We start from the raw sequence: 1,028,519 nt of genomic DNA on the forward strand, positions 1-1,028,519 counted from the left end.
TAAGCTCTACCTTAGCTTCTCTTTAGGACTTAGGCTTATTGTTGCTTTTCTCCATCCTTCTCATACTTCAAGCTGAAAGCTGCATTTCCTTTGGTAAAAACACAGTGCAAGAGGTTAAACCATTAACAGAGATGCATTGTCACTGGCTCCCCAAATCTGTGTCAGTGACAAGTGTCAGCTGTGGAACCCTTTCATCTTGGACCTAACAATGATTTCTAAATGTGTAAGTTAAAATGATGAAGCAAAAGGTCTTCTTAATTTAACTTTATGTCTCTTTAACAAATATGAATAATTAGAGAACACAATTGTAATACATGAGAACAGTCATCTTCCAACTCTAAAAATATAAAGGAGTATGGGTGAGCTCCTCTGTCATTTATGTGATTGGATCTGCTGCACCAAATTTCAGTTAAATTGAGTTAAATATTCAGTTAAATATTAGAGGCCCAATGCACAACATTTGTGCACTCGGGGGGTGGGGGGTCCCTCAGCCCGGCCTGCACCCTCTCACAGTCTGGGAGCCCTCAGGGGATGTCCGACTGACGGCTCCCCTGCGGGGAGCGGGCCTAAGCTGGCAGTCAAATATCCTTAGTGCTGCAGTGGAGGCAGGAGAGGCTCCCACCACAGCCGCTGCACTCGCCAGCTGTGAGCCCGGCTTTTGGCTGAGCAGCGCTTCCCCTGTGGGAGGACACTGACCACCAGGGGGCAGCTCCTGCATTGAGCATCTTCCCCCTGGTGGTCAGTGCACATCATAGCAACCAGTTTTTCCACCATTCAGTCGATTTGCATATTAGCCTTTTATTATATAGGATATATGTATCCTACCTAATAATAGACAAATATGCAAATTGACCGTACCTTCGCTATGCCCGCGATTGGCCAGGAGGCGCGGGGGGTCGGGACTCAGGGTGGCCGATTGGGCCGGTGGGACGCTGAGCTCGCGTCACCAGCGGCGGCTCAAGCTCAGTGTCTGCGCCATGGCTGTGCTGAGGCACAGAAGGGGCCTCTGGGGCAGCGAGCTCACGTCCCACCACCATCAAAAGCGGGGGAGCTGGGTGCCTGTCTGCTTAGGCACCAGGCCTTTCAGAAGCCTTCGCCGTGCTGGAGGCTTCTGAAAGGCCTGGTGCACCAGCGATCAAAAGCAAAAGCGTGGGAGCTGGGTGCCTGTCCACTCAGGCACCAGGCCTTTCAGAAGCCTTTGCCATGCTGGAGGCTTCTGAAAGGCCTGGTGCACCAGCAGACAGGCACCCAGCTCCCCCGTGATTGAAAGTGAAAGCATGTAGGGGATCCTACATGTGCATGATTCAATCATGCACTGGGCCTCTAGTATATATATAGAGGCCCAATGCATGAAATCTGTGCACGGGGGCAGGGATGGGTCCCCTCAGCCTCTCCTGAACCCTCTCTAATCAGGGACATCCCTCTTGCAATCCGGACCACTGGCTCCTAACTGCTCCCCTGCTGGCCTGGTCACCCCTAACCACCTCTGCCTTGGCCCCTGCCACTGTGGCTTTGTGTGGAAGGATGCCCAGATGGATGTCTGGTCTAATTAGCATATTACCATTTTATTAGTATATATTATACAACATAAGCTTTAAGGTAGAATTGCATTAGTAGAAATGAAGAGACATTTCATTAAAAAATGTATATTGGTTTGACATGATTCAAATACACTTGTTTATGACAAAAATCAAGTCTTTAAGAATAGGATTGCTTGCCCTAGCTGGTTTGTCTCAGTGGCTAGAGCTTCGGCCTGAGGACTAAAGGGTCCCAGGTTCAATTCTGGTCAAGGGCACATGACTAGGTTGCGGGCTTGATCCCCAGTAGGGCTCGTGCAGGAGGCAGCTGATCAATGATTCTCATCATTGATGTTTCTATCTCTCTCCCTCTCCCTTCCTCTCTGAAATCAATAAAAATCTATTTTAAAAAGTAAAAGAATAAGATTGCTTTGCTATCAAAGCCAAGTAAGGTGTGTTATTCATTGACCCTGATGAAGTCTGAGCAGCTCAGTTGCTAAGCGACTTCACTGGGTTCTTATCAAATAAAATCCGTGGAGAAGCAACTATGCCCACCATGCATTTAGGCTATAAAGACCGAAAGTTGGGGAGGACGGAGTGCTTCTGGGGTAGGAGACAGTGAGGGTCAGTGGCTGGGAAGCAGGGAAGATACGGGAATGCCCAGTGCCTGGAAGCACCGGAGGTTCTGGGATATGCAGATCTTCTGGGGGCGAGGTCAGGCCCTGTGCTCCAAGAGGTCAGGTCCAGAGAGAGGGCAGGGGTATGGTTCTGGGGATCTCCTTCCTGCAAGGCTCCTCCTCCTCCCCTTAACCCCCTAACCTGTCCATTTGGATGAAGGGGGTGGGAAGCAGGTACGCAATGCCTGGGCGGGATGCCCCTCAGTCCCGGATCTCTCCCGGGGGTGGGGGAGGGGTGTTTGTATTGGTTTATTTGATTCTTCTTACACGTTGAAAGGGGTGGCAGGGGAGTTGTCTGCCAGACATGGTTTCCTTCTGCTTGCTCTTCAGAGCTGCTCCATGTGATGCCTTTTCCCTTCCTTCCCCACTGCCCGATGTAATGCACATGAAATCGCCAGGGATGAAACTGGCACCCCCATTGTATTTCGTGGATATTGCACTCCACAGGAACCTGCCTGATCCAGGTAGTGTTGGGGTCATTCACTGTGGGAAAGGCTCGATTTAAACGAAGCCTCCACTTAGATAGGTGCAGGCCGAGCCATTTGCAAAGGGTTTATCATCACTTCTGGCTGTTTCCTTGGAACCACAAACTCAAGATAGCAGAGCCAGGGGCTGCCCCTGGGCCAGGTGGCCTCCAAGCTGGGCAGCACGTGGTGGGCCTGTGCATGCCTCTGCCGGTGGCTGCCTCCGTCGGGGGCTGCCCCCAGGCCAGGCCACACAGAGGCCCTCCTGGTGATGGCAGTCCCCGCCCACCCACTCCTACTGTGCATGTCTCCTGCTGAGCAGTTGGGACATTACGGTGTCCTGGCTAATCTGCATATTCCTCTATTATTATAATATAGGACTAGGGGCCCGGTGCATGAATTCAAGCACCTTGAAAGGAACTGTGGGCTGTGAGGCTGCGGTGGGCACAGGGGCAGGTCTCAGTCCATCTTCCGTGCCCCCACTCAGCCTCTTCTGCCACGGCCCCTGGTCCCCTCTCTGCCAGCAGCCCCGCTCCCGTTGCTGTCTCTTGCACCCGCTGATGGTACAGAGCAATGGGGCCAGCACCAGCATTGGGTGCAAGTGGGGTCGGTGCCACCAGCAGGTTCAAGTGGTGGCTACTGCCCCTATTGCCCCTCAGGAGCAGGGGGAGGTGGAGAAGCCCTGAAGGGCGACCAGGGCTGGCAGCTGCCACTCACACACGCTGATGGTGCTGAGCAAGCGGCGGTTCCAGCATTGGCAACAGGTGTGAGTAGAGCTGGCACTGGCAGCAGGTGCAAGTGCTGGCGTGGGACCGCAGCGAGGGGAGCAAGAATTTTCAGTAACCACCAGAGGCTTGCCCCAATGACAGCAACCAGTGTCCCGCCTTGGTCTGGCACTCCCTTTCACCTGCTCCACTATCCCGCTGCAGCCAACGCCTACCATGTTCCACACTCTGCCACCCGCTGCTGATCCCTGCCATGTTCCGTGCCCGCCCCCTGGTGGTCAGTGCACGTCATAGTGACTGGTTGTTTGGTTGTTCAGTTGTTCTGCTTTTTGGTCAGTCTATTTGCATATTAGGGTTTTATATATATAGATATGTGTGTATACATATATGTGTGTATACATATATATATACACATACATTCATATCATTAGTATAAAAATGCAAATAAATGAACTTCACTTGCACATGAGACTTTAACATGTGGTATCATTAGTATTTAAATTTATTAAAAACTAGAGGCCCAATGCCTGAAATGTGTGCAATAGTAGGCCTTCCTTCCTCTGGCGGCCTGCACTGGCTTCCCTCTGGCACTCAGGACCCGGGCTTCCCTCTGGCTGCCGGTAGGCAGCCCTGGCTTCATCCGGAAGGACAGAAGGATGTCTGGTCTAATTAACATATTATGCTTTTATTATTAAAGATAGTACCTTATCTTTTCAAGGGTAAAATTCACCCAACTCAAAAAATCAGTGAAACTTTTCCCCCTGTCCCCCCTTTCATCCCATGGCACTGTTCCAGCTGCACAGCACCAGCTCAGGGTTCCTGCTAAGCTAACACAGCTGTTGTCTGCCCCCAGCTGCCATCAGGATCATCTACCAGGACCTCATCAGCCATGAAGAGATGTTCTCTGACATCTACAAGATATGGTAGATCTCCGTCTGGCTGTGCTTGGGAGACAAAGTCAAAGATGGTCACTAAAACAGAGGGTAACATTGATGACTCGCTAATTAGTGGAAATGCCACTGCTAAAGGCCACGAGGGCAAATGCACAGAAAGCAGTCATCACTGGTGTCGATATTGTCATGAGCCATCATTTGCAGGAAACTAAAAGAAGCCTACAAGAAGGACATCAAAGATGGTATGAAATCAATCAGTATGCTGGCCAGTGTGGCTCAATTGGTTGGGCATTGTCTGGTGCACAGAGATTCCCAGTTAGGGCACATGCCCTGGTTTCGGGCTCCATCCCCAGTAGGGGGCGTGAAGGAGATAGGCGACCAATGTTCAGCTCCCACAACGATGTTTCTCTCTCTCTTCTTTTACATTCCTCTCTCTCTAAAACAATAACAACAACAACAACAAAAAACAAAACAGAGACCTGCAAGAGTAAAACTTTTATGACAAGGCTACAGAACAAATCCAGTACCTCCTTGATTTCAGAACTGCCAATTCTGTATTGGTGAAGATATGAATCCAGATGGCCTGGTTGCTCTGCTGGACTATGTGAGGATGGCATGACGCATATATGGTTCTCTTTAAGGATGTTTCAGGAATGGAAAATACAGTAACAATCTGGCAATTTGGATCTATCACCTATCATAGTAACTGCTGCTTTTCTCTACACACCACAACAGGACAAATGGGATGGATGGTATCTTGAGCACTTCATTTATTTTGACCTTAATTTATTTTGAGCAGAGGAATTATTTTTAAGAACAACATGTCATGTAGGTTGTCTAAAAATAAAATGCATTTAAACTAAAAAAAAGAAAAAGAAATCAGTGAATATAGAACCTTGCTCTTGCTGGTTTTCTCCAATGTGAATTTCACAAAAAATTAACAGACAAATGGAATGTGGAAAGTTGAGAATCTAAGTCAGTGGTCGGCAAACTGCGGCTCGCGAGCCACATGCCAGCTCTTTGGCCCCTTGAGTGTGGCTCTTCCACAAAATACCACAGCCTGGGCGAGTCTATTTTGAAGAAGTGGCGTTAGAAGAAGTTTAAATTTAAAAAATTTGGCTCTCAAAAGAAATATCAATCATTGTACTGTTGATGTTTGGTTCTGTTGACTAATGAGTTTGCCGACCACTGATCTAAGTATTCTATGGGTAGCTAAAATATAAACTTTAATAGCTTTGGAATTATATGGACAAATTATTGTCATTGTAAAGAATCTTTTTAAGTAGTTGGGCCTGTGTTTTTAGTTCTTTATATCATTATTAAATTCTAAAAATGTAGTGCTCTCCATTTGCATGATTCTGCACTGATCCTCTGAAAACAATCAAGACCAGATCCTTTAGAGAGCCTCTAGTTCCTAATTTGTTGACACCCTCAACAATTCTTATTAGTCTTTGAGATTAGTGTTCTCATTTGCTTAAGAATAACGCTTTGCCTAAGATTACATAGTACAACTTTTTCTTTCAACTTGCTTAGAAAGAAGTCCATAAAGGGACTGTTGTCACCTCATGTGTTTATAAGTGACATTCCTGGAGATGAGGTGGTTTTCTGGGTGATGATAGGACTTCGGTTACATTCAAGTTTTTGTATGGAATTACTAGATCATTTTCAGGAGAAGAGCCAGGCATTGGCTTTGCAGAGTTCACTGATCCACTATACCAAAGTGGCTAGAGAGGAACAGAGTTGGGAACAGAACTGATTTTGACGTTTTCATCCTAAATAAGAGAATGGTGATGATAGGGAGGAAGGAGAGCCCTTCAGTGTAGTGGAAGAACCAGTGAAAGACTCAGTCCTGCTCTGGTCTCTGTAATGCCCTATTTCTGTACAACTGAAGGTCTGTGTATTCTGAATCCCTTACATCTTAGAGATGAGAGGTTACTAAATTTGGTATATAGATTTTTTATACCAAAATATATAGAGAACTTACCCCAGAGGAAAAAAAATAATGATCATGATAATAAAAGAATCACTTACACTAGATACAAATAATTTACTTTTAAACTGCTTCATCTATCATGAAAATGTTAAGGGAGACCAATCTGCATGGAAGACATGGGGTAATAACCAGCACAGTCTGAGGGCAGAACAAGTAACCCAGGGAGGGGTCTTAAATCAAATAATAGTTTCAAACCTTAGCCTTAGTAACTCCATCCATTGACTCTTCTTGCTGAGATGCCTTGTTTGACAGGAAGGTGTGGGCTTGATGGTTGGAACCAGGGGTAAAATAAGGAAGAAAAATTCATGGATTCAGCCTGACCTCCAGAAAGCATTTCGTGAAAATGAAGCTGGCTTTCAGTGGTCATAGGACACAAATCTACACTTCCCCCCAAAATAAACAGAGGGACCAATCTCCTACAGAGCTATTTAGGGACCTGCATTTGATAATATAGATGAAACACTAAGTGGTCAATTAAATTTCCAAACATTTCAGCTTAAACTGAGAACTATTTTCTGGATACCAATAAGTAGTTGAGGAGAAGGTTTAAACTATGCGTATGTAATAACAGTAATATGTGTAATATTACTAGATATACTAATATATACTATATATAATAGAAATACTAATTGTAATCATAGAAACAATTTATAATAGGTTGAACAGTAATCATATATCAGGTTTGTGATAACGACTAAACCTAAATTATCTCATTTATTTCTCACAGCAACTTTATGAGGAGGTATGGTCATTCCTATTTGATACATGAATAAATTGAGGTGTAGAGCATTTGAGGAACTTACAGTTCTCAATTAATACATTTGGCCTTCCAAACTAAGTTCACCTGACAATATGGGCCACACTGATAATTGTTAGGCTGGGTTACAGAGCTATTTGGGAAAAGATGGGACTGTCTACTGGGGACAGAACACACATTGTACACAGTAGGGCAAGGATGGAGTAGAAACTATAGAGGAGTAGACAGCAAGGCACACTGTGAACTTTCAGATTGTCCAGATTTGATTAATATTGTTTTTCTACAAAAATTAGTGTTGTTGATAATTAGTCCTAATTTATTCCTAATTATGTTTTAACTGTTTTGCCACTAAAAATATAATTTATACTCCTTTAGTCCCCTACAACTTTCTTATTACAGTCCTATGAATGCGTACACACCTAGAATACAGATAATAATAAAAGAAATAAGCCTGAAAATACACTTAAAAACCTGTAAAACAAAACTGAAGAGGAATTTATTTATAGGACTGATTCAACATGTCACATTTATCCACCTCCATACATTTTTCATTTGTACCATCTGTAATTCTATTTCTAGAATACTTGATTGAATTTTTCTATTTGTAAAACTGGGGAGAAATTATATAATTATGAAACATGAAATTGCAATAATCCCCTTTGTGCTTGCTTAATTTATAAAATGTATATTCAAGTATGGTAGGCACCTTTAATCCTAAAAGCATTATTATTAGTTAGTGACTATTTTCTGTACTTGCATAATGCCAAACAGCTGGATAAAAATGAGAATTGTAGTCAATCTTTTGAAATTTTTTCACTTGATGCCACAAATTCTGATAGCTATCATTTCAAGTGTGATACAGCTGCAGACCAGGGTCCATGCTCCTCTTCTCCTGCATGCACACAACTCAGGCATGTGTCCACACACTTTGTAACAGGGTCCAGTTGAGGGAGAGAGTTTTAACCAGTGGAAAGTGAGTGGAGCGAACCTGTTCCATTTCAAGGCCTAGACCTCCCATATATCTCTCTCCATTTTTTCTTTTCCAGCTCACTGGTGCCATGGCCACAAACTCCACCCTGGGACAAAGTTGGAAGCTACATATGAAAGGTAGTAGAGTTACTGTAATATGTCTTCTCCTTGTCTATGTAGAGCTGGAAATTTTCTCACACCCCCCTCCCAAGTTTCCTGTCACTATACTGCCTGGTGAGCAACGAAGACTTACTATTGTCTTAAGCCTTCACATATCAGGGTTGATTTATTTTCACAACCTGGTCTACCTTAACCTATATTCTAGAGGACTGCATTTTTTCTAATTTGTACAGCTATTTACCTTTGGTTCACTTTCTTTCAAGGATTGAATTCTGTATCAGTTTTTCAGTTACTGGAGCAGCATCTCTGGGGCCATGGCACTGTGCCTCACAGACTTTCTCCTGCAGGGAGTAGAATTCACCAAGGGCCCCAAGCTGCTGTTGGAAATCTATCACTTCATAAGAGGTGAGGACACACATCTCACAGCTGCTCACAGTCCATGAATGAGTATGGGGCAATTCTAAGGCCAACCTCTTCCTGGAAAACCCAAGACTTCACTGACAGCTGACTTTGACTCGAATAACCACATTGCGAAACTGAATCTTCCTTAGATTGCAGGACAATCTAGGAAATTCCCATCCATTAGCTTCTCTTCTTTTCACCCAGAGTCAGACTTACATGTGATCTCATGGCCCCCCAAGCCCTACCCAGCCGCCCAGCCTCACCTGCCCCTTCCCTCTTTTCCTTTCACACAGGCATATCTCCTACTAAAATACTTGCACATTTAATCCCTTTTTGGTATTTCTTTCTCTGAGGACCTGAACTAATAAATGCAAACCTCTTCTGTGAACAAATGATATGTGTCATTCATTACTTGGGATACATTTTTTATTAGTTTCCAAAGGCTGTGACAGCAAAGTATCATGCACTGTGTGGCTTCAAAAACAGAAACCTATTGTCTCACAATTATGGAGGCTAGCAGTCCAAGATCAAGGTGTTGGCAGGGTTGGTTTTCTTTAAGTGCTGTGAGGGAGATCTGTTCTTGCCTCTCTCCTAGTTTCTGGTGATTTGCTGTCAATCGTTGGTGCTCCTTGACTTGTAGATGAGTCATTCCAATCTCTGACTTCATCTTCACAAGGTGTTCTCATTATGTGAATGTCTGTGTCCAAATTCCCGGTTTTTATGAGGACATCAATCTCATGTTTACATTGGACTAGGGCCCACCCTAATAACCTCATGCTGACTGGACCACTTCTGGAGAGATTCAATCCAAATAAGGTCACATTCTGAGGTGCTGGGTGTTAGGATTCCAATATATCTTTTTGGGGTGGAGGAGAGGGACACAATTCAACCTATACCATGGCTATTAATCAATCATAGGCTTACATTTCCCATATGTTTGGAAAATAGCAGGTGACATGCTCATGGAACTACCTTTTTGTAGCAGATATCTCAACATGATAAAATCTGTTAGTTTACCATAAGAATGAACATAAAACATTGTCTTTCACATTTCAAAGTACTTTAACCTTTTGCACTCGGATGTCGAGTGTGACTCGACACGGTTAGCATTAGAATAAAGGAATCAAGAAAAAAGCAAGCGAGTGCAAAGGGTTAAATCCTGTGGCAATATGGATAAATAGTTTATCAACCAAATAAAATTATTTCCATGATACCATTTTCACTATAACACAATTCAAATGCCAATTATAAAAGCCAAAATCTCACAAGCAGACCAACTTGCTGAAGAAACACCTAGGGGCTACCAATTTTAACTTGATTCAAATTTCTTCCCATAGAATTTCATTTAAAACAATGTGGTAATTTGGACCTTTAGTGGAAATGTGATGTTTTACAGGTGATTTATTGTTTACTTTAAAAAAAAATGAATACATATCATGTAATGAGACAATCCTGCTAGAAGGAAGTTACAGAAAGCCGAGTAAGTGTTAGATACTGACCCTGTTCCTTGCTCTTATGGCTTAATCATGAAACAGACAAAACAGAACAAATGACTAAGGGTGTATTGTCTTATTTTTCATAATGAAATAAAAGTTTGTGAGCATACCATAAATCATCACATTATTTCAGGCAAATGAGAAATTCTATTCATTCATTAGAAAACACCTTGGGATAGCCTGTAAACCCTAATCTTTGGGCCAGACATGGAAGATAAAGAGACTAATGAAATATATTTTCACAGTGAGCTCCCAGTTCCAGCGAAGAAGAAAAACACTATGTTATAATGTAAAATCACAATATGATGTTATGGCATTGTACAGAATCCGAGGTCACAATTAAACAAAAGAATGAAGACAATGGCATAATCTCCTGCTAGTTTAAAATTGCCATTTCCATCTTTGGTTGTCATATCCAACTTTCCAGTAAATAAAAAAATAAAAACAAACACAAAATAGCTTACATGAATAATTAATAACCAATAGTTATTATTTCATAAAAAAAACAATGGAGAACTATGATAACCTTCCAAGTAGTTGAAGTTGACTCACCAGAGTTCTAGCTCCATAAACACAAGCTTCATAATGATTTGTTGCTTTTATTTCAATAATGTTTTCCACATTTGTGTGTATACATACAGTATTTTTATAGAGGATTTATTTCAAAAATTACTAATTATGCAGTCATATTATTTTATTTTATTTCCTTAACAACTATTTAAGCTTCTGCTTACTCTTTAAAGAGCTAACTTCTATTTATCCCCCTATCAATAAAAATACATTAAAAAGTACTATGCTTATTAAACACTTATTGTGTCCCAACTATGTTTCAGCTATTTATTTAGAACTAGTGATCATAATATTTGAAAAACATAATCCTCACCCCTGAAGTAGCTCAGATCCATGTGTTTGAGATAAACTAAGAAATGCACAATTATATAGAGTCATAAAGCCTTCAAAAATTACAAACTCACAGACTGACACAATGTTTAGAAAAGTGCTCCCTAACTTTGGGGAGTGATAGTAGTGTTTTGGAAGTACCACTTTGGAGTAAACTAGTTTAGCATAAAGGAGGTGGGAAAGTTGCATCATAAATGTTAATAAAGGGATTCGACAGGTGAGGATCAAGAACAAGGGCAATTATGGGCAGACAAGATATAATTTCCACAAGGCAATCATAGCGAGAGAGACAGAGAGAAAGAAAGAAGGAGCAAGAGAGGAATAAGAAGAGAGTAAAGTAAAAGATAGTAAAATTAAGGAGCTGGAAATTATTTGTAGACTGGAGAATAATACGTGGAGAGTGAAGAAGGAGCCTTTGATGAAATTGCTTAGAAAGAAAGGTTGAGGCTGAGTCCTGAGGAGCCTTGCATACTCTGCTCAAGAGTTGTGTGTTAATCATTAAGATAATAAAAACCATGGACTGCTTTAAGGCCAGAAAACAATATCGATGTTTTATAAATGTCCCTCTGGTAAATGATTTATGTGGTGAAGTCTGGAGGTACAGAGATCAGGAAGGGACAATTGTCATAACAGGTGAAAGGCAGTAATGGCCTGAGCCAAGACAGTGATGGCCAAGAAGAAAGACACAGATTTTAGAGTATTATAAATACAGAATTGACTGCCTTTCATAACTGAACACATTAGGAATAAAAGAAAAAAATGAGGATGATCGTGAAATTCCAACTTGGGCAATGTATAGATTGTGGAAGCATTTAGTATAACTGTAAGGAAAAACATGTCTCTGAGGAAAAATATTTTATTGGTTCTTATTCATCTACAACATTTATTTTTCTGAAAAGAAAAAAGTGTCTTCTATTTATTACTGAATCAATCATAATGCTTTTTTTCAATTATCATTGCCACTAAGATAGGAAAGGATCTAATATATTTGTACTGCTTGTGGGTTTTTGCCCAAGCAGGAAAAAGGCTTTTGTATGAAGAACAGCAAAATCTCCATAAAAGACCTCAGAGGTCTTTGTTATATATAAACAAATTCTCAATGTTAATTTGACATAGATGGGTCCATGAGCATGCTTTCTCCCGTATAAATTCCAATGTACTTCAGACAACTTACTATGCATAGTGAGAAGTAAAATTTTAGTAATTTGATAATTTCTTACAAATATATTTTCTTCCTTGAAAAGTAAACATTTTTTGATAAATTAAATGTTGTGAAGCAAGTTGCATTTTTTAAGCTAGTATTTCTACTAACACATTCATACTAGCTCATTTAATGTTCAATAAAGAACAAGAGAATTTTAAGACCATTAAAATAACAGTAATATAGACAAACAAAATATATATCAGAATAAAATGTTAAAATGAATGCATTATATCATATGGTTTGGGTTTATTCTTCTAGAAACTTTAAACAGAAGGATTTAATGTATTATTGTCTACCTATAATACAAAAAGTTCAGCAAAAATGGTAATTATATAAGGTTATGAAACATTCTTGGGGGTTGAAAAAAAAATTTCTAACAAATGGAAATTCTAGGGTCTAATTCTAAAAACAGAAACAAACTCCAATCTCTTTTATACAGAGGGAGGGTTTGAGTGCTGTGCAATCATTATTTTAAATTAATCCTAAGTGAATGTACAGCATATCTTTTTTAAACATGAAGTACTCTGTACAGATAAAACAGTAATTTTTGTATCCAGCCAGTACCTCAGTAGCAGACCAAGTGGTGCTTATGATAACTGAGAGCTGAAATGACACTTCCTCAGCTGTTATCAATTGCACTTGTATGACCAAAATGTGTTCCTCAAAAGACCAGGCACAGCTAGTAGAGTTTCTAATGTGTATATTTGAGAGCTTTCAATACTGGAGAGAAAAGTTGCCTCAGCTTATGTAAAAATTATCCCATCACTGAAGCCCATACTTTCAAAGGAGCAGCTGATAAGCTTTACAAATAAAAGTACATACATAAATAAACATATAAGCCATGAAATAAAGGCTCATAAATAAAAGATGCCCTGTTGCTCCTAGCATCATAGAAGAACTGGAGGTCACTATGAGTCCTGGTCTAGGCTAGTGAGGATATTGGCCATTCAGCCAGCAATTATCTCTGTCATCACCATCGGCCAATTAGTGGAGGTTAACAGCTACCTGTGATACCCACAGAGGCAAGACAGCTTAACAGAGAGATAAGGGAAAGTGACACCCAAAGAGAACCTTGCTGAGGGCCCTTGTAAAGAGAAACCACTGTTATTCTAGAGAGACGGGGCACCTGTCCCAGACGAGGCCTTCTGAGGAGTGACCTAAATGGCTGCACACTGCGGGGGAAACAGCTTCGCCAAAACAGTCCAACTGAAACACTACACCAAGGAAAAGAAAACGAACAACAAAAACAAGTCTCCAAAAGCTAAGGGTAATAATTATGCAGAGTTGCCGCAATATAGTATTTAAAACCTAGTTTTCAACAAAGAAAAATGACAAGGCATGCAAAGGACAAGAAAATATGCCCATCCATGGGGTGGGATGTGTGGGAAACAAACAATAGAAATTACCTCTGAAGGAGCCTAGTTGGTGAACTTAGCAGGCAAAGACTTCAAAGCAGTTATTATAAAGATGTTTAAAATCATATTTAAAGAAGTAATAGAGGGTCTGATGACAATATCTTATCAAATAGATGATCAATAAAAAGATATAAATTATTAATAAAGAAACAAATGGAAATTCTAGGGTTTAAATTATAAAAACAGAATAAAAAAATGAACTATAGGGATTCAAAAGTAGGCTTGTGTTGTCAGAAGAATAATTGAACTTGAAAATAGATCAATAGCCCAGCTGTGGTGGCTCAGTGGTTGAGCATCGACCTATGAATCAGGAGGACAGGGTTCAATTCCCAGGTTGCAGGCTCAATCCCCATTAGGGAGTATGCAGGAGGTGTCTGATCAATGATTCTCTCCCATCATTGATGTTTCTATCTTTCTCTCCCTCTTCCTTCCTTGCTGAAATATAATAAAAAATACATTTAAAAAAGAAAGTAGATCAATAAAAAGTAAGTAATCTGAAGAACAGAGAGAATAAAACGTTAAAGAAACATAACAGATACCTGGCGGTGTGACTAAGTTGGTTGGGTGTTGTCCTATGCACCAAGAGGTTGCAGGTTGGATCCCTGGTAGGTGCATGCAGGTGGCAACTGATCAATATTCCACTCTCACATTGATGTCTCTCTTTCCCTCTCCCTTCCTCTATCTCTAAAAATCAATAAAAATATTCTTTAAAAATTATAAAAGAGAAAAATGACAGAGCTTCAGAAAAAAATATGGAACACCATTAAACACACACACACATCCACACTAATAAAAGAGAAATATGCAAACTGACCATACCTTTGCAATGCCCACTAGCCAATCAGGAGTGAGTATGCAAATTAGCCTAACAAAGATGGCAGGTTAATTTGCATACACAGGCACCAAGTGGCCAGGGGCAGGGTGGGATGCTTGTGTCATCACCATGGCAATAATACAGGTGTTCTGCACTGCCCCAGCCGCTCCAGGCCTCTGGGCAGCATGGGAAGGCAGAAAGGTGGCTCAGGGCCGGAGCAAAGGCAGAAAGGCGGTGCCAGCAGCCAGGGGAAGGAAGGCCCATTCTTGCACGAATCTTCGTGCATTGGGCCTCTAATATATATAATGAGAGTACCAGGAGAAAAGAGAAAGGAGAAAAAATATTTAAAGAAAGAGTTGCTGAAAAACAATCCACACATCCAACAAGCTCAATGAATTCCAAGTAGAATAAAAACAAATTGATTTATACCCAGACTCATCACTGCAAAAATGCTCAAAGACAAATACAAAGAAAAAAATTGTGAGAAAATGATTTATTAGTTATAAAAGAAACTCAGTATGATCAATTGCTGGCATTGTCAGAAACAATAGAAGCCACAAGGCAATAGAATGACATAGCCAAAGTTCTAGAGATAAACAAAACACCTGTGAATCAGGAAACATATCTAGAGAGCTACCTTTCAAAACAGAAGGCAAAATAAAGACTTTCAGGTAAACAAAAATGGAAAAAGTTGTTGCTGGTAGACTTACCTTAAAAGAAATACTAAAAATATACTTCAGGCTGAAAGCAAACAATTCCAGACAGTAATTTATACATGCATGAAAAAAATAAAAACTGCTGGTAAGAGAAATTAAAACATATGCTCTAGTAAAAGTTTGTGCATGAGTGATCAGCAATATGAATAGTAGCAAAAATTAAGCAACCCAAACATCCATCCACTAAATAATAGAAAGGTGAAGTTGGTAAAAACATTTAATAGAAAATTATTTGACAATATAGAGAATGAAATATCAATATACATCACAACATGTTTAAACCTTAAAAACATATATGTGCATAGTTCCATTTATATGAAACTAGAGGCCTGGTGCACAGATTCGTGCACCAGTGGGGTCTCTCAGCCTGGCCTATGCCCTCTCACAATCCAGGACCCCTCGGGGGATGTTGGACTGCAGGTTTCAGGCCTATCTGAGGGATGTAGTAGTGTGCAAAGCGGCAGGCAGCCAGGGAAGGGCCTGAGTCAAGGCCAGGCACTGTACTGCTCTCACTCATCCTGGCCCCACTGTGCCCACCGCCATTGCTCGGTAGCACTGCTGCAGAGGTGGGAGAGGCTCATGCAGCCGCAGCTGTATTTGTCAGCTGTGAGCCAGGCATCTGGCACCCATCGATTAGTTGAGTGGCACTCCCGCTGTGGGAGCACAATGACCACCAGGGGGCAGCTCCTGTGTTGAGTGTCTGCCCCCTCATGGTCAGTGTGCATCATAGCGACCAGTCAAACAGTCAACTGGTCAAATGGTCGACCAGTCACTTAGGGTTTTCTATATATAGATATACACAATAGGCTAATATGTTGAGACAAAAATTAGAAATGGTGGGGGGTGGAGATAGGAAGATTGGCTGATGATAGCTAAAGGGTACAGGATTTCTTTTAGATGTAATGAAAATATTCTAAAATTAGATCATGCAGATGGTTGTACAACTCTGGGAATACAGTAAAAATAATTGATTCGCACACTTTATAATGATAAGTTATGTTAATCTATCAGTATAGTGTGTACAATTCAAATAAAATAAAAATCCCAAACAGGAAAAGAAAGCAAACAAAAAAATGAATGGCCTAAGATATCACACTACTTGCCAGTTGAAAAATCAACCTGCCACATTCTCAAGGATGCTGACAAAAGATACAGGCTTTCTGGGTCAAAGTTACTTTATTACTCACAGTGCAGAAAACAGGATGAACATAATCATATTTGCTTCTATTCTTCTTGTCCCTGCATTTCATAGAGTGACAGAGAAGGGCCTAGATGGATAACTACAAATATAAATTGTATTCCATGAGTGGTATCTTGAGCTCAGGAAACCTGAATCTTTTATAATGGGCACTAAATATGTCCTCTTTGCTCTTTTCTCTAGAGAAAGACATTATCTCCACTCTCAAGGCTGTAGGCAAACTTGCACCTTGCCCTGGAGGGAGACATTATCTATAGGTTCCAAGGCTATTTTCTGTACAAACATGGGAAAAGACAGTCCAAACAAAAAAACAAGTAGTGCCTCTTTCACAAGACATGCAGAAATAAAAAAGACCCATGGAAAATTGTTCCCAAATAGGGTAGTTCAAAAACTCTCCATGTCAAGAAAGAAAGTTAAAAATTGAGTCTGGCAAGACCCCAGAGCAAAAGCTCAAGATAGCTTTATGTTTAAACTAGAGGCCCGGTGCACAAAATTCATGCACTGTGGGGGTTGTCCCTCAGCCCAGCCTGCACCCTCTCCAATCTGGGACCGATCAGGGGATGTCCGACTGCAAGTGTAGGCCTGATTGGGATTGGGCCTACACTGGCAGTTGGACATCCCTCTCACAATCTTGGACTGCTGGCTCCCAACTGCTTGCCTGCTTGCCAGCCTGATCACCCCCTAACCACTCCCTGCCAGCCTGATCGACGCCTAACTGCTCCCCTGATGGCCTGATTTCCCCCAACTGCCCTCTCCTGCTGGCCCGGTCGCCCCTAACTGCCCTCTCCTGTCAGATCTGCTGCCCCTAACTGCCTTCCCCTGCTAGCCTGGTCCCCCCAAACTGCCCTCCCATGTAGGCCTGGTCCCCCCAACTGCCCTTCCCCTGCAGGCCTGGTCACTCCCAACTACCCTCCCCTAAAGGCCTGATTGCCAGCCATCTTTGACCACATGGGAGCAGCCATCTTGTGCGAGGATGTGAGGGTCAATTTGCATATTACCTCTTTATTATATAGGATTAAGCTGATACAAAGGCAGATGAATAGCTGAATGGGTGGTAAGAGCAAGATGAAGCAAGGAATTGTGAAAATTAAGAGAGAAAAATAAAGGGAGAGCACTGAGCAGATAGAGTGGTTCAGAATATCAAGTTGGTTTGTTATTCTTTATTGCATTTGCTGTATTCCTTGTGAAGCTTGGTGTGTGGCTCCTATAATATACTATACAGTAGTCTAACTGATTAATCAGGCTGCAGTACCACTGCTCCTAGTTCTAAAATATAGCTCTCATAAAAAAATAAATAAAACAAAACACAAATCCTATCACTCCCTTCACTATAAAGTTCAAACTTCTTATTAACCCTTGAGGTCTTTCCTTATTTGATGGGGCATCTTTCTAAAATAAAGGCAGTCTTAAATATCCTAAACCCACCATTCACTGGTGAATGCAAGATGTTTTTATATTTAGGGTCAAATTTAGTTTCCATAAGTTGCAATATTTTCTGACATTTTTGCATTGATGACTGGCCTGAGGGACCTAATTAACATTCAACTAACAAAGATTGCAAAAGCAGAAATGAATTAAATGAAATTTCAATGCTCCACTTTCTTTGAAAAAATATCAAGGTTGAATCATCTTTGGCCAGCCTGCCAAGGAGTTACACAGTGAAGATAAAAGAATATTGAGGACAAATGAGGTAGAGTGCTAAGGGAAGGGGCAGCATATACTGAATTTAGTTACCTCTGTTTTCCTTATTCATAAACTACAAAGGTTCTTTAGCATTGCTATGAATAGAGTATTGTAAGCTCAATCTACCCTATCTGCAGCAATCATTCCTGGTTTTCCTCTCCATCTACACTGCAGGCCTAACTTAATTTATCAATTTATAGGCCTGATTCTTGTTAATCTAATGGTTTCATTTTCTTTATATTACAGCCTAAAAGCTCTTTTCCAAAATTCTATCTAATGATTGAATTAAGTCCCTGTCCAACCAAATAGATACATTTTAAATGATTGGCTTAGTTCCATCTACATGAGGGGAAAAGAAAAATTTTTCACATAGCAAAATTGAAAGTCAGAAAAATTGGCCATAACTAATAAAAGTAGCCAACAATCACTTGTTCTTTAATTTCATTAAATTCTACTGTATGTTCTCTGAAAGCAATTTGGATCTCTTTCACATTATTAACAATTTTTACTTAGAAAGAACCAGGAAACTGAAGGTTTCTTTCATTCTTGAGGGTAATTCCTATCAATGTCTTATTTTCTATTTTTACCATTCCCCACAGGTTGGGTAGCTCATCCCCTGACCCTGAATATATGTTAGAAATAAAAGTACAACGACCTTTCTCCTCATTGTGATAAATTCTTTTCCACCTAACGGGCAATCACCAATTAGCCTCTAATGCACAGATGCAGTAGAACTAAAAATATCTCCCAGTCTCCATTGCAGGTAGGAATCTTGATATAATTTAAGTACTGCCAATTACCTACACTAGACTTTAACTCAAATTAACAAGGGAGAGAAGCATAATGCAACATCTCTTTAGTTGGCATTGATTATCGTTAGAAGTTTAAGGTTTTTTAATCATTGTGGTTCCTTGATTGAACAAGGAGCTTCTAATTCAGTAGCTTCTGGCTGAAGGAATGGAGGAATGGGCGCAGCAAGGCCCTGGAGCAGAAAGGTCTGGCGGAAGCTTCTGCTCCTAAACTTACAGAACATGACAGAAGTGGGGGCAACATTAGTAGCTTACTTTAATAATGTGGTTTTGAAATTTCATCACTGAATTATCACAGCTTCACTCCTGGTTTCTTTCCTGGTATTATTCAAAGTCATGGGCAGCTATGAGGCTGAGATAAATAATTTTGAAAAAAAATCAATTATAATTATATAAATATTATAGTGTCCAGAAATTTCACAGTAAGATAAAGACAAAGATAATCATACATATAGTCATCAAAAAACCCACCATCATTAGAAATTTGTAATATTTCCTCTAATCTATTCTTTATTTGAAGTGTCTGTTTTACAGCTGTGATTATATTGCAGAAACTATTTTATAAGCCACCTTTTTCATAAAACATTAAGAATTTATCATGTCACTTAAACTCTTCACAAATTACATTTAATTGCTGTGTAATATTTTATAAGAGAGAACACTTCTTTCCACTTACCGGAGTTTATACAGTTAGTGGAACAATTTTCCGAAACACTCCTGTCATTTCGAAACACCCTTTACTCTTCCCCACAGAGATGGAACAAACTACCTGGCTCATTTCCTCATTCGTTCCTATCTTCATTGCTTCCCTCAACAGGCATGTTTTGAGGATCTGTACACCATCGTGAACTGTTTTAAGTGCTGAGGACAGAACAATGAAGAAAACGGAAAAAAACGTCTAGCCTTCTGTGGCTGGCATTTGGAGTACAGTTTGGGGATAGCAAAGCAGAAAATACACAATATAAATAAGTGAAATAGTAGGTTAGATTATGTCTAATGCTAAAGTGAAAATACAGCAGGTTAAAGGGACAGGAAATCCCTGGAATTGCCATTTCAGATGGGGCAGCTGGATTCCTTGCCTAGGGCTGCCATAACAAAGGACCACAAACCGGATGGGTTAAAACTACAGGAAGTAATGGGCTCACGGTTCTGTAGGCTAGAAGTCTGAAATCAAGGTGTCAGCGGGGTCTTGTTTCTTCTGAAACCTGTAAGGGAATCCTTCCTTGCCTCTTCCTTAACTTCTGGTGGTTTGCCTGCAATCTTTGGTCTTCCTGGTTTCCAGCATTATAACTCCAATCTCTGCCTTCCTCATCACATGTCTCCGTGTTCACAAGGTTGTCTTCTTTAAGGACACCAGGCATACTGGATCAGGGGCCAGCCTATTCCAGTATGACCTCATCTTAACTAATTACATCTACAAGGTCCCTATGTCCAAATTAGTTCACATTCTGAGGTGCTGGGTATTAGGACTTCAAGTTATGGGTGTGTTTTGTGTGTTTTTTGTTTTTTTTTTTTTTCAGGAGGACACCATTCAACCCATCACAGCAGAAAAGAGAGATCTCATAAGGAAAACTGACATTTGAATAATAGCCAGGAAAAAAGTGAAAGGATGAGTCAAGGGGATGTCTTGGAGAAGAGTGTTCCAGGTAGACACACTAGGAAATGCAAATGTCCTGAAGAGGAAACAATCCTGGTACGTTCAAAAGACAACAAGGTGGCCCTAACTGGTTTGGCTCAGTGGATAGAGCGTCGGCCTGTGGACTCAAGGGTCCCAGGTTCTATTCTGGTCAAGGGCATGTACCTTGGTTGCGGGCACATCCCCAGTAGGGAGTGTGCAGGAGGCAGCTGATTGATGTTTCTCTCTCATCAATGTTTCTAACTCTCTCTCCTTCTCCCTTCCTCTCTGTAAAAAAATCAATCAATAAAAAATATATATATTTTTTAAAAAGACAACAAGGTGGGTTAGGGTGGCAAAAAAGAGCGAGAAATAAAGGAGAGTGATAGGGGATCAGGTCAGGGAGCTAACAAGGGCTAAGATGGTCTGTCTTTCAGGCCATGGTAAGAACTTTAGCTGTCACTGTGAAATAGATAAGACATTGTGGGATTTCATATAAAGGATGTCCCCAAAATATGTATGCCACTTTAACAGATGATAGCTCAATTGATACTGCTTTCTTTTCAGCCAGACTAAGCATTGAACAAAGGAAAATCATCCTAAAATGCTACTGAATATTTTAAAATGCAATTGAAGTACAAGTCCTACTTTTATAATTATTCAGTGTGTATACATTTCTGGGGGACAATTTAACAGCTGATATCTCACTTAATTTTCACTCCTTTTCAGGTTTAACTGATTTGAAATAAAGGGTGAAGCCAGACTAAGCTTTGAATGAAGAAAATTTACCCACTAGACTTTTTTATGGGTATATTTAAAAGATGAAGTTTAGGCTACAAAACCAGCAACAGTTGACGAATTGAGGGTGCACAAATACCAAATGAAATGGTTCTTGATGTTTGCGATTTCATTGCTTCATGTTATCAGCTGTGCCTGGACAACTACAGTCATTGGCTTGAAAACAGGCACTGACAAAAAACAAAAACCATTCGTTTCTGTAGATTCTTTAAATTTTGGAAATGAACTGTATGTTAGTAAATGTTGACTTTATAATCTTTCAACTTGTGTATAACATCCTGAAGGTGAATAACATGATCTGATTTAAGGCTAACAGAATCACTTTGGTGAGAATGGATTGAAGAAAGATGAAAGGAACTCTGCTAGGATGCAATAGCAATATGCCAGGTGAGAGGTGATTGGGCATGGACCACAACACTAGCAGTGGAGGAGGTGAGAGGTGGTCAGGCTCTGAACAGATGCTGCTGCTAAAGATGTGGGAGGAAGGGGTGAATTGATGATGCTGAAGAGAGACAAACGAGACTAGATAAGAGGAGGACATTTGCACACAAGTAGAAGGATTATTAACCCTTTCCAAGAGCTTGGTTGGTGGGTGATTGTCCTTGCCCCACAATTCTCAAGTGGATAAAGGTAATCTATAAATGGTCAAGAGAGCAGGTTTGGGTCACTTTCTCCTTCTCCCCTTATTAGCCCCTGGGGCTGCCATGACAAGATACCATAGACTGGGGGCTTAAACACACACATTTATTTCTCACAGTTCTGGAGCTGGGAAGTCTAAGAACAAGGCACTGGCAAAGTAGGTTTCATTCTGAGGCCTCTTTTGGTTTGTGAGCAGCACAGCCATACACATATTCTATGTGCTCACAGGACTTCTTTGTGCATGAGGGTGGGTGTAGGTGGAGCACTGGATTTCTGGTCTCTGGAGTCTCTTCCTATAGGGACACTGATCCTGTCAATCAAGGCCCCATACTTAGGATCTTATTTAACTGCCTTAGAGGATCTATGTCCAAATTCAGCCACACTGGGATTTGGAGCATCAACATGTAAATTTGGAGGGGGGACATTTACACACACTGACACTTTCAGCTTATTGCTCAATTAGTTCAGAGTTCAGAAGGGAAGGCAGTTGTTGTTGAATCCTCCCTAAGTCCTAATAAGTCCCAGTGAGTGGATATACCAAGTTAGTTAGCTATTTCTCTGTTATTGGATATTTTTGTGTTTTTATAATCTTCATTGAATTATCCAAGTTTTATGACTTTTCTCGCATATATTCTACACAACTTCCTGTTCAATTTAATTCTCAAGGTTTTTAATTCTTAAGGTTGTTAAATTTAATTCTCAATGTTAAGATATTATTATAGTAAAATTATTTTTTATTTAAAAAAGCTATTGTTTATTATACTGGATCTAAAGGCTTTGTGTTTATTTTCATCAATTAAATCACTTTTGTTTTATGAGTATATATTAACATACTCTGTAAGTAATGATGGCTTTTTTCTACATATTTCACAAATACATACACATTTTCAAAATTATATCTAAAAAACTTACATCCTCCAAAAGGATAAAAGTTATGGTATTATTGTCGATCATTAAACTTCTCTGATTTTATTGGGAGTGCTTTTAAAGTTGTACTGTTAAATATGATGATAGCTATTTATTTAAAGCAAATATTTTTATGATGTTACTTTAAAATCATATCCATTGGTTTATTCCTTAATAGAATGTATTGTTTCTTCAATAGAAATTGTTTTGATGTTATCAAATGCCTTCTTAGGATCTTTTAAAAAGACTGATTTTAATGTATTTGATCTACTGACTAAATATGTAATATTAGACTATTTCTTGACTTGTACCACCTTTGTATTCTTGGGCTTCTCCTAGATCACATGTGATAGTGAACTAGATTAATAAGCATAAAGTTTATGCAGTAAAACTCATACTAAAAGTCATTTCCACACTTAGGCACTTTACTATTTTGAAAAACAGCTTGATGTGTGTTTTCAATTCTATGTTTAGGAGATCTGTTTCACACATTGAGCATGTAAACACAAAAATTCAAAAATGCACTAAGCAGTTAGATTGGAAAAACTTGCCATGAAAAATGTTGTTCTTAACATCACTTCTATGCATGATTTTTGACAAACATCTAAATTTATCTATTGGCAAGAATAAGAGAAGTGAAATTATTGAACAGAATGAGTCAAACAAATGGTATGAATAAAATAACTGAACAATTGAATTCTTTATTTTCCAAGACTGTTTTAATGTTTATATAAGAAAGTCCATGTGAATGTCATATTTAAGAATGAGGTTGTTTATTTTTTTTAATCTCCCCATTCTTGAAAATGTGCAAAGATAAAATTTTCTTCATCTAAATTACAGCTATGCATTGACTAATCTCTATGTGATGTTTTTCACCTATATAATTTAAGAAATCTAAAAATAATTTATTGATTCAATATTGAGCCGAAACAACTGATGTTATTGAGTCTTTTGTCAGAACTTTGAGTTGTGACTTCTTAGGAAATAATTACCACATTGAATGATCTAATTTATCTGTACATAACTGTTCAAAAACAGGTTTCATAATACTAGGTGGCAACAGAATCTAAATTCTTCAGTAAAGTGTGTACATATCCATAAGGCCCTAAGTAAACTTAATCTCTAAAAAAAATGCCATAAGCTGTATGAGTCTTCCCAACTTTTTTAACTCTACTGAAAAGTTGAAATATTAATACAATGAACATATACACTGAGTGGCCAGATTATTATGATCTCTGAACGCATAATCTGGCCACTCAGTCAGAGTGTGTGTGTGTGTGTGTGTGTGTGTGTGTGTGTGTGTGTGTATTAGAGGCCCGGTGCCTGAATTCATGCATGAGTGGGGTCCGGCCAACCTGGCCAAGGGGAGGGGACATGGGCGGTTGGCCGGCCTGCCGGCTGGTCGAAAACCTGGTCGAGGTAACAATTTGCATATTAGTCGTTTATTATACAGGGCTAGAGGCCCGGTGCATGAAATTCGTGCACGGGCATGTGTGTTCCTCAGCGCACCCTGCACCTTCTCCAATATGGGACCCCCGATCCCAGTAGGATAAGGCCTAAACGGGCAGTCAGACATCCCAGTAGGATCAGGCCTAAACAGGCAGTTGGACATCCCTCTCACAATGCAAAACTGCTGGCTCCCAACTGCTCGCCTGCCTGTCTTTCTGATTGCCCCTAACCACTTTTTCCTGCCAGCCTGATCACCCCCTAACCACACCCCTGACAGCCTGATTGATGCCTAACTGCTCCCCTGCCAGCCTGATTGCCCCTAACTGCCCTCCCCTGCAGGCCTGGTCACCCCTAACTGCCCTTCCCTGCAGGCCTGGTCCCCCCCAACTGCCCTTCCCTGCAGGCCCAGTTGCTCCCAACTTCCCTCCTCTGCCAGCCTGGTCACCTCTAACTGCCCTCCCCTGCAGGCTTGATTGCCCCCAACTGCCCTCCCTTGCAGTCCTGGTCCCTCCCAACTGCCCTCCCCTGCTGGCCATCTGTGGTGGCCATCTTGTGTCCACATGGGGGCAGGATCTTTGACCACATGGGGGCAGCCATTTTGTGTGTTGGAGTGATAGTAAATTTGAATATTACTCTTTTATTAGATAGGATAGAGGCCTGGTGTATGGGTGGGGGTCAGCTGGTTTGCCCTGAAGGGTGTCCCAGATCAGGGTGGAGGTTCCCTTGGGGTGTGGGGCGGCCTTGGCGAGGGGCCTGTTGTGGTTTGCAGGCCAGCCACGCCCCCGGGCGACCCAAGTGGAGGCCCTGGGATCTGGGATTTATTTATCTTCTATAATTGAAACTTTGTAGCCTTAAGCAGAGGCCAAGGCAAGCCAGGGCTGAGGAATCTTGACTTCCTCCATTGCCAGAGAAACCCAAGCCTCCTGCTCGCTCCATGGCCGCAGCCATCTTAGTTGGGTTAATTTGTATACTTGCTCCTGATTGGCTGGTGGGTGTGGCTTGTGGATGTGGTGGAGTTATGCTTAATTTGCATATTACTCTTTTATTAGATAGGGTATACATTGAGTGGCCAGATTATTATGCATTCAGAGATCAAAATAATCTGGCCACTCAGTGTATATTCCTCAGTTGTATTAATCAAACTGTAAATATTTTGCCACATTTGCTTTATCTCTTCTTCTTTTGTTATTGCTGTTTTTGGTGATGTACCATCTGACAGAGTTGTGAACATCCTGACACTTACCACTACAACATACAAATCCTAAAAAGAAGGCAATTGCCTACATTAGTACAATACTATTGAGTTACTGAAAAATGGATATTATGCAATAACTAGGGGTCCAGTGCACAAAATTCGTGCACTGGGTGGGGGGGGTCCCTCAGCCCAGCCTGCCCTCTCTCACAGACTGGGAGCCCTCAGGGGATATCCTACTGACGGCTTAGGCCCGCTCCCCGCTCCTCAGGGTGAGCGGGCCTAAGTTGTAGTCTGGCCTCCCTCTGCAGTAGGTGACTGGGCTGATCAGGGGAAGGCGCCAGCCCCATCACCCTACTGCTGCAGCCACTTGTCCCGGGACCTGGGCTGCTTGGGACCCCAGCCGTTCATCCCGGACCTGCTGGCGCCCATAAGCCACTCCTGGCTGGTACTCCAGCTGCTCTGGGACCCCAGCTGCTCAGGGCCTATGTGTGGGCCTACAGGCTTGGAGTGGTCTGGGTCCCAAAGATGTTCCTGGGACCCAGGCTCCTCGGTGCCCACGTATGCAAATTAACCCTTCATCTATGTTGGGTTAATTTGCATACTCACTCCTAATTGGCTGATTGGTGTCACAGAGGTACAGTCAATTTTCATCTTTCTCTTTTATTAGTATAGATTGCCAAAATAAACTATACAAGTTTCTCTAAAGGCAGTATTGTATAATTTGCTTTCTTCTTTTCTTATCCAAGAATTAATCATTGCCTTTAATGCTCCATCTCTTTTAGATTAACATAGTGCCACCTCCTTTTATCCTTTTGGATTGTTTTATTTTCTTAATGACATTGTAGGTTTTGTTTTGGTTTTGGGGTTTTGGTTTGGCATCCAGACTAATTGTAGAGTGCTCCACATACTGGACTTGTCTATTTGCTTCCTCATAATTAAATTCAGTATTAGTATCTCAGCACAAATATTACATGTGATATTATATACTCCTTACTGTACCATATCAAGAAGAATTATCAGTGATTATACTAAGTTTGGGTACTTATATAAGGCTCTGATCTGTAGATATCTTCATTCTAAAGTTGTAACATTGTCTTTGCATTTAGTAAATTATCTGTTAGACGATATTTTACTGTTTTCCCAATATCTTATTCCCTAAAAATCTTTCATCCCCTGGTTTTTTAACATCCACTGGTCACATTTTCCTGAATCAATTATAGACAATGCTTATGTTAATACAATATAAATATTTTTTAACATCCAAGAACAATCTATGTGCTGTATTTATAGCTATCTACTTTATAGCAAATCTTTGTACATGCCATAGTTACTCAAATGGCAACCCACATATAGATTAGCTCAAAGCCATAAACAAACAACAGAAGTTTTGAAATATTTTGTTAGATTTTTTATTTTATTTCAAAACGTCTTAAGTGCTTTCATGGATTTCTCTGAACAAAGTGAACTCTGCATAAAGAATTGTGACATGCTAATTCACAAGATTTTCTTTCAAATGGCGGCAAAAATAAATAAATAAATAAACGCATTGGTGCACTCCTTTCCCTTTCAAAGTGTGTCTCCGACCTTGGAGACATTTCCCTTCGTATTTCAGGGACTTCATCTGAGACACCATTGTTCACATGACTATTTAATTAAACCAATTATCATAAAGTAGTCCCAATGTCTTCATTACTGTCCCTTCTTTTACTTTGTGGTACTCAGAATTTACATCCATTTGACAATTAAAGCTCCAAAAACAGTTTCTAAAGCCTTTTATATCTGGTTTCATTAGTTCATATTAAACAATTCATTGGTTTGATTTTCACTTCAGTGAGCCATCTCATAAAACCTGGTTATACATGATGGCGATCTAGCACGTGAAAGAGGGTGAATTAATACATCAGCAAAAACACTGCCAAGCAGACTATCTTAGCACATTTTATTATCCTGTGTACACACTTGTCACTCATGTGAGATATATATCAAAATGAGGCGCGTGGCCCCCAAGCAGTTTTAGGGTGAAGGGATGAAATGAAGTGCAGGTTCTGCTTTCATTTATGGCAGCAGGTGTGTAGTCAGCACTTCTCTCTGGAGAGGCATTATTCAGTGGACAGTTTCCTAGTATTATAGACTTTCACATTACCAACCATGCCGTTAAATTTTTTCATAACATTTTACAACCTGAAGCCATAATTTCAGTTTGGTACATAAGGGTGTGTGTGTGTGTGTGTGTGTGTGTGTGTGTGTGTGTGTGTGTGTTACACGCAGGAATGTTTTTGCACATGAAGTCATAAATGTGAACAATTTCAAAATTCAGTAATTCTAAAGATTATATTATTTTCTTAAGTTTCATGGGAGCTTATAGAATGTATCAAAAACTACTAGTATACTTGTTCAAAAAAAATTAAAGAGAGAAGAATGTAATGTCTGTGTGATCTTCTATATCTAAGTAAATATTTCTTATAAACAAAGAGGCAATGACGAGATGATTTAAATACTCCTGCTGATCCTCTGTTGCATCCGACAATGTGTCTGGGTAGGATGGAAAGCAGTAAGAACATAGGAACACAAGCCCAAGAAGTAGCATTTTGTGAAACAGCAGACATATCCATTATCCTCTATTTTCCCCCCAAAAAAATCTTCTTTAGGATGACTAGGTCTTCAAAGCAAAAACACACCTAAGAAAATTTCAAATATCCTGAGTGATATATGTGTTTTTCTTAAAACCCCAAAAAAGCTATAAACATTTGTAAGACTGCAGATACCAGGGGCTGTACCTTAACTCAACAGAAGTAAATCGCTTTCACATTTTCTAATCAAGAACACAAGAGTGGTTTTTATGTTTGTTAATTGAATTGTTAAAACTATCCCCTTCATTAACGAGTGTTAAAAATCTAAAAGACTGTTTTTTTTAACATCTCTAGAATATAAGATTCTTGATGAAGGCCATTTTTGTCTGTTTTTCTTACTCTTTATTCCAGGCTGGTAAATGGTAGGTGATAATAAATATTTTTTAAATGAGCATTTGTTGTTGTTTTTCTCCTGCTTATATCCTCCTCTATTTGCTTCAAAATTGAACAAAAGTGTTCACTGGACTTGTTTGTCTGCTCTTCTCCATCCAATCTCTCTTCATTGGTATTCCCATCAACTCCCATGACTACTCCCAAATGCACTTAGATATGGGTCCAAATGATGCATCTCCAATCTTAACTTGGTATATGTTTTCTAATTCCTCATTTAAGTTGCCTGACTCACTTTACTTTCATGTTTTTTATGGATTTAAAATTTGGTATAACTATAAAGAACACTAGACTTGGAATCAGAAAATCTGGTGTTAAGCCATGGTTTTGCTAGCTACAAATTCTGCACTATAACTAAACTACAATATCTTTCATAGGCTCTGAAATTCAGTTTCTTCTTTTATAAAGTGGAGATTAAAAATAACTCCATAAATTTATGACAATAAAATTAAATCTATGTGAATGGCTTTTTATAAATTCCAGAGCATTGTATAAATGTCAAGGCTGTACCAAATGTCCCATTGGTTTACAAGATCAAGCTTCTTATTTAACTTCCTCCTGGACTGAAGGAAATAGGAGACTGCAATAGTGTCTTTTTTTTGTTTGTTTGTTTTTATCAATGTGGTTTTTTTCTTTATTATTTAAGGTATTACATATGTGTTCTTATCCCCTTATAGCCCCCCATGCCCACCCCCCCACTCATGCATGCATACAAGTCCTTTGGTTGATCTCTCTGACTGGCTTATTTTGATGCAATAAATAAGTCTCTTTTCTAAAAATATGTATTTTATTGATTTTTTTACAGAGAGGAAGGTGAGGGATAGAGTTAGAAACATCGATGAGGCTGAAACCGGTTTGGCTCAGTGGATAGAGCGTTGGCCTGCGGACTCAAGGGTCCCAGGTTTCGATTCCGGTCAAGGGCATGTACCTCGGTTGTGGGCACATCCCCAGTAGGGGGTGTGCAAGAGGCAGCTGATCAATGTTTCTTTCTCATTGATGTTTCTTTTTTTAAAAAATATATTTTATTGATTTTTTACAGAGAGGAAGAGAGAGGGATAGAGAGTTAGAAACATCGATGAGAGAGAAACATCGATCAGCTGCCTCTTGCACACCCCCTACTGGGGATGTGCCTGCAACCAAGGTACATGCCCCTGACCAGAATCGAACCCAGGACCCTTGAGTCCGCAGGCCGACGCTCTATCTACTGAGCCAAACTGTTTAGGGCTTGATGCAATAGTCTCTTAATTCATGTTCTGCACCTGTTCTCTCTCTAATTCAGTCTTCCTCAGATTACTTTTCCTAAAGCAAAACACAGATTATGTCACTCCTTTATGCAAAATCTATCATGCCTCCCCTTTATCTATTTTAAAGTTCAAACTCCTTTGCATTTCATTTAAAACCATAACCTACTTTATTTATCTTATTTCTTTGATTCTACTTCCTATTCATTAGCATCTTGTCAAATTTTGTTCTATATATGAATTATCAAGATTTCCCTCTTTGTAGACACTTTGCACATTATTTTTATCACCTTGAATGTCATTCTTTAAGGTGTTCAAATCCTGTCTTTAAGGCCCAAAATACATGGTGTATTAATTCAGCTTCTTTGAGAAACGAATTAAAAAATTTGATTAGATATGTAAGAAAAAAATTTTGTAAGAAATGCTTGTGGAAACTAAAGACAAGGGAGAAGAAGGCAAGGACATACAAGTCTGAAACATGTGAAGGAAAGGCAGAAGAAAGGAGCATGAGGCAATAATTGAATCATGCAGTACAATTTTATGAAAGTTTTAGCTAAGTCAAACTGAAATCCTCAATGCAAAGTTTCCCATTTGAGGAACTGCACATCTCAAAAGAATGGGCCAGAACTAGTACCATCATCATGCTCAGTCATTGGCTGGTTAGAGCTGATGGAAAGGGTGGATGACAAGTGTGGGGCCAGAGGGTCAGCTGCTAGCACTCAAGGTCAACTGTTCTCCTCTCAACACAACGTCTGAGTGATATATTTTCATGCCCACCAAATACCTCTGTGACATTTCCACTCATCCTCAACTCAACCATCATGATACTGTACTTCTGAAACTCTCAAGAAACTTATCCTTTCAGTCTCAAATTTAATTATAAATGTCATAGCTTTCCTACTAGATTATGAGCTTCTTCAGGGATAAGCCATTTCTTTTTCATTTTTTCTCCCTAAAGTATAGATTGTATTTGGAAATACAGTTGTTGACTAGGTAGCCTGACACAGATGCTCTGAGGAATTAAATCTAGCTATGAAAAAAAAAAGGGGTGGGTGGGTGGGGATACCATGCCATGTTTTGGCTATATATTGATGTGTAACAAACAATTATAAAACTTAATAGTAATGGTTATATGGGTTGGTTCATTGACCATGAATTTCCTTTGCTTCATGTTGAAGAAATTCAGGACATGCCACCCCACCCCAAAATACGCTGCTTTGTCATATTAATTATTTTGAACTGAAGATACTTTAGAAATAGCAGCTGTAGGAAGGGCTCTCTGGTTTAATCTTTCTACCCTAAAACAAGCCATTCTTATGAGAAAAGTGGTCTTCCTGTACTAGGAAGAAAGAACATCCTTATTACTTGAGACTGGGAGTCCTTGCAGAAATGAGTCTCTACAAACTTACCAAAATAACCCTTATCTTCTTCTAGTGTTTCACCCCCCTAATATATCTCCTCGTCACTTCCCCACAACTTACTGTCCCTATCTCAAACCACTTTGTCTTATTATTCCTTCACAAATTTATTATTTCTTTGTCTAAAAAGTATCAGAACTTTCTGTTATGGTCCCTTCTTCAGTGGTGGAGAATTTTTTCTTCCCACAATGTAGCATCAGGGAGACTCCTGGACAAGAGGTCTAACTGGCTTAATTCACATGGTAAACAGCTGAGATGACAGCCAGAAGCCCAGTTTTCCTTCCTGTGAACCATTCCACATGGCTACTTGGCATTCCTCATATATCATGGTATCTGGGATCCATGTAGAATATTTTAAGAAGATAGATTAATGTCTAATGTTAATGTTGCATTTGCCAGAGATAGTCACATGGCCATGCCTGGAGTTGATATGGGAGGATACTCACAAGGGCATGACTATCAAGGGCTTCCCCAAGTTTAGCCTCACACAGACCACTGAGACAATACATGGGAAAGTGATCCATCAAAATTATATTCCTTAAGTAACTGGTTCAATACAATGAAAAGATAGGTAAAACAGGAATAAAGATAGAAGACTAAAAATATTTGGGGAAAAAAAGAGGATAGGCTATATAATGTTGAAGGCCACTATTGTTTTATTATATATAACACTTAAATTATATAACAAATTTTTCATGACAGTGACATAAATATTGGTCAAGAGGCCTTAAGCAAAGAACATGCTTATTTAAGAAATGTAAAGATAGAGTTTTGTCAAATTTTTGTTAATATCCCTAATACACACACACACACACACACACACACACACACACACACACAGTTTGTACCATGAAAATCTCATGCTATATTAATATCATGCATGTAATTCCTATGTAAACTGGATTTTATTAAAAATGATAAAAAGTAGGAATATCATTAAAAACTCAGAATACAATGAAAAATAGTAAGAGAAACTATGAGAGATATAAGAAATTTTTAAAGATGTAGATAATTTCATTCCTAATAGTGCTCAGCAAAATACAGGAACTATATAATGAACCAAATAGAGAATTTAATAAAGATAAACTTCCGTCATTTGATCTTAGTGTTTAAATCAGCAGAGTTTCAAGCTATAGGACAATTGCTCCCAGAAGAATTCTCTGTACCCTTAGGTGCCTGCAGTTAGTAATAAAAGGCTGATGGGCCATTTTCTAAATTTAGAAACATGAAGAAAAGCAAAGTACCAAGATGTTTTACTTTTGTCTGGTATTATATCAAGCCAATATAATATCCTTGGATTTTACCTAAGGATCAGAAGCTATCAGCAATTTGTTTATGTCTTTGATTACTATGAAATAGAGAAATATTTTAAGCTACAGGATGTGAATTGTGTCTACAAGATACAAAACCATGCTTGATTTATAGCAGGCAATCAACATTATTTATTTAATAAATAAATGACTGCAAATTAATCTGGTGATTTGGTAGAGAAAATATCTCCAAACACAGGATTCATGAGGGAAAATATGCAAAGTCTGTTGTTGAGAAGATAGGGAGTTTTATATCATTTACATACTGAAATACCCCAACAATATCTCTAGAGATGGTTTTGCTGTATCTCCAACCTCATTATTGCTAAGGACATAGAATTGTAACATCTCTGCTTCTACACATGGTGACTTGATCATTAAAGAAGATTTGGGATATGAGAATATATATTTCCTTTTCCTTTAGGAGACAAAATTTTTTGAGAACAGAATTCCTTAGATTTCAAAAAAGCCATTTCTAAGAACCAAAATTGGGGCTAAAGGAAACTCACCGCCTCCCACAACCAGTACTCACCACTTCCCACAACCACATCAAAATTACAATTAAAATACAGAACAACCATCATTCAGAACTGTCTGAAATCTGGCTTAATGGAAGTCCTACAACTAGAAAAGTAAAGAAGAAAGCACATTAAGATAGGTAGGAGGGGCAGAGGCATGGAATGGGCTGGTCCAACACCCATGTGTGGTGTGTTTTTAATCAGGGGGGATATCTTGGCCATGGAGGACTACTGTGAGGAGCAAGGGGTCCCAGCCCCACACCAGACCCTCTGCCCAAGGTTCCAGAGCTGGGAAGAGAAGTCCCTGTAAATTAAGGCTGTAAAAACTAGCAAGGATTGTGGCTGAGTGACAATGCAGCTATTGGAGACCCAGGCAGTTCTTCTTAAAGGTCCAGCACAGGAACTTACATGGTCCTACTCCCTCTGAGCTCTGGTGCTGGGGTGGTGACTTTGGGGGATCCAGGGACATATGAGAAGGAACTGGATTTTCTGGCATCAGGACAGGAACTCTGGGACGGCTTTCTCCCAGATGGGGGTGCTCACAAGGTTCATTGTTCCTGTGCTAGGACCTTCCTTATCAAGAAGCTGATTGGCAGCCATATCTGAGTTTCCATCAGCCTGGCTGACACTGTTCGCTCTGCCCTTGTGATTCCCTGAGACCCCACCCCATCCAATTTGCAGCCCCACACACAGCTGTTAGCAGAAGCTTTTCCATATGAATGACCTGTCCTGGCTCAAGCACACATGGGACATATTCAAAGATAGACCACATTTAGTACACAGGCAAAGTCTCTCCAAATTCAAGAAGATTGAAATCATATCAAGCATCTTCTCAGATCACAATGGCATAAAATTAGAAATCAACTACAATAAAAACAATCACAAAAATTCAAACACTTGGAGGCTAAATAGCATACTATTAAACAATGAGTGGGTTACTAAAGAGATCAAAGAAGAAATAACAAACATCCTGGAAACAAATGACAATGCAAACACAACAATCCAAAATCTTTGGGACCCAGTGAAAGCAGTCCTGGGAGGTAAGTTCATAGCATTACAGGCCTACCTCAAAAAAAAAAAAAAGAAAGAAAGAAAGAAAGAAAGAAAGAAAGAAAGAAGAAAGAAAGAGAAAAAAAAAAAAAAAGAAAAACTGATAATAAATCATGTAACTCTGCAACTTGAAGAATTAGAAAGAGAGCAACAAGAAAAGCCCAGAGTGAGCAGAAGGAAGGAGAGAATAAAGATCAGAGTGGAAATAAATGACATAGAGACAAAAAAAAAAAAATACAAATGATCAATGAAACCAAAAACTCATTCTTTGAAAGGATAAACAAGATTGCTGAACCTCTAGCCAGATTCACCAAGAAGCAAAGAGTAAGGACCCAAATAAACAAAATCAGAAATGAAAGAGGCGAAATAAAAACAGACCCCACAGAAATATGAAGGATCATCAAAAAAATACTATGAACAACTCTTTCCCAACAAACTGGTCAACCTAGAAGAAATGAACATATTCCTAGAAAAATATGACCTTCCAAAACTCAACTAGGAGGAATCAAGAAATCTGAATAGGCCAATAACTATGGAGGAAATTGAAAAAGTAATAAAAAAAACTTCCAACAAACAAAAGCCCTAGACCAGACAGCTTCACATGGGAGTTTTATCAAACATTCAAAGAAGAAATAAAACCTATCTTCCTCAGACTACTCAAAAAAATTCAAGAGAAAGGAAAACTTCCAAGCTCTTTCTACGAAGCTAGCATTACCCTAATCCCAAAACCAGACAAAGACAATACAAAGAAAGAGAATTACAGGCCAATATCCCTCATAAACATAGACGCCAAAATTCTCAACAAAATTCTAGCAAATCAAATCCAGCATTACATTAGAAAGATCATACACAATGACCAAGTGGGATTTATTCCGGGGATTCATGGATGCTACAATATACGCAAATCAATAAACGTGATACATCACATAAACAAACTGAGAGATTAAAACCATATAATCATATCCATTGATGCAGAAAAAGCATTTGACAAAATCCAACACCCTTTCTTTTTTTTTTTAAATATTTTATTGATTTTTTACAGAGAGGAAGAGAGAGGGATAGAGAGTTAGAAACATCGATGAGAGAGAAACATCGATCAGCTGCCTCTTGCACACCCCCTACTGGGGCTGTGCCCGCAACCAAGGTACATGCCCTTTGACTGGAATCGAACCTGGGACCTTTCAGTCCGCAGGCCGACGCTCTATCCACTGAGCCAAAGCGATTTCGGCCCAACACCCTTTCTTGATAAAAATTCTCAGCAAGGTGGGCATAGAAGGATCATACCTCAACATAATAAAAGCTATATATGACAAACGCACAGCCAACATCATACTCAATGGGCAAAAACTAAAACTATTTCCCCTAAGAACAGGAACAAGACAGGGATAGCCACCCTCATCACTCCTGTTTGACATAGTACTGGAAGTACTAGCCATTGTGATCAGACAAGAAGAAGAAATAAAAGGCATCCACATTGGAAAAGAAGAAATAAAGCTGTCCTTATTCGCAGATGACATGATATATTGTACATAGAAAACGCCAAACACTCCATCAAAAAACTACTAGACTTAATAAATGAATTTGGCAATGTAGCAGAATACAAAATTAACACCCAGTAGTCTATGGTTTTTTTACACACCAATAATGAACTCACAGAAAGAGAAACAAATAAAACAATCCAATTTACCATTGAAACAAAAAAATTAAGATACCTAGGATAAATTTAACCAAGGAGATAAAGGACCTGTACTCAGAAAATTTCAGGATGCTGAAAAAGAGATAGAGGAAGACATGAACAAATGCAAGAATATACCATGTTCATGGATTGGTAGAATCAACATCATTAAAATGTCCATACTACCCAAAGCAATCTATAGATTCAATGCAATCCCCATTAAAATACCAACAGCATACTTCAAAGACCTAGAACAAACTCTCCAAAAATTCATCTGGAATAAAAAATGACCCCAAATAGCTGCAGCAAGAATAGCTATATGTCTGTTCTTGAGAAAGAAGAACAATGTTGGAGGGATCACAGTACCAGATAGCAAGCTATACTACAAAGCTACTGTTTTCAAAACTGCCTGGTATTGGCACAAGAAGAGACATATAGACCAGTGGAACAGAACAGAAAACCCAGAAATCAACACAAGTCATTATGCTCAATTAATATTTGACAAAGGAGGCAAGAGCATACAATGGAGTCAAAACAGTCACTTCAATAAATGGTGTTGGGAAAATTGGACAGATACATGCAAAAAAAAAAAAATGAAACTGGACCAGCAACTTACACCATACACAAAAATAAACTCAAAATGAATAAAGGACGTAAACGTAAGATGGGAAAACATAAAAATCTTAGAAGAAGCCATTGACACCAACAAAATAGCAGACATAAGTCATAGCAATATCTTTACCGATACAGCTCCTAGGGTAATGGAAACTAAGGAGAAAATAAACAAATGGGACTACATCAAAATTAAAAGCTTCTGCACAGAAACAAACAAACAAACAAACAATAAAACAACAAGAAAGCCCACTGCATGGAAAACATATTTGCCAATGGTATCTCTGATAAGGGTTTAATCTCCAAAATTTACAGGGAACTCATACAACTTAACAAAAGGAAGATAAACAATCCAATCAAAGAAATGGGCAAAGGACCTAAAAAGAAACTTTCAAAAGAGGACATACAGAAAGCCAAGAGGCATATGAAAACATGCTCAAAGTCACTAATCATCGGAGAGATGCAAATCAAAACAACAATGAGGTACCATCTCACACCTGTCAGAATGTCTATCATCAACAAATCAACAAACGACAAGTGCTGGAGAGGATGCGGAGAAAAAGGAACCCTCCTTCACTGCTGGTGGGAATGCAGACTGGTGCAGCCACTGTGAGAACAGTATGGAGTTTCCTCAAAAAATTAAAAATGGAACTGCCATTTGACCCAGTGATCCCACATCTAGGAATATATCCCAAGAAAATAGAAACACCAATCAGAAAGGATATACTAATATGCACCCCTATGTTCATAGCAGCACAATTTACAATAGCTAAGATTTGGAGACAGCCTAAATGCCCATCAGCAGATGATTGGATTAGAAAACTGTGGTACATCTACACAATGGAATACTATACTGCTATAAAAAAGAAGGAATTCTTACCATTTGCGACAGCATGGATGGAACTGGAGAGCATTATGTTAAGTGAAATAAGCCAGTCAGTGAAAGATAAATACCACAGGATCTCACTCATTTGTGGAATATAAAGAACATTATAAACTGATGAACAAAAATAGATACAGAGGCAAAGAAGCATCAAACAGACCGTCAAACTACAGTGGGAAGGCAGGGGAGGGTTGGCGGGGGATGAGAGATCAACCGAATGACTTGTATCCATGCATATAAGCATAACCAATGGACACAAGACATTGGGGGTGGGGAGTGAAAGCATATGCCGGGGGGTAGGGGAGGCTGGCGGAGGTCAATGGGGAGAAAAGGAGACATATATACTACTATTTGTAATACTTTAAATAATAAAATTAAATTTAAAAAAATAGAACCAGAATATGGAAACATGGAACAGACTGATGAATCTCAGAGTGAAGAGAAGCAGGAAGAGATTAGCCAAAGAATTTATATGCATATATGCACTACCTATGGACACAGACAATAGGGTGGTGAAGGCCTGGGGTGGGGCAGGAATGGAGTGGAAGCGGCAATGGGGGAAAAACATAGGACATCTGTAAAACTTAACAATAAAGATTTTTTTTAAATAGCCATTTCCCAGGTATTGATAATGCTTTCTAGGCAATCTTTTCCAATATCTTTGAAAGAGGGCGGTCACATACTAGTGTCCTTCTCATATAGCTTGAAGGAGCAGTAAGTCATTCATGGAGCTGAGTTCAGAACATAGCTTGTTTGCCACAGTGCTATAACACCTCTTTTAGCCTCAATGCCACAAACCCCAGTATTAAAGTATTAAAAAGCATCACACCTGTAATTTTTGTTGCACGTTTTACAAATATTACTCATTTTAACTAACATATTAATTCAAATATATGCATTTGGAGTATTACATCAGATACTATTAATAAAACATAAAAATCAATAGCCAATAAATATTCTTATGTAACAGAAATATGCTTTACCGATCACATAAATTCTAATTTTGAGATGATCTGCAAAATACATAATATATACGTTTTTCTCAAGTTGTATGGCAAACAAAATAACCAACATATTTCTTCTGGAACTTAACATTATTATAAAATATTTAATTAAATCCCTTTTGATATTAATCCTATATTACATGAGAGCATAAAACAGCTTTTCAACAATGTAACAGTACATATGTTAAATAATACTATAAATTTAAAAGCTGAAATTATGTACATTATCAGGAGGCAACTGCTAATATATTAAAATTTCAAAAGTCTGCATAATAATGTTCAGTTTAAGTTTTAAATTATATAGATTATATTGCCTCTTTTATAACTTTACGTGCAGTTTTTAAAGATACAAAAAATCGTTAAAAAAGTAAGTGCTTCAAGGACATACTCTTGAAGTATCATAAACATCTTTACAAAAAATCAATGTGAAAATGTTTGTAGGCTCAGGCATAAACTCTTCTGGTAAACAAGTCCTTTCATTCAACATGCAATATTAACTCTAGTAGAACATGATTAAACATAATTAGATCCTCTTAGCAGATTAAGCCATGAATAATCCTTGTCATTTCTTTCAAATTGTTAAAGAATTTGAAAGATTAAATATTGTAATGGATTAATTTCAACTTTGGAGTCTTATTTTTAGTATTAAGACTTTAAATATCATTGGGAAGGAAAGTTACCTAAATGAAAATCACTCCTTATCTGTGAAGACAGTTACCAAATTGATAAAGCAGAGTTTTACTGTAAAAGATAATTATTTATATATCAACTAGGTTTCTTTAACTTGATTAGCTGTTAGATTTTTAAAAAATAAATACGTATACCAAGTGGAAATACAACACTTGTGAATATTCATGTATTTGTAAATTGTTTTAAAATCAGTCATTAGAGGCACTGATAATATATATCATCGAGGGGAAATTGGGTTTGAGCAACATGAATTCCAGTTCTAGACAAAATGGAATAGACTCCTTTCACAACTATTTCTTCTATTAAGTATAAGTAAAACCATGGACACAGTAGAGCAAATAACATAAGAGTCTGAAAGGTGGGAAGAAGAAGACTGATCTTGATTTTTGAGGAATGGGTTAGCTTTTCGCTTTTCCTATATTCCAGACTGGAGGCTGGGGAAGCTAGCAAGTGAGAAATGCCCTCTGACATTGACATTATCATCAACAGGAAGCAGTTACTGAAGACAGACCATCCTCCCTCATCAATCCTAAAAGATTTTGGGGGTGGAAGTCTCTGAGGGGGGAAGGTTAGAGAAAAGTAAAGCTAGGAAAATTCCAGAACAAGAAGAATAGGGAAACTAAAACAGATCATTAAACAGCAGTTTACAGCCACCTAGTAAATCCTATCTTCCCTAAACCAATTACACTTTAGTGGAAATGGTTGGCCTGGCTGGTGTGGCTCAGTAGTTGAGCATTGACCTATGAACCAGGAAGTCATGGTTCCATTCCTGGCCAAGGCACATGCCCTGGTTGTATACTCAATCCCTTGTAGGGGCTATGCAGGAAGCAGCTGATCAATGATTCTCTCTCATCATTGATGTTTCTATCTCTCCCTCTCCCTTCCTCTCTGAAATAAATAAACATATATTTTTTAAAAAGAGTAAATGGTTTGCACTTCTCCCCACCAGAGGGTAAATAGTTTAAAACCCTCTACTCAGGGAGACAGATTACAGAAATTTAATTAGTGCCATTTGTCAACCACACCCAAGTACAGACAAACTGAGAATAAATCTCATTTTGGTACATGAGCATAAAGCTAATGAATATTCTATTGATCTGCCCCTAAGACCTCCCCTAAATGCCCAGCCTTTTTAAACCCCTGAAAATTAAGGTCTGGTGCACTCTCCTTCCAGGGCATACACCCATGCCATTTCCCTCCTCCTCTCTTCCCTGCCCCCTGCAGGTATCCCCTAACCCAGTGGTTGGCAAACTTCGGCTCTGGAGCCACATGCGGCTCTTTGGCACCTTGAGTTTTTAGCAAAGGCCAGCTTAAGAGTACCCTAATTAAGTTAATAACAATGTACCTACCTATATAGTTTAAGTTTAAAAAATTTGGCTCTCAAAAGAAATTTCAATCGTTGTACTGTTGATATTTGGCTCTGTTGACTAATGAGTTTGCCAACCACTGCCCTAACCTTTAAGGGACCCTTATCAAATTATGTTGAGAGTTGATTCACACTGAGGTTGATGTCTATTAACTATTTTTTCAGGTTTTTTAAATGCAAGCAAGAATTTATGGACAGCAGAAAAGAAAAAAAAAAAACTTAGGAGAGTAAAAGAAGGAAGGGCATATAAAAAGCAACAGGAGAGCCTAGTCTGGGCTGCCTTACCTCACTGGGAGTCAGATGATAGGGTCCTTGGAGATAGGTTCAGGGGGTTAGCCTGGGATGAGCTACAGCTGCCCATTGCTCCCCTGGTTGCAGAAAGTTTCCTCAAACCAAAAGAAGTGAAAGATAAATAGACAAGAAAGGAAAAGGATTACAAGCAGAATTTCTAAGAATGATATGTTAAAAGTAAATATACATAGAAAAATAATAATAATAAAAAACTATTAAAAGATGGAGCATTTCAGATAGGGCAAAATACCAATATTTATGCAAAAATATTTCAATGTCACTTAATCAAATGAATACAAATGGACAAATCAAAGAAATACTATATTTACCTATAAAATTGAAAAAAAAAGGCCGAAACCGGTTTGGCTCAGTGGATAGAGCGTTGGCGTGCAGACTGAAAGGTCCCAGGTTCGATTCCGGTCAAGAGCATGCACCTTGGTTGCGGGCACATCCCCAGTGGAGGTTGTGCAAGAGGCAGCTGATCGATGTTTCTCTATCATCGATGTTTCTAACTCTCTCCTCTCTCTTCCTCTCTGTGAAAAATCAATAAAATATATTTAAAGAAAAAAGAAAAAAATGTGGTAATGATTCTCAAAAGTGGATTTGTTTAAACAATACTGGTAAGAATATAAATTATCTCTTTTAGAAAGAAAAATTGGCAAAAAGAAGCTCATTATATTGTAACTAGAGTCCCGGTGCATGAAATTTGTGCACTGGGGGGGGGGGGCGTGGTTGTCCCTCAGCCCAGCCTTCACTCTCTCCAATCTGGGACCCCTTAGGGGATGTCTGACTGCAGGGATGGGCCTAAACTGGCAGTCTGACATCCCTCTCACAATCCAGGACTGCTGGCTCCTGCCCACTTGCCTGCCTGCCTGCCTGCCTGATTGCCCCCTAACCACTCTGCCTGCCAGCCTGATCTCCCCCCTGCTGGCCCGATCACCCCCAACTGCCCTCCCCTGCTGGCCTGATCTCACCCCCAACTGCCTTCCCCTGTAGGCCTAATGGCCCCCAACTGCCCTCCCCTGCTGGTGTGGTCACCCCAGTGGAAGCTTCGCAGAGCAGCAGCTGGGACCCACCCCCTGGCAGAGCTGAGGGAACTCCAGTGGAAGACACACAGAGCAACAGCGGGGACCCGCCCCCCGGCGGGGCTGAGGGAACTTCGGCAGCAGGCATGCGGAGCAGCTGCCAGGCCTCCCCCGCACCCATGAGGTAGTGGGAACTGTGGCAGCAGGCACCTGGAGCAGCCGGCCCCGCCCCTACTGTGCACGCTGCCATCTTGTGACAGCTTTAAGGCATGAGGGTTAATTTGCATATTACCTCTTTATTATATAGGATACCTAAAAATCAGTTTTTATGCAAATGCCTGACAATGGAAAATGGTTAAATAATTGACAGTGCATCTATATTATTAACTACTACATAGTCATTAAAATCATGTTTTCAAATAATATGTAGTATGATAGAAAATGCTTAGAATTTAAAAATTAAGTAAGACAGGATGTATAATTGAATCACAAGACTGCTAAGAAAACTATACATTCATTAATATGCACAGTGTTTGTTCATTTTTTAAAACTAATGTAATATAATGTTAAAACCAAGTATTTTTTTTAGCTTCTGCTGAGGCTAAAGAAAATAGATGCCATATTCCAAAATGAAGTGTGAGAGTATATTTTAGGACTTGCAAAAGGAGACTGTGGAAAACCTTTGTTTTCAATCTTCTCATATACATCATGAGGGGAAGTAGATTAGCAGAGTTGGCTAGAATCTTTGGTGTTCTGATGCACATGGAGTTCATCTACCTTTCTCTGCCAGGAAGAAGAATTAATGAAATTCTTCCTTCACCTCAAATAAAAAGAGAGGGCAATAATGAAACTACTCAAGGAACTTAATATTTGTCACTTGCAGTCAGTGTACCTGGTGGACAGATGTCAGGATGAGTTTGAGAAATCTGAGGGTGAGTAATTCTCTGACAGGTGAATCTGCTGAGGGAAGAAGTGCTTCTGCATTGGGATCTGCCTGTGTCCTCAAAACTGTCCTGACAGGGGACCAGATGTAAGCCTCTTGTGAGAGACGGCTTGGTGGGTGTGTCCTGATTTTGCCTAGGATCACCACCCAGAGGGCCAATGAGACCCCCGAGAGGGAGAGAAAAATTATGTGACGGTGGAATACTGAGAACCAGGCAGAAAAAGAAACCAAGATAAATGGACCATGGCCTGGTCCAGGGAACTGCAGTTGAAAACTCCAATGAGGCAAAGCAGCCATGCAGAGCCACCTCCAAAGAACCTAAGAAAGTATCCCATGAAGGAAAAGTTAGTTTTAACTATCTCCATGCCCAAAGAGCACATTACAACTCTGAACAGTATCAGTCAAGAGTTGCCCTGGCTGGTTTGGCTCAGTGGATAGAGCTTGGGCCTGCAGACTGAAGGGTCCGGGGTTCGATTCCAGTCAAGGGCACATGCCCAGATTTCGGGCTTGATCACCAGTGGGGGGCATGCAGGGGGCAGCCAACCAATGATTCTCTCTTATCATTGATGTTTCTATCTCTCTCTCTCTCTCTTTCAATAAAAAAAATAAAATAAAATAAAGAGTGTCTGACTCCCTTCCTCTCTTCCTTCACCTTCACTCCCCCTGCAGAGGTCAGACACTGTGATTGACAAGATGAAGAAGGAGGGGCAGAGACCTCAGTCAGGAAAAGAGAAGAGAGCACTCTCTCTCCTGTCACTGCCCAACCTACACGCAGGCAAGGTCTAGGAAAATGTTTTGAATGAAGTTGAAATGTTGAAAATTACAGTGCACTAAAAATATTAAGTACTGTTTGGAGAAGATTTCATTATCTGAAACTGACGAGATAAGCCTGGGGACTTGCCCTAAATTCCATTCAGGAAAAGAACTAGGTCTAGGAGGAGAATTAGTCAACAGAATAAATGAAAAAGGCAGGAGGAGACAAGAATAAATATGCTTTGTGATTGTATCCCACAAGACATACTTGATCCCCATGGCAGCTGCATCAGGAAGAAAGAATAAAAACCAAAAGGAAATCTGTCCTTATTAACAGCAGTATGTGGGGAGGTAGTAATGTGATTTCTAGTGACTTTTCTCTTTCATTTTTTTTTCTTTTTGATTTTTATAAAATTGATATTTTATTTATATTGTAACCAAATTGGATTTATAGTGCATGGTTGCCTGGGTCCCAGATTATAACAAAATGACTCTTTTTAGCTAAATATATAAGTTTCTTTCAGAAAGATGAGATGATTTTTCACTACAGAGCTATTGCAGTCCTAGAAAAATTGTAAGATGTCTTTAAGTGGCAGTTTATTTCTTAAAATATCAACCTGATACATTAAACATATCACTTTTTACTATTATATTTTTAGAAAATGTTAAGTTTCCTTAACAAAAAAGAATCATTCACAGTATGTTAAAGAGGCTCATTTTCAGTCTGTAGTTAATATAGTTGGGTCAGGAAATTTTGGGTTAGGCACAGAGGAGGAGCGTCTATCATACATGCTCAGAACTAATGCTTCATAGGTTCACATTCATGTCTGTAACTGCACTGAAAAATTGATACACACATGTACATACACACAATATGTTACATAGTCTGTAACTCCTTTTTATGTATAAAACTATCATATTTTTTAGAAGTTTACTGTAGAAATAAATATATTTTATAACACCAATTGTTATCTTTCAGTGAAAATGTTTCAATATTTTTGTGTACTAGACATTTTTAATTTGAGGAGCATGCATTACTGGACAATCAGAATGACTTGATTTAAGTTCTTAGCTGTAATATTTCTTATTTATAAAAATGCCCAATCATTTTTCATAGGAGAGTTAGGATTTAATTAATCACTTGACTCATTGAGAGCATAAAGTGCTAGATCAGTGAAAATTTTTCAGATATTTCTGTCACCATAAATGCAGAGCTGTGCATTAATTTTTACTTAACCCTCATAAATTAAAAGTTTAATGTAAATAAATATTAAAAGAGATTATCTGAAATGTTAGTGTCAGTAATTGTGGGGTTTTGGTTATAGTGGATATGCAACTGAATGTCATAAGGGAAAGGCTGAACAGAGAAATTAATCCTCTTTACCTTCTTCATGGTGATTTTTGTTTGTTTGTTTTTCCCTCACCTGAGGGTATGTTTAGAAAGAGGAAGGAAGAGAAAGAGAAAAAAAAAGAGAGAGAGAGAGAGATAAGAAGCATTGATCGATTGCCTTCCACAGGCTCCCCAACTGGTGATCAAACCCAAAACCTGTGTATGTGCCCTGACCGAGAACCAAACTTGCAACCTTTTGGTGCACAAGAGGACCGGCCACCCAACTGAGCCACCTGGCCAGGGTCTTTCATGGTGTTTTTATGACTCAGATGGGATCTTGTCATTAAAACAGAGAATTATTATGAATGAAATGATAAAAAATATTTTTTAAAATAAATATTATGTGAAGTTGATATGTCCACATTGCAAAATACTGTGTGTGTGTGTGTGTGTGTGTGTGTGTGTGTGTGTGTGTGAGTGTGAGAAAGAGAGAGAGAGACCTAGAGTGTGATAGACAGAATTTCAAGATTCCTGTCTCCTGGTGTATTCAACCAGTATTTGCATTCCTCTTGAGTGTAGCAGGATGTACGGGTATGAGGGGATAATCTCTCCCATGATTCGGTTACATTACATACGACAATGTTGTAATAGCCGGGAAAGATTAAAGAAATAAGTTGTAATGTCAGGAGAGGACCAAGTGGCTAGGACCTGAGGGCAGCCTCTAGGCACGGAGAGCGTCAGCACAGTGGTTCTACAAAGAATCCGTTTCCTAATTTTTTCTCTGGCTTCTAGAGGCCACCAGCATTCTTTGGCTCCTTCCTCCACTTTCAAAGCCAGTAAGGGTGGGTCAAGCGCTCAGATTGAGTCACCCCAACCTTTTCTAGGTCCTCCATATTTAAAAAGCTTTGTAATTACATTGCTTATGTGATTAGTCAAATAATCCAGGAAAAGCTCCCTATCTTAAAGTGAGCTGATTAACAACATTAATTCCACCTGCTATTTTAATTTCCCTTTGTCATAAAATGTGATATATCCACAACCCCCAGATATTAGGCATAGACATCCTTTGGATACTATTTATTATGTCTATCAAATAGCTCAACAAAAAAATGTATATTAGAATGATGAAGAAAAGACAACACAAACATTCACTTTTAGAGGTTTATTGTAAAATCTTAATTACACTACAAGATGAATATCTAGAAAATTTTCTAAAATACTGAAACACAACAAAATTAAACTTTTTTATCTTTCTATGTCAATTCTACCTTGTACAGTTTTTAATAAGTTAAAATAATCTCATAAATTAAAATACTGTCAGTATACACTTTAATAAAAATAAAATATATTTAAAATTCAACGAGTATTAGTTTAAGTTTATCTTCCAATTTGTTGTATACCTTAGTAATAGAACCCAAAGGCTGATCCAGAATATTGTTAGGTTCATGTTTTATTAAAAGTTTTCTTTTTATTGAAAATTAACAAATGCTACTATGATATGAAAAGACAACTTAGTTGTCTAAACAACAAGCCAAATAAACCATTAATTTGGATTTTTAAGGTAAAATGATGAAGGTAAACAGAGTAGGAACAAAATATATGAGTTCACTTTATTATTCCAAACACCTTCCTCCAAAAAATAAATACAAGTAAATCTGATTTAAAATTACCAATAAAGATATTTATTATTTTACAAAACTATAAATGCATTGTTTTCAAGTGTAAAATGTTCATTTAGTCAACATATTTATGGTCTCTTAGAAAACTTGGTGTGTCTGTCTCTTTACCAATTTAATTATGCTCATCATATATCATAAACAAAACCTGCTCTAGTTCAAAAATGTTTCATTATAAACATGTCTATGAAGTAAGCAAATAAATCACTTAGTGAAATCAAGTTTTACAGTGGGGCTTTTTACTCTAAATAGGGAAAAGTGTCACTTTAAGGAAATAAATAGATTTAGTCAAGTCAACAAATCCCTGTGGCCCTAGCCACAGGAAAATAAGAAACACTTAGCGACCTTTGAGGATAACTAAATAATATCTATTACTTAAAATATTATCAGACAAGTGAAACTTGCTTCAAACTGTATACTCTAAACTAGATAGGGGAGGATACATACTATGGATTCATTATAATTTAAAATAGAAAAGTACTATTGTAGAAGAGGACATATTTATACTCTAAGATTGACATGATTGTTAAAATCAATGCTCTGGTTTGCAATCTCTGATGAATATGGCATGGTTTTTTGTTTCCATATTTAGTTGGTTGCTTTTTAATTTATTTTTAATATTAAATTATGTATTTTAAAAATATATTTTATTGATTTTTTACAGAGAGGAAAGGAGAGGGAGAGAGAGAGCTAGAAACATCAATGAGAGAGAAACATCAATCAGCTGCCTCCTGCACACTCCCCACTGGGGATGTGCCCGCAACCAAGGTACATGCCCCTTGACCGGAATCGAACCTGGGACCCTTGAGTCCGCAGGCCAACACTCTATCCACTGAGCCAAACCGATTAGGGCTAAATTATCTATTTTTGCTATATTAATGAAAAATCTGAATTTTAAAATGCTTTAAGAAACTACATCTGAGGCCCTTTAAATTTATGGTCTACTCAGTAAAGCTATCATTTAGAATCAGAGGACAGATAAAGAGCTTCCCCAACAAGAAAAAGCTAAAGGAGTTCATCACCACCAAACCAGTATTACAAAAAATACTAAAAGGTCTTCTTTAAGGAGAAGACAAAATATGAATAATGGGAAAATGAATAATAAAATGCCAATAAACACAAATCTATTCATAATTACTTTAAATGCAAATGGATTAAATGTTCCAATCCAAAGACATATGGTGGCTGAATGAACATTAAACAAGACCCTTAAATATGTTGTCGACAAGAGACTCACTTTAGATTGAAAAACACACCAAGACTGAAAATAAAGGGGTAGAAAAACATATTTAATTAAAATGGAAACAATAAAAAAAGCTGGGGTAGCATTACTTATACCAGACAAAGTAGACTTTAAAACAAAGGCTATATAACAAGAAACAAAGAAGGACCCAGCAATTCCTCTTCTGGGCATTTATCTGAAGAAGTTCAAAGCATTACATGGAAAAGACATGCCCTGGCCTGTGTTCTCAGTGGTTAGAGCACCAATTGCGCACGGAAGGGTCGCAGGTTTGATTTCCAGTCAAGAGTATGTACCTGGGTTGTGGGTTCACTCCCCACTCCCAGTTGGGGCATGTTTGGGAGGCAATCAGTGGATGTGTCTCTCTCACATCCATGTTTCTCTCTCTCCCCACTCTCCTTTATTCCCTCCACTCTCTGAAAAGCAATGGAAAAATATCTTCAGGTGAGGATTAACAAAAACAAACCAAAAAAAAAAGGACATATATATCCATATGTTCATTGCAGCATTATTTACAATAGCCAAAATATGGTCACAAGCTAAGTGTCTATCAGTAGATGAATGGATAAAGAAGTGGTGTTTATATACAATGGAATATGATTCACCTATAAGAAAGAATGAAATATTGTCATCTGCAACAACATGGGTGGACCTAGAGAGTTTTGTCCTGAGTGAAATAAGTCAGACAGAGGTAGACAAATGCCATATGATTTCACTTATATGTGGAAACTATAAAAAAAGTAAAAAAATAAACAAGCAGAACAGAAACAGAAGACTCATAAATATAGAGAACAATCTGATGATAGTCAGATTGGTGGGGGTTGTGAGGATGGGTGAAAAAGGTGAAAGGATGCAGAAGTACAAATTGATAGTTACAGAATAGTCACAAGGATGTAAAGTACAGCATATGGAATATAGCCACTAATATTACAATAACTGTGCATGGTGTCAAATGGGTACTAGATTTATCAGTGTTGTCACTTAATAAGTTATATTATGCCTAGTCACTGGGCTGTACATCTGAAGCTAATATAATATTCTATGTCAACTGTAATTGAAATAAACTACTTAATGTCAAAAAATGTATTACATATTTGGTCACATATCAAAAAATATATATTGCTCTAATATTCCTCACAATGACATGTGATTGGGTTAAAAATGCTTAGCCAAAAAATTCCCTAACATTATAAAATATCAACAATATTGCATAAAATATACTAAATGTTTGCTGTAGACTTAATTGTGTCCTCTCAAAATTCATATGTTGAAGCCCTAACCCCCAATGTGACTATATTTGGGACAGGGCCTAGAAAGAGGTAATAAAGTTTAAAAACTGCACTCTGCTGGAGCATGATCTAGGACATCCAGCCTCCAGAAATATGAGAAATAAATTTCTGTCATTTAAGCCAGCCAATCAGTGGTATGTTGTTTTGCAGCCCAAATGGACTCATACAGTGTTAACTTATTACTTGGCTTTTGAGACTAAATTTATATGAATATGCTTATTTCAAATTTTGCCTCATTGTAATTTTTCTTTCTTGGTTAAGTCACTGTTTAATTCCATATTGGACATTATTTTCACATCACCACTTTGTGGGCTTTTTCCTACCTGATTCTTGGGATTTCCTATGATTTGTTATAACATTATGGGTGATACCACTGATTTTTACTGACTCAACCATAGCTCATTTCCCACAGCAGTGCTATATAGCTTTTGCCAAAAGCATCAGATACTTCCAGAAAAAATTCTTACAAAATCCCTTTGCCTCAGCCAGAATCATCTTCAGAATTCTCAGGAACTTTGTAAAATCCACAATTTTACAAAGGATTAACAAAAACAAACCAAAGAAACCCCATATATATCCATATGTTCATTGCAGCATTATTAATAATCTTGGGTTATTCCTCATGATTTTCCTAGTACTCAATAAGCATCCTAGATCTTACATGATGATATTGGCTAAATCAATGAACCAACCAAGGACTATGCTTCATATATATATTGATTTCAGAGAAGAAGGGAGAGAAGAGAGAGAGATAGAAACATCAATGATGAGAGAGAATCATTGATCAGCTGCCTCCTACACGCCCCCTACTGGGTATCAAGCCCACAACCCGGGCATGTGCCCTTGACTGGAATCGAACCCGGCACCTTCGCTCTGCAGGGCAATGCTCTATCCACGGAGCCAAAAGCTAGGGCAGGACTATGCTTCTTTACCCTTGTCTTGTTATCTAGGCACTGATAGACTCAGCCTATTTGACTCAGACTATGCACTTACCCATGATGCTCTTCCCCATGAGGCCTCAAAACTTTGTGGCAAAGGTGTTATCAACAGGAACTAATTTTCAAAAGCAGTAAAAGTCGTTTCCTGCAGTAGCATCCAGTGTTGTTAATACCAGCCCTGGATGGGCAACAGCATTCTGTGGTATGTTTGTGCATTGTTCTGAACTACATGGCCTGCAAACCTAATTCTCTGTCCCACCCAAACATTCTGTGAGCTACTTACAATCCTTTAGTAAATCATGTTTCTGCCTGAGCCAACCAGAGTTGCTTTCAGTGGAGACCCTCGATTGACATTGTACTTTTTCCTGGTCAGACAAGTCACCACTTTTAATAGATACCGAATAGAATCAGTGATCCAATGAAGGGTAAAAGCTACAATTTAAAGGAAAATAACTCTCTTGAGAAAATTGTGGTTAAAATGTTCCTCCAATTAAATTGGGTTGTAAGGTTTTGAATGTGAAACATTTAAGAAAGAAGGCTGTAGAGGCTTAATGGCTGTCTATAGATTGAAGCAGTGGGATATCTTCTTTACTTTTACCAAATGCCTTTATTCTTTTAATCATCAAACACATTTAAAATGTGAATAACTTTATTTTATATTCACATTTTATTCATCGTAAAACTCTTGCCCATGATGTATAATAATTGCTTTGTCTTAGATTTGACCCTGAGTATAGTTCAGAGTCCTATGGTATTTTGCAGGAACACAAAATACCAACACACATGAAGTTTTATAATATAAATTAAGATAAGTCAAGCAAAATCTTGATCTTTGCATCTTCAGTCATTTACAAATGTGCTTGCATCAAATGACAGGAGCTACAGAAACTTGACAGGCTTTCTCTAGTTAAGGTCCTCGCTAATCTTAGCATGATACTTCCATCCTCATTTTACTACTGGTGTAACTAAAAGAAAGAAAAATAAAACATTAGTCCAAAGTCACAGACACACACACACACACACACACACTGCCAGAAATCATAAATCCGAGCTCATGAAGAAGAAAACATCAAATTGAAAAGAAAGAAAAGAATACCTTTTTAATAGCATCTTCAGTTAGTATGCGTGTACATAGTGGTAGGAATAAAAATTATATGCTCTGAAAACTTGAATTTTATTCTCTATAAATTTTCATCTTACTGACTGAATTATGAGATTACTCAGAAGAGGTCTGTCCTGCAGTTAATTCTAAACTTCTTGAGGTCACAAACTGTTACTGGGTTTACTCAACATATTATTCCATAAACTCTCCCTCAATCACTTCATGAAAAATAGAAATCAATGGATAGTCCAATAACATCCAGAGCTTCTGGTCTGGTTTGCTGTCTTCCCACTTCTTAATGGACAAGATAGTCAACCCACAAAGCTAAAAATCTTATTTAAACATGTGTGAAAGTGCATGACACAGTGGTTGATATGCAGTTAGATTATTTTTTGTTTTCCTTACATTCAAAACCACTTCTAAGCAGTTATATTTTCTTTTTTTTTTTTAATTTGGTCTAATCCAGATAAAAGATAAAGCCATCCCACCTCGCACTATATATATACTGAGTGGCCAGATTATTATGATCTCTGAACGCATAATAATCTGGCCATTCAGTGTATATCCTATATAATAAAAGGCTAATATACAAATTGTCTCCTTGACCAGTAGTTCGACCAGCAGGCAGGCCGGCCAACCACCCATCTCCCCTCCTCCTGGCCAGGCTAGCCGGACCCCACCCATGCACAAATTCATGCACCAGGCCTCTAATATATATATACCGAATGGCCAGATTAATTTTTTATATTTTTTATTGATTTTTTAAAGAGAGGAAGAGAGAGGGATAGAGAGCCAGAAACATTGATGAGAGAGAAACATCGATCAGCTGCCTCCCACAAACCTCCTACCAGGGATGTGCATGCAACCAAGGTACATGCCCTTAACCGGAACCGAACCTGAGACCCCTCAGTCCGCAGGCCGACACTCTATCCACTGAGCCAAACCGGTTAGGGTGAGTGGCCAGATTATTATGTGTTCAGAGATTATAATAATCTGGCCACTCAGTGTGTGTGTGTAGATAGATAGATGATAGATAGATAGATGATAGATAGATAGATAGATAGATAGATAGATAGATAGATAGATAGATAACAAGAAAGGAAAATATTTATTTGTTTGTCTTTAAGGTCCTGATGCTTCACTTAATAGTTGAAGCAAACATAGAAAATACAGCAGGAAATTCCAGGATGATCATGTGTATACTTGAAGAGGTTAGATTTCAGGAACAAAAGTGAAGAATAAAAGAGAGGAAATGGGTGATAGGAGGAGTAATTTAAGGCTAAGATCTCTTCTGGCAGTTTTCATTATGCTCAGAATTCAAAAGGAGTTCTGAACAGGAGGACAAGGTCATTTTAACAATTTTAGTTTGAATCTCAAGAAGGAACAAAGAGAGTTGTCCTGTGTCTAACATTGGACAAGAATCCCTCAGTGCCTACTAAATGTGTCAGACAGGCAAACCCTCCAGAGGAGAAGAAAGCAGAAGAAAACTATCAGAAACAAAGCCCCAGGCCTCTTGGTTGAAAATTATGGGCAGTATTGTGGTGGTATGGAGTGTGGAGAAGAAAGGAACATGGCAATAGTTCACACACTGAACGAATTTCATAATCAGGCATCAAAATTAGTCATCATTCCATTAAGGGGGCTATGTTTGCACTAAGTGGAGCTCATGCATTTTTGCTTTCTCTTGGTAAAATTCTGCAACATTTACACTACAACAAAAGAAATGTAGGTGTGAAATAATCTTTTACAATTTCACATAACTGACATTTAGAATATAGTATTGCTTTTCTTCTTTGAAAATGGTCAACATGGGATAATGGGTTGGAGAGAGATGGAAGTAACAAAATTGTGATATGCAGATGACCTCAGGACTCTCAGAAATCCCAGTAAATGTACTGTTCTTAAGGAGATAAAGAAAAGTCCTGTCAAGTAAAGTACTTTAAAGACCCTTCTTACTAAGCAGCTATCTCCTGAGGCAGTCCCATTACCTAAGGATGGCAAATAGCTCAGGGTTCCTGTGAATATAAATAGAATGATCTCCTATATCACTTCCTAATCCTAAATATAATTCATACAGAGTGTTGTACCCTCTTCTTACATTTCTTTTTCCCTTGAGGCTATTCCATGAAGGGATCACTCTCACATCATTTATGACTCTCCATAATCAATCATATCAGAATGTCCAGAATGGAGAAGTCACTCATCACTAAGTTCTTCATGTTTCTCTTCATGATTGCAACTGGGATATTTATACCTGTTCTAAGGCTTTGCAAGTCAATATCAATGACTTGTTCTTTGGAAAGCCATGTATCCATTGTACTGTAGCAGAATTGGGAAATCTGTGAACACAGAATCAAATCTTAGTGATTAGAAAGAGCTATAAGCTTACCAGCCACTTAATCCTGCAGAAATATATGTTTATACAATGTCAGTTTTCTATTTTCACCACATTTTTAATTTATATATATAATATTTTTTTTTTTACCATGAAAATGCCTAGATTTCTTCAGGCAGACAAAATAAGTCTAGTCAGCTCACCTCCATGTTCTTCAGTTTATTCCCATTAAATACAGAAAATGTGCAGGCTCCACATGAGCCAAGTGTCTCATTAAAAAGATCGTATTTGTATAATAATGTAAATTATTTAAAAATGTGTATATAAATATATTTTTATGTACATAAAACTACAAGGAAAGGAAGTGTGGAGAAGAAAGGGACATGACATCAGTAAATGTGCACATAGTATATAGATATAGTGCATGTAGATAGTATATATATATATATATGTATACATACATATGTATTTAATATGTATGTAAATGCACATAAACTATATATATAAATATGCATACATGTATGTAAATATAGAAAATATATGTATGTGAATATAAATTATAGACATATATAGGTATATAGTATATACATATAATGTTTATAAAATAATTATATACATATGTAAATATATAAATGTAAACACATATGCACATATATGTATAAATATATATGCAGAATCTGGCTTAATTATTAGCTAACTCAGGTCTACAAAATTTGGAAATTAAATAACTTTTAACTGATCAATCTTACTTCTTCAAAATGGTTATTGATTATATAAGTAACAGCTAAAGAAATTGCATAATTTTAATGATGGATCAACAGCATCATACTTTTTTTACTCAAAAAAAATGTATTAAAAATTTTCTATGACTGGAAGCGGTGTCAGAAAATATATCAACAAACCTTTTTTATTTTTTTTTGTAGTTTTAAAATTTCCTGTATTGGCCCTAGGCAAAATGGCAATGGCTTCAAAGTCATTTTTTAATTCTCCAATAAAATCAGAACTACTAAGATAAGACTAAAAAAAAAAAAAAAAAACACAAGGAAATAAATAAAAAATAGACAGGAAATTAATGAAATAGAGAATAGAACAATAATAAAGAAAAATTAACAAGACCAAATGTTCATTATCAAGAAGATCAATAAAATTAGTAAGCTTTAACTAGACAGACAAAGGGAAGAAAAAAAATTCAAATTAAGAAAATCAGAAATTAAATAGAACACATCACAACCAATCTTAGAGAACTAAAATATATTATAAGGAATACAATGAACAATTGTATGCCACCAAAATAGATAAAAATGATATGTGCCTAAAAAGACACAAACTATGAAACTGACTCAAGAAAAAAATAGAAAATATGAATCTATCTATTTGAAGTAAAATAACGAATTAATAATCAAAAAAACTTTTGACTTCAAAAAAGTCCACAGGCCAGATAGATTCACTGGTTACTTTTGCCAGTCACTTAAACAACTATGATTAATTTTTCATAAACTCTTCCATAAGTCGATAAGGATAGAATACTTTTCTACTCATTCTAGAAAGTTAGTATTTTCATGATAGCAAAACAAGACTACCAAAACAAAAAACAAATAAACAAACAAAAAAACCTCCACACCGATGTTCTTTATCAGTATAGACAGAAACTTCAACAAAATACTGATAAGCCAAGTTCAAAAACATATAAAAAAGGATTATATAACATTACCAACAGAGATTCAACCCAGGAATGAAAGGTTGGTTTCACATACAAAAAGCAATCAACAAAATGCACATTAATAGAAAAAAAACATAATCATCTCAATAGACACATCTATCCTATAGAATAAAGAGGTAATATGCAAATTGACTTTCACACCCTCACACAAGATGGCCACGCCCATGTGGTCACCAGATGGCCGCCACAAGATGGCTGGCAGGGGAGGGCAGCTGTGGGCAATCAGGCCAGCAAGAAAGGGCAGTTAGGGGTGACCAGGCCAGCAGGGGAGTGCAGTTGGGGGTGACCAGGCCAGCAGGGGAGGACAGTTGGGGGCTACTGGGCCTACAGGGGGGAGAGAGGGCAGTTGTAGGGGGGACCAGGCCAGCAGGGGAGGGCAATTAGGGGTGACCAAGCCAGCAGGGAAGGGCAGTTGGGGGAGACCAGTCTGGAAGGAAAGGGCAGTTGTGGGCAATCGGGCCAGCAGGGGAGCAGTTAGGCATTGATTAGGCTGGCAAGGGAGTGGTTAAGGGTGATCAGGCTGGCAAGCAGAAGTGGTTAGGGGCAATCAGCCAGGCAGGCAAGTGAGTGGTTGGGAGCCAGCAGTCCCAGATTATGAGAGGGATGTCTGTCTGCCAGTTTAGGCCCGATCCCACAGGGGTCCCAGATTGGAGAAGGTGCAGGCTGGGCTGAGGGACATCCCCCCCAGTGCACGAATTTCATGTACTGGGCCTCTAGTATATATATAAAAGGCTGATATCCAAAGTGTCCCCTCGGGAGTTCGACTGACTGGGTGTTCGATCACTCGCTATGATGTGTGCTGACCACCAGGGGGCAGCACAGAAAAGGAAGGCCCTGGCCAGCAGCTGGAAGGCCCCAATCAGCCCTGATTGCCAGCCAGGCCTAGGGACCCTACCCGTGCACGAATTTCATACTACAGGCCTCTAGTGATATATATTTGACAAAAGCTCACACCCATTCTTAACTAAAGATACTCAATAAACTAGAAATACAAGAGAATTTTCCCAAACTGATGCAGGGATCTAGGAAAACCTCAGAGCTAACATTACACGTCACTCTCTACGAATAAATGTTTATGCCCTGGCCAGTTAGGCTCAGTGGTTAAAGTGTCAAAGGGGGTGCAACTGCTGAAAGATCTGTAGGTAGTAGCAACCATGCTGGAGGACACAGAAAGAGGCAAAGAGACTGACTTACAATGGCCCAGAGACTCCAAGAAGTGAACTGTCAACAAGTGCTCATTCACGAATGGGTCTTCTATCTGCATGTAAAGTTCAGATTTTCAGCACCTGTGAAATCAATTCATATATTCAATTCCCTCTGTTGAAAGACATAGTTTGGTGTTCTATTGCTATATAGATCCTAACTGAGAAAATTCTTTGGTGGATTGGCAATGTTTTTTAGGGCTGGCTAGATTCCATGCCAATGTGAAATAGAATCCTAGCAACCCATAGCATCTAAAGGCATCATGGTAAATTAAGTTATAAGCAGCTGCTTGTGACAAAGTGCCTGTTAAGTACCATGGCAGATAAAGTGGTTGTTGCACTTTACAACTGTAAAGTGGTGGTAATGATCACTTTAAGAGCTGGGAGGATGGAAGACCATTTCCTACTGCATTGAAGAGCTTTACAAAAAGATGACAAGATTGGGGCTTTAAACTCCCATTTAAGTCACAAGGAGCCAGAGAGCTTCTATGGCAGACAATGGAATCACTATTCCTTATAGCCTTAGAGCCAAGCCTGCTAAAAATAAGACCCAACATTTAATTGCACAACCTGAAGAAGTAAAATGTAAGTTGAACTTACAGATTCACCAACTAGAAGAGCATTGACTTGGAAAAATTGAGACCCCGAGATTTGGAAAGAGAACACATGGGTGAATTTGAATAATGCTGAGCATCCTGAAACTCCTAGTTTTCCTAAGTCTTCTTTAAAAGCAAAAGCTTGCCCTTCTCCCAGGTCTGAGAAAACTAGCACTGCCTTGCTTGAACACCCATGTTATAAACTTACTGATTCAGTAGCATGGTAAGCACAAGCTGTGCACCTCAAGACCCACTCAAATCATTCATTATTGCCTGTAATCTATATTTAGTGTCAGATCTCAGCAGACTTGGGGAAAACAAGAGTGAAGTCTAATAAAGAAGAATAGTTTAGACTCCAGATTATTTGCAATGTGTTGTCAATTTATATCACCAGAAACTTTGGGAAACATATGTGGTAATTAATTTAAGAGTATTAAACCATAGAGGACAGAATGTAATTTTTATTATACCCAATGTCTGATGTGGATACATGTATCACAGAGGCTGGACTTAATGTGGTAACTGCAGCAGTGTAAGCAGCTCTAGGAGCTTGCTTTAAACTAAAATACTGACTTGAGAATACCTACTGTCAATGAAGTTATTTTTTAAAGTTTTTTTTATTGATTTTTAGAGTGCATGTGCCCTGTCAGGGAATTAAACTGGCAACCTTTCCATGAAAGGGATGATGCCGAATCAACTGAGCCACACTTGCCAGGGCAATAAAGTTGATTTTCTTCAGTATAATATAGAAGAAGGAATCTAAAGGCTTCAGAAGACATGGATTTGGAAGTAGATTCATGCGCAATTGCACACTGAACACTCCTGTGGGCCCTAAGGATGCCCCTTTTAATAAAATATTGAGAAATAGCCCAGCTGGAGTGGCTCAGTGATTGAGCATGGACCTACGAACCAGGAGGTCATGGTTCGATTCCTGGTCAGGGCACATGCCTGGTTTGTGGGCTGAGTCCCCAGTAGGGGGCATGCAGTAAGCAACTGATCAATGATTCTCTATAATCATTGATGTTTCTATCTCTCTCTCCCTCTCCCCTCTCTGAAATCAATATAAAAATATTTTTCAAAATATTTCTCAAAATATTGAGAAATACATTAGACATGGTGGCTGGTTTCCCCCCCTGAGTGATTCAAAAGAAGAAGAATAAAGCCACAATGTTTCTTATGACTGATCCTTAGAAATCACACATCTTCACTTCCAAAGTACATCATTGGTCATACTGCTTTTGTGAGAGGAAAATGTACAAGGGCATGAATATCAGGAGGCAAATGTCTGTGAGTGCTACTTTGGAGACTGGCTACTACAATTTGTTTGTGAATTTGTCTTTAAAATAATGAAAATACTGTAAACAAATATCATGAGAAATTAAAATGACACAGAAATAGCTTGAAATGTGAAGCTAAATTTTAAACATTTACATTTCTTATTGGATTGCTGGCCTAACCAAAAAGAACTATTTCAAATGACTAAACACAAAATTTAACTGTATATTCCTAGATATTTTTTAAATATGAAAAGATTGAAAAAATAATCTCAGAGTTTTTAGTGTGATTGTGTTGTTGGAAGCAGTGAAGACTTTTTCTGGTAGTAGTGATAGTATTATATGTGTATTATAGAAAAGAGACAATGAGTATATTGGTGTCTTTGGGAACATAAATTGTCAACGTGGTTGATAAGAGATACAGATACAAGATCAATGAGATTATATACAATTCTAATTCAGTTGCTACTAAACTTGAATTCCAAGATCATAAGTGAACTTATTAAGTTATTCCACTGAAAATGCCCAGAAACTAGAATGAGCCTAGTTGCATGATGACACTGACTCAAACTGTAGTCTTTAAATATAATTTTCCATGCATAGAAATCAGGGTCCTTTAAGAAGTATCTTACTCCAGTTCAGGGAAAGAAAATGTACAAGATAAGTCTAGAACCTCCTGTCAACCATAAAGAAAAAGAAGTCATCAAAGACTGGGCGGGGGGTGGGGGGTAATTAAAAGGACAATAGCCAACTTGAAGCATCTCCCACTGGCCAAAGAATTAAAATACATCAAATGTGATTCAACCACCAGTCATTGAGGTTCTTTCAAAAAATAATTATAAAACAGAAAGGGGAGAAAAGAAAAAATAGGAAAGTAATTTGGAAGATGCAAACTCATCAATTTATTATTTGAGAAAAACTAAGCACTTATGCACCTTTTCCTATACCAACTGTATCCCAGGGTAACCAAATATGTCTTGAGAAGTTTCTCCTTATAATTTGTTCTAGCTAAGAAGTGAAGGAGATATAGGATAGCACCATTTTACAATCCTTAATGAATTAATGGATTTAGATCATTAAGAGATTTGGAAAGAGAAGCAACAGTGTTTCCTGATGAAAACGCACAAAACTACCTCTAAAGTATTTTTGCAAGAAAATCTAACGTAAATATGATCAGGCCCATAGATTTAATTACCATGTTTCAGAAAACACAAGAATCAGAGAAATTCAAACAAAGAATCAGAGAAATTCAAACAGCAAAATTCAAACTTTGTAAAGTCAAACAAATGATTATATTTCTTCAAAATATAAATTACAAGGGAAAAAATAGAAAAAGAATTTAATACTTTAAAATTGAGAGCTTAAAATATATCTACCAGTTACAATGTATGAAATTTGTTTGACTCTTTTTTAAGCACTTTTATGAGACAACTGGTAATATTTGAATGTGAACTTTTAAGTTTGCTAATATTAAAAATAAATTAATTGTATTGTGTTAATGATATAAATGTTTTTGTAAACTTTATCTGCTAGATATATGTGTCGAATCTTTACATATAAAATAATATAGATAAAATTATAGATTTGCTTCAAAATAAAATCTAGGGAGGTGAATGTGGGTATAGATGAAACAAAAATGACCTTGAGTTGATAATTGTTGAGTTTAGGTTAACAGGCATATGGCCTTGTTATATTTTTTCTTTATTTTTATATGTATAGTTAGAATTTTCCATAATAAAACTTTTAAATTAAAATATAATCAATATGTTTTAGATTTTTCTATAAAGCCATTAAAAGTATGACTTTTAATATTGATTATTACATCACCACATCTTATATAGATCCACATTAGAATATATTTTCTCTCTGGCAACTCCTATGATTAAAATGTCTCACATTTGATTTTTTTTTTTTCCTGGCACTGCAGACACCAACACCCTTACAGATTAGCACATGGCTTTATGCCCAGGTTTTAAGACATTAGGCTAGAGTTAGCAAAAAAAGTAATGACTAAGCACTGTCTATTATTTACTTTCAGTTAGATGCTCAAAGGGCTTTAAATTAAACAATTAACCAAATTATACTTGGCTGCAGGTAGTCACTTAATTTTATAGCTTATTGACGTTGATGGACAAAGCAGTTGGGCCTTATCCTTACATGTCCATTTCTTTGGCTATGCCTGGCACACAACAAATGACAAATAAATTGTGATTTATCATTGAAGGAAGGAAGAAAAAGAAGACTGAGGAAAAGAGCAATAGAGAAAGGGAGGGAGGGAGAATGAAAATAAGCTGTACCGTGTACCTATTGCCGCCATAATGGTTTATATAAAAATCCTCCATGGCATACGACAATAAGCTTTCAATGCCCAAGTGTCCGCGTAGCTTTCTAGTTGGATCTGCCGGACCTCATTGCACTTGTTCTACTGGCATTGGGCTTACTTAGGCAGGACTCAGGTGGGACAACTAGAATAAATTGACTTTACTTCATGTCTTATATTCCAGCAGGCTCTGACCACGCATGGTAATGGAAGCAATGCAGGAGAGAGGCCAAGCCTGTTCATTCAAGCAGTTTTTCAGCTTCAGCTTGGTCTTATTTGCTACATCCTACTGACCCAAACAAGCCACATGGCCAATCCTAGAACACTGCAAAGTTAGATGACAAAGGTCATGGATACCTAAAGCAAGGAAGAATTGAGGCCATTTCTTGCCATCTATCACAACATAAATAAAGATATTAAATACATAACAGGATAAATTAGAACTCTGAATATTACTTTTTTTCTTTGTCTTTTTCTAACCTTAAAGGCAAATGGAATTGTGGCACCAATTCACTCAATTAACTTTGATCTTTATGTTCAGTTGGCAATTTTGTATCATTCTTTTATTAATTAAGCAATTATTTATTGAGCTTAACCTCTTTGAACAATATTTATAAAGCATTGTCCTTTTAGCATATGGCAACTGCTTGTAAAATATTGATTAAAATAGCAATTTTAGTCCAGATTCCTTTCTACCTTTGCACTATTCCGTATTTGGAACTGTTATCTTATATCCAAGAGGTTTTTATGTGAAGCCAGGGTCAGCCTGCTTCTCCACTCCTGATGTTTCCTCACACATAGAAGGAAACTCCATTGGCTAATGTTCCTGCCCTTTCTATCCACATTCTGACTGCATCTCAGGTGGAGTGATTTTTCTAACTAGGAAGCATGAGGGGAGAAAATGTGCACCTACAATTTCATCCCTCTGTGGAGTTTGGGGTGCAGACTTCTTCTAGTGGGTCCTTGTCCAACGAAGATGAAGAATAAATTTGTGGACTAACAGATTTCTTTAATAAAAATTTGGAAATTTATTGAAAGCATATACAAACTCCATCTGGGCAGGGGTGTCCCCAAAAGGGACCCTTTGGGGGAGGGGCCCAAAAGGGAAAACCTGCTCTCTTTCTCTCTCTAATGGGAAAATATGTAAATCCAAAAATCTAAAATCTATAATCTAAAAAAAAATTCTGTCGTATGTCCCTTTGTCTCCAGTTTATATATGCTGTAGTTCTTTGTTTGAACCTGACCCTTTCTAATTGGACCTTTAATTTATTTAGGACCCCGTGCTCTCCTCATTGGTCACTCTGCTACAAAGTATCAGTTTCAAAGGCCAAAGTCCACGTGGTGTCCCCCTATTTCTCCCCCCATCCTGCAACATTCCTCTTTCCTCTGTGAAAATATGTTTCCTTCTTCCCATTATCCTGTGAATTTTCTTTATCCTCTGTGGATGTATACCTTCCTCCCTGCTTCTCCTGTGGCATTTCTCCATCTTCTGTGCAAGGTAAGCATTTTTGGGTCTTGAAGCCCCCATCTTTGCATTCCTCTCCCATGGACCGTCTTTATTCTAAGACTTCCTAAATCTACCCTTTTTGTCTCTAAAATTTCTTTTATAATTATTATCTGATCTATAAACTGCTTAATATCCCAAACCAGAAAATATTAAATCGACTACATTCCTTGTGCTTCTCACACTGTCAAATTTTGTCTGTAGAGATTAATTCAAAGTTGACTACTTTCAAGACTGAAAATTATAACCTTCATTTCTTTTTTAATTTCCCAAATGTTCTGCTAACTTTAGTTTTGTATAATATATTTTTACAAGTACTTCCCCAAACCAGTTGTACTAGTATAATATGTGTTTTTAAAAATAAAAGATGGCTAACTAATCTTGCAAATAATGATACTGGATATAAACATTTAAAGTGACATCAGCCCTGTGTCATGGTTGAAAATAAGAAATAGTTCATTTCTGTGATTCAACATGACTTACACTTGTTTACTAGCAACATATATTAAAGCTTATTTTTAACCATCAAAAAGTATTTCCCAGCACATAACATAAGGGTTTGTCCAAGGGTAATGAAATTATTATAATAGGGTTCAATCAAGGATTATTTTGCTTCATATAAATGATGTATACTGATGAAGTGAATTAAACATTGAGCTGAGCTGTACTTTTGCATGACCTGCTACACCTTCCAGTGGTAAGAAAGGATATAAGGAAGATAGGATCAATCATATGTTATGCTTCACAAACTATCTCCATAGAAATGCAGAGTTCATTTTCTTTCCTGGTCAAAAGTGTTTGAATAAGGTTCCCTACTGATTTGAAATTTAAATAAAAGTTTTCTCATGAATGAGAGGATTTTGTTAGTCATGCATGCATTGTGATTTCTTTTAATATAACTTCTGTTTTCAAATGAATGACTTACTTGTGTTCAAAAGTTGATGGATTCTGTGAAGGAGAAAAAAGCTACTATGGTTTTGAAAGACAACTATTTGCCTTAAGTGCTTATTTCAGTATTTTTTTATGCAAAAGCTAAGATGCATCAAAAACAATTTTCTGGTTTTATTGGCATCAGGTTTGCCATTTTGGAAGTGTATGAAGTATCAGGATTGTGGCTTCTCATGCAATTCTAAACATGGCTCTTAATTTAAACATACCAAAAATGTGGGTGTGTGAGACAAAAAGTAACATTGTTTTCCCTACATTATACTATATTGTGGGTCTCTATAGTTGTGCTGCATGGCTGAGAAACAAAGCGAATATAACAGAACTTATATTGTACTAGAGGCCCGGTGCACGAAATTCGTGCACTGGGGGGGTGGGGGGGTGTGCCCCTCAGCCCAATCTGCACCCTCTTCAATCTGGGACCCCTCAGGGGATGTCCAACTTCCAGTAGTAGGACATCCCTCTCACAATCCGGAACCGCTGGCTCCTAACCACTCATCTGCCTGCCTGCCTGATTGTCCCTAACCCCATTGTCTGCCTGCCTGCTTGCCCCTACCTTGATCTCCTGCCAGCCTGATTGCCCCTACCTTGCCCTCCCCTATCAGCCTGATCACCCCAAACTGCCTGTGCCTTGGCCCCCCGTCTGGCCTCCCTCTGGAGGCACCACCCCCATAACCCCAATGCTGCTGCCACTGCAGCTGGTTATGGCTGCCTGAGCCTTGGCCTTTGTAGCCACTGCGGCTTTGTCTGGAAAGATGTCCGGAAGACAACCACTCTAATTAGCATATTACCCTTTTATTAGTATAGATTTGGGGACCATTACAACCACGCAGAACTTGAAGAAAACACATGGCCCTGGTCAGTTTGGCTTAATGGAGAGAGCATCGGCCTGTGGACTGAAGAGTCCAGGTTTGATTCTGATCAGGGGCACTGGGTTTCGGGCTCAATCCCCAGTAGGGGGCCTGTGGGCGGCAGCTGATCAGTGATTCTTTTTTAATATATTTTATTGATTTTTCACAGAGAGGAAGGGAGAGGGATAGAGAGCTAGAAACATTGATGAGAGAGAAACATCAACCAGCTGCTTCCTGCACACCCCCCACCGGGATATGTGCCAGCAACCAATGTACATGCCCTTAACCGGAATCGAACCTGGGACCTTCCAGTCCGCAGACCGACGCTCTATCCACTGAGCCAAACTGGTTTCGGCTGATCAGTGATTCTTATCATTGATGTTTCTATCTCTCTCTCTCCCTCTCCCTTTCTAAAATTTTAAAAATATATATTTTTTAAAGAAAACACATGATCTTCACTTTGGGCTTTGTCATCTTACAATATCCTTTGTGCAGTGTTTTAACTTCCCTCAACTTTCCTTTATCCACCTTTAAAGTGCAATCTATTTTGGGGAAGATGATCAGGAAAGTGATTCCAATGGGTAGAAGTTTTTTTTGGAGGGGATGGGTCATGAAGATATTTAAAAATTGAGCATGGTGATGGTTGTACCACTCTGAATTTACTTTAAAAAACCAGTTCATTGTACACTTTAGGTGACATGTACAGTATATGGGTTATATCTCAACAAAGCTGTTCTTTTATTTCTTTTTAAATAAAGACCAGTCTTATAATCAATTGCAAATGTTTTCAGAGGCCCCTCAAGATTTGCTCACCATGTCCCAAATCACGGCTGTGATTCCCAGTTGCCTCCAGTCCTGGTGGATCTGGATGGTATGGTTTGCAAAAGAGAAGGTGGCAAGAGGCTTATGGAATTTCGACAACCCCATTCCCCCGGTCTCCTCATAGGGCACCAGGGCCATTCCCACTGTGCCAGCTCTGCTCCCTTTAACCTGTTGGGCAAAAGAATCCTGCGTGCTCTGGCCAGAAAGTGCATTCTTTCTTAGGTGGCCCGGATGCTTTTTTTAAGGTCGTTTTATGGATTCAAAAGAATAAACAGAGATGTGGAAAGCTTTTGTCAAAATCCTTTTACATGGTTCTTCCAGTCTCATGGGAAATGAGATGTGGCTCTGAATTCATCCCAAAGTGTGTCTTTGGGCAAAAGCACCCAGAACGGCACAACTCCTGCAGAATGCCCCACACACTTTGCTGTCAGGACTCAGGGGGGCTTGAGGGTGAGCGAGGCGGCGGTGCCAGCACAGGACCTGGGATAAGGTAGCGCTTTCTACACTGCCCAGGCCACGTGGACTACAGCAGTACCCGCCCAGGTGGGCAGGGTGTTTCTGCTGTTTTGTTTTGGTCTGGCCTCCACCCCGTCAGCCACAGACCTGTGCCTGCACTGAGACTGAATGGTTTGATGGCCCTACTTTTTGGTGGACAGTGGATGCACTCCCAGAGACTGGCAGTTAGACTCTGGCGGCTTCTGAGTCCCTTGCGGGGAGAGCCCGGCCCTAGGTCAAGAACAGACTCAGGCGTCCTTGGCCAGGAGGCCTCCTTGGGCTAGGGGCCGCCACAGTTTGAAGGCTGGCCATGACCCCAATCCTGGTAGGGGTCTCCTCTGGGGTGCTGGCAGGCCTGGGCTCTGGCGCCGCAAAGGGAGAGGTTCCTGAACCTGCTTCCCACACACCTAGGCTAGGATACATCTTGTAGGAGGCGGCTTCAATGCCGGGGGTCGGTGACCAGGTCCTCCTGAGCCTCGCTTTCTGGGCTGCAGTCCCACGTCTCCCAGTGCCCCAGCCTCGGATGCGCCCACGCAGTTGCCCCCACCACCAGCCACCTCAGCGCAGGCCACAGCAGCTGAAGCCAGCCTCTTGGAAGCCAGGCCACCACACCCACCACCGCTAGTAGCTCTCTGCTGCTCGCTCTCTGTGCCCTGTCCACTGGGGTGGGGGAGTGCTCCCAGCCCAGCGGCCCTCCCTCCCTCCGCAGCCTGGCTTGGGAAGCTGGCCTCATGCTGGGGCTACTATGCCAGCATACCCACTCGGCTACTATGGGTGCGACACGGGCCCCACGGAGGCCAACCTGGAGAACGTGGACCCCAGCTCTGCATCCGGCTGCTGCAGATGGCCTCGGTGGTCAACTACCACCTGCTCCTTCCACTGGCCCCATTGATCCCTCTCAGCACCAGCCATTTAGGCCAGGGTGGCAATCGCCCAGGAACCCCGGCCCTGGAGCAGCTGGCTGGGCCCGGCCACGCCCCCCGGGTCCCGATCTGGCCCCGGACCCCAGGGAGGCTTCTGGCTGTGCCCGGCCACGCCCCCCGGGTTCCTGATCTGCCCTGGGACCCCCGGGAGGCTGCTGGCCGTGCCCGGCCACGCCCCCCTGGGTCGCGATCCCGCCGGGGACCCCCGGGAGGCTGCTGGTCGTGCCCGGCCACGCCCCCCCGGGTCGCGATCGCTCCCCAGGACCCCCGGGAGGCTGCTGGCCGTGCCCGGACACGCCCCCCCGGGTCGCGATGGCTCCCCAGGACCCCCGGGAGGCTGCTGGCCGTGCCCGGCCACGCCCCCCCGGGTCGCAATCGCTCCCCAGGACCCCCGGAGGCTTCTGGCCGTGCCCTGGGACCCCCGGGAGGCTGCTGGCCGGGCCCGGCCACGCCCCCCCGGGTCGCGATCGCTCCCCAGGCCCCCCGGGAGGCTGCGGGCCGTCCCGGCCACGCCCCCCCGGGTCGCGATCGCTCCCCAGGACCCCCGGGAGGCTGCTGGCCGTCCCAGCCACGCCCCCCCGGGTCGCGATCCCGCCCGGGACCCTGGGGAGGCTACTGGCCGTCCCAGCCACGCCCCCCCCGGGTCGCGATGGCTCCCCAGGACCCCCGGGAGGCTGCTGGCCGTGCCCGGCCACGCCCCCCCGGGTCGCGATCGCTCCCCAGGACCCCAGGGAGGCTGCTGGCCGTGCCCGGCCACGCCCCCCCGGTCGCGATGGCTCCCCAGGACCCCGGGGAGGCTGCTGGCCGTGCCCGGCCACGCCCCCCCGGGTCGCGATGGCTCCCCAGGACCCCCGGGAGGCTGCTGGCCGTGCCCGGCCACGCCCCCCCGTGTCGCGATGGCTCCCCAGGACCCCCGGGAGGCTGCTGGCCGTGCCCGGCCACGCCCCCCCGGGTCGCTATCGCTCCCCAGGACCCCAGGGAGGCTGCTGGCCGTGCCCGGCCACGCCCCCCCGGGTCGCGATCGCTCCCCAGGACCCCAGGGAGGCTGCTGGCCGTGCCCGGCCACGCCCCCCCGGGTCGCTATCGCTCCCCAGGACCCCCGGGAGGCTGCTGGCCGTGCCCGGCCACGCCCCCCCCGTGTCGCGATGGCTCCCCAGGACCCCCGGGAGGCTGCTGGCCGTGCCCGGCCACGCCCCCCCGGGTCGCAATCGCTCCCCAGGACCCCCGGGATGCTGCTGGCCGTGCCCGGCCACGCCCCCCGGTCGCGTTCGCTCCCCAGGACCCCCGGGAGGCTGCTGGCCGTGCCCGGCCACGCTCCCCCGGGTCGCGATCGCTCCCCAGGACCCCCGGGAGGCTGCTGGCCGTGCCCGGCCACGCCCCCCGGTCGCGTTCGCTCCCCAGGACCCCCGGGAGGCTGCTGGCCGTGCCCGGCCACGCTCCCCCGGGTCGCGATCGCTCCCCAGGACCCCCGGGAGGCTGCTGGCCGTGCCCGGCCACGCCCCCCCGGTCGCGATGGCTGCCCAGGACCCCCGGGAGGCTGCTGGCAGTGCCCGGCCACGCCCTCCCTGGTCGCGATCGCTCCCCAGGACCGCCGGAACTAAGAGGATTTGGCGCCGCCATCTTGGTTTTCTCAACGGCCAGATAGGCCACCCGGAGTCCCGCCCCCAGCCTCTCGCAGGCCCAATCATGGGCATAGCGGAGGTGCGGTCAATTTGCATGTTTCTCTATTATAATGTAGGATTATTACCTCTTTTACAGTATGAAATTAATTCAATTATTTGACTAACCCAATTTTAGCATCAAAAGAGACATAGCTTATTTTACTCTGTTTAAAAATGGTTCTAAATGCAAACTCCAATCCAATATATAAATACAGTTACCTAGGTACTAGATACACAACCTTCATATAGCACGAGAAAATAGACTCATTTATTTTGTAAAATAATACTCTTTGATACTCTCTAGGGATCTGTGAGGTTTAAAAATTAACTGTGGATTTAATGCTAACATTTATTTTTGTTTATAGAAAATTATATTTACAGAGCAAAGATTGACCATTTGGATCAGTTTTGTTCTTAAGACTGTTTTCATTTTCAATTCGTATTTGCTATTATACTCAGATTATAACTCAGATAATTCAAAAGATAAGCATACATTTAAAAGCTTAAGCAAGGTTTATTATTTTAAAACTAGAGGCCCAGTGCATGAATTTGTACACAGGTGGGGTCCCTCGGCCTGGCCGGTGATTGGGGCCGATCGAGGTGGCTGGCCCGGGGGAAGGACTGTGGGAGATTGGCCGGCCCAGGGGAGGGACCGCGGGAGGTTGGCTGGCCACGAGAGGTTGGCTGTGGGAGCACACTGACCACCAGGGGGAAACTCCTGCATTGACTGTCTGCACCCTGGTGGTCATTGTGTGTCATAGCTACCAGCTGGTCATCTGGTCATCATAGTCACTTAGGCTTTTATATATATAGATTCTGTAACTATTTATGTACAATGGGTAAAACTATAAAACAAAAATTCGTTCTTGAAGAATAATTTATTGTTATTTTATTTAATCATTAAACACATATTAAGTGCCAACTCATTATATGCTGGCTACGGCATTAAGTCTGTAAGAAACAAAAAGAAATGTATGAGCACATTTAACCTACCTTTGTACTTATTTTAGGGTACAGTTTATAATCATAATTATATTCTCAATTTGATAGATGAACACACTGCTATTATCTTGATTTGATAGATGAACACACTGATGTTCAGCAATGTTATGTAATTTTCCCAGATTATACAACTGGAAACTGGAAAGTGGCAGAAAATGAAACTGAACTCATACTTTTGGCACTATATCATAAACACTTCTTTTTTTAATTGTGTGCTTTGTTTGTTCATCTCCACTTGACTCTAATCTTGAATTTTGAGATTATGTTCATACATTTTTCTCCTCTTGCAAATGCCTTATGGCACACATTATCTGACATACAATAAATGTGGTACTCACAATAAATGTGTGAGCAATCTCAGTTAAAAAGTCATTTTATCAGTGGACTTTCCTGACCATCCCACTAAAAATTAAACCTCCACCCCACCCCATTCTACTTTTCCCTAAATTTCAACCCTCCTTGTTTTCCTCACTCTACTTATGACTATCCATCACGTATATATTTTTACTGGTTTATTATTGTTTCTTCACTAGAATTTAAGTTCTATGAAATAAAGTGGTTTCATCTGTTTTGTTAACTTGTGTACTTGCTGGACAAAATAATGCCTGGAAACTACTAGACATTTAATAAATATTTGTTGAATGAATTAAATAATGAACAACCTATCATTAGAGTGCAGACTAGAAATCACAGAAAAAACAGCTTGGAAGTCAGTGCAGTGGGAGTAAGCAATGACTCTAAGAAACATTTAACTAGATAGCAAGTTCAGATGTGCTTACCGAGCAGATAAATATTAGACACTTCTCTTTTAAATGTGCAAGGACTCCTATAACTTCAAATGGATTCGTGGGATCTTAGAGCTGGGAAAGCTTTGATCCCAAAACCATCTCATTTATCTCCTTAATGTACAGAGTAAGAGATTGAGAGTCCAGTGGGTTAAGTCACATACAAAAGGCACACTAGTCTTAGAATTTTCCTTATATGACATGCTTCTGTGGTAGGCAGCAGCAACTAGACTTATAATTATCATTGTAATTTTTTAAAGTTAAAATTTAATGGGAAGCTTTGGTTAACATTGATGTGCACCAAAATCAATGTGAACTGATGACTCTTCCTAATTAAGTTTTACATAATAATAACCATTATTATAATAGCCACTCCTCTCTAAACCAAATATCAATATGTTGAATATAGAATTATAAAATAGCAAATTTCAGCCTTGAACAACATCCTTATTGGGTAATGAAAAAATAAAATTGTAAGCTATAAAATGCATTTTGTACTTGCAATATATCTATTAAATGTTAAGGATTGATTTTTAGAGCCAACTGAGTATTAAGGCATTTTTAGTACTTAAAAATGTTACAAGAGAAAAAGTCTCATTTTAGCATGATTATAAATGAAACAAAAAGGTCACTTAATAGTACAAATTTAAAACACACTAGAGTAGAAACTCTAGCATTTTAAAAACATCTTCCTGTTCATAAAATTCAACTTGAAGAAGTGGTTGTAACACCATGCTCTTCCAATGTACACAGTTGCTACACATTAAATAAAAAGCCACAGTGATGTTAAATGAGTCTTCACAAAATTTTTGTAGATAAAATTAAGCATACATTTAATCCACATCCTAAGAAGATAATCAACCAACCAATAACCAACAATGAAGTGATGATAACCAGGTCCCCTTCTATATGTTTTTCTTAATTTTGCAACCCCCCTCTAGCAAATTATTAACATGGGTCTTAGAGAAATGACTAAATTGGGTCTAGAGAGATTAACCATAGAACCTACTAAAGGAAGAAGGTTCATGGACGTTCTAAGATCTTAATTTTACCCAGAATTCATTTGGTTAACAGAATTTGTTGCTCCATTAAAATAGCACAAGAAAATCATGGCTTTAAATTTAATCTATTGTTTGCTATTTACATATTTTTCCCTATAATCCTCAGACTGTCCAATATCCCCATGCTTGTTTCCCACTAAATTTGACTGAATTCCGTGCATTGGGAGGGTTAGCGAATCAACAACCTGCCCAGAGCCAGAGGGTGTCACTCTCTTCAGAGGCCTTTCAAAATTAGAATAGGTGCTATTTTCTGCTATTAAATGAGGAAATCAGGTTGTTACATGATTTCCTCATATTTGTATAGCCCACACTAGCTCATCCTGTAACATCTCCTGAGTCTGAAGCTTAATGCAAGTCTGAACACTCATGGTAAGTATCACACCTTTGGGTTTCTGCTCTATGTACATTGCTTGCAGGACCAGAACTCCATGAGCAACTACATAGACCTCTCTCCTGATCTGGCCCAGCCCGCAACCTGGCCATTACCTAGTTCACATGCATTCTATAATCACTCTTCAAGCCTGCAATATTTTTTTCTCCTATCCTCTCTCTCGGCTGATGGCCCTGGTTCCTTTTACACGAAGAAAATAGAAGCAACCCAAAGAACTTTCACTCACTCTTACCACCACTTTTTATGCCTAGCGGTATTTCTCCTTTTATCAGGATGCCTTCTCCATGATGATTCCTCTAATCTTTCAATATCATGCATTAAGATACACTATTTCTGCCATTGTTCTTTCCTCTTCCGCATTTTAAATACTTCCTTCACAACTCATTCTCATCAGCATTCACATATACTAAAATATTTCCCTTTACAAATGTTTCCTTAAACGTATATACCATCTAGTTGTTAGCCAAGTTCTCTTATTTTACTTTATAATAAAACACCTTTAAAGAGGAGTTTACTCCAGAGAGTAATTGGTTTCATACTTCTTTCTCTCATTCTCTGTTAAACCTCCTCCATCATCCCCTGCTCTCCACCAAAGATTACTGATGGCCACTACATTGCTAAACCTAACGTTAACTTTACTCCATATTAGCAGAATTTGACAGAATTGACCATACCTTTCTTGACATATTCAATTTCCTTCCTTCCTTCCTTTTTCCTTCCTTCCTTCCTTCCTTTCTTTCTTTCTTTCTTTCTTTCTTTCTTTCTTTCTTTCTTTCTTTCTTTCTTTCTTTCTTTCTTTCTTGTTTTTTGTTGTTATTGTTGTTGCTGTTGTTAATCCTCACCCATGGATATTTTTCCATTGATTTTCAGAGAGAGTGGGAGAGGAAAGACAGAGGGAAACATGCTGGTGAGGATGTGGAGAAAAGGGAACCGTAGTACACTGCTGGTGGGAATGCAAACTGGCTTCCCCTTCTCAGTCTCCCTCCATAGCTATAACCCAGAGCTAGTTCTCAGACATCTACTCTTCTTCCAAGCACACTGACTTCCTGGAGCAACTCATACCATTTCATGCCTGTAACAAATTAAAAAATGACAACCCCCAAATATATTTCTGCAGCCCAAACCTCTCTCTGAATTGTACATTCATCTGTGTCTTCCACATCTCCACTTAGATGTCCATTGGAATTTTCAAAATTAAAAGACCAAACTTTTTATTTATCCCACATGTGTTTTTTTCACATTTTTCTTCATCTCAACAAATGTCAACTTCATCATTCCATTTGTTCTGGGCAAAATCTTTATAGTTATCTTTGACCTTTTTTTTGTCTTATACCTTGCATCCAATCCATAAAAATTATAGGATATAGCTTCAAAATATAGTATGTTCTTAAAATAGTCATTTCTTACTACCTCTAATGTTACCACCCTGGTCTTGACCATCATCTTTTCTTAGATTATTGAAATGTCCTGCTAACTAAAACTCCAGTGTTTATCCTTGACCTTCCCACTCAAATTGATTCTCGACAGAGTTAAGTCACAGTTATCCTTTTACTAGTAAAGTCTAAGTCAGATCACTTCTGTCCTACACTAAAAGCCCCTGTGGCTTTCTATCTCATCTATAATAATAAAAGGGTAATATGCTAATTAGACCAGATGTCCTTCTGAGCATCACTCCAGATGTCCTCCCAGACGAACCTGGGGCCGGAGGGAAGCAGCCCTGGTGCCAGCCGGCCAGAGGAGGGAAGCCCGGGTCCCAGGTGCTGGAGGGAAGTCAGTGCCAGCAGCTGGGGGAAGGAAGGCCTACTCTTGCACGAATTTTTGTGCATTGGGCCTCTAGTTTTAAAATAGAAGGCAATGATGTCCTCTAGATCTGGTTCCATGCTGCCTCTTTAACCTTGCCTTCTCCACTCTCCCCTTCTTCCTCTGCTCAGTTGCAATGACTTATTTGCTATTCTTTGAACAGACAAAAGGTGCCACTTTAGGGTCATGGCTCTTGCAATTCCTTCTTCATTAAATATTCCTGTTCCAATGTCAATTCTCCCATTCCTTCCTCTCTGATCTATTGTCATCTCATCAGCCAGACTGTCCTTATACTCTCCATGTGAAATAACAACTCTTTGAGTCTCCTTATCTCCCATACTCTATTTTATTTACCTTGATGGAACTTACCACCACTTGGCATATACATACTAGTCTCCCACACTAAAGGGAAGGGTCAGAGTGGGGCCATTATTTTGCTCATCATTTCATTTCCAACACCTGGAACAGTGTTTAATAAATAGCAGATGTTCAGTGAATAGTTACTGAATAGATAAAGATCACTGCTCTTCTCAACCAAAAGAATATTTCTATGCTTTCGAAATGCAGTCAACTTTCCTTTCAGGCCTTTTAATCAAAATAACAGAAAATTCAGTGGAAGTTTCCACAGTTTTATATTTCTGCTGACTGTGCCTTGGCAAATTGCCTCCCTGGGTTTTATAATCCCCTTGTCTTCCCACCTTGGCCCACCCTTCTCATATTTTCCAGCATGAATTCAGAAACTTATCTCAGTACTGTTTATTTATAAATGATCCTCTATGAACTCATAGTAAATTGTTGCAAATAATTGCCACCAGACCTAAGGTTCAAAGAGCTAAGGTCACAAGCACTGTACTGTCAAGTCCAAAGTAGTACTCAAACTTTCTGCTCTGATTAGAAGAGCAGATATGATGTGTTTGGGGGTTTCCTTAGTATTTGAAATGGCAAGTAAAACTTGTTCCCCAGATGTATGTAAGAAATCACTTTGAAAGAATAAATTCCTGGTACAGAAACCAAGGATAATAGAGCTAATTTCTTCTATAATTTCTTCTATAATTAGGTAAATAGCCTTCTTTGGAGGTTAACTAGCCATATCAGCGCAAGCTTTTGGCTGTCGGCTAGTGCACCTATGGGTGTTAGCACCACGGGAGCTGGATGGGTGATTTTAGAACAGGTTCAGCAATGTTTTTCTGCAAAGGGTGAGATAGTAAATATTTTAGGTTTTACTGGATACATACTGCCTCTATCCTATATTCTTTTTTTTAAAGAACTTGCATGCATATATATGCATAACCCATGGACACAGACAATAGTGTGGTGCAGACCTGGGGCAGGGAGCAGGGGGTGGGGTCGGGCTAGAAGGGGTCAATGAGGGAAAAAAGGGGACATATGTAATACTTTAAACAATAAAGATTAATACATATATTTTAATTATATATATAATTTGCATATTATATATAAATGGAGCAAAGCAGGTCCAAGGGAGGAAGTGAAGAAAAAAATTAAGGTGGGAAGGAAGGAAAAGGGGAGGGAGAACAGGGGTAAAGATAAAGGAAAGAAGGAATGTGGGGAGGGAAGGAGGGAAGGAGAAAGATGGGAAGAAGGATGATGGAACAGAAGTAGGAAATAAGGAGGAAAGAAAAGTATATAAATGATGAGTCAGTAGAAAAAAGTGTTACATAAAGGAGAGAGAAAAATTGTGTGAGAGGGAGAAGCCAATAAGGAAGTGAAATACAATTGTATGTGAAGGGGATAATATTTTTAAAAAGAATAAAGTTAATAGGGGTGACCAGGCCAGCAGGGGAGGGCAGTTAGGGGGATCAGTCCAGCAGGCAGGGTGGTTAGGGCAGGCAGGCAGGTGAGAGAGCATTTAGGAGCCAGAGGTCCCAGATTGGGAGAGGGATGTCCAACTGCCAGTTTAAGCTGGCACTTGGACATACCCCGAGGACTCCCGGATTGAAGAGGGTACAGGCCAGGCTGAGGGAACTCCCCACTCCCGTGCATAAATTTTGTGTACTGGGCCTCTCGTATATATATAAAAGCCCAAGTGACTGGCAACTGAACGGCCAGTAGCTATGACACACAATGACCACCAGGGGGCAGACGCTCAACGCAGAAGCTGCCGAGTGATAGCAACTTTGCAGAGTGCCCTCTTGCACTACAGGACCCCTCAGGGGATGTCAGACTGCCGGTTTTTGCCTGATCCCTGCATGCCAGGCCGAGGGACCCTGCAGGCCCTGCCGGAGGGACCCCGCTCACTCTGCAGATGCCCTTTGAGCGTTGGCACTACCCCAGGTGTGGCCGGATAGGGAGGGACCGTGGGAGGTTGGCTCCAGGGCGTATCCGGCCCTTCTCACCCAGTTCCACCCTGCCAGCCACCTTCTAATTAATTTACTTTCAATGTGCATGAATCTGTGCACCGGGCCTCTAGTATATATATATAATTCTTAATTCCAGGAATATGCCACATGCTGGATTTGACCCATTATCCATCATTTGCTGACCTCTGTTTTAGAGTTTGGCATTCTTTTATAATAAGTGAAATGGGTCAAGTGTATGAAACCCAGGACCTGGGAAAGGACAGTTTTATAGAGATGAGTTATTTAATAAAGGAAGCAATAATTAACAAGCAACTAAGGAATGTTCAAGCCAACTAACAATCAGTAGCAGACAAGGCAATGCAAATTATAAGTGTAGATCACAGTAAGTTATATGGAATTTATTTCAAGTGGTTCTACAAGCAGTATTGGATGAAGTTCTAAGCAGGTGGAGAATGTATATGGTATAAGATAGATCTTACATCAGGAAAAAAAGAAGACCTGAGAATGGGTATTAAAAGCCTGAATCTTATTTCTGTCCTTATGAAAAGCATGATGCTCATAGATATGCCTGCTGGGAGACCCAGATAAAGTAATTTACTAGGTATGTAGCTATCATTTATTGTGTTCATGTTTTTTTTTTTTTTTTAAATATATTTTATTGATTTTCTACAGAGAGGAAGGGAGAAGGATAGAGAGCTAGAAACATGATGAGAGAGAAACATCGACTGCCTCCTGCACACCCCCCACTGGGGATGTGCCTGCAACCAAGGTATGCCCTTGACCGGAATCTTGAGTCCGCAGGCCGACGCTCTATCCATTGAGCCAAACCGGTTTCGGCTGTGTTCATGTTTTTATTGAAGTCCTAGTATGTGCCAGCTATTCTTCTAGGTACTGCAGATGTAGCAATAACCAGAGCAGACAGCGTTCCTAGAATCATGGAGCTTGCGTTCAAGTCAGTAAATTAGATCAATAAGTAAACAAGATAACTTCAAATAGTGACAAATCCTTCATGTGAAGAAATCATATATAGAGGTGGTCATTTTGGACAATGAGCCAAACTGAAAGTAGCAATCAAGCCAGTACTCACTGACTGCAACAGTTCAAGCAAGAAGCCTAAAGTACCAGCTCACCAATGTCCCATTTTTCCCCAAGGAACAGCACAAAAAGGGTCAGATGGGTGGAGCGCAGGTGGGGGAATCATCTCAATGAAGAGGAACCTCATACAAAAGGCTCCTTTATCTTTACAGATCCATGGGTTGGGTGGGGGGAGGGGGGAGGGCTAGGAGAAAGGAAAGGTACTGAGTCAAAGTATACACACCTCAGCCAAGGTCCTCTATAAGGAGGCCCTGAATGGAGAAGACTGGGCTAGAAGTGCAGGTGTGTATATGACAGTATGAGCACAGTTGGCCTGGTCAGGGGAAGGAGGAACTGAGTCCTGACTGCAACTCTCTCTGGAAGCCTGCAGGGCACTAGCTGTGGGGTGCAGAGGGCAGTGAGGCCTGTCATGCAAAGCCTTGTGATTGCCTGTGGTTGGGACTGAGGGATCACACAGGATTTGGTCTTGAGAAGGATTCTTCTCTTAGAAGGACACTGTTTATATATAAATATTCCTGGGAAGGCCTCCACCAGAGGTAGACCATTAAGCTGGTACCCAAATGACATGAAGAAGGTCACCACATGAAGAGCTGTGGGACTAGCATTCCAGCCAAGGAAAGAGCAGTTTTAAAATGATGCAGTAATGAATTTGAATGATGCAAGGAAAAGTGGGAAGGCCAATGTGTCTGGTGCATTATGAATGAAGAGAGGCTGTAAGGACATGAGAAATCTCATTTCCTGAGCTCCTGCCATCTTCCTCCAGGCACTTTTCTAGGAGTTGGAGATATTGCCTGAAAGAAAACACAGCCTCTGCCACCACCACTCACACATTCAGACTCAGGTGCAGTTATTGCAGTTAAAAAGGGAAGGCAAAATAAAGAACAAACATTTAGTAAGCTTCATCATATCAGAGACTGTGCTGGGAGCATTATAATATTCAGTCGTCAAAGCAACCTTGTGAACTGGGCTTCATAATACATGATTTTGCCTATAAAGCAAATAAGTCTCAGAGAGGTTAGAAAAATTATCAAATACAACCACTTATTAACTGAAAAGACAGCCCATGTTCTTGCTTCTACACCACAAGTGACTGGGAGTTTGGAGACTGGTCATTATGAACCAGGGCTCAAAGCTGGAGAAGGTCCAAGTACCAGGATGACTTGCTATTAAGCTTGTACCTTCTTTCCTCGGACTTTGTACCTACCTTTGTCTAAGGCAGTGGTTCTCAACCTTTCTATGCCGCGACCCTTTAATACAGTTCCTCATGTTGTGGTGAGGAGTGATTTATTGGAGTGTCTTAGATGACACTGACTGTGGCTCATGTTGCAAATGCTCAAAGCTGTTGAGACAAGTTGGCAAGCAGATCACAATTCCAGCGAACCCCACAGCACCCCACAAACAGCCCTGGACACCCTGGAGCCACCATATGCCTCATGCTGTGCTATGACAATTTTATGTCCACGTGGTCTCAGAAGCACCATCCCAGCTCACATCTTAAACTGGAACAGAGTCCTTTCAGAAGAACTGATGGCTATCGAAGGAAAGAAGCAGTAGGACATGACAAAGCCTGAAACTCAAGAGCTCTGTGTTATTAGCCTGGTTCAGAAATTAATTTCACCTTCTCTCCCATTCGGGTTCTATGTTACTAAGAATACTAATGTAAAATTACAGCAAAAAAAAAAAAAAGCATGTCTTAGTGTTTTTATCTTTAAAATGGGAATATCATATGCCTACATTAGAGTATTGGAGTGGAACAGAGACAGCTTGTTGCATAAGTACAGAAGAGTCTGATTATACAATAATTAGAGTATTTTTCTGGTCCGAATATTTTCCCCCATTGCTTAGAACATTTCCCAAGGCTCTAGCGGAATGTCCCTATAATCACCTGCATTTGTTTCTTTATTTGCATACCATCTTCCAGATCTACAAAGAGAATGATTAATATTTTAAAGCAGCAGCACAGAGTGTTGTTAGGCTGTCATTCTAAGTAGGGCATTTTAATGCAATTGTACACTGTGACTGGAGTGGAGACCTCAGGTTAATGTCGCCTCTCTTTCACTTTCAATTTAAACAGTAGATTAAAGATCATTTGCTCTTTTTGAACATGACAGAGGCCTTTTGAAATGAAATGTCTTTGAGCCAATTTGGTTGCTGGAGTTGTTGAGCCCAAATCCCTGAGGGTAAACATTATGGCGACTGTTCAGAAGTACCTCTCAAGTTCTTCAAAATGACTGCTTTTCAACCACAGCAGTGACAGACAGGAATAGCAAAGCAAAACTCAGCAACAGCTCCTTCACCAACATATCATCCATATCAAGCAAATATTTTCCTAAGGGAAAAGATTAGAGTTTCTCTCCATTCACTCTATCTTTTCCCTTGTATTGATTGAAGCATCAGCGGTTCTTTTTTTTTCCCCCCTGAAAATATGCTACACATTCCTATCTACCCTCGTTTTTAAAGGCTGCATCATCCAACTCTTAGTTTGTTTCCAATTAAATTCAGTGCTACCACAGGATGTCAAGCGTTTCTGATGCAAGCTTAAGCAATTAACCCCTCTTTTGTGCTGTATTTTTTCCAATTTTTGTGCTGTATTTTTTCCAATTCTTTCAGTGAGGTGAACCAATATAAATTAAAAAAAAAAAAAGTCTGATGCCATGAAGTGGATACATTCTGTGCTAGATAACCATAGGAAAAATTCATTATTCTAGTCATTCATATGCAGATTGATTTTTTTTCCAAATTTTGCAAACTTTGCACATACTAAGTGCTCAAAATGTGGTTACTTTTGGCTTTATTTTGTTTTTGTTTTTTTAAGGAATATGAATGAAGAATGAATTTGTATTATAATTTCTCTCTGGATTAATTTTAACAAATATCAGCATATTTGCTGGGAAGATCTGTGAGGTTTTAGTTATTGTTATCAGCATAATCCACTCAGTGACTAAGTCACATTTATAATCTAAAATCCTTTAGGAGTCTCAAGTTTCAGGAGACTCTCACTACAAAACAGCCTTCAAACAAAAATATTGACAGTGTTTAAAACAGCAAAGGACAGAAAACCACTTAAGAGAATGTACTCTAAAGAATTACAATGAAAGGGGGAAAACTAAATCCGTATAATATCTCAGACTAAGATAATCTCTTTTAATCTTTTCCAACTTGTTCAGTGAGAAATGAGAAAGTTCAGCAGAACTTGATTACAAAAGATTCACTGAGGAAAAAAAAAGTAAAATTGTGTCACATATTTGCATTCTATCTTAATTTCCTTCCCATAGTAAGTTTAATATGTTGTTTATTAAGTCATGAACATAACAAAATAAAGTAAATTTATAAATGCTTTTATACTTTTTTAATTTTGATTTTTAAAGATAACTTATTTAAAAAACTCAAATGTGGTTAAGAGCCCTAACATCAGAGGAAACTTAGACTAAGAAAAACAGGCAAAGGCTTAGTGTTCTGTTTGTCTTAAAGCAATAGATGACATCATTTCTCTTACTCCAGCCATACAATCAGATGTACATCTTTCGCTCTTCCTGCTTCTAGTTTCAAAAGCATTAACTTCATCTCACATGTAAGCCGGGATGTTTTGCAGTGCACTTCCCAGATGGAGAGGATGCATAGCGTTACTTCTTGACCATCTCTGCTGGGCGTGCTCCTCCTGCTGACTTGTCTGTATCACAGTGAAGCAAAGGGCCCTGTGACCTTTTTGATCCCAGTTCCTTGAGATCAGAAAAGTAGGAAGGTCAGAGCAACAATCTCTGGAGCACAAAATTTCACACTTCACTTCACCTTGACTTTTAAAAAAGTTTTGTTTTGCTTTTTGAAAAGAGGTTGACAATACTTTGTGACATTACACACTGTTGAATACTACAATACCTAAATATAGAAAAAAAAATCTCTAAATTATCTATACTGTGACTTTCTTCCCCACATTTATTCTCCCCTTCCCACCCTCCTCCTTATCCCAACCCTCTTGAATTCCTAAAGTATGTAGAAGGCACACACAGCTGGACCTAAGAAAGTTGTATGCATATATGGGTTGTGGCTATTAAACTATTTACACTGGTGTGTAGGAGGAAGCGAGAGATTTTGTTGCTCGATAAAAAGCAAGGATAACACAGGAATGGGAATTGAGAATAAACGTTAAGAACCTCAGCAGCTGACATTAAAAATGTTTACAAACCACAAAAGTTCCATTAACATAAGTAGTGTTATTATAAAGCCATAAGAGGCAACATAAAAAGACACATAGACACAAATAATCTCTGTGCATTTTCTACATCAAAACAAATGGTACCAGATGACCTCTAAGATTCTTATGAAATGATGCTACCTTAGTCTTAGTTTTTGTTTAGTGTGGATACTGGTAGAGTTCAGAATAAGCATAAAGAATGAGGACATTTTCTTTTTAAATTGCAATTAATTTCTTCTACAGAACATTATGTCCCAGTGTTCCCTAATGGCATAGTCAACCCCTACTAAGTATCTATTTATATTAACAGATTAAGCTCTAATAATGTGTTTAAATTTTTTTCTTAGTTCTCAACAAAGTACATTAGTTCAATGAAGACTCCTTGATTTTTCTAATGATGTTTGCTAATCTGCAAAATTCAGTAATTTGCAATGGATCTCCCAGTCATTAGTGTCAATTAGGGAAACTCTCCCTTGTACCAGATGGTACTGAAGGAACAGAACGAGAGAGTGGGAATAAAATGTGTTTTCTGAAACCCTCCTACATGCTACTTTAAACCAAAACTGTGATTTTTTAAAGAAAAAAATATAGTAAGAGTTGAGAACATAATGCTTTGCACTTATGGAGCATCTTAAACCCAGGGAATCCACACAAAAAAAGAATTCACTAATGACACTTTTAATGAACTGAGGGTAGAGAGTCCATATGGCAATGGTTTCCCTTTGCATATGAAACAAAAATGGTAGTCCATTCTGGCAGGGTCCTGTTTTATCTCTGCCCTTTGGTTATTTTTAAAATATCCATCATTTGTAGATGAAGAGTTAGCAAATCCTCCTTATCCCATCATGTCAATTGGGGGTTTGGTCCCAATGAGTGGAAGAAAAATAAATTGAAATAGTTTGTCCTTAAAAGGCCTGGTATTTCATTAACTATGAGCTCCCCATAAATAGAAACCAAGTATTGTTTATCGTTACAAAGTCTACGTTAGTCATGAGTACATTGCAGGCTCACACCAAGTAAACGTAGAATGAACGAGTAGTAAATGAATGAATAACTGAATAAATGAATATGGTCTACCCTTATCCATAAGTTACTCTTTCTGACCATTTTAACCACAATGCTTCCGCATTCTTTCATGACTCTCTGTCTTAGGTTAGATTGCCTCCAGGAGAAGAGCTGAAGACAATGATTTGAGTGAAATGGTTTGTTTAGAAAGTGATACCAAGAATCCTAAGTACTAGGGTGAGGGAATAAAACAGGACAGAAAGTTTATACAGAGCATGACAATGAGTAGATTATCATGGTGTGATGTTTCAGTCCTGTTGAGCTCCAGAAAGTAAGCTGCATAGTCATCCCATCCAAGGGGCATCAATGTCTGTCCATCATTGGTTAAGGTCTACTCCTAGAATTGTTAGCAACCAGGCACTTGCAGCTTAACCCACAAAAAGCTGAGAAAGACAAAACTCACAGGTATTTATAATCAGAATCTGTTAGTATATACAAATGGTGAGTGCTGAGGAGATATGGGCAAGGCATCCATGGTATCTGGCACACTCCCCTACTTCAATAAACTTTGCAGCCTTTTTCCACTACTCCATGATAAAAATGGCATAGACCTAAGTGTGGCAATCCAAGCCAATTATAACTTTACTGTCATTTTGAGGCAAATTACCTACACAGGTGCAAATATGCATGCAGGTACAGGTAGCATCTTTTTGCCTTAATAAGCAAGCAACTTAACTTCATAGCTTCTTTATTTTTTATTAAGACCAACTGAATCAAGGCCCATGTGTAAATATCAAAATGTCAAAACAGATAAAAAATATAAAGGAAAGCCCATTCACTTTTGCCATCAGTCCTGTTAAAATCTGTGGAGTCTATAAAAAATAGGCAACTCATCACAATTAGTGCAGGAAAATCACATTCACAGATTCATCCAATATGGGTAACATTTTCCTAACCCTTTTAATTCTACCACTCCAGATGCCCCCAGCCGATTGTTATTACCCATCAGCCCAAAGACTTCAATACAATAGCTAATTAATATTTAAATGTGAGAAATTAACTAAGTCTTGGCAAACAACTGACCTCAGTACTTTCTGTCCCCATCCAAGCTTTTTACTAGAATAGTATCTGTAATACTTGATTTTCTCCCAGAATTATGTCATATATATTCATACTTCACCTTCCTATTGAGAAAGTTTAGAGCTCTCAGCATGAAAAGACTTATGTGCTATGGTTTGAAGAAGGAATATGCACCAAGTAGGAGTTTTTGGATGGAAGAAATACCCCAAGAAGGTTTCTGAGCATGCTACTATACTTATGCCTGCAGGCCCATATGGCTTTAACAGTCTGTGTCTCTGCCCACACAGGAGCTCCTGATGTGCTTCAGAAGATAATCAAATGTCCCACCCCCAAAAATACATAATTAGGGCATTTGTTAAAGTCCAAGCAGTGAGAACCACCACAGAAGGGCTTATTATTGTAGTTACTGAAAGATATAACAGCTTTTCTTCATTACGACAGCAGCTGTTGACTCTTAAATCTGACCAAAATCCATGTCACTATTCTAAAACTCACTCCTTTTGCTAATTGTATTCAAGGTTATTGCTATGAACACTGATTTTAAGATATACTAGTCTCCACTGTCTAGTCAAGGTAAATTTTGTGATTCCCCTTTTCCTATTTTCTTTCTTTCTTGCTCTATTCTAAATTGGAAAGCACACTTTAGAGATGAGAAAGGACTAAGGCTTACAAAGGTTAACCAAGTTTTCCTAGGACACACAGATGCTCGTGGCTGAGTCCGGAAGCTCACACATGACTGACACCCAGAGCTTGAGCCATTGTCACCATGCAGTCTGGCTCCTGTGTTACACCTGCAGCAGTGACATGACAGTGCCCAACAGAGATGCAGGAGGAGATTTATGGAAGTAATAAGAAATTAATGGAGAACTCATCAACAACTGGGAAGAAAAGATGACAGAAGTAAAATAATAGAGAAATAAGAAATGAGTCAGGGAGTTGCAATAATATTTTGCATGGAAATGACAATAACTTTTGCCTCAGTATTATCAAAGCATTTTGTACTTGTAAATTATTCAACATTCATACAATATTTGTTGGTATCTACTCAATTCCAGGCATTATTGTAGGTACTGCAAATATCCAAACAAAGCTCTAGGCTTCATAGATTTTCCATTGTACTGGGGCAGAGAAACAAGAGGCAAAGAAAAAAATGAATAGCTTAAGTAATATCAGGTAGTAAATGGATCATAGTCAGGGAAGAAGGGATATTGAATTATGCAAAACTATTGAATTAATTATGTAATTTATTTGACTATTGAATTAAAACTACTCATTTGATGATCCTAGTTCATTATTCTAATTCCAGTTCTAATTTAAGCATCTAGTTCAAGCATCTAGTTTAAGAATCTAGTTTATTGTTGAATTAATAAACTTGATGCTATTTCAGATAGGCAGGCTTCACTGAAGAAATAAACTTTGAATATCATTTTTTTGTTATTGCTATTCCAAACACTGTTTCTGCGAGGCAGTAGGAAGAGATTGTTCTCACTTTCCTAAGAGGAATTAAAGTCCTAGATAGTAAAGTGACTTCCCTACTCTGTCAGTATTACATAACTTGGACTGAAGTAGAGAAGTTCAGAGATTTAATTCACTGCTAATAATAGTTCTTTTTGCTTGTTAGTTCTGCAATCTCATTTGCCCCTATTGGTTAGATGGGGCTTATATCATCATACCAATTTTTTAAAAACTGATGAGCAAACTGAGAAAAAGAATAAGTAACTTACCCCAATGTCAGAGAGAGAAGAGTCTGAGTCCAAGTAGAATTCCACCTTCACACCTCCGTTCCTATGTTCTCAGCACATACCCCAGTACCTTCCAATGGAGTAACAGGCTTCTAGGAAATATTGACTCAACCTTTCTCCTATACTAATTTAAGTAGTGGATATATTTCAATAAGTCTCACCCACTTACCAATCCATGCTTCTTAAAAAGAGCAGTGCTATATTTCAAAGGAATATGTGAACACAATTTCTTATTAGTTTGTCATGTTCATCACTCATGAATATTTATTGATTTTTCTGGAATCTTAGATGTTTAGAAAGCACAAATCCTTGTAAGATTTAATGAAGGCTATGAGCACTTTCCCTAAATAAATGTATAAAGGTGCAGGATGTTCACAGGCTTTGGAGCATATTCTTGAACCCACTGGGGTCAATGGACTTCCTTTTTGGTAAGGTCTGGAACCACACTTTCTTTCTTTAAAAAATATTTTTATTGATTTTAGAGAGAGAGAAGGGGAGAGGGAGAGAGTGAGAGAGAGAAACATCAGTGAGAGAGAAACATGGGTCAGCTGCCTCTTGCATGTGCCCACAGGGGATAGAGCCTGAAGCCCAGGCATGTACCGTGACCAGAATTGAACTGGCAATCTCTGGGTGTACTGGATGACACTCAACAAACTGAGCCACACTAGCCAGGGTGACCCATACCTTTCATAAAAGCATACAAATTAATCATCTCTTCTTAATTATACCTTCTATGTTTTTTAATCAATATAATGTCTATCAAGACAAATGTCTATCAAGGTTAAGAGGAAGACAGGCCAAGATACACATAATCTACAGTGGGGAAATAGAAGGCCTAAATCACACAGGTTTGGCTTGATTTTGTGAGCTTTATATCCTATCTAATAAAAGAGAAACATGCAAATTGACTGTACCTGCACTATACCCACAAGCCACGCCCACCAGCCAATCAGGAGCGAGTATGCAATTTAACCCAACAAAAATGGCGGCAGCCATGGAGCTGGAGAGAGCAGGAGGCTTGGGTTGCCCCCAGCGATGGAGGAAGCCAAGCTTCCTGCCATCCCTGGCTGGCCCTGGCCTCCACTCAAGGCTACAAAGTTTCAATTATAGAAGATAAATAAATCCCAACAAAAATGGCAGCAGCCATGGAGCTGGAGCCAGCCAGAGGTTTGGGTTGCCCCTGGCGATGGACGAAGCCAAGCTTCTCGCCCGCCCTAGCCTGCCCTGGCCTCCACTCAAGGCTACAAAGTTTCAATTATAGAAGATAAATAAATCCCAGATACCAGGGCCTCCGCTTGGGTCGCCAGGGGGCGGGGCTGGCCTGCAAACCACCACAGGCCCCTCACCCAGGCCACCCCACACCTCAAGAGAACCCCCACCCTGATCTGGGACACCCTTCAGGGCAAACAAGCCAGCCCCCACCCATGCACCAGGCTTCTATCCTATCTAATAAAAGAGTAATATGCAAATTGATTGTCACTCCAACACACAAGATGGCTGCCCCCATGTAGTCAAAGATGGCTGCCCCCATGTGGACACAAGATGGCCACCACAAGATGGGAGGGCTTTTGGGAGGGACCAGGTCTGCAAGGGAGGGCAGTTGTGGGCGATCAGACCTGCAAGGGAGGGCAGTTGGGGGCAATCAAACCTGCAGGGGGGGGCAGTTAGGGGTGACCAGGCCAGCAGAGGAGGAAGTTGGGGGGGACCAGGCCTGCAGGGAAGGGCAGTTGGGGGGACCCAGGCCTGCAGGGGAGAGCAGTTTGGGGGGACCCAGGCCTGCAGGGGAGGGTAGTTAGGGGTGACCAGGCCTGTAGGGGAGGGCAGTTAGGGGTGACCAGGCCTTCAGGGGAAGGCAGTTAGGGGCAAACAGGCTGGCAGGGAAGCAGTTAGGCATCAATTAGGCTGGCAGGGGAGTGGTTAGGGGGTGATCAGGCTATCAGGCAGAAGCAGTTAGGGGCAATCAGGAAGGCAGGCAGGCGAGCAGTTGGGAGCTAGCAGTCCTAGATTATGAGAGGGATGTCCGACTGCCTGTTTAAAACGGGCAGTTGGACATCCCTCAAGGGGTTCCAGATTGGAGAGGGTGCAGGCTGGGCTGAGGGACACCCACCCCTTGTGCACGAATTTCGTGCACTGGGCCTCTAGTTCTTCAATATAATGCTTACTACTTTTTAACTTAATTTCCTAATCACAGAAATATGAAAAAGATCACCAATCATTTTAAATTAGAAAATGTGTGTTAAGTACCAAGGTCAGTGCCAACACTTCTGTAAATAATCCATAATTAATCGTTATTTGGTTTATTGCTATTGTTCCCATGGTCTTTTGATTGTTAATGAGTAGTAAATTAATACATTACTGTATCGACGGCCCCCACTTACGATGTTTGGACCTCTGATTTTTCAACTCTATGATGGTGGGAAAGCGATGCTCATTGAGTGGAAACTATACTTTGAAGTTTGAAATTTGATATTTTTCTGGGCTAGCAATATACAGTACAATGCTTTCTCATGATACTGGGCAGTGGTAGTGAGTCACAACTCCTAGTCAGGCACATGTTCATGAAGGCAAACAACTGATACTCTACAGTGTCCTGTGTTGTCTGCAATTTTTGAATATGGTGTTCTGAGCACATTTAAGGTAGGCCAGGACAAGCTCTGATGTTTGGTAGGTTAGGTGTATTAAATGCATTTTCGACTTTGGATATTTTCAACTTAAGGTGGGTTTATCAGAATGTAACCTCATTGTATGTTGAAGAACACCCGTACTTCATTGTGATAAAGTTTTGAAAAAAACTCCCATTTTATATGAGAAGTTATTAATAAACAGAAAGTTTCAACCTTACCCTAAATAATAAACAAAAGACATCATTAGAAGATGCACCTCTACATGCTGTACAGATATTTTGTACACCTAGGATGCTGTTTAATTAAAATAAGTTCATAATATAAAACAAAAATAGTAGCTGATATTTTAGTATTTCACCTTTGTTGATACTTTAAAATTTTATTCTGGGAGCAAAACAGATTTATATAAATGAGTGTTTAGTTGGACACATTTTCCATTAGCAGGATTATATCTCCAAAATTTGAAACATCATGGAATGATAAAAAGGCTTAGCAGAAAGGAAAGAACACTCCCAACATGTCTCCACTGCATCTGGGGATATGCTAAACAACATCTGAACAAAGAGAGCTGACTTTTCACTGCCCCCTTGATATGTTTGGATTTATCTACAAGAAAGATGAGACACTCTGTGTTTACAGATTAGGATATATTTGTCTTAAATATTTACACCGTGCAAACTGTTTAACATTTTGAGGATGTTTTGTGACTTTCTTACCACAAAGTTTTAGTTCAAATGAAATTTGTTGAAAATGTCAGCATAAGTGAAACCATTTGTTGACCCGAATGAGCCTTATGATATTAGGGTAATAGGAAGTAAGGAAGTGTGTTGATATAGATTTTAATTATAACTGACCTCATTTTTCTCACTCATAAAATGAGATATAGTAGAGAACTGAGTACTCAGGACTTCTAAGAAATGGCCCATATGTGCTTCCCTCCTTCTATTTTCACTGTAAGCACTATATGGCAGAGAGCAATTGTCTCATACTCAGTCTCATTCTCCCCTTCTTTCTTAATAACAGAATCCTAATTGTAGCTAGAAAACCATACTCCTGGCCCCGCTGAAACTAGCTATGACCACTTCATATTTGGCCAACAAGATATAAAGAGAACTGTTTTATGTGGATTCCGGAAAATCTCCTTACAGAGAATGGCCATGCCCTATGCCTTTCACTCCTTATGCCTCCCATTCATCCTCCACTGCCTGAGATGTGGACCTGTGGGTAGAATTTGTGTGGCCATCTTGGTTCTGGGAGTGGCATTCTTGGGAAAGCAGTGCAGTAAAATATATGCCATCCAGGAATCTGATGATTGGGGAGCTGCTGTGCCATTCTAGAATATGAAAGTGATACATTTCTATCTTTTGTTTTTTTATAATTTACAACTGCAACAAATTTCAACTTTCATTATTTTTTTAATCAGCAAGTTTTTAAACAATTTCTTTCATCAGACTTGATGCCTGGCTTTCATACATTAACTGTCATTCTTTTATTCACTTACTCAACAAATATTTAAGAAGAATATACTGTGTGCCTATCACTGGCCTAGCAATTGGTTATTGATCAAAGAACAGAGAAGAATAAACTGTAAAATTTATAGTCTATCAGGGAAGCCAAACATTAAACAAATAAGCAAAGGAAAGAAAAAAAAACACATCTTTTCAAACTGTGATGTAAAAAAGGAAATGATGTCATGAAAGTTAAAACAAGATCTATCTTGATTTGGATTGAGATTGAAAGCAGAAGTCTTTAGGAATGGTATTAATTGAAACCAAAGGATGAGCAGTTACCAGAAAGAGAGTTGGAGGACAGGAACATTTGAAAATATCACCAGCCAGAAGAGAATTTAAGTCATTTCAGGAATTGGAAGAAAGTCAGTATGGCTGAAGATTAAAGGGTAAAGTAATGAGAGGCAAGATGTGCCACTGGAAAGGTTTGTTATGAGTGTATAATACAGTCTCTGCGGATGATGTTGATTTCAGATTTTGTTTTAAAGGTCATAAGGAATGCCTAGCCAGCATGGCTCAATGGTTGAACATCGACCTATGAACCAGGAGGTTGAGGTTTGCTTCCCAGTCAGGGCACATGCATGGGTTGCAGACTCGATCCCCAGTGTGGGACATGCAGGAGACAGCCAATGGATTTTTCTCTCTCATCATTGATGTTTCTATCTCTCTCTCCCTTTTCCCTTCCTTTCTGAAATCAATAAAAATATTTAAAAAATAAAAGTGGTAAAGAGTGATGGAAGGAATCTAAGCATAGCATAAACTTACTTTTGTTTAGGAAATATTATTTTTGGTGTCATGAAAAGGGTGGAGTGGGGGAAGCAAGAATGGAAGATGAGAAGAGTAGACTATTGCATTGATTTAGGTGAGGGAAATTGGTGACTTGAACTAGAAGTGGTAGCAGGGGAGATGAAGAGAAGCATGAACATTTGAAACCTGTTACACTAGCAGTATTGACAAAATAGGAAGAAAAGGCAAAAATAGAGAAGTAATTGAAACAAGGGCATTATGGCCTGTGCACCTAGGGAAAAGGAAATACCATATCCTAGAATAGAGAAGCCAGGAAGATATTTGGAAGGAAGTCAAGAATTTACCCTTAAAATGGTTCAGTCTTACCTGTCTTGTGACACATCTAAGTGGGAATGTCAAGTAGGGAGTTAGATAAAAAGGCATGGGACTTAAAAGAGAAACAAAATGTCAAGGAATTTATATCTCTTCCCTACTCAAAATCTTTCAACAGCCTTTCATTGTCTACAAGTATGAAACATCAAAATTCATAGGAATAGTCTTCTTTTTATTTATGATTAACCACTAATCCATTTTTCCTATGTATCCTACTATGCCTCCAAAAGTCCTGTACCCTAGTTATACTGTTCCCTGAATACACCAATAATTTTCACAGCTATGTGCCTTCTTTGCTCATACTGTCTGCAGCTGGTATGCCGTTTCCACATCTGCCTCTCTCCCATATTTTTAGCCTAAAAATGATCCTCACATTTCAAGGCTCAACTCAGAACCCAAATCCTCTGGGAAGATTTCCCTACTTCCTCAATGTAATATTCCTTTTTTTACTATGATGATGTTAGTTTACTTATTTGGGTCTGCAAGAAATATTTAACTGTTTTATGTTTTCTAACATGAACTATGATTCTATTTCAAGGCCCTCTTCTATTTGATGACAGAAAACTTAACTTAGTCAACGCCACAATTTTTCCTCGTCAGGTTTAACTCAATCACCACATTCTATACCCTTTCCTCATTTTTTTAATGTGACACATTTACTTTCCTAGGGTACTTACATGGTAACTGGGAAGTGGGTTATTTGTTATCCTATAACTTCCTCTCTAATTAACCGATACTTCTTTATTTCTTCTGACATCTTTTTAGAACCACCCATCTTTCCTGGCTCATCGGGCCAATGCCCTTTCACTCTTATCCCTTATCCCTAACTCAAGTCTGTTCCAGAATTAAAGCTCCTCTGACCTAACTTCCACACACTCTGGAACAGCACAGCAATGCAGTGTTCTTCCATGCTGACACAAACTCAGAAAAGTTGTTGAGTTTACCTCAAACTTTCTGGTTCTTCTATGGAGGCATGTTTATTTTAGATACCCATTTCGTAGATATAGCCCTCCCATGAGGATCTTCTGAGAGGCTAACAATTCCTAAGGTTCCAGAAAAAAAAAGAAAAGAAAAAAAAAAGCTGACTCATATACGTGCTACACTTTAATTCCTTACAAGACTATCTGGTGCTTCTATCACTTTTCCCCTATTTCAGAACTTTCCGACCCAAGAGAATATATGTCCCTTTTATGAGGCTACAACTCTCTTGCTTCTTTTCCAACTCCTTTTCTCTGACCAGGCTACTCTATCTAATTTCTGAGTGGGGGTAATCTTGTCTCTGTGTCTGCCCATTTAATTCCATCCTTAAGAACATGAACTTAGAACTTGTATGTAGCCCTAGCCAGTTTGGCTCAGTGAATAGGGCGTCAGCCTGCGGACTGAAGGGTCCCAGGTTCAATTCTGGTCAAGGGCACATGTCCGGATTGTGGGCTTGATCCCCAGGAGGGAACGTGCAGGAGGTAGTCGATCAATGATTCTCTCTCATCATTGATGTTTCTATCTCTCCCTTCCTCTCTGAAGTCAATAAAGAAACATATTTTTTTTTTAAAATAACTTGTATGCATAACCCATGGACACAGACAATAGGGTGGTGAAGGCCTGGAGTGGGGGGCAGGGGCGGGCTATAAGGGGCAAATGGGAGAAAAAAGGGGACATATGTAATACTTTCAACAATAAATATTTTTTAAAAGATATAAATATAAAGAGAAAGAGTACTGACAAAAAAACAACACAAAAAAAAATATGAACTTTATTTCAATACTCCGAAGAACATAACCATTTGAAATTCAAAAGCCCAGACTCTTACATATCAAACAATGTCCAGCTCAGAAGATTAATTACCTTGTCCTGGGTTTAAATGTGCAAAAGTCAAAATTTGGTCTCATTGTTCTTTGTATTCTATTATTCATTATTTTCCTGAAGCAATGAAGCAATGCTCTTCTCTTAGGAATAAGAGGGTAGAGAGGGAAGAAATTACCAGATTTGAAATTTTCAAACTTGAATTCCACCACAGATCTTCATTATAGAATATTTTATTCTGCTTATATTGTAGCTCACTCTACAAATCTGTTCACTCTTTTAAAGAGGTAGTCTTGTGAGACAGTTAAGAGAGCATCAGATTTTGTGTCAGATGGTTTAGGTTTAAATCTCAGCTTTCCCCCTGCCAACTGAGAGCCTTTGGGTATTTTAAGCATCCCTGTCTTTATCTGTACTATTATTTAAACCAAAATGCAAAGGGTTGTTGTGAGGATTAAATCATGTAATCCATATTAAGCACTTAAAATAGAGCCTTGACATGTAACTAAGAAGAGCTCAAAAAAGGTTAGCTTTAAAGGTTAGTGGCCCCTCCAAAGAAATTCCTTGAGTTATTAAACTATATGAGTCATCTAAAAGACATGATATAGCCCTGGCCCTGGTTAGAATGTTGGCACTCACACCCAAGGTCCCAGGTTTGATTCTGGGGGAAGGGCACATACCTGGATTTTGAGTTCACTCCCTGCCCCTGGCCAGGGCATGTGCAGGAGGCAACCAGTTGATGTGTCTCTCTCACATAAATCTCTCTCTCTCTCTCTCTCTCTCTCTCTCTCTCTCTCTCTCTCCCTCCCCTCCTCTTCCTTCCCCTCTTCCTCCTCCGCTGTCCATTCCACTCTCTCTGAGAAAGCAAAATAAAAGGGACTATATGGATCATATAATCTAACACAGTCAACCTATAGAAAAGGAAAACAATGTTGCAAAGAGCACAAAGCCTGGACACATGCATTCTCCTGACTCCAGTGCTTTGATTTCTCTGCTCTACCTGTTACACCATATTAATCACTGCACTTAGTTGAGTGATCATGAAGTCTGATTTTATTTGAATGATTGTATTATATTTGTTAGTGACAATCATAACCTAAAGATGTATAAAGGGGTCATTGTACCACTGAACATTGATCATGAAAATATATAAGAATGTTTGGCTAGATCCTGAATATGCAAATCCATGAGCAGTCCTCTTTCTCCATATCCATGAGGAAGATCCACTCAAAAGACACTCAAGACAAGTAAATGCAAATTTATTGCTGACCCAACTTCAGAATTAATTCCCTACCTTGTTTTTATACCAAAATAATTCTTAAACTCCAGTCCCAGATTCAGAATCTAAGATTTCTCTGAATTTTAAATATATTTTTCTTTGATAGTAATCTAAGAATTACTATAAATATGTTCTGGGTCCATTTGATATTTACTTATAAGAGAATATGGCTTGTGCTTAGAATTTGCATATATAGTGCATAGAAAAAAAGTTGGTGTCAAGAGATTACATTAATTGACATTGTTAATGCATAAGGCTTATTAATATGTTTAATTTTAACATGTCTGAGGAAGTAAAATGTGAATGATTTAAAAATGATAATAATCATCCTATCATCCTGTGCCTTTGTTTTAAATGGGAAATATTATATTATGTTTGCGTGCTAATGGGAATAATACATTAATATGAACATTCCATGATGTAGAGAAAAGAGGTGACATATTTGCAGGAGCCAAAGTCCTTGAGTAGAAGAAAATGAATAGAATCTAAAACGTAAGTATAGTCTCAATAAGAACAGGACTGCTGGATGCATTATAGCAGGAGGAAAGATAGTGTATACAGAGGCATATTTATATTGCACATTTTGTGGCAGGAAAATAAGTACGTTTTCTTCTCATTGCTTGTGGAACCATGTAGAAACTTAACTTTTTTTAATATGACCTTTTCTTCTTTCTTCCCTTTTGATTCAAACTGGCCTAATCCAGCACTCTGATGCACCTTCTTCCCGGCGGACCACTCCTGTAAACATCAAGCCCTCAGAGCAATGAGGTTCTGATCAGCATCAAATAATCTTAAGAACAAAGCCTCAGGACTGGGGATCACAGAGACAGAGTTTCAGTCAAGCTTGAGATAATATCTAGACTTCAGTTGTATTTCAGCTCCAGGCCCAGAAAAGCAGTAAAACCAGACAAAGCGACGCCATAGCTGACATCAGGACCAGATGCACTGCTCTAGCGCTGACCAATCAGTAGAGACCAGACCCCCATCACATCCTAACTCCCTTGGTCACTGTGGTTAATGATTCCCCCCCTATATAACCCATCCCCTGGAAGCTGGGGGCCAGGTCTTTAGCATTAGCTCACCTGTGTCTCCAGGCATGGTTCACTTCCTAAAAATAAACTCTTAGTTTCTTTGCTGCAAACTCCTGTTTTATTGGGCTGTGATGCGTGCAGGCAAACAGACCCCTTTAGTGCAATAAAACTTTGCATATTCTTAGTGAAATAAAAAGCAAAGTCATCAGCGGACTTTACTTACTGGGAGAATGAATTGACAGGGAAATATAGTGAGTATCACCTGGAACTGCTGAGAACACACTGAAGTTTGAGCTCATCCACAGAAAGGTTCTTATAAGAAAGAGAAGAAAAAAAAAATTGAAGAACTCATTGGAAGAAAAGAGAAAGCATGAATAAAAATGTAACCAGTCTGTTGGCACTAAAATATAAAAATGTTGGAAAAAAATGATTTTTATATTTTGATATAGAAATGAGTAAAAAGATGGATGCAGAACAGCAAATACAATCAGATTGACACTAGCCTTGAAAAGGTTGTCTGTTGCAAGTTGATGATGTATTTGAGAAAAATGGGACAGCAAAGTAATCCACTACAGGCTCAAACAACTGGCAGGTATAGGAAGCTGCAGAAATGCCAAGCCAGACAATAAAGACAAATGCTTCCAGACATATACTAGAAGCATAAAAGCAAAATCAATGTTTGAAATAGTTGGCAGCAAGAGAAGAAAGACCTTGACATAATTGATATCCATGACATGTTTACTCAATTTCAGAAAAGAGAATACCAAAAGAAAGTGAAGCACTTGTTAGGGTAAAAATGAAAAGAGTGGATCTGACCACCTAAGGATAATTTTACAAATAATAACATGGGTGTGAACATTTAGGCGCTCCTACTTGCTATTTACTGTGTAAAATACAGGTTGTGAAAAAGTTCTCTAAATAAATTTACAGCTGCAATTTTGGGGGCCATTTGGTCTTTATGGTACCAAATTTATGCTCAAGAATAAGAATGAAATAGCAAAGACTCTATAATCTTTGTTTTGGCTTTTATTGAAAAGAATCTACTTAGAATATTCCAATCTCAAGTAATCTTTTCACAGACAAGTAAGAAGTAAAGGAAAATAGATAGAGACCCTGGTTGCTTTACATTAGTTGATGAACTAGATATAAGGAAAGCATAAAAACTGCATTTTCAACAAAAATTTTGGAAATGTGTAAGTATATATTTTATAAACCATGATTAATGTTTATGGCCTTTATTGTACAAATACCAACTTTCAGAGAAACAGAGGCTTGCCAAGGTGTATTCCAACTCTCAGAAAGTTTGCAGAAAAAGAAACAGATCACACTCACATTAATTAGTCTTACCTCCATGGCAGGAAAGCATAGGTGTAGTGCTATCAGAGATGCAACCTACTGAGATTCAGAAGACAAATTAAAAGTTAGAGAAGGAAGTTGCAGATACTTAGTTTTGACTGAAAAAATTTTCTAGATGTTAAGCCTATAATAAAATAGATTATACAATGGAATAAAATTATGTTGGCAAGGCAAGAAAGAAGGTGATTTTCCAAAAATCTATGTAAAATGGCCAGTTGAGCCCAAACTTCTTATTCACCTCACCTTCAACCTACTCCAGATCTGAAAGAAATACTATATCATAAAGATGTAATATGCAAATGGTCATTATGCCGTGAAGCATAACGACCAACCGTGTAATGACCAGGGCACTGATCAGCAGGAGGGTGGGGCAGTGAGCTACAAGCAGGTGGTGGAGAGCTATAGGAGGGGGCAGGGCAGCAAGCTATGAGGGGGGCGGGGGTTGGGGGACCTACAGGAGGGTGGGGCAGAGGGCGGAGAGCTACTGGAGCGGCAGCAAGCTACTGATGAATTACTGGCACATGGATTCATGCACAGGGCTACTAGTTATAATATAATTATAAAAATACTAGAGGCCCAGTGCACAAAATTCGTGCACGGGGGAGGGGTGGTCCCTCAGCCCTGTCTGCAACGACGCCAGCGTCCAGCACCCTGGCCACTATGGGCGCTGCCATCTTTGTGATGGAGTGATGGTTAATTTGCATATTACCCTTTAATTAGATAGGATTATAGCATAATATAAAAACAGAAATCAGTATTTGAAAATATCACCCATTTAAAAAAAAAGTAATGAGAAACAATTACTACATAAAGTGCAATTTGGTCCAAAAGGAGTCCTGACTCTTTTGCTTGAGAATGCAAGAAAGCAAGTAAAGGAGGTTTGGATTCCTCAAACTTGAAAATAAAGGGGCTGAAGTTGAGAAAAGATCCTAATACAAATTAGATGCACTTTTCTAGGTTCATTCTCCCCAAAGAAAGTCTACAACAGTGTGCTGGACAGCTTCACCCAGGGGAAGGACAGTAGGATATTAACTAAAGAGACAGTGGGTTTCCTTCCACCCGACATAAGCATGAAAGCAACATTAATCAGGACGTCAGATATCATCTTGCCACATATTTGTAAAAAAGGCCAGGCCAGGAGAAAGAGCAGAGACATTTGATCTTTCAGATAAAGATTTGTTAAACATATATTCTCCTGGAATTATACACCCAGACTATGCTCCTTTCCCACACTAGCTCCCAGATCTCTCAACTAATAATATGAGCTTACATCAACCAGCCCTTCAAACCAAAAATAAGTAAAGAAACATATAAAGTTTTAATACTTTAATAAAATGTATACAAAAATAAAAACACAAACAGATACATATTTAAGATAACATTTCTAGATCTGGAGAAAACATGAAGTGTCAGCAACAGCCAGATAAACAAACAGACCTTTCTATTTGTATTTTTTGTGGGTTTTTCTATCATATATTATGCTGTTTTTGGAAAACAATAAAAAGTAATCAGAGAAGCAATTGTAACTAAAATGCAATCGTTTAATTTTCTTCCCTTAATAATGGTAAGAAGATTAAACCTCATCCTACAATCAGACTTTAATCATCAACATTTCCATGCCAGCATCAGCAGCTCATGCCTGTCTAAAGCTACCAAATCTGTTGACATTTAAATTCCAAAAATACCAGAGAAATAATTTTCATGTGATAGATAAGAGCTATTTGTATAACTTATTTATCACTAATCTGTCAAATAGACTGATTATATTTCAATAATAATTTGAGAAAAACCCTAAGCCATGCTGAGTGTCTAAATGTTTGTTTCAAAAACTTTATATTTTCTTGAACTTTCTTTCTAGATTATGAGTAGACTGTTAAAGAGAAAACCTTGAGCCCAAAATGACATCGCTTGTGTCAAAGCCCATGATACCAAACCTATACTTCATACCTGACCTAACTGCAGTTTCAACCATAACTAGATATAATATTAATCAAACAGTCTGCAATTTTCTTGTCAACATCATCAAGATGATCTGTCACATGGGCCTTCTCAATCCCCTCCTCCCCACACAATACACACAAACACATAAGAAGGTGAGGCAATCTGCATGATAAAACCCTTGCTGTTTCATTCATAGATAACAAAGAACACACTTATGGATGTCAGAGGAGAGGTGGATTGGGGAACTGGGTGAAAAAGGTGAAGGAATTAAGTACAAACTGGTAGTTACAAAACAGTTATGGAGATATAAAGTACAACATAGGAAATGTCATCGATAATGTAATAATAATCATGCATGGTGAGAAGTGATTATAGAAATATCGAGGGAAACCCTGTAAAGTATATGATTGTCTAACTACAATGCTGCTTAACCTGAAACTAATACAGAATCATCTTGAATGCAAACTATAATTGAAAAAGAAAAACAACCTTATTGTTCCCTTTCCTGCCCAAAAGATGCCCTGGCCTAAAAATAATCTTTTCTTTTCTTCCTGCTGATAGCTCCCTTCCCACCCTTCTTTGTATGAAAAACCTTTTATTTTGTACAACCCTTTAGCTCACCCTTCTTGTTGCTGGATGGGATGCTGCTTCGTTCACGAGTCTCTTAATAAAGTCAATTAAAAGTTTACTGAATTTTACTTATTGACAGATTGATATGATCTACCTTTAAAATCTTCACATCTGCAGTGTATGCCTCCAGTCTTTATCTACCAAGATGTATAGAAATTTGCAATTTCCCAGGAGTGTCTATTTTGATTTCTACCCACTGTTCCAGTGATCATGTAAGTAGAATATAAAGGAAGTAGAGTACAGAACTATCTTCTTTCTATTATTCAAATGTTGTCCCATTTTCCCCTCGTGGCTCAATAAATAAGCTGAAGCCCTATGTTCTCTCATCAAATAACATATTCACTCTTCACAGCAGCCCCTAAAACTTTTGCACATTTCTCAATGTTGAATTTGAAACTTGGTGTTTTCTCCAGTAAAGGTCTCTTCTCTATGTCTCTCGTTGGCATTTAAAAATCTGAAACTATGCAATGAGCTGTAATTTAAAAGCTCTTTCCTACAAGATGTAAAATGCCAAAGTGTTATTTATAGAACTGTAAATATCTTCCTCATTGAATTTGAAACGGCAATATGTAAGGGCAAGAAGTCACTCCTTAGAAGTGCTGAGGAAAATCAGAACAAAGTCAAATAGGTAAATTTTCAGCCACAGTTCAATCTCTCAGCTGCAAATGTCTCCATTATGAAAAGTCAAATAAGTGAAATCATTCTTTGGCTGGCTGATTTCGCTTAGCATAATCTCCAAGTCCATCCATGCTGTCCAAAGGAGGTTTTATAAGGAAAGTTGAGAGTTCAGGTTCTGACATAATAAGTTTGAAGTATGAGGACATCAGGTGATTTTGATGGGGAAAATAAGACATTTGGAGGGGGAGAGGGGCTAGCAATCTGAATCTGTGCCAGTAACCTAATGTACATTCTTGATAGCCTATAATTACGTCACTGCCCCTTTCTCCCCAATCTGGTCTTGCAAGACCTGTTTACCTAAGTACTCCCATTTTACAGAGGCCATAGACCATGAACAATACAGAACCCCTGAGGGGGGTTATCAGCGCTGGCACCAGGCCAGGCCTTTAGGTGTGGTCTCACGGTCCCCATCCCAACACACGGGGCTTTTTGCAAAGCCCACGAAAGGTCCGGAAGTCCCATCCATATTTGGGGGACAAAGAAACCAAAGGGTATAAAGGGAGGGCTTCCTCCATATTGGTTTGCTCACGATTTGGAGAGAAACGGTCTCCCCTGAGTCACTGTACTAGTACATGCGAAACATATGAAAATAAATGGGTTTTTCCTGTATCTCCAAGTACTCCTGTGTATTTTTCGGGCGCCTGGTAAATTCTGTAACAATTTTATTCAGTAGGTAGTCAAAAATAAGAATCTGGTATACAGGAGGGCCATCACGGTGAAGATGTAAATTTGAGAATGAATAAAGGAGAATGTTGAAGACCTAGATGTAGATGAGATCACAGAATATCATAGATTAAGAAGAAAGAGGATAAAAGAGCAGAAATTTCAGGAAATGTCTAGAGTTGCATGTAGAAGAAAAGTTATTTGAAGAGATATAATTAAAGAGTTCATGGGAGTAGGAAGAAAACAAGGGTATGAAACAGTGCTATGAAATTGCAGTGCATAGCATTTAAGAAATTAGCCCTGACAGGTAGCTCAGTGTGTTAGAGCATGATCCTAATATGCCAAGGTCGTGGGTTTGGTCCTGGTCAGGGTACATGAAAGAGTGAACCAGAGGGTGCATTAATAGTTAGAACGACACATGGATGTTTCTCTCTCTTTCTAAAATTAATAAATAAGTAAAAAATTTAAAATAAGAATTTAGAGAGATGAGGGTTCCAGTCCTGAATGTTTCTTAATCTGAATACTAATGGGGATAATAATGGTACATACCTGTAAAATTGTGTGAGATTAAATCCAATAACTCAAGACATCCATTTAGTAATGTGCTTGGTGCAGAGTTAATACTTAATGGATTTTAATAATAAAATAATAAAGGGAAATTTTTTTTAAAAAATTGCAATTGTGAAACTAATGACAAGTATCATTGTAGTCCCCATGTTACAGATGTGAAAAGAAGCCAGCAATGTCTTAACAGATGGCCCATGTTCTAACCCTGATGTGTCTGACTGGGTTATTTTCTTACCTGGTAGTAATTGCTCTTTAGTGAAGCAATTTGGGTTCAAATTCCTTGGGAAATTATTCTTAATTAAGTCTATTCAAGAGTGTGTCTTCCAGCTTACTTTCTGAAATTTCCTTTTTTTTTTTTTTTGTTCAAACTGAGTTTTGCTCAGAAGTCTGGAAAAAGTAATTTAAAATAATTTTATAATCAAATATAAGTTTTTGTACTATTAATGCATCAACTTGGCCTCTAGCACCCATACACTTAGCCTCTAAAAAGGTGCTTGGACAGCTTCAATTTGTTTCCTTGTACTGTTCCAAGGTTCAAAAAAAAAAAAAAAAAAAAACACACTGGAAAATTTGGCACTTTTAGTTTGTGAAACATTTATATTCAGGACTTCCATTTTGAGATTAAATTGGAAAATGAATTGACTAAACTAATACTATTAGCTCTACTTGACTAGACACCTGCTTTGCTGAGATATAAAAATATTCTCAGCAAAGGTGAGAACATCAACCATCCAAAAGAATCAAGCCTTTTTTATTATGTTGCCTATTGACAACTTAAGCCAACATAGACCAGGCTAGAAAAACAAAGATAAGACAAAAAATTATATATATATATATATATATATAATATCTCTATTTTTAAATTCTCTGAATATGTTTTTTTCAAAATCTGATAAATACTAACCAATATGTTCTTTGTAAAAAATATACCTAAATGATAAGTAAAAGTATAGAAAAAGATATACATGCAAACACTAGTCAGAAAAAGATGGTACATAACTCTATTAATAGGAAATAAAATGGCTTTAAGGCAAAAAGTACTTCAAAAGATTTGGTTATTATATGAAAATAAAAGTTTCACGTAACCAGGAATCTAATAATTCTAAATGTATATGTCTTTAATGACATGGCTTTGAAATAGAAAAACCAGCCACTATAGATGGAGATTTTTACAAATCTTTCCCAGTGGCTGATAGGCTACGCAGGATAGAATCAGCAATGAAAATAAATTAATATCACTAGAATCAACATGGATAAATTTCAGAAACATATGATGGGTAAATTGAATGTCACATAGAATGTCGATAGTGGCTGCATAGGGCAAGGGCCTCTGAGGAGGTAGAGAGAGAGTGGTTGCTAATGGATATAGGGTTTCTTCTGGGATTAATTAAACATTCTAAAATTAGGTTGTGTTAGTTTTCATAAGTCTGTGAATATACTAAAATATTTGAATTGTAGACTTTACATAATTTTATGTTATGTGAATTACATCCCAATAAAACATTTTTTAAAGTAACAGAAGAATGCCCCTGTGTGATAATGTCTATGCATTTTAAAATATATTATTTGTGGTAATAAATATATGCCCAAGATAATGATAATTAGAAATATCAAGATCATGCTACCTCTTATGGAGCCAGGGGAGTGTGATGGAGACAGGACATACGGGACGCTGCCACAGCAATGCTCTCTTTTTCTTGTTAGGTACTTCAACAACTTTATTATTACTACTTTATATAAGCAACATTATGTCCTGTAAATTGTGCACACTATTTCCTAATTTAAAAACACTGATAATATAACAGTTTCTTATCAATTCTAATTATTTTTCTACTTGCAACTAAATATGATGGATGTTGATACTTTTCAACATAACTTCACACATTATCTGACTACACTCACAAATAACTGAGTTAGGGACTCAAACATCTTCATCCAATTTTACAAATGAGGAAACAAACAAAAATTGTCCAGTGTAATTCATTTCTACAGAGTCATTGAATGAATTTATAACATCTTGGTAGAGTCAAGACTAGCGATTTATCTTCTGATTCTGGTTCAGTACATTTTCTAGTACACTGACATTCTGTTGTTTGTTTGTATTCTTTAATTTTCCTCTGTAGAAAATATAAAAATAATTACAACAATAGTAACTACCCCTCATTGAGACCTTACTATGAGCAAGAATCTCTACTCTCATTGTCTTATTTAATACTAAATAATCCAGTGATGCTGGTATTAGTATCCTGAATTTACAAGTCATGAAATGGAAAAATAGAGAAAAATTTATTTACCAAGGGTATAAAACTAATAATTTGTGATGATGCAATTCTGAAACCCAAGTTTACATTGCATTAAAACTCACTTTTATTCACTGCAATGTATTGTCTGCCTAAAATTCAATGTCAAAGTCTGCACTGCAAGTTAAGAGGGTGCAAAAAAAGATATGATTTTTTTTGAGAATACATTACATGCAAGTAATTGGCGGTCCATAACAATAATACAGGAAATAGTACTCAAGAATCTGAAAATTTTAACTTGTCTTCTGTTTACCTGTCCTTCAATTGAATAATTTAGGCCCGAAAGAGAACTATGTCCACATCCATTCCCTGATACAGATGAGTATCATTCCTTAATGTTTAATTTTACATATTCTTTATCAGATAAACTTTCTAAACTTCATTTATATCAATTTAATTTTCAATATCTGGCATAGATAAAGGCCTGGGCTTGGGCTTAAATTAATTCATTTTAAGTTGTAGTTTAATTATTGTCCTCAGAGAAATGTCATGAATTAGAACATGAGAATGGGTGAGTCAGCTAAATACAGGTGATGGGCTTTCAAGATAAGATAAAGCCATTGAGTTCAGACAATCAATGTATACATCAAGGGTTTGTTTAATCTGAAAAATTTGTAAAATGTGTTTGATTTTAAGCCATGCAAACATGCTTTTTGCTATACAGGTGACTCTGATAGAATATCTGTCTTCTCCATAGGACTTACTGTCAATGAGAGACTATGATACCTGGAACTTCTAAGAGTCACTACTACTCCTATTACATGTCTTAATATCAAGTTCAAACTCAGGTGAAATTTATTTGAATATTAAGGTTCTTAATAGCATGTTGAAGCATTACTTTCTAACAAATTTGTGCAGGGCACCAACCGAATTGCAACATCATCAGTCATTTTCAACTGCATTTGGGGATTTGGGTGAAAGGGAAAATTATGTATTCAAATGACACATGCTCTATACTCCCTTAAATTCTCACATACCTCTATGACAGTGATGGGCAACCTTTTGAGCTTGGTGAGTCAAACTTCGCCAAAAAACTGAGCATAACTCGGGTAGTGTGTCACTTTGAGGAAAAAACATTATTTCACGATATTTATACTGTAAATAACATAAATGTATAATTGTTATATATAATTATATTTAATAAACCAAAAACTAAATATTTAACTTACCTGCTTAGTGACTTCTTTGTTCATCCGTCAGTCGTTTTCTTTTGTTGGTCTTGATATTATTTACTTTGTGTGGGGTGCCATGAACTAAGATAAGTAAGGGGGTGGGGGAATTCTTTAACTAACCTGCCTATTAGTGACTTTTTGGTTGCTGAATTTCATTGGCTAAATCTTCAATTGAAGGTTGATATTTTGTACACTTCAGGCCCAAGCAAGCGCTACTAACTTCATCTGTCAATCTGTTTCTTTTGTTGGTTTTGATATTATTTAACACTAAGAATAAGGCCTCACAAAACTATGTAAAGGGAAAAATTGTGAGTAAAGCCATTGCTATATTTTTCAGGGTGCTAAAAGTGTCTGGTAGTCGGTTCCAGGCACTCCAAATTTCCTGTTCGTAGTGGCACTCCTCTTGATTCTCCAAGCGGCACCTTTCCAGATTCTCAAGCTTTGACCTCAAGTTGACAAACACCTGAGCCCAGATACTGTCTTGAAATTCTGCAAGTTGCATCTCCAAATCATCCATTTGCATTCATTGGAAACCATTTAATTCCAAACTACTGTAGACTACTACATCAGGATACTTAATTATTTTCATGATCTGTTCTAGACTTCTAAATTGACTAAATCTATCACTAAACTGGTCAAGTAACGAGTCTAAAACATGCTGGTACTTCATATGCAAGAGTTCCATTTCATTTTGTACAGCTGCACTGGCCTTCTCAAAATACTTTGTTACTCGAGGAAAATACTTATAAGTTTTAGTTTCTACATCTCGCTTGAAAATTTTAACTTCACTTTCAAAAGCTTTTATGTATCCAAACATAACGTCAATACTTTTGCCAAAACCTTGTAACTTTAAGTTCAGTTCATTAATATGAACAGAGAGATCTGTAAAAAACATCAGGGTGCTGACCCACTTATCATCATTAAGCTGAGCAAAGTTTCCCAGATCCTTATCGTCAAGAAATACCTTAATTTCTTCAAAGCACTCCACAAAGCACTCAAGAACTTTGCCTCGGCTCAGCCATCTTACATTATTGTACATCAGCAGTCCACTGTAGGTGGAATCAACCTCCAGTAAAAGTGCCAAAAATTCTCGCTTGTGAAGGGGGCGAGCAGCTATTAAATTAACTATTTTTGTAACAACTGACATTAAGTCGTTTAAGTCGGTGAATCCTGCCTTGGCATATAAAGCCTCCTGATGGATAATACAATGAAAAGGCACAATCGGATGTCCAATAGCTTCTGTAAACAATTTGACAAATCCAACTTTTTCCCCCACCATATTTGGTGCCCCATCTGTCGTCACTGATACAACTTTAGAGATATCAATGCTTAGGTCACGAAATGTTTGTATAACAACCTTACATATTTCGCTTCCTGATTTACTTGTTGACACTGATACTAACTTTATCAACTCTTCTCTCATTGTGAGACCATCAGAATATCGACCAATAATGGCCAATATTGTGATGTTACATCAGTAGTTTCATCAAGAGAGATCGAAAAATATTTACACTTCCTTATGTCTCTCTTTAATTGATGTTGTATGTTTGTGTTCAGTCTCATTATTCGGTCTTTTATGATATTTCTACTGAGTGGTAACTCAGATATTCTCTTACTAATTGCATCTTTATTCTGCATATCGTGAAACAGAACTGGTGCACATCTTAGGAGAGTTTCTTTAATAAATTCTCCCTCACTGAGCGCTTTTCCATGCTGAGCTATAGAGTGAGCAATGCTCAAACTTGCAGATGTTAAATTTGTAGAGCCTTTCATAAATTTAAGGATGAAATTATATTGGCTCTTATAAAGGTGTAGCTGCCTGGAAATGTATTCCTTCCTTTCATCCTCACTTTTTTCCAAGAGATGGGAGTGATTAGTTTCAAAATGTCTATTTATATTCCACATTCTGCTTAGTACCGTTTCAGTACATAGAACGCAAAATGATCTGCCATTTTTTTCTATAAAGCCAAACATCTCAGTCCATGTCTCTTGAAAGGGTTGGCCACTGCTACTACCACTTCCTTTACTTAACCTTAGTTTTTTTATTTTTTGGGTTCTCCATCAGGGGGTAGTGACAGAAGATAGAATTATAGATAGCTTGTTAGGCCTGCAGGCAATTAGGGGTTAACTAGCCTAACTAACCACAAAATGGTGCATATAACTGTCTTTTAGGAAAGGGCAGGGTTAATAATCAGAAATAGGGGTTAATAAGGATGCACAACAGTAATAGTGGTGAAATGGAGTCTGCACTATGGAGCAAGATGGTGTTCTTATGTGAATTAAAATGGCTGCCACTATTTCTAATGGTGGGAAACGGCACCCATAGCACGCCACAAACCCTCGCCTGTCCCAGCCTCCCCCTCACTTATCTCAGTAATGATAGATTAGAAATCCATGACACCCCAGAACAGTAGATAATGGTTGCTGTGGTTAACTGTTATTTGGTTACTGGTAATGGCAGGGCCCCCAGAGATGCGTCCCCCGCTGCGTTCCACTGCTCCCTGCTCTGCCGGCGGAAGTGAGGGCAAAGATCCCGGCTTAACCGGAAGTCCCAGAAGTAGATGCTCTGTGCCGGACTTCTGTTGTTTTGGCTTACAGACCTCCGGCACAGAGTGTCTAATAGGGGAGGATGAAACATTTGTGACTAGAGTCTTGGAGTCTTAGACTCTAACTCCAAGACTCTAGTCACAAATGTTTCATCCTTAGGAGCAGCAAATGTTTCATCCTCGGCATGTGGCCACCTCAGTGGCCACGTGTCATCAGAAATGGCTACACGTGTCAGTGCTGACACGCGTGTCATAGGTTTGCCATCACTGCTCTATGAGGAAGTTGATTGATTATTCTGTCTACCTTGTGTATAAAGATATATAGTATACTATAATACACATGCAAATAGTGTTTTGTCGACAAAAAGATTGTGAATTATACTTCACAATTATTCTGTGAAGATTTTAAGGCTTCAGAAACATCAGGTTTATTTAATTACTATAGGCCGTGCATGAATTCGTGCACAGGTGGGGTCCCTCAGGGTGGCCTGCAGGGATTGGGCCCCAGTTTGCACTCCCAGCCTCACAGCCCCGCAGCCCCACTTGGCACCCTGCCTTGGCCAGACGCCACCCGCTCACCTGCTCCACCATTCCACCACGGTCCCACTGTCTTCAGGGCCCATCAGGGCCATCAGCACCTCCACTGCCGCCCGCTGCCAGTGCCCTGTCGCCAATGCCCGCCATGTTCCACGCCACCACCTGGTGGTCAGCGCACATCAGAGCAAGCCATCAAACTCCAGGTTGAACAACCGCCAGAGGGGACAATTTGCATATTAGGCTTTTATTATATAGGATTCTGGCATAATCAAATAGTAAAGAAAGTTCATGACCACACAAAAGTTCAAATATTCTTTTTTAAATATAAAACTCCAAAGGGAATGTTAGTATATTCTTCTTTAGTTGCCTATTACATTAGTAAGATGTTAAAATTTCTTTGGATGATTTCATTGCCTTCTACATTTATACAAAAAATAATCATTACTTTGGTAAAATGCCTGGAAAGTATTTATGTATATTTGCTCTAGTCTAATGTGTATGCTCAGTTTTCTAGTTTTGTTTCCTAATGTGTTTAATTTATTATAGTCTTTTAATCAATTAATGCATTTTAATTCTGTTTGTATAACCTAGAATATTAAATGTAGATGTATTAAAGGATTAGTGGTGAATAGATATTTATTTTGGAGTTCAGTAGATAATGAGAAAGTGAATAAAATATAAAAGTTTGAAACCAAAAATTATATTCAATTCTTTTAAATACTTTTATGTAAAATAAATGTATTTATGTAAAACAATTCTAGGACTAGAAGAATGTAGGGGTCAGAGAGTTCTGACAAGAAGTTCAACTTCCAGTTAAACACTTGAGAATGTCTAAGACAGAAAGAAATGGCACCCTAACATGACAAGATGTGGTAATTAGGCCATACTCCCTTCCAGGACTTTTTGTCTGAGGGGTGGAAAAGAGATTCCGGTTTTTTTGTTTTGCTTTGTTTGTTTGCTTTTTAAATCCTTACCAGAGGATATTTTTTCCATTGATTTCTAAAGAGAGTGGAAGGGAGGGAGAAGGGGAATAGAGAAAAAGAGAGAGAAACATCCACATGAAAGAGACACGTAAATTGGTTGCCTCCCTTTATGCACCCCTACTGAGGCTGGGGAACCTGCAACCCAGCTATCTGCCCTTGACTGAGAATTGAATCTGTGACCCTTTGGTCCTCGGGACAACGCTCTGACCACTGAGCTAAACCAATCAGAGCAAGAAATTCAGTTTTGCAGAAAAGACTCAAGGACTATATTTTGGCCATTTTATTAAATTGGATATTTGAGAATCAAGGAGCCCTGTTTGCTTCTTGGTGCAAAAGCTCTCCATGAGGTAGGAATAAAGAGAATAGAAGGCTTCTATGTAGATTTGCTTTATCTTCAGAGGCCACATGGAACACCAAGGCGAAGCTGAAGTGAGCAGGTACATTGGGTAATGGAGGTAATTGTGACTCTGATAATAGCAATAAGGCTAGGTTTTCATACTATAGGAGTACATTCTTTTAACTCTTACATAATTAAAAGGACCTTGGGGGCCCCTAGTGAAATTTTAAAGTTTTACGTAAGACCAGTTATCAAAGGGAATATCATTGTACTGGCGGTTTTCAGAGGCTGTGAGTCTTAGAGCAAATTCATCAATTGTAATGGAGGCCCTTGAGGGAGATACAGATCCAGGTAAATAACAAGTGAGTATATTGCCAAGTGAGCTTCAGAATTGTGAAAACTGCAAACAAGTCATATGCTGCTTTGAAAAATGGGTCAGTGAAAGAGGACTAGAAGACCAGAATGAAGGGGACAACAAAAGACATCTAGCATTGGTTATGTCATAGAAATATGAAAAAATAAAACTCTCTGGGAAAGAGGAAAACTTCAAACAGGATAGATTTTAGGAAAGAAATAAAGATTGATGGTTGGTAAAGACAGGAGAGAAATAAAATAAAGACCAAAAAAATATGTTAAAAGTTTTACGGTCTTAAAAATAAAATCCAGTAAACATGGAAGTATCTCATTACACTAACGTGACCTGTAATGTCCTCAGGTCCCTAGAGGGAGGAGCTCTTCTCCAGTTCCCATGTTATGTCACACAGTCTCTCTCTCTCTCTTTCTCTCTCTCTCTCTCTCTCTCACTCTCTCTCTCTCTCTCACACACACACACACACACACACACACGAACGCACGCACGCACGCACACATGCACTGACATGGTATGACCAGTGAGAAACCACAAAAAATACTCCATGACTCTTGACCTCAAAACAGCTCCTTACGTAGTGCTGCCCTGAAGTCTGGGGAGCTGTACAGATATAGATGTAAGAGAACACAACTCCTAAGAGGGAAGGATTTGAGTTGTGACATTGTTCAAGTAAAAAAAAAATGATAAATTAATTTTTCTGTAAAATCTTTCCTCTCAGCATAAAGAAATGAATCCTCATGCAATAGTGTGTGCATGCATTGTATTGTTTTGCTCTGTTTTCCAAATGAGACCTCTGGATGTTCTCCCGACTTTGGTATTCACAACAGTTTTACAAGATGGCTGAGAACATTATACAACATTAGCAATTTATATTACTTTTAAATATGCATATGCCTAGTTCCAGACATAATTAGATATTTAATAAATGCTAGAATTGATAATATTTTATAAAATTTTATTTTTAAATATAAAATCCTCAGATTACTTAAATAATTTTGATTTTATAATTTTCTAATTATTATATTTTTCTTTTAAAATGTTAATATAGCCCTGACCGGTTTGGCTCAGTAGATAAAGCGTCAGCCTGTGGACTGAAGGGTCCCAGGTTCAATTCTGGTCAAGGCCATGTACCTTGGTTGCGGGCACATCCCTAGTAGGGGGTGTGCTGGAGGCAGCTGATCGATGTTTCTCTCTCATCGATGTTTTTAACTCTCTATCCCTCTCCCTTCCTCTCTGAAAAAATCAATAAAATATATATTTTTAAATGTTTAAAAAAATAAAATGTTAATATATATTAGAATACTTTCAGAGAATATATATTTATTTGTATTTACAGTTAATAGCATAGTAGGACCCAGTCAGGAAAACAGAATACATAACAGTTATTTTCACAGAAATAATTGAATACAAATATATGTTAAATAGTGTTAAGAGGACTAAGGTCAAAAATACAACACTGAGTAACCTAGAGATAGTTACTGCTAACGTAAGTCAGTACTCCTTAGGGCTAAGGGAACAAAGAGAAGAGATTGAGTTTTTAGCACCTGGAAGTTTATATGAAGCCACTCAGAGCTGGGACACAGAGCTCTGCGCGGGTATCTCAGGAGCTGGAAGAGTTCTTGGAGTGGTGAATAAGATCTGAGGAACACACACTAGCTTTCTGCGGCTGGCATCTCTGAGGCAACACAGTGAGGTCTGTACTGGGATGTGAAACAAACAAATAAACAAATGAAAAGAAATAAGAACCTGAAACCAAGAGCAACTACCAGGGTGGAGTACCAATGCCGGAGAGACTCTGACAGAAACAGAAAGTAAAAGTAAAATAGACCCTAGTCCTCCTCCTTCTCCTGCTTTTCAGTCTTCCTCTAGTGCCCCTATTGGAAGAACCCAACCAGGAACCAGTTTTCCTCCCCGTCACGCACCGCCCCCCCCCCACCCCCCCAAAAAAAAAAAAAGAGAAGAAATGTGGATTGCCATGTCCTAGTCTCAGCAAAATAATGTAGTACAAAGAAGGGTGGTTTTGAAGCAGAGAACCAAAAATTTAGTAGCCTACACAGCTTATACCCCTTGACTACTCAACATCTACCTTCTGCATGTATTTGAACTTCCATGTGACTATAAAAAATTATTTTGCCTACCAAACTCTGTCATTCTTAAACAAAACTCCCACTTTCTTTCCAAAAAGGTGAGGCATATATGTGAACAGTTACTGTTACAGTACAATCTATGGATGTACTGTGGTATACTTTGTGACAATCACAGTTTTCTTCTCTGAGAATTATTAATGTCTTCATAGAAATCAGTCATATTTCCACCTGTATATTCTCAAACCTCAGGATTCAACTGCAAAACAACCAGCTTTATATAAGGTGACATGCTTACATAAAAAGCAAGGGAAAATAAGTCCAGCATTTAAATTCTCATTCCATAATTGCCCATGAGGCCTTAGTTACCTTTCGTTCACTATCCATTTTATGTTACCTTTGCCTCAGGCAGAACCTTGGATGATTAGGATTCATTACCTGTTAACTTTAATGTATGAATACTAAAGGAACCTCAGGGAATCAACTTGGTTCCAGACATAGTCCTCCCAATTTCTTCATGATCATTTCAACATCCAACCTTGATTCCAAGATAAATTATTCTTGCTATAAGAGTAAATAATGTAATTAATTGGTCTCTGATTCAAGCTTCATTGTACCTTCTCCCAATTGCTGCAATCAAGTATTATAAAGTAATTTAATAACCAACACATATATGAAACATAATTTTAAATTTTTGACATTTTTGTTTATTTTATATTACTTTAATGTGTATTTTTATTAAAATATATTCAATTTTTATTTTTTTTCAATGCAATTTCACTTAATTTTTGAAAAATTTTATATCATTGTGATTGATTACAATTTGAGATCATGATAGAAATAAAAGTTATGTAAATGCAGCTCAAAAAGTGCTAAAAAAGAAACCTTTCCAATTGATCTGCTTAAATTTTTAAATATATTAAGAATAAAAATGAGTTAACATCTATGAAATATGACATATTAAATCCATAAATGGGAAAGTACTAAATATCTAATGATGCTTTAGTTTCTAATCAAAATAATAAAAAGAAACATAAAATTATAAAAATTTATTATCTAATTTTCAGCTTAAATAGGTCAGATGAAATCAGACATAATCTACTGGATGATTAATTGGTGATCAAAACAATGAAAATAGAAAGGAGAATTACTGATACCAAATTTGCATTTTATAACCAACAAATGCAACCCTGGACTGTTTGTTAGAATATTAAAAAATTATATTTATGAAGTTGGTAAATTAGACAAGAAAATACAAAAGTTCTTGATCATTGTTTATTGAATGGTAATTCTAGAAATGGTAATAATATCATTCTGAGAGCATGATAATATTTGTAACAAAACATAATCCTACTTAATTTTATTATTACAGTTATCTTTTCTATTATCCTAGCAGAATATTTATATTTAACTTTATGTCAAAATTATTTCAAATGGATAAAAACTGTAGAAATGAGCTTTCTAAAAATTGTGGTAAAATAAAACAAAATTTACCATTTTATTATCTTTGAGTATAGCTTAGAGTTATTAAATACATTTACATTATTGTACAATCATTATTATCCATCTCTAAAATTTATATCATCATAAACTGAAACTGTATACCAATTTAACAATAGCTACCCATTCTTTCCGCACCCCAGAAAATTAGGGTTTTAGATTCTAAATTCAAAAGCAAAGAATTTTGTTTCTACTTTAACATTTTCCACAACCAATCTTCAAGATCAACTTTGGAGCCTGATTTATGATTAAAAACATTTATAAACTGGCAAATAAAAGAATAAAATAGGAAATATAACACAGAACACACATACAAGCAATTATTAGAAGGCGGGCAGGGAGAAGGAGGGAGATTGAATAAATAGTAAAGAATCAATAACATTTAATACAGACAAGTAATTACCAATATAGAACATAGCAATGCTGTTCTTAAAACATAACTAATGTTCCTTCAATATTGAGCTGAGCACAATAATGCTTTTATGGTAATAGCAGTGCATTATTTTTTAAAACAATGGAAAATCACTAGATTTAATAGAAATGACTTACCAATATAATGGTAAAATAACCAAAAATGAAGACAGGTAAAAATATTAAACAGATAATTACTATCTAGGATAAACAATTCAGAATAATATCATTAATATACTAGTAAAGGCTATTAAAACCAGAAAATGTCATCATAGCCAAAATAAAAGAAGAAATGATACACAAGTGAACTAATTTGTAAGGAACAAAAATCATATTAAACAACTTATATTTATTACACAAACTATTAAAGTACCAGATAAAAATATAGAAATCAAAGTTAAAGATATTTTTATTGCTTTTCTACTTGATGTAAAAAGATTATGTTTTGAATGAAATGCAGAACTGAGAAAATAGCTTTCAATTTTAGGCATTGATTTCAAAGATATTTGCATAATGGTTCAAAGAAAAGGGTCTTCAAGCCAGAATTTTGGCTAAAACTCTAGGTTTCTGTGCCAAGGAAGGCTTATAGTGTGAAATAGTAACAAGGAAATACGGTCTCAGTGGTGCCGATAGCAATAATGATATTTGAAACAAAGATTATATGACATTTACCGATCGGCCCAAAGGTGAAACAGCTTAATAAAACATGTTCTCATTTGATTTTACAATGATGATGAGACACATTAGGGGATGCTGACTAAATTTTATTAATGTCATCATAATTAATGTAGACAAGACAAAATTCATTAAGAGAATTAAGGAAATAAGCTAAAGTTCCTCAAATCATGATTGAATCATGTTTTTTGGTAGAAATAAAATTAATTTTTAACTTGAGCTACAGACAGCTATTTGGTATGAACTATTAATAATATTGATCATGATATAGTTTACAAAACTAATTTAAACTTGATTACTGTAAATTTTTAAAATATTTTTTATTTAGGGAATTTTTCTCAATTGAAATAAATTTTACATGAGATATAACATTCTAATAAAATTTAAGGAAATTATATCACATTTAAATCTTGAATTTAACTTCTATAGAGACTTTTCTGAATATTACAGATCAAGATTTAATCTTGAATTAAGGTATACATGGCCAAATTGAGCAATATATTATTATTTAATCATGCTACTGTCATAGCATTGAAATATTTAAAAGAAAACTATCTTAATAAATACTGTGTGTATTTATATATTGCTTAAGCAGTAAAAATTGTGATGTGCCAGTAAACTGCAAGATAAAAGTAAAATAGTTTGTAGTATTTTCTGTAACTATGATAATTCATATGAGATTCCATTACAGTATATAAACATAGTATCACATTTATTGTTTATGTTATATTTAAATATGGCTTTAAGAATTTTATTCCTTTCACTACTGCCTCAGCCAAGATAAAATTCTCTAACTTGAAATTAATAAATTAAAGAAATATAAGAATTATAGGACTTCAACAAATGTTTAACAAAAAATATGAACATCTTGATTACAATAACCTAGTTGGTGATTATACTAAAATGAAGACAAGAAAATAAAATTTTATGAAATAAATACATGCAATATAAAAATTTTACATGAATTTATTACTTATGTAAACTTAACCAACCTATCATCAGACCACCCATCAGTAATAAACTATAATAACGGAATTTAACTGTCTTTGTGATTTTTCTGTCTTTTATTGATTAAATAGAAGTAATAGCTCTACATTTGTTATCAACTTTGTCATTATAAAGGTACACTTGCTAAGGTTGGGTGAACTAAAAAGCATCCCTAAGGTTGGGTGAACTAAAAAGCATCCCTCAGGTAGCATTGAAAAGTAAGGGACAGGCAGGAGGTGAAAGCAGATACAACCAGTGGACCAAACACAAAACATACAGGCCATTGAAGTCCAATTTCGGGGCATGGAGTATTCTCACCAGCTTTCAGATTATTGCTGGCACTGAAGCTAGCAAGTGCAAATGAAATAGCTGATGCTAATCACTTTCGGAAACTTGCTGGGAAGCAACCTCATTGTGGCCCAGGAAAGATCTAAGGCCAAGGGTTGGGTAGCACACAGAACAAAGCCCTAGAAGAATTCTTCTACAAGTAATTGATGGAGATTATTACAATTTTAAATTAATGAGAAATGTGAAAAAGGAAAGTGAGAAATAACATTACATCAGTATACGTCTGATTATTAGATACATTTAGTCTGTGTGGCTCCAGTTTAGGACAGTTTTCTTTTTTTTTTATTTTTTTTAATCTTTATTGTCGAAAGTATTACATATGCCCCCCTTTCCCCCCCATTGACCTCTTCTAACCCGCCTCCAACCCCTGCCTCAGATAGATCAGTTTTCAAATAACTGTCACAGCTCAGTAGAGATACATGAAATAGGATTAAACCTAGGCCCTTAGTAGGAGTCAAGGACATGGAATATGTCACCTGAGGCCAGACTCATCTGAGGGATAAACAGATACCTGGGTTTCTGAGCTTCATTCCTATACTCTGGATACCTACATTCATGTCAAGTTTTAAATTTTATTTCTAAATCATCTATACTAATAAAAAGGTAATATGCTAATTAGACCAGGAGACCTTCCGGGAGACTTTCCGGACATCCTTCCGGACAAAGCCATGGTGGCGGGGCCAAGGCAGAGGCGGATAGGGGCGATTATGCCAGGAGGGGAGGGCAGTTGGGGGTGATCAGACTGGTGTGGGGGGGGACCCAGTTGGGGGCGAGCAGGCCGGCAGTGGGGGGCAGTTCTGGGTGATCTGGCCAGCAAGGGGGGGACAGTTAGGGTGAGAAAGCTGGCAGGCAGAGTATTTAGGGATGATCAGGCAGGTAGGCAGGCAGGTGAGCAGTTAGGAGCCAGTGGTCTCAGATTGTGAGAGGGATGTCCAACTGCTGGTGGGACATCCCCTGAGGGGTCCCAGATTGGAGAGGGTGCAGGCTGGTCTGAGGGACATCCCCTGCCCATGCATGAATTTCGTGCACCAGGCCACTAGTGTTTTATAAAACTGCTTTCATTTAATCACTTTTCTTTAGGATAAAATAAAGTCTCACTTAGAAACTCTACAGTTCATTTGAAAAGATATTAAGAAGATTATTCAGTATTCAGAAACTGCAGTTTAAAAAATGAAAAGGAGTCTTCATTTGGAAATTGAAAGTTTCATTGTTTAAGTTTGTGAAAGCCCTTCTCCTATGAGCATGTGTTTTGGAACAATTATGTGGCCTGGATGTTCCTCTGAGCACGCACCTATATTTGTTCTCCATTTCCCCCTTTTGCATGTGTCAAGAAAATACACTCAACAATGAAATCTTCCAGATGCTAGTAAAAATCACACAAGTTGGCATTCAGATTTGCTAGAGAAATATCTGGTTTTTGAGTAATTAAACCAAAGTTAGTTAACTCACATGCTTTGTTATTTTCTTTTCCTATTTTAGGTATGATTCCCCCATCTGGGAGAGCTTTAAGAAAATTTATGCATATGTTCCCTTTTATGAAATGTGGGTAAAGATATCTCTTTTAACATGTCCAAAAATTTTTCTTGTTTTATTTGAAGAATGGGCATTCTTTTTCCTCTTTAAGAGTAATTTCATTTCCATTTCATAGAAGAAATTTGCCAGCATCAAAACTACTGACTCAGTGAGGTGAAGTCAACTGCAGATAAAAATGCAAATATATTTGCCCAGCTAATGTGGCTCAGTAATTAAGCATCAACCTATGAACCAGGAGGTCACCATTCCCAATTGGGGCACATGCCCAGGTTGCAGGCTCAATCTCCAGTGTGGGTGTGCAGGAGGCAGCCGATCAAGATTCCTTTTCATCACTGATGTTTCTATCTCTCTCTCTACCTCTCCTTTCCTCTCTGAAATCAATAATATATATTGATTAAATATATATATATGCAAATATATTTAAATGGCCATATGCCTTCAATGAGTTATTAGGTGGGAGATCTGAGCCTTAGGATTTTTGTTATCTGAAGACATTTTTACTCTAAAAGAAAAGGGAAACAGAACAATAATTTTCCTCTTTTAGAAAATTCCAAATATAAAATAATTTTTATAATTTATTATATTCTTGAAGGTTGCAAACGGATATGGCATAAAGAACTGAGAAGCATACCACGCCTCAGTTCAGTTTCTTTCTCAATGATCCCACCTGAGGTAAACCTTTCTGAGGTGAGGATGTGGTTCAGCTGTGTGATAACCTGTAACCAATATTGAACACAACATTCCAAGTAGGTATGTGAACTTTATAACTCACGAAAAAGAAAAATCTGGAGATTTGCACCAAAATATTCAATGTTTGTCATACAACTCACTCTGAACATCTAGAGAAGTAGGAGGGAATAAAAGAAAGAAGGAAGGAGGAGGGTGGGTTGAGTTGAAATTGTGGTATTGTAATGTAAATATACCTTGTAATTAAGGCATTGGCAATTAGATTTTTTTTTTTTTTTTTTTTGGTAGAGCTGAATGAGATTTAAAGTCTTATATGGAAACTAGAGGCCCAGTGCACGAAACTCATGCGGGGGGGGGGGGCGGGGCCCCTCAGTTCAGCCTGCACCCTCTCCAATCCGGGACCCCTCGGGGAATGTCCGACTGCCGGTTTGTGCCTGCACTTTTAATAGATGACAGCTCCATTGTTGTTTCTTTTCTTTTCATGCTTAAACCCATTGGAATTAGTAGGCATTCAAAGTGTGTATACATTTTGGGGGAACATCCTGTATATCTCTAGTCAGCAGTGAAAGGAACCAAGGTCAGATTTGGAACCCCCAGACAGGGAACCTAGCTCACTCCCTGCATGTCTACCCACTCCACTTTCCACCTTCGCGGGCAGCGGGAGAATCAATGTTTTCTCTCATTAACTTGGAAAAGCATGTCCTGTCACCCGCTGCCCGGCAGGAGTGCACTAGGCCCCAAGCGAGTGAGGCTCAGTCAGGGCAGCCTTCGCTCATGGGTGCCAGCACCCAAAGTGCACATTCCTCCTCTGCAGTCACCCCGACTATCTCACTGTTTAACTGAGAGGTCGGAACTCCTTGCCTTCTCTGGGTTCCTGATCTTGAACGCTGACCAAAGGCACTTCAGCGAGGGCTGCCTGCACCCAACAGGGATGTCAGTTCACACCTGCTCCCACCTCAGCACCTGCATTAGCCCCACGGAGGTGGTCTTGTCGCTGCACTGGCCTCTGTGGGAACAGGGCATCACCACTCCACCCTCTCACTGTCATCTCACAGCTGCCCACGCTCAGCAGTCAGAACACCCAGACACTCTCCAAAGGACATGAGCATGCCAGAGGGAATGTGCGCATATCCTGTGCGGGACAAAGGCATGCTGGGGTTGATGGAAGTGCAGCAGAGGAGCGGGGGGTTGGGGGGAGAGGGAACTTGCATGCACCATGGTCTGGGACTGTTGCAGGTGTGCATGGGTGACAGCACACTAGGGGATGTTTGCACACCACAGGGGGAGGAGAGGATGCGCGCCCCGGAGGCCTGCTGCTGCACAGATCCGCAAACCCCCATGGCTCAGCCAGAAGGACGTCAATCTGGCCCACCACGGTGGCTGTCCCTGTGACCAAGGAAGCCAAGTCCCCCCACCCGCTCTGCTCCAGTCACCGCCATCTTTGTCGCATCAATTTGCATATTCCCTCCTTATTGGCTGTGGGCGCTGCCATCTTTATCGTGAAGTGACGGTCAATTTGCATATTACTCTTTTATTAGATAGGACTAGTGACTTGGTGCACAGATTCATGCACATTGAAAGGAAATTAATTAGAAGGTGGCCAGTGGGGCGAGTCTGGGCAAGACGGGCTGGAGACACCCTGGAGCTAACCTCCAGGTGCCTCCCCAGCATCTGCAGAGTGAGTGGGGTTACTCCAGCAGGTGGGGTCCCTCGGCCTGGCCTGCGGGATCAGACTGAAACTGGCTCTCCGACTTCCCCTGAGGGGTCCCAGAGTGCGAGAGAGCACTCTGCAAAGTTGCTGTTATACAGGGTGTGGAATGCAAATGCAAGTGTGAAGTAAACCATATTTGGGGCCAACGGTGCCCCAGCAACAACATAACCCATGGCTAAAGGTGGAATTTCACAGCCCTGCAAGGAATCAGGCTCCCTCCTCTCTGGTTTCGGGGTGCGTCACCTGAGAACCGCAGCTGCCAAGTCATTGCAGCTCAGCAGTTCCTGTGTTGAGCATCTTCCCCCTGGTGGTCAGTGCACATCATAGTGACCAGTCGGACAGTAGAAGGGACACTTAGCATATTAGCTTTTTATACATATAGATTGTTTCATGAGACATTTCTGGCTGAGAGTTTTCATGTGGTAGCACAAGACAAAATTTTTCCCCACAAATTCTTTTTTAAATGTTTTTAATTTATTGGAGTGATATTGGTTAATAAAATTATATAGGTTTCAAGTATACAATTCTATAACACATCATCTCTATATTGCATTGTGTGTTTACCACCTAAAGTCAAATGTCTTTCTTCACCATGTATTTATATGATTTCAATTTTGTCCTCTAAGTGCTGATAAGCAACTGAGGTTAGGTACAAGTTCCATTGGGAAAACCTCAGTAGCTCAGATATTTTTGTCAACTGGAAAAATTAACTTAATTTTGTATAAAACAAAGTTTGCTTAGAAATTTTTTTTTTTTTCCTAGTAAGATTTGATGCTTTGGTCATGGGTAGGGAAGTTTTTAAATTTTTGTTTTATTTTATTTTATTTTATTTTATTTTATTTTATTTTATTTTAGTCTAAGGTCAAACTACAAATCTTTAGACTACTCAGGAAAAAAGGGCACAGACAACAGCCATAACAAAAATTGAATGGACATTACCCGGGGAAGAATGGGAAGGGTGTTGTTTCTCAGTGATGCTAAAATGCACAAAGCTTTCAAAATGAGAAATAAGCATCTCTAAAGCTACTTGTGGAATAAGAAGAAGGGAGAAAGACCACCCCATACCATCAACAGAATAGCAGAAGAGCAAAAAGCAGGGGGCTTTTTTGTCAGCCTGGGACTTTATTTCCTTATGCTTGGGGTCCAGGTTGAAAATGTCCTTCTTTCCAAGATACGGAACTCAACTCTGGTGAGGCGACAAGAAAGATCATGGAACTTACACTTGCCTGGGCCACTTTCCAGATGCATAACTCAAGGTCAAAAAGGAGAGAAGAAAGAAACAAGGAAAAGCAGAAAAGCATTTTTATCACATATTCCCATAAAGGTTCTACTCATGCATTCTATTTGTAAATCATATTAATCCTTGCAAAGCCAATAATAAAATAAAAAACACACAGAAATGGTCCTTTATGGTGTAAGTGGATGATGCCTGAAATTATTCAGCACTATAATTTAAACACATGGCCTGGGAATCAGCTTCTAGCATTAAAATATTAAATTTAGCAGGAAAATTTATTTTATATATATATAAAAATTTATATAATTTATATATTTCCTGCTAAATTTATATATATATACATATATATATGTATATATATATATATATATATGTGTGTGTATATATATATATATATATATATAGCCTTAATCAACCAATCATATTGAAGCAATAGTTAAAAAAAAAGTACAGAGTTTTGTGCAAGTAGTTTGTAAACATCAACTCAAGTTTATCGTATTAAGGAATTTTCTTTTCTTCCCTCTCTACCAACGGTGGTCTTACTATCATTGTAATTAGTTAGTTATTAGTATTAATAATAGGAAAAAAGCAAGGAGAGGCCAGGCATTATAAGCATGTTCATTTGGGCAGCTTTACTAGGAAGCTACAAATTCACATTCCCTAGGGAACCATTGTCCACTCCATGCAGATCTCTGGGGAAGGGATGGAACAAAGAGGGAGATGGGTGCATGGGCAATAAGGTGTGTGTGTGCGGGGGTGGTGGGGGGGGGGGGGGGGGTTGTGCCATAGGGAAGGTGCTTGCTTGTTAGTCTAACCTGGGAGAAAGATAATTGGCTAGGGAGGGTGAAACCACTGCAAGTGCTCAAAATCTTGAAAGGTTAAGCTCCTGATTATAATCCCCAAAGAGTTTTTTCCCTCTCCTCTACTCTTGCTCCCTTGCACTCTCTTTTTAAAAATATATATATATATATTTTATTGATTTTTTACAGAGAAGAAGGGAGAGGGATAGAGAGTTAGAAACATTAATCAGCCTCCGCTTGCACACCCCCACTGGGGATGTGCCCGCAATCAAGGGGCATTCTTTCCAAAAACAGGGACTTTTTAAAACGCCGTGGAATCGAACCTGGGACCCAAACTGGTTAGGGCGCCCTTGCACTCTCTTGATCCATGACCTGCACTCATTGTCTGGCATCGTAGCCATGTGGCCTCAAGCAGCTTCACACAGAGAATGCTGGACTGGACTGTGCTTTAATATGGAGCAGGAACTCTGGCCAGTGGCCTTCATTCTAACCCCAATGAAGACAAAATTGGACTTTTTCCATGGAGGGATGGAGGGAAAGGGGACATTGGAAATCCAAGCTTTCAATTCCATGGGAAAAAAGATCACTCATCCTCCCATGCCAGTCTCAGGAAATTCCTTTCCTTGTGACATCCCAAGAACTCCATTTCCACCAGTAACAGATGAGGATACAGAGGGCAGCCCACCGATAATAGCCACAACCAGTCCCCAGTATGTCATGGCTAAAGAGGCCAGCTGTAAACTCGTGTCACCTATACCCTGATCTTCCTTCCCGGCACCATTCTCCATTAAAATAAACCAGCTGTCTAGGATAAGGTGACCAGACGTCCCGCTTTTGGCGGGACAGTCCCGATTTTTAACAATTTGTCCCGCATCCCGCGACGTTTTAAAAAAGTCCCGATTTTTGGAAAGAATGCATGACAAGCTAGGGAACGGTGGGAGAACGGGAAGGGAATATACAGTTTTCGGCGGCCATGTGGCTATTTAGCCAGGATATGAGTTTTATATTATTTTTGTTAATTTTATAATGTTAAACTTTAATAATAACAAATAATTGTTGAGAACTGATTATCGAGAACTGCTTATCAAAGTTCGCATTATTGATCAGTTGTTAGAATTAGACCACCATTGTTTGGACTTAATGAACAATGGCATTTTTTGGGATTGGCAACGATGAAAACATTTTGTAACTGTCTCTCAGACGATACATATCGTACTGTGTGCTAGTAAGCTAGTTAAACAAGAGATGTCATTACAAATCAGCTATTCAGATAATTTAGGTAAGTAATTTATTTATTTATTTCATAAATTTCAATAAATTTTCTTGAATTTAGCAGACAGTACTCGTATTATTTATATTTTATAGTGGCGGCAAAAAGTCTAGCGCCGGCCTTGAAAGTGACACAACTTACGTTACGGCAAATTCATGACCTTTTAAACAACGACAGCAATCTACTAAAAAAAATTCACTCAAATAAGAAATATGCCAAAGAATAAAATAATACTATACATAATTTTTTATTTATTATATTTGTAAATTGTACTTATGTTGAAATTAAAAATATATATATTACAATACTATTTTTGCATTCTATGAAAATTTTTGTTGCTCCATATAGACCAAATTTTTAATCAAGAAACCCCTCCCCCCCCCCCCCCCTCCCGTCAATGGTGTCCCGCTTTACCAATGTTAAAATCTGGTCACCTTAGTCTAGGAGGGTGTTTGAACCAGAATTGGAGGTTAATAAAAGAGCAAGAAAAGGCAGAATAGTTTGGTTGCTTCAGACATATAAAAACGTTATTTAAAAAAATGAGAATCCAGGCTAGAGTAACTCCCCTGGCAAGGCAGTGATATATTGGGAATTAAAAATAATAACAAAGTAATTATAATGCTGTAATAAATAGCATTTTTATTACTCATACTTTGTCAACAAGTAATTCACTAAAATTTATGTTTGGAAATGCTGAACTCTGATAAAAAGTTGTTCAGAGAGAAAAGTATTTCATAAATGAGTTAAAATTTGCCCCCAGCTCAGCTCCACTTCACCTTAATTTTTCTACCTTTTTAATTCTGTTTGATATTGATAGATGCCTTGCTTATCTATGTTTCCCTTCTATCCTTTCTATTTCCCCCTAACTGCCCACTATACCTCATTACTAATCTTAGGTAACATATTCTTCCTCCCTTCTACATTCCTTTCCAGGCCTCATCCTGACCCCAGTTATTTGGACTTCTGTAATGCGATTTACATCTCTTGTTCATCTCCTCTTGCAAGTGGTTGTCTCTGAAGTGGGAGTTAGTCCTTTAATCCAACTTGCTTATCATTTTCTGAAGCAAAATTCCTAGTCAATTCCCAAAAGGTTTACCTCTCAAAGATAGGTTTCAGATCCTCTGATTCTGAGGAATTAAGCAGGAAGCATTTGGGTTAAACTCTCAATTAACATAACAAGGGGCACAGGTCCGGTCCTTAATCTTAAACCAGGCCCTACATGGCACCCCTCCGCCCTTCACATTCCCCTGCCCCTAGTGTGTGCTAAGTGCCTCCCTAGAAGCTCTCTAGGTTCTGTAACCAGACTGTCTGCGTGGGAAATCCCGGCCTTGGAATTCTGGATCTGCTGCTCCCTAGATGTGTGACCTGGGACAAGGCAGTCATCATCTCTGTGCCTCAGTTTCCTTACCTGTGGAAAGGGAACAGGAATAGCACCTTCTTCATATAGCTGCTGCGAGGATTGAGCATGGTAGTTAGTTACTGGCACCTAGAAAGCACTAAACCATTATTAGCTGTTATTTGATTTGAAGAATAGATAAACTAGGAATACCTCAAGGTTCATTTCAGTTGAGCCCTCCAATTCCCCCTCTTGCCTCTCCTTTAAATCACTTATCCTTAATCTCAAGTACTACTTAGCCCTTTAACATGTTGCAATGCAACTGCTCCCAGAAATCTTTTGTAATACCTAGTCTCCCTTTGATTACTTTGTTATTAGTCCTCAATTAGAATTGTATGTATATACTAGAGGCCCGGTGCACGAAATTCATGCATGGGGGTGTGTGTCTCTCAGCCCAGCCTGCACCCTCTCCAACCTGGGATCCCTCTCACAATCCAAGACTGCTAGCTCCCAACTGCTCGCCTGCCTGCCTTCCTGATAGCCCCTAACTGCTTCTGCCTGCCAGCCTGATCACCCCCTAATCACTCCCCTGCCAGCCTGTTTGCCCCTATCTGCCCTTCCCTGCAGGCCCGGTCACCCCCAACTTCCCTCCTCTGCTGGCCTGGTCACCCCTAACTGCCCTCCCCTGTAGGCTTGATCACCCCCAACTGCCCTCCCTTGCAGACCTAGTCCCTCCCAACTGCCCTCCCCTGCTGGCCATCTTGTGGTGGCCATCTTGTGTCCACATGGGGGCAGTCATCTTTGACCACATAGGGGCAGCCATCTTGTGTGTTGGAGTGATGGTCAATTTGCATATTATCCTTTTATTAGCTAGGATTAGATAGGATAGAGCCTTGGTGCACAGGTGGGGGCCAGCTGGTTTGCCCTGAAGGGTGTCCCAGATCAGGGTGGGGGTTCCCTTGGGGCGTGGGGCAGCCTGTGCAAGGGGCCTGTGGTAGTTTGCAGGCCAGCCACGCCCCCTGGTGACCCAAGCGGAGGCCCTGGTATCTGAAATTTATTTATCTTCTATAATTGAAACTTTGTAGCCTTGAGCGGAGCCAAGCCTCCCGCTCTCTCAGTGGCTGCAGCCATCTTGGTTGGGTGAATTTGCATACTCGCTCCTGATTGGCTGGTGGGCGTGGTTTGTGGGTGTAGCAGAGGTATGGTCAATTTGCATATCACTCTTTTATTAGATAGGATATATATACTAGAGGCCCGGTGCATGAAAATTCATGCACTGGAGAGGGGGTGTCCCTCAGCCTGGCTTGCCCCCTCTCACAGTCTAGGAGCCCTCAGGGGTGGGAGGCGACCCGGCAATCAGGGGAAAGCAATGCCCCATCACACCTCTGCTGCTGCCACTGCCGGCATTGCAAGCTTGGCTGGCCTTGGTTACCTGAGCCTCGGGCTGGCCCTGGGTGGCTGGGCAGCCGCCATCCAAGGTTTGCCTGCACCTCAGGCCAGCCCTGGGTGGCTGGTGGGCTGAGGGGACTGGGGGACTCCCAAGGCAGGTGTGTGGAGTGGCTGGGCCTGCCTGGGGGCAGGCTCGGCCTTGCCACATGCCTGTCCCCCCAGCAGGGCTGAGAGGAGTGGGCGCCACCATCTTTGAGGGCAGGGCAGTCAATTAGCATATTTCCTCCTTATTGGCTGTGGGCACCACCATCTTTGTGATGGCATGAGGGTAAATTAGCATAGTCCCTCTTTATTAGATAGGAGATATATATATATATATTTATAATATATATATATTAAATCCTAATATGCAAATAGACCGAACAACTGAACAACCAAACAACTGGTTGCTATGACATACACTGACCACCAGGGGAAGTGTGTGGAATATGGCTAGTGTCAGCAGCAGGCGGCAGAGTGTGTAACATGGCAGGCATTGGCCTGGCGGGATGGTGGAACATGTGAGCAGGAACACCAGACCAAGGTGGGGCATGGGTCGCTGTCATCGGGGTGTACCTCTGCTGGTTACTGAAAATTATTTGCTCCCATGTGCCACGGTCCAGCCCAGCACATGTACCCACTGCCAGTGCCCAGCGCCGGTCCTGATCACTCAGCACCGTCAGCAGGTGTGAGCGACAGCTGCTGGCCCTGATCACCCCTGAGGGCTTCTTCACCTCCCCATGCTCCTGAGGTGCAATCAGGGCAACAGCCACCACTCGCACCCACTGACAGCACTGGCCCTGCTTGCATCCACTGCTGGTTCTGGCCCCAATCGCTCTGTGCCATCAGCGAATGCGAGCAGGACCGGTGCCGTCAGTGCATGGGTGGCAGCGGGGGAAGCGGGGCTGCTGGCAGACAGGGAACTAGGGCCACGACAGGAGGGGCCGGGCGGGGGCGCGGAGGATGGGCCGAGACTCACCCCTGTCCCCACCACAGCCTTGCAGCCCACAGTTCCTTTCAAGGAGCATGAATTCATGCACTGGGCCCCTAGTATGTATGTATGTGTATATATATATTTATATATATATATATATATATATATATATATATTTGTATGCATTACATACTTTAACATGCATTACAATTGTCCTATAATCATTTTATACATTTGTCCTTTGTCCCTCAATTATATTTTAACTTTTCTATTCACTCATCTTTCCCACCTGGCACAGATTCTGTCCCTAATAATAACATAATAATCCTTTCTAAAAACTCTTTCTCACTATGTGCCAGGTGCTATTATCCTGGACATCACACTGAATCTTCACAATGACCTATGAGATGAACATGATTACCCCACATTGATGAGTAAACGGAAACACAGAGACTTTAAGTACTCTGCACAAGCAGGACTTAAACCTTTCCTTAATCTTTTCTTCTCCTATAGTGAGTTCACCTAAGGTACTTAGAAAGTACTTCTAAACTAAAGGAGTGACTAATTTGAATGCTGTCATGAGCCAACATGATTTTCTCTTGGACAAAGTCTGGAGAATTAAATTTTAAAAGTTTGTGTACTTGTAAGAGTATAAGTTTTAGAGTCTGACTGACTTGAGGTTAATTCCTGGCTCCAACAATTTCTGATGCACAGGTTTGGGCAAGCAATCTAATCTCACTAAATCTCAATTTTCTCATTTATAAAACAGGATGCTTTCAACCTCAGAGTGTTTTTTAGGGAGTAAATGGAATAACATTTATACAGCACATAGCATGGTGCTTCAAGAGGGCTCAAGGTATGTGTGAAAAAAATCCATGGGAGACTTAAGGGTGAATTTATCTTTGAAATGAATAATAATTCTTTTTAAAAAGCAGAAGTTGAAAGGGCAGATAGGATGGGATGTGGATGGTAGGTTTAGGATAGGGGGCCAGTAAAGGACGTGGGAAAATTTGACGAAATTCAGTCTCAACCTCAAAAAACCAGTTTTGCTTCTGAATTAAAACATTAACACAATTTAGCATTTGTTTGGATGTTCTCAAGGAAACCTAATGATTCATTCCATAATTATGGTTGTGTAAAGTTGTCCTAGCAATACTCTATTTGATTTATCTTATTTATATATTCTTCCACTCAGTGTACACAGTTTATCTCCAAGAGCCAATAGGTTTCACAACTCAGATCAATAGTCCTCCTCACGCTTCCTGTCAGTTTTGAGCCTTGATTTCTATATGATGAGTCATACTGAATAAAGGAGTATGACCAAAATAACAACCTGAAAATCATGGAGAAGCAAAGAAATTTTGAGCTCCTAAGCAAATATAAACTTACTTCTGGTGATTCTCAGATGATGTTTTTCTCACCGAATTCATTCTAAATTTATGAGTCATTAATGTGGCAAAGTTTGAGAATACGAATTTCATAATTACATAATCTCATAACAATCTCATCCTGAGAATACAATTCTCCTAATTACATCCTATATAATAAAGAGGTAATATGCAAATTGACTGTTACACCCTCGCACAAGATGGCCACCCCCATGTGGTCACGAGATTGCCACCACAAGATGGAGGGAAGTTGTGGGTGACCAGGCCAGCAGGGGAGGGCAGTTGGAGGGGACAGGCCTGCAGGGGAGGGCAGTTGAGGGGGGACCAAGCCTGCAGGGGAGGGCAGTTGGGGGGATCAGGCCTGCAGGGGAGGGCAGTTGGGGGCAACAAGGCCAACAGGGGAGGGCAGTTGTGGGCGATCGGGTTGGCAGGGGAGCAGTTAGGTATCGATCAGGCTGGCAGGGGAGTGGTTAGGGGGTGATCAGGCTGGCAGGCAGAAGTGATTAGGGGCAATCAGGCAGGCAGGCAGGCGAGTTGCTGGGATCCAGAAGTCCTGGATTCCAGATTGGAGAAGGTGCAGGCTGGGCTGAAGGACACCTCCCCTCCATTGCATGAATTTCGTGCACCAGGCCTCTAGTATCTTATAATAATCTCATCATCTTTCTCTTCCTGACTCATATTTAATTACTTAATTATTTACATACTAGAGTCCCAGCGCATGAAATTCATATGCAGGTATGGTCCCTAGGCCTGGCCTGCAATTAGGGCCATCTTCCCAGGCTGCCCACAACCACAACTGGCCCCACCCCTGCTGCCACCCACCCCCGGTTCCACATTCGCCATCAAGTGATCGGTGCCTGATGGCCAGGGGAAGGGACAAAGAGGTTGGCTGTTCCCACCCGCTCGTAGGCCCCACCCCCACTGCAGATTGCCCTCTGTGTGTGGGGCGACCAGTGGGGCAGGGGCCTTGGGCTGGTGCCACCCACATCCCCCGTCACTCACCCCTATTCCCCGTTCACCATCAGGCAATTGGAGCCTGCTGGCAGGGGAAAGGGACCCAGAGGGGCAACCAGGTCAGTGCACCTCAATAGTGACTAGTCCAGTGGTTGTTCTGGTTGTTCTGCCTTTAGGGTCAATTTGCATATTACCCTTTTATTATATAGGAATAGAGGCCTGGTGCCTGGGTAGAGACTGACTAGCCTGCCCTGATGGGGGCCCCAGATCTGGGTGGGTGGTCCCCACTGGGGGGCGAGGCTGGCCTGAGTGAGGCATGCCGGCAGTTTGCAGACCCCCATTGGGGTGGGGATCTCTGCTGGGGGTGGGGCTGGCCTTGACAAGGGGCCGCGGGCAGTTTGGAGGCCGGCCATGCCCCAGATTGGTGGGGGTCCCCACTGAGGGGCGAGGCCAGCCTGGGCGAGAGGCTGTGGTGTTCTGGTCTCTGGTCATTCCGGTCGCGATGGTGTTAAGGTCGCTGGCTTTTATATATATATATATAGATACAGTATACACTGGACATGATTAAATAAAAAGATAATATCACTCCAGTACCTTTCCAGGCAATTAGGCAAATGAACTTTCATATGTTTGCCATGAAAATAATGAAGATTACATGAATGAAAATCACAATCAACTGACTGATCTACATAATTATTAACATGTTTTATTTCAATCAATGGCAAGATTATTACTTAGCTTGTACAATATAGATCTTGGGCCTAGCAGACTTGCATCGTCAGATCTATGCATTTTCACTTTTGCAAGAGTCTGGAGCATCTCCAAGGAGAAAAAGAAATTACTTTTGGTAAGAGTAATATGGTGCTCAAAAAAAGCTGAATGTTTGATACAAGTTGTTGATCATCTAAAATTACATATTAAATCATATTCTTATCAAAATATTAATACTGCTTCCTCAAACATAGATTTTTACTCACAAAGGGAAATTTATTTTTCTTTTTTTTTCAAACCATAGTAGCAATACTGCTATTCTTAAAGATTGTATTAAATTTTGTAATATAATATTCTTATCTCCTTTCATCACACTGCAATATATTTTTTCATGTGGATAAGACTTATAGGAATATATCACTCTCTGTTGTAATATTCAGAATAAAGGGTGTTTAGATACATTTCAATATTCTAAAAGTTTATTGCAAGTGTCAAATTTAATGAAAATAAATGTACAAATAAAAGTTGTAAAAAAAAATCAGGCTGAATATATATTAACCCCAGATCTTAGAAATATGATTGTTGAATTAAAATAGGGATGCTGTAAAACTTAATTTTCTGACATCAACTTATTTTCCTGGAATTTTTCTCCTTAAAAATGCAACATAAATACGAAGCTGATCAATAGAGTATATTGTCATTGTATGCATTTGTGTGTATATACGTATAGGAGTCACTTAATAATTTTAAGTAATTGAATTTGAATCCTTAGGCTGTGGGAAAAGGAATTAAATAATGTTTTTATAATATAAAAAACTATTTGATTATACTGCTAAATTGGATTAAAATATCCTATAAGTTCTACCTTGCTGATAGGACATTTTTTAAACATTATTTAAACTAGAAAACATTGTGTGTGTGTGGGGGGGGAGTTTATACAACTCAAATACTTAGACAAATCTATAGAGTGAAACCTAAATAATTAAAGATAGCCTTATGAATATTTTATATGAAGCATGATGCAATAGATATTTTTTTACTCTGATTTTTTTTTTTTGCTTTTATTTTTGTATTGCTTGCTAACCCTACTTCATGCCTATACTAGATAAACATTGGTTATTCAGAAAGTTGTCTTGTGAATAGAGAGAGACTTTATAAAGCTGAACATTTATATAATCGATGTTTTATTCTTAATCTAGGCATTTTGGTATTATTTAAACATGAATGTAATGGTCAAAGCAAACAAAATATGCATTTATCTAGCATATGGTTTCCTCTCACAGATTAATGCTCTACAGCACTCACCTATCTTAACTCATATGAGACAACATTAGAAATAGATTTCACAACTCATACTACTCTTTTGGCCCTCAAACTTTCTTTATTAGAGTCACTTTATTACCACACAATTGTCCTATACAACCTATTTCGCAAAAGTCCGGAAATTGTCAAGAATGAACTACTTCAAATTAATATACTTCCTACAGCCACCTTCTCACCTTTATAAGTCTGTTACTTTCTCCTCCTCCTCCTCCTCCTCCTTCTTTTTCTTTTCTTTTTTTCTTTTCTTTTTCTTTTTTCTTGTTAAGTCAACTAGATATCTCACTTTATTGATGCTTTCATATGGTCAGTGACACTTTCAAAAATACTTCTATTATATGGCACACTTTTTGAAATTCTATTTATATTTTAAGTTTTTATTTGCTTCTTTCTTTTTATGAATTCATTGGAATAACCAGGGACAAAAATCATACAATTTGATCTATTGCTTCACTGGAGATTTAATTTTCTATGGTCCCTGCTTTTACATTTGGTTAAGGGTTAAGAGCTCAAAGTGTTATTTCTGACAACATGTTAAATGTTTGAGGTATGGATGTATAATAAAACAATGCAATAAATGTCTTGTGTCCACATTGACTTTGTAGATGAATTTGCTTTAAAAATTCTGGCACCCAGCAGCCCAATATCACTTAACTATGGTAACCTTTTAGTTTTGTTAAAGAGTGTGGCACCTTCATACTTAGGTATAATCCCCAGCAGATTCTTAGTGACAGAAGGAGAATTTTTGATCCTTGGCCTCTCATGCTACAAGGTCATTTCAAGGAATTAGGCTCTCAAGGACTGTACTTCCAGAAAAGCTAGCCAGTGCCAACAAGTTGAGACACAATCTGATGTTTTCTACATAGTCTGGTATTATATTCTAAAAAAGAGTGTTCCTCAAAAATTAAGAAATTATTGAGGCATGTGGCTCTGAGACATGTGATAAACAGGAAGCAATAGGTCATACCTTGGCATTAGAATTATTACTATGAGATTTTTTATGATATCCTGATACACCTTAGAGAATTGGATAAACCTAATGAAATAATAAAAATACTTTCTGTTCAATAGAGTTAAATGAAGGTCCAAGAAAATGTGTAGAATCAAGGAAGGTATTTATTGTTCACACTCGATGCTTCTGGATTAGTGTAAAAGTGTCCTAGAAGAGAGAGACTGTGAAGGGAATGAGCAAGTGAAAGAAAATAGGGAAACTGTGTCTTTCAAGCTCTCCTTTATTTCCAAATTTCTATACTTACCTGGACCATATCCTTAGCATCTGTTAAAGTGGGTAGCTCCACAAAATTACTTAGACCTGTCCAAATCCCAGAGTAGATGTTTAAATCTTTTTCTATAGCTTCTTTTGTGTAAGGTTGGACAGGAAGGAAAGAAAAGAAGAAGAGAGGGAGGGGAAAGAAGCACAGGAAGAAGGAAGAAAGGACGGAAGGAAGGAAGGAAGGAAGGAAGGAAGGAAGGAAGGAAGGAAGGAAGGAAGGAAGGAAGGAAGGAAGGGGCAAAATAATGAACAAACTGGTCTTTAGTGAAATATTTTGATGAAAGAATTGAAACCACCAACTATGTTATGCTGTAGTTTTGCTGTGGATTCACCACTTTCTTATTTCTGTCTTCTTCTGGTCATTTTTCCAACCAAAGAAAAATTTTCCAGAAATAAAAATAAGAAATGGTGTGCTCTTTTAAACTATTCCTATGACTGAAGGTACATAAGTAATTTTAAATTCATCTTTAGAGCAGTTTTAATATTTTATTACTCACTTTTTCCCTACAGAGCTGATGGTAGAAATTATTTGGGAGAATTATAACATCTTCTATTCATATTGCATTATCAATTTGGCAAAACTTTGCTTTTACCATCCTGAACTCAATTTTACTGATAGTGTACCCAGAATGCTTTCATATTCAGAGTCATATTTTGCCTTTCTGTGGTCCTTTTCTTTTTAGAGACTTTACCCATTCATTCAACAAAATATCTTGGGTATCTAAGGATATGATGTATGCCCACAATTATTCATCTCCTGGGGGCTCTAGCAATGAGTCAGACATCCCTGGTCTCGGAGACTTAAAAGACAAAGCCAATGGCACAAAGTGATTCAAGACATAAATATCTAATTTATATGAAATCTCTTCAATAACTCACCTAAATGGGAGTTAATCACATGTAATATGCTTTCTTAAAAAGCACCATAGGTAAGCAATTAAAAAAATAAGCCTGTCATTTTGTTAAAATAGGAAAAAAATAATTTTTTATAAACTTTTTAACTTTGTTTCCCATGTGAATAAATTTTTGTTTGTTTGCTTTTCATTTTTCAACTTGGTAAAATGTCTGTAATGTTAATTGGGCCATTTGTCAGTTGTCAGCATGTTAGTTTTTTTCAAATTTAAATTCTGTTCTCAGCATTCATTTTTCATATTATTTAATATTACAGAGTGCACCCTTTTAAACGGTGTGCCCTACATACAAAACCATTTAGCATAAATAATAGCTGAAACCTGGAGAAACATTAAGTTGTTCAACTGATGGGACTGAGTCCTATGAAAACAAGATGTAGGCCAATGAACACAAGTTTGTTTTGGCCAATCCTGAAGCAAATAAAGATTTTTTAGAGTATTAGCATTATCAATATCATCTGCAGTAAAGATTGGTAATAGCTTTTTAAATTACCAGGTGCCCTTGGCCTAAATTTTATTGGATTAAGTAGCATTTAAGAAAAAATGTATATATCTATTTGACATCCCTTTTATGGTATTTCACAACTGCTAGCAGTTTTTAAACTCTCAAGTGACCCAAAGGAAAAGCATTACAACTATGAAGGACTCAAAAGCAATTTGGGGGAAAATGTTATTTGAAGTCTCTGAGGCTGCTAAAGGTCAAACACATAGAAGTTTATTTTCTGTTTTTACTGACTGTAGTTTTATCCAAACCAATGGTCCTTTCATTTCATGGCATTTCCTCAATCCATTGCTCCAAGTTCTCAGCTCTTACCACAGTCAGGGTGATGGAAGAAAACTGAGCTGCAATTACCGCGAGATCCTATCTGGCAGTTGCCTGGACTGACACAGCTACTTTCCAAGCAGCTACAAATGTGTTAGACTGCCTTTGACCTTTCCCTCATCTCAGGGAGCTGCAAAGGAGAAACTCTTACTGAACTGTTATTTTTCTCTTAAGATCCATAGCTTGTAAAGCCTTCTAACTGATCATAAGAGAATACAATAACAATCAAATGTTTCCAGAAGCTTCCTGGAGACTCCAGATTGCTGCCTCTACATATTTTCTGAGTAGTACAAAACTCTAGTTAGCAGTTATTTCTCTACCGGAAATCACAGTCTTGCTAGTGAATTTTATCTGATGCAACATAAATTCATGGCTGTACTGCTGTTATCTTGCTGAATAAGGAAGTGTATTGAAAATAATTGGGGTGAGGAAAAGTTTCCTTATTTTCTTTTATTTTTTTTATTCACTTTTTACTATATTTTGTTGTACTTTGTGGCTATACTGCCTCATATTGTTTCATTTATGTTGTTTCTCTAGGTGGACTATAAATTCCTCAGACCAGTGAAGAGGATTCATAATTTGTTAAAGCCTCCCTTCATGCTCAACGCAATAAAATGTGATGAGTAAAGGCTTCCTGAAGTAACCAATTAGTTAGTTAATTAATGACCACTGGCTTTGAAAGAAGTAAACTTTATAATCAGTATCTGTAAAATCATTAGTTTAATTTCCCAAATGTTATATCTAATTTTGAATGAATTCCTCAATACTGTCAAGGTAAAATACTAGTTTATATCCTTCTATGGAGACTAGTATAGAATCTGCTTATGTTATCATACATAATATACATATGCATTGTATATACTAATGCAGGGTGGGGCAAAAGTAGGTTTACAGTTGTGAGTACACAAAACACAGAGTTGATTCTTGTATTACTATTTATGAATTATTGTATTATTTTCCATATGAACCACTGTAAACCCACTTTTGTCCCACCTTGTATACAAAGACATAAAATATACATGTACTCATACATATGCTAGAATGGTATCAACTTAGTTATGAAATCATAGGGCATGGAATGAGCCAAGTTCTCTATAAGTTGCAAATGTAGAATAGTGTGTGTTGTTGTCAAAGAACCATCCTATATAATCCTATATAATAAAGAGGTAATATAAAAATTGACTGTCACTCCAACACACAAGATGGCTGTCCCCATGTGGTCAAAGATGGCCACCCCCATGTGGACATAAGATGGCTGCCACAAGATGGCCAGCAGGGGAGGGTAGTTGGGAGCAACCAGGACTGCAAGGGAGGGCAGTTGGAAGTGACCAGGCCTACAGGGGAGGACAGTTAGGGGTGACCAGCCGGCAGGGGAGGGCAGTTAGGGGCAATGGGGCTGGTAGGGGAGCAGTTAGGTGTCGATCAGGCTGGCAGGGGAGTGGTTAGGGGTGATCAAGATGGCAGACAGAAGTGGTTAGGAGCAATCAGGCAGGCAGGCAGGCAAGCAGTTGGGAGCCAGCAGTCCTGGATTGTGAGAGGGATGTCTGACTGTCCGGGATTGGGCCTAAATGGGCAGTCAGACATCCTTCGAGGGGTCCCAGATTGGAGAGGGTGCAGGCTGGGCTGAGGGACACACACCCCACACCCCCCGTGCACGAATTTCGTGCACCGGGCCTCCTGTTTTATATGTAGTCTTCTATCTAATCTTACATTTCTAGGAATTATTAGAAGCCTTAACATTGAAAAATCTGTGAGAATACATTTGTATATCCAATGAAATCAACTCTTTGATCTAAACAACTAGATAATGGCTTAACTGTCTAGATAGAGTGTAAATTATCAGGAATCTTTATTTATTCTCCCTCTATGGCAAGTGTCTCTGTTTTGTTTGTTCCTATAGTCCAAAGACATAGAATAATGCTTGGCCCATAATATGAACTCAATAAATATGTGTTAATTAAATAAGAGAAAGGCTTATGATTGTGTACAAGAAAGCAAAATGTGATTTTACATGTGATGGAGTTATCTAGGTGAAGGTAAATGGAATAAAGAACTTAGCAGGGAGAGCAGCATGTGCAACGGCCCAGTTGCAGAAGAAATAATGGTCCAGTGCTGGCCATCCTCAGAGGGGCTGGAAAATAGAAAATGGGGCAAGTGATTTGTGATGCCTTGGAGATAGAAATGGACTACATTATAAAAATATTTTCAGGCCACATTGATAATGGTGATCTTTATCTTTAGAGCAATCAGAAGCATTGCAGGATTTCAGGGAGGGTGGAGGCATGATATGATTTACATTTTGAGGAAATTATTCTTGTGAAGCTGAGAAAGGTTTAGAGGGCAGCTTGAATAGAAACAGGGAGTCCAGTAAGTCAGCTGTGTGGTACCTCAGGTAAGAGATGATGCCAGTTGCACTAGATGGTAATGGTGAAATGGAAGAAAGCTTATAGTCATGATACAAGGTCACAGTACTGTGCATTTTCTCCATACCATTTAGCAGAGTTTGTAATTGCTCATTATTTTATGACTATTGGTAATGTCTGCCTCTATTAATCTCTGATCTTCATCAAGCTGACACTATGTCTAGTTTGGCTCTCTACTCTACCCCAGTACTCAACATCACCATTGGTACCTAGTAACTGCTCCATAAATATTTGTTGGTTGAATGAAAGTGTATTCAAAATTAAAACTATCTTATTGCCATACATAAAAGTAAAGAGAGATTTTCTTAATAAAACATGTGAAACACTGAATTTTAGAAGTTAAAGTATTTCAAACTACTATAAGAACCTTAAATATATAGGAACCCTAGAGTTTAGTATGATTTACAGCATTTCTAAAAGAAGGTCAGCTTAGGTAATTCCACAGTGAGTAGTTATCTCATGAGGCAATTTATCCCATAGCCAAATAGCTGTGCTTTATAATTAAGTCTTATAATCAGACAAAAATCTATATTCTTTTCACTTCTATTATTAAGCCAAGTTCTGAATTTTGGAACATGATAGAAAAATAGTTAATTCTTTTATTATTTCCAAAGTTGTTTAAATATTTAAAGATGGCTCTACTGAGTCTACTCTTTCAAGACTAGATGATCGCAGTGGCTTCCAAATGACATGCTTTCTGGACCTTTACAATCCTGAATGCCTTCTTCTAGAGGCATGCTAGTTTGCCAATGCTCCTAAAATGTGTTCCTACATTTGCATCACATTGCACATGTTCATGTTTTAAATTTATGAGGCAAAGTTTCAACACAGTGCTGCAATTGTGATTTGACTACATTCTGTGCAATGGATTTAGTGGTTCCGATGATATGAACATCATCTTTAAACAATTTAAAAAACTACAACTGACTAAAGACAAGTCACATTCCTAAGTTAGAATCTTCTCATTCACAGCTCATGCTTCTATCTGTATAATTATCTTCTACTACATATGAATCTCAAGATTTTCACAGTGTAAGCATGATGATCAGAAAATTAAATGATCTTGCCATAATATATTTCCACTGATAATAATTATCAATATATTTCTAATTTCCAGGCAGAATCTGAGAACACTTTAAGTGCATTTGCACTTTTTAATAAATTAGACTGCTTGCCACATAAAAGCTTAGATAATGTCATTTCAAGTCAAGTCTTCTTTATGTAAAGCATGGTTCATTTAAGGAATACACATCTGTTTTCTGAAAAACAATTCCAAATTGAGAAACTTGTCAATTTTAGTTAGGATAATAATACAAACCACATTAGCATGGTTATTTTCTTTCATTTAATAACTACTTTTATAAAAATCTTAAAATATATTTAAAACACATAAAACAAAATTATTAAGGATAGCTACTATTTTCACCTGTTTGTAGTTTTTCAACCCAGATATAAATAATTTGTTTTAGTCATTATTTCTGATGTACTAAAAACTAATTACTGTAGGATAATTGAGTAGGTTGTTAATTGTGGAATCTAACTGAATCAGAATCCATTATAAACTATATTATCTATGACTAAATGATAATTACTGCTATAAGTATTACATTAGCATAATAAATATGAGAAAATGTTGAGTATCTTTAAATTTTGAAATGTATTACTTTGTATATTGTCTTATCAGCTCTTCTAATAGATAAAATAGGACTTGCATAATTTTGTAAAGGAACTGGTATGAATAAACAATGAAAAATTGAACCTGCATAAGAAAAATGTATGTCATAATATATAAAACAAACAATTATTTTAATCAACAATCTTTATTTAGTGAGTACCTACTTGATGTAGGTAATCTATATATATAAAAGCCTAATATGCTAAGTGTCTGTCTGACTGTTCGAATGTTCAACCAGTCGCTATAACGTGCACTGACCACCAGGGCACAGATGCTCCGACAGGTAAGTTAGCTTGCTGCTGGGGTCCGGCCGATGGGGACTGGGCGAGACAGGCTGGACACCTCCTGGAGCCCTCCTGCGGTCCCTCCCTGGCTCCAATTGTGCACTGGTGGGGTCCCTCAGCCTGGCCTGTGCCGTCTCACAATCTGGGACCTCTCAGGGGATGTCAGAAAGCTGGTTTTGGCCTGATCCCCACAAGCAAGGCCGAGGGATCCCACCTAATTCATGCACTGGGCCTCTAGTTTGTTAATAAGAAATTTAAGTTAACATCTAGTTTAGTATATATTATATAATTTAATAATAACTAAAAATAATATTTACTAATATATATACATTTTATTTAACAATAGTATTTATTAGTATACTATATATAACTATATTATACATGTTTCCATAAGTGCATATGTTTCTGAATAGGATAGGCTGAGCAGTTATTAGTTTTTCAATAAATACTGAACTAATTAAATTTAGATTCATATTCAAAGCAGGTTTTTTCAGCATAATAAGTCCATGTGGTATAATAATTATTGTTGTACAATAAATTATGTCTTAGTTCATAGAATTCAAGAAAAAAATACCATCTGGACAATCATCTAAAAACTAGACCAGGTGATTGTTTGAGGTTCCATCCATTTATATTAATCTCCATTTCTGGGTAGAAATTTCTATTAGTTGAATAAATTTCCTTTGATTGTGGATAAGGAACAGCCTCTAAATACTTCAGAACTAGTCCAATGGTCTTCTAAGTTTTCCTTCAATACTTAGATACTATGAATTCTAAAAACCTATATACTCCTTCATACAATTTTTAGATGATGCTTACTGAGAGGAACATATTAGAGTCCTCAAAAATGGCGAGAAAGACAGTGAACGCAAAATAGGGTTCCTGATCACCACACCTGTTTCTTCATTCCTCCACCATGTGTTTGGGACATAAAGGAGGCAGGCTGTGGGGGTGGGGTGGGGGTGGGTATCACAGGCACATGCATTCTTCTTTGCCTTTACATAGACACTGCTAATGTAAGACATCTAGATGATTTATCACGTCCTGGTTTTAATTTCTTTTAAAGAAAATCATTTTTTCTACTCTCTTCACTTTGAAAATATCTTTTTGACAAAAATGAAGCAAAATATTAATTTTATTAAATGAACTAGAATGTGCTGCACCTCCATACTAATTACAATATTAGAACTTTTAGTTTTAATCCATTTGAACAACAATATATTTGAATATGGCATTTTAAATATTGTACATTACCCACTTAAGCAGACACCCAAGCATGGATGATTAATGTGTGGACTGTAACACCCCATTTATATGAGCACTTAAGCCATTATTATGTATTCTGCTAAATGTATTCCACTGAGGCTGTTATTGTCCGAGCACATTACTTCCCTTAGGGGAGTTCTCACATTCTAATAATTGTCCTTATCATAGCAATTGTGGTAGGATTTTTTTCTTCTGTTATCTTCAATTTGATATCTCTTATTAAAACTTTACCTTAAAATGTTCTCCTAATGAAATCTTTTTAAAATAGAATTCACAAAATGATGCTAGTGTTTAACTCTAATAATTTTTGTATTGAATAGTTTTGTCAATGACATAATATTCAATAATTCTATATATTTATGAATTCAGAATAGACTAAAGGTGAATTAAAATGTTTAAATTTCAGATTCTTAAAATTTAACATTTTCCATTTAGTTATTGAAGTAGTTACAGGTTGTCTACTATGTGTCAGGCACTGTGAGAGGCACTGTGGACTCTGTGGAGAATAAGGTAGATCACTGCCTTCCTGGTGCTTTCATTGAGTTGGAGGTGACAGAGAAGTCTGGGGAGGGAAAGAAATAAGAAGGAAAATGCAATGAAGAATGGAGATGGAGGTGGGCGCCCTCCTTGTGGAGCTGGTTATAGAAGACCTCTTTAGACACTGGGGCGTAAGAAGTTGTAATAGTGAAAGGAAGGGTACCTGCCAGTCCTTATTCACCTTTGATCTGCATGTTCGTCATCCTTTTAATTGAGTCCGTCTAATTTTACACATTTTCCTGCCCAGCCCTTTTTAAAGGAAAGGGAGACTATTTCTATTCCTTTTTTTTTTTCCCCCTTCTGTTTCCTTTGGTTCTCCTTCTTCAGCCAGATTCTCATTTTTATCCCTGTGTTATATGGAGAAATATAGCAGTTTTATAACTCAAGATTTACCATGGGAGGCTGTAGAAATGGAAAGGCTGTCAAAAGTCAGAACCGGTTAACATTGACCAGTATATCTAATATAGAAAATCTCATGGGCAAGGAAGGGATCTCACACCAGAACTGTGGTGTTTACTGGGAAGGAGCATGAGAGTTGAAAGGCCAGAGTGAACACTAGATCCCGGCGATTAAAATGTCAGAACTACACAAATACTGGGTGAATTAGAGCACATGGTCCTTCTGTGCTTATATGTGTGCAGGTTTTGAATGGATGGATGTCAGGATAGGTACATCCCTAAATCAGCAATTTTCAAGCAGGGTGCTGCAAGGATGTTTAACACATGAATGCCTGACTATTTAGTCAGGGGCACTGATCTCTTTTCCCTTAGATTGTCAAATAAAAAAAAAATGACAACAGCCAACACAGCAATAGCCACCCAGTGTGAATGAGTCAAAATTATACATAATTTTTGTCAGATCGGCAAAAAAGATAATTTTTGGTGCCCCACAGAATTTTGGCAATTAGTTTATGTGTGCGATGAGGTGAGAGAGGTTGAAAATTGTTACTCTAAACTGTTATCCAAGTCAATTGCTGTAGTATTTTGGGCAATCACTCTCTGGCAGGGACTGTGCTAGGATCTGGGGATATAAAGCTCAAAACCATGAAAGCAATTTTCAGTGTCTTTGCACTAAAGATGTCGGCACAGATATGCAAATACATAACAAGCCCAGGGCAGGGAGTGATTATCTCCTTCTCAGGGAAGGGCCAGTGCTTACTTCAGAGACAAGAACTACGTTGCTTTGATGGATGAGCAGCAATTTAACAGGAAACTCCAAAACAAGTGGACATTTCTCTTCTCATGTGAGGTAAGAAGATGTCTTAGGAAGTAAATCAGGAAATTATGCAGGGCTGGGCCAAACAGAAAATCAGAAGAAGACTGAGTTCACACATTGCTTCATCCCCATTCCCCGCCCAGTCTAGCCACTGACTATGCAAGACATAGTTTTGGGGATGGAGGTTTGCACAGAGTTAGAGGGTATAAAGAAGTTGGGGCAGAGCCTTCTACATTTGACCTTGAATGGCAAGAGACGTGCAGGTAGAAAAGTCAGGAGACATGGTGTCAACCATGAAATCTACCAGAGACCCAGGGGGGCATGGACTTAAATGAGATGCTTACAAAGGCAAAGCAGCACCATCTGGAAGGAACAGAAACCTACAGTTCTGAAACATGACTATTTGTTTACTGTTCTGTATTATATTTTATACTTCCTTGTCATATAGCAAAACTACTTTTGAAAACGTCATGTTGTCTCAACTATTTTGAAGGAAAACAGGCTGCCGTCCATGTCTAAGTCAAAATATTAACCCTAAGAGAGGATATAGATGGGAGCATGAAAAAAATTCAAAAGTAAGTGGACTCTAGTACTATGTGGGGGCTGGGACTGAGAGTGGAAGATTTCAGAATCAGTGTTCAGTAATGTCTCTAAAAATATCACCCTGACCTGAAGTTGACAAGTGCCCTTGTGGCGAAATGATTAAACATTGATATCTTGGCTCTTCTATGAGGTAAACAGACTCAGGAAGGGCTGGAGAGGCCGCAGGCTCCATGATATTAAGAGATCCTGTTGTGTGAAAGTCCTACACAGAGGAGTCCACCAGCCAATCACCAGGTGTGAGACACTCATTCCTGGAGGGGAAGGGATAGGTACAAAGAGAAAAAGACTAAAGCAAATGAGACTCATACCAGAATCCATGGCAGTGCGGGGCGAGCTCATAACTGGTCAAGAAGGGCTCTGGCATCCACAGCCTTATCAAGGCAGAACTTCAAACACACCCTTGTCCATGGCCTAGTCATCCAATTTCAGCAAATTCTTCTGTTTAGGTGTTCCAAATCCATTCAGTCCCAACACGTTCTAAACAAAGGTACCGGAGTGTATCCCAGGATGGGAGCCTTCCATGGGAGCACAGCAATGGTTCTTGAACCCTGTGGGAAACCAGGGCAACTTTCCAGCCCTGCTTCCTGGCCTCCCGCACTTCTTTGGATTCAAGCACCACCTGAAAGTCATGATGGTTTGAATGCTCAGATATCTGCATATTGACTTTTTCTCCTTTTCTTTAATTTAACAAGAAAGCTTCAAATTTTAGCATGCATAAGAATTGCTGGGCAAATAGACACACATAAAACATATACTATTCTCTATAATTGATTTAAAGGATTTTTCAAAGGTAAGTGTGGCTGTAATTATTTTAATTATTCTGACTCTCAAAACTTACTTCAATGGCTCCACTAATTGTATTTGTGCATGTGGTTGCTTATATTATAATGCCACATAGAATGTGACCTATTTTTATTGTGACTTATGTATATGGAAACATACCCAAAATAAGAATTATCTTTCAATGATCCTCTGGGACCTGCTATTTAACACCACAAAAGAAATGAAAATAATGTCATATTTGAACTAATCATTTTTACATGATTCTATTTTAGTATGTGTTTGGGAGGTTCCGGCTTTGAAAACTATGACATAAAATGCAGAGAAATGCAATCAGACAAGTTTCTACCAGGAAAAGGGTTCATTTTTTACTCTGCAGCTCAAATCAGCTCCTACATGACATTTATGTATCCTTAAGCTTTAAATCAGCGCTGCACAGTGGGGCGAGGTGGGCAGCTATCAGAATCACCCAGGAAGCCTTTTCAAACAGCACCAGCCCTTCTCCCCGCATTGCCTCCTCCCCCTGAGATTCTGCCTAAGATGTGTCTCTGAACTTGAGGAATACCATCTGTTCACTTACAAATAGGCATTTTTATCTCCAAAAGGGCAGGTTTCTGCACATGAGCCTCTAACATGCATGGGGGGAGAGGGAGCTGAAACATACATCAGTGCCATAATTTTTCAATTGAATGCTGACAGGTTAAAAAATGGATATGTCTATATTTTCTGAGTGATATATTCAGGTGGTTAGCCCCTTGTACTAATGAGATAAATATTGCTACTCATTGAGGTCAATAAGCATCATTCTGTGAGACTTTCATAAATGCAAACATTTGTAGAATTAAGTAAAAAAGTGTGGCAGACTCAGCTCAAATTAACACTATTAGAAAAGTGTGATGGGTGAGTAACATCAACTTTATATCACAAAGAGCATTAAAAGCCACTGCTATTATACACATGTTTCCCGTTGTTTAAATTCCTATGACGATTGTGTCACAGTCCCCGGGGTGTACTTTTTTCCATTTAAAAAACATTGTGAGGATTTGTAGATATTGTTCTGTTCTCCACAGAACTGACCTTCAAGGCCTCCTTTGATACAAGCTTTGTGAACATAAGGTACAAACGTAAACACTTTTGCTGCTCACATTTTATTTTTTATGTTGTAATCACATAATTGAATCATTTTGTGCTAGCATGCTTTTGCCAAATATCTGGAATACAAAATATGTTGAGTTTTTAAACTAAGTATTTATTAGTTACATTTTTCACTTCTGTCAATAAAAATGTTAGTATGAACTAAGGTAAAACAAAAGTACTTATGGAATTATAATATTTAAATTATTACAAATATATTTAATAGGAGAAGTGTTTACTCTATATCTGTAAAATGACTAAAAGATTTCTCAAACCTCATTTTCAGGAAAATACTTATGTATTGAAATATGTTAATAACATTTTAAGATAGCTAACATTTATTAATGTTTACTCAATCCCATGCATGGTGAGTAGTGTTTTATGTGAATTAATTGGTTCAACTCTTATAACAGCATGCTAAGGTAGTTATTATCAGTATCTAAATTTAGACAAGAGTGCTGATGAAAAATTTATCATATTTTCTAATGTCACAAAGTAAGGGATAGAGCAGGAATTAGAACCAGGCGCTTTTAATTGTTTTGTTGTTAATCCTGACCTGAGGATATATTTTTTAAACACATTTTTATTGATTTCAGAGAGGAAGGGAGAGAGATATAAACACCAATGATGAGAGAGAATCATTGATTGGCTGCATTCCCCACACAGCGGATCAAGCCCATAACCTGGGCATGTGCCCTGACCGGGAATCCATCCATGACCTCCTCCTGGTTCATAGGTCAACGCTCAACCACTGAGCCATGCTGGCTGGGCCCAAGGATATTTTTCCATTGATTTTTAGAGAGGGGAAGGGAGGGGGAGAGACACAGAGAAAGAAACACCAATGTGAGAGAGACACATTGATTGGTTGTCTCCTGCAAGTACCCCAACCAGGGGCCAGGGATTCAGCCTCCAATCAAGGTACATGCCCTTGAGTGTAATACAACCTGGGACCCTTCAGTCCTCAGACCGATGCTCTAATACTGAGCCAAACTGGCTAAGGCAAGAACCCAGCAATTTTGCAGCAGAGTGTGTGCTTCAAAACCCTTGATCACTGTCCAGGCCCACTGGTCCTCTGTGGCTTATCTGCTGAAGGCTGCTTTCCCCTCAGAACAGAATTCCTAGGCATGTCAGTGGCCTCCCAGAGTGGATATTGTGGAAGTTCCCGTAGCTTTCACATCAGTACTGCCCTGTTTGTGTTTTTTCATTATGGGCATTCTGGGTACCTCACTGACACAAAATTGCCTTCAGAATGTAGGGTAGTTCCCCCTTTTCAGTTGTTTTCCACTGAGGCCCATGGTGCTGATGTAAGGTGATCTTGCTGTTTCCTCCTTTTATCCCACAGGGTTTCTGTATTCCCCTCCCTCACAAGTGGACCCCATGGAAAACAATGGAAACAAGGCCTGACTTCTTTGCTCTTCTCTTTCTGCTTTTATGCCATAACTTTTAGAGATAGAGTGAGGTTTGCACTTCGGGGCTATTCACTTCCCCATATTTTAGCCTCTAAATCAGCAAGTTTAATGGCCTCAATCTTAATTACAAGTGGCATCTTTCTCTACACTATGCAGGCTAATTTTAAATTTTTATTGTTTTTTAAATTACAGTTGACATTAAATATTATATTAATTTATTTTTCCAGTAAATTGATATTTTTATTTTGCTAAACAGTCTTACCCTTTTTAGAAAATAAAAAAGCTTATAAACATTATCTCTTTATGTTCATTAAAGCAGTGATTTTCTTTTTTTAAAATATATTTTTATTGATTTCAGAGAGAAAGGGAGAGGGAGAGAGAGATAGAAACATCAATGAGGAGAGAGAATCACCAATCAGCCAACTCCTGCACGCCTCCCACTGGGGATTGAGCCCACAACCCAGGCATGTGCCCTGACTGGGAATTGAACCGTTGGCCTCCTGGTTCACAGGCTGATGCTCAACCATTGGCCTCCTGGTTCACAGGCCGATGCCTGAGCCATGCCGGCCAGGGTCTTTTTTTAATATTATATTAAAGTGTACAGCCTTGTAGTTAGACATCGTTGTAAAAGTATTCACTTGGCAGCATACATATTTATTACAACATTATTGGTTATATTCCCCATGTGGTACTTTACATCTATGTGACTATTTTGTAACTACCAATCTGTACTTCTTAATCTTTTCACCTTTTTCATAGAGCCCCTCAATGCTCTTCCCATACAGTCTGTTTTCTGTATCTGTGAGTTTGTTTCTGCTTTGTTTGTTCATTTATTTATTTAGATTCCACATATCAGTAAAATCATATGGTATTTATCTTTCTCCGTCCGACTTATTTCACTTAGCATATCCCCTCTATGTCTATGTTGCCACAAAAGGTTAGAGTTCATTCTTTTTCATGGCATATCTAAGCTAATTTTTAAAGCCATTGTTTGACTACAGACATAGAAATTCCATCTTGCAGTTCAGAAACTACATGTGAATTCTTTCTCTTATGCATTTCTGCTCAACTGAAACCATTATAATTAGCTAGTTATTAATAATAGGAAAAGAGTGATGGGAAGGCCAGACATTATAGGCATACCATTTGGGCAGCTTCACCAGGAAGCTGCGATTTCACATTCTCCAGGGAACCACCGGTCCATTCCCCACAGGTCACTGGGAGAAGGGGTCCAACAAAGGGGAGATAGATGGATGCTCAGTGAAGTTAGGATGACTAGGGAAGGTGTCTGTCAGCCACAGCTGGGAACAGAGAGCATTGGCCAGAATGGGTGTGGCCACTTCAAGCCAGTGAAAATTAGGGAGTACATACTTCCCTAAACAAAGGAATTATTGCTCTTGGCTCTTGGCTTTTGACTTTTGACTGTTGGCTTGTGGGGCTCTCTCCTTCCTGATTCCTTGCATTCGCCCTTATGACCCAGAGCCATGGGGACCCACACGCGATGGACTGATGGACTGCAGTGGGAAACACTAACTAAGCCAGCTGGATGATGTATTGGACTGGACACTGACTCTGATTCTGCTCCTATGAAAGCCACAACTATACTGCTTTTATGCAGGAATAAGGGAGAAAGGACCTTGGAAACTCAGGGACTTAATTCCATGCAAATAAAAATCACTTATTCTTCTGCACAAATCTCAGAAAATTATTTTTATTGGTATATTACAATAATTCCACTCCCATAAGCAACAGATGGGGACCTTTCTCCACCGGTAACATAACCATAGGTGTGCCCATTTCCCGCACCTTTTCCTTTATTCCCATGTAGATGGGTGCCTTGCAATGACTAGGAGAACTATTCTGTTTATGGAAAGGCAAAAGAGAAGAGCTCATTGATACATTTAAAAAACACTACTCATTTAGTATATGTTGACCAACAAGTTCACTGTTGTTACAGAGTCCAAGGTGTCTGAGACTCAAATTTGAATCACAAATGCCCTATAAATTAATAGAAGGAAACTATACATTTATCGGCATATCAATAGTAGGTGATATAAAAGCATGTGGACAACAGGAAAAGACTGAGCACTTCTAACTGTACGGTTCAGGGAAAACTTTATCCTGGGATAGCACATTTGAACTAGATTTCGAAAAGTGGTTGGCCTACTTGTGAGGAAGGAAATTTCAGGTAGAGCAACTGTCATGAGAAAATGCAAAAAGACTTCAAGTTATCAATTTTCCAGGTAATAGGCTGTGACCAGACTAAATAAAGACTTTATTCCTGGGAGAATGGAAGTTGGCAATGCCGAGGGCATGGAAGCAGAGGTAAAGTTCTAACACCAGTTTCCAGATGTCAACACCATTCCTCAAATAACTTTTATTTTTTAAGGAGGGGAGGGAGGGGGAGGGGGAGAGAGAGAGAGAGAGAGAGAGAGAGAGAGAGAGAGAGAGAAACATCAATGTGAGAGAGGTGAGAGAGACATGTTGAGTGGTTGCCTCCCTCATGTGTCCTGATTGGAGGCGGGGAGTGAACCTCAGCCTAGGCACCTGGAATCTAACCAGCCACCCTTCGGTGCTTGGGCCATTGTTCCAACCAACAAGCGACACTGGCCAGGGCTCAACAAACTTATTTTAAATATTCTTGGGATGTCTTAGCCTCTGCAGGTATTCAAATAGATTGTCTCTTAAGTTATTTGGTCCTATCTCCTACAATCACAAATTTGCTCAATAGACTCTTCTGAATCTATACCCAGCACAATTTGTGGCCTGTGGCTGGGATACTCAATAAGATGAAAAGTAAACCATTGCGCCGAAACCGGTTTGGCTCAGTGGATAGAATGTTGGCCTGCGGACTGAAAGGTCCCAGGTTCGATTCCGGTCAAGGGCATGTACCTTGGTTGCGGGCACATCCCCAGTAGGGGTTGTGCAAGAGGCAGCTGATCAATGTTTCTCTATCATCGATGTCTCTAGCTCTCTATCCCTCTCTCTTCCTCTCTGTAAAAAGTCAATAAAATATATTTTTAAAAAAAGTAAACCATTGCATGTAAATGGTCTCTGTGTTTTTAAAAAGCAACATGTCAGCAGACAAAAAAAGTGGTTTTCTTTGACCTCACTAGTGTCAGAAATGTAAAGTGAAATATACCTTGGAGAATAATAATCATCAAGAGATTTTCCTGGCCCTAACATTAGATAAAATAGAAAATAACAACATAAAAAAATAATTGATTAAATTAAAATACACATTAGTGTATTATATCATTGACTCATTGACTTTTTTTTTCATTATGCAACCACTCTTTTTTAAAAAAATATATATTTTTGTTGATATCAGAGAAGAAGGGAGTTGGAGAGAGAGATAGAAACAGCAATGATGAGAGAGAATCATTGATCAGCTGCTTCCTCCTGCACACCCCCCAGCAGGGATCAGGCCTGCAACCCAGGCATGTGCCTTGAGCGGGAATCAAACCATGACTTCCTAGTTCATAGGTCAACGCTCAACCACCAAGCCCTGTAGGCCAGGCTGTAACCACTATTAGGGTCTTGAGTTAGGCACTGAGGCAGATAATGCTAATGAATAAAATATTACTAGGGTAAAGTTAAAATCCTTCTTGAGAAGCTCAAAGTCTAGAGAATAATTACATATGAACAAGCAAGCCAAACATTGCATGGGCTTTCTCCTTAAAAGTACTTGAATTTTAATCTTCTCCTAAATCTTAATGCTAGCTAGCTCACTGAATGCTGCTGTATAATACCAGGCTGTTCTTGGCCAGTGGGGCCATCTGGTGGACAGTGGAGGATGTTGTAGATAATAAAAACCTTGCTTCCTCACTGTTCATTGCTTTCATCTCATTCTTTTTAGCTTTTGTTCCACACAGTTCTGGTTAAAATACTGGGCAATTCTGACTTGAATTGTTTTGTTCTTTATTTCTTTTCTTAAATTTTTCATTTGTTTTCCTCAATGTTGTCAGAAATAAATGTATTTCCTTTTCTATCTTCTTTGTTCTTTTTAATTCAATATATTAACCAAAACCCAACCATGATCAAGATAATGCTAATTAGTACTAGTGCAACATCTATGCTAAAGAAAACAAAATCCACTATTTCCATTTGAAATTAGGCATGAAGTTGAAGTGGCTCCATTGTTGAGTTATTGGAAATATCATGAAATGAGCTTAGAAATATCAATATTTTACATTTTCTTCTTTATTCTACTTTCTACCATAAGCACAAACATCATGTTTTTTATATTTGTTTGATTTGATTATAATTTATGGCTTCATTTCTTGATTGGATTATATGCTCTGCAATATTATTGTTTCCATACACCAGCTACATGATCAGCAGGATTTTTTAGGCTTATAATTTATGGCATGTTTCTATAATATAAAGAACAATACATTTCTAACAATGAACTTATAAATACATTTAGGAAAAACTGAAAATAAAATATTTTAATATGTAATAACTAATTTGTTTATATATAACAAAAGATTCTTATAAATTATTTCTTTACCTTTAAAATGGTTATTGATTAACTTTTTTGTGCCAGACACAAAGTGTTAAGGACTACAAAAAATAATCTGGTCATGCAACCAAAATGTTGGTGAATCATTATAATATATCAATATTGAACAAACCATTTGAAGTCCCGATTAACACCTGTCATCCCAAGAAATTTATGTGTCCCTCTCAACCTTTATATCTTATTTCTCATTATTTAATGCTTTTAATTAAGTTGAGGGTAGCTTACTGTTACAAGTAGCTTTTCAAGGTTTCATAGTTTATTCTTAATTACATCATGAATATTTAATGTTACAAATTTTTTCATCCTGTGTTCTAGAATTAGTAGCCACCATCCCAGTTGAACATTGCGTATACTAGTACATCCCCTTCACTTTTTTTCTATTCCTCATTACATTTAAGCTCTCACTGTTTCTCATCTTGATTATTGAAATAGACTTCATGATTTTTCTTCCAGATTTAATCCACTTTGCACATTGATGCAAGACATGGTCATGATATAATTTCATTGCCCAAAACCCTTAGGTAGTTTTCTAGTATATACATAATGTGGGACAGGCCACCTAGCAAACCATGAAAGGCCTTTCAAAAATTAGTCCTATTTTCCTGTCTAAATTTACCTCTTGGTATTTGCCTGCATCCGGATAAACTTGAGTTCCGATCCCATTCTGACTATAATTTAGTGAGGGAAGTTATTTTACTCCTCTGAGCCTTAATTTTCTCACTCATGCTTAAAATGAAGATAATAATACCTACTTTAAACATAATGCTGTGTCTATTAAATGAATATATATATATATATATATATATATATATATATATATATATATGCCTGACTAATGATTGTTCAAAAATATTACCAGGTAGAATTGTTTGTAAATTACAATTAGTAATATTATTAAGTATAATGCTTTCTGGGCTTCAAAATAAGTCTTTTAATATTTCACATACATGTTCTACTCTTCTTTCCTGCTTTTGCCTCAGTGGTTTCTTCTGCCTGAAATTCTCTCCTCTCCAACTCAGCAAACAGAAATTCTATTTATCCTTCAAGGACCAGGCTTAATGTAATCTCATTTAAGACTCTGCTGATCAGTTCAATTTAAAATAAATTTAATTCAATTGAACACACCTCTCATAGCCATGTATCCATACTTCTCCCACTGCACTCCCCAGAGTCACCCAATTCAGTTCTGTAATCTGTTTTATTTTCTGCTAGCTTGTTAGCACTACAGGGGAGATTAGCATCTGATTTATCTTGAGCTTAATCTGAGGACATGATTTCTCACACTATGCATACCAGACACTTCTTACTGTGATAATGCTACATTAAAAAATCACCCAGAACTCGGTATCTGAACACAACAAGCATTTTGTTTTTACTCATGGGTCACTAGGTCTGCTGCAGTTCAATTAAGCTGGGCTGGACCCAGGCTCTGGACTCCAGACAGTAGACACCAGGCTTCGGGCTGTACATCTCTCCATGTATGTCTCATTCACCTTGGACTGATGGCTCTTAAATCCTGTCATCTCATGTCTTCATAGCTTTCTCTTTGTAGCTTCCTCTTGTCCCTTCTCTAAGACAGAATTGTGTTCTCATGATTACTAGCAGGAGCACATGAAAACAGGTGCAGTGGAAGGAACTGGCACACTAGCATCTTCCCACATTCATTGACTAAAGCAACCATCAATGAGGCAGTGAACTTCATCCCACCTGTAGTGAGTAGGATTGCAATTGCAAAAAGCAATTCTATTAACAAGGAAAAAGTAGGGCCAGGCATAATGCAATCTAGCTCACTGTAGTTTCTTTGGTACTCCTTTCTAAAGACAGGAATTCCCGGTAATGGACTTTGAGAAAGGGGGCCTAAGACAACAAGGATTTTGAACAGGATTTTAGGACAGTAAAATCACAGGATTTGTATATTAGAAGGTCATTCTGGGGTATGTGGAGAGTATGGATTGGAATGTGAGAGCAGACTGGCTACTAAGGAAGTAATTATGAGAAACCATGTGGAACATGCCAATGTATTGTGTGTCTGTGGGTATGGAGATTATGGGGTAGATCCTGGAGATCTTTAAGAAGTAAAATTGCATGGGTTTAGTAATTGAATAGGTGATGTGAGCAAAAGTAAAGGAGATGGAAAACAGCACCAAGTTTATGGTAGGATGGTATAATTCACATCATTAATGTTATTCTTTAGATGATTATGTAAATTAAGTAAAATGAGAAATATAGACCATACTTCATCATAATAATGTCCTAAGTATTGACACATTATAAAGCATTTTCAGACACATTTCATTTTTTAGGGCAACATTATGTGTTCATATTGTTCAGTGTAAAGAAGTTACAGGAATATCTGAGAAATAAATTAGATAAATGTAGACTTAAATCTATGTTTACTGATTCAGAATCACCCCACCATTGTATAGAGTATTTTTTGTTCAATCTGTAACATGAGAAAAATGACTTTGGTCCAATTTGGCAATTAAATTTAAAATAAAATGAGGTATTTGAAAAGCTCTCATACATAATAATTATAATATCTATTCCCAGTAATTTTCTTCTAAATTACATATTCTATTATTTTGCTGAGCCTTTCATTGTTTTCTTCATCTTATAGCAATTACATCATCTTACACAAATGAAGAAATCACATTGAACTTTATTTCCTTCTTTTCATTTATTTCTTTTGATTTTTGTTCTCTTTTCCCTTCTTTCCTTCCTTTGATCCTTCCTCCTTTCTTCCTTCTCAGTCTTTCATGTCCTTTTTCTTTTCTTCCTTCTCAGTCTTTCATGTCATCTTTCGTTATTTATGGCTTTCTTTCTATTTTGCAAATATTATCTCTATGCCCCAACTATAGAGAAGACCCTATCTCAGTGCTATACATTTCCCAAAAGTTCAATATACTTTAGTGAACTAAAGAATATAGAGTCTACTCCATCATTTCATTTTGCAATGAGATAGAAAAACACTCCTTCCTTTTACTCACGTAAAGAGAGAATTATTTTCCATCTACCGCTCTCTGAATATACCCTGTCATCTCATGTCTTCATAGCTTTCTCTTTGTAGGTTCCTCTTGTCCCTTCTCTAAGACAGAATTGTGTCCAAAATACGTGCTCCAGCCAGCATTCACACACCCTTTACTTTATTCACCACAGGTGACTGGTCTAGGATGGCCATTTGACAGGCTATCAAGAAAATGGAAACGGCTTGGGCTGAGACCTTCCAGAAATGTTTTTGGAAGGTGCCTAAGGTGGCTGCAGCCCTTTGGGCCTGTTGCTCCTTCTTTCTACCTGGGAAGTGCAACATGATGCCTGGAAGTGGAAAAGCCATCAAGCCACTGAGAGAATGAAAGCCATACGTTATGGGACAGGGAACCAAGGCATGAAAAGAGCATAAGTGAGCTGCTCTTGGTCCATAATGGCCCTGGACCGCCTACTTCTAGACGTCTTATTGTTAGAGATAAATACACCCTTGTGTGAAGCTTAGCATTACTAATACACAAGTGCTTAACTCTTAGTCATAGGTGATTTTCTTCTCAGATATTCTTTTTCAAACTTTTCTCTTATCCATGTGTTTCCATAGCATCTTGGCCTTTATGTGTAATCCTTTTGTTTATCCATCTATATTGTTGTTAGTCTACAAGCCTTTGGAGCTCAAGGACTGTTACTCATGAGTACTCTTCCCCAGGGATTCTGGAATGTATCTACAATAGAATAGGGGCTGAGTAAAAGTTTTGAAAATTAAATTGAATTGAGATAAGTTGAATTGAATTGAGTTGAGTTGAATTGAATGTATTCAATTCTCCCAGGCATTGGACAAAATAATCTAATAGGGGCCATTCTTCAGTCCTCCTTAATCAATTCATTTGATACAGTGAGTGCTGCTGCACAAAACTCAAGCCTGGAGAAGAACTCATTCTGCCTCAACACCATGGAATAAGCATATTTATTTTGTCAGCCCTACATCCATTCTTTTGGTTTCTATTCCTCCTCTTCACCATATTGATTTTACTTTGAGGAAAGCTGTTCTTCCCACTCTCAATTCCAGTTTCCACTTGCGGAATTAGGCACATGATCCAGGCCTTGCCATTGAGTATATTCCAACCATTTGGCCATGGTAAGGGTATGCAACCCAAGATAAGTCAAGAACATAATTCTGGAATTGTGATTGCTAGTTGGGAAAGAAAATGCTCTTTGTGCTGAGACTGATCATGGTAAAGACATCATAAATCTGAAAGTGCCAGGAATCCCAGTGTGGACATCACAGATCTATGAATGAACTCAAAAGAGAAAGGGGCAGAACCAAAAGATTGAAGGGAATTGGAGGGAGGAACCAAGTGCTGCGAGTGCGGGTATTTCAGTTCTTGGGTCTAGAAAATGACCTCTGAAATTAGACTGGCATTAGTAAATATTAACTGTGTGTGACTTGGGAAAAATTACTTAACCATTCTGTTTCCTTGTGTATAATATGAGGATGATTATAGCACTTCAATTTAATCTTCACTTTGAAGTTTAAGTGAGATATCACATGTAAAAAACTAAGAACAGTGTCTGACACAGAGCATGATCAATAAATATTAGCCTTTGTTAATATATATATTTTAATATATGGCATTTAAGTTATGTACAGCAATAAGTTCTCTTTTTTGCTTACACTGGTTGGAGCGGGGGTTCTATTACTTTCAACCCAAAGGGTCTTGTCTAAAACAATTAATATGAAGCATAAAGCCCCAGAGTGTATAGGTTTATGGCAGGCCAAATTCCCTTCTGGGGACTGAGGCAGAGAAGGGGGATTGAACCAATTGACCCAAGACCATCTGGCTCTCCTTAGTTGATGTCTATCAGTAATTTTACCTCCAACTCCTAGTTTGGAAAAGAGTTTCTTCATCACCATCCTATTTATATTCACAAATATCCTCCTTCTATACTTCCTGCTATGATGATTCCTTTTAAAAATATATAAAATACAAAAAGTGTGAAATCAAACATGAGTGATAAAATGAAAGAAAATATTTCTATAATTAAAATATATTTTCTTTTTCTTTTTATTTCTTAAATCTTAAGCTGGAAAGTTTTCCCATACTGGTTTAGGGTAAATAATATCATAAGTAAGCAGCCTGAATGCTAAATAGCATAATTTTTTTGGTGTCGATTACTGGAGGGATATGCAGGGGATTTGCATGCTTAATTCCCATTAGCACCTGTCACTGGGATTTATTATCCCAGAGTTAATTCTCTACTCACTGCAGCCAAGAAAAAGAAAGCCCTGGTACATGGATTAAAATTAAGCTTTTTTAAAAAAATTTTCCAGAGCAAGATAAATTTCATGTCTGTTCCTTAAGCACCTACAGCATTCCAACCCTGAAAAATTAATAATTAAATTCATTTTTGGTAAATATTTACCCAAATTTGATTTTATTCAACAACTAGAAAAACATATTCATAATTTGAAAGTCTGTCTTGGGGGTAAAATAAGTCTTATTAAAGGACTTAAATCAGTTTTCAAATCTATTGGCTTTCATTCTTCCATTTAATATTGAATAAATGTTTATTGACCATCTATTATGTGCCAGGCAGTTTTCTAGGTTCTGGGGATAGAGCAGTGAAACTACTAGGAAAAAATCCCTCTCCCTGAGAAGCATACTATGGGAGAGTACATACATATACATAGACACATGTTTACACATATGTCTGCATACACCTATATGTAGATGTGTTGGATGGAAAATCAGACCAGGTGAATACAACTGAGCAAGGTGAGGTGAGTGCTATTGTAGGTAGTTGATCAGAGAAGGTCTCTCTAAGCAGTGACGATTGAACCCAGATCTAAGTGAAGCGAGTTAGCAATTCTCCACTCAGAAGCCTAAGCAACACTGCGTTATATCTTTCATGAAGAAGAAGAAAAAAAAAGAAATCAAGGAAGGATGTGTCAAGGAAAGTTTTATGAGCGACGATTGATTATAGGAAACTCAACTGCTTGGTAAAGCTGATCTGTTTGCTGGTCCTTTCCCTGTCCTAGTTCTGGTGCTGTCACTCTCCCCCTCCCTTTTCCACTTCCTCTCTACTCACCATTCCCGGCCCCCTTGGGGCTGAGCTTCAGTGTTGAACTACTTCTCCTCTTCTTCTCTTTTACCTTTCTTTTAAAGGATTAATTTCATGCAGTATCAGTCATTGAGCATTTCAATGCCCCAAACAGGATTATGTGACAATTTAATTTTTTTTTTTTTAACTAACTAGACTTTGAGGGTTCTTTCCTACTGAGCCGTTTTGGCATTCTATCAACCGATATTAATTGAACACCAACTATATATGGGGCTCTATGTTAGGATCTGGGGATGAAATGATGAACAAGACAAGATCTCTGCCTTAAAAACAGTTTAATTCTAATTAGGAGAGATAGGCATTTGAATTGTAAACAAACCAACAACTTTTAGATAGTGTTAATATGATAGTGATAAATGTGGGGGTTTCTTCCTTACTACTGCTGTCCTTGGAAAAATTGTAAAGACAAATATGGAATATAATTATAATCCTCTCTGGTGATGTCATCCTCAAAATAAATGACAGGTTATGAGTGGCCTAAATGCACTTCCCACCATGGTGGTCACTAGCCACGTGGCTATTTAAATTAAAATTAATTGCATAAAATTAAAATTCCCAGTCACACTAGCCACACTGCAAGTGCTCAGTAGCCACGTGTGTCAAATGACTACCATTTTGGAGAGCACAGATATGAACATATTCATCATTGCAGCATGCAGCTGATGGGAATCTGTATCAATGGTGAGAACAGCAGCTAACAATTGTATGTGTTAGACACTTCGCATACGTTTAACTCATTTATCTCTCACAAAACCATATGATAGTTATTGCTACCAGACTTACCTTAAGATTAGGAAACTGAGGTACTTAGTTTTATTGTTCAATATCTGTCAACTAGTAACAAGATATGCTAAGAATTAACCCAGCCAGTCTGGTGCTGGCAACTGCACTCTTGATCCCTTGGTTTGGGGAAACTACAGAGATTAAAGAGATTTTAGCATAGAAATGGGAAATGGCTAGATCTGTCAATGTCTTTGCCAAGGATGACCTGTTCAGATCTAGCAGACTCATCCAAGACACATTTTATTGAGTTGAGGTTTAGATGGAGGTTGGCAGGCAGCATCGTGGAATATTAGAATTGAAAAGAACTATGAAACCATCTAACAAAATATTTCACAGATGAAGAAACCGAGGCATGCAGTTTACCTGACTTGTCCAGAATGACAGAGCGAGTTATGAGCACAGCCAAGATTAGACAGGAAGCTTCCTTCCTCAGTGTGTGTTTGCACATTGCCTCCTTGGCACCCGAAGAGCTTAAATTTTCCTGATACATTATTTATTATTAGCTTAAAAATGTGCTAATTTGGGGAAGTGGTTTTCTTCTTCCCAGAATGTTAGCTGTGCAAGTGTGTATTAACCTTTAGAAAAAGCGATCATTTTCCTTTTGTCTAGCCTTCCTTATTTTATCCACCCATCTTACATTCTTGCTTAGCTGCCCAGCCAATTCTTCCCTGGAAAAAAAAAAAAAAAGAGGGGGGGAGGGGGAAGAGGTAAAAATTCATAGCAGTTTGAGTCCTTACACACACCATTAAGAGTTTGGAAAACATGTCATAGGTTCCACCACCACTTTAAGTGGGTCCCTACAAATCGTGTGCATTGTTTCTGGGAGTTTCTCCTGGCATCGGTATCATCTCATCATCTCGCCAAGATGCACGCAGGTAAAGCTCTGGTAAAGCATTAGTTTTCCTTGAGCTTTTAGTTTCTGTTCCACTACAGAGAGGTTATAGGCGCCTAGAGCATAAAGCAGGCTAAGTGGAGCGGACCATCCCCACATTGCAGCCGGTCGGGGCACTGCAAACGCTTCCTGCCTTCTTCCCCGCCACGCAGGACTTCAGCTCCAGCCCGAGCCCGGCTTCATCAATCTCAAGACTGGAAGTGGTAGACCGAGTCCAGGCCCCGGGAGTCTGGCTCAGGCTTTGCTGGCTCCGTGGAGAAGCTGGCGGGCGGTGGGCTGGGCTCCACAAGACGCAGCCAAGTGGCTCGGGGCGCGCCGCTGCGCTCTCGGAGTCCGGTCTGGCGCCCCGCGGGAGGCAGGCGCGCTCCCACTCTCCGCAGCCGCCTCTTCCCGCAGGTCTCTCCCTCCCCGGCTGCCGCGGGGAAACCGACAGCCCTGTCTCCACCTCCCGCACCGGGCGTGCATCCCCCCCGCAGTCCTAGCTTACATAAGAAGGCCGGGCGCGCTCCCGCGCCGCTTACCCCCCAGTGGAGTTGGGCTGCGCCCTCCACGCCTCCTCGGCGGACGTCTCGGAGCTTCCAGGCGCCCCACGCTGGGAGGTGACCCTCCCTGGCCGCACGGCAGCGGCAGTCGGGCCGTCTCCACGCGTCGTGAGAACGCTGAGATTGGAGAGCGGAGCGCCTCACTGTGCCCAACTCTCTCTCCGCTCCCTCCTCCTCCCAGTTCTCTCTTCCTCCTCCCCCTCCCCCTTCCCTCGCCCGCCGGTGCCTGAGAGTGTTCGGCGCGGGCGAGGGGACCAGGAGAGCAGTCGGGGCTGGGCGCGCGGTGGAGCTGCGGCTGCTGCTGCTGCTGGGGAGGAGCGCCGAGGTGGCCGCCCCGCGTCTCCCCGGACTTCCCCAGTGGGGGCAGCGCAGCCGTTCGCCGAGCCTCCAGTTAGAAGGCGCCGGGCAAGAGGGTCCTCCCAACTCCTCCTCGGCGTCTCCTCTCCACCCCCCTTGGCCCTTGCCCTTGGAGAAAGTGGAGGGTGCCTCTCGGCTATCATTATTTCTTCGGACTGCTTCGCGGGGCACGGATTCGGCTGCTGCCCAGTGGGGCTTTCCGCGGTTCGCGCGTCGGTGTGGTTCCCCCGCTGCCCACCTCTGTCGACGATGAGGAAAAGTCTGCGGGCGACAGCGGCCCGCTGCGGACTGGGACTGGGATACGTGCTGCCAATGCTGGTGCTACCTGCCCTGGCCCTGCTCAGCGCCAGCGGCACGGGCTCGGCCGCTCAAGGTAAGGGGGTTCGCCGGGCTCCGAGGCCACCTCCCTTCGCTTCTTCCCTCCCTCCTTCTCCCTCTCTTCCTCCCCAGTTCTCCCGGCTTCCTCAAGGAGCCTCCGGTGCACTCCACGAGGCTCATTGAAATCACTTTAAATCCCGCTTTCCCAACTAGTCAAGAAGCTTTGGTGATTATGTTTAATGCGTCTTCCGAGATGGGCTTGGATGGAGCAGGGACCCACGGGGTGTGGACGTGCATCTGTCTCTGGGCATGCGGGCGCCGGGGGTGTCTTTTGCACTTCCTGCCCCACACGCACACGTTGTTGAACAGTGTGCACGAGAGGTGTGGACACTCTGGGTGTGCGTGCCGTGTGGCGCGCCTAGGGGCGCCCCGAGGCGCGGAGGCCCCCCGCGCTGGGCCACGTCTGGGGTTGCAGGATCTTCGGTGAGTCTCTGAGCGTGCCAGGCGCGGGAAGGCGCTCAGCTAAGCAAACGTGTCCATGGAGGCCGGGGACTCACAGCGCTGGTGCCCCTCGGCTGCTGCTCAGGGCGGCGGGGAGACACGTATTCCCCCCACACACACACCCCCCCCCAACCCCCGACCCGCTCGACCCAGCCTGCTGCAGGCCAGGGGGTGCGCGCCTCCGCACCCACCGCCTCTCGGCGTCTCCCTCCCAGCCGGCGGCGGAGAAACTTAGAACCTGTGAGCTCTGGGGAAACGGGCTGCTCGCTCAAACCAAATCCGAAAGTCCCCGGGGTAACCGGCCGGTTTATAACTCTGACATTTTAATTTAACGCGTCTGAGCTTTAAAATAAATGTCCGGGGCCTTGGGCACCGTGGGGAGAACAGCGGAGGGGAGTTGGCGGTGGGTAAGGAGGAGGGGAGGGAGGGGGGCTGATCACCTAGCTCCCTCCTTGCCCCTGGAGTTTGCGTTGGTAGCGGCAGTTCCCAGCCTTCGGAGCCCAGGAAGCCGAGTGGAAGAGAGACGGAGAGGAAAGAGCCCACGCTGCGCCCTCCGCGGTTTCTCTCGTGTCACCTGGGCTCCCAACCTCCCGGCCAAGCAAAGCGCCCACCTGGGTCGTTTTGACTAGTTCTCGGAGGGTCGCTGGCTCTGAAGAGGCAGCTCAGCTTTTCCTTGGGGCGGGGGTGAGGTTGGGGGTGGGAATGGAGGAAGCTTGTGCAGCATTCGGAGATAATGCAGGCATCCCATCCTCTCGGTTACATATCTTTAAACATCGGAGAGCAGAGAAGGTGCAGCGATAGCCTAACCGGCTGCTCGGACACTCTGGGGGGTCCCGACAGCAATCACTCTGCTCTGAGAGGGCGCTGGGGGCGAGGGCGTGGGAAGTCCGGGGCAGGGCTGAGCTTAGGCGGGCGAGGTCCGGGTAGCGAGGTAAGTGATTAGCGAGGCTTTGTGAATTAGCCGTAGCTACTTCGGGAGTAAATTTTCCTGCTGCCGCCTTAAGTGGCCGCGCTCATAAATCCTTTCCTCCGGGCCAGATGCCTCCCACCCCGAGTCTCTGCCCTGGTTTTCCTGTGCATACTTCCAGAGCTCATCTGTCCATTTTACAAAGGAATCTCCATGGAGACTCCTATGGACTTGTAGGTTTCTTGAAACTGGTTAAGAAGTTCTCAGAGTGTCAGCCAAGGGGACTTAGGAGGGGCTGTTGGGAAGTTTAAGTGGGCAACCTGATGAATAGTTGTGGAATCAACTGCGTGATTCCCTGTGGAATTCGCCTGCTGTTATTGGGTGCCCAAAGCCTGGGGTGAGGGCTGGGAGAGGGACCTGGACAGTGAGAGAACTATTTGGAGAAAGGACAAGTTAAAGTCCCCAAGGATGCCAAACAGGAGATCCTACATCCCTGCCCAGAGCTTACTACAGCCAAATTAAAAAGACTGCATAGGAAAAGGGATCGATAAAGATAAACTGGGGATTGTAAATGGATTACTATTGAAAGAAGAAAGAAGAGATGAAAATAAAAGATGCTCAGGATAGACAACTTTTGCCACTTGTGCTGTTTTTCTTCTTATAGACCAGAAGAGCCAGAGATTGAGAACTGAACCTGCTCTTCAGATCTTAAGTGGAGAAGTAAAATGTTTTCTATTGGATATGTGTATTTCAGTACTGGTCTCCTCCATTTAGTTTAGTTAGTGTTTTTTTTTTTTTTTTTTTTTTTTCAGTTCCTGGTGAATAAACTGTTTGTGTTTGAATCTTGCGATCTTTGAAAGACATGATTTCACCTCTTTTATCTTTATTATCCTCCATGTTCCCTGATACCAGCTCCTCCTGCCTTGTCTGTTAGGTATCAAACATGTAGAAAGTGCCAAACTCTACTAGCAGCTATTATCAGCTGCTATCACCACCCCTCTACTCCATTCCCCCAGCCTGCTTACTATCAAAGCACCATGACAATGCCTTCCCAGAATCGGACTTTTATCATGGTCTTGTGGTCAGTTCTCCTTTTCCTTCTAATTTCTTGTCTTTTCTCCTCTTGGTGGACTACATGCTAGCGAAACACAAGATGTTGTTGTTCCCTGGAAGTATGATTTCCATGTGCTGGGGATTTAAGGATCAGAATGAACTATTTTATGAATGACAGTACATATGCAGTTATGATGAGAAAGTTAATTTAAGCATTTTACAATGTGGATGAGGTTTTTATTCTGTTGTTAGAGAAGTACTGGCAAATTAAAAGTTTTAGGAAATGTGTCTCTTCAGAGATAGCCAAGAAAACAACAGATGTTTAAGATGAAAAAGCATAGTGAGTGTTATTTGTGAGTGTACTGTGTTTTGTAACTGTGCTTTAAAGAAAGACAGCAGTCATTTTAAACAGGTCCTTGGGACATTCTCTAGGCTTTAGGCAACAACTTTCTCCTCTCTGGCTGTGCCCTAATTGTTTCATTCAGGAATGCTGGGAACTCCTAGCTCTAGGGAATTTGTGGTGTTTCTGACTTTCAAGAATGAAAGATTTTAGTAGGAAAAGTGTGTGTGTGTGTGTGTGTGTGTGTGTGTGTGTGTGTGTGTGTGTTTGAATGGTGTGCCTCAGAATTAGTGTCCTGTTTCATAAATGCATTTTATTTCTGGACTATACAGCATTGAAATTCTGCTTATCTAGCACCAACTAGTGTTTCAAGTGTTAACACCACCAAACTCAGGACAGAAAATTACTGAAGATTCTAATCATATTAGGGTAATGCTCTACTGTCATAAACTGATTTATAATGTTTTTGATAAACAAGTAATATACTTCCCATAACATCGTAAAAATTGCTTTTGTGCATATATACATATTGGTATGGTACAATTGACATAAAAAAACACAACCTTGAATTTCATTACAATTATACTATATATTTTCCATTTTAGGAGCAGAGTAAATTCATAAATTCACATTTGGAATTTATAGTAAAGAAAATTAGGCTAGCTTACCTTTGTGTAGACAAATAAGGTCATGCATTCTCACTTAGGGAATGCTTAAAAGGCTTCAGAGTACAAACTTCTCCAGTACTTGCAAGGAGTAGGAATCATTAGATTGTTCACATTTATTGACTCCTTGGTCTTTTGTGTTCCGGATACTGGGGATTCAGAGTTCAACAAGACAGGGTCCTCTAACATCTCCCCTTGCAGTCCTGATCAGAATCCATACTGATCTTTTTAAAGCAACCCCCAAGGACATGAACACGAATGAGGCATGAGCTCTACTAGGCAAACCCTCTTTGCTTATTTATAATTATTGTTGACACTTAAAAATAACTGTTCTCCAATGTGTGCTAAGTTCCCCAATTAGTGTGGACAGAACAGCTAGAGTGTGGTCTGTTCAGCCTTAACTGTGCCTAGCACTTTTCTGATTTAGGTCATGGCTTTGCTGGAGCAGCAGAGGGAGTCACTGGCAGAAGAAACATTAATGTTACAGGCTGCAGCCACTTAGGAAAGATAAAGGGGGGAAGTGTGGGGCAGGGACTAAGCCAGCACTCTTGCCTTCCGATTCTAGATTTCAGCCTACATCTTTTTCAGCCTGACTTTGTATTTGTGGCAGTTAAAAACAAACCTGCTCACGTTTCTTCACAAATAAAAAAACTTACCAGCTCATTTGGGTAGTGGTGGTATTCAAAGTCAAGTTCTTAACAAACAAGTATTGTACACTTAATCATGTCCCAGATTGTGTGCTGTTTGTTAGGGATGCAGAATTGAACGAGATAGTTTTTCAGCCTTTCAGAAAGACAGGTTTATACGCATATAGTGGAAATTCACATTCTGAAATATACCATATTTTCCGGCGTATAAGACGACTTTTTAACCCAGGAAAATCTTCTATACGACCAGTCGTCTTATACGCCAGAAAATACGGTAACAGTGGGCACAGGTGTAGTACTTTCTGGACTCAAGCATCCAATGATAGTGAACTTAGGTCAGGCTAGGGAATGGTGGTGGGGGTTCTAAAATTTCTACACAGGGGAACTTGAGGGTGGCAGTTTGGTGGGAAGTTTGCATTGCAACTAACTTAAATCTTCCTTAGATTAAATATATGTTTAGTCTGGTTTGGGGGAGGCACAAGCTAAAGAGAGTTAGTGGTGTGTGCCCATTCTGCCATATATCTTAGTGGTTACCACCTCCTCAAGATCCTGCCCCCACCCTGCCTCGGTGTTTGGCAGTGAATGAGTTATTTAGTGTCCCTGTGCCTCAGTGTCCTCTGATATAAAGTGAGGATCATTACAAGTCATATTCGGATTGAATGAATTAATACACGCAAAGTATTTACAGCAATATTCTTTGTCTTCCAACCGTGTAAACCATTGGCAAAGAAATCTAGAAGTTGAAGAAATTAAAGGTCAGTGATTTTGAACTCAGAGAGGGATGGCTGTAGCTGCTGCTTCCCCAAAAGCAGCACCGGGAGCCGTCGGAGGAGATGCTCCCAAGTGTATGGCTGCGCACTCCTGGGCAGTGCATGGTTCCTTAAACAGCATGAGGAGCTCTCTCCTTTCATAGTCCCATTTCTTCCTTTCTGCTTTCTCTGCGAAGATTACCCCAATGCCAGTTCTAAAAATGCCAGGTCAAGCCCTAGCAGGTTTGGCTCAGTGGATAGAGCGTCGGCCTGCGGACTGAAGGGCCCCAGGTTCGATTCCGGTCAAGGGCATATACCTTGGTTGCGGGCACATCCCCAGTAGGGGGTGTGCAGGAGGCAGCTGATAGATGTTTCTCTCATCGATGTTTCTAACTCTCTATCCCTCTCCCTTCCTCTCTGTAAAAACTCAATAAAATATATTTAAAAATAAATAAATAAAAATGCCAGGTCAAGTCCCTGCCAGTTAGGTCCTGGCTACACACTCCACCCTTGACTTTCTTTCTTTACAATGAATGTTGAAGGGAAAAAAGACTTCCATACATAAACAAACACCTTTATTAAAGGAAAACACATGTCAAGTCCCATGTTTTCAGATAGGGTTTGGGGAAAACAGCCCTTTACAAAATGTCAGTAGGTTTTCTTAAAAAAAAAAAAAAATGGATACAGGTGTACACTCTGAAGAACATAATTGAATACATGTTATAACAACACAAAGAAATATATAGAAAATTAGATTGATTTGAAGGCAAAGCATATTAACCTGGCCTTTTATATATTGAGATTATATTTGCAATAGAAAGTTTTAGTATCGTAATTTAGAATAACGTGAATAATCTAGATAGCATTTTTTGAATGTTTCACCTTTAATTACTTCTACTTGGTTAGTGGTTATTGCTAATTTTTCACGTTTGGTGCAAATTTTTTTGCCCAACTTTTATGATAAAACAAGATATTTGTTAGTTTGTTTTTTATGTTGGGACAAATCTTTCTCCTACAGTATTTTCATTCTGCTTTTAATGTCTGATTGCTTGGTGTGCTCTTACAGAGCCTGATCTTTCTCATTCTCTCTCTTTTAAACCATAACTTCTTAAAGCCATGTATGGACTCTCCTTGGACTTCATATTTTGTTTGGATTTATAATTGCTTATGTATTTGTATAGGAAGGTACATGAATCTGAAGCCTTGGGTATTGCCCCAGTGGCACGTAGTTCAAGGACGTTTGAAATACAGCTCACAGAAACTCAGTGCTTTATTTCATGTAACTTTTTTTGAAGTGGAGTAAGTTTGGCTTGAGCACTGTTGCAATTCTACTATCTCCTTTATCCTAGTTCTTAAAAAGAAATCCAAAAAATTGAATAATTTATAGTTTCTCTTATTTTAAATATTTGTCATCTCCAATTTAGAGTATTAAATAAAAAAATTTTATAGTAATAACTATAAGCTATCAGGATCAGAGCTAGTAAGCTTTTTTATTCTTTCTAATTGATTAGAACTCTCAGAATTTCTGCTTTTTTATGAAAACCCAAAATATATTACGTTGCAAATATTTGGACTCTTTATAAACTAAATGTTGGAAAGTATTGTTCTATATTTGAGAAATTTAAAAAAGTTTTGGGTTGAAGTTTAACATGGTTTCTAATTTTGACATTCCTGCCCCTAGAAAGTTGCTCCCTTAGGATTCTATATGAGGTTTTGAAATACACAGAAGAATGTATCTAGATTTTATAGTAACTTAAAACTTACTTCGCTTCCTACACGGAGTTGATAGTGTTAAAACAATTTCGACATTAATTAAATTGAAGTCATAATTTAAAAAGCAAACTATAGCTTTGAAAGTGCCAAATATGCAGATATTTGCCCTTATGTCAGTATACCTTTATTAGCCCTAAGCAGTGATTCAAAAGTGCTTGGTGTGGCAGAAGTGAAGTCTAACATCTGAAAACTCCAATCATTGGGGAATAGCCTCTTTTAATTAAATAACCAACCATATCTTATTGCCAATGTAGAAGGGCAATGTGAGAGTGACGGGAGCCAGGTGAGACTTCATTATATTGATGTGCCCGTTAGAGTTCTTATTTTAAATAGGAGGGCTCAATAGAATCATGCTAACAGATGATATTGATTAATCGAATTGAACTCCAGACTTACCAGTCTTATTTATTTAGAAATGTTGTGAGGATAGGGAGTTTTTAACCTTCATTAATCATTGTCATTTAGATCTTGTGGCTAGTTTCATTTCTCAGCAATTATGAGAGCCATAAAAATGCCTTAGGTAGATGAACATGTATTATCTCCTCTTCAAACTAAGGATGTTAAACAACAGAAACTCCCTTAGCACATTTAACAAGTTTATTGATGAATGCTAACATTTAGGAGTTTTAGTCAATGTCTTAATTGATTATTTAATCATGGACTGCCTGAACTCAACAATAATTTATTGTCTGCACTCTTTTTTTTTTGTTGTTCAAAAGAAAAACCTTGTATATGAACATTTTTTCTCAATAAAAAAAGGTTAGTACTTGCAGCCCAATTATAAGGGCATATATGTCCATGAATGGCAATGCAGGTGTTTTCTTTCAAAATTCAAGAAAATTGATGTTTATAATAATATAACATATAAAAGAGTAGTATAAAGAATATAATTTTTATAGAAAATTAATCATTTTAAATTAATTCATAATGTATACTCTATTAGACAATAGAAGTTTAGTGCAATATGATAGGGCATGTGGTATAATAATATTCACTTGTAATTATAGGCATAGTGAAATACATGCACGTATAAGATTAAAATTAAAGGGACCATTCTATTCTCTATGAATTCACAAATTTGTTACTTGTATTTAACTTGACATTTTATATAATTTTAATATCTTTTTGAAATTTCAAGAACCTAAAAAATCCTTTTAAGATCTAGGTGAAAGAATATCCTCTACCTTTTACAGGAACTAAAAGTGATAGTCAATAACAGAAGTTCTGTTGTTTTATTAAAAGTGTTTGTCAGAGACTTGTATTATCTCTAATCCATACCAAACCAAAACAAAACAAAACAAAAAACAAAAAACAAAACAAACAAAAAACAAAAAACCCCCACAAATTACTATCACAATAAAAACTTTGTGATTGGGAAGCTGTAGTCAATAATGGCAATTTCACTTTGAACATTATGTCTGTGTGAAATTTGTTGACATTTGAATTTAGCTTTTGATAAAGGGAAAATGATATATTTTATCTTCCATTGACTAAAGAGTTTGCCAAATATGCACATCACAGCCACCAGTCGAAGTACACAGGTTTAGCAAGTAACAATCTAAAAGTCATTCTAAATAAAACAGTAATTATATTGCATGTCATTTTCTTTAGCAACTTTCCTTCTTTCTTCCGGATCTCCATATGATAATGAAAGAGTGTAAGCTATAAAATGTGTTATGGACCAAACCCAAGGATGCAAGGAGCCTAAGACATTTCCTTCCCAGCCACCAATGGCCATCACCAACAAAGTATGCAGCTTGGTGGAAATCAGAAGCCCATTTCGGTAACCGCGCTCAGAAGCTGAGGAAAAACAGGCATGTTCAACTCATTTATTTGTGCTATCCGGAAGAGAAACCTAAAACCAGTATTTCATCATAATATTATCCAACAGGCCCTCTGACATGAAACTTTTATCTAAATAGAGTCTTCATCTGCACCTATCTCAATTAACAGAGCAAAAGACAGTATATAAAAGGCATATATTTGAAGAAAGTTACATTTGAATTATACTTGGACCTATTTGGGAAGGATGTGCTTGTTTGAGAAATCTAGACTTAAATCAGAGGTATGTTGATATAGAGTTACTTAGAGTATATTCCTCTGGAATATATAATTAATCCTTTAGATGTCATAATAGAATGCATTGCCAATTTCTGAGCTGCTCTGTTAAACATCCTATATGGTCAATATGCAAATTGACCATCACTCCAACACACAAGATGGCCGCCCCCATGTGGTCAAAGATAGCTGCATCCATGTGGACACAAAATGGCTGCCACAAGATGGCTAGCAGGGGAGGGCAGTTGGGAGGGACTAGGCCTGCAAGGGAGGGCAGTTAAGGGTGACCAGGCCGGCAGGGGAGGGCAGTTAGGGGCAACCAGGCCTGCAGGGGAGGGCAGTTCGGAGGGAAAAGGCCTGCAGGGGAGGGCAGTTGGGGATGACCAGACCTGTAGGGGAGGGCAGTTGAGAGGGATAAGGCCTGCTGCAGGGGAGAGCATTTGGGGGGGACCAGGCCTGTAGGGGAGGGCAGTTGGGGGTGACCAGGCCTGCAGGGGAGGACAGTTCAGGGTGACCAGGCCTGCAGGGGAGGACAGTTAGGGGCAATCGGGCCAGCAGGGGAGCAGTTAGGCATTGATCAGGCTGACAGGGGAGTGGTTAGAGGGTGATCAGGCTGGCAGGCAGAAGCAGTTAGGGACAATCAGGCAGGCAGGCAGGCAAGTGGTTGGGAGCCAGCAGTCCTGGATTTGAGAGGGATGTCATACTGCCCGTTTAGGTCCGATCCCACCAAGGGGGTCCCATATTGTAGAGGTGCAGGATGGGCTGAGGGACAACTCCCCCCCATGACAAATTTTGTGCACCAGGCCTCTAGTTGTCATTAATAACAATACCAACATTGCATCTTAACTCTCACTCTTACATCAGAAATCGAATCACATTCTTTGTCCAGAGGAAGGTTTTAAGTGGAGTTTTATCTACTATTGCACACTTTAAAAAATGTTGCCAATATACAGATCTATTTATTTTTGTTTATATTTACACATGCGTATATCTATATAGAATTAAAAGACCACAGTGAAGAAAGTTATGGTTTACTTACTATAACATGATGAAAAAAATAAAAGGATGACTAGGAAAAGTTTTAATGATAAGCATGTTTCCAGAGAGATGAGGGTAATCAGTTTATTGGAGTTATTAGAAATGATGATCAGATGTAAGAGACACGTCATTTCTTATTGAATTAAATAACGGTGGAATTATTTCCTAGGAAGGTATTTCCAGGCAAAGTCTTAATGAAATGAAGAGTTACAAGGAGTGGACAAGTATAGTTCAATAATTCCTATGAGTATATATATACTTGCACAAATTGTGTGTGTGTGTGTGTGTGTGTGTGTGTCTGTGTAACCATTTTTATTTTAGAAATGAGAGCTCATTTTCAAATAAAATTGGCAATATCCTTAACAAAACAAAACAAAACAAACAAAACAGAACCTTTCAAGAAATGAAGACCAAACATTTTTACTTATAAAACGCATTCATGAAGGTAGTCATTGAGGAGGAAATCAGATTTCATCAATGGGTCACGACTGAAAATCACACCCTACTTTTCTGCAAGAAGTGCCTCTTTCTCAGCAGTCGCTAAGCCATTCTGTGCAGTGGAGATGCCTCTGCTGCCTTGGTGCAGTGGCTTATCGGATAGAGTCACGTTTTCTCCTCTCCTCCAAGGACGGAGAGGGGATCTCCCTAATAACACCAGTCTATTACAGACCCCGGAGGACTTCTGCTGTTTTCCTACAGAATGGACTAAATTTGTTGCCCGCAGGAGAACTTGCACACATGCACAGGTAAAATCCTTCAGGGGCGAGCAGGCCTCCCTCTCAGGGTGATCCCAGGAGAGAGGATTTCCCTTGTATGTACCCCCCAGGAGGTGACCTCCTCTGTGGGCTGAGAAGGAGAGGCCCCTGTGTTGTTCCTTCCTGAATTCTGTGATAGTTTGTTTCAACTTGTTAATCAAGTGGAGTTACGCTCCCAGGCTGGGGGACATTTGGTTTTCTTGGACTCCCCCAAAGGCTGGATAGGTTTCTCCATATGCATTGAAAGCTTTATTTAATTGAGCAAAAAATGAAGTTAGTTGAGAGGGAAAGAAGTCGTTACTATTGAAAGGATATACAGAACTTCACTCCAGACAGAGGGATGATATGCTTCCTTGTTGAATTTAATATTGTATTGGAATGCAAGGTAATGTCTAAATATTTACAAGACACATCAATGTGTAAATATATATTAATAAGTACCACGTGTCCACACCACTTGGCATTTCTGAACTAGGATTTTAAAAGATGCAAATGCACTCTAAGGCTCAGTAAGAATTGTTCTGTATGTTCTTTTGCGTTTCCTACATCCATGGATGACACTGGGTTTTCATAGCAAAATGAATAGTACTCTGCAAAGCCCAGCAAAGTAAGTGATAATGCCTCACAAAGTTTTGTGATCACAAGTCTAAATGCTAATGAGGGAGGTTGCCTGTTAAATGCTGAATGCAAGGTTAAGAAGAGGGTCTTCAAGATAACAGCGGATTCCAGAGTCCTTGAGTTTGTTTTCCATTCAGTGACAGTCACTAAATTAGGGAAAGGAATGTTCAAACAACACACTTGAGGAAAAGTGATTTTTATAGGAAGGAGCCATTTCTGCTAATAGCCAGTAACTGCACGTAACCCCACTGACATTAAGAGTCCATTAGCTAAGCCCAGTTTAAATAGCAGCTGATGCAGTGTCAGCTCAATGTACGTAGGAATTTTTTTCCTATCATTCAGTAATAGCAGTTCTGTAATTTCTTCTAAAACTACATGCATTAAGTGAAACAAATGTCATCCGATAGTAGTGGCAGGCTGCTACGAAACAGGCAGAGATTGGTGATGAAACAAAAGAAACAGTCTATAGAACAAGGAGATAATGAGTGGTAACGATGGTCTTAAAAGGGAGTCTTTGAGAAAAATCATATGGGGAAGCTGAAGCTGGGGTTCAGAGAGAGCTGTTTTCCGAGGGACACATAGTCGTGTGCACGACTTTGAGATATTCACTTCAAGTGAACAGATATTTTACTATCAGCCTCAGCGTTTACTTTTTCAGTGCCATTTGAAACAACAGGAAGTCCCTTCCCTAGGCACTGCTGTGTATGTAAATAGTTGTGTGTAAAGGGTGGGAGACACAAGCTATGGAGAAAAGTGAAAACAGAGGTACAATTTCATATGTGTTCATATTTTTTTTGAAAGTATAAGGATGTATTAGTACTGCCTGCAATGATAGAAAAGGTGGAAATGTCCACCATTACGCTCGTTTTTTATCTTTGAATATCTTTTACTTTCCTTTTTTTTTTTTAAAAAAAAAAAAAGCAAAATATTTTTATTGATTCCAGAGAGGAAGAGTAAGGGCGAGAGAGATAGAAACATCAACGATGGGAATCATTGACCGGCTGCCTCCTGCACGCCCCCTACTGGGGATGTGCCTGCAACCCAGGCATGTGCCCTTGACCAGAACCGAACCTGGGACCTTTCAGTCCACAAGCTGACGCTCTATCCACTGAGCCAAACCAGCTAGGGCTTTAATTTCCATTTTAATCATCTGAAAGACAAACACTTTTACTGCAAATATATGTTAGATTCCAAGAATTATTTTTTTGTCTTTTTAAATTTCATTTTATTTTTCCATCATGATTTATCCCCTCTGCTGTGGAAGTTGAACAAGAATTCTTTAATAAGTCACCTTGAAGAATTCCCTACGACAGTGTTGTGTAACTCTGAGACCATTGTAGAGACACAGTGAGGGTTGCTCAGGAATCTGATGTGTGAGATGAGAACAGGGCAGTAATTAATCAACGGCTGCCATGCTCACCCCACTGTAAAGTATCATGAGAACCTCCCTGTCCAACCCCCACCCCTCATTATCAGACCATTAGTGAAGGCCTGTACAGGCAACAATGGGGAGTCCCGCTTAAGCTTATGACCCCAGTCACTTGGGCATAAGCTTTGTGTACAGTTTCACAATCACACTTTCTAGTTCTCAGAATTATTCATCATTTCTAACCTGAGTACTATTCATAAGTCTGAAACATCACATCATTGATTTATTTACTTGTTTGTTTATTTATATTTTAAAATTAAGTCAATTTTTTTATTATGTTAAAAAAACCTCACGTAACCATGTATTGCTTAAAAGGAGAAAAAATGAAAATAAATAAAAAAAAGAAGAAAAGGACTACTATTTAATCATAATGGGGTGGCAAAGCTTCCCTTTTATGTTCACAGATTTTCATACAAATGTTTCTTAATAAAATCAAGAAGTACTCTTTGGTGTTGTTAACTGTTTTAATTCAATTCAGGCCACTGTGAAGGTTTGTTTGGAATGAATTGGAAGCTTAGATGGACAGAGTTTATGCAATTACATTTCTAACCAAAATCCCGTTTACTAACGTATTATATGAGGGACTTGATGAATAATCTCATCTTTAATATGTAACTCAAACATTAATAACAGATGGAAATATGTCTCAGTTCAACCAGTGGGCTTTGATTTTTAATTCTAAACCAACTTTATTTTTTTTTCCAGATTAAAACATCTGTTAAAAGTGACTATTTTCCATATGTTTTCCCTTTTCTATTGCATAAAACTTAATTCTATTACAACATGAAAAAAGAATGTCATTGTGTTTTGCCCCACAATAAATTAGTACACATCTATGAACTAGTATGATGAAATTGAATTATGTTGAAAATAACAAGATAATGCTAGACTGATTGAAATAGGACAATTATTACATTAGAGTTTGGAATAGGTTTTAGAAAAACTTACCCTGCAATATTAACATACTGTTACTTTCTTGGATAACTTTACAAGTGTGTCTATTTTTTTGTATGAAGAATTATATTTCTTTAAGAATTAAGTTAATACAATATATAATGTAGTTTGGCTCAATTAAAATGTTTATGCTTAGAAAAATTTTCCTAAAATAATATATAATAATATCCATTTCATAGTGGGATTATCATGACTATTTAGAATAGTGAATGGTTTTAGGTTTCTTTCACTTTTTTAGAGAGAAGAAGGGGTGGGAAGAGAGAGAGTGAGAGGGAAAGAGAGAGAGAGAAACATTGATTTGTTGTTCCACTTATTTATGCATTCATTAGTCTGTTGTATTTGCCCCGATCAAGGATCGAATTGGAAAATTTGTCATATCTGGATGATGCACTAACCAACTGAGCTATCCTGCCAGTGCCTCTCATTTTTTATTTTTGGAAGTTTAACATTTCCCTTTTCTTGACTGTTACGGAAGTAAAAATATATTAGATGTATGTATGCATGCAGATCTGATCATTTTCTTCTGTGCCAGATTTTGAATCTAGAATATATTCTGTTAAAAGTAGTACCTAATAAATGTCAATGGAAAAATCAGTTTATACTTTTCTCCACTATATTTTGGCTATACTCATAAAGACAAATATAAGTTAAAAGCATAGAAAAAACAATTAGCAAATTATTTACTTTTTGTTAATATTTAAATTCTTTCTAGAGGAATAGAGACAAATTCCTTAACTTATATCAGGAAATTTTAACACACGCAAGCATTTACTGATTCTAGGATAGACACAAAATTTATTAAACTGCTATTTCCAAGCAAGACCAGCATTGTTACATGTATAAGGGCCATATTATAATGTAGGCAAAAAGGGAAATTAGCTACCAAGCTGTTAAATATATATGTTGTGACTGACATGTACTGCATTTAATAAAGTATTTTTCTAATGGATTAGTTTATGAACAAACTGTGCTGGACTCTATAGCTTTGCATAGGCTCACATGCATTATTTATGATATATAAAAATGAAAAGGGGAAAATATTCAAAGATCATAGTTCTGCTTGAAAAATGTTTTCCAACGTGTATTTATAAAATGAAAGTGTATCATTGCTCAAATAACAACTTTATTTTGAAAGAAAAAAAAAAACGGGCATAGAAAATGCTTTTAGCTGCAAACAATATTCAGTGTTATAAATTTCAGTTCACTGTAACATCACATAATCAATCCTTTTTGTCCTTTTGTTCTTTAAAATGTTTCATTGTAAATTTAAAAATTAGACAAAACATAACATTTTCTCTCAAAATGTGTCAACGTAATAGAAGGACATAACCCCAAACATTTGTAACCCAAAATAATACAATAGATTCTTATTTATTTAATTACTACATTTATTACATTCTTTAGCCAACAGAATGTAGTAGATGCAGTAACTAAATAAACAAGGATAACTCACTTACCGCACCAAAATAATACCCAGACAGGAAACACTTTTAATTGGCCCATTGAACACTGACTCCTTTGTAATTTTCTTTGTCTAAAAAGCAAGTTTAACACTCTTTAAGGTTTTAACTCCAACCCTCCTCCACCCGCTCCCCAAGTGCAGCGCTGTAGGAAACATCCCACTCTTTAAAGGCAAAATTAATAAGAACTCTGGAATCAGCAGTGTGGTTTAGTCCCTACATAATTATAAAACCTCTTATCTTTATAGGATCTTATTCTGTTTAAAGAACCCAACAGAAGCAACTTAGAATGATTTTGATGATTGATTAAACTGCTTATTTGGGGTTTTATGCTGTGTATAACATTTGGTTTGTAGTAGTTTTCTTTTGAAGATTTCCAAAGGGGAAAAAAAAACCCCAAAACCACTAAAAAGATGAGACTATAACCCCTTCTTCTAGGCTATACCTGTTTTTTTCTTTCTGCTTTTTTTTGTTTTAAAAAAGATAAGCTTCTTAAAACTTCAATTTTTTTTCTGGACATTGAACTGTCTGATACAGTCCTGTTGTGTGATTACTGAGGGGTTTGTGTGTTTTTCATTGATACGAACAATATTTATTTGTGCCAGAATGAATGTTCATTGCTTCGTATTTTCTTGAGGAGGGAGGGGAGCAATTTTAGAAAGCCACGCTGTTCAAACAAAAAATTAAATTCTTTCATAGTCTCACATAATTATGTTTGCAACATTTAAACATATTCAACCCTTTAATGACATTCTCTTAGAAAAGGTGACCTATATTACCTAGATATGTTTCAAATATGTCCATTTCTCCCAGATGGATCTCTGTAAAAGGTTCTTCCTGCTTCCTGCCTGACCCCACTCTCTGTCCTCCACAGAAGAGGATCTGCCAGGCAAACCCTCATGGATGACATCAGTAGAGCTCTTTTGTTTAAAACCCTTTGATGTCTCTCTCTTTGCATCTAGAATCAGATCTAACTGTTAACTTGGCTTTCTGAGTCAACAGCCAATGTGGCTGACAGTGATATTTGTTCTCAGTCCTTAATTCCATTCCTTGACTTGGTGTGGGTATAGTCTCCTCAGTCCGGGGCACCTCCCCCAGATCTCACACAGGGTGCTCCAATGCAGCCTTAGGCGGGACGTGCTTCAGGGTTTCCGGCCAGCTGCTAGCCAGTGAGCATGGCGGCCTACCCCTTTGCTGTGAACCAGTGTTCCTTCCTCACGTTCCATCCCTCCCCGCTGGCTTCCTTCCATCCCGTCCTTGTGATTGAGTTTGCGCCTTCATTCCTTCATAGGACTACCTTTGCCACGCAGTGGTGATACTCTTTTCTCTTCCCTCTGTCCCCAGCCAGCATGCAGGGTGAGGAGGGCAGGGACCTTGTTCATCGTAGTATCTCTAGAACAGGACGTGACAAGCTGCTTGACACACACAGTCAGCCTGTAATGTAGATCTTTTGAGTGATGTTGGATGAATGCGTATTGTGTTCATGCATAAATAACATATCTTCCAGGGACTTGGGACTTGTCACGGCGGTGGTGGAGTTAGTGAGAACTTTCCAGGTTCTCTTCTGCACCCTTTTTTGAGAGTTCCTGGACAGAGTGAGCTGAATAGGAAGTTGTAGGCGGACCATGAAGAAAGTCTCAGGAATGAAAGTTCACTGTCCCTTGGATTCTGACTAAAAGGCCGATCACCTTACCTCTCCTTCAGAAATCCACTTCAGATGGTCTACCCTGTAATTTGGGGCTATTAAGTAATGAAGACCTGGGATTCTTTTGCAGTTGAAGGAGATGAAGCTCAGACAATTGATGGGTAAGCAATATGGGCACAGTTGGACTCTAACTAGTTTGGTCAAGTTGCCTAAACACACAATCAAGAGTTTAAAAGGTCTCCAAGTCAAACCAGTACCCTTTGACAGTCCTCAGAGAACCTTTTCTGTTTTCAGGTGTAGAATTCTAGCATGTAATAGTGCTAAAATAAACTGAGTTTCTACTGGTGGATGAAATTTTGTTTTATATAGATTTTTCTTACATCCAAAATTGCTCTACAGAGTACTTCTTATTTCTCTCCACTATAAACAAGCCTCTGGCAGGGTATGTGTCTTAGTCTATTCAGGCTGTTAGAACAAAATATCACAGACTAGGTAACTTAAAAACAACATACATTTATTTCTCATAGTTCTGGAGGCTGGGAGTCAGAAAGCGAGGCACCAGCATGGCCATGTGGGTAAGGGCCCCCTTCCTGGAACACAGACAGCCCCTTCTCTCTCTGGTAGGGGCAAGGGATCTCTATGGGATCTCTTTTACAAGAACACTAATCCCATTCATCAAGGCTCCACCCTAATGGCCTAAGACTCTCCCAAAGTCCCCATCTCCTAATAGCATCATATTTGGGCATTAGGTTTTCAACATATGAATTTGGGGACACAAACATTTTCACCTTTTTCTAAAAGAAATAAAATATCATCAAAATACAAGGTCTATTTTAAGAATACACTTAGCTAAGTTGTTCTGAATATAAGGTTGGGGGCAGGAGTTTGTGATGGTGGGGACAGAGGAACCTAGAGCCAAGAACAATACATCTATTTGGAGCACATGTTAAACTCAGTTGTTTCCCTATAATTGACCATTGTCAGAAATATCATTTTTGCTAAGACCACAGCCTGTGTTATCTTCGGGCAGGATATTTTGTTGTTGTTGTTTTAGACTAGGAAATAGATAGTGAAATGTATCATTACAAAGCATTATTGAAGCAGATATTTTCATCGGTACTTTCAAGGTGACCAAAATAAGTTATGGATTATGCTACACTGCCAGCAAAGAGGAAATTATAACAAGTAACTGCTTCTTTTTTGTTAAGACTTCAGTAAACACAGACCCAGCTTGCCCTGAATAATTACCACAGAGAGCTACGCCGTGGTCTTTAACGGGTAGTTGTTTGTAATCATGCGGCCTGCACATTGCCTTGACATAAAGCAGAGGAAGTGGTTAGGACACAGACCTGTAATTACGGGCAGCAGGTGCCCATAATGGAATGCCAGAGAGATGTTTAAAGGGGCAAATATTACTTTGGGAAAGACTGCAAGACGTGTGTATACCAACAAACATCAAAATAAAAACTGGCTTGAGAGCAGTACTAAAAGAATATTTCTTTGGAAACAGAAGAAAACGCAATAAATTCCTTTTATGCACATTAACCACATTCTGCACATGCCTAAACATTACCAAGGAATGAAGTCCGAAACAAGACGCGACTCCATTTTTAGAAAAGGTGATTTAGCAACATTAGATAATTTCTAGTTCTTAAAAGGTGTATTGATTGTGTAATCAACAGCTTTGCTCTTTATTTTAATGAGTATCACATGAACAAATTGAATGAATGGAAAAATTAGTTTTTTTCTAAAATGAATTTTCATGGCTTCAAAGGACACCAAATCATTGATTTCATTATCGCATATGAGCAAAAGTTTTGATTTCAATTACATAAGTATTCTCTGTTATAACTTTTAAGTTGAAGAAGGAAAACAAAACAAATCCTGTACTTAATGGAACCCAAAACTTTCATACAGATTTTAAATTTTACTAATTTACTGCATATTAATTTATTACGTATTTGTTCATTGTTGCATAAAAATTCACCCTTCAGTGATACCATTTTTCAATTTTTACCTTTTTCTAAAAGAATTAAATATCATCATCTTTTCTAATTGGAAAGAATAATGATCCATAAAATCCTTTATAATAAAAGAGTAATATGCAAATTGATCCTAATGGGGGAATGACCAGTTGCTATGATGCACACTGACCACAAGGGGGCAGACACTCAATGCAGGAGCTGCCCCCTGGTGGTCAGTATGCTCCCACAAGGGGAACTCTGCTCAGCCACAAGCCGGTCTCTCAGCTGCGAGCGCAGGAGCCGTGGCAGGAGCCTTTCCCACCTCCTCGGCAGCACTAAGGATGTCTGACTGACGACTTAGGCCCATTTCCCCCAGAAAGCATGCCTAAGCCAGCAGGTGGACATCCCCCAAGGGGTCCCAACTGCAAGAGGGCACAGGCTGGGCTGAGGGGACTTCCTCCCCCCCCCCCCCCCCAGTGCACGATGTTTGTGCACCAGGCCTCTAGTGTATACAATAAAAACCTCTAATCAAGTTATAAAAGAAATGTTAAACATGGATTTACAAAATACAAGGTTTACTTTAAGAATACACTTAGCTAAGTTGTTTTTATAGCACACTATTATTTTTATACTAGAGGCCTGGTGCATGAATTCATGCATAGGTGGTGTCCGGCCGGCTGCCTCGATCAGGGCCATCAGGCCGGGCCAGCTGGGTGGAGGGGACACAGGAGGTTGGCCGATTGGGGTGATGAACTCCTTTCCCTTTTTCTTCTGTGAAGCTCTTTATCTGGCCTTCAATTCTAAATGAGCTTTGCTGGGTAGAGAAGGGCGTGGCAAGAAATATTCAAAGTGATGAAAAGCAAGGACCTGCAGCCAGGGTGACCTTCCTTTTGAAAAGATGGGGCTGCTCCTGGCCAGGGGTTCGGTCTCCATGAAACCCAGGTCAGTCTTTGCATCGGGCAAGTGGAATCGCTGAGGCCTATTTGAGAGTTGCCAAGGCCGGGAGCCTGATCTCAGAACAGTTAAAAACACATTCGTGAAGGGATGTTATAGGTTCTCATCAAAAAGCCCACGCGTGTCTGTGCGACACCTACAGGGTTGCTTTAACACGGAAGCCTCCATCCCCAGCCCACCCGCCTCCAGGAGCTGGGGGGAGGTTGAAAGTGGCCGTGGGTAGATGAGGCCGGTGCCAGGCGACCTGGCAGGTGTCAGCAGTTTGGCCGTCTGAGCCCGGGCCTTGGGGAGACGGGCTCTGACATCACCACCGCAGAGGATTTGACAGCATCGGCAGCGGCTTCAGAGCTTGTTGCTATTTTGTTTTATTTTTATCTCCTTTTCCCTTTAAACCTCTCCAGGTTGCATGTGTCAGGGAGAGGAGCAGCCTTTGCAGCCTCCTGGGTGGAGAGCAGGCCTTCAATCCGGGTTCACACCCAGCTGGGCAGAGTCCTGTTTAGAAACACGTGTGGGTCTTGCATTATTTGTGCTATTACCGATAGAGAGGGTTTCAGATTCCCGCGTGTAAATATGCTTCCTGCCCTGACCGGTGTGGCTCAGTGGATAGAGCGTCGGCCTGCGGACTGAAGGGTCCCGGGTTCGATTCCCGGTCAAGGGCATGTACCTTGGTTGCGGGCACATCCCCAGTAGGAGGTGTGCAAGAGGCAGCTGATGGATGTTTCTCTCTCATCCATGTTTCTAACTCTCTATCCCTCTCTCTATCCCTCTCTCTAAAAAAAAACACCAAACAAACAAAAAAAAAATATGCTTCCTGCTTATCCACGAGGGCAGGAGGCCGAGCGCAGCCACAGGCACAGCCACAGTTCTTCACTCCCTCACAGCCCTCCGCCCAGGGCGGCGAGGCAGGCGCTTGGCACACAGAGGGGACCGGGGAGCAGGGTCGGGTGGCAAACGCAGAACACGGCCCTGCTCTTCCCAGGCCTTCTGTCTCATCCCGATCTTCCCGCTCCGGGTCTGTAGTGTCTTCCTCTTGAGGCCGATTCAGGCGTCTGCGGGACATGATGTTTATCACACGCTGTTTCTCCGTGTGGGTGGTCAGCACGGGGTGTTCCTGAACCAGGCTTCCTTCGGCATTGTGGTGGTGGGGGGGGGGGGGGGGGAGCATGAAGGTGGGAACACAACCCGTGCAGACTCCTTGCTGAGCGCCTTCTGTATACCTTCTGTATACCTGGCGGCATCTCCCCTCAGAAGGGTGCCAACAGCTCCGTTGCGTGCTCCCTGTGAGACCAGCAGGTTGGGGGGTGGGAGGGCGATCAGGGGTAGGACTGCCAGGAGTGGGGCCAAGGGAGGTTGGTGGGGGGCTGATCCGGGAGGATCGGGTTGGTTGGCTGCTGCAGTGGCGTCATAGCCACTGGTCGTCCCAGTCGTTCTGTTCATTCCTCAATAAAGGTCACTGGGCTTTTATATATATAGATTTTTCTTTCACCTTAATGTACACACCAAAGGCTGGGGTTTACATGAACTTACAGGAAATGCTATTATATGAGGCATAGACAGACTAAAGAAAAAATCAACAAAACGAAAATGTAATTGCCTGGGTAGTCTTTTAAAACGGATAATTTTAAAATGGATCATTTTCTTTTTTCTTTCTTTTCCAAGTAAGCATACACTTTGGCTGTTTTTATGTTGTGGGATGAATGAACCTCATGAACTGGAACACCTTCTAATGGAGAGAGGATTTGTGCTGAATCTGTATGACCCCATTCATTCTCAGATGTGCTTAGCACGTATTTTGGGGAATATTTGTTTTCCTGCCTAATTCTAACCATATATTTATTACTATGAAAACAAGTGGAGAAGTCAGTCATCCACCGTTCTTGCCAGAAATTGCTTTAGCTCCCACAGTAGTTGTATGTCAAGATCTTGCCCTACTTAAAAGGAAGACGTAAGATTTATTCTGGAAATTTACCAGGACAGACCAGCCCTCAAACATGCTAAGGAAAAGATCTCTGTAGATAAATTAAAATAAACTTAAGTCAAGCTTGACACATTATGCTTAAGATAGCTCCATCTACAAATACATATGTAAGTTGTAGAGGGTCTCAGTCTTTCTTCAAAGTGGACACCAAATATGGAAGAGAGATTCAAGAATTATCCAAAAAAACACATGGGTAAGAAGAGGTGGGGATAATATATGTATTATTTGTAATTATCAGCATATTTTGACATTGGACAGTTGGGATTCTTTTGCTTCAGATTGTCAACAAATTAAACCATGCCTCACATAAGGCCGGCAGTTTATACAGGTGAACAAAGCACCCAAGTAGTTGTGCGCATTCTCACTAGCAAAATTTTAAAAATTTACACGGAGGAGAGAGGTGTGATTGGAATTGGTAGCTGTGAAAGTTAGAATATATTTCTAATCATTTTAATATGTAGTATATCCTCTCAAACCACAGTTCGGTTTAACTTTTGTGATGGGAAAATAATTCGGTACAGCTGAGGTCAGTTCAATTCAGGAAGTATTAATTTCTGAATCCCATAGAGATAAATGAGGTAGAATAGTATAGCTTCTTGTGCCTGTCTGTAAAAACCTTAAAATCATGTGAGGAAGATGAAATATTGCAGATACAATACATAAAACTTCAAGATGGGAAATTGACATACGAATAAATGAAAATATTTTGAAAGAGATTAAAGGAGAAGTCAGTGTGATCTGGGGCTAGAACTTTTGGCAGGAACACACTCTTCAGCCAATTTTGAGGAAGGTATAAAGTACTGCAATCACTGAACTTAAAGGCCACTGCAATTGTTTTGTGATAGCTGGGCAAGATTCTATTCTCTCTTCACCTCTTCCCATTTTCTCCACCTCTCCACTTTGAGAGCAGTTCTGCCCTCCGGCTTTCTCCTATGAACACCTCTTGTCTTTGCCTTGAAGTGAGGCGGTACAGAGACCTGGTCTCTGATTTCTTCCGTCGCTCTTTGCCTTTGCTCTCCCAGGGCTACGTTCCGCTGGATGAGTGCAAAATGAGTCTCCAATCCAAATTTAGCTGTTTTATTACATACGCTGTAGCTAAGCTACTTTAGGCCAGACATTACCGCATCTGTCAGCAACAGTTTGAGTTTGTCAAGTTGTACAGGTTTGTTGTCTCCTTTTAAATACAGTTTTACATGTTTTAAAACTTATTTGGATTTTGAGTAATGGTCTCCTTAGTGGTCTGATGTTTGCAAAATGATGTCAGTGCTTGAAGGTAGAGGATTGCTGTGTTAGATATTTCCCCCTTCTCTCTGAAGGATGTATGAAGGGGAGGGAGGACCTGTTGCATGAATCTCCATGGGTGGGAAAGTGGATAGAGTTAAGCATAAGCACCCTGTAGAACTACTTCAAAGTCAATGGTAAACATTTCTATAATTAACTGAAATTATTCAGGTCATTTTAAATTGTAAGGGTTGAGGGATATATATGGATAATTCTGAAACTTAGATTCTAATTTCAAAACATAGGAATGTTTTGCCTAACATTGTTCACAAATGTTGGAAAAGATAGAAAGATAGTTGATAGATAATTACTTTTAGATTTGAAAGTGTAATAATTTTTAGAGCTGTAGTGCTCTTACTTCTTACTTTCCCTTTAGTAAAGGCTTTTTAAATGTTTCTTATACCTTTTTATCATTTGAAGAAACAGAGTATTGCTAGGGTAAACAGTATCTGGGATGCCAATGAATATTTCTGAAGCTCCGGTATTTTCCAGTTTCAGAAATGTGAACATAACAATGTGGGAAGAATATGGGAAAAGAGTGTGACGTGATTTTGCAGTTTAGTGTCACCGCCATGCACCTGGTAGGATCTTATTAAAAGTTCCTGAACTCATTGTATTCAAACATACATATAAAGAAACTTTATATTTTAGGTTAATAAGAAAATCACTCTGCATTCTCTCAAATGAAGTATTGATAATTTTTAACAAATGCTATGTTTCTCATTTGACCCACTAATCATAAGTCTATGAATAAAAATTTTATTTTTCCTAAAATATTTGAAAATAGTAATCTAAAATCAATCAAAGAACTTATATGCATATATGCATAACCCATGGACACAGACAAAAGTAGGGTGTAGGGCTGGGGAGGGGACAGGAGTGGGATGGAGGGGCATCAATGGGAAAAAAGGGGACATCTGTATTACTTTCAACAATAGAAATAAATTTAAAAAATGATAATAATAAATAAAAATAATCATAAGTGCTTTATTATGTTAAATATATATACAAAATATATATTAATATTGATAACTCTATAGACCAGTGATTCTCAACCCCATGGCACACACAAACTAATTACTAAAATTCTGCTGCACACCAAATATCTTATTTTTTGCCAATATGACAATAAAATTAGGTATAATTTTGATTCATTCACACCAGATGGCTATTGTTGTGCTAGCTGTTGCAATTTTTTCATTTGACAGTATAAGGGAAAAATAGGTAAGTGCTACTGATTAAATAGTCAGGTATTGCATGTTCTAAAAATTCTTGCAGCATGCCAGTGTGCTATGACATACTGTTGGAAATCTCTGCTATAGACTGCAAAGTTGAAGACCATGAAGTTACAGAGGCTGAGAACTACTCCAATATTTCAAATCTTAAGGTTGCAAAGCTTAACAAATAACAATCTGGACTGAAGAATATATATTTTTTAAAATTGAACATTATTAACTCAGTGGTAATACTAATCAGAAGCCCCAGCTTTCAGCCATATACGGCTGTGATTAAAAGTGAGTTAACTATTATTTCTCAATAAATACTATTTATTAAGTAATTAGTATAAAACTGTAAAAGGCAAGAAAAATATGACAAGTAGTATAAAATTTGGAAAATACTGATATATGTTGTATATTAATGTGTGTTTTATTATTGGTTACTAAAATATTTAGAATTGAAATTGACCACATTGCTTAAGTTGAATTTAGTCAATCTTTGTAATTTTATTTTATTTATTTTAATTTATTTGTAGAGTTCTTATATTGATTTTTAATATTGTCACTTGACTCAAAACTTTACCCTAAAAAAGCTATGATGCCATGCTTTTTAGGATATCACAAAGACATGTTTTGGTTCCTATTATTGCTTTCTTCAGTGCTACATTTTTTTTTTTCAAAGAATTTAAAATTGAACTCTTAGCTACTTTTATTCAAGAGGGAATTAATGCAAATAGTTATTCTTTTGGGGTTTTACTATTGGTTTGTAATGTTGGTAATATAACTACCTTAGGATCATTTCCAATCCACGTGAGTGGTTTCAGAGACCCTCAACATAGGGCAAAATTGACTTATTTTGAGAATATTATTTCAACTTTGAAAATGAGAGGCTCATTTAGGGCCTATATTCAACTTCGTTTTTAACTTGAATACATTTATTATACAGTGTTTGGAATATTGTTCTATTATGATTATTTAAATAGTTTGGGCTTTAGATTGTCAGACAGAAAGGTAAACCTTCATAGTTATTGCAAGCAATAGATTTGTTCTAATATTACTAGTTTAGTTACTTTAAATTATTTCTGACCATTCTTTATTAAAACTTGTTTTTCATTACCTAACTAACTTAAATTTAACCTTAACTTGACTATTGTGTAGAAATATATTTATTTGTATGGCAAACATTTTTTAGTGCATTTTTAAAAGCAAGTATAATTGGATCACTGAACCTACATATCTGTCTGCAGTGTGTTGAATGGACAACTAGATGCATTATAGTGACCTAGAGGTAGGGAGACCACATAATTATTGCTCAAATTAGGTCATGTTTGTGAGTGAGAAGGAAAGCTATTAAAGATTATTCCTGGACAACAAGCATAAACTGGGGTTATCCTGGAGAAATGGGGTGAATAATCACCCTACCAGGAAACTAACTGCAAAATCCTGCCTTTTCAATCACTATGGAACAAGTTAGGTTATGTTCTTAGTGGCTTTAGAATTAAGTATACTTTATTCCATACTTTTGAACATTTATTTTATTTTCATGAAATTGAAGAGAATAATTGATTAACCAGAACAGCTAACTTTCTTGCCATGTCCAATAATAGACTATGCTTTACCTGTGTGCCTTCACTCTTCATGACGCCTAGATGATGTTTTAAAAATAAAAGGTGCTGTGGAAAAGAAAATAGTTTGCTTCCAGTAATAGATTTTTTTTTTAAGTAATAGACATTAAGATTTATTTTGAAAAACTAGAATATATTTTGCTCACTTTTCTTTCATTCTAGTTAGTTGTCATTCTCCTACTGTGAGTTGTCACTAAATGGCCATCTGCTTTGAGAGGTTGTGTTAACATGTTGGTTTGGGGCAGCCCATGGCTACTCCACAGCAAGAACACAAAGCAGAGAAAGCCGTGAGTAAGCGTCTATCAGTTGGTTTACTTGCCTTAGTTAACTTCTACTACAGAATATGTAGAAATCTAACTGTAAGGACTGAAATGGATTTTTGGACTGAAAAGAAGTAGTATTTCCAAACAATTACCTTGGGCAATAAGCAGATTATATTTGCTATGTATGTCTTTGTTTTTAGAAATAGTCTCAGCTCATTGTTATGAAGATTACATAAGGTTATTTTTTTCAAACGTACTTATTTTGGATGAGAATGTTGGTGACACATTTTGAGTTACATGTGTTTCACACCTTTTTGTCTTGTGAAATTACAGGTTATTTTATTAAAAAATTATAAAATGAAAAACACAGAAAGAATGAGTGATGATTAAATACCTCCTTTTAAAACGTAGTTCTGCAAAGTCAGTTTGGAATTTTGCCCAAGAAGAATTATCAAGCAGATCTAATGTGAACTAGTACTTGAACATTCATTGGTATTTTAGGAAGAAGAATAAACTTGGGGAAATAGTTATATTTATTCTAGAACTAATGCATAAGGCCAGCGACACAGGAAAGGGCATTCTCAAAATTGCTACTATTATGTATATTATGCTTCCTTTTGGCATTTGAGCTTCCAAATGTGATCCATCAACTCTGTGCAATGTTTCCTTTTCTGACAGGGCCATGTGGAGAGGGGGCTTTCTGTGATTTGGCCAGGCTTCAGTGACCCTGTAATTTGGCATCTTTTTCAAAAAAAGAACACACGAGAAGCTGAAACCCAGATGGGGAGCTGACTTGCCTTGTGTTCAGAAACCTGACCTGCCCGGCACCTATATTTTATAGATGAGGAAACAGACCCCTATGGAGCCCAGAGCTCACACAGGTATTAATGTAGAACTAGGGTGACAAGTCCTGCCCCTGACTCCAAGATCCTGCCGCTTCCTACCACACAGCACTGCATCTTCAAAGGCCCTGTGCAAATTTCTGTTTCATGCCTCTGAGTCCTACTCTTCCTTAGCAAACTCAGGGGTCACCATCTACTGGAACCACTGAGGTTACCTGAGTAGGAGTGGAGGGTGACAGGCCCTGCTGGGGACTATGACAAACCAGAGAGCACAGTCCTGCCTGACATGTAAGGCTCAGGTCCTCACTGCAGGAGCATGGGCCCAATATGGTGACAGCTTCTAGTTTGTCAAGAAAAGCCAGAAATCTCGCTTTTTATTTGAAATTTCTCAGGCAGGCTACAGAAAACTTGCATGTAGGTGGACTTTTGCCAGCTGCCTGCCAGATTATGACCTCCACTTAAATGCATGTTGCTCATCTCCTAGCAGCAGCAGCAGCGGCAGCAATAACAGGCCCTGTTGCTTAAAACATGCAAGGTGCCATTTATGCATTATTTCTTCCAATCCTCTGGACAACACAAGGAAGTACTGAAGATGAGGAAACTGAGGCTCTGCTGTTTATAGTGATTTGTCCAAGTCCAACAGCTAAATTCAGGGCTAGGATTGAAGCCTAAACCTGTCTGATTTGCAGTTCTTAATCTTACCCTCAGACTCTGGCCTCCCTGGTGGCTCAGCCATCACTGGATTGAATTAAAGCTACTGGTGAATCTGTACAGTCTTCCAAAATCCATTTCAATTCAGCTTTTTGAACACCTTTTGAATTACCACCATGTCCCTGAAGATGAAGGGTCACATTGCACAGAGCAGGGTATTTGGCCTGCTGAACAAAATGGGCATGTAAACTAATAATTATTTTAAGCATGGGCCATGATAATTTCTAGAATTTAAATCACATCTCTGATGGAATAAGTTTCTAACTGCTTATTTAGTTGGCTTCTATTTAGGTTGACATATAGTTCTCCTCATTTTCTTTCTGGAAAAAAAAATCAATAAATTATTTGTATACCTTTAATAGAGGTGAAATTAAGGCTTTTAAAAATCTTATTAGGGTGTTGATACTTTTGACATTTATCCTGAAGGTAATGCTGTTTCAATTTAATTTATTGTATATTTGCAATTGGAAATCTAATTGACTCTTAAGTTTACATTTGATCTTTTATTGCATATCATATTAATTGCAACTACTGAAATTATTTTGGCCCTTGCTGGTTTGGCTCAGAGTTTAAAGCGTTGGCCTGTGGGATGAAGGGTCCCAGGTTCAGTTCCTGTCAAGGGCCAGTACCTGGGTTGCAGACTCCTCCCCAGAGGCAACTAACCGATGTGTTTCTCTCACATTGATATTTCTCTTTGTCTTTCACTCTCTCTTCCATTCTCTCTAAAAATCAATGAAAAAATATCCTCTGGTGAGGATTTAAAATATTTTGTTATTAGTTAACCTGTTCTTTCAATTTTGAATGCAGTAACATCCCTGCATCATTCTCAGTTTAGAGAGACTAGGATAGTAATGCTTTTGGATATTGCTTCTAATATTTTTATTCTCCCTCCCTCACTCTCTCTCTCTTTCTCATAGCCATACGTTCTTCCACAAGTTATGCACCTAATCAGATGTGCGCCCACATTCTATTCCAAATAACAATCATAACTTGTCTGTCCTAACGTCTGTTTCTGCTACATGAAGAAATAATCAGTTGTGTCAGAAGAGAGGTGATGGGAGGTCTCTAAGGAGCAGGACTACAGTGGATGCTGCTGGTCCACTGTTCTGATCTCCTTTACTGGCCCCGTGCAAACACCCCCAGCTGCTGTGATATTGGCGGCTAACGGATCACAGCTGTCCCTTTCTTCAAAGAATTGCCTTTGGTTGAACTAGGAGCTGCCTTTCTTGGTGGGTTTCCTTAAGGGGAACAAAGCAACAGCTACCTGTTTGGTGCCAGGGTCCTTACGTTGTTGAAATACATTGTAATTTGCCTGAAACTGTAAGGGGGCCCTGAATTCCTTGTTCTTCGCCTTGGTCCCTGATGTAGCTCAAAACCGGAAGACTTTGGAATCTTTTTGAATAGAATAATTCTGAGAACATATGGCTTGGAATACATGCAATTTTCCCCAGCAGTCTCTATTATAGGTACAAATTCACTATTAGGAGAAAAAGAAAGAAAAGGTTAAGATTAAAATACTGTAGTGATTTTAAGAACTCTTCTGTGGATGGCAATAGCCCTTGGCACTGAAAGTTAGTGGTGGTAACAAAATCCATTGTGATTTTGGCAGTCCACTCCCTATTCTGAACTTTAAAAGACTGAAAATACTGAACACGTTGCTTTCTCTAAGGGCTTAAAAAATTACATATTTTGTAGGTTAATTTTTAAAAATATATTTTATTGATTTTTTTGCAGGGAGGAAGGGAGAGGGATAGAGAGTCAGAAACATCTATGAGAGAGAAACACCGATCAGCTACCTCCTGCACACCCCCTACTGGGGATGTGCCCACAACCAAGGTACATGCCCTTGACCGGAATAGAACCTGGGACCCTTCAGTCCACAGGCCGACGCTCTATCCACTGAGCCAAACCGGTCAGGGCTTATAGGTTATTTTTTATGCTAATAATCTCCTCATAAAGATTAAATTGTTATTCCCTGGTGGGTGTGGCTCAGTTGGTTGGGCACTGTCCAGTGCACCAAAAGGTTGCTGGTTCCATTCCCGGTCAGGGCGCATACCCAGGTTGTGGGTTCCATCCCTGGTCAGGGTGCGTGTGGAAGGCAACTGGTCTCTTTCTCTCTCTCTCTCTCTCTCTCTCTCTCTCTCTCTCTCTTCCTGCCTTCCTTCTCCTCTCCCTGAAATATAAAAAATAATAAATACAAAAACTTATAAAAAATATAAAATTTTTTAAAGAAGATTAAATTGCTAAAATTTTAGTTCCAACTCTCCTTCTTTGCTTCCTCCTTTCTTTCCCCCAACCTTCCTACTCCCTCTCTGTTTCTCCTCCCTGCTTCCTTCCAGTTCTTCCCTCCCTCACCTCTCATTCACACTTGTGGGTGCTTGCATTCTCTTTCATACCTTCTTTCAAAATGGCTTTCCTCCAGTATTGACTGGTTTTACTGGAAAAAAAAAATTAGCACCACACTTTCAAAATTGGATCATTTAAAGCTCCTGGTCATTCGTAGGGTACTAATATATGAACAAATGAGGGGTTTGGGATTTTAATTCTTTTATGGATAGGGTATTTTTCAAACATTGTTTTACATATAATTTAATATCTAGAAATCAAATATATAAACTAAACTTTTATAAAATGCTTCAATAATATATTTTTTCACATGTAGCTATTCAGCCAGAGAAATATTTGTAGATGATCTAAGAAAACGGAGCATAATTAATATGTAATATGAAATTAAGCCAGAAATAAATTTGCTTATTTTTTTCCCAAACTCTTTGGATCAAGTATTTATATCAGAGTTCAGGTATAAAGTTCTATCATGTTTTCACCATTCTGGATTATGGAGTTTGTTATAGTAACTAATATAACTGGACCAAATATGAACCAGTCCATCATAAAAAAAATGAAAAAAAGTAAGTCTTGAAGTTTACTCTTGATTTGGGTTTAAATCTTACTTGAGACAAATCCCATCCTTTTGTCTTGGGCTAACTGGGTAATTGAAGAATCTTAGAACAATGACACAATAAAACATTGATACACGTACAAATATATTTCATTTTCTGTATGTGGAAGTAGTGTGAGTTGTACAGAGATCTAAAGATCTTGTTCTAGGTTGAATATCTAGAGACCCAAGGAGCTCTGTGACTTTGAGAAAGAATCTACCTTTTTGGAGCTTCAATTTCTTCATGCATATCAACATTTTGGGGCGTTGATAGAGACCCCTGTGTATTCCAGCTTATTTGAAAGGCTAAGAATCTATCTTGGCATTGCTCATGGAACAGTATGTATGATTCCCAGTGGTTCAGGCACTTGTGATATTACGGTTAATGACTGCTCTGGGAATAGACCTTCTTCATTAGGAAGTCAGCATGTTCCAAAATCTCTTTGTAAATCATTTCTACTAGTATTAAAGATGCAGGCATTTGCAGCTAGGAAAGACAAAAATACCTTCAGCTATGTTTGCAATTTAGGTTTGAAGGTAAGTAGGGCAGACAGTGGAAGAATTGGGAAATTAATAAAAAGTCTTTTCTTTCTGTTCCCTTATGCATTTGGACAATTAAAACATTTAATGAATGCTCCCACGATTAATTCCACCACTTGCATTGACAACAGAAAGTGTTTGCTGAGAAGCAGTTAGGCAGATAGGTTGATTGTACATCACTCCAGTGAGTTTCAATCAAAATGTTGCTTCAGTCAGCACTTGAAGGAGGAAAGGCTTAAAAAAGAAAACGTGTGTGTGTGGTGTATTTATATTTGTTTTTCGGTGGAACTTTTCTGAATTAATAAATGAAGCAATGTTTTGTGTCAATGGGTGTAAGTAATGGTGATGGTGCTGATGATGAAATAATCCGAAGTCTATTCTACGGTCTATAAAGGGGAGAAATCATTTAATCACTGTGGAATGATAGGGTGGTATGACGGCCTGAAGGGAGATCTCTGGTTTCTCCTTCCAAATGGATTCTCACTTCTCTGGGGGATTCAAACTCATTGCTCTAAAGCAGCACACCCAGTTCCATTTCTTAGTGCGTTCAGGTGTCAATTACCACACTCTTAACCAGCTGCTTGTAGCTTAACAATGTGCCCAAGCATCATCATAAAATTCTCTTTAATTCCCTTTTCTCTGTGTCCTGAAACAACATTTCCCAAGTGTTTATTTAAACTTAAAGCAACATTTCTGAAAGTGGGATTCACAGAAAATAGGGAACTGCTTCTCTAGTCAAATTTTCTCTCTCTCAACTTAAAAAAGAATTTCAAATAAGATACTTTTGGAAATAATACTGCTACCAATTTCTCTAATACTCTAGCACTAAGACACCCACGTTAATATATTCTATGGGTGTTGCAATTATATTTTTAAATATTACATCATATATATACATATTTTTTTACTGGAGCTTCATCTATGCCTTGTTTTAAAAAATACATGATTAGCTCTGGTGGTTTAGCTCCGTTGGTTGGAGTGTTGTCCTGTGTACCTCAGGGTCTCTGGTTTGATTCCTGGTCAGAGCACATACCCAAGTTTCGGGTTTGATCTCCAGTCAGAGTGCATATGGGAGGCTGATGTTTCTCTCTCATTTGGATATTTCTTCTCTCTCCCTCTCCCTTCCTCTTGCAAATCAATGGAAAACATGTTTGTAAGAACTTATATCTTAGAAAAGCAACCTCTTCGTCAAAGGGAGAGTCATATTTTACTTATTCTTTGAGCTCAGTCACCAAACACAAAGTGGGTTTGACCGCTTTCCTCTAAAAGAAATAAAAATACAATTCTTGAAGACTAAATGGCTGAAAAGCACTTTTTGAAGTGAGATGATTGTTCTTGTGCATGTTGAATATGACAAATCTCCTCCAAGGTGAGCTATTACACTTATAGGTAATTTCTTTGGCCTTTCTCCATGTTTATGTATCTGATGTTGGATCTCCATATGGTTTTCCCTATAAATGTTTATATTTAAAGTCAACATTTAAAAATATTTTCACTCTGTTTTATGGCATAATTTCTAAGTCAGGTTTTCTCATGTATGTTATAGTTTATGGGATTAAAATTTTAACATTGTATATGGAGTCTTGTCTGCAGTGACCTCTTCTTTAGGTTATTCAATTAACAGATAAATGGAGTGTTGCTAGAAGAAAGGGAACAAGGATCATCTTCTTGTTCAATGTAAATATTGGGTGCTGTATAGCCTGTGATTTATTGGAGTGAGAAAATGGGCTTTGTTTTTTCAGACACTGTCACCATTGACACATAGGCCAAACATAAAGGCGATTGTGTGGCCTGAGTCCTGGAAATCTGGTGGGGTAAGGCCTTCTCTCTAGTGCTTTATCAGTTCTTGGACAAGAACTTCAGGGTTATGTTGAGTAACACATTCACTATCTCAGTTTTTTTCTCCTCATTAAGGAGAAAACATTCTGCCATCATGTGATCCATGATTAGAGTTAATGCAGTCTCTAACATGTCCCAGATGTTTTAACATCACTCTTGTCACTTGCAGAGTTTATAAATGTGATTTGTCTATTGGTTTATTCTTTTTGAAGCAAACATTATCTTTTTGCTTGAGGGGGAAAAAAGCTGTATCAGAGACTCAATGAGTTGCTTAACATAATTTACAGTATGTTTAGAAACAGTGCTAAAATGCAGAGTATGTAATCAATGACACATTCTCATAAAGAATTTATTTGCACTGAGTAACAGAAATGTGATCATGCCAAAATGACCAGATGTCCCTTCTTAATGGTATCCTTTTTTTTTTAAAAAAATGCTGTGTCTCAATTCCAACTTTTCATGACCATAAAATATTTTCATTTTCCAGTATAGGAATAGAAATAGCATAATCCCAACCTGGAAGAATGTATCTCTGAGCTATTGAGTTAGTAACTTAATTCTTAAAATTGTATTTGTCATATGTATAGCAGCACTTTACTATGGTTATCCTTTTTCATTCTGTTTCAAGTTTCTCCATTGTTTTAGTTTTTAGTTGTGTGTGTGTGTGTGTGTGTGTGTGTGTGTGTGTGTGTGTGTTATGATATAGCTGCAACACCCTCTTTATCCTTTTTATTGTGTGTGCTAAGCATCCTACTTCAGGTAGTCATATATTTATATGTAATAAGCTTGATTCCTTCATAAGGTCATTAGGGCTTGAAAACCTCCTAATTCTTAGATTAAACTATAAATGAACAACAAAATGAAGAAAGGGCAACTTTCAAAGAGGTAAAAATTGTATTTGGAGGAAGCAAGATATTTTTAGTTAGATTTAAGGAGCAAGATAATAGTGTCTTGCATTTGAATAACACTTTAATATTTATACTACTCATAGGTTTTGTATCTAGCTTTAAGTTTTATAAAGGAATATCTATCTGTTATTACATTCGACCTTCAGAATCCATCTTTCAGTAAGGAGAAGAGGTGTTATGTCCCAGTTCAGAGAAAAGAAAGCTGATCAGTGAGTGATTGAGCCATGAACACGTGCTTCCCCTTCTTACTGTCTTCCATTATTTCATGCTTCATAGACCTCTATCCTGGGGTTCAGTTCTCCTTTTGTAGTGCTCTCTATGTGTATGTATCATGGGAAAACAGTCACTGGGCACTCGCTGTAGGTCCTTCAGGGCATGTAGGAAGTGTCATTTCAAGAAGAGATTTTTAAATGTGTAGTTGAAATGATGCCTTCTGTTGCTTGGCTCTTCAACACTTAAAGAGACAGAGAACAAACTGACAGCTGTCAAAGGGGAGGGGTGTTGAGGGTGGTGGTGGGAAAGGTGAAGAGATTAAGAAAAGAAAAGAAAAACACCCCCCAAAACTCATAGACACAGACAACAGCTTGGTGATTACCAGAGGTCAAGGGGATGGGAGGTAGCAGAGGGTCAGGGGGGGATAAATGGAAGTGGAAGGAGACTTGACTTGGGGTGGTGAGCACACAATAAAACATACAGATGATATATTAAATACCTGAAACCTATATAACTTTATTAACCAATGTAACCCCAATAAATACATTTTTTTAAAAGATGATAAACAGCAGATGCAGATGTTGATGTAAAAATGTTTATTCGAGTTGATGAGCATGTTACTTTGATTGCAAGGGCAGTGGACTTAGAGACAGCACTGGGGAACACCTGGGAGCAGTGGGAGATTTTGTAAATCTATCATGCCACCACTCTAAAGATCATGTGCCCACTCCAAACAGGAAGCTGACCACCACCAGGTGCTCACACACACCCGTCCCTGAATTTTCACTGCCCACCAGTAAAAATTTTTGAAAAGAAGGTATTTGATCTTCATAATCTGAAAAATTGGCCCAACTCCAGAAGTTTCACCAGAACAGGGGGCCATGTGTGTTTTTACTCTTCACTGTATGCTCAATGCTTCGTATGTTTTGCTTGAACGAACGGAGAATATTTCAAATGATGTAATATTCTATGTTTGTGAATATTGTCTTCGTTTGCTTAACATTTAGAACCTCTGGTTCAGAATTTACGTTCTGGCACTGTGTGTGAAGGAACTATATTCTGGGATTAGTTCAAGAAACCATCTTTTATTCAAGTATGAGTTTTAATCACATTTTCTTTTAATTCAAATAAAATGATTGACTATAGCTGATTTCTTTAAGAATTATAATGGAAAATGTAGGTGTTGCTACTATAATATTGAGGGAAAAAAGTAGTGAAGATGTTTCTGCCTGGGTGATCCAGACCAAAAGCATGTAGTTATAGTTACTTAATTTTGTATTTGAGTTGTCCTATGTAGGCACAGTTTACAAGTTATAATACAAAATTTAATATGTACATACATACCAGTACATGCCCTCCTTAAATTAATATATGTATACATGCACAATGCCACCTCATTTAGAGATTGTTTAGTTAATGTTTATAAAAAATTTGCAACAACATCTATTTGCACTCTTTAAACTGCCAAGTTTTTCTTGGCTGAAATCATCAGACAGCCCTAAAAGAGAAAAATGTTATCTTTAAAAGTAAGAATTGCTGAGGTTGATTTTTTAAAGAAAAAATGGACCTTCATTTTAAGGTGCATTATTTAAAAAATTCCTGCTAGATATTTAAGTGTTTTCTTTTTCCATTAGATCTGTTTTGAACATCTGTTGACTATTGGTTATGCATAGTAGATGATTATAGCTACTTAGCTGCATTATTCATGCTTAATATTTATTTATTTCTCTATCATAAAGGAAAATTTTAGATGCTTTCAATTATCCATTTTATTCTGCTAACAAAAACTTTGGCTCACTGAGGGAAAACTTAGATACTAACACAAATACATTATATTAAGGGCAAGATATGGAATACTCTTAGAATTCTGTCACTGGAATTTCATTCTGAGTAGAAAGCTGTACAGATTCTATTCTGTTTGTAACATCTACCAGCTGTTTTAATTTGGGCAGGACCCTTAATGTTCTAAGCCTCAGTTTGCCCAATGGTAAGATAGAGATAATAACATTTTGCCCTAAGACCCTTGTAATAATTTATTGAGAAGATGTATGTGAAAGCAGCATGATCTATGAATGTACTATAATTAGGAATTGGATTATAATTAGTAAATTAATTACTTGTATACTAGTTAAAAGATATATTGCATAGGAAATGAGATATTTTTTATGCTATTTTTGAATCATTGTTAGTTATTTAGGTTACCTATGTTTTTTTCTGTCATTTATATATTGTAAACATCTCCTGAGTCTTTCTATGCAAATTGAAGGAATGCCTAAAGAAGTTGGGAGAACCATACACCTAATGTGTAAAAATTGCTTAGTTCAGAAACAAGAAATTAAATACCTTTAAGGTAGTATATTATTAAGTTGGGAAAATATCAAAGAATAAGCCACTATTTATATATTCATTCATTTGATAAATATTTGTTGAATCCCTACTGTTTGTGAGGCAGCTTTCTGGTATGTAAAGATTCAGTGTAAATATAATGGATGTGTGATTCCTACCCTCAAGGAACACACAGGCCAGTGTAATAGAGAAGCCGTGAAGAGTGATTTAGATAATTATCGAATTGCAATTGTAATAAGTGTCTTAAAGGGAAGATACAGTAAATTATAGAAACATATAATAACTTGTGGAGATTGCCAAGGAAGGCTTCCAAAGGAGGTTATTTGACAAGAATTAACCCAGCGAAAAGGGCATTCCAGTGCACTTCAAGGGCCAATAGAACTATAAACTTTTATAAATTAGTCAAAACATACTAAGGTCAGACACACTTTTAAGTGTGTGTATTTACTTTAAGTTTGTTCTTAATTCAGAGAATAAAATGTTTCTGTTCTCTTAATTTAGATATGCAAACTATATATTGGCCTTTAGATATAAATTCATACTTTGTTAGTTGAGTTACTCCTTAGCTAATCAAACGTACCTATAATAAATTTGATCTTGAGTTATTATCTGCTATCTATAATCTTGGAACCATTATCCTATATAATAAGAGAGGAATATGCTAATTATCCATTATGCCATGAGGCGTAATGACTGACCACGTAACAACGGGATCACGGATCAGCAGAGGGGTGAGGCAGCAAGCTACAAGTGGGCGGCAGAGAGCTACAGGAGGGAGCAGAGCACCAAACTATGCGGGGGGGGGGGGGGGAGCTACAGGAGGTAAGGGCAGCGGACGGAGAGCTACAGGAGGGCAGCAGCGAGCTACTGGTGCACGGATTCGTGTGCAGGGCTACTAGTCTTACCTAATAATAGAGAAACATGTAAATTGACCGTACCTCCGCTACGCCCACAGCCAATCAGAGTGAGTTTGCAAATTAACCCAACAAAGATGGCGGATAATTTGCATACATACCTGGGTCCCGGGAACCTCCTCGGCACCCAGGTCACTCCCAACCAGCCATCGGGCGGAGGCTTTAGGCTTGGGAAGGGGCTGAGCCTGTGATTGGAGGGTTGGGGGGTAACCCTTTCCCAAGCCTAAAGCCTGGGGAGGAGGCTTTAGGCTTGGGAAGAGGCGGAGCCCATGATCCGAGATGCCAGGGGGGAACCCCTTCCCAAGCCTTAAGCCTGGGGCGGAGCTTTAGGCTTGGGAAGGGGCTGAGCCTGCGATCTTAGGGAAGGGGATAAAATCAATGGAAACATATCCTCAGGTGAGGATAAAAAGAAAAATAAAGAAAGGTCATATCCTATGAAAGACACATCTTGAAAATGCTTAAAGAAAGTTGTCATTTTTTCATGGTGAAGGGACTGGAGTCCATGTTGATTAAAATACCTTGGCAGCTGCGGTGACTGGCAGGAGCTGCAGCAGCTGGGTGATGGGGCTGGCACCTTCCCCTGATCAGCCAGGTCACCTCCCACAAAGGGAGGCCAGACTGCAGCTTAGGTCCGCTCCCAACGGGGAGCAGGACTAAGCCATCGTAGGACATCCCCTGAGGGCTCCCAGTATGTGAGAGGAGGCAGGCTGGGCTGAGGGACCCCTTCCCAGTGCACAAATTTTGTGCACCGGGCCCCTAGTCTTGTATAAATATCTTTTGGTGAAAGAGGCCAGAGAAAAATGAGGATGTGTTTCTGAGACTGACAAAATTGTTATTGTCAGAAAGCTGCTTTGGGAAACAGGGAGAAACAAGTTAAGAGGTTTGTCATGATGGTTGGTAATATATGAGCATCCAAGAAAAATCATTAGGTTTGAATTTTCCAACTCCCAGAAAACTCAAAGGGATTTTCCAAGCTGTTCTAAAGCTGTTGCCTTAAGACCCTCCATCCCACTTCACCTGTTTCTTAAATTTGGTGTGATCAAATTTGATGTATTCAGCTATAGAAATAAAGTAATTGAGGAGATGTACATTTGAATAGTTCGGTTCATGTGTCTTGATAATATACAGTATATTAAGCTTATACTTTGGGTGAAAATTAATATGAATTACTATTAAAATTCAACATACTTTGTCTATTCGTGAGAGAGAAGGAAAAGTAGTGCTGATACTTAATAATGCTGACAGATCTTTACATTTCAAAAAGATTTCAGTCTGTATCCTGAAACAGTGTAACAGAAATGGAAGTTTATAAGAGAAAATTGCCCCCTGAATCAGTGGGGGTCATAATATATTTGTTTTCCTAACCATTACCTTCTTATCACATTATGAATGGCACCACTTAGCACACCGGGCCTGTGTGCGTCTGGCATTCTGAACTTTAATCTGACTAATGCCCCCATTTCGAGATGTAAATAGATTACAAAGGAAAATTCAATATTTTCGCCCTTCTCCCACCAGGGCAGCCCACATTAGTTGTGTCCTGCCATATAATTGCATTACATGCTGGGATGTGATCCATGGTTAATGGCAGTCACTGTCACTTTGCTTTTAGCCTCAGTCATTCAATGTGATTTACATATTAAACACCGTGACAAGAACTAGGTGTGTTAAACTACTTGTGGAGGTGCTATGCTAACCTCTGTTAAGAAAATAGGTGTTTTTTTACACTGAGAAGACACCTTTGCCCAGGGCTAAAGTACATATAGACAGCATCTATAAGGTACATTAATTAATTGATCAAGGATTTTATGTCCTTACAAATATTGACTATATTAATAGTTGAACGCATCTGAGAAATGACATTTATCACCTGAAAAATTGATTTTTATACTAATTTATTACCAGTTAACCTAGGGATTTTTAAAAAATTATTTTTAAGCAGTAGCAGCAAATACCTAAGCATGTTTCCAGGAACCTGGCATTATAAACATTGAAAATCTAATTTATCATAATCATTAACAAAACAACTATAATTTCAGGTAGAGAATCTCTGAGCCCTATTAAAATGTGAGAAATGGCAAATTTTAGATTTTATTTTTTATGTGTAAGCAGATATCAATTTAAATATACTTAAATCATTCAGTTATTTATATGAACGTTTCTTCCCTCGGTGACCTGAATGCCCAGAAATTTTGAGAGGTGAGTTTCTCTCATTGCTTTTTATACCTGAACTCTTTTTAGATCCATGACAACTTTCCCTTACTACATTGTTCCTGGAGCAGAGGGATAGATGACTGCTAGCTGTGAATAAGAAATCCCCCATGCTTGGTTGAAAATACTGCAGCCAATTTCTCTGTCAATATCCTGATCTATAAACACAGGAAGAACTGCTGAACTCCAACCTATTATTCATACCTTCATCAGTTTATATTTTTGTACGTGTGAAGTGCAAATGTACTGTGTTTTTTTTTCATTTCTTTTTTAATTTTAAAAATAATTTTTATGTGTTCCATCATCAAGTTCAAGTGTATCTCTCTGCTTAAAATACATAAATGGTCCCATATTACCAACTAAAATAAGTCACAATGCCCTGTAGGCATGGGGCCCCTTGACCTTCTGGTCCTTCCTCCTGCCTCCTTTTCCAGCCCTTTTTATTTGCGTATTTCATTTGTATTGCCATACTCTTAAGCTGCTAGGTTCCCAGTACTTGGAATGCTGCGTCCTCCTAGTCTAACTAGTATTTTCTATGCATCCTTCCGTTTTCTTCCAAAACAAGATGATCTTGACAAAGCAATCTTCTTCCCTCAAATCCTCTTTCAGACAATGCCCAGGATGTTACTTCCCCACCGCCATCTCCTCAGAAGAAAACGTCCGCCTCTGCTTCAATATTTGCTACATATTTCTGTGTTTCTCTATATTTGCCCATTGCCTGGTTCTGAATTTCTATGTCTTCCCCCCACACGAGAGAGGAAAACCTTCAAAGGGACTTCTGTTCAGTTTTGTATCTTGTGCGTCTAGCAGGGACCATGCACATTCTCTCTAGAATGTAGACAGGAGAGCAGATCTGTTACCGCTGTACCCATTGGAGCCTGAATGGGAGCTCTGCATATGTCTTCTGCAGTGTAAACATTAAGTGGAGCAATAACAGTAGCTAAATAACTAGATTGTGACCTGGTATTTCAACATTTCTCTATCAGTTTCTGTATCTTGGAATATTTCCCCCTTTGCAATTTAATTAAGTTGAGCATTTAACACAACACTCGTTATGTGAGACTTATTTTTGGCATTTGGAAGAGAGGCAGCTTCCATTTTCCTCCCTCGTTTGGCAGAGCATGTCTGGAGTATCTAGCGAGCCATGAAAGTGTGTTAGAAAGCACTTTGAATCTAAGATCAACAAGGATTAAAAGCAATTTATTTATTTATTTATTTATTTATTTTTAAATATATTTTATTGACTTTTTACAGAGAGGAAGGGAGAGGGATAGAGAGTTAGAAACACCGATGAGAGAGAAACATCGATCAGCTGCCTCCCGCACACCCCCCGCTGGGGATGTGCCCGCAGCCAGGGTACATGCCCTTGACCGGAATCGAACCTGGGACCTTTCAGTCCACAGGCCGACGCTCTATCCACTGAGCCAAACCGGTTTCGGCTAAAAGCAATTTCTTGTGGGAGAAAACACACACACATGAAAACACAATTTTAAAATATATGCACATTACTCCTTTGTAGTATTTAGGTTTGGTTTCTACCATGGAACTTTTAGCTCCTGCTAATTTGATGAGGTCAGCAGTGACACTAGCTGCCCTGTGATTATCAAAGCTTGTAAGGCGTTTCTCTTGGGTGACTCACAAAATCATTAACTTCTCTATCACCAAAAGAGCTTTCCAGCTATTCTCTGTCTTTCTGAATCAATATCCCCAGGGTGTCAGTGTCCTTTAATAACCAACAAAATTATGAAATCATCCCACCCCTTTCTCAGGGCACTGACTCATGGGGACTTGAGGAAGACTTTAATTGTCTCTTACAACAGCTCAACCACTTTTCTGTCTGTATATCAATACTGGACAAAACGGGTTAGGAACATTTTGAGGCCAATTTTGGACAGAGTTATAGAACATCCTATGGGCTATAGGTTTTACTTACTAATATACTTAATACCAAAGCTGCTCTGTGATGGTCAGTGTTGGGGAGATCCAAGTTCTGTACTACAACTTGTCTGATAAAGTCTGAATATCTGATTTTGCCATAGAACACTGTATTTATGTTAAAAAAATAAAGATAAGAAATTATGAAGAAATAAAAACTAAAGGAATGTACTAAAGCCATTTTTTCCCCCCAAATATACATGTATATGTGTATATGCAGAATGAGAGACACAGGGGTAGAGAGGGCGGTATTTGAATTCTTAGTGTCCGGCACACAGAAGCACTGAAGAATAGTTTTTAAATGAAAGGATAAAGAGAGGGAGAAAGGAAAGAATGAACATTAGGCATAACTACTCACTTATTTTAAGGACCTACATCCATTCACTTGTAACTGAGATCATTGCCCTCTAGTGGTCTGTTTTAATGAAATATAAAAATAAAACTAGCCTGCCTTTTAAAAGATAAACATATACTAGATAATCAAACGTATTTATAAATGAATAGCAGGGATATATATATATATATATATATATATATATATATATATATATATTTTCATTATGAGGGAGAATTTGGGAAGCCGAAAATAAAAGGAACATGCAGATATTTCATATGTGACATTGGTATCTTATTATATTTTAAGTTTATTTTCAATTTTTTGTGTCTTAAATAAAATATATAGACATATTTGAGAGGTGAGTTTCTCTCTTTGCTTTTTATACCTGAACTCTTTTTAGATCCATGTTTATATTGTGTCCTATCTTGCAAGAATCTAGTGTTTCGCAGGTGAAAAACAAAATATGTCGAACAGAGTATTGTAATTATCAACATTAAATGCAAACATACTCTTCTTTTGGAACATTCTGATTATAGCTACGTAGAAAACTGACAACTTACATAGTAATGTGCTTGATTAATATTTACTTAGTTTTTTTATATTATTTTTGTTGCTTATGTTTGGTTACTGGTAATGCAAATAATGATTTGAAAAAAATGGGCTGCTATTCTAACATCAAGATAATTATCTAATGAGAATGAAATTAAATGAACATTTATAAAAAGTTACATTTTGAGAAATGTTTTTCTCTTATCAACTCTCTAATTGTCAAATAATTATCTTTAGTCTATATGATTGCAGTTATTTTAATTGAATTAACAGGGTACATACATTTTTAGTAAGCAGCAGTGGTTGAATAATTATTTAAAAGATTGTATATCATCTCTCATTTGTGGAATATAATGAACAACATAAACTGATGAACAAAAATAGAACCAGAGCCATGGAAGCATCGAACAGGCTGTCCAACCTATGTCGGAAGTTGTGGGGGGGGGGGGCGGTGTCAGGGGGTAAGAGATCAACCAAAGGAATTGTATGCATGTATATGAGCATAACCAATGGACACAAATGGATGGGGGTGAGGACATGTGTTGGGGTGGGGGTGGCTGGGGCGAGGTCAATGGGGGAAAAAGGAGACTTAATGTAATACTTTAAACAATAAAGAATTTAAATTAAAAATAACAAAATAATAAAAGATTGCATATCAATCTTCAAATTTATATTAAATCTCTTCCTCTAATTTGTTTCTATTTCATCATCTCCTTGCCTTTCGTTGTTTCAGTTTATCCTATCTAATAAAAGAGTAATATTCAAATTGACCATCACTCCAACACACAAGATGGCTGCCCCCATGTGGTCAAAGATGGCTGCCCCCATGTGGACACAAGATGGCCGCCACAAGATGGCCAGCAGGGGAGGGCAGTTAGGGGTGACCAGGCCTGCAGGGGAGGGCAGTTAGGGCCAAACAGGCTATCAGGGGAGCAGTTAGGCATCAATCAGGCTGGCAGTGGAGTGGTTAGAGGGTGATCAGGCTGGCAGGCAGAAGCGGTTAGGGGTAATCAGGAAGGCAGGCAGGCGAGCAGTTGGGAGCCAGCAGTCCTGGATTGTGAGAAGGATGTCCGACTGCCCGTTTAGGCCAGATCCTACTGGGATCGGGCCTAAACGGGCAGTTGGACATCCCTCAAGGAGTCCCAGATTGGAGAGGGTGCAGGCTGGGCTAAGGGACACACAGCCCTGTGCACGAATTTTATGCACTGGGCCTCTAGTAATTTATATAATAGAAATAAGGATGGAATTATTTTAGTTACAATGTGGGACCCAGAAATTAAGTCAAAGGCTAAAATGTTTGCAAAAGACCATAGACGTATAGATTAAGAGTGTCTATAAGGAATCAATCCATAGATAAGGAAGATTAAAACAAAACTTTAATCAATATTGGATTATACTTCTTTTACTAACTGCCATCAGATATGACATAATAATTACACTGAAAAAATGTGGGTAGATATATTTATGGTTACTTTAAAAAAACTTTAAAAAGTCTTTATCTGGGCATTCAAAGTTTTTAATTGATATGTCAAGTGTAAACATTTTCTATTATTGTTATTCTAGTGGTATCAGATGTTGACATTTTTACTGGGTTTAAAATTAAGTTTCCCACATTCCCAATTCTCCAGGATTTACTTGAACTCACTTCTGAAATTAAGGATTATAGTGAGATACTGTGAATAAAGCACAGTTTAAAAGTTAACATTGTCAGTTTTAGCCCTCGCTCTGGAATATTCATATCTTCATTTCTAATAGATTCTAGAAGGAGAAAAATATTTTTCATCTTCAAGTAAATTTGGAACACTGTGTTTTTAAAGAGTTGTTTATTGCAGGACTTCTCAGAACCCATTAAAAATTAATGTGCATTTTTAAGCTCTAAGATGCATTATAACAAACAACTTTGTCCAAATTTGAGGAACCATTTTTTTTTCTGGAAACTTTGGGTCACAAGAAATGCTGATCTGGTCCATCCTCTCAGAAAATCAACAAACTTGAGTAGGGCATTGAAGTATGAATAGTATGTTAAAGATGGAAAGAAAAGGAAACACATTAAGCAAAGAGGGGAACATCATGAGTCACAGCAAAAATGAAAACATAATTTCAAAAGTGTGTTTTATTAGTTCACCCTGGCTGGACCAGAGAATTCCTATTAGCAAATGCTACTCATTGAATCTGAGCCATTAAAGTGGGGCCAGACTACCAATCCTAATTGCCAGGTTGAGGGGTTTGGGCTTTGTCACACGTTGAACAGGAAGTTGTTAAAAGTTTTCAATGAGGAATATGATAATGGCAATAATAATAATGGCCATAATTTTCTGAGAATTTGTCTTAGAACTTCTCTAGTGCTTTATTTGTATTAACCCAGTTATGTATCTTAACAAACCCTCTCTTATAGGTAGGGAATAGGTAGGCAATAAAATATCAAATATTTTTACAGGATTAGTAACCTAGTGAAAGAGCTGGCATGCATGCTTTCCCAAGCAGTGTGATTCCAAAACTTTTGCCCTCAAAACTCTATTCTATGGTATAAAGACAGTGTGCATAGGAGATTAATCTGGATTCATAAGAAAGGGGATCAAGAGCAAGCAGACTGGAAGAAAAATTGGTTGGTCAGTAGGTTCTTGCAGTAAAACAAGTGTGAGATTCTAACATCTTTAATATGATGGTGGTGGGAATGGAAAGGAAGAGCTGAAGTTTAGCGATTATAAAAAGGAATCATTAGAGCTAAATATCTTTACCTAATTGATGGCTTCACATTGGTCCAGGGAAGTTCCCTCTATCAGTTATAGCTGACTGTGGCATTTTGAACAAGATGATGGGAAAGATTATGATACCACTGACAAACCAAGGAACTCATGCAGAACAAAAAGTCATAGGGGAAATGATGAGTCTGAGTTTCAAAGATCTTTAATTGGAAATGATGTCAGCATTTTGGAATTCTGAGACTGTTTATTGGGAGGAAGACTTGGAGTCATCAGCACCACCATGGTGGTTGAAATCCGGTGAAGGTATGAGTTTTTAAGGCCAAGTATTAGATAAGAAGAGCTGAGGTTAGGGAAAGGGGTCTTGGGAAATGCTCAGTGTTGCACTTTTGAGGAAGAAGAGACGTCAGAGAAGGAAACTAAGAAGAATTTTAGAAAATGGAAGTGATGAAAAATATATCTGTAGTGATAACAGCAAACATTGTTAAAGAATACCGAGAGAGAGAGAGAGAGAGAGAGAGAGAGAGAGCTAGAAAGAGCGAGGAAAGGGTTAAGTCATTTCATTGGGTCAGTCTGTTTGGCTGTCATTAGCAAGAACTTAGTCATTCCAGAGCTACCAGCTGTCATTTATCTATCCTAATTATCAACTGGTGTATCATTAGCTCATTTTCATTAGTCAGTCTAAATAGTTGTTCACTTTCCATTGAATCTGTCAGTTCATTTGCACAATATGATATTATATCAGAGAAGAAATTTAAATGATTATGCTTCAGTCTTTTCTGGTATGTTTGATATTCTCAAAATTCATGAGAGTAAAAACGTTGAAAACTAAAAAATGTAACACATTTATTAAGTCCTTAAATATGTATTCAGTTCCTACCATGTACCTCAAAATAAAATTATAATGATTTTCAGGTGGTTTAGAGTACAATTTCTAATCCTGTAATGTATATGTGTGTTTTAAGTATACTCATATATACATACACCACTTATTGTTTATGTCACTAAGATTATACTTTGTGTTATATTTATTAATATGCTTTCCCTCAGAATCAGAGTGATGACATTATGAGATAACAATTGGGGAAGAAAATCAGTTGTATCCTGGACATTATCACTGATATTTACATTAGCAGGCATTTTATTCTATTTCATTCTTCTTATTTATACAGTACAGCTATTTTAAAAAGCCCATATTGGTGATGTGGGTTCTGATTAAGTTATCTCAGATTTATCATCTGTCTAGGCCAACTACATAGTCATTTTGTTAGATCTTCCTTCCCTCTAACAATTAGCCTTATTCAACATTCTAGGCTTAAATATATATGTATATTGAAGACCATTCAAAATAGCAACTTTAAAATGTGTGACAGGATAAATTACTACTGAGTATTATGTTTTACATCCCTGTCACCTAGGGGCAAAACCCATCATGCAGTGCTGGTTTTTTGGTGACATATTTTGACTGGAATGTGCTGTATTATTGGGCATCAGTCAAATGTAGTAATTTATGATACTTACTCATCTGTAACAGATAAAAACAACATCCTAAGTACAATTACTCTCATGGTACTGTTGCTCTGAACTGATTGTCCAGAGTTACTTTCAAGTGATTTTTATTATTATTTGCATATAGCAGAATGTTGTCTACTTTGCCTACATTTCCTGGGAAGGTTGTAAAAATAAATTCAGTCCCTTGTTAGGATTAAAATGAATTTATAATGAAAATAAAAATGAAATGAATGGCATAAATAAATGAAACACATTTTTTGTCCTTTTTTTTTTTTTTTTTTGTCAGGTATTAGGAGAAAGGATCTAAGTCAGCACATATGCTAGTCTTCTGGTAGCACTCCCAGCATAAAGCACTTTAGAGTTACTGTTCACCCTTGAAATGAGTTCAGTCTTGTGTTCTTTGAATCCTTTCTTGGACTTCCTCGGTGACAGAGATAAAATCAAAACTGTGTGACCTTCCTGCCTCGTCTTTTTCTTTTCAGAAGACATAGTTCCTCACTTCTTGCAGAAACTATGGTATTGCTGTTTCAACATTCCCTGTATTTCAAATTGTGGGACAGTAGAGGATATAAGAAGATATAAAGTTATCTGGACACATATTTCCCCCCCATAGGATAGTAAGTGTTAAATTCATTGAGAGATCATTCTCATAACCTACATGTGACATGTGTTGAGGAAGAACATTTCATAATAATGATCAAACCAATTTGCTTTACTTGCTTAAAATATTATGTCACCGAATGACAGAACAAAAATGTGTTTATAAGGCATACTGCATAATTAGGAAGTAAATTCCTAAGATATATGGCTAATACAGCAGGGTTTGAATAGCACCATTTCTAAAGCTGAATCATGGTCTTTGATGAGAGTGGGCTATAACAATGCAGGCTTTGAGAGCCTTGCAAAATCTCAATTAAGTTGCTGAAATGTTTCCACAGTTTATTTTTTTAGGATCTTTTCCACGACTGCTTGCTCATAAAGACCTGGCTGTGGAAGGAAATTGGGCAGGAACTCTTGAATTGGCCTCTTGTTTGCCTAGTTCTATTGACCTGTACCAGGGTGGTAACACTTTGGGGGCCTTAAGTTGTTCATTTGCTACTGTTCTTCATCAATAAATTATTCCCCACTAATGAATAATTAAAACCAAACTTTGATAATGGACTAATTGAAATGGAAGCAAAATTTTTAAATTAAGAAGTGAATATTTGTTGATTTTTTTCTTTGATTCCCTGCTGTATCTGGCATTATTTTTTAAGACAGTGCCATGAATAGTCAGATAAATAAGCTACGCTTCTGAGTTCAGACTGGTTGAATTGAAATAATTCTTAAAAATATAGACATTTTTATTAAAAGTAATTGTAAAAATTTTAAAATATCATAAGAAAATATTATAAAAATTATAAAACAGACCATTCCAAAATTTAAATTATAATTAATTATATCATAAGGCAAAGATACTAGTCAGTGATTACTAGTGATTCACTAGTCAGTGTACGCATGTATAATGTCTTCGCAAAAACATTTTTAAAGAGCTATTCATTTGATTTCGGCACAAGAGTTCATTTTAACTACCTATTCTAACATGTTGAGTGTCATTTTTGAAACCACAGTTAAATTTTGTTACTATTTTTATAGACTTGAAATGATGTGTGATTTTCTCCTCCTTTTATAAATTTTCTTCTTTAAATAATAGATGAAATCAGTAATGAAATACTCCCTAAATTATTCACTACCAGGGTCATTATTATAATGTATACTATTTTTAAGGGTACTATTAAGAAGTTAGACTCACAAAAATATGATTCATATAACAAATTTATATGGTCTTTATATATATTTGTCACAGACTTGGGGTTAAGAGGAAATAATAGGTGCCCCAAATGGACAATTGAGGATTTGAAGACAGGTTAAAGAAATGCTAAAAGTTTTCAGTTTATATTCAAAACTGAGCAGCAGGTAAATTTTTTCAGCTGTTTGCAATAAGAAAGGGGAAAAAGCCCTAGTGTACAAAGGCAGAGAAAAATGGAAAACCTTTTCCAGGATCTGAACACCAGGAAGTACTGTCTTCTATTACCAGCCATTGAATGTTGATTATTTCATGGGAAATGTCAGTGGGGCTTTAAGAACAGAAGTCTTATCTACTGTATAATGCGAATGGAGTGAAAATCAAATCATGCATTGTGAAAGCGACAGGAAATAGATTTTCAGGATTCTTCGTGATATTAAGTAGTGATGATTGATTAATGACATTAATGTGAAGTTCCTCTTACGTTGATATGAAGTGATAATTAAGGACTCAGGTGAAAGAGGAGAAAATGCATAGGTCTCTGAAACTAAGGTGGCTTTGTTGCGTTGAGGCTAGGAGTACAAATTTTCCAGTGAGTATAAGCAAAATGACATGGGAGAAAACAGACCCAGTGTTAAATGTCTGACAACAATGAAGAACTTAGCGCAGTAGGACAGGGGACCATGCTGTTCTATGCTTTTTTAAAGAGTTGGTTAGATGGTTTTGCATATTATCAAGTAAGAAGAGTAGAAATAAAATAAAACACATAAATCATATGACTGATATTCTATAATTTTAGAGGCTCTTAATAAATTTTCTGGGTTTTATTTCATTTGGTTTTTATTCTTCAATAGCTTTCAGAAGGTTAGTGTCCTAATGACAGCCAAACAATATTAGAAAAAAAAGGCACTGAATGTATTGCATTAGGAAATGCATAATGTCAAATGACTCTAATAGACAATAAATTATAATAAGAATCAAAATGAATGTCAATCTATTAATGTTAAGAAAGGGAAAAGTTAGGTATATTGTCCAATAATTACAAATATAAAGATAATGGAAGACATGAATTAAACGTTTTTCCTCAATAAGAAGTTAAGGTATGGAGTGCATTTTGGGAATATTAATAAAAGCCAAAATAATTTTTTATGAAGAAAGAAGGGCTGTAAAGCTAGTTAGAATCCAAGGTGACATAATTTGAAAAATCTGGAATAAGAGATGTGTGGGAGTATTGGCAAGGCAAAAAATTTAAAGATTCTGGTAATATTTTATATCACTATAATATTTAAAATAACCCGGGCTCAAATTCATGCTTTGCCTTAAAAGGGAATTATGGGAGCAATTTTCTTAAGCATTTCATAAAATGAAAATGTTTATTTCCATTGTTAATAATGGCAAAAATGGTGACTGACATATACTCAGTGCTATGGTTGTCAAGCTTATGCTGAACATTAGCCATTTTCATGTAACTGTTCTTTAATTATGTCATGTAACTTTGTAATTATGTATAAGTCAAAATTTATATGAGAAACTAACAAAGTTTCTAATTCAAAGTTTTTATAAGGTGATCAGAGCTCAATCAAAAGCATTGTAATAAGACAACCAGCCAAACTAGAAAGAATATGTTTATTAGTAAAAGATCAAATTCAAATACTCATTAACTTCTGTCAAAGCTAGGGATGAAGTATTAATTCACAGCCATGGTAAAAATTGAAAATATAAGGATTCTTCAAACTAATGAAGTACATATTTGAATTTAAAAAAGACCACTTCTTAGAAGCCTAATTTGTCAACATAAAAGTACAATTCATTTATAATATTACTTGACATTTTCAATAAATTGATTGAAATAAAACTCTTTTTACAGTAGCATTTATCTGTGACTGCATCACCACAGGCTTCTAATAAAGAACTAAACATTTCTAATATAAGAGGAAAAAAGCTTTGGTAAATATACATATATATTTTAAAAACTGTTTTACATGGAAGGAGTCATTCATCTTTGAGAATATTTTCAAAGGAGGTATCAGATGTGAAATTCAAAACTGCCTCAAAGCTAAATCCTCAAAATGAATTATAATAGACAAAAGAATCCTTTATAAAGATTTTTCACTTCTAACTTATTTTGTTTCAGTTGTATATGTAGTAACAAGGGTCAAAAGATTTATTAATTTAACAACAGTGATTATTTCTATACTCTTTAGCATGTAATAATACTACTATATGATATGCTGGAGACGACCTTTTGGCTATGAAAGTGCTCCTTAAGCATATGACAAAACAACAAATACATTGCAGATGGCAGTGATTAGCTTTCTTTGGAAGCAAACTCCATTCAAATTTTCTTAACTAAAGAATACATTTATATATAAACTAGAGACCTGGTGCACAAAATTTGTGCACTGGGGGGTGGGGGTCCTCAGCCCAGCCTGCACCCCCTTGCTGCCCAGGAGCTCTTCGGGGATGTCCAACTGATGGCTTAGGCCTGCTCCCTGTTGTATGCTTCAATTTCTCTGGATCTATTTTGTTCATCAGTCTATTTTGTTCATTAGGTTCCACAAATGAATGAGATCATGTGATACTTGTCTTTCTCTGACTGGTTTATTTTACTTAGCATAATACTCTCCAGGTCCCTCCATGCTTTTAATGACCATGAGTACAGTGTTTTATCACTAACCCCCAATTACGTACATTCTACAAATATTTAACACATAGAAAATGGTATTATTCTAGAAGTTTACTTGCTAATGGTTATGTTGTACTATTTACAATAGCTGTTAATGTTAGAAAGTGGGAGTGTTTATTATTATTATTTTTTATGTTCTAGTACATGGCTGGCCTAAAAAAAAAGAATATACCATTGTTGTACATAGGCCAAATCAAGGTGGTATCAATGGGACTGAATTTTCCCTTCTTAAATAACTAGTAAATTAAAATTGTTCTCTAGTATTTCAAAGGAGAAAATGCTAAAAACTATTAGCTAAAAGAGCTTTCTGCCTGACTGCATTAATTTTCTATTCATTTCATTAAAGGGAAAGTTTTGATAGGACTTATAAATTACAGCATGTTCCTAGCAGACTAATAGCTTGAGGAAAAACATGTAATGGCTCTCCTTAATCAAAAATAAAAGCAAGTTGTTGTTTATTCAGCTGAGGAACCTTGGATCAAGGATACTCATTTTATTATTTCTACGCTAAATCAAAAGTAACACATAGAAATATGACCAATGAAATGAGTGTAGAAAGTTTAGGAGAAGGGGAGACTGCCTGGGGCGGTGAGTGCATGATGCAGTGTGCAGGTGATGTTTTATTCAGTAGTGCACTTGAAACCTGTATGGTATTGTGTACCAATGTCATCCCAATAAATTCAATTAAAAATATTAATGTGACTATGACAGGCATAGGTTTTTGGGAACTCATTTATTCATTAATTGACTTATTTATTTAGGACTTAATGTGGGCCAGTTGTTGTGCTATTAGCAATAGGATTATCATGGTGAGGAAGACACCTATGGTCCCTGTCTTCATTGAGCTTATTATCTGGGAGGAAACTAAATGGGTGGGATAAGGCTTGTAGGAAATTTTAACTGCTTTGAAACTAAAGAGCCTCTCACTAATATTCTTTGTGGCATGATGAGGTGCCAAGAATGAAACCAAAATGGAAATTAAATCTATTTTCTACTTAAAAGGATATATTACCGCACTTCTGTGAACTAGGTGTTAAAGGATTGGCTGCTCCAGGAACAAAATGAACCTCCAAAGTTTATGTTATTTATATTAAGTCTCCATGTGAACGGGCTTTGACAGACTACCTTCAGAGTGCTTCAGCAACGAATGAGCCAGACAGGAAAGGTGCATTAAGTATTCAAAGGGTGGAGGGATTCATCCTCATGTACCTTCTGTTTTCTAAAATCCAGGCCTGCACTTAGTAGCCCAGGATGTAGCCTGCTAACCTTTCTGAATCAGGGCCCTGTCTTTTCTTGTTAATCACAGTGAAGAACTGCCCTTTCCCTCCTATGTTTCTCTCCCCAGTGCCCCCACTTTCCATATGTGTACACACATACCAACTTCTAACTAAACATCAGTGCAGACACCTTAACAACTTTGGCACATATCTGTGACGGAGGGGAGGGGGCTCATTGGAATGTGTTTGGTCTCTTTAAGAGGCTTCACAAGGCTTAAAGGTGTTTAGTTTTCCTGTGATTAACCATTGTGCTCCTCCCTTTATTTCCCCATAACTTCCCTTCTCTGGCCCCGATCAATGTCAGTAGTTAAGGGAATCAGTTATTAGAAAGCTGTCAGTTGACCTTTCCTTCATGACTGATTCACTGAATAGTGCACCGGAGTGAGGTTTCCAGGCCAGAGGACCCTTATGCTGCCTTCCCTTGCCACCCTCCTTGAGATCACTAGGGTTTCCCATAGAGTCATGGCTGCTTATGCAGAGGCAGGACCTGAGGATGCTCTCAAGGAACCGTAAGGAAGCTGAAAGCCATGTCCAGCCTTTGCCCCCACAGCCTGTGGAAATTATTTATAAAGAAAAGACAGGAGTTGAGTGGTTTGTTGGCCTTCAAAAGATTCCTGAAGGGCCTCAGTTGCCTAAGGGTATGAAGCTGACTTTTTAGTCCACCTATTCTATCCATCTCCCACCTTGAACTCTGAGAACCATTGGGATTTGTTGATTTTCAAGTTGGAAACAACATAACGAATGGGATCTGACCTAGAATAAGAAGTATATTTTAAAAGTCTGTGTCTGAAAATATTTTCCTCACTTGACTGCATTTCACATGGTCCTTGATAAACCTTCCTTTTCCTCCATTTCCGTAAGGGAAAAGAGGTTTCATTACCCAGACACTCTACCAATAGAGAATGATGCAAACTTGATTCTTTTTCTTTTCCAAGCATAGAAAAGTGCATTTTTTACTTTAACAGAACAATAGATTTACTGCAGCCAAAGATAGCAAAGTATCAGCATTTAAAGTAGTATTTCCGTGTCTTGATCCACTGCAGTAAACTTGAACATGTCATTTCATAGAAATCAACTTCAAAATTAAAATATTTAAAGATCAAATCTGAACTCAGTTATAATGATACCTCATCCTCAGAAAAATTGTACTTTCCAATATGAAAATATTTTGGAAAGAATAAAATTATATAACAGAAGGGATTTTCTACTTTCTTTTCAAACATGTGGAAGTTGACTCAAAATTTGAGCCACAACCAATCAATGAAGAAAAAATCCTATAATTAATTGATAGTGTTAGTTAACATTTGTGTACACATTTAAAATTTTAGAGCACTTTGACAGGTAGTATTTCATTTGATATTTTTATAGTATAATGTTTTTCTTCTTATGTAATACATACTTGTCAACTAGTCAAATGAACTGTGTAATTTTAAGTACATCCACAGTACTCTTTCCCATCATTTATGGCTTTCTAAATAATCAGTTTCCCCCCAAAATAATTACTGTATTTCTGCTTTTAGGTTGAAAACAAGAAACTCAGTGTCCATTTCTTCTAGGTTGTCCAGTTTGTTGGAATAGAGTTGTTCATAGTATTTTTTTACAATCCTTGGTATTTCTGTAGGGTCTGTTGTTATTTTACCTCTTTCCTTTCTGATTTGGTTTATTGAGGTCCTCTCTCTTTGCTTCTTAGTAAGCCTGGCTAGAGTTTCATCAGTCTTATCCTATCAAAGAACCAGTTCTTGGTTCATTGATCTTTTGTATTTTTTTGTCTTTATGTCATTTATTTCTACTCTGATCTTTATTATTTCCTTCATTCTGCTCATTCTGGGCTTTTCTTGTTGCTCTCTTTCTAATTCTTTAAATTGTAGAGTTAGATCATTTATTACCAGTTTTTCTTTTCTTTTCTTCTTCTTCTGTTTTTTTTTTTTGTGTTTTTTTTTTTGAGGTAGGCCTGTAATGCTATGAACTTCCCTTTCAGGACTATTTTCACTGTGTCTCATAGATTTTGGATTGTTGTATTTTCATTGTCATTTTTTTCCAGGATGATTTTTATTTCTTCTTTGATCTCTTTGGTAATTCAATCATCCTATCTAATAAAAGAGTAATATGCAAATTGGCCATCACTCCAAGGCACAAGATGGCCGCCCCCATGTGGTCAAAGATGGCTGCCCCCATGTGGACACAAGATGGCCACCACAAGATGGACTGCAGGGGAGGGCAGTTGTGGGCAGTTAGGGGTGACCAGGCCAGCAGAGGAGGGCAGTTGGGGGAGACCAGGCCAGCAAGGGAGGGCAGTTGGAGGAGGGAACCCAGGCCTGCAGGAGAGGGCAGTTGTGGGGGGACCAGGCCTGCAGGGAAGTGTAGTTGCGGGGGACTAGGCCTGCAGGGGAAGGCAGTTGTGGTCGATCAGGCAAGCAGGGAGGGCAGTTAGGAGTGACCAGGTCAGCAGGGGAGGGCAGTTGGGGGGACCAGGCCTGCAGGGGAGAGCAGTTGGGGGGGACCAGGCCTGCAGTGGAGAGCAGTGGGGGGACCAGGCCTGCAGTGGAGGACAGTTGTGGGGACCCAGGCCTGCAGGGAAGGGCAGTTGGAGGGGACCAGGCCTGTAGGGGAGGGCAGTTGTGAGCGATCAGGCCAGCAGGGAGGACAGTTAGAGGTGACTGGGCCAGCAGAAGAGGGCAGTTGGGGGCACCAGGCCTTCAGTGAAGAGCAGTGGGGGGGACCAGACCTGCAGTGGAGGACAGTTGTGGGGACCCAGGCCTGCAGGGAAGGGCAGTTGGAGGGGACCAGGCCTGTAGGGGAGGGCAGTTGTGAGCGATCAGGCCAGCAGGGAGGACAGTTAGAGGTGACTGGGCCAGCAGAAGAGGGCAGTTGGGGGCACCAGGCCTTCAGGGGCCTGCAGTGAAGAGCAGTGGGGGGGACCAGGCCTGCAGTGGAGGACAGTTGTGGGGACCCAGGCCTGCAGGGAAGGGCAGTTGGAGGGGACCAGGCCTGTAGGGGAGGGCAGTTGTGAGCGATCAGGCCAGCAGGGAGGACAGTTAGAGGTGACTGGGCCAGAAGAGGAGGGCAGTTGGGGGCACCAGGCCTTCAGGGGAGGGCAGTTGGGGATGCAGGCCTGCAGGGGAGGGCAGTTAGGGGTGACCAGACCAGGAGGGGAGGGAAGTTGGAGGCGACCAGGCCTGCAGGGGAGGACAGTTAGGGTCGACCACACTGGCAGGGGAAGGCAGGTAGGGGTGACCAGGCTGATAGGGGAGAGCAGTTAGGGGCAATTGGGCCGGCCGGGGAGCAGTTAGTCATCCATCAGCCTGGCAGGGGAGTGGTTAGGCGGTGATCAAGTTGGCAGGCGGAAGCAGTTAGGGGCAATCAGGCAGGCAGGTAGGCAAGCAGTTGGGAGCCAGCAGTCCTGGATTGTGAGAGGGATGTCCGCCCGCCCGTTTAGGCCGAATCCCAAAGGGATCGGGCCTAAACGGGTGGTCAGACATCCCTCAAGGTGTCCCAGATTGGAGAGGGTTCAGGCTGGGCTGAGGGACACCTCTCCATGCACGAATTTTGTGCACCGGGCCTCTAGTTGTTTAATAACATGCTATTGAGCCTCCAAGTGTTTGAATTTTTTCATTGTTTTTATTGTAGTTGATATCTAATATTATGCCCTTGTGATCTGAGAAGATGCTTGATGTGATTTCAGTCTTCTTGAATTTGAAGAGACTTTGCCTGTGTCCCAATATGTGGTCTATCTCTGAAAATGTCCCATGTGAAGTAGTTTTTGAGTTTTTTTTATTGCTGTACTTCCTAAACTGTCTTTAATACCATTATAATTATACCAGGGGCCCCGTGCACCTTGAAAGTAACTGTGGGCCATGTTGCTGCAGTGGGCACAGGGATGGGTCTCTGCCCATCCTCCATGCCCCCACCCAGCCCCTCCTGTCACCGCCCCTGGTCTCCTCTCTGCTGGCAGCCCTGCTCCCACTGCTGCTACTCCCATGCACGGATGGCGCCAGCCCCGCTTGCAGCAGCTGACTGCGCAGAGCGATTGGGGCAGCACCTGCAGCGGATGCGAGCGGGAATGGCACCATCAGTGGGTGCGAGAAGGCTGCTGCCCCAATTGCCCCTCAGGAGCATGGGGAGGTGGAGAAACCCCCAGGGGCGATTGGGGCCAGCATCCACCGCTCACACCCACTGATGGCACCCAGCGATTGGGAGCAGTGCTGGGTGCCAGCAGTGGGTGCGAGCAGCAGTTCCAGCACCGGCTGTGGGTGTGAGCAGGGCCAGCACTGGCAGTGGATGCAAGCAGTGGCTCTGGTACCGACAGTGGGTGCAAGTGGGACTATCCCCAACAGTGGGTGCAAGAAGCGGCGGCCGGCCTCAGTCGCCCCTCAGCGGGAGGTGGAGAAGCTCTGAGGGGTGATTGGGGCCGGCACCATTCACTGGCAGCAGGTGCAAGCAGAGCCAGAACTGGCAGTGGGTGTAAGCAGTGGCTCTGGCACTGGCAGCAGGTGCAAGCACCAGGCGAGACTGTGACCCGCGGCGCGTGGAAGCAAAGAATTTTCAGTAACCACCAGAGGCTCACCCCGATCACAGTGACTGGTGCCCTGCATTGGTCTGGCGCCCCCGCTCATCTGCTCCACCATCCTAACTTGGCCAATGCCCACCATGTTCCATACATGCCCCCTGGTGATCAGCGCACATCATAGCAACCGGTTGTTCCTTTGTTCCAGTTGTTCTGCTGTTCGGTCTGTTTGCATATTGGCCTTTTATTGTATAGGATTGCTCATAAATTCCTCTTTTTAAATAATAAATGAATCAATAGGTTGAGTGATAAATGAGTATGTGGAGAATAGTAATTGTTATTTGTTTTACCTGTGTGCCTTTTGCAAAATTAGTTTCCACTTATTACACTAGGTCTTACAATTTGTTTACAGCTCTAGGAACTCATTAGTGATTTCCACATGAGTATGGCCTTCAGAATCCAACATCGTGATTGGTCCATAGTGTTCACAAAATAAACCCCCAATGGTTGAATAAACCAGGGTCTTTCTTAAAACTCGTTAATAATACAGAGTGTGTGAAATAAGCATAGAATTCATTAATATATAGCCCTAGCCAGTTTGGCTCAATGGATAAAGCTTCAACCTTGGACTGAAGGGTCCTGGGTTCGATTCCTGTCAAGGGCACATGCCAGGGTTGTGGGCTCCATTCCCAGAGGGGGGCATATAGGAGGCAGCTGATCAATGATTCTCTCACATCATTGTTTCTGTCTCTCTCTCCCTCTCCCTTCCTCTCTGAAATCAATAAAAATATATTAAAAATAATTAATGAATATATTCTCATAAATTTCATACATGCCATGTCAATATGGATTTATACCTTTAAAGAAGTATAAATATATATTGATTTTCATACTTTTTCTCAGTACTGTTTTCTTTTATGTCATTTGATCAAATGAAGATTTTCCTGGATATGAAATAATGTCTCTATTATAAATACAGTGATTCTTTTGTTAGTAGCATACTTTAAAATATTTTTAGTTAGTTTAAAAATGGACTGAAGATGGGAAGTCCATAATTTTCTATTTAAAATAAAACAACTTATAATTATTTCTCCTGTATTCTTTAGATACCTAGCATATGACACTATTCAGTTATGGTACATTTTGAACTACACTCAACACTATAAATTTTTAATTAGATACTTATATACCTGTTGTTGGTCAATCTGAGTCACTCATTAGTTTGAAAAAAAATAGCAGAAAATTATTGAGCACTTTTGGTTAAAACCTGATTTCTTAGTCTCAGTAAATTCTTACTTATAAAATCAGAAAAATGCCAAAATATGCTTTAAAGTAATGTGTATACCTATCAAAGAGGATTCCATGCTGCTGCTAAATTTTGATAAGTAAGGATTTATGCAAAATAATTTTTGTATAAAATGGGCAATACTGTTTTTCTTTAGAATAGTCTAAACACCAAGTGCTCAGATTTTCAATCTTTTAGTTGTAGTAGTTTGCCATTATTTATTTTCATTTTTTTAACTAACATGTATTGAATTGCTCCTATCAGCAATATAAATAGAATTATGTATACAAAATGCCTTAAAAAGTATAAAGTTATATACAAATGAAAGTGTTGCTATTAATATTAATATTGTATCCCTGAATAATCTCTGATTTCTCCATATAAATAGAGTGTTGTATGGAATCCAGATCCTTTGTCATGTACTTGAACTTTGATAAATCTTTAGATTCAAGCTTCTCTTTCTTTTTGAATCTTTATGTTGTTGTTGCTATGATGGTCAACAAAGAGAGTTCCAATAAATTAATAATTTAAAAAATGAGAATGACTGTATTGTTAACTAAATAAATATGAACTTTTCAGTCAGAACTCCAGATTTTAAATCCTAGATGTGCCATTTAATATCTGTTTGAACTTGGGCAGCCATTTAATCTGCTGGAGCCCCTGCTCCCTGTCTATAATATATGGATTATTCACTCACTGAGATTGTTCTGAATGTCCAGAGAGATAGTATATGCAGAGCTAATGTGATCTTTATGATAACTACATATCAATTATTATATTTTTATTATAATTTTGTAGATCTCAATTCTCTTTTCCTCAGAGGTCCTAGAAATGCCAAGAAAAAATCAGTATTTAATTTGATCTTGAAATTGACACACTTTTCCCTTCTGCTGTGTCAATTTCAGGCAGCCTCCATACACCAACAGAACCTGACCTCTATAATGGTACCATATGTCTGTCTTAAATTGACAAAAGTTACAGATAATAAAAAGAATAGCTTGTGGAGAGGGTAGTGAGAAATGTGTTATAGTTTTCCTTTAATTTAGGCTTAGAAAACAAGGTATTATGTAGAAAGAGAAAAATAGAGAGCAAGAATTTCCTCTCTGAAATAAAGAAAATGAAAATGAATATGGGACATTGGGGAAAAATAGAAAAACTCTTTCCAGCTTAATGACTAGCTGGCTTCCATTAAAAATAATTAGAAATGCCTGTATAAATGATAAACACAAGTGTATGTAACTGGGTCACTTTCATTACATGTTGAGACATATCCTAATATATAAAAACCCTTGGTTGTAATGACCAGTAACGACCTGGAGGCTGACCAACCAGAAGTCAGTGCTGGCCCCGCCCCCAAGCAAGCAGTAAGGGGACAATCAGGCAGGCAGGCAGAGGGGTTAGGGGTGATCAGGTAGGTAGATCAGCAGTTAGGGGAGATCAGGTAGGCAGGCCAGTGGTTAGGGGTGATCAAGTAGGCAGGCAAGTGGTTAGGGGTGATCAGGTAGGCAAACCAGCAGTTAGGGGTGATCAGGTAGGCAGACAGCCCCTCACCGGGCTGGCCCCTCCCCTAAGAAAGTGGTTAGGGGCAATCAGGCAGGCAGGCAGAGTGGTTAGGGGTGATCAGGTAGGCAGACCAGCAGTTAGGGGTGATCAGGTAGGCAGACAGCCCCTCACAGGGCTGGCCCCACCCCCTATAAAAGAAAGAGGGAGGCCCAGGCCAGCCAAGCTACTGCACCCCAGCCTGTCGCCTGCAGAGGAGGCCACTGGTGGCAGGGGATGGGGGGCCGCACTGCACAAATGGCAAGCAGTGGCAGTGGCTCGGGTGGGGCCAGCTGCCTGCAGACCGGGGAAGGAAAGCCCCGATAGGCCCTGATCTCAGCCAGGCCTGGGACCCTACCCGAGGGGTACTGGATTCTGAGAGGGTGCAGGCCGGGCTGAGGGACCCCCTGAGTGCATGAATTTTTGTGCACCATTCCTATATAAATCCAATATCCAAATATTTCCATTTATGGTGATGATATATATAAATATAAACTATTCTAATTTATAATGAAATCAACTTTTTTTCCACAATTAATTTTTTCAGTCAAATTTAAAGAAATGTAATAGTGAGTTATTTCTGGGTACTGATGTTATCTTTCACAATAGGTATTGACTTAAAAAATTGTATTGTTCCTACACGTTGAGAGCATACGAATGCATTATGTGAACATCTTTATTTTAAATTGGATTTTAAAATGTTTTTATTTTAGCTAAGATTTTGTTTAATAAGTTTTAATTTTAGCATTGCCTCTTAGAAACAGAAGACACCCCCATTCCTTCCCCTAATTTGCTTTTTCGCATCTAAGCTTTACATATTCAATTTAATGTGGGAAAGTGATCTAAACACAGGTACATCTGTGAGGGGCACTCCATGCACTTCCTTTAAAACAAAAGCAATAAATTCTTCTAGCTATACTTAAGGGGGTGTGACAATAAGATCTGAAAAAGTTCTTTAGCACCCTGAGCAAACTATGGGATCTCTTTAGTATAATTTTTTTAAATTTCAGTTAATTTTATATTATTTTAGAAAATAAAATGTAAAGTTTTTTTGTTTGTTTCATTAGGCAATGTTTATTTTGGTGGTTTTGAATTGAATTGAAAGCCTTAGGTACTCTAAAAATAGATTATTTTCTGACAAATTATGAACCCAATCAAGACAATGTGTTGTCATATTTATGCTTGTTGGGAAAACATGATTAATGAGAAAAAGTATTAATATTTTTAACAGCTGAAAAATCTTATCAGTAGTAATTCTTTTAATGTTTCTGAAATCTATAAATGAATCAAAAGATGCATTATTATTATGCCAGTTGAATGGCTGAACATAGACACTCCCTCTTAACACTGTCATTAAATTATAAACACCTTGCTCTTTCATAAAATGCAAAAAGATTCAAATCTCATTTATTTATGCTTTCACATTCACCAAATAGTACCACTGCTTAACCCTTATCTAGTGATTTAAGCCAAACTCAGCTAGTCATCTTTATATTTTTTAATTCACTGATCATCTGAGTGATTTTTCTTTCTTGCTCTTTTCAATCTGAGAACATTTTTCAAGAACCCAAGAGTGAGTCCAAATAAGTGAATATCTTATTTGCAATATCTCCTTATTAAAATTTTATATCATAATTTTAATTTAATCATAAAATGTATCAGGTATCTGGCATCTTTGGCAGATTCAATTTTTTAAAACTAAAAATATGGCATTGAAATTGAAAGAGAATATTAACTTGGAATATAAGTTGAAATTTCCTATCTATCATTTGCGTTCAGATTATTAATAACAGGATTGGCCTTTGGGTATCGATATTTGTTGATTAGTCAGCCATCTTTAACTTTGAGTTAACAAATTAATGATTTGCAAAGCTCTCTAAAACAAGCAGGAATATGCAGCAAACTTTTGTCAACATTTTAAGATTTTCCTGACCCAGTTACTGAATGACTTAAAAACATAGAAAACTGTTGTCCTACAGTACATAGTTGGAAATGAATACCTAACACAATTTTAATAGTTTTAAAAGATATATTATAAAATGCAATATGTTTGTTTTTCACATTTTATAGTAATAATAGAGGCCCGGTGCATGACATTCATGCACTGGGGGAGGGGAGTCGCTCAGCCTAAGCTGCATCCTCTCCCAGTCCTGGACCCCTTGGGGGATGTCTGACTGCCAGCTTAGGCCCCTTGTGGGAGCGCTGCTCAGCCAGAAGCCGGGCTTGCTGCTCCTTAGCACTGCCTTGGAGGCAGGAGAGGCTCCCACCACCAGCACTGCGCTCGCCAGCCAGCCATGAGCCTGGCTTCTGGCTGAGCAGGGCTCTCCATGTGGGAGCCCACTGACCACCTGGGGGCAGCTCCTGCATTGAGCATCTGCCCCCTGATGGTCAGTGTACATAATAGCGACTGGTTGTTCTACCATTTGGTTGATTTGCATATTAGCTTTTTATTATATAAGATTGATTGTTTCACAGATTTAAAAAATTGATGAAGTTTAATAAAGCTCACCATCTACTGATTAAAAAATGCAGAAAGGTACATCTGTGAGGGGCACGCTATGCACTTGGATAAAGAAATTTAGAAAACTCTTTAAAAAAAGTGTACACAATAAAACCTTAGTTTGAAATTCAGTGTTTAACATTCTGTTTCTATTTCCTGCCATCTCTCCAACCAAGAATTCTGCATTATTGCATTGCTGTATTCAGTTTTCCAGAGAGGATTTTTGAACTCTGTCCTTACTCTTGGTTTGGAGTTCCTTATACCCTCTTTCTACTGTTTATTATCTCAGATTCTAGTTCCAGGAACACCTCTCCCCTAAAAACCTCCACCCATGGCCATTTCACATTCACCTAAACTTAAGTAGCAATTATTCTAATTAGATTAATTTGGTATTAAGCTTTCATTACATTATAATGATTTTGGCTTCCTTTAAAGCTGCCCTCCAATATGTCATATGCAATTTAAAATTCTCTACATGTAGCACAACATATAATGGAAGTTTAATAATTATTTTTGAGCTATTCCATTATTGGAAGAGTAGTTTGAATTGGCTAGAATCAGAATTATTTATTAATTGAAAAGAAATGTAGTTATCTAGTACTAAATATATCTATACCTAGCTATCCAGAGTCTTGTGACAACTACTTTAAAACAGATTAAGAATGAGGTAAACAAAACTAAAAATCTTACCTAACTTAATTGAAAAGTTTGTCCTGTTAAGTTAAATATTGCATTTTTAAGAATTTGTTTTTTTAAAATCTCCTTTGAGATTAAAATGAATTTATTTTAGAATAACAGTGAACTTCACCACAGGCCTTTCCACTAATAAAGTAATCTCTATGAAAGGTGAAGTTGAGAATTATTGTGACAAGTTCTTTTTGAGAGTAGAACAAATCAGCGAATGTCTCAGGAATCTTTCCTAATAATAGAGAAACATGTAAATTGACCGTACCTCTGCTACACCCACAGCCAATCAGAGTGAGTATGCAAATTAACCCAATAAAGATGGTGGTTAATTTGCATACATACCTGGGTCCTGGGAACCTCTTCGGCACCCAGGTCACTCCCAGCCGGCCATCCCACGGAGGCTTTAGGCTTGGGGGATGGGGGTACCCACTTCCCAAGCCTAAAGCCTGGGGCGCAGGCTATAGGCTTGGGAAGGGGCCAAGCCTGCCATCAGAGGGGCGGGGGGTGCCCGCTTCCCAAGCCTACAGCCTGTTGTGGAGGTTGTAGGCTTGGGAAGTGACTGAGCCTGGAATCAGAGGAAAGGGGAAAAAAATCAATGGGAACATATCCTCAGGTGAGGATAAAAAGAAAAATAAAGAAAGAAATGTCATATCTTATGAAAGGCACATCTTGAAAATGCCTAAAGAAAGTTGTCATATTTTCATGGTGAAGGGACTGGAGTCCATGTTGATGAAAATACCTTGGTGGCTGCGGTGACTGGCAGTGGATGCAGTAGCAGGGTGATGGGGCTGGCGCCTTCCCCTGATCATCCTGGTTGCCTCCCGCAAAGGGAGGCCAGACTGCTCCAACAGGGAGCGGGCCTAAGCCATCAGTAGGACATCCCCTGAGGGCTCCCAGTATGTGAGAGGGGGCAGGCTGGGCTGAGGGACCCCTCCGCAGTGCACGAATTTCATGCACCGGGCCCCTAGTATCATACTAAAAAAAAAAAAAAAGAAAACAAAATGTAGAAATAAACTCATTTTGTTTGGAGCACAACTCTAACACATTTTAATATTCATAATGTACAGACTGCTTTCATTATAAGTGATCTTATTTGATCTCTGGAACTCTTATATGGAAACTAGAGGCCCAGTGCACAAAATTCGTGCTCTTGGAGGGGTCCCTCAGCCTGGCCTTGCGCCCTCTTGCAGTCCGGGAGCCCTCAGGGGAGCAGGCCTAAGCTGTCAGTCGGACATCCTTAGCACTGCCACAGAGGCAGGAGAGGCTCCCACCACCGCCACTGTGCTTGCCAGCTGTGAGCCTGGCTTCTGGCTGAGTGGCACTCCCCCTGTGTGCACTGACCACCAGGGAGCAGCTCCTGTGTTGAGTGTCTTCCCCCTGGTGGTCAGTGTGCATCATAGCAACCAGTCATTCCACCTTCGGGCCAAAACTGGCTCTCTGACATCCCCCGAAGGGTCCCAGATTGTGAGAGGGTGCAGGCCAGGCCGAGGGACCCCACCAGTGCATGATCAGGGCTGGGGAGGGACATGGGAGGTTGGCCAGCCAGGGAGGTGCTGTGGGAGGACTCCAGGGCATCTCCAGCCCATCTCGCTCAGTCCCAATCTTCCGGACCCCAGCAGCAAGCTAACCTACCATCGGCCCCCTGGTGGTCAGCCTTAGCATATCATTAGCATATTACGCTTTGATTGATTGAACGGCTGACCAGACAACTGGACACTTAGCATATTAGGCTTTTATTATATAGGACTAGAGGCCCGGTGCACAAAATTCGTGCATGGAGGGGGGTTGTCCCTCAGTCCAGCCTGTACCCTCTCCAATCTGGGACCCCTCAAGGGATGTCCAACTGCCCGTTTAGGCCCGATCCCAGGGCAGTCGGACATCCCTCTCACAATCTAGGACTGCTGGCTCCCAACTGCTTGCCTGCCTGCCTTCCTGATTGCCCCTAACCGCTTCTGCCTGCCAGCCTGATCACCCCCTAACCACTCCCCTGCCAGCCTGTTTGCCCCCAACTTCCCTCCTCTGCCGGCCTGGTTACCCCTAACTGCCCTCTCCTGCAGGGTTGATCACCTCCAACTGCCCTCCCTTGCAGGCTGGGTGCCTCCCAACTGCCCTCTCCTGCTGGCCATCTTGTGGTGGCCATCTTGTGTCCACATGGGGGCAGGATCTTTGACCACATGGGGGCAGCTATATTGTGTGTTGCAGTGATGATCAATCTGCATAGTACTCTTTTATTAGATAGGATAGAGGCCTGGTACAGGGGTGGGGGCCAGCTGGTTTGCCCTGAAGGGTGTCCCTGATCAGGGTGGGGTTCCCTTGGGGCGTGGGGCGGCCTGAGTGAGGGGCCTGTGGTGGTTTGCAGGCAGGCCACGCCCCTTGGCAACACAAGCGGAGGCCCTGGTATCTGGAATTTATTTTCCTTCTACAATTGAAACTTTGTAGCCTGGAGCAGAGCCAAGCCTGGGGCTCCTTCCGAGGCCCGCAGCCATTTGTGTTGGGGTTATAATTGAAACTTTGTAGCCTTAAGCGGGTGGGCCCAGCCAGGGTGTGTGGAAAGCTTTGCTTCCCCTGTTGCCAGCGGCAACCCTGGCCTGCTCTCTCAAGCTCCATTCTGCCGCCATTTGTTTGAATTTGTTTACCTTCTATAATTGAAACTTTGTAGCTTGAGTGGAGGCTTAGGCCTGCAATGGCTGGCAGAAAGCTTGGCTTCCTCTGTTACCTAGGAAACCTTGCTCTCTGTGGCTGTAGCCATCCTGGTTTGGGTTAATTTGCATACTCGCTCTGATTGGATGGTGGGCGTGGCTTATGGGCATGGCTTGTGGGTATGTCGGAGGTATGGTCAATTTGCATATTTGTCTATTATTAGATAGGATACTACCATTTCTAACCTTCTAGCCTAGTAAACTTGTTCCCTGAGTGCATAAACCAGGATTTGTCTATAGCCTCTCTCTCTCTATCACAGTTTCACAGCAAACCGAATTAACTGGCCCAGAAATAGAATGAATGTTTTGCTGATTTGTTCATTTATAGATAGTCAATGTTTCCATATATAAGTCTCTAACATGTTTATTAAAATAACTTATATTTGGCTATTTTGCCTAATTCTAAATGTTTCTTATCTTAAATTCTGAATTTTTTTCCTATCAGTGATTAAATATGATCACTTTTTCAAAATGCTTTCTCTTTTCCACTTTTAAAATGGCAAAGCAGTACGATTTGCCACTTGTGTCTGTGATTATTTTATCAGTCTCCAGTTAAATAATTTGTGTTCACTTTTTCTTCCTTGTTTCATATAAATTCTTAACACACACACACACACACACACACACATACACACACACACACACACACACACACACACACACACACACTCAATCTGTTTTTCAGACCAGTCATTGAAAAATGTTTTGTTTGCTAATATTAGGCCCTTAAAAAAGAAGCAATTTTGTGTATTCCTTCTATCGTACTTTTATGCTCCCACCTGTCCATTTATTCATTCACCAAGTATATATTAAGTTCCTACTCTATTCCATGATGTAAACTTTGGGGAATTAGACTAACCCAGTTTCCTGACATGAGAATCCTTTCAACTAGCAAGAGAAGCAGGAGACATATAAAAATTACAGAAATAAATGATATTCTATAATTTATCTAGTAGGTGAAATGAGTCCTGCCTAGATGTATAATAATTCAGTAGTTGTTCCATTTAAAACATGTTTTATCTATAGAATATTTTACCTTTTATAGTATTTTGTTATTTATCCTGGAATACAAATTAAAAACTTTAGAGACTTAATGGACTTTGTCTTAAATGTTCTTATAATCAATATGACTAAACAGATAAATGATTTCAGGAACAAAATTTCCCCTTAGTATGAAGATTATTGAAAGATAACCATCGCATGCTAATTTTCTTTTCCATTTATATATGTGGTTGTGCTGACATTTCAGTAAGGTTTTATTGAGGCAATAAGGTCACTCTCTAAAACACAGATGATGAATCTAATACGAGTGTTAATTATGCTTTACTTCATAGATCTAGACATGCAAATTCTGAGTCATAGTCAAAATGCTAATTATTTTATAATGATTAGAATGAATCAATGTAGGCACTCCTTTTATATATTAATTAAAAGTTCACAATGGAATCAGCAATTCAGATAAGCAATGAAATGTGATTGGAATTCTTGTTTTACTATGAACTTTAGGAGGTTTATTGGCAGAAATACCTTGTAAAGTTCAAAATTATTAGCATTGTCACATTATAATGCCTTTCTTCAGTTACTTCTATAAGGACTTTGATAACTTGCTATCATTTGAATTTGACCAACACAACCCCTTGCTTCTTCTCAAAATAATTTCTTTGACTGCCATGAAATGGTCTTCTCCCTCCTTTTCCCTCTTCATCTCTATACCTCTTAGTTCTGTCCTTCTCAGTCTCCTTTGCTGACTCTTCTTTTTCTCCACAATCCTAATAGTTAAGGTCTCTGGGCTCCATCCTGGGTCTCTCTCCCCTTTGTCTACCTTATTAGGGCTTCTGCATATGCATATATTTGTTTGTGTTATGTGCCCTGGCTCTGATGATTTGTTTCGGCAATCTCACTTGGTTTCATGATATTTCATGCTCATGGCTCCTAAATTCCAAATGTCAGCCCTGACCTACCCCTGAAATCCAGGATTATATATTCAACTACATACAGTAAGTCCTTACTGAATGTCATCAATAGTTTCTTGGAAACTGCACCTTTAAGTGAAATGACACATAACAAAACCAGTTTTACCAGAAGCTAGTTAATAGAAATAAGAGTTAAGTTCCTAAGGCATATTTCTAAGTCACAAAAGAAAATCACCAAACATCTAAATACTCAAAATACTTATAATGTTAAACATTGAAAGAAATATGAGCTATACATTCATTTGAGAAAGATGAATAAAAACCAAGTATGATAGTTATTTCCCAACTGGTTGATTCCAGTTCAGGGTCGAGGGTGGCCATAGTCTGTCCTGGCAGCTTATGGTACAAGTCAGGACCCACCAGGACAGGATGCCCCTCCATTGCAGGGCCACTCACACTTACTCAGCCTAGGACAATGTAGACATGCTATTCACCTGATGCACACATCTTTGGGATGTGGGAGGAAACCAGAGTCCCAGGAGCAAACTCATGCATACATGGGGAGAACATGAAAACTCCACACAGGCAGTGGCCTCGGCTGAGATTTGATTTCCCCCCCTCATTTATGTTATAGTGAAACTAGAGGCCCGGTGCATGAAATTCATGCATGGGTGCAGTCCCTAGGCCTGGCCGGCAATCGAAGCGTGAGCGTCTGGCATGGAAGGGCAGGTCCCAGCTGACCTCTGGGCCCTGGGCAGCACCTGGGCCCCCGGACTCCTGTGTACCCCACTCCGCCTGAGTCATGCACCCAAGTCCCCACGTGGAGATGTGGTGAGCGCGGCCGGACATTGCCAGCTGGGGCACAGCATGGCCCTCTGGGCCACCGAGCAGCACCACACAGAAGCCGGGCAGGCAGTGTGCTCTCTCCCGGCTGGCCTCACAGACCGGCTCTTGCATGAACCCACAGGGAGCCCGACTGACCCCTGTGGTCCTAATGGTTGTTCCTGGCTCACCTGGAAGAGGCCACGTGAGTGCTTGGCAGGCTCCTCGCAGGCGCCTGGCACCTGAGTGTGGGGGCTTCCCTGGCACGTGAGCCCTGGCATCCTGGGGGAGGGTAGCAGGGGGAGTAAGAGCAAGCTTGACGGACACCCCACATTCTCACAACACCTCCGTCCCAGTCACCCCCACCCCCAGGTAGCCACTGAGAGGTCGTAGCATATTGCTGACCCCCGCCCTGTTTTGCATCGCCCCCTGGTGGTCAGCACACGTCATAGCGAGTGGTTGAACTCCAGGTCTCCTGGTCAGGGAACTCCTGGTGGAACGACCACCCAAGGGGACAATTTGCATATTAGGCTTTTATTATATAGGGTGATGCTGAATGGGATGAGATTATCAGAGGGCCTGCTGTATTTGACATATCCACCTGTAATAGGCTGTTCATAACAGAATTCTTGATTTCTCCCCATAACAACTCTTCTACATCCCAGCCCCTTTCCTTACTTTCTCATGTGTACTTCACTACCTCTCAATGACATACACTTGCCTTGATTTTTGTTTCTTAAAAATGCCATTGTACTTTCTATCATAGAGACTTTTATTCTGCTTGCAATGCCTATAATCAGAAGTCAAATTACCTATGATTTCTTAATAGGTATCTCGGCTGCATTAATCTATCACAAATCCTTAGCTCTTGAAAAGTACCCTTCCTTCCTTCCTTCCTTCCTTCCTTCCTTCCTTCCTTCCTTCCTTCCTTCCTCCCTTCCTCCCTCCCTTCCTTCCTCCTTCTCTCCCTCCCTCCCTTCTTCCCTTCCTTCCTTCCTTCCTTCCTTCCTCCCTCCCTCCCTTCCTTCCTTCCTTCCTTCCTCCCTCCCTCCTTTCTTTCCTTCCTTCCTTCCTTCCTTCCTTCCTTCCTTCCTTCCTTCCTTCCTTCCTTCCTTCCTCCTTTCTTTTTCTTCCTGATTTCCTTCCTTCCATCCTTCTTTCCTTCTCCTGAATTCTCTCATTTTTATTACAACATTAAGCACTCATTCCCTCTGGGGATAACACAATTTCACATATCAGAGAATAAGTACATATCTGCCAAATTGCATGCTTTAGTCAAACTCATTTTTCTCCCTGATCTTTTTTGAGGATTCCTCTGAGAGCTGGAGAGCATGCAAGTCCATGTGAGCATGAGCTACTACTTTATCTAACGTTATCATTATTTAAAGTTATCTAAATATTTGAAATATTCTGTGCTAATAACTCTTGCCTCCTCCTGAGACTGTGAATAGAATTATTTCCAGATGGCCCTGAAGTTTCAGCATATTGCTACGGATAACAAAAAGCTTTTGTAAATGTTATATTAACCACAAAAGAGCATGTGCTACCATTAATTTGTGTTATGAGTTCCTGTTGTTAATGGTAGAATTTGCCTGTACATGCATTTTCTCCTTAAACGATATATAATAATTAGAGTAATGGTTGCAAAGAATCACAGATGCCAAAGAACTGATATAGACATACTTAAAAAAAACACAAAAACATGTTAGATGTGCCTTTTAACAAAGAACTAACTTCAGGAGCTATGGAAGTATTGTGCTGTTTTATCTTGAGAAAAATTTCTTTAAAAATCTGCTAAAACAAAACTAGGAAGAACTGGACTATTGCTGTTAGGAAGTGTATGCAGAATAATTAGTCTATCTTTTTTTCCTTTGCATTTATATTAAGTAAGTTAATGCAAAATTCTCTTTAGAACATTGTATTTCTGTTTAATTGTTACTATGAATACAAATAATATTATGAATAATAGTGGTAGTATACTGCATTCAGTATTACATTATTTTTCAAGGTTCTATATGTTCACAGAAATTACACTAAGGAAATGTTGTTTGACATAAATACTTCTCCTGTTAACCTAGTGGTTATTTCTAGAACATTTTCAGGATAGAGGGTTTAAAAAGTCATTTGAGCTCACTGCAGTTTGACTGAAGGAGACTAAAGATTGCTTTATTGATTGGACAAGTGTATTAACCTCAAAAAAGAAGAAAGGTTGTCACCATTGTTAATGCTAATATGAAACATCTGAAAAATGTTGAAGAAAACAGGGTGGGACTTACTAAGCTTTTCTTCCATCTACTTGTAAGCAATTGACTTAAATGGAAAAGACATACCAAAAATTATAATGCCATAGTCCAGGAGGAAGGAGTTAACCAGTAACGGATTCAAGGTCATAAAGTATACTTCCTATTTCTTTACAAGAACCTAAGGCTATAGTTTCTCGTGCTGCTTGCCAACTTATATACGGTTACCAGGGAAACTTCCTGTTCTAAATTATGCTGCATGTATTCTCCTAATTTAAACCCCAAATTTAGATTCCATTTAAAATAACTAGGATGTGGTAGGAAGCAGTTCTCTAATATATCACTTTACATTTGTAGTTTCTTTCTGAAAATGAAAAACGTTTCATTACATGCCAAATTTTGGTGGCATGTTAAGTATTTATAATAGTGTAAGTCAGTACATAGCACGTTTAACCAGCTCATAAATTTAACCAGTCTGGTTTCTTTGTCTAAATAGAATAAATTAGACAAAAAGCAATGTTTTACTTTGAGTGATTTTATGTTTGAATATTTAAAAGTGTACCAAGAATTTAGTGTTTATATAGCATTTTCTTTTTGTATCTCTTGTGGCAAAATATGTGCTAGAGATTTATGGGCATATTTTAAAATAGGAACAAATATTTATGGAGTCTTAGAAAATATGCTACCTCAGTCCTTTAATAAAACCTTGCATTCAGGTATTAGAGATGGCTATTCATTCCTTCATTTGTTTATTTAACAAGCACATACTTTTCAGGATTAAGTAAAAAGTAGTGTGCCAAACAAAAAGGGTCCCCAATCAAATCTTTTACTTATTAAAAGAGGGAAAGATGCTTCCATATAGTTGAAAACAAAGGCGATATTGTCAGTGGTGAGTGTGTAATATTTTCAAGAACATGTATACTATGGTTAAAATAAAATAAAAAAACACCTCCTGTAATGGTTATAAATTATAAAATTATACATTTTATAATTATATATCTTATAATTATACATTTGGAGTCAAAGACTATTAGAGATGAAAGGACTATGGATGGTGAAGGCCTGCATCTTATAGGTTAAGGCAGTTGGTCAGCAAACTCATTAGTCAACAGAGCCAAATATCAACAGTACAACGATTGAAATTTCTTTTGAGAGCCAAATTTTTTAAACTTAAGCTTCTTCTAACGCCACTTCTTCAAAATAGACTCACCCAGGCCATGGTATTTTGTGGAAGAGCCACACTCAAGGGGCCAAAGAGCCGCATGTGGCTCATGAGCCGCAGTTTGCCGACTATGGGGTTAGGGAAATAATAGGCTAAAAAATGATGCTTCCATATAGTCGAAGACAAAGGCGATGTTGTCAGTGGTGAATATGCAGTGTTTTCAGGAACATATTGTACACTAAGGTTAAAGTAAAAAAAATAAACTTCTGTAATGGTTATAAATTATAAAATTATACATTTTCTTTTCTATTATGTATATTTGACATTTTGAATTTGAACAAATCCAAAACTAAAAAGGTAAACCTGATAATGTTTTTTTTTTTAAATCAAAGCTAATTAAATCAGACAAAAATATTTCAGCAAAAGGTTACCCTTACGTAACTTGATATTTTTAGAAAAAAAATTTAGAATTTATTTCCAATATAAATTTGTAGCAGCATATGATGTCATGCTTTTTAACTATCACAATAACCTTAATGGAAAAGGTGTTGGGAGATTTTATAATTAAAGGCATGATTGAACCTGTGGATATTCTGTTACTAGTATTACTCTTAAAAGTGACCATCTGGGTAGAGCAGAAACGTAGCTTACAGAACCCTACCTGCAAGTCTTGACCCTTTTAAAACCAAGCTGAGATTTAAGTGTCAAAATATAAATTGGAATAAATGACAAGCTTTGATCAAAACATCTTTTTCCCTTCCCTTTTAAAAATAAAAGAATCAAGATATATTGCATATATTGCCTGTTTTAATTTAGATCATCATTGTAATCATCAGTATGATAATCATTCAGTTTTCCAGTACTTATGTTGTGAAATGCACAGAGCAAATGTGAAATATTTCACTTATTTGTGAGGACAGAGGCTATATTAATAATATTAGGACACTGTTAATTTACTTTGGGACCACATAAGGTTCTTACACATTGTGTTGTAGGCACTGATTTTAGAAAGGTCAGTAATTTCTGTATTTGATCATGATGCAAAGCAAAGGTTCTCACTACATCATTGTTTCCTTATTATGTGTTTGCTAAGTAAATAGCTTATGTTATTTAACTTCAGGCGAAATTTTAAGGACACTCATTTATATCACTACTAGAGGCCCAATGCACGAAATTCGTGCAAGAGTAGGCCTTCCTTCCTTCAGCTGCGGGCACCAGCTTCCCTCCAGCACCTGGGACTCAAGCTTAGTCCGGAAGGTCATCTGGAAGGACATCCAGAAGGATGTCGGTCTAATTAGCATATTATGCTTTTATTATTATAGATCATAGTAGACATTGTCATATTATGTCTTAGTTTGAGGTATCTACCCAATGCAGTTTAGTGCATTGTTTTGGTGGGATTTTTTTGTATACAGGGTGGGGCAAAAGTAGGTTTACAGCTGTTCTTATGGAAAATGATACAATCCTATCTAATAAAAGAATAATATGCAAATTGACCGTCACACCAAGACACAAGATGGCCACCCCATGTGGTCAAAGATGTCTGCCCCCATGTGGACACAAGATGGCAGCCACAAGATGGCCTGCAGGGAGGGCAGGTATGGGAAGTTAAGGGTGACCAGGCCAGCAGAGGAGGGCAGTTGGGGGAGACCAGGCCTGCAAGGGGAGGGCAGTTGAGGGCAATCAGGCCAGCATGGAGGGCAGTTAGGGGTGACCGGGCCAACAGAGGAGGGCAGTTGGGGGAGACCAGATCAGTAGGGGAGGGCAGTTGGGGGGGGGCAGGCCTGCAGGGGAGAGCAGTTGGAGGGAACTAGGCCTACAGGGGAGGGTAGTTGGGGGGGGGCCAGGCCAGCAGGGGAGGGCAGTTGGGAGCCAGCAGTCCTGGATTGTGAAAGGGATCCCAGATTGGAGAGGGTGCAGGCTGGGCTGAGGGACACCCCCTCCCCCACCATGCACGAATTTCGTGCACCAGGCCTCTAGTAATTAATAAATAATAATACAAGAATAAACTATGTTTCACGTACTCATAATTGTAAACCTACTTTCATCCCACCCAGTATGATTTTCTTATTGGAAAATTGTTGCCAGAATATATAATTAACAATATAAGGTGTCCCATTAAATAGAAATTTACATATTTTTCAAAATGTATGATCATACTAAAGAAAGGAAGACAAAATATAAATGTCAGATATTCACCATGACATTTGTTTTGGGACCACTTATAGGACTATGGAATACCAGTCCAAACAAAGTATATATGCTTGCTTGGATGGGTTATATGTGTCACTTGTCAAACATTTTAGAACCAAGGACACAGATTTAGAAACTATTTTCAGGTTAAAAATTATTCTAAAGGTAGCAGAAATGTGTCAAATGGTTTGGTTTTACCTTCAAATTGTATCTGGAATCTTCTCTCCACTCCTCTCACGTTGGTCCAACCTACTGTCACCATTGGACTGAGTTGTTATAATAGCCTCCTGACTAGTCGATTTCATCAGAACAGACTAGGTTTCTGCAACAATGACTTCCAAATCTCCCAACCCAGAGGCTTAACACCCTCCAAATTCAGACAACGTCTGCTTTTATTTTGGCAAGATTAATGGGCTGCGGGGAGCTTGCTTCAGTCCCTCGGGGATCCAGGCCGACAGAGGCTGTGCTCCTCACAATGTCGCCAGCTGAAGCAGTAAGGGAAAAGAGACACTGGAGAATCTTGAAGCCTACGCAGAGAAGTGACACACCTCCCTGCTGCTCACATGTCACTGTCCAACACCAAGCCTGTGGCCCCGCCTAACTGCAGAGGGGCCATGTCCCCTCTTATACACCCAGGCAGGGAAAGAGAACTGGAAGCTGCCGAGCACTCATGTCTCTCACACTAATGTCAAAGATTCAAACCCTTCCTTGCTGCAAGACAGTCTCAGCACAGCAACCAAGAAGATCATTTTTATGTCACTCTGCTCGGAATCACTTAATGTCTCCCTGTTTTCCTCAGAAGAAAAACCAATGTCCGTATTGTGAACCACAAAGCTGAATATAGATCGCCCTCACTTCCTTTCGTTTTCCTTGTTAGAGAGGCTCTTCTTCATGGCCCGTTTTTATTTTTCTTCATAGCACTTACCACTCTTTGACATACTGATAAATATGCTTGGTTATTGGTTTTGTCTATTCGTTGTCTCTTCCTATGACAATGTCAGCTACAAAAGGGCAAGGATTCCATTTAGCTCATCATTTTAACCCCAATGCCTAGAATGGTGCCTGACATGTCAGAATATGAATGAATGAATGAATGAATGAATGGGATGTCCTAATAACGTATTGAGAATCTCATTTCCTCTGTATGGTTAACTTGTTTCTCATACACTATTCTTTAACAACCACTTTTTTAAAAGTTGTTTTTCTTTTCATTTTTTCCCTGTTTTGAAGAGTATGACTAAAATTACAAGGACTTGCTCCATGCTTAAAGGGATCCAGGTTGAAAACCACAAAGATGAGGTATTGCAGCCAAACCTGGGGTACATTTACTCTATTGAGATATTGTGTCAATGAGAGGGAACCCTGCAGGTAAGCGGAGGCCTGATTTGGGGTGATTGTTTAAGGTGCCTTCTGAGCCAAATTGAATTCATAATAGACTATAGACTATTTTATAATAGACTATAAAACAATACATAGAACTGTTTTATAGCTTTATTTTATTCATTCTTACAATGAGACTATCTGATTGTTAAAGTGAGAAAGCTAATCAGGATGATTTTTTTTTAATACTAAAGTCATGTTCTACCAACTTAAATTTATAATTATGTTTAAGATTTCTAACCAACAGAACCGTCAGAGCAAAATACACATTTTTATACATATGCAAAATTTATATTGGTAGAGTTCGGAGTATTTTTAAAATAAGGAGAAAGAGTTAAAAGATAATGTGAAAAGTGCTGATGTGACTTTAATATTTGCAAAATGATGAATGTGATTACCCTTTTTAGTTCACTTGACAGGAGATGAACAGTCAAAAAAGGGAAGACAGAAGGGAGCCTGGGTGAATTATTTGCCAGTGTGAGACTGATGATTTATTATGCCTGAATGGAACTTGAGTTCTTTGCCAGTGGACAGTCTAATAAACCAGAACCAAAACCAAGGCATTTTCTATTAGCAGGAGGTCTTGAAAACAAGGTAGTGATGGGCTGGTGCTAATAAAGGACTGGCTTGTGAGAACTGCTGAAACTCCCTGCTGCTGTTCCAGTGAATTCCATTGTGGTTATCTTAACATCCTCTTCCCCCACCCCTCTTTATTTTTATCGGAGGCAAAACAAGCAGGCTATGTGCAATGGCAGAAAAAAGACAGGGTGGTTTTTGAGAAAATTCTCAGCCACTTTCCGTCATATATACATGCAAATGGTAACATTTATTGCTCATTTCTGAGGACATGACAATTAGTATTTTTAGGCAATCATTTCCTAAAGTAATAAGTATTTCAGAAGTAATAAACTGAAGCCCCATTGTATGTCAGAGTTCTTTAAATATTTATTATAATGAATTGGGTCATGTGGTTATGGAGGCTGAGAAGTCCCACAATCTGCAATCAGCAAGCTAGAGACCCAGGAATGCTGATAGTGAAGTTCCGTTCTGACTCTGAATGCTTGAGAGTTAATGGGATAAGCTCCAGTTCAAGTCTGAGTGTAGAGGCAGGAAAAGACCCATGTCCCAGCTTGCAGTCAGGCAGAGAGAACAAATTCTCTCTTAGCCTTTTTGTTCTGCTCAGGCCTTCAAAGGGTTGGACAGGCCCACCCAATTGGGGAGGGTAATCTGCTTTATTCAGTCTACCGATTTACATGTTACTCTTATCCAGAAACACATTCACACTCACAGAGGCATTTACAATAACGTTTAACCAAATATGTGGGCACTCCTTTGCCCCATCAAGTAGACACATAAAATTAACTATCACACCCATGACAAGTAAATTACATTTCTGTAGGGGAGGAGGGCATATGGGTGAAAAAATACATTCATACTCTTGGGTCTCTCATAAACCCCTTATGGAGATATGCATAAATTCTTGACCCTAGATTCTGTACGTAATAGACTATTGTGTCTATTATTAATATAGTTAACTAAAAAAGTTCAGGTCACATAAAGAAAAGTCTCTCGTACCAATTTAAGCTACCTGAATGGCTTGTGGGGAAGTGTACACATCGGTTTAATTTATGACATGGTGTGGAATAGAAGCAACCACCCAAAACATACTTGAAGGGCTGTCACTGTCAACACTGCTGTCCCTAAAGATGACAGGATGGCTATATGGTGACTAGGAAGAGTCCCGAAGCATTGAAATCGATGGAAGTATTTCACTAGCTGATTACAGAATGTACTTGCCAGGTAGTACAGATATCAAAAGAGGAGAGGTTGGGGAGAGGTCTTGGGGAAAGTGATAATGAGAAATAAGCGGGACAGTCTCTTACCCTTGTCCTGTGAGTCAGGAAGGTTGACTACAGAGGCTCTTAGAAGGCACAGCCTTCGTTAGCAAGGGTTACTAGAGAAGAGATGTTATCCAGAAGGAATTGGGTGGTGGAAAGAGCTTGAAAATAAAAAACTAAAATGTAGAGGAAGTTGCCAGAATAGAGAGGGCATGGTGTACAGACTGAATAAAGGGTTAGGATTCAGTATTGGGTTTGGGGAGTGGTAGAATTGAGCTAAAAAGTCTAGTAATAACCACAATAGAGTCAACAATAATAATAGTTAAAATCTGTTGAGCACTATGTGCCATGCACTATTTTTACTCTATTACCTTATTAATTTGCATATTAACCTATATATTAGATGCTACTATTGGCCCCAGAAAGAGACTACCTACTTTGTACGGATTACTTTTCCCCACGCTTGGCTGTGGAAAAGAGCACCGGCTCTGGAGGCAGGCAGACCTGGATGAAAAAACCCTGGGCGACCATAAAGAGTTACTTAATGTCTGTCAGCCTTGGTTTTCTTATTTTGAAACTAGGAGTAAAAATAGTACATACCTTAGGGAGTAAAGAAGATTTAATAAAGAATAGTATAGAAAATTTCCCACTGCTATGATATGCATCATTTAATATTAAACAACTATCATTTTTATTAGTAATAGTTGTATATCTTTCTCCTCTTCAAAGCAATACTGTTGTTGTTTTTTATAAATTGGAACTCTGCAGAACAGTAACCATGTACATGATCACATTGACTTGATCTGATCTGAACAGAATGTCATCCCAAACCAAAATGTACTGGGGATTTTTTTCATACACGTGAGTTTTCAGTTCCCAATTTAGTAACAAATGATAGTTTGCTTTTATTGGGCACTTAATTGGTGTCATGAGACACAAGTTAATACATGTAAAGCAAAGGATTAATAAGCTGCTGCTCAATCTTCATGACAAATCTTACTCTTATGAAAGAGGATGTGAGAAACTTGCCCAGCTTCCCACCGCGAGGAAGCGCCAATAATTTGGAGCTTGGGCCTGGTTCTTAAGTTTGGGCCCTGCTCATGACTTTAGCTGCTTTCAGCCTGTGCAATCTTTGTTTTACATTGGATTTTTTTACTAGTTTTTATTTCTCTTTTGTATTTTGGTTAATGTGAGATATATGACTCTTAGCAGCATATGAAGAAATTACATTTTAGAAACTATATCAAAATATAGTTTTCATGGTTTTAAATTCAGAAAAGGTAATAAAGGAAATGTTCTCAGACAAAATTAATGGACACCACAGTTTGAAAAAAGTTATATATTATTTTTCATTGGGTTCTTTGAGATTTTATGTAATTTATGTAATGTTTTTACCTGTAATCTTCTCGGGTAAAGAAAATAGCTCACTGACTTTCATCCCCAAACTCTGGCATTCTTTTGACAACTGCAAAGTACCCTGCAGAGATGGTAGATGCCAGGCTTTTTAAGACTTTACAAAGACTGGAGACCAACCGCTTTCAAACAGAAATATTTACTGAGAAGCTAATCCGTGTATCAGAGATCTGAAGAAAAGGAGCATGACTAACAGCTGAAAATAGGGCTCATTACTGGAGCAATCTGCAATGAGCCCAGAGGGAAGTTCTCTTAATTCTAGAAAGGATGTGTTTAAAAAGAAAGGCCAAGCAATGGACTCAGATCAAATGATATGTTTGAAGTAAAAAGTTAGACAAACTGACTTAAGTGATGAATATTAATAAAAGTGAATAAATGGGGCCACATTCGGTTATTACAATGCATCACATGGTCTCCATTCAGAAGTATTAGCTTATCTGACTAGAAATGGTGTGCGTGGCTTAATTACATGAACATTTACAAACACTTTATTCCTCTGAAAAAGGTAGTGGGGAACTTTTTGTTTCCATCAGTGATCTTGCTGCCTATTTAGGGAATGAAGAAGCTGGAAATAGTTTTGATTCAGAGTCAAGCAAGAAATTATTAAAAGAAATAATTTCTCTAAGAAATAGGAAATGCTGACACAGATGGTTAACAGTAAGTTCCAAGGTCTCCCAGGTGGGTAGCCATTTAGCATAGGAGAACTGATTTTTAAAATCCTTTTGTGACTTTAAAGGAACAATTATCTGAATTGCTGTGATCGTGCAAAATGTCTTTTATTCTGCATAAATTCTAGCTTTATATAGTTTTGAAATATTTTGATATAAATTAAAATGAAAAGGCAAATAAAACAAATGAGACCTCCAGAGAATTAAAACAAAAAGACAGCTTGATTGTATAACAAATTAATACTGACCATAGAGGTTTCCTAGTCATCTATCTATCTATCTATCTTATAGATCTATCTAATAAACCTATCTATCTTATCTATCTGTCTGTCTGTCTATTTGGAGTTTGTGGCACAAGACCAGTCACAAGGCAAATCAACTCTGAGAAATTCAAGCACATTTTTGTGCCATGTAAACAAAGTGGGGGAAATAATGACACTAACGTTTTCTGATGAAAGGAAAATACCAAGTACAAAGCCATTGAAGGAAGAATTTATCATTGACAGTTTAGGTGATATAAGTAAGGAATTTGATTATATGAAATATCACTCTCTTCAACAGAGAAAATTGAAGGCTGAGGGGAAAATGTGTTTTGTGATTGTTGCCTACCAGGGTTGAAAAACCCTGTGATCTATGTCAGGTAGTTGGACCTTGAGAAGAAACAGATTGTCAGGTGGGAACTATTATCCTGACAAACATTTTCCTTCCAGAATTCTGCTATTTCAAGACTCTGGGCTAACCTCACTCTTACATAATTAAGCCATTTATGGCTACTGTCTCCCTCATGTAGAATTTTTCAATGCAAGTGTTACTAGACATGGAATATGCCACAGTCTACTGGAGATCTTAATACTTCTTGAGTAATTTCAGCATTGAGCACGACTTTTGAAAATCTGCCTGTATGTGACTCTCTCTAACAAGAATTCATCTTTCGATAGCTTTCCTGAAAATGAATACTTAAGAACAGGTCACCTCAGTTTAACATAAAGCTATACTTGCATCAGGAAAACATGAGAGGAAATTAAACTATTGTTAAAGATAGATGAATTCTAAATGGACTTCGCTATTATCAGATAATCTGAAGATAAATACAGGGAAATTTCCCAGCAAAAAGAGGAAAGGATACAACACATTGTTCCTAAAGCACAAAGAAGCATCAAAGCTCTCAAGAGGGAAAGAGGGAATATGTTGCTCAGCGATATAGTGAGAACTTCAATATTCACAGATGAACTTCCCATTCATAGATGTTAAAATAAAACAGGACCGCAGACTACCACGACTGGAGATAGGGCAGAAATCGTAGGCAAGTGTGTATTTTTATTAAAATCATGGTGCATATATTTGAGGTTCAACAGGTCCATGATCATATGTTCCAAGGGTAAATATTAAGGCAACTTGTGAGTAGGAAGTCAAAACACAAAAGAAGAGGATTCAGCATTAATTAACATCGACTTCATCTATCATCAGATTAAACTTTAGAATAAAAGAATTTATCACATTCTAAATTCTCTACTATTGGCAGCAAATATAAGATATTTGAGTAACAGTTTTGTTACTAAGAAATTGGTTATCTTTTCATTTTAGTGAAGCATAAGGGACATGATAAGAACTTGCTACAAATAAAGGACAGCTTTGTTGAACAGGAGCCTGTGGTGTGTTTTTTTTAGTTTTGTTTTTTTAGATTTTACAACAATAGAATGGGCCAAATATCCTTGTAAATTACATTAATGAGATAGATTGCTACTTTTAATGGAGGTTCTGTGCTCTATGCTGTGCCTTATGCAGATTTGCTAGTTAATAAGCCTGAACAGTGTTTCTGTTCGTGGAAAATGAATCAGAAACGATTGTCAGATTATCTGTTTGGCATGCCTGGCTGGTGTCTGGAATGGCACTTTGCTAATGTGCTATTACTCAGTGTCATTAACCCGCACAGATGATTGAAAGGTGAATTTGTATGAGTACCATGGGGCTCAGCACAGGGAACAGGCTGCAGTGAAATGATGCTGCAAAGGATAAAATGAGTCATTCACTTCGGATTTCCATTCTTTAGTCTTCATGTCCTCACTTTGGAGACATATGCTATTTAAATATATGGAGAATAATTAGACAAAACTATTACCTAAGAAACACAAATCTGCACTGTGTCAATGGCTGAGAAGTTACATAGCTGGAAAGTGAGTAGTCATATATCTCTCAGGATCCCCATATCTGAGGGACTTTGGCCAAAAGTCTGATAAATTAAATACTTTGGAATTTATTTCATGCAAGAGTATTTTGGAAAACTTAAATAAAAAGTAGACATCACAGTGAATATGTGAAATGGAAAGCCTCACACTCTTCATCATAAGAGTTTAATTTACAATTTTGTGACTTAATTAAAACACGTTAGAATGAAAAATATTTTTAAATATCACATTTATGACAGATAATGACAGCAAAGCCATCAAATGGAAGCTGCAAAATATTTTCCATTTCAGTCTTTAAAGTAAGTTTTGTTTGCTATTCCTTCAGTAGCTGTTTCGATGCACACCTCTGCTTTTCAATTCCAAAGCTTTGGAAATTTTGAAGAGATTTGTAAATAACAGGTTGGGCCTGTATTCTTAAAGAAACAAACAGAAAATACAAAAATATGCCCTAATTTATTCCAATTTTCTGCAAAGCTGAAGGTGTTTTTTTTTAGATTTAACAGAGGCACTAAATGATTTATTGATTGATCTATAATTATAATATAATATATGTATATTATTTTTATTTAACCAATTACAAACTAGAATTAACATTCCCAAGGAAAAAAAATTGTTATGTGTTTAACTCCACCCTTTCACCACTGGCTTACTGTGTCCCTTCCCTCTCTTGACACTCAGAAAACACGAGTTTTCAGTTTCAGCCATTCTTTCTATATTTAAATTGAAGAAGTTCTATGAGGGTATTTCTAAATTTCCTAATTTGGCTTCATTTTATTTGGATAATAGTTTCCATCTTTGTATCCTTTCTTTGATAAGGATAAAATAATTTAAGTGTTTTCTGATATTCATGATAGGTAATTAGCAAATTTTCAACCCCATTAATTGATCTTATTGAGTAATTAAATATTTCATACTTCTTTTTTTTTTTTTAACAAAGCAGGTTCTTGCAATTTATAACAGATAATTAGTAACTTCTGCTTATCTAAGCAAATAGACCATTAAGGTAATTTGGACTTACTGGAAATGGGTTTACTTTATCACTTTCCTAAAATATCTAACAAACCAGAATGCTGCTTATTTTCCTGTTCTAGTTATAAATTATTTTTAAGCATAAAGTTTGGTAAATATCTGACCCGTCTGAAAACCTTTTATGAAATAGCCTTACTCTCTTTTGAGTACTCACTTTGATCACTCATAATGTGTGAGTGACAGCATATGATGGCAATATCCCTGCAGTTTTGTTCCTGGCCCTTCTTTTTTGCCCTTTATTTTCCATCACACTCCTCTAACCCCCAACACTGGAGTTACTCAAGGGACTCCTCCAAGGTAACTATCTCATTCAAAAGTGCAGTTCCCTTCTCCTTCCCAGGTGCTGTGAGGTGCTTCCAGCATGGTTCACCCTCTGCTGACCACGTTGTCCAAGTTAAACTGATAAATGGATTCCTGTTAATTTGCTCAATTTCCCTTCCCTTTAAGCTATCGACTCTTCATCAGAGGCCCTCCTGAAGACAATACTTAATGCACGGCTTCCTTTAACTTCCACATAATTTTGTGGCTCTTCAAAACATATCTTTAGAATCTATGTAGCAATTTGGCAACTTTGGTATATATTGCTACAGAATAATGATTATAAATTCAAGGAAAAATCTGAAAAGAAAACAAGTGCATATTGCAGGGGCTCTTCATGCTCTCTGTCTCTATCTTTGTCTTTCTCTCGCGCATACTTTTGCTCTTTATATCTATGACTAGAGGCCCGGTGCACGAAATTTGTGCATGGAGGGGGGTTGTCCCTCAGCCCAGCCTGTACCCTCTCCAATCTGGGACCCCTTGAGGGATGTCCAACTGCCCGTTTAGGCCCCATAACGGCGGGATCGGGCCTAAACGGGCAGTCGGACATCCCTCTCACAATCCAGGACTGCTGGCTCCCAGCTGCTTGCCTGCCTGCCTTCCTGATTGCCCCTAACCGCTTCTGCCTGCCAGCCTATCACCCCCTAACCACTCTGCTGCCAGCCTGTTTGCCCCCAACTTTCCTCCTCTGCCGGCCTGGTCACCCCTAACTGCCCTCTCCTGCAGGGTTGATCACCTCCAACTGCCCTCCCTTGCAGGCCTGGTCCCTCTCAACTGCCCTCCCTTGCAGGCCGGGTGCCTCCCAACTGCCCTCTCCTGCTGGCCATCTTATGGTGGCCATCTTGTGTCCACATGGGGGCAGGATCTTTGACCACATGGGGGAAGCTATATTGTGTGTTGCAGTGATGATCAATCTGCATATTACTCTTTTATTAGATAGGATAGAGGCCTGGTACAGGGGTGGGGGCCAGCTGGTTTGCCCTGAAGGGCATCCCGGATCAGGTGGGGGTTCCCTTGGGGTGTGGGGCGGCCTGAGTGAGGGGCCTGTGGTGGTTTGCAGGCTGGCCACGCCCCCTGGCAACCCAAGTGGAGGCCCTGGTATCTGGAATTTATTTTCCTTCTACAATTGAAACTTTGTAGCCTGGAGCGGAGCCAATCCTGAGGCTCCCTCCGAGGCCGGCCGGTAGCCATTTGTGTTGGGGTTATAATTGAAACTTTGTTGCCTTAAGCAGGTGGGCCCTGCCAGGGTATGCAGAAAGCTTTGCTTCCCCTGTTGCCAGCGGCAACCCTGGCCTGCTCTGTCAAGCTCCATTCTGCTGCCATTTGTTTGAATTTTTTACCTTCTATAATTGAAACTTTGTAGCTTGAGTGGAGGCTTAGGCCTGGCAAGGGCAGGCAGAAAGCTTGGCTTCCTCTGTTACCTAGGAAACCTTGCTCTCTGTGGCTGTAGCCATCTTGGTTTGGGTTAATTTGCATACTCGCTCTGATTGGATGGTGGGCGTGGCTTGTGGGCATGGCTTGTGTGTGTCGGAGGTATGGTCAATTTGCATATTTGTCTATTATTAGATAGGATTGGTATTTATGTGACTCTCTTTACACACACACACACATGCTTACACACATACACACACAACACTCACATACACTCACAAACATGCACACTGATTGTATTTCCTGGAATCCTCTGCCTTCTCTACTTTTCAAAAATGTGATTACAGTAGTTATTTACTGCTGTGTAACAAGTTATCCCCAAATTGTGCAGCTAAAAACAAAAACATTTATTATGTTTACAGAAGTTCTGAAAATAAGTATGCTGGAGGAGCTTGGTTGGTTGGTTCTGACTCAGGATCTCTCCTGAGGTTGCAGTCATGCTATCAGCAGGGGCCAGAGACATGTGGAAGCTGGCTAGGGCTGGAGGGTCTACAGCCAAGTTGGCTCACTCACATAGTTGTCTGCAGGAGGCCTCAGTTTCTCATTTTGGTTTGAGTGTCCTCACAGCATGACAGCTGGCTTCCAATGAGCACGTGATCTCACAGAGAGCAAGAAGGCTAGCAGCAAGCCCCATGCCTCTGATTGTTGTACCACACATACCTGGTATTCGTCTTGTACCACTGTCTAAAGTTCTACCACACGTATTCACCTTGCTCTGTTCATTAGAAGTGAGTTGCTAGATCCGATACACACCCAATTGGAATGCAGTTCAGCTACACCTCTTAAAGGGAGTAGCATCAAAGAACTTGTGGACATGTCTTAAAACCACCATGTTTATTAAGAAATGAAAAGTCTCTAGTTGATAAAAATTAATACCATAATGAGATTTATTAATGGCTTTTAAAGGTATAACAGTATGAGTTTCCTTCGAGGGTTAGGATGTATATTATTCATCCATGTATCCATAATTCAAGTTAAGCATAGAACCTGATGGATAGTAGGTGTTGAATAACTATAGAATTAATTAATCAATGTCTCCAAAGCATGGGATGTGTTTCTTAAACATCTAAAGATTAACTGCCAACATTTTGTTCTTCTTGCTCTGCTTTCAATAATGTTACATGGAGAAAATAGAATTAAATGAGTTTATTACTTTTACTTTTAAACATTAGTTGTACAAGTTACACGTGTCCCAATTTATCTCCCACTAATAGTCCAACATATGTAGTTTATATATAGTATGTTATGTAGTATTATAACAGTTGATTATCAGTTAATATATATCTTATTTACTGTCTGTTACCTTTACTATATTTTTAGTTCCATAAAAACCAAGATTTTTGCCTGTTTTGTTCAAGGCAGTGTCTTCAGCACTGAGGTATTATTTGACACTAGAGGCATGGTGCACGAAATTCATGCAGGGGGGTCCCTAAGCCCGACCTGCACCCTCTCCAATCCGGGAGCCCTCAGGGGATGTCCTACTGACAGCTTAGGCCCTCTCCCCATGAGTCTCTGCTCTCTGCAGGGCCTTCCTGCTCTATACCTCAGCAATGGGCAAGCAGGCTCTGCTGGGTGCAGCCTGTGGGCTGCGCTTGCCTGCTCCTGGGTCACTGCAGCGATGGCCAAGCAGGCCCTGCTGGATGCTGTCAAGCTGCATGGCCAGACCCTGGAGTCGCTGGTCTGGCCCTGCCTCCCTCTCTGGCCCTTGAAGCAGCCTCGGTGGCTGCTGAACAGGCCCTCCCCCAGTGCAGGCATGCAGATGCCCCTGCCTCCCCGCCCCTGACGCTGCGTGCACAACCTCCTCCTGTCCTGTCGACCCATTATGGCGTCCTGGTTAATTAGCATATTTCTCTATTATTTATATAGATAGATAAATAGATAGATAGATAGATAGATAGATAGATAGATAGATAACAGGCCTGTATTAATGTTTATTAAATGAATTAACTGAAATATTCACTAAACTAAAGATGTCAGCATCTTAACTTGTCATTTGTAGGGATTTAGTTTAGTCATAGTTATCCTTATTTAGAGATCTTCAAAATATTTTTCCTTTTATGGGGGCTGAATTTTTTCAGTGTTAAAGAGCTTATATGTAAATATCTATCATTGAAATACACACTTATAGCTGTTACCCAGATATAGGGCCTTGGGAATAACACAGTTTACTGACTAGCTTACTGGCACCTTGGGAAGTGTATGGTCAAATATGAGGCAGTCAGATTTTACAGTCAAAATATGTCTGAGAGAAGCCTGAACAGGGGTGAAGATAGAATACATGTTCCAGGGCCGGCACAGGGGTGCAAAAGGAGGAAGATCAAGGAGAATTCACTCATTTGTAGTTCTGGCCCTGAAATTAGAAAGGAAATAAATGTAAAGATGTAAAGATCCAAACTATTGCTTTTTTTTTTTTTAACTTTGGTGCTTTGCATCCATCCTATATAATAAAAGGCTAATATGCAAATAGACCAAATGGTGGAACAATCGGTTGCTATGATGTGCGCTGACCACCAGGGGGCGTGCGTGGAACATGGTGGGTGTTGGCAGCAGGCAGCAGAGTGTGGGACATGGCGGCATTGGCTGCAGTGGGATGGTGGAGCAGGTGAGCGGGGGCACCAGACCAAGGCGGGGCGCTGGTGGCTGTCATCTGGGCAAGGCTCTGGTGGTTATTGCACATTCTTTGCTCCCCTGTTCCATGGTCCCACCTGGCACTGGCACCTGCCGGCTCCGGCCCTGCTCACACTCACTGCCTGCACCAGAGCCGCTGCTCACACCCGTTGCCGGTGCCTGTTGCCAGCCCCAATCACTCAGCGCCATCAGTGGCTGCTGGCCCTGATCGCCCCTGAGAGCTTCTCCACCTCCCCCTGCTCCTTAGGGGCAATCGGGGCAGCAGCCGCTGCTCACACCCGCTGCTGGCGCTGGCCCCAACCGCTCCGCGCTGTCAGCGAGTGTGAGCAGGACCAGTGCCGTCAGCACTTGGGAGCAGCGGTGGTGGGAGCTGGGCTGCCAGCACACAGGGGACCGGGGGTTGCGGTGGGAGGGGCCAGGCGGGGGTGTGGAGGATGCGCTGAGACCAGCCCCTGTGCCCACCGCAGCCTCGCGGCCCACAGTTCCTTTCAAGGTGCATGAATTCATGCACTGGGCCCCTAATTTATGTATATTTGTCACCATTAGATTTTCTAATTTCTAGTATGTAAATTACTGCAGATCCTAAAATAAACTACTGAATATTCTCTATTCATTTTTACCCATCCTACATGTTACCCAAAATGATGGTGCAGATCTACCTTAAAGAACCACCAAGTCTATGCAGAAAGGATGGGAGGGAAAAGGAAAAGCAATATGTATGGAGGAGCAAGGACATCCTTGAGAACCCCACATAATATCATAGTGTACCACAATGATTCATATTTTAGAGTTCCAAGGGACTTTAGAGACTGTGTATTCTAATCTCCTTTTATTACATGAGAGAATTTGAATCATCGTCCACCTTAAATTGTGTCACTATGACAGCTTTCACAGTTAAGCCTATGCATTTCTTCATTTTTGGGGAAATGAAAATTAAGGGCTGCAATGTGGCTTGAGATAAGGATAGGGATGGGTCACATCGGGAGTCTATTCAAAAACACTGGTCCTCTTCCCCTCATGAGTGTTTCTGTGGCCATTTTTCTAAATTTCCTGTCATTTAGGCCCCAGTTGGTTAGAGTATCTCTCACTCTCTCTTTCCCCCTCTCCCTCTCTCACCCTCTAACAATTAATAAATAAAAACTATAAAAAATTCTTATTGTTCACTTAACATAGCCTGCAGGTGGCCCATGAGGGGTTCTGTGCCTGAGGAGTAGGATGCCAGGTAGCCGCGTTGTTCTCACCATCGCTGGGGATCACTTTAAGCCTGGGTCGTCTCTCTGTGAAAGGCTGCAGAAGAATTTTTTTCATTATTTAACACCCAATTATGTCATTTCATTTGAACATTGGAACTCTTCAGGTGCACTTATTTTGCCCAAGGTTGAAAAATAGCATTTAACCAATTCAGAAAACTAGTAAATGTTCAAAGTTTTGAAAATGATTATTTTATTTATTAATAGTTATTATTATTTTTTAGTTTTACTATTTGCACAGAGAACACATGGAAAGACACCTTCAATAGATTCAGGTTGAAACAAAAGCTTGTTTGGATTTTTTTTTTTCATGTTCATGATAAGAAAATAAGACAGCAATTGGTAAGAGAAATTCAAACAAATAATTCCAATAAATCATTTCAAATACAAAATTATGTGAATTTTAAAATTAAGAAAAGCATCTATGACATTTGGAAGTATTATTAGTGAAACGTTACTCTGTATTACACTTTCAATAGATAACACATGAGCACATATGATTATGTTCATAAGTAAAGGATTTAAAATGGCACTCTTTTCATATTCTCTTACTTTTCTAGCTAAACAAATGCCTTTCACATACCACACAGGCTATTGTCAAATAACAATTCCAAAGGCCTGGAAAGAAACTTCTCTAATCAGACTCCTCTTAATGATGCTGCGCTCAATACTTGTCGTCTTTAACTGTCTTTGACTAATTCCCATGTCCCCGAGAAAGATGGAATGGCTCTCAAATGCTAAGATTAAAATGCCAGATGCAGAACATGAATCAATTGTAAATGACAAAAACGAACAGTAACAATTTCATTTCCTTAGGAACCAATTCATTATTGTGCAGCCTGCCAAGGATGCCTGTTGTCCCAGCTCCTCCCAGCAGGATGACTTGGCCTTCGCCAAATGTTTTTCCTTAAAAGTGAACCAGTACAGAGCTTTTTAGATGAGCCTGATGGTGGAGTTCAGTATCAGTAGTTTTCAAATAGATTTTACTGGGTAACGAAGTTGAGATGCTGGTCTTCGTCCACATATCCAACTCTTCTCTGTGATGTGATAAAAATGGTACCCTGTGAATAATAAGGCATGCGATTTCCTATGTAAGCTCATATTTTCAGCTTGTATAAAAGTATTTACATTGATGTACTTCTTCTTGCCCTTCCTGAGAAAGCCTGTTTACAGTAAGGTTCAGCAATAATTGTATTAAGATGCTCCTTTATTTAACTGGATATCAGTCATCTATATATATAAAAGGCTAAGCGACCATCCAGCCATCCTACCGGTAGCTATGACGTGCAACGACCACCAGGGGGCAGATGCTCTGACCAGTAGCTATGATGCACAGTGACCACCAGGGGGCAGACGCTCAGTGCAGGAGCTGCCGAGCTGCGGTGAGTTGGCAGTGGCGGTTCTCAGGTGATGCACCCCAGAACCAGAGAGGTGGGAGCCCAATTCCCGGGTGCATCACCTGAGAATCGCCCTCTCTCAATCTGGAACCCCTTGGGGGATGTCGCAGAGCCGGTTTGGACCTGATCCCCACAGGTCAGGCCGAGGGACCCCACCTGCCAGAAGGACCCCGCTCACTCCGCAGATTCCCTTTGAGCCATGGCGCCTCGCCAGATGTGGCAGGCCGGGGAGGGACTGAGGGAGGTTGGCTCCAGGGCGTGTCTGGCCTATAACGTCCAGTCCTGCCCTGCCGGCCACCTTCTAATTAATTTCCTTTCCATGTGCACGAATCTGTGCACTGGGGCACTAGTTTAATAATATAGTTGTAGAGTTTAAAAATACTTAAGACAGAAACCTCTGTTTTTTTCACATATCTTTTTCCCTCCCTAGAGTGTGCCCAGAGGTTAGGACCTGCTTCTTAGCTATCTTTGTATAGGGAGTACACAATGCTACAGTTTGGAAATGAGGAATCAACCTAAGTCTGTGAGAAAATAAATGAATAGTTAAATGGATATAAATGTTGCTATGAGGTGTGTGCCGAGATCTGCATCTACAGTAATCTTGACAGTTGCAATATCCCACGTGTTCAAGATTACTTTCATCAAGTAATCTGGAGAATCAAAGAGTACAAATATATACACTTAAATACCTTGAATATACCTGCCAACAAGAGGAGTTATTTTAATACATTGGAAGTAAACCATCTGCTTAAGTTCTTTTTACATTTGCGATTTAAACTGAGGATATATGCTAATGATAATTGTAATTTTTTACAATTACCCTCTCTCTTTGTCTCACAAGACCTGTGAGTAATGCAGGTTCCTCACAGCCTCGACCAGGAGGATTGTTCAGTACTGAGATTCCCTAGGCTTCTAGCTCTTTCCTCTATGACATGCTCCACTTTCCAGCTTTCATTAGAATATTCCATGTGTCCTTCTGCCTCATGAGTCAGAAGTCACCTGAGCTTTAGCCTCCGCTTGTGCCTCACTATGTTCACCATTCATTGCACATTAGGGCTAAGTCTTGCCCTTTAACTCTGGAGAGCCTGGTGTCCTCCTTATATAGACACACAAATTCCTACGCTGAGACACCCTCCCTCTTAGCAGCAGAAGCCTCTTGTTCTCGCACTATGAATGCTTCTACACATTTAGCGGCTCCACAGTCCCTGCGGCACCTGTCCCTGTGCAGAGGTCACAGTTAGATCCTGCAGCCTGGTTGCCACTCCAGTCACCAGCCTTATTCATCAGCCCTTTCTTCAACTGTCTGTGTGACTGGAAGCCTGGCTTTTCTCCAGCATAAAAGCAGGGGTTAGCCAGTAGGGTGAGCACAGCACGTCTGAGGGTGGCAGCTACAGGACTACCTGCCCCACGATAAACAGATCAAATGACCATTCCTGATATTTCCAGGATTCCTTGTTTAAAAGGCAAACAGATCAAAGACACTGCCACCCTCAAAGATTTGAAGACTAGCAGAGCAGCCTCAAGGCCTTTACCCTTTCCTGACCCGTAACTGTTCACCAACTGTGTGTTTTTTCACAGTTTTTACACAGTTCAAGTGCTTGAGTGTGGTGACTTCACAGTATGTGACTCGCCGCTCTACGTTAACCCAGAAATCTGGAGAATCAAAGAGTACAAATATGTAAACTTAAACACCTAGAATATAACTGCCAACAAGAGGAGCTATTTTAATACATGGGAAGAAAATCATCTGCTTAAGGTATATGATAATGATAATTGTAATTTTTTAAAATATTTTCAAAAGGTCTAAAACATCACAGATATCAGTTCTTGCTCATTTAATCTAGAAGGCTATCCCTGACTTTCCCTTAAGATGAAATTGCCTCCGGTGTGTTTCCATATTACAAGAATTACCCTTGAACTGGGAATTACTACTGAGAATTTCATGTTTATATTCAAGGTTAACTTGACTATATTCTCCACTAGAATGCTTTAAGCCTTTATGGGTCTTGTTTATGATTTTATCCCTAATGCTTAATATAGTACCTGTAACATATTTATCACTCAATAAATAAGTTACAAAATAAAAATAAATATCTTAAATTTATAAATAAATCCATAATGTACTTCATGCCATTATCCTGTGACTAATTTGCATGTCCCATTTTTGTTGTCAAAATTTATAATTATTTAGCATGTATCTGCTTAGGTATAATCTGTATACACATACATATGTCAAACAGAAGGAATTTACATAGAGAGAGGGAGGGAAAGTGAGTGAATATCAAAGACCTATTTTGCCCATTCAGTAATGCTTATAAAGAGCAATAGCCATTTTTAAGTTGTGGTTATATTTTATGGTGAAATACCATGTTCTCACCCCAAAAAAACCAAAGATCGAAGAAAAGATGGTAGGAATCAGTAAACAAATAAAAAGTCAAATATATATAACCACATATATATAACCACATTTAACCACAATCATATAACCACAAAATAAAAATGAGAAAATCAAAAGAAGCAAAGAAATGTTTCCTCTAATTGGACTAATGTGCCCTTATGAAGGGATATGGGGGTTAGCAGGGGAAGCAGTCTGATTTTGCCCACAGCATTACAAACATCATCATATCATCACCCTGCTTCCACTCTGACTTCCTCCTTGTGGCAGACACTGGGTCAGGAGAGGGACCAGAAAAACACCGCGTGTGAGCTGTGCATCAGCATGCTGAGGGAGACTTGCCCCATTACAGACACAATTAAAGTCATTGGTTTGGTTTTTTTTTTTTGTTGTTTTTTTTTAATAGAAAAAGACTAAGGATAATGTGTCAGAAAACAATTTAACTGACCAGAAAATGTATCATTTCTAACATTTCTGTTAATCCCACTTATCATCTTCAGTTTTTGGAGTACAACTGAAATGGCATTTAGATTAAAGTGCATCCTAGATTCTGTCTGGATTTTATCTGTATTTTGAAAAAGCTAACAATAATGTATAATTTTACTTAGGGTAACATTTATTTTTTATTGATTTCAGAGAGGAAGAGAGAGAGAGAGAGGGGGAGAGAGAGAGAGAGAGAGAGAGAGAGAGAGAGAGAGAGAGAGAGAGAGAGAGAGAGAGAGGGAGGAGAGAGAGGGAGAGAAACATCAATGACAAGAATCATTGATCGGCTGCCTCCTACATGCCCCCCACTGGGGATCGAGTCTGCAACCCGGGCATGTGCCCTTGGCCCACATCAAACCCAGGACCCTTCAGTCCGCAGGCCAATGCTCTATCCTCTGAGCCAAACTGGATCCGGCTAGGGCTAGGGTAACATTTTTATATCTGCATTCGATTATAATGTGTTCATAATAAAATATTTTAGTCATAAAGAGAGTAACATCTTCTTTCTCTGATTCCTCTCTTCTGACACCTTTTCAACTCATTCCTGCCTTCTGACCCATACTGGAAAAAGTCTATCACATCTTAACTTTAGGGGAAAAATCAGTATAACTATTTGTGAACTATTATTAATTTAGTCCCTTACAATATCCTTGGAGGAAGAGATGTTTTGCATTAAGAAGTCTTCCATTCAAGTTTTTTTGAAAGAATTAAAAAAGGACCTGTTTATATCAACAGAGTACTTAACTAAATAGAATAGATGTCATGGTCAATAATTTAAAATTAAAATTCATGAATATTTGTATAATAATAAAATGTATATTTTCAGAATGTAATAAAGCATAATATCAGAAAAATCAGAACTATTTTAATCCATCAATTGTGCCTATATATACAATATTGTGCTGTTTATAATTTTTACAGATAATAAGCATCTTTTGTCTACCTGTGTGGTAAGCAGAATTTTAAGATGGCCCACAAGATTATATCCCCCTGGTGTAGACAACCTGTGGAATCCCATTGAGTGTGGGGAATCTATGAATATGATAGGATGTCACTTCTATTATTATGTTACATTATTTGGCAAAAGGGATTTTGCAGCTATAATTAAGATTCATAAACAGTTGACATTGAGTTTGCCAAAGTGAAACAAGCATATTGCTAACTGTTTAAGTTATTCTATGGAGAAAAACTATTATTATATACACTGAGTGGCCAGATTATTATGATCTCTGAATGCATAATAATCTGGCCACTCAGTGTATATCCTATATAATCCTATCTAATAAAAGAGAAACATGCAAATTGACTGTACCTCCACTATACCCACAAGCCACGCCCACCAGCCAATCAGGAGCAAATATGCAAATTAACCCAACCAAGAAGGTGGTGGCCATGGAGCTGGATCGAGCAGGAGGCTTGGGTTGCCCCCGATGATGGAGGAAGCCAAGCTTCCCGCCTGCCCTGGCTGGTCCTGGCCTCCGCTCAAGGCTACACAGTTTCAATTATAGAAGATAAATAAATCCCAGATACCTTCTTCCAGCTGGCCTCTGTTCAAGGAGGTGCTGAAAAAAAAAAAAAGCAAAATAGGAGGTGGGGTGGGAGCTTGGGTCGCCGGGGGCCATGGCCAGCCTGCAAACAGCCATCAGCCCCTCACCCAGGCTGGCCAGGCACCCCAGCAGGACGCCTCCCTAATCCAGGACACCCTTCAGGGCAAACCAGCTGGCCCCCACCCGTGCACCAGGCCTCTATCTATACTAATAAAAGGGTAATATGCTAATTAGACTGGGAGACCTTCCAGGAGACCTTCCGGACGGTCTTCTGGACAAAGCCATGGTGGCAGGGGCCGAGGTAGAGGCGGTTAGAGGCCAAGAGGGGAGGGCAGTTGTGGGTGATCAGGCCAGGATGGGACGGCTCTTGTGGGTGATCAGGCTGGTGGGGGGGTGGGTCCGTTGGGGGTAAGCAGACCAGCAGGGAGGCCAGTTGGGGGTGACCAGGCCGTCAGTGGGGGTCAGTTGGAGGTGATCAGGACAGCGTGGGGGCGCAGTTTGGAGTGAGCAGGCCAGCAGGGGGCAGTTGGGGGCAAGTAGGCCAGTGGAAAGGGAAGATGGGGGCGAGCAGGCCAGCAGGGGGGCATTTGGGGGTGAGCAGGCCAGCAGGGGGGGGCAGTGGGGGAGAGCACACTGGCATGGGGGGCAGTTGGGGGTGATCAGGCTGGCAGGCAGAGTGGTTAGGGGCAATCAGGCAGGCAGGCAGGTGAGCGGTTAGGAGCCAACAGTCCCAGATTGTGAGAGGGATGTCCAACTGCCAGGTTAGGCCTGATCCCTGTAAATCTGTAGTAGGACATCCTTTGAGGGGTCCCAGATTGGAGAGGGTGCAGGCCGGGCTGAGGAACACCCCCCCCCTCCCATGCACGAATTTCATGCACTGAGCCACTAGTAAAAGACTAATATGCAAATTTTCCCCTTGACCAGGAGTTTGACCAGCAGGCAGGCTGGCCAACCGCCCATGTCCCCTCCCCCTGGCCAGGATGGCCAGACCCCACCCATGCATAAATTCATGCACCTGGCTTCCATTATTATGTGTTCAGAGATCATAATAATATGGCCACTCAGTGTAAATGTATTTATATATTATATGTTCATATATGTGTGTTTATATTTTATAGATAAATGTATAATATGTTATATAAAATAATTATAACTATTTTAAATTTAATTTTTATGTATTTATATGTATAAATGGATAGAACTCTTCAAAAAGTGAGTTTACTATAAGGACATATGAAAAACACACTTCATACTTCTACCCCCAAAAGTCTGAATTTTGATATCAGACACACATTTTAAGATGTAATTACCCACAGACATTCACGATGGGGGCTCTCTGATAATTTATTACTCTTACCCCTTATTAAAATGAAGTTTTCCTATATTTTAACCAAAGAAAATTTATTTTCACATGTAAAAAAAGGGAAAATGAATTTAGTACTTGCAAGTATATTTTGACTCACTGGCAATTAATAAAAATAACTTCAATTGCTGTTTAATGTTTTATGAATTACTAGTGGTCCAGTGCATGAAATTTGTGCACATTAAAAGGGAATTAATTAGAGGAAATATTTTAATATTGCTATTTGCCCTTTCTCTATAGTAGGAGTGTCAGAAATGAAAGAAAGTTAGTAAAATGTATATGAAAATCTTCATCCTGTCAGAGTCTGGGGTGTGCCGTGGGACCCAAAGCCAAGTCTCTGCCCACCTGCGTGCGCCTTGAAATCGCGCAAGACCCAGACCCAGCCAGTCCCACCCCCATTGGGTGAGATCCAGACCTGGCCTGCTCCACCCCTATCAAGGCCCGCCGGGCAGGGGTGCAGCCTCAGGTCCCCTGGTGCACCCTCAGGTCCCCAGGTCCAGCACCCGGGTGGGGGGCACAGCCTGAGATCCCCCATCAAGCCCTGCTGGGTGGGGGGTGCATCCTCAGTTCAACCCATCCCGGCCCAGCACCATGCAGCCTCAGGTCCCTGCTGATCGCTCGTTACGGGAACCCCACCTCCACTGTGGTCGCAGCCATCTTGTGATGGCGTGAGAGTTAATTTGCATATTACCTCTTTATTATATAGGATAGTTCATATAAATTCCTAATCCATGAGTAAATAATAAATATGTTACATTTGTAGAAAATTATTGAAAAGTAGAAAGACATTTTTAAGTGTGCAAAGTTGACGACAGTGTTATTTCAAAGAATGGATGTGTTCGCCACATTGTATTTCAATAAATAGTATCACATCAAATGATTGCTATTCTACAATCAGGAGTCTTTTAGGAGAGTTCTTTTATGCCATCCTAAGATCACTCAGCTAACCATGATTGTAAGGTGAAGTGAATTAATGTGACATGCAAGTCCTCATTTATTTCCAAAGGAGTTGGTGCCCACATTAACTGTTCTGCCTCCAGTTGTATTTTCTTTGATAAAACTGGGGGCAGAGTCATTCGTAAGCTTGTTAAAATATTTATAAGTTATAAAGAAGTTTATCAAATCCATTGTATTGAAGTGGGTTGTAATTATAGTCTTATTTGTATACATTTATTGTATTTTACCCAGTTACAATGTGAATTATGAGTCTGATATAGTCTCAATCAATTACATGTGCATAATCATTATTGAACAAAAATGCACAATGGAAGGTCTGGAGCCAGTATAGTCCGATACCTTAATGAGCCCTTAGGGACTTTTAATACACTGATTTCTGGAATGATACAGTGTCCATCTACTGAATGACTGTACATTTTTCTTTCTTTTTAATCTGGTATAAGGCAAAGTCATTTTTAGAGCAAAGATCATAAAGTAATAATTACAATGCCATATGAAAGGATTTGAATTGAATTAAATATAGGAAAGGACTAAGGAGATGAAGGAAATTCAAGACTTGGAAGGGGCAGGAAAAACACTGAACCATCGTAATACTTTTACCTCTAATTAAAGAAAAATTTCCAATGGGAAATGGTTAATTTTAACTTTATTCTGAAAATTGTCTGAAGTGAGAAAATAACCCAGGCAAATTCCTAAGTGGCTAGCTGTTGTATAAATGAAAAGGTGCTAGAATGTCCACATAACTTTTCTGGAATTGCAAAATACGAGAAGTAGAAATCTTTATAGAACAAGCCAATTGAAATTGTCATTTTAGAATATATTAATCCATCTATATATTAGTGAATAAATGCTTGGGATAAAAGTTAACTGATGGTTATAAATTCCTGCCATACCAATTAAATTTGGGGTCCACTGGGAACTTCAGTATGCTATAAAATAATAGTAATAACAGCACTCTGAATCATTATGAGGATTAAAGTAGTTAACGTGTATAAAACTATAGTAAGTACTCAATAAAATTTAATCATTATTATTCACTTATTCATTAAACCAAAATTTTGTAAGTATGAATTACCAGTCTGACAGAGAAGATATATTTTTATAATAAATCGACCCTGAAAAAATGAGTGTTAATTTTGGAAGTCCTTAGAGTTCATTCTTTTCTTCAGTGAGGTCTGCTAAGGGACTATAACTCTTGCAGTTATGAAGGAAAAAATGAGAGATAAATTTTGTATATTTAGAAAGAAAAAGGGAGAAATAGAAAAGGCAAACTGAAACTACTTGTTAACTTCTGTGAAAAGAGACACAGATATGCAAGGGAGAGAGTAAATTATATTGTCACATTCAGTTTTCACCTGACTGAAAATCATATTTAGCAAAAATGCTATTGGTAGAAAGATGTGATGTTGACATCCTTTAAACCATCTTTTTATCTCAGTGACCCCTATTTTCTGGCCAGAGGTAAAATTAACATTTAATGTAATATTACAATAATATTTAAGTATCATTATAATATTTTTAAATGTAATGTTACTGGGAAGACATGTTCATGCCTACTCTAGATTCTGTTTTTGTTAATTTGAAACTCCTACAGTCTTAAAAAAATTTGGCTTTATATTAATAATAGGCAGTTTGGAGCCTCATCACCTTGTAAGTTGTACTGAAAAATGTAATAAAAAATTATAAATGAAGGATAACGTGTAGACGCACACACACCACATTTTAAAACAGAAACAGAAACATAAAAGAAATATAAATGAAAATACAAAGATATCTTCATAAGAAGTACATATTCTTAGATACCAGATTCCATATAATACATTATATGCTATTCATGTTTTCCTTTTGCTTATGAGGCAAAGAAAGTGATCTTAGACAGGAGATTTTTGACTCACTTCTAAGGGTAGATTCTTCTAGTTTAGCACCAAAAAGAAAGCTGTTCACTTTTCTGAGTTCTGTAGGACAGAATCCAGGAATGAGTTAGCAGGGTTCTCTTCTCAGGCTCCTGAGGCTAAAATCAAAGTGTTAACGTGTGCTGCAATCCCATCTGATCCCATCTGGGGTTCAAGTCCTCATACCACGTCTTTGGTTGTTGGCAGAATTTAGTTCCTGTGCTTCCTATGATTTTCCTATGGTTGTAGGACTAACGTACTGTTTTCTTGACTGCTGTCAATTCTTAAAAAGGGAATTTCTCTCCTCTCTCTCTCTCTCTCTCTCTCTCTCTCTCTCCCTCTCCCGCTCCCTCTCTCCCCTCTCTCTTTTTCTTTTTCTCTGTCAATCTTAATCTTCATAATTAATATATAAAATTTTCAGTTTGACCCTAGTACCACAACTACTGAAATATTAACAGCATTAAATATGCAAACAGGAAATGTGACATACAGAAGTGTTGGTTCCTTACGGAATTTTCCCCTGTGCTTTTTACAGACAAATGAAAAATGACTAAGGTGGTAGGAGTATTTGATCTGGTCACCATGATTGACAGTACAAACTGGATGATGGATTAAGAGGATGAGGAGTTATTCTTGATGTTTGCATGTCTGTTTATTTCAATAAACATTTTTTATAAAATCTACCACAAATCTGTGCTCTATATGGAAAATTGTTTCCTTCTCTACATTTAAAAATATTTGTTTATAATCAATGTGTGTAAGAGGTTTGAAAAAGAAAATAACAGAAAATGAGTGAATTCCAAATGCTTCTGAATTCAGGTTGAATGAAAAACCAGTATTGAAAAGCGTGATTTAGATTATTTTTAATGTGTTTATAAACATGTAGGTGAAGGCATTTTTAAACGACATCAACTGATTTATAATTCATTCAAGAGTAATAAGTATAAAAATGTGTAGTATTTTCTGGAAATATTGAAGTTAGAAATGAACATGCTATTTTATTGCTTATGTTACTCATATTCAATTTTTTGGCTTAAGTACTTAGTGCATAGAAAATGTTCTCATTTGTTTTTAATTTTCTAAAGAAATAAATCTCTATTTAATATTTACATAGGAAATATAATATCTAATAGTATTTGTTTAAATCTCCTATTAATGAATGTGCTGTGCCCATTTAATGTGACAATCCTATATAATAAAGAGGTAATATGCAAATTGACCCTCATACCCTCACAAGATGGCTGCCAACAACCAGGCTGGCAGGGGGGTTAGTGAGGGACGACCAAACGACTGAACAAGCAGACTGCATGGAGTGACGAGGCCAGCAGGGGGGTTAATGAGGGATGACCAAACGACTGAACAGCAGGCTGTGGGGGGTGTGAGGGGCAACCAGACCAGCAGGGGGGAAGTTGGGGCTGACCAGGCCATCAGGGGGGGCAGGGAGGGGCGACCAGACCAGCAGAGGGGGACAGGTGGGGGTGACCAGGCTGGCAGGGGGAGCAGTAAGAGGCGACCAGGCTGGTGGGGAACAGTTAGGGGCAACCAGGCTGGTGGGGGGTGCAGTTGGGGGCAACCAGGCAGGCAGGGGGGCAGTTGTGAGCAATTAGGCTGGCAGGGTGGGCAGTGAGGGGCGACTAGGCTGGTGGGGGGGGGGAGTTAGGGGCTACTAGGCCAGCAGGGGAGGGGCAATTGGGGGTGACCAGGCCGGCAGTGGGGGCAGTAAGGGGTGACCAGGCAGGCAGGCAGGTGAGCGATTAGGAGCCAGCAGTCCAGGATTATAAGAGGGATATCCAACTGCCAGTTTAGGCCCAATCTCTGACAGTCAGACAGAGGACACCAATGCCTTACATCCAAAAATTAGGATAGTTTTAATGACACAGTCAGTGACAATATATAAATTTATGATGGTTGAGTTTACCATAACAAGTTAGGCCACTTCTACTATCCCTACGTTCCCTATGTTACGCTCGTTCAACTCAGTGAGCTCTCTACCCCTACAACCTACTTTCCTGCACTCCTAGTATCCTGCTTGTACACCTTCCTTATACTGCCAAGATTTAAAGTGAACTTAACTTACCCTGTAATTTTACTTGAGCAGATTTTCTCTTCTTAATTTTATGGTTTTAATCTCTCTTAGATAGTTGGTGGTCTGCTCCATTTGCTAATATTACATTCTGAATTAATGTCCCATTGCCTTGTTATAATCATTACCATAATGCACTCAGCAATTAAAGTTTGAGGAAGGTGTACACCCCCCACCCCATGCAGTCTCTCAGCAATATTGAGAGCTGTATGTTGTTCACCTGGGATAAGCCTTCAACTGTCACCCTCAAGCTGCATGGGACAGCGGTCATTCTCTTAGCAAATAAACTGGCATCTGGAGCCTGGCTCTCACACTTGTAGTTTCAGACACGACTGGATTTAATCTTTTCTCCTGGGTACACTGAGGTATCAACTCCAAATTCCAGTTTGAAATGAAACACAGTTACATAGAGTGACATACTCCTAGGGACCATGGTGGTGCACTCTCTCTCAACATGGGGAGTCAAATCATAGAGAATACTAAGTTAATTCAGGTACAGTAAGAAGTAAGATCTCAAGGGCAGAGTATCAACGTCTGTGTGACAAAAGCATTTCCTCTCTGCAGGTGAATGTGCATAGAAACATAAGCAATAAAGATCGCTTGAGACCAAGGCAAGGAGGTAGGGATAAACCACATGGCTTCGGGCCACTGCGGGTGGACACCAAATGCAGTGCAGGAGGTGTTGCTAAAGGAAAGGGAACAGGCCCCACATCTGTCTCCGGCTTAGACATGACTTTGCCCATGGGAAGAAATTCTTTAAGTTAATTGCCTCAAGTTCATACTCTCCTGAATAATGTTTAAAAGATACTTTGAATATTAAACTCTGTGACTCCCCTTTCCGCATGGCCCATGGATGATTAATGGTCCTCTGCATCTCCAGGGATTGAAACGCTGTTTTGAATACATATGTACATTTTGCATGCTACTTTTTTTTGTTCCCTTTTGTTTCCATATTTTAGTTTAACATGAAGAGGACAGTATAATTTATTGTTTATTTCAAGGTTGTTGTTGTTTTTTTTTTATTCCTCACCAGAAGAATGTTGTGTTTTGTTTTGTTTCTTAATTGATTTTTAGTGAGGAAAGGAGAGAAACATAGATTGGTTGCCTTCTGTAGGTGCCCTGACTGGGGATTGAACCGGCAACCTAGGTATGTGCCCTGACCAGGGGTCAAACCCACAACCTTTTGGTGTGCAGGATGACACTCCAAGCAACTGAGCCACCTGGCCAGGGCTAATTTCAGTTTTTTTGAGGAATATCTCATTCTGGATTGCAAATATTGGCAAGTGTGTGTTTCTTAATGCCCTTCCCCTAGCCTCCATTGTAAAATTATAAATGTTGAGCAGATATTAGGATACTAATATGTTCAAATCATTAGAAAATGTGTTCTATAGATGCGGACACTTTAAAAATATATGTATGTGTTGTTAACCACAATTGCAGCCAAAAATGATTAATTCTAAGTTCCATTCTATGCTCAAGAACACCAAGATATTTTCTGCCAGGTTAAAAAATGAATCCGCTATACCTGCAGCTAATTATATAGTACTTCTAATCATTTCTTTAGTACACCAGTCCCCCTTCCCCCGGAGTCCCACTTGCTTCTTTTCTTGCAAAGTTGCCAAGAAACTCTGAACAAATTTAATGTCTGAATAACTTCTTGCTCTCTCAATGATCTTGAAAAATTACTTGCATCATTAAAAATTCATAGAAAAGGACATTTTTGAGAAGACTGGCATATGCAATCATAGTACCTCCTGTTATACTACTGTACTATTACACTCTTAAGAACTTTAAAAAGTATCTCAAAGGCATTATCTTTTCTCTAGTTTTTCAATTATATAAAAAGGTTTCTCGGATTTTTTTCAAAGAGGATTACACAATTTTCTGCATATAGGGAAAAAGCAAGAAAAACAGAGAGAAGAAAGAGGCTGATTAATCCTATAAATTTTTGTGATGCTACAAAATGATTATTTCAAACAGTGACACAAAATTTCAAATGAAGTAGTATTTTAAAAGTTTATTATTATTTTTTAATCTTTATTGTTGAAATATTACATATGTCTCCTTCCCACTCCCCATTGAATCCTCCTTGCTGGCCCTGGCCCCTGCCCCAGTCCTCAGCACTCCATTGTCTGTGTCCATGGGTTTTGCATAAATAGTCGTACACATTTTTAGGTTGATCTCTTCCCAACCACCCACCCTTCCCCACCTTCCCTCTCAGATTTGACAGACTGTTCCATGCTTCTATGTCTCTGGATCTATTTTTGTTCACCAGTTTGTTTTGTTCATTAGATTCCACATATGAGTGAAGTCGTGTAATACTTGTCTTTCTCAGACTGGCTTATTTCACTTAACATAATACTCTCTAGATCCATCCATGCTGTCTCAAAGGGTAAGAGACCCTTCTTTTTTTACTGCTGAAGAGTATTCCATGGTATAAATGTACCACAGCTTTTTTATCCACTCATCTACTGATATGCAGTTGGGCTGTTTCCAAATCTTAGCTATGGTAAATTGTTCTGCTATGAACATAGGGGTGCATATGTCCTTTCTGATTGGTGTTTCTGATTTCTTGGGATATATTCCTAGAAGTGGCATCAGTGGGTCAAATGGCAGTTCCATATTTAACTTTTTGTGAAAACTGCTGGTGGGAATGCAGGCTGATACAGCCATTATGGCAAAACAGTATGGAGTTTCCTCAAAAGTTTATTTTTAAAATTTTAGGTGGAGGACACATACACTTAACCATTTTAACTGTACAATTCAATGGCGACTGGTGCATTCACAATGTGGCTCTTTAGTTTTAAAAGTTTTTCATCACCCAGAAGAACACCTTATACCCATAAAGTAATAACTTTCCATTTTTCTCTCCTCTCTTCCCTTGGCAACAACTGATAGGCTTCCTGTGTCTGTGGATTTACTTAATCTGGCTTTCAGTGACATGAAATGTAAAAATGTATAAATTTAAAATTCTGTGTATGTATTGATATTATACCCCGTTTTTCTTGAGGAAAGAGATATGGAGGAGAAGGATGTAAAATCCTAAGAATAAGTACCGAGAACTGTGGCATGCCTTCTGATACCTCTCCCATAGCAAATACCACACTGTTGTAACAATGCGTTCCTTGTCAGTCTTCTATTCGAAACTGTGATCACTGAGGTACTTTTTTCACTGTAGCCCAAATGCTTTGCACAGCACCTTTAATACACCTTAGTGCTGTTTGCCGAAGGGAGTGGGAGGGGAGAAGAGGTAGGGTAGAGCTCATTCATAATATTTTACCCTAAATTTATAAACAGATAAATTAGTATACTGGATTGCTTTTATTTTATTTTTTCTTTTTTTTTTCATTTCTTTCTTTGTGTGTGTGTGTGTGTTGTTAGTTTTAGAGGTCCAACTTTCCTGGAGTTCCTTAGAAGAATATAGAATTGGCCCAAAAATGTATTAATAAAATTAAAATTGACCTTACTTTGATGTATCTAACTTTAGCTTTATTGGCAAGTAAGCAGTGATTGTGCATCATGTATATTACCTACACTAATCTACACTAATAAAATAATAAGATGCAAATTGACTGTACCTTCGCGACACCCACCAGCCAATCAGGAGTGAGTATGCAAATTAACCCAACAAATATGGTGGGTTAATTTGCATATGCAGGCATTCCACACTGCCTCAGCTGCTCCGGGCCTCTGGGCAGCTTGGGAAGGCAGAAAGGCAGCTCTGGGCCAGAGTGCAAAGGCAGCTCCGGCTGGAGCAAAGGCAGTGCCAGAAGCCAGTGGAAGGAAAGCCCGTTCTTACATGAATCTTTGTGCATCGGGCCTCTAGTAGATTATAATGTAACAGAGCTACAGGTAATTATCCCAGGTGATGCAGTTTGATTTTGTTTGGTCTCTTTTCTTTCTCTGGGGATTCTTTCCTCCTTGTCTTCCAACCCCATCCCCACCCCCTTGCCCAAAGTATCAGTATTCAGTCTGTGGGTTCAATCAGTGAACACTCACCCAGTCCTTGAGTGTGACATATAGTTAGCATAGTGCTAATGGAAAAGAGAGAAAAACTAGATCCGCATCACTTCCTCCTATATATTTTCCACAAAATATGATTTTTATTTTGCATGGGTTAGTGGGAAACATGAGTATTTAAAAGCCCAGTGTCAACCCTGTTCATTTTCTTACAAGACAGCATGCTTTTAGTAGGCAAATTGACCACCAAAGAGAGTGATGGGTATTGTGGCAGCAATGAATAAGATAAACATGTTTCTTTACCCTTTTTTTCACTTCCTGTTTGAAGATAATTCTGCTAATGCTGGCAGATCTGTTTGGTATGCCTGAAAAAACTCAAAGGGAAATAACAGCCTTTTTTCATAATTCTTTAAATGTCATGTCCATGAACTCTCATTCTGTGTTGGATTAGGCAGACAATTCCTTCACAGGTGGGGCATTAGAAGTGGATGTTAATCTTCTGTGAAGATAGGGCTACATATTTGATTTGTAGGCAAGAACAGGTCATGGTTGGTTTTACTGAATTCCTAAGGACATTGTTTTCTGCTCATTTTGTCTTTCCTCTGGGTAACACATCACAATATCTTGTGTGGGGTGTCTGCCACTCGCTGCTGAGTGCCATTAACATACATCTGGGCCCCCCTTTGTGTGGAACTGTCCCCTGGTGAAATCCTCAGTGGGCTGGGATGGAGAGAGACTGCAATTTACAGAGTCCATTATCACCTCTGGACGTGTAGAATGATAATGGAAGTGACAGAGGTGCAGCTGAAAATTGGCTCTTAATATTTTATGTGTTCAAGCACAGGATTGGAAACCTCATGTTGCTCTTTAGGGAAAATGAAGTATGTGGAATTTTTTTTTTTCTATTAGAAAGTTATATGCAAAGGGTTTCAAAGAAAGTGTTACAGCATATTCATTTTGTGTTAACCAATCCTCATTAGAGGTTTAGAGGGGGGAAATACTTCAGTGTGAAAAATTCATATGTGGAAACAAATTATAACCAGTGGAAGCAAACTTTCAGGACTGACAAGTTTAAAATCATGCAGCATTTACATTACCACTCTGTTTTCATCAATGTGCTATGACTAAGGAATCATAAATAGATGCCTAACATGATTACATAATTATCTTCAAATTTGGTGGAGGTTTTTTCTTATCCCCCCTGCCCCATGGAATTTTTTCTGACTTACAACTTGGAATAATGTTTCATGAGCTATCATTGTCCCATTGACTTTGCAAACAGAAATTCTGTCAGAATTTTTAAGTGTCCAGGACATATAAGATAAAACATAAATACAGCTTCTGAAATAGCCATGTTAATAATTTAATATTTATCTCAGTATATTACAATGTTTATAATAGCCCCAAAGAGACCTTGATGAAAGAGTTCTTTCTTGAAAAATGTACTTACTTTCTGGCTTGAGTAAGTTGAGGAACAATACAGTGCCCTTTTTGTAAGTATTTTATTACTTGCCATCCATCTTATTTCAGACAGAAGCAGTAAGGTAATATTTTTTCTTAATAATGAAAGACTAAAAATCATTGAAATTTAGCAGATATTAAGTCCCGTTGGTATTCCTTGATGTGTATTTATGACATAAAACATTTCTAATTTCTCTACTTTACCACCATTCATTAATGGCATTACTGTATTGCTGCTGCTTGATGATTAATATTTCTAGGTTTTACATTTTCAGGCATTTGGAGATGATGGGATAAGCCTGGTGGGCTTTTTTTTCTTTTTCTTTTTTCTTTTTCTGTTGCTTTTCAGAAATGACAGCGTACCTTCTCTTATAGGTTCCTGTTAATGTTTCCTTTCTGGAAATGAGCATCACTTTACTCAACTGTGAGTAAGAAACGTTTCAAGTTGCTATGGTGGATTTCAAGCCTCATTTAAATCAGCAACGCCTGCCATTTTGAATAAGGTCTCTGTAGATCCGTTTATTTAGATGTGTCATTTGATTCAGTTGCCACTGACAGGATCAAAGTAACAAGACATTCACTTTGAGACTCCACGAGAATTCTAAATGCTATAAACAGCCTGTCAGCGACTGCTTGGATTACAAATTTCTCATATTTTTATGACACGCAGATAGTCTTTGTGTTCTATGGCATCAATATTAGTTAATATCCTTAAGTTTCATCACTATAAATGCATTGACTATTATGTGCTAAGCAAATTTTTAGGCACTTTAAAATATATTCTCCATTCTTCATCAGTCTTTGGGGGATTCCAAGTTTTGGAGGGAAAAGATGGTTGTTGAAAAAAAAAGTCATGCCTTTTTTTTGTTGTTTTCAATCCTCACCTGAAGATATTTTTCCATTGATTTTTAGAGGGAGTGGAAGGGATGGGGAGAGACAGAGAAACATCAAGGGAGAGAGAGAGACACATTGATGGGTTGCCTCCTGCACACACCCTGACCAGGACTGGGGTCGAGCCTGCAACCTAGGTAATGTGCCCAAATCAAACCCACGACCCTTCAGTCTGCAGGCTGATGCTCTATTCACTGAGCCAAACCAGCTAGGGCAAAAAGGCATGACTTTAACGCGAGGCATGACACCTGGGATCACTGTGTAAATATTTTAAGGGATGGTTTCATAAAAGGCCTGGAATTCTGGTGTTGGTGACAGAGCAGTGGTCCTCTCTTTGCTTTTGGGTACCTAGAATGTGAATAAATAAAATCCCAGAGCTAACAACTTTATCAAATTGGGGTCTTAATGGTTTGCTATTTGGAGGTGGCCAGGTAACAGTGGTCTTTCCTTTTGATACCAGATAGAGCTGCTCCCTTAGGTCTTGTTGCCAGGTCTAAAAAAAAAAAAGAGTCACTATCTCTTGTCTCTTTCTTCTTTTTAAATAATGTAAATCATAAAATAATAAAGTCTTCATTTCCGAAGTGTATCTAATGCTAACAAATTTTTGGTGTATTTCTCAGGTGTTATGACATTATCGTACTTTCATGTAAAAAATCTGCAAGCATTGTTGGTAGTTGTAATTTATCAAAGGAAAATCCGTAGAAAATTCCATTGCTTCACACTTTCTCACACCACTAAACATTATGTACTTGTAACGTGTCTACTAGTACATCCACTACCATCATTTTTGCTCAGCTCCATATTTGGTCTGTGCATCTGGTAAAGCCAGACTAGGAAAACAGATACATTTTAATAGTCTTTACTTAAAATGATTCATTACGTGCTAGTATTAGAGTTTGAACTTTATTATATCTATATAATTATATACATGAAAAATGTATATGAAATTATATATATGATATATGATTATATATATAAATTATGTATATATGAAATTATATATAATTTGATCCTCACAACCATCTCAAGAGGTGGACAGGGCAGATCATACTGTCCTGAACTTTTTCATAGATTAGTGAACTAAGACCCAGCTGGATTATATGATTGGCCGCATGATGAGATTTTCAGGTGCTACATGTGGGACTACAACACCATTTCAGTATTCTTTCCACATATGTTATAATACAGTGTCCAGTAATCAAGCTTATGTCTCCTTTGGGGGTTAGCGAAGATCCTCACCATAGGAGAAATCACATTCCCACTGGACATCAGGTAGAAAAGTGTTAGCAAAAATGTGGTTCTTCTCACCTTAATTTATCAATGTTGTATCTATCCGCCGGGACCAGATCCAAGCCCCTTCGTTCTGAAGATCCTTTTCATGCAGATCCTTTTTCCTCTATTATATATATTCTTGTTTTAGACTTTTCTGTTTTCTATCATTGGGTCTCAATGAATCTAGAATTAGACAGACCTGAATTTTATTCTTAGATGTGCCACTTTAACTAGCTGTGTGTCACCAGGAAGGTTGCTAAATTGGCTAGTACAAGTTTTCTTGTCTGTAAATTAGGTCACCTACTTCATAGGAGAGTTTTCAACCTTAAAACATGTTCATAGCCTGGCAGAATGTGACTCATAGTACGTGCTTAATAAGTAATAGCTGTTACCATTTTTGGCCTTTGTATCTCACTAGAATTTTATTCAGATCATCTTTTTATTAATTTAGCACAGTTTAGATATAGAATTATATAAGAATGTCAAGAACTCTTGCCCAGGCGGCATGGCTCAGTGGTTGATCATCTACCTGTGAACCAGGAGGTCATGGTTCAATTCCAGGTGAGGGCATATACCTGCGTTGGGGGCTCCCACACTAGGAGGGGGCATGCAGGAGATAACCAATGATGATTCTCTCTCATCATTGATGTTTCTACCTCTCTCTCCATCTCCCTTCATCTTCTGAAATCAATAAAAATATATTTAAAAAGAGAATATCAAGAACTCTTTTATCTTGATTTCATGGTTCAAAATACTATGAATATATTTAAGAAAGAATGTTTATAGTGTCATTTTTGATTGGGTCAAACAGAGAAAGAAATAAGCTCAGATGGTAATGTCCATGGTAAGCTTTTCCCAATCTACTGAACTGTAATATGGGATGATGGATAAATAAAATGAGAACCACCTAGCGAATAGATAGCTAAGATGTAATATTGGTACCCTAGTCATAATCAACAAAAGACATGTTTAATGCTCCACCAATTACAAATCAGACAATCTCAGAAAATGAACTAATTCTTTTTTTTAAAATTTTTTTTTTTTTCTTTATTGATTAAGGTATTACATATGTGTCCTTATCGCCCCATTGCCCCCCCTCACCCCCCACTCATGCCCTCACCCCCCTGATGTCTGTGTCCATTGGTTAGGCTTATATGCATGCATACAAGTCCTTTGGTTGAACTAATTCTTTTAATGTACATAAAGTCAAAGTCAACCTTTTTTAGTTTACAGTTATAATAGGTTTGACAAACCCATTCAGTTATGAAACCACCACAAATCATATAGCCAACATAAGGAAGATATAGAATATTTATTATTGACAGTGAATTTATCATTGACAGCCTAAATTTAAACCTGAATCTGCAACTTTCAGGCTAAATGTCACTGAACATTTCCTTCACCTCCAAAATACCCTTTTTTTAAAAAAATCCTCACCCAAGATTATGTTTTTATTGATTTTTTTCTTTTTTTTTTTTTTTTTTAAGAGAGAGAAGAAGGGAGAAAGAGAGAAATGTTGATGTGAGAGAAAAGCCAATTGGTTGCCTCCCACACACACCCTGATCAGGGATTGAAACCTAGCTATGTGCCCTGACTAGGAATCGAGCTGGCAACGTTTTGGTGTACAGGAGGATGCTCCAATCAACTGAGCCACTGGCCAGGGTCAAATTGTGCCTTTATGACCACTTTTTGTCAGCCTGTTCCCTTATTCCCAGCTCTGGCAACAGTTAGCTGTTTCCTGTCTTCCCAGTTTTGCCTTTTCCAGACTATTATATAAATACTAGAGGTCCAGTGCACAAAATTCGTGCAATGGGCTTAGCCCTCGCTGCTCGGCTGCCTTGCGGCTCCCTTCCCCTGCCCCTCCCCCCCACCCACTGGTTATTCTGGAAGGTCTTTCCAGAAGTTCATTCCGCAGTCTTATCTAATTAGCATATTAGCTCTTTATTATATAGGATAATCTATAGTATGTAGCTTATTTTCTCAGTTTTCTTTTATTTAACAATTATTTTGAGACTCAGCCAGGTTTTTGGATGTGTCAATAGTCAATTCCTTTTATTTCTAAGTAGTATTCCATTGTATGCATATAACATGCCTTGCTTATCTACTGACGAATTTAAATTTCCCTGCAGCTGTCTGTAACTATGAATAAAACCACTAATAAGTATTTGTGTACAGGTTACTGTCTGAAAATAAGCTTTCATTTCTCTTATGTAAATGTCTAGGAATGGATTGTGAGGCTTCATGTAAAGTGTTTTGAACTATATCTTAGAGTGATTTTTTAAAATTATAACTAAAAACATGTCATACTGATTTGACTTATAATATTAAGCACCAAATAAGCTTTTCTTAAATAGTCATCATCTTGAGCATAGCTTATTGACTATTGAGTAATCACTGTATGTAACAATTTGTATTATTATATTAAGTTGTGTCTCAGAGTGTATCATTATACAGGATGTTAGTTTTTCCTGAATGGACTCAGACAACTATTTTGGGATTCTCATCTTCCATTTTGTAGATTTATTTTTCCTTCTATCTTTACAACTTACTTTCAGTTTTCCCTTTTGTTACTCTTTGTTTAACTCTCCCCTTCTTATTTACCACTTTTATCTACTGTATCATTGTAAGTCTGGTGAAATAACTTGTAAAAGTGTTGGTTACTTTAAGAACTGTATTTGGGAACTGAATGAGGGCCTGTCTCTTTTTAACATTCAGTAGAGAAGTAATATATCTTTCTCTCATTCTAGATACCTTATTAAATCTCCTTTTGTAAAAACAAAACAAAACAAAACAAAAACACAAAACAAACAAACAATCACTTCTTTGCAGGTTCTTTATCTTCCAAAAACTTGATATTCTTTATAAGTAACTCCTGGCCACCCATTGCCCTGAACTGGATGACGTGGGTTGGAAAATCATTATCTGATTAATTTTAATTAATCTTTCTTAAATCTATGTCCAGCTCACATTTATTTCAATGTTTAGTATTAGAAGAGTTTGAGGTCTTTATGTGGAAGTTCACTGATGTTTTTGTGACCAGAAATATACTATAGGATTGTTTATAACAATTACCTATAAACAAGATTTTACCTATGGAAAAATTGGTTTCATTGTAAGTCTCACTTTCCAAAAGTCTATCAGTGACTTATTGTACTTGATGTGATAGGTCAGTGGTCGGCAAACTCATTAGTCAACAGAGCCAAATATCAACAGTACAACGATTGAACTTTCTTTTGAGAGCCAAATTTTTTAAACTTAAACTATATAGGTAGGTACATTGTTATTAACTTAATTAGGGTACTCCTAAGCTGGCCTTTGCTAAAAACGTCCTCAATCTGATTGAGGCATGTGGCTCGGGACCAGCGGTTTGCCGACCTCTGTGCTAGGTTATTACAGGCTACTGTTGACAAAACACCTGCATCGTGGCTGTGGTTGTCCCGGGTGAAGCCCTCTCTGATTCCAGAGGGAGAGGAACATGTCCCTACACTGCATTCGGCTGTACCCCTCTCCTTTTTTGACTGTTACCTCAAAGAAAAAAGAAAGACTCATCCCTATAATTAACATATGTAAGAAAAGGAGGTAGAGTGATCAGATAAAGTCAAACAGAAAAGAGGTAAGAATGAAAATGACATACACCTACAAGGAAGGAGGGAAAAAATAAACCTTGGTAATTTTGTTTTCCAAGCATCCCCTGAAATATGATATATATTTGATATATGAATGTCTCTAAAGTCTCTCTGTTGCAAAAATAGAAAATCAAAAGACAACTAATAATGAAAATGAGTCGAATGAGGTGACAGCTTTGTCATTTTTTTAATTGGATTTGCTCTCTCCTTCCCTTCCAGAATGAGGCACCCAGGCTCTGCCTCCACAGCTGTCAGCTTAGTTACCTCCAATGTTGTTAAACCCTGCGCTGAAGGCTCCATTGGAATAAATCTACCAAGAGTGGTTATTTATATGCTTCTTAGTACATTTCTAAATATAATTGAAGACTGATTCAATATAATATTTCACTTAATTTTTTAATGAGAGCAAAATCTTGGATTTGCAGAGTATCTGTGGTTTCAGGAATACACAGTGGCTTGGAATGTATCCCCCTAGGATGAGGACTATTGTATATGGAGACGTACTATTTTGATAACAATCGCCATGATAGAAGACCAAGGAAATCTTTCTTGTGTTTAAAAAGGATGAAGGATTAATATACAACCACATAAACTAAAACATTCATAATTTAATTTAAAAAGTTTCTGTAAACTTGGCTTGAGTTTATCTTTAATGAAAAATGAAGAATTTGTATCATACAGGAAGAAACAGATTAAATCTTATCAACATTTAGAATTAAAATGTCATAATCCCAAAGAAGCCCCATATATAAAAATATTAAAAAGAGATATATTTAGCTTGAAAAAATTTGCTGTTTCCCTTAAAATTGGTAAAATTTTATTCAGAAATATCAATTTTCATGTTGTATCACTGAAAAAGTATAAACTTAAAGTAATAGAGTAAAATAACAAATGGAAATACTGTTAAATATCATATTTTCAAATACGATAGAGTTCTAAAAGGAGGAATTATTTATTAACTTCTCAAAGGTTCTAGGTTCCGCTGAAGCCTGATGAGGGAAAGATGATTGGCCAACTGCTTTAATTGTTCATACAATACTGAGGTATATTTTGGGCAGCAAGTAGCCTTATATGATCCAAAAGAATCTCTTGTAAGTTAAGATGTCTTAACCCAGAGTAAAGATTTAATTTCTTGAAAGTTAAGAAGAAAATTATATTTACAACACTAGTTCATACAGCAGGTATAGTAAAAATAGGTAGCTTATTGCCCTCCAGTGGCTTCCAAATACACTTGAAAAATAACAACAACAAAAAAGGGCTCTGAGGCAGTGTGCCCTATGGTCCACTCCTGTACGTCCTCATCTTGCCTGTGTCTCACCAGCCTCCCTGCTACTTCTTGGCTTAGCCACCCTGATTCCCAGCTCTGCTGTTGGCTGTGTCCTCTCCTTGGAATGTTCTCCTGGTTCTTTGCGTCTTTATGCTTATCATCTAGTTCTTTCCTGAGAACTCTCACTTCTCTAATATATCACAGCTTCCTACTCACACTTTATTGCCAGTTAGCTAATTTTTTCATGTTCCCTCTACTGGAATATAAGCTCTTGAAGGGCAAAATCTTCCCTGTTCATCATTATGTCCCCTCAATCAAGGAAACACCTGCCTGAGTTACTAGCATAAGAAATGGTACAGGAAGAAGCTACGCATAGCATATATTTGTACACATATGAGTGACTGTGTGCGTGTGTGTGTGTGTGTGTGTGTGTGCGCCTACTATTTAGAATATGTTGCTAATTACTCTTTGTGAGATAGCTCACAAAATTATTTCACCTCACCAAAATTTTTCCTACTGCAAATGGTAGATACAGAAGAGAATATACATTGTTAAAAAACGTAGGGACCTTCAAGACTTAATAATTCTGTCTTTTTCTATCCACTCTGTTGTACAGTTAAGGTAAATGGAACCCAAAAAGGTGACAGTGCATGGTGTCACATGTCTAGTAGACTATACAAGCCATTCTCCAAACTGGATTCTGAATGGAAATCTAACACCTTTTCCATCAACCAAGCTGCCTGTCTTTCCTCTGTGCTGGGTTACCCATTGATTTACCTTCCTGGCATCTGTGGTCCCGCAGGTTTTCTATACTATGTGGCTTCATGTAAGTGACTTACTCTGAAACAATGCTTAAGAGCCCAGGCTCATTAAACAAACCTGTTTGAATTCTGACTGCACCATTCACTAGATATAGCATTCTAGTTAGGTATGTTACATGACTGTGCCTCAGTTAATTCATTCATAAAATGAAAATAGCAATACTATTTTTCTGTGAGGATTATATATAACTAGAGGCCCGGTGCATGAAATTTGTGCATGGGGGCGGGTGTCTCTCATCCCAGCCTGCACCCTCTCCAATCTGGGACCCCTCTAGGGATATTAGGATCGGGCCTAAACGGGCAGTCAGACATCCCTCTCACAATCCAGGACTGCTGGCTCGCAACTGCCTGCCTGCCTGCCTTCCTGATTGCCCCTAACCGCTTCAGCCTGCCAGCCTGATCACCCCCTAACCACTCCCCTGACAGCCTGATTGATGCCTAACTGCTCCCCTGCTGGCCTGATTGCCCCTAACTGCCCTCCCCTGCAGGCCTGGTCACCCCTAACTGCCCTCCCCTGCAGGCCTGGTCACCCCTAATTGCCCTCCCCTGCAGGCCTGGTCCCCCCCCCCAACTTCTCTCCCCTGCAGGCCTGGGTCCCCTCCCAACTGCCCTCCCCTGCAGGCCTGGTCCCCCCGAACTGCTCTCCCCTGCAGGCCTGGGTCCCCCCCAACTGCCCTTCCCTGCAAGCCCGGTTGCCCCCAACTTCCCTCCTCTGCTGGCCTGGTCACCCCTAACTGCCCTACCTTGCAGGCTTGATTGCCCCCAACTGCCTTCCCTTGAAGGCCTGGTCTCTCCCAACTGCCCTCCCTTGCTGGCTTGATTGCCCACAACTGCCCTCCCTTGCAGACCTGGTCCCTCCCCTGCTGGCCACCTTGTGGCAGCCCTCTTGTGTCCACATGGGGGCAGGATCTTTGACCACATAGGGGCAGCCATCTTGTGTGTTGGAGTGACAGTCAATTTGCATATTACTTTTTTATTAGATAGGATAGAGGCCTGGTGCATGGGTGGGGGCCGGCTGGTTTGCCCTGAAGGATATCCCGGATCAGGGTGGGGGTTCCCTTGGGGTGTGGGGTGTGGGGTAGCCTGGGCGAGGGGCCTGTGGTGGTTTGCAGGCCGGCCACGCCCCCCGGCAACCCAAGCAGAGGCCCTGGTATCTGGGATTTATTTATCTTCTGTAATTGAAACTTTGTAGCCTTATGCAGAGGCTAGGGCAGGCCAGAGCAGGTGGAAAGCTTGGCTTCCTCCATCGCCAGGGAAACCCAAGCCTCCTGCTTGCTCCGTGGCCACAGCCATCTTGTTTGGGCTAATTTGCATACTCACTCTTGATTGGCTGGTGGGCGTGGCTTGAGGATGTAGCAGAGGTATGGTCAATTTGCATATTACTCTTTTATTAGATAGGATAAGATCTTTACACAGGTCTTTGAACTTTGGTTTGTAACATTATTTAGGATAAAAAAGTCAAGTACTAACATATTAGATAGATAACAACACCTAGCCAAAGTAATTTAGAAATGTCTTATTAGTTAAATGTCAATTTAAGAAAATAACACTCTGGACTCATTTTTTACCACTGACCAAGGAGTTCTCCATCACTATTAATTAAATGTAAAACAATTTCAGTATTATCTTCTGAAATATATACAATTTTAAAAATTAAATTTACTGCCAGGAGAGTAATAGATTGATTTGAAGTCCATTATGAATGGTTTTTATATTATGCCTTGCATTAGCAATGCCATCACTTCCTTTCATTAAACTGGATAATGAGAAGATTGCCATATTTGTTTAGGGAGTAGATATATTGAGGCACAAAATGGAAGTCTGGTGGCTATAAAATGAAATTAGCCCTTTTGTATCAATTTTTGAACTAGCTTCTCAAACACTCTTGAATGTAAGCCACCTCCATGAAGTAAAAGCAAATTTGGAATTCTAAATTCTAATGTTATGTTAAGTCTATTTCCAATGGCCTGAAAGGTTTTATTGTTTTTGTTCCTGTTCTCCTTTTTAAAATCAGTTGAGTATGATTTCAGCTTAATATTTTTTAAGTCTTTTTAGATACTTAAAATGAGTAACTATAAAAATAATGCAAAATATCATTGTTAATTCTCAGGTGTGTTATAAGATTACTTAATGTTTGTAAAGTACCTTGAAGAAGAAATTGTGATGTAAGTGCCAAGTATAAGTTTTATTTTATTTTTAAGAAAAGCATTTTAGAGTTAGGTTTGCTGATGAGTACTTTTTAAATTTCATTTCACTGAACTCTTTTCAAAAGTCCACTGAGGCATGTGAAATGCTATTCAAGCATTCCAGAAAATGTTTCTTTCTTTTTTTCTTGTTTGGTTTTATTTTATTTAGTGTCAGGTCTTAGGAATTCTAATTTTCTCTTTTTAACCATCACCATAACTACCATCTGAAAAACTACATAATAACAACTTAAAATTATATGCAGATCAGATTAACTATATATGCACTATTATCTTTTTGCTATGAAGAAATAAGTACTGTCTCCACTTATGTTTTAATTATGAATTTTTAAAATTATTTGTTAATTAAAAATCATACTAATATATGAAATAATTATAAGAGTATTGAACGATTGGGGAAAATCTACCCATCCTCCCTTGATGGTAAATGATATGAATTATCACTACTAACTTATTATTAATGAAGATTATAAAACTGTAGTCTGTTTTGTTTTAATTCTTTGCATTTAGAAAGCAAAATACTTTCATTAGAGGTGACTAAATCCATCTAGGCTTTGTTATTTCATTTTCATTTCCTTCTCTACAATTAGTGCAAAGGGTGTAAAAAAGCCAACAAACACAGGGAAGTCACTTCCCATTGAATAGAATATAAAAGTTAAAAAACATTTTTCACAAATTATGCAATTACGTATATTTCCACATCTCTATCCATGTAGAAAAACAGTGAGTCTGTCTGTGATTCTGAAATGTCCATACAGTTACACCAACAAAAGCAGCTGAGGGCAGATGTCTTGCCAAATAGAGAACAGAAGTGGCAGTACCATCAATAGAAAGCAAAAGCAGCAACAGTTGCCCCAGTTTGTGGCCACAGAGAGCTGGAAGTCAGGAGATGAATGTGAGGAAGAGAAAATAACCAATATCATGGGTGTGCGAGCTCTGGGCTTGGTCCTCTCCTGTGAGGGAGCAGTGCCGTGAGATGACAAGAGAATGAATGACACCCCATTTTTTTAGTGCTTGTGGGGTCACTACACACTCTGCTATACGGGTTTACGTTTTCCATCCAATTAGCCAGTCAAAATCAGAATGTCCGATGTTTTAAGAAAATCCAAGTTGACATTAGCATCTCCTAAATTCATTTGACCTCAGAACACTTTCCCCCGCTTATATACCATTAACATCCCACTTTTAGAACCAGTGTTCTAGAATGCACTTTGAGTAATGATGCTTGAAATAACCCAAAAAGGTTTTTAATTGCACTTTCAACATTCCACATAAACAAGGAAGTATGTGATATGTTTTTGGAAAGTTTCCTTCAAAAAGACTTTAAATAAAAAATCCTTTGTCTTTGAAAGTGTTCCTCTTTCATCTATTAAAAACATTACTATGACCCTAACCATATCAGATAACTAAGGGGATGTTTATGTGTTGTGTTAAATAGACTTTGTCTAAAAACATAAAAAGGAAAAGAAGAAAGAAAACAAAAACTCACTTAACACTTATTTCTGCTAAATGCTTCCAATTTTTCCTCTCGAGTTTATGGCTCAGATGGCCTCTCCACTCTCCTGGCCATCCATGCCAGCCGTGCTTATAAATCTTTTACATTTTAGAAGCCTAGCATGCTTCATTATTTATCTGTATTTGTTGGGGCCAGCTTTGATGAATAAGACTGTTTATAATGTACTGCTTATTGAAAGAGCCAGTAAAAGAAAAAATAAACTGAACTTTGCCTGTGTAATTTTTCTTGCTACATGACAGGACAGAAGGAGACTGAAGTCACTGATAGAGTTTTTGAGGATTTAGAGATCAAAAACAAAGCTGCCTTGTATCATCATCATTTGGGGAGAAGCAAAGACACCTAACATTTAGGCTTGACCTGGTACTGCATAATGCTCCTCAGTTTACTGCTGAGTTGCCTCACTGGTTATGGATAACATGAAAAGGAGACAGTATCTGTAGCTCATTTATGGAATACTAAATATCTTCAGAAACTGGAGCTACTGTTTGCAAATTTTATAAATAAGTGGATCGATAGAAACAGTGGTTTAGATACTGTGCACATGGTAAGCATTTTCCATTCTAGCACACCTTAGGCAATATGTGCTTAGATTTCTCAGATGCAACATGCAGGGAAAAAGAACACACTTCTCTCTTAAGGGATAATTGTATTTTTGCGCTCATTATTTATCAGTAAAAAGTTAAAAACATTTTTCACAAATTATATTTTTGTTTTGAGTAATAAATGGTTGCTTCATATATATTTTAATGTATTTTATTATCTTTTCGTATATAGAAATTTTCAAAAATAAACTCACATGGTTGTATTATTAAGTGAGAGAGTAGCTGATGTCAGACAGTCATCTTGACGTCAAAGCCACTACAATTAATTTTTCTAATCTGTACCTTTAAATAGTGGTATGTAGTTATTTGGGAGCTTTGTGTTAATACAGAAATGAGAGATAAGGTTTTTTATTTTTATTACTTGGAGTTGGTTATGGAATCACCAAGTTCAGGTCGAGGGACATCTTTATGAGAAATGTCATGTTACTGATAAAGCTAGAGCAATCCCTACAGAACAAACTTAATGATGATAGGCTTCCCCCAAACTCTGATCTAGTAGAACAGCATCAATGTCTGTTTATGGATTCTTTGCACAAAGTTTCTTTCACCGTGGGTTTTGTTGTAGGGATGGGAAAAATAATCCATATGGGTTATTAATGAATTTAGAACCATGAATGAAAGTTTACCAGCAGCTCTGCCTTGATCTCTACACTCCAATGAACTACGGCTAAATTGTGGAATTAATGCCATGGAAGTCTGGGGCTCGGATAAGGACCCTGCCACTCTTCTGATGCAACAAGCCAGTTTAGCAAAGTTGTCTTAGTTGGGCTTTTGCTTTTATAACAGAAGCATATGGCATCACATTAGAGCTCATTGTTGAAGCTGTATCGTTCCAGTGATTGGATCCAACTTAGTCAACCTTTTTGCTAAACTGCAGTGTTGCAGGAAAACTAATTATAGTTTTATTTTGGACTGGCCCTTAATATCTACTCTGCTCACTACAAAATATGGTGATCTGTGCTAATCAAACATGTTCAGTAGTCTATTTTTATAATTTCTTGTAAAATCATGTCAACGTGAGAAAGACAGTCTATATCCTTTATTACACATTATTGAGCACTTACAAAATTCTATAGTTTTTTTCCCTAGTGCCACAGGTTCCTAATACAATATGCCACAGGCTTTTATTTTCTCATTTATATAATATTATGACTTGTGAATCTTCAATAACAATACTGACCTTAAATTTTAAATCTTGTATTTTTTGAACTCTTGAGAATTTTAGATTATATAAAAAGAATTATGGGGATATAACATCACTAGTTCAAGTATACAGGGCCATCTAAATACAAATTTTTAATAATATTTTAATAAAATATAATGAACATATTAGAATTGACAAGGCACACTCATGTAAACTTCACAATTAGAGCTGTATATTATATTCACATACATATTAGACCTATATTTGATGTTCAGCTATGCTTTTATTCACTTTAAGATGGTTTCTGTTCTGCTTAATTGGTTTGGATTTGCTCTGTCAGGTTTTTTTTCCCTTTATTTCCTTAGTGAGAAAGTTGCAGACCTGCTGTTTTAGAATAAGTCTCTATTTTTTATAAGAAAGAAAAAGCCAAGCAAAAATTTGTCTTGATTAAAAGTAGTTTATTCAGAGTTTTTAAATACTTCAAAAAATGTTTCCTGCCTTCATTGAAGCATTATAAAAATCCCATGATACATCTTTCATAGAAAATATACAATAAAAATACATAAGCCACAAAATCACACTAATGATTATTATTCCTAAAATAATAATATTGACTAAGTTCTAGAAAAATGTCATAGGAACATCACCCTGTACCCCTTCTTAATTTTTTATGAGTGTTTGCTAACTTTCTTTACATTTCTATTGGTTGTAGACCAATTAGCCCTATTCTCATATATGTTGGTAAAATATTCTATCATCCTGGTAGCTTGAAAGTATTTTTTTTTATTCTGAATTATCCCCAGAGTTAACCAACAGAAAAAGCTAGGGCCTTTTGTCATGAGTGACCTGGCCAGTCTTCACATTTTTAGCAAGATGATTGTCTCAAAAATAAACAAGAATTATACCATTCACCCATAGCAGTTTCTGTATTTAATTGTATATCTTTGCTCTATCCACTGTAATGCAAAAACTGTCAGTGAGGTTACTATTTCTCTTTAATTTCATAGTTGTATTTTTCCCTACTCTCTCATACTAAGGAATCTTTTTTAGCTTTAAAAAAGATTAAGTCTACCTCTAAGAAAATCACTCATGGATTCTTTGAAGATACTATTATGAAATAGAGGAGCATTTTCTTAATTTCAGAGAAGTAGCGTTATGGGCTATTTTTCTTGTTGTTGTTAATATCCAACTAAGGATACTTTTTCCTATTGATTTTTAGAGAAAGTTGAAGGGAGAGGGAGAGAGAGAGAAACATCCATGTGAAAGACCACATTAGTTGGTTGCCTCCTGCACACGCCCTGTCCAGGGCCTGGGATCATGCCTGCAACCGAGGTATGTGCCCTTGACCAGAACAGAACCTGAAGCCCTTCAGCCCGAGGGCCAGTGCTCTTACTACTGAGCAAAACTGGTGAGGACGATGCGCTATTGTTTTTAACCCATCAGTTAATGATTGCTCCAGTTAGTATTCTCTTTGGACTTTGCATGAATGGAATTATAATTTCTTATATTCCTAGTTAGTATCAATCCTGCATATGGATAATCACAAGAAATTATTAGTACAAAATTATTTAAGCTAAATTTGCATTTAATATCATATGGCGCTTTTAAATTGTGGAGCGGAGTTTCATAAAAATTATACAAGTAAATATAGGAAATTATATAACATATATGTTCCTAAAAGTCATCTCAATATGCAAAATCATGAAATAAAATCATAAACACTTATGGGGAAAATGTGTTGGGCATAACACTCAAATTTTGAACTAGGTACACACATATACAAATACAGAAACTTAATTAACATGGTAGCATAATTCTATACATGTTAAAATTGTTACAAAATACATAAATGTTACAATAAATATGGACTTTATCTAGAAAGATACCTAAACTTTGCTTATGGAAGAGCCTCAGCTTGAGAGTTATTGAAAAGAGGTAAAAGGATTATCTGAAATCCAATAGGAAGCTGTATAACACCAGATGTGAATGAAGTAGCTGGTAGATATTTGAAGGATGCGTGTGTGTGTGTGTGTGTGTGTGTGTGTGTGTGTGTTTGCATTTTGTGTATTCCTATGTGGTTCAGTTCAGATGGGTGCATTTTTCTGTGTTCATCTTTCAAGTAAAATAAAATGCATAATCAAATGAGAATTTTGTGTCATGCCTAGATTTTTCCCTGTTGGGAATTTACATTTTAAAAAAAAAAGAGTTATAGCAAAACTGACTATAATTTGAAAGATGGACACACTAACTTTCTCATTGAAGATGATGAACCTCATGTTAAAAGGGTATGACTGATCAATACTGTCACTAACAGTACAATTACTATGCAACATTTTTTATATTTCCATCTACTGCTATACAAAACTGAATTTCAACCTCTATTGATTCATTCGTTCAAATTTGTTTTGCATTGATAAATAACATGGTACCTAGAAGGGTTATCAGAATCAGAAAGACCACTGAATGTTTATTTAAAATTTAAAAATCTTTCATTTGTCTGCTTTCTCCAGAATTTGTGCTTATAAAACCAGTCAGTACAAGCAAACATATGATTCTTTATTTATTTAATGATTGAATGAATTTAAAGAAGTGAAAATGTGGGACATGCAAAGTATATTCAATGTATCCAATTTCGTATTATATGTTTTTTTGCAAGAGCAAAAATTTCCTGTGATGTGTTACTATACTCTAAGAGAATTAACAAATATTGGAAGGGAATGGGCTTTGACAGACTACTGCTTCTGTGGCCCTTGCAATATGCTTTCATATTCTCAAGCTAGACTTCAGTGCACTGAGTAGAAAAATAAGAAGTTCTTTGAGCTGAAACTTCACAGTCACCATGGGATATTCAAGAAGGAGACCAGTGGGGAGAAAGATAATATAGTCATAGCTTTGAACTTGCCCTGGATTTTACTTGCTAGAAACGAAGCAAGTCACTCTGACACATTACTGGCTCTTTCTCCATGTAGGGGAAAGTGCTCCAAAGTCCTTGTTGATAAAAGTGAAAGGGAGTTCACACATGAGAGAGAAGGGGGTCTTGGATTTAGTGTGTAAAAGAAGTATAGTAACGCTAAAATCTACTCCAAGACTCAGCTTGGAGGCTACTTTCAATGGAAAGTCTTTCCTACCCTTCTGATCGAAGTTACATATCCCTTCTTGTATTTCAAAAGCACTTTTCATGCTGTTATATTTCTCTGTTTCCTGTTACGGGATGAAGACAGAAACATGTCTGCTTCGTTCCCTATTAAATGCCCCAATATTTAGTTAATTGTCTAGTGCAGAGTAGGTGCTTAATAAACATATAAATGGATAAGCATTGGAACTCAAAAACTTCCTTTCTACAGGAAGAGATAAAAGGTCAGCATACAAATTGGCTGAGAAATAATATGGTGTACTATTATAGAATAGATAAGTAAACTCTAAGAAGAAATCAAAGAGACTATAATTTATTCAGTCAACAGTTATCTGCTATCTGCCTAGTATATTTCACTTTTAGATGGCATAGTGAATTAGAAATAATACAGTCCCTGAAATCACAGAGCCTATAGTCTGGTAAAGTGTACAGGTATTAAATAAATAAAACATACTAGTTAACAAATGTGTAATTCAGGTTTTCATAAAATGATTACAGAGCATAACTTGGAAGACTATATAAGCAGTCAGGATGGGCATTTTTAAGGAGGTGATATTTAAAAGTGACAGTTGAAGAATGAGGAGGGGCAAAAGGGAGGATTAATCTATGGATGCACAGGCTGTGAACACAAGAGGAGCTCAGCTTGTGTGAGAAGCAGAAAGAAGGCCAGTGTAACAGGAGATGAGCTAGGTAGGCATGATGGACTGGAGTTGTGGTGAGAGAAGCAGGCTTCAGGCAGATCATGCTTGGTAGAAGGTTTGGATTTTCATTAGGGATGAGGTCACATGCATTTGTCAAAGCTTAGCAAATTTGGACTTAATATTTGTGCTGTCTATTTTGTTTGACTATTACATAAAAAAATAAACACATTTCAAACTCTTGTTAATGATTTTCACCCTTAAGTATTTAAGAAAAAGTATACCAGGGTCTGTAATTTACTTTTTTAAAAAATATACATTTTATTGATTTCAGAGAGGAAGGAAGACAGAGAAAGAGATAGAAACATCAATGATTAGAGAGAATCGTTGATCAGCTGCCTCCTGCATGCTCCCTACTGCAACCCAGGCATGTGCCCTTGACCGGAATCGAACTTGGGACCCTTCAGTACACAGGCCGATGCTCTGTCTGTTGAGCCAAACTAGCTAGGGCTGTAATTTACTTTAAAATCCATTAAAAAAGTAAGATTGATTGACAGAAGAATCAACAGATATATAGAAATATAATAAAACAGGTGAAGTTACTGGTAAAATCTAGGAGCTATAGACAGATATTCACTATAAAATCCCTTCAAATTTGACAGAGAAAGAGATAGGGATTTTATATATTTGTGTTATTATTCATAGAAAAATGTTGAAAAATATGCAAATGCTCAAAAATAATAATAAGGAAAGTCATATAATCAAAAGGAAGGATTATTCTAGCATATTACCATTTAACTCTTTTTCTATGGATTTTTATAGAATTGGTACATAATTTTATAATAATAAGCATATCCCATCGGCTTAAAAAAAACACTTCAAATTATTTGCATAGTTTTATGTCACTTAAACTATCGAATCTTTTGACAAGATATTTCTTTGGGTGAGTATAACGGTAACTATTCGACTAAAACTCATCAGTCCTCAGCTGTCCACCAGCACCTCTCAGCGTAGCAGGAAGGAAATGAGTCTATCAGTGTGATCACCTATCTGCAGAAGATTCTACTTTAAATTTTTCTTTTCAGGAGTGTGGTTGGCCTAGATGACATAAAAGAAAGAACTATTGTTTCCTTGAAAGTTGGCTAAGTGTGCCCAAGAGTATCAGTATACTGGGTAGTTTGGCTTCTAATCCTTTTGTGCAAACTTAAATAGCGCAACCTGAAAGCTGTGGAATAGAGATTGCTATTTTCCTTGATGAGTTGTTACCCACCATGAGCATTTCACTGATAAATTAGTGCATCACAGAATCACATTAGGAACTCGTGCTTGATCTCCCTATGTTTTCAATGAAAACATTTCCCTTTTATTGATGTTTGTTCTTATTGACCCTTGGAGGTCAGAAGAGAGAGTTTCTTTATTAAATCGGTAAATCAAGGGTATTTAATTGGCTCTAGAAACTTCTGAGTGGTCTTGGCTTATTCCAGCGCTAAACAGAGTTCTGACCAACCACTGTGAATTCTGCTTTTCCAAAAAGGTAGGGGGTGAGAGATTATGACAGTTCCTGTGTGTAAGTAGTCAACCGCTTAGGCCTTCAAAGCACTGATTTTCTTGGTGTAGGCAAAAGGCCAAAATCAATGTTTTTGACACACATGAAGAAATAGTTTAGCATTTAGAAAACTATATAGTTACTTCCCTTTTTCTGAAAAGCCATCAGACATTGTAAAAATAAAATACGTTGTACGTTTCTACAGAGAAACTTATTTTTATTCTCCACATTACACAGAAAATAATGAGATGATTGTTGGCATTAGCAACTGTGCTAAGATCAATGGTACTGCAGGAACCATGAAAGCTGACTTTCATAATGAGACCAAATGGCCTGGAGTCCACGAGAAATTGCTGGGGATTCGTTCAGGGTGCCACCACTGCTAATTAAAACCTGAGAAACAACACCAAAATTGTTCAGGAATCAGGAATCCTCATTGCAGAACCAACCTTGAGGGTCATTCCAATTTCTAAACTATCTTTATTAGAATTTGAGTTTTAAAAAATGTCTCGAGAGCTGCAGCACCGCATTTATATTCTTTTTTTTTTTTTTACATCTTTTTCATTTGGTTCGCTAAGTTTTCTGTTCCTGTGATTGACTTCATTCTTACTTGATTTGAGGCACTGAGAAGTGTGGGAAGCAAGTTCAGAAATCATGTCTGTGACAAGTATTTCTAGACTAGAGGATGTAGCCTCATTTATCATCATCATTATCACTAAAAAGCTATAGGTCAGGAGTGCCTTAAGTCCCCTGTGTTTCAGCATTGTCTATTAAATTAGGGTTAATTAAAATGTCTCTTTTAAAAGTCCTTCTCTGCAACACTCACACACACACACACACACACACACACACACACACACATGTTCTTCTCCACTCTTCTTTAAAGGGAGGATGAACTGACATGTATAGGGCATTATTTCATTTTTCCAGATTAGAGAGGGAAGAAAATTATCTAGAGATGTGTGTCTTTCAGACACACACATGATTCTACCCCCATGGAAAGGCTATATTCCAGTTTTAAACTATCGTTAGGTTTTTGAGTCTTTACTCGGATTCTCTTGATAAGTTAAAAAAAAAAAAGCAGAATTATCTGTAATCTGTTTTTACTCCCCCAGTGCACATATTTCCCCCTATAATGGTTCTGAATGGGTAGGAATGACCTGGAAAGCCTATTTAAAGTGCAGATTTCTCAGCTCCATTCCCAGAGCTTTTGATTCCATAGGACAATGGGGCACCCAGAAATGCTGTTTTAACAAGCCTCTGAGGAGACTCTGATGCACCTGACCTTTGGACACATTTTGAAAACCTCTGCTTTATACCATCAACTGTAGAGTGCCGCGGGGGTGAGGAAGGGGTGCTGCAAAACTACCCAGGAGGGGAACCTACATTGACATGGTAGGAGCACTGTGATTCACACTGAATGCTGAAGGTGGGGAGGGAGCTACCAGTCCCACAGTTGGGATTAATGTGAATGAGAGGATGAAGACATTTTAGGTAGAAGTAAATTCAAGTGCAAAGGCTTAGGGACTAGAGAGAAAATGGTAGGTTCTAGGGTCCACAAGTAGATCTATATGGATGAAGAAGGGTGTGTGAATGGTTGAGGAAGTGTGATAGAACGATGAGGTCGGAGAAGGGAGTTGAGATCAGACTACAGAGTTCTTGTAGCCAAGTTAAAGATGTAGGGAAACATCCTGCCAGCCACCACCAGAATCCCTATAAGCTGCGTGTCCTTGTCACTCTTCCTATGTTCTTTGATGTTTGTAGGCTCCATATAATCTTGGGTCTTTCAACATTTTGGGAAGACAGCTGCCTTCAGTGCATCCACCACAACTACCAAGGGTAGAAGCCCTACAGAAATAACAGGTCAGGATGTAATATGTGGGAAAAATGGCTTTTGGACTGAATTTTATTTGAAGATACCTGCTACCTAATAATTCAAGTTGTTCTCTTCATTGACTTTGTCTCATAAATATCAGGAAGAGAACAGTAGCAGTGTGGTAAAACAATGTCATGTGATAAAGACAAAAGGAAGAAACAAGTCTAAAATTCTGCCATTTGGAACCTGGAACCTGTATTCTTTTTTCCTTTTTATTGAATTTATTGGGGTGACACTGGTTAACAAAAATATTCAGAATTCAGGTGCACAATTCTACAACATATCATCTGGGTGACCTGTATTTTTTATTGCATTTAACTGAAGGTAAACCAGGATTTTTCTAATCATTTATTTTGAATACACTTTGACATGAAATTTAAATAAATAAGTATATATCATTATCCTACTCCACAAATTAATGTTAATATGTACATTAACCTTCAAACTCAGGAAATCCCATGTTTATATCCTTTGGCTATTAGTTTTCTGTAAGTTATCCATACTTATTTTCTCTTCCTGGTTAAGGATAAGTGTGTTTATATGTGTGCTTGTGTGTTGAGAATAGCCAGTCAGGAAATGGCAAGAAAATATGCAATGAAATATAAGAAAACAGCCAACTCGAGCTTCAACTTGACGTGTTGACTCCCCTGCTGTGAACATGAGTCCTTTGGCCCCACTCTGATCACATTAGTGTACAAACACCTTCAAATGGAAAGCTTCAAGGCTGCCAGGAACACATTTTTTTCCTCTCTTTTCTCCATTTAACTTTGAAAGTGGGAGGATTTGAGTTTTTGATCTGCCAAGCAGCTGTCAGCTCAGAACAACTAGATTTTATTTCATGTTTCATTTCTTGATCTGGATTAAGACTTGAACAAGAAAACAGCTACCAAGCGAAACAAGTATTGGAACAATAGCTTTTACTAGTATTCTATGGTGTCTTGAGGGAATGCAGACACAACCTGTCATCTGTATTACTAGACAGTGAGCTCCCGTTTGGGTTTTGTGTGTGTGTTTTTGAAAGAATTACTAACTATTATTGAAAGGAAGATGCAAAGTGCTCCTTCAAGTAGAAGTCAAATTCTCAGGACAGACTTTAAAACCAGTTTTGGACGTGTTATCTAAATGCTACTTTTAAAGGGCCACCTAATGCACCGGAGGAGGCTTTCATTAGCCCATGTCCTTGTATTTGCTCTACTAAGTAGTGAAAAGCTTGTTTAGGGTGGGCTTTGCTTTCTCAAATTGCCCTCCTTAAACAAACAGAGCAAGGGAAGAAAGCTTTTAGATGTATAACATGAAGCCATTACAAGAAGCTGAAAGTCAGCCCATGAAAGGAAGGAGCTGTTTAATGGGTTTCCAGTTAAGGATCTGGGTGGTGCTGGACACAGAATCTGAGATAATAGACTCCTAGTGACGAGGCTGTCAGGAGACAGAAAACTGTAGCAGCTTTGTGGGAAAATAGAATTGCTGGGTTTGCCCACTTGACCTTTACTCTGAATAGATGAGCTTAAGAAGATCACAAAGGGCTTTGCAAAAAAAGTGGTCTGCTCAGTTCATTTGGTGCCAAAAACTCCTCTTTTTTTTTTTTGTCTGGGGAGTTTTATGTTTGTTTCTTGGTGTCCTTAAAGGGATTTCTTGATATCTCTATTATTATACCATAGGTGCGTTCTTTAAAAGAAGGTATCGCTCACTCTGTTGTCATCACGTTTCGGTATGTTTATGAGGGAGAATTACTTAATAGAGACTGCAGTATCTGTATATTCCACTTTATCACACTTATCAAAGTCACTCATTGAGTCCCCTTGTAGGTTTTAAGGTAATTGCATAATTGTGTTTAAATCATAAACACAATCACCATTTGAAAGCATAATGTGTATCAAATGCATATATATTGCCCCATAGATGAAAGTCTTGCAGATTAATTGCCTGCATTTTCTGAAAATAGGGCTGGACAATAGTGGTTCATGTCAAAAAGATCTGGGAGATTTCAGTTAAGTAACAGTTGTATATGTGCCAAGGATATGATGTGGAAGCCAATAACCCTATTTAATTACAGTTGCATTTATGGAATTATAATTCCCTGCCCTAAAATGCATGGACACTGCATACTTTAAAAATTGCATCTAATTGTAAACAGCACACTTCCTAATAAGTTTGAGAACATATAGAGGAGAATACTTTTCAAATTCCTTTGAAAAGAGGAGGAATTGATCGTATTTAATATAGAGAATTGTTATTGGATGGAAAAGAAATAGGCATGATCATGATTTCAAATATCTATCCTATTATATAGACAAATATCACTTGTAAGGTTTCACAAAATTTATAGTTCTTCAACTGCATAAATATATACCAGTATAAATGACAGTTTGATTAAAGAGATAATTAAAGGGAAATACTAAAAACCCATAAAAATAACGTAAGAAAATAGAAGCAAAAATTTGACTTCTTTTGGAGTAGAAATGAATGATTTCAGATAAAGAAACTATAAAAGAAATGTCTATAGTTATGAGTAGGATTATCTGAATTATTCAAAAAACTTAAAAGGCATAAAACATTAAAAATATAAAGAAGCTGAAGGAATTATGTAAATCATATTCACTAAGAATAGTTACAGCCATGGATAAGTGTTCACATTAAAATATTGAGTAAAACCTGTGGGCTGTGCCTTTCATTGGAAGAATTACGTAGAAAAATCATTGTAAATCAAAGATACTATAGAATAGATTTCCTTACTGGTGGGAGGGAACTGGGATTTGGTGATTTCAAAAGTCCTTTCACCACCACTAAACTTCTTGGGATGAGAGGGGGCAATTTACAGTTTGAAAGATTATGCAGATTGCAACTAAATAGTGACATAAAAATCTACAACTTCAAGTAATTTAGGTATTTTTGAAATGAGAAAATGGAGATCCAGAGCCTTTATAATGGACAAGAATGCAACTGAGTCAAATTTTCAGAAACCTATTGCAGTTCTTTTCCCTCCAGTAGAAACAGAATAGTTTGGCAGTTATGGATTTTGATTCCATTCCAGTCGCTTCTAGTTTCAGTATTTCTCTTTGCCTCAGTTTCCTCATCTTTAAAAGTAGCTGAGAGCATTGAGCATTTTAATATACACAAAGCACTCAACAGAATTCCTGACACGTGTGAGAAATTGGTATTACCTATTTTTCATACATTAAAAAATATCTACATATGATGGCTGCGGTATTTCAATTTTGGTTTCTGTGGCTAGGCATGCAAACATAGGAGGGAGTTGGGGTGTCAGAGTCTATTCCTGTCTGTTTATTTATTTATTTATCTTAGTACCTTCATAAATCACTGACCAGGTTTCTCATCCTTCAACATGACTTACTGAAAATTTCATGAATCAGAGAGAAAAAAATAGAGCCCTAAATAACTTTTCCCTCATGTCAAAGACCACAGCTTTTTATGGACGCCGTTTCATGCTGGCCTTTTCAGCTAGTTTTTAATGTTTGTGGAAATTGATTCATTTTCTTGTATATCTGTTTATGTTAAGACCTCTTACTTAGGTCAGGAGAATATTTCTATTCATTCTAGACATAATAAAGAACTATACCTAAATGCTTCTTTTACTGTAGTTTGTATCTTCAATTGGATAAGGTTGCCGAGGTGTTAGAGAATATTTACTTTATAGGTGCTGGAGCTGTCTCTTAATCACACCAGTGCCATGCTCACGGGGACAGGCACTTCCCTCTCAGGCAGGAGTACACAGTCTGCGTTAAAAAAAAAAAAAAAAAAAAAGGGGAGATTACTTAGGCTGTTGGCCACCTACTCTCCATTTTAAAGCCCATTACTCCCAGAAGGCTTTATAAGGTTATTTGGGATTTACCTTCCCCAAATTCCAAGCATATTTAAGATATTGAGAGCTAGGACAGGAAAACAATAACCCCAACCCTTATTTGCTTGAATGGAAAAGAACAATATGAAAACGTTTTTTTCTGTAGTGCGAATGTACTTTATTTTCTGAGCTTTTTTATTTTTTTTCCGATGTTGTAGTGACCCATTGATAGAATCCCTTACATGCAATTTCATGACCTCTTCCTTCCACAGTGCTACTTACAGCTATTTAAAATTTTTAAATAAAGCTGCATTGGGGAAGATGAGCCCAGAAGGCACCTTGCTTCCATCTCCATTTAGCAGCATCCACTGGATAAGCTGTCAGTGAACACAGGTGGAGAATGTGCCCCTGTATGCTGGGCGGCATGGCCACACATCCCTATGGTCTTTAGTGTCACAGAGGTCCAAAATGCAATTTTATTTCCTCCAAGTCCCAGAGAGATATTCTTGCTGGGATACTGACTTGAGTTTTGGCTCAGGAAATTCTCTCTGGCCAAAGACATAACCCTTTCATATAAAAGTGTCATTTTTGCAATGGCTGCTTGTCCATGGCTTTGCCTGCACTAGTAAAGGTATCCCCAACAGGTAGGAGGGTGAAGCCTCATTGCTGAGTGCAGACCACCACCACTTTTGTATCCTATATAATAAAGAGGTAATATGCAAATTGGCCATCACTCCAACACACAAGATGGCCATCCCCATGTGGTCAAAGTTGGCCGCCCCCATGTGGACACAAGATGGCCGCCACAAGATAGCCAGCAGGGGAGGGCAGTTGGGGGCCACCAGGCCAGCAGGGGAGGGCAGTTAGGGGTGTCCAGGCTGGCAGGGGAGGGCAGTTGGGGGTGACCAGGCCTGCAGGGGAGAGCAGTTGGGGGCAACCAGGCCTGCAGGTAGCAGGGCATTTGGGGGCAACCAGGCCTGCAGGGGAGGACAGTTAGGGGTGACCAGGCTGGCAGGGGAGGGCAGTTAGGAGTGACCAGGCTGGCAGTGGAGGGCAGTTAGGGGCAATCGGGCTGGCAGGGGAGCAGTTAGGCACCAATCAGGCTGTCAGGGGAGTGGTTAGGGTGTGATCAGGCTGGCAGGCAGAAGTGGTTAGGGGTAATCAGGCAGGCAGACAGGTGAGCAGTTGGGAACCAGCAGTCTTGGAAAGGTTGTAGGCTGGGCTGAGGGACACCGCCCCCCCCCCCATGCACAAATTCTGTGCACCAGGCCTCTAGTTTAATAATAATGTTCCTGAGGTTTAAAAATCAACACATTTATCATGCATGCAAGTACATACCTACAAGTACAGCAGAATTATCCACTGACAGCCATTATCTGTAAAATAATTAAAGGGAAAAGCATAGGAATATGTACACTGTGAAGCAAACTCCATTCTCTCCAGAGTATTCTCTCATTGAGATACAAGGACTTTATCTTTGGTACAGTGGATTTGAACTAATTGAGATTTCATTTTTGAAAAAGAAGTTAGTTAAGAAGGTGGGGGAGAGTGGTGGTGTTGCACAGTTGTCCATTTGCAAGAAGACATTCTTCAGTAAAAATGCAGCCCCCAGTTGCAAATCATTGTCAGGGATGGGGGTGGGGCGAGGGAGAGAACACAGCAAAAAGGAAAGTCTCAAAGAGAGAGAAAAGAGCAAGACCCTAATTGAAATGAGAAGCACTCTCATTTTAGAAAATGTTTCCTTAACAGATTGCTGTAGCCCTCTGCCTCAAGGATTTTGATTAAATTAATGATGGGAGTGATAAGCTCCATTAGTGTTGCTGTTTCCAGAGGGACATTTTTCAGTTTTCTCTTTTCCTCCTTCCCCATCGCAGGTATGACAATAGAATTGCTAATTGAAGCCAGTACAAGCCAAGGAGGTGAACTTATTATTGCTATGCAAATGCAGACAATCCAGGAAATTAATCTTTCATGTGTGCCTACCTAAACGAGTAATGTTTCCATTATGGGCTTTCCTGTCACTCAGCTGGGAAGCTGTGGCTGCAGCTTGTTGTCGGCAGTGAGGTCTTGAACTTCTCTTTTTTGTTGCATGTTGCCTACTGTCTTGGGACCAGTCAGCACATCTGACATGTGCTCGGTTGGCCTTTGCTGTTATCTGTCTGCAAAGCCATTGATTCAGATAGTATCCTTCATAGTTTATTAGGTCTTTCTTTATCATTCCGAAGAAAGCACCGCAGCTGCAGAGTGGAATTCAATAACAGGGACTTTGAAGGTAACTGGAGTCAGGAAAGTCTGTTCCAAAAAGATCAGGTGGAAGTTCTGAGGATGCAGAGTCATTTGTTTAGACAGAAGTAAGTGGGAAATACATGTCTGCTAATTGGAAGGTGAAAAAGCATTGCTTATATTTATATTGCTTATATTATATGGAGGAAAAACTCTGAGCTACAACATTATAGAAACTGAGAACAGTTAGATCTTTCAGAGAACTGGCCCCAAATCTCAATATCTAACAGGTGGTAGACCTGGAATTAAATCCCAGGATGGCCTTGGTTTGTTAACCTCAAGAGCTAATTATATGATTTTATAAAAATTTGATCAAAATAGCCTCTATTCTTCTTTACTGGAACTTTTTCTTTATTTAAGCACTTTTAAAAATGTTACTGGATTATTTACATCCCCTTTTCTGTTCCCTGCCTCTCACGTATCTTTCCCATGTTAGGGTGACAATGTACAGATATCTCCAAGAGAGATGAGAGTATGGTTTCTACTACGTTTACAGAACCTTTGTGTTGAAGCCAATGTTGTGTTGAAAATTTTTATTGCAGCTCATTGTAATAAAATTGTAAAAAGACTCCCATCTAAAGGAAAGGAAAACAGCCCGGCCAGCATGGCTTAGTGGTTGATCGTCGACCTATGAACCAGAAGATCATGGTTCGATTCCCGGTCAGGGCACATGCCTGGGTTGCCGGCTCCATCCCCAGGAGGCAGCTGATCAATCAATGATTCTCTTTCATCATGGATGTTTCTATCACTCTATCCCTCTCGCTTCTTCTCTGAAATCAATAAAAATATAGTTTAAAAAAGGAAAGGAAAACAAAATAAATGAGTTTAAAACAATTTGGAAATCTAAAAAATATTTATATATTTTAACAGATGCATCAATAAAACATAGTTGCATAAAGTATTATTAGAAAATATTTAATAAGCTCCCTTTTAAAAATAAAAGGTTGCAAATACTAGTAGCTAAAACAAATTAAATTTGTTGAATCACTAGACATGAATATATTGATTTTTTTTTGTAATGGGTCCCCTTTGATACAAATAATCTGACATTCTCAATAAAATTGCTTATAAAATAGACTAAAACTGCCTAATTTTATATTAGACATCCCCAATGAATATAACAACAATGAATAACTGGAATTGGAACCTAAAGATACTGACTTGGTACTTGTTCAGTGAGCTTTTATCATATTTTGGAGGGTATAGATTCATGACACTTATCAAATAAGACACATTATTTAACCTGATCTATCTTTTTTTTTGGTCAGAAACACACAGTAAGTACAGAATAAATTAGCAACCTTGAAATGCTTACCAATGCTTTGTGTTCACATCTGATTATTTGTATTTATCAGTATTCTCAGGAATCTTAAGCAGAAATGTTGAAAATGCCATTTCTTCAGAGAAAGACCACCAAACATTATGGAAATACTGTGTTGCATATCAAGTTCCTTTTATTTATAAGCTCTTGCAAGATGCAGGCTGTCCATTTCTATGGAAACTATTGAGCTATTCTGAGCTTATATTTTAGAAGTTATGTTCTAGGAGGCAAGAATCTTTTGTGTGGGGTGTTTTGTATTATCCAGTCTGTCCATTATAGCAGCAGGAGTAGTTCATGTTGTGTACGTGTGCCACGTGCACCGGAAAAGCACTCCTGGAGAAATGAGTTCTCTGGGTGTGGAACTCTGAACCAGCCACAGTTTGAAGGTCTGTAGGGTAATGAGGTGGTGACTGCGTTACCATGTTACTGTAACACTCTGTCTTATGTATAGTATCGCTCAATAAATATCTGTTTACTTTAATTGAATGGGCATAAATGACATTTACCAGAAATCCTTTGCTGGCAGCCAGCTGCATTTGGCTGGCTGAGAACCATAGCATATTCTCTGTGGAATCGAAGGGAACACAACCTCTTTTTAGTGTCCACCTTTGCTCTAAGGGGAGACTCAAGCTGTAAAACCCATTATGATTTCATTCTGATCGTCAGTAAAATGGTTTAATAGAGAAAGAATGTTTATGTTATCATCTGTCTATGGACAAAAAAGGCAAATGGAGTACAATATAGGTTTTCAGATAATTATTTCAGTTCTTCATGGTTTTCCTCATCTTAAGAAATTAAGAATTACTTGCTCTTTATGTGTGTGTACATAATAGCAAGGTCCTTTTGTCATCTGAATTTCCCCGATATAAAACTGCGTGAGCGAGAGGGACTATTTAGAAACCGCCAAAAACCACCTGGATGTAGTTACCTCCCTCGCCATCAATCATTTATCACAAATTTGATATCTTACTGTTTCAGCTGTTGGCATATTGACTTTAATCTAAGGCATAATATATTTTTGTTTATATTATCTCAAACCCACATATTTCTCTATGGGAAAAGAACTTAAAAAGATGTGAAAAATATGGAAGATTATTGTGTCTCACCTAATGAGGTGGAGCTCCCAAAACAAAGTGAAGGCAGTGATACAGAACGTGAACAGCAGAAAAACATTCCAAAGCCATGGGAGGTGGGAGTGGGGGAGGGCAGCAATCTGGGGAGGAATGGAGTTCGCCTGGGGGCCTGGGCTGGGGTTGGCCTCTGGTTTGGGTGAAGAACGGGGACTGTCTTGTAATCGTTCCTCATCTTCGTAAAGAAAGATGTTCTCTTGTTAGCCCTGCACGCTTTGCTTTGCCTCCACAACGGTGGGCAGTGTGAGTGCCACCTCTTCTGTTCGTGCCCGCTCAGGAGCCACAGCCGAGGCCACTTGTTCAGGAAACAGATACTCACGTTGTGGAGGAAGACAGGCCTCAGGTTACTACCCCTACTTCCCATCCACCCCCTGCCTCCCTGTTCATGTTGTACATTTCAGATCACAGCATGAGGACTCGTGATGCATTCGCATTTCTGTCTTAATGTTGTGTTTCTTACCGTCTCTAACCAAATTTATTCTAAAAATCGCTTAAAAGAAAACATGAAACTTCTTCTCATTTCCAAAAATATCAGCACATCCAAGTGAAAAACCCCTTGTCGTGGCATTTCTAATCAAACTTGGATATTTTTAGAATCGAATTCTGAAAGAGAACAAGTGCCAAAAACTGATGTTTCGAAGGAGGCCACACTTGTTTCTGAAACAAGTAAAGCATTCCCCATAGCAGCACGGAGGCTATGGAGCCATCGGCATCTACCATCAAGCCCAAGAGGGTTGGCTCCTTACTGCTCCTTCACTGAAGTGGAGGGAGTGGTCATTAGATGACTATGGAGGGTGTGGCCCATTCAGAAAACAGTCCCCCCCCGCCCCCCCGCCGCAGACTTTTTGCTCATCCCTAAAGTACCCCTTCTTCATACTAAAGAAGGAACAAAAATAAAGTCTCTAATCACATCACGTGATCATTAAATATCTTAATTTATCGGTAAGTCCTTGGGAGAAGCAGCAGCCAGTGACCATCTGGTGCTTGAGGGAGAGGTCTCCCCCCCGACCCCCACCCCCGTGACGGGGAGGAGCCGGGCAGACCCAGAAGCACAGCAGACACCTTTCAGTTGTTTAACTTTCTCCAGGAACTTAGTGAGCAAGTAAGTCCATTTGGAACCATTTTAAGATGTTTGGAGAAGATGCCTTTAAGTCAAATACAGTAAAATACATAATTAGGTTCCACAGAAGATTCTAATCGTTTTGAGGAGATAAAGCTAAAAACATAAATAGATGCATAAAGCATTTCGCTAAATTCATGGATAACCAAAAATATTTGTTTGGGGAATGTTTGGTTATATATCTCTGATCTTATAAAATTGATGTTCTTGGAGCGAAAACAGGTGCTGTTTATCCCCAAATGCCCATTGTGTACAGAATTCTTTGCATAATATTGATAGAGCAAGCTTAGACTTTTAAGGATTTTCTGTCTCTCTCGTATGCTTTGTATTTCCTGTGTTCATATTTAGTTTTTTATTATTATTGATTTTTTAGAGAGATAGAGGAAGGGAGAGGGAGAGAGCGAGCATAAGAGGACAGAACAGCCATGGGCTGCCTCCTGCACGCCCCCTACTAAGAATCAAGCCCATAATCTGAGCAAGTGCCCTGACTGGGAATCAAACCGGCAACCTTTTGGTACACTGGACTACCCCCAACCAACTGAGCCACACAGCCAGGGCCATATATACTACTAGTTGTTTTAGTTGTGCTTGATAACAGGTCAGGAGAGAGGCAATATCTGGTTTGGCTTTGACAAAACAACAGCTAACCACATTTTTACTTGGATTTGGCATAGTGCCAGAAGCATATACTCAGTCCTGTGTGTACACATTCACCTACTCATTCCCTTTGTGCCTGACCCCATTTCCTTCCAGCCTTAGCAGTGTTTTATGAATAATCATAGAATGAATGATGAAATACTACTCTGAAATATTATGTCAATTACAGAATTTATATGATGCTAATTAGCTTAGGAACTGAAGATGCTTGCCTCCTATTTTCTCTAGATTAGTTTTAATCAATCTGAACAACATCCCAAGGAAACATTTTAAGGAGAATTGCAAAATGATTATCAAGAGGATGATTTTTTCCTGCTCACTAAATGTGAAAATCACTATGCAACAAGTGCATGATATCAAACATTGGGAGTTTATTAATAATGAAAGTAACAGAAGTCAAAGGGCTGCATGTGGGGGGAGATACATGTAAAACGAATGATTAAACTTAATGCACATTTAGAACTTTCAGTGCTAATTTATGTAAAAAGATGCATTAAATCTCCACCTGGGAAAATCATTTCCATATACATTTCATTTTTCTGTGTCCTTAGAGTTATGTTTCTTCATACCACAGAGGTCCTCAGGGGGCTCATTCTGAAATGTCTAACAAAAAATTCTGTTAGAACATGAGGAGTGTATGGAGATTCCTCAGCTCAGACTGCGAGTAAGCATGTGGTTGGGGCCTTGAACAGACTTGGTTTAATTCTTTTTTTAAAATTTCTTTATTGATTAAGGTATTACATATGTGTCCTTATCCCCCTATTTCCTCCCACCCACCCCCCACTCATGCCCTCACACCCCTGTTATCTGTGTCCATTGGTTAGGCTCATATGCATGCATACAAGTCTTTGGTTGATCTCTCCCCCTTACCCCCACCCTCTCCTACCTTCCCTCTGAGGTTTGACGGTCTGATCAATGCTTCTCTGCCTCTGAATTTGTTTTTGTTCATCAGTTTATGTTGTTCATTATATTCCATAAATGAGTGAGATCATGTGATATTTATCTTTCTCTGACTGGCTTATTTCACTTAGCATAATGCTCTCCAGTTTCGTCCATGCTGTTGCAAATGGTAAGAATTCCTTCTTTTTTACCGCAGTGTAGTATTCCATTGTGTAGACATACCACAGTTTTTTAATCCACTCATCTGCTGATGGGCACTTAGGCTGTTTCCAAATCTTAGCTATTGTAAATTGTGCTGCTATGAACATAGGGGTGCATATATCTTGTCTGATTGGTGTTTCTGATTTCTTAGGATATATTCCTAGAAGTGGAATCACTGGGTCAAATGGGAGTCCATTTTTAAATTTTTGAGGAAACTCCATACTGTTCTCCAAAGTGGCTGCACCAGTCTGCATTCCCACCAGCAGTGCACGAGGGTTCCTTTTTCTCCACATCCTCGCCAGCACGTGTTGTTTGTTGCTTTGTTGATGATAGCCATTCTGACAGGTGTGAGATTGTACCGCATTGTCGTTTTGATTTGCATCTCTCCGATGTTTGAGCATGTTTTCAGATGTCTCTTGGCCTTCCTTCTATCTTATTTCGAAAAGTATTTATTTAGGTCCATTGCCCATTTTTTGATTGGGTTGTTTATCTTCCTTTTGTTAAGTTGTATGAGTTCCCCATAAATGTTGGAGATTAAACACTTATCGGTGATAACATTGGCAAATATGTTCTCCCATGCAGTGGGCTTTCTTGTTGTTTTGTTGATGGTTTCCTTTTGCTGTGCAAAAGCTTTTTATTTTGATGTAGTCCCATTTGTTTATTTTCTCTTTAGTTTCCATTGCCCTAGAAGTGGTATCGGTAAAGAAATTGCTTTGGCATATGTCTGAGATTTTGCTGCCTTGTGGATTCCTCTAGTATTTTTTATGGTTTTCCATCTTATCTTTATCCATTTTGAGTTTATTTTTGTGTATGGTGTAAGTTGGTGGTCTAGTTTCATTTTTTTTTTTTTTGCATGTATCTGTCCAATTTTCCCAGCACCATTTATTGAAGAGATTGTCTTGACTCCATTGTATGCTCTTGCCTCCTTTGTCGAATATTAATTGAGCATAGTGGTTTGGGTTGATTTCTGGGTTCTCTGTTCTATTTCATTGATCTCTATGTCTGTTCTTGTGCCAGTACCAAGTTGTTTTGAGAACCGTGGCTTTGTAACACATCTTGATATCTGGTACTGAGATCCCACCTACTTTGTTCTTCTTTCTCAGGATTGCTGCAGCTATTTGGGGTCTTTTATTTATTCCAGATGAATTTTTGGAAAGTTCATTCTAGGTCTGTGAAATATGCCATTGATTCTTGCACTTACCTTGGGCAAGTTCCTTGGTCTCTGTGTCTCAACAGCAAGAAAAGTGTCATAGAACCTTCCTCACAGGGCTATTTAAAGAAATAAGTGGGCCACAGCATTTAACACTCTATGGATTCCTGGGACAGAAGTTAGAGCTATCATAGCATTCATGTAGTCCTAATCCGTGCATTTCATACATCTTTATGGACTGTTTACCTTTGGCAGGATAGACATTCTTCTAGGTGCTGGGTCCTTTCCAACAGCTTTGCATTGCACCCACTGTTAAGTGCTTGTTTTTTCAAGAAGCACAAGCCATTTAATTATGCCAGATGTTTTGTTCTCTTTCCCTGGACTTGGATGTGGCCATGTGGACAGTTTGAGGATGATGTCTTAGAAGTTTTGAAAGTGAAAGCATATTTCTGTACTGCTGATAAAAGCATATTTAAGCAAACTAGAAATAACTTCTAATTGTCAGAAAAATCTCATTTATCTTGAATTAAATTATGTCTCTTTTCAGTTTTTGCACATTCATTTTCTTTCTATCCTGTAGAGCCAGGGAATCAAGGCCTCACTTATCCATGACAACAGAGAATTTGCATCATTGTATTTACACAAGTTTTTCATTTAAGTTAATGTCCCCAAGGCAGTTTTTAGTTATTTGGTGTTCCACTGGGCTTAAAGACAGACATAGTTCTGTAATGTACTGAAGATTAAACTTTCCTTAAATTAAACTTTCTAATTCTTTAGGGAAGTTGTAGTATACATCACTTCAGGAACTGCCTCACTCAAAAAACTCATATATAGCCTGTAATCTTTCAAAACCTATACTCTGCATTCCCACAGAAACCCTGACAGGTGGTCCCCCTGCCTCTGCTGATAATCCAGTCCTTTCCATAAAATAAATGCTTAAAAGTTCTTTCTGACAATGACTTAAACCTTCTAACTTCCACATGCCAGTCGTACTTCTGCCCTCTGGACATTTATACTAAATTTATTCCACGGACCCCTTTCTTAACATGCCCACTTCCATCAATGTTTATACATAATCTAATGAATTTTGAGGAGGTAGGGGGAAAGGGATATTAGTATCCTTCAGTTATTATCAGAGTAAAAGCAATTTTAAATTTAAAAAAATTAAAATAATTTTCAAAGTACTTGAAAGTGGTCTCCAAGTAAGTGTTTCTTTTCAAAATGATAGGGCCACACTTAGGGTTGTCTTTTAGCACCTGCACTCCTGAGCATGCAGTAAGGCCACCCTATTCATCCCAAACTTTCTAGTTTACGCATTATGGACTCCCATCAAGGTGGTTTTGGAAGTAAGATCCAATACATGTAATAAGCCTTATTTTTAAAAACCAACTTTGCCTTAATAAAAATGAGGCATTGCACTTATTAAAACCAGACAATGCACCTTATCAATAGAGTCTAAATAGTTCCCAGGGACTAGAAAAATGGTTGGCATGTAAGAGACCCTCAATAAATATTAACTCAATCAGCATATTCATTCTGTTTTTATTGCCTTGCTTTTCTGTTTGTTTGTGTGTTGTTGTTGTTTTAATCTGTGTTTTAGAGGGAACTCAAAGTGTTTGCTATGAATCATTTGTGTCCTTAGCCTCATCTGAAATTTGGTTTCAGAAAGTCAAGTTAGAGGTAGGAAGCTATAGTTTTAATGATTTAAGAGATTCCTTTTGCCAAGTAATTTGAAGATCATTGTCCTAAAGTCTCTGGGAACTTTGAACTATAAAGTTGTGGCTAGAAGAAGGAAGTAGGATGTAAGTAAAGATAGAAAAGGGTGAAACCAATATTAATGTCTAAGGAAGTTTCTGAATGTTTAGTATTTTTAAAAATAATTTATTTTGTTCTTTTACATTCATGCTTCTGGCACTCCCTTTAAGTTTTAAAGAGGTCTGTGACAACAGCTCAGGCTAAAGTATCAAAAAGGTGAGAAAAGAAAGAAGTCCTTAGCTGTAATGGCTAGGGCTCCGATGGATTCATAGTCAAGGGAGAGGCTTAAGGTTATGTGAATTTAATATGGTGAGTAAATATTGTACTGAAGATTTGGACTTTATTTTATTTCCCACTTGTAAAAGAAAGGTCACAATAATCTCTAAAATTGTTTTCTTTATATTTTCAGTATAATTATCCAGATCATTTTTTCTCCTTCACTGCACTATATAACCTACTCGGTGAAAATGTGTTTAAGTTCAAAGGCATTTTACTGAATCTGAAAAAATTACCTCAAAGTATTATGTTGTGAGTGTCTGCTTGCCCATTTACATCATGTGGATAAGGTTATAGCATTCATATTCTCAGACAGAGGAGTATTTACCTTGAATTATATTTTACATATATATATTTTATTAGAATAGATTGTGGACTAAACATTAGAAAAAAATTGACAGCACAAATGTGGTCATAGTCCCATGGTCACACAGTAATAAGCCTTACATTCATGTTAAATGCAGACTTGGGTCTAAGCACCTTAGTTGCTAAATAATTTTTTAGACAGAAAATTCAGGTAAGACCACCCTCTGCTTAACAGAATTCAAATCATTGCTGACAACCTTCATAGCGAAGATACTCAGCTCCTGTCTTCAGAAACTCCTCGCAATCATGGAGGTGTTGGGAGCACAGCGTCAACTTTGCAGGCCGAGTAGACCTTGGATGCTTGACTAATTTCTTTGTGAAGATGACCTTTCACCTTTTCTTCTTATCTGTCCTTTTTGTGTGTGCCTTTTTCTCCCCACAAAGACCTATATTGTGTGTGTGCAGAGTGGAGAGCTGGAAACTAAAACATAAGGAATTTGAGGTGATTCTAAAGAACTGATAAAATAATTTCTCCTTAATTTCAGAATTATTCCCATCATGTAAACTGTTTAATACATTAATTTGCTGTGCTTTTCGAGATGATGCATAGGTCTGTTACAAAGAAACCGGCATTTGTCTAAAGTGCCTCCATTATTTATTAAGGTACAATGAAATTTGACAGTGTATATGTGTCTGAGTGCCAATTAAAAGCAGGTTTTTTTTCTGAAGGTGAGGACTCCTCCTTCCCATTCGCAGGATGTGTCTCCACAGGTGCTTGAACGCCTGCCCATTTGCAGGGTGTGCAGTTGGGAGCCGTGCGGCCTAGTAACTCAGGAACAGGGAACTCGTGATCTGCTTCCTTGGCTGTTGCACAGACTCATACATAGGCTATGAGGAAGAGTTTTCAACTTTGTGGGAGAAACATGTTGTTAATGCAAAATTATTGTCGTGAGAAAGAGGAAAAACAAATATACACAGTGCTAAGAGACACTTTCACCAATCCGCGTAGCTTTAAAGCGTCTCATCATTGGGAGAATGAATTCAGTTGATTTTTCAGAAGCATGTTGTCTTCAATAAAGTGGAAAGGTAATAAAGAGCCTCCACAGGGATGTGGCATGATCAGAATAATTAGATGTTAGATCTGATCTGAATTTGATGAGATTGAAGAATGGCAGTTCTGGAAAGGAGTGTGGCCCTCTGTGGAGAAATGCTGGAAGCTAGGTCCCACCATGGGTGGCCCTTGAGAAAGCAAGGGTGAGGAGGCAGGCAGGGAAATACAGGTCCGTGCTCTAGTCAACATCTCCAGACAGCACACGAAAAAGGCCACTTGGGTCGCATTAATGATGTGACGAGAGATACTGGGAGCAGAGGAGATGCAATACAAAAACTGAACAGGATATGTTTCAAGTATAATAAAGTAAGTAATAACTCCAAAAAATCAAGGGACTGGCAAGGGAGTGGGATATGGGTTTGGGGAATTGAGTTTAGTGAGGAAGGATGGTGGGTTTCTCAGTGGATCACATGGGGATGATTCATTCTTCGCTTGCCATCTTTTGTGCCTGTGAAAGAGAAGTTGTCCCTTTCACTTTTGTTCAATTCCCCAAGGGGAAAGAAACAGGGAGCATCCTGGCTGAGAAGATAGAAAGCAAGAGCTGGTACAAGGGAAAACGATGAGGCTGGTAAATACACGTTTGTTTTTCTCCTTTGCTCCCCAGACAGTCTGACCTCATCCTTTTGCTACCTGCCTTTTCTCTCACCACCTATATCTCGGGGTCTTTTGCTCTCAGTTCTCCCTGTGGTCAGTGGAAACCTAAAAAAGTATTCAAGGTCAGAAGTTGCTGACTTACTGTGCTAACTCTCACAAGATTATTTACATTTTAATAGTCTCCCAGGTAGAAAACAATAAATCATGTAGGAAATAAATCATGTATGATAGGTAGATTTTTAGGCATCAGTACATTTTTAAAAAAAATCTTTGACTTCCACTGCTTCTCATATTATACCCAATACAGTTACTTTTAACTTAATATATTAATTTATGCAACACTCATTTGTTGAGTGTCCACTTATATATGCCAGGCACAACTCTTGGTACTTAAAAACAATTATAAGATAAAAGTCAGTTCCTTCAAGGAACTTTCAGTGCAGAAAGATTACAATCAAGTGTGAGAAAAGTAAAGCAGGTCCTGTGGGGAACCCCCGCACCCCCGCCAAGACAGGACTGCTGTCCACAGTGAATATGTTCAGAGAAGCCTTCATGGAAAGAGAATATTGGAGTTGAATTTCGTCTAAAGTGATATGAACCTGGTGAAGAGAAATGAGAAGGGGGAGTTTTTGAAAATGAGGAGTAGTATGTATGAACATAAAGAGGCTTAAAACAGCACCCTACATGTGAAGAATTGCAGTCATTTGTCCTGATTTGAACATGTGATGTTGGGGGAGAAAAGTAGAGGGACAAGAGATGAGACTGAAGCTCATGTGTCACCCCAGTTCAGGATGCACCTTCTGCACCCTGAAGGCAATGAAGAAATAGAGATGACATGATTAGAATTGTGTTTTCGAAAAACCATTCCACAGCACTTACGGAGAACTAATGGGAGGGAGCGAGGACAAGAGGCCAGGGGAGGCCAGTCAGTTTCTGCAGTTGTCAGGCAACAAATGCTGAGGTTCTTAATGATGGCAGTAGCGATGGACACAGGTGGGAGGAGACCTATGGGAGGAAAAATAATGACTAGCCTGGGATGCATGGTTGCTGCTGCGAAAAGCCATCCAAAAAGCTCCAACTTCATAACCAGCTGCATTTAGCTCCTCGATATCATTTAGCCACTACGAGGATTTAACACTTACCAATAAGGAGGTTGAGATCCAAGTTAATTGTGACTTTTTAATTTGCCTAATTTTCTTCATTCTAATACAGGTTCATACTGTGATATGTGAATTAAAATAACATGTATGTACCTTTCCTCAAATGTAGAGCCTTATGGGTGGGTACCAGGGAACTTGTACATATTAAACATATGTCTACATTCATTTTTGAAAATCAGGAAACTAGAGAGTTAGTATTTCCTGCAGGAACTTCTAACAGAAACAACAACAAAAAAGTAATCTAATGTGTCAGAAAGCTCAAGGGAATGTATAAAAGTAAATTGCAAGGAGGAGAAAGCAGGCCACCCAAAGGAAGATAACTTTCTCTTTAAAATTCTGCTCTATGTGCTCCTAATCAGATAGGCTGAGTGCCTGACACAGGACCCTTTATGGGCATCCCAGTTTCTTCTGCCCCCTAGAACAAAAACATAAATCTTGTTTCTCTAATAAAGACATCTAAGGTAGAAAGTTATGATAGTGTCCTCAATATCTTAAAGTCAGATGTGTCAAGACATTGGAAGACATCCATCTTCCCTGTCCTGGCGGTTCTCTGGTTTGTCCCCAGGGGCTGTGGCATGTGTTTTCTTTGAAATTTTCAATAAAAGATAAGAAAATAATTTCTTTTGGATCATCAGCTTTCCCAGCTGAACTCCTGCGAGGTTGGCTTGTAGAGACGATTAAAGCGAGGATTTGCTCAGTTTACATGGACATTGTTATTGCAGCATTTGTCCCTTTCCTGACAAATTGCATTATGCCTCTGCCCTCTGCACCATTAGAAGGTCCAAAGGGAACCAGGTGGTGATGGGGAGGGGCCGGCCCCACATTTGTCAACCCTGAGGCAGAGCCAGGCTGAACTCCCTTTGATTCTTTATCCTGGGCAAAGGGGGCAGGGGCAGAATTCGGGTGGGACGTGCATTTGAACGCTATCGTTTGCCTTTGAGCAGAAGGCTGTCATCTCTTTAGTGTTCAGAGTGAATGTGATGCCCCCAGATTTGTTCAATAATTGCCCTGATTTGTGCCTGAGGCTTGACTTTCTTCTAGCTAAACGCTGTGTCCCCTAACACTCACTCCCTTTACTAACAAAGTGGCTCTTTCATTTGCTCTGGGCGGTAGCAGCATCATAGACCTGCGCTTCAGCTCTGAGGCTGATTCAGCATCACAGGCCTCCCTTTGTGAACATTTCCCTCTCCCCCTTCTCTCCCTGCCTCCAAGAGGTGAAAAAAACAATGGGAGATTTTAGTTATTGCTGAAGCATCTGTTAAATTCTAAAGAGTAGATTTGTAATGAATACACAGAAGTAAGAGAGGACAGATAGCCTCTTAAGTGGAATCTTTTGGTCTTCTATTATTCATTCAGGAGACTGTGACCTAATATGAGGTGCCATGCATTTGGAGTGGTACCAGGGACAATATAACCCGATGTATTAGGATAGTTTTAGGAACATGAAGATGTCGTTAAAAAGTGCATGAGCACTTCTTTCTAGTGTGGCCCAGAGTACAGTACCTAACTCCTCTGAAAATCAGTTTTGTCACCTGCAAGAAGAGGTAATATCACCTGGCAGATTTGGAATTAAATACAATGAAAGGTACTAACTTAGCAGTCACCGTTTTTTACTGGCATAATTGGGTGGTTTTTTTTTTACTTACACTGTAATAATGATCACCTACTTTTTAAGGGGGTAGAGCCAGGAGCCAGCTGAGAGCATGCATGTGGCAATGCTCTTTCCACAAGAAGTCACAGAGCTGGGTGAAGCCCTTCCTTTGAGCCAGGCCAGTCCTAGGTGCACAATACAGTGCATAGAGCTGCAGTGACTCTGTCCCATGGACCACACCCTCCTGTGATGGTGGGAGATGGAGCTGAGTACACAGAACTTCAGAAAAAGTCACAAGAGAAATGGAATGCACGTGGGACTGGTAACACGAGGAGAAAAGGGACAGAGAACAGTGGTCGAGCAGGTGCTTACTTGAGTTTGGATGCTGAAGGAGGGCCTCTCCAAGAACAGGGCTCCCAACTTCATTCTCCCTTTCAATGAGTAAGTGTGCTTTTAATGTCCACTGATTTGAAAACACATGAAGATAAAAGGCTGTTGTGAATTCAGTAGGAAGCTTTTACACAAATGTATTTTATTCACCAGAGTGACATGGATGCACATTTAAAAATCAAAGCATACATATGTGTAGGATATATTATTGACTCCTCTGAAGATAATGCCATGTTTGCATTTGGAGCTGAGGATTCAGACACCTTCAAATTATTCTGCATCTCCCGAGTTGTCTGCGGCCAGCGGGTGGGGAGTCACTGACAGAGTACAAAATGTTGTGGATGGGAAAGAAAGGAGACCTGAGCTCTATTTTCTTTTTTCAACAACTAAACAAAGAGCCAATAAGCCACTTAACTGTTTGAGTCTGTTTTCTCATTATTGAAATGAGGATAATGGCATCTGTTATTTAATCTCCTGATGATTATATGAGGCTGAGCTCATCTGACAGATAGGAAATTTCTTGCAAAGCAGTTTGAACTATATAAAGATACAAATATTAGCAACGGCTTGAAATATGGAATGCAATTTGATCATTTAAAAAACTTGTTCATACCACCCACTTCACTTGCCTCTTTCTGGATTAGGGGCCTTTATTACTAGAATAAAGTTGGGTCCTGGCAGCTGCTGCTCTAGCCCATGTCCACTAAATGATGGGAGTGTGGGTCAAATCATGGGCTCAAAAGGGAAGAGGGACTATTATCCTTAACCCTGTAATATTTGAGGAAGTGACACCATGTAGGCTGTGTAAATACTATAGAAGCTCACCTTTCCTCATATTTGAAGTAGCTAAGAATGTCTCTTTCTCTCTTTTCCCCCTTATATATATTCCCTGCTCCTCTGTAATAACAAATGCTTTGCAATTGAAAGAGGCAAGATTTCCTTTAGAAATCTTTCAGAAAATCAGCAGTTCAAAAAGGATTCTATAGTTCATCACCTATATATATAAAATCCTAAGTGACCAGATGACCAGCTGGTAGCTATGACACGCACTTACTACCAGGGGGAAGACGCTCAATGCAGGAGCTGCCCCCTGGTGGTCAGTGTGCTCCCCCTGGCTGTGGCAGTAGGCGCAGCGAGGCTGGGATGAGCTGGACCAGCACCCAACCCGGCTTGGGCTCCTCCACTACCGCCTGCCGCATCCCGCACTACTTTGTGCTGTGCGGGATGGACGCAGACAGCCGGCTGGAGCCCGTCGAGCTGGTGGGGAAGGCCGGGCTGTGGTGGCGGTCCACTGATTCCCGTAGGCCAAGCTGAGGGACCCCACTGGTGCATGAATCTGTGCACTGGGCCTCTAGTATCTTTATATTTTAAGTTGAGAATGAATCACTCCAAAGGGAGAAGCATGAATGAAAACAGACTGAGTGCATTTATATGATCAAGGACAGAGAAGGAAGATTGCAGGTGAGAATCCCTGTCATCTTTTAGACCAGTGATGGGCAACCTTTTGAGCTTGGTGTGTCAAACTTCACCAAAAAACTGAGCATAACTGGGGTAGTGTGTCACTTTGAGGAAAAAACATTATTTCGCAAATGTTTCATCCTCAGGAACAGCAAATGTTTCATCCTCGGCATGCGGCCGCCTCAGCGGCCGCGTGTCATCAGAAATGGCTACGCGTGTCAGTGCTGACACGCGTGTCATAGGTTTGCCATCACTGTTCTAGACAGAGAATTTTAGCCAGACAACCAGAACTATTTTTATTCTTCAGAAGTCTCAAAAACACCTTAAATAATTGAAAACACAGATTAGAGGAATATGCATATTTGAGAAGAATATTCTGTGACAATGAAATATTCTTGCTACAGTTTTGCATTCAATGGTACAAAATACTTGCTTTGAGATATTTACGGAAAATCCCTAACAATCTTACCTTATAATAGACAAATATGCAAATTGACCGCACCTTCGCTACACCCAAGCCACGCCCACCAACCAAGCCACGCCCATCAACCACGCCCACCAGGAAACCGTTGCAGGGAAGCTGGGGTGTGGCAGAGCCCAAGGCCGGGGAAAGCCGCCCTAGGCTTTCCCAGCCTTGGGCGCCAGCGCGGTGCCTGCTCCGATAGCTGGAGCGAGCCGACCTGGGGGGTCGGCTGGCTCCTGAGATCGGGTCGCTGGGACACTGGGGTGCAGCCGAGCCCAAGGCCCGGAAAGCCGCCCTAGGCTTTCCCAGCCTTGATCGGGTAGCAGGGACGCTGGGTGCAGCCGAGCCCAAGGCCACCGCCCAGGGCCAAGCCCGGACCCTGAAAGAAGGCAGAAGGCGGTGGCCATAGCCAAGGCCTGGGTCCCTGGTGCCGGCAGAAAACTGGTGCAGGCAGCCAGGTGAATGAAGGTCTATTGCAAGAATCTTCGTGCAAACGGGCTACTAGTTCATCTATAATAATCTATAATAATAAAAGCATAATATGCAAATCAACTGAACGACTGAACAGCAGAATGACCATCCAGATGACCTTCCCGATGACCACGCTATGACATGCACTGGCGCCAGGCCAGCCAAGGCGGGTACAATGCGATTGGTTGGGGGGCCCTGCCATCACCCTACGATTGCCCCACAGAGACTCAGGCCACCCTCTGCAAGGCAATCAATGGGGGAGCTCCACGATCGATCGCCCCACAGAGGGAGGCCAGGCCAGCCAAGCAATCACACCCCATGCCTGTCGCCCGCAGATGGAGGCAACCGGTGATGGGGGAGGGCAGTGCTACACAGATGGCAAGCAGTGGCAGAGGCAGGGCAGGGCCAGCTGCCAGCACCCAGGGAAAGGAAAGCCCAAATAGACCCTGATCACCAGCCAGGCCTAGGGACCCTACCTGAGGGACCCCAGATTGCGAGAGAGTGTAGGCCAGGCTGAGAGACACTCCCCCATGCTCAAATTTCGTGCACCGGGCCTCTAGTTTAACAATAACTGCATTTAACAATGTGGAGGCATTTACCTTAATTTGCATATTAATTAAAGTATATACATTTTTATTACAACAGTCAAATATGTGACATTTTAAAAATTCAAATCTATACCCCAGCCTCTTGGAACCCCTGAGCCAACCACTTTCAACTCTTGTGTTTATTCTGGTTTTTACATATTTATTCCTAAATAAACTATTATTCTATTATTTCTTAATATTTTAGCCATTGATGATTGACTTTAACTCTTGCAAATGTTAGCTCAACTCTATTATTACCCCTTTTCCTCCCCTATCTCCCAATATTACTATATTTAGATTAAATTTGTGTTGTTTATAGCTTCATGATTGTGTAAAGATCATCAGATGAATTTGTTTTCTTGTACAACTTTTTGGTTTTACTGAAGTTAGCAATTGCTTCCCTGCATCTCTCGCTCCCTCTCTCCATCTCCCTCTCTTATGCTACCTTTCTTTGTCTCTCTCTCTCCTTAGAACTCTAAGTATAGTACTAACATTAATTTAGCCCCAGATGTTCCCACCAAATTCTAAAGCTCCTCTCAGTAAAGCCAAACACATCATGGGATTTATCTGATGTCCCTTGGATCCAATCCTTTTGCAGCCCTCTGCCTTGTGTCCCAGCTCCAAATCCCTTGGTGCCCCATCCAGGCTTGCTGCACAACTTTCTATGTAAAATTTCCCTGCCTGTTGCCTTGGAAATACCCTCTGCTTCTAGCTTTTGCTGGGTACCCTGACTCTTGAACTACCTCACATCCTCTCATCTATGCTTTACTCTTCAGCATTGGTGAAACCCACCCTTCCGTATCTTCTTAAGAATAGATAAGTCTAAAATATACAATTTTAGTGCCCTTTTAATATCTGAAAATGTCTTTATTCTCCACAAATAGTCAATGTGCTGTTTATTAAATTTTAGATAAGAACTTTATCTGAAAATCTTAGCTTTAAATAATTCATTATCTCATTTCCATAGTTCATTTTTTTACAACCTTCATTTACTATTGTCAACTATCCCATTCTCTTTGTTCTAGTGCATTTGTAGTTTTTCTGTTTCTTCATTGGAAGTAGGAGTTTCAGGAGCAAGGTGCAGTTATTCATGTATAACCAATAAGTTATACCTCCTTCATGAAACCCCTGAAACATGCCCATTTAACATGTTTGTTAAATTTGCCATCTATAACCATTGCATTATTTTTATTTAAAAGCAAATATGTGGGGGGAGGTGTTTTGAACAGTCATATATTTTCTTTAATAATGACATAGCTGAAAAATAGTTTGGAGCAAATCAGCTTTTGAACAATATATAAGTTGCTTTTCTTAATAGTTTTAAGCATTAAGATTTGAATTTTGCTTTTATTCTTCAAAAGCATATCACTTTATTTTTCAGTGTTTGAGTTGTTTTATAAATTATACTCAGAACTTTAAACATGGAAATAGGGAATGAATAAACGTGGATAATGAAGTAGGGTGGCTTAAGGAACTAACAGTAAGAGAAGTCTGTGGTTATGACCTACTAGAGGCCTCGTGCCCGAATTTGTGCATGGGTGGGGTCCCTCGGCCTTGCCGGCGATCGAGGCCTATCAGGGGGCCAGTTGGCCAGGAGGAGGGATCCCGGGAGGTTGGCCATCTGGTTCCCCAATCAGGGCCTATTGGGGGCGCCAGCTGGAAGGAGGGAGGGACTGTGGGAGGTCGGCTAGCCAGGGGGTGTTGTTGGCCAGCCAGGGGGAGGAGCTGTAGGAGGTTGGCTGTGGGAGTGCACTGACCACCAGGGGGCAGCTCCTGCATTGAGCGTCTTCCCCCTGGTGGTCATTGCACATCATAGCGACTGGTTGACCAGTCGTTCTGGTCATTCTGGCTGTTCAGTCGTACTGATCGCTTAGGCTTTTATATATATAGATATTTTGTTAGACATCATATACACTGAGTGGCCAGACTATTATGATCTCTGAATGCATAATAATCTGGCCACTCAGTTTATTTGTATCTCAAATGGGTACCAAAGGTATTCTAGACTTTTGCTGGAGATCAACCACCTATTTGCCCTGAGCTTTCTATCAGCCAGTGCAAAGGGGAAAACTGATCAGGTGCATGATTTATAGTATCTTTGATATCAAATAAATGAGGTACTCAAGAGAAGTACACTGAGTGGCCAGATTATTATGTGTTCAGAGATCATAATAATCTGGCCACTCAGTGTATATGTGACATTCTGATAAACTTGGACTATGAGTCAAGTCTACTTTAGTTGCATTACATAATAGCTATGCCTAAACTAGAATCATCACTCTTTATTTTAGAGAAATGAGATCAGCGCTGACCCTAATGGAATGAAATGATAACTTTTAGGATGAATCCAAGGTCTTCAAAAAACCTGCCACAGCCCCTGGGGATCATGGCATTGCCTCCAAGAAGCTTAAGGCATATAATGCAGCATATTAACTGAAGGCAGACAACTTCTTGCCCGACCTAGCATTGATCAGAGGAAGTGTGCATTTCAACAGATAGGCAGCAGGGCATTGGAAAGCAGGGATATGGGAACTAGAACCAGCAAATTGTTATGTGAGGGTGGTGTTAGAAGTCAAAATATTGGAAAGGCAATAATCTTGGATTCAGATCTTGATCTATCATGAAAGTATAGTCTTTGTATTTTTAGTCCCATTAAATTTAAACAAGGCTCTCTGTGTGTGTTTGTTTTTTTGTGTGTGTTTTTATGGCTGACATCTTTTCACATTTGCTAATCTCTATTTCTAATTTCTAACAAAGAGAGTCTGCCTTAAGCTCCAGGCCTATGGCAAGCAAAAGTATCTAACTAAATGACAAAGCATTCTTTGGCATTAATTTTAGATATTATAGTAATCTATTGATGGCAGTTGATACAGGTTTCCAATTGCTGTGATGACATACAGATTCCTCTTACAATAAATATATAAGTCAAAACATGAATTGATTTCAGTCTTAAAAAATCACAAATAATACTTCAAATAACAAGCAAATATATCAGAAATTGTAAACACAGAGCACAGACAGCTGAGGTTTGGGAAACACTGACACAGGATGAGATGACAGGTGTGGACTTTGGTTCTCTCCTTAGCAAATGTATGACACAGTCAGGTCATCTAACTTTTCCAGCTTCCGGTGCCGTATCTAAAATGAGAAGTCAGCCCTGGCCAGTGTAGCTCAGTTGGTTGGAGGATGTCTTGTGCACCAAAGGGTTGTGGGTTCGATTCCCGATCAGGACACATACTGGTGTTGCAATTCCAACCCCCGTCCAGGTGCATATGGGAGGCAACCAATCAATGTTTCTCTCTCATATCAATGTTTCTCTCTCTCCCTCTCCCTTTTACTCACTCTAAAAATAAATGAAAAACACATCCTCAGTGAGATTAAAGAAATAAAAATAAAATGAGGAGTCAGATGTCTTAATAAGCCTCCCATATGTGATTTCAAGGATTTTTTTTTCTGGCCCTGGACATACGTATAGGTTGTTTTTAGTATGATGCACTTGGAAAGAGTGAAAAATTATGAAGAAGCTGAGGATAACCATCCACAGTATCTCACTAAGGAACAGAGAAATTATAGGAGAACAAACTAACTTTTTTTTCATAGAATTTTAGAGCTGGTAGCACCCTTAATGAACATAAAGACTAACTCCCCCTACCAACACTCATTTAATAAATTGGAAAATTAAAATGTTAAGGAAAACTTATGTGGCTCTTTATCATACAACTGAGTAGTTAGAGGCAAAGAACTACTTGGATCTTTGGACCTTGTCCTAACATCGGGTCTGCTTTGGTCTTCTTTATATAGTAACATTATGGTCTTTTGATATGATTTTCTTGAACTTAAGGAGCTTGTAAGAAGAAGGGAGGGCTGAAAAATGCTTGGATGCTGAAAATCTTTTCATCAAATATGGTCAGAAACGAAACAGAGCTCAGCCACGTGAGCACTTGATATCACATGACTAGCTTTATCAATACCAGCAGCTCATAAAAATAACTCAAAAGACTACTAATATTTTTTTTCTGGACACACTTTGGACAGTTTTGTCCAGAAATATGCTATTTCCCTTTAGTGGTTATATCTAACTGAAATATGGAGTATAGTCAAATCCCTTCCAGGAGAGCATTCTGAGGATTAGCAGACATTATAAACTACTTCAGAATTACGAACAATTGCATTATTAATTTGTTGTTCTAGTTGATCACATAAAAGTTATTCTTAAAGCAGAATGGAAGAGGGGAGTGTTTATGTGCTTTTGGTTTTTTCCTCGCAGCCATTTAGAGTCTATTGACTCTTCATCAATTTAATTATTGTGTTATATATGTCTAATGTACTTGCCACACAGGAGGCTAAGTACTTTCCTTCCCCCAAGGTAGCTTTCTATTGCTGGAGAGCGATCCATCTGTGAGCCATGCTGGCTTCTTTGGAAATATCCTCCTATTGATTATTCTATAAGAAAGAACTTTAAATGATGACTCAAGAAACACTCCCGAGGAAGCATACCAGTGTTTCCTTCTTTAATTATGACCTGAAGCAAGTCGTTGAAACGAGGGATTGGAAAAGGCCCGTGCAGCAGGGAAGAGCAGTGCGGTGACATGGACACTGAGCAAAATGGAAGGCGATGGGCTTGGGCCGGAAGAAACGAACTTGTGAAATAGAGAGCAATCTGTAGCTGGCTGTGAATATGGAAAATATAGACTTATTTTGTTTCCACAATAAGTGTATTATATTTGAAATATTTCAGTGGCCCCCAAAGGGGAACAGGGCTTTGAAGGGTGGTAGAAATACAACAAACGTATTAGTAAATACGTGGTGAGCACTACCGACTTCCCTGCAGAGAAGCTCTCAGGGGCTTCCCACTGACTGTCAGATTACATGCCCGACCTAACACTGATACAGAGGAAAGCAGGGAAATGGGAACTAGATACAGAACCAGAAGTTGTTAAATTTAACAACTTCCCCTCCACACCAAGCTTGTCCCCAAGCGTGAGTCCTAGCCGCTGCCCTGGGGGCTGTGTTCCTGCTAACCTCACTCCAAGAACAGGCTCTTGGTTGCTCTACCAGCATGCTTTTGCTCAGGCTCTTTCCTCCTATGTTCTCTCCCCAGCCAACTCCCAGTCTCTAGCTTTGGAAATTTCAGTAACACTGATCGGTTTATTTCCAGGCCTTACCTGGGGAAGCCTGACTTGATTCTCTCAACCAGATGCAATCTTTACCTCCTCTTTCATTTGTAACAGATACTTACCGCTCTTACTCCTGTGTCCCACTTGTAGTTACCGGCACACCCCTCTAAAACTCCCTTTCTGCCTCCAACGCTGTGAAGTTCTTGACATCCTCTTGAACATAGAAGCAATTTATACTTAGCACATTGGGAAGATCTCTTAACGCTTTGCAATGTATTTTTAAAGAATTGGTGTCTAATACAAAAAAAAAGTAAATAACCCAGAATTTCTATCACTGTTAGGACCACAGAAGAAGAGCCCCTGAGAGAGTTTAGATTAGTTTCCAACTTTAGAAAAAGGAGCCATCTCTTGCGACTAAGAGCCTCTAGAGAAATTGCTGTCAAGGAACCAGGGTTTCAAATAGGTTTAGAAAGATTTAGCTCCGTGGAGATAATAATCTAGAGAAGGGACATGAACTAAAGTGGAGAGGAGGGAAACATGGGGTATAATTATGAAATAGATAATAAATATTTGTTTGTTATAGTATATTTATGTGGTGATCGTAGGTGTTACAGCTTGTACATTTTTTAATGTATTATATTTGTCTCCAAACCACCCTGGAACACTTAGGTACTTACCTGACCCTTTAAGGCCTCCTGGGATTATCTGTTTACTCCTCCCCGCTAATGTCTTGTGTGATTAGAAACAGGGGAAACCATTTACATGCACTTTTCCCCCCTCAAGGCTAAGCATTTCTTCAAGAAATAAACAAATGAAGAATGATTATGCCTATTACACAAAATAAGTCCCTGAGAGAAGTGTGCTTGATCACAGAGCCCAGACTTAAACATAGGACTCCTTTGTCCATGCCCAGAGCCCTTTCTTCATGTCAGAGCCTCCAGTGAGCCAGGACAGCAGGCCCAGGCCGAAGAGAGGAACCTGGAAATGCACATCTGATTGATGCTACACAGAGGCAAGAGCCATTTACAAATTATAACCAGCCAAGTGAAAAGATGATATCTCTATGTTGCCTAATAGCATGGATTAGAAAGCGTTCTGAAAAAAATTTCAAGTGGGTAGAAGTGGAACGGAATGAAGATGTTGCATTAGTAGGTTTACATTTCACGAAATGAATAAAACTACAAATTATACATTTTTAGAAACAGATTTTAGGGAAGAAACCTAGATAATTGGTACCTGAAATTATAAAAAGATAGGAGAAAAGCTGTTTTTCCTTTATCTCTAACTAGAGGCCCGATGCACGAAATTTGTGCAAGGGTAGGCCCTGGCAGCCCTGGCTGCTGCCTCGGCCCTCGCATGAAATTCATACATAGGGGTGGGGGGGGGTCTCCCTCAGCCCGGCCTGTGCCCTCTCACAATCTGGGACCCCTTGGATAGGTCCCTAGGCCTGGCTGGCAATCAGGGCTTTCCTTCCCCTGGCTGCTGGCAGCTGGCCCTGCCCCCGCCACTGCCACTGCTTGCCATCTGTGCGGCACTGCCCCCACCACCACCACCGGTCACCTCTCTCTGCAGGCGATAGGTATGGGGTGCAATTGCTTGGCTGGCCTGGGCCTCCCTCTGCAGGGCGATCACTGGCTGTCCCCACATACCTGCCACAGCATCGCTGGCCAGTAGCCTGGGCCTCCCTTTGTGGGGTGATATATCGGGGGGCCCCCAGATTGATCGCCCAGCAGAGGGAGGCCCTGCCCACCTGCAGTAGTGCCACCAGCCGGGTGGCCTGGACCTCCCTCTGTGGGGTGATCATAGGGCGATGGTGGGGCCCCCCAACCAATCACATCACACCCACTTTGGCTGGCCTGGCACCAGTGCGTGTCATAGCATGATCGTCGGGAAGGTTGTCCAGATGGCTGTTCCGCTGTTCGAGCATTCGGTCAATTTGCATATTATGCTTTTATTATTATAGATAATACACTGTCCACATCTCTAATAACCAATGTTAAGATGCTGCTTTCAAGAAGCTATACTTGCCATGCTCCATCATACTCTAATATCTCTTGGGCTTTCAGTTAAAAGTCAGTATTTCTTGAATGTTAACCATGCATCTAGGGGATACGAAGGTAAATAAAATATTGTTCCTGGCTTCATATGAAAGGGGGAAATCAGTCAGCTCTGTGTGATCAGATCCAATCAGTCTCATCTCTCTCAGGCCCTTGGCCACTTGTTCTGTCCCCAAACACCAGCAAGAGCTCCAATCCAACAGCTCTGGGATAAGGACTAGAATAAAATTATCATGAAAGCACTGAATATATATGTTGACTTCTTTGCATTACTATTAAGTCCTATTGTTATTGAACTACATATTTCTTCCAACAGCATCACACCCACCACAGGTTCTGAAAAGTGCACTTTAACTTATGAATCCCGTAGTGCACATGGAAGACACTTCATTATGAACCAATTAAATGTGAATAGTTTAAAGTAGTACCCATTTATTATCTCCTCGTTTCTGCAGGTGAGGAGTCCAGGCACTGCCTACCTGGGGGTTCTACTCAAGGCTACAACAGGTTGTAGTGCAGGTGTTGTCCAAGAGCACATTCTCATCAGATACTCGATTTGGGGGATCCACTAATAAGTTCCCTCAGGTTGTTGGATAATTTATTTCATTATGACTGTAAGACTGAAGGCCACATTTTCTTGCTGGCTATTGGTGAGGGTTACTCTCATCTCCTATAGTCTGCCCACAGCTTTTCGCCCCAGGCCCCTCTCAGAGCACAGCAGCCTATTTCATCAAAACTAACATTCCATCAGCTTTACCATGTTCTATTAGAAACAGGTCACAGGAAAGTGGATCATTCAAGGATATACTAATAACTCATAGGAATCAGTTTAGGATATGTCCAATACAAAAACAGTTTTGTCCACTAGCGGTCCAGTGCACAAAGATTCATGCACAGGGGGTGGGTCCCTCAGCCCGACCTGCACCCTCTCCAATCTGGGAACCCTCAGGGGAGCCCTTTCTAATCCGGGAGTTTCTGTCTGTCTTTGCAATCACATGAGCAAATTGTCTGAGACCCCAACCCAGTTTGGTTTGTTGCTCACAGAATAATAGAGGCTTCTTTTTTTTATTTGCTTCATTGGTGGAGATTTCCTGGAAGTTTTAGGATATCTTCCTTTTAATTTTTCCTAGACACTCTGATTTTACTTATGTCTCTCACCTTTGTTTTCCCTCCATCCCCCACTGCAACAGTAACCTGCTCCAGGCTCACTTTGCTCTAGTGTCTAGGACATCTGTCTGCCACCAGAACTATGATTCCCAGAATTCCTACTGCTTCCCGTGCTCCCTTCCTGCTCTGTCTCCTTCCCATAGCCTCCCACTCTGCCAAGTCCTCCAAGCCGCCAGCTCTCCCTCTCTGCTCTCCATATGGCAGCTTGGGGAGCCAAGTTCCCCAAGCCACTCCACTCTCTGCTGGCACTCCCTCTCTGCTCTCAGCCCATCGCATGTGTATGCAAATTAACCTGCCATTTTTGTTGGGTTAATTTGCATACTCACTCCTGATTGGCTGGTGAGTGTAGTGGTGGTACAGTCAATTTACATGTTTCTCTTTTATTATATAGGATATTCACATACATATACGATTGATTACTTTCATCTGTAGCAGTGTTAGGAACCAAGAACAATGATTGAAAATTTAACCTTTATTTCCTGAAATATATATGTGAATATATGCAAACATTGTGCTAAGTTAGGGCTAAACAATGAAGACACAGTCCCTGTAATTGAGGAACACATACTCTAATAAGGAAGACTAATATTAAAGACAAACAAAAATCCTACTCCTATACATAAAATAAAATTTAGATTTTAATTACTAGTTTAGACAAAGCAGTGAATATGTACCTCTTGTTTCTTGTTTCTGTTGCAAATTATGTGTTTCTAGAAGACAATAGGGCATTGATTTTCAACCACAAGTAAAGCAAGGCATCTGGACTTTGTCTTAATGAGATAAAGTTTAGTCTGTGCTTTAGTCAGTACAGTTTCTCTTAAGTACTGTGAAGGAGCAGGGTCCTAAGAAAAACATTAATTAAGAAAACCCACTTGGGTGTTAGAAAGGATAATAAGAAAAAAGTACTCCAGATTTGGTGATCATGGCATGCTTCCCTAAAGAAACATTATTTGACCGCCTAAAGAATGCCTATATGCTATTCAAGAAGAAAGAAAGGGAACTTTAGGCAGGAGAACATAAGTGCAAGAGCTCTGAGGCAGGAAAGGCAAAGTCCATCTGAGAGATTGGCAGAGGACCAGTGTAAATAGAGGAGATGGAGTCTGGATGCATGAAGATGGTGAAGTAGGAAGGAACTACAGGCCTTGGTGAAGATTTTTCATGTATCCTAAGTGCAGTGGGAATCCATTGAGGGGTTTTCAGCAGGAAAGACACCTGATGCAATTTGAAAACACTAATGGAGAAAACATATTTTCCACATTTTTTTTTATTATTCTCAATAATTTAAAAAACGGTTTTTGCCTTTTGTGTGCAGTTTAGTGTGGTGTTGTTTTTTTTGTGTGTGTGAAGTTGTTGACAAGGTTGTTCTGCTATTCTCCAGGGAAGGCCCTGTTTAAATTAAAGTAATTGGTACTTAATCATGTCTCCGTTAGCATTTTTAGAATACTGGTTCTGGCATGGTAATTCCTCTGTCATTTTTTTTTTTTTTCTTATTTTAAGGTGATAGCATTTCTATTTCAGGACATAGATTTCCATGTGAAATACTTCTGTTCATATTTGGTATCCTAATGTTGTCTAAGCTAGTAGAAAATCCTGTGATAAAAACATCATGCTTAAAGTAAATTGGCCTTATTTTGGAAGACTTCAGTGGAGAAATACAGAACCTAAAGTCTATGTTTTTTCTATGTTATTCAGGAAATTCATGGAGTCAAATAATGTTTTCCGTTTCCTCTCAAGTAATAAACAAGATTTTTTTTTCTGTGATTTTTATCTAATTAGTTATAAAGCTGCATTTCTCCCTGAAAGCCTTCTGCAGCAACCTCATTTCCACTGTTGGCAGAAAAAGGACAAGCTGCTGAACTTTTTTGCTACCAATTAAATAGCAGAAACCATCCCACTGAGAAAGCACAAACTAAACTTTATCTCATTAAGACAAAGTCCAGATGCCTTGCTTTACTTGCGGTTGAAAATCAATGCCCTATTGTCTTCTAGAAACACATAATTTGCAACAGAAACAAGAAACAAGAGGTACATATTCATTGCTTTGTCTAAACTAGTAATTAAAATCTAAGTTTTATTTTCAGATGGACAGTTTTAGCAAGTCAACAATGGTTTACAATGACACACACAATGGGGAGCATTCTCTGCTGTGGTAGAACTTTACCCATGCCTTTGCTTAGCTGACCCTCAAATAATTGAATGAATGAACAATGAAGGATTGAGTGAAGTTAGAGTTGTGAATTGCAGCTATTCTCACTAATTTGGTAGATGGTTTGCGGAATCTGGCCACCAGAATTGGGCAGGACTGGTGTCATAATCGGAAATGAGGGTTTCTTGCTTGCAACTTTGGTAAAATTCGAAATAGATTCAATTACTCAGCAGTAGAGGATGCTTTTTGTTAAAATTCTGGGGAGATAATTTCTTCTGGTTACCAAGTCATTTTGATGACCAAGATAAATGGTTTTGACTATAAGCATGGACTCCTTTGTTTCCGTTTGCATGTGGTTAGTGATATAAATTTTCTTCCTGCTCTTTGGGAGCCAGGATGTATGTTATCCACTGTAGCATTTCACATAGGAAGCAAAAAAAGCTATCTTTGGCTAGTTCTTATTGGGAAATTGTGTCCCAAGGGTGCAATAAACATGCCAATTTTCTGAAACATATGTGGAACTGGACACATTGAATTATGAAGATGGAGCAGACTGCAGACAATTAATAATACCACTGCTCTAAAATATACATGAGAGTTTTAAAGAAATGTTTTTGATAGTTGTCTTGATGTTGTACAATGAGGTGATCTTTACTCTCTGCTTTGCACAGCTAATTTAAATGTGCTTTATTCCCTGAAGTCTATGTATAAAAATGTGAAGGGCAGTAAAAAATACATTATTTCTTCCATCTATGGATGTTTGTCCAAAGAACTGAATTTTAAGAATGGTACTGGTCACATTGAGTATATTCATTTCTTAGGCATCCAGTGTCACAGATAAAATACATTAAAAGAGCTATTTAAGTTTCTACTTGCAGTGTATCCTGTCCAATGTACTTTTTTTAGTGTAAGAACAAATTTGGTGTTTATTTGAAAACTGAGTGTTAGTGTAATATCTAATGAAAAATTATGAGAGATATAAAGAATTTTTTTTGTCTAGGGCATAATTAACTTCTTTAGGTGCCTACATGTTTTCTTACTGACTTTTCTCTAATCTTACTACTTAAAAATAATTGTTGGAATGAGAGTAACAGAAAACCAAATGTGAGTTCTCATACCCATCCTCATTTAGTTGAAAATATAACCAATCGACAAAGATTTAAAGGCATCAATTTATTAATCATGGGACTCATTAGACTTTCTCACTTTGTGTAAAACACTTGTATTTCTCAGAACTATAAGTAGAACCTATTGTAGGTTCTCTAAGAAAATTTTTCTTACGTCCCACTTGTCAAACCACATTTCTTCTGTATTCTACTCCGCATGGCGCCTATAGAATATACACAAGACTTTGTACCCCTTCTCTTTCTCCCACCCCTTTCTGGTGGTACTCAGCCTGCTGGCTTCCTTGGGTCTGAATGTACTGGAACCCTAGGTTCTAGCACACAGTAGGAGCTTAGTAAATGTCAGCAACCTTAAGCTCTTTGGGCCTCAATTCCCTTACCTAGAAAGTAGGCATAATAATAGTACCTACCACATAACGTATTTATGAAGTTTAGATTAAATAAATGTAAACTAAATTAGTTACATGGAACATGTAAATCACTTAATCAGAGCTCAACAGGTCATCTCCTCCTCCTCCTTCTCTTCCTCCTATGAAATTAAATGACATTGAAAATAAAGATGTTTCCCTCTTTGAGAAAAGAAAATCCAAGTATCTCTCTTTCTTTATCATCTCACAGACTTAGTAAACATTTCAAGAACCCTTGTAATCATATCCAACACTTTTTCTTTATAAGTGAGAAACAGGAGTTCTGGAGAGTTGGACAATCTCACACAAGATCATGTAGCCCTCGAATGAGCACCATATCCTGAATCCAAGTGTTCTGCTCTTACGGGGTCAGCACATGTTTTCTCCACTGAGGATCTCTCTTTCCTCATAGCTTCCCAGGGTCCTGGAGACACAAACCCTCCGAGTCATATGCTATGGACTGATCCCAAGCTGAAACACCTTGTCAGTTGTTTATAATAGCCTGCAGGTTATTTCCCATGGCTCTTACCACAAAGGCTGGTTAAAAGAAATAAAGAAGTTGCTTCTTGGTGGAGTCAGAGGAACTGTGCTGCTCTGAAAGCTGCCAGCATGCTCATCCTGCCTCGGAGAGAAGCAGACAGGGCCAGCTTAATGGGTGTGTGACCAGGAGTGCAGCCCAAAGAGCTGGGTACTAACACTTACTAATGGGTGCGTGGGCCATTTAAAGGACCCCATTTTAGTTTAACATTCTGCTGTTGCTATCTTGAAATCCTTAATAGTTTTTGAACAAGGAATCCCATATTTTCATGATCTCTCAGCCTCACAAATTGCTTAGCCAGCCCTCCACAGACATAGTGGGTCTTTGCTGTAAATCCTTGGGCACTCAGGAAACTTTCGATCTGCTTTGCAGGGGAGGAACCCAGATGCTTTTAATAGCAAAACTCGGGGACTGTAGACGCCTCCATTAGTACTAAAGATGAGAACTGCCTTTCACTGGAGCAGCATGCTGCCTTCTACTTCAGAAGAGGGCTCTTTAGCTTCGGGATGTCACAAAAGAGAGAACTCTAAGACTCAAGACTCGAGAGATCTAACCAGGACTGATTCCTCTCTAGCTCTGCATAAAGGAACTTTGTTCTGATTTTTAAAATAAAGAATATAGCTTTATATAAAAGAATAAAGTTAATTATGCTTTATTAGAAATTGTGCAGAAGAAAAAAAGCTTTCCTGTGATGAAAAGCAACATTTTAACCATCCAACCGAATTAATGGCTATATTGAAAAGTAAGGTAGCAAGGTAAAAAAATCTCAGAAATACATTGCTAAGAGGCAAATAACTTTGGATCCAATCAGCAGTCTGTTAACATTTCAACATAGACAACTCCCAGAGCTCAAACTAATAGTCTACAGGACATGGGGCCACTTTTACACTGATGTAAAGAGAGGCTTGTCCAAGTGGCCTGCCCAGGGTGGAAGGCACCTTCAAGCCATTTACCTGGTGGCCAGGGGAGGTCTGAAGAAGCAGACTGGTGGGAAATAGGGGCCTTGCTGTGAATCTTTGCCCTTTGAATTAATTCTAGTTGACCTATTTGAGCAGTGATTGAGGAATTTTTTACTCAGCTTGCCCCGACTATCCCCTGGTGAGCATGGGCTTGTTATTTTTTAATGAAACCATTTTCACAGCCTGTTGTTTAAGGTGTCAGCAGTAGAAGTGAACGAGGGTTTTTATTTTTTTTGTTGTTCTTATTCCAATTTTTTTTATCAATTTTTCTAGTGCTGTTTGTGCCACAAAATTGCTTTGAGCCAGCATCTTGTTGCAGAGCGTATTTTGTAGCAAACAGCAGAATTACATTAACAAAGGACAAAAATAATCTCAGATAATGACAGAGGAGAAAAACATACATATATGTAGCAAATACCTTTCCAGAATGATGATTGCGTATTTTTGTTACCCCTTGTGATTTATGTAAATAAATCTGTCGGGAGGCACTTATCCCAGTATTAAGCTTTTCCAGCCCAATTCATCTCCTATCTCTGGAAATCAATGGAAAAATATTACATTATAATTTTAGCTGCTAAAGTGAACTCTGTTATATTTACTCCAGTTTTCATCCTTTGGCAGTTAGCGTAGGTAAAGGTCGATCCTTATTCTACCAGGAGGAGTTTTCCAATTAGAAACGCTTATTGCTAGGGTAAGGAGGGACTAACTGCACAGCTAGCTCCCCCAGTGTGTGAGGTTTCATTACCACTTTGCAAAAATTGCTTTAATAAGATTGAAGATATCTTAACAAATTATTCAAAAAATCTCAGGAGTGAACAAGAGACTTAGGTAGTTAGAAAGCAGCTGGGTACAGAAGTCAAGAAAAAGGAAAAAAAATTGAAGTAGCAATACTTCGGAAAATAGTAGATTTATTTCACAGCATCAGTATAACCTTTAGGACAACAGAAGCACACCAAGGACAATGCATTAACCGTACCCAGTACAAGTTTACAGGTAAGATGTCCTTAGCTACCCAGCCATACATCTTCATTTGTTTTTCTATTTGTTTTTCTATTTCTTAATGAAACCATCAGAGATTAAGTTTTCCAAAACTGAGTGTCATTATCATAACTTGAATCTTATTTACTTTCAATTGTCCTCCAGGTTGATGCCTAGAGGAAAAACATACAGTAAGTGATCTTAAAAAAAACATACAGTAAGTGATCTTGTAATTTATGGAACAGCTGGCTCTAATAAAACATCAGAAAAATGCCCACTTTATATTATTAATTTCAAGTGAATAAGTGATCACAGGAAGAAAGTATCAGTAAGCTAATTCTTCTCCACAGAAACCTGACAAAATTATACACGTGTCCATATTTCAGACGTGAGGGTGGGTAATTAGACCACAGAAATAATAACCTCATTCAATATTTAGAAGCAACAAAAAATATTTGGGAATGTTAATGGCACTCAGTGGAACCTCCTAATCAATTCTAAGTGCCAACTGGAAGAACTCTAATTTAGAAAATACTCCAGGAGAACCTTAAGGTATAGTTAGTGTCCTGTGAGTTACCAGTCCAGCCCACATAGTCCATATAGGAGAGGCATTTTACCTCCTTTCTTGATGTTTCCCCCGTGATTTCTCCAACACTACTCTACAGGCAGCTAGTACTAGTATGATCGGGTCACAGAAGTTCCATCTTGGAAAATTCAAATTATTTACATTTCCTCAACATTTTATGTTTTATCCTATTAATAACTCCTCTAATATCTCAGTGGGGGGAGGTGACACTGCACTTAATAGGCATGGCTTTAGATTCCTTCTGAGCCATCTAATCCCTCCATCTGTTCTACTCCCACCTTGCATTTTATCATGAAGTGACACCGAATAGAAGAGCAGTACAATAAATCTAAGCCAGTGACTTACTATGCTTCCCCAAGGGTGGAAATCCCTTCTGTTTCTTTTCTCTCTTGTTTCCAGGTTAAAGGGTGCATTTGTGGACATCTAATACCGTACATACTGATCTGAAGGAATTTCCCTGGGGGGATGTGACATGTATATATCTTCTTTACAGTCTCTTGGGAGATTTTTACTTTTAGATAGTCATGTTTAAGTCAATGTGCCATCAGTCCTTCAGAACCAGTAATATATATTTAGCAGAATTGGTTTATAAAACATCTGATAAATTAAAATTCTCTTATTTTCTATCTTGTGACACTTTTAATCACTTCACAGTGATAACATTCCTATAGTTAAATATTCTATTGGAAAAGTGTTTAGATAATCCAAACTCTCTTTAAAAATTTGCTCTTCCAATTGCTGAAATTATGCCAAAAATTGTCCCATTTTAGACAAATTAGTTCCTAGGTATTTTAATCGGAATGTTTTCTCTTAACCTAAAAATATTTCAGTTATATAATATATTTTACTGATTCACAGAAAATGTTAGAAATAACTGTATAATAACTCAATAATAAACCAAGCTTTTGGGGGGGGAAAGGGTACTTGGGTGAAAATTAGATACATTTTTAAGCTATTTAGTTCTTCTAGGCCCAAAAGATACATTTCTATAAAAAGTCTTAAGTTATTATTCAACCTGCATTAGTAAATATTATTAGTAGTTACTTAAAAATAGTTTTACCATGGAAAAAACATGGCTCACTTCGTAGTTTGTACATGTTAATTGAAAAAGTTAAGATTTGCCATCAATAGTTATGACAGAGTCTACTAAGTACTATTTATCTAGGTTTAGATGTTCCTACTGAGTTTTAAGAGTTTACATATAAAATGAGTGGTGTTGACAGTGAAAGAAAAGAGTTCAAGATATATTAGAAAGAAATGATAGTTATCTGTCTAGCCCATCTCTCATAATGATTTAATGTATGAAAATTGTTCAGCATAATTTCTGCAATTCTCAGAAAATGACAATCAGTATAATATACTGGAAAATGATTTAGATTCGTTGCAGTCCCAGGCTCCCCAGTTTCTAAAAGTGTGTCAATTTGGAAGACATTTAGCCTCTTTGTGTCTCAGATTTCTCCTTAGTACAAGAGTAGGTTAAGAAGCCTGTCACCAGGTTGTTGTGAAGTAAATTCGGAATGTGCTATGAAAAATGAAAGCACCCTGTAAGAGTTAGCTTCTTAGAACCCATTTAGAATCACCAACTTTTGGAGCTAAAAGAAGCCTTTGGAGATAATGAACCTCCCCATCTCCATCTGAGGAAGAGGTCCAGGGAGGTAGTGACTTTTGCTTCAGGTCATACTGGACTTGGACCTCATTTCAAATCTCTTGACACACTGAGCCATCTCATTTGTTTACTTTTGGGTTTATTTGTTTGGTTATATTTCCCTATCAAATATAGCCCAAATGATAAATGCCAGTGGAATCTTGAAGAAGTTTAGAGTTGTAACTTTATTTCTTAAAAATGCAAAAGAAGCCAAGAATGAAAATGCTATAGAGATTTCTTCAGTTGCAAACTCCCCTATATATAAGTCCTAGGGAGTGTGCCTGCTTTTGAACATGTTTGAAATTTTTCTGACACTAGTTTCCAACTAAGTATTTCACCAAATCCTGACTTTAACCCACCGGTGGAGCAATGGGGTGAGTTAGACACCCTACAGAGTCTCCCAGTTTCCCTTTTATCTGAGATGATTTACCTTTTGTTAATTCTGCTTAATAAAGAGCCAGGATGATACTTCTTATTGTCCAAAAACTGGAAAGGAAATTATGATTAAGCTATACTATGGTCATTTTCCTAAGCTTGGGGACACAATTTTAAACTCTTTTCAAAACAAGCAATGGAACTGTACTATGGGTGACACATGTAATTTTAACTTTTCTTCAAGTCACACTAAAAAAGTTTTCAAAAAACAGGTAAAATTAACTATAAACATTCCTTTTAACTGAGGATATCTAAAATATCATTTCAACATGTAATCAATATTTTAAAACTATTAATGAGATATTTTACATTTTTTTAATATGTCTTTAAAATTCAATGTGTATTTCATACAGTACATCTCAATGCAGATACTGAAGTTTCATTGAAAATACATGATCTGTATTTGCTTTCATAGAATTTGCATTTGAAAAAAGTAAATTTATATCTCCAAGTTGTACCAAAGATAATTTAATATTTTCCAGTTCTGGGGGCTTCTAGCAGGTCATAAATGCAAGAATTTCATCAAAAGGTTGGTGAACCTTGAGGCTTCAGCAGGGCTGAAGATACATATTTTTGCCTGCTGCCAGACAGCTGAGGGCATTTCCCCAAACCTTAAAATCTATTATCTACTGCTGGCAAAACAGCTGAACAGCCGAAGGCAGTTCCCCCAACCTGATACTTTACTGCTTATCAAACTTTACCTTTGATATGTGTATTTGCTTTGCTTTAGGGCAAAAACCCTAATATATAAAAACCTTGGGTCATAATGACCAATAATGACTGGAGGTTGACCAACCAGAAGTCAGTGCTGGCCCCACCCCTAAGCAAGTGGTAAGGGGCAATCAGGCAGGCAGGCAGAGTGGTTAGGGGTGATCAGGTAAGCAGACCAGTGGTTAGGGGTGATCAGGTAGTCAGGCAAGCAGTTAGGGGAGATCAGGTAGGCAGGCCAGCAGTTAGGGGAGATCATGTAGGCAGGCCAATGGTTAGGGGTGATCAGGTAGGCAGACCAGCAGTTAGGGGTGATCAGGCAGGAAGGCCAGCCATTAGGGGAGATCAGGTAGGCAGGCCATCGGTTAAGGGTGATCAGGTAGGCAGATGGCCCCTCGCCGGGCTGGCCCTGCCCCCAAGCAAGCAGTTAGGGGCAATCAGGCAGGGAGGCAGAGTGGTTAGGAGTGATCAGGTAGGCAGACCAGTGGTTATGGGAGATCTAGGTAGGGAGATGGCCCCTCGTGGCCACCAGGCCTCTAGTGTATGAATAAAAAGCCCTGGGTCTGGAGACTCAAAGAGAACTTAGTCACTAGAGCTAAGCTTCCTCTGGCTCCCTCTAAATGCCTTCCAAATTCATATGTCTTCTCTAGTCTCTTTAATCCATTTATGCACAGCCCCTTTTCCAGATTCCTGAACCCTTCCAGATGCTGAGTAAGACCCCAGCATTCCAGTAACTGGATTGAGTATCAGTCAATTTTAAGTTTAAGTAAGTTAACATAATTAAAAATTAAAAATTCAATTTATTAGTTATATTAGTCAGTTTCAAGTGCTCAATACCACATGAAGTTAGGGGCTACCATATAAGACCAGAGACCTGGCGTATGAAATTTGTGCATGGGTACGGTCCCTAGGCCAGGCCTGCAATCAGGGCCATCTTCCCCAGCTGCCAGCAACCAGCTCTGCCCCCTTCTGCCACCCACCATTGGGCAATTGGAGCCTGCCAGCCAGGAGATGGGACCGAGGGGTTGGCTGTTCCCACCTGCTCGCCAGCCCCACCCCTGCTGAGGGTCGCCCTCTGTGTGTGGGGTGACCAGCGGGGTGGGGGCCTTGACCTGGCACCGCCCATGTCCCCTGCCACCCACCCCCGGTTCCCCATTCGCCATTGGGCAATGGGAGCCTGACGGCCGGGGAAAGGGCCCGAGAGGTGGTCAGTGCACCTCATGGTGACTGGTCAAGCGGTCATTCTGGTCATTCCGCCAGTAGGGTCAATTTGCACATTACCCTTTTATTGTATAGGATAGCACAGTTCTACAAGACTGTAATGCTTTTGTTTAGCACATCCCTATTTATGTGGGAGAAAAAAGGGACAAACCCATTTATCCATCTATTTTATCTTATTTTATTGAATGCTTTATTTTGTTATGCAAATATCTTCTACATAACTGTAGTAAATATTTAAGTTTTCTTTTTCATGCTGAATAGTAAAACATCTACTAGCATATATATAAAACCCTAATATGCAAATAAACTGAATGGCGGAACAACCGAACAATCGAACAACCAAACAACCAGTCGCTATGACATGTGCTGACCACAAGGGCACGCGCGTGGGACATGGTGAGCATCTGCAGCAGGCTGCAGAGCTTGGAACATGGCAGGCATTGGCTGTGGCGAAATGGTGGATCAGGTGAGCAGGGGCACCAGACCAAGGAGGGGTGCCAGTCACTGTCATCGGGGCGAGCGTCTAGGGGTTACTGAAAATTCTTTGCTCCCACGCACTGTGTTCCCACCCAGCTCTTCCACCTGCTGCCAGCACCCAGCGCCGGCCCTGATCACCCAGCGCCATCAGCGGTGTGAGAAGTGGCTGCCAGCCGTGATCACCCCTTAGGTCGTCTCCATCTCCCCCTGCTCTTGAGGGGCGACTGGGGCCAGCAGCCACCTCTCGGACCCGCTGCCGGTGATGGCCCCACTCACACCACTACCAGCGCCGGTCCTGATCACTCAGCGTGGTCAGTGTGTGCGAGTGGTGGCTGCTGGCCCCAATTGCCCCTGAGGGCTTCTTCACCTTCCTCTGCTCCTGAGGGGTGATCAGGGCCAGCAGCTGCCCCTCGCACCTGCTGACGGCACCGGCCCCACTCACACCTGCTCCTGACACTGGTCCCAATCTCTCCTCATCATCAATGGATGCAAGCGGAGCAGATGCAATCAGCACATGGGAGTGGCAGTGACAGTGGCGGGAGCGGGGCTCCAGCAGACAGGGGACCTACCAGGGCCGCAGCAGGAGGAGCCAGGCAGGGGCGCAGAGGATGGGCTGTGACCCAACCCTGAGCCCACTGCAGCCTCGTGGCCCACAGTTCCTTTCAAGGTGCACGAGTTCTTGCACTGGGCCCCTAGTTTATTGTAAAAACAGATGGGAAGATAAATGTTGGGAAACTGCCCTAACTGTGATTGCTAGTATTTGAATTGACCAGATTTCCTTTCTAACAGCTTTGAATGCTTTGTGGGTTTGTGTAACCATGAGCCCTGCTTTATAAACACTTTTAAAGTAACCTGTTTTATTTCACTTGATTGCTCTATTATGGTTAGGGACAAGTGTTTTTGAATAATAACAGGCCTATCAAATTGCCAAGTGGGAGATCCATGGAATATACTTAGGGTGACTTTTAAAATATATACATATATATATTTTATTGATTTCAGAGAGAAAGGGAGAGGGAGATATAGATAGAAACATCAATGATGAGAGAGAATCATTGATTTGCTGCCTCCCACATGCCCCTCCCCCGCCCCACTGGGGATCAAGCCTGCAACCCGGTCCTGTGCCCTTGACCAGAATCGAACCTGGGACCCTTTAGTCCGCAGGCCAATGCTCTATCCACTGAGCCAAACCAGCCAGGGCTTAGGGTGACTTTTTACAGCATTCCCTGTACCTGCCACCCCTCCCCCCCAAAATAAAAAGGAAAAAAAAACAATGTTCTATTGTACAGTGGATGTTTGCCTGGCAGATTCTAGAAAATACTTCTTTATTTAATATGTGTGCTTATTAGTTACCACTACTTTAAAATAGTGGTGTTTTGGGGCCAAATAGGTGCTATAGCAAAGGAATTGAGAGCATGGCTCTGGAATCAGACTGGCTGCATTTGTATCATGATTCCACCATTTATAAACTATGTGAACGTGTGCTGTTACTTCACCTTTCCAAGACTTAGTTTCCTTGTTCTAGAATGGAGATCAGAATAAGATCTAATTAATAAGGTTGTTAAAGAATTAAATGAGTATATATCTTCAGCCCTGTGCCTGGCACAGAGTAGATGCTCAGAATATGAATTATTATCAAAGGAGACTGCTTGAACTCTAGGCATCTTTACACTTTACATGGTCACCTAAAGGCGAAGTGTATAAACCCTGAGGAGCGGAGAGTGTCAGTTTCATTTTGTCCTTGTCCTTGTTGCTTAATTAGTGTGCAAGAGCTTTTCTCAAAAAGCAACAGGGTTTATCAACTTCCCTGTGAAAATGTGGCTTTGCCTACCTGTTCCAAGATGATTAGTTTGCATGTTTTGTTTTGAAACAAGACTTTATAAACAAATTTTTGAAAATTATTCTATGAATAATAGATCAGACTTTTAATCAAGGTATGGCTTTATGTTCTGAAAATTATAGCAAAAATAAACATCGTGAAGTACATTTGCTAGTTTTATGAAGTGCCAGATTGATAAATTACTGTTCTTTTTCGCTATCTTATTATTGTTGTTGTTGGTTGTCTCTTAATTTACATCATCCTTCACATACCTGGATTTCTATTCCTCAGAAACCTTTTCGGTATTATTATTATTAATGTGGCATGTGTAATGTTTATAGTGTTTGCATAAAAATAGATCATCACTAGTTTTCAATGTTAAAGCCAATGTGCTTACTCATTGAACATGAAAAATATCCTTCTGGAACAAATGTAGAACCATCCATCTCTTGAACAGAATGTATATGGGTTTTGCTTATCTACCTAACTGCCTTGAAAACATAGCTTGGAAATCATTCCTATACTTTTGGGGAGCAGTCAATCATTTAGGCAGTTTCCACTGAACAGCAAATTCATTGAGATAATCAGGTTATTACAAGTAAGAATATTTTAGGGAGGAGGTTTCTGTCAGCTCAAGTGAAAACCTACACTGAACTCACGTTTAAGATGTGTTATCACAGGCAAAAATAATATTTTCTTGCTCTTGTTGGTTACAGAAGTTCATAGTCAGGTCAGCAGTGACAGAGCATGGGGTTTTAGAATGTACTTGGCATTATTTTTAAAACCATTAATGTTGAATTGTTAGCATTGCTTCTGGGTGGAATTTCAGAGCACTTGTTTTTTTTTTTTACATTTTAAAAGTGGAACTAGGTCAGAAAGTTGCACCAACTTAGAAATGTCAGAATCTTTCCTTTGAGTATGTCTGTTTATTCTTAAAGATATTGACTTTAAACAAATAAGGCTTCATGTCACATAAAACATGAATGTGTTTTAAAAATATTATTTCTTTATGAGTTAAAATATATTTTCCTTCCAGATTTTAATCACTATTTTTAAAATCTCATATTTTACTTATGTGAAGACTACAGAGAACTGTTTCTAGAAGGCTAGAGTTTATGTTAGCTTAAATATTGCCATACATGTCCATGCCTTGATAATGCATCTTGCATTTTGTTGACATCTTGTATCGGTTTCTAATCTTGGATTATAACCCATATGAATGTCCATTAAGATCCACAAGGACATCCTCATGGAAAATGAAAGTACTTCACTACATTGAATTAAGCATAATAGGAGCACACGACAAAGACCTCTTTGTTGGCAAGTGCGAATAGCTCCAGCATTCACCTTCCCCAACAAAGAAAGTGAGGACATGGCGTTGGTGTCTCCTGCTCTCACCATTATTGTCCCCAAGAGAAACTAGCACGTCACAGCCAAAGCAGAAGTTTGGCTGTATATGTCAGGGAGAGCATCACCATCAGAGAGACTTGGAGATCACCTGCATCTGAAAGGCTAAACAGACATAGAACAGAGGGCTTCAGCTAGAGTGGTGGAATGATCAGTCTTTCATGTTCAAACTGTGCTAAGTGTGCTCAGAAGAAATATTTGAGTGCATCGAAAGATCAGTGTTTGGTCTGGGCTGGGTAGCTCGGTTGGTTAGAGCATTGTCTTGATATGCTGAGGTTGTGGGTTTGATCCCCGTCATGGCACATACAAGAATCAACCACTGAATGCATAAATAAGTGGAACAACAAAACTCTCTCTCTCTCTCTCTTCCTTCCTCTCTTTCTCTCAAATCAAAAATTTAAATTTTTTAAAAAAGATTAGTGTTCTAATAAAAAAGGAGATAACATTGAAAAAATGTGGAGACATGAATGTTTAGCCAACAGGATATGCAGAAAGTATATGTGAACCTAACTTCAGACACCAGTTAGGAATGGTTGTAATAATGCAAGAGGGACTTATGGGCAATGAAACAACAAATGGGAAAAACATTAGAAAAGTTACAGGGAGAGACACTGCAAATTCTGATAGATGATTAGAAATGAGTCAGGACAAGTTTCAGAATGGATATCAGCAATAACTGTGGCACCTTTAACAGACGCTATGTAGAACGAACATTAGATGTCCTTTGGAGGGGACTGAGGCTTTTGATGTTTCTACTCTATATAAATCTGAGGAAGGCCCTGAGCAACTTTTAGGTTTTGCTTTATGCAGCAATTGTTATCTTAATATAGCCTGATTTTTTTAGGTCATTACTAAATATGGCCAAAGAAAAGAATTCTGGACATAGCAGAGCTCATAAAGTTATTAAGTAAAAAACAAAACTGGGGATTTACGTTTGTTAAACATGTGTAATCTGAGGTCCCAGCAGGACATCTAGGTAGGTTGTCTACCGGAAGCTGTCATCACAGGAATGAACCTTCAGCCACTGGCCAGCACTGGAGATAAAATTTGGGTAGCCATCAGCAAATATAATAATTTTGTTGTAAGGATATGAAGATTGGCAAGTTTATAAGCACTTTTTTATTTCCTCCTTCTAATGTAAAAACTGTCCACTTGATAACAATGGAAACTTCTGACACTTTTAATAGCAGTACTCTAGAATAAACTATTATGCTATTAAAATTCCTCTTTCTATGCTCTATAGATCTGTGAAGTATCATTCCAAGACACTTGGTTTTAGTTCGTACTTGTTTAGTGATGATAAAAATAAATTTTAATGAAAATATAAATTTTTACAAGAAAGAATGAAATTGAGCAGTACAACATTAAATGTTCTTCTATCTTTCTAAAAAATGTAATCTACAATTTTTATAGGTATGAGCAATTCAGCTTATCTACACAATAGGGGAAAATAATGAACAGCACAGTTGTGTTTTCAGAGCATGTCTGAAATAAAATGAAGTCTTTATGAGCATGAAAGTTTTTCTTTCTTTAATTGAGAGTCTACAAAGCAGTGAGTGAAGAGAGGATATAAACAGGGGACGCATAATTGCTCCAGTGTTTGAAGACATTTCACTTTACTTTGGGAGATTTCCCACTGACACTTCCAAATGGGCTCCAGACCTCCCTCTGGGCACAAATGCAATGTGAGGAAACTCATCTTTCTTCTCCCTTTTTGAAACTCTGTCCTTTTCTTACATTCTTTGTCTACTTTATTGGTAGCACCAATCAGCCACGCCAGACACTTCATCTCTTTCCTCTAGTACCTATAACCAATCAAAGATTTAATCTTCTCAGTTCAGCCTTTAAGGATCTCTTTATTTATTTATTTAATGCCCCATGAGTCCTGAGGATATTTAAAGGAAGAAGAAATGTAAATATAGTGAAATTTCTTTGTATTAAAATAGTTATTTTATTTTTTTAAATTCTTTATTGTTTAAATTATTACATATGTCTCTTTTTCCCCCCATTGACCTCTCCCCAGCTGTTCCCAACCCCCAGCACATGCCCTCACCCCCCTACTGTTGTGTCCATGGTTGATCTCTTACAGTATGGCGTTTCCTCAAAAATTATAAAGGATCTTTTAAATGTTCTTCCTCATCTTCTCCAAAGCCACGGTTTTGGTACAGGCTTCCAAAATCTCCCACCAGATTAGCAATATTCTTCTGTTTACATATCCTCTTTCTGTCTTCTACCCCTTCCAGTCCCTTTTCCACATAACCCTCAGAATAATCATTTTTAAATGGAAATCTGGACTTGACCCTCTCCTCTGAAAAAATATTTAATAGCCTCTTGCGAGGATGTTTTTCGGTTTCCTGATTCTACCGGCCAGCCACTTATTTACTCTGGAGCTTTTATCCACAGTCCGGGGCATGAGGTCAGTGTCCCAGTTGTACCCATCTTCCCATGTTTCTTCACAATGGCTCTGTTTGGGCCAACTTCAGCAACATGGCAAGTGAACAGAGTGCCCTTTACCCACTTGCCTATCTAACCAGGTGGTCTTTCAAGATTCTGCTAAGACATAAATAATCTCCTCTGACTCTTCCCTTGCAGGCGCAATTGGTTCCCTTTGCTTTATACTTCTGTTATTCTTGCATTTGTAATTATTTTTCAAACTCTCTTTTCATTATACTGTGAACAATTTAAGAATAATGACTATCCACAAGCATGTTGTATTTGGAAGACCAAGCACGGAACGTAGTATACAAGGTACAGTCATTATTTAATAATATTTCCCTCATGAAGTTGATTTAAAAAGGAAAACTTAATGTTGAAATAATATTTAGTTTTTTCTTAACCATCACATTGACAAGCTTTTATATAAAACATGTTGAAATATATATATTCAGTTGACCCTTGACCAACATGGGGTTTGGAGCATCAACCTCCCACTCAATAGAAAATCACCATACAACTTTCAACTCTCTCAAAACTTAACTACTAATAGACTACTGTTGACCAAAAGCCTTACCAATAACATAACCAGTTGATTAACACATATTTTGTATGTACTATATACCATATATGTATTATATACCATACATATTTTGTATGTTATATGTATTACATACCATATATGTATTATATACCATAAAATTTTATTAAGAAAATCATAAGGGAGAGAAAATAAATTTCTAATATTTACTTAAAAAAATCTGTGTGTAAGTTGACTTGTGGGGTTCAAACTTATGCTGTTTGAGGATCAACTGTATATATGTCCACATATACATATATATGTTACATATATACTTGGGATATATACATAGTTATATTTTACCTTATAATAGAGAAACATGCAAATTGACCGCACCTCCGCTATGCCCATGATTGGGCCTGCCAGAGGCTGGGGGCGGGACTCCAGGTGGCCCATCCGGCCGTTGGGAAGACCAAGATGGCTGCGGGCAATCCAGTAAGTTCCGGGGGTCTGAATGGAGATCGCCAAGGGGGCGTGTCAGGGCCGAGCCCGGCTCCCCGGGGTGTCAGCATGGCGATGGCCACGGGGGGCGGTCTGCTCCGAGCCCGGCGCTCCCCGGGGCGTCAGCATGGCGATCGCCACCCTGGGGGGCGGGTCCGGGCCGAGCCCGGCGCTCCCCGGGGTGTCAGCATGGCGATCGCCACCCGGGGGGGCGGGTCCGCTCCGAGCCTGGCGCTCCCCGGGTTGTCAGCATGGCGATCGCCACCCTGGGGGGCGGGTCCGCTCCGAGCCCGGCGCTCCCCGGGTTGTCAGCATGGCGATCGCCACCCTGGGGGGCGGGTCCGGGCCGAGCCCGGCGCTCCCCGGGGTGTCAGCATGGCGATCGCCACCCGGGGGGGCGGGTCCGGGCCGAGCCCGGCGCTCCCCGGGGTGTCAGCATGGCGATTGCCACCCTGGGGGGCGTGTCAGGGCCGAGCCCGGCGCTCCCCGGGGTGTCAGCATGGCGATCGCCACCGTGTGGGGCGGGTCCGGGCCTAGCCCGGCGCTCCCCGGGGTGTCAGCATGGCGATCGCCACCGGGGGGGGGGCGGGTCCGGGCCGAGCCCGGCGCTCCCCGGGGTGTCAGCATGGCGATCGCCACTGGGGGGCGGGTCCGGGCCGAGCCCAGCGCTCCCCGGGGTGTCAGCATGGCGATCGCCACCCGGGGGGGCAGGTCCGCTCCGAGCCCGGCGCTCCCCGGGGTGTCAGCATGGCGATCGCCACCCTGGGGGGCGGGTCCTGGCCGAGCCCGGCGCTCCCCGGGGTGTCAGCATGGCGATCGCCACCCTGGGGGGCGGGGTCCTGGCCGAGCCCGGCGCTCCCCGGGGTGTCAGCATGGCGATCGCCACCCTGGTGGGCGGGTCCGCTCCGAGCCCGGCGCTCCCCGGGGTGTCAGCATGGCGATCGTCACCGGGGGGCGGGTCCGGGCTCCCTGGGTGTCCGCATCCATGGCCACCCGGAGGGCGTGTCCTGTCCGAGCCAGGCGCTGCCGGGTGTCCTGGGTGGCCATCGCCACCCTGGGGGGGCGATTCCGGCGGAGCCATGTGTTCCGGGGGCATCCGGGGGCCATCGCCACCCTAGGTTGGGCGTGGCAGGACTCGCCCAGCCCCTCCCAGGGTCCCTGGGAACATTGCAGGCATGTGGTTGCTGAGACCCAGACCAGGCCTCTGGCCACAGATTCATAGCTTTGCAGAGACGTAGGGCAGGGATCTGCTTCATCTGCAGAGAGACGGAGGTTCTATAGTGCCCCCAAGATGTGGGTGGGCCCAGCCAGGGGTCAAGAGGCATGGAAGGACTCCTGGCAGAGGGGCAAGGACCCTCACTCCTGAGGCGGGGGTTGAGGGATGGAGCCACCTCAGTGGAGGGGTGCTGCACTGCAGGGTACTGGACTGACTGACGTGATTCAGAGAAGCTCCCAGTGCTAATGGGCCTCGCTCAGGCGGCCTTCACACTTCAGAGGCAGTGACTACTGCTCCTGCCTTCACCCAAAAGCAAGCTTGCTACACCCTGCCCCATAGCAGAGCATGCCTAGGCAGTGAGTGGGACGCCTTCCACCTGCTTCGGAGAAGGCGGGGCAGTAAAGAATGGGGGGAGAGGAAAGAATGTGGAGCATCTGCAATGAAGAGGTGCTTGAGAAAGAGGCTGGGAAGCCTGACTGGAAGGTTTGTTCTGTTTGCTGGGCCGCTGCCCCTTAGGAAGAGCAAAGAGCATGGCTCTGAGGGCTTCCTGTGTGCTCTGAGGGCTTCCTGAGTCAAGTTCCACAGCCAACTGGAATTGGCCTCAGTTTCCTGGTCTGTAAAATGGATGAAGCCTGTCCCAGTGCCTTCACTGAGCTTTGATGGCCAATTGAGATATTATATAAAGAAAATGAGGGAAAAGTGAGAAAGAAAAGGACGGACAAAAAAACACAAAAGAAAGACTGAAAAGAACCTGTAAACCCATTGTCACTTAAATAGGGAATATAGTCAATAGTGTTGTAATGATGTATGATGCCAGGTGGGTACTAGAAATATCGGGGAACACTTTGTAAAGTATATGATTGTCTAACCACTTTCTGTAACTAATATAAAACCTAAACCAATACAAAATAATGTTGAATGTAAAGAAATGAAAATTAGAGTGAAATTTTTAATTTATATATAATAAAATATTTGGGTTGGAAATGTACTGTTCTAGTTATTATTTTCTTTTAGATTAAATCACATTCCAACATTATACCACTTATTTAATCAATGACACTTTATTAAGTAAATTAATGCTATTTACAAAAATGTTAAGTGGACTAAAGTAAAATAATACTTTGGAAAATCCTATATGTGTTTTTTAAATGTAAGATGAAAGAGACAAATCTGAGTACCCTAATGTGAAGAGGAAACCAGTGGTTCCTATTGAGAATGAAGGTGAAAAGGTTACATGTACAGTTATTTGCCAGTGTAATGAGAATGTCCATGGCTCAGCTTATTAAAAATTGGGAAGTTTGTATTAAAGCCAGTTGCCATGCTTCAATTAAGTTAGTAAATATGGATGTCGATATTATCTATCACAGATTCAATATTAGAAATGATGTTCGGTCCTGTCTTGAATGCAATGATTAAATTAAGTCTAGTGCTCAACTCCCGCATATTGAATAGAGCAAGCATCTGGCATCACAGAATTCTTCTTGATACACTGTTTTTTAATGTTTATATAAATAGGCAGTTAGACAAAGGTAAACAGACTCATCATTAAGTTGTTGTGTTGAATCGGTAAAGGGATAATTGAGACTTTACCCAAACAGAAATCTTGAGGATGACTATTATGGGAATAGTTTTTAAAAAGGAGAAAATATTAAGTCACCAAAAGAGATTTCTTTGTAACATCCCACTATTTATATGCCATTAACAACAACAATAGAGAAAATCCATACACATTCAGTTTGGAGTGGCTATCCTTTATAAGTGTTTATCTGTTTGGAAAATATGTCTGACTAAAAGTAAATAGATAGCCGATAATTTAGGTGTCCTTTGTTGAAAGAAGAAAAATACGAGAAAGTGTTGGGGATTGAGCTTCCTCTTTTTTCTTGTTTATTCGTTATTTTCACGCTTATCTTCAGCTTTGATAGTGCATCAGACTTTGGCAGCATTGCTTGCTGTTTATTCTAGGATGTTTCCTGTATAGAGCCTTTGTTATCATATCCTGCTGACAATACAGCAAATGGAAATTTGGGGAAAGCAACAGTAGGAACTGCTGTGTGTCTGCAGTAAGTTAATCAGATTTTGATACCCCAAAACCAACACAACCCACAAGACTGATAGCCCAATGCTACAGTAAATTGTTTCTTCGCAGGAAATCTACAGTAGCAGTGTAATTTGGACAATGGAGCATTTGACAGCTAACCCATCAAAAGCAGTGCTGCACCCTGAGGAAGTCGCTCACTCCAGCTTTACATTCAGCCAAGCATTGATAAAGCCGTAGCTAAGTAGGAGAATCAATTTAGAATCAAATGATGGCAAGCTATTTATCGCCTTGCCAAAAAGGGACACAGGCTGACAGTACATTTCTCTGCCTGGGGACCCTATACTATGTACTTACCCAAATTAGGGGATGGATCACCAATGCCTTATAAATTCCTTTTGAGTGCCAACTTGCTCATATATTAATAAGCATGATTAAAAGCTAAGCTATTATCTGCTCCCAAAAGATTGATTTATGCAAAACGACACATGATAGCTCTAAATTGTCTCTCATGAAGGGCACTAGAAGTAATCAAGTATGCAAGATGATCATGACTTCAAGGAAAAAAGATCTTTGGAGAATGTGTACATTATGTCTTTGTATGGAAGTTTCTCTCAAATAGGGGGCCAGAAAGTGTTAAAAGATTGAAAGGCAATAAAGATGCTTTCAATTAAAAAATTGGGAGAGCACTTCTTTGAATGTGAGCTTTTTATGTGTTTTTTTTTCATATTAAGCAAAGTAATTTCCCATCCCCCACAGCAATCACCAATGCTTTTCTGCTTTAAAACACACACACACACACACACACACACACACACACACACACACACCAAAAAAATAAAAAACACAAATAAAAAACACACCAAAAAACAAAAATCAAAACATTTCAGGTTCTAGATCCCCAATCCACATCTTAACTTGCTTTAAGGAAAGTCCAGAAATGACAGTGGTGTCAGGAAAGACAGCAAAGCGGTGGCAGGGAGAAACCGGTGGTGACACCAAGCCCCCTGTCCTACCTGCTGGGCAGTGGAACTGAGAGGAGTGACTCGCTGTAATAGGTGTGCTAACCGGCCCACAGCTGCATGTCCTCAAAAGTAGAACCGAGCACCTGTGCTTAGGAGTAAGAAGCCAAAGGGAAACAGTATTTGAAAAAATGATTCAAAGACCAGGAGCATGGGCTGCTGGCTAGAAATTATAGGATGTTACTATAACCTGGGGAAATGAGAGACGTCAGGTTCATACACACTAAATGCAAAACCTTTGTCACATGGAAAGGCCATCAGAGTGGACAACAAGACAAATGCAAGAGGAAAAGTATTAGAGAAGTGTGACAAGCAGTTATTTCAGAAGAAAATAGTGTTACTTTTCTAAATTTTGTGATGTTTGTAATATATGTCATTATCCCAACTTTTAATTTATGACTTCCACTCTCATTCCAAATAAAATATTTAATTTTTATCTAAATTTATATACATAATTTTGGATTCTTTTCTTAATGAGGCCTCTAAATTCTGTAAGCTGAAGTTCCCGCAAAACCTGGACATATTCCTGCAGGTCAGAGAGGGTGATTTTGGTTAAAAGGACTTGGCACTTGCCAAGTGCTGACACTGGACTTTGAAACAGGCAGCTCTTGACCTGAACTTACTCATCATCATAAATCGCAGATCGCCTGGGAAACGGGGAAACCAGACTTTTACTCAGCTGCATCTGGGGCTCCTGAGCTTGCAGGTGGATGCTGTAGTGATCCTAGATGTGGAGTTTGCTCTTTCCTGCTACTCACACTTTGTTAGTGAACAGCTGCCCCTCACATACACACACACTCAGACCTACATCCCAGGTCCTAGTATGTTGTGGCCAACTGCAAATCATTATTAAACTGATATATATCACCATGAGAAGATCCCACTGTCTGATTATCCTGATAGTCTTGTAAATCTGTAGTTTTCATGTAATGTTTTAGCAGGTTTTTTCTTAATACCTAAGCACTTAGGTTGCCATTTAAGTAGTTGGGAAGTGTGTACAGTATTCCTTACTCACAGGGTACATTCCAAGACCCCTGGTGGATGCCTGAAACATCAGATAGTACAAAACCTTGTCTATCCCTGTATATACTCTGTTTTTCCCATATATGTGTGATGTGTGTGTATATATGAAAGTTATATATGTATATGTATATAAAATCATTACACATATATAAAACTATGTAAGATTTATTCTTACAGTAGATCTTAGAACCTCAGCATACCATTTTCTTTCCTGATTAAGTTGAAAACATTAACTTTTTCACTTAAAAAAAAGCACTCATGGCTTCTTTTTGGCATACCTGAATTGAATTGTCAGCCTCACAACTCATGTGCTTTGGGGCCAGTATGAAATAAAGTGATATTTATGTGAACACAGGCCCTGTGCTATTGGGACAGTCAGTCTGATAACTGATATATTACTAAGGGACTGAGGGGCAGAGGATATGCTGGCCACAGGGACGTTTCACGGCTTGGGTTCAGTAGGACAAAGAGTAAACAAACGAGGTTGCAACAGATGACTCACAACAGCACAAAATTTAAAACGTATGAATTGTCTGTTTCTGGAATTTTTCCATTTAGTATTTTCAAACTGCTGATGACAAACAACAGAAAGCAAAATACTGGATAGGAAGGGACTACTATGCACTATTTTATGTGGTATTTATAAATCTCCATTATTGATAGTAAAGTACTCCGAAGTTAGTATCAGATAATTAAGTTGTACAATTGACATTCTAATTTCTAAGCTTTAGACATATTTTTCAAGTTTTAATTATTTTTAGTTAAAGTGAAATCTTCTCGAGGTTACTCTCTCACAGTCAGGGATATATTGCGGCGGTAGTGTGGTTTTTCTTCTTTGGCAAAGCTAGAAAATGCATGTTTATTTTAAAAGATAAGAAAAGAATTAGAACAGTCCCTCCTTCCATTTTTATTTTCTTCTAGCATCATGGCAAACACACAGATACACATATTTTCCTTTCACAGCAGATCTGCTGTGAACTTCAAGCCATTCAGCACTTTCATGAATAATTTCACAGAAATATACAGTCAACACAACCAGCTCCATGTTGTAGCCCTTCAAAGTGGCTCTCCTAGAAGCACTGTGATGTTCAGTAATGGTGTGTGTTCATACTCAGAAGCAAAGCATGCATCTCATCTGTGCCTATAAGAGGTTCAAGTTGTTTCTTGTTCTTCGATGATAGTGTAGTAATTTTTTCCTAAAAAGCATGATTCTAAAATACAAAGCTCATTAAGAACATATACAGTGTATATATAAACATTAATGATATTGGGTATTAGAATTTAAAAAAAATTAAATGGATCTTGTTTTCTGTATCTGGAGTAAAATCCTCTCTGGTGTAAATTACATACATGACAAATAAATATTACAATGCAGGTTTTAAATTGGTATGGTAAAATTGAATAAAATAGGAATTTTAACATTTCACTGGTCACGTGGTCCCTGGGTAAAAGAGTCTTCTTTTCATCAGTTGAGTTCATTAAAGTGGACTCAGTGCTATTAGATACATGCAAAATGTGAACCTAAATGCCTAATCATTTAGCAGTTAGAGATGGTCACTTAATGAATTCTGAAAATTCACAAAAGGAAGTTGTTTGTCACACATTGAAAGGAACAGGAGAAAAAATAGCATCACAGCAAATCTGGGGATTTGGTTTGCAGAGTTTGTTTGCTTGGTTTTGTTTTTCTTCTTTTGTAAGTGACTAATTTTAAGAAGTCATGTTAAAGATAGTCATTCTAAAAAGCATGATCATAAATTAGGGATTATAAATTCTTAGACCTAAGGAAAATAGTAATTTCTAACACAAATTATATTAGCAAACTCATGTTCTTTATAATGTATTATGTATATTCTATTCAAATTTGACCATATCAATGAGACATAAATGCAAATTAATAACCTTGATTTTATTTTTAAATAATTTCAAATGTTCCATATTAGCTTAAACATTAAAATAAAAATTATATTTAAGATACACTTAAAGTACATGAAAAGAAAGTAGAAATGAGGATATAGCTGAAACAAAAATGTGACAAAATATGATTGCTTTCCATCAAAGCACATGAAAATAAAGTAAGGAACTAAGAGAATTTTCAAAACCGAAACTTTAAAAAAGAATGTTTCAGAAAGTTTCCACATCACAGAGTGGTGTAGCAAAGTAATAAATGCAAAAAAAAAAGCTGCAATAATACTTATTATTTTTATGTCATCAAACCACAAGTCTTCCAACAACTATTCATGGCTCTTATATATCTACTGGCCCAGGCTAACGACCCAGCTTGTCACCTCCTTCTCTTAAGCCTGCACTTGCCAGTACCTCAAAAGTGCCAAGTCCTTGTTATTCTGATGGCTGCTAAGCACTGATCTACTACCCTGTGAAATTAAATCATGTGAAACTAAATCCAAAATTCCACAAGGAACGGGGTCAACCTATCAGTGAAAATAATAGCCCATTTGAGCACTTCTTCTTTCTCTGACCGGAAGGCAAGCTCTCTGGAATCCACTGGGGATATTTCCTAAAAACACTTTGAAAGCTCACACACATGTGCTGAGATTTTCAGAAAGCGGGATACTCCGCTTGGGGAATAGGAAGGACTCTGTCACACTGAAAAATGGTAAAAACAGGAGCGATTCCTAAACATGCTCAGAGAGGAATTTGCATAATGTAATGTTGTTTATGTTTTCTAAAGCTTAGATAATTGCTTATTAAAGACTTCAGCAAGTTTATACAAAGAATGCTTGCTATGTGGTAGCCGCCGTATGACATAAACCTACTTTAGCAAATTTTCCAATAGTGCTCAGCATGCATCTGTGACTGAGACAAAAATCAATGCTTATGGATTTAGCAGTGTAATCCTATCACTTGTTCTGTGAGATATGATTTGAAATGTAAAGTCCGTTAAGACTTAAGTGAACTTGGAGGCATGTCGTCTCTGGGGTGTATCTTAGTATCCTATTTATTATTGATCAGACTGTTTCTTTATTTGTCTCTCCTTGTCCCAGTTATCCTTTTTCCTCTATTCACTAATAGTTTTCAAATTATGTGTATCAGAACCAATAAACTATCCTCAGTATTTAATTCCTACTTTCAAAACAAGTAATAATTTTGAGTTTTAAACCCAAGAGCATTATCACGTGGCCAATCGGGTTAAGTCTTAAAACAAAATACTAGTAAAATATTAGGTGAATTTCTAAATTTTACCAAGAAAAATGTAGTGTTTTCTCAGAAAGGTAACAAAAATTCAGTAAGTCAACTTGTTTTAAGTAACCTTAACCCTACATTATTGGGTTTAGTATTCACAGGAAGTCACTAATGTAAAATTTAAGGAGTTGTAGTTTTTAATTTAATTACAATGCTCAAATCACACACTGTCCCTCAAATTTACTGTGAAAGAACAATTAAATACAATTTGAAATAGTCACGGCTACATGGAGCCATTCATTCATTCATTCATTCATTTATATCCATAGGACACCGATGATGGGCCAGGCACTATCAGGTACTGGGTCAAAGTCCCCAACTCTATAATGCTCATATCCTAGTGATCCCTCAGACACTCTCTAAGGAAGGTATTACTAACAGATATTTACATAAGCCCTATTTGTTTGTACATGCAAAAAATTAGACTCTATTGTTAGCTCCTGAAATGATCATCAACCATAATAGTTTTAGGATACCAAAAATTGCTATAGTTACACGGGCTTTTATCAGTACTTTAATCTAGCCTGATTTGAGATAGCATTCCATCCAGTTTAGTAAATGTCCCTACCATTTATAGATTATATTTCTATCTGAGAACCTGATTTTTTGCTTCTATTCTGAAAGTAGGTTACACTTTCCATTTACTATATACTTTTTATTTGGACAGTTGAGTTGCAAAATAATATGAATTCTTGAAACTATAATTTTCTTTCTCATTGAAGTGTTCTTAGTTTGGGGAAGACAAGAAAGGCCACTTGTAAATACGCTACTAAATCTTGAGTTTCTATTAATGAGGTGGCTTTTAGATGTAGGCAAAAGTAGTGAAAGAAAAGAATATAGGTTCCCATGTAAGATAAGACATGAGTGAAAATTATTCAAAACACAACTGTGTCCAGACTCTGTGTGTGAAAACAATACTGAGACAAAACGCTGTGAGCCCTTCCTGCTTGGATGCATGTGTATGTATTTAAAGCTAGTCACTTATGCAGAGGGAATCCTGAACACTGTGAACACTTACACACGCAGTCTGAGTCTTTTAAAAAAGTTATTTTGCCTTTAAAAGACCAAATCCACAGAATGACCTTCAGCTACTATTAATCCACCTAAATGTAGGATGTGAATGCAGAACACATCTGCCATCTGTCAGCTGAGAATTCCCCTGCCACCTCCCCAGAACCCACTCCCCACCAGGTCCTCTGGGGACTGAGATAACTTAGGGAGAGGTCTTCCTTTGCTGGCAAGGAAGGAGTACATTTAGACTAATCATTAAAACCCATTACCTAACAAAGTGCATGTTCCTAAGGAACACAGTGATACCTGGCAATGAATTAATCAGCAAAATAGACTATGAGAGCCTGAGGTTAGCGTCTCAGAAAAGATCAGAACCCATGAGACGTTGAAGCAGTTTCTAGTTGCTATAAACCTTAGCCCAATTAGAGGGATTTTCTCTTAACAATTTAGAATTCTACCAGGATTTGGTCTCTGTACCGCTCCACAACTGTGTTATAGCTGGAGCTGGAACAAAGACCAAGACTTTCTTGGAGCTTGATAAGGAGAATCATTTATTTGAATAATTGATCATTCAATTAGTAGAGCAAATGTTGAACAGTTGGACAGATCTTTTTATCAGTGTTGATGGGAAGTAATTGGCTGTAATTCATTATAAAGCATAAAATTGAAGTGTGATTTTAAAATAAGAATATTAAATACAGCCTTCCCCCCACTGTAAAGCCTCCTTACCTGCTCTTTTTGTCATAGCTGTTTGATTTCCTTTTCCCTCAGTGCTATTACATTCCAAAATACAATCAAGCAACAGATTATGTTCCCTGAATACTACTGAAAAGTGATTTGCCTATACAAATTGTGTCTCATGTTTAATAATTCTTCACATAAAGGCCTACGAGTAAAGAATGATATTAGCATTTCATTGGGTTTAGCTGAAAACACTAGGCAAAAGGCAGGTTAACCAAGACAGCTGTCTAAGGACACTGATGAGACCCTGGGGCCAGGCTGAGACTCCTCTTGACTTATAAGAAGAAACTATATTTTCAAGAAAGCGCTTACATCTTCAATGATCAAATTTGAATTTTATCAATAAAATAATAAAAGGATGTGTGGTGTGTGTAGACAATAGCATTACTTTATTTTAAAAGTAATTAAAAGTACTTAATCAAAGAAATCCTATGTAATTGTGGCCTATGCTTATTTCCTATTAAGTTTAACCTAATGTCAAAAGACTGCAATTTGACTCAAAGTTATATATATAGAATTTAGTTATAATAAAAATTATAAAAACACTATTTTATTTCTTTAAAAGGAAACATCTAAAGGTAAAAAGTTGAGTGCTGTTTTTCAGGCTGACTCTATTTTAAACCAACATAACTAGTAATACACTAACATATCTAATTTTTCATGAAAACAATTTTAATATTTAAAAACAGTCTATTTCCTTTTAGTCTCTAATATCAGATAACGTTTTTAAGGATAGGAATTATGAATCACCTTAGAGTTCAACAATACAAGATGTAGCACAAACATATTTCACAGAAAAGCATGTTTATGTGTGTGTATATGTGTGTGTAGAAATATGTATGAGGTGTATCTATATCTCAAGTGTAAAATTCTAAAAAGGTATAGCTATATATAATAAGGACATTAATACAAATGAAAAAATTAAATTTCTTTTATGTTTATTTCCTTTATTTCAAAACATTTTATAAGAGATTTTAAATAATATGTTATAATTATATATTATAAATAATCTATACTAATAAAGAGCTAATATGCTAATGGTTGGGATGCCGTAATGGGTAACGAACAGGTCATTAGCATATTAGCTGGGGCGTTGCTCCAGAGATGGGGCAGAAGCGGGGAGGCACCCAGAGAAGGCAGGACCAGCCTGAGGCGACTAAAGGGTCTGAGGGCGGGGCTGGAAGCAGCCAGAGAAGGCCAGAGGGTTTGGGGGCTGGGCCAGGCACGCTGGAGCTCTGCGTGGACAGATTCGGGTGTCAAGGCAGGGCTGCAGGTGAGTGGGCGGCACCACGCGATTTCGCATGCTGGGCTCCTAATAAAATATAAAATAATATAAAATAAAGTGAGGACTTTTATTTTGTACCTGGATTTAAAGGGACTTCCTTAAGAATTTTGCCATTGACAACATTCCTTTCACTTTAAAATATGTACTTTGTTATAGAAAACTCTTCTGCTAGCCTTATTTTCAATAGTTTTATTAGGAATGAGTGTTAAAGGTTACCAAGTATCTTTTGGCTCAAATTAATGACATGCTGTCTGTCATTCAGATTAGTAGGTTGTATTAATATGTTTATAACCATCATTTTTGCACCACTACTATTGTTCTGTTACTCTTAGTTGCACAAATACTATATTCATTTCTTGGTGATGGTTTCTTTCAAAATAATCCATTGTTGTTTTTTCACCCTCTTTGGGAGTGTTAAATTTTATTTTTCTATGAAATTAAAGAATCTTAATAAGAAGTACTTTGGTAATGGTTTCTCCCTGCTAATTTTAACTAAGTTTTAAACTAGTTTCTTCAATTATGTCCTTAATAAGCAATTCTAATTCATTTTGATGTTAATTCAGAACCCTAAAATATAACCTCTATATTTCAGGTTTGCCACCTTCTCTCACTCTTTTTCTAATTTAACTTTTCATTTGTTCATCTACTTTTTACCCATCTGTTTGTGTCACCTGTGTGACAAGCTTCTAGGCAAGGTGGATGAAGGAAAGCCAATTATGATAAAATGTCCACTCCTAGGCTCTAAGTATTTTCAGAGTGTGTTACCCCAGTCTATGTTGTTTTCCATCAGTTCTGCTGTTTAATGCTTGAAGTGCTGATTTAACTATTTAGGATTACAATTCAACCTGTCATAATATTTCTAGTGGCCCGGTGCACGAATTTCAGGGTTCCCTCAGCCCAGCCTGCATGCTCTCCAATTTGGGACCCCTTGGGGGATGTCCAACTGCTGGTTTCACAATCTGGGATTGCTGGCTCCTAACTATTCACCTGTATGCCTGCCTGATCGCCCCTAACTGCCTCTGCCTGCCTGTCTGTTCACTCCTAACTGCCCTCCCCTGCCGGCCTGATATTGCCTCCAATGGCCCTCCTTTGACAACCTAATCTTGCCCTTAACAGCCCTCCCCTGCCAGCCTGATCTTGCTCCCAGTGGCCCTCCATTGCCAGCCTAATCTCACACCTAACTGCTCTCCCCTGATGGCCTGATCAGCCCTAACTGCCACTGCCTGCCTGATCGCCCCTAACTGCCCTCCCCTACTGGCCTGATCTTGCCCCCAAGTGCCCTCCCCTGCTGGCCTGATCTCGCCCCCAACTTCCCACCCCTGCCGGCCTGATTGCCCCTAACTGCCTCTGCCTCGGCCCCCACCACATGGCTTTTTCCAGAAGGAAGTCAGACATCTGAAAGATAGCCTGTTGACCTTGTCTAATTAGCATATTACCCTTTTAGTAGTATAGATAGATTATATAGGATAGAATTGCTTAAATTGGGTAGGGGGAGTCTTTTTCAGCAGGAGAAGATGCTCTTGGCAGACAAAAATACATAATCCCTATATCTGGACTGATAGCCAGCCATATGCACTATACTGTCAAACGGGTCATTAAAAAATTGAACCGCTTTCTTACACCTTACACCAAACAGCTGTTGCCCTTAATACCCCTCCTCAGCCTCCACCTTAGGTTCTGCCTTCGCAGTTCACCCAGATTAGGTTCTGATTGGTCAGTTTCTATGACAGTCAGTGTCAAAAGCTCCGCCTCATAGGCAACCAGTGGCTCCTCGCAGTTCACCCAGATTTGGTTCTGATTGGTTGGTTTCTATGCCAGTCAGAGTCTCTGGCCCTATCTCTGGGCCTGATCAGAGAGGCAGGGATGATCAGCAGCCACCCCAGGTTACTGGTGAGCTGGCTAAACTGGTGACCTCTCAGAGAGAGAGAGAGGCGTGGCTGCTGGCAAAGCCCAGAGACAGAGAGAAGCAAGGGCTGATCTGCAGTTGCCACAGAGGCTGAAGATCAGACCCTGATTCTCTCTCCAGGGCTCGCCAGCAGCCACAGCAGCTGCTGTTCAGCCCCACTTCTCTCTCTCTCTTCAAGAGGTCAGCAGTTAAGCCCGCTTACCAGTCCCCGCCCACCCGAGCCTGCTGTGCACGCAGCCTGGCATTCAGTCATCCCATTGGTCGTTTTGGATGTTACAGATCCTGGCTCTTTATATATATAGATTGTAACTTATGTTCTAAACTGTATATATACTTCAGGCATTGTGTTTGATTTTCATACTTTTTGGTTTTCTTCTTTAACTACTGTATAGAAAGATTCTGACAGGCACTGGACCATATCACACTGAGGCCTAGGGGAAAGGGCTTGCACTCCACAGGGTCCCATTCTGGCCCTCCTCCAGTTATGCCCCTCCTCACCCACCCCTTATGTTTTGAGTACCCATGGCTCCACAATTCTCTGCTCAAATTGCTCTAGCTTGATTCCAGGACCAGCTCCTACCAGTTCTCTCAGTTTATCCTCTAGAGGGCAAACCTTGATGTCACTGTGTACATCCTTTGGTCTAATGGGTGGTCAAGAGAGAACTGTTCATAAGAAGTGTGGACAGAGCTTCTGCAGGAAGATAGGGATAGCCATGCAGGTGCCTATAAGGCCACTTAGGGCAACTAAGGGATCTAAGGGTGGAAAGAATGCTTTCTCTCTTTCCCTGATGCCCCCTAGACTCACCATGGAACTCAGAGCACTTAAAGAATCATAATTTAAAACTTAGCCACATAATCAATCCCTGGGAGATATATTTGTCAAAATCAAATATAAACAAATATTTTGTTTAATAGTTTGTTAGCTTGATGTATAACCTTGAACTATTTAGTCCTATGGTATTCATTTGCACCCTTTTTCTGAGCCTGAAAATGTTGGAGCAGGTCTCAGTTGAAATATTTTCCTTTGTTTTCTTGGGTTATTTTCCTAATTCTTTGCTATCAATATGTTGAGGGTTGTTGCTATGACATCCCCTTCTCTTTTTAACATCAGAGAGCACACTTCCCCAGTTTGAGTTGGGAGGTAGACCTGTTTATAATACCATTGAAAGGCTAATACAGACTCATTCTTCAGATTTGATGAAAGATGACTGTTATAAGCCCACTAGAGAGTAGGTCTTATCTATGGTGATTCACTTAGAGAGTGTCATGAAAACAACTGTTATATTTAGAATTGTTTCACAAACCAATTCTTATATTAAAACCTAACATATTTCAACAACCAAAAGGGAGTTAATGGGAGTATCCTACCCTTTTCCCAGTTTTTTAAAATAAGTCAGTGTCTTTCATTCTCTATCCTGTAGTCTAACAGCAAAGTCATTTATTTCCTATGAACTGGAGGTCTGTTCTCTTATTTAGTAGTCATGTGTTGAGTACCTAGTATGTGGCAGCCACTCACTGTGCTAATGCTGAGGATACAGCAATGAAACAAACACTTTGAGGACAACTAAGATAAAGAATTAGAGAAAACATATATTAACAAATCAATGTGTCATAATATTGGGTGAAGGGGTCATGAAGAAGAATGAAGTAGTAATTAAAGAGAGAGAATGGTCAGGGAAGGCTTCTTGGCGGGGGGCGGGGGGGGGCGGGGGGCGCGTGACAATAGAGAAGGGTCCTGGATGAGTTGGGAGAACAGAGTGGAAAAAGAAATGACTAGTAGACAGAACTGCTTGGCAAGTGTTAGATGAGCACCAAAAAGCCTGAGTGGCTGGAACAGAGTTGAGGAGGGAGAGAGTGGTAGGAAGTAAGGATGGGAAGCTAGTGTCAGGTTGTGTAGATATAGGGCATGCTAGCCCACGATAAAATGAACTGATGGCTGGGTTTAGGTAGTATAGTGGCATGGGTCCATTTATGTTTTAAGATCATTATGGTGTTGGGGAATAGTTGTATTGTAAGAGTTTCAAGTCAAAATAGGGAAAACTGTAAGGAGGTGATTATGATAGTACAAGACAAAACATCATGGCTTGCACTCTGTGGGTAGCAGAATACATTGTAGGAAAAGGTTGAATTTTTGGTATATCGGGTTTTGCAGAAATCAGTTCTTAGGTACTGGCAGAATTCTGTTTGTTTGGAGGGTTTTTTTGTACTTTTCTGTCATGTGTTCATATATCTTCCTGAGAGTCTAGAGTTGGCACCATCTCCTACACTCAACTATAAAGTAATCTAGATTGTATTCAGTTATGCTTGCATCCTCTGAGCACTATAGAATTAATTTTGGGTACTTTGCTTAGAAACAGAGCAAGAAATTCTCCCGTATTCACAGACCAGAAATTACACATTAGTTCAGCTTGATTTTAAGTGTTGTGCCTTAAATGTATTGCTATTGAAAAAAAAATGCCTCGGATCTATTTTTGAATGTGGAATGAATACTGATTTTGAATAAAAATGTAGTATTACCCAAACAAGCCTAAAAAAAGGAAAATTGGGATGTTTATTCTCATAATTTTTTTATTTTTATTTTTTTTACTATTTCTCAATTTTGTAGACTAAGAAAGTGAGAAGAAGGATTAAGAAATCTTTTTGGAATCAATGTTATCTGAATGAGCAAATTTTTCCTGTTTGAAAATTGCTTCTGTGTATGTGATTGGGGAGGGGGACTGGATATAACATCGGAAATATCACGGAGACTATTACATCAGCACTTGTGTACGTGCTTTCATCTAATTTAGGCCTCAACTAGATAGATGTCAAAGATTTAGAAAGCAGCTGTTCTTCTAATTTATTAAGCAATTTACTTTAGGTAATGTAGCCTATACAATTTTAATTTTGTATTAAATAAACCATATCCTTCACTGTGCCTATGGCACCTTGGTATTCAAAAGATGAAATATGGGCATATTTAGTGAATTTCTTCTCAAGATGCTCCACTAGAGAAGGGTCAATAGTTTCCTAATGAAAGTGGTCAATAGCAATTCCTCTCTGGAAACTCAAGGAAATCAGCTTTAAACCACAGGCATGGGTTTTACACATTCTGTGATAGGATTGTTACATGTTTTAGAAAATGGTTTCAGGAGACATTGCATTGAAGAGGTAAATGACAGAAAGCAGTGTAATTATCTAGTGCCGATTGCACTATAATCTAGACACCAAAAAGACAGGTACCTTGAAACCCAATGCTAAGAAATGAGGAAAATGGTCTTTATAAATAAATTGCCAAGGGTTAGTAAGGGTTATTGCATTTTAATTTTTTATTTGAAAGAGAACAGATGTTGTACTGAGTGAAAATTTGAATTAAATACCCATTTGATTTATTACTTCTCAAGTGTCTGTCTGCTGTGAGATTTTGAGCTTGCTTCCTTCCGTAAACAGCGATTTATTTAACAAACACTTTTATAGTCCCTGTGTTCCCAGTGCTTTGTACATATTAACTCATTGAACCTGCATAACAATGCTTTGAACTTGGCAATGAAATTATCTCCAGTTATCAAATAAAACACAAAACAAAACAGAGGACCAGAGAGGTTAAGTAACTTGCCTACATTCACACAGGTGTTCATTAAATGGTGAAGTCAGGCAATGTAGATGCAGAGACCTGGCTCTTAACCTCTTAACTGACAGATTATGCTGCATTTTCTTTATTATGTATTCATTTATTTATTTATTTCGCTCTAAGAAATTTTATTTCTTTTAAAAATTCCTACTTGTAAGAAATTGGGAAAAACAAAAAAGAATAAATAATATATATATATATCCTATCTAATAAAAGAGAAGCATGCAAATTGACCGTACCTCCACTACACCCACAAGCCACGCCCACCAGCAAATCAGGAGTGAGTATGCAAATTAACCCAACAAATATGGTGGCAGCCACGGAGCTAGAGCAAGCAGGAGGCTTGGGTTGCCCCCAGCAATGGAGGAAGCCAAGCTTCCTGCCTGCCCTGGCCAGCCCTGGCCTCCACTCAAGGATACAAAGTTTCAATTATAGAAGATAAATAAATCCCAATAAAAATGGTGGCAGCCATGGAACTGGAGAGATCAGGAGGCTTGGGTTGCTGCCGGCAATGGAGGAAGCCAAGATTCCCACCCACCCTGGCCAGCCCTGGCCTCCGCTCAAGGCTACAAAGTTTCAATTATAGAAGATAAATAAATCCCAGATACCAGGGCATCTGCTTGGGTCGCCAGCAAACCACCACAGACCCTTCGCCCAGGCCGCCCCATGCCCCAAGGGAACCCCCACTCTGATCCGGGACACCCTTCAGGGCAAACCAGCAGGCCCCCACCTGTGCACCAGGACTCTATCCTCCTGTCTAATAAAATAGTAATATGCAAATTGGCCATCAGTCCAACACTCAAGATGGCTGCCCCCATGTGGATGGCCGCCACAAGATGGCCAGCAGGGGAGGGCAGTTGGGAGGGACCAGGCCTGCAAGGGAGGGCAGTTGTGGGCGATTAAACCTGCAGGGGAGGGAAGACGGGGGTTATCAAACCTGCAGGGGAGGTCAGTTAGGGGTGACCAGGCCGGCAGAGAAGGGAAGTTGGGGGTGACCGGGCCTGCAGGGAAGGGAAGTTGAGGGGAACCCAGGCCTGCAGGGGAGAGCAGTTGGGAGGGACCAGGCCTGCAGGGGAGGGCAGTTTGAGGGGGGACCAGGCCTGCAGGGGAGGGCAGTTAGGAGTGACCAGGCCTGCAGGGGAGGGCATTTAGGGGCAAACAGGCTGGCAGGGGAGCAGTTAGGCATCAATCAGGCTGGCAGGGGAGTGGTTAGGGGGTGATTAAGCTGGCAGGCAGAAGTGGTTAGGGGCAATCAGGAAGGCAGGCAGGCGAGCAGTTGGGAGCCAGCAGTCCTGGATTGTGAGAGGGATGTCCGACTGCCCGTGTAGGCCTGATCCTACTGGGATCGGGTCTACACGGGCAGTCGGACATCCCTCAAGGGGTCCCAGATTGGAGAGGGTGCAGGCTGGGCTGAGGGACACGCACCCCCATGCACGAATTTTGTGCACAGGGCCTCTAGTATATATATATGTTGTTTCTTAACTAGAATCTTATTGTCTTGTATTCTATTTTTCACAAAGCACATCAGTGGTAATTCTTCTCATGTCATCACTTATTCTCAAAGACATGACTTTAATGATGGCTCCTTTTACCTTTATCCTTCAGAGTATCACAAAAAAAAAAAAGTTAAAAAAAAATTTAAGTGATTTTATTTCTTTCTTTTCATAAGGAATGGTTCAGCAAATGTTGAAATACAATGATAGGTCTGCTTTATGCAACGTGTATTTGCATTATTTTTAGTAGTCTGGGTTTTCTCATCCTTTACAATCTTAGTTCTTTTATGACACTATTTCTGTCAAGATATGTCCTTTGGGGGCAGGGGGGGAATCTACCAAATGGCACTATGGCCTGTTATAATTGGGGAAAAATTGCTTAACCAAAGGATAACTGAAAACAGGCTTTTGATTCACCTTTCAAAAGGTGAATGTACTGGCTTTTCCAGTTAAAAGAAGGAAATTGGTCATAAATATTGAGTCAAGAAAGTTTATCTGTTTCCTCTATAGCATTTTAATAAATAAAAAGTGAAAAGAAAAATCAATGCTTGACTCTTTTCTAATGCCAATTCTGGTTTATGTCCTTGTCTAATTAACATTTGACATACCATGTAGAGTCTTAGCACACAGAATTCACTAGTGGCCTGAAGCAAATTCCACTGCTGTGATGTCCTTAGATCTCTTAAGCTAAGCTGTGTTGGACAAAGGGAGTTGAAAAACAACTAAGGACTATGTATTTTCGTTCTCTAGAAGTCCTCTTTTTATATATGGTGTTTGTTCTTTTAAATATATCTAAAATTAACATCAGCTCTTCTAAAAGTATTAAATGATAATGAGTCTCCAAGTTCTATGTTATTGACTTAATACAGGTTATTCAATCTTTTCTAGTTCTGTCTAAAGAGTCAGTAGAGCTTGAGGAAATTACACCTTGTCTCCCTGTGTCTTTGCTGTTTCTCAAGTAAAATAGTAGCCTTAATATGTTTCGTAAACCCTTGTTTTGTTTTTCTCAGTTTATGTCCCTATTAGAGTTCTCTTTAAACAATTTACTGAACATGCATTAATTCCACTGTGTATGCATAGTGAGACAGATGGGAAGATATATTGCTTTCATTTTGACAGTGGACACAGCAAACCATAATCCAAATTACTGGGTTAAGTGCTCTGGAGGTATGGAATGAGTATTGATTAATTACACCTAAAAAAACAAGAAGTGCTCCAAAAAGAAAACAGTATTAGATCTATGAGTTTAAGGATAGGTGAGATTTTTCTAGCTAGAGGATGGGCAATCAGGCAAGAGATTAGGATGCCTTGCAAACAGATGATAAATGAACAATGTCATTCAGGGACTTCATTCATTTATTCAACAAACTAGATGCCCAGTGAACGAAATCTGTGCACAGGTAGGATCACTAGCGGCTGCTGGCTGCCAGCTGGGGCCTCCCTTCCCCTGGTTGCCAGTCGCCACAGCAGGCCGGGTCCTCCCTTCACATCCACCTTGGCTTGTCTCTCTACCATGCCACTGTGATCCTGCTCCTATCAGGGCCCATCAGGGCCGGCAGTGCCTCCACTGCCACCCGCTGCTAGAGCCGCATCAGCAGATGCCCACCATGTTCCACGCTGACCCCTGGTGGTCAGCGCACATCTAACTCCTGGTTGGTCGAACTCCTACCCGTAGAGACAATTTGCATATTAGCCTTTTATTATATAGGATATTTACTGAATACTTACTATGTTTTAGAAACTGTTCTAGTAATTCACAATGAAAAAATACATAGATAAGCAAAAAAGACAAAAATCCCTGTTCTCGTATGGCCCTGATTATAGTGAGATAAAAATGAAGAGTAACTGATAGAGAAATAAGTAAATTATTCATAGGTATGATGGTGACGGATGTTATGGCAAGAAAAATGTGGAGCAAAGCAATAAGAATTGCGAGTGCTGGATGGGGGGGAAGGGTTGCAATTATAATAAGTTAAATGAGATTAAAGTTAAGAATAATAGGCTAAGAAGTAAGGCCAAGAGTAAAAGTCCTATATGATCAGTATAGTGTGGGAGATGTCAGATGAGGCTGGATAGCTAGACCAGAGCCATATTATCAAGGACTTGGAATATAAATACAAGGTGACTGACTTTAATGCGAGAGATAAAGGGGAGACATGAACAAATTTTGGAGAAAGCTGGTAATATGGTTAGAATGCATTTTAGAAAAACAAACAAGCAAAACCCATAGGCAGTGAGGTTTTTTGATGATCTAGACAAGAAAAACAGACAGGTGGTTCTGGTAAAAATTCAGGTGAAGCTGGTGAGGACCCAACTAAAAGCTGGTGGGGAAAAAAAATGGAGTGGAACTTAGACACATGTCAGAAGTAAAAATGACAAGACTTAGAAAAGGAGTAGCTGTGAGGAGTAAGGGAGAGGAAAGAATTAAACTTGATTCCTATGTTTATAACTTTGTCAGCTTAACAGAAAATTATATTTAATTAACACTATTTGAGCTAAGGAACACAGGAATATAATTGAGCTAGTGGTCATGATATGAAATTTGTATAAACATAAATTACTTTTTCTCATGACAGGTGTCTAAAAATGCCAGCTTTTTGCGTTCAGCCTTGAACAGGTTGAATTGGGATACGTGAATCACATATTTAAGTGAAGATGTCCATTAAGAGGGCAACTTGCACTTGACCCATAGAAATCAATCTAGAAATCCAGATTTATGAGTTATAGACCTAAAGTTAGGAAAGGGGATAAGCGTACATGGGAAAGAAAGGGAAAATAAGTCAACATTAAGGAACCAAACTATCTTCAGTCAAATAATGACAAGAATTGAAATGTTAGCCCAAATATCAAGTCTTTGCTTTCAGTAAATTTTCCTTCCAAGGTTTTCCACAATTTTCAATTATATATAAAATCATAAATATCTACCTAATTAGTATCCCTCTCATAGTTCTGAGCATTTAACACTTTCATTGTGAAACTTTTCTTTTTACTCCCCTCCCCCAGCTCATCCGTGATTGGTTCAAATCAAAAGTTGAATAGGAGAAAAAAAACACAAAAGTTCACACTTTGCTTTTTTTTTAACTTAATAATCTTACACAAAACTGGCTTATTTTCCTTTAATGCTTTCTTATGCTACCTGAAGAGTGTAATAGAGAAATGTAAATACAGAGAGAAACAAACATACAGAATTCGAATTACTAGAAGTGTTAGGAGATTTCCTTTGGATGACCATAAACTTGGATAATTCATCATTTAGATAGAGGGTAATTCCCTGAACAACCTTTCAAACATTTGTTGTCTGACTGGATTTAAGGATTGTTCTGTTGCATAATTAGGATACCTACATGTGAACTCATTAAAACTTGTGTTAATGATGGAGGGTGAGTTATGATTAAAACTGTTATGGCTTTGTCCTACCTGGTTTGACTCAGTGGATAGAGCGTCAGCCTGTGGACTGAAGGGTCTCAGGTTTGATTCCAGTCAGGGGCACATGCCTGGGTTGCATGCTCAATCCCCAGTAGGGGGCGTGCAGGAGGCAGCCAATCAGTGATTCTCTTTCATCATTGTTTTTTCTATCTCTCTTGCCCTCTCTCTTCCTTTCTGAAATCAATAAAAATATTTTTTTTAAATGTTGTGGTTTTATTAAATGTCACTAAAATATATCCTATTGTCCTCTATATGACTAAGAACATGTTATAGTTTCTTTATAGGTTCATTTCTTATTTATCTATATTTAGAACATTTTTTAAGCAAAATGTCATAGGAATTAGAGACTTCTAATTTAATAATAGTCAATGTAAACATTATTCAATCCAAAAATTTTACCTCACTAAAATCAGTTCTAAGTTTAATGAACATGCTATTTCAAGCAATTTTAAAAAATCATGATATCACCAAGCTTTAAAAACCAACCTCAATACTTAATTTTTGAATAATTGCTGCAATAATGCTAGTTGGTAATAGGCATCCACCTTTATCGCAGGTGAATCTTTTTCAATATCAAGACAACTTATCTGTTAGTCAATAGAAATGAGTGGTAGAAATTACTAACTTTATGAGTGGGTTAGAAAAACTATGGTACATCTACACAATGGAATACTACGCTGCAGTTAAAAAAAAGGAGTTCTTACCATTTGCAACAATATGGATGGAACTTGAGAGCATTATTCTAAGTGAAATAAGCCAGTCAGAGTAAGATAAATATCACATGATCTCACTCACTTATGGAATATAATGAACAACATAAACTGATGAACAAAAATAGATCCAGAGACAGAGAAACATCGATCAGACCATCAAACCTCAGAGGGGAGGGTGGGGGTAAGGAGGAGAGATCAACCAACGGACTTGTATGCATGCATATAAGCCTAACCAATGGACACAGACAACAGGGGTGTGAGGGCATGAGTGGGGGGGGAGTGGGGGAGGGTAATGGGGGTATAAGGACACATATGTAACACTTTAATCAATAAAAAAATTAAAATTAAATAAATAAATAAAAAGAAATTACTAACTTTAAGGTTTTTTTAAATGTTTTTATTGATTTGAGAAAATACTAACTTTAAGGTTTTTTAAAATGTTTTTATTGATTTGAGAGAGAGAGGGGAGAGACAGATACATAGAAATGTCAATGAGAGAGAAATATCGATCATCTGACTTTTGGATGCCCCCTACTGGGGATTGAGCCTGCAACCCTTGCATGTGCCCTGATCAGGAATCAGTCTGGTGACCTCTTGGTTCATGGGTCAAAGCTCAACCACTGAATCACCCCAGCTGGGCCTAACTTTAAGTTTAATGATAGACGTCAAAGACATTAAAAGCTTAGATCATTCTTGAAATCAGATTAGATCACTCATTTTGTAAATTATGTAAAAAGAATTTTTGCCTAAGGGCTTTATGCAGGCAGAAATTCTAGATTAATACTCTGTCTACTGGTAACAATTAGTACCATATTTTTAAAATTTTATATTTATCATTCATAACTTCTTTCATGGTAACAGTGTAGTTTAAAAGAAAACCCCATGTTCTACAGTCAGACAGAACAGCATTCACTTTATGGTATATACAAGTCTCATGACCTTGAGGAACCTGTTCTCATCCTTGTTTCCTCATCTATATATGAAGCTCATACTTGAGCTGATTGTTGTAAGGATTAGGAAGGCCATGTACTTAAGTGCCAAGTACTGTGCCTGGATACAGTGGGCACTCGACAAATGTAGTATTATTTAATTCAAAGTCTTGGAAATTCTGAGAAAAAAAGTGCCAATTAAATGAATGAAAGATGATAGATATTGACCATAACAACAAGGGAAATATATCAAACTACTTAATGATGTGAGCTCTATATTATTCAAGCCATAAATTAATTGACAGATGTTAGGCATAGTCCCCTGAGTGTATTCCTTCTTTTCCTTCCAGCTCTACCAATACTTGTCAGATTTTTATTAGAAAAATTAGTGTATCAACATTTCATGCCTTTGGCTTTCTATTCCCAAGGATATGCTTTCTCTATTTATAGTTGAGATTTCAGGTAAATAATTTTGAGAGAAGAGGGCATATATTATGTAATTAATACAGCAGCTGGACTCTTTTCGAAATTCACCGGAATTAGTAGTTAAAATATCATTATTTATTAAAACTAGAGAATGTATTGTTATATGCCTTTAAAATGTACATGGATACCACATGGAGTGCTAACGTCAGTGTTTACATAAACTGCCAGTCAGCTTCTTGTCTTCCAGCAAGATTAACCTTTAGAAGGTGAATTACATTAGCTGTTTTCCATTTCAGTCCTACTGGCAACCTTATCAACCCTTTGAGAGGAAGTACTGACGTTGATGGTCCTCCAGCAGGCAATCATTCTGTATAACTCTGTTTTCGGTTTCCTGTTGAAAGTCTGAGGTTGTAAATGGTGTTATTAAATGGTGTATTTTTAATGAAGTTTGACTGTTTTGCATTCTCTGGGCGTCCTTCATGGGATCCTTAGAGGCACATTAGCGCCGTGTGGCAGGCAGGGTAGAAATCTGCTTCTTGTTATCCGGGCCAAGCAAGAGTGTGTTGTATTAGAGCCCCAGGGCCCCCGGCAAAATTCCTTTCAAGAGCCAAACACAGAGAGTCTGTGGGGTAGGAGCAAACTTTCTCTGTTCCTGAGAGGTGCCAGGAAACTTCGGGAAGCACAGTCGGCATCAGAAGTGGTGCTGGCACCTCAGCAACATGAGCAAACACCCTCCGTGTCAGGTTGCTTTGAGGAACTGGTGACAGTGCCATGTGCTAAGATAGAGTGCAGAGGCCAGATATGGTTGAGTTATTTATGCAAAGAAGGTTCTGGAAAACCTGCTATGATAATGCCACTTTATAGGCTCTCCATACTCAAGTTCCCAGGTGCCACTTCAGTATCTATATGTACAACCTAAGCAATCCAAATCCAGGTCATCGCTTAGTGTCTCTTGGTGTAACGTTACAGAGGCTACATTTCCCGCCTCCTTGCTCAGCAAGAGAGAGGCAGCACAGGCAACAGGCTTTCAACTTTCCTGCCAACCTCAGGATCGTGCTACATGCATGGTAACCAGATTGACAACGTGAAGACCGAGGCCTAAATAAAACTACAGCCTGCCTGCCTATTAAGAAATGAATGATCCCTTTGAACTTCATTTTTAAAAATCACTTACTCTTTTGAGCACCCTGTGAGTCATAAAATCATCTGTGCAGTGCTTTTTTTAATAGTGCCTTGGTCCTACTGTGATAAAAATGTAAAACTGCATGCAGTAATTGCATGGAGTCGCCCACCGTGGGTGGTGTATTGGCTAGTACCTTTGCAACTCCTAACGAATGAAAAGCACAAACCAAGCTGCCACACGTATGTGAGCAAAGGAGGTTAACAGAATAAAAACAGCAATTAGCTGAAAATGAACACACTCATGGTGCCACCTCACATTTCTGTCAGCAGTGGACCATATATAGGGTGTCCCCAAAAATGTATACACACACTTTGAAGAATTATAAAGGTAGTGCTTATTAAAATGCATCTCATTTTCAAAAATTGAGCTATCAGCTGGTAAAGTGTGTATACAGTTTTAGGGGACACCCTGTGTACAGCAGAGGTCCCATAAGGTTATAGTGGGACTGAAAAGTTACTATCATCTATGACGTCATAGCTATGGAAGCATCCTAGCACAACACATGACTCAAGTGTTATGGGGATGCTGGTATATATGAACCTACTGCACGTTAAGTCTTATGAAAGTATAGCACCTACAGTTATGTATAGTTCAGAATACTTGGCAATGATTATAAACAACTAGGTTACTGGTTTATATATTTACTATACTGTACTCTTTATCACTGTTTTAGAGTGTACTCTTCTACTTATTAAAGGAAAAGTTTGCTGTAAATCAGTACACTGTGTTTCGCTGGCAGCAGCCTCATACACCTCATGTTTACTTCATCTCTTGATTGCATCACGTTATCTTGTGCTTGATTTAATCTGGTGTTGTTTTATAAATTTGGTATTGCACAAGTGTACATGTTTATAAAGTCTACAGTAGTATGCAGTAATGTCTTAGGCCTTCACATTCACTCAGCATTCACTCACTGACCCACTCAGAGCAACTTCCAGGCCTTCAAGCCCCATTCATGGTAAATACTCTATATAAGTGCCGCATTTTTAAATCTTTTATACCATATACTTATACTTTAGTGTACCTTTTCTGTGTTTAGTTATGTTTAGATACACAAGTGCTTCTCACTGTGTTATAATTGCCTATAGCATTTAGTATAGTAACATGCGATACAGATTTGCAGCCTAGAAGCAATAGCTATACCATCGAGCCTTAGTGCATATAGTAAGCTATACCATTTAGGTTTTGAAAGTGCACTGTATGACATTCCCAGAGTTACCAAATGGCTTAAAGATGTATTTCGCAGAATGTTTCCCTGACAAAAAGCAGCACATGACTATACAAAGTTAAGGGTCCATCCTAACTTTACTTGCAAAAGCCAATGACAAGAAAGTGGGTCATCAGGCCCCGCTGTGACCATGAGTATGTGGTCTTTGTTTGGCAGCATGTTGGTGAAGAGGAGTTCTGTGAAGATTAGAAATCACATGCCCAGAGTAAACCAAAAACCAAGCAATGCAGCCTCAGGAATCAACTCTTTGATGCAAGCAAATGCAAGCTCTCTCTCTTGACAGTGTTGTCCCATAAAAATATACAACCACATATGAAATTTTCAATTTCTAGTAGCTGCATTTAAAAATAGATGATGCAAGTAAAATTAATGTTAATAATATAATTATATAACCTAATGTATTTAAAATATGATAATTTAGCATGTAGTAAGACTTAAAACATTATTGATGAGTCATTTTACCTCTTTTTTGTGCTAAGTCTTGGACACCCAATGTGTATTTTATATTTTATACTTACACCACTTTTCAATTTGGATTAGTATGTTAAAGTGCCCAGTAGCCACGTGTGGCTAGTGGCCAATGTACTAGACAGTTCAACTCTAGACTAAAAATTTTATTACTAACTAGAGGCCTGATGCCCAAAATTCATGCACTTCAGAGAGGGGTGTCACTCAGCCTGGCCTGCGCCCTCTTGCAGTCTGGGAGCCATTAATCACCATCGCTGCACTCGCCAGCCATGAGCCCTGCTTCTGGCTGAGCAGCACTCCCCCTGTGGGAGCGCACTGACCACCAGGGGGCAGCTCCTGCATTGAGTGTCTGCCCCCTGGTGGTCAGTGCATGTCATAGTGACCAGTTGTTCTGCTGTTGGGTCGATTTGCATATTAGGCCTTTTATTATATAGGATAAAAAGAAAACACATTTTAAAATTAGGTCTGCAAAAGGTAACCTTATGCATATTATCATATCTACTTGTTTTTTTTCCTCTAGAACAATGGTTCTCAACCTTTTTATGCCGCGACCCTTTAATACAGTTCCTCATGTTGTGGTGACCCCCAACCATAAAATTATTTTTGTTGCTACTTCATAACTGTAATTTTGCTACTGTTATGAATCCTAATATAAATATCTGTGTTTTCTGACAGTCTTAGGCAACCCTGCTAGCGGTTCTCAACCTGTGGGTCTTTCCAATGGTCTTGCTGTAGAGCTTAAGACCATTGGAAAACACAGATATTTACATTACAATTCATTAACAGTAGCAAAATTACAGTTATGAAGTAGCAACGAAAATAATTTTATGGTTGGGGGTCACCACAACATGAGGAACTGTATTAAAAGGTCGCAGCATTAAAAAGGTTGAGAACCACTGCTCTAGAATGTCACAATCTTCTTATTTCTTCATATTTTAGAGTCAACAAAAATTTTAATATTTTTATTACAGAAGGGTCAAGTTAGAAAATAATACTATTCCAGTTGAAACTTCTGTTTTGTTTAATTTGTTTAGGTTGATGCTGTCCAATATATAACCCTATCTATATTGAATGATTGAAGACTTAAAATATTGTTACTGTTACAAAACAATGAAATCCTTCATTTTATTTAAGTTTCATTAATTTAAATTTAAAACTGATACTAATTTCACTTATTGAAAATGTTTTAATACATTTGGAATATTTTAGGTGTGTGAGTGTACTACAATTAGTTTACTATAAACTTTGTGAAAACCAAATTCAAATCAAGTAATTCCAGTGAAAATTTAGTTCTCAAACTGAGATTGCTAAAATTGTCAATAAAATTCACATTGAATTTCATAGATTTAGTATAAGTAAAAGAATGTAAAATACCAATAAATTTTCATGTTGAATATATGTTACAATGACAATATTTTCGATATGTCAGGTTAAATAAAACATGTTATTTAAGTTAAATGTGTTTCTTTTTATTTTTGGTAATGCAACTACTGGAAAATTTTAAATTGCCTATGTGGTTGCATTATATTTATATTGGATATTTCTGGCTTAGGTCCTTAAAATTACTTGGGCTTTGGGAATGTCTCAAACACTTGGTTTGTAGAGTAATGACTGAGAGTAGAGCACATTCCTAAAGAGTATAAATCATAACTGATTTACAGGTGGCCCCTTGAAAAAGTCAAAGGTTTTAATGAAGTGCATCATAAATAAACATTAGCAGTCATCAGAACTGGCCTACCTCTCAACATATTGCTCTGTGAAATGTTTTTGCCTCTTTTGTTTCTCGGTTTGTTTTTTTCCGTGTATTTATGTTTTTTATTCAATTAATAATTCATACCAATGCCATACACTGACCTGAAATGTAATAGTATGTCTATGATTTTTAAAGTGTTTTGAAATTGACAGTTTAAAAAAAAAAGATACTATAAAAACATGCGCTGTTTTACTTGGATTCTGAGGGTAGGGGTGAAAGAAAACATAGATTTATTATCTTATTGAATTTGTGTTTCTAAATACTTCAGTGTCCAACTGAACTACTCGGTTATACAATTTCATACATTATAGATAACTAGATTTCATGTTATTTTAGACATCAAAATGCTTTTAAATCATGAAAGGGGTATTCATACACTGTGCTGAGCAAGCTGTCAGCACACCAGAGGCTGATTTCGACTGTGTCTGTGTTATTTTCATGGGCTCTAATGTTTCTGTGAAAGCATCTATTCACTGCACTGTATCTGTCTTTCATCAGAATGAATTTCTCAGCCATTTCTAGGAAGATAATGTAAAATAATTTTCTGAATATACTTTTTGTGTTCCATTTCAAACACATTGTATAAACGTCTCCTTAGATAGAAGCTGGTCAATTCAAAGAGATTTTCTTAAAGAGCTTCTATGGGCTAAGTATGGTAGGCCGTGCAATCCATTTTCTTGAAACAACTAAAATGGACATGAATCATCCAAATTAGACTATGCAAAAAGTTTAAACATCAGAACAAACAAAGGTAATATTAAATTAGTATAACACATAGTAATGTCCAAAAATCTGATGTTATTAGGAAACCATACTTAATCTCAGTATATCCCAGTTTTCTGGGAGTAACCAATAAGGTTTGTGAGCAGAAGAGATCAAAATTTTAGAGGATAAGCACAGGTACTTAATATGTAGAATGTTTAGAATATCTAACATCTAAATTCAAATGAAGTGGCACAGGGCATAGTGTTAAAGAGGACTGGAGACAAAGTGAGAAGACCCAGATTCTAGTTCTGACATGCCATTGAGCAGAGGCAGAATTGGGGGGATCGAGTATTAAGTTTTCTGAGCCTCCATATCACTGTATGTAATACGGGGATTGGTAAATCCTTCCATGCATGATCTACAGAGTCTTAGTGAAGGTGAAATAGCATAAGTTTGTGATGAGTTTTTCTGAATTGTTAATGCCTAGTCAAATGCTAGACATTATAAAGGTAAGTTCCTAAATTCCTTTGAAGGTTTATAATATCCCTTTACTTTCTTCAGCTGCTTGTAGACTTGATATCATTGCAAATTAGACTTGGGCACAAAGAGAAATGTTTTGGCATGAATTGCCTCATTGAGAAAAGCTATTGGTATTTTAAAATAAGCTAAATGTTCAGCTCTGCTGTTTAATGTGACAGAAATAAGTTTAACAATTAAAAAATACAAAGTTAGGTTTGACTGGACTTAATCAGAAGATCACAAGGGTTTCAAATTAGATGTACAGCTAGCACTTTGTTAACCAGGGTCCTTATTATATTTTACAATGAGTTGTATGATGAGTTCAAGATTTGACTTTTTATTCAAATGGGAGATTTTAGACTATGAAGCATTTTCTCAAGACTTAGAAGAATCCAGAAAAAAAAGAGTGGGATTGTAATTGTGTTTTCTTTGTTATTGCTGGATGCTTCCAGCTGCTTAGATTCCTCAAGAAGTTTAGGAGAAAAGGATATAGTGACTCATGTCTCATAGTACATTTTGCATGAAATATAATTTGTACAGTGACTAGTGTTTTCAAGATTGCATATATTGTATTAATATAGAAAAATTAATATAGAGGAATGATCATTTCTTAAAAATCATAAACTCATACCTTTCTCTTTTGAAAAGTAGGTAATTCCAAACTCTTTTTGTGAGAGGACCAGATAGTAAGTTTTTAGTAGCTTTGCTTCATGATATTCCATAGGATCACATTTAATTGTCTCCAAGTAGTAGAAAAACAACATATATGATTGCTTAAAATTTGGCTATGAGCCCTGGCCAGGTGGTTCAGTTGGTTGGAGTGTCATCCCATATATCAAAAGGTCATGGGTTTTATTCTCAGTCAGGGCACATACTTAGGTTGTGGGTTCAATCCTCCAATAGGGGCTCATACTGGAGACAACTGGTCAATGTTTCTCTTTCGCATCCATGGTTGTTGTTTTTTCTCTTTCCTTTTTCTCTTGCTTAAAAAAAGAATCAATAAAAGAACATAGCCTGGGGTGAAGATTTAAAAATTTTGAATATGTAAAAACCGCTTCTCAGGAAATTTCTTAGTGTGGAGAGATATTGGGGAGGGGGAAATTACTTGGGACATGACAGTGAAATCCAGGACAGCAAGGAAGATACTGCCCTGTGGGTGAATGCTGGAGCTCAGACCCCTAGAAATGACTGGTCATCCCAGACAGCCGGTCTCCTTATTGCACTTGCTTCTCATTTTAATTCTCAATAGTTTTTCATAAGCATTGATATTTAGGGCATGATCCTTTTAAACTCTGGTAGAGAGCTAAAACAATAAATTATGTATATTGTTTTGTTTTATCTTGCTTTGTTTATACTGTACAGTGCTCGATAAAAAGAACTTGGCAATGCTTAGAAAAATACATAAACCACCGTGAGTAAGATAAATCATTGAGGAAATTGGTAAGGCAGGAAAATCATCAAGACAATAATGGTAATTTACGATGATGATGACATGTTTGTTCAGTGTGTACTAAACGCCAGGCACTGTTGTAAACTCTTTTCATGTAGAAACATTTAATCCTCACAGATGAAGAAAAAAAATATTAAGATACATGTCCCAAGTTACAGAGCTAAAGAGGCAGAACCGTGTTCAAAACCTGTCGCCTGGCCTTCAAGCCGGGGTCTGGGTCGCCGAGCTCCAGTGCCTTCTCTGTACCACAGCACACAGAATTACGCAGTTTCCACCGGCTCCACAAATTTGGTTCTAAGACTTTGAGCAGCTAAACCAAACCTGGAGACACAATCATAGCGTCGGTAGGATAAAAATATCAGTCATCCTGGGGAAATAAAAAATGGGACACTTTAAGCACGTATTTGAAACAGTCTCACTGCACCATTTATTGCGTCATACCGAGAGGCAAACGCTGTCCCCGCATCCATAAATTTCTCTTGAAAGTATCCACACCTCTGAGCGCCAGCACAAGAGCCAGGCGGACACAGGTGTGTTTTGCCAGCTCAGCTTAAAGCTGGCCCTTTCGGCCTCCTGACCTCCGGTATTTCAGAAAGTTTCACATCAGGGGTAAGGGCAGCAGCTGGAGATAGGTAACTATGACCATGCTCCCAAGCTGGCGGCAAACACGGGTATGAATGCCTGTGGATGTGGCGGCCCTACACTCTCTCCAAAGAGTTCGTCCAGCTTGGTTCAAATTCGGTGTTACACCTGCTTCCTCCAGAAGAGTGAGCTTCAGCATGGAAGGCAAACAAAGCAATCAGCCCAAACCCGGTGAAGCTGTCTTGCCTGTGAAGGGGAGGTGGCCTAGTCTGAGTCTGATCCCAAGAGGGAGGCATCAGGAGAGCTCAGGCCGGTGGCCAGGGGAGCTGTGGCTGTCATTCCACCAGAAAAGAAAAACAGCGTCTTTCTGAAGGTCTCCGCGTATTTTCCTGTAATTAAACAGTGAACTACCTTGGCAATGCTTCAGAAGGGGCATTATATCAAAGAACCTTTTTTCCTCTCTCTCTCTTTTGTGACTGAGAACAAGAGAGATGCAAAGCCTCTTTTATATGGCGCATATTAATCACTATCAAAACACACAGCTGGTGGATTAACTTGGATACTAATTTACTTACAGTCTGATTTTGCCACTTAAAATGAAGTATTATCGCCGAGGCGACAGTGTGAAAGTATGTTGTTGTAAATGACCTCTGAGTCATAAAAGTCCACTTGTTTTGCCAAATAATTAATCTGGTCTTCAATGAATCTCCCGCTGCCCGGAGACCTCTGTAATCCTGAGATGCGATGTGTAGTTTGCACGTGCTTGATTTAGGGGCGCCTCTGCCAGCTGAGCGCTCACAAATGATAGCACAGCCCAGGCAGATCCCCAAGACTGGCATCTGGTTTGTGTAATGGTAAACCTGTGGTGCCAGCTGTCTGCCAGAAATCTCCTTAAAAACTCAAAGACAGTGGGCCATTAACCGTTCACTACAAAATGCAGTAGCCAAGATCTATCACGGAGACGGAGAATACTTGCTAGTACGAGTCTCTGGCGGGCCCAGCCTGCCAGCTGACAGAGGTGAGGTTGAGCTAAGGTTTCTCTGTGTGCCACAGGGGATGAAATGTACATGAGCTATGGTGTCAGCGGTGCCCCCTAGAGGTGTGTCATATGGTAGCCCTGCTTGTGATCAAGTCCAGAGTTTTTACCTTTTTATAGTTTCCTATTAACACATGTTAGTGCTCCTACTTGCCTGTGAACTTCTTTAGAATATTTTCTTCTTCTTTAAATTGCCAAGCTCTGGTAGAGTACCTATGCTTCATTTAATTGAATAAAAATGCAAATATATTTTGAAAGCCCAAAGATTTTGGCTTTTGAGTTTAAACAAGAACTCTACCAAATTATTATTCATATTGGTATGTCAGCTCAGTCTCCTCACTATAATAGTTAGGAATCTTCAGGTGCAAGTGAAAGAAGGCCAAACCAAACATGATTAATTTAAAAAAAAATTAATTTAGTGGTTCAGGTAACATAAATGCCAGAAATAGATCCATTTGAGTTCAGTTGCCACCAGACTCCACTGGCCAAATGATGACCTCACTACGTTCTCTCTACATCTCCCAGCTCTGCCTTTCTGTGGTTGGCTTCATTCAAGCTTGCTCTTTCCATCCCACAGCAGTTGGCCAGTAGCAGCACCATGCTAACAGCCAGTCCTTTCAGCAATCATTTTCCTTCCATTACGACAAAATCCCAGGTTTCATTTTGATGACACTGCCTTGGGTCATGTGTTCACCTTGAACCAGTAATTGTGGTCACAGGATTGGAATGTTCTGATGGGCTAAAGGGACCTGAATGGGAAATGGAACCACATGGCCTGAGAGTATAGGAGACATTTCTGTCACAAAACAAGAGGAAATGGATGATGGACAAAAAGAAAAAAGAAAACATGTTTTGTTTCTGCTACATTATCCTCCATTTAAAAGGTGATGAAACTAAGGCTCAGAGAGGATGTATGTCTTGATAATATCAGTCTTCTGACATTGAGTCCAGTCAGTTTTGCATGTTATCTCTCATGCAATCATTTCTGTGAAGTATCACGTTTGGAAGTAAATAAGAGTAAGGACATTTTTTAGGCTTGTAGCGTGGTACTCTGAGAATACTGAAGAACCAGAAACAGTGCATGGGTAAGTGGATAAGTTATAAGAATACTTTTTGAGTGTATGGTTCAGTAGGATTCAACATGATTATCCAATGTATGAAAAAAAGGCAGCTGGATTTTCTTGACAGATCATATAAGTGGAAACTTTCCCTGAAGCACTGGCAGTGATTTCAACTGAAACAACCAAATTCTTACAGCTTCCTTGCGTCTCTGCTCTCCTGACGATTGGAAGGATTTGTTTGCTTTGGTTTGGACCTGGTTCTGGTTTTGGTGAGAGTAAAGTGGCACTTTGGCCTGAGGAACTTGTGTGTATTTTTAGAGACACGGGCATTCGGTCTGCTTGCAGCCCACACTGCATCGGTTGTATTTCCATGAACGCTGCCTGATTCTGCATCCACATGTGCACAGAACCGCATATGCTTTGGTGACCATGTTTTATTTTCCTTCAGTTTTGTTTACTTTTGGATTCACTTTGTGTAGCAGTCAGTCTGGAAGGTATGAGGAGGATAATGATTTCACAAGAACTTGATTTGAACCCATACTGAGAAAGAGGGAGTTAGGGGGTCGGTCCTGAAATCAACCTGCTTATTTAAGTAGGTTTGAAGAAACACAGAGCATGGAAACAACAAATCAGCCTGACTTATCTGAGAGGAGTGGATAAAATAGTCCCTGCAGGAGGAAACGTGTAACCCAATCCAGCAGTTTATCACATCTTCATGAAACCTTGAAACAGCTCCATGAATTGATATTGTTTCCGAAAGCCACATGAGCTGTATGTCTTGCCCTGCCCTGCTGTGAACCCTGAAATCAATCCATTGCTCTCTCAAACTTTGGAAAATGATATGTTGCTCATGTCAATGGACGAGCTGTATTCACGGAATGGCTCTTCGCTTCCCCCGCTTACTGAAGTGGCAGACAGCAAGGGTAGGCATTCCTGAAAAGAACCACATGTGCTCAGAGACCTGGATTTTCTAGGCCTGAGTGCATTTCTGATAAAACACCTCCTTAACACGAGGAAACCTTGTTATTCTTCCTTGCCACAAACCGCTGGCCTCCTTTATATTTGTAAAGATTGTCAACTCCTATTTCTCTTTTTGGAGGTTTGACAAAACAGAGACCTTGGTGAAAGGAAAACTGATACTGTTCGAAGAAATCCACCTCCTATTACAAAAAAATCCAGAGCCGTACCCTGGGTGTGCCTGTCTTTATTCAAACCAGCCTTCTCTGTCTTAGTTTATATTACTCCATAAGCATTATTTATATCATTGGTATTCTGAAGAAGCACTTCAAATGCAAGTTAAGATTTTTGGTCAAAAATAACAGCTAAAAGTTGTTAAACTTTGCAGTTGAGTTGTATCGCGTGTCTTAGAATACTTTCCTTACATCCTTTTTGCACATTGTCTTCGCTTGTTATTACTTGCATGACAATAATTTAAACAGTGCTAATACCTTATTCTGGGAGTCAGTTAGCAGTTTTCAGATTGCTTACACATATTCGTGTCACTCCTATTTGATTGCCCCCCTCCATATAGGGAACAATGAATTGCTAAGTCTCTTTTTTCTTAGAGACTTAGAGGCTAGCTTCTACAGGTAATGTAAAGCAGTTACTAGGAACATGGAGGCTTAATAAGTTAGAAAGTGAACCAAGTAAAAGGGCAATGAGAATATACCGCTGTGATCTCTGAAGAGTATAACACATACAGGTTGTACAAAATTATATATTGAAAAATTAGCATCTGTGTATTACTCATTTTGACCTGGAGCTAATAAATAAATGTTGGCACCGCCTTGAGAAACTCCACAGAGCTGCTTATTCATCAGGTGGTTCTCTAATCTGTGTGTTGAGTGATAGTCAAAAGAAATTTCTGCTCCTTATTAGCTGTGTGGACCTCGAGCAGTTAACTGGCCTCTCTGTTCCTCTGTTTTTTTCATCTTTACAATGAGATAATGAAATTTGCTGTTGTGAGAATTAAAGGAGGGAATAAATTATAAAGTACTTAATGGGATACCTGACATTTTATAAGTGCTTTTTAAGTATTTATTGTTTCAATGCTGTTTCTAACAATAGCACTATAAGAAAATTGCCTTCACAAACAAGTTTTCATGCTGTGGAGGCAGCATCACCTATAGCGTTCTCAGAATCACAAAGCCAGAAGAACCTGGATTCCTTTCACACTCAAACTATCAAAACTCGTGTTTTCACCTATGAAAAACATAGGGAGCTTATTATAAAAAAGTTGCATACTGCCCTAGCATGTTTGCTCAGTGGTTAGAGCGGTGGCCCGTGGAATGAAGGGTCTTGGGTTCGATTCCAGTCAAAGGCATATGCCAAGGTTGTGGGCTAGATCCCTGGAAGGGGTTGTGCAGGAGGCAGCTGATCAGTGATTCTCTCTCATCATGGATGCTTCTATCACTCTCTCCCTCTTCCTTCCTCTCTTAAATCAATAAAAACAAAAAAAAGAAAACAGCAAAAAACACACTTTCCATTTTAAAAACGTTGCATTCCACATGGTAGCTGAAAAATGAAATGCCAATATAATATCATTAAACAATGTAGAAAAACAGTTTTATATAGAAATATTCCCTTACCTCTTCTTAGAAACTGTACAGGTAGCAATTGCTGAACTGAGAAACACTTCTCTGGCTTTAACCGGGAGAAGGTAGATAGAGCCTATCAGTACATCTCATTCACTCTTTAGCCCTGGAGCTGAGCCCTCTGATCAACAACAAAAGTTACACTCTCCATCTTTACATTTTCGAACCAAATAAAATGAATATTTTCTGTTTATTTGTAAAACATGGTACTAGCAACTTGGCAAATTTAATTTTATCTCAGTAAAAAAAACAAAAACCTAAGTGGTTCCACATTCCCAGACTTATTTCCTTATTTCCTTTGATCTTCATTTTTGTCTTTTTCTAAATTGACAATATTACAATTGCTGCTCAATTCTGAAGTTCAATAAGATTCCCAAAAGAAACTTATTAGGAATCAGTTCTGCTACACTGGTTACTTAATTCTCTTTTTGATGTCCTTGCAGGATTTAATTATAGTTCTAAATATAAGAATACATTTTTTAAAGTTTAGCTGTCTTTAGTGAGACCAGTGGAACTTTTTGTTTACTTGTAAACTTCTAGAAATGCTGAAGCATTTGTTGTCATATTTCAAAATCTAGTCTTTATCCGAAACATTAAGGTAGACTTAGGTCCTGAGAGATTTTTTTATCTTATAAAAATAGTTCATCTCTTTCAACTTCATGTAAAAATAGCAGGTTAGGCCGAAGTGACAAAGAATGCCTGCGGGGGAACTTTGAATGAACACTTAGAAAGAAAACTGTTTTCACCAAAGACTGTCCAGTTTTAATTAGTTGTGGGGGTTAACGCAGGGAGAAAAGGCCAGGCGCCTAAAGGGATTTCAGGAGGAAAGTGTCAAGGAGAAGTGAAGTCTCACGTGGAGAAGGAGGGTGCTGCCTTCAGGTTTAATCATTTTGTGACCCAGTGTCAGCTGGTGTGACTCCCAGTGGCAGGGACCTGAAAATGTGACACATTAGCCATCCCTGCATCTTGTGGTGGTACATTGAGGTGATTCAGTCCCTTTCCATCTTCTTCGGGATACTGGGTAGTTATCCTTCAAAACAGTACATTTTGGAAGAATGAAATTTGCTCCATCAAAAAGGATAAAAAATGGAAATACTGGTTCATAATCAGTACCCTCACTCAAGAAGAATTAATCCTTTAATCCTTTCCCAGCAAAATCACAAAGTATGAATTTTATCACATGCCACATGGAAACTATGCACAGGGATCCAGCAGCTAAAGATATGATTTTTAATAAAGGCTCTGATGTTCATCTTTGTTAGAAAACATCTGCAGACATTTTGGTGTCATGCAACATTACCAAAACCATAAAGTTACAGTGGCTTTGGGTTTTTTTTTTTAAACATTGGATGTTAGCTTAAAATAAATGTTGTAGGATAGTGGTTGGCACATAGTAATCATAGCACAAACTCTGACAAATGATGGATCAAGTAAGGCAGAGAATTTATTATACAAAGCAGTAATGAAGCCCTGGCTGGTGTTGCTCAGTGGTCAGAGTGTATGGTCTCAGGTTCAATTCCTAGTCAAGGGCATGTACCTGGGTTGCAGGTTTGCTCCCTGCCCATAGTCGGGGTGTGTGCAAGAAGCAGTCAGTGGATATATCTCTCACACATCTCTCTCTCTGTCTCTCTCTCTCTCTCTCTCTCTCTCTCTCTCTCTCTCTCATTCTCTCTCTTTCTCTACCCCCCCACCTTCCACTCTCTCTGAAAAACAATAGAAAAAAATATCCTCATTGAGAAGTAAAACTAACTAAAAAAGCAATGGTCAACAAAAAACAAGTAAGCATCATCCCATTTGTAGTTTTAGTGCTATATATGTACCCACATACATTTATACACACACATCTGCGTAAATAACTGTATGGAGAAAGATCCAGAACAATGCACACTAGTGTCAACAGTAGGTAGGTTTGGGGAGTGGGATGGCAGGAAGTGATATTGTAACTGCAGTTTGTATATGGAGATTACTAATGAAAAACAAATTTGGAAATTTTATTTATAAATTATGTCTAAAATTTAAAAAGAGAGAAAACAAAGGTGAGATAAAACTGTATACCCAAAGAAAAAGAATGGGAATTCTTAAGAAGTTACTAATTCAAAATCTAAAGTTCAATAGGGAACAAGGCATTACGTGTGCAGAGCAAATATACAAAAGTGGGGGAAATTTTAAAAACTGCTTATGGACTATGGGATTGCCAAATTTGGATTTGGTGAAGAGGTGGTAAATAAGCTAAAAATAAAATCCGTTTTGGGCCACGTTTTGTTGAGCCCTGAAGGTTACCAGCAGAAGCTGTTATGTTTCCACTTTCTATTTAGAAGTGGTCATATAGTAAGTGGTAGCGATGGAATTAAGAGAGGAAAGTCGGGATCAAGGCAAATCAATAAGAAGGCCCTTATAATAATCCAAATGAAAATGGTAAGGGCTTCAAATTGAGTTCTAATGATGTAAAGGATAATAAGGGTTGATGGTGAGGGAGACGATACAATGCTGTACAAGTAGATGGAGTCAATCAGATGGGGAGATAGTACTTCAAGCTTTTCACTATGAGAATGATATTATATAGTCAGGAAAAAAAGGAGCTGGACAAAAAGGACAAGCTGGCTTTAGAGTGAAGATATGTTCAACTGATGTTGAGGCTGAGGATAGTGTTGAAAAAATAGATAAAATTTCCCATCCCGTGAAAGCTGTTGTTTTGTGGGAGGGAAAAAGAATATAAGCAACTAACTTAGCGAACAAGCTAATTAGAGATGGTGATAGGTGATCCAGAATCAAACAGAATGATGTGTTCTTGGAGAGAAACACCAAGAGGTTGAGAGTAGGTGGTCAAGAATCTTACTTTGTCAAGGACACATCGTGAACTAAAGCCTAAATAGCAAAAGGAGAGGGAAGATCTTTTCTAGAGGGACGAAGAGCAAGTGCACATGCCCTGAGGTTGGTGTGTTCAAAGGTGTAAATGCCAGCCTGTCTGCTTGAGAATGAAGAACAAAGGGCAGGAGGGTAGATCATGAGACACAGAGAGAAGCTAGCAGCAATCAGATCAGGTGGGTCCTTGTTGGCCTTGGTAAAGAGTCTGATTTCATTCATGGTTAATGCAAAGACATTGAGGGTTTTACGAAGTAGGGGTGGGGGAGTGGAAGGTTGTGCCTGTGACATGATCTGATAATTGAAGTTAGTGTTGTGGATGAAATGCCCAAGGGAGAGACTAAAGGAATAAACCTTAGTAAGTGTTGAACTGTATTCAAGCAGCGAAGAAGAAAGAGAAAGGTCAAAGAGGTGGGACAGGAAGCAATCTAGTGCTAAGGCATGGTCCCCGAGAGAGGAGAAAGTTTTAAAAAGGAGGGAGTGGAGCATTGAAGTCAAGTGTCAAATGAGGCCAAGAGGTTGAAGAGGCACTGTAATCAGATGCATCATATTATTTCCCACTCACAACATGTTCTAAATTAAAATCATTATTTACTGAGGGAATATTCTTAATCCAAGGCAGTACACACCTTATGATATATGGTATTAATACTTGTGTAGAAGATAGTTGTAAATTGTTGTTGTTTTTTAAATGTGGGAACTGGTTCTGTACTTATAAGTACTGAAGGACCACCTTTTTAAAATGTATGTTTCTATTGTATTTTGTGCAAAGATTTCTTTTTTTTTTATCTCAGAGAGAGAGGAAGGAGCGGGGGGAGAGAGAGAGAAACATCCATGGGAGAGAGAAATATAGACAGATGCTGGGAGATGAACCTCTAACCTGGATATGTGCCCTGACTGAGAATCAAACCCAAGATCTTCTGGTGTACTGAATACTGCTCAACACACTGAGCCACACCAGCCAGGCCAAAGATTTCTTCTCGTGATTTCTATTGATAGAGTAATTCCTATATCCTTCTATCCTGTTGTATAGCACTTCGTTAGGAATAGCAATTCGAATGGAAAGGAAAAGAAACGTGAAATCCATGCCAGACACTGGACTACATATCAAGTAATGCAGAAATGAATAAGATAAACATTGTTTTTAATGTTCTGAACTTGCCTTGCAATGGGGGAGAAATATAAACAAGAAGAGTAGAGAGTAATGGAAGATGATAGCAGGGGCTAATGTCCAGGACTTTGAGGGGGGAGGCATTTAGAGGAAGGGCTGTTTGATATCTGAAGCATGAGCAAGAGTTAAGAAACGGGATGGCCATGAACTTGTAGGAAGTATGATGACACTTTTAACTTGGCGAGGCTACTGTTGCTGTTTATTCAATCAAACACTGATCTGGCCTTTCAACTTCTGGAATGAGACACACCCAGACTATCTCAGATAATGTCTTTTTTTTTCAGTTTTTTTTTTTTTTTAATTTATCTTTATTGAAAGTATTACAGATGTCCCGTTTTCCCCATTGATCCCCTCAACCTCACACCTGTCCCCCAAACATGGGTCATGCATATAAATTCTTTAATCTTTCTCCTCCCGCTCACCCATCCTTGCCTTCCCTCTGAGAATCGACAGTCTGTTCCATGCTTCTATGTCTCTGCATCTATTTTATTCATCAATTTATCTTGTTCATTAGATTCCACATATGAGTGAGATCATGTAATACTTGTCTTTCTCTGACTGGCTTATTGTGCTTAACATACCAATTATGGACTTAATCACATCCACAAAATACCTCCACAGCAACGCCTAGATTAGTGTTTGCTTGAGTAACCATGGAATGTGTTCCTGGCCAAGTTGGCACATGAAACTGACCATCACAGAGTTTCCTATGAAAGAGATCAGCATGTGTCCTGTGAATATATTATAATATTGAATTTGCAAATCTTTGATTCTCTTAAACTATAAATCATTCTTTTAGTTAACTAGAAAGAGTTACCCCTAAGTTTATCTTGTCTTATTGATCTATTGATAATTGCTTAATTTTTATAATTTTCTTCTGAACTTGTTTTGTCCTTCAGATTCCTGAAGTTCATAATAAGAGTACAGGATTTGTAGCTCTAACTATTAATAGAGAGTAAGAAAATGGTAGAACTTTTCCTTAACTCACTATGTAAGTCTCTACACATCTTAGCAAACCTTTCTAATATCCTAAAATTAAAGCACTTTAAGGTGAATGTCAAGTACTAATCTAGAAGCTCAGTGAACAAAATTCTTGCACTCGGGGGGTTGGGCCTAAGCCGTCAGTCAACATCCTTAGCGCTGCCATAGAGGCAGGAGAGGCTCCCACCACCGCCGCTGCACTCACTAGTCATGAGCCCAGCTTCTGGCTGAGCAGCGCTCCCCCTGTGGGAGTGCACTGACCACCAGGGTGCAGCTCCTGCATTGAACATCTTCCCCCCGGTGGTCAGTGCATGTCATAACAACCAGTCATGCACCGATCCATGCACTGGGCCTCTAGTAAATTATAAACATCTTCTTTACATAATTAGACTAATAGACCAATTCTTATATAAGTTTAGATTATCATAAATGTAATGTCTTTTATTTCATTTTTTATAAGTAAAAATACTTCACTGAGAGACAAAGTGCAGTTTCAACTACCAAAGCAGTGACAGACAGTTCTAGCATATAAAAGGCAGTCAACAAATATTTGTTTTTGAACAAAATGTAAGAAAGATAGTAAACTATTTTAGTTCAAAGTCAGAGGTCACAGAGATAGGAACATTAGGGCAATGGAAAATAAGAGGAAAATGAAGTAAACCAGGTAGAATGAAATAAATACTATATAGCTACAAGTAATGAGTTTTAATGGAGACATCATGTAAAGTTTTATAGTGTCAGTATAATTGATTTGTGTAGGTCTAATTTAATGAAGAAACCTGAAGAGGTTATTCTAGACTGAAGCAATTGCTTGCACATGGGATTATTTAATTTTCTTAATTTGAATACAAACTAAAAAAATACATTAAGTATATAGAAATCAACAATAATGTAGTATTTGGGGGGCGGGGGATGATGTGGCATTTGTAAAACCTAGTTCAAATAGAAGGTAAAGTTTCCCCTTAAGGCCTTCAAGTCCTCTTCCCAGAAGTAATTCCTGTTAATATTTCTGTGTGTGCAGCTTGTAGGCTTTACCTTACACTTCTTGTGACTTATTGAAGCAGCCGTTTACACACACACACAAACACACTAACATGCTTCTTTTCTCTTTTCTTCCTTTCTCCCCTTTTCCTTCCTTTCTTCATCTTCCTTCCTTGCTTTACAAAGAGTGGCATCATTTTAATACAGATTGGCTAAGAACTTGCTTTATTTGCTTAGTAATAATGGTTGTCCTTCTGATTTTATACATAAAAAAATCTGCTTCCTTATTTTTACTGTTGAAACAGTATTCTCTAGGGAGGACATATCTATAATAATAAAAGTTTAGTATGCTAATTAGACCGCACAGCTGAACGACCTTCCGGACATCACTCCGGACGTGCTTTCTGACAAAGCCGTGGCGGCAGGGGCCGAGGCAGAGGCGGTTAAGGGCAATCAGGCAGGCAGGCAAGCAAGTGGTTAGGAGTGATCAGGCAGGCGGGCAAAGTGGTTATGGGTGATCAGGCAGGCAGGCAGAGTGGTTAGGGGCGATCAGGTGGGCAGAGTGGTTAGGGGTGATCAGGCAGAGTGGTTAGGGGTGATCAGGCAGGCAGGCAAGCAGTTAGGAGCCAGCGGTCCTGGATTACTAGAAGGTGTAGGCCAGGTTGAGGGACACACACCCCCCTGCACGAATTTTGTGCACCTGGCCTCTAGTTACAAATAATTATCTAACCATTCCTCAGGTGATTTTTAGTTGTTCTCAGTTTCATTCAAGTAGTTAATTCCAATTGCCTTTTGTTGTTATGTTACACTTATTTTTTAAATAAATAATGCTGCAATGAGCATCTTTGTATGTGTGTGTGTGTACGTGTGTGTGTGTGTGTGTGTGTGTGTGTGTGTATGTCATTGTGTCTGTTAATTCCAAGAAGGAGGATAATCTATTTGGAGATATACAGAGATTTAATTTTTATTTATATTGTCAAATTATCTCTACTATAATACCAATTTACACCATAGCCAGTATATAGAAGTTCACATTACCTTAACCCCGCATCAATCATTCAATATTTTTGAGCTAATCTGAAAGAAAAAAAGAATATTGCCATCTTGCTTTATATTGTATTTATTAAATTACTTGAGGGAGAGAGTAAATAAATTGTTGAAAAACTTTCCTAAGAGCACAATATATACACATGGCAGAAGTAGAGAGGGTATGCAGGAAAACCATAGGAAAATGTTATATTAGTAAAAGTCGGAGATCATAAAGTCCTAAACTGGGGCAGAAGGAGAAACTGAGACAGAAGGAGGTGCCTCTGTTTCATGGGTAAGTTCATGTCAGATAGCATGTTGACTTCATGTCACTGTGAATAGTGTATGCACATGGCTCAGAAAGTGTGTCTTTAAAAGAAGAAAAGTTTTTTTTCTTGTGGAGTTGGAAATTATTCAGTATCTCCAAATTGCACAAGACATTTAAGGCATTATATATTCAGCTACTTAAATTTAAATGATGAATCCATTAATATGTTGCTTGAAATATAGACCATAGTCTTTGTCTTCCAAAGGATATTTTAATCAAAATATTAAAAAATAAGCTAGAGTCTCATTCAAATAGTTAATTCCAGCTGCCTTTTGTTGTAATATATCATGAATTATCTCTCTGATGGATGGGCAGCCAAATGCAGATAAAATTAGCTTTGCAGTCATTCATTTTAAATTGCTCTTGAATCATTTGGAAGTAAATTCCATTTCAGCAGAATATGTTTCAGGTCTCTGACAAAGAGATAATAGTCCTATATTTTATGATATAAGCAATAATAGTTTAAGTCTTATGATTCTGAAATACAGAAACTTATGTATTAAGTTGATGAAAATTAAGGCTTGATATATAGCAATAAAACCAGCAACCAAAGCTTCCTAGATTGATGTGCCTAGCACAATATTTTCCTGTTGAGAATTAGGTGCAATGAAAGTCTATAAAAATAATACAGGGTACAAAGCTTTCTTTTCTTGTATATAAATGACCAAAAAAGGCTGTGTGAGATAACAGAGAAAGGAAATACTGAGATTTACCTGATTTCTATATTAGAATGCCTATAGCACTATTGAGTAATAGTAGAAAGTAGGAAATTAAGTCAAGTATTACAGGAGAGCAAAATGAATAATTATATTATATCTAAATCAAAAAGACAATGATAGCGTGAAGTTAATACTGAATTCAATGTACAACACAAAGCCAACTCAGAAAATTTTATTTTGTTAACTTGAATGAACTTTGTGTAGAAAATGTATTTAGCAATGTAATTAATCAGTCATTTTGCCCAAATAGCATCATGTAGTCAATGTCAGCATCTGGGTGTGCCTTTATACACCATAAAGATTTGGAATAACTGTGGCATGTTACCAGAAATGTGTTTCTGAGGTTGTTGCTTACACATTGAGTTCCTATGATCACCCAAGGACTTCAGGAGCCTCTTCAGATATTTTTATTAAGAAATAAAGTAGTAAGAGGAAGCACTCAATGTTCTCCCTACTGAAAAATTAAATCATTATTTCATAGCATCCATTATTTAAAAATTAAATCATTATTTCAGCATGACCTTAATAATATCATAAAGTTGGCTTACTTGTGTAATAAAATGAAGTGCATGCTAGGAACTGATCTCAGTAAACAGTCTACCAGCTCAAAGAAGACTCTCCAAGCTCATTATCCCTTGTATTATCGTCCCCTAGTGACTTGACAGAGTTTCCCTCAGTGGGGCAGGGATTTCCTTGTTTTGGATCAGGCTCAAGATGGGCACTGGGGTATGTCCAAAAGGAAAACATGAAAAGATAAAACTGTACGCTCTCACTTGCACACCATTGCAGACACACGTGCTTAGAGAATTGATTGGAGTCTCAGTTTTATAATTTGAAAAGCCTTGTCTTCTTCCAGAAAACATCTAATCACCATTAAGAAGCTGAGAAACACCAAATGCATTCCAAAACGAATATTCACTAACAGAGATGTAATGTCATTTCTCAGACATGCCGTGAAGTAGAACGCACAGTAACTGACATTGCAGACAGAGCTAGCTTCCTGGCTGTGGGGCCCGTCCTGTCACCCAGGACCTGGGCTTGGTTTAATGCTCTGCCATCATTAGCTCTGAATTCTTAATACATTTTTAACAAGGTTTTCTGGATTTTCACTCTGCAATGGGCCACACAAATTTTGCAGCCAGTTAGTTTGTAGATGTTATTGTTATAACACTATATTTGTAACTGAATTTGAGGCATTCTAAGCTCTAAAATACCTTGTGAATCTTTTAGGAATGATCAAAGTTGTCATAATATTTATGCTTCTGTAAGATTTTTATTGACCTCCTGTAATGTGCCTGGTACTATGCCAGACTTATGGAAAGTAAACATGAAAACAACATAGTCCCCGCCTTCAAAGAGCATTGATTCTAGTGTTAAGCACTTGTTTCTATATAGTCCTGGCTTTTGAAAATTGGGAATAGTTGCATAAAACTGGCTGCAAAAACTGAGAAGTAGATTCTTCCACATATGTGCGAGGCAAACGCATAGTGCAGAGGAACTAGATATCCCTGAAGAGGAATTTGTACGTGGTCCTATTTTTCTTGCTAAATACACATGGTATTTAGCTAGGATCATTTTTTCCTTGTTAAATACATACATATGTAACCATGCTGGTTATTTAAATACTCAGAAGTTTTCCTTTATATGTTCAGTTGAAGAGAATTGGGTTGCTTGTTTGATTTTTAAAACTTACTCTAGAAAAAAAATCCAGAGTACATTTCATAAAAAGACAATTTCTGAAATACCATTTTATTTTAAATTTAATGCTGACACCATGTTTGTCTAGAGCAGTGGTTCTCAACCTTTCTAATGCCGCGACCCTTTAATATAGTTCCTCATGTTGTGGTGACCCCCAACCATAAAATTATTTTTGTTGCTACTTCATAACTGTAATTTTGCTACTGTTATGAATCGTAATGTAAATATCTGTGTTTTCCAATGGTCTTAGGCGACCCTGCTAGCGGTTCTCGACCCACAGGTTGAGAACCACTGCTGTAGAGCCTAAGACCATCGGAAAATACAAATATTTACATTTCAATTCATAACAGTAGCAAAATTACAGTTATGAAGTAGCAACAAAAATAATTTTATGGTTGGGGGTCACCATAACATGAGGAACTGTATTAAAGGGTCGAGGCATTAGAAAGGTTGAGAACCACTGGTCTAGAGCAAGGAAAGTGTCCTCTTAGCAGGCTTAACCTGATGGCCGGGGAGCAGTTATCTGGGCCGATTTCCATGGATAGGCATGGTACCCAGGCTAACAGTGGTGAATGGAGAAGTGAGGGATTCCTCAACGGCCCATTTGCATTTTGTTATATCTTTCCCACTATTCATACCTTACTGACACAGAATCTCAAAAATTATCTTCATAAATGTCATTCCCAACACCTGAATTGAGTACTAGAAATTATGTGCCATATTCATCTAGAGCAGTGGTCGGCAAACTCATTAGTCAACAGAGCCAAATATCAACAATACAACAATTGAAATTTCTTTTGAGAGCCAAATTTTTTAAACTTAAACTTCTTCTAATACCACTTCTTCAAAATAGACTCGCCCAGGCCGTGGTATTTTGTGGAAGAGCCACACTCAAGGGGCCAAAGAGCTGCATGTGGCTCGCGAGTCGCAGTTTGCCAACCACGGATCTAGAGCATAGACTTAAATAAACTGTATGCATGTTATGAGAAACATTAATAAACTCATATGCTGTGGTTAGTTAAAGTATCTTTCTAGATCAAATTTAAGAATGAGATTCCTACAGAGCTAGAATGATATGCAAAAGAAACACTGGATTTACCATATGATGAAAACATTTCAAATGATAGAAATAATTCCTATTATAACTTGCACCTTAAATGTTATTAAGCATATTGAAAAATCAACACTTTATAAAGCCTCGAACCAAGACATAGAAATTATTTTTCTTTATTTGTAGTAATCCTCATGTCTTAAAACCCCAAATTAAGGAAATACGAAGTTAGTTTGTCCATATATTTTTTAAAAGTACATTATTGAATAATTACTTTTTCCCCCCTGAACTTAACAGTGTCTCTTTTGACTTGAAGACATATGTGTGACTTCCTCAGCTTCCCTTAGGCCTCACAGTAGTTTACAGTAAATAATCAGAAAAAAGAAATACATGCTTTGGCAAGGCAGGGTAATCAATGTTTAGTGCCTCTCTATCTTTCTGTAGAATGTAAATGTATAAGTACTTTTGTTACATTATTGAATACGGTAAGGAAATATATAACTTCAGATGTCCTATAATCATCATTTCTTCTAAAGGAACAAGTCTCACCTTCTAAATCGATGACTTGGAAGGCTTTTTATATTTTGCATACCTAAATAAATATATTGTTATGAAAGGCATGTGCAAGTTCTTGTGTGTCTGAATATACACCAATAATAAAAATAAATACAATTGACCCTCTGCCTTCATGAACAATAATTAAAACCAATAGCTAACATTTTACAGCATTTGAGTCTGATATTTTATGAAGCTTTATTGATTATCTGCAGTCTGTCATTACATATAACAGGAAGTGCCTCAAAAGAAAAAAATTGAACAATGCCTTCAAGACATCAGCTCTGTGCTGATGGATCTAATACCTCAATTCCCCATTCCTATGCCTTTCTGAACTATTGTTTATTTAAGCAGTTTTGAGTGTTCTTGCATATTGACTAAAGAAGCTGAAATTGACAGAGGCAAAGTTATCCTGTGGTTCCCTGACAGTTTGGATCCTGCTGTTGAACAATAGAAAAACCAGAAATGATGCTCTGCCTACAGAAAGCAAATTAAAAAAATAAAGTGAGAAAGGAAGCTAGCCACAGGAAATGTCATTGACATCCAGTGTCAGGAATTTATCATTGTAGAGCAGCTTTGAAAGCTAGTTTTGTCTATGATGCAAGTAAAGCCAATTTTTACTGCCAAACAAATAGGCAAAGACCGGATGCATTACTGATTGACAGCTATCCCATGACCTACATGAAAAGTCCCAGGCCAGGGTCCCTAGTGGACAAACATCCACATAGTCAATGGCTGTCTGCCAAAACAGGTCAACAACTGAGTGACCGATGAAATGAGTTTCAAGGTAACATCTGAGCAATCAGTCTTTAACTACCAATACCATACCCTCTATTTGCTACTGAATATACATACTTTATAGGACTTATAAAAACTTTTAATTTTGACCTTGGAGTTTTAAATTTACATATTAGCCTGGGGTGCTTAATCAACATAGAGAATTAAGAATAAATTTAGTCTCCTCTGTCCCTCATAGGAAGAGAATTATTGGGCTTAACTTATTTATAGTGTATGGGAAGACTTTTCTTAAAAAATAATGTTTTTATTGATTTTAGAGAGAGAGTAAAGGAGAGGGAGAGAGATAGAGAAACATTGATGGGAAACATCAATTGCTACCTCCTGCATGTCCCCTATTGGGGAACGAGCCCACAACCCAGGCATGTGCTCTGATCGGGAATCCAGCCAATGGTCTCTTGGTGCATGGGATGACACTCAATCCACTGAGCCACACTGGCCGGGCTGGAAGACTTTTTTTATTTCACTTTCATGAAATGTAACAGGACTTTTTAAAAGGCACTTTTATTATTTTTTTTAATTTGGAATTATGCATAACCCAAATTAAAAGAAAATGTACCTTAAAGTGTGCAAATATCTCAAGGGTTTTTAGGTTTTGTTTATTCATCAATGTTGGAACAGCAGTTGACAGCTATATACTTGAAAATTTTCAGTGATATAAAAATGAGACTATTGTTCTTCATAATAATATTTAGTAATATAATGAAAATAGGTTTGACTACTCATATAACACATATGACATTTGAGGTATAGTTTCAAAATAAGATCAAACAGTATTGCTAGATTCTAGGCTCCATTGTGGCTCTCCTTGCCTGAGTTGAAGCTATCATCTATATTTCCAGTACTTAGCATAATTCTGAACTCAATAAATATTTGTGGTTGAATGAATGAATATTTCATGTGGTGCATTTTTAAAAATAATGGTAGATTTTATCCTTAATTCATATTTCTAATATTCCTTCTCAGCTCCTTGCAAAGATTTACCTATGAACCTTGTACTTTTCAAAAGAATTTTTCAAAATTTGCTTTTGCTTTTTTCAACTCTCAAGGGTAGCACTGTACAGTGGGAGGTGTAGTACTATATCTGGAAGATCACAGTTTTAGAGGAAGACAAACCTGGGTCCTGATGGCACTTCGGCTATTTTCTACCTTTGTGCTCAGGGCAAGACATTTATTCTCCCTGATGTTGAGTTCTGTCATGCCTAAAAGTGAGAATAATCTAAATCCTTAATTGAGTAACCAGTCAACAGACCAATCGTACTGCCTGTGCATAGCAGTCATTCACATTACTTAATTAGATTACAAGGCATTATTTTTAAGTGGGTGGCAAGTAAAATGCAGGTATTTACTATGTTTTGAACATTTTCTACTTTCTTCTTGTTTTACCAGACGACGACTTTTTTCATGAACTGCCAGAAACTTTTCCATCTGACCCCCCGGAACCTTTGCCACACTTCCTGATCGAGCCGGAAGAAGCTTATATTGTGAAGAACAAGCCTGTGAACCTGTATTGTAAAGCCAGCCCCGCCACCCAGATCTACTTCAAGTGCAATAGTGAGTGGGTTCATCAGAAGGACCACATAGTAGATGAGAGAGTAGATGAAACCTCTGGTAAGTTTTCCATTGCATTTGGACTACTACTTCGGATCCACTTACTACTTTAGCATGTCGTCATACTGTCCTTTCAGTTAGTAAAACTGAAAGTTGAGTTATTCTGTGGCCAGAAGTTTGAATCAGTTTGATTAGTATTTGGTGATCTTTCATGCATTGCAAAGAGAAATGTGACAAATAAACCTTGACTTGATTCCTGTTGAATTACATGGAACTAAAACACAGTTCATGCTTAGATAAATAATGAAAATTAATAGACTGAAGAAGTGGTAAGTGCCCCAGTGAAAGATGCTGTTGGATTTCACTTCTGTGTCAAGACTGGTGTCAGGTCTAAATAGCTTGTGATTGCGGAACATATTCAACTCAGGATAAAGTGTACTTGTGTACATGGCTCTCCAATGTTAATTCACATGGATAATTTCTCCTTATACTTTTTCAAACAATCTAAAAGGTTATAGATTCAAAGTATCCTGTATTCTTAACTTACATCTAAAAAAATGAATCCTAATTGCTTAGCTTAGCTAAAGTTAAACTGAGGGTGATTGAGTATAGAGGGTGATTGAGAATAGAGGTAGAATAGATTGAGAAGGGGAGAAATGGTGAGTGCAGTCACCATCTATCAAGATGCATCTTGATCAGCGTATCTTTACTCCTGGCATGGTTAAAACTCCTGCTTGTATTGCTCTGTAAATATTCTTAACAGTAATAATAAAAGCATAGAGAGGATGAAGTTGATTTTAATAACCTGTGAAATTTAGATTGGCTATAAAGGAAACTTTTTTGATAGCAATTATTTACTCCACAGTGGGAAACTTAAGAGAGTTGTGGAATCTCCTAGAGTTATTTTAAATTGGAAAAATATATATCTTTCTGCAGTAGTTTAAGTGTTTTTGCTCTCCAGCAGGGAGAATAACAATGTGAACTTTCAGATCACTTCCAGATCTATGATTTTATAAGATGAAGACATATATTTTAAATATTAAGACTTCACTGATCCATATTTCCAAGCTAAAGCATGCCATATATGACAAACATGGAAGCATTGAAATATCTTCTTTTTCATTCTTAAATATGGATACATGTTTTCAAAATTTTAATTGACCATATTTGTATCCAAATGTGGGATTAACCAAGGGCAAGCAGAGACCAGCACTTGAGGGGGGTCTGCTTTCAATGTCTCTTAAAACATAAAGAGCATGTTTAGGTGATGGGACATAAAGAAACAGACTATGGGCGGGCTGAGAAGAGGCATCTTTCTAAAATGCATGTGAGGCATATATTTCTATAACAAAAATGGTCTGAGAAAACTCAGGTGGCAGCTCTATGCAATTGTTTGTCAATTTGTGAATCAATATGCTCACTGCATGCGAGCCGATGACTGCAGAAATGACTGGGTAGCCAACTGTATGGTAGCTGACTTTAGGGAACTGTCCCACCTCTTGGTCTAATTACTCAGAAAATAACTTCACTAGATGTCTTCAAAATCTCAAGTGAATTGAGTTTTATTTGTTTTAGCTCATTTATTTGTACAGATTTCAAACACAGAAGTTTTAATGGTAACAAGAAGGAAATCATAAAAGCTAAAATGAGAGTCACAAACATTTTTAGGCTTCTCTTTACTAAATTAATGAAAATGCCTACATAGGAATCTATATATATATATAAAAGGCTAATATGCAAAGTGTCTCCTCGGGAGTTCCACCGAGAGACTTGGAGTTTGATCGCTTGCTATGACAGCAGGCGGCGTGGAATGAAGGAAGGCCCTGGCTGGCAGCCAGAAGGCCCTGAGCCCTGATAGCTGACCAGGCCTAGGGACCCTACCCATGCATGAATTTCATGCACTGGGCCTATAGTATTAGAAATAAAAACAAAAATGCTCTGATATTGAGAATGTCTGACTAGAGAATACTCAAACTTCTAAGGCATTTTACAATGCAATAAAGATGATTTTTCAACCCACAAGGTAAGCAGGTGGAAAAGTCAAAAAGGTCACAGTTTAATTTCTGGTCAGGACGCATGCCGGGTTGTGGGCTCAATACCCAGCGTAGGGAGTGCAGGAGGCAGCCGATCAATGATTCTGTCTCATCATTGATGTTTCTCTCTCTCTCTCCCTCTCCCTTCCTTTCTGAAATCAATAAAAATATATTTAAAATAAAATAAATTATAGATTTAAGGGCTTTAATGTCATCATTACCATCATCATCACTAGAAGACAAATTCACTTGGTTGGTTGGTTAATTGGTTGGCTGATTGGTTTCAGTGGTGGACAAAGCCTTTTTAATGAAGATAACATGAAGAAGTCTTACGAGAAAGCACTGGAGGCCCGATGCACAAACATTCGTGCAAGAGTAGGCCTTCCTTCCCCTGGCTGCTGGCACCAGCTTCCCTCCGGCACCCAGGACCCAGGCTTCCCTCCGCTGGCCACCAGCAGGCACCTGGGACCCAGGCTGGCTTCCCTCTGGCCCCGGCTTCGTTAGGAATGATGTCCAGTCTAATTAGCATATTACCCTTTTATTATTATAGATTATTAATTTGAACATCCAAAGAAAACCACAAAGCCAAGGTGCAGACCCTCCCTCTGCAAAAAACAAACAAACAAAAAACACTAAAACAAACATACAAAAAACACCTGGTTATATCTGTGAACATATATAAATCAAAGGGCTAATTTAATTAATATATAACTATCTCTCTTTTTTATTGAATTTACTAGAGGCCCCATGCACGAAATTAGTGCACTGGCAGGGTCCCTAACAGCTGCTGGCTGCTGGTTGGGTACTCCCTCCCTTCCCCTGGCCAGCCCTGCCCCTGCTCCCTGGTCAAACTCCAGGAAGAACTCCAGTCGAGGAGACAATTTGCATACTATGCTTTTATTATATAGGATTGGGTGATATTGGTTAATAAAATTTACAGGTTTCAGGTGTACAATTCTACAATACATCATCTGTAAATTGTACTGTGTGTTCACCCAAGTCAAGTCTCCTTCTGTCCCCATTTATCCTCCCCTTACCCTCTTCTACCTCCCTCTAACCTCCTTTCCCTCTGGTATTAGCCATACTGTTGTTTATGTTTATGTGAGTGTTTGTTTGTTTGTTTTTTTTCTTAATCCCTTTACCTTTTCCACCCAGGCCTTCAACACTCCTCCCTCTCTTAAAAGATATTTAATCAAAAGATCAGCAACCCATTAGAAAATTCAGCAGAGTTTGAACATGGAGATATAGGAAAAAATGCAAATGATTAAAAGGCATCTAAGGAGATGCTGTCCAGATCAAAACAGGCGTTAGTATACAGTGCTGAAGAAGGAGTGAATAGAGAATATCTCATACTTTGCTGATGTGATTGGTACAATCGTTTTGAAGGACAGTTTGAAAATATCTATCAATACTTAAACGCATCTAGGGGAAATAATGAACAACTTAAACTGATGAACAAAAACAGAACTGGAGACAGGGAAGCATCGTTCAGACTGTCAAACCTCAGAGGGAAGGTAGGGGAGGGTGGGGGAAAGAGGAGAGATTAACCAAAGGACTTGTATGCATGCATATAAGCCTAACCAGTGGTCACAGACAACAGGGGGCTGGGGGCATACGTGGGGATGAGGACAATTATGTGATACCATAATCAAGAAATAAATTTTTAAAAATAATAATAAAATAAATCAATGGAAAAATAAAAAAAAAATACTTAAATGTATATACCCTTTCTTCACTAATTACAAATTTAGACAGTCTAAAGATAAAAGATTTCATGCAAGGTTGTCCATTGTACCCTTGTTACAGTAGCGTATCAAAGGCTGTTTGTTCATTCCTAGGCTGGAATACTATGACACCTTTTAAAGCAATGAGGTTTCTCCACATATAAAGCTGTAGTAAAATCTCTCAGATAACATTTTAAGTGAAAACTGAAGTAGAAAACTGGGTATATTTCCTCATTATGTAGGTAAGAGGATACACATACATTTGCCTATGTGTTGGGATTTTCTAAAGAATTATAACAAGTAGTTGGCAGCTCAGAATCTGGGGTGGTAGGAGATTTCTTTTATTCTTTTTTTCCTATTCTGTGAATGTGTTATTTTCATAATAAATAATGAAACCTGGGGGAGAGGGGATAAGCCCAAAGCACTTTATTGCATCTCTTTGCCTGCTATCATAAATCTCCAGTCTCTACAGTATTGGGGGAAATGTGTAGGTCTCTAATATTTAAAGCTCTTTGCTTTGCTGTGAAATCAGAAATACTGTGAATGGTATTGAAATTGAACTGCTTGGTTTTATTGGTGTGTTTTTTTCCCTCTGAAGCTGGATACACCTGAAAATCTGATCCTCAAATCTCCCCTTAAAACAGTCTGATTAGAGTTTTGTTGGGGTCTTAATGATTCCTAATCACAAGACATGTTAGAATACATTAAATCTTGAAATATATTACAAATTGGAGAAATCTTCTTGGTATTTAACAAATCAAATTGGTTCTCAGATGACAGGACAGAGAGAAGTCATTGCAAACCAATTAATTTTTATAGATACCTCACTTTAGAATAATGATATTGAAAGCATGTTTACTGGCAATCGTATATATTGCCTTGCAGCTGAAAATAATCAACTGCACTCAAATATATCCTCATCAAAGATAACTTCACATTGAAAAACTACAGAATAATAATGACAGTTCTTCTCCAACTCACAAAATGATTCCTTTTAAATAAGGACTATTAAATAGACTCACTTGTTCTGAAGTATGAAGCAAACAATTATTTTACTCATTGAGCAAACCTATACCACCGACCATAAAATGTACTGATTCAAGTTCATTCATTACTGGTATTGTTTGCCTTTCCATCACTTAAACCACATTTGCATTTCTTGCAAATATGTAATATTAGAAACAGAAAAGTGGAAAGCAGATCAGATGGTTTAGAAATTTTCAATATGCAGAAGCTCTTGATTTGGTAATATACAATAAGTAACTATGTCTCTTCAGAGTTCCATTGAAATCTTGATCTGTTCAAAAATTTAAGGTTACATTTTTAAGAAAAACTCAGGCTTGGCTGCTTGCTTGCTTTCTATTTACGTAAAGTCTTTTCAACCCTTGTTTCCAGGGTACCTAAGATTCATCATCAAAAAGCAACTATTGCCCCTCCATGAAGAAGCAAGGGAGTTTAGAAAGATTTTCCCTTTACATCCCACATTAGCCGAATGTTATCAATAGGAGCAGCACAACAACAATAAAATGAGTGCCAAGCTTTATGCTGGACGCCTTACACGTATTAGGTCATTTAGTCACCACAACAATTGCATCAGATAATTTTAGGGTTTGTTTGTAAATGAGAATACTGGGGCACTTCAGGATAAACTAACTTGCCTGACTCACACAGGTAAGAGGGGACAGAAGCTGGAGGTGAACTCTGATTTCAAAGCCCTTCCTATTGGCCCTTTTATCCAGCGTCTCCCTAAATTCTGCCCAAACTACTATACACAGACCAGACAAAAAGAAATAAAAGAGCTATCTATAATAATAAAAGCATAATATGCAAATTGACCAAACGACCAAACAGCAGAACGACCGTCCGGATGACCTTCCAGATGACCACGCTATGACACGCACTGGCGCCAGGCCAGCCTAGGTGGGGGCGAAGCGATTGGTAGGGGGGCCTCGTCATCGCCCCATGGTTGCCCCACAGAGGGAGGCCCAGGCCACCCTCTGCACGGTGATCAATTGCGGAGCCCCAGCTAGGTGGGCAGGGCCTCCCTCTACTGGGCGATAAATCATGGGAGGCCCAGGCTACTCAGCTGGTGGCCACAGAAGAGGCCCAGGCCACCTAGCTGGCAGTGCTGTGGTGGGTGGGTGGGGCCTCCCTCTGCGGGGCAATCAATCTGGGGGCCCCACGATTGATCGCCCCACAGAAGGAGGCTCAGGCCACTGGCCAGTGACACTGTGGCGGGTGTGCGGGGCCGGCCAGCAATCACCCCGCAGAGGAAAGCCCAGGCCAGCCAAGTGATCGCACCCCACGCCTGTCACCCACAGAGGGAGGCAACCGGTGATGGGGATAGGGGTGGTAGCACCACACAGATGGCAAGCCTAGGACCCTACCCGAGGGGTCCCAGATTGCAAGAGGGCGCAGGCCAGGCTGAGGGATACTGCCCACCCCCATGCACTGGGCCTCTAGTCCTATATAATAAAACCCCAATATGCTAAGTATCCAGTCGACTGGTCAGCCGTTCAATCAATCAAAGCGTAATATGCTAATGATATGCTAAGGCCACTCAACTGCTCACTATAATGTGCACTGACCACCAGGGGGCAGACACTCCAACCAGTAGGTTAGCTTGCTGTTGGGGTCAGGCAGATCGGGACTGAGTGAGACAGGCCGGACACACCCTGGAGCCCTCCTGAGGCCCCTCCCAGCTGGCCAACCTCCCGCGTCTCTCCCTGGCCCCAATCATGCACCGTGGAGTCCCTCGGCCTGGCCTGTACCCTCTCACAATTCAGGACCCCTCAGGGGATGTCAGAGAGCTGGTTTCGGCCTGATCCCACAGGCCAGGATGAGGGAACCCACTAGCACACGAATTCGTGCACCAGGCCTCTAGTGTAATATAATGACCACTTTTCTCAGGAAAAGAAAATCTGATTCAGTATGTCAGCTAAACTTTTATCTTTCGTGCTTTCATCTGCCTTCCTTGCCTTATGTCAGGTTTCCCAAATATGGTCTTTTGTGATTCTTTAATGTAATAAGTTAAGATAGTGCTTCTGTTTTGATTCTTTTTATTCTTGAGTGTATTTAACATTTGTCCAAATAACAAAAGGTGAGCCCTGACAGGGAAAGAAATTGATGAAGCGAAGTTATAAATGGGCACAAATTTAAGTGAACTGCATTTCTCAAAATGGAGTTCTCACAGATATGCTGTGCTCACTCAGTTCCCTGTTTATTGCAGGAATGGCACAATTGATATTCTTTCTCCTCTTGTATTTCTGTCTCATATGCCTCTTCTTTCCATTCCATCACCAAAAATAGACATCTCAGCTTCATCTTTTACTTCAACGGACAAAGTGATCATCAAATACAGACAGGTTCACCTCAGAATTCTTCCACAAAACAACCTTCATTTTTAATTCTTGCTGCTGTTCCCAGTTATAGGCCTCTATTATATACCCCTTAATTTATTTATGAGGCCTCCCATCCCTTCTTGATTTCAGCCTTTCTCCTAGCCATCCATTCTCTAGGTAGTTATAGGTCTAAGTGATTAAATCATTTTAATTTCTTAAAATACATAATGGCTTTGCCTTTCTCCATGGAACAAAGTACATCTTCTCTGGTAATATAGTCAAAAGCTTCAGTACAGTCTTTTCCTAATCAAACTCTCTAGCCTTATTCTAATAGCTTCTCCCCCAGCACATGCCCCATATACTAGGTCAATATGGTTTTCCCCTTAAACTTCATTCAACGAACCACCAGGGTCTTATCAATGCTATTTCATGAAAAAAAAAAAAAAAAAAAAAGCAAACCAACAAAAGCTTTGTGGTCAAATAATTTAGGAAATTTCAATAGTTATATCCCCCTTTTTGAGAAAAAAAAAAAAGTCAATTTGCATGTAAAAGTCCTGCAGTTCTGCAGTGAAAAAAACTTTTTTTAACCTCATATTTGGCAACTGAAATCTTTTTCACAGAAACTTTATCGTGAGAACTTAATGTCACCCCATTACATGATTTAGAAAATGCTGTTTATATAATTTCAGTAGGAAATTGGGTGGGATTTTTAAAAATTTATTAAATGAAGGCAAACACTCTTTATACTATTATATCTTAGAATCATAGAAACTAAGTTGTGAGACTACAACAGTAATTTAAACTCTGAATTATCAGCATGCTCTTCATTAAATTGAGCGTGATTGGTTTTTCGTTATCTTGACTTAGTGGTCCTACTTAGGACACATGGAACTTTAGGAAGTAGGTCTGTTCACCTTCTGGCCTCTTACTAATCTTTAATAGTTAAAACGGACAGTTCTCTTATCAGTCTCCTTTCCCAAGTTATTGCTCCTTGTCAGTGTAAACATTGAGTTGAAGCATAAGCTCCGTGAAATCAGAGATTGTGTGTTTTTCACTATTCTAGTTCATGCATAACTTGGTGTTGGGTACTTATAGGTGCTCGATAAATAAGTATTGTATGAATTAATGACTTAATACCATACTTTCTCCCATCCCACCTCTGTTAAAATCCTACTCATTCTTACAGAAGTATCTCAAATGAAATCTCATGGATGAAGATTTCTATAAAACCCAAGTCATACATGTCCACATTTCTCTTATTTGTACTTCCATTTTCATTATATTTATAAATGTGAAGTGTAAATGTGTAATAGGTTAAGCCATATGAAATTATCAATATTCAACCATTTTGAGAAACAAAATGGTAATTTCTTATAGTTTAACTAGAGGCCCAGTGCACGAAATTCGTGCACGGAGGGGGGTTGTCCCTCAGCCCAGCCTGTACCCTCTCCAATCTGGGACCCCTCGAGGGAAATCCCTATCACAATCCAGGACTGCTGGCTCCCAACTGCTTGCCTGCCTGCCTTCCTGATTGCCCCTAATCGCTTCTGCCTGCCAGCCTGATCACCCCCTAACCACTCTGCTGCCAGCCTGTTTGCCCCCAACTTCCCTCCTCTGCCGGCCTGGTCACCCCTAACTGCCCTCTCCTGCAGGGTTGATCACCTCCAACTGCCCTCCCTTGCAGGCTTGGTCCCTCTCAACTGCCCTCCCTTGCAGGCCGGGTGCCTCCCAAATGCCCTCTCCTGCTGGCCATCTTGTGGTGGCCATCTTGTGTCCACATGGGGGCAGGATCTTTGACCACATGGGGGCAGCTATATTGTGTGTTGCAGTGATGATCAATCTGCATATTACTCTTTTATTAGATAGGATAGAGGCCTGGTACAGGGGTCGGGGCCAGCTGGTTTGCCCTGAAGGGCATCCCGAATCAGGTGGGGGTTCCCTTGGGGCATGGGGTGGCCTGAGCGAGGGGCCTGTGGTGGTTTGCAGGCAGGCCACGCCCCCTGGCAGCCCAAGCAGAGGCCCTGGTATCTGGAATTTATTTTCCTTCTACAATTGAAACTTTGTAGCCTGGAGCGGAGCCAAGCCTGGGGCTCCGTCCGAGGCCAGTAGCCATTTGTGTTGGGGTTATAATTGAAACTTTGTTGCCTTAAGCGGGTGGGCCCGGCCAGGGTGTGCAGAAAGCTTTGCTTCCCCTGTTGCCGGAGGCAACCCTGGCCTGCTCTCTCAAGCTCCATTCTGCCGCCATTTGTTTGAATTTGTTTACCTTCTATAATTGAAACTTTGTAGCTTGAGTGGAGGCTTAGGCCTGGCCAGGGCAGGCGGAAAGCTTGGCTTCCTCTGTTACCTAGGAAACCTTGCTCTCTGTGGCTGTAGCCATCTTGGTTTGGGTTAATTTGCATACTCGCTCTGATTGGATGGTGGGCGTGGCTTGTGGGTGTGGCTTGCGGGTGTGTCGGAGGTATGGTCAATTTGCATATTTGTCTATTATTAGATAGGATATCATGTTATTTTAAAATGTTATATACATCTATAATAATAAAATAATAATATGCTAATTAGACCGGACAGGCAAACGACCTTCTGGATGTCATTCTGGACATCCTTCCGGACAAAGCCACAGCGGTGAGGGCCAAGGCAGAGGTGGTTAGGGGCACTCGGGCAGGCAGGCAGAGTGGTTAGGGGCTATCAGGCAGGCAGGCAAGCGGTTAGGGGCAATCAGGCAGGCAGGCAGCGGTTAGGGGTGATCAGGCAGGCAGGCAGAGTGATGAGGGGCAATAAGGCAGACAGGGGAGTGGTTAGGGGCAATCAGGCAGGCAGGCAAGTGGTTAGGGGTGATCAGGCAGGCAGGCAGAGTGATTAGGGGCAATAAGGCAGGCAGGGGAGTGGTTAGGAGTGATCAGGCAGGCAGGTGAGCAGTTAGGGGTGATCAGGCAGGCAGGCGAGTGGTTAGAGGCGATGAGGCAGGCAGGCAAGCAGTTAGGAGCCAGTGTTCCCAGATTGCAATAGGGATGTCTGACTTCCAGTTTAGGCCCGATCCCTCAGGGCCTAAACCGGCAGTCAGACATCCCCTGAGAAGTCCCATATTGTGAGAGGGTGCAGGCCGGGCTGAGTGACACCCCCCCATGCACAAATTTTGTTCACTGGGCCTCTAGTATATTATAAATACATACTAGAGGCTCGGTGCACAAAATTCGTGCACGGAGGGGGGGCTGTGTCCCTCAGCCCAACCTGTACCCTCTCCAATCTGGGACCCCTCGAGGGATGTCTGACTGCCCATTTAGGCCCGATCCCAGTGGGATCGGGCCTAAATGGGCAGTTGGTTATCCCTCTCACAATCCAGGACTGCTGGCTCCCAACTGCTTGCCTGCCTGCCTTCCTGATTGCCCCTAACCGCTTCTGCCTGCCAGCCTGATCACCCCCTAACCACTCCTCTGCCAGCCTGATTGATGCCTAATTGCTCCCCTGCCAGCCTGTTTGCCCCCAACTTCCCTCTTCTGCTGGCCCGGTCACCCCTAACTGCCCTCCCCTGCAGGGTTGATCGCCTCTAACTTCCCTCCCTTGAAGGCCGGGTGCCTCCCAACTGCCCTCCCCTGCTGGCCATCTTGTGGTGGCCATCTTGTGTCCACATGGGGGCAGGATCTTTGACCACATGCGGGCAGACATATTGTGTGTTGGAGTGGTGGTCAATCTGCATATTACTCTTTTATTAGATAGGATATTTATGTACATATTTTATATATATATATATATATATAACCTCTATCTCATCCAGGCTGGGTGGCTCAGTTGGTTGGAGCATCATCCTGTACACCAAAAGGTTGTGGGTACAATTCCCATTCAAGGCACAAACCTAGGTTTTGAGTTCAATCCCCAGGTGGGGCACATATTATTGATGTCTCTCTCTCTCTCTCTCTCTCTCTCTCTCTCTCTCTCTCTCTCTCCATTCCTCTATCTCTAAAATCAATAAACATATCTTTGGGTGAGGATTAAAAAAACTCGGTCTCTTCAACTAGATTGGAATGGTATGATATGATCTATGTTTTCTAAAGCTTTTGTCTTTCTGAAATTTATAACACAAGCCACTGAGCACAGGGGATGATTGATAAAATTTTGTTTTGTGGGGTTATAGCCACTCATCCTACTAAATGTAGGTAACTCAGATTTAGTGAGACATACTGATGATGTTTTATTTGGAATATTTCATGAATAGGTCACTTAAGGAATACATTAAGATAGCATAATCTTCTGTAAGAAGAGTTATTTTACACATTAAGTACACATATCAGACCAATCATTATTCTCCATGCAAAATAATTACTTTCAATTCAGTTCTTGTTGACATAGTGAACATTTTCAAAAGAAAATTAGATGGGCTTTATTTACATTTTAGTAAATGATGCATAAAATGTGTAAGCTCTATTGGAATTGTATTCCATAATCTTTTTAAAATTTAAGTCAATAGGAGTATTGCCTTTGCAAGAATGGAGGCTAATATCTATAATACTAGAGGCCCGGTGCACGAAATTCATGCACAGGGGGGGGGGGGGGGTCCCTCAGCCTGGCCTGCACCCTTACAATCTGGGACCCCTCAGGAGATGTCTGACTGCCAGTTTAGGCCTGATCCCTTGGGGCCTAAACCAGCAGATGGCCATCCCTCTCGCAATCGGGACCGCTGGCTCCTAACTGCCTGCCTGATCGCCCCAACCCCTCTACCTGCCTGCCTGATCTCCCCTAACCACTCTGCCTGCCTGCCGGCCTGATCACCCCTACCTTGCCCCCCTGCCAGCCTGATCGCCCCTACCTTGCCCCCCTACCGGCCTGATCACCCCTACCCTGCCCCCCTGCCAGCCTGATCGCCCCTACCTTGCCCCCCTGCTGGCCATATTGCCTCTAACCGCCTCTGCCTCGGCCCCCAGCCTAAGCCACAGTCGGGCCTCCCTCTGCCAGAGGCGACCTGGCCGATCTGGAAAGCACCACCCTCATCACCCTGCTGCTGCTGCCACTGGCGGCCACCATGGCTGCCTAAACCTCGGGCCAGCCTTCCCAGCGGCAGCCACCATCCCTGGCTTGCCTGAACCTCAGGCAGCTGCTGCGGCTTTGTCCGGAAGGATGTCCAGATGGTCGTCCAGAAGACGTCCACCCTAATTAGTATATTACCCTTTTATTAGTATAGATATGTGTCTGCCAATGAAGAGAAATGATTCTATAATATAAATCAATTAATATGTTGTTGATATCCTTTTCAGAGGTATTTATTTTAACTTTTTTTTTTCTTTTCAGTATGAGGCTGGCTCCAAAATAAAAGTAGAAAATTGGCAAGGTTCCATTTAGTACATGAAGGCGTTTCCACTTAGTCAGTCTTACAACTTGGCAAGAAAGTAGCTGGTGATAACACAGTATCAATTATCCTGCAATAAATACTTCCTCATAGTCTTCCTCTGTTAGTGCTCACAATTGATTCATCCTAATTTCACATTGACATTAAGAACGTAAACACCTAGGTTGACATTGCCTATATAATCTCAGCTGCAATTACAAAAACATGGTTGGATCAGAGTTCCAGAACTTAGCTTTTTAGCTGTTGTTGTCATTCCATTCTAGCTCAAAGATACTGTCAACTAGCTGCATGGTTTGGGCTCTCTCACTGTCTATAAACCTGGTATGTATCTCTGCTCTTTTCCTAACTTTCAAACAGAAGTGAGTACTTAAAAAAGTTTAGGCTACACATTTGGAATTATTTTTTGTTTCAAATCTACTTTTGTTGTAAATTATTTAATTGTTGTGATTTATTCATTTTTATTAACTTCTGTATTTGAAAAGATTAATCTTATAGACCCTGCATATACTCCAAAACACCCTGAGTATACCATATTTGTGGAACTGTGTAATTTAACTTAATTATATCCCATGGGGAAGATTTTTAATGTTTGCATTACATACTGTATAGAAAATGTTAATAGCATGTATTTATTGAACAGATCCAGCCCAGAACATGATTGTAAAGTAGAAGCAAGAAAACATTACACCTTTCAATGCAGTTTTAAGCAAGCTGTGTTTCATTAGAGGAAAACAGAAATTTTCTAAAATTATATACAGAGAGACTGTTTAATGTAATAAACACAAAAGAATTCTCTCCTGGCAATTAACACTTAGGGCAAGGTTACTTGTGATGCATTTCTCTTTCTTCTTCCCACAGCTAAGATGAAAACATTGATTAATACAGCTCAGTCAAGAATATGCCTATAAGTAGATATGTAGGTACATACATATGTGTATGTGTGTGGGTATATTTGTGTGTGTGTATTTTTCCACATTTAGAAAAGAGTGAAAATGGGTTCGCTTTGGCAGCACATCTAGTAGAAAAGAGTGAAATCCAGTGCTGCCCATCTTCAGGCCCACACAAAGGCTACATTAAGAAGCAAGAGTCCAAGGCCCATTCTTCATCGAGATTACTTGCTACCCAAACAGAGCATTTCAGGAACAAAACTAGTGATTGTGTTGCTATGGCAATTTTGCCATGGGCTCAGCAACCATGCATATGCTGTGGCTTCAGGTTTTAATATGCCCACTTCAAAGCCAGGATAGCACAAGTGTTAAAAGTCATGATGTATTTCTAAGCTAACCTTTGGCTAAACCATGTGAGGGTTTTAAGGAGAGTTTCTTCTTCTTCATTCTCATAGGAAGAAAAACATGCTTAACAGATTTCTGGATTGCAATATGCAATAGATTGATCATCTTGTTTAAGGGACTTGAAGAAAAATTTCAGTTTAAAAGAGAGAGTTAGCTTTCTAAAAGAGCATGACTTTTTCTCAAAATTTCAGTGTTCTTTTTGTTGTCTGTACCTATTGTGTTAAATATAAGTAATTCTGGTTAGTAACTATGAGATAATGACCTAGATTGTTGTCCTTTTTATTCTGTGATGTCAAAAAATATTATCCATTCTCTTTGAGGCTCTGTATCACTAATTCTTACTATTCAATATTCTCTCAATAATTTGCTTAAAATTCAGACACTATTTTCTCTCTTCACCCCAACATATTTTGGACATTTAAAAAGACACAGCAGAGATTGTTTTAGTTAAAAATGCGACAACCAATGAGTAATATAATGCTAACCTTGGGGTGGGGGTAGGGATTTACTGGGTCTGGACCCTTTTGTCTTCTTCCCCCAAACCCAGCAGTCCCTCAGCTAGGGATTCTCGGAGCCCTCCTGTGGATGCCTTTTGAAATATGCTCTATTGCCACTTCCTCTGAAAAGCACTATTTGGAGCTACATAGCCAGCATGCATAACGTCAGAGCTACAATTAGCAAAATATCAGGACCTGGTCTAAAAGCAAGCATAGCATGTGGGAAATATAATATGCAGTAATGAAAAACGATTCAGATTAGGGAAGTCTTGGACTCATTTATGATTTCATTGAGGGTTTACCCTGATGTTAAAAAACAAACAAACATACAACTCTGTTTGGGAAGAAATTTCCAAGAACATGAAGGCAAGAACAACAAAGAACTGCTAGGGCATTAGCTGTCAACCCTGGCTGCATATCATATGGAGGGGGGTGATAGCTGAATACCCTGTGGCCTGGGCTCACCCCCAGACTTAACTGGGAACAAGGCATCGCTTTTTTTTTTTTTTCTTTTTTGGTCTACCTGCTTGTATGTTTATGTTTCAAGCTCTCCAGTAATGCTGGCTAACCAGCCTGGGGAAGTGGGGAGACAAAGGTGGTGAAAACGCAGCAGAGAGGCAGTACAGAGAAATGCTATTCAAAAACCATGGCCCAGCTATTACAGGGTGCTGTAAGCAGAGACACAAGTAAGACTTATGCACTTACTATCACAGTCTGGAGGGGCCAAAAGCGAGAAGGGAAAAGAGAGAGACAGGGAACAAAGTGTATGCTTTACCACTTGCCCAGGTCCTCCTCTCTTTGTGAGCATTCATGAAACCTTCTGGAGGTCCCGTGGTATCCTGTTACCTGGCGGAGCAACCCTGCTTCCTTCAATATCCTTCCGTCTGTCTCTGCCTATTAAGCTTCTCAGGCTGAGGGATAGCAGCCTCCTGAGGGAGAAGCGGGGAGCGCTAGGGCTTGAGTGAATTAAAATTTAGCTGGAAAAACCCAGGGGAATGTTCTGTACAAGGCAATTCCAGGAATGGCAGGGAATGAATGACATGCCTCTTTTCATAACCACTGCCGCGGTGATCCTAGACAATGATGCCCTCTGTATGAAGTGACTGTTCCTGACTAACAGGCTGCCTCCCCACACCCATTCCACTGGGGATTTGTGAGACCAGAAAAACACCACACGGCAGACCGCTTTTCCTCCCCTTTTGCTCTGTCAGATTCCTGAGGCCCCTCTTCAAATGTAGAGACAGAGAGAAAATGCCCTTAGTCACTGTATTAGCTTCTTAGGGCTGCCACAGTGACTTACCAGGAAAGCCATGGCTTAATACAACGGATATGTACTCCCTCGGTTCTGGAGGCTAGAAGTCTGAAATCCAGCAATGCCCCACTACTGAAGGAGACTCCAGGGGAAAATGGGTTTCTTGTCGTTCCCGGCTTCTGGTGGCTGGCCTGACATTCCTGGGCTTGTGGCAGCATCACTCCTATCTCTGCCTCCGCCTTTCCATCATGATCTCTTCTGTAACTTCCTTCTTTGTGTATCTCTTATATTGACACATCATTAGATTTAGGGTCCACCTGGGTCATTCAGGGTTGCAAGATCCTTAATTTAAACATTCACCTGTTCTGGGGATTCATTTGTGGACATACATTTTTAGGGGCCCCCATTCAGCCCGCTACAGTCATCAAGCATTTATTAAGAAAATGTCACTTGATATCACTGTTCAAAAGGCAACGAACCTTAACAGACACTTCACCAAGAAGATGTATAGATGGCAAGTAAGCATCTGAAAAGTTGTTCCACATTGTACACCATCAGGGAAATGCAAATTGGAATAACAATGAGGCACTACTACTTACCTATTAGACTGGCCGAAATCCAGAACCCTGAAAACAATCAATCCTGGCAAGGATGTGGGACACCAGGAACTCGTATTCATTGCTGGGGAGAAAGGAGAATGGTACAGCCACTTGGAGTGCAGTTTGGCAGTTTCTTACAAAACTAAACATACTCTTACCATATGATATAGTTATTGCACTCCTTGGTATTTTCTCAAAGGAGTTGAAAACTTATATCCACACAAAACCACAAATGTTTATAGCAGCTGTATTTATAATTTCCAAAACTAGGGAGCAAGCAAGATGTCCTTAAGTAAGTGATTGCATAAATAAATGGTAGTACTTCCAGATAATGGAATAGTATTCAGCACTAAAAAGAAATGAGCTGTGAAGTCATGAAAATACATGGAGGAAATGTAAATGCACATTACTAAGTGAAAGAAGCCAGTGTGAAAAGGCTACATACTGTATGATTCCAACAATACGCCATTCTAGAAAAGGCAAAATAATGGAGGCAGTACAAGGATCAGTGGTTGATGGGATTAACAGGGAAGGAGGCATGAATAGGTGGAGCACAGAGAATGTTTAGGGCAGTGGTACTAATATGGTATTATAATGATGCATACATGTTATTATACATTTGTCCAGATCCATAGAACGTACAATAGTAAGAGTGAATGTTCAATGAGGACTTTGGGTGATAAGGATGTGTCAATGTAGCCTCATCAGTTCTAACACGTATACCCCTGTGGTGGAGGATGTTGATAATAGGGGATACCATGCATGTGTGGGGGTAGAAGGTATATGGGAAATCTCTGTGCCTTCCTCTCAATGTTGCTGGAAACCTATAGCTGCTCTATTGAATACCGTGAGAAAAAAGACCCTGATGATGGAGGCAGGGAGTAGGGGTGGCGGGAGCTGAAAGTGAAGGCATTACCTGGCTGATTTCCCTCATTTTAGTGAATAATCTCTAAATGAACTATAAATGGAACAGGCAATGAAAGCATTCCCTCGTGTTCTTTACCAGCTTGCTGAAGCCTCCCCCAATCTGTTGCAGTGTACTGTGAGCCAGATACAGGAGAAGCACTGCCCAGCCAGGCTCCTCCATATCACTCACTCCCCTTATGCCCAGGGCATCCTTGCCAACCTCTGCACTTTAGCAATCATTCTGCCTCATGGAGACCTGAAAATGCTCATGCCCACAATGCTTATGAAGAATTTTCCTGACGGAGTTGCCAAAAGTAAACCAAAATAGCCAAAATAATCAAAAGGACTTCACTTGGTAATTGTCTGCACACAAGGACACACACACACACACTCCTGCCTGGCCTAACACCACAATGGGGATGTAAACAGGGTGTTAATGCAGTCGCTCTCAGTTGGCTTCCCAGATGGCTTCAGTTCAATAGATTTTTCCCCCTGATTTCCTCGGCTTCTCCTAGCAAGTGCTAAACAGCCATTATGCCTTTTCCTGAACATTGAGATTCATCTGCAGCTACTAAACTGCCTCCAAAGTGCTTCAATTTTGCATGAGCGCTAAGCTGGGGACTGGGAGGCATTACCAGTGCTGAAGGCCCAGATCATTAGAAAGAGCATGTAAATCCTCTGAACCAGAAATAAAAAGCGCAGAGACTTCCTTTGTGAAGTCCCAACTGCAGCTTTATGGAAAACACAAACCTTTGGCAAGATTATATGTGTGTTTTTTTTAACTTTCTGCATTTTATTTTTGCCTTTTATTTTTTAACTTTGGCCCATGTGGTCTCCTTTTTAAAAAAAAAAAAAAAAAACAGTGAGATTTATTTCAGAGTCAGGAACATAGGAAATAATAGCCATGCACTGTTATTAGTTCTCTTCTTAGGACACTAGATCCCGCTTCACTTTTAATAGGGATGGAACTTCAAAGTATTGCTGGTTAAAACATAATAGATGGTTAAAACAAACCTGAAACTGGATGAGTAGCAAGAAGCTTGCAGGCGGATGGGTGACATTTTTGAGGCATGTGCAGGGGACATAAATCTATATTATTTAGTAAGCATAGATGTAGGAAGTGGACAGGTATTGGATTATGGAGAGAGGTTGGGGTAGAATGTAAAGGCGATTGTGAAAATTATTCATGAGAAAGAAATTGTACTTCTCATTTTTCCTCTTTTTTTAATATATTTTTTATTGATTTCAGAGAGGAAGGGAGAAGGAGAGAGAGATAGAAACATCAATGATGAGAGAGAATCACTGATCAGCTGCCTTCTGCATGGGGGAGATCAAGCACACAACCCAGGCATGTGCCCCTGACTGGAATCAAACCTAGGATCCTTCAGTCTTCAGGCGAATGCTCTATCCAATAAGCTAGGGCTTATTTTTCTCTTTTAATTGATTGAGAGGGGGCGGGGGTGAAGAGAGGAGAGAGATAGAGACATCAGTTTTGCTGTTCCATGCATTCAATGCTTGATTCTTATATGTGCCCTGACCAGGGATGGACCACAACCTTGGAGTATTGGTGTTATTGGTGGGGCTGCCTCTGTGTTCTCACTTGTTGCTGGTGGAAGTTGAGCTCTTGGGGTGCTGGGGGAATAAGAATTTCCTGAGGCCCCCAGGGGTGGATGAGGTAGTGTGGAAAGCTTTCTTTCTATGGAATTAAACCCCTGGGTTTCCAAGGTCCCGTCTCCCTCCACCCCACCATGGAAAAAATTCCATTTTTACTTCAACAGAGATAGAACCAGAGCCACTTCCCAGAGTTTCTGTATTATTAGGTTACAGTCCAGCCCAGCATCTGGCTGGCTTTGGGGTCTGCCTGGCCGTGGGCTACACTGCTTCTAGGACCACCTGGTGGCTAGTCTGGGTCTTGGAACAAACGAGACACAGCAGCACAGGCAGCAAGAGGGATGAGAGAGCAAGAGGGAGACTTCCTTTGTTTGTGGGGATCTTGTATTCCCAAATTTCTGTGCACTTGCAGTGCCTCACCCCCTAGCCAATTATCTTTGTTCCCAAGTTAGATTGCCAAACAAGCACATCCCCTGTATCATCCTCATCTTCCTCTTTGTTGGACCACTTTCCCTAGTGAATTGCAGGGAATGGACCCGTGATTCCCTGGGGAGTGTAAACCCACAGCTTCCTGGTGAAGCTGCCCAGATGACCATGCTTATTGTCTCTGGCCTCCCCTTTGCTCCTTTTCTATTATTAACATCAGCTGGCTAGTTACGAAGGTAACGTTGGGACGGCACTGTAACCAACTGACCTACGCTGGCCAGGGCCCTTCTCATTTTTTAATAACTACATTATGTACATTAATACCTAAAAGTCTTGTTTTTATTTATCAAGGTGAGCATATTTTTATCGGTACTTGATCTGTATTTCCATCCCTACTGCCCTCCCAGTCTGCTTGCCAAACCATCTTGCTGCAAATTGAAAGTGTGCTGGTGGTCAGCTGGAGCAGTACCCTTGAGAGGACAGGCATGGAAGGGTTGACATTCGGAGTGCCCTGCAGCTGTCTGCTGTCACACTGGCCCAGGGCCTCAAGCCCATGGAGTTGGGAAAAAAACACTTATGATGGAAAGGTTGACCCTCCACCTCATTCAGTATTTCCTTTGCAGGATAATTTTTGAACTGTAATGATAACACTAGAGGTCCAGTGCACGAAATTCATGCACGGTGGGGGGGGCGGGTTGTCCCTTGAGTCTAGGCCTGGGCTGGCCAGGGCGGCAGGGAAGCTTGGCTTCCTCCATTGCCGGGGAAACCCAAGCCTCCTGCTTGCTGCAGCTCCATGGCCACAGCCATATTGGTTGGGTTAATTTGCATACTCTTTCCTGATTGGCTGGTGGGTGTGGCTTGTGGTTGTAGCAGAGGTATGGTCAATTTGCATATTACTCTTTTATTAGATAGGATGTTTTTGTCTATAGCGTATCCATTCAAGAATAATAAACCAGGATCCTTTCACATGACTGCTCTAATTTTTTTCTCTTTTTTCATATATGTATACTAGAGGCCCAGTACATGAAAATTCATGCACTGGAGCAGGGGTCCCTCAGCCCAGCCTGCCCCCTCTCACAGTCCAGGAGCCCTCAGGGGTGGGAGGTGACCCGGTGATCAGATGAAGGCGATGCCCCCATCATACCTCTGCTGTTGCCACTGCCAGCAGCACAAGCCTTGGCCAGCCCTGGTTACCTGAGCCTCGGGTGGCCCTGGCCAGGTGGGCAGCTGCCATCCAAGGCTTGTCTGCATCTCGGGCTGGCCCTGGGCAGCTGGGGGACTGAGGGCGGGTCCGGCCACACCGCACACCTGCCACCCTCCCCCTCCCCTGGCAGGGCTGAAAGGACTGGGTGCCACCATCTTGTGGCTGTGGGCGCCGCCATCTTTTGTGATGGCATGAGGGTCAATTTGCATATTTCCTCTTTATTAGATAGGATAATAGGTCAGATTATGTTTCTTTTAGGATTCTGAGAGTAAGAAAGTATACATTTATGACCGGATATAGTAGTTCATTATTAACCTTTAAATATATTTCCAAGGACATTTATTAAACTCTGATTTATTCAAAACTGCATATGCAAGTGGGACCTGACAGAAATGTGACTAAATGGGCTCCTGGTAGGGTATGAAGTAAATGCATTTCAACTTGTAGGTAAAAAGGAAATACAGGATAAATGATATGCATATAAATAGACATAGCAATGTTAGGTGCATGTGTATACTGTCTATGTAACATATCTATTTTATGCCGAAGCCCAGTTTCGTTTGTCAGCATGTTGTAAGCATCCTTCAGACAGAATAGTCTTATCCATTAATTTCCCTTTACTAAAAACATAGCTAATCATGAAAGTGTCATCATCTTTATTAGCATGAGTGCCATCACAAAATATTATTTACTGTGACTCCACACCTCATGACACTGAACCGCACATATTAAATAGCTAGCTTTCCTGTGCTCCCATGGAGATTGTTTATCTAGAAGGTATGTGTCCTTTGAAGGGAATACATTTATAAAAGGAAGAAAAGAGAACAAAACTTTGCCTGGAGATATGAACAACACATGATTGAAGCTGTTTGTTCAGTTGGCAGCATTATACAGTCACATAAATATATCGGGAAATCAGAGCTCAGAGTGGGAAACAAGCACTTTCCCTTCCTTCTGTTTCTTTCTGATGTTAATACAGAATGGATCTGAAGACAAGTCACACACAGCAGCCAGAATCAGGTATCACTCTTCTAATATTTTGAAACTCCTATTTTGTTACATAATAAGCAAATTCCTCTGTTTTATAGCATTTCGAGCATATGTGACAATTACACGTTCAGATATTTGAGAAGTTGGAATGAATATAAATGCTTCTCTGTGTATCTAACAAGACTTTGCCCAATAAAAAATAATTTAACGATTTGGAGCTAAGCTCTAAATCATAGTGTTTACCTGCGATGTGGGCTCTCTGTTCTTAGGTTCAGCAAAGAACGAATTCCCAGCCAAGGACTCTAGCACAAGAGGAAGTTTATGCAGCATGCAAGAGGAAAGTACACTCAAAGAGAATAGTTGAGTGTGCTGCTTAGAGAGCTGCCCTGGCCTTGTAGAGAGAAAGTCAGAGACAGAAGTGAACCAAGTGGGCTGCTTGGACTCAGGAAACAAGTTACAGAGGCAAAAGAAGGGCCCTTAGAGATTAGGAGAAAAGGAAGCTAAGATACACACCTGAAGAAGGAAGGTGCAGGGGCATGCACTGTGCCCTTTATCTTAAGAGTTTTTATCTGTTTTCTAAAGATAGCAATTTTAGGAGAGATCTCAAGGGAGGATCTCAATATAATATTGATTGGCTTGCCAGGTGTGTCCTTTAATATGCTGACTCATCAAAATGAGCTTATATGCTCAAGGTTTTGATCTCTGCTGATTGTGGTAGATAGAGAAAGGGGTCATTGGTCATTGCATCTGGTCCTGATGCAGCCATGGCATCACTTCATCTGATTTTGCTGCTTGGCTGGGCCTGGACCTGAAACACACTGAGGCCTAGATGTTATCTCTAGTTTGACCAAAACTCTGTCTCTGTGTACAACCAACCTGAGGCTTTGTTCCTAAGATGATTTGATGCTGATCAGAACCTCATTGTCCTGAGGGCTTCATGCGTAAGGAAGTGGTCATGCAAGGGGGAAGAAGGCAGGTGAGTCAGGGTGCTGGATGAGGCCAGTTAGAATCAGCTATCTGTCTCAGTTTCCCCATTCCACTTGCAAAGGAATTTTCCCAGCTTCTTAATTTCCTGCCTCAACAGTAAAAATTGAACCAAAGTATCATGAGATTTATAAGTATTTTCTTCGTCCACTTATTCAGTAGTCATTTATGAGGACCCATTGTGTTGTTCCAAGCACATTAGAGTATATCATTTAAGTCTGTGCTATGCTAAACTGTAGTAACAATTAGAACACCACAAAATAGAATGGCTCAACCACGGTAGAATGGTACATCTGTCCTGTAGGAAGGTACCCTTGTTTGCAGGACAGCACAGTTCCCTTTGGTCAGGCATGGGCCCAGACACCTTCCATCTGTGGCTTTGCCATCCTCCTAGGCCTCATCCTCTTCTGCATCCAGCCAGCAAAAAAGGAAAGACATCCAGGAGGACATCCACCCGCTTCTTCAGCAGAGTGGCCAAGAAAAGGGACACATTCCTTCCACTCACTGTCTATTGACTGGAATTGTTTCTGTGGCCACTTCTGAAACCAAGGAGGCTAGAAAATGTGATCAAGTCATGTTCCTAGGAAGAGGCAAGGAGCCGCCAGTCTTTGACATGCAGTCTGACTATAAAAGTACTTTCTCTTACAGATTTCTTTTGATCTATCTTTTTTTTTAGAACTATCTATTTTTATTTTCCTGTTAAATAAAAATCTTGTGAAGTACACTGGTAAAGAACTATCAGTTTTTATTGATTTAAACTAAGAAAATAAGAAATGTAAAGGCCTGCCCAAAATTACTCATGACGGTAACCAAGCTAAGACCAAAAATCTGGTTTATGTTCTTCCTTTTGGTCAAATATTCTGCTTTTCTACGTTTAGCTCTTTCTATCAGTAAAAACTTTCACACCACAGAAAACAAACTCAAATTTATTTTTACTTGATAACTATGAATATTTTAATGTCATTAGGACTTCTTAAAAATTCAATTCTTTGGTTTTTCTATTTAAGTAGCTGTATCAACTCTACTGGAGTAGGACTTCTGATAGGTCCAGTTCTGCTCTCCCTCCTGGGCACACAGGAATGCTGCAAGTCCTGGCATCCTTGCTATTCAGCCAAGCCAACTGATTACTTCTAGCCAGTAGGCTATGAGCTAAAGCTATGTCGCCATTGCTGAGCCAGGTCATTTAAGAGCAGCTATGAGCTTTCTATTCTCTCTTCTCCTCACTCAGAGACCCTGGTAGCCATGATTAAGAGGATATAAATTCAACATAGATGCATCTTGAATCACTAAGAAAGCTCATGTGGGACAGGTTCCCTGGGGACTTTTGTGATAGAAAAATAAGTTTTTACTTTGTAAAGCCCCTGAAATGAGGGTGTTATTTAATACACAGCATAGCATAAACCATTCCAGCTCCTGAAATTATATTAGCTTATTTAAGGGCTTATTCTGCTAAGTGTTTTACATGTATCACTTCATTAAATCCTTAAAACAACCCATTGAGTTAGGAATTTTGATTCTTATTTCCTATTAAGGAAAGTGATATTTAGTGAGGCAAAGGAATTTTCTCAATTTCATACATGTAGTCACTGGGAGAATCAGAATTTGAACCAAAACCTCTTCAAAGATCATACTCAAAGTTAATGGCCAAGGATTAATTAAGAATCAAGTTTTACTGGCATATTTGTAGCAGTATTATCTTCTGGAATTCTACCTAAAGCTTTGTGTTTATCAAAAACAAAGCATGTCTAACTTAGAATCATCAGAAGAGCAAGGAGACATTCTCTGTATTTTTTTTTTTTTTTAAAAAGGGGGGTGTGAGGATTTAAGTACTTTATATTTGGTTGCATTGTCTTTATTAAATTATCTCTCTCTTTGGAAAGTTAAAAGAATGATCTCAGAATATATAGAAATATTTTGGAAATATCAGAACACATACAGATTGGGGTAAAAACAGGTTTACAGTTGAGAGTAATGGAAGTTTATTCTTGTATTACTATTTATTAATTATTGCATTATTTACGTGTATTATAACTGTAAACCTACTTTTGCCCACCCTTGTAGTTATTTCTCAGACCCTACATAAAACTAAAATTGAAAATTTGTGTTTCTGCAGAAGATCAAAATCCATAGTCTGGGCTTGAAAATATTAAATGCTAATATTTCTCATCACTGCTTGGAACTTCACAAGTTAAATTTTTTCTTCTTGTTGTGAATTAGTCATTCTTATATATTGGAGCTCTTTTTAAAAAAAGGATAAACAATATTTTCATTGGTATTTAATCTATGTTTACTCAGCCATTTTGAACAATTTTGGAGGCCCTAAAAAAAGCATTATGATAAGTACTCCCCCCTGATTCTTAGTGTAAATGCCAAGCATGTTCAAAGTTTAAATAAAAAATTGTGTGTCATGATGTTTTCCTGTCAGGGTAGCAGCTACAGCTGCCATCATGACTCCAAGTTCCTTTCTTCTAAGACATAACTAGACACAACCACATATATTTTCAATAAATGTGTACTAGAGTCCTGGGGAAATATTCTTCTATTAAGTCAACAAATATGTGTTGTATGCCTACAATATGGGCCAGGTATTATTCCAGGCCACAGCGACAGCAGGTGACAAACCACAAAACCCTCTACCCTGATGGACTCACATTCTAGTTGGAAAGTGAAGACCCTAGAAGACATCACTGTGCTCATCAATTTTAGATCTTCATTTCAATATGAAAGTTTGCTTATCCTGCCCCAAATGACTCAGAGCTCACTTACTTAGTAATTTCCATCCAGTCGCTGAATGTCCTTGTCTCACCTGTATGGTGGAATGAGGATATAAGGAATTCCTAATAGATGAGCTGTGCAAGCATTTTAGTTGCCAAAATAAGTGGACTCTTCCACTCACCGTGTCAAGGTAGCACCACTCCCGCCACCTGTACTTCAGTAGTGGGGGACTTAAGATATCGGTGAAATCCTGAGTGAACTGGCTGAAGTATAAGAAATTTCAGGGTGATTCACTAGATCTGGTTCCTGCTGCTTGAACACCATTTCAAAATGTGGTAGCCATATCTGCATTTCCAGGGGCACTTAATGTCCCTACCCAGACCTAACTCTCCCAACTCTGTTGAAAAATTTTAAAACTTGTTATTTCTTTCTCAGCTGGACATGTGCCTAATATAATTTCTAATCAAGGTACTCCTCCCATTAGTACCTCCAATGGTAACTTTGTGAATAGGATGTAGTTTCATTCTCAGAACAATTTTGACTTTCCAAAATTATTTTCCAAAAGTCTGAGAGTAAATACAGGGCAGGAATTTATTTTCTTATCGAAATAAATCAGTAGGTTATTGTTTAGTGGATGAATATTTGTTTAGCCCCCAGCTTTAACAATATTTTTGGATGAGTTAAATTTTAAAGTTGAGGTTAGAAGTTTCATTAAGGTAGGGGAGGGTGGGAGTAAGGGGGAGAGATCAACCAAAGGACTTGTATGCATGCATATAAGCCTAAACAATGGACACAGACAACAGGGGAGTGAGGGCATAAGTGGGGAGATGGGAGGGGTAATGGGGGAATAAGGACACATATGTAACACCTTAATCAATAAAGAAATTTTAAAAAAGAATATGAAATATATTGCTTTTAGTATGAACAAATAGCTATCCCAAATATAATGATGTATGTGAACTGTTATGATTGGCAATGACTCCAGAGGTGAAGGCTCTTAATTCTTTTTTCTAAATCATTTGGAGTAAGTACAAAAGGAAAGCCCAATAGGACAAGTAATTACTGTTCTCTCTATACCTCACATGTGCCTGGCTTTCATTGTCAGACAGTGTTTTCAAGAGGGTCCAGAATATTGCTGTTAACACTTCTGATTAATGACAATGTAAGATCAGAGATATGAAACAAAGTTTGTAATAATAATAATAATTAAACTTATTTAAATAAATCAGATTAGTCTTGTTTACTGGTAGACACAGATTAATATTCCTAAAGCATATGTCATTTTTTAAAATGTCATTTCACCAATTTATACTTTTCAGAGGCTCCTTGCTCCACACAACAAATTTCTCTAGCTACCATTCAAGGCTCTCAGTGAATCTCTGTTCCATTGAATTCTATTGTTTTATATAAACTACTCTCCCCTCTAGTATTCCATGCTTTTTCATATTTGCCCTTTGGCTTCCTGCTATTCTCTCCTCCTGACGTATCTCTGATTCCTCTCTAAATCTTTAAACCCAAACCATGCTATAGCATCACACTCAAATATTCCATTTCCCTGTTTCCCCTGATCACCCCCTCTCACCCATTTCACTACAGCTTTCTTCATAGGATTATTAGAATTTTCCAAACAATAAATTACTTTTATTCAATAAATCAATGTATGGAGAATGAAAACAAAATCACATTCAAAGCCATGATAAGATGGGGTTCTGTGTTTATGTTAACTATAGGATTCTATGATTTAATAAATTTGGGGAAAATGTTGGCAATACAAATTAAACAGACATCTTTATGGCAGAAGTTCTGACCAATGCCTCAATATACTGATGAGCATACTGAGCTTCTAAGAGGAGGGTGTACTAAACAGAAATCCCCAAACTCATTTGACCAGAGAACACTTTTTGGAGACACAGTTTGAGGGATATTTGGTGCAGTGAAAAGACTAAAAATATTGGATTTAGACAAGTGCTAAATCCTGATTTCAGTAATTATTACCTGTGCAAAACATTGTTTCAGTTCTGACATCTGCTACTTGCCCATATTAAAGACATAGCAATACTAATCTTCAAGGTTTATTATACAGGTTAATTGAGACACATGGTAGATGCTCAATAAATACCACTTACCTTTACTCTTCTGAATTAGAATTAAATTTACTTAATATCTGGAATTTAACACCACTGTGTGTTATGGCTACAAAAATACAAATTATTCACTCATTACTATACTGATATACAATGCATATGACAGAGTTCCTTTACTCAGTAAACTTCTACTTTTATCTCTAGTAACAGAGAGTACACTTTGAAGAATCCATAAGCAGTTCATCTCTATAGCTATCTTAGAAGTGACTGTGCACAAAATAGATGCTCACGAACTACCTCCACAATGGAATGTTGGAATGACAGAAACCTTCTCTGTCTTCTTTACCACTGTATTCGCAGTGCATAGAGGAGTGCATGGCACGTAGAATCTCAATAAATACCTATTGAATGAATAAATGAACAAGAGTAATTCACATGTATACAGTCAACAAGAACATGTTATTATTCCCCAGCCTTTTTTGACAGGAATCTTTTTTTTAAAGTTTTGTTAAAATTGCTTCCATTAATATTACTAATAAATTACATGAAATTATGGTACATAGGAATGCATGTTGTTAGATTTAGATAATTATTAAACACTATAATTTTGAAAAAAGTGTTTGAATTATACATTCATATATATATATACACATATATATGAGTGTATATATATACGTATATACATACACACACACACACACACATACATATAAATATAGTAAGTTAGGTGTTTAATGGAAAATATTTAGGAAGAGTAATGCATTTGCTATCTTAATGGAATATGCTCTGTCCTTCCAAATTAAACAAATTACTGTCATATTTTCACAAAGTTGCTCCTTTATATTTTAAAGAACATTAACACACAAGGCAGAGGTAAATTACAAAAAGCATTTTAGTTCCCATTTTGATCTCAGAAAAGCTTCTTGAAGCAGAGATTAAACAGGGTTTTTTTATCACCAAAGGTAAGGACAGGAATTAAATGATGGGCCAAAGCAGGTAGGATTATTTTTCTGTCAACTCATTACTAGTACAACTCTATATGTAAGAAATAATATTTTGCATACCCACACTCCAAATACCCTTCATATTTGCATCTCTAAGCTTGATGGTGGCTGGAAAGGAAAGGGAAAATGGTGTTAATTGTCACTATATTTTAACATTTGTCACAATTTTAACATTATTTTGCAATTAAAATTTCAAGTTTCAAGAGGAAAAACTGAATTTGTATATGGTTGCTATATAGCTTTCTAGAAGTCTCCTCATTCCAGATGAACAATCAATGAATATTTTCTTCTCAGTTCTAGACAAAACAAAAACGTAACAAAACAAAACAAAACAAAAAAAAAACCACAGGTCCTCATTGGACACAGGATGCAGACAGAACTAAGTGACCAGAAACCACCACATAAAAAGGAATCAAGTCAATGACCTAGGTATGAAATATTTCCAAACAAATCCCTTGAACCATTCAATCCCAGCCGTGTCATCCTTTAACTTTTCAGTAAATTGATCTGGATCACAAAGAAAGTAAATGTAACTGAAACAAAATGATACTCATGATAAATCTAATGCACCAGTAAGTTCTAATCCCCAATTACACAAAGTAATTTTAGTTAATTAGACAGTCTACTTACATATTAAATATTATATTAAAAATTTGAGGAAAACATTTCAGAGAAAAGTTTGTAGATTATGTGTCCACAGTGTCTCCTTTTCCGGATGTAGTTTAAAGGTTGTCAGATGACTTCATGTAACATGAAACAGTGTCTTGATTATAAAGTTCTGCCTTTCAGGCCATCGCATTTCGATTATTTTAGTGAGTTACAAATTGTGAAAATAATTGTCAGTTTTTATGGCATGACATCCTTTTAAATAATGATGGTGTTTTGTGTGGTTTCATTTATATTAAGAGATCTAGAACTGATATGTTTCATATTTTAGATCATATTAGTGAAAACTAATAGGATTAGGCTCTGGTAGAAAACATGAAAAAGAGACCACACTAATTCAATAAAATGTAATATATTTCAGAACATCCCTACCTGCAGTTTTGTACATTGTCCACCAACCCCTAACTGTGAATGTCTCATAATGAGATTTTGTCCAGTGACCTCTGCAGCTCTTCTCGCAATATGAAGAGGGTGGGAGTGATTCTGCAGAACATGATATCTCAGAACTTCAATTTGCCAGATGAAAGATAAAGCAATTAGGAGGAATGAGAAATACAACTCAGGCATCTAAATGTAACGTGGGACTAGGATGCTTTTTAGTGAAACATACATGGGATATCAGAAGGTACAAATTTAATAGCCACATTTTAAAAAATCTTTTAGGATGACGCATGATTTTTAAAATATCACTTAATAGCCCAGCCAACGTGGCTCAGTGGTTGAGCATCTACCTATGAACCAGGAGGTCACAGTTTGATGCCCAGTCAGGGCATATGCCCGGGGTGTGGGCTTGATCCCCAGTGTGGGGCATGCAAGAGGCAGCCGATCAATGATTCTTGCTCATCATTGATGTTTCTATCTTTCTCTCCCTCTCTGAAATCAATACAAATATTTATAAATAAATAAATAAATAAATAAATAAATAAATAAATATCACCTAATAAATAAGATAAATGAACAGCTGAAACCTGTAGGTGAAGTTTGACCCATCTTTACATTACTGGAATTTAATGTAATTTTGACATTCATTGACTTTTCATAGCTGTTGGAAGCATTTTAGGTTACATTTCTGGGGGAATATGGATCATGTTTTAAATAATTATACTACAGGATTCATCATGTATTTGTGATCCCTTTATAGTATTCTCTTAAAAAAAAAAGCACTATTTCTGGTGCCTGACCACTCTTATGAAATTAAAATTGTGCTAGAGATAAGGTATAAGTGTCAATTAGCAGATTTTATTGCCATAATCATGGATAACCTCACAACAATCCAACCAGAGAGTTGCACTTGCATCTGAATTTTTAAAACCATTTGAAACTCCCTATTAACAAGTGCATATTTGTACTCATTATAAGACTTCTTGGTATGCCATGCTAATTACTTTCCTGCACTCTGGTTCCCAAACCACAATGAATCCTATTATAAAAGCAAATCACTGCAAACTTCAAACAACATGCCTCCCTGAGATGCCACTATTAAGGGAAGAACAGTGATGGGAAGTCTTTGATGTTATCAGATGTGATGGGAAATACACATTTGTATTTGAGTAAGTCCTGTAGATTGAAGCATTTCCTCCCCACCTTTAAATAACCTGAAACCAATTTCAAGTTCCCAAATGCTCTTCAAAGCAGCCCGCATTGGAAGTAATGCTGATGGCATTTCAAATTTCAAGGCAGCTTGTTTTTTTCTGTCTCAAGACTTCAAGCAGATTTGCAATTTTACTTTCAGAGAGAAAGGATATTACCTGCTTTTACCCACACCACTAGCCTCTGGTTTGATGAGCGAAATGGGATAGGCCCGGAATGAATGTACCTGTGGTAATGAAAAGGTGGTATGTAACCAAGTAGCTCAGAATTTGAGTAATGCAGCAGTTTCTAAGGCATTCTAAGCTGTGTTTAATTACTCTGTGTTCAGTTCTTTCTTGTTCTTGTGTTGTTGACCAAAATTTGGAATGTAATCTTTGAGCTTGTGGTAGGACAACTGTACACAACTGTAATCCATCCCCTTCTGAATGGGGCGTCTGAGAAGCTGAGGACGAAAATTGGTGTGTGCTTGACTCCGGCGCCCACAGGGAGCCTGGGCCACACAATTCAGAACATTCATACTACGAGTAATTCCTGTACAGGAGGGTCAGTCTGTGGCTTCTTAAAAGGCTTCAGATCCGTGGTCAGTAGAATGTACTCGAGCTAAAAGGTTACAGTGGCCCTAGTGAAGTTCCCCTAGCATTTAATTAGGTTTCCTGTAATTGCTTTAAGTAAAAGGGGTGAGGGGAATGAAACCTAAAGTTATCATCTTGGGGCAGAAAATATGTGTATGTGGTTTTAATATCCTGAGCCCATTTGTGGCTGCTTTGCATTTTGGAAAGAGCCATAATAGGTCTAAGGAAACACAGACAGCAAGTTTATCAGCCCTTTGGTGACTGTAAATTACTGCAACAACTTTATAGGAAGAGCTTTGTTTCCAGTAAGTGAATTTCTGCACAAAGAGAGAAGGTATAAACAAGTAAAACAGGCAAAAGTATTAAACACCAGAAAGTGGAAGTTTTTTAAAGGTGGGGGGAGGGGTAGAAAAGCGGTGATCCATCTTTGCATGGATTTCTAGATGTCAGGAAAACGACAATAATTACAATAAGATAGGAAAATGAGGGGCTTAGGCAGGGGCCAGGAAAGAGGAAGGAAAGTAGTATTTGCTGATAAATTAGAATTTTTGCTGTGGAGGATATTTTGTTGGTTGGACATTGGCTAAAATATATACTAATCTTTTCATAGAGGAGTGAGGGATTGGGATATTCCAGTTACTTGAAAAAGAATTTTAAGTTGATCATTATATAAACATAAGAGAATTACTAATTTTCAAAATAATGTTAAGTATCCTCAGTAAGTCTTGACAACACACTTGCCCCTCAGGGTCTTTCCTTGACTGAGGATTGTAAAACCCACTTTCCTGGGCTTTATCCCAGTTCAGAGACTCATGAATGAACCTAAGGGCTTAGTCATTCCTGTGACTCAAATCCCATCAGCTTTTGATTGGAAATAATGTTTATTCCCCAGTGGGTCAGCAACTACTTTTATTGGGTAAGTGTCCATTTCCCTAAGTGCTGTTATCCTTGGTTTTTAGAGTAAGTTCTGGGATACCTTTTTTTTTTTTTAATCTCTAGATGACACCCTTTTCATGTCACCTATACCAAGAAGTCATAATCAAACATTTTAAGAAATCATAACTTTGAGGCACTAAACTCCAAAGAACCAGTTAAACTATATATTGTACTTATCATATATGTATTTTTAAAAATTTTCATCTGATTATATCATCTACTTGCTTAAAACAATTTAATAATGTCCATAATCTCAGGAAAAAATAAAAAATCCTAATCATGCTATACAACAGTGGTTCTTAAACTATAGCATGCATCAGAATTCTTGGAGGGTTTGTTAAAATACAGATTGCTGGGCCTGATTCTCAAGGTTATTTATTCAGTGAGTCTGAAGTGGGACCCAATAATTCACATTTCCAACAAATTCCAGGTGATGTTAGAACAGCTGTACTGGGGCCCACATTGAGAACCACTGGTCTACAAGACTGTGTAAAAACTGGTCCCTTTCTCATCTCTAGCTGCATCCATGCCATTATTTTCTGTGTCTGGGGCTTGTCTTCTCCCGGGACCTCAATCTTCCCATTCTCTTTCCTGCTTCTTTCCATATGCCCTATCCCTCTCCCCATATAATTTAACAAACATAATTCATGTTGGGTCTTTTATTCCCCTTGTTATTCATTCTGTGTCCCTATATGTCTCCTTTGCAGCACTGAACACAATTATAATTAAATAATAAATTATACAATCTGTAGTTAATATGTTCCTTCCTCACAATAATATCAGTTCATTGAGGAAAATCACCATCTTACTCTCATTTCCCAACAGCCTAGTGCAGTGTCTTTTATATAATGGATACATAATAAATATTTGTTGAATGAATGAATGAATGAATGAATAGACGATTGAAAGCAATATGTTTAAACTTTCTTCCTGTGCTCATACTTGACACAGAGCAAATTCTTCTACTCCCCAAGGGTGCCCCTGTTAGTTCTCTCAATAGACACTCCATCTGGAAAGTGCAAGTTCAGTCTCTAGGAGAACTGACAGTCACACACATATATCTTGTAGATCTCTGTTGTTGCTCAGTGCAAAGATGCAAACTGCAGAATGAATCTCTGAAATAGGCTTTGAATCCTCAAGATAAACACCCCTAAAATGATAATCCCAGATTCTCAGTACAATTTATGTTATCTAGGATTATGTAATTCTGTGAAACAAATTCTAAGTACTCGAGCATTTTAGCTGGAGACCACTTTATCTTTAACAGGATTTTGGTTACATTACAATTATAGAGAAACATTTGGGCTTTCAAAATATTATGCCTGAAAACCTTAAAGTCATACATTCTTTGGATAGAATAGTAGAGATTTGATACCTGGGGCTACTATATCTTTCAAGAAAAAGTGTGCCTAATAACTGAAACACATCTGCTAACATAATTTAATTGTTAAATAATCACCACATATTTATAAATTACTTGCTGATATGATAAAATGTGATGTACAGGTATACATATTTCTAACTTATGCACTTACAATTATAGTTTTAGGTGGTTCTCTCTCATTTTATGTGAACTAAATCTTCTTAGGAAGATTTAGATCTCTAATTCTGAGTATAGCATGTGGGTCTCTTACCCACAGCCTATATAATTGAGGTAGAATCCTTAGAAGCTGTGAAATTCAAGTTCACATTTAAATATACAGGAGGAGATAACTTGGTGGAGGATGATTATTAGGCCATATGGGGAAAAGTGTAATTTTGTGGAATAATAGATCTTCACTTTCATCTTCTGATGAATCCAGAAGATTTGAGAAAGCAAATAAGAGAATGAAAAAGTTGTGAGTCAAGTTACTGGAGCCAGAGGAAAATCAGAGGAGATGAGAGGCAATATCTGGGATGTTGATCGACGGCATCAAGAAGGATCACGGAGTGGAAAAAAGCAGGGTATGATGTTTTGTATTTCCTTAGTGCAAATCTTCTCCTGACTTAAATCTTCCTTTCTCTGGTTAGGTCTCATTGTCCGGGAAGTGAGCATTGAGATTTCACGCCAACAAGTGGAAGAACTCTTTGGGCCTGATGATTATTGGTGCCAGTGTGTGGCCTGGAGCTCAGCGGGCACCACCAAGAGCCGGAAGGCCTACGTGCGCATCGCATGTGAGTCATTGTGCATGGACCCTGTGGGTTTGGGGGGCCGGTGGAATGTGGGCAAATTTAGAGTGCAGCTGCTCTAGCATCAAAGAAACCTGGTCAAAAATGGCTCTCAGATTTCTGCATTTGAGCTACACTTTTCCCTTAAGTCAGCAGAATATTATTATTTTTTGTTTGTTTGTTTGTCTCAAGGCACTGAGTAGTTTTCCTTTTGGGACATGAAAAAAAAATAGTGCTACTTTCAAAAGATTCTGATATTTTGAAAATCTGGTAATAATTAGGCTATGGGAAAACCAACTATATTCCTTTAATGAGTTTATGCTGCCAATTTAAGACAATGTTGACTAGATTTGCTATTGGGGACAAAGATTACCCAGACAAAGCTTCTCTGTTTATTTTGGAAACGTTCTACTGCATCAAAATTACCACTATTTTCCACGCTGTGTTAATTTCTAGAGTATTCATGTTCAGGGAGAGGTTCAGCAGTGCCTCACAAAAAGGGTTGTATAATCAAATCAATGTTGAAAATACCCCCCCCCCTTTTTTTTTTTTGGCCAAAGTTATAGAAGTTTCTTCATTGTGGAACTTCCCAGATTCTTTAATATGCTGATGTTAATATACTAGTATGCTATTATTATCCCCCAAAGGAGATATAGCCTGTAGCTCTTTCTGCAGACTCCTTTTCTCAGTGAATACTACTCACATCCTAAGTAGCATGAATGCTGCTATAATCTGCTTTAAGGTTCCATTTTGAGAAATTTTCTCAAGTATGAAACCAAAACTTACAATCCATGCAAGTTTTATTCTCTGAACCCCTTTGCAGGTCTGCATTTTTCTAAATCCCTCTTTGTGGCAGATGTCAATATCACTTATCTCTACGGTGTCACTAAGTTTCCAACAGTCCTGGCTTAGATGCTTCCCCAATTCCATACTTGCCTCTTCCTTCCCTTCACCAGATGTAGACCACAACCATTGTAAATACTTCCCAGTTAGTGTTTGGGCCTCAAGCCTTTGCCCTCCTCCAACCTTCTTCCATATTACCACAAATGCAATCTTCCTAAAACCCAGGCCTCATCTCATCTCTCCCTGCTTAAAATTTACAGGGGCTCGTGTGAAAAGTCAACATTCCTTACAATAGCATATATCATTATGTTAGTGTTTTAAGGCTGCCAAAACAAAACACCACAGAGCAGGTGGATTAAACAACAGAAACATGGTTTCTTGCTGTTCTGAAAGCTAGAAGTCTGAGATCAAGATGCCAACAGTATTGATTTCTTTTGAAGCCTCTGTCCTTGGCCTGTAGATAGTCCTCTTTCCTGTGTCTTCACATGGACTGTCCTCTGTAACAGTCCAGGTTCACATTTCTCTTCTTAATATGATTATTAGTCATTTCATCCAGTATTGCTCAGTGGTTGAGCGTCGACCCAGGAACCAAGAGGTCACACTTCCATTCCTGGTAAAGCCACATGCCCAGGTTTCTGGCTCAGTGGGAGCGTGCAGGAGGCAGCTAATTGATGACATTTCCTCTCTCATCGATGTTTCCATCTTTCTATCTCTCTCCCTTCCTCTCTCTCTAAAAATCAATAATAAAAACATTTAAAAAAACCTAGTAGTCATTTTGAATTAGGGCCACCCTAAGGCCTCATTTTAACTTAATTACCTCTTGAAAGGCCTTATCTCCAAATAAAATCATATTCCGATGTTCTGGGGACTAGGACTTCAACACACAAATTTTGGGAGATACAGCACAGCCCATAACTACATATTTCATGTTTTATATATCCAGCCTATGTTTCCAACTCTGACCACAAAGAAATATCTTGATTTCTATGCTTCCCAGCAATTGTTCATACTGAAGGATCTCACCCTTCTCTTACTTCCCTTCATTATTTGTAAAAAGTCAATTATTTAACAAATATTTAGCAAACATGTTGTCTTTCTTAGAACAATTGTAGGTATTTGGTATGGTATGAAACAAACAAACAAACAAAAGTGATGATCCCTGCCCTCATGGAGCTTGTGTTCTGGTGAGGAAGGGAAAACTCTAAATCTAATCAATAATAATCAGGTACACACAATTGGTAAGTTCTATGAACAAAGCAAGAAATGGTACTAAGCAGTGCTACAGGGTGGTGTTCAAGGAAGGCTTCAGGAAGAAGTTGGCAATTGAAGGAACCTGAAGAAGGAGAGGGAAGGAGTCAGGCAGAGGGAACAGCAAGTTGGAGAAGTATGGAAGGATATCCTGAGGCAGAAGGCAGGCCAGTTCCAAGAAAACCGCGTTGGCCACAGTGGCTGGAAGAGACTGAATGAGAGGAGACTCCTGCATGAGCAGAGAAAAGTAAGGTATGGAGACATATGTAATACTTTCATCAATAAAGATTAAAAAAATAATAATAATTAGCCCTAGCCAGTTTTTCTCAGTGGATAGAGCGTCAGCCTGCGGACTGACGGGTCCCTGGATGGATATCTCGGTTGCAGGCTTGATTCCTGGCCCTGGTCAGGGCACATACGGGTTGATGTGTTTCTCTCACATTGATGTTTCTCTCTCTGCCTTTCCCCCTCCCTTCCACTCTAAAAATTAATGGAAAAATATCCTCAGGTGAGGATTAACCAAAAAAGTTAAAATTAAAATAAAAAATAATAATGAGGCAAAATTAATTTTGAAAATATATTTTATTTAGTCCAGTCTTTCTAAATAACTGATATAAACAATTAGTAAACACAATTTTTTTTCCATACTAATCCTTGAGATCTGGTGTGCTTACATCAACAGTACTTCTCAATTAAAAGTAGCCACAGGTTGCCCTACCTGGTTTGGCTCAGTGGATAGCATGTCAGCCTGCAGACTGAAGGGTCCCAGGTTCGATTCTAGCCAAGGGCACATACCCAGATGGTGGGCTTGATCCCCAGTGTGGGGCGTGCAGGAGGCAGCCAATCAATGATTCTCTCAACATTGATGTTTCTATCTCTTTCTCCCTCTCCTTTCCTCTCTGAAATCCATAAAAATATATTTTAAAAAAAAAGTAGCCACAGGTCAATTGCTCAAGAGCCACATGTGCTTGGTATTGGGCAGATGAGTTCTAGAATAATGATAATTAGGGAGGCGCTGTTCCAATTAACTTTATTTTTCACCTCAGTTAGGTACCATTTTCTTTTATGGTGACAATACTTAAGATCTACTGTCTTAGAAAATTTCAAGTATATAATATGGTATTATTAACAATAGTCACCATGCTGTATATTACATTGCCATAATTTACTCATCATATAATTGAAAGTTTGTATCCTTTGACCAACATTTACATGGATTATCTCATTCCATCCTTGGGACAACTCTATGTGTTATTATCATCATGCTACAGATGAGTAAATTGAAAACCAACAGAGATTAAAAAGCTTGCCTGAGGCATGAAGCTTGGAATAGACAGAAAGATCACAGAGGGGAGGGGGCTGGGGTCACCTCTACAAAGGTGCAGACCTTGACCAATTTACCTAAAACCTACTGACGTCAGCTCTGTCATTCTCCTAACCCCAAGCCTGCATTTTTTTCCTTGAGAAAACTTCTCTTAATCATTATTTTTTTCCCCTTTCATGTTGACTGTGTAAATCACTGTAATATAAGCTTCACAAGGACAGGCACTTTATTTTCTTCATTATATCCCTGTGAAAATTAAGAAACTTCATTTAAAATGCATTCAGGAGGCGAGAAGAGAAAACTCTCAGGTATGGGCACCCAACTGACTCCAACAGGAAGTGACCTGCCTTGAATCTTGGATAAAAAGTGACACTACTTTACCGTCTCAGCAGGAGGAAGAAAATTCCTCTTTGCCCATAACAGTTCAGCCAATGGGAGAATGATATAACTCAGCCAATGAAAAGTCATTATACTTCAAACTTTCCATGCCCTCCAATGGACTCTTTATTTAGAGTAGACCCTCCCAAGTCTGTAAAAGAGCATCCGCTCCTTTGTTTCTCTGCATTTGCCATTAGACTGCATGTCCTGAATTGCAATTGTTTGTTCTCAAAAAAACTATTTTGCTGCAGAAATATCTGGGTGTCTATTTGTTAAAGGTTAACATCCCCAATACCTAAAATTAGTTTTTTGCATGTAGATGGCGCTAAGTAAATGAAGACTGAAATTAAATTGAAAACATATGATAGGGCAAAGTGATGATGCTATTGAATGCTAATCATTTGTTCTTTTTATTGCCCAAGGAATTTGATGCATTTATTGCACAAGGAATTAAGGACGTCAGATAGCCTGAAGTGATTGCCTCTGTGCTCCTCCCCCGCCACACACACACATACACTTCACACCCTCATTATGCTTCTGTGCTTATTTATTTTCTCCATAGTACTTATTAACTTCTAAACTCTTACGTATTTACTTATTATGTTTATGCTTTTTGGTCTATCATTCCCACCCCCTTAGAGAGTAAGATCCCTATGGACAAAGATTTTTGTTTGTTTTTTTCCACTGATAATTCAAAATGCCTACAATGATGCTGGGCACACTGTGGGAACTTAATAAATATCTTAAAGGAATGAATGAATTGATTTTTCTATAGTAGTGGTAATAGCATCTCCAATTAAATATACACTGAGTGGCCAGATTATTAGGATCTCTAAATGCATAATAATCTGGCCACTAAGTGTGTGTGTGTGTGTGTGTGTGTGTGTGTGTGTGTGTGTGTATACACACATATATTAGAGGCCTGGTGCATGAATTCATGCATGGGTGGGGTCCGGCCAGCCTGGCCAGGGGCAGGGGACATGGGCGGTTGGCTGGCCTGCCTGCTGGTCGAACTCCTAGTCAAGGGGGCAATTTGCATATTAACCTTTTATTATATAGGATATAGACTGAGTGGCCAGATTATTATGTGTTCAGAGATCATAATAATCTGGCCACTCAATGTATCTGTAATCTTGTGAATTATTGTGTTGATTTTTTTTAAATATAGAACTCATTATTCATGGCCTTTTATGTCATTTTTTTCCATTTCCTATCTACTCTACCTAGCAAAAAACAAAATTAATTAATTATGGAATTTAGCCAAATAATGTATTTCTTTAACTAGGTATTCTGAAAGATTTATATTATACTATGAAAGTATCTAGATGTTTAATGCCAAATGTCCTGATAGAGCTTAGCAGGCTTGCTAACACATTGGAATAAATCACCTATTTATTAAAGTGTTGTTTGATTCTTTGTACAACCATTTAAGTCCCTAATAAGCCCATTATAAACTACAGAAGCCAGATTTTGAAATAGAGGAGATTAATTGTAGAATTTAGACTTTTTAGATAAGAGAAAATTTTAACAATTAATTTCTTCTTGTGTTATATAAATCTCAGCTATTATATTAAATAGTATTTAATCATGTTGTTTCTATTTCAAGATTAAATGCTATAATAGTATCAATCTATGTTTTTCCAAACATATTTGCTTTTATATATGGATAGAAGGTCCCAAGATTTGTAGAAGACCACAAATCTATAGACATTTATAGCCCATATTTATTTTGAGAGCTAGACATCCAATTGATTGAAAACTGTCTCATAAGTTATATTTTGGGGGAAATCATTTATTTATTTGCTATAGGAAGAGCTGGTAACCCACCAGACTAAAATGTGGCATTAAAGTAATCTTTTATGCTATGTGAAAAAGCGAAGTTTATGGCTAAAAGGCTTATTTGCAGAAAAGCTTGTCTGCAATCATTGCATTCTTTTTTGTACTCTGAGAAAAAGAGTCCTAACTTTTTGATATGTCAGGTACTCATCCATAACGTTGGCATGTTTCTTATTATTTATCCTTAAGACATGCCTTAAAAAATGTTGTGATGACATATAATCATTTTTTTTCTGAAATGAAAGATGCAGTGTGAATTATAAAAGAATGGTTCGTATGTGTTTTTTCTCTTCCTCTTCTCTGTAATGGATGTCATTTGGAGTTCTAGCTCTAAAATACTTATTTGAAAAAAACTTTAGCAGAACTCTGTGAATACAAATATGTCCTATAAATGCCCCAAAGCCAAGAAATAAAGAAGAATGGCTGAAATGGTCCTTCCCTTCTGCAGGGACTATGTTCACGCGAGATTTCTCTGTTGAAATGACCTCAGTGCAGCAAGGAAGTAGCTATACCTCAGCACAACTTAACCCTTCATCCCGATAATCTTCAGCTTATTTGCTTAAAGATCATTCTAACCTCTGTCCCTAGGTGTAGATTATCCTATCTAATAAAAGAGTAATATGCAAATTGACCATCACTCCAACACACAAGATGGCTGCCCCCTTGTGGACACAAGATGGCCACCACATGATGGCCAGCAGGGGAGGGCAGTTGGGAGGGACCAGGCCTGCAAGGGAGGGCAGTTGTGGCAATCAGGCCAGCAGGGGAGGGCAGTTAGGTGTGACCAGGCAGGCAGAGGAGGGAAGTTGGAGGTGACCAGGACTGCAGGGAAGGGCAGTTAGGGGGGCCCCAGGCCTGCAGGGGAGAGCAGTTATGGGGACCAGGCCTGCAGGGAAGGGCAGTTGTGGGGGGCCAGCCCAGCAGGGGAGAGCAGTTAGGGGCGATGAGGCTGGCAGTGGAGGGCAGTTAGGGGTGACCAGGCCTGCAGGGAAGGGCAGTTGGGAGGGACCCAGGCCTACAGGGGAGAGCAGTTGTGGGGGACCAGGCCTGCAGGGGAGGGCAGTTGTGGTGGGGGGGGGGCAGCCCAGCAGGGGAGAGCAGTTAGGGGTGATGAGGCTGGCAGGGGAGGGCAGTTAGGGGTGACCAGGTTGGCAGGGGAGGGCAGTTGGGGGGGACCAGGTCGGCAGGGGAGGGCAGTTAGGGGCAATCGGGCTGGCAGGGGAGCAGTTAGGCATCAATCGGGCTGGCAGGGGAGTGGTTAGGGGGTGATCAGGCTGGCAGGCAGAAGCGGTTACGGGCAATCAGGAAGGCAAGCGGTTGGGAGTCAGCAGTCCTGGATTGTGAGAGGGATATCCGACTGCCCGTTTAGGCCCGATCCTACCGGGATCAGGCCTAAACGGGCAGTCAGACATCCCTTGAGGGGTCCCAGATTGGAGAGGGTGCAGGCTGGGCTGAGGGACACACACCCCCGTGCACGAATTTCATGCACCGGGCCTCTAGTTGTATAATAAAAGGTTTGGTGATAAATTCCTAAGAGTCATGAAAAACAGCTTTTTCAAAGGTAAGATGAGGTTACAAAATAACAGAAATCAATCAAAGTGTTTCATCTTCATTAAACTTTTAAAAATTCTCTGTCCTAGTAGCCAACATTTATGGTGCCCTTACTGTGTGCCCAATTCTGTTGTAAAGCCCCTTGTGCCTGTTAACACTCTCGATGCCCCCAACAACCCTGAGAGAGATCCTGGTATAATCCGTATTCTGCAAAAAGCAAAACAGAGGCATGGAAGCAGGTAACTTGCCAGAGTCACTTGTTTAGGAAATGGTAAATCTGAGTTTTAAGCAAACTCTTCCCTTTGCAGTCCAGTTCATTGTGCAGATTTTCAGAAACGTGACAATTCTTGACTTTTCTATCTAACCATAGAGGAAACTTCATGTAGTTTGTTTTTGTTGGTTGGTTGGTTGGCTTTTGTCTGCTTTATTTTATAGTTTCCAATATTCTAGAAGAAAAAGCAAGTGGAAAAAAAATTCCATCTGTCTTTTACATACTGTATTCCTTACATTTAAAAATTACAGACTTTCTGATTATAAACATTTTCATGATTTACCCAGCTGGCGAGGCTCAGTGGTTGAGTGTAGACCTATGAACCAGGAGATTATGGTTCAATTCCCAGTGAGGGCACATGCCTAGGTTTGGGCCTCGATCCCCAATGTCGAGCGTGCAAGAGGCAGCTGATAGATTATTCTGTCTCATCATTGATGTTCCTATCTCTCTCTCCCTCTCTCTTCCTCTCTGAAATCAATAAAAATATATTTTAAAAATAAATGAAAAAAATAAAAATTTGCATGATTTAAAAAGAAATCCAGCAAAGGTAAGATGCTCAATTCCTGAAAAACAAGACTATGATAAACTTTTTAAGGTTCTGTGGCCTAAACTCAGGCATTTTTCACTTTTAATAAGTTCACAAAGCACAGAAGACTAATCTAGTTCTCACAAAATGTGCTGTACTGGTCTGTTCACAGCAGTGATTTCCTGTTAGCAGCCATATCTGGTGATTTAAGCATACGTTGTACTCTACTATGACAACATAATTAGCCTCTTTTACCATTATTAAAAGAAAGGCACATTTTCCCCTTTAATGACACAAGTATTATCACTATATGTGACCATAGAATTATTTTATTCACTAGAGGAGTACTTTGAAAGTACATTAAAGCAATTTTTTAAAAAGTTAAAAATGTATTTAGCACCTCTATTCATTAAGCATGAAGAAGAATTAATTGAAAAATAATTTGAAAGTAGGAAAATGTGAATCATTGTAAAGCAGCTGTACTTGCTTAATGCAAGGTCAGGCCTGAGTCACAGAGTATAGATGGCCAGCAGCAGATAATTCCACATGAATCTCTTCTAAGTACAGAATTTCCCGAAATCTAGAGTCATTTTGTCAAGACCAGCTCAATTTGGGAGGCAAGAGGCTTAATTCTGATACATGGAATGTGGCCTCTTAGTAGAAATAAATAAGTAAATAAAGTAATTAATTTATTTAAGTATCAGTACAACCATGAACTCTGAAATTTTGGCAGCTACACTGATGGAGACTGAATGGAGTGGTTATCTAAATGAGGACATTTATAGAGGGTTTCTATGTAACAGCACTGACTTGTGTGTTTACTGTATCACCTTATTTAACCTCTGCTATAACCCTATCTGTCCTGGAATTGCCTTCATTTTAGGATAAGAAAACCAAAGCACATGAACCTTATTAAGTACAGAACCAGGATTAAAGCCAGGCATGTGGATCCAGGCTCCATACTCTTAACCCCTGGTGGTAGGCTGGATAATGGTCCTAAACCCTGGATCCAGTAAATCTTACTTTCCATGGAAAAGGGGTCTTTTGCAGATGTGCTTAAATTAATGATCTTGAGATGGGGAGATTATCGTGGATTATCCAGGTAGGCCTTAGATGCCATTACAAGTGTCCTTTTAAGAGAAAGGCATAGGGCGACTTGACACAGACAGAAGAGGAGACCATGTGACCACAGAGGCAGAGACTGGAGGGATGCAGCCATAATCCAAGGAAGGTTGGCAGCCACCAGAATCTGGAAGAGGCAAGCTATGGATGGATTCTCTCTGAGAATCTGGAGTGAGCAGTCTTGCTGACCCATTGATTACGGCCTAGTGAAACTGACTTCAGATCGCTGGCCTCCAAACTGTGAGAAAATAAATATTAGTTGTTTTAAAGCACAAAAGATTTTTTTTAATTTATTTACAAGAAATAAAGCCACTAAGCAGCACTCTTCCTTCAGCAGACCCATATCATGGGGTCGCACACTTCCAAAAAGCTTGGGATCTGGAACAAGTGAGTTAGCTTCTTAAGGTCCTCGTTGTATCGCACCATAAGAGAACTTGTTTTCTTCAGACCTTCAGTAAAGGGGATGGAAGATAATTTTGGAAATTGAATTGAATTTGGCATTTATTCAGGATGTATAATGCGCTAAGAACCAAGATATATTTGACCTCAAAAAACTCTAGAATTTATAAATTAAGCAATGGACTGGGATTAGTTCATCTTTTTGAAGTGAAATTTAGCAGCAGTGTAATATGTGATAGAAAGACAGCCACAACTGTGCAGACATACCCCACATCAGGAAGTTCTGGACAGTGAACGTTAGGTTGCGGATGCAAATGTACCACATCTTGAATGCTAACTGCTGCTCAGCTGTGGCCTCCCAGGGGCCCACACAGGGGAGGATCCTGAGGCTGAGTCCAGAGAAGAATATCATGATTGATTACTTATGGGCACACTAGCCGAAAGGGAAGGCAGCCATTCCTACTCTAAAAACAAGAATTGAGCACAGATCATAATCCCCTTTGACAGTTTACTTCTGTACATGAAAGAGCTTCAGGTTTTCAGACATAGCAACTGTAGCAATAAACATATTGCTTCAGAAAAGAATGTGGGGATATTTTTATTTCATACTAGAGGCCCAGTGCATGGATTTGTGCACCAGTAGGGTCCCTCAGCCTGGCCTGCACTCTCTTGCAATCCGGGACCCCTCGGGGGATGTGGGACTGCCGGTTTCAGCCAGGTCCCTGCAGGCCAGGCTGAGGGACCCAGGCCTCTAGTATGCATATGAGATCTTTGGTTAATCTCTTCCCGCCCTCCCTCCGCTTCCCTTCCCTCTGAGATTCATCAGTCTGTTCCATGTTTCCATGCCTATGTGTTCAGTATCAACCCCCTGGTGGTCAGTGCACATCATAGCTACCAGTCGAATAATCGCTTAGACATATATATATGTATGTATATATATATATATATATAGAGAGAGAGAGAGAGAGAGAGAGAGAGAGAGAGAGAGATAGATATAGATATAGATATAGATATAGATATAGATATAGATAGATAGATAGATATATATAGATATAGATATAGATATAGATAGATATAGATAGATAGATAGATAGATAGATAGTCATCAGGAATTACAAGAATAATAACAAAGTGCCTTTTCAGCCATCAAGAAACTTTCGGTTCTCCTGACAGAGGTGCTAATAGTTTGCATTTTTAAAAGAAATATTGCTTAATCTTCTGAAGTCCTGACATTTATTGCCTTCCATTCTTTCTGAAAGTAAGTAAAGGAGCATAAACTAATAATTATAAAATACTAATTCAGGATATGTTATGTATGCTATCCTACTAACAGAAACAGCTTTGCCACTGAGATCTCTTGGTCAGCTTTCTTGATTAAGTGTCTCAAAGTCAGAAGGGGGAGGAGCTGTGGGGACAAGTCCAGAGGATTATCTCTGAAGTGGGAGAGAAGCTGCAAAAGCTATTAATATAACTGTGACACCCTCAGCACTGAACTTGCTAGACCAGTGGTCGGCAAACTGCAGCTCGCGAGCCACATGCGGCTCTTTGGCCCCTTGAGTGTGGCTCTTCCACAAAATACCACGGCCTGGATGAGTCTATTTTGAAGAAGTAGCGTTAGAAGTTTAAGTTTAAAAAATTTGGCTCTCAAAAGAAATTTCAATCGTTGTACTGTTGATATTTGGCTCTGTTGACTAATGAGTTTGCCGACCACTGTGCTAGACCAATACCTCAACATGGCAGTCCACATTTCCAGTATAACCCACTAACTTTTTGCCCCTTAAAATGTTTGCTCAGCCGAAGCCGGTTTGGCTAAGTGGATATAGCATCAGTCTGCGGACTGAAAGGTCCCAGGTTCGATTCCGGTCAAGGGCATGTACATTGGTTGTGGGCACATCCCCAGTGGGGGGTGTGCAGGAGGCAGCTGATCGATGTTTCTCTCTCTCATCGATGTTTCTAGCTCTCTATCACTCTCCCTTCCTCTCTGTAAAAAATCAATAAAATATATTTTAAAAAATGTTTGCTCATATAGGTATTTTGATAAACTTTTAAGCAGTTGACAACAATTTTAAAATTTTACATAATAGGATACATTACTAATTTTTGTTAGCAATCATATATGCTGCCTGTGATCCACTAAGCCTGCATTCCGGTATGGCAACATACAACTAGAGCTGAGCAGCAAGAGGAAAAAGTTAAAGGGGTTGGTTTTATACCCATGTCTCTATTAGAAAATAATAGACAAATCATGTGGGTGCCATGTTTCTGGGCAAAAAAAAAAAAAAAAAAAAAAAAAAAAAAAAGATTGTTCCTAACATTCTCTCGGGTATGGCCTCTAGATACAAATAAAATTTCAAGTCCTGTGCTAGACAATGTAAGCCATCGTCCTGTGCAAAAGGGAGTCCTACTGACACTGTAGAAACACCAGTAGGGACTCACTGTAAACCAGGTGGCAAGAGCCACAGTGCAGAAGCAGGTCGGCTTGGCTCCCACAGGCTCCCAAGCTCCCCCCTCCCACAGCCTGCAGGATCTAGCACAGTGCCATGCATGTTGTGGGTGTTCCATAAGTAAGCAGTCAGTCAATCTGTGGTTCTCAGATATTAGTGTTGTGCATAAAACACATCTGTGGGACCAGTTAAAACTGCAGATTCTGCCTTGGCCAGTGTGGCTTCGTTGGATGGTTGTCGCCCGTGCACTGAAGGGGCCCCAGTTAAACTCCACTTGGTCAGGTTTGGGGCTTGATGCCTGGTTGGGGAAGGCAGCTGATCAGCCAATCAATGTTTCTCTCTCACATTGATATTTCTCTTTCTCTCTCCCTCTCCCTTTCTCTCTCTCTTAAATCAATAAAAACATGTTTAAAACTATAGATTCCAGGGCCCAACCTAAGGATGAAATCAGTTTTTTGGTGTGTTTTTTCAAGCACAGCCTGGTAGTCCCTGGGTTTCTCTTTGTGATATATCACCTTCAATCATTAGTCCTCCCACACTCCTAATTGTTTTCTTTCACTATTTGTCAGCATGATAATGCCTAATGTTTATGTAACATAATAAAATTTACTAATGTCATGGGAAAAGATGAGATGGGGGAATTACTCTCTTTTGAACACAGATTATATTCAAGGCATGATGATAGAATTTTATAGGTGCTTCTTCCTATATAACCTTATTATATACGAGAGGCCCGGTGCACGAAATTGTGCACTTGGAGGGAGAGGGTCCCTCAGCCCAGAATGCGAGAGGGTGCAGGCCAGGCCCAGGGACCCCACCAGTGCATGATCAGGGCTGGGAAGGGACACAGGAGGTTGGCCAGCTGGGGAGGGACTGCGGGAGGGCTCCAGGGCATGTCCAGCCTGTCTCACTCAGTCCCGACCGGCCAGACCCCAGCAGCAAGCTAACCTACAGGTCGGAGTGTCTGCCCCCTGGTGGTCAGTGCATGTAATAGCAAGCGGTTGAGCGGCCTTAGCATATCATTAGCATATTATGCTTTGATTGGTTGAACGGACGACCAGATGACTGGACACTTAGCATATTAGGCTTTTGTTATATAGGATGATAGTCCCTAGTATCAGAGACATTTTTCAGTGGAATAAACTAAGGTAAGAAGAAGTTAAGCAATGTGCTCAAGGTCACACACCTCATTAAGTAGTAGAGTTAGGACCTGAATCCTGCTCCCCACCACAATGTTATTTTGCTTCCCAGTTGTTTTCAGATAATTTTCACAGTGATCTACAATAAAAAAAAATATGTTTATATCATGATCTACTAAATAATGCCCATCTCTTCACACATACAAATATACACAGATCTATGTGTGTGTGTGTGTGTGTGTGTGTGTGTGTGTGTGTGTGTGTGTTTGGCTGTTAGTACATATATATGTATATAATAATACTGTGTATTATATACCTTGACATCTTCTATTTATTCAATTTCATATTTTAATGCTGGTTTTTAATACACTAAATTGATATGTAAGGAGTCATGACTCACATTTGGAAAACACAGCAATAAACCCTAAATTCCATAAGAATAGTAAAGAATATAACATGCTATGGTTTATGACTTATATGGCCAAATTATGTAAGAGCATGACATACTGAAAATTTACTCATATTATTAATCATCTTTCATGCCAGGACTCTCTGAGTAATAAAAATAGAAATACTTGTAATTATTTATTACATGTGTTTTGTCTTTTATATTCTTCCAAAACATTTTCAGATTTACTAGCTCTTAATATTCACCTAACCCTCTGAGATTTAAAAACAAAAACAACCAACATTAGTAATATAATATTTTATTTATCTTATTATGTGGAATTTAAGATTTAATTTCCACTAGAAATATCTATTGAAATATTCCCATCAGAGAATTCTTGTGTTCATAGTATTAGTCTGTCATGTCGCCAAGATTTTGTCTTTTAAAAAATATTTCATTCTAATAAATAGACCAGCATAATGAAGTAGCATTGCTGATGGGATAATAAATGTAAATTTTTAATAAATGTAAATAATGTTTTAAAACTTGGAGTAAGAACACGTTTATTATCTTTTTCAAAGACAATAGCATCACCAACCTGCCTGCTGCACCATAGGGAGACCTTTTTGCTGGTATTTTTTCTCTAGTTTCCTTCCAAACTCAGCAGGGCTCAGGGGAGCTTGGATGGTAGTAAGACCCATTGTACTCTAGCTGTGGCCTGTCTACCCTCAACTTTCCTAGTGTAGGTCACACTCACCCTTTCACATGTTTTTAAACAAAGTAGCCTGAGGGATGTCGGTTCGGTACAGGGATGTGATTTTCTTCCCATTTCATAAATATTCACATTGACATGGTGGCTTTCTTGCATGCAGTTTTGAGTAGGCATTTCTCTTCCCATCTCTCTATGGAGACAGAAATTTAGTTTTCTCAAACTAATCCCAAATGCATTCATAACCCTCCAACCTTTAATACTAGTAGCCCTGCGCATGAATCCGTGCGCCAGTAGCTCGCCAGTAGCTCACTGCTGCCCTCCAGTAGCGCTCCACCCACTGCCCTGCCTTCCTGTAGCTCCCTGTGCCCCCCTTTACCCCCTCATAGCTTGCTGCCCTGCCCCCTCCTGAAGCTCTCTGCTGCCCACTTGTAGCTCACTGCCCCACCCTCCTGCTGATCCGTGATCTGGTTGTTACACGGTCGGGTAACGACCATTTGCATATTACATCTTTATTATATAGGATTCATCTGCTTTTGTGATTCTTCCTTGGATTTGTCTGAAGAATTTTCTGATTTATGTAACACTGAATCTTCTGAAACCCACCCTTTTCCCATTGTCACACCCTTACCCATATCTGTCTATCCAAGTGTCCAAAAATTCCATGAAAATTGTCCTGAAAGGAAAATTATTAGCTGTTCTCTTCAAAGATGCATCAAAATAATTTCTTGCCCCAGATATTGTGGCTCAGTTAGTTGGGCATCGTCCCACACACCAAAAACTTTGCCTATTCCATTTGTGGTCAGGACACATGCCAGGTTATGGGCTCAATCCCTGGTAGGGGGTGCAGGAGGCAGCTGATTGATGTTCCACTCTCACAAAGATGTTTCTCTTTTTATCTCCCCCTCCTTCCTCTCACTCTAAAAATCAATAAAAATATATTTTAAAAAATAATAATTTATTCTATTATTACTATTGGACACTGATAATTAGTATATTTCCTTAAAGATATAGCCAAAATGTGTTTTATTTAACAAAGGATAAGCTTTCCCCCCTAAAATATACCAATGTTATATGTTAGTCTATTCAGTCATATGCTCTTATGACAAAGGAGACCTGCAAAAGTACCCAGTCATTCCCTTTCATTTTACAAATGAGGAAGGTGAAGGCCACAAAGTCTTTCAACTCCTGGTTAATCTCCCTTTCTATTTACCACATTGTCTACGAGCAGAGTCCATATTTGGAGAATGCCATGAATTAAGGTATTCCACATCATAAATAATTTGTAACTGTAGTGTTATTATTGTGCAAAAAAATCATCGAATGCATCAGAATTCTCTAATAGAAAAAGAGACATTGTTTGCACCCACACATGTGTTTGTGTTCTAAAAGCCTTTCTTTGATTACTGTGTAAATGGTAAATAGAAATCCTTATCATTTCGGGCCTAATTCTACACCTGCTAATTGGATTTCTCTTTATGGATTTAGTAAGCCAATATTCATGTTCCTAAGTAAACAGCTCTCTAATCGCATGCCTATGACAAAGCTGTTTTTTCTTTTAATTGGTGGAATCAATGACAAAATCAGAGGTAGGCAAGTTGACTTTGCAAAAGTCATCTAGGTTATAATGAAAGGACTTTATACTTATTTTGGTAGTGGCCCTAGAACTAATGGAAAGAAAGCACAAATTTAGAATCATAAAGGTCTTCCAAGGGCTGAAATTCATCTTTTTTTCCTGACAGGAGTGCCCACATTATTCTGAACTGTTCTGTTTTACATCTAATGCCTGGCTGACAAGTGTCCGTTTTTCATGCTTACTCATTCGTCACCCGTGTGTTCTCTCTGCCTGCAAGGCATTCGGCCTGCCTTCTATCACATCTTCCCACAATACAGGATATGCTAAGAACGTTACCCCTCCTCTGCTTGCAGAGTAATATGGAGGCATACTGAAATGAGCAGCTGCTGTGCTGGGCAGCCACAATACTTTCTAAGCTCATTATTCTACCTGAAAGCTAGAAAGGAAGTTTTATGGCAGGAATTAAAAGGATTTTTCTGGAAGAAGTATTGCTTTGTGGAGGGTTACATGTGAGATCATTTTAGAAATTAGATAATATTTATAGTGAGTTTGAAGTCAAACCATTAAAACAAAATAATTATATGGTATTCCACGGTAGTTCAGTTAAACCTGTCTCTTGCAGTACATACCTCTGTCATATGGTCATTACTGGTATTCTCAATTAGGAAGCAAGGATCCTCCTAAGATGTGCCCTCACGGGGCAGGAATGTAAAAACTGTGCCAAAAAACTACACTATATTTTAAGAAAAATTATAACAATCATCATTCAAATCCATCCTCCATTAATGGTGCTGCTGACTTTTGTCACCATAAAATTTTACAAAAGAGCAAAACTTCTCATAATGGTCATTTTCCCAGTTCCTGTCCACCCCTCAACACAGCTTGGAGTCTACTCCGGTCTCTCCTAAATTTCCCAAACCAATGACTTCTCCCCTTTGATTCTTTGCTATATTTGTCCTGTTGGCCTCCCATCTTCTTAAAACTTTATTTTTCTCTTGGTTCCTCTGACACTTGTCTTTGCTTCTTTCACCTACTTCCTGGTTTGCACCATGTCATGTTTACTGGCAGCTCTTGAATGCTGGTGTCCTGTGTTTTCTGTTGTTGTTGTTGTTTTTATGCTTCAGCCTTTCCCCTGTGATGTCATCTGTTTCTAGTACTTCAGCTATCTCTTAGACAATGAAGCACAAATCTTCTACTCCGACTTCTTTTCCAAGCTCTAGACCCAGTGATTCTCAATTTGGGTGCGTTGTTGTTTTTTTCCTCTCAGAAGACATAGAATTGTCTGGAGCAATTTATTTTGTCACGGCTGGGAGAGGTGTTACTGGCTTCTAATGGATGGATTCCAGGGATGCTGCTAAGTACTATGCACAGAGAATTACCCAGTGCCAAACATCAACAGTGCTGAGGTTGAGAAATCGTAACCTGGATGTACTGGACTTTTCCATTTGCATATCAAACAGACACACCAAACTGAATATGGGACAAAATTAATTTGCTTTTTCTCCTCGCTTTTCTGCTCAATTCATTAGTTGTATTTAATAATGGTACCAACTTAATGATTGCAATAGCTAAAAATATAGCATTATCTTTGCCTCATGGCACTTTTCAAACACCTAGGTCTTCTTTCGAATGTGTGATCTCTTTATTTCTAGAATTTGCTTTCTCCTCTTTCTGTCCACTATGAGAGGACCCGATCATCCCTTGTGGTCTACTCAGATGGTTCCCAAACTACTTTCTGTCTCAACCCATCTGTCAGACTGAGGGCAATATGACATCTGATCTCCTTCCTTTGCTTAGAAACCTTTTAGGGTTTGCCATTCCCTCGCATGGCAGAAAGGCTTTTCATAAATAGATCTCAACTTACCTTTCTCGTCTTGATTCTGTATCTTTCACATCTTCCTCCTAAGCACCTAGTAGAGTGTTTACCTTAAGTATATAATTAACAAATATTAAAGTAATTTGTTTTGACTATTTAGATACATATGTGCCTCACTTTTTCTCATTCTCAGCTTTCATTGTGTGATATGCTAATAAATTTTACCAGAAGGGAGTCAAAATATTATTTGAGAACTAACTCCAGTCATCATGTCTTCACTCTCCCCCACATCAGATGGATGTTTTCAGAATTATATTTCAAAAAGTAGATATACTCTGTCAGGAACCTTTTATCCCATAAAATGTATTCATTACTGCTCTTACTTTTATTAGTAGTTAGTATTTTACCAAAATTGTTATCTTAATGCAGATTGAACAGAGAAGCTACAATATCAGAAGAGAAAGAATAGGAGTACTTTTAATGTTTCTGTTGGAAGGACATGGCTTAACCAAAAGAGATGTTGAAGGGGTGGGGATGGCAAAAGAAGTATCAAATCAGGGGTCACCACGTTCTAATGCAGCATCCATTATTTTGCTGTGAGGCTTTGAGTAAGTTGCTAAACATGTTCCTTATGTGTAAATTAAGGACATGATTTAGATAACTTTCCATTTTAATAACTGTGGATTTTCAATGCTCACTTGTACAATATACTCCATTTTTTGATAATCCAATGAGAAGAGTCCTTCTGACAGAAATTCTGTCACTATTTGGAAAGTCTCTTGTCTTACCTCAGACCCACACACATTCATAATTTTCTCACAATCCCTAAGCTCTTGAAGGTTTTCTTTTGCCAAGAAATTCAACAAAATGACAAGTATGTAACAATGGATTTTTTTCTAAGTGCATTTTCCAGGTGGTGCTTTCTGATAGCTCCGTGAAAGACAGAGGTATATACTTCTAGAGCTTTGGGGTTTTTACTTATTAGTTCAACAGGCTAAAATGGTGCTTTTAGGTTCTTAAGTTTTTATCAGGGATATGAGTTAAAAGGACAGAGACATTAGTTTTTATTAACATGAAGTAGATAAAAATTCCAATAACTTTTTATTGAAAGGAGCTGAATTATACTAGTATGAAATAAAATTTTTTGGTGTGCTGCTTCAAAGCGCTATGGCTGAATCGTTTATTTTTTTAACGTTGGTATTTAAAATGATAAGCTAGCTTCTAACATTTTTGTGTCCATCTATAATAATTTTTAAAAGTCTCCATATTGCAATGGCAACCATAACTATATAAATACATAACTAGGTACTTGGTATATTTGGGCAGAAAAGACTATTTAATTTTCTAACTGAAGAATAGCCACATTATTCTATAGTGAGAGATGCCCAGACTCATTCGAACAGTTACTCTTTCCCCTGCCTCATGTGTGAGCTACCTCAAGAGGTTATATTCATGATTTTAGGATTCCAGCATTCTGATTTTAAACTTGCTTTTGAGCTCTTGATCAAAAGATATCAGAGTTATTACAACTCTAATATTATTCATTGTGAAGAGAGAGGAAAATATTTATGTACATAAGGACTCTGTATGTATAAAAATCATGACAATGGGGTTCTTTTGATTAAAAACGAGATCATCATCATCATAACGAAATGCAAGGAAAGAATTTCACTAATTGTTAATATGATCTTCAAAGCATTCCAGTGAAGATTAAAGTAGGAACTGTTAATAATCTCTGAGTTTCATAATTTCCACCACTCAGAATATAGTCACCCAGGTGGCAGTACAGTATTAACAACATGTGGTTTAAAAAAAGGCACATGAAATAAAAAACTGGAAAAAGTTTATTGCACTTTCTATAGATGAATACATGCAGATTAGCTTTGTCATGAATTTCATTGCCTCCGCTTTCCAGATCTACGCAAGACGTTTGAGCAGGAGCCCCTGGGGAAGGAAGTATCCTTGGAACAGGAAGTTTTGCTCCAGTGTCGACCACCTGAAGGGATCCCAGTGGCAGAGGTAACAAAAATTCTTTGCATTTAGCAACTGGCACTGAGTTATTCTAACAGAGGCCTAATCCGTGGCTAATGGCGCAGTGAATTAGGATATGGAATGATGAATGGTTGGTAATGGAGTCCTAACTGCCTGCTGCTGGCAAAATAGATTGATTGGGAACTGATTAATGACTTGGGAGTCAATTAGAATGCCCCACTGGACAAAGCCAGTCAGTGTGGTTTGATTTTTGTCATTCTCTTTCAAGAACTCAGAAATCCTGCTTTATTTTATCTGGAGCTTATCATAGAGAGAATGGTATATCTTAAAAATGTACCATCAATTTTAGTACTATTCTTGATAAATATGCAAAACGTATGTGTGTATACATGTGTGTGTGTGTATGTGTGTGTGTTGGTAGTCTGTGCACTCCACATATGTATTTCCTATTCCATGATCTAATCATGAACATATACCTAAGAGCCATATTCATACACCAGGAATAAAAACATGCTTAAAGAATGACAAGTGTCAATTAATTTCAACCTATAAGCTTTCCATCAAACTCTTCATGTTCATTTTCTGTTTTTGCTAAAACAAAGCCTATCGATTGCCAATGAAGTATTATGAATCCGATTCATATCATGACTTTTCATTAGCACCATGCAATCCAGTGTTCTTTTAAAATGCCTGTCTAGGGGGGACAGGCCTACCAAAGAGCACCATGCTCTTCTTGAGATACTCCCATCATCCTAGAGCATACTATGGAGGAAAATCATCTAACACCGTGTCTTTTGTTTGTTAACAAATAATTTTAACAAACTGAAAAAGATCACCCTTTTATGATTATTGGGAAACATCCTAATATGCATGAAGACACTATTACCCTAGCCGATCCAGTATCCTAGAAGCCCAGAAAAACTTTAATTTGACAAATGACATAGTTGTCAATTGGTTGGTGGATCTTGTTAGCCTCCAAACTACCTTGAGTCCTTTGGGATTTTTACTTGTTATCGCATATACGGAAAGAGGCATTTCTGAAATTGTTACAATTTGGACCTAACTATGGGTCAGCTGATATTTTGTAAAAATAAGCCCTGAATTATCCGTATCTAAGAAATTGCAAAATACTACTACTTTGACTTACAACTTGTCCAAAAAAACTGTTTAATAGCTAACAGTGTACTTACTATTAGGTTTCCGTTGTTTTTTACTTTTCTGAAGGTTCAAGCAAAGGTGGGAGCCAGCTCAGTTAACTGGTCCCATGGGCAACAAAATTAAACATCTGATTGCTCTTCACTATTTAATAATAATGAATTAGTTAGAAATTTAGGCAGTGCCTTTATAAAACGACTCAATTTTTCTGTCACAGCCATTCATATCTTCATGTGTCAATGAAAAGACACAAAGTGACACTCTTAATAAAATTTCTTTTTTTACTTTGAAATAAGAGAGCTATTTTTGCCTTGCAACTGGCATTCCATGGCATTTTCTAGCATCTTATCAGAGATTTTTGCATAGTTAGAGCTGCTTTTCCCAACCATACCAAATGATCTTCCAACCCTGACATGCAAAATGACTTACTGTGATTAGGAAGGAGGCAACTCCAGTGAATATTTCATTTCACGTATTACAATAGTGCATCTGTCTCCTAATTGTATTTCTAAAATTCTAATGCAAACTCATCCACTAAACTACCTTAAAGACCAAAACACATTCTGGGGAACATAGGTATCCATAGCCTCATTTTGACTTGATGTTTCTTAAAGATAGCTGATTGCTACAAAGATGTTCAGTGAAAGAGCTTAGTAACTTCTTCATGTTTTAGTGGTTCACTTTGTTAAGGAGTAAAAGATTCGTGACTGCAAGTGAAATGGCTATAAATTTTACTTGTATCACCACTGGGGAAGAGACCAATTAACACTTGGCAAGCTCAAAAATCATATACCCATTGGCATTCAAAGAGCTATATGTAATGTGCTTTCCTTTTTTTGAAGTCAGAGGAATGATCAAACACACATACTGGAAAGCAGGCTAATATACTCCTATGTAGATTATTTTCAAACCCTTTGAATCACCAAGATCTGGAACCTAATGAGTATCTTAATGTGACACATTACAATGATGATTTACTCAAGAGTGGCATATAAAATTTTTTTAAAAAAAGGGATGAAATGTAACTTTGTGAGTTTAAAGATCATAAGATTATTTTAACTTAATGATAAATGCAGTTATTATTTAATATTCTGTTTATTTTTTTGAGGAATCTAAATGCATAAAAGTAGCATAGGGTGGAATATTAATCTTAAAGAAAAACCAGCAGGTAAAACTCTTATGTTTTACCATGAATAAAATCTGTCCTTAAGCTATCAGGCCATAGGGGCAAGAATTTTTGCTCCTTTTGTGCCAAAGGCAAGTGATGCTGTAGGATTGGAATAGTAAATGCTCAATGAACACATGGAGTCCATTGATCTTTGGTTTATGTTTCACTCCATTGGAGAAGTAGTCAGGTACATTCTTTGCAGAATGATTTTCAGAAAGCAATGATTTTCTTTCTTCCATGCAAGTTGGTAAGTTTCTAAAGAACTCTACTAATCTTAAGTTAAATGGTACCTGTTTGGTGCAAATAATGTCAGAGGCAGTCTGAGGTAATAAATAACATTTCACTTCCTCCCCTCTTTTGGCTTTAGTCTTAACTGCAGAATATTAAACTAATTTCCTTACAAAACTCTAGGTTTAAGCCCAACCCATCACCATTTCAAACTCTGACTTTGAGCAAGGTATTTCAGTTCTCCTTACCGAAGTTTCCTTAGTCACAAAATGGAGATAATGATAGTGCCTATCCAGAACATAGTTGTAAGATTTAAATGAGATAATATATGCAAACATGTAGAAAGCACTCAAGAAATATCAGCCATGATTAGTGCTAGCATTCTGTTATCACCTATTGATTCACAGAACACTGACTTCAACCTCTAGAATTCAAAACAGTCACTGAGCACATTGTACCTCTGCCGGGAGCTGCGGGTGTGAGGGGCGAAGCCTCTGTCCTATGAAGGGTCACCAAGATGCCCTCCTGTGCTCTCCAGCCAGTTGCTCTGGTTAGAATCCGTAAATGCTACAGAGGAAGGTATTGTGAGCTGAAAAGCAAGGAAACGCCCTTATTAATGTAAACGTATCATGTATCGATGACCAATACCTACAACAGGTCACGGTGTACTGCTGTCCTTACTCTGATTTTTAAAGTTACAGTTCTCCATTTAGTCATCATGATCCCACGAGACTGGCCCAGCCCTCTTATTTCCTGAGTGTGAGGAAATCTGGGCTGGGGGTACTGCCGGTAGTTCTTTTCAGAGAGAGGGAAAGAGATGACAAGGAAAGCCTCAGGGGAGGAAAAAGGCCCAACCAGGGTCCTTCTGCTCCATGTCTCCAGGGGGTGACAGTTTTGACTAAGACTGGTCTCAGTAGTCATTGGTGAAGGAACCCGATGTAGTGGGCACCGTGGTTCAGGGCTCTAGACCTGGTGGTTTCCTCCTCTGGTCTCCTTTCTAAGCCCTGTCTTTATATCTATTTTATGTATTCGAAATATTTAACAGCCCAGCCAGTGTGGCTCAGTGGTTGAGCGTTGACCCATGAACCAGGAGGTCACCAGTTCAATTCCCGGTCAGGGCACACGCCCAGGTGGTAGGCTCCATCACTAGTAGGGGGGCATGGAGGAGGCAGCCCATGGATGTCTCTCTCTCATCCATGTTTCTCTCTCTCTATCCTTCTCCCTTCCTCTCTCTCTAAAATCCATAAAAACGTATTTAAATTAAATAAAATATTTAACAAGCACGCTGCTTCCTTAACACGGGGCAGGGTCCGAGGGCCTTGTGCTAGGACAGCTATAAACACTTCAGCTGGTTAATCCCAGGGAGTCAACGGGCACACGGGGGGGGGGGGGGCACCCCGTTATTTAGCAGCAGATACAGAACGATGGTACTCAACACTTGGTGTGGACCAACCAGTGTGACTGGCTGAATGTCAGCCCCTCTGTACCATGACTTTAAATAGCTCTGACTGCGACTAGTGTTCAAATGTGTCTGTTTACTCCTTGGCTGCCTAATTAGATGGCAATAAAATAGGAGCAAAAGGGGTTTTTATGTTTATCTCTAATACCAGCTGACTGTAGGTTCCTTAGTAGATTCTCTTAAGTATGTTTAACTAAGAAATAAAGAGTCCCCAATGGATGTGGCACAGAGGCTGCAACTCGGGGAATGGAACATTCCAGAAAAAGGGTATTTGTCACCTCTGACGATGCAACCTACAGAGAGAACGCAGTGTGCAGCGAAGGTTCCAGCCCACCAGGACGGGAACTAAAAGGCCATTGAGAGTTACTTTCGTTCGAGGACTATAGGGCAGGTTAATAGCAATCATATTAAAGTTAAAAGTCTAGACTGAGTGAAAGAAAGAAAAAGAATGACTAGAAATACTCTAAGGTGGTATGGCTCAGTATTTTTGATAACTCTTTTGCTAGGATCTCTGCAAAAATATTCTGGGGAGGCATTTACCCCGCTTTCAACAGAAACCTCCCCATCTCCCTGAAGAAGCCAGGAAATGAATGCTCCCATGCGCAGGCGCGGGGCGGCTCCGCCCGCAGAACCCCGGCACTCTATGAAATGAACCCCTCTTTGCTCCTTGGAGTTTATGCCTAGAAAATGTTGCTGTCACTTGGTGAGCCAGAAATGCACCCAGAGATGCTTTATGTCCTTGGATTGTCTCCTTTGGAGAGTACCGGGATCAGGACAGCAATGGATACAAGGTTTGTTGGCATGGCAGAAGGAACGACACTGAATTTTGCACTAAAACCCGCGATTTGTTTCACCTTTAACAAGGGGGTAATTGCTCCTCTAATTATAATAGAGCTATTTCTCACAGGAGTTTAATTGGAGGCACAGGGCACAGTGTTCAACTTATTGACCCAGTTGTGCTCCAAAAATGGCATCTTATTTATCAACATTTGCATCTTTAATTAGCAAGTGGGGAAATATGGGGTGACATGCAAAGGAATAGATTATTTCGCCGGGTTTAGTCCTGATAAACAGGGAACAGATTTTTTAAAAGCCGATACTGCCAGAGCAAAAAGCTGCTGGCCGCTGGAGGCTCAGCCAAATGAGCAGCATCAGGTGGCTCTCCGGCTAATTGATTATTAATGTGGCCACTGAACACTTTGTTTCATGAGAGGCGTGCATGCTTCGCTGCCATTCCTCATAACTGGAGCTTCATGTTGCCGCATTTCCATGCAGGTGCATTGTCTCCGGAGCTGTGCTTTCTATTCTTTGCAAGCAGAAGAGATTTAGAGATAAGAGAGTTTGAATACTAATTTGGAAAGAGACATTGCTTTCCGTGCCCACTAACACCTGTTGGAATGTTCTCCTAGCATGCATATACCAACAAGAAGGGGTTTGATTTTGAGATGATTATCAGCCCTGCAAACAGGTTTGCTCAAGTATTAAGTTCCCCGAACATAGTCAGCTGGCAAGCTTTGCATTGGTCCCATCGATGTTTGCCATTGTCACTTTAAAAAAAATAGTTTTTATTGATTTCTAAAGAGAAAGGAAGGGAAAGGGAGAGAGAGAAACATCGATGTGAGAGTGTAACATAGTTTACACTCTCCTACTTGCCCCCCACTGAAGGTCGAGCCAAGAACCTGGGCATGTGCCTTGACCAGGAACCCAACCAACAACCTTTCAGTGCTCGGGACTGCCCAACTAACTAAGCCACACTGGCCAGGGCAGCCATTGTCACCTCTTTATTCTAGTAACCCCATGTTTTTCTGTCATTATCTGTCCTTTATATATAACTAGAGGCCCGGTGCACAAAATTCATGCACAGGTAGGGTCCTAGGCCTGGCTGGCGATCAGGGCCGATGGGGGCCTTCTGGCTGCCAGCTGGGGCCTCCCTTCCCCGCCTGCCAGCTGCCGGCTGGGGCATCCCTTCGTTCTGTGCCACCCCCTGGTGATCAGCGCACATCATAGTGAGCGGTAGAACTCCCGGTCGAACTCCCACAGGGACACTTTGCATATTAGTCTCTTATATATATAGATATACACAAAGATTACTGCAAGCCCAGATAACCAAGTAAACCAAATTTACAATAATAATAAAATTAAATAATATCAGCATCACTTTTTTAAAAAACAATAAGAAATAATAAACCTTCTCTGACTTATAATATACTAGGGGCCCAGTACACGAATTTGTGCACCTTGAAAGGAACTGTGGGCTGCAAGGCTGCAGTGGGTACAGGGTGGGTCTTGGCCCATCCTCCGCACACCCACCCAGGGACCCTCCCATCGTGCCCCTGGTCCCCTGTCAGCGGGCAGCCCTGATCCCACCACCGCCGCTCTCATGTGCTCACAGTGCCAGCCCCACTCGCACTCGCTGAAGGCGTGGAGCAATTGGGGCCGGCACTAGCAGCGGGTGTGAGTGGGGCCAGTGCCATCAGTGGGTGCGAGCAGCAGCTGCTGCCCCGATCGCCCCTCAGGAGCAAGGGGAGGTGGAGAAGCCCTCAGGGGCGATCAGGGCCAGCAGTGGCTCACACCCACTGATGGCGCCAAGCGATTGGGACCGGCACTGGGCACCAGCAGCAGGTGCAAGTGGCAGCTCCAGCACCAGCTGCGGGTGCAAGAGGCGGCTCCAGCACCGGCAGCAGGTGTGAGTGGCGGCTGCCAGCCCCGATCTCCCCTCAGGAGCAGGAGGAGGTGGAGAAGCCCTGAGGTGTGATTGGGGCTGCCGCTCACACCCGCTGACGGCACCGAGCGATCGGGGCTGGCACAGGGCGCCAGCAGTGAGTGCAAGCAGTGGTTCTGGCACTGGCAGTGGATACAAGCATCGGGTGGGACCATGGCACACAAGAGAAAAGAATTTTCAGTAACCACCGGAAGCTCGCCCTGATGGCTGCAACCAGCACCCCGCCTTGGTCTGGCAACCCGCTTACCTGCTCCACCATCCCACCACAGCCGATGCCCGCCATGTTCCACGCATGCCTCCTGGTGGTCAGCACATGTCATAGCAATCGGTTGTTCAGTTGTTCGGTTGTTCCAGTTGTTCTACCGTTTGGTTTATTTGCAGATTAGCCTTTTATTATATAGGATTTGTGTCCTGGTTTCTGCACATACATAGTTTCTTTGGGCCTATAGTTTTTTTATTTTTATTTTATTATTTTGTAATACGTTTTTATTGATCTCAGAGAGGAAGAGAGTGGGAGAGAGATAGAAACATCAATGATGAGAGAGAATCATTGATCAGCTGCCTCCTGTGTGCCCCACACTGGGGATTGAGTCCACAGCCCAGACAGGTGCCCTTGACTGGAATTGAATCTGGGACCCTTCAGTCCCCAGGCCAATGCTCAAACCACTGAGCAAAACCAGCTAGGGCCAAAATGTAGTGTTTTAAAAATCATTAATTCATTTAGTCAAGAAATATTTATTCTCCATTCACTGTACACCCAACACTCTTCTAGCTGCAGGAGATACAAGTCTAGTCCAAGTCCCTAAAATCTAATAAAATGAAGCAAAACACTAAATAAGAATAGAAATAAATGAGAAATATATTGTCAGTCACTACAAATTAGAGGAAATGGAACAAGATGATATCTGAGAGGCTGATGGTTGCTGGGGATTAGGAGTCACTTTGCAATCCAAGGAGAATCTATCTGAGGAGATAATGTCTGAGCCGAGATCTGAACTATAGGAAAGAGCCAGACTTGAAAAAGATCTGGGTCAATAAACTCCAGGTAGGGGGAAGAGACTCAGAAGGAACTGATGTGGTTACCGATGAAAAAGGAGGCTAGTCTCTGAGACACTGAGCTATGACAAGGGCAGGACACCTTCAGTTAAAGTGCGCAGGATGAGCTTGGGGACTTACAGACCTGGTGAGGGGTTTGGAGTTGTTGTTGAGTGCATGAAATTTCATTGGAGGTCTTCAGTAAGGGTTTATCCTGTCCTAATGCATGTCTTTGAAAGATAACTTTTCCTGCTCTATTGAAAACAGCTTTTGGAAGTGTGAGATGGGAAGCAGGGACACTGTTTGGGACATCTTGCCTTAACCCAAGCAAGGGGAGACAGTTGCTGGTCATAGGGAGAGAGTAGACTGTGCCACGCCAGCACAGCCAAGGGTTCGGCGAGCCTGAGGGAGGGCAGGTGAAGGATGAAGAAAAGACAGACAAAGAGAATAAGCTGGGTCTAGGTGGATCTTCTGTGCCTGGCTGAGGCCACAGAACAGATCCAGACTGCAAGCTGATGGTTTATTTTATAGTCAGAGGTAAGCAAGGTAATTTACAATGTTCTTGTAAGTTTCACTTGTTTTGGCAGCACTTGCTGCCCCTCCCACAGCCCATTAGCTACCCAGGAAAGATCTAGGGAGCAGTCACAAGATCAAACTTAATTATGCTTAGAGGGCTGTGCCCTCCAAGCTGGGACTTGTTGGCAACTTTGCCAGCAGGTCAGTCCAAGGCTTAACCCTATAACCGCTCCCTACAGTAGATGAGATGAAAGAAATGTGGAGCTTAAGGGCTTATTTTCATTCCTGTGGAAGAAAAAACTCTGAACATCGTTTTTAAATTTGACTTTATTAAATAAACAAAATCTAGAAACTACTTGGCCTTTCAGAAGAAAGTGAAACCTCCCATGTTAGAGCTCAGTAGACTCACCAGAGTGAGCTTTCCTTCGATGACCTCACATCTGTGGTCAGTAGGTCTCAGTTATTTTCACACACGGTCTCTCTCGGCAACAGGCAATGACCTGGGTGTGCCTATCATCACAGGGCAAAAAGGCCTTTTATTTCCACAGACTTTATTTCTTGAAAAAATTCATGCTACTTCCATAAATTGTCTAGCTTTGGAACTTCTTTTAATGATTCTCCATATGCCTCTAGTCAATATGTACTACAAATTCATTGTGGATGAAAAATGGCAGTCACAGAGAGCAAAAGCCAGTATTTTCTACAGGTGGTCAGACTTAGCCAGGGTCTTGAACACGCTGTGTGTGTGTGTGTGTGTGTGTGTGTGTGTGTATGTGTGTGTCTTCATCACCCAAAGTCAAGTCTCTTTCGATCACCATTTATCCACCTTTACCCTCTTCAACCTCCCAGCTCCCTCCCCCTTTCCCTCTAGTAATCACCCTACTTTTGTCTGTGTCTATGAGGTTTTGTGTGTGTCTATGAGGTTTTGCTTAGTCACTTCACTGTTTTCACCCAGCCCCCCAATGCTCCTCCCCTCTGACAGCTGCAGTCTGTTCTCTGTATCAGTGAGCCTGTTTCTGTTCTGTTTGTAAGCTTATTTTGCTCATTAGATTCCACATATAAGTGAAATCATGTGGTATTTGTCTTTCTCTGTTTGGCTTATTTTATTTAGCATAATACTCTCCAGGTCCCTCCATGCTATCACAAAAGGTAATATTTCCTTCTTTTTTATAGCCAGGCAGTACCATAGCTTTTATATCCACTCATCTACTGATAAACATTCTTAATCTATAATAATAAAAGGGTAATATGCTAATTAGACCAAACGTGCTTCCGGTCATCATTCTAGACGTCCATCCGGACGAAGCTGGGGCCGGAGTGAAGCCCAGGTCCTGAGTGCCTGCCAACAGCCGGATCGAAGCCTGGATCCTGGGTGCTGGAGGGAAGCTGGTGCCAGCAGCTGGGGGAAGGAAGGCCTACTCTTGCACGAATTTTCATGCATTAGGCCTCTAGTTGGTAAATAAGGAGAAATGCTAAGAGTTACTTATCCTGAAAGGGAAGTTGATAGCAAAGACTGGTTAGGAACTGTCCATGGATTAGTCAATTTATAGCCCTTTTACCCTGGAAAATTTAGCATGTTGAGGACTTTTCAGTGCCATTTTGTTCCCTTGGAAGGTATTAGGTATAGTCATTCTACTTTTGGGTTCTTTGGTAGTTTCCACTATTCATTTATCAACACACTTTTATATCCTCATAGTCAAACTTAGGTTTTAGAAATGGACAAGTTTTAAGACAAGTTTCCCTCTCCAATATGGTCTGTGAACACTCAGCTCTCAAAAGCAATGAGCCAGGCATATGTGCAATTAAGGGAGTGTTTCCCCAGCAGGAAAACAAATTCCCTTTCTTAGCAAATCCTTTCCCTTTACAGAAGTTACAACAACTGAGCAAAATGTCACTACAATTTCCACATGCTTGTTTTTTATCCTTTGGCTATTTTTTGCAATTATCTAGAGATATGACTTTAACTGTTTTAAAGACCAACCCTTTTCAAGCCTAAAAATACACATACTTTTATAAACCTACTGAAAGGGGGCAAAGTATATTGGACAGTGGTCAGCACATTAAATGAGCACCTTATTTTATTGCAAATCTGAGAAGGAAATAGCTACATAAACAAAGCAGCCTTGGATTCTTGACCAGAGAGAACATCTAGAACAGTCTCCATGATAGCATGGGAGTAAGGAATTCTTTGCATACTTTTTAAAATGGCCTTCTGCTTCTTATATTTTAAGACTCTTCTTTTTACATGGTAATACTCTTTATTTGTTGAGTTGGATATAGACATTAATCACTTGGCTGCATGTTTTTCACTTTCATTTTCTTCCTTTTTTTTCAATTACAATTTACATTCAGTATCATTTTATATTAGTTTCAGGTGTACATCTTAGTGGTTAAGACAATCATACATTTTACCAAGTGTCCCCCCTCCTGATATTGCACGTACCCACCTGGCACCACACATAGTTATGAAAATATAATTGACTATATTCCCTATGCTGTACTTTACATACCCGTGATGTAACTATTTTGTAACTACCAATTTGTACTTCTTAATTCCTTCACCTTTTTCATCCAGCCCCCAGCTCCCCTCCCCTCTGAAAACCATCAGTCTGTTCTCTGCATCTATGAGTCTGTTTCCATTTTGCTTGTTTGTTTATATTGTTCTTTAGATTCCACATATAAGAGAGATCATATGGTATCTGTCTTTCCCATTCTGACTTATTTCACTTAGCATAATAGCCTCTAGGTCCACCCATGCTGTCGTAAATGGTAAGATTTCATCATTTCTTATGGCTGAGTAATATTTCATTGTATATATGAACCACAGCTTTTTATCCATTCGTTAAGACACTTTTTATCCACAACTTTTATGGGTAAAATTCACTCGCATCATATAATGAAGACTTTCTTGGTCATATGAAGGTACCTTCAAGGGGTGGTAAGAAACCTGTTTCCATTGTGAGAAACCAGAAGAAAATAATTCTGGGATTTCAAACTCTGGAACAGTTGGAGCTAAACATTATCTGGTGAAAGTCTATAGAGGTTTATTCGCTATAGTTATCTGTTAGAATTGTCAAGGCCTTTCTATTCAAAGTGTCATGCATAGATTATCTATGTTACCACGACCTGGGGGCTTCTTAGAAAGACAGAATCTCAAACCGCCCCACCCCAGGCCAGTTGATCAAAATCTGCATTTTAGCAAGAGCATCAGAACCAGCCTGCAGTTCCCGTTCTTGAACTTGGATCCACATTGGGATCACCTAGGAATCATTAGAAAATACTCATGTCTATATCCCTCCCCAAAATGCTGATTTACTAGGTATGATGAGCAGCCTGGACATCAAGAGTTTTAATAGCTTCCCAGGTGATTCTAAAACACCACAAAATTTGAGAATCTGTGGCCTAAAGGACAAGGTTAAGACAAACAAATTACAGGAAAAGCTTCAAACTTGTCCCTTTCTAAACCAGTCAGTAAAACTTGGCAGACTCCCAACTTCTAACTAATTCTTCTTCTAGAAGCTTGGCTTGGCTGAGTGTGCATTTGATAATTGCCACATAATTGCTTTTCCCATTTGTTTGATTAATGTAGCTGCACACAATGACTCTAGGCCCAGTCTCCGTTCTCTTAGGTGTGCACACTCTTCTCAGCTCTGCCCTGTCCTTTGTACCCTCAGCATTCTGACTTTAGGGCCAGTTTGGGTTCAATGGTAACCTTCCTGATAGATGTGGATTTTTCTAGCTAATGGTTGCTGGGCTCGCTCTTCATATTGGGTGGCATGTGGCAGTTTCCCTCTGTTAATTAGAACAAATGTGCCAATTATGTTAATGTTTCTCCCGATACCAATCAGAGAATAATTAGACACAACACATCTGTCTTTCACAGGGGAGTGGAATAGGAAAGAAAACTGCAAGGTGCTCTACTCTTTATTATTGACATATATGATTAGACGATCCCTTAACCAGTCACACAGTTAAAAAGTTCATACATCATAAGGACAAAGGTTGCCTATAGCTACTCGGGCTGGGGCTGAACATCTCTTATTGTTTGTAATTTCCTGACCAACGTCCAACTATCTCCAAAGAACTTCTGCAAAGGATTTAAGTGGTCTTTCCTTCCATTAAAGAAAATAAATTACCTTGCCCTATCAGTAAAATGCAGGTAATGTTATTTAACCTGAACTATGGAGAGAAACAAGTTCTTAAGTAGAATTATTTAAAACTCTCCAAAAGTATTCAGCAGTATTGATATAAAAGATCACACCGAAAGAAATCACAAAAATTCAGCCTTTAGGATTATATTGCAGGTGTTGTAAACATATGTCAGTCACCACTGGATTTATAGTTTGTGACAATTTCTGCTTATCTGTTTCCTTGTGTCTTAACTTTGGAGCTTTCTGATTAAAAGAAAATTGATAGTGTTCCTTTGGCTTATTGGCACTAGTGGTCCAACTTGGCAGGGTTTTAGAAGATGGAGATGCAGCCAAATTATTTCATAATATGATAATGCCTTTACCCTTGTGTTGATTCTGACGGTATAGAAAAGAGAGTTATGAAATCATCACATTAGTCTTCTTGTAGACAATCAAAGCAAATCTTAAGCACTTTTTAGCTAAAGCTTTTTGTTTAATTTAGAATTTAAAGTATATATGCTGTAGCAAATATGCCTCACATTCCTGATATTTAATGATATTTAACTATGTACTTTTGTCATGTAGAAATAAAGCATCATCATTGTTGTTATAATGTCTGTATTATTGTGGTTTCAAATATATTTTCACTACAGCTCTTTTAGAAACAGTTGGTCAGGAAATAAGACTGGAATTTCAGGTTATATATTTTTTCTCTTACTGTGACATTGATTTGCTGAACAAAACAAAGGAACAACTCAGAGTAGACGTTTAACATATCTGCATGTGATATAGGATCAGACATTCCTAGAAAGCCTTAATATGAATCATTCTGCAATACGTTCCTTTTGCCCAGGCGTTGGAAAGATGAAACAACAAGAAAGAGGAGATGGTTGTGATTTGTTGTAATTGCATCATTCTACCCAAAATATGTGTACTTTATTTTTTGTAATAAAACATGAACATATTTATGTTCTAAACAATTCTAGTAGTAAAACACGAAAAAAATTACTGGAGATACAAAATGTTTGGAAAATAATGGTCTTGTGTAAATGGGTCTCCCCCTTCATAGACACAACATTGGAATTGTTGGAATCTGTCTTAGTGGTCTAGCTTGTATGCTGTTAAATTAGGAAGAGGAGAGGGGAGGGAATAAAGGTGAGAAAATGAGTATGGGAATTCAAGATTACATCGAGGGTTATAATTTATCCATACTTATTATGAGCTATAAATGGATAACCCATTGGGAATGTTAATCTACTTTTCTCTGTCTTCGCTGATGATAAATAAATCAAATATTAAATTTAAACTGAAGAATTACATTTTTAGGGAAGATATAATACAGAATTTTTGAAACATGGGGGTTGTTGAATGCTGGAGAAGCCTCTCAAATTAAGTTATGGAAGCCTGAGCCATTGAAAAGTAATTTCCATGTTTTGCTGCCAAACTTCTCTTTCCCGGGCAGTACTTATGTAACCAATAGTTCTGGATTTTATAAAATATCAGTAACAGTAAAACTATAAAACCATGCATCTAGGAGCCATAAAAAAAAGTTGATCCTTAAATCACGCCACACAGAGGAAGGGATGGCAGTTTTATAAACCTTTTCTATGAACACACAGTATGGGGCCAATATGTTCCAGTCCTAAAACAAAATCAAATTGGGAACCACTGGTCTTCATTAATAAAATCATGTTAGTGTTTTGAGAACTCTGTGCCAGACTGAAGGTGCCAATAGAACTGAAAGACCTAACTGTTGGAGGGACTTCTAAACATTTTATCTTCCTACTCTGAGAGCTGGAGCCACTCCTCATACAGGAAGGCTAGAAATAGGACAGCTCTTCGGGTACGTACACTAAAAGGAAATGAGGCTGTAAATAAGGAAACTTGCCTCACCGGGAGAGTTTTATGAATGAAGACTCATAAACCAGTATAGAGAGCCCGATGCAGTGGTAAAATGAAAGTTAGATTTCTCCCAGTTTTGTTTTTCCTGGTTGGTATTATGAATTTGAAGATACGTAATTCTTAATAGAGACACTTATCAACACTGAATCCTCAATGTTTAAAATACAGTGATACAGCCCGGCCTGCATGCTCAGTTGGTTGAGCATCATCCCATGCACCAAAAGGCCACCAATTCAATTCCTGGTCAGGCTCAGTCCCTGGCTGGAGGTAGCCCATTGATGTTTCTCTCTCACATCGATATTTTTGGGTTGTTTTTTTTTTTTTCTCTCTCTCTCCCTCTCCCTTCCTCTCACTCTAGAATCAATATAAACATTTTAAAAAATGCATTGATGCCCTAGCCCAGTGGTTGGCAAACTGTGGCTCTGTTGACTAATGAGTTTGCCGACCACTGCCCTAGCCGGTTTGGCTCAGTGGATAAGAGTATCAGCCTACAGACTGAAGGGTCCCAGGTTTTATTCCGGTCAAGGGCGTATGCCTGGGTTGTGGGCTCAATCCCCAGTGTGGGGCGCGCAGGAGGCAGCCAATCAATGATTCTCTCTCCTCATTGATATTTCTTTTTTTTTAAATAATTTTTTATTTTTAAATTATAGTTGACATACAATATCAGTTTCAAGTGTACAACCGAGTGATTCGACATTTATGTAACTTATATAAATGATCACCTGATACATCTAGTACCCATCTGACAACATACATGGTTATCACAATATTATTGACTATATTCCCTACACTGTACTTTACATTCTTACAACTATTCTGTAACTACCAATTTGTACTTCTTAATGCCTTCACCTTTTTCACCCAGCCCTCAAACCCTCCTTCCATCTGGCAACCACCAAAATGTTCTCTGTATCTGTGAGTCTGTACAAGTGTTGGCGAGGATACGAAGAAAAAGGAACCCTCCTGCACTGCTGGTGGGAATGCAGACTGGTGCAGCCACTGTGGAGAACAGTATGAAGTTTCCTCAAAAAACTAAAAATGGAACTCCTATTTGACCCTGTGATCCCACTTATAGGAATATATCCCAAAAAGCTAGAAACACCAATCAGAAAGGATATATGCACCCCTATGTTCCTAGCAGCACAATTCACTATAGCTAAGATTTGGAAACAGCCTAAGTGCCCATCAGCAGATGAGTGGATTAAAAAACTGCGGTACATCTACACAATGAAATACTATGCTGTGGTAAAAAAGAAGGAATTCTTACCATTTGCAATAGCATGGATGGAACTGGAGAGCATTATGCTAAGTGAAATAATCCAGTCAGAGAAAGATAAATACTACATGATCTCACTCATTTGTGGAATATAATGAACAACATAAACTGATAATAAAAACAGATCCAGAGACAGAGAAGCATCGATCAGACTGTCAAACCTCAGAGGGAAGATAGGGGAGGGTGGGGGTAAGGGGAGAAATCAAGCAAAGGACTTGTATGCATGCATATAAGCCTAACCAATGGACACAGACAACAGGGGGGTGAGGGTATGAGTGGAGGGGTTGGGGGGTAATGGGGGGATGAGGACACATATGTAATACCTTAATCAATAAAGAAATTAAAAAAAAAAACTGGGATAGCAATATTTATACCAGACAAAATAGACTTTAAAGTAAAGCTATACAGCAAAAGACAAAGAAGGACTGAACAATTCCACTTCTGGATATTTATCTGAAGAAGCCCAAAACATTAAATAAAAAAGACATAGTCATCCATATGTTCATTGCAGCATTACTTACCATAGCCAAAATATGGAAGCAACCTAAGTGTCCAACACTAGATGAATGGATAAAGAAGTGGTACATTGTATATGGAATATGACTTAGCCATAAAAAAAAAATAGTGAAATCTTGCCATCTGCAACAACATGGATGGACCTAGAGGGTATTGTGCTCAGTGAAATAAGTCAACAAATAATGCCAGAAGATATTACTTACATGTGGAATCCTCATTGATATTTCTATCTCTCTCTCCCTCTCTCTTCCTCTCTGCAGTCAGTAAAAATATATATTTAAAAAATTACATTGATGCAGATATAGCTTTGTTTGGATCACCTTAGTCTTAGAGAAAAGGCAATTAAATTTAATGTATTGACTGTTTCTTAAGTCCAGTTACTTTCCTTTCCTTCCATATCTCATTAAGTCCTCCCCCAACACCAGGAGGAAGGTCCATCTCTTTGTGCAGGTGAGGACTGTGATTTGGGGAGTTTACAGCAAACACAATGCTGCAAACTCTGCCAAATCTCACCAAATCCAAAGCCCATGTTTTTTCCTGTAACCAAAAAAAAAAGTTTCATTGAATGTATGTTTTTGAAGTTTAGTTCATCACAATGATATGATATCTGATCAATTTTCATATCCTAACAAGGATACCTTTTGGGAATATTTATTTATTTAAGAAGTGTTACATCATCTCATCAGTTTTCTAAAAGTAATCATGATTATTTTTCTCTTTTCATGTTGCTATTGTCTACACTTCATGAAATATGAAAAATTTAGAATTTTAGAATGCAAAAGAGAAATTAAACTCAATTGCAGGTCCATTTAATTAGAATATATCAGTAATTTTTTTAAAATATATTTTATTGATTTTTCACAGAGAGGAAGAGAGGGATAGAGAGTTAGAAACATCGATGATAGAGAAACATCGATCAGGTGCCTCCTGCACACCCCCTACTGGGGATGTGCCCGCAACCAAGGTACATGCCCTTGACCGGAATCGAACCTGGGACCTTTCAGTCCACAGGCCGACGCTCTATCCACTGAGCCAAACTGGTTTCGGCAGTAATTTTTAAAATATATATATTTTTACTGATTTCAGAGAGGAAGGGAAAGGGAGGGAGAGAGAGATAGAAACATCAATGATGAGAGAGAATCATTGATTGGCTGCCTCCTGCACACCCCCTACTGGGGATCGAGCCTGCAAACTGGGTATGTGCCCTTGACCAGCATCAAACCCGGGATCCTTTAGTCCACAGGCCAACACTCTATCCACTGAGCCAAATTGGTTAGGGCAGAATATGTCAATAATTTTTAAACATTTCATTTTAGTGATGTCTAAGATTTTTTTCCAAATATTTTTCTAAAATAAAGTTAATTGGTATGTTCTCTATGTATCCAGATCACATATTTTTGTTTTGTTTTGTTTTTTATTTATTTTATTGTTTAAAGTATTACATATATTAGTACATATATCTCCTTTTTTTCCCAATTGACCTTACCCCAGCCTCCCCTACCCCAGATCATATATTTTTTATTTGTCACATTACTGCTCTTAGTTCTGCAATAATCAATACTTTCTTAGTACTTAGAAATCATTTTCTGCTTCTAGATATCAAAATATTGTTATTGAAACTTTGCAAGTGGTAATTATTAAACGTTTTGTCTAATTTCTAGCACCTGCAGTAGTCCTTGCTACATAGTAGCTGTTTACTAGATACTTAATTAGTGAGCCAATTTTGAGTAGATCCTACTGACTTTTACTTTATTGTGCAATCATGTCTTTGTTTATTCTCTTTGAATGTGGCTATATATCTCGTTTTAGGCAATGCTTCTTTACAAAATTTTGTTGCTTATGGTAGTTTTTATTTTCTGTGTAGGTAAACTTCATTCATTCATGCCTCTGTTCATACATTCATTCATTCTTTCTTTCACCACATGTCAATCACAAAGGCCTTATTTCTGCTTCTCAAACAACAATGTGTGCAGTTGCTTTTCCCTGTACCAGCAACACTCTGGCTCAGGATGATTAGCATTTTTTAGGTATTCATGTCCTATTGTCCTATTCATGTCCTAGAGGCCTTCCCTGTCATTCAAAACAAGAGTCAGCAAACTGTAGCCTGCAGTCCAAATACAGCCCACCACCTAATTTTTTAAATAAAGTTTTATTGAAACACAACAATGTTCATTTATTTACATATTGTCTATGGCTGCTCTTTAGAGACCATATGGCCCACAAAGCCAAAATATTTACTATATGGCCCTTTACAGAAAATGTTTTTTTGACTCCTGATCTAAAGCATGGTATAAAGCTGATTTATTTTTTTCCTAGTCCTTAAGACCACTGAAATTATCCAGTATGTTTACTTATTTACATATATTGTTCTCTCTCTTGAGAATTAGTTGATTTATTGTTGTATTCCTAGGTACCAGGAGGAGTGAGGCCACCTAGTACCTGCTCCACAAATGTTCATTGGGTAAATAATCAAAGCATTTGAACATTTCTGTTGGGGTTCTGTGCTAGGTACCGTGAACATACTAGTAAAATGAATATACACTGAGTGGCCAGATTATTATGCGTTCAGAGATCATAATAATCTGGCCACTCAGTGTATATACAAATGAATATATGTCCAAATGTATCATACTGAATGTATCATATACATATGCATAATTATGTTCTCAAGGGTTCCCATGGGAGGAGTCCACAAATTTTACACAAATTATTACAGTACAGTACGATGAATGGTTTGTGAAGAATGCTAGAGCTGCATATGAAAGGAAAACACTGACCCTAATTAGCAGACACAAAAAGGGCTACAGAAAAGAAGCATCTCCTGAGGACAATATTGAAGAATGAGTGAAATTCTCTCAGCAGAAAAGGAAGAAAAAGGCATTCTGGGTAGAGTACACAAAAAATATAGAGGTCTGAGTGGCCATGTTAATGACAGTCACATGCTGAGGACAATTCAGGAAGTGTAATACATCTAGAGAGTAGGATTAAGTTTTCAAGGTTAAACAATGACACAATGGAAAATTGTTTTGGTGAATTTACTATTTTTAAGATTTATTTTTTAGTGAGAATTAAAATAGTGTCACAATAGCCAGAGCATGGCTATTCCATTAAATTATGAATACTACCATTTTAGGTACAATTCATGACCTAATGAAATAGATTGAAGAGACGTGTGAGTGCTACTGTAAGCTTTGAGTATAAGAACGGGAGGAGGATCATAACTCCACCAATTAGGAAGAAGACCTGGAAGACCAAGGTTATAGAGAAGGACTGATGTGAAGAGATATTGAGGTCAACTCAATACCTGTTATGTGTTTGGTATTTGTTGAGCATCCAGATGGAATTATCTAGGAAATAAAGGAAAATATGAACGGAGCTTGCCAAAAATTTTGACTGAAGTTAATGATGTTTGAGTTAGCCATGAGAGTGAGTGAGATCACCCAGCCAAATGTGTGCCAGTTGTTCCAAAACCTGGCTGAACAGTAGCATCACCTGAGAAGATGTAACACCACCAATGTCCAGGTCCTTCATCAGCCAGATTAAATCAGATCCTCTGTGGGGGGGGGGACCCAAAGTATGGGGAGGTCTTAAAAGGTGATCCCAAGGTGATCCCAATGCACAAAATTGAGACCCACTGCTGTAACATTAAACAGGGAGAAAATTAAAGAGATTCCTGAAAAGAACTATACAAAAATAATGGATGAAATAAAGGGACCAGTGAAAGAGGTTTGAGCAAGAACAGCTAACGAGGTGGCAACCGAACAACAGAGGGAGAGAAAATGCCCGTGCACTGGAGAGTGAGGATGGCCACTGGTCATCTCTGAAAGGGGAGCTTGAGTAGAGTGGTGAGTGTGAATCCGGGCAGCAGTAAATTGAAGAGTGGATGGGTTGGTGAATAGATGGAGACTATGAATATTCTGCTCTTCCAAGCATTTTAGCCACTAAGGGAAAGAGAATGTGGAACCGTAGTTGAGAAGGGCAGGCATGTCAAGGGGTAAATTTGTTGATGGTTTGTTGTTAGAATGGAGGAGAGATATGCATGTTTGTGGGTGACCTGACACTCAGAAGAAAGAAAGACCTTGGAGAGGAGTTTATATACCTTTTGGTTTCGTTGTTCTGCTAGAAAAAACACACATATGGCATCTACTGATATTAAGGAAGATCACAAAATATTGAGAAATGTGTGGATGGACTAGAGTTTCAAAGAGCCTAGGAGGTAGAAGAGTGACCAATGAGTGTAATTTCTAATTACAAGGTTCAGCAAGGCAGAGTTGGGAATAGTCTTGGCTGTGATGCATACACCCTCAAATTTGTGTCTTCTGGGTACATTTTCTCCTTTTTCTATTTGCTAACACTTTTCAGCTAGATTAGGATGACCTTATTTTTGTTTGTCCCTCCTTGATTGAGTGTGGAACAATATCTCACAACGTGAAGATAAATCTTTGCTATATCACAAGGCTCAGCGTCCTTACCAGGAAGCATGTTGCCTAAGAAAATAATAAACCGCACAGCATGTTCGTTAGATTTAATGTGGGTGGATCACAGCATCCAGATGTCCTCCAAAAGAAGATGTCTTTAGGACAGAACTTAAGGGAATGTGTTAGGTTAAAAAATGTGCCCAGTAAAAGCATTTTAAAATATCATTCATTTTGCACCAGATATTATTCTTTCCTGTTTATTAAACTTAAACCTTAATTTATAAAAGTCATTTAAACTAGTAAAGACACTAACATAATGTCTTGAAATAAATTATTTACTCTTTTGAAAAATAATTATATAATACCAGCTTAAAGTTGTACAGCAGTCATAAAAATACTTTTACGTATTATGATTTTCATATCTCACAGGAACCTTATGAGGGAGTTAGGATAGATATTAGTATTCTTATTCTAAAGACAGAAAAATAAGGTTTAATAATGTTACATGACTTGCCTAAAAGCATAGAACTGATGAATGGGACAGCTGAGTCTTAACTCTAGACTTTTGTACTTGAGACTCAAGTGTCTTTTGTCAAGATTTCATTGGCCTTATGCAAAAAGGAAGCAATATACATAACTGCAGAAGCACCCGGGAGAAATACATGGAGGGTTCCATTCACTGGCCTCCAACTGCCGCTCTTATTATCCTGTGATTTTGTCTTCCTATATTTCAGCCTCCCTCAATCTCCCCTGATAGAGTTCACTCTTGAGGACAAAATCGCCATGTTCCCATGCCTTAGTGCAGTGATTTTCAAATTTTTGCTAGCATATACCTAAAAGACTTTATATATACATATATTTTATTATATATAACTAGAGGCCCAGTGTACAAAATTCGTGCGCTTGGGGGTGGGGGGTCCCTCAGCCTGGCCTGCACCCTCTCGCAGTCTGGGAGCCCTGGGGGCATGTCCTACTGATGGCTTAGTGGGCCTAAGCCAGTGGTCAGCAAACCGCGGCTCACGAGCCACATGCGGCTCTTCGGCCCCTTGAGTGTGGCTCTTCCACAAAATACCACGCCCTGGGCGAGTCTATTTTGAAGAAGTGGTGTTAGAAGAAGTTTAAGTTTAAAAAATTTGGCTCTCAAAAGAAATTTCAATCGTTGTACTGTTGATATTTGGCTCTGTTGACTAATGAGTTTGCCGACCACTGGCCTAAGCCATCAGTAGGACATCCTTAGCATTGCCACGGAGGCGGGAGAGGCTCCCACTACTGCCACTGTGCTCACCAGCCATGAGCCCGGCTTCTGGCTGAGTTGCGCTACCCCTGTGGGAGCCCACTGACCACCAGGGGCAGCTCCTGCGTTAAGTGTCTGCCCCCTGGTGGTCAGCGCACATCATAGAGACCGGTCATTCCACCATTCGGTTATTGGCCTTTTATTATGTAGGATATGCTGTAGATGAGGCCCCTTAGAACCATAAGAAATGCAAAAAATTCACTGATTCACTGTTAACTCATTCTCGAATTTCCCCCACTTAAAATCAAATTGCTCCCCCCCCCCCCCCCCACCCCCCCGCCGTGGGGCATGTGCTGCACCTTGGGAACCACTGGGCTTGACACTTTTACTCTCTGAGCTTCATTTCTGAATACATACCCATACACCATGGGAATTGTAGTCTCTTCTCCGCCTACCTCACTGGGTTGTCATGAGGAGGTTCTGAGCTAATAAACCTACAAATGTTTCATCAAGTAAGTGATGTCTAAACTGGACAGGATTGTTATTTTTAAGCTCATGGGTACCCTTGCAGGTAGCAGGTGCTGATTAGGGGAGGAGGGCATGATTGTTTCCTGGGACTGTAGCTATGGAAGCTTTGCAGAGGGTTCCACAGGCCTTGGAGGGGCGGGCTCTGGCCAGCAGCCCTGGAGTTGCTGGTGGGGGGCCAGGCATTAGGGGGATTCTAGGGGGGGCGGGGAGGCCAAAGGGGGAGTAACTGTCAAACCTTCCCGCTTAGCGCCATTCTTTAAATTGTACGTGGCTGTTTCACAGCTGTACCTGCTCAGGGCGGGGCTCCAATCTCCTGGAGAGGGATGGGGTCCGGGCCAGGGCCGAGCCAGGCAGGCTAGGAGGGCCGATTTAGCCACACCCCCAGCGAGGTTCAGCAACCTTCCACTGTGGAGAGGCGCTCCTGCTGTCGGGGGAAGGGTCTGACCCTGGGGGGCCACTCAGGCCTGCCTCCACCTGGGTCTGGAGTTGTAGGGAGGAGAGTCATGCCCAGCCCCAGCAGAGGGGGCCGGGCAGCGGCAGGCCGTGGGCCCCAGGTGCCTCAGAGGTGCTGACGGGTGGTCACCGGTGTGCTATTGTGGGCACCCCTGGCGGGGGTGGTGGGGGAAGAGATCAGGAGTCGAAGGTTCGGGCTGCAGCTACCCCAGAGGCTGGGTCTTCTCCCCATCCAGTCAGCCTCCCCGTCCCCCTGGGGGTGCAGGGGCTGGGGTAGGGTGTCTGTCCATACCCCCAGGGATGCAGGGGCTGGGGTAGGGTGTCTGTCCATACCCCCAGGGATGCAGGGGCTGGGGTAGGGTGTCCGTGCAGGGGGATTGGAAGAGCTCCCTGTGGCCGGCCGCTTCCTCTTCCTTCTTTGCAGTCCAGGCTCCTGTCAGGCACTCTCCTCAGACCCCCTGAAACTTGGCTGGGGCACAGCCTCCTGCTGGTCTGTCAATATGCAAATTGGTCGTTACTGGGATACCATAACAGACAATTAGCATATTACCTCTTTATATGTATAGATATATAAAATATGTAACATTTTAAGTTGGTACCTAAAATTTTACCATAAAATTAAATAATGAGAAAAGATATTATGTCTGGTTTTATTATAAATATTTAGTATCTTTTCAAACCTTCTAATGATTTCTTACCCAACATCATCCATTGACAAAGTATGAGAACAAATCCTTTTTTAGTAGTAGGAATATTTGTAGTGTGTATTCCTTTTCTATTTTTGCTTATACTTCTACATTATTTCCTCTATAGATTTTTACCCTAATATATTTTGTGTATAAAATTTTTTATTGATCATTTCATGTTTTTTGGTAATAAAATATGCATATAAATTTTATTAAGCATAGATATTTGTCTTAAATTTCTTTTGGATTAAGTTGTCAGTATATTCATTACTAGTAGCATATGATTTGTCTAAACAAACAAAATGCACTGCAAATTTCAAAAAATAATTATTTAGCATAAATACTGAATTTTTATTGGGAATAGATTTTTAATAGGTAAATGAAGTACTCTCCACCAGTTAGCTCATTTAGCATGTTGAATGTTACTTACCACTGACTTGAGACAGAATAAAATACATTTTGTTTCTATTGGTTATTTATAATAGACACAAATACAGATGATATTCTTTCCGTCCATAGGAATACTCCATGTATTACTCATTCTCTGCACATCTTTAGAATCACATGCCAAAAATCACATAGTGTTCTATCATCAAAGTTTATGTTTAGTGACACATCAGCTGGCATCTTAGGTCCTCCTTCAATTTTGATGAGAGCAGTGAATTGTAAACCACCTGATTTGCAAAAGGATTTGTTACCCTGTCATTACAGATCCTTACTCTGTCTACTATCATACTTATATTCCCAATTATTCACTTGTTTCGCACCCTGGAGGTTTTTAAACCCTTATGCAATAATCCATGGTAAGCCTGGGAGGCAAGAGGTACTTTATTTTGAAAAGTAGGGGAAAGTTATCAGGGCAATTGATTTTAGAATGAAATACATATGGAAGTTAAGGATATAAGTACTGATTTCCTTAAAAATATTTTTGCAAGTGTACCACTTAGAAAATTTTGCAGACTGCTGGGTACTTGAGTCCCAGTTTGAAGTCCTAATGCCTTTAAACTCCTCTTTATCTAAACTGGAAAGCATTCTCCCTTAGTCATTTATACTCCCGTGATTTATAATCCTTTATGTGGTTTCAGATGCTATTTCTTCAGGTAATATGCATGTGAAGAGAACCTTCTAATGCTAGAATTAAAAACTCCTCCTTCTTAAAGACATTTCAAGTCGCTGCCAACAATGTGGGGAGTGATTTTGGAATGCAAGAAGGCTTCTTAGATGCCTCTGAAAGCAAAGTGCACCCAGTTCTATGGCCAGCTCTGAAAGTAAACCTGTGTCGGTTCCAAGAGTCAGCAGGGCAGCAGTGATAACAGAGGATGGGTCCCATGCCTCTTTCCTATGGATGGCACCACTTTCCTGGGGAGCACCAGCCAGAGGCTAGCCCAAGTCCATGCCTGGAGTGGCTAAGGTGTGTCCTGATGTCACTGGTTCTTCCCGCCACCATCACGTGACTGAGCCCACCCTGTCCAGGCTGAAGCCTGCCCCACTATAGGTGCCCCTGGCATTTCTTGGCTTGCTAGACAAGGAGAGCCCAGAGCTGAGCCAGTCCTGACCTGTGCTCCCTCAGGAGCTGTGTAAGCCGTGCTAGTTCTTCTCTGTGAGCATCGTCCTTCTCATTTGAAAAGGTGGAATATAAATACCTTCTCAGTGCAGTTTTGGGGTATAGAGATCATAAATATAAAATACCTAGTGGGTACCTGGAATGCTCCACACTAGTTCACTGACTTCTTCCTTTTTCACTCCTCACCAACACACCCCAGCCCTCTCACCCACTTCTCTGTCCTCCCAATTTCAGCACAGGGAAATCTTGTGCTTTTGGACACTCTTCAACCAGGTCAGGATTCACATTAAGGGAGCCCTCTTGCCCTCCATGTCACATCCCCTACTTCTCCCACACCAAAGGATGGAGATGATTCCAGAACCACAGGACGTGGGTCATAATTTATCTCTTCTTTCCCACCACACAAGTCCCTCTGCCCCAGAATCCTTTCTGGGTGGGGAGAAGGAGAAGCAGAGAAGAGCTAAGGACACTTGCTCCTGAACTTGCAGGCAAGGGGAAGAGCTGAGGTGGCTAGGAGGAAATTCCATTTCTTAGGGACGTGGACAAAGGTGCTAAAACTAATGATGTGTGTGGCATTGTAAGGGGATGGGGTGGAGTAGAAACTTATGTTGTTAAGAGAACCAGTGATGAGGACGAATTGGAAATGGGAAAAAAGCGAGAACTCACAGAAATAAAATAAAAACTATAAAAATATGATGGCCTAGGTATAGGTAAAAGTAATAGTAGTATAGAAATTTCCCATCCTTTATAACAAGTACAATAATGAAAATTTCTTAAATTAATGTTATAAAATTTTTTCTATTAAAAATCTATTCTACTTATACCTTTAAAAATTAATGTAGTGTGATGATTGGCCTATAACCCAAAAGAATTAGAAAATATTTATACAGGCTGATTAAAATGTCATGTTCTAAAGCACATGCATGCTAATTACATCTCTGGAAACATGGATTCATAGAGTTTAAGTGGAAATGTGTACTTAAGTTTAGCATACAAACTAGATTGGTCAATTTTATACTTAATCATTTATATATCCCTTGTACAATCTTAAAAAGTTGTAATCTAATGGTAAGTTGACTTTGTCCCAATGGCAATGTCAGTGAAAGATAAAGCAATTAGACATGAATATGTTTTACTTTTTGTTTTTAGATTAACACCATTTCTCCAGTATTTTTTAGAGTGGTTTGGGTTCTTTCCCCTCTTCTTTAGTATATCCTTAATCATCTAATATTAACCCTTTGCACTCGCTTGCTTTTTTCTCGATTCCTTTATTCTAATGCTAACCGTGTCGAGTCACACTCGACATCCGAGTGCAAAAGGTTAATAACTAGAGGCCCAGTGCACAAAATTTGTGCAGGGATAGGTTCCCTAGGCCTGGCCAGTGATCAGGGCCAATCAGATTCCCCACCTCCCAGCCTACCTGCCTCCTCCTTCCCTCACTCCCTCAGTGCCCCACAATGTTCCACATCACCCCCTGGTAGTCAGTGCACATCATAGTGAGTGATCAAACATCTGAACTCCTGGTCTCCTGGTCGAACTCCCAAGGGGACAATTTTCATATTGGCCTTTTATTATATAGGATAATTGAAGAATATTTATGGTATGCCAGGTGTGTGTATTAACTCATTTGATCCTAAAAAACATTATGAAATGGGTTTGCGAGAATGATCCTTACTTATAAATGAGTACCCTGAGGAACATCCTAATATATAAAAAACCAGGGTCCATAACGACTGACCAAAGGCTCGACCAAACACTGGAAGTCAGTCCTACAGTCAGTGCTGGGTTGCCATGGTGACCCAGAACTGACTGCCCTCAGTGCAGGCAGAGCGACCTAGGACTGACTGCTGAGGGTGCTGCAGATCAGGCCTGGAGAGAGGCCCAGAGAGAGAGGCAGGGTCTGATCCACAGCCTCCATGGAAGCTATTGATCAGCCATTGCCTCTCTCTTTCTCTCTGGGCTTCACCAGCAGCTGCACCTCTGTTTCTCTCCGGTCCTCCACGGGGGCTGCTGATCAGCCCTGCCTCTCTGATCAGGCCTGGATATAGGCCCAGAGATGCTGACTGGCATTAAAAACTGACCAATCAGAACCAAATCTGGGTGAACTGTGAGGAGCCAATGGCTGCCTAGGAGGCAGAACTTTTGATGCTGACTGACATAGAAACCGACCAATCAGAACTAAATTGGCCAGCAGGAGAGGGCAGTTAGGGATGAGATCAGGCCTGCAGGAGAGAGAAGTTGGGGGCAACCAGGCCAGCAGGGGAGGGCAGTTGGGGGCAACCAGGCTGGCAGGGGAGGGCAGTTGGGGGCAACCAGGCTGGCAGGGGAGGGCAGTTGGGGGTGAGATCAGGCTGGCAGGGGAGGGCAGTGAGGGGTGATCAGGCAAGCAGAAACAGTTGGGGGCAAGATCAGGCCAGCAGGGGAGAGCAGTTGGGGATGAGATCAGGCTGGCAGAGGAGGGCAGTTAAGGGTGATCAGGCAGGCAGACAGAGGCAGTTAGAAGCATACAGGCAGGCAGAGAGGTTAGGGGTGATCAGACAGGCAGAGGGGTTAGGGGCAATCAGACAGGCAGGCAGAGGCAGTTAGGAGCCAGTGGTCCCAGATTGCGAGAGGGATGTCCGACTGGGATCTGACCTAAACCAGCAGTCTGACATCCCCCAAGGGGTACCCGATTGGAGAGGGTGCAGGCTGGGCTGAGGGGAAACACCCTCTCCATGCACGAATTTCGTGTACCAGGCCACTGGTCTATAATAATAAAAGTGTAATATGCTAATTAGACCAGACAGCCTAACAACCTTCCTGACGTCCTTCCAGATGTCTTTCCAGATGAAGCGGAGGCTGCGAGGGCCAAGCCCTTTGCACAGATTTCGTGCATCAGACCTCTAGTGGGAGATAAGATACTTGCCCAGGAGAGGAACAGAAATGGTGGAGGTCAGTGTTGAACCCAGGCAGTCTGGCCAGAGAGCAGCCCTCTTAGCTGGTGCTGTAGGAACTGCTTCTTACAGTAAGATTCCCTATTGCGTATAATGGGATTAATCAACAGAACATAACAACAGGATATGCAAATAGGACATCCTAAGCTCTCCTTATAACTATTGTATTACCTGTTAATAAAACCTCATGTCTTTATAAACACTTGAATCAACTACTTCAAATATGCCCCACATTATTGAAAAGACTGCAATTACTGAGCCAGGACAGAATCAGCACTTTGCCTCTTTGCAAGCCTAGCAATGAGTTATGGGCAAAGCCTCTTATTGTCTTCTGAACTCCAACCTATTTTTTCTCTCTTCTTGAATGTTTTATGCAAAGCAAAAAATAACTCCTAACTCAGAAAGACTTCTCCCAAGAGTAAATCAGATGGTTTGTGAAATGGGAAGGATGAGAGGAATTAAAGTCTCGGTGAAATCAATGAGTAGCATCGAAATGACTGAAATATGAACCGAATTCAGAGGCGAGGCCGAAGTGCTGACCCCTGAGTAACTGAGATTAGTTTACAAATAAACAACATTGCAACAATGTGATTAATTACTATTCAATACAATAAAATTCTAGCATGATGAAAGATACTGTACTGTTTCTTGGGATTTTACTTAGAGTTTATGTAAGGAAACTTACTGTGAAATTGCCTTCAAATGGAAGAGGGTCTGTCACTTTTTCTGGCGGTGTTGGGTTATGAAGACACTGCATAAAAAGGATATCCTATATAATAAAGAGATAATATGCAAATTAACTTTCACACCATTACAAGATGGCTATGCCCACAGCAAAGGTGGGGTTCCCATAACACAAGACGGCTGCACCCATAGCAGAGGCGGGGTTCCTGTAATGAGCGATCAGCAGGGACCTGAGGCTGCATGGCCGGGCTGGGGCGGGGGACTTGAGGATGGGCCCCCCACCTGGCACCGGGCCAGGGGACCTGAGGCTGCACCCCCCCACCTTGCGGAGCTTGACAGGGGTGAGGCCAGCTGGGTCTGGATCTCACCCACAGGGGGTAGGGCCAGCCGGGTCTGGGTCTCGCACGATTTTGAGGCACATGCGCGTGGGCGGGTCCCATGGAGCGTCCCAGACGCTGACAGAAGGAAGATTTTCATATATATTTTACTAATTTTTTTTTCATCTCTGACACTTCTATTATAGAGAAAGGGCAAATAGCAATATTAAAATATTTCCTCTCATTAATTCCCTTTTAATGTGCACAAATGTTGTGCACCAGGCCACAAGTCTTTTTAAATAAAAGGATATATTTATAAAGCTCTTATATGGATTCCTTTTGCTGATTCAGACAATCCCTTACACAATAAACAGAATTTTCCTCACACATCGTTTTCCCTTCCATACACTCTCCCTCAAATTTTCACTGAACACTTTATCATTTTAGTCTAAGCCCAAATGGGAATAAATTATTTTTTATCAGTGCCCACACTCAGTTACATCTTAGTGCTAAGACAGAGATGATTTAAGAGGAGCAGAAGTCTTCCAGGTTTTGTTGTCATTGTTTTAATAGTTCATGAGAGAGAAAACAATCACTCTATTCATGGAATCAATGGGAATTTTGAGCAACTTAGCTGTTGTTGAAATCATGCTGAGCTACCTGGATTTCTTGTAATTGTAGCCAAATCTGAACACATCATTATCCTTTCTGTCCTCAAATCTTTTTTGCTTCCTTTATCCGTGACCCACACATAGGGGCCCAAACCTCTTGTACCCTCCTTTCCACATACAATCAACTCTTCTGCCCTATCCCTTGTCCAATCAAATCCCTTTCTGAACTCATTCTTTTTCCGGAGCCTTCTCGCTACATCCTTAATTCTCTCTTCACGGTCTGAGGACTATGACAAGAGTCTAGAACTGGTTTCCAGCTTTCCTTTCTACTCCTCATTGCCCCCTAAACCAATAACTTTTAAATCAGTGTCATTATGCTTCCTCGCTTTAAATGCTTCTCTGGGTTGCAGCAGTTATAGTTAAAGACCAGATGTGTGAAGGGCATTGGAGCCCCTGGAATGATTTCCTGAAAGCAACTTCACCCTCACTCCACTCCCCCAACTGCAGTTAGCACCCAACTGTCCAGGGCCCAGACTCCCAAGACGCTGCACGCCCGTGCCAGAGAACCTGCTGTGTCCTCTTCCTCACATGTCCTCCTCATCCTCCACTTTCCTCTTTGCCTTCCCAATAAGCTTAATTTCACCCCTCAGAAAGTAGATCAGACATTTCCTGCTCTCCCCACATTACTTGAACCTCAGTTTACTTTCACCGGGCACATGTGTGTGTGGTTTCTCTATCACACTGCTTATAGCTTTGTCTTCTTACCCAGAGCTCCAGGAAGCAAGCACGTATCTGATTTGTCTCTTTGTCCCCCTGAGCTTGACACCATGCCTGACATATAGTAGGTATTCAGTATTTGTGGAATGTAATTGAAATCACAAGATGCCTAACTCTTTGTTGAAAATCAAAATTCTTGGGAAGCTGTGTTGTAGGCTCAGGCTTACTATGAGCCCCTAGGTTCTGTGTTTACTATGTGAAATTCGGTAATAATGACTCAAACTCCTTTTTCCCCCCCAGCAAGCACATAGGTATCACGTGGTCTAGAGAGGTCTGCCACTTTCATTTTTTTTTTTTTAATATTTTTTATTGAGGTATTATATGTGTACATATCTTACCATTACCCCCCCACCCCACACCCACACATGCCCTCCCCCCCAGAGTTTTGCGTCCATTGTTTATGCTTATATGCATGCATACAAGTCCTTCGTTTGATTTCATAACTCCCCCACCTCTCCCTAACTTTCCCCCTGTAATTTGAAAGTCTGTTTGATGCTTTACTGTCTCTGTATCTATCTTTTTGTTCATCACTTTATACTGATCTTTACTATCCCTAAATGAGTGGGATCATGTGGTATTTTTCTTTCATTGACTGGCTTATTTCACTTAGCATAATGTTCTCCAATTCCATCCAGGTTGCTGCAAATGATGAGAATTCCTTCTTTTTTATGGCAGCATAGTATTCCATTGTGTAGATGTACCACAGTTTTCTGATCCAGTCATCTGCTGACGGGCACCTAGGCTGTTTCCAAATCTTAGCTATGGTGAATTGTGCTGCTATGAACATAGGGGTGCATATATACTTTCTGATTGGTGTTTCTAGTTTCTTCGGATATATTCCCAGGAGTGGGATTACTGGGTCAAATAGGAGTTCCATTTTCAGTTTTTTGAGGAAGCTCCATACTGTTCTCCACAGTGGCTGCACCAGTCTGCATTCCCACCAGCAGTGCACGAGGGTTCCTTTTTCTCCGCATCCTCGCCAACACTTGTCGTTTGTTGATTTGTTGATGATAGCCATTCTGACAGGTGTGAGATGGTACCGCATTGTTGTTTTGATTTGCATCTCTCGGATAATTAGTGACGTTGAGCATGTTTTCATGTGTCTCTTGGCCTTCCTTCTGTCTTCTTTTGAAAAGCTTCTATTTAGGTCTGTTGCCCATTTCTTTATTGGATCATTTATCTTCCTTTTATTAAGTTGTATAAGCTGCATGTAGATGTTGGAGATCAAACCTTTATCAGTGATGCCATTTGCAAATATGTTCTCCCATGCAGTAGGCCTTCTTGTTGTTTTGTTAATGGTTTCTTTTGCTGTGAAAAAGCTTTTTATTTTGATGTAGTCCCATTTGTTAATTTTCTCTTTAGCTTCCATTGCCCTAGGGGCAGTGTCAGTGAAGAATTTCTTTTGGCATATGTCTGAGATTTTGCTACCTGTGGATTGCTCTAGTATTTTTATGGTTTCCCGTCTTATGTTTAAGTCCTGTATCCATTTTGAGTTGATTTTTGTGTATGGCGTAAGTTGGTGATCAAGCTTCATTTTTTTGCATGTATCTGTCCAATTTTCCCAACACCATTTATTGAAGAGACTGTCTTGACTCCATTGTATGTTCATGCCTCCTTTGTCAAATATTAATTGAGCATAGTGGTTTGGGTCAATATCTGGATTCTCTATTCTGTTCCACTGATCTATATGTCTGTTCTTGTGCCAGTACCAGGCTGTTTTGAGAACAGTGGCTTTGTAATACAGCTTGAAATCTGGTATTGAGATCCCTCCTACTTTATTCTTCTTTCGCAGGATTGCTGTGGCTATTCGGGGTCTTTTTTTATTCCAGATGAATTTTTGGAGAGTTCTTTCAAGGTCGGTGAAATATGCCATTGGTATTTTAATGGGGAGTGCATTGAATCTATAGATTGCTTTGGGTAGTATGGACATTTTAATGATGTTGATTCTACCAATCCATGAACATGGTATGTTCTTCCATCTGTTTACGTCTTCCTCTATCTCTTTTTTCAGTGTCCTGTAGTTTTCCGTGTATAGGTCTTTTACCTCCTTAGTTAAGTTTATTCCTAGGTATCTTAATTTTTTTGGTGCGATGGTAAATGGAATTGCCTTTTTAGTCTCTCTGTCTGTAAGTTCACTATTGGTGTATAGAAAGGCCATAGATTTCTTGGCGTTAATTTTGTATCCTGCTACATTGCCAAATTCATTTATTAAGTCTATTAGTTTTTTGACGGAGTCTTTCGGATTTTTTATGTACAATATCATGTCGTCTGCAAATAAAGACAGCTTTACTTGTTCTTTTCCAATTTGGATGCCTTTTATTTCTTCTTCTTGTCTAATTGCAATGGCTAATACTTCCAGTACTATGTCAAACAGGAGTGGTGAGAGTGGGCATCCCTGTCTTGTTCCTGTTCTTAGGGGAAATGTTTTTAGTTTTTGTCCATTGAGTATGATGTTTGCTGTGGGTTTATCATATATAGCTTTTATTATGTTGAGGTATGAGCCTTCTATTCCCACCTTGTTGAGAGTTTTTATCAAGAAAGGGTGTTGGATTTTGTCAAATGCTTTTTCTGCATCAATTGATATGACTATGTGATTTTTATCTCTCAATTTGTTTATGTGATGTATCACGTTTATTGATTTGCGGATATTGTACTATCCTTGCATTCCTGGGATAAATCCTACTTGGTCATGGTGTATGATCTTTCTGATGTACTGCTGGAGCCGATTTGCTAGAATTTTGTTGAGGATTTTGGCATCTATGTTCATGAGGGATATTGGCCTGTAATTCTCTTTCATTGTGTTGTCTTTATCTGGTTTTGGTATTAGGGTGATGCTGGCTTCATAGAAGGAGCTTGGGAGTGTTCCTTCCTCTTGAATTTTTTGAAATAGTCTGAGGAGGATAGGTTTTAGTTCTTCCTTGAATGTTTGGTAAAACTCTCCTGTGAAGCCATCAGGCCCCGGGCTTTTGTTTGCCGGAAGCTTCTTGATGACTGCTTCAATTTCGTCCATAGTTATTGGCCTATTGAGCTCTTTAGATTCTTCTTGATTGATTTTAGGAAGGTTATATTTTTCTAGGAATATGTCCATTTCCTCCAGGTTGTCCAGTTTGTTGGAATAGAGTTGTTCGTAGTATTTTGTAACAATCCTTTGTATCTCAGCGGGGTCTGTTGTTATTTCACCTCTTTCATTTCTGATTTTGTTTATTTGGGTCCTCTCTCTTTGCTTCTTGGTGAGCCTGGCTAGAGGTCCATCAATCTTGTTTATCCTTTCAAAGAACCAGCTCTTGGTTTTGTTGATCTTTCGTATTGTTTCTTTGGTCTCTATGTCATTTATCTCCGCTCTGATCTTTGTTATTTCCTTCCTTCTGGTTACAGTGGGCTTTTCTTGCTGCTCTTTTTCTAGCTCTTTGAGTTGTAGGGTTAAGTAATTTATTACCATTGATTCTTGTTTTTTGCAATAGGCTTGTAGAGCTATGAACTTCCCTCTCAAGACTGCTTTCGCTGTATCCCAAAGATTTTGGATTGTTGTGTTTTCATTGTCATTTGTTGCCATGATGTTTTTTATTTCTTCCTTGATCTCTCTGGTGACCCAGTCATGGTTTAATAGCATGCTGTTTAGTCTCCAAGTGTTTGATTTCTTTGGATTGTATTTATTGTAGTTGATTTCCAGTTTAATGCCACTGTGATCTGAGAAGACGCTTGATATAATTTCTATCTTCTTGAATTTGAAGAGACTTTGCCTGTGACCCAGCATATGGTCTATCTTTGAAAATGACCCATGTGCACTTGAGAAGAATGTATATTCTGTGGCTTTGGGGTGAAATGTTCTAAAGATGTCAATTAATTCCATCTGGTCTAGTGATTCATTTAGGATTGCTGTTTCTTTGCTGATTTTTTGTTTAGAGGATTTGTCCAGTGGTGATAGTGGGGTATTAAAGTCTCCTACTATGATTGTATTGCTATTAATCTCTCCCTTGAAATCTTCCAGGAGTTTTTTTATGTATTTGGGTGCTCCTATATTGGGAGCATATATGTTTACCAGAATTATTTCTTCTTGTTGGATTTCTCCCTTTAGTATTATGAAGTGGCCTTCTTTATCTCTTGTTATGGCATTTACTTTGAGGTCTATTTTGTCAGATATAAGTATTGCTACCCCAGCTTTTTTTTCATTTCCATTTGCCTGAAAGATATTTTTCCATCCCTTCACTTTCAATCTGTGTGAGTCTCTTGTTCTGAGGTGGGTCTCTTGTAGACAGCATATATATGGGTCGTGTTTTTTTATCCATTCAGCTACTCGATATCTTTTGATTGGAGCATTTAGTCCATTTACATTTAAAGATATTACTGAAAGGTATTTGTTTGTGGTCATATCTATTTTTGTGTCTATATTCCTTCTTACCTGTTTATTTCTTCTTTTTACAGTATTCCCTTTAGCAATTCTTGCATTGCTGGTTTGGTGGTAATAAACTCCTTAAGCCTTTTTTTATCTGCAAAGCTCCTGATTTCCCCTTCAATTTTGATTGATAGTCTTGCTGGATATAGTATTCTTGGATTCAGTCCTTTGCTTTGCAACACTTTGTATACCTCCGTCCATTCACTTCTAGCTTGTTGTGTTTCTGTTGAGTAATCATTTGACAATCTGATGGGTGTTCCTTTGTAGGTAACTCTCTGTCTCTCTCTTGCCGCCTTTAAGATTCTCTCTTTATCATTTATATTTGCCATTGAAATTATGGCATGTCTTGGTGTGTGTCTTTTGGGGTTGATCCTGCTTGGGACTCTCTGTACTTGCGTAACTTTTATCTTTCCCATATCCGGGAAGTTTTCTGTCATTATTTCTTCAAATAGATTTTCTAATCCCTGCTGCTCTTCTTGTCCTTCTGGCAGCCCTATTATACGCATGTTACTTCGTTTCATGTTGTCCCGAAGCTCCCTTAGGCTTTCCTCCTGCTTTTTAATTTTTTTCTCCAATTGCTGTTGAGATTGAGCTTGTTTCTGTACCTGATCTTCTAACTCACTAATTCGGTCCTCTGCTTCTTGTAGTCTACTGTTGAAACTTTCCATGGTGTTTTTGATTGTAGCTATATCACTTTTCATTTCTTCCTGATTCTTGCATAAGTTGTTGATTTTCTCATCCATCCGATGTATAAATTCCACGACCATTACTCTAAACTCCTTTTCGGTCATGTTGCAAGCTTCAGTTTCACTGATTTCCTTTCTTGGCGACTCCACATTTTCTTTCCTCTGTGAGTTATTTCGTTTCCCCATTCTGGCTATCACCAGAAAGCTCAAGCTTCCGTTTGCGTGGACCTGGGCCGTGTGCTGTGGGGACTTCACTCCACCAGAGTTTCACTGAAGTGCTCTGACACTAGGACGTGTGGCTGCCTTTGGTTGGTGGGAACCAGACTTGCCCAGGGTCAGTGTCCCCAGTGTTCCGTGTGGTCTCGTGTGCACACTTAGATTCAGGGGCCCTGTCTGCACCACACTGTTGGTATGTGCCGAAAATGAGATCCTTAGCAAGTGCCAGGAGTCAGAGTTTCCCTTTGTCTGCACCAGGACTAGAGTGTCAGAGTCTCTGTTGCCTTGTGCGGTTTCTCGTTGAGACTCAGGGTCCCTATGTGTGCATGCACCAACAATTGGGGTCGCTGGCTCTTAGTGTGAATGCGCTGTGAGTCAGGGATCCCAGGCAGCTGTGTCCGGCGTGACAAATTCCCTGAAGTGGAGCTGCGACCTGTGTGTGCTCTCTCTACTGAGCCAAACCGGCTAGGGCGCACACTCTTGATTTCCTGAAGGTGAGCTGGCTCCGTGCACTCTCCCGGAGTCCCGGAAGGGGGGCGGAGTCTGTCCTGCGCCAAATTCCCCCAAGGGAAAGCCTCTCTGTGCAAGCACTAAGATTCCCTGAAGGGAGAGCTGTGACCCGCAAGCCAAATTCCCCCAAATTCTCCGAAGGGGTGCCCTCTGTGCGCACTGACAGATTTCCCCAACAGGGAGCTGATTCTCTCCTGTGCGCTCTCGCGCGTGCCAAATTCCCTGAGGGGGAGCGAGTCCCTGCGCAAAGCTCTGCGGCTTGGGCGAGAGGCGGATCTATCAGTTAAAATGGCGCTGTCTGCGCGCCTGCGGGGAGGGGTAGGCTCTTTGACTCACGGAATTCTGCCGGGACGTCTGGATTCTTGTTGTTTGTTGGTCTGAAGCTGTGATAGCAGTTCTCTGTCCCCAGTGGCTGCAGGGTCCTGGTTTGTGTCAGAAGCCAGGATCCGAGTCTCAGGCAGCTCTGTTTCTCAAGATGGCGTGGTCTCCGCGTCCGCAACAGCCGCGGAGATGTGTCCGCTTTGTGCGCGGGGCTCCGCTGTCTAGGACTGCCCGGTTAGGCAGCCCCTTGGAAGGCGTGCAGAGTCTAACTGACCCTAGCTCATACACACACACACCACACACGTCTACACTCTTCTCTATGGGTTCCTCACTCACACTCTCTCTCTCCCTACCTTCCTGCCGGTCGCCATCTTTTTTTTTTGAGGTCTGCCACTTTCAAAGACACCTGAGCTAACACAGGCTGGCCACAGGACACTTTAGATTTATAAATGGCAGAGAAACATGGGGGGTTCCCAGCATAATGACAGAGGCCCCTCCTCTACCTCATGATTTCTCCAGAGTCCACTTGGAATCCAGGCCAGCTCTGTAGGAATTTTCTTCAGGCAGCGGAGATGTGTGTCCTTACTCTGAAGCTGATCTTAGTGAGAAATGGTGTTTAAAATATGTTTAATATTAATTTTGACAGTTAAAGCACCAAGTTGATAGGGACCTAAAAATGTATGTGCTTAAACAGACTTGATCCCACTACATGTCTTGTTCATACATTCGGCAACACTAATTAAGCACCCACCATATGCCAGTTCCAGGCCTCAGGAATGTAGCAATGATGAAAAACAGACCAAGCCCTGGCCAGGTGGCTCAATTGGTTGGAGCATTGTCCCATACATCAAAAGGTTGTGGGTTTGATTCTCAGTCAGGGCACATACAGGAGGCAACTGATCAATGTTCCCTTCCCTTCCTTCCCCTCCACCCTCTCTCTCTCTCTCTTTCTCTCTCTCTCTCTCCCCCCCTCCCCCCACTTTCCTTTTTCTAAAGATATCCTCAGATGAGGATAAAAAACACAGACTAACATTCATGGAGCTTACATTCTGGTGGAAGAGACAATAACAAAAAACATAAATAAAATATAGACTATACGAGAAGGTGAATGAGAAGTGCTATGGAGAAAATTAAGGAAAATAGGAGGAGAAATTGGGGGCATAGGCAGAGGGAGGGAGATGTTGCTGTTTTAAAGGTTGATCAGGAAGTGACTTTGCTGAGGTGACATCTGAATAAAGACGGAAGGGAAGGGAGCAAATCGTGCAGATACCTGAGTGATGCTGATTCCAGGCAGGCACACCAGCAGACTCAAACCACCAAGGCAGAAGCACCCCCTGATGTACATAAGGGGCACCCGAGGAGCTGACATGCTAAAGAGAAGAGAGACAGGGAGGCAGTACAGTCATGCGCCACATAACCACATTTAATTCCACCATGGACCTCACTTATGACCGTGGTCCCAGAAGATTATAATGGAGCCGAAAAATTCCTATCACCTAATGACACCCTAGCCATCATAGTGCTCTAGTGCAAGGCATTGCTCAGGTGTTTGGGATGATGCTGGTGTAAACAAACCCACTGTGCTGCCCATTGTATAAAAGTATAGCACATACAATTATGTGCAGCACGTGATACTTGATAATAAACAATTGTTACTGGTTTGTGTACTTACTATACCATAGTTTTATCATTATTTTAGAGTCTACTCTTTATACTTGTAAAAAAAAAAAACCTTTGCCATAAAACACTATGCCATGTTATGCTAGCTGCAGCCTCATACAGCTCATGTTTACCACATCTCTTGATTGAATTATTTTCTCTTGTGCTTGATTTAATATTGTTTTGTTTTATACAGTAAAATGCCACACTGCCTGGTAATCTGAAAGTAATAGGCTATCCTATATAGCCAAGGTGTGTAGTAGGCTCCACCATCTAGGTTTGTGAAAGTGCACTCCCTGGTGTACACAAAACAGCAAAATCACCTAACATACTTTTCTCAGAATGTATCCCGGGTATTAAGTTGCATGACTATAAAAGAGGTGATCTCAGAGAGGGCAGGGGTCCTGGTGATGCAGGGCTTTGTGGGTCCTCGTAGGGACGTTGGCTTTGGCACTGAGCAAGAGAATAGACTGCTGGGGGCCAAGGGGAAAAACAGAAGGTTAAGTAGGAAGTTGCTGCAATAATCCAGGGAAAAAATTATGGTGACTTGAGCCAGAAATGGAGTGGTAGTAAGGAAATAAGAAGTTACCAGGTTCCAATGTTCTGCTCTGACATTAAATGGGCAAAGGGAGAGGAAGAAAGGAGTCAAGGCCAAGTCTGAAGTTTTGTCTTAAGTAACTGGAAGGATGGAGTTGGCACTGACTGAGCTAAGTAAGGCTGTGGGAGGAGGAGGTTTGGAAGTGCAGAAGGGTGTTATTGGACAACCAAGTGGAGTTGCAAGACAGCAGTTGAAAAATGAGTCTGCAGTTCAGAGGTGGGGTCTGAACTAGAGATAAATTTAGAAGTTGTCTGCATGGGACTGGATGAGTTCATCAAAGAAGTGAATATGGATAGAAAATAGAAAAAAGAAGAGGTCCAAGTTCTAGTGCAAGGACTCCAAGGCTGGAGTCCACTCAGGGAACAGTCCTCAGCCCAAGGAAGCCATGGGGGATGGGATGAGGTAGGACAAACACCGGGAAAGTGCCATGTCCCGAGAAAGCAAGTGGGGAGAGTCGGACCAAACAGGTCAAGCGCTGCTGCTGAGCCAAGTAAGGAGAGCACTGAGCCCTCATCAGCACGTCTAACGCAGTGAAAGTAATGGATGACTTTGGAAAGAGCAGTTCTGTGACATGGTGGAGGCGGATTACAGTAGATTCAGTAGCAGTGAAGAGGAAAGGAATTGGAGAGAGTGAATACAAACAACTCTTCCATGGCATTGTGTGAGGTGAGCAGAAAAATGTGGGGGTAACAGAGGCAGAAACGAGTGGGAGCAATTCTGTTTCACATTGTGAAAATAACTGCACGTCTGAATGCTGATGGAAATGCTTCAGTGGAGAGGGGAAATGAATGCTTTAAGAAAGAGAGAGAAGAGAATTGCTGGGCTCACCCTTGAATAAGAGAAGGCGATGGGATGCAGAGCGCACATGCGAGGTGACGGGAGCACAGTGCAGAGGTGAGGTGGCTAGGCAGGTGGCGGGAGCTTTGGAAGCTGTGATTGTCAGTGTTCTCAGCAATGCAGAAACTGAGTACATGTCATCAGCTGAAAGTGGTGATAGAGGGGGAAGCAGTGTTTAAGGTGAGGGGAGAAGGTGTGAAATAGCTGTCTAGGAGTGCAGGACAGTGAACAGAAAGTGGAAATAGAGTGCGATCATTTTGGCAGAATAAAGGTCCCACTTGAGTTCTGTTATCATGACATTAAGATACGCCCACAGCCATTTTCCACTGCAAGGATAAACAGTGGTGTAGGGGAAGAGCCAGCAAGTGAGCACCTTGCAGTGAAAAAGGAATGAGAGACTTGAGGGTATAATTCAAGGGATTGTAGAAAAAGTCAGAAATTTACACTTGATAAACAGGAATAGGGAACATGAGAGGGGGAGAGATAAAGTCGGTAAGTTCAATAGCTTGTGGGTCCTGGTGCAGGTTTGTTAAGATAGGAGTCCTAGTGAGAAGAAGCAGGAAAGTCAGAAAATGGTGAAAAGAGAAGATATTGAAACTGCGTTTAGGAAGGTTTGCAATTAGTGGTAAAGACAAGAGCTGGGCCAGTTCTGCTCAAACTTTAATGTGCATATAAATCCCCTGGTGATATTATGATTTACATTTTGAATCAGTAAGTCTAGGGGGACAGAGCCTGGGATTCTGCATTTCTATCAAATTTCCAGGTAACGTAGATACTGTTGGTTCATGATCTCACTTGAAAGGCAATGGTCCAGTGTGGTATTCCTCAACCCCCGCGGCAAACCACAGCCCCCTGGGGAGTTTGAAAAATACTCCTGTTCAACTAGCCTTGACCAGTGAATGAGAGTTTCTCTGGGTTGGATTTAGAATTGATATGTTGTAAATGCCCTCCACATTATTCTGCAGGGAAGTCAGGATTCACAACCGCTGTCCTGGAATATGTGGCTGTGAGTGTAGTTGACTTAGCCGTCGAGGTCATCACAGGAGGGAGGGTTATGGAACTGAGGGGCCAAGATGTTGAAAATGTCATCTTCTGGTTACTAAAATCATCAGAAATGACGACAGAAGTTGTGCTGGATAAAATGACTGTGAACCCAGAGGTAGGTAGATGACTACAAAATTATGGGAACTGGGTGACATAATCTGATGGCAGGAGATGCAGAGCAAAGGTGTTTGGCCAGGACGGCCTGGAATAGACAATGCGGAAGCAGGACACTCGCTGGAGCCCCAGGCGCAGTGGTGTGTTGATCTGGGGAACAGCCCACATTTGAGTTGAGTCCAGAAGAGCAGTAGCCTCATGAAGAGTGTGGTTTTTAGTTAGAGGAAAGTGAAGAAAACCATCTGAAAAGAAATGGAAATTTTGGAGGATTTTACTACTCCAAGGCCAGATGGAAAGGCTTTGGGGGTTTTGGAGGAGGGGTGATGGGGATGTGTAGACAGGATGAGGATTCAGGAGGGAGCGATGACCTGTAGACTGGACCTGAGCTCCTTGTGCAGATGATGGCCTTAAAGTAGGACATGTGGCATGACGGGGAGCACTGAGAGGTGCAGAATGGAGAGAAAGGGTCTTATTAGAAGCCGGAGAAGTCCTGAGCTCCCCTCTGCATTTCTACAGATATTTTCCAGCAGTACAACCCTTCGTTTCTGCAAACAAAGGCATACAAATGAGCCCAGTGTGGAAAACGGATCAAAGATGAGCTTCTCTGGTTAAAGTCAGAGTTCAGGGAGGAGGGCAATGCCCCCCCCCCCACCAATACTGGGGCTCCTCAGGGGTCCTCAGGGCTCAGGCCATAATCACTTCTCAAAAGTTGGTAAGGAAGGAAAAGGCAGCCATATATTATTTAAGAACGTAAAGGCCATATACCCAATAGTCATGTAAGTCTTTTTAAATCTCTTGTCATCTATTCCAATTGCTCTCTTTCCTCCATGTAATAAACTCTTCAAATACAAAGTGATTTGCAATATCCCTTGGGATTCTTTATGTTGTTTATGACCAGGATAATGATACTGTTGTAATGGATATTACATGCATAGAGGAAACCATGGTTTTGAATAGTCATGACTTAGGGAAGGTTCTCCAGAAGCAAATCACAAGGCAAAGGTTTTTTTTTTTTTGTATGTTTGTTTGTTATTTTATTTTATTTTATTTTATTTTTGATATCCAAAGTTGTGAAAGGGGTATTTTATTTTATTTTTTAATTTATTTATTTATTAAGGTGTTACATATGTGTTCTTATTCCCCCATTACCCCCTATCCCCCCCACTCATGCCCTCACCCCCTTGTTGTCTGTGTCCATTGGTTAGGCTTATATGCATGCATACAAGTCATGAGGCAAAGGTTTGAATGCAAGTGGTTTTTATGGGAGCACTCCCAGGACAGCCTCCGAGATGGAGCAAGAGGAGAGAAAAGGAAAATACTAGAAAAAAAGTGAATTCCGGTAAAGGCTCCAGGAGATAGTTTCAGCCTAACTCTGCAAGGAGAACTCTGGAGAGTAAAAGCTCAGATTCCAACTGGGATTAGCCAATTTCCTAAGGTTTGCTCCACACTCTGTAAGACATTCAGAAGAGGAAATTGGGTAGGGTGGAGTGGGGGAGCAGGGAACCCCTAGGCACTTGCAGGCAAAGAGCCCAGGAGCCTGATGGCTGTCCTTCAGAACACAGTAGCAGGTATAGGTCCTTGGAAGAAAAGCACACAGAGGACAGACAGACACAGACACACACATAAGTAGGAGGGACCCAAGACCTGGATCCAAGATCAGCTCAGGGGAACTTCACCGTGGCTTCTATACATGGAAAGCTCTCTTTAAAATGCATAGATAACCTAGGCAATGATTAGATGAAAATATTAATGTCAGCTTTCAATGACTGTCAAGTCGATTTCTGACACTATGACTTTTGCTACCTTCCCCTTGCACTTCTAGCAGGATCACATTACCACACACACAGGGCAAATGTGAGAAAATCCAGGTCAAATGAGTATGAGCATCTGATCAAATATGCATCTCCAAGGATGGCCCTGACTGAATGTACAGTCTGTATGTGAGGACAAAAGGCATGCTTTAAAACTCCACTGTTTTAATGGATTCTGTTCTCATTCTCACTTCCATTACTGTAAACACCAGGAATAGTTACCTATTTCAAAATGTACATTCTTACAAAGAGTTGCTCTTATCTACTTTCTCACACTTTTTTTTTTTTTTTTTTTTGAGGATTGTTGTTGGTTTTTGTTTTTCTCTTTAAATGTGGCCCTTCTTCTACGGATTAGAGGAGCATTATCTTAGAGTCCCCGGGTTAGATTTAATTTAGAGCTTTGCATTGTCAAGCCCACTGACAGACTTAGAGATTAATTTCCACACCGCCTGTGGTGCTAGAGAAGCTGCTTAAGATTTTGAAAATGGCAACACTATTGACTCCCTACCACTAAAGGTTACCTGTATTCACATCCGCAATAATGCTAAAGGAAAGTTTAAATGTGGTAAATATCAATGTTGTTTTGCTTTATGGAAAAACCTGTGCATGAGGGAAGGGGGTGGGGTGGGAAAAAGAAGTGATTTACAAGACAAGAAATGGTTTCTCCCTCAGAGGGCCGCTTATACAGATGCAGCTCCCTCTTTTCATTCTGCAGGGATAACATCACTTGCTCAGTTGGTATTAATTGCATAGAAAATGATTAGTTTACTAGTTTTGGACAGTCATGTCTGCGATCAGGTTCCCTAGAAGCAAACCTTGAGTGAAAGATTTGCTGCTAGTAATACACAAAAGGAGAGATTTGGGTCTGACTTCCATGCTATTTGAATTATATTGAGAGTTGGTAGAAAATCTCCCCCCCCCCCCAACTATTTTGGCTCAGATGCATCTCCAAATATGTGTTTACAGCATTTTAAAGTGAATGCATTTTCAGGGAAATCTAGTCCATATGTTTCAGCAAGGGCTGCGCGGAAATCATCCAAATGTTGTTTTATTAGAGCTACGTGTGGAAGCTGCCTCTCGAGCTTTTCACGTCGTTCTTACACTCTCCCCTGAAAAGCTGCAGGTCGGTTGCCACAAGTAAACAAATCAAATAGCAAAAGGTTTGAGTTCAGTTGGAAATGCGTAGCCTATTATTTTTGATTGGGTTCTGAACTTGGCAGTGGCACCTTCCCTGTTCCTGCCTGCGGGGCAAAGTGAAAACAATTTGAACACTGCATTTCCCAGTGGGTTCATTGACATTTGAGAATACCGCAGCACAGACAGAATCAGCATGCCTGGCAGGTGAGTGATACTTCACATGACCTCCCAAAGTTATTTCCTCCCGGTTTGCAGAAGTTCAGAGCTCGGAGCAATGTTATCCATGTTGCAAAGCCCAAGTTAGGACAGGCACCCGTCCGGGGATACATACTGGGGAATTATCTATTTCTCTTGTGCCTCTTTAGGTGGAATGGTTGAAAAATGAAGACATAATTGACCCAGTTGAAGATCGGAATTTTTATATTACTATTGATCACAATCTCATCATCAAGCAGGCCCGCCTCTCAGATACCGCAAACTATACATGTGTTGCCAAAAACATTGTTGCCAAGAGGAAAAGCACAACGGCCACTGTCATCGTCTATGGTGAGTGAGCTTTTGGGGTCTCGATCTAGTTCCTGTCAAGGTGCAGATCTCATCTTAATTTTCAAACATCAGATGAGAGGCCCCTTGGCAATCCCCATGGCCGGTCTCCTCCTGCTGCTCACGTAGACAGTGAGGTTTCACTGCTTCCCTGATGCTCGTGGGAAGACTGCTCTTGGAAATTCCTAGCCCTTTGTCAGTCAGTTTATGAGAAAATGAAGGAAATCTACCGAACTGCCAGCTGCTTTCCTGAGCCCTCCTCTCTCCCTACCCTGGGCCACCGAGATATAGAGTGAATTTGGAGAGAAGATGCTTAAAGCAGTCTGTTGTCTCTTCTGTGAACCTTGGCTCAGTCCAATGATTGCAAAACCCCAGGTAAACTGGAGCTGATATGCCCCCTACACATTAGAGCAACGTTAACTTCCTGAAACTTGCTTTACATGCTCCATCAGGGCATTCATAGTGAGGAGTATTTCCCAGAGTAAGATCTCCAAGGTAAATAATGAGCAGAGTATAAGAGGGTAGGCTTCATAATCTCATCTATAGTGACATCTCCATCAAACACCATACAAAACTAGAGGCCCGGTGCATGAAATTTGTGCACGGTAAGGGTGGGGGTCCCTCAGCTTGGCCTGCACCCTCTCCAATCTGGAACCCCTTGGGGGTGGGGCCTAAACCGGCAGTCGGACATCCTTCTTACAATCTGGGACTACTGGCTCCTAACTGCTTGCCTGCCTACTGGCCTGATCACCACCTAAACTGCTCCCCTGCCAGCCTCATGGCCCCCAACTGCCCTCCCCTGCCAGCCTCATGGCCCCCAACTGCCCTCCCCGGCTGGCCTAATTGCCCCTAACTGCCTCTGCCTCAGCCCCCACCACCGTGGCTTTGTCCAGAAGGAAGTCGGACGCTAGGAAGATATCCATTCTCCCGGTCTAATGAGCATATTACCCTTTTATTAGAATAGATAGGTGTTCATGTCAATTACATCAACTAATTGCCAATTCAGTCAAATAGCTACTCAATTAGTAAAAAACCCAGCAATGTAAGATTTCATTTTTTGATCAGGTTCAGTGATTACTTACTAAAACTGACAAAAAATCCTTAAAAGGCTGTAAAGTTTATATATGCTAAAGAAAAGTAATCAATCATCTGGTATTAAGACAAGACGGAATGATTGTATTCAGCTCCCATGTTTCAGATCCACTTACAGCCTTGGCATAAGGATGTAAACATTTATTATTTGAGATAAGCTGTCAAAAGTAATTTTTAGAGCTTGACTAGGTAAGGGGATGTATTTTGTTTTAAAAAGAACAATGGCCAAGGAAAAGAGAACACAATCCTATTTGCTTTTCAGGGTAGGTGAGTAAACATTGGTAATTCATTTTTGTTTTTTGTTTTTTATCTCTGTGCTTAGATTCTTCAGCTCTGTGATAAAACTTAGAATGATAAGAAGTCCGTGGTCTCTTCTAGCTTTGAATTTTAGATGTTTTTATAATCCCTTGGGGAATAACTTTGTGTCGATGTGTTGTGTGTGGTTTGTGTGTGCACGCGCAAACATGTAATCCACATGTTATTGTTTACCTCCTCCCAGTAAACGGTGGCTGGTCCACCTGGACAGAGTGGTCTGTGTGTAATAGCCGCTGTGGACGGGGGTATCAGAAACGCACGAGGACCTGCACCAACCCAGCACCCCTCAACGGTGGCGCCTTCTGCGACGGGCAGAGCGTGCAGAAAATAGCCTGTACCACGTTGTGCCCAGGTAAATAAACGCGCTCTCGTTCCAGATGTCTCCTCCCATTCCAGAGATACATTTTAGGGGAGCTACACAAAGCCTTAACCTTGACCTGCATGTGCGATAAACATTATTTAAATGCATCATCCCATTCAAGGCTTACATTGCTGGGAAACCAAATATTTCCCCCCAAAAGAATACTTAACTTTATTGCCTAGCCATGAAAAATAATGTAAAACAGGAGATTAAACACTCATCAACAGAATCCCTCTCTAAACAAAACTGCTGGAGCCAAGATTGCAGGTTCTATAATTCAAGAGATTTGAGCACCACTGAAAGCCACACATTTTAGAAAAAAAACAACCCTTGATCTCCAGAAAGCCATGGGAACTAATTGGAACTAAAATTCAGATAATGTTTAGACGGAAATATTTGATATTTGGTGTCAGTTTCTGGGCAAGAGCAAATAAAACATTTGGACTGAATGAAAAGGAAGTCTAAGCTTTGTGACACATGAGCTAATGGATTTTGAAAATACAACGCAGTCAACACTTTATTATCTGTACAGGTCGGCCACCTGTTTTGTGAGTTATGTGCAGTAGTACCTATGCCCAGATTGCATCCTGCTGCCTCTGAGCATCTCTCTGTGCTATTTTATATTGTCACCTGCTCTTATCCCCAGGTAACTGATGTTAGTATCCACTAAAACAAAAACTCCCTAAACTCTAATCAATAAGTTGAAAAGTTTAGCTAGAGTTATTTTGAAATAATCCATAAAGTTAGTGCACTCCATTGAGGTAGCTATTATACTGTCAATTTCATTGTTTAGATACACAGTCTTTTGACTTCCCTTTATTTTGCCGGGTTTTTGTTTGGTTTATCCTTTAGAACAAACTTTCTGAGAGATGGGTTGAAGAAGTGAACTGAAATAAAAACATAATCTATATTTTATATTCCTGTGTTGATTTCCAAATATCAAAATAATAACCTACACTGAGTCCTTTGAGAGCTTTTATTTATGGAACAAATTTTGACACCTAGCGAGGTTTACAATGTCAGGATTTTATCTTGTACTCTTCAATATTTTACCTAGATGTTGACTCCCACAATTAAAAATGCACTGAGTATTTTGAGTTGAAATAGAAATGTGAGAGTGTGTAATTTGGGATGGTCTAGGTCCGTGGTCAGCAAACTGCTGCTCGCGAGCCACATGCGGCTCTTTGGCCCCTTGAGTGTGGCTCTTCCACAAAATACCATGGCCTGGGCGAGTCTATTTTGAAGAAGTGGCGTTAGAAGAATTTTAAGTTTAAAAAATTTGGCTCTCAAAAGAAATTTTAATCATTGTACTGTTGATATTTGGCTCTGTTGACTAGTGAGTTTGCCGACCACTGGTCTAGGTCAAAGCAAATGCCTTTTCTTCAGATAGCTAGGAGCTGCTTATATAGGCAGCTCTGTACCATTAAAGTATTAATGCTTTCATCATTTTTTCATGTGGGTATGTGCATATCTCTATACATATGCATAATATATTTACACAATAATTTGAATATAAAATCATATAGTAAACTATTAAAATTGATATAATTTCTATCAATATGCAGGTATAAGATGCTATGTATATTAGATGTTCAATAAATTTACTACATATTTTTAAACTTAGGAATGGAAATTGTTTTTAAAATAGAGATATCTCAGCTCATTATCATTTAAATTACTGCCAAGGCAGCCACCAAAAATAGGAAGAAAGTGAGTCAATTCTAAATTACTGAATTACGGCAGAAAATTTGAAATGACTAAATATATTTTTAATAAAAATAGAAATGGATATATCATAAAATAATGGACTGGAATCATCAAATAATAAATGGAAAATTGTCTTTTGAGAAGGCACTGAAGATCTCAAGAGAACCAGTTAGCCCAGATGAAAAAATAAAAAGAGTATACAGGGCATCGATAGATGATAGATAGATGATAGATGGATAGGTAGGTAGGTAGATATAGATAGATAGATAGATAGATAGATAGATGATAGATAGATATTGATGAATGATAAATGGATGGATAGATAAATGGATGGAAGAATAGGTACACAGGGAGATTTCTTCCCCCACTCTATCAACCATTTCTCCCACATAGGTGTACTGCATTCCTCATATGACACTATGCATAAAGGAATTTGGGGTCCAAAAAGAAGCCCCCTAATTTTCAACACAAAATCCAGAAGTTAACCATTTGATAGAACAAGGGGCACCACCATGACTCACTTTTATACAGCTTTGGTGACAGTTCTGGTCTGTGTGTTCCTTTAAGCTGCCCTTGCGTGGTCCCTGAGGAAACAGGCACACAGCTCACAGGGGAGTTCACAGAGCCCAGCCGCTGTGTGCAGAGCATGCTCCACGTCCGCAGCCGAAACAGATCGAGTACTCCACGGGGGCATTTTCTTCGGCTTGTTTGTTTGCTTTATAGTTGAGCTCAGCTCCCCTCTGTCCTCCAAAGCTCCTGTCCCTTTGACCTGACGCTGGGTTTTCTCTGTGGCAGTGGATGGCAGGTGGACCTCCTGGAGCAAGTGGTCTACCTGTGGGACGGAGTGCACACACTGGCGCAGGAGGGAGTGCACGGCGCCAGCCCCCAAGAACGGCGGCAAGGACTGCGATGGTCTGGTCTTGCAATCCAAGAACTGCACTGATGGGCTTTGCATGCAGAGTAAGTCTGTGTCAGCAAAGGACACACTGGGAGACCTGAGATTTAACCACTTGGGATCATTTGCAGGAAATATTAGAAATTAAAAATTATTTGAACAACAAAAACTTCAATAATATACCAATATACTAGTTACCTTCCCAAATTGAAAAGGGTAGACTCCCAGGAACCAAAAGGAATAACTGTGTCCGGTTATTCCAAGCGACAGAATGTGATTTGCTCACATGTCCATGCAGGGGCTGCCATTCTTTCCAGACCCAGGAACCACTACTCAGTTTTGTGAGTGCGCACAAAAGGGCACCCTAACCTCCTCACAGAGTCACATGACTTCCAACAAATAAGCTATTTATTCCTAACCCACGGCTGTGACTGAACTAAGGTCCCTGGGATATGTAATATGTATAAAGACAGGAAACATTTCTGCAGGTAGATTTACCGATTTAGACAAACTTAAAGGGAACATCGTCACAGCTCCTTGAAAATGCTGGGTTTTGTTAGAAATTATGGTTTTTGAAAGGAAACAATGTTAATAAAACATCAATTTTAAAATTGGCATAGAAGATTGGCTTACGAATACTATGGGTGCTTTAAGCTAAATAGTCCCCATTTCTCATGGCTTCATTCCTTAGGTTTTCTTAATGAGATGGGTGTCTGATTTCCATACCTACAAAGTCTTACCTTTTTATTAAGGAGCCTTTAGATAGACAAAATTTACCCCTCTTTCATGACCATGAATTAAGATACTACGATTTGTTCTGCATTTACACCCATACAGAGGAATAGATCAAACAATGTGATATCTTTATATCTTAAACTAATGGAAGGCAAATGCTGACATTTCTTAGAATATATTACAAATTGCTTAAAGAATCAAAACAACCAAATATATCTGTATAGAAGTTTTTATGAATAAAATATTTTATTTTTTACCATTTTTATGACATTCTGTTTACCTTCCAGAATCTATACACACAGGGACCTTTTAAAAAGAAACCTTACTTAAAATAGAAATATGTAATTATGTTGCTGACACAGAATAAAAATCCAATAGGCCTCTTATTTCTCTGTCTATGGTAGGTTACATTCTTTGAAAATGGGCTGCTACTGAGTATAAAAAGCACAGCTTCTGGTTATGATTTGGGGGCTGCATCTCACTAAGTTTGTACTCGAAATGAGGAATGAAAGTAACACAGCTGTTTTACTAACCATTTATCCAGACATGCAGGGTTTGTTCCTCTAGGCCTGGTTTGAGTGAGGATTAAAATAAAAACATATGTCACACGAGTTCTTTTAGCATTTTAATGATTTACTATTCTTCCTTTAGTGTTTGACAAACTGATTCATGTGATCAAACACAGCAAAATTTGAGGTTGTTCCCTCTCTCTCTCTCTTTTTTCTCTCTCTCTCTCCCTCACTTCTTCTTTCCTCCCTCTCTCCCTGTCTCAATATTATATTTCAACTCTGGGTGATTTAATTGCCTGCTGCTTCCACTGTGCATATTTAAAATTTCCCAAAGCAACCTATTTAACAAGAATTACAAAGCCGCAAGATGGAACACTGGGCCTTTTATTAGTTATACAAAAATGGCACATTCTAAATTATGACATTTTTCAGATACAAACATGAAATATTCTAATTAATACTTTCAGGACATAGCATTCCCTTAACACCTAGCTTATTTCTTCCAGCATTAATGGAATTTTTTCTTATGATTGGATACTTGCCAATAATGATGGCATGAAGTATGTATGTAAGTAAGGAAAGGGAACAAAGCCACAAGAGAGTTTTTTGGTTGCTGTTGTTTGTTTCTTTTATTTTTTATCAAATCTCTTATTAGACTGAATCACTTGGGTATTTGGATTAAAATCAGTTAAAAATCTATTTTCTTTTACAAATTCTGCTTTGCTATAGTAACAGCCCCTATTAAGTCAATAAACTCTTTTTCATCTGCCCTCTATGTCTACTCTAGTGCAACGGAGAATTGTAGTCTGTATTATTGATTTCCTCCCTGATAAAAAGCACAGAGATATTGCTGCACTGTGTAATTATAATATTTTACAGTGAAAGCTATAGCTTCTGTTTACCAGTAAACTGGGTGTTTCTGACATAACATTGTTGCCAAATTCTTGCAAAGAATTATTATTGCTCTTCGCCTTTCCTTTGAAAAACAAAAGACTTTCTAATAGTGAAAGTACTAAGCTTGCAAGAGGGACAGGCCTGTATTAGGAAAAGAATGGGAGTAGAAAAGACAGACAGAAAGTTGCAATTGATGGTTAGGAATTATCATTTAATGTTTATTTACTTTAGGAGAATTAATGTCTTCAATGCAGTAATAAATAGTTCTTCATCAGAATTGCAATATTATCTCAAAATAAAGCTAGCCTGTTAACCATGGAACCAAGTATGCATTACAACCTCTGAATTCACTTGAAATTGTCAAATATAGATGAGCTGCTGGGTAGGGCAAATTCAGAGTTCATAATGGATGTCAGTAGAGTTCAGAGTTACCTAGAGAACATAGTGTAGTATATTTTAAAAGCCAAAGTGGTAGTTAAAAGCAATACAATGTGAAATATATAGAAAATATCACTATCAATGCTTGTTCACTAATTTGTTCAAGACAGTTGTATTCAGACACATTGCTTCCTTATGTATCTCCATTATTATAAAATTACAAACACCTTTTACTCAGATATGTAGAAATCTTGGATAACATATTAAAACCTAAAAGACATACACACATATGGTGTATGTGCATATGTGTGTGTGTTGGAGGGAGGGAGCGAGGGAGGCAGAGAGGGAGGGAGGGAGGAGAGAAAAAGAAATGGAAATAGGAGAGAGAGAGAGAGAGAGAGAGAGAGAGAGAGAGAGAGAGAATGAGAATGAATCAGATTCAAAAGAAAGACAGGAGATTCCTCAAGTGCCAGAAATGAAGTAGGAACTAAAAGCTAGAGAGGTAATGTTCTGAGTAGACATGGGAATAACCAAGAGGAGCCTTGAACATGGATGTAGGATGAAAGATATATCCTCATTGGACATGGACGTGGGGTTGGGAGTTGGGGTTTCAGTTTTGGCACAGAGGCAGAAGCCCTGAATTTGCAAGAGCCTGAGGCCAGGAGTTGAAAGCAAGAACCCTGAATAAAGCTGGATTTCATAAATGGCAGCTCCTTCCATGAAAAATAACTAAAAAATATTCTACCCACCAACCTAGGGAAGCCACAGGAAAATTCATGGTAGGGAAAAGAAAAATAAATAAAACCTATAGTAAAACCACAGTCCTATACCCAGCTTTGGAATGGAGTCTAAGTATAGGGAGCAAAAAATAAAAGATGTGTAATTTACATATTTGGTAAAATTTCTGGGGTACCAGCAGAAACAAAGAGCAAGCCATCCATATATATATATATCTCTTAAACAAAGAGCAAGCCATCTATATATATATATATTGATTGATTATTGATTTCATAGTGGAAGGGAGAGAGAGAGAGAGAGAGAGAGAGAGAGAGAGAGAGAGAGAGAGAGAAACATCAATGATGAGAGAGAATCATTGATTGGCTGCCTCTTGCATGCCTCACACTGGGGATCAAACCTGCAACTGGGGCATGTGATCTAACCAGGAATCGAACTGTGACCTCCTGGTTCATAGATTGATGCTCAACCACTGAGCCACGCTGGTTGGGCACACAGCAAGCCATTCTTTAGAGTTCTTTCCACAACCCAGGTGCATTGTTCTATGATAAAAATAGCTCAGTCTGGAAAATGAGCCTATAATACAAAGTTTCATATCACCCAAGGGAACAGTCTGCTTAAAGGAGAGTCAGCAACATAATGTATAGGTGAATTAGCACTCTCATAACATGGATTCATAGGGCAATCTGAATGAGACTATAAAATAAATAAAAATAAAACTGCATTTTAAAAGGAATATAAGCACAAATGAAAGAATAGAATATTTAGGAAAGAAATCAAATGGAAAGTCTACAATTATAAACATGATGATTAAAAGTTAAAACTCAATAGATTAAATATCAGATTAAATTAGAGAAAACTTTTAGATAAAGTTAGAGAGAAAATTAGTAAAATGAAATGTAGAGCTCATGAAACTTCTCAGAATACAGGGGGGAAATATAGTGAGTGATTACATAAAAGGAAGGCTAAAACCCATGGAGCAGAAAATGAGGATAACCACAATTTACTATGCAAGGGAGCGAAATTGAAACTATCTTGGAACAATCAAGAGGGCTTGCCTTAGTCAGTTTGCCTCTATAGATAGTGTGTTGGCCAGCAGACTAAAAGGTCCCAGGTTCGATTCTGGTCAAGGGCACATGCCTGGGTTACTGGCTGGATCTCCAGTAGGGGGCATGCAGGAGGCAACCAATCAATGATTCTCTCTCATCCTTGATGTTTCTCTCTCTCTCTCTCTCTCTCTCTCTCTCTCTCTCTCTCTCTCTCCCTCTCCCTTCCTATCTGGAATCAATAAAAAAAAAAAAAAAAAGGAGGGCTTACTACTCAAAAACTCTCACTAGTAAATTACCAAACTATAAAAACTGATTACTTTTAAAAAGAGAGAAACTAATAAAGGGGCAGTTGAAAAATAAGATGAAATTAAATTATAGACAATAGTAGCACAGAATATGGGAAGGTGTGACTGAGTTACAATTTTCTAATTCCATATCTTGTTCAAGGAAAGAACAATAACACTACCTACATTAGACTTTACAGATAAGATCAACTACACACATAAAAATTGAATGCATAAATTCAAAGTAAGATTTTTAAGGGCAGAGCAGGAACAATAAAGAAAGAACAAAAAATGTGATAAATGAAAACAATAAATGAGATGGTATGCATCAGGGATCGTCATATATCAGGGATAATAATGTAAATGAATTCAATTCACCTGTTAAAGGAAATTCAAAATTGTGGTAGGAAAAGAATCCAGTTTTATACTGTTTATGAGAGAAATAATGAAATTATAATTATAGAGAAAGACTGACAGTTAAGAAGTGGAACTTACAATAGAGTTCAAACTTCATTTTCAAATGTCCAATTAATGGCTTTGACTAACTATTGGACCATTCCTAATTTAATTTCATTTCCCATTGTGCTTAAGTAATACATCTTAGAGATTTTGTTTGCTTGCAGTTTTAATTTAGATTTTTCTTGATTTATAGTTCTTAGAATGTTTAATTTTCCATTGGATATTTAATCAAAAGTTTTCTAAATTGTTTACCTAGCTATTAGTTGTTTGTGTAAGAAGTCTTAGAAATCAGATGTTTCCTCAACACAATTTAAATTTTTAAAAGGATTTGAGGTTTACTTACGAAATTATATAGTATGTTAAAGATATAATAATGCTAAATGTTAGCAAATGTGCAGTAAAATAGGATTTCTTGTATTTTACTAATGGCAATACAAATTTTCACCATTATTTGGGGACATGATTTGACAATATGAATTAAGAGCTTTAAAAGTGTTCATAGCCTTTGGCCCAATAATTCTACTTCAATGAATAAAATTTCAGTAATAGCAATACCTAAAAAGATATATGCCAAATACGTAATATTCTTTGTATTTTACTGTAAAAAAATTCAAAATCTGAAAGTCCAATATTAGAGTACTGTATGAGTAACAAAAGCTACTTCCATAAGTTGGAATATCATAGAGCCACTAAAATATGTATATATGCTGGTTGAACAAGAAAAGTATAATGTAGATTTGTAGACACATTTCATCATAAGTACCTAAAAGTAAGCTTTAGAAAAAGATGAATGAAATTTAGGCATTTATGCTTGTGATATTATAATTGATTATTTTTCTTTTTCCGTATGCACTTTATTCACCATATTCTTTATTTTTCATATTTCATTATGTTTATAACTGTAAATGACTTTTTGAAAAAGAGATGTTGAGGGTTGCCTGAAACAACTGCATATCTTATAAGCAGAGTCTCAGGATTTGAAATGTAGCAAAATCACTGATGCATCCTGGGAATTTGGTCACATTGATTCAAATTAGATTAGATTTAAATTAGATTACCAAAAAATGTATTTGCACAAAATACTTGCATAAAGCTCTCCTTGTATAAAACCCTAGGTGACAACACTTACTTATAGCCAGTAAATCAAGTGCATATATAAAAGGAATTTGAAGACATGGGGATTTGGAACTGAATTATAGTTTTGCATTATTTCCCAGTTGCCTATTTTATACATTTGCAAACACACTTATCCTTAAACTCTTTGATAAATTGGATTCATTATGTGACGCTGTGTAATTTCATTTGTGAAACAAGGTCATGGTCTTTAAGCAATTTCAGAAGCTCAACTAAGGTTTTTAGGCCATTTATACACATTAGTTGATATTGAAGTATAATATATATCATGTATCTGTTACACTGGATATATAGTTATTGGCCTGAAAAAGTAGTTCCTACACTGGAGATACTGCCTTCAAATTAAGAACTTCTATAAATTGGTGTTATTAACACATTCTTAAAGGTTATTTAAAAACCATCAAAGTCACTTAATGTCCCAGAAAAAAAAATGGACATTTTTGGTTTATAAGTACATTGTTATTTTAAAAACCGTTTAAAAATTGGAGTTCTTTGGTATGCTGAAGGGTATGAATTGCATTGAACAAGAAAGAGTAGATGAATTGGAGTATTTTTCACTATTGAAAATAACTGAACACACATGTCTGATATGAGAAACTTAGCATTAAAAACAAATGAGACTGTTCTTTCTTAATTAATAATACTGCAGAATAATGTATCTGATTCAATGGGAGATCCATTGTGCTGTGTACCCATTTAGATTTCTTTATATCATTCCTAAAATTATATTACAGTAGTCCCTGGTTTTGCCATATAGTTTTGAAATAGGATTTACTTGAAATAGTTCTGGCAAGAGAGACAGAGAGAGAGAGAGAACTTTAGACAAAATTGAAAAAGATACAGAAGAAGAAAAAAAGCACTTAGGATAATCTCCAAAAATGCTATGTCAATAAGCATATTTAACTTTTTACCTTTTATGTTGAAACTAGAGGCCTGGTGCATGAAATTCATGCACTGAGGGAAGCGGGGGGGGGTCAGCCCAGCCTGCACCCTCTCCCAGTCCTGGAGCCCCCTGGATGTCCAACTGCCGGCAGTCAGACATCCTTAGTGCTGCTGTGGAGGCCGGAGAGGCTCACGCCACCGCCACTGTGCTCGCCAGCCGTGAGCCCAGCTAATGGCTGAGCAGCGCTCCCCTTGTGGGAGCACACTGACTACCAGGGGGCAGCTCCTGTGTTGAGCGTCTGCCCCCTGGTCATCAGTGTACGTCATAGCAACCGGTCGTTCCACTGTCAGGCCGAAACCTGCTCTCTGACATCCCCAGAGGGGTCCTGGATTGCAAGAGGGTGCAGGCCAGGCTGAGCGACCCCACAGTTGCACAATTGGGGCCAGGGAGGGACCCAGGAATTTGGCCAGCCAGGGAAGGACCACGGAAGGGCTCCAGGGCATGTCAGGCCCATCTTGCTCAGTCCCAATCGGCTGGACCCCAGCAGCAAGCTAACCTACCAGTCAGAGCATCTCCCCTCTGGTGGTCAGTGCATGTCATAGCAAGCGGTGGAGCGGTCTTAGCATATCATTGGCATATTACACTTTGATTGGTTGAACAACCGACTGGCTGACTGGACACTTAGCATATTAGGCTTTTATTAAATAGGATACAAGTGTATTACCAAGACCTGACAACTTTGAACTTTTATAATCTCTGTAATGAATATGTAGTAAGATCTACCTTGTCATGATTAGCATATGATGGTTTAATTCATGCTACTTTTTTATTTTCAAAAAAGCAATCCAAGGACTATACATATGGCTTAGTCCAGAAACGGTGCTTTATATGTATTTATGAATACACTCAATTAGATTATAACATTACTGACTCTAATCCTATAGACTTTAGTTTTTAATCCTGTTTGAAGATTGGAATCCCATATAGGGATATGTAACAATTCAAATCTGAATTTAGAAATACTCCTTCTTGCTGAGGAGGGTTTATGCCACAGTAGACAAATTAAAAACTGCAATTTACAAACAAGAACTGCCTGGAATTGTGTCTGCATCAGTGAACTTCCTGGCTTCGGGAAATTAAAATGTTATGCAGTCTGCAAATTTAGCACTTTCTCCTCATTAAAAAATTTACATGTCACACAGCTCTTCCCTTAATTCTGACACGCAGAGGAAGTGGCGGAAGTCTATGTGTAAATTGTGGTATGGACACATTGCATACCCGGTTCCCCAGAATCCCAGGTGCATTGATTGTGAGAAAATAATTTACTTTACAAATAGTATTTTCTTGACTTCAGAATGATGTGTTTATGACTGCTAGAGCAGGCATTTGAGAAGGTGCTGGTCAGTTTCCAGTGCAATTCTTGTCAACACAGCAGTTTGATAGGGAATGCAACATCGTGCGTGTCAGACAGTGCGTGCTTTTATCTGTAGTTTGGAAGACGTTGATGTCATAGCTGCATCGATACCGTCCTTGATAGGCGTAGTGTCCCAGCTGGCAAATAAATTCCCTGCCTGTGGACTGGCCGCCCGACACAGTGCTCTGCTGTCTCGGGATAATGAGTGCGGTTTGCTTTTGCTTTTCCCCCTTCTGGTAAAACGTTTTCCTGCTTTTGAAAGCAGGGATGTGGTTAGAAACTGTAACCCACAGAAACCTGTTGAACACCTAAGGAGCCCCCACACGGGTTCGTGTGAGAGGACGAATGGAAGGTCTTCAGCTTCTATGATGGAAAGGAAACTCCTAGGGGTTCAAGAAAGGTGCCCCCTCTGACAACCACAGTAGAGTGTGGACTCCTTCCAATCGCAGGGGTGCAGGGCCAGGGCTCCCAATCACATTTTCTTTTGCCTAAAAGCCCAGCAGATAGGGTGATGTATGCTAGAAGAAGTCAGCCTCTTCGGGACTCTGTTATTTTCCCACCAGATGTCTTGACTGCCATGGATTATAATGTCATTGCCTTTGGATTTAATAGTTCATTATTCTTCTTAAGGAATATTGATGGGGATAGAGTCTACTTCATTAAAAACACTTGGGCAGCTGAACTGAGGATTTGATTCAACTGTTGAGTTAAATTTCAGCCATTCATTCTTCACCTACTGTGAGTCACTAGATAAGACTTTTGCATCCTGAGAGGTTAATTCCGAGCTATTCATTTTCAGAGGGTGTGGCTGTCGCTGTCAGGAAAAAAAAGGTCAGTGTAGTCCGGACGGCCTCCTAGCCTGTGAAAGCTGCAGCTCGAATGACCACAGCAATTTAGGCAACTGACATCAGTGATAAGCAAATGGTCTTTGCAATTTTTGTTGGCAAGTCCTGGAATTTATGTATTCATTTATTTGGAGATCCTTAAGCTCCTGTCAATAGATAAACTCTCAGAAGAGTGGTAAATTATAATAAATGACCTGAGTGTCTTTGACAAACCTGACCTTTGACATCATTAGTGCAGTCCTGATGGGCTAGCTAGATAAGAACTGACCTAAAAGGAAAAAACAAAACCTGGACATGCTTATTCTGAATGGCCCTGGGGGTTTTCAATAGGAACATTTGCATCAGAAGAAATGTAACCCGAGTGAGAAAAATCACATATTTTGGCTTAGGGTAAAGTTACTGGCAAAAAGAAAGACCAAGCAGCTAGGTTAAGAAGAGGGGAAAAGATTAAAGATTCTTCTTAACTCTAAGATCATAAAAATGAGGACAGATCTTTTGAAGTGCTCAAGTATACTTCAGATAGATGAATATGACTCAAACTCACCCAAAACTTGATGATTTAAAAACATGTATTTTTATAGAACACAATGCTTTTTATAGACTATAATTAAGTTGTATTCATAATTTACATTCAAACCCCCATATAATATATAAATTATCCTCTATTTTTTTAAATTCTCACAATATCATAAATCGATTCACCTGTATTAAGGTCATCAAAGCAGCTCCATATTGAAATATAATGAGTAAATCTGAAGGCAGGCAGGAAAACTTTATAAAACTCCACCCATCTTCCTTTGGCTAGGAATTTGATAACTAATCTAAAGAAAGAGAGTTTTAATCCCCAACTTTCGTGGACATAAATATTAATGTATCACATGTATTTTAATTTAAAGGAATTACAGATATAATTTTAATTTTATTCACTTTCTACTGCATTGACTTTAGGCCCTGGCATATATTGCTTCTGACTCCCATCCTATATAATATAGAGCTAATATGCTAATTAGACCAAACAACAGAACGACTGTCCAGACATCCTTCCAGACAACCGCCTGGATGACCTTCTGGATGAAGCCAGAGCTGTAAAGGCCAGCCAAGGCAGCTGGGGCTGCGAGGGGCTGCAAGGGCCTGTGAGGGCTGGCTGAGGCTGCAAGGGCTGGCTGGGGCTGCAAGGGCCGAGCCCCTTGCACAAATTTCGTGCACCAGGCCTCTAGTCTACTATGTTAGACATGGCCACGCAGAAGCAAACTTGAGCTGAGTTTAATCTAATAAAACTCAAAAAGTACAAAAAAAAAATAACCTTACACACAGAACTTTTGATAAGCCTTTAATCATTGCTCTCTCTTGTAAAGGAAGGAACGGAGGTGTAAAATTGAAACAGCCCACCCAATGTCCACTATAAGTTAGGGCAAGAGTCAACATAGGAACCCAAATCAGTCACATTTTAAAATACTCCTTTTTTTAATATATTTTATTGATTTTTTACAGAGAGGAAGAGAGAGGGATAGAGAGTTAGAAACATCGATGAGAGAGAAACATCGATCAGCTGCCTCTTGCACACCCCCTACTGGGGATGTGCCCGCAATCAAGGTACATGCCCTTGACCGGAATCGAACCTGGGACCCTTGAGTCCACAGGCCGATGCTCTATCCACTGAGCCAAACCGGTTTCGGCAAAATACTCCTTTTTTCATGTGCGCATTTAAATAGTGGAAACAACTGGCTATCAGCTTTTTATTGCTTTAAAGTATGATTTTCTTCTGATGGGTAGTGTCCTTCCAATTATTGGTGTTTATTCCTTTCTCACATTGGTATCATTTGAGGAAAGCAATGTTGCACTTTTAAATATTTATTTATTGCAGGGTTTTATGCCAAATACAATGTGATGATCATACATTAACAAATGCATTATTCTAGCTTGGCTCTCCAGTTACAACAGAATAGAAATATCCAACTTTGGTGCACCTCTTCCCTTTCCCACACTTGAGACAAAAGCCACTGTTTGGAAGTAGTTTCATTTAAGGGTGAAAATCTCTGTTATTTTAGCATTACCTCATTCAATCACTGAAATGCAAAGTAATCCATGAATATACCAAGCCCTTTTCTATTATTTCCTTGCCTCTCCTCATTTAAATCTACCAACTAATGCCCAGACAACCCTTAAAAAGGCTGTTGAGCTATTTAGCCTAAGTACTGGGCACCCTGTCTGCTGTCCCACCATCTTTGTGATGTTAGACAAGTCCTTTTACCACTCTATGCTCCTGCTCCTTAGGCTGCAGATAAGAAAGGGTTACGGGAGGAAATTCTAACCACTGATCTATTTTAACACCAACATCCTGGGGGTTGTGAGGCAGTGAAGGCACAGAGTGGTTTTGAGGACTTCAAACCTGCCTAGTGATGCTCAGAAGTTCTGACACTTCTCACATCAATATATTTGCTTGATAATTTTTTTCTATTAAATATTATCTATAGCATAAAAGTTTACATTATCTTTTTTTTTTTTACAATTAATCACAAAATCATGATCATTTTTGGCTGTCACTGTCATCTGTAAAGCAGGAAAATAATGTTCTTAAGACTGGAAAAATCAAACCAGTTGCTGTTTACTGGGGAAATTAAGATTTACACATGGTTTCTGGCAATGTTTCTGAGGTTTCCCAACTATAAACGCACCCAGTAGCTTATGTTTAGACATATCGTTACACAATTAGGAGCCATGTACGTAGGGGCCAGGTACTAGAAAACCACGGAACGCTCTCTTTCCTTTTTAAGCTACTTGAGTACCGGCTCTCATTTTTTGTAACAGTTGGACATCTGCTGAGAAATATGGGCAACCCCACCTCTGGTCTAAAGGGTGACCTTGTGAAAATTAGAAAAAAAAAATGTCATCCTTTCCTCAAGCTACCATCAGCCACAAGACTGCTGTCGTGACAATCCAAATCTACAGTCAACACAGATGTGAACGGAGTCACCCAGAGTTGAACAATGCAAAACTCTCACATCGTGAGCTCTACTGCCAAGAGGGTGAAATCAAATTTCAGTTTCAACATTTTTAGTAACTTTAAAACATCACTCCTCAACTTTGGGATTTTGTTTCCTCATCTGGAAACGCTGGAATAAATAACCCCTTAAAAACCGCGTCTTGAGCGACAGTGCGATGGCTTCCTGGCGGAAGGAGCACTCAGTATCGGAGACAGCCTCCTCTTGCTCTGTCTGTTCATGTCTTCACTTAAGTTTTCTCCACAGTCAAACTCCTCCCAATCCCTATCCTCCCAGGTCAGGGAAATCTCTCCATCGGAAAATATATGTTCTTTAAAATTACAAAAAAAGAACACAACAATACCAAAAAGCCAAACACAAAAAAACAACAACAAAACTAGGAAGTCATAGGGCATGAGCATGTCCCACAGTAGAAGCACTAGCGTGGCCTAGTGGCAGTTGCTAAGGCTACTGAAATCAATGGGCAAGCAAGTCTCATTGAGTGAGTAACCTCAGCCTTCACTCACTGAATGCCACTAATAACCCTCTGATCATTGTGGCAATCAAAGAACACATCCCCTGCCCCATTTCCAAATACCCCTTTTAGGAGTGGCACTGGCTCTGGTTGACAAACCGTTTTAGCATCAAGTTTCACTCTGGTCTTGGAAATTTGCTTCTGAAACACGCCACTATTATTTTTGCCAGAAGCCACAAAGGCCAGGAAATAAACCTCTTTAAAAGGAGAGGGTGAAAAAGTATACAGGACTTAGAAGAGTGCGTTGCTCATGGTTTCTCAGAAAAACTGGGCTTCTTATCTCTATAATTACTAGGGAATCTGAAATTCAAACAAATGTCCTAAGGTCACTCATTAAATAATAGGTTGCCTTGACCCTACAAATAAAATCCATTAAGAGCCCAGCATCTCAATGTACTTATAATGTGCAAGATAATGTTATTAATATAGTTGCCATTTATTGATTGCTTGCTATGTACCAGCATTTTACAAATCTCATTTCTCCTTTTCACAACTGTATGGAAGTGATTCTCCCTGTCTCCTGACACAGATGAGAAAACTGATGCTTTGGGAAGTGCAGTAGTTTGACCAGGTTCTCATGGTTAAGGAAGGGGCAGAGCTAGGATTCAAACAAAAGTCTACACACTTGAAGAACTCAATTTCACTGCCTTGGCCAAGAGCCACGGTGCTTTTTCATTTGGCCTTTCTTTCAAGAAGTAGGAAAAGTAACTGAAATCCCTAACTTATGAACCAGGCTACTGATAGTGACACGGAAAACAATTATTTTGTACTGTGTTCTGCCGGAGATATTATTTTTCATTATGGCTGGGACTACTCTCAGCAGGGTCACCTCATTAGCAGAAGAAAATGGCCCCTGTTGTTCTGTGAGAGATGGAGAAGTTGTAAAAACAAACTCTAGAAAGTGATTCTGTTCCCCTTGTTTAAGGGAGGGAATAGTCATCCCCTTCTTTTCTGACTCCCAGCCTCCTAAGTGATGGTTTAGTTCTCTAGCAGTGTTTTGAAAAGGATGGAAAAAGTTTTAGCGAGCTGCCTTCCGAAACCCTTTATCAGCGTTCCCATAACGGAGTATTTTGGGGTGTTGACCCACTGGTGAGGATGCTGAGCACGGCTCTGTTTTAAATGTGCCTATATAGGAAAATAACAGTTCGTCTAGATTGGTCCTAAATGGTTATGAGGAATAACTGTTAGTGAGACTTTTCTTAATTTTATCTTCCAGCAACCTCAAATGCAAACATTCCATCAAATATATTGATATCACTATTGATAGACATCTCCCAAGCCATGTGTTGTAGAAACCATCCATAAAATGATGTCACGTTGCTGTCTATGGAGAAACCCAAATGATCTTTTCAAAATTACCTTCGATCACAGGATTTGCACTTCATTTAGAATGAATTCAAGATGCCTTGTCAGGAACTACCGGGCCCATATGATCTTGCTGCTGCTCACCCCTCTGAGTGGCCCTTTGTCCTCTCACTCGCTGCCCTCTAGCCACTCTATTCTTATGTCAGGACTTCTGCATTTACTGTCCCTCTTCATGGAACATCGTTCCCTCCTGATCTTTATTTGGCTGATTCTTTCTCATTGTTCAAGTTTCAGCTCAGACTTCCTTTCAACAAAAAATTGTCACCTGATTCCCTAAGTTTGCCATCCTTTTATATCCAATCACATTGTATTCTTTTGTTTTATTTCTTAAAAGGACTTTTTTCAGCATTTGAAATGATCTTAATTTGTCATTTTATTTTCCTGTTTGTTTTTCTGTTAAACTAGAATGAAAGCAGGGACTTTCCCCATCTCACTTGTCATTGCACCCCTATGGCTAATATAGAACCCAGCATATACTAAGGTTCAAGAGAATTTGTTGGATGAATGAATGAGTGAATGGATGAATGGATTCCAGTTCTGTGCCTGCAATGAAATATAAGACTCAGATAAATACCAAAAGGCACAAAAATGTTTATTGAGTGGTCCAGATCTACATAAATGTGGGAAAGTTGAGATTAAAATCAAAATTATTTTAAAAAATTTATTATTCCCTGGCTAGCCTATCAAAATCAGGGACTCTATTGGGAAGTAGGCATAAAAGCCAAGAAAACCCAGAACGGCTTTACAGGGAGAGATTCCAGCTCATGCTCTGTTTCTCTGGAAGTTGGCTTCTCCCTTTATGAGCTCCAGCTCTTCTGTGTACTGCAGCAGGCCCTCACGATCCTTATCAAAACGTTCACGGTGAACATCAAAAATCATACCCAAATATCCTAGTTTACACTAATTTCCAGGCCCCCTCACCAGCCAAAAACATATCTCTTGGCATCCCTCTTTAACATCATCCCTACCAAAAGGACAACATTAGTGATCTGGTCTCTTCTCCTAGCAGTGAACTTGTATTGTCTTAAGTCTTTGGGGCTCAGAAATAAATAACCTTTTCTCTAGTGCCTGAATATGTCCCAGATGTCCTATTATTGAGTTCACAGAATACAAATGGAAAAGGGTTATTACCAGGCAGAAGCTTTTAAAATGAAAATCAGACCTAATACATGGACTCAGACACCTGGAGTAAGGAATATAATATTTATAAAACTGAGTTGGAGGTTGCAATCATTGCTCTAAAGTAAAGCATTAAATATTAATTCAAAGCAAACCTGTCTGTGCTGCAGCAAACCTCTCTTTCATTACTTCCCCCAAATAGGTAAATAGCTTGTAAGAACCGAGTGTTCTGCAAACTACCAAAAAATCTACCTGAGGCACGATTTAGAATTAAAGCATTACACACCTTTAATTTTGAACCAATTAATTGTGATTCTTGTAGATCCTCTACATGTCTGCCCTTGGGTATCACTAGGAAAGTTTAATGCTTCTTATTCATCTCCATTTGATTAATCCAAACGGTGCCAGATCATTTGATTAACTCATGTTGCAGCATATTAAATATTAGAAAACTGCGGGAGCCAGTTACGAGTTGTACATTTTAAATTTCCGTAATTTTTTTTTATTTCAAAAAGTTCATGTTTCATATTTTTAAATCTTTTCTGCTAATCTACTTCACATTGGTATTTTTATTAATAATTATGACTACTGTCATTTCCTGTTTCCTACCTTGAGATATACTAAAAAGAAAGAAAAATAAGATTGCTAGTTATTTCTGCCTTTACTGTTGAGATGAGGTTTCTATGTTGCCCGATTCACACCATTCCTCTGAAGCCCTGAAATAAATAACCTTGTAACCTCTAGGCCCTATTGATTTTTTAATGATTTCAAATAAAAAGTTTCCAGTTTCCATTGCATTGACAAACTGCTCGTCCCTGGGTGAAACCTATTGGATTCCCATTAAATGGAGGGGGCAGGAAACAACAACAAAAAAATCCAAAAAAGGGTCTCCGAAATGGAGCAGGGAGAGGTGGTGGAGGCTCAGCTCAGTAAATGGGTACTTAACCTTTGACCAATGACGACAGGTCTCCTTTAGTTCTATTAGACCAAGAGCAAGCTGTTATGATTTAATAAAAAAGAAAAAAAACTGTTTGGAGCTTTACTGAATATGTCCTGGGAATTAAAGCATATGGCAGGGATAAGGAAAAAAGATTTGCCTTATGCTAATGACCCATGATGTCTGAAATAAATTAGATCCATTAGAGTTATGCTCAATAAAAGAAAGACTTTAAGCACTCCAAAGTTAGTGACTCGAGACCAGTTTTTGCTCTGAAATTCAATCTGCCTACTTATTAATTCTTCCTGAGACTCCAGAGCAGACAGGAGATGCAAAAGCGTAGTTCTGTACTGAACCTGAATTTTAAAGGACCCCGAGATGCTTTTCCTTTTCTTTTCATTAACCATCTTTCATGCTTCTTATTTTGTGTTCCTCGTTGATTTGATTTTGTTCCCATTTTTGTTTCATTTTTTGTTTCTTTTCAAGGTTTCATTTATCCTATTTCAACTGAACAGAGAACCCAGAATGAATATGGATTTTCTTGTAAGTCTGATGTTTGGTTTTTATGTTGCTGAATAATCTTTTAGCGTTATTGCCCCCAGTTCAAGTTTACCTTTCCTTAGATCACAGATGTGCACACAGGAAATAGGTGCCTAATATATTCGAACACGAAAAGCAAATTAGATTTTCACTGTGGAAGAGAAGAAAGGGTCATTTCGAGTGTCTGCCAGCTTTCAAACCTATCAGCCTACTTCCAAAGCTTGGGTCCAGTAGCTGACAAAACATATTGTAAAAAATGCTGATGTAAATAAAAGGCTGGGATAAATTGCTAAAAAAGTAAAGGGTTGAGAAAATGCAGATCTATTGCGTTAGAAATCATGAATGTTGAACAAGTAATTGCAGCCTGGTAAAATAAAACATTAAGGATTTTGATATCATATTCCGACCGGAGTTCAGAATCCTGCTGCAGGGCCTCAGATAGGACCCAGCAGCAGAGTGAAGTCAGCACTTTGAAAGCAGGGCTCACACAACCAAGAGTGCTCAGGATGCCACTGGTTTTCTGAAAAGATCTGTGCATACTGACTTGATTGATAGGAAAACAGATATTCTGGACACTTTGGGAAAAACAGTGGTTTAAAAAGAAAAAAATAATAATCCTTTCACATACAGTGCATTTAAATACAAAATTCTAAAAGAGATGTAGTGATTTTTCAACAGAGAATTTCTTTATACTGTCAGTGCCTCCAAGAAATCATGACATGACTGTGTAGGTGGTTCCCTGGGCCACTGGCAATTTGAATGAAGTCATTTCACTGTATAAAGCTTGTGTCTGAGAGTCTTAGGAGAGAGCAGTGGTTCCTCAACTCTTAGGAGGTAACTCCGACCTACAAATCTGCACTCCCCCCAATGCATGTAGATATAAAATTGAGCATTAAAAGGCTGTTGACCACCTGAAGTACCTGTTTAATCACCCCCTTTACAGTGAGCCAGGAAGCTTCTGTTAACATTGCTGAAAATTTTTGTGGGTCCTAGAAAACTAAAAACAGATTTAAAGATGTCAATAGGATTCAAGAAAGGTTTACTTTTGTTTGTTTTGTTTTATTTATCACCTGTTGCCGTTGGATCAAAGCATGTTCCATGCCACCAAGGCAACATGCAATATTTACAGGAATTTTCTTCTCTCTTTACCCAGAAACAGCCTCCCCCTCGCCCCTACCACCATCTGACCACACACTGTGTTGGTCAAATGCTTAATTGCCTTCAGGGCTAGTCAGACCTTTCTGATCACTGAACCAGGCCTTTATCTTACCCAGTACACCATAGAGCTGTATTTTATTCCAGTAATGAGTAGCTCAAATGTGATCTCTGACAGGAGACCGTGAGAAGCTCAGGGTTCTCAGAGGTAATACTGAGTCTGTATAAAAGCCCAGAGTTACCGGTGGTGACCCCTGCTCCTCAGACCTGGGTCTTCTGAAAGCCCACCTTTCAGGTCCAACATGTTTGCCCCTAATATTTGCTTTGCGTAGTTACACCATCCCCACCCACCCACTCACTGATTTAGGGGAAAGTTACTTTATGACTTGGAAGGATTCTAGGAAAATATTCTGGTTCGATAAATATACAGATTCAGGACATGCCAGATATTTCTAGCAGAGTGTTTATGTTTATGTTTTTAGAGAACTATCAGTGAATTCAAGCCACCTTCCAAACTTTCCACCTGAAATTTGCAATAAGTTTTTTGTCTCATATGGGTCAGGAAGGTTTTAGCTCCAGTTTCTTTTGATGCCTTGGAATAAACGATCTGTTATGGTGCCCCATTTAAGATAGATGAGTGGGTGGATAGACGCCGAGTAGGAAAGGAAAAGAAATCAGGAATAATTTTCCACTGAAAGGCCACAGTTGTATTTTATAGCTTTTGGATTAGATTTGAAATTAACCTATAAAAAAGGACAATAAATGTCTGAAAAAATTATAGCAATATGTATGTCTACTGTGGGAAATTTCTCTAACCAGTTGGCCCAATGTCTCCTTCTCCCATCTAGCTGCTCCTGATTCAGATGACATTGCTCTGTATGTTGGCATCGTGATAGCAGTGATTGTTTGCCTGGCCATTTCTGTGGTTGTGGCCCTCTTTGTGTATCGGAAGAATCACCGTGACTTTGAGTCTGATATTATTGACTCTTCGGCACTCAATGGAGGCTTTCAGCCTGTGAATATCAAGGCAGCAAGACAAGGTCAGTTGACATTGAACTTCACATCTACAACTTATGCAAATAAGTAACCTCCCTGTGTGGCTTTAAAATCAGTGAAATAGCCAGTTCAGCTCCATGAAGTTAGGGGGGTTGGTCTGTTTTGTTACTTACTGTATTAACTTCATTCACTTATTTTAGAGTTGACAAGGTGCATGAATCTTGTGTTTTTTTTTATTCTCTAACAGGTTTCTCTGTCATACTTTTTAGCTTTTATTTGAAAAAGTATATGGACTGTTCGATTCTTGAATCCCCTTTTTTCTCTTTTGACAGGACGTCATGTATTGCTATGAATACAGTGGTCTATGGATGAACCAAAATCCAGTAGAGACAAGGGAGGCTATTACCTATAGTCACCTGGTGGGGATCACTGTCTAGGATTCTCATCTGTTGAAATAGTTAAATACCTTCAGAGCAATGAGTAGGCTTCAAGGCAAAATACAGAATCTGTCTATTTATTTTTAGCCAGTGATAAAATGGATCCTCGTCATCTAATTGTTTTGTTTTCAGCAAAGCTATAGAGTCCATACATCTCTAATAGTTGCTGAGTTTCTTTGCATTTGACTCAGAAAGTGTCAGGGGGAGACTGACTAATGTAAGTTGACCGGATGAAGCATTCAAGTAGATTCCTTTTCTCTTTCAGATCTCCTGGCAGTACCCCCAGACCTCACATCAGCTGCAGCCATGTACAGGGGACCTGTCTATGCCTTACACGATGTCTCGGACAAAATCCCCATGACCAACTCTCCAATTCTGGACCCACTGCCTAACCTGAAAATCAAAGTGTACAACACCTCAGGTGCTGTCACCCCCCAGGATGACCTCTCTGAGTTTGCATCAAAGCTGTCCCCTCAGATGACCCAGTCCTTGTTGGAGAATGAGGCCCTGAACCTGAAGAGTCAGAGCCTGGCAAAGCAGACTGATCCGTCCTGCACTGCGTTTGGCACCTTCAACTCCCTCGGGGGCCACCTTATTGTTCCCAACTCAGGTAATTCTTAAAAGGTTTAAAACACAAAGATAGAGCTTTAAAACCTATTTTTTTGTACCAAAATCTTTTTTGTTTGTTTTTGTTAGGCCTGAAAAGTTAAATGTAGCCTACCTAACCCAACTTTACTTTCAATGTAAATCTACATTCCTTCAGACAAAAGCAGCAAAACCATTCATCTTCCTGCAACCAATTCTGGAAACACTTCCTCTATAAATATTATGCTCGCAACTTTCTGCCAAGGTGTCATTTAGAACTGTCATTGACCTTCTTTTAACAGAGCTTCAGAAGGCACATCCAGCCAGAAGCTCTTGCTGTTGTCAACGCACTTAAAAAGGACAAATTAATTAGAAAACTTATCAGTTGGTTCAGTTCCAAATCACTAGAGGAAGCAATACTTCAGAACACTAATTTCTAGATGATCAGAGGACATCCTAATAGACATCCAGTCTTTATTTATTAACTCTTTATTACACAGTCTTTAGCCTCAAGGTTTTAGAAGGCACTTACTCCTGCTTCTGATATAGCTATCTAGAACCACAGCTTCCACGTGTGTCCTTTGGTAGTATTATGTAGTTCTCAGTTTACTGTTGAGTTATCAGCTTTGAGAGACTAAGCCTCATAAAGGTCTTAAATTATGAGTTTAAGTTAGTGACTGATAGTGTGTTAAACTTTGGCATTCATTAATCAGTAGTAGTAATAGGTTTGGAACTATGGAGTCATAAGAGGATTAATGGATTCCTCTGTGAATCAAACTTCTCTCTTTGGACATGACTTGAGTATTTTGCAAATGCAACATTAAGAAACAATTTGTTTTTCATGTAACTTAAGAAAACCATATAATGTGTCAACAGCCATACAGCCCATATACAGAACCAATTGGTCTTCAGGGTCTGAATATGAGCGTGTCTTTGATTCTTTCTCTAATTCAGTCCCCCATATCAATGCCTTGGTAATTTTTCACCCCATATCTTTAAAAGTATATTTTAAGAAATTGAAATAGTTGATGAAATATTATTTTTTTTCTTTTTCTATACATTTTACATAGTTGGGATCATACATTGTATGAAATGCTTTCTTTACCTTTTTCTCGTTAAGTTTCATGCTCTTATATGTGCATTAAAAACCATTATTTTAAATATACTTTAATAGTCTATCAAACGGATAGGAAAACATATCCTTTATAGCTCTTCATTGTTTAAACATTATATTATTCACAAGAGGGTGGGTTTTGTTAATCATATTCACTGAAGTCTACCTTTCCTTCCCATTTCTACACCTGAGACTTTTTCATAGATTAATTATTATAGAGGCTTCTCAAGTGGAAAGGAGGGAACAGCATATGTTAAATACTTTCTATGTACTAAGCAAAGGTGATTTACATACACTGTTTATTTAATAGCGTAACAATAGTTACCTAAAGTATGTCAGGCCTTCTTCCTGTTATTTTACATCCAGAATTTTATTTCATCCCCATAACACATACACAGGTACATTTTACTGTTCCCATCGGAAAAAAAGAACAATACTGAGGCGTGGTAGCCTGAGGTGTGGCCTGCCTGCTTCGCCTCTGTGCCTCAATAAACCATTCACTACACCAGTGACACTGCAGGTCCCACAGCGGCACAGCTCTCACGCTACGCACCTTCTCAGCAAAGCCAGGCCTCAACATTTTCAACCAGTTTACACAGACCTGAATACCTACTTCTGCTCAATTCTCCATTCTTTCTTCTCGAAACTTTCCAATGTGGTCAGGCAAGTTTTCTTATTGCGCTGCGCTCATTTGGCATATTCCATTTCCTTGCTAGTTAACTTATAAGCTTTTCAAAGATAAGAACTCTATCTTTTATTTCTTGGCATTCACAACAATGCCAAAACTCTGTACTCACACTGGTGCTCCATGAATTTTTAGTGAGTTGGAATAAGCTGCCTTTATTGGAATAAAATCAAGAAGCTGAGTACCTTCAGGTACTCACCCTGAATTCCTCTTTGAGGTGACGCTGCAACAGTGCAGGCCAGTGGTTCTTGCAGTGTGGCCCACAGGCAACAACCCTGGCATCACCTGGCAGCTTGTTACAGCTGCAAAAATGTATATAATTTTGTTAGAACTGGCCAATCAGAAACTCTGGGGCTAAGATCTAGTAATCCATGTCTTAGCAAGTCTTCCAGGTGATTCTGATGCAAGCTCAAGTTGCAAGCCATTGCTATAGGCACAGTTAACTAGAACAGAGGTCAATGCAATGTCCTACAAAATGGCACTAATTCACAACTGAGTAAAAGCCTGCTTGATGGGTTGTGAGTACAACTAGTAGGTTCTGTTCACTTTCTGGAGTTATGTATGATGAAAGGAGTTCTTCATCAATTATGATTCTGTCCCGGAATAACGCTGATGCTAACCAGATATTTCAGAAATACATGTTTTTTATATTGTTGAAGTTAGTATTTCTCTGACTTTGAATCCTATGGGGATTTTTCTTTTAATTAGAAACAATGCATCATCGCAGCTGTTTGAAATTTTAAGAGCAGTGGTTGGTCTTCCCCTCCTTTTACAAGGAAAATGACACTGGAATCATCTGTCTATTCCTTAAATAAAACAAGAGTTTAAAAAAATCACATCATCCATTTAATTCTATAACAGTTCAGAGGGAGCTGTGGTAACAAATGAGGCCAATAAAGAAAGAAAGCCAGGCAGCCATGAATATCTGCATGTCTTTAGAGAAAAAGTAGGCTTATGGCTACATGACCACAAAATCTCATTCCCTTTCACTTGCTTCAAAGGCATTCTGTGAAGATTCCCTTTGATTCTATACGTCTTATGTAACTTCTCCTCTTCTCTTTTGCTATTCAGGAGTAAGCTTACTGATTCCCGCTGGGGCCATTCCCCAAGGGAGAGTCTACGAAATGTATGTGACTGTACACAGGAAGGAAACTATGAGGTAAATATGTTTTTTTCTGGTGCACTTGACTTTATCAATCATGTCTGAGCTGAAAGAGAATTGTACAATAGAAATAATAAACCCAAAATATTGTGTCTTGAGTGCCCTGCTTCTGGCATGCCCTTGTTTCCCAAGATGTATAAATGTGAATGCTTACTGCTCTTGATCTTTGAAGCTGCAGACACTTTTTGAAGATCTTGAGAATGGGCAGAAGACCAGAGATCTCTTCCCAAGTAGACTTGTGGCCATATTAGCTGTAAAAATGGCCAGAAACATGATCCAGAGGAACATGACCCATAGATTGATCAGAGAGACATGTGGGTAGACACAGAGACATCAGGTTCATGTGGCCTGGCGCAAGAATCCAACCTTTTCCCATCATAGAATTAAAGGTCACAAAGAATTAGACAACCCCCACTACTACCCCCACTTCAGCCTCACACTGCTACCCCCACTTCAGCCTCACACTCTCTTCTCACCTGTAGATTCCTCTTTTTGTGACCCTTTCTAACTTAAGTATCATCAACCTCCTTCTTATGTTTACCTCCTATGAATTCTATGCTGGGCCTTTCTAAATGAAGCTAGGTTTGATTAAAACTAGATTGAATCAAAAGGTTCCATTTTGAATATGTCATAATCATAAAGATGCAGCTATTTTAAGTGAAAATAGCAAGAGGAGTTTAGAAGTCCTAAATTCAATTTTCAGTCTGGCCTCTAACAAATCATGGTATTTCTTGCTTAGTTCTCACATAAAGTGCATGCATTCAATATGCTTTAGAGGCCTGACTGATGTATGCTTCCAAAGTACATGCATCTTAAAATAAAAGATGTTGTTGAAATAATGATCCTTACATGTAATTTCTGCTGTTTTTTCCCAAAGGGAAAGGCATCCGCTCTTTAGTCCTGAGCTCTGAATACAAAGCATTAGTGACAAATGTAGAATTGGGTTATCATTATAACACATTATACCTTTCTTCTTACCCTCTGTCATCCTCAGAACAACATCCACTTTTAGTCTACTTCTTCTTCAGTAGCCGGAAAGCTCTTTTATCATGCTCGCGGGTGGAGATACTGATATTTATAATCTGTAGGACCCAGAACATTTTTCCCCAGGTGGTGTGCTTTCACCTACATAAACACTAGCCTCAGAAAATAATAAAATTCCTTGAGCATTATTCATGCCTTAAATTTGAGCAACAGAAAATCACTAAAAGACTTATATTTACTCACATCAAATATTCATTTTTTTCATTCTCCAATGCAAAGTAACATTCATGGGCCCTCCGAGGCCTTCTCTTGCTGCAGCGGAAATGAAGATTAGCAAACTCCAAGATCCCTTTGTTGTTTTGTTTTTCTCCTTTCTGGTGTTCAGAGTCAAGGTTAGTGCTAAGTACTTCCATTTCTCAAGGCCATGCCAACATGGATATTTTGTTTAAACAAAAATGAGTACTGGCTGGTACTTTATCCCAAGAAGCATGGAGGTATTCACGGCCTCTTATTTTCCATCTGGTCAGCATCATCTTTAGCTGAACATCAAGCCGGAGGTGGCCTGCTGAAGCTGAAAGATGTGTGCTCTCACCTGCCACCCACAGTTTCCCTTCCCATCGTTTAGTCGGCATCTAACCAGGATAATTGTACCTTTTAGATGAAAGAGAGAGAACACAGAAAATTGATAAAGTGACAAACTTCTGCTTTTAGGTTCCTCTGCCTTTGACTTTAAAGAAAAGGAAACAAAATCCCTCCTTGTCGTGCCTACCACCTGAAGTTACATGCAGAGGGAATTATTCTATTGAATTTGGTGTACATCAAAGAAGTTCTGTTTGTTAAAATGAAGCCAGAGAAACCTCAAGATCTTAAAAAAAAAAATAGGCACAAGAGACCATGAAACAAGGAACAAACACAAAAAGATAACTGTCTCCAATAAATGAGAAAGTTACTCTTTCTGTTGTGAATCAGACGGGTTTGCTCTTGTAAAAACACAATGACAAGAATGTGTTTTAGGGTATAGTCATACTACAAACATAGCTACCATTTATTCAGCATACTTTTTTAAAAAGTATGTTTTTATTGGTTTCAGAGAGAGGGAGGGAGATAGAAACATCAATGATGAAAGAGAACCATTGATTGACTGCCTCCTGCACACCCCCTACTGGGGATCGAGCCTGCAACCTAGTCATGTGCCTGAACAGGAATCAAACCGTGACCTCCTGGTTCATGGGTTGATGCTCAACCACTGAGCCACACCAGCCAGGCTGTTCAGCATCCTTCTAATTTTACCTATTCCTCCCTACTACTCTGCAAGTTGTGATGAGCTCCACTTTAATGATGGAAAAACTAAGCTCGGGGAACTGAAGTCACATAACCAAGGTTTCACAGTTAAGGGTGAGAGAAAGCAGGATTCACACCCGGGTTATCTCACAGCAAAGCTCTCAGCTCGCTCTCACATGCCGTCAGTCCTCCATCTCACCTACATCAGGCAAAAGCCACACCTCAGCCTTCTTATCTAGTGTACGCTGGACCACAGTTTCTTTCTATTGCTCACTACAGACCCTTCTAACCTCACATGATGTGAGAGACAACTTCTTGCAGAGGAGACTCTGTGAGAACATTAGGAGCTATGAATGTTACTTTAAGGCATTGATGGGAAATTCTGATTATTTTTCTCCATTTTCCTTCTCTCTCATTCCCTTTATTGCATCCAGAACTGGGTATTTTTCCAGCTGGATCCCATCTAGCTGGTCATCTGTCGCTGTGAACTGTGTAAAGGGAAGCCTGAACTTAATTGCATGTGGCACAGTGAATGTGGCGAGAGGGGCCTTCTCATTACCGAGTATGCTCTAAGAGGAAGCACGGGTGGCACATGAGCAGCCCAAGTGAGCTGCAGAGATGGGACAAGCTGTCTCTGACCAAAAGGGAGCAGAGCTGCAAGGCTGTGCCCGGGAACCCTACCTCCCCGGCCTTATGGGTCTCTGAAGGGGCTGCAAAGCCTCTTTCTCCCCCCGTGGATACAATTTCCACAATTAAATGGCACTCACGTGGGCCTTTTGCCTTGTTTCCAGTAGCAGCTTAAAAACATGAGCCTTAGACAGAAATTTTACCCGTTGTCATCGCTTATCAAAAAACAATTTGAAGATATGAACATTACTTTTCCCTTTCTGTGTATTCTCTACTTGCCTAGCAGTTTTCTCAAAATACTAAAAAAAAAAAAATCTATTTAGACATTGCAACTATAAAGGTAAATAGAACTTTTTTAATAAACTGTAGGGGAGGCCATGGAAAGGTTTTGAGTAACCAAGTGATACAGGAATAGCAATGCTTTTTAAAGATTATCTGGCAAATGGTGTGTGAGATGAATTGGTAGAGGGAACAGAGAGACACCTTGGAAGGCTGGGTGCCTGATTAGGCTGTGGCGATACTCTAGGTGTGAGGGAAGAGGGGACAGAGCCAAGGTCGAGTCTGGAGAATGGAAAGTGAAGTATATTTCAGAAGAAAAAGTATTTCACAACTGGTTAGAAGTGATGCCAAACACAAAGAATACAGACTGAGGTACCAAGCCTTGGGCACTGTGAGAATTGTGAGAGCAGTGAGAGAGGTCAGAAGCAGCAACTGGTTCGAGCAGAGAAAGGACAGTTTCTGAGTTAAATGGGCCCAGGGTGTGTGAGTGCGGGGATCTGGGATTCCTGCTAGAGATGCAGATGGCAAGTCACCAGTGAGCGGGTCCTCCCAGGGGAAAGATGCAGAAGCAGAAAGAAGAGAACTGGGGAACAAACTCTGGGGAATATTCCTATTTACAGTTTGGATTTGATGAGCAAAACTAAACAGAACATGAAAGGATAAGGCAGATAAAGAATTTGCATTGGTCATGGTCCTTAGCATATAGTGGCCCCGCAAATTAATGTTTTAAATGCAAGAATGAATGTCTGTGTCATAGGGGGAAAAACCAAATGTAAAGAGAGTTTCAAGAAATGGTTGATAGAGGTGTTATTAAAATTAAAATGTAAGGAAAGAATAATAATTAAAAAAACTATTAGATTTGTCAACTAAAGGACATTGATGGTCTTTAGGTACTTTTTTAAAGGATGAAATCCCAGTAGGAAGAGTTTAAGGTGCGAGTTAGTGGTGAAGCAATTAAAACTATCTATACTAATAAAAGGGTAATATCTTCCAGATATCCTTCCGGACAAAGCCACGGTAGCAGGGGCCAAGGCAGAGGCAGTTAGGGGCGATCAGGCCAGCAGGGGAGCAGTTAGGGGCATCAGGCCGGTAGACAGAGGTGGTTAGGGGTGATCAGGCAGGCAGGCAGGCAGGCAGGCAGGCAAGCAGTTAGGAGCCAGCAGTCCCAGATTGTGAGAGGGATGTCTGACTGCCGGTTTAGGCCCTATCCCACTGGATCGGGCCTAAACTGGCAATCGGACATCCCCCAAGGGGTCCTGTATTGGAGAGGGTGCAGGCCAGGCTGAGGGAGACACCCCCCCCCCCCGCCATAGTTCCAGTGCCATTAGTAACAGGACTCTTTCTGCTCACAAAGGTTTGGGTAGTAAATTTATAACCGCTCTAAAGAATCCTGATAGAGGTTTTCCAAATCTAACAACAATGTCCAAATTTACATGAAGATTACAAATGAGGAGTTGTAAATTTAATTTTCTAAACCAGAAATTAGCAAATTACATCCATGAATCAAATCTGCCCATCACCTATTTTTGCATTATTGGACAAATCTAAGAGTGATTTTTACTTAGTTACATTTTAAATGGCTATACAAGCACCTATGTAATATTGTCGATGTTGGCCCACAAAGACTAAAATCTCCACTATCTGACTCCTTAAGAGAAACTTTGCCTACCAAAGTTTTAAACAACATATACTAATAAAAGGGTAATTAGACCAAACATCTTCTGAACATCTTCCAGTTGTCCTTCCGGACAAAGCCACAGTGCTGGGGGCTGAGGCAGAGGCGGTTAGCGGCAGTCAGGCCAGCAGGGGAGAGCAGTTAGGGGGTGATCAGGCCATCAGGGGGGAGCAATTAGGGGGCAATCAGGCCATCAAGGGAGGGCAGTTAGGGGCGATCAGGTCCACAGGGGAGCAGTTAGGGGGCAATCAGGCTGGCAAAGGAGAGTAGTTAGGGTGTGATCAGGCCAGCAGGGGAGCAATTAGGGGGTGATCAGGCCAGCAGGGGAGATCAGGCTGGCAGGCAGAGGCAGTTAGGGGCAATCAGGCCAGCAAGGGAGCAGTTAGGGGCATCAGGCCAGCAGGCAGAGGTGGTTAGGGGCACTCAGGTAGGCAGGCAGGTGAGTGGTTAGGAACCAGAGGTCCCAGATTGTGAGAGTGATGTCTGACTGCGGGATCGGGTCTAAACCAGCAGTCGGACATCCCCCGAGGGGTCCTGGATTAGAGAGGGTGCAGGCCAGGCTGAGGGACTGCCCTCCATGCACAAATTTCATGCACTGGGCCTCTAATCTATATATATAAAAAGTTAATATGCAAAGTGTCACCTTAGGAGTTCGACCTTCGCTCGCTATGATGTGCACTGACCACCAGCGGGCAGCATGGAATGAAGGAAGGACCTGGCTGGCAGCTGGCAGCCGGGGAAGGAAGGCCCCAGCTGGCAGCCAGAAGGCCCCCATTGGCCCTGATTGCTGGCCAGGCCTAGGGACCCTACCCATGCACAAATTTCATGCACCAAGCCTCTAGTCATATATATTTACTGAATATAAATAATAATGTGTTAGGATAGTGAGCCAAAATCTCTTATGTAGGTAATTATATAGTAGGAAGCTTTCATTCATTTTCACATGTAGTTTGGAACTTTGTAAACAGTTCACATTATAATTTCTCAGTGGAACCCAAGGTATTCTCCTTTTAAGTAGCGCCCTAAATTCTCCCTTTGAAGGAACAGCTATAAAGAAACTAAAGGTACAGGGGGAAGGGAGATGAGTCCAGGTAAACTTAAATCTTATTCTCTTACTGTTCTCTGCAGTGTGTATTCATTGAAATCCTACTTACAAAGAAATGATTCAAGGTGATTTATGAAAACTGTCTTTTCAATGGGAGAAAAAAAAATGTTTAATAAGTGGATGAAAAAATGGGAAAAGTAAAATTTAAAAAGATAAGATAAAGTCAGATAAGAGTTAAAATATAAAATGTTCCCAGCATATTTCTGGTAACAGGTCTAGGCCTTGGATTTACTATTTTAAAGCTTTCAAGAGGGGGACGTAGTAAGTTATAAGATCCATGTGTCCATATTAATACAATGAGCAACATCCTTATAATAGAGACAGCAATGAGTTTCATAGGGCTGCTTCTGTCAGTGCCCCGCAATGTAAGTGGATGGTATAAAGTCCAAGTATAAATAAAGTGAAACAATTACACAAGGATTTAGTAATTCAGTCCGGGGCACGATACTCAGCTGTTCTTTCTTAATCTGGGGATATATTTAGGTTAGGGAATTGGTGACACTCCCTTTAGAATAACTTAAATAATTTTCTTTTAATTTTTTAGGTGTTAATTCTCACCTAAGGGAGAAGGAGAGACAGAGAGAGAGAAACATCGATGCGACAGAGACACATTGATTGGTTGCCTCCTGCAAGGCCCAGACCAGGGCCAGGGATTGAGCCTGCAACCAAAATACATGCCCTTGACCGGAATCAAACCTGGGACCCTTCAATCCATGGGCTGATGTTCTATCCACTGAGCCAAGCCACATAGGGTCATAATTTTTTTTTTCCCTCAAGTGAGCTTTTGATAGCAAGTGAGGTAGATATTTCCTGTCAGATACCTAAAGTTAAAATATTTCAAGTTGCCAGTTATATGTGAAACCACTTTAAAATGCAGCTGAGCCCTAACCGGTTTGGCTCAGTGGATAGAGCGTTGGCCTGCAGACTGAAAGGTCCCAGGTTCGATTCTGGTCAAGGGCATGTACTTTGGTTGCAGGCACATCCCCAGTAGGAGGTGTGCAGGAGGCAGCTTATCGATGTTTCTCTCTCATCGATGTTTCTAACTCTCTATCCTTCTCCCTTCCTCTCTGTAAAAAATAAATAAAATATTTTTTATTTTTTAATTTAAAAAAAATAAAAGGCAGCTGAGCCTAGGGTTGGATTGTCACCCTGGAGCACCTGACAAAAGACATGCCTGTTACTAGAAGGCACCTGGCCCACACAGAGGTGGATGGAGACGGCTTCTTTTCAATAAACAGCTCTGAACCTGCTCTAGCAAACAGGCAAACAAATTTCCTCCAGGCCCTAAACCCAGATGAGCAACCCCAAATACACCTTTAGGTGAAAGAAACCGAACGATTTTGTTTGCATTCTAGCTTTGCCTGTGACTAGTGCAGCCTTAGGCGGGTGTGTTAATATCTCCAGGTTTCCATTTCCTCTTCTGGAAAAAGAGGTAAGGTAAATCCTTATCCTAACCACCTTACAGGTGTGCCATGAGCAGCAAAAGCAATCGCTCTTGTGAAAGTTTTGTAAATGATGCCCTTCTGTGTAAGAGATGTTCCCCTCACTGATAGCAGCAGGCAAAGTATGAGAAAAGCCTCTGACAGGAAATGGGAACGCCTGTCTCACAGCTTGGTACTGGAGGCCTCAGAACCCACCCAGCGTTACCGTGATATTGTCGTTATTGGGCTTTGAAAAGCCTGTAAAAATTTAATCGGTGTTCACTACTGAAATTCTACTTAATTGCTGCTTCTGCAGCTAATTTTTGCTTTGTGTTCATTTCCATATCATCTGCAATGAATATTTACTCAATGTTTGCTTAAATAGCTTACATAACACGAGATATAAAAGAGTCAAACCCTTCTCTGCAAACACGTGAATCAGACCTGTTTATATTTATTTTCTACTACTTTTGTGTAATGGATTTTAATATCATCTCTTTATATAAATTAAAAAATGTAAATTTAAACACTCTGACCTTTGGTAAATCTTAACGGTTGGTCCTAAGTCGCTCCTGTAAGTGTTTGCAAATGTTTCTAATTTCAACACTATTTTCATCTTGAAAACACAGAAAAGATTTCTATCATTATTGCTTCTTTGTTTTTCACTCCCTGTTATGAATTTCACTTCACCACTTCCCTATTCATTACATTCTTGCACCTCACTGAGTTAATAAATTCTTTTGACACCTACTGCCCCTTCCTCTTCTTGCTATCCATCCCCTAAGGATGGCGCCCATCAATATTGCATGCCAGGGTTATGCTTGGAGAGAGCAGGTCTGACAGCTCCCTGGGCCAGCAGGGAGTCTTCTCCCTTCTGTTCCAACTCAGTGATGAGAAGAACCCCTCCTCCTTCTGCCTCAAGCACCTGCTGCTAACAGCAGACTGAGGGACAGCTGTTTCCAATCCTCACTTGTATTGCAAGGACCACTTGAAATGGTTTCCACTTTAGTTTCCTTCCTTAAAAGTTTAATACTCCATAGACAACATACAGCAGTATGGTGATTACCAGAGGGAAAGAGGGTTTGTGGGAGGTAGAAAGGGGTATGGGGGGCGGGGTGGAATAAATGGTGACGGAAGGAAACTTGACTGGGGTGGTGAACACACAACACAATATACAGATGATGTATTATAGAATTGTACACTGAAACCTATATAACTTTATTAACCAATGTCACCCCCAATAAATTCAATTTAAAAATTAAATTACATAAAATATATTTTTAGAAAAGTTTAATGCTCGAGGTATAGTTGCAACTAAAAGGTAAGAGTAGTGCTTAGGAAAATGCAATCATTGCTTTCCCATCACCACTGTCTCTGGTAGGAAAAGTCGAATTTTAAAAAGCTCAGGGCAGATAGTGTAATATTAACTATGACACAATCAAAGCAAAACTTCACTCATGATCTAAGAGGTTGAATTTCAGATTGGAAGGAAAGAGGGAAAACTAGGTTAAGAGGAAATGAAAATGAAGGGGCAAAGGGGATAGTAATGAGTTCTTAAGCTGCCAATAACCTTAAAAGTCCAAATATAAGTACATTTCCAAGTACCTTGATAACTTTAGATTTAATAAAACTGTGTTGTTATTAAGTGAGAATGGAGATGATATTAAAAGGCTAAAAGGAGTCAAAATTGTTTTGATTTCTTAAATGGAAGGGCGGGGGAGCCATAGGTTGGCGAGATGTTAGTAAAATTTTAGAACGAGCGTAGAAGCAGTGACAGCCGAGTTTTATTAAGGGGAAAATATGCCAAATTTTAATTGAGTTCTCAGAACTTATAAAAATAATTGTCAAGAACTAAGATTTAACCTTATTTGTGAGCTACCAAGTAGACTGCCAGTTTTGTAGACGCCAACACAGGGCACAAGAATCCTAGTCAGGGACAAAGTGCACTCATTACTCACAACCACAGCACCATCCAGAGTATCCTCATTTTTGTGCCAGTTTCCTGAGCTCAGGTGCTACAGGAGTGATGCAAAGAGGGCCAAACAGCATCTACACACCCGGTGGTTGCAGCTCAGGAAAGGACTCCTGGGCTTAGGAAACCTGAGTCTTTTATCATGAGAAGTAGGCATGTCTACCATTTACTCCAGAGGTAAGCACTGTCTTATCTTCCAAGGTGTGTGCTATGCAACTGCTTTGCAAAGACAGGAATGTGCAAAAAACGTGAGAGCTCCGTGGAGACTTTTCTTCCAACAGTATTAAAAAAAAAAAAATAGTAACAACTGCTACCGCTCATTGAGTGTTAAATGAGGCCATAGAGATAAGTTAACTTCTAGATTATGTAGTATTTAATACATGAACCACAAGTAAAGAGTAGAGAAAAATCCATATGAAGTGCCCATTGCCATTATAAAGGAATGTGATATGTCCCTGCAATATCCACATGAATGAAATGGAAAGAGGTGAACAAGACAATGTGCATTTTAATGGGTTTATATTTGGCTGAACTAAATAACTCAGAGTATTGATGTCAGACCGGAGAGACATCTCAAGTGGTGCCCTTGAAAAGGTCTCTGTCTCTTGCCCTATTCTTGTATTACAATGTTACCAGTGATTGGAATGAGAACATAAGTGGCAGGCATATCAGATTTATGGAGGATGAAAGACTGGGTGAGACAGCCAATATTTGGAGGAAAGACATAGCATTAAGAAATAGATGTCCTGAAATTTTGCCTGAAACTATTAAGGTGAAATTAAAGAGCTAAATATAAATGTCTGTACATAGGTTCAAAAGCCATCATCATTGCAAACACATAACTGTAGAGACTTAGCCCAAGAGCCTTTCATGTTAGAAATACATGATTGGTTAGTTTAACAAATTACTCAACCTTCCTGGGGCTTTATTGCCTCATTTTATACAGAAGATGCTTAACCATATTATATCCATCTTTCCATCTAACTCAAGCATACTAAAAATATTTATAAATAATTTCTTGATTGAGATTAACCTAAGGCAATGATTTTGTGAGGTATTGATAAAACTACATATTCCAAAACCCAGAAAATAGTAGTCTTCCTGTACTGTCTACTTGAGCATTGCATTCATTCCAAGATGACTTACGTTAGTGAAGATATTGAAACACTGATAGACATCTATATGAAAGTGAAGGTAGAAATATAGGGAGAGATTGGGAAACCGTGATTTTCTAGCTGAAGTTTAAAACATTAAGGAACTGAGAGAACGTTTGCTCTGAAATACAGAAGACTTTTTAGAGACATAATAACAATCTCTAAATATTTGAAAGGCTTTCATGCCACAGTAGAAAGAAAGCAGGTCAAGGATTTATTGAGAGGAGTCAGGAAGGGAGATTGTGTTCATTCTAAATAAGAATGTGTTGTATATATAAGTTGATAATAGATGAAATGAGCCTCTGCAGTCATGGAGTACAATTTTTGATGTGTCAAAGCACTAACCAGCCCTGGCCAGGTAGCTCAGTTGGTTGTAGTGTCATCCTGATGCACCAGGTTGTGGGTTTGATCTCTAGTTGGGGTGCATACAGGAGGCAACTAATGGGTACATGGATGGGTGGAGTAGCAGATGGATATTTCTCTCTCTCTCTCTCTCTCTCTCTCTCTCTCTCTCTCTCTCTCTCTCTCTCTCCTTCACCCTCCCATCTCTCCCTCCCTTCCTCTCTTTCTCTAAAATCAATAGATGAAAAAAAATTGAAAAACTAAAAACAACATGTCAGCTATTATAGAGAGGCTCCTGCTATGGACAGAAGATGGTACTTATTGATCCCAAGGGCCCGTCCTCCTCTAAAATTATATGAGCCAATGATACTTAAGCCACATTAGCTGACAGAGTAATATTGAGAACTGTTGTTGAGAAGACATTGGTCTTAGCCCCAGCTATAGCACTGTGAGTGGTGAGAATTTGGGCAATCCACTCAACATCTTGGGACTACATCATCACATGCCAACTGATAACTTGGGTTAATTTATCCATTTGTTTGTTGATTATAATCTTGTTGGAGAAAAGATTTAAGGCAATTAAAAAAGAGAGATGTGAAATAAAGATCTTGGATCTTGAAGGGTTTGTTTTTTATTCTATTTAGGCTCTCATAGTATGAAGTATACAAGGAGAGAGATTTCATTTTACTGTAGAAATTCAATTCTGTAGTCTGTCTGGTCACTTTTGAAAGAATGAATTTGCTGTTCTAGCCTGAATTGTTCCCAAAAATCATTTGGAGGAAGTTTAGCTCTAGGGTGTCCTTGTTTTTAAGTGATATTTTTTGAAGTATTTTTTCAAGTTAGGTCCCCAAAACACAAAAGTACTTAAAACCCTGTGAGGCCAATGGCAAGTGTTACCAGAAAGCATTGTTATGTAACCTCCTAAGTACTGTTCCTTCTCATTCCATCCTGAAATTATCTGTACATGAATTTCAAAGGAAGTCTCCAAAGGCAGACCTGTATCTGAGGGAAGGGGATCAAAGGGATGCTGGCAGACCCACTGTTATCATAGAGACCTCCAGTCTGGCAAGATCAAAGTCTCAGTATAAAGAGCATGTCTTCCAATTTGGTTCTGCCTTAACTCCCATTTCCACCCCCCCAAAAAAAAAAACTCCTCCAAAAATACTGTTCAATTTTAGATCTAAAATCTCAGAGTACATACACATAAATGCTATGGAAATGTCACTGATGCTGTTCTCTGCTCTCCTAGGCCACCCATGGAAGACACTCAGACACTCCTGACCCCTGTGGTGAGCTGTGGGCCTCCAGGAGCCCTGCTGACCCGCCCAGTCATCCTCACTATGCATCACTGCGCAGACCCCAACACCGAGGACTGGAAGATACAGCTCAAGAACCAGGCAGCACAGGGACAGTGGGAGGTGAGCTGCTGTTGGGATAAAGATGGAATTCAGGAGTAATCCATGCAGATAAGCAGGACCAAGCATGGGAAGGCTTTTATTTTTTAAAACAAAACATGGATAGAATTTTATCTTACACTCAAAATGAAAGAGAGAGAACATGGGGTAAGGGGATAAAGAGAAGGGAGAAGTGGGGAGAGAGAGGCAAGGAGAGAGGCAGGAAGGGGGAAAGACAGACAGACTGTTTATTGAATGCTTTATCTGTTGACTGGTAGACACAGAAAATTATGGTCAAGAATGAGCTAGCTCATAGGAAAAGTGCACTTAGGAATCTTACACATTTTAGAATATACATACTGTACCTTGGGAAGGGAAATTTATTTATATACACTTTGATTATAAAGTCAGTGTTTATTAACATACAGTTCACTTTCAAAATGGAAAAGAATCTACAGAAATGAATAAATTATTTTTAATCAATGCCTATTTTCAGACTGATGACAGTTCTGGTCCGGCACTGTTGATAATGCGAAGCAATGGAATCACAAACATCAAGCTTCATTTGTGTGTCCTCGATTCATCAGCTGTTGCCGGTTTTATACCGTAAACATTATCTCTTATGTGTCCCCATAAAAAAATCTAGTGCATAAATTTTCTTTGTTCAAAGCTTAGTCTGGCTTCACCCATTATTTAAATCAGTTAAACCTGAAAAGGAGTGGAAATTAAGTGAGTTATCAGCTGTTAAAATGTGTATACATTTTTGGGGATACTTTGTGTCCCCAGAAATGTATACACACTTTGAGTAATTATAAAGGTAGTGTTTGAACTTCAACTACATTTTTAAACTTCCAGTAGCATGTTAAGATGAATTTCCTTTGTTCAAAGCTTAGTCTTGACTAAAAAGAAAAAAAATAAAGTCAATTGAGCTATCAGCTATTAAAGTGTGCATACATGTTTTGGTGGATATATGTAAATTTTAAATTTACAGGTAAAGAAACATTGCACCTGGCTCAGAAAATGTTAGGCTCTTACAGAAACAGTCTAAGCGCCACTAGAATGAAGCACACCTGTGGCATCTTGCCTCTCTGTGGCTGTTGCCAGCCTAACTTCTTGAGGACAGTGCCTTAAGAAAATCCTGTTCTTGACATCAGAACCCTTCGGTTAGCACCCACAGTTAAGTGCCGGAGGATTTGTTATATTTCCCATGAAGGTTTTATACCTAATACCTTTTTTAAAGTTTGTATATTTTCATTATTATCCCTTGAATAAACAGTGCCTATTGTTTATATGGAAAATAGCCAACTAAAAATTACATTTTAGATTATTCTCAGGAAAACACATTTCAGGAATTTTTTTATCCAAAAACATAACAATTTTTTAAAATCAAATACTTTTAAAAAGCTATCCCTGTATTTTTGTGTAATCATTACAAAGACAAGTATCTAATCTATATGTTACATATTTTGTGATTACATATCATATTTTTCTTTTAGGAAAGAGACATTTGAACAAGCTATATATACATATTCAAGACTGTAATATTTTAGGAAAAAGTCATATTAGACTTAGAAGAGCAGCAGGGCACCCCTGGATTAACGGGAATTTCCTGCTGTGGACATGTTCTTTCAGCCACTGGAGGGGATCACTCCTTGTTAGAGGACCTCCAGTCCAAGACCGAAGTCTAGGAATGTACTCTATGTTGAGTTAAGACCAGACTTAACCAAATCTAACTTTAATTTAATTAAATATTAAATGATTTATCTCAAAAACATTCCAAATTGTACAATTAGTGACCCCAAATTGCACAATTCTCTACACAATTACATTATGTCTGGGTAATTTGAATAATAATAATAATAATAATAATAATAATAATAATTGGAGTAATAATAATAACATCAATGATAATAATAAAAGAAAAGAAAGAGATGTGAAGAGAAGAGGACAGTCCTTATGGAAACAATTAGACTTGGGACAGGGACAGGGACATCTATATTCTTGACCATATCTTCCAGGAGGCTTTCTGTAAGGTGCCATGATTAGATGATGCCCGAGGCTGATGTTCACCCTGCTAGAGAAAGCAGCTTCTTTCCAGGTGTCCTTTTGGGCTGGAATAAACCTGGAGATGCTGAGCTTTTCCCATTCAGTTTGAACTTCATCTCTGGGTATAGGTTCAGTTGAAGAAACGATTTCATGGGTGCTATGAAAAGACAGCTCTTACTGGAGCTCAGCTGATGTTGCAAGGCCTAGCTAATAAATAGCCACCTGAGGGGGCTACTTCTTTCAGATCTTTGTCCAGCCCCAGGGACTCAGTTTATGGTGAAACATTCCTTCACTTTTTGGACAAATAACCATTTGCTCACCATCAGCCAGGGCCACTGAGACACAGTGGGAAGCAAAGTAGATATAATTCCTGCCTCTGTAGAGACAAAGTAGCCTAATGCAGAGGGTGAGTTGTACCTGCACATGTATTTTATTTCTCCCACATGAAATTTTCTTTTAAGTTTGAATTAATAAAAGGACGATTTCACATAAAAATCTAAACTTCCAGTTTCTCTTGAAAAATTAAAGGCTGTAGGCTCAGTAGCCCTAAACTTATGCCAAGCTACAAAGGGCTGCAGCCAAGTGGAGACTCAGCTCTTTAGACAGGCCCATGTCCTGCTTTACCACAGTCTCCACCACTCCTTACTGTCTTCCTATTCCTTGATGCTTTGGGAAGCATGTGGAATTGTGACCCTTGGTTTATGGATTCTATGCTTGCTCTTTCAGATAATTTCTGTTGCCTGTGTCATTTGGACAAATTTAAAATTGTATGGCCCAGTGGTTGAGTGTCAACCTATGAACCAGGAAGTCACGGTTAGATTCCCGGTCAGGGCACATGCCTAGGTTTCCGGCTCCATTCCCAGTAGAGGGCATGTAATAGGCAGCTGATCAATGATTCTCTCTCATCGTTAATGTTTCTAGCCCTCTCTCCCACTCCGTTCCTCTCTCTGAAATCAATGAAAACATATTTTTTTAAAAAAAACTGAGTTACTATTTTCACAAAATTCATCACTTCCACTTATTTTTATTTCTTGCTAAATATTTTCAACATCTAAGGATAGAATATTTAAAGGCTTACATGAAAAATAACACAGAAAATTGTCTTAAAGGCATGGAGTTGTCCATACTGTGCTTTCTGTAGAGTCCAACAGCCCAGATTATTGAGGAAAAGTAGTTGTTTTGCTTTAGAAAGTCATTGGCAGGTGAGTTTGGAAGAACACAGTAGAATGATATTGCGTGATTCCTTAAGTTTTCTAATTATTTTCAAACCCCTAGATTTTTAGGAAAAAGAAGAAAAAATGATTATGCTATAATTGCATTGAAATAAAATAGTACTTTTGGTCTCAAAAATATTTTGGAGATTAAAACATGAAATTCTCATAAACACATAATAAATACAGCTACAATGAAAAAAAAAGATAATTCATGAATTTGTTTTGGAATTTTATGTAGATTCTCAGGTCAAAACATGCTAAATGAATGGCATCTAAATAAAGAATATAAGCAGTGTAAAGGCAAGGGAAGTAAGGGCGATAACAGGACAGATGGAAATAGAGGGATGATAAAGCCTGAGAAAGAAAAGAAAAAAAAAAAAGAGTAGGAAAATTAATAAGAAAGCTCAGGAGAAGAGGTCCTTCGGCCTTTACCACCGTTGGTCTGCATCAGGGTCCTCAGGCTCAGCCACGCCCCTTCCTTCTTGTCCCACAGGATGTGGTGGTGGTGGGAGAGGAAAACTTCACCACCCCCTGCTACATTCAGCTGGATGCAGAAGCCTGCCACCTCCTCACAGAGAACCTCAGCACCTACACCCTGGTCGGCCAGTCCATCACCAAAGGGGCCGCCAAGCGCCTGAAGCTGGCCATCTTCGGGCCACTCTGCTGCTCCTCTCTAGAGTACAGCGTCCGAGTCTACTGTCTGGATGACACCCAAGATGCCCTGAAGGTAAGTGGCTCCTGCCCGACTTGCCCTTTTCACCGTCACACCAAAGGTTGGCTGCGCACACCTAGAGTAAATGTGTGCCCAGTGTGTGAACACAAGTGTTTGGCCTCAAAAGATGCATTTTTTTTTTTTTAAATGAGACATTTCTCTAAGACCAGGCTGGTAAATGAGCTGTTTACACTACACTGATCCCTCCCAAGGGCTACTTTTGTTTACCTTCCTTGATTTTCTTTAATGAAAAATTAAGAAGGTAGAATTTGGCAAGGAGACCTGTGGATGGTAAATAATCTGCTTCCATGTTTATCGCAGCTGTGTTCTTCCTATAAAAGGAATTGGCGTAATTGCTCACACTGTATGTTCCTCTTGTGTGCTACTGCATTTATATGCGTTCCCATTCTTTTTATGAGGAGTGCAAGGGAGAGGCTGAGCATTTGACAACAGGCTGCTGATTTGCAGAATAAATGAGCTTAATACCTGGTGCCATTATTGCCATTCATTGTATCCCATTTGAAGCTGTAAAGGATGTAGTAAGCGCCTTTGGAGAAGTTACAATCTAAAAGGAGGAATAAAAGAAGCATGCCAAGGACTAGGAGACAAGTGAGAGTGTGATAAATACCACAGATAAATGCAAAGTTCTATGGGAGTTCAAGAGAGGGAGGCATCATATTATTTTAAGGAAATATGAGGAGAAGCTAACATTTTATACTGGCCCTAAAGAAAACATGGTTTGACCAGCAATAATGGGGGGAAAAAATACAAGATTTCTAGGTGAAGGGAACAGCATGAAGAAACAGAGGGAGCAGTGAACACAGACTCTGTTGGTGCATATTCGAATGACAGATGGGAGTTTTATTGGGTGAACCTTGACTGCCAGGTAGAGGAGCTGAGATTCAGTTTCTTGAGTTAATGGAGATTCACTGGAGACATTTAAACAGAAGAAAGACATGGTTGGAAATAGATGTTAAAAATATTAGTCTGAAGTCAGTGGAAAGATAGAGTTAAGAAGAAAAGGATGGAAGACCTGGGGTGATGACAGAGGCATGCGAAGGAGAGAATAGGTGAGGAAGGTCGTGTTCAAGTAGCTCTTGCTGGCCTGCTAACTAACACTGAATGCGTGGAGCAAGCCTGCCTCAAGTCACAGTAGCAAACCCAGGTGGTAGGTAGCAGCTTGGGTGTGGATCTGGTGCCTCTGCTTTGGGTGTATTGAGTTTGAGATATGAATTAGATATCAGGAGAAAAATGCCCAAGGCATAGAAATATGGGTGTGGCTCTCTGAACAGAGTAAATCCTGAGATAGAGACTCAGGAACCAATTGTATATTGATAGTTGTCATCCATGGTGATAAAAGGTAATATCCAGGGAGAGAAGAGGGAGAAAATAATAAAAATAATAAACATTACTGAGAACTTGCTATGTGCTGGACAAGTTTCTAAATATTTTTTATTAACCCATGTAATCTTCACAACAGCCCTGTAAGATATCATTATCCCATTTTTAAAAAGTGCAATCCAAGGCACAGAAAGGTTAAGTAAGTTGCTCGAGGTCACACAGCTATTGAGTGTAGAGTACACACCTCACTCCCAGGCATCTGGCTGCGGTCTGGACTCTCCAATCCTAAAGTGGGTTCTCAAAGGGCCACTCCCTTGTCTAAACGAGGCCTGCAGCCCACAGGCAGCGAGTTTGACATGCTTGCCCTAGATCGTAGGGACCAAAGGGAGCCCTGGCATTGCAAGGGAGGATGAATGGAAGCGTTCGAAGGAGCTTCTGAAGGATGAGCACCCAGAGAAGGAAGAGGAGAAGTGGAAGAAAAATGTGTCAAGTAAAGCAATTTTTCTGAAAATCAGGGTATTTCCTTCTGGTGTTTCTATCCAGAGAGTATTTCTGGGTCATGAAGACTGAGTGTGGCAGGTTGGGTCCATGAAGAGAATGAGAGAGTCAGTCACTGGATATATTTTCGATGGTTGAGCCTGTAGGAGTTTCTGATGTTGAATAAATGATGTGAACACACAGCTCAAGTGTAAAGCCTAAGGTTATTTCTTTTATATTCTTTGCAAATGTGATACTTCTAAGGCTCTGTCAGGATAGAAACCATCCTAGGCTTAAATTCTTCTTAGGGAAAAGTGTATTTGTAGAGGAGTCGTGGGATCTGATTAAGGTGAATCTTTTTAATGATTCCAAGAAAAATCGTTGCAGAAGATCTACATCATACTTGAAACATTTGATACACGTATTTTGTATTCACACACATAGTTTTTATACTCAGGCACTCTAGACCTTTCTTCCCAACAGACACACACACATCCATGCAAACAAAATAATAGTCTATAAATAATTTTGATTATTTTAATTAGTGGTCAACACCAAGAAAGACTGATGCACAGGTTTAAGCCATGAAAACAACCCAAGAGCAGTTTGTGTTGTGGTCAGTGCTTTCCAAGTAGACATCTCTAAATTCTCAGCATCTGGGGATCCAGCACTTAGCCTGAAACAAACATGAATAATGGATAAGGCGTCTTACACCTCCTGGCCTTTGAATAGTGCAGAAATACCAAAATGCTAGTTACAGTTGAGCAGTCTAAGTTGGGTAACTTAACAAGGAGAATATTTGTTCAGCCACAACCAAACTGGAATTGGAAACTGGGGGCCGATAAACTCAGAAAAAGGCCCTTCGTTACCTCAGTTCTGCCTTTTCGTCACCCTGCCTGCCCATGTTCCCTACCAGTCTCTCTACCAAATCCCTACTTCTCTATTGTCTGTTATCCATAAACACTGTCTTTTGCAAATACCTCCTCCTTCTTCAGCCCCACCCCACTTCTCACTTATGCTCGTCCTAAATCTGTAGCTCTCTGTCCCACACACAGAGGAATCAGGTGGGGAGCTTTAAAAAAGATTTGCTCCGGGATCCCAACCCAAAAGTTCTGATCTAATTGGTCTGGGTATTGGTTTTGGTTTTTATTTTGGTTTTCAACACTTCCTGGATAATTCCATTGTGCAGCCAAGATTCAGAACTCTTATCCAAAACACTTTCACAGATCTTTTTGGAACTTCAATCCTATTAAGGACAAACTTTCCTACATCCTCAAATCATTCTCTTCCCCATTCCTTTACCTGTTCACATTAACTGCAACATGACATGTCTCACCATCCCTACAGTAAGGACCACACCCTCTAACTAACCGCAGGACCAGGAGGGAAAAGTGCCAATACTCATACCCCATGACCACTTCTGGGGCATCGCTGTATTTCAGGGACTAGTTCTCTGTTCTGTTATTATTTCTTCTGTTACTCTGTTATTCACCACCCATTTTAGTTCCTTGGTGCAGAATACCCTTAATATATAGGGTGGGGCAAAAGTAGGTTTACAGTTGTAATTCGTAAGTAACAATACAAGAGTAAATTCTGTGTTTCCCGTACTCACAACTATAAACTTACTTTTGCCCCACCCTGTATATCCCCACGCTAGTAGAATTGCCTCATGGTGTTTTTTTCTACTCATTTTATTCCCAGAATCCTCTCAAATTCAAAGTCACCACGTAATCACAGTTCCTTTGCCCAAATTTATTCTAGTAGCCTTCATATCATCCCATATTATCTATCCACCAGTGTGGACACAGTGTAGATTTCATCCTCATTACAACCACACCCAGATCTCCATTTATGAAGCTGCTCCTTTCTGACCACAATCACATGACCTTCCATCTCTATACACAAGGTGCAAGCAACTTCCCTTTGTTCGTAAGGAAGAACTCCCTCAACCTCTTGCAGTCTCCTGATCCCCAAAGCCTTATCTACTCACAGCCATATCTACAGGGAACTCACTCCCACCCTGAAATGTCTTACCGTCTGGAACTGCCGCAGGTTTTTCTAATTCCCATAGCTAAAGAGGACCTCCACTGAACGAGCCTTCAGCTTCTACTTCCAGGATGACGAGTTGCTCTGAAAATTCATAAATTGCTAATTGAGTCTATTATAATCTCAAGATATCTTCCCTAAGTTTATGTTTTCCCCTGCTTCTCTGCAATCCTTTCATTTATCATTCATATACATATAGTTTTTTAAAATATGTTTATTGTTTGGTTGTTTTTTTTTAAGAGAGAGAGGAAGGGAGAGGGACAGATAGAGAAAAATATTGATGCCCCCTACCAGGGATCGCCCTGACCAGGAATCAAACCGGCAACCTTTTGGTGCACAGTACGATGCCCAACCAACTGATCCACACAGGCCAGGCCTCATTTATCGCTCCTTGACACATCCGATTTCACAGAGCACTTCTTCTAAGTCTCTCCTGCTCTCTCGAAGTCCCTGATTTTATCACAGCCCCTTTGTGTTTCACAAAGACTCAACTCCTATTGAGCCACCGAGGGATGCTCCCTCAGCTGCTGTCCTTTACCCTGGAAACCTTTCATTTCAGCCTCTTCGCACCTAGTCTGGGCTCTGATGAAAAGGAGCCCCACTTCTTTGTTTGTGCTTTAATTCTCTCCTTCCTCTACCACCTGCACCTCCAGCACAGCAAATGATGCCCCAAAGTGGGTCTCCCCAGACTTGATATTTTCTTATAGTTATTGCTGTGTACTGGGGATTCTTTCTGAATTGCAGAAGCCCTCACAGATGCTGGACTAGGGCAGAGAGGGGAGCCCAGTGGGGCACGCCTTCTCAGGGCTAAGGACCCCACAGTCTGGAGAGCTATTGGAAGGAGATGATGTCTGCAGCTGAACATAGCCAGCATATGTATTTCCACTTATTATCATATGTGCTTATATTGTCCACGTGGATGGGGGTTGCAGGGACAAGACCACAGCATTAGTTTCCAGCAACCCTGCTGCATTCTTTTATCTTCCCACCCACCACTTCCACTTCAGCAGCTTTCATAACAATTTCCTTGAGTTTTGTTAAGCCTGAGGGCAAAAATGATCACCTGAAACTTAAAAGCTGCGATTTAGCAATTTGGAAGCACTGATGTAGAATTAGAATGCCGGCAGTGACTGCTGGAGGAAAAGGCAAGGCTGCTGGGAGACAAATGAATTCTTTCATACGCCTTTCACGTGGGTTGTTGTTTTCCCCTGCTCATGTGCTCGAAGAAGCTGTGAGAGCCATGTGCAAGTTGAGTTCATGGAGAGAGATGAAGATGCTGAGAATCATGAGAGTAGTTTAGAACCAATTCCATAGAGGTCACATCTATTGAAAAGGTTGTATTGGGTGTTACCACAACTTTCCTCTTTCCCTCCTGTTCAGGTGATTAAATTAAGAATATTGGTGTTTTTCATTTCATTATTTGCAAAGACTTAAATCCTAATGATAATAAACCAGAAATTAATAGAGAACAAGGTTATATTTGCAATAAGTTTAAAAACACTCCAGGAGAAATATTCATCTACGTGGAAATAAGTAATTTCTGCCCCCCTTATCCTAATGCTATAATTTATGAGATTTTTTTTCCTATGTTAATAAAGGGGTTTATTCTGAACTCCAAGATTCAGAACCTAAAAGAGGAATTATTTGCATATGAGCTGGGCAGTCTGTGATGGTTATTGAATTTCTGGCAAATGTATATGCCTATGCGACACAAAGAAATGTGTATTAATATAAGCTGGCTTTCTTCATGTAGTCATTTGCCATGAGACTAGTCTTCTTTGCATTGCTTCATTTTTCACACACCCTTCATTAGGCTACAGCTTTGGTATAGTAACTCTGTGAAATATCATATTTTGTTTAAAAATTAGAAAAAAAAGAAAAGAAATACTGAAAATTAAAGAAAGTAGGAAATCCAGTTAAGGATTGTGCGACACACAGTTTTTTGGGCTGAATTTCTAGATAGTCAGGTAGCCTGTAAAAGGAGTTATTGTCATCCTGCAGGTGCTTCCCTCATTAGTGTCCTTCTGATGCCCCCTCTGTGGCAAAACGTGACCCTAATGACCTCGGAACACCTGAGGCCCTGACTCTTCTCCCCCTCAAAAGGCTGGCCTTCTATTGAATTGGCCCCATTAACCATATCTTTTCTTTCCATTTCCTCAAACAGCCTCAAAACTAACCTGATGTAATTTCAGGATCCTGGTCTCGGGGCTTAAATTAATATATGCATACATGTAACACATACATTAGATAACATCAACAAAAAATGCGTTCAAGGTTACAAATGTGTTTTCCCTGCCGAGTGTTGGAAGGATGTGGCGTGAAGGAAAGGTCTGTCAGGCTGGCTGGCTCCACTGGTCCTGCCACTCTCAGCTCTGTGGCTCTCGTCATCTAACTTCACCACTTTGGATAGTCATTTGGTCTGCACCAGGGACCCTTAGAAGATTCAAGGAGACCAAAGTTATTCAATTTCCTGGCACAAGATAGAAACTTGATGATGTTCATTATCCTTAGGTGGGCAGTGATATTATACTGGCGTTTTGGAGACAATGGCTCAGTGAAAACATTAACTCTAATTGCGATCTAACTGTGGGATGACTTTCAGGTTTGGTAGCAGGCTGGCAGGTCAACCGTTCAGAGGCATGGATCATTTTGGTGCCTCCAAATGTACTCACCTTTGTCTTCTCATGAGACTTGGCCCTAGCCCTTGCCCTACTGTATATTCTAGAAATGACCTGCCATCTATACTAATAAAAGCCTAGATGGCCCTCACAAGATGGCCACCCCCATGTCATCACAAGATGGCTGCCACAAGATGGCCGCCACAAGATGGCCAGCAGGGGAGTGCAGTTGTGGGCAGTCAGGCTGGCAGGGGAGCAATTAGGTGTCAATCAGGCCAGCAGGGGAGTGGTTAGGGGGTGATCAGGCTGGCAGGCAGAAGCGGTTAGGGGCAATCAGGCAGGCAGGCAAGTGAGTGGTTAGGAGCTAGCAGCCCCAGATTGTGAGAGGGATGTCCGACTGCTGGTTTAGGCCCGATCCCACAGGGGGATCGGGCCTAAACCGGCAGTCAGACATCCCCCAAGGACTCCCAGATTGGAGAGGGTGCAGGCTGGGCTGAGGGACACCCCCCAGTGCACAAATTTCATGCACTGGGTCTCTAGTTTTGAATAAATTTTTTAAGAGATAGAGAAAAGGGGGAAGATAAAATAGAAGTTGTAGTCGGCAGGCATATCTTCAGTGCTCATGTCACGCAAAGATATCTACACACAGTGCTCTGAACCTGTGAATGTGTCACCTTCCATGGCACTGGGACTTTGCAGGATTCTCCCTAGAGCCTCCAGGAAAGAAGTCTGCCCCACCAACACCTTGGTTTTAGCTCAGTGGGAACCTGTGTCAGACTAACCTGCAGAAAGTAGGGTTATAAATGTGTATTTTTCCAAGGCCCTAAGTGTATGGTGATTTCTTACTGCAGAAACAGAAAATTAATTCAGAAATCCTATCTAATAAAAGAGTAATATTCAAATTGACCATACCTCTGCTACGCCCACAAGCCAATCAGGTGTGAATATGCAAATAAACCCAACCAAGATGGCTACAGCCACAGAGTGCAGGAGGGAGGCTTGGGTTTCCCTGGCAATGGAGGAAGCCAAGCTTTCCGCCTGCCCTTGCCGGCCTCGGCCTCCACTCAATGCTACAAAGTTTCAATGATAGAAGATAAATAAATCCCAACAAAAATGGCGGCAGCCACGGAGCTGGAAAGAGCAGGAGGCTAGGGTTGCCTCCAGCGATGGAGGAAGCCAAGCTTCTGCAGACCTGGCCAGCCTAGGCCTCCACTCCAGGCTACAAAGTTTCAATTATAGAAGATAAATAAATCCCAACAGAAATGGCTGCCTCCACTCAGCGATCAGAAGGCTTGGCTCTGCTCCAGGCTACAAAGTTTCAATTGTAGAGATAAATAAATTCCAGATACCAGGGCCTCTGCTTGGGTGGCCAGGGGGCATGGCTGGCCTGCAAACCACCACAGGCCCCTCGCCCAGGCCGCTCCATGCCCCAAGGGAACCCCCACCCTGATCCGGGACACCCTTCAGGGCAAACCAGCTGGCCCCCACCCATGCACCAGGCTTCTATCCTATCTAATAAAAGAGTAATATGCAGACTGACCATCACTCCAACACACAAGATGGCTGCCCACATGTGGTCAAAGTTCCTGTCCCCATGTGGACACAAAATGGCCACCATAAGATGGCCAGCAGGGGAGGGCAGTTGGGAGGGACCAGGCTTGCAAGGGAGGGCAGTTGGGGGCGATCAAGCCTGCAGGGGAGGGCAGTTAGGGGTGACCAGGCCAGCAGAGGAGGGAAGTTGGGGGTGACTGGGCCTGCAGGGAAGGGCAGTTGGGGGGGACCCAGGCCTGCAGGGGTAAGCAGTTGGGGGGGACCAGGCCTGCATTGGAGGGCAGTTAGGGGTGACCAGGCCTGCAGAGAAGGGCAGTTAGGGGCAATCAGGCTGGCAGGGGAGTGGTTAGGGGGTGATCAGGCTGGCAGGCAGAAGCGGTTAAGGGCAATCAGGAAGGCAGGCAGGCAAGCATTTAGGAGCCAGCAGTCCTGGATTGTGAGAGGGATCGGGCCTAAACGGGCAGTCAGACATCCCTCAAGGGGTCCCAGATTGGAGAGGGTGCATGCTGGGCTGAGGGACCACCCCCCCATGCACAAATTTTATGCACCAGGCCTCTAGTCTAAAAATAATGTGCTAAGGGTAAAAAGAAACACAAGATGACTTCAGAAATCCTAGAGCAACCTAAAAAGTCTTATTCCTGACACATAGATATAAGAATCATCTTTCCTTAGAAGTATGAGCAGAGGTGGACAAGTGACACGGCCACCTCCCTGAGTGCTACCCTTTGGCATTTTTTAAAATATATTTTACTGATTTTCTACAGAGAGGAAGGGAGAGGGATAGAGAGTTAGAAACATAGATGAGAGAGAAACATCAATCAGCTGCCTACTGCACACCTCCTACTGGGGATGTGCCCGCAACCAAGGTACATGCCCTTGACCAGAATCGAACCTGGGACCTTTCAGTCTGCAGGCCGACGCTCTATCCACTGAGCCAAACTGGTTAGGGCCCTTTGGCATTTTGTTGCACAAGCATCACAAGCCACTATGACCAGGACGGCTGGAAGGGGCAGCTCAAACCAAGCATCCGTGGCAGCGGCAGCTGTGGCAGAATCCTGGAAACTGAGTGGCTTGCTGGGAAGTGTTTGCACGTGGTCACAGGAGCCCAGACTTATTATTAAGGTGAAGTATGACAGAAAAACTCAGGGGGAGAGCAGAGCTCCCCAGCGTGAGCACTGGAAGAGTAGCATGGCCAGGCCTGATGCCAGCCGCGGTGACCAGAGCCAGGTGGGGGCGGCCAGGCCAGCTGACAGTCAGATGTTCCAGCAGCCAGCTCTGCAGCCAGAAGCCTGAGGCCAGAGGAGGAGTGGGCATGTGGGGAGCTGACAGCAGCGACCTGGAAAGCTGGCGGGGAACGGGATGGAAGGATGGCACTCTCTCTAGCCTTTGCTTTGGAAGAGTGCAGGCCCATAGCTGTGACAGCGACAGTGGTGCCAGCTTCAGCAGCAAAGACAGAAATCCCTCATCCCTGAACAACAAGGACAGGTTTCAACACAGGATGGAAGAATGAACAGAAGCAAAGCAGGCTCCATAAAATCTGATGGGAGATGTGATTTTTTAAAACACCAGTCAGCACAATTTTTGAAGGTTGGCCTTTTGAGCATGGCACGCCGAACGGGCATGGCACGCTGAACAAACGTTTGCCAGTTTGTTCTTTGTGCCCCCGGAGCTCTGTGTCCATATGGCAGAAGCATGGGGACGGTAGGCAAGGGTCTGGAACGGCCCAACTCGGCCTTTGGTGCTTGGTCCAGAGCCCTGGACAGGGCGTGAGTGTGAGTTCCTTTCCAGGGAGCGGTACAGTCAAACCAAAACAGACCCCCTGGCGTGCCAGGCTGGCCGCTGTTTCATTCACTGCCCCTTGCGCTCTCACGCTGGCGGGGGGCGGGGGGGGAGGCGGTTGTTCTAGTGGTTTGCCCACAGTAGCTGCCTCCACCTGCTCCGGTCCTGGTGGGCTCCTTGGCAGCACTAAATATGGGCTCTGTGTTTCCATCAAGAATAAAGAGTGTGCAGGCGGATCTCAGCCAGACAATACCGAGAAAGAAGCTAGGCAAAACCAACACAGCCTTGATTTAACCTCCTCCAACCTTCTCTTCCAGATGAGATTTTAATGAGTTACGTGAGATTTAACCTTAATCTTCAGTGTCTTCCTTTCTCTAGCTGATAAGATTTCTAGTAAGAAAGGAAAGGAGTGATAGGAGAGATGTGGGAGGGAAGACAAGACAGAGACATAGAAGGAAGCTAAAGGCCAGATAGCAGAGGAGGGACGTTTGTCTCTTGAGAAATTGGAAGGTAAGGCAAGTGCCTCCATGGGAGAGGAGGAGGCACAATGCAGAGCCGTGATGCTGGTGCAGACAGGAGGCAATTCCTGAGCAGGGGGCAGTGGTCAGGGGTAAGTTTGCGCACACAGCGTGGAGCACAGAGCCAGGGCCCCAGCACCTCACAAGCTTTCTGGCATCAAGTCATTGCCCGGCGCTCAGGCAAAGTGGTCCTGTCCTTAAGTACAGCCTTCGTGAATCTCAGGGTAAGCAGCTCTGTCGCCCGGGGCTCTCATGCGCACTCAGTGAGACTGACACTTAGGGGAAACTGGCCCGAGCTGGGAAGGACCTGGAGGAGGAGGAAGAACAAGAGTGGCAGTGGAGCCCTAGCCGGTTTGGCTAAGTGGATAGAGCATCAGGCTGCGGACTGAAGGGTCCTGGGTTCGATTCCGGTCAAGGGCACATGCCAGGGTTGCAGGCTTCATCCCCAGTATGGGGCATGTAGGAGACAGCCAATCAATGATTCTCTCATCATTCATATTTCTATCTTTCTCTCCCTCTCCCTTCCTCTTTGAAATCAATAAAAATATATTTAAACTAGAAGCCCGGTGCACGAAATTCGTGCACGGCGGGGGGCTGTCCCTCAGCCCAGCCTGTACCCTCTCCAATCTGGGACTCCTGGAGAGATGTCCGACTGCCCGTTTAGGCCCGATCCTGGTGGGATCGGGCCTAAACGGGCAGTCGGACATCCCTCTCACAATCCAGGACTGCTGGCTCCCAACGGCTTGCCTGCCTGCCTTCCTGATTGCCCCTAACCGCTTCTGCCTGCCAGCCTGATCACCCCTAACCACTCCGCTGCCAGCCTGGTTGATGCTTAACTGCTCCCCTGCCAGCCTGTTTGCCTCCAACTTCCCTCCTCTGCCAGCCTGGTCACCCCTAACTGCCCTCTCCTGCAGGGTTGATCACCTCCAACTGCCCTCCCTTGCAGGCCTGGTCCCTCACAACTGCCCTCCCTTGCAGGCCGGGTGCCTCCCAACTGCCTTCTCCTGCTGGCCATCTTGTGGTGGCCATCTTGTGTCCACATGGGGGCAGGATCTTTGACCACATGGGGGCAGCTATATTGTGTGTGGCAGTGATGATCAATCTGTATAGTACTCTTTTATTAGATAGGATAGAGGCCTGGTGCATGGGTGGGGGCCAGCTGGTTTGCCCTGAAGGGTGTCCCGGATCAGGTGGGGGTTCCCTTGGGGTATGGGCGGCCTGAGCGAGGGGCCTGTGGTGGTTTGCAGGCCGGCCACGCCCCCTGGCAACCCAAGGGGAGGCCCTGGTATCTGGAATTTATTTTCCTTCTACAATTTAAACTTTGTAGCCTGGAGCGGAGCCAAGCCTGGGGCTCCCTCCGGGGTAGCAGCCATTTCTATGGCAGTTAATTCACCTTCTACAATTGAAACTTTGTAGCCTTAAGCAGGTGAGCCCGTCCAGGGTATGCGGAAAGCTTTGCTTCCCCTGTTGCCGCCAGCAACCCTGGCCTGCTCTCTCAAGCTCCATTCTGCCGCCATTTGTTTGAATTTGTTTACCTTCTATAATCGAAACTTTGTAGCTTGAGTGGAAGCTTAGGCCTGCAACGGCTGGCAGAAAGCTTGGCTTCCTCTGTTACCTAGGAAACCTTGCTCTCTGTGGCCGTAGCTATCTTGGATTGGGGTTAATTTGCATACTCACCCTGATTGGCTGGTGGGTGTGGTTTGGCTGACGGGCGTGGCTTATGTAGCGGAGTGATGGTTAATTTGCATATTACCATTTTATTAGAGAGGATTTAAAAAAACAGTGGCAGTGGAGGCAGATATGGTTTAACCCAGGCAGAAATGCAGAGACCCGTTCTGGGGTAGGGAGACCCGAGTGCTGGAGCTGTGGGCTCCTCCCACTGGCCTTGCCCTGTCAGCCCCTAATGAGGGAAGAGCCTATCACTTCCGAGCTGGGGAGAGAGCCCTGGGTGCCAGCCAGAAAGGCTCCCTTTGTCAGTCCAGCCTTTTAAATCAGCTTGGATTTATTGTGGCTCTTAAGTGGCCCAGGCTAATGGCTCGACATGGATAATGTCTTGGTTTAATTGGTTATTGTGAAAGCTGCTTGTTTCTACTGTGGAATCCCTTGTCCCTGCCTTCCCTGCAATCCCTCATAGGTCCCCCGAATCAATACAGCCCTCCACCAGGGCCTGTCCTGGGCAGCCATGGTGCTGGGGACGCAGCCAGCTCACTGGATCGCTCAGGTCTCCATGGGAACCCAGCTCTGACACATAGGGGCCTGCTCCTGGTAACGTTATGCCGCGGGTTCTAGTGTGCGTTACTGTGAAGCCATGGGCTAGCAACACCTCTATTGATAACTGGCCCCTGAGAGAGCCTTTCAAGAGTCAAGTTAGAGGGGTGGAAATGGAACGGACAAAGAAAGTCAGAAAGTGACCTCTCCTACAGGGGCAGAGAGAGCAGGTCAGAGCAACAGGTAGAGCCACCCAGAGCCGAGCAAGGCACCGAGGTGGGGTGCTGCCAGGAGGGAGGACAACCTTGGCAAAGGAAGGTGGCATTGATATTTCTGAGAACAAAGAGCCTAGATGATCCTGATTCCTAGTACTGCATTTCTTTCCAAGGTCATGATACTTTTCTTAAGTCTTCCTGAATCTTTTGACCTTAAATATATTTTGTTCCTATTCTCTTTTAAGGTGTATGGAATATCCTAATGGTTGGATCAAAAAGCTGGCTGTGTTGGAGCTGAGCACTCGATATTAGGGTTGCATATTTGTATGTCAGTCTCCCTACCATGATCCATGAGTGGCTTGAGGCGGGGACGCACCGGGACTTACTTGTCTGTGTGCCCCAGGGCCTGGCATGGTTCCTGGCAGAGCATGAGGCTCCATTGAAGTTGAATGAACGTGCCCAGGAAGATTAAGGAAAGGAAAGCACTGAACTGTGACGCTTTATCTTACTGATTCAGACAACTGTTACTTTTATGTTCTCTTACTTATCTGCGTCATATGTATAATAACCAAAACTTCATGCAGAAGGAATTTCAGAAATCAAGCTTTTTGAAATACAAGTTATAGTATTTTAAGTGGGCTTGGCTATAAAATATCTGAAATTATAATACTTAAACCATAACAATATGGAGTAAAAGCCTGATTAGCCCATCAAGGAGGCTTGCTTCTTCTGTCTTCTGACTCAAAACATATATGGGATTTGCTGTCTGTGGCAAGTCATCTCCAACTCATGTATGGTTTCAGGTTATTTTAGTTGTCAAGGAGTTGTTTTATTTATTAATTATAATATCTTTAATTTCTACTTTAATACATTTAATTTGTGCTTTAGTTATCATCTTTTCCTTTATTTTGTTGTTTCCTTGAGGTTGAACATCCTGAGTATGATGATACCAGTTGTTACTTTTTTAGAAAAACACATATACACATACACACACACACACACACACACACATACACACATGCACACACATTTAATTTAAGTTAGGTAAGAATCCTTTTAAATGAGTCATTTACTTCTGGGCTGATTTCTCCCAAAGGTATGAGTGAAAGAACAGCTGCCTAAGCCAGCAGTCTCCAAAATGGAGTTCACACACCCCAGGGTGAAAAAACAGCATAAATTATCTGTGTTTGTCTTTGCTCGTGCTTTTATAATATACTAGAGGCCTGATGCATGAAATTCGTGCAAGGGCATCGGCCCTCGCAGCCCCAGCTTCGTCTGGAAGGACGTCCAGAAGGTCATTCGGCTGTCCGGTCTAATTAGCATATTACCCTTTTATTGGTATAGATTAACATGTTGATGCTAATATAAGTATCTATATAAAGAGCAAGGGGCCATCACATCCGAAACAACCAAATGGACAACCGAACAGGCTGCGTGGGACGACCAGGCCAGCAGGGGGGGCAGTGAGGGGCAACCAAACGACCAAATAATAGGCTGCATGAGGCGACCAGGCCAGCAGGGGGGGCAGTGAGGGGTGACCAGGCTGGCAAAGGGGGGCAGTGAGGGGCGACCAGGCCAGCAGAGGGGGGCAGTTGGGGGCGACCAGGCCAGCAGAGGGGGAGTAAGAGGTGACCAGGCCAGCGGAGGGGGGGGGGGGGTTGGGGGTGACCAGGTTGGCAAGGGGGCAGTTGGGGGCAACCAGGCCAGCAGAAGGTCTAGTTAGGGGTGATCAGGCAGGCAGGCAGGCAGGTTAGCAGTTAGGAGCCAGTGGTCCTGGATTGTGAGAGGGATGTCCGGATTGAAGAGGGTGCAGGCTGGGCTGAGGGGACCCCCCTGCCCTGTGCATGAATTTCGTGCACAGGGCCTCTAGTATGATTTATAAATAAACATAACGCTTAAAAAATGCATGCTCAGAATTTTGGACTGATAGGCATAGGCAATCACATATATTTAGAGACCTCTGCTCTGAGCATGGATGCTCTAAGCATGATGGATAGTCTATCATTCACCAGGGTTCACGTCCAATTGAAGGGGAGAAAAGTCAGGTACCGCCAGCTCTGTGCAGCAGTATAGTGTCATTCCTGGTTGGTGAAGAGATGGAGAGCTTAGGAATATGGAAAGTGTGTGTTTTCTGGTCTTGTTGTCTAAAATGGTACTTTCTTTATAGCATAGGGAATATAGTCAACAATATTTTAATAACTATGTATGGTGCCAGGTAGGTACTAGACTTATGGGGGGCGGGGGGAGGGAGAATCCCTTTGTAAATTATATAAATGTCTAGCCCAGTGGTCGGCAAACTGCGGCTCTGTTGACTAATGAGTTTGCCGACCACTGCTAAGGCATTACCCTTACCCAGAAGTTTTGACTTCAGGTTAAAGACATTAGTGCATTATTAAAATGTTTTTTAAGTGTTTTTCCCTAAGGCAGTGGTCGGCAAACTCATTAGTCAACAGAGCAGCAAACCGCATGTGGCTCGCGAGCCACAGTTTGCCGACCACTGGTCTAGCCACTACGCTGTACACCTGAAACTAATATAATATTCAATGTCAACTGTCATTTTTTTAAAAAGAAGTAACTACAAAAATTAAATTAAAAAATGTAATAAAATGGCACTTTACTTGGGACTTTCTCTCCAAAAAAGGACTCAAGCCAGCCCAGTCCCTTTCCCCGCTAAGAACTCTTTACCATGACTGAAGGTCAATGCCGAAGCCACGGACTGAGCCTTATTCTGGGGCTGATGCCAACCCAGACTTTGTGCTTAAAACGTGGCATTAGATTTCTTGACTTCAAGGTCATGGCCAATAGGCAATTTAGGTTGTTGTGGGGTTTTTCTCAATTGTCCTCCCTGCCAAGAAAACTGACAATGCTCTCTATATCCTCTGCAATCTATGTTGATTGTAGGAATGGAGTGTGGATTATACATCGTTGGGTACAATTACCTCCCAGAATACAATGCATCTTTTTTCAGACATCCCAGGGAGATAATTTGGACATAATGAAGATCTATAGTAATCAGATAATTACTATCGATTGCTCTTTAGACGTCTTGATGAGGTAATTAGGGTCTACTGGAAAGAAGCTAGAACTGATTGATTGGCATGACTGTAATCTCAAAGATTTCTAATTATGTTTCTTTTCTTCTAATGGCTTATAAACAAACATCATTTTAGCTTTAGAATTTGTCAGGTGCCAGGTTCACTGGGAACATCAGCTTTCTCTATTATGCTAACTAGACACTGAGCATGAACATGATCAACATAAGCTCATTATACTTTCCTGCTAAAGCAAAAGAAACTGCAATTAACCCTCACTTTCCTTATGCGTCTTCATTTCCACGTGGCCAGGCTCTTATCCGGAATGGAGTGTGAAGTGCTGTAGGAGGAGGTCCGTGGGGAGCACGTGATTCTGGGCTGGGTGGATCTGTGCAGCCGACTGGGGTCCCTCAGAGCCTGCCGAGCTGCAGGCACAGCAGAGCCAGAGCACAATGACACAACAGATGTGTCCGGGTGGCCCACTGACTGGTTGGGGGCTGGCTGACTGCTCAGGCTCCTGTCACAAGTAATAGCTACTCATCAGCCAGAGAAGTTGAATAACCTCAGCGTCAATACTCTCAAGCAGCTGGACCATGCTGGTCTTTCCGTCAGTGTGCTATTGCCTCATCTCTCCCATTAGACACTAATTAGAGGAGTCCCAGTCTGAGACCATTTCAGACCCAGTCTGAAATCCTAACATTTCCTACACCTTAGAGGACCTCTCAGCAGCTTGCCTTGTTCAGAATAGTGGCCTGACTCAGGAATGATGGATGCTGAGAACCACTAAAGAAGCGGCTGCAATGAGCTGTTTGCATCGAATCAATGACGTTGGTGAGCCCTGCACTTACTGGACTGCAGTCTGGTTCCATGGTCACAATTCTCCTCCGTGACCCATGTGTGCTTGGTATCCTGGTAGGGCCCAATGCATGTGTGTGAAATGGCCTGTGTTATTGAACACCATGTTTTCGGTTGAAATCTCACCAAAGAAGAAAATTACATATTTATAAAATCCGATATTTTCTTGAACTCCTATTTATAAAATAAATTAAAAAGGTTGCAGTTTACCTCGTATTTGTGTCACTAAAACTTTTAAAGCATGAGGGGTGCACAGCGAGCACAGGGGTGGAGCAGAGGAGACCCAGGGTATGTTGTTCATTGATCACCTGTGGCTCGATGCTGTTTGGATAATTGCAGCTGTAGTGGAAATGCTCCATTAACCCCCATTAACCAGCTTCAGGGATGTAAGTACATATAGAATGTGTCTTCGTTTTACATCTTCAGAGTATAAGTAACGTTATATAGCATTTTTTTTTTATCAGCCACAGTTACTGAGATGTTCTTTTTAAATTTTAAGCTAAGTAATTGCTTAGTTCATTATGTTACTGAGAAAACTTTCTAATCTACATCAGTATATTTTCCTCTAATAAGACATAGAGTGAGCACATTTCAATTTTTTTTTGATAACCTGAAATCCTGCAATGGATTATTTTAAGCAAAATTTTACTATTTTATTTCTGTAGGTATGGAAACTACAAAAGATTGAAAAAAAATTCCCCAAACATTCAAAATTTTTGTTCATGAGTTGGTTTTACCAAGTCTAAGACACGGGTTTGTTTGCTAGTTACTTGCCCCTTTCCCTAAAAGTTCACTGAAAAACTACTTATCTATTTATATTTCCACCTATTTTTTTCCTTTTTTCTGTTTGTTTGTTTTTTTTTCCATTTGGGGTTCTTGTGGTTGTTCTCCTGTATGTGAATAAATAGTCGGCTTGTTCATCGGGAAGTGCACTCTGTAATGAATTTGCCCCCAACAGTGTGATTGCTGAAGCAGAGTTGATGGTCAGTGGGATCCAGTCACATACGCACTGGCAGGGGCTTCAGCTGAAGGGCCTCCAGGCTGCAGAAGTGGAGGTCACCAGTTGCACAAGTTAGCAGGGTGGCGGGAAGGCGCCGTGAGGAAACACTCATTGGGTGAGAGAGCTGATGAAAGTGATACAATCCAGTAACTTGCTTTCGGTTTGGGTCCTGTCATTGCAGGAAGTTTTGCAGCTTGAGAGACAGATGGGAGGACAGCTCCTAGAAGAACCGAAGGCTCTTCATTTCAAAGGCAGCACCCACAACCTGCGCCTGTCCATTCACGACGTCGCCCATTCCCTCTGGAAGAGCAAGTTGCTGGCTAAGTATCAGGTAAGGTGCCTAAGACGAACTGAATCAAGGCTTGGAGCCAACTCCATGAAAGAGGACTGCACTTATTAGACATGACATATTCCCTTCCCTGAAGTCAATCAGACAGACGTCAGCACTTGTTTCTCCAAAAGGACTTAGGATCATTTAAGATTTTTGAAAAATACTCTAGACATACTTGAAGGAATGCCTTTTTCTTAATTCCCCTTCAAATAATTGAACTATCATTGTTTTAGTGCTAGCAAATAAGACTTCAAGTCCCTCATTACGTTTTCAGGGTAAATGTTTACATTGGCTTGATTTTAAAAACTCTCGAAGGCATTCATAAGAGAAACAGAAGAACACTGTTAGCCCACGTGACACAAACTTAGCAGAAACCCCAATTTTGAAACTGAAATAGAATGTAAAATAAAACCTTGGCTCTGGCCAGTGTGGCTCAGTTGGTTGGGCATCATCCCCTGCACCAAACGGTTGCTGGTTCGATTCCCCGTCAGGGCACATGCTCAGGTTGCAGGCTAGATCCCCAGTAGGGGATGTGCAGGAGACAGCCGATCAAAGTTCTGCTCTCACATCAATGTTTCTCTTTCTCTCTCCCTCTCCTTTCCTCTCTCTTTAAAAAGCAATAAAAATATTTTAAAATAATAATAAAACCTGGACAGGATTGTAGTAAATATTAGCATACCAATCCCAAGCCCCATTGTATATTCCTGTGGAAAAAGCATAGGGACTCTTCAGAGGTTTCCACCTCCTCCTCCATCAGCCTGAGCCAGTGGTCAGCAAACTCATTAGTCAACAGAGCTGCAAACCGCGGTTTGCCGACCACTGGCCTGAGCTATCAGGAGACTATGTGGCAGAATCTCTAGCCTCATTTCCAGTTCAGGAGATGCAGACACACTTCAGTAAGCTGTGAAGATCGGTCTACATGCATGTAAATCCAATCCCATGCCAGCACTGCAACTAGACTGGTTGCGATTTCCTGGTATAAGTCAATGAAGATACTAGAAGGAACGAAGGGAAGATTTTTCCATCTCCATTCTTATTTTCATACTAGAGGCCCAGTGCACAAATTCATGCACAGGTTGGGTCCCTCAGCCTGGCCAGTGATTAGGGCCGATCAGAGCCTGTCTCGTCCAGTCCCAACCAGGCTGGACGGTTGGCTGGCCAGGGGGAGGGACCGCAGGAGTTGGCCGGCAGGCTCTATCAGGGCCAATCGGGGCCACCTGGTCGGGGAGAGGGATCACAGGAGGTTGGCTGTGGGAGTACACTGACAACCAGGGGACAGCTCCTGCGTTGAGCGTCTGACCTCTGGTGGTCAGTGCACGTCATAGCTACCAGCCAGTCATCTGGTCATAACAGTTGCTTAGGCTTTTATATAGAGAGATGTTTAATACTCACACATACATTGTAGGAGACAATTAATAACAGTCTTGCGCTTTGATGGGGGTGCATGCCAGACTTTTCATTATCCCTCAGCACTTGATTGAGAGATCTGGCCTATAACTTCCTCATGAAATCTCTTCCTTTACTTTCTTCTTCTCCCTAATTTGCAACTGCCATAAAAGTCCACAAATACTCCCCTTTATGAACAATCTCCTATGTGTAATCATAAGGGAAAATCATATATTTGTAATAATGATTAACTGATATTAGTTCAACTAAGCCTGGCTGAATTCTTGCACTCAGCCAGACACTCATGCACTTTGGTTTACCTCTCTAACCCCAGCTGGCATATGACTTAGGTATTCTTTTGCTTACTCTTTCGCAGATGAGGAAACCGAGGCATGGAAAGGTTAAGTAACTTGCCCCAAATCACCATGAAGGTGAGGGGAGCATGTCCTCATTTGCACTTCATTCTCTGCCTTTAGCCACTTGTTCATCCATGTTTTATGTATCAACCTTTTCTTTCCTTTATTGAACCAGGTTTTAGGATGGGCTCTGTAAGGTGGTCTAGACTTTTTAAAATGCATGCCTGTTAGAGGCTCAGTGCTTTTTAGGCCAAGGACTTTTCTGCGGCAGCAAACCGAGTCTCCAGTTTCCAACTATAGTATGTGTTGCTTCCCCCCTGTCCTGTGCAAAGGGAGGATATAGGCATGAAAGGGACCCGGATCAGCCCATTATCCTTTAGAGCTTCTTTGCTTTTCTCCAGAATACCACAGCAGGGTTTCCTTTTAATGAGCAATGACTGGAGTGTACAGGTTTTATTTAAACCATTAACAATGGCTTTTTTTTTTTTTTGGTAAATGAGAGACAAGTGGCAGACTGGTATAGAGATTGTAGAGGCTGACTCCCTGGGTTCAAGTCTCAATTCTGCCACTTACTGGCTGTGGGGCTTTGGCTGGCGAATTTAACATCTCTGGTCCTCAGCTTTATCATTCAAAAAGCAGTTTGGGATGGGTTTATAGATAGGTAGGCCTGTTGTGATTAAATTAGGTAATATGTGTAATACTGAGAAGAGCTCTTGGCAGCCCAGTATCTGATAGTTCGCCTTTGGAATTAGTCACTTATTTGTGGTTAACACGTTTGTATCCTTTAGGAAATTCCTTTTTACCACATCTGGAGTGGGTCTCAAAGAAACCTCCACTGCACATTCACTCTGGAAAGATTCAGCCTGAACACGGTGGAGCTGGTTTGCAAACTGTGTGTGCGACAGGTGGAAGGAGAAGGGCAGATCTTCCAGCTCAACTGCACCGTCTCAGAGGTAAGAAGCTTCCAAATCTGGGGACAGAATGACCATGGGGAGGAGAGACAATGTGGATATAGGTATCTCAATACAGGCCTCATAGGAAGTCCTTAAAAGCTTTCTACAGGTCCTATTTGTTAATAACATGATATTTTTAATCGACACAGAGAGCTAGATACATCCTATATAAGAAAAGGCTAATATGCAAATCGACCAAATGGCAGAATGACTGGTCATTATGACGTGCACTGACCACCAGGGGACAGACGCTCAATGCAAGAGCTGCCCCCTGATGGTCAGTGTGCTCCCACAGGGGGAGCACCGCTCAACCAGAAGCCAGGCTCAAGGCTGGCGAGCACAGTGGCAGTGACAGGAGCCTCTCTCGCCTCTGAGGCAGTGCTAAGCCATCAGTTGGACATCCCCTGAGGGCTCCTGGACTGCGAGAGGGCACAGGCTGGGCTAAGGAACACCCCCCCCCCCCTCCAAGTACACAAATTTTGTGCCCTGGGCCTCTAGTAAAGGAATAAAATCCTTTTTGAAAAACAAGTCTTTTACTTTTTATGACATAAATTGAAGGATCATGTTCTAATGTTCTACAACAGATCTGAGTCCCAAATATAAGGTTAATGTAAGTAATGTGCACATGAAGTAACTTTCCCCAAAGCATCCCCTGATGTGCTACATCCCCACCTCTGCCACCTCTCCTCCCTGCCCCCTTCTATCCTTAGGGAGCTCGCCTACCTTTTTGGAATCATGTGCTGCCTACTAAGGTGGAGGAAGAGAAACTGGCCTCTGCCCCCACCCCTCCTTTTTTCTTCTTTTTCCCTTTCCTCTGTGTTGAAAGGAGACATCTCTGGGAAACATCGTTCTCCTAATATAAGAAGATATGCCAGAGACAGGGTGGGTGAGGACAAATGGGTGAGAGGGTCAAAAGGTGCAAATTTCTAGCTACAGCAAAATAAGCCATCGGGATGTCATGCAGAGCATGGTGACTGAAGTTAATAATAAGGTATTGCATCTTTGAAAGTTGGTAAGAGAGTAGATCTTAAAGGTCCTCATCATAAGAAAAAAAAACTATATATAAGAATGGATGTTAACTAGACTTACTGCGGTGATCATTGTACAATCTACACACATGTTGAATTATATACATAATATATGTCAATTATACCTCAACTAGAGGCCTGGTGCACGAAATTCGTGCAGGGGGGGTGGTGTCCCTCAGCCCAGCCTGCACCCTCTCTAATCTGGGACCCCTTGGGGGATATCTGACTGCTGGTTTAGGGATCGGGCCTAAACCAGCAGTCAGACACCCCTCTCACAATCTGGGACTGCTGGATGCCAACCGCTCACCTGCCTGCCTGCCTGCCTGATTGCTTCTAACTGCTTCTGCCTGCCAGCCTGATCACCCCCTAACCACTCCCCTGCCAGCCTGATCAACACCAAACTGCTCCCCTGCCAGCCCAATCACCCCCAACTGCCCTCCCCTGCTGGCCTGGTCTCCCCTAACTGCCCTGCCATATCTTGTGGCGGCCATCTTGTGACCATATGGGGGTGGCCATCTTGTGTGAGGGTGTGATTATCAATTTGCATATTACCTCTTTAATATATAGGATAAAGATAATTAAGAAAAAAAAAAAGATGTCTCCTTCCCCAGGATAGGATAAATGTTCCAGAAATAAAAGTAACATCTGCAGATTTTCCCAGCTACTTTGCCGCACTTTGCCTTTCTCTGCTGTGATCCTCACTCAGTTCAGTTGGTCACTTTTCTGTGTCCCCACTACAGAGACAGCAATACACACTGCTATGTTTACACACTCTGTGTGGAAAGGGGGGCGCATGAGGGTATCGAGGTCTTGGGTCCTCTGGCCCCCAGGACTGTGGTTTGACAGTGGACACACTGCTGGGAACAAAGGACGCGGAATAAGCAGAATGATCAGAGGCAGCTTGTCCAGGGCCTCACGGAGCTCAGCTCCGTGCTGTTTGCTGAGCTGCAGAGCCCGGGATTGTCATATTTTAACACTACAGCGGGACAGCACATGATTTAAAGACGACTTCTCCCTGGCTGTCTCGGTGCAGTGAGGAATGAAATGTCAGGCTGTGCAGCAAGCCGAGCTCCGCATGTTGTATTTAAAGACTATCTTCCTTAGCCAGCCTGGGCGGGGAGCGTGGCAGCCTCCAGGACGCTCCATCCCTCTTTCCCACAGCTGCCGTGCGGTCATCATTTCCTCCTGGAGTTTCGGGAGACTTTTGACTCATAAACAACTTTAGTCACAGACCCCGTGACATGGATCAGGAATGAGCTGGGTGACAGGGTGCCATGGCAACCGCAGGGCCCTCAGCACAGCCCTATCTCCCACGCACAGCACCACCCCTGCTGGCTCCGGAGGGTGTGTTCACTTTCCCGGCCCAGCAGGTCTGCAAAGTTCAATAACCACCCAGCCCCAGCCACAACAAAGGCTGCAGGATTTTGGAGGGGGCGGGAGGGCTGCCCCTTTGATGCTTGCTTTCTGTGCAGCGGGAACGCTGGCTGTGTGATGAAAAGGTGGATCAGATGCGCAGAGAATGAGAGAGCCATGGACGCTCTTCCCCGCTAGGTCCGCCACCCCCGCCCTCCGAGGGGAGAGACAGCTCTGCATAGTGTGCTCGCCATGTAAGGGCTTTCTCGTGCCAACGTGGGGGAAAGATGATTTCTTTGGTAACGTGGTGGCAGGCAGCTCAGAGAGGCCAGCCTCAGTCCCATAGAAGGCCTGTGCCAGCCTGGTACCAGAGGGAGGGGCAGAAATGGCCACAGTCAGATGACTTTGGGGATTAAGGGGCTCTGTGCTGCTCTTATTTCTGGGTCACTGAGTCCCACTGTTGTTAGCATTTGAATGTGGTGCAGGTGGCCCACCGAGGGGGTGGGTTCTGAGGTTGGAGCGTGAGCCTCAGCTCTGAGCAGCTTGCTCTGGAGAGCCTGAGCCCCGGATCCTCATCAGAAGCTCAGACCAGGGGTGCACTGTGATGGACAAACCATAACCAAGCAGAGGAAGGCTCCGTCTGTGAGGTCTTTCTTCTCACAGGGCTCCTTCCTGGGGTCCCCCGCAAGCTGGCAGGTGGACAGGGCTGCAGTGGCCATGCCCTGCCTCCCAGGCATGAGCTGACTTGCCAGGAATGTGCTGCTCACGCCCCTCCTCCCACCAGCCACCACCTCTCAGGGCCTCCCCAGCGGTCATTTACAAAGAGACGTGGCCCTTGGTCCCTGTAGCCAGGCTGAGGACCCTGCCCGCCAGGGAGGCCAGGCTGTGCTTGACATAGACCATGGTGATGCCAGGAGCCGGCAGTTGTTCCTCTCCAAGTGCTTTGGCCAGAGATTCCTTAACTGGAAACAAAGCCCGTAGGCTGGCAGAGATGAGTTTAAGAATGAAAATGTCGCCGAAACCGGTTTGGCTCAGTGGATGGAGTGTCGGCCTGCGGACTGAAAGGTCCTGGGTTCGATTCCGGTCAAGGGCACGTATCTTGGTTGTGGGCACATCCCCAGTGGGGGGCGTGCAGGAGGCAGCTGATCGATGTTTCTCTCTCATCGATGTTTCTAACTCTCTATCTCTCTCCCTTCCTCTCTGTAAAAAAATCAATAAAATATATTTAAAAAAAAAAAAAAAGAATGAAAATGTCTGCCGGCTAGTGTGACTCAGTGCTTGAACCAGGAGATCACTGTTGATTCCTTGTCAGGGCACATGTCTGGGTTGCAGGTTCCATCCCCAGCTGAGAGGCTAGGTCCCCAGTAGGGGGCATGCAAGAGGCAGCTGATAAATGATTCTCTCATCATTGATGTTTCTATCTCTCCCTCTCCCTTCCTCTCTGACGTGAGAAATATATAGATATATTTTAAAGAATGAAAATGTTTGAAAAGTATGGGCATAAATGAATGTCAAAATGTAAATGAGAAAAGTTTTGTGTGTGTGTTTTTTAGAGGGATGGGAGAGTAATAAGACGGAAGCTACCCATCACCGCCAAGAGAGAAACATACCTTCTTCAGGCCTTCCATTCAGTTTTAGCTACAGAGGGAGATCTTACAACCCCTAATACACAACACTTTTGTGTACACAGAGAATAAATAATATTTTAAATGTTCAAAGTAACATCATTCTGCTATTGCCCTCCCGTCAATTGGCCTCTTCTGTTTTCTGCACTCTGTTCAAAACGACCATTGGAAAGCCTGGGTTTCCTCGTTGGCTTTCGGAAGAAGCAGAATATGGGAGTGGAAAGTCTGCTGCGGACTGGGTGCTGAAAACGCGTGTCGTCACCCATAGCAGCTGTTTGGTTAATGGTGAGAAACCATATGCTTAACTAAGGGACTCACAACATCAAAGACAGATGGTACCAATATCACAAACGATTATTGTAATAAGCATTCTGTGAGTGTAAACTCCACTGTTACCTGGAAGTGAAGGAAGGGCTAATAGGAACGGAAATTACTAGATGAAATTTAAATGTAACTAGAGGTGTATTTTTCTTTTACCACCAAGGCTGTTGTCAGCCATCTGATAAGAGAGACAAGACATTATGCCCTGTGGGGCTTGTTTCATCCACACAGAAGTAAACAGGCACAGCGGCCCGAGAGACCCAGGAGGAAGGGCCACCTGAAGTGCTGATGGTTCTCTATTCATTAGGAAAAGGCTGACAACGTGGATAGGTGAGCACAGTGGTCGGCAAACCGCGGCTCGCGAGCCACATGGGGCTCTTTCTTTGGCCCCTTGAGTTTTTAGCAAAGGCCAGCTTAGGAGTACCCTAATTAAGTTAATAACAATGTACCTACCTATACAGTTTCAGTTTAAAACATTTGGCTCTCAAAAGAAATTTCAATCGTTGTACTGTTGATATTTGGCTCTGTTGACTAATGAGTTTGCCGACCACTGGGTGAGCAGACCTTCCTGAGAGCCACGCCTGCCTGGCCCTGGCCTCTGCCTTCAGCATTTAGCAGTGAGAAGAGCCATACTCTTAGTCACATTTAGTTGGCAGGAAGCTCCACACACGACTCTGTGGGGTGGGCTTCTGCCAGACACTGGCTTCAGACCCTTTCTGCGCTAGGCACAATATTTTCTTTCATTTCAACAAATACGAGCTCAGTAGCTCCCAGGTGCTGCGTATCACAGGAGTTATGAGGATGACAAAAATACTCTCATCTCCAAGAAATCTGAGCAATCAAAGGAAGTAATATATAAATACGGCCAAGGTGCATCGGCAGACCCTGAGGGCTGCTGAAGAGCTGGGGGAAGTGCCGTAGGCCTCCAGGTTGATGGGTGTATTTGCTCCGGGGAGGCTCAGGGGACTTGGTTTTGGTCCTGACTTTGAGGGGTTTGCGCGGCAGAGATTATCTTAAAGGAGGTGCTAGGGACAGTGAGGGATCCAACCTGAGGAAAGTTTGAGTCACGTCAAGGCAACCTGAGAAAGACTAGGGTCAGCGTGTCAGGCGGTGGGAGCACATGGGTGTGGGGCCCTTACGTTCATGTCAGGCCTAGCTCTGCATTGTATGGGCTTCCCCTCTGGGATCTCATACCAGCTGACAGGGTCGCTGCTACCCCTAACGGCCTGATTAAAAGCCGGGGCTCCCTGTGGCAGGAGGGTCAGGAAGTACTTCTGAATGAGGGGGTGGGGAAGCAGCCGCTTGGCACTTTAGATCAGTGTGGCAGACGGGGGTGGGCTGCAGGTAAGCAGGAGGAAGCTACTGTGGCCAACGGCAAGAGGAGTCTTTGGACAGCGCTGTACTAAGCAGACCCCTCCCTCTAAGAACTTACCCTCCAGGGAGGCACAGTCAGCGAGTGGTTGTATTTGAGGGACGTGGTGGTTTCCTCTGGACTCTGGAGAAGCAAGCGGGAGCTCTCTGTGGCTGATGGCAGTAAGCTGTGGAACCACCACGTGCTTTCTCTTCACCTTCCCCTCCCCCACCCGGACATACATGGTTTCATGCCTGATGTGAGTTTGGGCACCTGGATTCAGACATCCCCAACGTAAATCCATTGAGAAACCCCAGGCGCTCTCTCAGGTAACGCTTCTGCTTCCCTTTGTGGGAGCCCCGTGCGCTGGAGGACAGGAGCCCTCTCTCCTCGCGGCCCCTTGGAAGGAGCTCTGGGCCCGCTGAAGGGAAAGATTTGTGGGTCATGTTTTCATTCAGGGATTCCAACTCCCATTGTTGCTTCTGTGTTTCATACCAGTCTTTTAAAATCCTGGCATGTGCTGCTGGAGTTAGCACAAAGGAGCAAATGAAATCCTGGGCGTCTCCACTTGCCAAGCTTTGGGTTTGGAAGCCAAACCCTGTGATGGCAGCCAACACCACTGTGTGTATTAAAACACAAAGAGTTTTGTTTAGCGCTCCTGTGCGTATGCGCCCTGCGCGGTGGGATTACACACGCCTCGCCGTGGCCACTGGCTGCTGATCCCGGAACGCAGGGTGCACTGTCAGTCAACACTGGGACCCAGACGGCAGCGACCCCCGCATACAGGAGCAGCGAGGGGTGGGGGCTCTGGGCAATGGTGGCACTGACCCCTGAGCTGAGCACCGCCAGACACCAGAGTCTCCTTGATACTTGAAGCTGTGTGTGTCTCGTTTATCCTCCAGCAACTAATTATGTGCACCGAGGAGCTACCTGCTTTAGAAAAAAAGAGAGAGAGGTGACATTTAAAGTAGATTAAGGAGATTTTCTTCTGTTATTGCTTTAATCGTTCCCAGGCAACATTTGCTTTTGCTTTTCCAACCAGCAGAAGATCAGAAAATGATTCGAGTTTCTCCTACAGATGAAATTCAGATCTTTGCATTTGTGCTGTTTTATGAGCTGAAACTATTTTAAAAGCCAATTTATGGTTTTCTCTACTACAATTCGATTTAAACAAAATAAGGGTGTACAGTCATTGGAAGATTCCATTAGCAGCTTGCCCTATGGCTGTATATTGTGTTCACCATTTTCTTCCAAAAAATTAAGTCTTAATTTGATATCATTTAGAGAAGAGCTGTGTTCGTTTCGTTCAGCAGAAGCAGCCAGAGCCATCTTCCTGGGAGGTTAGCGCAAGAAGGTACTTGGGCATTTGCCTGGGGCTTCCCCCTCAGGGTCAGACAGTCTCTTAAAGCTCTGAACTTTTGGCCTTGTGATCTCAGATCTGTTCAAGATCTGTTCACTCATAAATCCAAGGCTCTGCAAAGTCAGCCCAACATGCACCTTTCCTCTCAGCCCGGTCGCAGATAGCCAATCACAGCTCTCAGCCAGGAAGAAGCCGTTCTTACTAGGAAGAACAGTAGCCCCCATTCTCTTCTTACTGCTCAGAGCGAGGCGTGATGGTGACTGGGGCTGCTTTTGTCTCCAGAAATAATGCTGTGTTGTTCCTGTGCCTGAACTACAGGAACCTACTGGCATGGACTTGCCTCTGCTGGATCCGGCGAGCACCATCACCACCATGACAGGCCCCAGTGCTTTCAGCATCCCTCCCCCGATCCGGCAGAAGCTCTGCAGCAGCCTGGATGCCCCCCAGACAAGAGGTCATGACTGGAGGATGCTGGCGCATAAGCTAAGACTGGACAGGTGGGTGTGGCCAGATGCCAGGACTAGTTCTGTTAGACATAGGCTCCAGGCTGGTAACAGTTAGACACAGGGCAGCATTCTTTTTCTTTTTTTTCCCATCTATCCATCTATTTACTTTCCTTCTGCAAACGTGCATTAAGCTTCTTCTTTGCATCGTGCACTATGGTTTTGCAAACACTGTTATTGAGAGACATTCTGGGCTTATCTGACATTTACAAGTATCAAGTTTTGTGATTCACTCTGCAAAGCTGATGGGCTGAATCCCCCTAAGAAATATGTCCCCTCGCTATAGTAATTATTGTTCTCCATCTCCTGTAGAGCAGGACCTGCAGCTGCATGAGTCACTAATATGCAAAACGCAGCATTGACATTCAGTTACCGGGAGACCTCAGAGGCCTCTTCCTTGTAAAATGTTGCCATCGCTACCAAGCGGGAGACATGGCACGACCTGTCAGAGATGATCGGAGCCTGGGCTGGAAAGAAAATATAAGTCTCTTGATTTCCTGTTTAGGATGTGACCCATACACATGTTGTCTCTTAAATTATCTTACTCAGAGTTGAGGTTAACAAAGTTAAACCTTACATTTCCTGTCTGGGGCTGATCTAATTAAGTACAGGCTAGTTATTTAGGATGGTTCACTGTAAAACACAGTTTCTCTCTCAAGTGGGACCTAGATTCTTAACAGGCAAATGGACAGACAGAAGGGGTCGTAAAAAATAAAGAGAAAATTGCCCGGCTGGTGTAGCTAAGTGGGTGAGCATCGGCCTATGAACCAGGAGGTCACGGTTCGATGCCTGGATTGTGGGCTCGATCCCATCACACAGGAGGCAGCCGGGTCAATCCATGATTCTCTCTCATCAATGATGTTTCTATCTCTCTCTCTCTTCCTTTACCTTCAGTTTGTTGATTTATGAAATCAATAAAAATATCTATTTTTTAAAGTAAAGAGAAAATAGATCTGTAAATAATGCCATTAAGCAGCACATTTGCCCATTCCCAATTATAGGTACTTGAATTACTTTGCCACCAAGTCAAGCCCAACTGGAGTAATCCTGGATCTTTGGGAAGCACAGAACTTCCCGGATGGAAACCTGAGCATGCTGGCAGCTGTCCTGGAAGAAATGGGAAGACATGAAACCGTCGTGTCTTTAGCAGCAGAAGGACAGTATTGACCCACGCTGGACTGGATGCACAGGGAGTCTGTGGCCATCCGGGGATCACAGCTGAGGAGGAAATCCAGACCAGACCAATGAGCTTCACAGGCAAGATGGCAGCTGGAGAGAGAAGGAAAACAGATACCAACTACCGTTCTATACGCCCGCTTTATGGGACCTCATCACCGGAGTTAAGAACAATTATGTACATTTGTACCTTGAATTTAGAAACCAACCTAATCTTCCTCTTTGTTGGGCTGTATGCTGTGTGGTACAGGATCTTACAGTTTCCTAGGAAACGCTTTTTATTGCTATCCAGATATATGGATAAACTTTCTTAACAAACCCAATTTCTACAAACGTTGTTTACATCAAATTGGACAGGGATGCAGACACTGTCCATGGCTCGTTCTATTTTTGTTTAAATCATTTGAAGTTGAAGCTGTGGACGGTTTGTTGTGTCTATTTCAGATTAGTGATTCACAGAGAAATCACAGACTTTTGCTACAAATCATGTGCATCAAGTGTCTCAGATAATCCTCCCATCAGTGTTTTGTTTCTAGAACTCGTAAAACCAGTGTTACTGTTTGTATCAGGGAAGTGGGGAATCTAAGTATGAAGGAGAAATAACTAAGACTCCTTATTCCTTCAGGACACCCGCCCGGTGCCCTCTGGGAATAACGCTGCAGCATTGCAGGAAAGACAGTGACTCATGTTCAACCACACAAACAAGCATTTCTTCACAACATGTGTGTTTGTAATATGCAATTTGAAGTGGTTGTTTTTTTTTAAGGTATCGTTATTATCATTATTATTATTGATGAGTATTTACAAGTATTCTAGTGAAAGGCTTTTCTTTTACCTTCGGTTTTTGTTAGCAGTACTGTTAGTATTTAGGTATTGACTAGACCTGCTTCACCTTCTCCCATAACAAGGTGGGCATGGTCACCAGTTTAATTAAACAGGCATTGCTTCCTTGACCTTTCATCTTTTCCCATCATTCTGCCCCAGCAAGGTAGTGAATGCTTAATGGCTTTGCCCATCTGTTCTTGCGGCTTGCTCAGGCAGGGTCTTCCTCCTCTGAGTCCTCTATTCAAGTTCACTGAATATTGGGGTCATGTGGCCCCACACTGACTCCCCTCAGGACTCTTTCTCCCTTAGAGGCAGTGTGTTTGAAGGAACGGCCTCTGAAATGGAAATCAGGAAACCAATTCTCCTGCTGGGTTTGTCCTGGTCTAGCGGCGCTACTTTGGGAAAAGTCATCTAACCTCACTAGACCTCCGTGTCCTCACCTGTAAAACAGAGGGGTGGGATCAGGTCATCTCAAGGTTCCAACATGCTGGACCTCCACTCCAGTCCTGTTCTCCAGTGTGAAGACCACAGTGGGCTCTGTGCGGGGTCATTAAAGACCCATCAAGGCTAGACTCTTGTCCAGGCTACATTATGCTTTTCAAATTGTTCCAACTTGCAAGACAATTATTCTAACTTGTAACATATTTGTTATGCTTTCAAGTCTTGTCTTTGTGTCACTGAATTATGCTGTTCCCTGAGAGATGGCATCCTTAATTATCACTTTCTTTCCTCTCTTGGAACTATTTGCCTTCCTGGTTAGTAGCAAATTATGTCCTATTATTGTCTTGGTCAAAATTTTTAAATTTAAAAAAATTAACTGAAAAATAGTTCATCAAGGGACTATTTTGTATAAACTATGATATTTCCTTAGGACCATCACAGGCTCTTTGTTTTAACACAGGGACTCCATTCATTCAGCAGGTGGGGATTAGAGAGTTAAGAGCCCCATGGCCTAACCAAGATTGAAAAACAAGAACCCACATGTATGAAGAAGAACCTTCAAAACATGGCTGTGGTTTACTTTTGGGCTAGAGGTGTCCAGGTTGCTGAATGGATTTGAATTAGAAGTAATTCCATGCATTTCTCCCTTCTTTCCACATATATTTCCTCTCCTGAGTATGTTGGTGACTTCTTGATATTTCCAGCCCCCTCCATCTTTGTCATTGAGAGAATATTGATACCTTGATATGGATGGAGCCTTTTCTTCCAGACCTTTTATTTCTCATTTTCTGTTGTAGGTATGCATTCCATAACCAGTCTCTCTCAGGCCACTCCCTGCACCATATATAAAATATGTTACACTTATCATGAAAGGGAAAGATTGCACTAGTAAACAATTTCAGTGGATAATGTCTGTACCAATGCATATTTGACCAAAAGATAGTAAAGTTGTATTCTACATAAAAAATTGTAAATATATATTTTTTAAAGTGGAGGAGAAGAGAGCTATTATCCATTGCTGCATCTTGAAATAACTTCTCAAGATTGCTCATGATTACTGGTTTGGGGGGTTGTCATCTATGGAAATCAAGAATTAGAAATCTGAAGGCTTCTCAAAGGAACTTTCATGCCTAGTGAAAAGTAGAGAGGAGCAAATATCCAGCTACCCAGAAAACCCATTCAAAACTTGAACTAGAAAAAAATCATTAAAAATCATCAATGCAGAAATATTGAACGTAGCAGGCAGGGACTATATCATCAAAGCCATCGAAGGCCTTTGGCGTTCACTTCAGATGTTTCATGTTTTGGGATTCAGCCTCCCAGCACCAGAAACAGGAAGAGTGGTTGATCCTTTATTAAGTAAGGTGCTCATCTACCATCTGTTGTAGAACCCTGTTATGTTTCCTATCAAGTGAATGGCAGCTTCCATGCGTATAACGTACCACTTATGTCAGATAATCTTCACTATGAATTCTGATTTCCTTCTTTGGAAAAATGTAATAGCTGTTAGTTTGCTCTCAAACTTAGAAGCTCCAGAGCCAACATTTCATTTCAAGGGAGTCACTTCATCAACCATTCTATGTGACTAGTCCTGCCTTTCATGTTTATTTAGCTTGTGCAGAAAGACAAGGCTAACTGCATTTGGAAGGGAAAACCTATCACTTGTGCATGGTGCCATCTAGTGGTGTATAACACAATCTACCTTCAGCTTAATATAAAAACTCACTAAGAGTTGTTTGACAAAGGAACTGAAAACCTGCAGAGTCAATAGCGCCTTTATAACAAATAGATGTGCGGGCACTTCACTTCAAATATAGCTTTCGTATTCTCACTTTTTTTTTCTTCTCAATTAAAGTATCCATATCAAAAATTGCATGTCATTATGAGCCTATTATGTCATCAACTCATTCCTACATGACACATCTCAAGTTGGATTTTGATAATAGAAATACATAAACATCTTTATAAAACAGTCTTTGAAGAATTGTCATTTTAACATTTATATTTTTCATTGGGCTTTATATTAAATCTTTATTTTAAATCTCCTACTTTTGGTCCTCTAACATTTATTTCTGGAAATGTGAGAAGCACCCACTTGGAAAGAAATGTTTTATGTATGAAAATGAGTATGCTATGTCTAAGTGATTGAAAATTGTGATTGTTGATCAATGAGAGAAAAAAAGAAGCTTCCTTCTTCTGAATTTGGGGATCTAAAAGCAGAAGTTTTCTTTTCTTTCTTTTTTTTTTTCCTCACCACACTCATTTAAATTTCCTTAAAGTGATCTGGAAGGAATAGAAGTTGGATTCAGAATTGATAACTGGGCACAAGGTGATGCAAATGTGTAACACCAAGGTCCTCACAGCGAACAGCCTTTTCACACACAGTGTGGCTACCAACGTGGATATCCACCTCAGTTACCTAGAAAAAACCATCCCACATCAGCAGTGGAGGCTCTTCCAAGGCAGGGCAATGTCTTGGATGAGGTGTCCAGTATTAAACTGATTGACCATTGGCTATTTTCATCTATACTTTCCTTCTGTAGATTTTCAATTCACAACATTCAAACAGTAGACCATTCTTTAGGAAGACATCAGGGAGTCTGAGTTCAGGACACTCTGGAAACTACACATCTAAGCATATATTTGAATGGCATTTCTCCTATATCCTTCAAGTAAGCGTTCCAATAATAGAATCAAACTTTTTACTTCTTCTGGAAAGGATCAGACAAGGCTCTTTTCTTATGTATCCTATTTGTCTCCATCAGGGACACAGCTGTGCTCTTGGTCCACTTACTCCTCTGTCATCAATGTATGAGGAAGGGAGCCAGTCAGGGGCTCACTATCTCCCCAGAATTCACAAGTGAAAGAAAACATATGAAGACCTGCAAGAGAGTGTAAAGGAGGTGGGAAGAGTTTAGAGCTTCAGGTTGAATGTCAGCTTTAGCTTTTGCTGAGCAGTTGCTCGAGACAACTTATCCGTTTCACTAGGAGACCTCAGTACAACTCCAAGGCTGATGCAAGAAACAGCTGAAATGAAATGGGTTTTCATCCATCTTCTTTGAGAACAGAGGAGCTTTTTTGAATCAGAATGTTTTCGCTCAAAGCCAATTATTTACAAAGATGATAATAGTCAATGAGCATTAACATTTATAGATCCAATAAGGGAATATTTTTATTATCTCAAGGTAATAAAACTTTTTTTTTTTAACATTTCGAGTGCCTCGTAGGACCAACTATTACACATTGGGTTTTTTGTTTGTGTTTTTGTATATTCTTTTGTTTTCAACTTTACAGAGCTAATGTTGACTAAAATTCTTAAAACTTTGCCACTGTGCAATGAAGTGCTGTTTCTCTACCCTAAGAAATCTATTTGTATAATCTTTGACTGTAATGATCATTTTGAAAGATTTCCCTTGTATCGCTAAAGATTTTTTTTAATGGAACCAGGCATAAGAGGAATAAATACATTGTAAGCAATGTTAATTTAAGCCTATGTCCCTACAGGTCAAGTAAACCAAACAAAGTCATAACTATTTCCAGAATTCATGCCTGATAACTTGCTATTTTTATAAAGTAGGGAGATGGCCTTATATGTCACTGGGTGGGTTTTCTCCATAGACCAAGTCTGACAATGAACTTCCTTATCCTTTAGTCTTATCAACCTGTGATTGCCCCCATTTCCAGAAGTCCTACTTTAAAAACGTGTCTTCAGGAGAATCGATGGCTCCCAGATTTCCCAGTGGCCTGTCACCTTCCTGTATTGATCTTTGGTGGGATAATAATGGGTTAATTCAACCAAATGTAATGTATGCCCCAGATGTATTCCAGCTTGGTCAAGGAAAACATCCCTGGGCTGACAGAAGCTCCACACAGGGACTAGCACACACAACCCAGCCCTGAGAGGGGGCTAGTTCCCATCCTCTGCCCACGAGGCACTTGTGTATTGAGATCTTCCAAGTCAAGAATCCATGCTGAACATCTTGGGGGCCATGACCCACCAATTGCTGGGTAGAAAACAGGAAAGATGCCATCGGCTACCCACCAGCCAAAGTATATGCTACAATACACCAGCTTCTCAACGTGCCATTTCAGGTTTGTGCCTCAGCAAAATTATTAGCTCAAGGCCATAGCACTTCAAATATGCCTACGTCCTACGTGTCATCATCCTTCAATCCCAAAGGTCTACTGGGATTGACACTGTGGAACCGGACGGCACTGACCCCAGGTCCTAACCCTCAGTGCTGGCCTTCAGAACCTGAATGGTGGGCAGGTTTTGCTGATCAGTAGCCTAAAGGATGAGGAGACCTTGGCCTCTGAACCTCCGCATGATGACGAGGCAACACCCAAGCATCCTGACCCGAGCCATGTGGCCCATGGTAAAAGGCGTCTGTTTTAGAATGGCACAAAAGAGCAAGAAAGCCAGGGCCAGTGGAAAAGGCCTTTGCTCTTTTATATGTTTAAAGTCTCTTACGACACCTGCTAACGTAGGGTTATAAACACACGTGGCTATTCCTCCAGGCCCTGGAGGAGAAAGAGGACAGCAAAAGGAAGGCGTTGGACGTGAGACTTGTGGTTTGCGTTCTCCCTTCATTCTGTCCTAGACCTGCTGGTGGCGAAACAGCGCCAGCTCAGTTGCAGGGAACATCATCGCTCGGTGAGGGTGCCGGGCGCAGTGCGGTGTGCTCTCTGAGTTCAGTGTGGCGCTGCAGCAAGCTGCTGGCCTTCCCCTTTGCTTTCTAAAGAAGACGGCCAATGTGCGTCAGGGGAAGAGCCCAGCACTCCGTGTTGAGGAGCCGGTGTCGTCTACCTGCTGTTCCCTTTGGGACAGTTCAAGGGCAGGAATGTCAGATGGAGGTTCGGGGCTTGGTCATTTTTTTTTTTTAACACACAACAATGCCACCTTGGTTTTTCAGACATGGGACACTTCTTTTGTTGGTGCGGAGTTCCCTCTTGCTGTATCTTCTATGCAATTCCTTTTCTAGAAAAGCCCTGGCGGAGGAGGAGGGCTCCGGGACACTGCCCGCCGTTCGGCCGCAGCAGAGGTGAGGGCCAGCTCCGGGGTGCCTCTGTTCTCTCTCTGGCTGCCTCTCCCCATTTTCCTGCCGTCCCCTGGGTTTGTAACTTGCCTGCATTTATTCTGTCAGCCTACATGTACAAAATGTAAGAAAGAATTTTTAAACAGGTAATAAATTATATTTATAAGCAACAGAGAACGCTGTCTCTCATTTCTTCCTAGCAAAGCCCTCCTCCCGGAAGAGCCACCGTGGGCTCCTTCGCGAGGACACAGAGCCGCTGGTTTCTGCCTGGAGGGCAATCACCAGCCCCTCAGGCACAGGGCGAGGTTCCAGAATGTGGCTTCTCACATTGGAATCACTTGAGTGCCTGGGTCCCATTGCCAGAGATTCTGATTTCACAGTTTGGGAAGAGGGGGGATGTTAGAGTTTGAAGCACCCACATGATACTGCTGAGCAGTTGGTTGGGAGAACCAGAGTCTTAAAACTGCTGCATTCGGGGCCCCTGGGAGTTTGTGACTAAGAAGAGGATGAGGGCCTCCCCTGCCCGCAGAGATCTGATCTTCAAGGAGGCATGCAAACCCCTGCACTAGAGGTAGGGAAGACCGGTGAGCCAGTCACACAGGATGCCCCGAGCTCTAGCAGAAGCCAATCAGGTGCTCACCTTGGTCCAGGACACTGGCCACTCCCTTCGGGTGAGCAGGGAAAAGGCTCCCAGTGTGTGGTGGAAAGCAGCTATGAGACGAGGCGTGGCGGGGAAGGCAGGCCTGTCCTTGGGGAAAGAACTCCTGCTGACCCTGGGACGGCATGGGTTTGAGCTGAGCGGGTCCACTTACATGTGGGGTTTTCTCAATAAATGCTGCCTTTTCCCTTTTGATTTTCTGAATAACACTTTCTTTTCTCCAGCTTACTGTATTGTAAGAATACAGTATACTGTACATATCACATACAAAATACCTGTTGACTATTATCAGTAAGGCTTCGGTCAAAAGTAGGCTATTGCTAGTTAAGTGTTGAGAGGGGCGGGTGTCAAAAGTTACATACAGTTTTGATTGTGCCGGGTTTTATTGCCCCTAAGGCCAATGTTATTCAAGGATCGATTGTACTTGGAGGAGGGTGTCAGGTGGACTGTAACCAGCCCTGACCCCTAACAAGAGAGTGTTTGTGAGCAGCTGTGCCAACACTAAGAAATACCCCCTCACCCTGAACTGGGAGAGTGACTTAAGACTGATTCAAAGCTGGGGTTACAAGCTCAAATGTTTGCCAGGGCTCAGGAAGTAGTGACAATATATAAACTAAGAATAAAAGCGAGGCGTGAGTCCTGTGGCTGAACTAGAGAATTCAACTCCATGAAAACGAATGAAAATTCAGTTAACGGAACAAAACAGCACTTCAGGAAGGAAACGCGGGTAGCACAGACAGCCCCATGTCACCGGGAAGCCCTACCTTGGAGCTTTGGCTGCCGGGGTCCCTGTTGGGAAAGCTGAACCCAGGAGAGCATGAAACCCCTTCCAAAGTCACGGCTGACGGCCCGCCTCAAACCCGTCCGAGTGGCGGTCCCCAGAGAGTGTGAGGCCTGGCCTCCCTCTGTGTCTGCCCCTCTGTGTCCGCCCATCCTGGGGGCCTTCAGAATCCACAAGGACAAACCCAAGGGTGACCACACCCTTAGTCTCGCTGCTTCCTCTTTGAATCTTCTGACCACAGCCGCTTTCTTAGAAACTGATCATGTACCACTCACCCGCCTCAGGGTTTCCTGTCCTCTGACCCATCAGCTGGCTCCTCTTTAAACCCGTCCCTGGTGTGGACCAGATCAGATGACAATAATCATTATTTTCTATGACCCATTGCTCCATAGGCCTGATAAGCCCTACCCTGAATGAATCCAATTACTGCATTTCCATGCCTACCCTGTGGGTTGCTGATAGACAAATAAAGTCCTCAAACTATATGGAAAAGTGGCATTATGAATCTGTAACAACAGCTAATGCTTCGCAATGGATGCGGGCTTACTTCATGCTTGATACATGGATTACTCCGTTGCATCTTCAGATTCCCTCCATGCAGTAGATATTAGTGGGATTTCTATCCTCGAGGGGAAAGAACTGAGCCTACTGCCCCTCAGCCAAGGGAATGAGTAAGCCGGGAGTCACAGACAGGCTGTCTGGTGGTCCAGAGGCCACCCTCTCGGCCACTCGGCCACACAGCATCCATGCTGATTGGGCCCTCAGCGTTGCCCACAACCACCGAGCTGTCATTTTTCACAGTACAATTCTCACTTCTCCAAACCGCTGGCTTCCTACCTTTCTTCTCACTCTCAGCCAATGACTGTGCCACCGGCTTACAGAGAAAACAGAAGCCATCAGACCAGGGCTCCTGCTCTCTAGCCACCAGGTGTGTAAACTTACCCGCCTCTCTCTTCATGGCTGCCTTGTGACACAATGTGATAGCTTCAAAGTCAGAAAAAGGCACAACCATCAGATAACAGACGCGTTCTTGCCAAGGGGAGAATGAAACCGTTTTATTTGGGGGAATGTTCAAACAAAGCCATATACAATTTGTAACAAATACAATACAGTTGTTTGTTCCCTAGTCCTGAATAATTACAGTATTTACAAATTCAATAAGGCACTGGTTCCCCAAAAGAACACAATGGGTCTTCTTTTGAAACAGACAACAAAACCCTTTATTGCCAACTCTTCTCCAAAAAAATATGGCATTGTTTTTTTCTGCTTTGTTTTACAAGAGGAATCATAATTGCTAAATTAAGTCACTGCTGATGCCATTTCGTTCGTTTCCACTGCTTTGTGACTGGGTTTTCCAAGGAGATATAACCACAGAACAATTCAAGTTTAAAAACTGTACTTCTTTCAGTGCCTTTCCAGCTACAAACATGAAGCGCTAGAACAGACCAGCAACATAAACACTGTAACTTCCAATGACTATGCTTGGCTCTAGGAACATGAATTCTGGTTGTTACTCGGTCCTTGCTATACCTGACTACACAACAAAGGAAACAAAGAATTCCCTGTAAATAAAATCTTAGCATGTTTTCCAAGATGCTTTATGTTTTGATACTAAAGAATGGTCACTAGTTACTTTAAAGCGGTGCTTTCCAGGAGGTCAAAGGCCTGTCTCTTCACACACAATGTTTGTAGCACTGTTACTTATGATTTAACAATCTACAACACTTTTATAAATAAATATTATGCTTCATTTAGTACTTTATCATCTCTAATATTTTACTCTCTAATCCACAAAATGGAGTTGTGCCAGACTCCAAACTGAACAAAATATTTATATAAACATATATATTTATATAATATATATACACATAATAAACTATAAACCTGAACATCTTAGCATACAAAACTTATATTAGCTAGCAACTAATATTTTAGGATTCCTTTGAGGGGAGCAACTAGAAGAAAATCTTAGTCTTTGAAATAGTCCTGATAATAGGAAATCATCTACATTATTAATTTCCAGGTCCCCACTTATTCTATAGAAAGGTGAAACAAAAAATAAAATAAAATACAATTCACTTCTTCTGAGCTACTAGAAATTTAAAAATAAAAAGGATTATTTGGAAGTAAGTAGGTAGTCTCTTTAAGAACAATTTAGGGTTCCTTAAGTAAGGTGAATTTTGTGAAGACAAAAACATCTATTCACAAATAAATGCTTGTTGCATTGAAAGACTATACTAACTAAATAAGTCTTTTGAAGTATCTCAGGAACAATTTTTAGATATTCATAATGAGTAAATCAAATTGAGAATTAGAAAGTAAGCTACTGATTTTTCCAAAGCAACTAAACAAATAGTATAGAAGTTTCCTGCCATTCTTCATTGGAACCAACACCTCCCTAGAAATCTAGTTTACTTTCAAATCATCACTTCCCCACAAAATATTCTGATTTGCAGTTATCATGTATAAAAATTTACCTAAAAGAGCACACATTTTTATCTAAGAAGTCCAACCTCACTTAAATTTAGGGAAAAAAAATCAAGAAACAAAAACATGTCCCCAGTTATGGGCATAAATGTTGACTTATTTGTTTGTAGATGATCTGATTAGAGGTAATGAAGTTTCTCTCCACGGCTCAGATGATTATCACACTTAGTTCTAGCCACATATTCCTTCTAAGCTATCACAAAGAATACAATTAGGAACCGTTGCATTGCCATTCAGGTTATTCTAATGACACCAAAAGCAGCATTCTGATTGAAATTCTACTTGGAGCCCACTGTTTTTAATCTTTGTAAAAAAAATTTTTGTTCATATTCAAGAATTCTTTAAAAACCCACTTATTTCTTTGTTACAAACAAAATGTGGCTATGAAGTATTGGGAAGTCAAAGCTGAATATAGAACACTGTGTTTCTTATGATGCTCTGAGACTGTAAGCACAGCTCACAATCACTCTCTGCTCTAGGGTGTTTTCTGAATGAACAAGTCACCAGCTGCAAGCCTACTTCAGAAGTGAGGAAAATACTTTCTCATTTTTCATGCAGCTGTCAAAATTTCAAAAAACTTCCATCCTTCAATCACCAAGTGGTGCAAATGTGTTATAAAACACTGCCCTCTGCAGGATTCTGGAAGGAATGCCTTTTATTTATTTATTTTTTTTAAGACTAAGGGAGAAAGTATTTCCCAACTCTTTATTAAATTACAGAATTTCTAAGAAGTAAAAGAAAGCCATAGTAAGAACATGTAAATGAATAAAGGTGATGGGGATGTGTACAATTTTGAACTTTATGTTCCTGTTGCTCAGGAATGTTGGCCCAGTCCATGATTGGACTCATGTGTCTCACTAGTGGAAACTCTGCAGAATTAAGAGGGTGAAGAGATGTTTTGCACAAGTGCCACAGAGAATACAAAAATAATAAATTAAAAAGTGAACTGAACATAATGAGAATAAAATAAAATAGAGTCAGCATTTCTAAAGATATGAAATTACCACTTAAATGATGTACATGCTAGATCCATATCTATTCTAGAAAAATAAATCACAGCAGCCAGAATATTTTGTGGCTTCTACTAACTCTCCTCTGTGTGTCCCATTTGGAGGACATAGTTATCTATTTTTAAATTAAAATTTAGTTACATTAACCTGACATATGCTTCCTCTCCTTCCCTTAACTCAGACACAAGAGACAGACAATAATGAAAAGAAACTGGCTTTATCTATAATACAAAGTAAGGTGTGCATCATTTACCCTCGTGCTTCTGAGATCGACTCTTCTGCATATATAGGAAACAAGCCATGTGCACCTCCAACCGCATCCTCTACCTTACTAACACGGTCATCTTACAACACAAGAGCCAATGATCTCCGTTTTAAAGGGTGTGGTCATCAACTCGACTGATGGCAATGTCATTGAATATTGATCCTTTCCTTTGAGAGATCTAAAGCATGCATCGGTCAGTTCTCTGCACATTAAAAAAAAAAAAAGCTTTGCTTGTGTTTAATGAAAAAGAAGAGATCTGACCATGAAAGAGGCCTAACAGAATCAGAAACTCAACGTGGTTCTGAAGAACACTGACACTCACTTCTAACAGAATCACACAAAATCTTCATTTGTTCCATATCCTCCGAAGCTGCAAAAGGTCACCTGCAGGAATCCCAAAATGGGTGCCAGACAGGTGGGATGTGTGCCCAGGTGCATTCACATTGCCGTGGCAGCCCCCCACGCAGGGCTGGCCGAAGTGGTCACAGCGGGCAGGGGCGGGCTTTTCAGACAGTTCCATTCTGTGGTCTCCAACCTCACAGACTGTCTTTGGGTTTGTAGAGTGCAACAAAATTTTACCAATTAAAAAAAACCCACATGATTTTAATTTCCCTTCTAGCAGAATTTCTGCAAAGAACTCTCATGGTTATTATTTAAACTAGAATAGTAACAACCTTAAAACATCTAAGTTCTTTGTTATATTTTGGCAAAACTAAAGCATCTTTTGAAAAAGAAAAAAAGAGGGGGCAATCCCAAAATACAGGGCTTTCGTAGAAAGCAACATGCACCATGTCTCACACAAGTTACCCGAGCGGTTTCAACCTCCTCCAGACACAGTGGGCCCTGCTTCTGGGAACTCCTGCCTTTGTCCCCGCTGCTCCCCGAGTGGTGACCCTGAGCCCCCTGGGGGGCAGGGCTGTTGGAGGCTTGCACTGTGGACGCTTCGGGAACATTTTCTACTCCGCCCACAGAGAGGAAGAGCTGGCTTTCTCCATGATGCTTTCTTTTTCTTTTCTTTTTTTTTCTTCATTTTCCCCCCACTGAAATCAGAGTTTAATGTCCTGGGACTCTGACATTTTGGCGAGTGTTTTCTTCACGCGCAGGGCTGTCAGTCTGGATGCGGGATTGTGAGCCCAGCACTCGGTCATGAGTTTCCCCATCTGCCTCAGACACTGCAGGGAGGGAGACGGAAAAGTGGGAGTGGCGTTAGAGACATGTATTTATTATGTACCAGGCTGGCCCTTGGTATTTGGCTTTCAATTTTGAGTTTCTGGAGTCTGAATATATTTTCAAAAGCTCCTTTTAAAACCAGGTAGACAACAGTTCATAACACTTCGTTTTTCATGAAAATTTTCAATGACTAAGACAGATTTTCATAATATCCCTCTGATAGGAGCAAGCAAGTGGCTTTGCTGATTGAAGAAGACTGTCTTTGAAGTCAGTATTAAATAAATACAAAAATACGCAGGGAGTCTGTATTCCACTCCCCACTCCCGGTTTGTTTATAACATTTGATCAGCTTAAATCTTTTATCTCATCCCATACTATTCAAACAAACACGGTTATTCCTAAGTCGCAGCTGTCTGCTACAATAATAGCATCACACTGTCGCTTTTAACAAGATGCATGACCTGTGCCGGGCCTCGCGAAAACTTTCTCCGACATCAATTATTGGTCTTCCTGTTGAAAGCACAATTTCACTTCATTAGAAATCCTCCGTGAAGGAATCTGGGGTAATACCAGTGCCTGCAACCAGCTTCAAAGTAAGGTAACTTCAGCATCTCATAAAGCTTTCTGCATAGCTCATTGGAAAGCATGTGTATTATTTAGCATAAAACCAATGAGCCAAAGGTTGTTTTTAAATGCATTTAACGGTGAAGGATTATTTCATAAACAGTGCTCTGCCCACATGTTTGCCCTGGCTCTGGTACATGTCTGATGCTCAAGCATCCCTGAATGTGCCAGCCTGCCAGAGCGCTCCAGGATGTGGTGAGTGTACAAGCTTAGAGGATGGATGGAGAGGATGCGGAGCAGATGAGTCAGGAAAGGCAAGGCCCGCCCCACTCAGTTCCTCCTTATGCACAGCTTCTGTGACAACCTGTTTTAGGTTAAACCACTGTACCCTGATGGCCTCGTTGCACATGGATTCCTTCAAATCGCATCTCATCATCCTTATTAACAAAGATCCACAGCATCCTGAGGCATCTCAACTAGGTCAACTTGTATCACTTCTATGTATAGAAAATGGCATTTTTCAGATGCCTATCTTTTCTCTCATCAAAATGTGAGAATGTTGCACATGGGTTTTTCATGGAGAAAAACTCATGATGCTTTAAACACACACACACACACACACACACACACACACACACACACACGAGGAAAAATGGCAGCCGAATAGGCAGACATGTCCTGCACCTTGCCCCGGATAGACAGAGGGAGCAACTGAATCAAATAACATCCACCTTGAATTGGCAAATCAGACACAGCTGGTGAGACAATTCACAGTTGGGAAGGGCAGAGGATGGCTGGAGAATGGTAGAATGGGGGATCTGGCTGGAGAGAGATGAGTGACCACTGGGCCAAGAGGGTCAGAAGGAAGCTGCACTGCACCAAGTCCGTATCCATTGGGGACAGGCGTAACATCCGACTGTGGAAAGGAAGTCCACAGGGGTGCTGGCAGCTGGGGAATCTAGATCTAAGTCCACGGCTGTGAGGGGTTGTGCCCAGAAGGGTGGCCTGAAGAGCTGCCCGAGCCACGCAGTGCCAGGGGGAGAAAAACTGGCAGTCACATGGTTGTTTTGCCTCTGTTTTATCTTTGCTTTAATTTGCTAAACCCTGTTCATGGGACTTTCAATTGCAAACACTCAACCGAGGCTGCGATGCAGGTAGAGGTGCAGATTTTCGGAGTCTGGGGAGAGTCGGTGGAGGAGAACAGGAAAGGGAGAGGTGACCAGGAGTCTGGCACTGAGACATTCATGACCCTCCAAACCTAAGCAGCCATTTTTCTCTTGGAGAGCCAGCCCCTCCCAGCTGCCTCAAGACAGCTAATACAGCCACACCCAGCCTACACCTTGAGCTTTACAAAGGAAATAAAGACTGAATAGCCCCACAGAGCCCTCAGGGACTGGGTTGAACAGGGGCTGCTCAGTACCAGATAGCGATACAGCACCGCCCCCACCTAAAGCCCTGTCAGAAACAGATGCTTGAGTGATTCAGATTGACAGCAGGCAGTCAGGCAAAGCTGGCAGATTGGTCCCTCCTGCTTACAGCTAAGGCTGTAAAGATAAACACAAACAGAGGAGCAGAGGATCACTTGGAACTTCAACACGATGCTGACTACCTGACAGGAAACTGAGAAGTGGTAGATAGAACAGAAGAGGGGGGGGGGTCTTAAACCAGCCCCTATGGGGCATTAAAACTCAGCTGAAGTGAATAACACTTCACTTTTTTTTTTTTAACTTTTATTTGAAAAATACATATTTTTTCTTTATATATATTTTTATTTTTTTATCTTTTATTTTTGTATTATTTTTTCTTCACTCTATTTTTATTTTATCTTATTTTTTTATTTTTTCCACCTTTTCTTCCTCAATTCTCCCCTTTTCATCCTGTTTTCTCTTCTCCTGTCCCCACTTTAGTTTTTCTTTCCTTTCTTTTTATTCCTTGTTAAAAATTGATCTTCTTTATCTGCTTTAATGACGTGTTATTATTACTGTAGTCTCTGTTGGCTTACTCATATATCTTATTTCCTCTCCCCTATTCCAAGTCCATGCATCCTTCTCTTTTCCCTTTCTTTGCTAGTCAACTTTTTATGGTTTTGTTTTTCTTCTCCTCTCTTGCTCTCTACTTCTCCTGATAGTTTAATTAGTTTCAGTCACTAAACTCAAGCCTATCTGCTCCCTCCTCTATTCTCCTTTTCAAAAAAATAAATGAATAAATAGATAAATTTAAAATATTTTTGTTTTATCTATCATCCATCTATCTATCTATCTATCTATCTATCTATCTATCTATCTATCTATCTATCTTTATTTTCCTCTTATCCACCCATTCTCTTTCTACCTCCTCTATACTGAACTGTGGTCCTTCCCCTATTGATTCAATTCCTTAACCTTACTTTCTGTATATAAGTTCTGCCTCTACAGATTCTTCCCCCCCTCCCCCCCACTTTTCTGGGTGTTTACAGTTAGCATTGTTTTGGTTTATTTGTTTGTTATGTGGTGTTTCTCCCCATATACATTTTTTACTGTGTTTTTTCTCATTTCTCTCTTACCTTTTTTTCTTTTTTCAATATTATTTTTTCTCTCTCCTAATTATCTTTTCTCTGATGGTCTTTTGGGGTTATTGGTGCCATGAGTGCATTCGTGTTTTGTTCCCTTTGTGTTGTGTCTTGTCAAGTTGTATTATGTGCTGTTTGGCCAACATGATAGAGAGTGAGCCACATAACCAGTCACCCTGAGAAGTGACACCATCCACAATGGGACAATAACACTCAAGACCCAACTATACCAAGAGAACACAAATATCCCAAGTAGGGGGTTATCTCTAGAACACCCAGCCCAGAAGACCCAAGAGATTGCACCAATGGGTCCCACAAAACATCTACTACATAAGACAAATGCAAAAAATCTAGGTGGCATTGAGTTTGATCTAATACATATAAACAATCATAAAGGAACAGCAAAAATGGGGAGACAAAGAAACAACCCCTATATGAAAGAAAAGGAGTAATCACCAGAAAAGAAAATAATCAAAATGGAGGCAAGAAATTTGTCAGAGAAAGAATTCAGAGCAATGGTAATAAGGATGCTGAAAAGAATGAAAGACAAATTCAACATGTGTGAGAATCAAGAGGAAATGAAGAATGACATAGCTGCAATAAAGAACACAATGGAAAGTTTCAACAGTAGACAAGAAGCTGAGGACTGCAACAGCATGTTTCAAGACAAGGCACAAAAAAACAAAACAAAACACACACACACACACACACAAAAAAAAAAAAAAACAAAAAACACCAAAGCAGAGCAGCAACTGGAAAAAAAAAAAAGAAAACTTAAAAAGCAGAAAGAAAGCCTAAGGAGCTTTGGTATGACATGAAACAAAACAACATCTGCATAATAGGAGTGCCAGAAGGAGACAAAGCTAAGCAAGGAAAAGAACACCTGTTTGAAGAAATAATGACAGAAAACTTCCCTGATTTGGGGAAGAAAAAAGTCACATAAGTCCAAGAAGCACAGAGAGTCCCAAACAAGATGAACCCCAACAGACTGACAACAAGACACATCATAATTAAATTGGCAAACACCAATGACAAAGTAAGAATCTTAAAGGCTGCCAGAAAGAGACAGAAAATTACCTACAAGCAATCTCCCATTAGACTATTAATTGATTTCTCAATAGAAACACATCAGGCCAGAAGGAAATGGAATGAAATATACAAAGTGATGCAAAGCATACTATACCCATTCAAAATGGAAGGTGAAATAAGGAAATTCACAGACAAAAAGTAGCCTAAGAGAGTTCATTACCACTAAGCTAGCAATGCAAGAAATGCTAAAGAAACTGCTGTAAAAAAATAAATAGAAAGGGAAAAAGGAACACAGGCATAAAGAATAAAAATGGCAAAAAACAAGTACCTATCAATAATAACCTTAAATGTAAATGGATTAAATGCTCCAATCAAAAGACATAGGGTAGCTGAATGGATAAGAAAACATGACCCATATATTTTCTGTCTACAAGAAACCCATCTCAGAACAAAGGACTCACATAGACTGACAATGAAGGGATGAAAAAAAAATTTTCAGGCAAATGGAAATGAAATAAAAGCTGGGGTAGCAATACTTATAGCTGACAAAATAGACCTCAAAGTGAAGGCCATAACAAGAGATAAGGAGGGCCACTTCATAATACTAAAGGGAGCAATTTAACAAGAGAATATAACTCTGGTAAACATATATGCACCCAATAGAGAAGCACCCAAATACATTAAAAAAAAAACTTATGGAAGATATCAAGGGAAAGATCAACAGCAATACAATCATATAATAGTGGACTTTAATACCCCATTGATACCACTGGATAAATCCTCTAAACAAAAAATTAGCAAAGAAATAGCAATCCTAAATGACTCACTGGATCAGATAGAATTGACATCTTCAGAATATTTCACCCTACAAGCTGAATATACATTCCTCTCAAGTGCACATGGTACATTTTCAAAGATAAATAACATATTAGGACACAGGCAAAGTCTCCTAAATTCAAGAAGACAGAAATCATATCAAGCATCTTTTCAGACCATACTGGCAAAAAATTAGAAATAAACTACAATTAAAAAAATCAAATACTTGGAGGCTAAATAGCATGCTATTAAGCAATGATTGGGTTACCAAAGAGATCAAAGAAGAAATAAAAAGCATCCTGGAAACAAATGACAATGAAAACACAACAACCCAAAATCTATGGGACATAGTGAAAGCAGTCCTGACAGGGAAGTTCATAGCTCTAATAGGCCTACCTAAAAAAAAAAAAAAAAAAAAAAAACAAGAAAAAATGGTAATAAATTATCTAACCCTACAACTTAAAGAATTAGAAAGAGAGGAACAAGCCGAGGCCGGTTTGGCTCAGTGGATAAAGCGTCGGCCTGCGGACTCAAGGGTCCCAGGTTCGATTCCGGTCGGGGGCATGTACCTTGGTTGCGGGCACATCCCTGGCGGGGGGTGTGCAGGAGGCAGCTGATCGATGTTTCTCTCTCATCGATGTTTCTAGCTCTCTATTCCTCTCTCTTCCTCTCTGTGAAAAATCAATAAAATATATTTTTTAAAAAAAGAAAGAGAGGAACAAGAAAAGCCAAGAGTGAGCATAAGGAAGGAAATAATAAAGATCAGGGTGGAAATAAACAACATAGAGACCAAAACACAATACAAAAGATCAATAAAACCTGGTTCTTTGAAAGGATAAACAAGATTGATGAACCTCTAGCCAGGCTCACCCAGAAACAAAGAGAGGACCCAAATAAACAAAATCAGAAATGAAAGAGGTGAAGTAACAACTAACCCCACAGACATAAAAAGGATTGTAAAAAAATACTATGAACAACTCTACTCCAAGAAACTGGACAACCTAGGTGAAATGTACATATTCCTATAGAAATACCATCTTCCAAAACTCAGTCAGGAAGAATAAAAAAACTTGATATAAGTCGATAACTACTGGTGAAATTGAAGCAGTAATCCAAAAACTTCCAGAAAACAAAAGCCCTGGTCCAGAAGTCTTCACAGAGGAGTTTTACCAAACATTCAAATAACTAAAACCTATCCTCAGACTTTTCCAAAAAATTCAAGAGGAAGACACACTTCCAAGCTCTTTCTATGAAGCCAGCATTACCCTAATCCCAAAACCAGATAAAGACACTACAAAGAAAGAGAATTACAGGCCAATATCCCTCATGAACATAGATGCTAAAATGCTCAACAAAATTCTAGCAAATCTGATCCAGCATTACATTAGAAAGATCCTACACTATAACCAAGTGGGATTTATTCCAGACATACAATACCAATGGCATATTTCACAGACCTAGAACAAACTCTCCAAAAATTCATATGGAATAAAAGAAAATAAATAAATAAACCGAATACCTGCAGCAATCCTAAAAAAGAGGAACAAATTGGAGGGATCACAATACCAGATATCAAAGCCATTGTCCTCAAAACTGCCTGGTACTGGCACAAGAACAGACATATAGACAAATGGAACAGAATAGAGAACCCAGAAATCAACACAAGCCATTATATTCAATTAATATTTGACAAAGGAGGCAAGAGCATACAATGGACAAAAATAACTATTGATGAAATAGTCTCTTCAATATATGGTGCTAAGAAAACTGGACAGATACATGCAAAATCATGAAACTTACACCATAGACAAAAATAAACTCAAAATGGATAAAGGACTTAATCATAAGACGGGAAACCACAAAAATCTTAGAAGAATCCATAGGCAACAAAATATCAGATATATGTCATAGCACTATCTTTACTGATACAGCTCCTAGGGCAATGAAAACTAAGGAGAAAATAAACAAATAGGACTACATCAAAATAAAAAGCTTCTGCACAGCAAAAGAAACAATCAACAAAACATCAAGAAAGCTCTCTGCATGGGAGAACATATTTACCAATGTTCTATCTGATAAGGGTTTAATCTCCAAAATTTACAGGGAACTCATACAAATTATAGTAACAAAAGGAAGATAAACAATCCATCAAAAAATGGTCAATGAACCTAAATAGATACTTTTTGAAAGAGGACATACATAGGCCAAGAGACACATAAAAGCATGCTCAAAGTCACTAATCATCTGAAAGATGCAAATCAAAACAACAATGAGGTACCATTTCACACCTGTCAGAATGGCTATCATCAACAATTCAACAAATGACAAGTGCTGGAGAGGATGTGGAGAAAAAGGAACCCTCATGCACTGCTGGTGGGAATGCAGACTGGTGCAGGTACTGTTGAAAACAGTATGGAGTTTCCTCAAAAAATTAAAAATGGAACTCCCAGTAACCCCACTTTTAGGACTATATCACAAGAAATCAGAAACACCAATTAGAAAGGATATATGCACCCCTATGCTCATAGCAGCACAATTCACCATAGCTAAGATTTGGAAATAGCCTAAGTGCCATTAGCAGATGAGTGGATTAAAAAACAGTGGTACATCTACACAACGGAATACTACGCTGCTGTAAAAAAGAAGGAACTCTTACCATTCGCAACAGCATGGATGGACCTGGAGAGCATCATGCTAAGCGAAATAAGCCAGTTGGATAAAGATAAATATCACATGATCTCACTCATTTGTGGAATATAATGAACAACATAAACTGATGAACAAAAATAGGTCCAGAGACATAGAATCATTGAATAAACCGTCGAACTTCAGAGGGAAGGCAGGGGAGGTGGGGGGAGGAGTGGTCAACCAAAGGACTTGTATGCATTCATATAAGAATAACCCATGGGCACAAATACTAGGCGGGTGAGGCATGTGCTGGGGGGTGGGAATGGCTGGGGAGAGATCAATAGGGGAATAAGGAGACATATGTAATATTTTAAACCAGTGGTTCTCAACCTTTCTAATGCTGCGACCCTTTAATACAGTTCCTCATGTTGTGGTGACCCCCAACCATAAAATTATTTTTGTTGCTACTTCATAACTGTAATTTTGCTACTGTTAATGAATCGTAATGTAAATATCTGTGTTTTCCAATGGTCTTAGGCAACGCTGCTAGCAGTTCTCAACCTGTGAATCGCAACCCACAGGTTGAGAATTGCTGCTGTAGAGCCTGCTGTAGAAAACAGAAATTTACATTACAATTCATTAACAGTAGCAAAATTACAGTTATGAAGTAGCAACGAAAATAATTTTATGGTTGGGGGTCACCACAACATGAGGAACTATATTAAAGGGTCGCAGCATTAGAAAGGTTGAGAACCACTGCTTTAAACAATAAATAATTTTTAAAAGTAAAAACTAAAAATAAACACACACACACACATACACACACACACACACACACACACAGAAATAGAGCCTTTATGCCATTGTCAAGACATCACAAATAAATGAAATAGTAATGTTATCCATTATGATGGCTAAATGTTAACCTACTAAATATATTTTGGAAGCAGCAAAATCAAGTTAGGAAAAAAAAGGAACAATTTACCACATTACACTTAGCACCATAGAAATTATCACAGTCAGGCATCACTACCATCACCAACAGAACAAAGAAGAATAAGAACTCCTTCAATGAATATTTGGAATTTTGATAAAAAGGGAAGTTCTATAGCACATGGCTTCCTGGAACCTTACCTCATCGCCACTCCACCGGCTGGGGAATGAGGGACGGAGCTTCTTGATGCACACAATCTCTCTCATGTCCTCGTAAGAGGGGTCACTGGGCACCAGGTCATGGTAGGGAAGCTGGTATTCTTCCACTGCACCTGAAAATATGGCTTTATTGTTATACTTTTTTCTGTGCAATGGCAATAAAAGCCTAACATACAAACTGTTCTTAAAAAAAAACCAGTTCTGTTGGTACTAAAGACAAGCTTGAAAAACAGCAAAATAAATCTTAAAGAAAATGTTCCCAAATGACATTTAATCTAATTTTTAAATGAAAAGCCCAATGAAACATATTACTTTAGGTCTTCAAGCCTTTTCTTCTAATTTCCAAAAGCTAAGTAAAATAAGCACCTCAAATTTATTTCCAATTTTAAAAAGGCTCTTGTATGCCAAATTTTAAAAAAAATCTATATTAAATCTCCATGCAAATTTGGCGGACACATTCCAAACTCATACGTATAATATGTGATAATTTCTATTACTGTAATATGAGACTATGAATCTGGCAGTGTATTCTACTTGAATAAAATGTCACATTTACATTTTTTTCTGCTTAATCATAAGAATGCATTCTTCCATATTTAAAATTTAGAGAATTGTACACACCTAAAAATATTAACCTTGATCGGCTACCTCCTGGCCTTTACTGGGATCAATCCTGCAACCTGGGCATGTGCCCTGACCAGGAAATGAACCAGCAACCACTTGGTGCATGGGACAACAACCGAGAAACTGAGCCATGCTGGCCAGGGTACCCCAGCTTGTTTTTAAGCTAAGAATTATTTTGCCCATATTCTAACCACAGGCTTTCAAGTACAGGCTTCTTGTTGCCCTAATTGCTTTAGATGTTCAGGGAAACATAATTCGAAAAGTAATCTTATATTCTCCTATTCCTTCAACTCCTATAAACCTATCTCTCTTTATATAAAAGCCTAAGTGACTGTTACAACCAGTCTACCGAACAACCAGTCAACTGGTCACTATGACATGCACTGACCACCAGGGGGCAGACGCTCAATGCAGGAGCTGACATCTGGTGACAGTGTGCTCCCACAGCCAACCTCCTGCGGATGGCCAACTTCCCGTGGTCCCTCCCCCTGGCCAGCCAACCTCTCACGGTCCCTCCCCATGGCTGGCCCCGATCAGGACTGGTTGAAATGGCCCCAATCAGCCCCAATTGCTGGCCAGGCCAAGGGACCCCACCTCTGCATGAATTCATGCACCAGGTCTCTAGTCTTAAATAATTATAAACATTTTATTCAAAAACATGCTCAATTACACTTTACAAAACATAAAATCAGCATATGCAGTTAGTTCATTTATGTTTTGGTTACTCCTTTTCTTCTTCATAATATGATAGGAAATTTATTCAATATCTGAATCGGAAAAATGTTCTACATTAACTTCCCTTTGGGACAAAAAGAGTTCTCTCACTTCAGAGGGAATGTGCTCTATTTTAACTGAAGCTAATGAGAAGTTCAGAATCCCTAGAGTGATTAGAAGGTACCACATCACTGAAGATGATCTTCCTACAGCAGTATGAATGCCTATTGATTAACTGGTTCTCCTTTATATTTCAATAGGATTCTAAATGTAAGTTAAGGCTCTACCAACCAAAAGGAAAATTTTAAATAACAGCTAACATGTATGAGTACTATTTATGGGTCAGACAATGTTAATTCTCTTTACAATCATGAAAACCTCACAACCCTCTGAGGTAATGCAATAATCCATCTCCCTCTTAAGATAAGAAAACTGAAACAAAGGAAGGTTAGTAACTTACCAAAGGTTTACAGATACAAGTGCCAGGACTAGTTAACTGTAGGCTACACTTTCAGAATAATGGGCAAGCTCCAGTTTTCATGAAGGTGAGTTTAACTCACATCCATCAAGAGGAAGAGCAGCAGTACCAGGATTTACTTATCAAGCACAACCATGACTAGAACATAAACAATGTACTTGATACCGAAGAGCCTCAGACTCAGCTCCTCACCTGAAAGGTGCTGGAATCTACTAAAAGACAAATTATGCAGCAGTAGGCACAATGCTACAAGCAATAATAACACCTCTGAATATTTAAGGATGTCTCCTTAGTTAGTCTTACTAGGGAAACTATGTTTGTAAAAAGATTACCAGGACTAATAATAATATTCTTATGCTTTAATTTCGTTTTGATAAAAACTGATGTGTCCAAATTGCTTTATGAGGAAGTATTGTAGAAAGTTAAGAAGTAGGGGGGGGGGTTAAATAATGGGTGTCCCACCCCACAGTTATGTCTTTTCATCTGAGCAGAGGAAGCCACAGGAAATGGGGCACTAGAGTTGGGCAGGGGGCCCAGCAGATTGGTAAGAAGAAGCTGGAAGGGGTAGAGAAGGAGGTTACCCTGATAAAGCAATGGCTGGAGAGAGAGCTCAAGAGAGAAGTGAGACAATACATATAATAGAACAGGGTGATCTTCGAAGAGACAGAGGAAGTTGACAATGAGCCTAGAAGAGATGCCTCAGTCATAGGTGGAGAGAAGAATGCAGTCAAAGATAATTCTGTGAAGTGAAGTATTATTTCCTGGAAGGATCATGACTTGGTCAACAGAAATAAAGAACAAAATTTGATTTTGTAGACAGAACTTTAATTTCTGATCAGAAAAAAGGATTTGGCCCTCGCCGGTTTTGCTCAGTGGATAGAGCATCGGCCTGCAGACCAAAGGGTCCCAGATTCAATTCCAGTCAAGGGCACATACCTCTGATACAGGCTCCTCCCGGGCCCGGGCCCTGGTCAGGGTGCGTGTGGGAGGCAACCAGTTGATGTGTTTCTCTCATATCGATGTTTCTCTCTATTTCCCTATCTCTTCCACTCTCTCTAAGAAAATCAATGGAAAAATATCCTCGGGTGAGGATTTAAAAAGAGAGAGAGAGAGAATAAAAAAGGATCTGTAGTAGCCCAATGGTACCACTGGTACTTACCTCCTGATACGCATCTCCTAGTCACCTCCCAAAGAATGAGCCCAAAGCTGTACATATCGGCCATGATGTAAGACTGAAAGTGATTTCTATTCAAGCTCTCATCCAACACTTCTGGAGGCATATAGCGCTTGGTGCCAACACGCGTGTTGGGTGGTATGTCAACTTCATTTGTGTCGCTAAGGAAAAATAAAGCAGAGCACCGTCAGCATTGAAGAAAACCAAGTGTCAAATCAAGGTGATTCCTGAGCCAGGGCTTTAGTGGAAGATGGGAAGGGATACCTTCAGGGAGAACCATTTCCTGGAAGAATATTTCTGGCCAAGGGTTATATTAAATATTCACGGGTAAAAACACAATGAAGATGACAATCAGAATACAAGATTGCATTACCACTAGATCAAATATAAACTCTACATAATTGCTAAACATTAAATACTTAAAAAATATCTTCCTTTCCTTCGTATTTCAATAACTTTCTTCTTAAAAATGGACTGTGCAATACAAAATTGGATTATTTGAGGCAGTATTTTTTAAGCCATATATTATGAGGCTTCTAGATAGCCAAACAAGTAAAAAAGGGAAGGGGAAGAGAAAACCAACAAAGACTTGTAAATGTTTTACTTTGATAAGCAGGGACATAAAAAAGCTTTTTACTATCACATTTCATGAATCAAATAGCATATATTTTTAATAAAAGGATATATTTTTAATAAAATATATATAAAAGAGTAAGTGACCATCCGACCATCCGGTACCGATGACACGCACTGACCAACAGGGGGCAGATGCTCAATGCAGGAGCTGCCGAGCTGCAGTGACTTGGCAGCAGCGGTTCTCGGGTGACACACCCAGAACCAGAGAGGAGGGAACCTGATTCCTTGCAGGGACCCTCGAGGGGCCGTGCAATTCCACCTTCGGCTGTGGGTTATGTTGTTGCTGGGGCACTGTCAGTTCCGAGTCTGGTTACTGCACATTTGCATGTGCGTTCCACACCCTGTACCACAGCAACTTTGCAGAGGGCCCTCTCACACTCCGGGACTCCTTGAGGGATGTCAGAGAGCCAGTTTCAGCCCATCCCCGCAAGTCAGGCCAAGGGACTCCACCTGCTGGAGGGCCCCCGCTCACTCTGCAGATGCCCTTTGAGCCAAGGTGCCAGCCCAGGTGCAGCCAGCCGGGGGAGGGACCGAGGGAGGTTGGCTCCAGGGCATGTCTGGCACATCTCTCCCAGTCCTGCCCTGCTGGCCACCACCCGGGACCGCCTGCATTAGTCCCTGCACTGGAGCCAGAAGACCCAAGCGTGAGTTTTCTTCCTTTTTCTATCCTCTCCCCAGATGCTCTTTGAGCTGCGGCCACCCCAGGAATTCTAATTAATTTCCTTTCAAGGTTCACAAATCCGTGTATGCAGGGAAACAAACCTGAGGGTTTGCAGATGGAAAGACAGCAAAAAGCCTAAATTATATTCCAGAACCTTACTGTGAAAGGAAACCAAGAGCCATCTTAGCATGGACCACACAGGAGTGCATTCAGGTCAAAGATATACTCTGACCACAACTGATAAAGATTTTAGGCAATTCCTTTCCATTCTTACCCTTGGCTCCTTAATGCATTATTTGTATTTGGGAGGTCAGGAAGAGCTAATGGAATGCGTGACATTGAAACATCAATGGGAAACTGAAAGTTAGTTGTTATCTCATAATAGAATCAAGATTTGTGATGGCCAGACTATATATAGTTCACCTCCAAGCTCTTAACCTTCAAACTCTGAAGAACATACAATCAAGGATTTTGTATGCCCATCAAATTCCGCAAAACCAGTTCCTACCAAGGCTAGGAATGCTGGGCACCACTGTCCCTCCTCCACCGTGGTGACTTTCCAACCTAGGTGATTTTCCTCCTGGTACCTGAATATATATGCTCCCCTTGTAGTATCTGTACAAATATCTGTCTTCCGCCTAAGACTGTAAACTCCTCTCAGCCCTGACTATCTGTCATAACCATCTGGTCTGTCCCTGAAGAGGAGAGCACTGATCCATCTCCACTCAGAGACTGCTTTGCACCGGGGAGGCAAGTAATATACTTTAAATGAAAGACGGAAGAGGACTGTTTACGGTAAAGTTCACTTTGGATAATTTAAGGATAAACGTTAAAGTCTCCATTATGTATAGATCATAAATGAGACATTACTGGTAACTCGGAGGACAAATAGAATTTTGTTAAGCAAATTAATTTGCAAATGATTACTATTAACCTAATGGCAAACGCCTTTAGCACGACATTGAAACAACAACCATGTTAATTATAAGTAATTCAGATCTGATATTATAAAGCATCAGATCCTCCAAAACATAGAGCTCTGCCTCTTCTTCCCTCAGGAGGCTCTCTGTACTTGGAAGTAATTACACTGCATTTGTCTCTTGGGTTTCCAGAAACATTACCTTACCTGTCCTAAATAAGGAGAGAAAAACTGAGCTTGGTAATCTTCGAGGCCACAAACAGAAATTAGATTCATTGAGCACTGGGCCACCGAGAATAAAGGAAGAAAAAGAGACAGCAAGTAGCGTCGGATGGTGCAGAACATGCAAGCACGGGGCAGGGAGTAACTGAAGGAGGGCCCAAGGGCAAAGAAGGAAGCAGAAAAGGCAGAAAGGCCAGGGCCCCTTCAGCGCCCCTCCCCCCTTTTCCACTGAGAGATGGGAAGGGGTGAGAAACAAGGGCTGGCAAGGAGAGATGGACACTCACAAGGGAGCAGTCGGAGAAAACAGCTCCAAACCCACAACCTAACCCTATGTACTGCAGTGGCTGCACACACATGGAGTCAGTTTTTAAAATCATGTACAGGAAAGATAAATACCAACTTCAGGATTCTGGTTACCTCTGCCAGGGATAAAGGGGAAAAAAGTAGGGAGGAGAATGCAACAGGACTATCTTCAACACTGTATTTGTTTTAAAAAGAAAGACCAGATAAAATAAGGCAAATTGGTAACATCTGGTGACCTTAAATTATTATATGAGCCCTGGGGAGTGTTGCCAAGTGGTTAGAGCATTGACCCACACACTGCAGGGTTGTGGGCTTAATTTTCTGTCAAGGGCACTTACCTGGGCTGCAGGTCTGATCCCCAGCCCCAGTCAGGGAGTGTGCTGGAGGCAACCAATTGATAGTAAAGGAGTGTGCTGGAGGCAATCAATTTATCTCTCTCTCTCTCCCCCACCCCCTCCCTTATAGTCTATCTAAAAATCAATGGAAAAAATATGCTCTGGTGAGGATTAATAAAAAAAAGTTATTACATAAGTGTTTCATTAATTTTTTACTTTTTTATGTTTAAAATACAGGGTGGGGCAAAAGTAGGGTTACACTTGTTCCTATGGAAAATAATACAATAATTAATAAATAATAACACAAGAATTAACTCTTTGTTTTGCATACTCACAACTGTAAACCTACTTTTACCCCTCCCCACCCCTATAAACTAGAATTAAATATATTTTAAATAAAAAGAACTCAGGAGGATCAAGAACAAAAAAGACATACATTTCAATGATGAAAGCATAGGTTAGAGGCATAAGGCTCTAAACATCAAAAACTGTCTCAATAAACAACAAAATTACAGAAAAAAATAAGTTTCTACCAGAAAGAGCTGAAAATATCCCATCAAAATCATAGGCACTGCATTCATTGTAGAGAAAACATAATCTCTCTTCTCACTTTTCATGATTGAAGAACTGGGTTCCAGATTTGCAGGGGTATTGTTCCCATTTGTGATTTTATAATTAACTAGAGGCCCAGTGCAGATTTGTGCACTGGGGGGAGGGGGGGGTCCCTCAGCCTAGCCTGTGCCCTCTCACAGTCCAGGACCCCTAGGGGAATGTCCACCTGCCGGGGATTGGGCCTAAGCCAGCAGTCAGACATCCCTCTCGTAGTCTGGGGCTCTCACAGTCCGGGACCCCTCCCTCCTTACTGCTCACCTACAGCAGAGGCGGGAGAGGCTCCCGCCACCACTGCTGCACTAGCCAGCCATGAGCCTGGCTTCTGGCTGAGCAGCGCTCCCCCTGTGGGAGCACACTGACCACCAGGTAGCAGCTCCTGCGTTGAGCATCTGCCTCCTGGTGGTCAGTGCATGTCATAGCGACCGGTCGTTCCGCTGTTCAGTTGATTTGCATATTAGGGTTTTATTATATAGGATGCCACCACCAGATCCACCACAGCCTTTGTCCCTGTTAATGTGAGTACTGGTGTGATACAGACTTAAGTAGAATTGGAAGAGAATAAAATTATAATTTAAACAAAATAAAATAAATTAAGGGATGTCAAGTAGATTATTCTCAAAGAAAAAACTTCCTTTGTTTTGGAATCACACTTTAAAGGGTGTTTTTCTTTGTGAACTTTAGGGAAAGTGGAGCTGGGACAGGATAAAATAAAAATACCTATAATTTTCTGAGAAATAAATGAACAATCACTTGGGAGGTTGGAGGTAACAAGTAAGTCAGCTAGGGAGAAGAGGGGTCTCCCCTCTGGCCTAGGGTCAGGAGAAGATGTTAACCCCTGTAAGAAAAAAATCAGGAAAAATATTCTGGTAGCATGAATGTTATCACTAAATCTTACACAATACCCTGCACAACATGAACCTTGAGCTGATGGTGTTTTGGGAAGAAAAGGACCAGCAGCTACATCATGTAGAAAAGGTACAACATCCACGGGAGGGAGAGGGCTGATATGGCAAAGAGGAAATCCAGCTCTTTACATGAATGACGTGGAGTTCCCTACTGTACGAGGTGAGAATGAGGATGCTGAAGTCTATCTGTATATGAATCTTAAAATGAAGAGTGCCCTCAGCTAGGATGGCATAAAGAGGCATGAAAACAGCTCATATTCCTGACCAAAGTCCCGGGGATGACAGTGGCATGTTAATAAAATAAAAGAAAAGAAGAAGAAGAAGAAGCCAGCACGGAGGAGTAAGAGGTCTACACTGAAGACCAAGAGGCCTCCTAAGGGTGTGCACACTCTGAAAGGCACTTCTCACCCAGGAGGACACACAAGTGAGAGCTCTCAAGGCAACTGCTTCAGGCAGTGGGAAGGGAGCAAAGACTTTGATGCTGTGAGACAAAGAAAAAGGGGAGGAGAGGCGAGAGGAGGGGAGGGGAGGGGAGGGGAGGGAAGGGGAGGGGAGGGGAGGGGAGGGGAGGGGAGGGGAGGGGAAGGGAGGGGAGGGGAGGGGAGGGGAAAGGAAGGGAGGAAATGAAATAAGACTAAGATGTTCCTCTTCTCCTCTGCACGTGCCAGGGAGGGGCTTACTGAGGAGGGGAAGGTGGAAGCAATGCCCTGCTGGGACATGTATGTCATCACTGACACTGTTTAGAACCTGAGCACAAGGTGATCATTGTTACTGGTTTAAGTTGTTTTTTGTTGTTGTTGTTTTTATTGAATTTTTTAAGAGAGGGAGAGAGAGTGGGAAAGAGAGAAACATTAATGTGAAAGAGACACACAGGCCCCGATTGGGAATCGAACACGCAACCTTCAGTGCATGGTATGCCTCTAACCAACTGAGCCAGGCATTATCGGTTTTAATGTCTACAGACAGGGAGCCGCCTTACTGCCTACATCTGGGCAGGCTGCCTGCAGTGTCCTCCTTGGTCTGGCCTGGTGCCTAGAGTGGTGTGTGTGCACCACAGGATTAGAGTAACTGAGGGAGGCAATCACAGAACTCCTGCTGAATCCGATAGGCTGAAAGTGGAGCCTCCAGCTAGGATCCTGCACGGTCTGAGGAATGAACCTGAGCTCCCCACAGGACTCAGTGGAACAGGGCACGCCTTATAATGTCAGTGTCATACACTGGATGAAGGGCAGGCAAAACATTTTTATATTGGTGTCCTGAAATAAAGGAGATCTTAAAAAACCTAGTATCTGTCTTCACCTTGCTTTGTATTAAATATTTTTCATGGTAATTAAGCCTCTCCATATTATATATCCACTAGAGGCCCAGTGCACAAATTTGTACACTGGTGGGGTCCAGCCGACCCACCCGATGGGGGCCATAGGGGGCGGGCTGGCTGGGGCGAAGAGCCAGGGGCATTCCTGTAGTTCTGCCATTCGGTCAATTTGCATATTACCCTTTTATTATATAGGACAGCAGGAATTCTTCCAAGAAGTGTTATGCAAAGGGAAAGCCCCTGCTTGGTCCAGCACAATGCACATTCCCCCTGGACCAGCAACTGCAGGGAGACTGACAGGCTTATGAAAGTCACAGGCAGAACCCATTATGGCCCAGGGAGCCAGCTAGGAACCCCCCTGTTGACTGCAACGAGATGGCTCTATCTTGCTGAGCCTTTGAACACATGCAGAGTCTTTTGCTAGATGTTGCTGATGCCTAAAACAGAGAGGAAAGGTGGGAGAGAGGAAGAAGGGAGGTAAAAAGGTAACGGAGAACGAGAAACAAACATGTACACTTTAATAATCTAAACGGTTAAAAAAATATAAGCCAGGCAGGCATGGCTCAGTGGTTGAGCCATGGAGGTCACAGTTCGATGTCAGGGCACATGCCCAGGTTGCAGGCTCCATCCCCAGTATGGGGTGTGTAAGAGGCAGCTGATCAATGATTCTCTCTCATCATTGATGTTTCTATCTCTCTCTCTCCCTTTATCTCTGAAAGAAAGGGAAAAAAAAGGAAGGAAGGAAAGGAAGGAAGGAAGGAAGGAAGGAAGGAAGGAAGGAAGGAAGGAAGGAAGGAAGGAAGGGAGACTTGAACTCTTAAGAACAGTGAAGGAAGGATTGGGGACAAAAGACATGTGAGGGAGGCCATGGGTTTGCTTGTGGCTTACAAGTGGTGTTTGAAATTAACCACATATACCAGATAATATTAAATCACCTCTGAGGGAGACTAAAGCGCCCTCCCACAGCATGAAGGATCCTCGGGAGCCCCCAGCAGAAGGGCTGTGCATGCCCGTAGTGTTTCTGGACATCTTGCAAACAGCTGTGGGACTGACTCGCTGCCCTGAGCTCTGCCCAGTCAGATGCTAACTAAAGAGGAGAGTTTCAGCCTCACTTTTCAACAGCATTTATTGCTTTTGTGATTAAATCCTGAGCAATCTCAGGGTTTCTTAGGAACAGAACTTCAGAACTGAAAACTCTTCAATAGGAGGTGGATGTGGCTGCAGAAACCTGGACTGGGAGAGCTGACTCAGCCCCTAATTAGCTTAGTTTTGTGACTTTGGCAAGTCATTGAGCCATGTCCCTTTTTTTCAAAAAACCACTAAGTACACAAACCAGACACAGTGCTAAAAATAGCGACAGCAGAAAGACTCTGAGGAAATGCAGTGCCCTCTGGGCTGGGCCACTCCGTCTCCTTTGCACTTGGACAAGTTGACAATCACCGACTGGGAGACACGTGTGACAGCCCTGCTTTCATTGTAGGTTTTCTATTTAAAATTTAATGCCTGAGAGGCTCCAAGCCAGGATTTATTTCCCCCCTAAAAACATACATTACTCCGACACTGTGGTACCAGAGGGGTTCCCTGGCCCTCCAGAGTACACAATCAAAAGCTTTGTTAAGTTCCTCCAAGGGTTTCACGTGTCCTGTTTCCTCCTCCCAAGAGAGATTGGGCAATGGCAATGTCTGCCACGGCATCACCTGGATTAAATCCGTGCTGGCCAGGAAGTGCATCAGCACTTACATCACTTTCAGGACAGTGTGTGAAGAAACCAATTCAGGATTTAAAAAAAAAAATCGTATGTGCAGGAAATCTCTAAAGCACAGTTTGTTCTCAATTTATCTGGGAACCTCCCAGAAATGACTTAAAAGCCTGAGAGAACACTTACCAGGTAGTATAAAGCGTTCAGTTCTCACAGGAAGTTTACATATGAAGTCCAAGAACTCAAACTTGGGTTAGCTTGGACCCCAATTGTAATAAAAACTTCTAAATATCTGTGCGTGCGCATACGCATGGACATGCACCCCTAAAATAGGTAAGTCAGAAAAAGAGTGGGAGCCAAAGAAATATGTAAAGCATGGTTTAAAAGTGAGGCTCAAAAATTGATAGGATCAAAGTTCCTTTCAAACATCTATAATAATAAAAGCGTAATATGCAAATTAGACTGGACAGACGAATGACCTTCCAGATGTCCTTCCAGATGAAGCCGCAGTGGGGGGGGGGGGGGCTGAGACAGAGGCAGTTAGGGGTGATGCGGCAGGAAGGCGAGCAGTTAGAGGCGATGAGGCAGGCAGTCGAGCAGTTAGGGGCGATCAGGCAGGCATGCAGAGTGGTTAAGGGCAATCAGGCAGGCAGGCAGGCAGGCAAGCGGTTAGGAACCAGCAGACCCGGATTGTGAGAGGGATGTCTGATTGGCAGTTGGACATCCCCCGAGGGGTCCTGGATTGCAAGAGGGTGCAGGCTGGGCTGAGGGATCCCCCCACCCCGTGCACGAATTTCGTGCACTGGGCCTCTAGTAGAATATAAAAATGAAAGGGCATCTGAAATTATCAAATGCAACCTCTGCTTAAAAGAAGAGAAGACTGAGGCCCAGAATGCTAAATGGTCCCACAGCGATTCCTCAGCTGTGTGAGATCTGTGCTTCCCACAGCCATTGCAGATGCACATCTGAACAGGCATCCTCAGATATTTCCTTTCTTGGTGAACTAGTCTATATATGCCAAACGCATTGCTGAATTATCCCTTAAAATATTCCTCTCCACTTTTTTTTTAAAAATAAGTTTTGCAGCTTTTTAAAGAAAAACATATTTTTATTGATTTCAGAGAGGAAGGGAGAGGGAGAGAGAGAAACATCAATGATGAGAGAGAATCATAGATTGGCTGCCTCCTGCACGCCCCACACTGGGGATATATCCTGCAACCTGGGCATATGCCCTGACCAGGAATCGAACTGTGACTTTCTGGTTCAGGGTTGATGCTCAACCACTGAACCATGCCAGCTGGGCTCCTCTCCACTTCTTAGATTCAGGGTTTGCATGAAAGTTTAGAGGTTACTCAGTTTATTTCCCTATATTCAGCAGAACTAAGTTTCAGAACTATAATAGATACTTACTTTCCTTGTTTGTTTTAAGGCCTATAAAGAAGATGAGTTCTCAATTAGTTTTATATGGCCAATATTTATTGTTTCAAAATGATGGTGGAATACCTATAATGGGTAACTCACTATGTCATGTCAAATGGGAAAAACTAGTACATTGATTAATTTGGCATGGATCTTGCTCTCAAGATGCCCAATGACTAGTAAAAAAGATGAGGCATGTACTAAAATCATTATAATATGAGACAGTCAAGGGCCAGGAATTACTACAGGAGTAGAAAAGATGATGTCACTATTTCTAGCGAGGGAATGAGTACAGTGACTTAAAGGCAACTAACTCTAAGACTGGATTAAGGTAAATGGAGAAGTATGGGCATTCCAATCTATAGATCATGCAATCAAAAACAAGGCAGTAGCAAATATAGAATATATAAGGAAAAAATGCAAGTATTTCAGGTTTGCCAAAGAAAGCATATAAGTTGGAAACTTTGTGGGATAGAAAACTAGAAAGGTGGATTTAATCCCGAGTGTGTAAGATCTCTGGACCTAAAAGAAAAGGTGCTTTCCCCCTCTCATCCGGTAGTTCCTATGAAATCACTCAATTATCTATTTTACAAAATGTTGAAGCAACACTTAAGTAATGGGCACCCAGGAAAGGCACTAGCAATGCAAATTTCAGAACAACATGGTTTTTACCTCGTGGCGTTCCGTCTCCAATGTGAGGGACAGATAAGTAGTCAATGATTACTGCACAACAATGTGGGGAATGTCATGAGAGTTTGCACAGGGTCACGTGGGAGTATATAAGAAAGACGAACTTAAAGTCAGATTTGTAGGAGAATAGCAATAGGCTTTCCAAAGGAAGAAACTGTGTAGGTAAGTAGTAGTTATCTAAATAGAAGAGGGATGCTGGGTATTCAGGTAAAGACAAAAGCATGTTAAACACACCTGACGATGTGAGAAAGTAAAACGTGTTCAGAATAAAAGCTAAATTTTAACCCAAAGCCATAGAAAATGATGAAATTATGATGATGTTCAAAATTATGCTTCAAGAAAATAAATCTGGCAGCAGCACATAGAAAAATAATTAGAAATAGGAAGAAACTACAAAATGCTTTCCTCCAGAGCCTAGAAACATGGTAGAGAGGACCCAACTGGCCCAGCTCAACTGGGAAGATCATGGCGACAGGATTTATTCAATTGCGCAAACTAAAAACTTCCAGACAAAGGAAATGTTCTGCATCTCATGTTTTATTTTTTAAAAATATACATTTTTTACTGATTTCATAGAGGAAAGGAGAGGGAGAGAGAGATAGAAATATCAATGAGGAGAGAGAATCATTGATTGGCTGCCTCCTGAACTCCCCACACTGTGCCCTGACCAGGAATTGAACCATAACCTCCTGGTTCATAGGTCAATGCGAAACCACTGAGTTACGCCAGCCGGGCCCTCACATCACATTTTAGAATGGATCAACCCAAACTGGAAACCAGGAAGGAAAAGCAGACATGGCAGGAAATCTAGTGGTGGGAACACCTTTAAGCAGTAGACAGAGAGCAGACCCTATAGAGAGAAAGAAGGTAAACCTGGACTAAAAAGGCACCTCACAAAAACAGGCTCAGGGACAGTGGAAGGACACTCAGAAAGCCTTGTGGTGACCAAGACCAAGGCTGTCCCTCAATAACGGAGATTCAGTAGAGAATGGAGAAGCCACATTACCCGATATGATGAATTACTGGATTGTGTGCGCAGATTATTCTTGGGAACTCTCAAGAAATTTAACAGGGAGGAAAAGAGAGAGGGTGCTAATTTAAGAAGCAAAATGGGAACATTTTGTTTTTTGTAAAAAAGACTTGAAAAAGCTTGTAGGTAACAAAAAAGAATTCAAAAGAGAGGGGGAATTTAATAACCTTTATTGGCAGGAGGTTCACATTTCTAACTTAACTCTACAGTTCCATTCATTTCCTACGGCGCTGTTTTAAAGATCAAGAGCTTCCATTTGCCGTCCTCTAATGGTGAAGACCTTCCTATGCTGGGGCCTATTATTCAACCACTGCTCAGTCTTCACTTCGGGGTGAAAATACGAATTCATGCAGAAACTGGTTTGGCTCAGTGGATAGAGCGTTGGCCTGTGGACTCAAGGGTCCCAGGTTCGATTCCGGTCAAGGGCATGTACCTTAGTTGCGGGCACATCCCCAGTAGGGTGTGTGCAAGAGGCAGCTGATCGATGTTTCTCTCTCATCGATGTTTCTAACTCGCTATCCCTCTCTCTTCCTCTCTGTAAAAAATCAATAAAATATATTAAAAAAAGAAAATACGAATTCATTAGTTCTTTCCCGTGAGTTTCATTTTCCAAACTTTTAATCAGCCCCATGGCTTTTCCTTTGTGCCCTTTCCTACATCTTACAGAGTCATCTTTGGAAAAAAGTCCACAAGAGGATCTAACAATTGAATAAGGACGAAGCCTAATTTTAGTCTTTTAAAAGGTGGGTATATGGTGATCCCTCTAAGCCAGTGCTTTGCAAACTCACTTTGTGTGGCTGTTTTATTTTCAAAGCAGAGGAACCATCTCTTGTAACTACATCATCTGCAAGATAAACGGGGCTGCTCTGCATAGAGAGGGTAAGCAAAACAGAGCTTCAGCCATTGAGCATTCCTCCTCCCCATTCTGTAGAAGCCACTGGTATCACTCCATGGAGCTCCCCCAACTCCACACCCTCCTAACCACCCCCCAGTCAGGATCTGAAAACACCTGCTTTATAACACTTGCTGATTTATGTGGTCAGGTGTTATAGTCATCAGCTATAGTATAGTAGTGCTGAATACTGGCTGTGTTTTGTTTATTAGTTTATTAGTTTCTTTCTCACAAAACACCTGTGCAAGTTATCTTTCTTTTATCAGATAAAAAAACATTGCCTTTATCACTACATAATCTGTAGATCTTCCATGAAGCCTTTTCCTACTTAAAATGTTACCAAGAATTTTGGCCACATAATCAGAGACATTAGCTACCTCTTTTCTGAACAACTTCCTGACAGCTAGGAACCCAATGTGCAAACACTGTTTTGAAGCCAGGACACGGATGAGCATAGAAATGGTAGCACTGAACCCAACACTTTGTGTTGCAAAGAAAAGATTTCTTCTTTTCCACTCCCGAGTAAAGTCAAAATTAATAAAAATTCCTCCTCTACTAAATGTCCAGGAAGCACTGAACTACAAAATGTATAATCTATAAAAAGTGATAGAAAAGAATCATAAAAAGTGTATTTGTTCACCTTGCTTACTCACCTAATAAATTTAACAGCCAGGCCCAGGTCGGCTATACAGCAAGTTCCATTTTTCTTCACCAGAATGTTCTTACTTTTCAGATCTCGATGGGCAATTGCTGGTTTGCCTTGGGTACTAAAGATTTCGGTGTGTAAATGACATAAGCCACTGACGGAAGAATAGGCTAATTTCAGCATCGATTTAACATCGAGGGTGGTGGACTTCAAGTAATCATAGAGGGAACCGTTTTCATGATAGTCCGTGATTAGGTACAACTGGGTCCAGGACCCTGTCCCTTTGATATCTGCAGCAATGAACCCTAAAAGAAAAAAAGGCAAAAAGATTCAGAGCTAAGTGTTTTCTGGATATTATCAGGAATAATTCATATTCTCAACTATCATGCTTTGTCATATGTGTCTTTTGTTTAGCATTTCATTCAGTTTTCTGATTATGCCCCTGACAGTATGAAGTTACTAATATCAATCAAAACAGTAGGGGTAGAGAAAGATTAAGAGTTTGTATCTGAAAACATGACCTCTTTTTAATCAGCTGCTGCTTTTTAAATGATTTTAAGTTAACAGTATATAGCTCATGGTATTATAGTCATACACAAGACACTGTTTACAAAACAGGGACTCCAGTTAAAGCACACACTTCAGATTAACTTACACCCTTTGCAGTTGAATGATCCAACTAGATCATTTCTAACTTGAGAAAATAAAAAGGAAATCAATTATCCGTATCAACTCTGAATATAAAAAACCCTGCAGATAAAGTTCTTACAACTTTTCACAACATTTAAACAAAACATGTGCTCCTTTAACACCCTCAGAAACCTGAAGAAATGCCGGTATTGTATTTGCATTTCCTGGAGAGGACTCCATGTCCATCCCACCGTTCATTCACAGAAGTGCCTTAGTCATGCCTCCTGTGAGGTCTCCTATTAGAAGCTTACGATGTTCCTGGGCTCACGCCAAGAAGAAAATGTCTATATATTTCAGAATGGGTCAAGACAGATGACTTAATATGCAGATGTTAACAGAAAAATAGAGAAAAGCTAGAAAAACCTGAACTGTGCTGTACAGACTCACCCAAAATGTTTTCATGCCTCATCAACACTGTCTGATAAATCTCTGTCTCGCGGAACCAGCTGGCCTCCTCGGTGGTGAAGAACACTTTCACAGCTACCTTTTCGCCACGCCACTTTCCCATCCAAACTTCCCCGTAGCGACCTTTTCCAATCTGTTTCACCATCTGAATCTGCTTAGCTATAGTCCTTTGGACCTGTTAAATCCCAAAACACACTGTTAGTATATTCATAGCACTACAGATTTGTTTAATCTTTTTTTTTCCCTCCAGAGAAGAAACAATTACTGCATCTAAAATAGATTTAGCCGGTTTATTTAAGCTTTTATTTGATTTACCCAATGTTTCTGGTCTTTCTCTACCTAAACTTTCATTCTATACTTCATTCTCAGATATCTATTTTAAGGCTTGATTATATAAATAAAATGCCTATAAGATACAATCACTATAATTGTGACTCCAAAAAGAAAAAAAAAAGAATTATTCTATGTAAAATGGGTACAACTCCTTTTATTATAAAGGAGTTACCACTCTTTCAGAAATATAAACACTGAAAAACATACAGCTGTACATAATGCTCTGTACTCTTTAACATGTCCCTGAATTAGCAACACACACACACACACACACACACACACACACACACACACACAGATACACACACAACCTACACACAAATATACAGTTTAGAATACTTTGCTTAACAAGTCTCGGTTAATAATACATGCTGAAAATATTTTTTTGTTATTGTTAATCCTCACTTGAGGATATTTTGTTCCATTGAGTTTTAGAGCGAATGGAAGGGAGGAAGGAGGGAGGAGGAGAGTGAAACATCAAGAGAGAGACACAACAATTAGTTGCCTTCCACACAAGCCCCAACTGGATCAAATCTGCAACCTAGGTGCATGCCCTTGACTGGAAATCCAACCCCAGATCCTTCGGGCCAATGCTCTAACCACTGAATGTCATGCTGGCCAAGGCTAGAAAGATATTTCACAAAAGATTCTTCACTTAAGAGGCTTAATGTTCAATTAGAGAATTTACTTCACTTTCTTATCCATTACAGGGTCAGATAAATAGGTTATAAATAAAAAAATAATGTTACCATTTATTGAATATACTAGAGGCCCGGTGCACGAAATTCGTGCACGGAGGGGGGTTGTCCCTCAGCCCAGCCTGTACCCTCTCCAATATGGGACCCCTCCAGGGATGTCTGCCCGTTTAGGCCCAATCCCCGGGGGATCGGGCCTAAACTGGCAGTCGGACATCTCTCTCACAATCCAAGACTGCTGGCTCCCAACTGCTTGCCTGCCTGCCTTCCTGATTGTCCCTAACCACTTCTGCCTGCCAGCCTGATCACCCCCAAACCACTCTGCTGCCAGCCTGTTTGCCCCCAACTTCCCTCCTCTGCCGGCCTGGTCACCCTTAACTGCCCTCTCCTGCAGGGTTGATCACCTCCAACTGCCCTCCCTTGCAGGCCTGGTCCCTCTCAACTGCCCTCCCTTGCAGGCCGGGTGCCTCCCAACTGCCCTCTCCTGCTGGCCATCTTGTGGTGGCCATCTTGTGTCCACATGGGGGCAGGATCTTTGACCACATGGGGGCAGCTATATTGTGTGTTGCAGTGATGATCAATCTGCATATTACTCTTTTATTAGATAGGATAGAGGCCTGGTGCACGGAGTGGGGGCCAGCTGGTTTGCCCTGAAGGGTGTCCCTGATCAGGGTGGGGTTCCCTTGGGGCGTGGGGAAGCCTGAGTGAGGGGCCTGTGGTGGTTTGCAGGCTGGCCACGCCCCCTGGCAACCCAAGCAGCAGGCCCTGGTATCTGGAATTTATTTTCCTTCTACAATTGAAATTTTGTAGCCTGGAGTGGAGCCAAGCCTGGGGCTCCCTCCATGGCCGGCAGCCATTTCTGTTGGGGTTATAATTGAAACTTTGTTGCCTTAAGCGAGTGGGCCCAGCCAGGGTGTGCGGAAAGCTTTGCTTCCCCTGTTGCTGGGGGCAACCCTGGCCTGCTCTCTCAAGCTCCATTCTGCCGCCATTTCTGTTTGAATTTGTTTACCTTCTATAATTGAAACTTTGTAGATTGAGTGGAGGCTTAGGCCTGGCAAGGGCAGGCGGAAAGCTTGGCTTCCTCTGTTACCTAGGAAACCTTGCTCTCTGTGGCTGTAGCCATCATTGTTGGGTTAATTTGCATACTCGCTCTGATTGGATAGTGGGTGTGGCTTGTGGGTGTGGCTTGTAGGTGTGTCGGAGGTATGGTCAATTTGCATATTTGTCTATTATTAGGTAGGATACTATGTATTCAATAAATGCATATATGAATATATATATAGTGGGGAGACACAAACATATATATTATATATATATATATATATATATATATATAAATAATTGATTTCAGAGAGGAAGGGAGAGAGATAGAGGAACTTCAGTGATGAGAGAGAATCATTGATCTGATGCCTCCTGCAGGTGCCCTGACTAGGAATTGAACTGTGACCTCCTGGTTCATAGGTCAATGCTCAATCACTGAACCACACTGGCCAGGCATAAACTATCTTAATTGTTACAACTACCCTAAGATATTCCTTCCTTAAAAATTGATACGTAAAGATATTTGACAAAAAGATATATAAGACATGAATTTTCCCCTTACGTTAAAATATATAACAAATTAGTATCAAGGTGAGATACTCATATATTTTTGCACACTTTGCATTGTCTTAAAACAAAATCCTAAATCTGTAACAGTGAGATTTTCCCTTCATTAGTTTTATAGGATCCTCTTCCCAGCCTGCCCCTATCCAATGCCTTTCTTTGTTTTATTTAACTTACATTTGGTTCACTTCTCACAAACATCAAGAACACAGATTCCAGGCCTAGCCGCCTTGGCTCAGTGGATAGAGAGTTGGCCTGGGGACTGAAAGGTCCCGGGTTCCATTCTGATCAAGGGCACATGCCTTGGTTGCAGGCTCGATCTCCAGTAGGGGGTATGCAGGAGGCAGCCAATCAATGATTATCTCTCATCATTGATGTTACTATCTCTCTCTCTCTCTCTCTCCCTCTCCCTTCCTCTCTGAAATCAATAAAATAAAAAATAAAAATAAAATAAAAAGAACACAGATTCCAGAGGCATATCATCTGGGTCTGAATCCTGGCTTCTCCACATACTAGCTAGTCGACCTATCTAGGCCTATGCCCCTGGTGTGTAATGCAGGGATATAGTTTGAGAACTTCCTCACAGGGTTGTTATAAGGATCAAATGAGATCAAATTTATAAAGGACCATATCTGGCCAGGATTTGAACCATGGCGATCTGGCTGTTCTTAATCATTTTGTGATATAAGCCAAATGCTATTTTTCTGTATCTAGATTGTAGAAATAAGATAGTATTTTCAAGGATATTAAAAGTTGGAGTTGAAAGCTTTTAAAACAAATTATTGAACAGCCCTTTAATCAAATGGGGAGATACAAAGTGAACAATGTATAGTCTCCACCCCTGAAGAAGTGAGAGTCCATCTAGACATAGACATACGAACATCAATTTAACAGTATTTTAATCTGCTATACTGACACTATAAGTAAAATGTTATGACAGAGGATTAATAGATTGGTTCAATTTGGTTAAATTGTCACAGAGATAAAATGTGAGGTAGGCCAGGAGCCAGAAGTCTGAAGAACTCCCCATAAAGTTATCATTGTTTCATTCAATGTTGTTTCATTATAACCTTGGAGAGATACTGTAGGAACTTAACTCTTGTCTATGTCAATTAACCTATGGTAAAATTGGTTTTGTTATGTCATTTCAGAACCCATTGAGGACGTCAAGTGAGGACTTACTGCATTTGAGAAACCATTACTCAAGGCTGATGCTAGGGCTCAGGGAGCAGGTAGAGAAGAGGTAGAAGATGATGTATGCCATGCAGACCAGGCTAATATAGAAGACCCATAAATGCTATTGGACAGTAGAATGTTTTATCCAGGGAAGTAACATAGTAAGGTCAAAGACTTCAGAGAGATAGCTCCATAGTAATGAGAAAGAAGGGTTAGAAGGAGGAAAACAAATAGTTTTCAAGTCCAAGAGCATCAGTATCCGATTCATTAATACCAAAAGGGATTTAAATATTTGTACTTTTCTTTTTTAAATGTATAATATCTTAAATTTAAGAATTACATTTGATATATATTAATTTCAAAGTAAAAATCAAGCAATTTGATAAGGATTTTTACATAAGAAAAATGTACATCCTCAGTAGCATCAGTTTGGTCATAATGACTACTTCACAAATGGTTTTCTGTCTGGTTTATTACCTCCAGGGGAGGTATTAGTCAACAAATACAGAGTATCAGTTATGCAAGATGAATAAGTCCTACAAATCTTCAATGCCTACAGTTAACAGCAATGTACTGTATTCTAAAATTTGTTAATAGAGTAAATCTTATATCGAGTGTTATCATAAAATAAACAAAGAGGACATGAGGAAACTTTTGGAGGTGGTGGATATGTGTATGGCATAGATTATGGTGATGTTTCAGGTATATATTCATCTCCAAACTCTTCAAGTTGTATTCATTAAATATAAACAGTTTTTTGTATGCCCAGAAATAATGTTAGAAGATAAATGCTTGCCTTGAGATTTTTTTTTTAATGTTACTTTTAGTACTAAATAAAAAAATGGCCTAAGGAATAAAGTAAACAAGATATCCAAAGCCAGACCCAGACAACAAAGATTAGAAAAATCAATCTTAAGAGTTTATAAAGGAAAATACTTCTCATTAAAATTGTTATTTCCATCCCGAGTCCCCACAACCTTTTGCTGGCCTGGTCCATAAAGGAACAGAATGTTTTTCTCATTAAAGCAAGTGCCTTGGACTCGGTATATATTTTCTTCAAGGTTGGCAGTGTGGACCATCAGAAAATTAAACCTCTCCTGAATGGAAAAGCCAGGACTTCACCCTGAAACATAAGCCCTCCGGCTGAAATGCAGCCTTCTTCCCTTGTAAAAGTACTCAGATCCCGGTTGGTTGTAATCCTTTTGCCTTCAAAAGCCAGGCCAAAGTGCAGTAATACTATCCTGACTGAAAACAGAGGGAAGATGGCCCCATGTTTAATGTTCTCTAATCTGCTCTTTATCAGAATGTCTGAGGGTCTGGATTGTAACCATACACTGACATTAAAAAACAATCACCTTACCCCCAATATGTCAAAATGTTATCAGGAAGCCCCGCATCTGAGATCTGATATCTAACGGATTGCACAGAACGTCCTCTTTGTCCTGCCCTATCTGTTTCAGTAAAATGAAACCCTGTGTTTACTGACATTTCCTCTCAGAAAACATTCCTTTAAACGCAATATGTCCTTCTCCTACCAGCAGAGGGAGGCCTGACCCACTTCCTGAGCTCTGAGACTGCTCAATTAAGTCTTTCAGGGATTCGCCCGGAGGAATGTAAGTTTCATCCTGTTCCAACCCAATGCTGTACCGAGGTCTGGCTTCTTGTCTTTTATACCTAAAGATGCACAGAGGAACATCATTTTAGACACTGAGTTGCAATGATACAGGCAAAACATTGTAATCCTGGCAAGTTTTACTTCTGCAAATAAAAACAATGCAAGATTAAATGCTCGGTATTTATTACCCTCAATAATGAGTTTCAAAACACAAATTATAATTATTTTCCTAACTGATTCTTTAGAGTAAACTACATGTTTTTACTCAGTCTTAACCATCTACAATTCTTCTCTATTCCTTTTGATTATTTCCCAACAGGCCACGGTCTGTTAATGTTTCTGTATAGTTCCATTATATTCATTCCCTAAAGTCTTTCCCTATTTAAGGTCCGCCTAATTAATATAAATTTTTGCTGTGAAAAAGACATTATGGCTAACTCTCTCATGTAAGGTAATACAGAGACCAATAATACAGATAAGTAAGTATAAACTTTAAAAACTTTTTATCAATGGTTAGAAATAAATTTATTTGAATCCCATTTGCAGAATTGTATCATAAATGAGTATTATAAAAGGCAAGAGACATGAATTTAAAGGTCCTTGATATTACACAAACTACAAAATAAGTTTTTAGGTGCCTAAAAGATGAATTTGTAACCACCATACTTAGCTTTAATATAGTAACTAAAGTTATTGAATGTGATTATCTAAAATAATCTTTAAAAATATTTCAATACCAGGACGGTTGTTAACTCAGTAAATAAGTAATTATTAGAAAAATCTAAGTTCAACACGCTCATTTCTCTGCTTAGAATCAAACTCAGTAGCAACTAGTTCCTTAATTCCCTACCTGTCCTAATTTCCCTAAGCGTGAAGTTTATCTGGGTGATTTTGATATCTGAAGCACAAATGAGATAGGCATCTATTAATAGATTCATTAGGACAAATACTCATCAATAGTAACAATATTATCAATGAAATCTAAGATCTAATTAGGTTAAAGGAAGCTGGGGTGGGGGAGCCAAGGGTAGGATAGTAGGTTGACAAAGATATTATAATCTCAAAATTCTACCTCTACAAGTGGAAAACTTACCTGAAGTAACAGAATAAAATTATAAGGACCAACAGGAAACTACAGACAGTCACAGATATAAGTAAGGCTTTGTGGTGTACAGATCCGTCAACAAAATCTGAAATTACAAAGAAAGTAAATAGCACCATGATACAGAGAATATTTTCACCTAAAAATTAGGAAGCAACTCTTTCCTAAAAGTGCTTGCTAAGCTCCATATGCAAAATGTGAGAGGTACTTTTCATCTGCTAATTTATATATATACTAGTGACGTGGTGCACAAAATTCGTGCACATTAAAAGGGGATTAATTAGAGGAAATAATTTAATATTTCTCTTTGCCCTTTCTCTATAATAGAAGTGTCAGAGATGAAAGAAAATTAGTAAAATGTATATGAAAACCTTCCTCCTGTCAGAGTCTGGGGCATGCTGTGGGACCCAGAGTCAAGTCCCCGCCCACCCACATGCACCTCAAATCACGTGAGACCCAGACCCGGCCGCCCCATCCCCCATTGGGCTAGATCCAGACCCGGCCAGTCCCACCCTTGTCAAGCCCTGCTGGGCAGGGAGTGTAGCCTCAGGTCCCCTGGCCTGGCGCCAGGACGGGGGGCATGAACTGAGGTGTCTCAGTCCAGACCAGGGTGGGGGGCATGCCTTGAGGTCCTCCATCAAGCCCCGCCAGGTGGGGGGCAGAGCCTCAGGTCCCCTGTCAAGCCCTGCTGGGCAGAGGCGCGACCTGAGTTCCCTAGACCCAGCACTGGGGGTGCACCTTGAGATCCCGCGTCAAGCCCCGTTGGGTGGGGGGCATGGCCTGAGGTCCCCTGTCAAGCCTGGATGGGGGGCACAGCCTGAGGTCCCCTGTCAAGCCCTGCCAGGTGGGGGGCACATCCTGAGGTCCACTGTCAAGCCCCACGGGGGCAGGGGAGGGCGTAGCCTCAGGTCCCTGCTGATTGCTCATTAAGGCTCCTTAAGGGAACTTGGCCTCAGCTGTGGGTGCAGCCATCTTTGTGATGGAGTGATGGTCAATTTGCATATTCCCTCTTTATTATATAGGATCATTTATATTGTCCCATAAAATGTATACACACTTTTTTCTGGTAGCTCAATTGATGTTCCTTTCTTTTCAGATTTAACCCATTGGAATTAATAGTTATTCAAAGTGTGTATACATACTTTTGGGGGGCCACCATGTATATATATTCCAAATTAAATAATTTCAACTAGCATGAATCATCATTCATCTGGCACTTGGTTAAAGAGCATGCTGGAAGAAATGTGCTTGACATCCTATACAATAAAAGGGCAATATGCAAATCGACCAGATGGCAGAATGACTGGTTGCTATGACGTGCACTGACCACCAGGGGGGAGACGCTCAATGCAGGAGCTGCTCCCCCACCCCCCGGTGTTCAGTGCACTCTCACAGGGGAGAGCACTGCTCAGCCACAAGCCAGGCTGATGGCTGGCAAGCACAGGAGCCCGCCTCTGCAGCAGCGCTAAGGATACCTGGCACCGGCTTAGACCTCTTCCCCACAGGGAGCGGGCTTAAGCCATCAGTCAGAAATCCTCCAAGAGCTCCTGGACTGAGAAAGGGTGCAGGCCGGGCTGAGGGAACCCCTCCTCACCAAGTGCATGAATGTTGTGCACTGGACCTCTAGTCTATATCTATAATAATAAAAGAGTAATATGCTAATTAGACCAGACGTCTTCCAGACTTCCTTCCTGATGAAGCCAGGGCCCGAGGAAAGCCAACCTGTGTCCCGGGTGCCTGCTGGAGGCTGAAGGAGGGAAGCCTGGGTCCCGGATGCCAGAGGGAAGCCGGTGGGGAGGGAAGCCAGTGCCAGCAGCCGGGGGAAGAAAGGCCTACTCTTGCACGAATTTTCGTGCATCGGGCCTCTAGTCCTATATAATAAATAGGTAATATGCAAATTGACCGTCACTCCAACACATAAGATGGCCACCCCCATGTGGTCAAAGATTGCTGCCACAAGATGGCCAGCAGGGGAGGGCAGTTGGGGGTGACCAGGCCAGCATGGGAGGGTAGTTAGAGGCAACCAGGCTGGCAAGAGAGGGCAGTTAGGGGTGACTGGGCCAGCATCGGAGGGCAGTTGGGGGTGACCAGGCCTACAGGGGAGGGAGGTTGGGGGCAATTGGGCTGGTAGGGGAGCAGTTAGGCGTCGATCAGGCTGGCAGAAGAGTGGTTAGGGGGTGATCAGGCTGGCAGGCAGAAGCGGTTAGGGGCAATCAGGCAGATAGGCAGGCGAGCGGTTGGGAGCCAGCAGTCCTAGATTCTGAGAGGGATCCCAGATTGGAGAGGGTGCAGGCTGGGCTGAGGGACACACCCCCCATGCATGAATTTCATGCACCAGGCCTCTAGTATATATATAAAAGCCTAAACGACCATTACGACCGAAAGACCACAACGACTGGTTGCTATGACGCACACTGACCACCAGGGGACAGACGCTCAACACAGGAGCTGCCCCCTGGTGGTCAGTGTGCTCCCACAGCCAACCTCCCGCAGCCCCTCTCCCCGGCCAGCTGGCTCCCATGGGACGCCAATGCTAAACCATTCGTAGATGACCTGCTTCTGGTTAGGGGTTTCCTATGTAGCACAGCAGCTCCTTTGCTGCAATCTATTGAAAGTCAGCCCTCGACACAAGGGTTTTTCTCGCTCCCATCCTCTCGCTTCCCCGGGAAACAGCCATCCGCCATGGTGGTGGCGCAGTGACAAGAAAAGGGGGGGGGGGGGACCGCGTGGTGGTGGGGCACCTCTGGTGGCCTCCAGCGTCCGTTCCTTCTATGCTCGGCCCAGTGACCATCACCTCCTCTCCCAACCCTGCCGGGGCCTTCGGGCTATGGGCTGGGATGGGGAACCGGGGGCGGGTAGGGCAAATGTGGTCCCTTTCCCAGGGGGCCAAGGGCCAGCTCCCTCCTTGGAGCCAGCAGCCAACCTCCCCCTGTCCCTTCCCCCAGCCAGCAGGCCCCAATCAGCCTGGCCCCAATCGGCCAGGCCCCAATTGGTCCTGATCGCTGGCCAGGCCTAGGGGTCCCACCTGTGCATGAATTCGTGCACCGGGCTTCTAGTAAGATATAAATACAGCATATAAACAAATGTAATAAATGGATCAATGCCCCTAGAACATAATTAGGTAGTTCATCTTTATTTCAGATCCAGCTGATGGGTTTACAGGCTTTCCTTGTGTGGTTTCTGGAGTGCTGTATATCATGAATTTGTATTTAAAAATATATATATATTCATTGTACACAAAACATAGTCATCTTCTGATGGATACAAAGGAATAGAATTCCTCAAATGTTCCCAAATACAGTATATGTGCATGCACATCACTTTAAATAAAGATGTCCTTCAAGAAAACATACATGAACTTTTCATTAAAAGAATGGGTACGTTCTACTCAAAGGATTACTGTGTGATCCTTTTAAAGAGTAAATTATTAAATATTATTCATGTTGTTTTAACTCCAGTTCCTAACAAATTGGATTTACATACAGTGTGATTTTTCAAACATCACAGAAATAAGAATGACTTAAGACGACTTTATACAAATGCACATTAACTGACTTCAATCCCAGAGATTTTAATTCAAAGTATTTTTTAAATATTTTACTATAATTTTAAGTGATTTATATGCAGGTAATCTCAGGTACATATTTTGAGAAAATTGGCCTACAATCAGTTACACTTACATAGTAAGAATATTAGCACCATTCTTATTAAGGGCACCATATATCCTTGAGAGTGTGGTTACTGTTATTGAATTTTAAATGGTGTTTTGCAATTTATGACTTTGGTTACTACAGATAAATTTTTCAACTGTGCTGTATACCTTTAACTGTATGGCTACCTAAACACTTGGGCTGGGGACCACCCAATGCAACTTATTTTTCTCAATCAAAAGTATGATATTTTCCATGAAAAAAAATTACCACAAACTAAACAAAAATAAATTAAATTGCCATCACCTCACTGCTTAGGAAAATTACTACCAACATTTTATTTTATGTCTTTGCAGTATCATTTCAATGAACAAAAAAGTTCATGAACAAAATATTTCACAAAAAGTTATTATATACACCCACATACCTAGGAGCATTGTTCATAATAGCTAAAACATGGAAAAAAATCAGAGTGCCCCCTGACAGATGAATATATAAGAAAAAATGTGGTTAATAAATACCTGGAACATTATTTAGCCTTAAAAAGGAAGGAAATTGTGACATATGCTACAAGATGGATGAATCTTGAGGACATTATGCTAAGTGAAATAATCCTGTCAGAAAGATAAATAATGCATGATTCCACTATATGAGTTGCATAGGGTAGTCAAATTTATAAAGAGGAAAAGTAGAATGGTGGGCTGGGGAAAGGTGGAATTGGGAGAGTTAAGGTTTTTTTGCATGTAGAGTTTCAGTTTTACAAAATGAAAAGAGCTATGGAGATGAGTGGTGGTGATGGTTGGGCAACATTATGAAGGTATTGAATACACAGCTGTGCACTTAAAGTGGTTAAGATAGTAAGTTTTATGTTATGTATTTTGCCACAATTAGTTTACCAAAATTACTAGTTCAAAAGATATATATTTTGTCTTTTTATACAGATTGTCAAAATTTCCTAAAGAAAAGACTGCAACAGTTTCTATTTCCCCATCAATAGGAACATGTTTTAATCACTTTGAAATAAAGTCTTACAGAAAACCTGTAAGGATAAAGAATTCTAGTATGCCCTTCACAGAGATTTCCAATCTAAAAAATGTTTACCATATCCTATCTAATAAAAGAGTAATATGCAAATTGACCATCACTCCAACACACAAGATGGCTGCCCCCATGTGGTCAAAGATGGCCGCCCCCATGTGGTCAAAGATGGCTGCTCCCAAGTGGACAAAAGATGGCTACCCCCAAGTGGACAAAAGATGGCTGGTAGGGGAGAGCAGTTGTGGTCAATCAGGCCAGCAGGGGAGGGCAGTTGGGAGGGACCTAGGCCTGCAAGGGAGGGCAGTTGGGGACAATCAAGCCTGCAGGGGAGGGCAGTTAGGGGTGACCAGGCCAGCAGAGGAGGGCAAATGGGGGCAACCAGGCCTGCAGAGGAGGGCAGTTGGGGGTGATCAGGCCTGTAGGGGAGGGAAGTTTGGGGGGTCCAGGCCTGCAGGGGAGGGTAGTTGGGGGGGACAAGGCCTATAGGGGAGGGCAGTTGGGGGTGACCAGGCCTGCAGGGGAGGACAGTTAGGGGTGACCAGGCTGGCAAGGGAGGGAAGTTAGTGGTGACCGGGCCAGCAGGGGAGGGCAGTTGGGGGCGACCAGGCCTGCAGGGGAGGGCAGTTAGGGCAACCAGGCCTGCAGGGGAGGGAAGTTGGGGGCGACCAGGCCAGCAAGGGAGGGCAGTTAGGGGTGACCGGGCCAGCAGGGGAGGACAGTTGAGGGTGACCATGTTTGCAAGGGAGGACAGTTAGAAGCAACCAGGCTGGCACAGGAGGGCAGTCAGGGGCAATCGGGCTGGCAGGGGAGTAGTTAGGATGTGATCAGGCTGGCAGGCAGAAGCAGTTAGGGGCAATCAGGCAGGCAGGCAGGTGAGTGGTTGGGAGCCAGCAGTCCTGGATTGTGAGAGTCAGTTGGATCGGGCCTAAATGGGCAGTTGGACATCCCTTGAGGGGTGCCAGATTGGAGAGGGTGCAGGCTGGGCTGAGGGACAACGCCCCCCCCCACCATGCACGAGTTTCGTACACCGGGCCTCTAGTTTACTTTATAATTCTCCTGTTCCCTTAGTGTGTGTGTTTGTGCCTATCTCTATATATACAGTTATATGCTGCATAATGACATTTCAATCAATGACTTCATACATGACAGGTTATATCATCTTATCATATAATGAAACTTAAATTCCTATCATCTAGTGTCACTGTAGGTGTCCTAACAGTGTGGTGTAACAAATTACAATAGCCTATGTATGCAGTAGAGTACCATGCTGTACAGGGTTGTAGCCTAGGAACACAGACTATACCACAGACCTCGGTCTGCAGTAGGCTACACCATCTAGGTGTGTGTAAGTGCACTCTTTGATGCTCCCACAATGATGAAATCACCTAACGACTCATTTCTCAGAATGTATCCCCATCATTAAGTGATGCATGGCTGGATATACTTGCATTCGTGTGTATTTATTTATTTGCATGTGTTTACAATTTAAGAGTCATTTGAAGTTACAGACTTAACATACCTACCCATAAACACTTCTGAGTGCACTGCCTAAGAACAAGGGCATTGTCTCACCACATGATAATCTAATTACCAAAATTAGGAAACGAACATGAACATATAAGTTGAAAATCAAGCTTACTCTGAAACATTTCAGAGAGTTTAGATTACTTATAATAAATTAAAATCCACATATCTTTCTATGAATTTCTTTCCCTAATATTATAATGGTAATGTTACGATTTACTCATCAATCTGAAATATATGTTTAACAATTAGTTATGATCTATACTACCTGCCAAACATTACTGGAAATAGTCTGCATCTGAAAAGACTAAATGAGACACCATTAAAATGAGCAGTTTATGCTCAGCCAGTGTGGCTCAGTGGTTGAGCGTCAACCTATGAACCTGGAGGTCACAGTTAGATTCCTGGTCAAGGCAAATGCCTGGGTTGCAGGCTTGATCCCCAGCATGGGGTGGGTATACAGGAAGCAGTCGATCAATGATTCTCTCTCATCACTGATGTTTCTCTCTCTCCTCCTCTCCCTTTCTCTCTGAAATCAACAAATATATATATATATTAAAAATAAATAAATTAAATTAAATAAGCAGTTTTATATTAACAAATTCAGAAACACTGTCAATGGTCCAGAAAAAAATTTCAGAAACTTGACTCACTACAGCACATTTCCAAAAGGCCTTTAAGTAAGGCTTTAATATTAACAGAAATCAGATATAATTAGCACATGTATTAACTGAAAAGCGTTACCTAGGAAATCTTGAAAATAATTTGTGGGCTCTTAAAATTAAGTAGGCTAAGAATTTACACAATGAACTGTCTCCGTAAAATTTTTCTCTACTCCCACCTCCCTGAGGTGCCAGGCAAAGTTAACAATAAACACAAGGTGAGCACAATACCTCTGCCAGTAAGAGCCCAATTCACAATGTTTACATATGCAGGTGTGCAAATACCATGGTACATATACGTGCAAATACGATCTCTGGAAACTTGGCTTAAAATGCTTTTCCAATTTTAAGGATAACAAAAGCAAAAAAACCTGAAATTTGAAAAGAAAGCCAAAGAGAAGAATGCTGGATACTCAATTAAAACCAGAGGAGCTAACTACATAAGCATGAAGTATTATCAGTGTATGAATACAGAATACTTTCTCATTCAAGGGAAATAATTTTACTAAAACTTTCAGCCTCACTGCCTTTTATTTCCCATGTAAATGACCTGTAAGAACTCGTATCTATTGCTCATCTTATCAAATGTCTAATTTACGAGAGCAATGCGAGCAGAAGGGACCCAAGGGACTCTTTCCTTGCCATCCAGCGCTTTTCTAAGGCTAGCATTACCTTCCCGTTTGCCTTTCCTTTGCCCCAATAACTCTACCCCTGCAGCCTCATCTCTGCCTCCCTGTCTTCTGTCATGAACAGGTGATCCTTATCAATAAACCTTTGTTTCTGTTGGTCGTGCCGGTCATGTTTTAATCTGCCATTACCCGTGCTCAGAGCATTAACAATGTAAACATTCAAGTCACTGCCAGAGTGTTGGAAAGCGAACACGTCCAGATGCCTATCAGGAGAGGAACGGGGCCTGCAGTTCCCCAGGGCAGCAGATTTCGACCTGCACGGTCCCTCCAGCTGCTCAGGCAAGTGGAACGGAGAACTCTCCAGGGAAGTCTGGTTCACCCTGAGAGGCAAGAAGAATCACCAGTGGCCTCCTAACAGCATGCTGCCACTATTTGTCTCCTCTTCGATAATTAGCTGGACTGTCACAGCTTAAAATGACAGGACCGTTCTCATAAAGCCAGAAGATGGTTCAAATTGCAATAAGAATTTTAATAGGAAATGTAATAAATGTTCTGGTAACAAAGGAAGTTAAGACAGAATTTTTATATACAGATTAATTTTGTTCAATGAGAAATAAAAAGACTATTTCAAAAATCCTTTCAATACAGTGCTAACCGGAAATTCAAAAATAGGAGCTGAATATTTCAAAGAATGTTAGATTTACTCCCTGGCAAGGAATATAGCTCAGTATTGGTCTATATTGCTATGGCATAATATAGGTCTCAGGAGGAAAATTCTGCCCTTTGCATTCTAGACACTATCATATATTTGATCTATCTGTGTTGTGGAGATGATCCACTGGTTAAATACCTGTTACCTATGGAGTTCAATTTGTAATGGGTATATCTAAACTAACCAATAGCAATTTTTAAAAAAAATCTGTAAACTGCTCAGAATTTATTTTTTAATTGAGTAAAAAGAAATATAAGGTAAATTTTAACTTTGGAAATTCTATAATTTGCCTTAAAATACATGAAATTTACCATATTTCCTAACAGAATCTTATGTCTGATACATTTTTATGAAATAAATATGTAATATACACTGAGTGGCCAGATTATTATGATCTATGAATGCATAATAATCTGGCCACTCAGTGTGTGTGTGTGTGTGTGTGTGTGTGTGTGTGTGTGTGTATTAATGAAAGGCCCGGTGCATGAATTCATGCATGGGTGGGGTCCGGCCAGCCTGGCCAGGGCGAGGGGACATGGGCGGTTGGCCGGCCTGCCTGCTGGTCGAACTCCTGGTCGAGGGGACAATTTGCATATTAGCCTTTTATTATATAGGATATACACTGAGTGGCCAGATTATTATGCGTTCAGAGATCATAATAATCTGGCCACTCAGTGTATATGAGTAATTCCCATATTTAAAGAAATTTATGCCTATTTCAAATATATCAACTTTTATTTTGTAAAAGCCAAATTATTAGATCCCATTTAACTAAGCAAGGGCTTCTGTTCATTTCAACACCAGTCTTTCACTTCCTTAAGTGCTCACTTAAAACAATTAAATAAAAACAAGTGACTACAATGAGTAATTTGAGGGAGAGCTTGTCAAATTCTCCCACCTACATGCCATTTCAAGAGGAACCTTTACTCACAAAGTCTTGGTCCAACCATCTGAAGCTGAGTCAGGGCCTAAGCCATCTCCCCCAGCACCACTGCTTCTGCAGGCAGAGACCGGACACCAGCACCGCCACTGCTCCCTGCAGCCTCTCCATCAGCACAGACGTCTCTCCTTCCTCCTAGCACCAGCCCCAGTTTACTGGGCTTCCCAGATCACACCTTGTTGTTTACGATGAAGAGGCTGCATTGGACCTAACTGCCTTTTACATTTCCTCCTTTGGGAGAAAGATTGTTTTCCTAGGGTATTCTGCTTTGCTGGTGCTGAAACGGAATCAGCAAAGCAAAGGAGAATGAATATTCCTAAAAAAAATTTAGCTGCATTCTGGCCACTCCGCATCTTCTTTTTTTGAAACAAAAGATGACAAATAACATTTAAAGGATATAAATATACCTTGATAAGTACTGTTGAATGTGACTGTGAAAGAGTCTGAGAAAACTCTGGACAGGTAGAAAAGGTTTCCTATGCATTTGTTTGTAATAAGGACAAATTACTTGTAAGTGTTCACCCCTACACTCAGTACGTCTCTGACCTCTCATATCAGAAGCCTGTTATGTGTAGCATCTAGTAACACAGATGTTTTGCCATAAGGTTAATCACTTAACTTTTTTTGGAAGAGTAATTATTAAAGAACAACAACGACAAAAAAATGGTGAGGTGGTTTTCTTCCCTCTATTCTTCTAATAACATAGTCTTTGTTTTTATAGTGACTTGACATATAGATTGATAATAAATCTATAATAACATACATTAATCTACTAGGCAGTGCCTAGTACAGGGCTTCCCAGGATGTGGTCTCTGGAACTCCTCAGAAATGCATATTATTGGGGCGCACTCAGACCTACTACTAGTAAATCAGGAACTAGGTGGGGGCCAGTAATCTGCATTTTAACAAGCCCACCACATGATTCTGATGCACTTAAAAATTTGAAAGCTGGTGGCCTAGTACACTAGTGGGACTTACTAAACGTTAAATTAGAGGGAAGAAGAGGAGAGAGGAGGAGGGAGGGAGAGAGAGTATAAGAACACACACAGGACGTGCAAGAAGCAGATCCAGCAACCTCTAACACTAGATTCTAAAAATAGTAATTCATGCATGTCTGAGAGTTTCTGCCTAAGGCAAATATAACAGAAAGATTACTTTGAAAGTAATCATATTGATTGTTTGTCCATTGTTATGTGAAATGGCTTACCACTGTTTACTTGGAGTTTTCTGATTCACATGGGGAAAAGCATTTTTTTTTTTTTTTTTAGAATGTCACTCAGAGCTTTCTACAGAATATCAGTGAGATGACACACTGGCCCACATCCTCTCTCCACCACCTGCTCTAGCTGAGTAAACTTCCCACAGTATCTAATCTCAGGACTCCTCAGCTTTCCTGTCTGTGAAATAGGAATAATAATAACAGTGCCTTCGTCTTTGGGTTGTTATGAGGGTGAAATGAGTTAGTATATGCCAAGTACTTAAAAAAGAGCCATAACAAGTATGCATTCCACTCACATAAGCAATTATCACGATTATTATGATAATGTCTACTGTCCTTAGGCCAGAAAATTGGCCTGAGCTCTGAGCTTCAGAGGGCCCTGCCCTGGCTCTCTCCAACCGCGCCCCTTCCCATGTGGCAGTGGATCTGCAGGACCCAGAGGATGTGTCCACCCTGAACTTGGCCCACGCGGCTCTCCATTGACACCACTGGCCAAAGCCCAGAAGTCTGGAATCTCCTGTCGAACAGGCCTCATGCCTGGGTTTGTGTCTAGGAATTGTGAGGCCCTCTTCTTTACTCCTGTGCCCCTGAGGGTGGACCAAGGAGATGGTGAGTGTGCCTCCAGTCTGAGGGGTGGCCAAGGGTGTCTGGAGCAAGACATGTGAGTGGAGTATAAGCCAGACGGCTGGAGGGTTCCAGCGTAAGTGCCTGATAATGAAGCTTTTTGATCACTAAGGCATCCACTCAAAGACATCCATCTCAAATAACCATATTGCCAGCTGTAAGACACAGCTACTAGGAAAACAAAGAGATTAGAAACCAGACCACAATACCCATGAAGTTTCCTTTCAGAAAGCCCTGGATAACCTAGACAACTGACCACTCCAGTAACCCTGCTTTTTCTTATCTGCACCCTAATCTAATTATCGCTCTTTTGCTTTAAATTCACCAACAGTGAGTCTACGAAACCCAAGGCACCACGCACTCAATCCAACAAAAGCAGAACCCCAGGTCCAAGCTCTCTCGCTCTCTCTCTCTCCCGCACCCCCCCACCCCCATGACCTTGTGTGGCCCTCAGGCATACCCTATACCCTCCAGAACCTGTGAATAATAAATCTTTTTTTTTTTCTTCAAAGCTCCCCGATGGTTGTTGCTGAGGTGAGTCTTATAATCATCATAAGAACCATAAGGTCCAGTCCAGCCACAACACTGACTCCAGCGGGGAAATGTCTGTGGGGAGGGCTCGGGCATTCCAGCCGATAGCATCGCTATCCATAGGCTGAGACCAACACAACACAGGTGTCCACGTGCATGCCTGAGAGGCACCTCAGTGCAGGAGAAAAACGAAAATGGGGATCCCCACCGCTCACTCCCATGTTGGAGAGAATGCCTCAGTAATTCCAGCATTCTAAACGCCGACCTGATGTTTTCCATCATCATCATGAACCTGTATTTGTTAAGTTAATCTAATGCATTTCATTTACCAGTCTTCTATATTGGTTTATAAGTTTTAAACATGTAGGTAAATGATATGGGGACCTACACTTATATTACTACCCCAGCCCCACAAGTTAGGGATAGTCCTAAGTATTTAAAAAAAAATAGTAAAAATTAAAACTATCAAAAGAAGGTGGCTTTATAACTCTTTAATATCATCCCTGTTCTTTATGTGGGTTTTATACCAACCACATATACACATATCTCCAATATGAATTATGAAAAATAGTATAAATGTAGCTGTTTCAAAATGGAGTTGGAGCTGCCATCCAAGAGGAACTGGCTTGCAAGTCTTACTCCTCAAATCTTTGGAATGTTAAAAATGAACAAAATAACCTTTTGGGCCTTAAAGCAGGACTATATTCCAAATAACTGTTTGCAAAAGTAACAAAGAGCAGATATGAAAATTAAAGACACTCATTAGAATTTGCATCACTATGTTAGTTTATCTGCATCTACAGAAATTCCTTCCTTCTATTCATGTTATTGTTCTCCTTCCCTTTCTCATAAGAATCCCTTGCCTTCCCCTCCTAAGCAAAACACAATTTGGATTTCTGCCTGAATAAATGCTTCCTGAATAGCTATTCTTTTGAATCTCAAATGCTTGTTGCTTTTCACCTTGGCCTTTTACTTTTAGGTTAACATATCATATATATGGCTAAGCGACCATCCTACCAGCCGGTAGGTATGACACGCACTGACCACCAGGGGGCAGACGCTCAACACAGGAGCTGCCAAGCTGCAGTGACTTGGCAGTGGTGGTTCTCAGGTGATGCACCCTGAAACCAGAGAGGAGGGAGCCCGATTCCGGGGTACATCACCTGAGAACTGCCCTCTCATAATCCGGGACCCCTTGGGGGATGTCAGAGAGCCAGTTTCAGCCTGATCCCTGCAGGCCAGGCCAAGGGACCCCACCTGCCGGAGGGACCCTGCTCACTCTGCAGATGCCCTTCGAGCCATGGCACTACCCCAGCTGCAGTGGCTGCAGGAGGTTGGTTCCAGGGCGTGTCCAGCCAGTCTCACCCAGTTCCACCCCCAGCCACCTTCTAATTAATTTCCTTTCAATGTGCAAGAGTCCGTGCACCGGGGCACTAGTGTAAACATAATCCAATATGGCTGCAACTCTAATGTTCCTGACCAAGGCATTACTGATATCCAGTAAAGATATATAGTACATATCCAATAAAAATGTATATGGTGGAAGCAAAAAAAACAAAAACAAAAAACCCTTAGTATATGGTATAACTATGTAAAAAATGCCAGTGCTTTCAGATCACAGTCTGCACTGACTTTTACTGGATACCAAAAGTGAGTGTGACAAAGGTGTGAGGTACAGTCCACCGAGAGCTTGCCTAGGCACTACCTGGGATCCTCAGCATTTAAAGCAGTAAACCCTAATGCCACTAAACTCCACCCAAGCAGACACTTCACATAATCCTCAGTATAATCCACCTGCATCCTCTTCCCAGTGCCCTGAACCAAGGATGTGTCTTCTCAATGCTGCTGCCCTTCTTTTCAAACCTTTTCACTTAGTTCTCTAAATATTTATCCCACTATTTTTTAAAGTCCCTACATCCTCCATGTTCTCAGAGAATATGCCTTCACCTCCCTGGTCCTAACTAGAATCTGGCGCCTTCACCTCCCTGGTCCTAACTAGAATCTGGCTCCATCTACAGGACAACACATGCACTGCAGTCCTTTCAGCCTCTGAAAGAAAGAGTGACTTTTTCTAAACCCTATTGTTACTTCTAGGATACCAGTACATCACTTCCACTTGCACATTAGAAACCTTTCCTCCTTGACAAAGATATTCTAAAATCTATCATTTCTACCTTCCTTTCCAGCCGCTCTTCCCTCTCCTTTCTCCCTCCCTACTAATCCATAAGCCCATATACTAGTGCTATTATTCAAAATGTTGTCCACAGACCACCTACTTTTTGAAACTGATTCACAAATAAATAACTATGGAAACTAAAGGTAAACATTTAGAATTTTACTACAATTTGACATCAGTGAACTTCTCTGTAAACTTCTTAGTCTTTTTCTAGCAAAATTGTTGCCCAAACTTTTTTTAAAATATATTTTTATTGATTTCAAAGAAGAAGGGAGAGGGAGAGAAAGATAGAAACATCAACGATGAGAGAGAATCATTGATTGGCTGCCTCCTGCATGCCCCCAACCAGGAATCGAGCCCAAAACCCTGGCATGTGCCCTTGACCAGAATCGAACCTAGGACCCTTCAGTCCATAGTCCCATGCTCTATCCACTGAACCAAACCAGCTAAGGCTTGTTGCCCAAACTTTAATGTGTATATAAACAACTTGGGGAATCTTGTTTAAAAATGTGAGTTTAGTTAGTCTGGGATGGGGCCTGATATTCTGCATTTCCAACGAGCTCCAAATGACAATGATGCCGCTAGTTTACAAGGCCATTCTGAATAGTGAGGCTTCAAACATCTTAATTAGGAGGTTTTCTCCAACCAGCCTTGCTGTTTCATATGCTTGTATTTAGCTATTGTTTCTCAAATTTCACAAACTAAACCTCTGCACTTACCATTGCCTCTGTTTAGAGTCACTGCTACTTACAGGCTGTGCAACCTTGGGAAAGTTAATTAACCTCACTGTGCTGTAATTTCCTCATCTGTAAATGGAGAGTAATAATCCTAAATACCTCACTGGATTGTTGTGAGGCTCAAATGGGTTAATTAATATAAACTTAGCATAATGCTTGGCTGTATTAGCCATTTTAATTTTTAAAATTTTTATTCTTGCCTTATTCACTTGGCAAGTTGTTGTTCCTCCTTAAAGTCTTGTTCAAGTATCACTTCTTTGAAGCTATTTTGACATCTTTCCACGCCAGAAAGAGGGTGCCACTTACTCTTTTGTGTCCTCACTATACTTTATAATCTAACGCTACTGCTGAAATATTCCTGACTGTATAATTATTTACATGTTTCTCATAACCAACTGTGCACATCTTGAAAGAAAAATTTCCTTCATCCATTTCTGTATCCTTAAGACATAGCATGTTGATTGCCAAATGTTTTAAAACTGACTGAATTTTGCCCTGGCTGGTGTTGCTCAGACCTTAGAGCATCAGCCCGAACACTGAAGGGATACGGTTCCATTCCTGGTCAAGGGCAACCTGGGTTGCAGGCTTGATCCCCAGCCTGGATCAGGAGTGCATGTGGGAGGTAACCAATCCATGTTTCTCTCTCTCTCACCCAGCCTTCCTCCCTATCTTCCACTCTGTCTAAAAATCAATGGGAATATTTTCTATAAATTTGACTTGGGATCCTATTTCATTTTTTGCCCAAATGACTTTCCTCTGGCTTGTTGTGACATCTTGTGTGTTTTTCATGGTCAAATTTATAGAAAATATTCCTTTATTAACTTTTGGTTGAGAATATGTTTGTATATTTTCAGAAAACAATTCCGAGACCATGTGGATTCCGCAACAGAGAGGAATCGACAACACTACCCCAGCCATGAAGACAGAAGAGAAGCAGTCCAGAGATGGAAGACGCTGATGTGGTCTTCCCATACTAGCAGTTAGCAGCTGTGCATCACTGCAGGTTGCCCAGGACCAAACCAGAGAGTCGGACCTGCATTACCACCATTTGTCCACCATCCAGAACTGTAATGTCAGTGCTGACATGTACACATAAGGAACTGTTGAAATTGGGTCTCAAAAGAACTGCTGGCCCAGAAAGAAACTCACTACAGACTGATTCATTTGCCTGTCACCATAACCATTATTGCTTGTCTCATTTTCAGTTATTTTAGTGTATTTCTAATAGCACATGATCTCACTCATCTAGGGGAAATAATGAACAACATAGACTGATGAACAAGAACAGACCCAGAAACAAGGAGGCATGGATCAGACTGTCGGGCCTCAGAGGGAGGGTATGGGAGGGTGGGGGTAAAGGGGAGAGATCAACCAAAGGACTTGTGTGCAAGCATATGAGCCTAACCAGCGGTTAAGGACAACAGGAGGGTGGGGGCATGTGTGTGGCGGGGTGTGAGATGGGAATGGGGGGATGAGGACAAATATGTGATACCTTAATCAATAAAGAAATTTAAAAAAAATCAATGGGAAAAATATCCTTGGGTGAGGATTAACAACAACAACAACAACAAAACACAACTGACTGAATTTTGATGTGAATTATTATGAATAAACTTTATAGAGCTTTCTAGGCTATAGTAGGAACAAGAGTTACAAAATATTATCATGAAAACCATGAAATGTCATTATACTTTGTCAGAAAATTTTTCTCATGAAGAATCATCTTAAGCCACTTATCTATGTCTTTGGACTTAGATTTCTGTGACAATTACAAATCATTTATTTTTGGTGAGAAAAAGGAGAGGAAAGGAAATGCGAGAGCTATTTTTAACAAGAAGTCTCTGGGGGTGCTAATTTAAATGCATAAATCTTGAAATTAAATTTTGTGGATGTTTTCTTCATTTTATATATTTTATCTTTATATAATATAAAATTTGACTAAAAATACACTCTAGCATAGATAAAAGGAAACACAATCCAGCAAATAATCTGATGTACTCCTTTCTAAGGTCCTTTATTTTTTTAACTTTCTTTTTTCTTTCTTAAGGTCCTTTATTTTTGAAATAAATGTAGACAAATACTCATTTTTGAAGGAAATACACCCTGAGTAATACTTAGGGGTAAGCATAAAGCACTGTCTCCCTCCTCCGCCCTTCGGAAATACACTACAAGCTCTAGAAACTAGTTTTCTAGGAGAAGAGGGAGAGGTTATGAAATAGGATTCACTGGAGAGAAGCCATGTAAGACTACTTTCCCAAGAACTGCTTGCACATGTTTTTGAATGTTTCATTATGGCATCTTGCCTTGTCCTCTGCTCCAGCAGTGGAAAATGGTACAGGTAGATTAATTTAGAAAAGAAAGGATTATCCACATTTTTATTGTCATTATGCCTAAGGCTTTTCCAACCTGGAAACCTGCCTCTCCTTACCTCTGTTTTTCAGTGGAGGCAATGTAGGGTGCAGATCTTTATTACATTCATTCCGTTCTGTGCAGCATTCAATTGATCTTCTTTGGTGAGGGATGGGAGTGTCCTAAAATTAAACCCGAAAAGCTGTTAGTGGGTGTCCCCAAGATTTCATAGGCACATAACCTCAAACTTAAGAAATTAAGACTATTTAGGTAACTTACTTGAAATTCTTGCACAAACATGTTGAAAATATTGTTTTCTTTTAGGTCATTTCTTTTAAAGTACCATGTATGACCTTACTGCAATGTCTGCATTTCAACAAAATTACTACTACATTTGTAATACCCGGTGTGCACAGTGTAAGTGGACGGAGACAGCTAGGCATGATGCAGTTAGCTAAATTGGAATTTGAGCAAGAAGGTCTAATGGGACACTAAGCCAGAAGTTATCGGCAAAAATAAACATAATATTTCATTTCAAAATGAGGGAGAACTGGCCCAATGAGAATGCTCAAATTATTTTCCAAATCACTAATAACAGCCTAGTGAAAAAAAAAGAAAAAACACCACAAACACAAACAAACAAAAAACCCCACACAATTGCTTTCTCTTATTGAAACGTGACTGTTTGAAATCTAGCCAAGGAAAGGTTACAAAGTGGAATCGAGTTTCCTCCTTACCCGGCACTGAAAATCTGAGCCTTCTAGTCCCAGACACCCCGACGTGATCACAGGCATCCCAGAATCATCTTCTTCTATCATCGTGAAGCAGTATCCATCTGTGCTAAAGACCAAACAGGCAAAGGAAGTGTGAGTGTAAGTGTGTGTGTGTTTAGGGGAAAAGGAAGATGCTCATCATTTGTTTCATTAAAATCAAGAAGTTCAATGATCATTATAAGTTACAGTCTGTGGAGAGAGTCCCGAAACTTCCTTTCATGAAACTTGACTTAATTATCAATAAATATTTTGTAAATAGCTCCTCTGTCCAGAAAACTGAGAGAAAGAAGTATCCAGAATTTCCATATCACATATGCAATTAATAACCACATATACCGATTACTAAACACTTGTTTTGGTCCTTGGCAGAGATCTCTCTTTTTAAAAATCTATATATATTCTTTTATTTCAGAGAGGAAGGGAGAAGGAGAGAGAGATAGAAACATCAATGATGAGAGAGAATCACTGATCAGCTGCCTCCTGCACGGGGATCAAGCCCGCAAACCTGGCAGGTGCCCTCACTGGGAATCAAACCCAGTACCCTTCAGTTTGCAGGCCAATGCTTTATCCACTGAGCCCAAACCAGCTAGGATGGATCTCTCTCTCTCTCTATCTCTCCTTTTTTTTTAAAATTGATTTCAGAGAGGAAAGGAGAGGGGAGAGAGAGATAGAAAGCATCAATGATGATAGAAAATCATTGATTGGCTGCCTCCTGCGCGCCCCCTACTGGGGATCAAGCCCGCAACCTTGGCATGTGCCCTTGAATGGAATCGAACCTGGGACCTTTCAGTCCACAGGCTGACGCTCTATCTACTGAGCCAAACTGGTTAAGCGCAGAACAAAACAACTCTGAGGAAGATGGCACTATTCTTACCTTCTATATGAGGACACTGAGGCTCAGAGAACTTGAGTAATTTTTCCAAGGCCTACAGCTAGTGAGAGTATGCACGGCAGGGGTTTAAACCCATGCAGGTGAACGTCTATGCTGGCTCTCCTTGCACTGAGGTTGTGAAATAAACTTACCTCTTACTAAGGCACACAAACTAAACTAAGGAGGGGCAGGAGTTGGGATCAGCACAGCAGAAGTGAGGTGACTAAGATTCTGCCTTTTGGTACTTGTGCTTCTGGGCTGGCCTGTCGGATGAAAACATCAGGCTTTGTTTTCAGCAGTCTGGACTTAAACTGAAAGTGGGGTGAAGGTGGACAGTGGAAAGAAGGGTTTTAACAAGATCACTGTTAAAGCTTTTTCATCTCATGGCACACACAAACTAATTACTAAAATTCTGTGGCCTACCAAAAAATGTATTTTTTGCTGATCTGACAAAAGAACAAACTATAATTTTGACTCATTCACACCAGAGAGCTATTGTTGTGTTGGCTGTTGTCAATTTTTTTAAATTTAATAATCTAAGGGAAAAGAGGTCAGTGCCCCTGACTAAAGAGTCAGGTATCACATGTTTTAAAAATTCCTGCAGCACACCAGTGTGCCTCTTGCAGCACACTGGTTGAAAATCGCGGCCCTAGAAAGTAAAGAAAAAAAAAATATATATATATATATATATATTTCTGTGTGGGTTTTTAGATTAAAGAGAACTTTCATTTATTCTATCACATTTAGTCCTCTCAACAACACTGAGAAGTGATAATTTTTATTTCACTGACAAGGAAATTAAAGCTATGAGAGTCTAATAAGCAAACAGTTACAGAATCAGCCTTTTCATCAAGAACCTCTTGCTTCTTTCCCACACATTTTTCCACTGTCCCCTCCTGGGACTAAAAATGGAAAACAAGAACTGTTATATATAGAAGTATTTATAAACAAACATTTATTATATTGGGAGTCCGCTGGGTGAGGAATGCCAGCAGACTCCCAATGTAAGTCACAGACCCCTACTGCGTGTGCTATGAAATAAAGGACTGACATATATCTCCATCTCTTCTTCGTGGACATGCATGCTCAGTGTCCAAGACAGACATGACAGCACAGTCCTCAAAGGTCAGGGAGGCAAGCTCTGCGCATGCTCTTAGCCATGGTTTCTGGGTTGGTCTGTTCTGTGTTGGTGGCAGCAGCATTCTGCCATACCTTAGCCCTTCAGTTATCATCAACACCCTTTGTATTGCTTACTTGGTTTATAAGCCTCAAGTGATCCAAAATGCCTCCGTTTATGAAAACTAGCAGAGCCAAGTTCAAACATACTAATAAATGGCTGGGAAGGGCCAATGATAAATCTCCCTTCTTTTAGACCAAGGTCAAATGAATGCATATTGTTGTGGAAGAAAGACTGCCCATGCTTAAAATTATTTGGGGGCATTTTAGCCCATATACTGACATTGCTATGACAATCTAAAGCATGTAAATACTGAAGGCGATAAATACAAGAGCTGTCCCTTAGAAATTTACTGTAAACAATGTAATCAAACAATACCCATGTGTGTGTGTGTGTTGCTGTTGTTTTTTTATTCCTTTCCTACACATTTAGATTATGTGTGTAACTTCTATTTCTCATCGAAAGTAAAATTCAGGAATTATCAGAAATAAAGCCATCTTAATTTTCTGACATTAGGATTTCATAGAGGCTAGAAAAGCTGATTCAGTATGTTAAATCCAAAAAGACTAATTTCTCCTTAATCATGAGTTCCCCTTGCTCAAAATCTGAATACATGGAAATGCACTTTTAAGCAACTTACAAGAATCAAGAATAAGAATAGAAAAAGCTGGTAAATCTGTTGATAAGTTACTGTTACAGTGTCCTAAGAAATGGAAAGAAACATCAGCGAGGGTAATTTTAAGCTTTAAAAACACACTCCCGCCCAGCCAGTGCTGCTCCATGGTTAAGCATAAAACCCATGTATCGGGAGGTCACCAGTTCAATTCCCAGTCAGGGCACACGCTTGGGTTTCAGGCTTGATCCCCAGCAGGGGGCGTGTAGGACACAGCAACTGATGATGTTTCTCTCTCATCAATGATTCTCTCTCTTTTTTCTTCTCCCCCTAAAACCAACACATTCCCTTGTCTGCAAAGAAGGGTGGAAATAAAATTATAAAGAAAGGATGGAGAGGGAGGGAGAGAGACCCTGGAGAAAAGTGTCAGTGTCCCACAGTCATCAAGTAAGGTAGGAATCAAATACGTAGCTGGAGTAAGAGCAAGAGGGTGAGAGAACATCAAGTGCATATTATCTGTAACAAAGCAAAAATAATTTATAAGCTTCTCATTGAAATTGCTAGGTAGTAAGGAAACTTGAAGGTGCTCTATGTATTATTTCATTTTACTGAGTACAGTGTTTACAAGGTTTAAAGCCTTGATCCTTTCAACTCCATTCTTATAGAAGCTTACTTTCAACTCTTCCAGCAAGCACAAATGTAAACAAAGCTATGCTCCAGTCAGAGCCGAACAGTTCCACCCACCACTGAGGGATGGCTGCTGAATGGCACAAAAGGCAACTAACTCCTCCCATGGCCTGTCGGGACATCCTGCTGTCTGGCTGCCATGTTACGCTTAGTTGTGATATGTGTTCAGTTATTGCCACATCATTCCCAGAGTGTTGAAAGTGATCACAGGAGATGAAGATCATGAAGAAAACAAAAGCAGAAATCATTTTAGACAAAATTGAAAGTGGCGATATGTATACAGGAACGTAGGATCAATCATTTGATTCCAGTAAGGATTACAAATTAAAAATGCTGCCCCTGCCGGGCCGGTGTTGCTCAGTGGTTGAGAGTCTATGAACCTTTGAACCAGGAGGTCACAGTTTGATTCCCAGTGCAGCCGGGTTGCAGGCTCGTCCCCAGTAGGGGACGTGCAGGAGGCAGCCAATCAATGATTCTCTCTTGTCAGTGATGTTTCTTTCTCTCTCCCTCTCCCTTCCTTTCTAAAATCAATAAAAATATATTTTTTAAAAATGCTGCCCCTGAGTTATAGGCAAAGAAAAGTAATTGACAAAATGGAACAAGAGTTGAATCCCAAAATGATCAATGCTGAAATGCCTCTCCACATAATGTTAACCAACGAAAAAGCAAAGCATTTGAGAATTTAAAAGTCACATGAGGTCAAAGCCGTGATAATAAAATTTTTGCTACAGCCCTTGGATGGCACTACGATTCAAACTCCTTGCACCTGCCCAGTATTCCAAAGGTAAGTAAGTGTCTGTACCATCTAGAAAGATCATCAGGGAAGAACTTCCACAAGAGATGCTGGGCATGCCCAATGAACACTGACTGTCAATAAAGAAAGGGGTATACCTGGCTTCAAGTTTTGAGGGAACAAGTGCTACTCTTTTTTTGGTGGGTAAGCGCCCAGAACCTGCAAGGTTTGGCTCTTCTCATTTATGGTCAAATGCATCATAAACAGCCTTTGGCCCCAATTTCTCATTAGTTCTTGCTGGACGGTTGGAAATACATATGACTACTGCTGTCCGCTTTCTCTGGCTTTTCCTCTGAGGCGTCAATATAGGAGATGCCTTTTTATTACTTTATCCTCAAGGACGTGTAACTATCATACGTCCTTCTGTCCTTCTCTGGCAGCCAAACAAGTGACTTAGCATTCTAAGTCATAGCATGAAAGCCATGTACAAAGAGTGATTGAAGGAGACTTTGCAGCTTCCAGTGATACGCTATTTTTTCCAGTGAGGTATAAGATATTTTGAACCAGTCTCAGTGTTCATATTAATAGAGCATTTGTGTATTCTCACCCCCACCACCTTATGCGGGTATCCTCCCTCTCTCCCACCTGACTGCTCTGAGAGCCTTCCAGCAGGACTCCCCCTCTCCTCTCTCTGGATTCTGCCTGATAAACCTTACATTTTCCTTCTCTGCTCAACAATCTCCAATGGTTCACTATCTATGATTTTAAAGAACCCTACGCTGTTCACTTCCTAATAAGTCCAACAATGAATGGGCCACTTAACATTCTCATCTATGACTAATGAGAGGCACAAAGAGAGAGTTATTCCTTGTAAAAGACTTCATAAGCAATTTTGAAATCATAGCCTCTTCCTACTAAATTACAAGTTCTGATACAGGACCCACCATTCTCATTATTGCATTGGTTTGAACTCAACATCCACTGAAAATAAATAAATAAAGACCTTAAAGCTCAATGGTCAGATGGCCTGGGCAACAGTGGGATCAACTGGGTGCAGTGTAAGCTATATAAACAAATGAGAACAATGTGCACTTTGAACACTCAGAGGCCCTGGGTCAGGAGCACCTGTCTAAAAACTCACACCGCCACATTCAGCAAGAGGTTTAAAAGCCCTGGGTTAATACAAACTTTGTCAAAAGGCTCAAGGTCCCTAAGCTTTTCCTTCTACCCTTTGTGACTCTTCAAAGCCCAGCTGGAGACTCATCTAATTCCTCATGTAGGCAGGGTGGTGTCATTTACACATCCTTTGTGCAAACATCTGATGCGATTGATTACACCAGTAACCCCAGAAAACCACCCAGGCAGGAGAATTTTTAGTCTGGATTCAATAAGATAAAGGAGAAAGTACTTAAAATTGCGTCTGAAAAAAAGAGTAAAATAATAAATTTTAGAAATGAATAAACTTTGTGAGGGAGTGGAGGAACCTGAGAGAGGTGAAGATTCAGGGACAAAAATGACTATTAACGACCAAATCAAGTAAAACAAAGAAAAATACGTGAAGTGGGACCAGTTTATATATAGAGAAAAATAAGCCAGGCTGAGATTACACTTGGTAGGACAGGAAAATAAGACAGAATATTGGCATGGTGAAAGCCATGTACAAAGAGTGATTGAAGGAGACTTTGCAGCTTCCAGTGATATGCAGTGATAGCCTGTGGTTCCAGGAGTAGCATCTGGAAGTGGAATGGGAAAGATTAACAATGCGAAATAACACCTGGAAAGATATTTGGAAGACAGAGATTATCTTGAGGGAGCTATGACAACGGCTTCACTTCTTACTCTAAATTATGGATATTAAAAAGGCTCAATGCATGACATATTTACACCACATCCTTCAACATGCATGCCATCAGGCTGTAGAAATGGCATGAATTTTGGAAACAGACACACCTGCACCTGATAGGAAACAAGGCCAAGAATGACTTTGGCCTTGCTGTTGGCTAGAAAATCATTGATGGTACTCAGGAAGAATTAAAAAACCCTCTAAACTTTGCACAGGTTCTCTAAATTACTGTGTGGGACTTCAGAATCTCTTAACTATGATGCACTCTTAATTTGGGCCACTTTTTGGATTATTCTCTCTAGGAAAGTGGGAGTGGAAATGAGCATAAGATCTACCTAGACCAGTGATGGCGAACCTATGACACGCGTGTCAGCACTGACACGCGTAGCCATTTCTGATGACACGCGGCCGCTGAGGCGGCCACATGCCGAGGATGAAACATTTGCTGCTCCTGAGGATGAAACATTTGCGAATAATGTTTTTTCCTCAAAGTGACACACTACCCGAGTTATGCTCAGTTTTTTGGCGAAGTTTGACACACCAAGCTCAAAAGGTTGCCCATCACTGACCTAGACACTCAGCTTGGCTAAGATCTGCCTCATAGCCAACCAGACAGCTTAGACCAGCCCTTATCTAAGCCTCAAGGAAGGACACCCTTGTGGTTAGAAATTTTGTACCTAGGAAGGCAAGATTTAGTGTAGTATTACTCAAAGGGTGCTCCCTTTTAAGTCAGCAAACAGCTCATTATTGGTCTGTGAGATTAGAAGTTGAAATTTGAACTGTATAGCAATATGTTCAGCTGTTGAATCGAATGGAAAATAGAAAAAAGGAGCACATACTAGTAATTTGTAAGTATTTTAAATTTATTTTTCAAATTAATCTATAATTCATTTGTATTGTATTTAGAAAAGTACCAGTGTACAAGTTATTGCGGGGGGGAAGGTGTCTTTCAACAGAGATAGTTTGAGAAGTACTAATCTGAAGGTCAACAAGTATAACCTGGGCTTCCATTGCTACCTGCACATTAAATATTTCTAAACTGCAGTTATCAATCAAGATCAATAAGTGTGATTGCTGCATTTCAGTTCTTATCCTATTTGACCTCTAACAGCATCCTCCCTCTGTAAACTTGGCTTCAATGACACCAGACTCACGGCTTCACTGCTAATTCTCAGTCTCCTGGGAGAGCCTCCTTTACCCAAGCCTTGCATGCCTCAAGGCTGTCTTCCTCCGGTAGATTGGATTATTCTAGTACTGTTCTCAATTCTTCATGCCCCACCCTAGACACAGTCTCCTTGACTTGGAGCTTAACTATGACATTTGATTTATAAATGGAATGTTAGAGGACATGACACAAACAGAAGCTTTAAAAGTTTGCTCTCCTACACTCTGTGAGAAAGAATATGCCCTGAGTAGCTACTGGTACACAAAGAATGAAGAAACATGTGCAGTAGGCCTGAGCTCAAGTAGCAGACTGAAGCCAAGCACACCCAATCCAGCAGAGCTCAACACAGCAGCAGCCCACTTGTAGAATTAGGAATTTAAAAATAAATAAATAAATAAATAAATAGCCCTAGCCGGTTTGGCTCAATGGATATAGTGCCATGGCCTGTTGATGGAAGGGTCCCAGGTTCAATTCCGGTCAAGGGCACATACCTTGGTTGCAGGCTCAATGCTTGACCCTGGTCAGGTTGTGTGCGGGAGGCAACCAATTGATGTCTCTCTCTCACATCCATGTTTCTCTCTCTGTCTCTCCCCCTCCCTTCCACTCTCTCTAAAAATCAATGGAAAAATACCCTCAGGTAAGGATTAAAATAAATACATAAATAGTCTTTAAATAGTTGTAAGCCACTATGATTTTGAGCTTGTTCCATAGCAAAAACTGACTCATGTTTTATTCCACATTCCCTCCCCAACCTTGTATCTGAGTTCCAAATCCACACCCTATGCCTGCCCTTTGATATCTTCACTTGGATGTTAGAAACCTTAAACTCAACATGTCTAGATTGGAACCCGACTGTTTTCCTTTGTCCTTCTTCATTGAAAGGCTATACTATGCATCTAAATGTTCATCCAGAAACTTGTGAAGCCCCTCCCATATACAATTCACCAGCACAAAACGTTCCTTCTAAATAGTTCTCCAACACATCCACCTCTCCTGCACCAGCACCTCCCTCGTACAAGATCATGTTCTCTCACACCAACGGTCCTTCCTGAATCCACTTTTCAATTTCCCTTACATAACCATTGTTGTTCTCAAATTCATTTTTTGTTTCCCTCTAATACATCCAAAACTCTGAAGAAAAGAAAAATTTTCAAAAAAGCTAATCGTCACTGTTCCTCCTGCTTAACCATTAGCTTCCATGGCTTCCTGTGTTCTCAGGAATAAGACCAACATCTGTGACACAGCCCACCTGGCCACTGGCAGCCTTTCCCTCGTCTCCAGGTTCAACTCCTGCCCTTCTCCTCACCCTGTACTCTGAGAAAACCACGCTGCCCCTTCCCACCACAGAGAAAACTGCAATTCGGTTCACCCTGCCTGAACAGTCTTCCAAAGGAACTTAGGACACTTCAATGGCTATAAGGAAAACAGGACAAAATATGTGAAATTGGGATAGTTTTAGAAAGCCTGAACACACGATCACCAGAACTATGATTTCAATGACACACACACATTTATTCTTAGTTACTAGAGCAGTGGTTCTCAACCTTTCTAATGCCACGACCCTTTAATACAGTTCCTCATGTTATGGTGACCCCCAACCATAAAATTATTTTCGTAGCTACTTCATAACTGTAATTTTGCTACTGTTATGAATCGTAATGCAAATATCTGTGTTTTCCGATGGTCTTAGGCTCTACAGCAGTGGTTCTCACCCTGTGGGTTGCGACCATCGGAAAACACAGATATTTACATTACGATTCATAACAGTAGCAAAATTACAATTATGAAGTAGCAACGGAAATAATTTTATGGTTGGGGGTCACCACAACATGAGGAACTGTATTAAAGGGTCGCGGCATTAGAAAGGTTGAGAGCCACTGTACTAGAGACTCAGACAAAAAAAGCAATATAGCCCCCTAATATGCTTCCACCTGCTAACGTTCTTCAGTAAACTTTGTAAAATTCCTGATACTTTTTCTATTCACTACAAAAAGGCACTGTTGCCCTAGCTGGTTTGGTTCAGTGGATAGAGCATCAGCCTTGGGATTGAAGTGTCCTGGGTTTGATTCCAGTCAAGGGCACATACCCGGGTTGTGGGTTCAATCCCCGGTGGGGGGCGTGCAGGAGGCAGCCAATCGATGAGTCCATCTCATCACTGATTTTTCTATCTCTCTCTCACCCTTTCTTTCTGAAATAAATAAAAATTAAAAAATTTAAAAAGGCACTATTCCCCAGGAAATACTGTCTGAGCTTAGAATCATTTTACCTTTCGAGACTCTGATCCCAACCTTGCTCGATTGTACAAGAGCCAAGCTCCCAGGCCTCTCTGGACCCTAAATCCCTTACGTCTAATGGTAGGAAATAAGCATCCCCTACCATCCTCGGTTGTTTTGCTGATTAAAGGAAATATATACTTAGGATAAGGTGACCAGACGTCCCGCTTTTGGCGGGACAGTCCCGATTTTTAACCATTTGTCCCGCGTCCCGCAGAGTTTTAAAAAAGTCCCGATTTTTGGAAAGAATGCACGACAAGCTAGGGAACGGCGGGAGAACGGGAAGGGAATATACGGTTTTCGGCGGCCATGTGGCTATTTAGCCAGGATATGAGTTTTATATTATTTTTGTTAATTTTATAATGTTAAACTTTAATAATAACAAATAATTGTTGAGAAATGATGATCGAGAACTGCTTATCAAAGTTCGCATTGTTGATCAGTTGTTAGAATTCGACCACCATTGTTTGGACTTAATGAACAATGGCATTTTTTGGGATTGGCAACGACGAAAACATTTTGTAACCGTCTCTCAGACGATACACATCGTACTGCGTGCTAGTAAGCTAGTTAAACAAGTGATGTCATTACAAATCAGCTATTCAGATAATTTAGGTAAGTAATTTATTTATTTATTTCATAAATACATAAATTTTCTTGAATTTAGCAGACAGTACTCGTATTATTTATATTTTATAGTGGCGGCAAAAAGTCTAGCGCCAGCCTTGAAAGTGACACTTATGACTTACGTTACGGCAAATTCAGGGGAAAAATAATACAAGTTAGTATTGTTATTATTTAGAAAGAAATATAGGATTAAAATAATTTTTAAAATATAGTTACTTTATAACAATCAAATTAATTTAATTTATAAGCTAACAATAAAATATGTTCATGTAATTATGTACCTACTTACTGTGTTTTTAAGCAATATGTATATAATAATTTATAATATAATTTTAAATTATTTTTTTTAGATTTTTAACATAATGAGTAAGAAAAGAGGATGCAAATTCAATGATGATCTAAGAAGTGAATTTCCTTTTATTAAAAAAAAACAAAAGCAATTACAATATAGACCAAATTTTTAATCAAGAACCACCCCCCCACCCCCGGGGCCGAAACAAGTTTGGCTCAGTGGATAGAGCGTCAGCCTGCGGACTCAAGGGTCCCAGGTTCGATTCCGGTCAAGGGCATGTACCTTGGTTGCAGGCACATCCCCAGTAGGGGGTGTGCAAGAGGCAGCTGATCGATGTTTCTCTCTCATCGATGTTTCTAACTCTCTATCCTTCTCTCTTCCTCTCTGTAAAAAATCAATAAAATATATTAAAAAAAAAAAAGAACACCCCCCCTCCCCCCGGTCAATGGTGTCCCGCTTTACCAATGTTAAAATCTGGTCACCTTAACTTAGGAGTATACCCGACTTCCCTCCCTGTCATTCCGTTAATATGTATTTCCTGAGCTATATATTTCATAGCATACTGATAAGTGTATATTAATGAGAAATAAAAACAAAAAAACGGTTTCAGGAAGAAAAAATGCATTCAACTTCATGCTCCTTTCTGGATAACGAGGCCCCCACATGGCTGCCCAGATATCTGCCTGGACTTCTCACCCAGCAGCCCACTCCTTATTTGGGCCCATCCTCCTTCCTGAGGCAGACGATGCTTCTCTGACGTTTAACTGCTGAGACCTGCGCCTGTGTGGCTGCGTGGGCCCCCTCTCCCTGGGCCCCCCTGCCCATTGGGCTGTGCCTCTTCACCCCCTGCTGTCCTCACCCAGGAGAGGAAGTGCAGCTACACGGACCAGCAACATGGATGTGGCTGCATGAAGATGTGTATGGAAGAAGGAGGCAAAGTGTCCAGTTTCACATGTTAGAAAGTATTTATACCAACAGAACTATCTGCTAAGGGGTTATTCTCCAGTACTCTGACAATGTGTTTCCCATCATCTGGTAGACTCTCATAAGCCCTGCACCATACTGCTTCCCAGAGCCCGTTTCTGAATAAATCCTGGCAGCTTAGGTGTTCTTTCCAAAACACCAGCACCAGCAGCATGACAAATGGTTACAACAAAACAACACACAACAACACAATTTGATACTCCCCTGCTGTTGAACTAATTTGGGGGATCAGGTCTTTTAAAATAAAATAATTGCCTTTTGCTCCGTGACATGGAGCCTGGGACCTGTGCTCTATGTTTATTTCATGTGCATGTGTGATGTTTGGAGGAGGGAGAATCTCAGAGCAGCATTTCAGGAGAAATACAACCCATGGTTTCTCTAAATACAGGCACAACTCTGAGAGTCAGTGGGCTTGGGCGCTGTTCCCTAAAACGTGCTCTTGGAAACACCAGCATGCAGTTCTTGAGTGGGGACTTTCTGTTCACACACGGTTTGAATAATGCATATGACCAACCTGCAGATATTGTTGACCGAGTCTTCTGGACAGTGGTGGTGGCATTTACAACGCAAGACCTTTGGACGAACAGTGGGGGCTGTACTGTCACCATCCTCTTTCTTGGTGCCCACATTTAGTTTTCCTGAACTTCGCAAAAGCATGTTATCAAGGAAGTCTGCTGAAAAGAAGAAAGGGTAAGCATTTAAGCTTATGGGATAGGCAAGCCAAAGTCTTTCATTAAAGAATAATGTGACATCAAACAAAATATTGAATTTTCATAACATTTAAAGATTCAAACAGAGGACAAGTATTTTTATGTTTTTTATATCAAAAGTTATACTCTATAAATAAGAGATTATATAGTTATAGGTAACATACACTGAGTGGCCAGATTATTATGATCTCTGAACGCATAATAATCTGGCCACTCAGTGTGTATCCTATATAATAAAAGGCTAATATGCAAATTGTCCCCTCGACCAGGAGTTCGACCAGCAGGCACGCCAGCCAACCGCCCATGTCCCCTCCCCCTGGCCAGGCTGGCTGGACCCCACCCATGCACGAATTCATGCACCAGGTCTCTAACACACACACACACACACACACACACTGAGTGGCCAGATTATTATGCATTCAGAGATCATAATAATCTGGCCACTCAGTGTATATAACTATATGTCTCAGGTAGAATGTGGAAATTCTCATAACCCTTTCATTAAATTACTACATTGTATTTGGGCGCAAGGAGCTCAATGAGACACCATTATATAGATTAGTTTTATCTGTATGGTAATACTGTGGGTAGATATTATCATTCCCATATTCCGATGAGAAAATTAAGACTAAAAGTTGTAGTGATTTTCAGACAACTAATAAATCACAAAGCCAGCATTTAAACCTAGATTATTTGGCCTCTAAAACTCTCTTTCCAGCAGTCTATTTACTTAGGAGTCTCTGTATTTTAGGTATAATATGTATTTTTTAAACAAATTATTTGAAATATTTAACCTGAAAAACTGGGTAGGATGATGAAAACTTAGTGATCATAAAGATACATTTCAAAAGATACATCTTCCCCATCAGCTTTTTATGCAAAAGTTACTCATGCAAATGCTACGCATATTAGTAGCAATGAGTCTACATCTCTGATGGAAGGCACTCTAGTTGACATGATCTCTACAGGCAGGTTTTCTGGGGTCAAAATTAGGCTTTGAGATTTATCAGTTAGTTGACTTTGGACAACTTTATAAATAATCTCATTGTGTCTCATTCCCTTACCTATAAGGCGAAGATAGTTATAAGCACCTACCTCATGTCAAGAGTTTAGAATATATATGTTACATAGTAATACTTAATAAATGTTAGTTGATATTATTAAAATAATATAATTTTTTCACATTTTAAGTAGTGAGACAATGTTTCATTAGGTAACATAGTTTTCATGTTTTCCTTCTTCACTCCCACTGTTTTTGGAAAGTAATTATGTCTGAGAAGGGCGCATGCATTAATTGATACTGTATGTTCCTAGGCATCGGGGTTAAAGCTCTCACCATGCAATATCACTGCACAAATTGTCACCCTGAGCAATGCTTGATTTTCTCTCTCAACACATCCAGCTGGCCTATAATTAAGTCAAATTTCAACAAAAATATTATCTAAGAGATTGTAAAGGCTAAAAAATAAAATTCTAGGCCTAAGTGCAATATACAAAATAGAGGTGTACAGTGTGCATGTGTTGTTTTTAAAAACTGCAAATAGATGCCTCCAGCCATTGGTATAGCAGAGAATGAGAAATTTAGAAAAAAGATCTGTGGAGATTCTTCCTGATTTTCTGTATATTAAGCTAATTAATTGAATTCTGGTTCTAAATACATACTACTAACGTTATGGCCAGAATTATCTCAAAGTAATACAAAGTGATGCAAATGAGATATTTTCCGTCTATACCAGACCCCATGTCTTCGAAGTTATAAACAAAATAATAAAATTTTATTTATTGTGAATATGTCTACTTAAAATATGTAATGGGTACCTATCCTGTTCCAGGCATAGCCTGTAAGTAGAATAAACTAAACACATACAGAATTAACCATTTGATGAGAAAAGTTATTAAGTGAAATGTTTACATAGGATGATCTACATTAGAAAGGAAATATCCTTGTACTATTGGAAATAAGATGTTGATTTGTAAGAAACATTTTAAAGGAGTCACAATTTTTTCACATTTAAAATTTATTTAAATTAAAGAATGATATAAGATTCAGCTATGAGAAAATTCTTTGCAATATTGTTTAAAACAACAGGAGATAAGTTAGATCTCTAAAATGTGATTCCTATGTAACAATTAAAATGTTGCTATAGAAGTACATTTATTGACAAGAAAGAATATTAAAATATAATTTTTGTTGAAAAGGGTAGATTTACAAGGTCCTGTCCTTTTGAACAAAAATTTTGTTTTTATAACAGCAAAGGGGGCTAAACAAGGAACCTACAATGTAAAAGAGATAAAGAGCAGATACTAGCAAGAAAACCTAGAAAGCAGAAACTGATTTTTTTATCCTCACCCAAGAATATGTGTATTGATTTTAGAGAGAGATAGAGAGAAACATCAATTGGTTGCCTCCGTAAGTGCCCCAACTAGATCGAATCTGCAACCTAGGTATGTATGTGCCCTGAACAGGAATTGAACTCACAAGTTTTTGGTATACAGGATGATGCTCCAACCAATTGAACCACATAACCAGGGCCAGAAATTAATTTAACAAAGCCCAAAATGCTGATCTTCTAAGACAAAGGTAGAGAGAAGCCAAGAGTCAAAATAATTTTACCATTCAACCCCCAAAGGCTCCAGACTGGTACCACAAATTAGTTTTGGAAATGAGAGAGAAGGGAATATTGAAAACAGGAGGAAGCTTAAATCTGTTTTAGAAGTTGTTAGAAATTCAGCTATCCTGTCGCAGTCCTTAGAGGCTGGTAACCTTCCTTCCCCACCCCTGCAGAAGCCTGGACAGGTGAACATGATATACACATCACAGAGATGCAAAAGAAACCATCAACAAAATGAAAAGAGAGCCCACTGTGTGGGAGAACATATTTGTCAATCATCTGATACACGATTAATTTCCAAAATATATAAAGAACTCATACAACTTAACAAAAGGAAGTCAAACAATCCAATTAAAAAAATGGGCAAAGGACCTCAATAGACACTGAGGCCTGCAGGGAAGGGCAGTTGGGGGGGGGGGGGGCAGGCCTCCAGGAGAGGGTAGTTAGGGGTGACCCGGCCTGCAGGGGAGGGCAGTTAGGGGCAAACAGGCTGGCAGGGGAGCAGTTAGGCATCAATCAGGCTGGCAGGGGAGTGGTTAGGGGGTGATCAGGCTGGCAGGCAGAAGCGGTTAGGGGCAATCAGGAAGGCAGGCAGGCGATCAGTTGGGAGCCAGCAGTCCTGGATTGTGAGAGGGATGTCCGATTGCCAGATTAGGACATATAGATGGCCAAACAGGACACACAGATGGCCAAAAGATATATAAAAAATGCTCAAAGTCACTAATCAGCAGAGAGATGTAAATTAAAACAATAATGAGGTATCAAACACATCATACCCGCCAGAATGGCTACCATCAACAAATCAACAAATGACAAAGATGTGGAGAAAAGGGAACCCTAGCACACTGCTGGTGGGAATGCAATTGGTGCAGCCACTACAAAAAACTGTATAGAATTTTCACAAAATATAAAAAATAGAACTGCCATTTGATCCAGTGATCTCACTTCTAGGAATCTATTCTAAGAATCTTGAAACATCAACCAGAAAGAATATATGCACCCCTATGTTCATAGCAGCACTATTAACAATAGCTGAGATCTGAAAACAGTCCAAGTGCCCATCAGTAGATGAGTGGATAAAAAAGCTGTGGTAGCCCTAGCAGGTTTGGCTCAGTGGATAGAGCGTCAGCCTGTGGACTGAAGGGTCACAGGTTTGATTCTGGTCAAGGGCATGTACCTTGGTTGCAGGCACATCCCCAGTATGGGGTGTGCAGGAGACAGCTGATAGATGTTTCTCTCTCAACGATGTTTCTAACTCTCTATTCTTCTCCCTTCCTCTCAGTAAGAAATCAATAAAATATATTATAAAAAAATAAAATAATAAAATAAAATTGTCAGCAACAAAACCATTCTCTCCTTGGTTTGTTTCCTGAGAGAAGTTTAAAAAAAAAAAAAAAAAAAGCCCTAACTGGTTTGGCTCAGTGGATAGAGTGTTGGCCTGCAGACTCAAGGGTCCCAGGTTCGATTCTGGTCCAGGGCATATACCTTGGTTGTGGGCACATCCCCAGTAGAGGGTGTGCAGGAGGCAGCTGACTGATGTTTCTCTCTCATCGATGTTTGTAATTCTCTCTCCCTCTCCCTTCCTCTCTGTAAAAAAATCAATAAAATATATATTTTTTAAAAGCTGTGGTACATTTACATAATGGAATACAATGCAGCTGTAAAAATGGAGTATCTCTTACCCTTGAGACAAGATGGAGGGACCTAGAGAATATTATACTAAGTGAAACAAGCCAGTCAGAGAAAGGCAAGTATCACATGATCTCACTCATATGTGGAATCCAAGGAACAAAATAAACTGATGAATAAAATAGATCCAGAGACATAGAAGCATGGAACAGACTGTGGAATCTCAGAGGGGAAGGGGAGGTTTGGGGGGGAAGAGATTAACCAAAGAACTTAAATGCATATATGCATAATCTATGGACACAGACAATAGTGTGGTGAAAGGGAGTGCAGGGTGGAAGGGGTCAATGGGAAAAAAAGGGGGACATCTGTAATACTTTCAACGATAAAGATACATTTTTTAAAAAGACAAAACACATCAGCTAAGGCATGAAAAAGGCAATTAAATGCTTGACAAAGAACAATCCTATCTAATAAAAGAGTAATATGCAAATTAACCATCACTCCACTATACCCACAAGCCACGCCCACCAGCCAATCAGGAGCGAATATGCAAATAAACCCAACCAAAATGGCTATGGCCACAGAGAGCAGGAGGGAGGCATGGGTTTCCCCGGCAATGGAGGAAGCCAAGCTTTCTGCCTGCCCTTACTGGCCTAGGCCTCCACTTAAGGCTACAAAGTTTCAATTATAGAAGATACATAAATCAAAACAGAAATGGCTGCTGCCACAGAGCAAGCAGAAGGCTTGGCTCCACTCCAGGCTACAGTTTCAATTGTAGAAGATAAATAAACCCCAGATACCAGGGCCTCCACTTGGGTCGCTAGGGGGCGTGGCCAGCCTGCAAACAACCACAGGCCCCTCGCCCAGGCCGCCCCACACCCCAAGGGAACCCCCAACCTGATCTGGGACACCCTTCAGGGCAAACCAGCCAGCCCCCACCCGTGCACCAGGCCTCTATCCTATCTAATAAAGAGTAATATGCAGATTGACCATCACTCCAACACACAAGATGGCTGCCCCCATGTGGTCAAAGATACTGCCCCCATGTGGACACAAGATGGCCACCACAAGATGGCCAGCAGGGAAGGGTAGATGGGAGGGTCCAGGCCTACAAGGGAGGGCAGTTGGGGGTGATCAAGCCCTGCAGGGGAGGGCAGTTAGGGGTGACCAAGCCGGCAGAGGAGGGAAGTTGGGTGCGCCCAGGCCTGCAGGGAAGGGCAGTTGGGAGGAACCCAGGCCTGCAGGGGAGAGCAGTTGGGGGGGGACCAGGCCTCCAGGAGAGGGCAGTTAGGGGTGACCCAGGCCTGCAGGGGAGGGCAGTTAGGGGTAAACAGGCTGGCAGGGGAGCAGTTAGGCATCAATCAGGCTGGCAAGGGAGTGGTTAGGGGTGATCAGGCTGACAGGCAGAAGCGGTTAGGGTCAATCAGGAAGGCAGGCAGGAGAGCAGTTGGGAGCCAGCAGTCCTCGATAATCACAACTAAATTATATTCCTTATGACTTCTATATGAGAGTTATATATTTCCAGGCAAATTAATCAAACTTCATGCAATAACCTAGGCCACTGGGATCAGGCCTAATCGGGCAGTCGGACATCCCTCGAGGGGTCCCAGATTGGAGAGGGTGCAGGCTGGGCTGAGGGACATCCCCTCCCCCCATGCACAAATTTCGTGCACCGGGCCTCTAGTCATTTTATAAATATAAGAATTCAGTCTGATAATAGTGATGCTGAAGAGCTAGAAGGAAATACAAAGATCAAAGATATGTATTTATGATAATGGTGACATCCAGATGAAGAATAGAGTAGCAATAATGAAGAAGACATATCCCAAATATCAAATGTCCAATTATCAAAATGTATTTTTCACATTTTATTATATTTTTAGTGTCCTTCCATTTGAAACACAACAAAGGCAGACTTTAATAGATAATAAAGTCTATATAGATAATAAACAGATAATTGATTTAGTCAGCTCACTAAAATAATATAAGATCTTTATTAATTCTCATGCTCCTTAATTTTGTGTTAAATTTTATAGAAAAGAAGCTAATCATTGAAAACAATTGGGAGATGACTAACCATTAAAGAAACATGAACTATAATTTAATACATTTTATTTATAAATTAGTAAGTTAAATCTTTAAAAGATTTTTCCACCAAGGAAAGCTAAACAGTGAATGGTTTCTATTTAATTAAATTGAACAGAATTTCAACAAAATTGATTCTTTCTTCCCAACAGCACTCTGGGCAATTATGGCTTTTTAAATATTTAATAATAGAATTATAAATAAAACTGACAGGAAAACGCAAAGGAAAAAGACCGAGAAAAGTCAGACTTTGTAGAAATTTCTAAGGAATAAATCCTATACTGAATGAGTCACTCTTTAGGAGCTCATTGTATATTTCAGCTTCCTTCTCTCCTACCCTCACTCGTCCTCTCTTTCTCTGACCAAACTTGAGTCCAATAGTGTGAATCCAGACACTTCAGATGCATCCCGTTTAGATTAGCTGGTTACATTATAACCCAGGGAGTTAACTATCCAAATTATTAAGATAATACAAAGTAGGGCATGTGGAAGCCAATGTAAATTGGTTCTCGTTTTTCAAAGGACCACTAGTCTTTTAGGGATAAATGAACCACAAAATCACTTCCAGACATGTGTGCTTATCTGTGTGTGTACTCTTAATGAATCACAACTAAATTATGTTCCTTATGACTTCTATATGAGAGTTATAGATTTCCAGGCAAATTAATCAAACTTCATGAAATAACCTAATAATTAGCATGCAATAATATGACTTTCATTCAATTACAAATGTTACATAGAAAGTTATTTTTCTTGAATATCTTCTCTGGGATATATGCTATAGTTCTATACATGTTTTCAGCTACTTTGTATATATTTGTGTATAGTTATATGCAAGTTTTATATGGCATCTCTTCTTGCATAAGTTAGGAAATAAGGCAGAGTGTCTTTAAACCACTTATTTGGAATTATTGGACATTTATTAGCTAGAAACCTGGTATAAACAATAAAATAACTATTTTTGATGTATAAACTTAATAAATAAGTTTATTTTTAAAATATTTCTATATGTTTTATATTATGCTCTTCCATATGATCTTTACAAGAGAAAATGGAACAAGATTTTTTTTTTCAGAAAAATCAGAAGACAAAATAAAAGTGAAATGCTAAAAAAATTTACAATGCTACTACAACTCTGCAACAAATAAATTTTAAATTCTATATTTATCCATTAGATCCCAACATGTTTTGGCTATATTTAATTTTGGTTATTTTTTCTCAGTAACATTTTTATCACTTCAAAAATACCATAAGTGAGACATCCTTAGATTTTATATGTCATAGTGAAGAGAAAATCAGAATCCATTCCCAAATATTAAAATATATAGAGAACAATCTTTATGAACAACAAAGGTAATTCAAGGAAAATTAAATACCAATACACAATATGCTTAGAAATGAATTTGAGTTATCAAAATTCATTTTAAAATGACATTATTATTTTGTGCCACAGAATCTATTAGTAATTGTTTTCCTTCATTTTCTTTTTTGCTTATTTTTTAGCTCTCTGAATATATCAAAAAATAATAAAATTTTGTTTTTACACTGTTCTACCCCCTCTACACCAGAGGGCAGGCAAGGAGCAAGAAGAGAAATTGCAATTCTTATCACACTAGTTTGCACTTAAGTATTTTTGGTATAAAGATGAGTGGAAGAAAATTTTGAAAGTCCTGAACTAGCCAGCAATGCTTTGGGAATGATCCATTCTAACCCTAGCTATCGTGTACGGTAATAAATAACACGAAGCAATGCCTATTTCCTTCCTTAACTAAAACTGGTTTAAAAACATTGGTTAAAAACAAGAGTCTATAATAGACAGGAATAAAACTTAAATCAGAGCTTAAAAATAATGTTAATTTTAAAAATAACTTTTAGTGATCTTAAATAAGAACACTAAATAGATAACTAATTTTTATTTTATCACTTAATTCTTGATCATTTCACTCAATTTGATTATTTAATTTACTGTCTATTAAGCTTCCTCAATTTTCATTGCTTAAGTTGCTTTTATTTTATTAACATATTTTCAAATAAATTTTATGTTGTTTGTAATAAAAACTTTATATATACACATATATATGTGTGTGTGTGTATATATATATATATATATATACATATATATATATATTTACTCACACATATAAACAACATGAAACCCAATGATTAATACAAAGTTGGGATATGTGCCTAAATTCTTTTGAAAAGTAACAAAATATAAATACAATTTTGATTCAAAAATACCAAAGCAAAATCACATATAGTATAAGGGGAGGGTAGACTTTCTAATTATTAACTGTGATGTTACCTGCATGGAAATCTTTCTTCTTCAAGAGTTTCAGGAGTCAGAGGAAAGAGGGACAAGGGAAGGTGGAGGGGGATGAAATGTCGGGTGAGAAACCAGTATCAGGTTTGTTCACTGAGCAGTGGATGCAGACTTCACCAGGATAGAGTATAAAACAGACAGAACAGTTCAAACCCAGTTCAGCTACTTCCAGGCTCTGTGGTCTGAGCAAGTCACGTAACCTTCCTCACAGAGGATGTGGAGAGTGGCAGCACTCATTGGTTTGCTGTAAAAACTGAATGAGATATTCCAAGAAAAGCACCTACTATGTTCCTTGCACATAGTAAGAGTAAATTGTTGTTTTTTTGTGCAGCAGAAGCTTGCTATTCCTTTTTTTGTTTAATTCTTCAGATTTTTCTCTTTTCCTATTTTATTTTATTTTATTTTTTGTTCCTTTTGTCCCTGCTCACTCATCTATATATATATATAAAAGGCTAAGTGACCAACCATACATCAGTTGACCACCTGACCGACCGGCCGGCCATTACATGTGACACGCACTGGCAATTTAAAAATAAATGTTGACTCACGCATGCGCGATACATATAAAGCTCTCAGAATGGATACTATTGAAATCCCCTGTGAAATGATTTGTAAAGGATCTATTATTGATGCTACCTTTGGAAATAGTATATCTATAGATAATATTAAAAATATATTTAAACGTGCAATTCTTTGTCCTAAAAATGAGCACGTTCATAAATTAAATGAAGAAATTTTGGATATACTCGATTGAGATTTTCATACCTATTTGAGTGATGATTCCATTGATTCAACGGATGATGCCGAAAAGGAAAATTTTCTCATCAAATTTCTTTTTTTTCCTTTTTTTTTTGTTTAAAGTATTACAAATAATAGTACATATGTCTCCTTCCCCCCTCCCCCAGCCTCCCCTACCCCCAGCACATATTACTCCTTTGGAAATGCTGTGTCATAAATTAAAATTGAAAGTAGGTGCAACCATCATGCTACTGAGAAATCTTAATAGCAAACGGGGTCTTTGTAATGGTACTAGATTTATTATCAAAAGATTATGACCTAACATAATCGAAGCTGAAGTATTAACAGGATCTTCGGAAGGAGAGGCTGTTCTGATTCCAAGAACTGATTTGTCCCCGTCTGACACTGGCTTCCCCTTTAAATTAATTTGAAGACAGTTTCCCATGATGCCAGCATTTGTGATGACTATTAATAAATCACAAGGACAAACTCTAGACAGAGTAGGAATATTCCTACCTTAACCAGTTTTTGCACATGGTCAGTTATATGTTGCTTTCTCTCAAGTTCGAAGAGCATGTGATGTTAAAGTTAAAGCTGTAAATACTTCATCACAAGGGAAATTAGTCAAGCACTCTGAAAGTGTTTCACTCGTAATGTGGTATACAGGGAGATATTAGAATAAGTTTAACCTTTTGCACTCAGATGTCAAGTGTGACTCGACACGGTTAGCATCGGTAGCAGGAATAGAGAAAAAGCAAGCGAGTGCAAAGGGTTAATCACTTTATCAGTCATTGTTTGCATCACTGTTGTTTTTATATCATGTTTTTGTTGTGTTTATATCATGTCTTTGTTGTTATATCATGTTGTTATTATTTATTTATTAATCAATTTACATATTATTTTCATATACATTTTACTAATTGTCTTTAATCTCCGACACTTCTATTATAAAGAAAGGGCGAAAGGCGATATTAAAATATTTCTTCTAATTGATTTCCTTTCAATGTGCACAAATCTGTGCACTGGGCCACTAGTCTCCTATATGTTTCTACTTCTCTTCCTTTTCTTCTTCAAATAGATTACTTCATTTTACTTTCTTTCACTTTCCCTTTCTTTCCACATTCATCCCTGTGAGCAAAAAAATCTATAAAATATAGAGCCTTTTTGGTTTAAGAAACATTGAAAGTTTGTTCAGGGCCAACTAATATATTGTTATTAATTTTCTTTTTTCCTGTGGTACATTCATTTATTTAGCAAATAATCATAAAACCTTATTCCATCTACATAACATAATGGCCCCGAGCACTGGAAGTACCCTCAATAAAATAATAATTTTGCTGGTGAGACAAATCAACTACACATGGGACATGGTAAGAAAAATCAACTACATATGGAAACCCAAAAATAGTATATGAAAACAATAAAATAGATGTCACAATGCCACATACAATTATCAAATGTAAGTAAGTCCTAGGTAGGAGTGCATAGAAGGAAAGATTACTATGGGTGGCAGTAATCAACCACAATCTTTTATGGAAAACATAAGCAGCAAAACCAGGGAGACATAAGGACAGTTTTTCATTTCAGTGGTTCATTGTTAACACTATTGAGTAGGTTAAGAAAAACACATTTAGTTTAAAAATGCTGGAGATGTGCTGGCTGTCTATAGAAACTGGGGCTTTTAGCATCAAATATTTCTACATGTTTCCATTTAATGGCAATTGTTTCTCTTTTCACCACACACATCCTCATTACCACATCACTCAGGTTCTGCAGAATAATCATGTTTTCAACATTTTATATCTTACAAGCCCTGCCAAGAGACTCCAAACCACCTGGATAAAAAGTGAAAGCTTCTATCATTCAAGTGTTTTGTTGTATAAGATACTAGATTAGGACTTGTGCAAATCATGAAGAGATTAAACAGATTACATAAATGTGTGCAGACAATATAGACATGTATATTTGTTGGTTTTGTAGGTAACTACTATAGAGTTCTGAGCCCGAGTATGCATAATAATCGATTATGAGAGCAATGACAGTACTTTGGTTATCACACATACAATCTTTAAAGGTAAAACAGCAGTAACCTTTCCCTCAGGTGTTAATAAGTTTTTGAATTTGGAGAAAATCAACCAAAATGTTCAACCAAACTAAAAATCTTTTAAAATATCCCAAACACAACTTGAATATAAGTAGTTTAATAAACGCATCAATATAAGAAATAAGGGGCTTGACAAGCAAGTAGCCACAGTGTTTGAAGATAATTTAACATCAAACTCAGTCTATATCCATCCAATAGCATAATCACAGCTGATAGAACGATTAAAAAATTCAAAATACTTCTGTATTTAAAAATATTTAATGTGTCTGTTCAAATCCACATGGTTGGAAAAGAAACTTGACGCATGGTCTCTTTGACAATAATGTCAAAGGCTTGGCAGCCGGCCAGGCCAGCCGCTCGGGTTCTATTCAGAGACGTTCCTATCAATGCTCTGCTTCACAGGGCTCTGAAGCTAATCAAAGCAGATGTTCAACTTGCCCCCACACTGAAACTTACTCTGCCGCTTTGCAAAGCACTTCCAAGTCAGCCTGATGTGTAAAACTACTTTGAACAGACTCATATATGTAGAGAAGAGAAGCGACAATGAAGCCAGACAGACCAAAAAGCAAATCACCATGTTCGTGCCCTTCTTTTTCCCCAAAGAAAAAACCTAGAAAGCATTTAGGATCTCTCTGTTCCTGATCCTTTCTGCATCCTCTAATTGAATAATTGTTAAAGCCTACCTTAGTTAAAGAGCATACTGACCTAAAAATACAAACATAACGCTATTTCAAGTGTTTAAATATTTGAGGCAAAAAATAAATATATGAGGCATAGAATACATACATATTTTTAAATATCGTAGAATGCACTGTTATCAACTGCTACCATCATCAATGAACTTAAAGATCTATCTCTGATGAAACAATGTAGAATGATGATAATCAGCAACAAAATAAAAATTAAAACAACACTGTGAATATTAGAATACCATTATAGAGCTTTAAGGAAAAGAAATTCTAAACTAAAATAAACAACAGTTCAAAACCTGCAGTTCTATCTACATGGCTTTGTTTACATTCATGTGCTTTGCTTCATAGAAAGTTTTCTAAGATAGATACCAAAAATGACATGAATTACTGAAATCGCCTTCATTGCTGAGAATACACTCGACCTTGCTAAAATAATTTCTAACCCTCTTGATCAAAAGTAAATGACTTAGTTACTCTATTTTCAAAACATTCGTTGTTCTAACATTCAGATCCTTAATTTATATTTTAACATATTTTTGCATTTTTAAAGGCCATATTTGCAAGAAAGCAACCTAGACTTCTGTCATCTGTGAATTCAGAGTCATCTGTCATAGGTAGCTGAAGAATTCACAGAGCCAAAAACTAAGAATGGTTCAATTATACCACAAGGGCTGTACACAGCCACAACACTTAATTTTAACCATGACAGTGTTGAAAGTGTGTAGAGGCAAGCACACCACTTACTCCAACACATATGCAATGCAAAAGTTAAAGCAATATATGTGGGCATTTTAGTAGTGTCGAAGTCAGCTAAATCACACACTGCTGGGGCAGCTAAGCTAAACTGCATTTCCTTGCCATGTGATTTTTGTGCATACAATTTTTGACACCCCTCCCCCCCGAATTTTTCTACTTCACTCTCTATGCCAAGAAACAACTAAGTTCTATCATCTTCTTTTGTGCCTGTGCCAGAATTGGCTTAACTGATCTTGCTTACAATATCTGGAGGGGAAAACGAGCCTCTGTAAGATATAAAGCCTTCCCCACTACTCACATTTGATTTCTGTGCGCTTGATAGATCATTGCCAGGTTCCCCGGGATGAGACATGAGGAGGAGGCACAGAATTGCTAGGGGTTTCCACTAAAGAGACCAGCACCGTAGGCAGCACTAATCCTGCACCTGTGATGTGTTATTCAGCAGTTAAGAAATGCAGTCCAGACTGCGGTTGCCTAATACAGCTCAGCTGTTTTTCTCAGTACGCCCTTTGATTACAAACTGGCAAGAGAGATTATTCCGGTCAGGCACTGAGCTATGTTCAAGATACATGGCATATGACAATGGAAAGGTAAAAGAGAACGGAAACCTTAGCATCAAAAAAATAAATAAAAAGAAAGAAACGAAAAGAAAGTCACTGACCACTGTGTATTATGTAACATTTCCAGATGGTTAAAAGCTGCTTCTGATTATAGGTAAGGCAGAAAAATATATGACATTTAAATATCTAGAAATCTATTTTTTTATATTATCCTTTGACATTCAGAATGGTGCTTCAACATGCAATTCCTAAGTTTATTTTTAATGTAAACACAACATCACAATTGGTCAGCTACATAAACATTTTTTAAGGGGTTTACTTATACTAAATGTCAAACTTCTTTTACAATTTGGAGCCTTTCAAAATGTTAGGAAAAATGACAACTAAATGATTACCATTAATTTTATCTTTTTATTAAATCCCACCATATCGACTTGACTCATTAAATTTTTTATATAAAGTTTATATTTCAGACACAACTATCCTATTAACCATGTATGGTAAAAGAGAAAAAAAAAAAAAAAAAAACATTTTAACCTAGCATAAAATTGCTACCAATCCAGATTGATTAAAGAAATATTTATCATATACAAGGCTGTCTACAGAGCACTTTGGGTTTCACAGATATGAAGAGGAAATGACTGCTATGCCCACAAACCTTAAAATCCAACTGGGAGAGTGGAAGAGAAGTTACCTTTTTTTATTGTTGTTCTTTTGTCATAAAAAGGCTGCTGACGAATCACTCACACCAAAACTTTCACTGTTTCCTTTTACACTCTCTATAAACACAAAACCATCTGTCTCCCAGGCTAGTATCCATGCCATTTTAAATAAATAATCTAAAACCTTATCTAAAAAACAGATACCCTTTCCTAATAGCAGATGGGTTAAAAACACAAAAAAGTTCATTTATATATACAAAAAAGATTGAAATTTTAAAAAGTATCTATTTTAAAATGTAAATATAATTTAAATGAGTATATTAAAGAAAATGCTCAATATTTTATTTTTTCATTCATTAGATATTAATTCCCTAAGCCAGCCAGTCTATAAAAAGTGTTATTAAGAAAATTCCATATGATATATACTAGGTCAAAATAAATTCCTATGTCCATAAAAACATTCTCTTCTCATCAGAATTTGGCAAGTCTTATGGCTTCCCCGATATTCAGACATTCATATATGCAGACATTAGTGTTGGTAATACTACATCAAAGTCCCTAGTAATATTCTGAGGCCAACTAAAGGAGGACCAAGATTTAAAAGGTATGCCACAAAATATTATATTAATATTCTCCTAACTATTCCCATAATCTGGTTTGTGCATCCAAAGTAAAATAGGATGGTTGAACTGGGTCTTGGGTATGTATTTATGTGACTAGCAATATACAGACTCCTGATATTTTAATACAAAAAATTTTCCCCAAAATTATACTTAATTAAATATTAAAATAGTGCTGAGATTCTGAAGCACCAACCACTTCCCTGTGACTTACAGGAATAAGATGCCAAAGGACAATCTTGCTGACTTTGGGCAGAAACACTGAGGAAAGGTCTGAATTGAGACTATGTTAGTATAATGATTGTGTTATTTTCAATCTGAGTATGGCAGACTTTGGAACACTCTGGCCTGATGCTGCTCAAGCTGTCCCTCTTTCGATAAACAAGTGGCTTCAGTTTTCAAAACATTCTCTAAAAGCGATCTTTTTGTGTGTTTAATTGTATAAAGCCTAGTAGACTCAGTGGCCCAGGCTCAAAAAAGCCTAATTGATCTTACCTTTAAATCTTCTTTCATTTTCCTTATCCAATTTATATGTCCTCATGTATGCCAATAATGTACCTGCACATACATCATATTCTTGGTCAGAATGTTTCCTTCTTCCTCTTTTAAATAATTATCAATATGGGATTTCACAATAAACAACCAAAAATATAAGAAACCTGAATTTAAGATGCCACATGAAATATAATTCTCTCTCATAAACCCTTTCTTCGGATGTTTCTGAATATTGAGCCATACATACCAACATAAGTTAGATGTATCTTTGCATCATATATTTTTTTGCCTGAGATATTTTGATAAATTGGATATATGACCTTAAATGCCAGTGTCAGATTAAGAAGGTAAGAAATACATACTTAAGTCATGTTCCATTTAAATGACCAAAGTGCTCCCAAACAATAATAATACTAATGTGGAAACCAAGGACAATGCTAAGTGGCCAATTCACTTAGAAAGTTTTCCACATTCACAAAGAACATCGATCAAACAAAATATTTTACCAAAATTTAACAGTTGGTACTTCAGCTATGAGAAAACCATTCTCTTACGTTTACCCAAACAACTGGAAAATAATGTGGTATGGCAGGCAAGAACTTTTACTACTTAATGAGTTAGAGATTGGTACAACTTGTCAGTTTTAACTCGTATGGTCATCAGGCCTCTTGATCCTCCTATAAGCAAAGTCTCAGTTGTTTTTTTTGTTTTGTTTTGTTTTGTTTTCCCTAAGGAAAGAGCAAGATGATCTTTCAAAATGAATAAGTCCAAATTATGGTAAATGATTAGTTAATAAAATTATTTATTTTCTCTCCATCTTTCTTGGCAGACAAAAATATATGTGTTTTCGTCATTAAAACCATAGCAGCTTTTTGTTAGGAATACGAACATTTCCCGGTGGCTCCCGTTTTCCATCACGTAGTCAAATAGCCTGACCAGAAAAGTATTAAACTTGTGCGGATTATTAATTAGACAGATAACCTGGAATAAAACAACTCTAATAGCCACTTCCTGAATTATCTTCACCCCAGCCCTTAGAATATGGCACTCTGTGACAATTTTGTGCATGCTAAAATTGTGGTAAAGCACGTATTTCTCTTCCCATTTCATACCAACAAGAGAAAAGAAAGTATTGCCAATAGGCGCCATCCCAAACAGCCCACCCACGCCTAACTGTGCCAGGCTCTTGCCTTTGTAGAGTTCAGCGTCTCCTGACGAGCAGGGAAGTGTAAGCACAGAGATCATTAGTAATGACACGTACGCGCTAGCAGATCATGTTGACTCACTTTAGGAACTATTAAACTATAAACACTGTGCTGAAAGCCATTTATCTGCATTTTAGGATAAACAGCAGACGCTACTCAATTAAGTAGATTGCAAGGAATAAGTTACTGATGCCAAACCAAGGGAAGCCCAACTTTGAAAAGAAAAATCTGTGAATTTAATAAAAATCAGTCTAGGATCCCAGGGATGTTGAAATTCAAAAACATTAAACACTTTATTTTATAATATAAATACAATACATAAACTACGTATTGTAACCTATATGTTAAAAAGCCCCCAGGGGAGGGGGTTAGGGAGGGGCATCTGTAATACTTGCAACAATAAAGATAAATTAAAAAGATAAAAAAAGAAAATATGACCAAAGAAGGGGGGAAATAAAAAGGCCACTTATTCTGTTACTAAAGTTATTGCAGAATAGTTCAAGTTCAAAGGCAATTTACTGATACTTGATGGATATTTTCTCTTAAGTGACAACATTTATGGCAATACTGATGCTGATGTTATCAAGGAAAGCGTTACCTACTACTATGTAGAAGGTGAGGTTGAGTTAGGTCTGTTTCCTTTGTCAGTGCTCTTGCTACTCACAAACAATTCCCCTATTTTGAAAGAGAGTTTCTAACATGACTCCTCTCAAGAAAATGAAACACTACGTGAGTGCTATTTTTCATGTAAATATGTTTACACGTTTCTATCTCTAGCCTGTTCAAATGTTTCAGGAAAATCACCGATCTATCAAGGAACACTGGGGGTTTTATTACAGTTGGCTAGAAGAACATGAGGTAAATCAAGTACCACATTCAGGTAAAACAGTACATTTAGAACTTATTTCTCCTGCTTGTCAGAAGCCATATCAAAACCGGCTCCTTTTCGAACCTCCAGATGTCAGAAGCTTTTCAAAACAATTTGAGGTCAGAGAAGAGAACACACAGGTGTGTGTTATGTCAACTACTGAAAGCAACTGAAGGCTAGCCTGGAATCTGATCCCCCCACCAACACATTCTTGTGCGCATTACAGACGCTCCCTGAAGGAACAGCACACCAATGCTGACTCCTTTTAGAAAACATCCTGCATCTCGTGAGTTGTATTTTTTAGCAGGATTGTTCCAAAGCATCTCTGCTGCATAACCTCAAACTCCCTGCCACCGCTTCGCCACCCTTTAATGTATTCTCCACTATCGCCTCTTCTGGGCTGTTTCACCAATCATATAACGGGTTGAACAACAATAAAATATCGACATACATGTCTGTTACCTCATGAGAACTGCGACAACCCACACAAAAAATTAAATGTTAGGATGTCAGTAGCAAATGCTTCAGAATAATGATCAGGTGGTCTTGGGAAAACTATATTTCCACTGCTGCTGTAACAAGCCTGGATCAGAAAAATGGCAGCAGCATATCCAGCAAATCTTAAATGATCAGTGCTTGCACTAAAAACAGTGTGCTTAGTCATTCAAACCTGCATTAGACACAGGCAGTGACTTAAAGGTGACATTATTTAAAAAAAAAAACTAATTTAAAAAATAGTCACCGAAGGAAAGGCTGGCCATTAAATGATTGGGTTCCCAATCAAGATTAGAAAAAGTCTGCCTTCTGATTACGTTTAGTAATGATCCAGAATAATCGCATCAAGACTTGAAACAATCGCCCTAGCCGGCTTGGCTCAGTAGATAGAGCGTCAGCCTGCCAACTCAAGGGTCCCAGGTTCGATTCTGGCCAAGGGCACGTGCCTGGGTTGCGGGCTCAATCCCCAGTGGGGGTTGTGCAGGAGGCAGCTGATCAATGATTCTCTCTCATCATTGATGTTTCTATCTCTCTTTCTCCCTTCCTCTCTAAAATCAATAAAGAAATATATTTTTTAAAAAGACTTTTAACAATCACTATCAATCATACCAACATTCACTCAAAAGATTCAGTATTTGTATAATCCTTCCTTTCACACCCTCCCACAAATATGTCCACAGTGAGTATCTACCAGTAACAAATTATTCCCACAAAACCTCTCTTTCTGCCAAATGTTCCTAGTATTTTCCAAACCTCAAAAATATCTCACTACTGAGCAACCCCCCCCCCCCCCCGGGCTAATGATAAAAAACAAAAAAACTGAAACCTTTAAAACATTTTTGTATTTTCTTTTTCCAGGGCCTTGAACAAGAGCTAATGCTCTGAGCAGGATGCACAGGGTACTCTGAGCACAGTATGGGGAGTGGCTGAAAATGTACATATACATTTCATAGCTGCACATGCCAAGTTTCTCAGCTTCACTCTTCTTGTTGGTAAGTAAGCAGCAAACCCAGAGGCCTCTACTCCCTATATCCCACGAGCATGGGAAACACTGGGGCGGAGGCTCTCTCTCCTGGGGGAAATGAGCAGAATAAGCTGATTTGATCCGAGACCCTCCTCTGCCTCCCTTTGTCAGGTGCTATCTCCCAATCCCAGTGGCTTCTACAAACCTCAGTATTCGTGAAGACCCAGCGGTCTTTCTTCCCTCCCCCTCTCACTGAGAAGGTAGGAAGCACCCGATGTGGAATAACCTTGTTTGCCCCCCTCCATTCAACGCAGACCTCCTGACTGTGAACTTCTACTCATGCTGGTCACCTCAGGGGAGCTCCCCCGCCAGGCGTCTGCTGGATCCCATCTCGTCTCACACACCCAGGGCCCCAGTCAGCCTCACACAGGGTGGTTGGCCTTCACAATTTCCTTTCTGGGTTGTAAAAAAAAAGAGTTGTTTTCCCAGCCTAGATCAGCCCACCTGAAAAGGAGTTTCAGGACAAAGAGAGAATGAGTGTATTGGGAAGAAAGGCAAAAGAACCCTGAAAGGAACACCTGAGATGCTATGCTTGTGCCTTTATACCAAAATGCAGTCACTTATATACAAAACACGTAACCGAGCACCGGCTCTTACAATAGGCCAAGTCGCACGTGTAACAGGATAACACGGCTCAAAACAGGTGTTGGAATCATGATTTCTTGCCCTGGCCATGCTACTGACTTGGAAATCTCCTGAATGGCCAGAATGTCTGGTTTGGAAAACCAGCATGGTGACGATTTACCAAATAAAACTTAGGTGGTAAACATAGGTTCTCAGGAGATGTTTCTGGAAGAAACGCCGATGAATGAATTAACTCACTAGAAAAGACTCCGCCAAACATACCTGTCTAGATTAGAAATCTAGTGTGAAGGAAATGACCCGAGGCAACACCATCATATAACAGTGCCCCACAGTAACTGCTATCCCCATGACACATTCCCTGGATGGGTAACAGAGAGAGTGATAATGGGTGTTTCTAAAGAAAGGAATCATGTGCAGAAAGTAGCGGCTTCTCTGGTAACCAAAACATTCCAAAACACTGTAATGTGTTACACCTCTAACTACTTCCAGCTACTTCCTTTACCTAATAAAGAATTTGGGGAAAGGGCATCCAAGCCCCATTGCCTAAGATCATAACTAGTTATGGACAGAGAAATAAAAATAAATCCAAGCTTGCCTAGCTACAAACACGGGAAATCCTTCACAACTAAGTCCATGTATCTATATGTTACATATGGATGTATATATGGATATCCCCTGACTTTACCCACCTAATTTCAGGCAGACCTTAAGGCTGATATCTACATTTACATATTTAAGAATATTACAAACATATAAAACAATTTATGTTGTGAGTTGCATTAATGAGCTTACTGAGAAAGGGATTAGGATAGATTAAAGAGACCATATTATATTGAAAGAAAGAAAAATTACAAGACAAAAAGCCAAAAACGAACTGCAGCTGTGAATCTCCAAAATTAGACTAACCTATTAGTCTGGAAATAACTTTTATTTCCTTTGAGCATTTTATTAACTAAATTAATAAACTATAGTTAATAAAGGATGAATTTTGCTCTGATGTAGAATAATAACTCAACTGATTAAGTTTATGTTTTTAATTCTTCTTAGTATTAGTAAAATGGAAATAAGTTACAAAGCAAAAATGAACAAACATCAGAGAGCGGTGGTACCGAAACCTGAATTCCACCTCCATAAGGTAGTTTAGGGCGGTGCATGAGAGAGGAAGCAGCAGCATGGCAGCACAGTCAGGCCTACGCCCTCCTCTAGCAACCACTAAAATATACTGTTACCCGGAAATCTTATTAGCCTGCTCTGCGAGATGGGTTGTCTGATCCTGACTGGCATATGAACTTTCAAACACTTCCAGTTTCTTTTGCTTTTGGTGTTTTTTGTTTGTTTGTTTTTTGCAGTATTGTCCCCCTTTTAAATCACTTCAGCTAGATTTCTAACAAGTTCTGAGTTCCTAAGGCCTGAAAATAATCTATTATGATTGTCACCCAGTAGTCATAAGAGGTTATGGCTACTTACCATAGCCTTTCAGTCCTGCGTCTCATTTGCTTTGTGTGTTTTTGTTTTCATTGTCATTTGTGTAAGTCAGTCTAGTTCCTGCCAAAAATACTTGAGTTCTTTTAGCCTGGCCAAGCAAGGAAGAAAAGGAGACTAGGAAAAGATGGGAACAATCATGCTAAAAATGCTGCCAGGTTCAAAGCAACCTAGAGGCCACAATAGTATATTTGTGTATCCTGAATTGCCATCCCTGTAAAATGAGTTGGTAGGAAGATATGCTCTCTAACCTCCCTTCTACTTCAAAAACATTATGGTTCTACATAACTTCTACTTTGCTGATATGCATTCTTTTTTTCATATCTATAGCATGAAAAGAAGACAGGGCTCCTGCCACTGCTGGATGTGGCACCATTCAAAGAAACATCAGGACAGAACATGATGCATCGCCAATATTACCAACTCATATTCAGGGTTTAGTATGTATTATCAGCTCTGCCTTCAGAGCACTTTACATAAGTGTATCTTAAAGACAGGTGCCTTGTATGCCATATTCAATTCACCTGATGAGTTATCACCACCTGCTAGGGAGTATCAGATACTATTTTTTAACAATATGGTATATCTGCATAGCATCTTGCACCTGGCAAGATTCGTATATGAACATATATGTGTTTGTTAAACAGATTAAAAAATTATACACATATACATTCTATAATAGCCACATAAAGTGCTAATGAAGTTTTATAACTAACCTATACTTATTTACCTCAAATCTTCCATTGATTTACAGGGTGGGGGAAAAGTAGGTTCACAGTTGTTCATATGGAAAATAAATACAATAATAAATAATAATACAAGAATAAATTCTATTTTGAGTACTCACAATTGTAAACCTACTTTTGCCCCACCCTGTAAAATCATATAAATCTAGTCATATAACTTTGCTGGATTCTAATGTCCCATTTTTAATAGGAAGAGAATTAGGAGAATGTATAGGTAATATGGACACTCACTTTAAAATGTAAGAAGACAATAAAAATTGTATGTAGAAAGTGGCTTATCAATTAACCCTTTACTGTCTACATCGACTACCACAGTATGCTGTGTATACTTTAGGCAAGTAAATAACTGCTGAAATTATCCACAAATAAAAGAAAGAAAACTATTTACTGAGAACTTACCACAGGTATTATAATTATCCCCATTTTTATGAATGACTGAGGCTCAGATATAAGGCTATAAGGCTGAGCTGAGATTTTCACTATTCCACAGAACTATTTTAACCAAATCACCTGATTGATGCTGCTGCTGATGATGATGATGTTAGCTTTGGGTGTTGTTGTTTTTTCCAGTAACAAGGATAGGTTTTCCTAAATTTTCCCTTATGGCAAAATATAAGCTAATGACCAAAGCCTCTCATTTCTATCCCTGGCCCTAATCAGTTCTACTGCTGTATTCTCTGACCTCCCTCCACTTCTACAGTCCATTATTTGCACTGCTGCTTTCTAAAAATAACAACATAGATGCATAAACTTCTAAAACCAAAAAGCTAAAGCATAACGAACAAAAAGCTCTAATGGTTCTAAAGTTCTTATGAAGGCATTCAGGAATTGATTCAACCTATTCTTCCAATTTCATCTCTTACCATGATCTTCTCCCTGTCCACACCTTATTCTTATTATATGCACCATGTTTTTTATATCCCCATGCCTTTGCTCATAACATCCTTTCAGCCTACAACAGCCTCCCTTTCCTTCACCATCTATGTAACATTTCTCAATCAGCAATACAGGGTGTACCAAAAAATGTATACACACTTTGAATAATTACAAAGACAGTTTATTAAAATACATTTCACTTTCAAAATGTAATAGATTAGCTGTTAAAGTGTGTACACATTTTTTGGAACACCCTGTATATGCATCTTTGTTGAGGTTTCCATGGAACTTCACCATGTTATATACATTACCCCACATTGAACAACAATTAATTGCAAATATATATCCTGGCCTATCAACTATCATCCTCTTATTACAACTAGTACAGTTTACTTACATATGAGTTACCCAATTATTAATTTGAATAATTAGCTATGTGACCTCAAACTACTTAACCTCCATGAACCTCTATTTCTTCATTTGTAAAAGAGAGATAATAGTATTTATTACTTCATAGATGTAAAATGATTAGAACAGTACCTTAAACAGAGTTTGCTCCAAATAAGCATGAGCAATTTGTCTATTATTATTAGCTGAAATTTGTGATCAAATAATTACAGTTTGATGTTAACTGGCTCACACATGTATCCAATTCTGATTTTAGCCTATGCAAATTTTTGAAAGACATATAAGTTCTTAGTACAAAAAAAACATTTTTAAAAAAGCTAGATTACTTTATAGCTTTTTGAGGTAGTTTTATAGGAGCAAACATATTCATTATCATAATGGACTAAAAGATAAGCCAACTATACTATAAGACCTTCCTGGAGCGCGATACTAATAAAGTCGGAATGGATTTCTGCAGAGCATAAAATAATCTCATCTCTCCAGGCAAAGAACCATTTCATTCTGAAATTTTACTGCATATACAGTGAAGTGCGAGTTGTAAATCAAGGTAGGACTCTTGGGGAAAGATAAGCTTATTCACTGAACATTTTCATTTCTGCACACAATTTAGAAACTCTTTTCGCATTCTGAGCATTCTGCCATTTACACAAAAACTTAAGTCTGTTTTACAATTACGGAACATTCATAGTTCAACACTTGGACGTCCTTCTCTTCTTTTTCTCTTTGCATTAGACATGTGACAACTTGGATCCTTTAGCTTTGACAACTAGAAGTGGACTCCGGGTTCTGGTAATGGTTGGATGGGAGAAGAGAGCCATGAGCCACACTGAGCTGGGAAACAGTAGCCTTATTATAGCAAACACCGAGAAGCAGACAGATCAGTACTAAAGCCCTGAGTGCTTACCTTGGAAATGTAGAGATAATTTAGCTGTGTTCTCTAAACTAATGCATTTCCATTCCAAAATGAGAACTAGATGGCTAAAAATTATAAAGGCAAACTTAGCACTGTAAATTAGGAGTACACAACCAAGTCCACAATAGCCAATAAGTGGTAAAAAGAGTATGTCCTTACATCAGGTCATTACTAACATTGTATCATGCACTCATAACAATTGAAAATACAGTCTCCCTATGACACATCTAAAAATCGAAGAATAAATCGCAGCAGATTCACTATCATCTTCTCAAAAATTACAAATATAGCAATCACGTTTTTAATAGAAAATAGTTATTAGAAGTGGAAGTTTACTCAGTTACTGTGAAACAGATCCAACACCTAGCATATAGACTGAGAAGGACAGATGGTGAAAGCAGTAAAAATTCCAGTGGAAACTATGACTAATTGTTATTAAATTTATGAGGCTTGTCTTAAAGATAAGGTTTGAGTTAAATAACAGTAACTCAGCTCTCTGAGAAGACAAATTTAATCTTATGACCTATAGTGTGTAAAGTAGAATGGCCAATTACTTCAGAATAAATGGGATGATACATTTATCAACAGAACCACAAATGTTTGGTTTCCAGGTCAGTGCTTATTTCTGCAAACGTTAAGTCTCACAGAAAAAGAAATATATGGATGGATGCCTCAGTATTTCTCTGCTCATCCCAATACATACTTCTATTTCATATTTAAAGTAATGATGAACAGGCAAGTAACTTTCTAGTCAATTACCCGATTTCATGCCCAGGTATTTCTTTATTTCCATTACCAGGGAGCAATGGTTTACATGGAGTAACACCAAAATGGTGTAACTGCTCTAGCTTCAAAACACCTTGTTGAACTTCAGTAACTTCTCATTCATAAAAGACTGTGCTTTTGAAAGCAACTGAATATATATACATGTAGGCATTCCTATGCTCTATGTGATGTTTCAATCAAGAGAACAGCTGCAGTCTGAGGTAGCTCTAAGTGGTAGGGCACAGTGCCTTGACAGATGTTCTGGGAAGATGAGGAAAACTGAAATGAGAAAGGAAGCTAAAATGCTGCCCATCAGAAGTGAGGATACATTAACCATTCCTTTGCACCACCTTAGCCCAGGGGAAAAGGAAGATCTTTCCAAAGGGCCTTAATTAGGGCCAAAGAAGTGTCAACTGAAAGTTTCTTGAGGCAAAAACACCAGTGTGACAGGCACTATTCTAAGTGTTTTTTACGTATTAACTCAGTTGCTTCTTCCAACAAGCTTATGAGTTATGCAGTATTATTTTCCCCAAATTACAATGCCTAAACTGAGGCACTGAGGACTTGCCTCAGTTTTTTTTGTATTTGACTCCAAAATGCCTAAATAATCTAAATATACAAGGTCATAGAGCTAGGAAGAGTTGAAACTGAGATTTGAACACAAAAAGTCTGACTCCAAAGTCTGATCTTCTGTGATATGCCATATATATAAAAGAGTAGAATTTCCTAGTGTCTTCAGAAAAAAGCACTCATCTAAGATAACAGTCAATGCAAAGCTAAAGTCACCATGTAATAATCAAATATGTGAATTATAGTCTAACTACTACCCAGAATCATTTTTAAACCTAGAATCGTTTTTTTTTTTTTTTTAAGAATCTTATTTGTTTTGCAGTGTTCCTGGCTTGGCAATTCACAATGAAAAAGAGATGTGAATTTCTAGTTGCTACCACATTTTGCTTCAGTCTTAAAAGTATTTTTATCTTTTTCTTTCCAAGTGAATTTTAATGAGTCCTTAATTGTCAAAGGACTTCATAAATATTAATTAAACATTAAGAGGAGTTGTGAATCCTTTCCAGAAAATGTGAAAGAGGAAACAGTTAAGACTCCACTGTAGAGTAGGCATGAAGAAAGACTATAAGTGGAACTGCAAACATTCGGCTTTGTCTTGGATGTTTCTCCAAATGGTTCATGTCATTAGAACACTTAAGAAAATTCCTAGTGTGGAGATACTTTCATTTCTGCCCTCAGTAGTATAAGTTCTTCACAGTATCACCTCTGTTGGAGATATTTTCATTTTTATCACTCATTCAATTCCAAATGATCCAAAACATTTCACCAACTCTTTATGATGCCTTCTGCACCACTGAACAGTAAAATGGTTATGATGTTGGGAGGAAATGATTTTGATCTAAATCAACAGGGCAGGCCTGGCTATTATGAAAGTGCCACAAACCTTTTTCAGAAAAAAATAAAAAGTGGAAAAAAAAAAAAGGTATTCACACTGGACTTGAATCTTCAGAGAAAGCATTCACCAAGTGTGGTATTTACATCAAGGCCACACAGCAGCCTGGACTGTTATCACACAGACAGACTTGTGATGAAGCCACAGCCTCAAATACTTCCTAGCTACCCAAAGCGGGGAGATGCCCACAGGTCTCATGGCAGTGCCAGTGTTCCCAGGGTCAGCCTACGAAATGAGACTGGCTGGCAAGTCAAATATTAACTCACTGAGAGCAAATCACTCCAATGCCACCACATCAGATTCACTGAGTCAGGCTGACGAAGGTACCTATAAAAGAGGGGGAAATGCATTTGCTTTTCCAGATGTACAGTAATGGTTTTTCCCCTTTTCTCTTTCAATTTTTGTTTCCTCAATCAAGAGAGACAAACGTATATTTTTAAAAGGCACCTTCGTAAAGCCTTTGCATTGTAAAAGCAGCTACCTTGTCATTATCACCTAACCAGAAACAAGAAATATCATTCAAATTTGGAGAAATTAAGACATAAATATTAAGAAAATGAGTATGTTTATTTAATGGAGTTCCTAGTTCTATAATTTCCAATATGAGCCAAATTCAGAATTCTTAAATCATTTAAATGCTTTAAATTTTTAAAATAAAAATAATCAGATCATTTGTTTTTTACTCTAAGATGTCTAAATAATCTAAATACACTTATTAAATTCTTAAAATCATTTCCCCAATTACCTTGTATTTTTCAATTCATAAAGTTTAGATGGAGCTGAATGCAAGCAGGGGTGGGGAATGGGGCATATCTGTGATGACTATTTAATAAGCTATACTTTGTGGCTAAATATTATGCTTATAAGGACTCTCATGCTTTTTTAAAGAAAAAATAAAATCAAAACTTTGTTTATCTACTATGTCCAGTAAACACAAACGTTTTACATGGCCTGAATTCAGAAATACACGGCAGAAAAAGTGGGCCACAAATATGAAGCAAGAATAGAATAATGTATTCAATAAAAATGTAACTCAGGGGCCAAAAATGCTGAAGAAAAAAATTTTGTGGTATCCTCTAGATATAGTAATAATTTTTTAACACACCAAGCTTTTATTAATTCATTACATTATGATTATGTTAACACATTCCAGATGAATATGTATTATGATATAAACAAATAAAAAGGAAAAAACAAGTATATGATTTTCTTAATATCTGTTCAACAATTTCAAGTTTAGAATAAGAAAGTCAATTTTAGTCCATGTATTTAGCTTCAACATACACACAAAAAAATACCTTGGTGAAGAATATAAACATGAGCCCTAGCCGGTTTGGCTCAGTGGATAGAGCATCGGCCTGTAAACCAAAAGGTCCTGGGTTTGATTCCAGTCAAGGGCATGTACCTTGGTTACAGGCTCCTCCCCAGCCCGGGCCCTGGTCAGGGTGCATGCAGGAGGCAACCAGTCGATGTGTTTCTCTCACATTGATGTTTCTCTCTGTCTTTCCCTCTCTCTTCCACTCTCTCTAAAAATCAATGGAAAAATATCCTAGGGTGAGGATTTAAAAAAAAAGAAGAATATAAACACGAAAAACCTGTATTTTTTATTTTGTATTACTTTATTTTGGTCTATTAAGGGTTGACACTTGTCTCCTTCTTTAGGAACCCAGAATGAGCTGTGCTTAAAATGCGTATTGATTGAATGAATTTAAACAAATTTAAAATAAGTCATTGTGATGGTTAATTTTATGTGCCAACTTGAATGGGTCATAGGATACCCAGATATTGATCAAAGAATATTCTGGTATTTCTGTGGGAGAATTTTTGGATAAGATTAACAATTACATTGACAGATTCTCTAAAGCAGATTACCCCGTTTAATGTGAATGGTTGTCATGCCATCATTGAAAGCATGGATATGACCAAACAGCTGACTCTACCCCAAATAAAAGGGAATTCCTCCTGCCTGCCTGCCTTCAACCTGGGACAGAGGGCTTTTTTCCTGCATTACTAATGAGATCAAGCAAGAAATTAAAAACTTTCTGGAAACAAATGAACACAAAATCACCCAAAACCTGTGGGACACAGTGAAAGCAGTCCTGAGAGAGAAGTTGATAGCACTACAGGCCTACTTCAAGAAACAAGAAAAGGGACTAAAAAACTACCTAGCCCTGCACTTGAACTCAAATAGAAACATCAGATCTTCTTCCTGGTCTCCAGCCTGTGGCTACAGGACGGAAACTACACCATTGGCTCCCCTGAGTCTCCAGCTTCCGGCTGCACATCCTGGGACTTGTCAGCCTCCATAATCACGAGAGCCTGTTCTTTATAAAAAATACATGTTTACATTATAATATATATTCACTTATATTATAATTTTAATATATGTCTCCTGCTGGTTCTGTTTCTATGGAGAAATCTAACAGTTATTCTTAGCGCCCTTAAATACCCAGGCTTCTTTTAAGTAAATATAAAAGGTTCTTATAAATAAAATCTTGATTACCTTGGGCCCTTCAATTGAATTTCTTCCATCTAATAAAGAACTATAATTTCACTGTTAGCAATCTAGTTTAGATCCCACATATTGTGTTCAGAATCTATGTTTTATTGATAGCAATATAGGCGGTGTAGCCCCTAATGCCTCTGTGCCTTAGTGAGTATCCAATGCAAGCTAAGACTATCAGATCATCAACATTGTATTAGAGTAATGCAAAGTGTCAACATGAGAATAAGCAGCGAGGGTTAAATTCAAATAACAGTTCAAAGATTTCACCCAAAGCTAAAGTGCACTCACCAACTAATAGATATCGATCAGAATGGTTTTGTTTTAGTTTCTGTAAATTTCACTGGGCAGTATCTCTCCCATCACTATCCTCAAATGGCCTAGGAATCTGTATATAGTAGTATTTTTCAACAGTGTTTCCCCCTTGAGAAATCAAATTTTTAAATAAATTTCTAGGTTGAAGACCAGTTCAAGATGCTCGACTCTCTTCTACTAAATAAGGTAATAAAAATCAACCAGAGTTATAACAGCTATTGGCAAAAATCTAAGCTTCAAAATACATGAAAAATGTGTTGGTGAAGAACATAACTGTTTAAAATTTATATTACTAAGCAGATACATAATATGCCAGAAATCTTACTCGATACATGTAGACATTTTTCATTACATGCATTCTGGATGTTTTACTAAAGAGCTTACTTATTTCGGTGACTAAAAGGGAAAAAAAGTACTTCAACATGTTTTCAATAAAAGAAGATGGCTGTGTAAGTGAAATGTAGAGTCTGAGGCTAGCCAGGACAAGCTAAAGGTAAATTTTTTGCACTCTAGAGGTACTCAGGCACTTCATCCTAAGATAAATGCCTTTCCATTCTTTCCAAATGTACCAACAAAAATGAATCACGGATATATATTTTTAAAATTTTCAAAGCTTTCTCTTTGTAACTTAAAAAAAATAGTCTAGAAAAGAAGTATTAACAACAGTTAAAAAGTCCTATGCTCATACAGAACACAGAGTAATATATGGCTTTTCCTGGTTTGACTGTCGCAAGATCACTAGCCTACACCAAGTCACAACCCCCTTAGTAGGCACTAGTTAACACGCTTACTAGGCACTAGTCAACTCTCAAGTGTCCTTTTCTGGGCTCTAGTTCTATACATTCAGCTGACCGGAGGGTCTCCATCATTTCAGGCTAAGAGGTCTTGCTGATACATCAAACTCATATATTTAGATGTGAAGTTCTCCTTCCCTGAAGCCTCTCACCTAGCCCTCTCCTTTCTAAATCTGCTCCTCCTTCAGTATCTCTCTGAACACAACCACCACCCACCCCGCTGCCAAAGCCAGAAACCTGAGAATCTTCCTAGGCATCTCCCTCTCTCACATCCAAAACACCAATCCATCAACAACGTAATCATTTTAATCTTCTACATTTTTCTGTAATCCTTCCTCAGCTCTCCATGGATGCTGTTAAAGGGATGCAAAATGTGGCCTTCATCATTTTTATCCCGTTGCCTGCAATAGGCTCCTGATCTCTGCTCTCTAGTCCTAACTTCCTTTATCCAACTTTACAATACAGCCAGAATAATAATTTTCTAAATTACATATTAATTCACTTGCTTAACTCAACAATTACTTATTGGGCACCTACCAGGTACCAGGCTCTGTTCCAGGCCCAAGGCCATAGCACGGTGGGGAGGTGGAGGAGGGGGGGGGGTAATAGGCCTAATTCCTTACCTGACAAGGCTTACAGTAGTTGCAAGAAAATATATGGTAAGTGCTATCTAAAGAAATAAAGCAGGGAAACGGTACAAAATATGTTGGGAATAGTCAGCCCATCTCAGACTTCCAGGTAAAAGAACTTTTTCAACATGCTGTCTGTCACCTACAGGACTAAACGGCATATTTCATTAATGCGGTTCTTAGAGGTCTGAGACCAGCAAACTTCTCATAGTGCCTTCTTGGCTTCATTCCATTTTTATTCTGATGGAAAATGTGAGCACATTAGTTTTAGACCCAATATAGGTTTCTGTCGGGTAAACTTCTTGGCTGACTAGATTTTCTGAACCTAGTCCTTTTCACTTGGAACAAATGTGTTATTCCAGAAGATGCCAGCACATCACGTGTTACTGATACATAACAAGATTAAGAGAAAAATGAAAACATTTAAAATGCAAAACATACTTGGGGAAAAATTACACAGTTAAGTGACCTGGGGAATGGCCTCAGCCATTTTCTAAAATTATTGGGACAATACCTTTAGGCTTTAAGAGTACACCTAGGTCCTATTAAGTCTGCAAAAATGTTTTAAGTTCACGGAATAAAAAAACATACAAAGGAAAACTTCACTCTATAATTTATAGTGAATAAAAACCACTTCAGTTGGAAACGTCCAAAGTTCTATTGAGTCATTAAAAAACTGTCATATTTAATTATCAGAAACTACAAATTAGTATACCATCTGAAATGTATGAATTAAATAAGACAACTAGATATTGTGGCATTTTTATATTTTCCTAAACAAAAATGCCTTTCCTAGAAAAATAAAGCAGAAGACTCCATTATCTAAATCACTAATCATTCCACATCTCTGCTCACAAATCTTCCCTACTTTCCAGTGCCTGTGGGATCAAGTTCAAGCTTACTCACCTGGCATTGCAAAAGCAACATAATTTAGTCCAGTGTTCTCAAACTTTAGCTGCACGTGCATATCACCTGGAGGGCTTGTTAAAACACAGATTTCTGGAGCCATCCCCTGAGGTTTTTGATTCGGTAGATCTGGATTGGGACCCAAGAATTTATATTTCCAACAGGTCCCCAGGTAATGCTGATGCAAGGACCACAATTTGAAAACCACCAGCCAGTCACAATTTACCATCTGTGGCCCAATTTACACTCCCCCCACACACACACTTCTGGCTCTGCACATTTTCTCATCCTTTGATTTTGTTTAACTATTCCAGTCGCTCCTGTTTATAGACTCTAGGGTTAAAATAACTTTTACTTAACTTGTCCTCTACAGGACAACTGTATTTCAGTTCTATTTTTCTTTTTATCCTCACCCAAGGATATGTTTATTGATGTTAGAGAGGAAGGAGGAGAGAGAGAAGCATCGGAAATGAAAGAAACATCAATTGGCCGCCTTGCATATGCACCCCGACCGGGGATCAAACCCGCAACAGAGGTATGTGCCCTACCTGGGAATTGAACCCACAACCTTTTGGTGTACTAGATAACTCTCCAACCAACTGAGCTACCCAACCAGAGCTCAACTATATTTTTTTATGTTGCTTGTGTTATCATTTCATGTTTTTTTGTTAAATTGAATAGAGGCCCGGTGCACGAATTCACACCCCGGGTGGTTGGCTGGCTGGCCCCGCCCCCGATACAGGTGTGGGGGGCTTATCAGGGGTGGGGCCGGCCAGGGGGAGGGGCCTCGGTGGTTGGCGGGCTAACCCCGCCCCCTGGTGGAGCTCTGGTTGAACTACCAGTTGAGTGGACAATTTGCATGTTACCCTTTTATTATATAGGATTGTGGTGACATTGGTTAATAGGATCATAAAGGTTTCAAGTGTACATTGTGTGCCCACCACCCAAAGCCAAATCATGTTCCACGGATGGGAGGGCAGAAAGGGGCCAAATATATGGTTACAGAAGATGAATCAACTGAATTTGAATGTGGCCACACTGGAGTCCAATTTACCCTGACGCAGCTTTAGCATCGCTTGTTATTAATATTCTGACGTAAAAACATCAAGCACTGAGGTTGTTTTCCCACCCTAATGATGGCCAAGGCCCTGAGTAGGAGAAGCATGAAACAATAATCTGGGGGGAAATGTTTTGTTATGACTACGAGTTCCTCCAATCTACGAAGGGGTTGTCAGTGTGGGCACTTGCCCAACCACTCTACCCCATGACAGGAAAATCTAGAAAAGTAATGGGCATTTGTGATTCAGGATTTATCCTTCTGGCCTATAGGCATGCTCGCTGTCCCCCAGACAATCTTAATATGTGTAGGAAGAGTTCACAATAAAGCTTCAGAAGTAAATTAACAGCCAAAACCGGTTTGGCTCAGTGGATAGAGCGTCGGTCTGCGGACTAGAAGGTCCCGGGTTCGATTCCGGTCAAGGGCATGTACATTGGTTGCGGCCACATCCCCCAGTGGGGGGTGTGCAGGAGGCAGCTGGTCGATGTCTCTCTCTCATCGATGTTTCTAGCTCTCTATCCCTCTCCCTTCCTCTCTGTGAAAAATCAATAAAATATATTTAAAAAAAAGAAAAAAAAATGAAGTAAATTAACAGATTCCCACAAGGCCCAAACTCAGAATTATCAACAGCAGCTGTCCCCAAAAGATATATTTTCCCTTTAATTGAGCAAGCAGGATTGCAGGTGGGCTACTCTTTTTTCCAAAGGAAAAATTATCTGATTTTAACCAAAACTAATGCTAACTCTTAATCACAAAGAATTTTTCTCATAAACTAATAAAATGGCAAATATAACGGCCTCACTAAAATTCTAATATCAGAGATATTATTATAATTGATATCAGAAAAGATAAACAACAGTCAATGAAGTAGCTCTAATTCAATGTTTCATTTGTAGAGAATATTTTTTGGAACCAAAATTTTCAATTATTAGGGGAAAAGAAAAACCTAGAATGTTTTCCAACTGAGAGCGGGAGTGGATCTGTACTTAATTTTGTTTCTGGATATCTTTTTATTGTAGAAACCTCTAAAAATATATACACAAAAAAGTTTGAGTATACTGGGTTCTCACAATTCATTTTTATAAAACCTTAACATCTTTTATCATTAAGGAATAAAATATTATAGAATAAAGTCAAATAAGTACCAGCCCCTTCTCCCCACTATCCTAAATTTGCTATTCATCCTTCCTATGAATATTTTAGGACCTTTATAGAAATACTAGAGGCCTGGTGCATGGAGGTCCCTTGGCCTGGCCTGTAGGCATTGGGCCGAAACCGGCTCTCCGGCATCCCGTGAGGGGTTCCGAATTGCGAGAGGGTGGTTCTCCGGTGATGTACCCTGGAATCGGGCTCCCTCCTCTTTGGTTCCGGGTGTGTCACCCAAGAACCACAGCTGCCAAGTCACCACAGCTCGGAAGCTCCTGTGTTGAGCGTCTGCCCCCTGGTGGTCAGTGCATGTCATAGCTACTGGCCAGACGGTCGCTTAGGCTTTTATATCTACACTAATAAAAGAGAAAAATGCAAACTGACCGCACCTTTGCGACACCCACCAACCAATCAGGAGTGAGTATGCAAATTAACCCAACAAAGCTGGTGGGTTGATTTGCATATGCAGGAGCCGAGCGGCCGGGGGGGCAGGACGCTTACGTCATCACCATGGCGATGACGCAGGCATTTTGCACCGCCCCAGCCACTCCGAGCCTCTGGGCAGTGTGGGAAGGCGGAAAGGCAGCTCTAGGCCGGAGCCAAGGCAGAAAGCTCCGTCCGGAGTGAAGGAGGTGCCAGCAGCCAGGGGAAGGAAGGCTCATTCTTGCACGAATCTTCATGCACCGGGCCTCTAGTATATAGATAATTCACATACCATAAAATGCACCAATTTAACTTGTTCAGTGCAATGCTTTTTAGTATATGTACAGAGCTGTGCAACCATATCAAATTTTACAACATTTTATCACCCCCAAAATAAGCACCATACCCATTAGCAGTCATTCCCCATTCTTGCTCCCAGCATCCCATCCCATAAACCCATAGCTACTTATCTGCTTTCTGACAGTCTAGTTTTACCTATTCTGGATTTTTAATATCCTATATAATAAAGATGTAATATGCAAATTGACCATCACACCCTTGCCCAAGATGGCCACCCCCATGTGGTCACAAGATGGCCGGCAGGGGAGGACAGTTGTGGGCAATCAGGCCAGCAGGGGATGGCAGTTAGGGGCGACCAGGCCTGCAGCGGAGGGCAGTTGGGGGGGGACCAGGCCTGCAGGGGAGTGCAGTTGGGGGCGATTGGGCTGGCAGGCAGAAGTGGTTAGGGGCAATCAGGCAGGCAGGCAGGCAAGCGGGTGGAAGCCAGCAGTCCCAGATTGTGAGAGGGATGACTGACTGCCCATTTAGGCCTGATCCCTATGGGCAGTCGGACATCCCCCGAGGGGTCCCAGATTGGAGTGGGTGCAGGCTGGGCTGAGGGACACAAATTTCATGCACCGGGCCTCTAGTTAATAGAATAATACAGCATGTGGTCTTTGTATCTGGCTTTCACTTAGCATAATGTTTTCAAAGTTTATTCATCTTACAGTATGTATCAGTAATTCATTCCTTTTTATTGCAAAATAATATTCTACTATGTAGATATACATTTCCTTTATCTGTGCATTTAGACCTTTGGATTGCTCTTAACTTGGGCTATTATGAATGATGCTGCTAAGAACATTTGTATATAAGTGTGGTTTTTTTGTGGACATTAGGTTCTTATTTCTCTTGGATATATATCTAGGAGTGAAATTTCTGGGTCATATGGTAACTTAATATTCAACATTTTTAGGAACTGCCAGACTGTTTTCGAAAGTGACTGCACCTTTGTACATTCCCAGGAGTAGTGTCTGAGGGTTCCAATTTCTTCACATTCTCACTAACACATGGCATTACAGCCATTCTAGTGGGTGAAGTAGTATTTCATTGTGGTCTTGCTTTGATTTTCACTAATAGCTAATAACATTAAACACTTTTTCATATGACTATTGGTCATCTGTATATATTCTTTGGAGAAATGTCTATCCAGATACTTGCCCATTTTTGACTGGGGTTATTTATCTTACTATTATTGATTTTGAAGTGTTCTTTATACACTCTACATTCATGTTCATTATCAAATATACTAGAGGCCTGGTGCACAAATTCATGCACAGGTGGGGTCCGGCCAGCCCGCCCCATCTGGGGCCAATTGGGCCAGGCGGGCCAGGGGGAGGGGCCGCAAGTGGTTGGCCAGCTGGCCCCACCCCCGATCGGGGTTAGGGGGGCTAATCAGGGGTGGGGCCAGCCAGGGGGAGGGGCCTGCAGAAGACCCACTGAGCTGGAGCTGAGCATGGGCACCAGGCTTCCCAGGAAGGACGGCCTCAGCAAGGAAACAGAAACCACCAGAAGGCTCTGCAAACAGGCCCTGAGCTCACTTTGGCCAGGCAGACTCAGAGCTGGTGTCTCTGTGTGTACATTAGACACAGCCCGGCACTCGCCTTTGTCTGTTGGTCAAATCCATTGCATCGAAAAACGTGTTCCCGTTCTCCTCTTTGGGCCCTTACAGCAAATACAGGCAATTGGGAGACACGGGCCCCAGTGGCAGAGCCAGGCCCCACAATCACCCGGAATTTAGGCCTCAGATAACTGGGTAGCAATCTGCACGGAACAGAATACACTGTTTTAGAGTCTTAATTGTCCCCCAAAATGTGCACTGCTGCTCCTCTTTAGCTGAGATAGACTGAACTAAGGAACCAAAGACTGAGTTTCCTTTGAAGTGGGATCCACTGGGAGCCGGCTGGGGGCAAGGCCCCTCACAGGCGGCTGCCTTCCCCCCAAGCTTGGTGTGCTCTGAGCTGGTCCATTACTGGCGGTGCCGGGTCCTAGGCTGCTGGTCGGCGGCAGGTCTACAGGGTTTCTCTCTGCCACCTTCCTGGCCTCCCAAGCAGTACTCTCCGGCCCGGCGTGCCAGGCGGCTGTCACTAGAGCCAGGACTCAGAGAGCAAAACAGCTGGACCCCCACCCCACTTCTCAGCCTCACTCGTGTGGATCAGGCCAAAGCCCGCTGCCCAAGATTGGTGCCACGTGGGGAGGGTCGCAGCAGGGAGAGGGGCGCCCTGACCTGCCAGCCTTGGTGAGGATCATCCTGGTGCCCAGCTGATTGAATTTGTCCCACAGAGCCTTCATCTCAAGCTGCTCGTTCACCCTGGCCACCTTCGCATTCTTCTGTACCAGTGCCTTGGCGGCAGCTGCGCAATTGACCCCGGGTCCCTTGCGTCATAGTGACCGGTCGTTCCAGTCTTTCTGCCGTAAGGGTCGCTGGGCTTTTATTATATAGATACTTTTTGCAAATATATTCTCTCATTCTGCAAGGGCTTATTTCACTCTTTTGATGTACTCTGAAGCACAAAAGTTGTTGTTTTTTTTTAATTAATGAAATCCATTTTTGTTTTTGCTTGTGCTTTTGTTATCATATATAAGAAACTTGTACTTAACCTTATGAATATTTTTATATAATTACTATCTAGATCTATAAATGATGTATCACTCTTCAACACAGTTGAAACAGTGTACATTCCAACTAACAGTCATTAAGGGTTCCCATTTCTGCACATCCTTGCCAAACCTTGATGATTTCAGACTGCTCATTATTTTGCCAATATGTTGACTAAAACTATAGTTCATATTATTTTAACTTGAATTTCTCTATTTAGTTAGCTTTTCCCCCTATATTTCCATTTTATTTTTTGTGAATGGATTGTCCGTGCCTCCTGTCACTTTTTTTTGTATTTTTTCATTTTTTAAGACATTCTTTACATACAACTAATAATAATAGTTTCTCAGTTACACGTCTTACAACACGCTTTCCAAGTATCCTATTTGTGATTTACTTTGTTGAACTATTATTAAATTTACTGTTAAGAAATTATAAAATACTTTGTTTTGAGTTTTTTACATCTGTTTTTAAACGTTAAGTTATATAAATATTCTCATCTAAGAGATGTTGTATTGTATAGATGCTAATGGAATGGACACAAGGACCAGGTATCTTAATTTGAATCTAGACTCTACCATGTATTAATTTGTAATCTAAGCAAATTATTTAACTTCTCCTAACCCATTTCTCATTTAAAAAATGGGGCTAATAATGGCACCTATCTCATATTGTGTGAAATGCTAATGAGTTAAAATATGTGAAGTGATTAGATCAATACCTGGAACATCAGCTATTATTATTTTCTTAACATTTTCAATGTTTGAATTTTACATTTAATTTTCTAATATAGTTGAAACTGATTTTTATACACAGTATAAGGTGAGCTTTTCAGATAGTCTACCTGTCCCCAGTGATCTTCAATGTCCCCTTTGACACACTCTGTTTCCATATATATGACTCTCTATTATGTTCCATTGGTCTATTTCTACCTTAAGTCATAATCACACTATTGTAATTACTATAGCTATAAAACTGTAAACCATGTATGTTTTTATATGAAGAAGAGCAGGTATCCCTACCTTGCTTTGTGCTTAATATCTACAAATGCATTCATTCACAAATTAACAGATAAGAATGCTGACATTTGAATCGTTGGATTCGTGAATTATAAAATCACAAATGAAGTATGCCAGTTATTATCTATGAGATGATTAATATCTACACGAAGTATATAGAACTATAAGAATGGCACTTTTTTGCCCAGCCGGCATGGCTCAATGGTTGAGCATCAATCTATGAACCAAGAGGCGTGCAGGAGGCAGCCGATCATTGATTCCCTCTCATCATCCTAATGTTTCTCTCTCTCCCTCTTCCTTTCTCTGTGAAATCAATAAAAATATATTTAAGAAAATAGAATGCCACTTTTTTACCCCTAGACCTTTTCAATTATTTTGTAAATAATAAGGTTATGATTCACTGAAAGCCATAGGAATAATAAACAATCTAGACTGAAAAGTAAAATATTAGAGAACTTTCAGGGGGTGATTTTGCTCTAAGTATCCTGCAGATACAAAAAGATGATAGGAAATCCTCAACAGATCTTTAACACCCCTTAAGTAGCAAAGATACGAACCAAAGCAAAGCCACAGAACAAAAGACCAAGTATTCTCATTCAGTTTGCAAAAGCCAGAGTCTGGATTCACAGTTACTATAAAAATAGTCAAAGGAGAGGCAGAAAAATTAGGATCAACAGTACAGAAATTTTACCTGGTAAAGACAGTTCATCAATTATTCTAAAACCTTCTATAGCAACTGCCCCAAATGGTTAAATCCAATGTGTAAATCTAAAGGATCTCAGTATAAGTGATACCCTATAATGGACAGGAACAATAACCTTGTAACTTTAGCACTAAGAAATAAATCTTAGAGGTGTTGACACTCATGCTCAAAGTATAAAGCTGCAGATCATATTTCTTGTTTGCAGTGATAGCAACATAGGATATTTTGCAAATAGTCTCTTTAACTTAACATTTACAAGAAAACTTAGAAGAGGAAAAAGATAAGTATGCTCCATTCACGAATGCAGAGTGCAAATATTTTTCCTAGAAAACAACTCAGATATGTTCCTAACTTAATCTTCTCACCTCAGATGCTAAGATAATGTGGCTCAGAAAAAAAATTAATAATAAGTTGCATTCCCTTGAGCACCAAATTATGATAGCCTAAATATGGTTGAATATAGAGTACTTTTTACAAACTAGTATGTATTAGAATAAATAGGAAAATCAAAGCAGAAATTATGAGCTCTGAGCTTTATTCATATACCAGATTATTTATTCCTGGTGGTAGAGATGTGTGTTTTTTGCAATCTCTCTCTTAAATAGAATGTTTATGTGCAAAGACTTTGTTTTGACTTTCTAAATGCTCAGCATAAATAGCAATTCTGAAGTCAAATTTCAATGTCATTCCTCAAAGAACAAACACTAAAACTCCGGAATCCCAAGTACTGGTTCTGGCTCTAGAAGTAATAGCGAGATTTTAGGTAAGTCATCTAACAACTGCATGCCTCGTTTTCCTCACTTGTAAAAATGAGAAAACACAAGTAGATCACTGAAGTTAATTCGGTCTTTTAAGTAGAAGTGTGGGTGCCAGTAGCATATATTCCTACTGGGTTTACGTTAGGTTGTGTAGATGTTTGTTTATATAATGGCACTTCATTTCTAGTTAAAAGAAACCTCCAGCTCCATCATCCCACACACAAACTACTTCCGTTTTTACTTGAAAGGAAATTCCTTTTCAAGGTTCACAGTACATTAGAGACAGCTGCATTTCAGAACTTCCTCCAGACACTTTAAAAAGCTGCAGATACAGCCCATGAATGACATGGATCATGGAATAAGACAGTCCCAAGTGAATCCTCTTAATGTTATATTTTCCGGCCCGGGGTGTGTGTGTGGATGTATGTGTTTGTGTTTATTTTAAATCAAGCCCTTGAAGGAATGCAGGAGTTCCCTAAAGTGACTACCTTGAGTGTTAATTTCCAAAGAAAGGTAAGGTAAAAAGCACATTTCTAGTTAATGACATTTTAACAACAGATGGTCACTACATATTACCGTCCGAAGAGGCAATCCTCACAAAAACCACACATTCTCTGCATATATTTCCATACTGCCCTGGACCTCACAGTGTTTATCTGGAAAACTCAATTCTGGACTCAGAACCAGCAAAACAAGAATGATAAACTGGAGTAGGAAGGATTCTGGCACAGAGCCTTTCCAGCAGAAGCAGAGAGTTATAACTTGGTTTATTTCCAGAACAGTCCCCAAAATGGCATAAACAGCTACAAAGACAAACTATTTTCTTTTTGTAAATGTAACTTATTTATTTATATCTGAAACATGTGGGGGGAAATTATAACTTAATATTGAAACAGTAGTCCTCTAAGAATGTTTAAGACACAGTAATATTTAATAGCCAGTGAAAGTTACGGAATTGTAGTTATAATAAAGTTGTAATATATTTTGAGATAATAGAAGATGCATTCATAAGCAAACGATTTTCATTGGGAATAACACATTGAATGTAACTGGAGGTGGGTATAGCGCTCAGGAGCATCCAAACGACAATAGGATGCTTTCTGAGGGCAGTTCACAGAGCTAAACTCTGAAAAATTTCCAGGAGCCTATCAGGTGTCCAATGACTATTTGGAGACAGAGATTATTTAATTAATGTATCTTAGAAAGAGGAAATTTGGGATTCTCATCTCTATTTCACTCTCCCAGAAATTCTTTAGTTCATACCTGGATTGTTCTAAGTATATTAAAGACTTGTTATCACTTCTTCATTAATAGGGAAATCTATAATAATAAAAGGGTAATATGCTAATTAGACCAGACGTCCTCTGGACGAAGCCAGCGGCCCGAGGGAAGCCCGGGTCCTGGGTGCCAGAGGGAAGCTGGTGCCAGCAGCCAGGAGAAGGAAGGCCTACTCTTGCACGAATTTCATGCATCGGCCTCTAGTCTACATATATAAAACCATAATAATACAAATAGACCGAACAGCAGAACAACCAAACAACTGAACAACCGGTCGCTACGATGTGCTCTGACCACCAGGGGGCATGTGTGGAAGATGGTGGGCAGGCGTCGGCAGCAGGAGGCAAAGCACGGAAAATGGCGGGCATTGACACCAGTGGGATGGTGGAGCAGGTGAGTAGGGGTGCCAGACCAAGGTGGGGCGCCGGTTGCTGTCATAAGGGCAAGCCTCTGGTGGTTACTGAAAATTCTTTGCTCCCGTGCGCCACGGTCCTGCCGGGCACTCGCACCTGCTGCCAGTCCTGATCGCCCCTGAGGGCTTTTCCACCTCCCCCTTCTCCTGAGGGGCGATTGGGGCAGCAGCTGCCGCTTACACCCGCTGCTGGTGCCAGCCCCAATCACTCCATGTCATCAGCGGGTGTGAGCGGGGCTGGCGCCATCAGCGTGTGGGAGTGGGAGTGGCAGCTGGAGTGGGCTGCAGGCAGACAGGACCAGGGGCAGCAGTGGGAGGAGCCGGGCAGGGGCACAGAGGATAGGCTGAGACCCACCCCTGTGCCCACCACAGCCTCGAGGCCCACAGTTCCTTTCAAGGTGCAGGAATTCGTACACTGAGCCCCTAGTATTTTAATAGTGCCAGGACTCTTTTATTAAACAATAGGTCGTACTAATGTAATATTTTATGGAAGGTCTTCTAAAGTATATAGGTAACTTACTCTTGAAATCAATTCCTGACTATTTCTTTGAAATACATGATAATAATATAAGTTCTTCTCTTGGTCAGAAAAGAAGAGGGAAGGGGTAGAGCTTCCGTCTGTAGGTAAAGAATGAACTGAAATGTATTAACCGTAATCTGGGGTGAACCAAATCCCTTGGGGAGGGGGCAGCTTAATCAACTGCAGCTTTCTGGGCTCAGCTTCCAAATATCTGGCTTAGAAGACTTGGGGTGAGGTACAGGAAAGTGCATCTTCAAAATGACCTACAGTGATTCTGAGGCAGGAAATACACTGAAGCAGGACGTGAGGAAAACTGTGGACTCCTTGCTTCTCAAATGGATGGATGATACGGATCGCACACCGCTCACAGGCTGCTTCCTGTGCGACAGCCACTGCAGCGAGCCGGCAGCCAGTGCCCCTGCAACATCTGCCGAGAACCCTCCTGTCACCTGACCCTGAATTCAGGACTCTTCTGCCGCACCGCACCAAGCTGCCACAAAGAAAACACACTGGCCAACTGCTATATTATTGTTGGCAAGCACCGAAATTTGCTCAAAACCTTTACAAATGAAACCCAGCTGCTTAAGCTCAAGAACAGATGTCTTCTACAATGTGTGGCTTTGATAGATTAAATTGGGCATAAGAAAGAGATGAAATATATGAAAATCGAATTTGCAAGATGTTTGTCATTAAGTCTGTTCAACAACAACAAAAAGACAGAAAATATATTTTTTCACTATAAGAGGTTAAGTAGAATAGATTAATAATATTCATCACAGCTACTACAAATGCATGTTGTGAATAAACTGCTTAGTATATATTCATAAAATCCAGGCCAAAAACAAATATCTAGAAATGCCCATTGGGGGAAAAAAAAAAGTCTTATGTCTGTGAAACCACATGATTTAGCAAGAGGGTCCTTTTCCTTTAGACCCCGCCTCCAATTTGAACAAGTTTTCACTCAGGGCATAGGAAATTAAGTAGGAAATATTTAGTGATATTCCCTGATTTCAATAAGCTGTAATAAGCCTATGAAAACAAATATATAAGAAACATATGTGTGTGGCTATGTATAATATGTACAGGAATGTGTGGAAGTAAAAAGGCAATTTGTTTAGCAGCCTCCAATAGATGGCATCGTCCCTTCTGTTACCATGTCACGATGGAACTCCTGTTGTTTTCCAGGTCACTGCACACGCCTCAACTGCTCAGCTGACTTCAGAGCCTGAGTGAAGCTCCGAGACCGCTCAACTATTCCTCCAAAGAGCTGCTGCCATTCCCTCACTCAGATGAGCTAAGAGTTCATGGGTAAATACAACGTATTATTCTTATAACACTAACCTTAAAAAAAAAACAAAAGGAACGTAAAGAGACTTTGTAAAGGAATTTGAAAACAATACTCAATTGAGTATATTAACTTTAACCAAGACAAACATTCAGTTGAGACTGAGCCCCCTAAAAAGGTACATACTCATTAAAATTATATCCTATCTAATAAAGAGGGAATATGCTAATTGACCATCACTCCGTCACAAAGATGGCTGCATCCACAGCTGAGGCCAAGTTCCCATAAGGAGCCTTAATGAGCAATCAGCAGAGACCTGAGGCTACACCCTCCCCCGCCCCTGTGGGACCTCAGGCCGCACCCCCCACCCCAGTGCCAGGCCATGGGACCTGAGGCCATGGCCCCTGCCTGGTGGGGCTTGATGGGGGACCTCAAGGTGCGCTTCCCATCGTCCTGGTGCTGGGCTAGGGGACCTCAGGCTGCACCCCCCCACCAGGTGGGGCTTGACAGGGGACCTCAGGCCATGCCCCCCACCCAGCAGGGCTTGACGGGGGACCTCAGGCCATGCCCCCTGTCCTGGCGCTAGGCCAGGGGACCTGAGGCTACCCCCCCTGCCCGGCAGGGGTTGACAAGGGAGGGACTGGCCAGGTCTGGATCTAGCCTAATGGGGGCGGGGAGCAGCCGGGTCTGGGTTTCATGTGATTTTGAGGTACATGTGGGTGCACAGGGACTTGACTCTAGGTCCCACTGCATGCCCCAGACTCTGACAGGAGGAAGGTTTTCATATACATTTTACTAATTTTCTTTCATCTCTGACACTTCTATTATAGAGAAAGGGCAAATAGCAATATTAAATTATTTCCTCTAATTAATCCCCTTTTAATGTGCACACATTTCATGCACTGGGTCACTAGTACATCTATAATTGGCAGATTTTTTTTTTTCAGATTTGATAAACAATATTGCCTTCATTTTCCTTTAAAGAGAAACCAAAATAAAGATAAACACTTCAGCAAAGGCATAGTTTGGTCACAAATATTCCCACAAACATGACAGGAAGATGATTTCATGCCGAGTTTGCAAAACAAACCGGGCCTCAGCTTTCTGAAGCCGCACGCTATGGGCCTTGGTACCTTCTATTTGAAAGAAAACAGAAAAACTTGAAGATGCCTTGTTATATTAAATTGTCACACATCTGGCTGATCACAGAAGTTGAATGATTGATGCAAACGTGATGTAAGTCACTATTTCCTTACATGTAAAACTCGCATAAAAATTGTGAAGATACCAAGATGAATTTGGGAACATTATGTACCACAGGATACAGGCAGTAAAAACCTATGAACTAAAGCCAGTTTTCTGCACATACTCATGAGGTTTTTTAAAAAGCTAGATAAGCCAGTCGGAGAAAGATAAATATCACTTGACCTCACTCATATGTGGGATATAATGATCAACAAAATTTGATGAACAAGAATAGATCCAGAGACAAATGGCAGGGGAGGTGGGGCGGGGGGGTAGAGAGCAACCAAAGAGCTTGTATGCATGCATATTAGCATAACCAATGGACACAGGCACTGAGGCGGTTTGGGGCTTGCACAGGTGGAAATGGCTGGGTGGGGGCTTGCCTGGGGTGGGAATGGCTAGGGGGTCAATTGGGGAAAAAGAAGACAAATGTAAAACTTAAGACAATAAAAAAAAATCCTAAATAAAAAAAAGCTAGATATGTACAGTAATTTTACTCTGGACTCCCGAAGGGGTCAAAAACAGTTTCAGATATTAAGTTCCAAGAATCAAATAAAAGATGTACATACAGCTAGTCTCAAACCTGTGGCCTGTTAAGGTTTCTGATGCAAAATTTATGAGATGTTCTCCCTGAGACATAAGGTTTGCAACTACTGTTTTAATAAAGGAGTGAAAATCGTGTGCAACAATCTGACAGAACTAAAGACTGCCAAGTAAATGAGCTACTTGTTTCATATATTATTTTTGCCAATATGGTGTACCTTGATATCTTGAATTTCAATAACCTTATACTCCTCTGTTTACTGTTAAAATAAGTCTGTAGAAACTACAGAACTACATTACCATTATTTTTCGTAGTAACATTTCCTGGATACCAAAGTTCAAGTAACAATATTCAAGTGATTTTTATAATATTTCTAAACCCATAGCTAGCAAATAAGTCACTTCGTAGCCAATAGGAATTCATTATAAACCAAAGAGTACTGGAAGTATTCAGATCCCTATCATAAATGTCAGTAGCAGCTGCTTTAGACGTTTTTGATTGTCAACCTAATCCAGAACCTCTTTCAAGAAAAACGTCCCTTGGCCACAATGCCTAATTCTTCCCCTCTTGGTATTGGGTGAAGACACATCCCAAGTGGGCTACATCTGATTACCATAAGGGTCAGCAGCCAATCAAATTCTATCTCCAAAAAAATTAAACATAAGAGACAGTGAAACATGTACCAGTTAACTCTAGAGAGTGAAGCAAACAACGGTCTTGGAAAATCAGGGAATGCAGACAGTACTTTGGGTCATGTGCAAAACAACGAGCATGTCCAGAGACACAGACTCTATGCACCACACTCTGTGCCCTGCACGGGAGACATAGCACCGACGCCCATAGACACAGTGCTTTCCTCCGAGAAGCTGAGCTTCCAGGAGGAGCGTGGCAGGTATAACGATAAACCAGGACAGGTACTGTACAGGGAAAATCAGACGGACTATGAAGGATTATGCAAGGGATCGCATTTAATGTAAACTGTGAGGGAAAACTTTTACCTGACATTTAAGTGAACAAGCAGAGGAGATAAGCGAAGAACTCCCCGTGCCGTGGAAACGGCATGTGGGGAACACCTGAGGGATAACGCGTTTGGATCATTTTGGACAGGAAAGGTCTACGTAGCTGATGGTCAACGAGTAGTGAGATGAGCTGCAAAGGGACTCGAGGGCCACAGAAAGATCTGGATTTTATCCTAAATGCAAGCAGCATCCATTAAATAATTTTAAACAGAAATAAGGGAAGAGACACACAGAAAAGAGGCGAATGTCCATAAGGACCCTCAGAGACACAGACGAATGGAAGGAACTCAGGGCCTCTGGGTCCCCCAAGACCTGTGTCTCCATAAGCTTTTCTTTAGACCTCCTCCAACATCTTTCTCTACCTAAGTTCCGGTATCAATATCACATATTGAAGGAATGTGATAGAGATGATATTGAAGCAGAGAAATTAATCCAAAACCCGTAGTTTCTCCAGGGTTAAAAATGGTAGGGCCTAAAAATAAGAAGAGGTTATTCTGAGCACATAGTCACAAAATCACCCTTAGATATTTTAATATTAAAAGTTTACAAAAAAATATAAAGACAGCCAATGTAATTAGCTTACAGATGAAAAAAAAAAGTGTAATAATCAAGACCAACACGGTCCATCTGGAACTAAAATGTAGCCATAGGAAAGCTTTAATAGACAACTTAGCTGATTAATACATTTTCCTATAATTAATGGTCAATTAAGACAGTAAAGGATTTATAAAATGTTATTTTAGATTCAACTGGCTTACAATTAAAAAAAAAACAACCTTAATTTGAATTACTCAGATCTTTCTAATACTATTATTTACCAGAAGCCTTCAAGTACTTGTAATTTAAAGATAAAAATTATGTATGCACACATATATAGGTATATATATAGAGAGAGATATATCACACATACACACACATATATATACATGACTTACACATATGGTTTCCACCACTGTTAAAGAACATAACTACCTTCTCATAAAAAAGATAAAATGAAATAATTTGAGTTTGTACCGAATAGTTATGTGAATACCCCTTATCAAGTTCACTCTGCAGAATTTAGGTTGAGAACTACAGTTTAGTCACTTTCCTCCCAGGTAAATTACCGCAAAGATCAAATTTCTTACATCTGTGATGCTCACCACCACTTGCAGCTTTTACCGATTAATAGGCTGAGATTAATTGTTGAAAGTGCCACATAAGAGCTGTAGTAGAAAATATTTTAACACAGAACCGCATTTACACATTTAACAGCTGTGTTGGTCTAACAGTTCAGATTTTCACTGTATTTTGCCATATGGTATCACAGATCATTTTTCACTTAAAATATTACCAAAAACGATGCCCTATAGCAATATTTACCATTCTAATTTTGAAACTACACATTCACAGCTATGTTTGTTATCCTCCTGTTATAGCATTCCTTATTTGCCTTAATTCTACTTAAAATATTTAATAACACTTATTTTTCTGAATTTAAATTAGTGTTAACCAGGTCAAACACAAATATTGCAATGGGAAATCTATGGAATATGACCTGGCAATGAAGAGGCAGGATGTAAAATTCTAGGTTATATAAAAATGTAAGAACCATAAAGATGGGGACCTGTTTTTATTCATCGGATTTGGGGATTTTCTGTATTTAAAAAGATCTACTTCCTATCTCACCTATTTTTTCTATAACTCTTTATTGGCATAGAATTAGTCCTAATCTAAAGAAAAAAAAAGTCGGCTGCCAATGTTTATCTTTATCTGATTGCTATAATAATTTACTACCATGATTTTAAGGGGGAAAAACATTGTAGAAATTTTCACATATACATTTATCAGAAAGCTAAATAAATATCTCACCTTTTTAAATTCCAGAACATGAGGCCCATTCATGTCAGGAAGGGCACATTATTGCGACCAATGTGTTAAAAAAAAACAAACAGAAAGAATCCTTTAGTTTTTAGGTCTGTCAATCCATCACATTTACATCCTCACTAAATTCCTTCAGCAGAACTAAGAAGACTGGTAGTGACCAAAATGATGCTTTAATACTGTTTGCCCTATATTTATTATAATTTCCTGTGATTCTCTTCTGTGTTTTGAAAAGTAAGAAGCAGGGTAGTACATTTTAAGTAGAAATGAGAACTACAAATTTTCACCATTACAGTTCATATTTTCACTTTTAAACAAGATGGCAATTCTCCATTCCACAATCCCTACCTTTAAAAAATGCATTTCTGAAGCAATCACAGTGTACCAATATACAAAACACGTTGTTCAAAGCATCTACCAAGGTGTACCCTTGCTTCCTTTTTTCTAAGCCTGTGTCTCTTCAAGTAAAACATTGAAGATAAGATTCAAGCAGTGATAAGATTTAGGCTGATGAATCACCCTACACACAAGTCACCCCAGCCACTCTGTTCCAAGTGGGAAGAGGTCTTTCCACTTACTGTGACTTGGCACTAGCATACATATTTCTTCCATATAGAACTTTTAGGTTTCCATATATCTACTTTAAAAGTTTTTTTTTATTAGCCTGCACCTCATATTCTCCAAATGTCTCGTTATCATTTTTAAACATAATTACTTTAAATATGGAATTAAGGTCAGAATATTAGTCTTGGCTTTGTCATTAAATTAAGAGTCATAACCACTTCATTTGTCTGTGCTTCTTATTTACCTATTTTTGTGATCATCACTCTCCCTGAAGTATATGCAGAAGTAATGATTGCAAAGCATTACAAGATGTCAATGAATATTGGACTTTGATAGTTAAAGTTGTTTAGTCTTGGTTAAACTCATGGTCTCTGCTTATAGCACATTCTTTCTTCATCAGGGAAAAATCGTAAGAACCATGAAGCTTATTTTTTTATAAAAAGTTATAGGTACAGAAATTCCTCCCCCCAAAAATTAAGAGTTCATTGTTGACAAAGGTAGGAATGCATATTGAGATTCAATATGTTAATAATACTAAAAGAAGCTATGGGATTCTTTTGAATTTTTATCTCAATTTACATTTCCAGCTTGGTTGTCTCCTATTCCTACATAAATTAATATTATTAATAACGATACTAATCATATATTCCAGATACTATTCTAAGCACTTTATGTGTGTGTACTAATTTAGTAATCAAATCAACCCTATGGCAAATATTATTATCTCCATTTTACGGCTGAGAAAATTGAGAAACTAATAAGATACCTCATTCGAGTTTACACATCTAATAAGTGGTAGAGCTAAGACTCAAACCCAGGGATCCTGGGCCCAGGGTTCCTATTCTTAACCACTATGCTACAGAATAAATTAGTAGAAACATACACTCACACACAAATACACACATGAAAGTGCTCTGGACAAGGAGTCAAAAAGGCTATGTGACATGGAGGGAAGCAATTTTCTTACTGGAAAAGTAAGCAGCTATCCATTATTTTCAGGTCTTCTAAGCCTAACTTTTATGATTCAAAGATTCAGTCTTTACTAGCATATGGCCTCTTTGCTTTTTATTGACATATCTCAATAATGAACTAGGTATTCATATGTTTCCAGGAAAATGCTAAGAAAAAGTGAAAAGTTACCTCAGGCAATCAAGAAATAGTATAGCATGAATATAGGAGTAAGAATTTCACCTCACATACATCATGCTTTGAGCTTCATGAAACATTCTTAAGAAATAGTTACCCGAAGGTCTTTCTAGTCTCTTCTACAAGATATCAGATAATAACAATTTTTTTGGAAAATAAACTATCAAACCAGGTAAATGAACTACTCACTGTTCCTTCAGATAAATACACAAAACTCCTTTGAACTACATTTATCTAGACCAGAAATTAAAAGCATCTCCCATAGCCGAGCCATAAAAATACAACATTGCAATAGTGTCACGGAGTACTTTGAGATTACGAAAACATTAATCTTATAAGTGCCAATCAAAAGTACATGCCAATTGATAATACATACTTTTTAAATAAATAATATTGCCAATTGGTTCTGTAAAATGCATTTGCAAGTACATGAGGTTGAACTCTCAGTGTATTTTGATCTCACATGTTCCCTTTGTCCCTGGCTTAATTTTAAAAAGCCATTTTCTCTTTATTTCCAACCTTGCAATGACTCCCTCATTGCAAATCACTATCACAGATAGTTGTTTCATGTTCATTAAGTCGTCTTTCTTCTAACTTGAAAATACTTCACCTACTCTTATAATTACTCTTTTATTTAAAAATTGTGCTACCCTTTAGTCAATTTTATACAAAAATAATTCTTCTAGACAAAATGATCACTAAGCAAACCCTGTTCTTAAATGTGCATAAATTTTGACATATTCACAAATTATAATTACTGCCATTATAAAACTAGAGATTTACTCCATGCATCCATATAAAAATTCAAACAAACTTCAAAGTTAAATAGCTAATCTATAAAAATCTAACAGTATTCAACTTAAAATGATCAAAACAAAGTTTATTAGTGTTATTTTCTTAAATTCTCCCCATATAAACTGTGACAGTATTGCTGACAATCAACTTTATAATCAAAGTTCCAAAGTGGGCTGCACTTTTTTCTCAATTGCTAGAGGAAGCAGAAACTTTGAGTCCCTTTAAAATTATCCTAATCCACTGCCTAGAAAGCTTTGCCCTAATAGAGGAAAACTAGTTAAATTACAGAGCAGTTGGAGGATGGGGCTTGAAAACCTGTAGCCATTCAACTTCTGCCCTGAACTTCCCGTTCTGTGATAAGAGCCACGGCGGCAGGCATTAACGGAGGCCCCTGTCAGCACTGTGCTGTGGGGCGCTGGTCCTCTTACCCCTCGTGTGCATAGACAGAAGGATGAGCAAGGAAACGTGAAGCCGCCAGGGTAGTTCTTCCAGCCAACCCGCGGCGGCAGGAGAGCAGTGCGTGCAACCTGCCTGGGGAAGCCTCCTGCTTCTTGCCTTCCCTTCTTGCACTGAGACTCCTCTGCGGCCACCCTCCTCAGAGCTGCCGGCAAGCCTGCCAGCAAGCCCGAGACAGGACCGTGAAAGACAAGCCTGTTACAGACTGGTGCTGTCACCACAGAGGCTTCCACTGATCACCTCGTGGGGAGGACAACAAAGGGCGGTGAGGACCCCGGGCAGGATTGTTTTCTTAAGAAAAGCGCCCGGCCCAGCTGCCCACACAGGGGCCAGCTCAGGCAGGCACCTCCCTCTGCACTGGCCACGCCAAACCCCCCAGATCTCTCGGGCAGGGAGGAAGGGATTCCCAAGCATCACACACCTACACTTGACGGTCATGAAAGAGACTGTGTCTCTGCTCAAGGGTGTCTCTCGGCGAACACTGTTGACTGGGAATTGTAGAAAGACAAGGAGAAAAACTGGTGGTTGTTTTCTAATGAAGTAATAGAAATACTGCAACACATCAAGTGTCATGCTATGGCAGTTTTCTCACACTGTATCTACATTTAAATAATGAAGCAAATGCCTATGAATCAAGGGCACAGATAGGAAAAAGGGCCACCTACAATACACACCCTTAATGAATATTTTCAGTTAAAATGTTTTAGTTATGCTGCTCATTAATCAATTAATTTTAAGTGGCTATCCTTTGAAGTTTCCTATATAGAAAATAAGAACTACTGTGAAACTAACCACTTATTATGTAAATAAAGCCACTGTAAGTTATTCAATATTTTATATTTTAAATGTAACTGTGCCTCAAGGTAAACAATGAACAGTCTGTAAAATTTGATTTCCCATGATATTCTGGGTGACCTTTTTCAACACAAAAGAAAACTTTAAAAGGCTATTTGTTTTCTTTTTCTCCGAGAATTGACAATAATAAAAGAATAGCAAGAAATATAAATGAACTGCCAGTATGGGTAGGGACTGCAATGTCACCACAGACAGGTACAAACAGAAGTCGTTATTAAGGATTCATGACGATGAGACCGCAGACATACTGCAACGATTAACTCTAAGATGTCATCAGGTGTATTTACTTAATATTTTAAGATTTATTACCTTGAAAAACATCTCTGCCATCTTCTTTTTTTTTAAGAGACACTCCCTCCCTCCATGCACACATACTGCCATCTCCCAGCATTACCGTACTAGCTGCAACTCAAATCTATTCTCCAGCGTAGGGTAGCCCAACAATTGTTCTTAGTGACTTTACAAAGACTGCTATCAACCCAACATCCAAACCTCACACTTTTATGAGATGACATTTAACAGAAGCACGGCGTTTTTAACCACGTAGGATATCTTGGAGTAGCCTACGCTTAAGAACCCACACATTTTGTATTTTACCGAAGTCATGCCACTTACATGTCAGGAAAATGGAAGTTGGGGTGGTGAATGAGGTAGTCTTTCAGTATCATTTATCCACATCCCTTGAAGCTAAGAAGGGAGACTGAGGCACACTAACATGAATCAGAGTGATCAGGAGCAGAGGGGTCACATGTGGGAAAAGCAGACAAAAAAAAAATCAAGCAAGAGAATCTCTTGTTCAAACTTTCTGTTTTGGGCTCAGAGCCACATCACAACATGGTTCCACTGCCAATTTGGAACCCAGCCTTGCTCTCCAGACGCGGAGTGAATGGCTGAAACATGGGACAGCTCCCATCGCTCACACCTCCCCTGTATGGGCATCCACAGATGGTTCAAAGCATAAAGAGAGAATTGTTGCTCTCCTCCTGGAATCCTAATTCAGTTCTAAACAATTCAAATCAGCAACCATTTCTGATTTTGTACTATGTGCTTGCTGAAGTACATGCACTCAAATTTATAATACCACAGAAAAAGCAATATAAGCATTTTATATGTACATGAAAGAACTAAGTAAAAAATGTAAGATCTTTTATGATGAAGATAAATTAATCATAAAGATGATAAATTCATCATAAATTCAACAAAGATGGGAAATCAGACTAAGGGAAGGGTTAGACTAAGCCCAACACTGAAGGGACAGCTGGATGCTGAAATATGAATTGAACTAATATAACTAATATATAGAGAATAAAGGGGATGGGGCAGAAAGAACAAGGATTAGAGGTGAGATTAAATGTTTCATTTGTGCAACAGCATGCGAAGAAAAATCTTACTGGACCAGGCAGTAAGATTACTTATTAGTAAATGGTTGGAGAGAAAGATGAGAACCAGATTGTGCAGAACTCTGAATACAGGTTACAAGTTTGGACTATAAATTTGATAATAAGTATCTGGACTGATGATTTTTTTTAAAGTTTCAGATTTCAGCATATAGGATGGGTCTCTGAACTTAAACTTCCAACTAAGTGAGAAGAATTGAAAGTTAGATTGGAAGTGTGGGGAAAGGTCTCCACTGAGTGAAATGTTTTGTTAATACAGATTTCTTTCTTTCATTTACAATGCTAAGAAATTCAAGACTTGTCCCTATTAATTCTTTCCATTTTGCCTATATGGCTTAACATATGCTGGGTGCCAACAATGTTCTATAAAATGCGTAATTAGGTTCCAGACAACGAGGCTCGAAAGATCTAATAAAACTGTTATAAGGTAGATTAGAAATCTGGCTTAGCAAAACAATCCCAATTTGCTTATGATTCAGCATTCTCACCATGAAGTACACACCAAATGAGGCTGCAAAGAAAGCTCTGAGACAATATTAAGACAAAGGTCTCAATCTGAAAATATACACAAGAGAAAAACAAGGAACTATGAAAGGAGGGCTTCAGATCGCACTACCAATATGAATAGGACATGCCACCGCTACATGTCACTGTAGAGCTCTTACACACACCCACTTCTTATAGATTGGTGCAGTCTGTGCTATGGAGCAGAGAGAGCCTTGTACGCTATCTGTATAATCTTGGGAAAATTATTTAAACTCTGTTCTACGGTTTATTCATTACCTAACTGTGAAGATTTTATACGATTAAGCAAGTAAATAAACAACAGTGCTCAGAAAAGAGAACATCAGAAAATGGTCAGCAATTTCCTAACAATTCTCACTACTCTCCTGCCTTCTGACAAAAATAATCCCACAAAACCCTCGTTAGCGATAATGTTCTTTAATGTAACATTTACCAAATTGCTCCTTCCTGTCACAAACAATGTGAACACTAACGGATGCAAAGTGTTTCTGATGTTAAGTCAAGTTTTTGAAGTTTTCAATAGCAAATACTTATTTACTCAAGTTATTTGTACTTTATTCATTAAATGTTCACATAATTGAAGTAGAAATACATGAAAGTTTTAAATTACGCTACCTAACAATTTTGATTCATGACTTATTTTCACATACCCACCCCCACAACCTCCTGATTTTTGTATTGATACAGTTTTTAAACTGTACTAGGGACTGTGTCTAGTGAGGGGATATGAAAACATTATAAAGTAATGATGTGTGTGGAGTATGTGTGTGCTCCCAGGTGATTGTTTCGCTACGAGTGTGAATTCAAGTGCAGCTCAGTATTAGCTTCAGCATAAAAACTGTATAGGTTTTTGTATAGCAGGTAAGATTTTTTGTAGAAAAATACTTTTTTAAAAAAAAATGCAGGTTATAACTTTTTGAGGGGCTACTATACAATTAGATTTAATGCCTTTTGATACTAAATGTTTCTAAAATTTAATGGTTTCTTTAATTTCTTGACTTGTGCATGATAGCACAGCAAACTCATAGGAATTAGCATCAATAGTAAACTGGGTTTTTTAGAGTATTGAACAATGAGGTGTGTGTTGCTAATGTTATGTTATTTGGAACAACATCTACCTTTTAATTCAACTTCTGTTCAAACACACAGACTCCTAAAAATCTGTAATAAAATTATGTATATTCCAAAGAATGGTACCTGCTTTCAGGACAAAACTTACCCTGGAATGGGGGAAGGCAAACATACAATCAAACAATGACAATGCAAGACAGTAACTGCCTGCAATAGGGAAGAACATGGGAAATCCAGTGGATAAACAAAGATGAACTCTGACTGGGGGTGGGGAGCGGACTTGTGGGGAACAGGCATCTGAACTAGGTCTTCAGAGATAAGAAGGAATTCACTGGGCGGAGGGAGGGCAAAGCAAGACTAAGCTAAGAGAACGGATAGTACAGACATTTATGAGTAAGAAAAAGAGCAGTGTTTGCAGAGAACACAAGAGTCTGAGAGACTGGAGATGCCTAGAGAGCAGCGAACTGAGGCTGGAAAAGTAGAGGGGAGAAGTTGGGCACAGCCTGATTTGATTTGACCCTGCAGACAAGGGAAGCAATGCCTTCATTTCTGAAGGAGGCATTTGCACATCGTGTGAACTGACTGCAACTCCTTCTTGCAGCTGATTACATTTCAAAAGGAGCTAGGAAAGTTTTTGAGGTAATATAAGAAATATTTTCCTTTTTATCTAAGAAAGTGGAGCAATATCCTCATTATCCTTAACGAGAGCAATGGGGTGAATGTTTTCTTTATTAGTTGAACATCTCTGCTAATGTTATTTAGATCAACATCTACTTTATAATTAAAGTTCTATTCAATCACACAGACACCTGAAAACAACAGCTAGGTCCTTCTTGCCATTGGAAGCTATAGATTTGAGGTCCCTACCATGTCAGAGTTTTGCACTAAAATACTTTTCAAACTTGCATGCTTGGTGTGCCAAAAGTAGAAATGTTCACTCAGAACTGTACAGAAAATTTCATTTTATGATTTTGAATTTTGGCTATACACTTAATATAATGATATAAAAAGTTACTCCATATGGGGGAGGGGGGGAGAACACTACAACTCAATTGTACAGAAACGCCTTTCCTGACTTGAGTTTACAAAGACCACGACTTCAGCCCACTCTCGGGCTGCCTCCTGCCTCCTCACCCCGTTCTCATTTGCAGCATTCCACATCACTGGTCATTAACCACCCGAAGCTCCCTTCAGCTGCACAGCGAAAGACCATCCCATCACTACAAATAAACAATCCCTTCCTCCCTCCAGCGAGGGACACATCATTCTGAGCACGTCTTCCCTCCGCTTTCATGGCTCTGCCAAGGTCCCCGTGAGTGGGAAGGGGTAAAAAGAGAGAGAAAATATCCCACAACTTGTCTGCAGCATGGAGAGAATGATTTGTGTTCTTTCTGACGGGGTAGGACTGTCACTGCTGATCTGCTTTCAGGCCTAGATTACATGTGATAAGGGCTGACCTTCTTTAAGTATTCACACATTATGCACTCATGGAGAGCAGGCAGGACACAAAAGTCCTTCAGATGTTCTGGACATCAATCAAGTGCACAGCATGGAGCCTGCCAAACTTTTCTTCCATTTACTCAGGGAGAGGAAGGGGGGAGTCCAAGACAGACTTAATCAAGTTTAAAGCTATGCCACAGTATATTTTGGGACACCATTGTTATTAAAAAGGTGCTGTTTGGGAAAAAAAATTCTCTATAGTTACCACTGGCAACAAACAAAATTCACACACACAAATATAAAGACATCCAGATTTCACTCCAAGCTTTCCAATGTCAAAACTTTTACTTTAAACCAGGTCTCAGTGGCCTTAGAAGATTTTTCAAAAATAATTGTTCATTAAGTATATATTTCAAGAACTGAAAACATAATTTTGTATAACAACCACACATCAAAGGTATCTTTTTTGAAGAATTTATGAAAGTAATAGAGGAAATACATTTGTAAAATACACTACATATATCTTAATATAAATTAAACACCAATCAATAGCATAAAACATTTTTCATCTAATATAAACATTATCATTATTAACAGTGGAGAGCCCCAGTATTATGGAATGGGCATGACAATATCATCTGATATAGGCTTTCAGTGTTGGTCTTTTAACTTTCCTACCCCCCACAACTCATCAAAAAGAACTGAGATAGCCTTAGAAAAAGAACAAATAAGCCTCAAACTATAATCTTCTAAAACACGGGAACACTGTGTACTTGGAGGGCATTGTTTGCCCATCAGTGCACAGCCAAACTCATCAGAGCAAGATGCTTCATGGAATTTTATAATAGAGCATCTTAAATCTACGACACTATCACTTACCTGGAGATTGCAGAGTTCTTTTTAAAAGCTCATTCAGACCATGAATATAACAAGAACATGCACAGCCTGCATACGATATAAGCAAACTATACTCAAAAAGCAATTAACATTCAAGAATAGGAAGAGAAATAAAGGCCACTTGCGTGATTAAACTACCAATGAAAATTAACTCAGTTAATTTGCTAAGATAAGCTCTTCTGTTAAAAACCAAAGCAAGAGACACTTTTCAAAAGAGGACATACAGAAGGCCAAGAGACATATGAAAACATGCTCAAAGTCACTAATCATCCAAGAGATGCAAATCAAAATGACAATGTGATACCATCTCACACCTGTCAGAATGGCAATCATCAACAAATCAACAAATGACAAGTGCTGGCGAGGATGCGGAGAAAAAGGAACCCTCGTGCACTGCTGGTGGGAATGCAGACTGGTATAGCCACTGTGGAGAACAGTATGGAGTTTCCTCAAAAAGTTAAAAATGGAATTTCCATTTGACCCAGTAATTCCACTTCTAGGAATATATCCCAAGAAAACAGAAACAGCATTCAGAAAGGATATATGCACCCTATGTTCATAGCAGCACAATTCACCATAGCTAAGATTTGGAAACAGCCTAAGTGCCCATCAGCAGATGAGTGGATTAGAAAACTGTGATACATCTACACAATGAAATACTACGCTGTGGTAAAAAAGAAGGAATTCTTACTATTTGCAACAGCATGGATGGAGCTGGAGAGCATTATACTAAGCAAAATAAGCCAGTCGGAGAAAGATAAATATCACATAATCTTACTTATTTGTGGGATATAATGAGCAACATAAACTGATGAACAAAAATAGAACCAGAGTCATAGAAGCATCAAACAGACTGTCCAATCTATGAGGGAAGGTGAGGGGTGAGGGGGTTAGAGATCAACCAAAGGACTTGTTTGCATGCATATGAGCATAGCCAATGGACACAGACGGGGGAAGGGAGTGAGGGCATGTGCTGGGGGATGGGGGTGGCCAGGGAGAGGTCAATGGGGGGAAAAGGAGACTTATGTAATACTTTAAACAATAAAGAATTTAAATTTTTTTTTAAAAAAAGCAAAACTAACTTCCAGACTTCCCTTTAACCCAGTAAAGGCATATTCTGCTTAGTTTATTATCCGGTTTCAGTGTTATTCAACTAACAGCTAATAAGGTCAAACCTGTACCCTAGTAATAGGGAACTAGGTGACACATAAAATGTGAGATTACTGTTGACGTCAATCACTGTAGAGTAATCCATGACCTGGTAGATATAATTATTTCAGACCAAAAGCTGAAACTGAATGGGAGGAAGATGTCTTGGCAGGAGCTGGGAAGCAAGTTATAGAAGTTATTTCTAGATAGAGTATAGGATGATGACGATGATGATGATGATACATGCCACTTGGTGAGCTTTTACTGTTAGGCACTGTGCTATGTACCTAACATATACTACCTCTTTGAATCCTCACCCCCATTTACAGATGAGAATGCTGAGTGCCTGTGTCAACAAGGACTGGAACTGGTGAGGGCTGACAGGGTCTGATACCAGCACTTCACTAGCGAGGGCCCCCTATGTTTTTGCTCCGTCAGAAATAACTGGGGCAGAAACGGTCCATTCAGGAGAAAGAGGACTCGGAGACTCTGGGAGCTGGTGACATGCATGCGGGGAGCGTGATCGCCAGAAAGTCTTACCCTGAATCTCAAACCTGTCCACGTCAGAGAAGGGGGACAGCAGACACTCTGGAAGCCACGGCAGTGCATTCAGAGGTCAGCGGGTTCGGATCAAATGAGAGATGGACCTCTCCTATTTCTTTATAAAAATGATGATAATAATAATTAAAAGAGATACACATTATCACAAATTTAAAGCCGTATCTTGTATACATCTCATTTAACTTTCCCAGCAGCCCTTCAATGCAGGTATCATGAAGCACACTTTATAAGTGAAGCACACTTTATAAGGTGAGTGCAGTGCCCTGGAACTGAGGAAGAGGTTTTTTTGGTTTTTGTTTTTCTTTTTCTTTGAATAAGCCTGTGCATTAGGAGGTATACTGAGGCCGCTCTGCAGGTTTAGGAGAAAGAATTAGTGGGCGAATGGAGGCACCAGAACCCTGTCAAGTAGTCCTCCCCAGCAGATGAGTCTGATTGAACAAAAGAGGCTGCTTTCTTCACATCATGAGAAGGCATTTCTAGATCCACTCTGTGAGAAAGGAGTTTAAATGAGGATGGACATATCCTAATATCGTAACTGTTACCACTTTGGCCCCAGACTCCTCAGAATTAAAGTTACTCAGTGGGAACATCATGAACCACTGAAGCAGTAACTTGACTCGCCTGCAGCTCTGTTGCAGAGGCATTCACAGGACACGATCTTTTCATCGTTAGTGCTAACACACCCCTGAACAGAAGATCAAAATCTCCAGTACCTGTGCGTATCCCATGCTAGCCGTTAGAAAAATCTGAACATACTTTCATACGTAAACCACTCCTTAAAGAGGGTTACTATCACTTCATTCTAAAGTCAGCTGTGCCTTAAATTCATGCAAATCCAACTTGAACTAATAATAAATACCAAGTAAACTGAAGATAAAATTTTAAATAGGAATAATGTCAATAAAATTTTATTTTATCTTGTATAATTCCTCATAACTCCCTCTGACTATATGTGAGAAATAAAGAACACTTTAATATACATATAAAAATATAATAGGAGTTAAAGGATAGCTCTTGTTTGAACACTTGAAGAATTGAGGCTTAAGGTCACACACCATATGAGACGGTTCCTAGACAATCTATTTTTCACTGTTTGGAAAATACCTAAGTATGCATATAACGAATTACATGATAAAAGTTTCTTAAAGTACAAAAAGAGACATTCATAGCAGAGAAAGGTTTGTTTTTATTTAGCATATACTAGCCTTCCCACAGACAGTCTCAACAACAGTGCTGCAGTGTACAATATGTCCATCTCTTAGAAGCATTTAAAAACTGATGCTAGAAGAAATACAAAGACTACAGAAAGTTAATTGTTTTAAAGTGACATTGTAAATCTATGTGCACAGAAAGATAGATTTTCATAAAAAGAAAGTATGTTCTTGCCAGGATTTTCAATTCAGTTTCATGACATGCTAAACCTTTTCATCTCTTGTACCAACCAGAAGTCAACCATGTACTAGTATATTCAAACATGCTCCTAATGACAGATGGTTGACACCAAAAGGATGCCTGAAACATACTGTATCCCAAATACACATAAATACAATCCCCTTATCTTCCTTCACCTGTCCCAGAGAAAAAGCACAGCTGCTTAGTGTTTTGAATTTTTTTAATGAGAAGTAACAGTTTTTGATAATCTCACTAAAGCCTTTCTAACAGATTCCATACATGGATAATTTTTCACAAGACTGGGGGTTGGTTTGAATGTTTAAACAACTAGTTTGTTAAAAAAGAAAGAAATGAAATGAACCCCTCACTTATAGACCTTTTTTGATTAGAGAATGACACAGAACAGTGAAATCAGACTTAGTGCAACCCTTTCTCTCTGTGCTCCATTGTGGCAAAATCAGAGAGTACTTGATGTGCATGAAATAGGAGAAGCAAGAGGCTTAAATTATGGAGGTGAAGAGGAAAACCTTAAATATCACAATATCAGATAAAACAAGTGACCTATTTATACACAAAAATAATTCTTTACCAATCCAATGGAAACACATAAAATTGTAGTACTATTCATGTCTAATACAAAATAATTAGTTACATGGGCGTTCCTTTATTTCCCTTGCTCTACATTTGTTATAGTCAGTCAGCAATCTCTGTGGTTAGGTCGGCTACTACCAAATACCCAGCTGAAAAATTAGTCAAGTATTGAGTTATCTTAAGATTATGCCAAATAAAATATCCAAATCCACCCTTAACCAAAATGAATAAAACTTGCATTTATCCTAATGATTTAGGGCCCATTAAGATGACCAATCTGACTTAAATAGTCATCATAATTTCCACACTGAGGTCTCCCGAAAGTTTACAGTGGAAACACCTCAATACCTCAATACATCTCATTAGCACCTCCACCAAAGGATGTGCAACGAAAAAAAGGGAGAAAGTTCTTAAGACGTAGCTGCTCTTTTAGAAATAGTTGTTTAAAAAGAATTCTCAATTTTTGATTAAGATGATATGTGTATAATCAGAAATTGACAATTGAACAACAAAATGTTTACTTCACTCTATGAATTCCAGTGAAAGGACTACAAATTATTCATCATAATTTAACCTTGCCTCTTCAATAAAGAATCTTGCCTCACTTTGTATTGGTTATATAACATTACCTCTTTGTGTTGCTTATCTTTCCAGATGTTGTTACAAAGAGAAATAGCCTATGGAAAGTAAGCTTGAAGTTTTTCTGAATTGTATGAAACGTGATAGATTAACTTCATGTTGGGCTACAGAAAATATCAAAGTGCTGCTCTCCTAGAGTAGATGCTTAGGATGTCCTTTCAAAGTTCTTGTGATGGCTTACAAGGTCCAATGATCTCATTGGACTCTTCTCCTATTATTCTCTCTCCTCCTCATCCTGTTGTTCAAACACACCATTCTCTAGCTCAGAGCTTTGTATCTGCTGCTCCTCTGCGTAAAATACTTTCTTCCCTTAATATTGACTTAGCTTCCTCCATCATCTCCCACAAGTCTTCACTCAACCTCATCTCAATGAAGCCTACCCTACTGCTCTATTTACCACTACAAACCCCATCCCCAAATCCCTACTTGACCCCACTGGACCTCTATTCTCACCATTCTAATAAAATTCTTCTTTCAAGGTAAAAAAATCCAATGAATTTTTCTTAGTCTTCATCCGTTTCATCCCTAAGTAATACTAGATACTGCAAGTACTTCCCTTCTTAAGAGCATCACATTTAATACTAAATTGAACAAATTAAATTCACTAGGCACTTGCTAGAAGCCCTTCCTTTGTTTTTCATGATGAGGGCCTAGCCATCCCAGTTTCTTCCTCTGTATTCATGTAAATATAGGTGATCATGATTCTTTCCCAATGATCTCTTTTATTCTTGTACATGCTATGCTCCCATGTAATATCAAGGCTTCGGCTAATATCACTTTGATTATCAGGATAAATCTTTTTTTCTGAACTGCCACTCCATATTTCCAACTGCCAATGTGTGACTAAATATTATTATTTATTCTACAGCAATTCAAATACAACCCTCTAATTTCTGTTGACCTTGTCATACTTTGTAGCCACCTAGGTTTAAGCCCTCCTCACTTCCTATATGTTGCCCATTTTCCACTTGTCTGGGACAGAACTCCATCAAAACAGAAGCCAAAAAAACTCAGATACTCAGATACTCTGTTTGCCACTCCTATAGCTGGGGCACAAGTATATGACTGAAACCTCCAAATCAGATGCGTGTGTTTGGACTTTAATATAGGAAGCTAAGAGAGGATCTCAGGACATGCATTGTGACTAGTAGTAGTGGGAGCAGTAGCAGTTACATTCATTTTCCAAAGGCAGATCTAGCACTGATGATGAGGGCAGCATAAGTTGAACTATCTTCACTAAATTGTGCTGAAAATGGTGTCCTTAATGCAAAATAAATTCTGGGGTGGAATTTTAAGTATTGTTCTAGGCCAGTGGTCGGCAAACTCATTCGTCAACAGAGCCGCAGTTTGCTGACCACTGTTCTAAGCTGTATCTCTTCCACTCTTCTAAGCTGGATTCTCATACACTCTTGGAGATTCTATGAACTAGCACATCCTATCTAATAAAAGAGCAATATGCAAATTGACTGTCACTCAAAGACACAAGATGGCCGCCCCCATGTGGTCAAAGATGGCTGCCCCATGTGGACACAAAGATGGCTGCCACAAGATGGCCTGCAGGGGAGGGCAGTTGTGGGCAGTTAGGGGTGACCAGGCCAGCAGAGGAGGGCAGTTGGGGGTGACCAGGCTGGCAGAGGAGGGCAGTTGGGGGGGACCAGGCCTGCAGGGGAGGGCAATTGTGGGCAATCAGGCAAGCAGGGAGGGCAGTTGGGGGGACCCAGGCCTGCAGGGGAGAGTAGTTGGGGGGACCAGGCCTGCAGGGGAGGGCAGTTGGGGTGGAACCAGGCCTGCAGTGTGGGGCAGTTGGGGGAGGACCAGGCCTGCAGGGGAGGGCAGTTGCGGGGGATCAGACCTGCAGGGGAGGGAAGTTGTGGGCAATCAGACCAGCAGGGAGGGCAGTTAGGGGTGACCGGGCTGGCAGGGGAGGGCAGTTGGGGGAGATCAGGTCTGCAGGGAGGGCAGTTAGGGGTAACCAGGCCAGCAGAGGAGGGCAGTTGTGGGGGACCAGGCCTGCAGGGGAGGACAGTTGGGGGGGACCAGGCCTGCAGGGGAGGGCAGTTAGGGGGGATCAGGCTGGCAAGGGAGGGCATTTAGGGGTGACCAGACTGGCAGGGCAGGGCAGTTAGGGGTGACCAGGCCACCAGGGGAGGGCAGTTAGGGGCAATCAGGCTGGCAGGGAAGCAGTTAGGCATTGATCAGGGTGGCAGGGGAGTGGTTAGGGGGTTATCAGGCTGGCAGGCAGAAGCAGTTAGGGGCAATCAGGCAGAGGCAGGCGAGTGGTTGGGAGCCAGCAGTCCTGGTTTGTGAGAGGGATGTCCGACCACCCGTTTAGGACTGATTCGGGATTGGGCCTAAACAGGTGGTTGGATATCCATCAAGGGGTCCCAGATTGGACAGGGTGCAGGCTGGGCTGAGGGACACCCCCGCCCCATTCACAAATTTCGTGCACCGGGCCTCTAGTATCTTAATAACTTTGTTTTCTGTGTAAATTAGTTGTGATTGCTTTCTATTGCTTTTGACCTTGAAATTTTAGTTAGCAATCTCTGTGGTTATGTCTGCTACTACCAGGAAGACCCAACTGGTAGTCAAAGCAGAAGTAATTGTTTATTCTTCTAGATACCATAGCATTCTATCAGTATCATTCCTATGATATCTTATCATTTTATCCTGCATTATTATTTTTGAATGCTGCCTTTCCTACTACAGTTTATATTTCCTTATGGTGAAGTGCCTGTCAATCTTTTAACATTTCCTACTATTTCAGAAACTCTGCGAAAACAAACAAAACATTGCATGTATATTCTTTCTGGTTTAGGGAGTTGCTCTAAGTCCCTCCTTCTGTGCTCTTGATCTGACAAGGTTTCACCATTCCTTTCCTGGAATTACCTCCATGACTAACTGATTTAGAAAGTCTCTAGTGGCTCCCCAAGATTCTGTCTTAGGTCATTCCCTCATTTACATGCACCGAAGGCCCATTTTTCCTTTGGCTCCAGCAGGACATAAAGAACATCAACAAGGTTGCCAAGACCATTCAATGGGCAAAGGACAGTCTTTTCAACAAACAGTGTTTGGGGAAAACTGGATATCCACATGCAAAAAAAAAAAAAAAAATTAGACCCTTATCTTATACCTTATGCAGAAATTAACTCAAAATGGATTAAAGACATACATCTAAGAACTAAATCTATAAAACTCTTAGAAAAAAGCATAGGATAAAAGTTGCACGTCATTGCATTTGGCAATGATTTCTTGAATCTGACACCAAAAGCACAGGCAATAAAAAATGGATATTAGCCCGAGCCAGTCTGGCTCAGTGGATAGAGCTTCGGCCGGCAGACTGAAGGATCCCAGGTTTGATTCCGGTCAACAGCACATGCCTGGGTTGCAGGCTTGATCCCCAGTAGGGAGCATGTAGGAGGCAGCCAATCAAAGATTTCTCTCTCATTATTGATGTTTCTATCTCTCTTCCCCTCACACTTCCTCTCTGAAATCAACAAAATAAAATAATATATATAAATATATATATATATCTTTTAAATGGATACATTGAACCACATCAAAATTTAAAACTTCTATCCATTAAAGGATATAATAAATAGCTTAAAAAGACAAGCTAATACAGAAAAAAAATACAAGTCATATCTGATAAAGGGTTAAGAATGCCTACAACTCAATAACAACAACCAAAATATATAAAGAATGCCTACAACTCAAGAACAACAACCAAAAAACCCCACCAATTTTTAAACAGGCAAAGGACTTGAATAGACATCTCTCTGAGCAAGGTATATAAGTGGTCAATAGCATATGAAAAGATGCTCAACATCACTCATCATAAGGGAAATGCAGAATAAAACCACAATGATGTATCACTTCACATCCAACAGGATGGCTACTATAAAAACACACATACAAAAGAAGCAGCATTGGCAAGAATGTGGAAAAATTGGAATCCTTGTGCACTGTTGACGGGGATGTAAAACCATGGAGGTGCTATGGAAACAGTATGATAACTCCTTGAAAAATTAAAAATAGAATTACCATATGATCCATAAATTCTGCTTCTGGGTATATATCCAAATGAAGTGAAATCAGGGTTTTGAAAAGATATTTATACACCCTGGTGCTTAGCAACATTATTCACAATAGCCAAATTTGGGAAGCAATGCAATAGCTGAGTGAATAAAAAAGTGTGGTGCATACATACAACAAAATATTCTTTTAAGGAAATTCTGAGACATGCAACAATATGGGTAAACCTTAAAGACATTATATTAAGTGAAATAAGCCAGTTACAAAAAGATCACTATTGTTATGATGGTTTAGAGATGGGGCCTTTGGGAGATAATTAGGTTTAGATGACGTTGTGAAGATGAGGCCTCCCTGATGGAATTAGTGTACTCATAAGAAGAGAAAGAGACCTGAACTAGCTCCCTTGCGTTCTTGCCCTCTCTCAGTGCCATGTAAAGAAACAGCAAGACGACAGCAGTATGACAAGCCAGGAAGAGGAACCTCACTAAGAACCCAATCTTGCCCAGCCAGCGTGGCTCAGCATTTGAGTGTTGACCTATGAACCAGGAGGTCACGGTTTGATTCCTGGTCAGGGCACATGCCTGGGCTTTGGGCTCGACCCCCAGTGCGGGGCGTGCAGGAGGCAGCTGATCAATGATTCTCTCTCATCATTGATGTTTCTCTCTCTCTCCTTCCTTCTCCTTTCCTCTCTGAAATCAATAAAACTATATATTTTTAAAAAGAACCCAATCTTCTGGCACCTTGACTAGGCCTCCAAAAGTGTGAAAAATAAATGTCTGTAGTCACCCAGTCAATCTACTGTATTATGGCATCAGTGCCTGAGCAGACTAAGACCGAGTTTCACTCTCACAGAGATTAAGAGTTCTAGAGATTGGCTGCCCAACAATATGAACGTATTTAATACTACCGAACTGTAATGTAAAAACGATTAAGTAGTAATTTTTATGTTGTGTGCTTTTACCACAACAAGAATTTTAAGTGGTTTTGTTTTTTTGTTTTTGTTTTTTTAAGGAAAACAAGCAAACAAAAAAGCCTTTGTTTAACCCAGGCTTCTAGGATACCACATCCCAGCCTGGATGAATCCTTTGGTTTCTTACTCCTGCCCATTCCCATTCCCCACATTGCTGTCAGAGTGATTAGCTGCTTAAAGTGCTGCAATGGCTCCAGGACATAAGCCAAGCACTTGAGAAGAGAAGCAACTTCCCTGCCTAATTCTCTAATTCCATCTCTTGCTACCAATCTCCATGCACCCCAGTAGTATCTTTTTATTTACAATTGCAATCCTCTCTAATATACCACAGTCTCTCTCATTCCTCTCTTCAATTCAGTTTCACAAAATTTCATTGAACATGCCCTATGCAATGCGCACTGGGAGCTAGTATGCAGAGATTACTTAAGAAAATGCTTCTATTCTCAAGAACTTAAAAATTAGTTAAGGGACACTAACAAAGAAATCATTCTAATTATTGTGATATATACTTTAGTGTTGACACATAATTATGTGCTGATAAATATGTATATGCATATTTCTTGAGCTTGGCTTTTTTAATTTCTTCCATATTTTCAAATTGATGTGTAATGCTTAGACCATATTTTAAAACTTCATATTAATATTTAAAATTTTATTTATATTTGGTCTATAAATAGAATTCCTGGATAATGGATTTTTAATATCCTTTTACACAGAAACACAAAATTTTGGAAGTATATATTCACCACCAAAAATGCATCTTTTAAAAATTTTAAACCTTAGCTTTATGATGAGTTTCCTTGAGAGTACAGATAACATTATTATAGTAGAGGGGAAAAACTGCAGGTACATTTATGAACAGTCCATTTACCATTTTAAACTTAGGTAATTTTGCCTGTTTTCTAGCTTCATAATTCAAGTTTCTCCTGCCATTTAGAGTAAACACAATTCCAGCCACAGGAGACAAGAATGACCAGTTCAAGTTCAAGGGTTCACTGCACATGAATATCCATAAATGCCCCTTGACAGTCTTGGTAGCATAACGAACCTTGCAATTGCTCAGCAGGCCGTCACCACAATACATGAACATAATGCCTCCAGCTTTAAACAACAAAAATTTTACCAATAATCCCAACCAACTGTTACAGTTCACATAGGGCTTTGGAAACTAATTAAATTGCAACAGTTCCTCTTAAACCTTAATAACTTTGCAGAGAGTTCTGCTTTACTGAGCTTTGGCTTTACTGAACTATGCTTATGGGAAATAATTAATAGAAAAAGGTGTTGACATTATATACCATTGGGAGATGCCAATTAGCAAAAACCCTCCTTCAAAATGACACCAGTTAATTCCAGCATGAGTCCTCAGAGTGAAATAGCCTCTCTCTTAAACAAATGCCAGTGCCTCATTGTCTTTAGGAATGTCTGCAATCATCCCCTAGAAAACCTCCTGGGGCAAATGCTCTGGCCTGCCTTCCTCTTGCCTCTGCGCTGAAGAAATTATCTTCATTAAGTAAATGTATTTGAATAATAGTATACTCTGGTGGCTCCTCCATTGTAGAAAGTTTGCCACTGCAATACAATACAAAGTATTAGAAAGTTAATGATACACAGATAAAGGGCCCTTAATTATTAGCACCCCTAGTAAAAAGTATAGAACATTACCGACAACAGATGCATATATGTGCATAAAAGTAGGCATCTCATCTACCAAGATATTATCTAAGTGGTCTGGGGATTGAAGTACAAGACTGAAAGTGAAAACATTTATAATCTACTTAAGATCATGTATTTTGACTCTTGTTTTCCCAATCAGTAAGCTGAAGACTGCTGAGGCACAAAGTAATTAGAATATAGATAATAAGTAAGTTCAGGATTTTTAACTTTGCAAGTAGCTACCCTTTGCTGTTCTCATCACAATGGGCTTATTGTGACTCTGGACATCTTCAGAACAGGCCTGACAGGAAGGCTCAGCATTTTATCATCGGTTCAAAAGGCAAGTTGAATAATAAAGCAAGCTGGGTTTGCCCCTCAGAACCACACACTGAGGAAAAAGCATGTGGGATTTGGTCAGGAGAAATGGAGGAATTTTGGTTTTCTCTCATCCGTGTTTTTAATCAGATAATCTCAGATAACTGGTTTAACATCTCAGACTTCAAAAAATTAATTTATTTTAGTTCCAATTATTTAAAAAGAAAAACAAATAACAAAAAAGTCAATTGGGGAAACAGGTTCTTCTGGGTTTGGAAATGAATACTTTTCATCATGTCTTACAAAAGCTCTAGTTGATCTTCTGACCCTAAAAAAACACCACTCCTTTTGTAATTGGCCACAGAGAAAGAAGCAATAGCCTGGACTATGAAAAATTTTAAATATTTAGTTAAGAAAAATCTGCCTTTCCTTTTGAAATGCTAAATATATATCTGTAGCATAATTCACCACATGTTACAAAAATGAGATTCAGAATAATCCTGATTACCATTTTTATCTAAAATAATACAGCCATTATGAAAAAACTTTTGTGATCTAAAATTCCTATGAACATTAAAGAAAATTTTTTTCAGAAATATGAAAAATACTAGTAACAACACCAAGAACAAAAAGACATATCGTGCCTGGAGCATGAAATGGTGAGAAATCATGCGTAAATTGGATAGAGCCAGTATAGAGAAAAAGTAGTTTTGTACAGAGGTACAGCTTTACAGCCGTGTTCTGAAGTCTACACCTTTTTGTAATTTAGGGTTGTTTATAATGTTATAATTTGTGATTGAATTCCTGACTAAGATTACAGAATTGAATAGATCACATATACGATAAAAATATTTAAAGATTCAAACAATAACCTCTATATACTACATAACGTTATGTTCTACAAAATGAGCAAAGATATAATGTACACACTGATTACACGAGGGGTCCTGACATGCTGTCCAGTGTGCTGTGACACATAAAAATGCAATCACAGACCTATGCCAGCTATAAAAAAACCTAGACAAGTGTTTAATAATGAGATTTGCTACCTTAAAATAAGCTATTAAGACTTTATCAAGTCTTTTGAATTCATAGCATAAATCTGGTCAATGTTCTTCACTTTCTCTTGATAAACCAAACTATGGTAAACAGAAATATGATAAACAGAAAGAAAAAAAAAACACCATTCTAGTGAACAGAAACTTTGAGCACAATTACACAGATAGTCAAAAAATTATTCCCAGCAAAAATGATGTTTCTGAAAATCACTTTGAAATTTAAAAACTGACTCTGAAATCCATCCCATTCACCTTCTCTCCTCCTGACAAAGGGCGCTGGAGCCTCCTGAAGCAGCAGCCTCCGGAACGGAATTCCTGTGCAAAATGTGGAGTCTATCAGGATACTTACACCTCTACAGAAACGAACGAATGAATGCAAGCCAGCCAGCTAACCACGTCATCAGCATTTCACTCTAAAAGATATACATTTCTGTTCACAAATCATTAGGTCTTTCTGACTTCCAATTAATTTCATATCCAATCCATTATATCAAGACCTGGTAGTACTATATCCAAAATATATCCCAAACTGAACTACTTCTCACTACTGCCACTGCAAAGACTCTAGCTCAGGGTGCCATCATGTATCTTGAGGAAGCTTGCAGAAGCTTGCTCTTTAGTTTACTGATCCTACTGTGTCCTACCACCGACTGAGTCCTCCACTCAGCAATCAAAGTTACATCTTCAAAGTGTAAGTCACATATTACTTCCCTGCTTAAAACCTCCAATTACAAATAAAACCACACTCACTACAGTGGCCTACATGATTTGGCCTCTGCCAGCTTCTTTAACCTCATTTCCTATCACTTTCTCCTTTGTCCAAAGTATTCCATGAATGCTGGTTTTCTGCCAACCCCTCAAACACACCACATTCATATCCTTTCATGATTCCTATACTTGTTTCCCTAGCTTATCCTCATTATTTAGATTTCAGTTTTATGACCATCCTAACAAAAGTAACCACCAACTTTTCTAACTTATTTTATTTCCTTCAGATCATTTGTCTCTACCTGGCTTGATCATCTTTGTTTATGTATTTACTAGAGGCCTGGTGCATGAAAATTCATGTGTGGTCTGACCCCTCAGTCCGGTCTGACCCCTCTCACAGGGCGGGAGTCGACCCGGAAATCAGGGGAGGGCGACGCCCAATCACACTTCTGCTGCTGCCACTGCCAGCAGTTCAAGCCTCGGCCGGCCCTAGTTACCTGAGCCTCGGGCGGCACTGGGCAGCTGGGCAGCCACCATCTGAGGCTTGCTTGCGCCTTGGGCCAGCCCTGGGCAGCTAGGGGGCTGAGGGGACTTGGGGACTCCAGAGGCAGGCGTGCGGCAAGCGGGTCCAGACTTGCCATGTGCCTGCCACCCCGGTAGGGCTGTGGGAACTGGGCACTGCCATCTTGTGGCTGTGGGTGCCACTATATTTGAGGGCGGGGCAGTTAATTAGCATATTCCCTCTTTATTGGCTGTGGGTGCCACCATCTTTGCGATGGTGTAAGAGTCAATTAGCATATTCCCTCTTTATTAGATAGGATTATCTGTCTCATCCTGAATATCAGCACTTTGCAGGCATGTTCTTGGTCATGTTCACCACCATGTCCAAAGCATCTATAACTCTGCCTGGCACACAGTTGGCACAAGGGACACTTTTGGAATGTATGAAGTTGGATTATCATATTGTATTTACAGATACAATAAACTCTCGCTGATTGTGTTCTGGAATGGCTTGGACCACAGACTGCATAACTAAACAGGCAACCCTCACAAGGGCAGGCGCCATGGGTTACAGGGAGGTACAGGCACCGACACCGCTCTCCCGATACCATGAGGCTCTGAAAGCTTTCCCTAGCGCTGACCTGGGTAACCCTGAAAGGCTGAGACACTCACCTGGCAGAAAAAAATTTTAATCTGAAAAGCATGAAATATCTTCAGTTTTCAAGATCAATCTAGAGCAAGATCAGATAAATTCATGTTACTTCTTTCTTTAATACACAAAAAATATGCGGTGTGCAACTAGATATTCTAATATATTAACTACTAGAATCATCATTACTCTAGTAGCTAAGAATGTTGGCCTCCTGGGCTAGATTACAGACAGATTCATCAAATCTGAGCGCAACTACTTACTATTAGTAAGTAGGGTCATCTTGCTGAATTTTAAAATAGAATTTTTAGCGTGGTCTAATGGAAAGGGCCTTGGGCTGAGGGTCGCAGATCCCAGTTCCACTGCAATTAGTCCCTCAGCATCAGTTCCTGCGAGGAAACAGAAATCTCCTTATGCCTCACAATACTGTCACACACACCAAAGGACATATCCCATGTGAAAGCGTGGAACCTGTAAGATAGCACACAAAATTAAAGTCCTCCCATTAGGACTTTCTCATTCATGTAGTACAAACATGCATACATTAAAATATGTTTTGTTGAGAGGTCTATTTCACTTGAGCATATGCTTCAAAAACCAGGGAACCCCAAAATGTATGACACAAACACGTATAAACACATTTTAAAAGAAGCGAGTGTTGAAGGCTTCCATCATTGCTTCTAGATCTGAAGTAAGTTCAAGGGTCTTTGACATAATAGTTGGAAAGAACATATAAATTTAAAACATTTTGCCATACTAGAAGTTTTGTTGGCAGGCATGTGCTGTATAGAAGGCAGAGGTCCCAGAGGAGAGAGAGAGGGAGAGGGAAGAAAGGTATGAAGAGGTAAAAAAAAAATAGTTTGGTGTGTGTGTGTGTGTGTGTGTGTGTGTGTGTGTGTGTGTGTGTGTTTAAGCTGGAAAGATGTTAGGTTTTGTTTACTTTGAACTGTATGGGGTTTTCATTAGAAATAGGAGGAAATACTCTCACACTTAAGAGAATAAAGGTAGTGGCAATTTACTATAAATAAGATATACTGCATTTACAGAGGTAAACAAAGCATTTGAAGTTTTCCTCATATAACTTTAGAATATGATTCTGCTAACAGGGTAGTTTCCTTTACATACTTAACCACTCCAAGAGATTGCTGGTAATCCATAACACAGTCCTACCTGCAATAAAACAGGTTGTTCTCTTTTCCTTTGTCAGAGGAAAATAACTTTATATTACATCTTTTCAATTCATTTAAATTAGTAGTTTTGTGGCATATACTATTTGATATCATTTTAATAAAGTCACATTTAGAACTCAATTCCCAGTCTTTTTATACACTCACATTTCAGAAATTGCATTAATGCTACAGACATGGACTTCTTCATAGGTGCATGCACTTATAAACATCGCAGATATAAAAAATTTCCTCTCATAGAAGATAACATTGTATCTCTGGACTGGGCAGATCATGTGACTTTTTAAAGAATAAATAGCAAAGATCACCTAGAACTTCAATACAATTTTCTTCAATTTCATAATTTGGTTCAAATATTGAACATCTGCCAAAACACACAGAAACAAAACAAAATGTGCCAAATGATTGTATGAAAAGCACACTGTAACAGAAATTGAGAAATGCTGATTAAGGTAGTTTCTTAATCAAGGTAGTTAGAAAACACATCTGTTTTGGAACACTTACCTAGTAACTGCACAAAAAAAGGTGTTTTCTAACAGCCACTACTAAGACTTGCTTCCAAATGGGGAGTTTTCATATTTTCTTTCCAATAAAACAAAGTGGCCCTTTAACAACCATATGGTCCTGTGCTCTAAAAGAAGTTTCATTCAGCAGCTATTTTTAGACGCAGATTTCCTTATAAAATATACTGCAGTCACCGAGCTGAATGAGCCTTCGTGTTTCTGTGGACAAAGCCTCCTGCGTCTCCCAGGCTCTGTGGGCCACAGGGCCTGTCCTAGCTCTCCTCTCCCAGCAATAAGACATTAAAAACTACTGAATCGTTTTCTAAACAACTTACTTTTCCTTAACTTAGAAAGCTATTTTTGAGGGAATACATACCTTAACAAAAATCTTTCCCACTTCGCACATACTCAGTACATATTAATTTTCTGCTGAGCTCTTTAAATACAACACACTTTGCCAAAAATACCTGAGAATAGACCAGAGTTCAAAAAGCAAACCAGCATCTCTATGTCAGCCAATATATCAATCAGCATTAACAATGGGGATTTTAAACTTCTGAGGTACAGTGTCACTGTTGTACAGAAATATTATTATGCTGTATTGCTTACATATGCCTTAGATAGTATGTGTAAAATACTGCATAGTTTTTAAATGTGTACATAGTGTATCTGCCCTATTATACAAGGAAGTCAGTAAGAACTGATCTGGCAACTTTTGGTAGGCCAATGATGAATGCCATAATGCCAAAAAAGGGTGTTGATAAGTACGGCTCAGCATATACCGTATGTAGTTGTATTAGTGTCGTGAAAGAAAAATAATGAGTAGATGAAATTTAAACTGTTTAATTTGGAATCAAGATATTGTTTCCATTGTAATTAAACACTTGGTTTAAATTTTATCTGTGATCCTAGCTTGACAAAAATATCACAAATGAATAAGAGGTAAGAATAAATATCTCAAATCTGATGAACTGAGGCCTGAATTTAGCTGCTCAGCTGAAAGCTTCTTGAAAATCTCTAACACATAGCTACTCTGCACCAAGGAAATGATACAAGCTTTATAAACTCAATAGCATGCAACATGACACATATCACCTGTTCTGCTCACACTACTTTCTTTCTAAGCCAAGTAACTGCTTTCTTACATTTCCAATATAAATACAGTAAAACTGTTTAGGCCCTTTGCCCACTTTTTAATTGGATTGTTTGTCTTCCTTTTGTTAAGGTGTACGAGTTCCTTATATATTTTGGATATTAACCCTTCATCAGATGTATCATTGGCAAGTATGTTCTCCCATGCCAACGGCTCCCTTTTCTTTTTGTTGATGGTTTCTTTCGCTGTACAGCTTTTTATTTTGATGTGGTCCCATTTGTTTATTTTCTCCCTAGTTTCCCTTGTCCTAGGTCAGTGGTCGGCAAACTCGTTAGTCAACAGAGCCAAATATCAACAGTACAACGACTGAAATTTCTTTTGAGAGCCAAATTTTTTAAACTTAAACGTCTTCTATCACCACTTCTTCAAGATAGACTCGCCCAGGTAGACTCGCCCAGGCCGTGGTATTTTGTGGAAGAGCCACACTCAAGGGGCCAAAGAGCCACATGTGGCTCGCGAGCCACAGTTTGCCGACCACAGTCCTAGGTGATGTATCCACAAACATATTGCTACGAGAGATGTCTGAGATTTTTCTGCCGATGGTTTCTTCTAGGACTTTATGGTTTCATGACTTACATTTAGTCTTTTATCCCTTTTGAGTTTAATCCTGTGTATGGTGTAAGTTGGTGGTCTAGTTTCATTTTTTTTTTTCATGTATCTGTCCAATTTTCCCAACAACATTTATTGAAGACGCTGTCTTCATTGTATGCTTTTGCTTCCTTTGTCAAATATTAATTGAGCATAATGGGTTGGGTTGATTTTGGGGGTCTCTGTTCTGTTCCATTGATCTATATGGCCTGTTCTTGTGCCAGTACCTAACTGTTTTTATTATAGTGGCTTTGTAGTATAACTTGATATCTGGTATTGTGGTCCCTCCAACTTGGTTTTATTATGTTATTTATTAAATAATCTCACACAACCCAATACTTGCATATCTACATATGATTGTTTCTTCAATTGTATAGCATTTCATAGGAAATTTCCATTATCTTCACAATCCAGTGGTTATAAATAAATAGTGTTTCATCAGTAGAAGGCATCATCATTTAGGTAGAGCAGGTTTTTCAATCTCAGCAATATCAACATTTGGGCCAGATAATTCTTCTTTGTGGGGGAGTGTCCCGTACATTTTAGGATGTTTAGCAGCATCCGCCATTTCTACTCACTAGATGTCAGTAACACCTCCTCCCATAGGTAAAAATAAAATATATCTACTAAAGACATCGCCAACTGTCCCCTGGAGGGGTGGGGCAGGGGAAAGGGGATAAAGCTGCCTTTGGGTTGAAAAATCACATATTATGTGAAATTCACAGATTTTTATTTTCACTTTAATTTTAAATTTAAATTAAGTGGAGATTCTCCGATTAGGTACAAAACCAATAAATGTCAATATTTTGCATTAAACTATACATATATAATTAACATGCAAGTTTATATAAATTTACGTTTTTATCTTAAATAATACTTACATTAAATTGTCTCAAGGTATCAATAGCAGAAGCAACTATTTCTGATTTTTCAAAAATATCACCAATTAAGATGTTTCCTTTCACCATCTGAGGTAGATTTATTTTGGTTATAGTCTGGCCCAAAATGGCTAGGAGTAAGTACAGGAAGTTTTATCTGAAAAATGAACATGGACCAAGTCTTATAAATTGGCCCTAGTGCTATTTCCTATCATAGCTCCTGTTTGTTTACATTGGAGTTCTTATAAATTGGGTGTTATTTCCTTTCCACTAAGTTTCAAGGTATTACCAGGGAGGTGTTTTCTTACTTCTTCCTCCCTCCTTTTCTCCTGCTTCCCCCAAATAAATAACGCATTGCTTGGAACATAAGTTTAAGACTGATCCCCAAACTTCAAAACTGTTGTGAATTTATTTTACCTAAACCCACCCTTACACTTGCAAGCGTAACAGTCTCCTTAAAATGGAAATGAGCAAAACATGCATCTTCTAGGAGGTACACCTCCTTTCCAACAGAATCATTTATCTAGTCATTTCACAACTAAAACTTGCAAATTCTTAAGTAAATCAGTTCCATTTATTTTGACTTCCTGCCTAGGCTCTTCCTTCCAGAGAAAACATTACTCTAATATTTTCGTCCATTAAGTACTCTAAAAGTTAAATGCCCCTATTTAAACAAAATTTCTTACCCTCGCTGCACACACACACACACACACACACACACAAAAGCACAATTAAAGGAAGCGCAGATTTCTCTCATTTCTCTGGATAGAGTTATACTTGTCTAGTTTCAAAGAAACACACAGTACCTCCATTAGAGACATTCATTTGTGTGAGCCCGTAACTCAAGTGGTAAAACAAATGGCTTTGTATGGAATATGTAGCAGTGGCTGACAGCTGCAAAACTGTCCTTGACCAGTGAACTTGCAGTGAAAAAAGCTGTTGAAAGTTCATGCACCCCAAATGCACATTCATTATAATTAAACAAGAAGATTACACAGACATTGCTGACAAGGATTATCAAAATAAAACGGCGCCACCTGCCCCTTGCTCTCCCATTAATTAGTACACAGTCTGAGGTGCCAATTAACAAGAAAGCGAAAAGGATCAGTAAACACAGCTCAAGCTGAACTTGAAGATTAACTCTTCCAATTCAGGTCCCATTATTTAACTGTACTATGTGGATTTGCCTATGCAAGCCAAAACTGAATCCTAGGCCATTTTCTAAAAGGAAAACAAGTATCGTTAGGAAGACACTTCAGTTGTATGAAATAATTCCCAAAATAGCTGTCCAAAAAGTTCCTATGATTCCATGAACAAGTGGCCATTCAGTATTTCACAGAGCTGCAAAATACTAAATAATCCAGATAAGTCCAGTGACTGAAATACTTTCCCATGATCAATTACAATTCTGTGGTAGTTAATATTAACTCTGGAAAACAACTCGAGTACTGAATGGTTAGTAGTAACTAGCAACGCCCCTCCCTCGACCCCCGGCTACTAAATAACAGTTTATGGGCCTGAGACCACAAATTTTTTTAAAGTGAGTAGAGTAAATTGTTTCATTATTGGTTTTATAGAACTATTATTAGTTACTCTTACATTTGACCAGTCATTCTTTTTAGAAAGTACTTTCCAAAAATAATATAGGTATTTCCATACAATTCCCAGCTAGATCTGTAACTTCTCTATAGATAGTATTATTATTCTGGAAACCTAAAATTATTTCTCAAAATAAAAAAGCACCATAAATACAAATTATGAACAAAATGAAAATGCAAATTTTATTACATTGTTACAGGTGGCTAATATAGTTTTTAATAACTATATTTCATTATTTAATATTCCAATTTTACTTGTATAATAAAATTTGCCTTACTTAATGTGACTTGATTTTTTTTTAAATGACAGTGTTTTCCTCAAAATTTAAAGAGGATTTCCCTCCACAAAAGCCTTCTACATTTGTTTACCCGCTTCACAATAGTATTTTTCTCTTTAATGTAAATGTGTTTATCTAATCTCTGGAGTCACCATAACTGTAAGAGAATGTTTTCTATAACAATAATATTTTCAAATCCTCATGGAAAAATGTAGAACCTTGGCCTGAAAGCTATATCCCAAGGCCATTTCAAGACCCAAATTCCACAATGATATTACAGCGTACATTGTGCTACATGTGAATAATAACCTCAAAGAGCTGCTGAAAGAGTTAAATTAAATTACACGTTTAAGAAGATTCCTGAAAGGCCACATTTAAATACCAATGCTGAGTGGAACTGCAATCGTTTGCCCAGGAAACACCTGAAACATTACCTATGACAGGCAACACTCCTAACACTTACCTTTGTGCCACACTGCTCTCTTATTCATTAGGTCCGGTATGGTGAAGCCTAAGCACCTGCATCCTTAAAAAGCACACCTGGTGATTCTAATACAATAATATATGGCTAATGTATAGTGCCCTTAGATATGTGAAACAGGGTCCCTATTTTGAGGACTACACTTTGGAGATGCTGGCTCCAATCCTCTCTTGGCTGCCTGCTCCACCAGCTACTAGGGATCCAGGGCCCAACGGGATGTGCCTATCTGTACCTTACCATCCGTCCTTTCAGATCTCACTCTGCATACCTGTGACCCCAGAATTCTCTCCCCAAAGAGCGTGAGAGAACAATCCTAAACCAAAAGGATATCCAAGAGCAACTAGTCCTGGCCATGTGAGACAGGATTTGGACAAGAGGGCTGAGATGTCCACATATGCAAGGTTAGTCCCTGGTGGCACAGTAAGAAGGAACAGGGGAAGATCAAGGCGGGGTGGGCCAAGGACCAGGGTCAGACATCTCTCCCAAGCCAGCAGTAGTCCAGCACAGAATTCAGATAAATATGGGACTCTCCATTGACACAACTTGGCCTTCCAACTTCAGTTTCATTGGAAGACTTCCAAAGAGCAATGTTGTCAGGAAGAGGAGATGCCTGCATGGTTAGCTGAAGACTGAAGATTTGAAACCTTGCAGACTCCTAGTGTGGGCATGACATGTGATGTCTTGGACAGTGGGGTTAAGGGAGGAGCACAAGATGGATGAGCAGCTGAATCTTGAGTGGAGAAGCAAGAACCTCCCTTTATACAAGGAAAGCAAAAGTGGGTGTTTTCTCTGTGCCAAATGTTTTGGAATGGCCAAAAATGAGGACAAATCCTCTTCCCTACACTTCTGTCTTGCCTGGTCAATGCTGCTGCATCTCCCTAGAATAAACGGGTAGGAAAATGGTCATTCTGAATTGGTGCTATCCACAGTTATTTGGCATAAACTGTTGCCTTACATATATTTATCTAATAAGTTAGATGGTATACTTGTCAGGGTAAAAGGATAAACACATTTTTTATAATACTATGTTAGCCTAATTTGTAACCTTTAAATATTTTGGCACATGGTATGTAATTCTCCATTCGTATTCTTGCCCCAGGCTTTGCAAAAGTCAGGGGTAGATCTGGAAAACACCTTGCAAATCTCTTGTTAATACTTTCTATCTATCTCTTTCCCATGACATTTTTGTGTCTTCTCCTTACAATCCATATACAGTATAAAGAAAGGGGAATGAAAACATGATATACTGGTTCAAGTATTAGCCAATTGCTGCAATAGTAGCAAATGGCAAAAACATGAAAATACCAAGCTACATCTCCGTATTTGTAAAGATAAAGAAAATAGAAAAGATATTCAACAACTTTACTATAACAGAGTAAAGAGAAATATAACACATGAACCTGGTACTAGAAGAGCTTAAAGATAAGCAGGGGATACCATCTTGCATTGAAATAACTCCCACCAACTAATAATGTATCTGGGGGACAAAAGGTATATAATAATTATTACTTGAATATCAATAAATGAAAATAAAATTTTTACTGAGACAAAACTAAGCAACATCACTCTCTACCTAGGCAAAGAGACTCCTGCTCTAATCCAGAGTCTCGGTAACTATCAAAGTTGTTGTCTTCAGGATTCCTTTTCAGTCTTAAAAAATATTAAGAACCCCAAAGAACTTTTGTTTATGTTTATTTTTGTCAGTTTCTTTCTTTTTTTTTTTTTTTAAGATATTGGTTTCTTTTTTTTTTTTTAATATATTTTATTGATTTTTTACAGAGAGGAAGAGAGAGGGATAGAGAGTTAGAAACATCGATGAGAGAGAAACATCGATCAGCTGCCTCCTGCACACCCCCTACTGGGGATGTGCCCGCAACCAAGGTACATGCCCTTGACCGGAATCGAACCTGGGACCTTTCAGTCCGCAGGCCGACACTCTATCCACCGAGCCAAACCGGTTTCGGCTGTCGTTTTCTTTTCAATTTTTTTTTATTTTCCATATTAGAGATTAAAACTAAGACATATATATAATTATTAATTTTAAAATAACAATATAAATCTATTAAAATGTTAGCATAAATATTTTCGTGCATAATAGCCATGTTCCCTTAAATAAAAATAATGTGGTGAAAAGTATCTGGCTTAACAGAAGAGAGATGCATTCAATATGTTGTGACTAAGTTGCTTTGGATGAAGTAGATCAAAATAATCCAGTCTCCCACAGATAAAGAGAATTGGAAAAGGGGTAAATATTTCAATAGCCTTTCAGATATTGTGGCTGTTCTTCCTTGGTACTACACCAAAACTCAACATGTAGTAGTTTCTTAAAATTTAATTGTGATGTCAAATCTGATCCTAACAATAAAATATGTGTATTTTGCTACATTAAAAGCATTCTGCTTTCTTGAATTTTGAATAAATCTTTTATCCATGATAATATCATGATTCAATCACTTGGAAAAAATCAATAAATGACAAAAATAGTATTTTTACTGATTCATGGAGAATTTGCAAATGTTAACACATTTCTTTATGCAATAACAAAAGGAAATCACATCTGTTACTATCAGCACCAGTATCATAAAAAATGTCACATCAAAGAAACACAAATTAATCAATCTGGTAACTAAATAAATAAGGTGATAAATACAGTAGTATGAATATTAAATTATTGTATTTCCTCATCTATGGTACAAATGTGTAATCCTGAACTCACTAGGCAAAAGTCATTTGACATTAGAAGAAAAAAGTGATGGATTTCTGAACTCGAGTTTATATTGGAATGTAAAATGTAAGGAAAAAAATTTTTAAGAGAAAATAAATATTTTACATCTTTGGATACTCTCAAGCTCACGGTGGCAATGACAAGTTTTTCAGAATTGGACTTACTTGAATTTTTATTTGAAAGCTCAAAATATATCGGCAGCACAAACACTATCAATGCTTCCTTGATAGGCTCACTTCATTCATTTTCAAGAACATGTGCACAAAATATGCAAGCCTAAATTTCCATATAGTTAGTCTGTCAGTCATTTTTTCATTAAAAATATTGATCCATGAAAAAGAAATTAGCTCAACAACGATTCCTTGAGTAAAACTGTTTTCCTTGCAGTATGCAGTGTCTTCAGTAGGCAGTGGAAGGGCGAGGCATACCTTCATTTCATCACACAGCATATTAAAAAGGTACGTACTCAAGGATTGAGATTTAATAAGTTGATAATTTTTATTACTTTATGAAGGACATTTTAAGGTTAACAGTTCATTTTTCTTTTTCCTTCAAGGGTGTGACAGTAAAGAACACAAAGGTGGACAGTACACCTGCGGCCACCACTGCCTTGGTTGGCGTTGAGATGCCAGCAGTTTTCTCTACCATGGCTTTTGAACCACCGGAGCAAATGTCAGCACAGTACAAAAGGCAAGTATCATCTCAGTATTATCATCAAAAACAGCTCTGAATTCACACATGCCCTTAAAGGTTTTTGGAGACCTTTTAGCGGTCCAGAGACTATATTTTGAAGGCCACTATTCTGGCTGTGCCTTCTCCCACGTATCAAAGAGCCCACTGGGGAAAATGAACACCCGCATCCCACCCCAACACGACCCTCGCGGATGACACTCTGGGTAGCGCATAGCCATTTTGTTCTTTAACAGAGTATCTCCTTTAACTAATATGTAGAAGAAAAATCACTGGGAAATACTGACATTTCAAAAAGGCATCCGTTTTAAAATCAGGAGATCTGAGCACTAGTTAACCCTGATAGTAAATATCTGCAATTCTAATCACTTGATTTCCAGGAATCCACTTTATGTGTAAAGGATTTCAATTAAAAATGTAGAAAGTCTCTTTTAGGATGCTGATGTTAAATGATGAAATCAGGTAAATGGTCTGATATGATCGTGCCCACACAGAACACCGAACTCAATCTTCCCTGAACCTTATCCACAGCCAGGTTAATGAACTTTCATTCTATATAACTCCAAGTACATTGAAGAAGAATGTCAATCAATTAATTAATTGCATTATTAGTTGGATTTTAGCATCATAGTAAAATTTAAACATATTAATCAAGTTAATATAGGTGAGATTTTTTTCTTTGCTTCTTAAATCATGGTACTGAACACTCAGAAAAGATAATCTTTATTAACTTATTCTTAATACCCTGGAACCTATATTTTGGGAACGGATTCTATTAATTTTAAGATACTCCAGCTTCTGAATTTGGATACTGATATAACATTTGCTGAATTAACAAATACTTATACTAATCATAGAATTTAGAATTAGAAGGTACTTTAGCGTTAATTTAGTAACAGAATGCAAAAATGTTTCCATTCTTCTTTCTCTCTCAACTATTACAGAATCATTTATTCATTCATTTAACAAATATTTATTTAGTACTTACATAACTGTCAGGCACCACTCTAAGGCTCCAAATATATAACAATATATAAATCAGAGTCCCTGGCCAAATTTATCACTCCATTGTTTTCTACTGACACAGACATAGCCTCAGAATCCTCAAAACACTACACCAAGGAACCATGACTAACCGAATTTGCCACCCACATCCAGTTAAATATCTGTATTTTAGGCTAATAAAGTATCTGAGATGATGCCAGATGCTACAGCAGATCCTAAAGAAGTTCCACAGTCTAATTAGGGAAAATACTATATACATATGTAAGCAAATATATAGTACAAACAGTACGATAAAATGCTAATTTTGTAATATAAAATACAACAGACATCCAGATTTCAATGTAGGATGATAACTTCACACAGCGTCTCTTCCAAATTCACCACCTCTTTACCCTTATATGCACCCGTGGTCCTGTTCCAGAAGTTTACATTTCCTGATTTTCTTTAGTCGTCCTTAACACTGTTTGCTCCCTTAGATGTACAGTACGTTTGAAATCCTGAGAAGCGGGGCAGACTCAGTACTCATTTCTCATGCAGGTCAGCCTCTTGCAGAGGGCAAACAGCTAGCCTGGGAGGCATCTCGGCGTGGGGCGGGCTGTCTCATATGCCTAATTCACGTGGGTCCCTTCAGTACTCAGCCGTACCTGTCAGGCAGCCAAGGAGCAAATGTCTATGTTTTCTCAAAGGAAAATCAGATAAAAATGATTTTATCCAAAATAAAATCAGTTGGAGGAAATACATGAGGAGCCTTGCAGGGCTGGAACTTAAAATTTAACTATAAACATAAAATTCTACGGCTTTTACATAACCAACTGGACAGATATTTTCTCCCATTGTTTGATGGGGGAAAAAAAAATCACTTTTGAAAATCCTATTTACTAACTCTGTTCCCCTATTTTGTGCACCTTCCTAATTCTCCCCAGGCCATACAATGTTACGTCAGTGGAAGAACTCATTATTTAATGGAAAAGTTGCATGATGGTTTTAACACAAGACAAAGACATTTAAAAATAACAACCAAAACATAACTCTCCCCTTTAAAACCTGATTTCGACATTTTTAATATTATAAAGTTTAGTCTTCCAGGAGCTCTCTTAAAAATGCTCTTGACTTATTTGAGACAGGTACCTATTTGCTTTTATGGGAGTCAGCGTTACTAACCTAAACAGTGTTCATTATAAAGAAACTCTTTTCTCAGAAATGTCGTTCCTTCCTCCAAGTACTATTGTGCTATAGTGTCTTTGTGTAAATACTCATAATTCGGCCTGTGTTATAAAAGTCTATAAAATATATAGTAAATGAAGGACAGATGTTTAAAACATTGGGCCCACAATGAAGTTATAAATACTGCTAGCACAGTAAATTCTGTGATTAAATTTAGTCTGTTTATGCAATAAGGGTATTTACACAGCTGGAAAAGTACCAAAAATAACTGTTGTAAGCTAATATTAATTCAAAATCAATATTAATTAGAAGCAGCCTAGGTAGAGTCATATAAAATCGTCTGATGGCTAGGTTAAATGTTTATACTTAAGACTACAAATGAATCAAATACATCAAGAATCAATTTCTCTTTGATTCATAAACCATGTAAATTATTGAAATAATTCACAATTTATTCACTTGTGTCTTTTGACAAATTATTGCCTCATTTTCTCCTGCCTAAAACACATAGCTTTCCTCGGACAGACCTAAGGTTCTGAACATACTTGTACTTTGAGACACACTTCTTTAGTTGGTCCCTTAGTTTCTCAATATCTAACATATTAGCAGGAATAGTTATTCTAATCTCTACATGGAACCATGCATTTTAACTTTATGTGTTAAGAGAAAGATAAATATCACATGGTCTCACTCATTTGTGGAATATAATGAACAACACAAATTGATGAACAAAAACAGATCCAGAGACAGAGAAGCATCTATCAGACCATCAAACCTCAGAGGGAAGGTAGGGGAGGGCGGGGGTAGGAGGAGAGATCAACCAAAGGACTTATATGCATGCATATAAGCATAACCGATGGACACAGACACCAGGAGGGTGAGGGCATGAGTTGGGGGGGGGGCGTTAGGGGGCAATGGGGGGATAAGGACACATATGTAATACCTTACTCAATAAAGAAAAAAATTAAATTAAAAAAGAACAAACAAGTAGAATTTTTTTTTCATTTTAGGATGCTAATGAACTTGAAAGCTATCCATCAGGGATATTTCAGGATAGGGCACCTGCACATCAAATTTATGACTAAAGAGCAACGTCCATTTTTCTACTTATCTATGAAATACTTCTACCAATATCCTAGGTAGAATATTTGAGGGGGAAAAAAAAGCTAGCCATCACCCATTATTCATTCTTCCTTGGCAACAGAATCCTGGTTTTTCAGAGCAGCAATATAACCAACTAAAAGACCATGATGTGGTCATTTGATTAAAAGCTGGCCATGAAATGTAACCAAAGGTGGGACATCTTGGATTGCTGCTTGCAAGAAGGTACTTGACTAGGAGGTTTATCCATATGACCTATCCCTCATCTCTCCTTCTATCCTGCTGCCTACAAAGTGAACATGGCAGCTGGAGCAGCAATGGCAACCAAGGACCATAATGCGTCTTTGAAGATGGAAGCCCCTTGCTAGGTTGGTGGAACTGAAAATAAAAAGGGACTAGATCCTTGATGTCTATGAAACTGCCACACCCTCCCTGGATTGCCTACCTCTGTACTTCTTTATATGAAAAAGAAATAAACTTCTGTTTTTCTACCATTATTTCCAGTTTCCATTACTTGCATCCAAATGCAATTCCTAAATGATAGAAATAATATATACAGAAGATGAGACATTAAACACATACACTATGCCCTGATGTCTGGTGAGGATGACCCTAGTCCATCACATAAGATGTTATAAGCCTAACATGACTTTGATCTATATAGACATCAAAACTTACCATGAAGCAAATATTCCCTAGCTATTACTAAATACTTGAGTGGTTTTCTTATTAGAAGCCCTAATGTAAAGACACGCCATTGCTCTGGAGTACATGGGTATAGAACTCTTGGTTGCTTTCAGCGCCCTGGAGTTTAAGGAGCTGGTCTACACAACCAACAGACGCAAGACACTGGGGGTGGGGGATGAGGGCAAGTGCTGGGGGGTAGGGGAGGCCGGGGGGTCTGTGGGAGAGGGGGGGAAGAGACATATGTACTACTATTTGTAATACCTTAAACAAAATTCAAAAAAAAATTCAATATCAGACACACACACACACACACACACACACACACACACACACACACAAGAGCTGGTCTAAGGGAGGAGATAAATGAAGCTTCATTTGGACCAAGTAATTTCTGAGGAGCAGAGACTCTAACTCCATTGTTATTGAAGTTCAACAGTATTGAAATTGTTTTCTGAACTGGGATGATTCTGAGAGCCAAGTACACCAAGACACTAAAAAGAAAGGGAAGATCATCAAAATAAGGTCCTAGATGATGCGGTTGTTAGAGAAAACTGGTTGCAATACAGTGGATAACTGAGGATGTTTCTCCAGAACAGAGAGGGCACTGCTTCAGGGCCAGCAAGGACTCATCCCAGCAGGAGCAGAAAACACACCAATGAACAACCATCCGCTGGAATGTGTATTAACCGTCTTCAGGAGTGACACAGCGTGGCAGGTACAGAGTAACAGCAGTATGAATGATGGTGCGTATTATTTTCCAAGTACGAGATGACTATTTACATGTGAAGATGTACCAACACTTCCTCTAAAACGAGCCCTTGCTACATTTTCTATCTTGATAAACCATACCAGCATCCATCCAATTGGCCAGGTCAGACAACATGTGAGTGTATTTGTCACTATTCCTGTTCCCTACCCCTGAAATCTAATTGATTTTTGCTTTTTAAAAAGTCTTTATAGTTCCCTCTATCTTCCAGCCCTCTGCCTCTGTCTTAAGTCAATGTCTTCATTAGGTCTCATTCTGGTCACCCATTCTCCACGCCAAGAGAGGGACTCTTCCCAAGTGCAAAATCCCACTTTTCAAGAAAAGGAAACCGAGGCCCCAGAAAGTTAACTACTGTGTTTAAAGTTCATGCAACTACCTGGTGGTAGAGGAAGGCTGAGAGCTCAAGCTCTCTAACTTCAGAGCCTACCCTTTTAGTTATTTATCAAAATCTTAGGACTCTATCAAATAAATTATCAAAGTAGATAATGAGGTTATCTTGAAAACTGATGCTTGAGCTTGCCATAAATACTTCTTAAATATCATACTTCCTCAACTCCATGAAATCAACTTTAACCTACTATGACCGCTCCTTTAGGAAGAAGAAACTGCACAAGAAAAGAAGATGCATCTATCAACCACGGTGTCTACAGCACTGCAGGTGCAACAATGTGTTCTTATACAAAAGCTGGACTGTCAGGGGTCTTCAGGTACACTCTAGGTCACAGACTAAAAATCTTACACATAATTAAATACTTACTGCAATAAAACAGCAGCCTAGACAGCTTTCAGTCAAATAATACACCAGCTGACAAACAAGTCTTAAAAAATCCATTCTAAGTTTTTCATTTTAATGTTGTTGAATTTATTAATCTTTTTCCTATTGTGTCCTCTGTTTATGTCTAGTTAAGTAAATTCTTATCTTAACCCTACAATAATAAATCTTTTTCTAAATATTTTAGAGTATCTTTTTTCATAGTTAAGTCCTTCTTCCATACAGAATCTGCTTCTGCTAATGAAATGAGGTGAGTAGTGTTCAATTTGAATGTTCAGTACAGATAACTAATCACTGATTCTGTAGTGAAAACTCGGATTCAAGGCTCACTGGGACTCAAAAGGAGAGAAGACCAATGGACTGGTGGTGTCTGCCATGGATGGATGCATTGCAAAGTTGAATCCCATAGCATGTCATTACAGATGACAAGAAAGAGAAGAAACAGCCCTGACTAGGTGGCTTGGTTGGTTAGAGACTTGTTAGGATAAGCCAAGGTTGAGGGTTCGATCTCTAATCAGGGCACATACAAGAATAAGTGGAACAACAAATTGAAGTTTCTCTCTCTCTCTCTCTCTCTCACTCTCTCTCTCTCTCTCTCTCTCCCCTCCCTCTCTCCCTCTCTCCCTCTCTCCCTCTCTCCCTCCCTCCCCTCAAATCAATAAACAAACAAAAAACAAAAAGAGAGAGAAGAAAATGAGTTAAATGAAAAGAAAAACAATTTGTTAAATTCACTCCATTCAAATTTTATAACTTTTTACATAGTTCATATAACTCATCATCATCATCATCATCATACTGTCCACATTTTACCCCATATAGAGTAAGACGACATTCAGTAGTTTATTTAAACTGGCTTGTATTCCTTATAAATGCTTTATCGACATACCAACACTTCTATGAAAATCTTTAGGAAAATATTACTACTACAGTATATACTGATTAAGAATTTTTATGTGATAAATCAGTGAGTCTCTAACTGGACTCATACAAGCTCAGTTTAGGTGTTCTGCCACTATAATCATATTAAATTCATAGTTTCAGAAAGAACCAAATTAAACTCATAAAATGTTCTCAGTATTAACACTCTCATAATTTATTTTTCTTAAGTGACTTGCACCTGTTACTCATTACTTCTGCTAGTGTCTGGTATGGGTTAACATATAATTACATATTTATTTCTCTATATGTTCACATATTATAATTAAGTTCATTGAGTGAGTAACTGTTCTGTTAAGGTCAAAACTCTTAGCTTTCCAGTCTGGGATCTTCATCCTACCCTCACTTTATGTTAATTTTTCCATTCATAAATGCATATACTTGCTCAGAGCATTTGGTGAGCAAAAGGTCAAAAGAGAGATGGGTGTGAAAATGCTTTAAAAAATTTACAAACAAGAGTTATAATTTATAATAAGATTAAATTACATATTACAAATATGGGACTAGAACGGTCATGGAAAAAAAATTATATTTGTTTAAATGTTATTTCCTGACCCCACATAATTTCTAATAAAGTCCCTAGAAAACAGCAAGGAAAAGGAAAACCATTTAACCTACAGTGTAATTCATCCCAGTGTGATTTTTAACTAATGAGAAAATCTATTAAGTCTAACTGAAATCAAAGAGTGTAGTGATTACACTTGAAGATTTACCTGCCACAAACACATCTGAGAGAACAGAGTAGATTTATTTGGAAAGAACATACTTTCTTAAGTATTTGTTTTGTTATCTCTTTGCATAAATAAACCTTGAAAGGGTTACAGAAGTGAGAAGAGTAAGGAATCAAAGGAGAATAATTAAGATTTACTTTTTCTGTTTGTAAGTAACAACACAGCCTTGTCTTCCTTGTAGGGAATAAAGCTGCAGCCCCCTGGTTTGGATCCCGGTTACACTGGAAAGTGGCCTGCACGGCTATGCAAGGTCTCAAACAGTTAGAAATGCATAGAAGTGGGAAAGTGAAATTACCTACTTTAAAAGAAAATCATACACTCTACTGCAAACTTTTTAGAATCAGAAAGAACTGGGTTCCAATCCCACATGTCCAACTTTCCAAGCTTTGTGATCTTAGCCATGATTATTTAACCTCCCTGAATTTACTCCTCATCTTTAAAATAAGGATAATAAAAAAAGAAACACCTCAAGAATGACTAGGATAAATGAGATTCTTGTCCTATATACAAATCCATGGCATAACGGTGACCAAGTTATCATTAATTATGAAATAAGAAGGTAAATGACTTTAGGAAAATTGTGAAAGATACTAACTGTACTTTAACATTTTATGATACAAGTTTTTCTTACTTCCAGGCATTTCATATTTCCGTTAAAATTGCAAAGGTTTCCTTCACATTGTACCAAAAAAAAGACTTTTCTGATACAATTGGGTGACAAATGGAAGAAAAAAGATAGAAATGTTCAAGTTTTTAAAAAAATCAATCACACAACTTGGTATGATACGTAACTGGCTAAGATGCAACAGACAACTTATGAACAAAATAAAAAAAATAAATAACAATGAAACAAAGTAGGAAGATGAGGGAAGATGAGCGAGCCAGTAAAGGATGATGGTAACAGGGTTGGGGGCTGGGGTTTGATAGCCTGCATGGCTCCTGGATGGACGGGGTGATCCTTTGCTGTCCACCAGGTCATCCCAGGTCAGCCTGCTTGTTGAACTGTCCAATGTAGAAGTGAGGAGCCATACGGGAAGCACAGGACGGAAACACAAAGGACAAGGAGCCATCTGTGTGTTCTACATGCCTTCTAATGTTTGTGGACCAGTGTTTGGTCTGGAATATGCTTTAGTCTCGAAGAGCATCAATTAATACTACTGATGATATACAGTTAGTAAACAGAAACATATGTATGTCACAGAAAATATTTCATTAAAATCTAACCAAAACTTAAAAAATTGATTTTCAACCACTGGAGCATACCATATGCAGTGTGGATTATTAAGAAATTGAAATCATGTCAGCATAAATATCACATTTCTTTTCCACTAGGGAAAACATGAAGTATACTAAGAACGGCTTCAAACTGACCACAAAATCAGCTCCCCTAGTTAAGAACACATGGTTTTCGTAGACGTACTTTCAGTTGACATTGTGCTTTAGGAGCTTAAAGAACCAATCTACTTTAGACTGCCACAAGAGTACAAGAAAAAATGCCATTCAAAGTAATTGTCTATTTCTACCAGTAATATTTTTTATTGATTACTTTTTTAGAGAGAGAGGAAGGGAGGGGAAGAGAGAGAAACATTGATTTGTTGTTCAACTCATTTATGCATTCATTGGTTGATTCTTCTATATGCTCTCACCAGAGATGGAACCATAACCTTGGCATATTGGGTTGACATTCTTAACAACTGAGCTACCTGGTCAGGGCTCTATCTATAATAATAAAAGGGTAATATGCTAATTAGACCGGATGTCCTTCCGGACAAAGCCAGGGCCAGAGGGAAGCCAGCCTGGGTCCTGGGTGCCTGTGGGTGGCCCACGGGAAGCAGCCTGGGTCCCAGGTGCCTGTGGGTGGCCGGAGGAGGGAAGCAGCCCGGGTCCCGGGTGCAGGAGGGAAGCCGGTGCCAGCAGCCAGGGGAAGGAAGGCCTACTCTTGCACGAATTTTTGTGCATCGGGTTGCTAGTCAATTATAATTTAAAAGGATTACAAAAGACTATACTCATTGTTTGTTGACTAATTTAAACAAATAAACAAAAAAATACACATTTCAAGAATTGTGAATTACTTTAGTAGAACAATGTGTTCTAAGTCACCATTATTTCCTTCTCTATTCTTGTCAAGTTCAATTTGTCAACAAGCTCTGACAATAGACAAGTAAATTTCAAGGTCAGTAAGCTAAACTAGTACTGTGAATAATGAGATATAGATTTACTGATGAAGTTAAAACTAGTATAGAGAGAAATGGAAAAGAGAGAGACTATTAGTGAAGTGAATTTTATATACTGAAAAAGCAAACATTTACCTGGAAAATTAATATAGGAAATCATATATGGAACTAGAGGCCCAGTGCACAAATTCGTGCACCAGTGGGGTCCCTTGGGCTGGCCTGTGGAATCTGGCCAAAACCAGCTTTCCATCATCCCCCAAGGGGTCCCAGATTGTGAGAGGGCTCAGGCCAGACCGAGGGACCCCATCAGTGCACGATTGGGGCTGGGGAGGGACGCGGTAGGTTGGCCAGCCGGGGAGGGACTGCAGAAGGGCTCCAGGGGTGTCCGGCCTGTCTTGCTCAGTCCTGATCAGCCAGACCCCAGCAGCAAGCTAACCTACCAGTCAGAGCATCTTCCCCCTGGTGGTCAGTGCATGTCATAGCAACTGGTCAACTGTCTGCCCCCCTGGTGATCAGTGCATGTCATAGGGAGTGGTTAAGCAGCCTTAGCATATCATTAGCATACTACATTTTGATTGATTGAACAGACTACTGGATGACTGGATACTTAGCATATTAGGTTTTTATTATATAGGACTAGAGGCCTGGTGCACGAAATTCGTGCATGGGGAGGGGTGTGTGTGTCCCTCAGCCCAGCCTACAACCTCTCCAATCTGGGGCCCCACGAGGGATGTACAACTGCCTGGTGGGATCGGGCATAAATGGGCAGTCAGACATCCCTCTCACAATCCAGGACTGCTGGCTCCCAACCGCTCGCCTGCCTGCCAGCCTGATCACCCCCTAACCACTCCCCTGCCAGACTGATTGATACCTAACTGCACCCCAGCCAGCTGATTGCCCCTAACTGCCCTCCCCTACTTGACTAGTCACCCCTAACTGCCCTCCCCTGCCGGCCTGGTCACCCCCAACTGCCCTCCCCTGAAGGCCTGGTTCTCCCCAACTGCCATCTCCTGCAGGCCTGGTCCCCCCCACAACTGCCCTCCCCTGCAGGCATGGGTCCCCCCCAACTATCCTTCCCTTTAGGCCTGTTCGCCCCCAACTGCCCTCCCTTGCAGGCCATCTTGTGGCAGCCATCTTGTGTCCACATGGAGGCAGCCATCTTTGACCACATGGGGGTGGCCATCTTGTGTGTTGGAGTGATGGTCAATTTGCATATTACTCTTTTATTAGATAGGATAATATTCCAACTATGCACTGGGCAGTTCTACTCATAGAACTTTATCTATATAATAAAGCTGGAAACTAAAAAGAAATTATTGAATAAAGGAGAAATAACATGAATAATCTCTTTAAAATTTTTAAGATTGTTAATTAGTACATATACTGACGGATTCATACTTTTCTAACTAATAACACAAAAAGTATAATTACTTCCAAGGTAGGACTATAAAATAAAAAAACCCAGCAAAGTATAGTGTAAATCTTACCACAGATATACGAACATATCTACAAAGGGCAGAGTGACCCAAGGAAAAAAAAGTCCTGGATTATCTTTAAGCAAAATAGGTTGCCTTGAGTTCAATAAAAAACAAAACAAATAACTTCACGGTGGCCAAATGTATAACAAACAAGACTGCAAATTATGTCTTTGTATAGATATTTACATAGATTCCCCCATAAACACACCCACACATATACAAACAGAAACTATTTATGAGGTATGTCCATTCACAGCAGATTAAGCTCTCCTCTTTTACGTCTTCCAGGTAACCAATTAGTGTATATGTACTGAGATCTAATGATACCACAATTCCCTCTCCTGCTTTAAACACCGAAGCTCTGTACCACAACAACAACTGTGAATCTCTCAACCGCAGAGCTGGAAATAGAGATGAGAATGAAGGATGCCAGTGAGGTAGACTCCTTTCTCCCCTGAATGAAACTTGTAGTTCCAGAAACAGGGACCCAGAAGGCACAGTCACTCCCTGCTGACCTGGCAGGTCCGTGCCAATGTTCCTGCCAAGGTCATGAGCAGGTGTGTGAGGGAAGGAATGGTGCTGTGTGTGAAGCATATGAGGCAGGACTGAAGGATGAGTTGATTCAAAAGGGAAGAAAATGATACAACCAATAGAGGTACTAAAATTGGAAGCAGTTGAAAGATTTCTTTTTTAGCATCTTTCACACTGATTTAAAGTATAGGATTATTCCTTGCCATTTTAAGATTCTGCCATCTTCAGTGCTGATCCCAAATAATACAAGCCTCTTTATATCCCCAATTTCACTGACTTGCCTATTTACTCTGAACATCACTGTTCCTGAGCTCATTTTTTTCACAGATGGACCAAAGTTAATAAGGGTTGTGCCATCTGACCCACATCTAAGCATAATTTCTGGTTTTGGCAATGCTTCTCTAAGAGATGGACTTTGGCCAGGTCCAACTTTAAATCACGACCCTATCACTTACTAGCTATGTGAGGCTGATCAAGCTCCTTTACATGTGGGGGTCTCAGTTTCTTTATTCTGAAAAGAGGGAATCAGAATAAGTCGTTCAAGGGTCTGTTACAAGGATTAAGTTAAATCATATAAAGTACTTGGTTTAATGCCATATCTGTATCTAGAAACCTTGATAAATGGTGGTTATTATTAATGCATAATTTCTCACTCACACAGAATCATATTCTTATTAAGTCTGCTTTAACATAAGTAATATACACAGCCTCCTGTCTACAGTAATTTTAAGGAGCATGCCAAGTTATATCCAACAACACTTTAACATGTTCCAATGCTTAAATTTCATTTCACAAGAAACATGAACTTTTAGTCCATAGAGATAAAAATTTTAATGCAATACAACTTGAGAGGTAACATGAAGATTTAAATTTGCAGCACAGGATACAAGGTAGAGGTGACTTCAACAAATAATGGGGGAGAAGGGAATAATAATTCAACCAAAGTACTGAAGTACTTGTTTAATAAAGTCCATGTGAATCATAGCATTAAGAGTTGAATAAATTAAGCTATAAAATATAAAAAATTAAGCTATAAAATGTAATTTTGGATAGAAAAGAGCTTTTAAAGTTTCAAAGAATATGAAGACTATATTGATTATAGATTTTATAAAGGTATTTCAAAACATACTTAATGTTTAAAAATGTATAAAACAAACTTAAAAAGTAGAACTTTAAAGAATTAAGATCCTTGATTTTCCAAAAATGGACTCTTCTAATCTAATAAGAGAAATACAGCTCTGAAAAAAAGAGTAAGCATATAAGTAGATCAATGATAAAGAATATTAATAACGAATACTGCCATCAGATTCAAGTTTACTAATAATTAAATAAAATATCAGTTTCCTCTATCTTATTAGGAAAGATTTAAAATTATAAATCTCTTAGAGGGAAGAGTTTGCAAAGATAGGTGATATATACTTGAAGTGCAAAGTACCAATCTAATGAAAAATGTTCACTAAGGGTTGATCAGACTTTTTCCATTGATTGAGATGGTCACTTTGATTTTTGAATTGAGGGAGGAAGAAACAGAAGATAGAGAAATCATAGCCTGAGGTTGAAAACAACTTTCAGCTATTTGCTCAAAAATTACTTCAACTTTAGATATACAAGTGTTATTTTTTTCAGGGATCTTAATATTTATAAGAATTAAAGGAACCAAAGAACCTCATTTTGAGGGCGGAGGGAGTGGTGGGAATAGAAATAATGGAGCCAAATCTTACTAGAAGTTGACACATACAAAACAAGCTTGTTTTGACCTTCCCTGCCCCTTTAATTACTTACATTATTTAAAGAACCCTAGATGAAAGTCAATGTACTCTGCAAAAGCACATTTGGTTCTTTGATTTTTGTTTTAATGGAAAAGTTTTCCAACCATTAATTAGAACAAAGAATCATCTTAAAAACAAAGTTATAAAATAAAACATAACCATATATTCTCTATTGGAATCCCTTAGATGTCATCAAATTTTTTTTCCCAGTTTCTGTCTTTTGTTTCAGGATTATCTGCCATGCTCTGCTAAAAAGAATAGTTATGGGGCATAAATCTGGGTGTACTACCAGAGAGCACTGGGGATGTCATGAAAGCCAGCATGTATATATTATGGTGATGACTGAAAAAGTACCCCATCCCAGTTGTGGGCAGTAATTATTAGCTTTAACTTTTGGGAATTACGAAATAATGCAAAGGAGTCTAATACAACACAAAACACAGAGATATGACAAACTGAGCTTTACATGCAATATGCAGAAAAAAAGTAGAACAATTACAAACAGAAAAAGCCATAATGATAAAATATAAATTTTTAATCAAAATATGAAATAGCTACTTTAAAAGCAATATTTGGCAAGTTACATTACCTCTCCATATCACATTTGCTCATATCTATAAAATAAAAGTTAAAGTAGAAGAGGTTTAAGATTCCATATCCATGATTAATTTATTCTTTTCCTTTAATGTTCTATGAATTCAATGATATGCAGTTATAGAAAAATTTTGGCAACTTACGCTGCTAACAATATTAAAATAAGACTTTATTGTTCTGCCAAAATCCTTTATGCCTCATTCTAACCACAAAGTTCTTTGACCTCATCTTGGTGGCAGTGTTCTTGCTTTTTATTTTTATTTTTATAATAATCTTTTAATATTGAGGCAACTTTGGGTTTCTCTTATCACTGGCTGATGGGAACGTTCCCATGTCCACGACCCAAGGAACCCTGTTCTTCCAGTTTTACAACACTTACATTATTTGATATGACAGGAGTTACATAAAATTTATGCTTATAACTCTTTGGTAAGGCACCTTCTCCATACCTATTTAACTGCAAGGTACTTATGCGGGTGAAAAATATCTGAAGAGAAATTCTATATTGAATTATGATCCATTCCAAGCAAATTAAAAGTCTACTAAATTTGCCTATGAAAATACCAATCTTGTTTTCATTCCTAAGACAGATACAATTCAAGGTTAAACAAACAAAAGAGTCATATTCAATGTCAGGGAGAGGTTTATAAGGTTTCAACAGTAGTGGAAACTGCTGGTCACATGCACTAAGAAGTAAAAATAATCAAATTAAAAGTTGTGAATCACTCTAAATTGTTCATGAAGCTTTACATTTGTTTCTGGTTTATGAAATATTTCATATTCAAAGTAAGTATTTCATGTATGGTAGGAAAATAAAACACAATTAAAGGCAAAATAAATTTTGTTTTTATTAAATATCAGAACTAAAAGAAACAGCTGCTGTTTCTTACCTACTTTTTTAAACACTGACATCCTTTTATTTCAACATTTCTATTGTGAGGAGCAAATCCTCCTAATCAAAATGAAATATCCCCTTTAAGGTTTGAGAATTTTTAAACCATGATTTTCTATCATTTCTTCGAAATCCCTTACTATCTCTACAATCCTATCTAATAAAAGGCTAATATGCAAATAGACCGAATGGTGAAACAATTGGAACAACCAAACAACTGGTCGCTATGATGTGCACTGACCACTAGGGTCAGCCGTGCGAGGAACATGGCAGGCATCGGCAGTGGCGGGATGGTGGAGCAGGTGAGCAGGGGTGGGAGTGGGGCTACAGGCAGACAGGGGACCAGGGACCACAGTGGGAGAAGCCTATAGGGGCACAGAGGATGGGCTGAGACCTGCCCCTGTGCCTACCGCAGCCTCGGGGCCCACAGTTCCTTTCAAGGTGCATGAATTCGTGCACTGGGCCCCTAGCAGTAAATAAAATTAGGAGTATACACTTTTATCAGTAACAGTGGGAGCCATTCCACTCTGTATTCTGTAGCTAAATGAGGATGGACCTAGTCTCTCCAGAAATTCTTTCTGGGCCTTTCGAAGGTGTAACACTGTCTTCAGTTTTCTGGGGCACCATTTAACTAAGCAGAGCAGTCCATGTAGGAGCAGCAACTGGTGGATTTTGTTGACAAATTACATCAAATTAATTTTAAAATATTTGGGGCTATATATCGTGAATTTGTATATGCTAACCAATATAATTTCAAAATTTTATTATTCAAGTAACTTTATGAGTGCAACAAATATCTGCTTACATGGATAAACACACATACATACATTCTGTGATTGGTGGTAGAAAGAGAAACAAAATAAAATTTTTAAATCATTGTTATTGTTTCAAAAGCACTTATCATCTACTTGAGGGGCATTCCTGAAATCCAATTAATCAAAGTTTAAAAGCATATTAAAGTAAAAGTCTATAAAGAAAAGATGGTTTTGGATATTAACCCCTTATTAGATATGTTCTCCCATTCAGTGGTTTGTCTTTTAATTCTGTTGATGTTTTCCTTTGCTGAAAATAACTCTTTCGTTTGTTGAACTACCATTTGTTTATTTTTTCTTTTGTTTCCCTTGACAGAGGAGCTATAATCCAAAATTTATAAAGAACTTACAAAACTCAACACCAAAAAACAAACAATCCAATTTTAAAAATGGGCAAAAGACCTGAATATTCACTTCTCCAAGAAAGACATACAGATGGCCAATAGATATATGAAAGAATCCTCAATGTCACTAATTGTCAGAGAAATGCAAATTAAAATCACAATGAGGTATCACCTCACACCTGTAAGGAAGGCTATCATCAATAAATCAACAAACATCAAGTGTTGGTGAGGACATGGAGAAAAGGGAACCTCGCATCCTGTTTGTGGGAACGCAGACTGGTGCAGCCACTGTGGAAAGCAGTATGGAGTTACTTCAAAAAATTAAAAATGGAACTGCTTTATGACCCACTGATTCTTCTTCTGGGAATTTATCCAAAGAAACCTGAATCCCTAATTTGAAAGAACATATGTACCCCTATGTTCACTGCAGGGTTATTTACAATAGCCAAGATTTGAAAGCAACCCAAGTGTCCATCAGTAGTTGAGTGGATAAAAAAGCTGTGGTACATTTACGCAATGGAATACTACTCTGCCATAAAAAGAAAGAAAATTTTACCCTTTGCAACAGCATGGATGGACCTGGCGAATATTATGCTAAATAAATAAGCCAGTCAGATAAAGACAAGTACCATATGATTTCACTCATATGTGGAATTTAATGAACAAACTGAACTACTAAGCAAAATAAAGACAGACTCATAGATAGAGAGCAGGCAGACAGGTGAGGGTTGGGGTGGGGAGGAATTGAGCAAAAAAGAAAAGAGACAGAGAACCTCATGGACATGGACAACAGTGTGGTGATTGCAGGGGTGGAGGTGGAAGAGGACACAGAAGGGATAAATGATGACAGAAAAAAATAAAATTTAAAAAAGAGAAAAGGTGGTTTAAGATCAACATAATAAAGTTTTTCTTTAGTTCAAGTTCTGAGTGTCTGTGCTGTGCTAGGTCTTGGAGGAACATTAAAAAAATAAATGTTAAAGCCTGGCTACAAGTAGCTTGCAGTCTCATGTTGATAAAGAAACACAAAACATATCAGACTTTCAAAGTTCTGTGACAGAGGTCTATACAGGAGGCCAGACCACAGAGGCGGATAGTGGACCAGCAGGGATGTGGGGAGGGATGCCTTCATTAAGATTGAAAGGCAGAGACTAGAAAGAGGGTTTTCAAGGTATAGGGAGCATCATAAAATATTCCAGGAAAGGGCAAAACTGTATGGATTGTTTTGAGAAATACAAGATGTTCAATATCGCTGGAGTATAAGGCAGAGAAAAGGAGAATACTCTCATGGGGCAAGAGAGATGGAGAAAATACCACAGAAAGAAGAGCAAAAGATGAGTGCAGAATAAAAGTATCAGTGGGATCAAGAAGAGACTCATTGTACCAAGTACTCTGACAGTGAAGTGGTCATGGACAGTGAAGTGGTCATGGTGTAGGGGTTGACCCCTTTAAGGGTCATACAGTAGATGGAATGATAGTCTGAGACTAGGGGCAGTAAGATCCATTAGGAGGGTAGCATTAATTAACATTTCAAGCTAAATTCACTAATCGCTTCAATAGCTAACACAAGATACAAAGGGCCTCATATCATTTTTATAATATATCTACATATAAAACGTTATTTACAAATGTGATAAATAACCAATATCAGATTAACATTAAAGCCAAAATATATTAAGAAGGCATTTCAAGTTTTATTATGCTCAACCAACCTTCAATGAAAATATATTACATTTTAGACACTGTCAACCAATGTCACAATTTTATATTTTTTCTCTTAATTCAAGGGACAACTTTCTTTAGTTTCTTTTTATTGAAGTAATTTTATTTGGCCTGTTTCCACCAAAAATTTCCACACAGTACCTCAGAAACAACATACCAGATGGAATAAAAATAAGACCAATAAGAAAGGTATAAGAAAGCAATATCATATATTTATATGATGTATAAAGTGAATAAATAGAAGATATTGAATTAAGAACTGAACTTAAAATCTTGATCATGAGATTTTACCCAGAGGCAGTAGAAAATAAAAATTTAATTAAGAAATGCCTATTCTAGATCAATCATGGCTACATTTTCAAAATAAATATATTATTGTCAAAAATCTAAATCAAACTCATTAATAAACTGGTATGCAGAGCTTAAAAAAGTACAAAGAAAAAGCTTGATTCAGAAGCTAAAACAAGCATAAAATGAAGGTTAAAATATAGTTTCAATTTAGATATTAGATTAGCCTTAAAGCATTTCTGAATTAATAAAATTGATTTTAAAACATTTTGCATTACTTTAAAAATTATACGTGATTTTCAGAAGAGATGCTCTACAACAACTGGCCTTATTTCATGACATTTAGACCTGTTCCAGCTACTGCTCTGGATATGGTTTATCTCACTTGAGAATGAGCTGGCTCCTGTATGTTAGCCCTAACACAAACCTGTGCCAGAGTATTCGCTTTTCTTTGTATGTCTTTTGGCTCCCAGTCAAGTCGTACAGCAACTTTAATATTATTTTTGTTTTTAACTTAAATATGTAGTCCAGAAAATCCTTTTTTAAATTTATTGGGGTGACATTGGTTAATAAGATTATATAGGTTTCAAGTGCACATTTCTATGATACATGACCTGTATATTGCGTTGTATGCCCACCACCCAAAGTCAAATCCTTTGGAATTATGTAATCAACTGTAATGTATAACCTAACCTAAATTTTTTAAATAATCATGATAACGCTTATTTTCCACAATAAAAAAACTCACAGCCACAAGGAAGCTTTCAATACATCAGTAGATAAGTCTCATCAAGTGAACACCATACTTCCAGCAAAGCAACATAGTTACCTTCCAAGCTATGCGTAGTAGATATAGAACATAGGCTTATCCATCCCATGAGTTTTCTAAATCAGACAATACATCAAAAACAACTTTTTTGTCCCCTTCAGCACCATTGCTCTTCATGTGAATCTGGGATATGCAAAGCAACGATGTTACATGAACATACTACAGCACTGAGCACACCAGAAGCGTGTGTAAAAGTGCTACGTGTGATGAATGGAAAAAACAAACCATGAATGTGTAGAGCAAGGGATGTTAAGTTAACGTCTTTAGTAGAGAACTGCCTTTTGTAATAACCAATCTTACAAGTCATTGGACAAGCTGAGAAACTCTCCCACATGCTGAGTCTTTTGCCCCTTGGATTAAGGAGACTGTTCCTAGTTTCAACCACTTGGTTCTCTCTATTCCCACAAGGACCATTATTTCACTCTGGTGCACTGTCAGAGGGACGTGAGCGTGTACATTTTGACAAGGTCTACTTCATCTTCACATGTTCACCCGACTTTCCCCTTACTCCATTTCTAGACCACAGGCTACTGAAATGTACTAATATTCATGGTTTAAATCTGGTAGAAAGCAAACAGGAATTTATCACTAGGAAGACTACAAGTTTGACAGAATGAAGAAACAGAAACTTGCTGATAGGACACACCATGAAATTGATGTGCTATTCTCACCGCCCACGCTATATAAGCGTGTTATGAATGCACACAGCAATCTTAAGGACAGGACACAAAACCACACTCCACCAAGAACAGGCTCCAACAGCAGGCAGCCCCCCTCTTAGCGTTAACATGCTGCACACCCCTACGCGTCCTGATGCAGAGCAGCCAACAGGGAGATGGAGTTTATGAGTAAAAGCGAGACTGAGCTGGCTAATTACTTACCTTCTCACTTAGGGCAGGCTTGCTCGTCTAACTTTTTGTTTCCTCTCTTGTCATAGCTCAGCGGCAAACGGTTATGATTCAGCAGAGGTTTGAACCTGACAGTTAAAAAGAACTTTTTTAATTTAAAAAAACATTAGAAATGAACGTCCCCCTGCACGGCATTCTTGCTTTCCTTGCCCTCTGTGTGCGTGTCTCTCGTTTTCTCTCTTTGCAAGGCAAGCTACGTAGTGGTCTATAAATATTGACCCTGACACTTGCTCAGGGCTTTACTTGCTCATGGCACAGGTCTGTGTTACTGAACACCGTGGTAATGCGCAGGCAAAGTTCTCAGCTGCTCAGACAAAGCTGGGGATTGGCTCACTACCCAGCAACCCTGTGCCTGCCTGGAAATACCATTTTCCTGCCAGCTTTACAGATGCTATGGGCCTTTCCTGAGGCCCAAATCAGGCACAGAAGGGCAATTATGAGGTTTGTCTCAAGAAATCGTTTTCCTCAAGCAGGTGGAAAGAAGTGGGGGGAGGGGGCTGGGCACAGTGGAAGACAAGAAAGGAAATACTGCCTTTGTTTTGGCCAAACAACATAATCTCAAACCCTTTATAAAAGTCAGACCTAAATATCATTCAATCAAGCTTCACAAAACTGAATTACTACAATTTCTACATATTGTGAATGAGCAAAAGATACAGAAAAGCATTTTCTGCCATAGTTGTTAATGCTCCTCATAGAAAAAGGCTGCGTTTTTTAGTTCAAAATCCTCATGAGTAATGGAACACAAAGAAATATTTCAACCTCAATAAGTTCATTTCCAGAATTATAGAAATGCACTGGAAAGTATAATATTAATAAAGATCAAATTATGTATTTGGTGAAAAAAGCTAAAACATAACTCAAATTATATAAATCAACATATTGTATTTACTACTACTAGATTTTTAATGAGAATTATAATTATTTTACTTTATATATTTTTCAGATTAAGGATAAATTCTAAGCCATGATGTTTGTAGGTGATATGAACAAGGTCAGCATTACACACGTATACCACATACAATATCCACAGTAGGAATGATTAGAAAATAAATCAAGGTCATATTATTTTTTCTTTTTGCCAAGAATAATCATATGTTTGCTTTATTAACATTTCCTCCCTTGGTTAAATTCACAATAAATGCAACTTTAGAAATAACTTGGTCACTAACTCATTTTATAGTTGAGAAAATGGGCTCCCAGGCTGGTTAACTTCCATGGTCACAAGGCAAGTTTGCCGCCGAGTTAAAACCAGAGTCCTTCCCTTACTGCTCACAATGGTGTGCTCCTTCTAGCAGAGTGGTTCTCAAATCCATTTTTAAGTTCAAAATCCTATCTTCATGTGAAATCTTACTGAAACCTTACCATAGCCAGAAAAATAACTAGTATACAACAAAAATAGCCTTTTACAGTTTAACTGACCCAAAAAAGAGTTGTGCACAAGAATTAACTTTCTAACAATTGAAATCTACTCTGCCTTGTTTCATTTCAATAATTAATGTTTATCCAATAAATTAAACTTATTACCAGGAGACGTACACAGCCAGTTGCTGAAGAGACAAAGATTAATATGTAGGTCCTACTCTTAGAGATCTTCCAGTCCAATTTCAGAGACGAAAGAAAACCTAACTACAAAAAAAAAATGTGTTCATGTAATAAGGGAGAGTAATGAGGGAGCATATGAAACACAGGCATCTGAGCCAATATGAAGTGAAGGTATAATAGGCAATTCTTCAATGGAGACTTCTGCATCTTAAAATATGAGTAGAAGGCAGTGAGGCAAAGAATAAGACAATAAAGACAAACAGACATGGAAAAGCATGACACAGAACTTCAAATAGTTCTTGCTGGAGCATAGAATGTGAAGCAGAAAATACATTTTTTTAAAATGTTAAAGAATGCGCTTCACTTACTCCTCTCTCTCTCCACAACCCCTGGAATCACTGGTCTTCTCACTGTCTCTATAGTTTTGCCTTGTTCTGAATGTCATGTAGTTGGAATCATACACTATCTAGCCTCTTCAGACTGGTTTCTTTTAGTTAGCAATTGAATGGGTAGTTTTAATGGAGTCGATGTCCAAATTCTCTTCTATATAAACTCTTTATTAATATCTGGCTAACAGCAATGCTTTATTCACAACAACCTTTCTTTTACTTCACAGAAGAAAGGGGCACTCTCATCTATCCCAAATATCACTATGGTAGATTGCCCTGGGGTCACAGAAAATTTATAATTTTAAAATTTCAATTAATTCCTTACATTTTTGTTGAAGAGAAGTATGATAGAGAAACAGTTAAAGACTTTTAACTACAAAAATATCACATAAAAATTCTATGAGGAAGTGAGATGGAAATACAGGTCAAGAAAATAAAATAGTAATGTAAATTTTTCAGCTTTTAACAGAAGAGTCTATTCATTATTATTTAAATGAATAATGGTTTTATTAAATTACTGTGGATTTAGATTCCATTGAGTATTCTTAAAATAGTTGATACAGGTTTTATTTTAAAATGTCAATAGTTCCAATAGGGTAGAAATTAAATTCTTTGCAAGTACATATTTTACCACAGGTGAAAAATTGTAGATGTTAACTTGGTAATGTGTGAGTGGTTACATAGTTTTTCAAAATTCCTTTAAAGGTATGTGAACAAAAATAGTTGAGGACTGCTAGCCTACTGTATAAAACCCAAGTTTTTAACCTGGAATATAAAACTTTTCATCACCTTTCTCCCTCTAAGGAGATTTCAGGGCAGTGAAACTATTCTGTGTGAGAGTGTAATGGTAGGTACGTGACATTATGCAGTTAGCAAAATCCTAGAACTATACCACACAAAGGGAGAGCTCCAATGAAAACTATGGACTTTAAATCTTTCTCTTGTCTTTCTGAAGCATGGGTCTAGAGAGGAGCATTATAATTTATTGAGCAATTACCACCTAACAAGGGCTTAAGAAATATATTCTCTAACTAAATACAATCCTGACAAGCAGGTATGCCTTTGCTTTTTGAAGATGGAGCAAATGAGGCTTAGAGTTATTAAGGGGCTTGTCTGAAATCATATAACTAACGAATAGTAGATATGAAATTCAGCCCAAACCTGACAGGACTACAGTACCACATACTGCCTTTATATTAGTCATTTAAATAAGATAGAGGTTGCCCAGGCCAGGCAAGGAAGTGGATTCAACAGTACCCTAACAAAATCAGAAGGAATAAAAAGATTCTTCCTGCATTTCTTCAAGGAACTGGAAGAACTTTAATACTGAGTATTAAACGGTAGCACAAAGAAGAGACGAACAAATTAATCAGTGGAAACCAGTGGACAAAATTAAAGTAAGTGATATGCCCTATTAAGAACTTAAAGGTTTTTATCTTCAAATTCAAATGAAGAGAAAGGAACACATCAAGAATCAAAAGTGTGAAGACTCAATATTGTCAAAATATCAGTTCTTCCACATTTTATCTATAGATTCAATGCAATTCCAATCAAAATTCCAGGAAGTTATTTTGTGGAAATAAACCCATAATAAAGTTTATATAAAGAGGCAAAAAACTCAGAATAGCCAGTGCAATATTGAAGAAGAACAACAAACTTGGAGGCTGACACTAACAGACATCAAGACTTACTACAATTGTCAGGCCAGCGTGGCTCAGTAGTTGAGCACTGACTATGAACCAGGAGGTCATGGTTCAATTCCCGGTCAGGGCACATGCCCAGGTTTTGGGCTTGATCCCCAGTAGGGAGCGTGCAGGAGGCAGCTGATCAAGGAATCTCTCTCATCATTGATGTTTCTATCTCTCTCCCCTCTTCCTTCCTCTCTGAAATCAATAAAAAAATATTTTTAAAAAACTTACTACAATAATCAAGATAGTGTGGTGCGGGGGAAAAACAGACAAATAGCTGAATGGAAGAGAACAGAGAGCCCAGAAATAGGCTCACACAAATACAGTCAACTGATCTTTGACAAAGGAGCAAAGACAATATAATGGAGCAAAGATAATCTTTTCAACAAATGGTGCTGAACAACTGGACCACCCATATGCAAAATACTGAATCAAGAGAAAGATATTATACCCCTCCCAAAAATTAACTCAAAATGTATTGAAAAACCTAAATGTAAAATGCAACACTATAAAACTCCTAGGTAATGTTGGAGAAAACCTAAATGACTTGGGTATGGTAATGAATATTGAAATATAACACCAAAGGCACAATCCATGAAAGAAATAATTGATAAGGTGGTTTCATTAAAATTAAAAATTTCACCTCTGCAGAAGACAATTTTAAAAGAATGAGAAGACAGCCCTGGCCAGTTTTGCTCAGTGGATAGAACGTTGGATGGGCTGAAGAGTCCCAGGTCCAATTTTGGTCAAGGGCATGTACTTCGGTTGCTGGCTAGATCCCTGGCCCTGATCAGGAGGCAATTTATTGATATCTCTCTCACAGTGGATGATTCTCTCTCTCTCTCTCTGTATCTCCCCCTCCCTTCCATTTTCTCTGAGAGAGAGAGAGAGGGAGAGAAACAGAGAGAGAATATGAGAAGACAAGCCATAGACTGTGAGAAAATAGTTGCAAAAGACACATCTGATAAAGGACTGTTACCGAAAATTTACAAAGAACTCCTAAAACTCAACAATAAGAAAACAAACAGACCATTTTAAAAAATGAGTCAAAGACCTTAAGAGACACCTCACCAAAGAAAATGTACAGATGGCAAATAAGTATATGAAAAGATGTTCCATATCACATTCCATATCACATGTCATGAGGGAAATGAAAGTTAAAACGACAATGAGATACCACCAGACACCTATTGGAATAGCCAAAATCTGGAACACTGACAACACCAAATGCTAGGAAGGATGCAGAAAAACAGGAACTTTTGGATGTTTATGGCAGCTCTATTCATAACTGCCAAAACTTGGAAGCAATCAAGATGTCCTTCAGTAGGTGGATAAATAAACTGTGGCACAGCCAAACAATGGAGCGCTATTCAGCACTAAGAAGAAATGAGCTATCAAGCCATAAAGATGTGGAGGAAACTTAAGTGCATTTTAGTAAGTGAAGGAAGCCAATCTAAAAGGATACATACTATAACTTCACCTATTGCACGTTCTAGAAAAGACAAAACTATGGCGATAGTAAAAAGATCAGGATTTGTAGGGGATGGGGATGAGAGGGATAAGTAGGCAAAGCACAGAGGGTTCTTAGAGCAGTGAAATACTCTGTACGCCGCTATAATAATGGATACGTGTCATTACATGTGTGTCCAAACCCATAGACTGTATACCACCAAAGTGAACCTTAAACTATGAACTTCGGGTGATAATGATGTGTCAGTGTAGGCCCGTCAATTGCAACAAATGTACCATTCTGGTGGGAAACACTGACAATAATGATTGTACATGTGTGGGGGCAGAGAACGTGTGGGAAAATTCTACTTTCCTTTCAATTTTGCTGTGAACCTAAACTTCTCTAAAAAAACAAGTCTTTAAAAAGTCAGAAGGCTTCTCCTTATGGTAGCTGGGTCTTTGCCAAGGCAGAGTTATATAGAAAGAAGGAACAACTTGGAAGATAAATTTAGTCTTTAATGGGATGAACTTGATGTATCTGCTATAACCAAGCATAGATGTACAGAAATCATTAAAAATATATTGATCCATAACACAGGAGAGAGAAAGACTATACCAACTCAGTAGCCTTCTATTCTAGTTTTGGGACTGGAAACCAATATAAGCGATTCTCAACACAGAAACCAAAGTAGTCACTTAAAAAAAATACACTCAGATAATATTCACCTCCTACTCGAAATCCTACCTGCTTCCCATTTTGTTCAGAGTAAAAGCTCAACTTCTCATCTATACTAATAAAAGGGTAATATGCTAATTAGACCAGATGTCTTCCGGACATCCTTCCTGACAAAGCTGGGCCCGGGAGAAGCCTCCCGCCCGTGGTCCTGGGTGCCAGTGGCTGCAGCCCAGGAGAAGCCACCCACCCTCGGTCAGCCCGAGGCAAAACCGGCCCGGGTCCTGGGTGCCTGTGGCCGACCATAGGGAGGGGAGCCCAGGTCCCGGGTTCCTGTGGCCGGCCGGAGGAGGGAAGCCTGGGTTCCAGGTGCGGGGCCGAGGCAGAGGTAGTTAAAGGCGATCAGGCAGGCAGGCAGAGGGGTTAGGAGCGATCAGGCAGGCAGGCAGGCGAGCGGTTAGGAGCCAGCGGTCCCAGATTGTGAGAGGCATGTCCAACTGCCGATTTAGGCTCGATCCCCCTAAACCGGCAGTCGGACATCCCCCGAGGGGTCCCGGATTGGACAGCGTGCAGGCCGGGCTGAGGGACCCACCCCCACCCCCCATGCACGAATTTCATGCACTGGGCCTCTAGTAATACATAAAGCTCTACTCCATCTGCTCCCTCATTATGTCTCTGACAGCGTCCACTACACCCCCTCATTTTCTCATCTCCAGCCCGAATGTCCTTCTATTGTTCCTTAATGTACCTGACAAGTTTGCCCTTCATGGTTTTCAGCTTGCTGTTCCTGTACTGGCATGTTCTCTTGCAGACAGCTTCAGGGCTCACTCCTTCACCTCCTTCAGGTCCCCGTTCAAATACCTTCAAGTGAATCCTACCACTACCATACTATTCCAAATGACAAACTTCCTTATTTACTATTTAACTAGAGGCCCGGTGCACGAAATTAGTATGGGGGGTGAAGGGGGTGTCCCTCAGCCCAGCCTGCACCGTCTCCAATCTGGGACCCCTGGAGGGATGTCCAACTGAGCATTTAGGCCCGATCCCAATACTAAACAGGCAGTCGGACATCCCTCTCACAATCCAGGACTGCTGGCTCCCAACTGCTCGCCTGCCTGCCTGCCTGATTGCCCCTAACCATTTCTGCCTGCCAGCCTGATCACCCCCTAACCACTCCCCTGCCAGCCTGATCGACGCCTAACTGCTCCCCTGCCAGCCCAATTGCCCCTAATGCCCTCCCTTGCTGGCCTGGTCACCTCTAACTGCCCTCCCCTGCCGGCCATCTTGTGGCGGCCACCTTGTGTTCACATGGGGCGGCCATCTTTGACCACATGGGGGGCAGCCATCTTGTGTGTTGGAGTGATGGTCAATTTGCATATTACCTCTTTATTAGATAGGATTATTAGATAGGATTGTTATTGCCTGTCTCTCCCAACAGAATGTAAGTTCAATGACGGCACAAATTTCATGTGCCTAAACTGAGTCTTACACACAATAAACACCCAATAACTGTGTGTTCTATAAAAAACTTAAGAGATTTGTGAGCCACTGGCCAACATAGGTGGTTCCTAAAGACAAGAGATCTCTCAGCGACAGAATGGATAATGAAAAGTAACCCAAACCCAGCATTTAAAAGGTGAGTCAAGAAAGAGAAACCCACAAAGACTGTAAAACAACTATATGTGTAAGTAGGAGCAGGATGAGAACACGAGAAAATGAATGAGGATGGGGTATTCAGGAAGGAGTGGTCAACAATGACGAATGCCACGGAAAGATCAAATTGGAAAGGGATTGAAAACAGCCCATTAAACATAACACTCACCAAGCACTGTGATTCTAAATATCTGAGCTGCACATTTTAAAAGGATGAACTGTAGCATATTACAAATTACATTTCAACAAAGCATGTATTTAAAAAGATAGAAAGAAAGCAATGGTGGCTGATCTGTTTCCATTGGTGTTGAGAGGTAAGCAAGTGAAGTGAGACAGAGAATAAAATCTCGCTTTCACAGTTTGGCAGGACGAAAAGAGAAAGAGAAAGGTAACAACCTATAACCACAAACAGATAAAACACCAACAACTCACTACAGTATCAAGGTGAAGTGTTTTAAAGTCAAGCTGACTTGAGTTTTGTTTGTCTCAGTTACATAAATTATATAACCTTAGTTTCCTCATCAATAAAATGGGTTTACTATTACTTCCTATGTCACTGAGTATCAGTAGTCCATTTCTTTTCATTTTTGAATAATATTTTATTGTATAGATATGCCACATTTTACTTATCCATTCATCAGCTGATGGACATTGGGGTTGTTTCCACTTTTGAGCTACTATAAATAATGCTGCTATGAACTTTCATGTACAAGTTTTTATGTGACCATATGTTTTCATTATGCTTGGATAAATGCCTAGGAGTAAAATTGCTAGGTAATATAGTAATTTTATGTTTAGCATTTTAAAGAACTGTGAAACTGTTTTTCCAAAGTAGCTGCATCATTTTATATCCCTACCAGCAATGTATGAGGGTTCCAATTTCTCCACATCCTTCAAACACCTGTAATTACCTGTCTTTTTTATTACAGCAATACTGGTGAATATAAAGTAGAATCTCATTGTGGTTTTAATTTGCATTACCCTAATGACTAATAATGTTGAACATTTTTCAAGTACTTATTTGCCTTTTGGCTATTTACTCTTCACTTCCACTGAATATAATTTCAGAAAATCCTAGGACCAAATAAAACTTAGAACATATTTTTAAGGGCCAGCTTGTTGTACCTGGCATAGATATAGCCACTCACTTGTTAGGTGAAGAAATGATAAAACTAATAAACAAATAAAATATCAGAATTTAAAAATTGTTGACTTATTACTATATTATTTGTTTTTTAACTAACCATTTGAATTTTTATGCAATTTCAATAGAAAGTAAGAGAAACTTCAAAAGAAAAGAAACTTTTAAAAAATATAATTACCAAGAAAATCTGCTAATCCTTTGTTTAGTATGATGGTAAATATCTACATTAGTATTTTTAGTCTGGTAATACTAAGTTCTCTATCAGATCAATGTTAGGAAACAAGAATTGTAATCCAGTTACCCATTAATATTTTCATTTAGTGCTTCCTTGAAGGTAGAGGTGAAAAAAGCAAAATATTGATTAAGTAGTGAATGATTTTTTAAATGTTGTTGACAAACTTAATCAGATATGAATACTACAGATTTACCCACCACTATAAATAACGAGACTCTCCTCAGGGGCAAATGGGTACAGGAAAATATTAGTAACCCAAGCTGGTCGTCAAGTTTCAGAAAGACCTGAAGGGATACGTGGCTTTCAGTGGAAATGACTGAGGAGAAAAGAAAACTGACTCTACAATGGTCTGTTTTCTCCTTGTTTTTTCCTCCACGGGCCTACTGCTAGTCACATCATATACAGAGTCACTTACCTTTAACTCTAAGGCTTTTTGTTCTCAAGTAATAAATCCTTTGGGCTCTCGGGACCCACAGGAAAATCATACACAAGTCTACTAGCCTTTACTGCTGCCAGTACCCATGATTAGCTTGAGAAGTATTGACTGTACAGTTAATAAATAGGTGATTTGTTCTTCTCAACTAGAACAATGTTGTATATAAATTGAAAGAAGAAAAATACTAAATAAGAAAGCCATAGCAAAGACTGGATGTCTTTTTTAACTTTCATTTTACATTGTACCAACTAGCACCAAACTAAATAAAACATTTTATCATCTATAAGTAGGAATTGTTCTGAAATCCATAGTGTATAGAACACATATAACCAGAATCAATAACAAAGCTCAATTATGTTTAATAAAATAAGGTGATATAAAGAGTGAAAAGCATCAGGAATATCAAGTTACTTTTATAGGACAGTTGTTGCTAAATGGACTTACATCAAAACTATACAAGTGCCTCTTCACGCTTAATAATATCTGAGTTCCCAGCTACGTATCAGTATTTTCATTTGTTTTGCTCTTATAGCCACACACATATTTATATACTACTAAAGATCATATCAAAAAGTGTTTTTAATATAGCAAATAAATATTTGCAATATAACATCAAGCATTTCCTACTTTTAAAAAAGTGTACAATTCTTAAAATCATCATATAAATTTAATAACAATTTCTGAAAATGAAGGAATTAATTCTAATTTAAATTTTGCTACCATCACTCTAAAATGGAAATTAGGTTAAATCTATGGGACAATAAGAATCTTTATGATGAGAATTTTTAATTCCATTAATCTCTGAATAGATTTCTTTCATCCTAAACATGTAGCTGAACTCTTTTTTCTTCTTTTTTTATTGTTTAAAGTATTGCAAATAGTAGTACATATATCTCCTGTTTTCCCCCCCAATTGACCTCCCCTACCCACCCACCCCAGCACACCCCACTCCCAGTGTCTTGCATCCATTGGTTATGCTTATATGCATGCATACATGTCCTTCGGTTGATCTCTTACCTCCCTCCCCCCAACCCTCCCCAGCCTTCCCGCTGCCCTTTGACAGTCTGTTTGATGCTTCTCTGCCTCTGTATCTATTTTTGTTCATCAGTTTATAATGTTCTTTATTATCCATAAATGAGTGACATCATGTAGTATTTTTCTTTCACTGACTGGCTTATTTCACTTAGCATAATGCTCTCCAGTTCGATCCATGCTGTTGCAAATGGTAAGAATTCCTCCTTTACCACTCTTACTACTTGTTACTTTTTCAAGAACAATTCATTTGTGGATCTTTTCATTTATATACATACCCATGATAAGCAATGTGACATTAATTTAATGGAATATTTATTTTTAGACAAAATTACAGTGCATTTTGTTGGACAGCGGACCTGAAATCTCGATAAATTAGTAGGTGTCCTCTCTAAGGCAGGAAAGGAGAGCAGGAAAGATGAGGGTTCCCCAAAACAAGCTACACCATGCATTGCTTAGAGTGCAAAGGGAGGACTCCCAGCCAGGAAGGATTCCGCAAAAACTAACAACACGATGGAGAAGGGAAAGCCTTGTTTACCACATTTAAGCTTACCTTTTCACTATTCATTCATCATAAGGCAGTAGCTCATAAAAATATCATTGAATGATTAAAATTTATCAGGCAGTGAAAATGGGAATGTACATTAAGTCTGATCATTCATAAAATAAAATAAAAACATTTATTTCACTACTCTATGATGAATCTGTTTTCAGAGGGAGGATTTAGACCGTAAAGCTGAGGAATATAATTATTTACTTTAAAGTGACTTTTTCTAATCAGAACAAATTTCCAAAGAAAGCAAGCAAAACAGGAAGAAAATAAAGCAAACTAATTTTAACAAGAAATAGATGAGCTAACCATTACTCTTTTTTGGTTCACATATAAAATGTTTCTATTGGCCGTTCTGCTTCAAAGGACCTGAAACATTCTTGAAATGTACTATCAAAATTAACTAAGGTGTAAAGCAGAAAAAGAGACTAAAAATGAAAAAAATCCTACTACTTTAGAAGAGATGAAAACTGAACAGGAGTGAACGATGAGCCCACCTCCCCACCTCCCCACCCCCCAATTAGCTTCATTCTGGTATTTCGTCTAAAGTGACCAAGAACAGAGCTGGAATTGGGCTGAGGATATGAGGATGGGTAGGTGGTAAAAGGAGAAAAGAAAAGAATAAAAAATATCCCTATAGTTTTTTTATGCTCCCATAAAAAGATGAAATAATGACAAATAGCACCTCTGCTTAGCAATAACTTGCTTATCTTTTTGTTTTGTTTTGTTTTTTCATATGTTTTTATGGATTTTTAGAGAGAAAGAAAGGGAGGGGGATAGAGAGATAGGAACATCCATGAGAGATAAACATCATGGATTCACTGCCTCCTACTCGGGATCAAGCCCAGAACCCGGGCATGTGCCCTGACCTGGAATCAAACCTGCAACCTCTTGGTTCCTGAGTTAATGCCCAACCACTGAGCCACACCAGCCATTTTGTTTTATTTTGGAGACAATTTGTATTGAACTTCAACAATGAACTGAAATAAGTGTTTTTCATAACTACTTGTGTTTGGAAAAGCGGACCTGAAACTTAATGCTTAAGTAGCACCAATAGAGAATACGAAATAATATTTTACAGGAATCTCAAAACATACTCTTGGGGTCAAGGGATCCCTGTGGATGGGGTAAAACCTCTCACTGCCCAACTCTTAAGAGTATGTACAAATCTAACAACTCACATTTACATGGCACTTTGTATTTTAAGAAGTATTCTTTCACATTTTATCTCACTTGATCATCAGGACAAGCCAATGAGAAAGTGTTCCTACTTCACGTATGAGGAAACCGAAGTTCAAAGCAGGTAAGGCAACAGCCCAATGTGTCAGAGTTTGAAAGTAGAGACAGAAACTGAATTCAGGTCCTTTCACATTAAGTCCTTGGCCCTCACTACTATACTTTTCAATAATATCAGAGGGGCCATATTCAAAAAGTTATTTTCCTGTGGAAAAAATAATAATTTCTAGGGGACAGACTGAAGTCTTCCAATTTGAAGCACACATATTTTTGTTGAGAATGGCAACACACACACATTATATTACTTGGGTAATGACAGTACCACCACTCAGTCATCCAAGTTAAAAATTTCCACGTTCCACTTCTGCGCTCTCCTATTTCCCATCAGCTGCTACATACTCAGGTGCCTATCTTTGAAATACAGACTCCCAAGTTTGTCCCCTCTTTTCCCTTCCCTCTGTTCCTACCAAAAATCAGGTTTAGCTTTTACGGAACCTTAAATACTGAAACAATCACAGTGTGGTCTCCTGTCACCACTCTCCTTGCTGCCCACCAATCTCCCACAATGCCACACACTCAAGATTGTTCTTCAACACCTCCTCCTGCCGACAACAGAGGCTTCAAACGTCTCAGCACAGAATACAGGCCTCTCCACTATCTTCACCTGGGGCTACCCTGTCAGTTTCGTTTCCCTTTGGCCCACAAATCCCACATTACACTCTCTACCATACCCAACCTTACGTTCACTGGAAATGCTGAATACAGCAGCTCTCCCACGCGTCTGTGTCTCTTCATAAAATGTCCTTCTGTAAACTTTTATTTCTATGGAAATTCAGCTGGTACAAGACTAGCTCCAACTATATGGGAATGCAAATTAAGGTTTAAAAAGAGAAAACTTCTTTGGATGCTGTGACTCAAGACTGCTTTCTCTCTGTGCTTGTCACCTCCTTCTTAAAAACATGTCAAGTGGCTCGATTGGCACTGGTAGTGATCCCTCCTAAAAACAGAAGGGAAAAAGCACATACCAGTTCCCAGTGTGCCGGCGGCAAAGCGGGGACACCACCGTGCATTTCAGGATGATTTGGGGAGACCTGACCAGCATTTCTGTCCTGAGTAGCCACTCTTCTTTCTCTGTTTTATAGTCTTTGTGACAGAAAACGCGGCAATAAATAATTGCACCACATTAACCAAAATATGTTCACTTCAACTGTTAACTGCCCTTTTGAAAGACCTACTAATCCAACTTTCAGATAAAATTATGCATAGTAGTACTGGCGAGATTTTGAAGCAAGATATAATCCGAAAAAGTGGCCCTAAGTAGCATTTAAGTGCTAAAATTGTGACCAGAGCACCCATGGAACTAATAGCGCCTCTACAGAGAGAATTCTGAAACATTTATATGCCCAAAGATGGCTACATTTTCTTTTGGGCAGAATATCAAAGTTCAGAGTACACTGATGAAAGTTATCTTTGGGTTTACCAGCAATCAATACCAATTAAAGGCTACTTTTAAAATGCATATCAGGTGTTACTGGAAAATGCATCCATCTGAATAGCAGCTATGGAAAAGAACTTTATCAAAAAGGGTAAACAATGTATAAAAAGTCCCATGTGAGTGATGAAAACCTTGTTCAGATGACAAGCCACATATTAGTCAGAAGCTAGTGCTCAGACTTATTGGCACCAACAACATTTTCCCAATTTCCTAAGTGTGCATAACATCACACCCCCATTATTTATTGCTCTGTTCTATTAAAACTATTTCAGCTTCCTTATATTCCTGACAAATCTATTTTATAATTTTAAATATATTTTTATTGATTTCAGAGAAGAAGGAAGAGGGAGAGAGATAGAAACATCCATGATGAGAGAGAATCAAGGATCAACTGCCTCCTGCAAGTCCCCTACTGGGGATCGAGCCCACAACCCAGGCATGTGCCCTTGATCGAAATTGAACCTGGGACCTTTCAGTTCGCAGGCCAACGCTCTATCCACTGAGCCAAACCAGCTAGGGCTATTTTATCATTTTAATTAGCAGTTGTAATGTTTCTTGTGGAATATTTCATATTTTCTTACGCTTTCACTCAAGAAAACACTTGCTGAGTACCTGTTATGGGTTTGGCACTATAGACACAGTTCCTCTTCTCAGGGAGGCTGGAGGTGGAGAAGGGGCCAGAGGACTGGTGAACAGATGGTTATAATAGAGTATGGCAGTGGCCATGGTACAGACAGAGCACAGAAAAACGACTCCTCCTAGACATGGAGCTCAGGGAAGGCTTTTTAGAGAGGGAGGTGATCATCTGATTTCTTAAAATAGAAGTTAACCAGAGAATATTTGATGATTTCAGAAGTGTGGCACTTTAGGATGATAGTAAGATTCGCCCCCCCCCGCCCCCGCACCATCCTGCCCCACAGTATGGCCATGAATGAGAGCCCCAATTGGTGGAAACTAGCCCAGGCTTAATATCACCTCCCTTAGAGTTTGTCTTGGGTGTCGCCACATTTCTAGGTTAACTTCGTCTTTGCCTATTGACATTTTCACTCATTTCATCCTATGATTTATTCTAATTTTTTAAAATGGGATTCCAAATTTTTTAAGGCTATTTTTTGGGTGGAGATACAACAATGTGTATTCCCATAATCATTTTCTATCAACATTTTTTTAAATATATTTTTATTGATTTCAGAGAGGAAGAGTGAGGGAGAGAGAGCTAGAAACATCAATGATGAAAGAGAAGCATTGCTTGGCTGCCTCCTACACGCCCCACGCTGGGGATCGAGCCCACAACCCCGGCATGTGCCCTTGACCGGATCAAACCTGGGACCCTTCAGTCCATAGGCCAACGCTCTATCCACTGAGCCAAACTGGTAAGGTAACATTTTTGTTCATTTACTAAAAAAAATATTTCCTGAGCAACTGTGATATGACAGGCTTGGTTTAAAGTGCTAGAAATATGATGGCGAACCAAACATGCTGGGCATGCCCTCCTGGACTTTACATTCTAGTGGCCAATAAAAAGAAAACTAACCAATGACTATAGCATCTCGTGGAGAAAAAGAAAGGACATGCAATGACAAAAGTGGCACAGTATATTAAAAATAAATAAATAAATAAAGCCAAAACCGGTTTGGCTCAGTGGATAGAGCGTCGGTCTGCGGACTGAAAGGTCCCAGGTTCGATTCCGGTCAAGGGCATGTACATTGGTTGCGGGCACATCCCTGGTGGGGGGTGTGCAGGCGGCAGCTGGTCGATGTTTCTCTCTCATCGATGTTTCTAGCTCTCTATCCCTCTTCCTTCCTCTCTGTAAAAAATCAGTAAAATATATTAAAAATAAATAAATAAATAAAAGTGGCACAGAATGAAGTGATAGTGCTGAGAAAAGAAAGCTTCCACGGGGCGATTAGGAAAAGCCTTGCCTGTGGCCACGCCCTTGGAGCTGAGGCCTGATGATGAGGAGACAGCCATGTAAAGACATGGAGGAAGAGCATTCCAGGAAGAAGAAATTGCTAACAGTAAGACCCTTGGTAAGAACCACCCTGGGTGTTCAACTGACAACAAAAAAAAGGAGCGGCAGGTAAGAGTTGGCAGACAATGAAGTCAAATAATTAGACAGTGACTGAATGATGGAGGTGTTTGGGGCCAGTGGTTTTGAAACTGTAATGCACATTAGAATCACCTATGATGCTTTAAAAAACTCATATGCTCTCACAGCTGGTGTGGCTCAGTGGTTAAGCATCGACCGACCTAGGAACCAGGAGGTCATGGTTTGATTCCCCATAAGGGCACATGCCCAGGTTGCGGGCTCAATCCCCAGTAGGGAGCATGCAGGAGGCAGCCAATCAGTGATTCTCTCTCATCATTGATGTTTCTAGCTCTCTCTCCCTTCCTCTCTAAAATCAATAAAAATATATTTTTTTAAAATTTTAAATAACAAAAATAAAAACCCAGATGGATGCCCAGGTCATATCCCAGACCAGTTAAACCAGAATCACTGGAGCAGGAGCCAGAGACCAGTATTCTGTAAAGCCCTCCATGTAATTCTGACTTGCAGCCCCAACTGAGAAGCACTAATTCAAGCCACAGTAAGGAATTTAAGTTTTAGTCTAATTACATAAGCAGCCATTGGAAGATTAAAATTGCATCTGAAATTTCTGTCAGGAAGTAAAGTGTTTCACATCTAATCTGGTAAAAAGAAGAAATACACTTTAGGAATATGTTAGTTTCTAAAGCACATTCACCTTCAGAACAACAAAAACAAAAGCAATTACTGAAATATTTCCCTCTAAAAATTCAAATCATTTAGGTAAAAAGTTATTGTCCTGGAAATGCCCAATGCAATTATATCCATTTTTGATTAATTGCTTTTATGTAGTTGCCCTATACATTCTAGAATACATTTGCTTATCACTTGTGAATATCTTCTTTTTTTGTTAATCCTCACCTGAGGATATTTTTTCCATTGACTTTTAGAGAGAGAGGAAGGGAGGGAGGGAGGGAGGGAGAGAGAGAGGGAGAGAGAGAGAGAGAGAGAGAGAGAGAGAGAGAGAGAGAGAGAGAGAGAGAGAAACATTGACTTGAGAGAGGTGCATAGACTGGTTGCCTCCTGCACACTCCCCAAGCCCTAACCAGGGCCAGGGACCAAACCTGCAACCAGTTATGTGCACTTGACCAGGAATTGAATCCAAGACCCTTCAGGTGCACTGGCCAACACTCTAACCACTGAGCCTGGCGACCAGGGCATGAGTAACTTTATTGTCTCTTGAGAGAAAAATATGATAAACAAAACATTAAAGACAGTCTCTAAATTTTGCTTACATTATTCTTTTTTTTTATTATTTGTAACGTTGACCCTGGGATCCCTCTAGTATGGGTCACATGAGTACTTGATCCCATCTACTGTAAATCCCATCATTTTGTAGCACTTAATTCTGGTATCTATTGTTCATCTCAACACACTTTCTTGGAGTGTATTTAGTAGAGAATGAAGTCTCCTCACAGTAGTAAAAGGTTGCATTCCCCAAATCTTAGCATCAATTTAAATTCTTATTTTTTTAACAACTAATAATCATGCACAAACTAAGGAACCAAAATTAAATCGTAAGAAAAGCAAAAATGATCAAATCCTGCTCACGTTCCAGGAAAGCAAACCAATCAGCCGGAAATTAATTTAACGATCGTGTGGTGCTACAGTCCTAAGAGTTCTGCTGATAGAGCATCTCTTCTAGGGTCTAATAGCATATTAAGATCCACTAACTACCTGAAGAAATTGCATTTAACAGTTCAACCACTCCATAGAACATAAACTTATATTCCTTTATTTACATACCCCCAAACAGTACTTTATCAGAATTGCATGTATCAATATTACACAACTCCCAATTTTTCTTTAAAGGTATTTCAAAGAAGTCAACACATTTTCTGCACACTCCATTTGTTATGGAATTCACAGCATGTGGTAAAAATGAATGGCAATTTCTACTCAAACCTTTCTTCTTAAAGCTCTCTCTCTGATAAAGCCAGCCAAGGTAATCTACCTCAAAACAGCCTTTGAATTCTTTGTGTACCTTATGAAAACCTACAGCATTCCCAACTTGTATTATATCCGGCCTCCCTTTTCTAGTAAACAATACCTTAATTGAAATCAGGAGCTATGTTTTGTGCATTTTTCCATATTCACAGTAACTTTCTTTGTGGTGTTAAAGAAAAACCTAATTAATAAACGTATAATGAAGGCTTAACCTTCCACTGTTGAAGGTAAGACACATTAAAGCAGCATACTTCTTATATGAACTTTTGCAAATACACATTACCACTTCAGGGCCCTGACTACTGTTCTCTCCCGTCTTGGTAAAATAAAGAGAAGTCAGAAATACTTGAAAACATGAAATGAGAGGTACTGCCATGCTCCAAATAAGAAGGTGAGATCAAGGAGAAAGATGATTCAAAGATTAGAGACTGCAGACTCAAATGAAAAATAAAATAGGACCATAAATCATTCAGTCACTCTGTAAACAACTTTGAATATCTAATATATACCAAGCACTTGTAACATACAAAAGTAAGTAAGACACAAGTCCTGCCTCCAAGTAGCACACAGGCAAAAGCTATAATGCACAGTAATAAGAGCAGTGTAAGAGGCACACACAGGGTAAGATATATAGACCTAAATCATTGGGGAGGTAAGGTGAAAGCAAGTCTTTAACAAGGTGAGTAGGAATCAGTCTAGAGGAAGAGGCAGAGGGAGAACCATTCCAGAAAGAGGCAGAGCAAAAGCAGAGCTGTGATGGACAGGATAGTCTGTGCCAGGATGAGAAGCAAGTCTCTGTGAGACAGCAAGGCTCCCGTGCAGAGAGGCAGGCGATAACGTAAGGGAAGAAGGTGCCTGATCCTGGAGGGCCTGGTCTGTCATGAAAACATACCCTAACTTTTACCTGCCTGGCAATGAGAAGCCGCTGGGCAGTTCTAAAAGCTACATTTAAAGCTCTGTGGAGAATGGCTGGGAGGCTGGGAGGGGAGTCGAGCAAAACACATAAAGGCCCCAAAAGTTTGTTTCAAAATTATTAACAGCCTTGGCCAGCATGACTCACTTGGTTGGGCATAGTCCCATGCACCTTTCCTCTCTCTCTAAAAATCAATTTTAAAAAATTTTAATTATTAAAAAATTTTGGGTTATCTGACCTTACACAATGCTGAAAACATATACTTAACATAATTACTACTCTGATAATCAGTAAGTTACTGACCTTCTTAGAAATAAACAAGTTTTTTTGTATGCACATATGCATAACCCATGGACACAGACAATTGGGTGGTGAGGGCCTGGGATGAGGGGGAGGACAGGAAAGGGCTAGAAGAGGTTAATGGGGGGAAAAGGAGAACCTATGTAATACTTGCAACAATAAAGATTAAAAAATAAATAAATAAACAAGTTTTAGATTATGGGTGGAAAACTAACAATAAAACATTTAATTCCTGAAAATGAATGACAGGTTCAATTTTTATAAATAAACAAAAACACTAAATAAAGTATTACTTTTTTTTGTAGAACAACTAAGATGCTAAATGAAGTAAACTGAAATGATTTGAAAATATTTTTATCAAATCTGACATTCCAATTGTCACCTCATGTTACTTACGATCCAGTTTTCAGTGTCTTCATATTCTTTTGTAATTTGTTGCTTTTATAGGCTTACTATTTCCCTAAAGCTCTAACATCCTTTGTTTGAAAACACAATTCAATTATTTCAAAAATCAGGTTGTAATTAAATGAACAAACTTACTGTCAGCTTCACTAGGCTGTTTGCTGGAGTTCATATTTTATCTCAAAGAAATTTACCTGAGGGTGAACTGTTGAGGCAAATTATGACTATGACATAAATAACCAATCCTATTTTGGAATTTATTTTAACTATATTTTGCATATATTTAAAAGATCAATAATTCCCTAAGTAGCACTGCCTTCAATGTAGCGATGACCAAAATTTCATTGTCAGTAGGCCAGGTCGATGTCTAAAAAGTGGTGTGTTTTCCTAGGTACAATCACTGCAATAAGCGGTGAAGATTTATTGTGGTGTTTTCCATTCATTTTTGTGTCACCTTTGATCTTGTGAGGAGGGCTAAATAGAAGCTGGCCCCTGACAGCCCTGTGAAGACACAGTCGTCCCAGGTAGCAGTTTTCTGGTTTCTTGGCTTCCACAAGCTGCTTCATGCCTGGCTCGCCCACACAGGCTAGCTGGGTAGCATTGTTGCTAAAAGCAGAAGGGGAAACCCAGGTAATAAGATGCAGTGAACAGGGTCCAGCGTAGGCAGACTAAACATCTGCAACGGCCAGAAATGTTCCACGGCGCACGTTTAGGCAGTGACAGAAGACAAACTGAGCTGGGGTGGCCCCGAAGAAAGGAGATGCTGGCAGCTGCACATTCATCACCTTTAATGAAGTTTTCGCTGTTCATAGTCATGAAGCTCAACCAAATGACTCTTGATATTTTAAAAGATTAATTTTAAGAATCAATAGGACAACCTGTCAGTACTTATACAGAGCTAGATTTAAAATTTCTCTCATTTTTAGGAAACGTTTTTCCTCTTCTCTTACAAAAACACAAGGTTTCAATAGCTGGCCAGATCAAACTATTACCATTCATAAATTCTGCATGTCTGAGAACTTGATATAACTTAAAACATGCACCACCCACAATCATAATTTTGGCTTAGCCAAGAGGAAAACATCAATTTAGAGTCTCATTAAATGTTTTAACCAGAAATTCACTGAATGTTTAAATAGCAAAATTTGAGAATGAAAGCAAGGATGATCAATTTGTGTATTTTTTTTTTTACCATAAAAGACTGTCTATCTCTCCATTGACATGTGTATCTTTATCACTTTGGAATTAACCTGTAAAGATTAGGTACAAAGAAGTGTAGAAGGTTTTATTTTTCAAAGATGGCCACAGCAATATTCCCCCACCCCAATTGCTCTTCTTACATCCTATTGAGAAGTGGGATCTCAATTCTTTCTCTGTGAAACTGGATGAGCTTATGGCTATGGTGAAGTGACACTATGTGCCTCAAGGCCAGGCAATGAAAAGTGATTTAACTCGTTCATCAGAATCTGTGATCTTGGAGCCTTTAGCTGCCACATTAGCAGTCTGACCATTGTAGAGGCACGCTGCTGTAACAAAAACTATGCTAGCCAATGTGAAGAAGTCAGAGAGGCCTTGAGACTACAGGAATAGAGATCAGCCTGCAGAGCTTCTCATTGCTTCAGCCTCCTGCTGTTCCAGTGCTAGACACCATCTGACTGCAAAAGCACGAGACCCTGAGCCAGAACGGCCCGGTTGAGCCCTGCACCAAATCCTGATCCAGGAAATCAGGGGAGGTGGTAACTTTGGTTAGGCTGTTTTAAACCACTAGACTTTACAGTTATCTTTTTAAAAGCACAGATAACTGGAATATACTTTGATACCAGAACTGAAGCAGTATAATAATAGTAATAATAAAGTATAATAATAATAAAAAAGTAAACTCGAGACATCCGGTGTTGACCTCTGGACCAGACAGAAGATGCGGGCCAAAGGAGTGGAAGCCGGATAGGCCTCAGAGTTGGACTATAAGGGCTCCAGAAAAATAAGGACTATGTTTTCTAAAGGCAAAGAATAGAAAACTCTTGTTACATAGTAGCAGAACATTTAGCAATACTATTGTCTGCAATGATGTGGCAAACAGGAAATGTAATTAAGGAGCTCCAAGGAGCTAGCTCAGGAGGAATCCAAGCAGGGTACTGAAAGGAACACCTGCCTTTCTTTTGCTACTTAAGAGGAGATGTGGGTAGAGATAGATGCGTTAAAGGAAATGTTCGGCTGACAGCAAAATTTTGGAAGAACTATTTGCTGAGTTTGAAAATAAAAACTATTTTTCATTTCCTGTTACTTCAGAGAGCAAAAGAGTCTCAAAATAGGAGCAAGCCTCAGGGAATAAAATGCCAAGTGTAGTCAGAAAGAGTTGGTCTACAAATGCAGGTATGCATATTACTATAAATACCCTCTTTTAACACCTCAGGAATAGTCAGATGATGCCCCATAGATCCCTTAAGACAAATAAAAGGCTTTCTAAGGATCTTAAAGGCACAGGTAACATTCTCTGCTAAACAACCAAACTACTAAGAATCTTACGGGTGTTAACTCACTGCATCCCCACAGGGAACACCTGGTAAAGGAGTGATTATCTCCAAAATGTTCTGGGTGTGGCCTTTACTAATAGAGTAGATTATAAATTGATACATAAGAAACCCTGCAGATTTTGTAATTATACCAGCTGGGACTAAACAGAAACAAAGACAATACAAAGTAAGAGTGGCCTGTGGACCCCCAAACTTCTCTGCATAGGAAGAAGGTTGAGAAGGTCAGCTACAGATGCAAGGCAGGGTGGATTGCTGTGTGTTTGTGTGTGTGCGCGCACGCGCGCGTGTGTGTTTTAAAAGAATAATGATTCAGAGAATGGAAACAAGAACTCAGTCGGGGGAGCCAAGAGTCACAGAGCATAATTCCCAGGAATGAGATGGAGCCCGAATTAAGCAAATGGCAGCAGGGACATTTGGGTTTCAGATTTGCTATGAAGTATAAGAGCCTCTCATTTCTCCCTCTTGGAACAGGAAGAACCACAGAATATTTTTATGCTTCTCACACCACTGACTTCGGGGTGTGTGGAAGGCAGATAATTCATCTCTTTCGCTCACAGGTTTTCAAAGTGTTCTCAGTATTCCAGAAGCCTTACCAAGGATCTATAACTATACTGGACTTGGTTTAGAAACAAGGTCCTGGACTTCAAGCTAATGCAGTAACAAAACGAGACTTAGGGGCTTTGAGGGCAAGAATAAGCATATTTACATGTGAGAGGGATGTAAATGATGATGGTCACAGGGTGAACAGTGGTGGGTTATATGTCCCCCAAATAACTCCAATAATATCTCCCATACCACCATCATGTTCTTCTTATGATGTAACTGACACTCTCCAACCACCAAGTATTGGAGTTGATATTCTTTCACCTTGATTTTTTTTACTATGGCCTAAGTGAAGCTGTGTGATGTACAGACTGGATCATAGAAGGGCAATGCAACGCTCACCCTGCTTCCAGTCACACTCATTCTCCAAGCCTTCAGCTGCCACCTTGGCAATGTCACTGTCTTGAAGCTGCATGCTGTGCAGAAGCCCAGATTCGGCCATGGGGACAGGCTACACGGACAGGCCCTGAGGTCACATGAAAGGAGAGAGATGCCAGACTAGCCCCAGGTGCCTCAGCTGCCCACTGTCCCAACTCCAGTCACTGCCTGCCCGCAAATGCACTAGGTCCTCAACCAAAAGCAAACAGCAAAACCCTACCCACATCCCTGACCCACAAAAATGGTGATAGATAAGTTGTAGTTTGAAGTCACCATGTGATTTATTTTTCAGCTAGAGACAACAGAAATGAAAAGCACAAATTATTACATCTCGTTCTGTCTACATACGGGAAATGTCATAAAATTGCTAAAAATAGAAATAGATATTCTGATCAAACTTTACAAAGGAAAACAAAAATTTTTAAAGACATTGTCTATAAATCTTCTGGTGAAATTATTAAACAAAACCAAAAAGTGGTCAGATATTACAACCTCAAGGTATTAAAAAAGGGCAAATTAAAATATACTCAGATTTAGCCCTGTCTGGTAGCTCAGTTGGTTAGAATACTATGCCATACACCAGAAGGTGATGGTTTCAATTTCCAGTCAGGGCACATACCTAGGTTGTAGGTTCCATCTCTGGATGGGGCCTGTGCAGGAGGCAGCTGATCGATGTTTCCCTCTCACATCGATGTTTTTTTCTCTCTCTCTAAAAAAATCAATAATTAAAAAAAAAAATTGTAAGATGCTTAGAATTATACTACCTAACTCTCCAAATGAGGACCTGGATCTTTTTCCTGTTGCCAGGCTCACTATGATCAGGACGTGAAGTATATATGGAGCTGCTGCCTGCAGTTGAGGAACCTCTGAATTAAATTAGAACTGTACATGTGTATTAATCATGTTTTAATTGTCACATGAAACTATACCCTGCAGTTAACTGGCACAGGTGACAGAGGTGAGAGCTAAATTGTTTTTCCTTAAAGTGACAAGTAATAAACTACCTTAGTAAGATTTAGTTTTTAGAATCGAGTTCAAACACCAATGAGATCACTCTATTCCAACCAACAGACGCTCAGATTTGTTTTTTACTTAAATCAAACTGAACCTTTCTAAAACTCATCCATTTCTAGAGGGAAAACAGTTACTTTTATTTATCATATTCCATGATCCAGTTCTCTCATGTCAGACGTACTGGAACTGAAGCCTGGAAAGGTTGGGTGACTTTTTACAAAGTCTATCAGTTAATAAAAGGCATCAACTTGTTTCTCCAAATCTTACTAAGGTAGTGTATTACTTGTCACTTTAAGGAAAAACCTTCAAAACATAACTAAAAGGTATTTCACAGAATAAGGTATTAAAAAAAGGCAAATTAAAATATACTCAGATTTAGCCGTGTCTGGTAGCTCAGTTGGTTAGAACACTATGCCATACACCAGAAGGTGATGATTTCAATTTCCAGTCAGGGCACATACCTAGGTTGTAGGTTCCATCTCTAGTTGGGGCCTGTGCAGGAGGCAGCTGATCGATGTTTCCCTCTCACATCGATGTTTTTTTTCTAAACATCGATGTGAGAGGGAAAATACACGACATAGTTTCTCTGACAACTCTTACCAGTTCTTTGCCTCGCTACCTGAGGGGTATAGTCCAGATTCTCACAAACACTTGTTTAACATATGATTCTTATATGCTATTAAAAATTGTGTAGGCCCCCAGAAGGCACCTCTGGTTTATTTCAGAGGTGGACAGAGCACCTTACAGAGCAGGTGACACATTAGGAAACATCTGGGTTGGTGGTCAAATCTGTCTACATTCTCAGCACCAGAGCCCCATCATCCAGAAACCCTTAGAGGACAGCCTGCTCAGTAACCTGCCTTCTTGAGTTCTAAAGCTCTGAATCTCTGCAGCTGAGTTGGTTTCTTTTGTCAAATTGCCAAGGGATAGGTTTCTGTTACCTGCGCAGTCAGAAGAGTACCTTGAAATCACTGTTGGGTGATCAACCACTCCCTCTAGTTGAACACTTAGTAATAGCAGACTCCCCTCCAAAATGCCATTTTGTTACAGTAACTGAAGTGTATGAAGTTTAGGAAAGAAGATTACCAAGTGTTTTGGTGACAGTCTCTTAGTAGCTTTGTGGTTCAAATGGGAACAAATAACTGTAGATACTAAACTTTAATGATGCTTAAAATCTATCCAAACCTTCAAAACGTAACTAAAAAGTATTTGATAGAATGTAAAATATCATTATGTGTATGATGTACCAACCACCATTTGATGTAGCACTGGGGAAAAAATGCTATGATAGTCAAATGTGGACATTAAGATATATCCTAAATTCAGCAATTGTAAAGTGTGTTGAGACTACGTGTCTTAGGATCAATTAATAAGGTCTGGTTGATATTAATGTATTTACAAGCTACAAATATTAGAGGGCTATAAAAAGTAAAAGATATATGACAAAAACATAATCCTGGCTTGTGGTATCTGGGGAAAAATAAATAAATAATATATATAAATATATATATATATAAATATATATAAATATATATATATATGGCTAATATGCTTAGTTTTCAACCTCCCGACTGGTCGCTATGACACACACTGACCACCAGGGGGGCAGACACTCAACACAGGAGCTGCCATGATGCACACTGGCCATTTACAGAGCAACAGCACCACAGACCTGATGCCCACAAAGCAACACTCAGCTTTCCCCGAGTGGGACACAGGCCCCACCCCCACCCCGGAGTGACAGCCCACCAAATTGCAGCTAATGCTGCTGAGACCCCATGGCACAAAATGCGGACCACAGCCCAGCCCAGCCTGGAAATGGCAGCTGTGGGCACAGGGTAATGACATCACGAACAATGACCGGCTTCCTCTCCCTAGCGACTAGCCTCCTTGGAGTTTCTTCAGCCCAGGAACATGACTTGCTTTATAGCCAGGTGGAAACACTTTACACTGTAACCAAATGTCTATGAAGTGTTTTCCTGTGCCTCATCTCATTTGATCCTCACAGAAGTTCTGGAGTAGATAGATAGGAGACTCAGTGGAATCCTATTTTCTTTTCATTAGCTGGAAAGTGGAGATTTAGAAAGCTTGTAAACTTGACCCGATTGAAAAGAAGAAATGGTGGACCTTGAAAATGACGTCAGGTTTTCTCACTGCACAGAATATAGTCAAACACTGCTGTAGTTAAATATTTTACCCTTTGTTCTCCCTGTGTGATCCACAATAATAATCTGCTTCGTGTTGATATTTACTGTTATGTTGCTGACAATTACCTGAAAGAGAAGTTGGGCTGCTTCACTGGGCTGGAAAAAGTTTAGCTAAATCAGAAAGCAGGTCTAAATTAAGCAAGTTTATCTATATTTATAAAAGGCTAAGTTGACTGGCACATGCACGTTACATATAAAGTTCTCGTTGGCGCCAATTATACGCATGTGTTTTGATCTGTCACTGTCAATCGTGAATTTGGTTGACACTTCTATTATAGAGAAAGGGCGAATAGCAATATTAAAATATTTCTTCTGATTAATTTCCTTTCAATGTGCAGGAATCTGTGCACTGGGCCTCTAGTTAATCTATAATTGTAAATCTTACATGTGGTAAATGTTTAAATATTTATAAGTATAGGAAACATTTTAAACTGAAAACAACCAGAACATAGTGATCATTAACTCCTTAGGAGATATCTAAACTTCAAGACATAATTATTTGACAAAGTCAGAATTGCAGTTTACAAATATTTATTGAGCATATACTATGCACCAGGTTTTGTTAGAGAACTAAATATACAGAGGAGAACAAAGCAGACAAAATTCCCTGCCCAAATCGAGCTTATATTCTAGTGGGGAAGACAAATAATAATATTCAAAAGTGAAATGCATCATATGTTAGTAATAAATGCTAAGGAGAAAACTAAAGCAGAAAAGGAAGATTTCTGCTCTACTGATTCTGTGATTCCAGTAAGAACATAAGCTCCTAATCCCAAAATGCAAAAGGGATGTTTAAAAGCAATCAGGACTTTGTAGTGCTAAACTAGCAAGAAAAACAAAGGCTTTGTGAAGGGCTATGAGTTTTCTGAGAATATTACCCAAAGTTAAAAAAAAAAAATGGGTGGGGGTTGGGGTGGGGTTGGGGATGGAAAAAAGGCCTTCCGCTTTTGAACATAATGAACGACCTAGTTTACCAGCCTGGGAAGCATGTCAGAATGCACTCATAGGGACTGGTGGAATGCTGCTGTACAAGGAGACCTGGAATGTATAGATGAATGTGCAGTTTTCCTGGAAAATCCACATAGCAAGTTAAAGGGGAAGCTGGGCAAAACATGTAGAACACCACAGAAACCTAACAGCAGAAACTGGAGTTGAGAGTAGATGTGGATATCAAGGAATAGAGTAAAGATCTAATTACTTGGGAACACAGAACAAAGGTAAAAAAAAAAAAAAATGGTGCCAATGGTAAAACTCCCTAATCAAGAAAGATCTTAAGTTCTCATTGACCTAGCACAGGATGGATTCTAGAGCTGACTGGAACCCCAGAGGCCCCTAGGCTGTGTGCCTGCCACCTGCCCAACACCATGAGCTGCCTAGAGTTTTAGAATAAGGATCAAAGCTCAAATGAACTGAGGTGGGGGCGGGGTATAAAGTGACTTTGAGATTGCCACTTGTCAATTATTCTCCCATGCTCACATTTCAGTGGCTAAAAAGGCAGTGAAATTTTTCTCACTGACATCCTTCTACCCAATCAAAGTAGGATATCTAATTTTTAAATAAACATATTTTGCCCAGAATTCAATATAGCTTTTTCATTATTTCATTTTAAAGGGGCACCCATAAAAAATAGCTTTCTAAAACTTGCCCTTACTTTTATAAAAATTAATTACTCACCACGTACCAGAGCTTAGCCTTACAATGATCCTCCCCCGTGGAGGCTCAGTGAGGTCTGGTCATGGGAGGGAGGTGGATAGTCATTGGCAGGGGGGAGCCACTCTGACTAGCACGCTGTAATCACTTTGGCCTCTGGCTACCTCTTCCTTTCTGAGCAAATAAAGTTTAATAAAAGCATACTAATATTACTAAGTAATGACATCTAGAGAGATGTCAGGAAAGTTCAAATGTGACAAAAAGGAAAAGAAACAATATCTCCCTGAATATAAAGTTGAACTTATATAGATAATGGGAAAATTAATCAAACTACTAAAATGTTATCATCACTACTTTTATGGAGATACCTTCTAAGTAAGATAAAGAATAGGGTCATTCTTCCTTTATGTGAGATAGCTCAGGATCTCTAAAAATTTCTGTATATGATTTATTTTGAGCCCTTTTTGTACTACAACCAGAATTTTGAATGTTCTTACCATTTTATTAAATAGTAAAAAGAAAACTAATCTCCTTCACATGGACAAAAACACGTGCAAATTAAAGTTACCTGTTCTTTAACAGAAGTTAATAAGAAAATGGAGCACAATTTTAGAAAATCGCAATAATTCTGGTTGATGTACATAATCTATAACAGTAAAGTTGCATTTATAAGAGTCCCTACTTTCTGAATGGTTCTGGTTTTAGGCAACCTTCTCAATTCAAATACCATTTTCATTATGCCCGAGAAAAATGTTAAATGTGTTTGCATGTCTACCTAATAGAGTTGAAAAGTGCACAAAAGATCTAAAAAGGCTTGGTCTTGGTCAAAAATACAAGAGAAAACTATCTCTTAATTCTATAGTTTTATTTTTCTACATACCTACAAAGATTGAATATAATCCAACTTTGAGATATTTTGAGATCCCTATCTCCTTGCTGCATGTCCGTATTACAGAGGTGGTAAAAGTAGGTTTACAGTTATAATACCAATAAATAATGCAATAATTAATCAATAATAAGACAAGAATAAACTGTGTTTCATGGTCTCGCCACTGTAAACCTACTTTTGCCAATCCCTGTATATGGCAATATCTCACACACTTGGTTTCTCTGCTCCCTCTTGTCATTTCCCAAGATAAAATAATTGTTCCATTACAGACTGACTAACATTTCTCCAAATGTTAGTTCGTTCCCTTTACGGAACTTCCAGAATCTGTTCAACTTCCCCACCATTTCTTAAGATACACCTGGGGATATTCATGAAAATTTTCCAGTATAAACCTAGGATATAAAATACTTTTCAATGACTACATATAATCTAAATTTAGTCATCAAACTTTAGGTTTTCAACTCTATATGTCCTTTAAAGCTAATAAAATGCTATAATTTCTTGAGCATGACAATTAAATCATAAACTCAAGAACATTTATGCCATATATACGTACCAAGTGAAGGTTATGAAACAACCCAGTTACTGGGAGGATTTCCATATAGCTCAGTATGAAGAATTCATGACTTAAAGAATATCCGCTGAATAATGAACTATTTATTGAAAAAAATATTATGACCAATTCAAAAGTTTGTATTTTTTCTTCACTTATCCTTTGAATTAGTGAACATATGCTTGTTTTTCTAATAATAAAAATTTACATTTTTTTCATGGGTATTTAAATGTTCTAGTTTCTTCTAAAACTGAGCTATCATTCATTGCAATTACTCCTGGTGCTATTTTTGCTTCTATACTCATATTTTTATTATTTCAATAATTTCTGAGAAAGCTAATTAAATATATATATTTAAGCACCATTTAAAATCTAAATATTTGTAAGTTGGTTATATGAGAAGAATAACTACTTTTACTTAGGTAGGTTTGGAGCTAATTTTAGCTTCAACATGTGTTCCCATGCAATGTATTCCCAGAACAAGAAAAATTACCAGGGCTGTAAATCAGAAAAACACAGTACTAGTTATCCAACAACATTGCATTACTGCCACTTAACATGTGGTGAGAACGATATTGCAACACGGCATATATCAACTTTCATCCCATTTCAAAAGTCAATATTTAAACTAAGGGAGTCCAAAGCCAAAACTTTGTGTTGAGAGATTCAAAATCTTTTTTCTACAACTGTGTGGTCGCATGTCCATTCACTCTAAGTGCTTTGCTGGCTAATGCTTTCCCTGTGTGCCAATGACCTTGCTTTCCAATGTTTCTTTGTCTTTTCCAATTTCACAAATGTTCCATTGTTGGATCACAGGGTTGTTACTTTTTAAATACTGTTCAGAGCTGTTGAGTGCCTAAAGATATATTTATCATATCAATACTCTTGTGCATATATGTGTAAACATGAGAACATACACAATTTACTCTTTCAGTCTAAATCAAACTATACTTTCTTTGAAACATATTCACCAGAAAGAACATTTCTTCAGTGTACCAAATAAATTCAAAACAAAAAAATCAGTCCCACAACATTTGAACGTTTAATCAAAGTTATTAATTCTCTATATTCTCTCTAATTTTTTCAGTGTCCTTAAACTAGAAGAAAACTAGCCTAAAGAAAAAGAAAAACAAAACAAACAAAAAAATGCCTTGTAACTTTAATTTGAAATAGCTTACAGAACCCAAGGAAGAAAATAAATGGATTTGCATTGCATGAACTCACTCAAATATCTACATCTTTTTCTTTGGTTAGAGAGAGCTTACCTCAGACTTGTCCAGGGGTAAGAAATACCATAACCAATTAACTTGGTGGAGTGCCTACTACATGGATAGCTCTTGACATATGCTAGCTCAAGTCATCTTCACAATAGGCCTGAGAAAGTGGGCATTCCCCCATTTAACAATAAGGAAATATAAAGTCAAAGAGGTTTCAATTTGAGAAAAAGTATGCAGAGCTATGAATCAAAACCAATCGAACTACAATAGTAGATCTCTCTTCTGTACTTATCTTTTATCTCATGAAAAATGGACCCAAAAGGGTTTAATGGATTGTCACCCTTGTAAAAGTAAATACAATCTCATTAGAATTACAATATCAGCAAATAATATACAAAGCACACTTTCCTCTATTTATAACCTGAGCAATTAAACAGGTGTTTCCTTTTCAAATGATCGATCAACAAGTAAATCGTAAATGATAGGCAGTACATAGAAATAGAAGATGAGGTCTCTGCAATCAATCAAATAAAGCTAATTGAGGTGATTGGTCAATAAAAGATACTTTACACAGTGTTCCTATAAAATGCACATAACTTCAGAAGTAAATAACATACATATTAAGAATGTACCTTAATATTCTGAACTAATATTAGGTTGTTAAAGGTAAGCAAAAATCCTGCATGGAAACTCTGTCCTGGGAAATTGCATGTTAGAACCTAGTTATGTGCTGTAGACAATGAATATGATAGATGCAGTAAGCAGAATAGCTTGAGAAGACTTCTAAGCTGAGTGGGAAGTTGACTTGGGCTCGAGAGAAATTTAGCATTAGCATAAGGGAGAGGGAAGGGTATTCCAATAAGAGATGGCATCTAAGTGACGATCAAGGGCTGGGATAAACCTGAAACTTTTAAACATCCTCACATAGCTGGAAAGAAACACTAAGAACATTAGGGCGAAACTCTCATTTCAAAGATAAGAAAACAAGTCCCAGAGTGGTGAATGGCTTGCCCAGTCACACAGCGACAGCCAGGGCTAATGAAAATCCCTCCTCACCTACTTGTACAGCCAATGCAGTTTCTACTCTGTGGTTTCCCTCCATTTCTTAGCTGAACCCCAGGCCAGGGATTCTGTGACATTACCTCAGGAATCCAGTGGGGACCCAGGGGAGGGGTATTCAAACATGGCAGCTCTGCTTTTATTTGTTTTATATATTGGACTCCTGATAAGATTTGAAGAAAAGAGTCTCTTTGTGTTAAAAAAAAAAAAAAGCACTCTTCAAGGGTTCATTAGTGATTAACATTGTTGAGTTCTGAGCTATGTGACACAGGCACAAATATTATAGAAAAGAAAAAAGCCTTTACCCTCCACTAGTTTACTTATTCTACAACCAAGTACTGAATGTATGTCGTGTGTCAGGTACTTAGCTATACAGTGGGAAATTTAATGGTTAACACAAAGCTGCAGGTTTCTGGCCTGGGGTCAGGTTGTGGTAAACCAGAAGGACATCACTCAAATAACACCACAAAGAAAAATACAACACCGCTATGATATCTGGCATGAGGGAAGGGTGAAAGATGCAAGGAGAATATATGACAGGAAACGTAAGTCTAAAGAGTCAGTCTCAGTAGAGGTGAAGGCACTGTGTGAACCACGACTATGCAAATGTCACTGCTCAACAATAAGTATGCACAGGACTCTAGAATAACACAGACTGGGCCGTGCTGAACTCAGCCACAGGGGGAAGGGACACCTAGCGGTGAAGGTGGCATTCGTGCTTCACCTGGGAAGAGTTAAGAAGGACACATTCTTTCAGGAAAGAGGAGAAAGAAGGATACCTCAGAAAGAGGCACTGCATGTGCCACAGGAAGAGAACTGGGGGCAGACTAGTGGCAATGAGACCAATCAGACACTGCTCCTATTTCACAAGCAAAGGATAACAAATAATGACAAGCCATCCTCAAGGACAGAGTAAAAGGTGGTCGCCTGAAAAAAGACATAAAGTTACAAAAATATGCAAGGGGCAGATCAGACAAGGCCTTGCACACTACCCTACAAATTGAGATTTAACTCCACATTCTGCCATGGGGGTGACATGGGGATACCAAAGGCTGGAATCTGGAGTGTCACAGGGTCAGAACTGCCTGCCCGACAACTCACCCAGCAGGCAGTGGGGATGACAGACCAGAATTGGGGAGACCAGTAGCAATGAGATCAATCAGAAGCTGCTCCTATTTCACAAGCAAAGGAGAACTGGAACTGGGGATTTCTTAGGTTTCCTAGCACACTTTGGTATTCAAAGAGCATGTTAAGTGATTAATAAATAAATGAATAGGAAACAATGTTGGCATGCTAGATAGAGTAAGGCAAGAATATAAAGAATCATAGAAGACAAGCAAAAATGTTATAACCCAATGCTACAAGAAATAGAAAGTCACTGAAATTTTTGACCAGAGGAGTGATATAATTTAAAGTATGTTTAAGAAAGCTTACTATGTTATAGAATATCTGATAAAGTGAATAACTGATAAAACTATAAATGATTTAATGATGCTTTCAAGAAGACATCTAAAGTCATTCAGATATGAGATGACAATGTTTAGTCTGGTAAGGGATAATGAAAGAAAAGATAAAAGAGACATTTTCAAAGAAAAACAAAGGAAATCAATCGATAGACTAGAAGAGAGGTCAGCCAATTCTGTCTATACCAGGTGTACCGGTTAATAATAGCGGATTTTGTAATCAAAGAAAACATGATAATTTCAAGAGAAACATCCAAAGTGCTTTATTCAAAGTAATGTTCATCGCTAGCTACACATTTCCCCATCTTTCAGGTAATTTGTGGATACCATCCCAATAGAACTTCTCTTGTTTTGAGGCAAACCATTCAGAGACCCAATTTTCCACTTCTTCGTATGTTTTGAAGTGTTGCTCGGAAAGTGTGTGTGCCATCGATCGGAACAAGTGGTAATCTGAAGGAGCAAGATCTGGTGAATACGGCGGGTGGTTTAATACTTCCCAGGCAAGATTTTTTAACGTTTCTTTAACTGTTTTTGAAGTGTGTGATGGTGCGTCATCATGAAGCAAAACTACTTTGCCATGTCTTCTGGCACATTCAGGTCATTTCATGATCAAAGCGTGGTTCAAATGGATTATTTGTTGTCAGTAGCAATCAGTATTAACCGTTTCACCTCGTTTTAGAAGCTCATAATACACCACACCTCCCTGATCCCACCAAACGCAGAGCATTGTCTTCTTTCTGAAGCGATATGGCCTTGATCAACCCATGATTTTGTGCATTTGGGATTCTCAGAATAAATCCACTTTTCATCGCCAGTCACAATTCGAAGCAAAAAAGACTTTCTTTCGTGCCGTTGAAGCAACATTTTACTGATGACTTTTGGGTTTTCCATTTGTCTTTCATTCAGTTGATGTGGCACCCATTTTCCTTTAAAATCTTTCCCATTGCTTGTAAATGATCGGAAATTGTTTGCTGAGCAGCGTTTAATCTTTCTGCAAGTTGTTTTTGAGTCTGACACACATCTTCATCCAATAATGCTTGTAATTGTTGGTCTTCAAACTTTTTCAGTTAACCTAGACGTCTTTGTCTTTCACGTCAAAATCATCGCTTTTAAAGCGTTTAGACCAGCAATCACAATTATCTTGAGATGGAGCATGTTCACCATAAGCTTCCTGAAATATTCAGCAGCACTTTTCTTCAAAATAAAGTAATGAATTAAAACTTCCTGCAAATGCTCTTTTTTTGGCACAAAATGCGACATTTTTAAGCATAAAATATCTATGATGTTAACACTTCAGCTTGTTGTCAATACAACAAAATAGCATACATATCAAATCGCATATATATCAACATATGTGTAACTTCATCTAGTGAAAAAAATCCGCATTAGTAACCGGTACACCTGGTAAATGGTCGGGTCATAAATGTTTCAGGTTTGTGGTCACATGGTCTCTAACCCAACTACTCAACTCTAACTGTAGCAGGAGAGCAGCCACACCTGCCGTAGACACTATGGAAGCAAGTGGGTGGGGCTATATTCCAATAAAACTTTATGAACAGAGCAGGCAGTAGCCTGGACCGGACCTGCAGAGCTCAGCTGACTGATCCAGGACTAGATATAGCTGAAGCCAGTTCATCAGTGATTAGTATGTTCAGTCATGAGTGATAGAAAACCAAAACTAATGGCTTCAAACAAGAAAAAAAAATATTTCTTTCTCATAAACAAAATCTCCAGGTAACAGACAGGTTTGGTAGGGCAACTCCACAATTCCAAAAGATCCCGTCTCCTTCTGTATCATTTCCCCACCAGCCTCAACATGGCACTGCGAGCTCTTGGTTCAAGATACTTGCTTGAGTTCCAGCCATCACATAAGCACTTCAGCAAGCAGATAAGAAGCGTAAAAAAAAAAGAAGAAAAAAGCAAACCTCTTCACTTCAAGAACAAGTCTGCAACTCACAAATCTTCCTACTTGACTAGCTGTCTGATGTCATGTAAAAGGCAAAAACAAAACAAACAGATTATACTTATTTCAAAATGAATGGCTAAAGTGTTTTGAGACTTTATCATTCATTCTCCCTAAAGCAGAAAATATTTTTTGGTTCACCTCTTTGGCCTGTATAAAATTTCTTATTGGCTGAAAAGTTACTCAATAAACTGTTTTTCTTCTGTCTGAAGTAATAAAACTATACAACACTATAAACATTTTCCATGTTTAACTCCAAGATATTTGGTTTTCTGGCTAGAAACAGTAGAGCTTTTGTTTTTAAAATTAAAGCAGACCCTTATACCTAATTTGCCTCAGGATGTCAAATAGTTTTCTCTTGTTGTGTTCTAACATTACTATCACCTACTCCAAATACACATGGACATAAAAGAAACTGACCCCATTTACTCTGGTTGTCCCTAAACACAGTTCATTGACATAGCATGTAGAAACACACACACACACACACACACACACACACACACACACTACCCAAAACACACACACACACACACACACACACACACACATACCCAAAACACACACACACACACACACACACACACACACTACCCAAAACACACACACACACACACACACACACACACAAAACCCACACAACACACACACACACAATACCCAAAACACACACACACACACACACACACACACACACACACTACCCAAAAATAAGATCTCTTAAAGATTCTAGCACACAGATTTATGATGTGAAATTATATTTAAAATAAACAAGAGCCTTAATAATACAACCATTATGACAAGATATTTCACTTAGAACTGATAATACAGATACAATATTTCCTCTTATTGAGATATAATTTTACTTTCCTTAAAAGATGATTTATGACTAAAATTGCAATCATAAAACAAAAGAGTCACTAAGTTATTGGCCTTTCATATTAGCTAAAATAAATAAAATTAAGCATCTCAGATTACTCTAACAAGTTAAGAGAGGACTGGTCCTTAGGATCATGCAATAATTCAACATATGTTTACACTAACTCTGGATTTAAACAATAATTCAGAAACTATTAAGCTTTTACTCTGACACTGAAAGCATGCAGACAATTCAATTAACATTTAAATCTTTGAAAACTAATTTTTAAGTTATCTCTCACATTGATCTTTTTATTTTATTACTTTTAAAGGGATTTCAAAAATAAATAATTCACAAAACTTTCCAAGTTGTAACTGAAGTCATTCTCTCTACCCTAGATTTTCAGATATATCTCAACTCACATAATATTTTATTACCTGACATTTTAATCAAAGATCAAAACTGCACTAGCTAAAGCATTTCCAAAGCTCTGTGAAGTAAATTAACTTTATGAAATGGAACTCAACTACATATTTTGTAATGAAATTTTATATTACATTTCAAGAAAGAATGCTATCCTTATAAAGATAGCCAATGTAGCTCAGACAGTAATAATGGCAAAAATATTTAACAGAAATGTGAGAAGTAAGAAATATTTTCATAATCCAAAGCAATATTCAACTTTCAGGAGTCTCTGTAAAATGCCTACTGACTCACTCAGGGCTTACCCAGCAGGCCAACCTGACTGGCTTGGGAAGAGTCCTTAGACCTCACAGTGGACGGAGAGGGGAGCCCCTGAACACACTGTCTCAAGGTGTTCCTCATCTTACGAGGCTGCTACCTACCTAACCATCACCATGGATTGCGAACAAGATCATTTCAAATGCTTTGAAAATGCATTTATTTTAGTTACACGAGTAATATGTGAATATATATTTATTTTTCATGTTAAAAATATAGCCCATGGACACAGATAACAATGTAATGAAGGTCAGGGAGGGGAGGGAGCTGGGTGGAGGAAGGCAAAGTGGGGGAAATGGGGGACATCTGTAATAGTTTCAACAATAAAAAAAAGATAAAAAATAAAATTAAAATAAAAGGCCAAGAGAAGGACTCTAAATTCTTAAATATTTTATAATACTTTTTGCTTATCTTAATAAAATATATTATTTTTTAAAAACACAGAAATTTGTAGAGTAAAAAAAAAAAAAGGTTTATAACCTCCTAAATTTTTTTTTATATCACTCTCCAGTTCAATAGTCTTTACTACAAGTTAATAAAAAAAAAAAAAAAAAACAGCAGGGCTTTCAAGTGACTCTAAAAGCTGGTCTCCCCTTATCTTATAGGCATTTATCCTCTCATGACTTACAAACATGAAGCTATTTTCCTGCCAAATCAGCTTTCTCCCACAATTTTTCCAACCATACCATTCTCATTCAAAACTCAAGATTCCAGACATTATTTATAACTCCTGACCTTTTGCTGGAACTCGCACTACCATCCTCCCCACCCAGCAAAAACCCTAATGTTCTCTGTGACCTGTCCTGGACCGAGTCCACTTATTTCACCGCACTAACACCACACTATTTTGACACCAGGCATAACTGAGAAGTCTTTATGTAAGTAAGCCATGAGCATTTCTGAATAACAATACTGTGGACCTACTATTATGGCTGAATTGCATCCCGCCAACATTCATATGTTGAAGCCCTAAGTACCTCAGAATGGGACTGCATTTGGAGATAGAGACTTTCAAGAGGTAATTAAGTTAAAACAAGGCTGTAATAGAGGGAACCTTATTCCAATACCACTGCTGTCTTTGAAAGAAGAGATTAGGACACCAAGAATGCATGCTCATAGAGGATGACCATGGGAAAAGGCAGCAGGAGGGTGGCCATCTGCAACCCCAAGAGAGAGGCCTCTTATGGACCTGACCCTGCCAGCACCTTTATCTGGGACTTCCAGCCTCCAGAACTATGATAAAATCAATTTCTATAGTTAAGCCACCCAGTCTGTAGTATGTTGTTAGGCAGCCCTAGCAGACTAAGATAGCTGCCACATGCCCAGACACTGTGGAAGGTGTCCTCCTTATGTTAATGTGTAACCCAGAACACAGCTCTATGTAGAAAGTGTGGTTACTATCTGCGAAAACTGAAAGAAATTAAGTAATTTGCTCAAGCTCAAAGTAGAACCTAAGTCTACTTTCCTCTAAAGCTCATGGTATTAAACACCATGTTTTAATGACCATATGTAAATGATCCAATGATAACATTACTACTAGCATTACTGCTTTTTCAGTAGAATGTTGATGGGTGATGAATGGATGGATTAACAAGGAGAAAGCCTTGCCTTAGCCGGATGGCTCAGTTGGTTGGAACGTCACCTTGTACACCAAAAGGTGGTGTTTCTATTCCCGGTCAGGTACATACCCAGGTTGCAGGTTTAATCCCCAGTCGAGGTGTGTTCAGGAAGCAACAGAGCAATGTTTGCTACTCACATTGATGTTTCTCTCCCTGTCTCCCTTCCTCTCTCTTTAAAAAAAAAAAAATCAATAAAAAAATATTCTCAGGTGAGGACTTAAAAACTTTTTCTTTTAAAAACAGGGTTGTTTAGAGAAATGCTAAAACAATTGAATTTGGCATATATATGTTTATCTGGGTTCCATCCATATTATGCCTCTTACTATATATCAAATATCAGTGATAACCCATAGTAACCACCGTATTTCACTGATGTGTCAAAATAGTGTAGTGAAAAAAGCAGATTTTAAAAAATATCTTTATATCCTTCATAGAAATACATTTTATATCAGTAAAATTTTTACCTTCACAATAGGCATATTTTCACCCTGTTACATCTCTGAAATTAGAACACACATCTTACAGTTGATGATGTATTTTAATTCACTAATTAGAGTTCCATGTTACCTCCTAAGCTTGAGTGAAAAAATGGATGGTAACAAAATCATCTCTGAAGCATCCCTGTGATGAACTAAAGGAATACAGGAGAGGTGGGCCAGCTAACAAAAATGTTTCTCATCCAAAATTACAGAGCAGACAATGAAGAAGAGGAGCAAAAGAGCCAAGGAAACAGCAAACGTGGCAGGGGAAGTACCAGGGCTCATTTCAAACATCCTGAAGTCTTGCAAGAAAAAAGACAAAAAGGAAGAGCCACAAAGAATGCATACACACCTACTCCCACACACACTGCAAAAATGAAAAATCACCCAACGGGGGCAAACTCCATGGGCACAGTGTGCCCATCAAGTGGAAGCTCGTCTCACACTCTATAATCACACCTCATATACCGCCTTGGAAGGCAGGCCTCCTAGGTGAGGCACCCAGTTTCACAGCCATGCTCAAACACAGGATTGTTACCACTAATCCACAGCAAGGTCTGTGAACAACAAGAAAGAAAGGTAAGTAAATACCCACAAGAAATATGGCCCCAATTAGAGGACTCCACACTTACCCTATTGGCTGTTTATCTGTTATTTTGGCAAATGAACAGACCAATACCAATCACTGAATGCTGTGTGCATCAATAAAGGAATCCACAATTTAAAAAACTTTTTATCACAATCAAATCTGTTCATCTTCAGCTATCTCGTAAACAATTTCTATTTCTGTTAGAAGCTAAAGGATTTTCTTTGATGTCACAAGGAATACAGCCTACATCTCACTAGAAAAAGATAGAGTTACAACCAAATCAAATTGACACTCAGCTTCTTTGATGAGTGAAAAAAGTGATAGATTAGTTTCAATTATTTTTTCCTTTAAACAACACAATAAAAATCAAAGTCTGTTTCCACCAAAAAGCTGCAAAAAAAAAAAAAATCTACTGATGGGATTTGCCAACAATACACAATTTATGTTATAAAGTTTGACAAGAGCACCCTAAGTCTATCAAAGTTGTTAAAAAGAGAAGTCTAGCCTGGTGTGCACCCAAGTAACTAGAAATTAAATCTAATATCGTGAATATTTTGCAAACTCAACATTCTGTTCTATTTCTCACTAGAGATGAGCTTTACCAGTTGTTTTTAATCAGACAAATAAGGAAGCATGAAAATCTGATGTGCTGATCTAAATTTAAAAGAAGTTATAAAATTAAAAAATAAGCTACCCCACATTCCAAAACCATAAAAGCCTTTTATCTTTTTGTGTTGTTGTTAATAATTATATTATGTCTTTATGGGAAATGAGGCTATAACAAAAAAGAACTTTTCTTTAAAAAGAAAGTTTATAGGGCATGATTAAGAATATGATGAGACAATTTTAAATGTTGGATCTTGAGGAATTGTAAAGGCTTTCATTTCACTGTTAATTTGTGAAAAATGAAGCATATATCATCATGATCACAACGAAGTAAAATCTACTGGCATCATCACATTAATCACTTTTAAAATGGGGATAATAGCAGTTACTGCCTCATACATTTAATGTAAGAATTGAATGTGTTAATACATGTTAAGCACTAAGAACAGTGTCTTGCGTAGTAGCCTATGTTAGTGTTTGCCCTTAGGATTAATACTAATATTAGCTATTCGTGTTAGCTATTAGTCTTAACACAGAGTGTTACAGCCCTGTCTGAAGGCCCAGTCTGGCTTGCTCTATTCACATACAACTCCAGTCAAGGGGCACCCTCAGGAAGCTCTTCTCACTACCCACAGCTTTCATAGACATGGCTCTCTTCCCAACTCCCACTGATGTCTGTTAGTCTGACTGGATGTCCTACCTTTTAAGTACATCAACCAAGACCAATGTACACCTGGTGGGGGACGCTGATGATGGGGGAGAGGCAATGCCTATGAGGGGGCGGGGATATATGAGAAACATCTGTACTTTCACCTCAATTTGGCTGTGAACCTAAAACTGCTCTTTAAAAATAAAGTCAACAAAAATCAATAATCAACCAAACAGAACAGAACTCTTGGGTTTCAGGATATGCACATGTGATGTACACTTCCATGCTCCTCTATAGTGGCTGGAACCCTTTTTCTGAGGAAAATAACATTTATTGAGACTCAATAGTATAGTCAATCATATGGTGCTAACTAAGCATGGTGTCAGGTGAGTGCTAGATTTATTGGGGGGATCACTTCGTAAGTTAAATGTCTAACCACTATGCTGTAAAACTGAAAGTCATATATTAAATGTCAACTGTAATTGAAAAATAAATCCAAGTTAAAAGAAAATATTAAATTTGACACTTACTTTTTAGAAGTCATTTTATCCTCAGTAATTCTACCGGATAGGAATTAATACAGCCGTTTTGTAGACAAGAAAACTTAGTCTTGGTGAAGAAATGTACTGAAGGAACTCGTGAAGGTGAGAGTCTAGCAAACTGTAGCCTCTTGGAGACATTATTACAAATCCCGAACTGCTTTTCTTTCCACTAAACCAGTGGTCGGCAAACTCATTAGTCAACAGAGCCAAATACCAACAGTACAACGATTGAAATTTCTTTTGAGAGCCAAATTTTTTAAACTTAAACTTCTTCCAACGCCACTTCTTCAAAATAGACTCGCCCAGGCAGTGGTATTTTGTGGAAGAGCCACACTCAAGGGGCCAAAGAGCCGCATGTGGCTCGCGAGCCGCAGTTTGCCGACCACGGCACTAAACCATGGTGCCTCGAGCCTCTAAGTATCAAGCAATTCAGTATCAATCAATTCTTAAATGTGAGTGAGTAGGTTTACCCTTGTGATCTCTGGTCTTTAAAAAAAAAACATTAACTGAAAGCCCAAAGCAGGTACTCTTCTCTACCGCCTGCTAGTAGAAGCTGAAATAGCTTCGAGATGCCTCCAGCTTACTGTAAAAATATGTTCCAGCCTGGCCATGTAGCTCAGTTGGTTAGAGCATCAGCCCCATATGCCAAGGTTGTGGGTTCGATCCCCAGTCAGGGCACATATGCACATATAAGAATCAACCAATAAATGCATAAATGAGTGGAACAACAGATTGATGTTTCTGTTTCTCTCTCTCAAGTCAACCAATGAAAAAAAGTTTTAAATATATATTCCATAAAGAGAACCTCAACCAACATTTTAATAGCAACGATGAAAGAAATGTAATGGCAAATACTAAAACCAAAGTCTAAATGAGACTTGTTTGTTCCCCATAATAAGATTTCTGGAAAAGAACCGCAACCTGTTCCAAATACAAACAGCAGGAATTGGAGACCAGACCAAAAAACCTACAAAAGTGAGATTATGCAGTTTGTGGCACATTCTTCTGCATTTGATAATGAAACCAAATGTTAATACAATTGTAATTTTTAAAAATTACAGTTGTCTTTTTATGTAAGAGAAATGTATAAATGAGTGGCAGAAAAATCACACATGTCTTTTCTATCGATTAAAAGGTCCTAAGGAATCTAGCCTTCTTCACCTGATTCAAAATCACCCAATTCAATTATTCCACATGTAAGCAGCAGCTCAGTAAGATTAAATTATTTTCTCTGAGGGAGTAACGTAATTTGTGTCTGGCACACAATTAACATGCTCCTGAGCGAATAAAAGGAATGAACGAATTTTCATTTGCAAACAAATTAGAAATATAAATCCATCCATGAAAAGAAAGGCTAGTCTCTTAACTGACTTCACCTTTTATTCTTTTCAGAGAATGTGCTGACAAATACGTTTAATCTAAGCTATACATTTCAGAAAATAAAGACGTTTAACTACCTGTTTGACAGTATATACTTTGCCTCCCTTCATTCACTGTTGTAAGAGAACATCCGTAAACTGCTTAAAAACATTCACTGTCTCCCTGCCTGCAACAAATGAAGTCCCACACTCCTGAGCGAGGCATGCTTCACTACCTCCCCACCCCCGTGTCTCTACTCCCTACCTCTGCACAAGCCCAGGCAGAGACTGCGATTTAGCAAATTTAGGCAGAAATCTAAACACCTGTAGTTTAAAAAAAGAAGGTGGGCCCTAGGGCCGTAGCTGGTTTGGCTCAGTGGATAGAGTGTCAGCCTGCAGACTGAAGGGTCCCGGGTTCGATTCCGGTCAAGGACACATGCCCAGGTTGCAGGCTCGATCCCCAGTAGGGCCATGCAGGAGGCAGCCGATCAATGATTCTCTCTCATCATTGATGTTTCTATCTCTCTCTCCCTCTCCCTTCCTCTCTGAAATCAATAAAAATATATTTAAAAAAGAAAGGGAGGCCCCAGGAGATTCTGTTGTGCAGCCAGAATCTGGAACTGCAATCTCCCTTACACAAATAATGAAATTTACACTCAGTTAGAGAAGTTGCCCAAGGTCACATGGCTGGCTAAGAAGGACCTCGGGTCATATGAACTCTTTTTTTTTTTAAATTACTTTATTGATTAAAGTATCACATATTTGTCATCAACCCCCTCCCCCCATTCCCTTCCCAATCCCCCCCACACGCAAGCCACCCTCCCCCTGTTGTCCGTGATCACTGGTTAGGCTCATATGCAAGCACACAAGTCCTTTGGTTGATCTATCGCCCTTGTCCCCACCCTCCCCTACTTTCCCTCTGAGGTCTGACAGTCTGATCAATGCTGTTCTTGTTCTTCAGTCTATGTTGTTCATCTTTTCCTCTAGATGAGTGAGCTCGTGTGATACTAGGAATACACTTATAGGAAATGAAAATGAGACAAGCAATAATGGTTATGCTGAGAGGCAAATGAATCTTAAAAGCCCTGGGCTCCTCAAGGATAGGGACTAGAGAGCCATGTCTCTTTATGTTCCTGTTCTTTTCCTCTTTGTTTTTAGCTTATATCTGAATGAGAAAGATTAGTTGTCTCGAAAGACCTACTTACTCATTTAGTTTTAGGCAGAAATATTGTTTTTGTGCTCAAATACAGTACTTGACCTGGAAACTGAGAACTTGCAGTCGGAGACTGAAGGCACTGGGATTCTCTCTTGATTTCTCTAGTCTAGCCCTAACTTCAGCCTGTCTTCCATATTCCCCCTTCATCCTTCGCAATATGCTCTTCTTCTAGGACCTTTCAGAATGAATCTGGTGGTATTACTATAGAAAACACACCTGGGGTGGACAAAGGCACTTTAGAAGGATTTTAACAGTTGGAGAAATCCAAGGGAACAGGTGTGACAGGGGAACCGGGCTGTGACCAGGAAGAGGCTAAGGACAGAGGTGTGGAGTCAGAAAGCCCTGGCTGCCAACAGGTGAGGGGATCCCAAGGCAGGTGCTGGGCGTGGAGGCCACGGGGGCATAGGCTACCAAGGAGACAGAACTGAACCTCACATCACCCTGCTTGGCCCTGGAGGATGGCTGGTTAGCCAGAGACGGGTAAGATTCCTCAGGGAAGGAACAATCTAAGACTGGCACAGTCGCAGAGGGGCCATCAGGAGAGAACTTGGGGGTCAACAGAGGTGGGGCACAGACCCTCACCCCCCCAACCTTGCAGGGGCCTGAACCCTCACCCCTTCTGAGGGAGGTCTCCTGCCCCCATGGCTGCCTCGCTTCCCATGCACAGCTCAAATTGGGACCCAGGTAACAGACAGAGACTTGGCCAACAGCAGCTGCCCTCTCACTGCAACAAGACTTGTTTGAGTTGTCTTGTACCCATGGTGTGGGGAAGTGGGTTTTTGATATCTAAATCCAGCCTAGTACCAGGAATGCTCAGGGCCTACTCAAGAAGGCAAATAATCCTTTCCACTAATATATACATGGTAAAATAAGATTGTTGTTAGAGTATTAAATTTGACAGTAAAATAGTAGTCAAGTTTTTAGACTAATTTAAATTGGCTAATTGAAATAAGCAAATATTCTAGAAAAATTAATTGTACTAGACAAAAAGCTGTTCCTAAAGTGTTAACTAAAATTTTTATTGGTAGTTCATCTCATGGTAAAATTGTATAACATGTAATGAACCTAAAGCAGTCATATTTTAGCACAAAAAATTAAAATTTAAAAGCTATCAAGACTACATTATAAAATTTCCAAAAGCCTCCTAATATTTAAATAAAAAGGGGGCATAGTAGAAGAATATCATGTAAGGAAAAATATCCTGTAAGTAAATTACATCTAGAAAATTTTTACTTTAGAAAATTAACTTTCATTTGTAATGCTAACAGCAAGACACCCATGAAAAACACACATGGTGTCAAAACAAGCCAACGGAAAATCATTTGGGCAAAAAATGAAAAAGGATCCCAAGTCAAATTTATAGAAAATATTCCTTTATTAACTTTTGGTCGAGAATATGTTTGTATATTTTCAGAAAACAACTCCAAGACCATGTAGATTCCTGCAACAGAGAAGAATTGACAGGACTGCTCCAGCCATGAAAACAGAAGAGAAACAGTCCAGAGATGGAAGACGCTGATGATGCCTTGCCATACTAGCAGACAGCAGCTGTGCATCGCTGAAGGTTGCCCAGGACCAAACCAGAGAGGGTTGGACCTGCTTCACCACCATTTGTCCACCACCCAGAACTGAAATATCATTGCTGACATGTACACATAAGGAACTGTTTGACATTGAAATTGGGACTCAAAAGAACTGTTGGCCCAGAAAGAAACTCACTACAGACTGATTCATTTGCCTCTCAGCATAACCATTATTGCTTGTCTCATTTTCGGTTCTTATAAGTGTATTTCTTGTATCACATGATCTCACTCATCTAGGGGAAATAATGAACAACATAAACTGATGAACAAAAACAGACCCGGAGACAGGGAAGCATCGATCAGACTGTCAAACCTCAGAGGGAAGGTAGGGGAGGGTGGGGGAAAGGAAGAGAGATCAACCAAAGGACTTACATGCATGCATATAAGCCTAACCAGTGGTCACGGACAACAGGGGGGTGGGGGCATACGTGGGGAGGGGTTTGAGATGGGAATGGGGGGATGAGGACAAATATGTGATACCTTAATCAATAAAGAAATTTAAAAAAAAAAAGAAAGCCCTGGTTGGACCCTGTCTGGTGTGTGTCACTGGACATGTTACTTGTTTCCACATGTGAAGTGCTTGAAAATTAAATGATTTTGCATAGAAATAAAGTACCTAACACATAATGGCAGTCCAAAAGTTAACAGCTAGAAGTAGTAATCCCAGTGTAGTACGTCCTTAAGGTCATGGATAGTTCTTGGAAACTGTGACTTTAAGCAAAATGACACATAATGAAACCAATATTACCACAGGATACTAGTAATTCATACAAATAAGAGTTAGGTTCCTATGTCATATTTCTGGTCACAAAACATCTCCAAACCTCTAAATAAAGACCAAAAATATTTCTAATATTAAACATTGGAGTACATGTGAGCTACACATACATTTAAGAAAGATGAATAAACACAAGTAAGATCATTCTTTTCCAACCCACTGATTCCAGTCCAAGGTCGAGGGTGGCCAGAGACTATCCTGGCAGCTCAAGATTTATTCACACCCACGAGCAGTAAGGCTGGGATAATGTTGACAAGCCATTCATCTCACACCTGCACAGGTTTGCAATGTGGGAGGAAACCGGACCCCAGAAGAGAACCATGCAGACACTGGGAAGAATGTGCAAACTCCGCCCAGACGGTGGCCCCAGCAGGGAACTGATTTTTTTTCTAATCAATATTATACCAAAGTGGTGTTGAATGAAATGATGTTGTTCAGGGACCTGCTGTAGTATGATCTGAATTTGTGAGTAACTGGAAGAATACTATTAGAGAAAGTGTGATTCAGGACTAAAGCCATGAAGAGCCAGAGGGTGCAGGTTGTAGGGCCTCTTTACAAGAATAAAATGAAATCGCAGCGCTGGTAGGGTAGCTCAGTTCCTTAGAACATCTTCCGGATGTGGCAAGTGTGCAGGTTCAATCTCCAGGAAGCAACCAATGAATGCATGAGGTGGAGAATAGGTGGGACAGCAAAGTGATGTGCGCGCTCTCTCTCTCTCTTTCTCTATCAGATAAATAAATTAATTCTTAATAAATACTATTATTAAAAAAGAAGAAGAAATTGCAAGGACTGGTGCTAAATGAGCCAAGATGAGCCAGATCATTAAATCTTACTACTACACCATCCTTGGCTACTTGTCCAGCTGATCCTATCACACAAAGGTATGTGACCTGACTCCCAAATCCTGGTTGGCTAACAAGCATATTGCTTCAGTTAACACATTTGTAATGAACACTTACTCTCATCCCAATCGCAGGGAGGGGGTAGAGGGGTTACAAGTAAAAAAAAATGTTCCACTCCTCAAAGACCTTAGAATCCAAGGGTGGGGAACCATTTTTCACACCAAGGGCCATTTGAATATTTATAACATCATCTGTGGGCCATACAAAATTATTAACTTAAAAATTAGCCTGCTGTATTTGGTCAAACATTTAATTAACTCACCCCTAATGCCTTGGTAGGGCCAGACCAAATGATTTCAGGAGCCTTACATTGCCCATGGGCCAGATGTTCCCCACCCCTGTTATAATCTAACTAGAGGCCCAATGCATGAAATTTGTGCACGGGGTGGGAGGGTCCCCTCAGCCCAGCCTGCACCCTCACCAATCTGGGACTGCTCAGGGGATGTCCAACTGCCGGTTTAGGCCCAATCCTTCTCACAATCCAGGACTGCTGGCTCCTAACTGCTCACCTGCCTGCCTGCCTGATCGCCCCCAACTGCCCCCCCTGCCAGCCTGGTCACCCCACACAGCCTGCTGTTCAGTCTTTTGGTTGTCCCTTACTAACCCTCTTGCTGCCCTGGTTGCCCCATGCAGCCTACTGTTCAGTCATTTGCTCATCCCTCACTAACCCTCCTTGCCGGCCTGGACGCTCCACGCAGCCTGCTGTTCAGTAGTTTGGTCATCCCTCACTAACACCCCTGCTGGCCTGGTTGCCCCACACAGCCTGTGTTCTGTCGTCCATCCAGTTGTTTCGGTCGTGATGGCCCCTGGCTTTTTATATATTAGGATAGAAAAAGATTAATACACATGAAAGACAGTCACTAATTATCTCAGAATCAGGCAAACAGCCATCTGGGAAGAACTGTGACTATTTTTAAGATGGTCTTATTTCATACTAATACTCTATTAGCAATCTCTCCCTAGAAAGTCTCACTTTATCCAATTTGTTAAAGCTACCTTCACTATGAGATAAGCATGTAAGTAGTGTTAAGGCAATCTGGCAGGCACAACTGAAACTTTCTTAACTTAGAAAATATCACTTGTTTAAAGAAGTTCACAAAATGGCTGTGACATATTCAATATACAAACCATTAAATCTCTCAACTTTGAGTAATAATCAATCCAAATTTAATCATAAGAACACAAAGATTATGACCACACATCTTTTCTACTGGTGTCAGGTCTTTTATCTAAATTTGCCCTTCTGAATATCATGATATAAACTAAAGTTCTAATCTCAAAATACAGCATTTGAAAGAGAACAACATATTTATTTAATGTAGGCCTTTTGCTTAACTGGAGGAAGTAATTTAGTAATTGAAGCTAAAAACTGTAAACTCATCATTTATTCATAATTCTAGGTTATTCTTAACAATACATACTATAGGTTCAATCCTTGCCACTAAAAAAAGTTCATTTTATGTAGCTTATTTCAAAACTGCTTCAGTGCCTTCTGTAAGAGTTTTCCCAGAGTAATTTTTCCTTTAACCTTCACTTCAAACTAAATGACATATGAAAACAATGGAAAAAATGATAGTTTAGAATTACTGTTCTTTAATAAATTCAAGATTTGATATTTTTTAAAACCACAAACAATTTTCATTTTCACTGGGAATCTAAAAAAGAAAAATAAACATTTTTGTCTTCTAACATTGCTAAGTAGAAAGCAACTAATCCCCATTCAAAAAATAAAAGTGACATCAATAACAGTCTTAAAAATTAGAGCTCATGGCGGCAAAGCAGTACTATATTATTAATTTTAAGAGCTTACCTATGTATAAAAAAATGTATTAAGGTTCAAAGAGATAACTATACTCACTAATATTCCATGGCAAAACTCACTACTTTTAGCAAGGATCATGCATTTGTGAAATTGCTGATGTTCTGAAAGTCTAGATTTAAAGTAAAATGAGGAATTATAAAAGATAGAGGACCAGTGCATGAAATTCATGCATGAGGGGGGTGCATCCCTCAGACCAGCCTGCACCTTCTCCAATCTGGGACCGCTGGCTCCTAACCGCTCAACTGCCTGCCTGCCGGATAGCTCGATCGCCCTTAACCACTCTGCCTGCCTGTCTGATGCCCCTAACCACCTCTGCTTGCCTGCCTGATCGCCCCTAACCTCTCTACCTGCCTGCCTGATTGCCCCTAACCACCTCTTCCTGCTTGCCTGATCACCCCTAACTGCCTCTGCCTGCTGGCCTGATAGCCCCTAACTGCCCTCCCCTGCCAGCCTACTTGCCCCTAACTGCCCTCCACTGCCGGCCTGATCGCCCCTCACCACCTCTGCCTTGGCCCCCACCACCATGACTTTGTCCAGAAGGACATCCTGACGGATGTCTGGAAGACATCTGGTCTAAGTAGCATATTACCCTTTTATTAGTATAGATATTCTTGTAAAAATGTTCCCATCTCAGGAATTTTAATTTCTTACATAAATTCTCTGAAGAATTTTAAATACTCCAGGAAAAGGCATTATTTCAAGGTTACTTTATCTACAGATACATAGTCCATAGATACTTAATCAAGAGATTATTTCCCACCATATTAGATTATTACTTTTATGGTAAGAATAAGCATTTATATTTTTCACCTTCAAGAAACAAGAATTTTTTGCTTTTCTATTTAAAAGCTGGGAAATAGAACAGTCATATGCTGGAAAATCTGATCAAGTTTCCATATAAAATCCAATGAAAGATATGCTACATCTATTGACACAAACTGCAATTCTACTTTGATCCTATGAAGTTATACTGAGAAAGAGATGAAGAAAACCCTCTTACCCAGTGTGCTAAATGGCAGTCCCCCTTGTTGTTTTCCTTTGTTGTATAACAAAATGTTCCATACATGGGGCCTGTGACACTACTAGATCTGTTCACAGCTTCAAGGCTCAGAGTTTGGCTTCATTGGTTAAGCATCAAGCTTCCCTATCGCTTGTACAGACCTGAAAAGGTGGTTATGGTTCATAAAGCAAAACTCACGAAAGTGTACAGCTGCTGTTCACATTCTCAAAGAAGTCTGTTATAACAATGACATCACGGAAAAAGGCTGGAATGTATTACATGATGCAGACAGCCAAGCTATTCAATGTCTCGTCAATGCAGGTATACAGGTTGCACTGTAAACATTACAGTAGCATTACAATAAGGCAAGAAGTTCATTAAAGAAAATTACTTGGGGAAGGTAATGAGGGCCTCTTTATAGTTCTGCCTTTAGGAAGCCTCACTCACCACTGGAACTACACAAAAAGTAACAACATCACCATCTCATGTCTGATACCCTACTGTGAACCACAAAGCTTTGCAAAAATTACAATATAAATCATTAGGCCCTTGAAGGAAACTATACAAGGTCATCTAAACAAAGAAAACTATGTCCCTTTACTTACTATATGTATGTATGTATGTGTGTATGTGTGTGTGTGTGTGTGTGTGTATATATATATATCCTATCTAATAATAGACAAATATGCAAATTGACCATACCTCCGACACACCCACAAGCCACGCCCACCATCCAATCAGAGTGAGTATGCAAATTAACCCAATCTAGATGGCTACAGCCACAGAGAGCAAGGTTTCCTAAGGTAACAGAGGAAGCCAAGCTTTCCGCCTGCCCTTGCCAGACCTAAGCCTCCACTCAAGCTACAAAGTTTCAATTATAGAAGATAAATAAATCCCAACAGAAATGGCTGCGGCCACCGAGCAAGCAGGAGGCTTGGCTCCGCTCCAGGCTACAAAGTTTCAATTGTAGAAGATAAATAAATCCCAGATACCAGGGCCTCCCCTTGGGTCACCGGGGGGTGTGGCCAGCCTGCAAACCACCACAAGCCCCTCACCCAGGCCACCCCATGCCCCAAGGGAACCCCCAACCTGATCTGGGACACCCTTCAGGGCAAACCAGCTGGCCCCCACCCATGCACCAGGCCTCTATCCTATCTAATAAAAGAGTAATATGCAGATTGACCATCAATCCAACACACAAGATGGCTGCCCCCATGTGGTCAAAGATCCTGCCCCCATGTGGACACAAGATGGTCACCACAAGATGGCCAGCAGGAGAGGGCAGTTGGGAGGGACCAGGCCTGCAAGGGAGGGCAGTTAGGGGTGACCAGGCTGGCAGAGGAGGGAAGTTAGGGGCAATCAAGCTGGCAGGGGAGCAGTTAGACATCAATCAGGCTGGCAGGGGAGTGGTTAGGGAATGATCAGGCTGGCAGGCAGAAGCAGTTAGGGGTGATCAGGAAGGCAGACAGGCAAGCAGTTGGGAGCCAGCAGTCCTGGATTGTGAGAGGGATGTCCCAAATTGAAGAGGGTGCAGGCTATGCTAAGGGACACCCGCCTCCGCCCCATGCACAAATTTCGTGCACCAGGCCTCTAATCCCATATAATAAAAGCCCAGTGACCAAAACGGCAGAACAACCAGAACAACCAGAGACCTGAACGATTGCAGTTCCTCACCCTGGCCAGCCCCATCAGGGCAGGCCGGCCAGCCCCCACCCATGCACTGGACCTCTATCCTATACAATAAAAGGTTAATATGCAAATTGACCCTAACGGCAGAACAACCAGAATGACCGCTTGACCAGTCACTATGAGGCACACTGACCACCTCTCTGTCACTTTCCCCAACTGGCAGGCTCGGATCGCCCGATGGCGAATGGGGAACAGGGGGTGGGTGGCGGGGGATGCGGGCGGCACCAGGCCCAGGCCCCCGCCCTGACTGTTGCCCCACACACAGAGGGTGACCCACGGTGGGGGTGGGGCCGGCGAGTAGGCGGGAACAGCCAACCTCTCAGTTCCTCCCCCCAGCCAGCAGGCTCCAATCACCCAAGGGGGGACCAGTGGTGGGTGGTGGTGGGGGGGCAGGGCCAGCTTTAGGCAGCCAGGGAAGATGGCCCTAATCGCAGGCCAGGCCTAGGGACCGTACCTGTGCGCGAATTTCGTGTGCCAACCCTCAAGTATAGCTATTAAAATTATTTTAGTGCTCAAGAAAAAAAAAAAAAAAAAAAACAGAACAGATGCAAGACACTGAAAATTTCCCAAACTGAAGTCCCAAATCTGCCACTAATCATTTCATTTTGAAAAAAATTATTTAACAGCCATTTTAGTTTCTGCAACTTTACAATGAATACCATGACAAACAATGATCCAGGAAGCTCCACTTCCCCACAATAGTATTTCTCATCCTACAGTCATTAGGCATGGGAGGACCAAGCATTGGAATGATGACAGCTAAGCTATCCTAGCTCCCTGACTTAAGCACTGTGCACATATTAGTTCATTTAACCTTCAAACAAACCTATGAAGTAGGTACTGTTATTACCTTCATTCAGAGGTAAAGGCACGGAGGAACATACATGTGAAGTAGCTTACCCAATGTCACACAAGGAATGAATGGAAGGGCGAGGATTCACGTACCAACAGCTAACACCAGAGCCAGCTTTTTCTACCACCATGCTAGACTACGTATCCTGGCACATACTTTCGAATGGAGAGTTCTAATTGTTTTAATTTTCTAGTAAATAGGAAAAGTCAGAACTTAATAGTGGAAGGTTTAATGACTGAGGATATTGCAGTACCTTAGATCATAGCAGTTTTACAACACAGTACTGTATATAAGCGGAGGAAGTATTTGATATTTCCCTTAGTTCCTCATCAGTTTTATTTGTCCATAAAATGTAAACATATTTTCAATGTTGCAAATAAGACTATTTTATCTGCATGGACATGCTGTATCTTACGCCTGCAACTTTAAGGCAACATTTCTTAACACCTGCTTATATTTGGAGTTGTGCTGAGGCTAGAATTCAATCCAATAATGGTATGCCATAAAGTAACAGCAACAGTTAAATTTGATATCAGCTATAAGATGGCATTTAAACATGGTATCAGTTACAAATAACTACAGTTTGAAAATGAGATGTTTCAGGCATGATTATTTATAGCTGAAGGCAAACTCTACTTATCACCCTGGGAAACGGATTTGTTTAATGTACTGCCTATTGAGACTGGTTTACTTGGTGGATTAATAATAAGTAAACAAAGGATAGTTTAATCTCAGTAGTGTGAAACATAAATATTCAAGAAGTTCAACAGTTTGTTTAACATCTTGACAAAAGTGTGATCTATTCATAAAATGTCCTACATGTCCTCAATCCAGTCATATGATCACAAACCAGGTAATTTTACAGATAGAAAAGACCTTGCAATTGTTTTACCTTTCATCAAAGAGGCAAAATATAAGAGATCTTTCCCTCCATTTTAATAAGTCACCTAGTTCTAAAATGTTGAGTGTTCAAACTCTTATATTGTATCTTCCAGCAGCTGTGAAAATAAAATTATCCTGACTCCATTTAAATTCCTTCTTGCCACAACATAAATATATGTGCCAAAATAGACACGATTAAAAGAAAAATCCATTTATCAGCACCAGAGCTACACACAAGACAATCCCAGTCCTCCCACTTCTTCCTTCTTTGGACGCAATAACAACATGCAGGTACACCTCCAATTAGACTGGCTGTTCTGTCCGCCGGTCTTTGGCTGTGCCAGAAAACTATGTAATCAGAGAACTCCTTTTACGGTAAACAGCCACAATGCAAGGTAAGTATGGAAATACATTCTCAATCATTTGAAACGTTTTGGGCCCAGCTGGCAGAACACCTGTTGGAAATGGATGAGTGATATGTGAAACACAACACAATAGAAGCCAAGCACTGTTCACACAACCGTTGCTGCACGCTTTTCAGCATCAACAATTAAAAGTTTACTGAAAGACTGTGATGAAAAAGCAACAAACTAGAATTAGGTGAGCGTTTGGGGGTTTTCTTTTCTCGAAAACACAGAGCAACCCAGTGAAAATAAGCTCCCAAAAATGAATGGTTGCCAAGGCAACAATCTCACAGATATGTGAAAAAGTTCCACAAAAATGCTGACTTTTCTTTCTCTATGTTGCCCATGTCACCTGCTAAAACTTTCATAACAATTTTTATATGTTTAAATGTCTAAATATATTTTACAAATACAGAAAAAACATATGAAGAAAATATTAATTTTAGCTTTACCATTTTGAACTACTATTTACTCACTCAAAGTTAAGTAACCCGTTTCTTTTTTCTCTTTTATCACTGATAGGATAGCCAGGGTTCAAGTTTTATAACTAAAATATACAAGGTAGTGAAGAAAGAACCTAGTTGCATTTCATTACATTTATCACCAAACTAACATATATATATATATATATATATATATATATATATAGTCATCATTAAAAAATCCCAACATTCAAATGAAGTATCTGAATTTCTATCTCTGAGAACTCATTTATAACCAATCAATAATTATTTACTGCATTATTATAATGCACCTGCCCCACATACCTCAAAATTCAGAGCAACTTTTATGCAGTGTGTTAAAAAAAACTGAAACAAAGAAATCAGTTAAAAGTCTATGCCAAACACCAGTCATTCAAAAATGAAAGCTTTGAAGAAAATTGTGAAAGTGAGAATGAACTTTAAGGGTGAATTTTGGAGACCAACACAGGATAAAATAATAGAGCTTGGTAATATAGTCAATTCCGCATAAAGGAGAGGAACAAATCTGGTGTCATTACAGTGGCCTAAGTGCATAGCTGACATGATTTTTTAAAATCCCCAAACACTGAATTGAATAAAAATCTAAGTTAACTAGCAATCTAGCTCATATTAAGACAGCCTATGTGTCTTGTACAATTCAAGTAAATACTCTTTCTTTCCATCTTCAACAATTGTGGTAAAGACAAAAAAGAATCTAAAAACGTAATCTCTGGTAAGACTAAAGAAATTTTTATCTGCAGGGAATAAGGCAAGGTGAAAATCCCAAAAGCAATATTGCAAAAGCCTGGATTTATAAGAAGTCAGATGGAAAAAAATAACCAAATCCAGTATCTAACTGTATCCTGAATTCTTACTCTGTTATTTCATAAATGTCTGATTTTCACATCATCATCATAATACTCCAAATGCATTAGTATTGTTGGCCCAGTTCCTAGACCAAAAAAGTGGGGGAAGGAAGTAGTATCAGATTAATTTGTAATCAGTATCTGATTCAAGACAAACAATTCATATTAAAGCACTGACCACACTACCGAGAACACTGCTGAAATTCTCCAGGTACTTTCATGAATGTTGGCTTTCTTCAACTGTGGTCAAGGTATCCTAAAATGATTTTTGCTTTAAAATGTCTCAAACCAAAACAAGACATTTTCCTACATAATATCTGGAGAAAGTTACATCAACCTATGAAAATCAGAATATATAACCACTAACCCTAAAAACTTTAAAATAACCACTGGGATTTTTTGCTCCATATTACAAAATTGTATGAGTAATATATCACCTCTACCTGATTGCCTCTATCAAGGAATTATGAGAAAATACGAAAGCTATGGCTAGATATGAAATATGAGTTATCAGTTTCCTCTGGACCTGACTTTAAATAACAAAGTTTATGAATTTTACAAACTTGACAAAATCAAGCACAGATTCATACTGCATTAGCCTAGGAAAATTTCCAAATTTGCAAGTACAACAGGCACTCAAGCCCACTTTCAAATTGCAATTTTAAATTTTTCATGACAACCTAATAATATCACAGACCACCACATTGTCAAGAACCATTAATTTTATGTTGAAAAGTTTGGTTATTACTCTGGCTTTAAACTCATAGTATTGGGTTACCCCTTAATTATAGAAGTTGTGAAATTAACTCTAGAGCAAAGGAGAAATGTGGGAAAAATTAAAAATTTTAATTGTAGCTCTTTTTGGCTCACATACAGATTTCTCATAAGAATCCATCACTTTAAGAATCTGGTTCCATCATCTATTTCCTTAATCATTTGTTGAAAGTTGTGATTCCCAATTTAGGATCTCAGAGCCTTAAAAAATATTTTTCCTTTTCAAATGGTAGAGGGGACACAGTGATTAAAAGTTCAGATTATAGAATCAGATTGTCTGGGATCTTGGGCAAAGCTCAAAAACCTCTCTTTGCCCTAGTTTCCCTTCCAAACAGGGTTTTCATAGAAATAGGGTATTGTGGAAATTATAATGTGCTTTTAAAGTGGGTTTGGTATGTGGTCAACATAGCTATTAATCTAATTATTTTCTGTGGTGCAGCAGATTCCACAGTACCTTGAAGCTACTATCTCCCTACGTTTGAAAAGCTTGACCATGTTCCAATCCTAAATTCCAAGGACCAAAAAGAACTTGTAAAAATCGAAGCGATTCTGGACTGAGATGGAGTATAAGTACTTCCTATTTCTCCCATGAGGATAAATAAAAACTCTGACACCATCTACGAAATATACAGAGAAGACTATGGAACGTGCAAAAGACCTTGGGGAATGGCAAACGTATAAGTTCCCTACGTTTTCAGCCTCATATATCCTAGACTGAGTCAGCTTTATCTTCAATACACTCAGGAAACTAATATGAAAATGAGAAATGTATAGTGCATATTATGGCTGTAGATTTCAGCCTTTGTAGACTTAATCATTTGCTGTTTGTGAACCTCCTGCTCACTCCATTTTCTCTTTTTTTGACTCCCCAGGAAGATGGTTTCTCTTCCATCAGGAAGTCATACCCAACTTAATGAATTAATTTTTGTTTGTCCTTTCATTTTCTTTTTTCAAAATTTATCTTTATTGTTGAGAGTATTACAGATGTCCCCTTTTATTCCTCCATTGATCCTTTCTCCCCCAAGCTCACCCCACCCCAGGACTTCACTGCACTATTTTCTGTGTCCTTGGTTATGCATATATGCATGTAAGTTCTTTGGTTAATCTCTTCCCACCTCCCACACCCCTTCCCTCTGAGATACATCTGTTGCATGCTTCAATGTCTCTGGGTCTATTTTGCTCATCAGTTTCTTTTGTTCATTGGATTCTACATGTAAGTGAGAGCATGTGATACTTGTCTTTCTCTGACTGGCTTATTTCACCTAGCATAATACTCTCCAGGTCCCTCCATGATGTCTCAAGGGTTCAGAGATCCTTCTTTTTTACAACTGTATAGTATTCTATTGAATAAAGGTACCACAGGTTTTTTTTTTTATTCACTCGTCTACTTAACTTAAACCCTTCTCACTGTCCACCTGCAAACTAATGAATCTGACTTGTTTGTTTTGCTTTCATTTCTGGTTTTGTTTTCATTTTCCCCACATGGGTGAACAGTGTTCTAGTTATAACATCTTAGCTCCCAATAAATACTGTTCACAACTATTGTTTAAAACCCAGCCGAAGAGAAGTTACCTACTGTCACTATACGATTCTTCTGTCAATCATCCCCCTTCCTACTTGGGCATCTACATTTAGGACTTAATTATTCAGTGCAGATTTCACTAGGCATGGATTAATCTCTCTCCAACACATACCAAGAACCCGCCTCAACTTTCATTCATTGTTCTAATTTCTCCTGTTTGATCTGTGGCCCTTTATAAATAAAAAGGATCAATATTTGGCTTTATACTAAACCTATATAAACAATCTAAGACTTACTAGGGTACACTCCTTCACTATCCCATTACACTCTTACCTAGTTCATGAAGCCTATGTCATACTTAAAATTGACCTTTGCTCTTCCTCCACCTACTGTGTGTAGGTATGTGTGTACCTGTATACTAGTATGTGTATGTATATATACTCAACTTTTATAATATAAATAATTCCTTTGTACACTACGCTCTATCTTGCGTTCCCTAATTATTTCATGTGTTTAAGTCTTGTCCACCAAACAAAATCACAACCTTATTGAGAGGAACTAAATCGTATCCTTATAATTTTCGTTCCATAATAAATATAATGTGCTAAATATGGAGCATGTATTAATTTGCTCATTCAACACATGACAATTGAAGCCCTACTAGTTACTGTGCTGAGGGCTGGGGATAAAGAGGAAAACAGAAGGCAGTGTCTATCCAAAGGGGTTTACAGAGCACTATAAGAGAGCCAAGGAAACATTGTAAAATTTTATTGAGAACCAAACCAGAGATGTATTCAAGGCTTATGGGAGGAGAGAAAGGAAGTACCTACCTCTTCCAGGGAAAGAATCATAGAGAAAAAATATTTTTTAAACATAATCATGAAGGATAAATAAAAACTTCCCAAGTAAACAATAAATAGGAATGGCATTCAAGAAACAGGGAACAGAAAGTGCGAAGGAACAGAACCATGAATGAATGAGCAAGCAGATGAACTGAGAAACTATAGGATATTCATAGGCTATGAGTACAGGTATAGAAACGATAGAGCCAAGCGACAATATTAGAATGGCAGGCAAGGATGAGATGAAGCTGAAGGACATAATCCTGGAGGTATCCAAGGACATATATGCCAAAGGACATAATCCTGGAAGCATCAAATGTCAATGAAGATAGAGTGGTCTGGTCAGATATCCTTTCTGCTGACAAAATGGTGGACAGTTTGGAAAGGGGAAAGGTGGACAGATATTAAGAAGCTATTTTAGAGTATAACTGAGAAATGATAAGGATCTAAACTAAGGGATGCAAGGAATGGAATCATAATCACTGAAAGCACAGACGTGGGTGAACACAATTAAACTGAGCGAGTAGAAAAAAGAGCCAAAGAAAAGACTCTGAACAACATCAACATGTAACATTAATTTTTAACTGAAAATCAAATCCATTCTTAGTTCGAGAATAAATGAAATATTTTTGTATCTTTAAAACTGCAGTTCTCAATGAATAAACAAGAAGAAACAGGTCAAGAATAACTTTAAAGCCTAAACTGGAAACTATGTTTATCTATCGACTGATCTTGGACTGTCTTTCAAACACTAAATGTTCCAATGTTCATCTCCCCTGCCCACCCCCAACCTGTCAAAGTGAAGGACTGCAAACATACCTGTTCATCAGGTTTCCTTTTAAAAATGGGTACAAATAAAATTCACTTGCAGGCAGTACACAACGTCCACAGTCACTCTTCTCATCTGGCCTCTATGCCATTTGACTTCTTGCCTTCACCAGTACCACCCCCTTCATACACACCCCCCACAGGAATTCAAATGACTTTGTTAACACCTTAACTAACTTGCATGTGGCCTCGCTAGACATATGGTGAATTGTCTCAATATAAGTTGATACACAAAATCAATTTATGGTCTTTCCCTTAATATCAATGATTTAATTTCTAAGAGGTGTACTATCAGGCCAAGTCTGACTTGATTTAGAATACTAACCAGATAAATATGCTGCTGAAATTTATAGCATACAATGCTCTTGATGATTCATGCAAGGTACACCCACTTCCGATACATTCACTCTCTTGACCACGCTGAAACCTGCAAAATAAAAGAAATAACAAATAACTACAAAAACTGTCGATGTGAGGCTCACTTTACATTTCAATAAAAACAAAACAAAAATGCACACAACACCTAAATCTTTTACTCCACTACTGGAGGCAACGTAACTTTAGAAAGACAAAGCAATTTCCCCTTAAATCATATGCCAATATGTATTTATTCTGTTCATTTAGCTAGTATCCTCTGAGCATCACCTCTGAGCGTTATCGACGCTGAGAATGTCCATGCAGCACACCTGTACTGAGAAGTGCATGAGAATCTTGTTTACGCCGCCTTCAGGTGAACTGACTGCCAGTAAGTGAATGAGGACCGCCCCCACCCAAAGGCTACATCGCATCCTTTAGTTCTCAGGTCTAACATAGCCTTCCTGAAAGCGATTCCCTAAATACTATGGCTCACATAACATCTCACACACATTCCAGTCACTCCCTATCCCTTTACCCTGTTCCACCGTCCGCATCACAAGCAGCCTTGCCTTGAGTTCTGCTATTCTTTGTGTTTATAGTAGTCCCCCCCTTATCCACAGGGGATATGTTCCAAGATCCCCCCCCCAGGGGGATGCATCTATAATACTACGTTTTTTCCTATACAAATATACCCATGATAAAGTTTAATTTATAAATTAAGAGATTAACAACAATAACTAATAATAAAATAGGTCAATTGAAACAGTATGCCAACATAAAAGTTAGATGAATGTGGTCTCTCTTTGATAACTGAGATGGCGACTCAGTAAAGAATGGGTGGGTAGTGTGGCTACTCTGGACAAAGGGAAGATTCACATCCCAGGAGGGACGCAGCGGGACGGCAAAATATTTCATCACCATACTCAGAACAGCGCGCAATTTAAAATTATAAATTACTTCTTTCTGGAACTTTCCATTAAATATTTCTAGACTGCGGCTGACTGCAGATAGCTGAAATCATGCAAAGTGAAACCTCGAATAAGGGGTAAGCACTGTACTTTGTGTGGCTTCCACTATTGGATCAGCAGGGTTAGGAACAGTCATTCTTGTTCGCCGTTTTATCCGCAGTGCCTACCACAGCGCCTGCCGCATGCTCAGCAGACATTTGGTGGTCCAATGAATGCTTCCAAATTCACAAATTCTGTTCTAAATAAAATCCTAACAGGAAAGCATTGATTTGTTACCTCTCTGTGGGTTCCCAAGATCCAGAGAGAAGCATAACCCATAGCTTGACAAACTAATATGAATAGATTTATTCAATTCAGCTTCTACCCAGTGCCCTGGATCCAGTGGCAGTTGAATGTTAACTGCCCTTGAAGTGTATTTAAACTGTCTCCAACATGAAGGAGAAGTGAGAAAAGGAACCTAAGAGGAAATAAAACTAATCTTCTTACTGAAAGAAACATGAATACCATAGTCAGGAATTCATAATGCAAACACTTTTTAAAATGTCATTCAAGCTTCAAGTTCCTATTTGTTCCTGCGAGTTACTGTGGCTGTGAGGGCATCCTCCCTTGGAATGGGTAACTCAGAAACTGTGGCATTCTCTATCATTCGGCTCCTCTGGGGGTCAGCGGCACCTTTGGATTAAATAACGTGAGGGTTCTGTGTGTAGCACTGCCGTAAAATGCCAGAGAAGAAAACAAACAGAAAGGCACACAGAATCCCGCAGTATCGGACTTCCAAAAACATGTGATGGAATAAAGTTCCGTTTTCAAAATCTATTTTCTTAAAGAACCCAGTATTAATTGCATGTTGATGTATAAAGCACACAAAGTTGCATTTCTCTACTTTGGATACCAGACTCTCAGTTCCTTGAGTACAGCCCATTGTACGAAAGCCCCAGGTCAGGGGTGCAGTAGACAAGTTAATTAGTCTATTAAGTCTCAGTCGTATCCTGGCACTGATGTTTAGGTTAGCACCTTCGGCAACAAGTTCCTAATGCTTAACTATGCTGCCATTTGTTCCTCAGAGAAATTAGGAATGAAGGGAAAAAAAAGAAAACACGGCTGGGAAAAGTTCCCACTGACCTAAAGGCTGAAACACGCACGTGAGTCAGGGGTAGATTGGTGTGTTCATAACAAGGAGAAAAACTCCGGTTGATTAGTTCTTGCTATTTTAAGTGATTAGGAGAAAAATAAATGGCTTCATATCTAAGGGAAATTTAAACGGCATTTAACACTCTACAAAATCAACCTAAAAAAGATGATAATTTGCTATGACTTAGCACTAAAGAGAAACCAATGATCTCATATGACGAATCTCTGAAGCGCTTCATGGGAAGATTAAACACTTTGGGCTAAATATTTGTGACTGCTACAAATGACTGAAATGAACCAAATCGCATATTTGAAAAAACAGACATGTGAGAATGTGTGAGCATGCGCACACGTGCACACACATGCCCACACTCACACCCACACAGAAGGGAAGAGAAAGGGGAGGGAGAAAGAGAACTATGGCTTATCTTTTATCTTATGGCCATTAGCTACTTGCAGGGTGTTTCTAAAAGAACCAAATACCACACATAGTTCAAAATTCAATAAAAGCAACATTTGTTTATTATCATACAAACACCTATACATTGGGCAGGAATTTTCTTTTCTCTTAAATTTTTCCTTCTCTTTTGTTCAGTGGGGCCATGGTACGGTGAAATGTTTTTAAAGCATCAATGACCCAGAAGAGTGTAAGAGATCAGGTAGGCTCTAAAAGCTGTTTATGCATAAGAATTGGGTGTTGAGATATCAAGAACAATAATGAGAGATGAATAACTCAGAGTACAATGACACGATCTGTCATAACAAATATCTGTTACATATTAGGCAACTGCACTGTGCTACAACCTTGATACACCCACACTACAGTGACGTTCAAGTCCAGGCCATTTAAACTTCAGCCAGAATGCTGGAGGACTGAAAAGACAACCACAGTGATTATGTCTGACATTTGTTCCTGAATACCCTATTGTTTGGCTAATTTTCTCCAAATTGAGGATTATTAAAATATAATTACATTTACTGGGCTTTTACTTCAGGAAAAAAATCTGATATACTGACATAGGAAAAATTAGATAAGATGATAATTTAATATCATTTATAATAGCAAAAAAACTGAAACAATGTAAATGCCCAACAATAAGGAGATAGTTAAATAACTCATCATATAATAGAATATTAAGAAGTCATTAAATGCCATGCTTTCAGGGAATGTTGAGTTCTGGGAATCCCTAGGTTATGGCAGGTACAAAATAAAGAATTGTTAAATGAATAAACTAAAATGCAGTTTAGGAAATCATGTGCATATTTGATTCAAATTTTAATACCAATATTCACATTATGTAAAAGTGTATTTTATATATATATATTTTTTATTTTTTTTGTATATAAGATGCACACTAATACGAAAAAAGAAACAATACACCAAAGTGGACACAGAGGTTACCTTTGGGCAGTAGAACTATATTCTACACATATTGCCTTTACAATTAGGATTGAAGCGGTTGTAGCCACTACAATAATTTGAGTCCAGGAGTCCAGTGATGCTTCTTGTATAATCAGCAGTGGAATAAAGGGTGAATCAGAACCTTGTGAGTGACATTCTCACCACTTGCTCAGACCTCACTCTAAGTCCAGCAAATTTGATAAGCTCCAATGTCTTTGCCCCAGGTATGATTGATCCCTATTCTTAAACTGCTTCCTGTTAATATGTGCATAAATAAAATGCCTACTTATCTGAGAGATGTACAAATACACAATATTTCTCTATCTGTGGGCCTAGAATTTTGTCTTCTGAGGCCAAAACAGGGGTGTGTGTGTAGATGTATTTGACAAACTCATGTTTATGATAAACTGCCCTCAACCTTCTTCACATATGGCAATGTATATTTTTCCATCTCTGCTGCAAAGAATCCAATTTTTCCAATTAACAGTTCAATTTCCCCCCAAAAAAAATATCATTTTGAAAATGAGTTTTTTTCCAACATTGCCAACGTTTTTTACTGTATAAAAGATACAGTTACTCCCCAGATTCTACTTCTAAGATACAAATTATTGTATAGGCAAAGTACATTCCCACTTATCTCCTATAGACATTTTTTGTAGCATCATCTATGTCCCTTAAACATCTCTCTGTGTAGTTTTCTTTCCATCACTACGAAATCAAAACAAATAGGACTTTTTGTGCTTTATTTGTGTGGTTACTATGGTAGTGATCTGGATTTTACACCTAGGATAATCCTATTTGGGGTGGGAAAGAGAAGTATGGAACCAAAAATTTGAAATAAGTTAGGGGAATGGTCAGCACCTTTAAACATTTACTCTTCCCCTGGAACAGCCTTTGGCCAAAATCTATAAAACTCTGACCTGAGTCTTCAGTTTCCTGGAATGAAAGTACTTAGCATTATGATGAGAACACCATGACACTGGCAAAACCAGCAACCCTTCCCCTTGCTCTTAAGGAGCATTAAAATTCTGTTTCTCGCTGTTCCCCAAATTCCCACCTCCCACTCCCCCCAATCCTAGTCAGGCCCTGGTCCAAAGGTTCTAATGACCAGACCATGGAAATGCCGTGGGCTGATTGAGAGTGGTGGAAACAAACAAGACAGGACACCCTGCTCGCTTCACACCTTAAATGTACAGCTCTCCCCCAAATCTCTGAGCATGTCACAGTAGGTGACTCATGGAAACAGAAAGAAATGTTGTACATTTTCTATTTTCATGGGTTTCCTGATTGTCAACATAATGATTTCTTCAATTATTTGCATCAAGTGAACCAATGGTTTCCGAAGTATTTTAGAAGCCCCCCCACCCGCCCCAATTCTTAAATAATATCCTTAAAAAAAAAAAAAAAAACCACCTCCAATAGACAACATAAAAACAGCTAATGTGATTAAAGAGGGGAAGATGCAAGGCAGGGCCACAGAACTCTACCAACAGCCTGCCCACCTACTCCTTGGCGTCCTCACAAGGCCCCTTAAACATCCTTCAGACTTCTAGGGCCCTGGAATCATGACTTGAAAACCAATTAAAGAGATCCTGTCCTTGGAATCAAAGAGTTAATATTCACAGTCTCAGCTATTCTAAGCAATGTAAAAGTCCATGATACACAGTCATTTATAACTTTAAAAATTGTTAGGCATCACTAACTATTTTCTAAAAAATTTTGCCCCCTTGTTAAATGAGGAAAATTACGTCACAATGGCATTTTTAACTCTGGGAGTTCATCAAACAGGCCCAAGTTCTTAAAAATGCATTATGTCCTCTTAAATTTGTTTTTGACAGAGGAAAAAAAAAGCACTACATTTCTTGTAATTAGTGAATTAATTATAAAGCATAGAGTCAGAGGCCAGAATCATGTGAAATCTTATTAGGTAATAGCAATTGTTTCAGTAGTTTCAGAAAGGAAAAGCAAAACAAGCATTGATCCCCATGAATCCTAGCTAGCCAACTAAATGTCCAGAAATTTAACACACCCTGCTGCACATTTGTTAAGTTCTCCTAAAACTGACAAAAGACAGGTTTTAAAAAGTCAATAAAAAATGTTTTTTTAAAGTACTCGGAATACTGTAAACATTACAATAATGCATCATTTCAAAGAGACAACTGAATGTCATGGACATTTCTGTGTCATTTTATTATATACTAGAGGCCTGGTGCACAGATTCGTGCACCAGTTGGGTCCCTTGGCCTGGCCTGCGGGATTGGGCCAAAACCAGCTCTCCAACATCCCCCAAGGGGTCCCAGATTGCAAGAGGGCATAGGCCAGGCTGAGGGACCCCACCAGTTCATGATCAGGGCCAGGGAGGGACGCAGGAGGTTGGCCAGCTGGGGAGGGACCACAGAAGGGCTCCAGGGCAAGTCTGGCCCCTCTCGCTCAGTCCTGATCAATAGGCAGGACCCCAGCAGCAAGCTAACCTACCGGTTGGAGCCCTTACCCCTGGTGGTCAGTGCACATCAAAGCAAGCAGTTGAGTGGACTTAGCATATCATTAGCATATTATGCTTTGATTGGTTGAATGGCTGACCTGATAACTGGACACAGCATATCAGGCTTTTAGTATATAGGATCCTCAAGAGATAGTCTCTGAAATATTAGCATTTAATCATTTCCTACTTAAAAACATGAGTTTTAATAGCTAATCCCACATCCTATCTAATAAAACAGTAATATGCAAATTAACCATCACTCCGCGACAAAAATGGCGGTGCCCATGGCCACAAGATGGCTGCGCCCAGTCCTCTCATCCCTGCCGGAGTACCCCAGTCCCCCCAGCCTTGGCAGCGCAGGTTTTCCAGCTCTAAGGCGCCCCCACACCACGATTCCCGCCCAGCGGCGGCAGCCTGGGCTGGGGTCTCAGCCTGCGAGGGGCGCGCACCCCCATGGCCCGATCCCACTCCCAGCGGGCCTTAGCCTGGGCTGGGGTCTCAGCCTGTGAGGGGCACGATCCCCCTCCCAGCGGCCATAGCCTGGGCTGAGTCTAAGTCTGGAAGGGGCATGAACCCCCATGGCACGATCCCCCTCCCAGCGGCCTTAGCCTGGGCTGAGTCTAAGTCTGCGAGGGGCGTAAATCCCAAAAGCGTGATCCCCCTCCCAGCGGCCATAGCCTAGGCTGAGTCTAAGTCTGCAAGGGGCGTGCACCCCCATGGCACGATCCCCCTCCCAGTGGCCATAGCCTGGGCTGAGTCTAAGCCTGTGAGAGGCGAACGCCCCCAAGGCACTATCCCCCTCCCAGCTGCCTTAGCCTGGGCTGGGGTCTCAGCCTGCGAAGGGTGCAATCCCCCTCCCAGTGGCCATAGCCTTATCTGGGGTCTTAAGAGTGCAAGGAACGCGCACCCCCACAGCACGATCCCCCTCCCAGCAGCCATAGCCTGCGCTGGGGTCTCAGAGTGTGAGGGGCGCGCACCCCCACAGCGCGATCCCCCTCCCAGCAGCCGTAGCCTGGGCTGGGGTCTCAGAGTGTGAGGGGCACGCACCCCCACAGCACAATCCCCCTCCCAGCAGCCGTAGCCTGGGCTGGGGTCTCAGTGTGCGAGGGGCGGGCACCCCCACAGCGCGATCCCCCTCCCAGCAGCCGTAGCCTGGGCTGGGGTCTCAGTGTGTGAGGGGCATGCACCCCCACAGCGCGATCCCCCTCCTAGCGGCCATAGCCTGGGCTGAGTCTAAGCCTGCGAGGGGCGCACACCCCCATGGCACGTTCCCCCTCCCTGTGGTGGCAGCCTGTGGTCTCAACCACTGAGTCACACCAGCCAGGCAGATATGGAGAAGTCTTAAATGTTTCTTTTTTTGTTACATATATTTTATTGATTTTTTACAGAGAGGAAGGGAAAGGGCTAGAGAGCTAGAAACATCTATGAGAGAGAGACATTGATCAGCTGTCTCCTGCACACTCCCCACTGGGTATGTGCCCCTAACCAAGGTATATGTACTTGACCAGAATCGAACCTGGGACCCTTGAGTCTGCAGGCCGATGCTCCATCCACTGAGCCAAAACAATTAGGGCTGTCCAATATGTTAAAGAAAAAGCCCTATCTAATAAAGAGGGAATATGCAGGGGAAGGCATTTGGGGGTGACACGGGTTGTCAGGGGAGGGCAGTTGGGGATGATCAGGCTGGCAGGGGAACAGTTAGGCATCGATCAGGCTTGCAGGGGAGTGGTTAGGGGGTGATCAGGTTTGCAGGCAGAAGTGGTTAGGGGCAATTAGGCAGGCAGGCAAGCAGTTGGGAGCCAGCAGTTCCGGATTGTGAAAGGGATGTCTGACTGCCTGTTTAGGCCCAATCCCTGCAGGATCGGGCCTAAACAGGCAGTCAGACATTCCCCGAGGGATCCCAGATTGGAGAGGGTGCAGGTTGGGCTGAAGGACACCCCCTTCCCCAGTGCACGAATTTCGTGCACTGGGCCTCTAGTTCTAGCATAATTGTTGATGGGTTTTCTACATTATTTGTATTTATAAATATCACTAGGTAGTGAGTTATTTCAGAGTAGAATATAGGTTCTATTGATCTTAGTATGGTTACTCATTAATTCATTTAACATTCCTATTGTACCCTTACTGGCTTTATGCTAAATACTTACAAGTAATAAGTATATATGGCAAAGCATCACAAACCCTCTCCATAAATACTAAAAGTGTAACAAACAAATTATTGCCATACATTGTCTTAGAGTTCAACACTGGGTGTCACAGGAGCACAAGGGAGGGACAGAGAGCTCACCTGGAACAGCAGGCACAGGGCAGATCTGAGCTACCGTGGCTGCTTCAGCTAGGTTCTGAAGACCACTGGGAGCTAATCACAGACATGTGATGAAATACAAGATCAGAAGATTTAAGCAGCAGCATATATTCAAGAGTCTCATATGCCATACTGAGGATTTTGCATTTTATTCTGAGGAACTTTTTAAGAATGAGTTTTTGTTAAGTCACTTTGACTAATAGATGCTAGAATGGAAGGAGCAAAACCGGCTGCAGGGAGACCAGGTAAGGGACACGTATGGTGATTCAAGGTGAGAAAGCAGGGGTTCTAAACTAAGGCCATGATGATCAAAACAGAAAATGGTGGCTATGCTTGAGAAGTATTAAGGAAATAAAACAGGAAGGATTTAAAAACTGGAGTTGAAGAGATAGACAGCAGTCAAGATATCATAGACAATTCTTAGGTTCCTGGTTTTGGCAACAGGGAGAATAATAGTGCAGTTTGCTAATCAAGAGGACAGAGGAAGAGAAGCAAACCCATTGGGATTAAAGGAAGGAAGATGACTTTAGCTTGGGACATGGGGTATGTCAAGCTTGAAGCTCTGGTGGACATTCCAAATGGAGATGTGTAGAAGTCGCACAAGAGGGCCTGTTCTGTGGGGGAGAGACCTGTTCTGGTGATATGAGAGCCATTAGCATTTAATACTAATAAATGAAGTTAGGAAAGTGGACCAAATGAGCCAGGAGAGGGCCAGGGAAGGAAGCTGAAGACTAAACTCCTGGAAGCACCAGCAGAAGGCAGAGGGCGTGGAGAAACCTGCGAAGGAGGCGGAGAAGGATTGGCACAGGTGGGGAGACGTGGGTTAGGGGAGGACAGAGAACAGTTTTGAGAAGGGAACACCTAAGATTCAAATGATCCTGAGATACAGCAAAAGGACTCAAAAGAGGCCAACAGATTTTGCAGCAAAAGAGGTAATCCATGACCTTGGCAAAAATAGTTTTAGCAGTGAGATGATAACAGAAGAGAAACAAAAGCTGTTGAGGATAAATATGATGTGAGAACAGAAAAGAAAAAAAAAAAAAAACAATTCTAGCATAGCACCTTGTACATATGAAATGTACCAATTATTTCCTTTTTTAATTCAATTTATCAGGGTGACATTGGTTAATATGATTATATAGGTTTCAAGTATACAATTCTATAATACATCATCTGCATACTGCATTGTATACTTATCACCCAAAGTCAATTCTCCTTCAGTCACCATATATTTGGCCCTCTCTACCCTTCACTTTCCCCCCACCTTCCCTCCCTCTGATAACAACCATACTGTTGTCTGTGTCTATAAGTTTTTGTTTGTTTTGTTTGTTCATTTATTGCTTTCAGTTTTAAATCCCATATAAGTGAAATCTTATGGTTCTTGACTTTTTTCCAACTGCTTTATTTCACTTAGCATGATATTCTCAAGATCCATCCTATATAATAGAGGTAATATGCAAATTGACCATCATGCCCTCACACAAGATGGCCACCCCCATATGGTCACAAGATGGCCGGCAGGGGAGAGCAGTTGTGGGCGATCAGGCCAGCAGGGGAGAGCAGTTAGGGGCAACCAGGCCTGCAGGGGAGGGCAGTTGAGGGTGACCAGGTGTGCAGGGGAGGGCAGTTAAGGGCGACCAGGCCTGCAGAGGAGGGCAGTTGGGGGCAATCTGGCTGGCAGGGAAGCAGTTAGGTGTCAATCAGTCTGGCAGGGGAGTGGTTAGGGGGTGATCAGGCTGGCATGCAGAAGTGGTTAGAGGCAATCAGGCAGGCAGGCAGGCATGCAGGTGAGGAGTTGGGAGCCAGCAGTCCCGGATTGCAAGAGGGATGTCCAGACATCCCCCGAGTGGTCCCAGATTGGAGAGGGTGCAGGCTGGGCTGAGGGACAACCCCCCCCCCCAAGTGCACAAATTTCATGCACTGGGCCTCTAGTTTATTCATTATTAGTATTTGCACCCCTATGTTCACTGCAGCATTATTCACAGTGGCCAAAACATGGAAACAACGAAAGTGTCCCTCAATAAATGACTGGATAAAAAATAGGGAGTTTCCTCAAAAAATTAAAAATGGAACTGCTGTTTGATCCAGCAATCCCACTTCTGGGAAAATATCCTAAGACGTCTGAAACCCCAATCAGTAATAATGTGTGCACCCCTATGCAGTTTTATTTACAATAGCTAAGATCTGGAAATAGCCCAGGTGACCATCAGTAGATGACTGAATAAAAGAGCTGTGGTACATTTATACAATAGAATGCTATGCAGCTGTAAAAAAGAAAGATCTCTTACCCTTTGAGACTGCGTAGAGGGACATGGAGAGTCCCTCTAAGCAAAATAAGCCAGTGAGAGAAAGACAAGTATCACATGATCTCACTTATATGTGGAACCTAATGAATAAAATAAACTGATAAACAAAATAGGTTCAGAGACATGGCAGTATGAAACAGACTGACAGATCTCAAATGGAAGTGGGGAGGGAAGTAGAAAGATACAAACCGAAGAACTTATATGCATAGCCCATGGACACAGATAATAGTGTGGTGAAGGCCTGGGGTGGGGCGGGAGCCCAGTGGATGGGGGCCAAAGGGAAAAAATGGGGGACATCTGTAATATTCTCAACAATAAAAATAACTTTTAAAAAAGAGGTGGTACATATAAAGAACAAGAATACTACCCAGTCATAACAAAAGATGAAATACTGACATTCAAGACAACATGGATCAATCTTAAGAATATCAAGTATTTCTAATTTACATTGTTCCACTTCATGTCACCCTGCCCAAGTTTTAAAAATATGCCACAATCCCCCAAAGCAATACCAAGAAATATTTTGTGATGGCTTTGACTACAACTGAAACCTCAGTGGGCAGTAAGAGAAGTGCCCTGGGACACTCATTATATTAAGCACTTAAGATTCATTTAAACCATTACTTTAGCCAAGTTTCAAGTTCCTCAGTTTAAAGCCACAGTTGTTAGGAAGCACCGCTTTGGTTGGTTCTAGGTGTATGTGTTAAGAAAATTAGTCAAAGAACTGTGTCACAATCATTTCATTTGTGTGTGATTTTAATAAATCTTAAGGGAATCAATAAAATCACTTTAGCCCTAAAACATTTGTAAAACTTACAAAATACAAACATATCATCATGCTGAATTAGGCCATAGATTTTGTGTGATGTAGTAAAATCACCCTAATTCATCGTTCAATTGATTATTATTAAATATTAATTGCAGTACAGGAGGTTTTTATCCTTATATCGCCCATTAAATATTGCAATTAAGTCTAGGAGCTTATAAGAATTAAATAATTGCATTTTATCATTTGTAAAGAACATACACAAAAGTCCTTGAAAAAATAAAGAATCTTAATGTAAAATATCTGGCATGAACCAAAGACCAAAAAACAAAAGTAAGGATCCTGTTTTACATGTCTTCTTAAAATGTTCTACTATCTAAGACAAAGTCAGTAGTCCAGGCCAGCTGTCTTCTTCCCTAGCACCTGACCAAACACTATTTTCCTCTTTTCTTACACGAAGACTTCACTGGTCTGGCAACACAGGGAGAGGTGGACCCACCCAGTGTTGTCTAAAAAGAATCCATTAGAAAATGAGATGAAATCTCAACTCTGAACCTTTTTCAGTTTACCAAGATTGAAATGTACCTGGTCTGCCATCAAGCTCATACAGGTATTTGCATATAACTCCAAATCTAAGGAATTTATAAAAGAATGTCACGTATCAATTAGAATGACTTGCAGATACAAACATTTAAAAAAACAAACAAACACATTTACTCATCAGATGAGGCCAAGTTTCAAATTCCTCAGTTTAAAGCCACAACCATGGGGGGGCGGGGAAGCACATGTGAAGTCCATTTTACATAATTCCTGTTTTCTCTCCCAAAACAGCTCCTCCTTCTAACCCCCACCCCCCAGATTTCTGTCAATAAGATAACCAACATGCCAGCATGGCTGGCTCGGTGGTCGAGTGTCAACCTATGAAGGAGATCCAGGTTCGATTCCCTGTCAGAGCACATGCCCAGGTTGTAAAGTGTAAACATTTTTAATTAAAGTAATACTTCAGAACACAGGAAAGCTCTTTGGTAAAGTCTGGTTAACAAGCATAACAGAAAAGAAAATAATATAACAGAGCAATATAAGACTCAAATATGATCATGTATTTTTTCTTTATAGATAAGACCAAGAAGAGTTTGATACAAAAATTTGCAAAATCTGTAAAACATATGCTAGAACCCCAGTGTGGGGCGTGCAGGAGGTAGTCGGTCAATGCTTCTCTCTCATCTTTGATGTTTCTGTCTCTCTCTACCTCTCCCTTCCTCTTTGAAATCAATAAAAATATATTTTTAAAATAATAATAACCAACATTCCAAAGACACACAGCCTCAAAACTTTGGAATTTTCCTTAACACCAGTCTTCCTCAGCCTCTATATTCAAATAACTGCCAGATACAATGGATCCCACATACTCAACGTGCCAAGCATTTGTCTCTTTCTTTCCATTACTTCCTCTGTGATGCAGTTAGGCCCTTTACTCTTTGAGCAACTTCCGAATGCATTCCAGTTCTTCCTAAGGAGTTTCAACTGCTCCCCATAAAGTCCAGTTCCAAGTTACTGCTTTCAAGCCCTCTGCCTAGCAAAGTACATGAAACATTCCTTGACCTGGCATTTAAGACACAACTACATGCCAGTTTTCTTCATGAACAACCTATTTAAGGCCTAATAATCTGAATCTCCCAGTCTTTACTCAGGGCATTTCTGCCAACTGAAAGCTCTTCCCCCATCTCCTCTCACCAAAACAGGCTGCTTAATGCTTCACTAATAATCTCAAGCATTGGTTCCTTCATAATGGTTCCTTTCCCCAGCTGCTTCTGACCCTGACCTTTGACTGGCCCTCACAGAATGCCTGGGTCCCCTATGCTTCCTACATATGTCTTCGGTACTATTCCTGCTTCTGTCTTCTGCCACTAGTCATCCATTGGCTCCATGAGGGCAGGAAATGTGCCACAGCTATTTCTCATCTCAAGGCACCTAATAATCTGGTCATAGTAACACTGTCAGTACTTGCTGGATTTTAATAGAAAATGTTCATGCATTTATGCAGGTCTGGAGACAAACCAGCTCATCAGTGACCCACAAGGAGTGAATGAACTGCTGGGTCCTTTAGAGCTTTTACTGCTCCTTTCCTGTGAACCATGCCCGTGATTCCTGCTGGTTGTGTCCAGATGATCTGAGTTTACCAGTTAACTGTCAGTGAAACCTAGGAAATGTGGATGAATAGATTACATACAAATAACTTTCAAGCAGAGAAAGTAAATATTAGGCCAATTTTGAGACAGGAAATATCTTTTTTAAAGTAACTCCTATTATTCTACCACAGGAAAAAGTAATCTCTGAGTAAGTATAAGAAAGGAAGAAAGAAAGGAAGGAAGGAAGGAAGGAAGGAAGGAAGGAAGGAAGGAAGGAAAAGAAAGAAAGAAAGAAAGAAAGAAAGAAAGAAAGAAAGAGAAAAAGAAAGAAATACTTTAAATTAAACGTGTTTTAGAACGCAACACAAGTTAATTTGAGGCCCTCTGTTTTCTAAATTTTATCTACTAGATTTTCACCTTATGGACACAATGAAAAGATACTATTTTAAACTATTTCTTAAACTGCAGAAAGCAAATGTAGCCATCACACACACAGACACACACATTCACACACAAACTATAAATCAATATAACACTATAAGATTCAATGAAAATAGTGACAGCTTTAAAAAATGCAACCCAATGTATAGCCAAATAACTCATGAAACTCAGCATGCATTGCTGACTTTGGACATGATCACCAAATTTAACAAGGTGTTCTTGAGAGAAACAAAATAAGATAGGTCCCCGGAGCATCCATTCAAAATGGCAGATGCATCTGAACTCCAGGGCAAACTCCTCTAGGCTAATATTATGGTTGGCCTTAAATTAAGATTGTAAAGTGTAAACATTTTTAATTTAAGTAATACTTCAGAACACAGGAAAGCTCTTTGTTAAAGTCTGGTTAGCAAGCATAACAGAAAAAAAAAAAAAGAGCAATATAAGACCCAAATATGATCATGTGATTTTTCTTTATAGATAAGACCAAGAAGAGATAGATACAAAAATTTGCAAAATCTGTAAAACACATGCTCATTAAAAACACATTAAATGCCCTGCAGTGCAATCGGGAGGAGCACATCTATTTTTCATAAATAGTATTTCACAAAGTCATTCATCATTGAGTTACACATAGCAAAGCTGTCATTTTCAAAAAGAAAAAGAAATGTGTGCCTTGCAGGTAATCTTTGCTACATGAAACTGGATTGCTGCAAATTACCATTCACTGAATTCTTTTAAAGCCCTGATTGCTGCCTGTCACCATTTGGCACAATCCAATAAAAGTTATTTCCCACCAACACCTCCCGACCACCACCATCACCACCCATTCAGCTTTAGAAATCTGCTTGATTCCTTAGCTTATCTTGATAAATAGATGCTTAAAGTCTTTACGAATTTCCAAACACTCATTAATATCCCCCCAGTACGATGTCAGAGTTTCAAAGCACTTCTGTACTTCTCTTTACATGTGAATTTGACATGGACTCAGAATATTTTTAAGGCATCTGCTCTGAGTTACTCTTCTAATACGAGGTGAAAGATCTGTGCTGATCTGTGAAACTATTTTCAAATAATTATTTTAACTTCTAACAACATTTAGAATATAGCTAACTAAGGTTAGGAAGCCAGTATGTTATTTTTTAAAAACAGCAAAATTAATTGATTTATATTGGGACAGTAAATCTTAGCCATATCATTTGTCCCTATGTTTCTGGGACAAAAAAAAGGAAAGAGCTGATCATAGATTGTAAAATTGACTAAAAGTATATGACCTTATTGCTGTTCTATGTATAGTATGGGAGAAAACCGCATTCCTAAATAGGTGGAGGGAGGTCAACAAATTTCTGATCAAGCAGGCATGAGTTTCACTTCTTGGAAGCAGAGCGGAAAAGTAATCCAATATATATTTTGTACAGTCCAATACAAACTCTTCCTTTAATAGGTGAGGAAACTAAGGTCTAAGCAGAGAGGAGATTTTACTTCTAGGAAAGTAAACTAAATTAGAAAGATCCAGGCAAAAGTACCAAAGGCTTTGAAGTATTAGGCAAAATTCATTCAGTGGCAATGATTTACTCAAACTAACTTACAAATAAAGGAGATTTATTGGCTCCCATACTGCAAAGTTAAGAAGTGTCTATGAGCTTCAGATAAGGCCTGATCCAATGATTCAATGAAATAACCAAGGACCCAGCACCATTTCATTTCTCCACTATACCCTTTTAGCTCATTATTCCAACACCGGGGCCAGCAATTCCTGAGGCTAACTAGTCCCTTTGCTCACCAAGAAAGCAAGCAGTGTTGTTCTAAAATATCAACCAAAGTCTGTGATTCAGTTTATTGAATTGGCTTAGGTCACATACCCACCCTGCCTACCTCACTGGAGCCAGAAGGATGAAATACACTGATTGTCTTCATCTAAACTGCAGGAAGCGAAGTCAGTTTCCCTGAAAATTCACAGACAATCAGAAGGAAACCATGAGCTTTTGATAGGAGAGAAGATGGCAAATCAATATTGGGAGGCAATCAAAAAGTCTACCCCACCAATGAGTCTGGAACATATTCTGATCCTATATCTGAAGACATTTGCCTCTGCCCTTTTTTATAGTCCCTGTTTTGAGATTTTGTAATGTTGACAAAGCAAAATAATATATATTTTCTCCAATGTAAGAGTACAGTGAGTTTTGCCTAAAAATATAAAAGCAAGAAGTCATTATAAAGGAAATATATCAGTTGGTAGGATGATTTCATTAATTCTGAAACTCCAACTTTACCTTGCTTGTCCCAACAAAAGTGAAAACAAGTAAGTCAAGTGGCCAGACAGGAGGAATACAGATGTGTCAAGTAAACGTTTTAAATACCTAAGGGCAGGGAGGAAAAGGGAAAGTATTTTCAGAAGGAAGAGAAATTTCTTCCAAAAATGAAAGAGAATACCACAGTCTCCAACACAGCACAGGCTACTCAAGACATAACATCCTTAAATTGGATGCCATAGTAATTGGAAACAACTGAGCATGGAAGGCAACCCTCTCAATGGCAGTTTATTCGTGTTAGCCCCACGCTGTACATTTTCCTAATGCCCTTTCCAAGTAGAAGACAGACTTTCAGAAAAGCACAATCAAGAAGATCTAGAACTCAAACTACCCTTGTGCTGAAAGATCATCTAATCGAGTACATTTCAAACTGCAAAACAGAGCAAAGGAGGTTGTGTAACCACTCCCCCCTCCCCATCTCTAAGAAGAACACGCCTGATTTTATTTAGTCTACAAAAAAAAATAGCTTCTGAAAAATATTTCATGTGACCAAAGATCGTTGTATCTAAAAGGACAGTTAATCTATTTTTTTTCTTTTTTAAATATTTAATTGTGGTAAAAACACAACATATATGTGCCCTTTTAACAAATTTCAAGTGTACAATACGTATTGCTGATAACAAGCACAACTGTCGGCAGATCTCTAGAGCTTCTTCGTCTCCCTTAAATGAAACTGAATGCCTGCTGACTGGGACCTCCCCATTTCCCTTTCCACCCAGCCCCTGGCAACCACCATCCCACTCGTAAACAATTCTGTGAATTTCATTATTTTAGATACCGCATGTAATGCTAAGATAAGGCACGCAGTATTTATCTTTCTCTGACTGGCTCATTTCACATACAGTAAAATGTCCTCAAGGTTCATCCATTTTATCATAGAGTGCAGAATTTCCTCCTTTTTTAAGACTGAATAGTATTCCATTATATGTATATACCATATTTTCTTTATGCATTCATCTGCCAATAAACACTGAATTTCTCCCACATCTTGGCTATTATAAACAGTTCTTCAAAGAACGTGGGTGTGCTAGTATCTTCTCAAGATACTGATTTCAATTCTTTGGATAAATACCCAAAAGTGAGATGACTGGATCATATGGTAGCTCTACATTTAATTCTTTGAACAGCCTTCATACTGTTTTCCATAGTGATTGGACCACTTTATATTCCACCAACAGTGTACAAGGGTTCCAATTTTCCACATCCATGCCAACACTTGTCTTTTTTATAACAGCCATCCTGATGGGTCCAAGATGATACATCTCACTTGTTTCGTTTTCCCCAATGTATGTGTGTGTGTGTGTGTGTGTGTGTGTGTGTGTGTGTGTGTGTTTTAATATCTACCTGTTGGCCATCAGTATGTCCTCTTTGGAGAAACGTCTATTCAACTTCTTAACCCATTTTTTAAATCAGGTTATTAGTTTTTTTTGCTATTGCATTTTTGGCATTTCTAATATAGTCTAGAGATTAACTCTAATCAGATATTTGGTAGGCAAGCACCTTCTCCCATTCCATAGGTTGCATTCTTAATCTGTTGTTTGTTTCCCTTGCCGTGCAGGAAGCTTTGCAGTTTGATGAGTCCCACTTGTTTATGTGTATTCTTGCTGCCTGTGCTATTTGTGGCATACCCATAAAATCATTGCCAAGATTAATGACATGAAGATTCCACCTATGTTTTCTTCTAGCAGTTATTCAGTTACAGTTTCATTCATTTAGAGTTGATTTTCATTAATTTTTGTGCATAGTGTAGGATAAGGGTCCAATTTCATTCTTTTGCATGTGGATGTCCCATTTTTCTAACACCTAAATTCATTATTTTTCTAACTGGATCTGAGAAACTTAAATCCAAAAAGTTTCACTCATTTTTCAGTATCCAATATAAACACCAGAATTGGACTCTGAAATTCATTCAACAATTATTATGTATCTACTATTACTATGTACCTAGAGCAGTCTCTGTAAGCCAGTCTACAGTCACCAAAAACTAATGTATCAGAATATCTAAAGAACACCTTCAAGCTAAGTATTTATTTTCATAAACAAGTATGTTCAGAGTACATAAGCCTGTTGCATTGATATCCCAACTCTGCTTACTTGTTCAGTGACTGAAGAATAGCTTCTTAACTCTCTTAACCCTCAATTTTCTCATCTGCGAAGAGAAATAACATAGTGCTACCTCTGAAGAATTAAAAGAGACTAAAAAATATGAAGTTTATTTAGAACTCGGAAAATATCAAATACATGTTAACTGGTAATAATAATTGGAAATAACTCAAAACACAAATATGTATTTTATTACCAGGTGGCACAGTTTTGTTTTGTTTTCATTAAAAATGAACGGAAGGTCCTAGCTGGTTTGGCTCAGTGGATAGAGCGTCAGTTTATGGACTGAAAGGTCCCAGGTTCAGTTCAGGTCAAGGGCAACTTAGAGAAGGAATGTTATCAATGGTTAAAAGATTGCATAATTTGGGGTTTAAGTTCATAGAAGAACTTGCAAATGTAGCTTAACGTTTATTTTTAACATATATTAGTAAGGCTGGTTTTATGGATCATACTATAAAAGTTGATCCTTATTCAAAATAAAGGCATAGCAAGGAGTCGTCCAGAGATAAAATTTGATTTTAAAAAGTAATTCTTCGTACAATAAATAATACCAGGCTAACGTTATTTTATATGTTAAGATAATTATAATACACATTATCATTGAGATAAAAATATCATGGAGTCACCATGGTAAGAAAATTACAGTTCAAGCTTCCTCTCTGCTTTAGATTTTGCAATCTTATTACCAACTTTGAAAGAACAAAATAAATAATTGCATTAATAAAAGATTATTGCCCAGCCTGTGTGGCTCAGTGGTTAAGCATTGACCCATGAACCAGGAAGTCCCCAGTTTGATTCCCAGTCAGCGTGCATGCCCAAGTTACAGGCTTGATCCCAGGTGGGAACTGTGTGGGAGGAGGCCAATCGATGTCTCTCTCTCATCGATATTTCTGTCTCTATCCCTCTCCCTCCCTCTCTGTCTAAAATCAATAAAAACATATTTAAAAAATAAATAAATAAAATATTATTAGCAGACTACTGATATTACTTTTTATAGTTTGCAGAACTAAACTAATTGTGCACTTAATATGCATAATGCTTTACTTATGGTTTGTGCTATATATTACACATTGCTATTATATTAATAGTATAACAGAATAGCATATGAGTATCACACAAACAAAATATCCATGTTACAAATGCATATAAGAAACATGCTAAGGAAATAATTACAATTTTTCATAAAGAACTGCCAATCCAAGATTATTTATTTGAAATATGTAGATCATTTTTCAAGATGAGCATATTTGGATCACACGAAAAAGGACTCTGCTTAATTTTCTCCTTCATCAACTTCCAAAAAAAAAAAAGAAAGATATTTCAAAATTCACCAAAATCTCAATATATCATTTAGTTTTAATGCTATCAACCTGCAAGGAGACAGGTTGTACTTATCTGCCTACAAAATGCAGTATTTCTACTCTAAGCCAACTGAAGTATGGCTCTACTAATTCTGTTCACATGTCAACATTAACCAAACTGAAGCACTCTCTGAAGCTACACTGACACCTCACAAACATCTTGGTTCAGGCTCTAGAATAAAGACAGGTTCAGAATGCCAAGCAGATTCTCGAGACCCAGGGAACACCAGGGCCTGGCGAAGGAGTAGGAGTTCTTTAAAGTTCTTTAAAGCAATTCTTCTTTAAAGTTTCGAAGTTACTCTTTATGGTGTAGATACATGCAGCTTAATGGGTACTAGTGCTTCCTTAACCTTTTCAGAGGAAAAAAAGATGATGAAGCACTCAGCTTCGAGCACATTCTCCCAAGACTAAATGTTCACAGATAACCGTGATGAGTTATTTCCCCTTGAAAGAATACATAAAAATATCTAGTTAGTTGAATTGTTTAACCACTTGGAAAACAACAATTAACCAGTGCCAAGCCTTGCAATAAGCACTCACACTCACTATGGAGCTATTTGGGATTTGATTTTCTCCCAAAAATGTAATGAAGTGAGTATAGTCTGAAACAGGGGTCACTGTTTAAAATCAGTCAGCATTTGGCATGTTTCGTGTTCTGCTTATGCTCCTTGGCAACAACAGTGCAGCCAACCAGGACTTTTTAGTGCTCTTTCTGGGGATGTTTGACAACTCCTCACTCCCACAGTCCTTTAACATGGGCTTCCCCAGGCAGGGAGACAGATCCCACACTGAGCCCATAAACCAATTAGTGGGAGGCCTTGGCATTGCATTCAAAGACCTTTATAAAAAGTCAGTATAGCCGGCTGTGTGAAATCTGACGTGTGGGGAGCCCCCATAAAACTCTTTAATGGAAACTAGGGGCTTCTTCTGGAAAAGGTTGAGAAGCTGGGCTCTGGCTGTATAATTAATGTAGTTATTTAACAACAGACAATCAGAATTTCAATAAAAATAATCAAAAAGCAATTAAAAAAAAACAACACAAGAAACCTGGGCAATAGTTGACATATGTAAAAGAAGTTGGAATAAGCTGCTCTTTAGAAAGAGGGTTTCCTTGTGAGTGATATGGTGGTTTTGATTATTACATTTGGAACAACCTGTCAGCACGCCTTTTAATACAGAAAACACAATTAACACCCCTTTTCCTCTTTTTTTCAATGAACCCACTAAATCTGCTTGGGTTCTGACTTTCTGGTACCATTTATTGAGATATAATGGACACATAGCATTGTATTAGTTTTACGTGTACAACATTACAATTTGCTATATGTCTAGATTGCAAAATGCTGACTACAGTGAGTTCAGTTAACATCCATCACCACACACAGTTACAAACCATTGTTTTCTTGTGATGAGAACTTTTAAGGTCTACTCTCTTACCAATGTTCAAATACACAATACGGTATTGTGGACTATAGTCATCATGCTGTACATTACATCCATGGACTCACAGAACACAGACTGGTGGTTGCCAAAGGCAGGAGGCAGGGGGTGGGCCAAATGGACGAAGGTGGTCAAAAAGTATAAACTTCTAGTTATATGATAAATAAGTTCAACACATATGTTCTTGAAACGCATATAAATTGTGTTTTTTTAAACACAATTTATATGCGTTTAAAAAAATGGTTTGGCTCAGTGGATAGAGCGTCGGCCTGCGGACTCAAGGGTCCCAGGTTCGATTCCGGTCAAGGGCATGTACCTTGGTTGTGGGCACATCCCCAGTAGGGGTTGTGCAAGAGGCAGCTGATCGAGATGTTTCTCTCTCACCGATGTTTCTAACTCTCTATCCCTCTCTCTCCCTCTCTGTAAAAAATCAATAAAATATATTTTAAAAAAAAAAATAAAAAATAAAAAAAAATAAAAAAATCTCTGGAAATTCCTAAGCCAAAGGCAATGAAATCTTCCAAAAACACACTTTTTCCACTAAGTTTAAATAATTACTACTATTCATAAACAACTAAAAGATAAATACTTTCTAATAAAAGAATAAATAATATAAAGTCAAAATGACCTTACTGTCCTCACTTTTTATTCATCAGTTTTTTCCAGAACAGACAAGAATGACTCCAAGTACTTCCTAATATAATAGCATGATCCTAATCATGGTCTTGTGGTAACAGTTTTAGAAAATTAAAGGAACATATTTTTATTCATAACTGTTAAAGAGTCGCCAAAGGAGGAACGCATGAGGCTGAAAGGGATAAAGAATTATTAATTTATTAAGTTATCTGGAAAACCAAAATGGCACCAGCACCCAGGGATGGGGAGTCAGAGATTTTAAAGGATTGTAGTTGGGCTTTTTCTGGGCAAAGAATTCTCTGGGTGGGTCCTGAAGGGAAAGACATTGGTCTTAGCAAGTGGGATCCGGTCTTAGCAAATGGAATGTGGTCTAAGCTAAAGGGAATGTCAGTTGTGAAGTGGTCTAAAGGTCAGTTCCCAGGGGAGGAGGTATTGATTCAATTATTTGATCAGACCCAACGGTAACCCCATTTCCATATCAAGAATGACTTGACCTTGCCCTGACCTGTTTGGCTCAGTGGATAGAGCATCAGCCTGAGGACTGAAGGGTCCCAGGGTCTATTCTAGTCAAGGGCATGTACCTTGGTTGTGGGCGCATCCCCAGTAGAGGGTGTGTAGGAGGCAGCTGATCGATGTTTCTCTCTCATCGATGTTTCTAACTCTCTTTCCCTCTCCCTTCCTCTCTGTAAAAAATCAATAAAATATATTATATTTAAAAAAAGAATGACTTGATCAGCCCTGGTCAGTGTGCTAAGTTGTTATAGAATCAGCCCCTGCACCAAAGGGTCTCAGGTTTGATTTACGGTCAAGGGCCTGTAAATGGGTTGCAGATTCCATCCTCAGCCCCAGTTGGGAGGCAACCAATTGATATTATTCTCTCTCTCTCTCTCTCTCTCTCTCTCTCTCTCTCTCTCTCTCTCTCTCCCTCCCTCCCCAGCCCCGTCTCCTACCTTCCACTCTCTCTAAAAATTAATGGAAAAAATATCCTCTGGTGAGGATTAATGGCAAAAAAAAAAAAAAAAAGGATGAGGCTACTCATGAGAATAAGGAACTTAATTTTTTATTAATGTGCTGTGATGTACGTATATTTGTACAATTTTAATGTAATTCCCTCAACACTTAAGTCTGAGTAAAATTAGCAAGTAATGTCTTTCATTCTAGAATAATTGGAAAAACCTCTTGTTGCTGTTATCTGTGGAGCCATTGATAAGATGACCGAGTGTAACTGTACATATACACAAACAAGTAGCAACTATGAAGTAATAGATATGATCAAATAAATCACAACTGAAAATTGGTATTTTCATTCTTTGTACTAATATTTTCATCATGTTAACTAAATGTCTTGGTATCAAATATTTAAAGAGAGCCAAAACAAGAAGTAACATTTGTCAAACTGAACAATTATATTCAATTTATTTTTAATATGATTTTAGAATTATATTTTACAATTTAGCCTTCAGTAGAAAGGTCAACTCATATATGTGTGATTTTTGCAAGGATGGGGGGAGGGGGGAGAATTGGTTCAGAGAGTGATTCAAAATGTTTTTGATAACTATCTATTTCCCTGAAGGTATTAAAACTTCAATGGCTTTTTCAGAATAAGATTCAAATAACTCATGTTCTTTCCAGGTTGTGGTTTTAGTTAATTATTTTAAAAAGGAAGCAAAAATGTAACGACAGCCAAAAACAGTCAAAGCCAATAAAAAATAAAAAATAAAAGAACAAATACTCAGTTTTAAAGATTTCAAAGCATGGGTGGATGATTTAATTTATAATAATACCTTCAAAGCTACAAATACAATATTCAGGCATTTTTTAATGGAACCTGCCAAGGTTGAGGAGGTACATAAATTTTTAACATAATGGGATAAATCGTCTTTAATCATTCTCAAATGACCTTCTACAAAAAATCTTCAATTTTTAAATGATCAAAACCTCCCTTAAAGGTATTATGTGATCATAAGCTTTATTATGTAACATACCAAATGAATTTCATAAAATGTATGTCTTACTACTTAAATATATGCACATTATAAAATACATTTTACTACCTTATAATTCTAATAAGAGTTTTAGACTGCCTTTTAGTCAAAACAGAATTAAATATGTTTTCACTTTAATTAATAGTATAGTTTCTTTTTCCATTAATCTCTATGATTACCTTCTCAATTTTGGTCATCAATTCCTGTAGGCAGATCCTGAATATTATCAGTACCCCCCAACATTCCCTATCAAACATTTTTAAGGAACCATCACCTTCTTTCCCCTAAGCCTACTCACTCAACTCTATCCACTCAGACCACTCTTTGACTTCACTGGAATCTCAAGTTCACGGACTCCTCAGTTCTCTCAGAATCCATTATCTGTCTCTTTCCTTTATATGCTTACCTACCATTAAGCACTAGAGTTTCTCACTTAGTCCTGGGCCCTCTTGTCTCAATTAATGCTCTCTTTCTAATGTGGAAAAACATATATTAACTTCTCATTTTATTAATTGTATAACATAGGTTGAATTTTAGAGTGGAGTTTTTATAAGTAATGGAGGATAAAATGGGTGAGAGAAAATGACACAGCATCAGAAGAAAGACTCATGCATTTCCAACGGAAAGCCTGTGATGGGTGTCGATGTCAGATCCTGAAGAATCACTTTGAAAATTGCTCATCTTAGAGACAAAGAGGCTACAGCAAACCATAGACTACAGTACTCTGTCACATGGGTTAACTGCTCTCATGTATTATAATCAAAATGTTTACTTGAATAAAGAAAAAAAAAAACACTGAACCCTCAAACAAATTGAAGCTCAGAGCTTCAATCATCAAATGTCTATGTCCATCTCAATTCTCTATTCTGTGTTTCAAACCTATATTTTCCAACCTAATGTTACAAAACCAAGCTCATCTGCTTCACTCACAAACCGGGTCTTTTTTCAGTGTTCTCTCTTAGTGAATAGGCCTTTATATTCAGTTGCACAAACAAGAAATCTAGAAGTCATTTTGAACCCATCTACTTTCACCCAATTTTTAAAAGTAATCACCAGATCCCTTTCATTTTACACCCTATTGATCCTTCAAATTTGTCCACTTCTCTCCATCTCTATCACCCAAACGTAAACCTTTAAAGTCCTGTATAAGCCAAATAAACCTCTATACATGTAAGCAGCATATATGCCTCTTTCATACCACTTACCAGTCTGGACACTTTACATTTTATGGTGTGATTACCTGAATAATGTATAATTTTCCCTTAGACTTGCACTGTCCAATAAAATAGCCACCAGCCAGCTCGTCTAGCTATTAAAATTATATAAAATTAAGAATTCAGTTCCTTGGTTGCACTAGCTGGATTTCAAGTACTCAACAGCCACATGTGGCTAGTGGCCACAGATATACAACAATTTCATCATTGAAAAAATTTTATTGAACAGTACTGCACTAAACCATAAGCTCCATGATAGCATGTTGCACCCACCAGAGACCATTGGGACTAGGAACAGAGCCTGAAACATAGTATGCTACACACACACACACACACACACACACACACACACACACACACACACAGTGAACTAACTAGCAAGAATGAACATAAGACAATGGAACAATGACCAGAAATCATCATCTACTATTTGGCACATCTCTTTATCATTCTTTAAAAGAAACTCTCTAGAAAGCAGAGCAAAGTTTACATACCTAAATAGAATGGCTTTCAGAGGACTGGAAAACTGGTTCAAATCTGTCCTACCACAAATCTCATTTACTCTCCAGTTCCACTCCTTACAAGGGCTAACAAAAGGAAATGACTTTTTTCAAAACCAAAACCAATTATCAGCAGTGGCAGCAATCCTACACCTCATTCCAAGGTGTTTTTGTGGGTTTTTTTGTTTGTTTGTTATTAGTCTTCAGACTCATTACTGCCTCTTAAGTAAGTTTATATGTTAATCATGTAAATCTCACAGCATCTGCTGTTGAACTGGAGATGGACAGCAAAAAGCACGCTTAATCTCTGCTTAGGAGCTAAACAATACATACATGTTGTCTACTTGGAAATTATTTCCTAATGAAATCTTTACTAACTATACCTAAAATAACCGTTTAAAAAAATTAAACCAAATCCTCATGAATCCAAGGATCTTCACCTTTTTCAAAAGCAATGTAATTTTCCGGATGTATTTAAAAGTGATTATTTCCAAGAGTTATAAGAATTCTAATTTTAAGGAAAACGGCCTTTGAAAATTGGCTGGAAAAAGCATAAAAAATAGTAATAATGAGGAGGAGGAGGAAGAAGAGGAGAAAGAAGAAAAAGAGGAGGAAGAATAGGAGGAGGGGAAGTGGGGTGGGGAGGGGAAGAAGAGGAGGAGGTGGGAGAGAGAAAAGGAAGGGGAGGAGCAGCGGCAGCAGTACCACCACCACCCTATCTGACTTGTTAGAGAGACAAACAAAATCAGGATACACATGAAATAGTAAATCAAATTTAACTTTGTCCAAGACTTACCCTCCCTAAATTTCAGGATCCATACCTGCATAGGAAGGCATTTGGCTCCTTTTAATAAGTTGAAAAGAGGAAGATACCCTAAGAGGACATACTGGAATCACCTGCAAGCCTTTCTCAAACTATATATTACTCCCAAACCCGCTTATTCCCCCTAGAAATTATAATACACCCTGGTTGCAAGGGCAGCCGGCTGGTTATCCTGCAAAGACCTGTGGTCATCTCCCACAGCATTCCCCATCCTTTATTGCATTTAGGTGGGGACTTGTGGCTGATTCTCAACAAGGGAACATGAGCAAAGGTTATGTATGTCACCTCAGGACTTGGGGGTAGATTAAAAAAACTGATGGGCCTTCTGCACAATCTCTCTTCTCCCGTATGACACTTGTCTGGGGACATCCAAGGAATTTTGGAAAGCCGAGATCCCTGAGCAACTAAATGGAGCTAAGCCCACTCCTCACCAAACCTCCACCCACCTCATATCCTGCCACTAGTCAAAAATCTTACTCTGTGCTTTGCTTAGGTGAGAAATTAATATCTAGTGTATTAATCCATTCGTATTTGGAGATTTACTTTTTACAAAAACTAGACTATCCTTAGCACATATACTGCTCTACCTGAACATACCTCCATACCGCTGCCCAGGATTGAGAGTTATTGGCCTGGTGAGCCACCACTAAATACAAATGGGAGTGCATTACACAGATGTACTAGAGCAGAGAGATTGAAAATGGTATGACTGTAGTATTAGCTAATATTTCTCAAATCTCTAATTTTGTGATTTTAGTAATCAGGGCTTAATCTCACTCATTCCACTGATATTACCTCTTCAAATGATTTGGCAAGTATCATGATGTTAATAACATTTCCTTAATTTCTACAAACTACACCAAAGACTGCAGCCACTACACAAGTCCTAAAAACAGAACAGGCACGCATATAAACTCAAGCAAAACCAAGTTGCTTGTAATTCTTTAATATACCACGATTTTAATTTTTTTTTTATGCATGGCACTGAGAAGCCCTTGCTCACTTTCTTCTTCTTTGTTTCTATCAGCCAACAAGATTCCCTTGTTTTAAAACACAGCTCTTCTCCCCACCCTCATTCCTAGATAGTTAATCATTTCCATCTCTTGCCCTTTTCACACTACATTGTAATTTAACAGTTTACACATCAATTCTGTTCCAGATTCACTTGAGAAATAACGTGGAGTCTCATTCATCTCTATATCCCTAGAGTCTGACATCAAGTCAATAAAATTTACACTCTAAATAACATTGATGAATGAATAATTTTCTCATTTTCTCAGCTCCTCCCAACTTGCAAAGATAAAAGACTAGACTAGTATGTTTTGAATACATTAGTATCTATCAATAGGCAAAAACAAGTTAATAAAGTAAAAAGTAGGCTATAATATATATGGCTGCCATAGTACTGGATGAGTCAACTTTGTTTAATAAGTTCTCTTTTTTTTATCAAAAAGAATTTCTAAACTGAATTATCTGACATGTTTAATACTGTAGTTTAAATTCAAAGTATAGTAGAAATAAGCAATTATATCTTAAAAATATATATTTACAAATTATATTGAACACCCAAACATATATAAAATTACTGGCTTGACCAAGTCTCATTTTTTTTGTCATTGGTCTCTATTGGCTGGAAAGAATTCCAAAGACTTGAATTTATTTCAGTGAATATATCTGGAGTCCCAAAGCTAGCTCAGAGTACTACCATTATCTCAGATTCTTGATGTGTTTTTCTTTAATTTTGAGGGGAAAAAATACTGCAGAGAACAGTATAAATGAGGCATGCTTTGAAGCAAAAATCACTTATAATAAAGGCAGAAGGTTCTCAGAGGAAAGAAGAGAGTACCTACCCTTATCTAGAGTCCCTTAGTTGCCATAAATCTGTGTCACTCTTAGAAGGCACACAGTCTAAAGTAATCCTAGCATCTTTAGTGTGAATATGTCACATAAAGTTCCAGAGCCTATTTTAAACTTGATTTGCAAAGCTAGATTGCCTTTTAAGAGTCTTAAAAATGACAAGAAATCTTCAAATACAGTTTTCTATGAGGGTGTTAGTGAATGAGAATGCCATTTTGGGACCCTGCTCAGAAACCCTTTGTTGTAGCGACAGAAGTAACTTAAAAGGAAATATGAAATTTAATTAGCATTCCAGGGGTCCCATGCAACCACAGGCATCTGGAGGCACAACAGGCCCCACAACCTCCAGCCACTCAGCCATGCACAGACTTCTGAGTAGGTTGGTTCTGGTTCAGAACTGACCTTGAAGGTGTGCAAAGCTGGCTGCTCTATCATAGTATACCCTTTACAACACCTCAGAAGTAATTACAGTGAGAAAGAGGAAGAGTGAGGAGAAATAATGTGTAAGATCAGGAAGAGGGAGAAAGTTTTCAGGAAAGAATCTTTATAAGTTTATTAAGCAAGAAGACTGTAATGGCAGTTTACACCAAAATTTGCTTACTTTGTGCTAGCTATTATTCTAGGCAACTTACATATATTAAATACTAGAGGCCTGGTCCACGAAATTTGTGCATGGGAGTGGGGGTGGGGGAGGGTCCCCTCAGCCCAGCCTGCACCCTCTCCAGTCGGGAACCCTTGGACATCCCTCTCACAATCCTGGACCGCTGGCTCCTAACCGCTCACCTGCCTGCTTGACTGATCACCCCTAACTGCCCCCCCTTCTGGCCTGGTCACCCCTAACTGCCCCCACTGCCGGCCTGATCGCCCCCAACTGCCCCACCCACACCGGTTTGGTCACCCCTAACTGCCCCCCTACCAGCCTGGTTGCCCCTTACTGCCGCCCCCTTCCGGCCTGGTTGCCCCCAACTGCCCCCCACTGCTGGCCAGGTTACCCCCAACTGCCCCCCCCCACCAGCCTGGTTGCTCCTAACTGCCCCCGCCCCACCAGCCTGGTTGCCCCGCAGCCTGCTATTCAGTCATTTTGTCATCCCTCACTAACCACCCTGCTGGTCTGGTCGCCCCACGCAGCCCATTCGGTCATTCATCCAGTTGTTTCGGTCGTGATGGCTCCTGGCTTTTTATATATATGGATTTTAATCTTTATAATAATTTCATGAGATGGGCATTATCATAACTCCATTTTATACATGAAGAAGTTGAAGCAAAAAATTGATTAAGTAACTTGCCCAAGGCCACACCTTCATAAGTAGTAAAGTTTGGCAGTCATTTCCTAGATTTTGTCTGATGGCTCTACATGACAGCTGCCTCTCGTGTCGGGTATTCAGCATGGATAAACCTAGAGTATAGTAGGTTAGTGTCCTCCAAAAACTGATATCCACACAGAACACTGGAAATCGGATCTTTTGCAGAAATAGTTAAAATGAGATCATATTGGATCAGGGTGGGCCCTAAATCCAATGATTTGTATCATTGAGCTGATGCAGCTACAAATGAAAAAATGCCAATGACTGCCAAACGCCAGCAGAAGCCAGGAAAAGGCAAGGAAGGGTTCTTTTCTAGAGCCTGCAGAGAGAGCAAAGCACTGCCAACACCTTCATTTCAGACTTCTGGCCCCAGAGCTATGAGAAAATTAATTTTTGTTGTTTAAGCCACCCAGTTTGTGATCATTTCTGATAGCAGCCCTAGAAAACTAATACAGAGAGTAAGATCATGAGTCGTCAATAAGAAATATAAACATGGAAGAGTTAATAAAACAAAGAATATGGGTTTTTCATCTTTTTTAAAAAAAAGAAAAAAGACAGCTGACATGAATGCATTAATAAGGCACCATTGGATTTAATGAAAGGTCCTGTCTTTAGCTGCAGATAACCATCAGTCCACCCTTTAATCATGACTGAGCTTTTGAAATGAACTACTACCTATAAGAAGATTGAAGATGAAGAAAAAAACTGGGGATCATTGACATATGAATGTGATAAACATTGAGAAAGGATAATATCATTACAGATAATGATGTATAAAAATATGAGAAGTTGATCTGAACATAATCTTACGGAATGCTACCATTTACAAGTTTAGGATGAGAATCAAGCGAGAGAGACTGAGAAGCTGAGAGTTTCGAGATTACCAGGAAAGAAGAGCATCCCAGAGGACACAGATAATAATGTTTTTAGAAGGAGATTTAAACAATGCTTGTTGAACAAATAACAAGTGATCAAAAAGCTGAATTCAAATGTAGCATCTAAAACATCAGATACATACACTAAGTGATATGCTACATTTACCCTTACAAAATTCTAAAATTCCAATATACTTTTAAATCTAATTAAGTCTAAAAATGCAATACTTCTGAAAAATTCTTGTCTCCTGTTCAAGAATTGCAATTCTCCTTGTCTCCTGTTCAAGGTTAACAGGTGAAATCCCCCATAGTTCTTTAGAATCTACCTTCCCTGAAGACCTTTTACCTTTTAACTTGTAAAGGCTCCAGCTGTGTGTGCATTCCCATTCATTCTACTACTAGATAGAAAAACTAGTAAGTCATCCAGTGAACACTAACAAGCCATCTTTATGTTCAGCAATGGGGACATAAAGGTCTCCCAGGCTATAAGTCACCAGCCCTTACCCTCAATGAATGAACACACACAAGTAAGCCATAAAAAATGAGAACATTTATATACAGTATGATGCAAATATGACAGCAATAAGGCTAAGGATTCCAAAGAGCTATATAAAGTTGGCCTCTAATTCTACCTAGAGGTTCCCTGAAACAAGAGGGCATTTCCTGATTTATGTCTTCAGAGTTAAGTTAGTTAAGTAAAGAGGGAATGGAGAAAAGAGGGGTTTTGGAGAGAAAAGACTGAGCATACATCTGTGGCCTGAGTATCAAATCCTGAATGCTTGAAGCACATAGCAGGCACCCAATTAAATATTTCCTGAATGAGAAGTTTAATGCTGAAAGACTAATTGTTTACTGTTGATAGAGCCTGATTCCCTTTCACCTGTCATAGGCAACGTCATTCTGGATTAGAAACCACAAATGATGCCTTCATCTCATTGAAAACAGGAGTACTGCCAGTGACAATATTTTCAGAGTGCATGGTATACTCATGTGGTAGAGTCAACACCTGGTCACCATACATCTGTGTGTCACAATACACTGAGCTTCTCCAAAATGCACATGCCCAGCTACCACCTCTGAACTGATAAGAGGCAGGTCTAGGAGAGCACAGGCCTGCCCATTCTGAAAAACCTCCCCATGTGACTGATTGTATTTCACAGCCCAGAGTTCATGACCTGAGCTGAGGGCTACGGCTTAAACTTTATGCTGGAAGGTACTCAAATGTGACAGCAGGTTTGAGTACCTGCTATACTCTGAGATATCTGCCAGGATGCAGGTGGGATAATCCTGGCAGAGATTATAATCCTGCAGTTGCTTTGCAAAACCCATAATTTGCCTAAATATTATAGACCTTGTTTGTACTGAGGAGTTAAAATGTGAGCTCTCCCCTAAAATTTGAAAGTAAAAGACATATGATTGCCCTCCAGTGTTTAATTCAGCACTAACAGATCAGGCCTGAGAGACGTAAAATAAAAGGATGTGTCTTTCTTGGCTGAACAGTCAGGAAGACTACCAGTGAGTCATGAAATGTTTTTGCTTTGGACTTTTGCCCTTGAAGTATGAATATTTTATGTAATTTTTGCCTGTGTAAAACTCCAGTGTCTGGTCTGAAATGCATTGGTATTTGAACTGGGCTTTTTGACATAACAAAAATAGCAAATATCAAGCACAACAACAAAATAAGGTTTTAATTTTAATTTGGTCCACAGAGGCATTTTCAAGGCATGTACCCATTTGGATTCCCAAATCGACCAGATGTCAATGGAAACATTGATTTATCAAAATATCTACAGAAACAAATTTTCAATCTGAATAGTTACTCAGCTTCAATAGCCAGGAAAAAGCAGTGTCACCTGAGATAATGTGAATTACATCCAAATACTTTTCTGAAGAGAAAAATCTTGGCTGAGCAGAAACTTAAGAGTTTCTCTGAGAAGAACAAACCTTAGTTGTGAAATACTTCTTTAAAATCACCAAAATTACTTTGTTAATTTTATTATGCTTTAAGTATTCCTTTGTAGCTTAATGTGTCCCAAAAAGGAAGTAAATTACTGCTATTACTGAAAAATCACAATGAACAGTAAATGTGTGTGTGTGTGTATGTATAGTGTGTGTGTGTGTATATATATATATATATATATATATTCTATTTAAATTATAAATAAGTCATTATTTTCCTAGTAAATGTAAAAATTCCAAACTTTCCATCAAGACAGAGAAGTAATTCAAAGAAAATCAGAGGGACAGATGGGTTCCCCTACCCTCCGCATGCCCGGCTCTGATGGATTGGCATTTAGCTAAGTTGGGGCAACAAGAGGTATTCTGGGTACAGAACCCTCAGTATCACAGCTACCAGGAATGCAAATGAATGCAGAACATGCAACAAGGTCCCTCTGTCTATTTTTTGAGTACATATATAATGGAGTTAATTAAAGGGGAAATAGAAGGAAAGCTATCCTATCTAATAAAGAGGGAATATGCTAATTGAACCTTACGCTGTCGCAAAGATGGAGCGCCACAGCCAATAAGGAGAAAATATGCTAATTGACTGCCCTGCCCTCAAAGATGGTGGCACTCACAGCCAATAAGAAGGGAATATGCTAATTGGCTGTCACACCCTCAAAGATGGCAGTGCCCACAGCCACAAGATGGCACCACCCAGTCCCCTCAGCCCTGCTGGGGTAGCAGGTGCACAGCAAGGCCAGGACCACCACCAGGCAGGCCCGGCCACTCCGCGCGCCTGCCTCCAGAGTCCCCCAGTCTCCTCAGCCCCCCAGTCACCGAGGGACGGCCCGAGACCAAGGGAAGCCTCTGATGTCGGCTGCCCAGCCGCCCAGGGCCGGCCCGAGGCATAGGCAAGCCTCAGATGGTGGCTTCCCAGCCGCCCAGGGCTGCCTGAGGCTCAGGTAACCAGGGCCGGCCGAGGCTTGTGCTGCTGGCAGTGGCAGCAGCAGAGGTGTGATGGGGCATCGCCTTCCCTTGATCGCCAGGTCACCTCCCACCCCTGAGGGCTCCCAGACCGTGAGAGGAGGCAGGCTGGGCTGAGGGATGCCCCCTCCAGTGCATGAATTTTCCTGCACCGGGCCTCTAGTGTAACAATAAGATCTGATGAGTCAAAAGAGGCCTGATCTTTATAAAATCCACAGAAAATATAGATTAATTTTTAATGATTAATCCATATCCACAATGAGTTATTGAGTTGTTTTTAAAGTATAAAAGCTATAGTTTTCAAAGGATTAACTACTCTGTTAATAATCAGTAGGCTCCACTACAGAAGCAATAGGAAGTGGCAGTATAATCTATATATTCTGAGTATGATTAAAATTGGGAAATGAAAAATAAAACAATTTGCGATTCAATGAATAAAACTAAGAAAATTAATTTAAGTCAACACATGCTATTAGATCAGAGGAGAAATTAATGACACTCTGACAGTCATTACCACTTTAAACTAACAGGAAAATGTCCCTGTCTTTGGACAATATTTGTGAAGGAATTCACAAATAGTACATGAGGTAAGTGAAGAAATCTATTTTAAAATAATTTATCCAAAACAATTCTCATGATGTCTGCCAAAAATGGGGATTTAAAGATTCCAAGACGATTAAAGCTCAGGGTTATTAAAATTAGAGTATTCAAAATTGAGGGCAGTTTATTTCATATAAAATACTGCCTTTATCTTCTTGTACCATTTGAAGTAAACACAGAATTTTGAGGGATGGGGAACAAAAACAAGTAATAGAGAAGTGCAATAATCAAAGCTTGTTTTCTTGATCTTTGCCATGTTGTAGAATAAAAGCAATGCAAAGCAAAAAGGTGAGTAGGATCAGAATCAGTCCTTATCATACCTGAATTTCACAATCGTAAAACCCCAGAGTGCTTACCTCCAAGCTTGCTACTAGAGAAAATATTTTACGTTATTAATTGTCACATTTCATTTTAGAGGCAAAAAAATTGCTTCACCAATTATCACAATTTTATCTTTGATTTCTCTTACTAGTAATTCACAAATCACTTGGTGAGTCTGAATGGAAACCAACACAGCTAGTTACTACAAGGCCAATCCTAGCTAATAAAAGAGTAATATGCAAATTAACCATCACTCTGCTACACCCACAAGCCACGCCCACCAGCCACACCCACCAGCTAATCAGAGCGAGTATGCAAATTAACCACAACCAAGATGGCTGCGGCCACAGAGAGCAGAAGGGAGGCTTGAGTTTCCCTGGCAATGGAGGAAGCCAAGCTTTCCACACACCCTGGTGGGCCCAGGCCTCCACTCAAGGGTACAAAATTTCAATTATAGAAGGTAAACAAATCCAAACAGAAATGGCGGCAGCCACGGAGCTGGAAGAGCAGGAAGCTAGGGTTGCCCCGGGCAATGGAGGAAGCCAAGCTTCTGCAGCCCTGGCTAGCTCAGGCCTTCACTCCAGGCTACAAAGTTTCAATTATAGAAGATACATAAATTCCAACAGAAATGGCTGCCGCCACTGAGCGAGCAGGAGGCTTGGCTCCGCTCCAGGCTACAAAGTTTCAATTGTAGAAGATAAATAAATTCCTGATACCAGGGCCTCCGCTTGGGTTGCCGGGGCGTGTGGCTGGCCTGCAAACCACCACAGGCCCCTCGCCCAGGCCGCCCCACGACCCAAGGAAACCCCCACCCTGATCCAGGACACCCTTCAGGGCAAACCAGCTGGCCCCCACCCATGCACCAGACCTCTATCTTATCTAATAAAAGAGTAATATGCAGATTGACTAACACACAAGATGGCTGCCCCCATGTGGTCAAAGATCCTGCCCCCATGTGGACACAAGATGGCCACCACATGATGGCCAGCAGGGGATGGCAGTTGGGAGGGACCAGGCCTGCAAGGGAAGGCAGTTGTGGGCGATCAGGCAAACAGGGGAGGGCAGTTGGGAGGCACCTGGCCTGCAAGGGAGGGCAGTTGGGGGCAATCAACCCTGCAGGGGAGGGCAGTTAGGGGTGACCAGGATGGCAGAGGAGGGAAGTTGGGGCAAACAGGCTGGCAGGGGAGCAGTTAGACTTCAATCAGGATGGCATGGGAGTGGTTAGGGGGTGATCAGGCTGGCAGGCAGAAGTGGTTAGGGGCAATCAGGAAGGCAGGCAGGCGAGCAGTTGGGAGCCAGCAGTTCTGGATTGTGAGAGGGATGATCCCACCGGGATCGGGTCTAAATGGGCAGTCAGACATCCCTCAAGGGATCCCAGATTGGAGAGGGTGCAGGCTGGGCTGAGGGACACCCCCACCACGTGCATGAATTTCGTGCACCGGGCCTCTAGTGTAGTAAATAATATTTACCTATTACCCAAAGCAAAGAATGATCACTTAAATTAACCTGACATTCTAACTTCCTGTTTGCAACCATATTTATATGCATTGCTTACCACTTTTTGGAATAAAATAAAATTAATATTAAATCTAACCAAGGAGACAAAGTGCCTGAAAGGTACTAATACTTGAAGTCATTAACATAAGCACTAATTACTATTATAGAATTGCACATCTGTAAGTCATATGGCCAAATATATACTGTAATACTGCCATGCCCTGGAATGCATTTTAAAGTAAGTCACTGGTGTCAGCTTGCTAGCTAATGAAGTGATGTATGACATTGTATTTAAAGTACAAAGAACTATATAAACATAAAGTATTATCATGCAGAATACACACGTGACATATTTTAATTTCCTTAATATAAGGATTCCATATTTCAGTAAGATATAAATGGCAGTTCATTGTTCATTAAAATTGAGTTTACAAAAAAAAAAAACATAAATGTGTACATATTTATTTGCTTTCATAAGTGTATTAGTTTTCTAGCCTTCTGCCATAAAAAGAAAATACCACATATGGGGTGGGTCAAACAATGGGAAGTTTTATATAAATAAACTATATGAATTCTTTGCATTTTTTTTCTATCTTCCCATTGGTGCAGGTAGATCTAACTCACTGGCCCCACTGCTCTAGTGTACTTACAGGATAAATAAACCTTATTTTGTTATTTGTTCCTCAATAGAAGGACAGTGAGGTTGTTTCTTGCACACACACATACATACACACTCACAGTTTACACAGAGTGTATTGAGAACAAAAGAAAAAAATTCAAAGCCATTTTGGTTACCCTCTTAATCATTTCTTTTTTTAATGAAACAGTATAGCAGAGATCAGCTATCCACGTATTTTATATAGTTAGCATGTGTCTATAACTTGGTATGTCTATCTACATACAGATACATACATGTATGAATGGTGCAATGCACACTCTAGTACAGTGTTCTTGTGCACATGCAGGAGAGTTCCTTCCTCCAGATGGCCAAGGAAGTGCTGGGTCATAGGATACACACATCTTCAACTATACCAAGATGTGTCAGATTGCTTTCCAAAGTAACAGAAAAGAATTCCCTCACCACATTTAGGCAAAAGTTAGGGATATTAGACACTGTTTGTTTGTGTGGGATTTTTTGCCAATTTGATGCGTATAAAGTGGTATTTCATTGCTGTTTTAGTATCTATTTCCTAGCTTAGACACGACCGTTTGAGTTGCCTATCCACAATTTCAGGAGAGTGAGTAGCTGGTCAAGAATAGAAGGGAGAATCTCTCAGTCATGATAAATTCACTTCAGAACATTCTGTATCTGTTCCCACCCCATTTACTTACCAGCAATAATAAACCGCCATATAGTGTTTCCACCCCTCTCAAGATCTGAACATAAAGGTCTAGCAGTATATTAGGCACTCCTTGCCCCCTAAGGCGAGATCTCTAAGAATAATTTATTAGAAGATTTATGTAGTATCAATCTTCTTGTTACAGACTATAAACTAAATTTCACAAAGCAATGTTTATCCTTACATGTGAAGCACTCTAGTATTTTCCATTTTATTTTAATCTATTGAATTAAGTTATAACCCACTGTATTGACATAACCTCATTAATGGGTCACTCTACTCAATATGAAAACCCCCGGATCTTTTCTATACCCATTTACCTAGAAAGAAGAGAATGTTTTGTGAGTTTCAACCTCTGCCCAAGGCATTCCAGAATGTTGGCCCACTAGTGTTACAAGAGCTCATTTTACTTTCACATGGATGTCACAGGGCAGGATCATGCGAGGTCTGGCACTCTTGAACATATTATTAAAGGCTATTTTAACTATTCTGGGATTTTGTTGTTTTGTTTTGTTCTGCTTTATCTTTTGGTGAGTTGTCTTTCAGTTTTCATAGTTGTGGACCAGGAGTATATATTGAATATGCCTACAAGCATATTCTTTTTTTTTTTTTTAAGTTATTCGAGTTCCAACATTTGCCATTAAAAAAATAACAAAATTGCTTCTGTGCTCATAGGAAGCAGCCAAATAACTTATTGCTTGTTTTTCTTACCATTCAAATACATACAGACATCTTCTGTACTGTCACAAGTATGGCCTCAACTAATACTATACTGTAAATTAAATATATGCGTCTTTGGGAAAAAAAATAATCGGGTTTAAGATGTTTGGCTTATTTGAAATTGCTTTCTTTGTTAACTTTTCTTTTTCTCACACCCTCGACCCCTGTTTTTAGCACACTTCCATTGTATTTAGCTGATCCTAAGCCCTGAAAATATCTAAATATTTGTATATACATATGAAAACTTAAATTTTACATTTATAAGTCTGAATTATAAGTACAGGGCTTAACATTTTGATTTAACACATAAAATGTTCTTAAAACTTGTTACTGCTATGCTGACTATAATTTTCTGGCTATTTATCTTTTCTTTCCATTTTATTGGATGCGATATCAAAATACATCATCCAGCCAATTGACGTCTGAAGTTCAAGTTATACACAAAGCCAGTACTGAAGCAGATTTGGGGACCTAGTGCGTTACAATGTGGTGTCTTTCTAAAAGCGTACATGCACTCAGCATGGAATGTTATGATTGGATAAGTTACAGGTTTCCAAATTTAAAAAAAAAACAACAACGCTGTTTTCATTCCAATCTTGTTTATGCAAAGGTTCTGAAGATTAGAACTGGCAGGTTATTTCTAACCCTTGCCTTTCCCTGCACTCCTCTCTCATACAGGGAGTCTAGAAGTGACAACCTGCTATTTTCAGGAACTGTACAGTAGCGATTTGAGTAGCAATCTCTGTGCCTGGAATAGACTCTCAGAAATATATACCTGAAACTACAACTGTATAATGTGTGGGTGAACAGGGAAACTTAGCTGACACCAAATTTTTTTATAGGAAGAAAATATATGTCCAATTTAATTCTAGAAGAAATATTCTCATTTTAAAAAATGTTTTTAATATGCTTAATTTTGACACTGACTATTATGAATGTTCTCAGTGATTTTTCAAGAATTTGAGTTAGGAAATTTCTAATAAAGAGTTTGTTAAAAACAAACTATAAAATATCAACTCTTCTTTTGTTACATATCACTAAATATAAATATATCACATTTAATAGCAGGTCACATAATATTAGTGAGATGATACTAATTAGAACTCATCATGTCTTTATATTCATATTCCCATTTCATATTCAACTATATCATTTTCCAGTAGTATCAGTTATTTGCTCTAAGTAATACATAAGATTTAAAGAAATTAAATCATTATTCAAAGTACCAAACCCATGTTAGTAACATATCACTGTAAGGGCCTGAATGGTGGCCCCCAAAGACATAAGGTCTTATTACCTAGAGCAGTGGTTCTCAACCTTTCTAATGCCAAGACCCTTTAATACAGTTCCTCATGTTGTGGTGACCCCCAACCATAAAATTATTTCCTTTGCTACTTCATAACTGTAATTTTGCTACTGTTATGAATCATAATGTAAATATCTGTGTTTTCCGATGGTCTTAGGCGACCCTGCTATCGGTTCTCAACCTGTGGGTCGTGACCCACAGGTTGAGAACCGCTGCTGTAGAGCAAAATTACTGTTATGAAGTAGCAACGAAAATAATTTTATGGTTGGGAGTCACCACCACATGAGGAACTGTATTAAAGGATCATGGCAGGTTGAGAACCACTGACCTAGAACCTATGAATGTTACTGTATATGATAAGATCTTCACAGGTGTGATTAAGGACCCTGTGACAGGGAGATTATCCTGGATTACCCAGGCAGACCCTAAGTGCCCTCACAAGTGTCCTGAAGAAAGAGGGTGAGTGTACAGAAGAGAAAGTGTACAGAAGAGAAGATAACGGACCATGGAGGCAGACACTGGAGTGATGAGGCCTGAAGTCAAAGGATGCCAAGAGCCACCAGAAGCTGAAAGAGATAAGGAATGGATTCTCCCCTCGGGCCTCCGGAGGAGCAGTCGCCTACTGACAGACACCCTGACTTAGCCTTCATGAAGCCGGTTTTGGACTTCTGACCTCAAGAACTGTGAAAGAATACGTTTCTATTATTTTAAGCCACTAAACATGCTAATTTAGTACAGCAGCCTCAGGAAACTAATATGAGTATATAACTGCTATTATCTCAAGATAACATTGAATTCTCAAGTTAAATTAACAAATTTGGGGATGAGGGGTCCCCAACCACTTGGGGAAATGAGAGGCCCTCTTCAAGTGTGCTGGGGAGAGTCTGGGAAGGGATTTTGAAAGAGCGAGACCTAGAAACGTGAAGAGTGTTTGAACTGTGAAAAGTCAAGAGAATGCCTAGTCCAGGGAGCAAATTTAAAATACAATGAAAGCCTTCCAGAAAATAATTTCTCAGTAAATATTAGGAGCATTAAAGTACTCTTACTCCTTAATTCAGAGCTAAGAACCAATATTTACAATACATACCCAAATCAGATAAAATTTTATGTCTGTTAATGTTCCTACTAGAGTCTTATAATATGAAGAACTAGAAACAATCTAAACATCCAAATATAGAAGACGAGTTAAGTAAGCCACAGTATGTTTCCTTGGCCAAACATTTTATACACTCCTCAAAAATAATGTTTAAAAAGAATTTGGGGAGCCGGGCCGGTGTGGTTCGGTGGTTGAGCATTGATCTATGAACCAGGAGGTCACAGTTCAATTCCAGTCAGGGCACATGCCTGGATTGCAGACTCGATCATGGGCAGGGGGCGTGCAGGAGGCAGCTGATCAATGATTCTCATCATTGATGTTTCTATCTCTCTCTCCTCTCCCTTCCTCTCTGAAATCAATAAAAATATATATTTTTAAAAAGTATTTTGGGGAAAAGAATTCATGATATGATATTACATATCAAAAGCAGCCTGAAAAAGAATTTATACATTATTGCTTTTAATTCTTATTTCAAATGTATAGAAAAAGATTGGAAAGTAATATACAGGTTTATAGATCACGTTTACCTTGCTTCATTTTTTAAATTTTTACTGAAATACACCAGATACTTTGGGAGAGGGAGATGGGGGGGGGGGGGGTTGGCAGGTATAAATGCTACAGTTTTCTGGGTGATTAGAAGACATAAATAAGAATAAGACCGTACCAACCAGAATTCCCATATGCCTTCAAATGTATCACATAACCTACAATGTCTTTGAATCTCCTTGAATCTCCACGAGTCACACAGGATAGATATTATTATCACTCTACATTGGGAGCACAGGAAGTTTTGGAGGCCACTCAAGGTCATCCTACACAAGCAGGAAGAGCTGGGACAAAGCCACATGTGGTCATTTCAGACTGTGGACTGAATCCCCAGTCGTCATGATGATGGTGCAGCACAGAGCCAGGTTTGGCCAGGGGGACAAGGGTAGCTCTCCTGATCAGAGAGCTTTAGGAAGACAAGGCTGAGGTCACAAACCCATTCTGACTGGCTGATACATGTAAGCATGGAAATCCTATCAGGTAAAATGTTTCAGGTTTCCCTGCAACCCTTTCAGATTCATGAATAAGCCAGGGAATCAATAAATCAGACTTTCATGAATATTGCCTACCATATATAAGCATAAATATGTAGAAGATATCCAATATTTCAAATCAGCACTATCTCTTCATTTCACCTATTTAGATTCAGGATATAGTTTAATTTATTGGTCCAAGTCTCTCCTTACAATAGGGTCTTGGTTTTGACACTTAGTCATCTTATAACATACTAGAGGCCCAGTGCATGAATTTGTGCACCTTGAAAGGAGCTGTGGGCTGCAAGGCTGCGGTGGGCTCAGGGGCAGATCTTGGCCCATCCTCAGTATCCCCACCCAGCCCCTTTCACTGCGGCCCCCAGTCCCCTCTCTGCAGCAGCCCCGCTCATACTGCCACCACTTCCACGCGTTCCCACATGCTGATGGCGCCGGCTCCACTGACTGCATGGAGCAATTGGGGCAGTGCCAGCAGCGGGTGCAAGCAGGGCTGGTGCTGTCAGTGGGTGTGAGGGGTGGCTGCTGCCCTGATCGCCCCTCAGGAGCAGGGGAAGGTGGAGAAGCCCTCAGGGGCAATTGGGGCTGGCAGCCGCTGCTCACACCCGCTGACAGCGCCAACAGCAGGTGCAAGCAGTGGCTCCAGCACAGGCAGCAGGTATGAGTGCCAGGCGGGACCGCGGCATGAGGGAGCAAAGAATTTTCAGTAACCACCAGAGGCTCACCCCAATGACAGCAACTGGTGCCCCACCTTGGTCTGACGCCCCAGCTCACCTGCTCTACCATCCCGCCATGGCTGATGCCCGCCATGTTCCGCACATGCTTGCTGGTGGTCAGCACACATCATAGCTACCAGTTGTTCAGTTGTTCAGTTGTTCCGCCATTTGGTCTTATATATTAGGGTTTTATTTATACAGATCCTAATAATCTAAAGCCAATAATATTTTTACAAATATTTACTCATAGCTGTAATTTCACCTATTGGAACAAATTTAAAAATACGACTCTATAAAATTCTAGAAACTTAATGTAACCTAAAAATACACAAAAAATGTAACAACGTAGTTAAGTGTTTTCAAAATGTTACATTCTCATTTAGATTGTAGAATCAATTCACGGACATTTTATATTGGTAAATACACCCTAGAGAGTTCTATAATCTTTTAGTTTTGAACTTAATAAGTTCTCAAATAAATGAAAATTGTAATTAATTGGTGGAGGAAAGACCATGCTCAAATTAGAACTAATTTTGTATTTTCATATTTGGATGCAGCTAGCTTCAGAGCATCAGAAAATCAATCAAATAAAACCAATTATCAAATGTCAATTTAAAACTCTGTCCCCAATCTTTTTTTCTATACTGAAACAGATGTTTTGATCGTCAAGCCTAGATTTAACTGTCAAAAATATTGCACTCAAGGGATATGAATATATGCACAGACCTAGTGATATATGTTAATGAAATATCCTATGTAATAAAAACCTAATATGCAAATAGACCAAACAGCAGAATGACTGGTGGAACCACCAGTTGCTATGATGTGCACTGACCACTTGGGGGCAGACACTCAATGCAGGAGCTGCCCCCAGACTGCAGGCTCTAGGTCAGCCAAGGTGGCTCTAGTCAGGGCCCCCCCGATCGCCCCACTGGTCGCCCCACAGGGCAACTGGCGGCGGTGACAGGGGGTGGGGCCAGTGAGAGGGTAGCACCAGGCCGGCCAAAACAGGTGCCAGCAGGGCGCCTCCCAATCGCCCCGCTGTTTGCCCCACAGCTCAGCCCTGATCACCGGCCAGGCCTAGGGACCCTACCTGTGTACGAATTTCGTGCACCAGGCTTCTAGTATATATATATCATTAATATGAAAAGTTACATTAACTTCAACAGAACAAGAGGAGAAATTTTTCAAATCTCTAAAGATATTCAATTTTATCATTTGAGTTAATAGTTTTATTTTTATAAGCCCCCCAAAAGCTTTTAACCAGAACTACATCATTAAATAAAAAATAAATATCTATAAGTAGACAGTCTTTACTGCTATTCATGCTAAAAATTACATCTGAAGAAATACTGGTGAAATTGATCACACACACACACACACACACACACACACACTACACACACACACACACACACACACACACATATGCCTAAGCAACTTGCCTACCGGCCGGTAGCTATGATGCGCATTGACCATCAGGGGGAATACGCTCAACACAGGAGCAGAAACCACAGACCTGGAAACATGGAACAGACTGATGAATCTCAGAGGGAAGGGGGAAGAAGGGATGGTGGAAAGAGATTAACCAAAGATCTTATATGCATACTAGAGGCCTGGTGCACAGATTTATGCACCGTTGGGGTCCCTCGGCCTGGCCTGAGAGGATCCAGCTGAAACTGGTTCTCTGACATCCCCTGAGGGGTCCCAGATTGCAAGAAGACACAGGCCAGGCAGAGGAACCCCACCGGTGCATGAATCTGTGCACCGGGCCTCTAGTATATATTAAAAATGTCACCAACAGAATTCAACTCAAATGCCAACCAGAAACTCTCTTGAAAAACCCTACTAGCACATATAAACACAGATCGGTTAGTTCCCTTTCCTTTTATGATTGATATGCTTGTATTACATTTTAGCATTAAATAAAGGATATAGTGTAGTCACATTTGCCAATTTAAGAATGCTCATATGATGATTTCCAGTAAGTGAACACAAAAGAAGCATAACAGTTTAGGAAAAACCTTGATTTAAAGAAAAAAAAAACTAAGTGCTATATATAGCATATTTTAGACACCCTTCAAAAAAGACAGATGCCACATATCCTATAAACACCAGCATATTTCTTAATGATTACTTGGAAGTACAATATGTTCAAATGTAACCAGTGGATTATATGTATAAACCTGTAAGCTGCCTCTAAGATATCAAAATCAAGATAATTTCCTTGATCCAACTGTCCGATGGAACAACTCTTGAAAGAACCTGAATGTATAATTTAACATCACAGCTAAAGTGCGGCAAACTAAGCTTTCTCCATTAATTAATTTTTAGAATTAATGGATTTTTGTCCAAACTCCCCCTATTTTTGTTTTTTAAAATAAAGGAAAAAATAAAGATAAAACATTTCTATTTTTTCATAGATTATAAATCAAAGAAAAATTGAAGGCTGCTGCATAAACAGTCCACTGACTGCATCTGTTGTGAATGATACAATGATCTATAATGTACAGCGTTTAGCCTATTCACCTCTTTGCTGCCATCTTTGAATAAACATGTCTTGAAGCACCATTAATCTAAGCAATGAGGGCTATTTTTCTTTTGAGAACAAACACATTTTCAACTTTGGACCAGCTATACAGCTGTAAAACCAAGAGAAAAAAAGAATTTTGTGATACTTGTTTACATTAAAAATTGGACATGATACTACCAAGTCTCTCCAAAGAGAAGTTACATTCAAGAACTTCATACATCAATATAAATTATTTTTCTTTTCTACTATTCTTCTTCCATATCACAGTACTTCCAGAATAACTGTTCTGCCTAAACCTCAGCCAAGAGGAGGAAATTAGTAATTTCATCATGGATTTAATATAATTTTTTAAATCCAATAATGATCAAAGGACTGACTGACTTTAGCCATTTTAAGAAGTATGCTAAAATGTGAAAGAACAAAAAAAAAAAAAATAGCTAGCAGTCTGTCTTAGTATTCAGTGCCTAAGATTACCAAGTTTGAAAATAATTATTCTTCAAATAATTCCAAAATAGCCAAAATTCAAACCAACAACAACTCACTATTAGAAAAATGACCAAAAGATGTGTCAAAGAAAATGAATGTCCTGTTTTATAAATATATCTTAAACTGTTCTATTGGGGAGCAATAAGCAAAATAAAGTGTTCTCAAAAGGAAGTCCTTAAAGAACCAATCCTTTAAAATACAAAAAGTTATCACAGCTTTGCCCTGAGACTATATGGAAATTTCTGCACAAATGGTAATAAAGGGCTCCTTTCTTCCTTTCTCTCTCTCTTTTCTCCTCTTTTCTTCCCCCCCCCTCCTCCTCCTCCTCCTCCTCCTTCTCTTCCTCTCTCCCTCTTTCTCTCTCTCTCTCTCTCCCTCCCTCCCTCCCTTTCCCTCCCTTCTCTCTTCCTCTCTCTCCCTCTCCCCCGCCCCTCTGCTTTTATAAATGCCATAATGGCTGTTTGCTGAAGGAAAATAGGTGAGAAAAGGAGATATAAATGCTTACTGTTTAAGAAAACCTGGTCTGTGCCAATACACTGGAGAAACTGTTCAAGAACAGTTGATTCCATGTGAAAAAGTAATCCTTGAAATGTTGCCAAGGTCACGCAAACCCAGGTGATCTCGACACACAATGGGTACCATTTGGGCATTTGCAAGGAGAACTTGGTAGTGGGTTATTTTTACATTATGTATCTCGTTGCAAGCAAGTGTGGAAAAGAAAATGCAAGCTGGTTGTGCTTTTACAGTATTTCATTTCATTATCCTTCTTGTGGGGTTACTAAAATATTAGCAGTGCCCTGCCTATGAGATATATGTGATCCCTTTCAAGGTGGGAGTTAGCACTGTTTTTAAGTGAAATATGAGAGCAACATTATAATTTCCAAATTCCATTTCAGTAACTACATTAACATGACAAGGTTCTCAAGAAATGCCAAGGACAACAACAATGGACTGTTTACCTAGAGTAGCACATTTCACTGTGGGCCTCCAGTTCTGAACCTCGGCCCCCTTTACGTTGTTATCCATGCCTGACCATGCCACACAGCAGTCGGTTCTCTCCATCATTCTCCCCTTTCTTCAGGTTAATACCTCCCATTGACATTTTGCCTTCGACTGGTGATTCTCAGATGGCCATTTTATACGTATGGAAAAGCACCAAGAAATCTTTGTGAAGTCACGAGACTCCAACTATAGAACAGTGAGTGAACCCAATTTCAGAGCACGGAATAAAGAACACTTCTTCCTCGCCGAGTAGAGAAAACCAGTTCAATTTCTGTTTATATGAGAAAGGCTCAGCTGCTCTTTATGAACTTGGTACTCAGATGTGTTTCCCAAATTTGTGAAATAAGAAAAAAGAAAAAGAAAAGTCCTATTTTCTCTAAGAACAGGTGCGTATATTTATTCTTGGGAAGCCCACACACAACACGTTGAAGAGTCCACTTCAGGCAAATTTACTATTCAAATATTTGAAAGGCAGGAGGGTGAAGCCTCATTAAGAAGGATCGAAATAGCCCATTACTATAGACAGAGAAAGCCTGTCCTGGATTGACTATAAAAAGTAAAGTACAGAGTCTGGAGCCAAAGGAGAATGTGAGGTTTGCAAGTTTCCTTTTGAGAAGGTGAAAATATGTCTTCAGTTTTGGGGCATTATTACTCATTATTTCTCACTTTTGCCTTATCATGTTTTAGATTGTACAGGAAGATTTTTTTACTATTTACTTATTATTATAGAAGGATAGTTTTTATTTTAAACATGTATCACACTGTATTTTCCTTTTTCTAATATAAATTAGCAACATTATGTCAAGAAAAAAATTAATTATTCTTATAATTATTAATAACAATTATAATTTATTGGACTACATAGTGCTAAATTTTTTGTAATCTTCATTAAGACATTGTAGAACTGATATTCCCACTTTACAGATGAAGAAACTGAGGCTCAGAATGTAAAAAAATTACTCACACTGGACTCCAATGCTCATTAGATAACATTTCCTTAAGAAGTAGTAGAGCCTGGCCAGTGTGGCTCAGTGGTTGAATACTGACCCATGAACCAAGAGGTCACTGGTTCTATTCCCAGTCAGAGCACATGCCCAGGTTGCAGGCTCGATCCTCAGTAGAGGACGTGCAGGAAGCAGCCAATCGATGTTTCTCTCTATCTCTCCCTCTCCTTCCTCTCTCTAAAAAACATGGTGTTGTTTTTTAAGTAACATCTCATTCACAGAATGCACCAAAATATACAAACCATGATTTGGGAGCTTACCTAATTTTTTAAAACACTTTCAACAACCTATATCTAGTAATTAAACTATTCAAAAGTTGACAGGTAAATGGAATCTGAGAAAAGAATCTGAGATATTTCTCCCTCTCATCCTGAACGAATCCTTGCGGATCTTTTAAGAAGGTCCAGGTCAAGTATCAAGTCTTCTATAAAGTTTCCTTATCCTCCAGACTGACTAGGTTATAGAATTTATTTAGCTATTAATTGTGGCTAAAAGTGTTGTTGTTGTTTTTTTGTTTGTTTGGTTGTGTTTTTTTTTGGTCATCAGTTTTTTGGTTACCAGCACTTGGTTGCATGTTCAATAAATCTTTGTGTTCAATAAATGCTGGGTAAAAGAATACATGTGCAAATAAAACAGCTCAGCTATGAGATCAGATAAAATCTCATCTCATATAATTATGAATACAAGTCAAAACTTGTATTACAGCTTCCCAAACTTCAACACCTATGTGAATCATGCAAAACTCTTATTAAAATGCAGACTCTGATTCCGCGAGTCTGGAGTGGGACCTGGGGTTCTGCATTGCCAGTAACCTCTCTCAAGTGATGGCACTGCTGCTGCTTTTCAGACCACCCTTAGGGTAGCAAGGATTTAAACTACTGGGGTAGGACATACCGGACTCAGTGAATGGTTTTGGAACACCATATGTCCTTAAATGTTAACCTCTATTTAGACCTGGCATCAAACCTCCAGTGATTAAACTTAATAACTAAGAGCAATTATGTGTTTATGTGTATTTCCCTAGATGAGACACAAGCTTTTTTGGAAAGGACTATTCTTAATGAAGTTTGTATTTTCAGTAACAACAGGCAGGACAGTACTGTACATGGAGGAGGGACTCAATTTGGTATTAGGGAAGTCAGTACAAAATTAAGTACTCGAGGGTAAATGCTATTGCTGATTTGTTTATTTCTGTCACAGCACTTGGCATAGTGCCTCAAACACAGGAGAACCTCGGTAAATCAGTGCTGAATGAATGAATGAGCAAGCAAACAAACCATTCCTTCTCTGTAAATCATCAAGGTTTTTTTTCATCGCGATCAATGCTAATTTCTGGCACTTGATAAAAATTCAAACTGATCTGATAAGCCCTGAATATGAATGAATTTACAGTGTTAGAGGGATGATACAAATGATCTCTGTGTTATTCTGGTTTTGCATGTTGATTTTTTTTTTCCAAATGCTTCAAACACTTTCACTCCAACATTTCCTTTTTGCTGTGCCAGGATTGAAATTTGTGGCCAAGCTGTTTTGTTTTAAGGATTACTTCCACTTCAAAAACCGCTAGTACCAAAAAGATTAGTGTTAACCATGTGAGAGAAACCACTAAGATCATTCTCTTCCCATTTACATTTAAGTACCAGGACATTAGCTTTGTATGCACACAAAAATTACTAATCTAGGAAGAATAAATAAAACTTTACATTATTTCCTAAATGTGCCCTTTTAAACCAATTTTTGTTATTTCTTTGTGTTATGCAGACAAATGTTTCTCATAATATTCAAGAAAGGATGTGAATGGCTCATTGAACCGACTTTTATTGGTTTTTCTCTGTATATTTCAGTAAATTAAGACATATGAGGTATGTACTGTGGGAAAATGCTCAAAGTGTAAGTTTTTATATACCAAACAAGTATTAAGCACAATGAGATACAATGCATACATTAGGGTGATAAATATCCCAAATATCTAGGAAAGCTTTGAGACAATTCATACAGCAAACATTAGAAATTGTGAAATATTGTGAAACCATTAGAAAAGGATATACAATATTCCATTTTTATTTTTAAATTATTCAATTATTACTTTTAAATTAAATTTTTAAATGAATAAAGTTTTAAGGATATGCACTGGACTAAGATGCATTACTTTTCTTTTCCTTTATATACTTCTGTTATAAACTAAAATGTGACTCCCATTCAAATATTTATATATTGAGGCCCTAAACCTCAATGTGATGATTTGAAGATGGAGCCTTTGGAAGATAATTAGGCTTATGAGGTGCTAGTTGAGGGGGCTTATGATGGGAGTAATGCTGTTAGAAGGAGAGAGAGAGCTCCCTGCCCTCACCTGCCCTCCACACCTTCACCAAGCCCACCCCCACCCCAAGGGAGGATACAGTGAAAAATCAGCCACCTGCAAGCCAGCAGGAGAACCCTCGTCAGATGCATCTTGGTGGCACCCTGGTCTGACTTTCAGCCTCCAGTTCCATGAGAAATCAAATTTCTGTTGTTTCAGCCACCAACACTACAGTACTTTGTTATGGCAGCCTGAGCTAACACGATTTATCTGGTTGCCTTTTATACCTTTACATAGGTTTAAATTGCCATGAATGTATGTTTTATGATATAGTAAGAGGGGAAGCTGGAATTAGCAAATAAACATTCATTCTTGAATTGCCAATTGTTCATAAATATGAGAGAGAAACGAGAGAGAGAGAGAGAGAGAGAGAGAGAGAGAGAGAGAGAGAGAGAGAGAGAGAGACTAACTCTGCACTCACTTTAACAAGTAACCCAGAAATAGGCTTTGGGTGAGGGGTTACCTCATTAGCAATAAGCGCAGACATGCAGACATTCCCCTACACAAAACCTCTTTCAGCAGCATCAGAAAGAGAATGCTTTTTGCATGTGTCACTTCTCAGGTCCAAGCCCCTAGCATGCTTCTTGTTATATGCAATTAGCTCCATGCCAAGATTTACTACATTTCATAATAAATCCCTTGACCGCATTAACTGTGGGCTTGGCAAAGATGGAAAGGCTCTATTCACGAAGGCAGAAAACAAGCCACAGGACTTACCCCAGAGCAAAACTCACTTGCTGGATGCCAGCACACTACAAATTTCGACAGCCTGCCATGCCCTCCCGTCATCCCTCCCACTCTTTGGGGTGGAGGAGGGGGCAGAAAAATACAACCTGCCATGTGATTGTGATTAAGGAGTATATAAGAGTGAAAAAGCTACAGACAAATTGGGTTTGTTTATTTCTTCTTCCTCCTCCTCCTAAATCTTGTTCCTAGCTTGTTCCCTTAACTAAGCCTCCAAACCCACCCACTCCACGAAACCCTAAAATCACTTCACAGATGAGATCCAGAGTTTACCCTCGTTTAAACAGTAACCATCTGTTGCTTAAGGGAGACTGTGGCTCCTTCTCAGGTTTCCTGTTTGGGGGCGCGAAGGCTGTGGGACATTATGGTTATTCCGGATGGGAAAGCTCTCGGCGGGACAGCAGCATCAATGGGGAAAACCAGGGGAGACCCAGGAAGAATAGCACTTCCTCTGTTCATATCAGAACAAAGAGTAAAACCTTTCATTTTTTTCAATGACCATTTTTTTTATTGAAAGGACCCAAATGTTAGCACTGCTGAGTAGAATATGAATGAGCTTTGGAGCTGCACAAACCTAAATTTCAATCTTAACTTATTTTCATTTTACTCATTTGAGCCTCAATTTCTTCATCTGAGAAATGGAAATAATACAGTTATCAAACATGCTTAGACAGAACATGTCTACTATGTAAAAGATATTTGATAAATCTAGTATACTATGTGTTATTATTGGAAAAATTTTAACCACAGCCAAATTATGATAAAAATAGAAAAGGCAAGCACCTGGCTGGCATGGCTCAGTGGTTGAGCATAATCTATGAACCAGGACTTCATGGTTCGATTCCTGGTCAGGGCACATGCCCGGGTTGCCAGCTCCCTGGTGGGGTGCATGCAGGAGGCAGCTAATCAGTGGTTCTCTCTCATCACTGGTGTTTCTCTCTCCCTCTCCCTTCCTCTCTGAAATACACACACACACACACACACACACACACCACCACCACCACCACTGTTCTATTTACAATAGAAATTCGTTAAGATGGGGGTTTCTTTTAGACCCATGAGACACTTCTGGTACTGACATACTAAAAGAACTACATTATAAATTTCTTTCTCATTCTTTGAGTCTCCGGTATACATTGAAAATAAGAAAACTAAGGCTACTGAAGCTTATATTTTATTTTTTGAAAACTACTCTTATTTCAGTTTATTACTGTGTACTATAAAATTTAAAATATTTCAATATGGGTAAAATGTCAGATTTTCAGTGAAAGAAACAACGGACTAAGTGGCTTCCTTAGAGATCTATCATTAGTAACTTTTCTAACAATAAAATCCAATGAAACAATTCAGACCCATGTAAATAATCTTAAACAAATTTTGAAATTGGGAGTAGCCTAGAAATTTTGGGTCATTTGTACCAAGTTACCACTTAATCTCTCTATGCTTTATTTTCCTTATCCATAACATGACTAATAATAGCACCTACCTCATACAATTGGAAAGAGTTAAATAATGTTTACAAGGTGCTCAGAACAGGGCCTGGTCCATAGAAAGCACTTAGTCTCACCATCAGTACTGTTATTCATGCCACTGTGTAAGGAAGAATAATATAGTCGCTATTGCTTGCATTTGCCAAACACAATCTACAGTTCCCTACCCCTGTGCTTGTAATAAGAGAACTTGACCTACCATGATCTTCTTCCCCGTGGTTACCTTTCAAAGATCCTCCCAGATCAGAAGTCACCTTCTCCACGGCTTCCTCTACCCTCCCACCTGTAACCTATCCTTGTGCCTGGTCCACCATCACACTATGTAAAAGAACAGTGCATACATTCAATCTCTATCATTATACACACGGAGAGGCTGCACATGAAAGAGGAGGAAAGAAAGCTTCTATGGAAATGGGAGAGAAAGGACAAAAAGAATAGGGACCAAAGTGGGAAAGGGGGTTTTACTTGGGTGACAGAATGAATGGAAATATTCTCTTCTTTTCGAATTTGGACTTTCCAGTTGGGCTAAACCAAGTCTAACTCAAGTAATTTTTTAAAAGTTTAAAGTTACTTTTTACCAATAAAAACAAGACTTAAGTGGCCATCTCACTGCTCTGCCAAAATCAGTAAGAGAAGGGGGCTCCTCGAGCAGGAAGCAGCTCAGAAAACACCTGCGTAGAAGAAGGTCCTCCTCTACCAAGCGGAGTGACAACCACTTCTTTTACTTAAAGGATTGTTATGAAACATACAAAATAAAACGATGTCAAAGTACTTATGAGCTGCAAAAGTGAGATCAATAAAAACCATCAGTTGGGTTTTAATGGAACTGAATGCCTACTACGTGCAGTCCGTGAAACAGGATTTGCAGTAGGCAGGCCACAAGGTACAGCAGAAACACAACACAGGGTACGGAGGGCTTCTACTTAGTATATGAAATCCCAGTTTGACCAGAGCAGAAAAACTGTAGAAATACTCGATTAGATGCTGGGTGTTCTCCCGTAGTACTCAGTCGATTCTGCCACTGTCATAATGACTATAATTACCCAGTACATGCCCTGGGAATTTCTCCAAGGCACAGAAGAGTTTCTTTTGCATCTCTGTACACAAAATGTTTGGCACATAAAAGGAAACATAGGAATTTTACTGAATTAGGCATCGGGACTGGCCCATTTATAATTTTTATTCAATTCTAATATGGCAGGTTTTTCTTAAACTCAACAGCGCTGTGACCCTGACAGCAATGAAGATTCATACCCTTTCCGTCCTACAAACTTGGTGCATAGCTCCTGGTCTTCTCTCTGGAAACTGGTCATTTCTATTTCCTTCGAAGCCCCTAATATGTTTTGTTATAAAATTCTACTTTTTAAAAATTCTTTATTGTTTAAAGTATTACATATAGTATTACATAGGTCTCCTTTTGCCTCCACTGACCTCTCCCCGGCCACCCCGACACCCCAGCGCATACCCTCACCCCCCTAGTGTCTGTGTCCATTGCTTCTATGCATGCATACAAGTCATGGTTGATCTTAATGCACTTTGGTTGATCTTAATGCACTGTGATCGAAAGCTATTTGCCATATTTTTAATTTATGAAAGCAACTGCTGTTTTCTTAATGACTGATATGTGATAAATTTTTGTGAACATGTGATAGGCACTTGAGAAAAATATGCAGTCTCTACTGTCAGAGTATAGAATATAATATGAATATATGAATATATATGTATATATCAATAAGGCCCACCCTGCTGATTATGTTGTTAGACCTTTTATCTCCTTACTAATTTTTTGTCCACTTGATTTGTCCTGTGCTGAGTGTGGTGTACTAAAGTCACCAATTTTCAGTGGGTTTCTTTCTATCTTCTTGCCTCTCCTGTAGTTTTGTTCCATAAGGATTGTTGTAGGGTTATATGGAAAATTCACACTCATAAGTATTATAACTTCATTGTAGAGTGTGGCTTTTAGAATTAAAAGTGTCCTTCCTTGCCCAGTTGGCATGGCTCAATGATTGAGCATCGACCTATGAACCAGGAGGTCATGGTTCGATTCCCGGTCAGGGCACATGCCTAGGTTGAGGGCTCAATCCTCAGTGTGGGGTGTGCAGGAGACAGCCCATCAATGATTCTCTTATCATTGATGTTTCTATCTGTCTCTCCTCCGTTTCTCTCTGAAATCGATAAAAATATATATTTTTAAAGTGCCCTTCCTTGTTACACTTAGAGCTTTGAGGCTAGAATGCCACTGTCTGACAACAGGACCCCTGCCAGTTTTCTTGATATGCTCTCGCCCATCCCTTTAGGTTTGGAGTTTTAAAATCATCTTGATTTAGGTGTTTCTCTAATAGAATTGTACAGGGTTGGGTTTTATTTTGTGTGCCAAAATGAAACTGTTTTTAACTGACTTAACCCCATTCACATTTATTGTTATGGCTGATACATGTAGTCTGAAATGTGTCATTAATGTGTGCAATTGTGTAAAACTTATTACATTTGATGTTCGTTGTTTGCTATGCTAAAAGATTTGGGATAGTATTCAGAAGGACTAAATTTTTCTTATTTTCATTGAGTTTAATGATAATAATAAACTGTTCCCTGTTGTCTGGCTTTGTTTGTATGTTGATGTTGAAAAGTCTGATAACCAGTCTAATTATTTTGCCTTTGTATATTATAGGCTAAATCTCAGAGTTGATATTTTGAGGTTAAATTTCCCTTGTAAACACTTTTGATGTGCAGACATTGAGGGGTGTTTTTTTTTTTTTTTTCTATTTCTAAACGTTCTCCTGTACTATAGTTTTAAAAGTTATGTTATTCTATACATAAATTTGTTTTTCTTCTTCAGGAGTTCAAATTATTCCTTCATTGCCTGTCCTCCATTTTCATTACTTGCTCTCTGATCTGTTTTGCTGCTTTATGTCATTTGCATTCTCTTGGTACTTTTCCTGTCTTTCTTTGATAGCTTTTATTAATTTTCATTTGCGTATATTCTCCCTTAGGTGCCTTTTAATTTTTCTTTACTTTTGGGATAACTTTTCCTTTTCTTCCACTTATTTCCTAAGTTCAATACTATTTTTCATTTTTCCTTGCTTTTTTCCCAATTTGTTTTTAGTTTTAAAACATCTGATTAAAGGTGGGTTGTAATATACTTAAATACTTGTTGAGTCCATTGAATTCTGTTTGGAGTGTAGACATAGGTTTGTTTGTTTGTTTTTCCCATTTCTTGGTTGTTTTCAGGGCAGGGGAGTTATTTTCCTCCAACCAATTGCCCTGCTGATTTGTGCAAAAATTCATTTCCTGATTTGCTCACTAGTTCTGTATAGATTTATTTTCCTCCTGTTAGACTGGTGATATTGGAATATTTGAATACAGAATGCAATATGCAGATGATGTGTGATATGCACCGATGATGCAGGCACGTTAGCTGGGTAGTCTGGTTCACTTGTCTATTTATTTGATGGGGTGGTAGGGGGAAAAGGGTTGTGGGTTCTGAAAGATCACGGTGATTTTCTTTTGTTTTATAGAATCCAAAATGTAGCCCCTTTCCTCCTTTCCCCCCTTCACTATCAACTGCCAAGGAACCCTTCTTCCTTCTTTTCACCTTTTCCCCTCCCTGAAAAGCTGTGCATTTGCAAAACTGTCCCATTAAATTGCTGGTCGAGTGCTTTGAATAACACATGCATTAAATATTTTTCCTGAAATCTTGCTCAGATATCAAGATCTCTGAAGAAGTCTGATAACCCTATTTGAAATCCACAAACACTGCATCTTTTCAAAGTACTGTGAGTCAGACTGACCTAAATCCAAAGGTCCACTCAACCAGTTCCCGCCAGGTTATCTGAATGTGGTAAATAAAGTCCCTGCTTCTGATTTTCATCATCTGTAAAAAGAATAGATTATAATATCTCCTCTCCTTTAAAGAGTTCTTGACTAGAAATGAAGCAATGTTCCCTGAATGCTTAGCATAGTACCTGGCAAGTAGAAGGCACTTTTAACAAACAAGAACAATAATGGAAGGGAGAGGTGAAGTGGCAAATCTCCAGTTAAATCTTCACCCCCTCAAGCTAAACTCTGCTGAGGAGAATACTGTTTCTTGTTTCCAAGATAAGGCATGGCTATATGTGTTCCCACATGAAAACATGCGTCTGGTGATAGACTAGTTCTTGCTTCCTGGACTAGGGAAGGCATAAAGACTATCATGCTTCCCTCTGCGTGCTATTAAGAAAATGTTCCTCTATGGAAAGAAAGACAAAAAATTAAACAATCCACAGAAAGCTGTCCTCCTCCTCCCCAGTCCTTCAATGGAGAAAGAATAGTAAAAGATGGCAACATACGAGCCTTTTTCATGCCAATAATTCCAAACTTGGCTATCCAATAGGTTCACGACAGGTGTTTTTTGTTTTTTTTTAAATAAATAGTCCTGAGTTAGTAAAATTCCTTTTACCTCTGCTATCTCTATTGTAAACATGAATTATTTTCACTAATAAAAATATTTTAAGTGATTAAATATATTTCTAGACAATACATATATGAAATGAAATTCAATACATTTGACAGCTGCCATCGCGGGAAAAATATATATATGCATTTCAGTTCCTATGTTCCTGTTCTCAGTGTTTTATAAATATAGCGACATTTTAACTTACGAGCTGAGCAACTCCCAGAGTTCACTGTGTTAGAAGCCTTACATACTGAAGGGTGGGGTCAAGATTAAACCTATAGTCTCCATTTGTCCTAAATCGTACTCCTTGGGAAAGGAGTCTGTAGGCATCCTCACTCCCAGCAGAATGATGAGGGCCTGCTTCACAGGCTGAGGTTCTCCCTGCTTTTCCGATTTATTCTGGTTCACTGACTAGCAAGAAATCCCAACCCTGAAGCCAACCCCTGATCCCATCAACAACTTGGAACATGACTCATAAATGAATGAAACTTTTTCCAAACTCCTCATCCTGGCACTTCAGCCCTGCCCCGGGCCCCAGATGCTCTACTTTGGAAGCAGACAGCAGCCAGATCAAGACCTATTGTTTCTGGCTCGCTCTCCTACCATCTCTCCCCAAGAGGAAATTTCCATGATTCGGATACCCAAGTCAATGTCGAGTTTTCAGTATAATGGCATAATGTCCTGGACTTTACCAAGTTGAAAATGTAACCTCAAAACTCTTAACCTGGGGGGAGAAAAATTAAGTTATATTGATAGCCCAAAGAGCAGTAACAATAATAGTTCTAAATTGCCTTGTTTTTTTCATTCTTAAAACTGTGTTGTTGTGTTTTAAAATAGTTACTTTAAAGCTAGCAAAGGAATCTTTTATAAATATGGAATGAGTAACTTTCTGAAAACTTTACTAATTATGTTTAGTAATGATATAAAAAATTTTGGCAGAATTCTTCTCACTTTATTTCTGGAAAAGTTTGATCAGATGTGATATTAAAAATTTTGATAGACTTCGCTGTGGTAAATTAAAGTCAAACACATTAGGAGTGTAACTCTTATAATGCTACTGCTCATGTTATTAGAAAAGATATAGGAAATATAAAGCATATCTTCCTATCATTATTATGAACCAGCTCATCCTGCAATGTTCACACAGAACAAGTGTCAATCAATGCTTTCATGTTCTCATCTTTTCTTTTTTCTTATAGAACCTGAACTGGCTCAATCTCATTGAAGCACCTGATGAAAAATTCTTATTCTCACTTCAAGTTGCATTAAGATTTCACTTATTCTCCAATTCCTAAGAGCAAGTTAGGCACCTCTGTAAATTGACTTATAAATTCTCTGACATCCAGATCCTTAAAAGCTACTAATTCACATTCACTGCTCTTTATCTTCATCTAACACTTTCTGTCTCATGTTGAAGAGGTGTTTATTCACCTTAGGTGTAGTAGGATGTCAATAACAAGAGATTTAGGTTTGAAGCTTCTAGAGCAGTGGTTCTCAACCTTTCTAATGCCATGACCCTTTAATACAGTTCCTCATGTTGTGGTGACCCCAACCATAAAATTATTTTCGTTGCTACTTCATAACTGTAATTTTGCTACTGTTAATGAATCGTAATGTAAATATCTGTGTTTTCCGATGGTCTTAGGCAACCCTACTAGTGGTTCTCAACCTGTGGGTCGTGATCTACAGGTTGAGAACCGCTGCTGTAGATCCGATGGTCTTAGGCAACCCTGCTAGTGGTTCTCAACCTGTGGGTCGGTTGAGAACCGCTGCTGTAGAGCCTAAGACCATCAGAAAACACAGATATTTACATTATGATTCATTAACAGTAGCAAAATTACAGTTATGAAGTAGCAACAAAAATAATTTTATGGTTGGGGGTCACCACAACATGAGGAACTGTATTAAAGGGTCGCAGCATTAGAAAGGTTGAGAACCACTGTTCTAGAGCCTTCTCATTTTCTCCCTGTACTAGATGTATAATTCAGGTAGCCGCCACCAGGTGGATGGCACTATCTTCATTACAGAAAGAGCAATATTTTTTGTTATTAGTCATGACCCAAGGATATTTTCCCATTGATTTCTTTTTAGAGAGTGGAAGAGGGAAAGACAAAGAGAAACATCGATGTGAAACACATCGATTGTTTGCCTCCTACACGAGCCCTGACCCTGACCAGGGCCCCGACTGGGGAGGAGCCTGCAACAGAGGTACATGCCTTTGACCGGAATGGAACCAGGGACCCTTTGGCCAATGCTCTATCCACTGAGCCAAATCAGTTAGGGCCAGAAAGAGCAGTTACAAAGAGCAAATGAGCCTGGCCAGCATGGCTCAGTGGTTGAGTGTCAACCTATGAACCAGGAGGTCACGATTTGATTTCAGGTCAGAGCATATGACCAGGTTGTGCACTTAGTACCTCAGTGTAGGATGCTCAATGATTCTCTCTAATCATTGATGTTTCCATCTCTCTCTCACTCTCCCTTCCTCTCTGAAATCAATAAAATATATTTTTTTAAGGGTGAACAATTTCAGTAATTTTTTTGAAAACTCTAAAAAGACAGCAACTAAACACTTACTGGAATCCATAAGCCTTTCAATAGAGTTATACTGTAGAATACATTTGAAAAAGACATAGCCCTTGTGAACAGGTGTTCAGATCTCCTCAGTCTCCTACACTCTGTCCTCAGAAGATTTTCTTACCAGAGTTTCCTGTGTCTGAAACCTATCATGTTGTGAATGTGAACTTCTTCACTCAAACAAGCATTTAATTCATGCTCCTAAGTATTTCATTTTCAAAGAAATATGCAGTGATTTCCTCTCATAGAATTTACCATTAATCTTGTAATATTAAGCAAATATTCCAGGAAGCATAAAATAATAAAGAAAACATTTTCCAGAACAATTTTTTTAATAGAAAACATAATAGGAAATTCTATTCTCCTTTATTGAATCTTATTCTCACTTTCGTTACAACAATTTATTTCTTTAAAAGCATGAACAGAACTGTGGAGATTAACTTAAAGGAGAGTCAATATTGGTATTCCCATAGAAATATTTATATATTTGTTTTTGACTGAAAACAAATTAGGTGGTCAAAAATGAAGAGATGTGAGAAATACAGCATTTTACCCAAATGCAGGATTTGGCCAAGAATGTGAGTTTGCAGCTGAAGCTGTCAGTGCTATGTGATAACCAACAGTCTGCTAGTGGGTAACTGTTCAAATGACATCACAGGTTTTCGGTGTAACATTAGCAATAAAGATCACACAGTGGTAACTTCGTCCCAGCTCTATCACTTACTAGCCAGGTAATCTTGGACAGGTTTTCTTTAACCTTCCAAAGTTCAGTTTCATCATCTTTAAAATGGGAAAATATTAACAGTATAGTCTCTACCAAGTTGTTGTAAAGACGAAATTGAAAATATAAGAGGTATTTGTAACATTGCCCGAACATTACAGCTCACTATAAAAAGTAGCTATACACAGGGACAAAGTGGTTAGAAAACAATCTCCAAAAGAAGAGTCACGGAGGTCGATGGCAATCTCCTCAGGGCTGGGCCCTCTGAGGTTCATACCACCTGTTTCACATTTGCCCTCTCAAATGAGTGCAGCCAACTAGAACTATTGGCCTGAAAGTATAATGGCTTGCATTTGCCTGAAAACAGCAAAATTCTAAAAATGTTATTGTGATGATATCAGCAATATTTTGGAAAAGGTTATTACCAAGAGTGTAAATGTTTGCTGAACAGATTAAATGTGTAAGCTAACATTTCAAATGAAAGGTACAAGTTAATTTCTCATTATATAACATATCGACATCCACTTTGTCCTGTTGATTTACATCAGTTTCCTTATCTTATGTGTTTTTACTGCTAATTAAAGGAACAATTGTACATTCTATTCATTGTATAAAATATATTATCTTTCTGTTGCCTTCAGCATACCACAAAGTCAAAATGTCAAAAAGCAAAAATGATGCCTAACAAACATTCTAAATTCTTTAATAATTACTATGACCTTAATTTTACCAACAAAGCATGAAATGACCTTCCCTTCCTTTCACATCTAAGAAAGAATAAGTTGAATTCCAACCTGTCAATAAAGCGGGGAAAATTGAGTTGCTATTAGTTTCAATCTATTGGCTTGAGAAAAGTATGGGTGACTTTTAATCAATTCAAATGCAGAGCCAATGTAATAATTAAATTGGGGGTAAATGTCTATTTGTACTATAGTATCTCAAAACTCTAATTTTTGAGTTCCTAGCTTATAAACATAAAACAATACAGGCAGTCCTTGGGTTACATCGGACTCACATACGTCATTTCGTGGTTACATCACCACCTCCCATTTATTTATTAAAAAAAGTTCCATCATTTCAACGTATGTACATATGTGCTTTATGTTTTTTATTATTTATTTACCATAAGTAAAGGTCAGGAATAGTTATCTTTATTTTAAATTTTTTTTACTGTTTCACTTCATTACTGCTGTGTATGTGCTCCATGTGAGTGATGTAGGTGCTTATATAGGTGGGTTCCGACTTATGGCGAAAATTGCGTTACGTCACGCCGTAGAAACGGATCTCCGACATAACCCAAGGACCTACTGTATAGTACACTCCATCCTATATAATATAACCCTAATATGCAGCAAATCAACCGAATGGTAGAACGACCGGTCACTATAATGCCCACTGACCACCAGGGGGCAGCCACTCAAATGCAGGAGGGAAAGGAGGGTAGTGGTCATGTGAGCTCCCACAGGGGAAGCACCGCTCAGCCAGAAGCCAGGCTGATGGCTGGCGAGCGCAGTGGCAGTGGCAGGAGTCTCTCCCACCTCCACTGCAGGCAGGCCATAGGAGCAAGAAGTCCCGGACTGCAAGAGGCCCAGACTGAGAGAGGGATGTCTGACTGCTGCTTAGGCCCGATCCACAGGGGGATCAGTCCTAAGCTGGCAGGCAGACATCCCCTGAGGGCTCCCAGACTGCAAGAGGGCGCAGGCTGGGCTGAGGGACACGCCCCACTCCAGTGCACAAATTTTGTGCACCGAACCTCTAGTATGATATAATTACAGATATTGTATGAAGTTTGACTGCCATCTTTCATAAAAAGCAAATATAAAGTCTAGATAAGCCTGTAATTAAAGGATGTTATTTAAATCACAGATTTTAGTTGAAAGGATAGCCACAAAGTTTAAGAGTAAATAAACCATATTTTCATCTAGAAAATTTCCTAATCAACTTTATTGCCTAAATATAGAAAGACAAATTATAAAATTTTCATAGTCCTTTGTTAGTTTTCACATCACCAATATCCCATTCTAGTAAAATTTGTATAAACCACGATTAGATCTTAATTAGGTATGAATATCTTTTTCCAGTTAAAAGACATAAACAAGAAAGACATAGAATAAGGAAGAAGACTAAAAGCAAAATGCTTGTGTAGTCAGGTAAGGTCAAAAATAAGACTATAAAAAACTTTTTCATTATAGCAGTATCAGATTAAATAGGCCAACAAATTAAAATCTGAATTTTATTGAGAAAGTGATTTGACTGCCAGACTTAGTGTAATAAAATTCCCACAATTCCAATGCAAAATAAAATCAATTTTATATACAGTTAATTCAAAGTTACCATAGAATTTTGTTAGAATATAATATATTTAACCCAAAATCAGGAGAGACCTTGATTTAGATTCACAAAAGAGAAATTTTCATAGTTTGAAAAACAAAATTTCATGGGGTTATGATGCCAAATATGAAATTAGTTGATGTAGTTTTTATTAACCCTGTATTTTAAAGCCATAGCAAGTTTAAAAGTATTCCAATCACAAAGAAAAATTATTAATAAATGGTACAATCAACATAAATCACAGCACTCTACAAAGAGCATCAAATTGAAATGCTTACATAGAATAGGTAGTCTTGCTTGAAATGCCTACATGAGACCAACTCACTTAGAAACATTGTCTTGGGCCCTAGCCGGTTTGGCTCAGTGGATAGGGTGCCAGCCTGCAGACTGAAGGGTCCCAGGTTCGATTCCGGCCAAGGGCACATGCCTGGGTTGTGGGCTCGATCCCCAGTAGGGGGCAATCAATGATTCTCTCTCATTATTGATGTTTCTATCTCTTCTATCCCTCTCCCTTCCTCTCTAAAATCAATAAAAATATATATTAAAAAAAAAGAAACATTGTCTTGGTACAGAGTATGTATCTGACAAGTAACTAGGAATTAATGAATTGATAAACATGTCTCATCCTGGCCTTAAATGAGTTACTGAACTTCCTCTGGACTTTAATCCCCTCATCTGTAAAAAGTCACAGTGTTTTGAAAATGCCTAATAGTCAATGGTAAATGTTAGCTTCAGTATGATTAATGCAATGAATTAGATAATTTTCAAGATCATTACATTAAATTTTTATTTGTGCAATGAACAAATAAATATTGAGTGCCTACTTACTATATGACAGGAATTTTGATTCTGAGTAGAAAACCCAATATTACAACTTTTAAAAAGCAAAATATTTATTATTTCTTCTCTTTTCCATCTTCCCATAATAATCTCTTTTCCTAAAGAGTGGGGTACTCATGACTATCAAAAGATACAAACACTAATAATTTGTAAAAGTCTTAAGTCAAGCACAAATCTCTAAATCACATGATGCTGGTTTTTTGCCCCTCTCCCCCAAAAAAGAATTAAAAAAGTGAATTCTGACTGTAGGAAACTAACAACCTTCTGTGAAATTGAGAAGAGTAAGAGAGCATGGCTTAGATCAGGGCCCCCAATGTCTTTCAGACATTTTCTAGAAACTTAAACTCAAGAAAACATAGAGGTGAAAATGTGATTTCTAACAGCAAAATCGAAAGGATAGCAGTGCTGATAAAAGGAAACTGTTGGACTAAGGACTGTTTGTTTGATGCCAGGAATCTTTTTATGTTGGACAATCTACTGGGGTGATAGTTCTCACTGTAAGCACTGAGTCTCCAGAGAAACTCCATGCCTTAGTCCTCAATGATAATTTGCCTTGATTCTCTGGAAGCAGAATGCCCAAGACCCAATGACAGATGCTAGGACATTTCTATAGAAATTGCTATAGAAATCCGGGATTTTATATAGAAATTGCTATGACCATATCATAAGAGAATATAGCTAACAGGAAGCAATGTTGGTTCAATTTCAGGAATTTGTAAACCACTTTACAGCACTGATAATCTGGGTTTGATAATGAGGCAAATGATGAGGAGTACCAGAGGTGCTCAATTTGAAGAAAAGTAAACATCAGCTGTTCATTCATTAACTTAGCTGTTTGTGTTGAATTTTTTAAAAATATGAAACCTTTTCCTTGCTTAGGGGGCTGAATTCAGACAGCAAAAAGAAATTACATAGTCACATTTCCTGTCATACATCAGGGCTTTAATAAATGTGAAAAACACATTCGTTATGGAGGAAGACTTTTTACCTGTGCTATGTTCTAACTTTTTAAGAATCTAGATCTTCACTGATTTTTTTCAATTCACCAAAGAAAAGTTTGGTTGAAATACGGTTAATGATTTTAATTCATATCACACCAGAAAACTTGTTATCCTCTTACCTCACAGTCTTGATTTATATTCTCAGAGAAAATCTCTAAGAATTATATATTTTATTATGACAAGTATTCAGACATTGTCGTTTCCTTCACTTGCTTATTTTGTAGTGAAAATTCATTTTCACTACTCAGCTGCATTCATTCCATCCAACACAAATAGAATACATGGACTGAGTATATATAATTCAACTATTTTGGAGGATCAGTCAGCTGAACACCTCGATAATGAGTAGAATACTTGGCCCTTCACCAGAGAATCCAACTCACATAAATTCAATTGAAAAGGGGCTTACAGCAGTAATTCAACTAGTCTTTTCTAAATAATTGTTGTATGCCAGACATTGCAACATGTCCAGGAGACACAAACATGAATAAGCTACAAATAATATTAGCCTTTTTTTTGTTGTTGTTATTGGTTTTATTATAGTACTAAGGGCCAGTACACGAATTTCTGCACCTTGAAAGGAACTGTGGGCCGCGAGGCTGCAGTAGGCACAGGGGTGGTCTCGGCCCATCCTCCACGCCCCTGCCTGGCCCCTCCTACCGTGGCCCCCAGTCCCGTCTGCCAGCAGGCCCCCTCTCGCTGCTGCTCACATATGCTGACAGCACCAGCCCTGCTCGCACCTGCTGACAGCGTGGAGCGATTGGGGCTGCCACCAGCAGTGGGTGCAAGCAGGGCCGGTGCTGTCAGCGGGTGTGAGGGGCAGCTGCTGCCCCAATTGCCCCTCAGGAGCAGGGGGAGGTGGAGAAGCCCTCAGGGGAGATCAGGGCCAGCAGCCGCCACTCGCACCCACTGATGGCACTGAGTGATCAGGACCAGCGCTGGGCACTGGCAGCAGGTGCAAGTGGCGGTTCTGGCACTGGCTGCAGGTGCAAGCGCCTGGGGGACTGTGGCGCGCAGAAGCAAAGAATTTTCAGTAACCACCAGAGGCTCTCCCCGATGACAGCGACCGGCACCCCGCCTTGGTCTGGCACCCCCGCTCACCTGCTCTACCATCCCACCACAGCCAATGCCTGCCATGTTCCTCCCACGCCCCCTCATGGTCAGCGCACTTCATAGCAACCAGTTGTTCGGTTGTTCCGCTGTTTGCATATTAGCCTTTTATTATATAGGATTGCTTTTAAGCCACTTATGAATAAAAACTTGTTTTATATACTGTTTGAAGACTCTATTTATAGAAATGCCCAACTCCGAGGTCTTTTTCAGAGAAAGAAAACAAGCAAAACAGATTCTTTTGAATATGGAGATATTACAAATATAATTTAGAAAACAAAAACAAAACGCACACGCGTACATGCCAACAACAGCTTTTAAAGGCACTACCCCAAATAGCCAAAACAATCCTGAAAAAGAAAAAAAAAATCTCCAGTAAGCCAAGAAAAAATGTGTGATATAGGTATAAAGACAGACATACTGATCAATAGGACAGAATAGAGAGCTTATAAATAAACCCTCACATATTTGGTCAAGTGATCTTTGGCAAAGGTTCCAAGACCATTCAATGGGGAAACTTCAGAAAATGGTGCTAGGGAAACTGGATATCCACAAGCAGAAGAAGTTGGATGAAGTTGGACCCTTGCCTTACACAAAAATTAATTCAAAATGGATTTAAAAACCTTAAGAGTTAAACTAAAATTCTTAAAAGAAAACATAAGGGGAAAGCTTCATGACATTGACTTTGGAAATGAGTTCTTGGGATATGATAGCAAAAGCACAGGCAACAAAAGCAAACTTAGACCAATGGAAGTATACCAAACTTCAAAAACTTCACAATTAACAGGATGGAAAGGCAAACTATGGAATGGGAGGAAATATCTGCAAATTATATGGCTTGTAAGGGTTTTATATGCAGCATATATAAGGAACTCTTACATATCAATTTTAAAAATGATCCAATTTTAAAAAAATGAGCCCTGGGTCTGGGAGAGGCCACGCGCCCCTGGGTCCGGGTGAGGCCATGTGTCCCTGGATCCGGGTGAGGCCTCGCGCACCTAGGCCCAGGTGAGGCCACGTGCCCCTGGGTCTGAGAGAGGACACGCGCCCCCGGGTCCAGGTGAGGCCATGTGTCCCTGGATCCGGGTGAGGCTGGGTCCCGGGTCCAGGTGAGGCCTCGCGCACCCAGGTCCGGGTGAGGCCACGCGCCCCTGGGTCTTGGAGAGGCCACGCGCCCCTGGGTCCAGGTGAGGCCATGTGTCCCTGGATCCGGGTGAGGCTGGGTCCCAGGTCCGGGTGAGGCCACGCACCCCTGGGTCTTGGAGAGGCCACGCGCCCCTGGGTCCGGGTGAGGCCATGTGTCCCTGGATCCGGGTGAGGCTGGGTCCCAGGTCCGGGTGAGGCCACGCACCCCTGGGTCTTGGAGAGGCCACGCGCCCCTGGGTCCGGGTGAGGCCATGTGTCCCTGGATCCGGGTGAGGCCTCGCGCACCTAGGTCCTTGTGAGGCCACGCGCCCCTGGGTCTGGGAGAGGCCACGCGCCCCTGGGTCCGGGTGAGGCCACGCGCCCCTGGGTCCGGGTGAGGCCACGCGCCCCTGGGTCCGGGTGAGGCCACGCGCCCCTGGACCCGGGTGAGGCTGGGTCCCTGGGCCCGGGTGAGGCCATGAGCCCCTGGGTCCGGGTGAGGCCTTGCGCCCCTGGGTACGGGTGAAGCCGGATCCTGGGTCCGGGTGAGGCCGTGTGCCCCTGGATCCATCCGGGTGAGGCTGGGTCCCAGGCCCGGGTGAGGCCACGCGCCCCTTGGGTCTGGGTGAGGCCACGTGCACCTTAGTCCGGGTGAAGCCGTGCCCCTGGGTCCGGCCGAGACCAAACCAGAGTGAGTCGGACCTCCGTTACCACCATTTGTCCACCATCCAGAGCTGAGGGGTCAGTGCTGACATGTACAAATAAGCAACTGGTGGACATTGAAATTGGATCTCAAAAGAACTGTTGGTCCAGAAAGAAACTCACTACAGACTGATTCATTTGCCTGTCAGCATAACTATTATTGCTCGTCTCACATTCAGTTCTTATAAGTATATATCTAGTGACATATGATCTCGCTCATCTAGGGGAAATGATGAACAACATAGACTGAGGAACAAGAACAGAACCAGAAACAAGGAGGCATCGATCGGACTATCGGGCCTCAGAGGGAGGATAGGGGAGGTTGGGAGGAGGGGGGAGAGATCAACCAAAGGACTTGTGTGCATGCATATGAGCCTATCCAACGGTTAAGTTCAACTGGGGGTTGGGGCATCCGTGGGGAGGGGTGTGGGATGGGAATGGGGGGATGAGGACAAATATGTGACACCTTATTCAATAAAGAAATTTAAAAAAAAAGAAAAAGAAAAAAAAAGAAAATTAAAACCCATCTAGTTGATTTGGAGTTTTCAATGGCAGAAATAATTAATTTGAGAAAAAAAAAAAAATGAGCAAAGGACCTGAATAGACACTTCTCCAAAGATGATATACAAAATGTCCAATAAGCACATGAAAAGATGTTCAGCATCACTAACCATCAGGGGAATGCAAATTAAAATCACAGGAGACACCACCTCAACCTATGAGGATGGCTATTGTTTAAAAAAAAAGAAAATGACAAGCACTGGAGAGGATACGGAGAATCCAGAACCCCTGTACATTGTTGGTGGGAATATAAACGGTGCAGCTACTATAGAAAGCAGCATGACAGGTCTTCTAAAATTATAAATACAACTATCATATAATCCAACAATCCCATTTCTAGACCCCTATGTTCATAGCAGCGCCATTTACACTAACTATGATGTGGAAACAGCCCAAGTGTCCATCAGAAGATCAGTGGATCAAAAAGCTGGGGCACATTTACACAATGGAATACTATACAGCTATAAAAATGAAGCATCTCTTACCCTTTGAGACAGCATGGAGGGACCTAAAGAGTATTATGCTAAGGGAATTAAGACAGAAAAAGACAAGTATCACAATCTCAGTTACATGTGAAATATAATGAACAAAACAAACTGACGAACAAAATAGATCCAGAGACATGGAAGCATGGAACAGACTGTGGAATCTCAGAGGAAAAGGGGCTGGGGAGCGGTCAGGGAGAGAATAACCAAAGACCTTGTATGCATAGATGCATAGCCATGGACAGACAGTGTGGTGAAGGCCTAGCGGGGAGGGGCAGGAGCAGGTTAGAGGGATTTAATGGGGGGAAAAGGGAAGACATCTGTAATACTTGCAACAATAAAGATACATTTTTTAAAAAGGAACTAAAAGCAGGATCTCAAAGAAATATTTGCACACCCACATGAGCATTACTCACAATAGCCAAGAGGTGAAAGCAACCCAAATGCCCACAGACAGATGAATGGATAAACGAAATGTGGTATACACATAACAATGGAATATTATTTAGCCTTTAAAAAGAAGGAAATACTGTCACATGCTGCATTATGCAAAGTGACATAAACCAGTCACAAAAAGACAAATTCTGTATGATTCCACTAATATGACATGTCTAAACCGATCAAACACATGGAAACAGAAAGTCGAATGGTGGCTGCCAGAGGCCGGAGAGAGGGAGTAATGGGGTACTGTTTAATGAGCACAGAGTTTCAGTTTTGCAAAATAAAAAGCTGTCTGTTGCAGAACAATATAAATATACTTCACACTTTTGAACTTAAAAATGAGTAAGATGGTAAATTGTATGTTATGTACTTTCTATCACAATTTTTAAAGGCAATAAGGCATAGGTAATATACATAACATGAATGACATTACAAAGTCAGGATTGGATAAGATTTAGTAAATCAGAGAAGGCGTGAAAAGACCAGGAAGATGATCCAACCTACACAAAAGTATTTGAAGGAGACAAGCAAAAATTCAGGCAAGCAGGCAAATAAGAGAAGAGTGGTGAAGATACACCTAGAAAAGGAGACTGAGGATCATATACTGAGGGGGTCAGTACTCCAGGGAAAGTCCCTGAGATGACAGAAAAACAGACCGCTCTGGCCAGACAACAGAGAGGGGAGAGAGTGTCATCAGGACCCCTGTTACAAGGTTGCCCAAAGCTGACCCAGGAAGTCTGGCTTCAGGGGAGCGAAATTCAGACAGAACATTTCCAGGTATAGTTTAGGCACATGGGAGGTGGCCACCTCATCAGCTGGCTTTCTCATAAATGAAGGCATCGCCCACAAAATCGTTTAAAGTCTGCGTGGACTTGTATTACCTTTGAATAGTATGAAACTGAAATGTCTTCACTTCAAACTTCTTAGAAGCAGAGATTATATTATACCCTTCAGTTTTATGCCCACAGAAAGCATTTATAAGTCACCACGCAACCAGTGATCATCTATTGCTGAATGTTTACTTGGGGCTGTTCTAAACACTTGAAATTGTTAATAAAAGATGAATCTTAAACATAACAAAAAATAGCAGATGCACCAGAAAGTAAGGTTAATAATTTCATATACTTCTATTGTATTAAAAAAATATAACTGCAAAATATTTACTCCAAAGACTTATAGCCCTCACTCAATATGTGACACTAATAAAAGACTTTTTTTTTACCACATTGCTCCTGCATTAAAAAAAATAATATTGAAAAATTTTTATAGTTTTAGAGGGTATTTAAACTAGTTTAGACTTGAGAGCTTTGTCTACAAATATTTACATTCACTTTTACTTAAATTATCATTTTCGAATTCCCAAACCATATTCTAACACTCTGCCTTCAAAGCTGTTAGAGGTTAAAAGATGTTTTTAACTGCCCTGGGAAGGTCACAGAGGCTGCCCAGGGCCAGTAAGAGAAAGCAGACCTCACAGCCTGGATGTCAGTTATCCAGCCCCTGGGCCCTCGCTCCCAGTGCCGCAGCTTAAAATCATTATAAAGATAGCATTAAGACAATTAAACAAATTACTTGGAATCAAGAGTACTTAAAATCTAGTCCTAAACTGGAAAAAAAAAAAAAGGTACCAGAGGACAACCTCAGAAATTGAGGGAAATTATAGAAAAGTGTTACAACATGAGTAAGCATTCATTTGTTAGCCTCCTGCAATTTGAAATTTTTCAAGCATTCTAGAGTCAAACCTTAGGGTATCTCAGCAATGCATCCGAACTGAATAAGCCCTTCAAGTATCTCAGCAAAACACAACACTCAAAATAGCTTGTGTGTATAGGCAGTACACTAAGTTGTTTAACATTGTTTGACTCCTCAGTATCCTTACTGAAGCAGCTAATCTTTTCCTGTGTGTCTTTACCTTGTACTATTGTTCAAAATAGTAAAGTGTGAAAGATCCTGTTCTGCAGCATACAATTATCAGTAAATGATGTAACAAATTATTAAATTCTGAAGTCCAGAAAATCCTAAGCTTGAGGGAAAAACTACTGATTTTTTTTTCCCCAGAACAAAACTCAATGGAATACAAAGTGGGGGTGGGAATCATAGATTTTCTTTCCTCTTAGTAAAGGTTTTAAAAATAACCCAAATATGTCACAAATCAAGAAACATGACACTGGCAAAATATTAACCATCCTGATGGTGTAAAATATTTACATATAAAATTATGAAATAAATGTAAAGCCTAAAAATAGCAGAAGGGATTAACAACAGTTCCAAGTTCCAAATATGCTCCTATTTCACTATAGCGAGACGAACAGCTTACTTTACAAAGGACGGACACATCAGCTCACCTACGCTTCACAATATGCACATGGTCTTCACATGAAGCAGAGCGCAGGGCAGTAAGGAGCTACGTCTTAGAGTCAGAGAGACCCTGGGTATGAACTCCAGCTCTACAGCGACTGGCTGTGCGAGCCATCTTGGGCAAACTGCTCAACTTCACTAACCCTGTTCTCCTCATCTGTAAAACGTGGACAAGAATGCCTAACTCACATTTACTATAAGAATTAAGTAAAATAATGCACATACATCATTTAATATAATAGTTCTCCCCCCCCCAAAAAAAAAAATAATCATTGTTAAAGGTGAATGTCTAAAACTCCTAGCCAACAAGAGTCTACTTGAGAACTCAGATTACTCAGCTGCTCAGCTGAGGCTGTTCCCACTGCTCCCCAATTGTCCTTCAAGAGCACACCATCGGACACCATCCACACCACCATGGGGAACCCCAAACTCTGTGTTACGTCAACCTTTGTATCATCTAATATTTAGAGAAAAAACTTCCAGAGTAAGGTCAGAATCCAATGCAAGACCTTCAATATTGCGGAGCAATTAACAATCACTGTGCTAACAGAGGATAATTTTTGTGAGAAGAATATGAATTCCACAAATAATGCAAAAGCCTTGTAACAAAAAAAGTTTTCTTTCACCTACTCAAGAAAAGTTCAATTAAATGATGAACATTAAATCCCTTTCTTTTTCTTCCTAATTTTCCACTGTGTAAGGTATAATGAAACAAGCACAAGGACTGAGGAGAAATAAAAGCTAAGGATGCTATTAACCCAAACATGCACTGATAACTTAAAGCTGACAGTTTCTATTATAGCAGTAATTCCATAAACATCGCACAGCAAATAGCATAACCAGGTAAACATGTTCTCTCTCTCTCTCTCTCTCTCTCTCTCTCTCTCTCTGTCTCTCTCTCTCTCTCTCTCTCTCTGGTTGAAACATTTCAAAAAGTCTTGGCTATAAATAGAGAGAAGGGGAAGTCAATAAACTGAGAGATATATCAGTAAGACACTCTACAGTGATGAAGAACTATTGTATGACTATAATGGCCCATGAGAGCCAAAAACCTTTCTTCAAGACTGTGTTCCAAGTTTTGTGGAAGAAAATCACAAAAACAAGCCCAAATACGGCATTAAGTTCACACTGCAGGAACCCATGTAACGTGCATTTTTATCCAAAGGTTTAAAAGCAAAATTCAGTTAAGACTGGGCAGAATTTATAAAAATAGAATTTTACAAGGCTGTTTAGGACAAGGTAAATTTTTTTTTCCTTAAAAATCTAAATTTTCTCTAGAACTTCTTTCATTAGCAATGTAACTTTTTAAACATATAAACTACATATAGGTTTGACTGTTACCCATAAGACTTGCTAAATATCACCTTGAAAGTACTACTAACGATGTATTCAACCTAAGAGACATTTGTTATGCTTTACACAAATACTGACCAGACCTCAAAGTAGAGAGTGGTACCGCTGTTTTTCAAAAGCACTCATCCTCACACCTTTAGAAAGAATAAAGACCAAGTATATATAAAACATAAACAATTTTATAAAAACTAAATTTTTAAAAGAGATATTTATATGATCTCAGGAAAATAAATTAAAATGTTACTAATTGGGAAAAGTATACATACTTAGAAACACAGTCACATTAATTTTATAATGAATAATTGTATTTCAAAACCAAGCAGGTGTTTTGAACCTATACAATACAGAAGTAACACACATATAATTTTAATCAAACCTAAAAGAGAGAGAAATACTACCTGGTTAAAGTATAGCCCATTTACAAAGCTGAAAACTGAAGATGCATGCTATCTGAATAGTATAAATTTAGACAAAGTAACTCAGATTAAAGAGCTGGCCAAATACACTTAAAAGTCTACATCTGATCATTTAAGAAGGGCCTCAAAGGAAAAAGGAATAGGGTACTTCAGCATATGATCTGGAAGAAATTTTAGCATCACAGGAAAAATCTGACTTTCTTCTAGTGTTTAGTAATATAAAGGAAAGAGGTTTGAAGGGGGGAAAAGTGTAAAATTGTTTTCATACAATATGTGAATAATGATTCTAGACTTTAAAAGAAAAGCTATGGAGGTTTTATCTTTTACATTGATGAAAAGAGTAAAATGAAATTCACACATCTAGCAAGTAGCAAAACAAATCATTCCTCCTTTATATGTGTGGATAAGATAGTAAGAATTTATACAAATTACAACATTCTTATCTTTAAAAAATGGGTTTACAGAAATTTAAGATACAAGTTTTGATTTTTTTTAGCCCTGTCCTCAGAGAACTCTAACATTGAATTTTTAAATGTCTGCATGAAGACTCATGATACTATGTACATAAGCCGTGCTAACAAGAAATTATGAGTTAAGGAAGAAATTAAAGGGCAACATTCAATCCATCATGTCTACTCTACCAAACTTGGAATCCCTGAGATGAAATATATGTCCAAATAAATTAAAAAGACTAGTTGAACATAAACACTCATCTTTTTATGCAATAGTTTTGATTAAGGCAAATGCATTTGCATAAGTTCAAACATTTTCATGCTCCAAGAATATTTCCACCCTGATTCTTTTCACGGCATTAAACATTGGCTTTTGTCTTTTCTCTGCCTAGCCTGGCCTTTCCCTCAGATACAACAGTTCAAGTCATGCTTAACCTTCAACACTGGAAACAAAGCGTACTTCTTGGCCCCTTCCAAGGAAATGTAATCCCATTAGTCTCCCATGCCCTAAGCCAATGACAGTGGGGAGTCAGCCCTCTTTTCTACTAAATAAGGAAGTACACTATTATCTTACTATGCAGTTAAAACTAATCTTCAAAAATACCATAATTATATTTAAGCCATAAACACTAAGCAATGTGTCAATCACTTTTTGAAGGTTCTGAAAAATTCTGTTTTCCCAAAGATTTGCAAACTGGTATTTTTAATCTACTCCAGAAGAAAAGAACGAATGTCCTGTATTCCTGTGAAACTCTGAAAAGTGTGCTTTAGGTTAAAAAAGAATTAAAATAACAAAACGTAGATAGCCAAAGTTAGAGAGGCAGGCAGAGAGACTAAACTAAGGCCGTTCCAGCTGAAAATTGAGATGTCATTGACCAAGGCCCTAAGATATGGTAGCAAAAAGAAGAGGAAGACTCAAAATTAATATACTAGATTCCGGTTTCAGTGTTTATGTGCCTAGTGATGTCACTAATAGGGGTCTCACTTACAGGTAATAGTATAAAAGAACTACACTTGATGGGATTGATCAGGTGTTCAAAACTGGTCATAATGAGTTTGAGGTATCTATGAAACACACAAAATAACCAAAGTCCTTTATCCAGGGTCAAGACTTAAGGTGAGAGACCTGCTATATGTCTAGAGGCATGTTTGTGAATGTGAGTCTTACCCAAAGCAAAGTAAATCAAGCTAGAGTGAGAGACAAAGTGGTCTCTCAGAACCTAGAGAACACCGATATTATTTTTTTTAATTTATCTTTATTGTTGAAGATAAATTTGTATGCATATATGCATAGCCCATGGAACCAGACAATAATGTGGCAAAAACTTGGGAGGGGCGGGTGCAGGGAGGAAGGAGTCAATGGGGAAAAAACAAACAAACAAACAAAAAAAAAAAGGGGGGACATCTGTAATACTTTGAACAATAGAGAACACAGATATTAATAAGCCAGTACAAGAGCCTATAGAAGGGGAAGTCATATAAAAAAGATGAAGAGAAGTAAGTTAAGTGAAAAATGTCATTCATTTAACTATTATTTATTGTGCTCGATATGTTGCACCACTGGATATAGGGGATATGACAGGGCCTACACGAGTGTTTATGGGACTTGGCAAATCAATGGTCATTAGTAACAGCAATTCCTGCTACAGACAACGAAATAAACAATGAAAGGTGGTCAAGAACACAGACAACTTCCTTCCAGAGAGACTTAGAGCAGCAGTTAGAGGCTGACATTGGGTGAGGGCAGAGTTTTGAAAGGGAAAAGAGTTGGTAAAGAAGGAGTTAGCAGAGAAGAAGAGAAAGAGAGAAAATAGAAAAAGACTGAATAAGCATACTGCTTAAGACAGGGGAGACTCTTCATGCTGAGAAAGAAGGGGAGGCCGTTTGAATGTGTGGGAATATAGGCGGATGCTGGTAGGAGACATAAAGCTGGTGGACATCTCTCCTGACCTGTACTTTCTCGATCAGAGAAAAGTAATTGTCATCCTCTGAAAAGCTATGGGACTATGTTGATGTAGAGAGCTTGAGAAGATGGATGACATCATAACCCCCTGTTGGGAATGGGAGAAGGAGCAAACTGGAGACAGGCAACTGCTCTGCAAACAAATAACTGAAAAATAGGAGGCTCCCATGATAGTGACGTTGGACACTTCACCTTGAAGCAATGGGAACTGTGGAAAGGTCTTAAGTAGGAAACAGTATGAACAGATTTGTGTTCTGAAATATGTACTACATTCTCATATTTGTTTTAATAGTAAAAATAACTAAATCTACATTTATTTTTCTGAATGAATGTACATATACATATAAACCTGAAAATTTTTAACAATGCTATAAATTATTGTATGTTATCATTTGTAACATATAAAACAAACCTCCATATGCTACTAAGCTATTAAAAATACTTTTATGTACAATAAAATATCAAACAAAAAACAAAACTACAGGGCTCAGAAATAGTAGCTAAACTAACATTTCCTTCCTATGGAATTCAAGTCATCCTAATACACGGAATGACTTTTCAATCCTCCCTCTACCGCTACTCCTGCCTGCCAAAATCTTCTCAACAGTCCCTTGATGGTGATTTTTTAATAATCAAAATTTTTTTAATCCTGAATTTTAGTCTGACCTCCTCCGACTGGTCACCATTACTTCCCACCTGCTATGAGGAGATGCAAAACAGGAGAGAGGCTGAGATCCAATCTGGAGACAGGATTCCAGTGGGTACACGAGCCACAGACTACTGTTTCTTTACAATATTGCCATTACAATACATGCTCCTGGAATTGTGCCCACACAAAATGTTGATGCTTGAGAACATATCCTGACCTGCCATCTTTTTCACTTTTCTTTTTATAAGTACCAATATGATATCAACTAAAATCTACATAAATTAAAGGAACAATTCAAATACACAACTCATGTGTATCTGAATGTATCTTCCATTACCTTTAACCTCTTGACCGTATACTACCTACCCATGTACTGAATCTCATTTTGCCTGGAAACCACACATTGTTGTGTAGTCATTAAATAAATACAACTTCGAATGGGCAAGTATAAAATATCTGCCACCATTAAAAGATGCTGTATGATTATTTAGATGTGGTTACAGGAATGCACTACAGAGCAACTATGAAATGTGTAGATGAACCACAAAGATATCTGCCTCTTTCATTTGTATAATTAACACTATTTCTGAAATAAGTTTGAGTCTGGTTCTCATCACAAATGATTCAAGTAAATAAAACACAGCCACATTGTCGCCTAGAACTTGAGAAAAATCATATCATAAAATGTTTATCCACAGGAAAAGTCCATTTTAAAATACATTATGTCAAAATGAAACATTAAAGGAAAATACACAACCCAAATTAGAAACCAAATAGCAATTGCAAAATAAATACAGAGTGCTAGTAATTTCTTCACCTTTCAGTTTGAATAGCCTGAAGATCTTAGAGGGAATCCCGGTGGGTAAGAACATCCTAGCACGGCTATTCACCACTCCGCAGTGCCAAGTTCAGTGACCTCCACGGCCCCACGTTACTCAGTGTGGCGACTACCATCAACCACTGTCCTGCAGAGACAGATCCAGCATGGTGAGCTATCTAGAAGCCCCATTTCTATTACGCACAAAACTCTCTAAACTAAAATATTTTATTTTTAAAGAAGTTTCATAATTTTTAAATAATTTTGGAATCTCCCAAGTCATCTTGCCTTCTTTTAAGGCTTTTCAGTCAAGATTAGGTGCTGGCAGACAAGTACTATAGGGCACATAGTAAATACTACATAAAGTTAGCAACTACTATCATTATTTCCACTAAAATGTATTCTTTCCTCACAACCAAAGTTTAATAAGCAGTAAATGCAACCTATTCACCTACATGGATGAAATTCTGCCTTAGGATGATCCTCTTTTTTTTTTTTAAATGCTATGTTATTATCTCTCAAGACAAAAGTGAAAAACCTATACACATATATGAAAGAATAAAGAATGGAATGGGATGAAATGGAACAGAATGGGAATCTGTACAAGAAAAAGACACACAGACATACGAAAGTGAACTTTCAGGTGGACTTAAAGAACATATTATACGATGGACTGGCAGAGAGATGCATAGCATCAACATGACTCAGGTCTGCAAAACTCCATGTTAACTATTAAAAACAGAACTTACTGCACTGTAATCTCAATGTTATTAACAGGAAGAAGAGCAAACTCCTACAAAAACTGAATAAAATGAGTATCTATAAATAGCAGACATCTTCTTAAAAACAGGAATATACCTCACTACACAGACCAATAGAAGTTTACAAAGATAGATACAAAGAATTTAATTCATATAATGAATCCTTATGCCTCAGTTTTTTTCATTTTCTTGATGGATACTTAAGCAAACCTATTGTGTGAAACTGCTGTTTAAGACCTAAGAATTAAAAAATAAACAGGAAGTGGCCCTTGTCCGCAAGAGCTGCCCTTTGTGACATTATGTTTATCTCATTCCGCAACATCTGATGACTACTTTGGAAACAGTATTTATTTGCTCAGCATCTTAATGATGTTTCTGGGACTCTACATTCTTCTAAATACACAATTTTTGCTCCTCAAGTCTGTAGCCTATGTCACCTAATTCTCAGACCTCACTTTATTTCCTCCTTTCCCAAAGGCGACCAAATTTTCCCCTTTGTAGTGAAATCTGTACATAAAATAAACAGCTTTGTTAATTCTTTCAACCTTCAATTTCTCCCTTCATCAGCAGTACTTCACCCAGTTTAGGCAATATTAGGGAACCATTTGGGAAGGGGGAATGAGTGCAGAAAAAGTGGCTTCTCTTATTCCAATTACGGAGTTCCAGGTGGGAATTCCAGATTAAAAAAATAAAACACAGTTCTAATTAGTTACAGATGAAGATCCCCAAAACCACACTGGTCACAATGCAAATCATTAGCTGAGCTCCTGGAGACCCAGGAAGAGGATTTTTCATGGGATAAAATGGAAATGATTTCCTTTTGAAATCCTAACCACACCAGCCTTTAGTCATTTATATGCTATTAAGTCATTTGCTCACATTCTGGGTCAAAGTTACTAAAAAATGTTTTATTGTTATTTTCACATATTTCTCAATTATTATTATTACTGCATATTAACTCTTTAAAAAAAACCCAACAGTCTTGTCACTGAAGCCTGCTGTTTTAAAGTTCATCATCTTTATGCCACCTGGTTTGGGATTTGGCTGCAAAACTGCCACACTACACTGATCAAAGTGTTCACCAAATCAAGAACGCAGGAGCTGACCATATGAGGATTCCCGTACTTTCTATCTTTGAATGTTCTAAAAGTAAATGTGCACAAGGTCTTCTGAAATTGTCTTACCTAGTTAATTAATGTGGGAGGAGTAATGCTTTTGACCTATGTATGCTACAGTACATAAAATAAGACCGGCTTATTGGCGTCAGCATTAAAACACACCTCATGAGAAAGCTGTCATGTTGTGTGCTACCATCTTCAGTTTAAATCACACAAAAATTAACTTGAATAATTGAGAAGAGAAAAAGCTGTTGTTTTTTTTTTAAAAAAAATAATTATTGACTAGAACATACATTTCTTTCAACTTTACTTTACAACTTAAAGTGACTACGACCTATTGTAACATAAAGTGTAACATCTTGAAACTTAATTCTTTCACCTCCCAATTTAACTTGCTCTAGACAGTCTGATGGGACCACAATTCAAATTCTTCAAAAAGGCAAGGAGCAAAATCACTTCCAGATTTGCCTCTTAGTCTAAAATTCTTGCATTAATACAATAATCTGATATGGCAACAGTAAGCTATATTGACATGCCTATCTATTAACATACCTGCAAAAAGAAAGGAGTCATCTCTGAACGAAGAAAAATACAATAACATAGACAAGAATTCTTTTGGACTTAATCTCACCTGTGAATAATTAGAAGAATTTAAGTTGATTTGGAAAGGGTGGAAAAAGACTGAGGAGATAGGATTACAGTGTCTTTCACTTTGATGTATTACAAGTGAAGAAAATGAGGAAAAAGAAAGCTTAAACACAGTGTGCACATATGCGCACAGGAGCGTACAAACACACACACACACACACACACACACACAAACACACACACATACACCCTCCACCATCAATGGCTAACCTTCCTGCCCCATGTTTCATGGTTGGGGTTTAATAGCAAATAAGATAAGGACTGTATTACGTTCTTTGATTGGAATGAAATCATGAAACATACTGGTAAAACAACTATGTTCACTCTACTTGACTCAGGATAACTCTTTCAAGTTTTTGGTCTATTAGAACTCATCATTTGTGCACATAGTTAAGGAGGAACCAACTCTGTGTGTCATTAAATATTTGGTCAAAATCTCTCTCTCCATATCCTATATAATAAAATCCTAATATGCAAATCGACCAAATAGCAGAAAACCAGTCGCTATGATGCATACTGACCACCAGGGGGCAGACGCTCAATGCAGGAGCTGCTCCCTGGTGATGACTGTGCTCCCACAGGGGGAGCGCCGCTCAGCCAGAAGCCAGCTCACAGCTGGCAAGCGCCACGGCGGTGGCGGGAGCCTCTCTCACCTCTGCAGCAGTGCTAAGGACCCCTCAGGGGATGTCCGCCTGCCAGCTTAGGCCCACTCCTAAGCTGGCAGGCGGACATCCCCCAAGGGCTCACAAACTGCAAGAGGGTGCAGGCCGGGCTGAGGGAACCCCAGCCCCCAGTGCATGAATGTCGTGCACCGGGCCTCTAGTTTTTAAATACCTGATTCAAAATTCTGTAATAGCAAATAACCATAAAATTCCACCAGAATTACGGGTCCATTTTATATCCTCTAATGACTACTGAGTTTTATACTGGCTGTTCTCCAAACCTATCTACACTAATAAAAGAGAAACATGTAAATTGACCATCACTCCGCTATGCCCACCAGCCAATCAGGAGGGAATATGCAAATTAGAAAGACAAAGATGGCAGCTGCCCAGCTGCTCCAGGCGCAGAGTGGCCGGGCAGGCAGGACACCTGCTATGAGAGGGAGGGTAGGGGGTGAAGGGATCTACAGGAGCGGCACTCCGGCCACAGCGAAGATGAAGACAGCAGACTCCGGAGTCTGCAGCAAAGATGAAGATGGCAGACTCCGGCCGCAGTCTGCAGTGAAGATGGCAGATCAAGACGAAGGTGGCAGACTCCAGCCAGAGCAAAGGCCTGGGTCCTGGGTGCCGGAGGAAAACTGGTGCTGGAAGCCAAGGGAAGGAAGCCCTATTGCACGAATCTCTTCGTGCAATGGGCCTCTAGTTTTTTAATAATACATTTGCTGTGTTTTCTTATTAAAAAGGGGGTTATGCCCTAGCAGGTTTGGCTCAGTGGATAGAGTGTCAGCCTGTGGACCAAAGGGTCCTGGGTTCAATTCCATCAAGAGCACATACCATGGTTACAGGCTCCTCCCCGGCCCAGCTCTTGTCAGGGCATGTAGGGGAGGCAACCAATCGATGTGTTTTTCTCAAATTGATGTTTCTTTCTGTCTTTCCCTCTCTCTTCTACTATCTCTAAAAGATCGATGAAAAAATATCCTCGGGTAAGGATTAACAACAAAAGAAGGGATTACATTGCTATTGAAGAAATTCTTATTTAAAAAAAAAAATTATACACGTAAGTACAAAACAATTCCACTGTTCAGAGATAATTATAAGTTATTTGGTGTATTTACTTCCATTTTTATTAAATTAATCTATTGTTTCCCAAACTGGTATTTAAGGGACATTCTTCTTGTAGATGATAATATCATGTTAATATCTATTCCACTAAAATCAGTCTTCTGTGGTATTAAATGGTATAAAGTAGTTTAAGCAAAGTTAATAGATATCTTTATTGCACAATTTCTCAGAGTCTATAATGTGCTAACATTTATTATGACTTTTCAAATCTTAAATGCCTTAGGAAGTAAAACAAATTTGGGTAGCAAGCAGCTTTCCTTGTTCACCTATTACAGTGATGGGCAACCTTTTGAGCTTGGTGTGTCAAACTTCGCCAAAAAACTGAGCATAACTCGGGTAGTGTGTCACTTTGAGGAAAAAACTAACTCCAAGACTCTAGTCGCAAATGTTTCATCCTCGGCATGCGGCCGTGTGTCATCAGAAATGGCTACGCGTGTCAGTGCTAACACGCGTGTCATAGGTTCGCCATCACTGACCTATTAGCATCCAGCTTAGGAAACACTAAAATTATACTATAATAGAGGATTCGTGCACTGGTGGGATCCCTCGGACTGGCCTGTGCCCTCTCGCAATCCGGGACCCCTTGTGGGATATCAGACTGCCAGTTTTGGCCCAATCCCCACAAGCCAGGCCAAGGGACCCCACCAGTGCTCGTGCACCAGGCCTCTAGTATGCATATAAGATCTTTGGTTAATCTCTTCCTGCCCTTCCCCTTCCGCCTTCCCTCTGAGATTCATCAGTCTGTTCCATGATTCCATACCTGTGCATTGAGCGTCTGCCCCCTGGTGGTCAGTGTGCATCATCACTACCAGTCGAATGGTTGAATGGTTGAACATTCGCTTAGGCTTTTATATATAGAGTAGATGGGAAGGGCATTTCTATATCATGAAATAATTTCAAGACCATAATTTTATGGCTATAAATTAGTATATTTAAGTCTCCCATACTTTACTAATTTTTTCCAATTTCTGTTATCTTTATATATAAATCTTATTTCATATGATTTGTTCCTTCAGATTACATGCTAACCTTTTTAAGAAAATGTTACCAAACTAATGTACATTTCAAAGAGCACTTTCACTAGCACTTGTGTCAAAAGTGTACCACTTGATAAATATTTGTTAATTTGATTGGCACAAAGTGAGAACTCATTTTTGTTTTCATTTACATTTATTTGCCTAACAAATAAATGAATTTTTATCATTTGCATGTATCTTTTTTAGACTGAATTTCAGTTCTCTCTCCCCACATTTATTATCTTTCATCTCACTGGTTTGTTTTTTTTCAATCTTGATTCTTCTCTAAAATCTAAAGAAGTTCAAGTTTGTTCTCCACATCATTCATTTAGTATTTCAAAACACTAATTCTTCTTTCTCGCCTCCTCTGTAGACTTATATCCCACTCCCAGCTTCAGTGTTCCATCACTCTTTCCTTACCTTTCTTAAAACATGTTTTCTCTGCTGCAGTTTCACAGATACCATACCTTCTACCTTCCGCTATGCTAAACTGTTTTCTACATGTTCTTCTAAATATTTGCAAAAATGTGCTTTTCTCTTGCATCTTCAGGATGACATGACTTTTAGCCAAAAATACAACAGTATGTGTTCATGGCTCCCACTTAGTGGAGTTGTTCTATTTCCTCTTCCTGTGATGATGATGGTGTCCACCATCAAACAGAGGGCTTGCCTTGTGCTCTTGGATGGTTATAGAAATCCCTTCTCAATGCTGTAGCTGGAATATAGATAAATATAAAGAGTTACAAGCCCAATTCTCAGTGACTTAAGTTCATTTAAAGCTGGTCTTCTGGTTTGCAGAGGGACCTTCTCTTTAAACACTGTTGGTCTGAAAGAATCACCCACAGACTAAAATGCCTTACCCTTCCGTTTTCCATTCCTACCTTGATCCCTCTACCTGAGGTGACCTATTCCTTTCATAATATAGTGGCTCCAACTCTCCCTCTGCTTCATGTTCTTGCTGCTTTCTTTGTTCTGACAGCTGCTGTACAGATGTAAGGTAATGGAGGCATAAGTGATGGGAACACAACAGCATCTCCGAAAAACAGCACGCCTGCCTCCAATGGCGAGCTGCCCCCTTTTCTCTCTGTTCAAAGATCATGGCTTAATACTGGCTCTGTTTCCCAGTCCAGTTCCTTGTAGGTAGAGGAAATGCATCAAAATTTCAAGCAATTTAGTCCTTTTCCTCCTCATTACTGCATTTGTTTGTTTCTAGGTCTTCTTTCGTCTTTTAGCAGAAAATTGGAAGAGGCTGTGTCGGCAACTGCAATCAAATGCTATTTTTTAATGGGAGGCCTCTCTAAATTTTAAATAAGTTAAAATCTGATTATTTCACTGTCGAGCACAAGAACTCATTTGATCCCTTCATGTAACTTTATTTATTTTAAATCAATTTATTAACGCTGAAAAGAACAACACACAGGAGACCAGCAGGCACTGTTTATCTAGCAGTCACAAACACAGCACCAGTGGCAGCCATGCAAGCTCCTTTTCTTCCCTGGTGCCTGGCACCAGAAAAATGAAAAATTAGCAGGCTTTCCCAGTAGTTGAAGTTGAGGGGGTTAAGAAAAAATAAGCATTATCTTTCGCCTTCTGGGTTTTGTTATTCACATAGTTTTGTTCAGTAACATGGCAGTGTTTTCATATTTCCTACCATTCTAGACCACACAGGCAGACTAAGCTCGCTTGCTTATCACTGATGAGCATCAGGATGTTGGCAAGATTGAAGGACTCGGCCCCATCAATTTCTCATTGCCATTTTGACACTAAATAACACCAAGTAGACTTTCTGTGCACAGTTCACTTTTATATCCCATACATCTAGCTGACTCAAAAGAAGGTAAAAGAAGGGGGATTACAGATCAATATTATTAGAAATTAGCTTCTCTGAAGGTCTGTACTAGACACATTTTAACTGTGATGAGCCACTTCTAAAAAAGACTCATCTGAACACCACTGCAACTTATCAGCAACTGTTGCGGAGTCGGAGAAACCTGAGTTTAAATCCTGGTTCTACTACTTAATAGTTGTGCGACCTTGAGCAAAGTAATTAACCTCTCTATGGCTCTGACCATGCCTGCTTCATCAGATGGTCAGTAGACTTAAAGAGATAAGGCAAGCAACACAGCTGTTAGATAAGCGTTCTATAAATGTTTCATGTTGTCATCATCCCCCCACGGATTTTAAAATAAAATGCTCAATCTTTCCATGAAGTAAGTGAATCTGTACTTAAAGGAGAGGAAAGGCTCTCTTGGTAATCAACTCCAATGGGTTGTCAATAATCAGTAATTTGCCTAGAGATTTCTTTTTCCACCTACATGATTAGATCTTATACCATTCAATGGACACAAAGCTTATTCTAAGATAAGCAAATGTGAATACCTTATCCTTTTTGATTAAAGTATAAAGTAGGAAAAAGTGGGTAGTCTACAGAGGAGGAAAACAAACAAACAAAAAACACCCTGATGCACTGGAAAATAGACCCTATGCTTAAGAGCTTAGCCTTAGAGCAAAGATTCTCAAGAGAATCACCTGGGGTTGGCCTTTATGAAAATAAGCGATCACATTTTTGGCTCACACAATGACAAGGAAATATTACCTGCTTTTCCTGGGCTGAAAAGCGGTCTGCTTAAGTTTAGTGCACTACACAAAGGAGAATTCCAAACAGAGAATATTATTGGGTCCCTCAAAACTTTGAATGAATAGAGACTCGTGAGAGTGCAAAATATGTTTATAATTATCAGAATATAGAACTTACTCCATTTTACATAAACGCATAGTACTTACGAAAGGTTTTTAATACACACTGAATTTTTCAAGAACACAACTATGCAAGTCAAGGAATTTGTTTTGTTCAAAGTCTTGTCAAAAGTGGTTCGTCCCATCAAACACTTGCACCCACAATCTCAATACTGCTTGTTTTTTGCATCGCTGATACAACAAATTTTTTTTAGCCTGAATCGTAGCTATGGTCATCATAGTGATGCTACACATATGTACAAGAATCTATTTCATAGTTCTTGGAATGGTCATGCCCAATTATTTCCATATAGAAATTCATGTTATTTTTTTTTAATGTATGTATTAAGCCCTAGCCGGTTTGCCTCAGTGGATAGAGTGTCAGCCTGCGGACCAAAGGGTCCTGGGTTTGATTCTGGTCAAGGGCAAGTGCCCCGTTTTAAGGCTCCTCCCCGGCTGGGGCTCATGTAGGAGGCAACCAATCGGTGTGTTTCTCTCACATCGATATTTCTCTCTGTCTTTCCCTCTCTCTTCCACTCTCTAAATATCAATGGAAAAATATCCTTGGGTGAGGATTTAAAAAATAAAATGTATGTGTTAAAATTTTTTATAAAAAATAATTTTCATATGATTTTTGCTTTATTTTATAAGAGGATCACAGTTGAGTATGATATCAACTTTTATCACTTCAGGATGTTAAGGGACTGTTAAAAATAGACAAGACAGCATGGAATTTGAAGGAATATAGAGCTACACTGCTTCGTGGTAGTCCTCAAACATAAGTTAGCCTAGAGAAAATGCAGTAACTCAGTTACTTTACTTTCAACTACAGATTAAACAGGAAAGAGTAAGTATAACTTGAGTATAAAGAATTTAGGCGAGGTATTTTTAAAACAGCATCCTGAAGAAAAGGACTACATATCACTAGAATGAGAAATTTCTTATCAGCATATTTAAGAATGTAATGAGCAAAGCTTTCTTAAAAATTAAATTGCCTGCTTCTGCTGGTTCAGTATGCGCCAGGACCTGGTCCTTTCTTGCTAGCATTTTGGCTAGATAAACCCTTTCTCCAGAAAAAAAAAAAAAAATTAAACTGGACTATAAACTGGGGCAATTCTATAATTATTTATTTAATTTTTTTTTAATTCCACAATGTTGCATAATTCATCATAATACAAAATTCAGTCTTCAGTAACAGCTTTAGTGTTTTTACAGAAACTGAGGGTGAAGTGTGATATCTGTTCAGAGTTCTTAAAGCTTGATTGTGGCATGTGCTGCCAGTCTAACCATGACCTCCTGTCACCTCTGCAAGGAAAAGATTAAGAAGAAGGAAAAAAAAAAAAAAACTAAAAAGAAACAAAGAAAGAAGAAATAACACTGGCCCTGAAAAAAGCAAAGCTTATTTTGGATATCTTTTCATCCCACTACTATAACAGTGACTTTAAAAAATATGAATTTAGTATCACATCCATTAAATTTAGGACAATAATATATAAATTTAGGACAATAATATATAAATATACACATATCACAGAAATATAATAAAACCACTTGCATCTTTAAACAAAAATTTTAAAGTAGTTCAACGTTTGTTTGTTTTTTTATTGATTGATTTTAGAGAGAAAAAGGGAGGGAGGGGTGAGGGAGGAAGGGAGGGCGGGAGGGTGGAACATTAATGTGTTCCACTTACGTATGCATTCATTGGTTGATTCCTGTATGTGCCCTGACTGGGGATCAAACCTGCATCCCTGGCGTATCAGGACAACACTCTAACCAACTAAGCTACCTGGCTAGGGCCAAACTTTGATACTTACTATAAAGCACAATTTGGAAATGAGTGAAGGCATTTAAAAGGTACAAACTTCCAGTTATAAAATATGTAAGTTCTGTACAGCATGTAATGTACAGCATGGTGACTAGAGTTAATAATACTTTACTGTAGAAAGTTGCTAAGAAATTAAATCTTAAAAGTGCTCATCACAAGAAGAAAGTATTGATGTATGGTGATGGATGTTAACTAGATTTTTTGTGGTGGTTATTTCACAATGTATACAAATAGCAAATCTTTTGTTGTATACCTGAAACTAATGTATGTCAATTATATCCCATTTTTCAAAAATAGTAAAATTCAGTTACATAGTTTGTGTTCTTAAGCTTTACAAATTAACATATATTAATCAATAAAAATCTTTAGAGGGAACATCTCACATATTTGACAATTGTATTGGTCAAACTTCAAAATGACATGAGTCTTTCCCAGGGGAACTTTTTGTTATTTTTACGCTATGAACTTCATGTCATGGAAAATTTAGTGCACCAAACAAATTGCTGGTTTTTAAGTAATAAACAGCATTTGTTCATTTTAAATAAATCAAGACTACACTACTTCAAATCAGTAAGTTTGACAGGGATAATATAACTAGTGGTACCAATCTGTGTTTTCAGGTCCCTAGGAGTCTGAAAACTCTAGACTGGGGACAGGAGGCCACAATATATTAGGTTCTAAAAACAAAATATGGCTATTAAGAGCAAACCAATTTTTCACAAATGGACTTTCAATTTTAAACCACCCAATATTTCTTTGTCTAAATTCCAGAATTTTTCCTGTAGCTGAAATTCCACACATGGTCTCCATATCCCCAAAGAAATGCCCTTTCCAGATGAGTTCCTAAGAACAGAACTATGTTTCTTCGAAGTCAGCAAGCAATTTATAAAAACTACAGTAGCCCCCAAGGGAAGATCAACTGGCAAGTATAAAATTACTTTATATACACTGCAGTAGTTGCTCTGTCTATATTTTAAAGAGAGAAATAAGACAATGATGATCAAAAAATAAGATACATGGAATGAGACCATTTTAATGTGGGTGCTTATCATTACATGAAGGAAATACTACTGATTAATTTTCATGGCCCTATAAAATATTTGAATCCCCTACTGAACTGGCAAGTACCTAAATGTAATAAAACTAATCATGTACTTTCATTACCATGACTACATTTGGAACTAGAAAAAATAACATGTTAAAATATCTTATTTTTAGTCATATTAAAATATAGCTTACTTATAAAACTATATTTTGAAACATGTGACTTAAAGAAACTAATTTATATGGGTTCTTTAATTTATAAATTGTTTATATTAGTTATATGCTAAAATTTATATTGATTCTTCATATCAGACATATAGTAATATCCATATATATGTGTGTACAAACATACTTTTCTATCTATACAGATTAATTGAATACCTTTTCTTCCAAATATTCACTTATGCCCACAGTTGACATTCAAAATGCTGTCCAACCGATGTGTCCCATATGTAGCCAATGAGAATGGAGGCTGGCCATAAAGAACCAAGACAGCCTTGCCAGTGTCCTAGCTGAATACTGTACCTCCTTCCACCTCTCCAACCTGCAATAACCAAACTCATTTTGTATGTATGTGTGAGAAATACTAATTGCACTGGACACAAATAGGTTAGAAGGAAAACTGTGTTCACCTTTAGCACGAGTTACCAGAAAAATACATCTTTTCTCCATCTGTTCCCACTCTAATGACCACTCCTCCTTAGGGGCTTCCATTCATGCAACATATATTTATTGATGGCCTTCTAGGGGCCAGACACTCTGCCAGGTGTGTCTGGGAGAAGGAGATGTACAAGACAAAGACAGGAGATTACAAGACGCACAAGGTCCTCTGTTCACAGAGCTTACACACAAGTTTATAACATAGTTGAAGAAAATAAATGTTTCTTTATATGTATGTTTATAGTTCCTTATTTTTATTGTATAAGACATATATATGCCAAGCACTGATCTAACAGTGTTAAAATTGCCTCCATTGACTCATTTGTTAGCATAAATATAAACATATAAAAATTCAAGTAACAATTCAATAATTAAGAATAATAGAAAAAACAACATTAAGATAAAATAGCTATTTAAATTAGAGGTATGTATTCAAAGAATATCAGTTCCTGGATTATGAGAAAATTTCATTCAGGAAGTTGATAGAATAAAAATAATTTTATATTAAGGACAAAAAACATGTTCTAATACTAATAGTGACTTCTCAAAACTAAATTCTATTGCCATTAAAATCTATCCTTTTAATCTAAGATAATTCATGTCTACATTAATTTGCAAAATTTAAATCAAAACTATATTTTGAAACATATAACTTAACGAAATTAAGGTTAACCATACTTTTAATTCTTAAGTCCAGCAAGTTATAAATCATTCAACATTATCTTCTTTACCAGCATTCATGAAAACCAATGAATTGGTTTGACAAAGAGAGTCAACCTCAACTTTTTTTTAATCAAAATTACTTAAACTTGGAAATCTAGTATATTCCTTTCTGAGAATGTTAACTTTCGTGTTAACTGATGAATTTACATACTCTACTGAGTTTACCAACAGGGCTTGCATGATGTTCATTAATCCTACAAGGATTTTCCCCTCACGAGCAGGAAGACAGTTACTATAGCATTCTCCAATTTATACAAAGGTTTGTGAATTTCCATTGGAAACAGAAGCACCTATTTAGTTATTCAATAAACATTTAATTAGCACCTTCTACAGGCAGTAAATTTAAAGAACACATGCCCATCACTGTGCTGGCCACACCCAGGCCAGTAAAGCTATTTACTGTGCTCTTGGGAAACAGAAGACAGAAGCAGTGAAAGTTTATTCTAAGAAGAACGGGGGAAAACGACACATGGATAGAGAAAGACATTCCAGGTATAAAAGCAATCTGGGATACCTGCTTGGAGCAGGTCCCAGAGAAAATGGGGGGAGGAGGCTGGAGGATCAGTGATTAACCTGAAGTCTACACACTCCCAAAAGGTTCATTCACAGAATGCAGGCTAGAACCTGGATGGGTGAAAAGATTTCATCTCGGTTTTGTTTTTTTAATATTTAGCTGAAATTTGGCATTTCCTTTAACTATGAAAGTAGGCAACAAGTCACAGTATCAATACCTGTGACCTTGTCACGAGTGGAAATCCACTTTCATATCATATCTCAGTTGTTACAGAGAGCTCACAATGTTGTTTACTTATTAACTACTTTGAAATCGAGGCGGTCATGCCACTAGAGCTTATTGTTTCATGCACAAAAAGACTCATGTGTATTTTTTATATTTTGAAAACTGTATCTCATTAACTGGTTTCCTTTGTAATACTTTGAATTTGTTTTTTTCATTTAAAAATTACCTTGAGGATGGCATCTATCTGTTTCCCTAGTCTGCCAAAGAGATCCATGGCACAAAAAGGGAAGAACAACTGCTCTGAAGCATGAGGAAAAGAATTTTAAAAAAAAAAAAAGGTAGGAAGGGCTCTGGTGTCCTCTCCCTGCACTGTCTCAACTCTGTGGTCAGAGTTGGCTACACACTAAGAGCCCTGGTGTTCATGTCCAATGTGGGGGCTGATGGAACGGCATCAACAGGAACGAAGTGGAAGGGAAAGAAGCCAATCAGGGGACAATCCTCCATGTGCTGGAGATTTTGGCTGAAGGATTGGAATAAACGGAGAGAGAATACAATACGTCCTGTCGCAGGCCACCGCTGTTACAAAAACCCATTGACCACTAGCCTTTCCTTTGATTCCAGCTCTGGTTGCTCTCTCCAGCCCTTAGTTCTCATTTCCACACCCTTCAATCCTCTCTGTAGGACAGCCCACAAGAACTAAACACCAATTTACATAAACAAGTAAACACCCAAAACCCTCGTACTTTATCTAATTACCCACCACATCTAACTACCGACCTGCGTCTGTGCCCATACACTCTGTCTTTCCTCCTGACTAAACAGCGTGTGTCCATCCAGACGAGGCCCCCACCCCGGTGCCTTTTCTGCACTGGACCCCATGTCCTCTGGCTAACGCAGGGACAGCACGCAGCAGTCGTCATCCCACCCCCTGGTATCCCTCGACTGGATCGTTCCCATGCTGGATTTACTTTCATGTTTTAAAAACAAAATCAAAGCCAAAGAACGTCGCTTGCCTCATTTCCTACTCCAAAAACCTTTTTCCTCAAGACAACCGTCTACACTTGCTGCCCACAATGTCTTCTTCCACTCCTGTCCTCTCTTGAAACCAACTGGATCAGGCTTTCCCTCAACATTCCAGCCTGCTTTTATCAAGGTCATCAGTTGACCCTCCCCTGCTGCTGAACTTTAAACAGGATTTCATTAAGGTTATCGATTCCTTGTCCTTAATATACTTTCCTCACATGACTGCCTGGATACACACCGTCTCCAGAGGGCCTTCTACCTGACCTCCTCTTATCTTCCGTTGCTGGTTCCTCCTCATCTCCCCAACTTCCAAACCTCAGAGAGCTCCGGGTCAGTCTTCAAATTTAGTTTCTATCTACTACTCTCACTTTCTAGTTTCATCCACTCTAGCACCTTCAGCAAAAACCTATATGCAGCCCTGACCGGTTTGGCTCAGTGGATAGAGTGTCGGCCTGCAGACTGAGGGGTCCCAGGTTTGATTCCGGCCAAGGGCATGTACCTTGGTTGCAGGCACATCCCCAGTAGGGGGTGTGCAGGAGGCAGCTGATCGATGCTTCTCTCTCATTGATGTTTCTAACTCTCTCTCCCTTCCTCTCTGTAAAAAAATTAATAAAATATATATATTTTTAAAAAACCTATATGCAGTGCAACTCAAATTCCTATCTCCAGCCAGGCTCCTCCCTGAGCTCCAGCCTCACCCGTCCATTTTACTGAAGATCGCAACATGTCCTAAAACCGAACTCCTGATTTCACCCACCCCTTCACCTGTCTCCCTGGGCCAGCCCATGAATGGATATTCATCCTTCGATCTGAAAAAAATCCTTGCACTTGCTCTCGATGCTCCCCGATTATTTACGTCCCCCATCCAACTCAATCTTTTCAGTTCTTCCTTTAAAATGCATTGGATCTTACTCTCTGTCATCAGCTCCATGCCTTCCACCCCGGCTCACCGGGATAACTGCGGTCGACTCTAGCAGGTCTCTCCATTCCCATCCTTTGTCCTAGCATTACTCTCCATGCAGCGGTCAGAATGCTCTTTTTAAAGCCAATGACAACTCATGTTACTCATTTGATTAAAACATTCCCAGGACTTTCCTTATCACTAAAAATACAAGCTAACGTCTTTAAGACTGCCTGCAAGTCCGGACATGACCGAGTTGCCTGTCACCTCTCCGAGTGCCTTCTTGGTGCTCTCCCGGGATCCTTGCTGGGCTTCAAGCACTTCAGTCACATCACCGCCTTGGGTCATCTTCATTTGTTCCTCCCTCCCCAGGACCGTCTCCTCCCCCACATAAGATGAATTCTACATTCCCCCTAAAAATATATATGAAAATCGCTGCAGTGATGAATTCTTTAAAATAATTCCCCCCTTTTTATACTTCTGTTACCGAAAGTTGTCCCCATTGGATACTGGAGGGGACTGATTGTAGAGAACTGTTATACACAGCAATTCAATGAATTTTAATTCCCCTCCTAAAATGACTCAACGAAAGAGCTTAATTGAAATTTAGCTTACCCTTTCTATGAATTCCTAACCGAGTCCTAAGATTATGACAGATAGGCTAGAACTCATTTGCCAATACTTCAATTATACTAAGCTGGACATTTTTATGCTTACTTTCACTGCAATTTGCAAGACACCTTTTTATATACTTGATAAGTTAACAAAGATTAAACACAGATTCCTGGGGGAAAATAATTCTTCTACAGCTTTTCCCTCTATCCTGACCTCCTCTTAAGTCAAAATAGTAACACTCACTGAGTTAGCATGTCTTCTTAAAGGGTTACATGTCAATGTACTACCCCCCCACATGTTTGCTTATACCTAGACAGCATTTTAATTAAAAACGGGTTTTAATAGAGGATATCGATATGAGATAGAAACTTTAGGCTATGGCTGAAACAAATAGGAGTCTCCCTAAGTTTTGAAAAGTCTTAAGATATGAATTTCCTGGTTATTGTCAGTCTCACCTTTTCTAACCAATTTATATTGAACTGCCTTAAAATGCAAAACTTTTAGGTACTGAACTGAAATTACTAAAAAACATAAATTTAGCCTAAGAAAACTATTCCCTCATGTAACTTTTTACCCAATTACTTACTCTTTAAATTATGTAGTTAAAAATCTTCTAGGAAATATGTTATCTGTGATATAGTGATGGTTTTCTTTTTCTCGTCCTTGAGGGTTAACATTCTATGTTGCTCTCAGTGGTGACAGCAGAGAGGTCTCCAAGGAGCTGAACCAGAGGAACCAGCACAACCACTAACCTAATTCTTCCTCCTCCTTCCTCTCTGGATTTCCCCTGAAGAGCACAGGTGGAAATAGACGGCTTCTAGGTTCTGGCCCACTATTACCCTCTCGGCCACATTCATTAATCTTATCAATTTGCACTCCTGATTAATGAAAACCATGGCTCACTGAGAATTACCCAGCGATCAATATGAAAGTGATTTGGGATTCAGAGCCATTACTTCTTTTTTCAGCATGTCTTTCTTCCCTAGAGCAAAATCCTGCATCAAATTAGACTGCCTATGTCTGGGAGTGTGGGTGGAATCTGAGAGACAAAGACAAAGAGGAAGGCAGAGAGAGAGACCTGGCCTATATCCCATCTCCAGCCTTCTGCAGCAGCTCCCCCACTCAATGCACCCCATCCCTGTGGCCCAGGGGAGGGGCTTAATGGGGAAACTGACCGGGGTCCTCCTACACGTTCTCCAAGATACTATAATCTTGAGCAGAGAAGGTGACCAGAGATAAGTCATCCACACCTGGGAATATCTAGAGTTAAGTCAAGAGGCAATTGGCTCCAATCCTAAAGCCTCATTGTTCAACTCTTCCTTTGAGCTGTTCTGAATCTTCCCAATAAACCTATTTTCCTTAAGATTCTTTTGTTCCCTGTAACTATAATAGAGGGAGCTGAATGGGACGGGGGTAGGGGACAAGAAAAAGCAAATCCACAATGGAAAAACAATCCACAATGAAATGATTCAAAGTAAACAATCCACAATGAAAATATTCAAATAATGCAAATAACTTATGCTTATTAAAACCATAATGGTGATTCAAAACAGAAAGAAAAGTATACTTGCATTTAATACTTCTTCAAAGTTCTTTGTCTAGGGTGGCAGCCACACTATGCCGAGACTGGAAGTGCATTGTGAAACTGAAGCATGAGATGAGTGCCCTACATAAGGGAGGTGCAGGTGAGCTGCATCTCAATGAGCCCAGAGAGGAAACGATTCTTAAGACTTTTTATCCAGTCCTTGCTTACCAAAACAAAAACGAAATCACTCACCACGTTGCTTTTGAACAGAGCACTTGGTGCTTCCATACACTTTTTTTTTAAAGTTTCTAATTTAATTTGTCATCGAGTGAACTAAACACATAAAATAACAACCAGAAATAAACCTTCAACTCAATATTCTGATTAGTTCAAATAAACTTCTCCAATAATCCAGCCTGTTATGACCAACGTAACAAGGATAAAAGAACCCCAGCTCTATTATGTTGCTGGTGAAGAATGGCACCATTGCCATTCATCTGAAGTCAGACACCTGAAAGGAACCTGGACAGAGGAAACACATCAAAGACCCAGCGGAGCGTGACTTCAAAAGGTACAGCACAGATGTGAGCTTCTGGGAAACAGCCTGCCCTGATGCCAGAGCTCAAGCTTGGAAAACCTCCGAACAGTATCACCACAAATTGTTTTCATAATGAACTCCCACAGATTTACCTGGCAGAGGTTTCCTGTTTATTAATAGGATAACTAAGAATAAAACTGTGTGTAGTTCAGACCAGGGACACCACGGTCCAGCTGCCTAGATTCCACGACGTGATAATTTACTGGCTATGCTGGAACCTCAGTTTTTCAGGGCTGATATAAGTATTAAATGTAATTATATTTTAAACCTTAAAACAGTGACTGGCATAGAGTAAATCCTGAAATCCTATTCCTAATGGAAAATAATCAAGAGTTTTCCTTACTATCCAAGTCCCATCCCGAGATCTGGGTTTCAGAGTAAATGGATAACTAACTCTGTTTCCTAAAAACAGACAGGAAGACATAAGCGTGTGTTTATGTGTGTATACAATGAAAATATCATTAAATGTAAAAGGTCCTGAACAGTACTTTCAGTAAGGCATTTTTTATTAATGAAGACGGATTTTCTTTCTCTTAGTTATTTTTCATACTGTAATTATCTCCGAGGAAACCTGGGGTTAAGAGTTCACTTCTAGCTTTTAAAATGTTCTGCAGCACAATTACAGCTACTAAACACATTCACAGACTAAGTGTAATGGCCAAGGGTACAAAACATGTTAAAAAATCATGTGTTCTCAGATGTTTTTTACCATGGTTGTTAATATTCAAGAGGTGGCTAATTCCAAAGACTTCTAAACAGAAGTGAATTATGGATTCCTTGCCCTTAAAATGGACCATAATTTTTTTTAAAAAATGGTTAAAACATATCTAGGATATAATATTTAATAAATACCTTTCAGTGTTCTCCTTATTTTATACATAAACATGTGTTTTAAAGAGCCCATCAGATTAAAATTATGTAAGACCTGCTTACAAACACTTATGGGTACTGAAGGCTGTTTAAAGGCACAGATTAAACAATAGCTTTTGGATCATTCTTTTTACTCAAAGAATCAAGCAGAATTTTTATTCCTATGTAAGTGTATTATGAAACATAATATAGAACTGTAATTAATATCTCTATATATAAAAGGCTAATATGCAAAGTGTCCCCTCAGGAGTTCGACTGGGAGACCAGGAGTTCGATTGCTCACTATGACGTGCACTGACCACAAGGGGGGGCAGCACGGAATGAAGGAAGGCCCCGGCTGGCAGGCAGCAGCCGGGGAAGGGAGGCCCCAGTGGGCAGCCAGAAGGCCCCGATCAGCCCTGATCACTGGCCAAGCCCAGGGACCCTACCCGTGCATGAATTTCATGCACCGGGCCTCTAGTTTAATATAAAACCAAAGGTTTTTTTTAAGTTTGTGCTTCAGCTACTTGTCCAAGGTCCCTCGGGAGTGCTCACTCGCCCTTCCCACTGGTCCTGTGGGAACTCTCGGTGTATCACCAGCATCCGTTTCCCCTTCCCCAATAAGCCCTGGTTTCCACTGGGGGCCCATGTAATCCCAGGGACCCTAGCTCCATTCCCGGCCCCAGGGAGGGAGTTCACAATCTAGCTGCCATCTATTCAGAGTCTCAGCACTCTCACTGACATTTCTGGGGCAAATGCACTTGGCTCTTCCTCTGGAGAGCAATGGTGTGAAGATGTGACGTCATGAGGACATCCCACCTGAGGATGGCACCACACCAACAGGTGCAGCAGAGCAGAGCCCAGAGCATCTCAGAAGACAGAGCTGGGTCCCTGTGACACCCTGAGCCTCCGGGGGAACCTTGCCTGAAGCCTGACACCTCTGACCTTTCAGACTCTGTGAGCCAGAACTTGTCTTTTATTGTTTAAGTGTTTGAGATGCATTTTATGTAAAAAGTTGTAAATATGTTTCTTTTTTTAAAAATTGAAAAAAACACTGACTTAAGAGAGCAAAGATTTTATTATCCATTCATCTTTTCTTGTATCCAAGTCAATTCCTCTTTCTCACTCTACATTCTCCTCTCCATCACTCTTCCTCGGGCTTGACATCAAGAATGCCCATCAGCCCACACCCATCCCTTCCTTTATGATTTAGCTTAAAACTTCCAAGATCCTGTCTGTGGCACAGTCAGCCCAGAATCGCCCGCCCAAAATCTGAATGAAACTGCATTTGCTTCTTTCTTGATATTTCTTGCCATCTACTAGTATATTCTGTGGCACTCGGAATCACAGGCCATTTCTTCGGTGTGAAGAAACTGAACGAAGGTAGCAGAGTTCTTCACTTATGAACAATTTGGATTTTGTAAAAGTTTCCTTTCCTCCCTGAAAATCTATACCTGAGAATTCATCTCCCATTTTCCCTAGATTTTCTAACCCCCAACAAGACACGAATCTTTACCTGCCCTCCTCTGCCCCCTAGTTTCAGGGGAAAAGTTCTCCTTTCTACCAATAAAGACCATTCAACTTTTCTACTTAAAGTAGAAAATTAACTCTATCTGTTTGTTTGTTTGACTTCTCCGTAATGTGCAACCAACATTTCTAAATCACCTGCGTGGCTCACATTATATTTTTTTGCACAGCACTGCCCCAGCGGCAACCAATTTCAACTGCTGTGTCTTCTCTCCCCCATGACCACACTAAAAGCCCTGCAGCCCTCAGGCGAACAGTGTGTCTCTTCTGTATGTAACTCCCTATTTGCAATTCTGCTTCCTTCTCTTTTTCCAATAAGTAGTTCAGAGGCCATCTCATCCCCAGAGCCCTGCCCACCTGCCTTCCTTCCCTCCCTGTGAAACTGTCTTCCTCCTCTGGGACCTGCTGTACGATTTACTGATTTCTATCGCAGACCCATAAAACGTGGCTACAGATAAGCCCTTAAATTATGCTGTTTTCAAGGCAGCGTTTTAAAAATTGCAATCAGGTAAAAAAAAAAAAAAAAAAAGCAGTGTGTTTTTTGTTTGTTTGTTTGCGTGGTTTTTTTGTAAAAAAAAGTTTTTTTAAGGACAACGGGGGGGGGGGCATGCGTGGGGAGGGGGGTGGGATGGGAATGGGGGATGAGGACAAATATGTGATACCTTAATCAATAAAGAAATTAAAAAAAAAAGAATCACATACTGAAAATGAAAAAAAAAAAAAGGGTTTTTACATGTAAGACAGAAAACAACCAACCAGTGTATTCACAAAAGGTCTTGCTCAATAATAGGCTTATCCAGGAAAGTGTAATGGAGAGCTAAGGTTTAGATAGCACTCTAGCCTTCTGCCCACTTTTCTGAAGTTGGACTCCCATAGAAACCCGACTCCACATCTACGTGCTGACTGCCTTAGGATTCTGCAATCCAAAAAACATTCCCAACAGTCTGACATTTACATCTCACCTAAAACCCACTCACAGTAAATAAGCATTCCTGTTTTTTTCAGACAGGAAAAGATAGAGCACAATGCACTCCTGTTTATAAGTATTACCTTCCAGACATCAGTTTCTGCCTAACATTCCTTGCATCCAATGTAAAAATCTGAGTATAAACATGCATCTCTAGCCACAAGAATAAATAACTGTCCATTTTACTTTGAAGTGAGTAGTAAAACTGTCCCTGTATTTCTGTTTGAAATTTTTTATTAAAATGTATACCTGCTAATAACCAGTGGCCCATATCAGGAGGAAATAACTTTGTAAATTGTATTTTTTTAAATTCAGAAGCATTTCATTTTTAATGTTTAAGAAAAATGGATTTAGGCAGTATAGTATAGTAGTTAAGAGTGTGAGCTTTGAAGTCAGACTACGTGAGTTCAATTTAGCTGTGAGATTTCAGGCAAAGTCACTTAATTCCTCAGGGTTATTTTTATTTTTTGAGGATTAAATAAGTTTATGAGGATGAATTAAAGGGTTTTAAAGGGTGCTTGGCAGAAAGTAAATGGCAAAAATAAGTTATTTATGCTTCTGAGCCAAAAAAAAAATCATAAATCAAGTCAAAATACAAACCGAGTAAATATTTCCAAATCTGCACAAAGGACTATTTATTCCCTAATATATAGTAAGTGCCTAAAAAATAAACAAGAACAAAGTCCAACAAGTCATAAAAAAAATATGAAGAAATGTTTTACAAAAAAATCAAACATAAGTGGTTTTTAAATATATGAAAAGATGCTGAACCTCTCTCATAATAAGAAAATGTAAATTAAAACACCAACGAAATAGCATTTTTCCTTATCAGCTTTGCAAGAATTGGAGAGCTTGCTAAGATATTCACTGGTAGCACAGAAAGAAGGACACAGCTCACACCGTGTGGGTGGGCGTGGAAATCAGTGCAAGCTCAGTAGGGACAAGTTCGTTCCTGCAGTTCTGTGCACACATCTATATAAATAGAAAATGACTGGGAAACCAAATATTGTATCATATCCATGGCCCTGCATTTAAAATAATAATGTGGGCTTACATGTATTAATATGGAATGACTAACAAAATATATTAAATGAAAGCAAGATATATAACAGTGCATTTCAAGATACATAGCTGCTCTAATCTATATGCTAGATCAGTGATGGCAAACCTCTGACACGCGTGTCAGCACTAAATATTTAGTTTTTGGTTTATTAAATACAATTATATATAACAATTATACATTTATGTTATTTAAACTATAAATATCGTGAAATAATGTTTTTCCTCAAAGTGACACACTACCCGAGTTATGCTCAGTTTTTTGGCGAAGTTGGACATACCAAGCTCAAAAGGTTGCCCATCACTGTGCTAGATACACTATTCTGTATCATACGCATATATGTATCTCACACACACACACACACACACACACACACACACACACACACACACACACTAAATCTCTGGAAGGATGAACCTGGTCACAGAACTGTCTCTGAAGAGGACATCGAAATGGCTGGGAGCCAGGAGCAGGAGGAAGCTTAGTTTTGTAGCGTTTGAGTTTATACCATGTGCCTAAAAAACCTATTCACTTCGTAAATGAAATAATTTACTTTTTATTTATTTTTTGTATGCTATCTTCTTTTAATTGAATTTATTGGGGTAGCACTGGTTAATAAAATTATGTAGGTTTCAGGTATACAATTCTGAATGTGCATGGATGTGCCCTTTGAGCTAGAATATAATATCTTTTGAATATTGTATTGTGTGGTCACCAACCCAAGTCAGGGCTCCTTCCATCACCATTTACACCCCCTTTCCCTCTTCTACCTCCCCCATGCCCGCTTCCCTGTAGCGGTCACCATACTATTGTCTGTGTCCAGGAGTCTTTCCTTTTTTTCTCTCTTTGCCTAAGCCCTTCGCCCTTCTCACCCAGCCTGGAACCCCCTCCCCTCTGACAGCTATTCTCTGTATTCATGAGTCTGTCTCCAAAATTATTTATCTTTTAAAACCAAAATTCCAAGCCCTTTTTAAGTCTGTTGCACCAAGCCCTTAAAGCATCTACCCATGCTTAAGAACCACAAGTAGGTGAGTAGTTATTAAAATAATGTCCTTCAGTGTTTCCAGCAGTCGTCTCCTTTAAGTGGCTCTCTAGGAAAGACCTCCCCTAAAGTCTGGTTTGAATGTATACCAAGAAACATTATTGACAACCACTTCACGGACCGTCATTACTGTCAATCGGAAATATGATGGCTTGTGACTAGTAATCTCACATTTTAAGAAAAAATTAGCATGGTTTTAGGAGACAGAATCTTTACATAGTAGAGTTTTACAAAATAGACACACGATGAATTGGCATCTAAAATACATTATTGCATCTTTCTGGTCGTATCTGCTCAATCACCAAAGAGATTACCCCTATGACAAAGTAAAATGTTTTGCCAACTGATGTAATCTATTGCAATTCTGAAAAATGTTTAACCCTACTAGAAAGTCATTCCATTTTTTAAAGGCATTTCTTTAAGAAAATAATTTCAGATGGTTTTAGCAGGTACTGGGAATAACTTTATAGTTGAAGAGCTTGTGTGCAAACTGCTGCCCCTCCCCCCCAAAAAAAATAGTGTTAACAAATCATGTCTTGCATTTAAAAAGTGCTGTAAAGACAAGCTGGGTGTTCTATAAAAAATTAAAACACCTTACAGAAAAATCTATGTCTTCTAAAACTGGCCTAGAAACTTCAAAAGTAAATGTTTGTCAAATGGATGACAAGCTGAGGCGAAACGACTATTCCCTATCTTCACAGAATATTTTCAAAGAAAAACAAATACACTGCACAATATTCGGATGTCCCTGAGAGTTTAATGACAGCCTTCCTTAGAACTGTCCAATGAGTGGGGGGAAAATTAGTCCCCTTTATTATCAAAATATCTAAAGTAGCCACCGCCACTTCCCTTTCAGAGTAAGATCTGCAGGAGCGGCTAACTGCTGTGTGTTGGTGATGCTGAACCTTCTGTACTGGATAATCAATGATCCAGAAAATATAAAACACTCCATTTCTGGTGAACCATTTTATTGGTTCTGGTTCATAATGTTCTAAACCAGAGAATTTCATTTCCTACACTAAACCTTAATCTCCTAGTGAAACAGGAGTTTGAGTCTTTGAGCAGGTTTATTTCTGACCAGTTTTTCACTGCTTATTACAGCAGACTTCAGCGATTCATTCAAAAGAGAAATCTTTCAAAAGGGAAAAAAAAGAATTTCAAAGGGAAAAAAAAAAGCCTCCCCTCAGCTTTTCAAACCAAAGAGGAAGGAGCAGGGGTTCGTTTTCAAGTGTACAAAGCTGGAAGGAGGAGGAAAAGGAAGGGAGAAACATACTAAAAGTAGGGAAGACGGTAGGACAAATTTAAGGGGGACAAGGAGGAGCGGAGAAAATAAGGAATATGACCAAAGGGAAGTGCTCTGTGCCCCACTATACTTGTAAGGCCTTTGGCATCCAACTGGTCCTGATTCTCGATGACTTCCTGCAGTCAACTGCCTCAGGGTGATCACCTGCAGGCACACCCCAGGGACACAGCTGAGCCTCCTGCAGCCCCACAGCAGCCTGGGAAAGCTGTTCAAGTTGCGGTATTTAAATCCCCACATATAATGGGGGACGATTGGCAATATTCAAATCATGATTAGCATATTTCAAGCACAGTAATATTTTGTTCTAAATTTTGCACTATTTGCAAATATCAAAAGAAATGATTTCATTTGAACCCAACATTACACTCTGTGTGTGGGGGTAGTTCTCAAACACACCTGCATACAGGGAAGCATTTACCTTCTCAAGTTTCAAGAACAAAAATGTCTAATCTCATGTATCAGGATTATCTGGTGACTGTGTTTATAATACCCAAATATGCATAATACCCAAGTGTACACAGGGCAATTCATTTACTCATAATTTACTGACTTCCTCACTTGCACACGCACCAAATATTTATTCTGTGCCCACTATGTGCTCAGAACAGTTGTGGGTCCGTAATGCCCTAGAGTGTGGAGAGACGACAAACAAGCCAACTGTATCATTATACTGTGAAATTTCTAGATGGAACACAGCCAGTAACAGGGGCAGCATCTAGTGTGTGAGTGTGGAGTGCTAGCGGGACTACTATCTACCTTTGGGCTAAGCATGGATGTGCCCTTTGAGCTAAAACCTGACCCATGAGAAAACAACCAGCTGGCCAAGGGAGGACGAGGAAGAGAGCATTTCAGGGGAGAGAATAACAAACAGGTACAAAATCCCCCAAAGGAAGAAAAGAAAGGGAAATGTGGAGAACAGTTAGTGCCCAGAGAATGGGGCTGTTTCATGGGCCCTGTTAAGGGTGTTTTCTTTACCATGAGAATAATGAAAGGTTATTGAAGGTCAAATAAAGCATGATGATCTCTAATATTTATTGGTCACTGAGTATGTGCCAGGGACTATTCTAAGTTCTTCATACTATTTAGCCATTTTAATCTTCCTAACAACTCTATGAAGCGGGTCCTACTTCTACCTACATTTTAAAGGTGAGGAAACTCTGTAAAGGACAGAAAGTTATGTGGCATGCTCGATGTGCAAGCAGAGTGGGGATCTGACCTATGCAGTGTGACTTGTATACTCCCCTTTCTACAAGAGACCAAACTGATTATGCAAGTAAGCCAGCTGCTCCATGGAGCAAATACACCTTCTCCATCAAGGCTTAGGGATTCCAGTTAGGAGGAATAATAGTGTCTGAAATAGATAAGTATTTAACTCTAGCAGTAAACCAAAATAATAATAATAATACTCATACATAGTTATATAATTAATATCCACCTCTACTATTTCAGACACTATGATAGTATCTAGACTCTATTAGAGGTAAATTTCCCAAAAGGAAACCCCAGTAATAACAGTACCTAAAAGAGTTTTAAAAGGGGGAGGGGAGAGGAATATAAAATTATAAACTACATAGAATCAAGTCCTATATATGATGTTGATAATTAACAGGTAATTAATAAAGATGAGGGACTCAAAACTATTTTAAGTATTGGAACTTTAACATTAAGACTAGATTTATTCACATAGTATGTACAACTTATCTGTCTAAAGAGACAGCTATATTCACAAATAATGAAATACACTGAAGCACAGAAATGTAAACATACACAGATAGAATTCTCTGATCACACATCATATGTACACATCAACATCTCTGAGAAAGGTTTTAAGCCATAAATATTTCTTTTTTTAATATATTTTATTGATTTTAGAGAGGAAGGGAGAGGGAGAGAAAGATAGAAACATCAATGATGAGAGAGAATCATTGATTGGCTGCGTACTGGGGATCGAGCCCACAACCCAGGCATGTGCCCTTGGCCGGAATCGAACCTGGGACCCTTCAGTCCACAGGCCAATTCTCTATCCACTGAGAAAACCAGCTAGGCCAATAAATCATAAATATTTCTAATATTTTCCCAAAATTTGGAGTTTTCCCTTTGGAAGATATCTGAATAAATAACTTGTTATTTGTTTCCAGGGGCATTCACAACAACTCAAATATATGCCAGAGTTATTTATTTAATATAAATGTTCTTTTATAATAGATAACTCCATAATCATATACTTATTTTATTAAATTTCAATTCCAAAAATTTTAAAATCAGATTCTTATGGTCTTTGTTTTTTCTATAAGCCAACTTACAAAAGACAGACGCCCTGGATTTATCCTACATGAGGACGTGGCCACTGTTCACAGACATGCTCCCAAACTAAGTACTGCTGTTCCCTCCCAAATTTAGAAACGCTTTAGGAGATTCCTGTATTATTTTTCAAGTTAAACACTGTGCAATACAAATAACTTCTTACATTACATCATAGTATTTTATTCTGCATTTCTGTTGAGGAACTTTCCACAATGCCCCAGGTCTAGGCTGTGTGCCCCTCCTTCTTACCCAGCATCTTGGACTTCTTACCAGAGCACGTCTCTCCTTAGACAACACAGTGTCCTTGCCTCTACCGTCCCATACACAACAAGCTGTGTCATGGTCAGCACCCTATTTACCAACATAGTGCAGCACTTAGCACAGTGCCTACCAAGCCCCTACTAAGCCAGTAAGTAATTGTTGAAAGAATTTCCTAAGAGCAACATCGTAAGGAAATTATGACCTGCTGGAATAAACTGAGGGAGTCAAGAAGCTTTAAGAAAAGGATAAAGGCAAAGCTCCTCATGAAAATTAAAATCCTGATAAATTCTTTCTAATCCACGGTGTGCAAGCATGCACTTCTTCAATACATGGAAGTATAAATCTAAAGCAGTCAGGGTGTGGTGCGTAAGGTCAGATGCACAATCGAAAGCTAATCCAACTCCACTTTTACTAAACCCTGAATCATAAACTTTCAACACCTTTTTTTATTCTACCACACCTATTCTACTTGGCAAGAACACATTTACTTTTTTCTTCTTTGATGATTTCACACACACACACACACACACACACACACACACACACACACACATCTGCATGAAAAGTTGAGATCTAAACATCCCTACTCAGAACAGAATGCTGGCTTTATTTTAAAAGCATATATAGTTTAAGTTCATTAGATCTTTATTTTCCGAAGTATGTTCCAGGAACCCAGTGCAGTGATTCTCACATGCATCAGAGTCACCTGGAGGGCTTGTTAAAACACAGACTGCTGGGCCCCACCTTCAGAGATTCTGAGGCGAAGTGTGGGGGAGGGACCCAGATGATGGCGGGGGCTGCTGGTCTTGGACCACAATACCTTAGTGTGTTGTTAGTAGATGTTTCGTGAGATGAAAATATCCGTTCTGAAATACTGTTAGAGAGAATGCAACCTATTCCGTCTGGATGCCCTCTTAAAATTTCACTGTGCACATTGGCATATTAAAAGCGCTGAAAAGTTCTGCTGTAAATTAACAGTTGTAGATTGTTTACCAAACAAAATTGTTTAACCCTGAAATCCTTTAATCAAAGAACAATTATTAACATCTTAACACGCTCTGAGGAATACACTTTGGAAAAATCGACATTTGACTCTTTAGAACTGTTTCTTAAAATATATTTCAGCAGAAAATAATTCCGTCCTTGGAAATAATCCAACTTCTTACCATGTATGAATCCTGTCCAAATAAAATAACAGCATCTCAACTTCAGATCAGGCATGGTTCATCCAACCATGAATACCCTTTCTCGCAAAGCTAATTTTTGTACTTGGTGGTGTGAAGTAAATACCAGGTTCTCACAATGCTTCAATCACCAATCCATTAATTAAAAGTTATGCATAATTTAACATTGTTTTGAATCTGAAATACTGACAGCCACAAGTCTATATTATTAGTTCACATTTACTAATTAAATATTTAAAGCAATGGAATAAAAGGCCTTAAGTATGTTCAGGTCAAAATATTTTCTCACGCGTGATCGTATCTACGGTCTATAAAGACCTTGTGTAAAACTGTGTGGCATTCCTCCCTGCGTGTTACCATGAGTTAGTTCACCTAGAAAAGGAGCAGCAGGGTGAGTCACCAACTTATGGAACTAAGTTATGACATGTCCTTTGACACACATTCTAGTCATCTCTCTATTACACTGCACTGCCTCTTTGGTAACTTTTATACTCATCCTGTTCATCTTATCCAGCAACTTTTCTTTTCCTCCTTCCTTTTAATCACAAAAACTGTGATTACACATTTAAAATCTTTCATGTTGTGGTGAAAGGTCAGTGCTGTATAGCATGAGTAGTGCTTTATTAAAAGCTAAGCACTGCTGGCTGCCTTAAGAATAGCAAGAATGAATTTCTAGGGAAACAAAAAGAAAGAAAAGACTTAATTCTTAAAGAAGGCATCAGTGGCCCTACAGCCAGTTTGGCTCAGGGGAGAGAGTATTGGCCTGAGGACTGAAGGGTCCCAGGTTCCGTTCCGGTCAAGGACACATGCCTGGGTTGCAGGCTCAATCCCCAGTGTGGGGCATGCTGGAGGCAGCCGATCAATGATTGTTGATGTTTCTATCTTTCTCTCCTTCTCCCTTCCTCTCTGAAATAAATAAAAATACATTTTTTAAAGGTATCAGTGAATATTTAATAGGCTTTAAAGAATGTAAACTCAGTGAGGAAGAACATTTTTGTATGTTCTAGGGACTAATCCAGTGCCTGGCACACTATAGGTATTCCATACATATTTGTTGAATTTGTGAGTAAAAGACTGAGAGGCAGCAATTTCAAAATAGCACAGAAACATAGTATGTTTGAGGAAGCTTAGTCCTCTATATAAACTTGATTTTTAAGGATTATTTAGATTTCCAAAGGGCAATATGGACCTTACATAACATCATCAGATTAATGTCAAGACAGAGGAACTATCCCTTGAAACTCTTATCCTACAAAAGAAGATGCTTTTGCTGCTTCAGTGTCAAACAACACAACCAGAGAAACACAGTGGGGGGTTAGAAATGGACAGAGAGGACCAATCTGGAATTATCATTAAGACAGAGAAAAAACCATCCTGAATAATCAACTGAAAACTAGCTGGAGAGAACCCTGATAACCAAGGACAGAAAGTGAAGACTGCATAGAGACAGGTAGGAAGGGCAGAGGCACAAAAGGGCTGGCCGGGCTCCCACAACAGCAGCTGAAGTTCCGGAGGGATATCTGTTGGGGGTTCCCACTCAGAAGTCTGGCATCTAAACCCCAAGCAGGACCCCCCATCCCAGAGCATCAGAACTGAGAAGGGTACCCACAACATCTGGCTGTGAAAAGCAGCAGGGTTGCTGTCTGCCAGAGAGACAGTTGGAAATTCAGTTCCCTCTTAAGGGGTCAATGCATAAAATGTTGTGCATAGCCACTCACCTTGGGCTCTGGCAGAGGGAGGGCAGAGTGGACTGGAGCTGTGTGAGGAGAGTCCAGGGTTGGGAGCTCTGGGGTTGGAGCTCGGAGGGCAGCCACCCCCGGTTTCCTCTGCTGAGTCATTCCTTCTTACTGCAGAGGACATCTTTCTCCTGCAGACCTTTACCATCTAGCCAGCTTTGCCTGGGGGAGAAGCAGTCACCCTAACCTGCTGGAAAACCTCTCACCCCACCCTGTGGAGTCCATAGCCTGAGGCAAATTAAGAGGTCCAGAATAACAACCAGACTGTAGGCAAAGGTGGATCTCTGGAGGCTTTGAGCATTTGCCTCGCTCCTTCTGGACCCTGGACTAGGAAAGCAGACCTTGGTGCACATCTTGGTCCTTTCCAAAGGCACCCAGGCCTAGCAGGGGGAACCACAAGCTATAGCTCCAAACAATACTCAGGGCTATCCAGGGTTGCTGATAGCTCCAAACAATACTCAGGGCCAGTCACAAACAGCTTCTGACACTGTCCTGCACCAGAGACCGGGAGTCCTAGCATATCTACCTAATACATACTAGTAGACTCAAACCCAAACAGGCAGCCAACATGGGAGACAAAAAGAAAAGCCCCAAATGAAAGAACAAGAGAATTCTCCAGAAGAAGAGCTAAATGAAATGAAGATAAGAAGCTGTGGTACATATACCACATGGAATACTATGCAGCCATAAAAAAGAAGGGTCTCTTACCCTTTGAGACAGCATAGAGCACCAGTAGAGTATTACGCTAAGGGAAATAAGCCGGTCAAAGAAACACAAGTATCACATGATCTCACTCAAATGTGGCATCTAATCAACAAAATAAACTGATGAACAAAATAGATCCAGACATCGAAGCATGGAACAGACTACGGAATCTCAGAGGGAAGGCGGGTGGGAAGAGATCAACCAAAGGACTTGCATGCATATATGCATAACCCATGGACACAGACAATAGTGTGGTGCGGGCTGGTGGTGGGTTCAAATGGGGGGTGGGGGGGACACAACATATGTAATACTTTCAACAATATAGACTTTTTCAAAAATAAAAAGAAATGGGGCAAAGAGAACACCTACTACATAGAATGTCATTTTAGGAAGAGTATTCATTTAATGAGCCAAATTAGGTTATATTTCATATTAGAAAAATTACTTCCTAAAAATCCATAAGCTTTTTTTTACAATTCAATAATTTGGGTTTATTTTTATAATTATATCATTTTGAAAGTAGTAATATGCTGCATTTGTTAACCATGTAAATTATTTTAGTTAAAGTATTTACATCTGTTTGGCAAGTCATATCACAGTTACTATATTTTAATTCCTGCATTTTACTGGCAAAACTGTTACCCTTGGAAATGTAAGATTCCTTTCACTGAAATCTCTAAGATTAGTATAAAAGTATTGAGTTCAGTTTCAACAATTTAATATTATGACTATATATTTACCTTTCCTCGTGGGTAGACAGAATAAAATTTTTCCTAAATTACTAATAACAGAGACTCTGACAGGAGGCAGGGTAGCGATTATGCATCTGTTTCCATTTTTATTATTGCACAGAACTCTCCAGATGTTCCTCCTTCACTGGTGTTCCCCAAAGAATACATTTACTAGTTTCCCTTTATAATCACCTTATTAATAGTAAGGATAATTAAACGAAAAAAAAACTTTTAATAGGAACCTCAATGATTCCCTATTTTTTTTATATTACAAGAAAATCTAAACTCCACAGAAACAACATCCCTTATGAAAATGGCTTAAACAAATGAGAGTGAGGACACAGCAGAAAAGTACAGTGGGAAAGAGAACAAAGTGAGCAGGAAGTAAATCTGGAAACAGTCTGGCCCCTGGTGAGCTTTTTATGCGCACTGAAAGAAGACCCCAATGTTGCAGGTGTGCAAATGGCTGCACTTGACAGAAGAATAACATCTGCAATATCCCTTCAACCCTGACTTAACCTTAACATTCTTCACCAGCTATAAACTCTACTACCGACAGACTGCAGCCAAAAGCCTCCTGTGAGATTTCTATTTACTTCATATTTAAGTAACTAATGTTTCATTTATGCTTCACAATGCGTCTTCAAAAATCTAAGTTCCACATTCAGTGCCATTCTGTCAAGTCATTTATCTCTTGACTGGCTATGATCAAAGAAAATAAACAAAATATGGCCCTGGCCAGTGTTGCTCAATGGTTGGAACGTTGGCCTGTGCACCAAAGGGTCGCAGGTTCGATTCCAGGTCAAGGGCACACACCTAGGTTTCAGGTTTGATCCCTGGCCCCAGTAGGGGTGAGTATGGGAGGTAACCAATCGATGCGTCTCTCTCAGATTGTTATATCAATGTTTCTCTCTCTCTCTCTCTCTCTCTCTCTCTCTCTCTCTCTCTCTCTCTCTCTCTCTCTCTCTCGTCTCTCTCCCCCTTCCCCTCCACCCTTCCACTCTCTAAAAATCAATGGAAAAAATGTGCTCAGGTGAGGATTAACAAACAAAAAAACAAAGAAAGAAAATATTTCATATTGTTTTCATACAAATGTTTAAAATATTTTTCACACAAGTAAAAAACTTAGACCCTGTCCCAGTTATTAATGACATGAAGGGGAAAGGCATGAAATAAAATAGAAATGTTATCATGTATGTGGCTTCAAAGTTCAGACAACCAGAGAAAAATGTTCCTTTGTTGTCATATGTTTTTTAATTTCTCTACAAAAGTAATATATATTTATCTGATTTTTTTTTTCTTATACAACTATTTTCACTGATGTGGAATGAAACACATTTTGCTTTCACATTCGGCAAAGCACTTTGACATTTGGACATAGGCAGTATAGACTTATCTCCTCAAGTAGCCACTTTGATTTACTCCCCAACAACTATTTTAACAGAAATGATAAGTATAAGCCAGTAATTGTCATTCATTTCCTTTTCAATGATGATTTAGGAATGGGCAAGTGGCCCAATGTTTTCCAATAAGAGAGGACAAGTCTTCTCTGAGGCTCTGGGCAAGATTTCTTCCATACCAAGAAAGACACAGAAAAAAAAGATGGTACCTGTTCTTCCTCTTAAAATGTTCCCATCTCTGAAGGTGGTGTGTGATGCTAATAGCAAAATGACGAGGTCAACGTAGACTGTCAGAGACTATAGGTGAACTACCACCAAAAAATCCAAGTCCGCAATAAAAATATTGAGCCTCTCATCTGTACCAATCAGCTCTGGCACCTGACCTCCTCTTAAAAGAGATTATAAACTCCTTTCTTGTTCAAGTCAGTCTGCATTGGAATTTTCTCTCTGTATGCAAAATTATTCTGATACACCAATGAAATACAATGTCAATTTAGATTAGTTAAACTGACTCAAGGGCTCCATTCATATCTAAAACATTCAGTAACTAAATTTTTTAGAAAATACCAACTAGATGGTAATTTGAACATTACATATAGCTTCAAATTTACAGACCAAAACAGAAATTTGCCTAATATTAAAATGTGTTTACTCAAAAGTCTACCACCAACGTTCTCCTACTGTTTTCCTGATTTAACAGAAAAGTTTCCTGTGACTCAAACATCCTATATAATAAAGAGCTAATATGCTAATTAGACCGAATAGCAGAACAACCGTGTAGACATCCTTCCGGATGAAGCCGGGGCTGCAAGGGCCGAGCCCCTTGCACAAATTTCGTGCATGGGGCCTCTAGTCTATGCATATAAAAGCCCAAGTGACCACCAGTGGGCAGATGCTCAACGCAGGAGCTGTCCCCTGGTGGTCAGTGCGCTCCCACTCAGCGAGCTTACTGAGCAGCAGTGGCAGCAGGCGCAGCGGGGCCAGGATAAGCAGGAGCTGCACGGCGCCAGGCCTGGGCTCGGGCTCCTCCTCGGCCACGTTTTGCTTCGCGCACTACTACATCCCCCAAGGGATGTCAGACTGCCGGTTTCAGCCCGATACCCGCATCCTGGGGCCCCTCAGCCTGGCCTGCAGGGACTGGGCTGAAACCGGCAGTCCGACACCCCAAAGAAAGGAGTACCTTCTTAACTGGGGAGATCACAAGGAAGGAAGAAGTTACGGTGCGAAGGTTTCCTCAGCTTCCTGCTGAATAGATGGATGTGGTGGCAAGTGCTGGCCGTGGTGAGGCCAATCAGAATTATACGGTAAGTTAATGCATCAACTTCCGAACAAAAATGCTTTAAACTGTTAACCACTTAAATGAGTAGCTCCATTAGGGATTTAATTTTACTTCACTACAGTTTTGAAAGAAATGTAAACAACAAATGAGACTTTCAACTCTAAAAACTAAAAGGACACCAAGATAAATATTCTCCGATCCGTAGCCTGCTCAGATAGGTACATGGAACCTTTTCTCTAGTTCCTATCTCAGGCAGAAACCAGCCCTGGGAAGTCCATGCAGGGTCAGCACTTTGGCACACAGGGAGGCTGGGCTGCGTGTGCAGTGAAGGGCTCACTGTGTAATGCATGCTATGCATGTAATCAGTTCTTTTTACTTTTCCTTCATAACCGTAACCACTATCTTCTTCTCCTCTGCCAGTTACCTCTCAGAATCACTCTCCTGCCACTGGTTCCCTGAAGTGGGGGCAGAGTTCCTCAAAGCACAGATCTAAAAACAGATTTCCACTTTTTCCCAAAGCACGCACCTCTACCCAGGGAGCCTGGCTGCCCACCAGGAGAGAAGCACAGAAGAGAAGGGAACCAAAGCTAATTTTCCATTCAGTCAGTCTTCCCACCAACCCCTCAACAGCAAAGAGCCCTTCCCTTTGTCCATGCCACTCTCGTTTTAAACAAAATCTTGAGAAGTAGCTTTGTCTCAGAATGCTTTAAAAACTTACGCTGCACTTCAGTGAGCCAAATTTAGGATGTGAGCTGAGAAAGTTCAACACGACCTCCCTCAGGAACAGATGACGCCAAAATATTTCAATTAAGCATTTCGAAGAGTTTCTGATTGACAGGAAAGCTTACAGCATGGGACCAACAGGGGCTGCCTGGGGAAATGTTTGTCAAACGTTAACACCAAAAATTAACCTGAAGACACTTGTTTTTTTCACATGAATGCTTTTTAACTAGGAGGCAAAAATGTTACCAGTATTCTACAGAAGCACACACCTTAGGAATACGATTTCCCATTCAAATGCAATCATCAGCCACAGTTTAGCTGACAGGGGCCGCACCACAGCATTGTGGGAAGAACACTGGGCTGGAGAGCATTACACTAGGAAAGTCTTGGTGTATCCTTCCCACTGGCTCAGCAGCTGGTGAGGTAAGGCTGCTATTCAGGAGACTAAATAGGGGTGAACAGGTCCCCCCACTGCCTAGCTTAGCTTGCATTCCTGGAATGCACCCAAACTAGTCACGTAGGTATCATGCCTATGGTACTGACATTTCCATAACCTTTGGGGACCCACCTCAGCCCAAACCCAGCTGTAAAGCCACTCCTTTCACGCCCTCCCCACCCCCAGGGACAGGAGTTCAGTTAGTATTATCTGAAAAGGACAGGAAAGAGGAGGTAAGCCATCTCTTATTCTCTCTTATATCTCCTCCTTTCTTTCTATTCTACCCTGCCCATCTTCTTCCTTAGTCTTTCTTCTCTCTTTTTCAATTTCCCATGTTCTTTCCAACTTATTCCATTACCCATCAATCCAACCACCATTTACAATGCTCAATGTGCCACGAAGTTCTGGACTGGGAACCTAAGGGTGGCCTCTGCTTTCCAGGAGCTCCACGTCCAGTAAAAAATCAGACCGATAAGCAGTCACTACACAAGTGCTACCAGGGAGCGTTGTACCGGCACACAGAAAGGCGTGTCGCATTCGTGTGGGCGGGGGAACAAAGGCAGTTGGCAGATTCACTTACCTACACCTGAACAGATGCATTGACCACAAGCAACCTATTCTTTTAACTAGCTGCTGACAACACGGCTCCACCCAGGCCACAGAAGAAAACATTTACAAACCCTGTCCTTATTACAGTTATAATTAAATCTATACAATTTAGCACTTGTAGTGTGTCCATTCCTATATCCATAGAGCCTAGCACAATGCCTCGCAAACAGTAGGAACTCCAGAGTTTTATGGAATTCACTTCAAACATTCATGGGTACTGCTTTTTACTGAACTCTATTGATCTCATTGTTTTAAGATCCTTTATAGACAGGAACCACTTCCAACATTATCTTAAGCCAAAACTTAACACTTTTTAATGAATTCCATTTGGGATTAGAGCTTAGATTGTTTTAAGTTTTTTTTAAAAATTATATATACACATATATGTGCATATATAGATATAGATATAGATATAGATATAGATATAGATATATAATCTTAACCAAAGTTATTTTTGAGAAAATTTTACTAGCAATATTTTTAAATCTTTATTTTTTGTTAGTATTAAACATCAAATATGCTAAATTAAACTTACCTCTTAAGTGCTTACTAATGCTTACTAGTTACAGAATACATGTTTCCAATTAGTAGGTTGCAACACCTTTTGGCTTTATTTTCGCCACAATTTTCTGTGGCAATAAATTTAATTTCCAAAAAAAGTAGCTATAGATTATGGAGCCCAGTATAGCTGTGTAACACATAAATAAGTCTCAGCCAGCTTTAAAGCATATTAAAGAGAGTTGTGAAATAGATGTGTAAACATGAAATTCTGAAGTGTTAATCCAGTGACACTTAAGTATTGGTTCCAGTTTATAAACAGATTCTTTTAAGGCTTCTAGGCAAAATCTGAGGAAGGGCGATGGTGTGCCCCGTCACAGCTGGGAAGAGTTACAGTGCACTGTGAGCTCTAATGATCTCTCTTAGAATCCATTATTCTAATTATTGGGAATACCATATTTTTGAAAACTCCAATTTTAGCAACATATGTTCTTTGGTGGAAGTGAGTGCTAAAAGTAGAATGAATTGGGTTCTTTTTTCCTAATTGGTTTAAATTTACTCCTCTAATACATGAAGTTTCTGAGTATCCATTAGATTAGGTATCTATGCAATTTTGTTACTGCCTATAAAACTGAAAATACACTTACATTTCTGACTTTGTCACTGGTGTTTTACAACCTGAGTTTAGAATCCTAGGTACAACAAGCCCTCTGAGAACAAGTTGGTCTCCTTAAAAGTTCTGATCTCTTTCAAGTACTCAGAGAAAAGGCTTCTGTTATTGATGCAAGTCATTGCTGTAACTTTATGAGAAAAATGTTTGAATCATACATTACGTCATTTACAAAACACTTTTCCATGGAACAGTCTGCACAGTCCTGGGAATAGACTACGAACCAAGCGCTCTCCCTGCCCTGGGGGAGTTTACAGTCCCACAGAAAAGGCAGGCGGCCATCAGGTTCCATCCATTGGTAAACTGCTCCGAATCATGAGCTCTGCAAAGCTCTCCAAGAAAACAAAGGTTTATTGTGGGTGGCATATGTCCCAATGGTTTTTAAATTAATTTAATAACTTATTTTTTGGTGAAGTTATGCCATAAACTTCGGAATCGGACCACCTGACTAAAATTCCTGCTCCGCAGAGTCAAGGTTGAGCATCCTAGGAGACTTCCTCTAGCTTCCCTTACCTCTTTGCTCAGGTATATCATGAGGATCTCCATGGGCCTCACTGGGGGAGGTACTGGAGCAATACTCACAATAAGATGTGTTTCCCAAGCTTCAAAGACCCTACAGTTTTGTCGTAAACACTGAAAATAAACCCAGGAAATTTCTATTCATTTACCTACTCACTAATCATGAGGCAAAAAAAAAAGATGGTGCTAAGGAGAATGAGAAGGAAAGAATAAAAGCTCAGAATGACAGTCTGTTCCGGGAACTGTACCTTTTGGCAGGAAAGCGCTCCTCTAACTACAACTGAATAAAATGTTTTCAAGCCAACCTTTAAAAAAAAAAAAAATCAATAAGTAAATTCTGTTCCACTATTAAGGTCTGACCAACTGTGTCCAAATGTACAGTACTGGGTGAGCTCCCTGTTAAAAACTTGCTTCTCACCATGAAGCAGATACTCACATATTCCCATAAAATCTCTGTCAGCATGTACTTGAAAATCTCAAGAGCATCCAGATTAGAGTGGTAGGTCCCCACCAATGCTATATTTGTGAAGTCTTGAATAAGGGGCTCAAATCTAGGTCCTTGGGGAGGAGGGGAAGAACTTGTTTACACACACACAGAGTAAGCAGCTGCTTAAGTGGTGTTACTGGAGGGAGTGATGAAAGGGCCCCTGAGCTAAAAATAATTCCATTGGCTGTGCCCAGTGCCTGAATTCCCACACGGTTGGTGCCTGCTTTGGAGCTCACGAAGAACCGCCTGCTAAAATGCAACTGGAATCAGAGCGGGTAGCTCTTGAAGCTATTATCAGCCAATATTTTAGCTCAAATTAGTTCATTAGCCACTTGTGTCATTTAACAGGGCTCAGAGAGAATGAGATGCCACAAAGAGAAGTTGTAATGGTGAATGAAGGTTAAGAAAGGTCTGAATACTTGACTTTTGTCCAGTTGGCGGGGGAGGCGGGGGGTGGAAGAGGGGGAAATATATCAAAGCCATTCTCCCTGAGAGGACTGCGCAAGTTCTAACTATAAAATTGTACCCTCCGGCCCAAGACTAACCCTATAAGAGAAAATTAAACAGACTTAAAAGGTCTAGAGAATGGATATGGGATTTTTTTTTCTATAAATGTCCACTTATTCACCTCCAAATCAGGCTAGACTAATAAAACATTTCTTGAAGTAGGAATACTATATATTTTCAATTATACACAACTAGAGGCCCGATGCACAAAATTCGTGCACAGGGAGGGGGTGTGTGGTCCCTCAGCACAGCCTGCAACCTCTCCAATCTGGGACCCAGTGGGATCGGGCCTAAATGGGTGGTCGGACATCCCTCTCACAATCCAGGACTGCTGGCTCCCAACCACTCGCCTGCCTCTGCCTGATTGCCCCTAACTACTTCTGCCTGCCAGCCTGATCATCCCCTAACCACTCCACTGCCAGCCTGATCGATGCCTAACTGCTCCTCGGCCAGCCCGATTGCCCCTAACTGCCCTCCCCTGCCAGCCTGGTCACCCCTAACTGCCCTCCCCTACCAGTCTGGTCACCCCTAACTGTCCTCCCCTGCAGGCCTGGTAGCCCCCAAACTGCCCTCCCCTGCAGGCCTGGGTCTCCCCCCCCAACTGTCCTCCCCTGCAGGCCTGGTCCCCCACAACTACCCTCCCCTGCTGGCCTGGTCATCCCCAACTGCCCACAACTGCCCTCCCCTGCCAGCCATCTTGTGGTGGCCATCTTGTGTCCACATGGGGGCAGCCATCTTGTGTCTTGGAGTGATAGTCAATTTGCATATTACTCTTTTATTAGATAGGATAGTAAGTAATTGTGTGGGGTGAGGGAATAGCTTAGGGCTAGAGCATTTGCTAAAACACAAGATCTTGACTAAAAAATCAGGAGCACACTTACAATTCCACTAAACTGTATGTTCCACCGAGTGCAGCTGTTCCATCTGAGAACCGATGCTTTCATCTCAGCACCCAGAACAGTCCCTGGGACAACTACAGAGACAGTATAGCCTGGAAGCTAAAAGCTTAGACTCTACCCATGAGGTCCAGCTCTGTCTCTTATTAGCTGTGTAGCCCTGAGCAAGGCATTTAGCCTCTTTGTGCCTCAGTTTCCTCACATGTAAAAATGGGGGTGATCATAGTACTTATCCTATGTAGTTCTCATGGAAATTAAATGAGTTAAATATAGAGATTCCTTAGAGCCTGACACAAAATTAGCAGCATATAAATATTGGATGTTATTATTATGAATAAAGAAGGAAACCCAGAAGGCTACACTAAAATAGCAAGAGTATAAATAAAAGCAGAAGACAAAGGTACTGTAAGGAGCTGACCACAGGGACATCTAGAAAGGAGTCCTAATAAAGTGATCAAATAGAGAGAGAATGCAAAGAGCAGTACTGCTTTTATTACAGAAAAATAACCCGGAGTATTTGTCCTCAAACCTAGATTAACAACAGAATCATCCGCAGAGCTTTGTAGTCAGGAACTGCCTGGGCCCCACGTCAGAGTTTCTACCTTCATTTTTAAAAGCCCCCCAGGTGATCCTACTGTGAAGCAATAGTTAACAACCACCCAGCTCGATTTATAGTTTCCATTCTTTTCCATCTCAACGAATTTGAGGTATATAACACATTCCATCAGTATGAGAAACTCCTCATGAACGTGGCTGGCAGAGGAGAAGGGTGGAGCCATCAGGCTCTGTATGCCTTCTCTTGAAAAGCATCTATCTCCTATCAGCACCCTCTTGAGCCTGGAGCAAATAGCAGACACTGTCTCTCATCCTCACAGGAACCCCGGAAGCAGGGGAAATTTTAAACATATTTAACAACCAATGAGACTCACGCACTGATCAATCAGAATGACAGCAGCTGAAAGCAACAAAGTACTATATAGTTGATTATTAGCCATGCCCATAAGGGATATATTAGGACTCCCATTTTGCAGATGAGGAAGAGAAACTGAGGCCTTGAGGCTAATGTGTCAAAGGCCACAAACGTAAGAAACAGTAAAGCCAGAATTGGGAGTAATCAAAGAATGAAAAGGGGAAATTTCTGAAGCTATGAAAGGAAAATAACACACAGTATTTGAAAAGTTCAGTGCTTGATGACAAATTTTCTAAGGAATTTATAGTACATTTTTCTCAGAATTAAACTGTTGTCTTCTGTACTGGCCAAGAATTCTCAAAAGACATTACAGGTCTGAAATTACCATCTTCGCACAAACAGGCAGAGGGGGAAAAAATGTCTTGCACCTTTCTTTTCCAACTAAAGACTTTATGAGTAGATGAGCCTGGACTGCTTTGTTTTCCTTAACAATAGTGCTTTCTAAGCTACATGACTGTAACTCCTATAAACTTCACTTTTTGGAAGATAAAGAATAGTAAACAACGCAATAGCCAGATTTTTATTAGGAAGCATTTAATATCATCTTTTTTATTTCCATAGGAAAAAAGAGCTTGAGCTATTGAAAATAATGGTAGAGTAAAGAATAATGGTCAACAATGTCGGACTATTAGAACCATATTTCACATTTTATAACAAATTCCAAATAGAATGAAGAGAAACATCCAAACAGTTCAAATTATATAAATACTAACATAAACTTGACCCGTGGTCGGCAAACTGCGGCTCTCGAGCCACATGTGGCTCTTTGGCCCCTTGAGTGTGGCTCTTCCACAAAATACCATGGCCTGGGCGAGTCTATTTTGAAGAAGTGGCATTAGAAGAAGTTTAAGTTTAAAAAATTTGGCTCTCAAAAGAAATTTCAATCGTTGTACTGTTGATATTTGGCTCTGTTGACTAATGAGTTTGCCGACCACTGAACTAGACTATCAGCTATATAAGAAGGGGTTGTAATGACATATAGTTTTTAAATAAAATATAAGTAAGGGAAGGAAAACCAATATACCAAAGAAATTATAAAATGCCAAAATGACAGATAAAATATCAACATATATATTACATCCTATGAAAAATATACTAATTGTTTAGGATAAAATAGGCCAAGGCCATTGAAAACAATCCACACAAAAGTAATAAAAATGTAAACAAGTATCAAAACTGTTTTGAAATCAACATCACTGATCATGTTAATAGTCAAAAGTACAGAAAGAAAATAATTGGGTGTTATAATAATACTAGGGGCCCGATGCACAAAATTAGTGCACTGGGGAGGGGTCCCTCAGCCCAGCCTGCCCCTCTCACATACTGGGAGCCCTCAGGGGACCTAAGCCGCAGTTTGGCCTCCCTTTGTGGGAGGCGACACTGGGCTGATCAGGGGAAGGCGCCAGCCCCATTACACCGCTGCTGCAGCCGCCAAGGTATTTTCATCAACACGGACTCCAGTCCCTTCACCATGAAAAAATGACAACTTTCTTTAGGCATTTTCAAGATGTGTCTTTCATAGGATATGACATTTCCTTATTTTTCTTTTTATCCTTACCTGAGGATATGTTTCCACTGATTTTTTCCCCTTCCCTCTGATCACAGGCTCGGCCCCTTCCGAAGCCTAAAGCCTCTGCCCCAGGCTTTAGGCTTGGGAAGGGCCCCCATCCCCCGCCCCTCCGATGGCTGGCTGGGAGTGACCTGGGTGCTGAGGAGGTTTCTGGGACCCCGGTATGTATGCAAATTAACTGCCATCTTTGTTGGGTTAATTTGCATACTCACTCTGATTGGCTGTGGGCATAGCGTAGGTACGGTCAATTTACATGTTTCTCTATTATTAGGTAAGATGTCAGATACTTATAAAATGTCAGATACTATGTACTTTTTATACATATCTAATTTACTTCTTAAAATAACCACATTAGGCAGGTTATGGTGTTTTCACATTTTGCAGACCAGTAAACTGATACTTAGAATAGATAAGTAACTCTCCCAAGCTCACACATCTAGTCAGGTGCAATTCCGGGATTTGAATGCAGACAGCCTAATTCCAGCACCCATGTTCTTGAGCACAGTGTCCCCTCAAATTACCAAAACAAAAAATAATATTACCAATATTACAATACCAATTTACCAGTATTACTAATAACCACCAAATTAGCAAAATAAAAATATTACTAATATTGATACCAATATTGACTATATATCACTAATAGGAGAATACGCTACAGTTCTGAAGAAATTTAGCAAAATGTTTCTAGAGCAAGAAAACAAAATAATTTCCAGTAATTCCACTTTTAGGAATATAACCTTGGGAAATAAGTGGAATAGATGAGAATTATTTGCTGGACAATATGCATAATTCACATTATATAGCAGTACTGATTAGAAAGTCCAACTATCCAGAGGTATAACTGTGTAATGTAATTTTTGTTATATTAAAATGTATAATCATTATGACCATTTTACAACCTAGAAAATTGCCAAAAAGATACATTAAATATGCAAGTAAACAGGTCTCAGAGGGACTAAGCAAGAAATGAAAAGACTTTCTTAATTTTAGGTGTAAAGTCACACAATTTTTTAAAATTTAATTTCCCATGAATGCCGTTATTTTGTGCAGTAAAGATATTCTGTGCAGAAATATAGTTTAAAATTATATAGTACAATAATATACGCAAAGGATCCAGTATAAATGTTGGCAAATAGTAACCATTTAAGCAACAGCAGATAGTAATTGCTAACATTTATGCACTTACTCTATGCCCTGCACTGTTCTAAGAACTTTTTATGCATTAACATCTATAATCCTCACAACAATCCTATACTTACATTATGTCAAGTGAGTTTACTAACAAGGAGAGCGAGGTGGAGGGACAGTAAGGAATGTGCCTGAGTGCAGCCAGCTAATAAACTGCTGAGCCAGGACGTGTTCCAGAGCCCACACTCCTAACAACCACGCAGTTCTGCTTTTGGCACTCACCGTGTGACCCTGTCAAAAACGCTTATTCCTGGAAAGCAGGGTAAGGACATAGGTAAACAATTAGTAAGCATAATGTTTATGTATGGCAGGAACATGCTGTGGGTCTAGGAAAGCTTACTTTCTGAACCCAAAGTAAAGAGAAATCATCTTTTCAGTTCCCCTTTACCAAATTCCAGATTTCTGAAAATGAGAATCTGTTTTAAAAAGATAATTTTTAAGATAATATTATGAAAACAGAAAGAGGTCCCTGAGAAATACAATTTTATAAAAACAATGTTGGTCATTATATCCTTATTCATTTTTAAATATTTATGAACAGATGACATTTGAGGTTTTTGTATCCAGTTATAAATTAACTCTATCTCTCTCTTCCCCCTCCCAAATATAATCACCACATACTCAGACTTCCTAACCTTCAGACTTCCAAGGTGATCTACTTGACAACTGCCTACCTGGCCTTTCCACCTGCATGTCTTATAGACAGAGCAACTTAAAGATGCCCAAAACTAAACTCCTGCTACTTCCACCTCACATCCTTGCTTTCCCCATCTTGACACTGCTTAACCTATCTTCCAGTTGTACAAGCCAAAAACTTGGGGAGTCATCAGAGACATATATGGCCTGAATTTGACCACTTCTCCTCAACTCCGCCACCACCACCACTCTAGTCTAAGCCACCATTTTCTCTCTTAACCGACTGTCAAGTTAACCTCCTCAACAGCTCCGCCTTGGCCGGCTGCAGTCTACTCTCAACACAGCAGCCAATGCTATCCTTTTAAACTTCAGTCAGATGATGTCACATTGCTACTCAAAACCCTCCCATCCTGTTAAATTCAGAGAAAATGCCAAAATCCTAAGAGCAGCCATTGAGGCTCCAGTGATCTGGCCTCCATTCCCTCTCATACCTCCTCTTCCTCCCCATCACACTATTCCAGCCACACTTCCATTCCTGGTGTCCCTCACCTGAAGGCCAGTGGTTTCTACCTCAATCTTGGCACTGGCTGTTCCCTGCACTTGGAAATTCCTGTAGGAGTCCCATGGCTTGTATCCTCATGACCTGTAGGTCTCTCCTCACGTGTTCCATTCTCTGAGTGGCTCTCCTTGATGAGTCTAGAAACAACAGACCCTTCAACTGTTGCCATGTGGCTTCTGCTGCTTTAGTTATAGGTTATGACCACCTGCCACTGCATAGATTTTCTTGTTTATTTGATATATTAGCTGTCTCCCTTAAGCAAATATTAAACTCCATGCAGGCAGGAGTAGTATAATCTCTCTTCACAACCTAGATCATCGCTGAACATATGCAGGTGCTCTATAAACATTTATGTAATTACTAGAGGCCAGGTGCATGAATTTGTGCACGGGTGGGGTCCGGCCGTCCGGCCCCAATCGGAGCCAATCAGGCCGGGCTGGCGGGGGAGAGGGGCCGCGGTCAGTTGGCTGGCCGGCCCCCGCCCCCTGTTCAAACTCCCAGTCAAACTCCCGGTTGAGGGGACAATTTGCATATTAGCCTTTTATTATATAGGATTAACACATCAATTAATAAAATTAGACAATGGTTAAAATCCCTTCATGAGGTGAAGCAAAGGAAGAAGCCTTCGAGTAAAACAGCAAATATTATTACAATAAGAAAAAATAAAGGTTGTCTTACTTAATTTCCTGTATATTTTTTATTTTTGTTTTCCTGGATTTGATACATAATGCAAAGTCTAAAAACGAGGTATTTTTAAAAATTTATTAAAGTGTGAGTCAAATATGCTACTCAATTGAACTCACTGTTATCTTTGTAATTTTTCATGACAAACCAAATAAAAAAACACTTTCAGAAACAAACTGATGATGAACTTTTGGCAATTCTACCTGTGGGCTCTCTCTACTAACCAGTTTGGGCTCTCCACTCCCAGTGACTGCACTCTCCCAGCCTCTGGTCTTTTCAACATTTACACACCATTTGCAGAGCTAACAGGGTTATTGTTCTAAAATACAGATCTGACTATATCAGGGGTCCTCACACTTTTTAAACAGGGGGCCAGTTCACTGTCCCTCAGACCGTTGGAGGGCCGGACTATAGTTTTAAAAAAAAAACTATGAACAAATTCCTATGCACACTGCACATATCTTACTTTGAAGTAAAAAAACAAAACGGCAAAAACACCCGCATGTGGCCCGCGGGCCGTAGTTTGCGGACGCCTGGAGTATATCATTGCCCAAGTTAAAAACTCACATACCGCCTGGCCAGCATGGCTCAGTGGCTGAGTGTCGACCTATGAACCTGGAGGTCACGGTTCGATGCCTGGTCAGGCCACATGCCCAGGCAGCTAGTGGGCTCGATCCCCTGTGTGGGGCATGCAGAAGGCAAACAATCAATGATTCTCTCTCATCATTAATGTTTCTATCGCTCTGTTTCTCTCCCTTCTTCTCTGAAGTCAATAAAAACTCACATACCTAACCAGTGCCTACAAGAAAAGCGGAAAGGCTCAGTATGATGCATAAAACCAGTTCAACCTACTGAAAAAGGCTCACATTCCACAATTCCTCCCCAAATTGCTAAATTTCCAGCCTTTTGAAATTAATTCCAGGATCCCAATCGTACCAGGAATTTTCAAAACTTCCGTCACTTTGCTCATCCTGTCCATTGCCTTGAATTCTCTAACCTCTTTCTATTCCAGGCAAATACCAATTGATTATTCAAGGCCAAGATGATACGCTATTGTCTCTGTGAAAACTTCATAAACTTTCCGCAAAAACGTTAGTCTCTTCCTCTTTCACCATTCCCTCTATAATAGGATGGACATCATGTTAGGGTTCACAGCTTAGCCCTTCTCTTCCTTAAATGAGTTTAAATTCTGAGGGACTAGGGACTAAGCATGTGCCTATCTCACAGGGCACAGTTCGTGCCAAAAAAATGTTTGTTAAATGAATGAGAACAGTAAGCCAATATCCTCTGGTCAGCAGACCACATAAATTGGAAGGGAAAAAAAAGCTTTAAATGTCCTCTAGATATTGTTTGTATCATTTCTAGAAGATGCATTTTTGAACGATAAAAGTTAAGTGTTTTCAAGTTCTGTGAACTGCACAAAGACTTTATGAGGACCCCTTACATCTCAAAACCTATAAATTCTATGAAAAAATACATTTCCACATCTCTGAATACGGTAAAATTGTGTTTATATGGAAACACTGGCACCATATTTCAGTAGAAAACTTTTTTTGGCACTCATTCACAGGGAGCAATAAATCATTTCCTTCTGCAAATGAATGTTATTGTGGGTGGGCCTTTTATACAGAGAAAATATTTGGATTCAAAAGTTCCCTCCCTGGCACTGGAGAAAGTTGTCATGACCAAGGTATTGAAGCTTAGCAGTTCTTAAAATTAGGAGTTTTGCACTCAAACATTCAGCATAAGCTTGATTTTTTAAAAAACCATTAATTCTCTTAATAATCAGCCCAGACTGGAGTATAATAACCAGATCGTTTTATTCGCAAATGAAAAGAAACAGTGATTTAAGAAGGCTGGGTTGCCGCTGATTATCTATAGTCTAACACACTGGACTATATTCCCAGTCCTCTGCAGTCAGATGAGGACTAGCCAATGAGATGTGAAGCACCTTCAAACATGGGGGGAGAAACTCCAACATCAATTTCCCTGCAGTTGGCTTGATGTACATAAGCCCCATGTAGGTTATACATGGAAAGTCATTAGCCTGGGTCCTTGATTAGCCTGGCTCTTTGAGTCACTTTCAGAGAACCAGTTATTGGTCAGAAAACCTGTTTTGGACTTTATGTGAATAAGAAATAAATTTCTATCTCTTCCAACGGTTAAGCACTGCACATTTTGGGATATCCTCGTTATGCAGCAGTTAGCAATTTTGTAACTAAGTATACTCATTGAGTCTAAAATTAATAGTTGTAAATTTTAGTAAGTATTCAGTCACTTTTATTATACTACTTTTTCTCATTTCATAAGGAATCATATGAACATCTGATTTTTCCTTGTAATCAGTAAATCTTCTATACAATCTTCCTAACACTATGTTAGGCACTATAAAAGATTTTTATATAAACATCATATATATTATATATTATATATAACAAATACAGAAAGTTTATCCCTGCTTTATATATAAGTATATAAAGCACATAAAATATATGCAAAGTACATTAAATACATGCCATTTCTATATAACTTATAAAATAAATATAATTTATACAACATATAATATAGTTGATCCCTGCTTTAAACAATCATGCCTAACTAACCCAACTAGCATCAATTAACCACCCTACTATGTGCCTGACACCGAGGTAGCCACTCAGCACACAAGGTTGAAAAATGACATGTGCATCCCAGCAGGAATGCATACTTGGTATATTTCTTTGGCTTTGCTTGTAATGCAGAGCTTCAAGAAACACAATTTAGCTTTTTTTAAATAAGTAACCCAGATTTATTCTTTTGAAGATTTAATATTTTTTCATCCTTCGTTATTACAGTTCTACCACTTTTTGTCTGTTTCTTTAGAATCTTAAAGAGACATTGGAAAAAATAACTACAGGGTATCCCCCCAAAATGTATACACATTTTGAATGAGTATAACGTCAGTGTTTATTAACACACAGTTCATTTTCAAAATTTAAAAGAATCTACAGAAATGAATAATTTTTTTTCAATATCTATTTTCAAACTGATGACAATTCTGGTCTAGGCACTGCTGATAACGCAAAGCAATGGAATCGCAAACATCAAGATTCATTTTGTTCAGTATTTGTGTGCCCTCGATTTGTCAACTATTGCCAATTTCGTACCCTAAACTTTATCTTTTATGTGTCCCCATAGAAAAAGTCTAGTGGCACTTTAAGGTACATTTTCTTTGTTCAAAGTGAAAACCAATATTTCAAATCAGTTAGACCTGAAAAGGAGTGAAAACCAAGTAAATTATCAGCTGTTAAAGTGTGTACACATTTTTTGGGATACCCTATATATCCAATTTCCAACATCGTTATAGTAGGGGAGGTTGAGGTATGAAGTACATTTCGTGCATTTTGAGAACAGACTTTTTAATCTGGCTCTACATGCCATACAAAATACAAATAATATTGCATTTGCTTTGTCTCTGTAATGAAACATCTGATTACATCCCAATCTTGCTGCATTTCTGACCTTGGGACAGAAGCACAACACAAGTTACTGCTGGTTCCCATTCACACACCAAATTTCAAGCTTCTCCCATTGCACTGATTCTCTAATCCTGGAAAATGACTAGACATCACTCTCCGAGACAGGAACACAATGACTTCTTCAACTATGGGCAGTATTAGGTTATACATCTATTCACAGTATTGTAAGTTATGTGCTTTTTCAAATTTCTACATATTGCTTAGCATTCTGGGTATAATTAAGTGAATATGGCACTCATTAAAAACAGTATATTCCCAACAAGCAATGAACAAATTGTAGTAATGAACAAACTGACACAAAACAGTAAAAATACTTTGGCTTGGAACTAAATGCCAACATGTAGAATGACAAGGGAAAGTGCCTCAAAGAGCTACAGCTAGATGGAGAACAACAGTCTGCATGAAACTCCCTTCTCATTTCTCCAGAGTTCAGTTTAAAGCTCATAAGACAGAATAAAAACACTATGCCATTTGAATCTTAGTCCACTGCCAACCTGTTTTGGGGTCCAAAAAAAGCTATAAATTCACCTGCTCCTCTGTGGTTTTAGACAACTGCAATAGAGCTGAGAGGTGCGACTGACCCATACTTGCTCCTCTGGAGAATTCAGGTTCAAGAGTGCAATAACAACGGCTCCCCGAGTCCCTCCCTCTCCTCGTGGGTACACACTTGGCTGTACTTTAACTCGAATCTTGGATACGGTCAGAGACCAGATGGGTATTTAGCTTTATGCAAAAACTTTTTCCTACTGTAGAAAGCTGACTGGTATTTCTGAGTCCTTCAGATTCTTGGCCACTGTTTTTGAAGAGTAAAACAAATGTGTTTTAGAAAGAGAAGGATCAAAACTATTCATGTAAATACTGGTTCTCTTTTCTACAAGCTGGCACGGAGGGATGGTACAGTGTATGCAAATGGAGACAATTACATGAATGGGGAAAGCACTAGCCCAGTGGTCGGCAAACTCATTAGTCAACAGAGCCAAATATCAACAGTACAACGATTGAAATTTCTTTTGAGAGCCAAATTTTTTAAACTTAAACTTCTTCATCGTCACTTCTTCAAAATAGACTCGCCCAGGCCGTGGTATTTTGTGGAAGAGCCACACTCAAGGGGCCAAAGAGGCGCATGTGGCTCGCGAGCTGCAGTTTGCCAACCACGGCACTAGCCTATCTAATAAAGAGGGAATATGCTAATTGACCATCACACCCTCGCCAAGATGGTGGTGCCCACAGCCATAAGGAGGGAATATGCTAAATGACTGCCACGCCCTCAAAGATGGCAGCACCCACAGCCACAAGATGGCGGTGCCCAGTCCCCTCAGCCCCGCTGGGGCGGCAGATGCGTGGCACGGCCGGGCCCACCCCCAGGCGGGTCGGGCCGCTCCGCGCACCTGCCTCTGGAGTCCCCCCAGTCCCCTCAGCCCCCCAGCCACCCAGGGCCAGCCCGAGGGACGACCAAACAACTGAACAAGCAGGCTGCGTGGGGTGACCAGGCCAGCAGGTGGGTTAGTGAGGGATGACCAAACAACTGAACAAGCAGGCTGCGTGGGGCAACAAGGCCAGCAGGGGGGGCAGCTGAGGTCGACCAGGCCTGTGGGGGGGGGCAGTTGGGGCCGATTAGGCTGGCAGGGGGGGCAGTGTGGGGTTACTAGGCCCGTGGGGGGAGACAGTTGGGGGCAACCAGGCTGGCAGGGGAGGGCAGTTAGGGGTGACCAGGCCAGCAGAGGGGGGTAGTTGGGGGCAACCAGGCCGGCGGGAGGGGGCAGTTCGGGGTGACCAGACTGGCAGTCGGACATTCCTCTCACAATCCTGGACCGCTGGCTCCTAATCGCTCACCTGCCTGCCTGCCTGTTTGCCCCTAACTGCCCCCCACTGCCAGCCTGATCGCCCCTCACTGCATCTGCATGCCAGATTGGAGAGGGTGCAGGCTGGCCTGAGGGGACCTCTTCCCCCCCCCATGCACAAATTTTGTGCACCAGGCCTCTAGTTTAGTAATAAAGAAGAAAACAGCTGTGCTAGATATTTGTTGCTTGTACTCTGACTTACAGTCAGCATGATCCTCTGAGACTCGAAAGTGATATCATCAGGAGCTTATACATTATGAAAGAACTGATGCGCTAGTACATTTCACAGGGTAGTAATAACTTCATTTCAAGCGAACTCGTAGGATTTTTAATTATAATAGTGTATAGGAGGTGAAACTGAAAAGTATCCTAAGAGGACAACTTTATATAATGTTCTACCTACCTACAATACTCAAGCAACAAACACCTATTAAGTCCCCTCACATGCCTACATAGCACATTGCTACTCTAAAATTTGATTAAACTATCATAAAAAAAAGAATTAGGGGTCAAACACACTTAAAAAGGTTTAACCACAGTAATAATTAATCAAAGAAATGTACAAATTTTACTTTTATTTAATTATCAAATTAGCAAAAAACTACTGAAAATATAAGGAAGGTCAATGCTGAAATAGTGGAATAAAAGCGGGAATTCAACACTGGCTGCTAGTGTTGACAAAAATAAGCACAATCGTTTCAGATAATTTTGAAAGTAGTATTTGAACCTTATGTTTATATGTTTCTTTGAATCATTAAAATTCTACCATTGGTAACTAGCCTAAAGTAAAATCTTGCCCATATAAAAATCCATATGCCAAAACTGCTCATTATCAACATTACTTCTAATTAAAAAAAAAAAATTGCAACCACACTAATTAGTTAGGCAACAATACTAGACTAGTGAGTAAATTATTATACCCCAGCAGGATATAGCATTAAGTAGCCACTAAAATTGTAATTATGTAATGTTGCTCTATTATAAATAACTAGAGGCCCAGTGCACGAAAATTCGTGCACTGGGGGTAGGGGGTGTTCCTCAGCCCAGCCTGCCCCCTCTCACAGTCCGGGGGCCCTCAGGGGATGTCCTACTGCCGGCTTAGACCCGCTCCCCACACTTAAGCCACAGTCTGGCCTCCCTCTGCAGGAGGCAACCGGGCTGATCAGGGGAAGGTACCACCCCTATCACCCTGCTGCTGCTGCCACTGCCGGCCCTCACAGCGCAGCGGCTGCCGGCCCTCCTAGGCCCTCACAGCCGCTGCGGCTTTGTCCGAAATGACGTCTGGAAGGATATCCAGAAGGACATCTGGAAGACGTTCAGTCTATCCGGTCTAATTAGCATATTACCCTTTTATTAGTATAGATAATACAATTATGACCAATCTAAAATACATATGGAGATAAAGATGAAGACCAAAATACTGAAAAGATACCAGTAGTTTTCTTTGGGTAATGGAGCCATGAGTACCTTTTTTGTCTGGTTTTTCCATAAGAAAAATATTTCTTATATTGTGTACAAAATGCCTATATAGAAAAGAACATGCAAAAAAACTTCAAAATAGCATTAAAAACAAATAGGATGTTCATTTAATTTTAGAAATGCTGCAAAGTCACAATTACAGAAAACTACAAAATAAAAATTTGCAAATATTAATAAAACAATGTTGCAATAAAAAATCTAGTTTTTAACTTTCAAATCCAAAAATGTCTAAATATTTCTAAACTATTTTACAAAAAAATAGTCCCCAAAGAAAATGATTTCTACTTGGAGTTGGGGGCAAACTATTTACTATTTTAAATGCTGAAGCAACAGAAAACAAAGTTCCATTAAACATAATGTTGGGTCCAGGTAGAATTTACTTTCTCTTCTCCAAAGACAAAAATATCATGATGTTATTGTCTCCAATCACAATGTCCCAGGTATGGCTGACACATTCGTGGAATTTGCTGTTACTACATTTCACCTGTTGATGTTAAATTATTCTTAATTACTTAAGTGTGATTCTTTTCATTAGTTAATTTATTTATAATCCAAATTACATTCACAATTTCTCTCTACTGAATTGATTCTCTCCTTCTCTCTCTCTCAATGGTTTCTTAATTCAAAAATTAAGGAATTAAGGCATTTATAATAAAAGCCATACCAAACTTTTATATCAAATCTGATCATTTTACTACATATGACTTTCATTATATAATATTATAATGCACAAATTACTAGCAACTATATATTTATTATTCATTATGATCTTATGTAATAGTAATGTCTTTATTGTCATAAGAAAAAGGAATATCAATTGCTAATAATGTAAAATTCAGCATGTAATGAAGTTGCCAGATTAGGCAAATAAAAATACAAGATACTCAGTTAAATTTGAATTTCAGATGAACATGAATAACTTTTTAGTATAAGTATGCCCCATGCAATATTTGGGACAAATTCATACTAAAAATTTATCCGTTGTTTATCTGGGATTCAAGTTTAACTGGGTGTCCTGTATTTTATTTGGCAGCCCTAGAAGTAATGAAAGGAATATCAAAACATTGGAAGCATAACTAAGTTAATTATATTTTGACCTGCAATATGGTAACATAATACAGAGGAGGGCAAATAAAGAAGGAATTTCTCGTTACTCCTCCTGAACTGTGACAAATCAAATGATCCACTGCATCCTCACCCAAACCCTCTGAGGCAGGTATTGCTCTGATTGCTCCTTAGGAAACAGTGTCTTCCAGCTTAAGTAACTAGTTTAAAGGCCAGCAGTTAACAGTCTGCTAGCAACAACGTGGTCAGGGTGAATGACTGAGCCAACTAATTAAGTCTGTTCAAATTCCCAGTTAGGATGAAGAAGACGGTTAACTCTGGGCCTGAGACATAGATACTCACTGTGTACACTGACGGAATTCAATGAATAGAGTTAAAAGTGCCTTGACACAGCCTCAGTTTATTTTATATATGCCCCTAAGATCAACGTGGCACAATAAGACGAACATCCCATGTGTATAACAAAAGACTGGTTTCCTTGAATAAAGCTAAATTGAACGACACCAGTCATCTCTAAAAATGTATTGCTTGGGAAAATATTTACTGTCCTGCACTGGATTCCAATATGTATGGTTTACTGCTATATCCAGGCAAAGAAAATATCAAGTAAATGTAAGAGAATTCAGTGTATTAATTGCATGGAAAACCTTCTTTTGTTACACTATTGTTGGCTACAATTTTCTAAATCCATATGTATTCATTCATGTATTTTCCTCATTCTACATATAACTTTCCAGTAGCTACTATGTGTTAGGACATGGAGATTTCAACATAAAGAGTAACAGTTTAGGACAAAATAAAACATTCATTCATTTCCAGAGGATATTAGGGTTTTGCCACACTGGTTTCCCACTACTACTCATATTAATTCTCTTATCCCATCAGAACAACAAAATTATCCTGTAACTTTCCTACCCATTGCAACTGTTGGGAACAACAGTATAAGTATGATATACAGCTCATTTCCCAGTGGCTCAATACAAACCATTCCATCTGGGGGTCAAAAAGACGTCTGCAACAAAGTGAAGCTTTCCTTTGTCATCAATCACAAAATATTCTTATTTTCAAAATAAAAATATAAACTATTTATTCTCATATTTATGTTTTGCAAATATACTTCCTTTCAGTGAATAAAATATAGATAGAGAATGGGGGAATTTAACATCCATAAGGTGCATTTGTTTTATGATCTTAAAGAAATAAAATTCCTTGAGTTTCAGTTTAGTGTTTTATCCAAAAACAAAGTTACTTACATGTTACATCATCATTCAGCTTACGTACAAAGGTAAACTTACATTTTAGTGCTCACTGCAGTGCTATTATTTAACTTCTCTGGACCTCATTTCTCTGCTTCAATACATGATATATAAAGACACTAGCTCAGTTCCTCCCAGTTCCAAAAATCTGTGTGTCCTTAGTTCCATAACTCTAAGTCTTCATCTATCCCTTTAACAGGTACAACATATTTATTTACTCATTTTGTAGGTCATAGAAAAAGTCTCAAATAAGCACTGTTAGTTGGTACATTACTTCAGCCAGTGTACCTCCTAGCCTTTTCTGTCTATAATGAATTCCAGAATTATGTAAACATAAATACTATTAATATTACACTCTTCGTCTGCAGAAAGCTGGCACAGAAGCAGTCCCCAGTGAATTTGTTTGCCTATAGCCAAGTGAAACAACATTTCAGAATTTCACATTTAATAGGAAGAGAAAATTCTAACTGGATCTAACAGAAAGCTCACTGCGTAGGCATATGTGTTACACAATGGTTTCCACATCACACGAACTACTCTGCCAAAAAATAAGTTCCGAAAGAAAATGATTTCTACCTGAAGTGCAGTTCAAAGTAAATACTAGATGAACAGGATTGAACTATACACTTAAACTTTGAAAAAAAATACCTTCTTAGAGGCTCAGTAATGGTCCTTGGCAAAAAAAAAAAAAAAATCTTTTTCAAATGACAAAGCAAGTTGTATAAACAGCCATTCAAATCTCTGATTTGTTTGGTTTTGAGCTCTAAGAATCAGTAGGTATTTAACAATATTTTTAAGCCTCCAAGTCAAAATTTAACAAATACATTTTTTAATTCAAGACTTTTCAGAATGTTTAATAAGCTAATATTTATAATAACTTTCCAAGAGGCAGATATGCTGTTTGGGCATACATCCCTTTTGGAAGGAATCACTGGAAGCATACTATGAACTAATCCTACAAATTACAGAAAGTCTGGTTCAAAGATCCTGGGTCAATTTCCTGAGTCACTTTTTACCACTTTTAACAAACATACTTTGAAATGTTAATGTGCTTTTTTCCCTTTTGACTTTTTGAGCACATGACCTCTTCCCATACCTGTCCCACCCTTCCATCGTGGAGAGAAGAAGATGTACCAGATAATAATTGCAAAGGCAAAGCAAGACAGAAGAAATACTCAACTTGTAACATTCAGGGAGTAAGTTTTTGCAGCAAAATGAGAACTTAGTAAATCGAGTTATTATCTTGAGAGAAGATAGCATAAAGCCCCTTTATCACTTCCTTTGCCATTTCTGCTGAGCTGAACTACTGAATCCTACATAAGGAAGGTCTGAGAGGAAGAGGAAGGAAGAATCCTGCCTGTTTTTGGCATTGGAAGAGTTGGGGGGAAAGGAGAGAAGGGCAGGAAACTGAGATGAGTAGACAAGTGTTAGCACTCCTTTACTTCTCATAATCCCACTATGCTCACAAGCTCCTCTCTCACTGGAGAGTTTTAGGATACGCTTACGGAACTGGGATGAAGCCATATCAAAGAAAACCACAGTTTACTGGCAGGAAGGGAGTTACTGAGCGTTAGCTTTCCTGAACTGCATTGGAATACTTTGTGGGGTAGACCAGACCCAGACATAGCTAAGAATCTGGCCCAGAAGCTTCTCCGAGGGAGATCACTGTCATAAACTGAGGTAGTGCTGGAACACGATCTGCAAGGTGGATCACTCAGGCATGACCTAGTGCCAGACCTCAAGGGTTCCATGGTCCAGCAAGAGCCAAGCAGAAGCCTGGAGCCAGCGAGTACTCAGTGAGAGAAATGAAAAAGAATGGACCCTAAGTTCATCAAGTGCAAGCATGAGCACTGGAGGTGAAAGTAACATTTAGCAACCCAGGAAACAAGAGGCATTGCCCCAGAGAGAAGGGCAGGGGGCAATGGGCACAAGGTCAATAACTCTCCCCTACCCAGCACCCTGTACAACTCGCCATCTTGGAGATGTGCTAGGAAGAAGGATGAGATATCTGAGAGATGCGTGATTTTTCCTAGAGAGCAGTATTATTACCCAAGTAGATTACTAAAATTATAAACTCAAACTACTTTTAACCTAGATTGGCTCAGTGGCTGGTTTGTTTGCTTTCACTCTTTAAGCAATGAGTAAATGAGCCTTGCTAGAAAGTCAAGATCAGTTGTACACAAAATAAAGTACCTATTTCTCTGTACAACTGAGTTTTGATAAAAGTGAATTTTATGGCCCCAGGAAACAGTTTCCTCTAAGCATATCGAAATTTCCATGAAGACCCTCAATGTGGTATCAGTTCTAGATCTATGCTCATGTTCTCTGTGCCACACATCCAGGTCAGTCCTACCATCCCTCAAGGTTCAGCTCAAATTCCACATTTACCACCAAGTCTTCTAAGTTTACCTTACTCATCTCTCTCTTCACCAACCTCCTTGGACAAAGGTACTTTTAGGCTAGACACCTGACCTCCCGGGACAACAAAGATACCTTACCAAAAACAAAGCGGAGGAGTCCCCCAGAGGGGCCTAGGTTACCCAGCTCCTGAAGCCTGCTGCCAAGGAGCACAGTCCTTCTGTCACAGTCCCAGGTCACGCCAATCTCAGCACAAATGCTTGGGGTTCAGCCAGAACCAATGACCTAGAAAAAGCAGGAAGTCAAACATCCAACAAGTGTGACGCCTACCCACCTGTCTCTCACAATTACACAAGGCAACTACTACAACTACATATAAACATGCTTTGTCCCCTGGAAAAGTATTCCTCCCAGCAAAAAAAATAAACCAAATCACTTTTAAATATATTTTTACTGATTTCAGAGAGGAAGGGAGAGGGAGAGGAGAGTGATGAGAAGAATCGCTGATTGGCTGCCTCCTGCACGCCCCAGTGGGATAGAGCCCAACCCAGCATGTGCCTTGACTGGGAATTGAACCGTGACCTTCCGGTTCACAGGTCGACACTCAATCACGCCAGGGCAGACCAAATCCCTTTTAAACAATCAATTTGCCTGGGTGTATGTTCATTTTAAAATATGAAATAACAGAACCCTATAACCAGAAAAAAGAATTCTTTGGCCCTAACCAGTTTGGCTCAGTGGACAGAGCATCGGACTGCAGACGGAAAGGTCCCCGGTTCGATTCCAGTCAAGGGCACATGCCCGGGTTGTGTGCTCGATCCCCAGTGGGGGACGTGCAGGAGGCAGCCAATCAATGATTCTCTCTCATCACTAATGTTTCTATCTCTCTCCCTCTCCCTCTCTGAAATCAATAAAAATATATTTTAAAAAAAGAGAATTCTTTGACCTAAATCATATAAAGTATCACCAATGAAAAGGAGAGAAAATACACTCCTAAAACCTGATTCTGGTATAATTAACTCTTAATTAATTCAACATATTACTTATCCTTTATTTATTTAATCATAGAGTACATTTTATCTATTGCTCATCAAAATCCAGGGGGAAAGTTTTCAAAGTCTATTTTTGTCTCATTTTCTTCTTTCATATTTGTGTGTAAAAACTCCTGAAAGTCAAATACCTAGATAGTATCTTTCAATTCTCCATCCTTGCAAAAAATAGGTACATATTCTTAGTATTAGCTAGAGGACCTTGGACAAATTTAAATTTCCAAAGTCTCATGAATTTTTTATTATTTATAAAATATGAATAATAATATCACTACCTAACTTATGAAGCTATTATAATGAAGAAATGATACATTTAAACCACAGGGCACCACATCTAACAAGAGCGAAGTGTCGTCAATAACGGAGTCCACCAGAAAGTACTGTAGGAAAGCAGAGGGGGGCCGGCACAATTGTGCAGCAAGGGCACTGGGTGCTGGCACTTCATCAGCCATGAGAAGTAAGACAGTGAACTGGGAGGAGAAAAGGTGGAAAGAAATTCCAGGAAGGGGAAATACTATGGACAAAGGAGTAAGCAGAGTCCCAAGCACCATGGGGGTCCGCTATGAAGGATTTAGAATGACAGATGAAGGCAGAAATTTTTCAAATCATGGCCTTGGGTACAACCAGGTTGATCAGCTTACCTACCTTCCTTCCTACCACCGTGATAACTCTGTGCCCTAGTCACACTTACCCCTCCAGCTCCAATCCCTCCAACTAACCCACCCACATCCGTCTCTCCCTTTCCTGATCTTCTACAAAACAGACACTGCGGAAAAAGAAATGCATTTGGTTGTATCTTATTTTACACTGCTCTTTAAATATCTGTTTTACATAAATCCTGCTCACATGAACAAACTGTAATATATATATATATATATATATATATATATATATATATATATATATTTAGATAACCATTTAATAGGTGAAAAAGAATAGCTTTCCCTGATCCTCAAAACAACCCAGTCAGGAAGGCAAATAGCGTCCGTGATCTGATATCCATCTTAGAGCTGAGGACACTAAAGTCCAAAGATGAGAAGGGACTGGCCTGAAGTCACACAGCTAATGAATGGCCAGGGCAAGCAGACAATCCAGGCATGCCAGCTTCATGCCTGCACAGCGCCCCCATATATCCTGGAGAGCACCGCACTTACAGTACATGTTTAATAGTCCTTGTCCTGTTCACTAAAAGGCCATTTGCTGACCAAAAGAAACAGTAGAACAACTAAAAGACCTTACAATAGTTTTGCTTCCCACACATAAATGTCTAAATAATTCTTAAAGTAAACTTTTATACTAGGCTATTTCCCAATTCCTGATATGGCATAAAATAAATCTCCTACCCACTCTTCAAATATAAACTTTAAACTACTGTAAAAATCTCACATCTGGATCCAAAAGCTCTTCCTACAAAAATGATATCCCTGATAATAAATGTGTAAGCCTTGCTAAAAGAGCAGCTCCTGACTTAACACAGCCAATGAGGTACTGCCAACAGTCTGGAATTTCTGTCTGTAGACACAGCAATGAAAGAATGTCTTTTGCTAGAGACAGCATAAAGGCAATGATGAGAGAAATCTGGGAGCATCCTCTAGTTCTGTCTAAAAAGAGAACATTTATTCCAATCACAATACTACACGTTTTGACTGAATTCCACTTAGAAAAGGTGACACCCATTGAATCAAATGCACACAAAACAAGAGGGGGAAATCATGAATAAAAACAACATAGTCATTTTCACAAGAGTGAAATTATCTATTTTTTAAATTTGGCTTTCAGTTCCCCTTTGTCTAAAACGTCTGAAGGAATTTCCCAGTGTCTTCTCTCCCTGGAGATGGGAGGTTGAGTCCGTGCCTCCATCCGATGTCGTTACGATTAAGTCTATTCAGATAAGATCTATTCAGACATCAGGAGAGCAACAGAGAGAACAGGTTCGCAGTATGACTGATGGAAAAGCTTCAATGGAGTTACATTCTAGAGGCATATTGTGAGTACTATCATTTTTCCTTCGTTTCAAACTTGACTGGAGAGAAAAGCTTTATGGGGGTAGTCTGAGAAACTACACTAAAACACGCCTGGGATGCTCGCTGGCGAGTTTTAGATGAAAACCACAGTGACTCACAAAAAAACAAGTATCTTGTTGAGCAGTGGTCGGCAAACTCATTAGTCAACAGAGCCAAATATCCACAGTACAACGATTGGAATTTCTTTTGAGAGCCAAATTTTTTAAACTTAAACTTCTTCTAACGCCACTTCTTCAAAACAGACTCGCCCAGGCCGGGATATTTTGTGGAAGAGCCACACTCAAGGGGCCAAAGAGCCGCATGTGGCTCACGAGCCGTGGTTTGCCGACCACTGTTGCTGAGGATACTGCCTGTATGCTATCTTCCTCTCTGGATGCTGCTTTCTGGAAGAGCAAGATGAGTGAGCAGATCTCAACACTAAGATTAATTAATCTGTTTTAAAACTTGGGGGTTGGGAGGAGGAGGGCTAGGAGAAGAGAAACCTTCCGTGTTTATAATCCTGAGGACTCAAAGCGTAAATCACACTCTCCCACTCCTGACCTCACCCCCAGTCAACACCTCAGATTATCAGCACCTGGACTAAACCCTCCACTCTGCAGCTCTGGCTGACAGGCAGATGTCACCATAAAACTTATCACTGAGCTAAACCTGCCAAAGGCCTGTCAGTAAGTAAAAACACATGTGACGATGCTTCCTGGCTTCAAGAAAATGTATGTGTGGGAGGCTTCATATAATGGGATTTTTTTGGGGGGGAGGGGAAGGAGATGGTGGTTTTATGTACAATTCTCAGCTGATATCTGGAGACTCGAAACTAAGAATGAGGATGTTCTAGGACCATGTCAGGCTACTTGTGTCTCTGCATACTAACGCACTCTTTGAGAGCTGAGGGACACATTTCATTGGGAATGGCAACAGTCCCTTCACAAAACTCCCAAAAGTGACTTACCAGAATTGCTTTCTTATTATAAGGATGCTGGGGTTGAGGAACCCTGGAATTGAAAACCCTTTTCAAAGAAAGAGGGAATCAAATAAATCCATACTTCAGTTAAGAGAGTTAACTCTGGCAACAGATTGCCTGGGTTTAAATCTTACCTCCCCCACTCACTAAATTTGAGGCTAGTTAAGTCATAACTCTCAGCGTCTTGGTTTCCTCATACCTATGCAATGAGATTAAAATTAGATGAAAATATAACCCTTGCTGGGGGGCTCAGTTGGTTGGAATATTGTCCTGTGCACCAAAAGGTCACAGATTCAATTCTTAGTCAGGGCACATACCTAGGTTTGATCCCATATGAAGGCAACCAATTGATGTTTCTCTCACATGGATATCTCTCTCTCTCTCTCTCTCTCTCTCTCTCTCTCTCTCTCTCTCTCTATCTCTCTCTCTCTCTCTCCTGCTTTCTTTTTCTCCAAAACTCAATTAAAAAAAAATAGCCTGAGGATTAAAGGCCACATGCCCAGGTTGCAGGCTCAATCCCCAGTAGGAGGCATGCAGGAGGCAGCCTATCCTATCAATGTTTCGATCTCACATCAATGTTCTCTCTCTGCCTTACTCTCTAAAAATCAGTAAAAAAAAAAAAAACCCTAACCCTAACCCTGGCCCATATGGCTCAGTTGGTTGAGGGGCGGCCCTTGCATTGATTCCAGAGCAAATGCCAGGGGTGTGGGCTCCATCCTCAGTAGAGGTGTGCAGAGGGCAGCCAATCAGTATTCTCACATTGATGTTTCTCTCTCTTTCTCCCTCTCCCTTCCTCTCTCACTCTCAAATCAATAAAAACATATTTTTTTAAATTAGATGAGGGGAAAAGGGGAACATATGTAATACTTTCAACACTAAGGAATTTAAAAAATAAAATAAGATTTGCAGAAATCTTAAACTATTTCCAGAAGTATTATTGTTAAAACAATAAATTAAAAAAAGAAAAAATTAGATGAGACATATAACTAATAATCACAAATGCTATATGTGGCAAATAAACACAATATCTGGTATATCCTAAACACTAGCTGTTATGATGAAGAAGCAACGTAGTTATATATGACTAGGGATATTCCCCATCATCATTATAAATTCACCCACTGACTAGCATGGCGAACAGTCCTCGTCAAACAGCACAAGTACTACTCTTTGTTTGGCAGCTGCAGTCAATAGACACTATTTGCCAGTCTAACTCTTTCACCCACTCAAGTGTTTGACAAACATGCTTAATAAGAAGAATCATATTGTACTTGTTAAAAATACAAACTCATGGGCCCCATCCCAACTCTACTCAATCAGAATCTCTCCAGGAAGGGCCTGGAAGTGTTTTATAACACTCACACACACGCACGTGCGCATACACACACATACACCCTCCACCACCCAGGAGAATCTTGTTATTAGGCAAAATTGGGAAATACTACATAGTCCATCCTAGGTCAATGTGAATTCCACTTCACTGTTAATCTCTAGACCTAAAGTTAGTCACAGGTTTTGCCTCAATAGTTCCCAACACCTTTAAATTCGTATTTAATATTTAGTTGTATCATTTCTTCCATACAACACATTTGTAACTGCACTTCAGTGCACAGGATAGATACTTCAGCAATATACATTTCTGAAACAGTTCCCTTAGCACTTTAAAAATATTCTAAAAATAGATAAAATAATGGTTCCAATTAAATTATATTAATATCTTACATATATCTCTTGAACTTGGAGTACTCCAGCAGAGGCCAAACTATTTATACTTTATATATTTCCATATTATATTCAGTATTTAAATAAATAGGCAAACCTCATTAAATCTGATCACAGTTGCAAGGTTAAAGATAACTGAGAAATAAGCAAAAATTACTTTGGAGGTTATTTTGTTGTTGTCGCCTCCTTACAGCACACAATAACAATATCCAGAGACACTGGAAAATAATTACTGGAACTGTGTGATCAATAGAAACTTGAGCCGAAACCGGTTTGGCTCAGTGGATCGAGCGTCGGCCTGCGGACTCAAGGGTCCCAGGTTCGATTCCGGTCAAGGGCATGTACCTTGGTTGTGGGCACATCCCCAGTAGGGGGTGTGCAAGAGGCAGCTGATCGATGTTTCTCTCTCATCGATGTTTCTACTCTCTATCCCTCTCTCTTCCTCTCTGTAAAAAATCAGTAAAATATAAAAAAAAAAAAGAAATTTTAGGAAGCCCAATAAAGACATATTGGCAACACACACATTCTCCTGGGAAAATCTGTTATCTTACGGTCTGTCCATGATGAGGCTGAAGAACAATCAAGAGATGTGCTTAAGTAATGTCCTTTATCCCATTCATTCAGACTGATCCTTAATCAACTTAAAACTTCAAAAACATTTTTAAAATCTCCTCTCATAGGTTTGAATTATTCCGCATTTGTAAATAACTGGAAAATGGTTTACAATATCGTTTTGTTCAATATATACTGATACTGGTTGTCCAGGCTGTTAAGAAACACTTTGATGCTGCAAACATCTGTCACAGTCTGCAACTTTACCCAACTTACTGTTCAATTAGAACAGCCAGACCTACTGTTACAAATACTACCTCACCTAAATACCACCAACTCTGGTATGTCTGTAGCATAAAACAGCATTTTTAAAAAATTTTTAAGACAGCATTTTTAAAAGCTCATGCAAACTTGACCAGACAATTTATTGGCCATCTCCAAATATGCAAAGTACTATCACTGCTTTTATAAATGCAATGTGACTCTACCAAACATAAATCCAAACTGCAAGACCTGAGGCGACACGGTTTATAGTCCTGTCTATTGTAACCTACCACCCCAATTGTTTTAGTATACTCAAAGTGGTATAAGTTTTCATTTCTATTAAGTTAATCCAGATCCACATTTCTTAAAATGTTTCAGTAACAGGTTTTCTATATATCCTTCCCTAGGAAATTAGTTACACCATATTTCCCCTTTTTTGTGACTGTCTGGACAGTGCCATTGATGTGAGAGCACAAAGGGAGAAGGTAGTGAGGATGCGTCCTCAGCATTTGGAAGTCATAAACCTCCTAATTGGTTTTTCTGCCTCCAGAACCCCAACACCCACCCCACAACCTATCCCTGACACTCAATAGAGCTACTGTTCTAAAACTGGCATCTGCCCGACTGGCATAGCCCAGTGGTTGAGAGTCGACCTATGAACCAGGAGGTCATGGTTTGATTCCCAATCAGGGCACATGCCCGGGTTTCGGGCTCGATCCCCAGTGGGGGGCTTGCAGGAGGCAGCCAATCAATGATTCTCTCTCATCACTGATATTTCTATCTCTCCCTTCCTCTCTGAAATCAATAAAAATATTGAAAATTTTAAGAAAATAAAACTGGCATCTGATTATGTTAGTTCACTATGTTGCAACAGTAACAGCTCATATTGGTTCTCCTTGACTCGCATCAAATATTTCATAAGATATGTATGTATATATGACCTACTATACTAATATGTTTATATACATAAATTAGAAGTTTATAAAGGATGAAACTGAAAATTAGTATTAACAGAAGTTTTCTTCTTTCCTTCCTCCACCTCAATGAACAAGCTCACCACTTTGGCAATCACTGTTAAACTCAAGGATAACATTTAAACTTTTAAGATCAGGCCTTTATCTGCCACTCAAATCTCTTTTTTTTTTTCTTCCCAGTTCTCCTATGATCTCAACTTACCAAACTATTTCAATTCCTCAATCACAGGATGCCCCTTCCAATCTTAATAATGCCACAGAGGCTGCTGTTCTTTCTCTGGAACACCTCTCACTCCTCCTGCCTCAGTTTACCTGGTAAATGCATATTTGGCCTTCACAACACAGAAAGGCTGATGGGACCACTGCATCTTAGAATGAGCTGTGGAAGGGAAGATGAACAATTGTCTCCTTCCCTTCTCCCATCTCTTGTTAGGCAGTTGCCACCCCAGGGTGTTGTCGCCTTCAGACTCCAAGCTGTGCTTTCTGGGCAGCACAGCCTCTCTGTTCAGGTGGTACCTCAGCACTGGGGCTACTGACACCCCTGTCCCAGTGGGAGTGACGAAGGTGGGCAGAGCCAGGCCCTCATCTCCTCCGAGGGGGCTGGGACAGACGTGATAAAGATGAGGTGGTGGCAGAGGCAAGCACACCGTTAGGACAGGCGATACCCCAGGGCTGCTCTGAAGAGGAAGCAGAGGAAGCTGCTGAGATGTGGGCAGGTTGGGCCCAGAAGGCACATAGGCTGGCTGCAGTGCAGTCCTCCTCCGGTGCCCCTCAGGTGACCTGCACTCCCTGAGGGCATGCAGATCTCCTGTGAGAGAGGAGGCGGCTGCCCTTACCTCTCCTCCAGGACGGAGGGTGCAGGTCATGGCAGTGCCTCGCAATCGTGGAAAAGGGGAGTCCATAAACCAAGCCGCAGGTCACGTGCCAGGCACAGCTGGTTCAGTAGGTTTGTATGTGTCATCCCCTCCTCCACGTCCCATTTTAGATTTCCCTCTCCCTTGACCAGTGCTCTGGGTAGTCTGGGGTTCTGCCTTCTGGGGTGACTCAGACGTTTACTCCCAAGGGGCTTGGGCCTCTGACTGCCTTGTCTTTGTCAGGCTATGGTTGTGTAGATGATCCATTCACAGTTATCACAGGCAGAGAAGCGCCAGAATGGGGCCCAGTGAATTCCCCAGGACCAGGATGCTGCTCCCTGTTATCAACTGTGTAGTAGTAACCGTAACTGCCCCTGGTGTTCAAGGTCGGCTGGTCTAGCTGAAACGTCTTGTATGCCTGCTGGTGCACTGTCATAAGCCCACGGTGAACAGGTGGTAGTCACAGGTTCCAGTCAATGGCATTCTCACTGATAACCTCCAGCTACAGTGCTCTTCATCCCACCCTCCAGGAATCAGGGCCTCTTTCCCAGCAGAGCCTAAAACTGCGAAGACAGAAAGTATAAAATCTGCAAGTGGGTCACTGGGATTGATGGTAAAAGGTATATCCAACTCTCAACCTTCTTTTTCAGATTATTTTCATCTGTACCAACTCAGCTCTATCTATCTGTCTGAGCTCTATCTGTCTGTCTGTCTGTCTCTCAATCTATCATCTATCTATCGGCTATTGACTCAGCACCATATACAGTCCACCCAACCCCAAAGACTTGTCCACAAGCTGCTACCCTTTCCGAGCCTTTCTTCTATTTCACAGGACACTCCACCTTCTGCCCACATGCTTCTGGGTGTTGGGGACATAATAAGATGCAAGAATCCTGTGATCATGGACTCTAGTACAAAACAGGTCCCTTCGAGTGAGCAAAGGGACCTATCATGCTGAAATATTAGACAGTCAATAGACTAAACACTCGGATGATAACACTGGCACGTGTCTACAAGCAGGTGAATAAAGAAACCTCTATCTGGTATATATGTCCATTTTGGGTAAGGACAATTTGCTACCTCTTCCAAGATCAAACATGTCCAAGATAACCCATCTGCCACCAGGGGCTGGCTGGACTGTGCCATGTCAAGGGCTCAGTATCTATCTCCACAGCAGGTTAGGCCATCGGCAGAAGGTTCAGCAATGCATCCCTTGTTGCCTTGGTGAAGGGAATGTCCTAGGAAATATACGTGGTGGATTCTCAAGTCTTACGAAGCAAATCCTTTCTAATCCTGCCCACTAAGGTTTATGACATTTTCCTCAGTAACATGCTAATGGAATTCTGACATTTCCACACGTCCTAGCCAGACATTTACTCCCAAATCACAGTTAAGTATCCATGTGATAATGTACTTATACTCAATAGTGTCTTATAGTCCATGTCTTAACCATCTTTTAATATCCTCAAGATCTATTCCCACAAATGTTCACATGATCCCTGAAAGTACATACTACCTTGCAATTGTTTTCACATACAGTATATTCTTCTTGGAGCAGGGATCCCCCACTTAGCCTGTGCTAAGATGAGACCCTACTCAGACTATACAACCTGAAAATAACGAGAGATAATGTGACAGGTCTCAAGAAGTATTAGCATCAACCTATAAAGCACTAACTTCAGATAAGGTCACTGTACAGACTCCAGAGAAGGGAAGGCTATTTTCCCCTGGCCAAAAAATACAGGGAAATTTGAGGCTTCCATACAGTAAGCACACCTACCCAAATGTCTGCATTCCCACTTTCAGAGTCCTCCTCTGTCCCTACCAACGTCCTGAATTTGACAGGTGACCTGTCAAAACCATACAGGGCTGCATACCCTTCTGATTGCATCCTGGGCTAGTTTTCAGCACAGTATTCTCTGTGGATGCAGAAATGAGTCTGTCCCTCTTAAAGCAATTGCACAATACAAGGGTATTTTCACAAAGCACAAACCATCTTAAATCCCATTTGCATATCAAATAAAAATTTGGATGGGATTTTTTCCCCCTAGGTCACTTCTGCCTTTGACTTCGAGGATTTTTGTGTGAATTAATAGCAGTTAATTAAAGGCAGTTAATTTTCTATTGGTAATAGAAAAATGATTAAAGTTAATTTGCATTTCATTTATAAATTTATGAAATTATATGTCAAAGGTAATGGTGAGTATTTGTAAGTAGTAAAAACTGTTTTTTTCTTTTTTTTTTTAATAAAAATAACATGAAGCATGTTCCTATTTATTCAAAACTACTTTATTGTTTGGGTCTTTCATATTTTGTTTTGTCTTTTCTGAGCCTAATGGAGATTTTGTGAATATAGTTGAAACATTTATTAACACACCTAAAACTATGAGTAAAATTAAATAGACATACTGTTGGTAGGATTATAAATTAGAATAACTTCACTGGTAAGCAATTTGATGTTATATATAAACACTTTCATATAAAAAAATTAAGATCTATTCACAAAAAAAATCCATTACAGTATTAATTATGATGAAAAATAAGAAAAATGTAAACAGGTAATATTTTCAGTTATTGATTAAAATACTTTGAAGCATATTTAATGAAACATTCATAATATAATTTCAAGCAAAAATCAAGTAAAATACACATGGTTTACACAGTAAAATTAAGATGGTAACTTCCACATTTTTTAAAATCTAAAAATAGCTGAAACCGGTCTGGCTCAGTGGATAGAGCGTCGGCCTGCGGACTCAAGGGTCCCAGGTTCGATTCCAGTCAAGGGCATGTACCTTGGTTGCGGGCACATCCCCAGGAGGAGGGGTGCAGGAGGCAGCTGATCAATGTTTCTCTCTCATCGATGTTTCTGACTCTCTGTCCCTCTCTCTTCCTCTCTGTAAAAAATCAATAAAATATTTTTTTAAAAAATCTAAAAATAATACATGAGTGAGAAAAATATATCAAAATGATTACAAATAACAGACTCCAAGTAGTGTTTTCTACCATTTTAGTGAGCATGGTTTACTAAAAATTTTAAATTCTAATATTTTTACGCTAGATAGCATTCATATTCCATTTAAGTAAAATATGATATCAAGATTCCTTTCCAGAACTAAGAATAAAACACATACACAATTAGTTAACAAAAAAGCATTTACTGGAGAGAATTTTCTAATGTAAGGCAAAGAAACAATATAAGAAAATTAGAGCGCTTTATGCTTACAGCTTAAGTGAGCAAAATGACACCAAAATTTACCTAGAATTAGCCTTGAATTCATAAAGAAAACAGCAGAAGGAGGAAGAGAAAAGAGAGGTGGGAGGAATGAGACACAAGGGCCCCCAAACAAGGAAACTGTCTTAAATGCTTCTGATGCATCGCTACAGAAATTTGCTTTTAACATAAAACGAAAAGGAGTCTTGTTTTATTGTTCTTCTATAAAGCACTCCCAAACACTTCTCTGCTTTTTTTTTTGCATAGATATTGTACAGATTATAAATGTGATTTTTTAAAATAATCTTAACATCTCAAACAAATTTTAACACAGAGGGAACAGTGAGAAGACAGAAACAAAAGATTCAAAAGGGACATTGTCAGACTTTCAGAGAAAAAAAAGCTATTAATTTCTAACTACAGTAATAATATTTGAAACAGATGTCTATCTACTCTCAAATCCAAACTGGATCATGGTTTACACAGTTTAATAAAACTTTAATTAAGGTTCTGCAATAGTGTAAACTGATCATGTCATGCAACTAAACACTTGCTTAATATTAACATCTCTTCAAGCTCCACTAATGTTAAACTTAACCAGACTTTTCATAATTCATCCAAGGGGAAAATGTCATTCAAATTAATAAGAACATAATTAGTCTTCTTATTTCATTATATAAACTTTTTTTTAGAAGCAAGCATTTGAAATAGAAATAGAAGGATACCAAATTGAATAAAAAGGGAAGGAAATAACTTTGTTTCTAGGAGTTTCTTGTTTCTAACTAGACAGTTAACATTTTAAAATGAATATCTGTGCCCTAAAAATTTTGCCTTTGGAAACATATTATAAGAAAATTATTTCTCATTAAAATTGGTTAACTGTAAAATTTCTTCATTCTGTTTCAGTAGAACAATCTCCTACAGATACCTGGTAAAGTAGGCCAAGTTCCAATGCCACTTAGAGATATCTATATATATAAAAGGCTAAGTGACCAACCATATGTCCATCCAACCATCTGACTAACCAGCCGGCTGGTACATACGAAGCGCATTGGCAACCTATATATATATAAGGCTAATATGCTAAGTGTCTGAGCATCCAGGTAATGACGTCACATAGCAACATCTGGCTTCCTCTCCCTAGCAACTAGCCTCCTTGGAGTTTCTTTAGCCCAGGAACATGACTTGCTTTATAGCCAGGTGGAAACACTTTACACTGTAATCAAATGTCTGTGAAGCTTTTTCCCATGCTTCATCTCATTTGATCCTCACAGAAGTCCTGGAGTAGGTAGATAGGAGACTCAGTGGAATCCTATTTTGTTTTCATTAGCCAGAAAATGGAGATTTAAAAACTTGACCTGACTGAAAAGTAGTAAGATATGGTGGACCTTGAAAATGACTTCAGGTTTTCTCACTGCACAGAATATAGTCAAACACTGCTGCAGTTGAATATTTTATCCTTTGTTCTACCTGCGTGATCTACACGTGATCAACACGTGATCTCCCTGTGTTGATATTACTGCCGTGTTGCTGACAATTACCTGAAAGAGAAGGTGGGGTGCTTCACTGGGCTGGAAAAAGTTTAGCTACATCAGAAAGCAGGTCTAATTAACCTTTTGCACTCGGATGTCGAGTGTGACTCGACACGGTTAGCATTAAATCCCGAGTAGAAGAAAAAAGCAAGCGAGTGCAAAGGGTTAAGCAAGTTTATTCTATATCTATAAAAGGCAAAGTTGACTTGCACATGCACAATACATATAAAGCTCTCACTGACATCAATCGCATGTGTGTGTTTCCAATTGTCATTGTCAATCGTGAATTTAGCTGACAATTCTATTATAAAGGGCAAATAGCAATATTAAAATATTTCTTCTAATTAATTTCATTTCAATATGCATGAATTCCTGCACTGGGCCACTAGTTTAAAAATAAACGTTGACTCATGCATGCACGATACATATCAAGCTCTTGCTGGCACCAATCGCACACGTGTTTCAAACTGTCATTGCCCATCATGAATTCGGTTGTTTTTGTTGACATTCTGAAGGTGAAAGAAAGTGGCATCGACAGAATATGTCTGAAGACCAACTATTGGCACAACATGCCTCTGAAGCCAAAAGAAGCAGGCAGAAAGGGCAAATCGCGAAATTAAAATATTTCTTCTAATTAATTTCCTTCCAATGTGCACGAATCTGTGCACCGGGCCACTCGTCTAAAATAAAGGATGAGAGTGAACATTCACTGAACAATTACTGTATAAGAAGGAGTTCTAGGTGCTTGATTTAATTCCCACACATCCTTACTAAGGAGGTACTCTTCTTCTCCCCATTTTACAGATCAGGACACTGAGTGGGAGAGCCAGGATCCACACCCAGGCAGGCATCTGCCTCCACATTCCAAGGTACAACTTGTACACTGGCTTTAATCAAAATACAGAAGAGAATATTTTTTCTGTTTCATGCCCCAGGATGTATTTTTAAAACAAATACAACAAATGACAGATTTTTTTAAGTCCTAAGGCTCCATATCTCTTTACAAAGTGAACAATTTCACAATAACAAGGAAATAAAGGTTAGAACCATACAAAGCAGGGACGCCAATCAACACAGACCAAGAATCTTTGAGTGTTATACCCATATTGTGAAACATGGAAAACCAGAGACACAAAAGACAGTTTTTAGCATTCAATACAGTTAAAATGGTGAAGATGCTAATTACACTGATTCAGGAAACGAGTGATCACATATCGATACAGTGCAGAAAAGCACATAAGGACGGAGACGAGGTGCGGACAGAGAAAAGGAAGCCGTGAGTCCGGTGGAAAAGGATTCATAGAGCATTTTTCTGAAAGTGAACTATAAATCAGATTTCAAAAGAGGAGGAAATCACAAGCAAAAAGAATAGTATCAGGGTGAGAAATTCATAAGTAAAGTGATATGTGTTGGGCATTAAAGGTAATTAGATTATTTTTTCATTTTTCAATAAAACTTCCAAAGTTCCACATGAAGGGGCAACTTGCCTTACTCTGTTTCACCTTCTTTCTCATTTCTGATTCAAGAGTTTTAGGTCAAGAACGTTTTCAGCATTTCTTAAGAACTTCAGTTTTTCCGTTTATCTTGTTTCCCTTATCTCATAAGAGCAAATAAACCATGTAAAACAAGCAACTCAATCGTTTTCAGTAGAGGCTTCCTGATGCACATTAAAAGCAAGTGCTCCAGGAAGGATTTTGAGGGGCACCGATAATTTGTTTCCTCAATTCTATTTTGCTCAGCTCGATAAGTACAATTTTACTGTTAGCCTAGATTCCTTCAACACATACTGACATACTCTAGGGAAAGGTTGCCAGTAACATGCTCGCATTAAAAATTTGCTATGAATAATTCTAGAAAATGCCACTGAAATCTTCACACATACAAACATAAGAGTTCAGTGCTGTATGAAAATATGGTTCTTAAAAGAAAATTACTATTCAACTTGAAAATAATAACATATCGAGTGTCCTGGATATTTTAAAGGAATCTGAACATTAATCTAATCCTAGAATAATAAGAAAAGAAGAATATTTTAGGAAAAGATACAATGGGCATTAATTTCTCATAGAACCAGCTTAAATGTATAACATTTCAACCCAGTTCAGCCTTTGCTTCTATATTAAAAAGGGGTTTAAAAGAGAATACTTAGAATGGGTAACAATAAGTCACAAAAAAATCACTCTTATTGATTAGTGAAAAATTACAATCACAAAAAAACTAACCTATATTGCTGGCATGCTCTGCATATTTTATTTATAGTAAAATTAGCCATTATAAGCTAATGCAGTCAAACATGAAACTGAATCTGATTTCTGAACAAAACCTTTTCAACAACTGCCTTAAAGTTCTTAGAAAATAATTCCAAAAAAGTACAGTATTGACTAAGGCAGAATTACTTCCTCTTATTTGCAACCCCCAAATAAAAGATTTATTTGAACAAGATGTAAAATGGTACACAGTATAATGACATAATTTGTAAGTATCAGTCTCTCTTGAAAATCATTATAAAATCTCAGAGGTGATAAGGTTTGGAAGGGACTTAACTCATGAATATTCTCTTTTGTCTCTGAAATTGCAAAACCACCTGGAGAGGAAAAACACAAACATGAAACAGTTTTGGTGCCCTGCTCTCCAGAAACTAGCGTCATACTACAATTCTGAACTACGATAAGATTTTCCAGTTTGGGTTACAGAATCATAGCATTTTGGAGCCAGAAAGACCTTAGAGAGGTTGGCCAATCTTTTATTTCAGTGATCAGTCTGGGGTTCCAAAACTCATTATGGCCTTTCCTGCCTCCCAATTGTATTCTTTTCAACATACTACTTGCCCCCCCTTCCCTGAAAGAGAGAACAGCTGTAAAATGCTAAAATAAGTACAATAAATGTATTGAAACATATTACTCCATCCCATTCATTACTGTGATGAGAAATTGCAAAACAAGAATTACTTGACCTGAGAAATGAGAACACAAAGAAGATCTGAATTATATAAGATTATGAAAGTTAAAGTAAAAAATAATCAACTAGTCCTTCCTTATTATATGGTTTCATAATAAAATTATGAAGGGTCATTCAATGATTTAAATGGCAGGTAAAATGAAAACAAATAAAAGGAAATACCCTTGACATGCATAACAAGCCTCCAGTATACACAAGGTTGCAGAACAGAGGTTGTATCGTTAAATCCAGTAACATGATTTTGAAATAATCTGGATCATTAGTGAAGCAAATATCTGATTATTTATGTTCAACATAAATACAATTCTCCATAATGGGAAAATTGTATTTTGGAATATAAAAAGTCACTCCAAGGAAGCTTTCGATTTGTTACAAATTATACTATAGCTTAGTATGTTTTTGTGATATTTATATTCCTTTGGAAAATCAAATGGTGATTACTGGGCTTCCAAAAAAAAATGTGTTGACTTAACAATATATAGTATTTTAGTGTTAAATTTTAAATATTTACCATTTTACTTTTAATGCCGAAATCTATTTTAAACTTCACTTTCCCCATAGCACTTTGGCTCCACGTGAAATACACATTTAATCTGGTTATGTGGAAAACTCAAGATTTCTTTTTTAATTTAATAACTCTGCCTTAGCTAAACTCCATGGCCACAGCCAGAAGGCCTCATTGCATTTTGCCCTGTAAACACAATGGTATTATGCTCAAAACAAAAGAGGTCTTATGACTCTTTACAGAAAAGACACATGAAGAGATATGAAGTAAACTATCTGACCGGCAGACAACGTTAGTTTGAGCAGGCTGCAAACTAGCCTGGAAAACTACTGAAGTAATTTCATTTCACTCTAGCACATTCTGACAAATCAAAATAGGAGATTAAAATATAGGTAATATCTCTATTACATATGGTGATCTAGAGTCCATTTAAATATTAGGGGAAAAACAATTTACAAGCGTTTCAAGATCAAACTCTCCTTGAAGATTTTTATTGTGTTTTTAGTGCATACCTTTTGGTTCCTGCCAACAATGAACCTTTGCCAAGCCTCACAATCCAATGTTTACTATTAGGTATATGTTACAGTGTTTCCTTCAAACTAATTGTTGAAATCCTATCTAATAAAGAGGGAATATGCAAATTGACCATCACTCCATCACAAAGATGGCTGCACCCACAGCTGAGGCCAAGTTCCCTTAAGGAGCCTTAACAAGCAATCAGCAGGGACCTGAGGCTACACCCTCCTCCACCCCTGTGGGGCTTGACAGGGGACCTCAGGCCACACCCCCCATCCTGGCACCAGGCCAGGGGACCTGAGGCTATGCCCCCTGCCCGGCGGAGCTTGACAAGGGTGGGACTGGCCAGATCTGGATCTAGCCCAATGGGGGAGGGGGCCGGATCTGGGTCTCACGAGATTTTGAGGCACATGTGGGTGGGTGGGGACTTGACTCTGGGTCCCCCTTTTAATGTGCACGAATTTCGTGCACCGGGCCACTGGTATTTAAATGTCATTTCAGATAGATTGATCAATATTAAAATGATCTTTTTTCATCATTTGCATGTCTATATTATTAGCAAATTACCAGAGCTATGTGATTTCCCAAATTCACTAAAAAATGTCACTATATTTAACCCATGTTCAATGCACCTCATCTCTCTTTCTCTCTCTCTCTCTCTCTCTCTCTCTCTCTCTCTCTCTCTCTTTCTCTCTTTCTCTCTCCCTCCCTCCCTCCCTCTCTCATACACATACACACATGTGCACACACACCATGTGGATCAAATGGAAGTCAACTTTAGTAAAGACATGGTACATTTGCTCTAAAAATATACAAACAGTGCCAGTACTCTGTATAGAAATGATACATAACTGAAAGGGGTGGGAGGGGGAAGAAAGGGGAAATTACAACATTTACGGTTCAAAATATATTTTTCCAAAGTTTTTGAACATTTCCTTTCTTTATCCATCCCTCTTCTCAAAATAGGATCAATAACCCAAGCCTCTATCTTGAACACTCTTCAATGATCAACCTTTCTCTATTCTCTCACATACAATTACCATCTCATACAGTTGTTATGCACAGTTCTCTTCCTTCCATCTGGGGTCTTTCCAAGCTCTCGAACCATCAGGGCTGAGTGCTGGCCTTCTCTGTATTATCAATAACTAACACAATGTCTGGCTCTAACAGTACACCAACATTTAAATAACAATTTAGAATCAGACGGCTCCTTATTAGAATCCTGGACTACCACCTGGGACCCTCACTGTGCCTTAAATTATTTTATCTATATGTAAAATGGGATAGCAATCACTACTCTGTTAAAGAAGATATTTAGCACATTGCCTGTAACATAAGAAAGACTCAAACAAGGTAACCTCTTTATTTTTTGCTTGCTTATATAGTTCAACCATCCACATTGATGCTAACTTTCATTTCTTTTATTCACAGCCTTTCACATTTCCTCAACTTAGTGTTATAATTGTTTCTTGGCAAGTTGACAAATTTGTGAGGCCCATATATGCAAAAGCATAAGGTCACTTAAGAATTTAGCAAACAATGGGGCAGGACTAGCTTTGATTTTTTTTTTCAAGGGTGATCATGTGTTAGCAAATTAAAAGCTGAGTAGAGCCTCAAGGGAGAAATCAGTAGATATAATCTACTCCATTTTTTTAAAAAAGCCCTTGACAAGGTACTACCACAAAAGTTATTAAAAAGAACTGAATCACCATAGGATCCGGTGAACTTTTTACTGGAGAAACAAAGAAGACAGGGGGAAGGGGGAGGGGGGGAGGCATTACTCTGGCAGAAAACTATAAATAGGGAAGGTGCTGGAAATGGTCTTATTTAACATCTTTATAAATGATGTAGAAGAGGAAATGTAGATTAAATTTTCCAGGTCTGCAAAAGATACTAAGTTTTTCCAGTATGTGAAATGCCAAGTCAGTGGGATAACCTACAAGATTTCCAAAATTTTATGAGTTACTAGGGGGAAACATCAATTATGATTCAAAGCAGAATACTATAGGGTTATGCATGTAGGAGAAGAAATATACAGACTGTACTTCTCAAAATAATAAGCCTTAGTGATAACAGAAAAGTGCTTAAAAGTCATGGACTCAGTGCGTTCCAAGAAAGCTAACAACGGCACCAACATCAACCAAGAACAAAACACAGGATTCTCATCCTATTTAAAACCATGGGGCACCGCTACGTGAAGTACTACATGCAGTTCTAGTTAACACAGCCCAGCACTCTAAATATATCTGCTGCCGAATAAAAAAATTATAACTCTACTCCAAAAAAAAAGGGGGGGGGTGATATTTAGAAACTGAGGAAAATCCAACCAAAAAAAACAAAAATGACCAAGTGGACCACAGAACAGGCCTAAGAAGTAAAATAAGAAAAATCAGAATTCTTTGAGTCTAGAAAGGTGAAGGCTACAAGGAAATATTATAGATGTCAAGACTCACAGACTCTATGCAACCATGGAAAGTATGGACAAGACAAATATTAAGCTAATGAATGGCTGCTGTATTTCAACTATAATACTCAACTTGGTTGAGGAATGAAATGTAAAGCCAAGAAGTTAAACAAACTAAGAAATTCTCATCAGTTCCAAAAGAGAGCAGTGGCTTATATTGAGGAAAACTAAGATATTTGGAGGATATAACACTAAATTTTGAGAGTGAAATCATGAAACCCCAGACCTAGACTTCCCTACCATATCTCCTGATGGCATCGTCTAAAGACAGAATAATAGACTGAATCAATTTGGCACTTCATAAGTGTTCTCAACCTATTTTATTTTTCTCATATTCAGTCTATTTGTGCTCTGCATTTATTTTTTGACAGTGTATTGTCTGTGATTTTAAACATCTTTCCCCTTAGAGCAAGACATGACTATCTCTTTGAAATATATGGAATCAAGTTCTTTCATATTGCATAAATATTTAATAATCCCACTTGTAAGAAAGACATTATTCACAAACTAAAGATGTAAAATATTATTGTTAAACTGCATTATACCTTCCAGGTTTAGGAGAGACGAGCCAAAAATGGAATTTACAGTCTCATGGTTAGTCCGGCTGCATGTAACTTATAAGAAAGTGTTCAAGATTGCATAAGAGTTTTCAAACCACAATTATAAATACATGGAATTTCACATAAATAGGAACTAGAACATACTTGGTGAAAACCCTATATAATAAAATTTTAATTTTTGTATGCCAGATTATATAAAGGAATGAAAATTATCTAGACCCAAGTAATAGCTACAAAATATTTTATATATGTCTGCACCATTTTAGTTTTGGGTGTTTTTTTTTTTTTACCTGTGAGCATCTGTTTAAATGTTTAAAACACATTTTGCCCTGCCAGCGTGGCTCAGTGGTTGAGCATTGACCTATGAACCAGGAGGTCAAGTTTCAATTGCTGGTCAGGACACGTGCTTGGGTTGTGGGCTCAATCCCCAGTGGGGGGCATGCAGGAGGCAGCCAGTCAATGATTCTCTCTCATCAATGATGTTTCTAACTCTCCCTTTCCCTTTTTCTCTCTGGTATCAATAAAAATATTTAATGGACATTTCATAAAAATATTTTGAATGAAATTATGTAATTAAATAAGTGATTCATAACAAAATATAAATGCACCTTACTGTTATTATCTGTCTATAGTATTATTAAAGTATTTTAAGATCATGTTTACAGAATACCAATCGTCATTATGCTAACTTAGTCAAAAAATCAGCTAGTAAGGACTCTGGAAAATACTCTGGAGGCTCAGGATCATAAAAACCAGTATGTGTTTAACCCCCCTCTGGTTCAGAAAAAGTAGAGGAAATAGGGTTTGCAAAAGTGAGAGAAAAAGAGAATGAAGAAGAAAAGAGGAGGGAAGTAAAAGAGAATTCAATGAACACGCGTGTATTCACAGGACTGAGGAGAAAAACAGCACAGTCCTAACATTCAGATTGTGGCAGGTACTGCAAAGGTTTGAGTGTTTTTTTAAGCTAAATATGTTTTAAAGTTCTTTAAACTGCTAAATATGAAGTATTCAAGAAATGAAGGCATTAAGTTATAGTCCAAGCACATAAAATATATTTTCATGCTGTTGATCACAAAGGATAAATGTTATAGCTAAAAAAACTAGAAAATTGAGTTTTTAGTAAGCAATTTTCCACTGCTTCATGACTTTGTAAATCACAGATCACAGGGCAAGAGAGAATGCAAAAAATGTAGTGCACAGAATCTTTGATGTGCCTGAGATACAGATTGCTCCCAGGCAATAGATTTAAAAGAAGTTTTAGATTATCTGCCTTTTTTTTTTTTTTTTCTTACAAGCAGCAGCACCTGCTGTTATTGGTAAAGGTATCAAAACTTAAATTCTACAAAACATTTTTTGGAAGAAGTTAATTTACATGTGACTTTTAGCTCAGCTTTAACATATTCTACAGAATGATAAAATAGATCATTTTAAGTTATAGAATTAAGAATTCCTTACATCTAAACATAAGGAGGAAGCATACATTATTCCATAAACACGCATAATTATGGGTAGGAAATGCCTAATTTGCCTACAAAAAAATTGCAAGGGTTTGATGACTAAAGCAAGGAGTGAATCAGGCCCATTGAGAATTACTAAGAAAAACATAATCAAACATAAATGCCACAGAATACAAAGATCATTTTCCAAATTGATTCCAGAAACAGCTCCTAGGTAAATTTCCATGAAAAGCTAATTTAATTCAATTAAACAACATAGCATGGTTTTTCTCTTCAGAAAGACGTTAAATATTTTAATTTGCTAACTGATGTAAAAGATAAGTGTTTTAAAGAGTGATTAATTTAATCTCCAGTGAGCTGAAGATTCAAAATTATTAAAGAAGGACTTACGAATGAAAAAGGACTTACTGAGCTGATATATTTTAATTCTGATGGCATCCATCTATGTACTTTATGAAGTCCACAGAGTAAAACTGAAAACAATTAGCATTTTTAGTCCTTAGTTATGTACTGCCATATAAATACAGTATTATTTCCTATTCGAAATTACAGGGCAAGATGAAACATTCCGAGACAATGTTTGTCCTCCATTTTGGTATAGTATTAGAACCCTACCTCCCACATGCAATGGAGGGAAGAGATTTATCATTTAAAACATAAATCGTAGTTATTTTTATTTTGGGATAACCTGGGTTTCCCTGGATAACTTTCCCGAGTTCATCTCAGCGTTATGTAAGTTCACTTACAGTCTCTCAGGGTGGGGAAGGGATGCCTCCACAGCAGCCCGGTGGCGGATTCTTGTGCGTCCATCTGGCTGCTGGCTGGAACGCTGGAATGACTCATAAAAATGAAGCCACCTGAGGTCACCTACTCCAGGTCTTTTAAACAGAATTGCCAACTCTTACCAGGTGGTTCCAATTTCCGAGAATACTTAAAATAAGAGAGAAACTCATTCTAGATACACCATTTTATTTTCATATTGTCTCTGGCCACAGCATTTGGTAAGTAAGGAAGGAAGCTCTTTTGAAATGTAGATTACCAATCATCTGAAAGTCAGAAATCACCGCACATCTCGGATGGAGAACATTATATAAATAAAGTCAAAGCAGGACAAAAGGCAGGATACAAAACCATATTATATTATGCTCCCAATTCTGTAAAGAAAAAAAAGGCCCCAACTGTTAATAATAGTGTGGTAGAGTGGTTTTTATTTTATTTGTTACAGTTCCCTATAATTCCCTGGTTTACGTCAATGAATATGGACATTATTATTAGAAAAAAATCATAATAAGCAGCTTTTTAGAAAACATTATACACTGTAAACCTGGGGCTCAGCGATCCCCAGGGGATACTCATATCTATACTGGCAGAAAGCCTTTCCCCAGGCAACGAAGAAAAACATTCATTTTACCCCAAAAAAGAAAAAGAGAAGGAAAAATCAGTAAGAACTGAGTTCCTACTGTATAACAAGTGCTGGCAAAAGAATGGTGAAATGTTTAGTTGGTTATTTGTATCCATCTCCCCCCAAAGTGTGTTCTGAGGAACATGATCAGTCCAGTGATAAATGCAGGGAAAACTGCATGTCCCACGGTCAAATGCCCCTCTTCAGGGCTGTCACAGTGCACGTCAGCATGATAAAGGCTCAAAGAAGGCTTGCAGTTTTAAAATATCAGCAATTCCCAGATTTCTTTTAGCATTTACTTACTTATCAAATGCTTCTGTGGTGTTTACATGTGCCTAGCATGGCTCTAAGTACTTTACAAATATTTGCCAGTCTAATCCTCATACAAACCTATAAAGTAATCACTATTATTGTCATCCCTATTTTACAAATGATGAAGCGGAGATAGAAGGTTCAGTAACTCGGCCAAGGCTGCACAGCTAACAGGTGATAAAGCCAAAATTCAAAGATAGGCCAACTCCACAGTCCCCACAATTACCCAGTAGGCTATGCTACCGCCCATAGGATCCTTCTTGTGCTGGCTACACACCTGACATTCCACAAAATCACTGTTCCACGGCACACACCGAGAAAGCAAATGCAATCAAGTCAAACATAATGTTATATGCAAATTGCTTATCTGAATTAGTCAAACAGCTCATACTACTTCAAACTCCAGTTTTTCACTTAATATGTAATGAGACAAAAAGAACTAGCAATGGTATTAGGCCTAAAAATCCCTACAACGTGATGACTGACAAGGGAAGTTTGGTTACACTGTTTTCCCTCTCTGTGGTTATTTAATTAATTTTATCAGACACTATAATCCAAAGGAATTATGATAAAATAAAAATTTGTATGACTTAGGCCAGTGGTCGGCAAACTGCGGCGCTGTTGACTAATGAGTTTGCCAACCACTGCCCTAAACCATCTGGAAATCAGAGCTGTTCACCCAGGTTAGCCTAGTGGGCAAAGAGCATAAAGTAGAATAAAACGCATACTTCATAGCATGGGCCTACCTATCTCACTGACCTCATTCCTACCATTTCCCCTAGTTGCCTGAGGATCTGGAGAGGCCAACAGAAGGTATCTGACATAGAGGCCAATGTAATAATGTGTGAGGTTTTAGCAAACTGAGTTACACAGTAAGAAAAGACACTCAGCTATAGAAGGGACTCTTGACTAACTGAAAGGGCGTTAAAGAAACAGTGAAAGATAACAGCTAGATACATAAAAATGTGTCCAAGTTGGATGCAACCCCCTTTGAGTAGAGTGCTACATTCTGTAATACAAGGAGTTAAGAGGACATTTCCCCACTATGTGTACTATTACAGGTAAACGGTTACTGGACAACAGCAGAAGTAGCTTGTTCCAGAAAAAGAACAGATTAGATAATTTAGTACCTTTTATAGACAGTTGTAAAGTGTATTAGTTAGATAAACCTCACTGATTTCTACCAAGAGATTAATTTAGACGAAGGCACCATCATTACAGACTTCCTTGGAATTGTTTCAGATTCATAAATCAACAAATTAACTAGTGACAGATGTGTCTGTACTTGTTTAAGTTTATATCTATCTAACTGCTATAAAAATGACTAAAATGTTTATCTCAAGACAGCCAGGCAAGAGATGTTATAGAAATTATTGGATTGTATCTTTTTTCCTTTAGCCACTAAATAAACACAGCTTTCAGAAAACTTATCTCTAAACTTGCTATTTAATATCTTCTAAAGGTGAAGGCGCAGGGAGCCATATACTTGTTGATAAATGGGCAAAACGCAGTCAGCTGAATCAAAACTGGCCGGCGTGGCTCAGCTGGTTGGGTGTTATCCCATGCACCAAAAGGCTGAAATTCCAATTCCTGGTCAGGGCACATGCCCAGGTTGTACGCCCAATCCCTGGTAGGGGGTGTGCAGGAGACAGCCGATCAATGTTTCGCTCTCAAACCAATGCTTCTCTTTCTCTCTCCCTCTCCCTTCCTCTCTCTCTAAAAATCAATTAAAAATCTTTTTAAAAATTACGGTCTCTAACAGACTACATCCAACAACATTCCATAAATATTGACTGAATGCCTACTGTATACTAGTTCATTGCAAAGAGTTGGGTATACAATGAAGGGTGAGTTCCAGATCTAACAACGCAGACTTTACAGTGAAATTTTTCAAGAAACATGCGAAGTTCTCAAAGCTGAGGCGTAGAGAAAATGACACTGGAACCTGATTAGAGAATTCTGATTTGCTTCCTTTCCTTTGTAACCAGAACACAAACTTTATGTGACACCTGGGACCTGGGAGATGCTGAGGTCTGCATTTAAAAGTAAAAGCAACTGCTAAACCAGTGGGTTGCTGTAATGTAGATCAAGTGAAAAAAAAAAAAAGAAAAGAAAGGGCGGAACGCCTGATTCAATGACTCATTCTGTGATAAGAACAATGTCGGATCAATCTCCCTCAGTCCCACCGGTGGCCAAACCACCAAACACTCAGCTAGAGATTTCTCATAGCCTCCCACGTCATCTTCAGACATTCCTGCTCACATTACAGACAGACATGCTAAGTCAGATGTGTTCACTTCTCTGTTTAAAATTCTCCAGGGATTCAATGAAATGTACTTTTGAATAAAATGCACACTTCATAGCATGGGCCTGGCTATCTCCCTGGCCTCATTCCTACCATTTCCCCTAACTGCCTGAGCCCAGTGTGCACCCAGCTCCTTCAGAGACAGCCTTCCTGTTCCCTCTGCCAGGAAGTCCTCCCAGATCTTCACGGGGCTGGCTCTCTCCTGTGGTTCAGAACATCCTTAGAGAAGCCTTCCGTGACCACCCTGTACAAAGCAGCCCCAGTCACTTGCTGTCATATCACCCTTTCTTGTTTTCCTAATGAAAATTTCACTACTGGAAATGATCTTCCTAGTGTGTTTGTTTATAGTTCATTGTGTTTCACTCTCTAGAATGCAAGTTCAATGACAGCAAGGACCTTGGGTCTCCTATGGCTGCGTGTCCTCAGAGCATATAATAATGCCAGGCAAAGAGTAGGCACTCAAACCTCTAAGTAAAAATGAATGTAATTAAGGTAACTGACATATAAGTGGAGGCTCTAAAAATCATGAAAAGAGATTACTGTCTGATGCAAATTACGCATCATCTATCCTTTTTTATCTTTATACATGAGTTTAAAAAAATATTCAGAAGTATCATAAAATGTCCCTCTTGTCCACCCTTAACTCTTCATTTATTTCTCTTTCCAGATACCTAAAAAGTTATTGTTTTCCTCAATTTTAATCACTCAATGACTGTTGAATCTACATTTCTAGACAGGCCCATGCACCCCCCACCCCCACCCCCGCCCAGATTCTGGCCACTGCATCAAATCTGCCACATTGAATATCTCTCATGCAAACTCAGTTTCTCCTTCTATCCTTAATACCTTTATCACCCATCCTCCAGATGCCCAGATTTAAAAGCTGGAAATTATCTTGATTATGAAATTCAAGTACTGGAAGGCAGATTGGGAAACATCAAGTGAAGTGGTCTTCAAGCCTTTTTTAAACTGTGTTAGCCTTTTTTCAAACAAAAGCTCACAAGGAAGTCTGATATGTAAAACAGATGAATTTGCAGTTGTTCCGGGAGTTAAACTGGTGGTCTCTGAAGAATAACTTCAAAAAGAACCCCTAATCTGGTCCAAACTTCCTTTTCTCCCCCACCCCCCTCTTCAACACACAGGCAGAAAGTTATAGAAGAGAGAATTTAAGTCGCAAGGAACTTAAATCTTCTTTGCAGGTAGAAATAATTAGTCTGCCCAAGATGACACAGCACTCAAAACATAAAAGCACTTAGAAGTCAGTGTTCTAAAAAGGCAAATATTACCTTCATACATATGTGTAACAAATGATTATCAGTTACTGCAGATGATACATTTCATGCATGACTTTCTCTGGTTGGCATGAAGAGAAAGCTCCAGGGTTCATTCAATAATCGTTAGTTTCTAGCAACAGATTTATCGATTTCTAGTGAAGGAAGGTGAGCATGAGTCCAGTGAGAAGAACGGAGGCCCCTGGAAAAAGCGCACAAGGTCTCAGTTCTATAGCCCAGGTGGCTTCGCTGTCTACTTCTGCGCATGGTTTCCAAGCTCCAGGAGCCTCAACTACTTCATCTTTCTTATTAACGTGTGTGACAAGATGCTTTCTAAGGCTCTTTTCATGCCTCGCTCTAGGATCTGTGATTACTCCATGCTAAAGTATTTCCCTTAAGCAACCACAAAGAATTAGTACCACAAGGTAGAGACAAATTGGAGGAGAACAGATCATCCTTCAAGGATTTTTTGAGTATTTCTCATATGCCAGGTACTTTGCTGGGTCTCTGAAATTCAGAGAAAAAAAAAAGAAAGAAAGGGAATACTACCCCCAGCTCAAGGAGAAAACAGCCCAGCAATGAAGAGCCAAGCAAGTAATTACACTGCAGAGAGGTGAATGCTGAAAGAGATGACTTCAGAAGCTTAAGAGGCAGCCATGAGGGGTCTGATGAAAATTAGGTTGGAGTAGGAGACAACTGACTTCATATGTGAATGATAAGTAAGAGTCGAGCGCCGAGGAAGAGTGGAGGTTGCTACATGCACCAAAAAATATCACATTTTAAATTGCCTTATAAACGAATAATAAAATCAGCATTTACTTATAATAAAAATAATTTATCAGGCCATCTTGCACACAGTTTTCGAAGTTTATGAGGGAAATATTAAGTCAATTTCCTTTTAATAAATACTATTTAATGACTGGAACATTCTGAGGGACGTACGTGAACACGCCGTGAGCAGAGGCAGACGTCACTCAGGGACAGTACTCGAACAGGGAGCTTCAGGCAGCCCTGCCTGGGCCACAGGCCGTGCAGCACCTGGCGGACAAGGTGGCAGGGCCCCCATAAATAGTGACGATTCACTAACATGGCATAAATCAAGATCTTTAACGCACCGAAAACTAACGTTTTGATTTTAAATCACAAAGCAGTGCCATTAAAATTCATCAGCAGACCCCAGCACAGGAGTAATGAGATCATATCAACTTGTATCTTGTGACCAAAAGGAAAAGGTGGTTTTTCTAAATGGTAATTCAGATTGGACAAATAACACACTGTATCAAGTTTTGTAGCCCTGGGCCATATTTGGCTAACAACAAAGGTACATTATGCATGACTAAAGAAAACAGTGGAAATCAGAGCAATTAATTTCCCAGCTATGTTCCCCATTAAAAAAAAAAAAAAAAACCATCACTACTATGATTTGCTTACAGCACACAACCCTTTTCTGCATCGCACAATGATCTAAGTGTGTAATAACTTGCATATTTCACTAAGATGTAATATCCTTCAAAACATCCTTATAGAGAAAATTTTCCAAGGAAATTATTGATCTCTGGAATGCCCCGTGTTTTAAAATGACTGACAGATCCTTTCCCATTTTTCTTTGCAGTTAGAAATAATTCTTCTTGATCACTAGAGTGTAAAGAGGTATAAGAGTACAAAGACGAATATTCTCTTAAAGACAAATGTCCCAGGTGACACAGAACATTTCTCATCAGGTTCCCAAAACAACAGTTAGGAAAGTTGTCACTAGGATCCTAAAAATATATGTGTAAAAAAAAAAAAAAAAAAAACAGGTATCGGTTGGCATCAGTTTAGAGAAGCAGGAAATTTTCGTAGGTGCTTTTTCCAATTATTTTCAAGGACTTTCTAGCTGTGGTGGAGCCTTTTGTGTTTGGGGGGGGGGGGGGGGGAGTCAGGAGCCTTTTCCCAGGAGGTTGTGCTTCGCGGCAGGTATGCTGGGTACACATTGGGGGCAATTCAGCAGCTCCCTGCTTCTGTCTTCCTTCCCCGGGCACCTCTGTGGCTGCTCAGGCACTGACCTCACCTCGGTGGGAAGCTGACCAGAGCCGTTCCTAATAGGAACTCAAGGAAGCCTCGGTGCTCCCCTCCTACGGAAAAGGACTGCCTCGAGGGGCCCCGCTGCAGCTGAGAGGGGCTCAGGAGGAGGAAGACACCCCACCGGGCAACCTCCAGGGGGATCTTCTCTCCACGTCCCCAATCTTAGCACCGCGAGGGCCAGACAGACACGCAGAGCCCTGGCAGAAACAGGGACAAGTGGACTGATGCGCGCCGAGGGCCAGAGACAGGAGAAGGGAGAGACAAGGAGCCCCACGTCAGCCTCTAAATGGGAGTCCGAAAGAGTGTGGGAGAGGAGACGGAGAGGGGGACCCCGAGGGGGCCGGAAAGAAAGAGAAGGGGGCGGTGAGAGGGAGACGGAGACAAACTGACCCAGGGAGAGCGAGCCCGAGGGGGTGGGAAGAGGGAAGGAGAGAGACCTGGAGGAAGAAGACAGACAGAACATGACAGAGACGGAGCCGCAGACCGAGGGAAGGGGCGGGCAGGGGCAGGAGAGGGGAGCCCAGGGCGGACCGTGGGGACCCGCCCGCGGCGCCCCGTCCGCAGCTGCGGGGCTGGGTCCCCAGGCGTCCGGGGCAGGTGGCTGGCGAGCCGGGAGCCCGCGGGCTCCGTGCCTCCGGGCCGGCGGCGGGCCCCCCGCCAGGTCCCCCGTCCCCGGGCTGCGCGCCGCTCGCTCGCCCTCCGACCCCATCCCCGGGCCAGCAGGTTCCGACCCCCCGACCCCGGAGCACGTGCCCGCCCGCCCGCGGCGGCCGCTGCCGCCCCGTCCGTGCCCAGGCGGGCGCGGGCTCTCGGGGTCCGGCAGAGCCTCCCACGCACAAAGCCCCGGCGGCCACCCCTTGACCCCCGGGGCGCCGCCGCCCCGTGGCTGTGCCGCTCGCTGCCGTCCTCACCCCCCTGCACCCTCACTCCGAGCCCGGCGCCCGCGGCTCCCCGCCCAGCGCCGCCCCTGCCCGCCCGGCTCCCGCCGGCTCCCCCGCCTCCCGCACGCGGGACGCCGCGAGGTCCGCCCGAGTCTTACCGCCTCGGCCGGCGCCGCGGTGCCCGCACGGTCGTCCCTTCCCCGGCGCCGCGGTGCCCGCGTCCCCGAGCCGTCCCGGCGCCCGCACAGGCCTCGCGCTCACGCCGCGCCCCGCGCTGCCCACACGGCGACCGTCCGCTGCGGGCTGCGGGCTGCAGGGGCCGCTCCGCCGCGCGCGCCGCCGGACTTTTTCCCTCTGCAACTCGGCGGCCTCTGGAATTTTTTTTTTTTTTTTTTTTTTGACTTGCCCTCTCCAGCTCCCACTAGTGATTGGAGACTGAGAGCCAAGTGCTTAACGCAGGGATTGCCCTTCTCCCCGCACTTGGGGCTGCCCCCGGGCACGCGGCCGGTTTGAGGAAGGGCCCGCGCGCGGGGGGTGCTGCGGGGCACCACGCAGTCCCCAGCCCCGGGTCAGGGGTGAACTCTCCAAGCCGACTGGGCTTCACAGAGTATCACTTCCATTTCAATCACGGATGCTCTCTTTTTCGTGTGGAAGAAGGGGTTTTGTTTTATTTGTTTCTTTTTTTTTTTTTTTTTTTATCTCTTGTTTGAAGCACAAAGATTCTTGAGAGCTGGAAGGGCGCCCCTGAGATGACCTAGTGCAGTTGATGTAAACTTTTCAGGGCCATTGACCCGGGAGAAGCTGATAAAACGTTGACACACTTGGTAAAAAACAATACAGATGCGCATCCCATTGTGCCTGCGGGTCTGGACAAGGGAGTTTGGGAACCCTGAAACATAGAGCTGGGTCTCCTAGGAAAACTAAATATGTCCTTCCTTCAAATATCTTGAAGCTGTTAAAACACAAGCAAACAAAAACTAACCAACAAAAAAGGAAATTCCTTCCATTTGTATTTGATGAAATTTTACAATTAGTCATGTTTATTTTGGAAAAGTATATGTCTTTACTTTGTGGTCTCCTTACTAAATCTTCAAGTGTTGAAACATTTTCTAAGAACGTAAATGTATATTAAGCTAGTCCAGTCTTTCAGGAGACTTTTAAATTCGGTCTTTTTGCCAATTCTGTCTCCCAGGGAGATATGTAATGACTTCCAAGTAATGTGTCCTCCCAATGCCTTTCCGCTGCCTATCCTCCAGAATTAATTTCCTCCTTGTGTAAGATGTTGCCATCTTCCTAATGCATTGATAAACCCTCTCTAGAGAGCATCAGGTGTGTGATTTAAATAGTGTAATACAATTTCATTCTGACATAGCTTTTTTCCAACTTTCTTTTCTTTTAATATCTTTTTAAAATATATACTTTTATTGATTTCAGAGAGGAAGAGAGGAACATCAATGATGAGAGAGAACCATTGATCGGCTGCCTCCTGCACGCCCCCTCCTGGGGATGGGGCCCGGAAACTCTAGTGCCCTGACTGGAAATCCATCAGTGACCGCCAGGCTCAACCACTGAGCCACACCAGCTGGGCCTTTACAACTTTCTTCACATGTATTTCTATTATCTATTTAATTCTTAGCCTACTATTTTTCTCTCAACTCCTCTCTTTTCTTAGATTACTCCCATTAAATCTTTTTAATGCTAGACATTAAATATAATCCTTGGAACTTATCAATAAGAAAATAAATTCAAATATGTATAAATTTATTTTATGCAGCTCCCACTTAGAAGCAGGTGGTGCTCCAGGTACTTATGAAGAGTCTGTGAAATGTGAGCACATTTTTACCATCAAAGAAATGTTAGGGATCGGGGGCCGTGGTGGGAGGTGCCGGGCGGGGGCACGAAGGATGAGCTGAGACCCGCCCCTGTGCCCACTGCAGCTTCGTGGCCCACAGTTCCTTTCAAGGTGCACAAAATCGTGCACTGGGCCCCTAGTATCTTTCCAAGGATCTATTGGACACAAACATGGATCCAGGGAATGTAGACATCTCTGTGTAGGGAAGACACAGAGATTCCATTTCAATTAACTTACCAAAAAAAGTAGGTAGGTTTTTAAAATTACAAGATAAAAAAAAAAAATCCATGGGATGGGGTGAGGAGGAGATGGCTGGGGAGAGGTCAAGGGGAGAAAAAGGAAACATATGTAATACTTTAAACAATAAAGAATTTTTTTAAAAATCCAGATCAGAGGAATAAAGAAATTTCTATAGGTTTTCATTTTTTGAAAAAGCATTCTGCTGGCTGATGTGGCTCAGTGGTTGAGTATCCTCCTGTTCACCTAGAGCGCACTGGTTCAATTCAGGTCAGGGCACATGTCAGAGTTGCAGGCTCAATCTCCAGTAGGGGGCGTGCAGGAGGCAGCCGATGGATATTTCCCTCTCCCTTTTCTCTCTCTCAAATAAATAAAAACATATTTTTTTAAAGAAGAAGAAAGAAAATAAAAAGCATTCTGGGTGCAAGGGAATCAGAGAGGGCACCATTAAGGAAACTGCATTTGAGTTGGGCCTTAGAAAGCAGGATTTCAATAGGCGGGAATGTGGAATCTCAGGTATACGCTATTACACAATCAACATTTACTGAGTACCCAGGGCATGCCACTCACTGGTGTTTGAGATTCGAACCCTATCCATTCTTCCTTGGAATTCATAGGAAAAGAGACAAGATTTTTTTTTTTTAATTAGAACATTCTCTGAGACGTAATCAACACATGACTATTGGATCCCAGAAGAAAAGATTGTTCAACTTGGGAATGTCAGGGGGGAAATGCAGAATTGTCACATTTTATCAGGGTCCTGAAGGCTGTTCAGAGAACAGAGGGTGGTTAGAAAGAGAATAAGCTTTCTAAGTGGAGGGAACTGTGTGAAAAAAGCACAGTGCCTTAGGGAGAACTGATGGCTCAGTGCTGTTCCCGAGCCATGAGGAGCAAATACAGCAGATGAATCTCAGGCTAAGCAGCGTTCAGGAATGAACTTAGCAGAGAATCTGATGAAATAGGTTTTCCTTGTAAGGCAATGGGGAAGTATTAGAGATTTTTAAACCAAGGAGTCAAATGGTGCCTTGGGATTTTTTGGAAGATCATTTAGAAGTGCCTAGAGAGGAGAAACAGAAGCACAGAACTAATTAGGAGTCTTTCGTGAAAAGACTAAAGATCTGAACGAAGACAGTGACAGGCTACCTGGGAAGCGGTGTTTATAAGTGCAATAGGGATCACTAGGGAAGGAGCTGTTGAGGACAAGAGGAGAGAGCAGCTCACTTTGGTGGCATGACAAGTTTGGGCAAAAGCACAATTTCTTTTTTGTATCCAATTGTAAACATAAATCATCTAAAAGTTCAAAGCGTCTCAGGAGAGGACGGACACAAGGCAGCAAGAGAAAGGACTCAGCGTGGATTCGCAGCCTTCTTTCCCATGAAGGGAAGACATTTGCTCAGCTCTGCTGGGCTCAATTTGGGGAATTCACACGAAGTGAAATGGAACAGACCTGGGAAACAAGGTAATGTGGTGAACTGGCTTCTGTGCTTTCCGCTTCCCATTTTCTCCAACTGTTTCTTCTCCATTGATACCCTCATGCCCACATCTTCCCCTTTTGCCTCTACTCCTCTTGAAAAACTAAATAGGATCTGACAACCATTAATATTTTATTATAAATCAAGGTATACTATGTTAAGTAACATTCTAGACCATGCACTTTTAAATTATTTATCTCTAAATGTGGAATAAAAGATTGTCTCTTTTTTGAGATATTTTGGGAATGAAATAAAAGAAATATCGCAATAGAAGGAAGAAATATTTTATTTTCCCCTGCCATTGATACCGCTGTGGTTGTTTTATAACCCACTGCAAATGCATTGACTTTACATACATAAAATGAAAAGTCAGACCTCTCAGTAACAAGCATTTAAATCCTCACGTGTTAATATAAGAATGTATAACTATTGATGAAATGTGTGGCTTCTCCAATAAAAGCCACATTTAGTGCATAATTACCGTGTGCTAGGCACACTACTAAGCATTTCACACATATTAACACATTGAAGTCTTAGAGTAGGTACGATTTTATACCCATTTCAGATCAGGAAACTGAGGCACAGAGAAGTCAGATAACATGCTCAAGGCCATGCTACAAAGTGGAAGAGGCAGGATACGAACCCAGGCAACGTGGCCACAGCACCTCAGCCTTCATCCATGTACTAAATGACTCCATAGCAGTGAGAACATTTTAAAGTATCTAATGAACAGACACTAGACAAAAAGACATAAAGATCTTGAATCTAAGATAATATATGAGCCTGGTCCTAGACAGAATGAAAAGTCAAAGTACGTGAGTCCTTTACATTTTGTTAAACAGTTTCCTAAGCTCTTGGAGAGCTAGCCATTGCCGGGGGAAGCTGGTAATGCCAGGAACATGGGACAATCGGGTGTGTGGCTTTTAACATTTCCCTCCCTGGATCAGCTCTTAATGCCCTTGGCCGGGTCCTCTGCCACGCTGTGAACTTCTTGCGGATCCCTCCCCTGTCTTTTCCTATTCTCCTCAACCACATTATTTTTTAACACAACCACTTTTGATGGCTAGAAATGGGTGCATTTAGCTCAAAATCAGATTTTTTTTTTCATGCTGAATAGCAAATTGCATCATAAGGTAGGGAGATTCCCATTACAAACATTCAAGGAAAGGCAGTGATGGGATATTGTGGAAAGGGTTGCCACAGTGGGTGGGAGGGCAAACCAAAAACCTCGAAGACCCCTTTCTATATGCTGGATCTATATTCAAGGTCATTAATGTGAATAATTTAAAATATTAATACAAATATCAACATAAATGTAATTAATACATCATTCATATAAATGCTCATATTCATGTGGATATTAAATAACTTTAATATTAATAGGAATGACTCTGTTGCTAATAATTCACTCTGGTGCAAAACATGTCAGTGATTATCTCACAATTAAAATACACCTCAAAGTACTCCCAAGCTTATATCCTAAAACTTCTATTTTCTGCCATTCTCTTTATTTCAATTTGTAACAAATGCTTGTGATTGCATATGGGGGGGGGGGGGCGGGGGAGGAACACACAAATTCTAGTTATTCTAGTTACATAACAAATTAATTTTGTTCAATATGTAAGTTTAAGAAAAATAGAATTCCTCAATTGAAACAGAAACAAGCCATGAAAAAAAACCTGAAGTAGAAATGCTAAAACGATTCTACTTTCTTTAGCTGCGAGCGTTGTTCCAATTTTTAATAAAAGCAGACATAATACCCACCAACTTATATGCTGCAAATTATCCAGATGATCTAAATTAATCTTTTTGAAATTAAATTGGAATACAATGTCATTTCTTTTCAACTTCAAAATTCTATTTTCTAAATTTCTAAAGCCCAAGAATATTTTTTTTTCTGAACCATCCTACTCCATACACCTACATAACTCCTCAAACTGGAAAAATAGGAAAAAAGTTCTGCAACAAAATTTATAAAAAGTAATTCTTACATCTGTTTCTTTGGAGTCTCATGTTCCTGATGACTTTTTCCTTCTAAAATAATTTGCCAACCCTGGAACTTTTCAGTGTTTCCCTGACTCACAGTATATTTACAATGTGTGCCCCAGGAAGAAATATACAGCAACTATTTCCTTCTGTACTAGAAAAAAGAACAGAAAGTTAAAGAACAAAAACACATGAGTAAATCTATTAAGCTACCTGAGAAGAATGGTTTTGATTCTTATTAACTGAAAGCCTATTCTTTACATCATATGTTCTTAAATTTGAAAATTGTTTTCAACTAGTGGAGAAAAAAAATGAACCTTGGTCCCATGAATTCAGAGATCGTGCCTCATATTTATTCAGAAAGATTTTAACACTGTGTTAATGTCAGAAATAATATTGTATATAACCATATTAACTCAAAGATGACATTTTAGAAATTTCTTGTTGACATTCCTAATTTTAAGAATATCATATACATTGAAATGGTTTTATGGGGAAGATATCCATACTAGAACATTGAAAGGTAAATAGATTTCTATACCATAAAATAGCTAAATTGATGATCTCTAGGGCATACTGTAGAACAAAGCCACAAACCTCTTTGGCAATATTCAACAAATTCTGGAAGTTTCATGCTATTATGAATGAAAAGGAAAATAACTGAAGTCTACGGAGGAAAAAAACCAACAGAGAAAACAAGTCCTCCAAGTAACCAAACAAGCAAAAAGAAACGGGAATGAGGAAGCAAAAGATCAAGGAGGAAATATGAGTAAATCACTCAAATATATCTGGATAGCTTTTCTTTCTAGAAGAAAGAAAGAAGTCAGTTTTGACACATCGTTTTTGTGATTTGGTCACTAAGCACTCTTCATTCAATTGAGTTCGATATTTACACAATAGGTCAGAATACATGAAATGTTTAAGATATGATTTTAACTCACCTGCTCAAAAATTTTTAAGTTTCTCATTTGTCTATGAACAAGTCCATGCATCCCAGTAGGATCTTCAGAGTGCAACACTATCTGGACTCAATATCCCCTTTCCAGCCAAATCTCTTGCCAAAAACTCCAACCTCACAGACTGCTGGCCAGACATCTTTATACCTCCTACCATTTCTTCTGGCTAATATACCATCTGGACCCCTGACTATTATCTCCTCATCATCTGGCACTCACCTTCTAGACCCTAGTCACATGTCTTTTCGTTCACAAAATAGGTTTTAATTTTACCAGTCAAATTCGTCACTCCTCACACTTCCGCATTACCACTGTCATATTTTATACTTTTTAATATTCTTAATACATGGCACAGTATCTAAGACATAATAGATGTTCCATACATCTTTGCTGTTGAAAGAAGGTAGAACAATAAAACTTCACAATTATGTTAAAATCATGAGGCTGGATTTTAGAACCATCTGTAGATTTTTAACTGTATTGGCCACTCAGAAGAGGACTTTTGAACCAACAATTAACTCCCTACAAATGGGTTATATTAGGCAGACAGATACATGGAGTTCTGTTTGGGATTTATTAAAAACAATTAAAATAGAAAAAAATGTTTTTTAAATGAAGGAAAAGGCCACACAATTTTATTTACTGTGCAGTCAGGGCAAACAATGGCCTAGCACAAAATGGCCAGGCCAACCTGAGTAGTAATTTGGGTCAGGTATGGAATGGGCCCAGATGGTAGTAGTTCAGTCAGGCTTGGGGGTTACTGACTCAGGGGTAAAATTACTTCATTCCTGGTTCAGGAATTCAAAGACGATTTTCTAAGACGGTTCGGACTGATATAATAAAAATATCATAGACTGGGGGGCTTAAACAACAGAAATGTATTTCTCACAGTTCTAGAGGCTAGGAGTTGGAGATCAGGGTGCCAGCATGGTCCAGTTCCGATAAGGGCCCCTCCCAAGTTCCAGATGACAGACTTCTCACTGTCCTTCCCATGGCAAAAGAAGAAAACTTTGGTCCTTTCTTCCCCAATAAGGGCAGTAATCCCATTCTTGAGAGCTCTACCCTCGCAAAGGCTCAATCTCACCATTAAGGGTTAGAATTTCAACATCTGAATTGGGGGCGGGGGACATTTAGTCCATAATAACTATTATCTCTAAATGGTAAAAAACAGTCATCAAATCATATACTGCTGAGAATGTCATCAGACTTTCGAGCATTCCTATCTGAACACGCAGTGTTCCAAGTTGGCCTTCTGATGCAAATGAAAGCTCCTAGAGGACACAAACACACAATTGGTAATCTGGCACCTGGTACATATTAAGGATTTGATAAACATATGAGGAATGAATGAATAGCCTAGCATGACAATGTATATCAATTTCATAGCATTACTGTTTCACCTACCAAGTGCTCTTATAGAAAACCTAGAGGCCTGGTGCATGAAATTCGTCATTGAGGGGGGGGGGCTGTCCCTCAGCCCAGCCTGCACCCTCTCCAATCTGGGACCCCTTAAGGGATGTTTGACTGCCTGTTTAGGCCCAAAGATCGGGCCTAAATGGGCAGTCGGACATCCCTCTCACAATCCAGGACTGCTGGCTCCCAACTACTTGCCTGCCTACCTTCCTGATTGCCCCTATCCACTTCTGCCTGCCAGCCTGATCACCCCCTAACCATTCCCATGCCAGCCTGATTGATGCCTAACTGCCCCTGCCAGCCTGATTACCCCTAACTTCCCTCCCCTGCAGGCCTGGTCACTCCTAACTGCCCTCCCCTACATGCCTGGTCCCCCCCAAAAGTTTCAGCCTGTGGACTGAAAGGTCCCAGATTCAATTCCGGTCAAGGGCATGTGCCTTGGTTGCGGGCACATCCTCAGTAGGAGGTGTGCAGGAGGCAGCTGATCGATGTTTCTCTCTCATCAATGTTTCTAACTCTCTATCCCTCTCTGTAAAAAATCAATAAAATATATTTTAAAAAATAAAAATAAAATAAAAGTGCAAGCTAATGTACTTCTAACCAAATACATCACTTCGTTCTTTTTGCTGTTAGTAATAAATCCATCTAGAACCATGGATTTACCTTAGAATACTGTTCTACTGTGAAACAAAAGCAGGGAAACACTTAATGATTGAAGCTATTTTATCATGTTTCACTCTCTTAAAGTTACTTCACTGCTGTGACCTATGGAGATAATATCACAGACCGTGAAATGTTAATGAAAGCCATCATGCAGATACCAGAGAGGACTTTCAATATCGTTTGATGTTAAATATATAATTTTTATGCCTAATTGAAATTCCAAATTTAACAGACAGTAAGGAAATATTTTAACTTAGCATCTCCCTTTCCTTCTATTGAAGGTTTTAAGGCATTGGAATTATATTAAAAGTTAAGTTTTTGTTTCATCTTTTCTCCTCTTCTTGAAGTTGAGACTATATCTTTGCATTTTCGTTTCCCCTGGCATGTAGCACACTTTGTAGCATATTAATCAACAAGAATACATGTTTAATGAATATATATATATATATCAGGCAACTCTAATCTCTTTCTGAAATCATAGTATATTTTTTCTGACCTATATTTATGAGATAGATTCAGATATAGAGAGGGAGGGGAAGAAAGAAAGAAGGAGGGGAAAGAGGAGAGAGAGAGATCAGAATTAAAGGATAAATGGAGTTAAACCATGTTAATATCTTATCTAATAATAGACAAATATGCAAATTGACCATACCTCTGACACACCCACAAGCCACGCCCACAATCCAATCAGAGCGAGTATGCAAATTAACCCAAACCAAGATGGCTACAGCCACAGAGAGCAAGGTTTCCTAGGTAACAGAGGAAGCCAAGCTTTCCACCTGCCCTTGCCAGGCCTAAGCCTCCACTCAAGCTACAAAGTTTCAATTATAGAAGGTAAACAAATTCAAACAAATGGCGGCAGAATGGAGCTTGAGAGAGCAGGCCAGGGTTGCCGCCGGCAACAGGGGAAGCAAAGCTTTCCGCACAACCTGGCCGGGCCCACCCGCTTAAGGCAACAAAGTTTCAATTATAACCCCAACACAAATGGCTGCCGGCCACAGAGGGAGCCCCAGGCTTGGTTCCGCTCCAGGCTACAAAGTTTCAATTGTAGAAGGAAAATAAATTCCAGATACCAGGGCCTCTGCTTGGGTTGCCAGGGAGCATGGCCGGCCTGCAAACCACCACAGGCCACTCGCTCAGGCCGCCCCACACCCCAAGGGAACCCCCACCTGATCCGGGACACCCTTCAGGGCAAACCAGCTGGCCCCCACCCCTGTACCAGGCCTCTACCCTATCTAATAAAAGAGTAATATACAGATTGATCATCACTGCAACACACAATATAGCTGCCCCCATGTGGTCAAAGATCCTGTCCCCATGTGGACACAAGATGGCCACCACAAGATGGCCAGCAGGAGAGGGCAGTTGGGAGGCACCTGGCCTGCAAGGGAGGGCAGTTGAGAAGGACCAGGCCTGCAAGGGAGGGCAGTTGGAGGTGATCAACCCTGCAGGAGAGGGCAGTTAGGGGTGACCAGGCTGGCAGAGGAGGGAAGTTGGGGGCAAACAGGCTGGCAGCAGAGTTGTTAGGGGGTGATCAGGCTGGCAGGCAGAAGCGGTTAGGGGCAATCAGGAAGGCAGGCAGGCAAGCATTTGGGAGCCAGCAGTCCTGGATTGTGAGAGGGATGTCCCAGATTGGAGAGGGTACAGGCTGGGCTGAGGGACAACCCCCCTCCGTGCACGAATTTCGGGCACCGGGCCTCTAGTTCTAACATAAGTCTTGAAATAGAGGCATATCACCCTTCAGACTCTGAGTATCAGCTCTGTGAGAGAAAGGGAAAGAGAGAGAGAATTTTCTCAAAGCTGACAAGAAACCTTGTGACAGTAGCCTACTGTGCACATTTTACAGAAACAGTATTTAGAATAGTGCTAACAAACCAAAGGACACCGAACAAGCATGAAGAGTATTCTAGAAATACTCTTTTCAAGAAAGACTACTTGTGCTTTTGAACAGGCATTAATAAAGTTGCACCTTGCACTGCCCAAGCAATTGTACATTTATAAGAGAAAGTAATTAAGGCAATTGACCAAAAAGTTAATGACTGTGAGGGCTTTTAATGACTTTCAAATCATTCAATCAAACATCTTACGTAAGTTATTACTGGGTCAGTGGAGGAAAAAGGGGAACATCTGCAGTGCTTTCAACAATAAAGATAAATTTTAAAAATTATTACTGTCTCTGCAACTCATCATAATCTCAAAATTATGGATAATATTTTTACATTTAGCAAATTAACAATTTTGTGTTTAGAATTCAAGAGTTGTGAAAGCAGATAAATGTGAAATGTACCTAGAATTAGTGTAGAGGTAGCTAAGGTATTAAGCACAATATTGTTTTTGCGGCTGCTGTGATTCTTTTAATGATCTTGGCTCTCCAGGATGACTTCTTCTTGAGGGTATGATAGACTAGTGCCCAGGTGTGATGCTCATAGGGAGGTGGCAAGGTTAGAATCCAGTTACCTACCAGTCTTGCTATCTGTTATACCAAAAAGGCACTAAGCTCAGAATTCTTGCCATACTACTTATCACCTTCCAACTAATAAATAACCATTTTGTTTGGGGTTTTTGTTGTTGTTGTTTTAAATGTATTTTTATTGATTTCAGAGAGGAAGGGAGAGAGAAAGAGAGATAGAAACATCAATGATGAGTGAGAATCGTTGATTGGCTGCCTCCTGCATGCCCCCCACTGGGGATCAAGCCCGCAACCTGGGCATGTGCCTTGACCGGAATAGAACCTGGGACCCCTCAGGCCACAGACAGGTGGTCTATCCACTGAGCCAAACAGGCTAGGGCAATAAATAACCATTTTGAAGGCCTTGTTTCAGCATACCCATGAGAGAATATACTTCTTATTTCAAGATTCCCAAGTTTTACTATGTTATTAAAAAGCAGCATTCATGGTGATGGTTGGTAACTAGACTTACAGTGGTGATCACTATGCAGTGTATACAAATAATGAATTCTAAAGTTGTACACCTGAAATGCATATAATCTTTTTCTGAATTTAGTAGTGGTTCTATAAATTTATAAAATACATATGACCTTGTATACCAATCTACCACAATAAAAAACAAACAGCATTTATTTCTATATAATATGACCAGGTTGACTGCATTCAACCATTTTCCTTACATGTAATATAGGTCTTGCTATGATAGCAAATGGAAAACCCTGATGCCAAGATTTCCATTTCTTCAAAACTAACTTCTGGGAAATTATTTAAGTCCTGGATCTGACTACTTTATATAATGTAGACCTAAAATATGTCAATATACATATAACAGGTTTGGAAAAGAAGGAAGATTCAGACAGTTGAATTCCCACAGCCTAGCTATGTAGTTCTGTACGTATAGGGAATTCACTAAACACCACTTCACAGCACTTTTCTTACTGTGTTGTCTGGGATTTGTTGTTGTTCTTTTCATGTAAAGCAAGGTCTTACCAAATCCTTTAGTCATGGTCTATTTTACTGCAGTCATATGGGCGTTACTGTGAAGGTGAAAAGCAAATGACTGCAGCAGGAAAAAGAATGGATGTGTCATGAATTGTAGCCCTGTTTACACTTCTACTTTAACCATAATCATTTGTTTAAACAAAAAGTCTGATTTTGAATTTCCACAATTGTGTGCATATCATAAACATCTCATCTTTCACCAGGCTCAGCCAACACTCACCTTTGTTGACACTCAGCATCAAGGACTAAAAATCTTATACTAACAAATAATTATTCTTCATAAGACCACATAAACAGAACCTGGATTCATAAACTTGCTAATTAACACCTCTCGTTGCATTTTTGTTAAAACAAGTAAAACTTGATGACATGCTAATCATTTCTTTTAAACTGTTTCCTTTATCTCTAAAAAGCTTATCTTGCCCTAATGTTTGGTTTAGGTGGCCGATACTATTGATTTTACCTTTCAAAAATGTTCATCTCTCTCACCTGTGGCATGCCAATAGAGCCACTAAGAATACATTACATATCTTTTCCCAGATCATATTCTAGTTCATGTAATTTCCTCCTCCATGTTTCTTTTCCTCGTAGAGGGATTTATAAGATTTAGGATTCACTTTAATGTGCAGCACATTCTTTTGCTTTGGTTTTCCTATTTAAACCAGTGTATTTTCATAGAAAACACATTAGTAACTCTACCTTTCTATATACTACATCTGGATTGCAGCCTCCTTCTGAATGGGCACCATAATTACTTCATTCCTGGACTTTATCAGAATTCATGAGCCAGCAGAACTACTCAATCCAGCGCTCCCAGTATTTGAACCTAACAAATAATCAGCAAAAATTGTCAAAGGAAGTCAGAGTTTTTCCCCTTCTCTGATAACCATAATTTATTCACATCTTTACTGCCCACCTGTGAATCTCCTAAGAAGCAATTTTACTGTGGTGTTAACAAACCCAGAAAGAGAATAACCTAGTATTTCATGCTATACACTTACCTTGATAACTGTACCTGAAAAGATGAATAGAGAAGAGTGACTAATGAGTCTAATGATATAACCTGAAGAATATTCAAGTAGATGTTAATTCTCACAAGGTCTTTGTCCACCTAACTTACCAGGTAGAGAACATAGTCAACTGATTATCTGAGTTTTAAGTTTTCCCCAGTTATTTTTGGCCTCTTTAATTCACCATATATTATACAAATAGACATTATGCTAGATGCTGAGGGTACATCAGGCAAGACAAAAATCTGTCTCAAATAAGTTTATATTTCAGAGAGGGAGTTAAATAAATAAGAAATTAGTAAACTGTGGTTACTTATTCATGATTTATTAGCTAATGTGCTAGGTGTTAGGTAACTATAGTGAGCGAGACAGTCGGGCATCTGCCCTGGTAGAGGGTACATGGTAAGTCCTAAGACTGCATCAAGCATTAGATCCTACCACACAGGCGGTACTTAAATCAGCCTTTAGAGGATGAGGAAGGCCTTATGGAGGCAGTGATAGCTTAGGGATGCCTGAAAGGAAAACAACATCGGCCAGACAAAGGATGAGGAAAGGCAGGCTATATGATGCACTTGCCCAAAAGGCAGCGAGATCAGCCCATAGTCAGGAAACAGAGGTAGTTCAGTATGGCTGGTGCTGAGTATGTATAACAGCAATCTGTGAAAGCAGAGGTACGTAAAGCAATCATGAATCAGATCGTGAAGGCCATAATAAGGGAAACCATCGTAGAACTTGAGGCAGGCTGGTTGGGTTCAAATCCTGGTTGAAACACTTATAAGCTGTGTCTTGATGAATCATTCTGTTATCAACCTGGTCAACTTGAGAATCATACTTCATATTCTCTTTCCCTAGTTAGTCCTCTGTTAACTTTGACCAGATAAGGAACGTGTGCAAGATTTAGGAGATGGAAGCGAAGCTGCAGCCATTACCCTCTTAAGGTCATCATGGTTGGATGTAGTGATGGACAGACCGAGAGGTGTCCTCACTATCCTCTGTTCTCCTCCCAGCTCTCTTTCTCCTCAACGTTGGCTCCTCTGACCAAGAACAGTCCTAGGAGCACCCCTGGGTGCTTAACTGCAGACCCACAAAGACATCAGCTCCCATAGACCTACCTGCCAGCGCTCTCACAGTCCCACTTGAGTGGCTCAATGTGCTTGGCTTTTCTCATTGACCTGCTGGTGACCCCTCTGATCTTTCAGCTTCTCCTTTAAGACCTTCTTTCCAACAGTTCATAATACTGCACCGATACTGTAATAAATTCCTTACCTCATAACTCAAAGTGGATCTGGTTTTGCTGACTGATAAACTGGACATGTTACATAACCATGCCATGCTCCAGTTTCTTTATCTTAAAAGAGGACGATAACAGATATAATAGTTATTCCCTCAAGACAACCTAGAAAGTGGATACTATCACTTAGTGAGCATACTTTAAGAAGTTTATACTTTGCCTTAAGGTGAATGGAAAGTTCAAAAAAGATTTTTGATGAGAAAGTGACATGACTAGGCTTGTTTCAGACAATCAATCTGTGCAAGATATGGAATGCAGATTTGAGGGGAATAAAGAGACACTTGGAAGTCTGTCACAGTAATCAGAATTTGAGTTGCTGGTGGTCCTAACTTAAAATAGTGCCCCTGGGATTGGAAATTAGTAGTAGACAGATTTGAGAGCCATTAAGAAACTAGAAATGTCCTTCTCTGACTAATCTCATTAGATAATGTCCTTAAGGTCCATCCATGTTGTCACAAATGGCAAGATTTCCACTGTATGATATCACTTATGTACACTCTAAAAAAAGTTGAATTTGTAAAAACAGAGCGTAAAACGGTGATTACTAGGGGTTGAGGGTGAAGGGGGAAGAATAGAAGAGATGTTTAAGGGTACAAACTTGCAACTAGTAGATAAATAAGTCCAGGAGACCTAATACAAAGTTCAATGATTATATTATATTATATTATATTATATTATATTATATTATATTATATTATATTATATTATATTATATTATACTAGAGGCCCGGTGCATGAAATTCTTGCATGGGTAGAGTCTCTAGGCCTGGCCAGAGATCAAGGCTGATCTGTGGGGCAACCAGCGGGGCAATCAGGAGGGGTCCCCCGCTGGCACCCGCCTTGGCTAGTCTGGGGGCCTGCAGGCTGGGGGAAGCTCCTGCATTAAGTGTCTGCCCCCTGGTGGTCAGTGAATGCCATAGCGACCAGTCATCTCACCAGTCGTTCTGCTGTTTGGTCGATTTGCACATTAGGCTTTTATTATATAGGATTATATTATATAGGATTATATTATATTATATTATATTATATTATATTATATTATATTATAAACATCAAGCTTCCTAGGAAACTCGACCTTTATTTTCTGACCACATACACATACACACACACACACACACACACACACACATGTGAAGTATGTGATGTGATACAGGTGTTAGCTAATGCTACAAGGGCAATCATACTACAATTTGTAATGTATCAAATCAACCTGCTATATACCTTAAATTTACACAATGTTGTATGTCAAATATATTTCAGTTAAAAGTAAATAAATAAAGTTTAAAAATGTTTTTAAAAGGTGAACACACAAAAAAAGATACTAGAAATGATAAAACTTGATTAATTATTAAACATGGAAGTGGAAGAAAGAAAGGCATAGAAGATTACTTTTAGGCTTCTAATTTAAGGCATTGGGTGGATCATGTTGCCATTTTCTGAAACAGTAAAGGTTGAAGAAGAACTTGTTTGGTGAGGACATGAAGAGATTTAGCTTTGACATGAAGAGCCTGAGGTGCCCATGAGACACCTAATTGGAGATGTTAGGAAGGAAATTGCTTATGTTGGGTGCTCTGTGTGGAGATCAGACATGAATGGTTGTCCCTTGTTCTTCCATTATAGTTAGGAGGTAAATATGCTTTCAATAAAGGCAAGGAACTGAGAGGCTGAGATATTGGATTTTTTTTTTTTTGCCTACCTCAGCATTTCTAAAACTTACTGGTCTCAGGAAAACTTTATCCTCTTAAAAAAAAAACTTTGAGGACCCCAGAAAAAGTTTGTTCATGTATATTTAATATATGAGAAGTTTAAACTCTGAAAAGTTCTAGAGTTGGCAAATTATTTTAGAAGGAAAAAGTCATCAAACCAGGAGTTAAGTACAACATGATACATCATTATTTGCCCTATATAATTTTAACAAAGTTCTGTTTGTAAACATATAACCATAAGCTTTTTGAAACACCCAATGCAGCATTTTATCTTATTATCATGAGATCAGTTCCTGAGGGAATTAATACTATAGAAAACCAAGTTAAGTTGTTCTTGCACAATAAAAACTTTCAATATTGATTCTCAAAGTTGACTATTAACTATTTCCAAACCGAATGGTATAATTTTCAGTGATATCATTTGTAGTCATAACATAAAGTTAATGTTTGACAATTTAAGAAAATAAACATACAAATTTACTTAATGAAACCACTTCATCCCTCTGATAATAAAAAATAATAGCATTTGAGGGCGTCTTCCTCCTCCAGGCTGTATAACATTAACGTGGAATATCCTCCCGTGTTAACATGGCCGATTGAGATCACTGTATGTGACAATTTGGGACTACAAAACAATCCGCTGTTGCCTGTTCATTGAGTTTTATGGATATGGCCAAAATGACCATGCTATTGAGGTTCAATTTCCTAGAGAATTTAGTAAGTCATGTTAAAGATTAAAATTTACTCAGAGTATTCTGAGAATAACAGAAGCAGCAGAGAGTAAACGGTAAATCAATTAAAGGAACATTGAGCCCAAGTTGTTATATTATCTTGGTTGAACTAGAAACTTAATCTTCCTGCAATGGATGACCTAATTGTATTACTAGATTCCCTTTCTAGTGATAGAAAATTCTTCTCAGCCTCCCATGGTGACTCAATGTATTACAGAATGTTTCTTTTTTATTTCTCTAAGAGTTGAAGCTATTTTTAATCAGCTTTATTGAGGAATAATTTACATTAAATTTACCCATTTAAGTGTTTAATACAATACTTTTTGACAATGTATACCTTAGTATAACCAAGACCACAATCATATTACAGAATATTACTAGATACTGTTTTCTTAAAATTGTCATTTATTCTTTCACTTATTTAATAAATATTTCTCAGCATTTTGCAATAATATATGAGTACATTACATGAATAAAACACATAGGCTCTGGTCTCAAGTGCTCATGGTAACACTGTCATATGAGGCCTGTGAGATGGGCCAGAAGACCAAGCTACACCAGACAATTCCAGAAATTCATCCAAGAGGGAACTGGAAGGAAATGATCACTTACTGAGTGCCTACTGTGTGGCAGGTACTCTACATTCATGAGGTCTTTCAACAAAACACTTTACAAGGCAATACAGAATAACAGTGAAAAGTCAAGGCTGTGAAGTTGACTATGTAGGTTCAAACCTCCAACCCTCTCACTTACTGGATTTGAAGTCTTGGGCAAGGTAGTGAACATCTTTGCCCTTCAGTTTCCTCATCTGTGAAACAACGGGGAGTAATCCCTGCCTGATAAGGTTAGTCCATGTGAATGAACTTGTACGTGTGAAGCACTGAGACGAGCTCCTGGTGTACAGCAACAACTCATCAATGCCAACTATTCGTTAACAGATATGATAGCGCCGTGTCAGTGCATTTCTAGCCTCATTTTACAGGTGAAAAGCCTGAAGTATACATTTAAATACCTTGTCTGGGGTCACACATATAGCAAGTTTCAGACTGTAATTTGAAAACAGGTCTGTCTGCCTCCCACGCACATGCTCTTTCCACTGCATCTTGGTTGAATTAGTAGGTGGCAATAAAAAGGGGTCCAGGGAAGGACATGACTCTGTTCATCGTTCCCTCCTCTGGAACCCTCGTGTCCCTTTCCCCTCCCAGTACCTCTAAAACAGCGATTCCTGACGCAGTGCTGCTACGGAGCACCACGCAGGTGGCCCCCTTAGGACCAAGGCACCTCTGCCTCCCCACCCACCCCCCAGGGCTGGGGATAATAATGATAATTTGGCTGTTATGGGTCATAACTGCATCCTTCTCTGGGAATTACTTTTAGTCAAAGGTGATGTCCCAGTGTGAGGTCCTCTCCTCAGGTTTGCTTTCACTTAATCACTGGTTAATGTGACATTTTAAAGTCCCCGGGCCTCCTTGCTTTCATCTGGGAGACTCCCACCTGCAGACCCCCAGTGACATCAGCTGAGGCTCTGTTACAACTGACTTCTCTGCCCAGTCATACCTTCCTCACAGGTGCTACTCCAGGAATACTCCCCAAGAAACCTGCTACATGCAGACCTCCACCTCAGAGTCATTTCCAGGAAATCCAACCTAGGGCTCAGAACTGGAGGTGGTCCTAGGAACAACTCTATAATGGGACTTGGAGGAGATCAGAGGTGGGTTAGGAAGGCCCCTGGAATACTGCAGCAATGCAATTGTTCACCGCCATGAACGACTATCAGGTGATAGGTGGAAGGAATGCCCTGAGGGGTGCTATTATCTCAGTCATTTGAGAAGTACAGGGATATACTGGTTATAGCACCAGGGAATTAGATGGCTATTGTTGGGTATTACTGACGCATTAGAAAAAGGCAGTGAAGAAAATGGCGATGAATCACCAATTTAAGAAGTACGAGTAATAGACCTTCCTTGGCAAAGAGGTTCATCTCCCTCAGCTGGAGGGCAGAAAAAGCAGGGGGTCAGGCTTTGACCTTGATTAGAAAGAAAGCTTGCATTCTCAAACCTGACAAGTCAGTTTGATGACAGCACCCAGACTTGGAAAAGCCTGAGACTTGGGATAGTAAAAGCTCAGTCAATGCACTCAGGAACTTCGAAATCTCAGGTTCTGCTGAACCCTTTGGGCCTGTAGAGTGGCCTCCCTCTCTGTTGGAGACAAGTGCTCCGAACTTTTCTGAAAGATGAACAGAAGCCTCTGCCTTGCAAGAAACACATCCCCCAGAGGATGGGAGGTCACCTCTGAAGGCTCAGGAGTCGGCAGCATCAGTGACCATTTTAAGGGCATGCAAGGAAATCCCTTCAAAACTAAAAGACAAATTGTCTTATCATGGCTCTGCCGTCATTGAGAAAGCAGCACAGTGCATTGCAGGCCTTTTCAGGTTTGGAGATGGCTTACCAGACTCATTCAACCCTGATGTCCCCCTTTTTTATCATACATGTACATCATGGGGTACCCCATTTAGGATCCTAAAATTAAATTAATGAATAATATATCTTCAACATGTATGTTTAAAAACAGTCAATAAGAATATGCTAACTAATATAAATGAAAAGGAAGTAATCCTATCTAATAAAAGAATAATATGCAGATTGACCATCACTCCAACACACAAGATGGCTGCCCCCATGTGGTTAAAGATGGCTGCCCCCATGTGGACACAAGATGGCAAGCAGGGGAGAGCAGTTGGGGGGGACCAGGCCTGCAGGGGAGGGCAGTTAGGGGTCACCAGGCTGGCAGAGGAGGGAAGTTAGGGGTGACTGGGCCTGCAGGGAAGGGTAGTTGGGGGGGACCCAGGCCTGCAGTGGAGAGCAGTTGGGAGGGACCAGGCCTGCAGGGGAGGGCAGTTGGGGGGACCAGGCCTGCAGGGGAGGGCAGTTGGGGGGACCAGGCCTGCAGGGGAGGGCAGTTAGGGGCAAACAGGCTGGCTAGGGAGCAGTTAGGCATCAATCAGGCTGGCAGGGAAGTGGCTAGGGGGTGATCAGGCTGGCAGGCAGAAGTGGTTAGGGGCAATCTGGAAGGCAGGCAGGCAGGCAAGCAGTTGGGAGCCAGCAGTCCTGGATTGTGAGAGAGATGTCCGACTGCCCGTTTAGGCCCAATCCTACTGGAGAGTGACACAATCATATTCACAAGGGGAATCAAAGGTGGCTATAGGATAGTGCCAGGGCAGCCGGACATCCCTCGAGGGGTCCCAGATTGGAGAGGGTGCAGGCTGGGCTAAGGGACACACACCCCTCCCGTGCACGAATTTCATGCACCGGGCCTCTAGTTAATAATAAATTAGTACATACTTCCATATGTAAATACTTTGATTCAACTACACTAAAAGCCATAATTAAATAATCAGATTCTTTAACCTATATCTTTGATTATCAATCGTGACAATTATAACATAGATTAACACAATTGTATAACTCAAATACCATGAATGTTGTTGCTATCAACTGTATGATTTTCTAAAATGATAAGGAACTCTTGGAAAACTTCCAGGAACAACAACAACAACAAAATCACACAATTATTTATCAGGTAGCTACATTTCTGGAAAATCCTTGTATATTAAATCCATGAAAAACAAACCGTTTGTTTACATATAAAATGGAGTCAGTTCTGGACTCAGAACACGTTTTTCCTGCATCAGTGTCCACCAGGATATTCAAAAGCCACAGGCAATGCAAGATCATTTTTATTGAGTAGAATTGTCCTTTCATTGTAGGACACTAAAGTCTAATAACACTTCTAATGTGAATCATCGTGATGGCCAAATGCCCCCTTTTGAGGCAGTACTGCTCTTCTCCCTTACTGAGAACCAGGACTCTGCCATCTGTCTGAATTCTCCTGTCTCCTTTGCCATTCTTTCCACGCTGGGCCTCAGTGTTCTAGCTGAATGCTGCTAACCCTCAAGTCCTTGTCTTTAGCACAGACCTCTCTTAAGCTTTGTATCTTCAACTTTCCACAGGATGTAGAGCCTGGATGTCTCACCCATACCTCAAACTCATCATGTCCAAATCATCCTATTAACTCTCATCTAACTGTGCTTCTATTTCCATGGTCTTAATCTCTGGCACTGCCTATAGCCATCTTTGATTCCCCTTGTGAATATGATCATGTCACTCTCCTGATTTAAACGCTTCAGGATGGACTATTGCTTCTGTGTTCATAAATGATGCATGTGTGTGCTTCAATCATGGCCGTACTACATTGTATTTTCATTGTTTATATCTCTGCACCACTAAGCTGTACGTTTCCTGATATTAGGAACAGTGTTTAATTCATCTCTGTATCCTCAGTGCTAAGCACAGTGCCAGACACAGCATGGACAGTCAATAAATATTTACTGAATTAATGAAATATTTATAAGTAGCCACAATATTGATGATTAATTTAATGCAAGTGAGGTAAGAAATAACTTGATTTTATCAGAGGAGGACTTTAATGATCTTAAACATAATCAATAATATGATTAACTATCAACCTTTGAGATTATTTTAGGAAAAAATTGTCATTTAACTAAATTTAATACATTCTTGACTTTAAATGAATAACAGTAAAAAAGCTTCGCCTGATAACTTAATGAGTTTATTTTCCCTTTGTTTGAACAAAGGAGCTGTTAAAAACTTTCTTCTAATCATAAGAGGAAAGTGGGTTTCCTGCTGTCTTTTTTCTTATTTATTTAAAAATAGTCATTAAATATCAACCAGGTGCCAAAAAGTGTTCCAGAAATGAGTCAACATTGACGCCAGGGAGGATAACCATGGTGATGAAGATATGGTCTTTTCCTGGGGGTGCTCAAAGTGTGAGAGGGGAAAGAGTCTAGTCAATAAAGATCCATCACTGCACCGTGGCAAGTGCAGCCATGAAGTTATGTACAAAGCATTAGGAAAGCACTGAGCCTTGTGATCAATGTGCCTTTGAGGGAGAGGTATTGGCCCCACGCTATTGAAATCGTGTGCACTTATCTTTCCATTTCAGGTCTAGGGTAAAAGGGAAGAGGGCTAGAATAACAAAAAAACCAGCAGAGCCGGCCTGACCTCCAGGAGACCCTGAACTTCATTACACCCCCATTACAATACCTTAGCATGGTAACCGCACCCACCCGGCCCTGAGAGATCCAACAATGACCCTAAAAGGGAAGGAAGGGGTGATGCCCCAACCCCACAAAAGTAATGCATATGCCTTCCCTTCACCACGTTGTCCCCCTCCCCCAGACTTCTCCAGGTGAAGCTGATGTGAGTTCCACACCTGCCTCTCCTTTCTCTGGCCGTTGAATACAGCTTGTGCTGCTGAAGGCTCAGCTTCTGTTTTGTTCTCAGCTCTGCCTCACTGAATGGAGAAAAGACTCTTAGAAAACAGAGGGTTCTTCTCCGTGAGCAGGGTGCCTAGATAAACTAACATTTGAATTGGGTTCCGTTAGTATGTCAATCAGGGTAGGGTAGGTGAAGCTATGGTAACAAATGCACCAAAATTTCTGTTGATTTCACACAGACTCCAAATTGTCTCTCTCACTCTCCTTACACATCCAGTTCTAGTTGGCAGGGAACTGCTGCTGCTCAGCAGACTTCATCTCAACACATACCTTGTCACAGCCACGGGGCGGGGCGGGGGGGGGGGGGGGGGGGGGGGCGGGGTAGGGACTCGCAGTCCTCTCAATTTCTGCCTGATACATAGCACATCTGTTCACAGCACACTGGAAAAAGGAAGTCACACGACCATATCTAAATTAAAATGGGGTAGGGGCAAAGCAAGCCTACCAAGTGTCTGAAAGCAGGAGGAACTGGTCATCTGTAAACAGCCCTAAAGATTGTAGTCATTATGGCTGAATGAGACTATGTTACAAGAAGAGAAGGCAGATGGTTCCAGGCAGAAGGAATGCCAAGCAGGCTGTCAGCTGTATATGTGCAATGACATTGTCTGGTGTTGGCCGGGGCACAGGCCATACAGCCAGAGATGTTATAAAACAGTGGGAAGGGTAGGTTGGGGGCCACAAAATTAAGTGCCTTGTTAGCAAATTGAAGGGTTTAGACTTTTATCTATCAGGAATAGAGAATACTTCTCAAAAGCTTTGAATCAATCCAATGAGCATATCCCTGGTAAACTGGGAGATAGTACAGAAGGAGTAGCGACTGGTAAGAACCACTACACTTAACAAAGAAACTGCACGAGGGAGCAGAATACCATTTTATCCTCCGTAACCTGCATCCGCAGACTCCCTGGCTGCAGGGCCTCGGGCTGATGTGTGAGTGTGAGTGCTGATCACTGCGTTCTGGCTGGGGGTCTGGCTCTTCCCATTAGGGAGTTCGGCCCCTGGGCACAGCAGGGGCTCTGCACTGTGAGTGCGCCCTCTAAGTAGAAAACCACAATTCTCCTGTGACTTAAGGGTAACCGAGGTTTTGTTTTAAAATTAAGGGTAAAATTACTTACGCTAAAGATGCCCCAGGGACCATTAGGTATCCATCACATAAAGCAACCCAAACAGAGCCCTGAAATTATAGGAATTCCTCCAGAGAATATGTGGGGCTGTCTCCTACTGTTCATTTAATGGCCTGTTTATTAGGAAGTTTAGTGAGGATTCTCTATCAAACTCAAAGGCGTTTCATCCAATCACACAGAGAGAGGGTCTAAATAAACAGAAAACATAGAGATAATTAACTTATCTTTCCCACAGACACTGATGATAGAGCTCAGGTTTAAACTCCACTAATTCCACGTATAGGCCTTTTTTTTTTTTTTTTTTACCATCATAAACCAAGTTGAATACAGATATAGGTATAGGTACAGACACCAAAATCCAGTCACTCATTCATTTATTTGTTTACTCAAAATCTAGCCAGGGTCCAAGCTGGATCTCAAACAGAAAATCAAACATGACAAACATGCCTAATAAATAGATGTGTCAAGCTCTCTTCAAGTTGAGTGAAATCTTTTCATGGGCTCCTGGAGTCAGGACTAGGAGAATGGGTCAGCAATCGACCCTTCTGGAATCTTGGTACCCCCCCCCCCCCCCCCCCCCCCCCCGCTGCATCTGACGGGGCCTGTGTGTAGAGAGGCTGCAGCCAGGAATTGAAGCTGCTGTTGTCAGAAGAGACAGGACACAGTGGGGCTCTTCAGTGCTCAGGTGGCCACATGTGTACAGCATGGAGGGAAAGAGTATTTTCCCCATTTTCTCATCAACACATCGTCATATCATGGACGCAAGGGAATACAGTACCACTTTTTAATACCCAGAGGATGTGCAAGCAGAGCTTCCTTGTAGCACAACTCCAGGGAGTGCCATTTACATGAAAGTGCATGAACATGCTTCTCCATGAGGCTGTGAGAGCCTAGCCTCTATGGTCCACACAGACCTACAGAACTTCAGCAACCCTGCTCAGGAGATCAGAAGGCTGCAGCTTAGCAAAGATATTAGCATGGCCATGTCGAGCCCCTCAAGCAGCTTCTAATCAGCAGAAATCGAGAAGAGGGCTGCAGCAGAGGCCACGGCAGACCTGCTATTCAGCTCATATAAGACATTCCTTTCAAACTCCCAGAAATCACTAGGTGAGACATGCAGGGGACCTGGTCCTGCAGCTAGCCTGCAAAGAGCAAGAGTTATTGCTCTTAGTGCAGCAGTCACTGGACCTGCAGGAACTTGGCTTATAATTTATTTAAAAATAATTATTGAGGACCTAATGTGCCAGAGTACGGTGCTATATATTTTTCAAAGTGCATTTTGAAGAATCAGCCTTGGCTGGTTTGCTCAGTGGATAGAGCGACAGCCTGCAGACTGATGGGTCCCAGGTTCGATTCCGATCAAGGGCATGTACCTCAGTTGCAGGCTCAATCCCCAGCCCCAGGTCGGGGCATGTGCAGGAGGCAACCAATCGATGTGTCTCTCTGACATTGATGTTTTTCTCTCTCTCCCTTCCTTCCACTCTCTCTTAAAATCAATGGAAAAATATCCTCGGGTGAGGATTAACAACAACAAAAAAGAATCAAATAAAAGGTCAATGTGTTTCATCTTGGAAGTTGTGTCTATCGTCGTAGATTTTCCTCTGTGCAGCATCCTACCCTATGCTTCCCTCATTCAGAATAGCAGCCACTTCTGAGGGGGTGGGAGACTAGACCCGCGCACGCATGCAAGCACACGTACACATATACAGTCAGGGTTTTCTGGCTCTATTTATATTCTCATTTAAACAGAAATAAATACTAAAATCCCCACAGGTGCTTTTTTTCCTCCTGACTACATCCAACATAAGTGATAAAACAGAAAAGATTTTCTCTTTTTCCTTTCAAATTCCAAGTGGTAATAAAAAAGAAAAAGTTCCAATAAACATTGGTGGTGTGGCCAGGCTTGGTGGAGGCATAATCTTTCCTTTTGTGTTCCAATTTATTGCCTGCCTCTAATTTGGTCTACCCTCAGAATGTCCCTGCCAAAAAGGAGATGCGGAGAATGAAGGGACTAATTCAGATACATGGTGCCCTCAAAACAGCTGTACCCTAAACATTAAGACCATTTCATCCAAGTGGCATCTCACCTTACCTTTTCTTGTTTTACCCTTAGACTTTGATCACTTGCATAAATAAAACAAAACCTGTGAAAACGCCTCATAGACATGATTTTACTCCCCACGTATATAAAATCTGCACTGTACTTTGAAGTCTGGTTTTGGTGCCACATACCAAGACAACATAAAAACAAGAAGAAAAAAAGTCAGCAAACGCTGCCAGCAAAGTCAACTTTCCCCCACAAGATCCAAATATTCCAGGTTCACAGTACACATAAAACCTTTTATACTGTCGCATTGGAAAGGATATTTCCAGCGATCCACCCATCTGTTTTTTTTAACCTTTAAATTTCTTAATTGCCTAGATCATGCTTCACACTGTAGTTCTCACCCTGGACATGAAACTGTTAAGCCTCAAGTGACCGATTTTTATTTTAGAAAAAGAAGCTCACTGCTCAACAAAATAAACTTAGTTCCTCTATAGATTAACATTTGAAGACGGCCCCCTCCTTCCCCAAGACTCAGACTCTAGACTAAGCTAATGTTTAAGCAGTAGTTTACCTGGTACTCTGACAAAAAGTTACCTCAGAGGGCCTTTGTTCAATGTCCTTTCAGAGGTGATAAATGAGAAAGCACTTTAACAGAAATTGATTTAAGCAAAACTCTTGGCCCACTTAACGCTTTTTCTCACACCATTTTCTCCGCTGATGTAAAGTTCAGGTTGACAACTAAAGAAAGGACACTCACATTTTAGAGGAAAGGAGATTTCTTACAATATAATACAGATGACGTGGAGAATTGAGATATCTATTAAAATAGTTTTGTTTGATCTATTGAAATGGGACGATTTCAGAATGAATTCTAAGGCACTAGTACGCTTCCTGTTTTAGTCATATTAGGATTTGTACACCTTCATGAAAATTACTTAACTCACATCTATTTAGCAGTAACCACTCAAATATGTTTTTATGAGTGAGGTTGGATGCTCTTGGGATAGTGGAACTCATTTTTGTTTGATAGAAAGAATATATTTTGATAAGTGTCAGCGACTCTGTCACTTTAAAAAAAAATTCATTGCTTATTTGACACCTGGAAAAGTGATTTCTCGGTTTTAAATTTTCTGATGGAAAAGCAATTACATTCTAAGTAATGTTTCAATTATACTTCCCATGAGTCTTGTGGAAGTAAATCTGAGCTCTTGTTTCTTCTTAACACCTACTGCCAAGCGTAGATTTAATGAAGAACTGAATATGATAATATCATGCCCAAATATTAGAGCTGAGAAGCAGCAACTATGTCTCTGGCTTCAATTATGCTAACCACATAAACAATTGTATTGTTTATGATTCAACCGAATGGTCAATTTAATACAAAGCAAACAAACAAACAAAAACACCGCTGTGGTCAGATCAGTTAAAATAGTCAAACTGTTTAACAATGTCATCCACATTTATATTAGACAAGGATCCCAAAACTTCAGTTATAAAATCTTTCTTTTACCACTTAATGAAGATATTTTTGAATCTTAAGAAGGATGTGACATGAGTGATGATTGAAAGTAACAGTAAGAAAACTATGGAAAAATTGATGTTGATCTTGTACAAAAACAGAGAAGGTTACATTACAATGGATGATAATTATAGCCTGGTTTAAGCAGCATAAACATTGTAATTTAAATATTTTTTCTAATAGAAAACATATGAATAGGCTGTTGTGTTCCTACATCAACTGGCATAAATATGCTTGCATAATTTATGAAAGACTAGAGGCCCAGTGCACAAATCGTGCACGGGTGGGGTCCCTCGGCCTGGCCAGCTGCCCCCCACCCCCGAATCAGGGTCAATCGGGGGGCCAGTCAGGGGGAGGGGTCGCAGGAGGTTGGCTGTGGGAGTGCACTGACAACAGGGGGCAGCTCCTGTGTTGAGCATCTGCCCCCTGGTGGTCAGTGAGCATCATAGTGACTGGTCAACTGGTTGACCGGTCATTCAGTCGTAAAGGTCACTTAGGCTTTTACATATAGACTAGAGGCCCGGTGCACGAAATTCGTGCACTGGGGTGCGGGGGGTGGGGGGGAGTCCCTCAGCCCTGTCTTGGCCTGCAAAGACGCCAGCATCCCTCACCCCGGCCTCTAGCCAGAGGTTCCTCCCCTCCTTCTGCACAGCCTCTGGGAAGATGCTTGTCCTGGGGCCTCCTCAAGGCCCCGGCCCACGATGCCCTGCAGTTCGGGTACTCGGGGGCTTTGGCTTTCAGGTCTGGCTTCCTCACCTGGCATGGTGAGCATCAGCTGCCATGGGAGCCTTGCCTTAGGAGTCACCTCCTTGGACCATACTACTTGTGAGTGTGTGTGTGGGGTGGCCTCGGTGGCAGTGATTTGATGTCTGTAGCATGCCCGCTGACACCCACCACCGCGGCGCCACACTGGTCCCGTCTGGACTGCTGGCAGGACGCTTCCAGTCTGCAACTGGGGCTGATGGGCTGTGACTGGGGGCTGCAGGTGGAGGACCCTGGCACCCATAGGGCTGTCAGCATCAGGAACTGGAAAGATCCATTTTTCTGGTTCCTCCCCTGCCATGCGGATGCTGAGCTCCGGGCCCCACAGGCCAGTTCACTCCCGCCGCACGGCCGGCTGGGGGCGGGGACATGGGCTCACTGCCCCAGAGGCCCCTTCTGTGCTGCAGCACAGCCATGGCGCAGACGCTGAGCTCACACCACTGCTGGCGACGCAAGCTCAGAGTCCTGCCGGCCCCATTCGGTCCCCGCTCAGCGGTGCGGCGGCCGATTGGGCCGGCGGGAGGCGCGGGGGGGCGGCCCCCCCCCCCCCCGCGCCTCTTGCCAACCCGATCGGCCACCCCGAATCCCACTGGCCCAATCGGCCACCCCAGCCACCCCAAGTCCCACCCCCCACGCCTCCCACCGGCCCAATCGTGGGCATAGCAGAGTGATGGTTAATTTGCATATTACCCTTTTATTATGTAGGACTAGAGGCCCAAGGCATGAAATTTGTGCCAGGGGCTCAGCCCTCGCAGCCTCAGCTTCATCTGGAAGGTTGGCCGGTCTAATTACCATATTACGTGTTTATTATTATAGATAAGTGCCAGGATCCAGATGGCAAGGGGTAGTAGGTATAGGATTCACAGCCAGTTTTGTGGTTTATCACACCCCCTTACAGGAAATGAAAGGTGAAAAAAAAAGAAAAGAAAGAAAAGTAGAAGCTGTGAATATGGTCAAGAGCAATTGATGCTTATAAGTACACACTTAACTTTCCTGGCTAGCATTTTATAATCTCGCCTGTATCATAACAAACTGAGAATCACTTCTACAGACAATTTTGTCATAATATGGTGACACAGCACTACCCTTATTTAGGATAGTGGTTAGAAGAAACAGGGCAAGCAGGCAGGGATAAGAAACCCAGCCCAATTTAGTAAAATGTGTATAAAATAGGTTGTTAAGGAAGTAAGTTGTTATTATTCTCCAGTATACATAATAATAAATTTAAAGTGCAAATTAGACAGGGCCATTTTTTAATGACTAGAATGAGAAGAAAACTCAAATATGCTTTAATGAGTAGAAAAAGACAAATTTGTAGTTTAGTTCAGAAAAAAATAAACTTTGAACATGGCCACTGTACCAGGGTGTCCAGTCCAGAGGCCAGGGAGAGCTGAAAACCAGCTGGCATTCCTTGTGCCATGCCATAGACCCTGGTAGGGGCCTATGTCTGCCCAGGGAGGGAACACCGTTTTCCTATTCTTACAAAGGAACCTTTTGAACAAGCAAAAGCCCTGCTTTAAATAGAATGTTCAGTGTTTCCTTGGGCTCAAGAAAATAAAAACTCATATGTATTGCTATAGGAGTTAAATTAGTATAAATTATTTGAAGGGCAATTCAGAAATATATATAACCCTTAACATATTCCATATCCTTTGATCCTTCAAGGCCCATCTTTAGGAATTTTTTTTAAGGTTAATTGTTGGGGTTATTTAAAAATGCACCCATAAAATTTTTTAGAAGAACTAAAACCTATTCTTCTCAGACTATTCCAAAAAATTCAAGAGGAAGGATCACGTCCAAGCTCATTCTATGAAGCCAGCATCACCCTAATACCCAAACCAGATAAGGCCAACACAATGAAAGAGAATTATAGGCCAATATCCCTCATGAACATAGATGCCAAAATCCTCAACAAAATTCTAGCAAATCGGATCCAGCAGTATATCAGAAAGATCATACACCATGACCAAGTAGGATTTATCCCAGGGATGCAAGGATGGTACAATATCCACAAATGAATAAACGTGATACATCACATAAACAAATTGAGAGATAAAAATCACATAGTCATATAAACTGATGCAGAAAAAGCATTTGACAAAACCCAACACCCTTTCTTTATAAAAACTCTCAGCAAGGTGGGAATTGAAGGATCATACCTCAACATAATAAAAACCATATTGAAAAACCCAGATACTCAATGGGCAAAAACTAAAACCATTTCCCCTAAGAATAGGAACAAGACAGGGATGCCCACTCTCACCACTCCTGTTCGACACAGTACTGGAAGTATTAGCCATTGCAATTAGACAAGAAGAAGAAATAAAAGGCATCCAAATTGGAAAAGAAAAAGTAAAACTGTCCTTATTCGCAGATGACATGATATTGTACATAAAAAACCCTAAAGTCTCCATCAAAAAACTATTAGACTTAATAAATGAATCTGGCAATATAGCAGGATACAAAATTAATGCCAAGAAATCTATGGCATTTCTATACATCAATAGTGAACTTATAGAAAGAGGAACTAAAAAAGCAATCGCATTTACCATTACACCAAAAAAATTAATATACCTAGGAATAAACTTAACTAAGGAGGTAAAAGACCTATACACGGAAAACTACAGGACTCTGAAAAAAGAGATAGAGGAAGACATAAACAGATGGAAGAACATACCATGTTCATGGATTGGTAGAATCAACATCATTAAAATGTCCATACTACCCAAAGCAATCTATAGATTCAATGCACTCCCTATTAAAATACCAACGGCATATTTCACAGACCTAGAAAGAACTCTCCAAAAATTCATCTGGAATAAAAAAAGACCGCAAACCGCTACAGCAATCCTGAGAAAGAAGAATAAAGTAGGTGGGATCTCAATACCAGATTTCAAGCTGTATTACAAAGCCACTGTTCTCAAAACAGCCTGGTACTGGCATAAGAACAGACATATAGACCAATGGAATAGAATAGAGAACTCAGAAATTGACCCAAACCACTATGCTCAATTAATATTTGACAAAGGAGGCATGAACATACAATGGAGTCAAGACAGTCTCTTCAATAAATGGTGTTGGGAAAATTGGACAGATACATGCAAAAAAATGAAATTAGACCACAAACTTACACCATACACAAAAATAAACACAAAATGGATAAAGGACTTAAACATAAAACAAGAAACCATAAAAATACTAGAGGAATCCACAGGCAGCAAAATCTCAGACATATGCCGAAGCAATTTCTTCACCGATACTGCTCCTAGGGCAATGGAAACTAAAGAGAAAATAAACAAATGGGACTACATCAAAATAAAAAGCTTCTGCACAGCAAAAGAAACCATCAACAAAACAACAAGAAAGCCCACTGCATGGGAGAACATATTTGCCAATGTTATCACCGATAAGTGTTTAATCTCCAACATTGACAGGGAACTCATACAACTTAACAAAAGGAAGGTAAACAACCCAATCAAAAATGGGCAATGGACCTAAATAGATACTTTTTGAAATAAGACAGAAGGAAGGCCAAGAGACATCTGAAAACATGCTCAAACATCGGAGAGATGCAAATCAAAACGACAATGCGGTACCATCTCATACTTGTCAGAATGGCTATCATCAACAAAGCAACAAACAACAAGTGCTGGCGAGGATGTGGAGAAAAAGGAACCCTCATGCACTGCTGGTGGGAATGCAGACTGGTGTAGCCACTGTGGAGAACAGTATGGAGTTTCCTCAAAAAAACTAAAAATGGAACTCCCATTTAACCCAGTAATCCACTTCTAGGAATATATCCCAAGAAACTAGAAACAACAATCAGAAAGGATATATGCATCCCTATGTTCATAGCAGCACAATTTACAATAGCTAAGATTTGGAAACAGCCTAAATGCTCATCAGCAGATGAGTGGATTAGAAAACTATGGTACATCTACACAATGGAATACTATGCTGCTGTAAAAATGAAGGAATTCTTACCATTTGCAGCAGCATGGATGGAACTGGAGAGCATTATGCTACGTGAAATAAGCCAGGCAATGAAAGAAAAATACCACATGATCTCACTCATTTATGGAAAATAAAGAACATTATAACCTGATGAATAAAAATATAGATACAGAGGCAGTGAAGCATTGAACAGACTGTCAAATTACAGCAAGAAGGTTGCGAGTGTTGGGGACGGGGGGAAAGAGATCAACCGAAGGACTTGTATGCATGCATATAAGCACAACTAATGGACACAAGACACTGGGGGGGGGGGGGGGGTTGCAATGAGGGCATGTGCCAGGGGGTACGGGAGGCTGGGGGAAGGTCAATGGGGAAAAAAGGGAGATATATGTACTACTATTTGTAATACTTTAAACAATAAAAAATTTTTTTTAATAGTCTTGTCTTCAAAAGATAGAGCCTAATTCATTTCCTCTTAAATGTGGACCGATTTAGTGAAGACTCACTTCTAACAGACACAACATGACAGATATGCTGCTATATGAATTCTAAAACTAGATCATGAAAAGAATGGCTCTGTCTGGCTTTCTTTCTCTCAGATCTATTGCTCTGGGGAGGGACACCAGCTGCCATGTTGTAAGAACACTCAAGTAGCCGTTGAGGGGCCCACGTGGGAAGAACTAAGGCCTCCTGCCAAAAACCAACACTATCTTGCTGGCCATGAGAGTAAACCATGAAAGTCAGTCTTCACCTTCTGGCAAGACTTCTGGTGACTCTCCAATAAATGGTGTTGGGAAAACTGGACAGCCACAAGCAAAAGAATGTAACTAGACCTCTACCTGACACCACACACAAAATGGGTTACAGACTTGAATGTAAAACCTGAAACCATAAAACTCCTAGAAGAAAACAGGGGGTGAGTTTGTTGACATCAGCCTTAGCAATGCCTTTTTGGATTGTCACCAAAAGCAAAAATAAACAAGTGGGACTGAAACTAAAAAGCTTACCAAAGGAAACCATCAACAAAATGAAAAGACAACCTATGAAATGGAGAAAATATTTGCAAATTATACAACCTCTAAACAGTTAATAACTCATACAACTCACCCGGCTGGTGTGGCTCAGTGGTCGAGTATTGACTCAGGAACCAAGATGTCACCAATTCGATTCCTGGTCAGGGCACATGGCCAAATTGCAGGCTTGATCTCCAGTAGGGGGCCTACAGGAGGCAGCCGATGGATGATTCTCTCATTGATGTTTCTACCTCCTCCTCTCCCTTCTGCTCTCTCTAAAATCAATTAAAACATACATTTAAAAAAAATTTTTTAAAAAGAACTCATACAACTCAACAGCAAAAAATAAAGAAGTAAATAAATTTATTAATTAATTAAACATTCCTATTTTAAAATGGGCAGAAGTACTGAGTAGACAATTTTCCAAAGAAGACCTACAGATGGACAACAGGTATATAAAAAAGTGTTCAACATCACTAATCACTGGGGAAATGCAAATCAAAATCACAATGAGATATCAGTTCACATATGTTAGAATGGCTGACATAAAAAAGACAAGAGATATGAAGATGTGGAAAGAAGGGAACACTTGTACACTGTTGGTAAAACTGAAATTTGTGCAGACACTATGGTAAAAAGTATGGAGGTTCCTCAAAAACTTAAAAATAGAGTTACCATATGATTCCATAATCCCACTTCGGGGTATATAACCAAAGAAAATAAAAACAGCGTCAGAAACAGCTCTCTGCACTTTCATGTTCATTGCACATTGCACACTACACAATAGCCAAGATAAGGAAACAACCTAATGGATGCATGCACACAGCAAATATGAGAATCTTTGTGCTTTACTATATGATGGAATAGTATTCAGCCATGAGAAAGGACATCTTGCCATTTGTGACAACATGGCTGGGCCTTGAGGAATTATGCTAAATGAAATAAGTCAAAGAAAGACAAATACCATATGCTCTCACTTGTATGTGAAATCCAAAAGAGCCAAGCTTATAGAATTGTGCTTACCAGGAGGAAAAGGGGAGATGTTCGTCAAAAGTACAAAAATGAGTAATTTTAAGTTTGGGGTATCTAATGTGCAGCATAGTGATTATAGTTAGTAACACTGTATTGTATACTCAAAACAAACAAACAAAAAACAAAAACATCAAATGAGTACAGCCCTAGCTGACATCTTGACTACAATCTAGGAATCACCCAGCTATGCCTCTCTCTAAAATCTGACCCTAGAAAATGTGAAGATAAATGTTCATTGTTGTTTTAAGCCATTAAGTATGGGGCAATTTGTTAGTACAGCAATAGTTAATGCAGATATATGCAAAATTTTCATACATGGATGTGCATTGCAATGTTGTATATCATAACCAAGAGTAAGAAAAAATTAAACATTTAGAGAATAACTAAAGGAGTATTATCATATGACTATCCATAAGATTAAATAAATGGTAAGCATTAAAAATTATATTCTAGCCCTAACTGGTTTGGCTTGGTGAATAGAGTGTCGGCCTGCAGACTGAAGGGTCCTGGGCTCGATTCTGGTCAAGGGCATGGTTGCCGGCTTGATCCCCAGTAGGGGGTGTGCGGGAGGCAGCTGATCGATGTTTCTCTCTCATCAATGTTTCTATCTCCCTTCCTCTCTGTAAAATCAATAAAATATATATATTTTTAAAAATTATATTCTAATTGTCTAACCACTATATTGTACACTTGAAACTAATACAAAATAATATTGAATGTAAACTGTAATTGAAAAATAAAATATAATTTTTGTTTTTTAAATTTTAAGTAAGATTTATCAACATAGAATATATTATTATTATATATTATTATTATGTGAAAAGTAATTTATAAACCATTGGGCACAATATAATTCTATAGGAAAAATATTTCCAAATATTTATGTGCCGCAAGCACTACCCCAACAGTGGAATCCCAATACTCCTGATGTTAGCATTCCCTCTACACTCAGTATACTTAGAAGTGAACTTGCCCTTTTGTTCAAACCCTCTCGTGAGATGAAAAATTACTGTTCCCCAGAAGGACCCATTCCATCATTAAGCAGCTTTGATTGAGAGAAAGTTCTTTTTATGATCTAAAGTTAGTTTTTCTATAACTTCCATTCAAAGTTTTTGAAATATATATAATTTGTGGAGAATTAAAGGAAATTTTTATCTCTCTTATTTACAAGTAAACTTTTATCAATGAAGCATAAGATCTTATTAACTTGTTGTCACCTGTTTATATTATCACTAAATCCAGACTTACTGTCAAATACAAACCGTAAATTCTTTTTTTCCCCCCAATTTTGCCACAAGCACTACCCCAACCTCATTTTAATAAAATTGACATTTGTACAGGGAAAAAAATTCAAATACTTTGGACACAAGGATTTTTTTTATTTTAGTAATTTAAAAGGATTTACTATTCTATAAGATGGGTCCTGGGAATTTATACTTTTAATATCATTCTTTTCAGATGATTCTGAATCTCAGATTGCACTTTGAAAAACCTTGTTCTTGAGGTTTTTGTAAACTACAAACCCTTTGCTCAGAAAAACAACGTCCCAAACTTTGCACAAAACTTTAGGGGTTTTGTGGACCTTCTTAAGCCCATCATTGGTTTTCTAGCCTGATGGAGCCTGGATCTATTTGAGGGCTCCTACTGTGCAGCGTAATTTACCTCCGGCCTGCACAGGTGCGTGTTTTCGAACCTATCCCATATCATGGCGCACGTATTAAATGATCCCGGTGGTAGTGCCAAGCAGAAAAGGCCAAAGGCAGGGAGTTCCAACTTTCCAGACTCAGCCCAACTGCAGAAAGGAATCCATAGTGCTGCCTGAGTCCCCTGTTTGTGGCACACCTGCAGGGCCCACGATTTGGGAAACGCCGGTAGAGGTCAGCTTTCTTGAAATAGAGAGCCAAATAAATATTTTAAAATATACCATGTTAACAATAAAAACTGATGTCTAGGTGACCAGTTAAATTGGTTCTTTTCAGGATGCACCATACATGAAAGAATGGCATGGCCTCTCCAATGACCCTTAGAGGGACAAAAACACCCAGTGTGAAGCAACTCTTGCATATCTTTATTCAGTCAACATTGATTGGTACCTACTATAACACCAGATCTTGCTAAGTGCTTAATAAACTCCCCCAAAGTCATAGATTTTCTCACTCTTAACATGTGACAGATTTATTTTTTTTTTTTGAGAAAAAGAAAGATGGAGAAAAATGGGCATGCTGATATGATTTGAGTTTGCAAATGAAAATTTGGACCGATGGATACAATCTCTGAGTAACCTCATTGTGTGATTTAGAATGTGTGTATCATAGATTCAAAAAGATGATGAAATTAAAGACTAGAATCAGAGACTTCTGGTTTAAGTAGTAGATGGAAAAGAATTTTCCGCTGCTCAATACTTAAAGTTAGCCATAATAAAAACAAAAAGATCACCTAACATTCATTAAGTGCTTACTATATGTTGGAAATTATTCTAAACGCTTTCCATATATCACCTGATTTAATCTTAGTAACAGCCCTGTCAGAAAGGCACTTGACAGACTGGGAAACGAACACCATGGAAACTGAATATCTGACCCCTAGTCTCAGAGCGAGCAAGTGGCAGAGACCTGAAGCCAGGCAGTGAGGCTCCAGAGAACATGCTTTATCCACACCATTAAAGCTGCCTTTCATAGGTTTAAAAAAAAAAAAAAGTGCAAACCAACAAAGGAAAAATTTATCAAATCGCCTTAACATGGAAAAAGGCATAACCACTGCAGTAAGAAACAGCCGGGTTCAGAATGAAGTGATGGTGAAAGACAAAGCTTGGTCAGGATACAGCCCGCAGCTTTCCAGAAACCATAATGGTGGGTTCACAAAAATCTGAGAATTCCCACAAAAACTTCCAAATATGGAGGAAAAGAAATTGAGTTGGTTTTATTATCAAATTCCTCTTCTGACTGTGAAATAGTGGGCAAGGGCTGAAGGGGGGGGATGGGTGAAACAGAAAACCATCCAAAGCCCAAGGGAACTCCTCAGTGTAAGTGGGATTGAGCTGGAGTGAACTCTTGTACAGCACATGTAATAACATCTCAGGAAAAAAGGCGCAGGACCCCAGGTTCTCTAACATAGCCACACACTATTCCTGTTCACTAGCATTCCTTACAGGTACAGAAAAAGCATAGGAACAAACGAGCAAAATTACAAAGCAAATCCAATGAACAAAAACTCAAGACAGAAAAAATATAAAATTCAATACACAGAAGGAGATTCCTTTTCAGTGCTTTGCACTGCTCACCTTAATGAGAATAACAAAACAATAATAATTTTAAAAGATCTTAAGGATGGAAAATTTTGTGTGTGGGAGAAAAAAAATATTTCAATTGAAATGAAACAAAGTTGATAGCTTGGGAAAACAAAGTCAATTCCAAAATAAGGATAACTGAGTTCTCTGAAGCAAAGAGCCCATAAAAGAATAGAAGATATATTAAAAGATAACATAAGAAAGTTTCTCTCAAATAAAGAAAAAAATGATATTTTCAAGATACAAACTATATTTCAGAAAAATCTGATACAGAAATCTTAAGCCTCGTACACAAACACACACACACACACACACACACACACACACACTCACTACACACACACACACACACAATTAAATTATTGAACTTCAGGTTACAGGGGGGGAAACAAGAAAAAGAAATCTACTTGGAAAGAAATATCAGCCTATATTTTAAATCTATTTTAAAGCAAAGTTCAACTCTAGAAGTCAATGAAACAATGCTTGCCAAATTCCGATGAAAAGGAAAGCATGACCCATAAGTTTTACTATCAACCAAAATGTTCGAATATAAATGCAACAGGCAGAATTCTCAGATAAAGAAAGGAGCATAAGTTTCCATGTCTTGGCCTTCAATGATTGGATAAAGAAAATGTGGTACATATATACAATGGAATACTACTCAGCCATAAGAAAAGATGAAATACTGCCAACATGGAAGGATCTGGAGAATATCATGCTAAGCGAAATAAGTCAGACTGAAAAAGTCAAGAACTATATGATTTTACTCATATGTGGAATACAAAACTGAAAGCAACAAATGAGCAAATAAGACATAGGAACTAACAGACAGACAATAGCATGGTGGTTACCAGAGGGGAAGAGGGTGTGGGGGTAGTGGAAGGTAGAGGGAGTCCAGTGTATGGTAACAGAAGGAAACAAGACTGGGGGTGGTGGGCACACAATGCAATATACAGATGATGTATTATAGAATTGTACACTTGAAGCCTATATAATTTTATTAACCAACCTCACCTCAAGAAAGGAACATAAGAATACAGCCCTATAAGCCCTTCTGAAAAAAAATTACTTGATGATGAAATCCAGCCATTAAGAGTTGACTCAAAATACTGAATGTAGAAAGGAGGATGTTGTGATGAGGTGATAGTAGCACTAAGTAAATTTAAACATAGAATTAATGAGAACAAGCGTATGTTCTACAGTACAGAGTGCTAAATTATAAACCTGGGCAATATAAAGGCAATAATATAAGAATAAAAGTCAGGATATGAAGGAGAGAAAATGAGGTATTATGAGGGTTCTCATGTTCTAGCTTCTATAACCAAGGGTCAATTTCTACTGTTTAAAAATAATTTTTAAAAAATCATGGCAATACCAACTTTGAATTATTCAGTTATTTTTAAGCCTTAGCATAATTTTTGAGAAAATAATATCTCCTGAGGTGTATATGTATATTTATATGTATAAGTATGTATTAAGCTATTAATTCTCTTCCATTTCAGTTTTCCTTTTTCTTAAAGTCAAGTAAAATTAATGAATAATTTTATATTAAAAGCAGCATCTATAGTATGATTCCATTTTTATGAAAGAATTTTTGTTTTTCTACATGCATAGAAAAATATTGCAATTGATGTTCACCTAATGTTAATGATGGTAATTTCTGAGTGAGCAATTTGGCTTTTTTTCTTTCATTTTTGTATTTATGTTCAATTTTTGGATTGTTTATAGTCAATATGTAACCTTTTTTAAAAACAAAAGAGTGATTAAGTTGAAAGAATAAAAATAGGAATGAAGGAAGGAAGGATGTTAAGATTGGTTCATCCTGAGTGGTAGAAATGTGATGTTCTTTGTATGCATTTATCATTTTAAAATTTCCAATGAAAAGTATCAAAAAACAAACAAAAAAAGGAAATATAACTGTAGGTGGGACTGAGGTTTCTCACACAGATGCAAAATCAAAGGATTATGTGTAAAATTTCCTTAATTGGGATGAGTTGATGATTTTTAGAGTGTCAGGGGTTAAAGACATAATTCAATCCCTATGTTCTATGTCCTGTGTATTGTTACCAACCTGCCCCCTGCACACACACACACACACACACACACACACACACATGAGTGCCTGCTTCTCCTACCACCATGGTGCCTACACCCCTAGAAAGTACTGAAAACTTTGACTCTACAGAATCCTTCCCTTCAAGGCAATGAAACCCTCGTTTCCTTTGCTGTTTGCTTTGAGTCAATAGACCTATGCAAGCTAGCAAAAACTAGTTTTATATATTGGTAGAGGCCCAATGCACGAAATGTGTGCATGGGTAGGGTCCCTAGGCCTGGCCGGCAATCAGGGCTGATCTGTGGGGCGACTGCAAGCGATCGGGGGAGGAGCCCCCCACTGGCACCCACCATGGCCGGCCTGGCACAGCCTGCTCGCCGGCCCCGCCCTCTGCTGCCCCCGCTGCTGCCTGTTGCCTCCCTCTGTGGGGTGACCAGCGGCGATCGGTGGCCCCCTGCTGGCAGCTGCATTGGTTGGCCTGGGGCCTGCGGGCTGGGGGCAGCTCCTGTGTTGAGCGTCTGCCTTCTGGTGGTCAGTGTGCATCATAGCAACCGGTCGTTCCACTGGTCGTTCCCCCGGTCGTTCCCCAGTTCGGTCAATTTGCATTTTAGGCTTTTATTAATAGGATATTAAAACCAAGCACATAAGTAAACCAACCACCACCAACAAAAACCCTACAAGACTCATCAGCATTTCTCCTTTCCCAGCTTGACTTGGGTTGAGTGTCACAAGTGATGTTGAGAAAACCACAGTTTCCCCTCCATTCACCCTACCTGGAGACTGTAAGAGGCACCTCACTGCTCCCTCATGTAAGCTGTTATGAAAATATTGTTTTTATGTCTTTTGGAAAATGCTTGAAAAACTCAGCAGGCAGAGCAATTACCCTCAACTAATGATTAATCCACAGTAGAGAGTCACAGAGTCAGGATACAAACTGTGTGAAATGCCTCTGGCTTCCTAACGTTTCCTTCTTCGGGACTGTGCTTTATGTGTCCTCCGGAACTCCTGCAGGACCTGCGGAGGCTGTAACTTAGTGCTATGCTAATACTCAGACAACAAAGGCAGGAGAACAAGCCACCATAGGACTCAGTTGTTCTTGTTTTGTTTTTTTTTAAAGTGCCAGCAATAAAGCCATACTCTGATTGGGTTGTGAAGAAACCAACCATTTTCAGGTGAAAATACTTTTGCTTACTAAACATGGATAATCAGGTGGTATGATATTCTATGATACTAAACATTTAACAATTATAGACGCACAGTTGGTACTATCAAAATCAGAGGGTTGAACTTGAACAAAAACACTCAATTTTGTTTCTTAAATGTATGTCTTTCTTCACACCACCGTCCTCATTATCTGTTTAGTGGAAGTTACTCCATTGCCTGAGAATAGAAATAATCGTCCTAAACACATGAAGAGAAATGAAATTGTATTTCAAAGATCCACATCCTGTGAATCAGTAGAGTCCCTGTGAAGAATAGAACTCAAGATTAAATAAGGCTGAGGTGTGCTAACTATCCCCTGTGCTCATTTAGGAGTGGAAAGGATGAGGAATGCATATAACTCTACAACTCACTCATTTAATAAATATAAACTGAGCACGAGGGAGCCTCCTGGGGTTTCCTTTCCTCTTTTCTCTCATAACAGCACCCACATGTTCCTTTCGGGGAGAAAGCTTCCCCTTTCCCACTCGCAGTCCACTTGGCTCCATTGATGTAATTTCCTTTCCTGGCACTGACCCAGGATTGGTTCATTAGTATTTTCTATCCCTTTGGCCATAATGATTGATTCAAGGATGGCCCAGACCCAAAGACAGGGACTCGATTCTGGACTTTTACTGGAAATATTGGCAAAGAGAACCTTTCCTCTGGATTGGCTAGGTTGAACAAAATGTGAATCTAACAATACCAGCAGTCATTTTCCTGCCTCAATTTCATTCCGTTGGAAGCTAAGGTCCCTTGAAAAAGTGAGGCCCTTCTTCCAGCCCGAAGAGGTCATGACTGGTGTTTTAGGCAGCAGCTGTCACCCTCAGCTGCATATTAGAATCACCTGGGAAACAGACAAATCTGCAGCCTGGACCACACCCCAGAACAATTTCATCAGAATCTCTGGAGGTGAGTCTCCGGTATCAGTATCATCTTAAAGCTCCAAAGGTAATTACAATATGCAGCGAATTTTGACCCATGTTGACATTACATGATTGGCATTACATGTTGTCCTATGTCAATCATGATAATCCCTTTCTTTTGCTAGTGCTTGGTCTGGGATAGGCATGTGGCCCAGTTTGGGCTAATGTGTAAGGATCCAGTTCTACCAAAGGGATGCTGGAGATAGCACCTTGCATCTGGAAACAAGTTTTCTTCCCACGTGAAAAGTCAACCTCCTGGGCAAAGGCCTTTCTTTCTGCTTTGCATCCCCCAGTGAGGAAGTTACAGCCCAATCGTTATTACCATGATAAAAGATGATAGAAGAGAAAAGCAGAAAGAATCAGGGAACTTGGTGATATTGCTGTTTCTTCATGAAACCTGCAAATGCCTACCTTCCCTTTTCCTGTTGTGTAAAATAATCGGAAGACTTTATTGCTTAAGCCACAGCTACTTGGGTACTCTGTTACTTCCTATTGAAAGTATTCCTCGAGGGTGCAGGCTAGAAGGAGTCAACGGGGGGAAAAGGGGGGACATATGTAATACTTTCAACAATAAAGATGAAGAAAAAAACAAAGTATTCCTAACAAAAGTAATTGGCCACTTATTTAAGAAACCAGTTTCTAAGGGAAAAATGTCTTGGAAACAGTCAAAAAGGGCTGAGTACATAATTACTGTATATAGCAAGTGTTTACAACATGCAAAAGGTAGAAATGAGAAGCAGATTTGAAAGGGTTGTGGCATGCAATGCTGAGAAACGGGGAGGCATTAATGCAAGAGAATGGAGTCATGGAAGCAGGACTTTTCTGACTCTTTTAAAAAAAATTATTATTTTACTTTAACACTCCAGGCATTTTAAACATACATAAAATCGCCTTATGTCAGAAGTCATTTCCTCCCAGGTGCAGAGTCTGTGTCCAGGACCAGGGATAAGCGTATCGCTGACTTTCCTTCACAGCACGTGCTGTGCGGCCACTCTGCACCTTGTCTTCTCCAGTAGAATCCCCACAACACGCACAGCAGGGCCGGACCCACCCTGCTCGGCATAACCTTAACTGTTCAACACACTTAGTAGCTTCACTCCCCTGGGGGTTCCGGGCTCCCATACCTTTCCAGCACCGCCACACACTCCAAGTCTGTGGTAAACGTCCAAGATGCTGGGGAAACAGCGTGTCCAGTGGTGAGTATGCTGGCCCCTGCTCTGCAGTATCCTACAGGCACGGGCACTTGGATGCTCTGGGCAAATGGAGTTTATAATTACCACACTAAGGGGCTTTTCTCTCAACAATCTTACGTAATAAAAGGCTAATATGCAAATCGACCAAACGGGGGAACGACTGGTCGTTATGACGCTCACTGACCACCAGGAGGCAGACACTCAACGCAGGAGCTACCCCCTGGTGTCAGTGCACTCCCACAGGGGTGGTGGGGGGGTGCTGCTCAGCCAGAAGCCGGGCTCATGGCTGGTGAGCACAGCGGCATTGTGGGAGCCCCTCCTGCCTCCTCGGCAGAGCTAAGGACCCCTTGGGGGATGTCCACGATTACCAGGTGGACATCCCCCAAGGGGTTCCAGGCTGAGGAACACCTCCCTACCCCCCAGTGCACGAATATCATGCACCAGGCCTCTAGTTAATTAATAACCTTAACCCATAGTTAGCAGGTTTACAAATTCCTATCTTTTGACATTTGTTGCCAAGGCTTCAGTAGATGAGGGCATGTTTGACAAGAAGCAAAGAGAGAACCTATTTAGATGGCACTTGCTTGTAGCATGAATACACATGTCAACACCTGACTCACTTCCAATACCTCTGACTTTCTCAGCCCCAACAAGTGATCTGCCCATTTCACACCCTTAGTCCTAAATCAATCCAGATTCGCAGCAGACGGGAACTGAAACAGCCTGAGCCACAACCGGCCTCCTTTCTGGTGAAGCTCTGTTGAGTACTTCCCTCTCTCACATGAGCCAGGGCCAGTGCTCCCGGATCAGAGCTCTGTGCCCACCTTCTCCCCACAGAGTTCCAACTGTGTTCCTTTGACTCTCCACTCTCATTACTGTTTGCCCAACGTTAACCTCCTTGTCTGATATGTCACCTCACTGTTCAACCTCTCACGCCCGTATTTCTGTGTCTGGGTTTCCTTGTTTGAGCCTTCCTTCCTCCACAGGCCCTCCTTCAGATAACTGGGGTTTTCTTAGGATCCCGCTGTTGAAGTAGCTTCTGACACCCTAATGTAGTATTCTGGCACACTTCTAGAACTGATGTCCTATCCTGCTCTTATCAATCACCTTCCCTAGGATAAAATTCTGTCCTTATTCTCCTGGAAAGGGTCTACTTTCTCCTTCTTATGGCTGACCCTCCCTTATATAAATTGCTTGGGTTTTCTGTTACCGGGAACTCTTCTCAAACAATGTATCATCCTTATTGGACTGTGCTATTCACTGTGCAGTTCATTAGTCAGTCTCAGCCTCTTGTGGAGAACTCTGAAAGGTCTGATACTTTCCCCAACTTGCAACCTACCGGGTTACCATACCTCAGTTTTATGGATGCTGCCAAAGGCAGGAGGATATCCAGTTGGAGACAAAGAAGTTTATTACTCAATAGTTAGAGCCAGAGTACTAGCATTTTCTTACACCAGGTCTTCAAGACCCAGTTCTCACCGGGCCATGAGGTGACACTTGCATGCACAGTGGATTGCTTTCTAGGAGAGGAACACTGAACCTGAAGAAGCCAAATCTCTTCTAATGGCCAGTAAGCATGCCTGCTCTTTGCTCCATAGAAAGACACTATTTCTGTTCTCAAAGTTTGTTCCCTACACAGAGGGATATAGTCCAGAAAAGGTAGTCCAGAACAAAACCACTAGCGCCTCTTCTATAAGACATGCAAAAATATGAGAGACCCACAGAGAATCGTGTCCCAGTACCCCCACCATAAATCAGATATCCAAGTACTTATAATTCCTTCTACCTTAGTCAGCACTACCATCACATCTCACTGACACTGCTTCAGTGGGATTCTAAATGTTCTCTCTGTTTTCACTATCATCCCCTTACAATCCACTCTGTATAAAATACAGTCAGAATGTGATTCCTATAATATAATTTAGACTGTCTTAAAATCTCTTCTCCAGTGGCTCCCATCACACTTAGTATAATATCTAACTCCTTATGGCAAGAAGTCCTATGAACAGGAAGTCCTATGTGTCCTAGCCTTCACCTCCTTCTTTGACCTCAACTTCTACACTTTCTATCTCACTTACTATGCTCCAGATCCCTGGCCTTCTTTCTGTCTTCTAACATGTATGCATATTCCTTTCTCTAGTTCTTTGCTCTTCTATTCCCTCTACCTGACATACCCTGGCCCTAGATTTTTGCAAATTCTGGTTCTTAATAAAATCTTTCCTGGCCCCTAACTTCACTAATTCTGTCCTCAGCTGTGGTTGCAGTTAAAGCTGCCTATGGAGTTTTTAATTTCAATTATCATTTGTCTAGTTCTGTTTTGTTCATTGTAAAATCTGCTTAGACTTTTGAAAAATGCAGTATCTTTAAGTTTGTCTTTCCTTTCCTTAAATATGATTTGTCTTAAACATATAAATTTATACTTATGTTTACACTAAAATGTGTTTCATATCAATATTTGAAATTGATACAGATCTTGTTTTGCTTCCTGCTGTTGTTGCCTATGATACTTTATCTTTTTGTGTGCTTCATTATCTTTCACTGTCAACTATTCTTTTCCCTTGAAAAATTCTAGTTTAATTTTTTGAGTCCTAAATGTAGGCGGATCTCTCCATAGGGATTTGTATTACTTCTGTCAGGTACACAGGAGTACTAGCAGTCCTGGAACATTTTAAGTTAAATTCAAGGTTTGAACTTCCTTTTGGGGGTGGGGGGGGGCAGCGAGGGAGGAGGGCTCTCAAAAGATGTAAATTTTGCCTATAAAATTTTTTTTTTTTTTGCACAGGCTTGTGGTTGAAACTTCTCAGAGATTGCTTTATTCATTTTCCCCCATACCCTGCTTTGCCCAATAACTTTTCTTGCAATTCTTACAATCCCCAGAGGTTGGGGGAGAGAAAGAAGCAGAGAGAGTTTATTATTAGTTCACTCTTACATCCTTACACATGTGGCATAACCCTTTGAGGTCCCAGTTATATTAGAAATCTGCCTGTGAGACTGCCCAGCTTTACATTAGAAGGGCTCTGTCTTCTGCCCTTCACACTCCCCAAGGCCTTGATGAATTAAGCCAAGTTCAGCACAACAGCTCTGCTTGCCTTTCTGGTTACTGCCTTTACATGGGTGTTGGCCTAATATTTCTTCTCTCTTTTTTTTTCTCTTCATTTTGATGATAAAAAAAAAAAATACACACATGCTCAGCACTTGTAGTTCTTTTCAGTGAGAAGGTTAGTATAAATACTTTGACAGCCATATTACAGATGTGGAGCTCATAGAGGCTACCATAGTTCCAATACATAGGAAATTCCTCCCTGCCTCTCTGTTTCCATGGGTCCTGCCATAGTTGAAGTCATTGCTTCTTACCTGAACTGTTGAAATAGTCTTTCAAACTGTTTTCTCAGCCTCAAGTCATTCCCCATTAGTTTTATTTTCTACCCTGCTGAAAAATACTTTGTGAAATATTACCTATTATGTGACTCTTTCACTGAAAAATATTCCATGGCTTCCTATTGCCTGTAGGGGTCAAACTCTAGACTAGCCAAATGAATGTGACTCATGTTCAGCCACATTCTTGTCTACACACTCAAGAATGATACTCATCACTAAACCACCCTGCACTTCCACATCCCCATGCCTTTGTCCAAACAAACTCTTCTACCTAATGTGCACTGTCCTCTACCGGATACATTTCTTTTTTTTTTTAATTAAAAACACTTTTTTAAAATATATTTTTTATTGATTTCCGAAAGGAAGGGAGAGGGAGAGAGAGATAGAAACATCAATGATGAGAGAGAGTCATCGATCAGCTGCCTCCAGCACGCTCCCTACTGGGGTTTGAGCCTGCAACCTGGGCATGTGTCCTTGACCGGAATTGGGACTGGGACCCCTGAGTCCACAAACTGATGCTCTATCCACTGAGCCAAACGAACTAGGGCTGAATACATTTCTTCTCATCCTTCATGGACCAGCCCCCACGCACACAGGAAGACCACCCCTTCCCCCCACTGCTCTGCCATACTGCATAGCAGTACTTTGTTTCCATGGTCATCTGTCAAAATAGAGTGTGAGGCTGAAGTAAGTCAGGGAATGAGTGCCATTTATTTAGTTTAAAAATTTCTGGCCTTTAGCATAATGCCTGCCACATAGCCAGTGTTTAATAAATAAATAAGTGAAGGCAGTTGGGTCGGCCTTTCTACAAGTCGAATGTGCAGGGTTTTTTTTTTTTTGTTTCAAATTCCCCACTTAGGGCCGTGTAGTCATAGCATTTCAGAGTTAAAAGGCACTTCAGAAGTCATTACTGTGAGTACAAAGGACTAGGGCCCAAATGGTTAGTGTAAAACTACATGAACCCTCAATTGGGTGTTTGTTGTGAAAATGAATACTATTTATTCACTGTTTACTGAATACCGGCCGTCGTTAAGTATGTTTTATTTTCTTTCATTTTCCCCTTGCCCCTATAAATTAGAAACATTTACTTCGTTTTATGCAAAGTGTTTATCAGTTATTCCAACTAAACTTTGTGATCTGAAATAATGCCGCAGGTTCAAGTTATTGGACCTTTTCATGGCCCCTGGCACCTTCTCCTTCAGCCAGTTCCTGGCTGCCATGTAGAGGAAAAGGTTTTATTGCCTCCTTAACACCTTCTAGTTACTCTAGGCTCTTAATTTTTCTCCCCCAGGGCTGTTCCTGACTTAGAGGCTAGAGTGTGGAGCCCCTGTGTACTTTCTGCTTTTATCAAAATGGTGGCAAATTATTTCATAAAACTCTTCCCACACTTACTGAAAGCTGCTTCTTTTTGGAACAATTCCTACCATTGGCACTCTGGTTTTCTAAAGGGACTACGTATCCTCTTTACAATGACTTTACATGTATTTTAAATATATTTCCTCCCACACCATGTCATTCAAGTCTGAACATTTAACTGGTTTATTTTTTATTGATTGATTGATTTTACAGAGGGGAAGGAGGGAGCAGGGGAGAGGGAGGGAGAGGAGAGAGAGAGAGAGAGAGAGAGAGAGAGAGAGAGAGAGAGAAGAGAGAGGGAGAGAGAGACATCAATTTGTTTTTCCACTTATTTATGCATTCATTGATTGCTTCTTCTTGTATGTGCCCTGACCAAAGATCTAATCCAAAACCTTGGCATATTGGGACCATACTCTAACCAACTGAATTATCTGGCCAGGCCTGAACATTTAACTGATTTACCAGTCCATCTGATTCAATTATGATTCCTTTAGTCATAATCATTTTCTAATACTGTGGGTTTTTTTTTTTTTATCTCATTACATTACATAATCCTAGTGTATAGCTTTTAACTGCTGCAAAGTAGTTTTCTAATTTTTCCAGATTCTCTATGTTTTTTTTAAAAAATGGCCTTTAGGCTACAATAGTTGGAGACATTCAATAAATTAATAGATTAGGCACTAATTGGGAGCTATTAACTGTAAAAAAGTCTCAGTAAATCAACCTGGATTTTGATATCCAAATTTTGTTGTTTTGGGTAAAAATATTGTTTTCCTGAATATGGATATCATTATTACACCTCAACCAAATACTAAGAAATTATGGAATTCTTTTTTTTTTTTAATATATTTTATTGATTTTTTACAGAGTGGAAAGGAGAGGGACAGAGAGCTAGAAACATCGATGAGAGAGAAACATCGACCAGTTGCCTCTTGCACACCCCCTACCGGGGATGTGCCCGCAACCAAGGTACATGCCCTTGACCGGAATCGAACCTGGGACCTTTCAGTCCGCAGACCGACGCTCTACCCACTGAGCCAAACCGGTCTCGGCAATTATGGAATTCTTAATGAATAGAGAAAAGGGTGAGAAAAATCACCATTAGACAAACATTGTTTTAAGGCAAGAACTTTACATGGATATCAAATTTAGTGAACAAAATTGCAATGAGAGGAAGGAGTACAGTGGGTCCTCTGGAAGAATCTCCTCACAAGATGCTTTCTAATAACAAAGGGAAAAGTAGTAACTTTATAGTAGAGAAGCTGGCAGACACCACAGGAACCAATGAGCTAAGGTAAAATCACCAGTAAGGAGACACATTGACATTCCGTAAACTCAGATGTGATGAACTCAGAAGGGAACGTTGCTTCTGTGGCGTTCTTGCCAAAAACAGATAACCTAAAGCTAATCCTTGAAAACTGGACAGGCCTAGCTGGTTTGGCTCAGTGGATAGAGCATTGACCTGGGGACTGACGGGTCCTACATTAGATTCCGGTCAAGAACATATGCCCGGGGTTGTGGGCTTGATCCCCAGTAGGGGGCGTGCAGGAGGCAGCTGATCAATGATTCTCTCATCATTGATGTTTCTCTCTCCCTCTCCTTCCTCTCTGAAATCAATAAAAATATTTTTTTTAAAAGAAAACTGGACAAACCCAAATTGGGAGACAAAATAATCGACCAGTACTCTTCAAGAGTGTCAAGGTCAAGAAAGACAAGGAAGGAGTGAGGAAACTCACAGGCTGGAGGAGGCTAAGGAGATGCAGAGTGGAACTCTGGATTGGACTCCGTATAACTAACACTCATTGGTGAGAAAACTGGTGAAACCCAAATAAGGCCTGTGGTTTATTTACTGGTAATAGTATTGCACCCAAGTCCATTTCCTGCTTTTGATCACTGCACTATAGTTATACAAGATGTTAATACTGGGGGAGGCTGGGCGAAGCTGGGGAAAAGGTATACGGGAACTGTACCATTTGCACAACTTTTCTGTAAGTCTAAATTACTTCAAAATAACAAGTTAAAAGAAATCATGAAATTTCAACGTAAGATCTCTAGGCTGTTTCTTCCTTTCTGTGTACTGTGGGCAGGAGAAAATAAAAGCTTGGGCCACTTCACTGGCCACTGTTGGTGCACTGGATGGACTCCCCATCATCCCTGCAAGCAGATCTGATCCTTTGGTTTTTCCTGGAATCTCTGTGAGCTGTTCAGTATCTTTCCAATAAATGACTTCTTCCTTCTTCTTTTTTTTAATTGAAGTTTGTCAGAGGTGTCTTTCTTGTTGCTTTGCAAGATTTAAGACTTTATTTAAATATTTTAAAATCATTATTGCTCTAGACAAGGTGAAGTAAACAGATAAAAATGGCTCCTGTTTTAGGCATTTACAATGTGCTTATTGTCCCCACATCACTTATAAATTCCCTCCTCTTGCTCCTGTCCTCACACTCCCAGCCCCTCACTGCTGCCCTCTTCCCTCGCCCTGCACAACCTGCAGAGTAGGTTTTTGTTGTTTGTAACCAACAACATGTAGACACTCAGTGTTTGAGTTCACCTCCCACTTCTGACTTCTTGTCCATTTCCCCCTTACTTTCCTCTTTTACTATTTTTTTTATTTTAAGAAATTTTATCCCCCCATAGCTCCCCTCCACCTGGTTCCCACCCCACCCCAGGCCCTTGTTGCTCCCACTGTCCTCGTCCATAGGTGGAAGCTCTTTGTCCAATCTCTTCCCGCACCCCCGACACCCACTTTCCCCCGAGAATTGTCAGTTCGCTCCCTTTCCATGCCCCTGATTCTATTATATTCACCAATTTGTTCTGTTCATCAGATTTTTTATTCATTTGATTTTTAGATTCACTTGTTGATAGATATGTATTTATTGTCACTTTGTTGTTCATAACTTTTTATCTTTACCTTTTTCTTCTTCTTCCTCTTCTTAAAGAATACCCTTCAGCATTTCATATAATACTGGTTTGGTGGTGATGAATTCATTTAGCTTCTTCTTGTCTGTGAAGCTCTTTATCTGACCTTCAATTCTAAATGATAGCTTTGCTGGGTAGAGTAATCTTGGTTATAGGTTCTTGCTATTTATCACTTTAAATATTTCTTGCCACTCCCTTCTGGCCTGCATAGTTTCTGTTGAGAAATCAGCTGACAGTCCTATGGGTACTTCCTTGTAGGTAACTAACTGTTTTCCTCCTGCTGCTTTTAAGATTCTCTCTTTGTCTTTTGCCCTTGGCATTTTAATTATGATGTGTCTTGGTGTGGTCCTCTTTGGGTTCCTCTTGTTTGGGGTTCTCTGTGCTTCCTGGACTTGTAAGTCTATTTCTTTCACCAGGTAGGGGAAGTTTTCTGTCATTATTTCTTCAAATAGGTTTTCAATATCTTGCTCTCTCTCTTCTTCTGGCACCCCCATAATTCTGATGTTGGTATGCTTGAAGTTGTCCCAGAGGCTCCTTACACTATCTTCATATTTTTTTATTCTTTTTTCTTTTTGCTCTTCGGTTGGGTGTTTTTTGCTTCAAATCTTTGACTTGATTCTTAGGATCCTCAAGTCTACTGTTGAATCTCTGTGTATTATTCTTTATTTCAGTCAGTGTATGCTTAATTTCTGACTGGTCCTTTTCCTTTTTTTTTTTTGGCATTCTTACTAAGATCCTTAAAGGTTTCACTAAGTTCCTTGGAGGTTTCTAGAAGATTCTTGAGTAACCTTATAACTGTGGTTTTGAACTGTATATTCAGTATTTTGCTTTCATCCATTTCTTTCTTTGCCTCCACATTTTGGCTGCTTCCCTGTGTTTGTTTCTATGTATTGAGTAGCTGCAAAGTCTCCTTGAGTTGATAGAGTGGCCTTGTGTAGTAGGTGTCCTATAGGGTCCAGTGGCTCAGCCTCCCCAATCACCTGAGGTGGACACTCTTGGTGCACCCCTTTGTGGGTAGTATGCACAATCTTGTTGTAGTTAGGCCTTGATTGCTGTCAGTATCACTGGAAGGAATTGACCTCCAGGCCAATTGTCTGTGAGGACCAGCTGTGTCTACAATGGAAGAGCTGCTGTGCAGGAGACACCCTTATGGGCCAGGACTTGCTTCAGTGGGGCTTTGGTGCTCACTGAGTCTGCCCCTTGAGTGTGTCACTTATGGATGTGAATAATTGTAATCTGGTATGGTCTCACACTGACCACTGGGTACACTGGCTCTTGGGTCTCCAAGGACGTGCAAAGTCAGCCACTGCCTGAGGCCACCCAGCAGGAGCTACAGAGAGATCTGCAGATTCCTCCTTTTTGTGTCAGGTTTGGAAATGCCCAGACAAGGCCCAGCTGTGTAGCAAGGCAGGCTGCTGCTGCCGGATTGATTGCTTTGGGGTTCCCTGACCCAGCTGCTGCTTGTTTGACAAGTTTTAGGCTGAGAAAGGACAGGCCATTAATATGCAAAAGCCACTGTCCACAGCTTGGGTGGGTTGCAAATTGGGTAGGGCGGGGTCTCAGGGAGTCACCAGGGCAGAGCTAACAGCAATGGCTGCCTGTCAGCCCTGCACCGGAGAGGTCCCAGCGCAGGAAAAATGACTGTTGCGTGCACCTCCGTCTGGAAGAAAGCTGCCCTCACATTCCTGTCCCGATGCCAGACAGTCCAGTTTCTCCCTGTATGTGTCTGGGTCCCCCCAAGTCTCGCCTGGAACTGCAGTTCAGAGCAAGCGAGAGTTTGTATCTCTCTCCCAATTAAAGAAGCAGTGCACCCGGGTGCCAGCCTGTTCCACACCTCTGCACCTCCTACCAGTTTCTTCTTTACCTCTAGTTGTAGTCCTTCCACTCAGCCAGCTTTCTCACAGTTCTGGATGATAGTTGTTCTGTCTTTTAGTTGTAATTTTGATGTGGTTGTGAGAGGCAGCAAGTACAGGTATTTACCTATGCCACCATCTTGGTTCCTCTTTCCTCTTACTTTTATTTTATTTTGGTCTTACATCTCTTCTAATTCTTTTTTCTCAACTAACACCTTTCTTGTTTTCATGGTCTCTCTCCCTATAACTTCTAAGCACACAGAGCAACTGGCAGTTCATTGTGAAAATCAAAATACCCACCTTCACACCTTAGACTTCGGCTTTGAAAAGTAACTTTGTATACATCCTTTTATTTGACCCCGTGAGGGGCCTATGTTATTTATCCTGTTTGAATAAGGAAATAGAGTCCCACAGATGCTTACTGACTGGTCCACGGAGCAAAACAAGATTTGAGGTTCCTGGGCACTGAGTCCCTACAGCTCCCCGACCCAGAGGACTTCAGCAGCACTAGGGGCAGGGCCCAGAGGGTCGTGGCACCAGAAGGGGGCCAGAGTCCCCAGTGTGGTGGCAGACCTGGGGAGCGCTGTGTGGGACACAGTGACACTCCTCCTGCCTTCTCCCACGGCACTCCTGGCTGTGAGGACCCTCGAGCTACTGAGTCCTAGGAGACTCTGTACCACAGGAACAGGGACCAGTGTCTTTCTTTCGCTTCCCTAATGAAAAAGCGTCAGAGCCCTCCCCATAATCTCTCCTTCCAACACAGAAAATTCTCACAACTGTCATAGTCCCTATTTTTCAAAATGTAAAAATAAAGTAAAAAATGTTTTGTTATTCCAGTGCATTTGCTCTCAAAATATACAGTGATTAGAGCAAGCTGTGTCATTTGGCAGTGGCTGCTGGACCACCTTTAGTTTTGTCTGCTCCGTTCTCGAAGGCCATGGGAATTCTTGGTGCTCAGCTTTCTGTTTTCACAGCTTTGCCCCCACACCTGTTCCAAAAGCAATTGGAAGGGCTTGACTGGATCCTGATTCTTAATTTTCAGCTCACAAGCAAGAATGTTTAGGATTTAAGACATAATGCTGTGTTTAACAGTATAAGAGCTGAAGCTTTTATGTGGAACTATGACATAAAACATCTTTCATGATTTAGTGAAAACAGTATATTTAAGAGGGATTTTTGTCCTTCTTGCAAGAAGACAAATAAGCGTATAAGATAAACATCGAAGGAAGTGTTAAAAAACAAAATTCAACCAAGTGACTTTGAAGATCTAATTGCCTTTCATTAGCCATCCATGAATGCGCAGCGTCCCACCTAGCGACCAGAGGGGCACTCCGATGAGTTGTACACAAGGGGAGAAAGAGGGTGGGACTAAGAAATTTGAAAAGTGGCTTAGGGTAGGACTAAGGAGTTGAAAATGCGGGTTATTTCAGGCAAGTGTGAAGGCTGTGGGGTCAGACTGACTAAGTTCCAGGCTGACTAAGACCGTTTCTGGGAGAGGTGGAAGCTGCAGGTAGTTCGGTATTCAGTCTCGGTTTGGTATCATGGGCTTTCAGCACGAGTGACACCATTTGGGGCCTGTCTTCTGTTTAGTAACCTCTTCCTCCTGACTCCCCAGCCCCTTGATCATATTTCTCAGTTTAACTGAGAGATGTAATAAAAAGTAAGGCATTGGTGTCACCCTCAGCTACTGCTCTGCAGCTCTACTGTTCCTTGGTGTGATGTGACCTTCACAGGTCATGTTCCAGGTTCATAATCCATACATCCATTTTGTTCCCTCTTTGACATTCCAGTCTTAGGGAGGTCATTTGCTTGGCAGTTAGCTGCTGTGAACATACATTCAAAGCTTTTGAGAGAATACAGAGAGATCTTTATGATAACCAGACGAAGAATAATTCCCAATGGTAGGAGTGCACTTCAGAACCATAGCCCCAAGACCAAACAAATCAAAGAAAGCCCCCTTTGTAGGAGTCATCCTTTTAAGCCAAATGGCTTGGGCTCCAGGTAGAGCAGGTGGTGTTGGCCACAGCACAGATACTTCCTTGTTCAGTGAGCGTCTCAGGATCCCTCCTGGGCAGCTAATGCCTTAGCAAAGGGATCTATGATGTCTCCAGGAGTTAAGGAGAGGTGTCTGATGATATGCCTATTATTATCTATAAGCAGGAAAATATGGCTTTGCCAAAGTTAGGAAATCCTAAATCACGGATTGTGCCTCCTGGCATGTCCTTTCTAGAACAATTAGGGCACAGTTAGAGAATCTAAGAGGCGTTCTCAGCTACGCACCAGCAAGCTAGGCATTTATAGACTCCAGGAGAATGCTAACTGTAAGGACCAGGATAAATCTCGTTGGGGTACATTTTCCCATTCAAGCCAAGGATCCAGTAGTTTTCTCCTAGCCTGAAATAAAAAGTTGTTCTAAATTACAGAGGTCACCGCCCTTAGCAATGGCCTGGGAGATATGGGTGATGGTGCTGTTTGTATTCCAATGCCGACGTAAAAAGGGGAAAAAAGAAAAGAAGAAACTGGTGTCATGTGTAGCTAAGGTAGGAAGTCTTGATCTGGCATCTTGGGTGGGAGCAGTCTACACTGATGTCAGCTACTTCTCTTCTTAGTCAGTTTGATTTGGGGGCCTCTAGCTGGTGTGAAGAATCAGAAGGTGAAGCCTTTTCCAGCTGTGAGATGTCCACCCAAGGCTTGATGCCTTCTAGTTCTGCAACTGTGTTAGTGGTCAGCAGTCCCTGGTCCGGTGCCTGTCAGTGGGGCTAGAGGCTGTGCTTCTCTGATAGAGCCGCTAGAATACCCAGTCCCCAGGCTTTCGACTGTACCCAACAGGGGCCCTTGCATTGAGGTCTGCTGTATCTTCCTTAACCTGCTGTTGATGGGCTTCAGCATAAAACCTTTAAGATTCGCAGTAGCTGGTCATATCAGCATGAGACAAAGGGTCAACAAAAGGTTATAAGCCAGTAGACATTGGTCTAAAGGTGAAAATGTATTTTCTAACAGTTTCTTTGCCCTGAAGGTATTGCCATATGGCAGGGGAAGGCTTCAATCCATCTCGAAAATGTACATGAACCAGCAGCCTCCCATCTAGCAACTAGAAGGGCACTCCTGACTGATGAACTGTCTAATGAAAGCCGATTAGGTCTTCAGATTTACTCAGCTGGATTTTGACTTTTAACGGAGGGGAGAAATACATATTGGTATGAACTTCCATTATCGTGACCTGTTCATTCGATTGTAAACTTTTCCCTTACAGGATCCTGTAGAGCATAAATGCCTAATAAATGTTGTTTCATCAAACAATGAAAAGAAATAATCGTTACTTCAATATTTTCAGATGTTTGCCCACCTACCTAGACCAAAGATCCTTTCAGTGCTATACCTATGTATGAATTACTCATTAAGGCATCAAGAATGAAATTACTAAATTAAATACGAGTTAATTCAGTGTACACATAAAATAGGGTCCAAAACTGTTACCTGAACATGGGTTAAGTTCATCCGAAGAGGACTTGTATTACATGGTCATGGCAAAACAAGCTTTCAAAATATCCTAGCGGATTCGGAGACCAGGAGGGAGAAAAAAGAAGAAATTAATTCCTCAGGGCTCGTCCGTCCTTCTTTGAACTAAAAGAAGAATTCCAGCCTAAACAACTATAACTTTAAAATATAAAATCACGCCCTAACCCGGTAGCTCAGAACCAAGGTGGCAGGTTTGGTCCTCCGGTCAGGACACATACAAGAAGCAACAACCAATGAATGCATAAATAAGTGGAAGAACAAATCATTCTCATTCTCTCTCTCTCTCTCTCTCTCTCTCTCTCTCTCTCTCTCTCTCTCCCTCTCCCTTCCTCTCTCTCTCTCCCCCCTCCCTTCCGCTCTTTCTCTGAAATAAATACATAAATAAATTTAATTAAATATAAGCTCATTTTTCATTTAGAATTTACTCCACTCACCAAAGCCGCACCATAATTACAAATGGTGCTGACTGAGTGGCACTACCTTTCGGGGGCCTCCCTCCTGGGTGTCCTGGGTCGGGCGGGGCAGCAGGGCAGGAGGGGCTGTTTCTGCCCAGTTAGGTCAGGGGCAATGCCCTGGTTGGAAGGGTGAGGCGAGGCCGGCTGAGGCTTGGTCTGTGGGTTTCACAAAAGCAGAGCAGGAAGCAAGACTGGGTCTGAAACAACCAGTGTGCAGGAATGGGCACTGACAGCTTCAGGTTTTGCTAGGAAACTGAGAAAGGAGAGGGGAAGGAAGAGGTTTCTGAGTGAGATCCCGGGTAGCTGTCCTGGACAACCTGCACGGGTGGCGGGAGTGGTTCCCCGAGGGGGCACAGCTGCTGAAAAGTCCTCCCTCTGGGAATGGCTGTGGGGGCACAGTGAAGGTTGGGGTAGGTCACCAAAAGGGACGTGCACAAAGACATGAGTGGGTGCTGGTCCCAGTGAGCCTTCAGGGAGCAGGAACAAAAAGAGAAAGCGGACATTCACACTCAGCTTTTCTGCAAGGAAGCCGAGTGGCATTCTGTCTCCTCACAGCGGGCTCTGAGTTATGCCTGGGAAGGCTGGTCTACAGTCAACTGAGACATGCAGTCAGGTTCCTTCGGAGCTTTCTCCAAAGGACAAAGGAAGAAACTGTCATGAACTTTCCCATGTGTGAAACGTGAGAACAAAAATACGTATGTCTGTGCACCTTATACAAAGTCTAAATACCACACTAAGACACAGTATTATTTAGGATTATTCCCATTTCAAGTGTGGACTTTTAAAACTGCCTCTTTAAACTTTATTTTTACTAAATTGTGAATATAATTATCAATCGAGAAGCCAGTGGTACAGACTAATAGAAAGCTTTTCATAAAGTGACCTGCAAAAGTTGTTAAAGTTGCCTTCTAAGCGAATAATTACTGTGTTTGTGAATTAAATGGCCATGAAGAGCAAAATAGTCATTTCAAACAACTAAAAACACCATCTCTGCCGGGTCTCTGGTAAGGATTGACTTGCTTGATCAAGTAAACTGCATTACTCCGAAGTTATAAAATAACTGAATAAGAATAATACATTGCACGCTCTTTCAGATGGTCTGATTTTCATATTGTAAGATTTTGTTTAATCATAATTTGCCTTAAGAAATTTTGGATCTCTGCATAGAGGCTCAGGATCGCAGCATCTACATGAGCGGCTGTGTTATGACTAGAATCTGAATTTCCTGACTTCCCACCCGGTGCCATTTCCATTAGAACAGACTTAGGCAAGAACAACAAAGTTGATCAAACTGATGTTTAATTAAAAAAAAAAAAAAGATAACCAAATGTAGTTCCAGATTTTGCCAGGGTATTTATACTAAGTGACAATGAAAATAAAAAGAAACTCTAACCTTATTAGTTTAGTAAAGAAAAAGTTTTCAATTTGTAACAGTGATCCAAATATAAAACTTTATGGATCGAGGCCATGTTGCGCTCTTAAGTTCATATTTTAGCCCCTAGAAATAAGAGTATAATGGAAGTATATATTACCACTGTGGAGGAGGAATTGTGCCAATGTCATAAAATTCAATACCATAAGTTTTCAATTTTACACCAAAAATATAAAAAAGTAAACAAATAAGAACACATTGAGAAATTATGCAGAAAACCTATTAAATGTTTAAGGGGCAATAAAACTGCCACCAACCCATTAAATATCCTCTTGTAACCATTAGATCAAGAGCCAATAGTACCAAAGTTTCCACAATTTGAAAAAAGAGAAAATTCTAAAGGACAGGCTTACAAAAAATTACAAACATGGCTTAGTCATAGACAAGGAAATAAATGTATTAAATATTCTAAACACTATACCTACTTTCATTATTATGCACCATGAGCAAAAGAATTGTTGCCAGAAAATGAGGGTGGAAGGCAGGATGTTTTACTTCAGAATAAAGTTAAGAACTGGGAAGAACTTAACAGAAATTTAGGAATATATTAACCTCAGAATGTGACACCCAGTTTACTTTCTTTAAACAAAATTGGAAAATGAACAAATATTGTGTCCTTAATGAGGCAAAGAACGTGAAGCCATTTCCAAAGACAGCATTTGTATAGAATATGAAGGTAGTTTGTGAATCGGAAACAATATTGATTTATGCGGTACGTTTGTGTAATGTTAATGAGAACACACCTTCATTTTGTTCAAATATTGACTGACAATATGAAAGATTTCTCTAACAATATTTTTCAATTGTTTTAGTCAGACTTGTTGAATTTCAAAGAAGAGAACTCAATTAAGGAGGCTTTTATTATGATGACAGATGTGGAATCCTGGTTTTCTAACAGGTGTTTTTAGAAGGGCACATGATAGATAGGAATATGGCCAGGTTTTACCATCAAGAAGAGAGCTCTTACTTTGATTAACTTTTTATTGTATCCACCTGATTTCTGTAAACTCTGGAGCTAGACTGTCTGGATTCGAATCCTAAGCTCACCACATGCTAGTCATGTAATAGCATTTTTTATAAAAATATTATTTTGTAGCTATAATTGAGAAACATTCACTACTTTTGTCTGATATTCTTCTAACTACTTCTAAATGAAATTAACAATTTAAGTAGCACAGAATAAAAGACACTTCAGCATCTATATAGCGTTAGTAATGTGGCTGATGCCTCTTCCTCTGAGGTTCAGATCTGCAAATGGGTCCTTAATGGCCTTGCCTGACAAATGAAATAGAAATCAGGGATCACATACAGGCAATCCTCCCACAACAGGCAGGGGTGCAGATGCGCCTCACCTTCAGGATAAAGTTGAGAATCATAGGCAAGCCAGCCCTTGCGTGGATTTGTAGTCCAAGTTCACACCACCTGGGTTGTACAAGAAAATTAAGGTGGCTCTATATCATCAGTGTCCCTAATTGACATAACTATATTATACATTAAGGTAAAAAAAAAAAACAAAAAAAACTACTACTATAAGTAAAGACAGTAATTTAATAAAGACAAAATATTTAACTCACCAGGAAAATACAAAAATTTTAAATGTGTATGCACCTCAGAATATAGCCTCAAAATGCATAAAATGAGGAAATGTATCTCAACATAACAAAAGCCATATATGGACAAGTCCAAGTTAACATCACACTCAATGGTGAAAAGCTTTAAGCTTTTTTTCTAAGATCAGGAACAAGACAAGATGCCCACCATCATCATATTTATTCAACACTGTACTGAAAGTCCCCATCAGAGCAATTAGGCAAGCAAAAGAAACAAACGGTATTCAAATCAGAAAGAAAAAGGTAAAATTGTTACTATTTGCAGATGACATATTATATTTAGAAACCCCTAAAAATTCCACCAAAAAACTTTTAGAATCAATAAATTCAATGATGTTGCAGGATGCAAAATCAATATAAAAATTTTGTTGTGTTTCTATCCACTAATAATGAATTATCAGATAGGCAAATGAAGAAAATAATCAAATTTACAACTTCATCAATAAAAAATAAAATGCCTACAAATAAATTTAACCAAAGATGAAAGACTGAAAACTATAAGACAGTGAAAGAAATTGAAGATGATGCAAATAAATGCAAAGGTATTCCATTCTCATGGATTGGAAGAATATTGTTAAAATATCCATACTACCTAAAGTAATCTACAAATTCAATGCAATCTCTATCAATTCCAATGGCATTTTTTCACAGAAATATAACAACCCAAAGATTTGTATGAAAACACACACAAACACAAATAACCAAAGAAATCTTGAGGGGGAAAAAACAAAGTTGAAGATATCATGGCTCCCTGGTTTCGAACTACTATATTACAAAGCTATAGTAATCAAAACAGGATGGAATTTACCTAAAAACAAACATCCAGATCATTGGAACAGAATAGGGAGTCCAGAGATAACCCTCTTGTCATATATGGTCAATTAATTTATGACAAAGGAGTCAAGAATATATACAATGGGAAAATTGTATACAGTCTCTTCAATAGATGGTGTTAAGGCAACTTGATAGCCACATGCAAAAGAATAAAACTGAACCATTATCTTGCACAAACTGGATTAAAGATGAGCATAAAATCATAAAACTCCTAGAAGGGAACATAGGTGGTAGACTCCTTGACATTAGTCTTGGCAACAATATTTTTATTTGACACCAAAAGCAAAAGCTACAAAATCAAAAATAAACAAATGGGACTACATCAAACTAAAGAGCTTCAAGAAAATAAAAAGACAATCTACTGAATGGGGAAAATATTTGCAAATCATATATCTGACAAGTAGTTAATGTCCAAAATGTAGAAAGAACTCAATAGCAACAAAACAAACAATTTGATTTTAAAAAATGGGCAGAAGAATTAAATAGACACCTTTCCAAAGAAGACATACAGATGGTCAACAGATACATGAAAAGGTGGTTAACAATTATCAGGGAAATGCAAATCAAAATCACAATGAGATATCTCCTCACACTTGTGAGAATGACTATTACCAAAAAGACAAGAAATAGCAAGTGTTGGCAAGGATGTGGACAAAGGGAACCTTTGTGCTCTGGCTGGTGTGGCTCAGTTGGTTAGAGCATCATCCCTTCCACTGAAGAGTCGCAGGTTTGATTCCCAGTCAGGGCACGTGCCCAGGTTGCATATTTGGTTTCTGGGAGGCAAGAATCACTGTTTTTCTCACACATTGATGTCTCTCTCTCTCTCTCTCTCTCTCTCTCTCTCTCTCTCTCTCTTTTTTCTCTCTCTCTCTCAAATCAATGAAAATATAACTCGGGTGAAGATTTTTTTAAAAAAGAAAAAATGGAACCCTTGTGCACTTTTGTTGGGAATGTAAATTGGTGCAGCCACTATGGAAAACAGTATGGAGCTTTCTCAAAAAAGTTAAAAATAGAACCACCATATGATCTAGCAATTCCACTTTTGGGTATTTATCCAAAGAAAATAAACACACTAACTAAAAAAAGATATATATGTAACCCCCACATTCACTGCAGCATTATTTACAATAGCCACGATATGGAAACAAGTTAGGTATGTATGTGAGATATTTTACAACTTTTATGCTACCTCAGAGTAATAAAAATTTTTTCCTACATTTTGTTCTACTGCTTTTGAAGGTTGACTTTTTACATTTCCATCTTTATACACCTGAAGTAAGTTTTTGTGTATAATGAAAAGCATAAATCCAATATTCCCCCTATATGGGAAACCAGTAACAGCAGCACCATTTATTGAAAAGGTGACTTTCTATGGCTGATGTAGATTGAATTTTCTTGTGTTCATGGATTTAAATCTGGACCTTCTGCTTGTTGCTATTGATCTGTTTGTCTATGTTTGTGTCAATACTACTCCAATTACTGTTTTAGAACATATCGGTCATACAAAAAGATTTACTGAAAGAAGGTTTAAAATGATTAAATCCTATAGGGCATTAATAACAACATAATTACAAAAATCTAACACATAATATTTCAGGAACCATCTATTCTGCAAAAGCAATAACCTACATTTACTGTGTGATCATAGGGTTTAATGTGTACTACTCATGGGTATAAACTCTGGTCATTTAACAATATCTTTTAATTTAATACCTATAAGTGCAATGAATGAAAAGATGATCTACAGTCATTGGATGTAGAATTTCTGGCATGTTGTTAGAAACCAACTTCATTGCTCTATAATCATACTTCAGTTTTGTAATTCTTGTGTTAACGTATGTAAGCCGAAAATTGTCCTGTTCAAAGCTCAGAGCTCCGAGAAATGGCCTCAACAAAGGCACTGTTCCTTTTGTCCTGGCAAGTTTTTCAAAATACGTCCACAGACCTAAGTGTGGAGACACCGAGTGCCAGTTGTCAGCAGAGAACAGAGCTCTTACTGCAGCAGGGAACCTGCTCTCCAACAAGGAGAGAGGAAATGAAAGGGGCTAATAGAACTTTGCCTTAAGGCAACTTCAGGCAGCTGTTGAGGATCTTTCTAAATTTTTTATGGCAAACTGGCATCTATCTCATTTTGAATTTATAGGAAATTGATTATCCAAAAGTCAGCTGGAAAAGAAGCAGCAGGAAATGAGCCTTATTCTATGGGAAGTGAGCTTTAGAGAGGAGAGTAGGGTATGCACAGCCTAATTTACAGTGCAAGCCCTAAATATGTCATGATGATTCCAGTAGAGTCCAGAAGCAATTTTGGCCAAGTCTCAGAGAGGAAAGTAGGTGCTAATACAGACCACGAGCACCCAAGGCGGAAGGGATGTTTGAACCTACTGAAATGGCAGCGATGTACTTTAAAAATATTTCTGAGGGCACACTCAGTTTCTAAGTTAAATAAAATTCTTTGTGGAATTAAAGGCCATTTTTAAAAACTGGTATTGCTCTCAGTGACTATTTCTGAACTTACTTTTATTGAGTATTTTATAGGTCCCTTTTATGAAAACTATAAAATTTTAAGTTAACCAAAATCTTAGGTAAGAAAATAGTGAAATATGGCAAACCTTTGAAAATCTCCCCAAATCAAAGAGAATCATGTGCTATCAGGGATGATGCTCAAGAGGAAGGAATTAACAATGATAATATCTAACATTTCAAAGTGTTTACTAGGTGCAGGCAGCAACATGTACTATTGTCTATAAACTTCATGACTTTATGAAGTAAGGTAATATTTTCCCCACTTGACAGATTAGAAGACCAAGGCTTAGATAAATAACATTCCTAAAGTTGTATATCTAGGAAGTAGGGGGGATGATTCAGGATTCGGACTAATTTGAGTCTAAAATCCGCACCATTTTTTAAAAACCAATTAGATATAAGCACCATGTAGCAGCTGAGGTAGGCCCCTAAGATGTCCATATCCTAACCCTCAGAACCTGGGAACATGGTATCTACATGGCCAAAGGGACTTGGAAGATGTGATTAGATTAAGGGTGCTGAGCTAGAGAGCGTATCCTGGATTATGAAGATGTGACAATGTAATCACCAGGGTTCTTATACATGAAAGAGGGGAGTGAGAGGAGGAACGTGAGTCTGGGAGCAGATGTCACAGTGATGCAATTGTTGGAAGAGGCTGAGAGCCAAGGAATACAGGCAGCCTCCAGAAGCTGGAAAAGGCAAGAAATAAATGTGTCCCTAGAGCCTCCCGAAGTGTAACAGAGCCCAGTCAAGCCCTAGTTTTTAGCCCTCCAAGATCCATTTTGGACCTCGACAGTGTGGTACCAATTTCAATTCCAGTGCGTATTTTTTCCCACACCACTAAGTAATGCTCAGACCGCAGCTGGGTGTCCTACAATTCAACTGAATTCTGACACCATCTACCTGGAGAGAGCATCAGACCCCACAGGGCTCAGTTCCACACACTTCAGAAGCCAATCGCAAGTCCAGGCTGTCACCTGTGCATCTGACCAGCTGGCTACAGATCCAAAATGCCCACTTTAGATTCGATTAATTTGCTATAGGGGCTCACAGAACTCACATGAACAGTTTACTTACTAGGCACTCCATTGTCCCAACACCTCCTCAGGTTCACCAACCCAGAAGCTCTCCTAACCCCATCCTGTGGGGGTGCTGGGGAGGCTTCATTGCGTATGCATGATTGAATCATTGGCCATTGGGGTCAACCTTCAATCACTAGGCTGGTTCCCTGGCAACCAGCCCCCATCCTTAGGTGCTTTCAAAAAGTTACCTCATTAACGTAACAAAAGACACCTTTGTTGCTCTCATCATGTAGGAAATTACAAGGGATTTAGGACCTCTGGGCCAGGAAAGGGGACAAAGTCTAAATACATATTTATTCTAAATCACAACATAGTAACTTTTGACCCCCTAGAACTGTAGGATAAAATTTTGTTGTTCTAAGCAATGAAGTTTGTGAAAAATGTTATAGCACAAATAGGAAACTAGCCCCGTGGCCAAAGAGAATGTCTACTCCTGATTACTTCTGGACCAGATTCGATGTCTAGAAACACAAGTGCTTAATAAATGTTTGTTGAATTGATGAGGGCCAATGTGTAACCCGGTTTGCAGTCCAAAACAAGAGATGTAAGTAGATGTTAAGATATGGGTTTGTAAAGACCTCCGTTCCGAGGCCTCCCGAACTGAGGGTGATATTGGGCATCCCTCTGCTCAAGCAGCCGAAGCCCTACTTTTCAGCGGCTGGCAAATGTCTCCAATAATTTATGTCTATTCATAATGAGAGCATGATAGCCATGGAGACACAATGGCCGTGTAGGGCGGCTGTAGGACACACAGGGAGGGCTGCCTGGAACACAGTTTTCACTGTGCACAACCTGAGAGCCTGTTCTAACCTCCCATTCAGCGGCAGGGAGTTGCCAACGCATGCCTCGGGCTCCAGCTCCCAAGGACCATCTACTGGGGAGTCACTCGATATTTATTTAACCGATATTTATTGAGTATTTACTGTGCTAAGTCCATAGAGCTTATATTCAGACCGGGGAAGCAGCAAGGAAAGCCTTGCAGAAATGAGCATGCAGAGAACTGTGCTAAATGCTGTGATGGAGGACAGTGGGGGCCACGCCTGGTCTGCACTCCAGGGTGAGTCGCTTAACCTTTTGGGGGAAGATTAGAAATGTTGTTAAAAATGGTTGCAAATTCTTTTTAAAAAACAGATAAGATGTTGTTATGCAATAGGAGTATAAAGGCAAACTTCTCAAGTCAGATGGAAACAGGAGCACACAGGATTATTTCAGAAGACATCATGTTTCTGAAAGGCAAACCTCAGGCCCTGTTTCTGCTTACAACCCTTCCGTGGTTTCCCGTAGCCCCAGGATAACTTCCAAACTCCTCGTAGTGGCCAGGGAGGGCCTTCAGGATCCCCGCCCTGCTTCTCTCCACAGCCCACATCTCCTGCCCCGCCCTCCTCATGGTGAGCTCCTGTTCTTGCTTCTGCAGTTACCAACGTAGCCCCGGCTGCCCCGGAAGTCTCCTTTGATGCCCAGTCTACGTGAGGTGCCCCTCCCTAACCTCTGCTGGCACTCACCAGCATGGGCATCAGTTGCTTATTTAACTGCTTATGAAATTGTGATGTCTCTAGAACAGTGGTCGGCAAACTCATTAGTCAACAGAGCCAAATATCTACAGTACAACGATTGAAATTGCTTTTGAGAGCCAAATTTTTTAAACTTAAACTATATAGGTAGGCACATTGTTATTGACTTAGTTAGGGTACTCCTAAGCTGGTCTTTGCTAAAAACTCAAGGGGCCAAAGAGCCGCATGTGGCTCGCGAGCCGCAGCTTGCCGACCACTGCTCTAGAACGTGAGTTCTGTGACTGCAGGGTCCACGCTGCCGCATTCACTGGGGATGTAACGGCGAAGATGGCCTATGGAAACGGATGGTGGTGGGAAGGGGAAGAAAGGAAGAAACAGGCTGGGGTCCCGTGCATGGATGATAGAGATACCCGCCCATGGGGCTGCCCCAGGTGCTAAAGACGAGTACGGAAGGTTAGAGAGAACCATGCATGTACTTCCAGGGCCACACAGCCTGGGTTTGGCTCCCAGGAGCTCTATTTGCTATGTGGTCTGCCTAGGGCAGTTGATGTAACGCATCAAAGCTACGGAGGGAGTAAGGCAAGAATTGGAGTCAAAACTCAGCCTACTGCCCACCAAGCCTTATGCCCTGGCGCAGCACTATGTCTGCTCCGAGGACACTTGCTTTTTATAAAGATGATATCTACACCCACGATGTCTTGGCTGAATCCTCCCGCCGCCCTTCTTTTAGGGGGCGGGGAGGTTATATGAACATAGGTGGCTGACACTTTTTTATAACTCCTTTGTCCAGTGGGGCAAACTTCTGTCATTTGCCTGTCCTTAGATAGGGCCTTTAAAAAAAAAAAAAATTGGTACCTGGGCCAGGTACAGGCTAGCCTGCCAGGTTGAGATCTTGGGCAAGTTATCAATCTCTCAGTAGACTTGAGCTTCATCACCATCTACAACTCATTGACTCTTCCAAAGCTTACGTTAGATGATCTATGTCAGACACTTGGCACCTAGAAAGCATTCAAAAATGGTAGCAATGTTGAGTGTTTAAAACATTCAAGACCCCATGCCATGCTTTTGTCTTAAAAAAAAAAAAATACCTTAGGAACTATGCCCTTATGCAAGTCTTCTAGCAGGCACCAGCAGGCTTAGAGATGGCTGACTTGCCTGTTCTGCTCACATTTCTTGTAAAATCTTTCTTTGTGCATTATGCCCTTCTAGGCCCACTTGTAAAACTGCAGGATGCTGATTTCCTTACACATAATATAATTCTCACAATGGATATTTAAAATTTATGACCAAATCTCCCACATGAAGGTGGTCTGGCAGCCATAATTTTTTCCTTCTGTACATAAATGACTATTAACTTGCTGGCGTTTTGCAGACAGATTTTGATGAACTATGATATTTTGCTTAAAATCATTCCAAGAATAATGTCAGACTTCATAATTGCCTTACCCATGACCACCAGCAAGCAGCGTTCACCTCCACTGCACGGCTTATATTAAAAGGAATCAAACGGCAACCACAGGCACAACTGCGAATTCGAGAACCCAGGGCAGACAGGCCCTTTTCTGCAAGGTTTCAGGAATGTGCTCAGAAGTGACACAGAACTCCGACTATAAATATCTGTAAGTCATTTCTACAAGCACAGGAAGATGTTGTGATAATGGCTTTTGTAATTAAACACTGGGGAAAAAATCTTGGCAGATGGATAACGTGAAATTAAAAAACAAAACTTGGCAGATGTTTAACATGAAAACAAAGTCATAATCAAAATTCAATCACAGTGTGGCAACAAAAATATTTCAGTTTGTAAATGGGTGCTGTTAAGAACAAATGTTCCCAAAGACCAGATTATGTTAAAACATTCCCTCATTCAGAGCAAGATCAGGCAAATGTATATCTGTAAAAACAAATGCATTTATGTACGTCAGGGCTAGATTGCCAACAATCTATATTTGGGAACAATTGTCAGTTATTCTGAGATTATGTCCTTACAACTTCTTTGATATTAAAATAGTCTTTTTTTTTTTTTCCAATGCAATGATTTGCATAGCAAATGATAGTTGTCAATCTGCGGAAAATTTAAAAATTGACAACCTCTGAATTTTGTTGTTTTTGGAAACGTGAATGCTGCATGAAGCCTCAGAACCAAAAATTGACTCTGTTTTCTATTTTTCAGGCCACCAAGGTGCTCTCCGGTAGACTGGCTCTGATCCTCTGCCAAAGACGGGGAGGGTAGGAGAGGGATGTGGGACCAAGACCTTTCACACATTCTCAGACCCAAACTCAGGGCAAACAGGAGAGCCACAGCCCACCACTTCCCCCACACAGTAATCCTGGACATCTATTGAGGAGGGTTATAACATTACTTTCTGTTCATAAAACAGGAAAAAAAAAATCAGACTCATTACGTGATGTATAGTTCCCTTAGGAACTTGACTCAAAACCTGGTACTTTGCATCACTTTACACCATTAGGAATGAGCTTTCTTACCCACAGTCTACAGAGAACAGTTCTCCCGTCATGTAATCTTGGGCAAAATTGCTTTTCCTAGATGGGCCTTCTGTCCCCAACTGCAGCCAGACAAGGGTCAGACCCAGTTGGTAAAGCACCTCCCACAGTTAACACTGCGCACCCATTGGCCCCTCTAGCTCACACATAATACTTCCCTCCCCAGCACAGCTTGTTCAGCGGGGAGATCTGAGCGAAGATCAGTGAATACTAAGGATTACCAGCCATTTTATAAACAGCCATATGCCGCAAATTTAAAGATCTATTTTCAGGTATCGCTTGGTCCTTTTCCTCGCTTCTTCAACCTTTAATTATGTTACTCTCCTGAGAGCGCTCCATAACTCTTCATTATTAAATCAGGGGCCTCACGCTCAGTGTTTGCTGGGCCAGGCGGATAGCAAAAATGAGTGCTCGTAGTGTCACAGAAACACATGGAAAGTCGTGTCAGGACCGGGGCAAGCAGCCACTCAGCTCCAGCACATCAGGCTCAATCAGGAAGCCCCAGGCTCTCTTATCGGAGATCAGAACAGAAATCTGACTTTTTGGATGTACAATCTTCAGAATTTGTATAGTTGGAAACTATGTTTAAAACATTTAAAACCTGATGGCCAGATAAAGGTCGAAACTGGCAGGTGGACATGTTGTTTGTTTCCAGTTTCGGTGATAAAAGATAAAAATTGTGATCATCAAGACTGTCGCCTTAGCTGGTTGCTCAGTGGTTAGAGTGCCAGTCGGCAGACTGAAGGGTCTCTGGTTCGATTCTGGTCAAGGGCACACACTTCGGCTGTGGGCTCGATCCCTGGGGGCCCGCAGGAGGATTTTCTCTCTCTCTCTGTCTCTCACCCTCCTTTCCATTCTCTCTGAAAATCAATGGAGAAATACTCTCGGGCAAGGATTAACAACAAGAAAAAAAAGACTATCATGTTGCCCTGACTTATTTAAGGCCCCAAACTACCTTTTCTTTTCATTATGTTCTTGAAATCAGCAATTGAGTCCAACCCTCCTGATTTATCGATGAGAGCACAGAACGTGGGCTTTGAAGAGAAGGTCTAATTCTGCCATATGCTACCTCCGCAAAGCACTTGTTTTCGCCATCACCCGAAATCTTTCTTTTTGTCTGACATTCCTTTGTCTCCTCCTGGATTTCAGAGAACGTGCTGAAAATGATCAACTCACATTACCAAATTCTAACCTCAGAAAGAGTGCAATTACTTGAAAAGTAAACACTCAGACATTGCATAGGTTTAGCATTTTGATTTAGTCGTAAGCGTCATCCCATAGATACACCAGGCAGCTCCCTGCAGTCACAGCAAACGCCCGTGCAGGACGGTGCTGCCTTGGAAGAGAGATGTCTTTCTGGCGGTTGCTTTTTCAAAACCCACAGGGACCAATGGCAACAGCCACGACCAGGAACCTCTTCTACCCCTGCAAGTTAAATGGCAATAACAGCATCGATAGCAGAAACACCTAGAATGTATTGGCACAGCCGCTTCCTCTTGCATCCCCAAGACATGGCCCTGGTTCTGAGCTGCTAACAAGATCCGGCTCTAATTGTGCTCTGGGCTATGTCCAGACTTGATGGTGAAATGCTTTGGATGCACCGAGGTACGCGGAAGCCCAGGGAGTGTTTTCCATCAAAGCCTCGCTGGGGCGATAAGGCCCTGCTCTGGGAGGAGATAAGCGAGGCCCTCCTGCAGCCATCCATTTCAATGTCTGTCCAGCACGGATCTCTCTGCAGATCTGTTTGCACCAGGTTTCCATGATGTCACATAGAGGTGGTGATCTGGAGGCAGAACTGGAGAGACGTGTTTGGGGGATTATTCTGATGAATGATGGGTCAAGGCGGGTGGTCATGGAGGACACGACACCCATGAGCCCTCTGACACGGGATAAAAGATCAACTGACAGATGTTCATAACATCCTGAAGCTCCTGAAAACTAGCCGCGCACACTGGCGAATGCTCACGGTGCACTGGGGTCTAGCAGGCACGAATACTGTTGTGAGTAAAAGGCATTCTTACATGTGCTCAGAGGCGATTGTGCGTAGAGCTTTGAAAACGTTGTTCCGTGGCCAGAAAGCAGTTTGAAGAGCAAGGTGAATGTTGTCCAGCTGGATGGAAACTCAAGAAGACGAGCAAAGGGCAGGAGGGAGGAAGCCATTGTATTGACGGCGCTGCACGGGGTGGGAGGCGCCCAGCCACACCATACATTCACACCCTCCACCACCAAGCCAGTCCCCAGCACAGACGACGTCTTCACGTCTTCAGATACTCTTGTAACATGCAGACATGCATGATATGTTTTACGGACCCCTTTTACCTCTGAACTGCTCCTGATAGTTCTCTAGTTCTTTTTCTGGACAAAAATGTTTGGGGTGGGGATTACATTGTGATTCCTCCAAAAGCTTTGCGGGTCTCTAGGACAGTGGTTAGAGTCGCTTGAAGACTGTGAGTCAATGAAATTTTAAAAAAGACAAGAGTCTCATTTTAAATGTCAAGTGGAGTTCCACAGCAGCTCCTTCAGGGGCTCGTGGGAAGAAGGCAGACCATTCCCTTCACCTGTGGACGCAGATACATCTACTTCACCTCCCAGGCTCCCCGCCACTTAACAGCTGGTCACCTCACCTACTTCCCACGCATCCTGGGCCCTGAGAATCCCATGGGGAGCCCCTTCCCAGGGCCTCAGGGCTGATCTGAGCAAGGGATCGTCAGAGGCCACCTCAGAGCGTGGTGGTCCTGTGAGAATGAGCTTCCTCCAGCCCCAGAAACAGCAAGAAACAAGAAAAGGAAAATTGGAGACTACTAAATTTTGTATTACGGAAATGAGAGGGAGTCCAGACTTGTGAAATTTCATCAAGATGAGAACTACATAATTTCTCTTACAAGCCAAAAATAGAGTGTTCAGGAAGCCCTGCCCTGTGAGCAAATCACAGTAAAAGTCAAAGGTGGTTAGTAATGGTACAGACACACTCAGGCCTTCATTCATTCCGACAGTGGAATGTGGCCCTCCCGTTGCCAAAGACCTGCCTCACAAGTGGGGATTGAGGGGGAGAGAGAGAGAATGAATAACATATACCAACCTAAAGGACTTGTTAACTATTTATCATTAAAGTAAAAGCCAAAGTCCTTAAAATGGTCTACCAGGCACTCTGGGGCCTTCCCAGCCCCCTCCCACACCCCCTCCCCAATCTCCTCTCTCTCTCCCCACCTCACTCCAACCCCGTTGGCTCTTTGCTGTTCCTTGAACATGCCAAGATTTTTCCTTTGCCTGGAACAACCTTCTTTCAAATGTCCACGTGTTTCCTCCCCTCCCTCCCTTCCCTCCCTTCCTTCCTTACTGTCTGGTGAGCCCACACTTAACATTCCCCCCCCCCCCTTCTTTATTTCTCATTTACCATCTGATATTCTGTGTAATCAGTCGGTGCCTTGCTTATTGTGTCTCTCCTGACTGGAATGTAAGCTTTTGGAAGGAGGGGACTTGTGTTAAATCCCGGGTGACCCAAATGGTACAATGTGAATTCTAGGTGCTCCAATACATATTTGTTCAATAAACGAATGTGTGAAGGACTGGATGAGGCACCCACATATGTGGACCATATTCTCTTCACTCCCGTGCACATATGTGTTTTGAGAGGAGATTTACTATTTTGCTCTCAAGCAGCTGATATAAAACATGACTTCACATAAAGGATGGTTTTTCCTAGCCATTCAGACTCTGAAAACATGGGCCGTTTTGTTACCCAAGGTCTCTCACACAAGGACCCACACAATAAATTCCTTCCAGAACCCAGGGCCAGGAGGTTTCCCCAGAATGACGCTAATTTGCATCTTTTAAACCTGACTGTGCAGACCACATAGTGCCTTTCCTTTAGCTGCCAGGAAAATAACTTAATGCCATTGTTGTTACTAATGCGTGGAAAGGGCGTGTGTGCGCGCATGCACGTATGAGCGGCTGTCCTAATAAGAGGACCTGTGCTTTTGTCTGTGGTATAGTTTTCCTTTGCTGTGCTTATACTTTATGTTGCTACAAGAATGCATGTGCATTTTCTAGCTCCTCACTATGGTGCATGGAATCAGAAGTAATATGATTTCACTGTTTCTTAGGAGACTTTCTATTCCTTAAAACTGCTTCTAAGTCCTCCGAGATGAGATGGAGGAAACTCAAAAACAGGGCCAAATATCATTGTACTGGAATAATCCAAAAGGAGAGTCATGTCCAGAGAGTGTGTGTTTTTGCGGCGGTGGGGGGGAGGGGGCGCGGAGTGGGGAGAGAGAGAGAGAATTAAAAGAGGATGGTCCTGCATGGAACAGACTGGCATACCTTGATGTGGGGACGAAAAGAGATAAACCAAAGAATTTATATACTTACATGCATAGCCCATAGCAATAGGGTAGTGAAGATCTCGGGGGCAGGGGGAGGAAGGAGGGGCTGAGAGGAGGGGGCTACAGGGGGGGGGGAATAGGAGACATCTGTAATACTTTCAACAATAAATCTATATTAAAAGAGGGCGGCTCTGAGACCCTGATGGAGGAGGGGGAATACTGTGCTCCATTGCCTCCAAACGAACCAAGGGTGTCCTGGAATCTCCATTACTCTGCTGAGCACAGCATTCAGGTTGGCCTCTGTCCAAGCAGGTTTAGTGGGAAAAGTATTAACGCCTGCAAGGTGGTCCCACGGCAAGGTCCCCGAGGACAGAGGCTGCAGTGTAGCCGGGGGAAGCCAGGGAAGAGGCGGATTCCAACCCCACGGCGTCGGTGGCTAAGTGACAAGGCACTATATCATATAACAGACTGCCCCTTGAGAATGGGACCGGCAGAGAAACGACTGAAACCCGTGTGTCCCACAGATGGAGGGAGACTGAGTGAGCAGCGCTGTCCTCGAAGAACATAGCCTGCATACCAGAACAGGCGCGGGTTTGTTTAGGGCTAAGCCATGGCAACAAACTTCAGCTTTGCAGCTCTCAGAACAGCTGTGCGAGGGGCCTTGGGCAAGGCCGGCACCGGTGTTGCTGGGCTCCCAACTCTGGGCCTGTTGTGTTATATCTTCAAACAGCACCTAAGTGTTAAACCTTCAGTTCATTTGCACAGCACAGCTAAGAAAACAAAGCAAGTCCCAGACCTCCCTGCGTGGCTGCACACAACCTTTCTTCTTACCTCTCCCTCCCAGACTGAAGTCGTTTTCAATAGTTTGGGGGGGTGGAGGGGTGGGGAGGGGGAGGAGAAACAAACTCCCTGCTTGTTAGTTTTAGGGGGGGAAGCATTGAAGAAATAGATTATGATTAAAAAGAGAAACAACAACAATAATTCCTTCGGAGAAGCCAGGGTCGCTGCAGGGCAGGTGACCTAAGTGCAGACCCACAACCCCCACAGGTGGCTTCACGTTGGACTGGAAGAACTTTCCGCGGCCTCCCAGGTAAGTACTGTACAAATCTCGCTCCTGAGAACCTGAGGAACCCAAGGTTTCTTTAGTGTTTTTGCAAATCAGAAGTTTCTTCGGCTAAAGGATTAAGAAATGAAAGGGCCAAATGCTCACCCCTTGCCTGTTTGCCATTAGGTTTTGAAGATATTTCAAAAGAGAATTACAAACAAACGAAGTGTAGAAACCACTGATCTGGTTAATTTTTATAGGAGAGGAAGGCCTGGTCAGGATTGGATAAGTACCATTTCCAGGATCAGAGAAAGAATTAGTGATCAAACTGGGCCAACACCCAAATCCATTACTCCTGGCTCTTCCGTGACTTGCTGCTCCTCCCCCTTTAAAGGTCAGGAAAGTGAACATTCCACAACATAGACTGATGAACAAGAACAGAACCAGAAACAAGGAGGCATCGATCGGACTATCGGGCCTCAGAGGGAGGATAGGGGAGGTTGGGGGGAGGGGGGAAAGATCAACCAAAGGACTTGTGTGCATGCATATGAGCCTATCCAACGGTTAAGTTCAACAGGGGGTTGGGGCATCCGTGGGGAGGGGTGTGGGATGGGAATGGGGGGGTTGAGGACAAATATGTGACACCTTAATCAATAAAGAAATTAAAAAAAAAAAGAAGAAATGATCTGACTACACAATTTCCTATGAAAGATAAAAATAAAGAACTGAAGAGCATTTCCCAGAAAAACAACAACAACAACAAAAACCCGGAGCTGCCGTCTGCAGGCTGCGCGCCCCCTGCAGGCGTCTAGGGGCCCAGCCCAGCTCGGGCACAGCCCACCTGCCGGGACCTGCTGCAGCCTGGGAAAGGAAGACTCTCAAATAAACTTGCCAAACTCCCCGGTACATCACGCTTTCTCTGCATCTGATTTTCGGAAATAGAAGAGCGGGTCTCTGGTTTTAGACACAAGAAGAAGAGAGGAAATGCTGGTTTGTTCCTGGAATCGCTGGAGAGTCCTCACCATCGTGTTTCAGGAACCTGAGCAACGTGTGGCCTGAGGGCCAGCAGTGGGGTCACCGGGAGCGCCTCGGAAGGCAGTGTCTGGGCCCATCCCCCCACTAGGAAGTCAGCGCCTCTGGGTGGGCCTGGGGCTGCCTCTCAGCACAGGGAAGTGGCAGCATCGGTGTGGATCTGGAACAGGTGCTTCCTGCGCTCCCGGAGACCAGCAGGATCGGCTGCACCTGGGAACATGCTAGAAATGCAGATTTTCACCCGGCTCCAGACACGCTGGTGTGTGTGTGTGTGTGTGTGTGTGTGTGTGTGTGTGTGTGATTTTAGAGAGAGAGGGAAGGGAGAGGGAGAGAAACATTGATGATGAGAGAGAATCATTGATGGGCTGTCTCCTGCACGCCCCCTGCTGGTGATCGAGCCCGCAACCCCTGCATGTGCTGGTGATCGAGCCCGCAACCCCTGCATGTGCCCTGACCGGGAATCGCACCCTGACCTGCTGGTTCATGGGTCTACGCTCAACCACGGAGTTACACCAGCTGGGCTTAACAAGGGGGTTTTAATAAGCTTTCCAGAATATTCTGACGCACACCAGAGTTTGCGAACCACTAGTTTAAAATGTGAAGCAAGGCATGACTCAGGGCATTCACCCTAAAAATGGGAAAGCATAAGCCAGTATTTTCCAAATTGTATTATGTCGAATAAGGTATTAACAGGTGTTCTATAAATAAAGGGGCTTGTGGTCAGATATATCTGGGAAATACCTATTTAAATTTTTCATGGCAAGACTATTCAGCTTATCTATACATTGCCAATCTCTTGAGATAGTTGATGGCAATTTCCAAATTTATATGGCAACACAAGATTTAAGCTATAGTAGTCATTTGCATATTACATACTATGTCTCATTTTATGAACAAAAGATTGACAACTTTAATTAGTTGTTTGTTTGTTTTTTTGAGTTGTTTCCTCTTACTATCTCCTCAAAAAGAGGCCTGATAGGTTCTTTGTGGCTCTGGTATGTTCACACACTCCCTCATTTAAGTGTTGCAATGACTCTCCAAGACATTAGAGAAGTGTCCTTCCAGATGGTGAGGGACGCACTAGTAGAACAACAACAACAAAAAGGTTCGGCATGTTCTGTGTCTTTTCCGAAGTCAGAGGGCTCATAAGGGAGGGAACACCACTTAAAGAAGCTGGGTGCCAGCCCAGGGTGCCAAGTCACAAGCAGCTCTAAAAACATCACTGGGAACTTTATAAGATGGAAAACATTGTAATTGATGAAGGTGATCCTTGGGAGAGAACTCCATGGGGTTGGATGGGGTTGATAAGCAGCTCAGAGTCAGGCACCGAGACTCCTCCGGGAGACGGTGGAGCAACCCCAGCTCCCCGCTGACTGAGGGCTGCTTTGCTTAGGGGTGTGGACAAGGATGGGGCAGAGCTAAGTGGGCCAGAGCTTTTTAGGAGGTTATCTCTGCTTTCAGGGATCCCCCACCTCGTCCTTTCTCTCCACAAAGTGCTCAGCCATCCCTCTACTTAAATGTTGAATAAAAAAGCAAAGCAAGTGACACCACTGATTTGGAGGTGATCCACATTAGCCTGCCTGTGGCAACCCTATGTCCAAGCTCAACTGGGTGCAATCAAGATTCACGCTCAGAGAGGTCTATCGAATGCCGGTGCCCGTGTTCTTCAAAACAAAGTCCTCTCTCCCTGTGAGAACCGGACTCGTGCATGTACACACACTCCCCGTGTTCAGTGTAACCGGAGGTGCTCTGCTGCACAACAGCTTGCACTGATCTTGAGATAAACTGAACTGTGTTCTTGAACATATTCCCATGGCTCCCCGCCCTATTGGTGGGAGAAGGAAATTTAGTCACGTGAGAGTAAACTTCATTGCAATCTTTTCAGGAGACTCTTTTTATTTTCAGAACATTTCACTCCAACCTGGAACTCAAGCAAGCATTGCACAACGAAGTCAGGGCTTTCAAAGAAGCTGGGAGTCAAGTCAAGCCACACAGGTTTCTGATGCATCGTAAACGCAATCTTTCAACGTCTAAACGACAATATTTTATCCAGGTTATTTTACTGGGAGCCACTTTAAGATCCTACTCATTTCAGGCTTCAGCCATAGCCGTCCATTCACATATTTCACAATATGTCTCATTTTCTGAACAAAGGATTAACAACTTGAATGTAAGAAGCAGGTGTGAGCACTCTTGGTAGGTCAAAGCCTTAACACCACCCAGACAAGTCTATAATTTCTGGGCACAATACATGGCATGCGTGAATTTTGTTTCAATATGTTTTCCATAGCGATAGCTTAGGAAGTCACATAGCCATAACCTACCCAGACTTCCATTCCTGGTGGCAGAAGTATTTGCTGATGATTGAAAGGTCATGCAAAACAGATGTGAGGGCAGCTGGATTTTCCAGCTATGCTTCAGCAGACCTCACAGTGGTGCCTGCCATTACCAAATTGCAGAGAGATTTTATTTCAATTGAGTAAAAAAAAAAAAAAAAGAATCTTAGGCAACCTGGCCAGTGTACTAATAATTGGACGTATATGCAGTTTCTCACTGAGGCCACACACTTTTTCCATCTTCCATTCTTCAGATTCACAGCCCGGAACTAACTTTATCACACTGCAAAGGAACACTGAGCTAGGGGGCACCCATTCTGGCCTGTTTTCCAGCTTCTTATAAAGAGCTGTTATTGGGCTCTGTATGTGGAAGTAATTTTTATTGCATTTCCTACAGCCTTCTCAACATTTGCGTGGTATCACATTTGGTGCTACCTACACTTCAAACCAACTTACTCTGATTCCTGTACTTCTTTGAAATGTAGCAAAAGCACAAAGAACAGCAAATGGTGCATTGCAGAGAGGCCGACCACATCACACATACCCTTGCAGAACAGATGGTCCGATTGCAAACTTCCCAAATATTGACATCTGTGTTGCAGGCAACTGCATCAGTCAGATATACAGCTTTTAAGTTTTATATACTCGATCAAAATTAAGTAATTCCTAAACCTGTTCTTTACTAACTGAAAACTTGGGATTGTCCCTTATTAAAAAGAGGGACTCTAAGAGAATGTGGAGGCTATAGTAAATTTTCTTTCTAATCTATTAGAATCTATTAGAAAGTTTAAGTCTTGGATTTGCCAGTTTATAACTATGTTTTCAGAGTATCATTTCTTTGAGTTTTCATTTTCTCATCTCTAATATGTGTGTTAAAAATAGTTGCCTCTTGGAGTTTCTCCAAATTTATAACCTTGCAGTAGACTAGTGTAACAGATAATATACCACATGAATTACAAAGAGCATAGAAAAAATATGTTATTATAGACCCATGGGGCTTCATCCTTCATGGTTTAGTTTATTGAGAAAGGGAAATTATAAATAGGTTTGCTTTCTATTACTGAATATGAAAATAATCACTTTTATATGATAAGGGTTTAGGTTGATACATACAAACTTCTAACTGAAATCTCAATTAACAAACCCAAACCTTCAATTAAGGTTTTATTAGTTTTAACTATAGGAAAAGCATTACAGTATATAATAAAATTAACCCATTAAAAACCCATTGCTTATTTATTAGCACAGATCTAATTAAATCTCTGAAATCTTTAGAACTGTTCGATTATACTGGATGTTTAGAGGACAGACCTTGAAAAACACAACCCATGAAACATTATGTTTACTTTTCATAATGAAGATGTAATATCAGAAGGTTTTTTATAATTAAAAAAAAAGAGAGAGAGAATTGAGTCTTGACTTTCCAGTTCCCTAAAAATATGCATAGATGTCCTGGAATTTGAAGGTTTCAATATGGTTGAAAATCTAACCTTCTTATTTTGCACCCAGACATGCCAACTGTCAATTTATTGATTTTCAGTTCCAAGTTTACCCTCACTACCTGCTCTGTGACAATAAACTGGACTCCAAGCTTTTCTCCTTGGCAGTGTGTGACACTTGTCAGCAATCAGCCGAGGCAAGTGAAGCAACGTTTCAGAAGGAAGGTCCTCTCCTGGTCCCAGGTGCTGCACTTTGCTTTTTCTTGCTCCAGCTGTGTGGTCCACCCGTGGTGTGTGTGTGGGGACCTCTGGTGGAGCTCTGCCCCAGAGTGCACGCAGAGTGCACACATCGATGACTTCACATCCCCGGCCGGGGCCGGTGGCCACCTTGCTACAGCCCCTGGATGCGGATACCCTGTGTTCCAGGCCTCAGACCCATAGCAGCACCCCGACTCCCTTTGCACACCCACCCCCCTTGGCTTACCTGCATTCTGGAGGGTTGTTGCCTTGTTCCCAGCCCCAGTCTCAGCAGAGAACTCTGCCCTTCGGTCCAGTAAACCACAGCCACACTCTCCAACAAGGACTCCTTCTAAGGTTGTCCTTCCCTGGGTCAGCCCTACGATACCCTTTGGAGTCCTCTATTTTCACAGTTATTTTCTTATCACGGCTTAGTAATTCTTCACATTAAACTTCTCCTAAGTTGCTGTGTGATTTCTGTCTCCTGATTAGACCCTGTCTGACCCCCCCAGGAGTAATCAAACACATTTTCCCAGTAAGCTCTGATTTACTCTCAACGTCTATACCATGTGGATATTGTTAAAGATCATCTAGAACTTCCTGGATATTCATGAATAAGCAAATTATAATAGATTCACAATACTGATTTATGTCTTTTCTTGGGACAGAAGCACTGGGTTCACTTTAGTGCTTATTGAATTCACGCTTCATTTGAAGCACTGATAATGGTGCCAGAAAAAAAAAAAATTATTCAGCAGCAGCAAAATCATTTATGCAGAGCAAAATGAATGGCGAGTCTCAGTTTGTAAAGCCAGAATTACTTTCACTTAGATTTCCGAGTTCATACTTGAAAAGCTCCATGCTTTCTTCTGCTCTCCATGTCGTCCAATGAAGGAGGCCTGAGGGCGTCAGGATTCGCAAGCACACAGGGACGGAGCAAGCTTCCCGGGTCACGTGACGTCATTATCGCGTCAGCGAAGCAAAGACTTTTATTTACATAAAAATTCATCCCTGCCCTGACCGGTTTGGCTCAGTGGATAGAGCGTCGGCCTGCGGACTGAAGGGTCTCAGGTTCGATTCCGGTCAAGGGTATGTACCTTGGTTGCGGGCACATCCCCAATAGGGGGTGTGCAAGAGGCAGCTGATGGATGTTTCTCTCTCATCGATATTTCTAACTCTCTATCCCTCTCTCTTCCTCTCTGTAAAAAATCAATAAAATATATACTTTTAAAAATTCATCCTTGTGTGGTAAGTCACTGGAGTTCAATCTACCGTCTTATTTACCAAGGGAACAGTTTGCCAGTGATACACTAGGAAAAAAAATTAAGACACCTCTGAAGACATTATAGTCTATTGAAACACTTTAAACAATGGCATTTTTGAGTAAGTGCTTAGAATAGCACCAGCTGTGTGTGCTTTACAAGCGAGAGAAAAAAAAGGAGAAAAAACAAACCTAAGTATATTTGAACTAGAGAGCAAATGTGACAATTGAGAGCATGATGATGAAAAACTCATTTGGAACCCAATTATTAAACAGAAACCTTGTCCCTTGAAACACTGGATGCATTAGAGACCATGTCAATCGGTTCAGGGACCTGGCACAGAAGTCATTTTCCTTGGGAACTCTATTTGCCTGAAGAGAAATTGAAAAATTATACTCTCGGTGAATGCTAAGTTGTTTTACTTTTCTCCCTGCGGTCAGCGATCGGTGGTTTTCTGACAAGGAAATGTTTTATCCTTATTCTTCTATGCTAAGCAACAGCTCCCGGCTTTACTGTATGTGATCACACACAGTTACCAACACAGGGGAAAAATGCCCTCTTGGCAAATTCATTTACTAGGGCTTCCCCAGTGCTCTGCCCTTGGTGCCCATCACTGAACACACCTTGCTCTCCCCCCGTGCGGCATCCAGGGTGTGGAAGCCACACCTTTCCCTTTAATCATTGCTGTGATCTGGCCACCTACTCGGACAGCTTCGAAATCATGGACTCAAGAGTCAAACTTCAGAAACACAATACGGCAGACAGACGGTGTGTTCTGCACTCTCTTCACAAAACAAGGAGTTGAGCGATTCAGACACTTGCCACATTCAAAATACTATGGTATCTCTTGGGTATGATCACTACACAGCCCACGGCTGACTTTTCGGGGGGAAACGGGTTCTTTCACCAACTTCTGGGCCTGGTGCTTCCTGAGCTCAATGCTCTCATTCATAAGAACACCACAACACGGTGTGAGCCTGAGAGTCCTGTCGGGTAGCCCTGTGTCCTAGCCCCTTTCCTCTTTTAAATTTTAAATAGTGCAAAGGAACCATTTTCCCCGCGAGGCTCCCACACTTGGGATGAAACCTCCTCTGCGGAATTTTGGCACCCTATTAATTAGCGGTTATGAGTGGGAGCTGCTCTCTCTCAGCAACTCCTATTCTGCCATCAGTCAAGTGTGATTCTGTAATAAATTCCCACAAAGCAAACTATTTCTGGTAATTCTCCCTAATTAACACCAGGCCCGCTAATAATACATCAGTACCTATGTGTTTCTGATATAACCAAGATCTTGTCTGAGACTACTCCAAAAGGGAAACCGCCAACCTAAATTAAGCTTTTGCAGGCAAAAAGGATTTTATATGTAGTTCTGTAAGAAAACCTTTGATAATCTTATATTGGGGACATTTGACCAGCAAACATTGAACGACAGGCAGGCTTGTTCTGGTTTGAGCACTGAATGGGGATTTATTGTGAACACACACTGTTGAGTCTTAAGCCTATAAATCTTGTACTGGATTACTGTTTCTTAACGAAGGAATGACAGATCTCTTATTTTGTCGGTGTATTTTAATGTGCAATGACGTGATTGATAGAAACCAAACAGCAGCTATTAAAATGTCAGATGCAGACTTGATGCCCTTATAAGTTTGGCTTCTGGAGTTTAATATACTGTGAGCAAATAGACTTGAATTTGTCTTTTATTCCCAATATACAGCCTGCGACAGAAACATTCCTCTTAACTTTACACAGTTGGGAGAAAAATTCTTACTCAAACCAATAAACAAATGAGGAATAGGTGAGCCTATCTAGTTATAGAAAAGTTAGCTAATGAGAGCGGGATGAGTTAAGCATGAAGGAAAGGACCCTAGTCAATGAAAAATGTGAAAATGTAGACTTCTGTTGTTTGAATATGATATATGACACAATAGAATGCTTGATAGGACATGCTGCTCCAATAAATTTCAGTAATAAATATTTTTAAAGGACCAAAAGCTTATTTATCAATAAATTCACAAATATTTGTGTATGTGCGTTACATGCAGTGTAAAAAAGGTTAAAATGTCCGGC

At 39.9% G+C, this 1,028,519-nt stretch overlaps 2 protein-coding genes and 1 pseudogene across 3 annotated transcripts; 2 read left to right on the top strand and 1 right to left on the bottom strand.

Annotated features, from left to right (window-relative positions):
- The first annotated feature begins 4,253 nt into the window (after positions 1 to 4,253).
- Positions 4,254 to 20,335, top strand: LOC103287968 (translationally-controlled tumor protein-like; annotated as a pseudogene).
- Positions 20,336 to 156,296: 135,961 nt separating this feature from the next.
- Positions 156,297 to 552,167, top strand: UNC5C (unc-5 netrin receptor C). The gene is made up of 16 exons (XM_054723184.1): positions 156,297 to 156,506; positions 381,471 to 381,692; positions 415,407 to 415,550; positions 435,030 to 435,133; positions 479,110 to 479,290; positions 480,879 to 481,046; positions 483,558 to 483,722; positions 502,457 to 502,648; positions 503,307 to 503,651; positions 506,497 to 506,584; positions 518,677 to 518,845; positions 522,575 to 522,808; positions 540,615 to 540,764; positions 543,295 to 543,459; positions 550,816 to 550,994; positions 552,002 to 552,167. The coding sequence occupies exons 1-16, from the start codon at positions 156,383 to 156,385 to the stop codon at positions 552,165 to 552,167; spliced, it is 2,796 nt and encodes a 931-aa protein (XP_054579159.1). The 5' UTR covers positions 156,297 to 156,382.
- Positions 552,168 to 560,950: 8,783 nt separating this feature from the next.
- BMPR1B (bone morphogenetic protein receptor type 1B) lies at positions 560,951 to 947,909 on the bottom strand. 2 transcript variants are annotated; one of them, XM_054727293.1, is made up of 13 exons: positions 947,728 to 947,909; positions 785,323 to 785,424; positions 726,404 to 726,498; positions 625,825 to 625,981; positions 614,010 to 614,112; positions 613,352 to 613,454; positions 596,473 to 596,569; positions 595,300 to 595,438; positions 589,938 to 590,130; positions 588,868 to 589,165; positions 576,562 to 576,737; positions 573,569 to 573,699; positions 560,951 to 564,851 (listed from the first exon to the last, which is right to left on the bottom strand). In XM_054727293.1, exons 4-13 carry the CDS (start codon positions 625,965 to 625,967, stop codon positions 564,726 to 564,728), a joined length of 1,509 nt encoding a protein of 502 aa, XP_054583268.1. In that variant the 5' UTR covers positions 625,968 to 625,981; positions 726,404 to 726,498; positions 785,323 to 785,424; positions 947,728 to 947,909; the 3' UTR covers positions 560,951 to 564,725. The 2 variants fall into 2 exon arrangements, with proteins under 2 accessions (XP_054583268.1, XP_054583261.1); XM_054727286.1 differs by having other exon boundaries at positions 625,825 to 625,984.
- Between the last annotated feature and the right edge of the window lie 80,610 nt (positions 947,910 to 1,028,519).

This window comes from Eptesicus fuscus, chromosome 2 (genome assembly GCF_027574615.1).
Source record: "Eptesicus fuscus isolate TK198812 chromosome 2, DD_ASM_mEF_20220401, whole genome shotgun sequence".
Lineage (NCBI taxonomy): Eukaryota > Metazoa > Chordata > Mammalia > Chiroptera > Vespertilionidae > Eptesicus > Eptesicus fuscus.

What these genes read in the sequence shown, in the direction of transcription:
- BMPR1B (XM_054727293.1), bottom strand. Translation starts at nt 625,967, where the DNA reads ATGCTTTTGCGAAGTTCAGGAAAACTAAATGTGGGCACCAAGAAAGAG. An exon ending in GGTCAGGCCTCCCTCTGCTG is followed by an intron (nt 590,131 to 595,299) that starts GTAGGAGAAGGA and finishes GGGATTTAACAG; the next exon opens with GTCCAAAGGACTATAGCTAA. An exon ending in GAGGCATGAAAACATTTTGG is followed by an intron (nt 589,166 to 589,937) that starts GTGAGTCTGTAC and finishes TTTTTCTTTTAG; the next exon opens with GGTTCATTGCTGCAGATATC.
- UNC5C (XM_054723184.1), top strand. Translation starts at nt 156,383, where the DNA reads ATGAGGAAAAGTCTGCGGGCGACAGCGGCCCGCTGCGGACTGGGACTG. An exon ending in TGATGGGCTTTGCATGCAGA is followed by an intron (nt 483,723 to 502,456) that starts GTAAGTCTGTGT and finishes TCTCCCATCTAG; the next exon opens with CTGCTCCTGATTCAGATGAC. An exon ending in ACACCCAAGATGCCCTGAAG is followed by an intron (nt 522,809 to 540,614) that starts GTAAGTGGCTCC and finishes CTGTCATTGCAG; the next exon opens with GAAGTTTTGCAGCTTGAGAG.